The following is a 997,119-nucleotide window of genomic DNA, read 5'->3' on the forward strand; positions in this document are numbered from 1 at the left end:
ACAGTGTTGAATCTTTTGATCCATGAACATAGAATATCTCCCCATTTATTTATTTTATTCTTTATTTTCATTAAATTTATTTATTTATTTTGGCTGCGTTGGGTCTTCCTTGCTGCACACAGGCTTTCTCTAGTTGTGTCGAGTGGGGGTTACTCTTTGTTGTGGTGCACGGGCTTCTCACTGCGGTGGCTTCTCTTGTTGCAGAGCGTGGGCTCTAAGCCCGCAGGCTTCAGTAGTTGTGGCACGTCGGCTCAGTAGTTGTGGCTCACGGGCTCTAGAGCGCAAGCTCAGTAGTTGTGGCGTATGGGCTTAGTTGCTCCATGGCATGTGGGATCTTCCCAGACCAGGGCTCGAACCCATGTCCCCTGCATTGGCAGGCGGATTCTTAACCACTGCACCACCAGGGAAGTCCTCCCCATTTATTTAGTTTGATTTTATTCATCAAAGTTTTATGTCTTTCTTATATAGATTTTGTATATATCTTGTTAGATTTATACCTAAGTACTTCATTTGGGGGGGTGCTAATATAAATAGTATTATATTTTAAATTTCAAATTCCATTAGTTTATTGTTTGTATATAGGAACGCAATTGACTTTCTTATGTTAACCTTATGTCCTGAAACCTTGCTAGAATCACTTATTAGTTCCAGGATTTTTTTTTTTTTTTTTTGGTAGATTCTTTCGGATTTTGTACATAGATGATCATGTCATCTGCAAATGAAGACAGTTTTATGTCTTCCTTCCCTATCTGTATGTCTTCTCTTTCCTTTTCTTGACTCATTGCATTATCAAGGGCTTCCAATCAAATGTTGAAAAGGAGTGGTGAGAGGGGATCCTTGCTTTGTATCTGATCTTGGTGGGAAATCTTTGTCAACGAAAATTAAATTAACCATCAAGTTAAGAAGAAAAAAAGGGATTTTTTATTTGCGCCAAACTGAGGATTATAACCCGGGAAGCAGATTCTCAAAGCTCTGAGAACTGTTCTGCCTGTTAGAAGTCGAAGGCATTAGTCATGTACATTTTTAAGACAAAGGATCATACATCAAAATGACATACTGATAGTTTACCAAGGATACATAGTCCAGATAAGCACATACAAAGCAAGCAGCAAGTCACCATGACCTCTTACAGAGCTGGGAAAGAATACTATTCTTTTAAGAAGTTACTTAGCTACGGTAAGAAGAAAGAAAAGAAAAATTGATCTTTATGGTTGAGTGGTCCCTCTCAACTTTGAGGAGCTCTGGTTAATGTGTAATGCAGTTGCACACTGCACATTAGGGAGGGAAGAGGCTCAAACAAACACACAGAGAGAATTTTATGTTTAATTTTTTTCTTGTTCTGCCTTAAAATACAAATTTTATTTCATCAGCTTCACATTTCTCACCATTAAGTACAATGTTATCTTGAGATATTTTGTGGATAGTCTTTATCAAGTTGAGAAAGTTCACCTCTCTTCCTAGTTTACTGAGAGTTTTTATCATGAATGGGTATTGAATTTTGTCAAATACGTTTTCTGCATCTATTCATATGATCATGTGGTTTTTCTTTTTTAGTTTGTTGATGTAATGGATCACATTAATTGATTTTCAAATGTTGCACCAGTCTGGCATAGCTGGAACAAATACCACTTGGCTGTGGTATACAATTCTTTTTATACTTTCTTGGATGTGATTTGCTAACATTTTGTTGAGGGTTTTTGCATCTATTTCATGAGAGATATTGGCCTGACATTTTCTTTTCTTGTAATGTCTTTGTCTGGTTTTGGTATTAGGGTAATACTGGCCTCATAGAATGAGTTAGGAAGTATTCTCTCTGTTTGTATCCTCTGAAAGAGCTTGTAGAGAGTTGGAATAATTTTTTTCCTTAAATGTTTGGTAGAATTAACCAAGGAATCCATCTGGGCATGTTGCTTTCTATTTTGGAAGGTTATTTATTATTTATTCTGTTTCTTTAATAGATATAGGCCTGTTCATAGGTTATTTTTTCTAGTGTGAGTTTTGGCAGATTGAATCTTTCAAGGAATTTGTCCATACTGCTTTTTAGAGACATTATAAGTTAATGTATTAATGATTTACAATCTAATTTATTAATATTTCACCTTCTGTTCTCAGTGACAGACACACAGGCCTCAGAGAATTTATACCTTCTGTTCTCAATCACAGGTCAAAAGTCAATACAGAAACACAAAAACTCTCTGGTCATATCTCAAAGAGCTAGTCTCCTTCCCAGTGGGCACAAAATATTTTCTGAATTGACTTGTGCTCACGAATAGACAAATACAGAAACAAAAAATGACTAATAGACCATATTCTTTGTCTGTCATGTTTCACCCAATGGAAGATTGATCCTCATCATTCTCAGAGAGATCACCAAGGGGGCAGATGATGGAATCAGATCCTCAGTTATTGCAATCATTGCTGCCACCAATGAGGAGATTTCTACCATGTGCGTCACATGGAAGTGACGCCTGAAAGTCCATTACCCACGACTTCCTGCACCATACTGTAGAAAAAATGTGGTCCAACCACTATTTCCTAAGGACTCAGGAATATACAGGGTGCTCTCTCAATTATAAAACAAAGACCCGCCTAGTGGTCCAGGACCAGCTGTGTGTTGCGGCAGCTCCGCTGGCTCACAAGAGCCCTTCCTAGCTTTGCAGCCAGGGACTCCATACTGGTAGCTCGTCATTGGCTATATTGGAAGTATTTATACCACAGAAGTCAGTAGATGCTGAAAATCAGCCCCTGTGCCACTTCAAAGAACCAGTTGTTAAACATTTACCAGCATACCACTCTTTTTTATCCACTAGTTTCTGGACCTAGTAATGAAAAGACAAATGGCCCAAATCACAAGTTAAACAGAATGTGGACAGATTAATAGATTTGGCCAAGAAAAGAAATAAAAACAAATACACAGAATTAAAAGAAAAGGGAACTGAGGGAGAGAGTCAGCAGAGGGCAAATTCTATTGACCCGTGACTGGGCTTAAGCAGCCCATGAGGTGTACCTCTAAGGCAGGTTAATTGATCCTGGCAGATGAGTCCTCTTGGACATCTCAGTAAGACCTCCCAAACTTCCAAAGGATAAACTGCAAAAGCTAGTAACATGACTCTGTACAAATATAGAATGAACATGTGTCAAAAATTTATTTCATTCATTAATGAGGGAGTCAACATGAGAATAAAGCTGATTCCAGAAATTATAGGAGAGACAGAAGTATTTGTAGTCAGCGAAAGAGGGAATGCAGAAACAAGATAGCAAAGTGAGATACAGACTGCACTCCGGGAAAGGAAAGGATGAAAATATTCATTGTGACATAGACCAAAAAAGAAGAAAAAGAAAATGAAAATAGTTTAAACTAATGTTAATATTGATTGGAATGTAATGAACAAAGATCAAGTCATAGTTATTTTTCCTCATAGATTTATCTGGTCTCTGTTATTCGGGCCTCTCTTATTAACAGTGACCAGGGTTACAATAAAATACGGAATAGACTAGTGTTTATCAAACTTTGAACTCATAGAAAGAATGCATGAGCTTTAGGACAACTTTGTTAAACCTTAAAACATTGTCACCTCAGATGAATTCTTGACTAATGTGATTATAAATATATACTCAAATGTGGGCACTGAAACTTGTGATAGCTTCAGGTCACAGAAAATTTAGGGGTTAGTGAGAAATATATGCATATATATTTTTCTAACTGAAAGCTCAAAATTTTAAATTTTCTTCACAAAATTATGGCATCATTAGAAAATGCCCACGGACCCCATGAGGCTGTACCCTAGGCAGAAACAGAGGGACTAAACTAAACAACAGCTCTGTGAGGATGAAAACACACAAGCAATGGGTGCCCGCTTGGAAGCAAGTGAGGGTTTCTAAAGATGACAACGTGCTGGAATGGTTGAGATGAGAACCAGCTAAGCCTGCAGAAGGCCAGCCTGTGCCAGAACAGGGGCCCTCAAGACTTTTAATCCCAAAGTATCCTGTTTATTGCAAATATTTGACAAAGCTCCCTTTACTATCCTAAAATGAAATTCATAGATAAGATGACCTACCTACACATATAATTTAAACACATACACATTATAAAGGAAAGCCAAAGGGAAAGTAATTTAAAATAAAAGAATGTGTTTCAATATGTAAATGCACAGACATAACTCTTCAGAAAGGCACAGTGGAGGCTAACGCTTACACCCATATGTGGAATCAGTATGAACTGGACAGCTTCAAATGCAGACCGATCTTGCTGTGTGGACTGATCACCCAGAACTCCAAGTATGTTGCCTTTAACTGATGTGTTTTTCTGAAGAGTGAACACTGTTTCCAAATTCTGATGTTTGAAATTAAAGCAAAATTTGCCCTTTATTGACATGGCTTTTGCATTTCTGGAAAATTGTTTATTAAATTCTGCACAACGTATTTTGAGTTTAGGTATAAAATGGAATTGATTTTGGACTCAGATATTTTTAAACTTTTTCTACCTACATGACTTTCTGGGGGGACATTTGAACACCAGGGGGGATAGAGCTGCCTCTCCTGTGCAGGCATCTGGGGCACTGGGGTCCATACTAAAGGCCAATGGCATCCCTCTCGCATCCTTGTGACAACACAAGATGTCTGCACATACTTCCAAAACGCTTCCTGGGGTTGGGGGTATCACCTTGTTAAGAACCACTGTGCAAGAGGAAGGACTATTTATCAGGTACTTAAGAATCTAAGAATCTCGATAGCAGGACAAGCACACACTTTCTGAAGACACAGGTGGGCATGAGGGCTCCTTGTAATTAACTATCTTAGCCCTGACGACATAGAAGTGGTCTAGGGCTTTTGGCAAAGCCTAATGGCTGTAGAGGTGCGGTGGTGAGGGTGTTTTGGAGAAGGGGGTAGATGTTTCTATTTAACGAGACAATGATGGCCCAGGGGAAATTTTTTTTTAATTATTCACCTTTCATGTCCCGATGAGCCAATTCTTCAAGAAAGTCAATCCTGGTTCTATGTGAACAGTCAACATTCATTTATGGCAAATTTCACAATTGTAGTGTAAATAATCACTGTGTAATTGTTTTATTTAAAGCCTGTCCCCTCCACAAAACTGAAGGCAGCAGGAAGGAGAAGACTGTCCCATATTCCTTGTATTACTAGTAGCTAGTACAGTGCCTGGCACATAGATCTAACCAATACATTTTTTGTGGAATGAATGAATGAATATCAGAAGCATTATAAAACTAGAAAAAAAGTACATGAAAATAGCTATACAAATTGCAAAACCCTATATTTCTCTGTTTTGTGACAGCTTAAAATCTGCCGTTTTTAATTGAGAAAGAAAAAAAAAAGCAAAGGTAGACTATGAGTTCAATTTTGTAAAGAGACCTGCTGTTACCATGTCCAACTTATCGGTGCCTTTTATACACTCATGTCGTAATTAGACCAAATGGGCTGGGGAAATAACTCCCCCCAAAAGAAGACTCATGGCAGATTGAAGCTCCTGAAACTCTTTCAGGAAGATTCTTTTTCCACGATTTATGCCACCCAAGTATAATTATTTAAACTAAAGTTTAAATTGGCGTATTTCTCAAATAGAAAGACCATTTTGACTTGGGGCCTTTGAAGATCCTTGTTATTATTCAAGAAGGAGTGTGTTAGAGATTGTGTGACACTTGATTTAACAGCTAATGAATGTACTGCACTAGGACCACGAGGATGGAAGAGACTAATTGCCTTCCAAGAGTTTATCAGGTAGTGGAGAGAGGTACTGCAGAGACCTCTCTAATAGATGATAGATTTTATAACCTGCCTAATAAAGAAACAAAGTGTTCTGGAAGGTTAGAAAATAGAGCTAGTAGTTCTTTTAGTATAGGACAGTTCACAGTAGACAGACAATATTTTACTTGTTGAAAAAATATTTGAATAACTTAATTCTGGCTGACATTCACTGAGTATTGTCTCTGTGGCAGGTACCACTTTAAGCACTTTATATGTTTGAAGTTGTGGAATGTTTACAAAACCTCTTCATATTGGTAGTATTATTGCTGTCTTCCTGATGGTGCTGCTGAAGCACAGAGAGGTTAAGCAACTTGCCCAAGGTCACACAGCTAATAAGTAGCATAGCTGGGATTTGAAACCGGGCAATCTCCTCCAGTCAGGACTTTTAACCACCATGCTCTGCTGCCAAGGAAGGAAGGGAGTTACAGAAGGAAGTGGAATCAGGGAACTCTGCATGAAAAAGGTGGCCTTTAAACTAAGTCTTTCTGTAAGAACAAAATCCTGTGTAAGAGAGTAATATTTTTTTTCAAAAATGGCAGGAATATGTCTGCAACATCGAATGTCCCATATCATTAGTGTTTTTCACTAGTGTCACAACTCCCACTGAGAGGGTTTATGGGAAATTTGGAAAGTCAGTGAAGAGTGAAGAAACAGATTACAGCAATTCACCATCACAGGTCTAGATGGTAATCTCCTGAAAGGCAGTCCTAAGGTTCTGTTCATTTTTTTCTCTAATATCTTGATTTAACTTAGGTTCTATTCATTTTTGTACTCTCAGTTCCAGGAGATAAGAAAAAATTTTGTATTATGTACACATCTGTGTCACAAAATAAGTAACCAGAATTTTCTGATATCAGGCAACTTTTCTTTTCTTTCTTTTTTTTTTTTTGTCTAATTTTTTTTTTTATTGAAGTATAGTTGATTTACAATGTTGTGTTAGTTTCAGGTGTGCAGCAAAGTGATTCAGTTATATATATATATATATATATACATTTTTTCAGCTTCTTTTCCCTTAAAGGTTATTACAGAGTATTGAGTATAATTCCCTGTGCTATACAGTAGGTTCTTTTTGGTTATCTATTTTATATATAATAGTGTGAATATATTCATCCCAAACTCCTAATTTGTCCCTCCCCCCACTTCTCCTTTGGTAACCATAAATTTGTTTCTTATGTCTGTGGATCTATTTCTGTTTTGTGTATAAATTCATTTGTATCTTTTTTTTTTTAGATTCCACGTATAAGTGTTATCATATGATATTTGCCTTTCTCTATTTGGCTTACTTCACTTACTATGTTCATCTCTAGATCCATCCACAGTAACTTTTCAATAATCAAATGCAGCGCTGTCAGATGGAACTTACTGTGATGGCGAAAATGTTCTATATTCTGCTCTGTTCAATACAGTCTCCACCAGCCATGTGTGGCCATGGAGCACTTGAAATGTGGCTCATGTGACTGAGGAATGGAATTTTTAAAAGTCTTATTTTAATTAATTTAAATTTAAATAGCCACATATGGGCAGCATAGATAATCATAGGAGTTCAATTTTTTCCAAAACCTCCGGTGTGGTTCCAGGCAATGGGTGGAATGTAGATTGGTCAGTTGGTGTCCTAATATTCACAGCTTTGTGGACTAATGTATAACAGGCAGGATCTGCTTTCAAGCTGGAAGTGGCTTGCCATAGCACTTTCCTCAAGTTTAGGAAATATAAAGTTGGAATGATATACTTGTGGTCATATTTAATTAATTTTTACCACTTGGGAAAATATTCTTAAAAATAGACAGCGTTTCAGATATTATGGGTCCACAGGAGACTTAGAAATCACTCCCAAACCTGGAAGAGATATAGATTCTCAGGGATCTCAGTTGCACTGTGGATTTTTTTTTTTAATAAATAAATAAATTTATTTATTTATTTTTGGCTGCATTGGGTCTTCGTTGCTGTGCACGGGCTTTCTCTAGTTGCGGTGAGCGTGGGCTACTTTCCATTGCAGTGCACAGGCTTCTCATTGCAGTGGCTTCTCTTGTTGCGGAGCATGGGCTTGAGGCCCGTGGGCTTCAGTAGTTGTGGCACGCGGGCTCAGTAGTTGTGGCTCGCGGGCTCTAGAGCACAGGCTCAGTAGTTGTGGTGCACGGGCCTGGTTGATCCGCGGCATGTGGGATCTTCCCAGACCAGGGCTCGAACCCGTGTCCCCTGCATTGGCCGGTGGATTCTTAACCACTGTGCCACCAGGGAAGCCCAGCACTGTGGATTCTGAGAGAGATTAAACTGCTAGAGTGTCTGTTCTGGAACAGAACAGGCTGCATATAAAATGTTGTGAAGGAAGTTTCTAGGTTTGGATGTAATCGATTATTGAAGGATAGCTGAATTTCAATTTCTTAGTTTTCTATAATGGATTTCGACTGCCCATTGACATTGCAAGTCCAATATGGAAAAGCTCTATTTAAAACATGCATGTTTGTGTGTGTGTATGTGCGTGTGCACACACACATACACACACAAGCACATGGCTTTATTTTCGAAATATTGGAAGTTAAAGAAAAGTAAAATTTGACTACTCAGAACTTCCATTGTTAACAATTTGGGTTTACTTTTCAGGCTTTTTCCCTTTTCTCTTTATATATTTGAGATCATAGTATATATAATTTGCTTTTATTTGCTTTAAAAATTTAAACATTATTTTTGTACTGTTCTAGTTTTATCAGCTTTGGGTGTCCCCCTGCCTTTTTAGTTGTATTTGAGAGTTAACAGATCAACTCCTCAGAACTGTGTGCTGCAGAAATGCCACCACAGCTTTTTGAGCTGCCAAAGAGCTTTATTAAGTCAACAAAACACTTTCTCAGCTTTGAGCTGCTGTGCAGTGGGATTCAACACAGACATTCCACTAGTCTGGATTTTCCATTTTGAGACTCATGTACGTTAGAAAAATATGTAAGTTCTACCATTTTCTTGTTCTTATTTCCTTTATTTATGCTTTTATTGATAGCCATATTTTCTAAAATAGGAGGTATTCATAGACATAGGACTTTGCTTGGACATACAGAATATCTTCGAGGAAGGTGTTATAAAGTGTGTAATTTACTTTTAAAAACTTCAGTGTAGTTGGCATAATATTACGTATGTGCCAATTAGTTGAAGCTGCATTTCCAGGGGTGACCAGCTGCCCTGCTCTCCAGCATGTGTTCCAGGGTCGTTATCTAGCTCAGCACAGAAAAAGCCACCTCTCTGCTATCCGAGCTCCTCCATCAACCTTGCCAAATTAGTATATTGGATGTTAAATGTGGGTTTTTATTGCCAAAACTCATGTCTCTTTAGTAAGAGTGTAGATGTTAGAAGGTGGTTCTCACTGGGGAAAAGAATACTCTCTCTCGATCTATGTATAGGCAAAATAATTTAGCGACCCCCTCTAACTCAACTCACAATCAAAAGTACGATAGGCTCTCCCCAGTGAGCCCTGCCTTTGAATCTAAGCATCTTAGAATCCCTGAATCTAAGTGTGGGCTAGATTTACTGACTTGATTATAATGAATAGAATATGGCAGAAATGATGGGATATCACTTCCAAACTTAGGTTTAAAAAGACTTTGCTATTCTTGGTCTGTGTGTGTGTTTGTGTAAATTCTTCATTTTCTCTCCCACTTTCTCTTGGATTGCTCACCCTGGGGGAAGCCAACCGCCAAGTTGTGAGGCAGCCGTGCTGAGAGACCCATGTGGTGAGGGATGGAGGCCTGCCAATAATCACGGGAGTGATTCTGCAAGTAGAACCACCAAGCTACACAGTCCCAGATTCCTCACCCACAGAAACTGTGAGGTAATACATGTTTATTGATCTGGGCCTCTAGATCTCGGGGTGATTTGCTTCCCAGCAATACATAATTAATAAAGACAGATGGGTAAGACCTGGAGAAGCTGAAAGAAACTACTTGGGTGTCCGATGTATTTTTGGCAATTATGTAGCTAACACTCGGAGTGCCTGCATGGTGCTAGGCGGTGTGTTCTGTGTGCTTTACATATAGCAGTTCATTTAGTCCTCACTTTGATCCTGTTATTATCACCATTTTACAGACAAAAACACTGCCACAGAGAGGTTAAGTGCAAGAGGCAGAGTTTGGAGGAAACCTCGGCAGTCTAGATCTTGAGTCCATGCTTTAACTGCTCTGCTGTCCTGCTCCTCTTATGGTTAATTCTAGCGGGGAGAGTGAAGCAAGTTTGGTCAGAAGGCCATTATAGGCAGGGGCGGAGGGGGCATGAGCAGAAACAAGAAGTTGGAAAGGCTCACTAAAGGCTAACTTTGACTTTACTAAGCGTACTCTGCATGAATAAAGTCACCCCCCCCCTTTCTCCCACTAAGAGCAACTAGCAGACTAGGAGGAAATCTGCCTGTTTTGGGAGGAGGAGCATTTTTCAAGAGATGCAGAAAGCCTAAGTAGTAGATAAGATAGATATGGCCATCCGTGCCGTTTTGTGATAATATCTTTTTTTTTTTTTTTTTTGGCTGCGCCTCGCTGCTTGTGGGATTTTAGTTCCCTGACCAGGTATCGAACCAGGCCCCCGGCAGTAAAAGCGCCACGTCCTAACCACTGGACTGCCAGGGAATTCCCTGTGATAATGTCTGTTTGCTCAACTAAGTTAACGTTCCCATCCCAACTGACTCAGAAGAAATAAACTCATCAACAGATTGACCCATGCCGCCTTCCTCCAAGATAAAACAAAATATATTATTGCGATTTTTCACAAATAATGGAAGTCATAGGCTATTTTGCTTTCTTTCTCTTCCTTTTCACAGTGACCTCCGTGTAATCGTATCTGGCACTTAAAATAGCGTGAAGGGAGCAGGTACTCTGGGGTCTCAGCAGAGCCTCAGGTTCACTTCACGCCGGTCCTGTCCGTGCAGAGGACGCCAAGAAGTCCCCAGCATCTGTGCTATGAGCACCGTCACGTGATTGGTGAAAAGAATAAATCCCCAGCACACTTTAGCTGTTGTTGACAAAAATACTATATTGAGGGTCAGGAAATGAAGCCCAGTTGAGTTGTCCCAGCAAGATAATGGTACACAAAGCAAATTATTGGAAAGAATTTTAAAGAAGGTATAAGTATTGATGACTCCCTCTTATGACCTACACAGTGCTGTGACTTATATCACAGGAGTCAGGATCATTCTACCCTTGTCACAGTCTCACACCTGGCTGCTGATTTTCAGGATGAGAAGTTCTTGTCTGAGAAACTTCCTCTCTCCCATAACACAACAAAGCTGAATCTGTTGATTTGGGTATGTGGAGAACGCACAGGTTTTACAGAGAGTGATTTATTATTCAACTCTGTGTGCTAGTTACTTTGTGAGTAGTTTTATGGGGGAAAAGTCATGGTGAATAAGTGATTGCATTTTTGCATATCATAAAAAACAAGAAAGTGGGTGGAATATTTATGTAACACAATACTAACACTAATTCTTACCTGCCAGGCAGGAAAAATAAAAACATGTTTGTCTTGCAAACTAAACAGAGCTCTGGTTCAAGGATTTATGATTGCACATTTGGGAGGAATGAAATTCCTCTTCCATTTTAAAAATATGGGTATGGGGACTTCCCTGGTGGTCCAGTGGTTAAGACAATGCACTTCCAATGCAGGGGGTGCAGGTTCGATCCCTGCTCAGGGAACTAAGATCCCACATGCCACATGGTGTGGCAAAAAAAAAAAAAAAAAAATATGGGTACGTGTTCTATTTGGTGTTCTAGTATATAATATGGAAACATGAACCACTTGAGGGCTTGTTTTTGAAAGTATACCCCAGGCTGATATATAAAATATAAATGGCTCAGTCACTAGAGCCATACATAGCCTCTTCTTGGAGAAAGAACCTAAACTTTGGGTTTACATAGTTACTGGAACACCCTACCACTGCCACTCATTGCCACAGTCATACCCTTGACCTTGTTTTTAACAATAGCCAGAGCCCTGTCGAGTCCCAAATTCTGGATTCCACTCTGACTGCCATCTTCTACCCCATCTTCACCGCTGTTTCACTCCACCAGGATCTCCCCTCCAGTGATTCTGTCACTGTGGCACCGGCCTGTATCCCCACACTGACGTCCTGTGTTTCCTCTCTGCCCAGCCTACATCCCGTGTCCATCAGCAGAGTCACTGCTTTGCACGCACTCTCAGATCTACTGACTCCTCATGTCTCAACTCAAACTTGTTTGGATAAATCACAACCCTAGTTTACTCCAATTTTCCGTTGACTCTGTGCCTATACCCACGCAGCTAAAAAGCATGCAACTGTGCTGGCTGGTCTCACGTGAGATTTGGGACGATGAACCTTCATGCTGACTCTCATACTGTCCAGCAATACATACTGTGCTTTCCTAATCCAGTCTCTCTCATGCTTTCTCCTAGGTTCTGTTATACGTTTCCCTCTCTCCTCAAACGTCCAACACTATTTCCCTTTGCTGAGATAATCGAAGCAACCAGAAGAAAACATTCACCAGCCCTCTCCTGTACCCACCTACCTGCATCTGTGCCCAAACTCAGTACCTTCCCAGTCCTGGGGATAGGCTGTCTCCGTGGCTAGTCCTTACCAGCTACTAGGCCTCCTCGTCTGATACATGGTCACCCACAATTTCCACCATTCCCAGCTCTCTCTCCTGCAATCTCAATTTTTCCCTCTGCATCAGATTATTGCCATAAACATGCAAGCATACTCTTATCTCTTCCAACTAAAAGAAACCCAAAGCACTAAACTCCCTTGGCTCTATTTCCTTGTCTGCTATTGTCTATTTCTTTCCTTCCTTTCATAGCAAACTCTTTTTTTTTTTTTTTTAAACAGCTTCATTGAGGTAGAATTAACATACAAAACCCCAGCACATACTTAATGCATACAGTTTGATGAGTTTGGACATATGCAGACACCTGTGACACCATCACCATTATCAAGGCAATAATTATATCCATTACCTCCAAAAGTTTCCTTATGTCTCTTTGCTCTTTTTTTTTTAATTGTCAGAATACTTAACACAAGATCTACCTCTTAACAAACTTTTAAGTGCACAATATAATTTTGTTAACTATAAGCACAGTATTGTACAGAAATCACAGTGAACTCTTTTTCTTAAAAATTAATTAATTAATTAATTTATGGCTGCATTGGGTCTTTGTTGCTGCGTGCGGGCTTTCTTTAGTTGCAGTGAGCGGGGGCTACTCTCCATTGCGGTGCACCGACTTCTCATTGCGGTGGCTTCTCTTGTTGCGGAGCACGGACCCTAGGTGCTCAGGCTTCAGTAGTTGTGGCTCCCGTGCTCTAGAGTACAGGCTCAGTAGCTGTGGCACAGGGGGCTTAGTTGCTCCACAGCATGTGCGATCTTCCCGAGCCAGGGATCGAACCCATATCCCCTGCAGTGGCAGGGGGATTCTTAACCACTGCGCCACCAGGGAGGCCCCCAATCACAGTGAACTCTTAAGAAGCAGGATCCATACTCAGTCTCTAATTTCTCTCCTCCTGTTCACTTTTAAACGCATTATAATTGTCAACAGAAAAAAGAAAAAAGCACAACGTGAGAGCTGTTAAGTTTTATTTGGGGCTTACTGAGGACTATAGCCCGGGAGCCTCTCAGGTAGCTCTGAGGAGCTGCTCCAAAAGGGTGCGGGGGGAGGTCAGTATGTATGTGATTTTTATGAAGGGGTTACGAGCAACCAAGCACACATCTCGGTAGAAGGTTGGGGCTAGTCACGAGGAGCAGGTGTCTCTGTTAATGATTTTAGTGCTTTTCTAAGTATGAGAAGATGCAAGACATTGGGTTCATAAAATCTTCTCCTGCAAATAACTATCTGAAGGCCTGTTCTGCCAGCTTTTCCCAGAGCACAGAGTGCCTCATTCCTGATCTCTGCCCCGAGCTCCTTTCAGGGTGTGTTAAAGGTCAGTGACTGCAGTGGCTAGTGGCTTCATTCTTGTAGAACCAGATGGTGAGCAACATTCTTTTGTTTGCAAAACGAAATTGCTCTTTTCAAGATTACCACTTACCTGCTCCTTTATTGCTAATCCAAAATCATGTCCTGGTCCTCATTTTACTTGACTGATCAGCAGTTGATCCCTTTGTCTTCCTTGAAACCTTCCCCACCTGGCTTTGAGGACATCGCATTTACTGGATTTTCCTCCTTCTACCTTTTTTTTTTTTTTTAAATATTTGTTTATTTATTTATTTGGCTGCATCGGGTCTTAGTTGCAGCATGTGGGCTCCTCGCGGTGTGTGGGCCTCTCTCTAGTTGTGGTGCACAGGCTCTAGAGTGCGTGGGCTCAGTAGTTGTGGCGCACGGGCTCAGCTGCCCCACAGTATGTGGGATCTTAGTTCCCTGACCAGGGATTGAACCCGTGTCCCCTGCATTGGAAGGCGGATTCTTAACCACTGGACCACCAGGGAAGTCCCCCTTCTACCTTTCTGCTGCTCCTTTTCAGTCTCTTTTCCTGGTTCCTCCTCATCTCATTACCCATACTGATAAATGTTGACGTGTCATAGGTCTCAGGCCTTGGACTTCTCTTTCCCATCTGCCTTCACTTCCTGGGTGAGCTCAATAGGTCCAACAGACTTGTATGCCACCTTTATGCTGAGGACTCCCTGTTTTATACTATCTCCAACCCAAACCTCTCCCCTGAATCCAGACCATGTACTCAACTGCCTATTTGACAACCTCCACTTGAATATTTAATATTTAATAGGATCTTAGACTCAACTTTCTGAAACTGAGCTCCTGATACTCATTCCTCCCTCTAAGTCATCTCAATTAATCGCAGCTACATTCCTCCAGTTGCTCAGGTCAAAATCTTGAAGTCATTCTTAAGTCTTCTATTAGTCTCATGTCAGCATATCCTGTCTCATCTAACAGCATCTATCTACCTATCTACCTTTCTTTCCATCTATCTATCTATCTGTCTATCCATCTATCTATCTATCGTCATCATCTGTCCATCTCTCTATGACCTCTTGTCATTATTTCTCCTCCTGGATTCTTGTTATAAACATCTAACTAATCTCACTGTTTCTACCCTTGACTCCTTTCAGTTTATTCATTTATTCAGAGCACATATCTGCTCTCCTTAAAATCCTTCAATGGCTTCCTATCTTGCTTAGAGTAAAAGCCAATGTTCTTCTATAACCCAAAGATCTTACGTAATTAGTTTTCCCCATTAATGCTCTGACCTCATTTCCTATTACTCTCCTCTATCTTTTTCACTCCAGCCACACAAGCCTCCTTGCTGTTTCTCAAACATGCTGGGCAAACTTGCACCTCAGGACCTTTGCACTTGCTTTTCTGCCTGGATGCATTTTCTCAGGAAACTCCTGGCTAGCCTCTTCACTTCCTCCAGGTCTTTATTCAAATTCACCCCTAGGTAAGCCCTCCTTTGGCTACCCTATCTACAATTGCAGCCTTCCCTCCAAACTCATTCTTCACATTATCTTTATTCGTCTTTCTTCAGCATTTATCAGACTAGCATACTATGTATTTTTTGTCAGTTATGTTAATTTTGTCTCCTTTGGTAGGAAGCAAGCTCTATGAGAGCAGGAAGTTTGCCTATTCACAGTGTATTCCAGCATTAGCATGTGCCTGACACACACCAAGTACTTGATATCTGTAGAATGAATGAATTATAACAGTGATGAACATGATGAAAATATACAGCCTGACAAGACATACACAGTGTTGCTTACTTTTATGCGAATTGTTGATAACTATTGTTAAAAATAGTTATTTTATTCTCAATATTCCCACATCATCAAAGGCAGCGTTCTGTACTCAGACAACAGTTAAAACTCTAGAATTGTGAACTGCTACAAAAATGTGTGATTTTTTTTTTAACTTTAAGAAACTCCCACTGTGATTTTTTTAAATTATGATATAAAGTATTATCACTCATGATATACTGAGTACGTGATAATTATCACAAAATAAAGCATAAGATAGGTTTATTAATGATTTCTAGGCAATTGAATTTCAACTGATCACCAGCAGAGGGAACTGCTGAGCCACATTTTTTACACCTATGTATTAAAAAGTGCTAAACTAAGGGGCAGGTTTCAATGATGTAAATGACATTATCTTACAAATCTACATAACATGGTAATGAATCAGCCACCAAAATAGAATGACTTGAGTTTAAAAAATCTATTCTTTTTTCTCTTTTTTATTCATTTATTTAAACTGATGATCTTGTACATGAATACAGTACAAAAGATATAAAGAAATAATTAAATCTCTTCTCTACCTGTTTCTTAGTCCCCCAGTTTCCCTCCCCAGAGTTATCATTGTCTCTAGTTTTTTCTGTAACTATGTGTACCTATGTTTTGCTTTGGTTTGTACTGTATGTATATTTTAAAATCGGAAATTGTATAAACACTGTTCTTCACATTAGAGTTGATTTATAACTTGACCACATAATTTTGGGATTCCATATCAGTCCTTGGAGAACCTCTTTCTTTTAAACAGTTGTATTTTATTGTAAGGTGTGAATAAACTGTAATTTATATAACCAGTCCTTACTGAAGGATGCAAAGGTTGTTTTCAATATTTTGTCATTCCAAACAAAACTATAATAAATATATTTTAACATTTATCTTTGTAAATATGTGCAAGTATACCTCTAGGATAACTTCCTAGAAAAACCTGGTAGTCATCTGAAAAATAATGAAGGTGGAGTCCTATCTCCCTATACACCAAAATAAAGTCTAAATGTATTGACTCATGAAAGTACTAGTAAAGAACATGGGAGAATGATTTATGATTTTGGAGTCAGGAAGGACTTTCTAAGTCTAACAAAAACTCAGAAGCCACACAGAGAAGATTGAAATCTGAGTTTATTTTTTAAAAATATGTGTGGCAAAAATACCATAAAAGTAGAAATGACAAATTGTACAAATGCATTTCTAACACATAAAATACAAAGAACTAAATTTCTTCATACGTAAAGAGCTTTTGTAAATTGGTAAAATCAAGTCCCTATTGAAAAATGACCAAAGAATACAAACAAATAGAACCTAGAAATGGAAACACAAATAGCTTTAAACACATGAAACCATATTCATAAGGAGAGAAATGTGAATTGAAATGAGGAGATGCCATGTTTCACTTATCAGGTTGGCAAAGATCAGCACATTGTTTTGATGAGGGTGTGGGGAACCAAGCAGGCTCGCAGATTGTTGGTGAGATGATAAACTGATACAATCGCTATGGAAACCAGTGCAGCAACAGCTATCCAAATTTTTGAAAGAAAGTTTGTGGAGTGTTTTTTGTTTTTTTGTTTGTTTGTTTTGTTTTTTAAGTCAAATCTCTTTCTTTGAATTAGCTGCATGTACTTAACCAGAAGGAAAGGCTACCAGAGTTTAAAAATAAAAACGAAATATTTTAAGGGAGGTATTATGCCCTTTGTGTAATGTGGATGACAGCCATATGGGGCTATGGAAATTAACATGACAACAAAAAGAGTCTCTGAGTGTATATCAATCAGTCAGGGTCCCTTAGGAAACAGATGGCACAGTTTTTTAAAGGGGAGGCTGAAAAGAATTTTGATCACGATGGTGTGGGCAAGGTTAAGGGAAATAATAAGGAGTGGGGAGCCCCATGTGGTGCTGGGTGGTGGCTCTAGGGAGCCATCAGTATCCCAGCAAGGGCCAAGGGAGGGGAGATGTTCAGAACCAAGTGAGGGCTGTCACTTTAGGAGAGGGCTGCCTGACAGGAGCCATGGAAAAGCATGGACCACTGTCAGACAGACCTGGCAGGGTGGGATCCAGGAGAAAAATATCCCAGGCTTTTTCTGCTCATGCCCATCTATTTTCTGCTGGTGTCTTATACTGGCCAAGTTCAACGGGAAATCAGAGGGCAGGGGAGCCAAACTGATGCTGTCCATAGAGGCCCGTCTGCTGGGACACTGAACGAGGATGAGTAGGTCTTGCTTTACTTCAGGAGCGTAAATCTGGGAGGGCAACAGATGATTGCCATTCAGCTAATACACACCTTGTAATATCTTCAGGGCCTCACTTTATTTTAACCTCCCTCCAAAAGTATATTGCCGATTTTCTTCCGAAGTATTCTCTTCTGGGTTCCTCCTTTTCAGAATGGAACCCATAAATCCCTAAAATTCCCAGTCCCTTTCTTTCTGGGATAGTATTTTTATGAAGATTGGCTTCCTGAAGACACTGCCTTTGCTTATTAAGGTTTAATTAACAGAAAGCAATTTAAAGACAATGATACCTAGAATCTAAGGGCGCTACTATAAGAAATAGTCACTAAAAAAAAAAGGAAATAGTGCATTTTACATAGAGCAGGTTTTGAAAAATAAAATGTATGTTATGTTTGGCCATGCCTCTCATGAAGGAGGATTCCACTATTCGGTTTTCTTTCTTTCCTTCCTTCTCTTCTTCCAGTAGTACTCCTCTTCCCCTCCAATCCACTTTTGGTTAGATAAAATGAGTCCCTTAGATCAACCAGAGATTAATTCCAGAGATCCAGCTACCGACTAATGTCTAACAACATTAAAGATTGCATTAGAGGGACTTCCCTGGAGGTCCAGTGGTTAAGGCTCCATGCTTCCACTGCAGGGGGCATGGGCTTAATCCCTGGTCAGGGAACTAAGATCCCATATGCTGAGCAGCACGGCCAAAAAAAAGAAATTGTTAAAAAATTAAAAAAAAAAAACTACATTAGAGAGAAGGGGATATATGTTATTTAAATAGATTTTTTTTTAACCTATTTACACAACAAGATTTAATTTCCTTGAAATATAATTTTGAAGAGTTGGGGATGGCATTTCTTAGAGGTTCTCTAATTATAGCAAGACAGAGAGTTGATTTCAGGTCTGGCAATATCAGGGGCCCTGTCTGGTCAACCTACCTTAAAGGGAAATGACTTGGCAAGGAAACATGTTATCAATCCTACCTGCAGTATATCCAAAAGCCAAAGCCCCATCTTGGCTCTTTTGGGGTAAAGTCTGCATTTTATCCCTTTGTACTCCCTCCCCTGTTAACAAAGCATGTTTCCGGGGCTGGAGAAGCTGTTTGGTTACATGCAAATACTATGTCACTTTACATAAGGGACTTGACCATCCACAGATTTGGGTATCCAAGGGGGTCCTGGAACCAATCCCCCATGGATACCCAGAGGCGACTGTATTCTGTTAGAATCAGCCCAAGGCAAACAATAATAAGTGATGAAAGAAATGTGATAAATAATAAGTGATGAAATAACATGTTTATTCAATTCATTGCAGAGCCATTGGAATTTATTCAGATTATTCCTGAATAAATTCAGGTTCCACGTTTCACTGCTCTGAGAAACTTCAGGTATGAAACACTCATTTGGAGGAGGAAGAAAGAGTAGAGTTTGCCAGACAGGTGATACAGTCTAGTGGATTCAGAATTTGAATATTATTTCTGGCTCTGCCACTGGCTTCCTTTATGACTAGGAGGAAAATCTCTCTGGGTGTTGCTAGTTTCGGTATCTGTGGATTGATAAGAAGATCACAAGCATGGATGTTATAAGAGAGTTCATTTCATGGGAAATTAAACAGGGCAAGTCTGATGAGAGGAATGGGTTAATTAGTTATTTCTGGCACTATTTTGTGCTTTAAGAGGACATTTAATATCCGAATAAATACACTGAGTTTCAGAAAGTATATCATACATATGTTATCTCATTTAATCCTTGCAGTAAACTCAGGAGGTCATTCATAATATTGATGCAAATTTGCAGATGAAGAAACTGAGGCACAGAGAATTAAATATCAATACTTTGTCACAATGTATGGACATCAAGGGGGGAAAGTGGAGGGGGCGTGGTGGGATGAATTGGGAGATTGGGATTGACATATATACACTAATATGTATAAAACAGATAACTAATAAGAACCTGCTGTATAAAAAATAAATAAATAAAATAAAATTCAAAAATTCAGAAAAAAATATAGAATATTTTCTTTATAATGTACTATCAGAGACCACTTTGGGTATTAAATATTTTCCCTAGGAGAAAAAAAAAAATACTTTGTCACAAAACTAGTGGGCAGAGGGCTAGGATTTGGCTCAGGTTATTTTAATCCAGAGCCCCAGTTCTGAAGTACTACACTTCCTCTCCCTCTTGCCTGGTGACAGAAATGATGACGACCCACAGGCATAGGAACATATATAAAAATCTTGATATTCCAAAAATGGATTTTCAGAGCATCCTATGCAGAGTGGGGGAAGAGAGAAAAGAGGGGAGAAGTAGGAAATCACCGATGCTAAGGTCTGTGAAGCGTGTGATTAGGGACTGCAGAGGTCGGGCTGGAGAAGCACCACAGGTAGTAAGTAAACCTACCAGTCTGAGAACAAAATGTTCCAGTTATGATGCTTCGGGTTGTACATTTGGAACCCTGATTCTGGTTTGCTTTTCTGTTTCTTTGTTTTGTGGTGGGTTTGTTTTGTTCTGTTTTTAAGATGCTTGTCACAGCTGAATATCACTTCCTTGTATGGGAAATGGCGTTACGTGAGGTTTCATTTATTTCTGAATCTGCCTGTGTCCTCCCTACTTAAACTTACATTTTTTCCCCTCCCACCTATTTCACTGTTCCATCAGGCTGTTTACCCAGTGCTGCCAAAACGACAAGCTTAATCTCACCACTAGGCTTTACTCAGTCTCTCCCCACCTCACAGGTGTGTCCAAGCCCCTGTTATGCAAAATACTGTATTACTTAAAGCCCATCTTATGTCCTACCTACAATACTTTATAATGGCTTCTCAACCCACAATGAACTCACCCTATCCTGACGTCCCCTGGAGCTTAATGTACCACTCATCTACTTCTTTGCTCATTTACTGCACTTTGCATAATTTATATGCTGTGTCTCCCAAACCAGATAGGGTCCCATAAAAGACGCAATGATTAATAGCATTAATCTTTGAGAAACCATACGGCATTTGGCCCAATAGAAACATAGGCAATTTAACTTAAAAAGTGACATTTCACCCTGATTAGAGAGTATATTCTAGATGATCTTCATTTTGTGATAACGTTGTGATTACGGGGTGGTGAGCACACCAATATGGCCCCGATCCTCTGCAAGAGGTAGTCTCCATCCTCCCCGTGCCTTTCCTCACGCCCCTACTCCCGTGAGCCTCGCTGAACCCGAGAGACAGGTGTGGCTGGTGAGTGGCTTCCCTCTTCTCCAGGTTTTATGCCTCCCCTCGCTCCATACCACCCGGCAGACGTTAGCTCCACCCACATCATCTGATCCTGCAGGCCTCTCTCTCCATCCCCAGTTCTCAGAGGATGGTTCTTGGATGCTGGTGAAGTGAAGTGAAAATAAGGTGGTGAGTTTTCCCGGAGCAAATAATTAAACTTTGGCTGATGGTGGCTCTTAGTCATTGAAAGTCAAGAAAATCCTCCCCTAGACAGGGAAAAGCAACCCCATTGTAGCTGCTTTGTTGTCTCCAGTTCAATGTGTTTGTTGTGAATGAGACAAACCTCCAAAATTGATACACGGAGGTTCAACAGAGCTCACTGAAAATTTGAAACAACTGTAGGAGAAAAACCCAAAACACTGAAAACATTGGGAGAAAAAGTTGAGTAGCTGAAAGCGATAAAGCTAGTTTCCCCCAACACGTTTTTCTGGAAACAAATCCCAGAATTGTTTTCAGAGGGTAAAGCACTGAGTTGTTGTCTCCAGCCTTGGTCATTTGGAATATGTGTTAGTAGAAAGTGGTCATGCGGTTTTGTAGACTGTCAGAATGTGGGAGCACCCAAGTTTTTGGAGTTAGAGATATATCATAGGCTTTTTCCCTGGTCTCTGAGAAGAAAACCAGACTTCTTATAATAAGAACTGAAACAGAAGAACACAGTTTTCAGAAGCATAATCTGTGACTGTGCTATTTCAGGAATGTTTCCAATATGAGATGTTTATAAGCTTGGTATGACCCAGCCAAGGAGCTTAATATAACAAGGTTAAGTGAGTGGTGGGAAGAGATGGTTCCAGTCTCACCAGCTTGCGATTATTAGTAATGAAAAAGGTTTGCAGATGGCAGACTCACTGAGCATTTACTAAAGCTGGGACTTGTGGTTTGCAAATCATTTTGATTAACAGCTGCTACCATCTATCTAGAGAGGGCGGGAAAAAGTGTTATTATTTTATCACATTATATACTAGTCACAAAGAGACTAAAAACAGTGTGATTTGGCAAATATAAAGTTTACTGGTTAAGTAGAAATCCATGCTCTGCTCTCCCGCTGGGCTCGCTAAAGATGAGTTTCCTGGGAACATCTCAATGAACAGATGTTTCTTCTTATGTGTCAATAAAGAGTTTACCGGCATCTAACTATGGAGAACAGTATGGAGGTTCCTTAAAAAACTAAAAATAGAACTACCATATGACCCAGCAATCCCACTACTGGGCATATACCCTGATCAAAAAGAGTCATGTACCACAATATTCATTGTAGCTCTATTTACAATAGCCAGGACATGGAAGCAACCTAAATGTCCATTGACAGATGAATGGATAAAGAAGATGTGGCACATATATACAATGGAATATTACTCAGCCATAAAAAGAAACGAAATTGAGTTATGTGTAGTGAGGTGGATGGACCTAGAGACTGTCATACAGAGTGAAGTTAAGTCAGATAGAGAAAAACAAATACCATATGCTAACACATATATATGGAATCTAAAAAAAAAAAATGGTTATGAAGAACCTAGGGGCAGGACAGGAATAAAGACGCAGACATAGAGAATGGACTTGAGGACACGGGGAGGGAGAAGGGTAAGCTGGGATGAAGTGAGAGAGTGACATGGACATATACACACCACCAAATGTAAAATAGATAGCTAGTGGGAAGCAGCTGCATAGCACAGGGAGATCAGCTCAGTGCTTTGTGACCACCTAGAGGGGTGGGATAGGGAGGGCGGGAGGGAGACACAAGAGGGAGGAGATATGGGGATATGTGTATACATATAGCTGATTCACTTTGTTATACAGCAGAAACTAACACAACATTGTAAAGCAATTATACTCCAGTAAAGATGTTAAAAAAAAAAAAAAGTTTACCAGCATCTAATTGTTAGTGAAGGACTCTTGGCAAAAGGAACCCCTTGTTTATCTATCTACATATACATATGTATTTACATTTTTTTACATACATTAATTAAGGGCTTTGCCTTAATTAAACCACCAAGTGGAATTCACTTAGGTGAGTCATGAAAGATTTGCCTGGATTTCATAATTAATTAACAAATGATTGTTAAAATAAGCCTACTTGATCTTAAGTTTGGAAGTTCAGCATTCAAGCAATAACTATTAGTAAAGGGAGAAGAACTTTAAATGGTTGTTAAAGAAAAGATAATTACATGTCAACATAATCTTTTTTGAGTCAGAGTTTGATTCAGAAATCTTTCTAAAAATCTTCTTCAAGGATGTTATTTTTGTATCTCTGTATAAATCTTGTGTCTTTCTTTGCAAAGAAATCCAACTGTTTTCTTAGTGACTGAAGAACATAGATATTGAAAACACAAATTATGCTCTAATATTTTTCGTAAATTCCTAAGGCATATGAGATAGTGTCTATGTTATACATACATGGTGAATTTATTCTAATCTATTGAAGACTTCTTTAGGAACTCAGAACAAATGTAGAAAAATTTCTGTAAGTCTCAAAGAGTGGAAATGTCTTAGAGATTAATGTTGAACTCTGTAGTTACGTCACTGGTGAAAATAAACTTACTTCAGATAAGAAATAAATCACACCTGTTTTATAGATGTTGCCATGCATCAGAGGCTTTTAATTACTGCTTTATAGTTCTGGATCAGGGAGATGGTTGAAACGTGTTGATTCAAGAGCTTTTACTACATACAACAAGGCAATTCAGGCAATAATAATAACGGGACTCATTCTAGAAATGAGAACAATGGGATATAGGTAAAACAAGAGGAAAAATAAAGAAATAAAATTAGTGAAATAACTTGTTTGGATAATCTCTAATATTATTTTATATTACATTTATCTAATGTGAATCCAAATAGACATTCCTACAGCAGATTTATGATTCCACTTCTTAATTTTCTGTTTATAACCTTGGACTTAGCAAACAATCTGTATAACATTATGCACAGTGCATGACACATAATAGATGCCCCCAATTTTTCCCTGTCCTTACTCCCAAACTAGGATAACCCCTATTTTATGATCTCATAGCCCCTAGCACTTTTCTTTCCTAGTGTAATTATTTATTATCTCTAGGCTTTAGGGTTGCTAGATTTAGCTAGTTAGAAATGCAAGATGCCCAGAGAAATTTGAGTTGTAGATAAACAACAAACAATTTTTCAGTATAAATTTTTCCTGTGCAACTTTTTGATGCCTGCGACATACTTATACTAAAAAATTAGCCATTGTTTATCTGAAATTCAAACTTTATTCAGCATCCTGGATTTAATCTGGCAATTTTAGTATCTTACTTGTCTTTATCTGTATCTCTCACAGACCAAAAACTTTAGGAGAGCAGATATTCTGTTTTGCTTGTCATTGTGCCACCCATATCTGCACTGGGTTTAGCACATCGTAGGTACTTAATAGATACTGATTGAATGTCTAAAGGGATGAATGGTATGGAGTACAACTGAGGTTCAGAGAATTTAAAAACAAAAGAAGCCATTGGGATTTCTACAAGTGTACCATCTTTACATAGTAAATATTCAATCACCTCAAACAGATACATAAGGAGGAAATTCCTTGTAAAAGAGAGACTCCAAGCAACCGATTCTACTAGTACAATTAACCTTCAGTTTTTAATTTTCAGTTAGTACTCTTTCAATGACAGTTATTGCACAAAGCAAGTTAGGCTTGTATTTTTAAGTGTTTTGGCAGATTGCAGTAAATCTTTTCTACCAGGATCTAAAACTAAAAAAAAATGTTTGGATAGGATGGACAGGAGATGTTTCCAGGCCATATATGGAGAAGGTAGCACAAATTTTGAAATCTTTATCATCACATCTTACTTATTGAACTCCCACAAATGTTCTGCTCTATATTAGAAAAAGCAAAACAAGTTAATCTTGTGGAGCTTTGTTAGCTCATGAAGAGCCAGTGTCTTAAGTGTGCTGTTTGTAAGGTTTAGTTTATAAACCGTGGAGCAGGGCTCACTTAGGTGAGTCATGGACGTTTAGAAAACAGATGGTAGGAGGAGAAAAATGCCTCGGAAAAGCAGATTGAAATGTAGTGTCTTACATGCTCGGAACATTCATCTGGATCAGTCACAAATGCCCACAGAGCGAGGCTTTTCAATGGGGCTCAAATAGCATCCCACATGGAGGTTCACAGATGTTCTTAGGCAGACAGATCTAGGAGCCTGAGGTTCAAGTTCTAGGGCTTCTATTAGCCCCAAGCTCAACCTGTCCCTCAATTCACTGGCTCTAGAAGGGAAAAGCAGTCACATCACATTGAGAACACTGACAGATACTTACCCAGTCTTTAAGAGGGTCTTTACTTGACACAGGGAAGTCAGATGGCTCCTGCCGTGTCCCCACCCCAGCCAGCCGTAGATTTGGAATGCATTGTGTTCTCAGGCGAATTCTCTTCTGTCATTACCACTACTTCACTGCCAACCTCCCACCTGAGCAATGAGGAGCTCCCATTTGGATAGGGGAAAAGAAAGAGTAGTAGCTACAAGTCGTTGAGAGCCAACACTCACTGCAGCTGGGGGACAAGTCCACAAGCCTTGTAATTATTTGTATTATACACAACTGTGGATTATCAGTGATGCCAACAATAATGTATTGAGTATCTGAAAGAGAATCACATCATGGCTTTTGAATACAAGAAATTAAAAGTGTTTTTGAGGAGACAATGTACATACACATTTGAAACAGTCCAATAATAGAAGACAAAATCTGATTAAGTGACAGAATATACAGTACAGTTATACATCCTAGGAGAGAACAGAAAGCTTGAGTTCAGTGAGTATACACTGATTCCAGAATTTTAATAGGGCAATGTGTTTCAGGCTTGGCATTGAAAGATAAGCCTTGAATAGACAGAGAGGAGGGTATTGTCAAATGACAACATAAAGGTTCGAAGATGATCATTACCTTAAATAGCGAAGGATTCTGTTGATGGAAACTTCATTAGCTGTAGCTGGTGGCAACATCTTGAGGTAAAATGAGCCAGATTGAGAAGATTTTGAGTATCTTCTTCTTCCCAGTCTTTCTAAATGCCCCTTTGTTCATTTACTTTTAGGGGACTTTTTAAAAAGAGCCCTGAACAGAAATTTTTGTTAAGGTTCTAAAAAATCATAACTTTCAAACCCTTTGTAATTATTCAACTATTTGTTTATAACTATTCAAGTTATTGTAACTCTTTGCATAGATTAATTTAAATTTTACCAGTTAAGGCAAAATTTTGGATTTGTTTCCAAGTTCTTTAATTACTATCTTATAAGAAGTGAGATCATGCTTTTTTTTTTTTTAAAGGTCATATATGCTGCCATTAAATAAAACGATGCTGCAGTCAGACAATCTTTGGCACAAATCTTAGAGATGTGACCAATAGAAAATTACTTGACCTTTTTGAGACTCAGTTTTATTATCTGTGAAAAGGGGATATTTCTACATATCTGACAGGGTTTGTGTGAAGTTTAGACATAATATATGTAAAATGCTTAATAAAGGGGATATTTATTACGTTCTCAATAGATGAGAATAGGTACTCAAATGGGAGCTTTCATATCGTGACCATCATCATATTTGACATATACATGAAAAGCAATGTGGTTAGCAGTCCTCTGGAGCAGGACTGACTGGGTTCAAATCTGGACTCTGGCACTTATCTAAGGTGACTTTGGGTATGTCCCTATTCTCTCTGTGCCTGAAAATGAAGCTAATGTAATGCTTGCCTCATAGAGTTGCTCTGAGGATGAATGAGTTGATACATATAAAGAACTTAGTACCGCACCTGGCTCGTGGGAAATACTTTATATATGTTAGCTGTTATTATTTTCTAGAAATTTGAGGGCCAAAGTTAGACATGCGAAAATTTGTTTAATGCATTTGTTTAAACAACAAGGACTTACTGTATAGCACAGGGAACTATATTCAATACCTTGTAATAACCTATAATGGAAGAGAATCTGAGAAAGAATATATATGTATAACTGAATCACTTTGCTGTACACCTGAAACTAACACACCGTTGTAAATCAACTATACTTAAATATAAAAAAGCAATTGTTTAAAGATAGTTGTTTAAAGACATCTTGGTCCCTCCGAAGTTGGTTTGGGAATAAATATTTATTGTTACATTATTGTTAGGACAATGCTAACTTTGAAAAACATGTCTACTTTTGCCGGTACTTTAGCCACTTCCTCTGTCTCATTGGAGGAAAGTCAACAATGGCCTTTACCAAGAAAGCAACTGAGAAGCGGCATAACCCGGTGCAAAGCATCTGTAGAAAAATCCAAGCCATTCAAAAGAGAGAAGAGAGTACACATCCCATCCAACAGATTATCAAATACCAATCTAGCAGGTTTGACAGTCCACAGACTAACCCCAAGAAAGACTTTGAAGAGGTACTGAAGAAAATGACGACTGCTCCCATTCCTCTGCCTGACCCTCGCTCCTCAAGTCCTGAGAAAGTTGGTGCCTTTACTTCACGTCCTCAACGAGTGTCTCCAAGAACCCCACCCATCTCTCATCTCAGCTCTCCCAAGAATGCAACATACTCTCTTATCCTCGCAAGTTCGGAAAACATCTCCAGGCCTAGATCACAGAGCTCCCAGAATTACACATCTTTGATACCGCAGATCAGAAAAAGGGAACTCTTCTCTAACAAGGATTTGAAAGACTGTTGTAGTGAAAATGATTTTAGTGCCTTAACACTTGACTTTGATTCCACCTCTAATCAGAACTCTGAATTTTTTACTCGTCAGGATTCAGTGGTGAAAAAATTATCTCTGAATGAAGAGGGTAAATATTCATCTTTTAATATTTGTTCTTCTGATAAAGCCTTGAGCATATATCACTATGAGAATACCTGAACTAAAATGAAATACCAGTGTACATTATCGAAACTTGGAGGGAAGTATCCATCTTTCCCTTAAAATTGTTTTTTCCTCTCTTAAAAAACTCTTATATGTGAAATATAAGTATTTTCTATGCTTTCAATTATAAACCTGATAGAAATTCTAGATTGTATTTACAATCATAATCATTGGCATTTCTCTGCTGACCTGAAAACAAACTTTCTCCTGGGCAAATTAGAATGTTGTGATGGGAATACATAGATACAGGGGAGCTAAAATTCATATAGTTCCAACATGCCTTGCTGAAAACTACCATTTTAGCATTTTGTGTGTGTGTGAGAGTAAAACATGTAAGAAAATGTAGAGCCAATAAAGTAGACCAGGGGAGAATGTAAATTTTGGAGGCCAATTTCAATGAAATTTTGGAATTCTATTTAGGGGATTGCCTACAGAGTCCCATATATGATAGGCCCTGAAAAACAAAACAATGTAAAATGGCACATTTTCTGTAGAGCTAGTCTTTACGTTCCCTCTATTTTTCCTTAAAATATTTCTATTTGTGCTACACTATTTGCTTTTTCACAGAGTGCTTCTAACATTACAGGGCAGTAAAGCTCATTTCCCTCTTCTTCATCTCTCCTTTTATTCTACCTTTATAAAACTTATAAGGAAAGGAAAATGACTAATCAGAGACCCTTCAAGACCACTTTCTCTGCTTGATCTATTCAAGTTAAGTAACCAGTATTGTGGACTGCTCTTTATTTAAATATGTTTTCTTTGTTAAAATTAAAACAAAAAAAAATTAGCAATTAAGCATATTAGCACAGAAAAGCATCTGGATATGCAAACTTTTTCTTCTACTAGGGTGGAAACAAGGAACTGATGATGGCAAGGAAGATGTAACCTATAGCAATAACGGGACCTGTGAAGAGGAGTTGCTTACAAGTATTTTTAATGCATGTGACACCAAATGCAGAGGTCAGTCGAAAATTATTCTGCTCAGATGTTCGGTGGTACTCATCAAGTCATTGTACTTTCTATTGTGAGAGAAAGGGAAATGGTTTATGTGTGCTGCTCTGTGTATCTGTGTCTACACACGTGGTGGGTGCAACCTAATTTGGGAGGAAGGGTGGCTGTCTAGATGTTGGTTAATTTCTTTGTCCCTGTTTTGCATATTTTTACCAGTGTCTTGAATGATTTTATTGAGCTTATCAACTGATTTACCAGCTGCAATCATTGACTGGAACTACTTACCTCTCATAGTTGTTGCCTCACAAGAAGTATATACTTCATACGTATAAAACTGCTACACAAATTTAGCTCAAATTTTTGAGTTAATTTTAGATTTTCACTTCTGTTTTTCTTAGAGATGTGTTCTTTTTAAAATTTCCGCAAGTAATTTTTAGCATGGAAATGGCTCGTGACCAATGTAATAAAATTAATAATATATAGAAAAGAAGAGAAAAAAACTCATCAGTAATCCTGTTTCCCTGAGTAAGCATTGTTAATGATTTGTTATATGACCTTCCACAAATTCCTTGGTCAATATGACGTTGTTTTATTTGGATTGAAACTTTTTTATTATAGAACATTAATTACAAACGTATACAGGAGTAAAGAGGTATAACCCTTATATATGTGTCATAAATAATGATGTCTCATTGCTAGCCCCACCCACTTTCCTCTCCTCCACTCTGGATTAGTTTGAGACAAATCCAAGATATCATATTATTTCACCTGTAAATATTTCAGTACGTTCAAAAGATAAAGACTGATTTCAGACACAACTATGCAATGTCATTTTCATGACTAAAAAGGTGACATAATTTCTTAATATCAAATATCTTATCAGCATTTGTTTTCTCATTTGTGTGAGAAATTTATTTTTTCTTAAACAGTTTATTTGTTCAAATCAATATCCAAGAAAAGTTTGTTCATTGTTATTGGTCGTCTAGCTTATCTCTATGTTCCCTTCCTATTCTCTCTTTTTTGTATTTTAAGTTATTTGTTAATGAAACTGGTTCTTTTATCTCATAGTTTCCCCCAGTCTGAATTCTGGTGATTGTGTGGTCGTAGAAACACAACCTGTTTCTTTGTCCCCTACATTTAGAGGTTTGATCAGATAAAAGTTTTGTATCTTTTTTTGGCAAGATTCCACATAGATGGTGTATATGTTTTTATCAGAAGACAAAACTATTTGAGGATGAAGGCCTAGATTTATTCTTTCATTAGGTGTTGCTAAAGGTGATAGTCTATTATTCCTTCCTATTTTATCAGCTGGAATATCTATAAAAAGAAACTCTACCCTGCCTAGCAACTATTTGGCTCTGGCTGAGTCTTGTTTCCCAAAGGAAAGGCAGGATAAAAGCTTGATTGTGCTTCTGATTGAGAGTAAATTGCAGATATTGTGCCTTTTTACCCCTAAGTACATCAGTGTGTATTTCCTACAAAGAAGGACATTTGCATGAACACAGAATGATTGTCAAAATTAGGATATTTAACCTTGATACAATATTATTATCTAATTTAAAAGTCAATATTCAAATTTTGTCAATTTTCCCAATAATATTCTTTATAGATTTTTTGTTTCCATGTCTAGGATCGAATTCAGTTGTCACATCTCTTTAGTCCCCTTAAATCTGGAGGAGTTCCTCCATTCCTTGTCTTTTATGACCTTGAAATTTTTGAAGAGTATATGCCAGTTACTTTGTAGAACATCTGATATTTCCTCTTGATTATTCAGGTTATAGATTTTTGCAGGCACACTACGGAAGTGATGTTATGTTCTTCTCCGTACAATATATCAGGATTTTTAACTTTGATCACTTGATTAGTGTGGTGTCTGCCAAATATCCCTATTGTAAAGTTACTATTTTTCCTTTATAATGTCTATAAAAAATCAATCAGTCGATCTAAGAAAGAAATGGAAAATTTTATTCGAGGCAAATTGAGGATTATAACTCAGGAACAGCCTTTCAGAAAGCTCTGAGAACTGTTCTGTCTGTTAAAGGTCAAAGCATATTTTGAGACAGAGGGCTGTACATTAAACGACATATTATTGACAGTCTACACAATGCAGATCTAAGCATACAAAGCGGGTAGTGGCTCATGGGTCATCGTGGCTCCTTACAAGATTAGGAAGGAAGGTTATGTCCTGAGCATTTGTCTTGCTGATGCTAGGAGAATGTTGCTCTTTATGGTTGAGCAGGTATTTCTGCTGACGGGGATGTTTGGGATGCGTAATGTAGATACACAATGCACAGTAGAGGGGAGAGAGGGGGCCAAAGAGCAGAGAAACTATTTTATGGTTAAATTTTCCTTGACTTGCCTTAGAATATGAATTTTTATTTCATCAGTAATTAATAAATAATTTATGGGAAGATACTTTGAATCTATGTAAACATCCTGTTCCTCATCAAACTTTCACTCACTAGTTTTAGCATCTGTGATATTATGATTTATTATAAGTAGTATATATTTGGTCTTTGTCCCATTTTTGGCACAGAGCTCCTAAAACCATTAGAATTTCGTAAGTGATGAGAGCAATAAAGGTGCCTTTTTTACGTTAATGAAATGACTTTTGGACCCCACCTTAGGATGAGGGCTAGTTGCCAGTGGAGCCAATCATGTGATTAGGTGGTTGGAACTTTCAGTCCCACTCCCCAGACCTCCAGGGAGGGGAGAGGGGATAGAGATTGAGTTTCATCACCAATGGCCAATGATCTAATCAATCATGCCTATGTAACGAAGCCACCATAAAAACCCAAAAGGAGAGGTTTCGAAAGCTTCCACGTGGAGATTTGGAAAGTGTGGCATGCTGGGCAGAGCACAGAAGCTGCATGCCCTTTCCCCATACCTTGCCCTATACATCTCTTCCATCTGGCTGTTCCTGAGTTATATCCTTGTATAATAAACTGGTGATATAGTAAGTAAAAAATTTCTTTGAGTTCTGTGAGTTGCTCTAGCAAATTAATGGAACACAAAGAGGAGTCATGGGACCCTCCAATCTATAGTTGGTCCATCAGAAGCACAGGTGACAACCTAGCCTTGCATTGGTGTCTACAGGGGGTGGGGTCAGTTTTGTAAGACTGAGCCATTAACCTGTGGCTCTGACACTATCACCACATAGATAGTATCAGAATTGGGTTGAACTGTAGAACACCCAGTGTCTTGAGAATTGCTTGGATGTGTGTATGTTGTAGGGTGGGGTAGGGGGTAGGGGGAAGAACTCTACACATTGGAATTGGTGATCAGAAACATAGCATCTATTGATATTTCTTGCCTAAATCAATTCTTACCATGGTGGTTGCCAAATAGAAAATTTTCAGTTTCCAATATTGTTTCTATATTTTTTACTTGTCATTCTATCATCAGGGTTTTACCATTTCTCTAATTAAATGAATTAATATCACTATGAATTTCTGGACTCTTCTTAATTCAGTATATATAATCTGTTACTATCATTATTTATTTTGATGCTCTAAGTGTCCCAGAGTTGGCCAGCAAGATATTCTTTAAGCTGGCTCCTGTGTCTGTTTGCGTTGTCCCCATCTTTCTTTGAGCATCTCATTACTTCCTGGAGCAACCAGGTGTCCCAGGTACTAACACTTTTGAGACATCCCCATCCTTTTTAGTAGCTTCCTTGTTTTCCCTAGTATTATAAAAGTCTTTAGGCTTATCTCATACATTTCCTGCCCCAACCTTGGAATTAGTTATTTCTTCAAGGATCCATGGTTCCTTTTAATGGGAAATAATATATAGAGACCACAATCTGGGGACAGGGGATGGTGGTTGTTTCTAGGCATTTTCAGTGGGCAGACCTAAGAAGTACTTAAAAATTTTGAAGATAAATTGAATTATGAGTTCATAGTCTTCCTTCTAAAGCAAATTCAGGACTACAGGGTTTTTACTCATCTCATATTCTGTATGCCCTTTTTCAACCACAGAAAATCTTGGTTCTCAGTGACACCAGTATAAATGTTCCTTTGCTTTATTCTACAGTACATACACAATGGTTTCAGATGAGCAGTACCCAAACTACTTATGTTGTTTCCTGTTGCTGAATTACCACAAACTTGGTGGCTTGAAACAACACACATTTACTACCTCACGATTCCTGTGAATCGGGAATTCACACATGGTTTACATGGGTCCTCTGTTAAGGAACTCACTCACAAGGCTGCAGTCAAGATATTGGCCAGGGCAGCTGTCTCATCTGTGGCTCGACTGGGGAACGAGCTGCTTTAGGTGGCAGAATTTAGTTTCTTGCAGTTGTAGTACTGAGGGCTTCAGAGTCTTGCTGCTGTCAGCTGGACAGTTTCTTACTAGTTGGATCTCTAAACATAGGTAGTCCGTAATATGGCAGTTTGCCTCTTCAAAGCCAGCAAGGGAATGACTCCAGCAAGATAGGCACTGTGATCTTATGTAACTTAATCATGCAATTATATACAAGTAATCCTGTCTCCTTTGCCATATTCTACTGGTTAGAAGCAAGTCCCAGGTCAAGCCCACACTCAAGGGAGGAGACTACACAGGGGTGTAAACATTAGGAGGCAGGGATCATAAAGGGGCACCCTGGAGTCTGTCCACCTCACCACCACAATGGTTTAAGGCTTGTTTTTGGTCATTCTTTTCTCCTTAAGCTATATACAACAAGTTCCCTAAGTATGTATGGGAATGTTCCCAGACTCGCTTTATAATCTGCTTTTTCTCACTGAAAAATTTCAAGTACTTGTCTGGGTCAACAAATTTGCTTTATATACTGTACTTTTGGGGGATGTAACATAATATATTTAAACAATATGTCTCAATTGGATATTTTTTTTCTCTATTATAAACAGCACCATAATGATCCATAATGAACATTCTCATAGCAAAACATTTGCCTATACTCTTAATTATATTGGTAGGATGAATGGGACTTATTTATTCCCCCAAAGCCTCTCTGTTTGGACAGAAGTTAAGGAACTATTTCCCTGAAGAAAATAAGGAAGTTCCACTGAAGGGAGATGGGAGATGTATTAGAAACAGAACCAATGGGTGTGTGCGTGTGTGTGTGTGTGTGTGTGTGTGTGTGTGCATGTGTAATGTACATAAAGAGCTTTATTGTAAAGAATTGACTCACGTGATTATGGAAACAGACAAGTTCTAAGATCTGCAGGGTGAGTGAGCAAGCTGGAGACCTGGAGAGCTGATGATGGTTTAGTCCCAGTCAGCATCCAAAGACCTGAGAAGCAGGAGAGAACCTGTCCAGAGGTCGACAGGCTGAAAACTGAGAAGGAGCTGATGTTTTTGTTTGAGTCCAAAGTCAGGAAAAAAGACAAGTCCCGGTTCAAAGGCAGTCATGCAGGAAGAACTCTCTCTCACTTGGTGAAGGGTCTGCCTTTTTGTTCTATCCAGGCCCACACACATTAGGGAGGGCAGTCTGTGTTACTTAGTCTACCAGTTTAAATGTTGATTTCATTCAAAAACACCCTGACAGAAGCAACCGAATAATGTGACCGAATATCTGGGCACTCCATGGCCCCGTTAAGTTGACATATTACAAAACCATCACAGAAGACCTTTCGAGTTGAGGTATATGATACAGGTTCCAGAGTTTTAGTGGAGGAAAATGAGATATAGGTATTCTTTTTGACTCTCCAACTCTACGGCAAACAGGAATAAAAATCATCTCTCTAAATAATTATTAATAATTTTATTTCCATTTCTTCCTGTCACAGCTAAATGACCTTTTCCATTAAATTAATACTCTTTAAAGTTGTTCAGTCTCCTTTACAACTCTCCCCTCCTTCTAATTATGTACTGGACTTATTCTATATATATATCAGGGTCTCTGCTTACCTCCTGGGGGAAGAATCTTCATTTCTGCATCTACCCTATCAACCTTCTACTTCCTTTTCCTTCTCCCCTTCAAGCAGCTAGCCCAAGTCAGGACTTAGTTAAAAGACGTGTCTTATGCTTCAAGAAGATTGGTGTGTTAATAACTAACATAGTCTGTTTGACTTTAATTTCTGAATGTGATAGTAAGACTGTGTCTAAGAATGACTTTTCTACCCCTCCCCCCAAATAAAAGTCAGACCACTTACTGGAGGCTGAAATTTCATCTAGGGCAGAGGAAACCCTTCCTTCACTGAATGTTTTTTAAGAAAAGAATGGGAGACAAAAATAAAGTGGCATTTTGATCACTTCCCACAAGTGATTATTGAATGCATATGTCGTTCTTATTTAGATCTCACAACACCTCTGTGTAGTAGGCATCGTCTCACAGACAAGGACACTGAGGCTCAGAGAGGTTGAGTGATTTTCCCAGAGCCACCCAGCTGATACAGTCCAGAGCCAAGATTTGACCCTAGTCTGTTAGACTCCAACCCAAGGCCAGTGCTCTTTTTACTCTGTGATACCAACTCAGCAGTACTGCGAGGGTTATAAGGCACGTTTAGGTTCCCAAGGGACCTAAAAGAGTTAAGTGCCTCACTTTTAAAAAATAATCTTTCCTCACCTTTTAAAACTAACTTGGCTTTCTTCTTCCTAAGGCTCAGTCAGAGTTACCAAAGTAATAGATTACCTGAGACAAACAACTAGTCAAGGTTCTGAAGATGGTAGCCTTGAGGAGCTGTGGAACATGCTCGATCCTGAGAAGAGAGACATGCATGTGAATCTGGAAACCTTCCAGGCCATCATGAGAGAATGGATAGCTCACTGCAGAAACAAATGGTAATCATCGTCCCAGCAGGACGTGTTTTCACGTTCTGTTTTAACAATTGCTTACAATGAATGCTAATCACTGTTTTCTGCACTGATGGAAATACTGTAATCTGGTGCTTCTCACACTTGAGCATGCACTGGACTCACCTAAATGATATTATACCTGATTGTTGGGTATCTCCACCATGATTGAGTAGGTCTGGGGTTAAGCCTGATAGTCTGCATTTCTAGCATGTTTCCAGGTGACACTGATACTGATGGGGGGAGTTGGTTGGGGGGGTGATGGGCACACTTTGAGAACCTATTATGTTAATTATGATAACATTCATTTATTGTGATTAGGGGCAGCACATATTATTACATTCTTCTGGCACAGGAGTCAAGCAAATTATTGGTACTGACCACCAAGTCACCAAATGCATTTAAATTCAGCGTGAACTCCCTTTTAAGGTCAGTGGGGAGATGTAGTCAGTTAGTGTAATTTAGAAGCCTAGAATATAAGGAGGCTAAAAGGAAAAGGAAAGGATGGTGAAGCTGAAAAAAGGAGAAGGAGAATGGTACCCATGAAATCAGGTGCCCTGGGCGGATACTGGAGAAGCATCATCTTATTTCACAGGAAGCCTGATCCTTTGGCTTTTTTTTTTTTTTTTTTTTAAATGAAATGAGGTTAAGGATTTTTTTTTTTTTTAAGACAATCAGATGTTATTTATTTATTTATTTTTGGCTGTGTTGGGTCTTCGTCTCTGTGCGAGGGCTTTCTCTAGTTGTGGCAAGTGGGGGCCACTCTTCATGGCGGTGCGCGGGCCTCTCACTATCGCGGCCTCTCCGGCTGCGGAGCACAGGCTCCAGACGCGCAGGCTCAGTAGTTGTGGCTCACGGGCCCAGTTGCTCCGCGGCATGTGGGATCCTCCCAGACCAGGGCTCGAACCCGTGTCCCCTGCATTGGCAGGCGGATTCTCAACCACTGCGCCACGAGGAAAGCCCAATCCTTTGGCTTTTACTCAGCCACCAATCTCCAGCTACCAGCTGATATGTACTAGGAGTTTTCTTAAAGAATGCTTTAAGCCCAAACGGTGGCAAAACTTGCTAGATTTCATGCGGGGTTAGGATGTATATGTTTCAGGAAGGGGGACCCGTTCCGAGGCCTGAGAGTGGACTCTTGTGTAACACTCAGAAATGAATTGTCCAAGGAGACACATGTGCTGACAAAGCAAGAGACTTAATTGGGAAGTGGTGCCCAGGTGGAGAGCAGCAGGGTAAGGGAACCCAGGAGTACTGCTCTGCCACGTGGCTCGCAGTCTCGGGTTTTGTGGTAATGGGGTTAGTTTCCGGGTTGTCTCTGACCCATCATTCTGACTCAGGGTCCTCCCTGGTGGCGTGCGCATCCCTCTGCCAAGATGGATTCCAGCGTGCGGGTTTCTGGGAGGTTGGCAGGACATATAGTCTCTTCCTTCCTCTTTTTGGCTCCTCCCAAATTCTCCTGGTTAGTTTTCTGAGGTAGCACTGTGTTTGTTTGTTTTTTGGCTGTGTTGGGTTTTTCGTTGCTGCACACGGGCTTTCTCTAGTTGCGGCGAGCAGGGGCTACTCTTCGTTGCAGTGCGCGGGCTTCTCATTGTAGTGGCTTCTCTTGTTGCGGAGCACAGGCTCTAGGCGTGCAGGCTTCAGTAGTTGTGGCTCATGTGCTCTAGAGCGCAGGCTCAGTAATTGTAGCTCACGGGCCCAGCTGCTCCGCGGCATGTGGGATCTTCCCGGACCAGGGCTCGAACCCGTGTCCCCTGCATTGGCAGGGGGATTCTTAACCACTGCGCCACCAGGGAAGCCCAGTACTGTGTTCTTTATCGGGACCTCCTGTTGTGAGACAATTCATGCAAGTGGTTATCATCACGCCTGGCCAAGGCAGGCGGTTTTGGTCAATGGTTTCCTAATATATAATGACTTAAAAAATGTGACTGAGATGTTGTTTGCTATACATGAGTTAATTGTGAAGGCAAGATAAATATATATAAAAATATCTAATCTTACTAGTAATCAAAGAAATGCAAATAAAGAGAACATATCATTTTTGCCTATCGGGTTAACAAAGATTTAGAAGACTGACTCTATCCCATGTTATCAGGGCAGGTGGAGAAATAGGCCCTCTCATACTTTGTTGGTAATAGTGTAAGTTGGCACAGTTTTTCACGGGCAATTTAGGAATGTGTATCAAACCCTTAAAAATATGTAATGTGGTCAAATAATATAACTTCAGGAAAAATAACCAATCATATACTCTCTCTATATATGCAGAATGTTGTTTATGATAGTGATAAATAGAAGCAATGTAAATATTTAAAAGCAGATATTTGGACAAATGACTTACAATACTTCCATACCAATTAGAATCCTAATTAGTCACTCAGAATTATAATTAGATAAATATTTGACAAGAGAAATATTCATATGTATTTATTTCAAACAATCGGCCATAGATCTGTATATGTAGTATGATCCCTTATTTGTCAAGAAATAAAAATATGCGCAGAAAAGCTGGGAGGAATATACTCCGAAATGATTATCTCTGTATGATGATCTTAAGTTTGTGTCCTCTTTTCTTATGAATTTTCTATTCTTACTAAAATATTTAGGTTTGTGTAATAAAAATATCAATAATTCATTTATAAAGTGGAGTGAGGGCTAAAGAGAAAACTTATTTTTATAACAAATATAAAGGAAAAGAAAAAACATGGGAGATATAAATACGAAATATAAGAACAGGAACTCAGAAATGGTGATGGATGTAGATCTAGGAATAGTAAGAGTGATGTCTGAGTTATTCTGCTCAGTCATCTTCTGACAGACATCTCACATTGAAATGCAACGGGATGTAAGTACAAATTTAGTGGCTTTCGTAGCGGCTCCAGAGAGATAATCTAAGGGTTTGGCATTTAGAAAGATTAAGTGACAAAGCTAAAATCATAGTATAAAGACTCTTGGAAAAGAAATGGTTGAAATTTTAATATGTTTATTTTGGGGTTTAGAGCTAGCATTGGTGTCCTGGATAGAGGCCTGTGAAGAGGGTTCCCCAAATTTCAAGTGTGAAATGTTCCAAAGTACAGTTAGTCTAGGTTCAACTTGGTTTTTCATGAGAAAGAGAAAAGAACACCATCAGTGTATCCCAAAGTATTAGTTGTTCGTGTCTTTTCTTTCCCAATTCTTTAAGGCCCAAGGTCTTGCTACCTCTACAAGTGTCCACTTATCCCTTTAAACTACATCAACTTCCTGACGCACTGAGACTTCCCATCCCCTAAGCACAGCTGCTGTACATCGACACCTACCTATTTCTGTGCGCACATTTTCTTTTCATGTTATATTAAAAGTTTATGGAAGGTGGAGATACGCCTTATGTTTCTTTTCTATGACCGTATTTAAGCACAGTGTTGGGTTCCAAGTAGTTGCTGAATGAATAGATGGTTTTAAAATTCAGAAAGAAAGACCTGAATAAGAAAGTACAGAGCACATCTGAAAAATTAGCTAAGCTTTGGTTTGGCAAAGAATCCTAGCTCATTGGTTTTGTTTTTTGGTTACAGGGAAGGAGTGAATAATGGATCAAGCAACAGAATGGGTAATTCTGCTTTGGAACAGGACAGCATAAAATCAGGTGGAGCAAGTATGAATGTGTTTCTTTGGGATTGTTCTGCAACTTTCTTGTGGTTTGGAGAAAGGATTTTTCATAAACCTCTCTTACATGTGTTTCAGTTAAGATGACCACAGATATAACAGATTCTGTATCACGGAGCTTTGAGGCTTTGGGTGGAGACATGTTTAAAGGAGTCTTGTAAGCATTTTTACTTACAATGCTTTCTTAAGTGCCTCAAGTTTTCTTATTTATTTTCTTATTTATTTCATAGATTTATGTATTTTATTTACAATAAAGTCACTTAGCTCTTCTTGTGTGTGTGTGGTAGGGCTCACATAATTTATTTTTAACTTTTACCTATTCTATCCCAATTGCATTAGAAGTAGTTTCACTAGGAACACAAATTATGGAAGATTAGTATGACATAAATTAACATTTTCTCACTCATGAAACGCTTCTCCTTCTTTGACTTCATGTGTTTTCCATGGAAAACAAATTCCATTTGAAGTAGAATTATGACATTGACCTTAAGCTCTTCGGGGGATTACTTTTAAAGCACTTCTTTAATAGATACTTTTAGATATGAATGAGAAAAGCTGTTTTCTGCTAAATGTGAGTTTTAGATATTAAGGGGAGGTGACTCTGTCCTTCCTTATTATTATTATTATTATTTTTGCCCCACCACACGGCATGTGGCATGTGGGATCTTAGTTCCCAGACCAGGGATCGAACCCACGCCCTCTGCATTGGATGCACAGAGTCTTAACCACTGGACCTGTCCTTGCTTATTTTATCTTTGCCACTTCAGGTTCATCCGTGCAAAAATGGTGGAGTAGGACTCATGTAGCCAACCTGTGCTAAACTCTAAGAAAATATGGCAAAGAGGAAGAGAAGGCCTGGGACTCCATGAAACACACAGTCCTGACTCTCACAGCGTTTATGATCAAATGTCAGGGGCAAGAGTGACACCCACAAACATTAACAAGCTGTAGAAAATTATAGGAAAGATGAGTACTAAATTGTGAGCTTCAGGCTACAATTATAAGACTCTAGGAATTGTTTCCTAGTTAAAGGCCTATTCAAACCTGCCAAGATTCCTGACTGAAAGAGTACAGTGTCCGTTTATTTCAGGACTTTCCATAACCCAGGCAGAAATAGGAACTCTTCAGTGTAGACAGAGGCAGATGTTGGGAGCAAAGTGGAAAGGAAGAAATAAAAGCTGTAGAAGTCGACTTCACAAGTGGCAGATGCTAAATATCTGGGAATTTTGGAAAAATCTTTGATGCTATTGTAATAAGTACTTGAATAAATACTGTGTAAATAAACTACACTTATGAGGATGAATGAAGATAAAGTAGAAAATCTCACAGGAATATTTAAGCCTGTTTGGGCTTAACCATTCGCCTTACTTTGATAGGAAGGGATTAGAGATGTTGAAGATTATTCTCATTCATTCTTTCACCTGCAGAGAGGTGCCTGATTTGATTACCTGTGTAGCAGACCTGCATTTCAACAAGCAGAAATTGGAGGAGGAAAATAATAAGCTTAAATTGGCATTAGAAAGCTTGGAAGACGCAAACAGCCAGTTATCAGAGGACTGTACTGAATTGCGCCTTCAGATAAAAAGGTGAGCCGTGATGGGGTTACTGTGTGCTGGGAGCTTTCAGTTCTTTTTCCTTTTTTAAAAAAATAAATCTGTTTCTTATTGAGATATAATTCACATAGCAGAAAATTCACCCTTTTAAGATATACAATTAATTCAGTGGTTTTTAGTATATTCACAAGGTTGTACAGCCATCACCATGATTTAATCCCAGAATATTTTCATCACTCCAAAAAGAAATCCCATACTGATTAGCAGTCACTCTCCATTTCCCCCTCCTCTCAGCCTCTGGCAACCACTAATCTACTTTCTATCTCTCTGGATTTGCCTGTTCTGGGCATTTTCACATACATGGAATCATACAGTATGTGACCTTTGTGTCTCACTTCTTTCACTTAGCATCACATTTCCAAAGCTCATCCATGTTGTAGCATATATCACTGCTTCATTCCTTTTTTATGGCTGCATAATATTCCATTGTATGGATATACCTCAGTTAGGACACTTGGTTTATTTCCACTTTTTGACTCTTATGAAGAGTACTGCTATGAACATTTGTGTACAAGTTTTTATGTGGACATACGTTTTCAGTTCTCTTGGGTGTATACCTAGGAGTGGAATTGCTGGGTAGTAACCTATACTTAGCATTGTGAGGAACTGCCAAACTGTTTTCCAAAGCAGCTGCACTATTTTACTTTCCCACCAGTAAGGTTTGTTAGTTCTTTTCTAGCGATAATGTTCTCTATGTCATTCATCTCTGTGTAAGACCAGTATGCCTAAGGGTCAAGCGTGAATCCATCCCAACAGTCTGTGGTTCGGTAGAACTCTTACACTATGCAAAGTCCCATGCTAAGTATTATGAGAGATACATTGATGAGTCATGTTTAAAATGTACCCTCAGAGTACCTGTAGCCTAGAAGGATGATAAGAAATTTCATGACCTTAGCTTAAGATAGAAAGGGATAATGGACCTTGGAGACATACCAGATAAAGTGTCAGACACTGGTAAAATAGGTTGCTGGGAGATGCTTGAGCATCAGGAAACAAGCAACATGGCTCTCACAAAGTATGCGTGTACGGATGTTGTAGGTCTAAAATTCTGAACAGAGAAGTTCTAAGTTAACTTGAAAAGACAGTAAAGCATTCTGACCATGAACTCTTACCCTCATAATTTTTGACCAGCCTCCAAACCAATCTATAAAATTAAAAAATATATATGCTAACCTCAAGCTCTCTCCATTCCATAATTGGCTTATTTATTATTTATTTGAAATATAATAATTCAAAGTTTCTTTAAAAAAGCAAGCAAAGTATGCTTTGGGTGAATGTGCCAGACAGGGCTTTTGGTTGCAAGTACTAGAAGCTGACCCTGGTTACTAGAAGCTGACTCTGGTTAAGTTAAGCAGTGAAGACATGTCTTAGAAGGGAATTGGGTAACTTGCAGGATGGACAGAAAGGCTAGAGAGTCTGGGTGGACAGCAGGAATGCCAGTGTCTACAGAATTAAGCCTCCTCTTTTCTACCCCACCCACGATTCCCGCCCCCCCCAACAATCCTTCAGGATGAGCTTGTTTCCTGTCGGCACTCACAGCCTGTTTTTGATATTGTGCTGTTGTCCCATCATGGTATAATTTGCCTTCTGTGTTAATGTGTCCTCGTTAATGGGAGGAACCGTGTCTTATTTATCCTGGTTGCCCCAGCGCTTAGTAGAATGTCTGCTGTAGAAGAGCAATCCCTTCCTTCCAGTTGCCTGCAAACCAGAAATCTCTGTCTCCTTTTACTTCCTCAGACTTCACTTCTACATCAAAGAGCAAGTCCTGTTAATTTACCCACTTTATCTCTCGCAGATAGATTTACTTCTTTCCATTCCCATAGCTGCCGCTTAGTTCAAGTCAACATCTCCTTTCACGTGGGTCACTGCAGCAGCCTCCTGGTTCGGTTCCCTGCCTTTTCCAAAGCTTGTGCCACCCCAGCAGGCAGGTTCCTCCTAACTGCCAGTCTGATCGCATCATGCCCCTGCTTTAACCACTTCAATGCATTCCTTTCGCACTCAGGGTAAAATCCAAAGTCCTTCATCTGGTTTGCAAACCCCTTCATGACGGGGCCTCTGATGCCTTGTCTCTACCTCCCATTTTCCCCTCTGTGCTCCAGCAATATCGGACTGCTTGCAGCCCCTCAATGAGCTTCTGTTCTCTACCCCTCTGTCCCCCTCCCCTTCCTCCTTCTCATTATCTGAGCTATCTTCCTTTTATAGTGTCTATAGAACTTGGGATCACTCCAGCCTTGGTTCTTATTATACTGTGATAGCAATTATGATTGTCTGTTTACCTTACTAGACTATAAATTCCAGGAGAGCAGAGTTCTTATGATTGGGTTCATCTTTATCTTATTCAATGCCTATTAGAATGAACGGCATGGAGTCGGAGCTCAATAAATATTGGTTGAACGATCAATGTAATTTCTTAGTAAGGAAAAATTTATACCTTCTTCAAGACCCTGCTCAGAAAACAGTTTATAATCTTTTGGGAGTACAAATTGGTAATTCCATGATATAGATTACCATAATATATTTAATAGGTTTCCCTTTGTTGGACATTTAGTTTCTTTCCAATGCTTTGTTATTGTAAAAAAATGTTGCAGTAAACCTTTTAAATAAAATATATAGAGACTACCTGTAACTACTTGTTTGTTTAGTTGTCATCTCCTTCACTAGTATGTAACCTGTCTAAGGTTATACCATGTCTCTTTTGTCCAACATCATGGGTCCTCTTGCAAGGTACAGCACATGATCATGATATTGTTCAATAACTGTTTGTGGGATTGCATTAACTAATATTACATCTTATTAGTAGAAGGAAAGAACCGTGTGATTCAGCCAGTGATAGATTTCAAAGGGAGCCTCCAAATCTCTGTCTTCAGCAATATGTTTGTTTCCTTCTATCCTTTTTCCCCCACCATGCTCCACCCAAATCCCTTCCTTTTCCAAGGGAAAGAAGATCCCTTGGAAAGATCTTGATCTTGAGTATGTTTCTTTTTTTTTTTTTTACTGTTGTTGGCATCTGGTTTGAGTTTTCAGTGGTTTTCAACTTGGGTTTAAAAATAGTCTGTGGCTTTACTTAGTATCTTTGACAGTTATATTTGAGGTTTTGCTCATTGCCTTCTCTCCCCACCCCACAGTGCCCACCAGGCTATTATGAGAACAAATCTGTTAAAAGAAGAACTGGAGGAACTGAAAATTAGTATGAACACTTCAGAAGAGCAGAAGACCATGATTGTAGCCCAGAACAAACAATTAGTAAGTCACCCAAGTACTTTGAAATGGACCTATATTAATAGTTTATATAACTAAAATCCAAGAGGGTTTATTTGGAAACAAAAATCAGAAATCAGTAGACTGATGAATGAATTGGTAACACCTTAGAAAAGTAAAGGCAGGTGGGATAAAAAACTGTGTGTTCCTTTTCAACCAGGATTAAAATTCTTTACAAATTAGTCATATTTGCAACGATTTGTGAAGCTCTAGAATGCCTTTTGAAGTTAATAGGTGAATTCATAAATATTTGACACTAAAAGCCACTTACATTTTCCAAAAAAATTTTCTCTGTCAAACTTTCACCTTTTTCTCAGGTTTTTTTTTTTTTTTTTTAAAATCCATTTTCTCAGCACGTACAGATTATTAGTTAGTTCCATTAATCAGTCCTTATGCTAAAGAAGCACAGGCTTGTAATTTTTAGAGCAAAACATTATTTAGACTAAGCTTTAATTCAACTACCAGAGAAGTAATTATTTTTATTGGGAATGTTAAACTATTATCTAGAGCTTTAGTAATAATCTTCAAAATCCTTCCAGCAGTATTTGAGCATTGCTAACCATGGTGGGGGGGTCAGCTGAAAGTCATTCAGACTAATTTATTTTTAGGTCTAAGTCATCAGAAGACTTGGATTCCAGGCCTGTGCCTTTCACTTGTGACTTCCTACAACCAACACAACTTAGCTTAGCTTTTGCCTCAACAGTAAAATTTGGGGACTGGACTCATTGAGTGTCAGGTGACTGCAAGTCTCTGTGAACGCATTACAGCAAAGACTCATTCTGAGACCATTGAGGAGCTTCTATGTGGAAGCCGTGTAGCGCAATGATCAGGAGCCCACCCTTGCGTGTCAGACAATGGGCATCCAAGTCCCGACTCGGAGGGCTATCTAACTTTAGGCAAACCACGTAACGTCTTTAAGCCCCAGTGTCCCCCTGTGCAAAGTGGACATGGCAATACTACCTACTTTAAGTCTGGGAGGATTGAATGAGTTAATACATGTAAAGCAGTCAATGTCCTCTTTCCTCCTGCGGCTAGATGTTAGCTGCTACTAAAGTGCAGAGTCCTAGATATACAGTCCTAATCCTTTGCACTTTTACAATTCAATGTTTTACAAGTTCAAAAGAATTTTTAATGTTTCCTCTCATTGGTCCTCACAGAATCTCTGTAGAAACAGAAGTTGCTATTCTTCATTTTAAAAATTTAATAGAGTTATAGCTAAAGTTTAGAAATGTTTTGATTATTCAAAGTCCATTGTCTAATAAATGGTAGAGTGAGAACTGAACTCAGGTCTTCTGATTCCAACTATGTGGTGTGTATGTTCCTTCGTTCTTGTACCGGTGACATCCTAGCCTGAGATGGCCTCCCTTTTATTTTTATGTTATAAAGGTAGTACCTGTTCACTCTGTAAAAATAAGAAAATATATATTAACAAAGAAAAAATAAAATCCCACAAAATCTTTACCCTACCCTATCCACAAGATTTACTGTTAACATTTTGGTGTATATCCTGTCCTGGAATATGTTTTCTTCTGATGGTTCTGAATTTAGGGCTCCTAATTATAAAATGATTTTTGATGTTCCTATGTTCCGGTAATGTTGAATCTGAGAATATCCGCAGCTTCAAATAGAAAGCTAGTACTCTTTGATTTCAAGGTGCTGTTTAAATAGATGAGTTCACACTATCTGTCATAAGCAGATGGCAGTAAAGTAGCAGGGAAAAAACCACACTGTTTTCTTTTGTTTTTCGTCTTTCCTTTCCTGTCATAGTTAGACTGAGTCAGGAAGAGTGACTTCTCACTGATCCCAAGAAACTAAAGCCAAAGGCTTAACCCCGTATTGAGAATATTTTAGACTAGGATTATTTGTGATATGTCAATGCCATATTTAAGGTTGATAAAAAAGGTTGATAAGGTTGATAAAAAAAATGTTGATAGCCCTGGAAGTTAATATTTGGTATTTTCATAAACTTCTCAAATACTTTAAAATTATTTTTCTCTTAATAAATCAGGAGGCAGAAAACCGGGCTCTGATTCTTAAGATTCGGATTCTCCAAGAAGAGGTATGTTGAAATTGTTAAAAGGGCGCAGATAAGCATATGGAAATCATACAATCATGGGTCCTGACCCTGGGTTAAATATAAATCATGTGAATTTCAGACTCCTGTGGACCAAATACCAGGTTGCTTTGTCAAATGACAAGTGAGGAAGAGTAGACAGGGTTTTCCTGTCTGGACAGAAGTATGTTATACCTTTGTAATCATCCATGGAAGAAATGGGATTTAAGAAATTCAGACTTAAGATGAAATGAAATTAACCCATCTAAAAAAATATACAAATCAAGAGGGAAAGTATAGATATTATCTAATAATTATCTATTATTATTCCACGAAACTAGATGGAAAAGGTCTTTGAGTCTAAGACCCAGATCTTAAATTCACTGACAGTCTAACCTTGGAAAAGCCATTTATCTTTTGAGGGATTAGTAATACCCATTCCCTACAGTTATTTTAAAGATTAAGATAATGCATGTGAAACCATTTGGTTAACCATAATATACCTCATATATATTAGGAAATCCTAGTAAAATCACTAAAAAAAAAGAAAAAAGAAAAATTCTATGCAATATATATTTTTAAGCAACAGAATTAAAACATTGAAAGAACAGGTAGCAAAGCTACCAGAAAGTTACTATTTTGGAGGAAAATTCTCTATAGGTACCTTTTGAAAGTTAATCATTATGTACGGTTTTTTGTTTGGGTTTTATATAAGTTTATTAGATGTATTTATTAAGTTGTGGTGAACAGTCTGATGAGTTATCCAATTTTGGCCCAAGTGGACATTAAAAAAATTCATAGTAGATAGGAAAGGAACAACTAAAGATTGGAAAGAAACCCTGTGTTAGATTCAGACATGTTACAGCTACAAGGCCAGGTTTCCATGAAACTAATGCTTTACAGTTAAGCTCCCAATGTAAGAGATTATTGTCCTCATATTTAAGATGATTGACTAGCATCAAAGAATTGTACTATACCAATTTAGAATTGAAATAAAAGGAAGGAGACTTAGAACCCTTCATCATGAAATAGCATTACAATTTGATTTACTTTAGAAAAGGCTTACAGATGGCACTAAGATTCCTTTTGGAGGTAAAAATCTGATGCAATGTGAAGAGTAATGGCACAATGGTTCGGGTAATTATTCACTTACATTTATTCGTTTGTTTATTATACACACATTCATTGGGAGATAGACTCTATTCTAGGTGTTAAGGATACAGACTTAAACAAAATAGCCCATGTGAAACTAGCATGTTAGATGGTGATTAGTGCCACAGAGAAAAGAAGAGCAGAAAACAGAGTTGTGGGAAGTGCAATTTAAACTAGGGTGGTTAGGAAAAGTAGAACTGGGAAGTGAATCATTTGGTTAAAAACTAGAGGTTAAAAACTAGGAGGTTCATCTGGAAGTACGTTCCAGGCAGAGGAAACGGCACGTCCAAAGTCCTCAGGCTGTAGCCTGCCTGCTATTTTTGAGGGGCAGCAAGGTCAGCGTGGCTGGAGCAGAGGCAACAAGTACCATGAGGGGCTACAAAGAGCTGTAGGGACCCAGACGCCCAGGGTCTCATACAGGCATCGTCTGAACTCTGTTTACGCTCAGTGAGATGGGAGACGCTGGACAGTTTTGAGCAGAGGAGTAACATCATCTAATTTCCATTTTACCAAGATATCTCTGGCTGCTGAGTGTAGAATCAACGGTGGGGCAAGGGAAGAAGTGAGGAGACCAGTTAGGAGGCCCTTGTAATAATCCTGGCAAAAGCCGATGAAGGCTTAGACTGAAGCAGGGACAAAAGAAGTGGAGAAAGTGTTCAGGTCAGCAAATGCTTCATACTGTATCCAAAGGTATTTATTATATATCCAAGTAATATGGAAAATTCGCTTCTAATAGCAGAAACTCAGTGAAGTACAGAGCAAAGTCATCAGCGGAGAGTGAGGATGTCGGAGGAGGTGTTGGAAGTTCAAGGAGAGAGAAAGAATGAAATAGGCCAGGAGTTCGCAAACTTTCCATCAAGGACCTGATAGTAAATATTTTTAAGCTTGCCTGGCTAGGAGGCCTCTGTCACAACCACTCACTTCTGCCATTGTAGTGTGAAAGCAGCCATGGACAATGTGAAAACAGTGAACTCAACTGTGTGGTAGTAAAACTTTATTTACAAAACCAAGTGGTCAGCCAGAGTTGGCCTGTGGGGATGGAGTGGGGCAGTTCGTATAGTTTACAAATCCTTGCTTTAGGTAAATGGCCATGTGAATGGACTAGGATGATGTGATACGATCACCAGTAAACATTGAGGTTAAAGGTTATGATTTTAACGTGTGACCTGTTGGTTTATTTGTATTTTTCTTTAACAATGTTTATGTGAAAGGGAGCTGGCATGGAGTAGGAGGCAAGCTGAAGTTAAGAAAATACTAAGAAGTAGGGGGAAGCCAAGGGAATTGGAGGGATGTGGAAGAGAGAGATTGTAATGATTGACCATGGAAGAATTTAAGCTGAGTCAAGAGGGAACAGAGCTCATGGGAAGGTGGAAGGATAATGAGAACGTAGTAGGATCAATGGATTGTAGGCTCCAGTGGGGATTGAAGGTTTGTTGATGCACAAAGAAGTAACCTGGAAGGACAAGAAATGGTGGTTGAAGAGTGAGATGCTTGCAATTAAGATAATGGAGGGATCCCAGTTGCTGGTAATGACAAGTTTGAAGGTGTGACTAGGGAGTGAGTGCTCGAGGTGAACTGGAAAATAAGAAGGGATTGCTGGGATTATTCCTGGATGATCACGTTAAAAGGATTGTGTTATTTTTGGACAAAGTCTAAAGTTTTGTCCCTTAGTTTAAAATGGATTACAATGTCAATGATGAAAATACTACTTCCTAAAAAACATTTTGTGATTTCCTTCTATTTTTTTGGTCTGAATCTAAGAATACTATCTTATTTTACATTAGAATGCTAAGAACATTATGGATGTATATAAATTGGAGAAGAAGATTGAGGAATTGTGTAAAACTGAGAAACAGCATCAAGTAAGCACTTCTCAAATGCTGGTAAAATATTTTCTTACATCAAACTAATATTACTTTTTTTTTTTTTAATATTACTTTTTGAAGGTGTATGTGACTCATTGACACAATAACCTTTCATTATAAGTTTTGAAATTTGTACTGCTCTAGATGTCTGAGTTATATAAAAGGCAGTTTCTGTTTTTTCAATGTAGCAGCTTTACTGATATATAATACACATGCCATTAAATTCACCCACTTAAAGTATATGAGTCAGTGGTTTTTAGTATATTCAGAGTTATGCAACCATCACCAAAACCAATTTTAAAATACTTTTACCATCCAAAAAGAAATCCCTTTAGCAGTCACTCCCCATTCCTCCCCAACCCCAGACAACCACTAATCTGCTTTCTATCTCCATGGATTTACCGATTCTGGACATTTCATATAAATGGAGTTGTATACATTATATGGTCTTTTGTGATTGGCTTCTTTCATTGAACATAATGTTTTCAAAGTTCATTCATATAGGAGCATATATCATTACTTCATTTCCTTTTATGGCTGAATAATATTCCATTGTATGGATATAGCACATTTTGTTTATCCATTCATCAGTTGCTGGACATTTGGGCTGTTCCTACTTTTTTACTATTATGAGTAATGTTGCTATGAATATTTATGTACAAGTTTTTGTGTGGACATATATTTTAATTTCTCTTGAGTTTATACCTAGGAGTGGAATTACTGTATCATATGATAACTCTATGTTCAACGTTTTGAGGAACTGCCAGACTTTTCCCAAAATGACTGCGCCATTTTACATTTCCACCAGCTGTGTATGAGGGTTCAAATTTCTCCACATCCTTGCCACCCCTTGTTATTATTTATATTTTTTATTACAGTGACAATTTCTAATTTAACAGTATCTGATTTTGCAAATCCCTAAGTTAGGGAAGATTTCAGCTACTGTACCTTCTTAATGCAGAAAATGAGGAGAGATGGGGGAAAAAAATCTATCTTGATTTTTTAATTCAATTCTATTGCCTTAAGGAATGATATCTTACAAAAATGATTTTTATCTATATTACATCTAGAAAGTCTGTATTTTGTGTATTTTTGTTTTATCTGTAATACATTATTATCAGGAAACAGAAGACAACTGTTATTAAATTCAAGAATTTGTGTCATGCTTATTCTCATCTCTAATGGTTTATTTGAACAATATTTTTTGTTGTAGTATGTGTTTGAAATGATGATGTACTTAAATTTCATATCTATATGTGGAATTCTCAATTTTCTTAGCAGACACCCCAATTCCATGTGGGTATGTACATATACATATATTATAGCAGTTATAATTTAGACATTAAAATTGATTTTATTCTAGGAATGACTGTTTTGGAAAACACAACTGTCATAAACTAGTGGAAAGAACCAGAAGACACGGATTTAAATCCTGTCTTCTCGACTTAAAAGCTTTGTAACCACAAGCAAGTAGTTAACCTCTCTAAATCTCAATTTTCTCATCTATTAAATGGATACGATAGTTTCTACCTCATCCACAAGCTTGTTGGAAACTCAAATGAGATGATTATGTGAAGATACCTTTAGAACTATAAAGGGATATCAAATATATATGATTATGATGATGATGATTCTACTTCTGACTATGCTGATTACTTTTCCAGGTTTTCCATTCAATCAATATACATTTTTATCAATTATATCCTATTTAGAAGCCTACGCTAACAAGCTTGCTTTTGGTTTGAATAAACTGATATATCCTTAATATTCACTTTGCTAAAAGAAATCTTGAACATTTTTAAACTGTTTTTAAAAGAGGAAGAGCCTTCTATATGTCCATATGGAGTCTGTGTTCCTGTCCTATCTAGATTTTAAATTTCATCAAAAAATGCAGACTCTCTATGTCCTCTTATTCTATGAAGTGTGAAATAGTGGGAAGAGCCCTTGGCTGGAGTTGGTGACTCAGATTCTGGTCTCCATTCTGTCACTTACTGGGTGTGACTCTGGGCAAGTCTCTGGATAGTGCTGAGCTTCGATTTCCTTCCTGGTAGAGCAAGGGCAAAGACCTTGACCTCAAGGGTTGCTGTGAGGCTAATGTGAATGTTCTTTATAAAGTGAGAAACACATGCACATTAAAGGTGCCAAAGGAACATGTCTCCCTATTGGATGATTTTGTGGCACTGTCCTTTACCAAAGCAATGTCCCAATGGCCTTTCCTAAATGTGTTTCTTTTCAGATGCAGTTACACACATATGAGAACGCTTTGCTTAATAAAGATGCAAGTTTGCAGAAGGTTGGTCCTGTCTCTTCACATGAGGGCCCGTGGGATTCACTAGCTCTCTCCAAGTCATAAAGGAAGGAGATGGTCATTTGTGTAACTTCACCCCTGTTAAAATATCTGATTCTAATATTCTGTCACAAGACATTTCTTTATTTGTAAGAACAAAAATGTTCTTCTGAGTGAAGAATATTGACTTCTCCATCTGGGATGTTTTAACGTATCCTCTGTAAATTCTTTCATGTAAGTTCGTTCCTTTATTCAACAAATACTAGTGTGCCAATTTGCCAGTCACTGGCTAGATAGTGGTGATGCAATTTTAATTCATAACAACACAAATGAGTGTGCAGTCAGTCATTTTACGGAAAAAGAAGAATATATCCTCAGTTATTTTCTACCTAGTTTGACTGATTGATTTGATAGATAGATATTATTCTATTTATCTTTGTATCCTTTGATTATAGCCTATCTGGTAACAAAGTTTGCCGGCTACCAAGATGCTGGTTATGGTGGCTTTAAGAGACACAGGAAGGATACACACTAAGTTAATAGACTTCCACATTCCAAGACAGGAAAGTGAAGAAAGAGCAGTATTTCCCTTCTTTTCCTTTCTCTGCAATTTATGAGGTTTCAAAGGAGTCATTCACAGCTTGTGGGCATTGACCAGGATACTGAATATTGTACCAACTGTATCTCCTCATCGTGGGTGTTCTCGCTCCCCATGTAGTGCCATGGGGTAGTGGTGGTTGCTCACTTCCTCTGTAACTCTGGTCTTTCCACCATTTTGCACTCTTGCCCAGCACTCATAATGCACTTCTCATGCTCCAGGCACCATGCTAGTCATGGGGTAGAACTATAGGTCAGACACTGACTGTACCCTCTGGTCTTGCAGTACGAAACTATGGTTTTAACAGAGATATGCTTTGAACTGGATAAAATTGGATGCCTTAATAATTCGTTAGTCATTCTGCAGGTAAAAAACTGCTCTTTTTCTTAAATGTACCATAGTAATATAATTCTGACTTGGACTTAGGAATTACTTTGCAGGGTATGATTCCATTGGACCAGGCAAAGACAGAACATAATTAACACCAGTCAGATACAGCTGCCTTGCTGTCGCATTCTTTTCTGCTTAGTTTTAATCACAAACACAGACTAATTCAGTTTTCCAATAATGAGATTAGTAGACGGTCTCATCATCATTGGGCATTTACAGTTCTTCCGTGGCTCAGATTGATAGTCTAGTAAATACAATTTAGTGGACTCATACATTTGTTTGCTATTAATTCTCTCTCCTACTTTTCAGAAGGATTTGAGTATAGAAGAACTTAAGTCAACCATCATAGAATACGAAAGCATTATAGAGGTATACCATAATCTCACAGCTTGCAAGGTGGGGTTATTAAACGTAAATGTGAATGTCCCACTAGAGTAACACGCGCAGCCTAATGTTGTATGTGATTCCAGAACTTACGAGGGGAGAAAAACAAACTGGCTCATGAGTTACAGCACTTGCAACAGGAACTCATCGTGTAAGTACAGAGCAACCCTTCACCAGCCTTCTGTCATGTGCCCCCGCCCTACATTCTTCACCTACCGAGCTATGTGCAGTTCTTTGAATGTGCCACGTTCTTTTCTTCTGTACCTTGTGATATTTTCTCTGCTTTTCTCCTAAGAGGACGAATTCCTTCACAAGTTTTCCATCACCCTGCCTTACCCTTCCTTGCTTTTCTCATAGCTTGAGATTAAGTAATCCTTCTGGGTTCGTCCATGGCACGTTGTTCTTACCTCTTTCCTAACACCCACTACCTTATATTATAATCGTTTGTTTCTGATTATGTGTCACATGCTAGTCCAGGAGTCCATAGGTGACAAAAATGAGTACAGTCAGTGGGGTAAGTGCACATACTTACATTAGGGAAGTGACGATGAGGAAAGTGCATTATCCAGGTAAAGATGGGGGGTTACTCTGCTTAGCTCCAGATAATTGTTACATCAAGAATATATGGGGCTTCCCTGGTGGCGCAGTGGTTGAGAATCTGTCTGCCAATGCAGGGGACACGGGTTCGAGCCCTGGTCTGGGAAGATCCCACATGCCACGGAGCGACTAAGCCCGTGAGCCACAATTGCTGAGCCTGCGCGTCTGGAGCCTGTGCTCCGCAACGGGAGAGGCCACGATAGTGAGAGGCCCGCGCACTGCGATGAAGAGTGGCCCCCACTTGCCGCAACTAGAGAAAGCCCTCACACAGAAACGAAGACCCAACACAGCCATAAATAAATAAATAAATAAATAAAATTAATAAAAAAAAAATATGGACCCAGTGTGGCCACATGTTCCCATTTTTTAAAGAAAAGCCAGAACTCTAGATTTTTAGTGAAAACTTTAACAATTTTAACTATTGGCTCCAATTCTTAAAAAAAAGAAAATATAGCTTACCTGTTTGCAACCACCTGGAGTCACTAGTGTGTGCAGCTCCTGGAGGGCAGGGACTACCTATTTTTATTTATTTATTTATTTATTTATTTATTTATTTATTTACTTACTTACTTACTTACTTACTTACTTATGGCTGTGTTGGGTCTTCGTTGCTGCATGCAGGCTTTCTCTAGCTGCGGCGAGCGGGGGCTACTCTTTGTTGTGGTGCACGGGCTTTTCACTGCGGTGGCTTCTCTTGTTGCGGAGCACGGGCTCCAGGTGCGCAGGCTTCAGTAGTTGTGACACGTGGGCTCAGTAGTTGTGGCTTGCGGGCTCTAGAACACAGGCTCAGTAGTTGTGGCGCACGGACTTAGTTGCTCTGCGCATGTGAGATCTTCCCGGACCAGGGCTCAAACCCATGTCTCCTGCATTGGCAGGCAGATTCTTATCCACTGCACCACCAGGGAAGTCCCAGGGACTACCTCTTATTCCCCTCTGTATTCTTAGGTACCTTATACAATCCTTGGCACACAAGGGTGCTTACTGATTGTTTGGTGATAAATAAACCTTATTCTGGTGACTTAAAACATAATATTGGAGGCATACCTAACCAGACGACTCCTTTTTTTTTTTCCCCCCCCAAAGGAATGGAATCCAGTTGAATGTCAGTGGAGAGCATAAGAGTGTCAACTCTGAAGGAGAAAAATCTCTACATTGTGAACTCATTCTTGCTCAGTCTGCAGAGGTAGGTAATTATCATCAAGTGGAAGGCTTTAAAAAATAATCACCACATGGGATAGCTTGCTATTAAGTGAAGTTCTGTAGCTTGCTGAAAAGCACTCATGATATTTTGAGGGAATCTGTTGATAGTTTATAGAACCTAAGTCTAAAGTCTCTTAGCCTGGAAGGACAGATCTTTTTCAAGTTATGGCTGAAAACTATAGTGAGACTCCAGCATGGGGTTGTGGAAATGTGTGTTCAGTGAATCTGGACTTTAGAAATCTTTATATTCTTTATATTTTTCAGGACAAACTACCTGCAGTGATCCCCAGCCTGGGGTCTGAAAGATAGCGGTAGAGATCCATGAACTATTTTTAGTATTTCTCCAAACCCCCAAAGTAAATGTATCTACCAAAAATAAAGATGCTCAGAAACAAGATGAAATTTCTTTGCTTTAGGATGTAATTGTACCAACCCAAATTAATGACACTGATAATTATGTTCTGAACATAAATTAGCATTTTTATATGTTTTGGGTTAATTTTAAAATGGCAAAATGAATTATTGCTTTAAAATCTCCAGTTTGTTTGTAGACCCATTTCTTTACAATAGGGGAGGAAACAGTCGAAAGCTTTCTTGTGGATGAAATGTTGGGACCCACCTCCCTACTATATTTTTACTCCTTTGTACTTTCCAGTTTTGTGCTTGTTATGTTAGGAAATGTTTTATTAGCAAATTGCTTTTTTTCGCTACTTTGATGGTCTTTCCATGTTGGGTAGATGATGGATATGCCCAGAATGTCCTCCTGTTGACAGCTGTGATATGACCTTGAAAGGAGAGAATGTCCTTGGGGCAAATGCTGTTTGAATTTCTCCTGCCAAGGATGTAGGGCAGCATATGCTGCCTTCACCTAAGGCCGTCTCAGGCAGCCTTGAACATTCTGCTGAGGGCTGTGATTTCCTGACATTCTGTTTCAAATACTCGTCATTTTTACTGTGTTTTTGATACCAAGCCAAACTGCCAGGCTGAATGAAGTGGTGGCAAATCTGCCATGGCAATGTGTTTTTATCCCCAGTCCTCCGAGATAATAATGATGCCAAGATGCCAGCCTATAAAGCTTTATAGTTCTGAACAGGGGTTAAACAGCTGGCAATGTTTTGGCTCTGAAGTTTATCCCACTAATGGATTAGGAAGTCTTTGCCTTCTAACTGGAATCTGGAATAAGAGCCCTATGACCTTCTTCCAACAGATAGCAAGAAGAAAGTTAAATTTGTTGTCATATATCTAAAATATGACAGGTCATAGAGGCTTTGAGAGACATATAAGAAATTTGCTTTGTGAAATATCATCTGAGAGTATCTTCTATGAGTGGAGGACAGACAAAAGAAACCAGTCTGTTTTCAATGGGATTTATTGAATGCCCCCCAGCAGTTTTTTTTCTGTGAATTTCTTTCCCTTCCCCTCTTTTCATAAAATTAGAGCCATAAAATATCACCTACATGTAAATGTTATCTATTGGATACATGAATTTTCCTTAAGAATGAGTAAATGTTAAGTTAAAGCCATCTAAGAGAGAAAATGAAAACAATTTTGGGGGGATATTAGGAGGATTTCATAAGACTATTTTGAACTATTTGATGGGGATAATTACATTGGCCCATGGGCATCATTTTCATAAAATAAAAATATTGAATGTTCTTTATTAAGATGACAGAGTTGTGGACATTTTGGTAATTGTTTCAGAACAATGAAACCAAGTGGCTGTGCAATTTAATCAGCTTGTCATCTCTGGACACAATGATGGACCAAGAAATGCTGCTGTTACTGAGAGAACTTGAACAAAAGGGAGTGGAGTTCACAGCTATGCTTCAGAAGCTGGTATTGTATAACATCTGCATATCGTGCTGTTTCACTGGCCAGGAACGTCTGCAGATAATTGACCTACAGTCTGTTTGCTGAGCACAAGCATATCTGTGTGTTGGGACCCAAATTTATCCTACTACGAAATGAGAAGATTTTTCTCAAACCTTCCTGATGTGGATCTTCTAGTTCTGGGTCAATCAGGACTAACAAGTTGACCATTAGATATGGATTGCTTAAGCTTATTTTTCCTACAGGTTAATCTTTAGTATCAAAGGGCTGAAGACGCAGTATCTGTTGAACAGTTTCCTTCTAGCTAATGGCTAGTACCTCTTTCTCCATTCTGATTTTTGACTGGAAACTCTAGATGGTCAGAAAAAACAGAGAACAACATTTTCATGTTGGTATTTCCAGTCCCTTTCACAGTACCTAGCATATTGTAGGTAGTATTTAGTTTGATGAATGAAAAAAATCCATGAAAATGCTTGTTTCCTTCTATTTGAGAGGGGAATGAAAATGGGTAGGCTTTATTCTGGAAAACAGTTCTATCCGATATATTCAGCATGTATAGGGCACCTGACGAGAGTTAGTGTCTACACATGGCAACATCCTGGGATAAAGGAAAGTCACTGGGTGGCCTTAGATGACAAGAAACTCTCTCTGGTGGCTTCCTAAATTACCTGTATAAAACCTGGTCTAAATGACTTCGTCTTATATAATTGCATATGTCTTTCACTGAATTCCTTGTTGAAGATGTGGAACTCTTTTTCAGCATGAAGATGTTTCTGAAGTTGAAACACTCATTGATAGTTCTCTACAGTGGGTAACTAATCCAGAAATTACTGTGAAAGAAAAGTGGGAGAACAAGCTTACTGTAAGTGTTCTATATTTTGTGATTTTTCTGGTTTTTCTTCTACTTTCTTAACCCAGGTAATGCTTATTATACACAGTATCATTTCAAAGACTTTACTGTAGTGTTCTGCCATCTCATTCTGGCAATGTGTGTGGAGTGTGTGTCTGGGGATGTGCATGAGTGTGCATATATGGGTGAGAGTAAGAGTGTGATGGTTACGATAAGTGTGTGTGAGTGTGAGGGTGGCAAACGAAAGAGGGAGTGAGTGTGAGGATATGAGATATGCCTTGGAGAGACAAAGAGTAAATCAGATGATTTAATTAAAAGTGTATTTTATTTGAATCCTTGTGAGAACTGGCTGGTCTAAGCTTGAATTTTTCCTATCAAAATTCTCTAACTTTGATAGAATGATTATTGTGCAAAAGAATCTTATTCCTGAGACTCTGACAGTTTTATTATACCAGAAATTAGCAGAATATCAAAAATAGAAACTTCTTAGGTATCTAGTCCCAGTTTTGTTAGAGAGGAAGCATATAAAAAGAAATCTCTTTAATTTATCCATCACTTATTATCTCTGCTTCTTGACTGCCAGACGATTTCCTAACATCTCTCAGCCCCCTGAGTTAAGCTAAAGCATGAAGTAAACTCTGAAAACTCTGGAATATTAATTTCAGCCCTTGCCAAACTTACCTTTTTAAAAAGGTTTTTAATATGTGTTTGAATATGGTAATCAACAAATACTGATTTTATTGCATTTCCTAGTCCCGTTACATTCTAAAGCAATTGTGATTATTGATGAAATGGTCACGTATCTTAAGAAAAAGAAAGCAAAGCTCAATTTTAGGCACACTATGGGTACCTAATATGTACTTGTTAAATTGAGATAATCAACCCACAGGATAATCAATCTGTAGGCAACTGCGAATTGGTATCTGTTCAATTAGAATTTTAGAGTCCAGTAACAGTGAACGCTATTGAGGTGGGAATGGCCACAGCATGTTATATTGCCTGTTATTTCTTTATATTTAACATTGGAACAGTAGAGTTTGTTTTGTGACTCTTCTTACAGGAATTCAAATATATCAAGAAAGAGAAGCTAAATCTTTGTATATTAATGCTGAACAGCTTGAGAAACCACAAAGAATCCCTTGATAAAGAGTTTGCCAAATTGATAGAGGTTTTGAAGAGATTCAGGCTGGAATATTTTTATTTCAGAAAAGAATTTCTTCCCAGGTGATGATCCCTTATATATAAGAAACCCATGCTTTATATACATAACATGTTTGTAATTGTGCCATGGCATTCAGTTTACCTTTTTCAAGTTGTATACCTTGATTTCAGATGACACTTTTTCAGGGAAGACATTTTGTCTGACAATTTTGAATTGTGAAAGAGTATGAAATTGGCTTATATATTCAAAATAGCAAGTAGTAAACTTGAAATCTATGGAAATCCATATATTGAGTTATTTTTCCCTAGAGAAGGAGTTTGGAATCAGAATATAGAATTCTTTTAACCAGAAGGGGCCTTAGAGATTATTTAGTAAAACCTCATAATTTTATAGAGAACTGGAGCAAAAGGATGTAAAGTGAATTGATCAAGACCTGAGAGTTATTAATGGAAAATCTATGAGTAGCTCTGTTAATGGAAGGACTTGATGCTGGGACTGTTGACTCCTATCCCATTGGGCTTTATGTTCCATCTCAGGGTACAATGCATTACACTGGGCCCTAGTCAATTAAATTTCAAGTAAAAGAAGTCATAGGGAATAGAAGACTCTAAATGTAAAGTGACTTAAAATCTTATCCTTCCTCTCACCTTAATTCTTTTTTTTTTAAGTACCTGTGTTTTATGTATGTGTGTATGTGTGTATGTATGTATGTATGTATGTATTTATGGCTGCACTGCACGGCTTGTGGGATCTTAGTTCCCCGACCAGGGATTGAACCCTCGCCCTCAGTGAAAGCACAGAGTCCTAACCACTGGACTACCAGGGAATTCCCCTTAATTATTATGTTTTCTGGGGAAAACTCTTGAAATTTGTACACTATGTAAACCACATACTAAACAAGGACAGTGGTTAGATCTTTTGTTAACCACTATTTATATAGCTGCTAATGCCTTACTTAGCATTCCCTTAAGAAATGCTTTTTGACTGAATGAATGAATGAATATGGGTGTATTTTGAATTTGAATAAAGTAAAAGAAAAAAATGTACTTAGAGACCATGATTGCTGAAAGAAAATAGCAAGAAGAAACTATTTTATTCCCCCCAAATAAGGAAACTAGGTATCAGAGAGAGTTTAATACCAGAAGGAACTCTCAAGAAGATGATCTTCTGCTTTCCCTAAGAAACCAGGAGCTCAGACTTCCCCATAGTGGTAAAGGCGTGGGTTAAGTAGATATGCAGCTTCCTTACACAGATACCATCTCCACAAAAGGGAGCATTGAAATTCTTCTGTTTAGCAACAAAGAACTATTTGGAGAGAGGCCTGCACTAGTGTCATCTAGGAGTAAGTGAATCTTCTGTATTATCCTATTAGACACACGAACGGCCCAGTTAAATAATAGTAGGTACAATTTGTTGAGAGCTCATTGTGTTGCATGTAGTGCTAAGAATTTGACACACATTTATCTCCAGAGAGGTCACCCTGGTGGGGTTAAGTGACAGCTGGGATCAGGCCTAGATATGGTCTACTTCAAAACCTATATTCTTTCAACTCTTAATCCCTCCCTTCTACTTGTTAAAATCTAATGTAATATTTATAGGGCAAAATAATACTCATCAATGGAAGGATGGATTAGCCCCGGCCTTCTAAACATAATTTAAAAGACACAAAGCCATATAGAGGCTACACACAAAATGATTTGGCTATAGGTATTAACTATGAATAAGAACATGAGTGAAGTATTTTGTGGCGGTGAGAGGGAATTCTATATTTAGATGAAGTAGGAAATATTTATTAAAAGTAAACTTTCAGGAGTTAGCTGTTTGCTGAGGAGAAAGCTTCCATTTTGGTGCAAGAGAAACAGGCTCCAGTGCTGAGGAATGGAAAGAATTGAGTGAGGCAACGAGAGGCAGTGAAAGCAAAAAAAAAAAAAAAAGGCTTTTGGAGGGCTTGGTGAGAAAAACATGTCATCATTTGTACATGCTTTTGTACATCCAAGTGCCACCTCTTTGCCAGACAATTTTTCCCCCTAAATGCTAGGGAATTATAGAAAATAGGACAGAAATCTCTACCTTCACGAAACTAACATCTATTAAGGGACACAGATAATGAACGAACATATAATTATATAATATAATCCCAGGGAGTAGTAAGTGATATGAAGAAAATTAAAGCAGGATAAGAAGACCAAGAATGACCAGGACCCAATTTTAGAAAGAATGGTCAGGAAGGGCCTGTCCGAGGAATGATGAATTGACTAGATAAATGAAGTGAGAGAGTGAGCTATGCGATGATCTGGGGAGTGTTCTAGGCAGAGGAAATAGCTAGTGCACAGGCCCTGGGGTTGTAATGAGCTTGGTATGTTTGAGGAGCAGCGGGAGGCCGGCGTGACAGGGGTGGAATGAGTGCTGGGCAGTGGTAGGAGATGAGGTCAGAAGGATAGGCAGGGGTCAGGTCCACAGCCTTGAAGTTCATGTTTAGGAACTGGGGTTTTATTCTGAGTAGATGGGAAGCGATTGGAGGATTACAAGCAGGGAAGTAATATAACTTGTGTTTTGAAAAATCATTCTGGCTGCCATATAGAGAATTGTCTATCGAGGGCAAGAGTGAAAGCAGTGAGACCAGTGAGAAGAGGTTTTTTTCAATAACAGACCACCAATTAGAGATCCTGAAATCAATTTACTGGATGATGACCCACTTAAAAAAATAAATATAAAAATATCAGAATACATTGTATATCGTAAGAGTAAGTAATATATCATACAATTTTTGTTTCAGCTAGGTATGTGTGTGTGTGCTTAGTTAAAATATAAACTATTTACTGAGTCATGGTCAAGAAAGCCCCTGAGATAGGTGCTATTGTAATAGTCCAGGTGAGGAGTATAATGTGAGCCAGGGTGATAGTTATGAAGGTGATATGAAATGGTTGGATTCAAACTATATTTTGAGGATAGATCAGATCTGACTTACTAGTGAATTAGATGTGGGAATGAAAGAAAGAGAATCATCCTTGACTTAGGTGGTTTTGGTCTGAAAACTAGGTAAATGGGGTGCTAGATGGCAAAGTCCGGGGGAGACTCAGACTTGGCAGGAGTGAAAAAAATCAAGATTTAGCATTAGGACATGTTAGCAAGGAGAGTTGTTGAATTTAAACACACACGCACACCCAAAGCTAAAGTTACTATGCCTCTCAACGTGATAATGAAAATCTCTATAGAAGAAAAATCTTTGAAGTTTCAACATTTGTTGAATATCTTTAATAAATGGTACTATCTAATTTTTTCAAGCTTTTTCTAAGGCTGCTGTGCTTCATAAAGTAAATAAATGTTATTGTCTTATAGATACAAATACATATAAGTGATTAAAAGCTTTAGTATCATTAAATATGGGTTTCTGTTGGTCCTTACAGTCCTTCTGCTTTCCCTTGAAAGATAATGGACACTCCTGGTAGCTTAGACTATTCCGGGAAAAGATAAAAGTAGATAAAATTGATGTCTTAAAAAACAGAGGAGGTGATGTCGGCAAGAAGGTGGAATAGGAAGCACTGGACCCTCCTTCTCCCAATGGATACACTGACTCAACAGTAATACATGAGCAAATTCCTTTTGTGAGAAACCCAGAAACTAATACTTAAGAGGCTCCTTCACCTTGGGTAACCATAATGGGTAACCAGCCACATCAGTGATGGTAGGAAAATTCTAGATACCCTTGCACCATAATTCCTGCCCCTGGCACAGTGTTATATGATCAGAAGGAACCCCCCGGCTCCTAGCTTTTTCCTGAATAGGGAAAGAGTTGGACTATTGCGCCCAACATTCCAACTTTGCTGAGGACTGCCCAAAATACCAGCTTCTGTCTCACCTGTCTCAGAATGAAGACAGAACTGGGTGTACTGTAGACATCTGGGGGACACTGAGAACAAAGACAGTGGTTTGAATTAGCACACAAGCACTCATCATAGTCCCTCCCCCTAGCTCAGCACAGAGTAAGCAGATGAAAAATTCCAGATCACAGCTTCTCCCTAGGGAAGGAAAGAGTTGGATCACACATCCAACATTCCAGCTATTCTGGGGGGTTCCTAAGAGACTGGTTTCTGTCACACCCATCTTAGAGCGATGATGGGACCCTTATACCCTGGATGCCTAGGTTCCAGTAAGAACAAAAATGGTGGGTTGAACCAACATAAAGATTTGAGAGGCTCCTAGAATCTCTGCTCAAAGTGACTGGTAAGGAATTTTTCCTGTATAAGACCAGTCTGCTAATACTGGGAGAGGTGGATCTTTTTTCTGATGTGAAGATACCAATACAAAGAGTCAAGAAAAATGAAGACACAGGAAAATATGTCTCAAACAAAGGAACAAAATAAATCTCCAAAAACCGTACCTAATAAGACAGAGGTAAATGATTTATCCCACAGAGAATTCAAAATAGCTGTCATAAAGTTTTTCAATGAGATTTGGAGAACAATGCGTGAACAAAGTGAGACTGTCAACAAAGAGACAAAATGTACCAAACAGAAATCTTGGAGCAGAAGAATCCTGAAAATTTTACCGGAAGAGTTCAATAGCAGATGCAGAAGAAAAGGTCAGTGAACTTGCAGAGAGGTCATTGCAGAGAGGTCATTAAACATTATCCAGTCAGAGGAGTAAAAAAAAAAAAAAAAAAAAAAGAGAGAGAGAGAATGATAAAGAGTGAAGAAAACTTAAGGGACTTAAGGGATATTATCAAGTAGACCAATATATGTATTATGGGAGTCCTAGAAGGAGAAGAGAGAAAGAAAGGGGCAGAAAGGTTATTCAAAGAAATAATGGCTGAAAACTTCCAAAATCTGGGGAAGGACACCCAGGCCCAGGAGGCCTAACAGATCTCAAATAAGATGAACCCAAAGAAATCCACACTGAGACACATTATAATCAAATTGTCAAAAGTCAAAGAGAGAATTTTGAAAGCAGCAAGAGAAGAGTTTTGTCAGGTACAGGGGAGCTCTCATGACTATCAGTGGATTTCTCAGCAGAAACCTTGCAGGCCAGAAGGGAGTGGGATGATATATTTGAAGTACTGAAAGTAAAGAACTACCAACCAAGAGCACCATACCCAGCAAAACTGTTCCTCAAAAATGAAGGTGATATAAAGACTTTGCCATACAAACAAAAGCTGAGGGAGTTCGTTACCACTAGGCCTGCCTTACAAGAAATGCTAAAAGGAGTTCTTCAAGTTGAAACAAAAAGACCTTAAACAGCAATATGAGAGCATATTACAGTATAAAATTCACTGGTAAAGGTAGATATATAGGCAAACACAGTAAATCACTTTTAATTCTAGGATAAAAGTTTTAAAAAAGTATTATAAACAAAAGAATAAAAATTTGTTAATGGTATACTATATAAAAAGATATAAATTGTGACATCAAACAAAATGCGGGGGGCAGGGAGGTAAAAGTGTAGGTTTTTTGTATGTGATTGAAGTTAAGTTGTTATCAGCTTAAAATAGATTACTATAACTGTAAGATGTTTTATGTATGCCTCATGGTAACCATAAAGAAAATACCTATAAAAGATACACAAAAGAAAAAGAAAGGAATCAAAACATATCAATATTAAAAAAACAATGAAACACAAAGGAAGACAGGAAAAGAGGAACAAAGGAACTACAAGACAGAAAACAATTAACCAAATGGCAATGGTAAGTCCCTCCCTATCAATAATTACTTTAAATGTAGATAGATCAAACTCCCAAATCAAAAGACATAGAGTGGATTGAATGGATTAAAAAACAAGACCCAACTATATTCTGTCTGAGACTCATTTTTTGAAAAAAATTTTTATTTTATATTGGAGTATGGTTGATTTAAAATGTTGTGTTAGTTTCATGTGTATAGCAAAGTGATTCAGTTAAACATATACATATATCCATTCTTTTTCAGATTCTTTTCCCATTTAGGTTATTACAGAATATTGAGTAGAGTTCCCTGTGCTATACAGTAGGTCTTTGTTGATTATCTATTTTATATATAGTAGTGTATATATGTTAATTCCAAACTCCTAATTTATGCCTTCCCCCCACCTTTCCCCTTGGGTAACCATAAGTTTGTTTTCGAAGTCTGTGAGTCTGTTGCTGTTTTGTAAATAAGTTCGTTTGTGACTTTTTTTAGATTCCACATATAAGTGATATCATATGATATTTGTCTTTCTCTGTCTGACTTACTTCACTTAGTATGATAATCTCTAGGTCCATCCATGTTGCTGCAAATGGCATTATTTCATTCATTTCAATGGCTGAGTAATATTCCATTGTATATGTGTACCACATCTTCTTTATCCATTCATCCATTGATGGACATTTAGGTTGCTTCCATGTCTTGGCTATTGTAAATAGTGTTGCAATGAACATTGGGGGGCCTGTATCTTTTCGAATTATGGTTTTCTCCAGATATATGCCCAGGGGTGGGATTGTTGGATCAAATGGTAGCTCTATTTTAGTTTTTTAAGGCATCTCCCCACTGTTCTAAGAGACTCAGTTTAGATTTAAGAACACATATTGGCTGAAAGTGAAGGGGTGAGAAAAGGTATTATGTGCAAATGCTAATCAAAAGAGAACAGGGATGACTATACTTACATCCAAAAAAATAGACTGTAAGTCAAAATCTGTCACAAGAGACAAAGAATATTATAAAACAATGAGTCAATTCACCAGGAAGATACAATTATAAATATAATTGCACCCAATATCAGAGCACCTAAATATATAAAGCAAACATTGGCAGAATTAAAGGGAGAAATAGATAGCAATATAATGTCATTGTAGGAGACTTCAATACCCCACTTTCAATAAGGGAAAGAACATTGAGACAGAAGATCAATAAGGAAACAGCACACTTGAACAATACTGTAGATACAGTGGACCTAACAGACATATATAAAGCATTCCACCAAATAGCTACAGAATATATTGATACATTCTCAGGTGCACCTGGAACATTCTCCAGGATAGATCACATATTGGATCACAAAACAAGTCTTAACAAATTTAAGAAGACTAAAATCATACTCAGTATTTTTTTCCAACCACAATAGAATAGAACTAGAAATCAGTAGCAGAAGGAAAACTGGAAAATTCACAAATATATGTAGAAATTAAACAACATACTGCTGAACAACCACAAAAAAGAAATTAAAAGGGAGATTAGAGACTATCTTGAGACAAAAAATGGGGACAACATATCAAAACTTAAGGCTTGCAGCAAAAGCAGTACTAAGAGGGGTGTTAGTAGTGATAAATACCTACATTAAAAAAAGAAAGATCTTGGGAGTTCCCTGGTGACCTAGTGGTTAGGATTCTGGGCTTTCACTGCCATGGCCCAGGTTCAATCTCTGGTTGGGGAACTGAGGTCTTGCAAGCTGCACAGCACAGCCAAAAAAAAAAAAAAAAAAGAAGAAGAAGAAGAAAGATCTCAAAAAACCTAACTTTACACCTCAATGAACTATTAAAAAAAAGAAAAAACTAAGTCCAAAGTAAGCACAAGGAAGGAAGTAATAAAGATTAGAGCAGAAATAAACAGATAATATAAAAACATTTTTTAAAAAATCAATGAAACTTGATTTGTTTGTTTTTGAAAAGATAAACATAATTGAAAATCTTTTGCTAGGCTAAGGAAAAGAGAAAACTCAAATGAGAAATGAAAGAAGAGACGTTAAAATTGATGCCACCAGGGGGAAAATGAGACATAAGAGACTGCTGTGAACAATTATACAGCAATAAATTGGAAAACCTTGAAGAAATGGATAAATTCCTAGAAGCATACAACCTATCAAGACTGAACCAGGAAGAAACATAAAATGCGAACAGACTAGTAACTAGTAAAGAGATTGAAGCAGTATTCAAAAAACTCCCAACCAATAAAAAGCCAGGACCAGATGACTTTACTAGTGAATCACCAAACATTAAAAGAAAATTAATGTCAGTCCTTCTGAAACAGTTTCAAAAAATTGAAGATGAGGGATCACTTCCTGGTTCATTTTATGAGGGCAGCATTGTTCTGACACCAAAATCAAAGACATTACAAGAAAACTATTCATTCTTGATGAATATAGATACAAAATCCTCAACAAAATACTAGTAAACCATTTTAAACAGCCCATTAAAAAGTTGATACTCCATGACCAAGTGAGATTTATCCCTGGGATGCAAGATGGTTCAACATATGCAAATCAATTAATATGATACACCCCATTAACAAAATGATGGATGAATAGCACATTATCATCTAAATTGATGCAGAAAAGCTTTTGATAAGATTCAACACCTTTCATGATAAAAATATTCAAAAAACTAGAAATAGAAGGAAACTACCTCAACATAATAAAGGTCATATGTGAAAAGCCCACAGCTAACATCATACTCAATGGTGAAAGACTGAAAGCTTTTGCTCTAAGATCAGAAACAGCTCAAGCATGTTCGCTCTCACCACTTCTATGCAACATAGTACTGAAAGTACTAGACTGAGCAATTAGGCAAGAAAAAGAAATAAAAGCCATCCACATTGGAAAGGAAGTAGTAAAATCATCTCTGTTTGGAGATTACATGATCTGTATATAGAAAGATTCCACAAAAAGCAGTTAGAACTCATAAACAAATTCAGCGAAGTGGCAACATACAAAATCAACATACAAAAATCAGTTGCATTTCTATACACTAATAATAAACTCTCTGAAAAGGAAACTGAGAAAACAATCCTATTTAAAATAGTATCCAAAGAATAAAATAAGAATAAATTTTAAGGAGATAATGACTTGCATACTTAAAACTATAAAACAACACTGAAATAAATTAAAGAAGATGCAAATTAATGGAAAGACATCTTGTGTTTATGGGTTGGAAGACTTAATGTTGTTAAGATATCCGTACAACCCAAAATAATCTACAGATTCAATGCAATCTCTACCAAAATTCAAATGACATTTTTTTACAGTAATAGAAAAGAACAATCCTAATATTCATGTGGAACTACAAAGGACCAAAACAATCTTGAGAAAGAAGAACAAAGCTGGAGGTATCACACCTTTTGATTTCAAAATATATTACAAAGCTACAGACCAATGGAATAGAATAGAGTGTCCAGAAATAAACCCTCACATGTATGGTCAACTGATCTTCAAGTAGGGTGCCAAGAATACACAATGGGGAGTGGATAGTCTTTTCAACAAATGATACTGGGAAAACTGGATATCCACATGCAAAAGAATAAAGATGAACCCTATCATACACCATATACAAAAATCAACTCAAAATGGATTGAAGACTAAAACATAAGGCTTAAAACTGTAAAACTCCTAGAAGAAAACTTAGGGGAAAAGCTTCATGACATTGGTCTTGGCAATACTTTCTTGGATATGAAACCAAAGGCACAAGCAACAGAAGAAAAAGTATGCACGTAGGTCTACATCAGACTAAAAAGCATACAGCAAAAGATTTAACAGAGTGAAAAGGTAACCTATTGAATGGGGGAAAATATTTGCAAACCATATATCTGAAAAGAGGTTAATATTCAAAATATAGAAGGAGCTTCTACAACTCAATAAAAAATACCCAATTTACAAATGGGCAAAAGAATTGAATAGACATTTTTCCGAAGAAGATATAAAATTGGCCAACAAGTACATGAAAAGATGTTCCACATCACTAGTCGTCAGGGAAATGCAAATAAAACCCACAATGAGTCATTCACAATGATGAATGAATCACACCTGTTAGGAAGGCTATTATAAAAAAAAAAAAAACCCAAAAGATACCAAGTGTTGGCAAGGGTGTAGAGAAATTGAAACCCTGTTGGTAGGAATGTAAAATGGTGCAACTGCTGGTAGGAATGTAAAATGGTGCAACTGCTATGGAAAACAGTTTGGAGGTTCTCAAAAAATTAAAAATAGAACTACCATATGATCCAACAATCCCACTTCTGGGTATATATCCAAAAGAATTCAAAGTAAAATCTCGAAAAGATATTTGCACACTCATGTTCATTGCAGCATTAGTCATAATAGCCAAGATGTGGAAACAATCTAAATGTTCATTAAGGATGAATAAATAAAGAAAATATGGTATATACATACAATGAAATATTACTCAGCTTTTTTTTAATAAAAAGTTTTTGAAAGCTTTTCGAAAAAGAAGGAAATTTTGCCACATGTGACAACGTGGATGAATCTTGAGGATATTATGATAAGTGAAATAAATCAGTCAGAGAAGGACAAATACTGCATGATTCCGATTGCATGAGGTATTTAAAATAGTCAAACTTACAGAAGCAGGGAGTAGAATGGTGGTTTCCAGGGGCTTGGGAAGGGGAAATGGATGGTTGTAATTCAACAGATATAAAGTTTCAGTTACACAAGATGAATAAGTTCTAGAGATCTGCTGTACAACATTGTGCCTGTAGTTAACAGTACTGTATTGTGCACTTTAAAGTGTTAAGAGGGTAGATCTCATGTTAAATGTTCTTAACCACAATTTTAAAAAAAAAAGAAAAAACTGACTACATGCTGTTGAACAATGCTCAGTAGAACGTGTGTTTAGGTTGTTAGGTTGTTTTTATTTTTGGTTAGGGTTTTGTTTGTTGGCTTACCATAGTGGTAAAGCATTCTCTGAAACCATCCTTGTCTCTCATATGGTCCTTCTTGTAATCAGGGCTGGATTTATGTCAATGTACAATGGGATTCTGACTATGTATTAACATTTGAGAGGCATGCACAAGGCCTAAACCTGACAATGTCTTCCTCACTGCTTTGAAACTCCCAAAGGTTCTCATTCATTTGAGCTAAGGTCCTTATTCAGGTCAGGTTGTTTCCAGATAGTCATTGATATATTGATACATAGCATGGTTTAAATAATCTCATCAGCTAACAGATGCATTTTTATATATTTGGGGGACTAGGGTTGGATCCAAAAGAGAAGTAACATAACAACACTAAGAGATTTGGGGTGAGGAAGAAACAGAGGGGAAAGGCTTTAGAAAAGAGAGGACTGCAGTGGAAATACTAGCAGCTAACTTTTGTCTGTTCTTGGGGGCAGCCCTTCCTGTGCTCATGGCACATAGTTTTACCATGACTGACAATTCTTAAGGAGAAAGGCTAAGGTCATGAAACAGAGTGCTTATTTCTTTTTTTCTCTCTTTTTTCTTTTCCCTTCTTCGCTTTTCCTTTCCTTTCCTTTTTTTTTTTTTTTGAAAAAGCTAGTTGTGATATGTAAATATGGCACCTGTCACAGTGACCTTATTGTAGTGCCAATGTAGCTAAGTACTATGAATGTAGCTTGTGGGGAACTGAATATTCCAGTGTAGAATAGGAAACTAAATGTTCTTATCTGTAAAGTGAGGTTATCAGACTAAGTGATCAATACGATTGCTTTAATTAAAATTCTATATTTGTGAAGCATTTACCTATATGTAAATACTTTCACTTTTTCCTCTCATTTCTGAGGAAGTATATTAAGTTTGAATTTGTCATAAGTTCCCAGGGGTTGACTCTTAGTTGAAATGTCACTGACAGCTTGTGGTTTGGACTTTTTTTTAACTAGGCAGAAACAACTAGAAGCCATCACACAACTGCAAGAAGATGCTGTCAACCAGGAAGCCATCCTCAGGAAGAAGGTCCAAGAAGCCAGCCAATGGTTGGAGGGGGCAGAGGAGCAGGTAGAGTGGCCTTTGACTACACTATATGCACAGGAAGTCTCTCAGATGTCCTTAAAACCCTGAAGTAAAAATGGAGGAGGAACCAAAAAAACAAAGAGGAACTGCGAAGTTCAGTCCCTCTCGACTAGCAGTGAGCGGAGGAAGTAAAGGGGGAGTTGTAAGAGGCGGTGTCAACAGCCTGCTGATGAAAGAGGCAACTTTGCAGAAAGAGGCGACTTGACATACCAAGACTTTTGCCGCTGTAGAAATAGCTCAGGCATACGAAGCCCATGCAAACACAGAATTGCAGAAGTTCAGTGGAGGCTTATCACTTCCCTGAGAAGAAAAGCACATTTTCAGTTTCGTGTGCATAATAAGAGTGAGTGCTCAATTGCTTTCTTTCCCTGCCACTCTGCTAAAATCCAGCATTAACTGTCGGTATCCAGGTGGAGGATGGAGATCAAGCAGCCCACTCTGCCAGGGAAGAAGCTAAGCCTTTGCTGCGTAAATTAGAGGAAGCAATTTCGGATCAACGAAATCTCCAGACTATAAATACTGAGTTAGTGAACACTTGCCAGACACTTGAGCAGAAGACAAGAAAACTGAAAAGTGAGTAGCAAGTATTTGTTATGTCTGAATTCAGTCCACTCTGAGGTGGGGCAGGAGGACTACAGCCATTTTTCTAGATTCCAGCTGCTATCTTATTACTGAATTCATGGTGCTGAAATGGCTCCAGAAGCAGTGTTATGGGCTTCCAGAGAGATCTGCCTAGTGGCTAGGTGGATGGATTTAACCATTAACTTTCCCTTTTGGTTGTCTATTACAAGCTGGATTTTTCCATAACTGTTATTTCTTTAAAACTTAAACAAAACCTCTCAATATCTGTAAAAGTAAACATGGAAAAAAATCTTGTATGCATGAAAGAGTTGAACTTGCAAATTGTTTACATATTCTACTCTGACTTTATTAGCTGGTTTGTACCCATCATATGGTAGAAGAGGCCCTGCCTCTCTATTTTCTTTTAAGCAGTAATTTTAGAGTTGAGCAAAATACTTAGGAATTCAATGTGTATCAAAATATTATGTATGTGTGGAAATTCTTTTAAAATTTTGTGTTCTTTACATATATATTTTACTTTAAAAACTAGAACATTTGCCATTTTACCTAAAAGTAGATAAGCGTTTACTGAGGACTGAGGTGAGAAGACAATTGTCAAATTACAGATGTCAGATTATTTTTAAGCTTATTTTATTCTAGAAACATGGTTCAGTAAAAATAAAGCTTATGTATATGACCATTTATCAGACAACTGCTTTTGTTCAGCCAGCTTCTTGTTCCAGCAGCATAAAGGTTCTTTTTATAGAAAGTTATTGGTTTGGGTAATAACTAAATATAAGCTTAAGGTAAGCTAGTGATGGAAATTTTCAGACTTGTGTTTGTTTTGGATTTATTGTACCCTTTCTACTGTTATCTGAGAAAGCTGTTTAAGAGTTTAAACGAATTGGCTAGTTCTAAAATAGCAGTGGTTATTCAACACTTTATTATTATTATTATTATTTCTAAGCCTTGTAGAACTTGATCATATTCAATAAGAGTAAGTGTCATTTTACCCTGCTTCACTCTGTCAGACAATGTAAAGCATGCTTTAAATTACATAATCTTTATGATATTTTTTTGTATTGCTCAGAGGGCATTGGAGAAGGTCCCCTTGTGATTAGAGTTGTTAATTTTGAGCCAAGAACATGCCTTCGTTAAGGCATTCCAAATTTGGTTTATGGTGTGTTTGCTTTAGACACTGTGCTTAGAGGTCTAATCTTTTGATCCAGTTATTTTTATCCTTTGCTTAAATCAATATTATACCCCATAGTTTTATAAAACAAAGAATTTATCCCCTCCTCCAACCTACTATGGTTTGTAGTAACTTCTTGGAAAAGTCAGCTTTTGTAACTTATTCCAAAATATACATTCTCAATATTATGAACTTGCTATTGTCTTCCCAGTCTATCCTCAGGGGATAATTGGTCCAAATATCATTTAAAATAGAATGTGAAAGCTTCCCTAGGTTGAATGCACGTATTTTTTTCTGGCTGGATAAAGTAGGGTGGATGCTTCCTTTCTGTTCTGAATTGCACACAATCTGCCAGGCTTTATTAGCTCCTTTACTTGTGAGTACCTTTTGCTGCCCAAAGAAGACATACCTATCAAAATTTGGCTCTTAAGACCCTTTGCTTACAAAGATCTTTCTAATAATGCCCTTAAAAATCAACCTTTATGGGACTTCCCTGGTGGTCCAGTGGGTAAGACTCCGTGCTCCCGGTGCAGGGGGCCCGGGTTCGATCGCTGGTCCAGGGAACATGCCGCTGCAACTAAAAGATCCTGCAGGCTGTAACTAAGACCCAGCGCAGCCAAAATAAATAAATTAATTAAAAAAACAAAAAAAACACACAAAAAACCCCAACAATCTTTATAAGAAGAGGGAAATTTGGGTAGCACATATTTTCAAAAAGTCTATAGTGCAGATTTTCCAGCTAGACTGTGAACAAACGTCAACAAGGTAGGACAGTTATAACACAAACACATCCTCACACATTCCACCATGACCACTGCCATCACATACTGTTTGAATTCTGAGTCAGACATTTGAATTCTGAGTCAGACAACAAAACTATTTAAATCCATTTAGTTCTCGTGAAACTTTCCGGTTAGCTTCATAAATTCATTAAGTGTTATGGCAATTGCTTTCTGCTGCATCTAAGACAGGTTCATTAGCAAACTGTGTGAGGATGCAGTTGTTGTGTCCAAATGTTTAGGTCAATGACAATGTTCACAAACTGGAAGTAGGAAGTTGCTTATGACATTTGATGAGATACCTGAATTTAATGTTGAATAAATAATATTGTTCAAGTTTTCGACTGCCATCAGGACTGGACTGATTTATGAGGTAATTAGTGTGCATGCTTGCCCCCCTGAAATGCGCCATTAGAACTACTAAATTTCTTGAATGATAACATATATTTTCTTTCTTCTGCTTCTTCATGTGTATCTAAGTATCTTAACAAAGGCAATAGTGCATATGTAAATGAATGTTTGCTTTAAAAAGGAATAAAGCTTCTTAGATCTAGGGTATGCATGCAACATATTAGGGTGAATCCAATGTGCAGGAAACATAGACTAAATGATCTAATCCAAGCTATCACCCCTTTAGTATTCATCCTTTTTTGCCCTTATCTACATAAAATCTTCATTGACTTGCTCATTCAACAGACAATGAGTGAAACCGTAAGTATTTCCTTTAGAAACCATAAATATTTCTTTGGGGAGAGAGCCTGAGAAGCTCCTGTATATTATAATTCCTTATTTGAACATAGTATCTGATATGAACTTTATAGTTTAGAGAAGGCTTTCACCTAGATGAACTCACTGGAAACTCTCTTCTAGCTTGCTATTCTTAGCGTGGAGGGCATGATGTATGGGGCACATAACAGCCTACAGCTTTGAGGATGAATACAAGATGAGAGCCACATGTCCTGAGCAGTCAGTCCACAAGAGGGAAATGAGACAGGAAGGGGGGTTCAGCTGATGGAGACACTTAAACATAGGTGTTGGGGTGAGCACCAAGGAGAGAACCAAAGTCAAGTACAGCTTGCTGGACACCTCTGATGGGATGAGGGCCTACATTTTCCCAAATGAAAGATGCAGGTATGGATGAAATAATCTAGGAGAAAGTATTGCACAAAGATAAAGAGCACGGGATTTGAGGTTAAACAAACCTAGATTCTAAGTCTACAAAAGACTTTGATAAAGTTGGGCAAATCTCTTTCCCTCTCTGAGCCTCAGTATCTTCTTCCAGAAAACGCCAGAGTTGTTAATTTACAAATAACGTAACAAATGCAAACAGTACCTAATGCTTGGCCATACTAGGTACAGTCTGTTCTGCTAGAGTATGTTTCTATCACGTAAACTATCTCTTTCACGATTGCCAAATGGGTGAAGACGTGTAAGGATAATATGGGCATCTCATTCACAATTTTCCTGGGAATAGGACCTGGATTGGTAGGAATAGAAGTATAACCTTCCGCAGGAGAGGAGAAAGCCCTCAACTTGGCTGCTGATAGGCAGCAGGAAGCTTTCAGCTGTATTTTAAGAAAATTAAAAGCAAGGTCTGCACCTGGGCCTCCCTCCCAGTGACGTGCCATCCCAGCCCCGCAGAGCTCCGTTTTGCGGCAGGTTGTATTCCCGCCTGCGTTGCTGTAGCAGCCCCACTGCCTCAGAGTTCCGCTTCCCTCTGCATTTTCTCAGCACCCCACCAGCACTGTGCCATTTAAAGTGTCACCAGCATTTCCACTCCATTGTTTTTGTGCATTTCTAGGATCCTGGGAGTCAGCCTTTAGCCATTTTAAGTTGCATGTCTCAGTGATCCATGTTATCTTCCGAAGTACTACTAATAATTGTGCTTGTTAGTGCTCTGGTTACAATGTTGCATATACATTTTTAGTGGTCTCTTCCTAACCCTATTTATTTTATAAGCCCCATTATTTTCGTTCTTGTTGTAGTTTTTTAATTCTTCGTTATTGACGAGTAATTAACATATCATAAAACATTCAGATCTTAAGTGTACTGTCCAACCAGTTTGACAAATGCACATCGAAACACAGGACTTCTATAACCCCAGAAAGTTCCCTGGTGCTACATCCCAGTTACTCCCCACTTCTACCTTCACCACCACAAGGAGCAACCACTGATCTGATTTCTATCACTGGTGGGTTAGTTTAGGCTGTTCTAGAATTGAGTTATACAGTATATACTTTTGTGTATGTCTGTGTGTGTTTCCTTCAGCGTAGTATTTATCTATGTTGTGTTTATCAATGGGATGCCCTTTTCATGGCTGAGTCACATTTCTTTGTAAGAACATTCCACAATTTGATTATCTTTTCGCCTATTATTGGACATCTAAATTATTGGGTTGGCCAAGATAATTTTCCATAATCTTATGGAAAAACCCGAACGAACTTTTTTGGCCAACCTAATATTTACAGTTTTGGGTTTAGGGAGAAAGCTGCTATGAACATCTGTGTATAGGTCTGTGTGTGGACCTGTGTTTTTGTTTAACCTAGGATAAATATCTAGGAGCAGAGATATTAGATCATAGTAGAGCTGTAATTCTAACTTTTTAAGAAACTGCAAGCAGTTTTCCATAGAGTTTGTAGCATTTCACACTCCTAGCAGCAATGTGTGGTAGTTTCAGGTATCCACAACCCCAGCATTTGGTGATGTCAGTCTTTTTCATTTTCTCTACACGACTGAGTACTCACTGTGATTTTAATTTGTTGGGCTGATTGGTCATTGTATATCTTCTTTGTGAAGTATCTAAGTCTTTTGCCCTTTTTCAAATTAGGTCACTTGTCCTTTTGTTACTGAGTTGTAGGATTTCTTTTCTTTATATATTTTGGGTACAAGAACTTTGACAGATGTGTGCTGTGAATTATTTTCTTCTAGTCTATGGATTTCAATGAACTTTAATATTTGTAATGCACAATTCTATAGAACATTGAGCAACACATTATATTACAGTGTTATGAAGTCCATAATCCATAAACGTCAACCCTATTGATATCTAACATTATTACAGCTCAATATCATGGTTTTGATTTTCAGCAGCCAATTAATCGCAGGGCCTTTGCCTGAAAGCTTTAGTGCATAGTCATTTAGAAAGTTGTTTTATCTCAGCTTCCTTCAAAGAAAATGTATCCAAGACAACTGGTCTCATCCTACATCACAGATGGCAACAGCAGGGGAAACAGTGGCCATTGTTTTACTTGCTTCCATGTGAAACCTAAATGCCCTAGAGACATGGCAGGTCCAACTCCAAACACGTAAAGAAGAATGCAAAGGTGCATGCAAATTAATGTCATAAGCCAGCTTGTTTTGCCTTATGAAACATGAAAATAGTTGCTACCCATCGCACAAAACATCTGTTGAAATGAGGTTTACAACTTGGAACTTGTTTTGAGATGGACTATTTCTAAAAATCAAGATTGCCTGGTGGGAAAGCAGATGGGCAATTTAGACAGTCTTATACTAACTCATTATTTCTTCTGAACACGAGCTTAATTTGGAAATTCAAAGACAGTGTTTTGAGATACGCAACTTCAGAAGCATAATGTTGGCCACTTCTGAAAACTTTGATTGCTGTTGCTCAGATATAGGTCAGGAGGAGGACAGAGCCTTATTTCTTAATACAGTTAACACAGAGAATTTTAAAAAACTGAATCTTTACTAGAGTTCTATGTATTAAGAGTTTAATTTTTTTAAATTACTTAAATATGTTAGAAATAGTTTAAAAATACATTTTCCTCCCTGTGGGCCTCATAAACACTGTCAAGCTTTGTTGGGAAATGTTATTTTTACCAAAAAATATTCTTACTAAATAAATTTTACATGGGTAATTTTCCACATAATTGAAGCTTTTCAAGCTTTTTTCCCCTGAAGAATATTTATAATTAGATTCTGTAATTTCCACATGTATTAGCATTATTTTCATGGCTCAGAATTTCTTCAGGCTACTGAGATATAAAACTGTTGGTCTTTAAAATAAGAAGCACCAGATTTCTATGTGTTTTGGACACCAGAGTATCTGCTGTTGATTTTCCTGGCTGTTAGCGGTTTTTTTTTTAAGTGGCAGCTATTAATACACCTCCATCTAACAGAGCTTCGTACCCTCATTTAATTTTTGTTTTTAATCATCTGTGGGCTGAGAAAACAGTCAAGCTTGTGAGAATTCTGTATAAATTCAGAGCCCACTGTCTGAGTGAAGTGTGAGAATCTGCCACATGAATAAAGGGCATGGATATCAACATCTATTTTGGTTGTTCCAAAGATTTCGGCCTATTTTCTGGTTCTTGGCTATCTTTCAAAGGGTATAGATTGTCCAATAAGTAATATGTTGCTATTTAACTTAAGAAGTTAAATGGTATTTTTCTCACTTTCATTATTCCAGAGAGGACAATTTGGAAGTTACTGGGAAGCAGATTTCAGTTAAGTAGAGAGACAAATATTTTTAATTTCGCCAAAGAGTATAGTGAATGGTGCACTGTCCTGTGAGTCTGATCTCAGCTCCACGAATAACCATTTATCCACTTAAATCTCTCATGATCCCAGACCTCCTTGTAGGAATCTGGGATTCTATGGCTCCATTTCCAAGGCTTCCATTGCTTGTAGCTCAAGCAGAGGCTTATTGAAGAGACGATTTCCCCATGGGTAGGAGGTTGGCCCTAGTGACCTCTGAGTTGTATTCCTTTTTTAGCATGAATAATTCTGTGACTCACTTCTAGAAGATAATTCACTTGCATCTGTCAAGGTTAATTTTAAATACTCAAGGGCAATAGTGGTTTAGTTGCTCCTACCTGTTTTGTTTCTGCTTTCCCATTTTCACGAGTCATGAGTTGAGAACGTCATTCTCAGAAGCCGTTGTTTTCTCTTTCCTTTCCTCAGGCCTCAAATTGAAAGCTGTTAAAAGTTTATGAAATGGGACTTCCCTGGCGGTCCAGTGGTTAAGACTTCACCTTCCAATGCAGGGGGTTTGGGTTCGATCCCTGGTCCGGGAGCTAAGATCCTACATGCCTCGGGGCCAAAAAACCAAAACATAAAACAGAAGCATTATTGTAACAAATTCAATAAAGACTTTAAAAATGGTCGACATCAAAAAATCTTAAAAAAAAAAAGTTTACAAAATGAACTAAGGGAAAAGGGGGTTGCGAATTGTCATATTAAGCTGGTTATAAATTCTCTTTATAGCAACAATTAAGTCACTAAGAAAGAAGTTAATTAAAGGACAACTCCATGGCTTGCTGTTTCAGGTAAAAAGCAAACAAAAAGACCCAAACCTCTGTGATATGTGTTTACTGTGGGGAAGTTGTCCAGTTGGTGTAAGATTTTGAAGCTAAGTTATAATATATAATAATTTTAGTCATAAAATTAAATAATCAAGTTAGAAAAGATGCTCTGGTAGACTTTGTTTTCTTATGCACTGAAAGCATTTAGCAAAACAGGAGGGGAGAATGCACATGAGTGAGTGGCTCCTAATAACATCTTTCAGAGAGGAAGCATTTCAGAACTGTATCTATTAGCAAAGGGCCAGTTTGCTAGTCCTTTCTGAGACACTTGAGTGGGCTTTGATGGCTGCTGTCTCTTTTCTCTCTTATTTGAATTAAACTTTCAACTCCTTTCTGTCTGTATATCTCAAGATATCCATGGTACAGTTAAATGTATTTCTTTCCCTTATGACACTTGGTGAATTTCTCCTTTTTGTTCATAAATGAAGAACATAAGGAACAGCAAGGTTGGCACTGGAGGGAAGGGGCTGGAGGAGGAAAGAGAGAAGGGTGATATTTGCATGTATCTGTTTCTAGGGCATCATGCAGGCACATCTGTTTAAGCAGAAAAAAAAAAAATATTCATGTAGGAGATTAAGCTAGGCAGAGTGCCTAAAAAGCCCCTTACAATAAGTTGAACTGGAAAAAATCTCCATAATCATCTCAAGAACACCAATTTTCTATTATAATGTAACTGATAGACATGTATCTACCTCTTGGACAAAAGTCGCAATTTTATTGCTGTAAAATTTTCACAGACAGCATCTTCACTCTCTGAGTTATGTCTCCAACAATCTTTGGTCTCTGCTTGACGGTTTCAATGACAAAGCCATTCAGTTTCCTGTTCCTGATGTTTGGATTTCATTCCTAGAACAAGTAATGGGAAAAATGCAGTGAGAAGGTTTACCATTACAAATTGTTCCCTTAATGTAAAATACAAGATAAAGAACTAGTCAATTTTCTCCTTCTCAGGTAGCATCACATCTTAAATCCAATGTATTTTATATCTGTCACTCTGCCATCATTCTGTCTTTGAATGCACTCCACCATTTTTCTCATGACAGAGCTGTTTAGATGAGGAATCTCCTCACTACGATCCCTTGTCCTGCACAGATAGAATTCATCAACCTCTCCAGGAACAATTGGTGAGTTTAAGCTTTTTGAAACTATTTAAGTGCCAATTGTGAATCTACTACTATGCCAAAATAAAAAGTTAAGTTCAATATGTATTAGTAAGTTAGAATTCTAAGCTATACTGATTTTCTTGAGAGGGTATCAGACAAAGCGAGATACCTATTTTTTTTCTTTATCATGTGCACACACACAAGTTTGATAGGCCCTAGGAAATGGTACTATTTAAAACTTTTTGATTACGGTATCATGAAGAAGAATTATATAACTAAACTTGCCCCTCACTCATATTTCTTTCCTCAAAACCTTTGTTTATATGAAAGTGTTGATTATTGGGAATTGATGTTATCCTTCTGTTAAATTACTGAAGAGTGATTTTTAATAAGAATTATATTTTTACTTATAAGGTATGTACCTTTTGATCCAAAGCATGAAAACTTTGTTACTTGATGTCATTTATTTTCTTCTCAAACTCTCTTGCGGTAGAGTAGTGATTTTCTTTCTAATTTTGGAGATGAAGAGAGATTATGAAATATGTTACAGCCCTTTGGAAAGCTAATAGTACTTGATTTTCTGTTCAGAAGCAGTGTTGCCATAAACGATATAGTGGTCAAGAAGCAAGAATACATCAGCTACCCCTGACCTTCAAACATACATGCTGGTACACACCTCTGCTGGGTAAGCATGGATAGACCCTTTCCTATACCCTGTTAGACACAGCTGAGGGTGGGGTTCTTCTTGGGAGGGAAAATAATTAATCACAATTATATAGCAAATGTTGTTGAAAACTTAGATGTTTATCCCTGAATTCAGTCAGTCAACTTATATTTGACCACCTACTCTGTGCAAGGCACTATTTTATGTATACTAGAGAGTAAGTCCTAGAGAGTAAGTCCTAAAGCTCACAGATTATTAAGGAAGTAAGACCTGGGTTCAGAGAAGGCTCTGTAGAAGAAATGAGTGTTGAACCAGGCATGGAAAGATGGGCTGCATTTGGAAAAGCAAAAAGCATGGAAAAAGTATTCCAACTGGGGAGAATGACATGAGGGGGAAAAAAAATGCAAAAGTTTTAAGTGTTTGGAGAAGAGTCCATGCTGGATAAGTCACTGTGGATATAAGAGGGCTTGGGTCAGGATGGAGTAGAATTTAAGTTTGGAGCATGTTGTAGGTCACATCATGGACTATTACTTAATGCCAATCTAAGGAAAACGAACTTTATCTTAGGAAATGCTGAAAGTGGTGGCATCTCTCATCACAACCTGGATGTGCTTGAAAGCAAAAGTTAATGGTTGATTTTGAAATGACAAAAGAAATGGGATGATTATCAAAATAAATTTAAGAAGGAATAAAAAGCAAGTAGAATGATTTGTGGATCATTTCAACTAGAACAGAGAAAACTGCTACCGCTACTAACAAGTGGCCAGTTTGTGTCAGACAGTAGAGGAGTGCTTTATAGAGACGATTTTACCCACACTAACTCAGTGATAGTAACAATACTACGGCAGCACTGAAAGAGTGCCCGCTATGTGCCAGGCACAGTTCTCTGCTCTCAGAACTGTATGTTCACGTACCTGTTAATTCATTTAATCCTCACCATATCCCTGTGAGGTAGATGCTAATGTAATTCCCATTTTAAAGATAAGGAGACAGGAACACTGAGTAATTTGCCTAAGGTCATGTGGCACTTTAAAATTTATTTATTTATTTATTTATTTATTTTTGGCTGCATTGGGTCTTAGTTGTGGCATGCAGGATCTTTCGTTGCAGCGCGCGGGCACTTCATTTTGGCACGTGGGCTTCCCTTTAGTTATGGTGCGTGGGCTCAGTAGTTGCGGCATGCGGGCTTAGTTGCCCCAAGGCACATGGGATCTTAGTTCCCCAAGTAGGGATGGAACCCAAGTCCCCTGCCTTGGAAGGTGGATTCTTAACCACTGGACCACCAGGGAAGTCCCCATGTGGCACTTTATATGTAAGTAAACTGAAGCTCAGAGTTGGTTTAGTTATTTATCCGAGATCACACACCTGGTATGTGTCAGGGTCAGGATTTGAACTAAAAATTGTGATTAATTCCAAAGCCTATGTTTTTTCTATTAAATTCTGCTGCTTCCTATACTCAGAAAAACATAACAAGACAGTTTCCTCAAAAAAAAATTGTCACCCTATTTCCTGCACTCTTCAGTGGTTTACAATTACAATGTCGAACTGTTTTTCTCTTTAGGAGTTGGTAAACTGTTTCTGTAAAGGGCCGGATAGTAAATATTTGAGGTTTTGCAGGCTGTACGGTTTCTGCAGCAACTACTCAGCTTTGCTGTTTTAGCCACAAGCAACCTTGGATGATACTGAATGAATGGGTGTGTCTGTGTTCCAATAAAACTTCATTTACAAAAACAGGAGGCTGGCTGGATTTTGCCCCCTGGCAGCAGATTGTTGTTGACCCCTCTAGTTGCTTACTAGGCAAGGGTTTCTGTTTCCCCTCCTTCACCCCTACTCCCTTCTTAAAAAAAGAAATGACATTTCTACCCCTCATAACTAGGCATCAAAATTTAGGGGGTGGGGAGTTGTAATGTTAAAATGTTAATTGAATAGATAAAGAAGATGTGGTACATATATACAATGGAATATTACTCAGCCATAAAAAGGAACAAAATTGGGTCATTTGTAGAGACATGGATGGATCTAGAGACTGTCATACAGAGTGAAGTAAGTCAGAAAGAGAAAAACAAATATCGTATGTTAACGCATATATGTGGAACCTAGAAAAATGGTACAAATAAACTGGTTTGCAGGGCAGAAATTGAGACACAGATGTAGAGAACAAACGTATGGAACAGCAAGGGGGGAAAGTGGCGGGGGGTGGTGGTGGTGTGATGAATTGGGCGATTGTGATTGACATGTATACACTGATGTGTATAAAATGGATGACTAATAAGAACCTGTATAAAAAAATAAATTAAATAAAATTCAAAAAAAAATTTAAATTGAATTGAATTGAACTGACTTTTGTTTTTTCAGAAATGGTCTAATCTCCCAAGAGGAAAAGAAATAGTATATATATATAATTTGAACCATTAATTTCTATATTTATTCTTTTCTGTTCTACTGCAGATGCCTTGTATCTGGATAGTCTTACAGCAATTCCAAGACTAGAATTGACACCCTTCTCATGTGTAGCCAACCGAATCCATGCTTCATGTGAAAGGCCCACATATGGAGAAATAGAGGATAGTGCTTTGGATGTGACCGGAAGGCACAAGTAAGTTAAAAGGGCAAAATACACTTGGCCTACTTTTCGTGGGTGGCCTATTCCTATTGCCTAAACATTTAATCAGTAAAAGTTTCATATCTTGACATCATGACATCTTTATTGTGGAATTTTTATTGTGTAACTTCTCTAACTTTCTGAAAATCGACAATTTTAAAACAAAGATACCTTTATAGTTTTCTCTATAGCTCTTTTGAATTTCATGATATCCATTCTAAAGTGTAAAAGGCAAATTAGGCTACTTAACATGTTTCCCAGTTTTTAGGAATATACTATGTACTGCTAAGTTAACTCATTCAGCTAGGTTTTGATCATCTTTCTATTCCTTCACACTCCAGGTGAACAAGTCTTTGGGACTCTATCCCTGTGCTCGCACATACCCTTTCCCAAAGCTCATCTGAGCTCACTCAACTTGCTAAGTACACAGACATTTCTTCCTTAGGAAAAGTTCAGAAATGTCAGTAGAGTTTGTGAGCACTGTTCACCCCAGTGAAATTTCCTTTCTGTATCGAGGGTCAGGAAACAAGACTTTGAATTGCAAATAACTTCATTTTCATTTGGGACTAGATTCTCTATGGTTATAACCTCTCTCTCTGATGGAGCTTGGACCTCTCTTTCATCATGTCTCAGTTAAGACATGAACTTAATTAGAAATTCAGTAAAATTGGGGCAGGGAAGGGGAACTATGTGACAGGTTGGTATCTGCTGAAATTTGCAGTTTTTCCACCTGTATTAAGGAACTTTACTGTCTATTATTAGGTGTCCAGGCCCTACAGGTGGTCCCCACCCAGGAACAGATCTTTCAGGTTGCATCAGGATGAATAATGACCTAAGTATGGAAGTGAGTATTGGACTATATTTCAACTTCATTTTTAGCTCTACCATATCCTGAGCCTCTTCTATGGTGTTTTTATGTTTTGTTTTGGTTTGTTTTGAAGTATTATAGAGACTCTTATGGCAAGTACAAGTCTTATACCACAGAATTCAGATGCATGAGAAATGTCAACGTTTGATGGCATCTGGGGGGATTTCTACCCCTTCTATAGTATAAACTCAAGGATATATAACCAAACGGAGATTTTGATAAAGTGTTCTGAACTTTTTGTTTGAAAGACAGGCTGGTTTGGGACTTAAATTCACTATTGGCTATCAGGAGTCTCAGGTCTCATTGACTCTCTAAGAATTGAAGTCAAGGCTAGATAATCTTTGAGGTGCTGGTACTTTGCTGTACAAAGTAGGGCAATGCCCAAGGAGAACCCATTGCTGCAGTTAGATGCTAATAGTATTTCTCTACCCAAGAAGATAATACTATGTAGCTGAGGGCACTTAGGCAAACACCCCAGGTCGTGGAGATGTGCCTGGAGCACTTTCCTTGGTCAGCAGTCTGAGCCTGAGGGAATATGATCTTCTCAATCAAATGGAGCAGACCATTCTGTTCCAGAATCTGGAAATCCATCACACTTCCTTTTTTAAAAAAAGGTTTATTGTGATATAATTCTCCTACCAAACAATTCATCAGTTTAAATTGTTCAATTAAATATTTTAAAAAATATTCAGAGTTGTGCAGCCATCACCACAATCAACTTTAGGACATTTTGATCCCCTTAGAAAGAAACCTCATGCCTATTAGCAGTCTATCCCTATCCGCCACCCCACCCCACCCTAGGCAGCCACTAATCTGCTTTCTGCCTCTATAGACTGGCCTATTCTGGATGTCTCATATAAATGGAATAATACAATACGGACCTCTTGTGACTGGCTTCTTTTCTTAGTATAATGTTTTCAAGGTTCATCCGTGTTGTAGCATGTTATCAGTGCTTCATTCCTCTTTATGACTGGATAATATTCCAGTGTATGAATATACCACCTTTTGTTTATCCATTCACCACTGATAAGCGCTTGGGTTGTTTCTACTTTTTGGCTACCGTGAATAATGCCAGTAAGAACATTAGTGTAAAACATTTTGTGTAAACATATGTTTTCAGTTCTTGGGGTATATATTTAGGAGTAGAATTATTGCATCATATGGTCACTCTACGTTTAACACTTTGAGGAACAGCAAAACAGATTTTCAAAGCAGGTACACCATTTTACATTCCCACCAGTGATGTATGAGGATTTCATTTTCTCCACATCCTTGTCAACACTTGTCTATCTTTTTTTTTAATTAAATTAAATTTGATTTTTAAATTTCTATTTTATATTGGAGCATAGTTGATTAACAATGTTGTGTTAGTTTCAGGTGTACAGCAAAGTGATTCAGTTATATATATACATGTATCTTATTTTTTGTCTATCTTTTTGATTATAGGCATCTTAGTGGATGTAAAGTGGTATCTTGTTGTGGTTTTGATATGCATTTCCTTAATGACAAATGATGTTGAGCATTTTTCATGTACTCGTTGGCCATATGTATATCTTCTTTAGAGATATGTCTACCCAGATCTTTTGTCCATTTTTAAAAATGAGTTTAAAAAAAAAATTGATTTACATGAGTTGTTCTTATTCTTTTAAGTGTATGTATCTCACTTTTTCCATTCCTTAGTACCCCATCCTATTGAAGAGCTAAGAAAAGGAAAGAAAAAGGAAATGAATTCATTTTGCTATTCCTTAGCCGTTCTTGTAAAGTTTTAGTAAAGGAAGTTGAACTTGGAAGCTTACAGGATGTTTGGTTGTTAGTAATTTCCCTTTTATCTGGTACTGATTTCACCAAGAAAGGGGAAGGAACCAACATCAGTTGTGTACCAGGTACTTTGTAGGAAAACATTTCCACATGTCATGTTATTAATTGTCTCTACAACTTTGAATGGTAAGTATTCTCTGCTTCTACAGATGAGGCAAATGAAGTTCAGAGAGGTTAAGTAACTTAACCAGGATCACTCAACTAGTAAGTAGCAAACCTGGGATTCAAATTCAAGTTTCTATAGCTTCAAAGATTAATCCCTTCTTACGACTCCTCTGAGAACACTGAATTTAGATGTTTCAATCCTAATAACTACTCATAGTTACCTTGAAAGTAGTTTTTTGGCTAAGAAATAAATGTGCTTCCTTTTGTATCTAAAAGGACCTCCTAATCCACTCTCGTTAGGATGTGTGACCGAATTATTTTGTCTCGACACCCATGAAGAAATAGGAGCGAACAGAGATCACAAGACAAACTCCTGTTAGATGCTCCTGCGGAAATGTATAGATTCCCTGAAGGTTTTCCCGCTGCCTCCGTGCCATTTCTTCCGTAGGCCCCAGGAACTAATCTGTCAGCTGCACTCTATGGCTGTTCCCACCAATTTCCACCATTTCCCTTTTCCTTTGCTCCACTGCGGAATCCGGGCAGCCTGTTTACTCCCTCATGCCTGTCCCTTGAGTAAATCCCCACCTTCTACCCCTTCATGCCCCCCACCCATCTCTTAAACAAATAGAACTCTCTCCTTAGATGATGCTTATCTATGCATTCTCATTCATAACAATTAGGATGAAACATGAAATTAAAATGACAAAGCATATAATCCGTGTTTGTCCCAGCGACCCATAAATCGTTGTGTTTTCCCAACTCTTTGGCTTCAAACTCTTGGAATTTCATCACTCTTGAGGGCCTTCAAAACAAACAACTTGCCCTGGTATTCAAGGTCTTCTCTAATCTGGTTGCAACCTAATTTTCCAACCTTTCCCCATCCATGCCTTATAGTTGTCCCTAAATGTCAGCCAAACCAGGTGGTCTGTATTGTTGGAATATGTGACACAAAGCTGTTTATGCTGTTTTCTCTGCCCAGAACAATTCCACTTCTCCACTTGTCAAATTCTATTCGACTATCAAGGCCCATTCCAAAAACCATGTGTTCCATAAAACCTTTTGTGGTAGCGAGAAATGTTTACCGTCAAGCATCTCTAGTCCTTCTTGAGATGGAAATCATAATGGATTAGAAGTTGAGAGGTGAGGGTTTTCCCTGGTTCGACCTCTCTGCTACTATGGAAAAGTCTTGTCATTCAGGCCTCATTTTCCTCATTTCTCAACCGTAGCACTCAGGAAAAAATAAGTTCACTCTTTTCTTTTAGACCCCAGTAACTCTGTGCTCCTCTCGTCTATATTTTGGTTACATTGTAGTTCTTTGTTTTCTTAACATGTTCCTGTATCAGATTATAAACTTGGTGTAGAGTGCCTTTGGCCATTAACCAATGTGCATCTAGCATCCTGAATAGATTTGGTATACAGTAGCTGCTCTATTAATATTTGTTGAATGCCTATTTACTTATTTATTTTTGTACTCCCTACAGGGTCTATTTAAAACATTGAGAGTGAGTACCCAGTGCACTTGTTGAATTGACAGTCTTGCCCTATTGCTTTCTGACTGGTGTTCCTGAGAACCTGAGATTTATTTTTTTTATTCCTCTTCCGTATTCACAGAGGAAGCTATATTCTAGCATCTTTTTCAGAAAGCACAATAGGAGATAAGAGTGAACATCAGTATTCATAAGAGGGTCTTTGGGTGACCAGAGGACTCTAACAAGACTAATACCTCAAAAAAAACGTGTCTTAGTAAAATAATTTGGGGTCCAGTTTGGGACATTCCTGGGGAGAACAGAGCTATTTATTGACCCAGTGAAATCTATTTATTTGGGCTATTTTAGTGTAAAGAGGAAAAAAGGAAATAAATTATTTCCAGTCCTCGTCTTTTAGAGACTCAGACTAAAATATTTATGAAAGAAATGTCTGTGGTATCTGGGATATGCTTCAAAACAATGCTAAGGTAAGTTTAGTGGGTGATGGTATAGATGAAAGGAGATGGGCCATAGGTTGATAATTGTTGAATCTGCAGAATGGGTACGCAAAGGGTAATTATTCTATCCTGTCTACTTTTGTATTTATTTGAAATATTTCCCGGTAATGATCTAGAATTTTTAGCCACATAGCATAGGCTTTGGAATTAAGCAGTTGTGGGTTTAAGCTGGCTCTGTTACTTACTAGCTGTGTGAACTTGGACAAGTGGCCTAACCTCTTTCAGTTTGTGTGTGTTCCCTGGTGAAACAGAGATATTACTTTGCAGAGTTCTTTTCAGGATTCAAATACACACATACACATATACATATATTATGCATATATATATGCTCATATATATCTGCAACAGCTAAATTCTGGCCTAACCAGTCCATGGAAACAAACCAAGTAGGTCATATTTAGAAGAGAGACAAATCTCAGTGCTCTGTTTCCCCACTTGCTGATGAATAGGAAGGCCTTTTTCATTCATGGGGTCCCTTCTCAGCATTTCCAAGAATCTCTATACTGGTGCCTACCAGGATATCCCAATGTCCTTCTGATCTCACCAACTTGTGGGTCCCAGGGAAGGACACTTAACCTCCTGAGAGATTGTTGGAGAAGGTAGTTGGTTTCACCACTCACATCTCTGCAGTCCTTTCTGTTGTCCACACCGCCCACAGTCCCTGCCTGCTGCACGGTCGACCTCCTTGAAACGCTGTGTCTGGACCTTTGGTGATCTCCTCTTCTTGGTCGGTAGGGAGATGACTCTCACTTCTTGTTTCAGCACCTTCAGAGCTGGGTCCTACTGTGGTGTTGGGTGGACTCCTTGTGATGCAGTTAAGATTATCCTCTACTTTTCAAGGCAAATAGATAATCCAGAAGGGCTGGCTAGTAACACAGTCTCCCACTGAATCAGGGCTTGCTGCCCCCTTCAATAGCTAGACCCAGCTGTTCATTTGGCCCAACTTTCTCAGTTCTTCCTCACTCTTGGCAATTTCTTTCTGGGGCTCTCCTTATAATCTTTCTTTCCTTATTCACTGCTCCCACCATTGAGTCTGAAGAGCAACCAAAGGATTTCTGGGACTTTGCAAAACTGGACTTGTGATTAGGTACCTGTGTTTGTCCCCAAACACTCCAAGAATTAAGAAGCTTCATGGAAATTACATGACAATGAAACTGATTCTCCCCTCTACCTACTCCAAGCTCAGATTTGACCCCAACAAGACACTTCATAACATATATAAAGTACCTGGTTCATAGTAAACACTCAGAAAATAGCAACTGTAACTATCACCCAGAATCAGAATTATCAGCAGTGTGAAGCTCAGAGGATACAGGTCAGAGGATAGGAAGATGAATTTCTGTTTTCTCTTTGGCTGTTTAAAAAAATCACATACACTAAATATTAAGTGCTTTGCCATCACTTTGAGGTCTCCTTCATGTCATTACATGTTTTTGCCTAAGATATACTATCACTAGGAGAAGGTGATTTATGAGGCAAAGGACAGAATCAATTTTAAAGTATCTCAGATTTTCTGGCCATTGTCTGTCCTGTTCTCTCAAGCTGTGCGTGGGTGCAGCTTTAATAAACTTGGAGACTAAATAACATTGCCAGTTGCAAAACTGGGACATGTAGAAGTTGGCTGATAACTGTATTACAAATGAACCTCAAAGTGGTGGGTGTGTCCTGTAGATCTGAATGTGTGGTGTCCTTTTAGTCAGAAATTGCAAAAAAACCCAAAAAAACAAAAAAAACTTGTGAAGGAATTTCATTTTATTTAGGTTATAACTATATAACTACAACTATATAAAGATTAGTTGTAATCTTCTGATGTTTAATTTTACATTCTTTTTTTTTAAAATATTGAAACCAACTTCAAGTCAAGGGCATTTTTTTTTTTTTTTAAAGTTAGAATAAAATAAGTCTATATAGACTCCTTTTGTTCGGTTTTTCTTCTTTTCTCAGAAGATCATATTAGTTTATTTGAGTAACGTCAATTGTCTAAAATGGATCTAAAAGTAAAAATTACATCGGTAACATGAATATTTATTAGAGGAAGGGTTTCTGATCATAAAAATCTATGGATGAAATAGCACTTCATCTAGAAGAGTAACCCTGGGAGATTATCTAGGCCTGTTAACTGCCCTTACTAATATCTTAGAAGTTATTTCTTATTGTTCTTCATATTTTCTATCTAAATACTAAAATAATACTGCTCTGTGTGTGTGTGTGTGTGTGTGTGTGTGTGTGTGTGTGAGAGAGAGAGAGAATATGTGTGTGTGCGTCCTGCATTTGCTGATCTAGCCTGTGGGAGAATGTCTCGCTTTGTTCCATGAGTACCTTAGCTACCCCACCCTACATTAGACTTTTACTCTCAAAAGCAAATGGGCTGGACCACGGATTTTCATGTAAATGTTATGCAGGTTGATATTTGAATGGCTCGAACAGGAAGAACATGCTTCCTGCTCTATGCTGTCAGCATGTGTTAGACTCATTGACTTGAGCCAATCTTCTACATGTAGGTAAGTCTCTCTTCTGAACTTTCTTTTTCTTGCTTTTAGTCAGTTTCTTGATTTTCCTTGGTTTTAAAATATATCCAGTAAATTATCTTTTTTATCATCTGCCCAGATCCTACAGTTGTTGTGTGTGTTAGGTTCTCCTGTGAGTTTAAATAGGGGTGCCTTTTGAAACTGGAAGAAAAGAGCACAATTGTAGAAAGTTTTTGCTGAGTTATTTTTCACCCCCCCTTCACAGGTACAGACACCCTGAGGGGCTGTATCTCCAACTTTCATTAACTATAACCCTAAATTTGGAAGAAAAAAAATCTCCTTCTTTTGTCTGCTTCTTCTTGTAAGGAGGAAGAAAATGTTAGACCAAATGTATGAAAATCTAAGATTGAGATATGTTGTATATTATGTTGTTTTCTGATTAGTGAGATTTATAAAGATTAATGAATTGGGAATAATATCCAGTAATATCCAATATCCTTGCAACAGAACAATGTAGTAATGTACAGCTACTAAATATATGCCATTTCTCGAAAATCACAGAATTGTTACTTAGTTAATCAATAAATATTTTACGTTTACCAAAAGGTTTCACGTATAAAAAATAGGACAAAAGAAGGGCTTTACACAGACCATTATGGCAAATGAGACTCATTTCTAGTATAATGAAAACAAACTGTATTTTTGCTATATTTATTATTTTGACTTTAAATAATAAACTTTTTTTAAAAAACAAAGTTTACAGAAATAATGTGTTCCCTTTCCCCTAATGCTGGAAATCAGTTTAATTGAATAGAAAATAACTGCATTCTCTTTCATATCTCTTAAATTCAAATACAGGTATTCATGACTCTGGTATAAGAAGAAATATTTTTCTGACAAAATTAGCTTTTTAGTTAGTGCAATATAATTATTATATATAATATATGTTATTAATTATAGCACAGTAATAAGTGTTTTTTCAAGCCACACATAATAACAGATTTGTATGTTATGGTGGGTTAAATGGGCCTGATTTTTTTATTATTAAGGAATCAATCCTTGTTGACTTTTATGGAGGATACTTAATGAGACTGAAGAATGTTTAATTTTTTCCTATTTTTATAGCTTCATTTCTTACATATATATGGGCAGATAGTTAAATAAGCATATACTAATTACTAGTGCAATCTATTTAAATATCTTAAGGATAGAGCCAATATCATTTAACTACCTGTGAAGTATAAGGTATAATTTCTCTTCAAAATTTAATGCAAATATTACCCTACTCTGTTCTGTGCATGTTACTTTCCTCTGTGGAATGCTGCTTATAATTTATGAAGTATTTGTTTTGCATATTTGTCTTTCTGACTGGCCTATGAGCTCCTCTCGGACAAGGAATGTATTTTTGGTCTCTCCAACCTTTCTGTTTTGTGCCAGAAACAGCCTTTCACTGTGTCTGGCACAAACTGGGCCTTTGATGAAAGTTGTTGACTTAAATTAAACTGATGTCACGAGAGGCTTCAGTTACATATAGTCTGACACAAAGACATTTAAAGCAGGGACAAAAATGAAATAAAAGAGAAGATTGCCCAACATTTATATGTAGGAGGATTAGGTGTAAATTCTTGCTGTGCAAGTTTGTGGGGTTTTCTAAACATTTGAGGGGAACATTTCAAAAGTTTATATTCAAATCATCTACCAGTCTAAGACAATCATTGCGAAGTTTTTGCCTCTCCAATAGCCTTAGGGTATTTCAGAGACAGTTCTGTTTACAATGAAGAGGACACTGTATTTAGTCTGATTGTTTAGACTGTTTAGAGGCTGACACCACCATTCTGAATACTCCTGAGAAATTACTTTATTCATTGGTTTTACTTTCCTTACCTGAAATAAGTAAATCTTTTTTTTCTGTAAAACCCACCGCATAAGGTTGTTGGGAGAATTAAATGGGATGATACATAAAAGGGCTTTTGTAAATTTTAATGTGCTGAACAGATGTAAGCTATTGTTTTTTGTATTGGATAACTACACATTCAGCAAACTCTTGCTAAACCTTTATCTTTCTGGGACTATAGTCAGTATTATCTTGGAGAGATTCTAAATACGGTGTATGATATACGGCATCCCTCCATTGAAAACTGTTGTTGGTTGTGCCAGTTAACAAGAAGCTGTGTGTTTGATTATGGAGTATTTAAATGTCTTCAGTTTTGCATTGTCTGTGCATATTTTGGATATGTCCAAGTGATTTCAGTTTTAATTTATTAAATTTTGATTTCTTTTCCTAAATAAACTGAATGATAATGAAAATATACTTATTATTGAATAGAAAAACTTTTTATTAAAGAGGAACCTGTGTTCCCACTGTATTTTTTGAAAGAGAATAAGTGAACCTAATCTCCTGAAGTTCCCCCCAAATTAGGAACTCTTGATAAAGATTAAGAAGCTCAAATGAGACTTTCAAATGTTTGCCCTGGAAGGCTGGGACCACAGTTTTGCTAAGTTCTTTTTGAGCCCCAAGTAAGAGGTGCTGCCGTAGATGTAATCCATCAGATCTTTGAGAATTGGATGAACTTTAAAATGTATTATGTGTCTAGCTAGAAAATTGAGAACCATTTTTAAATCAACAGGCCAAAAGTTTTAAGTTGAGTAATATTTCCATAAATAGAAATGTTGTTTTATGTCCACCTAGAATGTTCTGTTTAAAGAAAACTTAAGTTCATGATATAAACTCTATCTGCCCTTTGAGTTTAGAATTTGTTTTGCCCAAGAATTTAAATTTTCTTTAAATATTGGACTTGTAAGTACACTTAAAATTGGATTTTTTTTTGGCAAGTACAGCTTTGAGGAAGTATGTATATCAGTCTGCCCTGTACCATCCCATTCCCATATCCTCTCCAAAAGAGCAAAGCAAATATGGGTTCATTTAAAACTGTATGAAAATGTTTGCTTAACACAACTTCTCTGGAATGGAAAATGTCAAATTGTGAAACTTGTTTCTCTCTCTTTTTTTTTTATCTTAAGGACAATGGTGTTGAACGCTTATATTCTGAGAGCCTGCCACAGTCCAGGTTTGCTTGTTTGTTTCTGTGTATGACTTGTGATGCATATTCAGTTAATTTCTAAGAGAATTCTTTGGACCAGACACTCTAAAATACTTCCACTTTTTTGACAGGGAATATTCCACCCTACCATCTCCTGGACACACTTCATCCACAGAGAGTACTGTAACTTCAAGTGGTGAGTAGATTAGAAAAGATATAAAAATAGATTGTTAGTATTATAACTATAAGCTTGGATGTTCTGTGACCTGCTAAGGTGTGTGCAAATGAAAAGGACATAAGCAAATAATCCTTTTGCATAGTATTCATGCTGTTAGTTTCTTCCTGTTGATAGATTCTGGATCAGAAATTTTGCATATGGCTTCTGGTGTCATTGATTGTAAACCACTCTGTGAGAAAGAGGAAGATAAAAGATCAGCTTCTGCTGTGAAGAAGATCAAAGGTAAGCTGTTGAAGGGTTCAAGAATAGTTTCCATTCTAAAACACTAAGCAAACTGGGAAGCTAGTGGAGTAACTATCCTCAGTGGCTCAGTAATACTATTTTATAAAAGAATTTTGAAGACAGTCTGCAGAAAAGAAGTCCAGAGGTGACCATGGCCTTCATATATGACAACGTTACCAACTTTTTTCCAATTCTGTATTTAAAATAAAAATTAAAGTATATTTTAATGGGATTTAAATATTTCCTTATGGCCAAAATCGATTGGACACACCTGAGTCTCAACTGTGACGCAGATGTGGAATCACCTACTTAGGAAATTCTCAGAATCCTAATTTGAATCTACTGGGTTAAAAGGATGGACCGATTAGTGATGGTTCACTCAGGAGGCAGAAATTAACTAGATAACATGTTAGATCCTTTTCTGCCATTTGAGTCTGAAAATAAAGTGCTTATTCTCAACCGTTCCCAGTGAGACATCACTACAGTTGACACTCATGGGAAACATAGGCTCCCATTCCAACCAAAAACACCGATCAAGGAAAATTCATCTAATGTTTAAATTGGACAATTAAATTTGAGATACAGGTGCTAAGTTAAAGGAGCTGTAAAATTGTAGAAATGGAATCCATTCCTTCAGTTGACTGAAGAATATCTTTATATTCTACCTCACACCAAATAAGAAAAATTTTAATTAAAACTGCTCTAGGATACTATTTTTTACCTGTCATGTAGACAAAGATAAAAAATTTGATTGCACACTGTTGGTAAGGTTGTTGGGGGAAAAAGAATTCTCATACACTGCTGCAGGGAATGTAAATTATTGTAATTAGTATGGAGAGGAATTTGACAATATCTACCCAAAATTTAAATGTACATATGCCATGATAAAACAATTTGGTTTCTGGGACTTTATCCTGTAGCTCTAAGTACATACATACTATATGACACATATGGAAGTTTATTTACTGCAGCATTGTTTGTAATAACAAAATATTGGAAACAAGTTAACTATCAGTAGAAGACTAATTAACGTATTTTGGCATATCCATGTAATGGAATACTAGTATACATCTGTAAAACATATATAAGGAAACTTTTTTCTTGAAAGGATATCAAAGAACTATTTGGGGGGGGGGGAAATGCCAAAGTACAAAACATTATGTATTGCATGTAAAAATTTGTGGAAAAAAAATAGAAAAAAGTTGTTGTGTATATATAAAATATCTCTGCAAGGCTAGACAAAAATTTGTAACATTGTCTATGAGGAGGTAAAGTAGGTTTCTGGCAGGCGTGATGGGAGGGAAAATTTTCACTGGAAAACAATTTTACACTTTTTCATTTATAGGCCATATGAATCTACTATCTGTTTTAATTTTTTTTTTAAAGAACTAAAATAAAAATTCCATAGGGAAAAAATTTTATATCCCTGAAGAAAGGGGTTACCATTTTGCTCTTATTTCCATGTAAATTAAAAAAACTAATACATCCTTTAACTATTCGGTTTCTGTTTTCTTAAAAAGAAAGAAACAAAATCTGACTATAGCCGCTGACCTTTGTGCCTGCACTGAACTAAAGTCAGGACAATGGATCATGTGAAGAGGAAAATCATCATCAAGTACATTACAATACAAATAAACAAAGGGAAATTACAAAAAGGAATGGCATAAATTAAAAGTGCATCTTTTCTTCTTAGTTTGATTACATTTTATTTAGAAAGATACTGTGTTTTGGAAGGATATACTTTGTTATCAGCCTTGCATATATAATTGTTAAAAACTTGTTTGTCAATCTACAAAAAAAAAGCTACTAAGTTACTAATTGTTCATCCTTCTTTCATTCAGTTTCTGTAATTATACTAGTAATGTGTTTGATTTAAAAAAGCAGCAGTAGCTGCTTTCTATTTTTAAAACCCTACTGTTTGAAGGCCATTTATACAGGTATTCATTTCTGTTAAGAAATCTTATATGGCTAGCTTCCTTGGGAACTTTAGCTGGCCTAGTCCTGATTCTGAATGAATGGACACATTTAAAGTTTTTTAGTACAAAATTTGTCTCACGTGTTAAGCACTTTGCCACTTACTACTCCGCCCGCATTTCCACCCTCACTATTCCTTCCTCTTTTACTCGTTACTACTCCCCCTCCCCACAACATTGTTGATGTGTTTCCTCCTTCTTATAGGTGGAAGTCCAGCTCCTGAAAATATTGCACTCCAAGGCTCTGTGAGTGAAGAAAAAATCATGTCAAATCAGGTAAGGAAATATATGCATGTTAACAGTAAAAGTAATGATATGTTGCAATGATATTTAGAACTGTCCCTTTAAGTTTGCAAAGTACTCTTAAAAGCACTATTGCATTTTATCCTTTCAAAATATTATGAGGTTAATAGCATTTAGTTATACTAATATTGTATAGATGAAGAAGTTGAGGCCAAACCATCCAGGGTCACTCAGTAGACTCAGGTAGGACCTCCTGACTCCACACTGATTTTTCTTTCATTCATTCATGCATTCATTCACTCATTTATTCATCAAAGGTCTGCTGGAAACAAGCTAAATATCTATCTGTAGAGTACTCTTAAATAAATGAAGGCATTAATAAATAAGGCTAAACAAAACAGTGATATCTATCTTAAAGATGTGTTGTAATTAATGGAAGAAACATACAATTACTCAGTAATTAGACTGGTCAGCAATATGAAAGAGAAATGGTTAGGGTGAGAGGACAGAAGAGGTGTCATGGAGGAGGTACCTAGTGAGTGGTATCGAATGTTAGACAGGCACATGGCAAACTGCTATAAAACATTATAAGGATGAATATTTAAATGTTTATAGAAAAATAATTAAATTCCTTTCCTTAAAGAGAAGGCATATCACCACTGGTATGAATTTATAATTATTTGAAGAGTAACTTACAGACTATAGGCAATTCTACGTTCCTTCAAGGGTCTTATTTATACATCAGTCCCTCTCTGTATTCTATGTGTGGAGGTGTGTGTATGTGTGTCTGTGTGTGTGTATTATTATTGTTTTCCCCTCAGTGTATAAACATTCTTTTAGTTAGGCCTATTTGATTACAAGAAACAGAGACTCATGCAACTAACTCAGGTTAAGAGAAGGTTGTGGCGTGTGTACATTGGAGGTAATAAGGTAGATAAAAATTTTATACTATTCTTGTCTGAAGGGAGTGGAGTAGTTGGATATGTGATTTGGGATAATTCTTTTAGTGTAAAGTATATATAAAGTGTAGTGTTGGCTAGCCCACATGCCGAAAGTGGTTGCCCCTTATAAAAAATGGACAGAGGAAAATTCAAGTCCTCTAGTCTTTCCTAGCTCATCTCAAAAAAAAATAAAAAATAAAAAATCTTTTAAAAATAATGGATTAGAAAAGTTAGTAATGGAGGTGGAAAATTGGTTAGAATGCTATAGTAATAATTCAGGCAAGAAATGAAGATAGTTTGAATTTAGTGATGATGGAAAAAATGAGACTAACTTGAGAGATACTTGAGGTATAGCATTCACAGTACATGATAACTGATAATCGGGGGTCTGGGAAAAGGTCGATACCCAGGTTTATGGCCTAACCTACAGAATGAATAGAATAACATGAGAGTAGGAGGGAGTAAGAAGAATTTGTGGGGTAAATTTAATTTAATTTAACTTGAGATAGGTCAAGTTTCAGGTTGATATGAGACATCATTAATACCGTGTAAGGAGATTTTATAGATAAATATATACCCATATTCATAAACTCACCCGTGGGACTTTCAGGAGCAGACACATATTTGTGAGTTATCAGCAAAGCACCAAGCAGGTGGATGAGATTCCCCAAGGAAGGAGGGCAGGCAGAGAGAGAGCACAGAGGATAATGGACTCTTGATGATTCCATTGCCTAATAAGAGAAGGCAATGGTGGAGGAGACCAAGAAGGAGCTTTGGAGTGATGGGGGGACATCAGGAGAGGGGAACCAAGGGATGAAAAAACTTCAAGAAGGAGGGGATTATAGATCGATTTGGATGCTACAGTGAGGTCACGTAAGATAAAGACTGAAAATTATCCATTGGATTTGGCAGTAGGGAGTTCACTGATAGCTGGGGAGAGCAGTTTCCTTGGAGCGTTGGGTGCAGGGACAGAGTAGTTCACTGATCACAAATGGGAGATGAGGAACTAGAAACAGCAACTGTGGACAACTCTTCCCAGAAGAAGTGTAGCCAGGAAGCGCAGGAGTGGAAGAAAATGCCATAGCCGGAAGATGTCACAGGGTTGAGGGGGGATTAAAAAAACTTCAGTATGTACATATTGATAAGGATGATCCAGTGTTTTACCTGTATTATTTCATTTGTTACATTTTATCAAAATCTTAGTTTTCAGTTGTCCAAAAATTACATGACATGGTATCAAGGGCCCTACCAAGGAAATTTGTCTTGGACTTATTTTTTATGGAAAATTTCTGAGAATGCTGAATAATAATTATCCTAAAATAATTGTATACCTATAGCTTCTCCTTTAGATTTCCCCAGGCAGTATAGTGCAACTCTCCTATTATGGTGATTCTTGTATAGATACATTTGTAGGACAGTTGGTCAATGACCTTAAAATATATTCAGATGGAGTAAAAGCCAAACATAGCACAAACTTAGCAGCTATTTTGCCATAATTTCCCCAACAATCCATCTGGAAAGCTGCGTGTGATCGTCCTAGATCACCGCCCCCTCTTCATCCATTCAGTCCTATCTCTCCCTCAAGCTCCAGCTTGTTCCTTGTCTGCAGAGACTTTCCATGCTTCTCAAGCCATGGTGTTGCTCTCTTTCTTTTGCAAAGCACATATTTATCTATCTCTCATTTACTTGGCAATTAATCCTAGTTTGCTTTGAAGTAACTTGTATCATGATTTCAGCTTTTCATGTACTTCTGTTCTTTATGCCTCAGCTAGGTTAGAAACCCCCTTGGAGTCAGTCCTCTTTTCTTCTGAATGCCTAGCACAGTTCTTTGCATACTATAGAGTGTTTTTTTGAACAGGGTAGGCAGGAGAGGACAGGAAGTCGAGAAATGATTGGTTATGAAGGATTTCCACTCTATGTTCAGCAATAAAATCTCTTTATGATTTTAGGAAGCCAAAGGGGAACCAGAAACAATAAATGAGCACAGAAAAGAATGTGTGGCAGGAGGTAAGGAATGTTCTCTTCCAACCCCCATGTGAACTTTTATTCCCTGCTGGTATGTTTTATGGATGAAATCTTTCTGAGTAAAGATATGGCATCTACAACGCTGCATCTCTAGATAAAATCAGCCAAATAGAACTGATTTTGATTCAATTTGTAGCGTTTTCAAAAGGCCATATTTATGCTGCATTGCCTGTTAAGCTCAGAGGTCTTGTAATAACTAGTGCCCTATTGTGAACTAAGAACCATGCCAATGTTGGTAGCAAATTCTAAGCTCTACTCTGAGATTTTTTTATTGTTCCGTCTAAAAGCAAATAAGCCAGTATTTGAAGAATGAGTGCTAATATGCTTCTCTCCCCATCTCCCTTCTGTTAGGATAGAATAGTGAATAGAGTTCTGGCTTTGGAGTCACTCACTGTATGCTTGGTCACTCTCTTACTTTGTGACTTTGGCAAGCTATTTAACCTTGAGTCTTAATTTCTTCATCTGAAAAGTGGAAATGATGAGTAAAAAAAAAAAAAAGTACCCTTTATGAAATATAGACTGTACTAAGTACTAGGCTAAATTCTCTATATGCATAGTTTTATTTAGTTCTCCCCAATACCTGTGTGAGCTAGGTAAGCTGCAATTCAGTTTCCTAGCCTATAAACTGTAGATAAGAACGGTACCCACTACAGAAGGTTGGCTGTGAGGATTGAAGAAATTATGTAAAAAGCATTTAGAAAAGAGCCTGATAAAAGTTCTCATAAAAGTTAGCTACTATAGAAAAATCATCCTTATTTTGTAGATGTTTTGATGAAGTTGTGACTTGTTCCAGGTCACTTAGTTTTAAGGATCAAAGTGTCGACTGAAAAAAAATTCACAACCTAAAAGTTGAGAATTATGTTTTATCCGCAGATTTACTGAGGACTTAAGCCTGGGTTGTAGCCTCTCAGATAGCTCTGAGGGACTGTTCCAAAGAGGTAAGGGAAGAGACAGGACATATAGGAGATTTTGCAAAACAAAACAAAACAAAAAACCACCAGGTAGTCCAACATCAAAAGATAACTGCTAATTATAAAAAAACCCAGACATCTCAAGTTAATGAATTTAGTCCTTTTCTATGTATGGGAAGATGCAAGAGTCTGGGCTTATTGAAATCATTCCTTTGATATATAGGGACAGTATCCTGCTTTTCTCCATCTTAAATCCCCTCAGGGTGCACCGCAGCTACAGTGGCTGATGGCTTGATGGCCACAACATCATTTGTTTACTGAATGGCAGGCCACATTCTTTGTCCACAAAAGCTAGGATTTAAACCAGATCTTTTCAACTCTATACTTAGTGCTCTTAATAACTATTATTGTCTTCTTTGTGGAGTAGTCATGAAGAGTATCATTAATATGTATAAAGAGCTTTGTTCTGGGACTGGCATATAGTAAACCTGTGGTAAATGATTGATATCATGTTTATTGTTGCTGTTATTATTAGCAGTATTATTATTATTATTATTATTATTATTATACTATTGTTACTACTCCTAGTACTACTACTACTACTACTACCCCAATACCTGTGTGAGCTAGGTAAGCTGCGATTCAGTTTCCTAGCCTATAAACTGTAGATAAGAACGGTACCCACCACAGAAGGCTGGCTGTGTAGATTGCAGAAGTTATGTAAAAAGCACTTAGAAAAGTGCCTGATAAAAGATCTCATAAAAGTTGCTGGTTTTAAATCCTTGGTCCGCAGGAAAACCAGGGTACCAGCTGAAGCTATGCATTTGACCATGGAATCAAATCAAATAAACATTCAAACGCAGAAAGAACAAATTGGGCTGTCCCTTGACTCTGAGACATCTTCAGGTTTTCAAAGACTATTCACGTGCTGAAGTGTGAGCCAATAATTTCAACATGATTGTGATCCCCAAAGCGTAGCATAACATTATCTTATATTTAAGCAAATGCATTATTAGCTGGTGATCTTCTCAGACATATTTCAATGAACGCCTTTGTTTAGTGGAGGGAGGCCATAAGCACATTGGATTGAATGTGCCTGTAGCTGTTAAGCCTGTTTAACCAAATACTATCTTATTGTCTTTTAATAGGCGCTGCTGTTTCCTCTCTTCCTGTGAAGTCAGTTAACTTTAGACAAAGTGACAAGTAAGCTCCTCCTCATACAGCATGCTCACATTTTTTGCTTTTCTGTTGAACTATGTTTGAATAAGTTCTTTCTCTTATCTTACAGCACTTCTGCTAATGAGAAGGAGGTGGAGGTAAGTTTCAAGCAGATGTTTTTTCCTTTAGTAAAAAAATACGTGTTTCAGATTCACTCGCCTGCAGTCCCTGCGAGCTTTTGCACGCGCTTATCGTACGTTTGGTGTCTGTCTGGCTTGGCCATGAAAGCGCAGGGAAAGCCTATGCGTGCCAGCATTATTTCACTGGGAGGAGAAAGAAATGCCTCAGTGTAATTTGGTATTAAACTGGAAATTTGACTACATCCAATGTTCTCTCCTCACCCTCACATTATTTTGACAACAGGCCGAATTTCTCAGGTTATCTTTGGGATTTAAATGCGACTGGTTCACCTTGGAGAAAAGAGTGAAGCTTGAAGAAAGATCCCGTGACTTGGCAGAAGAAAATTTGAAGAAAGAAATCACTAACTGTTTAAAACTGTTAGAGGTGAGACTCATAACATTTGGGGACTACACGTTCGGTTGTATTATTAACAAAGTTTTCAAAATTACGTTAGAGTTTACTTGTATGACTAAAACCAGCACTAGGTACCAAGCCCTGCCTGACTCAAATGTGAATAAATAGGAGGTAAGAATTCAGGATCAGGCTAAGATAAAAGGTTCACCAATAGAAGGGTATAAGCAATAAAACAAATAAATGTCGTTTAAAGTAGTTATGTGAATCTTCTGCCATCTCTCTGTATCTTCAAATAGATTTCAGGCAGAAGAGTAATTACGCAGAAAACTGAGCAATAGGAGATAATATCAATGTTAAGCTTCAAAGAAGAGAATCAAAAGACGATTTCCATTTAATTAACTGAAAAAAGAGAATGGTGACATTTCAGTCTTGTCAGATAATGGGCAAACCTTCTGTAAGGTACACAGAAGTGTAGCAACTACTATTATTCTTCTGCTTTGTGAAGTCACCATAAATATATGGATGGGTTGGAAAATTAAGGGGGTTCATTTTGGAAAAAGAAAATAAAAATATAGAAACCATATTCTGTTTTTTACTGTGGTTAAAAAAACACATAATGTAAAATTTACCATATTAACCATTTTAAGTGTACATCAGTAGTGTTGAGTATATTCACGTTGTTGTGAGATAGATCTTCAGAACTTTTTCATCTTGCTTACTGAAACTCTATAGCCATTAAACTATTCCCCTTTTGCCCTTCTCTCAGCCCCTGGTAATCACCATTCTACTTTCTGTTTCTATGAATTTGACTACTTTAGATAGCTCATGTAAGTGGAATCATATAGTATTTGTCTTTTTGTAACTGGCTTATTTCACTTAGCATAATGTCTTCAAATTCATCCATGTTGTAGCATGTGGCAGGCTTTCCTTCCTTTAAGGCTGAATGAAATATTCCATTGTATGTATATACCACATTTTGTTTATCCATTCATTTATTGATGGACATTTGAGTTACTTCCACCTCTTGGCTATTGTGAACATTGAACATTGTTGCTATGAACATGGGTGTGCAAATATCTCTTCAAGACCCTGCTTTCAATTCTTTTAGAAATATGCCCAGATGTTGGATTGCCGGATCATATGGAGTTCTATTTTAAGTTTCTGAGGAACCACCATACTGTTTTGCACAGTGGTGTTACCATTTTACAATCCTACTAACAGTGCACCAAGGTTCCAATTTCTCTACATCCTGGCCAACATGTTATTTTCTGTTTTCTTTTCTTTTTTTTTTTTAATTAATTAATTTATTTTTGGCTGCATTGGGTATTTGTTGCTGTGTGCAGGCTTTCTCTAGTTGCAGTGAGCGGGGCTACTCTTTGTTGTGGTGCACCGGCTTCTCATTGTGGTGGCTTTTCTTTGTTGTGGAGCATGGGCTCTAGGCGCACGGGCTTCAGTAGTTGCAGCACATGGGCTCAGTAGTTGTGGCTTGTGGGCTCTAGAGCACAGGCTCAGTCATTGTGGCGCACAGGCTTAGTTGCTCCGCGGCATGTGGGATCTTCCCGGACCAGAGCTCGAACCCGTGTCCCCTGCATTGGCAGGTGGATTCTTAACCACTGCACCACCAGGGAAGTCCCTATTTTCTGATAGTAGCCATTTAATAGGTGCAATGTGGTATCTCATTGTGGTTTTGATTTGCATTTCTCTGATGATTAGTATTGTTGAGCATCTTTTCATATGCTATTGGCCATTTGTATATCATCTTTGGAAAATGTCTAAGTCCTTTGCCAATTTTAAAATAGGATTTATGATTTGCAAATATTTTCTCCCATTACATAGGTTGCCTTTTCATTCTGTTTATTATGTCCTTTGATGCACAAAAGTCTGTCAGTTTGATGTAGTGCTATTTGTCTATTTTTGCTCTTGTAACCTATGCTTTTGGTGTCATATTCAAGAAATCATTGCCAAATACGGTGTCATGAAGATTTCCCCCTATGTTTCCTTCTAGAGTTATATAGTTTGGGGTCCTACATTTAGGTCTTTAATCCATTTTGAGTTGATTTTTGTATATGGTGTAAAATAAGAGCCCAACTTTACTCTTTTGCAGTTTTCCAACATCATTTGTTAAAGAGACTATCCTTTCCCCATTTTGTAGTCTTGGCACCCTTGTCAAAGATCATTTGACCATATATGTATAGGTTTATTTCTGGGCATGCTATTCTGTTCCACTGGTCTGTCTTTATGCCAGAACCATACTGTTTTGGTTACTGTATCTTTGTAATGTGTTTTGAAGCCAAGACATGGGATACCTTTATCTTTGTACTTCTTTTTCAAAGTTGTTTGGCTCTTCGGGGTCCTTTGAGATTCCATATGAATTTTTCAATTTCTGCAAAAAATGCCTTTGGGATTTTGATAGAGATTACATTGAATCTGTAGATTGATTTGAATAGTATGGAGATTTTAACAAAATTAAGTCTTCCAGTCCATGAACACAGGATGCCGTCCCCTTTGTGTCTTCTTTCATTTTTTCAGCAATGTTTTGTAGTTTTCAGTGTACAAGTCTTTCATCTCCTTGGTTAGGTTTATTCTCAACTGTTTTATTTTTTTGGATGCTATTGTAAGTGGAATTATTTTCTTAATTTCCTTCTTAGATGGTTCACTGGTAGTGCATAGAAATGCAATTGATTTTTGTCTGTTGATTTTGTATCCTACAACTTTGCTGAATTTTTTTATTAGTTCTAACAGTCTTTTTGTGGAATCTTTAGGGGTTTCTTTATGTAAGATCATGTTATCTGTGAACAAAGATCATTTTACTTCATTCTTTCCAATATGGATTTTTTGAATATACTTTTTTACTTGCCTAACTGCTCTGGATAGAACTTCCAGTACTAAGTTGCATAGAAGTGGTGAGAGTAGGCATCCTTGCCTTGTTTCTGATCTTAGAGGAAAAACTTTCAGTCTTTCACCATTGAGTATGATTTTAGCTGTGGGTGTTCATATATGGCCTTTATTATGTTGAGGTAGTTTCCTTGTATTTCTGTTTTTTTGAATATTTTTATCATGAAAGGTGTTGAATCTTGCCAAATGCTTTTCTTATCAATTTAGATGATCATGGGATATTTATCCTTCATTCTGTTAATGTGGTGTATTGCACTGATTGATTTTCATATGTTGAGCCATCCTTACATTCCAGGAATAAATCTCACTTGGTCATGGTGTATAATCCTTTTAATGTGCTATTGAATTCAATTTGCTAGTATTTTGTTGAGGATTTTTACATCACTATTCATAATGGATATTGGTCTGTAGTTTTCCTGTAATGTTGTTGTCTGGCTTTGGTATCAGGGTAATTCTGGCCTCAGAGAATGAACTTGGAAGTGTTCCCTCCTCTTCAATTTTTTGCAAGAGTTTCAGGAGGATTGGTATTAACTCTTCTTTAGCTGTTTGATAGAATTCTCCAGTGAAACCATCTGGAACTGGACTTTTCCTCTTTGGGAGATTTTTTTTTTTTTTATAACTGCTTAAATCTCCTTACTAATTATAGGTCTACTCAAAATTTCTATTTCTTCATGATTAAGTTTTGGTAAGCCATATTCTGTTTGACTAACAACTAATATATGCTCTTCTCTTTCTAACTAATGGTGGTTATTTAAACTGCAGTAAGAAACTGTATGTTTGACAATGGTCATTCCAGTTGTTAGCAACTTTCCAGTTGCAACTCATACATATCTGCCTGTTTCAGAAGTGGCTGCTATTCATTGAGCATCTACTGTGTGACAAGCAATTGGCATCTATTACCTCTCATGTCACAATATTCCTGGAAAGAAGATGTAGTTGTCTCCATCTGACAGATGAGGAAAAAGCAAATCAGAAAGCTTGATATTATAACATTTGTAGAATTAAGATGCAATTTATAGTCAATGATGCCTTATGGTTTTATTGGCAGCACTTTTCTTTTCTGACGCTATACAAAATTTATGGTATTTTAGACATGGGCAAGTATTAGAAATTTGCTTATGATCACACAACTAATGAGCAATGGCTTGTTGGCTTCCAAATATGCTGTTCTCTTAATTCTTTCTCCACTCCAGTGAAACAGATGGCCTTCCATCTGGAAAGCCGTCATCTTCGTTCAAGGGCACAGGTTTGAGATAAATATTCATAAGGCAATGAATGCGTACCGGCCTAACCAGCCCAATCTCACCTTGTCGTCAATGGAAGAGCAAATACAGTAATCAGAGTCATATCTAATTCGAGTATATTTTTACTACTTTTCTTAAAAGTTCAAACTATGATCTTCATATAGTGCATTCAGTTCATTTATAGGTATAATTTCTTTACCATTGCCAATTAATTACATCCCATCCTATTAATTGTAGAAGAAAGATATAAACACACATGAAGGAGTAGCAAATTTGGGAAGTAAAGAAGGAAGGGATCAAAAATAGTTTAAAAGGCTTTGTGAATACCTGCATAGGTCTACCTCATAACCAATGAAGGTATCAATATTTCAGTATCATTCATTATTGGTCTTTGCTGCTGCTTTTCACCTTCCACAATGATAATAGATTCATGTGCATTTACAATATAGTCAGTGTTAGAATCACTTGCTGAATACTTGGGTTGGATACTTTTTAATACTTTACTTTCTGTGCAGTCTTTAACACCTCTTTGTGAAGATGACAGCCAAGCCCAGGAAATCATTAAGAAGCTGGAGAAGAGTATAACGTTCCTCAGTCAGTGCACAGCACGAGTGGCCAGTAGGGCTGAGATGTTAGGAGCCATTAATCAGGTAATTTGTCTCCCTTTCTCCAGTTACAATGAAATTACTAAAAGTGGATTACATTTCTAGGAAAAAACTATATTTGATCATTTCAGAATGTTCTTGATATTTTCCTATTTTAAACAATGCTACAATAAATATCCTTGTTTATGCATCTTTGCACACTCATTCATAGAGAAGTAGATTTTCAAAATTTTCTTTGTGGGAAAATCTGGGGAGACTTTAAATTTTTGAATCTCTACCTAAACAAACTTGTTAAAATATATTTTCCTAAGAAGGAGACATTTCACTGTGATGATAGTTTTAGTCTGAACATTTGTTATACACTTCTAATGTTCTAGTTTCTTTTTAACCCCTCGCCAGGTAGTAATATTCTTTGTTTTATTTTTATTAAAGTTACGTATGTGCATAGCTTTTTTAAAAAAAGTCAAGTAGTTCTCAAAGCCTTCTTATCCCATTTCGCATGTTCCAGAGCAACAACTTTCAACTCTTTTGGTTTGTTTTTTATTAATATTCATATCTCCAAATAATATGCTTATACTGTCACTAAGTGATTTATTTTCAGTTTTAGATAGTTATTGGTTTCCTACTAAAAAGATGAATATTTATTTATCAATCGTTCCCCCTCACACCTTTTCACTGTCTTTCACCTTATTGTTGATCTCTCTTCTTTCCTAACCAAGCTTAAATTCCATGGTCAAACACAACATTTGCTCCCTTGCACGAACCCTCAACACTTTTCCTTCTCTTGTTTTCTTTTAATCATTAGGAAAATCTACAACCTTGTTTTAAGTCCACTTCTCCACCTGATTATACCTGCATAGCTGGAAAACCTCACACCTCTATGCTGACTGAGTTCCTTTGAAATTCATCGCAAACCTCAAGTGGTCCTTGGGGCTTCCCATCTTTCACACTTTCTCCTTTCTCCTCAAATCACCATCATGTCCTCCCCTCTCTCTCTGTCAAATAATGACTTTGCTTCTTAACTCAGTAAGAAAGTTGAGGCAGTCAGAAGGGACCTGCCAAAAGCTCTGAACCTACAAGCACCTAAACCCTTGACATTGCCTTCCTTCCTGGTACGAAAGATGAGTTGTCTCTCATCCTATCCATGGCTAACCGTCCCACCTGTATATAAGATCTCATCCCTTCTAAATTACTCAGAATCTTGGGCCCCAGTTCTCCCTGCACTCTTCCATCTCCAGTTTTTCCCCACGCTACTGAATCATTCCCATCAACACACAAATACGTTGTTTTTAAGACAGGAAAAATAACACAAAACAAACACAAACAAAAAACATCTTTCACTCTTTCTCCTTTGGCTACCACCCTGTTTCTCTGTTCGCATTTTTAGCAAATCTCCTCAACAGAATTGTGCTCACTGTTTCCAATTTCTCTCCTCCCAGTCTCTCTGAAACATATTCTAGTCAGCCTTAACCTCCTCATTTTCCTTAACCTGTCTGCTACATTCAACACGGCTGAGCTCTTCCTCCTCCTGGAAACACTCTCCTCACTTGGTTTCCAGGTACCACAGTCTCCTGGTCCTTCTCTCTACATCATGGGCCAATCCCTTCCAGACTCCTTTATGGGTCCCATCCTTTCTCCCAGCCCTCTTAATCTTGATGGGCCCCAGAGATTCACCTGTGCACGTCTGATTTCCATCGTCACTCAATTCCCATACTATCCCATGTAGTCAACTGATGACTCCCCAATTCACACACTTATCCCAAACCTCTGCCATGAGTTTCAGACTAGAATCTGCTACTGTTGATGTAGCTTGGAAGTTTGATAAACAACTTAAGCTTAACACATCCAAAAATAAACTGTTGACGGTCCCTCCAAAAACTGTTCCGCACATAGTCTCCTTACCTCAGTAAAGGGCAACTCTGTCCTTCCAGTTGCTGGGGCTGGAAAACCTTGGGGGTAATTCTCAACACGTTTCTCTCACACGCCACATCTAATCCTATGGACAATCCTATTCACTTTACCATCAGAACATGTCTGGAATTCAACCACTCATTTCCTTCTCCACAGCTACCACCTTAATCTACGCCACCATTCTATTTTTCCCCAGATTACTACAATATCTTCCTACATGGTCTTCTTGTCTCCATCTAAGTCCAATCCCCACACCACCCCCATAGTCGCTTCTCAATAAAACAGTCAGAATAATCCTTTTAAAACTTAAGCCAGATCATGCTACTTTTTTTTTTCATGTTACTTATTGGTTCAAAGCCCTCCAGTGGCTCCTCATTTTTTTCAGAATAAAACCCAAAGTCCTTATGATGGATTAGAAAGATCTACATGATTCCCCTGCCTTCTTACCCCTTGGACTTTATTTTCTGTGACTGTATTCCTGGGTTATTGCACGCCAGCCACATGGGACTCGTTTCTGTTCATCATGCTGCCAACTCAGGCCCCCAGTCCTAGCTGTTCCCTATGCCCAGAATATTTTTCCTCCAGGTGTCCACATGTCTTAGCCCTCACCTTCTCCAAGTCTTGTTCAAATGTCACCTTCATAGAATAACCCAGCTGACCACCTGAGCTCCCTTGTAAAATTTCAACCCCTTCCACCCCAGAGCTTCTCATCCGCCCTTTCCCTGTCTTTTTTCATAATGCTGATCACATTTTAGCATATTATTATGTTTTACTGATGTCTTATTTGTTGTCTATCTCCTCCCGCTAGAATATAAGCTCCATGAAGGCAGGAATATGTGTCAGTATGGCTCACTGCTTGTCTCCCCAATGCCTAAAATGTGCATAGCAAGTACTTAAAAAGTTTTTGTTAAATGAGGGAGTATATGACAACAAAAGCAAAAGCAATAGCAAAAGAATAGATAAATTGGACTTCCTCAAAATTAAAAACTTTTGTGTATCAAAGGACATTATCAAGAAAGTGAAAAGATAATCTACAGAATGGAAGAAAATATTTGAAGATCATGTATCTGATAACGGTCTAGTATTCAGAATATATAAAGAATGCTTGCAGCTTGACAGAAAGAGAAACAACTCAATTAAAAAATTCAAATAAGACTTGAATAGGCATTTCCCTAAAGAAGATATACAAATGGCCAATAAGCACATGAAAAGATGCTTAATTATTAGGGAAATGAAAATCAAAACCATAATGATATACCTCTTCACACCCACTAGGATAGCTATAATAATAGAAAAAGAAAGGAAGGAAGAAGGAAAATAACTAGTGTTGACAAGGATGTGGGGAAATTGCAATATTATTATCATATTATTAATATATTATTTAGCCATTAAAAGGAATGAAGTGTTGATACATGCTACAATGTAGATGAATCTGGAAAAATTTATGCAAACTATAGGTGCTAGACACAAAGGTCACATATTATATAATTCTATTTATATATACTATCTAGAATGGGTAAATCTTTAGAGAAAGGTAGAAGATTGGTGTTTGCTAGGTTTTGGTGGGGAGGGGTGAGTGGGGAGTAATTGCTTAGTGGGTATGGGGTTTTGCTTTGGGGTGATAAAAATGTTTTGGAACTAGATAGAAGTGGTGATTGCACAACACTGTGAATGTACTAAATGCCACTGAATTGTTCACTTTAAAATAGTAAATTTTATATTGTGAATTACACATCAATATACAAAGAAGAAAAAATAAAATGAATGTATTTTGTCAGGTTCAAATTCAAACAAAACTGTAAATAGATGTTTTTGAGACAATTGGGGAAATTTGAATATGGATTAGATGATACGATGTTTCTGTTAATGTTGTTAGAAGTGATCATGGCATTGTGGTTATTTAAGACAATACACTCCTATTTTGTTTTTTTTTTAGATACTTACTGAAATGTTTATGAGTAAAACAACATGATGTCCATCACCTGTACTTAAAAAGAAATAGCATTCAAAATTTGAGATGAAACTCATATAGCAAAATGTTGGTGGTTCTTGAAACTGGTTAATAGATATGTGTGGGCTTATTGTGTACATTTTGTGTCTGTTGAAATTATCATAATAAAAATTTTTTAATTAAAAAAAGTGGATGAATAATATTAGGTCTATATTATCTGTAAACATTATTACGCCCGTGTAAAGTCTATTCATAGCAGAGACAGTAGTCTGTTATGATGTCTTTTCCTTCTTTGCACAATGTTCATGTTCTTCGTGGAGTTAATCATTTTCCTTTGCCATGATTGTTATGCTTAGTCTTCTATTTACTTATCTCTAATTTATTCTCAGCCTCTCCCAGGGAGTCTAGATCTCACAATACATTCAAACTCATCAGGTATTCTGGCAATTTCTTCATTGAGATGTTGCTTCCAGAGATTTTTGACCTGTCAATCTCAACTGACTGTTCTTCAGGCTCACCACAGAAGTCTTAGGAATTCTTAAATGAAGATTTCTTTCACTTCTTTCTTGAGTTGAATCCCATTTCCTGAATCCCATATCTCCTTCTTTGCTGGTTTACTTTTTTATTTTGGTGGAACATCTCACGTGTTTTTCTGAGGGAAAGAATGCCTGGGAGGTAAACTTTTTAAAATGTTATATAACTGAAAATGGCTTTATCCTTTATGACTTTATGGTAGCTGGGTGAAGGATTCTAGGTTAGAAATCATTTCCCTCATAATTTTTCATCTTCTTCTTAGCTTCTGGAGTTGCTATCAAACTTTGATGCCATTCTGACTCTTGAACTTTTGTTTATAACCCCTTTTTACTTTCCAGAACCTTTTAGGATATCCTCTTACCCCTACTGTCCTTCCTTGGCATGGGTTTATTTTCAACCACTGTTTTAGGCCCTAAGCTGGAAAGTTATTTCTTGAGTTCAGACATTTTCTTGAACTGTTTCCTTTTCTACATTTGATGGAATTTTTCTACATTTTCTATACTTCTTGAATTCCTTTCTCCTGAACTGGTCCTTTCTTGTCTGTTTTCTACATTTTTGTCTTTTTGCTCTAGTTTCAGAGAAATTTCCTCAACCTTATCTTGAAACTCTTCTCTTAAGTTACATATTTTTTATCATATTTTTAATTTCCAGACTTTTAAAATTCTCAGAATGTTGCTTTTTAATATCTCGTTCTTATTTCATAGATGCAATACTTATTCTTACTTTTCTGAAGATATTGATAGTATTGAAATTTTAGTTTTTTTCTTTTTGTTTTGATTTTCTTTTCTCAGGCTAGAGGCTTTCCTCTGACTAGTGATGATCCAGTATACAGCTGACTGGGAGCTCTGTATATGTTGGGTGGGGAAGTTTCTTGTTGGCTCTGAACTTCACACAAGCTAGGTTGTGTCACTGGGATACTCTTAACGTTGGTAGTTTTAAGACTGTCATCTTGCAATGTTAGATTCCTCAGAGAAAAGTCTTCCAACTGCCAGCCTTGAGAGTATAAGCTTGGCTACAAGTGTTTGATAGTTGGAAGAATAAGGCTCCATATCTCTAGATTCAATATATATATAGACTTTTTTGCTTAAATCTATTCTTTTCTGTATGATCCACTCACCATCAACTATTTGTTACTGCTCAATCCACAGACACTCTGGTTAACTCTCTCTAGATAGCCAGCTTTTGTAGTCTTTCACCGAAGTGGTAGAGGGGCTCAGCTGACCTGAGTAAGGGAGGGGATCTGTGGATCTAATCACTTTTTACACAGATTTTCAACCATTTCTTCTGTTCTGTCTTCAAGCTTAATTCCAAAGGCACCACTAATTCCTGAGAATTTGCAGCTTTCTGTGGTATAACCCAGGTGGCTTCTAGGCTTTTCTTACTGCCTTTTTTAGGGTTCAGCTTTTCAGGTCTTAGTCATTTACCACCGGTCCTTCTACTTGGCAGGTGTTCAAAAATTTGTTATATCCTCTTCCGTTCTATTTACCCTTGTCTACTCATGCCTTAAAAAAAACCCTTGTCATTTTTGTAGCATTTAAGGATGGAGTGAGGATAAGTGCGTGTGTCTAATTCACTGTCTTTTAACTGGGTATCAAGAATAGTATTTTCAATGTAAATTTGTTCTTTTTTTTTTTTTCCTGCTAGGAAACCCGGGTTAGTAAAGCCGTCGAAGTGATGATTCAGCATGTAGAAAATCTGAAGAGAATGTATGCCAAAGAGCATGCTGAATTAGAAGAACTAAAACAGGTTCTTTTGCAAAATGAAAGGACTTTTAACCCTCTTGAAGATGAAGGTAATAAAAGTTTAAGATAATTGTATCAGTTATGTTTTTCTAACTTTCTTCTTTTTCATTCTCTCTTACTAATTCTTATTATATAATGTCTTTAGTATAAGACCCTTATGTTAAGATTATATTAGAAGGATATGATATATAGGAGAATATAAGAAATAACTCATTCCTGTTATTTATATAGCCCAGAGTAAGATGTCAGTTAGAAAACAAATTAGGAGACAAGATGGATTTTATGGTAGACACCAAGATTTCATTAAAATGATGACATGACAGAATATAATTAATCCAACTCATTGAGTTGACCCCAGTGTTGTCCTACTTAAGATATGTTAGAATTGGCTTTTTCTCCACACATAAAGCAAGGCACAATAGCATAAATGAACCACTCTTATCAACAGTGGTTTTGTATCCCTCGAACAAGGAAGGACCGTGACAGAGTAAGCTGATCAATGGATTGGAAAATAGGGAGACATCTGAGACCATGGAGAATATCTTAACAGAAGGCTTATATAAATCTTATAGTTTTATTTTAAATAGACAGTATGAATGTTTATAGGCAGAATTTTCATTTTAATGATCTGTTCCCTCTTCTTGAAAAGTAATAACATTTGATGATCTTCTGATCTGTAATTTTGGACTCATTGATTCAGCAGACATACATTTAGTGCCCTCTCTGTGCTAGGCAGGCATTGCAGACATTGGCAGTGACATAGAGGACTGTATTCCATTGGTTCAGATTACTAATGTTATGAATCACCAAATAAATGATAACCAGATATTTATATTGCTCAGTAGTCTCTAGGGTCTTAAATAAATATTTTCTAACCATTGCTTTTCTTTGTAAAGAATTAAGACCCTTGCGTTAAATTGCACATGTAATTCCAAAAATACACAAATGTGTTTTTCCCTTTCAGGTGACTGCCAAATTAAAAAACGTTCAGCTTCTCTAAACTCTAAGGTAACAAATGTCTATCAAATGTTATAGCTGAGATGGTTTTAAAATATTACTTGAAGCAACATGGCTTTAAATGTAAATCATAAAACAACAGTGATTTTAATTCATATATATGTGTTATGTATATATACATGTTTATGTTTATATATGTACACTTTTATACTTCTTGCAATATTTGTATATCAATTAAGTTTGCCTGGCAGCGAGAGGAAAGCCAGTGTAATGATAGTTTCTCTCTCATGTGAAACCAAAGTTGGGAATAAGCAGTCCAACAACGGCAGAGCAGCTTCACAAAATCCCAGTCCCCGTCTCTCCTGCCGAGTCATCAACCTCAGCGCTTTGCTTCCATCTCATAGTCTAAGATAGCTTTGTCATTTCTGGGTATCAAGTCCTGGTCATTATGTTGAGTCATGCTCCAAGAAAAAGGAAGAAGCAAGAACAGGTGTTCTCTCTACCTCTGAAGACACTTCCTAGAAGTCCCAGATAACATTTCCCTTTTCATTCTTTGTTGGAAATAAGATGAAAACAGCTTTTATTCTGGAGGCTGTATGCCTAACAAAAAATTAGTGGAGTTTGTTACTAAGTAGAAGGGGAAAATGGGATATTGAAAGTCAACCAGCAGTTTTTGTCAGTTTGAAAATCAAGATTTCACTGAATTTTTGAGCAAGGGACTTTAAAATCATTCCATCCAAATCTTTTTCACAGATGAGGAAGTTAACTTTCACAGAAGTTAAGTGATTAGTTATGATCCTGTAGTGATAGAATCATGATTAGAACCCAGGTTTTTGGACCACAATTTGATATTTTTGATGTTCAACTAACCTATAAAATTAAATTAGGAATGGTGGCTTAAGAAAAGAATTCACATAAAACTTCTTCAGTTTATTTCCTGAAGTTCTACTTATTTAAATGTGAAGAGCCACAAAATATAACATTCTCCTGTACAAATCTCAAGGCTGAGGTGTAAACACATCCATTCATTATAATGTCATACTCATCCTTAAATGTGTTAAATGGAAAAAATGAAACCATGAAAAAAAATCCCTAAAATAGGTGCATATTTATCTCCTCTTGAGTTGGAGAAAACCTTTCCAAGCATAAAAGAAATGGTAGCAAAAGAGGGGAGGAGATGAGGGACTTCCCTGGCGGTCCAGTATTTAAGATTCCACGCTTCCATTGCAGGCGGCACGGGTTCGATCCCTGGTCAGAGAACAAAGATCCTGCATGCCACACGATGTGGCCAAAAAAAAAAAAAAAACACAAAACAAAACCAAAGATAACAAAAAAAAAAAAAAAAAGAGAGAGAGGAAGAGATGAAAAGATTTGGCTACATTAACAATAAAAAAATTCTGCCAAGAAATATCATTAACAAAATTAATATAGGTAAAAATCATAAACAGGTGGTTCTCACAGCAGATACATACAGGGTTATTTGGCACAGAAAAAAAAACAGTGTTCAGTGTTACTGGAAACCTGAACAGAAAGCCTTATATTCCTTACTTGATTGACAAAAATTATCCATTGTTGGAGAAGGTAGAATATAAATTGGCAGAATATTTCTGGAAGGCAATTTGGCCATAACAAAATCCTTGAAAATAAGTCTCCTGTTTAACTCATCAGTGGTCAAGTACATGGATGTGTACATTCAAGAATACCCATCAGTGTTTCATACAAGGATAAAACATTGAGAATTTTCTAAGTGTACATTTTCCCCCTTTGGGTAGCCATCTTCTCTTCGAAGAGTGACCATTGCCTCTTTGCCCAGAAATATTGGAAATGCAGGAATGGTAAGCAAATCCCTAAGTGTTCTTAGTCAAAAGCAAATTTATTTTCATATGACAGAAATATAAATTTATTTCACTAAATTCATATTTTATTATTTCCTTAACATCTTCACTTTAAAGGTGGCTGGGATGGAAAATAATGACCGATTCAGTAGGAGGTCAAGCAGTTGGTAAGTGTAATTTTATGGTGGCTCTTTGGGAACCTTACTGTTTTATAACTGGGCTAAAGTAAATATTTGAAATAAGTGATATAGTAACGTTTGATTTGTATGGAGTATATGCAGAATAATTATAAAAATTGGCATATGTTCATGAAATTATTTCTTATGAAATAAGCATTACATGACTATGCCAAGGAAAAAATAAGAATGTATCATCTTTGTATTGATTTAGGTAGTGGGAAATAAATTGGTAATGGCTACAGAAGTATTTGATTTGACAAGTGGCTATAATCATCTTTATTTAGGCGTATTTTGGGGTCAAAGCAGAGCGAACACCGTCCCTCATTACATCGATTTATTAGCACCTATTCCTGGGCAGATGCTGAAGAAGAAAAATGTGAACTAAAGTAGGTGAAGCTTGATGTGTTTATTAACCTGATGTGCCGGGCATAAATAGTGGGGATCACTTTTATTCTGTGGAGATGAGGTCAATGCTGCATCATCAAAAAATCATTCATTGTTTAAGACTTTTGTGAACTATAAAGTACTATATAAATGTTACTTGTTAATACATTCACTCTCATAGCACTCAGTACTTCAAGGTTTGAAGTCTTAAGTTAGAAAAGAACCTGTAATTTGCCAGATATGTGAAGAGAATTTCTTTCCTGTATAGGTGTCTTGTCCTCAGGGGGAAAGGTCAATAAAGAGCCACAGAAATAAAATTTTCACCTACTTAGATGAATTATTTACAACATATAATGTCATATGTAATATATGCGCATTATATATACATGTCTTCCCTTTAAGTAAATGAAGACTAGGGGAAACATAAAACTCTACATTGCTATCTCTATATCTAGCAAGTTAAATAAAATATACTTCTATAATGAAAGGGAGAGGGCAAGAGGGAGGGACAAGAAGAAATGCTGCCTCTAAATCCTTGGGTGACATTGGACAAATTGCTTAACCTTATTTGGTCCCAGTTTCCTCGTCTGTAGAGATCTTAATGAAATGATTTTATGTGGATTTTATAACTCGTTCATTGCGTGCCTGTTATATGAGACACACTACGCTCAAGCTTAAGAGATATAAAGATGAAAAAGACATAGTTCCTACCCTCAAAGCCTTTATTTTTTCCTTAAATAATCCTGGGAGTCTAATTGCATGTATTGAACTCTTTTTAGATTTAGAGTTAACATAATGGATATTTTCTGATCTGGGTTAAAAGAAAAAAGCAAGAGTTTCCTTGAAAAGATTATAATCTACTTTTAAATTTTTGTCCGTATGGTATGATTTCTACTGAGAAGTTTTCGCAAACGAAAGACTGAAACCTTGAGAATCCTACAAGAATTCTGGCTTTTGGGCTTTGTGGCCTTTAAAAACCAAACTAAAATCTATCACATGCATTCCCTATAGGTGTTTGACTGAAAAACAAAAAACAAAAACTTTGAGACACAATTCCCTTTGGCAATTGTGAGGGGATTGTAAGTTTGGGATTTCAAAATTCAAATCCAACTAGGCACTCATCAGTGAACATGAAACATGGAACATGAACAATGAAACAAGTTTTGTTCAGGTAAAGGAACCCTCTTTAGATAATATGATTTTATTTAAATACAGTCAACCCATTTGCTACTTCCCAGCTCACTGACCGCTAATAGTTTATTTTAGGTAGTTTTATACCGAACATATCTTCATAAACATGTTAAAAGAATTAAGATTTTTTAGAGAAAGAAGAAATGACACTTTGATGTTATTCCACTTTAGCACTGCTCAAAAAACCTACAGAAAAAAGAGTAAAATCAATTGTTAATACAGAATATTAAAAAAAAAATGTGGTAAAAGAAAACTTAATGAGAACAATTTTATGATACGTTGAATGAAAAATACACAGAGGGAGAAATATAGCATCCACATTTGCTTTTTAAAGTGTAGTTACTAATACGCACACAGACACACACACGCACATGCAGAGAAGGAAAATCACAGTAACAACACTGGTTAATTATGAGTGGTGAGAATTAACTAACTTACACATGTTCTTTGTAAATCTCCCCTTTTTTATTTGTTCTTTGGCTAGCATCCCAACTTTCTACAACAAACATTTGCTATTTTTCTAAATACAGAAAGTTACTTTAAAGAATTAAATTCCTATAAATGGTTAAAAATATAAAGTTGGTGATTTGACTTTTAGAATTAGCTATTTATCAAATCTTTCTAAAGCAAAACGAATATCTGCGAGCCTCCTTAGTAATACAGGAAAATTTAGCAGTATCTTATAAATAATAATAGCACATTATCCATAGTTTAATATTTAAAAACAATATTTATTTACAGAACTAAAGATGACTCAGAACCACCTGAAGAAGAAACAGTAGAAAGGACAAGAAAGCCAAGTCTTTCTGAAAAGAAAAATAATCCATCAAAATGGGATGTCTTTTCAATGTAAGTTGTCTACTTGCTAAACGATACCATTTTGGTGGAATGGGGAAAGGTAAGGCAGGATTAGCAGTATTAATCAAATTACTTTACTAAAAGACCTTTCAAAATGTTAAATTTAAGATGAATAACAAACTCCATATGGTGTATAACAATTATCCCTGAACCTATGAACTACAAGAGGCAGGTGAGTTCACAGTGTTAAGAACTTGGCCTTGGAACCAGATGGCCCAGGCTTGAATTAGCTCTCTGACTAGCTGTGTGACCCGGGCAAGTTCATCCATTTTTGAGCACTGATTTCTTCATCTATAAAATAGAGATGATAATAGTACCTATGTCATTGATTTGCTGTCATGAGTAAATGAATTAGCACGTGTAAAACACATAGTTAACAATTTTCAAAGACTTATATGATGCTGTAATAAGCTTTTTTGGTGGGTGTTTCTAAAAGGAATTTTAGCATTTCAGTACAGCAAAAGTCCAGGGTATGGTGAGAAATAAGTGACATGTTTATAAGTACATATATCCTGCTCTACCCAATAAATAACATTATTTTTTCTACCCCAGGAATATAAATTGCCTTACCTGATTGAAAAAATGAACTTAATACTCAAATGTACTTGTTAGGAGTTAAATAATGCCTAAATCACATAATTTTCAGATTCTTACCTTAGCACATCATTTCTTTAATTCTAAAAATTATAAGGGGTTGGGGGAGCAGATTGTGGCCAAAGCCAAGAGGCTAGATCATACTTATGTAGCTTATTATGAGGAGGTGTTGGTGGAATTATGCAGGGCAGATGCATGACTTGATTATTGTTGACAAAAGGACTGTTTCTAATAACAGATTATTGTGATTACCACATGCTGATTTTGTGTTTTCCTTGTAGTTATAACACAATAGCTTCCTGGGCAACAAATCTCAAGACTTCCATCAGAGAGGCCAATAAGGCACTCTGGCTTTCTGTCGCATTCATTGTACTATTTGCGGCATTGATGAGCTTCTTCACAGGCCGATTTTTCCAGAAGTCTGTGGATGCTGCTCCCACACAGGATGGGGACTCCTGGACGTCTCTAGAACATATCTTGTGGCCATTTACCAGACTCCAACACAATGGGCCACCGCCAGTGTGACTGCAGCACATCCTAATGTGCTAATGCTAATCTTGATTTTTAAAGTTTCAGTATCTGAACTTTGTAAATTAGTAACTTTTAGCTGGGAAATTATAGCATGGAACCAGAGGTTCTCAGAATGACTGTAAGATATTTTATATTCCCTCTTTTTGTGATTACCTTCCTAACTAAACTACAATGGGGAGGAAGCCCGCCTATATGATTTTTTAATGAGCTTTTTGAGGAGGAGATATTATTGTTTGTTAAAATTTATTGAAATAAAGAACCATTCAAATTTTCATACAGTGAACGTTGGAAGTCTCAGTAGGTCACGTACGCATAAGGAAAAAAACCCTAATTCTTAGAAAATAAAATTTGAGTATAAAATGCTGATTAGATCACTTTAACAGCCTATTTGACATATATTCACTCATTACACTTTATTGTAGAAATACCGGATTTTTCTCCAAGTTGCTTCATTCTTCATACTGAATAAAATTTATCAGTGGGGATTAAGAATAGCTGAGTAATCTAGTTGAGAGTAGCATGTGGCATACAGAGTCAACAAACTGGCAGTTGGAACACCTAACTTTCTTCATTGCTTCTTTAGAAGCAAAATCCTTAACCATGTGATATAAAGTAGAATGAAACTCAGTTTCTTCTTTAAGGGCTTCAGAGAATGCATCACTGTATTCATTGATTTTGAGACTTTGTGCCCTATCACCACTAAACATTAAAAGGGTCCAATTAGGATTTTGAATGGGTTCTTCTTTAGGAAGGTGTTCCCTCACCTAAAGAAAAAGAAAGAAAAATATGTTAATAGTTCCTCTTTTATTGGGTATTTTGACAGTAGAGTATTTTATTTGAAGGGCTCAGTTGAGTTCCCTGTATTGCTAAGATAAAAAGAAACATTCTTAATGTCCCATTTTTTTTAAAGCATGAAACTGTTTATATCTTGGTGTTTATGGAACTTATCAAAATGTATTAATTCCTTAAAAAATATTTATTGAATGGCTTCAAGTGCCAGGTACTGTTCTAGGTGCTGGGGACATAACAACAACAAAGAAAAAATAACTAAACATACTAATAAGTAACTAACAACTGCAACAATAGAAACCTTGTCTTCAAGGAGCTTATATTGTAATAGGAGAAACACACAATAAACAAGATAAATAAACATGGTGGCTCATTTATGCTAAAATATTCATCAGTCATCTTGTAGAATTTGATAAGATACATTCTTTATCAGGCAGTAGGAAATGTGCCAGACGTTAAATTGGAGGCCTAACCCTCTCAGAGGAGAAAGTCTGTGAATCATAGATATATTCACGTGAAAGGCTGACATTTGTTCTTCAGTTGATGATGTAAAGAGAGAGAAGGTCTCTAAGCCTGAAATCAAGAGCATTTGATACCATAATGGACAATGAAAGTACAACCTTTACATGGTTTGGTTTTATATTTTTGACAAAATTAAAGAAAATGAAGTTGTAAAACTACATTTTGAATGTTAATCTTTTTCACCTTTTTAAAAGGAGAAACCATGGTCTACATTCATTTAGCTTTTGAGTATCTTCTTTTGGAGCACAAAATAGTTTAATGGGGTTTTTGCATACTATACCTGAAATACAACTTTTTTAGAATCACATACTGTATTCCACTTGCTCCAACCAAACGCAAAAGCAGAACTTAGCAGGGCCATTTGTCGATAAGCTTTCACTTCTACCAAAGGAAGCTGTCAATATACAAACAAATAGAGTTGATCGTAGAGCCTCTCTAGTTTCCCTTCCATCCTTGGCCTACTATAGTCTGGTCTGGTCTCAACACAGATCCATTTAAATGTAAGTCAGGTGAAGTTAATCAGACAGGGAAGACAAATATCATATGATATCACTTCTAAGTGGAATCTAAAAAATGGTACAAATGAACTTACTTACAAAACAGAAATAGAGTCACAGATGTAGAAAACAAAATTATTGTTAACAAGGGAGGAAAAGTGGGGGGGGGGATAAATTGGGAGATTGGGATTGACATATACATACTACTATATATAAAATAGATAACTAATAAGGACCTACTGTACAGCACAGGGAACTCTACTCAATACTCTGTAATGGCCTATATGGGAAAAGAATCTAAAAAAGAGTGACTATATGTATATATGTATAACTGACTCACTTTGCTGTAGAGCAGAAACTAACACAACATTGTAAATTGACTATAATCCAATAAAAATTTTAAAAAACTATTAAAAAATAAAATAAAATTCAAATATTAAAAAAATAAAATAAAATGTAAGATTACATGACTTCTTTCTCAAAACGGGGCAATGGCTTCCCTTTTCAGAGTAGAATCCAAAGTCCTAACAATGCTCCACAAGGGCCTCTGTGGTCTGACATCCCCCGTACACCCCATTATCTCTCTGACCTTATCCCCTGTTCTTCTCCCTTTGCTCTCTCGGCATCCCGGCCTCCTTGCTGTTCCTCCCATCCTCAAACACATCAGGCCACGCCCCCTGGGCTCTCTCCCCAGGTCTTCTCTCCACCTGGAAGCTGATATCCTTCCAGAGATATCAACTTGGCTAAATTCCCCACCTTGAAGTGTTGATCAGATCTTGTCTCCTTATTGAACCCCTCTCCCCCTACACCCTATTTGGTATTGTACCTTTCCTTTTTCCATACCACTTAGCACCTTTTGACATATAAGATAATTTTGTTTATTATGTTTGTTGTTTATTTTTGCCTCCCTCTACTAGAATGTAAGCTCCACAAGGGCAGGGACCTGTGTTTTATTCACTGTTTCCTAAGCATCTAAAACAATGTCTAGAATATAGGTGTTCAGAAAAAAAAAAAGTCTTGAGTATAATATTGTGAAAAGATGACTAGTATATGACATTCAGCATTTGTAGGGTAACTGGCAATTTCAGTTACTAAAACTAAGGTTGGTTTTTTTTTCCCTACGCATATATGTATACACTCTTATTGACAGGATTATTTTCAAATGTTGTAAGTGTCTACCTATATTGCCATTTTCTGGTATATTATAAACTTGTTCTTGAGTATAGAACTCTTCTGCCCAAAACACCTTTCATGATTAGAAGCCACTTTGTCTTCATTCATGCATCATAAATATTTGCTGAACATCTACTGTATTCTAGGAATAGGCTTGGTGCTAGAAGAATCAAAGTTGATTAAGAAACGGCCACCCCCCACCCCCCTCAAGGAGCTCACAGTTTAACATGGAAGGATCTCATTTAACTAAACTTATGAGTCATATGAAGCTGTACGCAGACAGGGAGGCTCTGTCGAGAAATAGAAGGAAGTGGGTTTGGTGGTCCTTGTATGTCTAATTTTGCCTGACTTATCATATTTGGGAAACTGCTGAGTCATTTACTCTTTTTAGAAATCTTACATGTATCAAGTCTGGAAGGAGAAAGAAAGCATACGAAATGGGAAGTTGCTCAGACTACCTTTGCACTAAACTGACCAGCTGTGGTATGCTCCATGTGTCATTATGAAGATCATACAACAGATTATTAAATTTGAGAGAACCCTGGATTTCTGGTCATGCTATTTATTCCTTCCTTTCTAACTATAATCTTATATAAGTGAATATAGAAAACCATTGGTGTACCTTAAGATTTATATAAAATTTAATACTTGCTGACATTCTAAATGTCCAGCACCTTAAATTTGGAAAGATTCATTCTTACCTTATAGTTTATGACAACATAAAAGTGAGAGTGTCCAGTAGGGAAGATATTCAGTCCAGCTTCTTTCAAAGCAATAATGAAAGAAACAGGAGTCATCCACTTTTCTTCCAAAATAGAGGAATGCTTTTTGTCATTTAGTTTGATTGACGCTAACATGCAGAGGTTTTCCTAGTTTCAAGAAGAAAAAAGAAGCATTTATACAAGTAAGTTAAAGAAACTATTATCTCATTATCATTCTAGGTCCAGCTGTTAGGTTCTTTATACTATTTTTTTAAAATCCTATATTAAAAAGAACGCAGGACTGATATGTTTTAGGCCTGATCCAAAAGCTCCACCACAAAGTCTCCACGTTACCTTAAGGAGTTTATCAACTCTTCTTGGGCTCATCTGAGCAATCCAGGGACTGAACTGCAGGATCTCTCAGGTCTCCTACTTTATAAATTATGATCTAAGAATACTGCATGTGTTCATATTGATATATAATAGCTATTTGACAGCAATCTTGTTGCAACGTTTAAGGATCATAATTTTTTTACACATATATAATAAAATTTTAACATAATAATGCAAAATTATTATCCAGTTTTAAAGTTTGCAAAGTGGCGGGACTTCCCTGGTGGTCCAGTGGTTACGACTTCATGCTCCCCATGCAGGGGTCCCGGGTTCAATCCCTGGTCAGGGAACTAAGATCCCACATGCCGCAACTACTGAGCCCTTAGGCTCTAGAGCCCACGTGCTGCAACTAGAGAGCCTGTGCGCCACAACTACTGAGACTGTGTGTCGCAATGAAGACCCAGCACAGCCACAGTAAATAAATAAATACATAAATAAATAAATTTATTTTAAAGAATTTTAAAAAAGTCTGCAAAGTGGCAATTTGAAGGTGTACAGAGTTCACATCTCTCATCTGACTTTAAAAGCCAAATTTGATGATGTTCTAGCCTTCCTGCCACAGTCATAAGGAATTTCAGGTTATCTCTTTTTTTTTTTTTCCTCTCTCTTTTTTTAAAACAACTTTCATGAGGTATATCTTACATATCATAAAATTCACCCAAGTGCACAGTCCAGTGATTTTTTTTGGTAACTTTACTGAGTGGTGCAACTATCACCATAAATGAGTTTTACAGCATTTTCATCCCTCCAGTAAAATCCCTTATGTCCATTTACAGTTAATCCTCATTCCCACCCTCAGCCTCAGGCAACCACTAAATCTACTTTTTGTGTCTCTAAATTTCAGACTGTGTAATTTCTGAGTGGTGAGCAATGGAGGCACTCAAATGGGATTTCAAATGGCTAGGTGATAAGATCAGGAAGCCTCTTTAGAGTGGATCAAAAACTCTGAAAGCCATACTGCAACCAGGCTTATAGCTTCACCAACTGTTCTAGTCCTAGTAACTTTAGGGTACAAATTTGTACTTTACTTATTACATGTTATTTCCTATCATCTATTCAATTTATATTTCATTTAGAAATTATAGTTCAAGGTATATTGTAAATAGACTTATAAAAGACATATTTCAATATGTAAATCAGCAGTGATTGATTGATTGCTTTGACACACAGTCATCAGAGAGATTTAGCTCTTTGACATGACTTGCTATAACAGCAGTTTACCTTAATTTGTATTTGAATCTCAGTAAATACTGTAGTCACAGTCAGAAGTACTTTATTCACATCAAGTGGTCTTAGCTCCCATGACTGGTATGGCATATTAACATGAGCATCTTGAATCAAGGTAACAGGGCCCAAAGTTTCCAGGCTGAATGTTATAAGTCTGTCTTCCGATTTGTAAGATACATTGCTGATGCCATCAGTTTTCCAGTGTTTACCTTTAGAATTAGGAAGAATGTGACATTAGTTCCATTTTTTTCCTCTGCAAAAATAAGAACGAAACCACTCCCATAACTGCAATATGTATAAATTGATTTTTCACATTTAGAATAGAATCTCCACAAAAAGCCAGCTTTGCTGGGAGTTTCTTCCTGTCTATACAGGATCAAGTCCAAACTCCTCAGCACAGTTGTGAGACCTTTAGAATGAAGCTCTGATTCTGATTTCCGGCTTCCTCCTTTGCCACTTCTCAGACCTCTTTCCAGCCACACTTCTTCTTCTTCTGCAACAACATCATATACCTCTGAGCCTCTGCACATGTCGTTCTTTCTTCCTAGAGGACTATTCCTTTATCTCTTAGAGAAACTCTCTTCATCTTTCTTTTTAAACAACTTTAAAATTCACCTGTCTTGAGTATGCAATTAGTTTTAGTAAATTTATCGAGCTGTGCGACCATCATCACCATCCAGTTTTATTCAGTTTTAGAACATTATTATCCTCCAAATAAGATCTCTTATGTCCGTTTATAGTTAATTCCCATTCCCATCACCAGCCCCAAGCAACTATTAATATACTTCCTGTCTCTAAAGATTTGCCTTTTCTGGACTTTTCATTAAATACAATCATATAATAGGTGGTATTTTGTGTCTCTTACAACTCAATAATAAAACACAACCCAACTTAAAAATGGGCAAAAGATTTGAATAAACATTTCATCAAAGAAGATACACAAAAGTATAGTAAATACATTAAAAAAGATGCTCAACATTACCAGTCATTAGGGAAATACAAATTAAAACCACAAACTACCATTTCACACCCACTAGAGTGGCTATAATCAAAAAAACAGATAATAACAAATGTTGGCAAGGATGTGGAGAAATGGGAAACCTCGTATCTTGCTGGTAAAGCTACTTTGAAAAACAATTTGGCAGTTTCTTAAATAGTTAAGCATCAACTTACCATTCAACCCAGCAATTCCATTCCTAGGAATATACCCAGGAGGAATAAAGACATATGTCCACACAAGACTTACATGTGAATGTTCTCTTAGTCTCTTAAGGACCTGTTCAATATTCCACCCTAGGAGAAGACTTCCGTAACTCTCCAGATGGGACCCAGCCACTGTTCTGCTCCGTAGCACTTTTGTCTATTACATAGCACCTTACTACATTGTATTATGATTTTTTTCCCTCTCTGCCTCTCCTGCAACTTTGAAAACTCCTGGAAGAAGGAACTATGTCTCATTTATCTCTATCTTTCTTATTGTTTAGCATATTTATGGAACAAATGAATGAATCATTATCTTTCTAGAATGCCCTCTTCATTCCCACTTGGCTTTCTCCTCTTCTCACATGGAGGGTTTCACTGACTATTTTTCAGTCTTAAATTCAATATAATAAATACAATTATATTGGAAAACTAAGTTCTTTATAATTCCTCTTTTTGTTTTTACATTAACAAAACTAATATGTAAACGTAAAAATTAAGTATTTCCTATAAATAAATTCTTCAACTTTCTAGTATTTCCTGGCAAAAAAGTTTCCCCATGGTTTAAAAATTACTGGAGTTGTAGATTACTGTCGTACAATTACTGTAGTTAGAGTCAATTTTTACATATTGTATTTCCCTGAGTCATGTGGGATAATTTACCTCGTCTAATACTAATTGAGTATGAATAAATTTTAATGTGATAAATATTTAGGAAGATTACCATTAAAGGAAAGGAAAAGTGAAACCTCTAAAAGCAACATGAAAGGAAAAAATTACCTAATGTTCATTTTGATATACTTTATGGTTTAATGTATTGATAAAAATATACTGTTTTTAATATATAAATTATTTCTAGAATAAATAATATCTTGTGGCTATGTCTATACAAGCAAAAATATGGAGTATTGTAGCAACCATGAAAAAGTTTAAAGTACAAAATATTCTCTAAATTCTCCGCCCCCATTAACTAAATAAAGTAATAGCTCTGTGCTTTAGTGATCTCATCTGTTATAAACTTATCATCTAGTATGTAAACCCTTTCACAAATAAATAGATGGATGTAGAATAATTCACCTACACTAAAAACAAAGCTATTCGGCTTTCATCTAAGAGCCCCAAAATGTGCATACATCAATTCACAAGACCGAGACCTTTCAAAGTTTAGCCAGCCAACCCCAAATAAGGTATCTGTTAATGACTGGTGAATTATTAGCTTGTATTTCTGTTAGTACTTCTGATTTTATTGATATTTATTTAACATTTTGAATAAGCAATAATTTCCCATGATTCAACAGTCAAAAGTTATAAGGAGGCATACAGTGGCTAGTTTTCCTCTTTCTCAGGTTTCCCATTTACCCACTCCACATCCTCAGTACCTGGCTGTAATAAGCTTTGCAACTTATAAATCATTAACATTAAAATAATCAAATTTTAATCACCCCAGTGTGAATTATTTGGCCATTTCAAGAGAGAATAGGCTTTTCATTTGTTTGTTTTTGATTTGCTATACTATCTTGATATTTTTGTTCATTTCCTTCTTTTTTAAAACGTAATTGTATAAACATAAAGAAATTTCTCAGAGAATATGGCAGATATAAACACTTCAGCAGCTAATAGTTATAAAAAACTCCAATCCTTATTCTTTTCCATTAAGAGCAAACAAAACAAAGACCCTAGAATTGGCAGAGAAATATGTAAGATTAGAAACTCACTTTACACGCTGCATTTCCTAATTTGATTTAAGAATTTATATTATTGTATCTCTCTTCATTACATAATTATCAAAGCTGGTTAAGGCATTGCCGTACCTTCAGCATCCCACCTTGCAACCACAGGATTCTCAAAAAAGATTACGTTCTCATGAACCTCAAGCATGACCTCTATGGGTGGGAAAGCGTTTTCTGTTTCAAAGTCTTCTGCAGTTTCTGGAGGATATGTATATTTCTGTAATCCTTCTTTGAGTATCTTTTAAAAATGACCAAAATAATACCAAGTTAGAAGCTGACTGGTAACAGTTAAAGATGTAAATATTGCTGAATAAGCTATACAGTTATTTTAAATAAGCAGTGCAGTTTGGTCACAGTTAACTATAGATTGACTAACAAAATGTCACAATAAAATTAAAGATAATGATTTGAGGGAAAAAAAATGACTACATTTGAATGTAATTCAGAACCCTCCTATGGGCCAGGTTCTATGCTGGCTGGGACTTAACTATTCATTTTATCCCTCCAAGTAACTCTACAAGGCATATATTTAACAGAGAAGATAACTGGGACTTACAGAAATCAATTAATGTGCCAAAGATTACAAAATGACTTCAAGAAGGTGCCAGAAGTCAAAAATAGATCTATAGGACTCCAAATCCCATGTTCCAATACCTTGGTTAGGGTGTGTGTGGGAAGACAGAAAGAAGTATAAGCAACCTTTTGAGAAGTGTAGAAACGAATGAATGAAATTAATTAAAAATCATCATATTGCATACCTTAAACCTACACAATGTTATATTTCAATTATTTCTCAAAAAAGCTCTGGGGGAAGAGTGGGGAGAAAGTAAATTAAGCCAAGGGCAGATGTCTGTGGGATAAAGGAGATTTGTCCATTATCAGAATTTAGCAGAGAAGGATCTAGGAAAGGGGGGGGGAGATTAAAAATGTTACAAAATAGAGGAAAAAATTGGATGGGGAAAATTTCTAGGGCACGTGTGAGATTATTAAAAAGGGACTTGGTAAAAAGGAGGAAGGCCTCTTTGTTGCAGGAGAGAAAAACAGGTGTGAAGGAGGATACTTTGGGCTCAGACTGGGAGCCTGGAGTGGTGGTATCAGGATATCCTGCCAAAATTCAAGAACAACAACTCTTTGGATGAATCCTTGAAATTCCCAGTTCAGGCTGGGACCTTCCTATGGATAAAGAGTTTTGAAGGCCTACCTCCACCAAAGGGTGTCTTTCTTGGACTCCTCCCTGTCCTTCAGTTATCCCTGAGGTAGGGAAGGTTGATTCAAGTAGATTCTTCAGAGTGGCTACAGACCAGATTATCTCCCCAGGTTCACCCTAATAACTGCATTCTCATTTGTGGGGAGAAGGGGAAAGGAACAGCAATATCATCCCTAAGAGGGTAAAAATTAGCTTAGGGGGATCATGAAACAATTGTACTCTTTTAGGTATAAAATACAGACATACATATAGCGCATAAGCAGATACACAGTATATCTGTGGTATTAATATTTTGGCGGGGGGGCAGTTAGGAAAAAAATGTCTACAAAGCACTCCTTAGAGGGGTGATAATGGGAAAAAAATAAAAATTGAGAAATACTGCTCTAATTCAAGAATGCATGAAGATCCTTAATGGATAGGATTGTGGGTGAGAAGTGTCTGACAATCTATGTACATGATGTGTTAGAGCAGAGAGATGGGGATGGGAGGGGTTTGGGAGGGAGGAGGGAGAAAGAAAAGAAGGGCAGGAGAGAAAGGAAGGAAGGAGGAAGGGGCCATGACAACATAACTGGGTGTATCTGGGACGTAGGCCACCAAAAGTTAAACCAAGCCAATGCTAGTGCAAGTGTTACTGCTTATTGAAACAGAAGTGAGAAACTCCTTGAAAAATGATGAACAACTGCTACCATCAGTATCCTTACTACTCATCGTGGGCTATCTGTACATCAGCAGCATTGGCATTGCCTGGATCAGTGCTTCTCAAACTTTAATGTGCGTATGAATCACCTTAGGGTCCTGTTAAAATGCAGATGAAGTAGATCTGAGGTGAAACCCCAAATTATGCATTTCTAACAAGTTCCCAGGTGACGCTAATGCTTCAGGTTCATAGACCACACTTTGTATATCAAAGATCCAGACCAGTGGCTCTCAAAGTTTGGAGTGTGTTTTGCTAAAACACAGACTGCTGAGTCTCACCTCCAGAGTTTTTGATTCAGTAGGACTGAGGTGGGGCCCATGAATTTGCATTTCTAGCAAATTCCCAGATGCTGCCAAATGATGCTGATGCTTCTGGTCAAGGGACCACATGCTGGGAACCACTGATTTAGACCAGAGTCCACCAACTATGGTCCACGAGAAATCCAGCCCCCCACCAGTTTTTGTAAATAAAGTTTAACTGGGACACAGTGATGCCCGTTCATTTACATATGACTGTTTTAATGTGACAGTGGCAGAGTTGAGGAGTTGCGACAGAGCTGGTATGGCCCACAAAGCTGAAAATATTTACCATCTGGTCCTTTACAGAAAAAGCTTGCCAGCCTCTGAAATAGACTGTCATTATTAAGGCCAAATTGGCACAATATAATCATAGTGCTATAGGTTTACAATTAAGTAAACATGTATGAATTCTAGTTTTAAAATCCATATTATTTCAGATTCCTTTCCTTTAGTATCTGATTCAAATTTATACATTCAAGACAGTTGAAAATTACATTGTTTCCTTTGTGCTTGCTTAATAGGGTTAAATTCACTAGATGTTTAGATCGTTTGAGATGAAGTAAAAGCATGAGAAATTATTTTATTCATAAATTTTGATTCAAGAATTAACCTACTTCCACAATCATCCAGCCCTTCCTTGGTTTACACTGTGGAGGAAGCTCCAAAATATCCAAGTGGTGCACTCCACCCAGAGCTGTGAATTGGCATAAATCAACCTCATTTTCTTCAGAGAAATATGGCTTTTCAGGGGCATTCTCTAACAGCAACAACTGCGCTGAAATTCATCAGATTAGTTGAGTTTCTAAATAGATCATAACATTTCTGTATTTTCTTAGTGGGAAAATGAAAATATTCTAATACTGGTAAATGAAGTTTTTATTTAGCTGCTAAACATTTTCAGAATGTGGTTAATTCAAAACTATTCACAAAGCTAAGCTTGAGAGTGGGAATAGGCATGCATAATGTTAGGGTGCAGGGGAGGGCCCCATTTATATTTTATATACTAACGTTTTAGGAATTTGTATACGATAAGGATGTGTTACTACTAACATAAAAACTTTAAAAATATGGTTTATTGTATGGGAGGAAAAATAATTTTCCCACTACCCTTCTGAGTTCTTAGCGGAGACTCCCGTAATAAAAGACAGATTAACAAGAGAAAAATGAACAGAAGTTTATTAACTTGTACACCTCATGTATACATGGGAGATACCCTGGGAAAAATTAGTAACTCAAAGAGGTGGTTTAGAACTCTGGCTTATATAGCATCTTCTACAAAGAATAATAAATTTGTGGAGAAATAACAGGACAAAGGAAAGCAGTTTTAGGCTTCCAAGGGCAGAGATAAAGCCTGTTATGTAAATTCCTCTGGCACCCTCTCCAGGCTGATAGGGTCTAAACTTGTCTCTGGGAATTAACCTTTGTCCCTCCTGGCAGAGAGGGGAGGAAAAACACTTTTGAAAGTTTATGCCCGGCTTTTAGGCAAATAGGAGGAGGGTAAGGACCTTTTCTTCAACTTTTTAATTGTTTTCAGCTCAAGATAATTCTTATGCCAAAGTGGCAGATTTTGGGGTGGCATATCCTGCGAACCCTTCATCATAAAAGATCAAAAGTGGTTTAACACAAAATTTAATAACTGACAAATTAATTTTTTAAATTGGACATTATGGAGCTAAAAATCTGAAAGAAGAAAGTAAAATGTTAAAAAAATAAATTTTGGCCCATATATGAAATGAAAGCTAATTTTTTTTTTTCCAACAAAAATAGGCCCAGCTTATAGAAAAACAGGGATGGAGGTTTGAAAGTGAAGAAACTGGACTGGATAATCTTTGTGTTCAGACATTTTATGGGGAAATTCTATGATCCCATAAATCTCAGTGCACAATCAGGGGATATCTGATGTCACATACCATCATTCCCACCTTTCACCAAAATTCTTTCAATAGAGTGTAATAGATAAGAAGAGGAAATCAGACCCTTACAGGTTCCACCCTTGACTAGCTGTGTGACCTTATACAAGATATGCTAATTAACATCTCTAGTCTCAGTTCCTTCCTCAACAAATGCATATAATAGTAGTAACTATCTTCTACAATTTGGGGGAGCTGTGATTTAATACAAGAAAGGAGTTTAGAACTGGTGCCAGACCCATAGTAAAAATTCAGGAACTGTTAGTCTTATTATTTATCATTACAATTTTCCTCTCCCATAAAAGGAAGCACACTGAGATGGCACTGAATTTAACCCACAGAGATTAGGCACTGAAAATAAGTGGAAATATCCAGAGAAAATTCCAGTTAAGCAATTGCCTCCTTTTCCTTGTATACATTCAATAAAATGTAGACCTTAAGTAATTTTCAAATGTATCTAATTAATAGTCCATTTACCTGAAAAGAAAGTCAGAAAGAATACTGTGTCCCAATTTAGACTATTTATGATATATATTATTTGGGGATCACCATGTAGAAACCTTGGTATTATTGACAGAGTTTCATGAATTGAATATATTATCATATTTCTAACACGAAAATTATCTCCTAAGGATTATAGAAAAATTATAAAGATATAAACCTAGTTGACTGCTGACACAAAAGTGTATTGGAAAAAGTGAAGTAGACAAGAAGGCTGTTATAAAAAAATATGCTAAGAAATATATAAAAAGTATATTCCTTAGAAGTTACTGGGAAAGAAGCATAATGCTAAAGTTAGTGGAAAACAAGTATATAACTCAAACTAAAAGATTTTCAAATTAGACATCACTATCATTTTGACATTTTAAAACTATATCCAGCTGCTATTTGCCAGGATAAGACTGAATACAGAAGTGTTGAAAAATTTCTGATCATGTACGTGTGCTTGAGAATGTTCAATGCAACACTGCTTGTAATAATAAAAAAAAAATTAGAAATAACCTTAATGTCTACTAATAAGGATTTAAATAATGTCCCATTATTGGATGACATTATACAGATACTTTAAAAAGTAAGGTTACCAATGTGCTCTGACTTAGAATCTTGTTGAATATTATTCATTTAAGCAGAATATATATTGTGTTCTATGTATGTATGTACAATGACAAATATTGTTAGGTGAAAAAAAGTAATTTTCAACAAAAACATCTGTATGATATGATCCCATGGTTTTATTTAAAACCAAAAGAGAGAGAAACAGAGACAGAGAGAGAGAAATTGCACAAATTTTAAAAAGTTGTTAACATTGGTTATATCAGAAGTGGGATGAGGAAGAATTTTCACTTTATACTTCTGCAACATCTGAGTTTTTGTTTTTTTTAACAATGTCCCTGCATTTCTTTTGTAAGCAGAAAAATCCCAATAAAATTAAATTCTAAAAATGTAATTTAGAGGAATACCTGCTGAAACTGTTTCACTTAATAATTTCATCTCCAGTTCATATTTTGTGGCTTCAGGTTCTTCCTGGACAGAACTCTACAGAGAACACAAGGACAGATGGGTGTGATGGTCAGTGTCTGCTGCAGCCCAGATTCACTCTCCTCCTGTTCCAGTTCCCACTAGATTTCTGCTACCTTAATTCCAGGGCCTCAGATGGACACTTGCTCTGGCCTAAAATTGGATTCAAAAACAATATTTACAAAATTAATTTAAATGAGAGCACATCTCCACATAACCTCACAAGGGCAGGAGCTAGCCTGCTCAGATTCTTTGCTGAAAACCCCTAAGTGTAAAATAGAGAGACTAGGAAGCAATGCAAGCTATAAAAATATTTGTATTTGCATTTTGGTTTTAGCCAAGTTTTAGATTTTGCTTGATTTTGGCAATAAACTCTCTGATAGACTAATTCCAAAGCCTGCTTTTGGGTAAGCTTCTGAGGGGAATTAAAGATGCTATGTACCAAGTAATGTAGAAGATATCATTACATCCTGGTGTAGTAAAAAGAATACTACAAAAAGAGGACATAGGAATTTATATTTAAATCTGCCACTAACTTACCTTTGTGACCTTGAGCAAGTCATTTAACCATTATGGGCCTCAAATGCCTGATCTAACAACCCATTTGGTATGTAACTGTATGCCAGACATATGATACCTCTTGTAAACAATCCTAAGAGATAGCTATTATTTTCATTTTACAAAAAAGGGAGCTGAAGCTTAGGGAGGTAACTGGTCTAAGGGTCAAATAAAATAATAAAAGTAAAGAATTTTGTACGCTGTAAAGTACTAGATACATGCAGTATTATGAAAATTTGGTATGTGTGTGCTAATATTTGCAAACTGGATCACATCCAGCAAACTTCATTTGATCTCAAATACCACCTGTACTTTTCTACAGCAATAAAAGAACCTTATACCACAATTTTAGTCAGAAGCTTAATGCCAGTTCATCCCACCATGCCTCTCACCCTCATCCACCGTACAAAGCCAAGTCCCCCTTAGTAAATTATCTTTTCCCTACTCTCATCACGATATTGCCCTGTATCTTCCTCTTGACCAGTTTTAACACTATGCGTTCTCTGCCAACTCTTTCCATCAGGCCTCTGACATTTCTCACTTATTAACTCATTCATTCAAAGAATTTTTATTGAGTGCCTAAATTGTACAGGCATCCCTAGATGCTAGAAGTAAAAGGAAAGAAAAGACAAGGTCCCTGACTTAAGGAGCTGCCAGTCTATTAGGGAAGCAGGTAAACAAATAGGCGTAATACCATTTGTGGGTGCTGTAGTGTAGTAAGGGGTCCACAATAGAATAGAGAGGAAGAACAGTTAATTCTGTGGGAAAAATAGTCTGTGGGTGGTGAAAATAGGAAATGCTACCCAAAGGTGGTAAAGTTTGAACTAAATCTTGAAAGATAATTAGGTCTTCCCCAAAATGGTGGGAGGGAATTTTAAGTATGAGTGAAGGCAGAAAAGTATGAAGCGAAACAGAGGGTTACAAGCACCCCTGAGTAGTCAGGCATGGTTGGAATGAGACAGGCTAGGAGGGTGTAAAGATTTGAAGCTGGAGAGAGGCAGGCCAGCCTGTGGAGAGCTTTGGATGCCACTCTAAAGACTAAAATTTCCTCTGTGGGTAAAAGCCCCAAAAAGATTTTTACTAGGAAAGTAACATGAAGAAATTTGCATTTGGAAAGAGTATTCTGGTGCCCAGCTGACGAATGTATTGCTTTGTAAAGAGTAAGAAGTCCAAGGTAAGAGGATCAGGGCCTAACTCAAGATAGAAGCAATCAGGACCATTAGAAGGAGCATATGTGAGAGATGATAAGGAAGTAAATCAACATAACTTGGATGGCAACTGGATATAGAAGTAAGGCAAGGGACAGGCAAAGACTGATTTACAGATGCTTGGCTTAGGTAATAAGATGGATGGTGGTAACAATTACCAAGAAAAGAAAAGGAAGAATAGGTTTGGGGGAAAAAAAGTAGTGAATTTAATTGTGGATATGTTGGATTTGAGGTGCCCATGGAACATCTAGGTAGCCTTTGATATTATCTACCATTAAAAAGCCAGTTGCATTTCTTTCTTACAGGAAGGATTTTCTCCAACAATAATATCAAAGATATCAAACCAACAAGTGAGTCAGCCTTTCCAATTCACATCTTCAAAAAGTTGAGAATTCTTCAGCATGTAGATCAAACTGGTTTTCTACCTTGCAGGGAGACCAAGAATTTAGACTTTCTCAACAGAATGTTCCCCTTAATAACCACAGTACTTCAGTATGCAACAACAGGAATTTATCAGTGTCCGTATTATCACATAAGAGAATAATCTTGTATTTAAGTCAACACATTGACTTTATATAATTCATAATTTTTATAATTCTATGTCACTCTTTAGTTCAATTGACTCTTTTTGAAGTTAGGCTTCTGGAGGAAGGAAGCAATGGGTCAATTTACAGTCTGGTGCAAGTTCCTTAATCTTAATAACTATCCTAGAATGTTTTCCTGTCATTGCATCTAGAACATACTCCTGCACAATAATTAAACTCCAAACCACATTTATTGATACTAGAAGCCTTCATAGTTTTATACATTCTAAAACTCCTTGTGTTTGTTGGCAATGAAACTGAAAAAAAATACTTCTTTCTTCATATTAATATCATGTTTATATCTGCTAATGAAAAGTCCTCTTTCATCATAATTGTTTTAGAAAATTTTCCATGTATTTTTTTTCTTCTAGCTAAACTTTAATAGTGTTTTGTCCAGTCTCAACAATTACCAACTGGAATTTTTATTTGAATTGCACTAAATTTATAGATTTATAATAAATCTATTTAAAAAATAACATTTCTTAAAACTGTTTGCCGGGAAATGTTGACAGAATATGAAGCAGAGAAGGTAGTTAAAGTATAACTTTTCAATGACACCTTGGTTCAACAGGTATAGGAATTGGCTTATAACAGGGAAGAACTTCACAGAACACAAGCAATTTTTCATTGTAACTTGATTAATGTGCAGTTATTGTAGTGTGGAAATTCTTTTAATATATATGTAATTTGAATTTGATATAAAAACATAACCTGGGTCATGAATAAGATCATGGAAACAGACTAGAAATTCCAGAAATAGATCTCAGGATCCACTTGGGAATTTAGCATATGGCATTTCAGATCAATAGAAAAAGGCTAGGTTTATACGGTAAGTGTTTTGAGACAGCTGGCTAAGATTTGAAATAAAATAAATTTAGATTCTCCCCATTTTACACTAAAATAAATTCCAGATGGATAAAAGATTTAAATGTGAAAACATAACTAAACCAATCAAAAGCCACAAAAATCATGAAAATATTAGAAGAGAACATGGGAGACTTGATATCAATAATTATCAATGAAATAGGTGATCTTGATACTGGACATCTGCAAAATGTCAGTACTGAATACTGTACACATTTGATAGAATGTCTTGAATTTTACTGTCCGTCAAGAGGATATCTATACAAAGGAAGTTCATTGATCTGAAATCCAATTTTTTCATCATCAAAAGATAATTTAACTACAGCTTCAGAATAAATTGTTGGAATTGGCTCTTGATAAGGAATTGAAGATGAATTTTGAAAATTCAGCATCACATGCTTCATTTTGTATAAAAGATAAGAATGATTACCCTGAGTGGGCCGAAGTCTCATTCATTCCCGAGTCTAATTCATTCCTCATTCATTCCTTTAACACCATCTATAGGCCAGTGGTTCCCAAATCCATGCTAATGATGCTCTTCAGGCCACATACACTGTGCTGCTTAGCCCTGGAAAGACACAGTCTACACGCACACGGTGGCTGGATCTGACTTTCCTCAGAACTCCAGGTTCACGTTTGCCTACTTGACACTTCCATTTGTGTGTTCCAAACTTACCATGTCCCCACCAAAATCCTCTGGTTTCTGTCACTCTCAACCAATTCAGCCCATACTTGTCCATCTCAGTAAACTGCGCTACCATCTTCTTAGTTCCCCAAATCAAAACTCAGCAGGATTTGTTTATTTTACCTCCCAAACATTTCCCAAACATATCCAGCTTTCCATGTCTCTTACTACCACCTTTGTCCAAGCCACCATGACTTCTCATGCCTTTCTAGTACTACTGAACTCAATACCATGCTTCTACTCTGGCCCCTCACAATTTTTTATCTACGTAATGGCCAGAATAACCTTTCAAGGTGATAAATCATGCCATTCTCATACTTAGAGCCCTCTAATGCCTTCCTACTGCATTTACAATAAAATCTTAACTTCTTCTTCTGGCCTACAAAGCCCTGCTTCACCTCGCTTTTGCTTTTCTCTCTGACATCATCACATGTCACTCTCCTCTTTGCCCACTGTACATCAGTCCACTGGCCTTCTTCCTGGTCTTCACTTCTGTCTTATGACCTTTGCAGTAATTTTACCCTCAGATCAGAATATTTTTACCCAATAATTACATAGCTGATTCCTTCTGGTCATTTGGGTTTCAGCTTAAATAATAACTCATCATACAAGCCCTCCCTAAACACCCAATCTAGTTACCACCCTGATTAATTCTGTGCATGGCATTTATTAGTATCTGTTATTTTCCAGTTTTTTCTTATTTATTGTTGGTTTCTCCTGACTTGCAAGTAAATCGCAAGAGGAGGAATCTCATTTGTCCTTTACCACTGCCCTCTGAGGGCCAGAATAGTGCCTGGCATATAGAGGTAGGCATTCAATAAATATTTGCTGAATGAGTAAAGAAATAAGAACAAGGTCCAGGGTATGACCGGGGAAACAGGCTGAAGTAAGTCTGTAGGAAGTTAAAGGTTGATGAATGCTAAAGCTAGGTTTTTCACGTGGGTTATCCTCATAGATTTTTAATTTATCCATGATGATGCCAAGAAGTCCCTGAATCTCTAAGGCCATTTATTTCATGCCTCCACACTCTTCCCTCTGAGCAGAACAATTTCCTTTCCTTCCCATCTAAACTCCTCCATGCCTATCAAAAGATTTAGCTCAAAGGTTACCTCATCAGAGAAGACTTCCGGTCTGTTCATTCTGGTTTTTTTTTTTTTTTAATTCATTTTGATCTCTTAACTCCCATGCCTAATATCTCTCATTGCACATATCAGAACGTACGGTAACTGTTACACTTATCCACAATCATGTCAAATTCCTTATAAAAGGCACTTAGTAAATTTTATATTTCATATATATGTTTTATATATTATATATACTCATATTTATATTAAATATATAATACATATATACTCGTTTTATGTTAAATCTGGTATCTGTTATTTATTTGTTTTTGGCTGCGTTGGGTCTTAGTTGCTGCACGCGGGCTTTCTCTAGTTGCCATGCGGGGCTTTCTCTAGTTGCAGCGAGTGGGGGCTACTTTCCTTGTGGTGCGCAGGCTCCTCGTTGCAGTGGCTTCTCTTGTTGCGGAGCACGGGCTCTAGGCACGCGGGCTCAGTAGTTGTGGCGCACGGGCTTAGTTACTCCGCAGCATGTAGGATCTTCCCGGACCAGGCCTTGAACCCATGTCCCCTGCATTGGCAGGCGGATTCTTAACCACTGCGCCACCAGGGAAGCCCGACAAAGACTATTTTTAACTTGAACTTTAAAAAGTTCAAAGGCCCATTATATCATGCATGCCCCTTAGATCACCAAAATATTTCTGAAGATAATTATTATTTTTAAAAAGCAACATTTCTCATATTTTGCTACACTTAAATTAGACTTTTCGAAAAATTTTCTAAGATATATCAATTGGAAAGACAGTATTAGCCAATACTGACATTATTGTAAATATTATTATTATTACACGTTTAAATGAACTAAAATATGGTATTAAGAGCCCTCTAGTGGCAAAATTCTTAATAGACCCATGAAAAAGGAAGACAATTTGGACCATCTTCTAAACCTAAGAGATTTAATTTTTAAACTAACAAACTACTAAATACTTGGTATTTGTAATCACATCACATATCAAGCATAATTAAAGTATTTTGGGCCATTATTATACTAATATTTGCCTTGCAATCAGCCTCCAAATTTATTAAAAAGATACAAGAAATGTAATATTATATTAAAATATGCCAACCTAAAATTATAAAAATAAGCAGCTTATCCTAAAGAAAAAGTTTTAAAAATAGAGAAATCTCTTCCTCTAAAGCCAAAACACAGTAAATTTACGTACTGATCCTACAGGTAGTTCCTAATTTACATACACTCACACAAACACATGTACACATACACATACAAGTTAAATTTCATGAATTTATATGCCAGTTTAAAAAATGTATAACATATTTTACCATACCAAGAAAACAGTGTTATGAGTGACATTTAGGGTTATGATAGTTTCTATATTGCCGTGATTATAAAGGAATACAAACCTCACCACCGCCCATAAATATTGCTTCACATTCTGAGTTCCAACTGGACTGCAAGAAGCACATTTCTCCTGAGGCCGCTGTGGGGTTGGAAGTGAAGCCTTCCTATCACCACCTGTACTACGCCAGATCACTCCAGGGGTCACAACTGCTGAGGAGAGGGTCCCAAGAATCCCTAGCGACAAGCTTGTAGATTCCACAAAGTGGCAGAAATGGTTCCCAGTGCACCCAACTGTAACTGAGAGTCTTAAGTGTCTCAAAAACACAGGATAATTTTAATGTGGGTACTGGTTGCATTCTTTGATACGAATGATTGTTCTTACACAGGTTGTTCACAACAAATCAGACTCAAGTTAGGGCCTACTTTTAATCACTTAACCGTCCATTCATTCGCTTATTCCTTCATTCATTCAATAAACATTTATCGAAACTCTATCGTGTACCAGGCCCTGTGCTTACTGTAAATATGAAATCTATCAGGATATCCTTGTCCTTGAGATCATAATTTAGTGTTTAAGTTAAGAATTTTAATAATTAAACAGAATGATAAGAGCATAGTAGAGATACATCTAATTTAGCCTGAAAATAAGGGGGGAACTTTGTGGAGGTAAAATTGAAAGTGATAAAATAAAATTTATATTTTAAAGCAGGACAAGAAAATTTAAGCATAACATATTCCCTGCCTGTATTGGGCCCTCCCTAATGTACAATGTGCATCTGCGTTATACATTAGCCAGACATCCTCAAAGGTGGGAATGCCTGCCACAAAGATCAATGTTTTTATCCTTTCTTCTGATGTCGGCAAAGTAACTTCTTAGAAGATTAGCATTCTTTCACAACTCTGTAAGGGGTCATGGTGACTTACTGCTCACTTTGTACACGCTTACGTGGATTATGTATGTATCTTTGGTGAACTTTATGTAAAATGTCAGTGTGTGATTTTGATGTACAATCCTTTGTCTCGAAAACGTATATGACTGTGCCTTCGACTTCTAACAAGTGGAACAGTTCTCAGACCTTCTGAGAGTCTGTCTCCCAGGTTATAATTCCCAGTTTGGCTCAAATAAAATTCTATTTTTTCTTCTTAACTTGATTGTTAACTGAGTTTTTGTCAACAAAGGTAAGTCTTAAAAGACAAGCAGATGTTAGGTAAAGTGGATGAGGATGACGGGAGGAAGGGAATCTCACAAGGACAGAATAGCAAGTGGAGTGTCATAGAGGCTTATCATGAACTGTCCCTTTTTAAAAAGAAAAAAATAAAAGGAAATATATTGTTTCATTTTCAATCAGGAAAGGAATGTGTGTTCAGTACTTATTTATTGAAAATTCAAACAATATAGAAGTGTAAAGAGAATAAAAATTCACTGATAGTATACCATCATCCCATCCTTCTCACACTCCCTCCCCCCGGCTCCAAGATAGCCACTGTTTGGATAAGCAGGCTGCCAGATTTTTTTCTACGATTTCACAAATAAGTATTTTTTTCCCTTACAAAAACAGAACCCTATTGCAAATATAGTTTTGTATCTTGAAAAAAATATCTTAACAATGCATCTTAGGTATTTTCCCATATAAAAGTATATACGTTCTAGTCCAAGATGGCGACGTAGGAGTATCCCGAAGCCACCTCCTCCCACAAACACACTAAATCTACAGCTGCATATGGAATAATTGTCTCTGAAAAAAACCCGAAAACTAGCTGAGCGACTCCTACACATCGGGTGAATGGGAAAAAGCCCATATTGAAGCAGGTAGGAGAGGCTGAGACACAATCTCGCCATAAACCCACCCCTGCACAGCAAATCACAATCAGGAGGGAACTTACAAACACAAGCTTCTCCCCAAGGAACAAAGAGTTTGAACTCCACATCAGGCCTCAACTTTTAAGACTTGCACCTGAGAAACTAGCCCCCAAAACATCTAGCTTTGAAAGTCAAGAGGGCTTGCTTCCACCAGACCCAGAAGGCTATGCAAACTGAGAAGCAGTTTTTAAATGGCCCCTGTGTGCAGACTCACCTGCCCCAGGGCCCAGGGCAGAGGTGGCCAACTGAAAACAACCTGACTTTCTGTGAAAGAGGCTTATTTGATTATCTTAAAGCGTAGGCCTGAGGGGCAGGCATCTACTATTTAACACACAGCTAGGGGGCCTACTGAATTACTCTCCAAAAACAAGAGGCCAGCAGGTACCATATCTTTGTGCTCTCCTTCTATTTTGGCCCAGATCACCAGGATCTCCCAAAAAGGAGCTTGTATCACCCAGCGGACACCTCTTGCTCACCTGTCTCTGGTGGCTGGTGGGGCTCACATTCACAGGTCCTAGGGACTGAAACAAATGAAGAAAGAGTTCTTAACTGGCTACCACCCCCAGGGCACAGCAGAGAGGCGACAGACCCAGGGGCTCAGTCTTTCTGTGAAAGAGGCCTATTAGTTTATCTTCATAGCTGTGGCTTGAGGGGTAGGCTTCTAACTGAACACACATCTAAGGGCCCACTGTAATCCTCCCTAGAGACCTCAGAAGGAAGGCACTATCTCTCTTGAGCACCAGTGTTTCCCAGGGGAAGCTTGTACATGTGTCTGGTGCCCTGGTTTTTACATTTGGTGCCCTGGTTTTTCTGGCTGCTGCCCAGGGCCTGGCCCTTGATTGCCTGGTTCTGGTGGCCAGGAGAGCTTGTATTCATGAGTTCAACAGGATGGTAGCAAAGAAAGAAACAGTTCTTAACTGGCTATCACCTCAAGGCTCAGCTCAGAGGGAGCAGAAAATCCCAGAAGACTATCTCCCAGTCCTCCCCTGAAAGATGCATACTTGTATACTTTAAAATTTGTTGCTTGAAGTTCTGGCTTCCAATCAGACTGGACCTAGGTGCTGACTGAGCTCCTTCCTTTTGGGACACTGACAGGTCTTGGCACACCCTCAACTACTGGGAACCACTAAAAATAAAGTAGGTGCTTGGACAATCACAAAGAATTGAGAGACAACCAAGGCAGTGTTGAAGGATATATTTCATCTCCTACACTAGACTACTCCTTCAATACTGGGAGAGGTGGCTGTTTTATCTAACCAATACAGAGAGTCAAGAAAAGTGAAGAAACAGACGAATATATTCCAAACAAAAGAACAAGATAAAACCTCAGAAAAAGACCTTAATGAAACAGATGAGTGATTTACCTGATAAAGATCTCAGAATAATGGTCGTAGAGATGCTAACTGAGCCTAGGAGAAGAATAAAGGAACATACTGAGAACTTCAACAAAGATAAAATATAAGAAAGTACCAAATAGAAGTCACAGAGCCAAAGAATACAATAACTGAACTGAAAAGTACAATAGAGGAATTCAATAGCAGATTAGATAAAGCTGGAAAAAAAGATCTGAGAACTCACAGACAAGGCAGTAGAACTCACCCAAGCAAAAAGAAAAATGAAAGATAGCTTAAGAGACTTATGGAACAACATCAAGCAGACCAACATTTGCATTATGGGGGTCCCAGAAGGAGAGGAGAGAGACAAGGGGGCAGAAAACTTATTTGAAGAAATAATGGATGAAAACTTCCCAACCTGGGGAAGGAAACAGACATTCAAGCCCAGAGAGTACCAAAAAAGATAAATTCAAAGAAGCCCACACCAAGACATTTTATAATTAAAGTGTCAAAATTTAAAGACAAGGAAGAATCTTAAAAACAGCAGGAGAAAAGCAACTTGTTACATACAAGGGAACCCCCATAAGATTACCAGTATATTTTTCAGCAGAAAATTTGCAGGCGAGAAGGGAGTGGCATAATGTATTCAATGAGCTAAAAGAAAAAAAAAAAAACACCAAAACCGAAGCAAGAATACTCTACCCGTCAGTGTTTTCACACAGAATTGAAGAACAGAAAAAGAGTTTTCCAGACAAGCAAAAGCTAAAGGAGTTCATCACCACTAGACCAGCCTTACAAGAAATGTTAAAGGGACTTCTTTAAACTGAAATGAAAGGGTGCTAATTAGTAACAGGAAAACATATGAGAGTATAAAGAAAAATATCTGTAAAATTCAGAATAATGTTGTAAAAATGGTGGGTTAATCACTTATAAAGCTAGTATGAATGTTAAAAGACAAAGTAGTAAAAATAAATATAACTACAATATTTTGTTGAGAATAACACAAGATAAAAATATGTAAATTATGACATCAAAAACATAAAACGTGGTGGGGGGTAAAAGTGTAGAGCTTTAGAATACATTCAAACTTAAATTGTTATCAATTTAAAATAGATTGTTATAAATATAAGTTGTTTTATGTAAGTCTTGTGGTAACCACAAAGCAAAAACCTATTGTAAATACACAAAAGACAAAGATAAAAGAATCTAAGCATACCAGTACAGAAAATCATAAAATCACAAAGAAAGAGAACAAGAAAAGAAGAAAGGAACAGAGGAATTACAAAACATCCAGAAAACAATTACCACAGTGGCAGTAAGTATATGCCTATCAATAAATACCTTAAATGTACATGGGGTAAATTCTCCAATCAAAAGACATAGACTGGCTGAATGGATAAAAACACAAGACCCAGCAATGTGCTGCCTGTAAGAGACTCACTTTAAATATAAAGACACACACAGACGGAAAGTGAAAGGATGAAAAGGGATATTCTATGCAAATAGAAACCAAAAGAAAGCTGGGGCAGCTATACTTTTATCAGCAAAAATAGACTTTAAGACAAAGAGTATAATAAAAGACAAAGAAGGTCATTACATAATGATAAAGGAGTTAATCTAATAAAAGAATATAACATTTGTAAATATTCACACACCCAACACAGGAGCACCTAACATATATAGCAAACAGACATAAAGGGAGAAACAGAAAGCAATACAATAGTAGTAGAAGACTTTAACACCCTACTTTCATCAATGGATAGATCATCCAGACAGAAACCAATAAGAAAACATTGGCCTTAAACAACACATTAGACAAGATAGACTTAACAGACATATACAGAATATTTCATCCAAAAGCAACAGAATACCCTTCCGTCTCAAGTGCACATGGAACATTCTCCAGGGTAGATCATATGTTAGGCCACAGAACAAATCTTAATAAATTTAAGAAAACTGGAATCATATCAAGCATCTTTTCGGACAACAATGGTATGAAACTAGAAATCAACTACAAGAAAAAAACTAGAAAATTCACAAATATGTGGGGCTTAAACAACATGCTACTGAACAACCAATAGGTCAAAGAAGAAATCAAAAAAATATCTCGAGACAAATGAAAATGGAAATAAAATATACCAAAACTTACGGGATAAGGCAAAATAGGTTGTAAGACAGAATTTCACAGCGATAAATGCCTACATCAAGAAACGAAAAAGAACTCAGATAAACTACCTAACTTTACACCTCAAGAAACTAGAAAAAGAACAAATGAAGCCCAAAATTAGTAGAAGGAAGGAAATAACAAAGATCAGAGCAGAAATAAATGAAATAGAGACTAAAAAGACAATAAAAAGATCAATAAAACTAAGAGCTCTTTTTTTGCAAAGATAAGCAAAATTGACAAAGCTTTAGGTAGATTTCCAAAGAAAAACCCTAACCCTAACTCCTAACCCGGGCCCTCCACCCAAACCCAAACCCCAAACCTAACCCCTGGCTCATACCTGTAACCTTGCCTGTACTATAAACCCTAACTTAACCTTAACCAAAAAGCCATAAAATCATATTATCAGATAACCATATAGCTATAGTCATAAACCATAACCATAAACCGTAAACCTAACCATAACCAGAAATTGAAACCAGACCATAATCCATAAATTATAACCAGCAACCGAAATCAGAACCACAAACCATAATTTATAACCAGAAACAATACACATAACCAGAAACCATATCCATAAGCCATCAACCATAACCATTAACTGTAACCATAACTAAAATATAAACCATAAATTATAAACCATATACTATAATCATAAACTCTAACCTTAACCCAGCCCCAGGTCAGCTCCCATACCAGGCCCAGCCCTAGCCTTAGTCCGCTAAACCAGCTGTCCCCAACCTTCCTGGCACCAGGGACCGGTTTCGTGGAAGACAATTTTTCCACGGACGGGAAGGGGGAGGGGGGCGGGGGGGATGGTTCAGGCGGTAATGCAAGCACTGGGGAGCAATGGCAAGAGGCAGATGAAGCCTGGCTTGCTTACCCGCCGCTCACCTCCTGCTGTGCAGCCGGTTCCTACAGGCAGCAGACCAGTAGCAGTCCGTGGCCCGCGGGTTGGGGACCCCTGCTCTAAACCACTAACACCAACCCCAATCTAATCAAATCATACAAAGACATTATAAAAAGAAAACTACAGATCAACGTTCCTTCTAAATATAGATGTAAGAATCCTTCACAAAATAATAGCAATATGAAACCAACAGCATATCGAAAAGATTATGCACCAAAAGCAAGTGTCTCTACACCAGAAATTCCAGGTTGTTAATATATTAAACCAAGCAATGTAATAGATTATTAAATTAAAACCATGTAATGTAATACATGACAATTATTGCGTGATCATGTAACTTGCAGAAAAAGCTTTAAACAAATGCCAGTGCAATTTCATCATATAAACACAGAAGTAGGAGGAAAGGGACATGCGTTTGATATGATACAAAGCATTAGACAAAACACACAGGAAGTATCATGCTCAATGTTGAGGACTGAAAGGTTTATCTCTGAATTCAGGAACAAGGCCACGGTGCTGGCTTTCACCATTGTTACAATATTGTACTGGAAATTCTACCCAGAGCAATGAGGAAAAACATAAAAGGCATCCACATATGAAAGGAGAAAGTAAAACCATGTCTGTTCACAGACACAGATGACAGCATCTTACATATATGTTTCCAAAGAATCAACAGAAAAATTATTTGAGCTAGTCAACTAATATCAGCAAAGTTAGAGGACAAAATATCAATACACAAAAATCTGTTTATTTGTAGGTACTAGCAATGAATATTCTCAAAAGGAATTTAAGAAGACAGTTACATTTTAAATAATGTCAACACCAATAAAATACTTAGGAATAGATTTAATCGAGGTGCAAGACTGTACACTGAAAATCATACAACATGGCTGAAAGAAATGAAAGAAAACCTAAATAATGTGAAGACATCCCATGGTGATGGAAAGACTTAATATTGTTAAGATGGCAATAGTACATAATGTGATCTACAGATTCAAAGTGATTCCTGTGAAAATTCCTGAAGGCCTTTGGGAAGAAATACACAAGCTTATCCTAACATTCATATGAAATTTCAAGGGACCCCAAAGATCCAAAACAATCTCAAAAATCAAAGTTGGAGGCTCACTCTTCCCAATTTCAGATCTTAGTACACAGCAACAGTAAAAACATTGTGATACTGGCATAGAGATATACATATAGATCAGTGGAATTGAATGGAAAACAGAAATAAACACATCCATCTATAGTCAACTGATTTTTGACAAGGGCGGAAAACATTAAATTGGGGAAAGAATGATCTTGTCAACAGATGGTGCTAGGCAACTGGCTATCTATGTACAGAGGGATGAAATGGGACTCTTACCTCATACCACATATAAAAATTAACTCAAAATAGACAAAAGGCTTAGTCAGCCCTCCATGTATGTGGGTTCTGCATCCACAAATTCAACCAATTGTGGATCAAAAATATTCCAAAAAATACTTCTAGAAGGTTACAAAATGAAAAACTTGAATTTGCCTTGCTGGTAACTATTTACATAGCATTTACATCGTATTTACAACTATTTATATAACATTTACATTGTATTAGATATTATAAGTAATCTTGAGATGATTTAAAGTATATGGGAATAGTGTGTAGGATATATGCAAATATTATGCTATTTTATATAGGGGACTTGACCATCTGCGAATTTTGGTATCCACAGGGCAGTCCTGGAACCATTCCTTCATGGATACTGAGGAATGACTGTATAAACTCTAGAAGAAAACATGGGGATAAATCTTCATGACCTTGGATTTAGCAATGGTTTCTTAGATCTGACACCAAGGCACAGGCAATGAAAGAAAAAAATAGATAAATTGGACTTCCTCAAAATTAAAAACTTTTGTGCATCAAAAGACACAATCCAGAAATTGGAAAGACAGCCCACAGAATGGAAGAAAATATTTGCACATTTTAATATGTCTGGTAAAATGTCTGTTATCCAGAATATATCAAGAACTTTTACAACTCATCAACAAAAAGACAAGCCAATTTTTTAAATGGACAAAGGACTTGAATAGACCCTTCTCCAGATGAGACATACACATGGTCCACAAGCACATGAAAAGATGTCAAATATCAAAATAGTAAAAATGGTGTGAGGCCATGGGCAATTATTAGGGTGGTAGCCTCTACAAAACTTGAAGGTGTTTGGATGAGGATAGCTGCAATGACAAGTGCCATGTGGTTAACGGAGGAGTATCTGATGAGTGATGTTAAGTCTGTTTGGTGCAAACAAATTAAGCTGGTTATAATTATTCCTCATAAGGATAATATAAGGGATGGATCCACTATGTAGTTTAAGGGGTTTAGGATTATTGTGATTTGTAGTATACCATAGCCACCAAGTTTGAGTAGTACAGCTGCAAGAACTACAGATCTGGCAGCGGGAATTCTACATGCCCCTTTTTCTGTCTGAGGTGTAATCTGTAGAGGGGCATTTTTTACTGTAAAAGCTATCATGCATGCTAATCAGGTGAAAATATTGAATCAAGAGTTAGATATTGTTTGGGCTCAGTACTGGATTATTAAAAAGTTTAGTGAACCTATAATATTTTGGATATATACTAGAGCAACTAGAAGTGGAAGAGATCATACTAGTGCATAAAATAAAAAGTAAATTCCTGCAGTGAGTAGTTCTGTTTGGTTTCCTCAGCGAGAGATAGTAATTAATGCTGGGACTAGTGTTTTTTCGAATAAGAATAGAATCAAATCAATCCTGTGGCAGTGAAAGTTATAATTAGGAATATCTGTAGCATAAATAATATAGTGATATATAGGGGCAGTTAATTTGAGCTAGTGATTCTTTAGATAGGAGGAATTGGCTGGCTATGAGTATTAGTGATGAGTCATGTCAAAGTAAAAGTGCTGATAGAGAATCAGAGAAGATTAATGAAAAGTTAAGGTTGTTGTCATTAAATTGGTCAAGAAGGAATAAGCTAATAAAACTAGTAAACTGAAAGTGGTGGTATTAATTCAAATTATATATTTTTAATAATCATGGTAGTGGTATTAATAGGTGGCATAATAATTTTTAAAATTGGAGAAGGCTGAGATCTTGTACATAATCAATATCATAGCTGTTTGATACTATTACTAGCAGGGATAATCTTAGTGCGGCTTTGCAGGCTGTGAAAACTGGTAAGATGATGGGTATTATGCTAGCTAGAGGGAAATGGATGTTTAGGATTATTAGGGTTGCCATAATGAATAATGATATTATTCCTTCCAGAAATAGTAGGGAGGATATTAAGTGGAATTGGTATATTAATACTCCCTAAGGGAAACTGTAAATGCTAGAATAATATGTACATAGACGAAAGGAACTTGATAATCATGAATTTAATGGGCCAAAATAATTTGCTTTAATTTAAACTAATTACCATATTTGGTCCACTCTAACCCCTTTTGAGTCCACTTGTAGGCTAAACTTATTGCTAGCAGTGAAATTAGGAGTAGTGCTATAATGAGTATTGTTATTAGATTGTTTGGGACGCTCAGGGTAGGGGCAGAAGGATCATTTCTAGGTCAAAGAGGAGAACCATAATGGACACTGTGAAAAGTTTTATGAAAAAGGGTAGGCATGCTGATCCTGTAGTGTCAAATCCACATTTGTAAGGACTTGATTTTTCTGTGTGTTTAGTTGGGGAAGTTAGAATGTGATAAATACAAGTAATGAAGCTTTTTTGGATGATGTCTTGTTATCATTGATACATTGTTAGGATGTTGGTTAATAAGCCCAAGGATAATAAAAATGTTGAGTTTAAATGGAATCATATGACTAGACCAGATGTTTTGTGAGGGGCTGAGAGGGCTCCTGTAAGAGGTCAGGGGCTGGGATTTACTATATGGAATGCATGGGTTTGGTGGGTCATTACGTGTCATTGTGTAAGTAGAGGCTTACTAGCAGGGTGTATACGTAAGCTTAAATAAGGGCTGCTGCAAATTCAAGGATCGTGAGTAGAATGAGAATAACAAATGTAATGAAGGCTGTGGTAGCGATAATGCTTATTAGGGCCAGGGTTGCCCCTTCAATTAAATAAATTAATAGATGGCCAGCTGTGATATTAGTCATTAGTCATACAGCTAGGGCCATTGGTTGGACAAATAAGCCAACAGTTTCAATAATTACTAGCACAGGGATAAGAGAAATTGGTGTTCCTTGTGGTAGAAAGTGGGCTAGAGATGCTTTTGTTTTATGGTGGAAGCATAATTACAGTTCCTGCTCATAAAGGGATTGCTATTCCCAAATCTATTGCAAGTTGTGTGGTGGGTGTAATGAATGTGGTTAAGAGAGCACTATTTATACTATAAACAAAAATTACCTCAAAATGGATTAAACATTTGAACATAGATCTGAAACCACAAAATTCCTAAAAGAAAACATAGGTGGGGTAAATTCCTTGACATCAGTCTTGGCAATGATTTTTTGGATTTGACACCAAAAGCAAGTATAACAAAAGCAAAAATAAACAAGTGGGACAACATCGAACAAGAAAGCTTCCGCACAGCAGAAGAAACAAGTGACAAAATGAAAAGGCAACCTACCAAATGTGAGAAAATATTTGCAAATCAAATATCTGATAAGAGGTTAATATTCAAAATGCATGAAGAACTCATACAACTCAATAGCAAAAATGGGGCTTCCCTGGTGGCGCAGTGGTTAAGAATCCGCCTGCCAATGCAGGGGACACGGGTTTGATTTCTGGTCCGGGAGGGTCCCACATGCCATGGAGCAAATAAGCCCGTGAGCCACAACTACTGAGCCTGTGCTCTGAAGCCTGCAAACCACAACTACTGAGCCCGCATGCCTGGAGCCTGTGCTCTGCAACAAGAGAAGCCACCAAACTGAGAATCCTGCGCACCGCAATGAGGAGTGGCCCATGCTCGCCGCAACTAGAGAAAGCCCGCGCACAGCAACGAAGACCCAACGCAGCCAAAAAAAAAAAGCAAAAACGCCCAACATTCCAAATAAAAAATGGGCAGAGGATATGAATAGACATTTTTCAAAAGAAGACATACAGATGGCCAAAAGGCACATGAAAAGGTGCTCAACATCACTAGTCATCAGGGAAATGCAAATCAAAACCACAATGAAATATCACCTGTTAGAATAGCTATTACCAAAAAGACAAGAAATAAGTGCTGGGGAGAATGTGGAGAAAAGGGAATTCTTGTGCACTGTTGGTGGGAACGTAAACTGGTGCAGCCACTATGGAAAACATTATGGAGTTTCCTCAAAAATTAAAAATAAAACTACCATATGATCCAGCAATCCCATTTTTGGGTATTTATCTGAAGGAAACAAAAATACTAACTCAAAAGGATGTATGCACCTCCATGTTCATTGCAGCACTATTCACAATAGCCAAGACATGGAAGCAATGTAAGAATTCATCAATGGATGAATGGATAAAGAAAACGTGATATATAGAGATAATGGAATAATATTCAGCTATAAAAAATAAGGAAATCTTGCCATTTGAGACCACATGGTGGACCCTGAGGGCATTATGCTATGTGAAATGTCAGACAGAGAAAGACAAATACCATATAATCTCATTTTTTTGTGGAATCTAAAAAAAAAAAAAGTGAACTCAGATACAGAGAACAGATTGGTGGTTGCCAGCCTCAGGGGTGCAGGTGGACAAAATGGGTGAAGGTGGCCAAAAGGCACAAACCTCCGGTTATAAATAAATAAATTCTTGGGTTGAAATGTACAACATGGTGACTATAGTCAATAATACTGTATTTTATATTTGAAAGTTGGTAAGAGAGATCTTAAAAGTTCTCATCACAAGAAAAGAATTGCAGCTATGTGTGATGACGAATGTTAACTCGGCTTATTATGGAGATTATTTCACAGTATATAGAAATATCAAATCATTGTGTTGTATACCTGAAACTAATATAATGCCGTATGTCAAGTATATCTCAATAAAAGTTTTTTTAATTAAAAAAAGGATATAAAATCTATATCATCATTTTGAAAGGCTACTACTTGACTGAATATTTTATAATCTGTGGACTATAGTTGCTAATATAAAAAAACTTCAACGAACATTGTAGCATTCATTTTAATTTACTTGTCCTATTATTTCATAATAATAAATCACTAAAATTAAAATCACTAATAGGTACATTTACATAGTGCCAAATTTCCCTTAAGATTGTACAATTTTTTTAACAACAGTATGTGAAAATGCCTGCAACCTCTCATGCTCAACCTGATAAGAAGTGATATAATGTCGGTTCTAATTTGATTATTTATTTGGTTATTTTTTCATATTTTTATTGACTAGTTGCATTTCTCTTCTCATCTGTCTACTCAAGTCCTTTGCTTAATTTTATATTAGGAAATTGTCTTACCAATTTGTATGAGTTCTTTTTTTTTTTTTAATACAGCAGGTTCTTATAAGTCACCAATTTTATACACATCAGTGTATACATGCCAATCCCAATCGCCCAATTCATCACACCACCACCACCGCACCCCACCCGCTTTCCCCCCTTGGTGGCCATACGTTTGTTCTCTACATCTGTGTCTCAATTTCTACCCTGCAAACCAGTTCATCTGTACCATTTTTCCAGGTTCCACATATATGTGTTAATATACAATATTTGTTTTTCTCTTTCTGACTTACTTCACTCTGTATGACAGTCTCTAGATCCATCCACATCTCAACAGATGACTCAATTTCATTCCTTTTTATGGCTGAGTAATATTCCATTGTATATATGTACCACATCTTCTTTATCCATTCGTCGGTCGATGGGCATTTAGGTTGCTTCCATGACCTGGCTATTGTAAATAGTGCTGCAATGAACATAGGGGTGCATGTGTCTTTTTGAATTATCGTTTCTTCTGGGTATATGCCCAGTAGTGGGATTGCTGGATGATATGGTAATTCTATTTTTAGTTTTTTAAGGAACCTCCATACTGTTCTCCATAGTGGCTGTATCAATTTACATTCCCACCAACAGTGCAAGAGGGTTTCCTTTTCTCCACAACCTCTCCAGCATTTGTTGTTTGTAGATTTTCTGATGATGCCCATTCTAATGGGTGTGAGGGGATACCTCATTGTAGTTTTGATTTGCATTTCTCTAATAATTAGTGACGCTGAGCAGCTTTTCATGTGCTTCTTGGCCATCAGTATGTCTTCTTTGGAGAAATGTCTATCTAGGTCTTCTGCCCGTTTTTGGATTGGGTTGTTTGTTTTTTTAATATTGAGCTGCATGAGTTGTTTATATATTTTGGAGATAAATCCTTTGTCTGTTGATTCGTTTGCAAATATTTTCTCCCATTCTGAGGGCTGTCTTTTTGTCTTGTTTATGGTTTCCTTTGCTGTACAAAAGCTCTGAAGTTTCATTAGGTCCCATTTGTTTATTTTTGTTTTTATTTCCATTACTCTAGGAGGTGGATCAAAAAAGATCTTGCTGTGATTTATGTCAAAGAGTGTTCTTCCTATGTTTTCCTCTAAGAGTTTTATACTGTCCGGTCTTACATTTAGGTCTCGAATCCATTTTGAGTTTATTTTTGTGTATGGTGTTAGGGAGTGTTCTAATTTTAGTCTTTTACATGTAGCTGTCCAGTTTCCCCAGCACCATTTATTGAAGAGACTGTCTTTTCTCCATTGTACACCCTTGCCTCCTTTGTCATAGATTAGTTGACCATAGGTGCGTGGGTTTATCTCTGGGCTTTCTATCTTGTTCCATTGATCCATGCTTCTGTTTTTGTGCCAGTACCATATTATCTTGATTACTGTAGCTTTGTAGTATAGTCTGAAGTCAGGGAGCCTGATTCTTCCAGCTCCGTTTTTTTCCCTCAATACTGCTTTGGCTATTTGGAGTCTTTTGTGTCTCCATACAAATTTTAAGATTTTTTGTTCTAGTTCCGTAAAAAATGCCATTGGTAATTTGATAGGGATTGTGTTGAATCTGTAGATTGCTTTGGGTAGTATAGTCATTTTCACAATATTGATTCTTCCAATCCAAGAACATGGTATATCTCTCCATCTGTTGGTATCATCTTTAATTTCTTTCATCAATGTCTTATAGTTTTCTGCATACAGGTCTTTTGTCTCCCTAGGTAGGTCGATTCCTAGGTATTTTATTGTTTTTGTTGCAATGGTAAATGGGAGTGTTTCCTTAATTTCTCTTTCAGATTTTTCATCATTAGTGTGTAGGAATGCAAGAGATTTCTGTGCATTAATTTTGTATCCTGCAACTTTACCAAATTCATTGATTAGCTCTAGTAGTTTCCTGGTGGCATCTTTAGGATTCTCTATGTATAGTATCATGTCATCTGCCGTGATGACATGTTTTATTTCTTCTTTTCCAATTTGTATTCCTTTTACTTCTTCTTTTCCAATTTGTATTCCTTTTCTTTCTTTTTCTTCTCTGGCTGCCATGGCTAAGACTTCCAAAACTATGTTGAATAATAGTGGTGAGAGTGGACATCCTTGTCTTGTTCCTGATCTTAGAGGAAATGCTTTCAGTTTTTCACCATTGAGAATGATGTTTGCTGTGGGTTTGTCGTATATGGCCTTTATTATGTTGAGGTAGGTTCCCTCTATGCGAACCTTCTGGAGAGTTTTTATCACAAATGGGTGTTGAATTTTGTCAAAAGCTTTTTCTGCATCTATTGAGATGATCATATGGTTTTTCTTCTTCAATTTGTTAATATGGTGTATCACATTGATTGATTTGCATATATTGAAGAATCCTTGCATCCCTGGGATAAATCCCACTTGATCATGGTGTATGATCCTTTAAATGTGTTGTTGGATTCTGTTTGCTAGTATTTTGTTGAGGATTTTTGCATCTATATTAATCAGTGATATTGGTCTGTAATTTTCTTTTTTTACAGTATCTTTGTCTGGTTTTGGTATCAGGGTGATGGTGACCTCATAGAATGAGTTTGGGAGTGTTCCTTCCTCTGCAATTTTTTGGAAGAGTTTGAGAAGGATAGGTGTTAGCTCTTCTCTAAATGTTTGATAGAATTCACCTGTGAAGCCATCTGGTCCTGGACTTTGGTTTGTTGGAAGATTTTTAATCACAGTTTCAATTTCATTACTTGTGATTGGTCTGTTCATATTTTCTATTTCTTCCTGGCTCAGTCTTGGAAGGTTATACCTTTCTAAGAATTTGTGCATTTCTTCCAGGTTGTCCATTTTATTGGCATAGAGTTGCTTGTAGTCATGTCTTAGGATGCTTTGTATTTCTGCGGTGTCTGTTGTAACTTCTCCTTTTTCATTTCTAATTTTATTGATTTGAGTCCTCTCCCTGTTTTTCTTGATGAGTCTGGCTAATGGTTTATCAATTTTGTTTATATTCTCAAAGAATCAGCTTTTAGTTTTATTGATTTTTGCTATTGTTTTCTTTGTTTCTATTTCATTTATTTCTGCTCTGATCTTTATGATTTCTTTCCTTCTGCTAACTTTGGGTTTTGTTTGTTTTTCTTCCTCTAGTTCCTTTAGGTGTAAGGTTAGATTGTTTATTTGAGATTTTTCTTGTTTCTTGAGGTAGGCTTGTATAGCTATAAACTTCCCTCTTAGAACTGCTTTTGCTGCATCCCATAGGTTTTGGATCATCGTGTTTTCATTGTCATTTATCTCTAGGTACTTTTTGATTTCCTCTTTGATTTCTTCAGTGATCTCTTAGTTATTTAGTAACGTATTGTTTAGCCTCCATGTGTTTGTATTTTTTACGTTTTTTCCCCTGTAATTCATTTCTAATCTCATAGCATTGTGGTCAGAAAATATGCTTGATATGATTTCAGTTTTCTTAAATTTACTGAGGCTTGATTTGTGACCCAAGATGTCATCTATCCTGGAGAACGTTCTGTGAGCACTTGAGAAGAAAGTGTAATCTGCTGTTTTTGGATGGAATGTCCTATAAATATCAATTAAATCTATCTGTTCTATTGTGCCATTTAAAGCCTCTGTTTCCTTATTTATTTTCATTTTGGATATCTGTCCATTGGTGTAAGTGAGGGGTTAAAGTCCCCCACTATTATTGTGTTACTGTTGATTTCCCCTTTTATAGCTGTTAGCAGTTGCCTTATGTATTGAGGTGCTCCTATGTTGGGTGCATATATATTTATAATTGTTATATCTTCTTCTTGGATTGATCCCTTGATCATTATGTAGTGTCCTTCCTTGTCTCTTGTAGCATTCTTTATTTTAAAGTCTATTTTATCTGATATGAGTATTGCTACTCCAGCTTTCTTTTGATTTCCATTTGCATGGAATATCTTTTTCCATCCCCTCACTTTCAGCCTGTATGTGTCCCTAGGTCTGAAGTGGGTCTCTTGTAGACAGCATATATATGGGTCTTGTTTTTGTATCCATTCAGCAACCCTGTGTCTTTTGGTTGGAGCATTTAATCCATTCACGTTTCAGGTAATTATCAATATGTATGTTCCTATGACCATTTTCTTAATTGTTTTGGGTTTGTTTTTGTAGGTCCTTTTCTTCTCTTGTGTTTTCCACTTACAGAAGTTCCTTTAGCATTTGTTGTAGAGCTGGTTTGGTGGTGCTGAATTCTCTTAGCTTTTGCTTGTCTGTAAAGCTTTTGATTTCTCCATTGAATCTGAATGAGATCCTTGCCGGGGAGAGTAATCTTGGTTGTAGGTTCTTCCCTTTCATCACTTTAAGTATATCATGCCACTCCCTTCTGGCTTGTAGAGTTTCTGCTGAGAAATCAGCTGTTAACCTTAAGGGGATCCCCTTGTGTGTTATTTCTTGTTTTGCCCTTGCTGCTTTTAATATTTGTTCTTTGTATTTAATTTTTGATAGTTTGATTAATATGTGTCTTGGCGTGTTTCTCCTTGGGTTTATCCTGTATGGGACTCTCTGCGCTTCCTGGACTTGGGTGGCTATTTCCTTTCCCGTGTTAGGGAAGTTTTAGACTATAATCTCTTCAAATACTTTCTTGGGTCCTTTCTCTCTCTCTTCTCCTTCTGGGACCCCTATAATGCGAATGTTGTCGTGTTTAATGTTGTCCCAGAGGTCCCTTAGGCAGTCTTCATTTCTTTTCATTCTCTTTTCTTTATTCTGTTCTGCAGCAGTGAATTCCACCATTCTGTCTTCCAGGTTACTTACCCGTTCTTCTGCCTCAGTTATTCTGCTATTGATTCCTTCTAGTGCAGTTTTCATTTCAGTTATTGTATTGTTCATCTCCGTTTGTTTCTTCTTTAATTCTTCTAGGTCTTTGTTAAACATTTCTTGCATCTTCTCGATCTTTGCCTCCATTCTTTTTCCGAGGTCCTGGATCATCTTCACTATCATTATTCTGAATTCTTTTTCTGGAAGGTTGCCTATCTCCACTTCATTTAGTTGTTTTTCTGGGGTTTTATCTTGTTCCTTCATCTGGTACATAGCCCTCTGCCTTTTCATCTTGTCTATCTTTCTGTGAATGTGGTTTTTGTTCCACAGGCTGCAGGGCTGTAGTTCTTATTGCTTCTCAAGGGCAACCTTTTTATAATAAAGGACAGGGACTTCCCTGCCAGTCCAGTGGTTGGGAATTCACGATTCCACTGCAGGGGGTGTGGGTTCAATCCCTGGTCAGGGAACTAGGGTCCCCCATGCTGTGTGGTGCGGCCTTTTACCTCAGCGGCATCACCTCCCAGCAGGTCCTGAGGAGACCAGGCTCCTGTCAGAGAGAAATGGACCCCACGATGTCCCAAAGCTGAAGCCCCAGCGGGTCCTGAGGAGACGGGGCTCCTGTCAGCTGCACCTGGAGCCAAGTCCGCAGCTATGAGTTTTTTATATTAGGATACTAACCATTTGTTTTATACGCTTAAATATTTTTCCCAGTCCATTGTCTTTCAAGTTTGTTTACAATGAGGTTTATTTGGCTATACAAATGTTTGAATTTGTAATCTCCTTTTCTTGTACGGTTTTGGTTTTGATGCACTAATAAGTAAGAAGGACCTTCTTAGTAAATATGATAAAATAACTTTCCTACATTGTCTTCAAATACTTTTATTATTTTATGAGTTTTTGATTAGTTTTTTTAATATTTAAAAAAATATAAAATCTGTTTTTGTTTTTAGTCTGTAGAGGGAAGTATGAATGGAAATTTATTTTATTTCATATCTTAGCTAGCGGTCCCAGTGCCAATCATTATATTAAACTCATCCTTTCCTTTGTGTTCTGGAACTTCTTTTACATAGATATTGGATCTCCTACTTCTTTCCACCATTTATTTTACTTTTTTTCCCCATAAGTTCCACCAAATTATCTTTATCCCCTTCTTTTGAGCTGCTGACTCTATAAATCCAACTTTTTTTTTTTTTTTTTTTTGCCACTCCGCTTGAGGGATCTTAGCTCCCCAACCAGGGATGGAACCCATGGCCCCTGCAATGGGAGCACAGAGTCCTAACCACTGGACCGCCAGGGAAGTCCCTCCACTGATTTTTGCTCCCTGAAGCCTACTCACATTTACAAAACGTGCTCTGTTCAAAATTAGTGACAAATGGAGGCCCAGCTGACAATTGTTTCCATCAGCTCTCTTTCCTTTCCTCCCCAGCTTAGCAGGGCAAGTGGTTCTGAGGTGGGGGATTGATTCTTCACTCTCTGCAGTTTACTGCCACTGCCTCCCCCCTGCCCCAACAATCCTTTCAGCACAGGAGATGGCTTTTCCCACCTGCCTCGGTACACTTAGGCAGTACTATGGGATTCTTCTGCTTCTATGGAAATCATCCCTACTTCAGCATTACTCACGTTAACTTTTCAGAATGCCGTGGGGGTTTTGGAAGGATGGGAGAGCACACATCCATAAGCATAAGCATCTACACACATGCCTGTTTGGTGTGATGAGAGGACTGGTTCCTGGAAATAGGGGGGTGCTAACTAAATTAAGTTTAGTCTCATCTGCTAGGCAATTTTCTCTTTTTCAATCCCCTGATAACAAAGTTCTGCCAGCCAGGTTCCTCCATATACCATTCACACAATTCTCAGCCAAGCTTCCCAGGCTGTGGTGAAGTTTCATAGGGTAAAACTATTTCTGCTATATTACTAATTGTCTGATCTTTACTCTGGGTTTCCTAGGCTACTTATTTGAGAAGAGCTTCAGTATTCCATAAAATATGCATTACCATTCAGTAGAATGCTTTTCCTTGACGTACTTTTGTGGCATTATCAACATTAGCATTGGTATACCTGTAGTCATCATTATAAATTGAAATGGTTCAATAAAACATTAAAGAATAATAGAAAAAAAAAACAGATATAGTCAAACACGTTGGAAAGGTCCATTTAACTGAGGAAAGCTTAGCTTGGTAACTTTGAGCTCACCAGCTGAGAGTAAAGGAAATGACTTCTTACTCTAATAGATGACGGACCTGGAGAAAAATATATAACTGCACTGTTTGATACGATAGTGATTTCATATGCTGATATATTTAATATAAAACTATTTTTTGGTAGTTTTATACACAGAACTATAATGAGTCATTACTGCATAAGGCTGCTTTAACTGAGACATACATGCATAAGGAAGAATTGCTTTAGCCATCTAAATTCAAGTAATATTTCAAATTATATGTTTTCTAATTACTGTTTCATAACTTTTAAATTAGTAATGGCAAATTCTTAGGTAAACTGTTGATGGGTTTTTCATAAAATATGATCAAGGAACTTGAGGAGCAGAAGTTATTCAATATTTTTATCAGATCAAGACCAAACATTTTTAGATACTCTTTTCATACAACAATTTTGATAGTTTTTAATTTGTTCTTTGTTTTCATGAATTTTCAGTCAAAAATCCTGCCAAATTTTATTGTAAGTTTATGGGTCTTCATTTTATTTTCTACTGCACGTTTAAATAATGTAACATCCAGCACCCATTTACTCATTCTTTATTTTCCCCCCCTTAGAAATCAGTGTGTCACTTCCACTCACATCTTACTAGCTAAAGCAAGTCACACGGTCACCCCTAATTTCAAGGGGGCGAGCAGTGTAATTCTTTCCTTCCTGTCCAGGAAAGGGAAGAAAACTGGAAATACTGTTGAACTCTAGTAATGCTACCATGCTACCTGAGAGGGAAAATGAATTTTTTCATTATAAAAGCTACCAGATTGCTCAAAAAACATTCCTTTAAAAGTGACAAATTTTTAAAGAAGAACCAATCACTTATTTCCCACTTCTGTGAAATATCAGCTATATACAGGTTTCTGGGCTCTCCTCCCCTTATGCCTTTTAAATTTTTTCATCATTGTAATCACACACTAAATACTGTTCTTTGTACTGACCATCATGTCTTATCCATTTTTTATATTGCTGCAGAATCATTATAATTTTTGATTCTGGTGGAATCAAATGGAATTTTTCAATTAAATATGTTCTTAGAATATCTAATAATCCTTATTCTGATTTCAAATTTGTATTCAATTTAATTCTTAACCCTCACCTGTGTTTAAAGAAAACAAACCAATAAACCAATACACTTCATATCTTAAGTACCTGTAGGAAAACCTGGTCCTTCCTAAAATGCAAATTGTCCATGGCCAAACAAAAAGCTGCTCAGTTCTGAGAAAGTATTAATAAATTCTAAAGAGACAATTTATTCTACCTTAATAAGTAAGTAGCTTGAAAATCCTGGAAATAGAAAGAAAAAAAGAACAGAAACCAACTAACAGAATATGATTATTAAATTGCTCAACTAACATATTATTATATCTAAAGATGTCAAATTTTAAGAGAGTACAACAGTTTAAAAAATATCAGTTTTTACTTCTATAATTCTTTCTTACAAAACCAAAAGCTGAGGAAGTAAGAGTAATGTAAGATAATCCTTCAGTTTGTGAAAGTATTTATCACAAGTTCCCTTAAGTGAGTTTGAAATATAATAAATATGCACAAATTAAATTGCTTCAAAGCTTTTTGGGAGTGAACCTAAAATAAAAATTAGCAATTCCTGTCCTCAACTTTAGGATATAGAAGCAACAGGCTCAACTATGAATAGTGACTATGAATAGAAGGCAAGAAAAAAACACAAACACACAAAACTTAGCCATTGGCAAGAAAGTAGCTTTCAGTTTCTAGTTGTTTAGGAAAAAATCTTGAGAATGCATCACGGGAATCTATAACACCTGTTGCATGAAGAAAAAATATACATTTAAAATGTCTCAGGGAATTCCCTGGCAGTCCAGTGGTTAGGACTCCACGCTTCCACTGCAGAGGGCACAGGTTTGATCTCTGGTTGGGGAACTAAGATCCCACATGCTGCACAGCACAGCCAAAAAAATTAAAATAAAAAAAAATGCAATTAAATTCTTATTTAAAAAAAATAAGTGTCTTACCGTTTGTCCTTCAATACCACCTTGTTCGTCAACTTTTGTTTCTTCCTCATGAACTGCGTTAGACTCATTTTCTTGTTCATTATACTCTTCTTGGAGATCTTTGCTGACTGCTGCTTCTACACTCTTAACTTCATCTTTGCCAAAGTAAGTTACCGTGGACGTGTGTTCTTGTGGTGCTGTTGGAACAGGGCCTAATGGCGTGACATGATCATAGTGAGTATGTAGGAGTCGTAGAGCAATGTCAGATGTTGCTAATATCCTTGGAATTTCAAATCCAATTTGTGTCTCAGAGAATCTGATACTTCTGTACCTGTTAATTAATTTAACAAAAAGGATGAGGCTCTAGAAAATTCTATGTCTGTTGTAAATTTATACCTAAGCAGTATTTCTCTCCACTTTAATTTCACCACAGTTTTGAGTCCTGACCCATACTTGCTTTCTTTGCAGCATTTGGATCCAGTTGCTGATGTTACCTTCTCAAAACTCTCTCTTGGGATCCATGACTCCATACTCTTCTCCTCCATCTCTGGCAGCTCCTTCTCTGTTTCCTTTGTATGGTCTCCTTCCTAAGCATCCCTTAAACGTTGATGTTACTTGACTCTCCATCCCGAGCCCTTCTTTCTTCTCCCTCTACATACTCTCTCTGGATATTATTATTTCTATGACTTCAATTATTATTTATATTATCAGGAGTGTTTAACATGAGTTCTATGTTTCCTAGGGGAAGAAGCATCCCTGAATGAACTTTAAAAGGTCCCAAAATGCCCTTACATATGTGTGAGCATATGTAATAAAGTTCATAAGAGTCTATGACTCCCTAAAAGTTAAGAACTATCAATCTGTATGACTCTGCAAAATATGTCTCCAACTCAGATTTCTCTCAATGCTTTCAGACAGTTGCACTTTGATGTGTCATAGGTACTTCAAACTCAACAAGTCTGACACTGAGCTCATCATACTGACCACCCCCTGCTCTCTCACCATCACCATCAAAGTAAAACAAAACTTGTTCTGCTTCCACTATTCCTTATCTTAGTAAAAGATACCATCTAATTCTCTTCTTAAGCCTGGGTAGTTAATACAGGGATATTCATTTTACTTTTCTTCTTTTAAAATTATAGATTAATTTCCTTCATCCTTCTGGATATAACACATTTTACAATGAAAAAGGTTATATTAATATATTGACTCTGATTTAAACCACAGAGTATTTTGTAGCAAATGTAACTTGGAAAATACTTTGTTCCTCACTTTTACTAAATACCAGAAATAAAGTCCAATACTTTCCACTGTCACAGGACTAGTCTTTTCAGAGTTGGGACCAGAACCTAGGCCTCCTAACTTTTATTCAGATCATTTTTTCCTAAAACTTGCTGTCATACTAACTCAATTATTTTGAAATGTTTGAGATAAAGCAGCAACCAAATGATTGTGAATTTATCATTATCTCTATCATTCCTCAGAATGATATTACTTTGTTGAAAATAATCGGGGAAACATCACTTAAATTATCTAAAAAATAATAAATATGAAAAGTATTCTTTTTTGAAAGTATTATTTTTAACAGTTCACAAAAGATAAATTTTTAAAAAGTTTCAGATTGCCATGTAGAAAGCACCTACCACTTCTACTTTTTGGTGGGGAGGGAGGTTAAGTGGGTGAAAAGAAGAGGAGGACCCTGATATTTAGTCAGTGTATATTTGTGCTAGACACCATGCTATGTATGACCTTTACATGTGTTAACATTTAATCCTCAGCCCAATCCTATTAAGTTAAGTGATATAATCATCATTTTACTGTTGATATACTGAGGCATAACAAGGCTAAGTAACTTGCCTAAGATAAATGGCAGGTCTCTGAGTCAAACCCCAGTTGGCTGACTTTCTAACATGGGTTTTTATAAGTATGCCATGCTGCAATGCAACAGGCATCTGCCTGGTCATGTGACTATAATGTCTTCAGACCTACAGTATCACCCATGGGAATACCTTGGATTTTTCTTGAGGTTTGCCCATACATATAGAGTAACATTTTCATCTCGAATGACTTTTTCCATGTTTCCACTGTCCAGATCTGCTAAAGTACTAGCTTGCTGTAAGAGAAAAAGAAAACATTATTAAGATTAGAGGTCTCATAAATTATGCAATTTAGATAAGTTATTTCATCACTTAGGTGTTGGATTCCCTTCAATATTAAAAGAGTTATTTGGGGACTTCCCTGGTGGTGCAGTGGTTAAGAATCCACCTGCCAATGCAGGGGACACGGGTTCGATCCCTGTTCTGGGAAGATTCCACATGTCTAGGAGCAACTAAGCCTGTGCGCCACAACTACTGAGCCTGCATTCTAGAGCTCGCGAGCCACAACTACTGAAGCCCATGCGCCTAGAGCCGGTGTTCCTCAACAAGAGAAGCCACCGCCATGAGAAGCCCGCACACCGCAACAAAGAGTAGCCCCCGCTCGCCGCAACTAGAGAAAGTCCACGCAGAGCAGCAAAGACCCAACGCAGCCAAAAAATAAATAATAATAAAAAAAGAAATCTTGAAAAAAAATAAAAATAAAAGAGTAATTTGGGTAAAAATAAGGTTCAATCAAAATAACAAAGAATTGTTTTAAAAAATTCTCTAAACGATAAAAACATATTTACTCAATTAAATATGCTCCCCATTTTCTACTCAGTTTCTCTTACGGTGTCTAAGGATTGAAGTTGCTCCTGTATTCCCAGGTAGCACTTGTGGATTACTCTTAGGTTACCCTTTTCAATTTTAACATTATTGTGACTTTTCATTTTAACTATATACATGCTTCTTTATCCTTACCTTATTAAAATGTAGATTATACTACTGCAAAAGGTAGCCTATTTCTGAACATGCCAAGTTTAGAAAACAAAATATCCAGATGAGTCATGTGTTTTACTAGTCCAATACTTGATAATCAACATTAAACACACAATTTAAGGATGTTCTTAAGAATTCTTTTATAAAGACTAACATAGCTTGATGCCTATTGCTTAAGATATTAGTTTTTCAAAGGGCTTAAATAAGTCAATATGTATTTGGTTCCTATAATGTAAAAATTTAAATGTACTGGGAGTTGAATTTATTGCTTTTTTTTTTTTTAAGTGATTGTTCTGGGAATTCCCTGGTGGTCCAGTGGTTAGGACTCTATACTTCCATTTCACGGGGCACAGGTTCGATCTCTGGTGGGGGAACTAAGATTCTGCAAGCTGTGCCAGTGTGGCCAAAGAAGAAAAAAAAGAAAAGAAAAAAAAAAGAAATAAAAGTGATTGTTCTCCCACACTTTTTTTTTCTGTGACATTAACTTTTTGAAGTGTCCAGGATAGTTGCCTTGTAGAACTGTTCCACATTGTGAATTTATCTAGCTGTTTCCTCATGGTTTAACTTGCTCCTCTGTTCCCTTTATTTTTTGTACACTGGAAGTTAGGTCTAGGTAGGTTTAATCAGATTAGATGAACAATTTTCGGCAAGAAGGCACAATAGGTAATGTTGTGTTCCTCACATTGCATCCTATCAGGAAGCATATGATGTCCTACTGTTAACAATGTGGACTTGATCACTTAGTTAACGTGGTGACTACCCCTATCTCCCCTTGCAAAGTACATTTATCCTAGTCAATAAGTAATCTGTGGTCTAATACTTTGGCACTATGAGAATAATGTGTTCCCAAACTTTTCGCCTACTTATTGAGGTAGCCATTGATGATCCTTATCAATTATTACATTGGGGATTGAAAAATGGTTATTATCTTACTGATCATTCCTTCCACATTCATCAGGTGGTATTCTTCTGTAAAGAACTGTTCTCTCTACCCGCCACTCCACTTTCTCCTTTCCATTTTGGAATGTCACTATAGACTCATGAATTTTTATTTTATTCAAGGTTCTATAATCCAGAGGTCCCCAACCTTGTTGGCACCAGGGACTGGTTTCGTGGAAGACAATTTCTCCACGTACTGAGGTGGTGGGGGGGAACGGTTCAGGCGGTAATGTGAGCGATGGGAAGCAATGGGGAGCGGCAGATGAAGCTTCCCTCGCTCACGCACCACTTACCTCCTGCTGTGCGGCCCCGTTCCTAACAGGCCATGGACCAGTACCGGTCCTCGGCCTGGGGGTTGGGGACGCCTGCTATAATCAATTATAGTCATTATTCTTTCTGATATTCAAATTATCCCCAACTTGACCAGTGGGAGCTTCTTTTAGTCCTCTCTCTTTGGCTATGACTCCATTAGTCTTTGAGTATTTACTTGTTTTCTAGCACAAGATAACTCAAACTCATCTTTCAATAACAATCTTATCTTTCACTTTCCCTGCCCCAAACTCGAATCAGCCATTTACCACAATTAGACCTGGTTCCTTTTTATGGAATAAAAAGAAATCTGGTTCATACTGATACTTCCATTACAAATTTAACATTACGGTGTTTTTTTCTAATCTTCTTTTCTTCTATATATCTTTTTTCTCTTAGAATAAAAATCTTGATTACTAATAATTATAATACATTTCCTTACTGGTTTTTTCTTACAATATAGATAAAATAGCTGCAAAATTATAATATGAATATTACTGCCAAGAATAAACTTAACAATAACAATAAGCCTTCTTTACAGTTTTTTTTTTTTTAATTTATTTATTTATTTTTGGCTGTGTTGGGTCTTCATTTCTGTGCAAGGGCCTTCTCTAGTTGTGGCAAGTGGGGGCCACTCTTCATCGCGGTGCGCGGGCCTCTCACTGTCGCGGCCTCTCTTGTTGCGGAGCTCAGGCTCCAGACACGCAGGCTCAGTAATTGTGGCTCATGGGCCTAGTTGCTCCGCGGCATGTGGGATCTTCCCAGACCGGGGCTTGAACCCATGTCCTCTGCATTAGCAGGCAGACTCTCAACCACTGCGCCACCAGGGAAGCCCTACAGTTCTTTTTATAATTAGAACATATTCTACCAAGCCTATAAAGGTGATTGTGTTCTAGACCAAAAGAAACTAAGAGAGAAAACAGCCAAAAGCAAGGTGTGACCTTACACTGTTTTCTGATTTAAAAAACAAAACAAAACAAAAACAGCTATAGAAGATATTCATGGAATATTAGGGAAAATTTAAATATGGACTGGATATTGGAATACATTATGGAATTATTAATTTTCTTAGGTATAACAATGGCTCTATAATTATTTGAATATTATCATTAGTACTAAGACATTTGGGAAAAATAGAGTGACTACCAGTAATTGTAATCTTGTGTCAACTGATTTATCTAGAGTGTATAGCTAACATACAAGGTTTTGTGAATTTATTTTCATAATGGTCCTGGTAAACTTTAGCAAGTATAAGAAAAAAAAATCTAGACTTTAGCTACACTGATAATGTTTCATTTCTTTAAAAATAAAATATTCACAGTTGTTAAATCTGGATAAATACATGTGCCTTAAGTTGTTCTACTGACTTTTCCATAACCTTTTAAATCTTCAAAAAAAATAAAGGACACTGAACTTTAAAAATTATATAATATAAAATCTTAACTCTTACAAAAGTCAATAATAACATATAAAGCAAAATATCACACTTACTCTGAGAAGTATTTCTGTGGCTATGTTAAACTTAAGATGAAGGAGCTCCTGCAGTTCTAGAATTGATCCTTGGTACTGTATGATATTTTTCTCTTGCAAATCATATGATGGAGTTTCCAATAAAATTAACTTCAATTTCTCAATTAACTATAAGTAAAAGTAAAAATATAAAGTAAAAATTTACGATTAAAGTAATCTGACACACAAAGAAAAAGTGAAATGGGGGACGTTTTATCACTTTTGAATTGAGGAACACATCACCAGTAAAACATATAAAAATACTTTTCTGTATTTATTCTATTATTTAAGATCCTGGAAAAATAAAATATTTCCTCCAAAAGCTCCACTATAAGAATTCTATACTATGTGTAACAGAGCTGTCATTAGCGAGCTGATAGAGGAGGCACAGCTTGTCACTACTTAAGACTGTGGAACAATAGAAACAATAACAAAATGATGAGGAGGAGGAGAGTGAGGAGAAAGAGGAAGAGGAGGAGGAGGAGAATTACTAACATTTACTGAATGCTTACTATTTGCCAGGAACTGTTCTAAATGCTTTATATGTTTTAATCCATTTCATCCCATCATAACTCTATAAGGTAGGTACTGTTGATTGTGCCTATATTATAGATGAGGAAACTGAGGCAACCTGGTTCCACCAGTAAGGAGCTTGGAAGACACCACTCAATCCTAACAAGTGAAAAGCTGAACAGACTGAATAACCAACCACTATTCTTTGTTCCATAAAAGAGGGGAGGACACAGAGCAAATCCCTGTCCCCAAGATTGGAGAGACCTACAGGTGAATACAGGGAGTCAGTTTATCAGAGCAGAATGTCAGGAGCAGAAACCACTGCAGGAACCAGTGCCAGGTCTGTAAACCTGAACTGTAAACAATGAATTGCTGGGAATTCAGGGTGGAAAACTCTGAGAGTTAAAAACTCCCAGAGGGGGGCTTCCCTGGTGGTGCAGTGGTTAAGAATCCGCCTGCCAATGCAAAGGACACGGGTTCGAGCCCTGGTCCGGGAAGATCCCACATGCCACAGAGCAACTAAGCCCATGCACCACAACTACTGAGCCCATGTGCCACAACTACTGAGACCGCATGCCACAACTGCTGAAGCCCATGTGCCTAGAGTCCATGCTCTGCAACAAGAGAAGCCACCGCAATGAGAAGCCTGCGCTCCACAACGAAGAGTAGCCCCTGCTCAGTGCAACTAGAGAAAGTCCGTGCGCAGCAACAAAGACCCAACGCAGCCAAAAATAAAAATAAATTAAAAAAAAAAAAACCTCCCGGAGGATGAAGTCTTGGGAGGATGAGAGCCCATAGTATTGTGAGACTTACCTGCAGGAGCTCAACCAGGTCCCCACGATAAATATGGGGGAAAGAAATTCCCTCGTGCTTCTGGCAGGAGGAGGGGGAAAGGAAGCATTTTGAAATACGCCTGAGCACTCTGTTCTTAACAAGGCTTGATCTCAGGGGAAATTAATTAACTGGAGCCTAACCTGCTGGAATTTTATCAGAGCCGAACTCACCTGGGGGAAAGGAAATACCCAACTCCAGCTGGCTCTAGCCATTCCCTCTCACCTAAGAGGGGATAAGAAAAAGTAAAAACGCTTGTGAAGTTCACCGTCCAGAGGCATAAGCTTACTTAAAGACTGAGACCTAATCACAAGACTATAGAAGTCTTCCCCTCCCCCAACCTACCTCACCACCACATTATTAAAGGCTTATTTACAGCAGTTCTTTTTACCCAGTACATCAAGTCTGGCTATCAAGAAAAAATTAAAAGGTATACCAAAAGGTAAAAACCACAATTTGAAGAGACAGAGCAAACATCAGAACCAGACATGGCAGGATATTATAATGATCAAACCAGGAATTTAAAACACCTGTTTTTAATATGCTAAGGGCTCTAATGGATAAAGTATTCAGCATGCAAGAATAGATGGGCGATGTAAAGCAGAGAGATGGAAATCCTAAGAAAGAACCAAAAAGAAATGCTAGAGATCGTAAACACTGCAACAGAAATGAAGAATGTCTTTGAAAGACTTACTCCTTAACTGGACACAGCTGAGGAAGGAATCTCTGAGCAAGAGGATTTATCAATAGAATCCTCAAAAGACCAAAAAGCAAAGAGAACAAGGACTTAAAAAAACAGAACAGAATATCCAAGGACCTTGGGACAACTACAAAAAAAAGGAAGCACACACATAATGGAAATACCAGAAGGAAAAGAAAGAGAAAGGAACAGAAGAAATATTTGAAATAATAATGACTGAGAATTTCCCCCAAACTAATGTCAGACACCAAACCACAGATCCAGGAAGCTCAGAGAACACCAAGCAAGATAAATGCCAAAAAAAAAACCCATTTTCAAAATACAGAAAATCAGAGACAAAGAAAAACTCCTGACAGCAGCCAAAGGGAAAAAAACACCTTACCTTTAGAGGAACAAAGTTAAGAATTATATCCAACTTCTCAGAAATCACACAAGCAGGAAGAAAGTGGAGAGATATTTAGAGTGTTGGGAGAAATTAAGGTACAGCATGATCAAGGAACAACTAATAAATAGCAAAGTTTAATTTTGAACACTGACATAGATAACATACAGAAAATTTCTAAATTAAGAGAGATAGCTGGGTAATATGGGCTCAAGCCAGAAAGCTGGGCTTCCAGCCTTGCCACCTCTTACCAGTGGTGTGATTTGGGGCAAGTTATTTAACATCTCTGTGCCTCGCCTTCTTTGTTTGTAAAATGGGGATAACGGTGCATACCTCACAGGGTTACTGGGGGAATTCAGCAACAACATGAATAAACTGAACCAGGCTGAGAAAGCCTGGCATAGTAAATATTATATAAGAGTTTGTCAAATAAATTAATTTGGAACTTGGTGTTTACCATGCGATCACTGCTATCCAATTCTTTCTGTTAGTCCTGTGGCTTCCTGCTTTAGTTTCCTATTATTATTGATTACTCTCCTCATCTAGCTCCTGTTTTGTTTCACTTATCCTTTTCTCATCTTCCCTACTATTCATTACTTCTGCTTCTGTATCCCACATTCATAACAGGAAGGTGTCACATCCAGCTCATCACTGGTGAACTTTAGTACTACTTCCTGCTGCCTTCCTGCTAATCAAAGAGCAGCAGATTCCTGGACCAGCATCACGCTATGGCAGCTTCCCTGGGAGAGAGAATATGCAATGGCAAGAATACTGTATGATGAATCCATTAGCATCCAAACACTTCATGGAAGGCTCTTTGGAGTCTTTGGAAAGTCAGAGTAATGCCCATCTAAGGTCTCATAGGGGACCGTAAGCAAGTCACAACCCGTTTCTTCATATGTAAAATGAATCTCATAAGCTTGTTTTCCAGATTAAATTAGGCGAGCATGTTATGACCGTAACAGTCTGGAGTTATTCCATTTTATAGCAACATGGAGAAGTAAACCACAGTGACAAGAAGCACAACATGGCAGAAATGGAAACAACAAGCATTAGAGGATAAAAGGACCAAGAGGAGTGAATTCCTTCTAGTTTCTAATATTATGTAGGTGTGTCTAAGTGTGGATTCCTTTCTTTGTATCCTAACTTGGGATTTGCTGGGTTTCTGAGGATTCTGGAAAATCGTCAGCCACTATCTCTTTGAATATTGTCTCCCTCATTCTTCTATGTCTCTCTGTCTCCTTCTGGTACTCCTTATCAATATACATTTAGTCCTTTTTGCTCCATCATACATGTCTGTTAACTACTCTTTGATATTTTTCATCTCTTTATCTCTCTGTGCTGTATTCTGATAAATTCTTCAGTCTAACTCCTGACTCACTCATTATTAAGAATTCTCAGTAGAGACATTTTTGTTTTCCCTTCATTAAGCTAAACGTTGAGCCAATCAAGCTCTTAACATCTCCCTTTGCAAAGTAGGTTTTCCCCTATTTATCCACATTACCATTTTGAGGTTCCCAGCCATAAAAGTGTCTCTGATCCAACTTGCTACCTTCCTTGTACCCTAGGCTTTGCCTCCTGATTGCCCTTTAAACCAGTGCTAAGCCACCAGGGGTTAACAAATAGACACTCTCTGGGAGGCCACTGACTTTGAGACTTGCCCACTTTTCTGAATTGTTTTATGGCCTCCAAGATTCTCCTTTGCCTTCTTTTGAGCTAGGCAATGGATTTAAATGTCGTTAAATTTTTTTTCCTAGCATTTTTAAGTGCATTGGTAATGTGGTAGCTCCTCAGGTTAGCCTATCCATCCTATTTGCAGAAACAGAAGGTAGGATATTCTTATTCATCTTTGTACTTCCAGTGCTTAAAAGAGGTGCCTGGCTCATAGTTAACATTAAAAAAAACGTGTAGTGAATCACTGAATGGTGCACAATTCTGGCTGAGGATAAAACCATACATTTTTGCACTCGAGCTATCTACATAAATGGATGCAACTTGATTTTTTCTTGAATTAGATATACATACAGTTACTGTTTCAAATTTATGTTAGGCTGATCTTACCTAAGGTGGCAAGAGGTTTTTAGGAGTGCCAAAAATAAAAAAGAAAACAAAAAGATGAGCAAATATGTTTCTCCACAGCCAAGGAAGTAGTAGTGTTATTAACTGAAAAATACTTTATTTAATTTATTTCTATTTTTAGAGTCAATATAGACAATTGTAATTTACATAATTTAAAATTACAGAATAATACTTAAATACTTACATTTAGCACTAGTTTACTCTTCGCAGTCACTGCCTCAAAAGTCTCATTGGTTTCCTCTTTCCACAAGCTAATAAAAGTATTAATTTCTTGGGATATTGAAGGATCAGGACTGCCATCACATTGAATGTAGTGTTTCCACTGCGGAATAAAAATGTTTGAAGGTTCACACTGATGAAAATTCAACCAAAGATTAAATTACTTCTTTTTTGAAGCTTATAACCTTGTTTTCCATATTAGGCAAAAAACATATTATGACTTTAGTTACTTGAGATATCTCTAAAATAACCAAATTCCTCTTCATCAAAATAATTTAAAAGCCTCAATATTTCAAATAAATAGAAGTTCTATTTACTGTCATACTTTTATTTTTAAAAAAGTATTTACGAGTTGGTTTTGTTTTGCTTTCCTCTCTAATCATATAGCTCCTGTATGTACAAAAGCCAACACTTGAGCTAATTTCTACTTCTCAAATGGCTACTAATTGTTAACTGCCACTGTCATTTTAGTATTAGTCCTTCCATTCATTTTGTAGTCTATGCAAATTCTACATTTGTAATCATATTGTACTTACAATTTTTTTGTTTTAAATTATACTATAATCTTTTGCCATATTATTACAGTTTTTCCTTTTTATCCTGATAATCATCTACATTGTTTCCAAAGTTACACTGTTTTCAGCAACACTAGATTGCCTTAGGCTCAAACTTTTTATATTTTAATTTAGGATAATTTCCTCAGTATAGATTGTCCCAAATTAAATCAGAGTAAAAGGATATAAAAATTTCAAGGATCTTATTACTGACAAATAGATTTCTACAGAGCTATATGAATTTACTTTGCTACAAGCAATGTGAGAGATATTTGTCAGATTAGAGATTTTTTTATAGACAAATTTAAAGTTTCTTGTTATTTAAACAGATATTGGATTATAACTCCCTCTTGTGGTACAAAAGTATTAGCTAAATAAATAAAATCAGTCTTACCTGAGAAAGCAATCTACTATCTCGTTTCAATTTCTCTGCTTCAGGAAAACATGCCTCTAATAAATAAAGTTCTTCAAGCTCTTCATTTCTTCTTTCTAGATCCTGTTTCATGGGGATAGATACATTGATCTCTTCTTTAATTTCAGCTTTGTGTTTCATAAGTAGCACCTAAAATTTACTTGACAAGTATTTAATTTCAAGATGAATACTACAATCAGTTTAAATGTAACTGATATTTCCAAAAGTTTTCATCTGAAACAGTGGTGTGCGAAGTGTGATCTGCAGAATCCTGGTGGGTCCCCCAAACTTTTTCAGGATCTGTGAGGTCAAATCTATTTTAATAATAATACTAAGACTTTATTCGCTTTTTTTGCAGTGTACACATTTGCAAGATGGTGTAAAACTGCTGGCGCCTTAGCGCAAATCAAGGCATAAGCTATACTAGTGGTCATATTCTTCAGGGGAGAGGGGTGATAGCAGTCAGTTTCACATAAGAATGACCTGATGAAGAAGTGAAATTTATTAATTTTATTAGATGTCAAACCTTAAGTATATGCCTTTTTAATATTCTGTGTGATAAAATGGGAAGTATGCATAGAGCACTTCTGCTACATAACAAAGGACAATGCTATCTTCAGAAATAAACATTTATGCAACTATTTGAGTATTCTGTCAGACATTCTGTCAAAAATGAATGAATTGAGCATGTCACTTTCAGGAAACAACTCAAAGTATTTGTTGCCAGTGATAAAATTCAAGCTTTCAAATAAAAACTTGAATTTTAGAAAACCTATATCCACCACCAGGGAGCCTGACAGTTTCCCAATCCTTAAAAACTTTTCTGATTTGACTGGAGATGATACTAATGCATATGATTTTTTTTTTTTTTTTGGATAATGAATGATAAAAATATGTCAACATTTGGAAGCAAATAATTCAGTGAACCAATTTTTTCCAAGCAATCAGTGCATTATGTTGCAAAATCATGCGTGGAAACAAGATCTACTCAAAGTGTAAGAAGAGATCAAGGTTTTAGTATAATAGAGTATGTAAAGTTCGTTGATTTGGTTTCAGATTCCACATTAAGGTGCTACCACGTATCTAGTTTCAGTATAGTATCAAAGAAGAATATCCACAATTATCTGAAAGGCTCTTACAACATTCCTCCTTTTTCCAACTACATATCTGTGTGATGCCAGATTTTCTTCACATACTTCAGTCAGAACAACATATTGTAACAGATGGAATGATGAAGTAGGTATGAGATCCAGTTGTCTTCTGTTAAGTCAGGGATTAAAGAGATTTTAAAAATATAGACAATGCCACTTATTTCCCTAATTAAAAATATATAGGGACTTCCCTGGCAGTCCAGTGGTTAAGACTTCGCCTTCCAATGCAGGGGGTGTGGGTTCGATCACTGGTCAGGGAGCTAAGATCCCACATACCTCTTGGCCAAAAAACCAAAACATAAAACAGAAGCAATATTGTAACAGATTCAATAAAGCCTTTAAAAATGGGCCACGTCAAAAAAAAAAAAATATATATATATATATATATATATGTGGTGATGGATGTTAACTAGACTTATTGTGGGATCATTTCACAATATATACAACTATCGAATCATTATTTTGTACACCTAAAACCAATATAATTTAAAATGTCAATTATACTTCAATAAATATATATATATACTGTAATTGTTTTTTAAATGTTAATGTATTTACTTTTTATTCATGTTTATGTTTAACAATGTTTAATCTCTATTAATATAATAGATGTTTTTAAGTTTTTGTTTTAATTTCTAATATAGTAAATATTGATAAACATAAACAAAAACTCCTTGGGGATCTTCACTTTTTAATAGTAATGAGGTTTTGTCCTGAGATTAAAATATCACAGAACTACTGATCCAATAATGAAAAATTCTGGTGAAAAAGAGAAGTGAAATTTTAAAAGGAGAGGTAGAATTTGAACATTTTTTGGTCCCTATTTAATTATCTATACGACAGATTGAGAATAATAACTTAATGGTTACAAGCATGGGCTCTGAAGCAAGACTACTTCTGTCTAAGTCCTGGCTCTGAAATTTATTAGCTGCTTAATCTCTCTATTCCCCAATTTCCTGATTTGTGAAATGTGGGTAATAATTTACCAACCATAACTTTATGGTAGGATCAAATGAATTAAACCAGTTCATATAGGCCTAAATATTACTGGTAGCTATGGGGGAGAATGACGTTAAATGGCCAAACAGATCTGATAGCCACATAGTTTGTCTTCAGTAATAATAGCATTAATGTTTATTTACTTTTGCTTCAAGTTTTCGCAATTTTTCTTTCTCAGTTCGTTGTATGTCAAGTCTTTCCATTTCTTCTTTTTCATATTTCACACGGGCTTCCTCTAAAGAACAACAACAAAAGAAATCTTTAGTCTGTTTTTAAGCCCTTAAAGTTATTTCAAATATTTAAGATGCAGTAATGGAATATTTGATAGAAGTCACAACCTTTATTGTGTGGTAGAAATAAAACTGCTAGATTTCTTTCAAAAATGTAACATGACTCTCGGACTTCCCTGGTGGCACAGTGGTTAAGAATCCGCCTGCCAATACAGGGGACACGGGTTCAAGCCCTGGTCCAGGAAGATTCCACATGCCCCGGAGCAACTAAGCCTGTGCGCCACAACTACTGAGCCTGCACTCTAGAGCCCGCAAGGCACAACTACTGAGCCCACGTGCCACAACTACTGAAGCCTGTGTGCCTAGAGCCTGTGCTCTGCAACAAGAGAAGCCACCTCAATGAAAAGCCTGTGCACTGCCACGAAGAGTAGCCCCCGCTCTCTGCAACTAGAGAAAGCCTGCGCACAGCAATGAAGACCTAACTCAGCCAAAAATAAATAAATAAAAATAAATTAAAAAAAAAAAAAGTAACATGACTCTCAAAATTTCTGGATCACAATGATATTTCTCTTCTCCAAAAAGTTTATAGCAATCCAATAATGATTTTAATCAATGAAAAATGACAAATCTATCATGGGTAATTAAGGAGAGGTAAAATCTTCAGAAGATTTCCATAACCTTGTGACATCTACATCATCAGAAGTAACTATCTTAATCTTCCCTTGCTTACACTATTAAAAAACAAAATATGAAATATATGTTGAAGAATATGAGTTTAACCCAATATAATAAAACATTCCCCAAGATGTAGATCCTGATACTGTATTATTATCATGAGTCACCTAAAAAAGATTTATATGATTATACATTAAAAAATCAACATGGAAACTAAGAACAGACATTTAAAACCTGAATCTGAATCAACAGATATTCTTCATGCTAAAAGCTACAACCATCTGAAATATTCAGATTGTTTTTTTAACATCTTTATTGGAGTATAATTGCTTTACAATGTTGTTAGTTTCTGCTGTATAACAAAGTGAATCAGCTATATGCATATGTATATCCCCATATCCCCTCCCTCTTGTGTCTCCCTCCCACCCTCCCTATCCCACCCCTCTAGGTCATCACAAAGCACTGAGCTGATCTCCCTGTGCTATGCAGCTGCTTCCCACTAGCTGTCTATTTTATATTTGGTAGTGTATATATGTCAATATTACTCTCTCACTTTGTCCCAGCTTACCCTTCCCCCTCCCCGTGTCCTCAAGTCCATTCTCTATGTCTGTGTCTTTATTCCTGTCCTGTCGCTTGGTTCATCAGAACCTTTTTTTTTTTTTTTTTAGATTCCATATACATGTGTTAGCATATGGTATTTGTTTTCTCTTTCTGACTTACTTCACTCTGTATGACAGACTCTAGGTCCATCCACCTCACTACAAATAGCTCAATTTCGTTTCTTTTTATGGCTGAGTAACATTCCATTGTATATATGTGCCACATCTTCTTTATCCATTCATCTGTCGATGAACACTTAGGTTGCTTCCATGTCTTGGCTACTGTAAATACTGCTGCAATGAAGATTGTGGTACATGACTCTTTTTGAATTATGGTTTTCTGGGCATATGGTATATGCCCAGTAGTGGGAATGCTGGGTCATATGGTAGTTCTATTTTTATAAACTATTCAGATTTTTAAAGTCACTTTTTATTATTTTAAATGACCAAATTTTCATTAATTTTTACTGGACATTCTTTAACAAATGAAAGTCCTCTTTAAACTTGACAAATAAATATTATTAAACTATAAGAACTTAGGCTGCTCTGTATATTTCTTGCTAGTGTATATTCCCCATATTTAATTTGAGTTTCAGAATTCTTACTGCACAATCAGTACCAATGCTCTTAATTTAATCAATAAGTATAAACGTCTTACACTTAATTTAATTAAGATAGGGTTGCCATATTTAGCAAATAAAAATATAGGATGCTCAGATGAATTTGAATTTCAGATAAACAATGGACTCTTTTTTTGGTTCAAGTATATCCTGAACATTGCATGAGGCAAATTATCCCAAATTATCCACTGTTTATCTGAAATTCAATTTAACTGGGCATCCTGTATTTTAACTGGCAACTCTCCTTCAAGATATACCTGAAAATGATTGGCGTGTACTAACAGAAATTTCTGGGTACCCTTTAAATAGTAAATAGCTATTATAAAACAGATTAAATTCAAAAAATTAAAAATTTTGAAAACTGTTTTTAAAAAGTATTGACTGGATGACAGAAATACAAACCTATTGTTAGTATTACCTGCATATGACAATAGTTATCACTGTGTGTTTTATACCTTCCTCCTTTTGTCGTTTCTCCTCCTCCTCTTGTAGCTGCTTCAACCGGTCAGCTTTGGTGATTCTCTTTTTCTTACTGCCAGACTTAATAAAGGCCACAATTTTTAAAAAGCTTATTCACATGTACTCAAATTACTTAAAAACACATATCCCTCAACTAGCAATTATGAAAAACACTTTTACTTTCATGAATCCAGTCTTCTACTCATTCAAATAAGACTGCCTATTAAGTGCAAAGCCTTGACTCAGTGCCTTGAGGACTACAAGTATGGAAACAAGTAGGAAAATTAACATATAAATTATTCAAAGGCAAGAGTGACAGTGACAAGTATATACAATTTAATTCTCTCATTCTCAGTTTTCACATCTTTAAAGTGGTGCTAAATAAAACCTCATTTCATTTTTGTAAGGATTAAAATAAAATATATGTAAAAACATCTTTAACACAGCTACATGTCTATAAAAATTAAAGATATTTTTATGACTAACAGATATAGAGTTATTTTGCAAGTGTGGAGTAAGGCCAAATTGTTTTCAACAGCTGGGATCAAGTAAAATTTTTATAGAGTATCTAATATTTAAGTTTGTGCCCAAAAGATTTTAACATTCAGATATGAGAGGAAGATACTCCAAGAAGAGGGAAAGGCAGGCATAAGATATGGAGTTGGGAGAGCACTGGATAGGCCCTAGGAAAACCCCAAGAAGAGGTAATGATGGACATAAGAATGGAAAAGAAGGTTGGAGCCTATGCTGTAGAGATTGGACATTATGCTAAAAGAATTGGAAACCCCCTAAAAGTTTTCCAGGTCTGTGGCTATTATCTGGAAAACAAACCTGGTGTTAGGGGAAAAAATGATTGTAAAGATGATACATTTTGGCTACTATTAACAATAATTAATAAAGTCATGACAATGGAAATGCTGATGGGGAATGGATCCAATAAATATTTTATAAGTTAACTTATTTGATAATGATTAAAACTGGAGTCATGGAGAGGAAGGAGTCAGAGAAGAATCAAAAAAGAAGAATAGTAGTCCCGAAGATGCAAACTTGAAAGAGAAACTGTTTAGAGAAATTTAATTAGTATGAAGTGCTGCTGGAGCATCCAGGCAATGCTTGCAGGCTTTGAAACTGAAGAACTGAGATGTAGCAAAGAGATCAGGGCTACAGAATACAGATTTGAGGACTATCTTGGTGATGACCGCCTCCCCTCCATTTTCCCTAGGGGAGAGTATGGAAAGAGAAGTGCACCACCTAAATTTAGGAATCAACTGAGTGGTTAATCCTAGGGATACACAGACTCTTGGATGACCACCTGCTTTTTGGCTTACCTACTGCAGGATGCTCCATTGGAGTCTCTAATCCATTAGCCCTATCACTTTTTCACCATTCATCAACCCCCGCATACTGTCACTTCTTCCTTACCCTGGTTAGATTTCACAGTTCATCACATAATCACTAACTTATATATCTCTGCCTTCCCTATTTTCCTCTCCCTCTGAGAAGCTCAGCCGGCAAATTCCTAGTTCTAGTTAAACCCAACTCTCCACTTATTCTGAGCTAGCAATAGGAGCAGCTGAACCTTGCCAGAGAGAAGTACATGAGCTCAAATTTGTGAGCACACATTTTAAACAGGCTCTAAGCACCATACAGTATTCTTATTGTTATTTCATTCTCTTCACTCTTCCAAAATCCTCTCCTCTTTCCTACTCTCAACTGTTGACTTTACCTCTTACATCACTAGAAACTTTTAAGAATAAGCTCCTTTACACACCAGATCTTTTAATCTACCTCTATCTTTGTCTTCCTTCCTTCCTGTTACACTGGATGAACTGGATGTACCTTCTGCTATTTAAGTCTGAATCCACCACTTGTACACTAGATCCTATCCCTTATTGCCTATATAAGACTTGGGTCCTGTAATTAACACCTCTAGTTATTCATAGATCTCTCCCTCCCTGGATTTCACATCCCTCTTCCTCTTTTGCTCCAATGCTGTTACCCTTTATATTAGACTGCCTAAAGGGAGTTGCCCACTGCTTTCACGTCCCCATTTTCTGCATGCCCCATTCTAATCAGGCTTTCATTTTTATTGTTCCATTGAAACCTCTCTTGTCATGGAACCTTAAGATGGCCATGTTTCCAATGACAATGGCCAATTTTCGGCCCTCATTTTACTCATCTGTTATCATTATTTGACGAAGTTTTCTTCTTCCATCTTGAAATATTTTCTTCATTAGGCCTTCAGGTTGGTACTATCTGAATTTGCTTCTTCCCTCCTTCTTAGACTTCTTCTCTGGTTTCTCCTCCTCAGATGTAGTTGATTAGTAACTTTAAAAATTATTTGTTCATATAGTCCCTAAAAGGATTTTGAAAAGCTATGTACCCCCTTCACACATTTTTAAGTTGACATTGAAAACTTTTTACCACAAGTTTAAATAACTTCAAATGTTGTACTTTCTAGTATATCATATATAAAAGAAAACTTTTACATCACTCCTTTAAATATATCCATCACTATTTAAAATATATCCAATGGATCTATCGATACATACTATAGTGATTTGACGGCCAATATCAAATAAAAAAATATGAACAAGCTTTTCTTTAATAAAAATTTTAATCCTTTTCTCTTTGAATTCATATTTCCATTCCACTTCCCCCACAGAATCTTATCCTAGTGTAATACACTTGAACAACTTTTGTTGATCTTCCTATCATATTTATGTTATAAAAATATGTATGAAAATTTTAATTTCCTTGACTCTAAGTTTCTAAGCAATACAAATTTTGCTCTGGATTGAGTTAATTTTATAATTATTTTTGGTACACAATTGAACAAAGCAACATTTTATATTACAAATTTTGATAGGTAAATATTAAAACATAAAAAGTAAAATTTTAGTAGATATGCGCCTTTTGATGAGATTGTCGGGTTTTTTCGTTTTCCTGGTTAGTTCATGATCCAAGGATAAATGTTAGCTATTGCTGAATGAAACAAGGATTCAGACAGATTCTATTTTAATTTTTATAGCTATAAGAAATGAGAAATTTGGTTTATATTAAAAAGCCGATGGGAATAGGTTTGTTACAGCTGTATCGTGCAGTTCTTTGAATTCTTTCCACAACATATGCCAAAAATTATATTGACTTACCAAAAAAATTACTCCTAGAGATAATCACTGATATTTGTAATGTTCTTCTTGTTTTGCTTTAAAGTTTTATTACATATGTATATATTCCTAAACAATAGTTTTCTTACCTTTGAATTTTTTCATAAATCCAATTATACTTTATGTATACAATTGTAATTTACTTATTTATTGTCATAAAATATACATAACATAAAATATACCATTTTAACCATTTTTTAGTGTGCAGGTCAGTGGCATTAAGTACATTTACATTGTTGTACAACCATAACCTCCACCCAACTCCAGAACTTTTTCATCATCCCAAACCAAAACTCTGTATCCATTACACATTAACTCCCCTTCTGCCCCCAACCCAGCCCCTATCAATCACCATCCTACTTTTTGTCTTTATGAGTTTGACTACTCTAGATATTTCCTATAAGTAGGATAATACAATATTTGTCCTTTTGTGTGATTCACTTCTTTAGATACAAATTATGGTTTGTAAGATTCACCCAAGGGGGGATATAGCAGTAGCTGTATATTTTCACTGCTGAATAGTAACTCATTAAGTTATTTATCCATTCTTCTACTGACTGACATTGGATGGTTTCTAGTTTACTATCATGAATAATGCTGCTATAAACCTTTGAGTGTATGTATCCTGGTGTCCATACAAGAATTTCTCTACAATGTATACCTAGAAGTAAAACTGGTGGGTATGTGCATTTTCAATGTTGTTGAAGTTGAGTTTTCTAAAGTAATTATTCCAATTTACACTCTCATAATCATTATCCTAGTCAATATTTGTTAATTTCAGTATTTTGCTTCTCTGGCAGTTTTTTGTTTATTTAAAATATAGATACTTCTATCAGGCTAAAGAGGTACCCTTTAAGCTATTAAATGGTAAGGCATAGTAATTGAATTTTTAACTCCATCTAATTGTATGCATTTAATTTCTTACATTAAACCAATTCTGCCTCTCTGGAATAAGCTGAATTGGGTCATGATTTATTATCATTCTTGCTAACATTTTGTTTAGACATTTTGTATTAATGTTCATGTATGGGCTTCAATTTTCCTTTCTCTTGCTATTCTCAGGCTACCCCGGTAACTCAAAATTAATTAGGAATGCTTCCTCTTTTTTCATGCTCCAGAAGGATTTGTATAAAAGTGAAATAATTTATCTTTGAATGAAGGACTAGCTAACAAAGACTTACAGACCTAGAATTTTCTTTCTGGGAAAAATTTTAACCACTGATATAATTTCTTAAATGATTATAGGACTATTCAGGTTTTCTACTTCTTCATGAAATAGTGTGAGAAGGTTTTTTTTTCTATTTGTCTAATTCATCTAAATTTTCTAATTTATTGGCATATAAAGCTGTTCAAATTATGTCATTTATTGTTAAAGTCATGTCTCTCTTTTCATTCCTAATACAGGCATACCTTGGAGATACTGCGGGTTTGATTCCAGACCACCACAGTAAAGTGGTGGAATATTGCAAGTCATAAATTTTTTGGTTTCCCAGCCCATATAGAAGTTATGTTTACACTATACTGTAGTCTATTAAGTGTGCGATAGCACTGTGTCTAAAAAAATATACACACCTTAATTTAAAAATACTTTATTGCTAAAAAATGCTAACTATCATTTGAGCCTTTAGCAAGTCATAGGATTTGAAATATTGCAAGTATTACCAAAATGTGACACAGAGACACGAAGTGAGCAAATGCTATTGGAAAAATGGCACAGATAGACTTGCTCAACACAAACCTTCAATTTGTAAAAAGTGCCATATCTGTGAAGTGCAATAAAGCAAAGCATGATAAAATAAGGAATGCCTGTATTAATTATTTATGCCATTTGTTCTTCTTGATAAAATTTACCAGAAAATTGTCAATTTTATCAGTATTTTCAGAGAAATAAATTGTGGCCTATTTATTCATTCAACTATTTTAAGAAATACTGAGAGTCTAATATGTGATAGGTATTTGAGATATATCAGTAAACAGAAATCCTTGTCTTAATGAACTTATATTCAAATGGGAAGAGAAAGACAAAAACTATAAACAAAATATTTAAAAATAATGTTTAAAATTGAGGACTAGTTGATTTACAGCATTAATATAAGTTTCAGGTATACAACATAGTGAGTCACAATTTTTAATGATTATACTCCATTTATAGCTATTATAAAATATTGGCTATATTCCCTGTGCTGTACAATGTATCTCTGTGGTACAATAAACAAAATTGTAAAATAATTTATAAAATATTTTAGAAGATGAAAAGTGCTATGGGAGAAATCAAGGGGACACCAGACTGCAGGGGTCATTGGGGAAGGGATGAATTACAATTTTAAATACAGTGTTTAGGGTGGGCCTCATGGAGAAGGTAACATTTGAGTGAAGACTTGAAAGATATGAGGTTATAAATCCTCTCTATTGTATGTTTTATATTTTATTAATTTTTATATTTGTCTTTATTATTTCCTTCCTCCTCCTTACTTCGAGTTTCTTTTTCTTATTTCTTGAAGATGGTTTCGTTTCATTAATTTTTCATCTTCTAAAGTAAGTATTTAGGGCTACATATTTCCCTCTAAGTACTTCTTTAGACACATTCACAAATTTTGAAGTTTTTTTCTTATTACTGAGTTAAAATTATCTTTTTACTTCCATTATATTACTTCTTGACCCACTTGAGAATTTTTTTTAAATTCCCAGCATATTGTAACTTCCTGTTTATAACTTATTTCTTTGATTTTTAATCTTAATTTCATTAGGTTATAATACATGCTCTGAATTGTTTCAATTCTTTGAACTTTGAGAATAGTTTTATGTCACAGTACATTGTCAGTTTTGGAAAAAAAAATATGTGTGCTTAAGATTCTCTAGTTGTTGAGTGCAATGTTCTAAATATGTCTAATTCTTATTCTAACAAAGCTAATGATTTGTTCATGTTGTTCCAATCTTCTACGTCCTTACTGTTTTATTTTTTTTAATGCTTGTTCTATCAGTTACTGAAAGAAATTGTCCACTATGATTGTGAACTTGTCTATTTCTCCTGACAGTTCTCTGAATCTGTGCAATGTATATTTCAAGGCATTATAATTAGGTATATACAAATTTAAAATTATATTTTCTTGGTTAATCAAAACTTCATCATTACAAAATGACCCTCTTTATTTCTATAAGTGCTTTTTGTCTTAAAGTCTACCATGTCTAATATTAATATAGTTATACCAACTTTCATCTTTCTATTATTTGCATAGCATGCCTTTTTCCATCATCTTACTTTAACTCTTCTGTATTTTTATTCTTTAGATGGTGTTTGTAAAAAGATTATTGTTGGATTTTATTTTTTATCCAATCTGACAATCTTTCTCTGTTGATTTTGGGTTTGTCTGGCCTTCTTTTCATATTTCTTGGTATCTTCAATTGATTATTTTTTTGTTAGTGCACTATTTTCCCTCTACTGGTTTGGAAGTTATATACTCTATTTATATCATTTGAGTGGCTATCCTAGAAAGTCAACCTATGTACCTAATATATAAATACATTTATCATACTACCAAACAGTACAGGGACTTTAGAACATCTTAACTCAATTAATCCTTGCCCTACCCAAATTATACATTATTGTTGTCATATATCTTTTTAAAACAGTTTTACTGAGATAAAACTTACATACCATATAGTTCACCCATTTACAGTGTAGAATTCAACGGCTTTTAGTGTATTCAGAGCTGTGCAACCACCACCATAATCAATTTCAGAACATTTCCATCACCCCTCAAAAGAAATCCCATACCCATTAGCAGCGCCCCCTTCCATTTCCTCACAACCCCCCAGCTCTGTGAAACCACTAATCTACTTTCTCTATAGATTTGCCTATTCTGGACATTTCATATAACTGGAATCATACAGTGTGTGATCTTTTGTGATTCGCTTTATTCATTCAGAACAATGTTTTCAAGGTTCTTCCATGCTATAGCATGTATCAATACTTTCATTTTAGGGCTGAAAAAATATTTCATTGTATGGATATACCACATCTTGTTTATCTACTTATCAACTGATGAATATTATGTGTTGTTGTCATGTATCTATTTTTTAAACCCACATGTTATTATTTGGATTACTGTTTTATACCTTATGCATATAGTCTGTTTTGCAGGTGAAAAACACAGTTTTTACCTGAGAAAACATTTTTCTTTCACCTTTATTTTTGAAAACTATTTGAGCTGATACAGAATTCTAAGTTGGCAGTTATTTACTCTCAGCACATTGAAGACCTCACTCCACTGTTTTTGGCTCCCATTGTTGCTGTTAAAACCACAAGTTCAAGTTTTGCCCTGTACTGCAAATGCCCTCATGAAAAAGAGTTTTAGTGCATCCATTACTTCTTTGGTTCCTTCCTTAATTTAGTTTTTCTCCTGATAATTTCTTATTATCTTATCAGCTCTTAAGTGCCTTTAAGATGGAAGTTTTGATCTATACATATATATTTTAGTCAGCATTATTTATTGTTTTCAGCAGAAAGTTTGACCCAAAAAATCTTAAGCCCAATATTACTGGAAATGGGAAAATCAAAATAATATTTTGAAAAAATTATTTTATTTTACCACTTGCTTTGATTTTAAATTGATCAAAACTTTAAAGCTACAGATTTTGCCCATTCGAAGTATTTAAAAAAAATCAATTTACCTAATTAGCAAAGCCCAGCCTTCAAAGTTAAACCAACTGGCCATATCATAATCACTTTCTATCACAGTTTGACTTCATGTTTCTCTACAAATAAATGTGTTAATATGCATCCTCATGATAAGCTATCTCTTTTTTTATTATAAGCCAGGTATAAGCTGATTCCATTTCCTCACACATTGTTTTAAAAGATGCAATTATTTAATGTCCTGAACTTAACACCATTTATATTTTAGGGTAAACATTGAATGTTCCATAGAAACCAGGACTCAAATTTTAGGCAACCAAAGCTTCTTTGTGAATATGGTGTTCCTAAATTAAAATAGGATATAAGTATAGAGATGAGCTATAGGGCCCCCTTTTTGCCCATTCTTTACAGTTCCATGCCTGGAGGTACTTGGGCACCAGTCTCAATCTATTCAAATAAAATCAATTCGAAGTATTCCAAGTTCATCTATGCATTAATCAGTCTGTAAGGCATTTTTCCCTACAATCTAATCAATGTCTTCTGCTATTTCATGCATTCTACGAAGTACAGTGGTTTCTGAAGAAAACATACTGATGTAAATGCAGCAATAGGTCTTTTAACAGGGTACCAGGTGTTACAACCTTTTCTATAGTTTTGTACAATTTCCTAGTTTTTGCAATGAATAATACTAATTTAAATTATATGAAGTTTCAAAGGCAACTTTAAGGTCTATGTAAAAATATTAAGCTCATTTACATTTTTACTGATACCCTTAATCTTTCTTCATTAAAAAAATTAATGTTATTATTTTTGGAGCCTGAATGTTTTATCAATAAATTACACTGTGAGAGCATTTTTTTGCATCATCATTTGACAATAATCTTACAAGCAATGTCACTAAATAAAGATTACCACCACTCCCACCACTCCACACTACAAAATATAGGACATTCAGAATATCTCAATATTTCAAATGCCACATTTCACCACTTACTTGTAAGACAGACAAAAACAAGAAGTCATTAGTGCCTTGATTAAAGAAAGCCTTGCCAACATGAGTGTTTTGAAATGTCCTTTAGTTTCATAGCCCAGGTTCTAGGGCAATGAAGTACAGTAAGATTTAGAATGGATGAGAGATAGACCTTTGTTTTGTAAAGCAGAAGCGTACTTGCAAAAGGGGAAGATGCAATAGCAAAAGTGCGGGGCTTCAAGACAGTAAATTTTTTCCAGGAAAAAGTATGTTTTACTTTTAGAAGTAGGTTCACCTTGGTGTAAAGACTTCTGACCTACACTGATGCAACAGTTTCCTAACTGGTCCTCCTACTTCTACTCTTGCTTCCCTACAGCGAATTCTCCACTGACCATTTAAAGATATAAATCAGATCATGTCACTCCTCTGCTTACAACTCTCCCACGCTCAGAATAAAACCCAGACGTTTCACCATGGCCTACTTGGCTAAGAATTGGTTCCTACTTATCTCCCCCAACCCTTCTGCCCACCCCTCAACCCTCACCATCCCTCCGCCTCACATTTTATCTTTCACTTCAACTTTGCTCACTCTATTCTAACCACCAAGGTCATTCCCAACTATGGGTCTTTGCAATAACTGTTTCTTCTGCCTAGAATGCTCATTTCATCCAGGTCTCTTCTCAAACTTTAGTTCTTTAATCACCATTATAACATTATACCCTATCCCACATTTCCCACTGACCCCTTTCTTGGTTTTCTGCACATTCAAAGCAATCTGAAATTATATTTTTTCTTCACCTCCCCTCCCCAGAAAGAATGTAAGCTTCATGAAATGAAATCACTCTCTTGAAGAGATATCTGCACCCTCATGTGCATTGCAACATTATTCACAATAGCCAAGACATGAAAACAACCTAAGTGGTGTCTATCCACAGATGAATGAATAAAGAATGAATAAAGAAAATGTGATATATATATATAATATATAATATTATTGGACAATTGGAATAATATATATTATTATATTATTATATATAATGTAATATATTATATATTGAATATATTACATATTAATATATTATATATTATATTATAAACATTATATTGTATATATTATATATACATATAATGGAATATTATTCAGTCACAAAAAAAGAAGAAGATCTTATTTGCAACAACACAGATGAACCTGGAGGGCATTATGCTAAGTTAAATAAGTCAGAGAAGGACAAATACTGCATGATCTCACTTATATGTGGAGTCTAAAAAAGCCAAACTCATAGAAACAGAGAGTAAATTGGTAATTGCCAGGGGCTGGGAATGGGGGAAATGGAGAGGTGTTGGTCAAAGGGTACAAACTTCCAGTTATTAAAATGAATAAGTTCTGAGGATCTAATGTACAGCATGGTGACTACAGTTAACAATACTGTATTGTATACTTGAAAGTGGCTAAGACAGTTGATCTTAAATGTTCTCAACACACACGGGTACACACACAAAATGGTAATTATGTGAGGTGATGGATGTATTAACCAACCTTATTTTGGTAATCATTTCATAAAACATACATATGTCAAATCATCACATTGTATACTTTGAAACTTATAATACAATGTTATACGTCAATTGTATCTTAATAAAGCTGGGAAAAAAAGAATGTAAGTTTCATGGAGACAGGGACTCTGTCTTGCTGCTGTACTCTTATTGCCTAGAATACTGCTAAATCAATGAAACAACTATTTTTCCATATGTTTGCAAGGCCTTATATACAAGGATCTTCATTTCTACCTTGCTTGTAGTAGTGAAAAATAGGTACAATATAAAAATCATAGATATACTTTCAATGGAATGTGATACAGCTGTGAAAAGAAGTGATATAATCTCAATGTGCTGAAATCAAAAAAAGGTCCCCAAGACATATTTACTCCATAGAATCTATGATGCCATCAGATGTAAGATGCACATTTAAATTATTGATATTATACCAAAAAAGGAAATGCCCAAGATGTGAATATAAAAGGAAACGCCTGTATATAGCTGAATATTAGGTAAACACAAATGAACCTACAGTACAGAAAGATTCAACAAGGAAACTTGCATAGCTCAATCCTGAAAAATGAATAGAACGAAGAAAAAAAAATCCCTGAAAATTTAAACCACAAGTCAGTTAATGTGGATTTGCAGTCTGACTCATACTATTAGTGTGGTCCAAAAACTCTCAGGAAGAGAATTTAAAGTAGTATTAGGTTGGTAGTAAGCCCAAGTGACTGACAGAAGCAAACATCTCTGGAGGAAATATATGTCAATTCAGGACTACAATGATTGTAAGTTATTATCAACCACAAAACATACCTCAATTTCAGTCATGTTAAAATGTGAAAAGGTGAGTATACTAGAATTAATAAAATGCAACATCGTCAAGTGAAAACCAGAAGGTGCAGAATGCTCCCATTATGTGGGGAGAAAACGGGTGTGTGTGTGTGTGTGTGTGTGTGTGTGTGTGTGTGTGTGTGTGTGTGTGTACTTTTTAATGATTAGAAAATGAATGAAAAGATTTGCAGTGGTTCTTTTAGTCTTGGCTAGGAGGAACTTTTACATTTTTATGCTACTTTAATTTTGTACCGTATGTGTTTACTATTTTTTTCCCTTAAAATAAAACTTTAAGAAATCAGAAATAAAATATATCTTTCCATGTTTTTTTAACCATACTGCAATTCCCTTTACAGGCTCACCTCATCCCCAAACCATAATCTTTAAGAATGGAAATAATTAAAAAGTGAGCGGGCTTCCCTGGTGGTGCAGTGGTTGAGACTCTGCCTGCCAATGCAGGGAACGCGGGTTCGAGCCCTGGTCTGGGAAGATCCCACATGCCGCGGAGTAACTCGGCCCGTGAGCCACAATTACTGAGCCTGCGCGTCCGGAGCCTGTGCTCCGCAACAAGAGAGGCCGCGATAGTGAGAGGCCCGCGCACCGCGATGAAGAGTGGCCCCCGCTTGCCACAACTAGAGAAAGCCCTCGCACAGAAACAAAAACCCAACACAGCCATACATACATACATACATAAAAAAAGAATGTAAGCAGACAGGAATAGCATTAAAAAAAAAAAAAAAGTGAGTAATTTTTTCCTTATGTTTGGTTTCAAATTTCACAGGATGAATCTCACCATTCTTTAAGGGAAAGAACAATATGACGAAAATAATCCAAATGTATTTATTTAGCACCCATACATCCATGGTTAAGTACCAAAATCATTAGAACAATGAGTTTTCAGATTTAAAACAATGCCTCTAAGATTTCACAATCTAAAGCTGAAAATGAATGCTCACACAAACTAATAAACTATTGTAGACAAACATATATATGATTATAGTCCTCCAGAATACTTCCTCCATAAGAAAGTGCCCAGAGCCTTCATAAATTTTGTTCAGTTATTTATATCCACAGTCCCTAAAACAGTATCAGGTTGGTAGTGGGTTGAAGTGACTGAGAAAAGCAAACAGAGATGGCACTCAATAGCATTTTTGAAGAAATGTTGAATTGTATAAATATTGAATGCACATTTATATAAGCATTTCTTCTTAAATAATCAAGGGCCCAAGTGTTTTAAAGTAGTGGTAGGGTAAATGGGGTTTCACATATTCATTCAACAAATATTGATTGAATTTCTACTACGTGCCAGACTAAATGCTATGGACACAAAAATTAATACGACATGCTCTTGACCTTGAACACCGCATAATGATAAATCATTACAATAAATGATAGGCATTATAATTGAGGTATGGACAAATTCATGTGCTATGAGAACACAGAGAGTATAATTGATTCCATAAGAGAGAATGGTGGGGAAATTAACAGAGTAGTGACTTTTCAGATATGCCTTAATGCTGGCATTCCAAACCGAAATCCCTATTGGGACCAGGTAGCTAAATAATGTAAGGGATTTGGTCATAGTCTGCACAACAGCAAACTGAATAATTTATGCATTTCCCAAAGGGGTAGCTGCTACTTAGTCTAGCCAACTGTTCCCTTATAGGACTGTAGGTCCAATGTTATCAGGTTTCCAATTTTTCAAGAATAGGTGGAAATCACATTTTTGCATGCAACTACTTTGGCAACTGATTAAAAAAAATTTTTTAGATCAAATGAACTATGTCTATGTTTGCCAGTCAAGAGATAATAATCTCTACTTTCAGGTATAAATCTACCAAGAAGAGAGAAAAAGTTATTTGAGACACCCCTTAATGAACTCGAATTTTTACAAAGCACAGAAAAATTCAGTATGTGTTACCATGAAACCCATTTAAAGACATATTATCTTAGGGTTCACTTTTAAGTCACAGAAGGTTTTAGAACTAAATTTTTATGTGTTTATCTGAAATGAAGAAAAGGGTTCCTAATCCAAAGTTTTCTAGTGCGCAAGTAATAAAAAAACCTCAAATCTAGACACAAGTAAAAATTAAAAGGTATTTTAAAAACTCTTTGTGAAATTAGAACTATCTTTTTATGTCAAATTTGAAATACGTCCTGTTATTGTAAGGGATTATTCCATGATTTAAATAGCATTAATGTCTAAAAACTAAGCTTAGTAAACTCTATAAACTATAATAAAACTACTGGAAAACGTTTAAAAATTGTTTGTACAATGTCAGTGCTTTAAAACGATTTTGAGAAATAATTTCCACCTACCTTTTTTGCTTTGGGACCCTAAAAGTTGGAAAAACAAAAGAATTGATAAATTTAAAAAATAATTCAGACATTTAAACAAAAGTATCCTGATTACCTAGCATATTAAAATTAGGAGAAGCTGGGTAAAGAGTATAAGGGAACTCTCTGTACCCTCTATGCAACTTTTCTGTAAATCTAAAATCATCTCAAAATAAAAAAGTTTTTTTAGAAAAGAATTCAGACAAAACTACAAGCAAGTCTAGGAAAGACTAAGATAGTTCACCCACTGAAGCATGTTTTGTAAGTAGATTTTATACTCTTTCTTACGCCGATCAATGATCCATGTTTAACGAAATGCCCGATCACGAAACAGAGCACCAGTCAAGAAGGCACTAGTTTAAAGGGTTCTAAAGAAGAAGAAATCACTGACATTAGTATTGGTACTAATGTCAAGCTTGAAAGTGTGGGAAAGATCTCATATTATAAAGAAACAATCTTTCTGTAAAGTTAGATTGCTGATTTTATAGAAAGAGAACCAGTAATTTAAAACAGGCAAAAGTATGACAAAATGATTCTATTCAGCAATGTGTCCTAAAGCAGATCTATGCTTTTTTTTGATTTTGGAAAGTACAGTATTTCAATCAATATTTACAAGTAGTTTTTAGTAACAGTACTTGTAATCTCCTGATTTGGCCCATGTGTTCATTAGATTTCTGGTAAGGAATTTGTAGGGGACCATGTGACTATAAGATCATACACTTTCCACATTTGATGACTTGTACAGGAGGAGTTAGTGGTTCAAGCCATAAGGTTATCACTGTATAAAATATACATGTTAAAACTGACACAAAGCAGTAGCTTATATCTTCTTGAAAAGTGCATATATTTCACTAATTTGTTCAGCAGGTATTTATTAATGATTTACAAACAAAGCACTCTGAGATGCTGGAGATGATATGAATAATAATGGAGACTTGGCTCTCATAACTTTTACAAATGCGTTTTATTTTTATCATATTTGCTATCAATTAATAGTTAACATGCTTCCATCTTGAAATAACTACTATACAGCAGAATAGGTAAACAGCATTGGCCCTGTTCCCACGTAGCCACATTTTAAAGGTGGGGGAATTGTCATCTCTCACCAGTGCTTTTAATGTGATGCAGGTTGAGTTTACGTACATATCCTCACCCATCCTGCAAATCGTAAGAGCATCATGTAGTAGAGAAGTTCTCAAAGTTACGAGGGCATAAGAATCACCTAGGATGCTTGTTAAAATGCATATTCCTGGGCTAAAAGTGTACACACTCACTTCTCTCTCCCCATTGTAATTCAGTTCATGTTATTGGTTGAATTGTGTCCCCTCAAAATTCATACATTAAAGTCCTATCTCCCAGTATCTCTGAATTTTACCTTATTTGGAGAGAGGGTCCTTGCTGATGTAGTAAAATTAAGATGAGGTCATACTGGAATAGGGTGGATCTCTGATCCAACATGACTGGCGTCCTTGTTAAAAAAGGGGAAATTTGGACACAGACACACACACAGGGAGAACGCCAGTGAAGAATGAGGTAATGCTGCCACAAGCCAAGAAGTACCAGAAGCTGGCACCTGCAGGGGGAGCATAACCCTGACAACACCTTGAACTTGGACTTCCAGCCTCTAGAACTGTGAAACCGTAAGTCTCTGTTGTTTAAGCCAGTTAGCTTGTGGTATGTTGTTACTTGGCAGCCTTAGGAAACTAATGTAGATCTGGAGTCCAGTCTGTTCCTGGAATTTGCATTTTAACTGGTATTCCAGGTTTATTAGAGGCAAATTTTCCAGAAACCACATTTTGAGAAAGATTCCTAGAGGGATCTAAGAACAAGAAACTTATGTACCGATTGGAAGATAATAAATAGGTGCTTATTGTTCCCTTAAGTTATCAGCGGTTTTCAGTCCACTTAAAATCCATTTACTGTCTATTCTCCCTGACATGAATGCTCTCCATGCTCTATTTCTTCTCATCACTTCTGATAAATTCATAATCATACTTTAAAACACAGCTTGAAAAGCACTGCTCTTCCCTTCCTGTTCCCGTCCCCTATCCTGCCCCAATTTCAACATTTCCAACTTTGCGTTACTCCATTGTAGTCACTTCAATTATTACAGTTATAAAACTGTATTGTAATTAATTTGCTAAGTCTGTCTTCCATACCAGGGAGAGATGGTAATTTTCACCTTTGTGTCCTTGGCTTCAGCCTAGTGCCAAGCACAAAGAACATGCTCCATATTTTCCCTTAATCAACGAATTAAATTAACTAATTACATTTTCCACTTCCTCTGGTTTTAATCATAGAAGAAGACGGAAATCACGTTTAAGAAAATGGGAAGTGAGAACATCTTATAGCTACATGTTGGCCTGTGTTCTTGGAGAAGACATGACAGCTGAGGAGTGCAGAAAAACAAAACAAGAAGCTTTATCATACTTAATAAACACAGGGCAGGTTGCATACCCTGAATTACGAAACAATTCAAATTTCCACAAAAGACCACATAAAATAACTTGTCAAAGCAGAGTAAATTGAAAAAGCTTTTAATTAATTGATGAGGAGGCAAAAAAACACATTTCCGCCAAGCTACAATAAAAAAGCAATTTCATGGGAATGTCTATCACTATTGGAAGTTACTAAATTGAGACCGATATTTAAATTTAGCAAAAGGTCGAGATTAAGACAGCATCTGACCGCACTGATCATTCCCCGTTTGCAGAAACTGGTTTTTACTCCCACCTGTCCGCCGGAGCCTGGACAGAAGGCCACAGATCTGGGGAAGGTCCATCCCCGCCCCCCACCACAAGGGTATGGGCTTTTTCCTAAACCGACTCGCTCCCCTCTGATAAAATATGACAGGCTCTTGTTACATCATTTAACACGGTGCAGGGGAATCAATGCTCGCCCCTTCACCCGGCTCCCCCACTTTCCCTGCTCACCATGCTGAGGCAGACACTACCTCCGTAGTCGGCCAAGTCGGAGCTCAGGGTTGTGAGGAGAAACGCTCCCGGGTTGTGAGGACAAACGCTCCCGGGTTGTGAGGACAAACGCTCCCGGGTTGTCGGGACGACAAGCCCCGCCCACTAGCGCCAAGGCGGGAGCGTAGAACCGCGCGTCTCGGTCCGCGCAGCCGCGCTGGTGTTCTTCCGGACGGCGCCCCGCCCCCTTCTCTGACAGGTTGCCCCACCCACTTCCACCGCCCCGCCTCGGTCGACTGCCGCAGGAGTCGGAGCGTGAGGAGGCTTTTACGGCAGCCGCGTGCCGGAAAGTGTGTGAGTGCCGGGCCGGAGCGTTTTATTCTGTTTTCCGGATCCTGAGGTCTGGAGGCGGTGAAGTATGCCCTGGGCGAGGACCAGCGGGTGTGGGAAAGGGTTTCTGCGTGTCTTCCGACGTTGACAGTCCCTCTCTCTATTTCCCTAGAGTAGCTGGGACGAATCTTTCTGTGCGGTTTCGAGAAGGAAGGGGGCCGCCGGCTACGCGACTGGGTCGAGTGACTGACACCGGCTCGGCTGCCTGGGCCGCCACCTCTTAGACCAGCGTGGGGCGGGGCTTGATTAGCAGTTTAGAAAAAGAGGTAAATAAATTGGCTCCCAGAGGGTTGTTTATTTCGAAATTAATAACCTTCGGATTCTTCTCCCTGTACCTGGTTCTGTTTACTTCCTGGGCACGCAAGGTATATGCCGTTTTTCCTTAGAGGCGCTCTAAACAAGAACTGGAAATGATTTGAAGCAGTTCCTGGGTAAAGTATTCCTTACAGGTGGCGGTCTCTGAGACCCAGCAAGACTCGCTAAATTATGTGCCCAGGGTCAAGGTCACAGATTAATTGTACCAACCGGTAGCACAGCCCTTCGAATGTCAGTCTCCCCGCATGAAACTCTGGCAGTTTAGACCAACAGGAAAACCAGAAGAAATTAAGAGATTGAGAAATTAAGGTCCTTCCAAAGCCTGTCTGAATTCTCTGTGATTTTACATCTAAACCCTGTTTTAGCCTGACAAGACATGAAATGCTTTCAAATTATTGCCACCATTTCTCATCTCTGAATTCTCATTTTATAATGCGCTGTCCCTTGCACTTTCATTGACTAAAGGTATTATTAGTAAATCAGTATTACTGACTGCTGAGCTGGTCTTTGTGGGTTAAAGTGTTATTCTCCCCACAGAAATCCAGACTGTGTCATAGCTATGACATCTTGCCTCCAGATCCCTGGTAGCAAGATTAAAACGTCTTAATGTCGACTTCATATAGAGTTCTGAAGCTGTGTGGTGTGGAACTAAGCTTTTGTTTTTAGTTTTTCAACGAAGCTAGTAATATTTATGATACAAAAGCTCAGTCAGCTCTGATGCGGGTAAGGAGGTGTGATGGTAATCACAAATAACTTTAAAATGGTGGGCTTCTAGAGGAGAGACTTGCTCAAGTTCTCATTCCACCAGCTTCCCTCCTAGGGAGAAGGATTTGCTATGGATGTGTTAAAACAGGCTGCACCGTGTTCTAGGGGGCCACTGTGCTATGAGATTATACCATTGAGCTTATTTAGGTCTTCTCTACTACTTCTCTTACAAGCTGCGTAAGAAGGCCCATTTCCTGTTCTCTTTTTTACCTTCAGACAGGTGTAGTACCTCCCCCGTATGAACATATATAACCATCTCCTTTCAACTCACTTTTATGATCTGGCTTCTAGGTAGGCCTAGACCAAGCAGTATACCAGCTTCTGGGGGCAAGCTCTCTTGCCACCTACCTCTTGGATTATGTATCCTTTGGTGCTGCAAGTGTATTGGGATAAATTTTTGTGTGAAGCTTTTTAGGCTTAACTACTTTGGGGAAATGTGCTTCATCTGTTTGAGTCAAGTCAGAACTTCATGGAGAACAGTGACTAATAACAGCTCTAGACACCATAACCCCTAGTTAAATGACAGTTCTCACTTAACCCAGAACCGGAGTTAGTTACGTCTTACCACCTTAGCCCACAAGTCATTGGGAAAGAGCTATCAGGGTGGATTGTATGCCAGTCCCCTTCCAGATTCTCAGGATGATGGGGGACTTCTCTCAGTCCCTAACTCGTTAGGCTCTCTACAAAGAACAGTAACCTCCATGACTTCATGCAGGGTTAAGGAGCAGCCCCAGGTCCCTGCTGCATTTAAATTGTTCACCAAAATAAATTAAAAAAAAAGAAAAAAAGAAATGTGCCAACAAAATACTGGCCATGCAGTCAATACAGTTAACCAAGGTCACTTAGCATAACTCTATATGCTTGGGGTGAATATAATGAATTTTGAAAGAGATGGTCTCTGGAATTAAACAACTAAAAGAGAAATACTTGTGTCATACAAGTATGTGTATATGTAAGCAGGGAATAAAGACCAAGAATCAAACTGGAAAAAAAACAAAACAAAACAAAATTCTTCACCAATTCTGAACCCAAGGAAACCTATTTCTCCCAAAGGCTAAAATAAACTGAAATGCCTGAAGGTCAGCATGCAATAATAAAAAACTTCCTTAACTCATAAAGTAACATATCAAAGAATGGGACCTTACCTTACCTTAGTCACAGCAGCTACTTTTTTGCCGGGCAGGTCCTTTATTATGTATAATTTGTAAAAAGGGCAACAGCTAAAGAGGATGATTTAAGCCACATTTCTAAAAAGTTTTATAAATTACAAATTGTGAATTAAATAGAGCTGTGCTCTTTGCCAGGAATTAAACAGCTTATAATTTGCAATTTTAAATTACATCTAATGTAGATTTAATTTACAATTATTTTAAAAGCGCAGGGTTCTTAAGAGTCATCATTCTTCAGTAAGATTAAAACACATGAAAAATGGCTCTCAGCAAAAAAAAAAAAAAAAAAAAAAAAGTTTTAAAAATGAAATTCGGTGTTGATGTACCCGGTTAAATATACTCATCTAATTTCACTCCCTTCCAAAACCACTAAATCTTCAGTAAACCAATTTAAAAATAAAAGAAAAATAGAAGAGGAGATGACAACAGTAAAACTTTAGAAGCTGCAAAACAGATGAATGTGACCTAGCACACTAGAAGAGCCCAATTTATACTGCATAATGCTCAAAAGGCACTGGAACAGGGCCACTGTAATTGGAAATGAAGAATGAAGTAAATCAGAGAGGATTAAGTGAAAGCTATTTGAAAACCACCCCTAAGTGTCTGCACTCCTCACTCCCACAGAAGACTGGAGTTTTATTTCTGGACAAAATAATACTAGTCTCTGGAATGGGGTGTCCTCAGGCATACTAATAAGTACACCAAAACCACACTGGAAGCAGATTAGGTGAGTTTGGGTATACATAATGCTGAATGCAAGGCCCTGGTTCCTCTTCTACTTCTTAATGTTAAATTAGCAAATAAGATTGGAAGACTTTTCTCTGGGGAATCTGACCAGCCGAGGAGAACCGCCTAAGATACTAACATCAGAGGTTCCCCGATAAAGGGCCCACTCAGATCACCCTAAGTAAAACCCAAAGTCCCTAAGCTGCAACCATGTATGCAGATCTTCTAAAAAGTTTTTTTTGTCCTTTCATTTGTAGGAGCAGATTGAAAAGGACTACCTTTTCTGGAGGAAAGCTCAGAAGTGATAACAGACAAAAGCAGAAAAATAGCAATTTGGAGGAAAACAAGAAAGCTAATATTAATGAACTCAGAAAAAAATTGCTCTGCTACATTGTATGCTTGTAATGTGAGCTAACTCATAAATTATTAGTAAACAGAAGTATACAAGTATTAACATGGAAATAATGTTGGCTCCTATGTGATTTTTTTTCTCTAAGAAAGAGGAGCCAGAGAAGCAGATTTATAAACTTCAGCAAGAAAAGGTCTTCACTTAGTTGCTGTACTGGCAGCAGGAGCCTTTCAAGTATGTTTGTAAAAAAATTTAAAAAGTGCTCACCCCCAGGGCTCCCTCCTCAGAGAGGTATACCCTGTTTTTTGCAACTGTTGACCTGGTTACAGTTGAATCACCTATCCTGACCACTGATTGGCAGCCTTGTGGTTTAGGTAACTCCTTCCACATGTACCTGAGTATCTCCCAGCCCTACTCTTAGCATTTTGCTAGCATATATATCTACACTATTTTTAAAACAGTTTTACTAAGGTATAATTGACATACACTAAGCTACAATTATTAAGCATAAATACAATTTGATAAATTTGACACATGCCTACAACTCACCCCAATCAGGATAAACATATCCATTATCCCCAAGGATTTCCTCCTGCCTCTTTTGATACCTTCCTGCTCTCCAGCCACCCACTCCCATTCACAGACTATTATTTTCGAGCATTTTAAACATCTCTGTGGTATCCTCCAGCTATGCTGAGAGCAATCTGTCCCAAATTAGCTCTCCAGGCACCAATTTCTGTTGTTTTATTGGTGCTCCATTTACAGTTGTATACGATTTGAGTGGTATGCCCCAAGCCTATCCCCTCCCAATAAAGTTATTTTTAATGTTTTTGTAAGAGGAAATGTTTTTCTGGACTACATATACTAATGTCTCAAAGTACCTCCCACAAATTACTAATTTCAAAGGGAAAAAAGTAACTGAGGAGAGTCCTGACAAACACCACCTTTATCAAGTGATCAAAATTAACATCAACCATAATGGAACAAATGGGAATTGTGTCCACCTAATAGGATGCAGTGAAATGAACAAAGCATCATGTCTAATATTTTTGCCCAAACTACATAAGCTGAATCTAGCCATGACTTAACATCAAGATGAGACACATTTCTACAAAATAAATGGCCTGTGTTCTTCACAAATGTCACGTTCATGACAAGCAAGGAAATTCAAAGGAATTTTTTCAGATTGAAGAAGGCTAGAGACATGAAAATTAAATGCAGTGTGTAATCATGGACTGGATACTTTTGCTATAAAGGGCATCTTTGGGACAACTGCCAAAACTTGGGGTTGTGGATTTGATGGTAGTAATGTAACTGTTTGTTAATTTCCTGATTCTGATGGTTGTATTGTGCTGCAGGAAAACATCCTTGTTCGTAGGAAATACATTCTAAAGCTGTGCTGTCCAGTATGGTAGCAACGAAGCCATTGGTACCTATAAGTGCTTCTGGCATGACACATTGAAATAATATTTTGGATATAAACAATATAAGAGTAATTTCACCTGCTTTATTTTTTAATATGGGCTACCAAAAACCATAAAATTACATGGGTGGGCTGCACTGTGTTTCTGTCGGATGGCACTGCAAAGCGTTCAGGCTGATTTGATACCGGGTTAGCGACTTATTCTCAAATAGTTCAGGAAAAAAAATGTTCTTAGTAGTACTAAGCTGCAACTTCTCAGATGGAACGAAATTATTTCAAAATAAAAATTACGTTAACGAGGGACATAAAAAGGTATGGAAGTCTTTTTAGGTCAATAGGAAAATGGGCATCACGGAACTTTAAAGGCGGCTTTAAATGACGTTAACGTTTACTTGGGGCCTATCAGGAGCTGAACGCTTATGACGTTAGGATTTTAAGAGTTATGGCCACCACAGCCATAACAAGTATTGGGAATTATATTCTGGTGAGGCTATCATGGTGCCTTTACGGAGCCGCCTCTCCCTAGCAGCACGAACCAAGTACTCAATAAAGAAGCTTATCTGTCCCACTGGATGTAGCCAGCTCCTCGTGTAGCCCCTTATGGGTTGTTCACTTGGCCTCTTCACCACCGATCTTACTGCCCATCTCCTGTTAGTTGTGAACCTGCTTGACCCTCACACCCAGTTTCGCCTACTCTTTAGCCTTTCTTAGGAGGGCACTCTTGATTTGATCAGGCCTCTTCCCAGTGTCCTGTTTTAGCCTTGCCTTGAAAGCAGGGTAAAGGCAATTCTCCTTCTGACAAGAAAACTGAGGCTCAGAAAGGTTAAGTAACCTGTACAACACTATGCAGCCAGGATTCAAATCTAGTTCTAATTCACTCCACTCTGGTATACAAGGAGGTACACCTACATATCCAGCTTTGACAATCCATTTTCTCTAGTTGTCCTGTTTCCTTCATAGAACTTATCACAATTCATGATATTGTTTGTAGTATACCCCTCTGGAGATGTTAGTTCTGTGAGAGCAGGTATCTTATCCGACGCATTCATAGCTACATCTCAGTGCCTGGAACATAAAAGTGCTTAATATTTATTGAATGAAAAAAAAGGGTACCATTTTACCAATGTGTAAAATCCTTTTTCTTTCTTTTTTAAGACTACAATGCAGTTATTTGTAAAAATTTTTCTTTTTCTTTAGGTACATTAAATATAAAAGTGAATACCTTCCATGATACGTGCAAATGGCCAGTTCTTTAAGAGGAGAAGTACTGAATCTTTATAAGAATGTAAGTAATTATGTTGCCAATTTTATAAATGTTATAAGACATAAGATTGTTTAGAAATATATCATCTTTCTTTTTTAAGCTGCTGTATCTTGGACGAGACTATCCAAAAGGAGCAGACTATTTTAAAAGGCGTCTGAAGAGTGTTTTCCTTAAAAACAAAGATGTGAAGGACCCAGAGAAGATCAAAGAACTTATTGAACAGGGCAAATTTGTAATGAAAGAACTAGAAGCATTATACTTCCTTAGGAAATATAGAGCTATGAAACAACGCTATTACTCAGATACCAACAAAACTAACTGATCACTATTACTATAATTTGAGAATCAGTGCCAGCTGTTTATGTATACCAGCTACTACAAAAATAATTCTAAAATGTCAAGATAATACATTTTGTTAAAAATACCTGAGCTGCCTTACTAAAATAGGTTTCGACTTCTGTTCAAACTGAGAGCTTTATCAGCAACCTTTATGCTCAATTTTTATACTAAAATAGCAATTTAACTATATGATGCTGCCAACTACCAATTAAAAATTGATGAGCACCCAATTTTGAATGAAAATATAATGTACTTAATTTTTAATGAATTTTTGCCAATTCTTAGCCCATCTCTGCATTTTACTGAAAAAAGAATGCCGTTTAATGCACATTTAAGTAAGCAAAATAATTTCTTGCAAGTTTATTCCCCTTAACTTTTGAAGGAGTTCCTTATTTTTGACCCCATTTGGTACATTAACAGCACAGAGTCAAGGTTCACTGCAAAAGAAAGAATGATTTAAGTGCAGTTAGTAGAAATAATAAGTATAGAGTAAGATTACTTCTGAACTCGAAACAGCCTGCCAGCAACTGGCATCACATATATATACTTATCTAATTATTTCCATTATTAATTTTTGCCACTGGCTGTCTTTGGGCCTTAAAACAAATCACCCGTTGTGTATCAATTACCTTCTTCAATAAAAAGTAATAAATAATGTTATTCTATTCTTTTCTGTCATAAAGGCAGATTTGTTTTGCATCCACTTCTAAACGAGTTCACATGGCACAGGACCTAAACCTAACACGGTTTCAAGCAAACACTTAAACCTTTACATAATGTTCACAGCACCTTTCATAAATAAAGAATATATCCAACTTACAAGCTGCAAAAAAAAGATTTACTAATATACTATAGCGTCTGTGGCTTATAAACTACCCCATATCAATTATGGGGCTAATGTTTCAAATTTCCATCAAGAAGTACACACTACTGGGAATTCCCTGGCGGTCCAGTGGTTAGGACTTGGCACTTTCACTGCTGTGGACCCAGGTTTGATCCCTGGTCAGGGAACTAAGATCCACAAGCTGTGCGGCGCAGCCAAAAAATAAATAAATAAATAAATAAATAATTTAAAAAACAGTACATACTATGATAGTCACCATAACTATTTTTATTACATTACAATAATTAGGAGCAGTACAGTTCATGACAAAAATATTACAAATTTCAGATCACTTCACAGCACATACTCCTATAAACATTTAAAAGTTAATTTTAATTAAAAGAGTGGTCATTTTTAAATTTAATGTTTGATATGACCAACATTCCTAGGTCAGCGCAACCAAACGATGGAAAACAACTGGATCACACTGCATATGTCCCACAAAAAAAAAAAGCACAATGTACAAAATGTGCATGTTTCAGTTTACACTATACAAAAATAGTTAAAATACATTCCAGGTAAACATGTTACATTAAGAAATAGTACTAGTAAGAAATTGGCACTCAAAGGAAAAATGCAAAAGTATTTTCAACATGAAAACACAAGACAGTGGAATTGGAAATTTTTGGATAAAACATTACATAACCCATTTAGCTCTATAGGGAAAGGGGACCTTCTGTAATTGACATTTCTGTAGGTAATAACTTTGTTTTTCCTAAATTCATCTAAAAATTGCCTATTATCATCCCAAACAGGCACTTAAAACTATTAAACTAAAACAAGTATTACTAGTTACAAATCTTTTTAAAGAACTGACGTGAATATATTTTTAGAAAGAAAGAAATTTCATTTTCTGAAGGAACTTATTACAGCTGTTCAATTTATGCTGTTCAATTTCTCAATGCAGATTTCATGCTACCCAATATCAACACCAAAGTTATTAAATATAAACTCAGCTTTAAAATAACTAATGGGTTGTTAAAAATCATTAATACATAATCATCAAGAAATTATTACTTTTTGACAAATGGAAATGGCAGATAGTTCTTACTGCCTACAAAAAAAACCTAAATGTGTATATATTGTTTAGAAAAAATGGATAGAAGAAAAAAAAAATCACTGGAATACAAATGAGATGAACTTGTGCAAACTGCAACTTAACATGCCTCACAAAGTTTCTACATATTTTAGGACAAAATTGTGCAATGGTGGCTAAGATTTTGATAACCTATAAAAGTTAGGTTCTAATTCCTATGCAGTGTGACTCAGTTAAAATAGAGCCTAGAATTCCTAATTGGAGATATTCACTCAAATTTTACTACATACTTCTGCTACATTCTTCCATAAACATGTTAATGTCTAAAACTATGTAATTTAGCAATTTTTTTCAACTTCAACAAGGGTTTTTATCTTTAAGGCTATAATAATTAGATAACATTTGTTATTTCTAGGATTATCTCTCCCCTTTTAAAATCTCTACAAAAACAAACATTTTATTAAACCATTCAAAATTCACATAATAAAGGATAATTACCACTGCCATAAAAAAATTGCCCAGCTACATCAAAAATTCAAGAGTCCTAAAAATCCCCTCAGTTATACAATGCAATTCCTGAAGTATGGCCATTTCTTTCTCTTGTGTGGAAACAAGAGGAGGTACTATATAAGTGTAAACACCCTACCTAGATAATGTTCCATAAACCTGTAGTTTAGTATAGCATCTCAGAAATCATATTGATTTTTACATAGAAGTTTCCTTTTCTGTGAATTAGGTCCAGCATCTGTTTATTTTTACCCAGATAAACACAACTATTTTAGAATTCAATGTTTAATTTTTAAAGTCTATTTTAATTACTTATACAAAGAGACCATACTACACACAAGGGAATTTTAACATTATCTGACATACAACTTAATTGGTACTATAATTGTCCCAATAGAATCACATAGTTATGCCAAATAAAAAACAATATTCAAATTTACTCCTTTAAAACAATGAAGTAAACCGATTTAATTTTAAAAAGTAGCTTGATTAAACAGTTACATTGGAATCAGAGCAAAACAATTATTTCAGAACTGGAAGAAACTAAGCTTAGAGACCAAATCACTTCTTTGCAGAACTACAATATGCATTATATCTGGGTCATGTGCCAGATGCCTCACTGAAATATAGACTGCTCTAGAATATAAGCACTACCTAAGGACAGGGATTATGCCCCTTGGTTGAGGATACTACAATATCCCCAGTGCCGTGTGTAGTGCCTGGCATCTAGAAGGCACTCAAATATTTGTTGAATAAATGAATTCTGCTAAAGAGTAAGATTTATGAATAAATTTTAAAGTATCTTTCATTGCAAAATTTTAGTTTTTAAAACAATGTAATGTATCATTAGCAGGGCTAGTCCTCGTTGTAGATTAGATAAGGAATTCTTTCAGCACTACCTTTGTTAAATTCTCATTCCACTGGATAGGGTTCTGACTCCTCATAGCAGGTGTGAAAATTCCTACTTTGTCCCTGATGGACCAGGCAGCAAAGAGATGATGTTCAAAGGATCGAGATTAAATCGCTACAGCCACCACCTGAAAATTAACTCTTAGGTCAGATCCCATTATAGTGTCTGTCGGATTATGTTGAGCCTGAGGAAGTAAGATGTAGGGCATTTTGATGTGACCTGATGGGAAGCCTTCATGGAGCTATCCAAAGCAGCAATAAATCTTGAGGTTAGGGGAATTAGAAGTATTGAACGAAAAAACATCAAGTCATGGGGCATGTAGAAGGATAGGCAGGCAAGATGACACTAATATGGGAGAAGTCCTGAAAGCGGAGAATGGATATTCAGAAATAAACTTCACCTCTTGCACAATTTTGCCTAAGACTGGCACTGAAGATGATAACACAGGTAAAAAGTTACAGATTGTGCTGAGACTGACAAATAGGTATATCCTTATGTAAACTGAATGTAAATCACATAGTTATAATGCTAGATACAGCCTTTGAGATGACTTCTTTTAACATGAAGAAATGGATAGTAAGTGATTTGCCTAAAACTGGAGTTATGAAAGACACATAACTAGAATCTAAGTCACCTTCCTCCTTGTCCAGTGATATTTTCACCTCAACACACCATCTCAGTTCAAATATTTTAAAATAAGTTAACATTTTAAATGCACTGAAAGAATCATTTTGTTAACATTAATTTATCTATTTTATAAGCATTAGATATTCTTAATTATGGACCAGACTTGTAAAGTGTTACTTTAGCCAGTGTTAAGAGAACTAGCCAATACTCAAGATTTTGAAACTTTCATTTCGTTGTTTAAAAAAAATTAAAATCTTGCCAGCCCACCCTAAAACCTCATTTAAAAATAATGTTTTTAAAGTTTCGTTTCGTTTTAACGAAAGTGACATTCCTGAGTAGGACTACCACATAGTGAGAATGTACCCTGCTGAGCTATCCAAACTCTCTCCTAGTCCCCATTTTTGACCAACCGAGGCATGACAACATTGGAAGACCATAGGGATGCAGTCCATACTGTGAAACTCCCAGTGAAGCTCAAAGCTCACACAAGGCCTGGCCTTGCCACGTTGGTCTCTGTAACACCTACTAAGCTAACTGGCCCAAATAATTTTTAACATCATTACCAGTAGAATTAAAACTACTTTTAAAGACTGAAGTTCAAGAAAAGATTTACGCTAAGAAAGAGCAATCTGACACAGGGAGACTATATTTAATTCCTATGAGAATTTTTGTATATTCAATACATGTTAAATTTTTTCAATTATTACAAAAATTTAGTAGTATGTAAATATAGCCCCAAAATGGTTGTTATAATCCTCATTACATACTGGGTTTGCCTTAACAGGAAAAGCTATTCAGAGTATTATAGGAATTTACCTAATGTGGAAAGTAAATGGCCTTTTAATATTTTCCATTGCCTTGTATTTTTTTCCATTTTTTCTCTTTTTATAGAAAAAATATAATATTTGGGGGAACGTGACCATTGACAAATAGCAGTGGAAAGAAGGAGAAAACCTTTGTGAACAGTGTAACTTTACATTCATTAAGGGTAACTGAAACTACAGGACATGAAACCTACAAGATGAATCTACAGGAAGCTCATAAATTTGTGTTCCCTCAATGCTTCAGTAAAACCAATCGTGAAATCTCAGCTGAAGTTATAATTAGTAATTAATCCATGTATGTGATTGATAAAACACAGAATAGGGATGATTTGAAAGGCTCATTAATTTGTTTCACACTAAAGTTCACAATTGGTAAGAAAAATAGGAAGTAATCAACTGCATGCACCAAAAACCCCAAGACACAAATCTCAGGTGTTCAGTTTCTTTTTCACAGGCATTGCTAGTTCAAAAACCAAAACTCAGGGAATACTGGCACTTAGAGGAAAAAAGTTTCCACTGTCATTTTAAAATAAGCATTCAAGATAAAAGCTAACAGTATGGATGGAGCAGAAAGACAATTAGGTAATGCTAAAACAAATGCTAATAATTTAGTGTAATGTACAAAAATTACCACTTTTACTTAAGTACGCCTTAAGAAAAAAGTACAAATTGTATTTACATAATTATACACTTTGTCTTTGACTTCTTTTTCTTCTTTTTACCATCTTTGCTCATCTTTTCTTTATGTTTTCGAATTTCTCGAACTAATGTATAGAAGGCATCGTCAACACCCTGAAACACATAAGTATTAAAATGTGAATATATATGATGGTTTGAGGTATACAGATAACAGAAAAGATATATTATTACTAATGGAAACATTAATATTGAGAAAGAATAAGGATACGTAACATTTCTCTTTAGACAACTGAATATATATCAGACTTTTAGGATTCTTAAATGTCTTCAAGGATATTTTGTTAACATTATGGGAACACTGATTTTCACAAAAGGCAATGAAAATCAATGGCACAGAATCTTACGTATGCTTAGTTAACACATGACTTTCCCCCAGAACTTAATTTGCTACTAATTTTTCCATATTGGCACACCTCAGTCACCAAAATCCAAATGTATTTGTGTATATGTGTGAATATGTATTTATACTTAATTATCCCTGAGTTTCTAGATATTTGATATAAGCCATGCAAGTATATACTAATTTCATAAATATTCACTGCATTTGAGCTCTGGTTCAATACTTACTTAAATCCATTAGATTTAAAGAACTACCATGAAGTATACAGTATTAGATTATACTTTCAGTTTTCTAAAGGCATTAGTTTCAGTTCATATACTTATGATATGAGAAGGAAATTTAAAGTGACCACAACAGGGGACTTCCCTGGCGGTCCAGCGGTTAAGACTGTGCTTCCATTGCAGGGGACGCGGGTTCAATCCCTGGTAGGGGAACTAAGATCCCACATGCCGCGCGGCGCGGCCAAAAAAAAAAAAATTTAAAAACAAGTAAAGAAAGTGACCACAACACAAGACACAATACTTCGAAAAATTTAATGCCTCTATTTGTGGAGAAATGAGCTAAATCATTTAAATGGTGGTAGAGCCTGCTGATTTGGAGATTTTTTAAAATTCATTATTTTTTTAAGTTTCTGTTTAGTATATTAAGTATTCAAAATACTTAATATAAAGTCATATATTAATATTTGACATATAAAGTCAAATGCTGTGTATCTTCAAAGAAATTTCCATTTGGTCATTTTGGCCTACATTCAGCTGTGATCAAAAGCAAGGTATCCAAATCAGTAATGGTTGAAAGTGATTTCAAGTCAGAATAATTTTCAACCTAATCATTCATACAGAACATGAAAAATGGCACTTTGAAACTGGTAGCAGGACAGTAGATTTTAACACTGCAATCCTGAATTATACAAGATCTATACATAAGTCAATTCTTGTCCTACCCCTATTAAAAAGCAAATTAAATATAAAAGCAAAATAAAGAATTAAAGAAAAAATATGATCCTCTATGTATTTTAATATCTGTTTAACTGATTAGTAACTGTCAACAAAAGCCTGTTAACCTAATGATGTTTTCAAACCTAGACACTAGAGGGAGTCTTAGGAACAAATACACAACAAATAAAGTATAAATCAAGCCACTTTAAGAACAATGAAAACTGGCTTTTTACTCATTTTAACCACCTCTGCTGAATATTAATATAAACACATTCATTAAGTTATATTATCTTGAAAATAACTGAAAATTTAACAGCAATATGATTTCTCCTTTATGCATTACTAAGATCTTCTACAATTACTATTTCAAAATAATAACTAAATTAATTCGGGCATTTTCATTCAAGTTACATTTAACTAATTTTCACAACAGATCTAAAGTTTAGAAAAGTATTACCAATATTTTTAAAGAATTAAACACAGAGTGGGAATGAGAGGCTTGCTCACATTTAAACAATAGTAGTGGGATAAAAACCAGCATTATTGATTTGAATACTAGTGAATAAAAGTCCCCAGTAAAGCCCCCGAACTGCACTCACTGATGTTCCCCACTTTCTGATATCATTACTGATGTAACATACACTTCTGTTTCACCCAAAGGAGAGAGATAAAGTGGTTAGACAGTTTATCAGCAATACAATCAAGGCTTAATGTATATAAACCTTCATGCTAACCTTCTGAACACATAAAGAGCAAAAAAATTCCAGTGATATAATAATTATTATTATAAATAATACCAACCTTGACTAATTTCTAACCATAACCTCTTAGAATGGGATGGAATCTTAAGAGAGGATCTACTCCAACTCCCCTACCCTTCACAAATTCCCTTTGATCACACATCCTTATGTAGTCTACTCCATTTCCACTGTTTTTATAATGAAGAAAAACGTCAATGATACAAAAATGCTGAAGCAGATAAAATGAAAAACCATGAGATGGATATAGAGAAGACACATCCTAAGGTGAAAACAATATATAAGTATTTAGGAGACAATGAAGGCAGAATTTGATAACACTACCTTCTTCTAAGATTCCGACACATACTTTTAGTTCATATTGCACTGAACTCTCCTTTCTATATAATCTTATTAATAATTTCAATGATTAGTAAAATGTTAAAATTGATCAAAACAGGGTAGTGAATACCCTTTTTACATTCTTACATACACATTTAAAAGACAAAATAGGGTACCAGTAATTATTTTGTTTAAACCCATCATTTTAGGACTAAGAAAAACTAATCTGCGTATATTTATCATTGTCAAATTAATTTTGTAAAAATATTTAAAATTTTGAATATTACCAAGTACACTTTTTTCTTATATAAATGCTATTCATGATCACTGAAAAAATAAGGATTTAATTCATCATGCCCAACAATTTGACATTCAGACTACACAGCCACTGAAATATAGTTTGCACAATATGAAATTTTAAAAAGTATATGCTTTCACCTTTGTTTTAAATAAAAATTAAAGCATAAAACTTATTTTATTCTAAATAGTTCTACTGTAAAAATCATCTAATAGTATAAGACAATGGGAGAAAAGAAAAGAAGACTATCACTTAACTCTGGTCATGGCTACTGTTATTTTAGAAGTTTTACTTTTCAAATTGCATTGCAATGTTAAGTTTTATCCCAACTTCTAAATTAAATACTGCTTTATACAATGGTACTCAAAAAATATTAAGAGTTTATAAATCTCAATAAAAATTAATGCCAATCATTAATTTTGCTTTGTTTCTTCTTCTGAGTTTAGTTCGTTAGTATACCACATAATATCTTTTGGAACTTAGTCTACTATTCAGAAGTATATTTTATATTTTGGGGAGATACATTATTTCATACCTTCAACTCATATAGTAAAGAATACCAACCCTTTAATCAGCACAATAAATGATATCCTACAATTTTATTTCATGTTCTCACAGAGCATTATATGTTACAAATAATATGCATCAAAATCTTAAGCTCTGGCATGAACTTTCTGGCACCTATTGAGTGAAATATTTTCTAAGCAAGACCAAATTTAATATTGGTTGGTTTAGAAAGGAAGTGGAGAAATTCCACTCAGTAAATCCAACTGGGCAGCTACTGTGTGCCAGGAACCTCGTTAGGCCATGGACATGCAAAGATTAAAAATATATGATTCTGGCTCTCTAAGATTCTTACCATACAGGACAAACACAGAAGCGGTTATTTCAATTTAACATGGTTAAGTGTGTTAACAGTTAAGAGCAGTAAACTGGGAATACACAAGAAGTGCATTATGCCCAGTCTAATGGTTTTCAAAGAAAGATTCTTAGAGAACAAGAGATGAGACAGTCATGAAAGTGTGTTAACTAGTAAGACTAGGGGATAAGAACACTGGCATTCCAAACAAGAGCAACAGCCAAGACGCAAGGGCAGGTAAGAAATAACATGGTGTTGATTTACATAAGGACAAAAAAATTTCAGACAAGGAGTTTTTAAGAGAGAAATCCAAAGGCTAGAGGGGAAGGAAAGTGTTAAGAGCCATATATATGCTACGAAACTTGAGATTTTATTCTGTAGGTAACAGGAAGTCAGTAACTAGATTTAAAGATAAGAAAATGACATTTCTTTTAAGTATCTCTCTCTTTGCACTGTGAATGAAGGCAGCAACAGGTAAACCAAGTAAGAGGTTATAATAGTCCCAGCAAGAAATGATAGGGGCCTGAACTAATGATGTGATAAAAGTTAGAATGTACCATAATAGGAATTTGTGGTTGCCTCCAAATGGGTGTGAAAAAGAGGGATTTAGGAATCATCCCATCACTCCAGGTTTCTCATCTGGGTAAAAAAGTGACGTTGATGCCACTAAGTTAAGAGAGCACAGACAGAACAAGTATTTGCTTGTGGAATGTCCAAAAGAAAACACACACTTGTAAGAGTGACCCTTTCCCACCTTCTGGGCCATTCGACTTACTCCTCCTTTGTATAGTTCCTCAGATTTTTTCTCTCTAGACTCTATGGCAAATGCAGAGTAGTCTATAGCCCTCAAAACCATCTCAATTATAATTAATACCCATTAGATTAAAAATAAGTGTAATTAAAAAAACAAAATGAGAAATACAAATAAATAAATGTATTAATTGTGGAAACAAACTACAAGTTTCTTATTTAATACTTCAAATTAGAATCCCACACCTAGGTAGTTCTAAAGCGGTTGCTACTTTGTTACCTGTGAAAGACATCTGCTTTCTGCCGAAATTAATATGCTGAACTTACCAGATTACATTACAATGCATTTTTTAATTTTCACACAGCCAGGAGTCTTTTCTTCTTTGCTGATTTTTTTCAATCTGTATTGTCGGATCTCTCTCACCAATGTATAAAAAGCATCCTCCACTCTCTGCATTGTAAAACACAACTTCTTTAAAGTCTGTTTCATTGGTAATAGTAATTTATTGGGACAGCCATGTGCAAGAAATTTGGAATTATGAGCTTTACTTGAGAATTTCTTTTTTTTTAAACAGACATCAGATTGTTTGAATAAAATGGGGGATTCAATTTTAAAATATGGGCTTAAATCCTGGTTTGTTCTTTGAAGCCAGTTTTGTTTTGTAACGGGATTAGAATTTTTAATTTAAATTAGGAGTTAGGAGAGATTATGAAAAACCTAAGTACATGTATTATTAGTACCTGTGTATTAATAATGCAGTCATTTTGGTTTGCTAGTCATGGAATTAATCAAAGCCTAAACTGAAGTTAGATTTAAATTATTTGACTTAGGGAAAACAAGTGATTTCTGTACCCCAGCTCTAAGTGGGGAGTGAGGAGAAAAATGGTACAAAAGGGACATTTAAACTTTGTTTAAACACACACACAAAACACTTCAAAATATAGTTGCATCAAGCGACTGGAATCTTGGGTTCTATCTTCAATTACAACTTGTCCAGTCAATTTCTAGGACCCAAACTGGAACTGAGACTGGGACGTCTGTGAATGGAGAACTATACTATTTAAATAAAAATGCTAAATGAGGGCTGTTTACCATAAAATGAAAATATTTTTAATTGTTTAAACACAAAATAGTAGCAATGCATTTTGTATCCTTATTACACGTCTTAAAAATAATTTTGAGAACAATATCCAACTATACTGGCTTCATATCTTCTACTCTAGTTTACATACTCTAAAGGGGCAAAGGGGGCTTCTCCTGCTTAAGGCTATGGTAAGAAAGCTGTGACAACAAACACAATCATATGGCCATATAGAGATCAATGAAGTTTTTAATGTCTTTTCCAGTCTAGGAAATTAGGCAGTAGCCAAGAGGACAAAATGTTTAGATAACTGTACTGTTAGTTTGTCCAGAAAAACATAACCATCAAAGTAGGAACTTAACATCTAAAAGAGAAATGCACATAAACATTAATCTGTATGTGATACAAATTAACTTAAAAGATATGGTATGTGTGTTCCATTCTTCTAAAAGGAAGATGTGTTTAAAAAATATGTTAGTAGTGTATTTTACCGCACCTTTAATTTTAAGCTTATTCTGTTCTTTCAGTCTTAAGAATGAATTAGTCACTATGGAAATTGGCATATTTTAACTCTCTGAGATTGTTAACATCAGTCTTTCTACGAACCAAATGTGACAAAATGGACTCAGTTCCTAAAAAGTTAATAGGTATCAAAAGTATGATATGTAGTTTTAAATTCAATCAGGCACAGAGAATCAGCCATTTAAGTATTAACTTAAGTAAACCAACAGCTAAGGCTTAATATTAGCATGTACACATCCATTGCTTATAATAGTTAAGAAAAAAAAAAGGGCACGTCAATTCTTGAGGGTATATTAATTTTTATAAATCTCAAGAATATGTTAAGAACTGCTTCAGTGGAACTCAGTAATTTACCTTTAAAGTAAAACTTTAATTTAAAATTCATAAAAAATTAAGTTTCAGTTAAGCAGTAGGGATTTAAATAATATGTTGATTATATATTAAAATGTACGTCTCAAGTTACGTATACCAACTTGTGATGTATTTCTACTCAACTAATACAAAAGTCATTATAGCCCAAGAAAATCTGAATATCTTATATTTTTAATGAAATCAATTTAATCGACTAGCTAGCTAAACCAACTACAAAATAAAAATTCCAACTATTTTTTAAAATCATTAAATATGTTGGTACTTTAAATGAGATAGCCACTTTGTACCCATATATAAAATTTGTAATATTTTATATTTATCAGTAATTCTTAAGAGGAGATGGTTTGTTTTTACTCATAAGTCCTTAAAACTTACATATTAGAAATTCTCATTATTAAATTAGATAAATAATTTAAGGCACTAAAATAACTCTAGTAAAGCATGTAAAATATAAAGCATGAGCTGGCATTTAAGATATTTTCACAAATGATTCTCTTTCAATTTGAAAATCAATGCAAGAAATTTAAAACATATGTATATAAATAAAACAAACCAGGTAAAGCTCATATTTTTTAAGAATAAAAACTTATATTCCTGTTTAAAAAAAAGTTATAAGGTCAATGCAGAAGTACTGAAATATACTATGATGGAGGAAAAAACAGGGTTTTGTCCTCTACTAATTTAGCAGAAGCAAATTTTGATTGTAACTTATTTCTAAAATTAGTTTGAACGTGTCTACTTTTTAAGTGTGCACATCCCCATCACCAATATCAGAATATATGATTTTTGTTTCCCGCAATGCAGAGAGAGAATTGGAAGCCAGTAATTAAAAAGAAGAGATTACTACCCACCACCAAGAATTCAGTATCAGGACCTCGGAGGCTAAGATAATTAACAACACTGAGAGACAGTTATTCCAGAGTGACTTTTTTCATTTCTCATTTTTACTAATAGAAAATTTAAATTAGATTTTAAAGAATCTGTTATTTACCATATTTTCTCAGACTTAATTACTTATTTCTTGATAATATGCTTTAAAGGCATGCGGACATGAAGAGAACATTATTGATCCTTGTATATACCTTAAACCACTGGCACAGAACACTGGTTTCATATTCCAAAATTTGTAAGTAATTTTAAAAGATTAAGTACAGCCGAAACAGATGTTTAATACCTACTGTTGGCTAGTTGCTAAGGTCTTAACTGGCACGCAATGATTTATTCTTGGGCATATAGCTTGTTGCCACATATACTCATTTTCAGATGTCACTTATTAAACTTTAAGAACAACTGAAACAAAAGTGCATGTAAGAACAACAGTGCATGTGTTTATATATGTAAATTTTAAAGTAAGTTGTTAAAGATACATTTGTAAATTTTTTTGAACCAGGAGCTCAGCCAGTATCTGAAAATGTACTGTGAGACTATGGAAATAGAGCACTTCAATACAGGAGAAAGAACTGTTAACAGCATCATTCTGTATCCCGGTACCTATAATGCTTTCACTAAGCGATTTAATTTTAAACAAGTACTTGTTCTAGTTGAATAGTTTATTATCTGCAAAAGCTCTTTCAAGGAAATAAATAACACCTCAAATACCCTAACTATAGACAGATGCAAGAATACTAGCCCTGCTTGGGGGAGAGGAGTGGGAGGAACAAGATGTATTCTAAAAATCAACTTTGCATCACTGAATTGGAAAGAAACCTTGCCAAACAACAGCCCACCTCAGGAACTACTGAAATGCAGCAATACTACTACTTGGGAGGCTATACTATGCATTGGTGCACAGCAGGTGCTCAGTACTTGTTTTGTCTAGTTTTAACTCATAAAAAGCAAAGTTCAAATTATTGATCTTATGTACAGAAACCAACTATTATTAAACAGAAATATGGCACATAAAGTTTTTTTGTTTGGTTTGCTTTGTTAAAACAATTTGATGATAAGCTTTCTTTAATGGAGGTATTCTAACAACTGAATTTAAGTATCTAGAAATTAACAAAACCCGGAAAATTAATCACTCAACATTTTTAAGTTCGTAAAACAAATTTTCACATTATGCTCAAATTGAGACCTCCAGAAAGCAAAAAAGCTGAATCAGGAGTAGCAGATACTCTGAGAATTCTGCTTTTGTCATCTGCTTTACTGAATGATCCCCACTTTTGATTTTAGCAGACTGGAAAACACACAGCTGATTACCACGGTGTCAATGTTTTGGTTTCAACAGCCTTTGCAAACACTGCCATACACTGCCCAAAGAGGCCAGAAAAATATGTCAATTACTAACTGCCCAGATAGATGTGACCTAGGTAGCAGCCTTTATACACTAGGAACACAGGGACCACATACAGCATACTTGCAGAAAATAAAAACTACTTTGGCCTTTCAGATGTGGACTAAAATGATAGTTAAAAATATAATTCACTGTATTCTAGCCATAAAATGGGCTTTTTAAAATAAGAAAGTAATTAAAAGTTGGTAAAATATATAGCCTACAACCCTTACCTTTAAAAAGACTAGAGTAAAACTCCTCTTTCTCTTTCACAGAATACATAAATTTTACTTTAAAATTCCTAATGTTAGCTTGTAAAATTTAAGTTGAAAGTCTGACCTAACTTCTTGTGTCTAGCCAAAGAATACAGTTCCCCAGAGAATCAACGGTCAGCACACTACAACTTGGTCAGCACACTACAACCCACAAATCCAATGCAGCCACAGCCTATATTTTTGTACTGCCCACAAGCTGAGTGATTTTTGCATTTTTAAAGGGTTGTAAGAAAAAAAAAATGCAACTGATAGCACCTGTGGCCCACAAAGCCTAAAATATTTATCATCTGGCCCTTTGCAGAAAAAGTTTGCCAGCCTCTGACTTATATCTATGAAAGTTCTAAATGAATGTCCTGTTCCTGCTAACTTGAATATAATTTTTGTTGTTTGTGTTTTAGGTTCGTGCTCAAGACCAAAACTTAGGGCATGAACCGAGTAGCTGCTGATAAAATACAACAAGGATATGCATATTCATTTTGTTCAAATAATAAATAAATAATAGCAGATGAGTAACAAAACACTCTGCAGAAAATAGGGCTTCAAATTTTCACAAAAACTGGAGATGTAAATTAAAATTTATGAAAATTTACATATTTCATTTTCTCAGTTACTTGGAATAATTAAAGTCTTCTAAAAGCATGCAAATATCAAAATAATTTCAAAAGAGAAAGATGAATAAACTTTTGAAAGGCAAATCAACAAGTCCATGTAATAAAGAGAAATCAAGTATCTAGGAAACTAAGTATCTAAGTTATAGTTTAGCAACATAAATTACATAACAATATCAATAAAACAGGACATAAATATAAGAAAAGCTGAGTGCTAGAAGGTTAAGAAATAAAGTACAAGTATTCCTTTGTATTATATCACTGTATATTTTTTCTGGATGATCCATAAAAATGCCTACAAAGCAAATTTAGGTTAATCCACTTGGTATCACACACACTACATCCCCTTCCCTACCCGACACCCCCCAACCGCCCCCCCCAAAACCAGTATAAAACCTAAAAATCTACTTTAAAAGGAAACTAGGTAGTTTTCTGATTGGTTATGAATGCTGTGGTATATTAAAGCATTAATGTCAAACACTTAAGAATCAACAGTACTTCTGAGATAGTAACCATACAACAAGGAAAGAAGACAGAGCTATTATTTTAGGCTCTTATCAAATGAGAGTGGAGGGCAACACTGCAGGAATAACAAGGCTTCCTCCTCTTACTGTCCTTTATTACCTTTCTACTCCAAATGTGGTCCATGTACCAAAGTCAGCATCACCCGAGAGCTTGCTAAAAATGCAGAATCACAGGTTCCAACCTAGACCCTAATTCTAATTGAGAATTAGAATCTGGATTTGAGTAAGAAGCCCAGTTGATTGTATGAGAAGCACTGCTTTATTTGCAACCCTTTACAACATCAGGCAAAGTCTTAGAGTTTTTCTTTTCTTTGTACAGTGTAAACTAATGTGTCCACTAGCCTAAAATGTATACTTTAAAAGTTACAACTAATGCAAGTTAGTAAACTGTTAATAGTGTAATCTAGGTAGTAGGTTTGCAAATGTTTTCAATAAAATTCCTTCAATTTTATATCTGAAAATGTTTCATACAAAAATGGGAAAAAAAATTATAGTATTATAATCACGTTTTCTGAGTACCTCCCAAGGGAAATGAAGGAGTACGGTCAGAGAAGACCAACACAAAGAAGACAAAAACCAAACCTCTTCCCAGTCTGTGGGACCTGGAAATGATATGAATGAAATCTTAATTCCTCCAAAGTAAAGTGAAGTAATGTATACACCAAGTATTTCTTTAACTTATAAATCAGGTTTTAGAATAAGATAATCTGTATTATGGTCAAAAACTATTCTAATTCAGCTTTTAATCCCAAAACGAAGACTTAAAATAGAATTCATTGTTTTTTTTCACTGTGTACCAAATTTGTACAACTAGAAAGTGGTATGTATGATCTTCCACTAGGGAAATAGACATATATACTAGCTGAATGATGGTTTACTTTTAAATTTTTACCCCTTCACAAAATTCAGTGAAAGGTCTAGAAGGTGTTTTTATAAGCTTAACCATGTAATAAGTTGTTCATCACTCTTCTTAACTTATAGCATTATAAAGTTAAATTCCATGAAATTGGTTTTCTGGGCTCATAGGTACAAATAACCAGACAAGGCCCCAAACAAATGTTCATCTTGTATGAAACATATTAATATTCCATCATAACCTTATATTTTCCTTTCTAGGAATTCATTTTTTCTATATGTTAAACTCTTATTTCATACAAATAGGCTAAATAATATCAATTATTTTATTTTACCTAGAGAAAAAGTTACTTTTAAAATAAAGATAGTTTCTGAAACAAAATTCAGGATCAATCTGGTGGTATTTTTTTCTCAGAACACAGTAAATGAATAACTGAGAATTTCTATTTACTTTCTAAATATTCTCTTGCTTTAATAAAAACTTTCCTGAAAAATATATCCTTCAAAAAAAAAATTCTACCTAAGTAAAATTCTTCAAATACAACAAAATTTAATCTAGAAACATATGACATAATACTCTTAAAAGCACTTCTAAAATAGGAAACTCAAAATTTGTTTCCCTGTTCTTTGACTTTATAAATAAAACAGTAAAAAAAAAATTCCCACGTTTCTCGAATCCTGACTATAACATGTGATGAACTGTTCAACGTAGAAAAAAGCCAAAGCCAAAGATAATACCATGGACACTGGAATAAGAAGTGCTGCCCTCTCATATCCTTAAGAGAACATTTACCAAGTAAATATTGTTATATTTCCTATTTTACTATAATGGAAGAAAATTGATAAATTACATCAACTGATATGAAAGTTATGCTATCAGGTATGTACATTTATTAATATTCATGCCTTCCTGCTCCCAAAATGACATTATTAGAATATATATTAGTAAATAGTGATTAATGATTTAAGTCACTTGATATAGTTTGAGAGAACAGATTTGTATTTATTACAATTTTACTTGCCTGTCTTGTCTTTGCAGATGTTTCAATAAAAGGAATTCCATAACTTCTTGCTAAGTCCTGAGCCTGTTTTGTGTCTACTGTTCTAGAAGGCAAATCACATTTATTTCCTACTAGAACCATAGGTACATCTTCAGAGTCTTTAACTCTTTTTATTTGTTCTCTGGGGAGGAAAAAAAAAAGTTACATCAGAGGAATTAGTAACAAAAATCTTTCAAAAACTATTCAAAACTTTGTCTCATAAAATATGGTTAAAAGACTTTTAATGTAATTCCTAGTTCCAATCACACCAAATTTTCCTTTCTCCTCCTCCTAGTTATTTTTCTCTATCCTAAACAGAGAACTTCTATGTCTCTTAAAAGATCAAATACCTAGAAATATAGTAAAACTACAATCTAGTAGGTTCATATGCAGGTAGGTCACAATAAAACAAATATTGAAAAATTCTAGTCCAAAAAAGTGCTATGCCTAATTTTTAAAATTATAATCTTAGAAACATATACTATATACGTTGTTAAATGTACACATATAGAATGTTTTTATAAAAATAGGAATTACAACATTAACATAATGCTTTACCTTCATTCTTAAAAAAGAGAGCACCAAGTGGAAAGATTTTGATTTCTATATGAACGTTTTAATAAAAGTAGTCGCTTCTATGCAAATTTGTTGAGATTCTTTAAAAACTGTATTGCTCTAATACTTCAATCTTATAACTTCAGAGTTGTGTTTTTTCCTTAATTATCTAAGGCCAACATTTATCTGATTCCAAGAAATTCTACACTATACAGATTTTTAAGGCTATTTGAGTGGCGCCATCTCAATTAACCTTTTCACATTTTTGTTCATGGTTTTCATTTTTATGATGGATCTAGCTTAAAGCCTTGTTTCTCAAACAGGCCTACCTTTCAATTCTAGCACTACTACTATGTGATCTGGAACAAGTTGCTCAACTGCTCTAATCCTTGAGAATTTCACTTGTAAATCAGGGATATTACCTAACAAAAATTATTTTAAAATTTAAATTAGATAATTTGTGCAAATTTGTGCATGGCAGTTAGCAAAGACTCAATAAATGGAAGATACAATTACTCCTCAATGTCAACTTATTTTATTCAACTTAAACCCACCTATAATGGTGAATATCTTCAAATGATTTAGTATTATTTATGGCAAATACACAAAGAAAGCCCTCCCCAGTCCTCATGTACTGGTCCCTCATTGCACTGTACTCCTCTTGACCTGCTGTGTCGAGAATATCCAAGAGACAGGTTTCTCCATCAATTACTACTTGTTTTCTGTAGGAATCCTGAGAAGGGAGAAACACAGTCTGGGTTATTATGGTGCACCTTTTACTTCTAAAAAGGTGTTAGACACAACTTAAGAACAAAAAAACAACCCAATTCAAAAGTGGGCAAAGTACGTGAATAGACAGGTCTCCAAAGAAAATACACAAATGGCCAATAAGCACATGAAAAGATGCTCAACATCATTCAGGAATTGCAAATCAAAACCACAATGAAGTACCACTTCACACCCATTAGGGTGACTATTTTTTTTAAAAAAGGAAAATAACAAGTGCCAGTGAGGGTGCAGAGGAAACTGGATCCAGCAATTCCATTCCGAGGTATATAAACAAAAGAACCGAAAGCAGAAACTCAGACACTTGTATGCCAGTGGTCGTAGACACATTATTTATAATAGCTAAAATGTAGAAGCAACCCAAGTGTTCATTAAACAGATGAATGGATAAACAAAATGGGGGGGGGGCATGCACACACGCAGTAGAATATTGTTCAGCCATAAAAAAGAATGAAATTATGATACAGTCCACAAGATGGATGAACCTTGAAAACATTACGCTAAGTGAAATAAGTCTGACACAGCAAGACAAACATTCTGTGATTCCACTTATACTGAGATACCTAGAATAGGTAAAGTCACTGAGACAAAAAATAAAATAGCGGTTACCTGGGGCTGAGGAGAGGGGAGTTGGAGAACTGTTGTTTAATGGACACAGAGTTTCAGTTTGGGATGATGAAAAAGTTTTGGAAACAGACAGAGCTAATGGTTGTCCAATATTGTGAATTTACTTAATGCCACTAAACTGTACACTTAAAAATGGCAATGGTAAATTTTATGTGTATCTTACCACAGTTTAAAAAAAGGTTTTTTTTTTTTAAAAAGGTGTTACACAGAGATTCAACAATGCAAGTGCACAGATTAATAACAAAAAGACCCAAATTCTCTGTAAAGGAAAATAATTTTTACAAAATGGGATAGCTCTACCAACTCTTACTATTCTGGATGATTTAGGTGGCAAGAAAAATCAAGCAACTTACAAATAACTGTCATGTATCTATTTTATTTATACTCAAAGGAATACATAAGAGAACGGTCAATTCTGAGAATTTTAATGCCCTTATTTAATCCATTTCTGCAGTCCTGGGAACAATATTTAACAGCCAGATAGATACTATGATAATGCTATCATTAAAAAAGTGGTCATTGAAAATCATGTTTTTGGTAAAGTGTTTGAAAAATGTTCACAGCATAAGGAGAATACAAAGATACACATGTAGCATGATCCCAATAAGATATCTCTACACATCTGTATAAATGTATCTGTACATATATTAAAAAACTCGTGGTATGTACATCAAAATGTTAACAAAGGGTATGTCTCTGATGGAGATAATTAATCTAAGAAATAATTGATCTCTTGCTTACCTTTTTTTGTGGTAATAGATATTATTTTAAATGTATTTCTTTCTTTGCCTTTTAATTTTAAAAAGTGTGAAAGATTACCATATTAGAATGATCTCGCACTTATCGTTTAAAGTAAACTGTATTTTCCAAATTTTCTATAATAAAAACCAATTATCTCAACAGTCAAAAAAAGGATGGATATTTAATTTTCTAAACAAGAAGCTCTTGACTAAAGATGTGAACATTTGGTTGACATTTTATTTTAGCCTATTCCTTTAATTAACTATTGATCCTTGAAAGAACTCCTGTATATTATAAATTGAAAACCATTGTTTTTGGAGTAGAATGAAAGAGCAGGAATTGAGAGCAAAGTACAGTTTCTTGGAGTCAATCCATTCATTACCCAGGTGTGGCTACGGCACATGTGAAACAGACCAAAGACTTTTCCTCACCTATTGAGCTGTCACCTCGCATTCTTCACTTACCAGTACTAGCTGAAGTTAACCTTATGGTTAATGGTTTCTTTAATCTTTAAAATTTTCTATCAACAATGAAATTAAAGACTATAGTTTCTGGAGCCACACAAATCTATACCCAAGGTGTGGCTGGAGGATTATGCACGTGCCCACAAGATATCGCCTCTAAGATGCATACCTCAGTGAACTCCCATTTACAAAATTTTCAAACAGTTTGTGTTTCAAAAGTATATAATGTGAAATATTAGTAGTTTCTGCATGCATTTCATAGCATGTTCCCATGATGAACACTCCATCAAAGGGACTGAGAAACTGGGAAAGCAGTCCCTATTCATTCCTATTATCTTTTCCCTTCTAAACCCCAAAGATACTGAAAGCAAAATTCTGAGTCACATTCTGTTATTGAAAAAAAGTAATCCACAACCTGCCTGTAAACAATGAGGAAGAATCTGCTGATTACAAATAACAGGTTTAGGTTAAAAATTCAGTATTTCCCAAGTTTATTTTATTTTATTTTATTATATTTATTTATTTGCATTTCTTTTTTTAAAAGAATAAATTTACTTATTTTATTTATTTATTTTTGGCTGTACTGGGTCTCCGTTGCTGCGCACGGGCTTTCTCTAGTTACAGCGAGCAGGGGCTGCTCTTCGTTGCGGTGCACACGCTTCTCATTGTGGTGGCTTCTCTTGTTGTGGAGCACGGGCTCCAGGCGCGTGGGCTTCAGTAGTTGTGGCTCGCGGGCTCTAGAGCGCAGGCTCAGTAGCTGTGGTGCACGGGCTTAGTTGCTCCACGGCATGTGGGATCTTCCCCGGAGCAGGGCTTGAACCCATGTCCCCTGCATTGGCAGGCGGATTCTTAACCATTGCGCCACCAGGGAAGCCACCAAGTTAATTTTAACTACAGTCATCCTTAGAAGCATAATTAGTCGCTGAGCTATATAAAAAGGCAGTGCAACTTGGTAAAAACTTAAGAACAAAAGTGTTAAATGGCGAGATCTGATCTGAAAAGAAATGACAGGTTTTAAGACAAAGCAGACAGCAAGCACAACAAAAATGATATGTAAATACTAAAGATTTTGTTTAGCCATAAGAAAAAAAGTATATGGAAGTAGAAAAAAATGTATGCATCAATGTAGAATCTTTCCCAACATGAGAGCCTAAATAAGGGTACAGCAAACTGTGGCCCACAGGCCAAATCCTGCCCACCTGTTTTTGTATGGTCTATGAGCCAAGAGCAGTTTTTAAATGGTTGTTTAAAAAACAAAAAACAACAACAAAGATTATGTGACAAAGACCCAATTGACCCTTTACATTTTGCCAACCCCTGCTCTAAGCTAATAAAATACCTTATCACAAATCTAAAGTACTCTCAACACATATAATTCCTTTTATATTTAAAAAAAAAAATCACCATTGAGAAAGTACAGGTTATCAAAGCCTAACCAGTTTAAAACCACATAAATTCCACAATGAAACCAGTTAAAGACAGAGCAAGAAAAGAATCAAGACTTTACATTTTTCATTAGTATTATTTCCAGCCTTTCAAACAGAATAAACTTTTAGATCAGATACAAAGGTTACTAACATCCTTTGGAAACTAGGATAAAAGAAAGCCACTTAAAAACTAACTCAACATAATAAAATATTAAATAAAGGAAAGTTATTCCATAGATTTCCCCTTACTCCCAACTAAAGTACTGTTTTTTTAATTTACTGAAGTAGTAGGAAAAAAAAAAAGAGAGAAAGAAAAAAAAAACTTTTCTAAGGGAAATACACTATGCTGGCAAAAGTTAAACATAGAAGTCAAGCATTTCTGGTGATACAGTAACAGGTACAATCCTTCTGGAAAGCAAGTACAGTACTTATCAAGAGCCATACCAATGTTCATAACCTTTGACACAGTAATGCCACTTCTGGTAAGAGATGCTAAGAAAATATGGTTTATTTTTTTAAAACGATAGCTAAAATGGAGATATACTTAATATGGCATCCTAAATCATCATACCATAAAAAAAAAATTACATAGGCGTTTAATACCCACAATCTTATGCCGTTTATCTATTTTCAAAATATACTCCAAATCCAAGCACTCACCACCCTCACCCTAGTCCAATGTGATTGTCTCATGCAATCTCCTACAACTGCTTCCTAGCAGTTGTTGTTACTCCTACAGTCTATTCTCCACATAGCAGCTGGTGATCCTATTATAATTTGTAACTATGTATTTATGTGTAATTGTTCAAGTCTATACCCCCCACTTGGCTTTAAACTCCATGATGGTAGGGCTCACATCTGTTTTGCTCACCACTATGCACCCTGTGTGTCAGTCTTAAACACAGCAGGTAATCAGTACTGTCTGTTGAAGAAATGAATAAACCCATTCAATGTAAATATATGCAGACACTGTAAAAATAAACACAAGTTTAAGATATCATAAATTATATTAAAACAATGAAGCTGTAAATTTTAAAATTATACATTAAGAGTATTTTAATAAATGTATTCAAGCAAGTTTTATATAATATTAAAATTTTTAATTACTATTAATGTCAAAATATAAACAAAATATATAGATTTTTAAACATTTTGGGGGAGGGAAGAGAATAAGATTACAGAGAACACGGAGGCCTTTAACTGTATTAAGTTTTATATCTTGAAAAAGAAAAAAGGAACTAAAGTAAATGTGGCACAATGTTAAGACAGGGAAAACCTGATTTGGGGCGCACATGACGCTCATGGTATTACTTTTCCATACGGCATTAAGGGTGTACCCATTCCATCACCACTCACTCAACAATAGGTTTCATATTTTTATTTTTGTCAGCTTGTTAGACCAAAAATCCTATTGTTTTAATATCTATTTCTTTGAGGACTAGTAATGTTACATAGTTTTTCTTTTTCATATTTATTCCCATTACCTGTTTGGAATTTTTGTCTTTTTTGTACTGGCTTAATTTTTTAAAAGTGTTTTCCAATTTATTAACATGCCTTCAAGTGTTGTTTTATGTACAGAAACTCATCTGCAGACCCAACAGAGGACTTTGCAAGTTAAGACTATATCTTTCAAGAATGAGATACACTCACTGACCAGGACATCATTTTGTCATTTTTCTATTATAATTCACAGTAACCAAGTTACTCAGTATGTTCATATATCAACATATTCAATTTAGTTTTCCAACTCAGGCAGTTAAAGTTAACCCTGTCATGGGAAGACATAGTATAGTAAAAAAAAAAAAAAACAAAAAAAAACTAAAGAAATTAGTAACTTTTACTAAAAGTAACCATATTACTATTAATAGTAATTATGACAGCCAACATTTACTGAGCCCTTATTTATATGTTGGATACTGTGATAAGCATATTACAAGCCTTATCCCATTTAATCTCCATCTTCATGCTGTTGATTCCATCAGATGCTCTTGTAAATACGAATAGGACTGCTGGAAATGTCAGCTGAAGTATTATTTGAGGATTTACTTTTGAAATGTTTGTAAGATTTTCTTAATGTGTTACTCTAAGTATTTTTCATGTACTGCTAAATAACACCTATAGGAAAAAACGAGAAACTCACTTTTACCCTCTTAATGCTCAAATATTTTGTTACTCTTCTAAAAGATTATTTGAATCTATCATAGAATGATGTGTTACACTATTGGTTATAACCCATCAAAAGTTGTTGTACACAGCTAGTTCTCAAAGACAGCTAAAAACATGCACAATAGCCTGGTATGTTAGAATTATAATAGGAAAGAAACAAGGAATTGGGGATATATAAGCACAGGCTTATTTGTTAGTTCATTCCCTCCTACCTACTCCATTCTCCCTTGCATCACAGGAACACTTAGTAAAAATCTTCTGAATGTCATATACTGTGCCAGGCATTATAGTTTCTAACCTCAAAGAGCTAGGTCTGGTGGAAGAGATATGAATGTAAACAAGTAATTTAAACACAATGAAATAAATGCAACACCTTATGGAGAACAAAGTACAATGGTGACAAACAGGAGAAGACATCAACTTTGCTTGTATGAATTAGGAAAGACAGGAGGGCCACTCCAGGCAGGAAGGAGCAAAGAGAATGCACAAAAACAGGAAACAGCATGTTGAATACATGGAACCAAGAAGTTCAACACAATTTTAGCTTAGAGGGATTATAGGTAAGTAGAAGTGAAACTGCACCATCAAGCAGAGGCCAGCTTATGGAGGGTCTAATATGCCATCTTAAGAAGTTCTGAACTATATCTTACACTAAATCACTAAAAGATTTTTAAGTAGGAGGGAGGATCAGATCAACAATGTCCACTGTTAGCATTATTATGACAAATGAGACCAGACTGGAGGCTGGGAGATGAGTTTAGGAAACTTTTACAAGAAATTACAGAACCTGGCCCTGGTGGCGCAGTGGTTAAGAACTCGCCTGCCAATGCAGGGGACATGGGTTCGATCCCTGGTCCGGGAAGATCCCACGTGCCTCGGAGCCACTAAGCCTGTGTGCCACAACTACTGAGCCTGCGCTCTAGAGCCCGCGAGCCACAACTACTGAGCCCATGTGCCACAACTACTGAAGCCCGCGCACCTAGAGCCCATGCTCCGCGACGAGAGGCCACCTCAATGAGAAGCCCACGCACTGCAATGAGGAGCAGCCCCCGCTCGCCACAACTAGAGAAAGCCCACACGCAGCAAGGAAGATCCCACGCAGCCAAAAATAAAATAATAAAAGAAATGACAGAACCTGAACTAAGGCAGCAAAAGCAGTAAGATGGAGAAGATTAAACAGTTTTGAGAAATACTTAATGGGTGAAATTGACAGAACAACCCTCATACATCACTTACAGCAATGTTCACAGCAGCATCATTCAAAATGGCCAAAAAGAGGAAACACTCCAAATGCTCACCAACTGATGAATACATAAACAAATATCCATACAAGAGAATATTATTCAGCCATAAAAAGGAATGAAGTATTGAAACATGTGACAACATAGATGAACCCTGAAAATATTATCCTACATGAAAGACGCCAGACACAAAAGGCCACATGTTGTATGATTTCAATTACGTGAAATATTCAGAACAGGCAAATCCACAGAGACAGAAAGTAGATTAATGGTTGCCAGGGGCTGGCAGGAGAAGGGATTGGGGAGTGACTGCTAATTGGTATGGGGTGATAAAAATGTGACAGAATTAGACGGGGTGATGGTTGTATAACTTTGTGAATATACTAAAAACCACCTAACTGTATACTTTAGAGGATGAATTTTATGTTATGTGAATTATATCTCGATTTTTTTTTAATGGCAGAGCTTATTGTTTAGAGATGAGAACATAATGGGAAGGGGAGAGGAAAAGATGAGTTCAATTTGGGGCATGTTGAATTCCGTATGTTCGTGGGTTGCTCTGGTGCTGTGACCTGTAGGCAGCTTTGATATACAGGGCTGATGCTCAGGGCCGAAGTCTAGGCTAAAGATACACTCCTGAATCTTCAATCTATGTCACCTGCAGAACTCCACTTACTTGCGGCGTGAGTATGGGCAAACTACTTAATCTCTACTCTAAGCTATTGTTTCTTTTGCTGTAAAAGTGGGTAAATAATAATGAAGAGGACTTTGTATACAGGTTAGGATTAAAGACCATGAAAAAGTGCTCTAAAAAGTTAACTGTATTATTTCATATTTTACATTGTACATGCTATTATAGGCCCAAAAGGTAGGGGGCAGGCCACTGGCTACTAGGAACTGTATAGCAACAGCAGTTACCTTGCCCTTATAAAAATCACTGGACATCTACATTTGGACTGCTTTTTCCAAAACCACTCACTGTATTTCAAAATAAATATAATGGAGCTGGACAAGCTCCAGGGAAAAAGAGCTAAAACTCTGAGGTTTATGAAGGATTTCTGTATTGATTAGGGAGCAAGGGTGTTAAAAGAGCTTAACACCTTCTGTCTCATGACAGAATTTTTGGTTAAGACATTCATTAGAAGTAAGGATAAAGAAAACAAAGACTTCTTTACTAAATAATGGACATTTGATATTATAAGAATGTTGAATCTTAGCTTAGGACTAGAGAGAATAAAATGTGTACTATGTCCAAGAGGTAAAATCTGAATAAACTCAAGGAAAATTTGCATAACAGATTTTGAAAATAAGGATATTATAAGCCTACATCTGTAACCTGTTGAAGTAATGTGGCATTCTCCCACAAATTATCACTTGATGCCAAGGTCAGAATGTGAGGCTGGATCAATCATGGATCCAATCTTAATAATTACAGATGCACAATATAATTTTCATATTTTGAATTATTATATCTCTCAGCTGTTCTTTAATTGGCCTAATACCAATTCCTTTAACTGTACCTCTTTATCTGTAATACATCTGTATTATCCAATTTGTTGAGGTTTTAAAAAGGGGGGAAGAAAGTAAATATGAAGTAATCTGATGGTCTAATACTCTAGTGACTTTTCTCCCTCAAAAATTAGGATTTATTTTTCCCTCTCAAACAGTATATGCTCATTTTTAAAAAAACAAAAACACTACAGAGTTTGGCATATGCCCTACCATATTTTAGTACATATTCACATTGTTTTTAAATAAATAGACTCATACTCTACACAAAGTGCTACAATACAGCTTGTCTTACATAATGGACAGTTTTTCAATGTCAGTACCTATAGATCTACCTAATCCTTTTTGACAACTGTATAATATAATTTGTACAAAGATACCATAACTTACCTCACCTCTTCCCTACTGGTAGAAGTGTAGATTATTTCCACTTTTAAAAATTATAAACAACACTGCAATAACACTCCTGGGTATACATCTTAAACACTTATCCAACTGAATCTTTCAGATAAATTTCTGTAAGTGGAATCAATTGGTCAAAGGACATGTAGTTTCCATTTTGATACATACTGCCAAACTGATGACCTCCAGAAAGTTTATAAGAAGGTATACTCTCACTACAGCATAAAGAGTACACATTTTCCATACCTTTCCAGGCCTGTTATCATTTTAATCTTGGCCAACATGAAAATAAAAGATGTTATTTATTGTTTGAACTTGCATTTCTACATTAATGAAGTATCTTTTAATATGTTTCGACAGCACTTTTTGGGTGAGTGTCGATAGGTTGGCTATTTATATGCCTTTTTCCCCCTGTTTGGATGTTTGCTTTTCTCTAATTCAAATACAGGAGAGCTTCCTGATTGATAGATGATGCAAGTAGTTTCCCCAGGTTTCCATCTGTCTTGGATTTTTGTTAAAGGTGTTTTCGTCTTTATGTAGCCAAATAGCTCAATCTTTTCCTAAATGGTTTAAGAATACTTTGAAAATGAAAAGGATCCCTACTTTTCTCAATGGAGAAAAATATTTAATCCCAATTCCACAAATAAAAAAGCTAACCTAATGTTAAATTATTCAATCTGTGTTGATTGACATTATCATTTTTAATTCAATAGCTGTCTAATGTTTAACATTAAAACTTATACAAGGTAGAACCAGTGTTCTCATCATGGGAGAAAGAAAACATGGAGGAAGAATGAACTCATGATTTTTAAATAAAATCTACTGCTTAGCTCTGTCTGTTGAAAAGGGTCTAGAAGCAGTGACAGTCCAGTAGCAACACCACCTAACATCCAGGACTTAATTTCTAAATATCATTCCCTAGTAAAAGGAATGAGGGCTCTCTGGACAAATGGCTGAATCCAGGGTAGGGACAGGGAAAGAACAAAGGGAACCTGGAATACACTGTGCCAGAAAGTAAGAAAGAGCTCAAAAACTGATGGGGATGTGTCAAAAAGATACAGAGGCCAGCTCGAAAGGGAGTCCACTGGCCAAATCAAATATATATTTGAGCACCAAAATCAATAATGACAAGAATAGACTTGAACACATCAAATGAAAAACGAATCTTTGAGTCTGTACGGATACAAATAAGACAAACCAAATAAATAAGGAGAGGGAAGAGAAAAGAGAGAAACCTTACTTATGATAGATGTCAAATAATAAATGTAGAAGTAATGACAGAGTTAGATTACCTACCACTTTGCAGTCACTATGGTCGTAGTTTGTTCTGGTTAGAATTATCAGTGGCTACTACATCCCACTGGGTGCAAATATGCTGGAGAACAGGATATTTATAGTCTCAAAGTATCTCCCCACAGAGTACATATTAATTATAAAAGAACTAAAGATACCTTTACAGAGAGAAAGCTGATAGATATGACCTTAACCAAATAACCAATGTTAACATAACATCATCAATAATGGGACAAGCCAGCATCTTGTGCCTCCTGATGTGATACACCAAGAAGGGCATAACATCACTTACACAGTATTTCTACCAAAAATGTTTAATCCAAATCTGACCAAGAGGAAACAATCAGACAAAACTAAATGAGAGGACATTCTACAAAACAACTGGCCTGAATTCTTCAAAAAGTGCCACTGTCTCGAATGACTAAGAAAAACTGAGAAACTGTTCTAGATTGTGAGACATGACACCTGATTTTTGATCCTGGGACCAGGAAAAAAAAAAAAAGAATTGCTGAAAGCACATTCTGGGAACTGATAAAATTTGAATATGGACTATATGTTAGATAAAACATTGTATCAATGTTGAATTTCCTAAATTTTGTCTCTGCGTTGTAGTTATACAATGAATTATTCTTGTTGTTAGAAGAGGGTCAGCAAACTTGTTCCGTAAAGGACCAGACAGTATTTGGTCTCTGTTGCAGCCACTCAGCTCTGCCACTGTAGTGCAAAAGCAGCCATAGACAACATGTCAACACTCAAGCACAGCTGTGCCCCAATAAAACTTTACAGAAACAGACACAGGCTGTATGTGGCCAGCAGGCAGGCCACAGTTCACAGACCCCTGTGTTTAGAGGTAAAGGGTCCTAACATACGCAACTTATTCTCAAAAAGTGCAGCAAAAATAAATAATATGTATTCAAGTATGTGTGTGTACATACACAGGCACACACACATAAAGTAACTATGCCTAGTTTAAAGGTTAAGAGGTATTCACTGTAGTATTTTTCACTACTTTTCCATTGGTTTGAAATTTTCAAAATAAAAAGTTCAAAAATTACCTAAGGTAAGCAATACAGCCCTACTTAATCCTCTCAAATATTTTGTTTTTACTACCCATTTCTAATTTTATTACATTAAGATCACAATAATATAACTGTTCCATAAACCTAGGCACTATGAGACAATATAATTAAGAGACATAAGAAATCTATCGCCCTCCTAAAGCATGAAGCCTCTAAATTAAGTTATATATAATTAGGATCACTGTCTAGAAACACTGCTCTTCCAAATACATCTAAGACTAATAACCTCCATGAAGGCAGTGATGTGGTTCCTTTTGCTCCTCAGTGTATCTCTAGACCGTAGGAAGGCTGCATGGTACAGAGTAGGCACTAACATTTATGGAATTAAGAAATTAGCTGCATTGTTTCAACCAGACTCTTAAGAGACGCCAAATGATAAAGGATAAAGTTTTCTTTTCCTTTCATTTATTTCCATTGCCAACTTTCATTTGCATGTTTTTAAAGCTTTGTATTTATAAAAATCCAAGTTAGAATAAAACGTGTCCAATAATTTTCAACATTCAGGGCTCAATAAATAGTTATTACTAAGTAAATACTTATTCTTAAATTGACCTAAACACAGTGCCTGAATTTTGTGTTAGTTTATTCTAAAAATCAGGCGTTCTCAACTATTCTACAGTCCTATAAAAATTTACAAAATGTGAACTTTCACAATTTGCCACTTTTGAATAGGCCCTTCCTAACACCCCATGTAACACATCCCTAAGCTCTGAACTCTCTAAGGTACCTCCTGTGTGCATGAAAAGAAATTCACAGAGCCACAGTGCCCCTTCTTATTCCCTCAGACAAAGTGACCTCAAGCAGTGCTAACAAGGGCACCACCCTATTTTCTCCTACATTGCCACATTTCCTTTCTTAGTCAAAAATATTCACCCACATATTTAATTAGTTAGGCCTAACTGGTCCACACGGTAATCTTAATAACATTAGCAAAGTAAAACTGACACTTTAGATTTCTTTTTTGACACTTTAGATTGTTAAAACATTAGTCATACAAAATAAGTCTTTTAAATAAAATTTATATAGTTATAAATTGATTATACCCACAGTTTAAATAGAAAAAATATCCAAACTTAGGATTTCATTTTTTATTATAAAAGTGAATAAGTTGACCAGTAGAGGGCACTCACTTGAAAGGGGGGGGAAGAGTAGCCACAGTCTTGAAGAGAAATGGATTTACAAAATTGCTGTGTTGTACCTTGTTTTAAAAACAGAATGTTTTAACAGAACGCTAGTGTAAGCTAATATAACATATTGTTAGTTTAGAAAATGTAAGGTTTAAATCTATATTATGTTAAAAAATCTAACATAAACCATATTCAGGGACTTGAGCCTCACAATTTACAGGACGTTTAAAGCTATATGTAATGCACAGTATCGGGGTCTCAACCTCAGCACCGCTGACATTCTGGACCACGTCACTGTTTGCTGGGGGGCCCTCCTGTGCACCGCAGGAGGAGTAACAGAACCCCGGCCTCTGCCCACTACAGAAGCCAGTAGCAGCCCCCTCCTCAAGCTGTGACAGCCAAAAACAGCTCCAGATTTAGCCAAATGTCCCGAGGGGCAAAGTCACCACCTATTCCTTGTTAATAACTACTGATACATATGTTAAAAAAACAAAACCAAAAAAACAGAAAAATAACAGCTTACAATATTAAACAGTGCTTTTCTTACACCACTCTTCAATACTGGTTTAGTATTACGGATTTTCTCTCTATAATTTAAATACCTTAGTCAGCAATTCCATAATTAACACAGAAAAATTTTTTAAAAGAGAAACTGATATATCTTGGTGAATAAACACTCAAGGGCTCAGAGCACTAAAGATGGAACAAATCAATCCAATTATGACTCCATTCTTTCTTACTGACTAGAAAACTGTTTCATCAAAGGAGGGCATAATACTTGGACTGAATTAGAAATGTCACATTAACAGAAGCATACAGATGTCAGTGAATTGGAGACTGGGAAAAAATACTTCTTTCTGTGTCTATTTTTATATTGTACCCAGTAGATACTTGTTATACATTTGTTAACTGACCAACTGACAGTTCTGATCTCTACTTCCATATTTTTCTGTTTCCACAAAATTCTACCTTAGAAAACACATTTCAGAGAACATGTTTTTATAATAACATGATCTCCAAACTATAAAAACATATATTATTTCTAGCCTGGTATTGTGTTTGGGGACTGAGTTTTTAACAATCCTGCACCACTAACAAGGTATTTCGTTATCTCTTTGAACTCTTCAGTGGGCTTCATAAAAGATAAAGGTAAAATCTTTTCAGAAGTAAAAGTGATCATCATGTGCAAATATAAACATGCTCCATCTATGTGTCATACCTAATTCTATATCATATCTCTGCTATTAAGATGCCATTAGATAGTATGCTAAGTTCAAATTTTGATATATTAATAATCTGAATCAGCCTCCAACACTAAATATTTTTAGCTTGAAGGCTAATTTTTCATTTTTAAAAAGCTATACAAGGGTGCATTGGAAATTCCATTTAACTTGGTCTCAGAAAACTTAAAATTCCACCACTTGCTAGCTTAAGTATCCTTATGCAAGTTACAACCTCTCAGAGACCATTTTTATCGATAAAATGAAAGAAACAATGACCACCTTCCTTACCTAGCTCATAGTTTTGGGTTGGCCAAAAAGTTCATTCGGGGTTTTCCATAACATCTTACGAAAAACTCGAACGAACTTTTTGGCCAACCCAATATAAATCTCTGAAAATTCTAAACCACTAGAAAATATGGTGTTAGTTAATTAAAATTTTTTCCTAAACTTCTCTCCATTTGTTTAATGCAGAAAAACTGATGAGAACTCCAAATGTGCAAAGTCTATGACCTCTCTTATTTTCTCTGGCCTACACTGTTCACCTACCAGAAACTTAACAGCAGTAGTGATACCCACTACCCTTCAACTTTTTACAGAAATGTCATGTCAGTATTTTTGTTTAACCACTTATGAAAATAAACTACTAAATTCTTTTGCTTTTCTTCTAGTTGAACTACACCAAGAATTCAATGTGTCAGTTCCCTCAGAGACTCACTGTAACTTGGGCGATAAGAGACAATCTCTGATAACCATTTCCCAGGTGGCTACACTAGTGACGGAATGTCAGTTTCAAAGTTCACAGGTAATCAATGCTTCCCTGGGTCAAGTCTTCTGGTTTGGCAGAAATCATAATCAGAGTTAATGGGTTTGAGTTGATAAACTTTTTTTACCTTCCCCCAAAATAAAGGATTGACTTTTAGCTTTATTTCTTTAAGATTTATATTGCACTTTAATAATTTTGACCAAAAGGTTTCCTAACCTTTCTTTTTTAAATCACATTCTTATACATCATTCTTGACCTCTGATAGGAAACAGAGTGTAATGGAATTCTTCAGATTTTCAGAAAAGATGGAGGGCACTTCTGCTAAAATCATATTCCAGAATCCCAGGAAAACTGCCATGCTTAACTTAAATTCTGTTAAAATGTCCTTTTACTTCCAATTTAAATGGTGGAGTACGACGAGTAACCTTGGCTTTAGAAATAGGTGAACTATTTAATCCTCCTCAAAGTAAAAAATAAACAAAACCATTAGCATTGAATTGACTTGCCAAGAGGAAATACAGAGAGACTATTACATAGGTGGTCCACTTCAGTTAGACTCTTCCCCTTTTACTAATGCAAATTATTAAACTTGGAAGCCAAATGAAAGCTGCTTCTATGTTTAAATCAGATCTTTGTAAATAAGGGTTATCTCTTCATTTTTTTCCCTCCAGTACCAGAAATAGTTGACATTTCCTTATCAATCCTCAAAGTTCTACACTGCATAAACATCTTCCCAAGGCCAACAATGCCCTCAAAACCTACCTAAGTGCAGTCAAGGTGTTTTTTTTAAGACATTACACAGCACCTTAACAGGGCATTTTTGACCGATTCTAGACCCTACAGCTTGGGACTCAGAGAAAGTTATGGGAAATTTTTCAGAGCTGATTAAATAAACTGGTATACCAGATCTAGAATAAAAGCTAAGGGATTAGGATTGCTTATCCTGGGGTAAAGAAGTCTAAGAAATAATCTAATAACATAAATCTATTCCAAAGATGAGCTGATATTATGTTAAACTTAACAGCAAGATTCAGATTATGCATGAAATAGCTAATAATTACATTCTGGAAATTAGTTAACAAGGACAGTTGTGTGCCATTCCCTCCTGCAGGTCTTTGGGATTAAATAAATCCTTATCTGCTTGAGATCATCTGAGTATAGCCCTGCCAGAAGGCAGTGGGAAACATACTACGTGACCTCTCAAGGTCTCTGCTAGGCCTTTATTCTATCATTTTGCTGTTGGCCATTCCTTTAGTACATTTTTATGAAACTGAAAAAGTCTGAAAATTATTCATTAATTAATTTGTAATAAAAAAACAATTCTAACATTGCCTTGAATAAATTGAAAAAGGGCTGTAAAGCAAAGGTAAGGATTGGTGATGGTATTCTTATATATCACCTGATATACATATAAACGTAAAGAATGAGCTTTCTAAAATGCATCAGGTAGTTGTAGGTTCTCCACTACTTCAATGTGAAGAGAAAATATGAAAATACTACTAATTCAGTGTTTTTAATTCAATCATCAAACGATTACACTTCACCAGTATAAATCAACTCTACATGTGACATCAAAATACCAAAAAAAATACCAAAACCCCATAAAAATAATAGCCACATTAAAAAAAAAAAAAAAAAAGACTGTTAGATATGTCTCATCTTACAGATGAGATGTAAATTCACATTTTCACCCTGTGAGAAAACTCTGAGATACACTTCCAATCAAAATGCACATACACTAACACAGAGTGAACATCACAGATAGTATTATTGTCCTGAGAGAAAACAGGCTGGTGTCTCATATCTATGGTTACTTATAATATCAGAGTAATGCCTTGAAATCCAAGTACATTTTAGATAACTTAATAAAAGTATTATCAGTATAACTACCTTGTAATGAGTAGTTACAGAAAATGATCAGAGAAACCTTTTTTTGTACCCAAAGGACGGGCCTGCACAAATCAATATGCATATGAAAACAAGATTTACCTCTATCGTAGGATCATATTCATCCACAAAGTGATTCTGAATTAGCTGTATCGTCAAGGCACTCTTGCCTACGCCACCAGCTCCAACTACCACAAGTTTATATTCAGTCATTTTCAGCAGGCCTTATGACAAAAATGGAAATGTGACTCAATTAGAACATGTGCCACACGTGAGGTTAATATAACCCAAACACTCTAGCAATACCTCTTAACACAAGTTCACCTTTATACGGAACATTATTTCAAAATACCTCACAAAATTCAATGACAAAAACTCCAGGTGACTACTGATGTGTATTGTAATGAATTGTACGGCGTTGACAAACTCCTCCATCAGCATTTGAGAAAAACTCATTCGGAGTACATAGTTCTTTTACCTTGGATTCAGGTCACTCTATCTCAAGAGCCCGTCTGCTCTTCGGCAGCAGGTAATGGCTCTCGAAGGAGCAGGCCACGACTTCACTCAGTACAAGTGTCAAGCACGCCGCTCTACACCCTGAGGACACACTCACGCAAAACGTGCTGACAGCTATCGCCACAGTATTCCTCATCGACTCGGGCCCCTAAGAGTTACAAGTGGACACGCTGAGTGCCTCTGTTGGGGCCAACAGCTACAGAAAACTTTTTAAAAGCGTCATCATAGGAGTTCTCCTGGACAGTTAGCAAGAATCAGATGGGGGTTGGGGGAGGACTGTCAAATAAAGCTGGACAGTACACTGGGAAAATAAAAACTGAGATGCCAAAGCAGACAAGGACGATACTTGGTGACATTTTAATCTGTACATTATCTGCTGGGGAAAAAAACGGTGTAAAAACTAAGAGAACTTCGAGAATTTTTAACTAACTATTCAGTACAGATGATCTGATCATCAATCACAATCTATAATGCTATATCAGTGCTGAAAAATAGCACTTTGCACAAGAAAAATATAATTATATAATATTTAAAGACAAGCACACTTTTAATGAGAGAATTTTTAAAAGATATGAGTATTTCTCAGTAATCCACATGACTTTTATTCTCTGTTTCTCATACATCATCTCCCAACAGTAGCAATAAATATCGACAACTTGTAAGGTTAACGGCGCCAAGCCAGAAAATATTTTTTTAGTCAGCTGTTTCAAACTTTTTGAAATGAAAATGAATTTATTTACTTTAATCTCCTTTCCCTCAATAACTACATGATATTACTACAAATAAGTACTGAACTGCAGAAAGAATGGCAGTCAATGAACAATAATTTATTACAGGGTAAGTAGCTCAAAATTAATGAATGTACAGATATTGTATATAAACACTATATACATGCAAGCATCCTATTTACCGAAGACCAAGAATTATCCCAATAGGCACCCCACCACCCTGCCCCCCAAAAAGTAATATGTTTTTCCAAGTGATAACGTACTAACTACCTCTTCACGCTATTCCTGAACCTACTCACAGAGCGCAGACAGGCCAGACAACTGTCGTCTCACAGCTTCTCCCTGGCCTGCTCTGTGCCACCTAGCCTTGTCTAAGGCCACCACAAACATGTATCACATCCTGTTTGCTTCCCCTTTTCATTCCTAATGTTGACCGCAGCAAATGGGATAGGTGAGGATAATCTCACCAAAATGTATCCTCTAGTTCCCTGCCCAGCCCACCCCTCCAATAAAATTTGGATAGCCTAGAACAGTAGTTCTCAAAATGTGTTCCAGGAACCCATTAGGGTTCCTAAGACTTTTGGAGAGGGCCTAAGAGGTCAAAAACTGGTTTCACGATAATGCTATGATGTGATTTACCCTTTCCACTCTTATTTGCTCACAAGTGTACAGTAGAATTTTCCAGATGTGTGATAATAGACTGAATACAGAAGCAGATGTGAGGATCCAGCCGTCTTTTACTAAACCATATAATTAGAGAAGTGCGAAACAATGCCACCCTTCTCACAATTTTTGTGTTTGTTTTGGAAAAGTTACTTTTCATTAAAAATTCTACTTCTGTTACCAAGTAATGGGCTTATTATTTCTTTTTTTAACGAATTAATATTTTTTTAATTCTCAATTTTAATTTCTATTGTGCTAAATATTGACACACTCCAAATTGGGATCTTCAATAATTTTTAAGAGTGTAAAGGGGTCCAGGTCCTTATGACCAATAAGTTTGCTAGCCTAAGAGAGACTGTGGACAAATACTGGATTAGAGCTTAGTTGTACATACATGTGTGAATTCTGAAAGACACACACCTTCTGGTCTACTTCTTTACGCAGCGGTTACTTCTGAAAAAAATCTTTGACTTAGATTTCAAAAATCAAGTAATATTTAAACCCACTAGAGAGAACTGGGTTCCCAGAGAAGATCATAGGCCAGAAGGAGCCCCCTCACCCAAAGCTACAAAAGCTAGCAAGCGGTGGAACTGGGAACAGAACTGAACAGTCTGTTCAGGAAAATAATTTTCACTTTGTCATAAAACAAAATGAATTATTATTTCGTCTACTATCTCTTAAAACCAAGAATGCCTGTGGATGGATACAGTCTAAAGTAAACAGTATTGTTATCAACCATATTTGTCATCTCTAGTCTACTACATGCCCGAGTCAGCATTTTGGACCTTAGTCACCTAAGAATGACATCACTCATAAGGTTGATTCTGAGATGATTATGAACAGACTTTTTTCCCTTTGTGATTTCTTTTTGAATGATTTTTTTCCATTACAAATGTAACATGTATATTGTGTAAAAAAATTAGAAAATACCTTTCTGTTCTTAACCCCTTATTTTGGTGGATATCAAGATTTAGGAAGGCTAGTTGAGGACTTCAACTACAGCATGCACATGCCTAAGAGTATTTCAGGCAGTCGGCTGGCAGATTGCTACAATTAACTCCTCTGGTAGGTCAGTTAAAAAAAAAAAAATTGTATGACAGCCGTTTAGGAGTACTGTAATAACTCCTGGGATGGGGGTCAAATTTGTACGCATGAGGGTAATACAGAAGAGATGGGGGAAAGGACAACAACAGGCAAATTAAACTTCAAATACAATTTTAGCTATTGCTGTCTACACTCAACTAGTAAGGAAAAAGCCCTGTTTCTGCTCTGCAGGTTTGCTGCGTGTGTTTTAGTTTGACAAAGCAAAACAGACCTTCTGGGATTAAGTTTTTCTTTTTCACTAAGTACAGGCTTTATGTTGTAGGGTGTTGGCCACCTGTTCTTCCACCACCATCTCTACCTCCACCTCCTCCTTTGTGGCCACAGCAATGTCACAGCCCATACATGGGGGAGGGGAGCAGTCAGGAACTCGGCTGCAGATGCATTTTTTTCCAAACACAATAACCTCAAACAGTGGTCTCTAAGCACTTTCCTCCGCGCTTCCAAAACGCGACCTCCCCTCTTACTCATATATCCCCCTACACACTGAAAAAAGGACCACAAGCCGTCCAGTCTGCGCTCGAGGGAGAAGTTTATACCCTCGTCCTAGAGATGCGAGATGCAGCAGAGAAGGCAGTAACCGAGGCAGCCAAGTGCTGGGAAGGGAGGAAGAGGTGCGGGAGCGAAGGGAGAGAGAGGGAGAGGGAAGGACGGCGAGGGGGAGGGGAGGCTGGAGCGCAGCGGGAGTAACCTCCACCGCACCCGACCGCCCCGAGGGGCGGCCCGCCCGGCCCGCGAGTTTCACCCCGGCCGCCTCCAGCCGCGGCTCTCGGGGAGGAGGAAGGAAAGGGTTCCCCGTCCAGGAAGCAGCACCAGCGGCGGCCGCCTCCAGCCTCACCCTCCTCAGCCCCGCACCGCCCATTCCTCATTCCCCGCGTCGCAGCGTCCCCGCGCCTCCCCCGGCAGACCCCCCCCCACCCCGTCCGCCCGCCCGGGCCCCGTGCCCGCGCCCCCTCCCCGCCCCTCCGGGGACCCCCAATTCATTCACTCGCCGCCGGCCCCGCCCGGCGCCGGAGAGGAGGGTCGGGACCCCGGTAGGAGCCAGGAGGGGTGGTCCGCTCCGTACCTCTCTCCCGCACCTGGGAGCCGCCGAGCCTCTGGCCCCCGCCGCCGCCTTCAGTGCCTGCGCCGCGATCTCTCCCCGTCCGAAATGGCGGGGGCCGGGAGTACTGGCCGAGCCGCCGCCGCCACCGCCGCCGCCGCCGCCGCCGCCACCGCCGCCGCTGTGCCTCCGCCGCCGCGGCCGCCGCCTAGGGAAATCGAGCTCTGAGAGCACCGATGAGTTCGGGGCCGGGCGGCCGCAGAGGGCAGAGCTATCGATGCGCTCGGCGCTCGATTCCTCTCCAGACGAGAGTGCGGGGAGGGAGCGGCTGAGGGCGGTGTGGGAAGAGGGAAGAGCGAGCCTGCGAGCGCTGCCGGGGCGAGGGAGGGGGCCGGGCCCGACCGTGGAGGGGGCGGGCCAGGCCGGCGGAGGAGGGGCGGGGGCCGGGCCGGCGGGGGAAGCGGGCGGGCGGCCGAGGCGGTGGAGGGCTGGGGGCGCGCGGCCGGCGAAGGCGGGGCGGTTCTGGGCGGTGCCTCGGCGCGCGCGGGTGGGCGGGAGGGGGCACCGGCGGACCCACGCGGGATCCGCCCCCAGGCTTCAGCTGCAGCGCCCAGCTCGCAGTCGCAGGCTCGGACCCGCGCCGGCGCGCGCTCCGCTCCGGGCACCCGGGAGACGCCACAGGCACCCTACCGCGCCCCTCTCGGGTCCACACGGTGGAGTTGCGAAGATCCCGCCACCCCTGGGGTCGGCCTACACTTGGGCACATTCATTTACTATCATTTGCTGCAAGTAAATAAACATGCAGTCACCCAAAGTGGGAGGCGACTTGGGTGACTTACGGAGAGACCTGGCCGCCAGTTCCCCGGCCCGGGGCTTTCTGAGCACGCCTTGGTGAATACCATTCTCCACACTCTGGGGCTGGGAACCTAGCCCCAGGCCCAGACAAACGCGACAAAGCCTTTCATCACTAATTAAGGGGGAGGGGTTCTGTTGTTTTTCGTTGTTGTCTTTATGGATATTTCGAAGGCATCAAGGGTCACTCAAAACGGCGACCTCAAATGTACCTATTGCCCCTGACGGCACAAGCAGGCAACAGACTATTTTTAAATAGAAGTGCCCTTAATAGTCTAGACCTGAGGAGAATCATTCAAACATTAATTAGAAGACAGATTAATCACTTAACGTTCAGGGAGTTAACACATTAAACAATGGAACCATTAAAACTGCTAGCATGCCCAGAGCCTGCGTTGATAAACTACCTAGAAAGGTTTGGGGGAGTTTTCTTTTAAGAATTGAGGCCTGGCAGACCAGCGCCTACACCTAATAGGACCACCCATCTGAGTCTCTACTTGCAGTTCTGGCCCTCTACTCTGCCTCATAGAACAGGAAGAATAACAGTTACGTTAAATTCCAACTAGTAAGTCTGTTAACCTAGGCCTGACACCAACTGCCCCCTTTTCTTCCTACCTCTTACGTGGGCTGTACTCTGCAAGGCTGGTTCCTGCCTCCCCCTCCTGGCCCTTGGTACCAGGTGGAAGAGGCAGAAGAGAGGAGGTGGAAAACAGGGAAGGGAAAAGAATATACCTGCTCTAGTTCAGGTAGATGCTAAACGTTTTGCACATACCATCTTATTTAATCATCACAACAACCTCATGAAGTCCGATGCTTTTCCCTAGTTTACACAGGAGGAAACAAATTTAGAGAGGTTAGAAATGGGGCCCAGGGCTTCCCTGGTGGCGCAGTGGTTGAGAATCTGCCTGCCAATGCAGGGCACACGGGTTCGAGCCCTAGTCTGGGAAGACCCCACATGCCGCGGAGCAACTGGGCCCGTGAGCCACAACTACTGAGCCCTGCGCGTCTGGAGCCTGTGCTCCGCAACAAGAGAGGCCGTGATAGTGAGAGGCCCGCGCACCGCGATGAAGAGTGGCCCCCGCTCGCCGCAACTAGAGAAAGCCCTCGCACAGAAACGAAGACCCAACACAGCCAAAAATAAATAAATAAATTAATTAATTAATTAAAAAAAAAAATGGGGCCCAAGTTCACACAGCTGAAAGGAAGTATCCTTCATGTCAGATCGCGTTCGCTCCTCTGCTCTCCACTCAGAGGGGCTCCCATCCTGCTGAATATAAAAGCATGCATCTTCTCCAGGTTCTCCATGGGCTTAAATTATTTGACACCCCTGCCTCCTTTCCTCTCTGAGCTCTTACCCAATAGTCCACCTTCCTCACTTCCAGACTTACATGCTGGTTCCTGGCTGTTCCTTGAAAATGCAGGCAGGCTTCTGCAGGGAATTTGCACGTGCTGCTTCTTTATCTGGAACACACTGTATATCCACAAAGCTTCCTTTGACACTTACTTATAAATCTTTGTTCAAATGTCTTCTAACGAGTTTCCCAAAAGATCATCTGATATTGCATTTCTCCCTCCTCCCAAATCCTCTCTCTCTTCCTGTTTTATTTTTCTCCAGAGCACTTATCACCTTCTAATATACCATATAACTTACTTATTTTGTTTTCTTGTCTCTCTCCCGTCAGAATATAAGCTCCATAAGGGCAGGGATTTTTGTCTGTTTTACTTACTGCTACAAACACAATAGGCACTCAGTAAATGTATGGAATGTCGAATGAGTGAAGTTATGTACCCTGCTTTGGAACTGTGTGAATCTAAATCCTTCCTTAGACACAATGCCTTAAAGTCTCTGTAATCTCTGTGTTCACCTTCTTACAAAATCTGCCTTTAAACTCACCCACATCACTTTCTGATAAACCACACCCTAGGGAGTCTAGAAAAGTCTGCACATAATGGACACAGTTTTTGTTAAGTGAATGAATTTGCACTTATTTGTACGTTGCTTTGTAGTCACTCTTCAATGTAAATCACAGATTTATGTTGTCCAACTTCAAGTACGTGATAAGCTCTTGTGTTCTCTGACAGCTACTAATACAATGTTCTCCCTGTAGTTGGTGCTCCATAAATCTTAAAAGGACTGTAATATAGAAGAGGGAAAAGCTTTCTATAGCACTTTTATGCTGAGTGTGAAAATTCTGGCATTAGCGGAAACCTAATCCATCCACGTGTCTCAGTTATCATCTGGGCTCAGGATTGCCAAAACAGACCTGTAACCCACTCTCTGTTCTGTGCACTCTACACCCCTGCCTCACCTCACACACTTTCTCTCTTCTTCCTTCTCTCACCTGTAGTAATGGATACACATGCATGACAAGCCTTTCCACCATTTGGTCCTGAGCGCTCTCTCGGAGCAAGCATCCTTCTCCCCAACACTCTTTCCTTGACCCAGGGCTTAGAGCAGTGGGTCTCAAGGGAAAGCACTTCATGAATCACCAGGCATACTTACAAAAATGCAAGTTCCTAGGCCCCTGATCCAGATATTCCATTCAGTTGGTCTAAGGTGAACCGGAAATCTTCATTTTTAACCAATCAGGTGATCCTAAACTGGTGGTTGGCAGTCTGGACATTGAGAAACTCTGATCTAGTTACTCAAATTCCTCTCTCCTTGGCAGCTGCACTTTCTGCTAGCTTTGGGGATTTCTATTCCTCAAGCCTGGTGGCTACATTGAATAGCCTCTCTGGCTCTCCCTTTCTTTGCCCTCCCCAAGGACAAGTGCACAGGCCCGCACGGTGATCACAATGGGAAAAGAGAGAGAGAATAACAAAAAATATAAACTTGGGGCTTCCAGACTTGCTCTAAGATGTAACTGAAGTTTCTACCCTCTACTGTTGTACTCTTCTGGGAAGGCAGCCACGTATACACATGCACACACACACATCCTTTTGATCTTGCTTAATGAAGATCATACTACCCTTTTCTTCACGGGATACCCTGTGATATAATCAAAGCCAAAACAACAGGAATACCCTTGTGTTAATTGGGCTCTTATGAGATATAAAATGCCAGGACATGTTCAGAACACTGCAAATGCCGAGGGTTTATTTAAAGGAAATTAGGAAACTTTAGAAAACCGTATCATATCATCAGCCAGAACTCCTGTCCATTCCAGGAATCAACTGCAGTTCCTGTGATCCAGCAACAGGCTCTGGTGCCTTGGTCAGGCCCTCATTAACAAGCATCCATTGCCCATACTCTAGTAATTTTGCCATTCTCCCGAATCAGCGCCCCCCTGCTTCTTTCTCGTACAGTCTCAGCTTCTATTACTGTCTCTGCTTCTAGTGACCGCTCCCTGTGAGCTGCGTTTCAAACATCCCAAGAGAGAGGATCTGAATGCATGTCATTCATTATTCAATAGGGAGGGCCTTTATGGGACACAATTTTCCTGATGGGGCCACCTGATTGGTGGCTGGCCTTCTTTATGTCTGCTTAGAGACTATTGCCTTTGTTTGGGTGCCAATCCTGGATCCAGACAATGGTGGCCAAGCAGCAGGACACAGAGCAGGGAAAGTTAAACAGGAGGAACCACCTATGGATGCTCTCATGGACACTCCATCAGTTTTCTCAGGTGGGAAATTTTTACCGCTGAATAGGTGCTATTGAATTCACTTACCCAGCACATAGTCTCCTCTGGACACTTATTTCATTAGACTTTTGTGTTCCTCTTTGGCATATCTGTTTTCTCCACTAGGTTGTTAATTTCTCAAAGTCCCTGCCCCATTTAACTCTATATCCTCTACCACATAGTAGGGCCTCTATTTCTTGTAGTGAATGAAATTATAACAAAACTTCAGCCCTGTCTCTACACAGTGACTTCATCTTCTCTAGCTAATTTCCCATATCATTTCTAAATGAATATCCAGTCATCATCTCAGATGCCTGTCCAAACCCAAATTCCCCATCTTATTCCCCAAATGAATTCCGTCTCCCAATTTTTTCCATCTCACTTGATCACTCTCATGATCCTTCAGAACATTTAGATTTGAAAACTTAATGTTTAACCCATTCTGCATGCAACTTCCTTGTAGTGATACTTCCTAGTGTTTTCTCATATCTGCCTCTTCTACATTCCTTCCTTCACACCTGTGTTTCTAGAACGGCTTCCTTAGGACTTCGCTACCTCCTGGCTTTCTTCTTTTCAGTTCAGGTGCTGTGCTGTTGCCGAGTGAATCTTCCTTACACGTGTCTTTCATCATCATCAAACATTTACCCTGCACCTACCGCATAGAGGCTGCACTCATACAGATGACATATTTTAGAAGTGCAAAGAGTGACAAGCTAAGTTCCTAACGAATACCTAAAGACTGATAATTACCTTAGAAAATTAGAGAGGGAAATGATCACTGGCCCCAGCTAAGCCTTCACTAAGACTGCATCTTGCTGATATATCTTTAATAACTGCATCAAGTCCAAATGTTTGGCTCCCAGCTTTATATAGCACACGTGGTCAAGCACCATCCTGTCTTGAGATTTCGTCCCCCACCTTTTCCCAAAGCAGATGCCTTCCACTCCTCAGGCAAATCTCCACTCTGTGCCACAAAGCTAGGCTATCGTGTCTTTGCTCCTTTTTTTCACCAGGTACCTTTTTGCCCTTCTCTTTGCTAAAATTCTCTCTCTTTCAAGATCTAGAACAAGTCCTTCCTCCTTTTTGAAAGCTTTCTTAATTATGCCATCTCTTTTCCATCTCTTTCTCTGTCTCTATTATTTCATATGGGTTAATCGTCTCCCCGAGTAAATTCTAAAATCCCAGAGGCTGGGGACATGTGTATGCATATGCATATGGCTGATTTGCTTTGGTGTACAACAGAAACTAACACAGTATTGTGAAGAAATTATACTCCAATAAAGATCTATTAAAAAAAATAAAATAAAAAAATAAAATAAAATCCCAGAGGCAAGAACCATAACTTAGGTGTGTGACCCCACCCACTCATACAAGCCTAGTTCACTGCAATTACTCAATAACTACGTGAATACATATAACGCTGTTGTCAGCAAGGTAAACATGATGAAAGCAATGTTTGAGGAAGATTACAATGGCAGCTAAAGACAGAAAAGATTAGAAGGAAAAAAGACCTCAGGTAAGGTGTTTTGTGGATGGTATAACAGTACCCAGTGAGAGTGGGAATGGTAAAATGGCTGAATTTACTAGTCCTGTGAACTAAAACAAATTGGTGAATCTCTTCAAGCTTTGTGTTTAAGAATGAGGCAGTGACGTAAGAGCTACCATTTGTTAAACTCCTCCTACAAGCCAGACAAGTTTTATATACTCTTTAAAACAAAGAGCACATCTGTCCCATATCTGTCCACTTCTCCTGTTCCTCACTGCGACCCCTGTAGTCTAAGTCCCCCATCCAGGGGGACAAGTCATCTGCTAACGGGTCTCCTGGCTGCTACTCTTTTTTTTTTTTTTAATTAATTTATTTATTTATTAGTTATATTTGGTTGCATTGGGTCTTTGTTGCTGCGCGTGGGCTTTCTCTAGTTGTGGTGAGCGGGGGCTACTCTTCGTTGCGGTGCGCAGGCTTCTCATTGCGGTGACTTCTCTCTTGTTGCGGAGCATGGGCCCTAGGGCGTGCGGGCTTCAGTAGTTGCGGCACGTGGGCTCAGTAGTTGTGGCTCGCAGGCTCTAGAGTGCAGGCTCAGTAGTTGTGGCACACGGGCTTAGTTGCTCCGTGGCATGTGGGATCTTCCCGGACCAGGGCTCGAACCCATGTCCCCTGCATTGGCAGACAGGTTCTTAACCACTGAGCCACCAGGGAAGCCCCCTGTCTGCTACTCTTGCTCCTCTGTAATCATGTCCCATAGTTGAGCAGCCAGACTGATTCTTTTCAAAATGCAAATTGAATCATGTGACCAGCTCAAGCTCTCCAACGATTTTTCATTGTACTCAGAATAATATTCAAAGTCCTTAAATGTTTCATGAGGTAGTTTCTACCTCTTTTGGGTCACACCACGCACGACCCTTCTCCTCACTACGCTCCAACTACACTAGCCATCTCTTTCTTTCCCATAGGTATCAAGCTCATTTCCTCCCCAGGGCCTGGTTCCTGCATTCTCCTGCCAGAGAGCCTCGGCCTGTCTTTCAGGTGTCAGCTTAACACCACCACTTCAGCGAGAGATTCTCCCACACCCGGTCCAAATCAGCACTCCCCACCCTGTTCCCTCACTTCTGCCCTCCAACTAATCCCTCTTTAGCACAGCGGCCTGTTTTATTCCTTTACTTGGCACTTACATCTGAAATTATCTTGGTCATTTGTTTGCTTGTCTGTTTCTCCCCTGAAATATAAATTTCATGAGCCAGAGACCACTGAATCCTCAACGCCCAGAGAGAGCTTAGCGCATAGTTGGCACTTAATAAAGATTTGCTGATAAGTTGCTCTAAAGAAAATATAAGAACTAATAATCCACTCTAAGTGAGGTCTTTGCAAGTTAAAGTCTCTTGCTTTTATTTCTATCTACCTAATGCAATAAGACTTTATTGAATGCTTGTTTTGTTTTTAAGAAAATTAGAAATCAGAGGTATATTTTAAGATTGCTTCCTTTTAATTCCCCAAGTAGGTGCTCATTGGATGACCTATTGATTATAAGCTTGATTTTCCTACTTCCTGTCTCTCCTCCTTAATCAGTTATTAGATATGTTGTAAGTTGCTTCTATTCCATTTGTGGTAATGTGCATTCAACAGAGCTTTACTTGTGCATATCAATTTAACATTCTGGAGTCTAGGGGTATTAACCCTTTGGGGCCAGGTGTTTAATTCAGTATCCATATGTCCTCAGATGAAAGAAGCAAGTCACTTTTTTCTTTTTTTGCTAAATTCTTCTAGTCTCCGTGGAAGATTATTTGCCTTGTCAAATATCCAGTGAAAATAACTATGTTTCTAAAAGTAGTGAGAAGAGTAGCATTGTTTTAATGTGTTTGCAAATCTCTTAAATGTCTGGCTTAACAGAAGAAACTAGATTCTCATATTGGCTCGTGCATTCTCTGTTTAGACATCACAGGTAGCATCTAGCAAACTCCACTATACACTCATAAGAGAAATGAAAGTGAGAAAAGAAAATAACATCTAGGTATTGTTACGAATATAGGTTTGACCTTGCAGAACACCTAAAAAGGTCTTGGAACCTCCAGGGGTACCTGGGCCACACTTTGAGAACTACTGTTCAAAAGAACTCTTTCTTAAATTTTTGCTGGTAAAACAGGGTCAAATTTAATAAAGACCAATGCAATGGTTAGCTTTTATAAAGTTATTGTTTTACGTCTCAGAACAGGCTCTCTAATACAGTCCATATGAGACGGCATCTACTGATAATGGTATGTGGGAGAAATTATCGCTAAGATAATATACAAAGGTAAAACAGAGGCATCAAATAATGTACTTCTTGCAATAATTGAAAACTTGTTTTTAGGTCAGTTTTGTGTTCTTCAGGATCTTGAAGCCCTTTACAGACGTTAATTAATTGAACTTCCCAGGTCACCAAGGAAATGTTCCCAAATATAATTTTTGCGCATTTTGCAGACAGTTTAACTGACAAACAGGGTAGCAGGGCTTGTCCTGGCTTGAAGGAAAGCTGTAAACAAAAACAAAGAATTTGTCATCTATTTATTGTGACTATAAATGCACTATATGTTCCCCAGGTTGTTTTAGTTTACCAGGTTTGTCAGGAGTATGGATAATGTCGTTATAATGAAAGTGTCTACTCTATGTCTCAACCATACTTGACGTTTTTTACTTCCTTCTTTCCTTCCTTTCTTATTTTTTGAAAAAATACCCAAACTATGAAACTCCTCAGACACTAAATCTTAGCCCAGCTCCATAAAGTACCTTGGCCTTCTAGAAGTCATCAATTAAGTGACTGCAGACTCTTACTGTATCCCATCCACTGATGTTTGTCAGTCACAACAAAATCTTGTCACTGCTCTGTTTAACACCTCCAATAGCTTACCGTCTCATTCAAAAGCAGAACCCTCGAAATGACCCATGAGAGACCCCCTTACCTTCCTAATGGTGTGTCCTCCTCTTTTGTCGCTACACTGACTTCCTCTTGTTCCCTGGGCAGATCAGCAGATGCTCACCTCAGAGCTTTTGCACTTGCTGTTCCTGCTAGCTGGGAGTCTCCTTCCCTCAGATCACCCCATGATTCACTCCCTCATTTCCTGCAGGTCTTTGCTGAAATACCACTTTCGCAGTGAGGTCCCTGACCACCCAATTTAAAAATGCAACTTCCACTTCAGAACTGTCTCTTTTCTTTATTTGCATTTCTTTTCTCCATAGAACTTACCACCATCTGTCATACAGTATGTTTCACTTACGTATTTGTTCATGGTCTGTCTTCCCCCAACTAGAAACTAAGCTATACATGAGCTAGGATTTGTGTCTGTTCTACTCACTGTTGAATTCCCACCACTAGAACACAGAGTAGACACTCAGAAAATATCTGTTGAGTAAAAAAACAAATGAACTTTGACATGTGTCAGAATGGTAAGAATGGGACCAACCACAAAAATACACTAAAATATAATAAATATGTATTTCCAGAAAACCATCCTGAAACAAGCTATTACATCAACAAACGAGGACTAATGGACACTCCACTCAATTGTTTCTCCTGGCTTCAGAATGTTGTACAGCTTGTATCATTTTTTAAAAGGTAATGGTAGGACTACCCAAATGAGTTCTTTAATAGATAAAATTGTAAGTGGCGTGCAAATTCTCCTCATGATTTTAGATGAGAGAAGGTACTCTACCTTTGAACATATGTTGAATATTTCTTGTTTTCTCTTTATGGTTTAGAATACTTATTAGCCTGAAATCAGTTTCATGAAAATAAATCAAAATGAACTAATAACCAATCGAATTTTCTAAGTGAAAATTCGTTGTGATTAAATATACTTATATATATCAAATAGCAAATTTGATATACTTATATATCAAATTATATAAGTATATCAAATTATATATATACTTATATATATCAAATATACTCAAAGAGCAAATTCCATACAAGCGTATGTAATTGTTGATAGAGTTTGAAAAAATTGAAGTTCAGAAAACAGTGGTAAAAATGAAAAAATATAAGAGTCTATGTCTAGTTAAGACTGAGAAGGTGCACACGTCCGGATGGTGTGGGAGTATGCTTTGTGTGTGCTTTAATCACACTGAGTAATGCTTACTGGTGAGGGCGTCATCAAGGCCTGCAGCTGTCAACTAAGCAAGGTGTTGAGACGATTTAGTTGTGAGAATATCACAAGTCATTTGTAACTAATATTAAGATATTTCATTCTTGAGTTGGCTTTAAAAAATTTAATTCATGTTCAGAGTTATCCCTAGCACATGCTTCTCAAGCTGACTTGAATTCTCATGTGCTTTCTTGAGTAGGAGTTGCAGCTAGTTCCCATGGGAGTATATGATGAATGTGATAATCTTCAATCGTTTCTATCTCAGAGAGAAAATATAGAGAATCAACGGTCTGGTTCTTTGTCTAAGGAAAAGCAGAAATCCTGCAAAATAAAGAAAAAGGAGAAAGAAAAGAAAAGCTTTGATTCCATTATCAATATACTGTTGGGCTGTCTTTTTCAAATATTTCTTGAGTAGAACACTTGAAAACCATTCATCATGAGCTTGCTTTCAGATGGTTAAAGGCAGGCTGCTGTGATTCATGTAAGTTCACAGGGTGAAATGTGAGTCTGTAAAATCCTAAACGGTGTAATGTTATGCACTGAGATATTAACATATGAAACTCAACATCCAAAGGTTTGAGATTGCTTTTGGTTTTCTTTCAAATCTAAGAATTCTCAGAGCATCTGAGAAAAAAGCATTACTTTGTAAAAGAATTTGGGACTGGTTAGGTTTCAGAAACATCTCTACCCGAAATAGTAAACAGTGTGTGGAGTGGTTTTTATTTTTCCTTATGTGCTGTTGAAGAAACAAGCTGTTATGGAATTTTGCATCTTGCATGCAATCTTATTTCTATAAATTAAAGAAAGATGTGTAGTATTGCTGTGGTACTGACTTACCATAAAGGGCTGTAATAAATAAATAATGAGGATGCCTATAAATGCAAGACACTTACACAAATAGTAAATAGTAACACTGGAAAGTACATAGTTTTACATTGATGATAATCCACATTACCTTTCACTAGGGCTTTTGCGCTGGGTTCTTAACTTGCCCCACCCCTGCCCCCCGTACACTATGATTTTTTTCCCTCTTTAAATCCACTTCCTATGCTATTTTCAGATTAATCCACTTGAAGCACGATGCTGACATCCCTCCCTCGTTTAGAAATCATAATTGCCTACAGCACAAATACCTACAGAATAAAGTTCAAATCTGAATCTACTTTTCCAACCTCATTTCCCACTAGTATCCTCCTTCAGGTGCTTTATTAGAAGCTAAACTTCCTTACTTCCCTACTTTTCCTGCCACTAAGAATTTGTCTGCTGACTGGAATTCTTATTTTCATGTCTGAATTCTCTCTAGTCCTCAAACATTAGCGAAAACCAGTTCTAATGGGGGAGGAGTAGAGACCCAGGTGTGAGAAATATTCCTTGCGTTTATGGGGCAGTGAATAAAGTAGGCCCTCCATATCCACGGGTTCTGCATCTGCAGATTCAACTAAGCTCGGATTGAAAATATTTGAAAAAAAAATTTTGGAAAGTTCTCAAAAGCAAAACTTGAATTTGCTGCATATACAGCAACTATTTGCACAGCGTTTACATTGTATTAGGTATTATAAGTAATCGAGGGGTGATTTAAGTATATGGGAGGATATGTGTAAGTTATATGCAAATCCTATGCCCTTTTACACAAGGGACTTGAGCATCCTCGCATTTTGGTATCTGCAGGGGTCCTGGAACCGATCCCCATAGATGCTGAGGGACCACTGTACCTTCAAACGGTACAACCCTTTAACTGCTATTTTCCTAATGTCCTCTCTAATGTATTTTCATCCTGCCCTTAAAAACTTTCATGACAACATAATAAGTTTAAAACCATTTAAAAGTCCCATTTTTAGAGAATATGTTTGGAGCAGCAGTCCCTCCCTCATTCCCAACGAGGCACCCTCTGACTTCAAAGCTCTGTTCAGATGACACTGTCTCCATAAAAACTTGTCTCTGATTCTCTCAGCAAGGAGTAATTTCCACTCTTCTCAACTCTCATTATACTGTATCCACTTCTTTTATTCGATATCTGTGGGGACTTCTAGGTGTCTGGTGCCCAAACTACAAGGTAAGAATGATCCTGCTGCTAAGTATTTCATTTAACCCTTTGACCCTCCCGTGTTTTTGTGGTGTTAGGAGGGTCTTTTCAGTGTGCGAGGAATAGCCACACCCAGGTTATCCCCTAATTGATAGAAATACATTGTGAGGGACTTCCCTGGTGGCGCAGTGGTTAAGAATCTGCCTGCCAATGCAGGGGACACGGGTTAGATCCCTGGTCGGGGAAGATCCCACATGCCACGGAGCAACTAAGCCCATGAGCCACAACTACTGAGGCTGCATTCTAGAGCTCGCGAGCCACAATTACTGAGCCCGTGCTCCGCAACAAGAGAAGCCACTGCAATGAGAAGCCTGCGCGCTGCAACGAAGAGTAGCCCCTGCTCGCCACAACTAGAGAAAGCCCGCGCACAGCAACGAAGACCCAAGGCAGCCAAAAATAAATAAAATTAATTTATTTAAAAAAAAGAATACATTGTAAAACTCTGTAGGGAAGTAAGAAAAAGAACCACAGTCTCTACACTCAAATCAATGGAGAGCCTGAACCCAGGGCATAGCAGTGCTCTGGACCCTCCAGGCTTAGAAGCAGCTCTAGCGATCAGCTCAGCTAGCTGTCCTCATTCTAACTCAAGTAGCACGTCATTGCTTGCTCCTTATTCTAGTTTTCTGCTGTCACAATGACAGTGACCGTTTATCTCTACTTCTTCAACTTCAGCCACATTAACTTCTGGAAGGTGAACTTAATCAAGCTGGCTGGTGAGGGACTCACCAATTTTGGACTCCTGTCTTGGGCAGAGCTTGTGCCCCAGACCGCTTCTGGATTTTGGTGTTGGTCTCAAATCCAATCTTCAAAGCATTGGGATGCATCATGTGTATCTAAAGTAACAAGTTTTAGCTGTTTTTCTTTGAAGTTGGCTATGAATATATCAGACAACAGAAGCTTCACACCAGACATACCTTTATTATAGCTGGTTGTAATGTTTCATATCTCCTAGTTGGATTGCAACCCTCTTGAAGACATAATTGTGTTCCATTCATTTTTGCATCCTCCATAGAGACTAGTTTCAGTACCTGGAACAGAGTAGACGTGCAATAAATATATGTTGCTATGTGCCAAGATTATACCCCGAATATAAATCCTACACCTCCCAACAAAATGCTGTAAAGTCCAATCTGGCGTTGGTTATTCTCTAAGGTAGTTGTGCATCACCCCTGTTCTCAGCAGCCGTCACACTAAAATAGAGTTTCACTGCTTTTATATATAGTTCTAGCCAGAAGGGTGCAAAGCCAAAGGTGGCGGGGGGGAGGCGCAGGTTGTTCGTCAGTTTGCTTTTTTCTCCACTGTGATATGCTATGAACAGTTTTATAAGATTTCACTAGAGCCTAGGGCCTCTACATACATACGAAATGCTGAACTAATTACCAGTTGATTATTTAAATGTAGTAGAAAAGAACTTCAGTGGTGGAGTAAGAATATGAAACAGAGTTTAGATCACATAACCACATTTCTAGTCCAGCTCTGGTTTGGCAGCCCTCAAGAGGGGCCACATTAAGATATGGGTGACATCCTGAAAACAGAGACTTACTAGTGCATTTTCTGTTATATATATTTTTCTCTCTGAGTAATTTGTTGTTTCCCCTTCTTCTTTATATCTTCTGGATTGTATTTCTAGGTAGTGGTCCAATGCTCACATAAAACAAAACATTTTTATTTTTTTGTCTTTAACACTACTCTCCTAGAAACTTTTATCACTAGGTTCTGTCTCACGTTCACTTTGCAAGATTTTTTTGTTTCTCTAACACAAATTATGTATAACTGTACTTTGTCATACATATTTCTGATAACTGCATATTTCTTTTAGTAATGATCTTTCCTAGAAAGAATACCAATAAAAATAAGTCCATAAAAAATGTAAGATGTTTATGTAAAATCTCATTTGACTTTCAAATCACTTATCAAATATGAATGCTTTCACCCCAAAAGAGAATGATTTATTTGCTCTTCCTGTGTGATTCACTTAGTTTGTGAAAAGAGAAACACAAAATCATTCTGTTAGACATTTAGTTGGAAATTTTTTCATTAGAAACATTGCTACTTGAACTGAAAGAATGAGAGGAATGAATGTTACATGCACAGTAAGAAAAATTTTATGAATTTATGAAACAGCACCACCCCTGTTTAGAGAATAATTCTAGTCTAAAGCATTAAGGAATTGAACAAATGAATGTTTCGCCTTTCCACTGGAAAAAAAGAACAGGATGAATTCTTTAGACAGTTCTATTTCAGTATATGATCCATCAGTTTTAACCTCTTGAGTTGCCTTGGGAAATTATATACGTAGTTTCCATATTAAATGTTTTGTTACCCAGGAAATGCAGGCTTTTGTGGCACAGCTCTTCAATATTATACATAATGTATGACCACCATCAGCCTCAATTTACATTCAGCAATTCTTTGTTGCAAAGCGTCCATACCATTAACAGAGATAAACATATTTACCCAAAACTTTACAAACCACTCTGCATTTGCCCTAATGAAAACTTTAATAGCCCAAATGGCATTCTATTCTATTATTTGCAAATTAAGCTATGTCACTCACGTACATAAACTGGTATCATCAACACACGGAGTGCCCTTCAAGAATCTCAATATAATACGCCATCTGTGCATTGCTCCTGCAGGAATCTGTGAGCGCTAACAATATGTTCAGAGTCAGAGGTACTCTCGTAGTTGAAAATTTCTGCTAGAGAATCCTTTCTGTGTTTACTTGGGAACAAGGAGCCGTAATGTAGTGCTCAACAGCATAATTTGTTTTCATTTAGGAGATAATTTCTTTTCCTAAAAGAATATATCTTTTTTCTTTTTTAGGCCTAAGCCAAGGGATTTTCAAGATAGAATACAAATTATTTTATAACAGAATAAAGTAGAAGCGCAGCTAGCAACTGGGCTTGAGCGTCAGCTTTCTCCCTCACTTATTTAGAGTAGAATGATGTGGTGAAAGGCTTTGACAGCTTTACTTTAAACTTCTAGTTTGTTCTCTGATGAGAAAAATTCTCTTTAAGTATTTAGAGCAGTTTTTAGAAATTAGGGCCCCCTAGTAACTCAGTAACCCACAGGACCCCCTGCCCCCATCTGGTTTCATTGTTCTAAGGGGCTATACTGCTATTTTTCCTCTTCTCCTTCTCTGCTTCACTTTAATACTTGATCAGAAACCACAATGCTTATAGCAGTGATAAAAAAAGGTTATATTAAAATTATTTACAGAAATTTATATTTGGACTCTAATGATAGACAATAAAATGGAAATAGGCATGTTCAAGGTATACCCAACCATGAAGAAAAACTAAAATTATAGCTACACCTAGTAGGAAACTGACTGAGAATAAAAACATTGCTTCAGTTCAACACATTTTGTCTCTTGAGCAGAACCATTTGGCTAGGAGATAGAAATATTTGTTTTCGCACCATCCCAGCCTTACTACAGCCTTTGGCAAACTGGGAAGACCAAATTCTTTAGTCCCCAGCCTTCTTAAACCACCTCCAGACTGGGTTTGGTACCTTTGCTCCCACTGTGTTCATCCCTATAGGAGCACTTCTTCTTGTATGGTCTTTGTTTCTTGTTCACTAGAATGTAAGCTTCTTGAGGTCAAGAGTCATGTCTTGTTCATTCATACATCCAACAAATATTCACCAAACGTCTACTATGTACCAGTCATTATTTCGGGCACCAGAGATACAGCAGTATAAAAACAAAACAAAGCAGAACAAAAAAACTCCCTGCCCTGGTGTAGCTTGGAGTCTTAAGAGGTTCAGTGGTGTGCTGTATTGCCTTCCTCAGACCTGCTTGCCTATGTGTTTTCCATGCTTTGATGTCTCTTATCCCCTCAATGTCTTCATTCAGTGCCCCTGTTCCAACTTAGTCTTGCTCAGTGTCTGGTATTCAATAAGTATGTGTTGAATTGAATAATTGTTTCTCTGTGTTCAATGGAGACATGGCCTGTGGCATTTCTAAAGTTAGAAAAAACATGAATACATTGCTGTGGGGCCCACCCAAAGGTAATGGGGGACCTGAAATAGAGAAAGATTTGTGGAGATGACTCAGGTTTGCGGAACAGAAGAAGTGGTCCAGGGTCACTGTGGCAGGGCCTGTGCCAGTCCAAGATCGGCTCAGGATCTTGGCTGAGCAGAGATGAAAGTGGCTAAAAACATAAAAAAGTAATTTGAGAGGTACCAGGAAACTCCCTTTCACCACCTAAGAGCGTAAGCCTTAAAGAGCTGGGCAGAAGCCAAAGAGCTGGTTGAAACAGGGAGGTCACCCTAAGAGATACAGCTTTTCTTCTTGAATCTTACCCTGCTAGGATTACATTTTCTGGCTGGGAATGGAGGTAAAGGGAGAATGGAGGTGAAGATGGACCATGGGTAATGAAGCTTTCCTAAAAAATAAGGGGCAGAGCCTACTCTAAAGATAAATCAAAAGATGGATGGGGATGAGGAAACTACAGTGGGGCAGCTGACTATGATTAAGGTTAAAGACGGCCTATAGGCCCTTGGGGGGCCCTGTGGACTCTGAGAGTTACCAACTCTACTATCCAGGTTTAGGCCTTCAGTATTTTTCTTTCCTGCTAACCTCAGCCTTCAGTAAAAACTTGTTCAATATTTGAAAAGAAATAAGATACGTATTTAGCATAGTTGTACTAGCAAAAAATGGACTAAGAGATTGTTAATATAGACTATAGTATAGTCACTTAAGAATGTCATATTGCCACTAAGAATGGTGATATAGAAGTACATTTATTTATTTATTTATTTATTTATTTTATTTTTGGCTGCATTGGGTCTTCGTTGCTGCGCACGGGCTTTCTCTAGTTGTGTCAAGTGGGGGCTACTCTTCGTTGTGGTGCGCGGGCTTCTCATTGCAGTGGCTTCTCTTTGTTGTGGAGCATGGGCTCTAGGCGTGCAGACTTCAGTAGTTGTGAAGCGTGGGCTCTGCAGTTGTGGCGCGTGGGTTCTAGGGCATGTGGGCTTCAGTAGTTGTGACACGTGGGCTCAGTAGTTGTGGCTCACGGGCTAGAGCGAAGGCTCAATAGTTGTGGCACATGGGCTTAGTTGCTCCACGGCATGTGGGATCTTCCCAGACCAGGGATTGAACCCATGTCCCCTGCATTCTCAGGCAGATTCTTAACCACTGTGCCACCAGGGAAGTCCCAGAAGTATATTTATTATAATTTATTCCCAATATATTGCTAAATGAAAATAATAGATTATAAAATTGTATGATCCTGTTTTTGTAATAAGAAATAAATATTTACATATGTGTTCAGAAGGCTACCCAGTAAATTATTCACGGTGAAAAATAGTGGGTGGTGAAATTTAAAGTTTTTAATTATTTAACAATTTTAGCAATAAGTTTGCTACTTGTAAAATAAAACAATACATAACTTTAAAAAATAGAAATAAAGAAGTAAAGGGAATCAAGAATAAGAATCACTCTTGTAAAAGCTGTACAATCATTACAGCTGCCAATTTGTATCCACAGGCACTGTGTCATTATTGCTCAGGGCACTCCAGTGAGCAGGTCAGACGTGACTCCCATTCTCTCAGAGTGGAGAACCTAAGAGCTGAGCCATGCTAACAGTCTGCCACTGTCCAATCACAATGGAGTAGAACGAGGCCTGGCTTTGCCGTCAGGCAGAAGTGGGTTCCGCCATTTTACCTGTGAAGTCCCTGAGTGAAGAACTCAGTTACTGTTGCCAGGTCTCAGGGCATCCACGGTACACAATCTTCACCTCACTGTCTAGAATCGTACTCCTTAGATTGCCTTGCCTGGACTCCAGCAGGCTCTTTTGAGCTGTCACATGCCCTTTAATAGAGTTCTTCTTCCCTTCCTAAGGCTGACTATGCAGTAAGACTTTCCCTTTATTACTTTCTTTAAATGAGCATTTATTCACTTAGGGAGCAATTTTTAAAAAATTTTATTTATTTATTTATTTATGGCTGTGTTGGGTCTTCGTTTTCTTGTGCGAGGCCTTTCTCCAGTTGCAGCAAGCGGGGGCCACTCTTCATCGCGGTGCGCGGGCCTCTCACTATCGCGGCCTCTCTTGTTGCGGAGCACAGGCTCCAGACGCGCAGGCTCAGTAATTGTGGCTCACGGGCCTAGTTGCTCCGCGGCATGTGGGACCTTCCCGGGCCAGGGCTCGAACCCGTGTCCCCTGCATTGGCAGGCAGCTTCTCAACCACCGCACCACCAGGGAAGCCACGGGAGCAATTTTTTAAGTGGTGCAAGTTAGACAGTATGACTAGTAAATGGAGAGAATGTTAAAGCGTGTGAGTGTGTGTGTGTAAGAGAGACTGGGGGTGCATCCTCAGAGCCCCTTAGAGTCTCTCCCATCCTAAGGGACTTAATAAAGCAGTAAGTGCCTGCACTGTTTGTTGGTTGAAGACCTTAATGAAAACAATGCCTGACAATAAGTTTGATAAATTAGTGGTATCTACTCATTGCATTTCTTACAGGCCACCAAGGAGAAGGGGACATGTATTCATTCAATACATATTTAATGTGTATTATTTTGAAAGGCAAAGATAGAACAGTGAATAAGACAGACAACACTCCTGTTCTCAAGAAGAATACAGGGACTTCCCTGGTGGCGCAGTGGTTGAGAATCTGCCTGCCATTGCAGGGGACACAGGTTCGAGCCCCGGTCTGGTAAGATCCCACATGCCGCGGAGCACCTAAGCCCATGCACCACAACTACTGAAGCCCGGGCACCTAGAGCCTGTGCTCTGCAATGAGAAGCCCCCGTGCCGCAATGAAGAGTCACCCCCGCTCGCCGCAACTAGAGAAAGCTCCCGTGCAGCAACGAAGACCCAACGCAGCCAAGAACAAATAAATAAATACATAAATAAATTTATTAAAAAAAAGAGTACAACCCAGCAGCAAAACAAAGACCCCACCCACATAATGGTTTCATCTTATTATAAATCCCATATGCAAGCACTAGGAAGGCAGCAAACCATATGCTCTTTGCACTGAAATCAAGACAGATCTCGGTTTATTCTCAGGTCTAGTGATTTTTTTTTTTCAGATTCTATGTTTTAGAAATTTATTTTTTTAATCAACTTTTTTTCTGAGGGTTTCCGTTTACAAAGGAAATGTTTTAATTTTATTTTAAAAATAAACTTTATATTTCAGAACAGTTTTAGATTTATATAAAAATTGCAAAGATGGCCTAGTACAGTGATTTTAAATCTATGAGCCTTTGAGCAAGTGACAGTCTATTTGAGTTTCGGTTTCCTTATCTGTAAAGTGGGAAATATAGGGTGGTTTTCATAGGGTTGTTGTAAAAATTAGAAATAATATTTATAAAATATCTCACAGTTAGTAGGTGTTCGATAAATTCTAGCTCTTATTATGGCCCTCCAGCCTTGTGACTGGGTTCAGTTAAAGGCTAATGTCATTCCTGGACTTACAGGCAAGTCATTTATGGCCTTTCAATTTCTGTGACGTTTGTCCAAGGGACACTTGGGCAGTGGCCACATCTCCAGGGTGACCTGAATACGTTCTGTTCAAGGTCAGAGTCGTGCCAGTGTTGGAAAAAGAAAAATCTTACTCTAGGAATTCTTGACTATGTAACCATTAAATCATGGCCACTCTTTTAGACAACTGACATAATTATTAGGCTGGAAGAATCTAGAGTTACAACCCTTCATACTTTTCGACATGCCTGCTCCACAGCCAACTGAATTCAGCCAGAAATGAGTAAGATAGAATGACTCAGTAATGGTGAGAATGGTCAACCAGCCAATTGGAAGGAAAAAAAGAGATTTACAAGAGAGCATCACCAGTGATGCTTCAGGCTGTGCTGATAAAATGTGCATGACTACATCACAATGTGTGTTTAAAAAAAAAAAAAATCTATCTTCATTTGGCCTTTGTAAAAACTGTCTTTTCTTTTTATTAAAGAAAAATGCTGAGATTCATTGCTATGGGGAAATACTAATGCTTACTTTTACAGAGAACATTTTTTTGAACACTACCAATATGCCAAGCACCTTGCTCAGGACTGTAGCTGTATTTTTTCATCTAATCCTCCCTACAACTCAGTGAGGCAGGCACCGTTGCTCTATCCACTCTGCAGAGGTGGAAAATTACACTAATTTGATTCCAGTGCTTTTAACCCCTAGACAGTACTGTGTTATAAGGTTTTATTCAACAAATAATTTGAACACCTACTCTGCTAGGTATTATGCTGGCTCTAGGGATAATGGAGAGCAAAGCAGACATGGACCCTCCCCTCACACAGTTCACAGTGCAGAGGAAATATGGTCCATTATGAAGGGATTTCAATAAAGTTTGATGATTATTATAATGGGAGCAAAATAGGGTATCAAGGGAGCAGAGTCAAAATATAATTTCACACTGGCTGAGCTCTCCAGTTCTGAGACTGCATGCATGCCACAGAGAAATTTGGATTGTTGATTACATGTCATTTAGTTCACAAACCTATAATCCTTTATCATCTCACTAGTTCTTTTTTCTTCTTTCTCTCTCTTTGTTCTTCTTCCCTTTTATCCTTTCTTTTCTTTCTTTTTTTTTTTTTAACACACAGATTAAGAATATATTTGGTTTCTTCCCTGTTGCCATTAATTTTGGGGAGTTCAAATTACTGTATTTTTGTTCATAACTGGAAGAAGGGAGATTTTTCAGAGATTGCTTTTTTCTATTATACAAAGGAAGGAAAAATATTTGGTAAGGTTTGAAGGCCAAGCTCTAAGACCCTTTTGAAAAAACATCTAATTCAACTCTTTTCTGAAAAGGCACTATCAACTGTCCAGAAACACCTCTTAGTTAGAAAACTCATTGAATTTTTAAACATCAATCAATTCCTATTAAACAATACTGAGTTATGTAAAATGAGTTAGAAATATGTACATTACATTTCCCTTGAGGACATTTGAATGCTAAAAAGAGAAATTCTTTTAAAGAATCATTTTGTTTTTGCCAAGCCAATAATATTTGAAAAATAATTTGAAATATTTTGTGAAACCTCATATCCCAAGAGTTTCATCCATCTCTCCCAAATTGTTAGAACATGTGTTTTATTTCCACACCTAAACTTATCCAATTTAGGCACTCTCCTCGAATTAAAAAAACCTTTAAAGGAGGAGGGGAAATAAAAGCTACCAAGCTACAAATCCAAACTAACTGTGACTCAGATTTGAGGATTAGTCTGCAGTTTTTGCTTTTGCTTGAAGAATCTCTTTGAAAATAATAATAGCCACGATACACGGAGCTCCCCTTATATTCCAGGCACTGTGCAAGCTTTCAGTATTGTGTTAATTAGATTCTTCTGGGGTGCAAAAACAGAGAAATGGTCACTTGGCTCAATTACTGTCAGTTTCTTTAAAAGGATACGATATGGGGAAGTAGAAGAGATAGATAAAAGTCTCATGGAAGCCTCGTGGAAAACTAGATTTTTGTTCTAGCCACTCAGCAACAACTGAGTAAAAGCTCTGGTCTAGTCGTATAAGCTACCCTCTGGTGACCTCACAGGAACTCTTGGCTTGTTGCCATGCACATGACTCAGCTCCTCTGTCTGTTTCCCTCTACCTGCTTATTTTTCCAACTATTGCTACTGACTCCACACCACTCACTTTCTCTCTACCTCATGGCTTTGCTTACTCATGGCTTCTGTTTCCTGCCATCCTTCTCCTCACTTCTGCATTTACCCAATGCTGACCCTCCCTGGATGTTTCATACTCAAACTCTGCAAGAGAGAAGAAAGGGCACGCCTCTCGTGCCAGGCTTCATCACAGGCCACCAGACTCCAGGCCTTGTCAATCCCTGTCGAATTGGCAGGGTTACATGGCAAAAACACAAGGTTAATATGCCTAGACGGAACCTCTCACAAAGAACTACTCTGACGCTTTTCAGGAGAGAAGAGTGAAACTGGCTGGGTGCCTGAAAAGGCCTGCACATGTGTTATTATTTCAATTTGAAACTAAACAAATGCCATTTATATAGAGAGTAAATTCTATCGTCATCATTATCATCATCATATCTACCTTGTATAATAATATCTAAAGCTTGACAAATATTACCTTGAATTAGTGTGTTGCTCTGGTTTGTCAAATACTCTTGTTAGTAGAAGACGGTTTGGTAGTCTAAATGAGGATTGTTGACTTTAGAAAAACTAGAGTAAGAAGGCATAATGGCATAACCCAGTAGTTTTCAAACTGGGGATGTTCCAGGGCAGTGGAGGGACAAGGCGGGAAGAGAAGTGAAGCAGCAAAACCAGCTGTTCAACCAAAGCATCCAGGAATTTACCCGTTTTCTATTTTTCACATGCACAGAAGCTTTTGCCTTAAGAAAAGATTCCATAGCTTAACACAAAGTTTGAAAGCTATCCTAAGAGATATATGTCAAATCCCAGTTCCTCCTCTTTTTTGTTATATCAAAGTGCATAAATTAATTACTTTCTTTTGCCTTTCTTTCTTCGTTTTGAAAACAGGGAGAATGGTACCTCTTTCATAGGTTTGATGTGTGGATCTAATAAGATACAGCATACAATGCACCAGGGTCATTGTAACTAAATGAATGTTCGCTCCTGTCCACATCAAATACTGAACAGTATAATTCTACTAGTCATGATAATCTTTCATTACTGGGTTAGAGAAGGATTTTTCAGGAGTGCCATAAATGAAATGCTGACTAACTGAGTTACCTTCAGTTTTGCTATAGAAACGTTTATATTGTATAATAGATATTGAACCATACAATTATTGTGAAAATTCAGCCTTCCAGAAACTTTTCATTGTATAATCAAGGAATTAGGAAGAACATAAGGAAGGGGCATTACCCCATTGGGTTATTCACACAGATTATTTAATATGCAATTCAATTGTCATTTAAATCATAATTTCTTGAAAATATTGTGTTTTTCAAATATAAGGTATTATCATTTTTATAATTATGACTCATTCCTGGCTTCTAGGTACTTTTTCTTAACAACATTTTAAAACATTCATTTTACCTTGTTGATAATGTTTCTTTTTCAAAAATCTTTCCAACAGTGAGATCGTTGGACAAAATGCAGTTCCAGGTATCAAGAACACGAGTGTGACTAAAATCTATTGCCTTATGCATAAAAATGATGATTTTTCTGAAGTGCCAGTTTACAATGTGGATAAATAAAGATTCAATATTCAGTGACTTTCCCAATTTTATAGAATTTTAGGATTTTACATGTTCAGGGCACTTATTTGATAAATGAGAGAAATAAGTACAGAGAAGGCATGTGAAATCACACCATGGTTAATGTTGGGACCACAAACAAACATGGGTCTTTTGGCTTTCAAGCCTCTGCTCATATCGAGATCAATGGAACAACCACCTACAGCCATTGGCTGAGTTATCATTTGAGGCTGAAGCTGAACTGTATTCCGTAAAAAAAAAACACATGTAATACTTATCAAAACTAGAAAACATGGAAAATAAAAGCAGGGGAAAAAAGAGTAAATATTTAATGTTATTTAACAAGCTTACAAACACCACATGAAAAAATAAAACTTTGAATTGTATTTGTGTATTATACTGTAATACATCAAGCTAAAAATCCAATATTCTAATAGAGAAGCCAATCAGAAAATCCAGTGACTAGAGTCCTCCTTAGATGATAATAAGAGAAGTCCTCAATTACTCATTTGTCTGACAGAAAGTCTTACCTTTATTATATTGACCAGTGGGAAAAATGTGTTTAAACGTCTGCAAGAAGTTAATATTTATTTTTCTATGAGCAACAGCAACTGAGATTTAATATGTTTGAGTCAATATAGAATCTTATTTAAACTAACAGATTATTCTTTGTCATGAAATGGAATTCAAATGAGTTGATTTGCTATTTTTCTTCTATATTGAGATAATAGCTTCTGTGAGGGTTGGTGCTAATGTGTATACCAAGTTAAGTGTGCAAAGCAGTTAGGATAGGAATACTGGGTATCAGCAGCTGCCAACTTAGTCTCTGACCATCTCTCTGGGAAAGAACTATATTATTGTAGTAAGCTTCTCACTTTTCTTTCCAATATTCCTTCAAAGCTGTATGAGTTATCTGTTGTGATATAGATAACACATTTGTTTGGGCTAACAAATTATCCCCAAACCAGTGACTTAAAATAACAATAAACATTCATTATCTCTTACAGTTTCTATGGGTTTAGGATTTGGGTGTGGCTTGGCAGGGGGTTTTAAATCAGGTGTCTCATGAAGTCGCAGTCATCAGAAGGCTCTTCTGGGGCTAGAGGATCTGCTTCCAAAGTGGCTCACTCACATGGTAACAAGTTGGTGTTGGCTGCTGGCAAGTGGCCTTACTTCTTCTCAATGTGGGTCTCTTCTTGAGACTAGTTGAGCATCCTTACAACATGGCAGCTGGCTCCCTTCTCTGCAATCAATGGGAGAGACCATGATAGAAGCCTTACTTTCTATGATCTAGCTACAGAGTCATGGACCATCACATCTATTATACTTTATAGATCACATTCCTATTCCATCTATGAGGATACTACACAAGGGCGTGACTACCAGAGTTGAGGATCTTTGGCAGCCATCTGTAGGCTGACTACAAAAAGGATAAGGTATTAGTCAGGACACTTTTTGTTCTCAAGTGACAGAAACACAACTCAAATTCACTTAGGCAAAGGGAAATTTATTGACTCACATAACTGAATTATCGTTACGTGTAAGCTGTATCTGTGCCTGAAACATTAATAAAACCCTAAGATACACAAACACCCTGAGAACTCTCTGTCTTTCCCACGAATCTGTTTCTCTTTGCATGTCAGTGATATGCTCTCAAACCTATCACGTGGTCAGGCACACCCCTGCTCCTTTGCTTTCTTTGGCGAAGAACAACTCTCTTTCCTAAATCCTGGGGAAAAACTCTCATTGGTCCAACTTGCATCATATCGTCATTTTTATGGCCATTGGTTTGGGTACTACTGTCGGCCATTACCACCAGAACCACCATGTTGGAGTTCAAGGCAGACAAACTTCCCAAAATAAGTGGTGCTGGTCCTAGAAGAAGAAAAGAACCAAATAATAGTGGTCTACAAAAATTAAATATCTTAAGTTACCCAAAAAACAGCCATGTTGGCAGTTTTTAAAAAAAAAAAATTAATCCACCTTGAGTAGGCAACAGCTGCCTCTCCTCACTGCCACCATTTCCTTTCACTCACCTTTCATCATTAATACACTTTAAAATTTTTTGCCATCAAGGGCAGTATTTGTTAAACAAGAAAGCCTTTTAAGTCCTTTATCAAAGGTTTATTTTGAAACCTATAGATGATGCATTATTTTACTTTGGTATAAATGCCATTTGCAAATAGTTCAAATGAACAATGCAGGTGCTGAATAATGTGAAGCTAATAAAAGATAATTACAATGGTAGAATGGACAAACAGAATATTTGAAATCTGGAATGAGACGAAATTTGATGAAAATGCTAAGGACATAAAAACTGATTCTCTATTTGTCTACCTACATGGATGTAATATTCAGAAAAAGAAGATATTATATTTATATACATATGTATATATTTACATAAATGCATGTACATATATATAAGCATATTCAGAATAGAAGAATAAGGAAGAGATATACTCACTGCTGACAATATATGATAAAATACTAATGGACCAAAAAATGCAGAATTCCTCAAATCCTCCTTCCTTCTTCTACGCAGAGAACACTGAACTTTCAACTGGAAAGTGTAGATCAATCACCACTAAAGGGCACCCGAAGCTAGAGATAGATAAGAGGATAACAAGAGAGCACCTAATTGCTTTAATGAATTTAATACTTCTGAGCCAGCCAAAGACTTATTAAGTTACTACACGACTTGTAAATGTGCTTGAGGACTCGATTTCAGTCATCTTCGAGAAATCATGAGGTTCTTCAAGTAGACTGTGCTGACCAGCTGTTATTACTGAATTGAACCCAGAAGTATTTCCCCTTGTGGATGTGAATAAACCAAATAGAGGTGCTTTCAAAAAGTAACCTCAACAGACACAGATGTAGAGAATGGACATATGGACACCAAGGGGGGAAAACTGCGGTGAGGTGGGGATGGTGGTGTGCTGAATTGGGCGATTGGGATTGACATGTATACACTGATGTGTATAAAATTGATGCCTAATAAGAACCTGCAGTAAAAAAAAAAAAAAAAAAAAAAAGTAACCTCAACAAATCACCTTATCTGTCTAGTAATAACAAGGGCCATATGCTGCAGAAGTGTCATTTGGAGAGGCTCAGTTCAATCCCAGTGTTAGAGTCAATCCACACAAGTTACCCGGAGATCAGCCAGTGTCATTGACCTTTCACAGAAGCTGAGCAAGAGATCCCAGAAAGAACCTGAGGTCATTTATTTGAGCCAGTTCGCCACATCCTTCCTTTTGGAACCCACAGAGATGACTTTCTCACGGATCCTATGAGCATTTTAAAAAACTGTTTCAATGATAGGACAGCTGTAGGACAAACTGAAATAGAAATATAACACATCAACAAATGTGAGTCCCGTATGTAATTTTAAATACAGTAGCTACATTAAAAAAGTAAAAAGAGACATGTGAAATTAATTTAACAATGTATTTTATTTAACCCAGTATATAAAAAATGTTATACTCTCAACATGTAATCAATATAAAAAATCACTGTGATGCATTTCAGTTTTTTGGTACTAAGTCTGAAATACAGTTCATCTCAATCTGAACTAGTCACCAAATGCTCAATAGCCACATATCCGTATCGCAGGTGGCTGCTGTATTATCTGACAGCGCAGGTCTAGTTCAGGATTATGGACAGTGGTCCTCAAAGTATTGTTCTTCCTTTCCAGGAGGACCTGAAGACTTACCAAGATTACTCTTTGCCAATGTAAAGGGAGCTTCAAAACCCATTTTACACTTCTTCAGCTTCTCGGCATCCCCTGTCGCATACGTGTTCCTTTTTTCGGTTAACTTGATAATGCTAAAAATGGGGCCAATTCAACATATTTCCTATACTTTTCTCCATGAACCAAGCTGTTTTAGAAAGACTATGAGGGCAAGACATATGTGAGTTCAAATCCCGTCTGTGCCGTTATGACTACCGTAGAGGCTTCTGGTTGTCCCTAATATCTGTCTTCCCTTCTGTAGATGCAGAAAACTTCGCTGGGTACAGAGACACTTAGAAAAGGAACAACTACATTTCCAGCATAATTTGAAGCAAGATATGGCTACCTGCCTAAGTTCTGACCAACAGGGTGTAAATGGAAGGGTCACGGGGAAGCTTCTGGGAATCTTCCTAAAAAGCAGCACGGGTGCCCTTTTTGACCTCTTCTTCCTTCCTCTTGCTTAGAATACATATGCAGCCATCTTGGACCATAAGGTCAAGGCCATGCATAGCTTGAAACATCATATCAGCTCACGGTCTTTTATACAAGAGAGAAATAAACTTCTATACCTGCCACTGCAGTTTTGGGTTTTCTGTCACTTGCAGCAGAACTCCTAATAATACAATAATACAAGGATCTCGGGTAAAGATTTAACCTCTAAAGTTATAAGAAAGGTGACGAACACGTCTGTTCTAATGCCTAGTACAAAGTAGTTACTTTACACTGTTAGATTTTTCTTAAGTATATTAAAATTACAAATCTGCTAAACTCTGTAGGTTTCTAAATAAACTCATTTGTTCCTCTTCCAGCTCAGTTTCCTGGCTTCTTTCTGAACTTGCAGATGATGCAAAGATCTTCATCGCATTTGCATTTCTCTCCAGAAAATTGCCTGACTGCCAGTTTACTCATGTTCATGAATGCCGGATGGCTCAGAAAAGCCTCTGCAAGAACCTCTCAAATAAATATTTAGAAAGGCATTATGAGAGCACTTAGCAGTGCTATTCTAGAATTTCTAAAGCAACAAGATACCAAGATCATGAGGCCCTTCCTTACTTTAAGTCACGTCTCTCAACCAAGCAGATCTATTTACTGTGCTATTATTTTTAATAGGAAAACGAAATCATTAAAGCATTCTTTTAACAGATTGCTCACTTTCCAGGAGAGTGAGAGCATAGGGAATACTCAATGTTCTATCAGTTGTTTTTCAAGTTCTTTTTTTGATAGTGGAACAACATGTGAAAAATTTCAAGGAACCCCACTTTTTTAAAACAAAACTTCAAACGAAAACAGTGATATCAAGAAGTATTTATTGAGAATGCCATAATGAAAGGTACCTGCCAACATAGATTAAGTTTCCAGAGGATGCCAATGTGTTTAAATTGTATATGACACACTTTTGTGTGCGTTGTCACTGATTATGCTTTCGAAGAATGGTTAAAAACCAAAAAGGGTGGGAGTATGTCAAAAAGACACAGGAGTTAACCCCAAAGAACTCCCAAGGACCAAAGCTGGAAAATTTGAGCAACAAAATAGAGTACTGGTTTATAATTCAAGAAATAAAATAAATATCCAGAAGTCCACACGGCTTTAAATAAATGATTGAATAAATAAAGAAATTGGGGATAAGGGACAAATCTTTCTTATAAGAAATTGCAAATAATATATTTAGACACTCCTGCTCCAGGAGGTGGAGCTTAATTCCCTGCCTCTTGGGTATGGGCTGGACATAGTGACTTGCTTTCAAAGTGTGGAAAGGAAAAAAGAAAACAAAACAGTAACTTTCCAGCAGAGAAACCTGGCACACCGTACCTTGACAACGAGATTAAGGTTAATATCCTCAGTGATAAGTCATGTGGGTGTCGTGATGCAAGGACAATGACAATTCACCTCTGTAGAATTCTTCCCCAAATCCATAGTCTAATCATGAAAAAAAAGTCAGACAAACCTACAAAATGCCCAACCAGAACTCTTCAAGATTTTCAAGATCATGAAAAATGAGGAAAGACCGGGGCCCTGTTGAGATAGGAGGAGACTAAGAAGACATGACACCTAAATGTCATGTGTGTCCTGGACTAGATCGTGGAATGGGGAAAGGACATTAGTGGGAAAAAACTGGCAAAGTCAGATAAAGTCTGTAGTTTAGTTAATAGTTTTGATGAATGTACCACAGTTACATAAGATGTTATCACTAGGAGAATGTTAAATGAGCATTTGTAGAAAGTCTATTGGGTGCCCAACACTACTAAATTATAAATATAAAATAATGGATATATTATATATAATATTCATATTATGCATAGTTCCCTCAAGAGTTATTAAATAAAAGAAATATGGTTGCCCTCAGGGAGTTAATACTCATTCTTGTTGAATGAGTGAGAGAATGAACGAATGAATGACTGAACCGATCACTGGTATTGTCAGCAGGACGTCCCGCCAAACAAACACACACATTCGTCCATAGTGCTGGAAACATTTGAGGGCTTGTCAATCCTCTTCCATTCCTAACATCCAATCAGTCCTCAAGTCTTAGGGAGTCTCTTACCACTTTTTCACTCCTTCATTTATTTTATTTTGTTTTTCCACCACCCAAACTACCATCCTACTTACACTAGTTCCCACATACTCTGCTCTCCTTCCTCTTATGATGGAATAAATATTTCTTCTCCTGTCCAAGGCCAAGTCCTCCTTTTGTGCTCTTGATTTCATTTCTTCATTTTAACGAGGTTTATTGTCTGTTTATATGTTCATAAATCAAGTAGCAAAGTCATTTTTTCATATTGGTCTATTAAATAAACAGTTTAAATAATAAAATAAAAGTGAGTTGTAATCAATTTTTTAGAACACTCTGACTCTCAGTTTTCCAGGGTCATGTATGAAGATGGACTTTCTCAATTAATACATTTCAGTGAATGCCAACATTTCATGGCATTTCAGTCATTGCCAACAGGGAAATACTGACAGAAAATGGAGATGGATGAGAGATTTACTAATTAGAGATTGTATATTTTAAAATGTCACTAATACTATGTTGATCTTTATAATTATGCTTCAGACTGAGGAGTTGGAAAATAACAGGAAAAATCAGCAAATTTTGTTTAGGGGATACTATTTGATGTGCTTCCTCCCTTCCTTTTTTTCCTTATGTAAATCAAGTATCTTTCAGTTTCTGCTTTGTTTTAATAAAACACTTTTTTTGAAAAAATAAGGAACAGTTATTAGATTTCGTAAATTTTTTCAGCTCTATTGAGGTGTAGTTGACAAATAAAATTGTAAGATATTTAAAGCATACATTGTAGTGATTTGATATATGTATATATTGCAAAAGGATTCCTGCCATCTAGTTAATTAACACATTCATCACCTCACGTATTTATCTTTTTTGGAAAATTTTGGTGAGAACTTAACAAGGATCTTGTTTCCCAAATTATCTTCTTTTTCTTTCACTTTCTCCCTCATGGCTGGGTTATTTCCATGCACAAGAAAACATGCCTTAATATCATCTATGTTAAAAAATAAATGATTAAAACGAATCCTTTGACTTCCTCTTCAGCTACTATAGATTTCTTTGATCACCTTCAGGACAGAATTTTGAAGTTGTCCATGTTACCTGTCTCCTTCTTTCTTCCCTTGAAATCACTCTTCAATCCACTATGATCAGGCCTGTGAATACCACTTGACTGACATGGATTTTACTAAGGTGGCCAAATAATTTCATTTTGCAAAGTTCTTACAGGCCAGTTTTCAACCCATCATTTGACTTAACCTCTTACTTATATCCATTGTTGGAACATTTACTTCTCTGGGCTTTGTTGACATCACAGGCTTCTGATTTTTATCCTATCACCGTAGTTCCTCATTCCCAATCTCCATTGTTCCTCAGTCCCCTTTTTTTTCTCTCTAGTGATCTCCAGGCACATGGCCTTGGATAGCTGCCATATGCTTATGTCTCCCAAGTACATCCAGTTCTGACCTTTCCTCTGAGTTCCAGACTCATACATCCAATCATTTACTCGACATCTCTTCCTGGATATCTAACGGGCATCTCAAACTTAACATTTCCACAATGGTACTCTTGATTCCTGGCCTCTCCCTCTTTCTACTCTCTCTGTTCAAATGCGCACCTTCTCCTCATCTCAGTAAGTGGCCCCATGACACACCCAGGCCAGAACAAGTGGCACCCATTCTCAATCCTGTCCTCCTCACGTCTCATAGTCAATCATAGATAAGAACTGTTTGTGACATCGCCAATATAACCCGAAGATGACCACTTTCCATTCATTCCACTGAGGAACTCCAGTACAAATCTCCCTTATCTCCCACCCAGTCCCTGCAACAGTCGCCTAGCTGTCTCAGGGCTTCACTCTTCCCATTACCCACACATGTCTATCTGCTACTTAGGACCCACAGTGGTCTTCATGAAGTGTATGCCCTATAGACCTCTGACCTTAATAACTTTCTTTGGCAAACAGAATAAAATCAAGTTCCTTCCTAAAGTCCACAGACCTGCATTGCTTGGCTTCTGCCAACCTCTATAACCTCATCTCCTACCACTCTCCCCTTTGACTATGTGTTCCTCCCTGCCTTATAGAGTTCCCTCTGCCTAGAATATTTTCCCTGTGACTTCTCTGACAGGGTAACACTTACTCATTTTCTCAAGCCTCAGCTCTGTGAAGCTTTCCCAGACACCCTTCTCTGCTAGACGCACTTAATTGCCCAATAATTGTCCCTTCCTTGGTCTAAGCTTGATTTCACCTCAGGACTTTTGCATTTCCTGTTCATTTTGCCTGAAAGGCTCTTCCCCCCGGAAGTCCTTATGGATGTTCCATTTTTATCAATTATTTCTCAGCTCAAATATCACTTCCTGGGAGTCCTTCTCTGACCACCTGATGAAAAGTGGTTGCATCGCATTCTCCAGTCCCTTCTATCCCTTCCCTTGGTTTTATTGTTTTTATATCATTTAGCATTATCTGTAATTATTTTATTCATTTATCTGTGGAGATGTTTCTTTTTTGCATTCCTCAGCCAAGATGTAGCCTCTGGTATATAGTTGACACACAATAAAGAGTTTAATGGATAAAAATTTAAGGATAGTTTACTATGTGCCAGTTAGTATATGAGGTGATGGGGAATAACACTGAATAAAATACTGGTCTCTGCTCATGACTTTTCTGGCTAGGAAAGAAAAATATGTAACCAAAAGCAATCCTAAGACTATATAATAAGTTATATTGAAGTATGCATAACTGGTTGCGGAGCACAAAAGAAGGAAAAAGCAATTGATTCTATCGCACAGAGGGCTGGCTGGGAAGATTTAACAGAAGTGCAGTTTGAACTGAGTCCTAAAAAATGAATAGGAGTTGCCTTTTATTGAAGACAGAAAAAGTATGTTTCAGGGAGGGGGACTAGCCTATAAAAAAGCATGGAGAAAAAGAAAATTTTTTAAAAGGACAAGACCTAAAATTGTCTGTAGCTCAATGCCATCCAAATTATAATCCCAGAAGGATATTTTGTAGAACTCAACAAGCTGATTCCAAAACTTATATGGAAACACAAAGGACCTGGAATGCAAGACAAACAACAACAAAAAAATTTGAAGCATTTATACTACATGATATCAAGACTTACTACAAAGTTACAATAATAAATAAATTATGGTAACTGGCGTAAGTATCAACAAAGATCAACAGAACAGAATTGAGAGCTCCCAAATAAATACATACTTACCTAACCATTTGATTTTTGACAAAATACCAAAGCAATCCTATGGGAAAAAGAAATTTTTTTTGACAAATGGTTCTTAAATAACTATATATCAATACGGAAAAAAAATGACTCTCAACCTTTACTTCACACTGTACAAAAAATCAATCAAGTTAGATTATGGATCTAAACATAAAAGCTAAAACCATAAAAGCTTTCAAGGGAAAAAAAACCCATAGGGAATAGGCAAATGTTTCTTAGACAAGATACAGAAAACAATAGCTATGGAAAAAATAGCCAAGGAAAAATTTGGTAAACTAGACTTCATGAAATTAAAACTTCTGATTATTAAAAGATACCATTAAGGAAATAAATAGGTAAGCCACAGACTAGAGAAACATTTAGAAAATTTACACCTGAGACTTCCCTGGTGGCACAGTGGTTAAGAACCTGCCTGCCAATGCAAGGGGACACGGGTTCGATCCCTGGTCCGGGAAGATCCCACATGCCACAGAGAAACTAAGCCTGTGCGCCACAACCACTGAAGTCCACGCCTAGAGCCCGTGCTCCCAACAAGAGAAGCCACCGCAATGAGAAGTCCGCGCACCACACGAAGAGCTCACCACAACTAGAGAAAGCCTGTGCTCAGTACCAAATGTTGATGGGTGTGTGTGTGGAACAGCCAGAACTCTCATACATTGGCAGAGAAATGTAACCTATTACAACTACTTTGGAAAGATATTTGACTATTACTTATAAAGTTAAATATATAACTACCCTATGACCCAGCAATTCCACTAATTTTTATCCAAGAGAAATGGAAACATATGTTCAAAGAAAGACTTGTACGAGAACGTTCATAGTAGCTTTATTAGTAATAGACAAAACCGGAAACAGCCCAATGTCTGTCAACAGGAGAATGGATAATCAAACTGTGATATACCCATACTAAGGAAAACTACTCAGCAATAAAAAAGGAATGAACTGCTGATATACTCAAAAACAGTATGCTGGGTGAGAGAAGGGTGTATACTGCATAATTCCATTTACATGAAATTCTCTGACAGGAAGAACTAATCTCATCTCTGGCGGAAAAAATTTGAGCAGTGGAAGCCTGGGTCTGGAATCAACTGGGAACTAGGGCATGAAGGACATTCCTGGAATGATTGTAAAGTGCTATATCTCAATAGGGATTCATATTACACAGCATTAGTCAAAATTCAGTGAATGGTACATTTAGATTTGCATATTTTACTACATGTAAATTTTACCTTAGCAGGAAAATAAAAGGCCATAAACAAGTATAATCTCTGGTTAATGAATATGCATGAAGTGTTTAGGGTGAAGGCTACAGATGACAACAATTTACTTTGATGGATCGAGGGATGGAGAGATGGGTAGATATATGATAAGTACAATAAAACATTAATAACAAAATCTAGGTAGTGAACATATGGGTGCTCACTGTAAAATTCTTTAAAACTTTAAGCTTGTAGATATTAAAAATGAAATGTTAGGGGAAAAGCAGGGAGATGTGAAGGGTGTGGGGAATCCTAGATAGTGTTCAATGGCTGGAACTTTGGGTAGTTTGGCAAAAGATGAAGCAGGAAAGGCAATCAGAAGCATGATTGTGATGCCCTTTCATGCCACGCTAAGGAGTTTGTATTTTATCCTGTGTAGCAATATTGCTCAATTGTCTTTGTATTCTAACTGTTAGTGTTTTTAGTTATGCCCTCATTAAGCTTCATCTAGGATTTTGCAGTGTATTTATTTAGTCGAATTGGATATAATTGAATTAGATATGAAGGATGTACTTATATTCCCTGTGAGTTTACATAACTTTTCCTGCTTTAATGTCAGTCAACTTGAGATTTTTGTGTATAAATAGACATTGCTGTTTGAATGCGTTGCCAGTTGCCAGTAGTTTCAAAACTGTGTTTGTGTTTCTAACCCTTAGCACTGTACTTTGAATTTTTCCCCAAATGAGCAAGTTTTACAAACGGACAATGAGAAACGAAATCTCTTTTTCTCAGTAGAAAATACTCAAGCAAATGTTGAATATAAAATATCATAGTAAACACTAGGGGGTTGCATAAATTATCTAATTATAAAAAATAGCCTCTGATAAAAAAACAAACAAAACAACTAATACTAAACTTTCATTGGGTTATTTGTATGGAAATATGTTAATATAAATGTTTCAGACATTACATGAAATTTCTAAAAATCTTATATTTGTATGTGTATGGAAATATGTATGGAAATATGTTAATATAAATGTTTCAGACATTACATGAAATTTCTAAAAATCTTCTATGTTCTGGTATAATGTTATATGTAATAATCCTAGTTATTACTTTAAAATGTATATATCAGAAATAACTAATTTTCTTGTCAACTGCATTATTATGAACTTTCATCAAATCTTTAACCGTGGTCATTTTTAAGTCTTTTGTCATTTACAGACAGTTCTGGGTGTACTCTGATGATTTTGCAAATATGTTCCTATAAAAGGGTTTCATCTTCAAGAAATTCATGGAAAAGACTCTGACAAGTACAGGTTTCTGGTAACTGACTGTACTGCTGAACTGAATGAATAAGCATTTTCAGAACTCTAATGAAAAACTGATGAACTCATAAAAGTGCTAACAAAAGATCAAGATGAAAAAAAAAATTAATTACATGGGACTGAGTGAACTGATGAGGATGAGTATAATTTTTGTGACTTTCTGTCTGAATTAAAGAAAAAAAATCCCACAAGGACTCAGAGGCAAAGAATATACAAATCAATTTTCACTGCAAAGTAAAGGAGCTGTTACAGTGGAGGATTACTGGACTGAATGTCAATATTATGACATAGTATGAGTGTGTTTCATGTTTGGTAATTGCAATCATTGTTGCTTTTGTTGTGGTCATCCATGTACAATGCTTGGTGTCAGTCTATTTATCTCTTGTAAAAATAAAATACAGTGTGTGTGTGTGTGTGTGTGTGTGAAAAAAAATAATAAATTACTTTAAAAAACCCGTGGGGGAAAAAAAAAAAAAAAGCCTCTGCCTCCAAGGTGTTGACGGTCAAAATTCCTACATTTTATGAAACACAAATATAATTCTTTAAAATGTATGCTTCGTTAGCCGGACAGGCATATATTTGTCAGATTCTGTGAGTCTTCCCCCCTTTCATTATTCTATTCACATTTGATAATGAGATAACTCTTTGCAAAGGTATAATGGTCGATGTTATCATCAGTTTGAACACATTAAGTGTTTACCATCTATGGAGATAAGGCAACAGGGACTGAGAGACTTATATTTCCCAATAGCTTCCTCCAAAATGCAAATTCACCTCCACAAGAAGCTTTTAAGAAAATAATACTTTCTTTTTTTTTTTTGGCTGTTCCTCGGAATCCTAACTCCCCAACCAGGGATTGAACCCAGGACCATGGCAGTGAAAGTGCCGAGTCCTAACAACTGGACTGCCAGGAAAGTCCCGAAAATAATTCTTAAAACACCATATTATTTACGTACCAGACCATTTCTCCCTTTGAATAAAATTCGGCTATTTAAAAATTTTTTTCTTTCTTTCTTACTTCTTGCAGTCTGTTTACATTTGGATGATTTTAAAAATATGGGTATCCCTCAAGAGATTAAATCTTCTAAACCTACATCCTCGTTGGTTATCCATTTTAAATATAGTAGTGTGTACAACAAGGACCTACTGTATAGCACAGGGAGCTCTGCTCAATATTATATAACAACATAAATGAGAAAAGAATTTGAAAAAGAATAGATACGTGTATATGTATAACTGAATCACTTTGCTGTACACTTGAAATTAACACAACATTGTTAATCAACTATACTCCAATATAAAATAAAAAGTTAAAAAAAACCCTTCTAAACCTACTATGTAAAACATCTATTTGTTCACAAGAATTCTTTCAGTTTTTGCCAAATTTTGTATTCTTAGAGTTTTGCTTAGTGCCGGGTATAAAATATATAGATAATAAATACTATTTGAATAAATAAATGAATGAATAAATAACAGCCATGATACCAGAATACTAGAAAACACAACTAATGACTATGCATCTAAATATTAAATTAAACAACATATAATCTCCTCAGCACTAAATCACAAAATATTAGGGATCCATGCATGTATCAAGTTACCTTTTCATTAAATTACAGGGCACATGTAGTATTTTGTCTGTGAAACCATTATCGCAAAAATTAGTTGTTTTATACTAGCTTCGGTTGGGAAAAGGAAGCATCATGTCCTAGTTAGTATATTCAATAATTCTATTAATAGACTGTTTCTATTAACAGGTACTTGGCAAATAGAAGATCTCTATTGACAAGTGTTTCTGTGACTGGTGTAAAATTATAATGGATATTAATTAAAAATAAATGTAAAACCAGAGTTGAACTCTAGGCAAAAGTTTGAAGCTAATGAATTTTGTATTTGGAGCCCTCCCCCTCTTGTGTCTTCCCCTCTCTTTCACTTTGTAGAATTGTGTATCCTTTACCAAGCAGACACTGGTTGCATAATCAATAACCAATTTCCTTGACTTTTCTGCCTAACAGACCCCCACTTTTTTAGGTATCCATCCTCCTCCATGGGGCTAGGTGCTTCAAGGGATATTGGCTCTACTTCCAGCTTCAGGGGCTAAATTCTGATTGATCTAAGGCATTCATGGCGTTCTCACTCCCCTGGCCAGAGATTGATTTTGGCACCCATTTGTGACATAATTCCAACCAAAACGGCATAATGGGGAAGTTTGGGGGCTTCGGGAGAAGGTTTGGCCCTCCTGCAGTGACACAGGAAGAGACCGTGCCATCTTCCTTTGGATATTGTTGTGTTGTATCTGGAATTGGCATCTGGAGTTGTTACAGCCTTCTTTACTAGGCTGCAGGTGAAGCCAACACGCAGAGAAAGACAAAGGCAAGAGATTACAGAGAAGTGGAGCTGAACTCTGTGTTTGTAGTCTACTGGAATTCAAAGCCAATTTTGCTGCTAAAAGTAGCCTTTCCTCTGAGTACTGGATATTCTCATATTTTCCTTTGGTATCACAAAGCCCTTCACTAGAAACGATCCAGTCTACCCTCTACAGTGTTCCTCCCTCTACTTCGCCACTACTTCTAGCTCATTATTCATTAAAACTTTCATTATCTGACTGCCTCTGTTTTCAACTGGATTCTAGGGGAAAATCCATCTGATGCTAATTTTCACTGGAATGTTTCCAGGAGACAACCAATCCGATACTGAATGGTACTAAGCGGAGAATGACTGGGCCCCTTGAAGTGTCCATGTTCTCAATGTAGAACTTGTTAATTGAAATAAAACTTGGATTTGTTCAAGTTTAGAAATGTGACAAAATGAAGAGAATTTCAGGCAATGTGGGGTGGTATCTAAAGTTAGCTATTAACTCATTCTTCCTGAGGCTAGGCTAAACTATATCAATGTATTTATAATGTTATATAGATTTTATCAACTCAATCTTGGAACGCTGACCATCTATGAACGACATACGTAGGAATATAATTAACCCGAATGTTTGCCTTTCATTCTCAACCTGGTCTGGAAGATGAGAATTTAATATGTGTGTGTTTAATAATTAACATAAAGACTTTCCTTAAAGTCTTTTTGTTAGGGCAAAAAAATATGTGAAATCGATTACATTAGAAGGGAAGAAAATTATTTTCTTAAACAAAAGGAATACCTTAGCATCGTGTCTTGAATAGCTCACCCTAAGAGCTGATTGCAAAGAGTAAAGCTTACTTGATGGTGTGTGATTTTTTACTTTCTAGATGGCCTGTAAATCTAAAGGATTTCATTCAAATGGGGCTAGATAGCCCCATGGTCACATGATGGACTCTCAAACATAATTGGCGCCACTTAATAGGATCGTGGTTAGTATTGCTGTCTGAGAAAGGAGAACATGTGACTGAGGATCAATTTCACATCATCACAACTGAAGATTCTTTTTTCAAATCAGATTCTTCTGGGGATACTTTGAAAACCTCAGGTCAAGTGACAGAGAAGCTGAGAAATGCTTGTATGAGCCTTTATGATGAAAGGAATTATTTTAAAGGCTAAGGTAGAGAAAGAAAAGCTGATCCTTTCTGCATAGGATATTCCAGGCATCTCCTATGAGTGAAGGCAAATAGGAAATATTTTTCTCAGACCCAATCATGGTAGGTCCATTATTCCACCAGGTGTAAAGAGCTATGAAAATGGGATTATGATTCGTTGTGTTCCAGCACCTGGCACAGAGGAAATGTCTAATTGTCATTTACTGAATGTCCATGGAGTTGAAAGTCTTAAATGAAAGGGTCAATTCTCTAGCAGTGGCCATTGCCAGGCCCCTCAAAGGAGTTTCCTTATTCATTTGCTACCATTGTTTTTATCGTTCATAAAAATTAGAAAAATAAGAAGAGTTACATTTTATTGGGCACTGATAAATAAATATATATAGTACTATTCAGGTACTAGGTATTATTCAGATACAAAGATCAATAAAATGGGGCTGCTATTCTTGAAGAAAGACTGCAGACTTACAAAACAATCATCAGGACGGGAACCAAGTCACTTTGGGAGCCCAAAGCAGAAAGCAATTAAATGCCTGGGGGAGCCAGAAGCCTCTCCATAAAGGTCTAACAGCCTTACAGCCAATGTGCACTTATTGAATGCCTACTGTGTGCCAGTGGAAAGAAATGGGAAGCTTACACAGGCACAGGAAGGCTGGGTTGGGACAATGCCCAAAGGTTCAGTGTAATTGTAGCATAAGTTATCTCTGGAGTCCAGGGGACGTGGGGGGAGGGATTGGTGGCAGGAGATAAAACTAGAAGCTGAAATGAGCCATCAGGATTTCAGGGAAAGGGACTGACACAATCAAACCTTGTTTTGGAAAGTGTTTCACATGAAGAATGAATTAGAGGAGAGAGAGATTAAAAGCAGAAGAGCCAGTTAGGATGTCTTTTTAATAACTCCTAGGAGGGAACGAAAATCATTGCCAGTGAGAAAGAAGAAAATACAGAATCCAGAGCTTTTAAATAAAGAGACAAAAGTAAAATCAGGAGGACCAGGTGACTGATTATATTATTTTTTTAAAATTAATTAATTTATTTTTGGCTGCGCTGGATCTTCGTTGCTGCGCGCAGGTTTTCTCTAGTTGTGGCGAGCAGCGGCTACTCTTCGTTGCAGCGCACGGGCTTCTCATTGCGGTGGCTTCTCTTGTTGCAGAGCACGGGCTCTAGGCGTGTGGGCTTCAGGAGTTGTGGCGCCGGGCTTAATTGCTCCACGGCATGTGGGATCTTCCAGGACCAGGGATCGAACCCGTGTCCCCTGCACTGGCAGGCGGATTCTTAACCACGCCAGCTGACTATTTGTGGAGTGAGAAAGGGGGAAGTTGAGGATTATTCCTAGGAGATACACAAAATCCCAAGGAGATATATAAATGATTTCTCCCATAAAAACTCCTGTCTTTATGGATGACACTAAATCACTGAAGAGAGAATAGTATAATGAAAGTAGTAATTTATTAATAATTTATTAATAATAATAGGTAACAGATTGCAGACATGGTAGGGTACTGATAATTGAAGAAAAGGTCCTCATTAAGTTCACAAAGAGAATGATATTAAATAAAACATCCCCTGAAATTCAGCACTATTTATTATTACTAATCTTATCATAGATGTTATCAATAGTAATAAATGGTAATTGTTTAAAATAAACCTCAACTATGCACAAGAAATTGGAAGAAACATAATTTAAATTATGCTTCTAGATCTTCAATTAGAATTTTTCTCCTTGATTTTCAAGTCTTACCTTGAGTTTTCTAACTTAATTTTCACATATTTAGCCCCAAAGTCATATCAATGAGCATTACTAGTCATATTTAAAAAGAAAAGGAAATAGCTAAGTCATCTGTTTTCAGTTTTGATGCTGAGTTGGTCTAGACAGGATGAATTTATTTTAACAGAGTTTTCAGCTGGTAGCCATTCTGCCCTTAGAAATGTGATTTTTCAATTGAGGATATGTTATTCTAGTATTGGCATTGTTAAGAATGGCTCTTTGGTTCTTTATAGGTATTTGCCTATTGTTATTGATAGAAACAACAATAGTATAAATATATGGTATATTATAGTTTTAAAATGCCTTTAATTTCGCATTTAACTTAGACATTTGATATAGATAGAGCTGATAGAATTAGGTCCTTTAAAATAAAATGTAACTCCTTTATTATGAAATATAACACACATACAATAAAGCATGCAAAACATGTAGCTCAAGGAATTAACATAATCACGTGTGTAACCATCTCCAGATCAAGAACCATTGTCAGATCCCCAAATCCCCTCATGCCTTCCTCAACTCTCACCCTAACCTCTACTGCCCAGCTGACCACTTTTATGGCCTGACTTTATGGCCATCATTTTCTTTCTTCTCTTTATAGTTTTACTACCCATCTATGCATCCCTAAATACTATGATTTTTGTTTGTTTGTTTAACTTGATTTATACAGAAAATAGAAATAACAGAGTAAAGAAAACTCTATTTTCCTTTGTGCATGGCTTCTTTCACTCAAGATGTTTTTGAGTTTTACCAATGTTGTTTCCAGCTGTAGCTCATTCATTTTCATTGCAATGAAGTATTTTCATTGAGTGAATACCCCACAACTTATTTATCCATTTACTGTTGATGGAAATTTGGATTGTTTTCAGGTTAGCTAATGCAAATAATGTTTTTATGAACTTTCTTATACATGTGTCCTGGAGTGCACATGTGCATAAGTTAGGGTAAATATACTTGGTACTGAAATTGTTTGGTCACAAAATATGTGCTTACTAGGTAATGCCAAATTGTTTTCATTTGGTTATACCAATTTATACCCTTGTCAACGGCATACAAATGTTCTTGTTTTTCTTGCTATTCACTATCATATTGCAATTGTTGGTCTTTAATTTTATCCTTTCTGGTGGGTGTGTAGGACTATCTCACTTTAATTTGAATTTTTTTGGTTACTAGCAATGGGATTGAGCACTTTTTCATGTGTTTATTGCTATTTGGATATCTTTTCTTGTGAAGTATCTGTTGAAATCCCTTGTCCATTTTTTTCTGTTGGATTATGTGTCTTTCTTATTGATTGGTAGGTGTTCTTCATGTATTTTGGATATGAGTTCTTTGTCATTTATTTATATTACAGCTTGTTTTATTCTGGTTTATGGCTTGCTTTTTCACTTCTTGATGTGTTCTGATAAAAAGTTCTTAATTTTAATGTAGTCCAATTTATCAGTCTTTCCCTTTATGGTTATTGATTTTGTTTGTTTTATTTGTTTATAAGAACTCTTTCCCTACCTCCAAAAACTTGAAGCTTTGTAGATTAAGAAATGGAGATGTATCAATAGAAATATGGGGTGTTTTGGCAAACTTGAATTCAGGTATTTTGATACCAAATTCTGCTTAATCTCCATTACAGCATACTAATATCAATTTTTAATGCAAAATTATTTGTATTTATTTTAGTCACAAATCTTTCCTCATTGCTTGAAGTAGTACAGAATTTTACAATTATGGAGGAGCAGGTGATGGTACTTTGGGATAAAAATCCATAAAGCTCCCACTTGTCCCTTTATGCCCTCAGCCAGGAGTGGAAGGATATTTTGCAAGTATTTCCAACTTTGATGCTTGTATAGAATTTCCTCAGCTGATTAATATTCCCATACCTCCTCTGGCCTCATTTCTGTTCTGCACACACAAGACCAGGCAAAATACAGTGCAATAGGGGATTTAAGTTTGTAGAGTATATATACTAAGCCAATAAATCACCTCAAAAATTTTTTGGAATGGCAAAGGATATGGAAAGTTATACAGAAGGATATGTAAATAAAGCAATAACCCAGCATGTTCCCTGTTGAACATGGGCCTCACTAAGTTTCCATAGGCATGTACAGCTACATATGATACCACCTGTGCTGAATAAAGATTCCACCAGATTTGAGAAGCATCCAGGGTTCCTTGTAAACACTCTGGCAACTTCTCCTAAACTTCTAAAAACTCTAGCTGCATTCTTGCTTGCTCACTAGGAGCAAATGACTGTTACAAATCAACTCCAGCACATCCCTAACATACAGCAGTGTTAATTATATTTGTCATGTTGTACATGTCAAGTACTTTTTATCTTAATTGGAAGTTTGTACCTTCTGATTGCCTTCATCTAATTCTGCCTTCCCTCACCCCCCACTTTTGGTAGCTACAAATTTGATCTCTTTTTCTGTGACTTTGTTTACTTGTTTGTTTTTGAAGTATAATTGACCTATAACACTGTTAGTTCCTGGTACACACACAGTGATTCAATATTTCTATACATTTCAAAATGATCACCATAAGTCTAATTGTCATCTGCTACCATACAAAGATATTACATAATTATTGACTATATTCCCACACTATAAATTTTATACCTGTGACCCATTTATTTTGTAACTGAAAGTTTGTACCTCTTAACTTCCCTCACCTATTTCTCTCCTCCCTTCACCATCTTCCTCTCTGGCAACAACCTATTTGTTCTCTGTATCTATGACTTTGTTTCTGTATAGTTATGTTTGTGCAATTGTTTTGTTTTTTAGATTTCACACATAAGTGAAATCATACAGTATTTATCTTTCTCTGTCTGACTTATTTCACTTAGCATAATACCCTCTAGGTCCATCTATATTGTCGAAAATGGCAAGATTTCATTCTTTTTTATGGCTGAGTAATATTTCATGATATATATATATATATATATATATATATATATATCATATCTTCATCATGCATTTATCTATTGATGGGTGCTTATGTTGCTTTCATATCTTGGCTCTTGTAAATAAATGCTGCAATGAACATAGGGGTGCATGTATCTTTTCGAATTAGTGTTTTTGTTTTCCACCCAGAAGTGGAATGGTTGGGTAGTTCCATCTTAATTTTTTTGAGGAATCTCCATACTCTTTTCCAAAGTGTTTGCACCAATTCACATGTCCACCAACAGTGCACAGGGTTCCCTTTTCTCCACATCCTCACCAACACTTGTTATTTTTTGTCTTTTCGATAATAGCCATTCTGACAGGCATGAGGTAATATCTCACTGTGATTTTGACATGAATTTCCCTGATAAGTAGTGATGTTGAGCATCTTTTCATGTACCTGTTGGCCATCTTTATGCCGTCTTTGGAAAACTGTCTATTCAGGTCCTCTGCCCATTTAAAAAATTTTTTTGATTAAGTTGTTTGAGTTCTTTATATATTTTGGATATCAACCCCTTGTTGCATATAGCATTTGCAGATATCTTCTCTTATTCGATAGGCAGCCTTTCCTTTTTGTTGATAGTTGTCCTCACTGTACAAAAGCTTTTTAGTTTCATCTAGTCCCATTTGTTCATTTTTGCTTTTGTTTCCCTTGCCTAACGAGACGTATTCAAAAAAATATTGTTAAGACTGCTGCCAAAGGACATACTACCTATGTTTTCTTCTAGAAGTTTTATGGTTTCAGGTCTTACATTTAAGTCTTAATCCATTTTGAATTTATTTTTGTATATTGTGTGAGAAAGCAGTCCAGTTTGATTCTTTTGCATGTAGTTGTCCAGTTTGCCCAATACCATCTCTTGAAGAGGCTGTCTTTTCTGCATTGTATACTTTTGTCTCTTTTGTTGTGGTTTAATTGCCCATATAAGTGTGGATTTATTTCTGGCCTCTCTATTCTGTTCCATTGATCTATGTGTCTGTTTGTGCCAGTACCATATTGTTTTGATTACTGTGGTTTTGTAACATAGTTTGAAATCAGAGAGCGTGATATCTCCTATTTTGTTCCTCTTTCTTAAGATTATTTTGGCTATTCAGGGTCTTTTGTGTTTCCATACAAATTTCAGAATTACTTGTTCTAGTTCTGTGAGTAATGCCATTGGTATTTTGATAGGGATTGCATTGAGTCTGTAGATTGCCTTGGGTAGTGTAGTTATTTTAACAGTATTAATTCCTCCAATCCATGATCACAGTATACCTGTTCATCTGTTTGTGTCATCTTCAGTTCCTTTCACCAGTGTCTTATCAGAGTATAGTTTTTACCTCTTAGTTAGATTTATTCCTGGGTATTTTTTTCTTTTTGATGCAATTGTAAATGGGATTGTTTTTCTTAATTTCTCTTTCTGATAGTTCATTCTTAGTGTAGAGAAACACAACTGATTTCTCTATATTAATTTTGTACCCTGAAACTTTACCTATGAGTAAATTCATTGATGAGTTCTAGAAGTTATTTGGTGGTGTCTTTAGATTTTTCTATGTAGGATTTTCTATTGTGTCATCTGCAAACAGCGACAATTTTACTTCTTCCTTTCCAATTTGATTTCCTTTTATTTCTTTTTCTCGTCTGATTGCTGTGGCCAGGGCTTCAAGTATTATGTTGAATTAATCATGAAAGTGGGCATCCTTGTCTTGTTCCTGATCTTAGAGGACATGCTCTCAGGTTTTCACCACTGAGTATGAGGTTAGCAGTGGGCTCATCATATGTAGCCTTTATTATGTTGAGGTATGTTCCCTCCATACCCAGTTTGTGGAGAGTGTTTATCATAAAAGGAAGTTGAATTTTCTCAAAACTTTTTCTGCATCTATTGAGATGATCATATGATTTTTATTTTTCAATTTATTAATGTGGTGTATCACATTTATTGATTTGTGGATATTGAATTATCCTTGCACCCATGGGATAAAGCCCACTTGATCATGGTGTATGATTCTTTTAATGTGTTGTCAAATTCAGTTTGCTAATATTTTGTTGAGGATTTTTGCATCTATGTTCATGAGTGATATTGGCCTGTAATTTTCTTTTTTTGTGATATCTTTGACCAGTTTTGATATGAGGGTGATTAGTGGCCTTGTAGAATGAGTTTGGAAGCATTCCTTCCTCTGCAATTTGTTGGAATAGTTTGAGAAGAATAGGTGTTAACTCTTCTCTAAATGTTTGGTAGAATTCACCTGTGAAGACTTCTAGTCCTGGACTTTTGTTGGTTGGGAGTTTTTTTAAATTACTGATTCAAATTCATTACTGTATTTGGGCTGTTCCTATTTTCTATTTCTTCCTGAATCAGTCTTGGGAGATTATACATTTCTACGAAATTTTCCATTTCTTCTCAGTTGTCCATTTTATTGGTATATAATTGTTCATAGTAATCTCTTCTGATTCTTGGTATTTCTGTGGTGTCGGTTGTAACTTCTCTTTTTTCATTCCAATTTTATTGATTTGGACCCTCTCTCTTTTTTTCTCGATGACTCTGGCTAAAGGTTTACAATTTTGTCTATTTTTTAAAGAACCTGCTCTTAATTTCATTGATCTTTTCTATTTTTTTTGTCTCTATTTCATTTATTTCTGCTCTGATCTTTATGATTTCTTTCCTTCTACTAACTTTGCATTTTGTTTTGTCTTCTTTCTTATAGTCCCTTTAGGTGTAAGGTTAGGTTGTTTACTTGAGACTTTACGTGTTTCCTGAGGTAGGCTTGTCTCACTATAAACTTCCCTCTTAGAACTGCTCTTGCTGCATCCCATAGATTTTTGGTCATTGCATTTTTGTTTTCAAAACAAAAAATACCTGTGTTTGTCTCCAGGTATTTTTTTTGTTTCTTCTTTGATTTCTTCAGTGACCCATTGGTTGTTTAGTAGAATATTGTTTAGCATCCATGTCTGTGTGTTTTTGCAGTTTTTTTTTTCTTGTATTTGATTTCTAGTCTCATAGCATTGTATTTGTAAAAGATGCTTGATATAATTTCAATCTTCTTAAATTTAATTTACTGAGACTTTTGTGTGTGTGTGTGTGGCCTAGCACGTGATCTATACTGGAGAATGCTCCATGTGCCCTTGAAAAGAATGTGCATTCTGCAGGTTTGTATGCAATATTCTGTATATATATATATTAAGTTCATTTGGTCTTATGTGTCATTTAAGGCCAGTGTTTCCCTATTGATTTTATGTCTGGATGATCTGTCCACTGATGTATGTGGAGTGTTAAAGTTCCCCACTATTATTGTGTAACTGTTAATTTCTCCCATTATGTCTCTTAATATTTGCTTTATGTATTTAGGTGCTCCTATGTTGCATGCATATATATTTACAATTGTTATATCTTCTTGGGTTGATCCCTTTATCATTATGTAATGTCCTTCTTTGTCTCTTGTTACAGTCCTTGTTTTAAAGTCCATTTTGTCTGATGTAAGTATTTCCTGGCTTTCTTTTCAGTTTTATTTGCATGGAATACCTTTTTCTATCCCCTCACTTTGTGTGTGTGTATGTCTTTAGATCTGAAAAGAACCTCCTGTAGGTAGCATATATATGGGTTCTGTTTTTGTATCCATTCACCCCTTTACATATTTCAATTGGAGAATTTAGTTCATTTACATTTAAAGTAATTATTGAGAGGTATGTACTTGTTTCTATTTTGTTAATTGTTTTGGGGTTGTTTTTGTGGTTCTTTTGCTCATTTCTTCTTTTACTCTCTTCTCTTGTGATTTGATGTCTATCTTTAGTGTTATGTTTGGATTTCTTTCTCTTTTTTGGGTGTGTCTATTATAAATTTTTGCTTTGTTGTTACCATGAGTTACATATATAATATATATTTTTAAATTTTCTAATCTCTTAAGTTCAAATGCATTTTTTTTTTAAACTTTGGGTTTATTTATTTATTTACTTATTTATTTATTGCTGTGTTGGGTCTTCGTCTCTGTGCGAGGGTTTTCTCTAGTTGTGGCAAGCGGGGGCCACTCTTCATTGCGGTGCACGGGCCTCTCATTATCGCGGCCTCTCTTGTTGCGGAGCACAGGCTCCAGATGCACAGGCTCAGTAATTGTGGCTCACGGGCCTAGCTGCTCCACGGCATGTGGGATCCTCCCAGACCAGGGCTTGAACCCGTGTTCCCTGCATTGGCAGGCAGACTCTCAACCACTGCGCCACCAGGGAAGCCCCTCAAATGCATTTTAACAACCCTGCATTTTCACTCCTCTCTCCACCTTTACTGTTTTTGACATTATATTTTACACCCTTTTGTTTTGTGTATCCCTTAACTATTTATTGTGGATATAGATGATTTTACTACTTTTATTTTTTAAATTTCCTACTTGACCATTACTGTATATTTGACTTTACCAATGAGCTTCTTCCTTTCATACTTCTAGTTGTGGCCTTTTCTTTTCTGTTTAGAGAAGTCCCTTTAATATTTCTTGTAGAGCTGGTTTGGTGGTGCTGAACTGTTTTAGCTTTTGCTTGTCTGTAAAATTTTGATCTCTCCATCATATCTGAATGATAGCCTTGCCAGGTAGAATATTATTGGTTTGAGGCTTTTCCCTTTTATTGCTTTAAATATATCATCCACTTCCATCTGGCCTGCAAAGTTTCTGCTGAAAAGTCCACTAACAGCCTTAAGAGAGTTCTTTTGTATGTAACTTTTTGTTTTTCCCTTGCTGCTTTTAATATTCTTTCTTTATCTTTAATTTTTGCCATTTAAATTACCATGTGTCCTGCTCTGGTCCTCTTTGAGTTGTTTCTTTTTGGGACTCTGTGCTTCCTAGACCTGGATGTTTGTTTCCTTTCCCAGGTTAGGGAAGTTTTCAGCTATTATGCCTTCAAATATGTCTTCTGCCCTTTTCTCTCTCTCTCTCTCTCTTCTCCCTCTGGGGCTCCTATAATATGAATGTTAGTAAATTTGATGTTGTCTCAGAGATCTCTCAAATTCTCCATTTTTTAAAATTCTTTTTTCTGTGAGCTTGAGTGATTTCAACCACTGTGTCTTCTAGTTTGCTGATATATTCTTCCATATTATCTAATCTACTGTTGGGCTATGTCATTTAAGGGTACCCTTCTGTGTGGGCTGACTACCGTGGGTGTGCTGGTAGCCGTGGCTGGCTCCCAGTCTAGTTGGTTTCCAGGCCCTGCTTTGTACATAGGCTGCCAGCTACTGGTGGCTGGGGTCAGATTCTGGCTCTGCTGGCTGCAGGAGTCCTGGTTTAGTTCTGGTTCACAGCTGGGCATGAGGTGACTGGCTACAGAGTCCCAGGAGGTTCCAGGGCTAGTGCTAGCCTAGTGGTAGCCAGAGTGAGATCCCACAGTAGCTGGCTATGGGACTAGGGGTCCTGGAGCTAGTGTCAGCCTGCTGATGTGCAGGTCCCTGGCCCGGGGAGACCATGGGGCTGGTGTTTGCCTGCTGGTTGGCAGGGTCAGTTCCTGACATGAATGGCTAGAGGGTCTGGGGTGACTTGGAGCTGGTGATTGCCCCTTGGTGGATAGAGCTGGATCCTGACAAGGCTGGCTGAGGTGCCCAAGGTGTCCTGGAGCTTGTGTAAGCCTGCCAGGGCACAGGGTGTCCCTGTGCTTGTGCCCACCCACTAGTGGGTGAGGCTAGACCCTGAAGCTAGTATTGGCCCACTGATGGGTAGATCCAGGTCCCAGTGTTTCTGATTGCAGGGCCCTAAGGGTTCAGGGGTTGGTGTTGGCCTGCAGGTGGGCAGGGTCAGGGCCCATGGGGTCCTGGAGCTTGTGTTGGCCTGCTGGTGAGTGTACCATGTCCAGACCCAGCTGGATGCGAGGCCTCAGTGGTCCCAAGGCTGGTGTCTGCTTGCTGGTGGGTGGAGTCATATCCTGGGGTCTTTGGCTGCAGGGCCTGTAGGTTCTGGAGCTGGTGTCATCATGTTAATGGGTGGGGCTAGGGCCCAGGGGATCCTGGGGCTGGTGCCCACCCCTGGTGGGTGGCACCAGGTCCCAGATTGGCTGGGGGACGAGGGGGTCCTAGAGCAGCCGGACTGCTGGTGGGTTGGGCTGTGTTCCAGCTAGCTGTCTGGCCTGGGACATCCCAGGACTGGTGCCGATGGGTTGTAGGCAAAGCCAGGTCCCGGGACTAATAACCTAGAGGGATGATTCCCAAATGGCATTGATGAGCACAAGTGTCCTTGTTGTGGGATGTACTCCCCAAAATGGCTGCTGCCAGCGTCTATGTCTCCAGGGTAAGTTTCAATTGCATTCTGGCTCTGCAGGAGGTTCTCCAAGACCAGCAAGTGTGTTTGACCCAGACTCCTTTCAAATTACTGCTTCTGCCCTGAGTTTTCAAGCATCTCTTTTGTGTGTGCCCTTTAAGAGTGGAATCTCTGTTTCCCACAGCCCTCTGGGTCTCCCAAAAGCAAGCTCTTTCGGCCTTCAGAGCCAAACATTCTTGGGGCTCGTCTTTTCGATGAGCAGTGCTCCCAGGCAGGGGAGCCCAATGAGGGTCTGCACCTCATGCTTCTTGGGGAGAACTTCTGTAATTGTAATTATCCTCCCATTTGTGGGTTGCATACCCAGAGGTAGGGGTCCTACATACACTGCATCTCCGCCCCTCTACCCATCTTGTTGTGGTTCCTTCTTACATTTTTAGCTGTAGAGGATCTTTTGTGCTAGTCTCCAGGTTGCTTTCATGGATAGTTACTCTGTAAATAGTCACAATTTTGGTGTGCCCGTGGGAGGAGGTGAGCTCAGGGTCTTCCTACTCTGCCATCTTGGCCCTGCGTCTAACATACATACTTTTAAGAAACAAAATTAGAATTATATTGCATGTACTGTTTGTAGACTACTTTTTATTTCCCTCTCAACACTGTGTAACTCCTATTGTTCTATAATATAATCAATGAATTACTTTGTCTATAGTCTAAGTAAATTATTGGCTAGCAAATGTGAAAAGTAGATGAGGAATCCTGTAACATGATGCTACTTTCCCTAATAATAAATCTAATTTTTTTTTTTTTTTTGGCTGCACTGTGTGGCTTGTGAGATCTTAATTCCCTGACCAAAGATTGAACCCAGGGCCCAGTAGTGAAAGTGCCAAGCCCCAACCTCTGGACCGCCAGGGAATTCCCAAGAGTAAATCTAGAATTTACATTTTGATGCTAGAAGGACACTTGTCACTAACTTTTTCTCATCATTTGCTTTTCCTCTTAGGATATCCTACAGATTATTATTTAGTGTCTCATTTCTCAATTTCTCTTATCTCCTGCTGGGATAACCTTTGGTTGGGGATGGCACTGGCAGAATAATTTGGTCTATAGTTCAATCTTCAACGACTTTTTCCCCTTGCCTCCAATGTACCTCTCACTGTTTATCACCATCCCCAAGAGAAAAGGGCTCAGAAAGATTCTGCTCTTCTGGGAAACTTTCCTAAACTAGTGTCTTTTATTGAGATCTCAGAGTCAGCCTTACTACCATGACCATCAGTACTATTTCCTGGGATCCACTGGACTTCTCAGGATGCAATCATTATCTACCCTACCCTCTATTTATCAGAGCATGCTACATGCTTCTGCTGGGGTAAATTTTGTCAGGCAATTTCTTCTACAGAGTATTCTATTTAGCTGGTTAGGTTTCCCAGAGCAAGACATGTAACCCAGTTGGCTGTTTGGTTTACCTCAGTCGCATGGAAATATGACATTTAGAAATTTTAGTTAATCAAGTAAGAGAATGACTTCTTAGTGTTAAGATTTTTAAAGTCCCCTTTCCCTGGGTCCCCATTTCCCTGCTTCCCTCTGACTTGAAGCTATTCGTGGACTTCTGTGCTCTTCTTTTCCCCAGAAAGCAAAAAGATTATTTGGAGAAGATCACCATTAATACCTAGCTCTCAGGCCCCCCTCCCCTATATGATCTCTGACTCTGCTTGTGAAAAACAAGTTGAGCCCCTTCTTGTCTTGAATGGTCATTTTCCTCTCCCTTTTGAAGAGGGAGATTTGTGAGAAGCAAGTTTCTCTATTAACCTATTACTCCTGCATGTTGGTAGGTAATTCCTTCCACTCTTTTTTTTTTTAATTTATTTATTTTATTTATTTATTTTTGGCTGTGTTGGGTCTTTGTTGCTGTGCGTGGGCTTTCTCTAGTTGTGGCGAGTGGGGGCTACTCTTCACTGAGGTGTGCAGGCTTCTCATTGCAGTAGCTTCTCTTGTTGTGGAGCACGGGCTCTAGGCTCACGCGGGCTTCAGTAATTGTGGCACACGGGCTCAGTAGTTGTGGCTCGCGGGCTCTAGAGCGCAGGTTCAGTAGCTGTGGCGCACAGGACTAGCTGCTCCGCGGCATGTGTGATCCTCCCAGACCAGGGCTCGAACCCGTGTCCCCTGCATTGGCAGGCGGACCCCCAACCACTGTACCACCAGGGAAGCCCCCCTTCCACTCTTGAATAGATTCCCAAAAGCTTCTCTCAGCTTGGACCCTGACTCCACTTGGTCCTCTCCAGTTGAGTTTCTATTATCCACACTAGGCATTTTCTTCCCTCCTTTGTTGGAAGATTCGATGAGGACAAGCTAATCCACCATCTTATCTCTCAACTAGGGTCCAACCAAAAGCCCCTGATATCAAAAGATGTGCTGAGAATGAGCTGGGATTTTGGTAAGATATAAGTCTCTCTCCTCTATTTAACATTCCTCTTAGATTTCTTAGAGCCATACCACTGTGCCTTCATAATCTATCACTGTGTAACAATTCATCCCTAAATCTAGCAGCTTAAAACAGCAAACAGCATTATCTCTGAGGGTCAGGAATCTGGATTGACTTAGTTGGGAGGTTCTGGCTCAAGGTTTTGTATGAGGTTGCAGTTAGATAACAGTAAGGGCTGCAGTCTCTGAAGTCTTGACTGGGGCTAAAGGATTTGCTTTCAAGCTCATCCATATGACTATTGGCAAGTAGGTTTAGTTCCTTACCACATTGTCCTTTCCATTGGGTTGCTTATGATATGACTTCTCCCAGAGAAAGTGATCCATGAATAAAGATAGACAGAAAGGTAGATATATGAATAGATAGAGAGATAATCTCCCAAGATGGAGGATGGAGCTGAAATCTTTTTTTTAAACAGGCTCTAATCACAGAGTCCCCCTTGCTGTGAAGAGTAATCCTCACAATGTAACATTCTTCTGCACAATACCTGTCATTCAAAGCACATATTTTAACTGTGTGAAAATTCTCTGTACCTGGGATGGTAAGACGATTTCCTATCAGGTGCCTAGAGAAATGATAAAGTTACATTCATGACGAGTAGCAAAGAGTCTATGACTGATCACAAATTTCTGCATTTGGGTATGAATGGTCTTATTGTAGCCCATCTGCCGTGAATAGGCTGTGCCCATCCTAAAAACTCTGTCTGTTTAGTGGTTCTGGGATCCCCGTAGGTTCTTTGACCATCGGCCCATTTGGACAAATGTGTAAGATGTCCAGTCCCAAGGATCTTTAGGAAAAATGTCTCCATGCATTCTCTCCCCCAGACCTTGGAAGGTGAACTCAAATAGTTCTTTTTGGTTGACAAGGTCAACCAAAAAGAACACGTAAAATAAAATTTCTCTTGTACACCCTTTTTTTTAAAAATTGCATTTTAAATGGAAAAGGTTTAAATCACATAGCTAAACTGAAGAATTTGAAAGAATTTATGAAGTTGCTACAAATATCCAATAACACACACTAGCATGAAGCAAATTGTATTTGAAAAGAAGCTCAAGAGGACAATAGTTTCTCTTAAAGCGAAGCGGGGAGAAACCTCCTGACACGATTTTATAAAACAAATATTTTAGGCATTCATGAGAACTAGTTCTGGAAGCTTGTGTAAAGAAAAGACATATTCTTTTCCAGCACCCACATAGCTGTGACTACCCTGTCAACAGTCTCCAGACTTCACATAATTGGCCCCAAGATTTTCAAATGCTTTAGCCAGATCCCTGGGGTGAAATATTTGCCATTTAAATGTCCTTTGTTTCTTTCAGTCATTTCTCTTTTTTAATATCTTACTTGCTTCTTTGTCTAATAATTAATCTTACGGATCTATGTAACCACGAATTTTTTTTTTTTTCTCTTTTAGAATGAACGTACAGTTTTAGGGCAAAGAAGAGTTTCTGTGATTTAGGATATGCTATATTACTCAACATTAAGTATCTTTATGATGGTATATGTAGGGGAGAGGAAGAAAAAACATTTTTCTATACACTTGAAGATGAGAAGGAGTTAAGGAGTTACTAGTAATTAATGGTTCATCAAATCTCCCTTTAGGTTACTAGCTATCATTTAAAGTAGTGTAAATAATTCAGTCAAGCAATTTTTGAACCCCATAAATATTTTCTAAATACTTACTCTGCACATTGTGTCGACAGTGGTGGCTATAAAGATTAATAAGGCAGAATCCTTGCCCTGAAAAACATACAATCTTATGAAGAAGGTAGGTACACAAGAATAATTTCCAATTTTTCTGTGATAATTGAGTAATATTGGATTATGGGTAAATGGACATGCTCCCATTCCAAAAGAAATATGGTTTTAGATCTTTTTTAAAAATAAGATAGGGCTTCCCTGGTGGCACAGTGGTTGAGAATCTGCCTGCCAATGCAGGGGACACGGGTTCGAGCCCTGGTCCGGGAAGATCCCACATGCTATGGGGCAACTAACCTGTGCGCCACAACTACTGAGCCTGCGCGCCTAGAGCCCGTGCTCTGCAACAGGAGAAGCCACCGCAGTGAGAAGCCCGTGCACCGCAATGAAGAGTAGCCCCAGCTCGCCGCCAACTAGAGAAACCCCGCGCATAGCAATGAAGACTCAACGCAGCCAAAAATAAAATAAATAAATAAAATAATTTTTAAAAAATAAAAATAAAATTAAGATAAAGAATAATCTCTTCTATAAAGCTAAAGTAGAAATGGAAAGGATTGGGGTGTTTATACTTGGGACACCAACAGTCATGTTTTACATAGTTCACAGTGTATGAAACATCACTCTGGTGGGATATAATGATCCCACATAAAGAAACTGAATCTCCTAAAGGTTATTATATTCCTTGAAAGCCACATAGCTAGTAAGAGTTAGAACCAGGACTCAACCTCAAATATTTGTACTCCAAGTTCAAATATGCAGTATATGCAAGTAATTTTTCTCTATATCTATGTAAGCATCTTTGATGTCCAGGACAGCCCCACATGCAGGAGTATACAATTCAGTAACTCATTTCCTAAATTTTTTCGTGTTTCTTCTTTTTTTGTTGTTTTTTTTGTTTTTTTTCTTTGACGTGTTTCTTCTTAAGAAAGAGAAATGACTCTAAAGTAATTACACAAACTTACCTAGTGGTTGTCAAGCTTCACTGAAGAGAGGAAGAGAAAGAAATGTCAGAGAGAAGATTAGATTAGCACCATGACTCCAGCTTTTAAACACTACAAGAGGTTACTGGTGGTAGTTGTATAATCTGCTCTAAAGGTATCTCAGAACAGGACCAATTCTCAGCTTCTCAGGGAGGTTTTTAAACATAGTTCTGCCTGAAGGTCAGAGAGTAGAGCCAGTAACTTCAAAATCCCTATAATTACATGATTTCGGGGAAAGGGCAATAAAAACTTCTTTTTTATCCCAAGTAGAAGCAAAACATTGAGTGTCTAGGTTGCTGGTCAATAATGAATAGAATGAACTTTACTTTGTGTAACCTTGTAAAACGGAGGCAATAATCTCAAACTTTTTTTCTGCCATTATTAAATTCTAGAGTTGGAGACTTGTGACAAATAACCCAGACTTTTCTACGTTGTAACAGCCAACTTTCCCCGAGGAAAACAAGTTTAAACTTCAAAGACAAAAAGAGAAAGTGTTCCAAACGTATGGACACAAGGGGGGGAAAGTGGCTGGGGGTGGTGGTGTGATGAATTGGGAGATCGGGATTGACAAGTATACACTAATATGAATAAAATGGGTAACTAATAAGAACCTGCTGTATAAAAAATTAAATAAAATTCAAAAATTAAAAAAAAAAAGAGAAAGTGTTCAGGTATGAAATTTTCACTTACATTTCTTATCAACTGGAATATATAGCAAACCTACTATATTTAGAATCTGTGCAAGACACCAGGGGGAATACAGAGAAGGATAAGGCACAACACTTGTAATTGAGCCAAGTGTAGCAATTTTATTGGGATCAGGTTTGATTCGCCAAATGGCAAGGAATCTGTGTGATGCGTTTGCACTTCTAATTAAAACTCCCCAGAGTCGTTTCTTTAAGTCTCAGCCCTAATTCATTTCCAGACAGCCTTGCAGTTTTGAGGCGATTTGTACAGCTTCTGCTAAGACTGTGGAGAAAGCTCGTAGCAATCAGATGTCTTGTACAATTTAGAGATTAAATTAGAGAAAAACACCAAAGCAGCTCCGAGGGAAGGAACCATGGAATGGTCCTAAACTCTACAGTGTTCATAACACATATAGGCACTTGATAAATATTTGTTGATTAAATAAATGTTCTATATCAGATACTATGGAGGCTACAAAGGTGAGGAACACATGATTCCTCCTCTCTGGAGACTCATCTCTCATGGGGGACAGGGACACATAAATGACTGTTAACAAGATAGACTTGCCTGTGTTGGATCCCTGAACCGATCTCCACTTGACCACAACAGAGGTCATGGCGGACACTGCATTAAAAGCAGTCACGAGCCCCTGAACTTTGCTCAACATCATCCCTGTCTGCTCATCTTGCAATTGTCAGCCTTGAACCTCTTCACACATCAATGCATCTCATTCCTGACCTGTCTGGCGTTCCATCGTGGTCCTGCATGTCGGTGTATAGCTTCACTTGGCCTGGAAAACTTAGCTGGAAGTGCTGACCTTGACACTGCCCCAGCAAACGTTTAGGAGAGACAGCATGGCGATTAGTTAAGAGCACAGATTCTTAACTATCTGGACCATCTGTATTGGAAGCTTGGCTCTGCTATTTATTAGTTCTTTACTATGACCTTGGGCACATGACATAACCTTTTTTTTTTTTTTTTTTGATGCCTTGGTTTCTTAATCTTTTGAATTAGGAGTATAATAGTACCTAACTCACATGGCCCTTATAAGAACAAAATGAGTTAATACTTCCAAAGCACTTAGAAATGTTCCTGGCACATAATATCTGTGTTAAATAAAGGTTACCTCCTTATGGTTTCCTCTCAGGACCGCTTCACTAAACTGCAGACAATAGGTCTCATGGCTCTATGGCTTAACTGGGTCCTAGGACACCCTAGCTGACAAAGAGCATTGAGTGAGCAAAGGTAAGGAGGTGGGAAAGTGAAGAATGTCTAATTAAGAGTCCAGTATGGCTAATTAAGAGTCCAGTATGGCTAAGAGTCCAGTATGGCTATGTCTAATTAAGAGTCCAGTATGGCTAAGGCAGTGGGCTCAGGGGGCTGTGCATGTAGTATTGATTTTAGAAGGTTGAAAAAGACCAGGTTTTGGAGTAACTTGAATACCAACATGGGGAGCTTGTAATCTATTCTGTAAGCCATGTGGCATCACAAGATTATGTCAGTGTTCTAGAAAGAACCCTAGTAGTAGTAAGGAGGATGGACAGGAGGCTGGGAGATTGTGCAGGCAAGAAAATATTTTTCAAAAAGTTGCAATGATCTAGGCAAGTGATAATGAGACACGGAACTAAGGTGATGACAATGTCAGTGACATTGAGAGAGAAAATGCTAAGACAGGAAAGGATATTTGGAAGCAAAACTAAAAAAGAAAAATGAAGAAAAATTATTTCTATATTTTTATAGGTCAGGCATGTACCATGCGGTTTGTAAAACATCTCATTTAACTGGTGCAACATGTAGGTTTGGTAAATATGGATGCTTGATTAATTCAGATGAAGAAACTCAGGGAGATTAAGCAATTAGTCTGAGGTCACAGTTCAAAGCAGCAGAAGACGGATTCAACCCAAGTCAATCTGGTTCCAAGGTCTGTTTTTTTTTCCACTGATTATGTTCATGGAGGAAACAAGAGAAAGGAAGGAGCTGAATGTGCTCCTAAATGCTCTTGGAGGCTAGAAATGCATTAATCCAGGTGAGCAAGTTTCAGAGATGGTATGACTCCTTTTGCTTTAATTTTAAATTTTAAATTGTTTTGGAGTGTGGAGGCGTGTGGTAGGCAATTGGAAGTTCAGGCGTTGAAAGAGGAGAGAAGTCAGGATTGGAAACATAACTTTAGAAATCATTTGCAAAAAGGCAAAAGAGTTAAAATAAGCTCTGCAAAAGAGAGAACAAAAACAGTAAGATAAAAGAGGGCCAAGAAAGGCCCTCAGTAGCACTTCATTTAATGGGTAGAAGAGAAAGAAAAGTTTGTGAAGCATAGCGAGGTCAAAGGTCAGAGAGGGGAGTCCAAGACTTCAAGGAAGAGAATTTCAGCAGGAAGAAGATGGTCAGATGCTGCTGAGATCAGAGAGGGTAAGAACACAGAAAAAGGCCAGTGGATTTGGAAGCCACTGGGACCTTTGGGAGAACCATTTTAGGAGAGTGGAAGGAGTAGACCTAGATTTGCAAGTGAAGGATTGGTAATGAAGAAAAGCAGATGGGACATTAGGACAGGGGTGGGGAAAATAGAACATGTTTATAGGTTGAGGAGAAGTTAAGTCAGCAAGGGTGATTGGAACTTCACCGATGGAGAACAAGGCTCTAGAGAAGAATGGAGAGGATGAGATCACGTGTAGATGGGGAGCCTTCCCTGGACAGGAAGTAAGCCCCTTTCTCTTCAGAGATCCAAAGAAATTCATGGTGAAGGGCAGCATGTGACAGAAGCCCGTGTTACCCGATCTCTGCTTCTTCAAAAAAGCAGATGCAAATAATGATCTGCTGAAGTTGAATGGCTTGAGGGGCACCTAAAGGGCATGAGAAGAGAGAGTAATCCAAGGCCTCCTCTTTCACCGTTTCCTGCCATAGTTTTGTTGAACGTCCCATCGTAGACGTTGTATTTCCCTTGTCTTCCCTTTATTGGCTTGTTAGTTGTTTTTGTTGGCATCATGCATGAACTACAGCAGGTTTCCAGCTCTTGAAAGTGTTGTCATTTTCTCCTGGAACTTATGAAATGTATTTAACATTCTATGAAAAAAGTGAAAATTCCAAAAGAGGATACAACTGTAGCAAAACAGTAAATAAATAAACAAAATAAGATATAATGGCAACTGTTGCTATAAAAATAGTGAAATAACCCCCAGTGAGATTTTTTGGTGAATTCCTAAAAGTGATAGGTAAACCACTTAACTAAACTTTGTCTTAGATGACCAGCTACATTTTCTAAAGCCTCATGCTAGAAAAATGAGAGGCATGTTTTTACTTTTAATGATTGTTCCTCACACTGCATTTGCCCTATTTCAAGACAAGAAGAAACATCTTTGCACAGTGTAAGTAACAACATGGCTGTTGATGATAACAATAATAGAAACATTTCCAGCTCTCCCAAACTGTAGGTCAGGCAACCTCCTGCAAAGTGTTCTAGCGATACGATTGGTGTAACAAGTGGTCTCAGGATTTTCCCGGTTGTAGAGAAAGAGTTCGTATGCGGCTGCTCTGGTTCAGTTCTCACAGCTCTCCGAGGAACACAGAAAAGAGCTGGATCCAGCAGCCGTCTCAGCCAAAAGCTCAGGAGAAAACGTGAGAGGGGGTGGTGAAATCAAAGCCTTCCTGTATGGTGCATTTGCAATGTGGTTGAAAGAACTGGTCAGAACATCACTTTTCTTTGTTACAACACTTTTCATTTAAGGAGCTCAGACATCTTTGGCCTCCAGAAATTCCCATTACGTGGATGGACACAGTAACAAGCACAAGGCAGAAAAATCACCCAGGTATTCATTTAGTTTGCTTAGTAAAGGCAGAGGTTGGATCACATCTTACGTTTGGTCTCTTCAAAATGTTTTCCCCTAATAAATTATTTCCCCATGCATTATGGACTGTATACTAAGTGATAGGCTCTGTGTTTTATATTTCCATAAGTTAACTTGTTTAATATTATCAACAACCCTGAAAGGTAGCTTTTATTGTCTCAGTTTTAAAAATGAAGACACCAACTGTCTGAAAATAAGTAACTCCCCCAAGATCATTCAGCTAGAAAAATGTGGAAGTGAATTTTGAATATAGACTGTATGGATGCAAAGCCCATGGCCTTTACACTATAGGAAGCTACTTATCCATGGACCCCCTAATCCCACCCACACATATACTATCACCTTCCCCCTCAGGCATAGTCTTATTCTTTGCCTTGGTTTTTAAAAATCTTGCTTTTCAGTAAATTTATGCTTAAGAACTGAAGGGGACTTCTCTGGTGGCTCAGTAATTAAGAATCCACCTGCCAATGCAGGGGACACGGGTTCGAGCCCTGGCCCAGGAAGATCCCACATGTCGTGGAGCAACTAAGCCTGTGCGCCATAACTACTGAGCCTGCACTCTAGAGCCCACGAGCCACAACTACTGAAGCCCGCCTGCCTAGAGCCTGTGCTCCGCAACAAGAGAAGCCACCGCAATGAGAAGCCCACGCACCGCAATGAAGAGTAGCCCCCGCTCGCCGCAACTAGAGAAAGCCCACGTGCATCAACGAAGACCCAACGCAGCCAAAAGTAAATAAATAAATTAATTAATTAAAAAAAGAAAAGTACTGAAGAAGAGAGGTCCATAATTTGATTTCTGAAAAGTAATCACCAGTGTTACAAATGCTCTGTGTTAAATTTTATGGGTCCAAACTACTTCAAGATATATATGTAATAATGTATTTTGAGAAAAATTAGAAAATACACAAACATTTATAATTTAGGATCCACTGAAGTCTGGTTTCAAACTCAGTGTTCAGCCAAAATTTACTGTGGCTTCACTTTCAGACTTAACTTTCGTTTCTGAAAGTCAGAATAGCTGATTCTATAACGTGGCATCAGTAACATAAACAAGGTATGTTATTCAGATTAATATTAGTATCTGAATATTCAGTTTCAAATATAAGTGATTATAATATTTATGCATTATATATCTATAATATAAGCAGTCTAGAAATAAAATACTATAATGAAATTTATAATATATGTATTTATAGAAATATTATAATGCTTTTAATATGAACATTCTAGAAAGTACTTAGAGTAAAAGTTCACTTGTGTGCCTTTTTCATATTTTGTCAGCTGAAGCATAAATGCATTCTGACTTCTGAGAATAAAACGCTGAAATAATAATGTTTGTAAGCTTATGAATTTTATGTACCAAAAATGTCCTTTAATTATTAAGAAACTTCAAATATTTAAAGATTGACAGTTATTATGAATATAGATCCATAAGTCCTTGTCCCAATTTTCTCATGGAATGCAGAAATATTCAGATTTTAGGAAAGTAATACTGTACGTTACATGTACTGTATCTATCAATTCTTCCAAAGGGTAAAAATGGGGGACTGGGAAACAAAATAATGAAACACATTACTGCCTAGTAAAATGTATGAATACTTCTACAAAGCTTCACATCAAATCAGACAAATTTTGCAGCCAAATGAGTTATGAAAATATTTTCATTTCTCAGAGCTTTTGGATATTTAAATTCCAGATAAAGGATTGTGGACTTTTTAAAAGGAGACATTAGCAAGATAGCTTTAGGAAAAATAACAAATGTTTTACAAACAAATGTTCAGACACATAAAAGTAGTAACTTAAGACAGAAAAAGAGATAGATATTGTTAACATCATACCATAATGCTAATCTAATAAAGTCGTTTTGTGAACAGGGATTCATAACATTAAACAAAAACCGTCTTCTAAAATAGTATTTAATTCTTTGTTAGTATTTAATTCCATTTTAGGCTATTTTTTTCAAAAAGAAGCCTCTATTTGGGATTTCTTTTTACCTTGTGAGGATAATTAAAATATTCAATGTTACCATATATAAATTCTGCAAGGATAAAAAGCTCTATAAGTATGTACAATAACATTCATGATGAAGATAGCATGCATGAAGGAAAGAAGATAATCTTAGAGAAAGATGAGATACTCAAAACATACCTTGTACTCACTACCCAAACTTCAAAACAATAGACTTTGTAAGAATGCTTTATAACAGTGGTCCCCAACCTTTTTGGCATCAGGGGCAGGTTTCGTGGAAGACAATTTTTCTACTGACTGGTGGCAGGCGGCGGGGGGAGAAGGTTTAGGCGGTAATGCGAGTGATGGGGAGCAGCTGTAAATACAGATGAAGCTTCTCTCACTTGCTGCTCACCTCCTGCTGTGTAGCCCGGTTCCTAACAGGCCGAGGACCAGTAGCGGTCCATGGCCCAGGGGTTGGGGACCCCTGCTTTATAAGATACTTTCTTATGGTTTTGAGTCCATGGACTCAAAAAATGTATGCAAAAGGCTAGCTAAAATGATTGGAATAAATTGCCAACTATGAAAAGATGAAGGATTTTTCAGACTTAACCACACCATGAATCCTAGGTACAAATTTTCTTCCAGAAAATGTTACTGAAAAACATTTTCTGCTTTGCACAAGAAAAGTGAGTGATGTTGCTTGAAAGGGGGCATCTCTCCAATAACACAAATGTAGGCTCTAGAACAATCTAACAGCTGACTGTGCTAAGAAATTATTGTTCCTGAACTGTAATATCAAACTTATAAAATTTGCCTAATTTTTAATAATAAAATTATAATCATAAAAAAGTTTTTAAAAATAACACTTCAGATTTATTTTTGTATCCCAGAAGTTGACTCTATAATGGTGATATTAAGCTTCAGCCCCACCAAAAATAGAGTTTAATACATGACCACTTATATATATTTGAAATATATATATACATATCACCAAATATTTGGTATATATATATAATTATTATTTTATAAACAGAATCATAATGTGCATTCTGATTAAATCATTCTTTTATTGTTGGATAGATTACCTTTGCTGCCCAATTGAAGTGTCAAATGTAATTTTCATATTTGGACTATAAACAACTGTATAGTGACAAATTTTGACAGATTGTTACTGATGAAAAATCAACTACTATTTATCAAAATCCTATTATGTGTCACATATTGAACTAGGTACCTTCAACCAATAACTCTGTGAGAGAGGTGGTTTTAGTATTATTCCAGTTTCACAGATGAGAAAATTGAGGCTCAGAGAGATTTAAATGTTGAGTTTGAACCCGATTCTTTTTTACTTCAACTTTATTGTTCTTTTCACCATATCACTGTTGTTTTTCAAAACTGAGTAAAGAGGGAGGAAGAATCTTGAAGACCCCAAGTGTTGACAAATTATCTTTATTATAATATGATTTAAATATATATATAAGACTAGGTAAAACTCCTAATTATTGTGGCTCTCATATGACAATAAACCAAACCAAATTTATAAGTCAAAGTCAAATAAAACCAACACAATATAAATCCACAACATTAACATAATGGTTGATGTCGTTTTGCTGAAACTAAATTGTCAATTTTGCATTAAATAGTGGAAAGGTGGATTTTGTGGGTTTTATTTTACTTATCTACATGATTTCTTTGCTTTCCCACATGATGAATCCTTTGATGCACTGCCATTAGCACTGCAGTTATTTTTTCTTTTTGATATTTGACTATCACTTATTATTTTGTTTTACTAGTAATTTTAATAATGTCTTGCAAAATACAATAATTAGAACAATTTTGTAAAGTTTTACAATTTTAAATATGTTAATGTTAATAAACTGTCATAAGTTGGAATGTACATACAGAGACACAATATATACACTAGAATCCTGCTCTAGGATAATAAGTTATCAACCAGAGCAGTTTCTCTTGAGTTCAACCAGTCTATACACCATGCTCAATGTAATGATTCAATTTTCCTACCACTTTCCTCTATTCAGACTACTGGGAAATCTTTACTTGTGCAACATATCATGATTTTACTTGGCTTGCTATTAACCCCATCATAAAACAGAAATGCAAATGAGAACACTGAAATCATATGACGCTACTGAGGTATAATGTAGTCATTCTGATTTTTCAAAAGATACTTGTTTCAATTGTTTTAGGTAACAAAAGAAGCACGAAATTAAAAAAAAATTCTCTTTGAACTTCCAGACTCCTGGGAAGACAAACATGGACATAAACATAAGTACCATTAGATGTTAGTAAGTGTGCTGTAAAACAAAACAAAACAAAACTTCTATCGTTGAATATGTTTGGGGAACTCATTACCATGTTAAAGGCTCTGAGAAATTCTCGTTAACTTTGTTTCACTCAGTTCAAACTGGAATGCATTTTGGCGAATGTCACTCTAAACAACAATATACAGGGTACTAGAATCAATACAGCTAGAGAGAATCTCATAATTTCAAGGACTCATCATCTTGAAATATTGACTGAAGAATTGTTTTTAACTCAGACTTAAAAAAAAATTTTTTTTCATGGCTCAGTCTTCAAAGGTTTATAGAAATCAGTTATCTGTTTATACCATATTAAGCACCTAGTAATAATATCTGGGTTTCACTCTTATTTTAGAGAGAAAAATTGTATCTTTCATTGTGAATATAGCCACAGTGCCTAGTACAGTGTCTCGCCTGTGGTAAACATGCACTAAATGTTTGATATTTGACTGTTGATGCAATTTCTCTATGCCCCAATTGTAATTCACAGGCGTGATTTTTTTGATAATAACCAAGACGATAGGGACTGAAGCACATGAGCATAAGTGACAAAGCCATGGTACTGGCAGGAACCTCTAGCCCTGTTCCTATTGAATAAATATGAATAAAATTTATGGTATATGCATGAATAAAATATACAGGACATTTTTATTTATGAGTACAATAAACAGGGTTGGAAAGAACACGGGATGTATTTTTAGCCTGTGTTTTCCCTTCTTATGAGACTGGATGGTTTGATGCTTCATGTTTTAAAAAGATGTTTTCATTTCCTTTGAGATTTGTATGAGTTCTTTTCATTTGGGAAAAACTGCTACCTCCTGTGGCACATAGGTCTGTAGAAGCTGCTGTGGATTTTGGCCCTGGGGATGTAGGTGTTATTGTGTATTTCTACGATAATTTTTCAGGGATATTAACTTGCCTATAAAAATATGCCTGTGGGCTGAATCTTGGCAGTTAGCATTTCAGTAAGAGAATATATTAGTAATATCAGAATGTCTAAACAAGTAACACATAGGTAAGTTATTTTAAAAAATTGGGTGACAAAAAAATTGGTTGCCATTGCTACCTTTTGAATGTGTTTGGCTATAACTAAATATCAACTTTAAATTTATTTTTTAAAAAACATTTGAGAGGCAAGGATTTGAGTTAGCCCTGCATTGGCTCACCTCATCATGAAAAACAAATAACTCAAGTCCTTCATTTGGAAAATTGGTGACACTGAGCTAGACTCTTAGTCAATATTCATACCTATTGACTTAGGTTCTCGGGTTCAAACTTTGAAGGATAGCAGTGATTTGGGGTTCTAATTATGACTTCCCTTTTTCTTCATTAATTTAGTTAGTTTAGTAAGTATGTATAGAGAGTATTTAACATCCCTAGCTTTGTCCTGAAAGTCTACAACGGCAGCACCTAAGAACTGGAGGGCATTAGCTTTGTTTAACAGGTGACTGTAACTTGAAGTGAAGATGAAACAAATACAAGTAAACCACATTGTAATGTAAGTCCATTGTTCAGAGGTATTGCCATTAATAGTTTATGGAAAGGGAGACAAATGAACTAATTAACCCACAAATTGAAAAAACCAAATGAATAAATAATAAGCATATTTGGAAGATAGGTTAGTGTGGTGAAAGCTTCATGCTTTGAATCCAGACTGTACCACTGCTACCTAATCTCTTTTAGCCTTAATGCCTTTTTTTGTAAAATTGGGATAATTATAGCTACTTTGCAGTGTTGTTGTAAGGATTAGACAAATACAAATGCTCAATAAATAGGGACAATATGATGAATATTATTTTCATGGCCAAGTCTCTGTTGGAGTCTCACGGCAAGTACTATGAGTAGTACTCAGTAAGGGAAGGTTTATGTAGTGCAGAGCAGCCAAGAAACGCCTTATCTTTGCAAAGGTAAGAGCTGCATGAGCAATAGACAGTAGAAAAGGCAAGGGAAGAAGCTTGGTTTTAGGAAGAAGTCTTTCTTTGATCTCAAGACCTACATACTAAAGTCACATGGTGTTACCGAACCAAACTTGGGTCCCCTTGCCTGCTGCACAGCAAAGCCAATCTTCTGACACTGGGTTGTGGTAAAGGAAAGTACAGCATTTATTTGCAGGGCACTAAGCAAGGAGAATGGGCAGCTTGTGCTCAAAAGACCTGAACTTCCCGATGACTTTCAAGGAAAGGTTTTTAAAGGCAACATTTGGGGTGAGGGCTGCAGCTCATGGACTTTCTTCTGATTGGTTGGTGGTGAGGTAACAGGGTGATGTTTCTGGAATCTTAATCATTAACCTTCTGGTTCCAACCAATCTGGGGTCTATGTGCTTGTAGTCAGCATGTAGTCACCATCCTCTACCTGGGTGAGAGTCTTAGTTTCTGCAGAACAACTCAAAGATATACATCAGATTGGTATGCATGTCCCTTGAGGAGGAAGTAGGACCCTGTTTTAATACTGAACTATTGTTCAAGCTATCTTGCTTGACTGCTTTTCCTTTGTTTTGGCATTCCCTCACTTCTCTAATTAGTAACTGCTTGAGTTTTCTCTTTGGGACTCAGGGAAGGCCTAGAAAATTAAAGCCTTTTTCTGCAAACAAGAAACAGGGACCCCAGAGGTGCTTTTGTACCCAGGAAGCCCCTATAGGGTCCTGCTTGGTTTCAATCCCCCCTTTTCTTTGATACTCCTCAATCTTGAGGGGAACTGGGGTATGACAAGAAAGGGAATAAGGTTTTGGATAGAGAGGTTAATCATAAACTTGGCAAGGGAACTCTATTTTAGGGGGACTTGGTTTCAACGGGAGGATTGTAAATCCAAAATCTCTGCATTTTCACAGTCAGTAGTATAGTACATTGTTTTTAACACCATGTTTCAGTTGGATGTGGTTATTAAGACTAAAATTTCTTTTGTCCAGAACTGAGAAAGAGCTGACAGGAGACCAGTTGCAAAACTAATGAAGGAAAATAATCAGACTATGGAAAAACTCATCTGTTATTGGCCATATTTTCATGTTTTGAAAAATATACTGGTTTATCATCCAATCACACATGAAGTTGAGCACTGGGCTTGGTGCTTTCGAAGACATGATCTCATTTCATCCTGACAACAGTGTTGGGAAGTGTGCATGATTATCCTCATTTTAACTGTGATAAAATAGGCTCAGAGAGACTAGCAGAGCCAGGATTAGAACATGGGTGTTTGCCTTTAACCACGATCTTGCACATCACATACATGTCCATATTCATATCACATATCACAATGAATTTATACTCCGTTCTTAAATATCCGATGGATAACTGGGGGAAGGGCACAGAGGGTGGGGGAGTCAAAGCATGGAGGGAGATCAGGAGCTATTGGGGTGGAGATGGGAGTAGAGCAGGTAAACAGTGGGACTGAAATGGGGATGGGTAGGGGGGAGACCATCAGACATATTCTAAGATCATTGTCCAAGGTGCTATTAATTCACCAATCCTGAGGTTCTCACTGAGACCCCAGAAACATATTTCCAATTTTCTCATTTACTACAACATCTTACAATTGGGGGGGCGCATAATTTGATATTGTGCTGATTTCTATGATAATCTTTGATACCTGTTTTTGAGATAAGCAGCTGCTGAAACTCCGTCTCCTCCAGCAAGCTTTCCAGGATGGCCGCCGAGGAGCAAGGGCTCCCAGCAACTCCATCCAGTGCAGACAGTGGTGAACCCCTTTGACTCCTTCACATTTGTCATTCTTCCTCTTCAGGCCAGCTGACCTTTCTGTGTATTCACAGTAAACCTTACCCCTTTATTCAACATTGACAATAACACCTCTTTTATCGTCCACATAGTGTTATCTGGTTATCTGTCTGCCTCATCTTGGAAAACAGAACTTCCTGTCTACTGGAAGACTTGGGAAAGACCTTGAATTTGCAAACCTGTGAGCGTTTCCATTTCAAGGATGGAGGCAGAGCTCCCAGGAGCCAAACTGGCCTGTCACTGAAGCTTTGGGATATTTTCTGGACTCCTTTCTCTCTCTGAGTTTCCAGGTTCACTCTTGTGTGATATAGGCGAAGTTTTCAATGATAATGAATTTCAGCCAAGCAGAGCCCCGGCCTCGAAAGCCTGTGGAGTGACACTGCAGTCGAGTGTCTAAACCCCTGCCACTGACAAACAAGAGCATCTAGACGACCAGTGAAAAAAGTTGAAAGCAGATTATAGAATTAAGCATAATTTTAAAGCCTATTTTACTTTATTACAAAAGGAACCCATGTTTATTGAACAAACTTTGGGAAATGGAAACATTTTGATATGATTAATTGATAACAAAGGCAGAGGCATCTCTTAGCTGGTTTGGGGACACTCTCTACTTTCTCTGCTCCCATTAAAGGACAGATGTGATAAGAGGAAGTTCTTTTTCCTCTTTCTTTTTTCAAAACCTCATCTTACAGAGGAGTGGCAGATCTAGAATTTTACATAGAGGGGCCTAAGGGCCATGTCCTATTATTATAAGGAGAGGATTAAAGCTGTGAGTTTGCATAGCACTTGACATGAGATGTAGAACACATATTATTCATTTTAAAGAATGGCTCACGGAGATGTTTTGGAATATAACGTCCTCCTAAGCCATACTCCTAGTGTCAAAATTGCTGCAGAGGAATATTCAAGAGAGTATTCAGTTATCTATTCAGTTAACAAGCATTTATTGAACACCTTCTATGTGCAATGCCATTAGGTATATTCTAAATGAAAAGGGAGACAAAAAAATGAACAAACTTTGGTCCCAGCCTTTATAGGATTTTTAAATAACAAAAAAGATTTGTTTGACATTTAGGTCATTTTCTACTAAAAATAATACTGTGATGAAATCCCTGTGGTTAAATTCTTTTGCACATATATAAATACTTCCTTGGAATACATTTTTAGAAAGGGATTTGTAAGGTGTCATTTTGATGATTTTAGAACTTATGATAAAACAACCAGACAAATCCATGAGACATAGATAGAATTTAATGGATTGTTATTTTAATACCTACAAGAGTTGGGTGGCTCCAAAACTTTAAAAATATATAAAAAGAATACAAGCGTTTGACTCAGAAGAACTCTACATATCTTGAAAGCCAAAGAAATACAAAATCAAATGAGGCAGTTTCAAGAGTGGGTGTCACAAACCTAATATGGCTTGAAAATTAGGGGATAAAATGATTCAAATCTAAGGTCCTCGGCTAAGTAACCACCTTTTGTTTTAAACGATGAACTCTCTGTTAGATGCTATAAATAGGGCTCAGTATGCCAGATGCCCCTCCAGTGTTACAAACAAGGATCCAATGTTGTCTCAGCCTGGACCATCTGGTCCTTATGAAGCTTTGGCAAGCTGAAAAGACAATGTAAAAATTTCATGAGGAGGTAACCATCCAAACTGTGAAGGATGACATAATTACTTCCTTGGTGGCTAAGCATCTTTCAATTCCAAGATTTAGAAAATTTAGAAAGTTTTTCATGGTATTAACATATTTTGTGTTAGGAAATCTGTGTATACTTAGTATTGTTGAGATGTTTGGAATTTGTTAACAGATCAGTTTTTTTAGTTACCACTTTCAAACCCCTTTCAAATCCGTTCAGACAATGGATTTAGACTTGTGATTTAAGTTGAAATCTTATCGAGGTGATATATAATACATATTAGAGTAGCTAAGAGATCTTAAAATTCATTGTACTTACAAGTTTATTTTATTTTATTTATGGTTTATTTGGTACCAGGAAGATTTTGTTTGTTAAATCAGAAAATTATAGTGTCAAAAAAAACTATATTTTAAATTTGTAAATAGAATTTAAGATGTTCAGAGGAATTCCTTTAACTGTAAATGAGATCAAACATTAAGTGATGGCCCTCAAATGTGACTGAAAATATTTACTGAACTTAGAATATTATTTGTAAACTGAATTTAACACCTTAATTTAAAAAACTACTGTTTAGAAATTTGTAACTTTAGTTTAGAAATTCTGAATAATTCTTTCTACCCAAAAAGCCTCCCTGTAAGACTTTTTTTTTAAATGTGACTTTTAACACAGGGTTAATACAAATGAACAAGTCTAGGCCTTTGATAACTACTGGGTTGTCTATGTATGAAGTTTCAAACTCTTTATTCCGGATTGAGTTATTCCTATGATACACTTATAAGCTGATTGGCATAATAGAGTTTTAAGTAAAGAAAATAAATTATTTAAAGATACATCATTTTCTTCAGTGAGGATATAAATACATGTTTTGAAAATAAACTGAAAATAAACTGAAAATTTTTCATGCTATTCGGCAGAAAAGAAAGAATTGAGATGACTTTATGAAAAAACTAATTAAAGAGTTGTGAAATAGGCCCCATAGGAAAAGGTTTAAAGGTCTGGAATATTTAAACTAGAGAAAACAAAGGTGAAGTATCTCAACAAAGTGGGTTGACTAAATTTGGCTTATAAATACTGGTTGAAGTACCTACAGCAAATTCCCCCCTCTCTCTGTTCCACATTAAAGCAAATAAAGCTAATTTTTTATTCTTCAGCTGGCCTATTAAGTACAAAATTTGAGGATCTCTGGATATAGGAAGAGATATTCTATGAATTATTTGTTAAACAGATATTTTCTTTCCATTAGAGAGAGTGCAAAGAAAGAATGAGCTTAAACTACAGCAAGAAGATTACAGGTGGACATTGAAAAAAGTTTCAGATCTCAGATGGCATACAAATAATGTATTATTTCTTTTTGCTGTGAAAAGGAACTAAAATACATAGAGATTATTCTTTCTTGGTTAGTAGAGACAACCATAAAAAGATGCTGAGAAAACTCACAGGGTAAAGGTGAAAGGGAAGGAAGGGAGGATTTGTAGCCCTTGGGCATAGTCAAGTCCTAGGCAAAATTTTAGAGGGCAAATTCGGCCATTTAGTCCTTCCTACTTCCCCACCTCCCGTTCAGGTCCCAGGAAACTAGCTCCTCAGGACCCTCACGTTCAGAGTCTCTGTTCTGAACCACATGGTCTTACTCTAACCAACTTGTCCTCATCCCTCAGGGCTTTGTTTTTGATTAGATAAAAACCTGCCCAGGACCTCCCTGGTGATCCAGTGGTTAAGACTCCACGCTCCCAATGCAGGGGGCTGGGGTTCGATCCCTGGTCAGAGAACTAGATCCCGCGTGCTGTAACTAAGAGCCCACATGCTGCAACTAAAAAAAAAAAAAAGATCTTGCATGCCGCAGTGAAGATCCCACATGCCACAACTAAGACCCAGCGCAGCCAAATAAATAAATGTTTAAAAAAACAAAAAAACAAAAACCCCAAACAAAACAAAAACCTGCTCATCTGACAAACAGTGCTTATTAAGGTGTTAATGGGTGCCCCTTGGCTAATGTTATCTTTGCTCAAATAGCACATTTACTTTATAATCAGATTCTTCTGAGTATTTATAACTTCACTCAAAGCAATGACTTTAATAGAATTCTCTGGAACTTTATTAGATCTGGGTGGGTAAAGCAGACTTGAGGAGATTAAATACTCCATGTATACAAATAGTTATTAAGCACTTCCTTTATTCTATATAGGTTAGATAGTGATAAGTGCAAAATAGACAAGTAAAGCAAGAAGGTGGGGTAGAAAGTGTTGGGGAGTCAGGTGGGGAAAAATTTCAATTTTAAATGGGAAGGTCTTATTAAGAGGACATTCACGTACAGACTTGAGGGTGGTAAGGGAGCAAAAGCCATGCAGATATCTAGGGGAAAAGTATCCCCAAAAGAGAACAGCAAGTACAAAGGTCTTGAGACAGGAGCTAGCCAGGTGGGCTTAAAGAACAGCAAGGAAGGACAGGTGACTGGAACAGAGTGAGCAAAGGTGAGAGCAGTAGGAGATGAGTTCAGAGACGTAACAGAGTGCCAGTTATGAATGACCTTATAAGCTGACTTGCCATTGATGGAGAAGGAGACTGTGGGAGGAGCTGATCTGAGGAGGAAATATCAAGAACCCAACATGTGACATGTTGTGAAAATGTCAAGGAATTATTTTACCTATGAGTCTAGAACTCAAGAGAGGTCCAAGTTGGGGCTATAATTTTGGGATATATACTTAGCTGAATTATTTATAAATTTGGGATTAATATCTATATATCTATATCTATCTATAGATATAAAGATATATCTATATCTGTAGACATAAAGAATTGTGAGGGGGCTTCCCTGGTGGCACGGTGGTTGAGAGTCTGCCTGCCAATGCAGGGGACACGGGTTCGGGCCCTGGTCTGGGAAGATCCCACATGCCGCGGAGCAACTGGGCCCATTAGCCACAATTACTGAGCCTGCGCGTCTGGAGCCTGTGCTCCTCAACGAGAGGCCGAGACAGTGAGAGGCCCATGCACCGCGATGAAGAGTGGCCCCTGCTTGCCGCAACTAGAGAAGACCCCCACCTGCCGCGAATAGAGAAAGCCCTCACACAGAAACGAAGACCCAACACAGCCATAGCTAAAAAATAAATAAATAAAGTAAAAAAACCCCCAAAAAACTATATGTGAATAAACAGGTTTTGATATGTTTAAAAAAAAAAAAAAAAAAGAATTGTGAGGATTGAGCCCTGGGGAATACACCAACATTTCTCTGTGACCCAAACAGGGCAGCTTGGCCTTATCTATTCTCCACTAGCAATCTCATCCACAAGACTTAAACTGTCCTAGTTCCATCTCAATTAATTTAAAAGACCCTGTGGGAATACACTCAACAACACTGTATGAGTTTATTCCAGTAGCTGCTGTGACATGTGGTTGTTCCTTGGGGAGCAGTGTTTCGATCCATTTCATTTGCTCCAGACACCTTCCAGAACTGATACATTTCAGGACTGAGCACAGTCACACTCTAGACATCTTCCAGTCCAGATATTTTCCATTCCTTGAAAGGTTACAAATAATGATATCAATTTCCTTCCCGTGAAATAAGAATTTAACAGCTACTTCACAAGATCATCTTGATAAAATAAAGAATGCATCTAGTACAGCATCTGAGGGCATAGTGTAAAATCCACAAATGTTTATTATTTCTTTTCCCAGATACAGTCTGGAAGACATTTTGGTTTTGTTTTTGGTTTTTTTGGTTTTTTAAAACTAAACTATAATTGATTTACAATATTGTGTTAGTTTCAGGTGTACAGCAAAGTGATTCTGTTAAACATATATATATATTCTTTTTCAGATTCTTTTCTACAATAGATTGTTTTAAGATATTGAATATAGTTCCCTATGCTATATGGCAAATCCTTGTTGTTTATCTATTTTATATATAGTGGTGTGTATCTGTTAATCTCATACTCCTAATTTATTCCCCTCCCCCTTTCCCCTGAAGACATTTTAAAAAAATCCATTGGACCAGAGTGTAAAGATATGTTTCAGAAAATCGCCTAATGGTACCTGCAATTATTTTAAAAAAAAAGAAGAAGAATGTGCAAGGAACTTTCAAGATTATCTTAGAATTGTACAAAAATATTAAATGCATAATCTTCTCTCCCTTTGTATTGTAATGCTTTAAAGCTTTGTATCACTGAAACAGTTCTTTATACTGCTCAAATTGTGTCAACAATCCTGTTAGCAATAATATTTGTGTTAATATTACAGACTGGTAATAAAAATCTAGGCTTTTAGAAGAAAGAGAACTTTCCTAACATGGTGCTCCATCATACTTGTAACATAGCACCGCTTACCTAGTGGTCATTAGATTATATATTAATGGATGTCCATGTGTTCCTTTAACAACTATTATTTGAAGGATTAACATGTACTGGGCAGTGTACTAGCCATTGGAAATTCGTTGGTGAATAAAACACCATCTATGCCCTGGAGAAGATTTTTTTTTATTGGAGTATTGTTGCTTTACAATGTTGTGTTGGTTTCTGCTGTACAGCAAAGTGAATCCTGAAAAAGATTAATGTATGGTGAGAGTGAAGAATAAAATAGAGTATGGCAAATTTTACAGTAGGAATAAGTTCAATGCACTATAGAGGACAAGAACACCATGATTTTCCCCCAAATCTGCCATAACTCATTGAAGATTTAATTTATTGGAGGTCTAGCTTCTGACGTCACAACTTTATGAGTAGCAGATAATTTCAAATATAGCTTTGAAATGGAATAGCTCATTAGTATCCTTAAAGCTTCCTTTTTCCTTTCTACAACCAGAAGTATGAATATGAATGCCTGATTCTAACCCAAGCTTGGCCAGCAACAAAAAGGATAGGTATTACAGTCATTTTGTAAGTCAAGCCTGAATCACTGTTTTAATGAGTAAATTAAAAATCACTGTTTTAATGAGTAAATCTTTCTGCAGATCTTTTTGTAAAGGTGCACGAGTATAAATGTCTTGGCTAAAGAATACCAGCCTTACTTTCCTCCAGGAAAATCAGATCTCTTGAAAGTATTTTGATTTTCTTCCTGGAGTATTTACATTCAGTGGTTCCTGGAAGCAAAATCTCTAACTGGACATAGTTCCTGTGTGTGATGAGCTCTTAAGCCATTTCACGGTTACTATTTTTCACCTGAATTTCAAGGTAAATTGCTAGCCTCTCTCAACACTTACTGAGCATTTACAGGTCTGGGTTCTCTGGGGTGAGGAACCTGATAATATTCACCTCATAGCCTCACACCTTTCTTTCTGGACTTTATGAATTCTCTTTGATCAATTTTCAACCATAGAGGTCTTTGTGATCTTTGTTCATGGAGGTTTACCATGTGACACTCACTAAGGCAAGAGAAAGGCAATAATTAAAATTCAACAATACTCTGAAGCACCTAGAAATGATCCATACTTAGTGGGGAGCAACCTTATTCAAAATTCCTTGCTTATTCACTGACAAGTGACTTCAGAAAACATCCCTGAAAAGGCTGACATTTCCTACTTTTGAAAACATTAAGTAATTCAATAAGGTGGAATTAGGGGCAAAATTCTGAGGAAAGTAGTCATCGTTTTAAATTATTTCCTGTTTTGTTTTTTTTTAATTTAGGAGTATACTTTCCATTTCAGTGGGAAAGAATTATTACAGTATTTGCCTAAAATAAAAAACGTCTCCTTTAAAGCTAGGCTTGGACTGTAATAATTTATCTTGCATATTTTCCAATGAAAAATACTACTCTAACATTCAAATTCCTATCCTTCTTGCCTCCTCCTAGACATCAGTGAGTGTATATACAGATTTGCATTTTGAAGTGGATTTGAGATTTTTAATCATGCTTATAATTTTGTTAATAAAGATAAAGCACATACTAATGAGGTCAATTAGTGAAGGCCTTAGAAACCTGGACTTAATAAATGAGCTATATTGTATGTGTTTATTTACATCTCTCTCTATTAGACTGTCAGTTACTAGAGATCAGGGACTGAAATCATTAAGTATGCACAGACCAGACACATAATGGAAGCTCAATAAATAATTCTTGAACTGGACTCTCAAACAGGCCCTAAAGCAATTAGACTATGGATAAGTAAGAATAGAAATGAAAATTAAAAATAAACTTATAACTCTGGTCATATATTTCTTTAAGATATTGATATGCCCCAGCACTATATATAGGATGACTAAGGTACTATAGGTAGGAGGTAATGCAGACCTCCAGGGCAGTAATACATTTTATGAGCAAACCAGTCTGAAAGTAGATTTTTGTTGTTGTTGTTGTTTTCTTGGTTGTTGTTATTTCTAGTATCTGCAATTAAATGAACCGAACTGCTGCATCCAACAATTTTCGGTGCTTATTGTCTATTTAAAACCATATATAGCAAGATTCCCAGAGCAGTGGAGCCTTATAATGGTTTCACTTCTTTCCTCTCTCAACAGCTGTGTGTGTGTGTGTGTCTGCTTTTTCACATCATTACTTATCTATTTAATGGGGAAAACGTCTGAGAAAAATCACTGTAAGACTGAATTTTGCCTGCTGTGACAAACTAAAAAATCTGAAAACAAAAATGAATCAGTTTCAGCAACTCATGTCTTGCTTCACTTTCCAACACTGGATCTATCTGCAAAATTTAAAAGTTTTAACTTAAAAGTTGTCTTTCCCTAAAAATATATATGAGAAGAAAGTATAATAAGGCCATACGATGAATGCAAAGGCTTTTGTTTGTACCAGGTTTCCAGGTTCCACATTAATGCATATGAGCTAACATCATTCAGAATGTCTCCCTCTAAAACGTTGGGCTCATTCTATCCTCTTTGTCCAGAGGACAATCCTGGGTGTGAGGAAGAGGTCTTTTTTAAAACAGCTCCTTTCCAGTTGTTTTCCTTTCATTAATTGATTAAGTCCATAACTATTTGTTGAGTGCTTACTAAGTATCCCCTCCACTACAAGGATACAAAGATGAAAAAAGCTAGGTCCTTCTCCTTAGAGCAATGGAAGAGTTACCCTGAGATGTATCCAGAGTGTCTTTTCAGCTGCATCTGGGAGATGGAAGTAGAGTTGGTGTGTGGGGAAAGCTGGGAAGAGGAGAGTAAATAGCACTTAAATTCCTTAAGAAGGAATGTGGGCTTGTTCTTTCAGATTTTAGATGGCTGCTTCTCAAACTGCTGTGTATGTACTCACCCAGGGGCATCTGAGGCTTTAGGATAAACATAGTGCAGCTCCCTAGAGTAGCAATTTACCATGAAGATTTGGGGAGAGAAAAACCACCATTTTTATATAAAAATAAATGTGTATATATTGTAAAGCAGAAAGCAAAATTTTCTGTTTGGCACGATTGCTTAGGACTTTGCCCTAGATTCTCAGATTTCCTCTCCCTCTATCTCTGCAGCCATTACGTGTCCTTTGTAATATCTGGGAAGTACTGGGCAGTCATTGATGGGCTGGCATACAGCCTGGCCCTGGGTATGCACCCAGTCCTCATCAAGAGGCTAGTAGTACCTTCAGACTGGCTGCCCTCCCCCTCCAAAAGAAAAACCACCTGTCAGTGCTAGGTCCATTTCATCTTCCTCCCTTCTCAGGTGTGTATTTGAGTAGGTGTTCAAAGTTTAAGTGAAAGGATAGTAATTATAGCACCACTTACCAAGACTACTGTGTGCCTTGCACTTTATATACACTATGACATTTAATCCTTACCCTCCTGCTAGGAATTGTGTTTGTTTTGCATATGAGAAAACTGAGACCTAAGGTCACATAATTTGGAATGGCAGGGTCAGAATTTGAGGTCAGGGCTGTCTGACCCTGCAGCCCATTTTCTAAGTCTTTCCCTTTATGCAACTTGGCTTGGAAAAAAAAAAAAATCAGACTTAGTCGACCATTTCTGTGGTCAATGAGTCCTGATGTTCAAAACATCATACTTGTACACGGTGTCCTAAACCCACAGAGACAAAGCCATGCCTACAGGTATAAGCCTGTCCACTGTGCACTCGTGGAATCTCCACCCTGGTTGCCACACCTTTTTCAAAGCCACAGGACTCAAAACAAACACTGGACAGGGGTGGTGAAATGTAGATGCCTTAAGCTGGGGTGGAGCCCGACTTGGGCCCAGCTTCCCCAAATAAGGAGTGCATTTTGTGTATTATTAGCCTTACACCTGGTATATGAGAATTAAAACCAGAATAAAAAAGCTAACACAAGCAACCTCAGTGAGTGCCCCTCTAGGCTTTTGAGACCACTGCCTCTCCATATAAGTGGTGGGTGGGATTTGTTTGCAAATGTATGTAAATTGGCACCTAATTTCCTAGTCGATCAATGTTTTTCTTACACCTTTATTGTAGAAAACCCTACTTTACCTGGCAAAGCATTAATTCACTAGAAACTTGTAAATTGTTTTACAGAAACTTGCAAATCATTTTACAAAAGACATTTTCAGAATCTTTACCTGCTTTTATATATTTGCATGAAAAAAAAATTAGCAGTTGAAGGGCAAGAAACATATTAAATATCTGGTAAGAGCCTAGTTATGGGACTTTAGTCTGCCTGAAGAGTCACATGTGAAGTTCATTAAATGTCACTTCTGATTTAATACTATTGGAAGGCCCATGAAGCGGCACCATTAACAAGCAAACAGGAGATTCTGAAGCAGATCACATTTTTGAGGAATATTGTTCTGGATTACTGTTCTGGAATGCTATAGACACAATCACTTTTCTTGCTTTCTAATTTTTCTAGTTTTGAGAATGTGTTATTTTGTAATCAGAACCAAACATCTAGTTTTAACAAAAAGAAAATTATTCCAGCTGCTGCCTTAGGCTACCATAAATACTTTCCAAAATTCCCAACATATCCTATGATTTCCTACTGAATTTTAGTCACTAAAAGATATGCAAGTGGTAGGTGCATCAGTACTGTGAACTAAGGATTGTGATGAAACTATTAGATTCTAATTTATTAGGATTTAAAAGGCACTGCTGTATGAATACTTTATCAAGAACTCGGAGCAGAGCTCCTGTGGAGCTGAACTAGAAAGGGCAAGAATGTCTGCTGTGTCAGCCCGTACAGCAATGTACCCATCAGGACGGGCAAAGCTCGCTCTTCATGGCTTTCCCTTCATGGAGACAGCTGGAGAAACCCCAGTTTTCTCCAGGCAGTCTTCAGGGTTCCTGGGCTTTAGGGTGTATGGTTCTCAGGATAAGAAAACCTGGGCTTCCCTGGTGGCGCAGTGGTTGAGAATCTGCCTGCCAATGCAGGGGACACGGGTTCGAGCCCTGGTCTGGGAAGATCCCACATGCAGCGGAGCAACTAGGCCCGTGAGCCACAACTACTGAGCCTGCGCGTCTGGAGCCTGTGCTCCACAACAAGAGAGGCCGCGATAGTGAGAGGCCCACGCACCGCGATGAAGAGTGGCCCCCGCTCGCCGCAACTAGAGAAAGCCCTCGCACAGAAACGAAGACCCAACACAGCCAAAAATAAATAAATAAATAAATAAATAAAGCTACTAACCTTCTTCATCTAATAATTTTAAAAAAAAAAAAAAAAGAAAGAAAGAAAACCTGGACTAGCCTGTTGAGGTAGTTTTGGAAAATACCTCATCATCCAGATATTTGCTGTCTTCCCAGGATAAGAAAGTCTATCCTGAAGGGAGTTGGACCAGTTTCAGGGACTCCTTGGAGAGAGACTCATTAGCTCTACACAGGTTCCCACAGGTATGAGCTGAGCAAGAGGACGTCGTATTTGACGAGTACCTTGAACTCCAGACAAGACAGTCTATCAGGCTTTCCCATATATAGTCCCGCTTAATTTCATCCAAGCCTTGCAATTACCGTACCTTGTAGATAAGGCTCAGAGAGGTTAAGCAATTCTCCCAAGTTCACTCAGCTGGTAAGTGGTAAATCCCAGGATCGAATGAAAGTCTGTCTGACTTTCAAGCCCAGAATACCTTACATCCAAGAGGGTCACAGGAGAAACCCTGAATAAGATCTCAAAAGGCACAAAAAATAATCTGGGGATGTTCTAATGCCTAAGGCCAGTGTAGCAGTGGAGGTGGCCAATGGGAGACTGCAGAAATTAAGGAATGATGATGTGTGCTATGAGGTCAGTTTCAGCTTTTGGTTTGCTTTTGGACACTATGAAGCATATTTTAAAGGAAGACTTGCATTCATAACAGCTAAGACAGAAAATAGCCCGAGGGAAGGAAGAGGTGTTTCTGCAACTAGTTTCTTTCTTCTTCTTCTTTTTTTTAATTAATAGTAATCTTTTATTTATTTATTTATTTTTATATTCATTTTTGGCTGTGTTGGGTCTTCGTTTCTGTGCGAGGGCTTTCTCTAGTTGCGGCAAGTGGGGGCCACTCTTCATCGCGGTGCGCGGGCCTCTCACTATCGTGGCCTCTCTTGTCGCGGAGCACAGGTTCCAGACGCGCAGGCTCAGTAGTTGTGGCTCACGGGCCTAGTTGCTCCGTGGCATGTGAGATCTTCCCAGACCAGGGCTCGAACCCGTGTCCCCTGCACTGGCAGGCAGATTCTCAACCACTGCACCACCAAGGAAGCCCCTGCAACTAGTTTCTAAATAGAACTATGTCATCAACAACATCAGCAGCTTAATTAAGAAGAGATGATGATATAGGGGCACGTTTTCAATTAAGAGCAGCACTATTGAATATCAATGCAACTGACACCTGGTCCCCAACACTGAAACACATTACATAGTCATGATACTGTCTTATTCATAGAGAGCTTAATGTACTAGGAAAGATTTGTTCGATCTTGTTTCAGTTCAAATCAAAAGTCTATAACATTTTTTGTCAGATAAGCAGTGAAGAGACATTCAATGTGGGTCATAAAAAGGCTTCCCCTGACCAAGTCGTCTATTATTGTCACCCCAGGTTTTCTCTATTGCATTGCCCTGTTTTGTTTTCTTCAGAGCGCTTTGAACTACCTGAAATTATCTTAATTTATACATTGCTGTGTTTTATCTATATTCTCTACTAGAATATAATCTCCACGGGAGATGTCTGGTTCATCACCCGGTGCCCACATCTGTGCCTGGCACCTTGTAGGAGCTTGTTGTAAATTTTATTCAAGAAATGAATAAATAAGAAAGTCAAAACACTTGCTTTAGAGGTTTAAAAATATATACACCTGGCTAAGTTTTGTCTTGGATCTGGTAGTGGAAGAATGATGGCTACATCTAAAAATGTTGCCTCATTATTTGGATTTTTAGTTACTATCTTGTATTTTTTAAAAGAATACCCTAAAATATGTATTATGGGTAAAATATAAATATATATTACATACAAAGGCCAATATTTATTGTGTGCTTACTATGTGCCAGGCATATATTATCAACTCAATTAATTCCACTACAACACCATGAAGTAGGGCAGTATTCTTACCTTCTAAATTTTATAGATGATAAAATTGAAGCACAGGTTGGTAAGATAACTTACCAAAGCTTTCTAGCAGAAAAGTGGTGGACTAGGGATTCAAACCCAAGCCATCCAAGTCCAGAGGCTATAGTCTCAGGACTATATTCTGTTTTCTACTGAATTTCTACTAGATATGAATGTTATATATGGATATGTTCTATTAGATATTCTGCTGGATTTCTATTAGGTATGAATGCTATATATGGATATGTTAACTTTGTTTACACAAACATAGCAGGAATCATTACATACTTAGAGAAAAGAAACTTTGACAATTCTATAATGGTCTTGACATATGGTGCAAACCCTGGTCTAAAAGATAGGTGTGACCCCATAGGTTGTGTACTAGTCACATGGGGGAAAACCAGTGACTACACAGGGAGAAATAAGACTACACCTTGACTAATTTACCAAAGTTAAATTGCCAGTGAAGAAAGATGGATATCACGTGTCCATCATGGATGGAATACCTTGAGAAGAACATAACATCTCTTATGTAAGGTTGCATAACCTGAATCTAATCATAAGGAAACATCAAACAAGCCCAAGTAGAGGAATATTCCATAAAACAAACATCTGTAAAGTAAAGATGTCAACATCATGAAAGACAAAAGAAAGCTGAGGAACTATTTCAGGTTAAAGGAGAACGAAGAGAAATAACAATCAAAGGCAATGCATGGCCCTACACTGAGTCCTGTATTGAAGAGAGAAGATGCTACACATTGACAGAGTTCCAACACCGACTATAGATTAAAGTATTCTAGCAATACTGAATTTCCTCCATTTGATAACTATACTGTGATTCTAAACACAAAGAATATCCTTGTTCTTAGGAAATACATACTGAAGTGTAAAGGGATAAAGGGGCATGATGTATGCCACCTACATTCAAATGGTCCAAAAAATAATAGAGTGATAAAATATGTAGCAAATTTAAAAAATTTGGTGAATCTGTATAAAGTGTATTTTAAAGTTCTCTGTATTATTCTTGAAACATTTTGGTAAATTTGAAATTATTTCAACTAAAAGTTTAAATTGAAAAAAATAAAAAAATGCTTCAAAGAGGCACTGAGTTTATTACTTGATATACTGTAACTGATTTACATAGACGGTATTTCAAGAAAGGGGATTTGTTCAATATCTTATGCAAACTAGGGCACAGATGTAGTTACTTTACAGGTTTGAGCTGTTGGATTGTCATCCTGATTCAATCACAGGAAACACAATGTTGTCATTAATTGTGATCACTGGTTATTAGCATTGTTTCTCATTTGTTATACAGTGAGGTGTTTGTACCTGTATACTTTAAAGATTCTCTGATACTAAAAGTGCTCAGAATCAGCTCAAACAACTGGGTATCCTGCTATGAAGTAGAGAGAGCTACTGAGTGATCTGGGGAAAAGACTAACAAACTACAGCGTGTTAGACCTAGGATGTTACTAGCTCTCGAATTTACAAATTAAGCTGTGGAGGAACGAATGTAATAATTAGCCAAAATTATGTATTAGTATGAAATAAAGAAAAAGTGGATTTGGGAGGTGGGCAAAAATAAACAAGAAGTAGTAGAACGCGTACTTTTTGCACTGTTATGTAATAATTGTTATGTCTAGACTTTGGCTAGCTCCTATATGGCACACATTGGTTCCCAACCTTTATCACAGTTTGTGGAAGCAAGAGTTTGCTCCGTTTTTACTTGTTACTCTAATGTTTAAAAATTCCCAGTTTTGATAGAGTTCTTTTTAAAAAATAGCTATTTCAATCATGGGGTAATTTAAACAGAGTACCCAGGAGCTTCCCTGGAATCCTCTTTATCCTGAGGTCACACAGACTCCTTATAGTTTGCGACAGCCACTTAATTTTGTGCGATGGGAATCATTAGGGATAATAGAATCTAAAAATTTTCCCCCATACACAGTAAGAAATGGGGAAAAAATCTAGTACCAAGTCATTAAGATACATTTTTAAAATTGTCTGCAAATCTGCTTATAACTGATTCTAGCCACCTAAATTCAGCTGTTGAATGGCGAATCTATCCAAATGCTGTGCAATTCAACTTGATTTCATCATATTACCCTTCAGAGAGGTGAGGCTATCTCAAGACAGAATAATATAAATACAGTCCAGCTAATATCTATTGAATGCCTACTACATTCCAGGCACCATAGTTCACATAATCGTCTCATGTAGCCCACACAAGTCTGCAAATTAGTTGTTGTTGCTATAAAATATGTGTATGTGTGTTTTATATATATCTAAATTCATTTTTATATACCTAAATATATATGTGTGCGTATATTTAAATTTAGATGTGGAAACTGAGGTCTATGAAGGTTAAGTCACATAGGTCAAAATTCACACTGCCAGTAGATAGACCAGGACTGAAATGTACATTTATTCATGTTTGTCCCCACTGTCCCATACTTGAAGTGCACGCTTGGCAAATCCCTAGCCAACTAGTGCCCACCTTACCTCGGACCCAGGCCATTTTCTACAAAGCTTGTCTTAGGTGTACAAAAGTCCCTCTGGAATTTCAGGGATGAAACAGCTTTTCTTACCTACCTATAGAGACTGACCGCTGTTGTTGTTACTATTCTCATTATTATTATTATTTTGCCTAAATACTCAAGTAGGACAAACATAATGTTGCAAAAAATGCTCTCTTTAATTTTCACTTTCATATTGATTTTTACTTTCTTAGTGCTTTGATACTTAATGTCATATTCTTCTCAACACTTACGACAGCTATAGTCGATCTGCATTCTTTCAAATGTTCACGATTGTGAATGCCACTTACACCTTTAAGATTTCAGTTTACTTCATGGGAAAGCACTTCACTGACAAAAGACAGTGTCCCTGAACAGCAAACAAAACTCCTGCTGAAGAATTGTGCAGGAGAATACAGACTACATTTTGTACCCTATAAGGGATCTGGAACAAGTTAGTGTTCAATAAATACTCAAGAATACACCAATTGAACTTAAATTAGCATTAAACATTTCAGGCTAATTTTATACCTTAATGGAATGATATCATTTTCATAACAGTAGAAAGAAATGATTAAAACCGCTCCTTGTATTTTGCGTTTATTTGATATTGGAGCCCTCGCTCCCCGCCCCGCACTGGTATATTAAACCTTTAATAGTATTGGTATTGTTATGCTCATTTTTGAATAAGAAAAGGAAATCAGATAAATTGTGATTTTCCCAAGGTAATACAAAGATTGCAGGTCAATTAATAGCTCCTGGTTTTGTCAACTTATGCTTTAGGTCTCATGTCCTAATTTTTTTGTTTCACAGAGAAATGTATTTTCACTCATTTTTCACATCATCACTGAAGATATGAAGATATTCAAGCCCCTGGTCCAGGACAACATAAGAAAGTATTTTGTATTAGTAGTAGTCAAACCAGATGATTTCTGAGGTTTCTTACAAATTTGATATTACTTCAGGAGAAAAGCATTTAATACTGAAACCAAACAAGCATATAATATAGATTAATGTCTTTTCAAAGTGTTACCTATCTGTTATAAAGTATATGAACAATATAGAGTTGTGGTTAACACAAAAATTTGGCATCTGTTGCCATACTTTTAATGATTTCCCCAGTGACTATGTCAGAGCCAGTTTTTCTCCTTATTTCTCTTTCTATTTAAAGGGCAATTCCTTCTCCCTCACCCTAGACATTGCTTCTAAACAGTAACTGCCAAGTTCTTGAGTGATCCCACAACCCTGGCCACAGGCTCAAGGAGAGGGCATGCAAACCAATTTGGGTAATAATAGTACCTACATTCTTGGCCACAGGAATGGTGCAGGAATGAGCATGTGACCCAAACCAGGCCAATCAGAATCCTTTCTTGAGATTTTTGCTGACCTAAGATGGGACAGGAAGAACTTTCTTCTCTGATACCGTGAACATGTGGGCCTAGAATCTGCCAGCAATGACCATGTTCCCACTGGGTGAAAAAAGCAAGCCCATAGTTAAGGAGGAATACAGCTGAGATCCAGAAAGAAAAATAGCAGAGAGTTTTGATGGCATTTAGATCCTTGATTCCAGATATTCCTCAGGCCTGCTTTACCCATGTCCTTGATACATTTGGAAACGTGATCCAGTAAACTCTCTCTTTGTTTATGCTAGCTCAAATAGGGTTTCTATCATTTGCAGCCAAAAAAATTCTGAGTCGTACAATTAATACATAAAACTGAAAATGGAATCCTCCTAAACCCCTTCTCAAGAGGTATTCGTCAAGGCTTATGGATATAAGTGACAGAAACCCAATCCGGTCCATCTTAAACAAACAGGGAGATTTATTTGCTCCTATAACCAAGCTTTCAGAGGGGCAAGTGTGTGAGCTGGCCTTGAGGACTCTGGAAGCCAGGACGCATGACTAGCTCTGCCCCATCTACACTTTTCTCTGCTTGTTAACTGCATTCTCTCAGACTGATTCTTTTCCACCAGGAATGAAGCTGGCTACTGGCAGCCCAAGAATCATTTTGGGACTGGGGAGAGAAGAGGTCTTTCTCCTCTTAAAAGAAGCCAGTTACAAAAACCCTCAGCAAGGACCCTGATTAGTTGGACTTGAGTCACAGTCTAAAATCTGAACTAATCATTGTGGCCAGGGGCCCTGGGGTAGTACAGTTGAGCAATTCCTGCAGCCAAAGAAATAGAATTGAGAGGAAAATGGCAGCTTCCATTTGGAACAATTGACAAGAGCAAGAAGAGGCGCGGTTTATCAGATAGAGTGGGTTGTTGTTTCTAGAAGAAAAGAAAGGTGGGAAGCAGATAAGCAGTTACTGTTCACATGCCCTCTGTTAGCAGTTTGATGCATACCTTCCTTTTCTCTTGTGAGCAAATGTAGAAACATAGGAAAATTCCAGTGTATCTACTCATGCTGGATGCATCCCGATATTCAAAACAAAGCGTGTCTAGAATCGACGTTTCTCTGTGAAAACGGGACATGTCATACTATATCTGGTGTTAATATGTAGGGACAAAATGTCCTCCTTTCTCATAGGTGGCATTCTGCCTTCTTTCAGGACCAGGAGAAAAACAGAATCTTCCCCAAAGAATTTGGAGCTACAGGCATAAACCTGAGGACTGGGGTTGAATTCCCTGTCTAACTTTTGGCAGAGGACAGCATTCTTAAAAGATGTTACAAAGATATCCTTCAGATAAAATTCTGAGATGACTCTGTCACTTCTGCCACATCCCTTAACATATGTTTCTAGCCTAGTTCTAGGCGAATAGCATATTTTCAATGAGTAGATGATAACTGCCTTGGAATCTAAAATAGGTATGTATTTTCACCAGGCCTTTGTTGTGCACTGGGGAGATCACATTATATATATATACAGAAAATATTACATATATATTTTACATATGTGTAATATAATACACATTATATTACACATATGTAAAATATATAATGACTACATATATTTAATATGTAATATATATAGTTAATGTATAATATAAATACATATTTTTTATATATGAAAAGAAAATAATGCCTTTGCATTGTGGTAACATTCAAAAATTATCTGCAAGGCTTTATGGTATAAGCTTTGTAGCCAGGCTCCAAGAGGGCCCCAGGGATTCTCACCTCCTTGGTGTTCACGCCCCTGTATAGCCTTTTCTGACAATGAACCAAGGCTGCTCTGTGTGATCAATAAAGTAAGACAGAGGTAATGGTTTCTGAGACTAGGAAACTCTGAAGCTGTGCCTTGTCCTCTTATTATTCACTCTGGGAGAAGTCAGATGCCACGTCATGGGTGCTCAATAGCTCTACGGAGAGCCCTACATGGGGGGAAAACTAAGGTCTCCTGCCAACAGCTGCCACCAACTTGACAACCACGGGAGTGGGTCACCATCAGCCCCAGTCAGGCCTTTACATGAGGTCAGCCTCACGGGACAGCTGAGAGAATCTCTTGAGAAGGCTGAGCCCGAACTGCCAGGGGAGGCCTTTCCCTAATTCCTGGTCTACGGATAGCTACTGTGAGAACAAATGCATGTTTATTGTTGTTTTAAGCCTCTAAATTTGGGGGGGGGGGGTTATTTGTTATACAACAATAATAACTAATATACAAACTAACCAAAATAAATTTAACAAATGTATCTCAGTTAAGTTTAATAGCAACCTTTTCTTCTGAAATCCACTTTTCCTCTGAAGTCCCCTTTAAGACGTCAAATTGGACCACGTTACCACAAAAGGAACATGTTTTCTGATTCCTTTCTCCTGCTAAGTCTACTATTCTGAGCAAGGCATATCCCTAAGGCACTCTATTTCTAATAATTAAGCATTTGTCTTCAGCCAATGAGATCTCTGTTACAGAGAGAACTACAAACACTGTTTTCTTTGCCAGTAGTAAAAATTCAGGCGCCAGCTGAGGTCACTAGTAAAAGAATACAAAGTAGCAGTTGGGCAACATCTCTCCACCCCACCCAACAGGTTTTCCTTTAAACACTAAACAGAAATAAACCTTTAAAAGCACATTTAACAAAAATGCTGTTCATATATTTTAAAATTTTTGTTGTTTACTTTCACTAAGTAACTTGTTGAGAAAATGTGTGTTACTGAAATATTTTTAGTTATGTAAACTTCTTGTTAATTGCTAAAGGAAGGGGTTTTGGGAAATATTCATGCTAATATTTGCTTTCCTGAGCACCAACCGTCCCTCAGCTACATGTTCAAAGGATTCAAAGAAAGAGCATTAAAAATTGCAAAGAAGGAAGAAAGGGAAAGATCTATTTTTTTTAAAAAAAGAACTAGTTTCAGAAAAATTCAAATTGATCTAGGCATTCTAACAAAGGTAACAACAAATTATGCCAAGTTAATATTTAAAATGACAGAATTTAACACGAGTAAATATTAAAATGTGGCCTCTTTTTAGCTACAGGGTTAAAAAAAAAAAAGTCTTACGTTAAAAATCATTGTTATTCAGAAAGTAGATTAGCCTAGGGCTGGGGGTGTGAGGACTGGGGAATGAATGCTAATGGGTTCAAGGTTTCTTTTTGGGGGTGATGAAAGTGTGCTAAAATTAGATTATGGTGATGGTTGCACAGCTACGTAAATATACTAAAAATCACTGAATTGCATACTAGAAATGGGTGAATTTTGTGAAATATAAACACATCTCAATGAAGCTGTTTTTAAAAACCGTCATGGATGACCCTGAAAACATTCAGTTAAAGGATTAGCAGCGTGCAAAAAGTCACCAAAAGAATGGTTCTAGTTCAAATGTTGTTTTCCTCCTGCTTCTTAGCAGTTGCATGTTCACAACCAAAGCTGAAATCAAATTTTGAGATGCCCCAGTGGTACATTTAAGAAATTCTCGAACAAGAAATACAACTAGGAAGCTCTTTTAAGCTGAAAGTTATGCTTCACCCTGTGCTCGGACAAGAAATCTGACAGACTTTGAACTTGCCCTCAAAACTGAAGAGAGAATAGCTACAGTTGTTTGCAGTTACTATCAAGACAAATCTACAGTGCAAAACTGAAACTCTTACAAGTGAAAAAGACATGCTTTTCGTAGACATTACTGTCACCGCAACAAAGTGTACCAGATATTTTACATTTCAATTCTTTCAAAGGATTATGAGGAAATTGTTTTTCTATAGGTTACCTTATATATGTAACAGTGGCTCCAAAATATGCAAAAGCCCAGTTTTTTGTTCAGTTCAGTTTTTTTTTTTTTTTTTTTTTTTCAGTTCAGTTTTTTACTTCTGGAACAGCAGCAACAAAAAAATCCTGTTAATTAGACTTTGTTGATTGCCTGTCATGTAAAAGTTTTTGAGGGTTAGTTCTTAAATAAAAGGCCAAAGCTAACTAAAGGCACCCTAACTATAACTCCATCTATACATTTACAAGTTAGTTAAAAGCATCTTAAATATCCAAGGCCCAACTGTATATTTCATTTAAAAATATAAAATTTATCATGAAAATATAATATTTAAAATAAAATATAATATGTATAATGAAAGAAGCCAGAGACAAAAGACTGCTACTGGTTGATTCCATTGATATCAGGTTCTGGAAAAGCAAAAGTAGAGGAACAGAAAATAGATCAGTGTTTCCCAGGAGCTGTGGGAGAATGGCACTGACTACAGAGACACATTAGGAACCTTCTGGGCTGAAGAAAATGTTCTGTATCTTTTTTTTTTTTTTTAATGTTCTGTATCTTGATTGTGGTTGTCATTCCTTGACTTTGTGCATTGTCAAAACTCACAAAGTGGAACTGTACATTAAAAGAGATGAATTTTAATGTAAGTAAATTATAGCTTGAACTCTAATATAAGTAAATATATTATAAATATTAAGCAATTTTGAACAAGGAGTATGCTGTTAGAGTTAACTGAGTGATGCTGAAAATACATTATGACATGAAAAAAAATTGAGTCTACAGGTATTGGGGGTTTTATGATGTTCAAAAACTTTTTATCTTCATTGTAGAAAACTTGATGAGAAAAAGTTTTTAAAAGCCAATCTGGATGGTTTAACTCTACAGGCTAAAATTAGCTCCTACAATGCAGATGACCAAATGTTTTACAGGGTACTTAACCTTCATCACTTACTTGATTATTTATCATTTACTGAATCCTCTTACTATTCCTCTTTGCTTTTATTATTACAACTACTTAATAGCTATAGTTTATTAAAGGCCTACTAAGCCATTCTCTCACTATTTTCCTTTTCATTCTCTCCCTCTCTCGCTCTATGTGCATATATATATATATATATATATATATATATATATATATGGCAATTTTTAACAAGAGTTCATTTGACTTAGTTCCCTTGATGTAAACACTTTCTTACTGTTTATTGGGGTAGTAGACTACGTACATTATAATTATTCTTGGTATGTGTATACATCTATGGCAATGTTACACATCTGTTAAGTAAAATAGGAGAGATTGAACCTAGATTTTTCAATTGCAAAAACCTATCTTTTCATGTTTATTTCTATTTCCCACTATAATGTGAGTTGTAGGAAGGGGCAATGTGGGTTTACTCATTTCCAATCTCTACTATACCTACCTCAGCGTAATGCAAAGAGCAGATGTGCATATACTGTTGCACAAGGACAGAACTGACCATTAACAGTCATCACAGAGAGCTGTAGGCTAATGTAATATTAATCTTATATCAAAATCTTTCTGGAGGTATATTTAAGAGTTACAAAGAAGGGCTTCTCCCATCATCCATAACAAAACTGATTTATAATTTATCCCTGAAAGTGACGGTCGTTTTATTTTTAAAAAAGTAGTTCCACTTATCATGCAAGGCTTGGAGGTATAACTTGTTTCCATTGCAATGAATTTAAGATGCCGTTTGATTGTGGTTGCAATGGCTTTTGTAGATTGGTGCTCAGCATCCTTGCCATCATCTTTCTAACGTGCCTGCCGATTCTACAGAGGCTGGAAAGTCTCCCAGATTCCTTGCAGTTGGGTCCTAGAATTTTAGGGTCAGCCAGAGAGGCTGCGTGGCACGCGGGATCTTAGTTCCCCAACCAGGGATCGAACCCTCGCCCCTTGCAGTGGAAGCGCAGAGTCTGGACCGCCAGGAAAGTCCCTCCCTGGTGTAGTTCTGTAAGAGCAAATCATCCTTCTCTTGCCTCTGCTTGCAAGTGCGGTTCTGGAGGTGCTGAGTTTTTCTGGGGCAGCATCAGTACAGCACCCCTGCTGTCCAGTCACTAGCTTCAAAGGCAGGGGCTGGAGCATCTATTTTACTGGTTTGGGCTGTAATGGGTATGAAGGGGTTCTGAAGCCAGCAGCTGTGGCAGTAGCTCCCTGATCTTGGCAGTGGTAGTGTAGCTGGTCCAGTGGAGTGGCTTTGCAAATTGTCCTTAAAGTGCAACCTTGAGTCTGTTTCTTCAGTCATTTCAATGATTCTTAAGCCATTTAATACCCCATAATAAATCCTTTCCTCCTTAAACTAGCTTGAGTAGATTTTATTCTCGGCTGATGAACCCTGACCAATAGAGAAATGAAATGGGTTATAGTCATCTGTAGACAAAAATTAAATGGATGATGGCACAATACTGTCAATCAATATAATGACCAAAATGACTCCTGAGCCTAGCTAAAAGGAATAGATTTACATTGTTTAGATGGATATTGTCTATTTGTAATCTAATGAACTCCAAAGAGAAGGCTAGATATTGCATGCAAACTGAACATTGCCTGAAATAAGAAAGCATGGATCAGGACCCTTAATGTACTCTATTTTCCTTTTGATAAGCACTATTTAAAAGTGATTTTAGGCATGATTGTTAGAAGTAGGAGGGAGGGGCTTCCCTGGTGGCGCAGTGGTTGAGAATCTGCCTGCCAATGCAGGGGACACGGGTTCGAGCCCTGGTCTGGGAAGATCCCACATGCCGCGGAGCAACTAGTCCCGTGAGCCACAACTACTGAGCCTGCGTGTCTGGAGCCTGTGCTCCACAACAAGAGAGGCCACGATAGTGAGAGGCCCGCGCACCGCGATGAAGAGTGGCCCCCGCTTGCCGCAACTAGAGAAAGCCCTCGCACAGAAACGAAGACCCAACACAGCCAAAATAAATAAATAAATTAAAAAAAAAAAAAAAGAACTTGCTTCCTTTAAAAAAAAAAAAAAGAAGAAGTAGGAGGGGACAATAAATGATTGAACCACGTGAAAAATATTTTTGAAGAGAAAATTTTCTGAGATATGCTAATTTTATGAAAGTCTACTGATTTTATTTAGTCATGAGAAGTCTTAAGCAAGGCCTGTGAGAAGTCAAAGCCCCCCAAAAAGGAGAACCCCTGAGAACTAATGGACAAAGTATTTGAGAGTACTAGAGGAAAAGGGGAGCCCTTCATGAAAAGTTTTGCTTGGGGGTCTAAAATCACCTACGGAATATAAGTGTAAAATTTTATTTTGAAACCATATAATTAATTGATGTTAGACAACTTATTGCAAAGGATTTTGAACTATTAGAAGTAAAAATAGCCTTACAATGTAGACTATGATGATGATGACCTATTCTGAAGCACATTTTTCTTGAAGGGTAGTTACAGCCGCCATAACAACTTTCATGATGCTTTAACTTAAAACAGTTAAAAGGAAGTCTTACAGTACCACCTAGGTGTGCAGGTTATGTCATGGTGAATGTGTCAGCAGTGTGGACCTGCTATTTAAAAAGAGTTGACAGGATCCTACTGTATACTAACCAAAATAGGACATGCAAAAACCATGCAGTAATTTTTCCCAATATATGTAGGGATGGTTAAACCCATATTAGAAATTCACATCCAGTCTGAGGCTTCATATTTTTAAAAGAATGTGGAGAAACCAGAAAGGGAACAGAGCATAGCACAAAGACTGATTAAAGAGCTAGAAAATAGGGCATAAAAATGGTAAGGAATGAGAACTGGTTTTATTTAGCCATAAGAAGGTTAAATGGTCTTAATATGTAACTTAGCTGGCTATAAAAATAAAATAGACAAATACATCTAGACATCCTAACCACCTAGACAGTAACAGCATAGAATTAAATAAATAGGAACATAAAATTTGCCACAAAAATCACTTAAGTGAGAACAGGTTCTACCTTTTGATTCCAAAATAGCTGGCCAGATCAGCTGAGAGAATCTCTACAATGCAAAAACACCAGGAAAGTGGAACTCTGGCTGAATGATGGAACTCCTGTGGTGTCCATGGATTGCTAGATAAATATTCAAATATTTCATTATAAGAAGAAATACTCCAACTATTATTTATTATGGGGAAAACCATGAATGGAGAGACTAGCATACTGTACCCGTTGTAGATATTTCCAGAAGTAGAATAGCTAATTCACATAGACATCTAGCTAGCTGTATTAGCAAGTTATAGCAAGTTTTGTGAATAATTGCGTAGGGCATACTTAACAGGTACTGACAGATTTGAACATCCAGTAGTAGCACTTAGGCTTTAAAGCTAGGCTCCATGCCAACAGGAGAAAAACAAATGATTGGCTCGTGGGTCCCTGTCTACTTTCTGTGAGGTATCTGCCTCGCCACAGTCTCAGCGTTTTAAAGAATAAACTTGGTCATTTTAGGCTGGTTTCTAAAATAAACGAGGCTAGGATTAAAGATGGCAAAACAGCACATGGCTGTATCAAATGTTACTTATTACTTCTTTTGAAATCTTCTGAAATATTTTGATAATAAAATGAGAGTCTTTAGTTGTTTCCTCCTGACCCCCCTCAAAAAAAGCAGGACTGATTGCCAGAACAATGTCTTAGACCCTAGACCACCCTAATGACCACACTTATCAAGAAACCCAGTGTTTCTATAGAATCACGATTTAGATTCCTCGAAGGAAGACGGGAGGGGAGTCTGGAGGGGACAGAGTGGGGAGTAGAAAAGTGGTGTTGCTAGAGAGGTTCTGGATGTCTTCTGGAGTTAGATATAACCCTGATGCTTTAACTCTGCCCTTACAGAACCTTACAATTCCAAGTAAAAGTGTTACTAAAATAAAGAAGTGTGAGGAAATGTCCTCTTAGTCCAAATGAAGGAAAAAATGCACAATTATCCAATGGTCTTGAAATAGTTCCAGGATTCTGTTTGGACAAGCAGGCAGAATGAGAGTTCCACAGGTTCCCTGTTGTGGAAATCTGTGACATTTTTTGTTGCCCTATAGGCCCTGCTCTGAGCAATTGCTTCTCTTCCCCACTCCATTGGCTTCTGATAGGACTGTCAATCAGAGAGCTCTGCCTGCCCCATCACAGGCCTGAGCATCAGAGGACTGCCTTCCCCAGATACAGTGGTTAGTCCAGGGTGGCTACAGGTTCAGGCTGGGCCTTGGAGATTAGCATGGTTTCGGGGGAATAGAGGTCATTTCTCCTTCTGGGACAACCAGCTAGCAAGGCTATGTACACCTGGGATGATGGAAGATGACCTTTCTTGCCACTGGGAAAGAGTCTGCAAGAGAATGAATCCAAGGAAGAGATGAAGCCAAGAGATGGAGAGTAAAAGAGAAGCCTGATAGCAATGTTTGAGGCTTGTATAGCCATGGCAGAGACAAACCAACCCTGGGAGTTTTTATTTCAAGTGAGCCAAATAAGCTTCTTTTTTTGTTTAATCTATGTGCACTTAGATTTCTGTCACTTGCCACCAAAAGTCCTGACTAATACACTTCCATTTTACAGACTGGGAAACAAAAGCACCATAACTGTTAAAATCTATCGTGAACAAGATGTGAGAAAACCCACTGAAATATTCACTAATCCGTAAGCAACTGGATGTGTGGACACAATTATATTATCACAGTTTTATTTATTTGGACTTAAACTCTTTTGGAGTTTGTGCGAGGTTTTGTAGTACACAAGTGAAGGGCATAGGCTTTGAGTCAGACAGCCCAAAAGTCCCAGTCCCAACTGACACTTATCGGCTGAGAGGCTTAGGTGGGAAGGGAAACCTCCCCAGACATCAGTTTTCTCAACTGTAAAAAAGGAAGAATAATCACCCCAACCTCATCAAATTATTGTAAGGCTTAAATGAGATAGTATATGTCATCTCTTGTTTGTAAACTCTCTGTAAACCATCCAGTGGATGGCACATGGTAAGGATTCAATAAATTCCTCCTATTTTTTTAAATAGATAGCAAACACTAACGTTACAAATGAGACCTAGGGGAAGGTTAAAGTACTGGGGAAAAAACTTTGTGCATTTCAAAGCACTGAGGACTTTCCCCCATCTTACTGTAAAAGACACTTGTTCTGAACACAAAGCTGTTCCGAACACTTATTAAAACTATTCTTTTAAAATAAATTCTACCTACGAATCCTGTGTATATATAGCAATACTACTGCGAAGGAGTGTTGAAAAGTCAGGTTATTTTTGTCCTTATCTGTCTCTCCTCCCTCACCCCTTCCATCCCCACCAGCTTTCTAATCTCAGGTTCCGACACTACCATCCAGCCTCAATCCAAGCAAGATGGCAGGAAGGAATTACTCTACTTCTCCTTTACCGTCGTGCCTTATTAATTCGACTGTTTATGCTTGGATCTATTTTTTCATCACCTTCTGCTTTGCTCTTCCTGCAAAAGACCAAACCCAGCAAGCCACGTTTCCCAGGCCCCCTTGCCAACTAGCTCCTAGCTAGGCTTGGACAACAGAGATAACAGGGCCAGGGGAGGGCATGTCTTCCCTCTCTTCGCTTCAGGTGACTGCATCTCTTTCATGGCCCAGCTTCCCCCCAGCAGCCACGGTTCCTGGACGCTGGTGACACCACCTTTCCCTTTGGTCCCTCTAGTCTTAGGGGTAGGATCCCTGCTCTTCCTAATCTTGGGGTTTCCAACTGTTTCCTATTTGCCCTTCCATTTTTCTAACACTCTTTACAATAATTCCCATGTTAAATTTCTTCTATGAAACTTTCTGGCCTGGGTTCTGCTTTCCTGATCAAGACACTGACTGACAGAATTTTCTCTATCCAACTAGTGACCATGCCTTGCCAATTTTTGACTCTCTTTTTCTTCATCCCTTTCTCACTGCCCTAATGCAGGCAACATCTCTCACCTGGACTGATCTAATATCTTCAGTCGAGCTCCCCTTAAAGACCTTTTCTACATTGCAGCCGGAGTGAGCTTTCTAAAACACGGTCATCTTATTGTGACCTTGTTACTAACCTTCTTAAACCCCCCTTCAGTGGCTCTTCCTCTCACACAAGAGCTAAGCTCCTTAGCGCGACAGACAAAGCTTTGCACCACCTGTCTCCTTACCCTTGCCAACTTGATCTCTAGCTTCTCAGGGTTCTGGTAACACCAACTTGCTTACAACATTGGGTCACACACCCACTCACACGAAATCATCCGGCTGTTCCACCTCTCTGGTCTTTGTTACAGTGTTCCTCTCCTACCTACCTACTTGGGGCTAACTCTCCTTCAAAACTCCGCTCAAAGATGTCTCCTCTGGAAAGCTTCTGTGAGGACCCAGGCCATGCTTCCTCTGCCTACATTTACCCTATTTTATGAACGTACCCTGTGATGAGTCTCTTTCATCTAGCTGGAGTGCCTCAAGAGCCCCAGCCATGTCTTCCTCATTCGTCTGGGTTTCTGTACTTCCTATCAGGAGATACTCGTTGAAGTGAACTGAGCTATACCCCCTTGCACCCTGGCAGGCCAAACTAGGAACCCACGAGTTATCCCAATTTCCTTCTCCTTTATCCCCACATCCAATTAGTTAACTAATCTTTATTTTACCTCAGAAATTGCTCTGGTACCTTGATCCTTCTTTCTCACCCCACAGCCGCTGCCCCAGTCTTCTAAGTCATTGTTTGTAAGCTTCTTTGACCATGACCCACGCTGATAAATACATTTTGCATCATGACACAGGACATGCATTCCGCAGTTCAAGTTTTTAATAAAGTCACGTCTAAGACACAGATAATTTGCAAAATGCAACCAAGAGAAAACTTACTCAAGACTGAAATCTAATAATTAATCACCCATTTTTTCTCATTTTTTTCCTTTATTTTCCGGGTAATAAACCCTACATTATACTCAATGGCTTCAACCCTGTCATGCTTTGTATCTAAAACAATGGTGTCTATGTTAAAACATAGAAACTTAAACATGTTAAATTTTAAATAAATCCACTTTGTTCATTTTGAAGATTTAAATCTATTGTAGAAGTGAATTTATTAAAAATTCAAATTGCCCAGAAAGTTTATGCATAACAAACGAATAAATCAAATAGAAGCTTTATGGAACACTGATCCTTATTTCATAAGAATCTTTAATATTTTCTTTTCCATTTAACCCTATTTTTTCTAAATGCAAGTGTGACCCATGAAAATTACTTTAAGATCCACTTATGGGTTGTGACCCACAATTTGAAAACCACTGTTCTAGGCTTTCGCGATAACGTGCTTGAATTACTGCAATTACTTCCCAACTTGCCTCCTTGTCTCCTGTCTGGTTTCTAGGCCACTACCTTTCTAAAAGAGACAAACCTATGTCACTTTCCTCCTAAAAAAAAAAAAAAAAAAAAATGTCCTGGGAGTCTGACACCACTACCTATAGAATAAAATCCTTATTTTTTGGCATGACATATAAAGAGGACCAGGATCGGTGCCAGTTCCACTTTTCACCCTTATCTCCACCCACTGCCATCACCCTCCACACTATACCCTGCAACTTTTACCTCTCCCCTCACTGACTGACACCTTCCTAGCTCCATCCTTTTATCACTGCAGTTTCCTCCACTTGACATGCCCTTCCCCTCCTTATGGGTCTGTTTATCCTACTTTATTCTTCAAGGCCCAAGTACCAATGTCGTTATTTCTTTTTGTCTCCCTCACCTTTCCCCCTCACCTCTGAGAGACTAGCAGATTAACAGCTCTATCATCTGTATTCCCATTTGACAATTTGACATTATCGTAGTTGCTTCATATGAATTTTTATATGTACCTGTGTCATCTTTCTGAATATGAGCCTCTTGAGGGCAGAATCTTGGTGCTGTTAGAAGAGATAATGACTATAAAACACTTGGAACAGAAGTTGGCAGGATCAATAAATATAAATTCTTTTTCTCTTTCACTCATATTTGTGCCCTATCACTTAACCACGTGATACACAATAAATGTGTATTAACTTCCAATCTATAACTTAATACCTTATATTTATAATTATTTAGTATATGAACAATACCCTGCATTTATATAGTACTTTACATTTACATCTTACACGGTATTTCTGCAAATATACCCCATTGGTCAACCAATGGGGTATACTGTAGGACAAATGGAATCCTACTTTATCAAGGAGGAAACCAAGGATGGACCCAGTGAAGCTGTACTATTATTGACCAAGGCCACATAGCCAAGCTCAACCGCAGACCTGACTCCAAAGCCAGCTGCATCTTGTTCTCTTTTGGGTAGAACTACCCCAGGCCATTAATTCCTCGCAGCCACCCATCTGCTGGCAGAGCCCCGCCCAGACTCAGGGAAGAGCCATGGCTCTCATCTGCCTCCAACTTACACCCTTCTATCTCCGGTCTTGACTCCCCCTACTTCTTCAAAGACAATCTGAACAAAGTTCCTTTTCTGAAGATGGCTCCCCCTCAAAAAAGGATTTGGGGAGACATATTTCTCCTTTAAAAAACAGCAAAACAAAACAGAAACAAACAAAAAAACCCCACAGCAACAGAGAAACAATAAATATGAGGCAGTTTGCTTACTAATAACAGGGTCAGTTAAAAATCAGGCCCAGGTTCCACAGGATGTTTTTTAGTTTGTTTTGTTTTTGCTTTTTGTTTGTTTGTTTGTTTTTTTGTTTTTTTTTTTTAAACATCTTTATTGAAGTATAATTGCCTTACAATGGTGTGTTAGCTTCTGCTTTATAACAAAGTTAATCAGTTATACATATACAATATGTTCCCATATCTCTTCCCTCTTGCATCTCCCTCCCTCCCACTGTTTGTTTGTTTTTAACAGCTGCAGTGAAGTGGCAGGGCTCTAGGAAGCTACTGTAAATATCTTTTACTTTCACTCACCAGGGGATAAAGGGTGACAAGGATGGCAGACATGAAGCATTAAATGATAACTCCTAAGCTCTATTTTAGCAAGTGGAGGGCAAGGCAATGCAGATTTACCCAATGCCTGTTATGTCCTGGGGACTCAATATACATATTTGATCTAATCCCCACATCCCCAATCAATCACACAAGTACTTCTTGAGTGTTTTCTACTCTGTGCCTCACACTGAACCAGGTACACGGGAAATAATGATCCTTTCCTTACGGAATTGCCAGTCTAGTGCAGCGGTTTTCAACCTTTCTTCCACCCTAATACACCTGAGGGATACAGAACATCATTAGTACCAAGGGCTCATCGTGTTCTGATTTTTAGGATACACTCATGGCAGACTGGGAGTGGTGAGGGGTGGATGGGGTTTTGTGGTGCAGGCTGATGAAGTACCCTGAATGATTCTGATGTAGTCCCCTTCTACACGAATGAGGACACAGATTCAGCTAAGTTAAGACACTCAGTCTACAGGGTAGCAGTGCTGTGATGGGAAAGCACAGTTCTTTGAACAAGCTGGAGGTGCACCCACAGTGGAGCTGGGTGGAGCTCAAAGAGCTTTCTGGAGGAAGTGACACAATGAGAACTGAAAGCATTAGTAGGAGCTTCTAGTCAGAAGAAGGGGCTTGTGGATGAGATGACATGGTACGGCAGGCAGCATTCTCAGAATAGCCTCTGCTAAAGCTCAGAGAAACAACAAAAGAATTTGGCGCCATTAGAAAAACTGCAAGGGACTTCCCTGGTGGCGCAGTGGTTAAGAATCCGCCTGCCAATGCAAGGGACACGGGTTCCATCCCTGATCCGGGAAGATCCCACATGCCACGGAGCAACTAAGCCCGTGCACCACAGCTACTGAGCCTGCGCTCTAGAGCCCGCGAGCCACAACTACGGAGCCCATGTGCCACAACTACTGAGCCTGCGCTCTGGAGCCTGCGAGCCACAACTACTGAAGCCCACGCGCCTAGAGCCTGTGCTCCACAACAAGAGAAGCCACCGCAATGAGAAGCCCGTGCACCGCAACGAAGAGTAGCCCCCGTTCGCCGCAACTAGAGAAAGCCTGCGTGCAGCAACAAAGACCCAACGCAGCCAAAAATAAATAAATTAAATAAATAAAAAAAAAAAAAGAGAGAAACTGCAAGAATTTAAGAATGGCTGAAGGGTGGAGTGTAAGCGAGGGAAGCAGCTAGAGACCTAGGTCTGGACCCACTCTTGAGTGGCTTTGTAAGCCGTGCCAGGCTTCATTCCAAGGGCAATGGGATCCACTGAAGGGGGTTGACGGAGGGGATATGGCTGCATGGTGGAGGAGGTTTTAGGGGTTGGTAGACAGAAGGCACTTAAGATCCTGACCCATGGTAGGAGTTGGCCATTAGTTGGATATATGGGTTAAGAGAAAGTGGAATTAGCCAGGCTTTGGCTTGAATAACTGAGTAGGGATGTGCAGAGATAGGGCTGACCTTTCATCCTAGGTGGCTGGGAGACGGATAACGAGCAGTTCAGTTTGGAACATTTAAGTTTGAAGTGTCCAAGTGTCCAAGTGGGGATGTCCTGCATATAGATCTGGAGCTCAGGAAAGAGACCAGGGCAAGACAGAAAGACTTCAAATGGTAACAGGGGACATGACCTGGGTAGAACCATCCAGGAGAGTGTGTTGAGTAGGAAGAGACTGAGCCTAGGAGGGAACTTTGAGAAACACGAGCATGCAGAAAACTAGAGGGGGAAGAAGAGGCAGCAGAGGAAAATGTCAGGAGCAAGGCTAGGAGTAGATGGGTAGCAGGTTACTTCCATTTTACAGATGGGGAAATTGGGTCTCACATTCCACAGATGGTCTACGGCTTTCCAGCTGGCATGAGGCAGAAACTGTCTTCAACCTCCATCAGGTTCCTGGCTTTCAAATCACTTGTTTCTAGTATACAAAATTGTAATTGTATAAACAGGTATAACTTTCTCCTCTTTAACTCTTCCTCCTTTGAATTTGCCTTCCCAGACACTAATCACAGACAATCTGCCAAAACCAGTTTCCCTTCCATGGCTCTCTCTCCTGCCTAGATGATAATGATGGGGGAATAATGCAACCAAAGGGAAAAGCAAAGAGAGGACTCACCCGACCTTGAATTAGGCCCCTCTCTTAATTTACATGGTAACTCACTCAGTTCTTTAGATCTGACATTATCCAATGGCCTGAGCTGGGAATGAAGTGCTATGTAAAGTTTAATCATTAAACGACTTTTATGAGACTGTTGCAAACATGGAGCAATGAGAAAATTGGCTTAAATAATTTGGGTGTCCAGGAGCAGTCTCTCTTACTTGAGGGGATTAAACATGCCACCTGACACCCACCATGTTTACCCAAGACTAGGTTTATTGTAGTTGACAGGTAGCAGGGATGAATGAAGGCTCTTGCCTTCTCGGTGTGATGTGAGGTGGGCCTGGAAGGTCCCCTGATCAAAGCCAGCCCCCGGCCCCCACAGACAGTGCAGGCTTTGGAGTCAGATTGCCTGGTTCCCATTCACGGTAGGGAACACACTGATTCTCAGAATGTTTCCTTATCTGCAAAATGGGGATAATAGCACTCACCTCATCCAGCTATTGTGAGAATTAAACGAGACAGTCTGCCAAAGCACTCAGCACACAGCACAGATAATCATGAGCTGCTGTCACCACCTTTTTTTGTGCTAAGCTTGCTCACCGGTGGAGTGGGCCTGGACCCTAGGAGAACTGGTAGTAACCCTACCAGGGTTACTAAGGGTAGTAACTACCCTTACCTTATAATGACCCTGAGCCAGGAATGAGGGAGCAGGTGAGGCTGCTCAACGTTTTCCAAGAGAATGTAGTAATTCACGATATTCTCCTGCTTTGTGTCTGTCCTCAAGAGATTTCTAAGAAGCGGTGGCAAGGCCTCAGGATCAGGGTCCCTGACAGAGAACAAGTTTCTTGTGACCATGTCCCTCAATACTGAGAAAAGATCCCTGATAAGGTGTGGAGAAGCCGTCCCGCTCTACACACGGCTGGGATTCCTCCCCCTTGGCCACCTGCTTTCCTAAGGGCAGCAGCTGACATTTGGTGCGCTTCGCCACCCCCCTCCCTCCTGGAATTTAGGACATCCAGCTAAGCGCGGGGCTAGCTTTAAAAGGAATTAGTCGTGGTTCCTAAAGAGCCCCCCGGGGACGGCATGTGGTGGTCCAGGGCTGGGGCTCCGGGCACCCGGGCCGGGGGTCCCCTGGGCGCCCCCAGCGCCCGCCCTACGCGTGAAAGCCTGCAGTGCCGCGCCGAGGCAGCACCGAGAGCCCGAGCCCGCGGAACCTCTCCAAGGAAAAAAGAAGAGCCAGCCCTGCAGATGCAACCGTTGCAATTTGGGTCTCTTTCTCTCCTCTGACGTAATGCCAGTTTCCTGCTTTCGCATTGCAGTGTGCAGCTCGCTGGCCTGGAAGTCTGAAGATCAATGGACTGAACGCCAAGATAATCACGGCCACTATCTTGCAGTTTATTTTCCACGAATACACCCCGCCCCCAAATTCCACGACTCTTGGCTTTTCAGGCGGTATTGTTCTCCCTTCCCCCCAGGAAGGCCGCCTCTACACATAGCCCAGCACCAGGAAACGGCGTCGGTTTGTGGCTCAAATGTGGGGCCGGGGCGGGGTCGTTCAAACCTGCTGTCTCCCTCCCCATCGCCACCCGCCCTACAGCTTTGAGATTCCATATCCCTGGCTTTGTTTTAAGCAAAATTATTGTCGGAGCTGCAGCATCGCCTCCCCATCTCCAGAAGCCGAGCTGGGAAGTGGGTAAAAACTACTGAGGAACGTGCTCGGACGCTCCTCCACGCCTAACACCCCCACAGGGAAGAGACCAGCAGCGACCGCCCCGCCACCGCACTCGCGCAGGGCCAACTGCAGCGCCGCAGCCGCAGCCGCAGCCGCAGCCGCCGCCGCCGCCCAGCTGAGCCTGGGGAGACTCCCAAGGGCTCTTTAAATACGATCTATAAATACTACGGGCTCTCGGCGCGCGCGTCACGGCAGAGCCGGCCTCCGATTGGCTGTCGTAACCCCGCTATTTGCATAGTCGGATTGCTCAACCGGGCGGCGACATCGGCCGAGCGCACCCCTCCCCCTCAGCGGGCGCGCGGGGCGCGCGGGCCGGCGGGCGGGGACAGCGGGGTGGCGGCTGCGCGGGCCGGGCGACGAGTGCGAAGCGGCGGCGGCGGCGGCGGCGGCGACGTCCAGAGTGGCTTGAACTCGGGAACCTTTCGAGCCTTGAGTCATGCAGCCGGTCTTCCGGGAGGCCGGCTGCCTCCCAGAGGATCAGTTTTGGCAAGCCGAGGGCCGGCGCTTTTTAGACTGGGTCTTTTTGCTTTCCACAGAAAGAAAAAGTTTGCAGGGTTTCAGCGGAGCAAACGCTCTGGGTGGCTCGCGGAGGCACCACGTGACACCTGGACACGCAGCTAGAGCCCTGTCCAATGACTTGCGACTTGGGGTGTTCAAAAAAGGCTTTTGCACGATCACTAGTAAGATCTCGTTAGCTTGAAAACGAAACAAGACGTGTTCGGAAAATGCAAAATGTTTAAAGCTAAGTTTTAAAAAAAAAGCACCAATTAGCCAATATGAAGCGGCGATGCGGAAAGTTTCCCCAGTGTGGTTCTATAGGGGAAGAGAATCTCTTGTAGCGACTGGAAATGTTCAGCAACTTGGCCCTGACCGGAGCTGGTTGGCTCTGGGAGGGCGGGTGGTGGCGGAGAGGGTCAGAGAGGGAGAAAAAGACCACGCTTTGAAATTCGGGAAGCAACCAGATGTTGCGGAGTATATTGGCACCCAGGATTCTGCCGGGAGGATGCCATTCATTGATAGCGGGTGATAAATGTGCAGATATTGTTTTATATTAGTATTCAGTTGTTACAAAATCATTTATCTCTACAGAAGGTAAACTGAGAATAGGAACTGTATCTGCCGTTTGTTGCAAACATTTTAGGTAAAATCTGTGACATAGTGAATTCCTTACTTTTGAATGCGAGAAATACGATGACTTCCAGTTTCTTCATTTTGTTTTAAAATGTCCTCCCCTTAAAGCGCACACAACACATGCTAAGGTTACAAGCCTTCCCGTAACAATATCCGGGGATGACGCTGAAAGTATATGTTGGTGTCTTACACCTAGTCGGTCCTCAGAAAATAGTGGCGTGAATCACACAAATACATCATTTAGAAGAGATTTTTTTTTTTTTTGCTAAAAAATCTAAGGTCCCATTCAGTTATGTTTCATAAATGTTCTACTTCGATGTCCTTCTCCCTTAAATAAAACTCAAAGCTCATACGGACTCGTTTTTTGACACTTTTAACTACTGTCATTTGGATACTAGCGAGTATGCGGCTCTAAAAGCTTTTAAAAAAGAACTTCGGATTTTGACAGAAGAGCGCCCTCTGCTGCCGAATAGTTTATGGGCAACGCTCCCGAAAAGTGAAACACTTGGGGGTATGCCCATCGCAAAGCTGGCAAGGTGAACTTTAAGATATTTTTCACTAATATCTTTTTTGTAAGTCACTTTGTAATTCTAGCCATTTTAATCATTACTGCCAAGCTAGCAGAATCATTCAGTTGTGAATACCACCTTAAATACCATTCTCATTTCCATAGTAATTCATACCAGTTTATGCTTTAAAAACAATACTAAAACAGAAGATAGACCTGTTTTACAGTCGTTATTCTCTGCGTTAACAGATACCAAAGTAAGAAAAAAACGCTTTAATCATCGAAATACTTTTTCCAATAATTTCAGCTCTGTGTCATATGAATCATTAAAATGGACTGATTTGAACACAGACTACTGGCGATCATCTTACATCAGCCTTATTTCCCTCTGTCTTAATTAGTGTTTCTGATGTCCCAGGCCAAGTATAAATGCACTTATAATCGCTGACTTTTTGGTTATCATCTCTTCACCATAAAGACTGTCATTTTATTATAGTATTAATTTATTATACTTCCACAGTATTTTCCTTTTTCCTTAAGTTTTTTTCTAATGTTACATTTCTTTTACTAATTCATTTCTTTGTTGTCTGTATTAATATGCTCAGATGAAAACAGATTTTAAAAAGTCCCAAGTAACTGTGTAAACTGAAAACTGCACATCTTGACTGCTACTTCCATTGGTTCTCTTTTAGAGCTGCTCATCTTGAGGAGGAAAGAGCTACACATTCAGAGGTTAGCTGCTGGTACAGCTTTGAGTCACTAGGAGGTAAGAGGATAACTGGTAAACCACAAATGAAGAGATAAGGGAGGTGTCTATCTCCTGCTGTGAATGCTAATATGGGCATTTCAGCTGCCGTTCCTCACAATCAGCATTTTACCACTCTTTATAGAAACATACAGATAATGATCATGAATCAGTCTGTGGTTCTCAATTCTCTCTCAGTAGCAGAGGCAGAAATGGAAATAGAGACCATTATGATGCTGAGAAATGTACTTAGAAAAAGTAGTCTCCAGGGCTAGAGAGCGACTGTGTCCTTGTGTAAGCCGGGGGTGAGCAGCACAGTACTGTCACAGGAGTCACGTGTTCCAAATGCTCTGTGAATTGGGCTCCCTTTTCCCAGTTAACGGTGCAGGGACTGCATCTGTTTCACATGGATGCTCATATGATCACCACATCTCAAGCCATTTCTAAAGGTGGAAAATAAACGTTGGAAGTTGCTGCCATGGGAATACGCCTGGCAATCGTGTGTCTATTTTCCCCCATTTATTTAGTGGTAATTACAAATTGTTCTATCCACATTCTACTGTGCACACATAGTTGATAAACATGTCAAGCTAGGAGGCAGACTGGATACATGACAAAAGGCTTATGAATTGGCCCAAATTCATTGCAGTTAGGTCAACACATCCCTGAGATCCTGGGGTGATTAATGAATTAATTAATTTGCAGTGGACTGCAGTGCTGGCTTCTCAGTCCATTGACCAAGGGGTAGTCTCTAAACCGTGTTACCAATGTCCTTGCTTGACAGGGAGATTATAGGACCCATAGCACGTGAATATGGGAGTCCGTATACTCACTATTGGCAAAAGTGGTTTTCTTTCTGTATTAAAATAGGACTCGAGTTTTGTATACACTGTCTATTGAGGAGCTCATAAATTCTGCTTGTAATCCAAAAATACTTCTGTTTTGGTAAAAATGAATTTATAACAAAAATCCAGTTGACTTTCATCTTTTTAAATTACTCCTTCACAGTTACACTTCCTCATTTAAATACACCCCCCCGTTATGTAATTTTGCCCTATACATCACATGGCCTGAAGAATATTATTAGTAGAATTACGATTTAATGAGAATTTAGTAAATATCAGGGACCAACCAAGGTCTCTTGTAACCCTTATTTTATAAGGGCAGTCCTATTGCTATTTGCATTTTACGAAGAAGGTAACTGACCCTTGGAGAGGGTACATAACTTGCTCAAAGTTAGTGTCAGAGCTGGGGTTCAAACCCAAGTCCATCTGACTCCAGGTCAAACCCTCAGAGAATATTGCAAACATATAAAATTGAAAATGAAAGCCATAGGCTTAATACTAATCACTTTCTATGGTATCCTAGAGCAATACTTCCCAAATTATATATCAGAAAATGTTAGTTCCACATGATCTGTGTGAATGGCATGAAGAAAAAGAAAAGTTCCATGATCAAATGTTTTGGAAATAATGGGTTAAACGAATATTTTTAAACTGTAGAACTGTGCAACGTTAGTGGGAGCCTTTCATGCTTGTAGTCATTGTGGATTTGTATAGTTATTACAGCATTTTTCCAGGCGATGGCAAAAACATGTCTTTCTGTTTTGCACAATGGTGCCATTTGAACTCTCATTGGCGCTACAGGTGGGAATAATATGAAACGCCTAACAACTGGGTACTGTTCCCTTTTGTGCATTGCTCACATCATCACTTTCTGGTGTTTTTTGAACTGACAGATTATTTGTATCAGATGGATTTAAAAGAACAGCTAATTATTTTTAGGGTTCTAAATGCCTTACACTATTACTTGTTACACCTAAAAGATATGTTTGGAAAGTTCAAAGATTTTCTTGCTAGTAAGAGACTTCCCAAATGTAGTATAAGGACATTGGAATAACGAAATGTCAAACTATTTTTATTATTTATTTATTTATTTTGGCAGCGCTGGGTCTTAGTTGCATCATGCGGACTCTCTTAGTTGTGGCATGCAGGCTTCTTAGTTGCAGCGTGCACGCGGGATCTAGTTCCCCGACCAGGGATCAAACCCAGGGCCCCTGCATTGGGAGCACGGAGTCTTACCCACTGGACCACCAGGGAAGTCCCTAAAATTATTTTTTAAGTAGGCTAAGAATAAGTAGTTGGTTCAGTAAAAATACTTGAAATATGTGTGCACGCACTAATACGTATGCATAATACACATTCGTTTAAACTTGTTGAGAGGAGAGGCAGTTTTTGTTTCTTTATCCTTGCCAAACACCTGGCCCACAGAAGGCATTTATGCATTTAGTTAGTGTTTATTGAGTGCTTTCTTTTACCCAGGCATGGTTCTGTTCCAGACGCTAGAGATAAGGGTGAAAAAGTCCTCATGGAGCTTACATTTTATTGGGGAGAAATAGACAATAAATGGAAAGAGGGATGTGAAGCCAAAAAAGTGCATAATGGATTGAAAAACTTGTAGGGTTAGTAGATCAGAATTCGCAGTGAGGCCAAAGCACTTTTGAAATGGGTACCAGAGGAAATGCACTGGGAGGAGAGGAAAGGTTTGAGATCACTTTTTAGGAGGTGATGTAATGATTGGTAATAATAAGGAGAAGTTATGACTTTAGGGTTGAGGGGATTAAATGGAAGAAAATAAAAGGATTATTGGAGAGAAAAAGATCAAGACGCTGAGGGGCCTGATGTTGAATGGGGCAGCGTGTGGGTGATGCAGTCATTGGAGATGGAGACAGAGACAGAGTGAAGAGGAAGACAGCGACCTCTGTGCTGCTCTTCATTGAAGCAACTGAAGAGATCATAGGTGACGGCATGAGGAGGGGCAAGTGCTGGTTAAGCTGGCTGGAATAACTTCATAGAGGATGGAGTTTCTGAGACAGAGGAGGAGAAATGGTTTGGAAATGGCAGTTTATATAAATATAAAAAAGTAAAAGGAGGTGAGAGGACCGTGGGGAGCTGTGTTCCCAGGAGCAGCCAGAGTTCAATTAAGCCAAGACTGTGATGGAAACATCATTTTGATGAATGAATAAATATTGAATTTTCTTTGTTTTAAATTTTTATTTATTTTATTTTTGGTTGCATTGGCTCTTCGTTGCTGCACGCGGGCTTTCTCTAGTTGCGGCGAGCAGGGGCTATTCTTTGTTGCTGTGAGCGGGCTTCTCATTGCAGTGGCTTCTCTTGTTGTGGAGCACGGGCTCTAGGTACGCGAGCTTCAGTAGTTGTGGCACGCAGGCTCAGTAGTTGTGGCACACGGGCTCTGGAGCACAGGCTCAGTAGTTGTGGCACACTGGCTTAGTTGCTCCACGGCATGTGGGATCTTCCCGGACCAGGGCTCGAACCCGTGTCCCTGCATTGGCAGGCAGATTCTTAACCACTGTGCCACCAGGGAAGTCCCTTGAATTTTCATATAGATAGAATTATTTTGAATAATTTTTAACTTAATCTTTTAATTTAATTTTAAAGTAATGCATTCCAATTCCCTTTGTTCATACTGTGATTTGTGTTTCAATACACTCATAAGGATCAAAGTTGGAAGTAGAAGAGAGACTTCTTAGTTTAAAAGTATGTGTTCAGAGGGCAACTATTTTTTACTGTATACGTGTCAGTATTTTTTAATTTATTACAAGTAAGTACTCCTTTTATAATAAAGGGGAAAACGAATTATTTTTCTTTACCAAAAATATCTGAAAATAAGGCCATCAAAAATTAAAATGGATATCCTGAACAATTTTCCTTTTATTCTGGAGTAGGAGAGTTTCAGAAAAGGAAAATAGTCAATACGTTTTTTAAGATTGTTCTGCCGTCTCCATCTCCCTACCCAAACATGAGTTGGGGTTGGATTTTCTCCAAATACTTGAGCAGCTGCCCCTATCTCTTTGCAGAACAAGATGCTCTAACAACTTCCCATATTATATCCAGGTTCTCTTTGATATTTACCCATATTAAGCAAGGGTATATAGGAGTTCTGAGGAGAAAAAAGACTTCCCTCTGTTTCCCACTTTCTAAGTAATTGACTCACTTGTGTATTGTGCTAGTGAGCTCTACCAAGTCTTTTTTGTTTGGTTTTGTTTTGTTTTTCCCAGCTTTACTGAGATACAGGTTTCCTCCACTATCCGAAAGTAGAGCTTTCCTATGAAACCTTCGTAAGCCAAAATGGTGTAAAGCGAGGAAGCAATTACCTTAGGACACATCTTGCTGATGGATGCACAAAATAAATTGGGGCAAAGCACAGATGCTCACAGACACAGTACAAAGCTATGGTGGCTTGGTGCTGAGACACTGAGTGTAGTTCCAGGGAAGGAGACTGGCAGGGCCCCTCTCACTGCCCTGGGTGCCCTGGGCCTCTATAATGGCTCACTGAAAAACACTGATCGCTGTTTTTGCTTTTCTCCTTTTTTCATAAAAGTGAAAATCCTCTTTGGATTTCTTTCAGTTGGCAAAAACAGGTACTAATGTAGGTCTTTTGTAAAAACTAAGTGGCTTAAAGCAAACTTTCAGAAAACAGGGATTCCTGCATAATTGACAAATAACGTTGTATAAGCTTAAGGTACACAATGTGATGATTTGATATATGTATACGTTGTGCAATTATTACATTAAGGTTAATTAACAGATCCATCTCCTTGCATAGTTATCATTGTGTGTGTGTGTGTGTGTTGAGAACATTTAAGGTCTATTTACTCTCATCAACTTAAAAAAAATATATTATTATTATTATTTTTAAAATATATTTTAAAATTAATTAATTTTATTTATTTATTTTTGGCTGCATTGGGTCTTCGTTGCTGCACATGGGCTTTCTCTAGTTGCAGCGAGAAGGGGCCACTCTTCATTGTGGCACATGGGCTTCTCATTGTGGTGGCTTCTCTTGTTGCACAGCATGGGCTCTAGGTGCGCGGGCTTCAGTAGTTGTAGCATGCGAGCTCAGTAGTTGTGGCTCATGGGCACTAGAGCTCAGGCTCAGTAGTTGTGGCTTGTGGGCTTACTTGCTCGGCGGCATGTGGGATCTTCCCAGACCAGGGCTTGAACCCACGTCCCCTGCATTGGCAGGCGGACTCCCAACCACTGTGCCACCAGGGAAGCCCTCTCTTATCAACTTTTAAGTATACAATGCAGTATTGTTAACTACAGTCACCAGGCTTTACATTAGATCCCCAGAAGTTACTCATCTTATAAATGAAAATCTGTACCCTTTGACCAACATCTCCCCATTCCTCCTGTAAAAATAGAGCTACCATATGATCCAGCAATCCCACTTCTGGCGGATGAAATGAAGTCACTATCTTGAAGAGTTATCTGCGTCCTCATGTTCATTGCAGCATTATTCACATTAGCCAAGACAAGGAAACACCCTAAGTGTCCAACAACAGATGAATGGATAAAGAAAATGTGGTATATATAAACTGGAATATTATCCAGCTGTAAAAAGAAGGAAATCCTGCCGTTTGTGACAACAGGGATGGACCTTGAAGGTTTTATGCTAAGAGAAATAAGTCAGACAGAGAAAGACAAATACTGCATGATCTACTAAATCTTTGAGTAAATAATTCAACAATCCTTTAGGCTGAATATTGCTTCCTCTTGGGTCATACTTTATCAACTATAGATAAAACAGGCCTATTTAATAAATAAAAAGGAAAATGAACACTTACTATGTGTAAGGCATTATGCTAAGAGCAAACCTTAGATTACCTCATTTAATCCTTGTAACATCTCTTTGAAGTAGGTTGTTGTCTAATTTACAGATGAAGAAACGGAGACACAGAGAGAATAAGTAGCCCTAGATCATGCAATTATTAATTCCTGGGACTAGGATAGGAGCCCAAGTCCACCACACCCCTGAACACACAACCCTCTGTTTAGGTAGATATTTTCATTTTTTTCAGTAGGTATTTTCATTTTTGCTGTGTTTTGGATCTGAGATTGTCACTAGAACTGGATATTTCTCCAGAGAGCTTTAGGGAAATGTCTTTAGGGTAGGAGAAACTTCAAATTTCCATAAAAGATTATCTCAAAATCACTATATAATGATAAGAATAAATGATGTTATCTATAGTGCAATGAGTGCTATTCATGATGTTGTTTTATGTGACTTGAACCAAAAGCGTTGAGTACTTGTGACTTTTTAGAAAAGAAAAAGAAAAGAAAGCCTATCGAAACCCTTCAATGATTTTAAGTGGCATATCTGTGTCAGAATCCTGACAGCATACTCAGCTGGGATTTTTTCCCCCCAGCTTTATTGAGGTATATAAATGACTAAAAAAATTTGGTATATATTGAAGGTGTGCAATCTGATGTTTTGATATACATATACATTGTGAAATGATTGCCACAATCAAGCCAATTAACATATCCATCTCCTCACATGGTCATGATTTTTTTGTGTGGTGAGACACTTAAGATCAATTCTCTTAGCAAATTTCAAGTATTTAATACAGTATTATTAAGTATTGTCGCCTTGCTGTGCATTAGATCTCCAGACTTATTCATCCTGCGTAACAGTGGAATTTTTTAAACAGGTGTGTTTATCAAAATAATTATTTACAGAGGTGTGGGTGGATTAAGGGACTAAGGGACCCAACAAGGGATGTTAAGATACCCAGGGTAACAGCAGGAAGCCATTACTTTCATAGATCTGGAGGGCAGGATAGGAAAGGTTGTTATCAGAGCGGGTGAGAGTGGTGATCTTGGAAGTGGCCTCCAACAAGAGTTATAGTTGTTGCCGGACCAGCCATGGCCAGAAGGGGGTGAGCAGACACATAAACAGGAGGAATCAACACTCCAACCAGAAGCCAGGGGGCAAGGGCCTGGGGTCGGGGTGAGGAGTTTCCTACCACAGAGGTCACCCTTCTAGGGCACAGAGCAGGATGGAGAATGGATTTGGGGACAAATTGAGAAAAACAGCCAGTTATCTATCAAGGACAGACCTAAGAGTGGTAATTTAGAGCCAAATAAGTCTCCATTATTTAGTAGGAACACAGCTATATTCAATAAAAGGCAATACTTTAGGAAATAGCTGAGATCTATAGAACATTATTTTAGATTTGAACTACAGTGAAAAGGCACTTTGGTATATATCACCACTTAGTAGCTTAATTGGTGTGTGAGTCAGCTCCAGCTGCCATAACAAAATACCATAGACTGGGTGGCTTAAACAACAGACATCTATTTTCTCACAGTTCTGGAGGCTAGAAGGCCACAGTCAGGGTGCCAGTAGGGTTGGGCTCTAGTGAGAGCTCTCTTCCTGACTTGTAGATGGCTGTCATCTTGCTGTGACCTCTTTTCTGCATGCTTAGGGGTGGGGGTGGTGGAGATTGGGAAGGGGGGTGAGGGGAGAGAGAGAGAGAGAGAGAGAAAGAGAGAGACACCTCTTTCTCTTCTTCTAAGGACACTAATCCTATCAGATTAGTGCCCCACCCTCATGACTTCATTTAATTGTAATTATCCTTCAAAGGCCTCATCTCCAGATACCATTACATTGAGGATTAAAGCTTCAGCATAGAAATTCTGGAAGAAAATTTAGTCCATAAAATTGAGATCTCGTTCCAAAAAAAAAGAAAAAATAGACAAAAAAAAGAATGTTAGGAATTTGTTCACTGATACTTCTTTTTAAACTTTTTATTTGGAAATAATTTTTTTCTTAAGTTGCAAATAGAAGATAGGGAGTTCCTGTATACCCTTCACCTGGCTTCCCCTAAGGTCAATACTTATAATTATGTAAGTATCAAAACTAGGAAACTACTATTGTTACAATACTATTAACTAAATTTATTCAAATTTCACAAGTCTTCCCCCTAAAGTCCTGTTTTTATTCCAGGATCCCACACTAAATTTAGTTGTCTCTAGTCTTCTCCAATCAGTGACGTTTTCTCATTCTGTCTTTTTCTTTAATGACTTCAACATTGCTGATGAGTACTGGCCAATTACTTTGGAGAATGCCTCTCATTTGGGTTTTTCTTAAGGTTAAATTGAGATTCTGCATTTTTGGCAAGAATACCCCAGAAATGATCCTATATCTTTCTCTGTTTATCATTTCAGGGGACACATAATGTTGATAATGTCATCTTACTGGGTTTTTCCAGTATAATATTACTATTTTTCCCTTCATAGATAAATAGCCTTAGGGAGATTGTTCTCTGCTTCGTGATTGTTTTGTGATACCTTAAAACAGAAGTGGGGAAGGGAAGGAAACTTCCTGCCCTTAATATTTTATGTACTATCATTCTGTGAGACACACAGAGTATGAGAGAGAGCAATGTGAGGTTATTATTCCTATTTTAAAGAAAAGGAAACTACATCGTTTTTAGATTAAGTGATTTGGCCAAGGTTACAGAGGGAAGCCTATTTTTAAAATTTTGAATAACTGTTGGATTTTCAGAAGAACTTACAAATATAATCACATTATGTGACAATAGACTCTAAAATTCAAATTGTTTGATACCAGAACATAAATTGATTTTTTCATTCATTTTCAGGTGCTGCAATGCGCTAGAATTTATACAGTCTTTAAAAGTAGATCACAGCTCAGACTGAAGCACTAGTTTAAAACCATGGCACATCTCCAAAACTCATTTAAGGAACCAGGTGGTTAGTTAAACTTTCAATCAGATTATTATTTAAGTGCTTCTTAATAATCATACTATGGTTTAGGCAAAAATGATAGAGGAACACTCTTTGAAAATGTTGTGTCATGATTTGGGGGCCAATACAAGGACCATTTACCACAGATAAATAATTATAAAATGATTAACTATAATGATGACAGCAATTTTTGAGCTATTTAGGATAAGAATTTGTCAAGTAAATTGTTGTGAATACCTTCTGAATAGATGTTAAATTTGAGTGAAGGTGGAAAATGGCACCTAAATTTAAATTGTATTTATATTGACGTAGATAATTGTGTAACATTGCCTAGAATATCTAAGGATCAGAAGGCTAAACGGATATAAGCACTAGATATGTGAGTATATAATAATTACTCCCACTGAAGAGATTTTAAAATAAGTTAACCCAATTCTCTGAATTGAGATTTCATATAATAAAAGCAAGAATTAAAACTTTAAAAAAGATTTAATAATGATATTCTTTTAAAAATGATTTTAATCTCTCACTCTCCCTACATCTGATTCCAGTTCCCCAGAGGCAAACATTTTCTTAGAGCTTCTAGTATTTACTTCTACAATTGGAATAACCTGCTTGTACTGTTATTTCTTGATTTTTAATAAATGTTTAATATTACCAATTGACTTCCTACCGTGGAAGGTAAGTATTTAGCTCACTTACAGCCAATACTTTACTCCCATTTCCCCTTTCTTATCATATTGATATAATTTTACCATAATTTTTGGTTAGATGATATTCAGTGTTGATAATATTAGGACTATGTAAAGATTACTTACAATTGAGCCATGTAGGGGATTATGATTCCATTTCCTTCTTTGAGCAACTTTTTGTTTCCATTGGCATTCATGATGGTCTTTTTTGTTGCTTGCTTAGTTTTCTTTTATTAATTAATCATAAAACTCTCAGCTATTAAGTATCACACATTATAATAAGGTGATACAATTGCTTCCTTCCCTTCCCTTCTTTTCCTTTCCTATTTTCTCCTCCCTCTCACTCTCTCCCCGATGATTCATAATGCTGAGCGCCTGTTCACAGACCTCTTGTCCATTTGTGTGACTTCTTTGAGAAATATCTATTCAAGTCATTTGCCCATTTTAAAATATGATTATTTGTTTTCTTGCTGTTGAGTTGAGTTCCGTCTGTATTTTGAGTATTAACCCCTTATCAGATATATGGTTTGCAAATATTTTTTCCCATTCCATAGGTTGTCTCTTCACTCTGTTGATTGTTTTCTCTGCTGTGCCGAACCCTTTTAGTTTGATGAAATCCTATTTGTCTATTTTTGCTTTTGTTGCCTGTGCTTATGAGTAATTATATTATTTTTGCTTCTTTTTTTATTGTGGTAAAAAACACATAACCTTAATTTTACCACTTTAACCTTTTTATTTATTTATTTTAAATTTATTTACTTTATTTATTTATTTTTGGCTGTGTTGGGTCTTCGTTGCTGCGTGCGGGCTGCCTCTAGCTGCAGCAAGCGGGGGCTACTCTATGTTGAGGTGCGCAGGCTTCTCATTGTGGTGGCTTCTCTTGTTGCAGAGCATGGGCTCTAGGCACGCGGGCTTCAGTAGTTGTGGTGCACAGGTTCAGTAGTTGTGGCTTGCAGGCTCTGGAGCACAGGCTCAGTAGCTGTGGCACATGGGCTTAGTTGCTCCGCGGCATGTGGGATCTTCCCAGACCGAACCCATGTCCCCTGCATTGGCAGGTGGATTCTTAACTACTGCGCCACCAGGGAAGTCCCACCTTAACCATTTTAAAGTGTGCAGTTCAAGAGAGGGACTTCCCTGGCAGTCCAGTGGTTAAGTTTCCATACTTCCACTGCAGGGAGAGCCAGTTCGATCCCTGGTTGGGGAACTAAGATCCTGTATGCCGCTTGGCCAAAAAAAAAAAAGATTTTAAAGTGTGCAGTTCAGTAGTGTTAAGTATATTCACATTGTTGTTTGACAGATCTCTAGAACTCTTTCATCTGTACCCATTAAACACGAATTCCCACTTCCTCTCCCTGCTAGCCCCTGGCACAATCATTCTACTTTCTGTTTCTATGAATTTGACTACTTTAGACACTTCACATGAATTGAATCATACCGATTTTGGCCTTTTGTGACTAGCTCACTTTGCTTTGCACAATGTCCTCCAGGTTCATCCATGTTGTAGAATGTGACAGAATTTCCTTCTTTTTAGAGGCTACATAATACCCGTGGTATGTATACACCACATTTTCTTTATCCATTCATCTGTTAATGGACATTCTTGGCTACTGTGATTAATACTGCAATGAACATTTTTATGCAAATATCTGTTCGACATTTTTCTTTGAATTCTTTTGGATATATACCCAGAAGTGCGATTGCTAGATCATATGGTAATTCTATTTTTAATTTTTTGATGAACATCCATACAGTTTTCCATAATGGCTGCAACGTTTTACATTCCCATCAGTACTGCACAAGGGTTCCAATTTTTCTGCATCCTTCCAATGAAAATGTTATTTTCTGTTCTTTGAATAGTGGACACCCTAATGAATGTGAGACGATATCTCACTGTGGTTGTAATTTGCATTTCTCTTAGGATTAGTAATGTTTTCATATGCTTGTTGGCCATTTGTATATCTTAATTGGAGAATTGTCTATTCAAGTCCTTTGTCCACTTTTTTTTTTTTTTATATTAGCTCTAAGAGGGATTTCTCTTACTTGCTTTTTTTTTAAATTAATTAATTAATTAATTAATTAATTAATTTTTTGGCTGTGTTGGGTCTTCGTTTCTGTGCAAGGGCTTTCTCCAGTTGTGGCAAGTGGGGGCCACTCTTCATCGCGGTGCGCGGGCCTCTCACTATCGTGGCCTCTCTTGTTGCGGAGCACAGGCTCCAGACGCGCAGGCTCAGCAGTTGTAGCTCACGGGCCGAGTCGCTCCGCGGCATGTGGGATCCTCCCAGACCAGGGCTCGAACCCGCATCCCCCGCACTAGCAGGCAGACTCTCAACCACTGCGCCACCAGGGAAGCCCCTTTGTCCACTTTTTAAATAGAGATATTTGTTGTTGTTAATTTGTAAAAGTTCCTTATATATTTTGGATATTAATCCTGCATCAGGTATATGATTTATAGATTTTTTTCCCATTCCATAGATTGCCTTTTCACTTTTCATATTTGTTGTTGTTAATTTGTAAAAGTTCCTTATATATTTTGGATATTAATCCTGCATCAGGTATATGATTTATAGATTTTTTTCCCATTCCATAGATTGCCTTTTCACTCTGCTGATTGGGTTTTTTTAATATGCAGAAGTTTAAGGTTTGCTATAGTCGCATTCGTCTATTTTTGCTTTTGTTGCCATGCTTTTGATGTTATATTCAAGAAATCATTGTCAAGTCCAAGGTGCTAAAGCTTTTTCCCATATTATCTTCTAAGAGTTGTATAATTTTAGATCTTACATTGAAGTCTCTAATCCATTTTGAGTTAATTTTTGTATATGGTATAAGGCAAGGGTCCAAGTTCATTGTTTTGCATGTGGATATCCATTTTTCACAGAACCACTTTTTGAAGAGACTGACCTTTCCTCATTGTGTAGTCTTGGCACCCTCATCAAAAATCATTTGGCCATATACAAAAAAATTATTATATAAAGTAAAAAAATGAAAATACAACATACATTTCTAGGAAGATGGTGTAGATGTACATTTCCCTATTCCTCCCACTACGTACAACTAAAACCCCTGGATATTATATGTAAAACAAACATAAGAATCTGAAAGGTAGAGATAAGAAGGCAGGCTTACTAGGGACCTTGGAACCCAAGGACCAGCATGGTGGTAAGTATTCTGAGTTTTCTCTTTGCTTCATATATCCTAGACTTGGAGCTGAAAAGCCGGCAACTCAGAAACACCAAAGAGCATTGATAAAAACCCCCAAAACAAAAATCCCAAATTGATGTACAGATTTAACATAATTCATATAACAATTCCTACAAGAATTCTTATAGATTTATATAAGATTTTTCTAAAATGTATATGGAAAGGTAAAGAAATAAGCATAGTTAAAACAATTTTGGAAAAGAAGAATAAAGGGGGGGGAATCCATCTACCTAATTTCAAGACTTATGATGTACCTGCAGTAATCAAGACTGTCTGGAGGGATAGACACATGGATCAGTGGGACATAATAGGGGACCTAGAAACTGCCTCAATCACACAAATATGCCCAATTGATTTTTGACAAAAGTGCAAAAGCAATTTGATTAAGGAAAAACAGCCTTCTCAACAAATGGTGGTAGGACAGTGGGACATACATAGGCAAAAAAAAAAAAAAAAAGCCTTGATCACACCTTATACAAAAATTAGCTCATAAAGGGCCACAAAATTAAATGCCAAATGTAAAACAGTAAATTTTTTAGAAAAAAATAAGACAAAATCTTTGGGAGCAAAGAGTTCTTAGCTCTTAACCGTTTGGTAGGCAAAGAGTTCTTAGACTTGAAATCATAAGTAAAATTCATAAAAGGAAAAAACTGATAAATTATACCTCACCAAAATTTAAAAATTTGCCCTGCAGAAGACCCTGTTAAGAGAATGAAAAGATAAGTTGTAAATATGAGAAATATTTGCAAAACACATATCCAAAAAAAGGACTAGTAACTAGAATATACAGAGAAACCTAAAAAGCCAACAGTAAAAAAACAAAACACTCCAAAAATATATGAAGAGACAGCTCACTGAATAGTATATACAGATAGTCAATAAGCTCATGAAGAAATGTTCAACATCATTTGCCATTATGGAAATGCAAATTTAAGCCACAATGGTATATTATTACACACCTATCTGAACGGCTAAAATAAAAACTAGAAAATGACAACTACTGGAGGAAATGCTGAGTAACTGAGTCCCTCATACATTGTTGGTTGAAATGTAAAGTGGTATAGTTACTCTGGAAAACAGTATGGCAGTTTCTTAAAAAATGAAACATGCAATAACTGGATGACCCAGACATTGTACTCTTGGGCATTTATCCCAGAGAAGTAAATACTTTTGTTCACACAAAAACCTGTAGAAAAATGTTTATAGTAGCTTTATTTGTAACAAAATCTGGAGATAATTTAGATGTCTTTCCACAAGTGAATAGTTAAATAAACTGTGGTACCATGGAATACTGCTCAGAAATAAAAAGGAATGAACTACTGATATATGCAACAACCTAGATGAATACCCAGAGAATTATGTGAGTGAAAAAAAGCTTAATCCCAAAAGGTTACTTACTGTGGGATTCTATTTATGTAACATTCTTGGAATGACAAAAGTATAGATATGGGGAAAAGATTAGTGGTTGCCAAAGGTTAAGGAGGATATAGGGGTGGGAGAAAAGTGGGTGTGGCTATAAAAGGGCAATTTGAGGGATGCTTATGGTGATGCAAATAATCTGTGTTTTGACTATATCAATATTAACATCCTGGTTGTGATATTGTACTATGTTTTTGTGAGACATTACCAGTGGGGAAACCTGGGTAAAGAGTAAATGTGATCTCTGTATTATTTATTGCAACTGCATGTGAATCTACAATTATCTTAAAAAGTATAATTGTAAAAAGTGTAAGTACTTCCCTTACTTTTCTTCAATTTAACTACCATTAAACATTTTGGTGCACTTTTTCCAAATGGTATGTCAAGACAAAGTCCAGATTTCAGATAAGGATTCCATGGTCTTTTAGACCATGTTATACATACTGGTCTGAAATGCTTACCTTTTCCATTTGATAATATATCTCAGACAGCTTTCCAGGTCAGTACATTTCTCCCTCTCTCTCTCTCTCTCTCCCTCCCCCCAACCCTCCTTAAAGACTGTAGGGTTATCCATGGTAGGGATGTAGACTTCCATTCCCCTGTTAATAGACATTTATGTTTGTTATGGATTGAATGGCACCATCCTTTCCCCTCTCTCCCCAAAAAGATATGTTGAAGTCCTAAAGCCCAGTACCTGAGAATGTGACCTTATTTCTAAACAGAGTCTTTACAGAGGTAATCAAATTAAAATGAGGTCATTAGGATGGGCCCTAATCCAATGTGACTGGTGTCCTTATAAAAAGAGGAAATTTGGACACAGAGACAGACATGTACAGAAGGAAGATGATATGAAGACATATATTCTCCATGTAAAAACAGAGGATGGGAGTGCTGCATCTACAAGCCAAGGAATGCCAGAGATTACTAGCAAATCACCAGAAGCTAGGAAGAGTCAAGGAAGGTTTCCCACAAATTTCAGGGGGAGCATGGTCCTGCTGACATCTTGATATCAGACTTCTAACTTCTAGAACTGTGAGATAACACATTTGTTCTTTTAAGCCATTCAGTTTGTGATACATTGTTACAGCAACCCTAGGAAACTAATACAATGCTGTTTCTTTATTTTGCTATTACAGATTGCTACAATGAACATTCTTATACACACAGCTTTATGCCTTCTTGTTATTTCTGTAGGGTGAATGCAATTATGAATCATTGTATATGTGTATGATGCATGTTAATATGTGTATGAGTCTTCGTGGGCTGACATAACAAAATACCATAGATTGGGAGGCTTAAACAACAGAAATGTAATTCTCACAGCTCTGGAGCCTAGAAAGTTAAAATCAAGGTGCCGGCCAATTCAATTCCTGATGAGAGCCTTCTTCCTTGCTTGCAGAGAGCTTCCTTCTTGCTGCATCCTCACATGGTGGAGAGGGAGGTAGCAAGCTCTGGTGTGTCTTCTTATAAGGACACTAGTCCTAGCAGATTTGGATCCCACCCTCATGACCTTATTTAACCCTAGGGTCCCAAAGGTCCCATCTTCAAATACCATCACACTTGGGGGTTAGGGCTTCAACATAGGAATTTTATAGGGACATAATTCAGTCCATAGCATTCTGCCTCTGGCCCTCCAAAATGCATGTCCTTATCGCATGCCGAATACATTCATATCATTCAAACAGGCGCAAAAGTTCTAACTCATCTAGCATCCACTCTAAAGTCTAAGTCTCGTTTAAATATCTAAATTGGTGAGATTTGAGATATAATTCATCCTGAGGCAAAAATCCCTCTCCAGCTATAAACCTGTGAAATCAGACCAGTTACGTGCTTCCAAAATAAAATGGTGGGATGGGCATAGGATAGACATTCCCATACCAAAATAGAGAAATAGAAAAGAAAGAAGGGATGATGCGTCCCAAGCAAGTCCAAAACCTAGAAGGACAAATTCCATTAAATCTTAAGGCTCCTCTTTGACTGAATGCCCTCCTTCCAGACCCACAGGGGCAGGGCCCTGCCTTCTGGACCCACTGGCATGGTGGTCCCACCCATCAGGCTCTCCTGGGCAAGGTGTGCTCCCAAGGCTCCAGGTACCCCTAATCCCATGGCTCTGCAGGGTGGCCCCACCTCTGAGGCTTCAGGCAGAGACCATCTGGCTGGTTGAAACCAAGGTGGTAGCCCCAGCCTTTGAAACTGAGGAGGCAACCCCGAAGAAGATCTGAATCACCTTTGGCATTATTTTTTCCTTTTCTTTAAGAATAGTATATATTCTCAGCCAAATAGCTCATGATCCGTTCCTGTAGGATCTAAGAAGTCCAATAGCCTTCCTTCATTCTGTCCCACGTTTTCCTGTTTCCTTTAGTCCCACCTGTTAGTAATCCCATCTCTATTCCTGGCTTCTGCTGAGATGGCTGATTAAATCCATGAGTCTCACCCCTGATCTTTTTATCTAATGGTTGTTCAGCCACACCCTTAGTGTTCCGTTCAGAACGAGCTTTCTCTTTTTTTTTTTTTTTGTGATATGAATAGACTGAGAATTTTCTAAATCTCTTAAGTTCCTTTTTGTTTAACAATTCCTTTTTCAAGTCATTGCCTTCCTTTTGCATTTTACTATGAACAGCCAGGGGGGAACCACGCTGCTCCTTCAACACTTTGCTTAGAAACCTCCTTGGCTAAATATCCAATTTCATTGCTTATAAATTCTTCCTGCCACAAAACATAAAACGCAATTCAGTCAAGTTCTTTGCCACATGAAAACAAGTGTCCCTTTTCCTCCAGTTTCCAATAACCTATTCCTCATTCCTTCTGAGACCTCACTAGAATGGCCTTTAATATCCATATTTCTACCAACATTTTGTTCATGATTATTTATGTATTCTCTAAGAAGATGGAAACTTTCTCTCCATCTCTCCTCTTTTCTATCTGAGCTCTCACTGGAATCATGTTTAACATCCATATTTCTAGCGTGCACCTCAAAACTCTTCCAGCCTCTACCCACTCTCCAGTTCCAGAGCTGCTTCTACATTTTTAGGTATTTGTTATAGCAGCATCCCACTTCTTGGTGCCAAAATTTGTATTTGTCAGCTTGGGCTGTCATAAAAAAATACCATAGACTTGGAGGCTTAAACCACAGAAATCTAATTCTCACAGTTCTGGAGGCTGGGAAATCCAAAGTCAAGATACCAGCCAATTCTGTTCGTGGTGAGGGCCCTTTTCTGGGCTTGCAGATGCCTACCTTCTTGCTGTGTCCACACATGGTGGAAAAAGAGGCAGCAAGCTCTCTGGTGTCACTTTCTTAAAGAACACTAATCCTATCAGATTAGGGCCCCGCCCCATGACCTCATCTAAATGCAGTTACCTGTCAAAGGTCCCATCACCAAATACCATCACATTGGTACTTTGGACTTCAACATATGAATTTTGGTGGTACATAATTTGGTCCATAGCAGTACGTATATGATACACGATTCACTTCCAAATTACCCTGGTTGGCATTATTTTAATGTGTGTAACCAGGAGAAATACTGTCTCTTTTGGGGATTGGCGCTGAGTTGCAAGATCCATAGTAACACACTTCCTTATATAGCGATTATTATACTGCCTAGGCATTTTAATCACAATTATGTGTAAATGTGTGTTATTGTTCATCTGTTGACATTGACATCTTAGAGAACAGCCACACCTTGCTGCTACAAATACCATGGATTCAATAGCAGAGACTAAAAACAGAGTTGGTCTTCTCTACTTCCAGCCTGGCCTTTCTATACCCTTTCTCTTGGCCCATCACAAGTCCCCCCTCATTCCTTTCTTCTCTCTCTTCACATACCTGTCAAAATTTCTTTTCTGAAAAAGACTGTAGTAACAATAATTCACACAATTTTAAGGATTTAACCAAATTACCTTTTCATTCACAAAATTTGCTTTTTAAGCCTGAAATTTTAGGCATTAATGAGCAGACAAAAGGAGGGTTTGGAAAAATGAAGGACCAGTCCAAGTGCACTTAAAAATCAGATACAGATGACCTCTAGTCCTGTATGGGCCTGGTTAGCATGGTATTTCCTACCTTCCTTCCATTTCTAAACCCTTAGGCTGTGCACATATATGATGTGCTGATGATGGTTGATCTTCAGGCACTTGTGACCTATTCCCCCTCTCTCTGTCCAAATTAAAAGCCAGGAAAGGGGAAGGAAGAAGACATTTCAACATGGAGGAGGGGAGAGGACAAGTGGCCGAGCACCTCACAAATTTCTAAGCTCAAGTTAAATCTTCATTCTCCTGTTGCCCTTTGGAAATACAGTAGGTAACACATGTGGCTTGTGTATGGAGAAAATTCTCGGAAGACAAGCTATGAAAAGATGTTGAAGTCCAAACCCAGCTTCAAAGTAGGGCTCACATCTTTTCTTTTTTTTCCTCCCAGCACCATCCCTCTCTTCTAAGGGTTTCTCATCTGCTTTTTTCTCCTGGTCGTGAGGTTTTTTCATTTGCTGCTGACAACATAAACTATGAATTTAGTAAGGGTTTGGTTTAACTTTGGAGTAAAGCTAAAGCACAGCTGTTTCCTTTCTCTTGTGCCTTTTCTTCCTCCCCATCATTTTTTCCTATAAGTTTGGACATTTACTATTTTAAAAATTTAGCCAAATATCTGTATTTTACAATCAAAACTGTTTTTTGAAAACATCAGTCTCATTTTTCTTTGTTAAAGAACTGACATGCCTGAAAGTTCCAGGACTCTAGCCACTCACTGCTACATATTATTAAGAAAAATGATTGTTGGACTGTTTTGAATGGGAGTGTAGCTGTGGAATTTTTTTTCTTTCCCCTGCACACACCTCAGGAAGGAAAATACAGAAACACCCTTTTGACTACTCTCTTGAGAAGTACTCCTTAAGCCCCAAACAAGTAAAACCTTTGTGTTTAGCATAGAGTGGATCTGGAGGAGAAGAGGGTGTTGAGAAAGACGCAGAACATTGGGCTCTTCTCACAAAGAAATTCTGTGCTTTTAGTCTCTGTGCTTTTAGTGTCTCTAAAAGCTGTTTACTGAGGGGAGGGGTGGTAGAAAATGTACCCGTTACAGGGGTTGTTTGAATCTCTAAATCTGACTTCAGTTTCTAAGGTGAATGACCTGTGTAAATAAAATTGAAGTTACCTCAGGTTTCTTTTTGCAATATTCTTCCCTCCTTTTTTTGCCCATGGTTGGCATTCCAGTTTGGGTTGTGCTTATAAGTAAAGCACCAGGTGTGTAGACAGTAAATAGTTCCGGAATGGACTGGGGCTTTTTATAATCTCAGATTCATCAACTCACACCACCTCAGTGGAAATCAATCTTCATTTGGGAAAACAAAATACATTTTTGATATTTTGATATTTGCTCTTTTTTTTTTTGAACAACATTAGTCCCATGGAACAATGGACTCTATTCACCATGGAATTCCCACATTTTCAACTATTACAAATTTTCTAACTTCTTGCCTTGTCGTTATTTCTGATTCAGTCTGCCTAAAAACGAATTTATCATCCCTCTCTGGTCCCTCACTGAATTTGTTGAAGAAAAAATTGGGTGTTTTCTTCTAGGCACTGGGCTAGGTGCTTGGACTACAGTGGTGAAGAGGCAGTAATTCTCAGCCCTTATGGAACTTCCATTTGAACAGGAGAGTTCAGATAGTTAACAATAATGATCTTAATGACTATAATTTCAACGGAGACAAATGCGATGAAGGAGATGCACAGGTGCTATGAGTGAGTTTAACTGGAGGAATCTGTCCTAATCTGGGGGATCAGGAAAAGTTCATTAAGGAAGAAGTGTCCAGGCTGAGCTCTAAAGATGCTTAGATATCCACTATGGGGTACTGTGTCTCCAGGGGAATCAATAGCTGTGGAAAGTGATTGTGAGGAAACATGTGTTAAAGAAATTGAGCAAAAGCTATGGTTTCTGGAATAGAGAATGAAGGGAGAGTGATGTAAAATTTAGTCTGGTGAGGTAGGCTTGGCGCATGAAGGCCTTTGAGCCACCTGGGAGATTTTGAATTTTGTTCTAAGAGTAGTAAAAAGCCATAGAAAGATTTGAACCAGGAGAATAACTTAAATAGAATAAAATAGAATAACTGACTGCTGTCAGGAGAATGGAAGCAAACTCTGGTAGTTAAGATTTTTGTTCATCTAGCTCACTTCTTGCCCTCCACTTCTGGTAACAGTACACCTCTCCTTGTTTTTGTTTTTTCTTTTTTTTGGCTGCATCGTGACTTGTGGGATTTTAGTTCCCCGACCAGAGATCGAACCCAGGTCCCCTGTAGTGGAAGAAAGGAGTCTTAACCACTGGACCACCAGGGAAGTCCCAGCACCCCTCTGTTGTGGAGAACCCCTTCCATGTGATTTGGGTAAGGTTTGACTCTCCCTCATCCCCCATCACAGGGATGGGCACATAATCCATCTAAATGTAACTAATCAGAGTTTCCTGTTCTCTTGGCCTCAGGGTTTGGTTCAGCAGTGGGCAATGACCCAAGTCAGACTAATCAACATCCTCTCCAGGACATCTGCTCAAATTCTCAGGAAGGAGATAAACCCTGTCTCTCTGGGATTGTCAGCTGTAAGGATCAGGTCAGATCAATAGGGAAAAGATCAGTAATCTTTTTTAAAAAATTTATTTATTTATTCATTTATTTAATTTTTTTGGCTGCATTGGGTCATCGCTGCTGCATGCAGGCTTTCTCTAGTTGCAGTGAGCAGGGGCTACTCTTTGTTGCAGGGCGCATGCTTCTCATTGTGGTGGCTTCTCTTTTTGCAGAGCACAGGCTCTAGGTGCGCGGGCTTCAGTAGTTGTGGCACATGGGCTCTAGAGCGCAGGCTCAGTAGTTGTGGCGCATGGGCTTAGTTGCTCCGCGGCATGTGGGATCTTCCTGGACCAGGACTCGAACCCGTGTCCCCTGCATTGGCAGGCGGATTCTTAACCACTGCGCCACCAAGGAAGCCCAATCAGTAATCTTTTCTATTATTTGGAGAGAGCCATCTGAGACTAAAACCAACCTAGAGGGAAGTATAACTAAGAGATGGAGAGAAAGATGGATTCCTGAATAAATTAGGCAAATCTATAGATCTAATCATAAATAGTTCATTCCCTCTTGGTTATGTGATGCAATGAATATACTTCCTTTTAAAAAAAGTAATCTAGTTTGAATAGAATGTCTGTCATTTGCAATCAGAGTCCAGACCAATACTGGAAGTAAGAGTAGATGCAGGGAGATGGATTCAGTAGGTAGTAGTGATATAGGTGAGAGATGATGATTGGACTAGTGTGGTCTTAATAGAGGTGGAGAGAAGCCAACACACTTGGAATCTGTTTAGGAGATACAATTGGAAGGATTGAACAATTGATTAGATAGGGGGGTGAAGGGAAAAGGGGAGTGTCAAAAATATTGGCTGGTTCTGTACCTTGCATATCTGAGGATGCCATTCACTAAGGCAGGAAACACCCAAGTAAGAATAGTTTTGGGCTAGTGGTGAAAGGAGGTTTTTAGTTCAATTTTGCTCATGTTGAGTTTAGTGTTCCTGAAAGACACGTGTCTGTTAATGGCACTATCATTTCCGCTAATAAGTGAGACTTAAAACTATTACCTTCTTTGGCTTACCTCTCACTATCATTTCTGAAAATCCAGGAAGACCTTAAGGTCTACATTTTAAAAAATCAATTTTTTTGAAGCATAGTTTACCAAAAAAATTGCATACATTATATATGTATAGTACAATGAGTTGTGATAAATGCTCATATCTATATAACCATCAACACAATCAAGATACATTTCCATCACCCAAAAATTTCCTTTGTGCTCCTTCCACATCTATCACCTGCTCCCCGCTGACCCTTGGTCCTGGGCAAACACCAGTCTTCTTTTTACCACTGTAGATTAAATTTGCCTTTCCTAAAATCTTTCATATAGATGGAACTGTGGAATATGTACTCTTTTATGTCTGGATCCTCTTACGTAGCATAATGTTTTTGAGATTCACCAATTTTATTGTTGAATTATTCCACTGTATGGATATACCATGATTTGTTAATTCACTCTCCTGTTAATGAATGAATATTTGAATTGTTTCTAGTTTTGGACTTTTAGAAATAAAGGTGCTATATACTTGCCATGCACAGGTCCTTGTGTGAACACAGTTTTTATTTTTCTTGAGTAATACCTAAGATTTGGATTGCTGGGTCATATGGTAAGAGTATGTTTGTCTAAGGTTATAAGAAATTGCCAGTGTTTTCCAAATGGCTACACCTCCGGCAATTTATGAGAGGCCCAGTTACTTCCACATTCTTGTCCATACTTGATATTGTTATTCTTTCTAATTTTAGCTATCTTAGTGCATGTGTAGTGGTATTTCATTGTGGTTTAATTTGCATTTTCCTGATGATTAATGATGAGCATTTTGCTATTTTCTTATTTGCCATTATTAAATGAGGCATTTATTTGCTATTTGTAGGTATACTTTGGAGAAGTGTCTATTCAAATTCTTTATTTTTAAAAAACACCTTTTTATTTTGAAATAATTTTAGGCTCATAGGAAGTTGCAAAAATAGTACAATGAGTCTGATGTACACTTCTCCCAGTTTTCCAATAGTGACATGGTATGTAGCTTGTAGTATAGTATCAACACCAGGAAATTTACATTGGTATTACTGTTAACAGACTTTATTCAGCTTTATCTTTAATAAACCTGCCTTTTTTTGGTATGTGGATGTGTATGCGTGTTCTATGCATTTTTATCCTACGCAAAGATTTGTGCAGTTACTACAACAATCAAGAGACAGAATTGTTCTATCACCACAAAATGACTCTCTCATGCATACCCCATCACACAATCCATCCCATCCTTTGTCCCTATCCTTTAGTACCAGTGTTTGTTTTCTATCGCTATGATTTTATCACTTTGAGAATAAATAGAATCATATAGTATGCCGCCTTTTGAGACTGGCTTTTTCACTCAGCATAATTCCCTTGAGATTTACTCACGTTGTTGTGTCTATCAGTAGTTTGTTCCTTTTTATTGCTGTGTAGTATTCCATCATATGATAGACGTATCAGAGTTTTAACATTTACTCATTGAAAGACATTTGAGTTGTTCTAATTTTCGGCTATTTATAAAGCTGCTGTGAACATTTATGTACAGATTTTTATGTAAACACAGGTTTTTATTTTTTTTGGATAAATGCTCAACAGTGCAATTTCTGGGTTTATGGTAAGTGCATGTTTAATTTCACAAAAAGATGCCAAACTATTTTCCAGAATGGCGGTACCATTTTGCATTCCTGCTAGCAAGGTGTAGGAAATCCAGTTTCTCTGCATTTTTGCCAGTATTTGGTATTGTCACTTTTCTTTCCTTCCTTCCTTCCTTCTTTCTTTTTTCTTTGTTTTAGCTGGTTTAATAGGTGTATAGTGATATTGCCCATGTTGTTAATTGGGTTGTCTTCTTATTATTGACTTAAAAGTATTCTTTATACATTCTGAATGTATGTCTTTTATGAAATATATGTTTTTCCAACACTTCTCCCAGTTTGTGGTTTGCCTATTTACTTTCTTAACATCTTTTAAAGAGCAAAGGTTTTTAATTTTGATAAAGTCCAATTAATCAATTTTAAAATTCTCTTTTTCATGATTTTTTCTGTCATATCTAAGAAATCTTTGCTTAACCCAGGGTCAAATAATATTCTCCTATTTTTTTCTTATACTCATATAGTCTTTGCTTTTATCCATAGGTTTGTGATCCATTTTGAGTTTATTTTGATACCTGCTATGAAGTAAGGGTTGAGGTTTGCTTTCTTTTCATGTGGATATCCAGTTGTTTCAATGCCATTTGTTAAAGAGCTTATCCTTTCCATACATAATTATTTTGGAAACTTTGTCAAAAATTGACCATATATGTATAGGTCAATTTCTGGACTTTCTATTCTGTTTCATTGATCTGTATGTTTATTCTTACGCCAATACCACACTGTCTTGATTACTCTAGCTTTAGAGTATGTCTTAAAATCATGTAGAAAAAGCAACTTTGTTGTTCTCTTCAAAATTGTCTTGGCCTATCTAGTTCCTTTGCATTTCTATATAAATCAGCTAGGATTTTGACTGAGACTGCATTAAATTTATTAATCAATTTGGGGAGGCTTGACACCAGCGATATTGTGTCTTCCAACCCATGAACATGATATGTCCCTCCATTTATTTAGGTCTTCTTTAATTTTTCTAAACAATATTATGTAGCACTCTTTCATAATCTTTTAAGTTGATTCCTAAGTAGTTTGTATTTCTTAATGCTGTTTTAAACATTATTTGAAAATATTAAGTTCCAAATCGTTCATTGCTAATATATAGCAGTTGATATTTTACATGTATTCTGTGACATTACTAAACTCCCTTATGAATTCTAGTAGTTTTTTTTTTTAGATTTCTTAAGATTTTCTACATAAGTAATCATATTGTCATAAAAACAGTTCTCTTTACCTTTTCCTATCTGTAGACTTTTTGTTTCTTTTGCTTTCCTGATTGTATGGGCTAGGACATTCATACAATATTAGATAGGAGTGGTGAGAGCAGATGTCATTGCCTTCTTCCAGATCTATTTGCTGAATTCGGATTGCTATTACTTTATTAAAGAATTTTGCGCTAATGTTCATATGGCGTATTAGTAATTTCTTTTAATACTTTTGGTTTTGGTTTCAGGGTAATGCTGACCTTATAAAATGAGTTGGGAAGTGCTCCCTCCTCCTCTGTTTTCTGAAAGACCTTAGGTAGGATTGATATTATTACTTCACCAGTAAAGCCATCTGGATCTGGCATTTTCTTTCCGGGAAGGCTTTCAATTATAAATTCAATTCCTATATTAGAGTTATACCTACTCAGATTTTCTGTTTCATTTTGAACCAGTTTTGGTAATATGAGTCTTTCAAGGAATTTGTCCATTTCTTATAAGTTGTTTATTGTCAAAAGTTTTGTGTAATTTTCCTATTACCTTTTTAATGTCTGTACGCTCTGTAGCAAGTCCCGTTTTGTTTCTGATACAGTTAATTTCTGTATTCTCTGTTACTTTCCTGATCAACTGAGCAAGAGGTTCATAAAATTTATTTTTCTTTTCAAATACCATATTTTCCCAATTTGTAGTCTCTATTTCATTGATGTTCCCTATTGTTTATTTTCTATTTTATTGATTTGATTTTTCCTCTTGTTCCCTTTTACTATGGTTTTAATTGATATTCTTTTTCTTGCTTCATAAGATTGGAGCTTACAACATTGTCTTGGACCTTTCTTCTGTTCTATAAATTTAAAGTTATGTATTTCCCTCCAAGCACTGCATTGTTGACATCACACGATTAAAAAAAATCAAAATATAATTCATGTACCCTAGAATTTACTCTTTTGAAGCATGTACAATAAATCGGTAGTTTTTAGTATATTTACAAGGTTGTACAACCCTCACCACAGTCTAACTCCAGAATATTTCGTCACTCCAAGAAGAATCCCTATACCAATTAGCAGTCACTTTCGATCCCACCTTTCCTCCAGCCACTGGCAACCATTAATCAGTTGGACAACATTTTGTTTACTGTTCACCAGTTGATGTACATTTTGATTGTATCCTCTTTTTGGCTTTTATGAATAATGCTTCTCTGAACATTCGTGTACAAGTTTTTGTTTAAACATATGTTTTCAATTCTCCTGGGTATATACCCAGGAGTGGAATTGCTGAGTCATATGATAACTCTATGTTTACCTTCTTGAGGAGCCACCAAACTGCTTTCCACAGTGCCTGCACCATTTTGCATTTCCACCAGCTTAATTTATCCACATTCTCTCTAAATTTGTTATTTACATTTTTTATTATAACCATCCTAGTGTGTATGAAGTGATATCATGTTGTGGTTGTTTGTTTGTTTTTGTTTTTGTTTTTCAGGTCATCTTTATTTTTACTGATTTTCTGTGTTCTTTCAATTGTGTGTTCACATTGTGGTTTTGATTTTCATTTCCCTAATGACTGATGTTGACTGTCTTCTCTCTTACTCAAGGGGTAGTCAGCCTTTTTGTTCAATTCAGGCCTTCAATTGATTGGGTGAGGCCCAACCACACTGGGGAGGACAGTTTGCTTTACTCAGTCTACTGATTTAAATGTTAATCTCATCAAAAACACCCTCATGCAAACACCCAGAGTAATATTTGGCCAAATATATGGGCACCCTGTGACTCAGTCAAGGTGACATTTAAAATTAGCCATCATGCCCACCTTCAAGATTGGGGGGGGGCGGTTAAGCTCCACCTCCTGGCTGGGAGAGTGTCTACAGATTTTTGAAATTCTTCTGTAAGGAAGATTTGTCACTTTTTCCCCATTGAGTAGGTCTTTGTTGCTCACAACCAACCAAATGTGCCCTAAAACAGAAGGCCTAAAAGCCATGAAGGAGATAAATGTTCCTTTGGTATGATGTTTTAGATTAAATAATAGAATATTATTTAAATCTAGAATATTTTAGATTTAAATAATAGAAATGTAAAAAAATCCAGATCCTTCCCTCATATCCTATAGAATTTAGTGTCTTTCTGGTGACATTTGGTGAACCAGACCTCCCACAATGGTATGGTTCCTCTCAGTTTATCAGATATTTACTGAGTAGCTATTATGTGCCAGGGATGATGCTTAGACTGAGGATATGATGACAAGAAGTCCTGTATTCAAAGAATTATAATCCAGTGAGTCAAGCACAGGTGTAGAGATAGAAGATTTGGGTTGAGTCCTGCTTTATCACTTACTCTGACCTTAGGCAGGTAGATTAAAAATTCTTTGAATGTCAGCTTCCTCATTTTTCAAAAGAACATAATGGTAGTGATGATAATGATAATAATAATAATAATAATACCTGGTTCACAGGGTTGTTGTAGTAACTAAATAAAACAGTATTTGTGAGGAAAAAGTTTTTAGATTGCTGCACAAATGCTATTGTTCTCAATAACAACAATAGACAAGATAGGCAAAATAGATGTCATTATCTCCAACTTTTGTAGCTTTGGCATAATGATTAAGTATCATGTGCGGAATCACACAGCCAGTTATGTGCTCTGCTCACTTCAGAACACAGGTCTTTGCATTCTGTTGTTTCCACCCCACTGCACTGCAAGAATCTGATGCATTCCTATTTATAAGGGCAGCCTGTCTATTTTTTAAATTATTCTGGAACACATTTAAAAAGCCATAATGTGAGATTAAAAAAAAAGAAAAAACTTCTGGTTTGCATTTGTCTTGGCAGGTTGGAGAAAACATATTTTTCTGGGCATGTTTGGAAATGGATGATCGTTTTTGATTCTTAGCCATATCCTCCAGGCTTTCCTTGGGACACTTTCAGAGATTATCTTTGGGATTCAGGAAAGCATAATGTCATTTTATTTTTCAAATCCTCAGGGTATTAGGAGTTTTACATCTTATTTTTCCAGACTGCCTTTTCATTGTAGCTATTATTTTTTAAATCTAATATTCATAATTCATTTTGTTGAAGAAGAGATTTCATTTTATGCCAATAAATATGTATGACTATTGGAAGAGGAAAAAAAAATGCCTGAGCTGTGAGTCCTGGCAAGAATTATAGGGCATGGCATAGTGAAATAGAATGTGGGGATTATGTCACTGTGCTCCTCTGTATAAACCACATGATTGAGAAGAGAATGGGAATCATCTTCTGCTGAAATTCCTCATGGAAATACCTTCAAAAGCATATTGGAAAAAGATAATTAAATTAAAAGGACACAGTTTATTTTATTTGTAAAATCATCATCCTTCATGGGAGATCTGGGTAAATAGACTTCAAAATTTTGGCTTTGTTCAAGATTCCTTGACACATTCGGTGGTTTGAAAAAATAATTTAAATTCACTAACTGAAAATTAGAACAATTGTAGTTCATAACACTGTACTTGGAACTTGGGAGTTAATTATATTAATGGCTGGTATTTAATATATGATTACTATGTGTCAGACCATATGCTAAGCATTTAACTAGCTATTAACTCATTTAATCCTCTCCACACTTTGGGAAGTAAGTATAATTATTGTTTCTATTTTATAGATAAGAAAACTGTAGTAGAAAATTTTCAGTGTATTATAATCATCTGTTTACATATTGGTCTGTTCCTCTGGACCTGAATTTGTGAGGGTAGGCATTGAACCCTCATACTATTCATCTTCCATGCTTAGCATACACTCTGGTTCATAGGCAGTCAATAAGTACGATCTAATCTATGCTTCAGGAAGCCACTGAATGTACGATGGATTGAAGTTCATTGTTTAGGCAAAATCCAATAAGAATTTATATTTGGATGAAGAAAGTAGAAAAAGAAATGTAGAGATGTGAAAAGGTAAATAGTAAGTGATACAAGATTTTAAGTAAAGGCAGCATTATAAGCTATCTCTAAAAGAGCTGTTTGGGACTATGTTAATGGGTTAAAGACCATGTACAGGCTTACCTTGTTTTATTGTGCTTCACCTTATTGTACTTTGCAGATATACATTTTTTCCAAATTGAAGGTTTGTGGCAACCCTGCATTGAGCAAGTTCATCAGTGCCATTTTTCCACCAGCATTTGCTCACTTCGTGTCTCTGTGACACGTTTTGGTAATTCTTGCAATATTTTAAGCTTTTTATTATTATTATATTTGTTATGGTGATCTGTGATCAGTGATCTTTGATGTTACTGTTGTAATCGTTTTTGGGAGCCTCAAGCGGTGCTGATATAAGATGGTGAACTTGAGAAATGTGTGTGTTCTGACTGCTCCATGGACAGGCCACTCCCCCATCTCTTTCCCTCTCCTTAGACCCCCCATTCCCAGAGATACATCAGTATCGAAATCAGGCCGATTAACAATCGTACAATGGCCTCTAAGTGTTCAAGTAAAAGGAAGAGTCACACATCTTTCACTTTCAATCAAAAGCTGGAAATGATTATGCTTAGTGAGGAAGGCTTGTTGAAAGCCGAGATAGGCTGAAAGCTAGGCCTCTTGTACTAAACAGTTAGCCAAATTGTGAATACAAAGGAAAAGTTCTTCAAGGAAATTAAAAGTGAACACACAGATGATAAGAAAGCAAAACAGCCTTATTGCTGATATGGAGCAAATTGCAGTGGTCTGGATAGAAGATCAAGCCAGCCACAAATTCCCTTAAGCCAAAGCCTGATCCAGAGCAAGGCCCTAACTCTCTTCAATTCTATGAAGGCTGAGAGAGGTGACGAAGCTGCAAAAGAAAAGTTTCAAGCTGCCAGAGTTTGGTTCATGAGGCTTAAGGAAAGAAACCATCTCCATAACGTACAAGTGTAAGGTGAAGCAGCAAGTATTGGCGTAGAAAGAGCAGCAGGTTATCCAGAAGATATGCCTAAGATAATTAATGAAGGTGGCTACACTAAACAATAGATTTTCAATGTAGATGAAATAGCCTTATATTGGAAGAAGATGCCGTCAAGGACTTTCGTAGCTAGAGAGGAGAAGTCAATGCCTGGCTTCAAAGCTTCAAAGGACAGGTTGACCCTCTTGTTAGGGGCTAAAGCAGCTGGTGACTTTAAGCTGAAGCCAGTGCTCATTTACCATTTTGAAAAGACCCTTCACAATTATGCTAAATCTTCTCTGCCTGTGCTCTATCAATGGAACAACAAAGCCTGGATGACAGCACATCTGTTGACAACATGGTTTACCGAATATTTTTAGCCCAGAAAAAAAAAGATTCCTTTCAATATATTACTACTCATTTACAAGCAACTGGTCATCCAAGAAGAGCTCTGTTGGAGATGTACAATGAAATTCATGTTTTCATGCCTGCTAACACAACCTTCATTTTAGGGCCTATGGAACAAGGATTAATTTTGCCTTTCAAGTCTTATGATTTAAGAAATACATTCTGTAAGGTTACTGTTGCCATAGATAGTGATTCCTTTGATGGATCTGGGCAAAGTAAATTGAAAACCATCTGGAAAGGATTCACCATTCCAAATGCCAGTAAGAACATTTGTGATTCATGGGAACAGGTCGAAATATCAACATTTATAGGAGTTTGGAAGAAGTTGATTCCAACCTTCATGGATGACCTTGAGAAGTTCAAGACTTCAGTGGAGGAAATAACTGCAGAGGTGATGGAAATAACAAGAGAACTAAAATTAGAAGTGGAGCCTGACTCTTAGCATTTGCCTTATGTATTGAGGTGCTCCTATGTTGGGTGCATAAATATTTACAATTGTTATATCTTCTTCTTGGATTGATCCCTTGATCATTATGTAGTGTCCTTCTTTGTCTCTTGTAATAGTCTTTATTTTAAAGTCTATTTTGGCTGATATGAGAATTGCTACTCCAGCTTTCTTTTGATTTCCATTTGCATGGAATATCTTTTTCCATCCCCTCACTTTCAGTCTGTATGTGTCCCTAGGTCTGAAGTGGGTCTCTTGTAGACAGCATATACATGAGTCTTGTTTTTATATCTATTCAGCCAGTCTACGTCTTTTGGTTGGAACATTTAATTCATTTACATTTAAGGTAATTATCGATCTGTATGTTCCTATTCCCATTTTCTTAATTGTTTTGGGTTTGTTATTGTAAGTCTTTTCCTTCTCTTGTGTTTCCTGCCTAGAGAAGTTCCTTTAGCATTTGTTGTAAAGCTGGTTTGTTGGTGGTGAATTTTTGTAGCTTTTGCTTGTCTGTAAAGGTTTCAATTTCTCTGTCAAATCTGAATGAGATCCCTGTTGGGTAGAGTAATCTTGGTTGTATGTTTTTCCCTTTCATCACTTTAAATATGTCCTGCCATTCCCTTCTGGCTTGCAGAGTTTCTGCTGAAAGATCAACTGTTAACCTTATGGGGATTCCCTTGTATGTTATTTGTTGCTTTTCCCTTGCTGCTTTTAATATTTTTTCTTTGTATTTAATTTTTGATAGTTTGATTAATATGTGTCTTGGCATGTTTCTCCTTGGATTTATCCTCTATGGGACTCTCTGCGCTTCCTGGACTTGATTGACTATTTCCTTTCCTATATTAGGGAAGTTTTCAACTATAATCTCTTCAAATATTTTCTCAGTCACTTTCTTTTTCCCTTCTTCTTCTGGGACCCCTATAATTTGAATGTTGGTGCATTAAATGTTCTCCCAGAGGTCTCTGAGACTGTCCTCAATTCTTTTCACTCTTTTTTCTTTATTCTGCTCTGTGGTAGTTATTTCCACTATTTTATCTTCCAGGTCACTTATCCGTTCTTCTGCCTCAGTTATTCTGCTATTGATTCCTTCTAGAGAATTTTTAATTTCATTTATTGTGTTGTTCATCATTGTTTGTTTGCTCTTTAGTTCTTCCAGGTCCTTGTTAAACATTTCTTGTATTTTCTCCATTCTATTTCCAAGATTTTGGATATCTTTACTGTTATTACTCTGAGTTCTTTTTCAGGTAGACTGCCTATTTCCTCTTCATTTGTTTGGTCTGGTGGGTTTTTTCTTTGCTCCTTCATCTGCTGCGTATTTTGCTGTCTTCTCATTTTGCTTAACTTACTGTGTTTGGGGTCTCCTTTTTGCAGGCTGCAGGTTCGTAGTTCCCATTGTTTTTGGTGTCTGTTCCCAGTGGGTAAGGTTGGTTCAGTGGGTTGTGTAGGCTTCCTGGTGGAGGGGACAGGTGCCTGTGTTCTGGTGGATGAGGCTGGATCTTGTCTTTCTGGTGGGCAGGACCACATCCGGTAGTGTGTTTTGGGGTGTCTGTGAACTTATTATGATTTTAGGCAGCCTCTCTGCTAATGGGTGGGGTTGTGTTCCTGTCTTGCTAGTTGTTTGGCATGGGGTGTCCAGCACTGGAGCTTGCTGGTTGTTGAGTGGAGCTGGGTCTTAGCATTGAGATGGAGATCTCTGGGAGAGCTCTCACCGATTGATATTACATGGGGCTGGGAGGTCTCTGGTGGTCCAATGTCCTGAACTCGGCTCTCTCACCTCAGAGGCTCAGGCCTGACACTTGGCTGGAGCACCAAGATCCTGTCAGCCACAGCTCAGAAGAGAAGGGAGAAAAAAAGGAAGAAAAAAATAAAATAAAGTTATTAAAATAAAAAATAAAAAAAAGAAGAGAACAACCAAATCAATAAAGAAATCCACCAATGATAACAAGCACTAAAAACTATACTAAGATAAACATAAAAATCAGTAACTAGTCAGTCATATACAGCAAACCCCAAGACTTCAGTTGTTCCCAAAGTCCACCGCCTCAATTTTGGGATGATTCATTGTCTATTCAGCTATTCCACAGATGCAGGTACATCAAGTTGTTTGTGGAGCTTTAATCCGCTGCTCCTGAGGCTGCTGGGAGAGATTTCCCTTTCTCTTCTTTGTTAGCACGGCTCCCGGGGTTCAGCTTTGGATTTGGCCCCGCCTCTGCATGTAGGTCGCCTGAGGGCGTCTGTTCTTAGCCCAGATAGGAGGGGTTAAAGGAGTGGCTGATTAAGTGACTCTGGCTCACTCAGGCCAGGGGGAGGGAGGGGTACGGAATGTGGGGCGAGCCTGCGGCGGCAGAGGCCAGCGTGACGTTGCAACAGCCTAAGGTGAGCGGTGTGTTCTCCCAGGGAAGCTGTCCTTGGATCACGGGACCCTGGCCGTGGTGGGCTGCACAGGCTCCTGGGAAGGGAGGTGTGGAGAGTGACCTGTGCTTACACACAGGCTTCTTGGTGGTTGCAGCAGCGGCCTTAGCATCTCATGCCCGTCTCTGGGGTCTGTGCTGATAGCCGCGGCTCACGCCCATCTCTGGAGCTCCTTTAGGCCGTGCTCTGAATCCCCTCTCCTTGCACACCAGGAAACAATGGTCTCTTGCCTCTTCGGCAGGTCCAGACTTTTTCCCAAACTCCCTCCCGGCTAGCTGTGGCGCACTAGCCCCCTTCAGGCTGTGTTCACACCGCCAACCCCAGTCCTCTCCCTGCGATCCGACCGAAGCCCGAGCCTCAGCTCCCAGCCCCCGCCTGCCCCGGCGGGTGAGCAGACAATCCTCTCGGGCTGGTGAGTGCTGGTCGCCTCCGATCCTCTGTGTGGGAATCTCTGTGTGGGAATCTCTCTGCTTTGCCCTCCGCACCCCTGTGGCTGCGCTCTCCTCCGTGGCTCCGAAGCTTCCCCCCTCCGCCACCCGCAGTCTTCGCCCACGAAGGGGCTTCCTAGTGTGTGGAAACCTTTCCTCCTTCACAGCTCCCTCCCACTGGTGCAGGTCCCAGCCCTATTCTTTTGTCTCTGTTGTTTCTTTTTTCTTTTGCCCTACCCAGGTACGTGGGGAGTTTCTTGCCTTTTGGGAGGTCTGAGGTCTTCTGCCAGCGTTCAGTGGGTGTTCTGTAGGAGCAGTTCCACGTGTAGATGTATTTCTGATGTATTTGTGGGGAGGAAGGTGATCTCCACATCTTACTCCTCCGCCATCTCGAAGGTCCTTCCTCTCATGGTTTTTAATGAGAAATATGAAGTGATTTGGATCATCATTCCCCTATATATCAGGTACCATTTTTCTCTGGCTGCTTTCAGGATATTTTATTTGTCTTTTGTTTTTAGCAGTTTGGCTATGGTATTATCTGGGTATTGTTTTTTTGTTTATTCTGTTTGAGGTTCACTGAGCTTCTTGAATCTGCAAGTTTATCTTTTGCCAAATTTGGGCATTTTAAAACCATTTATTTCTTTAAGTATTTTTCTACATGATTCCTTTTATTCTCCTTTGGAGACTCCAATGACACAAAGCTTAGACCTTTTGGTATTGTCCTATAGGTCCTTTAGGTTCTGCTTATACAAAAACTTTTAAAACCCCTATTGTTCAGATTGGATAATTTTTACTGATATCTTGAAGTTTGTTAGTGAGCCCATCCAGTAAGTTTTTTATTTCAGTCATTGTATTTTTCCAGTTCTAACCTTTTCTTTTGGCTCTATTTTTATACCTTCTATTTCTCTCCTGAGACTTTCTATTTTTTCATCTGTTTCAAGAGTTTTCGCATTTACTGATTAGAGAATGATTTTAATAACCATTTTAAAATCTTGGTCTAATTTCAACATTTTTGTTCTTGGATGTTGATTGTCTTTTCCCTTGAGAAATGTCAAGATTTTACTGATTCTTTATATGTTGAATAATTCTGGATTTGATCCTGGATATTTTGAATATTATGTTATGGGATTTTAGGTTTTGTTTAAATCTGTGTAGTAGGCAATTGAACAGTTTAGGTTTAGCTTGCAAGTTCTTAGCCTGCCTCCTTTTGGCTGTGACTCCAACATCAGTGCAGTTTTCAAAGCCTTTGCTGTGCTACTTGTGTCTGTCTCATGTGTGTAACAACCAGTGACCAGTCTGGGTCTTAGGCAGTGGTCCATCTTGTACATCAGTTCTTAATGCTGTTTATTTAGGGTCAGGTCCATATATGCAGAACTCAGAGATGAGCCCAAGAGTTCATACATAGTTTGAAGGCATTGCTTTCTGGAACTTCCTTCTCTCTATGATTTCTCCCAGGGAAATCTTTCCTGCTCTTAGGCATCCCCTTCCTGGTCTTCTAACTAGAAAGCCATGGCTCTCATTTCCCTGGTCTGTTATGCTCTTCCCACAACTGTGTCTGCTACTGGGACCAAGTAGTGAGAGATCAGAGAGAAAAGAACAACAGGGATTCCCCCTTACACTCTTGGATCAATGGTTCCTCTGGTCAGAGACAAGGGTTTCCTCTCTCTAAGTTTTAGGCATTTGTTCTGCTATTGTTGCCTCTGCGTCACTGTAGGATTACCCAGGGGCTGGGGCAAGAGAGGGAAAGAAAAACGCAGAGGATTTCCCTCGATCTTTCTGACCCATAAGAGGCCATTTTCCTGCTCCTTGGACAAGAAAGAGAGGACTGTTTTGGGAGCACTTTCCATCTGCTCTGGTACATAATTCTGGATTTTAGGTTGCCTTTGAGTCCAGGCTGGGAGAAACTAGATTTCAGGAAGACAGAAACTCACCCCCAGTTTAGTGGCTCTCAGATATCTGTTTGTCTTTCCCAATCTACCTGCTACCATTTCCTTTTCAAAGTCCTCCATACATCCTTTCCAAGGGGCTTAGTTGCTTTCAGTGGGAGAGAGAGGGTAGGGTATGCTATCTCCATTTCATTTGGAACTCAGAGAGTTCTTCTTTGCTCTGAAGTACTTCAACGTAATATGTCTTAAGATGAAGGACTTTCTCTTATGTGACTACCTTATAATAATCAAAATCAATAAACTTAACATGTCCATAATACTGCTATCTAACCAAAGTCCATATTCAAATTTTATCAGTTGCCCTAATAATTTCCTTTATAGTTATTCTTTTCCCTGGCTAAAGATCTATCCAAAGAGCATGCATTGTATTTAGTTGTCATGTCTCTTTATTTTCCTTTAATCTGGCTCAGTTCTTTAGTCTTTCTTTGTCTTTTATGGCCTTGATATTTTAAAGATACATACCAATTGTTTTATAGGATATCTTTAAGTTTGTGTTTGATGTTTCCTCATGATTAGACTCAGGTTATATATTGTTGGCAGAAGTACCACATGAGATGTTGTGTTCTTCTTAATGTGTATTACAGGGGGTACATGATGTCTATTTGGAACATTATTGGGTTGTTATCTTCGATCACTCAGGTAAGGAGTTGCTTAACAGTTTTCTCTACTGTAAAGTTCGTATTTTGTGAATATTTTTAAGGGTTGGAGTTTGAATATGATTACAAGGTTAGAAGGAAAACTCTAGACTATAGACTGTCCTATAGACTAGTGCTGTCCTATAGAACACTCTGTAATGATGGAATGTTCAATTCTGCACTGTCCAATAGGTAGCCATTTGAAATGTGGCTAGTGCAACTGAGAAAATTTAAGGGGTAACATTTGAAGTTGAAAGTTTCCAGAGAAACTACCAGTTCTTAAAGAGTTTTTTCATACCTTGGTTTCCTGAAATGCTCTGAGAAAAAAAGAGTTGCAAGGTCAAATAAATTAGGGATCATTCTCAAGAGCATATTTGGTGAAACACAGTACAATATGCTGCCATCTTGTAATGGCAGCATATAGTATTTTTTCATTTGTCCTAGTGCTAGGTGCAGGTGAAATTGTCAGCTAATTATCTTGTGAGTCCTCCCAAAAATTCTTAAGTGGTTTCTATACATTAATTACTGAAAAGTACAGCCAAGTCGATGGTAATGATGGGGTTTACACCTGGGCCAGTCATCTGACTCCAAAAGCTGAGGTATTTCTAGTACATCAGCAATGGTAACGGAGAAAATGTTATTGAAGTTCAAGTTGCCTCATGAGATTTTGTCTAAAGTCTCATAAAGGCAAGAGTTCTTCAAACACTTATTTCTAGTACTTGGATTCCATTTTATCAATGCAGACCCAGGAAATGTTTAGCATTCACGGAATGTGGTCATCTCAGTCTTTCTAAGGGAATTAATATTAATATTAATGGCCCTTATCAACGCACAGCATAGCTATCCGAGGATGTGTTTCTTTCTATTTAAGTAAATGAAATCTCAGAACAGATTGCCTTAGTGAAAGTCATTCAGAGCATCAGAGCAAATATTCTCATGCAAGTATATAGTTATCACAAAAGGGTCTAAGTGTCTCTCAAAATCACACACATAATTAGTTACTGAAGGGAGCATAGGATAGTTGGAAGGTGTGAGGAAAGGAGGCTTGGAGCGGAGAGAAAGGAGAACAATTTGCAGAGACAAAGAACTCTTGAGCCAGAGACTAGAGCCAGCAATTGGGTGGTTTGAATTAGGGGAGAGTAAACTATGTACAGTGTCTTCTTTCTCTTCCTTCAGCTGAAGTTCCTTTGGGAAGCTCTTTGCTGAGCCTGGGTTGGAGAAATTTCATTCCCATAACGGTAACTGTTGTTTTGACTGGCTCACCCCAGCAGTTGAGAGCTGTAGTTTGAAGAATTCTCAAGCAAAGGGATTTTGTCTAGTTGATGAGCTCAGAATTCAGATAAGATCTTGAAAGTGGTAACAAGAGTCATTTGTTGTCTGAAGCTATAATTCTTGAAGGTAATTGGGTTTAAAAGCAGAAGTATTTCAGAGATTGATTTCATCCTCAATAAAAGTAGATTTTACTTTCTTTTAAGGTACACATTGGAAGTTGTGACCCAGAAATGCCCCTCTAAGACATTACAGATGGCTATTTTCATGTGCTGTTTGGCATATGTTCAGGGAAACCACAGGGGAAAATTGGCTTTGAAATACTTGTGCTGTAAGGTATATGCTGTGATACTTTGTAAAGACTCATTTTCTTGCCAAATATAACATTCAGTTACCAACTGGAAGTGTAAAAGTTCATATTTTCATGAAAATCTTAGCAATGAGTTTGAACATAAACAAGTAAGCAATGCTTAGTTATGTTTCATTTTTTCCATTCTTCAGTGCCTACTTACTTTACCACTAGAGGGCATTGTTGGCAGGGATATCAAGAGAAAGTAAAACAAAGAATTTTGTCTTTTTTGTTTTGAGATTTTTTTCAGTTTTCATTTCAGCCAGTTAATAATAATGTACATTCAAAGCATACTTTATTTGCTATCTTTTTCTTCTGTTTTGTACCCCAAATACTTAACTTTTAGCCTTTTTTTGGTGCATTAATTTAATAAAAAACAAATTGTAAGATTTTTTTCAGGTTTCTAACAAATTCTGAATCTAGATCTGTTATTTTTTTCTCCTCAAATGTTATATATTCTTGCAGATCTTCTTTTGGTATATCATTGCACAGTTAGGGACTCATTCTTATTTTTTATTTGCTAAACAGTTGAAAGAATTCCATTTTCCGTATCATACTTTTCCTGATATTTGTCAGAGGGTCAGGGGCCTACTTATAACAGGCGAAGTCTATTTTACACACAGATGTTGAAATCTAAAAATGATAAGAGAAGTTCTTTCCATTTTGGGACAATTGTATAATTTATTGGAAGTTCTTCATGTGCAAAGTTTGCCTCTAGAATTCATTGTATTAGACACGATCCTTTAGTTGCAAGTAATAGAAGCCAAGTCAGGCATGTTTATGCAAAAAATAGGGGGTGATGGTAATTTATTGTCAGGAAACAGAGATGTCTTATGGACTGTGGCCAATACAAGAACTGGAAGCTAGACATCTATCAGGATACTCTCAGTGTCTTGTGTCTGCTGCTGTCTATGTCATTACTTCATTCTGTTCTCTCTGTATATCATTATTCTCTACGTCTTGCATCTCCATGGCAAAATATGTCAATAGAGTGAGTAAAAATGACAAAAGGTCTCTTGCTTCTCAAGAAGAGGTGGTTCTAGTATTCTGTGAAGCTGGCTCCCTCTGGATGGTGCAATACTGAAGTGATGAGTGGATTCCATGGTCATGGGCTCACTCCCACATCTTCTTCATGGTGAAGTAGGTCTCCTGGTTGGATGCCTCGTGTGGGTTTCCAGGCCTGTGGTTGAGATGCTCCATAGGCCCCTGAGTGTAGTACTGGCTGGGGCTCTGGAATGTGTGTGTGTATCCCTGTGAGGATGAATGGCTGGCCTTTCCAGGATGTAGGGGTTCCGTGTAGTCAACTTGCTACTAAGTGGCTGGTTGACTTCCTTGAGGAATAATGCCATATTGGGGGTTCACTAGTGGTCTCTGTTGCTGACAAGTTGGATATTCAAAGGCAGCAGTAGCTAGATTGGTCTCGGTAAGTGGGGTCCATGCTCTTGGGCTCACACATAACTTCTGTTTCTACCACCATGTTTGCTCTGTTTGTGTGTCTATCCTGCTTGCTCTGGGTGACCGATGACAAAGACTGGCTAATGTCAAGTCACTATTCATTTTGTCTCCTTGGTTGTTCAGGGCTTTTTCTGTGGTAGATGCTTTCTGGTCAGTATTCACATATAATGCATGAGTTTTCACACTTCATGCTGTCACCCATATGTCTATCCACAAGACTCCTTGTTTCTCATCTTCCAGTTCCCCAGCCAGACAGTCAGGCCATTGGATGCTGCCCAGGGATTTATATATATCCTCACCTTGGATCACTTCTCCTTTCACCCAAAGACAATGAGCAATTGCACTGTTCACAGGTCTACCATTGAGAAGAATTTCCTCTCTGTTGTCTTTCCAGGTCTAGCACAGAGGTACTGAAATTTTAGTTTGCATTAGAATTATCTGGACAGCTATTCAAAACATAGATTGCTGGGCTCAACCCCCAGAGTTTCTGATTAAGTAGGTCTGGAATAGGAACCAATACTTTGCACTTCTAACAAGTTTCTATGTGATGCTGATACTTCTGGTCTGGGGACTGTACTTTGAAAGCCACTGCTCTAGAGATTATAAAATGCATAATCTACACTTATTACAGTCTATAAGTAGCATTTTACCACTTCATAAGCAATATAAAAAGCTTTTATCTCTAAAACTGCCCTTATGACTACTCTTTTTGCTTTTATTGTCATGTATTTTACTTCAACCTATGTTATAAACTCTACCACATCTTATTTTTAAAATTATTTTTGTTGTTTTAAATAGTCACTAGTCTTCTAAAAAGTTTTAAATGAATTAGTCTTTTACATTTATCCGTATGTTTATCCTCTCTGGAGCTTTTCATTCTTTTTAAAAATTTCATGCTTCCATTTGTAATCATTTCCTTTCATTCTGAAGGACTCCTTTTAGAATGTTTTGTATTGCAGATCTGCTGGCAAAATGTTCCTCCGCTTTGCTTTGCTTGAAAATGTCTTTATTTAACCTTTACTTCTGAAAGATATTTTCACTGGGTAAAGAGCTCTAGGTTGGCAGTTTTCTTTCTTATTTTTTTCTAGCACTTTGAAGATGTCATTTAATTGTCTCTTGGCTTCCACCATTTGTATAATTGTTCCCTTGATGACATCTTTTTTTTTTCCTCTGGCTACTTTTAAAATTTCCTTTTATCTTCAGTCTTGAGCAGTTAATCATGATGTTTTTGGGAGTTTTTTCTTTGTATTTATCTTATTTGGGGTTCACTGAGCTTCTTGTATCTGTGGTGATGTCTTTCATCAGTTTTGGAAAATCCAGAGACATTATCTCTTTAAATATTCCTTCTCTCCATTCTTTTTTTCCTCTTCTAGAGCTCCAGAACGCAGGTTAGACCATTTAACACTGTTTTTTTCTTTTTGAAAATTATTTTTCTTATCTGTGCTTCAGTCTGAATAATTTATTTTGAGTTGTCTTTGAATTCACTGACTCATTCCATGAAATCCTAATTTTGTACACTGTATAGTCCTAGAAAGTTCATTTAGTTCTTTTTAGAGATTCCATTTCTCTGCTTAAATTCTTCATATTTTCAGCCACTTTGTCCATCTTTTCCTTTATTTAACATGTTTATAATAGTTTATTTTAGCTTGCTTCTTTTTTAAAATTAATTTTTTTATTGGCGTATAGTTGATTTACAATGTTGTGTTAGTTTCTGCTGTACAGCAAAGTGAATCAGCCATACATATACTTATATCTACTTTCAGTTCCAACATCTGGGTCATCTCTAGTTTTACTTCTATTATTTTCTTGATTACAAGTTACGTTTTCCTACTTCTTTGCATGTCCTTTTTTATTGTTAATTTTTAAAATTTTATTCTGGAAGTTGTATTAAAAACCTGTAGATATTGACATAACTATATTTCTTTTCAGGTGGGCACATTTTCCTTTACCAGGCAGCAAGTTTGAGGGACTAATCACTTCACATCCATCAGGAATTGAGTTGGGAGGGGAATGGATTACAGCTTTAGGTTGCTTTGGTTCCCATCTGGCTTCAAATGTGTTGAGAATGAGATCTGTCCTGTTTTTAGTACAGCTGCTCCCCCGATCTGACTTGGAGATTTAATCACTCACGCTATGGGGAGCTCTCTCCACCTTTCCAACCTAGTGCCTCAGCTGCCCAAGCTGGCCAGCATTCATCAAAAGTCTCATGGGCAAAGACTGACTGGTGGGGAGAGCTGCTTATTCTTTTGTGGATTCCTCTAGATTCAAATATATCACTCATGCTACTGTGGCTATTATAGACGCTGTTAGATTTTCCTTTCCCTTGGAAGAAGAATCCCTTTTCTCATGGCAAGCTCAATTATCTACTTATCCCAAGATTAGCAGATGCTACTAGGGAGGAAAAGGTTCTTCCCTGTCTGGAAGTTAATTCCTTTAGACTTTTTGGCATCCATTTTTTCTTCTTTTCAGTTTATCCATTTTCCCCCTACAGTGAGAGCTATAATTTTCTATAGACTTTTACATCATAACCTAAAATAGAACTCATCTAAATTGTTTGTAACCCCTATGAAAACCATGCAAATTAGATATTATCACCTTTATTTGAAGGTGAATATCATCTTAAAGATTAAGATGAAGCTTAGAATGGACCACTTACCTGACATTATCCTATTTGAAAGGACAGAGTCCGAATTCCACTGCAGGCTGAACTTGCCATGCCTCCAGAGCTAGTGCCACCTCCCTTCCCCACCCTGCACTTTACCCCTTTCACTATAAAGGCACTGCTATAAGGTGACTCAGGAAAAAGAAAAGTGTTCTGTGGTCAAATTAATCTAAGAAATGCTGCAGGCTATCTTCCCCTCTTTAAGATTCATGACATCCACCAGCATGTTAAAGTCCTGCAGTAAATAACTTGTTTAATACAATGTTTTCTAAACTTGTTTGACTTCAGGACTTTCCCCCACCTCAGCAAATAATAGAGAGTAACACTCCACAGACTAGAGTTGTGTGGAGTGCATTTTGCACAGAACAGCACTACATTATTCTGTCTCCTGATTCTGCTGGTTATGTCTTCCAAAAAGGTCATTTAGGCGTTATTTTATATTAATTCACCAAAGCATTTGACGAAGACTGCAGCGCTAAATTTTATTAATTTAATTATTTCCTATAGAAGAAATACACATTTAACTGAATGTTCAGAATAAATCTGTTTTAAGCCATGCCTTTACAAAAAAAAAAAAAAGGTAAATATGAGAGAACAGAGTTAGCATAATAAATTATATTGTTTTATTTAAAATATATTCTCTTACCTGAACCATGAAGCAAGTTGCTCTACCCTTATCAATAGTGAATCATTCTGCAACATATAGAAATGCTACTTTAGAAATATTTTATGTCAAAAGAGCAAGGAACTTCAACGACTGAGAAACTTACAGCTGTCCAGACAGAGGTCATAAAAACAGAAGAATTTTCTCCATTAGGTAGATTCACTGGATATCACTATCTTGCATTAATATTTTTACCTGGATTTCACTGTAAAGGTTAAAATAAAACTTATAAAATATGTATGTTGCAGGAAATATGTTAGAGTGTATTAATTTGATTAAGACTCATGATAGAAAATTTCTCATGAAATAAAAATCAAATTGATTTCCCCTGGATCTTCTGGAATTTCAACCAGATTCCAGGGTAAATGAATGTCCATGTTGTTCTTTGAGATAGGAGTCCTTTACATGGTTTAAAAGCATCATGGCCATGATCTGCTGGGTGAGAAAGCTCAGTGTATTAGACTCAGATGCACCAGGCAGTTACTATGTCCAGGACATGATGCTATATTCCCTTACCCTGAATACCAAATGTTTACTGAGAAACAGGTGGCTACCCTTGACCAAAAAATCCACACTTCATTCATCTTCCCACTGTTACATGAATAAATGCTGATCAGTGGTTCCTGTTACAGGGAATATAGAAACATGACTTTTACTTCAGAAAAATAGTGACCCCTGGCATACTCAATTTCAGCTAAATCAATTATAATCTCTTGGCTAATCTTGTTTTATGTATGCTTCCTCCCATTTTGCACTATCTCCAATCCCTCCACCACCAAGTGGATTATTTTAAGGCAAGTACTAGACATTGCACTTCAGAATGATTCTCTAGGACTTTTTGTTTCCTGTACATTACTTTTTTTAGAAAAATTAAACCTTTTATTTTGGAAGCGTTTTAGATTTATAGAGAATTTGCAAAGATAGTGCAGAGAGTTTCCATAGTACACAGAGTTTCTATATACCCTATGACAGTCTCCCCTATTATTATTTTACATTAGTATGGTACATTTGTCACAATTACTGAGTTAATACTGATGCATTTGTATTAACTAGTGTCCACAGTTTTTTCAGATTTCTTTAGTTTTTGTTTTTTGTTTTTTTTGGCTGCACCGCGCGGCATGTGGATCTTAGTTCCCCGACCATGGATTGAACCCACAGCCCTGCAGTGGAAGTATGGAGTCTTAACCACTGGATGGCCAGGGAAGCCCCAGATTTCTTTAGTTTTTACCTAATGTCCATTTTCTGTTCTAGGATCTTATCCAGGGCACTGCATTATGCTTAGTTATCATGTGTCCTTAGACTCCTCTTGACTGCAACAGTTTCTCAAATTTTCCCTGTTTTTTTTTTAATACTGGTCAAAGTATTTTTGCAGAATATTCCTTAATTGGGAATTGTCTGATGTTTTTCTCAGAAGTAGACTGGGACCATGGAATTTGGGGAAGAAAACTACAGAGGTGAAGCGCCCTTCTTATCACATCATATCACTGGTGTATACTTTTAAAACCATGTATCGCGATAGAGGTTAACCTTGGTCACCTGGCTGACATACTGCTGTCAATTTCCTTCACTGTAAAGCTACTCTTCCCCCGCGATTTCCCTACTGTACTCTTCGAAAGGACGACATTCTGTGCAGTCTACATAATGAGAGGGGAATTATGTTCCACCTTCTTGAAAGGAAATATCTACGTAGATTGTCTGGAATTTGGCTGGGAGGTTTGTCCATTCTCTCCTATTTACTTAGTTATTCAATCATTTATTTATAGCAGTATGTACTCATAGGTATTTGTCTTATATCTTGAGTTACAATCCCATACTAACTTATTTATTTGTTGCTCCAATTGTTCCAATTTTAGCCACTGGGAGCTCTTTCAGTAGGTTCCTGTGTCCCTTTGACATAGAGCCATCACTGTGGGGTTTTTTTATGTGATGACTGTTTTTTGAGCACTTCCTTACTATGCTTTAGGCCCATATTGTGTATTTCCAGCCCCAGTCCCAGAATCAGTCATTTCTCGTTCCTTTATTGGGGGACGGTACTAGAACTGGGTGCTAGATGTAATCATCACTACTGGGGTGTCACTGCTTCAAGGTTCTCTCAGCTGACAGAGCAAAGAAGTACACCTGTGTATACACATATCAATAAGTATTTCTATATGTAACCATCTGTATATAGATTAAGCTAAAAATGAATTCATAGTGATGTCTCCAACTCTAATTCAATACCACATAAACCCATTCAGGCTTTTTCCCCTTTGTAATCTCCCCTCCATCAGTGAGAAGCCTGGCTCTTGCCATCTGCCATCCATTTATATGGTAATTTAATTCCCGTATACATGTATAATGGTTTCCAAAATGTTAACCCAACCTCCATGGAAACAACGTTATCAACTAAAATATAGTTCTTATGTATAATTTCTTTCATCTTCAGTCTTACAGTCTTCACTCATTTCCAAAGTTATTTAGGTCAGCACCTTATTTCCCCACCCCTCTAAGGATTTATAAAATCCAAAATAGCACAAAACTCCAATAACAAAGTAAAAGCAACCCATAAGGCCATTTCACCCCCCTAAAATTAACAATAATTCCTTAATATTATCAAATACTTAGTCAATGTTCATTTCTTCTATTATCTCATAAATGTTTTATTTTACTATTGGCTTGTTTGAGTCCCAAATATAAACAAGTTTCACCCATTGAATCTGGCTGATATAACTATTAAGTTTCTCTTAATCTATAGTTTTCTGCTCTCATTTCTACCTTGCCATTTATTTTTTGAAGATATGCTTCATTTGCATTTCTTCCTACACAATTTTCTTCCTACAGAAATTGTCCTATAGAATTTTCCATTTGCTGGATTTTACTGATATTTAATATCTTACTTCTTTCTCTGTATTTCCTATAATCCAGTATTTCTGTAGTCTGTATTTCTTGTAATCTTGTATTTAGATCTAGAAGCCTAAGCAGATTTGATGGGAGGAGGAAGAGGACACTAATATTTCATAGGCAGAGTTGTGTACTTAGGACATTCCATCTAGAAACACATAGTGTCTACACATCTCTCTTTTTGTGATGTTAAGAATGATCAATGCATTAAGATATTGTTAACTTGATTATCTGTTATAAAGTTCACCATCAGCCTTTTACCCAATCATTTTAGCAACCACTGATGATGGTTACTTAGATCTAGTATTTCATCAGGGTTTAGAAGTCACATCTGATGTATTCAGTTTATAAGTGCCAAGAGGAACTAATATTTAACTACTCATTCTCTGCAAGAAAAATATGGTATTAGAGTCTGGATTAATTGTGATAAGGTGAGAATGATGGCATATAAGAGTGACATTTAGTTTTACTGCATTGCTATAACAGTATAACTTGAGAGCTGAGTTAGAGAGCTGGGAAACACTGAGTAATGATATACTTCATCTTTCTAGGAATACTAACTGATTTTCCCAATGTTTCTTAGCTAGTGAGTGGTAAGGCTGGAAACAGAATATAGGTCTCTGGACTATGGATTCAGTGTCCTTTCCACCAAACCCTGATGCCATCCTGCTTTTGTGTGCTCTTCAGCACTGGGTCAGCAGACACAATAACATCATTTATTTGGCAATATGGAAAGATATAGGATTTGCCTATTTTAAGACAGAGGAAAGCTTGCTTTATTAGTAATCAGTTTTGCTTCACAGAGAGAAGAGGTGGTCTATAACTCTTGGTAAGAAGAAAGACTCTGTTCTGGCTGGGGGCGGGGGTTGTCACTGGATGGCTCCTTGCTGATTTGATCACCCAGGATAAATGGTTAGTGAAGCACTTATTTATTTATTCTTAACCCCGGCTAAGAAAAAATGGTGACTGAAGTAAAGAACTGAATGTCTGAGCTTTTTACAAAATAAAGGCATTCCACATATTGTCTTGGCACTTTGCATTATTTCCATCCTTTTCTGTGCTAGCCCCTGTACCTCTGGAGCTGAGAAGACTGTGGTTTACATCTCCAGACTCCCTTTCCAGCAGAGGTTTGGATTCAATTTAAATAATGAAAACGAGATGCATTCATATGAGATTTAGAAGGTAAAGGAAATTTCCTCAGGCATCAGGGGCAGGTGTGTGAACTTCAGCAAATGTGGGTTTTTGCAGTTGCCTACTATAATTCCCTGCCAGCTACCCTCCCCAGGGCTGCAGGCAGCTGTGACTTTTAGCAGTGGTTTCCTGCAGTTTTTAGACCAATGGGCAGCAGCAGGAACCTGCTGATTCTCTGGACCAAAACTACACCTAAATACTGAAGGCTAATGATCCCCCAACCCCTGCAACTTTTACTCCCAGCTCCTCCAGTGGTTTTGAAAGCATCTACTTCAATGTACTAATTCTTTTCTGTTTGAAATGCACAGAGTAGTTTCTGTTTTTCTAATTGAACTCTGATATAAAAAGTTGTACTTAGTGTCCATGTCTGAAGTTCAAATGGTAGGATCGATTTATATCTCTGATAGTAAAGAAAATAGGAAGATGCAAAGTAAGCTGTAAAGCAGAAGAAAGAATCACATATTTTTAGTTAAAAGTGAAAAATTACAGGAAAGTCATAACGGTCAACATTTCACTGTCTTTTTTTAACCTTAAAGATAAAGCTAAGTTTACTTTAATCTTCATCATGCCCCCAACATCATTTTCCATTCCCTTCCTCATTTCCCAGAAAAACGACCCTATTGAGTTTGTTTATATACTTCCAACCCATATTTTACATATAAGTATGTAGTAACATTTTTTGTGTTTTAAAAACAGCATCATATGTACGTATTCTCCATCTTGCATGTTTGTCTTCAGCATCACATTTTTGAAGTTGATCCAGATTCAATTGCTTCAACTGCTTCGTAGTGTTTCCTGGTTGATTATTCCATTTTGTATTAATATGTTCCTCTACTGATGGGCATTTAGGTTGTTTCCAATTGTTCGGTATCATTACTTCTATGCTGTCAATACTATAATAAGCTCCTCTTGTTCTGAACGCTTTCTGAGTCTTGAATTTTAACGAAGCTAAGACAACATATATATTTTAAAAATATCTTTCACCTCTTTATATTTTCTTGTAAGACAGTTACTTAACAGTGATGTGGTCCACATACCCTAAAAACAGAAAAGTCTGATTCTAAATGATCAAAAAATCATACACTTTAGATGAACAGGCTTTTCTCAAATTCTTCATCCCTTCTGACTATATGAAGTCATGGAGACAGAAGGGAATCATCAACGTTAATAATTACTTGTGAGTCTTTGGCTTTTAAATTGTGCCATTGCAGTATTTGCTTCATAGTGCCTTGTGCCCACATCAAAAAGTAGCCAGATGAAACTCCTTGCCTCATTTGGAGACTGCTCATCTATACCTTTTGCTTAGGCTCAGTGTCAGTTTCTTGCTCCCTAACAAATCCCCTGGCAGTACAGAAATCAGCGTTGGAGCACAGACTCTAGCAAGTGTGACAGTTATGCTTAGTGACTCTCTGGTGTAGTCCTTAACAAGAGTATTTAGTCACTCACTTGGCATGTTTCATGTAGAGATATGCTTTGCAGAGCAACAATTCCAAGAGGGTTGAAATGAGTCATAGTAGTTGATTAGTCTATGGTGGTGGTGAGTCACTGGAACCAAAACATTTTGCAAAGTGCCTATTGACAGATGACCAAATGCTCTGGTTTGAGCTAGTGAGATGTGACATTTTGGAAAATAGGAAGAAAATTGTGATATCTTACTATCTCCCCATGGAACATGCTGTCAGCTGCCTAGAGGAATATTTTCATTTTTGTGTATACTGCTTCCTTGACTCAGAACACCCACTCCAATGCTACCACTCTGACTTGCAAATTCCTATTACTCATCTTTCAAGACCCATCTCAGGCCTGAAGTGTTTCTTGAGACACAGTTACTCACTCCCATCACGGAGCCTCACAGCTGTTGGTTTCTACTGTTATTAGGCCATCTATCGTGTGATACTGTGATTTACCTGCCTTTGTATTTATCTTCTTCATCATTCTTCAGGGGCAGAGACCTTGTGTTAGTTGTCCTTATATACTTAGAATGTGACATATAGTAGGGCTCGATTCACTTTTTAAAAATATTTATTTATTTATTTATTTTATTTTTGGCCGTGTCGGGTCTTAGTTGCGGCGCACGGGCTCTTTCATTGCAGTGTGTGGGCTCTTTGTTGCAGCACGTGGGCTTCTCTCTAGTTGTGGTGAACAGGCTCCAGAGCACGCAGACTCAGTAGTTGCAGCACCTGGGCTCTCTAGTTGTGGCGTGCAGGCTTAGTTGCCCCGTGGCATGTGGGATTTTAGTTCCTCGCCCAGGGATCGAACCCACATCCCCTGCTTGGAAGGCAGATTCTTAACCACTGGACCACCAGGGAAGTCCCTCAATTGACCTTTGTTTCTTTGTTAAATGGGTGTGTTTCTGTTTATGTAGGCACCATGAGATGCTAGTACTTATAACAGTAATAGTTAACATTTACCAAAAGCTTCTTATTCTAGGAGTTTCATGGTTCAGGTCTTACGTGCAGGTTTTCAATCCATTTTGAGTTAATTTTTTTGTATGGTGTAAGATAGTGGTCCAGTTTCATTTGTTTGCATGTGGCTGTCCAGTTTTCCCAACAGCATTCATTGAAGATACTGTCCTTTTCCCATTGTACATTCTTGGCTCCTTTGCTGTAAATGAATTGACCACATATGCATGGGTTTATTTCTGGGCTCTCTATTCTGTTCCATTGATCTATGTGCCTGTTTTTATGCCAATACTATACTATTTTGATTCCTACAGTTTTGTAATATAGTTTGAAATCAGGTAGCATGATGCTTCCAATTTTGTTCTTCCAAGTGCTTCTTATGTGCTAGGCACTGTCTTAAGTGCTTTAGTTGTATTAACTCATTTTATTCTCCAATACCATTCAGGAGGTAAGAACTGTAATCTCTTTTACAGATAAGGATGCTGAAGCACAGAGACATTAAGAAACGTATCCTGCCGTACAGCTTCTAAGTGGCGGAGTTAGGAATTACACTCAAGCATTCTATCATCAGAGGCTGCATGCTTAGACACTATGCTATATTGCCTCTATTTTATGTTAGGAAGATAATCTAGAGATAATTTTAATGAAACAGAATAAATAATTTTACATTGGAAAATAAAATTGCAGTCACTAAAAGAGAATGTTTCAGGATTAATTTGAAGACCGTACTCGAATGAGTTAGAGCTGTACGTGTTTGCCTAGAGGGAAATCTCTGATGTATAATTAAGTAAGAAAAACAAATTTTAGAGTAACTTGGTGTTATAATTTCTCGTGAATAAGAAGAAAATAATAGAAGGCTCATACAGGCTGGACCTCTTCCTTCCACATCTTTCTCTGTGCTGACAAAACATGTACATGAAGGCTGGGCTGTAAATATCGGTTATGACACAGAAGGGGACTAAGTAGGGGAGTGAGCTTATTAATTTTCCTTTTGCATTATTTCATGATTTCAGTGGCAACATGTCATTCTTTTAATATTTGAAGAAGAATTTACTGAGGAGAACATTATTGAAGGTGAATACAGTAAAATTCTACTGAGAAATTCCAGAGAAGGTGACTTGCCAAGTCACACCTGGTAGGTGAAGTTGACTTAGTTCAAAGCAGTTTCCATGAAACCCTCATTTTAGCAGTGGTTGTTTCATTCTTAAGGACTGTGGAAAATGAAGAAACTGTGGCCTGAGGCTGGTGGGCCAGGCCTAGTGGGGGCACCATATGCACTTATGCATCTCCCCGACTCACGTCGCCCCACTTGCCCCTCAGGCCTTTGCAACTTGCTCAGGGAGGAACCCTGGCCACTTGCTGTCCCCTGCTATCTCAGTCTGTTGTGGGTGAGGACTCCTCAGGCATCCTTGTCTGACTGAGTGTCTCACAAGGGCTCTGGCTCCTGCTGCCACTGCCGGGTTCCGAGGCAGTACTTGCTATGGGACAGGAGATCTGGCTTCCCCGGCAGCTGCCCCAGTGGGGTGGAAACACAACCCGGGAGTACAGGGGGAGGTGGTGCTCTGTGCAGCTCACTTGGACAGGAAACAGAAGAGGGCCAGAACACAAATCCTTCTCTCATCCTCCCCTTGATCAATTCTGAGGCTCAGTGGTTCCAATGGCCTTTTCAGAGAAGTCTGTGCAGCAAAGCAACGGACTAGGTCTTCTTGTGGGGCTGCGGCCATCTCTGTAATGTACCGCCTTGTGTTTGCTTTCTCTCCTTCACTGTCTCCCTTCCACCTTTGCCCTCAGGCTCTTGCCGTCCTGGGAATAGGAGTGGTAGCACATAAACTGTACATCAGGCTCTGTTTTCTAGGGGACCGGAGCCAAGAGGTGGTGGGATATAGCCTGGTTTAGAAGCATGGGTGTCTGATGTTATAAATAGTCCTTTGTGCCAAAAATTGGGAAGCACTATTTGAAGTCAGTGCTTGACTTGTGGGCTTTGGAAAGGATTTTTTAAAAAATTGGTTTTGGTCTGATACAAGGAAATGTAAGTTAGACACAATTATTTAGGAAAAATAACTTTTCTCTAAATTATATAGAAAGGAATTAACTTGGGATTTTTTGTGAAGCAAATTATGTGAATGAATTTGTTGAAATACCTTGATTCTTTTATTTTATTGATTTCTGCCTTTACTAATAGGATATGTCTTTTGAATTAACACCCTGTTGTGGCCAAGTAAAAAATGTCAGCTTTATCCGACAAATATTGGCATTTTGACCAAGGCTAAATATATAGTTAAAATAAAATAAATTTAAATAAGAGTAATACATACTTATCTGGAAACTTGATAAATACAATAATGTATAAAAACTAAGAATCAGCTATAATCCTACCATCCAAATACAGCCATGTTAACATTTTGGTATATGTCTACCCATGTTTCCTATGGATAGAATATGTATATATTTTACATATATATAGTTTTAGTTATATATATATTTTTTTTTTTTTAAATTATTTATTTATTTATTTATTTATGGCTGTGTTGGGTCTTCGTTTCTGTGCGAGGGCTTTCTCTAGTTGCGGCAAGCGGGGGCCACTCTTCATCGCGGTGCGCGGGCCTCTCACTGTCGCGGTCTCTCTTGTTGCGGAGCACAGGCTTCCGACGCGCAGGCTCAGTAATCGTGGCTCACGGGCCCAGTTGCTCCGCGGCATGTGGGATCTTCCCGGACCAGGGCTTGAACCCGTGTCCCCTGCATTGGCAGGCGGATTCTCAACCACTGCGCCACCAGGGAAGCCCAGTTATATATTTTATATTGGTATGTGTAATATGACAATATATACATCAAGTAAACATGTAGAATATTTTTCACATATTAATATCTGTATATATTTTATAAAACACAAACATATTTTATATATGATTTGCAGTATTATTGTTTAACTTAATATATTATGAGATATTTCCTAAGTTATCAAAGATTCTAAAACATGCATTTTAATGGAGACATTCAGTATTTCATTGTATGTACAGGTCAGAGCTTATATTTAACCAAATACTTCGTTGTTGGACATTTGAAACGTTTTAGATAAGGGGGCTTGTATAAGTTTCCTTTTTCTTTACAAAACTCTTATAGAATTTAGAGAGATAGAAAGGGCCTTAAGAGATGGTCTGGTCCACGCCTCTATGTACTACCCTTTAATCATCCCTATAAGCCGGACTGAGACAGTAAAATCGTAAAAAGGACTTATTCCACTCTATTTCCTTTTATCCCTCTTCTTGCTCAGTTGCCCAAAACCTTCAGCCCCTTCTCTCTCTGTTTATTGCCAAAACTAATTATCAAAACCTCATCTATCTGGTTTTAATAAAAACGACAACAGCAGCAACAGCTGAGGCATATAGTGTTTACTGGGTACCAGGTTCTAGTCTAAGCACTACATTTATTTGAACTCCTTTAACTCTCGCAAAACCTTCTGAAGTAGACACCCTTACTATCCCCAAGTTAGAGACAAAATGGAATCACAGAGGGGTTAAGTTAATTATTCAAATTCACTTAGAGTTTTAGCAAGTGGTGGGGCTAGCGTCTGAGCCCAGGCAGCCAAGGTTTAGAACCTGAACTGAAACCGTTATGCGATAACAGATGCCCCCGAGCATAAACCTGCCAAAGAAGCTTCATTCTGAGTTCTAATTCCCATCATTGGAAAGGGCTGCCTGGAACGATGCTTTGAGAAGAATTCTGGGGCTATATCTGGTTTTAGAGGGGAAAAGGGCCATGATATATGAACAATGTCTCCCTTCTGTGAAAGGAAAGAGTGATTGCATATTTGCCATCTTGGCCTTACGGTTTTAGTTATGCTAGAATTAGTTCATTTCAAAGGGATAAAACTCTAAAGATAAAAGAAAATTCTGTAGGTGGAATAGAGTTTACTTATACTATTGTTTTTGTTTTTGCAGGAGGCAGATGAGAGAGCAGAGGTTAGGGCGATTTCAGGCTTTTGAATTCACACTCTTGGTCTACCACCTTCCTATCAACTGACATGCTTCCTCTATCAGTTCAAATGACTCATTTGAAGACCTTTATCTTTATATTTGTTTTAAAAAATTGCCTCTTTCATTCTGTCTGTCCTTAGTTCGAATAAAAGCAGAGGACAATGGAAAGCACAAAGAATCTGGGGACAGAGTTATGGGTTTCTATTTTTTGCTCCATCAAATTAACTGTGTTTTCTTGTGTAATATTTACTAAACCTCCTTTTAGCCTCCATTTTCTCATCTGTAAAATAATTCTTACTTAAATTGTTGTGAAGAGTAAGTCAGATAATTGTATAGGAAGTGCCTTACTGACAGACGATGAATGTTCCCTCCATCCCTCTCTCATATTCACCAATACATTGTATCCTTTTATATTCTTTTTTTCTTTGATTATTTCTGACAGAGGCCATTTACTAAAATGTTTACTAAATTTTTTGCTGTTCTTGCTTTTTGGTTATATGGAGATATCCTTATCAAGCTTCAGTTATGGATGTTTCAGAAATTAACACTCAGTTGAAGACCTGGCTAGTGCTTGGTAACTACACAAAACTGTATTATGGGTTATCTTGGTGCTTGAATTATACTTTAAGAAGAATTATAGAAAGCCTGCTCTCTCTTATGTTGCTAGTGCCACCACTTTCTAGATTGCTCAAGGCGGAAATTTAGGGGTCATCATATTCATTTGCTTTCGTTTTGGATGACTTCTATTCCTCACTGATCTGATGTTAATCTCATCTGGGCAGGAAAGAGTTTGCACACCTTTTAGAAGGACTACTTGGGGGGCTGGCCCTTGGACGCTATCTTGGAACTTGGCTTTGGAATTGATACATTGATAAGGCAGTTTTGCCTACCTGGGCCCTGACCCTGCTCTACCAGCTTTCCTAGATTAATTGTACAGATGGTGCATTCATGGTGAACGCCTGCTTTCCTACTGGGAGTCTGGAATTTTGGTAGTTGTGGGTCGTCACACAGGCAGAGAGGGCCAACGTGACTGGCCTCCAATGAAAACCTTGCACTTTGAGTCTTAAACTGGTTTCCCTGGGAAGAAACACTGATCTTTGTTTAAGAAGGAGCATGTTCTGTGTGACTATCCTTCTGGCTCTCCCCATTCCAGCCCCAGAGGAGAACTTGGGAAGCCTGTGTCTGAATTCCTCCAGACTCCACCTTATGTGTCTTTTCCCCTTGCCGGGCCTGGTGTGTATTGTTGCGCTGTAATAAACCATAGCTGTGACTATACTGCCTCTGTGGTAATGAGCCTGTGAGCCCTTCTAGTGAGTCACCCAACATGTGGGTGGTCCTGGGACACCCGAAATACCATCCAGTTTATTTTTCGTGTCTTAAAGTTTAATTTGAGTCTTTTTTATATCATCCATGTCTCCTTTTAACAAGCTAAATCTTTCCTCTACTTTCTTGAACATATGGAATATATTTATTATAATTGTTTTAATGTTCAAGTCTGCTAATTCTATCATCTGTGTCATTTCTGGGACTCTTTCCCTTGAATGATTGTTTTTTTTTTCTCCTCATCAGGGGTTGTATTTTCCTGCCTTTTGGCATACTTAGTAAGTTTGGATTGGATGACAGTTATGCTGAATTTTACCTTTTGCTTATTGGATATTGCAATACTCCTTTAAATATTCTGGAGCCTTTTTTTCTGCAGTTAAGTTGTATGAAAATAGTTTGATCCTTTTGAGGCTTGCTTTTGAACCTTGTTAGGCGGGACCAGAGCAGCCTTTAGGCTCACTACCGAGGTGCTATTCTTCTGCTGTGTTCCCTGTCTGATGCCCTGCATATTAGGGCATTTTCCCACTCTGGCTGGTGGGAACACAAAGTACTCCTAGTCTTGCGTGAGTCCCAGGGATGTTCCTGCTGGTTTCTTGAGGTGGTCCTTTCATGGTCTTGGTAGCTTCTTCACGTGCATGCACTGATCAGTATTCAGCTTGAGACTCGAGGAGCCCTCAAGAGATCTCCAGAAATGTCTCTCTGTGCACCTTCCTCCTTTCCATTCAGCTAGTTCTTTCCTGTGACTTGTAGCTGCCTTGGTCTCCCCAAAGTCTCGACTCTGTCTTTGCAGCTCAGGGAGATTGTTCGGTGTTTGGGTTCCCTCTCCCAGTGCTGAGCCCTGGAAGCCAGGCTGTCGTAGGGCCCCCCTTGCTTGTTTCCCTTCTCTAAGGGATCCCTGCCCTCCACTGCCTGTTGTGCAGGGTCTAAAAACCACTGTTTTCTATATTTTGTTCATCACTTTTTAGTTTTTAAGGTGGGAGGGTAAATCCAGCCTGTTACTCTGTCATGGTCAAAAGTGGATGTTCAGACTTCCACACACTTCTTTGAATCAGGTAGCTGAGGGTCTTGACTTCTCATCTGAGATATTGCCTGGCATACAGCCGTTGTTCAAATATTATCTGTTGAAAGACAAAATGAATGAATACTATATAGTTAAAGATACAGTAGTATTTTTCATTTCCCCAGACTGGACACTTAATTGTAAAACTTCAAAAAATTATGTTTAGATGTCTGCAGGCTTGAGGTAAAATCCCTGCTCTCACTTAGTAACTGTCTGACCCTGTGGCCTTTTCCCTTCTGAGGACGACATGTACCTTGCAGGACAGGGGTGAGAATTAACTGAGAGGTGGTGTACAAGAGGCACACAGTAAGTTCGGAGTGAGACGGGAACACTTGCTATTGTTCTTGGCCTGCTCAAGTAGTAACCCTATATTGATATAAGGCTTTATAATTCATGTGCTTTCCATATCTGTGTCATATATAATCCTAACAATATATTTTCTCCCAAATAATTACCTAAGTTTAAAGTCCCAAGAATCTTCTGAAAGAAGAAAACAATAAGACAAGCATTTGAAGACTTGAGAGCAGAGCTTTGCTTTTGAACATCACACTCTGTTTCTGGCTTTGAAGAAGGACATCCAAGCTTGCAGGACAGACTTTGCCTCTCAAGTTTTTAACCTGCTCTTCACCTAGTTGTGTATGCCAAAGCTGTCTTCACAGACTCCCCTTTGCGCTCACCTTCTGCGATGTAAAGCCTATAATTAATATTATGTGTTACCCTGACGGCTGATAAATTTGGGAGGACCTTGAGTGGCCTAATGCATGTCCCCCTTCCCACTGTGATCTCACGGATAAGGCCCTCTAGCCAAACAACTGTCCTTATCAAGGGGACCAGGTGCAGTTTCAGCTTATCCTCAAGGGATGGGTTTTAATTTCCTGCCAGACGGTGGGATTATTCATTCTCCTGTGGGAACCAGGGGGCACCCCGACCTCTTGATACTACAAAGCCTGCCTCCCACCCCCCCTGGTTGTTCACTCGCCCCTGACTGCAGACTCCGTGTGGCCCTGTGTGGGTGCTGTGTCTTCTTCCCCTGAGCTGTGAGCTTATGTGACTAGGACTGTTCATCCCATCTGTCCAGGATTGGGTGTCATGTGTTTGGTCGTCCCCTCAGAACCCTGGGACAGGAACCTTTCCCTGGACAGTAGGGTGAATGGTGTGCTAATTTCTGCTATATAGCAAAGTAACTCAATTATACACATATATACATTCTTTTTTTAACACTCTTTTTCATTATGGTTTATCCCAAGAGATTGGATATACTTCCCTGTGCTATACAGTAGGACCTTGTTGTTTATCCATTCTAAATGTAATGGTGTGCATCTACTAACCCCCAACTCCCACTCCATCCCTCTCCCTCCCCCCTCCCCCTTGGCAACCACAAGTCTGTTCTCTATGTCTGTGAGTCTGTTTCTGGAAAACTCTAGGAGCTTAAAGACACAGGTTCCCAGAAGAGGTCAGGAGGGGGACTAAGGAGCCAACCCCGGCTTCTCCTTCTCTGGGTCTGAGTGCTGACCCTCCCACACACTGGGAGAAGGTAACACAGAGTGTGGCCAGACAGGGTGTTCTTTCTCTGTACTCTTCTTCCTTTCAGCCTCACCCCTGATGGGAAGGAGGCTTCTAATCTGATTACATATCCAAGTTATGCTGTGAGAGGTGGTCCATATTAGGAGGAGGAAGGTTTGCCTGCCTCTTTGGTCAACGATCCCACTGGAGAGGTTGGGAGCCAGTTATATCCCAGTTGGAACCAGGAGCAATAGTTGAGTTGGCTCTGGAGAGGTGGGAAGGATGGAGCCAGAGCCTTTGAGTGGGAAAAGGGATAGAAAAGGAAGAAGTACCAATAAAGTGTCTGTTCTGTTGGAACTCACATATTTCAGGATATAAAATATCCTGAATTTTTAAATAACAAGAATATAATTAAATGAAAAAAGAGAAATATATGATATGTGACTATACTTTATTCTCCCTGAAAATTCCTACTGTTAGATTTATTAAATTGAATAAGTTGGGGATCCAAAAGCTAATATGAGTTAAAAGGAGAATTTGTTGAATCAGGATATTCTTCATAGGCCGCTGATTTAAAAATCTTTCTGCTAGCTGGTGACTAGTGCGGTTGTTTTAGTTGGTAAAGATGTCTTTCCACATTGACTGAATCAGAATGGTCTCACCTAAGAGAGTGAGACAAAGAATCCTACTAATACTCATCAAACAGTTTGGGAACAACACAAATGATACACCAGGCTCTATTCTAAGCACTTGTTTACATGCATTATCTCCTTTAATCCCCAAAACAGCCCTACAAGGTAGGTGCTATCACTGGCTATGTGACTTCTGGCAAGTTACTTACCCTTTCTGAATCCCATCTGTAAAATGAGTGGAGCCACAGTACCTATTTCAGAGAGTTTTTGTGAAAATTAAGTGATAGGATCAATGTAAAGCACTCAGCCCAATTCCTAGAAGACATTAACCGTGAAGGGGAACAGAATATGCCACCCCAAAATATGCCTCTTTGACATAAGGATTATTTTGAAAAACTGCAGACACAGGAGAAACTCTGAAAACAGAGTAGAAGGGAAATTTACATTAGTAAGGGCGCCTGTACCAGGAAGAGAGCTACCAGCAGAGATAAGTTTTTTGCCTGTGCATAACAGGGAAGGCTTTGTTTACTTCTCTTTGAAGTCCCAGTTCCCCGATGCTTTTCCTAGCTCAGGATGGTATATAAGTAAGCCTCAATTTCTGGCCACTTTTGGTATCTCATATTTTTTGTGGGACTCCTGTATGTACATACTTAAAATTGTTTTTTTTTTTTTTTTTCCTGTTAACCTGTCTTTTATTATGGGGGGTCTCAACCAAAGAACGTAGGTGGGTAGAGGCAAAATTATGTTCCCTCCCCTATAACTGCTAAAAAGATTTGTTGTTTAAAAGCTATGCTATTTTTTTTCCCGACTGTCCAAGGGTAGAGTTTACAGACTATGGGTGTTAAACATATTTGAAATTTTCAAAGCACTCAGAACATTCAACATTCCATCAGTGGGCCATCATTTGAGTTCAAGCCCTGGCTAGTGCAGGAGGCAGGTGTGTTAAAGCTAGGCGGGCTCTCAGACCACCACGTGTATTTGCATCTTCTGGCCCAGATGCACACAGTAGGCAGTGCAGGGCGTGGAACAGTTCAGTGGCCAAGACGTGTGGCGCCAGATTGCCTGGATTTGAATCCCAGTCCTGGCATTTAGTAGCTGTGCAACCATGGGCATTTAGTTAACCTCCCTGCACCTCAGTTTGTCATCTGTAAAATGGGGAGAACAGCAGCACTGTCCTCAGAGGACTGTCATGAGGATTAAGGGAGACAGTGCAGGTGAAGCATGCCGGGCACATAGGGAGCACTAGTGAATGGAGTTATGACATGTTGGTGAACAGCATTCGCGTAGAGGACTGTAGGACGTAGATCCTAATACAAAATGCTAATAAGGTGTTAACCAGGAGTTCTCACCCCTGTCGTGTGGAGCACTTTCTGAAAGGAATGATTTTTGGATGCTTAAACAGCTAACGTGTTGAGTACAATTTGCAAGATGCCATGCTGAGCACTTCACCTGTTTTAACTTATTTCATCGCTAATAATGCCGTAAGATAGGCGCTGTCGTTCTTCCCATTTTACAGATGAGAAAACAGAGGCCCAGAGAAGTGAAATCCCGTTGCTCTGAGCAGTAGGCAGGACTGGTGTTGAAGGGCCGTATGGCTGTGGGCTGGGGTGCAGAGCTCCCTCGACCATCGCGTTCACGTGCTGAAGGCTCGACTGTGATTCAGGAGGCAGCTGCCTGGTCTGGGAGGGGCGGGATGCGCCCTAAGCCTCTGCAAATTCAGAGGTTCTCCCCATTTTACAGAGGTTTGCAGAGGTTTAGGGTGCATCCCGCCCCTGCCTGTTCGCAGAGCGCGGAAGGTGTGTGGTGGTGGAGAGGGAGCAGACACGTTCCTTACCCTTCCCTGGAAGCCACTGCCACAAGAGGCCACCTCGCTGCTGAGCCTGTTAGCGGAGGAGGTGGGTGCCTGGCGTTCCTGTGAACTGATTAAAAGCAAGAGAGAGGGATGGAGCCGGCTTCGTGGGGAGACAGGCCTCTTCGTTCAACAGTGAGGTGAGGTGGAGACGGCTCCTTTATGCCCAGAAATATCCATCCTACCACCTGTCTGAAAACGCCTCTGTTTCTAGAATTCCCTGTTTACAAAGGGAAGGGCACAGGGACCATGTTAACTGTCTTCAGGTAACACTAATCGGTTCATCCCTTGGAGTCCCTGCTTCACGTGTGTTTGTCAAAAAGATTGCATGTAATGTCCTCCAGCTGAGGGCAAAAAAGGGAAACAGAATAGGAAACTACATTGTGTGTGGTTGGGTGGGAGAAGGGATGCGGGTGGGAAGGAGAGGGGCTCTGAGGGGGAAATTGCTTGGGCACCAGAGCCGGTGCTGACTGCTTCCAATTTCTGTTACGCTGGCCTTAAATGTCATTCAGGAGGACTTCATGTGAGTCTTTGGCATGGATGTATCGCTCTGACCCTTGGGAGAGAGCAGACAGGAGTATTGTCTCTTTCATCTTTAAGAACACTTTCCTTTCTATTCAGCAACTGCCTTATTGCAGTTGAAGTTCCCATCAGTCAAGTAGACATTAAGTGACTTCTTATACAAATACTTACAGAGTCCTGACTTTGCAAGGGCCTCTGAAAAGCATTCTATTTCTTATAAATTCTTTGAAGTTTTATTTTGGCTCCAGCAAGTGTGTGCAGATATATCCAGAGATGGAAAGTGTTCCTGTGCAAATGAACTCCACAACCATGAAGTGATGGTTGGAAAAGACAATATGCTCACAATTGGAAAAGACAATATGCTCACAATTCCCTGTTGGAGCAGTCCCCAAAGGTCACCTCCAGGTAACGTGACAGGGAAGTTGCTTTTGCTGTTAATTATTGTCCACATTTAGACTAGAAACTTTGCGAGCTAAAAAAAATTTAAAGTGTTCATGATAGTCAATTTGAAGGATGTGGATAAATGAATTGAAGAAAATAAAAATCACTTGTAATTACAATACTGAGACACCTTCCATTAACGATCTTTGCTCAGAATATATCTGTATCTCTATCTTTGTCTCTACTGATCTACCAGTCTATCTATGGCCATAATAATGTTTTGAGATATTAACCAATTTTTATTGTGAATTTTATCAAAGTATAATATACAGACAGAAAAATGCACAGATCATAAGTGTACTTTTGCACAAATTGGTGTGTTTTTATAGCTGAACATACCTGGGTGCCTAACAGGTAACTGAAGAAATGGATGTTTCCATGAACTGGTGTGCATTCCCTCTGCGTTTACCTGTACCCTGAGGTCCTTTCTCTACGTCAAGTAGGTAGAGTTTTCCAACTTCATGTCTTGGGTAAAGGAGGCATCTGCAGATCACAGAGAAAAGGGACTTGACTTTTTGACAGAGATCCAAGAAGATGAGAGATTTAGAAGACCATGAATCAATTTGAGCCAATTTTTTTTAACCCTAAGCCTAGATAAAGGATTCTTGGATGGGGGAAGAGGAGAGAAGAAAGTAAGCAAATCGAGCAAAGACATCACTGGGTCTCCTAGAAGGGGCCTTGGCCCAACCCTAAGTTCACAGCCTCTATCAGAGAAACTGTGGACTGGAACTTGGATCCACATGTAAAGGTTTCCAGATCCAAGAGCATCCTGCTTTCAGTACAGCGAAGGCCTGAACCCTCATTCAATTCAACTGAAGTGGCCCCCATGCTCCATGTGTCAGCGTAGCCTCCCAAGTCCTAAAGTGCACATCTTAGACACGAGGGTGATTCTGGTGCAGATGGTCCTCGGTCCTCGCTTTCAGAAACATGGGTGTAGATTTTTGTCCAGGCCATGTCCATGCTTCCCAAGCTTGTCTGTGCATCAGAACTACCTAGGGACCTTGTTAAATACACAGATTTCCAGGACCCACTACTGAATTTGATCACATCTGGCAATCTGAATATTGACCAACTCTCCCAGGGATTATTATGCAATCAGTCAGGCATCCACTGGAGGATTAGATTTGACATTGGAGGATTAGAAGTGCTCTTCCAGTGGCCTGTGAAGTATATCACTTTATAAGATCAATGATTCAGTGCAGTGGTGTCCAAGTGACCCAGTGGAGCCCATTTAGAAGCTGTTGATGGAAGAGGAGCAGCTTAGGTGGTAAGGCACCTCTCCTGTCCTTCATTCAGGCAGACAGACCCCCTTCTACCTAAATGGACTTGCATAAAGTATTCCAAGGTCAAGAAAGTTTAGCAAACCACTCTCAATTCCATAGTATCAACCATTATCAACCACATCCTTTGCTCTGTCATTTATTTTATTTTATTTTATTTTTTAACATCTTTATTGGAGTATAATTGCTTTACAATGGTTGTCATTTATTTTATCCACAGAGGAATTTATGTGAGGATGAGGGTACCCCTGGCAAGAGCTTTGCAGGCCAAAGTCCTCTCTTCGTTCCCTGAAGAAGAGACGGTGCAGCTGTGACACTGTTGCTCTGTGCTTTCCAGCATCATGCCTGCATCCGCAGGCCTCCTGAGGCTCCCAAGAGATTCTGCCGTGGATTAGCTTATGCCCTTCTGACTAGAGGGTCCTCTGGGCCTGGCTTGGAGGCGTTTAGAGCTCTGTTCCCAATTATTAAAAGCATAGCAAGAGTGCAGAGAACATTTACAATAGTAATAATAATAAAAAAGAACTTTAAAAGCCAAGGCTATAACAGACAAATAGTCTATTAACCTCTTCAGATGAGCTAATTTAAAGTGAGTGTTCCAAGTGTAATACCTGCTAGGATAATGTATGAGCCATTGACTGGTCACATCTAGAATATGTACTGCTAAAGCCAGCACCAGTGACCAGGCAGATCTTTTCATTTAGGGCTGCCGCTTAGTGGGATGAAAGTACAGTTGAGGCTCCCTGTCTGCCAATGGGAGTAAATGGAAAAAAATGGAAAAAGAAGAACCAGGATGGAAAGAAAGCTAGAATTTGAGTGCCCCCAAAATAATCCTTTGAATGTGATACTGGAGGAGAAGTTAGACAAGATACAAAAGGAACTTGTAGGGACCAGATGATTTCTGTTCAAAAATAGAACTATCCAGGAAAACAAGGATGGAGAAGAGGTAATTACTGTGTCACTCAAAATCCTGGTGCTGGCTGCAGGGTAAGATGGTGAATGTTCTAACTTCTCAGCTAGATTCAGGAAGCAAGGATGGGAAAATCAAATCAGGTGGTGTTTGTTTATTTCAATTTGCTTTTATCAAAGTAAACTTCTTATTGATATATGTCTTACATACATAAAAGTACAAAATCATAAATTTATAGTTAGGTGAATTTTTACAAAGCAAACATAACCCTTATATAAAGTGAGGCAGGATGAAGAGGTAGAACATTAAGGGTTCCCTGGAAGCACCATCCTGCTTCCTCCTAATCACTGGCTCCCACGAAGGAAACCACTATCCTAACTACAAACATGGGGGATTTGCCTACTTTTGAACTTTACATAAATGGACTCATACAGTCTGTACTCTTTTGTATCTGCCTTCTTTTGTGCTGCACTGTGTTTGTGAGTTCACCTACTTGTGTGTGTGTGTGTGTGTGTGTGTAGCTGCTCATTTTTTTGACTGTATCATGTTTCATCCTATGGATGTACCACAGATTCTCTGTTCTGTTGTCAGGCCATTTAGGTTATCTTCAGCTCTTTGCTGTTACAAACACTGCTGCTATGAACTTGTTTGAGTTGATTATTTAAAAATAATCTTGCATGACGGAGTTCAAGATGGCGGAGTAGAAGAATGTATGCTCACTCCCTCTTGCGAGAGCACTGGAATCATAACTAACTGCTGAAGAATCATCGACAGGAAGACACTGGAAATCACCAAAAAAAGATACTTCACATCCAAAGACAAAGAAGAAGCCACAATGAGACAGTAGGAGGAGCGCAATCACAATAAAATCAAATCCCATAACTGCTGGGTGGATAGCTCACAAACTTGAGAACACTTACACCAAAGAAGTCCACCCACTGTAGTGAAGGTTCAGAGCCCCATGTCAGCCTTCCCAACCTGGGGGTCTGGCGATGGGAGGAGGAATTCCTAGAGAATCAGACTTTGAAGGTTAGTGGGATTTGATTGCAGGACTTCGACAGGACTGGGGGAAACAGAGACTCCACTCTTGGAGGGCACACACAAAGTAGTGTGCACATTGGAACCAAGGGGAAGGAGCAGTGACCCCATAGGAAACTGAACCAGACCTGCCTGCTAGTGTTGGAGGGTCGCCCGCAGAGGCAGGGAGTGGCTGTGGCTCACCATGGGGACAAGTACACTGGCAGCAGAAGTTCTGGGAAGTACTCCTTGGCGTGAGGCCTCCCAGAGTCCGCCATTAGCCCCACCAAAGAGCCTGGGTAGGCTCCAGTGCTGGGTCGCCTCAGGCCAAGCAACCAACAGGGAGGGAACCTGGCCCCACCCATCAGGAGACAAGCGGATTAAAGTTTTACTGAGCTATGCCCACCAGACCAACAGCCAGCTCTACCCACCACCAGTCCCTCTGATCAGGAAACTTGCACAAGTTTCTTAGACAGCCTCATCCACCAGAGGGCAGACAGCAGAAGCAAGAAGAATTACAATCCTGCAGCTTGTGGAACAAAAACTACATTCACAGAAAGATCGACAAGATGAAAAGGCAGAGGGCTATGTACCAGATGAAGGAACAAGAAAAAACCCAAGAAAAAAAACTAAATGAAGTGGAAGGCAACCTTCCAAAAAAGAATTCAGAATAATGAGAGTGAAGATGATCCAGGACCTCGGAAAAATAATGGAGGCAGAGATCGAAAAGATGCAAGAAATGGTTAACAAAGACCTAGAAGAGTTAAAGAACAAACACCTAGAAGAATTAAAGAACAAGCAAACAGAGATGAACAATACAATAACTGAAATGAAAAATACACTAGAAGGAATCTATAGCAGAATAACTGAGGCAGAAGAACGGATAAGTGTCCTGGAAGACAGAATGGTGGAATTCACTGCTGAGGAATAAAATAAAGAAAAAAGAATGAAAAGAAATGAAGACAGCCTAAGAGACCTCTGGGACAACATTAAACGCAACAACATTCGCATTATAGGGGTTGCAGGAAGAGCAGAGACAGAGAAAGGACAAGAGAAAATATTTGAAGAGATTATAGTCGAAAAATTCCCTAACATGGGAAAGGAAATAGCTACCCAAGTCCAGGAAGCACAGAGAGTCCCATACAGGATAAACCCAAGGAGAAACACGCTGAGACACATAGTAATCAAATTGGCAAAAATTAAAGACAAAGAAAAATTATTGAAAGCAGCAAGGGAAAAACGACAAATAACATACAAGGGAACTCCCATAAGGTTAACAGTTGATTTCTCAGCAGAAACTCTACAAGCCAGAAGGGAGTGGCAGGATATACTTAAAGTGATGAAAGGGAAGAACCTACAATCAAGATTACTCTACCCAGCAAGGATCTCATTTAGATTTGATGGAGAAATCAAAAGCTTTACAGACAAGCAAAAGCTAAGAGAATTCAGCACCACCAAACCGGCTCTACAACAAATGCTAAAGGAACTTCTCTAAGTGGGAAACACAAGAGAAGAAAAGGACCTACAAAAACAAACCCATAACAATTAAAAAATTGTAATAGGAACATACATATCTATAATTACCTTAAACGTGAATGGATTAAATGCTCCAACCAAAAGACACAGGCTCACTGAATGGATACCAAAACAGGACCCATATATATGCTGTCTACAAGACACCCACTTCAGACCTAGGGACACATACAGATGAAAGTGAGGGGATGGAAAAAGATACTCCATGCAAATAGAAATCAAAAGAAAGCTGGAGTAGCAATACTCATACCAAATAAAATAGACTTTAAAATAAAGAATGTTACAAGAGACAAGGAAGGACACTATGTAATGATCAAGGGATCAATCCAAGAAGAAGATATAAGAATTATAAATATATATGCACCCAACATAGGAGCACCTCAATACATAAGGCAACTGTTAACAGCTATAAAAGAGGAAATTGACAGTAACACAATCATAGTGGGGGGCTTTAACACCTCACTTACACCAATGGAAAGATCATCCAAACAGAAAATTAATAAGGAAACACAAGCTTTAAATGACACAATAGACCAGATAGATTTAATTGATATTTAAAGGGCATTCTATCCCAAAACAGCAGATTACACTTTCTTCTCAAGTGCACATGGAACATTCTCCAGGATAGATCATATCTTGGGTCACAAATCAAGCCTCAGTAAATTTAAGAAAATTGAAATCATATCAAGCATCTTTTCTGACCACAATGTTATGAGATTAGAAATCAATTACAGGGAAAAAAACGTTAAAAACACAAACACATGGAGGCTAAACAATACGTGACTAAATAACCAAGAGATCACTGAAGAAATCAAAGAGGAAATAAAAAAATACCCAGAGACAAATTACAATGAAAACACAACAATCCAAAACCTATGGGATACAGGAAAAGCAGTTCTAAGAGGGAAGTGTATAGCAATAAAAGCCTACCTCAAGAAACAAGAAAAATCTCAAACAATCTAACCCTACACCTAAAGGAACTAGCGAGAGAAGAACAAACAAAACCCAAAGTTAGCAGAAGGAAAGAAATCATAAAGATCAGAGCAGAAATAAATGAAATAGAAACAAAGAAAACAATAGCAAAGATCAATAAAACTAAAAGCTGGTTCTTGGAGAAGATAAACAAAATTGATAAACCATTAGCCAGACTCAACAAGGAAAAGAGGGAGAGGACTCAAATCAATAAAATTAGAAATGAAAAAGGAGAAGTTAAAACAGACACCGCAGAAATACAAAGCATCCTAAGACATGACTACAAGCAACTCTATGCCAATAAAATGGACAACCTGGAAGAAATGGACAAATTCTTAGAAAGGTATAACCTTCCAGGACTGAACCAGGAAGAAATAGAAAATATGAACAGACCAATCACAAGCAATGAAATTGAAACTGTGATTAAAAATCTTCCAACAAACAAAAGTCCAGGACCAGATGGCTTCACAGGTGAATTCTTTCAAACATTTAGAGAAGAGCTAACACCCATCCTTCTCAAACTCTTCCAAAAAATTGGAGGGGAAGGAACACTCCCAAACTCATTCTATGAGGCCACCATCACCCTGATACCAAAACCAGACAAAGATACTACAGAAAAAGAAAATTACAGACCAATATCACTGATAAATATAGATGCAAAAATCCTCAACAAAATACTAGCAAACAGAATCCAACAACAGATTAAAAGGATCATACACCATGATCAAGTGGGATTTATCCCAGGGTTGCAAGGATCCTTCAGTATACTCAAATCAATCAATGTGATACACCATATTAACAAACTGAAGAATAAAAACCATATGATCATCTCAATAGATGCAGAAAAAGCTTTTGACAAAATTCAACACACATTTATGATAAAAACTCTCCAGAAAGTGGGCATAGAGGGAACCTACCTCAACATAATAAAGGCCATATATGACAAACCCACAGCAAACATCATTCTCAATGGTGAAAAACTGAAAGCATTTTCTCTAAGATCAGGAAAAACACAAGGACATTCACTCTTGCCACTATTATTCAACATAGTTTTGGAAGTCCAAGCCACAGAAATCAGAGAGGAAAAGGAAATAAAAAGAACACAAACTGGAAAAGAAGAAGTAAAACTATCACTGTTTGCAGATGACATGATGCTATGTACAGAGAATCCTAAAGATGCCACCAGAAAACTACTAGAGCTAATCAATGAATTTGGTAAAGTTGCAGGATACAAAATTAATGCACAGAAAACTCTTGCTTTCCTGTATACTAATGATGAAAAATCTGAAAGAGAAATTAAGGAAACACTCCCATATACCACTGCAATGAAAAGAATAAAATACCTAGGAATAAACCTATCTAGGGAGACAAAAGGCCTGTATGCAGAAAACTATAAGACACTGGTGAAAGAAATTAAAGATGACAGAAACAGATGGAGAGATATACCATGTCCTTCGATTGGAAGAATCAATATTGTGAAAATGACTCTACTACCCAAAGCAATCTACAGATCCAATGCAATCCCTATCAAATTACCAATGGCATTTTTTACAGAACTGGTACAAAAAAATGTTAAAATTTGTATGGAGACACAAAAGACCCCGGACAGCCAAGCAGTCTTGAGGGAAAAAAACGGAGCTGGAGGAATCAGACTCCCTGACTTCAGACTATACTGCAAAGCTACAGTAATGAAGACAATATGGTACTGGCTCAAAAACAGAAATATAGATCAATGGAACAGGATAGAAAGCCCAGAGATAAACCCACGCACCTATGGTCAACTATTCTATGACAAAGGAGGCAAGGATACACAATGGAGAAAAGACAGTCTCTTCAATAAGTGGTGCTGGGAAAACTGGACAGCTATATGTAAAAGAATGAAATTAGAACACTCTCTAACACCATACACAAAAATAAACTCAAAATGGATTAGAGACCTAAATGTAAAACTGGACACTATAAAACTCTTAGAGGAAAACATAGGAAGAACACTCTTTGACATAAATCACAGCAAGATCTTTTTTGATCCACCTCCTAGAGTAATGGAAACAAAAACAAAAATAAACAAATGGGACCTAACGAAACTTAAAAGGTTTTGCAAAGCAAAGGAAACTACAAACAAGAGAAAAAGACAACCCTCAGAATGGGAGAAAATATTTGCAAAGAAATCAACGGACAAAGGATTAACCTCCAAAATATATAAACAGCACATGCAGCTCAATATTAGAAAAACAAAGAACCCAATCAAAAAATGGGCAGAAGACCTAAATAGACATTTCTCCAAAGAAGACATACAGATGGCCAAGAAGCACATGAAAAGCTGCTCAACATCACTAATTATTAGAGAAATGCAAATCAGAACTACAATGAGGTATCCCCTCACACCCGTTAGAACGGGCATCATCAGAAAATCTACAGACAACAAATGCTGGAGAGGGTGTGGAGAAAAGGGAACCCTCTTGCACTGTTGGTGGGAATGTCAATTGATACAACCACTATGGAGAACAGTATGGAGGTTCCTTAAAAAACTAAAAGTAGAATTACCATATGATCCAGCATTCCCACTACTGGGCATATACCCAGAGAAAACCGTAATTCAAAAAGACACATGCACCCCTATGTTCATTGCAGCACTATTTACAATAGCCAGGTCATGGAAGCAACCTAAATGCCCGTCGACAGACGAATGGAATATTAATCAGCCATAAAAAGGAACGAAATTGGGTCATTTGTAGAGACGTGGATGGATCTAGAGACTGTCATACAGAGTGAAGTAAGTCGGAAAGAGAAAAACAAATATCTTAACACATATATGTGGAACCTAGAAAAATGGTACAGATGAACCAGTTTGCAGGGCAGAAATAGAGACACAGATGTAGAGAACAAACGTATGGACACCAATGGGGGAAAGTGGCAGGGTGGTGGTGGTGGTGTAATGAATTGGGAGATGGGGATTGACATATATACACTAATATGTATAAAATGGATAACTAATAAGAACCTGCTGTTTAAAAAAATAAAATAAAATTCAAAAATTCAAAAAAAATCCTTATTTATTATTATCTTTATATTATTTCAAAAAAATCAACTATTTTTCTTTTAGAAGAACATATTGAATGCATGGCAAAATATTTTCTGGCCACTAAGTTACACTTCAGCACTACCATTTTCTTTTCATAGAACAGTAAAATATTAGTACGCATATTATCAATGGTACTCATCACAATCTTCTCCTTGACTTTTTGAAGAGTGGGAGAAAACTGTAAACACATGATTAGAGGATTGAGAAAGTATTAAGTATCAAGAAATTACGTTTATGGGCAAGGCTCCTTTGGTTGAGGAGAGAAATTTATTTAAAAAATTTTTATTGAAGTAGAGTTGATTTACAATGTTGTGTTAGTTTCAGGTGTACAGTAAAGTGATTCAGTTATATATGTATAATATATATATTCCCTTTTACATTCTCTTCCATTATAGGTTATTACAAGATATTGAGTATAGTTCCTTGTGCTGTATAATAGCTCCTTATTAGTTATCTATTTTATATATAGTAGTATGTATATTTTAATCTCAAACTCCTAATTTATCTCTCTCTCTACCTCCTCTTTGGTAACCATAAATTTGTTTTCTATGTCTATGAGTCTATTTCTGTTTTGTAAATAAGTTCATTTCTATCCTATTTTAGATTCCACATATAAGTGATATCATATGCTATTTGTCTTTCTCTGTCTGATTTACTTCACTTAGTATGATTATCTCTAGGTCCATCCCTGTTGCTGCAAATGGCATTATTTCATTCTTTTTTTATGGCTGATTGATAGTCCATTGTATATATGTACCACATCTTCTTTATCCATTCATCTGTCAATGGACACTTAGGTTGAGAAGAGAAATTTATAATGTAGTTTTCTGTATTTCATTATAGTCCATAATCTGGATGATCTTTTCATGATAGGAAATCCTTAAACCAATTCATGATATCTTATAACCCTCAATTAAAGTTTCATTTAAAAGTGTTGTTTCCCCATGAGTGTGTTCTAATGCTGGTGTTGTCCTGGCGAGGGCATGGTGGATGGGGTGCATGGCGCTATCTCACTGCTGTTCTCTCTGCATGTCCTGTAACGTCCATGCTGCCTCTACGTAGCTGTTAGAATCAGGTTTAGCTCCACATGACAAAACAACAATATGAAACAAGAGAAAATAACAGGGACTTAAACTTGATATGGTTTATTTCTCCCTTAAGCAGTCTGGGGATATAAAATGATATCTTTAAGATAGCATCAGTGACCCTAGCTTTTGTTTCCCTTGTCTGTCGTCCTAAGCACATGACTTCCATTCTTACGCTTACCCCATGGTTCACTATGGTTGCTAGTGACCCAGCTGATAGCATGTCTATGTTATGGGCTGGAAGCAAGAGAGAAGGAGGAGAAAAGGAGGTAGGGAGGGAGGAGGAGGAGACAGAGGGGGAGGGGGAGGGAGAAGGAGAAAAAAGGCATGACCTCTGTCTAGTAATAGTTCCTGAAAGTCACAAGCACTTCCATTACATTCTCAAAGCCAGAATGTCATTGGGAAATACGGTCCTTATCCAGTCATATTGCTGCTGCGTATAAATTGGGGCTTTGTTAAGGAAGAGGAGAAAAAATGGTGTTGGGTAGAGTAGGCATTTAAAGTGTGTGCGACACTTTCAAGATCTTAGGCAAATGCTGGGTTTGCTCAGAGGTGGTGCAGCAATGTGGTAGACAGCAGAGAAGGGCACGGAGGACCCTAAACAAAAAACTGTACCTGAGAAACGCCGGCATCAGACCTGCCTGACTTGACAAACTCCTTATTCTCTTGGGAGCACTTTATTTAGCAGTATGTTTTTGCAAAATGTAAAAGATAAAGATAGGAAAAATAAGTCCTTAACTTTCATTAAGAGTATGAAGAGACAGTGTGTTTGGTTTGTTGGCTGGTTTTGTTTTTGTTGGTGAGGCAAAGAAAGGAAGATGACAGAGCCTCCTCTGGTGATTTTCATGGATAAAGGAAAGAAAGTCTGGCCAAGTTTTTCTAAGTGTGGTCCTGCCTGAAAGTAAGAGGATGAACCAATTACATTTTAATAGATTTTTTAAATTACTAATGGAAAATAAACAATAGTTTAAATGGCTCTTATTGGATTTACTTTATATTTACCAAATGACTATTCTTTAAATATGACATAGTGAATAACTATAACTATTACAGCATATAGCATGCTCACATTTTTAAAACTTTAAAACATTCAAATTTTTTTGAAATACAGTTCTCACTGTTTCTTAGTCTTCTTTGAAAAGTGACTCGGATTCTGTACTACTCATTCTCTGAACCTGTCTGGTGTGTTTGTAATAATAATAATAACGATAACCGCAACAACAATAATAAATATGATAAAACCATGCGAGTTTAATATTATCATTTAAATAAAATGGGCATGTAGGCTAAGAATAATCTTGAAAATCAGGGAAGAGTATTACTCACTCAGCTTTGTGGTTAGGCAGGGATCCCATGGAGGAATCAAAGCCTCCACTGAATATTTAATGAAATGTGGCACAGTTATGAGGGAAGATACATACTTCAGTGTAAAATGGCTAAGCAATTGCACATGCTCTCCTTTTGTGAGGTTTGTACCCAAAATAACTTGACTAAAAAGAGAAATCTAGGGCAAATAATTTTATCCATTTAACAATGCTATAAGCTTGTTTTTCTCAGGAGTTTGGAAGGCAAATGTGGCAGAACTCTCCATTTCATCAAGTATCTATCATGCAGCAATTTTATACAGTACTACAAAGTTTTGGATCCCTCTTACATATAAACATGTGATATTTCTCCCTTCTCGTGGTACAGTGGGGAGGGTACTGGAATAGGCCTTGTGGACCTGAGTTTTCTTACTTTGCTAGTAATGGGCGGGGGTGGGCCAGATTAGTAAGAATCATACAAAAAGGAGAGGGACCTCTTACTGAGCTCCATGTGTCAGACGCTGAGCTAAATTCTTCACATTCCTTCTCAAGTAATTTAATGCATCAGCTCTACAGCTCTACGAGGTAGGTATGTTTACTCTCTCCATTTTACAGGTAAGAAAACCAAGGAATAAAGAGGTTAAAAACTGGTACAAGGTCACATGGATGCTGTGGGGTTGACCTGGTAGAACTAAGAGATCTAGACTAGATATTTCTAGGGTTTCTCCTTGTTCTGACCTCCTTGGACTCTATATTTCGTTTACATGGATGTTAAAACCACATTGGAAAGTCGTCTGTGAGCATGGTGGGCAGCATTCCTGACTGAAAACAGGAAACACACCCCTGGATGGCTGAGTAATGGAATATGGTCCTCAGTGTCATTTACTGGACTGATTCACATAAATGATATTTTGGGACTCTCTCAGGATTTCCAGTGCTAATCTAAAAAGTAGCTGAGGTGCAGCTACTACCGGTGGCCAAACTCATCCAGTGCCATCACCGCTGTACTAAGGTGAGTGACCTAAGTCAGCGCAACTTATATGCCCTCTGCCCCCATCTCCAGAACCCTGGAGTCCATGGAGGGGCTTCAGGGGATTCATTAACCTCCTGAAGTCAGGTGAAAATTTTGTATGTAGGTGATATGAACATTTTATTCTGAGGGGAAAATCCATAGCTTTCCTATGGGGAAACATTACCTTTGTTTTTTTCCAAGAAGTTTGGCATTAAAGAGAAAGTTAGATGGTAAAGATATCTTGAAGGGAGAGAGGAGGCATACGTCTATTTTAATATACGAAGGAGGCTGGCACGTCTTTCATCTCAATGGAAGAAGGCAACAGAGGGGGAAAGATTGAGGACACAGAGAAGAATGACCAGTAGAGCATTGTTCTAATGGGGATGGGTAGGGACAAAATCAAGATCTCAGATTGTGGAAGAAAGCAGCAGGGGCAACTTCTTCTCTGGTGAGGAGAGAGGCGGATGGGGAAGACAGGGAATAATGAGTTGGAAGGAAGAAAAGTTGAAAGATAAATTACCGGTTAAAAGTCAGAGGTCAGGGATAAGACTAGGGTCGGGAGAAAAGTACATGAGTTTGGAAAAGCTGCCTTGGGGGATGCAACCGGCACGGAGGCCCAGCTGGAATGGAAAAACATGGATTTGTTTTGGAACCAATGAACATAGTCATGAGATTTCCCCCAGTCATTCTGGGCAGCCCCAGATTAAAGTGCTGCTGCCCTGCCTTATTGACGACTCCTTCTACCTTCACAGCTGCCACAAGCGGGTGTACAGCTTGTGCACTGTGCAACTCGGGAGGATTTGCTCCCACTGTAGACGCAGGGCGTGTGTTTTATCCTGGCGTTCTGGCAGATGGCAGTAAAGCATCTTTTTCTCACAAAATCAGTATGCTACAACTTTCTAACCAATGGAAGCAAAGTGTCTTGAGGAGGGGGAGCCTTTCTCAAATTGGCAGAAAGGTGCCGTATGGTCTAGCAGCGGCTCTGAGTGTAGAGGGGTAAGAGAAATAATGTGGTGGGTGCTAAGATGCAAGTCAAAAAAACCAGACCTCTGCAGAACAGACCTGTGCTTTTCTGCCTCAGCTAATGCAGAATGGTCCGACTTCGTGCTGCTCTTTTGCAAATACCATGGATTGCTGAAAACCTAGCCCCATTCTCCCTTCCTCCTAAATCCTCTCCTGAGTTCAATACCTGATTTTCTTTTCTGCTGAAGTCTATTTGCCAGCACCTTGTCTGCTACTCACAAGGTACTATGTTTTATTACTATATATATATTTATTACTATATTATTAGATATATTTGTCTTCATAATCCTGAAATGATTTGAAATCTGTGAATAATGACAGAGTTACAGTGGAGCCACTAAGGTGCCATTGGTCCATGATGGTCAGTCATGGGCTAGAGAACCCCTTCCTCTTCAGGCAACCTGTCTCCCTTGTTGCCTGAAGATATGTGAGGCTTGTGACATTCTTTAAAATCAGGAATCTGGGAATTCCCTGACGGTCAGTGGTTAGGACTCCGTGCTTCCACTGTAGGGGGCCCGGGTTCGATCCCTGTTTGGGGAACTAAGATCCTGCAAGCGGTTTGGTGTGGAAAATAAAATAAAATAAAATATAAAATAAAATAAAATAAAATAAAATAAAAAAATAAAATAAAATAAAATAAAAAATAAAATAAAAAATAAAATAAAATAAAATAAATAAAATATAAAATAAAATAAATAAAAGAAAAGAAAATAAATAAAAGAAAAGAAAAGAAAAAATAAAATAAAAAAAATAAAATAACCAGGAATCTTTAGGCATCAAGGTACCTTATTCCATAAGGCTCTACAAGACCCACTCACCCCTTGCCTCTCTGATCTGACCTTCCTCTACTCTCCTCCATGCTCCCCAGTTCCAGTCATGCCTCCCTCCTGCTCCTCACACACACCAGGCACAGTCCCACACCAGAGTCCCTGTGCTTGCCATCCTTACTGCTGAAACCCCTCCATGTCTCCACTTGGCTTGTTCCCCCATCTTCACAGTATCAGCTGACATGTTACCTTCTTAGGGACACCTTCCCTGTCCAACCTATTTAAAATTGCAATAAACCCACTCCAGTCTTTCTTTATCACCCTTCCCTGTTTTGTTTTCCAGCCTAAAAGTACCTTCTAACTTGCTGCGTTGATGTACTTACATATTCTGTTCATTGTTAGTCTCCCACCACTAAAATATAAGCCCCGTGAAGGCAGAGATTTTGCCTGTTTCCTGCCCCCACTCCGGTCCAGGATACCCCACAGCATGGTGAACAGCCCATGAGAACAGAGCCGGCACTCAGTCATTCTATGTTGAATACATTGCTTGAAAATTGTTTCATATATTACTTTCCTAAATCATACGTACAATGACCAAAGTATTTTCTAAATCAAAACTTGGTCTGACATTTGTAAATCACAAATTGTAGAGTTTGGGCACAAATGCTGCATTTTTTTTTTTTTTTTTAGAGAAATGTTATGATTCAAAGACAATGGAATAGTGATTTGAAATCAGGATGGCCCTGTAAAATCTAGAACTTATCATGGCTAAACTGTGCCTGGATAGACAATAGCTAAATCCTAGTAGAAATCCTTTAAATCCTAAAAGGGTATCTGGTGTAACTGTTGTTGACAGTAGAGAGATTCTTCAGCAGCCAGATTTCCCAAGACTTCTTTCAATTCAAAACTTAAGTAACCACTCAGTTTACATAATAAGTTAGGTCAGTGGATATGTACTTAAGTCACCAACATATATTCATACATTATTTCTTCTTCTGATTATATACATTCTTTTATATATATATATATGTTCTGATATATGTGTTATATTGTATGTATATGATTGAAAATAAATTCCTCTGGGGTTCCATTTAAACGCCCCAAGTCAAGCAATACTTTTTTTTTGAAACCCAAATCTCTTCAGTGGTATTTTCCTTCGTGGTAATGGAAGATAGCTGATTGTAGATGATTAGATGAAAGTGAAGTAATTTGGAAAACAGTTCAGAATAAGTTTGAGAGTAAAATGGAGGCAAAAACAAACAACAACAATGAAGAATCCACATTCTCTAAACTTCAGGCTGTAAAATGGCTGTTATCAGCAGTACACATTTGAGTTATGAGGTAAAGTGATTAATTGGCTGAGTCTCAACAGGAGATAACGTTGGGACCCAATAACTTAACACTGCATATTGATCCCAGAACCACATTAGCCTCAATAAGTCTCCAGCATCCTTAACTGTACATTTCCCACTAATTATATTTTTTATGGTTGTCAGAGATCATTAATCTTGAAGTTCTAAGACAGTCTACATTCATGAGAAAAAAATAATTAAAGCCCAGGACTTAACACAAATCTAACTGCCATGATAAGGAATTATTAATACTTATCTGTTGACTCGTTATACTTTTTGAGAATGATCTGGGTTTATCTCTTTTCCTTATGGACAAAATCAGTTACATTTTGGATAGATCCTTTGCTAATGTTCCCAAGTGACAATCAGTATTGAAACTCAAGAGGCACAGGCAAATGGCTCCTCCTAAAATGAAGAGACAGGAAGTAAAGTGGAATCTATCTCATTTCCCTGTTTTTCAGAAGACGTACCTCTCATGTCTCCAGAGCAAGCTCAGCGTGTTCTCTGAAGTTCCATCCTCCCAGCGCCTGCCTGGTGACTGTGTTTATGTTTAGGCCCCTCACTTGAAAAGGCACCGGCTTAGGAAACAGCTGTTCACAATTAAATTAATTATCATTTGTCAACAGCATTCTGAGCTCCGAAATTCTGTGTTCACAGAAGAGAGCGCTGCCAGGCCACGGTGCTCTTCAGAATGTGCCTGCACTGACATCACCCATCTAGTTTGGGAAGGCAGCTTTAAGGTTTTCAAAGCAGTGACAGTATCTTTGTAAAACTATTGTCCCACACTCCACTAATCTTTTTCTCTTAACTTTAGAGCATTTGCTTATCATTTGTCTGATATTTTATTTCCATTGGATTTTGACATACCACTTCAAAATGGAAGACCGACAGCAGAGAATAAGGTGGGTATAAGAAATATCAGTGTGGTCCTCTAAGAATGAATAGTTAATGGATGAAGCTGAAGTTCCTTGGTAGTAACCCTGTGAAATTTATGAATCAGAATTCTAACCATTTAACTCTTGGTTAAAACTTTTCTTTGCTGACATAAGTAATCTGAAGAGCTAACTGAGACTTGGAGGACCCAGAGCTTTAACTGTACTGACTAACCCTAAAGACTGTGTATGTTCACGCAAAGCAAAGTTCAGTCAGGAAGGGAATTAACCTCAAACTCACCAGGTAATTGTTGAGAAAAAAGCAAGTGTGTTTAAGTTACCTGGGTAGTTACTTTTGAGTTTTTCTTCTGGATTTTTGTTTTTTTAATTTTTTAATTTGAAAATGGGGGAGTCATTTAGAAAGGGGGAGTCATTTCTAAAATATTTAGAAAATATTTTATCCAATTAGAGTTTTCAATTAAATTCTTCTCCCTATTTTAATTTAATTTATTTTATTTTAGCATTTTTGGACACCCCTCAAAAAAATCCAACATGTAGAAAAGCAACATGCATGAATATGTTTCTTGAAGCATTGTTTATAATAGGAAACATTTGGGAAATGATTTAAATGTCCTATAGGTGAATAGATAAAGAAATTATGAGATTCGACCCAATGGCCATTTTAGTTTATTATGAAGACTATGAAGCAACATGTACTATGCTTATGATAAAATTACATAAGAAAATCCAGTGATATTATTGAAAAACAAAAAGAAGGAAAAAATAGGATATAAAGATTTTTACGTACTGATTTCAAGTGTACCTGTTTCTATAGCTTTCAAATTCTTTATGATATGGCTATAAATTTATTATTTAATTCAAAGTAATATATTAGACTTATTTTTATACCAAAGAGGGTCTGTGAAAACCTCTCTGATAAAATCTAAAGGAAACCAGAAAGTTTGTTTTTGAAAAAACTATTTGAGTTTAAATTAAAAACCAGTTCAGCAAATCTCCTCTTGAACTTCCTGCTCCACCTACCCCCGACATTTGTTCAACATTTAAAGGTTTTGAATAAGCCTGTAATGTGTAATTTATTCTTCTGTAATGCTATCCCATATTTTTTCTAATCTCTCCTTTCTAAAAAGATAGCAAAATAAGCAAATAAACCCACAGTTAGCAAAGAAACACTGGATAATGATGGACATCTACAATGTTTTTTGTTAGCTGCAAAAGAACTAGCAAAAACTCCATTTGGCAATTTCAAAGAGCATTTACTTATGTTCATAAAGTGTTCCTAACATAAGTGAAGTTTAAACTGTAATACTTCCTCCAAGGACGTCATTTCTAAAACATGTGGCAATTTCAGATCTTAACGAGGTGTATATTCTTTAGTTGCCAACAAACAAAAGTAACAAATTTATTATCTAGAAGGAGAAGATAAATTCACAAAATTTAAAAATGAAGGATTTATAAAGGTATGGGAAAAAGGAAACCTTATTTTATGGGGCTATGGAAGGGAACTAGAAATACAGACATCACTTTTTTAAAGTTTTTGTGAATAGCTTCAGTTTAGAACTAAAGCCTTTTCTTTCTCTTTATTTTTGCACTATTAAACTATTTTGCTTTTTAGTGGTGGGGGGGGGCAGATATAGGGCCATCGACATCCTCTTAACGCTGAGCCAGCGGTCCTAGTTGAATACAGAACTTAATGAACAAGCATTTGTGAAGTTTCTGTGATCCTAGAAATATACTGAGTACTCTAATTAGTGCTTCTCTAACTTCAATGTGCATACGGACAACCTAGGGATAGAATTAAAATGTGGATTCTAATCCTGTGGGTCTAGGGTGGATTCGGAGGTGATGGATTTCTAATAAGCTCCCAGGTGACTCAATGCAACTGCTCTAGAGACTAACCTTTGAATAGCACTACAGAACACCAAAAGGCAAATTTGCATGCCTTTGAGAAAGTGAAATACAGTAGACAATTGGCAGAAGTAAACCCACGTGCACTTGGCCAGATGTAAGTAAAGCAGCTGCAACCAAATTCCAGCCGACTGCTGGTATTGGGGGCTGATATTGCCTGAGGATGAAATGAGAGCTTAAAGTATCTAGTTCAGTGGCTGGTGCCAGGTAGGTAACTGTGTTTTCCTCTTCTCTCTATAAAAATAATTACCAAATGAAACTGTTAGGGAACACAACCTAGTAACATTTCAGCATTTTATACTGATAAAATCAAATGCTGATTAGAGAATGGGTCAGTGGGTGTCGTGTAGTGTGCAGAAGACATTACTTGATATACTTGAAATCAGTGTTGCTTTTGGAAGATGACTGGCTTTATTTAACAAAAAAAGCTGGAAAGAGTGACTTTCCATAAGAGAAGTAAGAGGGAAGTCATCTGTGGACGTGGTGGGTGGGTGGAGAGTTAGAAATGGACTAGGAAGCTAAGGAAATGGGGCTAAGAAGGAAGGTTGATGGAGCAATGTGCCTTTATAGGTGGAATGTCCTTGAGAAGTTCCCGGAGATGGTGTGATATTGTGATTTACAATAAGAAATATAGATTTGGTCTTCCATTCCTGGCACAGAGTTCCCCAAACCCTTGGGATTTCCTGTGATGAGAGCAAAGGTGTCTTTTGTTATGTTAATAAGTGACTTTTGGAAACCGTCTGAGGATGGGGACTGGTTGCCAGGGGAACCAACCACGTGATTACAGGGTTGGACCTTTCAGTTCCACCCCCCTGACTTCCAAGGAGGGAAGACAGGCTGAATTAATCACCATCAGCCAATGACTTAATCAATCATGGCTCTGTAGTGAAGCCTCCATAAAACGCCAGAAGGATGGGGTTTGGAGAACTTCTGGTTGGTGAACGCATGGAGATTCGAGGAGAGTGGTGTGCTCTGGGGGAGGTCATGGAAGCTCCTAGCCCCTTTCCCATACCTTGCCCTATGTATCTCTTTCATCTGGCTGGTCCTGTGTTATATCCTTTTATAATAAACCAATAATCTAGTAAGTAAAATGTTTCTCTGAGTTCTGTGAGCCACTCTGGCAAATTAATCTACCCAAGGAGGGGGTCATTGGAAACTCTAATCTATAGCCGGTTCGTCAGGAGCACAGGCGACAACCTGGACTTGGGATGGGCGTCTGAAGTGGTGGTGAGAGAGGGCATCGTATAGGACCGAGCCCTTAACCTGTGGGATCTGATGATATCTCCAGGAAGATAGTGTCAGAATTGAGTTAAATTGTTGGACACGCAGTTGGTGTCTGAGAATTGCTTGGTGTGGGGAAAAAACCCACACTTTGCAATTGGGTGCAGAGTCTTATATGGGAATGCTCAAAAGACTTCAGAACAGAGATGTTAGACATTCAATTCTAAGTTACTTGCTATGCTGTAGGCTAAATGACACAAATCCTCTCTATTGCCCCGAAGCAATGTGTGCTGGACACATACAGCCTTGTGTAGGAAGCACTTTGGGGTGTGGAGGATTCTGGTCATGTCCAGCCTGACGGTTGTGTTCAGCCTGTGGGAAAAGACAGCAGAAGGCCAGACAAGAATAGCCCATGTTGAATTCAGCAGGAGGTCATTAGTGACTTAACTCCCTAAACAATCAACAATCCCCAGAGATATTGGAGAGATGGGGGGTTTCACATGTTGGAAGCAGGATAATGAGTCCTTGAGAACATTTAGGGAGTTGACAATTTAGATAAAAATAAGGTGTTAATTGAAGCAGTAATGTGCACAAAAATATAGAAGGGAGAGACATCATGTGACTAGAAATCAACTAGAAAACTTAACACACCTTAGATTTCACTTGAGATTTCAAACTATAGGGGAGTAAGAGCCATCGTGGGATCTTGGACTGTAATGTGTTTAATTTTCACTTCGTAGGTTTTCACTTTGGCAAAACTAATAGGACAGCTTTAGAAAAGCATATTGGTCAATCTTATTAGGACATTTTTCAACAGTCTTTAAAATTAGAATATCTCCCTATCCCCCATGAAGTTTTTACCTGAAAATTTTATAAAACATAGGTTTAGAATAGCTCAAGCCAATTATTCAATTTAGGTTCATACCTCCCATCCTTTCCCTTAATAGGATACCTTCCTCACTTCCTGAGACAGCTCATTGAACAATTTCCCAATAGCGTATTTTCATAATGAAGATTGACAATATGCCATTTATTAGCTAGGGAACATGAATTACATTGTACAGGTTGATATTGCCTTAACACTGAATTTTTGGGCAGGGTCGGGGGGAACTGTTACACAGACCATGGCTGCCTTCTCTGAGTATTTGTATGCTTTGTTCTAACAGTAGGTGATGAAGGTGAGAAGCATTTTAAGAGGCCCATGCTGACCACAGAGACAGACCTTTACTCAAGCCAAAGCTCAGTGTAATCAACCACCATATCTGCTTAATGATTTTTAGGTTTTATAATGTACATGTATAGGTAGAAATGCTCTACTCCATATTTGTTTTTTTCTCATTGAAAAGTTTTTTTTTTCTTTTAAAGCCAGTCTTATAAAAAGCAAATTTGGAAAAGTTGAGGTTTCTTAGAAAAATAACTGCCGTATTATAGTGGGATAAATTCTATCTCTATATGTCACCGTCCAACGTACTGCCAGATTCCAACGGAGAATCTGGAATTACTATTTCCCTTCTATAACATATGGGAGCAAGTTCAAACACTTGGCCCCAGAACACAAAGCTCATGATTTGGTTCACTCTACTTTTCTTGCCTCATTTCCTTGTTCCTTCTTTTATTCCATCTTTTAAATTCACACCAATATGAATGACCATTTTTCAGAGCCACCCAGAGGCTTCCATTTATTTTCTGTGTGTGATCAGCTTCCTTTTCTCCATTTGCTTGAACCAACTTCACTTGTTTCTTAAAATCAGCTCCATGGCACCTATCTGGTATTCTTCATTCTCCAAAGAACACACAAGATTTTATATTTAGCTTTATTGTAGTACTTCTTTGATTCTTTATTTTATTACAAGTATCTTTTCCCCTGGTCTGTGACTCCCATAAAAGCACAAATTATATTTTGAAAAATTCCAGTGCTTAGCGTATAATAGGCACTCAAAAAAATTAGTGATTAAGAATGCATGACAGGGAAAAATAAGCTTGCAAAATACAAACTCAACAGACAACTAGAAGCCCTTCAAGACATGTCTCCAGCTAATCCACATAGATTTTCGTGATTTAAGGAAGAGGGGAAAAGGTTAAGGCGTTCCTGAAAGGTGGTTCTAGAAATTAAGAGGAAATTTATAATCTCTAGAGCCAATTATTGCTTCAGGGCAATATTTCAGATTTCCCTTGTTTCAGGTAAGCTGAAAATATACCCCCAATAAAGGTAAGGTCACAGTTTCTTGCCTGTTTTGTTGGGATTCTTTGAAACATCAGGATTCACCAGCTGAATGATGGTGAATTGGGGATGTCTTAATTTTCCAAGATTGGGGCAGACATGCTCAGTTAAGATTAAAAGGGAAAGATCAAGTTAAAAAGAAGTATGTTTTTTTTCTTGGTGATTTATACATAGTGCTTTTTTTTTTTAACATCTTTATTGGAGTATAATTGCTTTACAATGGTGTGTTAGTTTCTGCTGTATAACAAAGTGAATCAGCTATATGTATACATACATTCCCATACCTCCTCCCTCTTGCGTCTCCCTCCCACCCTCCCTACCCCACCCTCCTAGGTGGTCACAAAGCACGGAGCTGATCTCCCTGTGTGTTGATTCTTCCAATCCAAGAACATGGTATATCTCTCCATCTGTTTGTATCATCTTTAATTTCTTTCATCAGTGTCTTATAGTTTTCTGCATACAGGCGTTGTGGTCGGAAAAGACACTTGATACGATTTCAATTTTCTTAAATTTAACAAAGCTTGATTTGAGACCCAAGATATGATCTATCCTGGAGAATGTTCATAGTGGTTGTTTTAAAATAAAGCCTCCTATAGAGAAGTGGTGTCTATGCCCCCTCCCCTTGAGTATGGGCTCTATAACTACTTGACTAACAGAACATGGCAGAAGGATGCTGTGTCATTTTCTGCGTCCAGATCTTGAGAAATTGGTAGCTTCCACTTCTTATTTCTTAGGACATTCACTCTTGGAACCTAAGTAACTTGTGTGAGGAAGCCCAAGCTGCCTTGCGGAGAGCAGTCAGCACCAAATTTCTTGCCATGTGAATGAACCATCTTGGGAATGGATGTCTTCCCCACCCCACCGCAGTCCCCGAGCCCCTTGTGGTTCCCCTGTTTTCAGCGGAGCAGGAAGTATGAGACACAAGCTTGGAAAGCAGTTCCTATGGTACTTCTGCTCATGGTTACAATGTTCCTCCTTCTAGACCTAAAATTATTATTGGTTGACTAATATAAATATAATGTGTAATTCAGGCAGAAGGTAGTATTATTAGTCACCTTGGCAATCTGTTGATATTAAGGCAAAATTTGGCTGCCTGGCAATCCTGTTGGCCTCTTACTTAGAGAACCTTTTCCCCTCTTTCTCAGGACCACAGTACAGACACAAACACAACCTATTTAGAACAGACAATACTGTTTTCAAACAATTCCAAAAGTTTTACATTTCTCATGCTGTGGTAAAATATAAGCAACAGGCTTATATGAAATTTCACGGTATTCAACATGCTGAAACTGTCTTTAGCCTAAGAAAAATAAAATATTAGGAAAAATAAAACTCCTCTAAAAATAAAATTTCTATTGCATCTGTTTTTGTCTTGTAATGTATTCCAAAGAATATGGCTACGTTATGGATATGTCTATATGGATATATTTCAAGTCAGTATTTTTGTAAACATAGATAATTGAGTGGTAAACATTTATATTATCTGAGCACAAAGTTGTATTGCTACCACGCATTTTAAAACTTACTCAGATGGCTAGATTCTAACGCCTCCTCTACTTGGACTTGGCATTAAGTGCCAAGGGTAGGAGTTTATCCCTGAAAAGAACTCTAGCCCTGATACTGATCTGAAAATTTGGATCCCTCTACAAAGCTCTTTGGCAATTAACCAAAAATACTTCATCATCTGAACAGTGTTTATCCTTTCACAATTTCTTTCACTATTTCATGCCAAAATAATAAAGTGTGTGTGTGTGTGTGTGTGTGTGTGTGTGTGTGTGTGAGAGAGAGAGAGAGAGAGAGAGGGAGAGAGAGAGAGAAGAAAAGTGCTGGGGTAGAGCTTAAAATGTTCACCTATTTTGGGGCGTATTCAGCGGTAGGTAAAATTTTGGGTTTATTTTCATTGTAATTCATGTAGTTCATCCATCTGTAGATGAATTTGTTTCCCTAAACAGTGAATATTATTATTATTATTTTTTTTAACATCTTTATTGGAGTACAACCGCCCCACAATGGTGTGTTAGTTTCTGCCCTACAACAAAGTGAATCAACTATACATACACATACATCCCCATATCTCCTCCCTCCCGCGTCTCCCTCCCACCCTCCCCGTTCCACCCCTCTAGGTGGTCACAAAGCACCGAGCTGATCTCCCTGTGCTATGTGGCCGCTTCCCACTAGCTATCTATTTTACATTTGGTAGTGTATATATGTCCATGCTGCCCTCTCACTTCATCCCAGCTTACCCTTCCCCCTCCCCATGTCCTCAAGTCCATTCTCTAGTAGGGCTGCGTCTTTATTGCTGTCCTGCCCCTAGGTTCTTCAGAACCAAGTGAATATTATTTAACAATGATCATTACTCGGATGTTTTATGAAATAACCCTCACTACTGCTGTAAGATGATTATAAGCAGAGTGCTGCCGCCAACTTGCAGAGGCAACAACGAAGTAGCAAATTTCTGGGACCATGAGATAAAGCTCACTGCTGTCTAAGGCTGCTGAAGCCTAAATGATCAATCTTATACCTTTCATTCAGAAACTTAGGAAAACAAAATGCTCCAAACCCACATTCTTTCTTTGTAATCCCTGAATAGTCTTGCCTGAGTATTACCACTTAGGTAGTTAATGATTTATACCAGCAGAGGTAGGTCATTCTTCCCCTTCCTATACTGTTCTAGAGAGACTGATAGCCCTTGAGCAGGAAGATAGTTGAGGCTTGTGCTAGAACACTCCATGGTGATGTCACTGACAAGAAATCTACCACACTGAGCATTTATTTCTCTTTTTCTTGCAAGAGCAAAAGGTTATACACTTTCTGAGAGTTCGCTTCACAAAAACAAGCAATACTTAAATGCACCATATTTTTGACCACCCAGAGAGGAAGCGTTCTTACAGAAGATCTCAGAGGGGATATTATTATTGATGAAGTGTCAATGAATCAGATATGTAGATGAAATTCTTCTGAAGCTACACAATCTTCAACTATAAGGAAGACTATTTGAGCTGAAATATGTTTTGGATTAGGAAACCTCTCCTCATTCGAGGGGAATAATTGGAAACACCTGAGGCTCACATGCCATTTCTTTTATGTGTTTCTATCACAAATCTTTGAGGGAAGGAGGTTGGGAGGGATGCCTGCACGGGTGAGCTCGCTTATTGGCTTTAGTTCCCAGAGCCCTTTGGGTTGTACATTTATACTCCCAACTTGAACATGATAATCACAGATGGAGGCAGCTGGAAGAAATTATGAACCATGAAATAAGTTAACTTTGATTGTACACTCTCGGATGCTCTTGTTGTCTCCTGAAATACCGTGACTACATAGTTTCTATGGTAACTATGAAAGAGAAGAGCCTACACAATTTAGCCAACGTGTGATTCAAAGATCATACATAATGGTTCAAAGTGACATAAGGTGTTATTGAGAGTTGTCTGAAAAGGTAGAAGTCTACTCCTATGTGTCCAAAGACTAAAGAAATAATGTGATCAGTGTGGCTTGGTGACTAGAAAATATTTGTGCTTCATCATTACGTATGAGTTAAATGTGAATCCTTTTTATCTCAAACCAAAAAGCATATGACAAATTATTTTGTCAAGAAATATAACTCTTCTCAGATGCTTTAGACTGGCATATGGCTTTCCTTCCATCTTGGAAATACCAATCTGATTTACTAGAGTTTTGTTTATTTACCATTTTAACTGTTTCTAAGTGCATTCACAATATTGTGCACTATTTCCAGAAATTTTTCATCATCCTGAACAGAGATTTTGTACCCCTTAAACAACAATTGCCCATTCTCCTCTTGCTGACCCCTGGTAAAAGCTATTGTAATTTCCACTTCTATGAATTTGCCTATTCTAAATACCTCGGAAAAATGGAATCAGGATATTTGTCCTTTTGTGTCTGGCTTATTTCACTTAGCATAATATTTTCAAGGTTTACCCATGATGTAGCATATATTAGCATTTTATTTTTTTAATGGATGAATAACATTCTGTTATGAGTATATATCATATTTTAAAAATCCATTCATCTGCTGATGGACACTTGGGTTGTTTTCACCTTTTGTCTCATGAATAATGCTGCTATTAATATTGGTATACGTATATGTTTGAGTTCCTTGGCACATGACTTTTTAAAAATAAAGTATTTTTAGCCCTTGATATTTGGATATAATAAAACAAAACTCAATGATCACCACTAATGATCATTTTTTGGGTTATTTTACGTTTATTTTTTTAAACAGAGTATATTGGGGGAAGGTCCTCACTTTTCTTGCTCCTTCTCACATTCCAAGACTGTATATGCCCCATCTTCCTGCATATGTTATATAAATAAACAGAAATTAAATTAAATTAACCTGGGCTACCAGGTATAGAGAGGATTTGTTCTCAGAAACTGAAGCAATCATACCTTCTGCCTATAAAGAGGGTGAACATTAAAAATGAGCAAGCTCATTAGTTTTTCAGCTTCTGTATCTTGATGGGTATAGAATAAGAACTCCAAAGACTAAGAAGTGAGAATTGTAAAAAAAAAAAAAAAAAAAAAAAGTAGCTCTATCAGATTATTTAATTAAAACACTCTTGGCATTTCCTATCTGTGGAATTTTGTACCTAATATCACGAGGTGGAAGAGATTATTTTGGCTGAATTTGAGTTGCATGTAGGCAGGTTTAAAAACTCCCAACTAGTTACTCCACAGAAACTTCATCTATTACTTCCAGCCATTAGGAAACCAGATTAACGCATGCTTCCGGGAGACAGATTCCAAGTGTAGAGAATCAGACCACAAGATTCAGAATTCCTGAAACATGTGCTTTTGGAAAATGCATCTGCAGAAATGGCAGAAGTTGTCGACCTAACAGCTGGGCAGGGTATAAAAGACTGAAATTAGTGACTGGGAAACTTCACGTGCATAAAATGAAAACAGTGATGGTTTTGCTTTTGACCAATGTTTTTCTTCATAACAGCCTAGAAAACAAATGTTTAACTTGTCCACAAACTCTCTCTCCTGCTTTAAGAAATGGTTACAGGAAAGTCCTGAGGAATTATCTTTTCTAAAAGAAACCACGTTCTCGCTTGCTGCTGGCTTCCTCTCCTGTGTGGAAGGCAGGCTGCGTCATGTCAGGCATCCTTGTGTTGTTCTCTAGACTTGGATATTATTGTCCTGAACAAAAGATAAAACAGCAATGCATGGTGAAATATAATACAAACTGTAAGTATGTTGAAATTGTCATAGCAATATAAAGTAGAGATGATTAATTCTCATTAATCTTAAATGAAGACCAGGAAATAGCAGATCTAGATCATACTCATGGATGGGGGACAATAATAGGAAGGAGGAAATTATTTGCTGATGCCTCACCTTTTGCCAGGGTGAAAGGATTATTCATTTTTCTCTCCTTCTAACTCAACTCTGTAACTTGTGTGCTTGTTCAGGTTATGGTTCTTATGCTGATTTGTGATGTGCAGGCTTCTTTGACTCCTAAGCAGCGTAGCTATTTCACTAACTCGTCATGGATACTATTTACTTCTGGTCTTAAATACGAAGATCAAAATGATTCTGAGACAACCAGCTTAATGACTTGTTTCTAAATGTTCACACCCTTCATTTCCTTCTTGGTGGTACTTAAGTAGTACCTAATTATCTTTGCCATTAAATATCTAAGATGAGCCCCAGATTTAAAATATACCAGGTAACATGCACACAAATGTAATAAAGAAGAGAAAGTTTTGTTTCTCTGTTTGCAATTGCTTGAGGCTTCTCTAGGAGACTTAGCAGGAGACTCCTCAGCCTGAGATGTTTATGTGCTACCCTCCTCTGTGGAAATGGAGCTGGAGACATCCACATGGGCATGTGGTTTCCTTTAAACTATGGAATACCTCTGACCCAGCATGGTGAAAAGTCTAGATTGCAGGTCTTTTTATTCCTCCCATACAGCCTAGCCATGGCACAGTAAGGTGAGGCTGGGAAGACAGAGAACAGGGTAGCTGACAGACTTTGAAGGAAAGAAGTTATAGGAAACAAATATTCATGGAATTTCAACTGACTGAAGAATTTTGGAAATAGACCACTTTGAGGGCAGAGAGGAGAAAGATATTAGTACATATATGGAAGGAATATATAACAAAATACAGATAGAAAATACTGACATCAGAAAATTTAATCTTTAGACTTTCAAAACTCCTTTAGCAAGGTTTCATATTAAAAAATATTAAGTATTAGTCCTCCTTTCTATGCTGTTAAATACTGACTCTTAAAACTCACTGTTTATGAGTTAAATACTCACTCATAAAAACTGTCCCCAGGAGGAGAAATTGTTATGGAATGTTCCTGTCAGGGTGCTAAGGAAGGTTCAGTGGAGGGCTAGAAGGACACCCCATGTTTGAGTTGTCCAATTTGGTCCATTCAGAACAATAAGTATTGTGTGAACACATATCAGTTCATGGAAGGACGCTATCACTGGTACTTTATTAGGAGTCCTAATACAATACACGAGAGTATCTCGTAAGTGTAAGAACTTTTGCCAATTGTGAACTCAATATCCCATGCTTGCAATTTTGGTGCTGTCTTCCCAGGTCCTAATCAACTGCACACTCTTGAGGACAGTGCTGGTGATACGTAACAAGTCCCACTCCTGCCCCTGATCCTTCTTCCCTCTTTATTCTCCATCCTAGATTGCTCATGTCTCCTAGCAATCTGAGAGTTCATGTGGCAGGTGGGACATGATGTGGCCTTGCTAGAGTTCTCTACTCTAACCTGTGGAAAGTTCTGTTTCTGCAGCATTCTGTGGCATTACCCATCTGCACTGCCCATTAGTCAGACAGCAGAACTCTCACACATTCCTTGCAAAAAACTAAGCAAAGAGAGCGTTTGAGAGCTGTGACTCCAAGTGCAATGGCATGGAGTCATTCAATTGTAGCATAGACATGTGATTAGCAGTTAAAGAATCTAGAGATTGAACTTTGATTTTCTGTGTTTGTACCAATAATTGACACTCTTAACTTAGAAGTTTTGGAAATAGGACTTGAATCTTTTTTGGTGTATGGAGAACTCTTAAGATTCTCATGGTAGCCAACTCCTTTTTTGTAGATCAAGACAATCTCTCTTTCTTTCTTTCTTTCTTCCTTTCTTTCTTTCTTTCTTTCTTTCTTTCTTTCTTTCTTTCTTTTTCTTTCTTTCTTTCTATCCTTTCTTTCTTTCTTTCTTTCTTTCTTTTCTTTCTTTCTTTCTTTCTTTCTTTCTTTCTTTCTTTCTTTCTTCTTTATTTTTGGTTGCATTGGGTCTTCATTGCTGCACGCGGGCTTTCTCCAGTTGCGGTGAGTGGGGGCTACTCTTCATTGTGCGAGCTTCTTATTGTGGTGGCTTGTCTTGTTGCGGAGCACGGGCTCTAGCCGCGTGGGCTTCAGTAGTTGTGGCACGTGGGCTCTAGAGTGCAGGCTCAGTAGTTGTGGTGCACGGGCTTAGTTGCTCTGCGGCATGTGACATCTTCCCGGACCAGGGCTCGAACCCATGCCCCCTGCATTGGCAGGTGGATTCTTAACCACTGCACCACCAGGGAAGTCCCAATCAAGACAATCTTAATGCTTGATTAGCAGAGTGATGTGGAAGAGTGTTGGCGTTAGGCTAAGATTCTAGTCTTCACTTTGCCAGTTACTATCTAAGTGACTTTAGGAAAGTCACTGAATCTCACTGAGCTGAAGTTTCTTCAGCCATAAAAGGGGGATAATATCAGCCCTACCTACCTCATAGGTTCAAAGAAGATAATGTGAAAACCGTGAAATCCTGTACAAATGTGTAACAATACAAATCACCAAGGAATGGTCCTGAATATCATTGAGAACTGAATGATGACTTTGTCTCTGAACAGTTTCCCATGAATAGATATACCAGAGTCAGGAGCTGACTGTAATACAGAAATTATTCACTGACAAATGAAGTAAAACTTTGCTCCTAGTAACGACCTCAGAAATATTTTGAGAGCACACTGATGGTCCATCCTAAAGATGTCACCAGATGGGGATGGAGGCTCTGAGAAGACAAAAGTAAGGCATCCAAGGAACCTAGAACTTTTCAAAACAGAGTGGGTAAAAAAAAAATCAGAAACACCAAAGAATCTCCCATAGAGAGGTTCAGTGAACAAATCTGTGACCATGGTAGTTAAGCAGAATAATGACTGAGGAAGACCAACAGAGGCTAAAGACTTTTGCCAAAATTATGTTATTCAATATCCCATGAGAGGATTCAGAACATTTTTTTCCAACCAAAACCAACAACAACAAAAAATCCTTGTTTTTGTATATAATAAAACTCAACTGCACATTCAGTATTCAGTATAATTCCCTTCTGGCTACAGAAGTGAAGGGTAATTGAATTGTAGAAGGGCTGGTTGCTAATGTCTATGGCAGATTTCAGATCCCATCCTTTGCATTTCAACGACATGCTGCTCAGGGCCATGCCAACTGGAAGAAATGGATCTTGGTATAGATAAAACTCTAAGACTTCTGAGAGCAGAGATTATATCAGTGGAGGCCAAGGCTGGATTCTTCAGCTTTTTGCAATTAAAAAATCTTTAGTTTAATTTTAGCCCTGTGGTTGATTACTAGGTGAATTTTGGTAACTTGTCTCTACAGACTTCTGTTTCTTTTGCTCTAAAATGAAGTGGCTGTAATAAACCCCTTTACAGTCCCAATGTTCTATGAGAAGTGTCTGAGAAGAAAGTTTCTCAGAAGAATAGGAAGAGGTAGCAATCACCTTTTTAAGAGTTTGGAAGCTCAAGGATAATGAGGCTATAGAAATGGAGAGAGAGGGCTTGTAAAAAAGTAGGTAACCTTCAGAAAAATAGATGTTGATTAGGAAAAACCTAGGAAGAGACAAGCTGAAAGAAGTTGAACAGCTGAGCAATCGGAGAAAACTGGAAAGGTTGGTACACAGACGTGGGTAGCTAGTGGGACCGTGCAAGGCCAGCAGGCTGTGTAGAGAAGTAAAGTCACTTCTGCCAGCAGAGTTTAGAATACTAACAAGTTGGGGATCGGGTGGCTGTAACTTTATTCTTAAATCAAGGAGTGAATCTAAAGCTTAGTCAGAAAAAAAAGAGCAAGAAGACATATAAGTAGATTAGTCATGGACTAGGGCAACAAAGGATGTCAGCTAGAGAAGAACACTGACCAAAAGGATTCCTTGACCAAAAATCACCTTGTCATCAGCACTTTGGGGAAGAGTTAAACACAACCACTTACAAAACAGAAAGCCATTGAAATCTTCCTCAATTACATAGATGTTGATATCAGCACGAAAAAGATGAGGCAATGTAAGAAGTGACTGATTAAATGATGCAAAGTCATTTATCAACTGAGTAGCAGAGGCCAGAGTTCTTAATCTTCCCTTTCATCACCATTTAAAAGACACACAACTAGAGAGCTTCTGCAGTCTCTTTAACCAGAATAACTTCTGTTATGCTATTAATAATCTGTTGCTCATAGGAATTAAAATGTACTGGTATAGTTGTAAAATTGATTTTTTAGTATTTGAAGTGAGTCTGGATTTCAGTCACTCTTACTTGTCCATCAACAAGGGTAGGATGAGGATATAGGGCAAAAAGTAAAGATGTGATATTTCTTTGTTTCCCATTCTTCAAAAGTTTATCATACAACAGAGACGACAAAAACTGATGACTCCAAAAGCAACATAAATATTTAACAGAAAATTAATCACTACAGGATATATGAGAACAATCCATGTTCTGATGGCTCTTAAAGATGTATCTACAAATTATTTTAGTCATTAGTTTTCTGCAAAGAAGGCAAATTTGCAATATCTTTATATACTTACCTTTAAAAGTTGAACTGACTGCCTATTGCTTTTGTAACTCAGACGTCCTGTTTTTCCTTGATCTCTGCAAACCCAAAAAGGAGGGTGGGGGGCGGTTAGGGGGATGGGCAGGATCCAGTCTTATATGCCAAGCATTGATTTTTCGCATTAAAACAAACCATGGAATAAACTAACAACAAAAGGATTATCTTTCATTTGAAGAAGAAATCTAAGGTTTAAGGACAGTATATAATGGTAACTTGAACTAAAGGGTTTAAATACCACTTGAAAAGTGTTATTTGATTATTAAGTCCAAGTTTTCAATGAGTCATTTTAAAAGGAAACATAAATTTCAAGATATAATTAAAACTTTGAGAGAAGAAATATCTGGAAGATATATTTTTTAAAACTGAAGTTGCAGAATAATTTTACCAGCCTGTAAAATTCCTCAAATGCTTTCTACAATTCCAGCAGCCGCAATGATGAAGTAGCTAGTGAAGGGAGGTACAGGAATAAGGCTTCATCAGGAGGGATATACAAGGAGATGTGTGGACAGAAGCAGACACCGCCTAGCCGGCCAATTTTGGCGGCTCTACTCTGGTGATGAATGAGGTGGCTGATTCATCACCAGGGTAGAGTGGTGGCCTCCCTCACTTTCATATATTTAGGCAGGGATTGAAAGTCACTTTGTTGAATATAATTCCAACATAAAAAAAAAAGTGTATCACGCTGAAATAGTGCTGGATGGATGACCCCAAGTACAAATTACTTCCAGCCCAGCAATGAGATGTTATTTTATTCTTGTAAAATATGAAAGGGAAGAAAAATAATACTCTAGGTACAGACAACAATGAGCTTCTCTGGAAAAAACCACTACAGGAAAGCTCTTCAGTTATACCCAACCCTTTCTTTTTCTCTGTGAGCTCAGAAGAAGAACTATCAAGTGAAATTTCTAGTATTTGATTACAAATAAACAATATCCAGAAGCTGGATGTGAAAATGTGATTGGCAGGGAAGAGTAACAGAAGTGCAGGGTGTTTCTATTTAACACAGTGTTTCCCTCAGCCACTAATAGGTTTCTAAATCCAATGAATCAGGGTGCTGTTTGACACATCACAGGGTAAACTTTCTGAATAGTGAGTTATGGACCTGGAATATAAACAATTAAACAAGTAAAAATTACTGAATAATCAAGGTGAGTTGCCATCACTATAGAAAGGTGCAACAAGAAAATTTGAAGTCAAATTTCTTTGGAAAACAAGTTGTTCAAAATAAGTAAAACAGTGAAGGCTATCATTAGTTGGTGAAAAACATGAATGTACTTCTTGGAAATCTCAAATCTAACTCATAAAGTACTAAATACGTGTGTCTATAAAATATATATATGTATATTAAATGTATATGTGTATATAAAACATTGCTGAAAGAGCTCTTTAAATATCAGACACAAGTCTCTTACTTTACAGATGAAGACACTCAGGCACAAAGATATAGGATACTTAATTTTATGCGATAGAATACATTCAGGAATTTACAGAATTTCCATCACTCCACTTCTAAAAGGTATTATTTTGGAGGGTGCTATTTCCCAACATGTGTTAGCATACTAACATGGTGGTTCTTATACTGTGTGTACAGAATCCTGTGATTCCAGAGAGATGTCTCAAAGGTCACAGGGAAGGAGGAAAGAAGAAGATGGGTGTAGTGGGTAGTGGGAATCACTCTTCATCTTGGACAGGTCTCCTTTTATCCATTTCATATACTGGGATTCTGCAAAGATTTCATTTAAAAAAGCATCCCTCTGCTAAGTATAAGTTTGCAAATCATTATAACCTCACCAGGATACAGCTGCTCCATGAAAGTCTTTCTCCACAGCTTAGAATCTGCACTGTGTCTAATCAGTTCTTAATCATTTGGCAGCATCTGGTGAACCTCATGGACTTTCTTGCGAGAAAACATCATATAGGCATACATCTTTTTCTCCAAGTTTAGCCAGATTCATGGACTTCCTGAAGTCCATTAACAGATCCTAGGCTAATAACACCAACTCTAAAAGCTTTATTTACAGGATTTAAATAAGAAATTTCTGGGTGAAAAAGAATAAGAATTTGGGAATAATATTAGAGTGTGTTTGGAAAAGATGGATATTTTTTAGCACAGCTTAACTTATCGGACCAATTTATCCTGCCTAATGAAAAACAAAATATACTTTTGACCAGACTTCAAGAAGCCTACGTACTCTTGCTGGCCATGCTGTTCTTTGGATTCGTTGATGCACTCAGATACTGTGCTAGAGCAAAATAAGTGAACAGCTCACGGTACTTGCTTTAGAGGCCATCTGTTCTTGAGGATATGAATACTTTGTAATACTTAGAGACTTTTACAACTTAACCACCTTTTCACCAGTTCTACACACACACACACACACACACACACACACACACTCACCACTTACTCTCCACTGGAACAAGTATCCCTTTGACTTACCTGGCTGGATCAGGCTTGGCTGACTGAGACCTGGGCTGTCTGTCTAAGCTGCGTTCAGTCATGTAGGTGTTGTGAGGATCAATCAGGGGACAGTAAGGGTGTGCAGAGACATTGGGACTGTGGCACCAAGGGCTGCGATTGGGGAAAAGGGTTGGTGGGATTTCTTTTTCTCTGTAAAAGAAAAATTAAGCCCAATTTGAACCCCAAAGGCACTTCATACAGTGGCATTAATAATGAAAGCTCAATTAGAGTGAATATTCCAAGACCAGAGAATATGGCTTTTCTAGACTTTGTGGGCAGCATCATTATCACATCAGAAGCATTTGCCTACAAATGAATAACATAAATTCTGTTCTTTCAGCCACAGCCAGCTCTTGATCCAAGATGAAAATTCTAGATGATGCAAATCTTCCTCCACCTAAGCACTGCTAAAGGTGTGGTGATAACTTCATCTCTGCACTACTTCACGGCCTTACCTCTAACAGCAGTGCTGTTATGGAATGAAATGACCAGAGGGGTCTTAATATCACCCAGTGGAAATTGCCAGCCTTTATCGTCCCAAGAGTACACCCTACTTGCTCTGTGTTTTTATGTTTTAAAACATAAAAGCTATTATGGTTTTTATGGTCTTATTCAAAATAGGAGTTTTTTGGTCTTTATTGATTTACCGATTCATCATATATCTACTTGTCAGCCAGTCACTCCCACCAGCTCAGCCCTTATTAATTGTGGGAAGGACTCAATTAAAAAAAAAAAGAAAACAAGCAACTTTTACCTTGTAAGAGAAGCTCGAACTCGTTCCACCTGATATTTTGAGATATCTTTCTTAGATTGATCTTGTTTTTCTTTAGTTGTAGTTGTAGCTGCTGGCCAATGAAACATGTGCCTTTGAGATGTTGGACTTACTACTGAGCATCTGTCACATTCAATGTCAGTCTCTAATTTCTCCCATGCTTGCTTCCAGTGAATAGGAGTGTACCAGGCAACAGCCTAACAAAAATGATTTATTAACATGAAATACTATTGGAGTTAGATAGGTTTTTTTTTTTAAATGACATAGGCTTGTTGCAATAAAATTTCAAAGTCAAACTGTAGTGTCATTTACGTACTGTGTAAGGATTAGTGAAACACATGATGAGGCTGTAGTAAGACATCCTGGCCTTAGTTTCCAGTTGTGAAAATTACAAGCTGCATAACCTCAGGCAGATTAGTCACCTACTGTCTTGGGCTGTGTCCTCATATGTAAAATGGGGAGGGTGGTGGTGAGGGTGTTATATGACGGTGTGGTGAGATTCAGTTAAGCTACTGAATTTTGTAACTATAAAGAACTATGCAAACAGTAGTTGTAATATTAATAAGTTAAATTTTTAATAGTTAAGAATCTATCATCTATCTATCTATCTATCTATCTATCTATCTATCTATCTAATCTTATTTGAGATGGGGAAATGGGCATTAGAACTAAAGATATGGAGAGGAAACCACATTCTCCAGGCTAGAATCCTAGGTGGGCAGGTTTTGTTTTTGTTTTTTTTTTGGTTTCCTGAATATGTGGCATATATGTGCACATACACGTGCAAAAATTATTCAGAAAAATCATGTGTAGGGACTAATAATTATGTTTTTGTTCAACATGAGAAAAGTTAGGCACTGAAGTGTGCCCTATCATTCTACTTGTTCTCGTGATCTGTTTTTAGTTTATAAAATTAGAGGTTTGGGTTGATGCTGTAACCATTGCAAAACCCTTTGTTTGCCAGCTAAATAGACATAAAAGCAACACAAAGCAAGTTCAGCTAGGCTAGGCCTACAGCAAAGAAAGAGAAAGATGAAATCTTTCTTAAAAGGTTTAATTTCATGGATCACAGCAGGAAAACCCCACTTTTGGTTCAGTTCATCAGTTAGGGATTCTCCTTTTTTGCAGCTCAAACATAGATATTTGCGTGGCAAATATGTTTATGATCTTTAGAGTGCCATTTCTCTCAATTAGATTGTAAGCCTTTCCTAGCCAAGGGCAATATTTTATTTCTTCCTGTATTATAGGGGGCTTAAAAACATCTGACGATAATAACAGTGATAATGTGATAAAATGATAAGTTTTAATTTCACCTCTGGAATGTTGACCATATGAACCTTGTAGGCTCTTTTGTCTGGTTTTATTTTACTTTTGCCATTTTGCCCATCATGTGACCTTGAGCAAGCCATTTAACTTTCCAAGCCCCATTTTCTTCCTTTGTAAAATGCTTAAATAATCTGAGAATCAAAGGAGATAATGTACATATAAATAGCCCTTCAATGAGTTCCTACTGCACAGGAATGGTCTGTTCCATATCTGAATCTCTAATAGAAAACAGTGTATTGGGAAAGTCCCAGGCATTGAACCATATAAGATGTCTATTAAATTTCTGACATATAATATAGAGGCTACAAATCATATAGGACAACAATGTGGTTGGTGAAAAATATCTAGCCCTGTTTAAAAATCAGTAGACTCAGGGCTGCCCTGGTGGTGCAGTGGTTAAGAATCCGCCTGCCAATGCAGGGGACATGGGTTCGAGCCCTGGTCCGGGAAGATCCCACATGCCGCGGAGCAACTGGGCCCGTGAGCCACAACTACTGAGCCTGCGCTCTAGAGCCCGCGAGCCACAACTACTGAGCCCGCTTGCCACAACGACTGAAGCCCGCACGCCTAGAGCCCGTGCTCTGCAACAAGAGAAGCCATCGCAACGAGAAGCCTGCACACCACGATGAAGAGTAGCCCCCGCTCGCCGCAACTAGAGAAAGCCCGCGTGCAGCAACGAAGACCTGACGCAGCCAAAAAAAAAAAGAACTGGACACTGACTTCACCATTAGGTTTGCACAGGATTGTTGTACAATTTGGGCTTGTCCTAAATCTGTTTTGTTCCTTCCAAAGAAAATCTGACGGTGGCTGGTGCTTTGCTTCAGATGCTGCTGCCCAGACCTGTGAGAAAATAGTTTGTTAATAACAATTGCCATTGGAGTTCAACATAGTTTTATAAATGTCAGAGGGTTATTGCAACACATCTTTCTAAACAGGTGAGGTTTTTAAAATATAATGACTGTATAATATGTAATGTCAAGCTGTATAACTGAACAGCTACTGTATGTGGTATAAAGAAAAGCCCAAGAAAAAGGGGGGAACTCTCCAGTGTCACCTAAGCAAACCCTCTCTTTGTTTTTTCTTTAAAGATTATGTTTGTTTAGTTTTAGGAACTTAGGTATTTTATTTTGATAGTTAAATCATAAAAGCACAAAGTACTGTATGCCAAATTGAAGAAAGCTATGGAAATTTAATTATGGGTATTAATTTATATCCAGAGATGGACAAAGTGGCACAATTAACCAACAACAACCAAAAAATCACATTTAACAGAGAGATCAAGGGATGAAGAAACCACTGGTGCTAAGCCATCGTCTGACTGGGTAAATGAGTTTTTCCTGAACAAATCTAGTTCATAGTATTTATATCTTATACTCACTGTTACCGTGGAATTGGCCTGCATTATGATATTGGGAAGGAACTGGTACAGAGAGACTGTTTGTCCATCCACATTTTGTTGGAGAATATGATTTCCAATTTCCAGTTCTTTGTCAAGGGAAGAGTTAATGAGCTTCACGCATAAACCTTTGACATTCACGTCAGCTATTTTAATGTCTCCAAGAGCACTAGAAAATAAAACCCAAAGATTATAAGGTGCCTTCAGAAGAGCGTGTCTTTAGCTCTGAAGGACTGTATAATAAATATGCTTTGGAAGTTGTTCCTAAGCTGTATATTCTGTTGGACAAATTCCATGTAGAAATAGTGTATTTTGCTCCTTAAGCAAATGGCTTGATTTCTTAGTTCTGTTTGTTTATCTGTGCAACAAAATGATCTTTCACATAAAATAAAGAGAACTGTAAAAATGCTTTAGGTGGGCTTCCCTGGTGGTGCAGTGGTTGAGAATCTGCCTGCCAATGCAGGGGACACGGGTTCGAGCCCTGGTCTGGGAGGATCCCACATGCCGCGGAGCAACTGGGCCCGTGAGCCGCAACTACTGAGCCTGCGAGTCTGGAGCCTGTGCTCCGCAACAAGAGAGGCCGCGATAGTGAGAGGCCTGCGCACCGCGATGAAGAGTGGCCCCTGCTCACCACAACTAGAGAAAGCCCTCGCACAGAAACGAAGACCCAATACAGCCAAAAATAAATAAATAAATAAATAAAATTTTTTTTTAAAAAAAAGGATTGCCCTTTGCGGGGGGGAAAAATGTTTTAGGTATCAAGGTAAAAATGCCATTGGGAGGTACTATTATTATTATTTAAATTTCCTACTGTTCTTCACAAGAAACACTGAGACATGAAACCCTCAAGTAGGTCAAGAGGAAAGTTAAACTATTTAGTTTATTTCTCATAAGGTTACTGTGAACATGAATTGCAACTATGTGCTTAAAAGAATTCTGCAAACTTAAAACGTACAAATATAAGATGGTATTTTTTCCTCTTCTAACGTGTCGAGAGCTTAGTATGTATCAAGGACCAGGTTAAACATTTATATATTAACATATTTCAGAGTGTGGGTCACAACCTATAAGTATTGGTTTGGCCAAAAAGTGCCTTCGGTTTTTAAGTAAAAATAAAAGACACATTTTTCATTTTCACCAAGAACTTTATTCAACAACGTATTCATCCTTTTGTTCCACTATCTTCTGCCATTTTTCAGGCAACTTCATAATTCCATCTTCCCAAAACTTTTTATCTTTTTGAGCAAAGAACTGGTCCAGGTGCCTTTTACAGTCTTCCAGGGAATTGAAAATTTTCAGTAAGAGAATTTTGTAAAGACCTAAATAAATGGAAATCCGAAGGTGCAATGTTTGGTGAATACGGCAGATGAATCAGAACTTCCCAGCCAAGCTGTAACAGTTTTTGCCTGGTCATCAAAGAAACATGTGGTCTTGCCTTATCCTGATGGAAGGTTATGTGTTTTCTGTTGACTAATTCTGGATGTTTTTCGTCGAGTGCTGCTTTCAGTTGGTCTAACTGGGAGCAGTACTTGTGGGAATTAATCACTTGGTTTTCTGGAAGGAGCTCATAATAAAGGACTCCCTTCCAATCTCACCATATACACAACATCACCTTCTTTGGACGAAGATCAGCCTTTGGTGTGATTGGTGGTGGTTCATTTCGCTTGCCCCACGATTTCTTCCATTCCACATTATTGTACAGTAACCACTTCTCATGGCCCATCACAATTTGTTTAAAAAGCGGAACGTTTTCATTACGTTTCAGTAGAGAATCGTATGTGGAAATACGGTCAAGAAGGTTTTTTTTGCTTAACTTATGTGGAACCCAAACATCAAAGTGATTGACATAACTAAGCTGGTGCAATGATTTTCAATGTTTGATTTAGATATTTTGAGTATGTCGGCTATCTCCCGCGTGGTATAACGTTGATTGCTCTCAGTTAATGTATCGATTTGATGACTATCAACTTCAACTGGTCTACCTGACCATGGAGCATTGTCCAGCAAGAAATCTCCACCACAAAGTTTCGCAAACCACTTTTGACACATTCGATCAGTCACAGCAACTTCTCCATACACTGCACAAATCTTTTTTTGCATCTGGGTTGCATTTTTACTTTTCTTGAAATAATAAAGCATAATATGCCAAAAATGTTGCTTTTTTCCTTCCATTTCAATATTAAAATGGCTACACAAAAATTCACCAATTTTGATGTCTTTTTTTAAATGCATGCTTATATGACAGCTGTCACATACAATCTAACAAAATTGTTTTGAATGAAGTTAAAGACAACTAAGTGCTACTAGAGTCATCTTAAGGGAAAAAAAACGAATGAAACTATTGGCCAACCCAATACGCCATGAAATCCCTTTGGTGGGTTAGGGCCATAATTTTAAAAATGAAATATACCCCTACCAATAATAGGAACCAATACTTATGGTGTGCCAGACACTTTTAAAATATTATCAATATATCTATGATTTCATATTTATAATTCCGAAATGCAAAAATATCTGAAAAACCAAAAGCTTTCTTTAAAAAACACGCTTGAAGCAAAATCTGACCTGAATTCCTTTGGTGGCAAAACCTGACCTGAAACTGAGGAGAGGCTAGTTACTGTCTTCGTTCATGACTTGTGTGACTATTCATAAATTTGGCTGTGGAAAGATTACTGTTTGATTTTGGATACTTCTCCAAGCCCTATTGGGGTGTTATGTAATATGTGTTCTAGTCACCATATTACTTTCTTTTTTTTTTTTTTTTTCATATTACTTTCTTAAAATCCTCCAAATTCTGAATTTGGAAACATGTAAATCACCAAATGTTTTGGTAAAGGCATTGTGGACTGGTAGTTACTCATTTAATTCTCACAAAAGGCTACATATTTCTTACTGAAGTTCACCATCAAAAATTTGAAAAAAACTGTATTATCTCATTTAATTCTCACAACAACCCAGTGAGACAGGTACTATTTTTAGTCCTACTTTATAGAAAAGGAAACTGAGGTTTAGAGAGATTAACTGCCATGTCCAAGTTCTCTCAATAAATGTTAGCTCTTGTTCTTCTTTTTCAACTAGTAAAGTCTCAAAGAAGTTTGATCCAACCATTCAAATTGTTTAAATTTTGTATACACCCTGGTGGTTGAGCACTGCTAGAAAATACACACACACACACACACACAGTATAGACTGCTGCCACCAAATGAATTAGTGGTCTCCAGCCACATGTGGGCCCTTAGTGATTGGCAGCAAACTGTGTTCTTCATAAGCTGAGCCAGCGCCTTCTGTCATTCCCTCAACAACATTCAAATCCCTGCCTCACATCTCCAGTTTTATTGTCAGAAAATGATCTCACTAAGAAAATAGAGCCATCAGAGAGAAGTGTGTTTTCCTGCTTTCCACTTAGAAGCAGGTTCACCCATGTCCACACTGACCTCTTCGTTCCAGCCACCTCGTTTCAGTGCAAGAGGAACTCTTCTTCCATCTAAAGTGAAACTCTGCTTACCACCTCCTGCTGCTGCTTTGGTGTTTCAGTCCCATTCATTTTTCTCCTTTCACACCAACCTCTCCCTCTAGACTGCCTCTTTCCCCCAAATATGTACATATCTTCCAACTGCTATAACCTTAAAAAAGAAAAACACAATCCTCCTCTGGCTTCCACTTCCTACTGCCACCACAACCGAGCTTTTGGAAAGACTACAGCATGAGTTCTTCATCTCTTATTCACTCCCTCAACCCACGACCGTATATTTCTGCCTTAGACCAAGATGAATAATGCCCTCTTAAATTGATCATCAATTAGTAAATTGAGTGGTAACTTTTCAGTCTTTGTCTTTTTTTTTAATAGAGGTATAATTGACATATAACATTATATTAGTTTTGGGTGTACAACATAATGATTCAGTATTTGTATATAAGGCAAAATGATCACCACAATAAGTCTAGTTAACATTGATCACCATATATAGTTACAATTATTTTTTCTTGTGGAAAACTGTTAAGATCTACTCTGTTAGCAACTTTCAATACAATACAGTATTGTTAACTGTGGTCTCCATTCTGTACATTACATCCCAATGACTTATTTATTTTATCTGTACATTACATCCCAATGACTTGTTTATTTTATAATTGGAAATCTGTACTTTTTGACCCCCTTCTGCCATTTTGCCCACCCCCCCCCCACCTCTTGCTTCTGGCAACCATTCTGTTCTCTGTATCGATGAGTTCTTTTTTTTTTTTTTTTAGATTTCATTGATAAATGAGATCATATGGTATTTGTGTTTCTCTGACTTATTTTACTTAGCACAATGCCTTCGAGGTCCATCCATGTTGTTGCAAATGGCAAGATGTAATTCTTTTTTTATGGCTGAATAATATTGCATTTTATATTTATACCACATTTTATTTACCAATCATTCATTGATGGATACTTAGGTCGTTTCCATATCTTGGCTATTGTAAATAATGCTGCAATGAACATGGCGGTGCATATATCTTTTTGAATTAGAGGTTTTGCTTTCTTCAGATAAATACACAAAAGTGGAATTGCTGGATTATATGATAGTTCTGTTTTTAATTTTTTGAGGGACTTCCATACTGTTTTCCACAGTGTTTCAATTTACATTCCCACCACTCAGTCTTAGTCTTAATGTCTCTGTGATATCTGCCTCTGCCAGATAGGTCCTTCTCTCCTTGTTTCCCCAAGTCCACTGTTTTTCTTCTAGCAGTCTGGTTGCTCCTTTATAGTCTCTTTTTCAGATTTCTCTTCCTTCAGCCATTTCTCAGATGTGAATCCCTGGGATTCTGCCCTTAACCCTCTTTTATTCCCATCACACTCTATATACTTGATATCACCCACAAACAGGGCTTTCAGTAACCATTAATACACTGATGACTGCTAATCCTTTTCCTGCTGAGCTTCAGACCCATAGAAACAACTGACCCCATAGAAAGAAAGACCCCAAAGATTCCTCTAAATCAACATGCCCCAAAATGAATTCATAATTTTAGGAAAGTAGAAAACCTATTCCAGGCAATTTCATCATCATCTATCCTGTTGGCCATGCCTGAAACTTCTATTACTTTCCTGCTCTCTTATCCTTCTTGCCTTATCTGTGATGATGTTCTATTAATATTACTCTTTAGTATCTTCTGTATATATTTCCTTCTCTCCATCCCTATTGCTGCTGTCTTCATTAGGCTCTCATCACCTCTGTGTCACAGTGTAACAGTGTCTTAACTGGTTTCTCCAGTCTTGCTCCCTCCTAACCATTCAACATTTTGCTTCCAGAGCAATCTTTGTACAAGGATAAATCCTTCAAAGTCTGACCATTTCTTTCTAGAGAAAACACCAATGTCACAGCATGGAAACAAGGCCCTAGGTAATCTATCAGCCTCTTTAATTTCTTTTTTTCCCTACTTCCTATCTTTGCTTAAATTGCAACCACAAGAATTTCTCACAAGACTTGTGATAATTCATGTCATTGCATGCTTCACCCATTGCCTATGCATGCGCTATTCCTTCTTCTTGTTCCACAACACTTGAAATTTTCAGACTTCTTAATACTTAATATCTTGGGTACAAAATATCTCATTGTTATTTTAATTTGATTTTCCCTGTTTATAGTTAGTTGAGTAAGTTACTTATTGGCTACTCAGTTTTCTTTTGAAAATTGTCTTTCATGTAATTTAGTCCATTTCTATAGGGTTGTTTTACATTTTTATGATGGATTTATAGTATAGTATGTAAATATATACAGAAATTTTTGAAAGAACTGTGTGGTAATAAGTGGGTATTATCCATGCTAAGTTGCTATGTTGGTAATAACTTGCTATGACAGCAACAGAAAACATACACTTCTTATGAATTGTAGAATCACGGTGCTAAAAATATTGCCTGAAGCTTTGGTCCCAATGCCCTCACCAGAGATTTATTCCAGAGTTTTCTGTTTTCTATTTTTCTGTTGATAAACCAGCTACCAATCTTTTTGTTGTTCCTTTGAAGGTAAGTGTCCTTTTTCTCTGGCTGACTAAGATTTTCCTTACTTCTCCTGTTTTAGAAGTTTTTCTACATCGTACCTAGGGTTCCCCCCCCCCAACCCGCATGTTTTCTCTTGCTGGGAGTTGGTAGTGTTGCTTGTACCTGTGGCTTGATGTCTTTCATTTTTGGGAAAATTCTCTGCCAGTATTTCCACCAATACTGTTCTACCTCAGTCCTTCTCTCCTCTCCTTAGTGACTTCAATTACAAGCATTTAGATTTTTAAAAATCTTGCCCTAATTTTTCCTTATGCTTGTTTTTTCTAATCTCTTTGCTCTCTATAATTCAGCCTGGATGTTTTCTTCTGAGAATGTTCCAGTTCAATAATTCTCTCTTCTGTTGCATCAAATATATTGTTAAACTCATCTACTTTTGAAATAGTAATTTCTGTTATTGGATTTTTTTTTTCTAGAATTTCCTATTGATTCTTTTGTTTTTAGTTTCCAGTTCTATGCTAAAAATTTTTATCTTGTCATTTAATTCCTTGACTATTTTAGTCAAGGTTATTTAAAAATCCCTGTCAGATAACCATAATATCTGGATCATCTAGGCCTGTTTTTATTGTCCATTTTTAATCTTACTATTGGGTCAACTTTTATTGTTTGTATGCCTTGTTATTTTTGACTTAGTGCCTAGTATGATAGATTAAACATTGCAGAGGTAATTTAAAGCTATGTATAATGTTTTCTTGATCCAGAGAGGATTTACTTTAACTTCTGGCAGCCATCTACGTTGGGGGGAAACAACTTTAACCCAATCAGGGTGTGAAATAATTTGACACTAGGCTTTGGCCCCAATTAGGCTGGTTTATTTTGAAGATAGCCTTAATACTGTGTGTACCTTTGAAGTTACAACTGAAAGCCTGGGGTGTTTATCAGTGACCATCCTTCTTGACAGGCCCTGAATCAAGCCAATTTTTATTCACCCAGTCCTGTGAGACTGCCAAAATCTCTGAATAATTTCTCAGCCTCTTAGTTGCTGCTTTCAAATTGACAACTGTTTTGAGAAGAAAAGTGGCTCCAAATGTCAGGCTGTCACTCTGAGTTTCCTCTCCTAGAAGAGGACTTGTGAGAATATAAGATGTAAAATCGGGCTTCCCTGGTGGCGCAGTGGTTGAGAATCTGACTGCCAATGCAGGGCACACGGGTTTGAGCCCTGGGCTGGGAAGATCCCACATGCCACGGAGCAACTAAGCCCGTGAGCCACAACTACTGAGCCTGTGCGTCTGGAGCCTGTGCTCCACAACAAGAGAGGCTGCAATAGTGAGAGGCCCACGCATCGCGATGAAGAGTGGCCCCCACTTGCCGCAACTAGAGAAAGCCCTCACACAGAAACGAAGACCCAACACAGCCATAAATAACTAACTAAATAAATAAAATTTAAAAAAAAAAGATCCTCTCAATCAATGAGTAAAAAAATGCTCTCTAGAGCTGGAACTGATAAATTAAAAAAAAAATGTAAAATCTATGAAATCTTTATGTATTTATTTATTTATTTGGTTGTGTCAGGTCTTAGTTGTGGCAAGCAGCCTCCTTAGTTGTGGTTCACAGGCTCCTTAGTTGCAGCTCACCGGCTCCTTAGTTGTGGCACATGGCTCCTTAGTTGTGGCATTAGAACTCTTAGTTGCAGCATGCATGTGGGATCTAGTTCCCTGGCCAGGGATTGAACTGGGGCCCCCTGCATTGGGAGTGTGGAGTCTTAACCACTGTGCCACCAGGTAAGTCCCAATCTGAAACCTTGATCTACACTACCAAACTGCCTTCAGTGGTCTCACTTTATACCCGTACTACATTGTATGAGGTTGCCTGTTTTGTAGAGAGGTTCACTTTTGAGCAATGTATATACCTGTTCCTTTCTTTTACATTACTGTTATGGTTCTTACTAAATTGTAGATATAACATTTTTACTCTTATTTGATAGCCCTAGAATTTCTCTATGTCATCCTCATTCTAGTGTTACTGAATTCTCTGTGGGATGTTTTTATTTTTTGACAGAATTCCTTTTTGTTTTTGAGACTGGCTTTTTCTGCCTGGGAAGATGAGCAGTAGTTTAGTTTTTCTTTTAACCAGATAAGACCCTAGAATAGCTCAGTTATCCCTTTGTTATCATATATGTAATTGGATATGTATAGTTGCTTTTCAAAAACATTTCATTATTCAAGTGAAACGTTTATTCATTGATGTTAAATTTTTATTTTATGCACATAAGTAGAATAAATTAGCTTGTCTGAAAGAAAAAAACACCATTGTTCATATCAGGGCTAGCCACTTCATTTGCCTTCCTTTTGATATAAGGCCAAAAGTTACAGGAAAATACTTCACATAATACATGGAAATTCACCGAGCCAGGGCTGTTAATCTGCTATCACACAGCCTTTTGTAGTTATCTTTTTTTCTTCCCTGTGAGCCTTCCCATTTTTGTTTAGTAGGAAAATGACTTGAAACCTCTAAGTTGTGACTGGCTGAGAGTGTAGAGTGATGTACCAATCATTCTGTCAGTAGCCTTTGCATGGTCTTGATTTATAGAGATTGAAAAGACAAATGGCTATATCACTTTTTTAAAAATGACAATTTTTCATTATTTAAGCTCTGATTTCTCTAGTTGTTGGAGTCTACTTGATAGCTCCATGCTACTTTACTTATCTGCCTTTAGATTTTTGCTACTCTAAAGTTAACTAAACTTATCTTTAGCATTTCAGTTCTTCCAATATGCATCTACCTAACATTATCTATGAAAATAGGCACCTGTGTTTATAGTTGCCATTAACACAAGACAAGACAAAGACCACATGATCACACTTTTTAATCAGATGCAGAAAAAGCTTTTGACAAAATTCAACATCTTTTCACTATAAAAACTCTCAAAAAATAGGTAAAGAAGGGACATACCTCAGCACAGTAAATGACATATATGAAAAGCCCACAGCTAACACAATCAGTGAGGAAAAACTTCCTCTAAGATCCACAACAAGGCAAGGATGCCCATTCTCACCACTGCTATTCATCTTAGTACTGGAAGTCCTACCCAGAGAAATCAGGAAAGAAAAAGAAAAAGAAATGCCAAATCAGAAGGGAAGAAGTGAATTATCTCTGTTTGCAGATGACATGATCATATAAGTAAAAAACCCTAAGAACACCACAAAACAAATTCAGTAAATTGTAGGATGCAAAAATCAACATACAAAAATCAGTGACATTTCTGTACACTAACAATGAACTAACCAAAAGGGAAATTAAGAAAACGATCCCATTTACGTTAACAACAAAAGAACAAAATACTTAGGCATTAACTTAACCAAAAAACCAGAAGATTTATACACTGAAAACTACAAAACACTGATGAAGGAAATTTAAAAAGACACAAATAAATGGAAAGACATTCCATGTTCATGGATTGGAAGAAGTATTGTCAAAATGTTCATACCGGTCAAAGTGATTTAGAGATTCAGTGCAATCCCTATCAAAATCCCAATGGCATTTTTAAACAGAAGCTGTAAACAAAAATCCTAAAATTTATGTGAAACTACAAAAGACCCCAAATAGCCAAACAATAGCTCTTGTTGAGCAAGAACAAAGCTGGAGGTATTACACTTCCTGGCTTCAAATTATATTATAAAGCTAAAGTAACTAAAACAGTGTGGTATCAGCATAAAAAAAGACATATAGACCAATGGAACAGACTAGAGAACCCAGAAACAAACCCACACATTTATGGTCAACTGCTCTTCAACAGGAGTGCCAAGAGCACACGATGGGGAAAGGATAGTCTCTTTAATAAATGCTGGAAAAGTGGATACCCACATGCAAGAAATGAAATTGGACCTCTTTCACAAACCATACACAAAAATCAACTCAAAATGGGTTAAAGACTTAAAGGTAAGACTAAAAACCATAAAACTCCTATAAGAAAATATAGGGGAAAACCTTCTTGACATTGGTCTTGACAATAATTTCTTAGCTAACACACCAAAAGCAAATATAGAAAAATGGAATTACCTCGATTTAAAAAGCTCCTGCACAGCAAAGGAAACAATCAACAAAATGAAAAGGCAACCTACAAAATGGGAAAAAAATATTTGCAAATCATACATTTGATAAGGGGTTAATATCTAAAATATATAAGGAACTCACACAACTCAATAGCAAAAAATAAAATAATCCAATTAAAAAATGGGAAAGGACCTGAATAGACATTTTTCCAAAGAAGATATGTGAATGGCCAACAGGTACATAAAAAGGGGCTTAACATCACTAATCACAGGGAAATGCAAATCAAAACCACAATGAGATATCACCTCACACCTGTAAGAATAGCTGTTATCAAAGAAACAACAATAAGTATTGGTGAAGATGTAGAGAAAAGGGAACCCTGTGCACTGTTGGTGGGAATGTAAATTGATGCAGTGCTATGGAAAACAGTGTGGCGGCTCTTCAAAAAATTAAAAATAGAACTACCGTATGATCCAGCAATCCCACTTCTAGGTATTTGAAGGAAATAAAATTACCATTTGTTGAGTTATCTGCACCACCATGTTCATTGCAGCATTATTCACAGTAGCCAAGATACAGAAACAAAGTGTCCATTGACAGATGAATGGATAAAGTGAATGTGGCATTTATTTTATAAATACAGTTGATTATTGAACAGTGCAGGGGTTAGGGGTGCTGACCCCCTACACAGTGGAAAATCAGCATATAACTTTATAGTCGGCCCTCCATATCCATGATTCCACATCCACAGATTCAGCCAAACACAGATCATGTAGTACTGGAGTATTAATTGAAAAAAATCCACCTATAAGTGAACCAATGCAGTTCAAACTTGTGTTGTTCAAGAGTCAACTGTATATATATATATGTATATATATATATATATATGCACACACACACACACACACACATATATATATGTATGTAATGGAGTATTATTCAGCCATGAAATGAAGGACGACCTGCCATTTGTGACAACATGGATGGATGTTGAGCACATTATGCTAAGTGAAATAAATCAGACAGAGAAAGACAAATACTGTATGGTCTCACTTATATGTGGAGTTTTCAAAAGCTGAATTCATAGAAACGAAATTAGAACAGTGTTTGCCAGGGGATAGAAGGTAGGGGAAATGGGGGAAATATTGGTCAAAGGATAAAAACTTCCAGTTATAAGATGAATAAGTTCTGGGAATCTTATGAACAGCATGGTGACTATAGTTAAAAATATGGTATTATATACTTGAAAATTGCTAAGACAGTAGACAGTGGATCTTAAATGTTCTCACCAGAAAAAAAAAAAAAAGGTAATTATGTGAAGGATGTGTTAACAATTTTATTATGGTAATCATTTCACAATACATATGAGTATCAAATCATTATTGTGTAAGTTTATACAATGTTATTTGTCAATTATACCTCAATAAAAAACCCCAAAAGGCAAAAAAATGAAGTTGTACATCTTAAATATCAATGAGATATCATTGAGATCTCAATGTATCTCAATAAAACTGTCTAAAAAAAGTGAAAGAAGAAATGGTTATAAGCAGATCCATACTACAAAAAACGTTAAAGGAAGTTCTTTTCAGGTACTAACATAATTATAATGGATGGAAATACAATTTATAGATCAAAAAAATAAAAAGAACTAAAAAGCAAAGAAAAGCAGTGAGAATACATAAGGGTAAATATATAATATTTTTCTTATCATTTAAATTTCTTTTAAAAATTGATTATTTAAACCAAAATAACTATGGAGTATGGGATTTACACCATATGTAGAAGTAAAATATGTGACAGCAGAAGCATAATGGCTGGCAGAAGACAAATGAAATTATAGTATTCTAAGGCTCTTATACTATTTGTGAAGTGGTAAAATATAACATGAGGGTAGTCTGTAATAGGCTCAAGATGTATCCTATAAACCTGGAAGGAACCTCTAAAATAAGAGTTATAGCTAATCAGCCAACAATGGAGATAAAATGGAATATAAATAATGATTAATTTCAAAGAAGACAGAAAAAGAAGAAAAAGAGAACAGAACAGTTGGGACAAATAGAAAACAAATAACAAGATAACAGAATTAATCAACCATATTAAAAATTACCTTAAGTCTAAATTGTTTGAATGCCCAAATTAAAAGACAGAGATTGTCAGAAGATGAAAGAGCAAGCCTACTGCATGCTACCTATTGATACAAAACATAATATTAAATATAAAGACACAAATAGGCTAAAAGTAAAAGGATAAAAAAAGATATACCATGCTAACACCAGTAAAAGAAAGCTGGAATGGCTATATTGATATTAGACATAGTAGGTTTCTGAGCAAAGAATAATGCCATGGATAAAGAAGTTTATTTCATAATGATATAGACATCAATTCTATATTGGAAGAAGATATAACAATCTTAAATGTTATACACCTAAAAACAGGGCTCCAAAATACATGAAACTAAAACTGATAGAACTGCGAGAAAAAATCAACCAATCCACAATTATAGTTGGAAATTTTAGCATCCCTTTTTCAATAATTGATGGACATAAAATCAACAAGAAAGACAATAGACTTAACACCATCAATCAATTTGACCTGATCAATATTTACAAAACACTCCACTCAACGATAAATATATTTACCAGAACATTTACCAGGATAGACAATATCTGCTATAAAGCAAGTCTCAATACATTTAAAAGGACTCAAGTCATTCAAATTGTGTTCTTTGACCACTATGAAACTGAATTAGAAATCAATAACAAAAGATATCCGGAAAATCATCAGAACTAGAAAAATCTGTAAAATATTTGGGAACTAAATAATAGACTTCTTACTACTCAAGGATCAAAGAAGAAATAAAAATGGAAACTAGAAAGTATTTTGATGCCACAGCTAAGTGCTGAATCTTGGGCAGACTGTCCCTGGGAGGGGACTCAATCTAGCTATGCAGAGATAGCAAGGAGAGCCTGGAGTGTGTTCTGTGTGGAGCGGCGGTGGCCACTGTCAGCACACTCAGGAGTACACAGCAGCTCTCCCAGTGAGAGTGCCCTGGGCTCTGCCCACTCCATACTGCAGCTTAGCACTAGATCTGGGTCCTGGAAGAAGACTGCCACAGAGGCAGCCCAGATCTCAGGCAGCAGCTGAACCACCTCAATTCCTGCAGCCACAATACCTCAACCCCCAGCCCCAGCCTACTTCACATCACAGCTTTGCACTAGATTTAGGACAAACACAACAAAGAAAGGTAAGTGACCTTGGTGCTGCTTCTGAGCAGAACCATGGACACCTACACAAGCGGTGCATAGGTCCTCCGTGACTGCACAGACCTCATTGCTTCAGCAATCACCTCCTTTGGGGCAGGGCATGCACTCAAGGGCAACAGAGTCTGACTGAACCTGATCCTCAGGGCTTCTGCTCCAACAACTGGGGAGTAGACCCTGCTCCTGACAGGGCAGCAACAGCCATGGAGCAGAGAGGAAGTCCGGCCTCACAACGTGCACAGGCTCTACACACTACAACACCAACCACACCCCTATCAAGGGGATAACGGCCAGCACACCTTTAGGAAAGACATGGCAGATGTCCATACCAAAAGCAGTCCTCACACCAAAAACCCTGGACACACAAAGTCTACACAGGGATGTTCCCACATAAAAACACCTCTTGAAGTGATGTTCAACACCGCAGCAATCAGACAAGAAAAATTGAAAGGGAAGAAGGTAAAACTGTCAGTATTGCAGATGACATGATACTCTATATGGAGTCTCCACACAAAAACTATTAGAACTAATAAATGAATTCAGCAAGGTAGCAGGATACAAGATTAATATATAGAAATTTCTTGCATTTTTAAACATTAATAATAAAGTAACAGAAAGAGAAATTTTAAAATCCTGTTTCAAATCTCATCAAAAAGAATAAAATACTTAGGAATAAACTTAACCAAGGAGGTAAAAGACCTATATGCTGAAAACTATAACACAGTGACAAAGGAAAGTGAAGATGATTCAAAGAAATGGAAAGATATCTCATGTTTTTGGATTGGAAGAATTAGTATTGTTAAAATGGCCATAGTACCCAAAGCAATTTACAGATTTAATGCAACCTCTATCAAAATACCATGACAGTTTTCTCAGAACCAGAACAAATATCCTAAAATTTATATGGAACCACAAAAAAACCAGAATTGCCAAAGCAATACTGAGGAAAAAGAACAAAGCTGGAAGTGTAACTCTTCCACACTTCGGACTGTACTACAAACCTGCAGTAATCAAAACTGTGGTATTGGCACAAAAACAGAGTTATGGATCAATGCAACAAGATAGAGAGCCCAGAAATAAACCCACACACCTATTATCAATTAATGTATGACAAAGGAAATAAGAATACACAATGGAGAAATGACCATCTCTTCAACAAGTGGTATTGGGAAAGCTGGACAGCTAAAGCTGGATGTAAATCAATGAAATTAGAACATTTCCTCACACCATATACAAAAGTAAAGTCAAAATTGTTTAAAGACCTAAATGTAAGACATGACACCATATAACTCCTAGAAGAGAACATAGGCAGAACATAATTTAACATAGGTTGTAGCAATATTTTCTTAGATCAGTCACCCGAGACAAAAGAAATAAAAGCAAAAGTAGACAAATGGGACATAACCAAACTTAAAAGCTTTTGCACAGCAAAGGAAACCATCAACAAAACGAAAAGACAACCTATGGAATGGGAGAAAACAATTGCAGATGATGCAACCAACAGGGGGTTAATATCCAAAATGTATAAGCAGCTCATACAACTCAATAGTGAAGAAACAAAAAACCACATCCAAAAATGGGCGAAGACCTAAACAGACATTTTTCCAAAGAAGACACATGAAAAGATGCTCAACATCGCTAATTATTAGAGAAATGCAAATCAAAACCACAATGGGGAATCACCTCACACCTGTTAGAATGGCTATCATTAAAAAGTCTACAAATAGGGCTTCCCTGGTGGCGCAGTGGTTGAGAATCTGCCTGCCAATGCAGGGGACGCGGGTTCGAGCCCTGGTCTGGGAAGATCCCACGTGCCGCGGAGCAACTCGGCCCGTGAGCCACAATTACTGAGCCTGCGCGTCTGGAGCCTGTGCTCGGCAACGAGAGGCCGCGATAGTGAGAGGCCCGCGCAACGCGATGAAGATTGGCCCCCGCACCGCGATGAAGAGTGGCCCCCGCTTGCCACAACTAGAGAAAGCCCTCGTACAGAAACGAAGACCCAACACAGCCATACATACATACATACATACATACATAAAAAGAATGTAAGCAGACAAGAATAGCATTAAAAAAAAAAGTCCACAAATAATAAATGATGGAGAGGGTGTGGAGAAAATAAAACCCTCCTACTGTTGGTGGGAATGTAAATTGGTGCAGTCACTATGGAAAACAGTACAGAGGTTCCTTCAAAACTAAAAATAGAGCTACCATATGATCCAGCAATCCCACTCCTGGGCATATATCTGGAAAATGTGGAAACTCAAATTTGAAAAGATACATGCACCCCAATGTTCATAGTAGTACTATTTACAATAGCCACGGGATGGAAACAACCCAAGTGCCCATCAACAGAGAGTGGATAATGAAGATGTGGTATATATATATATATATATATATATATATATATATATATATATACACAATGGAATATTACTCCGCCATAAAAATGAATGAAATATTGCCATTTGCAGCAACATGGATGGACCTAGAGAATATTATACTTAGTGAAGTAAGTCAGAGAAAGACAAATAATATATCACATGTGGGATCTAAAAAATAATACAAATGAATCTATATACAAAACAGAAAGAGACTCACAGATAAAGAAAACAAACTTATGGTTATCAAGGGGAGAGGAAGGGCAGGGGAGGGACAAATTAGGAGTATGGGATTAACAGATACAGACTACTACACCTAAAATAGATAAGCAACAAAAATTTACTGTATAGCACAAGGAATTCAATATCTTGTAATAATCTATAATGGAATATATTAAAAAATGAATCACTATGCTATACACTTGAAACTAACACAATATTGTAAATCAACTCTACTTAAATAAAAAAAAAGTATTTTGAAGTGAATGAAAATGAAAATAAAACACATCAAAATTTGTGGGATTCCACCAAAAGCTGTAGTTAGGGGAAATTTTACAGGGCTAAATGCTTGTATTAGAAGAGAAAATGTTTTCAAATCAATGATCTCAACTTCCACCTTGAGAAACTAGAAAAAAAAGCAAATGAAACCTGAAGTATGCAGAAGAAAGGGAATACAGATCAGAATGGAAATCTATGAATAGAAAACAAAGCAACAAAATTAGAGAAAATCAATTAAATGAAACACTGATTCTTTGAAGCTCAACAAAATTGATAACTCTTGGGCAAGATTTATCAGGAAAAAGAGAGAAGACACATATGGCCATTATCAGCAATAAGAAAGGTGACATCACTACAGATTCTATAGATACTAAAAGGGTAATAAGGGAATATTGTGTATAATTTTACAACAATAAATCTGACAACTTAAATGAAATGGAGAAATTCCTTGAAAGACACAAACTACTCAACTTCACTCAAGAAGAAATAGGTAACCGTACTATCCTGACATCTATTTTAAGGAAATAAAATCTGTAGGTAAAAACCTTCTCACAAAATAACTCCAGGCCCAGATGGCTTCAATGATGAATTCTATAAAATATTTAAGGAAAAAATAATATTACTTCTACACAAACTCTTCTAGAAAGTAAAAGAGGAGGGAATATATACCAACTCATTTAATGAGTTGAATATTACCCTGATACCAAAGCAGACAAAGACATTAACAGGTAAAGAAAACTACAGGCCAATATTCTTCACAAACATAGATGCAAAAATTTGAAACAAAATTTTAGCCAATTGAATTCAGCAATATATGAAAAAGATAAACATTCTGACCAAGGGAGGTTTATTCTAAGAGTGCGGGGTTGCTTTAACACTTAAGAAATAAAAAATCATATGATCATCTCAACAGAGGTATAAAAGGCATTTGACAAAATCCAGCATTCATTCATATATTCATTGCCACAGATCAAATATTCTGAATCAGAATCCTGTCACTCCTTTGTTTGAAACTTTCCCATTGCTTCCCATTGCCCATAGTGAAGTCTAAATAGTCTGGTATTCAACGCTCACTGTGATCTGTCTCCAACCCTGACGCCTACAACCCTGTTATACCTCTTCATGCACTGCTCAGTATAGCCATGCTTATACTCATATCTGATCTTAGCTTTTCTGCCTCCTTAATTTTGTTTATGCTGCTCCTTTGTTCAGCCCTGGCTGTGCATTAGAATTACCATGGCATTTAAAACAAAAACCAAAAAAACAAAATATGATGCCCAATTCCACTAGAAATTTTGATTCAAAGAGTCTGGTGTAAAGTCAGGACATTAAAAGCTCCCCAGGTGATTCAATTTTGTGGGTAGAGTTGAAAACCAATGGTCTAGAATATTCTCAGAGACTCCAAATTTGCATATCCAAAATGTACTTATCTTTCCAAGATGCTTTTCATGATAACTCCTTCACAAAATCTTCCCAGACAATCTCTGCTGGGAAGAAAGCTCTCCTCTGAATGCCTTGTTACCTTACTTGCCTCTCTCTTGATCCTTACCTGCAGGTCTTCATGATCTGTTTGAGTAAAATTTCTTAAAACCATATTCATAAGTTTTTTTTTTGAAGTTTTGCTGAAAATAAGTCATCATTTTTAACATGGTAAATACTGTATGAATAATTTGATGAAGTGTTTTTAGATGGTTGAGAGAACACTTGGGTATTCACTACAATTAAGTGGCAAAAGTGGTTGATTTTAAGAAATCTGACATAAGGGGGAAAAGTTTTCCTTTATGTTTGACCCTTAACTTTGGCTAACACTTCTTTTAGTCCTCAAACACCCTCTATCAACATGTGCTTATCACTAATGGGCAGAAGACGTAAATATACATTTCTCCAAAGAAGACATATAGATGCCAAAAGGCACATGAAAAGATGCTCATCATCGCTAATTATTAGAGAAATGCAAATCAAAACTGCAGTGAGGTACCACCTCACACCGGTCAGAATGGCCATAACTAAAAAGTCTACAAATAATAAATGTTGGAGAGGGTGTGAAGAAAAGGGAACCCTCACACACTGTTGGTGGGAATGTAAATTGGTGCAGCCATTATGGAAAACAGTACGGAGGTACCTCAAAAAACTAAAAATAGAGTTGCCATATGATCCAGCAATCCCGCTCCTGGGCATATATCCAGACAAAACTATAATTCAAAGAGAAACATGCACCCCAATGTTCATAGCAGCACTATTTACAATAGCCAAGACATGGAAACAACCTAAATGTCCATTGACAGATGAATGGATATAGAAGATGTGGGGTATCTATCTATCTATCTATCTATCTATACATCAGCCATAAAAAAAGAATGAAATAATGCCATATGCAGCAACATGGATGGATCGAGAGATTATCATACTAAGTGAAGTAAGTCAGAAAGAGAAAGACAAATACCATATGGTATCACTTATATGTGGAATCTAAAGTATGACACAAATGAACATATCTATGAAACAGAAACAAACTCACAGACATAGAGAACAGATTTTTGGTTGCCAAGGGGGAGGAGAGGTGGGGGAGGGAAGGATTGGGAATTTAGGATTAGCAGATGCAAACTAGTATACATAGGATGGATAAACAACAAGGTCATACTGTATAGCACAGGGAACTATATTCAGTATCCTGTGATAAATCATAATGGAAATAATATGAAAAAGAATGTATATATATGTATAACTGAGTCACTTTGCTGTATACCTGAAACTAACACGACATTGCAAATCAACTATACTTCAATAAAAATTTTTTTTAAATGTGTGTTTATTACTAAAAATTCACAATTTAATCTGTTGTTTGTGCAACAAGAAAAGCAGGGTTAAGTAAATGCATAGATGAGTCAGCTTTTATTTTAGTTCTAATATCAACTTTCTTCCTGATCAATTCTTTTTTTCTACAGATACTAATAACCATAAAAATGGATCAGTAAGTTATAAGTCCACTTTTTTCCTTCTGTCTTGAACTCAAGACAGATAAAAAAAGATTCTAAATCCATCTGAATGATCTGCCAATAATGAAAATTTTCTTGAACAATTGGGTTAACTTTATTGGTAAGCGTTATGTAGTGCTGTTTTCTCTGGCATCTTTGAAGAATTAACTTTCCTTGTTTGGTTCCCTAGAAAGTTATATTGATTCCTTTTAACTGCCTAGGATATGAAACAGTTATATTTTAATGGATTGCTTAGGGTCTTAGATGAGATCATGGATCTAACAACAGTTTAGAACTTTATTTCCTACGAACTTATTACTCCTACCCCAATAGAAGATATTAAATAATTCAAATAGAGTATTTACCTGGATCTAGATTGGCCCACTTCTTCAAGAATCATAGAAAAGTGCTTCCAAATTTTCTTGGTGTGGAATGAGTGCACAAGTTTCTTTGAATCACCAAACAAAGACAGGAAATAATCCTCCCCTTCCCCAATCACAGCTGGCTGAGAAGCAAGGACCGGCATAGTGTGTTTCTTTGGAATTTTGAAGTTGTTGAGTCCTTTCAAAGAAACCAAAGAAGGAAACAATAGAGAGAGAAGTAAATAAAATATTAAAAGAAACCAAAGCTACTATCTTTATTCTTTGCTTCTACAAAATGATATTCTTTATACATTTTACTGTCACAGTCAAACTAAGTGAGGATAGTTAGAAGCTTTAAACCAGTCTATAAAATAACGAGTAAGTGATTATTTTTAGTGACACTCAATTCCTAGAGATTATTGCAGTTATCTTAAACTATCAATTGTATCATCAGCATAATTACAATTTAACTGATTAAGTTGTACTAGAAGCATCATAAGTTTTTGAGTAGGTAAAACATTTGAGTCTCTCAAATTTGGTATGTTATATGTAAGTACAACTTTATTCTATTTTGTATTAGCTTTTCTCCCCAAATTGCTACTCATAAATTAAAGTCTCAAATGAGTCCTTTCCTACCAATGGTTTGTATTTTGCCAGGTAAAGACTTAAATTTCCTCTAATTAACTAAAATACTTTATTAAAAAGATAAAGTAATGCTTAAGCAGATTCTAGTGACCTCTTACTCTTTTAAAATTCTCAGTAGTAAGATTCAAATACAAAATAAGTTTCAAGATTTTGCATAGAAAGAATCATGCTGGATAAATCTAATTATGTATCTGCAAAGAGAGAGTAACACTACAGACAGGCATCATGATGAAATAGATAGAGCAATGTGTCTTGTATTTAGACACACCTGTACCTCAGCTCTGTCACTTACTAAGCCAAATGATTTAAACCTTCCAATTCTCAGTTTTCCTGAAAATAAAATAAGGATAATATTACTTTGTGTGAGGTGATGTGAGGATTGAAGATAGTATAGGTAAGTGTCTAGCACAGTATCTGGCATTTAGCAGGTACTCAATAAATGATAGCTGTTATTGTAGCACAGGGACTTTGGTCAATGTGACCCTGAATCCAAAATCATCAAAGGATTAAGACAATCTAGAGTGTGCTTTATCTTCTTGTGTCTTTAACAAAACCAAAGCAATGTGAAAGATGGAAAAAAATAAACACATAGTTCCTAAAGAGGATTCTTCAGAGTATTTTGTTTAGAAGAAATATTTGGAATTAAATTAGTTCATTCCCATTCAAGTGAGTATTTGCTTAATCTTTAAATTCCTTTGGGGAAAGAGAATATATAGCACCCTTAATAGCTCATCCTGAGGGATGAAAATTTTTGTATTCTAAAAGGAAAGAAGACATATTGATTTTAGTTCCAGTTATTATCTCATCTAGAAATGAAATGAACCAAATGCAACAAGTCTTGGTAGACTCAGCCATCTATCTACAGAGTCAGAACCTACAGTAACTGAAGAAGACTTCAACCCAGCACAACTCTCATCTTGCAAGGTGAAACCAGTATATTTGTTCCCCCACCACCACCCCCGCAATACTAGGAGCTTTCACAGTTCAACTCAAATATAGAACATATACCATAATGATACAGTGCCAAAGGATGAGAAATATTACCTCCTTAGATATAAAATGTGTATTTTCACATCTAAGCATATAGATTTTGGTCATTGCTAAAGGTCATTGTGAATTTAGGAAGCTTCTTCGAAAAATGTATCTTAGGCATACAAACAATGAAGCACAGAGAATATGACAATAATGGCAGTAGATCAAAATCCTGTATAACACTGTGTCAAAGGCTTAGGAAAATACCTGGAACAAAATGAAATGTAGATAGGAAGGAGCAAGGCTGTAAATGTCCACAGAATGGTAGAGGAAAATGAAGACATCAGGTAGTCATGGGTGTATTCGTGCTAATAGTTTTGAAACTTGTTAGTTGATTGGTAATACAGACCCCAAATCTAGCCTATTCTATGAGAAGGTACTTACAGATACATTCAGATTCACAACTAATTTTATTGAGCACACTTACTATGTGCTAGGTGATTTTCATAAAATCTCATTTAATTCTTAGGATAGCCCTGTGAAGTTGATATTTTAATCCCCATTTTGTAGGTGTGGAAAATGGGACTCAGAGATGCTAAATACCTTACTTAATGTCCCATGTTATTGGGACTAGAAAGGTGGTTTGAACCTAGGTCCTCTGTTTCCAAGGACAGTGGTCTTTTCAGTAAACCTTGATAACATACCCTCAGAGTTCCCTAAACATGGTGAGGAACATACACCTCATAGTGTGAGCACTGCTGAGTGCATTGGCAACTGTCAAAACTTTACTGCTGTTTTCATTTTCCTCTTCTCCAAATTCTTTATTGTTTTTCCCTTTTCTCTCCACCATTTTATTACCTACTTTATATTTCTTCTTTCTCTTATCTACCCGTCTTTCCTTACTTAAGCCATAGTCTCCTAAAGCATAACATACATAAAACGTTGTTAATCTTTCTGGTAGCATTCAGAGGAAGGGCAGTTAATGCTATACATTAGACTTTTTAATCATTTAGCAATTCTAGAGCATCTAAGTGGTCAACCCATGAATCATTATGATAACTCAAGATATTTTATTTATTTATTTATTTATTTTGACTGTGCTGGGTCTTAGTTGCGGCATGTGGACTTCTTAGTTGTGGCATGCATGTGGGATCTAGTTCCCTGACCAGGGAACGAACCTGGGACTGCTGCATTGGGAGCACAGAGTCTTGCCCACGGGACCACCAGGGAAGTCCTCAAGATATTTTAATCATAGAGATGATGTACTTGGCCACATATGTTTATGTGACTTGATTATGACTCCAGTGCTAGAATCAATGGTGAGCAGAGTCAAGTTATTCTGCATATGACATTAAAAATTAGTATTATTGGAGACAAATAATAAAACATCATTCTGGCTTCTAGGCACATAAAGACTCTATTGAACTATACGCTTTAAAAGTAGTCTAAAAAACTTGGTACATGTTTTGCTTACCCAAGCTGTCTTCTGATTGGGAATGGTTCACTAGAGCAGGTTTAAGAGGCTTTGGCCCAATTGTTGATAAAGTTACTCCACTATCCTGAGGGCTAGACAGATAGTAACTGAGAGGTGTTTCATTGGATAATGACTGTGAACATGGCAGTGTAGTGGTATCTGAATCCGTTGACGTTGGAAAAAAATGTACTAAAGATTGCTGTGTCTTTGGGAGTTCGTCACGTGTGTCTTCAAGTCTGTGTACAAAAATTAGTATAATAAACAAAGTGAGAAAGTCAAAATGATAGACTGTGAGTACAAGAAGCATTAATTATCATTATTACTCAGGGTTTTGCTTTTCAAAGATATTATGCATCTAACACAAGCACAAGAACATCTTATATTTCTAGTTTTAACAATCTAAATAAAACACTTTGGTGTCAAGTCATGCTTTTCTCTCTTCTATTTAAAAATCAATAAACTCCTACTTCAGATAGTTTTGCAAAAGTGTAAATGCTGAAAGAAGAAAAGAAAAATTACTATATTCCACCAAATAAAAATTTTACCATTTCCTGCCATGCTTTTTATTTTTTATTAAAAATTTTTTTATTGAAATATAGTTGATTTACAATATTATGTTAATTTCAGGTTTACAACATAGTGATTCAATATTTTTTCCTTCCACGCCTTTTAATGCATTTTTTTCACTCAAAATTGAGACTCTATAAACTGTTTATATCCCACTTTTATCACTTATTATATTTCCCCTTTCCATTAACATGAAAAACATGATTATCATTTTTGTTTAATATGTAATGGTTTACTATACTTTTTCCTTTAATTTCTCCTGCTGTTTATTTTTCCTGTATTTATAAAGATTCTAGAGTTAATGTGTGCTATCAAATGCACTTTACAAATTAATAACTATAAATACAGCTCACATGTGTATGTTTGTGTGTATCTGTGTATGTATATGTGTGAATGATGAAGGGACTAGCACAAAAGAGGGAGAAGAAAGACTTACTTTCCAGGTATTATTTTTGTAAGTAAATTCTACTATATGAATAAAGATTTTCCTTTCTTTCTTTTTTATAAATGTAAAAGTATAGTGTGCAAGCATTTGAACAAAATCCCTAAGGTACAGTGCACTTATTTTATAAGTAAAACAATATTCTCATGGAGTAGCTCATGAAAAGGCTTATGACAACTGCATTTTATGAGTCACATTGAGGCTCTTCTCTGTAACTTCAAAGCAATCCATGTGTGTGTGAATGTGTGTGTGTTTAATGCTTGAATTGTGAACAAAGTCCTGGGGTCCAACCCTTTGGCTCTCTGAAAAACCAGAAGACACTTGGCCAGCCCAAGCCCTCCCTTCCTGGGGGCCAAATGTCTATCCACTATAAGTCCGGAGCTAAGTGTTTTGCCTCCAAGCACTGTCTCTATTTTGATCTCTTTGTTTTCCAGAGTTCCTATAATGTTATTTTAGCCAGTCTTCTGTTCTTTGGTTTTGTTTTTCCAGATCTTTCCATAACGGAACAAGGGCCTGAAGCTTCCTAATCTGCCATCTTGCTGATGTTACTCTCAATCTCTTTGTTTACCAAGAGGTATTCACAATCGTTTTGTTCTATAATTTGTAAGTTCCTTCATCAGAAATATTATATCTGGAGAGCTCTGTATGCAAAATCAGAATTCTCTAAGTGTGCCTCTCACAAGGCACAGATATCTCAGGCAATTTTTAAAAATAATTAAATGGCATTGGCTTTGGAAACTGCATTATTATTAGCCCAGTACTTATCAAGCTTGAGCACGTGCCATTCTACCGACTCCCCAACCACTCATCTTTGTCAAAAACCTCTAACCCATGAAGATATGCTCTTGAGTATGATTGTGGTGGTAACGAAAAGGAGACTACAGAGGTCTATTGTCAAATGACAAATATTTCATCTCTGTCTAAACTGAGACAGATCATATGACATAATTTTTCCCTGACACTGTCTAGAATAAGCAGGAAAAGGACCTTTCTCTTTCAAAGTTCCTTACATCTGGGTTTCATTACAGACAACTGGCTACATCTTTTCAGCATGTTCATTTTATAAGCTCTGAATTTTTTTCTTCCACTGGTAAAACAATAGCATTTCCAAATAAATTTAATTCCACAAAAGATTCCCAATAAGCCTTTGCAAATGTTGTGATCAAAGAACTTCAGTTTAGGGCCACAGGGGATTCTTGTTTTTGTAGTTGAATAAGAAATTTCTAATGGCAGCACACACCGTTGGAAGAGCTGAAACATTTCAGGAAGAGATGAGCATGATGTAGCCCATTGTCTGAGCCCTGCACTCACCCACCTATTAGACTCCTTTTGGAAGATGAGAGATTTTCTTCCTAGTGCTTAGCTAGGTTTCCCTTTCCCATGTGGAATTTTACAAGCCCTTACTTGGTATTTTGCTCCCTCTGTAATTGATTAGCACTAAACCAGAGGCAGTTATAAAAGTTTAATTCCAGCATTTCAATGTTATTTCAATGCTGCATTGGTAATACTGACAACAGTTATTTCTCAGATGACCTCTAAGAACAAATATTTAAAAAATAGACTTGAGGGAGATTGGTTCAAGATGGCAGAGTAGAAGGACGTGAGTTCACTCCCTCTTGCAAGAGCAGTGGAATCATAACTAATTGCTGAAAAATCATCGACAGGAAGACACTGGAACTCAACAAAAAAGATACCCCACATCCAAAGACAAAGGAGAAGCCTCAATGAGACGGTAGGAGGGGTGCAATCACGATAAAATAAAAATCCATAACCACTGGGTGGGTGACTCACAAACTGCAGAACAATTACACCACAGGAGTCCATCCACTGGAGTGAAGGTTCTGAGCACCAAGTCAGGCTTCCCAACCTGAGGGTCTGGCAATGGGAGGAGGAATTCCCAGAGAATCAGACATTGAAGGCTAGTGGGATTTGATTGCAGGGCTTAGACAGGACTAGGTTAAACAGAGACTCCACTCTTGGAGGGCACACACAAAGTAGTGTGCACATCAGGACCCAGGGAGAAGGAGAAGTGACCCCAGGGGAGACTGAAGCAGACCAACCTGCCAGTGTTGGACGGTGTCCTGCAGAGGCAGGGGGTGGCTGTGCCTCACCACTGGGACAAGGACACTGGTAGCAGAAGTTCTGGGAAGTATTTCTTGGCATAAGCCCTCCCAGAGTCTGCCATTAGGCCCACCAAAGAGTCTGTAGCCTCCAGTGCTGGGTCAGCTCAGGCCAAACAAACAGCCAACAGGGAGGGAACCAACAGCCCCATCCATCAGCAGACAAGGGGATTAAAGTTTTACTGAGCTCTGCCCACCAGGGCAACAGTCAGCTACACCCACCACCAGTCCCTCCCATCAGGAAACTTGCACAAGCCTCTTAGATACCCTCATCCACCAGAGGGAAGACAGCAGAAGCTAGAAGAACTACAATTCTGCAGCCTGTAGAACAAAAACCACATTCACAGAAGTACAGACAAAATGAAAAGGTAGAGGGCTATGTACCAGGTGAAGGAACAAGATAAAACCCCAGAAAAACAACTAAATGAAGTGGAGATAGGCAACCTTCCAGAAAAACAATTCAGAATAATGATAGTGAAGAAGATCCAGGACCTCAGAAAAGAATGGAGGCAAAGATTGAGAAGATGCAAGAAATGTTTAACAAAGACCTAGAAGGATTAAAGAACAAACACCTAGAAGAATTAAAGAACAAACAAACAGAGATGAACAATACAATAACTGAAATGAAAAATATACTAGAAGGAATCAATAGCAGAATAACTGAGGCAGAAGAACGGATAAGTGACCTGGAAGACAGAATGGTGGAATTCACTGCCATGAACAGAATAAAGAAAAAAGAAAGAAAAGAAATGAAGACAGCCTAAGAGACCTCTGGGACAACATTAAATGCACCAGCATTCACATTATAGGGGTCCCAGAAAGAGGAGAGAGAGAGAAAGGAGCCGAGAAAATACTTGAAGAGATTATAGTCGAAAACTTCCCTAACATGGGAAAAGAAATAAGCACCCAAGTCCAGGAAGCGCAGAAAGTCCGAGGCAGGATAAAGCCAAGGAGAAACATGCTGAGACCCATAGTAATCAAATTGACAAAAATTAAAGACAAAGAACAATTATTAAAAGCAACAAGGGAAAAATGACAAATAACATACAAGGGAACTCCCATAAGGTTAACAGCTGATTTCTAAGCAAAAACTCTTCAAGCCAGAAGGGAGTGGCACAATATATTTAAAGTGATGGAAGGGAAGAACTTACAACCAAGATTACTGTACCCAGTGAGGATCTCAATTCAGACTCAATGGAGAAATGAAAAGCTTTACAGAGAAGCAAAAGCTAAGAGAATTCAGCACCACCAAACCAGCTCTACAACAAATGCTAAAGGAACTTCTCTCAGTGGGAAACACAAGAGAAGAAAAGGACCTACAAAAACAAAACCAAAACAATTAAGAAAATGGAATGGTAATAGGAACATACATATTGATAATTACCTTAAATATGAATGAATTAAATGTTCCAACCAAAAGACAAAGGCTTGCTGAATGGATACAAAACCAAGACCCATATATATGCTGTCTACAAGAGACCCACTTCAGACCTAGGGACACATACAGACTGAAAGTGAGGGGATGGAAAAAAATATTCCATGCAAATGGAAATCAAAAGAAAGCTGGAGTAGCTATACTCATATCAGATAAAATAGACTTTAAAATAAAGAATGTTACAAGAAACAAGGAAGGACACAACATAATGATCAAGGGATCAATACAAGAAGTAGATATAAAAATTATAAATATATATGCACCCAACATAGGAGCACCCTAATACATAAGGCAAACTCTAACAGCTATAAAAGAGGAAATCGACAGTAACACAGTAATAGTGGGGGACTTTAACACCTCACTTACACCAATGGACAGATCATCCAAAGAGAAAATTAATAAGGAAACACAAGCTGTAAATGACACAATAAACCAGATAGATTTAATTGATAATTATAGGACATTCCATCCAAAAACAGCAGATTACACTTTCTTCTCAAGTGCACATGGAACATTCTCCAGGATAAATCACATCTTGGGTCACAAATCAAGCCTTGGTAAATTTAAGAAAATTGAAATCATACCAAGCATCTTTTCCTACCACAATGCTATGAGATTAGAAATCAATTACAGGGAAAAAAACGCAAAAAACACAAACACATGGAGGCTAAACAATACGTTACTAAATAACCAAGAGATCACTGAAGAAATCGAAGAGGAAATCAAAAAATACCTAGAGACAAATGACAACGAAAACACGATGATCCAAAACCTATGGGATATAGCAAAAGCAGTTCTAAGAGGGAAGTTTATAGCAATACAATCCGACCTCAAGAAACAAGAAACATCTCAAATAAACAATCTAAACTTACACCTAAAGGAACTAGAGAAAGAAGAACAAACAAAATCGAAAGTTAGTAGAAGGAAAGAAATCATAAATATCAGAGCAGAAATAAGTGAAATAGAAACAAAGAAAACAATAGCAAAGATCAATAAAACTAAAAGCTGGTTCTCTGAGAAGATAAACAAAATTGATAAAACTTTAACCAGACTCATGAAGAAAAAGAGGGAGAGGACTCAAACCAATAAAATTAGAAATGAAAAAGGAGAAGTTACAACAGACACTGCAGAAATACAAAGCATCCTAAGAGACTATTACAAGCAACTCTATGCCAATAAAATGGACAACCTGGAAGAAATGGACAAATTCTTAGAAAGGTATACCTTTCAAGGTAACCTTCCAAGACTGAACCAGGAAGAAATAGAAAATATGAACAGACCAATCACAAGTAATGAAATTGAAACTGTGATTAAAAATCTTCCAACAAACTAAAGTCCAGGACCAGATGGCTTCACAGGTGAATTCTATCAAACATTTAGAGAAGAGCTAACACCAATGCTTCTGAAACTCTTCCAAAATTTGCAGAAGAAGGAACACTGCCAAACTCATTCTACAAGGCCACCATCACCCTGATACCCAAACCAGACAAAGATACTACAAAAAAACAAAATTACAGACCAATATCACTGATAAATATAGATGCAAAAATCCGCAGTAAAATAGTAGCAAACAGAGTGCAACAACACATTAACAGGATCATACACCATGATCAAGTGGGATTTATCCCAGGGATGCAAGGATCCTTCAATATACTCAAATCAATCAATGTGATACACTATATTAACAAATCGAAGAATAAAAACCATATGATCATCTCAATAGATGCAGAAAAAGCTTTTGACAAAATTCAACACCCATTTGTGATAAAAACTCTCCAGAAGGTTCGCATAGAGGGAACCTACCTCAACATAATAAAGGCCATATATGACAAACCCACAGCAAACATCATTCTCAATGGTGAAAAACTGAAAGCATTTTCTCTAAGATCAGGAACAACACAAGGACATCCACTCTTGCCACTATAATTCAACATAGTTTTGGAAGTCCAAGCCACAGAAATCAGAGAGGAAAAGGAAATAAAAAGAACACAAACTGGAAAAGAAGAAGTAAAACTGTCACTGTTCGCAGATGACATGATGCTATACACAGAGAATCCTAAAGATGCCATCAGAAAACTACTAGAGCTAATCAATGAATTTGGTACAGTTGCAGGATACAAAATTTATGCACAGAAATCTCTTGTATTCCTATACACTAACAAGGAAAGATCAGAAAGAGAAATTAAGGAAACAATCCCATTCACCATTGCTACAAAAAGAATAAAATACCTAGGAATAAACCTACCTAAGGCGGTAAAAGACCTGTACTCAGAGAATTATAAGACACTGATGAAAGAAATCAAAGATTACACAAACAGATGGAGATATACCATGTTCGTGGATTGGAAGAATCAATATTGTGAAAATGACTATACTACCCAAAGCAATCTACAGATTCAATGCAACCCCTATCAAATTACCACTGGCATTTTTTACAGAACTAGAACAAAACATCTTCTAGACACAAAAGACCCCGAATAGCTAAAGCAGTCTTGAGGAAAAAAAATGGAGCTGGAAGTATCAGTCTCCCTGACTTCAGACTATATTACAAAGCTACAGTAATCAAGACAATATGGTACTGGCAGAAAAACAGAAATACAGATCAATAGAACAGGATAGAAATCCCAGAGATAAACCCACACACCTATGGTCAACTAATCTATGACAAAGAGGCAAGGATATACAATGGAGAAAAGATGGTCTCTTCAATAAGTGGTGCTGGGAAAACTGGACAGCTACATGTAAAAGAATGAAGTTAGAACACTCCCTAACACCATACACAAAATAAACTCCAAATGGATTAAAGACCTAAATGTAAGATCAGACACTATAAAACTGTTAGAGGACAACATAGGAAGAACACTCTTTGACATAAATCACAGCAAGATCTTTTTTGACCCACCTCCTAGAGTAATGGAAATAAAAACAAAAATAAACACATGGGACCTAATGAAACTTAAAAGCTTTTGGACAGCAAAGGAAACTATAAACAAGACGAAAAGAGAACACTCAGAGTGGGAGAAAATATTTGCAAACGTATCAACAGACAGAGGATTAATCTCCAAAATATATAAACAGCTCATGGAGCCCAATATTAAAAAAAACAAACAACCCAATCAAAAAATGGACAGAAGACCTAAATAGACATTTCTCCAAAGAAGACATACAGATGACGAATAGGCACATGAAAAGCTGCTCAACATCACTAATTATTAGAGAAATGCAAATCAAAACTACAATGAGGTATCACCTCACACCGGTTAGAATGGGTATCATCAGAAAATTTACAAACCACAAATGCTGGAGAGGGTGTGGAGAAAAGGGAACCCTCTTGCACTGTTGGTGGGAATGTAAACTGATACAGCCACTATGGAGAACAGTATGGAGGTTCCTTAAAAAACTAAAAATACAATTACCATACGACCCAGCAATCCCACTACTGGGCATATACCCAGAGAAAACCATAATTCAAAAAGACACATGAACCCCAATGTTCAATGCACAACTATTTACAATAGTTAGGTCATGGAAGCAACCTAAATGCCCATCGACAGACGAATGGATAAAGAAGATGTGGTACATATATACAATAGAATATTACTCAGCCATAAAAAGGAATGAAATTCGGTCATTTGTAGAGATGTGGTTGGACCTAGAGACTGTCATATAGAGTGAAGTAAGTCAGAAAGAGAAAAACAAATATCGTATATTAACTCATATATGTGGAATCTAGAAAAATGGTACAGATGAACTGGTTTGCAAGGCAGAAATAGAAACACAGATGTAGAGAACAAACACATGGACACCCAGGGGGGAAAGCTGGGGGTGGGGGATTGTGGTGGTGGTGGGATGAATTGGGAGATTGGAATTGACATGTATACACTAATATGTGTAAAACAGATAACTAATAAAAAAAACAGACTTGAACTGATCAGTAAACACAGGGCATCTAGATCTAAAGTAGCATTAGCCTTAAACTGTGTATATTCAGTATTAGAGATCATTTTCTAGAAAACATTGGAAAACCAATGCTAATGCTTTATTTGATAGAATGATTTACATTAGTAGTAAAAAGAGAGTTGTCGCTTTTATTTAACATCCTCACAGACATTTCCCAAACCAAAATTCTCTAGCAGTTCTCTGTCCCCAGGTTAATAAAGCAGTTTTAAAGAAACTGCCTGCCAATTACCTTAAAGAAACAATTAACATGCTAGATATGAGCTTTGGAATCTCAACCAGGTCTGATATGATGGAGATCTGTCTAGCTGAATTTTTACATTACTCAAAGACTAAACCTTATAAAACAGTGGTTGGGGAAATTGTATGTTATCATTAATTAATTTTAGGAAATTTGTAGACTCGATTCTAGTTCTAACTTTTTATAAGCTGTTTTGAAACAAAGAGGTCAGATACTCCATCCTCAACTTCTAAAACTCATTTGTGCCTGTCTTACTGCGCTTGATTTTCCATTTTATCTTCCTGCTCATGGACTTCACTCTGCAGGACCGCTGAAATTTCCTGAGTGGCTTGTGTGTCTTTCATCTTGGCTGGAAGAGAAGTCTTTTTTCTTTTCTGGGAAAACAAATCATGACATTAGTCAGTGAATAGAGCTGAGCTTCAAGGCAGATTTTCTTTTTTGAGTGACCTCACTTGTTAATCTAACTACCTTAAAGCACCTGCCAGACTTCATGATTTCTTAACCAAGCTGGGGCCAGAACCAGGATTCTAATATGAATATGTAAGCACTGATATAGCCAATACTGATATTGGCTAAAAATATTAAACAAATCAAGATGAAGGTGTGTAGCACTCATTGGAAGCAACTCAAGAGGCAGCGCAGTAACCCAGCAAAGCTACCTTTATGATTACAACTTTCACATCTGGCCAACACTGCCTGTTAGAACACTGTGAAGTAATGTCTCCATAGTTACAAAGTTCCAGTCTCTGAATAATTACTATGTTAATGCTGCACCTGCTTTGCAGTTTGCAGACATCAAATAACAGTAACTTGCTTTTAAGAGAGCCGTTTATCCTACCAGACAAACTTTGCCATCAAAATGTTTGATATCCTATTTTGGATTTCTTAGGATTAAGGCTAGTATGCAAATATTGGGGGAGTTAATCACTGTTTTTTGTCTTTTTGTTTGTTTTGTTTTGACAAATGCTCTTTGAGCACATGGCAACAGCTAGGCAGCAGGAACAGTATACTTTTAAGGCGAAAAGAAACCTATTGGTAGAAACAGTGAAATCAAAGCCAGGAGTTCTAAATTCTTCTAGTTACACCAGCAATATGATTTAGAAGAAATCACTTAATTCAGGTTCTATCTTGAGTAAAAGATCCACACAATGTGTCATGATAATAATGGCATGGGAATAAAATTAACCCATATGAAAGTAAATGATCGTACACAGTAATAAGATATAGAATGATGATGATTACTGGATGAGTAAGTTCATTCAATAAATATTTAAATAAGCATCTGCTGTGTACCAGGAACCAGCAAGTTACTATGAACAAATAATTCCCACTTCAAGGAATAATGATAAAATATCTTCCAATTTAGATTAGAAAATGGCTTCCAAAAAACTAAAAATAGAACTACCATATGACACAGCAATCCCACTACTGGGCATATACCCTGAGAAAACCATACTTCAAAAAGAGTCATGTACCACAATGTTCATTGCAGTTCTATTTACAATAGCCAGGACATGGAAGCAACATAAGTGTCCATCGACAGATGAATGGATAAAGAAGATGTGGCACATATATACAATGGAATATTACTCAGCCATAAAAAGAAATGAAATTGAGTTATTTATAGTGAGGTGGATGGACCTAGAGTCTGTCATACAGAGTGAAGTAAGTCAGAAAGAGAAAAACAAATACTGTATGCTAACACATATATATGGAATCTAAAAAAAAAAAAAAAAAAAGGTTCTGAAGAACCTAGGGGCAGGAAAGGAACAAAGACACAGGTGTAGAGAATGGACTTGAGGACACGGGGAGGGGGAAGTGTAAGCTGGGACAAAGTGAGAGAGTGGCATGGACATATATACACTACCAAATGTAAAATTGATAGCTAGTGGGAAGCAGCCACATAGCACAGGGAGATCAACTCAGTGATTTGTGACCACCTAGAGGGGTGGGATAGGGAGGGTGGGAGGGAGACGCAAGAGGGAGGAGATATATGTATATGTATGGCTGATTCACTTCGTTATAAAGCAGAAACTAACACACCATTGTAAAGCAATTATACTCCAATAAAGATGTTAAAATAAAATATATAGATGTATATCTTAAAAAAAAAAAAGGAAAATGGCTTCCATCTTGGAATGATGAACAGTATTTAAATACAAAGGACAATGAAGAAAGTAACTCTTTTAATAAAAGAAAAAGGCAAGAAGTATATCACATAATGAGGCAAGTAAACGAGAGGAGAGTAAACATTTGACTGTATTTTCTTCATCTCAGAGATGAAGAGAAATTCCTTATCAGCATTATAGGCCAATTGCATAAATACAGCATAAAGAGATTTATAAATTTATACTTATGTTTAGAAAAGATTTAAAAATGGATTTATTATTTCGTGCCACTGTCCCAGTTTCCCTAAATCTACCTGTCTGGATGGTTTCCTAGCTGTAAAAATTTCTGTACTTGAACCACATATGTTAGCATGATGTCATTATGACCTCATTTGTTTTATCAGAGCGCCTATCCACATTTTCCAGCATAGTTTGGAGAAACAAAGTTCTGCCAACTGAGAACAACTTTGAAAAGCTTTGAAATTGTGAACGTTTCAATAGTTATTTCCCACACAGGATATTTTCCTTATTTCCCTTCCCCAAATTAGAGCATATATGCAATTAAAATCAATTTCCTCTTTTACTGCTTCTCAAACTAAGCCAGTGGTTTTCAAAAGGAGATGAAGTGAATCATAAGGGGAATTTTGTAAATATTAGGGGACATTAATACTAGTCATAAAGATTTGGTGGGGTGCTACTGGCATTTAGCGGACAGGATCCAGAAATGCTAGATTTTCTGAAATGTGGCAGATAATCCTACTTGGCAAAGAATTTTCCCATGTACCACATGACTTGCCAGACATTCATGTAGATGAAAAATAGTTTATAATTATTTGAGCCTAAAGCCTAGCTCCATATTACATATAAATACAAAATATTTTTGTACCCTTTTAATTATTTTGTACACAATTACTTACATTGAGGGAAGATTATAGATTGGTTTGTTCAGACCTTTTCCAAGAATTGTTCATCAGTTTGGAAAAATTACATCATCAATGGCAATACCACTTGGTGTATTCATGTGGCTGTTATAACTTATCTGATATAGGTAATAACCGTAGCAACAATAACAAAATCAACCTGAATCTGATGAATCCTCTAACTTACATAAAATACAGAGAACAGAAGAGCACGTTAGCTAATAGATCAAGAGATTTAAAAGACACCCTTTGTAATTTGTGGATATAATTTATAACCTAATTCAAGCAAACTGTAAAAAATGCATAAGACATTGGAAATTTAAGTACTCTGGATATTTAATGATACTAAGGAATAAATGTTAAATATTTAAGGTGTTTTACGGTATTATGATTGTATTTTTTTTAAACAAGATGCCTTGTTGTTTAGAATACATACTGAAACATTTAGAGATAAAATGATACGATGTCTAGATTTGCTTCAAAATAATACAGAGGGTAGGGAGTAGATGGAGTTGTGGATGAAAATGATGGGAAGTGACTTGTAATAGTTGAAGCTAGGTAATGGGTACTGGAGGTTTGTTATACATCATGTTTATTTTTTTCTATAAATGTTTGAAATTCTCTGTTGTGAAAAGGGAGGATCATTTGGGGATGTGTAGACTCCACACATTGATAGCATCATCTTCATGGCTGTCTCTAATTCAGGAAGGACAGAGTCAAGATAGAGCTGAGAGGGAAAAGCAGAAACACTTACTGTTTATGAGGTTCAGTAGCCTTCACACAGGTTCTTTCACCACAGCTCTGGAAGATGGGGGGAATGTAACCCCGCATCTCCCCATTTTCCCAAATGAGGAAGTGGGAGTTCAGAGAGATGAATACCTCTTCCAAGGTTATATGGTCAATAGATGGCAGAGCCAGGACTTGGTCTCACATCCATTTGTTACAAAATCCCCTTCACTATACTCCCTGTTTCTCCGCTGTAATTCCTGTCCAATGTCTTCCTAACTCCTTCCATGATAACTGCCTAACCACTTACCTACTCCCGAACCAGCTTTGTCCTGATCTTTCTCTTTGCACTGGTCTCAAATCACTCTCTCCCAACTTCCGGACTCTGTGTCATTTCTCTTTGGCCTTATCCTCTATTGGGAAAACACCAGAATTTTGCATGAGAAATTGAAGCCCCATAAGAGTAGATACAGGGCAAAATAAGATGATGAAAACTGAGTTTTATATTATGAGCTTTTACCTTGATTAAGAAAAAATTAAAAGTGGCAAAATACCACCATATTCAGTAATCAAAAAAAGACAAAATATTATATGTCCATAATTTTTTAAAAGTTGAAAAACACAAAGAACTGGCTTTATGCATCCTGGTCCTCTGTCTCCACATATGGAGAACATTTGCACAGTAGGGGATTTTTTTATTAAATCAGTAATATAAATAAAATGTCTTGTGTGAATGAAGGTTGTATATATAAAGAGAATTTTCTTCCTCTCTCAGGCCATGGGTGGAAATTTCCAAACTGAGTAATATGCAATTGAAGATTACAATTTAAAACATGACATGTTCCACTAAGATTCAAAGAGTTTGTATATATAGGAATACAGTTTCACATTTGCACCCATATTATAGTATAAATTCCTATTGTAAAGCATCTTACTAGTCTAAAAATATACTGTGTTTCTTCATTTCCTTCACACAGAACCACATGTAAATAACACAGCCTTGAACAGAGATGCTATTATTTCACCTTGACGTCAGGGTCATGTGAAGGTCCTACAGTAGGTGTTCACAGAGAGGATAAAGGACCATTTATTGGGAGGTTCGAGTTTCAGATAGCTTGCTCAAATACCTTCATGGCCCTTCCCAATCACAAAACTCTATTGCCAAACAGCACTAAGAATATCTGCATATGTGATACTAAACGTCAAACAGTGGTTTGAATCCTCAGACATTCGTACCAGTTTTAGCAATGGTTCATATATAACTGCACGGTTACTTCACACACAGGGTACACGTATTGAGGCTCAGCCTTTATCCACGAATCATTTCTACACATGTTCTTTAGAGGAATAAAATACTTATTCTAAGACAGGGCATCTCAGACTTTTTCAGAAAGGCAGAGATCCAGAACGTATGCTCTTATTTGCAGAACACCATTTTCTTGTAAAATATTTTTAAAAATACAAATCAATATATTTTTTTATTTCCTCTACACACCGTTTTTATATATTTTTACTAGGAACAAGAAATGCACTTCATATTATTTGGATACCATGTAAACTCATAACCACCGGCTCACACGTTTTAAAACACAATAAAACACCCAACAAATTGTTGAGCCAAGAATAAACGATTGGTTTTGAGTTTTCCTATTTGATATGAATTTGCAGTTTCATTTTCTTCTCTCATCGACTGGCAACCTTAAGCAGAAAAGTGGTGTCTGGAGCCAAAGACTTGTAAAAAAGGATTGGAGAACAATTTCAATTGAGAAAATGCGATCCATTAACTTTGTTCCTTTTGCACACAGGGTAAAGGCGATCATTATTCAATATTACAGTCGAACGCTCCCTCTCTACAGCTTATGGGACACTAGTGCCCCGTGGAACAAGTACGAGCAGCAGTGGCTTAAAGGAGTATGAAAGAGAGTTATTAGAAGCCTGAATATGAGCCCTACCCATGGCATCAGGCACAAATATAAGACTGAATGGAGCCTGGCCCAGCTCACTGTGGAAGCACACCCAGGCAAGGAGGGGCCTCAACCCTTCTTCCCTGGCTAGGGCACACGTAACAAATTTGATCAGTTGTAGCTACTGTCAGCATTATTCATGACTGATGATGGCAATAGGTGGCAAGGAGGGGTACAGTTCACTAAGGGTGGATTCGTTACTCTTGAGAACCCCCCTGATAGTTCTGTCTACATAAATGAAGCTGCTTTCATTATTCTCCCAACAATTCGAAGTACAAGCAAATTTAAACTGGTAAATTAAATTTAAGTTGGTTAGCAGCTCTTCTCTTCATGTGCAAATGAGAGAACAGAAGAAATTGAGAGGCTCCTAGGATATTAAGGACTCCGAGGTCCACGTTATGTCTTTTGCAAGAAAAGGACACCTCTAACCTTCACTAGGAACAGAAAATAAATTATCAGGGTGGATAATACTGTGTCTGAAATTATCCTGTGTCATTTGTTTGAGACCCTGCATGTTAGAAAGAGGTGAGAAACCAGACATCTGAGATGGAATGAGAAAATTCATGCAGTGTGAGGGAATGGAACTCTCTAACCTTTGGCCACATGTAGATTAGTCTGTAGTAGAAGAAAGACAAGCTGGACATTTTTATACACTGGAAATTTTCTTTGGCTGTTCTATTATCCTTAGTTTTGTTGTTATTGTTCTGTGTTCATGCTTGTTTCTCCCTTATTTTCTGAGTAAATGCTTTTACAATTCAGAGCCATAATCGATAGTGAATACTACTACTACTACTACTAGCTATCATTTAACATATATTTCCTATTTGTGTTAAGTACTCTATGTATATTATTTCATTTCATCCTTTTAAGGATGTGTAATTATCCGTCTTTCACAGATGATGAAACTGACACTTAGAGCAGTCAGATAATTGCCCAGAGTCACACAGCTATGAAGTGGCAGAACCAGGGCCAGCATTCAGGTCTGTCTGACTTTAGAGATTGTATTCTTCATCATTATACTCCATCATTCCCTGAAAAATACAGAGCACCACTGTTTAAAAGACTATTGGACAGATACTCTATAATGGTATAAATAGGTGACAGCCATGTTCCTTGCTCTTCTGGAATTTATTCTTTTGATGGGACAGTAGTATCTGTGAATATGAAAAAAATAATGCATGACAGAATGTGATAAAAATCAAAGGATAGTTCTGTTAAGAACTAGAAGAACTCAGGGAAGAATTAGTACTTTTGCTGTTGTGGTTAGAAAAGACTTCACAGAAGAGATGAGATATGTGTGGACCTTAAAGGATAGATAGGATTTGGAAAAGCAGAGAACAGGAAGGAAGGCATTTATTATCTTATATTTTCATGCATGTGTTCACTCAACAAATACATATTAATTGTCTGTTGTGACTAGACAGTGTTGAATGTACTTTTCTGGTGAGCATCAAAATCCAGGGGTAGACATGGGGTAGGCATATTAATGGCTGAGGCAGAGAGATGGGCTGGGTGTGCAGTCCTAGGTAGAGTCAGATAGATAGGGGAGACCAGATCAGGGAGGGCTGTGAACCAGGCCAAGGAGTAGAATACATTCTCAGTATGCATTATCTAGCCATTTACTTGTTCCTAATGGCTCAATAATTATATTAATTACTGGATATTTCAGGAGTTTCTTGCTTCTATTTGTATGTAAGAGTGTGTGTGTGTATGTTTTTCTTTTCTTTCTTTTTTTTTTGGATTTATAAGAGTTCTTTATTTATTCCAGATCAAAGTTCTTTGCTGGATTTATGTATTACAATTATATTCTCTCAGATTGTAATTTGTCTTTTTACTCTCTGAAAGGTGCATTTTATGAGTAGAGATTCTTGGTTTTAATGAAGTCCAATTTATCAATCTTTTTTCTTAATGACTTTGTGTCCTATTCAAGAAATATTTATTTAAATTGAGACCATGGAAATATTAGACTATTTTTTCTCCTGGAAGTTTTACTTTTGTACCTTTAATATTTATGAACCACCTTAAATTAATTATTGTGTATAATATGCAGAAGGATTCAAGGTTTAGTCCTTTTTTTCACAGAGTTATCCAGTAGACCCTGCACTCTTTACTGAGAAGACAGCATTCCTCCCAGAAGACAGCATTTCTCCCATTGAAAGACAATAGTACCTCAGTTGTAAATCATGTGGCCATATGTGTTTGGGTCTCTATTCTGTTCTATTAATTTATTTGTCTATCCTTGTGCCATTACTGCACTGTCTTAATTAGAGTAATTTTATAGTATAGTATATAGGTCTTTCAAAAAATTTGTTCAATACTATCATGACTATTCTAGGTTCTTTGATTTCCATGTGAATTTTTAGAATCATCTTGTCAATTAAAAAAAAAAATACCGGCTTAGATTTTTGGGATTGCACTGAATCTACAGATCAATTTGGAAAGAATGGATTATCTCTAATCTTGCTTTTTGGTGATATTCTTGTCAGGTTTTGGTATGAAGATTATGCTGGGCTCTGAAATAAAAGCAAAAATAAATAAATGGAACCTAATTAAACTTAAAAGCTTTTGCACAACAAAGGAAGCCATCAACAAAATGAAAATACAACCTACAGAATGGGAGAAAATATTCACAAATGACAACCAACAAGGTGTTAATATCCAAAATATATAACAGCTCATACAATTCAATATCAAAAAAACAAATAACACAATAAGGAAATGGGCAGAAGACCTGAATAGATATTTTCCCAAAGAACACATAGAGATGGCTAACAGTCCTGTGAAAAGATGTTCAACATTCCTAATTATTAGAGAAATGCAAGTCAAATCAACAATGAGCTATTGCCTCACACCTGTCAGAATGGCTATCATCAAAAAGTTTACAGATAAAAAATGTTGGGAAGGATGTGGAGAAAAGGGAACACTTGTACACTGTTGGTGGGAATGTAAATTGGTGCAGCCACTGTGGAAAACGTTATGGTCAAAAAACTAAAAATAGAACTACCATATGATCCAGCAATTCCGCTCCTGGGTATATACCTGGAAAAAATGAAAACACTGATTTGTAAGGATATATGCACCCCAATGTTCCTAGCAGCACTATTTACAATAGGCAAGATATGGAAGTAACTCAAGTGTCCAGGAACAGACGAATGGGTAAAGAAGATGTGGTATATATACACAATAGAATATTACTCAGCCATAAAAAAATGAAATTCTGTCATTTGCAGCAATATGGATGGATGTGGAGAATATTGTGCTTAGTGAAAAAAGACAGAGAAAGACAAATACTGCATGATATTACTTATATGTGGAATCTAAAAAATAATACAAATGAATGTATGTAGCAAAACAGAAAACAGACTCACAGATACAGGAAAAAAACTAGTGGTTACCAGTGGGGAGAGGGAAGAGGAAGGGGCAAGTTAGGGGGATGGGATATAGAGATAAAAACTGCTATGTATAAAATAGATAAGCAACAAAAATATATTGAATAGCACAGGGAATTGTAGCCATTACCTTGTAAAAAAATAAAATAAAAAGAACGAACGAAAGATCATGCTGGTTTCATAAAACAAGTTGGTAAGTGTTTTCTCTTTTTCCATTATCTGGAAGAAATTGTGCAAGATTGGCATTATTACTTCCTTATATCCTGGGCAGAATTTACTGGTGAAACATTCTGGTTCTGGACTTTATTTTCTGGGCAGTTTTAAAATTCAATTTCTTCAGTAGTTTTAGGACTGTTTATATTTTCTATTTCTTCTTTGTTGATTTCTGGTAGGCTGTGTTTTTACCAAAATTTTTTCAAAAGGAATCTGTGATGTTATCTCCCTTTTCATGACTGATATTGGTTATTTGCCTCTTCTATATATTTTCCCCTTTGTTAATTTAATCAGTCTTTTTAAAGAACCAAGCACTGGCTTTTGATCCTCTTTATTATACGTTCTAAAACTTTCTTTGGGTTCAGTTTGCTATTATTTTTGTGAATACTTGAGATGGCTATTTAGATAATTACTTTACAGCCTATTTTTATTTTCTGATATAGGCAGTTAAGGCCTAATGGCATTCCCCACTAAGCATGGCTTTAGCTTTATTCCATAAATTTTACTATGTAGTATTTTAATTATCATTTCTTTAAATATATTTTAAAAATTTACATAATTTTTAGATAGCTATTGCTTAATTTCCAAACATATGAAGATTTTCAAGTTATTTTTTTGTTAGTGATTTTTAACTAAATTCCTCTGTGGTCAGAGTACATACTCTGAATAATTTAAGCTCTTTGAAATTTTGTTGATTTTACCTCATGGTAAGCATATGGTCCATTTTTGTAAAAATTTTTCTGTATTTTTGAAAAGAGTGCATACTTTGAATTTGCTGAGTATAGTGTTTTATATGTCTCAATTAGACTAATTGCAATAATTGTGTTATTCAAATTATTTTTATCCTTACTGATTTTCCCTACTTATTATAAAAATTACAGAGAGAAGTATATGAAAATTCATCATTGTTTTGCAAATTTTGTCTGTATTTTACATTTCTACCAACAGTGCGCAAGGACTCCCTTTTCCTTACATCTTCACCAACACTTGTTATTGCTTGTCTTTTTGATGAAAGTCATCCTAGCAGGTGTGAGGTGACATCTCATTGTGATTTTGATTTGCCTTTGTCTGATAATTAGTGATGTTGAGCACCTCTTCATGTGCCTATTGGCCATCTGTATGCCTTCTTTGGGAAAATGTTTATTCAGGTCCTTTGCCCATTTTTTTTTTTACCAGATTATTTTATATATATATATATATTTTTGCTATTGAATAGTATAAGTTCCTTATATCTATTATTTCTGTCTGTGTTCAGGCACCTGTCTTGTTTCCTCATATTTTTGAGTATTCTTATTTTTTTAAATAAATTTATTAATTTTATTTATTTATTTTTGGCTGCATTGGGTCTTTGTTGCTGCACGCAGGTTTTCCTAGCTGTGGCAAGCGGGGGCTACTCTTCGTTGTGGTGCGTGGTCTTCTCATTGCAGTGGCTTCTCTTGTTGCAGAGCACGGGCTCTAGGCACGTGGGCTTCAGTAGTTGTGGCACACGGGCTCAGTAGTTGTGGCTTGTGGGCTCTAGAGCTCAGGCTCAGTAGTTGTGGCTTGCGGGCTTACTTGCTCCGTGGCATGTGGGATCTTCCCGGACTAGGGCTCGAACCTGTGTCCCCTGCATTGGCAGACGGATTCTTAACCACTGTGCCACCACGGAAGCCCTTGAGTATTCTTGATTGAGTAACAAACATAGTTTATGAAAAAATTATAGATGTAATTTAGGCCTAAATTGATACATTCCTTTAGAGAGTATCTATTAGGCAGCTAGGGACACTAGAAAGTCCATATTAACTAAATCAATTCAGTCAGGGGTTAAGACAATTTGAAGCTGGGTTTCAGTTTCTGTGAAGGCCAATCTATGTCTGGTTTTTTCTTACTCCTAGGGTTTGACTTTTAAGGTTCCAACGGTTTGACTTTCAAGGTTCCAACCAGAAGTCTGCAGGGGGGTGTTACCAGTGCTTCTACTCTTTGTTGGACCTTGAACTTCAACTTTTGTCCTCCATGTCCATAAATCTGTAAAATCTCTGTTCATTCTCTCAACCAATTCTTCCTAAATAACCTGACAAATTTAGGGCAAATATGGCTGTAAAGATGGGTTATCTTTCTGGGTCTTTTCATTCTTCTGGGTCTTGGAATCATGATGCTTGACTGACTTGATAGTTTTCTGGTGTCTTTAGTTCTGTTACATTTTCCCAGCTTTTCTATTTGTTTTCAGTAGGAGAATTAGTCCAAATTACCTGGGCAGCCCTTACTAAATCCTTATCCTCATATTGTTTAAATAAAATATTTCTATGCCTTTTAGTTCATCTATTTACTGTACTGGTGGCTTCAGTCAATAAAAGAAATATTCTCTTTAGTATTGTGCTTAGACAAAAGAGCTGGTCCTAGAGCCTGTATGTTCCATGACAAATTTAAGATGAGATTCAAATTTATTTTGTTACTTGGCAATTTTTATTTGGCCTCATTATCTAGCTTTTTTATGGCTACTTCACTCTTCTCCTCCTGCTTTCACAGTGTGTTATGCAAATTTAATAAGAAAATGCCTGTGAAAGGTCTTTGTAAATGTTTAAAGAACAATATACGTATAAGGTGGTATTATTATTCTAGATTCATCATTGTTTATCTTGTAAAAACCTTGTACACATATTTTAGCACCTCTGAGAAGGTTTTGGTGGGCCATTCTTGGCAGAAGTATTGTTCTGCACTGAATGATGACAACTGATTTATTCAGATCTTCTCCTGGGAAGAAGAATCACAAAGTAAACAAAGTGAAACGGTTCATCTGCACATGAAACATGTATGATTAAGTAACTTGTCAAAATCATACAGCTTGTGCTTAATGGAAAAGGTAAAGCTAATACATGGCAGCAGGGACTGAATCCAGGACCCTATGAATCTAATCCCATGGCATGAAATAGAAGCAGTAAGACAATGAAAATTCGAGAAAATTATTTTCAAAGACAAAATTTCAAAGATTTGAAAATCAAAAAGAAAAACTTCTCTCAACTCTGAGCTACTATGCTAGCATATTTCTCCTTCCCTCCCTCCCTCCCTCTTTCCTTCCACAGCCAAATATCTCTGGGGGGGAAAAGCTATACTGCTTTCATTTCCTTACTGCTTATTCACGTTAAATCCACTGTGATATGATTTGTTCCCTCATGGATAAATCATGCCTGCTCTTAGGGATCACAATGACCTCCTAGTAGACCCATCTAACGGCTTTAATCCTGCTCTGTTTCTATATGATGTCATTCTCTTCTCTCTTGGCCTCTTTTCCTCCAAATTCTTGTCCAACTCCCCTTCCTCCTCTTTTTCTCCAAGTTCAGAGGATCCCCTTGTGTTAGTCTTTGGCCCTCCCTCTCTTTGCTTTTTCCCTTTCCTATTTCCTTCAACAATTTCACCTTTTTTTTTTATATACCTGCAACCATTGTATCTTTATGACTCTAAAATCTCTAGTTTATGCTCTCCTCTTTAAACTAATCCAGCAATTTCAACTGCCTACTGCAAGTTTCAGATTTTTCCAACCCTACTCAGTTGCCCCTAATTGCTAAGGACCTCCCTGATGGAAATAGAGCTCAACCCAGTCCTAGAATTAATGAGAACTCAGGCTGGCAGGAGATACCAGCTACCTTCCCTGTGAACAAACAAGGTCTAGAAATAATGTAATTCTTGACTTCCTCGTGCCTGAGGTCAGGGTGCTTTGAAATTAACAGATCCCTAAATAGGAGGAGAGCATAACATTTCAGTCTTTCATTGAAAGACCACAAGCCCCAGCAGAAGCCTTTCTGGCTGGTCCTTCTGCTTAGGTCTCTGATGCCCAATTTTTATGCCAGTTTACCAGATGTTAGAATGCAGAGTATCCTTGTTAAAGGTCAACCTTGTACACTAGGAGATTGGTAACTAGAAGTGGGGCAAAAGTGGCTTTAATCAACCCTTTTAGCATAAATCAGTCCTTTTCCTTGTGGCTCAGTTTTGCTCTCAGCTTCTCTCATTGGACACTGAAAGTCTTCCCTGATGAGAGTCAGTCTTCCCCTACTTCATGAGTCACCAAGGTCCATGCTATGGGGATCACTTTTGGTACATCATGGTACCTCCCTGAACCGGATTTGAGTTTGAAGCACTCTGGTTAAGATTATCCTTCCATGGACTTTAGCCTTGATGTTCAGGACCTTATAAACCCTACCACCACTGATTACATCCCACACCTTGCTTGGCCTTTCCCCCCAAGCTCTTACTCTATTGGCACAGACAGTATTAGGACATTTATAATTGAGCTCATTAGGACAGGACCTTGATGTCCTGTATTCTCTTGTGCTCACTATTTCTTCTCCTAGTATTACTTTCACCCAGACACTCAATCTCCGAATCACTTCCTCATCTTTGACAAATATTCCTCCTTTGTTAGAATTCAATAAATCATCTATCAGTTTATTTTACTCTATCTCCATGACAACTCTCATCGATTCCTCCATTACCCAGCTAAAACAAAATACTGTTTTATCTCTCTTATCACTTGCCTTTACCTATCTGATGCTCCAATCAAACTGATCTATGTGGTATCTTTGTATGTGCCCCTGGCTTTCCCACATCCATGCCTTTGTTCTGACTTTTCCCACTGATAAGCATCACCCTTCCCAACACTGCTTCTGCCTCTAAAAATCTATTCAGTCTTCAAAACTAGTTTTCTCAGCAGTAAAATGGAATTAACATCTATTTCATAGAGGACTACATAAAATAATGTAAGTAAAGCATTTTAAATGGTAATCATTATTATTTTTATTCTTAATATTTATTACCCATATCTTCCATAAAGTATTTTTTGATTCTCCCAAACTAAAAATGATTTCTTTCTCTCCTGAATATCCATGGGATAGGTTTTCCATTTCTTTCCCATGGCATTATAACATTCTACATTACATTACATTACATACATTACATTACATTACAGTTGTTTAGCACATGCCTTATCCAATCATAATAGACTCTATGCTCCCCGAGGTCAGGGGCCATTTCTTGGTCATCTTTGCTCCTTCTCCAGTGAACAGAATAGATACCTTATAAGTATCTGCAAAAGCAATGAACAGATTCACCACAGTGGTAATTATAGCTTTATCACATTCTTTACTCACAAATTACATCTTGATGAAATTACAAATTAACAAATCCCATTATACCTACAAATTGCACAGGGAATCATTCATCTGGAGGGTGATTACCTGATTCTTTTTGAGAGGTGTTGGCAGGCTCTGAAAGACAAGTGAAGACCTGAAGAAGGCAGTGTTGCTGCTCAGAAGTCAGAAACTGGGAAGAATGTTTGTCCCTGGCGAACCTTTTCAATTCCAATATCAAATTTCTTCAGTTCTTTTGGCTATAAGATATACCATTATTTTATCTACCACCAAGAAAGCGAATCTAATAAAAGACCCCGGCATAAAGCCGGGATCCCCAAGGGACAACTTGAATTTTTCAACCTTAGCCTGGTAAGAGAGAAAAGAAAACTCTCCCCTGAGATTTTGAACCACAGCCATTACTCACATAGGTATGAGGTCTGCATTCACACCACCAATGTATTGTAAAAAAACTCAGAATGTAATTTAATGTAAAGTGGTCTCAGGTTGGTAGTGGTCCTAGGTAACTGTTGGAAGTAAATGTTTATATAAGAAATTCAATCCAGGCAACACCAATGTCACAGATTGCCATTGAGCATATGATGCATCTCAATTTCAGAGGTGTTAAATTGTGAAAAAATATCATCGTAGAATTGATGTAATACGTTGTTTCCATTAAGTATTGAGAAGGTCTGCAAATAACTCAGTGAAGGAGATAGAAAGTAAAACCAAACCTCTCTTTCTTTGACATTTTGACCGGGGCCAATTGCTTCTCTTCCAGAGACCCATTAGGAAGTACCCCTGCATTCAGAAAATAGATTCCGAGAGGGTAGGGCATTTCAGGGTCTGTGCTGGTCTCATTGTCCTGTCTTATAAAGCCCATGGTGGGAGACTATTTGGGGTTGGGGAGGGGATGGTGAGAACCCATTCTCTAGTCCCAATGGACTGACTCCTTCTACACACTAGGGCCTCAACTTCACTCCCCTGAGAGGCTTCTTGCTCTGTTCACCTGCCTGATTGTCCACCTGCTTAGTTGTCTTCCTTCCCCCATCTCACAGAGCACAACAGGAAGCAGGTCATTTATGCAACAGACATTTTACATCATGGGCCACACCTGTGTACATGTGTGCATGTACACACACACACACATACACACACACACACACACACACTGGGAAGATTAGCTGATCATTTTTATACTACTGTGAATAAACCTAAATCCCTAAAACATGATGTTTCCTTAAATGGGAGTTTAAATGACACCAGAGAGGATGAGGAAAGGTGGTCCAGGCACACGGAAAGGGCAGGTTTGAGTGAAATACTTTAGTGGTGCCTTTGGGCAAGCAGAGTAAGTTTGACGACTTAGGTGCCTAAAGGTTGAGAAAGCAGTGACACTGGTAGGTGAGAATGTGCCAAAAACAAACAACTCAACTCTGTAGTCTTTTTCCTTGGGGAGCCCCATGAGGACAGGTAACCAAATACAATAGAATATGCTTTCCGTATGACTAGAAATACTGATCACACAACATATTACATGTATATGTGAATTGGTTTAATGCCAAACCATGTAAAGGAGGAAGCTGTTTAATACTCCAATGAAGATTCACTACCATTGGAGTAGACTAGAGCCGATTCAGACCATGCATCAATATTGAGCAATTCCCGTGGTTGTCATTTGCTGAGTCAGTACTGGAGTTTTATGTGCCATCTGTTACTATACGACAACACGCAATCTTGAAATTCACTAGAGCAAAATAATAAAAAGACTTTTCAAAGGCTTGTCTCAGGAATATTTGCTAATCAAACTCACTTGTAAGGCAATCAAGATCTAACCTTGGACTTGTTAGCTCAATGAGATATCCAAATAAGCCAAACTTAGTTTTTGAATACTTTTGATATTTATAAATTATGATATGCGATTTATAAATGGACTCAAACGATAAAACTACATATCTTAGTTTTAAAGTATTTCCTCCTTAGGCTGTGAGTTGTCTATTAAGTTAAAAAATATGTATATGCATATATATAAGGATATATATGGATATCCATCCATATGGTATAGAACAGGTACTGTCCATCATCTGTATTTCCAATTGCCTATTTCATTTCACCATCTGGGTGTTCCGCATGACATGCTATGCACAGAACCAGGATAATTATCTTGCTCACTTTCCAAACATACTGGAGATATTATCTCCATCTGCCTGTAAAATCTCAAGTAAAATCAATAACGTTGCTCAAGCCAAGTGCTTTGGACTCCTTGATTATTTCTTCTCCACCTCAATATACCCAATCAGCCATTACAGATAGTCAAAAATGTCTCTTGCCTCCAGCCCCTTCTCTTTGCAACAATACCATTATAGACTCACATCCTATTTCTCCTAAACTATTGAAATAGCCCCTAAATGGTCTCCCTCTAGTATATTCTCTACAGTATCACCAAAACTGTCTGAAGCAGAGATGTAATTGTTTGAGTTCTCTGATGCCCAGGGAAGAAAGTAAAAAATCCTTAGCTTAGTTCATGATTTGGCCTAAATGACTCTCCACCATCATCTCTAGCCATTTCTCCCCACAAGCCCCATAATCTAACCACAGCAGGTTACTAGATATTTCTCAGTGCTGCCCATCCTTGGTTTGTTTGCTTGTTTATTTACTTATATTTAATTTTATTTTATTGTGATAACATTTAACATGAGATCTACCCTCTTAACAAATTAAGTGTACAATAGAGTCAACAATTGTTGACTATAGGTACAACGTTGTACAGCAGATCTTGAGAACACACCCATTTTGTTTAATTGAAACTTTATGCTTGTTGATTAGTAACTCCCCATCCCCCTCTCCCCAGCCCTGGCAACCACTATTCCACTCTGATTCTATAAATTTCACTGTTTTAGATACCTCATATGCAGCCTTTTTTTATTATAGTTGTTTTTTCTGCCTAAAATGTCCTGTCCTCTTTTGTCCAATGGAAACTCCCACTTATCCTTCAAGGTTCAGATCATTTGTAGTTGTACATGACCACCTTCATCCCTGTCCTCCATCCCTTTCCATCTATGTTCCACATTTCTCTATTTGAGTATCAATTACATTATTAAAGGCAAAGCTGATAGGCAATAAGTATGCACTTCAGCCATACTAGCTATAGATAGTCAGTGTCTATTCTGATTACTTGGTGCTTTTTCAGTATAGTTAGTAAACATCTTGAATGACACTCCTGATTATAGACATTATTTCAGATCTATCTCTATCATGACGCTGTGAGATAAAGGGTATGGGCTATCTTATTTATCCTCATATCTCCAGGGACTGGCATAATACCACAGATATGCCCTGTATGCTTGGTGAGGTTGATAATATGTAGACAATCAGTCTTTATAGTAATTCTTTGAAAAATAGATTACTTTTATCTAAAAAATTACTTTTACCTTAATAACTATGAAGTGTGCCTGATTTATACCCGAATGACCATCAACCTCTTTTATGATCGAAGCTACACTATGGATTTGATATGTTCGGGGGCCAGATATAACAAGTGGTTTGGGTACTCTCGGGACTTTTCCTTCTTGAAACTAGGTTGGAAAAGCCTGGCCTTTGGAATTAGACAAACCTCAAATTGAATTGAGAGTTGTCTCTCAAAAACTATGTGACTTTGGTTAGCTACTTAACCGAGATCTATCTCCTCTTCTTCAAAAACAGAAAATAGATACCTCCTTTACAAAGTTGTTACAAGAACTAAGTGAGATCATGTATTTAAGGACATGGGATATAATCCTGCATGAACAGTGAACTTTGGTCTCCTTGGAACTAATTTAAGTTAGTAGATAAATTTTCCATTTTGAATACCAACCTCTCCAACCAGAAAAAGAGCAAGAAAAGGCATATGAGATACAGTTTCACTGGTAGCATCCCAGAGAAGCTGTACATAAGCTATCACGATGGACAACATGCCTGTTACTGAGCCAGTTCTGATTATGCTGCTGAGAAATAATCATATGGCTGGTGTTATGTACTAGGGGTAAATTAAAGGCCAAAGACAGCTTTTTCTTTGTCAAAACAGGAACTACTATTTTCTTTATCCCTAAAGAATCTGGTTTTGAAACATCTGAATTCATTTCCAATGGAGGCATCTCTTTTGCTGACGAAATATGAGGAGCAACTAGGTAGTGCAGTTGGTAAGTCAACTGTCAAGGTTGGTAATGTAATCATAGTTATTTTATTTCTCTGACCTCTGAACCTATTAGAACTAGGAAGGGTGATCTGAGACAAAGAAATCTTGAATACCTCTAAGTCACAAAGTTTAGTAGAAAACAAAAATTGTTCCAAACTCTTTTGATTAAATTCTATTATCCTAGGCATCTACTTCTAACATGGAAAATTGACAGATAGGAATAATTGATATTAAAAAGGATTAAATCTAGGTTGGATAATGTGTTTACTTTTATTTCCCCCGATCTCTTTCGCTACCCTACTTTTATCCCTCCTTGTCCAGGTGAAGATATAAAAACCCTGGCATCATGGGCCCCGTAGCCAACAAATATCAAATGTTTCCTTACTGAGGAAAAGGAGATTATATGTTAGCTCCATGTTTTTCAAGACTTAACAAGGATGCTAGAGTGGCCAAAAAACCTGGTGGTTTCCTCCCTTCACCTTTAAGTACCATCTGCTTCACAATTTATTCAGATCTAAATAGCCCAGTCTATATATCTGTATCAACAGAAGATGGTCAAGTTGATGTGCAAAGTTTACTTTCAAACTTATCATTCTACAATTTAACAATTAACTTAAATCAGCTGTTATTTTCATACCTGTTCATCAGTAGATTGCATACAAAGACATAATTCACTTTAGGGAGGTCTGTCGCCAAATGACAATATTGCTCTGGAACCTATAAAAAATCACAACAGTCACTTACTTAAAAGATTCTATAATTAAGAATAATCTCATTGTCGGCTTCAGCAAGAAACAGGTATGAACTAAAGAAAAATCTGCATAATTCTGAAAAATTCCTTAGGATCCTTGCTCCTTCTCCCTGCCCCAACCTAGGTCCTATAATTGAGAAGTTTTGGCCAAAGTAGTGAATATTGTTGGCACAGAGGCCTCAGGTTACTTGCCCTCCTTATTCTTTGCACTAAGCTCCTTTGACTTTGTGGTTTACCTCTTGGGAATCTACAGATATACATAGACTTTGGAATTTCTCCAAATTCAGAGCTGAAAAAGACGCTGTATATAAATGTAGCATTATCTGAAGACTTAAAAGTAAATCTTAGTAACTATGGAAGGGTGCTGAATCAGGATTAAATTATAGAAGACCACTCCTTCAAGAGAGGGAAAGAGGTCAGGGGAAAATAAAAGTCAATACATTTTCTAACCTAGATTTAACGCCTTTTAATATCAATTATTCCTATCTGTCAAGTTTCCATGTTAGAAGTAGATGCCTAGAATAATAGAATTTAATCAAAAGAGTGATAAATTTGGGACAATTTTTGTTTTCTACTAAATTTTGTGACTTAGAGGTATTCAAATTTTCTTTGTCTCAGAATGATCCTTCCTAGTCCTAATAGGTTCAGAGGGCCAGAGAAATAAAATAACTATGATTACATTACCAATCTTGACAACTGACTAACTAACTGTACTGCCTAGTTGCTCCTCATATTTCGTCAGCAAAAGAGATGCCTCCATTGGAGATGAATTCAGATGTTTTAAAACCAGATGCTTTAGGGACAAAAAAAATAGTAGTTCCTGTTTTGACAAAGAGAAAGCTTTGGCCTTTAATTTACCTCTAGTGCATAACACCAGCCATATGGTCATTTCTCAGCAGTATAATCAGAACTGACTCCTAAAACCCTTGGAATTGCCTAAGTTATGATAGTGATCAATATGTCTTTTGTTATGTTAATGAGGTGGCTTTTGGACCCCACCTAAGGATGGGGGCTGGTTGCCAGGGGAGCCATCTGTGTGATTAGCAGGTTGGAACTTTCATTCCCACCCCTCAGACCTCTGGGTATGTGGCAGGGGCTGGAGATTGAGTTCAATCTCCAATGGCCAATGATTTAATCAATCACGCATATGTAATGAAACCTCCAAAAAAGCCCAAAAGGAGAGAGTTTGCAAATACTTGATTCTTATCTGTTTCCTCTATTAGACTATAAACTCCATAAGGGTAAGACTCTTTTTATATTTGTTTGTGTTTTTTGTTTTCAAGTCATACTTAATGGGGAAAACTGAAAGCTTTCCCCCTAAGGTCAGATCTCCATATAAGAAGGATGTCCACTCTTGCCTATTCAACATTGTACTAGAAGTACTGTCCAGGGCAATCAGACAAGCAAAAGAAATAAAAGGCATCCAAACTGTAAATGAAGAAGTAAAACTATCTCTATTAGCAAATGACATGATATTATATATGGAAAATCCTAAAGAATCTGCTAAAAAGCTATTAGAATAAAGAAGTTCAGCAAGGTTGCACAATACAAATCCATATGCAAAAGTCAATTTTATTTCTATGTACTTGTATGAGCAATTAAAAATAAAATTAAGAAAAATTCCATTTACAATAGCATTAAAGAGTAAAATACATAAGAATACATGTAACAAAAGAAGTGCAGAACATACACTGTGAAAACTATAAAAAATTGTTGAAAGAAATTAAATAAGATCTCAATAAATAGAAAGACATCTTATGTTTACAGATTGGAAGGCTTAACATTGTTAAGATGGTTATACACCCCTAAATGATCTACAAATTTAGCATAATCCCTATCAGAATCCTACCTAGCTTCTTTGTAGAAATTGACATGCCGACCTAAAATTCATGTGGAAACTCAAGGGGCCCAGAATAGCCAAAAAATCTTTTAAAAGAGGAACAAAGTTGAAGCACTCACACTTCCTGATTTTAAAACTGACTATAAAGCCACCGTAGTCAAGGCAGTATGGTACTGGCATAAGGATGGATATATAGATAGGTAGAATAGAATTGAGAATCCAGAAATACACTCTCACATCTATGGTCAATTGACTTTTTACAGGGTGCTAAAACTATTCAATGAGGGAAAGAATAATCTTTTCAACCAATGATGCTGGGACAACTGGACATTCACATGCAGTGGAATAAAGTTGGATTCCTACTTCAAACCATATACAAAAATTAGTTCAAATGATCAAAAATCTAAATGTAAGAGCTAAAACTATAAAACTCTTAGAAGAAAATACAGGAGTAAATCTCCATGACTTCAGATTTGGAAACAGATGATTAGATATGACACCAAAAGCATGAGCAACAAAAGAAAAAATAAATTGGAATTCATCAAAATTAAAAACTTTTGTGTAATAAAGGACATTACCAAGAAAATGAAAAAATCCATAGAATGGTAGGAAATATTTACAAATCATATATCTGATAAGGGACTATCTAGACTATATGGAAGAACACTTACAACTCAATAACAAGAAGATAAGTAACTCAATTTAAAAAACTGGCAAAGGATCTGAATAGGCATTTCCCCAAAGAATATATACAAGTGGCCAATAAGCACATGAAATGATGCTTGACATAGTCATGACGGAAATTCAGATCAATACCACTTCATACACATTATAGAATGACTATTATCAAAAAGACAGATAATAACAAGTGTTGGTGAGAATGTAGAGAAATCAGAATCCTCAAACATTGCTGGTAGGAATGTAAAATGGTGCAGCTACTTTGGAAAACAGTTTGGCAGTTGCTCTAAAAGTTAAACATAGAGTTGCAATTTGACCCAGCAATTGCACTCTATGTAAGAACCTAAGAGCATATGTCAACACAAAAACTTGTACGCAAATGTTTACCGCATATCCACAGAGACAGAAGCTAGATTAGTGTTTGCCTTGGGCTGGGGAGGTGAGGGGTTATAGCTAAAGGCTATGGAGATTCTTTTGAGAATGATCAAAATGTTCTAAAATTAATTGTTGGAATGGTTGCACAACTCTGAATATACTGAAAACCGTTAAATAGCACACTTTAAATGGGTGAATTGTATTATATATAAATGACCTCTGAATAAAGCTGCTATATAACAATAATAATAACAATAAATATAATAACAACTGTACACCCAGAGCTCTTAACAGTGCCTAGTGCCTAGCACAAAACATATGCCTGATACGTTAAGGGAATATTTTCTATATATTGACTTAGAATCCTCAATCAATGCTCATTAGGTGCTCATTTTCATACCAAATGTGGAATATACTTTCTTTGCAGTAATCTTCAAATTTTAACATATGTAAGTTAACTAGGGGAGCAAATTCCTGCTCCAGCATTAGAGATCCCTTTCAGAAGGTCTGGGATGAGGCTCAAGCATCTGCATTTTGAACAAGTGTTCCTCTAATGTGCTGTGCACATACTGCTTTAAAGAAACTGCAGCATGATCCAAAGGCAGAAGCCTTGCTCTCTGGATAGGCTATTAATAAGTTAGAACTATTTAAACTTTTTTTTTTCCTTGGCATTGGGTCATGGGACAGGCAGGGAGAGCCTTTCTTTATCTGATCCACGTAGGTTGAAATACAAGTTCCTTTTTTTAAAAAATACCAGTCTTACTTTATGCATACAAGAAATAATAGGTAGCTGAGTTGCCCCAAATCGGTGACCCATTTAAATTTTTTGGCTTGTGGATGAACTAGTGCATTCATTAAACACACATACAACACACACACACACACACACACACACACACAAACACACACATCCAAGAGAAAGGTGGAATGCTCAAAATGAGATCTCACTAGGCAAGAAAATTAAAAGTTCATTGGTTCTCAATAAATTATTTCTGGAAGTAGAAAAATACTTCTCATAAGACCACATAGCTGAAAAATTTTCTTCTTACATACAGTAACCTAAATCTGGTATTTAATTAAGACTGCATCAATATTCTATAAGCACAGTTATGTGGGAAAGCATATCTGTATTTGATTTACATAATTATATTTTAGTACTTGTTAATTATAGAATTTAGAGTTAGGAGATACTTTGAAAATGCTGACTTTGAAATGCATACTAATTCCATACCTGAAAAACTTTATGTTACATAATATATAATGTTATTTAATAATATAACAAAATATTTTTAAATATCTTTAGTTAATATAGGAACATAGATTTATTTTTACCCTTTTTAATCCCCTTGCTCCAATTTGTCACTGAGTTTTATAATATCTCACTCTTAAATGTGCTCTAGATTTACTGTACCTTTTTCATTCCCAATGATTCAATGCTAATATTTTGTCCTTATTAACTCAAACCTGGGTTAGTAAACCAGCCTCTGCTGGCAGAGGAAGCAACAATACAGAGATCTGAGGCAAGGGCTGTCTGGCAAGAGGCTGGTGAGGCTGGGGCAGAGGGACCAGAGGTGGGGGGAGGGGTTAGAGAGTGATGGGAGAGGAGTGAGACTGATGGAGAGTCCAGATCCTCAGGGTCTGATGGGTCATTGAGCCAAGGGCTGACAGGATCTTGTAATAAGGAAGAACATTTGTATTCTATTACAAGTTAATCACTAAAGGGATGTTGCCTATAGGCTTACATTATACATAATGGCCCATCTCTGGGAACCCTGCCTCCCAGGTAATGAGCATTAAGCTAAAATACCTTTGTTTAGCTCACAGGAAACATCTTCACCAGGCCCACCTGTGAATGACTGCAGGAAGGAAGAAATGAACACATCCTTCGGGAAGCAGATGGGAACCAGGAAGTGTCTGACTTTACCCCCTCCCCTTATAGCATAAAAGGAGCCTGAATTCTAACTCAGGCAAGACGGTTCTTTGGGGGCATGAGCCCGCCATCTTCTCAGCTTGCTGGCTTTCCAAATAAAGTCACTATTCCTTTTCCCAACAACTCATCTCTCGATTATTTGCCTGTCATGTGACAAGCAGTATAAGCTTAGACTCGGTAACAATCTGACTTCGGCTTTAAAAAGCCCACGTTGGCTTCTGTATTGAAAATAGCTTGAAGGAGCTAAAAGAAAGAAAAAAAAAGAATGCCACCATCGAAGGAGAGCTCGTGGTGCTGGGCTCAACAATGTGCAATGAAGGCGATGAGACAAGGTCAGATTCCAGGTACATTCGGAAGGAAATGCTGGCAGAATTCAGTGGTAGATTAGAAGTGAGCTGTGAGAGGTGAGGAGACAAGATGACTCCTGGGATTTAGGCTTCAGCAACTACAGGAATTAAGCTGCTAGTTTATTGATTGATAGATAGATGTTAGATAGATAGTTAGATAGATAGATGATAGATAGGTATAGATTGGATAGATAGACTATCTATCTAACATATGCAACATATTCATGATTTTTCTCACTTAAAGAACAATTGAAACAATCAGAAATTAATTGTGTGAGAGAGGCTAAGTGGTTTACCCAAGGTCACCTTGCTAGGAAGGGACAAGCTTGGCCTTGAGCAGCGGTCCCCAACTTTTTGGCACTAGGGACCAGTTTCGTGGAAGACAATTTTTCCACGGACCGGGGTGGGGGGATGGTTTCGGGATGATTCAACCGCATTACATTTATTGTGCACTTTATTTCTAGTCTTATTACATTGTAACATATAATGAAATAATTATACAACTCACCATCATGCCGAATCAGTGGGAGCCCTAGGCTTGTTTTCTTGCAACTAGATGGTCCCATCTGGGGGGAATGGGAGACAGTGACACCCAAGTGTGTTACTTATCTTCAGTCTACTCCATAATCTTGTTTTGGTTGCCGTCACTGCAGAAAACCCTGCTTCACAAAGATAGGATGTTGGAAACGGAAGCAGGCTTTTCAGTGCTTTTGTGGCAATCTCAGGATATTCCGCCTTGACTTCAATCCAGAACGTATGGAGATTTGAAGTTGTCTCACACATACTTCTAAGGCGATCTCAAGCAGTTGATCCTCTTCTAGCACGGACAAAGTCGATTATTCACAAATCGGTCGCGGATCCATTCCTTCCCACTTTGGGTGTCTTTTGTGGTTAAGAAGTAATGCTCAAACTCTTTTGAAAGCTGAGACAGGTGATCATGCCCCAGCTGGGAGAAAGAAGGCCCTGGCTCAGTCTCTTTCAAAATCTCTGCTAATGTTTGAAACATGTCAAAAATCCCAATGTTCACTCGTCGCCCCCATAATTCCAGTTTGGCTTTGAATGCAGCCACTTTATCTGCCGACTTGAATACAGCTGTCGTTCTCCCCTGAAGAGACATTGCGTTCGTTGATCAGGTTGAACATGTCACACAAGTAAGCAAGTTTTACGACCCATTCTGTGTCACTGAAATGTGCTTCCAGCGGTGACTGTTTTTCTAAAAGTAATCTCTGGAGCAGCTCTCATAACTCAAAAGCTGTGGCCAGTGATCTACCTTTAGAAAGCCATCTCACTTCTGTGTATCAGAGAAGACGTGTGTGCTCTGCGTCCATCTCCTCACAGAGCTGCACGAACAGATGTGAGTTAAGGGCATGTACTTTAATGTGGTTGATAATTTTAATCACATCCTGCAAAAGACTGTTAAGTTCAGGTGACATTTTTCAGCTAGCCAGCATTTCTCTATGGATGACACAGTGCATAGACTCACATTCAGAAGCGACCTCTTTGACCTGAGTAGTGAAACCAGAAAGCCGTTTAGTCATGGCAGCCGCTCTGTCCGTGCATATACTGACACAAAGTGACCAATTCAGTTTTCCTGTTATGTAATCATTCAGACTTGAATAGTTCTGCAGCTGTAGTGTTTGTTGGCAACAAAAGTGCACATAACATATCCTCACGCACGCCCTCCTGAAAAAGATACTGCACAAAACGAACATTGCTGCCTTGTTGTCAACATCGGTAGACTCATCAACCTGGATTGAGTACCTTGGTGACTCATTAATCCTCTCTAAAAATTGTGCCTCAGTATCCTCTGCTATTTCATCAATTTGTCTAGTTATGTTGCTAGCCGAGAGAGGAACACATGCCACCTTTTGAACTGCAGCCTCTCCTAAAAGTTCACGACAAATGTCCTTAGCAACAGGCAGGATCAACTCTTCACCAATACTAAGGGCTTCTCAGCTTTAGCAATGCGGTTAGCCACTAAGAATGATGCTCTCAGTGCAGACACATTTGATGGGGTGGTGGCCTTCAATAATTGCTTCTGTTCTTCATGTTCATGTTTTTTTTCTTTTGAAAAACTCCAAAGGCTTGTCTTTTAATGCAGGTGCTTGGTCTCCATGTGGCAAAGTAGTTTTGAATGTTTCATGGCTTCGTTGGATAGCGGGTCACCACATATTATACAAAGTGGGCTTGGAGAATGTGAATCACCTGTTGCAATGAACCCATAATTTAAGTAGGACTCTCGGTATTTTCTTTTAAATGCAGCTTTCTTTTTGTTGGCAGTCTTAGAGTCTTCTCCTGTCTCATCATTAGGTCTTTCCCCTTTTCAAAGAAGCTCTCCAGCAACATTTGTTTTTTACTCATTTTGGCTAGGGTTAGCTTGTGGGCTTACCAAAACTGTGACTGAGACAAGTGCGCAGTGTGGGAAAGAGGAGTGGATGGAAGAGGTAAATAAAATAATGGGTGGGCCAAGCATGGACTAAAATACGTGTCAGATTCTGACTTAAAGGCTGCCACAAGATGCAGCTGTACAATTGTAGTACTTGCCACTATAAAGCCTGCCACCAGATTCAGCTTAATTGTCACTTGCCACTCACTGATAGGGTTCTGATACGAGTCTGCAAGCAATTGATTTATTATGGTCTCTGTGCAGGCAAACCTCTCTGCTAATGATGATCTGTATCTGCAGCCGCTCCCCCCAGAGCTAGCATCACCGCCTCAGCTCCCCCTCAGATCATCAGGCGTTAGATTCTCATAAGGAGCGCGCAACCTAGATCCCTCACATGCACAGTTCACAGTAGGGTTTGAGCTCCTAAGAGAATCTAACGCAGCTGCTGATCTGACAGAAGGCCGAACTCAGGCGGTAATGCAAGGGATGGGGAGCGGCTGTAAATAGAGATGAAGCTTCGCTTGCTCGCCGCTCACCTCCTGCTGTGCGGCCCAGTTCCTAACAGGCCACTGTCAGTCCGTGGCCTGGGGGTTGGGAACCCCTGGCCTTGAGTGTTGCTCAGTGGTTACACGAGCCTGTTCTTTTTGCCAAATAGCACAGTGGCTCTTGCACACACCTCAAGTTTTTGGCTGGCAAAAAGTCCTACACAGTGTTTGGGATTTTGAGAATTCACAGATTTTACATAATTCAAGATATTTTATAAACCTAATCAGGTATGCAGTATTTCGGTGGTATCAGCTGTAACCCTGAACTCCAGGTCCCATATCCTGAAAATGGGCCTAAATGTAATGCTTTGATAAAGAGTAAAGACATTTGCATTTTAAGGTCTGTTTTTCAAGTGCAAAGAATAATTAATTAAAAAATACAGCTGACAGGGTTGAAGATTATTTGGGAACCAGAGGGATATAAAACTGTGGCTTCAAAGTTGATTATATCATCATAGTTTTATTAGCATTTGTTTTCTTTTGGCCACTTGGAAAATGTGTGTTTTCACTGTAGACTGAGATCTAATACTTATTCAGTAAAGAATATTTTTCTTTGGCTGAGAAATGTAAATTTGGTGCTAAGAGATGAGTTCAAAAATATTATATTTATATCAGATTTCCAAACTTTTTTGTATCAAAAGAAATAGTAGTTGAAACACTTTCCAAGTAAAATGGATTATACCTGCTGAAAACACTACTGGTTCTCATTTAAGTTGCTGATTTTTTAAAAAAGAGTCTGACCTTGAGGACAGCTGCCTGTAGGCACAGAACACAATGAAGATGAGAAGAGAGACACCGGCCAAAGCAAACATCTGAGTCTACTAGTTGTGTCCTGCAGACTCTTTCATATCTCCATAAGGCACTTGGGGTCTTGGGTTTGAACATTCCTTTCTAAAAGCTCATCCTTAGCAAACTCCCTGCTAGTCTAGATTCACTGGCATTTTACAAAGCCTGGTAGCATCCTTGGGTCCTGCTTGTTAAGACTTGCAAAGTACCGTAGACTCAGGCTGCAATCTTCAGCTGAATTTGGATATAGGAAATTAGCAATTACAAAGTGTTCTTTCTGCCAAAAATAACATGCTGTGGCCATTACTTTGCTCTGTGATGAAACAAGTCATTTTAATCCTTTGTAGTAGGTGGAACAATGTGTACTTGACCAACCAAAAGGGAAAATACTTCTTAACTCAAGGGAGATATTTTCGGCTACCACATGTAGACTTACGGACATAATAGGAAAAGTAATCGTTTTCCCCCAAGTAAAACCTTTTAAAGTGATCTTGAAATGAAATTTGCAAAACCACCTCCACCTTAATGAGAGATTTTGTAAATTTGCCAAAGTTTAATACCACCAGACTGCACTAAACCAGGTTTCCAACAGCCAGGTTGAAAAGAGATGTGAAACAACTACACAGGAAATTGTGTTTACTTGAACTTATATCGCCTCAATTACTTTTCTCCATTGGCAAGGAACGCGCATGGACTGGAGTGATGCCAGGTTGTGTACTTCATCCTGATGGTTAGCACAGGTGACTGGTCTGATTAGTGAATCAGTTTTACAGCTGATGAGAACTTAGACATTATCTAGTGAAACTTTTGTATTTTACAGATGAGAAAATTAAGGTCCAGAGGATGAACTCACTTGCCCTCAGTCCTTCTTCTAGTTGGTGTCAGTTAGGTCTGGAAGTTTTCCTATCCCACTGTCTTGAATGGAAGGAAATACCCAGCATCCTATGTTATTTGGATACTTGTATCTCCCCTTTTGCTTTTAAGTCAAATCCAAACTATTTTGCTTTTTGTTTCTCATTTTGTTTTTTTCCTTCTATCTGTTTTATGATGGTGAAAATTCTCCATGGTGATACTTCTAGCTACTCAATCACTCAAGCCAGAAACCAAGAGCCATCACCCCATTCACTAGATCACAAACTCTTAAACTACCTGCTTCCCAAACAGCTCTCAGATCTTGCCTTCACTCTTCATCTTCACAAACACATTATTTCTCACTGCAATACTGCAGTAGTCTCTTTATTGCCACCCCCCTTCCAGTGCTTCCAGTGTCTTATTTCTCAGTGGCAAAAACTACCAGTTGCCTGTGTTTTTGTTTTGTTCTGCCTCACTTCCCTGCTTACATTGCAGCTGGGTGTGACCATGTGACTAAGCTCTGGCCAATGGGAGGTAAGTAGAAGAGTCATGTGGCAGTTTCTGGGAATCTTCTTAAGAAGACAGTTGGTGGGCACAGTTTGTCCTCTTTTACTGTGTCCCTACTTAAGTTTGCTGCCTGTATTGTGGATACTGCCATCTTAGACATTAGATTGGGGCCACACATGAGAGCAACAATACAAAAAGAGGCTGAGTCTTTGACACCATGGGGACTTTGATGCCATATGGATCTCTGGACATAGTTTTTTAAAGTATTGTTATTTTGGGTTACTATCAATCAAGCCAACCCTAGTACCCACTATACAGCTAGCAACCTAAATTCCACAATAGCTTGAAGGTAATATTCCTGAAACATAGATTTGATCATGTCCCCATACTTAAAGGGCCTCCTACTGCTTGTAGAATAAAGTTCAAACTCCCTGATAAGCCATAGGGTACCCTTTGTGATCTGACCTTGGACTTTCTCTGGAGCCTCATCTCCCTTCATGCTTCCACTTTGTGCTTAAAGCTCCAGCAATAATGAATCACTGAACTCATTGTAACCTCCAGGCTTTTGCCCATCCTGTTTCCTCTGGTTGGAAATTTTCTACTCATCATTTAAAAACCAGTTTGGACACTTCCTTCTTCTGTGATACCTTCCCCTAAAACCCTGAATTCTGAGTTAATCACTTTCTCCTCTACGTGACTTTCACCTTGTTCCTGCTTCTATTATTGCCCTTAAACTATATGGTAATTATTTGTCTATATGTATGTATTATTGGCAATTTCTCCTTTTATGTCTGTTAATATTTAGGTGCTCCTATATTAGGTATATATATGTTAAGAATGTTATATTGTCGTCTTGTACTGATTCCTTTCTCATTATGTAATGCCCTTCTTTGTCTTTTGTGATAGACTTGGTTTTAAAGTCTACTTTGTCTGCTGTGAGTTTTGCTACCACAGCAAAACTTGTTGTATCTGTTTGCAGGAAATATCTTTTTCCATCCACTTTCAGTCTGGTGTGTATCTTAGCTCTGAAGTGAGTCTCTTGTAAGCAGCATACAGATGGGTCTTGTTTTTTCTTTAATCCAGTCAGCACCTTATGTCTCTTGGTTGGAGCATTTATTTCATTGACATTTAAAATGAATATTGATAGGTAAGTACTTGTTTCCATTTTACTACTTATTTTCTGTTGTTTTTGTAGTTTTTATTTGTTCTTCTTCTTTTAGTTTCTTCCCTTATGGCTTAATGGTTTTCATTTTTCTTTTTTTAACATCTTTATTGGAGTATAATTGCTTTACAATGTTGTGTTAGTTTGTGTTGTATAACAAAGTGAATCAGCTATATGTATACATATATCTCCATATCCCCTCCCTCTTGTGTCTCCCTCCCACCCTCCCTATCCCACCCCTCTAGGTGGTCACAAAGCATGGAGCTGATCTCCCTGTACTATGCAGCTGCTTCCCACTAGCTATCTATTTTACATTTGGTAGTGTATATATGTCAATGCTACTCTCTCACTTCGTCCCAGCTTACCCTTCCCCCTCCCCGTGTCCTCAAGTCCATTTTCTACATCTATGTCTTTATTCCTGTCCTGCCCCTAGGTTCATCAGAACCATTTTTGCTTTTTTTTTTAGATTCCATATATATGTGTTAGCATACGGTATTTGTTTTTCTCTTTCTGACTTACTTAACTCTGTATGACAGACTCTAGGTCCATCCACCTCACTACAAATAACTCAATTTCGTTTCTTTTTATGGCTGACTAATATTCCATTGTATATATGTGCCACATCTTTTTTATCCATTCATCTGTTGATGGACCCTTAGTTTGCTTCCATGTCCTGGCTATTGTACATAGTGCTGAAATGAACAATGTGGTACATGACTCTTTTTGAATTATGCTTTTCTCATGGTATATGCCCAGTAGTGGGATTGCTGGGTCATATGGTAGTTTTATTTTTGGTTTTTTAAGGAATCTCCATACTGTTCTCCATAGTGGCTATATCAATTTACATTCCCACCAACAGTGCAAGAGGGTTCCCTTTTCTCCATATCCTCTCCAGCATTTATTGTTTGTAGATTTTTTGATGATGGCCATTCTGACTGGTGTGAGGGGGTACCTCATTGTAGTTTTTATTTGCATTTCTCTAATGATTAGTGATATTGAGCATCCAGATCATCCAAAATGAAAATAAATAAGGAAACACAAGCTTTAAATGACACATTAAACAAGATGGAATTAATTGATATTTATAGGACATTCCATCCAAAAACAACAGAATACACTTTCTTCTCAAGTGCTCATGGAACATTTTCCAGGATAGATCATATCTTGGGTCATAAGCCAACAAACACATGAAATGATTTTCTTTAGTGGTATGCTTGTGTTCCTTTCTCTCTAGTTTTTGCATATCTATTGTTGGGTTTTGATACGTGGTTGCCATGGGGTTCATACATGTTGGCCTATAACTATATCTACTTGTTTTAAACTGATAGTCATTTAAGTTCAAACACATTCTGAAAGATCTACGTTTTTACTCCCCGCCCCAGCCATGTTTTGTGTTTTTGATGTCATATTTATCCCCTATCCCTTAACTATTTATTGTAGTTATAGGTGATTTTACAATTTTTGCCTTTTATAGTTGATTTTACAATTTTTGTCTTTTAATCTTCATACTAGCTTATTTAAGTTGTTGATCCACAACCCTTACTGTATATTTGCTTTGCTAGTGGGATTTTTCCTTTCCTATAAATTCTTACTTCTTATGGTAAGCTTTTCATTTTCACTTTACTTCTTGTAGGATGGTGTAGTTTTGTTGAATTCGTTTAGTTCTTGCTTGTCTGAGAAGTTTCTTATCTCTCCTTCAATTCTGAATGATAACCTTGCCGGCTAATGTATCCTAGGTTGTAGGTTTTCTCTTTCAGTACTTTAAATATATCACACTACTCCCTTCTGGCCTGCAGTGTTTCTGCAGAAAAATCAGCTGATAGCATTATGGTGGTTCCCTTGTATGTGACTCTTTGTTTTTATCTTGCTGCCTTTAGAATTATCTCTTTAACAGCTTTTGCTATTTTACTTATGATATGTTGGTGCAGGTCTTTTGGGGTTCATCTTGTTTGAGACTCTCTGTGCTTCCTGTACCTGGATATCTGTTTCCTTCTTCAGGTATGGGAAGTTTTCAGCCATAATTTCATCAAATACATTTTCCACTCTTTTCTCTCTCTCTTCTTCTGAGACCTCTATAATGTGAATGTTAGTACACTTGATATTGTCCCAGAGGTCCCTTAAACCGTCTTCATTTAAAAATTATTTTTTTCTTTTTGCTTTTCTGTTTCAGTGATTTCCACTAGTCTATCTTCCAGATCACTTATGCATTCTTTGTATCACTTAGTCTGCTGTTAATTCCTTCTTTTTCATTTCAGTTATTGTATTCTTCAGCTATGACTGGTTCTTTTTAATATTTTCTAGTTCCTTGTTAAAATTCTCACTGTATTTATCTATTCTTTTCCCAAGTTCAGTTAGCATTCTTATTACTAATGCTTTGAACTCTTTATCTGGTAAATTATTTATCTTTGTTTTCTTAGTTATTTTTTCAGGGGTTTTTCTTGTTCTTCCATTTGAAATGAATTCCTCCAACTTCTCATTTTGTTTAGCTTTCTTTGTCTCTATTAGGTTAAACAGTCATCTATCCAGGTCTTGAAGGGGTTTCTTTGTGTGGGAGCATCCCTATGCAGTCTGCATATCCCCAGTGGCTTTGGTGGAGAGCTGGATCTAAAGTGAGCATGGGTCACATCTTCCCCCAGGGTGTACTTGCAGCTCTCACCTTGGTGGGAGATGGGGCTGAAGATGGAGACGCTAGAGCTAGAGCCATGTGTGGTCTGGGGTTTCTCCTATCCTCAGTGGCTATCACCACCCTCTCTGGGCTGGGGTTGTGTTCCAAGGTGCTGGATCAGAAGCCCTGATGTTCTGGTCTGAGCTGGTTTTGTTCCAAGTGTGCACGCTCCTATCTCCTGGCAATGGCACCTTCACCCCAGAGAGGAACAGTGCTAAAGGAAGTGGGGCCAGAGTGGGCACCCAGTGTGGGCCAGGGTACATGCTGGTATGGTCCTGGAATGCCAGTCTGAGATCCAGACTGCTCCAGATCCACTTCCCCCGAGAACACCAGCAATGGCTGCCCTCACCCCGTTCAGATGCAGTACTGGGTCCGAGCTGTCTCTGTTCCCTCCACGTGTTCACTCTCCTTGGCATGGCAGACTTCACCCTAGTGAGGACATGCACTGAAGCTAGAGGGGCTGGGGCATGCACTGGGGATGGGGGCGGGTTGCTGGCCAGAGCCCTGGGCAGTTTCCATCTGCTTCTCCCACCTTGCTCCGGGAAATAAGCAAGTGTGTGACCACTCTTCACACATGGAGCCTTGGTTTCTTACGGCCCTCCTGTAAGTCCCACTGGTTTTTAAACCAGCAAAGGGGACTCATTTTCCTGGTGTTGGATCCCAGGGCTGGGGTGCCCAATATGTGTTTTGAATCCCTCAGTCCCCAGGGAGGACCTCTGATCTTGTGTAATTCCCCACCTCTTCTCTGTCTCCTCCTAGGGGTGCAGGCCCTGACCTGATTGCTTCTCCTCCCTTCTTACCCAACTCTGTGTGGATCTTTCTTTACAGCCTTGGCTGTAGAAGAGTCTTTCTGCCAGTCCCCAGTTTGTTTTCAGTGAGAATTGCTCCACACGTAGGTGTAAATTTGATGTGTGCATCGGGGGAGGTAAGCTCAGCATCCTCCTCATCCACCGTCTTGATCTCCTCCCTACATATACTGGAAATGTTTATTTCTTGACATAGGTTGGACTTACATGATTATTTCCTTGAAACTGTTTATTAAATTTTACATAGATGTTTTGTGTAGTTTTGTTTGTATACTACATTCCACAATTTAAAAGGAAGGTCTGCATGTCAATAAATAAAAATGAAACATTCCAATAGAAAAATGGGCAAAAAATCAGAACTGAGTGGTCATTAAACATTAAAAATACGCTCAACACCGTTAGTAATCAGGGAAATACAAATTAAAAATACGAGATACCACTTGAGACCCACCAAATGTGCTTAAAAAGTATGACAATATCAAGTCTTGGTGAGGCTATGGAAGAACAGAAACTCCTATAAGTTGCTGGAAACCAAATTAAAAAACAACTGGGGCATTATCTAGCAAAGCTAAGGCATGTATACCCTACAACCCGGCAATTACTGTCCAAGATATACATATGTAAGGCTGTAAATAGCAACATCATTTATAACAGCAAAATTTTAGAAATAATCCAAATGTTGATCAACAGGAGAAAGAAGAACATTTCTACTTATATAACTGTCAGAAATAGATTAACTGGAGCTATACACATCTACATGAATGAATCTCATAAACATGTTAAGGAAAACAAGTCACCAGGAAAAAAGTATGATTTCTTTTATATAAAATTAAAAATTCACAAAATTACACACACATTAGAGATATGTACACACATAAGTGGTAAAATTGCAAAGAAAAGCAAGGAACTGATAAACACAAAACTCAGGGTAATGGTTGATGGTGCCTACTGGGGGCTGGGATTGGGGATGGACACACAGGTGACTTCAAGACATTGTTAATGCTCTATTTGTTCTATTTCTTAAGCTGGGTGGTAGATATAAGTTCATTCATTTTACTTATTTTTTTATAATTAATTAATTAATTTTTGGCTGCGCTGGATCTTCGTTGCTGCGCGTGGGCTTTTCTCTAGTTGCGGTGAGTGGGGGCTACTCTTTGTTGTGGTGCGTGGGCTTCCCATTGCGGTGACTTCTCTTGTTGCGGAGCACGGGCTCTAGGCACACGGGCTTCAGTAGTTGTGGCTCGCGGGCTGTAGAGCACAGGCTCAGTAGTTGTGGCACACAGGCTTAGCTGCTCCGTGGCATGTGGGATCTTCCCAGACCAGGGCTCGAACCCATGTCCCCTGCATTGGCAGGCGTATTCTTAACCACTGCGCCACCAAGGAAGTCCCCATTTTACTTATTTTTAAATTACATATACTTTACATAAGCTTTTTTGATTATGCTTCATCTTTCATTTTATAAATTGTTTACTTTAAGAATAAAGAGTCTAGGGCTTCCCTGGTGGCGCAGTGGTTGAGAATCTGCCTGCCAATGCAGGGGACACGGGTTCGAGCCCTGGTCTGGGAAGATCCCACATGCCGCGGAGCAACTGGGCCCGTGAGCCACAACTACTGAGCCTGCGTGTCTGGAGCCTGTGCTCCACAACAAGAGAGGCCGCGATAGTGAGAGGCTCGCGCACCGCGATGAAGAGTGGTCCCCGCTCGCCGCAATTGGAGAAAGCCCTTGCACAGAAATGAAGACCCAACACAGCCAAAAATAAATAAATTAATTAATAAATTAAAAAAAAAAAAAAGAGTAAAGAGTCTAATTATTACTTTGATGTTCTAGACACCAGACAAGTTTCCAGGAAGGGATTACGAGGTTTAAAATCTTTATGGCAAGACTATTCCACATGGAATAATTATAAAAAATGCTTTCTGGTCTACCAATTAGACTTAAGAGAGTGTAGATTGCATACAGCAATTATTCAGTGTGCAGATACCCCACATCCACTTACTCTGTAAGTCTCTGCACTGGCAGAAGTGTTTTACACCAAGGCTGAGCCCAAAGCAGCCACCATTATCCTACCCACGTTACTACAGAGAAATCATACATGTGTGGGGATTAAAGCTCAAGAGAAGATTCAATTCTCCTGCAAAACAAAGCTAATGCTTTTGAAACACAAGATACAAGTTTATAAGAAAAGAAAATCAATACTTAATCATCAGTCCTCATGTTCTACTCTTGCTGAAAACCAAGTTAATTCTTTACTGAATGGTCTGTCAACACTTTAATGCCTATGCCATAATGTTAGAAAGCATGTTTTAGGTAATATCAGAAAGTTTGATTATTTTTAACCATGCTCCTTTTATATCTAGAAATTTATTTTAATTAATTAATAATACCAGAAAAAGCAGGAAGGGGGGCCATAAGAAATTTTAGTATATTTTAGCCTCTTCATCAATTCATCAGAAAAGTGTGAAATCAGACTTGTAATTGGGCAGCATGATTCTGGTTGCAACCTGTTAATCCTAAATTTTTCTTTCTTTAGAGCATGCATCATCGAGGTGAAAAGAAAAATACTCGCAACCTTCTTGCTGATTGTTTTTGGACCATATCATTATGACTTTCTCTTGTTTAGGCTGAGAGGGAGGGGAAGTCAGAGGATAGAGGGGCAAGCAGCAGAAAGCATAAGCCGTGCCTTGAGGAAAATCACTGAGTTTTGTTCATTCCTGAGGTGCCCACGTGGTTAGGGAGTTGCAGGACTTCCTCTTCTTTGTGGCATCACGTTTGCCTCAGACCCGCATGGAAGAGTTTTCTCTCAAACTTTTTCTAAGGGGCTTTTAATGACTAACAGTCAAAAGATTCCAAAGATTGTTTCCTAAGAAGGACCAAAAGTAAAAGACACTTCTGACCTGATCAAACCAACCCACTAGACTCCCATATACTTGGATTTTCCTGGAGGTGGAGGTCATGACTTTCAACAAATTTGGCTTTTAGCCCCACTAATCTGAGTCATGGAGAACCGAACACAGATGGGAAGAAGAAAGGGGGGAAATAGTTGAAACAAATAAAAAATTCAGGCTTAGTTTTCTAAGTTGCTCTGGGTTTTGTTTTGGTTTTTTCCTACTTTTATCTAACCTAGTCTTAGAGCCCTTCTTCTGAAATTCGGACAGCACAAGTTTCTATAAATGCACAGTGAGAAACATCTGGACTCTTGGCAGCAATTTGCCAAGCAGAAATCGGCAACAATGGAAATGACCTGTACTGCTACAAAGAGCAGGAAGAAATGGTAGAGAAAGATGAGTGATAAAAATTTCTGATATATCACAATAAGATGTTCCCTTTCTTAAGTCTTGCCAGAGTTCACTGTTTACCTTTTGGATGTTCTTAATTATACAACCTTTAACTTTGTGGAGCGCTGGTTTAGTGTCACTTAATTTCATAAAAATATAAACAGATGTGTAATTCTTTTAATGTTCAAAATTATATCAGGAACATATGTTGTATATTTCAATAGGAATGTTGCAAAAGTTCTTAAAAAATAAAGTCACCTACTTTTCAAAATCAGATTTTAAAAACTTTCTTACAACACCAGTGTGACATCAGCATATGTGACTCTTTGCACTCATAGTCAATATGGGCACAAGGAGGTCTTTGTACATTCATTATTAAATAAGTTCTAGAACCAGATTCATAGACTTTTTTTTTAGGTTAGAAGGCTCTTTAGAGATGCTTTAGTATAGTCTTTTAATTCTAAAGAAAAAGAAATGTATGATGAATGATTAAGAAAGGAATTTTATTATACCAGGTCCTATAGAGGACATAAAGGTAATTCCTGCCCCATGAAGTTGACATCCTATTAGGCAAAAGGAGAAATATACACCAATAACATGAGCAAGAATATTAAATGCCTCAAAATGGATACATGAAGCACTGAAGTTTTGGAGTGGAAGAACAACTCAAAAATTCATGGTGGGGTCTGAGAAGGGAGGAGAGAAATTTTCTTTAAAAAGGTAACATAAGATTTGGCCCTTGAGACCTAATCAAACTTACAAGCTTTCACACAGCAAAGGAAACCATAAAAAAAGTGAAAAGACAAACTACGGAATGGGAGAAAATATTTGCAAATGATGCGACAGACAAGGTCTTAATCTCCAAAATATACAAACAGCTCATACAACTCAACAACAAAAAAACAAACAATGCAATCGAAAAATGGGCAGAAGACTTTAATAGACATTTCTCCAAAAAAGACATATGGATGGCCAGTAGACACATGAAAAGATGCTCAGCATCACAAATTATTAGAGAAATGCAAATCAAAACTACAATGAGGTACCACCTCACACTGGTCAGAATGGCCATCATCAAAAAATCTACAAACAATAAATCCTGGAGAGGGTGTGGAGAAAAGGGAACGCTCCTACACTGTTGGTGGGAATGTAAGTTGGTGCAGCCACTATGGAAAACAGTGTGGAGCTTCCTCAGAAAAGTAAAAATAGAATTACCATATGATTGAGCAATCCTACTCTTGGGCATATACTTGGACAAAACTATAATTCAAAAAGACACATGAACCCCTATGTTCATAGCAGCACAATTCACAATAGCCAAAACATGGAAACAACCTAAATGTCCATCGATGAATGGAGAAAGAAGATGTGGTACATATAATATAGACAATGGAATACTACTCAGCCATAAAAAAGAACATAACAATGCCATTTGCAGCAACATGGATGCAGCTAGAGATTATTATACTAAGTGAAGTAAGTCAGAAAGAGAAAGACAAATACCATATATATCACTTATATGTGGAATCTAAAATATGACACAAATGAACTTATCTACAAAACAGAAACAGACTCACAGACATAGAGAACAGACCTGTGGTTGCCAAAGGGGAGGGGGGTTGGGGGGGAAGGACTGGGAGTGTGGGATTAGCAGATGTAAACTATTATATATAGGATGGATAAACAACAAGGTCCTACTGTATAGCACAGGAACTGTATTCAATATCCTGTGATAAACCATAGTAGAAAAGAATATAAAAAAGAATGTCTCTATGTGTAAAACTGAGTCACTTTGCTGTACAGCAGTAATTAACACAGCATAGTAAATCAACTAAACTTCAATTAAAAAAAAAAAAAAGATTTGGCCCTTGAAAAATGAGTAAAATTTTGATAGGAGAAACTGTAAGTCAAGGAAATTACAGCTAGGAAATAGCATAGATATGTGTGGAAATTGAGAGAGAAAGCTGGAAAAGTGGGCTGGTCTTGCCTGCTAGACTAAGAAAGAGCTATACAAACAAACAACTGCCTGACTGAAAAGAATTATATTCTTGAGTCAACTCTATAACATTCTCACACATGCATCTAGTTTAAATAACGACCTCTGATAACAGAATCTGCTACTTCTTGAGAGTTCCTGTTCCAACTTTGTTTGGTTCTATTTTCTCTTTATGGTAAGCCTAAATCATTTTTCTTATGGCTCCATCTTATTTGTTCAAGTTCTACCTCTTATGGCCACACAGAACAAAGTCCATTTCCAAAGTCATCTATCTTTTTTTTTTCCAGATGTGGTCCTTATGGCCAGAATATCTCCATTTTTGTAAACCACTTGTTATATGATATGGTCATTGGTCATTCCCCATCCTGATCACTGTATTCTGATTAAAGTTGGTGTCCCTTATATCCCCCTTTAGGTGAAACACTTCCATAGGACACAATTCCGATGACATTAATGTGCAGTGGAGCAGTCTACTAACCCCCTTTCTCTTTTCATAGACATCCTAATGTAACTGATGCAGACTAAGGCCCCCTTCATTTATATTTAGTTTAGTAGGCAATGCAAGGACACTGAAGGCTTCTGCGCACAGGCTTACAGCGGCCAGTGGCTACAGTTGCATTAAAAAAAGAGAGAATGGAGGCCGGGGTGGGGGGCAGATTATTAGGAAATTAAGATAATGGCCCAGGAAAAAGGCAATGAGAGGCTGAGTTAGAGTGGTGATAATGCAGACAGTGAGTGATGGGAGGGGTATAGGGAAGTAGACACCATGGCGCTTGACATCTCATTAGATGGGGGGAGGGAGAAGCCACAGAAGTCTTTTAATTTGGACTGGGAAAATAGTGGTCTCATTAATCAGATATGAGGAGAAAGTCTCAAGGCACAACTTCAGGGGAAAATGTTGGGCTTGGTTTTGGACATAAGAAGTTTGAGGTGGCAGCAGAGGCTAAGAATGAAGGAAAATTGGGGAGCCATCTTCCTTCAACAGTTGAACCCATGAGAGTGGGTAAGACCCTCAAAGCAAAGTCTTTAAAAAGAGAAGAAAACCTTGAGAAACACCTCCTTTTAGGGGTTTACAGGAGTCAGAAGAAGCAGAGAAGGAGAGTGAAGAGAACTACTATAATCCAGGGTAGGAGTGTTAAGCGAGGGATCAAGTTTTTGTTTGTTTTTAAATTTTTATTGGAGTATAGTTGATTTACAATGTTGTGTTAGTTTCAGGTGTACAGCAAAGTGAATCTGTTATACATATATCCAGTCTTTTTTATATTCTTTTCCCATATAGGCGATTACAGAGTATTGAGTAGAGTTCCCTGTGCTGTACAGTAAGTTCTTATTAGTCATCTATTTTATACATAGTAGTGGGTACATGTCAATCTCAGACTCCCAATTTATCCCTCCCCATAAGTTAGTTCTCTACATCTGTAACTGTCAAGTTTTTTTAATCATCAAATGCCAGGGAAGTCAAGGAGAATAAAAACTGAGGAGAAGCTATTGCATTTGGTGATTAAGAATACATATTATTAAAGGACAATTTTAGTGGGGTATCAGACAGAAATTATATAAGATGTTAGGATATGAGTAGGTCACAAGGAAGAGGAGACCACAAAGATAAATGAGTTAAAGAACACTGCTATTCAAGTGAAGGAGAAGATTAACAAGATTGAAGGAAGAGGTTTGTTAGTTTTGGTGAGGGTGTTGTTGGTTTTGTTTAGCATAGGGACACCTGAGCACAGGCAGTGAAAAGGAGTGAAGTGAAGAGGGAGGGAGTAAGAGCATGTACACTGTGGAATCCTTGACTATGAAAGTGAGTTGAGATAGTTAAGTATATCCTATCCATGGTTTGCTCAAACATAATGGTTTAGCGCTAGTATTCAAGTATTCCACCTGAGGACATTTACAGCATATTACCTTAAAGGACAAAAATTTAATGGAAAAACTCCCAAAATATGATTGAGAAATAGAGCACTGCCTTTCCTGCCTCTCTTTCTGTGTCTTCCTGCCATCTCGGTCTGTCTGTCTGTCTCTCACACACACAAAGAGCCATGAGCACTTCCAAAACATTTCTTTGACTCTATTTCCCAGGCAAGTGGTTTGATAAGCCAACTTAACTTCATATCGACCATGAAATTATTTCACATGGGCAGGTAAGTTAAGTAAAATGCAAACATTTTTGGTGCTGAATCCTAATCCTAGGTCCTGAGAGAACAAGAGCTTTGCATCAAATACGAGATTAGAATGAGACTCATTTTGTGCCAACCTGATTTCTTATTTAAATGGTTCTTTATAAATTTGTTTCCTTTCCTCACCATTTTGGCCACTTTCCCTTTATTGTATGTGGTAGATTAAAGAGTAAATGTTTATCAGTCAAAGATATTTTTCCTTGAAACAGCAAAACTTCAGTTCAGGAGTAGAGCATGCCTATTAAGCTTGCTTTACCATTTTAGCCTTTAACATAATTGGACCTATTCAAAGGTTTTTGTGTGTGTTCAATGAGGTAGAGCTTTTCTTTCCACTGCTAACTGCAGAAATAAGAAAAACGCCATGGCATTTGATAGAAACACAGCAAAATTAGCATTTTTAGGAGAAACTCAAATGTTTCTTGTTAAAATAAATGAATAAATTGCCTGAAAATCATGTCATTCCCTATAATTAATCATCTCTATCTGAAGTCGCTAACACGCACACATGCACACACAGACACACACACACACACACACGCTCATAATGTTAGGTAGTGATAAGTTCTGTGAAGAAGATAAATAAGGCAGGTTAAAAGAGAGTGACATGACTGATACTATTTTAGACAGTGTGGTTAGGGAAGGGCTCTCTAAGAAAGAAATATTTAAGGAAAGACTTGGATGAACAATAGCCGATATTTATTGAGCACTTACTATGTGCCAGACATTTGTGCTAAGCTCTGTATCATTGAATCTTTACAATGATTTGCTTCATAAAAGAGGAAACTGAGGATCATGGAAGTTAAATAACTTGCCCAGTAACTTACACATTCTGGTAAGACTCACAAGTTCTGGCTGAGACTTGCTTTTTCCCTTGCTGCTATTAATATTACTATTAACTTTAATATTAACATTAATGTTAATGGATGGATAATGACCCCAAATTAATATTAACATTATTGTTAATATTAAAGTTGAGGCCTTCTGGGTATAGGGTTTTCCTGTATTTTTAATGAGTAACACCTAGGTAAGAAGTGAATTCTATAGAACTCCAGTGTCCCTGTGCAATCTTGAGGACCATCTGCCTCTTAGAGTCACCATAAACACCAGACACTGCACTGATATTGGTCAAGCCTAGAAGGCAGGTATCTCAGTAGACACGAACGGATGAGACCTCATGGACCAGTGGCGGTGGTGGCCTTTACCTGGAGAGTGGGTCATGTATCCGTGGCAACAGAGGGAAGGTGGGTGTATTGGCATGGATGCAGGTGGTGGGTAGAGGTGGGGGTGGTAGCTTGCAGAACTCTTCTGGTGGCTTCTCCTTTCTCAGAGAGTTAAAATAGGAAAAGTGATTTAAAAAAACCAGTAAAATAAGGATTGATGTTTATTTCTTTAGTGATAAAGTAATCTGCCCTAGTGTGAAACACTTCCTCAGACTTAACAGAAAACTATCCTAAGAGGGAGATAGACAGGGAGAACATCAACCGCAATGCCAAGTGATAAATAGCTAAATAATATTATTCTCAGTGGAGAAAGTGTGAGGCCAGAGAAGCAAGTGATTTACGCTTTCTGAGTGACTCAAAGGAAGTTTTACAGAGTAGGTGAAATTTGAAGCAGCGCTGGAAGGATATAATGGTAATGGACAGACACTGTTCTAAATATTTCTATTCATAACGGTCCTATGAGAGGTAGGTATTATTCTTGCCCCCATTTCACAGGTCAAGGGATTGATGTACGCGCCCACACAGCTAATGTGTGCATCACTGACACACACTTGCCTAGTCTGACTCCAGAGCCTGCTCTCTCAATCACTTCCCCAATCTTAACATTTATAGATGAACACCATCACGATTTAAGAACTGCCTTTTCAATCTCCTGTTTGTCCCTCTGTGGTTGTTTATGCATTAGCTAACTGCAAGATTTTACTTGAGATGGACATTTTGATTGATTTCAACCACACCTGCCTATTAGGGTTACCAGGGGAGCTCTTCGAAAATTCCAAGTCCCAGGCTGTACCCTTGGGAATTGTGATTTAATTGGTCTTGATTGGGGCTCAGGCAACAGTGTTTTTTAGAATCATTCCCCAGGTCATTCTAATGTGCAGCTGGAGCTGAGAATCACTGACTTCAACGGAAAGAAAAGAGTTCTGAGGGGTAGATAAAAGAATTTGATACTTGCAATACTATTGCTTTGGGTTAAGAATTTTCTCTCTTAAAAAGGAAATGCTCTAAGAGTCTGGAGCAACACGTTTAGTCTCTAGAAAGATCCTAGTGGGAGTGATTTTATCAACTCTCCTTTCTCCTTGTGATGAGACCTTCAGGAAGGGCCAGCAGTAGAATCAGAGAAGCCAAGGTTGACTAGAAAGCCAAGGGTTTGCTCTGTTCTTAGTAAAATCACTTGACATTAACTTGAATATTTGTCAGTGTAATTTAATAATTGACCCCAAGACCAAACCAACTGCTAAAATGATCTAAAGATAACTCTAAATAAATTTTAGGATCATACTTTGGTGAGTAAAGTACGAGGATGGCCAGGCTATAAGCTTCGTGAAAGCAGATGTTCTGTCGCTGTATCCACAGCACCTAGCATAGTACTTAACACCTAGTAGCCATTCATCACACACCTGGTGAATGAGTGAAATTCATCATCCATCTTCATCCGTGTGAAATGATTTGCCCCAGAAGAGAAAACAAGTTTGGTGACTGATTCGCAGTCTTTGCCACACTATTGTGAGAACATTACGTAACTTGCTCCAATTTATTGATCCATTTCCCTATTTGGTGACATTTGGATTGTTCCCAACTTTCTGCTCTTAAAAACAATACAAAAAACACCTTTGTATATGTTTGCCTGTGCATTCACAGAGGAGTCTCTCCAGAATATATCCAAAGAAGTAGAATTGCTGGGTTGGTGGGATGTGCTCATCAACATTTTGTACATTGTGAACTAGTTTTCCAACTTTGTACTCCAAATAATACACAAAATGCAAAATATGAAGAAAAAGATTATCAACTTGATTTAAAGTATAAAAATTCTAAATGACAAAACATACAATAAACAAGCTAAAACATATTGTAGCTCTTTTCACTTCTTTCCAGTACAAGTAAACAATATAATAAACAAACTTAAAGTTCCACGTTCCCCTTTTGTAATCAGCTCATAAAATGGCTAAGAAAGACTAGCATCCCACCCCTCTTGTGTCTGTCTTTGCCCAAGAAGCTGTTTAGGAGAATGTTCACATCTCCAGATGGTTCTTCAGGGCAGTTTGGCTGAGGGTAGTGCAGCCGAGATCCAGGAAAGAATGATCTAAGACTGCAGGTGATCATTCTGCCGTTTTTCCAAAGCAAACTCCCGGCCCTTGGCGGGTGGGGCAGAACGCAGGGCCACCTGGAGCCCCTCCTTGGCATGCCTGCCTTTCCCTCCTGCTCACCCCTCAGGGACAGACTAGTTTTAGCAAACTGGACCGTCAAGCTTTCCTGGGCATAACTAATGCAAGAGAATTCTCACCAAGGCTGATCATAGACAGATTTGCTAATTCCCCCTTTTTTTTGAAGCACTCATTATAAGATTTTTGTCCGAATATGTAAATTCTCTCTGTAATCAAATAACTCAGAGTAGAAGTGTCTGACCCTTCTCAGGGAATCCTTTGAACTCTGTATCTCCAAAAGCTTTAGCTTTTAAATATTCGAGAGATGTGGAAGACATATATAGGTGACCATGTGTACTTTATGATGTAGACTCGACTTTAACTCTACTTGAAATTCGGGGGTACCATGCTGAGAAAAAGAAAAAAAAAGCTTAGCTATTGCCATAGTTTACTTCCAGTTATGGCAGAGCTGCCCTTCCAGAGGAAACCATGTGTTCCCGTGTACGATCGTATTTTAGATGGAATAGCAATACCTATGGCAATTTTCCATACAAGGATTTAAAAGGACATTTCAGAAAAACAAGAAAAAATACCCCAAACAGGCCTTTTTTAATGTTAACAGGAACTTCAGCACCCTCTCAGTCTAACTCCATTTAGTTCTACGTATTCAATTCTAATTGTCACCGTGAGCAAAATAAATTTAATGGATCTGTTTTGTTGTTGTTGTTTCTCTAAAGCATAAGAAAATGATAAAATGTACCTTTTCAATGTAAATATTTCTTTTTCTTCAACACGATAGGAGTAAAGCTACTAGCTTTTCCTACCACAGCAAAACAAAAGCTGCTGCTGCTGCTATGTGAGTGGTCCATCTGAATGGTCTCTAGGGACATGCTAGCTTTTTCACAGAGCAAGTCATTCAGTTTGACTTTTTTCTCTGTGCCTTTTCTCTGAACTGACTCCTCTTCTTGCGTTGAACACAAAAGTCTAAACTCAGCGCAGCAGTTTCAGGCACCAGGTCACCTTGGTCCTCTCACAAAACCTCGTGTGGGTTGTATTCATCTCTAAAGCCATTACTATTTGCTTCCATGTCTTCATTTGCTCTAATAATGGTCAAAATTTATTGAATCCTTGCCATGTGTCAAATGTTTTATGTGCACCTTGTCATGAAATTCTCCCCAAACTTATGCAACAGATATTTCACCCCAATTTGACAGATGGAGAGAAACTGAAGCATCAGAGGCTTAAGTAACTTGTTCAAGATAGGCAAGTGGCAGGGAGAAGCCTCAAAGCCAGGTGAGCTGCCGTCAGGGTCGGGCTCCTAACCACTGTCCTGGGCTGCCTCCTGTCTGTATCCTCCATCTCCATGCATTGCTATATCTGACCTCCACAAGATCGGGTCCCTCTGGTTTGTTCACTGAAGTACTCCAAGGGCCTAGAACAATGCCTACATGTAGTTAACACACAATAAATATTTCTTGAATGAATGCATCTCTTTGTTAATTTTTCCTTTCACTTATTCATTTGTTTAGTAAACAAATGTTGATTGAGCCCATAACACCAGGACTTATTCTACACACACGAGAGGCAATAATGAACAAAGTCCCTCCCCTCAAGAAGATTACTTTTTTTTTTTTTTTTTTTTGGCCAGGCCATGCAGCTTGTGGGATCTTAGTTCCCTGACCAGGGATTGAACCTGGGCCACAGCAATAAAAGTGTCTAATCCTAACCACTAGACCACTAGGGAGCGCCCAAGAAGATTACATTCTCGATGGAAAAGACAGACTAATAAATATTTAATAATTGGGTAATGAGTTGTTGTGAAGACAAAAAAGCAGGGTAAAGGGGCTAGAAAATGATGGGGGAGTGCTCTTTTAGCTAGGGTAGTTGTGGAAGGCTTGTCTAAAATGCAGACATTTGGACAGACACCTGAAGGAGGGAAGGAAATGAGTCATTTGGTTTTCCAGGGGGAGGGGGCCCAAAGAGGAGAAAAAGCAGGTGCCAAGGCCATAAGGTGGGAGCATGTTGGGCGCGTTCCAGGGAAAAGAGGGAGTCAGAGTGGATGCTTCAAGTGAAAAAGGAGGAGGGTAATAAGAGAGATGATCGGAGAAGTGGAGGAAAGGAAAGTGCTGGGCCTTATAGGCCATGGAGAGAACTTCAGCTTTTATACTGAGTGAGATGGGAAACTAATAGATGGTTTTGAACAGAGAACTTATGAGATTTACTTCCTTAATAAAGGGATCTCCCTGTGGGGAGAACTGTAAGAGGGCACACATGGAAGCAGATAGACCAGTCAGGGGATCTTACAATAGTCCTGGCTAGAGGCAATGGTAGGTTAGACCAAAGTCGTAGCAATAGGGTTGATGAGAAATACTTAAATTCTAAATATCTTTCAAGGGTGGTATCATTTGCTGGTGGAGTGAATGTGGGATATGAAAGAAAGAGAGGAACAGCCCTTAGATTTTAGACATTTGAAGCAGGGCATTTACTGAATTGGGAAGGCTCTGGGAAGAGTAGGCTTGGAACTGGAGGGAAATCAAGAGCTTGGGTTTTGAACATGTTTCTCACCATCTAGTACTGCTTCGTATGCTGAGCATATTCAATAATGATTATATAAGACAGCAACTCAGGGACCTGAAAATCTAAACACCCTTAGGGTATACCAAGCAGGTAACCCAACCATATGACATGGCCAAGTACAAAAACAGCAAAGCAGTGGTGAGATCTCTGAACTAGAGAATTCATGCATGATCCACCGGCACTGACATAAAACAAAAAGTTGCCCTGGCCCGTGTTGCCTTTGACCTTGAGTTTACGAGCCCTGCAAAATGATTTCAGACATCACTGGCTTTCATCCACATCATTCTTAGTTAATACTGATATGTACCTTCTGCTAAACTGGGCATGTAGCTGAATTTTGTAGGATAGAAACTGCACATCTTGCTTTCATTCATTGATGAATGTTGTTATTCTTACAACAAATATTTGTTAAACCCTCACTCCGCCACTCACAGTTCTAGAAAAGACATGACAGCAAATGGATAGTCCCAAATAACATTTCAGATTATGTTACTACCTCAGGTAGTCAGAGATAACCAACCACTGACAACCTCAATTATGAGAAAAACAAAACACTATACACCTGAAACTAACACAACATTGTAAATCAACTATACTCCAATAAAAAATTAAAAAACAAAACAAAACAAAAAAACCAGAACAAAATATAAAGCCTCTAAGAGGATTCTGAGTAGTTTAAATAGATGTTTGAAGTTGGGCATTCATGCATTAAAGTTTATATGCTTAATTCATATGACATTTTTTCAGGACCCCCTTCTTATTTCACACATAATTTTAACAAATCCAAACATCTGTTTTGTAGCCCAAAATAGATAAATCAGAAATAATTTGGCAGAAGAGGAGAAGGGAAGAAGAGTAGTAGAGATGGGCACACTGAGAAGGGTTAGCTGTAATAAGAAACACCACTGCACTGCTAGAGGGAAAAACATACAAAAATTAATAAATAAACACAATTTTTGAAAAAATGTGGAAGTCGGGGGAGACTTCATATTTTCTATATGGACAAGAAGTCTGTTAAAACTTAATAAACCTGAAGGCTTCACTACTTTAAAGCACAGTACAGTCAGCGATGGTCATCTAGTAAGGTTTACATTAAACTCATACGCTCTGCCTTAAAAAGTCAGGAAACATACAATCCATTTAAAAGATTTCTCTGGAAATGTTGAATGCACACATTTAGAAGGATTTGCTTCAGGTATTTGGAAAATCTGTCAAAGTGAAATACCTCATTTTCCAATAATGTTGGGTTTCTGCTCTGATCCAGGACTCTGGCTTGTGTGTCACATACATGCCCACATACATGGTGAACAGACACTAAAAACACACCCTCAGACATGCTTTCCTGTTTTCAGCAACTGCCCCAGACCCTCCCACATCACTTGCCCCCTCTCTCCCTCCTAATTCCATTCCAGCGTTCAGCCAGCCTCTGTTCCAAAGCTCTGGCCTGCCCTTTGCTGCCTGCACTCATAGTTGGACCTGATGACAGAATGTAGCTTCCCTGCATCTGACCTTTGGAGTTCCCTGGAATGTGCACATCAGGTACCCACCAGTTCTCACTGGGCTTTTGCACTGCAGAGCCCACCCCAGCTTTAGCCCAAACTTGACTTGTACTTGGATTGGACCCCCGGAGCTTGCCATGACTGTTCTTACATTCAACACGCACAGAAAACACCTTTCACATATGAAAAGGACATAACCAACACAACATCAGTGAGGATGCAATTTGAGTTGCTCCTGAGTTAGTGATCTTTCTTTTTAGAAGTGGTTAACTCATAGAATCATAAATCTTAGGCTTAAATTATCCTTAAAGTTTGCCATCAGTTTTAACGTGAATGCTGTCTGCAAAGTTACTAAACTCTTCCAGTTTTCATGGGTTTCCCTTGTTCTTCGGAAATATTCATTTACAAAACAGAAACCTAGGAAGAGGTACTCAGTCCATAGCTGTGACATAGACTATAGCTAAGGAGTTAATGTAAGGATTAAACCAGTGACCTTTGCTTGTTTAAAGTAGAAAAAAGAGCTAGCCAGCCACAGCTAGAGAGCCTGACTGTGGAGCTAAGTGAACAACCCAAACCAATCCACTAGATTTTACAAGTTTTTAATAATGTTAATTTTTGTCCAGGGTAAAGGAGGATTAAGTGACCATTGTTTGCATTATTCACGTGTGTGTTCTTTAGCTTAAAACTAATTACATTTAACCATGTGACCTGGATTTCAAAACATATACAGACCACAAACTCACTTTTATAAAAGAAGTTATCTATAACCTCTGTCTCAAGGCAAATAAAATGGCAAACATTCCAGTGTCCACACATTACCCCTGCAATTGAAACTTTCTTTCTACTATTTTTCAGTTGCTATGGAAAAACGTGAGTTCTGTAGACCAAAAGTAAATACGTAATAGCATTACAATAACCGCAATAGATCTGAGAGTGTTGGGCGCACATGTACACACACACACAAACACACACACATGACCCCACCAGGGCAGAGTGTTAATGGACATATCTCTGTAGCTAGGTCCTTTACATTTACATTACTCCTCATTTTTCCTAGCCAACTGAGCAAAATGAGCTCTGTTTGGATAATAACATATCTGATTTCACAGCAACCCTCAACCAACAGCTTTCAGAACTGCCTGGCTCTAATTTTCAACTTGTATTTTTCAGGGCCCTGAACCATCACATCTTTCCGACACAACTCAGGAATACAAAGTAGTAAAAGAATCTGACTTGAGTAATAATAAACAACAAAATTAACTCTGAACACTGGGAAACGGATGTTTTGGTCCAAGCTCCACAATTTATATCCCTACTACCGGGAACACCTCTCAGGCCTCTGTTTCTCTACTGATAATATTAGGGAAGTCACTGAACAATTTCTGTGAAATGGACCCCAGAGTCTGGTCTGCCGCCTCTGAGGGATTCTAGAGCTTTCTCTGCCTCTTCCAGCTCAGGTTTTTTCAGTTCCTGCTTATTCTCTTAAACCTGCTCTTTTCAGACCCCTCTGCTTACTCCTTACCTTCCTGTCATCATCTGAGCAGTGAACTTTCTTTGTCCAGAAAGACTTTCTCTGCCTGACGGTTGGCAGAGCCCTGCCTGGGCCTTGGCCTCACCACCAGCAGGACAGGCCCAGGTGATGGCCCCAGAGAAGCTTGAGCCTGGGTGGTGACTCTGCCGCCCTCTAGCTGTGGCCTCCAGCAGCCTGGGCTGTGCACAGAACTTGTTCCTTAAAGTTACAGTCTTCAAGAGTCTGAGTTTAAAACTAATAATTCAGTCCTCTTCACAAACTGGTTGTTCTGGGTTCTGGTTACATAGGTGTGTTAAATTTGCTAAAATTAATAGGCCTGAATACTCATGATATCTATATTTTTTTGTACATATGTTAGAGTTCAACAATTTAAAAAAAATTTTTTTGTACAATTTTGAAAGGTTACTTTCCATTTACAGTTATTACAAAGTATTGGTTCTATTCCCCGTGTTTTACAACACATCCTTGAGCCTATCTTACACCTAATAGTTTGTACCTCCCTCTCCCTGACCCCTATCTTGCCCTCTCCCCACTGGTAACCACTAGTTTGTTCTCTATATCTGTGAGTCTGCTTCTTTTTCTTATATTCACTAGTTTGTTGTATTTTTTAGATTCCACATATAAGTGATGTCATATAGTATTTGTCTTTCTCTGTCTGACTTAATTCACTTAGCATAATGCCCTCCAAGTCCATCCATGTTGCTGCAAATGGCAAAACTTCATTCTTTTTTATGGCTGAGTAATATTCCATTGTGTGTGTGTGTGTGTGTGTGTGTGTGTGTGTGTGTGTGTGTGTATTATATCTTCTTTATCCATTCATCTGTTAATGGACACTTAGGTTGCTTCCATATCTTGGCCATTGTATATAATGCTGCTATGAGCATTGGGGTGCATTCAACAAATATTTTTTAAGTTAAGTGAACAGACCATGATTTTTAAAATGCTTCCATATCAATGATATTTTTCCCTTATGTAAACAATAAGTAAAACTCCTTTTCCAGAGGAGTAGGAATTGTTAAAAAATTCATGTTTTGTGAACATGTATTAAGTACAATTTGATTAATATATCTAGTGATTCTCTGGGCTGAATTTCCTAACAGCACTTACTGGAACCCAAGAGGTTTGTCCTTTCCCACTAAAAAGGCAAGGCGCATATTACTTAAAGGGTAGAGTACAATAGAGATTGGAAACATTGTTCTATAATTTTTAAACAAATGTTGCACTGTGTCACTATTTCTCCATGATTATTTCCAGGCTGAGGAGTTCTATGCCTGATAGAACTTTCAACAGAATAATCATAAGAAATTGCTCCTACCCAACCTGAAACCTCAAAAACATTCTCAATGAGCTTGAACATCCCTTGAGAATACATCAAACAATGGCTTTTCTTGATTAAAGAGATTTGTTTTATGATTCTTTTAAAGGGAGCCTTTAAATTCAGTCATTTGAGAAAATTTTTGATGTATTTTTGCACTGCATTTATAGAATAGTAGTAAATCTGTAAGTCTAGTAAAGAATATGCTACAATAAAAGAAGGATCTATTTTACAGAACCCAAATTCTGTGCCCAGAAAACACTCCCATGCTACCTTTTTTCCTCTCTCTGAACTGATACTACAAAGGGAATTTTACATGCTAACGAGAAGGTCAGATCAAATCTCTTTGGCAGTGTAATCTATCCCTTTCAAGGGCCAGATTCTTTCTCTGTAACTACTGCTTATAACCGACAATAGCTTATTGTTCAACTTCTTGTTGAGTGATGATGATGTGCCTGAGAAAGGCATCTGTGGAGGGAGAGGGGGAGGGAGGGAGGGAAGGAGGTGTGTTCTTTTTTTTCTTTCTTTTTTTGTTTTTTTTTAAGTGAAATAGCTTTGAAAAACTCTAAGCGCAGACACTGTTGTTAAAGGAACATTTCCAGCTCTCACGATGACTTTTTCCCTCAAAGTACTATGTGCAATCATTAATCAGTTCTTTCTATGGGTCATTTTATGTCACAGAGAAATGTTAACATGCTCTGAACGTCCTTCAGGAGCTGGGGGAAAAAACAGCCCTAGAAAAAAAGCACTGGAGAGAATCACACTTTATAAATTTAAATTAGTGCAAATATTTTTTGGAAAGAGACCCTCTCACATCACACACAGTTCATTCAATTAAATTTTTCAGATTTCTTCTGAAATTGTGGATAATTTCTCTCATTTGGAATCACCAAAGGACACATTCTTCATAAATTATCTAAATGTGCATATGTTTATTCCACAGTGCATATGGTAATAACTGTGTTTTATTGCATATATTCATGAACATGAATTAAATTAACTTGGGGAAAACATCTTATTTTTTTTCCTTTTTCTTTTTGGCTGTGCCGTGCGGCCTGCTGGATCCTAGTTCCCCGGACCAGGGATCAAACCCATGCCCCCTGGATTGGGAGCATGGAGTTTTAACCACTGGACCGTCAGGGAAGCCCCTAATTTTCTAACTATTATTTTTTTTTGCCACACCCTGCAGCATGTGGGATGTTCCCTGACCAGGGACCGAACCCACGTCCCCTGATGTGGAAGCACAGAGTCTTCCAACTACCAGCGAAGTCCCGGGGAAAACATCTTGCTGGCAACCAACCCTTATCTTTAAAAGGCAAGGGATGTTATAAAAGGTAAAATTTGAATACAATGATTGAATCGAATATATTATTTTTAAGTTGTCTTTAGATAGCCAGTTTTGATAAAAACTAATTTTGTGTTTTCATAATTTGCCGATTTAAAATTTATATCTATGGCTTAGAATCCACAAATAATATTTTTATTTTTGTTTAGTCATTCAGACGTTATGTTCTAAAACAGGAGTCTGGGGATCTGGTTCTAGCTCTGTCACGCACTAGTTATAAGACCTTCACTATGATTGTAACAATCCAAGCTACAGTTTCTTCATCCACAAAGGGTGAAACTCCTTCCAAACACTAAAATTGTACAATTCTGAAAAATTGCACCTCTCCCCCTTGCTCACTGCCCCAAGATGTTTATGTACTAATCACCATAACCTGGGGAATGTTACTTTACATGTCAAGAGGAAAATTGCAGATGTGATCAAAAGTTAAAAATCTTGCAATAACATTATCCTAGATTATCCAGGTGGGCCTGATATAACCACAAAGGTCATTTTAAAAGGAGTACAGGAGGAGTCAGAGTCAGAGAGAAGGCTTTGTGACAATGAAAGCAAAGATCTGAGTTATGTGGTCCCAAGCTAAGGAATGCCAGCAACCTCTAGAAACTGGAAGAGGCAAGGAATGGATTTTCCCCTTGAGCCTTGAGAAGGAGCCAGCCCTGCCAACACCTTGGCTTTAGCCCAGTGAAACTGATTTCAGACATCTGGCCTCCAGAACTGTAGGAGAATACATTTGCATTGTTTTTAGCCACTAAGTTAGTGGTAATCTGTCACAGCAGCTGTAGGAAATTAATGCTCCATATTAGGGAGAAGCACTTCTCATTGGTGGTGTGAGGAGCTCTATGGACCCACTGCTCAGTGAAAAAAATCATCCCTAATGAAAATTATACAAACAACAACATTTTAAAGCATCTGGAAATTTTCCTAAAGATATACAGAAAATGGAGAAATAGTTATTTAAGAAAATCTACTAAATCTCATGAAGAACATCAAGCCTCTAGCATTTGAGCTATGACTTGCTCCCCACCCCCCAGTTCAATGAAATGGAAGCTCTAATCTGGGTGGGTGTGGCCAAGAAGGATGTCATCTTTCTTTCTTCAGCCCAGTCTAGTCAGGGAAAATTAGGCAACAGTATAAAATGAAAGGCATTCCGATTGGAAAGAAAGAAGTAAAACTACCCCTATTTGCAAATAGCATGAGTCTGTATATAGAAAATACTAAGGAATCCATTAAAAACCTATTAGAACTAATAGATGAGTTCAGCAAAGTGGCGGGGTACATGATCAATATATGTAAATCAATTGTATTTTTCTCCATTAGTAATTAACAATTGTAATTCTACCCATTGGTAATAAACAATCCAAAATCAAAATTAAGAAAACAATTCCATTTACAATGGTATCATAGAGAATAAAACACTTAGGAATAAATTTAGCAAAAGAAATGCAAAACTTGTACTCTGAAAACTAAAAAAACATTGTTGAAAGAAATCAAAGATCTAAATAAATGGAAGACATCCTATGTTCATGGATTGGAAGATTTAATATCGTTAAGATGACAGTACTCCCCAAATTGATCTACAGATTCAATGCAATCTTATGAAAATTCCATCCACCCTTCTTTTTTTTTTGCAGAAATTGGGAAGTTGATCTTAAAATTTATATGGAAATACAACCAGTATTCATACAAAGAATACATAAAGAACTTTTGCAACTCAACTATGAAAAGAAAAATAATCCAATTTTACAATGGGCAAAGGATGTGAACAGACATTTCTCCAAAGACAATATACAAATAGCCATCAAGCACATGAAAAGATGCTCAACATCATTAGTCATTAGAGAAATGAAAATTAAATCCACAACGAGATACCATTTCATACACTAGGATGGCTTTAATAAAGAGAGACAATAATAAGTTTTGGTTAGTATGTGGACAAATTGTAAGCCACGTACATTTCTTGTGGGAATGAAAAATGGTGCTGCTGCTTTGGGAAACAGGCAGTTTCTGAAAGTGTTAAACATAGAGTTACCTTATGACTCATCAATTCCACTCCTAGATATATACCCAAGAGATATAAAAACATATGTCCACATAAACACTTGTACATAAATATTTATAGCAGCATTGCTCATAATAACCAAAAAGTGGAAACAATCCAAATGTCCATCAACTGATGAATGGGTAAACAAAATGTAGTACATCCATACAATGGAAAATTATTGAGCAATACAAAGAAATAAAGGGCTAGTACATGCTACAATATGGATGAACCTTGAAAATATTATGCTAAGTGAAAGAAGTCAGCCACAAAGACCCCAAATTATAAGCTTCCTTTATATGAAATATCCAGCATACACCAATCGATAGGGACAGAAAATAGGTTAGTGGTTGATTCAAGCTAGGGGACAAAGGAGGGGAATGAGGAGTGACGGCTAATGGGTACAGGGTTTCTTTTGGGGGTGATTAAAATGTTCTAAAATGATATTGTGATGATTACACAACTCTGTGAATATACTAAGGATCATTGCTTATATCTCAATAAAATTGTTAAAAATTTTAGTAGTTATCCAAAACATCACAGTTGTAATAACATATCAGCCTACTGAAAGAAGATATCTTTAATTTTAGTTTTCTGTTCATACTCATACTGCAAACATTTATGGGACACCAGGAAGTGCTCAGTACTGGGAAGTTAAACAAAAAATAGTTTCTGCACCTACTACTAAGCCTGGCGTATACTATGTGCTCAACAAATAAGGTTTGAATGGATGGATACATGACCATAGAATGGGTCTGGAAAGTAAGAGTGTTCTGTTTGTATTTATTTTTATAAAACTATATTAAGGTATCAAAAATGTAATTTTACCAAGAATAGATAATGTTTATGTCCTAATTTCCTTTCCTTTACAAGTTAGGTGTTTTAAACTAGTAGCTTGGCTGCAAAAACAAACAGCAATTAACAAAATTATTAGCTGATATAGTAAGCTAGGTGCAATGAAAATGTTCTGGGGCTTATTGTCAGGAAGAAATGGTTTCAAATATTGTCTCTGGCACTTACTACCAATGTGACCTAAGATAAGTTATTTGAGTCTTGGTTACCTCATCAATTGGAGGGGAATAATAATAATATATTCCTTACTTGGTAAGATTGTTAATATAGGTATACCTCAGAGATATTTGGGTTTGGTTCCAGACCACTGCAATAAAGTGAATATTGCAATAGAGTCACAAATTCTTTTGGTTTCCCAGTGCATATAAAAGTTGTATTTACACTAAACTGTAGTCTAGTAAGTGTGCCATAAACTAGAAAAAAGTGTACACACCTTAATTTTAAAAATACTTTATTGCTAAAAACTGCTAACCATCATCTGAGCCTTCAGCGAGTTGTAATGTTTTTGCTGGTGGAGGCTCTTGCCAGGATGCTGATGGCTGCTGACTGATCAGGGCGGTGGTTGCCAAAGGCTGGGGTGGCCGCGGCCATTTCTTCAAGTAAGACAACAATGAAGTCTGCTGCATCGATTGACTCTTCCTTTTAAGAACCATTTCTCTGTAGCATGCAATGCTGTTTGATAGCATTTTACTCATAGAACTTCTTTCAAAATTGGAGTCAATCCTCTCAAACTCTTGTCACATCTTTAGCAACTAAGTTTACATAATATTCTAAATCCTTTGTTGTCATTTCAACAATCTTCACAGCATCTTCACCAGGAGTAGTTTCCATCTCAAGAAACCACTTTCTTTGCTCATCCATTAAGAAGCAACTCCTCGTCTATTCAAGTTTTATCATGCAGCAATTCAGTCACATCTTCAAGCTCCACTTCTAATTCTGGTTCTCTTGCTGCTTCCACCACGTGTGCAGTTACTTCCTCCACTGAAGGCTTGGAACTGTGGAAGTCATCCATGATGGTTGGAATCAACTTCTTCCAGACTCCTGATAGTGTTGATATTTTGACCTCTTCCTTTGAATCACAAATGTTCTTAATGGCATCTAGAATGGTGAATCCTTTCCAGAAGATTTTCAATTTACTTTGCCCAGATTTATCAGAGGAATCACTGTCTATGGTGGCTATAGCCTTAGGAAATGTATTTCTTAAATTGTAAGACTTGGAAAGCCAAAATTACTCCTTGATCCATGGGCTGCAGAATAGGTGTTGTGTTAGCAGGCAGGAAAATAACATGAATCTCATTGTTTGTCTGCATCAGAGCTCTTGGGTGACCAGGTGCACTGTCAATGAGCATTAACATTTTGAAAGTAATCTTTTTTTCCAGGCAGTAGGTCTCAACAGTGGGCTTAAAATATTCAGTAAACCATGTTGTCAACAGACATGCTGTCATCTAGGCTTTGTTGTTCCATTGATAGAGGACAGGCAGAGTGGAGGTAGCATAATTCTGAAGGACACTAGGATTTTCAGAATAGTAAGTGAACATTGGCTTAAAGTCACCAGCTGCGTTGGCCCCTACCAAGAGGGTCAGCCTGTCCTTTGAAGCTCTGAAGCCAAGGCATTGACTTCGCCTCTAGCTATGAAAGTCCTAGATGACATCTTCTTCCAATAGAAGGCTACTTCCTCTACCCTGAAAATTTGTTGTTTCCTGTAGCCACCTTCATGAATTAACTGAGCTAGATCTTCTGGATAACTTGCTGCAGCGTCTACATCAGCACTTGCTGCTTCTCCTTGCACTTTTGTGTTATAGAGCTGGCTTCTTTCCTTAAACTTCACGAACCAACTTCTGCTAGCTTCAAATTTTTCTTCTGCAGCTTCCTCACCTCTCTTAGCCTGCATAGAATTGAAGAAAGTTAATCCATTTGCTCTGGATTAGGCTTTGGTTTAAGGGAATGTTATGGCTGGCTTCATCTTCTATCCAGACCACTGCAACTTTCTCTGTATCAGCAATAAGGCTGTTTTGCTTTTTTATCATTTGTGTGTTCATTGAAGTAGCACTTTTAATTTCCTTCAAGAACTTTTCCTTTGCCTTCACAACTTGGCTAAGTGTTTGGTGCAAGAGGCCTAGCTTTCAGCCTATCACAGCTTTCAACAAGCCTTGCTCACTAAGCTTAATCATTTCTTTTGATTTAAAGTGAGAGACCCGCAACTCTTCCTTTCACTGGAACATTTAGAGGTCATGGTAGGGTTATTAATTGGACTACTTTAAATACTGTTGTGTGTCAGGGAATAAGGAAACCTGAGGAGGAGAGAGATGGGGGAACAGCCAGCCAGTGGGGCAGTCAGGACCTACACATTTGTCAAGTTCACCACCTTATATGGGTGCAATTTATGGAGCCCCCAAAACAATTACAATAGTAACATCAAAAATCACTGATCACAGATCACCATAAGAAATATAATCATAATGAAAAGTTTGAAATATTGTGAGAATTACCAATATGTGACACAGAGACACAAAGGGAGAAAATGCTGTTGGAAAAATGGCACCGATAGACTTACTCGAGGCAGGGGTGTCACAGCCTTCAATTTGTAAAAATTGCAATACCTGCAAAGCTCAATAAAGTGAAGAGCAATAATACGAGGTTTGTCTATACTGTATGTTTAGAAAGCAGCATAACGTTCAAAATATGGAAGTTATCTTCATTAAATTTAAATGAATTTGCCTTAATTCAGCAAGTAATATAATAACTGTTTGTATTATTACCTGTCCACAATGGTAAGCATTTAAAATGCATATTTGCTATGTCACGTGAAGCTTTGTGATAAACAATAAGAGAAACATTATGGGGCACAGAGGTTGAGAATCTGCCTGCCAATGCAGGGGACACGGGTTCGAGCCCTGGTCTGGGAAGATCCCACATGCCGCGGAGCAACTAGACCCGTGAGCCACAACTACTGAGCCTGCGCGTCTGGAGCCTGTGCTCCGCAACAAGAGAGGCCGCGATAGTGAGAGGCCCGCGCACCGCGATGAAGAGTGGCCCCCGCTCGCCGCAACTGGAGAAAGCCCTCGCACAGAAACGAAGACCCAACACAGCCAAAAATAAAAAATATATAAATAAATAAAAATTAAAAAAAAAAAAGAGAAACATCATGTAACTCTAGAATTCCACAGAAAATAATTTGAGATATACAATTTAGAAATTAAACAATTGCTGAAAACCTGGTCCATTGAGATTTCTCTGCTTTCCCATTTTAATCTTCTTTACTCTTGAGTAGTAAATATATCATTATTATTTGTACTGTTTCATATAATTATAATAGGACTTTCCATTTTTTTTAAGTAGCTTGGGATTATTTATATTTAAAAAATTGTGCACTTGCGATCAGAAACTCTAAAACTCAGTTTTGCTACCCAAGGGCTTTTGCTCACTGCACAATCTCCTCTTTAACCCAACTACCAAGTTTCTTCCAAAACTTTAAAAAATAAAATGATCACATTACTATGTTGTACACCTGGAACTAATCTAATATTGTAAGTCAACTATAATTTAAAAAAATTTCCCCAGTGTTAACCAAATCAATTTTATGACTTAGATACCATTTAGAAAATAACATATGTGAAAGAATCTAGGGTAATTTTTGTTTCTTTTGAATCTTGAGATAAGGAAGCTTGTTGTTCACAGTACCTCCATGCTATAAGCTGAATATTTGTGTCCTCCTCGAATTCTTACATTGAAGCCCTCATCCCCACCATGATGGTGTTTGGAGATGGGGCCTTTGGGAGGTAATTAGGGTTAGGTCAGGCCTGGAGCCCCCATGATGGAATTAGTGTCCTTGGAAGGGGATGAGGAGATCAGGGCTCTCTCACTCCACCATGTGAGGAAACAGGTAGAAGGCAGTTGTCCGTGAATCAGGAGTAGGGCCCAGGCAAGAACCCGATCATGCTGGCACTTCCCAGCCTTCAGAACTGTGAGAAATAAATGTTTGTTGTTTAGGCCACCCAAGCTGTGGCATTCTGTTATCACAGACTGAATAGACTAAGACACCCCATCTCTCTGGCTATGTCTGCTGACAGGTGCCAGAGAATAGCTGGCTTTTATGTTAGCTCTATCTTCCAAACATAACTTTTTCTTTCAAAAAATACATAAACAACAAACCTATCTTTTGATCTCCTTTCCCCTCCTCACTTCAGAAAAGAAAAGCATTGAGAAACTGTTTCTTAAGAATTTCTATTTTGAGACAGAGCTACCTGAGCTGATGTTTAGTGGATTAATTTCATTCTGGTGCCATATCTGGATTAATTTCAATCTGAGCTCAATTTCAGTCAACTGAAATAATATATATATACTGCCTGCAAATCAGACCTCTCAGGACTGTATTTTCAAGTGTACTATTTGGTCATGTCATGTCTATCACATATTTTCAGTATTAGAGGTCAAAAAACATTCAGTGATGCAGCAAATACAATATGCCAAGCACTGTTCTAGGGATTGGAAATAACACACAAGATAATAGCCTTGAAGAAAGATTAATATTCCCTCAAGAATATACTTCTCAAGGATCGTATATTCCAAGATAAGTGGATAAGATGGAAAATAAAGAATATAGACATATAAAAATAGCAATTTTAGATTGTGATAAGAGTTAAACAGTAAATGAGTCATAATGGAAGAAACAAGGGAAGCAGATGACATTTAAGTCATGCGTGACATGACGGAGCAAGACATACAAAGAACTGGAGGAACCAGACAGGGTGAAGACTCTGAAACTTTGGTGTACTGGAAAAACAGGAGCATGATGAATAAGCAAAGGAAAGAATGGCATGAAATGAAAAACGTAAGCAAGGGACTGATTGTAGAGGGCCTGTAGACACTAGGGCATGGGATAAACAGGGAAGAGATAGGATCTGATTTACATATTATTTTTTAATAGCAAGGAAAATTTCCCTGGAGGCTTGGCTGCAGACTTTCCTTTCAATTCATTGGCCAGAATTGTATCACATGCCCTTTTTTAAATTGAAGTATAGTTGATTTACAATACTGTGTTAGTTTCAGGTATACAGCAAATTGATTCAGTTATATATATAACTGAATATATATGTATGTATATTTCAGATTCTTTTCCATTATAGTTCACTACAAGATATTGAATATAGTTCCCTGTGCTATATAGTAAATCCTTGCTGCTTATCTATTTTATGTGTAGTGGTTTGTATCTGTTAATCCCATACTCCTATTTATCCACCTCCCTTTCCCCTTTGGTAACCGTAAGTTCGTTTTCTATGTCTTGTGAGTTTGTTTCTGTTTTGTAAATAAGTTCATTTGTATCATTTTTTAGATTCCACATATGAGTGATATGGTATGATGTCTTTCTCTGTTTGACTTACTTCAATTAGTATGATAACTTCTAGGTCCATCCATGTTGCTGAAAATGGCAATGTTTCATTTTCTATGGCTGAGTAATATTCCATTGCATATATATATATATATATATATATATATATATACACACACATACATACACACACCACATCTTTATCCATTCATCTGTTGATGGACACTTAGGTTGCTTCCATGCCTTGATTATTGTAAATAGTGCTGCTATGAACATAGGGCTGCATGTACCTTTTCTGAATTAGAGTTTTCTTTTTTCTGGATGTATGCCCAGGAGTGGGATTGCTGCATCATATGGCAGCTCTATTTTTAGTTTTTTAAGGAACCTCCATACTGTTTTCCATAGTGGCTGCACCAACTTACATTGCCACCAACAGTGCAGGAGGGTTCCCTTTTCTGCACACCCACTCCAGCATTTATTATTTGTAGACTTTTTGATGATGGCCATCCTGACCATCCTGATCACTGTAGTTTTGATTTGCATTTCTGTAATAATTAGTGATTATTACTGAGCTTCTTTTCATCTGCCGATTGGCCATTTATGTGTCTTCTTTGGAGAAATGTCTATTTAGATCTTCTGCCCATTTTTTTATTTTTTATTTTTGATATTGAGTTGTATGAGCTGTTTGTATATTTTGGAAATTAATCCCTTGTCGTCACATTGTTTGCAAATATTTTCTCCTATTCCATAGGCTGTCTTTTGTTTATGGTTTCCTTTGCTGTGCAAAAGCTCATAAGTTTGATTAGCTCCCATTTGTTTATTTTTGCTTTTATTTCTTTTGCCTTGGGAGAGTGATCTAAGAAAATATTGTTAAGATTTATGTCAGAGAATGTTTTGCTGATGTTCTCTTCTAGGAATTTTATGGTGTCATGTCTTATATTTAAGTCTTTAAGCCATTTTGAGTTTATTTTTGTGTATAGTGTGAGAGAGTATTCTAATTTCATTGATTTACATGAAGCTGTCCAGCTTTCCCAACACCATTTATGCAAGAGACTGTCTTTTCTCCATTGTATATTCCTCCTTCCTTTGTTGAAGATTAATTGACCATGGGTGTGTGGGTTTATTTCTGAGTTCTCTATTCTGTTCCATTGATCTATATGTCTGTTTTTGCACCAATACAATGCTGGGGGTTTTTGTTTTTGTTTTTTAACTTATTTTATTCATTTATTTATTTTTGGCTGTGTTGGGTCTTCGTTTCTGTGCGAGGGCTTTTCTCTAGTTGCGGCAAGTGGGGGGCCACTCTTCATCACGGTGTGCGGGCCTCTCACTATCGTGGCCTCTCTTGTTGTGGAGCACAGGCTCCAGACGCGCAGGCTCAGTAGTTGTGGCTCACGGGCCTAGTTGCTCCACGGCATGTGGGATCTTCCCAGACCAGGGCTCGAACCCGTGTCCCCTGCATTGGCAGGCAGATTCTCAACCACTGCGCCACCAGGGAAGCCCTACAAAGCTGTTTTGATTACTGTAGCTTTGTAGTATTGTCTGAAGTCTGGGAGGATTAGTATTTTCTTATTTTTAAACCAATAGCTGACAGTAGGAATGGAGCTACCTTGATTGCGCCATGACTAATCAAATTTCACCTGGATGTCTAATCACCCTGGGGTATGGTCTCCTGGTAACCACATAAAATTGAGGTTTCTGTTAGCAAGGAAGAATGGAGAAATCCCTGTTGGGTAGGCTTCCGATGGAAAAAGTACCACAGAAAACCTATGTTAGCCAAGTGAAGATGACAAGTAGTCAGTTAATTATACAAGTCTGGAATTCAGGGAAGGGTATCAGATGGTTGGCAGATGAGGTCTTCCACAAATGGCTGATATTTAAGGTTACAGATTGGATGAGATCACCTGGAAAGACTGTTTATATATTTAGAAGACAGCCCAGTATTATGCTCTGGTATATCCCAATGTTTAGAGATCAGGTAAAGGAGGAGAAACAAAGAAAGGACTGGCCAGACCTAGTTGCAGGAGAGTATTTGTCTTAAAAGTCAAAAGAGAAAAGTTTTCCAAAAAAGGATTGGGCAGTTGGGTCAGATGTTGCTGAGAGAAATGTATACACAGGCTCTAGCAATAATGAGATTGTCGGTGCCCCTGACAAGAGCTGGTTCAGTGAATGGTTAAGCAGAAAACTGACAGAGTATCCAAAGAATGAAAGAAAGCTGGGGAAATATTTTGAGATTTGCTGTGAAAAGTACAGAAAAATATAGTGGAGAGAATCATGACACGGGAAGGTTTTGGTTATTATAATTTGAGCGATTATAGAAATGTTTGTATGTTGCCTGGAATGATCCGGTGCAGAGAAAGACATTGATGGTGTTGAATAGAACAAAATATAAGAACAAAATCCTTGGAAAAGTGAGAGTGGTGGGATCTGAGTATGAGTGGAAGGATTGACCTCTGATACGAAAAGATATTTATTCCATTTCAAAAAGAGGGAATACAGAGAGAATATGGGCACAGAGACTGAGAGGTGTGTAGATTTAATAAGATGCAGTCATTCCTGTAACATGGCTTAGATTTTTTTCAATTAAGCATGAGTCTAAGTCATCGGCTAAGAATGAGGATGGAGAGAGTGTGGGAGGTTTGAGGCGAGAGGAAATATGAAACAGTTATTTCAAAGACTCCAAAGGGAACTTTATTAGGGAAAGATAGTAGGGCTCTTTGGCAGTAATGTGGGCATATTTGAGGCTTGGGATCACAAATTTAAAGTGCAACCAGCAGACAATTGTGATATAATCTCCAGTAGGTACAGGCATAGAGAAGATGGCTAGTAGATTCATGTAGTATTGGGGTCTAGCCAGGCAGGTATAGGAAGAGTGGGGCCTGTACTTGAACTGAGCGTGTTTTCAAGCAGATTATTTTAATAATGGGTCATGAATCGTAAGCTGGGTATAAAGAGAAGCCAAGAGAGTAGTGAAGATTATGAAAAAGTGGCTGCATCAATGGACCAGAGGCTTCAATAAAAGTAAGAAATAATTGCAGTGAAGGCTCTAGAGTAAGGGAGCTGAAAGACTAGGGGGTCGTGACCATCAGAACAAGTTCCCACTTTTAAGAGTTAAAGTGCTCATACATTATTACTTTGCATTTACTGCAGCCTTTTCAAAAAGATCAAAGTACCTGCTGTGCCCAGCTTGCTAGTAAAGGGTACAGTTACGTGTGACTAAGAAGCAGCCATGTGATTAGGGAGTTGGTAACGTGCTAATTCAGCAATGACATGGTCAAATGGACCACATAACATTAGCTCTGAACAATAGGGCCACATCACAGCATAAGGAAAAGAGCTTGGGTTTGAAGTCAGAGCAACCTGATTCAGACCCCAACTGTGACATGTAGAGGCTATACACCTTGGAGCATATTTCTTAACCCCTCCGAGCCCTGGATTATCCTTTTAAACTGGGGTATTGCTACCTCCCTCCAATGGGTTGTCATGCACATGAAGAAAGGTAATATATGTAAAGTGCCTGGAAGGAATAGGTCCTCAGTAAATATTAACTTCTGGAAAATAAGGCGCCATGTTCCTACTGTTGCATGGACGTTTGGGATCCATTTAGGAAGCTTGTGCTCTGAGTGTAGGTGGTAAAAGGATGTGTCAGCTAGAAGGGCAGGGAAAGGATTCTCCTTATAGCGTTATCATGAGTGAGGGTGAAACCTGGCTTGGTTATTGCATTATATATAATCGTTTTGATGATAGGGATGAAGGTCTAATTTTTGGCTAGTGATATTCAGAGATCAGAAATAAAATCACTGTACCTGGATTCATGTTTTTTAAATAAATGATGAACCCCAAGCTAGGAGACAAGGTGGTGGTCTAGATGGTGTGTGGTGGCAGACTTAACCCAGCCCAGCAAGAGCTGGTCAGTTATTCCCAAACAGTCCGTGGCAATTAGAGTTCAGTGTTTGTAAATGGGTTCAGAAACCATCCTAGCCTTTACCTCCCTCTCAGTTCCCTCTGATGGCTCACAGCCCTCTCCTGTTGCTCTGATTTCTTATTTGTCATTTGATAGTTCTACTTCCCCGATTCATCTTGGTTTATAGCATCTAATCTCCCTTTTAAATGGTCTTCTGCTTTCCTGTTGATGGACTGCCAGTGCCCAACTTGGCCCTGGGATCTCTTTTTCTTAACTTGTGATTTTCTCAAAGCTCCTTCGAGGGGCAGCTGGGTTGGGACTGATGGTGTCTGCTACCTATGTGTATTAACCCAAAGTCCTGGTTTTTCAGTACTCCCTGGCTTTGATTATTACAGGAGGAAAAAGTAGACTGAACATATGCAGCAAGGAAGCGTCAACCATATGTCAGGGAGAGATCACCACTAACTGAACAGGTAGCCAAAACAAAATTCCAATAGTAGCGAGTTGCAAAAACTTTCAAATATAATGTCCTGGTGGCCTTAGAAAATCCCTATAAAGTAGGTGGGATCTACTAGGGCTCAGAAAGTTTACGTGCAACCCAGCTTTTCTCTAGAGACTTTGCTTTCAGAGGAAGTATTTACATTTTGGTCTTTAAACTTTATATTTCATTAATATGAAAACTCCATGGCATGTATATATTACATATGAGAGATGGCTGATATACCTTGTCTAAAACCCATCAACTAAAAAAAAGCAGAAAAAAGGGGCATATTTTTTAAATGCCTTATCTAGTATTCTTGAATGAGAATAATTTGGATTTTCTTCCGGTACCTTCTCAAGTACGACAGTGTCATTTTTTAAGATGGTAGGGTTTTGATGCCTTTATATCTAATAGATTGTTTGGCCATTCCATGATGTTGTGTTCCAAAAAATAATATATATTTTTCTTACGGAATTTTTACAATCCAGCACAAACCATTTTTGGAAGTAGTTACAATATAAGTAAAAATATATACATACATATATGTGGTTAAATCTGTGATGGAGGGACTGTGTCCATCTTGGCCACTCTTTTATCCCTAGCAGGTTGCCTAGTTCCCAGCATTCATCAGTTAAATGGATGAATAAATAAATTAGTCTATGATCTACTGAGTTCCTAGTATTATATACCCAAAATGCATTATTATTATTTTAAAATGAATTTATTTCATTTAAAATCTTGAAACTGGGTCGACTGTCTCCAGTTGACCAAAATGGTTCCTCTTGACTGAGAGTTTAGTAAAAACATCCAATTTCATAGCAACTGTCAAATAATTTTGAAAATTAGTAAAAGTAGAAGTTTTAGGACAAATTAGAGGATGTTTCTACATTTTCTTTCTTTCTTTTTTTTTTTTTTTTGCCTGTTCTGTTACTATGTTACTATTATTATTACCAGAGGATTATTTAGTTATTCAAGATAGAGAATGTAGTTTTAAAAATATAGTGCTATTTTTATTATAAAAGTAATGTGTATATATTGGAGAAAACTTGGGGAACACTGATAAGCCAAAAGAAGAATCACCTAAAAGTCCACTTCTGTGAGATACCTCTGTTTATGCTTCCATACATCTTTCCTGTTTTTATTCTATAGCATATTTATTTCTACAATCCTGGGATCATACTATATATCTCTTAAACATTCTTTTTCACTTCACAATAGACTGTATTATGTTTTGCTCAGAAACAGCCTTTTAATTCAGGCCATTTTCATTATCTTAGAAATTTCATTAACACATTTATGAAGAAATATTGTTCTTTCATATCAGTGGTGATGACAAATATGACCATTTTCTGGTGTCAGGTGTTTATAGTGTAGCAAGGCAATGAGGTAAGCCAGTTAATTGTCTGATGGGAAAAATCCAGCATTCATTTCCCATTTAGTGTGATGGGTCTGGGCTCTGGAAATGCCAGAGCTGTCTGCTCTTGATGGCTGTTGAAAATAACTTCCCCTAGTTTTTCTCCTGTTTTACTCAGACCCGGAAATCTGGCACACAGAGTCCTAGTAACAATTCAGGCAGCCAGCTTTTCTTAGCTACACATCAGTGAAAAGACAGGATGGCTGTCCTGAAGTGCCTGCTTGGGGTGGTGACTTGGAGCACCCAGCATGAGGTGGGAAGTGCTCCTACCTCACCCAGAGGGACAGTCACCTTAAAAGGAAGTCAGCCCATGAGTTTACTGCTCTCATGCTCTGGCAAGGCTCTAACAAGTTTTATAGGTTTTATGAGATCTTATCTGCTTGATAACCCAGGTTAATCATACAGAAAATTTATTTTAAAATATTTTACCTTATACAAATTAGCCTGTAAACAAAGGACTTTTGACAATTATTTTCCTAAGTAAACTCTTTCCACATTACATATTAGGTTAATGAGTGCAGCGGTCATTGTAATGATATATGTGTGTGCCATGGTGGTTATTCTTTATCTTCCTATAATACATGCTACCAAAAGATTTTTAAACACACAAAATAGCATGTCTGGGATCCTGTATACTTCGGCTACAAATTTGGTTTTTAGCTTCCTAGCAGCCAGTGTAAATAAGGAAGTATGAACCCCAGTAGGATGATCTCCATTTTACATAAGGCCAAATGTAGGCTTAGGAAATTTTAAACCATTTGTCCAAGTTTTTCTAGCTAGTTAGTGGCAGACCAGTATGTGAATTCAGTTCTATCTAATCTCAAAGCTATTTCTTTTGAAATAAGGGTAGTTATAAAAAAAAAATCTAGTTTCTAAGTGGGGCTAATACTACTTACCACGTAAATTCTTATAAGGATTAAATTAGATGGTATGTTAGTTTCTGAGGGCTGCTGTCAAAAGGTACCACAAACTAGGTGGCTTCAAATAACTGTTCACAGTCTTACAGTCGGAGGCTAGATCAAAAATCAGGGTGTCAGCAGGGTTGGTTCCTTCTGAGGGTTCTGAGGGACAATCTGTTTCCTCCATGCCTCTCTTGGCTTCTGGTGACAGCCAGCAATCCTTGGTGTTTTTGGCTTATAGATGCATCCCTCTATAATCTCTGCCTGTGTCTTTACATTGGGATCTTCCTGTGTCTCTGCGTCTTTTCTCCTCTTCTTATACAAACACCAGTCATATTGGATTAATGTCCCACCCTACTCCAGTACCTAATGACATCTGCAACAACCCTATTTCCTAATATGGTCACATTCTGAGGTACTGGGATTAGGACTTCAGCAAACCTTTTCGGAGATCACAATTCAACCCATCACAGATGGTGTATGTATTGATAAAATCCTTCCACCACGGCTGGCGCATGGTAGGTTTTCAGTATATATGAGTTTCCTTTGCCCTCCACTGGATTGAACTACTGAAGAGCTATAACTTTGTCTTATTCCTCTTTGTGGTCTCAATACTTTGCACACGCATACACACAGTAGATGTTTATTAATGTTTTTGACACATGGTGAACCCAAAACTAGGAGACAAGGTAGTGGTCTAGATGGTGTGTGGTGGCAGACCTATCCCAGCTCAGCAAGAGCTGGTCAGTTATTCCCAGATAGTCTGTGGCAATTAGAGTTCAGTGTTTGTAAATGGGCTCAGAAACCATCCTAGCCTTTACCTGCCTCTCGTCTCCCTCTGATCTCTCACAGCCCTCTCCTGTTGCTCTGATCTCTCATTTGCCCCTAATTTGTCATTTGATCGTTCTATCTTCCCCAATTCATATTGGTTTATAGGATCTAATCTACTTTTAAATGGTCTTCTGCTTTCCTGTTGATGGATTGCCAGTACCCAACCTGGCCCCGGGATTTCTTTTTTTTTTTGGTAACTTGCGATTTTCTCAAAGCCCCTTAGAGAGGCGCCTGTGTTAAGACTGATGGTGTCAGCTACCCATGTGTGTTAACCCAAAGGCCTGGTTTTTCAATACTCCCTGGCTTTGATTATTATAGGAGGAAAAAGTAGACTAAAAATATGCAGCAAGAAAACACATTTCAGAGAAATATCACCATAAGCAAATCCTCTCAGTTGTTATACTATAAAACACTGTATGCTGTAATACAGACTGATGTGAGTGAAAAGGTAGAATTAAAATATAGTCTATATTCAACTCTACCACTTTCATTATTTTCAGTTATAAATAACCACCAAAGCTAGGTTAAAGTAGTAGATAATATCTTATAATGAATAGATAAATATTATCTGTAATTAGCAAAACTAACAGTCCACTGGCTCTATTTATATATAAATGGCGAATACTTGTAGGTGATTATAGTATGTAGGTAAACTTTCTCATTATAATTTTCATACACCAAACTTGCCTAAGACATTTTTTTTCTATCAGTGGATCTAATTAAATCCTTAGTCTGTGAGACTCCAGATGACAAGAATTATTGAATTACTCATTTTCACTTAAAAGAAATGTGACAATACAAAATTCAGTTGGAAAAGGATACTCTATATATACAAAAAAAACAACTAATTAGAATAATGGTTTTCCAACATAAGTCTGTTTACTTATGCATTATATTATCATGAGTTGGATAAAGTGATTTTTAAATTCTTTAAAAGTCCCTTCATAAGTATTTTCCGTGGAAACAAGTATCTCATAAACTAGGTTCTTATCCTAATTTGGTCACAAGTTTGCAGGGAGAAACAGACCTTGGCAAGTCACTTGGTCTCTCATGGGCCTCTCTTTGCATGCTTGTCTAATAAGGGCATTGGAATATATTATTTTTTTAGGTCTCTTCCAGCTCTACAATTCTCAAATTCTATGAATAGAGAAATAGTTTTGAACTATACTATTCATCTTTTTACAGACAGTTATTTTTAAACTATACGACGCTTACACATTTTTTATTGGCCAAGAAATCAAGTATTCATTCAAAAATAAAAGACAGTCCAAACCACAAATCGACCTCTACAAATAATAATTATAACAGAAAAGCACGCTGGGCATAGACCCATGATAAGGTTTCTACATGGTACCTGTATAAATCACACACTGATTTCTTAACTAAATGAGGTCCTTCAGGTTATGCTGTGATTTTCAGTGTTATGAGAGCAAAGGGCATGTTCAGTGAATTTCCATGGTTGATTCTGCGCAAGTAGTCATTTTGCATATACAGCAAGCTGAGTCTATTTAAAGATAAAAATCCGTTCACCAAAGTCACCTTCACAAATTTTAGCGAATGTGTTGTTTCAGCAATGCCTACAGTATACTAGATTGATTAAATTTTTTTAAAAAAAGACACTTTGAAATTGCATTTAATTTTGAACAAAATGCAAATTTTCTAGGCAGTGTATGAGACTGAGCACACCCTTTCTGTGCTGATTGCATCAGGTGTCTTAGACAAAGCAGCAAATGGGGTCATTAGCTCCTAAAGGAGCAATTAGGTAAAAGTGCTGTAATTTACCAAATGTATAATGTATGATGCTTCTGGAAGGGTTTCAGTCTATGCAAAACAGGTCAAAATAATAACAGATGTTTCTTAAAGGGACACTAACACAATTCACTTCCTTCCTTTCTTTTTTCCTTCTTTCTCTCTTTCTTTCCTTCTGTCTTTCTTGTTCATATGTATCTAAAGTTCATTTCCTATAGGATATTATATTGGCCAATTTAGAGATTATATCTTGCTTCAAAAATACAATTTTTTAGTGTTGATGAAAATATAAGATTACATAATTTTCATATTTTATGACCGGAATTCCTTGTATCTTCTTTTACTCTCCAAGGCAGCCTTTTCAATACAATACTTCTAATGTATTTAACGCTTTGTACATGCAGAAACACTCCTATCATCTGATGAGCATGGACGACACTTCAAAGTTACTTGTAATCCCACCAAGCCAGAAGGACAGCATTCCAGACTCTGGAAATTTCCTTCTAGAGGGACTTAAAAGTCTGTGCAAGCCATTAAGAATTAAGGAGATGACATGTAGTGAGAAAATCGGTGGTGAAAACACACCACTCATTTTAGTATATTGGTTTTGAAAAGACGAAAATCATCAGAAATTAAGAAAAAAATATAGGTAGAATTTATTTTCAAGAACCCATCAAAGGCAGAAAAGAAAGTGCCCGGGGAGAAGGAGATAACACGCTTTATAGCGGGGGATGGGGGCAGATGTGTGAGGGAGCCCACTGTGGGAGAGCTGGGGCAATAGGTCAGCACAAGAGGCTTGACAGCCTTGGACATGCTCTTCCCTTCCTTTGGGAGAAACTATGAAAAGGGAAGAAAGAAGGGATAAGAAACTGCTATGTGTTGAGGTGGACACCCTACAAGTTCTGTTACAGAAATTTCATCATTTGGTCATAAAAAGGTCCCAATGATACATGGTAGTCCTCATTTTACAGATGCCTTCAACAGATTATCTGTTTATTTTACGCCTAGATGAGTAATTTATCTAGTTATATGCCATTCTGCTAACAAGTAGCACATACAGACTTTTAGGTCCCAAACCCATATTCATCCCCCCATTTCACCACACTGCATCCCAGAGAAAAAGGCTGAGGAGTCAGTGTACAGACATTATAATACTGTATGATATCGCTTACATGTGGAATCTAAAAAATAATACAAATGAATGTATGTGAAAAACAGAAACAGTCTCAGAGATGTAGAAAGCAAACTAATGGTTACCAAACGGGAGAGGGAAGTGGGGAGGGGCAAATTAGGGGTAGGGGATTAAGAAACACAAACTATGATATATAAGATAGACAAGCAATGAGGATATAGCACAGGGAATTACAGCTGTTATCTTGTAACAACTTTTAATGGAGTATGAGCTGTAAAAATACTGAATCACTATGCTGTATATCTGAAACTAATATAATATTGTAAACAAACTATTCTTCTATTTTTAAAATTTTAATTAAAAAAAAAGAAATGGAGGATGAGATTGACAGTGGTTTACTTTTATTCCAGCATTAAGAGGACATGGAGTTGGAGGTTTAAGGAGAATATAGAAATTTTCATCTGTGATACACAAATTAGTCTCTAATGTAGCTTTCCTTTAATCTGCTCTTACTGACTAGCTGTGACTGAATAAAACTTCGGCAATCAAGTCCTATTGATTTAAATATACTTTGTCATTCTGTCTGCTTAACTGTCTATCAGTAATGTTCTTGACACTGTTTCTCTGTCTCTCTATCTCTGTCAGTAGTTAGGAATGCACCAGAAAACTATATAAAGGAACTCTCTGTTGATATTTTTCATAAACCCATTTTAAAGCCATTTACTATCACCCAATTTGTTTGCCTTAGCTCAGTTCATTTTCACTGAGTTTCTTAGAGAGAGCACAACTTACAAGGCACACCATAATTGGGCAAATCTTGGCAACAAACATTTACTGAGCACAGTAAATTGATGCAGCTTGGCCAGATTCACCTGGTCATGTGAAGATGATGGAATAAACCAGGATGCTGACTGGTAAAGTAAAAAAATCACTAAGAACAATAATGACTTGAAAGGACCTTCTGTCCCGCCAGGACATAACTAGTTACAGGAGAGGAGCTAGGATCGTCAGGACCACGGGGCCAGCCTGCTTGGAGAGGACTGGCGAGTACTACAGCCAGCTAGGGGCAGCATGAGGTCTGGACAGCGTGTCAGATAACAGCTCTAACAGGCAGAAAAGAAGGGCGTGTGCTCTTACCCTGCACACAGATGCATGAATGTATACTGGGACCTCGGTGGCAAATGCCAGTAGGCAAGAAGAGGAAACAAGAACTACAATCCTGAAAACTGACCCAGCTATGGCTCTGACCTCCCAGAAAATAGCCAATAGCCTGAATATGCAGTCAAAAGTGAGTGTGGCCGCATCAAGTTCTCGTCCAGTCTAGGTAGATACCCACAGGAGCACCAAAGCAACGAGAAGCAGGACTCGGGGAGTGGGACCCACGCATTCATAGTGGAGCCATGTGGTCAGTCTGTTGAAAGACTGGAGACAATGCAACAGGGCTGAGTAAAAGTGAGGCAGGGTGGCGGGTCCCAGCTAGCCAGCCGAGCTGAGGGTAAGGAGGGACGTCAGGACACTGACACGTTCAACAGAAGTCCAAGGCGTAAACGCAGACATACAGAAGGGCCTGGTATAGCACAGGTCACATAGTGATTACCCCCAGATTTCTGGATCTCTTGTCTACATCTGCAAGACTAACTCCAGACCTCATCTGCTGAGGTTGGGGTGGGAGGACTAGGAGAGGACAGAAACTTCCCAGCTTCTCTCTCTCCTGGTTTGATTGGCATTGGTACTTGGCCAGACTGCACCTTCAGGGGACATGCTTCCTGGGGTACAGGGGAGGCGGGCTGAGGGATGTGGTACAGTACAGAGGCAAATAGCTTCTGCCCGATTTCATGCTTCCTGTTAGGCGTGGGTCAGCAAGAACATGAGCCTGCAGGAAGATCCTAACCAGGACAGGGACACCCGCAGAGTTATTGGGATCCGAGAGTGCGAAAACTTCCTTAGCTCAGGGGCCTACACAGATGTGGGAGAGGTCATGCCAGGTCAGTGACCATGGTATCTGGGGCTGAGATCATCTCTCAAGGTGACCCTTCAAAGCCTGGGGTCATGAAACCAAATTAGGGCGGAACACTAGAGATGCCTGTTCACTGCCCAGGCAGTGGCCCCTGAAGAACGTGCTAAGCAGGATTTTCCTGTCTTCCTCATTCCATCCCTTTCTTGGGTCTTGCTGAGTGCTGGTTAGTCCACCTCTGCCTGACAGTTGCTTTACAGAGTTCTGGAAGTTACTTTAAAACATTTTAGCTTATATATATTTTTATCCCCACCAAAAGCTTTTTTGGTAAGCAATAAACATTAAATATTAAATATTTTTAAATTAAATGTTCTCTGAGTGCCCACTGTGTACAGATCATTCACCGTCAATGAAAAGAAAGAGCTTGACTTGCTCACTTCCATACATTTTCAATCAATCATATTTGAACGTCTATATCATCCCTCTCTGGCCCATTATTCCCCTCCTCCCCACATGATACAGGTTCCCGAGGAGATTTGAAAAATTAACCATTTCGAATAGCCTGAAATTTAAAATAAAATTTAAATTAAAAAAAAAAAAAAAAACCGGCCTGGACAGGTGTGGGGCATTACCAGAGAAAATTCCTACTTCCAGAAATCTCTCTGCTTTTTTTGCCAAGCAGCCCAAGACTGCCTAGATTTGGAGAGAAACCCGGGCTGCTCTGTAAGCAATTTCTGGCGAACCTCCCTATTTTCTGGGAAATCTCAACAGGAGATTGCCCAATTCGATTCCAGAGTCTTTCAGGAATGGAAGGGCAAGGGTGTTGAGGGTATATTTCAAATCCTTCCTTGGATTGGGAGAAGCTGCTGATACCACAGGCATAAGAATGTTTTCTCCCCAGCTTTTCTTCTTCACCCCATCATCCCACCACCAGCCTTCACACCACACACACACACACACACACACACACACACACACACACACACACACACACACACACACACAGCTTGAGAGAGAGCAGATTTTATTCAAATGTAAGGCCAAAGTGACTCTGCCACTTATATCTAATCAAATAGAATTACAGGCAGGGATGTAAGAAAACAACTTAAGAAATGATGCAGTATGTCATGATGACCTGACCAAAATAATATAAACTGGTAAAGTACTGAAGGCAGACAAGTATTTCAAAAGTCAAAGCAGAGCCTGGCTCTTCTGAGGACTAAATGGCAGCTAAAGGAAAGAGCTGAGCCTTGGTCTGGATTGTGGAAGTGAATAAATAAAAAAGAAAGGCAAAAGAGCCCATATCCAGGCATGGCTGGAAATTAAGGAAAACAAAGGAAACTGGAATGAGGCAGATCAATGCTGTAAACCTGAAGCAAGCACAGGGCAATGCTGAGATGGTGTAAATTACAGTTTACACAATCTCCACAGTCTGTACATTTCAAAATAAATTAATTAATGTAGAGGGAAAAGGAGAATGTGTTAATTCTACAATGTAATAAAATCAGTTTCCAAATCTGAAAAAAAATTATAGTCAGACTCATTAGCTTATTAACATTTTGACTTCAATGTTTCAGAATTTGGAATGTGAATAGAAATCATCTTTCAGAGGGAAAATGTCATAATATCCCCTGGGCACATGTGGGTTCTGCCACTAATTAACCCACTGGCAGGATCTTCCAAAGGACTGCCGCTGCCCGCCTCGGTACAGGCCGTACTGTCAGAAGAAATGGGCTGAAACACCGTGTTCTACCACCCAGAACTCGTGCTAATGGTGCTCCTACTGCAATATTCTCTGAATTGGAAAGGACCACAAATGCCTCTGTGTGAAGAGAATTAATGGGGGTACGTGGAGGATTGCGAGTGGAAAAGAGAGGTCTGGGCACAGGGCTCAGAGCCCGACAAGCTCCTAGGTGAATAGTTTTTTTCCTAAGGTTTCGTCAGAAATGCTGTAGGTCTCAACTCTGTCAACTGTTCAGCTTGATGAGGTTCTTTCTCAAAGGCACCTGACACAATACAGTCGTGTTCCAATCCGGGATAGCAAGATTAACTCGAGGACAATAGGACATGACCCTGATGGTCTGAAGATTAACAAGTACTTGAAACAAAACAAAACAAACAAACAAAAAACCCAAACTCACAAACAAAAAACTTTAGAGGAGGAACAGCTTGTAACCCTTAGAAATGTATCTGTGCAAGTTTCTAGAATCAGGATTTCCCAAGAGATCGGTGTGAACACCCTGTTTTGCTCAACCCTGGCTATTGTTGTAAAACAAACATTTCTATTTGGCTGCATACAGTATTCATAAAGCGCCTTAGAATTATTTGCAGAATATGATCCTCAATCCAGGTAAAGAAAGCAACAATTATAATCCATGCCCAACGTTGATCATGAAAAAAGCAGATAAGTGTGCTTACCGCAATCGCTGCAGTTGTTTTCTGGCCGCATAAAAATATAACGCCTACGTGTTGTCCAGCAAAGTTGCCAAGTCAGTGCAAGGTCCTTTATGAGACAATAAAGAATAAATACAGTCAGATAAGAACACAGGAACTGACACAGTGGGTGGTCCAGTGTTCCTGCAGCTCTGTCATCTATTGCCAGCACAACCTCAGCAGGGAAGGGAGGGCTTGGTTTTCCTTCCTAACTGTATGCCGTTCCCAATTCTCTTCATCCCACAGTGCAATCTCTGTTTTATAGGCTCCTTAGCAGAACGCACACTCCAAACCTTTCAGCTTTTCTTAGTTGCTAGGAATGGATCTGCCGTTCATAAAACTTTTCAAATTCTTTCAAAATTCACGTATATCTTCTTGCATTACTACCCCCCAAAGTCATGAGTTCCACAAAAGAACTTTCTATGTAAAATGGTAAGCTAGACAGTGAAAATTTGAACCTTCTTTTTTCTGTAAGAAACTACATGAAAATACCCCAAAGGCATTTTTTAGAGCAATAAAGCATACTTGGAAAACTTTAAGGAATTTACTCAAGAGACGGACAAAATATAGAGTCCTAAAAGAATTGGAGGTCTCAAATTTGGGGATTCCATTAGCAATATTAGGGCTTTGAATATTTTAAGCTCTAGATCTGCGTCCATGTCTCACTTTTCCCAACAATGATCCGAGTACCTGACACATAGAGGGTCCTATTCAATCTATATTCATTTAAAGAAAATGACTGATGTACTGGTATATGCATATGTAATCTACATCTATCAGGCCTAGTTATAGGTAAATTAAAATATTATGGTTTTCTTGAAGCTTGAAGCTTTTTCAGGATTTCCCTCTTCTTTCAAAAATCTTCCTAATACTTAATATGCTTTATATTTCTTCATAGCTGCTATTACTATCTGATATTATTTAATGGGTTTACCTGTTTGGTTTTGGCCTGTTTCTACCACAAGAATGTGAGTCCAGGTAGTAATTTTGTCCATTTATTCAAACACTGTGTCAGGTACTGAAATAGTACCGGTATGTAGTATGCACTCAATAAGTACTTGTTGATTGGTGAGGGAATGGATTTTCATCCACACGTTATTACTGACCAAGTATTTCCCACCAGAGAGAGGGCAACAAGGCCAAGTGAAGGGACTTAGAGTCCAGTCAAGACAACCAAGAGATCACTGCCCAGCCACCAGCAGGTCACAGATGGCATACTCTGTGCCTTGAGCCTAGCTCCCTTATTTAGTGCCCAAATTTGTTTTGCAGTGTGGTTCTTATTACTGTACCTGTATTCCAACCATTTGAGAGCATAAAGACATTGATTTTTTATTTTAAAATAAAAATAATACTAATAAAATGTTCTATTTCCTTCTGCTCAATAATCAGGCAGACCAGAGAAACTCTAGCCTTCAACTGACAACTTGTTGCCATAGTAACAATAACAAGCTTGATTTCTTAGGGAAGGTGAAAAACTATTTTCAGTTCTTCTGTTTAGGGAACAGTCTCTTGTTTTTTATGTTTCCGTTTATTTGGGTGCAGAGGGAAAAAAAGACTATCTTATCCTTTAAAAACTTAGTGGCCAATCATTATAATTGTTTTGATGTTTAATTTTCCCACAAAGACTTTTTTAGAGAAGGTAATTTTTCTCAGCAAGTGGAAGAGATAGCATCACCTTCATTCTATGTGATCAGCTTTATTTCCATTTTACAGATGAGTAAAGAGAAGTATCACATTATGGGTGATCTATCTCAGCTCAAAATGAAAATGACTGACTCAAATGATTAGAATTGTAATCAAAGTAGATCCAATTAGAATCCAAAGATGATTTTAAAGTTCTGCAGATGTGGTCCTTTTCTCCTTTTACATTTGGTTTGGTTTTCCATTGACTCTATAAGTAAGGAGATTCAACACAGACACCTATTAGTGAGATGAATGACAAATGGAGAGTTGTAAGTGATTGAAGATAGGCTGAGCATTCATCAATGTTTGGCGCAAATTGGGTTATTTTAGACTAAATGCTGCTTTGGGAAATTAGGTATAAAGCTTTTGCAAGGGGGCACTTTCTAGAACATATTTTGTACTCTAAAATGCAGGCAGATTCTAATAATCAGTGATTTTTTTTCAATATATGTATGATGTAGTACATAGCACAAAATAATACTAAGATTGCTTTTTTAATGAATGACCTTGAATAACATTGACTTTTATTATCACAATCTAATATTTATGATTTTCTTTTTTCAGGTTCAGTCTGCCTTTCCTGATATATTTTACACTTTTTGAGGGTATTGATCATGCCTTGTCCTTTATTTGTATGCAATAGTCAAATGCTTATTAATTTATCACTTTCTCTAATAGAGAAAATGAAAGTAATCAAAATGTTTCATTTTTCTTGAAGAAGAATGTTTATTGAAAGACTATTAGTTCTACTCTAAAAATGATGCACATTCATTTTAGAGAAATGGGAAATAATACAAAATAAAATTAAAATTTGCTATTTTCCAACCTGGAAATAACTTACACTAATAACATTTAGTAAATTTAATTTACTTAATTTTTCTTGGTGTATGTAAAAATATGCCCTTTAAAAGAAATCAGAACCACGATTGCCATCTTGCTTTGTATTCAGCTCCATTCATTTGACAAAAGTTAAACATTTTCCATTTAGGTACAATTAGCACAATATAAAAGCAAGGAATGAAAATAGAACACCTTCTATTTTAAATTAGCATGAATCACAAACAGGTGCAATGTTCCTTCTAAAATGTATTTTTAAAACCACTCAGCTATTATTAAATTCTAACGCAATAAACAGAATTGCCTGAAGCCCTGCTCTTAAGTGCAAAAAAAAAAAAAAAAAAGGATGATCTTCAGGTCTTGGTGTGCATTTCTAGGTTCTATCCCCCTATTCTTCCCGCTTCAATTGCAGCTTGTCCTCTGTCAAGAAGGCCCAAGAGCGAGGAAGTGGCATTGAGCAGCTCAACCCTTCCCATCATTTCCTTTCATCAATCCATATGTGCAGATACCTGCTGTATTCCCAAATACAACACTGCTTCTCAGCTTCTTTGAGCTCTTCTTTTCAACACGTCACAGGACAGATCCCCAGTCAGAATCACGGGCATCACCATCACTGCAATAGCTCTCGCCCATATCGCTATATCTTCTCTTTCAGTGTATTAGTTTTCAGGAGTCATAGCATTTTGTGTTTTGGGGTTGGTTTATTTATTTGTTCTATGTTTAAAGCAAAAGCTTTCATGTGCTTTAAAGTAATGAAATGACTGAATCACTCCTTATAAGCTATGAAAAAAAATCTTCAGTTTATAAAAGAAGGTAATATTTTATTGCATTATTTTATTTCTAAAAAAAAATCATTTAGCTTTCCAACAAATCTGTAATTTAAAAAATGGAATAGAAGTTAGTGACTTAAAAATAAAAGAGCTGTTTTTTGTTGTTCTTAGCACTTTTAAATTGCATATCAATTTAGCATATGAAACAGAAAGTGAAACATTTGTTCTTATTGTTGGCTGGCCAACCATCTATGTTTGCCTGGTACTACCCCAGGCTAGTGGTGGTTTCAGGGGCACTGAAAGTCACATGTCCTGGGGAAACTCCTCAGTCCCAGAAAAACCAGGATAGTTGGTCACCCTAAGTCTTGTTCCGTGAGATACATTATATTTATCAGACCACTGATGTTCATGATGCTGGCGGTATTTCCTAGGGAGTGAAAAATAGTTTAAACAAATCAAACTTTTACCCATTTTATGGTCTAATTTCTGTCAAGTCTAACAATAGGCTATTGTGGTCATTCTGGGGAGATGTTTTCAGACCTCTGCATTTCTTACAAGAATATATGATCTGAAAAACTGTTTGTTAATTGCCCAAAAGTCCATACGTTGATGCATGCATACAATAGCGATTGGATAAAACTGCAAGGACTCCATTTTCCATTGCCCTTTCGTTTCTGGCTACTTTTAATTCTGAACAGAACCAAAGCCCCGACAATTCCAAACTTTATGTCTTTCAGATGTGACTTTTTCCCCCCAAATCTCTAGCACCGGGGTCTCTACTAAAGCTAACATTTCCTGTAGTTCTCCAGAGCTTTCTCTGCACCAAAGCAAGGCATCCACTGAGAGGCCGGAGAGAGAGCGCTCTAACTGGTGGTACCACACTTGTGAACACCTGCCATCCTTCTGCCTATTGGTAGAAAATAATCTACCCCTGGAAGCCTTCCTCTCTCTCTCTCTCTCTCACTTTTTTGGCAGATTTTGCTAGCAATCTGTCCTCAAGCTGACCTTACTTCAGGGCTCTTTTGCTAACACAGTGCAATGTAGTGACTGCCTCTTCAATTCATCCTGGGGTTGAAGACTGTACGTCACATAATTGTCAACATCTTGATGCACGGTCATATTTTGTTAATATGAAAATTCATTACTGTTCCCACACTGGGCACAGAAACATTTCATAACATCTGGGAAAAAAAGGTTTTATGACAAGAAAAAAAATACTGACATTTCCTTTTCAGCTTGTACTAGTTTATAACTTGCACGCAGGAAACTCCAATGTTAATGTTCATTGCTTGAGCATCTGGAAAATGGAAGCTCATTGTTTTTGGTAAATTTTGCCCATATCCTATAATTTCATTTGTAAATTTGGGAGGCACTGTGACATTTTTTTATCCTGATAAAAATATCAAAGACCAATTTTTTTTTAACTCACTAGATACAGTTTTGAATTTAAATAGAGACCATGATTTGAATGGTGATTAACATAATTACTGTGGGACCATATTTTATTTTTAGAAAATATTTCAAGAGAAAACCTATATCACTCAAAGACATTTTGGAATTTGTTTTGTACCTAAGATTAAAGAGGCATAATTTTATTGCCCCAATATAATAGAAGATAAATGGAACGTTGTTTTGAAATATTATTTTTAAAAAGAACTCTCAGACATCCATTGTAAATAACTAGATCCTTAAAATATGTCAGTTTATAAATATTATGTGAGGATTATGTTGGCTCCATATACCGCTTTGAGGGTTTGAATTTCCTCTGGAATATTGGTTGTAGATGCATAAAGAAGGAATATATATCATATCAAGTTGTAACAAGAAAGGCAATGTGGCCTCATATTTCATCTTCTGGACTTTCTAATCAGTTAGATATAGGTATAAGTTTCAGCTCTGCCACTGACTAAGTGGGCCACTTTGGACAAGTTACCAAAACTCTTTAAGCCTTGGTTTTCTCATTTGTAAAATGGGGAGGCTTTTACGAAAATTAGATGAAATAAGGTACAAACAGCACTTAACACAACGTCTGGCATGTGTTAAGCACTCAGTAAACGATAGACACTATTACTAGTTTCATTAATTACCAGAGATACTGGGATGCACAATGAAAGCAACATTTTTGAAGCTGTCTTAGGCTTCTGTCTCTCCAAAGAAAGCCCTCCTCGACTTATGATGGTGGACAGCCCAACCAGAGTTCCAGGTACATACAAATGTCTTTTTATCCAAGAAACCCTCCCTGATTCCCTCAACTATATGTGAACATTTACTCTTTTACCTGCCCACAGTTCTTATCAGTTGCCTAAAGTCAAATCCCCAAATATACAGAGGCATTGGTATTTACAGTCCTTTGTGTTCTTACCACCCTGGGGGCAGGGGCTTTGTTTTCCTCATCTTTGTGTTCCCCATCCTCTAAGCTCCTAATGGCTAAGATAGATGAATGTAGGCAACTAGAAGTCCAAGCAGCATATGATAGGTGCAGAGAAAGTAGTGTAAACAAAGCTGTCAATGTTCAGAAGAGGGTGAGGTGGTACCTTGTGGTGGAGGTGATAAGAAAAGATCTGTCTGGAGGAAGTAGCTTTGAAGTGGGACAGAAAGGCTTAAGAGGATTTCAAAGGAGAAAAATAGAAAGAAGGCAACTTCATGAAGAAACAAATGAACCACAAAGAACAAGTCAGTTTGATCAGAGCAAGTTGAGTGTGTGATGGGGAGGAGATAATCCCCAAAGGGAAGTTACAGTATGATTGCAGAGAACCCTAAAGGACAGGCCAAGGAGGCTGGATTTTATTGGGGTCAGTGGGGAGTTGCCAAAGCTTTGAGAGCAGAAAGTGACGCAGAGAAGAGATGCCAGCTGCTCCCATCGCGACCTTCCAACTCTGTATTCATCCAAACTCATATAAACTTGCTAAATATTTCCAAATTATCTGTCCCATCTGTGTCTTCGAGACACAGTCATGCCACATACTAAGTCTTGAAAGTATGTAAAGCTAGCAGTCAACCACAGCTCTTGTTTCTGCAATAGAAAGTAAGTTTCTGTTCTAGGTAAGAGCAGGGGTTTGGGAGGTAAAAGGTCCTGGATTCAAATCTTAGCTCTGTCAGTTACTAAAGAGTGATCTCAACAAATGATTTAATCACTGTAAGGCATAGTTTCCTCACCTCTAGATTATGTAATTATATTAACTCATAGGGTTATTGTGAAGTTTAAATACCATGCATGTAAAGAACTTAGCAGAGACTATAGAAACTGCTCACATGACTCTACTACGATTCATCATTTCTCCATCTCATCTCTCTGGTTCTTTAAATCCCTGGTTTTCTTTGGCCTCCAGCTTTTTTTTTTTTCTTTTTTTTAACATCTTTATTGGAGTATAATTGCTTTACAATGGCGTGTTAGTTTCTGCTTTATAACAAAGTGAATCAGCTATACTATACATATATCCCCATATCTCCTCTCTCTTGCCTCTCCCTCCCACCCTCCCTATCCCACCCCTCTAGGTGATCACAAATCACTGAGCTGATCTCCCTGTGCTATGTGGCTGCTTCCCACTAGCTATCTGTTTTACACTTGGTAGTGTATATATGTCAATGCCACTCTTTCACTTCGTCCCAGCTTACCCTTCCCCCTCCCCGTGTCCTCAAGTCCATTCTCTAGGCCTGCGTCTTTATTCCTGTCCTGCCCTTGGGTTCATCAGAGCGATTTCTTTTTTTTTTCTTAGATTCCATATATATGTGTTAGTATACGGTATTTGTTTTTCTCCTTCTGACGTACTTCACTCTGTATGAGAGACTCTAGGTCCATCCACCTCACTACAAATAACTCAATTTCATTTCTTTTTATGGCTGAGTAATATTCCATTGTATATAGGTGCCACGTCTTCTTTATCCATTCATCTGATGATGGACACTTAGGTTGCTTCCATGTCCTGGCTATTGTAAATAGAGCTGCAATGAACATTGTGGTACATGACTCTTTTTGAATTATGGTTTTCTCAGGGTATATGCCCAGTAGTGGGATTGCTGGGTCATATGGTAGTTCTAGTTTTAGTTTTTTAAGGAACCTCCATACTGTTCTCCACAGTAGGCCTCCAGCTTTTGATACTGTTTCCAGTTCCCCATCATGTTTGACAATATGATTAGGCTCCCTCCTCTAGTATCAGGGGCATTGCAGGAAAGGCTGATCCACTTCAAATGGCTTAAGCCTGAAGACAGTATAATAAAGGGACTGTTTACAGAGATGGGGACTGGGTTAAGAAAACAAGGGATGGTGGAGCACCAATGAATGAGAAATCATGATCACCTTTAAGTTTAAAGTAGAAGAGGGACTAAAAAACTAAAAATAGAGCTACCATATGATCTAGCAATCCCACTCCTGGGCATATATCCGGAGAAAACCATAATTTGAAAAGATACATGCACCCCAATATTCATTGCAGCACTATTTACAATAGCCCAGACATGGAAGCAACCTAAATGTCCATCGACAGAGGAATGGATAAAGAAGATGTTGTATGTATATACAGTGGAATATTACTCAACCATTAAAAAGAATTAAATGATGTCATTTGCAGCAACGTGGGTGGACCTAGAGATTGTCATACTGAGTGAAGTAAGTCAGACAGAGAAAGACAAATATCATATGATATCACTTATATGTGGAATCTAAAAAAATGGTACAAATGAACTTATTTACAAAACAGAAATAGAGTCACAGATGTAGAAAACAATCTTATGGTTACTGGGGGGGAAAGAAGGGGGAGGGATAAATTGGGAGACTGGGATTGACATATACACACTACCATATAAAACAGATAACTAATAAGGACCTACTGTATAGCACAGGGAACTCTACCCAATACTCTGTAATGACCTGTATGGGAAAAGAATCTAAAAAAGAGTGGATATATGTATATGTATAACTGATTCACTTTGCTGTACAGCAGAAACTAACATTAACATCATAAATCAACTATACTCCAATAAAAATTAATTAAAAATAAAATAAAATACGTGGCACATCTTAAAAAAATTTTTTTTTAATTTTTTAAAAAAAGTAGAAGAGGGGCAAAGGTGTCTGGAGACAAGCGGTCGCTAGAGCTGTGGCCTGGGAGGAATGCAGCCACCCCTGAATAACAGTGAGGCAGGGAGGGAGCTGTGTGTGTGCAGGGGAATAATCCGACCTCTTTCCCTGCTTTCCCTCCAATGTCTCGCCAGTGCCTTCCATTGGCTGAACCCACTTCGAAGCAAATCAATAAGAGAACCAGGTGATGCAGTCTACAGAGGCCAGTTTTCTGGGGCACAAGCAAGGCAGAGAAGACCAGAGAACAGATGGTGCACTGGGGCTGGGGCAAAATGTGTTCTTGCTTTCCAAATAAGGGGTAGAAGTGTTAGAAGGAACCAAAACATTCTCAATGGAAGGTTACCACTGCCTCCATGACAGACGGAGGGAATGAAGCTCAGAGAGGTAGTGACTTGCCAATGTTATCACCTAGAAGAAGGAACCGATTCAGAGCCCTAAATGGTGCCTCAGGCCTACCCCATTCCCCACTACACTGCATAGCTCCACTCAGAGTGATGGCTGAAATGATCTTGGTCTCGCCCAAGCAGTTTCTGCCCTGAGATAAGCCAAGGGTATGAAATCATATCTTGTTTTTTACCCTTCCTTCAGTTCCCTACATTCTTGGTCTGAATCCATTCGTTGGGATTTTCCAAATAATCTTTCAGAGAGGGTTTCTTTTTTTTTTTTAATGCTTTTTTTTTTTTTTAATATTTATTTATTTATTTATGGCTGTGTTGGGTCTTCGTTTCTGTGCGAGGGCTTTCTCTAGTTGTGGCAAGTGGGGACCACTCTTCATCGCAGTGCGCGGGCCTCTCGCTATCGCGGCCTCTCTTGTTGCGGAGCACAGGCTCCAGATGCGCAGGCTCAGTAATTGTGGCTCACGGGCCCAGCTGCTCCGCGGCATGTGGGATCTTCCCAGACCAGGGCTCGAACCCGTGTCCCCTGCATTGGCAGGCAGATTCTCAACCACTGCGCCACCAGGGAAGCCCCAGAGAGGGTTTCTTAAACATTAACTTTGAAAGTTATTGACATTAGGAAATTGGGTTCCCTCCTTTTTAGGGAGAGGGAAGGTTAGATCTAAGATATAAAGGCATCCGAAAGAAAGAAAAAGAAAGGGAGAGAAAGAACGGCAAGAAAGAAAGAAAAAAGGAAGGAAGGAAGGGAGGAAGGAGGGGGGTGGGGAGAGGGACAGGGAGAGAGAGAAGCTCAGCAGAAACAGTTTGGGCAACATTATTTGTAATAGCTAAAAATTGGAGACTAACCAAATGCCTATCAACAACAGTAGAATGGGAAACTGTGGAATATCCACATAATGCAATATTATACAGGAAGGGAACTAAAACTGCATGCAAAAAAAGAAATGAAATTCATAGATACAGTATTAATAGAAGGAAGTCAGAACCCATTTGTAAGATTTCAGAAGCAGGCAAAAATAATCTATGGTGTTAGAAGATAGGATTGTGGCTATCTTAGGGGCTGGGAAATGGAAAGGAGTTTCTGTGTTGTTAATAATTTTCTGGGTTTTGTCTATTTGTTTGTTTTAGTTTATTTGTTTAATCTGGGTGGTGGTTGTACAGGTGTGTTCATTTTGTGAAAATTCATTGAGCTGTCCCTTATGAATTGTGCCCTTTTTTTTTAAATTTGTTTTTTTTAACATCTTTTTTTTTTATTAGTTATCCATTTTATACACATCAGTGTATACATGTCAATCCCAATCTCCCAGTTCATCCCACCACCACCCCCACCCGCAGCTGCTTTCCCCCCTTGGTGTCCATACGTGTGCCCTTTTCTATATGCGCAGACATACAATTTCAGGTAGCCAGCTGCATTAGTCAGTTTTGGCGCAGTAAAGAGTATTCTTCCAAAATCTCTGTGGCTTTCAACACAGTTTTCTCTTTGTGCTATGCAGAATTCTAAGAAGGCCCCCATGGTCTCCATCCCTTGGTGTTACTCCTGTGATTGTGTTACCTTACATGGAAAAGGGATTTTGCAGATTGTGCTGGGCTCCTTGCCCTCCAGGTCCAGCCCCTGCGTGTGCCTCTGTCCTGACGCTGGCCCTTCCCGCCCAGCTCCTTCCCACACCACCCGGGGTCCCCAGGAGCACCACACCAGACCCCCTTATGGAGCTGGCAGTTGCACCGGCTCTGGCCCTGCTGGCTTCCTTGGGACCTCCTCTTTATGCATCAGTTGACTTGAAGATAAGGAGATTATCTGGGTGGACCTAACCTAATTACATGAACCCTTTAAAAGCAGAGTGTCTTCTGGTCAGAGACTTGACAGGAGGGAGATTCAGAGTGCCACTACTGGCTTGAGGATGAAAGATGACACACTGAAAAGACCTGAGAACAGCCCCTAGGAACTGAGAGCAACCCCTGGCCCACAGCCAGCAAGAAAACAAGACCTCAGTCCTACAACCACAAGGAAATAAGTTCTGTCAATGACCAGTGAGCTCAGAAGAGAACTCCAAACCCCAGTGAGAACAGTTGCTGACACCCTGATCTCCGCCCAGTGAGAGGCTGAGCACGGTATCCGATAGCCCCATGCCCACACATCTGACCTACAGAAATTGTGAGATGATACAATGCGGTTTTAAGGTGCTAAGTTTGTGGTAATTTGTTTGCAACCATAGAAATCGAATGTACATTTTGTTCACATTTTGGCGGCTTTGTGTTGGCAGCTGCCGAGACCCTGCTCAGCTCTGCTCCATGAGTCTTCACATTCTGGGACCCATATTGAAGGAGCTTCCATATTTGAGACATTCATATGACAGAGGGAAAAGAGCAAGTGAGATCACAAAAGCCCATGATGCCTCTTAAAGTATGTAGTGTTCATCACATCTGCTCACACTCCAGTGGCTGAAGCAGGCCACACAACCAGGACCAAAGGTGATGGGGCAGGATGTATAATCTTATAGAAAAGGGGAGATTGAATAATATTAAAAAACAATACAATCTATCACCATGGACTGTTATAACTGTGGCCTAATTGGAAAGAGCAGAGTCTTTGGTGTCAGAAAGTCTTGAGTATGAATCTTGGGACCACCACCTTACTGGCTGTGTGACCACAGGGAAGTTAGGAAATTCCTCTGAGCCTTGGTCTCTTAAATGGTAAATACCTATCTTACAGGATTGGTGTGAATGTTAAATGTACCAATATGATGCCTGGTAGACACTCTAATATGTGTTGATAAATATTAGCCTCAGACTCTTACCTCAGGGATTAACCAGAATGTAATTCTTCCAAAGGGAGAAGTCAGGGAAAGGAAGCCACATCTAAACACACCTCCTTTCCCCCATTTTCCTAATAAAACTAATGCAGAGTCCAAAATATTTAATTCCTTTATACACTATATCTCTTTGAATGTTGTAGTAAAAAATGGCTTAGAGTAACGGGAATATAATATTACCCTTCTGAATGGAATTTTTGAACACAGTCAATATCAGAGGTGGAATTACTTTATAATTACCTTTCTAAACTGATGATTCACTTTAACAGCTATTTTTGGCTTATGAAAATATTGTCATAAAGCCACAGTTATTACAGTTGGAAAACTGACAAATCAAACAGTCAATAATACTTTGTCCTCAGACCATTTACACTTTCTTTTTAACTTGCCCAGGTAGTTTTAAACACTATTTCAGGTTTCTAGTTCACAATTATCTCTTTTAAAGTAACTATTGGTATTATTAGTTGTTATTTTTTAAGCCCCAATCCATTATTTGGGGTTTTAACTTTTTTTTTAATCACATAAAAAATAACCATCTCTCTCTTTCTCTCTTACACACACACACACACACACACAGTTAGTACACTTTCTTCAGCAGAAGAAAAAAGTCACGTCTCTCAAAAACTTATCAGATGAAGACAACTGCAGTCAACATTTTGGTGTGTCTTCCAATTTTTTTTCTTGAATAGATAAATAGACTGTATGACTGTATACATATACACATATATAGAATATGTTTGTATTTCTGTGTATTTACATATATTTCTTTCACAAAATGGGGTTATATATTATATTCCATTTTTAACCTGCTTTTCCATGTAGTTATATTCATATATACCATTGCTTTAATGATTTTGTTTAATGATTTTTTAAAATTTATATTTGGTTTTGTTGGGTCTTTGTTGCTGCGAGCGGGCTTTCTCTAGTTGCTGCGAGCAGGGGCTACTCTTCGTTGTGGTGTGTGGGCTTCTCATTGCAGTGGCTTCTCTTGTTGCGGAGCACGGGCTCTAGGCACGCGGGCTTCTGTAGTTGTAGCACACGGGCTCAGTAGTTGTGGCTCATGGGCTCTAGAGCGCAGGCTCAGTAGTTGTGTCACACGGGCTTAGTTGCTCCGCGGCATGTGGGATCTTCCCGGATCAGGGATCGAACCCATGTCCCCTGCATTGGCAGGCGGATTCTTAACCACTTCACCACCAGGCAAGTCCCAATGATTTTATATTTATTTTTCAACCAGTATCTTACTATTGAATATTTAGATTATTTGTTAATTTTCTATTACCTACTCTCTGAAACAGAGCTTCCACTAGCCCATATATATGAATTAGAGGAAGTCAGGGTGTAAAGCTTGCTGGCCAAAGAACCTGTCTGATTTCAGCCCTACTCACCCCTCTGATCAGATCCCATATATGGCAGCTCTGCTCTTAAATTTCTAAACGTATACTGGAAATGTTAGAGAACAATAAACATAGAATCTCCCTCAGAATGGATGAGCGTTTTCTTGAAATTTCCAGCCATTCTGTATTATCAAGAGTTGCCGTATGGTATGTAACAGTACCCACATCTTGGTTTATTACCTGCCCCTTCTGTGACTTGTCTTTATTGACCTGTTAATTTCTCTGTGAAAGGGCATCAAAAGTGATTAAAGTGCTAAGACTTTATAGGTCAGAGATGCATAGAACACCCCCCGCTTCCAGTGTCATCACAAAGGTGCTCATGATTAAAGCACTCAGGTGATGTCTCTTTTTATATTTCAAAAACAAAAATGGAAAAAGAGAGCCTTGTGTTCTGATTCTTCTTTTGCTTCAGACCAAGAAAATGATTGCTCATAAAGTTCCCAAAAGAACTGGCAATAATGACTCTCGGCAGCCCTGAATGAAGCCATTGTTATAGAAACATGACTGCCTTTATGGGTGAAACAATTACATTTTTTTATACCACATGGAATTAAATGGAAGTCTCCATCTGCCTCTGTTAAGAGCTCCCTTTGGAGAGACTGGGAGCCAGTTAGCCAGAAGCCAGTGGACACTGACCTCTAGCCCGGACCCCTGGTCCCAGCATTCCGTTGTCTCCTCCTGGGCTCCGACCACAGCTCTTCTCATGAAAGTGCTGTTGTGGGTCTCTTCAGAGAGGAGCCGTTAAAGGAAAGGGAAGATTATTTGCAAGTGGGTAGGAAAATGTTCCAACAAAAGAATGAAATGATTAGCTTCCTTTTACATATAAGCACCAGCCCTGTTGCCAAATCTTCAGGCTGTAGTGAGTGAGGAAAACAATGACATTCCTGATGCAAGGCAGAGTCACCTGCAGCCACTGACCAATCACAGGTAAGGCCACCCTCTTCTTTACGCTGGGAGAGGATGGGAGGTGGGGAGACTGCAAATTTATCCTAGGATATTTCTCATCTTATTAAAATCTTTTAAAATGGGAACCATTCTTTTTTACATGTATATTTTTATTGGAGTAGAGTTGATTTACAATGCTGTGTTAATTACTGCTGTACAGCAAAGTGACTCAGTTATACACATATAGACATTCTTTTTTTATATTCTTTTCCATTATGGTTTATCACAGGATATTGAATATAGTTCCCTGTGCTATACAGTAGGACTTTGTTGTTTATCCATTCTAAATGTAATAGTTTGCATCTACTAACCCCAAATTCCCAATCCATCCCTCTCCCTCCTGCCCACCACTTGCCCACAAGTCTGTTCTCTATGTCTATAAGTTTCTGTTTTGTAGATAGGTTCGTTCGTGCCATATTTTAGATTTAAAATGGGAACCATTCTTGAATGGAGGGACTATGTAAAATGACAAGCCCTAAGGGGACTAATTCTTTTTAGCATGATATGACCCTTTAAAAGTAGAAGGTTGAGAGATTCGTGGGGTTAGCTGATCATTAATTTTTCCTGTATGTGAGGTATAACTATGGCTCAAGAAAGTCTAGAAAGCTTACCACCATGCTATTGTGGCAAGCCTGAGGTCTGACAGGAATCTCAAGGCTCTGAGAGAAGGCTTCTTAACCTGATGTGTGCTGTATTATTTTGGAGAGGAGATCATGGGTTGCCCATTTCTTATAGACAATTTGACGTTGTAGACAATTAGGAAATATGATCAGACAAATGGACAATTGGAAAAACGTGTACAGCAGAAGGATAAAAAGAGAACATCTGGGCATGCCCTTCGTTAGCTATAAGTTAGCTGATAGCTTTGTCCAAGAGATGGATGACAGGGCTGCAATAAGGGATGAGGTTTCCTCCTTTTTGCCTTGAGGAGAGACTTGAAGAAAGGGAGCTGGTGGGTTTGCTGAAGAGCTGGGAATGTCTGTATGAAAAATGGATGCCACAAGTGAAGGAAAAAAAGTGTTTATTTAAAGAATGGAGGTAGTGGGATGTGGAGAGGGAGAAGAGTTAGAGGAGTGAGAAGGGAGAAGGAAAAGCAGAAGACATAAGAAAGATTTGCATTTTGAGGTCTTTCATAAACTCCCTGGCTTCTTATCTTTCTATGTTGTCTCAGGTCTAACAAACACTCTAAATAACACCGCCCTTAGGAAGCTTCCTGCTCCCAGACTGAGTGAGATGCCCTCATCGGGGCTCTTGGAGCTCCCGGTGTCCCCTCTTATTTCAAAGGACTGCAATGGCCTAAGTTGGCTTCTCTGAGTGTCCAGTGGACTCCTCTGAGCCTCATGAATTCAACGATGTGCCCGCGTTGCTCCTTGCTGTGGTCTAAGCATGGGGAACAATGCCTGGTGCATAGTTAGTGTTCAAAAAATATGTTGGAGGAATAAAGTGCAGGGGGGAGGTTGCAGAGATCATAAGCAGAGAGGAGAGCCTGATTAGAGATGAGCAGGTTGATGGGGATGGCCGGAGTCCACAGGTAGAGAATTGACACAGTCTGGGAACTTAGAGAAGCACCGCGGAAGGAATGAGTGGGTAGCAAAGGATGCATCTTCAGCGGTGAGCAGGCTTGATCACGAAAGGGCCCTTTAAACCATGTGAGAGAGATTAGAATTAATGCCGAAGGCAGTGTGGAGACACATGAACAGGAGAGTTGGGAAGTGACGTGATTAAATTTGTATGCTTAGAAAGAGGAATTCTGCTGCAGCCTGGAAAACAGATTGGAGAGGGGCCAGCATGGGGGCAGGGAACCCGTTTAGAGACTGCAGCAGAAATCGATGGGAGATATCATCGTGGGTTGAAACATAATAGTGCAGAAAGGTTGGAAAAAGTGGTGGAATTTAAGAAATATTTCAAAAGTAGAGTTGACAACCTTGATATTGATTAGGAAATAAAGAAGAAAGAGAAGTCAAGACTGGTATCTTTGTTTCAGGCTTGAGTAACTGGATGATCAGTGGTACCATTTGCCAAGAAAAAAAAAGAGAAAAAGGAGTACTTTTTGGATTTTTGTAAGTTCAGTCCCAGGCAGGTTGAAGTCGATGTGCATGTAGAATATTCAAGAGGCAGTTAGATAAGCGCATCTTGAGAGCTCAGGTGAAGAACGGGGCTGGAGAATCAGAGCTGGTGGTCGTGGACATAGAGGTGGTGAGGAAAGCCATGGAAATTGATGAGATTTCTTAGAGGAGGACATAGAGGGAGGAGACAAGGAGACTCAGGACTCTGAAGATCAGACACAGTTTTTAAAAGGCAGGAGAAAGGAGCCTAAAAAGAACAATATGATGAAGTAGCCTGTGAGATAAAGAAGGGTCACAGAAGCTGAGGGGAAGATTTATTTCAAGCAGAAGAAGTGGTCTAAATATCAAAGTCTACAAGGAATTAGGTTGACAGCTGAGACACATCTATCAAATGTAGCACCAGGGCAGTAATTGGCAACCTCGATGCAAACAGCTTCAGTAAAAGTTTGGGGGCAGAAGCCGTATTACACTGGGTTGAGACGTGAACAGGAAGTAACAACATGAATACAGTGAGTGTGAACAAATATTTCAAGAAGTTTGACTGTAAAGGGGCAAGTATGCTTACAGTTTTCAAAGCCCTTAATCATTCAACCTTTATAGGAAGAAATAATGGGCAACAGTGGCCTAAGGAAGAGCAAAGAGCAAAACAGATCCCCCAGAGCAAAAGAGATCACTCCAAAACCTTGAGGTGGTGGTCCCCCACAAAAAAGTGGAGGAAAGTGAGTTTGCTGGGAAAGTTCCATTTTATTTTATTTTTTTAAAGTTTATTTATTTTACTTATTTATCTTTGGCTGCATTGGGTCTTTGTTGCTGCGCACGGGCTTTCTCTAGTTGCGGCTAGCGGGGGCTACTCTTCCTTGCGGTGCACAGGCTTCTCATTGCGGTGGCTTCTCTTCTTGTGGAGCATGGGCTCTAGGCGCAGGGGCGTCAGTAGTTGTGGCACGAGGGCTCAGTAGTTGTGGTTCGTGGGCTCTAGAGCGCAGGCTCAGTAGTTGTGGCGCACGGGCTTAGTTGCTCCATGGCATGTGGGATCTTCCCAGACCAGGCCTGAAACCCGTGTCCCCTGCATTGGCAGGAGGATTCTTAACCACTGTGCCACCAGGGAAGTCCCGGGAAAGTTCCATTTTAAACTCTGGTGTGTTGGATGGTGTTTTGCCATGGAAAATACACAACGGCAATGGGAAAGAGAAGAGTGGAACTGACAGAGGTGCCCTAGCTGAGATGGACACTTAAAGAGTTCTCTGCAGTAGTGGCAGCCGAGACAGCCCACAGGAGTAAGACTCCCAGGGAAAGAATGTGAGTGAGAGGGACAAAAGACGGAGGACAGTAATGACAACCGTCCATTGATATTTGTCACCTAGGAACTAGATATTTTTCCTGACTGGACAACTGGATAAGGAAAGTCAAGTCATCATTTCTATGCAGACTTTTTAACCTTTACTAAATTTTCTTGAGTACAGGGAAATCTAAACTTCTGCTTATTTAAAGACAAGTTAACACTCCCCCACCTCCACCCCCAGACTATAATTGTGTGATACTCTTGACTTTACAACTTGAAGTGTATTCAGCAAAATTTATTCAGATGCTTTTAGCATTTTCTGTAATATGTAATTTCTATGAACAATATACTTCTCACCATTAACTACTATTTTCAATAATGAGTAAATTGATGAGAAATGCAAATATAAAGTTCATCCCAGCCTCTCTCAGGATGAATGCTGAAAGGTGTCATGTGTTTGGGCAAGAGCCAGGGTGTGAGTGATGAGGTTAAAGGACATGAAGTGCTGTGTTAAGAAGCCGAAGCTAAAAAGGGGGGTGGAAATCAGATCCCTGCAGGTCTTTAATATTCTGCTAAGTAATTTTAGCTTCATTATGTAGACAATGGAAAGGCATTGAGTTATTGCGAGTAGAGGAGTGAGAGGCTTAGATCTGAGTTTTAAGAAGGTAATGCTGGTAATTAGTAGGCTCCTAGAAATACTTGTTAACTGAATGGAGAAAATGATGACTGAAGACTAGGGGATCAGATGAAACGTGCTGTTACTATTTGGGAGTTAATGGGAGATACGGTGGAAGGTCTCCCATTCAATGAAATCAGGGACTGAATTTGATCAGTCATTTGCTTTAACAAGTAGGGAATTAAGAAAAGATGTATACACTTTCCTTAGAGATTACACTTTTAACCTAAGACATATATGAGTACACTCATCCAGCAATTGTATAATAGAGTGCCAAGGCCCTTCCTCTGAGTATAAGTTTGCTAATTGGAATTGTATCATTTTTCTTACCTGAGCCACACTCATGTTTCCATTTCTTTATATTGCAGCAAAGACCAGAGTGCAGAATCTTAAAGACATGTTTACAAACTTTTCCCAATTATGTTTGGTTCACCTTTCTCATGCTTATTTGAATTATAATATTTTCAGCCACTCACTCTCACCAAGTCTTCCCAAAGAATTACAACTTAGTTTTCATAGGAACAGCTCTCTTTCACACTCAGGTTTCATTGGTTTACATAATATTTAATTAAATGCTGTAACATATTGAAAAGTACAACTGCATTGACTGGCTTGTGAACAAAATACAACTGTTTCTTGGTAAACATACAACTAAATTGATGGGACCAGGAAAGTTTAGCGTAGCAGACAATCTCCTACTAGTCTCCAGTGATGAGTGTGAAAGAGGATGGGAAAGTGTTGTTAATGAGCTGATTTGGCTAATTGGGGATCTGCTAACAGAGCTTCCGCTGTGATGATGTGAGCTAGAGCAACGGCAGTGGAAAAAGGCAGGACAAGACAAATTGAAAAGACATCAAGACACCAGCTTTGGAGACAAACAGGCTTGAGTTCAAACTGTGACTTCATCACTTAGCTGTGAACCTCAAAGTTTCTTTTTTCTTACATATAAAACAAGAATAATGCAGTGCAGTGAAAGATTGATTGGGAAAATGCAGCTAATGTACTTAGCAATGGGCCTGACACAAGTAAGTAATCAGTATGATATTATCAGCAGAATTTTATGTTGAATTGAGGAAAGTGAAGCCTCAGAGATGATTCCCTATTGTCTACCTTGCCTGAATAAAAGATAATAAGATTAAAAAGGTAATACCACTAACTGAAATAGGAAAACCAAGAGAAGAAATAAGAGAAGAATTGAACATGTTTTCAGGCTGAGGGGAGGGAGCAGTAGCAAGAGAAATTTTTTTAAAAAATTAGAAATCAAGAGTGGTTTTCTCTGTTGTATGAGATCGTAGGTGGATTTTGCATTTATCTTTGTTCCTTTCTGTATCTTCCAAATTTTCTACATTGAGTGTATAAATACTGGACTCAGAGAAAAACACTATTTCCTTCAACATGAGATATGAGATTGGGGACAGTCTAAGAGACAATGTTCCAGAAAAAGTGGAATGGAGTGGTATGGGAACACAGGTGGAGAGAAAAGCTTAGGAAGGGGACAGGGACATTTCTCCCACGAGGAAAGAAAGAAAAGAGAACAAAATGAAGGTTTAGAGAAGTTTTAAAGTGGATGTAAGAAAATTTGAGGAAAATCACATCATTTGGCCTCTACATTTTTAAGTAAATTAAGAGGCAAGGTAGTTTGCTAAAACTGATGAGGAAGATAGAACTGGAAATATAGAAAGAGTAAAAATGTTTTTAAAACTTCATATGAGGAACAGAAAAAAGATCTAATTTGAAATTAATACAAATCTTTCCAAAGAGCCGGGAGGCCCAGCTGAGGGTGGATAATTTGCGTGAGTTGTGGAGCCAGAGGTCCAGTTATCTCCGTCGCCACAGTTGATTGTGTGGGAACGGCGGCGGCAGTTCGAACTGGCCAGGCAGGTGTGGGAGAGTCATGGGTGCGGAAATCTAGGGGAACCCTCACTCCACCAAGCCTGCTCTTCTTCCTCATCTCTCGCAGGCAGCTACCACCGTGCCCTCTGTCGCTCTTCGCAGAAACCTTGGAATCACGCTAGATTCCTCTCTCTCTTTTATGAACCCCCATCTAAACAATCCCCAAGTTCTGCCCACTTTTTCTCCTAACACTTCCCCACCTTCACTGTCACCACAGTTGCCACTGTCATCCTCTTGCCCTAACTATTGCCTTGGCCTCTAACTGCTCTCCCACATTTGCTCCTGCCTCACTCAGTTCCATTCTTTGCATTGTCTTTGTCTTTAAAAAAACACATCAGGTACATGACTCTTTTTGAATTATGGTTTTATCAGGGTATATGCCCAGTAGTGGGATTGCTGGGTCGTATGGTAGTTCTAATATATATGGAATCTAAGGGGAAAAAAAAAAAAAAGGTCATGAAGAACCTAGTGGCAAGACGGGAATAAAGACACAGACCTACTAGAGAATGGACTTGAGGATATGGGGAGGCGGAGGGGTAAGCTGTGACAAAGTGAGAGAGTGGCATGGACATATATACACTACCAAACGTAAAGTAGATAGCTAGTGGGAAGCAGCCGCATAGCACAGGGAGATCAGCTCAGTGCTCTGTGACCACCTAGAGGGGTGGGATAGGGAGGGTGGGAGAGAGGGAGATGCAAGAGGGAAGAGATATGGGAACATATGTATATGTATAACTGATTCACTTTGTTATAAAGCAGAAACTAACACACCATTGTAAAGCAATTATACTCCAATAAAGATGTTAAAAAAAAACCCAAAACACCAACACTTCAGGCATCATTTCACCCTTTTAAGACCCTTAAAAGGCTTCTGATTTCTCTTAGAATAAGGAACAAAGTTCTCAATTCAGCTCACCAGGTCATTATGATCCAGCCCCTGTGACATCCCAGACTCACCTGGCAGAGACCCTCCCCTAGCTCTCTATTCTCTAGGTGCATGGGACTTCTCTTTGCTCCTCAAAAACATGGAGACAATAAAGTGACCCACAGAGACAGAGATGGGGGCGGGCTCTTATATAATCAGATGCTATGGACTTCATAAGGAAGAGAAAAATAAAGAAAATTAAATTACATTTTAAGAAACAAAACAAAGACCGAGCACTGACCCAAAGGAGTTGAATAATTTAAACTAGTAAGAAAAATGGTGATGTTTACGTATTGATTGGCTTTCCCTTACACCCTCCACCCTGGCTACCCAGTGCTTAGGGACTTGTGGGGAAGTTCAGATCTGTTTTAGGGAGTAAAACCCAGATGCTTCACAGACACCAGACCCTCCAAGACAGTTGTCTCTGAGCACTTTCCTTGGATGTCCCAAAGGCATCTCAACGCCAGCAACTCCCTCCTCCCCATCTGCCCCCATCCATCTCCATAAGCCACACCTGTGCCAAGGAGAGCTGTCCTGGCTCCTCCCACACCTGAGCCTACTGACATGGCCCCCCAGTCCTCTCTCAGCCAGGCTCTCAGCTTGTCTGGATGTGGCATCTGCCCCCACCCTAATTCCCTGTTCCAGGCTCCCCTCCCATCCATCCTCCTCTCAGATACTGGGCTGGTCCTTCTAAAATATCAGCTTGCTCCCATCACTCTCAGGATGAAAAAGAAAAAAGAAGAGGAAGTAGTAGAATGTAAGAAAAAAAACGCTGACATTGCCCCCAAGGAGTAGGGAGGGAAAAAGGAATGACCTGTGTTTGAAAGTATTGTGATTCAAGTGGGCTTATCAGCAGAAAGCCAAATTTTAGTTGGTTGTACTCTTAGATTTTCATTCATTTAATCAGATAACATCGTAAGTTCAATATTTCTCTAGATATCTGTGAAATGTCTGAGGCATTGAAGACGATGCATACTAGTTAGTACAAAAGGGCAGACTCTGAAATGAGCCACAAATTTCTGCAAAGCTTAAGTTATCTTCCACACAAAAATGTCAGAAAAAATTCTCAGGCCTTTTGTTTCATGAGAGTAGTATAACACTTAGGATGGTCACTGAAGAAAAAAATCCCTTGAAAATTGGTTGAAACTCAGCAATGACTCCCAGTGAGATCACCAGACAATAGGTACAAGTGACGTTCTCACATCTCCCCACTCGGTGGGTGACTCAGCCCTTGTTCAGCAGGGCCACAGGGACCAGTTATTGCTGCCTCAAGACCACATTATACAAACTGGGTGATCAGCGTCCTCTTTTCTAGTGGGCAGAGGGCTTAAAAAACCATATCTCAAACAGCATGTTTGTTTAGCAAAGAGCCTTAGGTGCAGGGACCATGGGAAGGGAGCCTCTTTCTGACTTCTTTATGTAAACACCAAAACACTTTCCAAATGTTATGATCTTGAACTGCTGTTTTTTGACAAGTGAACAGTGGTTTTCAGGCAGCTCCTCAAATCTTAGTCCCAGACCTGGTAAATAAAGGCATTCAGGAGTTGTCTAGAATCTCAGGCTGCACATATCATTTGTCTAAGTAGATGATTGATATCCCAGCCTGAGCCTAAACTGGGTTTAGACATCCTGGATGTGTACAAAGGGGTATCCCAGAGCGTCTTTTGGAGAACTCAGAACTGTCTTTTTTTTCAAATAAAAAAATTTTAATTGAAGTATAGTTGACATACAACATTATATTAGTTTCAAGTGCACAACGGAGTGATGTGACATTTATGTACATTACAAATTGATCACAACAGTGTAAGTCCAGTAACTAACTTTCACCTTACAAAGTTATTACAATATTATTGACTATATTCCCTATGATTTACCTTATAACCCCATGACTTATTTATTTTTTGACTGGAAGTTTGTACCTCTTAATCCCCCTCACCTATTTTGCCCAACCCCCACTCCCCTCCCCTCTGGTGCTCACCAATTTGTTCTCTGTATCTATGAGTCTGTTTCTACTTTGTTTTGTTTGTTTGCTTTGTTTCTTAGATTCCACATATAAGTGAAATCGTATGGTACCTATCTTTCTCTGACTTATTTCACTTAGCATAATACCGTCTAGGTCCACTCATGGTATCATGTTATCCCAAACAGCAAGATTTCATTCTTTTTATGGCTGAGTACTATTGCATTATATATATATATATATTTTTTTTCTTTATCCATTCATCCATCGATGAATACTTAGGTTGCTTCCATACCTTGGCTATTGTAAATAATGCTGCAGTGGACATAGGGGTGCATATATCTTTTCGAATCAGTATTTTCATTTTCTTTGGATAAATATCCAGTAGTAGAATTGCTGGATCATATGGAAGTTCTATTTTTAATTTTTTGAGGATCCTCTATACTGTTTCCAGAAACACATCTGCAGTTAGAATATAGGAATGATTCTCAGTACAGTTTGGCAGCTGTCTTCTGCTCAGCGTCACGAATCATAACTGGATGAAAGAGGTGAAGGAGGGGGGTGGAGAGGGAGAGAGAGGAGTTGGAGGCTTGATTTGGCTTTTAAGACACCATGACCCAGAGGGTAGTGGGGACATCCCCTCTCACCTCACTCCAGACCTTCATGCAGCTTTAGCACCACAAGAGAACTTTAATGGCATCACCCAGTGTGAGATGGATGATCAGGAGCCATCAAGAGCCACACATGGCAAGAGGGGACTTGTCAGGAACTTCACAGTAGACTGTGAGCAATACTCGTTGTAGAGGGTCATTCTGCAGGGAGAGTAAAGTCTAAGATAATTCATAAATTTCTGGCTTGGGGAATTCCCTGGCAGTCCAGTGGGTAGGACTCCTCACTCTCACTGCCAAGGGCCTGGGTTCAATCCCTAGTCGGGGAACTAAGATCCCACAAGCCACACGGTGCAGCCAAAAAAAAAAAAAAAAAAGAGAGAGGCTTTAAACATAACTTTCTGGCCTGGCCAACTGATAAGTGTTGGGTGGTGGTGCCACTTCCTGAAATAGAGAATAAAAGAGAAGCAGATGATGGCCAGTTCAGTTTTGGAGATGTCAAGTTTGATATGACTGAAATCTCCCAGGGAAGGTGTCAATAAGGCAGTTAAGAGCTTTAGAGAAAGTCTTGGGTAGAGCTATAAATTTAGTGCCATTGGCTTAGAGATGTCATTTGAAGTAATGGCTGTTGAGGAGATGGTCCAGAGAAAGTACATGAGGAGAGCCAAAAAGACGGCAAAACCCTAACATTATCCATATTAAAAAGAGTAGCAAAAAGTGAGCTTAATAGAATAATAATTGAATAACAGGGTAAGCCCAGAGGTGTAGGAAGGAGATCTGGGAAAGTTGCTACCCAAAGAAATCCCACTTGTAACTTAATCTACAGAGTCGTTTTTGGAAAATTATACCACTTGTTTGTTTCTAGATCTTCCCTTTCAGAGAAACTGACCACAGAGTAGTAAATCTGAAATTGGACTTTCAAGTAAAAGAAATAATTGTTAGGACTTTGCTTTAAGGATATAAATCAGTGAGTAGTTAAGCCAGGAAATAATAAGCAGTCATTAGCTGAAGCATAGCAATGTAAGTCCTAGAAACTTTTATTTCTTTTTAAAAATTCATTGTCCAGTAAGACACCAATAGCATATAGAGCCACATTAATTGGTGCTTATAAAGTGATTAATCTCTTTATTTCCCCTCCAGTCATTTGAAGTGTTCTATAAGATGCCTTACTGAAAAAAAGTAGTATTTTAACAGGGACTTTACAAGGGCTTTCATTTTGCAAAGTTTTAGAGTGTGGTGGCACTCTTCTCAGCATCATAATTCAACACCAGCCTACTTCAAATCAGATGTTTTTATGTAGGTTCAGAAGATACGCAGGACCGTGGACTCCAAAACTGAAATTTCAGAAAGTAACTCTTTCATTTTTTAACTGGAAAATAAACAGACCACTACTTTCTTTGTAAAAGAGGTCCTACATGATAAATAATAAGGATGACAGCTTTGCCAAGTCCCCCTGCCTTTTTTTTTTACCAGCTTTTCTAGGGAGTTTGTAGGTGACCAGTTGCAATGTATTTTGTAGTGAGAAGTTGTATTATTTCAAATATCCTCTGTAATCCTTTACAATAATTAAATGCTTATTCCTGCTATAGGTAAATAAATCTATTCCACAGATTTCTGCCTGTAATCTAGAAGCTTGTGGTGAATGTCTTCTTTTGCTTCTGAAATTCTATACAGCTGACACATGTGCCATATTTAAATTCAGATTCTGCTGTCTCTTCTCCTACTCCTGGTGAAATCATTATGCCCTCAGTTGATATTTCTCATTTTCCCTTTAATAAAACCACAGTGACTCTTTTTGTATACCTCCTATGTAACAAAACCTTCAACAATCAAATAAGTTCAATTTTGTCATGATTTCAATATGGTGAGCTTCATTTACAGTTGTTCTGGACATAACACACCTGGCTGGAATATACTCAGCCTGGATTCTACATTCATTTTTAATTCAATTTTAAATTGACAGAGGAATGGATAAAGAAGATGTTGTAAATGTATACAATGGAGTATTACTCAGCCATTAAAAAGAGTGAAATAATGCCATTTGCAACAACATGGATAGTCCTGGAGATTACCATACTAAGTGAAGTAAGTCAGACAGAGAAATACAAATATCATATGATATCACCTATATGAGGAATCTTTAAAAAAAAATGATACAAATGAACTTATTTGCAAAACAGAAGAAACAGACTCACAGACTTAGAGAATGAACATTTCTTCTTTCTTTAAGAATAAAGCAACCACTTACATTTGCCCTGATGTGAGATGACTTGGAGCTGAATGCCCAAGTCCCACATTCTCCAAGCCTTTGTCTATGAGAAATCCTACCCACAGCAAGCATCTGTTCTCCAGAAGAGCTTAAAAGGGATGTTGAAGAGGGTAACGCATGCAAACACAGTATTAATGGGTGTTCCACATATATTTCTCACAAATTGAGTGGGTTGAAGACTACTGTGACTTCAAAGTTGGTTTCTCTGCTTAATTCACAGAACTTCCAAGTCATCCGTAATTGAATGAGCATCGCTGCACCTGACAATTAGTCGACCCTATTTCTTCTTTTCTTGTCTTCCCCTGGCTGGTTCTAATGATCTTCCCATCTATAGGTTCAGTCATGCCCTTCTCAGACAGGAAGGATTTAAAAAGCCTGGGGCCCTTGATCTCTTCACAGTCATGAGAAGTTTGATATTAAATGTCTTGAAGGGATATGTATAGTGGACTCACTTTGTTATAAAGCAGAAACTGGATTAGGAACCAAGATGGCGGAGTAAAAGGACGTGCTCTCACTCCCTCTTGCGAGAACACCAGAATCACAACTAGCTGCTGGACAATCATCGACAGGAAGACACTGGAACTCACCAGAAAAGATACCCCACATCCAAAGACAAAGGAGAAGCCACAATGATATGGTAGGAGGGGCGAAATCACAGTAAAATCAAATCCCATAACTGCTGGGTGGGTGACTCACAGACTGGAGAGCACTTATACCACAGAAGTCCACCCACTGGAGTGAAGGTTCTGAGACCCACGTCAGGCTTCCCAACCTGGGGGTCCGGCAACAGGAGGAGGAATTCCTAGAGAATCAGACTTCGAAGGTTACTGGGATTTGATTGCAGGACTTTGACAGAACTGGGGGGAAACAGAGACTCCACTCTTGGAGGGCACACACGAAGTGGTGAGCGCATCGGGACCCGGGGGAAGGAGCAGTGACCCCAGGGGAGACTGAACCAGACCTACCTGCTAGTGTTGGAGGCTCTCCTGCAGAGGCCGCGGGTGGCTGTGGCTCACTGTGGGGACAAGGACACTGGCAGCAGAAGTTCTGGGAAGTACTCCTTGGCGTGAGTCCTCCCAGAGTCCGCCATTGGCCCCATCAAAGAGCCCAGGTAGGCTCCAGTGTTGGGTTACCTCAGGCCAAACAACCAACAGGGAGGGAACCCAGCTCCACCCATCAACAGTCAAGTGGATTAAAGTTTTATTGAGCTCCGCTCACCAGAGCAACAGTCAGCTCTACCCACCACCAGTCCCTACCATCAGGAAACTTGCAGAAGCCTCTTAGATAGCCTCATCCACCAGAGGGCAGACGGCAGAAGCAAGAAGAATGACAATCCTGCAGCCTGTAGAACAAAAACCACATTCACAGAAAGATAGACAAGATGAAAAGGCAGAGGGCTATGTACCAGATGAAGGAACAAGATAAAACCCCAGAAAAACAACTAAATGAAGTGGAGATAGGCAGCCTTCCAGAAAAAGAATTCAGAATAATGACAGTGAAGATGATCCAGGACCTCGGAAAAAGAATGGAGGCAAAGATTGAGAAGATGCAAGAAATGTTTAACAAAGACCTAGAAGAATTAAAGAACAAACAAACAGAGATGAACAATACAATAACTGAAGTGAAAACTACACTAGAAGGAATCAATAGCAGAATAACTGAGGCAGAAGAATGGATAAGTGACCTGGAAGACAGAATGGTGGAATTCACTACTGCGGAACAGAATAAAGAAAAAAGAATGAAAAGAAATGAAGACAGCCTAAGAGACCTCTGGGACACATTAAACGCAGCAACATTCACATTATAGGGGTCCCAGAAGGAGAAGAGAGAGAGAAAGGACCAGAGAAAATATATGAAGAGATTATAGTCAAAAACTTCCCTAACATGGGAAAGGAAATAGCCACCCAAGTCCAGGAAGCACAGAGAGTCCCATACAGGACGAACCCAAGGAGAAACACGCCGAGACACATAGTAATCAAATTGGCAAAAATTAAAGAGAAAGATAAATTATTGAAAGCAGCAAGGGAAAAATGACAAATAACATACAAGGGAACTCCCATAAGGTTAACAGCTGATTTCCCAGCAGAAACTCTACAAGCCAGAAGGGAGTGGCATGATATACTTAAAGTGATGAAAGGGAAGAACCTACAACCAAGATTACTCTACCCGGCAAGAATCTCGTTCAGATTCGATGGAGAAATCAAAAGCTTTACAGACAAGCAAAAGCTAAGAGAATTCAGCACCACCAAACCAGCTCTACAATAAATGCTACAGGAACTTCTCTAAGTGGGAAACACAAGAGAAGAAAAGGACCTACAGAAACAAACCCCCCAAAATTGAGAAAATGGTAATAGGAACATACATATCAATAATTACCTTAAACATGAATGGATTAAATGTTCCAACCAAAAGACACAGGGTTGCTGAATGGATACAAAAACAAGACCCAGATATATGCTGTCTACAAGAGACCGACTTCATACCTAGGGACACATACAGACTGAAAGTGAGGGGATGGAAAAAGATATTCCATGCAAATAGAAATCAAAAGAAAGCTGGAATAGCAATACTCATATCAGATAAGATAAAATAGACTTTACAATAAAGAATGTTACAAGAGACAAGGAAGGACACTACAGAATGATCAAGGGATCAATCCAAGAAGAAGATATAACAATTATAAATATATATGCACCCAACATAGGAGCACCTCAATACATAAGGCAACTGCTAACAGCTATAAAAGAGGAAATCAACAGTAACGCAATAATAGTGGGGACTTTAACACCTCACTTACACCAATAGACAAATCATCCAAAATGAAAATAAATAAGGAAACAGAAGCTTTAAATGACACAATAGACCAGATAGATTTAACTGATATTTATAGGACATTCCATCCAAAAACAGCAGATTACACTTTCTTCTCAAGTGCTCATGGAACATTCTCCATCACAGATAGATCAATGGAACGAGATAGAAAGCCCAGAGATAAACCCATGCACCTATGGTTAACTAATCTATGACAAAGGAGGTAAGGATATACAATGGAGAAAAGACAGTCTCTTCAATAAGTGGTGCTGGGAAAACAGGACAGCTACATGTAAAAGAATGAAACTAGAACACTCCCTAACACCATACACAAAAATAAACTCAAAACAGATTCGAGACCTAAATGTAAGACCGGACACTATAAAACTCTTAGAGGAAAACATAGGAAGAACACTCTTTGACATAAATCACAGCAAAATCTTTTTTGATCCACCTCCTAGAGTAATGGAAATAAAAACAAAAATAAACAAATAGGACCTAATGAAACTTCAAAGCTTTTGCACAGCAAAGGAAACCATAAACAAGATGAAAATACAACCCTCAGAATGGGAGAAAATATTTGCAAATGAATCATAAGATAAAAGATTAATCTCCAAAATATATAAACAGCTCATGCAACTCAATATTAAAAAAACAAACAACCCAATCCAAAAATGGGCAGAAGACCTAAATAGACATTTCTCCAAAGAAGACATACTGATGGCCAAGAAGCACATGAAAAGCTGCTCAACATCACTAATTATTAGAGAAATGCAAATCAAAACTACAATGAGGTATCACCTCACACCCGTTAGAATGGGCATCATCAGAAAATCTACAAACAACAAATGCTGGAGAGGGTGTGGAGAAAAGGGAACTCTCTTGCACTGTTGGTGGGAATGTAAATTGATACAACCACTATGGAGAACAGTATGGAGGTTCCTTAAAAAACTAAAAATAGAATTACCATATGATCCAGCAATCCCACTACTGGGCATATACCCAGAGAAAACTATAATTCAAAAAGACACATGCAGCCCAATGTTCATTGCAGCACTATTTACAATAGCCAGTTCATGGAAGCAACCTAAATGCCCATCGACAGACGAATGGATATAGAAGATGTGGTACATATATACAATGGAATATTACTCAGCCATAAAAAGGAATGAAATTGGGTCATTTGTTGAGACGTGGATGGATCTAGAGACTGTCATACAGAGTGAAGTAAGTCAGAAAGAGAAAAACAAATATCGTATATTAACGCATATATGTGGAACCTAGACAGTGGTACAGATGAACCGGTTTGCAGGGCAGAAACTGAGACACAGATGTAGAGAACAAACGTATGGCCACCAAGGGGGGAAAGTGGTGTGGGGGTGGGGGTGGTGGTGTGATGAATTGGGTGATTGGGATTGACGTGTATACACTGATGTGTATAAAATAGATGACTAATAAGAACCTTGTGTATAAAAAAATAAATAAAATTAAATTTAAAAAAAATGTCTTGAAGGGAGTCCACTGGCTTGGATTAGGCTAGTAATCCAAGTAAAGACCTTGCAGGCTGCCCTACATCTGGGTGTGAGGCCCTCTGTGCAGGTCCACACATTGCCTCTCACTCCTCCTAGATGTTCCCATGGGCCTCCTGCACTTGCCTTGCCCTTGAGAACTGGTCCTCCTTTGCTCTTGGTAGTTCTCCTACCCAGAAGCTGAAGCTTTGCCTTGCATTCCAATTCAGGGCCCACATCCCTGCTACTCTTACATAGGCCAACTGGCTTCAGGCTGTCAGCCTCTATGAACTTGCGTCATGGACTTCTGGGGCTGAGCACTTGCTGGAGGCTGCAGCAACCTTGAAACTTGGTGTTTCCTGCCTCCCAGGTGGATCCTGTCAGCCCTGGAATTGGCACAGTTCTCCTTGGGCCAGGCCTACTTTACTAAGGGGGCCAATATCAGATTAATTACACTGCCCTCTGGTCTGACTTGCTAAGAATAAAAATTCGATGGGTCCCTGATAAATCCCAAACTATATGATTAGCATCTAATGTGCAAGAATGCTTTACTCTACATAAAAACTCTATCATCAATTATCCGTGTAATGAACTCCCTTGATGAAATTAACAAACTTTAAAAATGTGTTTAGGGGCTTCCCTGGCGGCGCAGTGGTTGAGAATCTGCCTGCCAATGCAGGGGACACGGGTTCGAGCCCTGGTCTGGGAAGATCCCACATGCCGCGGAGCGGCTGGGCCCGTGAGCCACAACTACTGAGCCTGCGCGTCTGGAGCCTGTGCTCCGCAACAAGAGAGGCCGCGACAGTGAAAGGCCCATGCACCGCGATGAAGAGTGGCCCCCACCTGCCGCAACTAGAGAAAGCCCTCGCACAGAAACGAAGACCCAACACAGCCATAAATAAATAAATAAATTTAAAAAAATTAAAAAAAAAAATGTGTTCAGATTACATGGATGTGGTACCTGAGGATTAGTAACAACCTTAGCAAATAATCATTTTTCAGTAAATGTAGGGTAACCAACAGTCCAGGTTTACCCAGGACTCTTCCAATTTTAGACTGAAAGTACTGCAAACTGAGATGGTTGGTCACCCTGGGAAAATGAATCGGCCTCTCTTGTTGGTATTGATATGAAAAATGAGAAAGGACCCAATTATAACTGTATATAAAATTACAACCTGATGATTCTATTTTTAATTACAGCCTCTTCCTGCTCACTTAGCATACTGTAGCTCTACTTCCAGCTAAATGGAATCCTTTCCACCTAGACCTCTCTCCCTTTTAAAGGACCTTTTCCATTCCCTACATGACACTTTCTGTTCCTAAGACCATAATTAACACTGCCTTCTAGATTTTAACAGATCATCCTGACCCAGACAGTGACCCTAGCTACACAGGGAGGTCTTTTATCTAAGCCTAGCAGTTGTCCTGGTTTTCTCATTGTTTTGACTGCTGCATTGCAGAGCCCCATTTCTTCATCCTACAGAGAGTGTTTTAAGTATTTAAACCAGGAAAGAAATAGAAACTCAAATTCTAGGTTAAGCTAAATAAATAGGGTTTTTTTTCTTCTATTTAGCAGTCCTTAATGTCTAAATTTGCTAAATATGCACTGTGAATCTCCAAATAAATTGACTGCATTCAGTGTTTCACAAGCATATTTGATCATGGATGTCATTTTAATAGCTTGTGGAATTCATGTCTGGCTGTATAAAGTTTGAGAAGTACTAGTATAAGTGGAAAAGCACAGACCTTGCTGCCAAAGAGCTCTAGGTTCAAATCTTAGCTCCAATGCTTTTTAGTTGGGTGACTTATTCACTTAACCTACCTGTAAATCCTTTCTTTAATTAAATTTCCACATTGTTATAAAAAAGGAGGCAGAGGAGGAAGGAGATTTAAAGGCAATTTCTGTTTCCATTTTTGTATACCAGGTACCTACTTGTTGGGGCTCTTGTAAGGATTTATAAGCTTGTGTATGAAACGCACCTGCCATACTACCTCAAAAGTTCATGGTGTGGATGTAACATGAATATATTATTCCAGTGACTATAGCTTCATGAGAGATTAATGGAACAAAAGCTAAAACAAAGAGCAGAAAGCCAATGTGTGCTATGATTTGAGAGGAGAGTGCATACTAAAATCATCAACACTCTTGCCTGTCACTTCAGAATTCCTTTCCTTTGAGACTTGACATTTTTATCATCTTAAACTGTTATCAACTCACCCCTTAGGAAACATTGCTTAAAAGATAAAGGGAGCAAGTACCATATTGTTTTGATTACTGTAGCTTTGTAGTATAGTCTAAAGTCAGGGAGCCTGATTTCTCCAGCTCTGTTTTTCCTTCTCAGGATTGCTTTGGCTATTCGGGGTCTTTTGTGTTTCCATACAAATTAAAAAAATTTTTGTTCTACTTCTGTGAAAAATGCCATTGGTGATTTGATAGGGATTACATTGAATCTGTAGATTGCCTTGGGTAGTATAGTCATTTTCACAATATTGATTCTTCCAATCAAAGAACATGGTATATCTTTCCATCTGTTTGTGTCATCTTTGATTTCTTTCATCGGCATCTTATTGTTTTCAGAGTACAGGTCTTCTGTCTCCTTAGGTAGGTTTATTCCTAGGTATTTTATTTTTTTGATCTGATGGTAAATGGGATTGTTTCCTTAATTTCTCTTTCCAATCTTTCGTTGTCAGTGTATAGAAATGTGAGAGATATCTGTGTATTAATTTTGTATCCTGCAACTTTACTGAATTCATTGATGAGCTCTGGTAGTTTTCTGGTAGCATCTTTAGGATTTTCTATGTATAGTATCATGTCATCTGCAAACAGTGACAGTTTTACTTCTTCTTTTCCAATTTGGATTCCTTTTATTTCTTTTTCTTCTCTCATTGCCAAGGCTAGGGCTTCCAAACCTATGTCAAATAAAAATGGTAAGCATGGACATCCTTGTCTTGTTCCTGATCTTAGAGGGAATGCTTTCCGCTTTTCACTGTTGAGAATGATGTTAGCTCTGGGTTTGTCATACATGGCCTTTACTATGTTGAGGTAAGTTCCCTCTATATCAATGACCAATGGAACAGGATAGAAAGCCCAGAAGTAAACACATGCACTTATGATAAAGGAGGCAAGAATATACAATGGTGAAAAGACAGTCTCTTCAATAAGTGGTGTTCAGAAAACTGGACAGCTACATGTAAAAGAATGAAATTAGAATATTCTCTAACACCATTCACAAGAATAAACTCAAAATGCATCAAAGACCTAAATGTAAGGCTGGACACTATAAAACTCTTAAAGGAAAACATAGGCAGAACACTCTCTGACATAAATTGCGGCAAGATCTTTTTTGATCCACCTTCAAGAGTAATGAAAATCAAAACAAAAATAAACAAATGGGACCTAATTAAACTTAAAAGCTTTTGCATAGCAAAGGAAACCATAAACAGAATGAAAAGACAACACACAGAATGGGAGAAAATATTTGCAAATGAAGTGACCGACAAGGGATTGATCTCCAAAATATACAAACAGTTCATGCAGCTCTATGTCAAAAAAACCAACAACCCAATCAAAAAATGGGCAGAAGATGTAAACAGATATTTCTTCAGTTGGCCAAAAAGCATATGAAAAGATGCTCAACATCACTACTTATCAGAGAAATGCAAATCAAAACTACAATGAGCTATCGCCTCACACCAGTCAGAATGGCAATCATCAAAAAGTCTACAAACAATAAATGCTGGAGAGGATGTGGAGAAAAGGAACCTTCCTACACTGTTGGTGGGAATGTAAAACAGTACAACCACTATGGAGAACAGTATGGAGTTTTCTTTAAAAACTAAAAATAGAACTACCGTATGATCCAGCTATACCACTCCTGGGCATATATAGAGGGAAAACCATAATTCGAAAAGATATTGGGCAATTGGGATTGACATGTATACACTGATGTGTATAAAATTGATGACTAATAAGAACCTGCTGTATAAAAAAATAAATAAAATAAAATTCAAAAATTAAAAAAAAAAAAAAAAGAAAGAAAAGATACATGTACGCCAATGTTCATTGTGACACTATTTACAATAACCAAGACAGGGAAGCAACCTAAATGTCCACTGACAGAGGAATGGATAAAGAAGATGTGGTACATATATACAATGGAATATTACTCAGCCATTAAAAAAAATAAAAACAAAGTAATGCCATTTGCAGCAACATGGATGGACCTAGAGATTATCATACTAAGTGAAGTAAGTCAGACAGAAAAAGACAAATATCATATGATATCACTTATATGTGGAATCTAATTTTAAAAAATGATATAAATGAAATTCTTTACAAAACAGAAACAGACTCACAGATTTCAAAAACAAACTTATGGTTACCAAAGGGGAAACGTGGGGTGGGGAGGGGCGGGATAAATTAGGAGCTTGGGATTAAAATACACACACTACTATATGTAAAATAGATAACTAACAAGAACCTACTGTATAGCACAGGGAACTATACTCAGTATTTTGTAGTAACCTATTTGGGAAAAAAATCTGAAAAAGAATGAATACATGTGTATGTATAACTGAATCACTTTGCTGTATGCCTAAAACTAACACAACATTGTAAATCAACTATATTCCAATAAAATGTTTTTAAAAAGATAATGGGAGAAAAAAATAAATGGATAGAAAGAGAAGAGAACCAACGTATGCTCTGTTCCCCCACTTGGAGATCCACAGGGCATATTAGCATAGTAAAGTCTCCTCTTGGGGGATAGGAGAGGCACAAAGGTCATCAAGAAGGTGGAAAGAAGAGGTCAGAAGGCATTAAAGATACAATTCACACCCTTCAGTCCACAAATAGTAAGAGGTAAGATGGTTGGAGACCTAATTGTTAAATTCCAGAGCCAAGTGTTCTATTTGGGAAAAAACTTCCAAATCTATACTCAGTCTCATTTCACAGACTAGATGTGTTCCAGAAAAACTGAGCTTCATACAAGTTTATTAAGCACATTTTCCCACAGCCTTCCATTATAAGAGCAGAGATATGTTTCCTGGGAGAAGGACTAGACCAACATACAGTATATCATTATGTTATGATGAAAAGAATCCCCAATTTTTTCTGCTGTGCTGTGCAAGGAATGACATTTCCCTTCATGAGGTTTCAGTTTTCTCTTGAAAACAAGGATAATAATAATATTACCCTTTCCCAGGGTGATTATGGGGGGTCAAATTAAACAAGTTATGTGAACAGCCCTGTAGACTGTTACCATCCTGAGGACAGGAACCATGTCTGCCTTGCTTGTCATGGTATTTCCAGCACGGTCTCAGGGTTTGGCAGGTACATGGCTGGCAACCAGTATATTGATGTTGAATGAGTAAGTTACTAGATTATAAACTCAAAAGCCCTGAGCAAATTCTCATTTGATGTTTGTTCATTTCTTTATATATCTTAGGAGTATTTCATTACAGTGTTCTAAGACTTTGATTTCACTGCATTTACTGTCAAGTCCATTTTATGCAAGAAACAGCATTTTCAGATCAAAATAGTAGGAATGATGTCATCTCTGAGTATAAGCAGTCCTTCCCAAGGAAGAGCCATTAGCATCTTTAACCTGTCCAAAAATAATAACATTATTAGCATTTATTGAGCACTTATTGTTCTATATGCTTGCATGTAATAACAACAGATCTTCATAAGTACCTTTGCTACAGCTAGTTTTATTACAGCCATTACACAGATGAGAAAACTGAGGTGCAGAAAGGATATGTAACATCCAGAAGATCATAGAGCCAGAATTCAAGCCAGGCTGACTGGCTCCACGGCCCTCACCCTTAACCATGGTGCCCTGTTGCCTCTCACAGTTCCTGACATTGTCTGTATTTTTCACTAGAGAAAAGTTCATCATGAACCAGCACTGGCCTGAAGCCTGGAGAGCTGATTTATTTTACTTGAGGGTTCTTTTTGCCATAACTATCCTTCCCTCTGAAGTCCCAGATCCCAGGAATTTCATCCACAACTTGGGATAAAAATGATGACTAGTTCTGATCAGAAGAAAATAATGTGGAAAAAGAAAAAATAAACACTGGGGGGCTTCTGTTTGTAAAAAGAGAAGGAAATCAGAAATACATACCAAATGGGAGTAAAATCTATTCTATTAAAGGGGGAAATGTATCAGGAGCAACTCCTGAAATTAAAGAGTTAAGTCAGTGGACTCAGGTACTGGTTACTGAGTTGTGGTGGACAACCCAGCAAATGTTACCTTTTTAAATCCACTAGAGAGAACTGAGCCAAGATCATGGGTGGAGCCGCACCAAATGGAGCCAAGGGTATAAATGAGACTGAACCCCGCATACATGGGGCCCTGCCTCCAAGTTCATGAACCAGTTAGGGCGGAGGAGGTAGCCAGTCAGTGCCCCCTCCTCAGAGGACTGCCTCTACTGGGCAGGGCCCCTCCTCCGAGCTTTTAAGTCCTGATAACTCCAACTCCCATCTTTGTTCCTACAGCTGCCGCCTGCAGTTACCTCTGGCTTCCTTCCCCTTCGCGTTTTCAGTCCTCCAATACCCATTTGGTCAATTTCTTCATGAAAATGCCTGGTGTGGTTTCTGATTTCCTGGCTGGACCTTGGTAGAACAGTATCCATGTCCATCTGTTTCTTTGATACGTACTCTTCTTACCCCTCACCTGTCACTTGGTATTCGCAGATTTGCATTACTGTTGAGGGCTTCTTTGTTTTTGTTTTTGTTAACGTATGTGTTATGACTTAGCACTTAGATAAAAAACTGCTGGAAGCACAGAAAGAACTTACAGAGTTTGGATTCAGAAAGACGTAGATTTAAGATCTGGTTTTTCCATTTCACAAAATAAGTGATGTTGAGCAAATTATTCCACAATTCTGTATGCCACTTTCTCATCTAAAAAATGGTAACAACAATGCCTGCCTCATATTGATGTTGAGAGGATATGAGTAATGTGTGTGTATATATATATATATACACACACACATATATATGGTGACTTAATAAAGGCACTCAGCAAAGGGCTTTTTATTTTTTGGGTGTCTGTGCATGATTACCTAGGACACTGGCTTGTACATGGTAGGCACTAGTATATACCTGGTGGTGATGATGATGATGTAAGGTTTGTGTGTGTGTGTGTCTGTAGCATGACATCTGACACTGCCTTGTACGCAGCAGCTCTCAATGAATATGTGTGTGTGATGACAAATGATGTAAGATTGGACTATTTGATTAGTAGCCCATTATATGTTACAATCTATTTGTTATGCGTTATTTGCTAAAAAAATAGACTGCTGCTCTGTCTGCAAAGAATTCCAGAGTGTGCTATTTGACCGAAGGTCTGTCTTACCCCTGTGGGTATATTATACATTGACCACGTATTAGTTCAGTGTGTTTGACACAAAAGGTCTGTTACCTGTTCAAGTGCTCCTTCTATTAGGAAAGAAATGAAACTCTTTCTGGATGATCTTCCTTGAGGCAAGAAAAAGTCTGTGACTTTCATTACGGACTCTTACTTTCAATGAAAATGGCAAATGGGCACCAACAACAGTTCACAGGAACCCAGAACAGCCCTGAGGACAGCGCACCACGTGATTTGCTATTAGCACAGCAGAATGCGAATTCCTGCAGCACCTCTGATTGCCCTTGAAGAGCCCCAAAACAGAGCTGCATGTTCAATCAATGGGGAAGGAATAATAGAGACCCGGGCGCCCGGGGAGGGAGCACCATGCAACTCTGGCAGGCTCTGCTGAACTCCGGGTAGTGTAAAAATGTCATATCGTCCCTGTAGCCCTCTTGCCTTAGATAAGGTCCATCACACATGAAAAATAAAAGCAGTTCGAATCCTTGGGGGCTTTGAGGCGAGCTTTCTTGCCTGTTTCAGTTAGTCTTTAGAATATATTTATATTGAACAACACCAAGAACAAGTATCCAACATATTTATTTGTATATATGTTTATTTATCCAACATTCATATTTATATACACTAAACTCATTAAGAGAGATTGGACAACCAGGGCCTTCTGGCTGTTACTGAAGGGAAGATATGCTGTCAAAATGGACTAGATCAGGCAAGCAACATTCATTTGTGATATCTGAAAATAAGTAATGACTCAGGAGGTTAACTCTGCTGGTGTCAAAATTCTGCCCTCCTGACTGGTCAGGTCAATCAGGGACATGTGCCTCGAGCACAGCGGTTCTTAAGCTTTAGTGCACATCAGAGTTATGTCGGGGGGGCTTGGCTAGACACAGGTTGCAGGGCCCCACTCTCAGGTAGAGCCAGTAAGACTGATTGGTTGATTGATTTAAAAGAATTTGTTCATGTGGTCATGGAGGCTGAGAAATCCCAAGATCTGCAGTAAGCAAGCTGGAAACCCAGGAGAGCAGATAATGTGAGTTCTAATCCAAAGGCTAGCATAATTCGAAAAGATACATGCACCCCAATGTTCACTGCAACACCATTTACAGTAACCAAGATATGCAAGCAACCTGAATGTCCATCGAGACAGGAATGGATAAAGAAGATGTGATACACACATATAATGGAATATTACTCAGCCATAAAAAAAGAATGAAATAATGCCATTGTAGCAACATGGATGGACCCAGAGATTTGAGTAAAGTAAGTCAGATAGAGAAGGACAAATATCATTTGATATTGCTTATATGTGGAATCTAAAAAAATGGTACAAATGAACTTAATTGCAAAACAGAAATAAGAGTCACAGATGTAGAAAACAATCTTATGGTTACCAGGGGAGAAAAGGGGAGAGGGATAAATTGGGAGATTGGGATTGACATATACATACAACTATATATAAAATAGATAACTAATAAGGACCTACTGTATAGCACAGGGAACTCTACTGAATACTCTGTAATGACCTATATGGGAAAAGAATCTAAAAAAGAGTGGATATATGTATATGTATAACTGACTCACTTTGTTGTACAGCAGAAACACAACATTGTAAATCAACCATGCTCCAATAAAAATTTGAAAATTTAAAAAATTAAAAGCCTAAAAAAACCACAAAGGCCAGCAGACTTGAGACCCAAGCAGAGCCAATTTTTAAGTTTAAGTCCAAATGCAGGAGAATACCGATACCCCAGCTCACGTACTCAGGTAGGAGGAGTCCCCTTTTACTCAGCCATTTTGTTCTAGCCAAGTCTTCAATTGATGGATTGAGGCCCACCCACATTGGGGAGGGCAATCTGCTTTACTCAGTCCACCAATTCAAATGTTAATCTCATCCAGAGACACCCTCACACACACATCCAGAATAACGTTTGGCCAAACATCTAGGTGTCCGATGGCCCAGTCAAGTTAACACATGAAATTAACCATCACAACAAGGAAACCTGCTGCTGGTCCAGGGTATACACTCTAAGAACCACTGCTATAGCATAAACTGAGTCAGGAGTTGAAACCCAGCTCTGGCTTTATCCTTATCACAGAGCCTGGAACATTTGCAGGTGCTTAATAAAAAGTATATTGAGTGAGTGAGGAGTGAGGAGTGAGTTTGTAATAGAAGGAAGGAAGGGATGGAGGGAGGGAGGGAGCAACGATCTCTCTGTATAAAGAAACTCCAGTGGACATTAAGTGATCAGGATTCTTGTCTGACTGGACCTCACTTCTCAACTCTAGGGTTTGGCTCAGATCCTCTCAGGTCTCTCAGGCTCCATATTTCTAGGTTCATTTCTAGTTCAAAGTGGAAGTAATGCTTAAGGATTGTTTAAAACAAATAATTCACTCAAACAACAGCAGTGAGCATTTATTGCAAGCTGGTTATGTGCCAGGTACTGTACTAAAAACCTTATAGCGTTATCTCATTGAATCCTCACAATAACTCCATTATTTCTATTTTGCAGATGAATAAACTGAAATCATGCATTGAGGAAGTGGCTGAGCTGGGATTCCAATCCCACTTCCTTTGGCTCCAAAACCTTACACTACACTGTACCACAAACATTTGTGACATCCAATATAGGCAAGTCACTATGGGGAAAACCTTAAGGCTAGTGAGAACTAGGATTTTATTTTAAAAAAAAAAAACCTAAAGAAATTTGGAAGAGAGGATTGGTCAAAATGTTACTACAGTAGAATGTAATATTAAAGACTAAGGCACTATGTAGAGAGGTTTTAAAAGAGTGTTGAATTTGGGATTAGACTATCTGGGCTTGAATCCCATTTTCATCACTTACAGGATGTATTAGGTTGGCCAAGTTATATAATCTTCATGGCTTATTTTCCCCATCCATAAATACTTACCTCATAAGGGTGTTTTACAACCTTACAGGATTAAATGAGTTAATATATGTAAAGCATTGACACAGTGCTATTCACAGGGCAGTTAGTATACGAGTGTTCGTTAGTATTATTATTATCACATCCCTGGCACCTAGTTCCATGTCTGACATGTGGAAGACTATATAAGTATAGAGTGAATTCAAAGAAGCCATGTTCTCTGGAGACTGTAGCAGTTATCCATATAGCAGTGATACTTCCCTATATAACTGACCTTCTGGAAACTCAGCCTTTAGACAGCTTCTTCCTTTCCTCAAGGCATTAATTTTCATAACAGTTATTACTACCTCTCAAAGTGCCTGCCTATTGCTGGCTCACTGATATTATATTAATATGGCTTTAATGTGCCGCATAAATACAGAGTAAGAAAATAGACAAAACCCTGAAATTCACCTTAAAATACCTGAAAATTTTCAGTTCTCACAGCTGACAATGATTGAGACTTTAAGAGATCTTTAAAAAAAATTTAACCAAGAAGAACTTTTGAATTTGCCTTTTAATTAATACCCTGTGTAAAAATCACAGGCGATGACCTCTTGTTTTGCTTATCAGACCAACTGAATAAAAATCTCTGAAAATTCAAAACTTGACCCATACTTTCTTTAAAAAATGGAATGTGGCCAAAGAATTCAGAGCAGAGCATAGGGAGAGCTGTGCTTTGTTCTCTGACATTTAAAAGTACACCTGAGCTCTTTAGCACAGGGATACTGAATATTCAACAACACTCTGAAATTTCCAGTGCTGCTGCCGGCTTCAGCACTTTAATTCCTAGGATATGCCAGGTTGCACATTAGCATTTAAATAGACAGCCCTGTCCTGCAGAAACCTAAGATTTATGTCACACTGTAACTGGCTTCAGCTCGTGCAGGGGCTGTGGAGTTTCTTTGCCTCCTCTGACGTTCCAACTTCTCTTTCAACTTGTGCCTTTGTGGATTCAGGATGATCAGTTATCTGCAAGATTTATAACCAACAGCTTTGATGTTGAACAGATGTATGGTGTCAACATTCTGCAATTCAAGAAAATACTCTTTCTTCTTTAGGATGTAATGTTGTGCTTTTCTCTCTGCTGAAGGCTCACTTTGATATAATGAAACAAACTTCAGTTCCCTGGGTTTTTCTTAGAGAGGAAAAATTTAAATCAGTCTTCATTCCAAGTTGGAACTTAATTTGGTATAATATCCCTAACTTCACTAAACCACCAGGCTAGGTAGGTCAAAAGGGCTCACTCTTCATACACCTAAAATCCACAACCACTTTTATGTCACAGCAGCAAATCCACAAAGTTCTAACTACCAGAGTGTTTTTATTTGGATGTGGTTACCCACCTACTGAAACTCAGACTTACTACACAACTTAAATCACATGTTTCTCTAAGGGCCATTCTATCCTTTGACCTCGAGTGTGATAAAGGTAGGTCTTATCAATATTCCCGGACAAACTTTTATACTGCCTTGTCAGTATAACAATGGATACAGGTCATAAAGCTGGGGGGTTGTGTCAGACACGTGTGCAATCGTACCATTTTGCACTAAACATCTCACTAATGAGAATTTTCATGGCAGCACCTAGGGCTGAGCTGTCCCATATAGTAGCCACTTGTCACATGTGGCTACTTATATTTAAGGGAATTAAATTAAAAATCCAGTTCCTCAATTGCACTGTCCACATGTCTGGTGCTCAATAGCCACATAAGCTATTGAAATGGATAGTGTAGCTATAGAATATTTCCGTCATTGGAGAAACTTCTGCTGGACAGCACTTGATCTAGAGTCTTAGGATTTAAAGAACCTCAGAAAGGGCAACCAACCATCTTGGTTTCCCCAGAATTTAGAGATTCCTGGGTTTGGGGACTTTCAGTGTTAACGTTGGGATAGTCCCTGGAAAACTGAGCTCATCACCCTAAGAAGTCATCTAGTCCAACCATATATCTAATGCACAGATTTCTTCTGCAGCATTCTTGACTTTGGACATTTCTCAGCCTGCCAGCTAAGTGATGTTAATAACTGATGTGGCTGAAGCAGGCAGTATTTGGAGAAGAGTAGATCAAGCTAAAATAAATGAGAACTCAGTTTCCGATTTTCTCCAAGAAGTAGGAAGTTCAGAGGAGCAAGGTAGATCATTTCAGTAACCACAACGAAATGGTCCCACCCACTGAAAAGAAGCCCATTTCATAAGTAGCCTATAAGATCAGCAAGAAGTCTAGCATCAAAGGCACTTGTCAGAAACGGCTGGGATATTTACTGGTAAACCAGAGTCCCATGTCATATTAACAGGCAGGATTCTGCTGAATTATTTTTTCCCCCAAACAAACAAACAAACAAAAATATATTTTGATGTCACTGAATTTAAGAACTGAACGAAGCCACAGAGATCTTCCAGTCCAACTTCAACTTTTCAGAAGAGAGACCTGATGCCCAAAGTGCCTAAATAGAGGAGAAAACCTCTACCGCTTTTCCAAAAAGCAAGAGCAAAAGCACAGACTAGTCTAAATTCCTGCAAAGGAAATTAACGGCGTTTTAACTGAGCATTACATTTTTACTACTTCTCTATGATTTTTTTTTGTTTAGTATTGTTAAAAACTGTTTACTTGATGTTATTTTATATTTGAAGTAGCTTCCTACTGAGAAAATTTTTAGCAAACACAGTCTTAGTAAATATTGTGTGACGAGCATTCAGAATTGACAGCATGTATGGATAGGAAATTGTTTAATGTCATCAGATGGCAGAAGGAATGTAGAACTATTCCAATCTTATTTTGCTTTGTCTTCTGCAGCCAGGATAGTGATCCAACATTGTAATGGGGAACTGAAGCCCAAGTGAGGCAAGGACATTGGAAGAAAAATTTAGGTCTCCTTAAACCCGGTAAAAATCCAGGCTCCAGACAGAGACAGACCTAGAGTTTCAAAGCTGATTCCGAAACTGTGTGATCTTGGCTAAGTATTTTACCTCTCCATCCCTCAGCAAGGTCATCTATAAAATGGGGATTATAACAAACACTATCCCATAGTTTAGATAATGTCCCATAGTTAGTAATATGTATAAAGTTCTTAGAACAATGCCTGACCTAATTATTATAATTATTATCACTAAATTACAAAAATGATTTCACGTCTCCAGATCCAGATGATTTATATACCAGGGTAGTGAACAACATGCAGAAATATTTGTTGAATGATGAATACACAAAATACACCAAAGCCTGGTATCTGTAGCTTATGACTATTGCCTTCATCAACAACATAAAATACCTGCACTCAGACACTTGCTAAAGCAATGTTTCACAAATGTCAGTCATTTGCTTGCCATCTGTATTAGTTTCCTATTTCTGCTGTCACAAACTATCATAGACTTAATGGCTAAAAACAAGAGGAATTTATTCTCTTACAGTTTGGGAGATCAGAAGTCTAAAGTGAGTCTTATGGGATTAAAATTAGGGTGTTGGCTGGAGTGGTTCCTCCTTGCAGTTTCAGGGGAGAATTCACTCGTTGTCTTTTTCAGTTTCTAGAGGCCACTTGTGTTCCTTGGCTAGTGGCCCTTTCCTCACATCACTCTAACCTCTTGCTTCCCTTATCACACTACTCCTTTGTCTTTGACCCTCCTGCCTCTCTTTTAGAAGAATCCTTGTGATTACAACAACGCGCCCACCCAGATAATCCAGGATAATCTCCCATCTCAAAATCCTTAACTTAATCATGTCTGCAAAATCCCTTTTACCATATATGGTAATATTCACAGATTCTGGGATTAGTACGTGGATATTTGGTGGGGGGTGAGGGTGGGGATTATCCAGCCTAAAACATCATCTTTACCATTTGATTTTGGCCATGTCTGCCAACATACTATTTTTTTAAAAATTTTACTTTATTTATTTTTTTATACAGTAGGTTCTTATTAGTCATCAATTTTATACACATCAGTGTATACATGTCAATCCCAAACGCCCAATTCATCACACCACCACCCCCACCACCCCCGCTGTTTTCCCCCTTTGAGGTCCATACGTTTGTTCTCTACATCTGTGTCTCAACTTCTGTCCTGCAAACCGGTTCTTCTGTACCATTTTTCTAGGTTCCACATATATGCATTAATATATGAAATTTGTTTTTCTCTTTCTGACTTACTTCACTCTGTATGACAGTCTCTAGATCCATCCACGTCTCAACAAATGACCCAATTTCGTTCCTTTTTATGGCTGAGTAATATTCCATTGTATATATGTAACACAACTTCTTCATCCATTCGTCTGTCAATGGGCATTTAGGTTGCTTCCATGTCCTGGCTACTGTAAATAGTGCTGCAATGAACATTGGGGTGCATGTGTCTTTTCGAATTATGGTTTTCTCTGGGAATATGCCCAGTAGTGGGATTGCTGGATCATATAGTAATTCTATTTTTAGTATCTTAAGGAACCTCCATACTGTTCTCCATAGTGGCTGTATCAATTTACATTCCCACCAACAGTGCAAGAGGGTTCCCTTTTCTCCACACCCTCTCCAGCATTTGTTGTTTGTAGATTTTCTGATGATGCCCATTCTAACGGGTGTGAGGTGATACCTCATTGTAGTTTTGATTTGCATTTCTTTAATAATTAGTGATGTTGAGCAGCTTTTCATGTGCTTCTTGGCCATCAGTATGTCTTCTTTGGAGAAATGTCTATTTAGGTCTTCTGCACATTTTTGGATTGGGTTGTTTCTTTATTTTATAATGAGCTGCATGAGCTGTTTATATGTTGTGAAGACTAATCCTTTGTCCGATGATTCGTTTGCAAATATTTTCTCCCATTCTGAGGGTTGTCTTTTCACCTTGTTTATGGTTTCCTTAGCTGTGCAAAAGCTTTGAAGTTTCATTAGGTCCCATTTGTTTATTTATTTATTTTATTTCCATTACTCTAGGAGAGGGATCAAAAAGTATCTTACTGTGATTTATGTCAAAGAGTGTTCTTCCTATGTTTTCCTCTAAGAGTTTTATAGCGCCCATTCTTACATTTAGGTCTCTAATCCATTTTGAGTTTATTTTTGTGTATGGTGTTAGGGAGTGTTCTCATTTCATTCTTTTACATGTAGCTGTCCAGTTTTCCCAGCACCACTTATTGAAGAGACTATCTTTTCTCCATTGTATATCCTTGCCTCCTTTGTCATAGATTAGTTGACCATAGGTGCGTGGGTTTATCTCTGGGTTTTCTATCTTGTTCCATTGATCTATGTTTCTGTTTTTGTGCCAGTGCCATATTGTCTTGATTACTGTAGCTTTGTAGTATAGTCTGAAGTCAGGGAGTCTGATTCATCCAGCTCCGTTTTTTTCCTCAAGACTGCTTTGGCTATTCGGGGACTTTTGTGTCTCCATACAAATTTTAAGATTTTTTGTTCTAGTTCTGTAAAAAATGCCATTGGTAATTTGAAAGGGATTGCATTGAATCTGCAGATTGCTTTGGGTAGTATAGTCATTTTCACAATATTGATTCTTCCAGTCCCACATTATGGTATATCACTCCATCTGCTGGTATCATCTTTAATTTCTTTCATCAGTGTCTTACAGTTTTCTGCATACAGGTCTTTTGTCTCCCTAGATAGGTTTATTCCTAGGTATTTTATTCTTTTTATTGCAGTGGTAAATGGGAGTGTTTCCTTAATTTCTCTTTCAGATTTTTCATCATTAGCTTATAGGAATGCAAGAGATTTCTGTGCATTAATTTTGTATCCTGCAACTTTACCAAATTTATTGATTAGCTCTAGTAGTTTTCTGGTGGCATCTTTAGGATTCTCTATGCATAGTATCATGTCATCTGCAAACAGGGACAGTTTTACTTCTTCCTTTCCAATTTGTATTCCTTTTATTTCTTTTTCTTCTCTGATTGCCATGGCTAGGACTCCCAAAACTATGCTGAATAACAGTGGCCAGAGTGGACAACCTTGTCTTGTTCCTGATCTTAGAGGAAATGCTTTCAATTTTTCACCATTGAGAATGATGTTTACTGTGGGTTTGTCATACATGGCCTTAACTATGTTGAGGTAGGTTCCCTCTATGCCCACCTTCTGGAGAGTTTTTTTCATAAATGGGTGTTGAATTTTGTCAAAAGCTTTTTCTACATCTATTGAGATGATCATATGGTTTTTATTCTTCAGTTTCTTAATATGGTGTATCACACTGATTGATTTGCGTATATTGAAGAATCCTTCCATCTCTTGATATTATCACATCAAGTGATAAATATCACTTGATCATGTTGTATGCTCCTTTTAATGTGTTCTTAGATTCTGTTTGCTAGGATTGTGTTGAGGATTTTTGCATCTATATTCATCAGTGATATTGGTCTGTAATTTTCTTTTTTTGTAGTATCTTTGTCTGGTTTTGGTATCAGGGTGACGGTGGCCTCGTAGAATGAGTTTGGGAGTGTTCCTCCCTCAGCAATTTTTTGGAAGGGTTTGAGAAGGATGGGTGTTAGTTAGCGCTTCTCTAAATGTTTGATAGAATTCACCTGTGAAGCCATCTGATCCTGGACTTTTGTTTGTTAGAAGATTTTTAGTCACAGTTTAAATTTCATTACTTGTGATTGGTCTGTTCATATTTTCTATTTCTTCCTGGTTCAGTCTTGGAAGGTCATACCTTTCTAAGAAAATGTCCATTTCTTCCAGGTTATCCATTTTATTGGCATAGAGTCACTTGTAGTAGTCTCTTAGGATGCTTTGTATTTCTGTGGTGTCTGTTGTAACGTCTCCTTTTTCATTTCTAATTTTATTGATTTGAGTCCTCTCCCTCTTTTTCTTGGTGAGTCTGGCTAATGGTTTATCAATTTTGTTTATCTTCTCCAAGAACCAGCTTTTAGTTTTATTGATCTTTGCTATTGTTTTCTTTGTTTCTATTTCATTTATTTCTGCTCTGATCTTTATGATTTCTTTCCTTCTGCTAACTTTGGGCTATGTTTGTTTTTCTTTCTCTAGTTCCTTTTGGTGTAAGGTTAGATTGTTTATTTGAGATGTTTCTTCTTTCTTGAGGTAGGCTTGTATAGCTATAAACTTCCCCCCTTAGAACTGCTTTTGCTGCATCCCATAGGTTTTGGATCCTCGTGTTTTCGTTGTCATTTGTCTCTAGGTATTTTTTGATTTCCTCTTTGAGATCTTCAGTGATCTCTTGGTTATTTAGTAACATATTGTTTAGCCTCCATGTGTTTGTGTTTTTTACGTTTTTTTTCCCTGTAATTGATTTCTAATCTCATAGCGTTGTGGTCAGAAAAGATGCTTGATATGATTTCAATTTTCTTAAATTTACTGAGGCTTGATTTGTGACCCAAGATGTGATCTATCCTGGAGAATGTTCCGTGCGCACTTGAGAAGAAAGTGTAATCTGCTGTTTTGGGATGGAATGTCCTATAAATATCAATTAAATCTATCTAGTCTATTGTGTCATTTAAAGCTTCTGTTTCCTTATTTATTTTCATTTTGGACGATCTGTCTATTGGTGTAAGTGAGGTGTTAATGTCCCCCACTATTATTGTGTTACTGTTACATTATTGTGTTTCCTCTTTTGCAGCTGTTAGCAGTTGCCTTATGTATTGAGGTGCTCCTGTGTTGGCTGCAGATATATTTATAATTGCTATATCTTCTTCTTGGAGTGATCCCTTGATCATTGTGTAGTGTCCTTCCTTGTCTCTTGTAACATTCTTTATTTTAAAGTCTATTTTATCTAATATGTGTATTGCTACTCCAGCTTTCTTTTGATTTCTATTTGCATGGAATATCTTTTTCCATCCCCTCACTTTCAGTCTGTAGGTGTCCCTAGGTCTGAAGTCGGTCTCTTGTAGACAGCATATATATGGGTCTTGTTCTTGTACCCATTAAACAACCCTGTGTCTTTTGGTTGGATCATTTAATCCATTCACATTTAAGGTAATTATCGATATGTATGTTCCTATTACCATTTTCTTAATTGTTTTGGGTTTGTTTTTATAGGTCCTTTTCTTCTCTTGTGTTTCCTAGTTAAAGAAGTTCCTGTAGCATTTGTTGCAGAGCTGGTTTGGTGGTGCTGAATTCTCTTAGCTTTTGCTTGTCTGTAAAGCTTTTGATTTCTCCACTGAATCTGAATGAGATCCTTGCCGGGTAGAGTAATCTTGGTTGTAAGTTCTTCCCTTTCATCACTTTAAGTATATCATGTCACTCCCTTCTGGCTTGTAGAGTTTCTGCTGGGAAATCAGCTGTTAACCTTATGGGAGTTCCCTTGTATGTTATTTGTCATTTTTCCCTTGCTGCTTTCAATAATTTATCTTTGTCTTTAATTTTTGCCAATTTGATTACCATGTGTCTCGGTGTGTTTCTCCTTGGGTTTATTCTGTATGGGACTCTCTGCGCTTCCTGGACTTGGGTGGCTATTTCCTTTCCCATGTTAGGGAAGTTTTCGACTCTAATCTCTTCAAATATTTTCTCAGGTCCTTTCTCTCTCTCTTCTCCTTCTGGGACCCCTATAATGCGAATGTTGTTGCATTTAATGTTGTCCCAGAGGTCTCCTAGGCTGTCTTCATTTCTTTTCATTCCTTTTTCTTTATTCTGTTCTGCATCAGTGAATTCCACCATTCTGTCTTTCAGGTCACTTATCCATTCTTCTGCCTCAGTTATTCTGCTATTGATTCCTTCTAGTGTAGTTTTCATTTCAGTTATTGTATTGTTCATCTCTGTTTGTTCTTTAATTCTTCTAGGTCTTTGTTAAACATTTCTTGCATCTTCTCGATCTTTGCCTCCATTCTTTTTCTGAGGTCCTGGATCATCTTCACTATCATTATTCTGAATTCTTTTTCTGGAAGGTTGCCTATCTCCATTTCATTTAGTTGTTTTTCTGGGGTTTTATCTTGTTCCTTCATCTGGTACATAGCCCCCTGCCTTTTCATCTTGTCTATCTTTCTGTGAATGTGGTTTTTGTTCCACATGCTGCAGGATTGTAATTCTTCTTGCTTCTGCTGTCTGCCCTCTGCTAGTGTTGGAGGGTCTCCTGCAGAGGCGGGGGGTGGCTGTGGCTCACCGTGGGGACAAGGACACTGACAGCAGAAGTTCTGGGAAGTACTCCTTGGCGTGAGCCCCCCCAGAGTCCGCCATTAGCCTCACCAAAGAGCTGGGTAGGCTCCAGTGCTGGGTCACCTCAGGCCAAACATCCCTGCCAACATACTAATATTTTTCTTAAATTTTTCTTTTTTTTACTTAACCTTATCTGTAAACTCAAGGTTTCAATGGATTAGTTACACTTTTTCTAAAACATATTAAGTATTAAAATGAAATTTATTTCTAATTTTCTCTTGGGCTATGAATGATATACATACTGCAATTTAGGAAACTCTGATTATAAATCCTGATACAAATTGACCTCTATTAAGGATTGGCCAACGATCTTCCCACTATATTAGGTAATTGGGAACATCTAGCTTAGTCTAATGAGCAGGCTTATTATCTTTTCTGAATTCTTTAAGTTCTGACCCAGTACTATTTTAGAAAATAGGAGTCATGCTATTAAAGCCAGACATAGAAATTCTTTGACCAAGCTACAGTTTAATATTAAGTCCTCTATGTGAGGGAAGGTCGATACAAGAACCATGTCCTTGTACTGCATTTCTGATCCTTTTGTAAACCCATAACTGGAGATATGACCCATTATGTTAGTGAGTGTTCTATGTACAGGGAAGGAAGTAACAAATTCCTGCTTGAGTTTCATTCCAGGAAAGATGGCCTCCAATGTTACATTTGTTGGCTTACTTTTGCCATAAGAAGAAAACAAGTGTAGCCTAACGTATTTCTGTTTTTGCCTAAGCCATACATAGTCAGATTTAAGGTGTAAATGAAATCAGTTCATCACTGGGACCTTGGCAGTAAGATTCCTTTGCTCTGGACTTATGAAGTCTGTTGTTCTGAGGAATAGTTGTTTTACTTCATATTGCATCCAGTAATAATATAAAAGTCCTCCTGTGATAGAAATTGTAATTAGGTGGATTTGGATAATTTATATGAAACTAATTCCTGAATCCTGGACTATATTTAAAATTTTAATATAATAATTGTAGTGGGCATGAGAAAGTACCTTGCCCACCTCTAACCATAGAGAACTTGATCAAGGGCCCCAGCTGCAATACTCTCAAATCCATCCCTGTGTTTGTACTGAGGCCAAGCTTCGCATGGGCTTCTTCCAGTAAGGATTGAGCACAGCAGGGATACAAAGACTGGCCATTCCTGGGAATTCAGGACTCCTCTGATGGCCAGTTTTGGCGTGAAGACTCCCTGAGGACCTTGCTTAACCTTAGGTCACATGGAAGTCTAAGATATTTCCATCCGACCCTCCTTCCCTCTTCGTGTTCACTATCCTTGCATTGTGATCAGAGGAATCTCAGCCTTCTCTGTCTCCCTTCACCTTTTCTCTCATAGGCATTTCCCTAATTATATTTTTGCGTTTAATCCCATCTTGGCATCTACATTTGGGAGGACCTGGATTAACAAATATTCCGTCACTTTCCGACACTTAAAATAATCAGAACTCTTTTTTTGGAAGGCAGACATGCATCAAATTTATAGAGTGGTTGTATCAAGTTGTTTGGCTGCATATTTAAAAGGAGAGGGCCTAATACACAGCTTTCAACTTGGGGTTGTATCTGTCTCCTGGAGTATTTTGTTGCAGGTTCCACAGTGGAATGAACAGTTAGGATCAATGTGGTTTAGTTAGACCCTAGGCCATCAAAAAGCTGCTGATAGAATGACAAATGATGAAAATAGACTTCAGTAGCTATCATGGGTTTTTGTGATGAGATGGAGTAGAAAGAAATAGAGTTATAACAGTGCCCAGTTGTGAAGTTATTGAGACTAGATCTTGCTGACAATTCATTTAAGATAGTACAAATGGAGGTATTTGTAATGAGGTGGATGGAGTTAGAGTCTGTCATACAGGGTGAAGTAAGTCAGAAAGAGAAAAACAAATACAGTATGCTAACACATATATACGGAATCTAAGGAAAAAAAAAAAAAAAGGCCATGAAGAACCTAGTGGCAAGACGGGAATAAAGACACAGACCTACTAGAGAATGGACTTGAGGATATGGGGAGGGGGAGGGGTGAGATGTGACAGGGTGAGAGAGTGTCATGGACATATATACACTACCAAATGTAAAATAGATAGCTAGTGGGAAGCAGCCGCATAGCACAGGGAGATCAGCTCAGTGCTTTGTGACCACCTAGAGGGGTGGGATGGGGAGGGTGGGAGGGAGGGAGATGCAAGAGGGAAGAGATATGGGAACATATTGTATATGTATAACTGATTAACTTTGTTATAAAGCAGAAGCTAACACACCATTGTAAGGCAATTATACTTCAATGAAGATGTTTAAAAAAAAAAAAAAAAAAAGATAGTACATGGGAAAATCAAACCACAACTGTATTGAAAGGAAAAAAACCTGGCAAAGAAATGGCATAATAGAATAGTTGGCCTGAAGTTTCCTTTTGAAAAGATGGGGTGTCTGTACATAATACTCACCTTGAAGAAGATACAGTACAAATAAGTTTTAGTCTTCCTCAATGCTTCAGACCTTTAAATAGGGATCACTTCCTTGTGTTATCCCATTCTGAGTGACAGAAATTTAATGTCTATGCCTTCAGCCCTGGTGGGGCTTTAGGTTTTGACAAAGGGGCACTCTCCCATGATATAAACCTTAACTCCACGCAGCTTTTTGAAATTCCAGGGTTATACTTCTAGTTGCAGTCCTGATTTTTAACAAATACATACACATAAGCAGACGGCAAAGTGTATGTTCATAAAACACAGTAAGTTTTAGAACTAACATATTCATCATACGTATGTGTTATAATATATCATGTTATCTTGGGTGCTTTTTCAGGCACCCAAGATGGTACCTTGTGTTACAGCATAATCTCTTTAAATTTGACTTTATGTAGTATAGACAATCATGGTTATTATAAGGCTTCTTTCACCAACTTCATCTTTTTGTCTAAAAAGAGCTGATAAGAGGTGAGTCACTGGTACTGAACAGGACTGGCTGTACACAGTGCTCAAGAGAGATTCTCATTTTCAATAAAACATATGCATCCAAAATTGTTGGTGAATATAAATTATGTTTGTAATTTTTATGTTAAAAGTAGCTGATCTTATAAAATATGACAATAGGTTAATACACAGTTTAATTTAAATTTTCTCCAAAGTCCCTCAATTGTCTGGGTAATTGAAAGAAATATATTGTAATAACCTATAATGAAGTATAACCTGCACAAATACTGAATCACTATGCTGTACACCTGAAACTAACACAACATTGTAAATCAACTGTACTTCAATAAAAGGAAGGAAAGAAGGAAGGGAGAAAGAAAGAAAGAAAGATCTTTTTGAAAAGAGTGGGGGGTTGAAAAATAGAAAAAGCCATGGAGGCGTGGAATTATTTTCCCATTAGTTGTAACTTTCTTTTTTAAAAAAATTGACACCATAATAATAACTACCTCTAAAACAGTGCATATTGGAAGGGAGAGGGCAGGAATTGGGGAAAGAATCATAAGGCCTACAAGAATATTTGTGATTATCTTAAACTAGTCCTATATTTTTAGAACTAGTTTATTATCTTAAACTAAACTATATTTTTAGTAATGGAAAACGTACACTACTACTCCTCTACTATTCACAACGCTTCACTTCTGACACAGATGTGTGGGTTTTCCACACCAAGCAATTCTCCAACTTTCTGGACTGGGTGTCCTCCAATTTAATTCAATTCTGACACTATCTGCCTGGAATTAGCATCAGATTCCACAGTTTAAGGGCTCAGTCCCACAAAACTACCTCCTGCCCCCCTACTTTAGCCACCAATTGTAAATCCAGGTTGTCACCAGTGTTAGATAAAAATAATAAGGAATCTAATACAGTTAGAGAGTGCTATGGACTGAACTGTGCCTCCCCCAAATTCATATGTTGAAGCCATAACCCCCAATGTGACGGTATTTGGAGCTGGGGCCTTTGGGAGATCATTATATTTAGATGAGGTCATGAGGGTGGGCCCTCATGGTAGGATTAGTGCCCTTATAAGAAGAGACACCAGAGAGCTTTCTGTGTCTCTCTCTTTGCCATGTGAGGGCACATCCCAGAAGGTGGCAGGCTGCAAGCCAGGAAGAGAGCCCTCACTAGAACCCAACCATGCTAGCACCCTGATCTCAGACTCCTAGCCTCCAGAATTCTGAGAAAATAAATTTCTGTTGTTTAAGCCACCCAGTCTGTGGTATTTTGTTATGGCAGCTCATGCCGACTAAGACAGGGTATCAAGTGGTGCTTCTCTCCTGTAGTAACATTTCAGCTGAGACCTAAAGGATGAGTAGGAACCAGACATGTGAAGAATGAGAAAAGCATTTCAGTTTGGAGAGAACATGTGAAAAGGAAGTGCTGTTAAGAGGAGAAGGATGCCTTTGAGGGACTGCAAGAAGGACGACATTACCAGCGGTGAGGAGCATGAGACAGGGCTGGAGAGGTGGGCAGGGGCCACATTAGACAGCTGGAAGCTGGAAGGCAACAGTGCACATTTTGGTTTTTATCTTATGGGCAAGGTTTAAATCAGGGTAATGATATAACCTAATTTTTGTTTTAAAAAGATCACTGACTATTGTCTAGAGCAGCCACATAGGAAATTTAAATGTTCTATTAGTCATATTTTTAAAGTAAAAAAATACATACTAAATTAATTTTACTGATATATTTTATTTAACCCAACATATCCAAAGTATCAGATCATTATCATAAGCAATGTAAAAAATTGTTGACATCCCACATTTTTTTTATACTAAGTCTTTGAAATTCAGTGTGTATTTTAAACTTACAGAACATCTCAATTCAAGTGAGGAGCATTTCCAGTGCTCTGTAGCCTCATGTGGCTGGTGGCTACCTTATGGACGGTGCAGCTCCGGAGAATGAATCAGAGGGACTGCAATGCAAGCAAAGAGCCCAGATTGGAGGCTACTGCAGAAGCTGAGATAAGCACTGCTTGGATTAGGATAGTAACAATAGAGATGGCAGAAAGTGAATGGATTTAAGACTAGTCTGGAAGGAGTTAAGAGAAATAGACATGAAGGAATGTGAGGTAAAGCATTAAAAGGTAAAATACAACCAGAAGTAAACCGTAGGATAATTCTAAGACTGTTCCTAATTAATGCTTTGATCTTGAATTTCCTCTTTGTAGAAGGGTTATATTTTTACTGTCACTTATGATTTAATTATTTTCCTTTTTGTATCTACTTTCATTTTTGACCAACTGCTTTTCTGCCTTGGTCTGCTTCAAAATTCCTGTTTCGTCCTCTTTTCATCTGTTTATTTAATTCAACTTGATTTAACAGACATTATTGAGCGACTGATTTGTGCTAGGCTTTGTGCTGAACACTGGGAAGACAAAATAAGGAAAGACACCCATATTAAGATGCTAAGTATAATATATGAGACCTAAAGCATTTACTCTTTTTCTCTCAATTGTCTTGGTTGTTTAACAATAAAGCATGTTCTAGTTTCATCCAGAACATTCTCAGAGGATTGTGTATACCCCTATTTTTGGCATAGTGTCTGATCATTCAATCAGGGTCAGTCAGAAAGACAAAAATCACTCTACAGATTTTGAATAAAACATGGTTTAACACTGGGAATTAAAGATTTACTACACCATTCCAAGGGCTAGGAGAACAAAGGTCAGGAAAGCCCCTGCAAGCTTTCAGGAAATCTAAAAGTACAAGATTATCAGAAAAGCTGCCTCCACGGACCTCAGCTGTTTCAACAGATAAAGTGGTCCTAGGAGAATGCTTGGAAGCCACTGGCAAAACCTCATGTGAACCATCCACCAATCCCCACCTGCCTGCTTATGGCTGCCACAGTAGAATAATGGATTTTCTTCTTTGGCTAGGGATTCTGGGAAATGTAGTTCCCAGGCTCCTCCCCTGTGAGGCAAGGAAAATATAGAAAGAGGGTGGGCATGAAGCTGAGATATACAACCAGGCATGTGTAGATTGGGCCTGTTGTTGGTTCTGGGATAAAATATTGTACGGCTGTAAGCCTCAAATACTCAGTTTCAATTTTGTGCTGTCAAATACATTTTCAATTAAATTTCTAACATATATATCTTGAATAATGTTTTTCTCCAGAATCAGAAAGTACCTTGAGGAGTTTGAAGGCAACTAAGCCCTAAAAAAGTATTGAGAGGTTGAATATACAAACAGGAAATGGCCAGACCATATATAAAAATAGAACTTTGATCTACAACCTGCCTAGGAAACCAAACCCTTTATGTATAATAAACAACTCAGGAAGCCAGCCAGCTATAAGTCTGGTTGAGGAAACCAGATTGCTATGTCTAGTGACAATACAGGAAACTAAACAATAACTTCCGTATCAGCCCCAGATGGCCAGGACTTGATTAATGACTGACAGCTTCCCTCATTTTTGTCCCCACTTCCAACTTAGTACCAACAAAGGAAAGTTAGGTATGCACCTCTCATCAATCACATAAGATGCCCCATTTCTAGCTAGCCTTGCCTACAGCTTCTCCATGCCAACAACACTCAATCATGGCACACCTGCAGCGTTTCCTTTTTCTCCACTATGAAGATTTCCCACTTTGCTTTTCTCATTGGTTGGTTTTCTTTTTTTCCACAGTATTAATCAAGGTAGGATGTGATCTAAGAAGAAACTGTACTTTGTAAGGTAAATACTACATCAATTTTCTCATAAGTAGCAGGCAGTAGGGCACAGTGTTCAAGTGCTTGAATTCTGGAATCAGAAAACCAGACTTTAAATCCCATCATTTTCACAGTCTAGCTGTGTTAAGGTTATTAATTGCTTAACCTTGATAGCCTGGGTTTTCTCATCGATAAAGTGGGTAAAATAATGATATCTATTCTTTGGGGTTGTTGGCAGGATTGACCCAGGTGATGGTTGTAAACTTCATTATTTAATTTAGTATTATCATTATCTTCTCTTTCCAAGCTCATGGCCTCCGTCTTGGTCTACACATAAATTACCTCTTAATTCATCATCCTTCCTCCATCTGATCCTTCCTTCAGCCCATTGAACAAGAAGCAACCAAGTAAATCTTCCTCAACGGTTATCATCTCATTGTCTTACTCAAAATTCCCCAGGGCCTTTAAAGAGAACCTACCTTTCCACAACTTCTCATACTCTCTCTTACAAGAATGACCTTATGCTGTAGCCAAATGTGTATATCCATTGGTCTAGAGGCATCCCCCAAAGTCCCATGCACAAGACCATTTTCCCTCCACTGTTCATATTTGGAATAAACCATATCTCCTTTCTCAAGATCTGAATCCTACATTTCATTTATGGTCCAACTCAAATCCTCTCCCCCCCATTAAACCTTATCACACCACTGCATTCCACAGCAATTTCTTTCTCTCTAGAGTCCTAAAGCTTTTACTAAGCTCACTGAATCATATCCTAATTTGCAATATATGTAACTTTCATGTGTGTATCAAAACCTCAGAGGATAATATTCCTGAAGGCAGGGACAATAGTTTATTCTTTTTTGTTTATTGCCGTATACCAAGCATAAAAACAATAGTTGTTATTCAGGACCAACAATGTTTCTGTTGCTTTGCCAAATACTTCATTTTATCTGATTTAATTCGCTCTAGAACTCTTGAGGGAGGGAGGGAGGGAGGGAGGGAGGGAGGGGCTATAATTAGCCATTCATCAGATGAGAAAATTCAAACACAGAGGAGTTGAATTATTTGCCCAAGGTCACAGAATTAGTAATGATGGATTTGAACCACCTAGGTATCTCTGACTCCACAGTTTATGCTATTAATTAACATTCTGTGGATCGATTAAACATACTGCTTTATGAGATCTTGCCAGACATGCATATAAATTTTCTCTCTTTATTGCCAGTGTCTCCTTGGGAAACCCAAATACGGGATTCATTTTAGAGATTGTGTCTTTCTACAATAGAATCAATTTCCAGAGACATTTCTTTTTAATTTGTGATAGAAATCTTGAAATAATCAGGAAAGTATCAGAGAGTACATCTCCTTAGCCATGTAGGTTGTTCAGAATTGAGACGCTGAAGAAGAAATCACGTCAGGCTTGTGATCTCTTCTTGTTTGCCATTCATTCCTATTTTGAGCAGAATTTAGTGCCACTATTCACTACTGGATTTTAGGATACATTTCTCAGGTTCCAGCTAAGAAGAGGAATCGTTTTTATTTATAGCATTTCAAAAATATATGAAGATCAAAACTATTGTAAACTTTTAAATATTGAATATACCATGACTTTAGGGTGAAAGAGGGTGTTTTGGCTTTTTGGTTTTTTTACTTGTCTCTCTCAATAATCTCTGCATTCATTTTCAAAATGGTGTGGGAAAATAGGAAGATGGTACACTTAGAAAAAAACCTTGTCCAAAGTATCTTACAGTATTAATTCTTTAATCGGAGAAGCACATGAACTCTCCTGAATCTTACTGAAATTTTAAAAATGCCACCTAAATTTTAAAACTTGACCATTCAAGGATGTTGAACTGACCTGGCTCTTTCTGCTATCCATCATGAGGTAAGTTGGGAAAATCCAATCCTGACAAAGAAATTCTAACCCAAAGGGGGTAATGTTAAGCAAAGATCCTTCTCAAAATATACTTAAAGAAGCCATGTCTTTATTTTATTCTTGTTTGTTCTATAAAAATACAAATGCATAGGAAGGAAATGATAATTTCAGTCAACATTCAGTGGTAATTAAAAGCAACTGTAGTCTTCAGGCTGCTTCTTTCCAATATGATCCAGTGATCAGAAGGAATTGGAAAGGATTACATTTTAACTGGAACACATTTCTGTCCAGAACTGAGCTTTGAAGCATGAAAAAGGCACAGTGGTGGCCCCTGTTTGTGTTTCCATCTGGGGCTCTAATTTGAACTTCAGTGATTATTCTGTCAGACTTCTGGCTGTGCAAAGATCCAGAAAGTCAAAGCCAGCTTATTCTTGTACTCTGTTTCATGCAAAAAAATAAAATTCCACCAATTACCATATTTGCATTTTGTGGAATAGCTCTATTTAAATCGATTATAGGTTAAACAAGAGCATTTGTAAAACTCACAGCTCAGAGTTAATCTGGCTATATCCCAGGGCACCCAGTCTGAAAAGTGATTGCAAGCACTCCTGGAAAAGAAGTTAACAATAGCCTATAATGGAAAACAGTCTGGAACAATTAAATTTAGCTTGGTTTTCAAATTAAGAAATTCATCCCATGGTTGGTTTTTCATTTGAAAGCCTTCTTCAAGTCCCATTAAAAATGCTCATCTTTTTCTGATACTCCGTTAGTGCTTCCAAAATGACATCATCATCAGTGATAAGGGTAAAAGCAGTGAAAGCTGTAGTGCCTCATGCCAGGAATTATTTGGTCATGGAAAGCACCTGGAGGCTCTTGTGGTTGCTCTGACTTCACAACTCCAGACTGGAAATTCTGTTTTCTGTGGCCAGGAGGGAACAGTGAAGTCATAGAAGTCCTGATGGGGAAAAAGAGGATGGCTTGTGGCCCCTAAAGAACTTGGTAACTTACTGCATTTGATGTGAAGTATACAGTCCTTTTCTTTTCTTAGTCTAAATGCACAAGAATCTTTTTGATTCGTGAATCTCTGCTCCTCATTCTTATAATGAGACTCTAATAGCTATTTAGAATATTTTATATAAAATTTTCAAAGGATGTGATGTCACTCTCGGAGCTTTTAAAATTTCTTTTCGATATATGAAAACTGAATGCCTATAAAAATAACAAGAATATGATCCTTCTACCTCTATCCATGATCATTCAGTGGCCTTTTATTACCAAAACATTTTCCTCAGGAAGACAGAGGGGAGAAATGCTCTAACGGGAAAAGCAGATTGTGATTCATACGAACAAGCTGATGCTCTCAGATGGCATATTCTTGTCATTCATTTCATTTCATTTCATTTCACAAATGCCTTTATAATGCTTCCTATGTTCCAGGTACTGTTCTCAGCACTTTACAAATATTAATTCATTTAATCCTCATGTCAACAGCATGAAGTAGGTACGATTATTAACCCCACTTTACAGACAATGAGACTGAGAGACAGAGAGGTTAAGTAACTTGCCTCCACAATCAGATAATTGTGGAGCCAAGATTCTGAAGCCCTGCAGTCTGTCTCATGTTTATTCTAAACCCTCATGGTGTGAACAAGCACACGGCCCACACTGACCATCAATAAAAGCTGTTCAGTGGTATGGTCTTTGAGATCAAACGGTAAAGTCATTAGTATTTGGTTATATAAATTTTACAGCTTAGAGGCAGTTTTTCATGTTTGTCATATTAAAAGGTAAAATTTTCTAATGCTGCCATAAAATCTCTAGCTGCATATGATAAGAAAAATGTACACATCAGATGTTCTGTCTGTATGGCTTTTCTTATTAACATGCAGTGGCTAGATCTTTAAAATATAATGTTAACATGAAAAATAGAAAGAAAATTACATACATATCACAATAAATCACATTTATGTAAATTAAACATATATGCAACATGAAACCATAATACATGTTTTACAAGTACACGTGCAAAAACAAAAAAGGATCTACAGGAAACACATTAGAAGAGTTTAAAGAAAACAGGACCAGAGCTTTACAGGGACCATTAATCATGAACTGAGGCTTGTGATTAACTCAACCCTCTGCTCTCAAGTCTGAAGCAGAGAGAAAGCATCTATCTAAATATTTATCCATGCATGTACAGAATCCTCTTATCTATGTATTCATTCACGCCAACTAGGGAAAGTGAGATGGTTTTCTGTGTTGTTGATTAGATTATTATATTATTTTATTATATAACAATTATATAATTAACAGTTATATGATTAAGTATCCTAAAGAGTTTATAGCCTAAGGAGATGTTTATATCAATTTGTGTCTATTGATATTTATCATATTAAAAGTTAATACTGAGGATATTTAAATATTTGTTAATTAATTAAAAGATAACAGTGACAAGCCCATTACATGTTAATATAAATAACCTATTTTTAATGAGAAATAACTATATTTTCCAAAACAAAAATTTTAGTAAGAAGGGAGTCGCTTTTTTACATTTTTGCAAATATCTTGATGTTTGGGTGAACTGAAGACAGTTGGATCCACATGCCTGCTTCTGCATTCTCTCTGTTGTCATGTGTTGCTTTGGTTGAAGTATATGAAGAAAAGCTGGCCTCACACAGATATGTAGTTGGAAAAGGAAGGCCATATTGTAATGGCCTTTCAAATAATTGTGGCTATTCTTCTTTGATACAATACCAAAACTTGACAAATGCTAGTTTATGAATGGTTATTACAATGTGGAATCTGAAACCATATCAATGAACTTTTCATACTGTTTTACATTAAAATTCACAGAAACTAACACAACATTGTAAAGCAACTATACTCCAATAAAAAATAAAATAAATAATAAAAAAATAAAAAATAAATATAATTCACTGGTCTATGTTATACTTTGAATGGGTCTTTTACCCATGCTTGCTTTTTTTTTTTTTTTTAAACTTTGGGTTTATTTATTTATTTATTTATTTATTTATTTTTGGCTGTGTTGGGTCTTCATTTCTGTGCGAGGGCTTTCTCTAGTTGCGGCAAGTGGGGGCCACTCTTCATCGCGGTGCGCGGGCCTCTCATTATCACGGCCTCTCTTGTTGCGGAGCAGAGGCTCCAGATGCACAGACTCAGTAATTGTGGCTCACTGGCCTAGTTGCTCTGCGGCATGTGGGATCTTCCCAGACCAGGGCTCGAACCTGTGTCCCCTGCATTGGCAGGCAGATTCTCAACCACTGCGCCACCAGGGAAGCCCCCCCATGCTTGCTTTTGTAACAACATGTGTGGATCATTTGAAAAATATTGGTTCCCTGAGTTATGCACATCTCCCAAATGTTGACATATTTCATTAAGGATTATCAAAATATCACATTTGTTAATATCTGCATAATAAACACAGATCTCATCCTAAAAATCCATTTTAAATTTTGGGAAGCTTCAAGATGCAAATTTTCCCAAAATATACATATTCATTTGAAAGCTTAAATTTTATCATTGGTACCAAATGTCAGTTATTTTCCTTGAAGTGACAGACCTACTTTATTCATTTTTGATACAATGATAGTTTGTAGTTATTCTTTTAGGTAAAAATGTTGTTCAACTTGCAACTCAAACCATGGTTTTTCCTATAGATAATCCATTTTTGGTATGCAAAAGTAGTGATTAATGTGTACAGACTATTTGAAAGATGTGTACTCAAGGGCTGAGATTTAATAAATTTTCACTGCTTCATCAAGGACATGGTAGAACTTGCATCTTTTTTAACTGTGAGTACATGGTAGTGAAGAACACGATATCTGGGGTTACCTCCTTGATTCCTGCAAAGACACCAGCAGGTTTCCCTACCATCGGTGCAGATGTTAACACAGTAAACAGAGAATGACATCTTAGCATCATTATCATCATCTTAACATCAAAATAGTTTCAATGTCACAGGGTCCCCAGGGGTCCACAGACCACACTATTCAAACTCAGCACCTAAAGAATTTACATGCTAAGCATTTCCTAAAATACCTAATGCAAAGTGAATCAGGCACTTCCTGAGCCTCGAATAAGAATGAATCTGGAGATTTCAGGGCCTTCTGTTCCTTAATTAATCTTATTTGCCTCAGTGATATTTGAAGTGTCAGTTTTTAAAAAATCAAACACTTAAGTGAATTTTCAAAGGTTCTTAACTTCCTATTCCAAAAGAATTTCACAGCTTCCCCAATGAGATTGCCAGTTAAATCAGTGACCAGTTCTTTTACTTTATGGCTTATTCAGAAGGTAGTTCTGAGGCTGTTTCAAACCTGAGCTGGGTCACTGATCAATACTTAATCAACCTACAGACTACAATTCACTATATCAGTTTTTTGGAGTCACCCATCCAATTCTGGTTCCCAGATCATCCCTACTACATTAAAATCTACAGAAACACTGCCAGAAGTATTCTAGTTCTTGCCCTAGAGGCAGACTCTCAGGCCCCTGAAATTGATACTCCGAGGATAGTTTCTGTGTTTCTGTACCCGCCTCCCCACCACACCCCCTTTTCTTTCGCTGGTTACGGAGCGTGCTCTTATATTATCAGGCAGGTAAGGGGATTACGAGTGCCTTATAGCACAAATAATGCATCAACAGCATGAGTAAATCCCACTTCATTTGGTCAGTGAACACTTCCTGATAGCCTCATAGAGGCACTGGACTGAGTGCAGGGCATTAGGAGCGAGAAGAATGGTAGAGACATTATAAAGAAGGTGAGGTTACAGTCTTAGCCTCTATAAACCGAAAACAGGTTTGAGAGGAACAGCTCTGAGCCATGTGAAAAGAACAATAATGAATTGAGGCGCTAGCCAATGAGAAGTCAAATGAGTGATACCAGGTCAGCACTGTTCCTACAACTCCACACACTCCTGGCTGCATGACCTTTACGCTCAGTGGTCCTTCAGCCTGGAAACATCTTCCCTCAGCTCTCCGAACTTTATGCATCTTTCTGCTCAAATGTTACCTTAGCAGAGAGACTTCACTCTATATAAAATAGCACTCCCCCACCCCAACTTTCTCTTTCTGTGTTTTCTTTTCATTCACAGGTGCTACCACCACATGGCATATTATATATTTGTGTGTTTGATACTATCTCCTTGCTCCATTTGAATATAAGTTCTCAAGAACAAGGACTTAATTATTCACTGCTGTATCTCAGAGCCTAGAAGTTCCTGGTACTTACTAGGACACATTAAATATTTGCCGATTGAATGAATGAATAGATGAATGCTACAGCAGCTCAGAGCGGGGAGAGGAGATCAGAGGCACTAACCAGATGGTGAAGAAGTATTTCATGGGCTGAGGTTTGAGCCACATCTTGAAGGGTGTTGCTCATAGGTTGGGCCAATGAACAGAGCAGCCTACTTGTCTTACAGGATGCAAGTGAGATGTCATCTTCTCAACAAGTCTTGTTGGGGCCTCCAGGACCGGGTGAGTTGCTACTGCTTTGGTGTCATATAATTCTCCATGCTCTCCACCATGGTAGAATTCCCTCCAGTGGACCTTGTCTCCTCTTTACTTGCCTGGCTGCTCCAGTAGAATATTTGCTCTGGGATGATTGATAAAGGCAGTATCTTATTCCTAGTTGCATATCCAGCCATAGCACAGATCCTGCTACCCCATAAATACTTGTTGACTGTATTATTTGATGAACTAGGCAGAAAGCTCACACAGAGGAGTGAAAAGCAGGTATGGACCAAATTAGGGAGATTTGTAGAGCTAAGAAATGGAGTTTGGGTGTTGATCAGGGAGATGCTGTAACAGTCTATTGTCTTAGCAAGGCCATAGGAACATGTGTGTATGGTGAAGCAAGTGAAAAAGTATCCAGTCAGAGAGACAAATTGTAACCATATTGCAATGTTCTAGGCACAAAATAATGAAGCCCTGGACCAGGTTGGTGGCAACGGGAATGGTCATGAAGGAACAGATGTAGCGAAAGTTCTTGGTGACTGATTTGATGTTAATAGCAGCCATAGATGATGGCGTATTTTAAGCTTGGGTGACTATGATAGGGTGATGCAGTCACTTTAGCCTATGTTTCAAATCTTAAGGCTCTTAAGAAAAGAATATTTGGCAAATTAATCACCGTAATGGCACAATTTCTTTATCTTAGTTGTACTTAATTCTAGAAGCTGCCAGAATTCATTTATATAGCCTACACCCTAATACTAAGCTTTTAGACAAACTTTAAAATTCTAAGATTAAATTTCTCTCCTAATTGTTACCAGTTATCTATGAAAAGAAATTAATGTCAGGAGATGAAGGTAAAGATAATGAAATGCTGAATTCCATCAAATTATTCTTTGGAAGTATCACATAATAGAGGGCTCTAAGAAACCTCAAGCAGATAAAGCAAACAGGATTTACCTCTCATGAAAATTGCTAAGGCAGAATATGGGCTGAGTGATTCACAGGCCAGGCCGAGGTGGGTGGGTAGAGGAGGCGGGAACACAAGTACCAGGTGTTTTCTCTTCCTGCCTTAGAGGTCAGCTCTAGTGCTTTCTATTTTAGAAACAAGAAAGTTGCAGTAAGGTGGAGAAGAATGATGAGCTACCTACAAATCAGTTGCATCCAAATTTCATGGACCTCAGTGAGGAAGAATAGTTTTCTTAGAGAAGAATCAGTGTACTACTAGCAAAACAGAGCACATAGATGTTGGGTACACTGAAATGGCAGCAGTCCACTGTACCAGCTCAACCTCATTCAAGTCAAAGTGGATTTTCTCGAAGGAAACATGCCAATTGAAATTGGGCCTGGAATGTTTTCAGGAAATGAGGCAGCTAGAAAGACTCTGCTCCACCTTTCTTCCTTCTTTGCCTCTCTCTGCATATGCTTTCTGGTTTTTTCTTACAGATTTCTTCAGCTTAAGCATAGATTTGCTTTCTCCGGACCTTAGCTTGTTATGGCCCTGACTCTACCTAATAGCATCTCTTACTGTTCTCCTTCTGTTTCTGCACTGTCTGCTAATTGCCTCATTCTTTCAGGTTCCTAGTTCCAAATTCCTAAGAAAGGAAACTGATTGCTAAGATCATTGTATGTCAAGGTACTCGTGTCAAAGGTGATACACTGCACACTAGACATTGCTATCTATGGATTTCCTACTAGTCCAGTGCTAATTATTATTCCCATCAGCCTAGTGAGGGTGGGAAAAAAATGTTCTTAACCCCCCTGGCCAGACCACAGGCAGCAAAATTTCCTTTAACAGAAGGTATTGGAAGAACAACTTTTGTTAAATAATCTCTCATAAGTGAAGTACCAAGCATGATATCAACTATATTCTCCTAGTAACTTTACTTTCCCACTCTCTGGATCAATTATTTCACCCATTCTAGTACCCTCTCACTACTCACTCTCACTGCATTCTTCCTTGGAAAACATATGAAATAAAAAGGGACTACTTTATTCCCTTTTCCCCAAATCCACCAACCCCTGGTCCTATCCAAGGCTGTACCCACCACTTGTGCTCTGAATCCCACCCTACTCCCCTTCCTGAGGATTTCCTTCCAGCCATTATCAGTTTTCTAAAATACATTACGTATTTCATTATGTGTCTATTATCTATGTTTTCCACTTATGTCTTCCCACTAGAAAATAAGCTCTTTGAGACAAGAATGCCACCTGTTTAAATTAACACTATTCCCAACACCTGAATTACTTAACCACAATTAATTTTTGTGGTCTGTTTGACTAATTTGAGTCTGGTAGCTGCTCAGTAATAGTACTACTCTTTCCTTTAACTTCATCCAGTGTTTATTTGGGAATAATTTCTATTTATAGAAACTTTCCCTAAACAAGATACACAGACAAATCTATTTGGTAGAAAAGAATCTTTATTTTGTTGGTCTTGAACATCGGTAACATGTTGATGCGCATATGTTTTCCAAAAAGATGAATGTGTTTTCCTGATGTATTTTTCAAGATCCATTTAGCTTAATCAATCAATACCTTCAAATTGATGAGCTTCGTGTTATGCACAAAGCAGAAATAAAATGCTTTACTCTCAGGGAGCTTATAACCTAGTAGGACAACCATAGTTTCATATGCAAGAATGCTTATCACACTTTGGTTTATAAAAAGGAAGGTTTGAAATAATCCAAATGTCCTTAACAAAATATTTGTCAAGCAAATTGTAATTGGTAAAGAAGGCTGTAACATTTCTGGAATAGTAAAATATCAGGAAGAACCCAAATGCCCATTTATTGTGTGCTACTTGAATAAACTTAGGTCACACTAACAAAATGACTACTATGCATCTGTGATCATAAAGATATATTGTTAAATGAGAAGAGCAATGTGTGTAGCGTGTGCATACTATGCCATCTTAGAGCTAAGAAAGAGAAGCAATACAAACACACACTTGTTTATTTTAGAAATGCTAAACCAAAAGCTAATAACAACGTTTACCTTTAGTGAGAATGGGAATTGGGTGAGGGAATAGGGACAGAAGTTCGATTTTCAAAATATTTTGTAGATTTTACTTTGGAAACATATAAAGGCTTTATATCATCCTAAAAAATCAAAACTTAAAAAATAAATCCCTAAAGTTAGAAAGCTAAAAGAAAATAGTAACTTATTTTTTGAGTTTTGTGACTTAACCACTCAGAGAGGGGTTATTTCAAGGTGACTTTAAAACAGTAATTTTGCTGTTTATCCCTGGTGGGATATATTCTAAGGACAAAAGGAATGCAAAAATAAAAAGTCTTTTCAATAATAAAAAGTCTTTTCAATAATCATAATGTTAGTACAAATATATTTTCCTTCTGAAATTTTATACGACAAAGCAAATAAATAATTATATTATTCTATTTAGGAATCAAGGTTTTCAGTGAAAGAGAAAAAAAAGATACGAATACAAACTAAGTAAAAATCCTGTAATCAAAATTTGAATCGAAGGAATCCCCTGGTGGTCCAGTGATTAGGACTTGGCACTTTCACTGCCATGGCCTGGGTTCAATCCCTGGTTGGGGAACTAAGATCACACAGCTGCACAGCGAAGCCAAAAAAAAAAAAAATTGAATCGAAAATATTAGTATGAACTTCTCAACTCTTTTCTTAGCTTTGACTACCGAAAAGGTCTGAAAACAAATGATGACCCAGCAACTTACCTGGAGATTCTAAATACCATTCTCCATGAAAAGGAACCTTGAAGTTGATTCAAGATCTAGGTCAAGAAATGTACAAGATGAACGTGAATCATCTGGTTGAACCAGAAAGTCCTGAAAAAAAACCTCAAGATCTAATTTGAAGATGCTCTCCCTGCCCAAAGACAGGACAATTTGAGCATAGAGAGGAATAACAACAACAGTAGACTGAAACATATTAAATGTGTTTTTAAACCATTTGTTTACAATAATACTTAAAAGTCCATTGGTGAACATTGCCAGATGTTATGGAATTAGCTTATTATTCTGAAAATTAATGAAGAAAAGAATCAAGCATTTATATGCCTTTCCTATACTTTAAGGTAACCACATAGTTGATGTAGGAAAACTATCCTTTACAGGAGAATTTCAGCTAATAAATGAAGAAGAAATTATAGAATGAGATTATCTCAATTTTGCAATCCCTAATGGAATAATTGATTTAGGTGGTCATCATAAATGGCTGTTAAAATTGCTGATGAAATGGAAAGTTTATATAATGAAAAGATTTGGCTGACATTACTTAACAAAAATCGATCAATTTTATCGTAAAATGAGAGACAACTAAGCACTATGTCCTCCTGATATGATGCAATAAGAAGTACACAACACCATCTATGAAGTATTCTTGCAAAAAAGAAAAAAAATCAAACCTGATTCTGATCAATTTACAGAAATACAAGGGACTGAGGAACATAATAAATGACACCACAGGAAAACAAATCAGCAAAATCCACAATGTGAGATACTTTATAATATTTTTTCAACTAATAAATTGCAAGAAAAATAAACAGAAGAAAAATGAACCTATATACTAAAAGAACACCAACTGCAATATGTGAACCTGCTGGGATTCTGATTAAAACATACCAACTGTTGAAAAGAGGAGAGAAAAAGAGAATAAACATATCATGTTCTCAATATCATTATTACTTTTTGCAGAAGGGATATTACGTTTGGGTATATGTTTTTAAAAAAACAAAGAATCCATATTTTGCATAGGTTCATAATGAAGTATTTAAAGATAAATGAGATGATGTTTGAGATTTACTGCAAAATAATCCAACATGTAGAAGGGAAGGAGTTGGGGGTAGAGGGGAAGTTGAAACAAATTGGCCATATGTTGATAGCTGTCGAAACTGGGGGATGGGTGCTTGGCAGTTCATAATAGTATTATGCCTATTTTTTATGAGTCTGACAATGTCTGTAATAAACATTTTTAAAAAGTTGTCTTGGTATCTTTATTTCATTTTCTTTCAGTTCTTTTTGGAAAACTATGACATGACTTATGGAAATAAAGAACTATGAAAATCCCTTTTAAGAACAGTCTGAAATAATAATGAATTCCCTAAGCATCAAATCTTCCCTACCCTTCATCAGTTATTGAAAAAGAGGGCTATTTCACGCATCAACTGACATGAAATATTTATAGAAAGGACCCTTGACTTAAAGGTTTTGATTTCATCTGAAGGAAATACAATAATTGAGTTAGAAAAAATACGAATTAAAAAAGATTGTTTTGAGATTAGTTTTCCCCTAAGGTAACATTCTATTAATTTGACATTCAGTAGGACTAAGGTATATTTTCCAATTTGCCAAACACCTGTCACTCTATAATGACTAAAATTTTGATTTTTTTTCCCATACAATCAAAACAATAGGACAGCTTTTTCTAAACTAAAATAAACACCCCCCCCAAACCTGTTAATCTTGTTTTCTACAATAAGCCTGTCATCAATCACGTACCTGAGTTGACAGTGCTTCACAACAATTTGGCCATTCCCCAACCAAACAGACTGACATCACCATCTTGAATCATGAATATATCTCAACTACAGCTATAAGAATAAAATGCTGCAAAAGAATGAATGCACTGAATCAACTGAGCTTAATTAAAACAAACTTTACATAGTTCCAAATTTCTAGGAAGCCGAAAAATAAAGACAACATTTAACAAATGAAAGATGAGGTAGGAGCAGGAAGTCATCACTAACAAATTACATGAGTTCAGAGGATCTCCTGAAAATTGCATATCATGTCCAAATGAAGGCACAGATATAGTTTTTTCAAATATGTGCACGTGTGTTGTCATAATGAAGGCAGCATCACAGAGTCCCTGAGAGTTCTGCCACGGATTGTACTGAAAAATTCCTAGAAAGTCAATGTTTCTATGTTACTTTACAGACAACACAGTGATACAGTTAATAGTACAGGTTCAGGGATCTGACTGCTTGGGTTCAACTACCAACTTTACCATGAACTGTGCGGTTCTCAGTCTTGGTACACCTTGAGACATAATAGCAGCACCTTCTTCCCAGGTTTTCAGGAAGAATTTTGGATGTAGCTCTTAATGAATAAACTATGCACAGTGTTTTGTTGCATAGTTACCACAGGGAAATGTCCACACCACGCTGACATTTAAAATCACTGTATCTGTATTGAACTTCTCTTGCCAACACAACATTTGGGCTCTGGGCTGAAGACTGCTCATTGTCCAGTTTGTCATTCATTGATTCCTTTCTCCATGATAGTGGGGCACACTGTCACCCGGAGTAAAAAACTACCAACCTCCTTTGCTGCTGGAAGCAGCCTTGTACCTATGTTCTAGTCAGTGAGAATCGACTAGAAGTGATGTGTGGAACTTCCAGGAAATTTTCTTGAAGGAGGTGAGTCAGCTCTCCCTTCTTTTCCTCCATCCTGCCTCCTGGAACGTGGATGCGATGGCTGACGCTACAACAACCCACATGGACCATGAGGCCATGCACTGAGGATGACAGGGTAGCTGAACAGAAGGAATCCAAAACTGTGTAACCCTGCAGCTGCCTCACCAGCCCTGGACTTCTCACTTCCAGACCTTTTCATGTGGGAGAAAAATTAAGTCCCAGCTGATTTTAACCACAAGGCTTTTGTTTTGATTTGTTTCACTATTATTGTTATTGTTCTGTTTTGTTTGTTACATGCAAACAGTCAAGCCTTTTAGATCTGGTCAGAGACAATAAACATTGGCTGAAAAATACATTCCATTTGTCAACATCTGTGCCAGTCCATGTGCAGGTGAGAGGAGAACTACAGACTTGCAGAAGATGCTTATCTGAGATTGTGGACAGGTTAAGAAAAAATAGAAACCTAGTAAAGGAACAAAGGCACACAATCATGTGATTAATATATGGATCATGTGAATCAGTGTATGGCTATGACTCATAATTAATATAATACAATATAAATAGTACACAGAAATTCTTAGGAGACTTGAGACAAAAGAATTAAATAAAATTAGAAGAAAAGACATCTAGAGATATTGTTGATGGCTCTGGAGCATGATGAGAGGGAAAATTTATGCAATTCTTGGGGCTTGAGAATGAGCCAAAGTATTTTGGCAGCCAAGCACTAAAGTCAGTAATCTATAGCAAGTGACAGCCTCTAGACCAAAATTGTTCCTAGAATGAATCCACTCTGAATTTAATAAGGAAAACATTCCTATCCATACTAAGAATTATTAATTTAACAGCAGCCTTTTTTATTTTGTTTGTTTCACTGGTTATGGGTCAACGCATGCACACTATTCTAAGACTTTGTTGGTTGCCCCTTTCGTAACAGCAAATGCAAATCCAACACAATCAACACTAAAAATCCCATCAGTCTGGCTGACCTGGATTGTCTGTTAGAAGCTGACTGATGGGTCTCATGTTGTGCTCTGTGTAACAGCCAGAGCGTGCTAAAACGCTCGCCTCTGCTTTGTGGCTGACCTACCTCTTCGATAGATAGATTTTTAATTGTGCAACATGTCTTATACATGCAGCCCCTTGGTATTTTCTAGTTATATTCCAAAGCTAGAAAGAACCTTCAGCATTTGTCTGGTGCAGCAACCTGGTTTAGGTAGATGCCAAATTGAAAATAGCTAGGTCTGGTGATTATCCACAAAGCTTTAAGACAAAACTCCCCATTACAGACCTCATAACTAACTCAGCAGTCCAGTCGACTATTTTATCACCAAGTTTGCAGTAAGTTCTTCCTTACACAAAATAAAAAACATGCAGTACACAGTTTTAATGTATTCCTTTCCCCTCGTTTGGTCCTCTGTGGACACAAGGAATAGCTGATCTGAATCTTTAAGAAAAGCTCTTCTTATTCTTGAAAACAAACCAAGTCATCCTTGACTTTCTTTAAGTTTCAAATCTCTCAATATTTTTCATATAATATTTGCATATTTATGATTCTTTTCTCTGAATCTGTTCCAGTTTCTCCACATTCTTTTAAAGGTCTGATGATCCAAGCTGGACGCTTTGATCTGATAACATCTAATATGAAGTATCGAGGAAAGATCAATTTCCATATATGACCCATAAACTTGTATATATCTTGATATCATTTTTCATCCCTAGCACACACATGTGGACACTCACACATACACAGTACACACACATGCACACAAACACACACACCATATGGTCAATGATGGAGTCAAATTCCTTTTCTACTATACCTCTATCTAGATGATGGTCCCTGACCCATATCTGTGTATCTTAGACCCCCATCAGGGATCTAAGAATACAACTAGACCTCATCCCCTTTAACCTCCATTCTGTTTTTATATATGACTATTTGGGTCTGTTGTAACAAGAAGGTTGTGAGCAGTAGCTATGGTTTAGAAGTATTCATACCCAGTGTGGAAATTATTTTCAGGGTAAGATAGGAAACACAATGCAAAACTGGCTCCAGTGAAAGTGTGATAAATTACAGTGGAGATCTACATGATGATTGCCAGTATACTTGTGCCAGGCACAGGGCTCACCTTGCAACAGGTGCATGAAGTATATATTTTACTCCATGTTACAGATGAGGAAAGTGAGTCACAAAAAAGTTAAATAACTTCCTTGAACTAACCAAGACTACAAAAGACAGGATTTTAACCCATGACTGCCTGACTCTTGGGCTTGTGCTCTTAACAATTTCATCAAAGTACCTACAAATATGGATGTGTCTAAAGAAAAGAGAATTTGGGTGAGATTTCTCATACTAAAGAAACTGAGAAAAGCTAGAAGATCCACCAGAACCAAGCAATGGTAATTGTTTAGTCAATACAAAGAGTTTCTGTAGAGTGCCTACCCTTAGCTTAAAATGGTTTTAGTATTAATTCCAGAAGGGTGATGTTCAGAGGCCACTTGATTATTATTTCATTGGTGATAGCAACTGTTTTCTTTTTTTCTGAATTTTATTTTATTTATTTTTTATACAGCATGTTCTTATTAGTCATCCATTTTATCCACATCAGTGTATATGTCAATCCCAATCACCCAATTCATCACACCCCCACCCCCACCCCCCGCCGCTTCCCCCCCTTGGGGTCCATATGTTTGTTCTCTACATCTGAGTCTCTATTTCTGCCCTGCAAACTGGTTCATCTGTACCATTTTTCTAGGTTCCACATATATGCATTAATATACAATATTTGTTTTTCTCTTTCTGACTTACTTCACTCTGTGTGACAGTCTCTAGATCCATCCACGTCTCAACAAATGACTCAATTTCATTCCTTTTTATGGCTGAGTAATATTCCATTGTATATATGTACCACATCTTCTTTATCCATTCGTCTGTCGATGGGCATTTAGGTTGCTTCCATGACCTGGCTATTGTAAATAGTGCTGCAGTGAACATTGGGGTGCATGTGTCTTTTTGAATTATGGTTTTCTCTGGGTATATGCCCAGTAGTGGGATTGCTGGATCATATGGTAATTCTATTTTTAGTTTTTTAAGGAACCTCCATACTGTTCTCCATAGTGGCTGTATCAATTGACATTCCCACCAACAGTGCAAGAGGGTTCCCTTTTCTCCACACCCTCTCCAGAATTTGTTGTTTGTAGATTTTCTGATGATGCCCATTCTAACTGGTGTGAGGTGATACCTCATTGTAGTTTTGATTTGTATTTCTCTAATAATTAGTAATGTTGAGCAGCTTTTCATGTGCTTCTTGGCCATCAGTATGTCTTCTTTGGAGAAATGTCTATTTAGGTCTTCTGCCCATTTTTGGATTGGGTTGTTTGTTTTTTTAATATTGAGCTGCATGAGCTGTTTATATATTTTGGAGATTAATCCTTTGTCTTATGATTCACTTGCAAATACTTCCTCCTATTCTGAGGGCTGTCTTTTCATCTTGTTTATGGTTTCCTTTGCCGTGCAAAAGCTTTTAAATTTCATTAGGTCCCATTTGTTTATTTTTGTTTTTATTTCCATTACTCTAGGAGGTGGATGAAAAAATATCTTGCTGTGATTTATGTCAAAGAGTGTTCTTCTTAATGTTTTCCTCTAAGAGTTTTATAGTGCCCGGTCTTACATTTAGGTCTCTAATCCATTTTGAGTTTATTTTTGTGTATGGTGTTAGGGAGTGTTCCAATTTCATTCTTTTACATGTAGCTGTCCAGTTTTCCCAGCACCACTTATTGAAGAGACTGTCTTTTCTCCATTGTATATCCTTGCCTCCTTTGTCATAGATTAGTTGACCATAGGTGTGTGGGTTTATCTCTGGGCTTTCTATCCTGTTCCATTGATCTATATTTCTGTTTTTGTGCCAGTACTATATTGTCTTGATTACTGTAGCTTTGTAGTATAGTCTGAAGTCAGGGAGTCTGATTCCTCCAGCTCCATTTTTTTCCCTCAAGATTGCTTTGGCTATTCGGGGTCTTTTTTGTCTCCATACAAATTTTAAGATTTTTGTTCTAGTTCTGTAAAAAATGCCACTGGTAACTTTATAGGGATTGCATTGACTCTGTAGATTGCTTTGGGTAGTAGAGTCATTTTCACAACATGATAGCAACTGGTTTTTTGACATGAGTGTTGAAGTGGTTTTGTAACTGCATATGGACGTGCACTTAGAACTAACCTGGAGTCTGGGCAAGAGTAGGGAATTAGCACTATATAATAACAAGTGGAAAGCGCAGTTGCAAGCACTAGTTTTTAAAAAAAAGCCAATGAAAATGAATTTTCTTTATATACGTATACAAGGCCTATTTGAGATTTTTTTTTAATGTTCCCCAGATGGTTTGGCAAAGGAGAAATGTATAAGAGAAAAGATGGGAACAAGTGAGGTTAGATGTTAACAGTAAGTTAGGGCTGTCAGATTTGCCAAAAAACACAAGATGCCTAGTTAAATTTGAATTTCAGAGAGACAACAAATAATTTTTTAGTATAAGTATGTCCCAAATACTGCATGCATACTCATACTTAAAAATTATTCATGATTCATCTGAAACTCAAGTTTAACTTGGAATCCTGCATTTTACCTGGCAACTCTACAGTGGATAAATTCAGATAGGGGTATATGAGTGTTCATTGTTCTTTATTCAACTTTTCCATGAGTTTGAAATTTAAAAAAAAATTAAGTGCTTTCTATATTTTTATTTATTTAATTATACTGTCAGTGGCCTTCATATTATTTTAAAACTTGTTGTTGTTTAGAAAGGGAGAATGATTTACATTGTATAACTGTATTTACTGCCTAAAGGCTTCAGAATAGGAGTAGGAGGAATGAAACTGGCAAAAGGCACTCAGCTATACAGCAAATGGTCTGAACTGGGAAGGCTCTTCGTCCCCAGGGGCTCAAGATTCTCCTTCCTTGTCCCAAAACACCAGGCAGCTTGGGGGCACCAATTGGGAAAATGCCACCATACCCCCCCCCAGACTAAGAGACACCCAAGTGGCCTGGCTTGGGGATACCGCATCATTCCTTCAGGCAGCACCTGATGTAATAACAGTAAATATAGTCAAAAAATGTGATATAGATAGCTTAATCAGGTACAATCAATGTCCAAAATGAAAGAAATGATGTTTGAAAAGGTCAAGAAAGGCATACAAGCTATCTGAGCTTGTTTGGAATTCCTATTCTCAGAGTACCAGTGTTAGAAACAGAGGAATAACTTCAAAGTTATACTAATCTAAGCAATTGGATTCCTACTTGCCTTAAGGCCATTGCCAAGAATTTAGCAGAAAGATCAAATGTCAGAAGTCTGTAACAAACAGAAGGAGCTGGGTTTTCCAACTATTGCTCTACAATGGGAATTGAAGCATTGCAGAGATGAGCAAATGGTTCCCCGAGCTATTTTGTGCAAGCTTATGCCTATTGGAAGTGAAGTGTTATAAAGGCAACATAGATGTAGTCTCTAGGTCCCCACCTGGTAAGAAGACACATGCTATGAATAGTTGAACCAAACTGCAATTAACCAACAGAAGCATTTGGTCATTACAGGTACGATTAAAACAGATAATTTCCACTTCGGAAGTTTTCCTAGCCCTACTAGGTATTACAATAGCAATAATTCTAGCACATGTTTATTGTGTACTTACAATGTACCAGACACTGTGATAAGCATTTTATTTGTGTTATCTCATTTAATGCATATAGCAACTCTCATGGTAAGTATTATTATCCCCATTTTATATATGAGGCCACACATCTTGCTTAAGAAAACTGCAACTCCTTGTTGAATCCAACTCCCTGCTTACTCTCTAACTGCATCCCTTCAGTTGAACATTATTCCATTTTAAATTCATGATAGTGAACCTTAAGGAATTTCTTGATGCTGCCAGCATTCATACTACACTTCCTTAGGTCACTAACTTTTACACTCGTAGGCAACCATTCACAACTTCGTCTCAAACTTCCTACCCCTCCCCACTGTGCTCACTCACAGCTGATTACTTCCTACTTTACTGAGAAAATACAATCAGAAGAGAAATTCTGAATCTGCACACTCTGCCTTCTCTCTTGTTACTATAGATGAACTATGTGCTCTGTGTTCCTGTCTCAGGGGACCCTTCTCCTTGTGTCTTAGACTCCCACCCTCTCCTATTCAGGGAAATCCTTCAGCAATTCTCCCATTTCTCGCCTACATTATTATTTTTCTCTTTTCTACTGAATCATACTTATTAGCATACAAACATGCTGTTATTCTCCCATCTTAATAAAACAAAATAAATGAACACAAAACAAAATTCCTCTTCCCTCTCTAGCCACTAACCATATACTGTTCTCTTTGTAGCAAAATTCATTTGTCTATACTTGCTTTCTCCAGTTCTTCTCTTTAAAACACACTCTAAACAGGTTTTGTTACCCTAACACCACTGAACATATTCTTGCCAAGGTCAGCAATGACCTCCACATTGCTAAATTCAATGGTCAATTCTTAGTACCGTTTGCACCTGGCTTTTCAGCAGCATTTGACACAGTGAATCACTCCTCTCCTTGATATACATTCCTCAGTTGGCTTCCCTTGGTTTTCCTCCTTCCTCCCTTGCTTCTCCTTCTCCTTTGCTGGTTCCCCATCATCTATCCAACCTCTTAACATTAAAGAGTCCAAAATTCAGGTCTCAGTCTTCTTCTTTTCTCTATCTTTTTCACTCCCTCAATGATCTCATCAAGTCCCCTGGTTCTAAATATCTTCTTTCTGCTAATGACTTCCAAATTCTTATCTCTAGGCTATGTCACTCTCCTGAAATCCAGACTCAAATAACCAATTGCCTACTCTCATCCCCCCTTTGATATCTCATTATGTCCAAAACCAAGTTTCTGATCTTCTTCCCATATCAGCCATAGTTTTGGCAAGAAACAGGTGGCACACTTAATTTAGGTAATTTGAGGACAGTTTAATAAAGGAGCTATTTACAGGGTGTAGGGAAACCACAAAAGATAGCACAACACTCCAGTGCTAACAAAGGCACTACTGTCCCATCGACCCTGAAGGGTAAAGGAGTAAAGGGAGGAAGCAGCTGTCACTGGGGTGCAGAGGGAGGGACAGAGAGACAGAAAGACGTAGAAGGTCAATTGACAGGAGCTGTGATCCTTGGTGGAGAAGTACAAGAAGTTTAAAGCAACTCCTCCTACCCTTGAATCTCTTAGTGTTCCCAATTAATTGAACATACCTGGAAAGCCAGAGAGCAGAGCTGAGGAGCTCTGTAGAGGTCAGCCTCGTGGAGCACAGAACAAAATGAAGAAAGGTAGACAGTGAATTTATAAGGAGCAAATAAAAGATATCCTTCCCACTCCCAAAACAACTGCACCTAGGGTCTCCCCCCTATCAGTTGATGGAAAAGCCCTCCTGCTTTTTGCTCCAGGAAAAAACAAGGAGTCATCTTTGATTCTCATGTTGAATCTATCAGGAGATCTCACTGGCCCTAGCATCCAAATGTATTCAGACTCTGATCACTTTTCACCACTTCCACTGCTACCACCCTTGTTGAGCCAGCATCATGTCTTGCCATTCACAACTAATAGCTCTCTCTACTTCCACCCTTACTCTACATGAAATTTTAAACACAGTAAACAGAGTAAGTTTTTACGTCCTTCTAGGAATTTATCTATGTCATCTAAATTGTCTAATTTCTTTAAGGTTGGTAGACATGTTCCCTGTTTTCATTTATGATTCTAGTAATTTCAGTCTTCTTTTTTTTTCTTGGTCAATCTAGCAAAAGGTCTGTTAAAATTATTAGTCTTTTCAAAGAATTAGCTTTCATTTTTATTGATTTTCTCTAGTGTTTTTCCATTATTTACTTCATTAATTTCCTTTCTCTATTATTTCCTTTCTTCTGCTTGCTTTAGGTTTAGTTTGATCTTTTTCCAGTGTGTTAGATGGAAATTCAGGTTACTGATTTGAAATTTCTTTTTTTTTAATATAGGCATTTACAGCTATAATCTCCATCTAAGCACTGTTTTAGCTGCATAAAGTTTTGACATGCTGTATCTTCCCTTTCATTCATCCAAAGTATTTCATAATTTCTTCTTGACTTCTTCTTCAAGGCATTAATTATTTGGGAATGTGTTGTTTAATTTCCACGTATTTGAGGATTTCCCAAATTTCTTTCTGTTGTTGATTTCTAATTTCATTCCACTGTGGTCAGAGAATATGTTTTGTGTTCTTTTGTTATTTTTATCCTCTAAAATCTATTGACGTTTGTTTTATGGCCTGGTATATGATATATCCTGGAGAATGTTCCATGTACACTTGAGAAAAATGCATATTCTGCTATTGTTGGGTGAAATGTTCTATTGATGTATGCCAGGTATACTTGGTTTATAATGTTGTTCAAGTCTTCTATTTCCTTGTTGATCTCTCTCCTAGTTGCTCTATCCATTATTGAAAGTGGACTATTGAAGTTTCCAACTATAACTGTTGAATTTCCTATTTCAGTTTTTGCCTCATGTATTTTAGTGCTCTGTTTTTAAGTGCATATATGTTTATAATTGTTGTATCTTCCTGATAGATTGACTTTTGTCATTACACAGTGTTCCTCTTTATCTCTAGTAACATTTTTTTTTGTTTTGAAGCATATTATGTCTGACACTCTAAATTTCTTGTGATTGATGTTTGAATGATTATGTTTTTTCAAACTTTTACCTTCAAGCTGTTGTATTTTTGAATCTAAAGTGTCTCCTATAGATAGAATACAGTTGGATCTAGTTTATTTTTTATCAAATCTGACAATCTCTGTTTTTTGATGGGACTTTTAAATCCATTCCCATTTAAGGTAATTATAAATATAGTCGGATTTACATCTGCCACTTAACTTTTTGTTTTCTATATGCATTATGCCTTTTTGTTGTTGTTGTTACTCTTTTCCTCCTTTACTGCTTTCTTTTGTCTTAAGTGAATATTTTCTAAAGTATCTTTTTAATTTCTTTAATGATTTTTCTCACCATATTTTTTGAGTTACTTCCTTAGTGGTTGCTCTGGGGCTTACCTTAATTTACTAGAAGTAGTTTCAGATTCATACTAATTTAATCCCAATGAACTATAGAAACATTACTCCTATATAGTTCTATTCCCTTTCTCCCCTTTTTGTGGTATTATTGTTATACTAATTGTATCTATCAATGTTACAAATCCAAAATTACATTGTTATAATTATTACTTTATGTAATTTTATGTCTTTTAAAGAAGCTGAGAGAGAAAAAGAATAGCAAGTGTATACTTTTAGCTTTTCTTATATTAATCTTCTTATTTCTTGTCATCAGCTCTCTTCATTTTTTCCTGTAAATTCGAGTTCACATATGGAGTCATTTCCTTAACCCAATACATCTTTGCTCCTACTCACATTCCATTTCTACATGTTATAGGGCCCCAAATACATTATATACATATCATTTTATACAGTTACTTTTAGAATCAGTTAAGAGAAGAAAGGAGAAAAATATGCATTATTACTGTTTTTTATAATTGTATAACTACCTTTGTCAGTGCTCTTTGTTTTTTTCATGTGGATTCTAATTAACATCTGGGGTCACTTGCTTTCAGCCTGAAGAAATTCCTTTAGTATCTCTTCTAAAGCAAATCTGCTAGCAGTAAATTCGCTCAGACTTTATCTGGAAATGTCTTTATGTCTTTATTTCACCTTCATTACAACAAAATAATTTTGCTGGATACAGGATTCTTGACTTTTTTTTTCCATTGAGCACTTCAAACATATTATCCCACTGCCTTCTAACCTCCATTTTTTCTAAGTCAGCTGTTAATCCCATTGCAATTCTCTGTAAGTGACAAGCCATTTTTCTCTTGCTGCTTTCAAGATTTTGTCCTTGTCTTTGGCTTTCAGACATGTGTTTACTTGTATATATATTTTTGTGTTTATCTTAACTTGGAAATCATTAAGCTTCCTGGATGTATTAATTAATGTTTTAAAATAAATTACATTAGTTTTCAGCCATTATTTCTTCAAACATTTTCCTTCTCCTTTCTCTATCTCCTCTCCTACTGGTATTCCCATTACAACTATGTTGGTGCACTTAAAGCTGTCCCACATTTCTTGAGGCCCACAGTTACTCTGGGATGACAGTGGTTTTGGCAGGGCTCTCTTTGACTGTCTCTTTCCTTGACCACACCGAATCTTCAAGTGCCACTAATTATAGACTGATTGCTTTCTTGTTTTCAACAGTGCATTGGTACATAAATTACTACACAGACTAATTCGATCCAAATTTGGTTCCTTTGAAAGGGATAGTTCCCAAAGTCAGCATGTGAGGTTTGTTCTGACCCCAGGAAAGCTCTTCGCAGCTGTCTCTTTTCCCATTTGTCTCTGGAAAGCTACCTGGCCTATGTAGCTTTTACTTTTTAGCTTTTACTTCCAAAGAATCTATCAATCTCCTCCCAATGAACTTTCACCAAAATTTCCACTGCTTTTGAGAGTGAACTTAGGCTTGAACTATTGCAAATGAGGTCTACACTGTCGCAAATGGAATCAGTCCACTGGGGAGGGATTTCAAGCTGTTTTATGGCCTGTTCCTCCTCTTAGGCAAAAATCTCTGAGTCATGTCATTGATGCTAGGGATGGGGACAATGGCACCCTTTTCTCTGAGTGACATTCCTCTTCAGAAGCTGCACATTCAGTGGTTGGAAAGTCAGCAACCCCAGGTCTCCTTGGCTTGCCTCTTTCAGCACAGAATTCCCACCCCACAAGCCAAGGAAAGAGCAATCAGGGCTCTAGTATTCTCAGTGGTGCTGTGGCCACAGTATGGCCTCCATCCCATCAATGATGGTGAGGCAGAAGGAGTCTCCATTTCTCAGCCACACTCACCTGGAACTTAGCTTCAGCAATAGGTAACTGAAGGCAAGATGAGCAGAGCTTATGTATTGCCTCTCCCCAAAAGATAGCCCTTCCAACTGGGGGCTTGGCAGGGGGAACCCTGTGTTCATGGCTGTACAATTTTGGAGCAGAGTTTTCATCTCACTGAGCTGGAAGGGAGCTCAGAGATCTTAGTTCAAATACCACAACTTCCTGTAGTTTTTACAGAGTTTTAGTAGATTTCTTGAATAAATGTTTCTTTATCTGCTGTATGCTCTCTGGACCATTTCCTGAGACCTTAAATGGTTGATTTAAAAAATAATTTTTACCAGTTTCCATGGGGAGGGGATCTGTGGAGCTTCTCACACTGTCACACCAGAAGTGGAACTCTCTTCCACAGTAAGCTTTTAAAACAGAGGTCAGATCGTGCTATTCCTCTGCTCAGAATCCTCCAAGGACTCCCATCCTCCCTTAGGAGAAAAGCCAAAGTCCCTACAATGGCCTGTAAGACCCTGTGACCTGCCTCCCTCTCCCAAACTCTCTGAACTCATTTTGTACTTCTCTCCCCGCTGCTCACATTCTTCTAGATACTCTGGCCTCCTTGCTGTCCTCAAACACATCAGCAAACTTCTGCTACCAGGCTCTGCACTTGCTTTTCCATCTTCCCAGAACACTTCCCTTAGATATCCACAAGGCTAACCCTCTCACCTCTTTCAAGAAATTACTCAAATATCACCTCCTCAATGAAAGCTACCGTGACCACACTATTTAATACTATAATCCACTCCCAGCCCTCCCAGAATCCCCACCCCCATTATATAAAAAATATGTACAATGTATCACCTTTTAATGTGTTAAACAATCTGTTAATAAATTAAGTTTATTCTATTGTTTTTATTGTCAGCCTCCTTCAGTAGTGTGTAAGCGTCAAGAAGGCAAGGATTTTTATCTCTTTCATTCACCAATATCTTCCAATCATCTAAAACATCTAGTGCCTATCACTAGCAAGTACTGAATAAATATTTGTTGAACAGGTATTGATTTTACGAAATAGTGGAATCAGGATTTGATCAGGAGATCATGCTTTTAATCATGACCCTATGCTGAGACAACTTTCAGTTATTAAGTCCTATTTAAATTAAAATCATGGGCTGAAACAATATTTTACAAATATTTATCAGCACAATGAATTCTTTAGTGTTCATTTTAAAGGTCCTTGGAGAGCTTCAGGTGACTGACATTATTGGCAGGCATCTTTGCAGAAATACAAACCATAATATTTAGGAAACAAAAAAGGAGAGAAGTTGAGGGCAAACTTTATATTCAACTAACAGAATGATAATCTAGATAACCATGGAAGATGAGACTTTATTTTGATTTTTAATTGGTATTTGAATTTGTTCCAAAATAATTTTTTAGTGATAAACTCAGATATCATATTGTTAACAAGGCTTCCAGTCGATAAGGATTCGTTTGGATAGATTTTGTGAATCATAGCCATTTGTTAGCTTAAAATTTCATGGCAGATTTCATTACCAGAAAGTGTCGACTGAGATCCAGTACTCTCTTTTGAAAGGTGAGACTCTGGATGTGGGAATGGAAAGGAAGGCTGGCATTTGCTCTATGAAGCTGTGACTTACTCTGAATGTCTACTAAAATAAAATTCATGGGCTGAAATAACATTTTACAAATATTTGTCAGCATAGTAAGTTCTTGCAGCAAAATGATGTATAATTTTCCAGGTCACTTTTTTAAAGATGAATATAAAATTTGCCCTCAGGGCATCACCTTTTTGTTTCTCAAATATTATGATTTGTTTTTCTGCAAAGATGACTGCCAGTGACTTCAGTCACCTGAAATCCTGTAAGCACTTTAAAAATGAATATGAAAGAACTCATTTTGCTGCAAATGCCAATCTGCTTTCTTCCTTCTTGGTTGCACAGCTTGGGTCTCTGTCTAAAGCTTCTCTGCCCAACTTTCTCTACTTGATTGTCCCTGAAGCCTAGACCTTTGTGAACCTCTGTGTCCTGGAGAATTCTACTTTCTTAGTCATCTGTGCAAATTCTGATAGCTGTTCTTCACATTGCCTAAAGACACCAGCAGGTATATTAACCTTTACTGTTTGTAGCCTTTTAGCCTAGATCTGTGTTCCTCAACCCTGGGTGCATGTTAGAATAACCTAGAGAAATTTTTTTTTAATGCTGATACCCAGATTCCACCCTTAGCTTCTGACTCAATTGATTGTAATGGGGATTGGTACTGTTATATTTTAAAAGCTTCCTGGCTGATTTTAAGTTCAGCCAGAAATGAAACCCATAAGTCTAAGAAATTTATCCTTGCTGGGTCCTGAGAGACTAAAATATTGGAAATTACTTTTATCTATCATATTTACACTTTATCTTAGTATAACTTGGTTTAATAATTTTCATTTTGAAGTCATTAATAGAATGCCTGCAGTCTGCCAGACACTGCATTTTGCTAGTGATATGGAGTTGAACATACCTCCCGCCCTCATGTAGCTTTGGGTATGATTATAACATAAAGGACAATATGGACACTGAACAAGAAATCACAAGTGCAAAGAGTGATCACAACACTCATTTACTCCTTAGGAAAGATGATTCCTCCTCACTCCATCCCTAGAACCTGGGTGTAATGAGAGATGTATTTGATAAGTGCATGTTGGGTATTTGAATGATGTTAAGACACAAAACTATTGAGTGTAACTGATTAAAAAATGTGTTTCAGTTAATAAATTCCCTCTTTCAATGAAAATACATTAGCAAAGATTCTTTCACACCTTAGTGTGAATTGCTTTAATGAGACCTTCAGTTCTTCTCATCAGTCATGTAGTTATATAAGCGTTGACTTGTATAAAAAGGATGGTAGGACATCTGACTTCCTCAGAGATATTTGCCTTTAAGAATCTTTGGATTATCATAGATCAATGGGTGTCTGGAAAGTAAACGAAAAGAAGTAGGAAGTGAGAGGAGAGTCTACTCCCGGCGTACGCCTCTATGTGGTCCTTGATCTTGCCAAGCTTAGGGTCTCTGCACTGTTACTTAGAATGCTCTCATCTCCATCCATGTGTGACTCGTCCTACTTGTCATTCAGATCTCAGCTTAAGTGTCACTGTTTTAATTAGGATTTGTTTTAATTAGGTATGGTAAGACATGCAGACATAGAAATGATTACTATGAGGAAAGAAGATTTTTATACTTATAGGTCCTAGAAATAGAAGGCATGGCACAAAGAGCCACATGGGGAAGCACCGAGGCTGGTCAGGAAACAGAAAAAGGGCGAGAGGAAAGCATGGTCCTGACCCTTTATTGTGGTTTTCATGGGGAGGAATGGGCAAGGCAGTGTAAGCAGATGAGTAAATTTAGGATTGGATAGTTTGAGTAACTTTGGCAGGCTTTGGGCTATAGGGGTGGCTCCTAGTTGTCTGGTACCCGGCCCTGGGGTAATTTGGGGAAGGGAATAATGTCCTGCACTGCAGAAGCCTGATAAAAGGAGGTGATGGAGGTATGGACTCAGGTTTGCATAGCGAAGGCATGCCCCTGGGGAGTCATCTGCTCTCTCCAGGAATTAGCTCAACCTGGGGGGCGGGGTGGGGGGCAGTCTCTCCAGGATTAGCAAGGCTCCAAGATGTCAACACATCATAAAACACAGAAAATGAGAAGCATGAATATCCCAACCACCTCCTTAGGGAGGCTTTCCCTGATCTCCCAAGCTGAAGTCATCAGCAGTCACGCTCTATCACATCACTCCACTTTAATCCCCCCCAGATACTTTACTGATATTTTTCTATTTCTATAATGGTCTGTTTACTTTCTTCTCCCATTATAAGAATAAAAACATTGTTCATCTTGTATACTTCTTTAACTTCAGTATTTAAAACCGGGATACATGTAAAATATTCAATAAATATTTGTTGAATTAAATGGATGCTTTCCTCTGTTTTTCCACTTCCTCTCATTATAGCTGTCATGAGAGTCAGCATGAAATTTAACCCCGTGACCATGAATTTTTCTCTCTGTCTAAAACCTTCAGAATATTGTTCCTAGAGAGCCACAAAGGTCAATGGCGTAAGGGCATGAGGAGAGGAAATGGGACAGAAATGTTCTCAGCTCACACAGACCAACGGGTCTGCTGATGGCAAAGGAAAAGAGGGATGGTAACAGGGGGAAGGTAGGCAGCCTGTGCAGTATCACTTGAAAATTTCTGAGTTTAATTTCATCCACTCATTTTTATGCAAAACTCCATGTTGCTTACCTTCCTTGTGCCAGGAAACAAAATATTCTCCAATTTCCCCAGAAAGGAATGTCATTAAGCCCTTGCTCTATACACTCTGTGCTGGGCCTGGAAGAATACTGTTTGGGTCTCACATTTGAAGAAAGAAATGGAGGACCTAAGGTAGTCCAAAGAGGCACAGAACGTGTTCAAAGACATTTAGACAATTGCACATGTCAAAAGGTGATCAGCAAATGGACTCAATATGAAAAAAGTGAGAGTTTTACTTCCTCCACATAGGATATTCAACATATATATTTAATATTTGTTGAATGAGTGAATTTGAGGGAAGAAGAAACAAAGATCTGACCAGCACAAAATATGTGTGGAGCTAAACGCCTTCTACTTAGTTAATGAATATTAGGATTAATGTTGTAAAAACACAGTGGTTCAGTTTCTCTTGTTTGTTTTCAGTGGTAAAGAAGCAAATGATTAAGAAAGCCTAGAACTTGTTTAAGGCTCCCAGCACATTCATAGTTAATTTTAGAATAATACAAATGATAGAATTCACAGTGTTTTTACATTCAGCAGCTATAGAAATAGGTCTGAATTCCCTGGGGACTGAGGGAAGTGTTGTGGTTGATATGTTTAACTCAGTTTAGATTTTTTTTTTTTTAATGATTGGCTGCATAACAGATGTCCACAAAAATGAGAACTGAACAAGGGTTGTACAAACATCAATAATACAAAGAAAGTAAAGGGAAGAAAAAAGAGAAGCCCCAGCTTATAACATGGCCAGCCCAGATGAATCGCCTCAAAGGGACTTGCTCTAGTCAAGATATACAGATCTGCTTCTAATAGGCCCCAGAGATGTAGGGGGCAGGCCTCTGATGTATGAGTTGGTGCATCTTTATCTGCATATTAAATACATAAATAACCAGCAGTGCAGGGAAGAGATAGGGGGACAAATAGGAACATGACATTGAAAGGGTGTATTCATCTAGTTAAAAACTAGTTGGACCACGACCAGATTCACAGCGCATACAGACAAAGACTCATCTTTTTGTAGCAGGGCCTGAATCCAAAACAAAAGCAATCCACAGTCCTCACCTGACTGTACAGCGCATGGAGCTGGAAAACAACTCGTAGATTATTTGTGTGACTCTCTCCTTCATTCTCAGAGAAGTGAACTAAGGCAGGTCAGGCTGACTCAGGTAACATTAGGAAGCATACGTTATTAACTATGTCGTGGTATGTAAAGGATGAACTAGACATGGTATTGTTAAAAGACTTTACCTTTTAGAGGGGATGGGAGACAGATGAATAGTGAAATTCTACATAATGTGATGAGTGAAGAGATCCAGGTTTTGTACAGAATGCTGGGAAGCCAAGGAGGTGTGCCAGAGAAGTAGAGAGAAGGTTCCCTTGGCTGCAAGTAGTAGAAATTCAATCCAAGACAGCTTAATTTTCTGTGCCCACCCTTGATGGTGGGGAAGGTGTGAGGGGATTTGTTAGTTCACTCTATGCTTTGCTTCTACGTCTGCATCTTGCTCCCTTTGGCATTAGTAACCTGGTGCCAGATTGCCTATTTTATGACTAACTCAGAAACCCCATGGAAAGCCACTCCTACAAATTTCTCAAAGCTCCATGCAGGATCTGCCATTGGGCTACGCAGCACTCTTCCCCCATCTGCATTTCAGGGGCATCCCTGGCTGGGTCCCTACCTCCAATTGCTCTTGAAACAAGATATTCGGCTCTGGCATTTCTATTAGATAGGCAAGTGAGAGGTTTCCTTCTCTGTTTATAAAAATCAAACAAGGTCAAGGTTTTATGACACCATTTATTCACTCAAAGTTCAACAAACATTAATTGAGCCAAGTCTTGTAGGAGCCAACGCTGGCATGGCGGGAGGCGGGGGTGGGAGTGGGAGTCGGGGAAGTTTCCCTACACTACACCAACAAGCAGCTCTCGGACATCAGCTGAGCGTCCTACAATTCAACTCAATTCTGACACTATCTTCCCGGAGGTAGTGTCAGATTCCACAGGTTAAGGGTTCAATCCTACAAAACTGCCGCTCCCCTGAAACAGCTATAGATCAGGGTCCCAATGACCCCTCTCCTCAAGTTCCATTAATTTGCTAGAGCAGATCACAGAACTCAGAGAAACATCTTACTCCCTAGATTACTGTTTTATTTTAAAAGGCTCTAACTCTGGAACAGCCCAGATGGAAGAGATGCATAGGATAAGGTATGTGGAAAGGGGTGCAGAGCTTCCATGCCCTTCCCCCAAATCTCCACATGTTCACCAACACAGGAACTCTCAGAACCCTCTCCTTTTGGGGTTCCATGGAGGCTTCATTCCATGGTCATGATTGATTAGGTCATTGGCCATTCGTGACTGAACTCAACCTCCAGCACTTCTTCTCTCCCTCAAGATCAGGGGGTGTGGGACTCAAAGTTCCAACCCTCTAATCACATGATTGGACTCTCTGACAACCAGCCCCCATCCTTAGGTGCTTTCCAGAAGTCACTCATTACTAACAAAAGACATTTTTTATTGTTCTCAACACTTAGGAAATTCCAATGGTTTTAGGAGCCCTGTGCCAGAACCCAGACAAAGACCAAATATATATCTCTTATTATAAATCACAATATCACAGAAGGTGATACAGTGGGACACAGGACATGGAAGTTCTGTCCTCTGGGGATGACTCTGATGGGAGGCAGCCTTGCCTGGTGGTTCAGATTAGACACGGGAACCAGACGGCCGAGGCTTGAATCCTGGCTCCCTTTCTGAAACATTAGGTAAGTTACTTTATTTCTTTTAATCTCAGTTTCTTTGTTAAAAATTAAAAATTAAAAAAATAATAAAATGGGAATGATATGGGACACTTCCCTGGTGGTCCAGTGGTTATGACTCTGTGCTCCCAATGAAGGGGGCCCAGGTTCGATCCCTGGTCAGGGAACTAGATACCACATGCCACCACTAAGATCCCGCTAAGACCTGGCAATGAAGATCCCACGTGCCACAACTAAGACCCAGTGCAGCCAAATAAATAAATAAATAAATAAATAAATAAAAATTGGGAATGATAATAGTGCCTATCTCATAGGATGACTATCAAGATTTTAAAAATTAGTCAATGTAGAGTACTTAGAAGAGGGTTAGGCTCATATTGTCATCAACAAAGCCCACTGGGGTCCCGGGGAGGGGGGAATAAGATGGAATCTAGGTGATAAGGTCTTACCTCTTCTTTTGTGCTTGCCTGTAGGGAGCAGAGTGCAGAGATCTTACACCTAATGTGTTGGATTAGAGTTTCCAGCACGGAATTGATGTTCCTGACACCCCAACTTGGAGACACATGGAGAAGCACTGCACACGACCCCTCCATTCAAGAAGGCGGCAGCAGTCCGTGTGCAGACATGCTGCGCCCAGCGCTTGGATCTGGGGCACCGTGAGCAACTCGCCCTCACGGGACCCTGGAGAATTCTGCCCCTCCCTCCTCAGACAAGAACCTTGTAAAGCAGCCCTGCTGATGGTCTTTGTGGGAGCGTGTTCTCTAGAGCCCGAGCCCACACCTCTCCATTCTTTGATCAAAGAATAAAGCTTTCCTTTGCTTCTCAACTGAACTCGGTCTGGTTCTACTGGCGCAAGTGACACCGGGCAGAAGGACCCTTACTGGGGACTGACTCCAGAGGGTTGGCAACAATAGCAAGTCTAGTAACTATTATTTATTATTATTATCAAGGAGTTTGAAAGAAAGTTAGCTATTAAATCAGCAAAATAATTTTAGATAGTGACAAGTATTGTGAAGGAAATAAAACAGGATTTTGACAGAGAAAGTGATTGTGAAAGTTATGTTAGATTTGATCATCAGAGAAGGCCTCTCAAAGAGGTGACGTTTAAGCTGATTCAAGCAGATCCGGGTAACAGCATTTCAGCCAGAAGGAACTGCATTCCAGCCAGAAGGAACTGCAAGAGCAAAAACCATATGGCAGGATCATGCTTGGCACAGTCTACAAAAAGAAGGCAGGCAGTGTGGCCAATCTAGAGAAAGAGTGAAAGGTGCTGAAGTCAAAGAGGTAGGCAGAGGCCAGATCATAAAAGTCTGTTAAAGACTAGAAGTAGTTTCTTGTTTCTCTCAGTGAACAGATCTTACACAGAACATGGCTCCACAAGGCGTGAGTAGGTGCAAACAAGTGAGGTTAGAGGCTCCCTTCTGTTTTCCCAAATCCCACGTGGAGAAGAAAAGAGATAATCCCCAGCCAAAAAGGGGAGTTGAAGGGTAAGTCTTCTCGCCGCTCCAGGTGGGGTACAAGCAGAGAGGGAGCGAAGGGAGGTTGGTATGGTAGCTGGAGACCGGATCTTTCCTTGTCTGTAGAGGCAGCGTTCACAGTCCACCAGGGGGTCTACATGTAACAGCAAAAGTGTGGCTTGGAGGTAGCCTGTTGACTCAGGCTGTGCTGAAGAGATGGCTGAGTCCCTCTACAAAGAAGGCAGGGCTTGGGGCAGAGCTGCCCACATACAAGCAACTCACGGATTCTTTTAAAATACAGCAAAAAGCTAATCAAACTAAATTCAAACTTCAGTATTATAATCAAATTTCTTCAAGCTTTGTGATTAAGGCTTATGGAGCTTAATTAATTTAGGGGGTGACCTCCTCCCCGAAAGATTTATTACCAAGTAGTATTTGGGTGAAGATGCTTCAGGTGCCATAAGTAGGGTAATCATATAATTTATCATCTAAGTCAGGACACTTCTGAGAGTGAAAGGAGGTGCTATTAACAATAATCCTAGAACAACAGTATAAGCTAAGATTGTCTTGAACAAACTAGGACCTACTAAGGAATTACATGCCCCTTTCTGAGACAGAGACCAAGGGAAAAACTTGACATTTATTTAAATGAGGTAGGAACAGCCAGCTGCTGGCAGAGCCAGCGTTGGATTTTTCAGATTTGGGAGCCCTGGTTCCAGACTCTGCCTCTTAACCCCATGTCTTTCTGCCTGTCTGCTTTACTCCATGATCCCTAATTTTAATCATTTGCCTCCTTAGTTGCATGCTGTTGGAACCACGGGTCTCAGGTGATAGAGTGAGTTGGCTCACCTTAAAATACTCACTGAGATTGGAACACACACCCCGCTTCCCCAAAGATGCTCAGGAAAAGAGCCACTGAAATCAGAGGGTCCTGCACTCATCCTAAATGGAACTGCAATTCCATGGAATAAAGGAATATTAATCCTGTGTCTGCTGCATTTTATCAACTAGGAGGAGGCATGTTATCTTCCTCAGCCTTGCTTTACTCATTTGAAGTAACGGGAAACACCATGTATTAATTATCTGGGAGGCAGCCCTGTAGTTTAAAAGGTTTAAAAGGCTGTTCTGGGGTCAGATTCCTGGGTTCAGATTCTTGCTTACCACGTGTTAGGTGACTTCGGTGTATTACTTAACCCCTTTATATTTCAGTTTACCCATCAGTAAGGCGGGGACAGTAACACTACGCCAGAGACTGGCCAGTTTTTCACCAAACCCAATTACCTTGCCTTCTGGTCACACACGTAGACTGTATTTCCCAGCCTCTCTTGCCAGTTGAGTGTGGCCAGATGTGCTGGCTGTTAGGATAAGAGCAGAAGTGATGGATGCCACCTTCGGGTCTGGCCAGTACAAACCTTCCAAGGGACACTCCACATTCTTTTTTTCTGGATCAAATCAGAGGATCTAACAGAGGACTCCAAGGCTGCAGGGGATGACAGAACCACAGACTGGAAGGTGTCTGAGTCTCTGAATGACCTTGTGGAAGACCTACTGCCAGGTAGGATCAACCACTTTGGACTCTGTGTAAAACAGAAATAAACCAGTGTTTGTTTTATTGTGTTAAACTAGTGAGAGTTGGGGCGGGGGGTGTTTATTAAAGCATCCTGAATTATCCCAACTAGTATAAACTCCTACCTCACAGGGTTACTTCAAGCACTAAAGTATCCATAAAGTATTGGTGTAAATGTGCTCTCAGAACATAGAAGGAAAAGTATCTCCATGAATCTCTTTTTCCAAATTCTTTGTTACAGCCAGAGGGTAATGTAGATCTCATGCGAAATCATTGTTCTCCATGTAAAGCATCTCATTGTGACTGACAACACAGCCTATCGGTACACAAAAATGGGTGAAAGCAGATTATATAAAATGAGGAGACCAGCAGGGAGGAAGGGCAAACGTGACCTGGGGTCAAAAGTCTGTGCTCCAAGGCTCCTCTCATCCTTCCCAGAGCCCCCAGGACCTCGTCTGCAGTCAGGGCTATAGGATCTCCCAATGTGACTGCACAGCCTTGCTGAAGATTTAAACCTTTGGGATTATTACAACCCATTGTCTTTCTTTGGGGTAGATTCAGGCTCGTTGGTGGTACCCTGTGACTCCTATAACAAGTGGGCTGAGAGAGGACTTTAAAAGTTAGAAAACTGATTATATTATATGGAATCAGAGATGTATGCTTAGAAATGGAAATTATTCTTGAGAGATGTTTAGATTTTTCCTTTGAAAATCTTTTATTAATGCTATAACGTCCAAGTCCCAGAAAAACTACAGAGATACAATTCAGCAAGTAATCAATTAGGATTCTACCCAATAGGAAGATTTTGAACAATAGAAAGACTAGCGACTTGATAGCTGACTTGTCTATTTAGTTGTTTCTACATACACTGCCAAGTTTTCTCTAGACTAATATTGGCAAATAAATCTCTTAAAACTTGATTTTATATTTTTCCAGTTCACCTTCAAGCTCTTGAGATGTTGTGCTCCAACATCATCACTCACCATCTTGTATCTCTAACGATATCACAAATCTTTTTTATGATATAGCATTGTCAGCAGATATACTGCTTGATGACACAGAGAATACTTCATAGCCTTGTAGATAAATAAGCCTATCGGTTCACAGATATTCATATACCCTCAGAAACCCCTCGTCATTGGAAATTTTCCAGTGTACCAAAATGTGTCTTAAGTAGGAAACGCCCAGAGAAAAAGCCCATTATAAAAGCTCATAACTATCCTACAGATATAATCCCAAGGAAGCCATGGTCACTTGGCTCAGTCCCAGAAGGCTGTTACATTCAAAAAATTATAATTCAGATAGGACGTCCGATGTTTATGTACACATTTCAACATCTTTAAAGAGGATACAAGTACATAAACAACAAAGCTCATTAAAATCCTCTCTTTCCCTATTTTATAATGCCTCAAGCCTCTGGAAGCCTTCCACTTTCCTTCCTCAGAAGAACTGATTATGTTTCTACATCATTCCTTCCAAAAGTTCATCATTTCTTCCCAGAGGCCCCTACCAAAGGATATATACATTGTCTACAGACCCCTGGACACGAGGGCTCTTCTATGCTTTTCTTTACTTTCAAAAACCCATCTGCTTTGCTTTTGGCCGATCTTATCTTCATTCCATCATAAAAGCCCAAAGAATTGCCTGGAATTTGTGGAGCCTTCCTTCATTTGCATGAAAGATAGGGAACTGAGCAGGCCAAGCCAGAACCTTCCTCATATGTTAATTACATTCGTCCCATCACACCTATTAAGTATAAGGCAGTCAAATGATGCCCTAAATGTGTACACGTTGCCTGTACAGGCTCATTTCCAAAGAGCATTCTAATCCAAAAGCAATGCTTTGTAGAAAATGGAGACAACAATTTGCCTCTGGTAAATGATTCAAGAAAATCCGACATGATAGCACCATCTCTCAAAAGGCTTCACCCAGCTGAGCTTTACATGGCATAAAAAGTCCCCGTCTGTCGCCTAGTAAAAGAAGAATAGCTTATTCTCCTACTGGGACTAAATTAAAAGATGCAGCCATTCCATCATATTTAGCAGCACTGCTATATAACACACAAAAGCTTCTGCGGCACTGATTGAAAGGAGAAAATATCATCTGGCTGGTAAAAAGGATCTGTAACTAAAACAAAAGTATTCTCACCCTTGACTAAACATTTACTGTCAACAATCTGTCTTCTGTATGTGCCCGGGAAAACAACACTCCCAAACACGCAAAAACATAGAACACAAATGTTCTATTCATAATAAATCTGCTTTAAGGAATGATTACCTAGGAATAATTTTTTTTTTTTTTACCTTTTAAGCTAAATTCTTTATAAATGAACATCGGGATAAATGTACCTCCCCCAGTAGAGGAGGTCCACAGGCCACTTATGCTGCTGATTTTCAAAGGAGAAAAAAAGAAAGGAAGAGGGATGATGTTCTTAGCCCTTATCATGCTCATTATGTTGTGCACTATTTCTACAAATAGGTTTCATTGATACAAAATTAACTGTCTAGGATTTTTACCCTAGGCTTCAACTAAACGAAGGGCATAGGCCTGATTTTCCTCGTGCATGTGTAAGAGCCTTGCTGTGGACAAGGAATCTCTTTGTACCTTGATTTTCAAAAACTGGACCAAGTTCATCCAACATAGCTGTTGTTTACAACAACACGGCTTCTCTTTGGATTTTAAGTCTTATTTATGTGAGATCCAAATGTTGGGTAACCTCGGATAAAAGACTTGTCTTACTTGTAACAATATAAAGAAAATGTTTCTTTGAACAATAGATAAACATTTTTTTGCTTTACTTCTTAAGCTGTTAGTACCTGCAAAGAGGAGAAATTCCGATCTAACATACGTTATTATTACTTACACAATGTTATATGTCAACTGTATCTCAACAAAGCTGGAAAAAAATGTTAATGTTTTTGCTATTTAGGAAATCGTGATTATAATTTATAATTATTTCAGTTAAAATGTTTCTTATACATTGTCGAAGTGTTTTCTTTGCGAAATAAATCAGGAAAGAAACAGAAAAAGCTGTGATAAACCAATTTCATGAATATTGCTCTAATTTTCTTATTTTCCAATAGCTTGAGACAGTATTCCAATCTTATTCATTTCCCTTAATGTTAACTATTTCTATATAAAATGGGGAAGTTGTTTGTTACAGGTAAAAGAGAAGAATCTAATTATATATTGTGCTTAATAACTTCTTAATTTTGAGGTTTGCTATTCTGTAACCCTCTTTTTCATGTACCATTTAAAACTCCTTAATATTTTTTGTGAGCCTTTTAAATCACATTATCTGATTTATTTTTGCTTCTTAGAAAGGAGGGCTTTTACCCATTTATTTTGTTACTTATTGCCCCAGCATGTCAAAATCACACCCATTGATACTTAATAAAATTATCTGAAGATAAATGACAAACCATATATGCTGCTCACATTGTAATGAGATGAACAGAGGAATAAACTTGGGTTATCCCTCCAAGTCCTATATTTGGATTGTGCAAGGCTTCCATTAGAATAGTGGATACAGTCTGGAGCCTCACATGCAAAGAAGAGAGAGGTTTGGAAGCAATCCTGAAGGAAAATGACAAACATGTTCAATTATTGGAAAATGGACCAGATGGGGAAAGCAACTGCTCTTGCTTACTGTAGAAAAGAGTTTGTTCACACATGGTTCCCAAGCACATGAAGGGTAGTTATCAAGAGGAAGATAGTTATTCATCCTCCTCTCCTCCCTCTCCTCTCTTTCTCGAAAAGACTCAAGAAAATATTTACTGAAAATAATTGTATATAAATTTTTTTAAAAAATGTTTTGACCAGAGGCTGAGTCAGGTCAAATTTACCACTGGCATTTTTTTAATAAATTAAAAAAAATTTTTTTCACTCTTTTCAAAAATTTTTTATTTTATATTGCAGTATAGTTGATTAACAATGTTGTGTTAAGTTTCAGGTGTACAGCAAAGGAGTTCAGTTATACATATACAACTATCTATTCTTTTTCAAATTATTTTCCCATTTAGGTTATTACAGAATATTGAGGACAGTTCCCTGTGCTATACAATAGGTCCTTGTGGGTTATCTATTTAAATATAGCAGTGTGTCAATCCCAAACTCCCAATCTATCCCTCCCTCCTCTTCCCCCGGGTAACCATAAATTCCTTCTCTAAGTCTCGGTTTCTGTTTTGTAAATAAATTCATTTGTATGATTTTTTTTTTTTAGATTCTGCATATGAGCAATATCATATGATATGTGTCTTTCTCTGACTTACTTCACTTATTATGATAATCTTCAGGTCCATCCATGTTGCAGCAAATGGCATTATTTCATTCTTTTAATGGCTTAAAATTCCATTGTGTACATGTACCACATCTTCTTTATCCATTCATCTGTTGATGGACATTTAGGTTGCTTCCATATCCTGGCTATTGTAAATAGAGCTGCAATGAACATTGGGGTGCATGTATCCTTTCGAACCATGGTTTTCTCTGGATAAATGCCCAGGAGTGGGGCTGCTGGATCATATGGTAGCTCTGTTTTTAGTTTTCTAAGGAACCTCCATACTGTTCTCCATAGTGGTTGTACCAATTTACCTTCCTACCAACAGTGCAAGAGGGTTCCCTTTTCTCCACACCCTCTCCAGCATTCGTTGTTTGTAGACTTTTTGATCATGGCCATTCTGACTAGTCTGAGGTGATGCCTCATTGTAGTTTTGATTTAGTTGCAGGATACAAAATTAATACACAGAAATCTGTTGCATTTTCTATACAGTAACAATAAAAGATCCGAAAGAGAAATTAAAGAAACAATCCCATTTACCATCACATAAAAAAGAATAAAATACCTAAGCATAAACTTACCTAAGGAGGCAAAAGACCTGTACACTGAAAACTATAAGATGCTGATGAAAGAAAGTGAAGATGACACAAACAGATGGAAAGATATACCATGTTCTTGGACTGGAAGAATCAATATGTCAAAATGACTGTACTATGCAAGGCAATTTAAGATTCAATGCAATCCCTGTCAAATTACCAATGGCATTTTTTACAGAACTAGAACAATAATATCTTAAAATTTGTATGGAGACACAAAAGACCCCAAATAGCCAAAGCAATCTTGAGAAAGAAAAAGGGAGCTGGAGCAATCAGGCTCCCTGACTTCAGGCTATACTACAAAACTACAGTCATCAAAACATTATGGTACTGGCATAAAAACAGAAATACTACCAAATGTAAAATAGATAGCTAGTGGGAAGCAGCCGCATAGCACGGAGATCAGCTCGGTGCTTTGTGACCACCTAGAGGGGTGGGATAGGGAGGGTGGGAGGGAGGGAGATGCAAGAGGGAAGAGATATGGGAACATATGTATATGTATAACTGATTCACTTTGTTATAAAGCAGAAACTAACACACCATTGTAAAGCAATTATACTTCAATAAAGATGTTAAAAAAAAAAAAAAGAAATATAGATCAATGGAACAAGATAGAAAGCCCAGAAATAAACCCACGCACTTATGATCAATTAATCTACGACAAAGGAGGCAAGACTATATAATGGAGAAAAGACAGCCTCTTCTATAAATGGTGCTGGGAAAACTGGACAGCTACATGTAAAAAAAATGAAATTAGAACATTCTTTAACGCCCTACACAAAAATAAACTAAAAATGGATTAAAGACCTAAATATAAGACTGGATACTATAAAACCCTTAGAAGAAAACCTAGGCAGAACACTCTTTGACATAAATCGCAGCAAAATCTTTTTCGATCCGTCTCCTAGAGTAATGGAAATAAAAACAAAAATAAACACATGGGACCTAATTTGTTTGCTTTTGCACAGCACAGGAAACCATAAACAAAACAAAAAGACAACCCACAGAATGGGAAAAAATATTTGTAAATGATGCAACCGACAAGGGATTAATCTCCAAAATATACAAAGAGCTCATGCAGCTCAATATCAAAAAAACAAAAAACACAGTCAAAAAAATGGGCAGAAGACCTAAATAGAAATTTCTCCAAAGAAGACATACAGATGGCCAAGAGGCACATGGAAAGATGCTCAACGTCACTAATTATTAGAGAAATGCATGTCATTGGCTTTTTATACTTCTTTACCAATTCAGCAACCTCAATCTTCTCATTCTGTAAGGCACCAAAGACTCTTGCTATTTTTTTTTTGCCTTCCCTATCAAATCTGTCTCAATAAAAGATCTGATAAAGTAATTCGTATTACGGTAAGTAACTCAGATTAGTAACACTTAAACATATTACTCTTCAAGGCAATGAATATTTTTAGAGCTCTCACTGAGAATCAGGCTTTTTTTGTACATACTATCCATCCAAAAGCTTCCAGAGCTTGTTTTTCTTTAGCCATTTTTAAAATTGAAAGATAGCTAATTTACAATGTTGTGTTAGTTTCAGGTATACAGCAAAGTGATTCATGTATCTTCTTTTTCATATTTTTTTCCATTATAGATTATTACAAGATATTGAATATAGTTCCCTGTGCTATACAGTAGGTCCTTGTTATTTACCTGTTTTATATATAGCAGTGTGTATAAGTTAAGTTCATATGTATATGAACTTCCTGTTGCCTGAGGAGCTCTGAGGCCAGGATGAAGCATCGTGAAGTTCTCTGTGGAGTTAGGAGGACCACTGCTTCTACTTGTTTCCTTGATTTGTATGTGTTCTGGGCAAGAGCCAGTGTTGGTGGAATGTAGCTGTTTTAATTTTGGGGCTATGGCTAAAAGAACACTATTTTATAAAGATGAATTGGTAGGTCCTGTGAATTATTTCTGGGAACTGGATGTCTGGCAATTGAAGTGCAACCAGATGAACTTGAATTTGATTATCCTGTCAATTTGGAATTGAAATACAGGTTTTCTATGATGGAGCTGTCATTCATTCCTGGCTTACCTATAAACCAAAGAATTTCTGCTGAACTCCACCTGGAGTGTACAGTTTCCAGCTCCTGTGTCGCATCTGATGGATCCTCTAATAACACTGAAAGGATTAATCAAATCCCCACCTGCTCAACACTGGTTCTTGATACAATACAGATACCGGGCTATGCCCACTTCAGAGAACTCTGGTCAATGTCTTTCTATGGACCACACAATTACTCCCTTCCAAGGAATTTGACTCTTCCTTTCCTCTATGAACTTTAGAAGCTTGTGCTCTTGGACATCCAGCAGCAACACAGAAGTAGCCCAATTTAATGATGTCATGTGGCATTTCATTTTTATATATTTACATATTTTTCATTCATATTGTAATCCCCTTAAGAAGAGGCCATTTGTGTTTTTAACTTTCAACATGGCCAAAAACCATTAAATAAAACTTGACATATTTTATTGTTTAAAAAAAATGAGCTTGGTTTTTAGAGGCAAACTTGCCTACATTTGAAAAGAGAGAGAAAGCCTTGAGTCAAAGGAGCATAACCTTTGTTGCTATTTAGCATATATAAAGTGGTCATGAAAATACTGAATGCTACACATGTTTCCCCATCTATAAAAGCAGTATTCTTAACCTCACAGATTAAATGGTTAAATGAAATGATGTATGTAAAATGTTGATTTTGCTGTTATTGTTTTTAATCTTTACACCACCTTCTAGGTTCAGAAACACTTAGAAGAATATATGTGACCTTTCTGTCCAAAAAGTCAACACGGGAAAAGGAAAAGAGAATGATGCAAGCATAGGTAAGTCTTCCTAACAGGCAAAGTAGGATTATAAAAGTACATATAACAGTGACATTAATAGTAAATACCATTTTAAGCACTTGTTAGGCGCCAAGCACTATGCTAATTGCTTAAGATTATTTTCTTGAATCCACACAAATCCTAGGAAATAAACATTATTCCCATTCCCTTTTTATAAATCAGAGTGACTGAGGCTCAGTCCCCAAGGTGACACAGCTAGTAACTGATGGGGCTGGGATTAAACTCAAACTGTCTGGCTGCTTTGTCTATACTTAAGTGTACAGTTTCCTTTCCCTGGATCTAATGCTCAGTAAACATATATCACCCTCTGTTACTACTCATCTCTGATGTGATTTAATTAATTGGATTAAGATATATGTATTTTCTGAGCACTGGACTTTGAATACTATGTACAAGTTTAATTAAAATAAGTTGTCTTGATTTTATTTATGTTGTCTCTTTGAGTGTATAGCTACATTATTATTTTTTAAACAAATTGAAACTTACAGAAAAATTTCAAAAACTGTATAAAAACTTTTATTTTCCTGAACTAATTTAACAGTTTGCTGCTGATATGATATGATGATCCCCAAATACTTTATTGGGAATTTCCTCAGGTAAGGTTATTCTCCCATACATAATCACAATAAACCAACAAACTAAGGAAATTACATTGATGCATTACAAAAAACAAATCTCCAGACCCCATTGGAGTTTTGCAAATTGTCCCAATAATTTCTTTTAAAGAAGAAGGATCCAGTCCAGAATCACATGCTGCATTTAGTTGCCATGTCATCTAGAGAGTTCCTCAGTCTTTCCTGGATTTTCATAATCTTGACACTTATGAAGATTCTAGGTGGTCCATTATTTTGTAGAATACTCCTCAGTTTGGGTTTGTCCAATGTTTCCTCCTGATTAGATTTAGATTCTTTGTCAGGAACATCACGGAAGTGATGCCGTGTTCTTCACATTGCATCCTATCCATGTCTACTTGTCCCGTCACTGGTGATGTGAAATCAGTGATTAAGGTGTCTGCCAGAATTCTCCTCTGTGAAGCTACTCTTTTTCCCTTTGAAATTAATAAGCATTTTGTGGAAAAGTACTTTGAAACTATATAAATATCACATTCTTTATCAAACTATCAACTTTTTCATTTATTTATATCAGTATGGACTTATGGATATAAATAACTAATGGATTCATTAGTTTTAATCCATTACTATAAATATTTATTCTGATGCTCAAATTGTCACAGGTTTGGCCTGGGAGCTCCTTCAATCTGGTCTATGTCCTTTTTTTACTTTTAAATACGACTTTTTTAAAGAGCATTTCAAGGTTCACAGAAAAATTGAGGAAAAAGTTCAGGGATTTCCCGCATACCCCCTGCCCCACACATGCACAGTGTCCCCTATTATCAACATCCCTCCCCCGCAGTACATGACTGTCTATGTCCTTTTGACATGTCTCCATTATTCTTTGAGCCCATCCTTGTTTCTGGTACATAAATGTGTGCCAGACTCATTTAATACTTTTCCAGCCCTGAATCTGGGATCAGGCATTTTTTCAAGATGCCCTGGTTCTTTTTAGTAGAGAATGGTACTTAGAAACAGAGATATTTGTGTTAGGCGTACTCCTTATGAATCCATACACATATATTTACTTCTTTATCTAGCTCCATACTTTGAAAAGCATGAGTTCAAACAGCTATTTCCAATTCCAATCCAATACCATACATTCCTTCTAGTTTTCTCTTTTCATCTTTGTACTCCCTCTTCATTGACGGTGTGGAACCTAGCTGCCATTATCTTTAATGTATTTCTTATTTGATCAATCCTTCATGTATAACCAATCTCTCATTATTACCACTGTCTGTCCCCTCTGCTGGCACAGATGTCCTCACCCCAAAACTCCAAACCAGGCTCCCCCCCATACACATTCCCCCCTCGCTCTGTTTGGACTGTGACACCATGCTCTAGACATTCTAGTACCACCTTCCCACCCCAATTCCCCTACTTTGCTCAACCCAATTTAATGAAATTTGGACAGAATTGTTTGGGAAGAGGAAAAGAGTGAATGCACAGTCCTTGAACATTTTCATCAAACCACGCAATTCTTTTTATTTGTGGGTTTACTGAAAAAGAATTAGTTCTAAGATAATTCATCCTAAACTACAATAATTTATGTTGGGCTCAGAGTAAGAGAAACAGATTTTATTCTCTCTTTTCTAACTGCAACAGGTAAACATTTCCAGTGGATCTCTTAACTTTTCCTATGAAAAGAACCCTTAAAACCACTCAGCAGGCATAACTCATTCACAGTGTCAGTGGTTCTTAAACTTTTTGGAATCATTGAACACACTGGGGATTCTGAAGAAAAATTTGAATCCTTTCATCACTTAAATGTTTACATCCAGGAACCTTAACTTTGCTTTACTTGTAATAGTTTATTACATACTTACTATATGCTATGGCTCCTCTGACTCTGCTAGATGCTGAGGATACAACAAATTGAAAATAATGCCAGAAGATTCACAGGCAACGTACTACAAACCTCTCTTCTTTATGAAAGGACTTTGGAATACTTCAAGATGACTCCATATTAAAAGGACTTCTACCAAATTCAGAGGGAATAACTGGCACATTGAGTCAGTCGTGCCATTTATGTATAGAAGCAAATCTTAACATATCAACTTCTAAATCATGGATGGGCATAAACATATGAAATATGCTCAACCTCATAAGTAATCAGGAAAATGCACCTTAAAATCACAAGATATGATTACTCATCTAACACATTAGCAAAAATTAAGCGTCTGACAACACCAATGTTGGCAAGATTGTGGATCAATGGAAACTTCTTACATACTGTTTGTGAGAGTCTAAATCGGTACAACCACTTTTGAAAACAATTTGACATTTTTAGTAAAGGTGAAGATATATAAACTATAAAACACCAATTCCACTCCTACTTGCATGTACACCCTAAAGAAAATCACAATATACAAGAATATGTGTAGCAGCATTGTTTGCACCACCAAAACAATGGAAACAAACCAAAAGTCTATCAGTGAAAGAATGAATGAATAAATGTGATGAAATAACATATAGTAGTGAAAATGACTGATCTGCAGCTAAACAACATGGATGAATCTTACAAACATGAGGCTGAGTAAAAAAAAAATCTGAGAAGTAGTCATGTGGTAAAAATCCATTAATATAAATTTTTAAAAAACTAATCTGTTTGATAATACTTGCTTATATAGTAAAAAGAAAAACCCAAATTCAAGATTGTTATTACCTTGGGGGGAAGAGGCTGAAATCAGATTGAGTAGAGGCCCACAAAAGACTTCAAAGATATTTGTAATGGAATTTGTATTTCTTACATTAAGGGCCAATATACAGATGTCAATTTTAATATTTTAAAATTCTTAATTTTTTATACACATGTAAAATATTCCTTTCTTGTTATTAAATATTTAATTTTTAAAAGTTAAAAACAAAGGAGCTGCCTTCTTGAGGTTCATTGCACCATTATAATTTCTACAGGTAATTGTTTTATTGCTTGGAGGAATGAATATTCTAAGACCAAATATATATGAATTTTTAGACATTCTTCTTAACCTATTTTTCAGGTAGATAGTTTAACCCCTTCTGCAGGTGAAGAAAAAGATTCACAATGTGCAAATTATGGCCACAGGGTCTCCTGGATGAGAGAGGTAAGGTGAGAATTTGAAACAAAGTCTTTCTAATTCTAGGGTCTGTGCTCTTTCTGCTCTACCAAACGCTACGAAAGGTTCCCACATAAATTATCTCATTTGATCCTCTCAATAGTTTTCCAGGTGAGGCACTGATATTCATATGTAAAATGAGTAAACTCAGAAGGATTAAATGGCTTTCCCATAGTCTTGGAATACAAGAATTTAAGCCCAAGTCTTTGACTCCTCAATTCAGTGATTTACTGACCAAGAAAACTGTCATCTTCCCAATGATAATTCTAGAATAATTGAGGGAGGGGGAGGATTTAAATGAATTTGTAATACAATAATCGAACCTCCAGAGTTATCTAATTAAAATCTTCTGCATCATTTTAGTTTTCTTCTCTCTAATATAAATAACCTCAGTAACATTTACCAAGAATTATTTTATATTCCAATAGCTTCATAAGTACTGACTAATTTTCTTAGTTCCCAGGTGCCTAGCTCGCATGTCCTGTTTTCTAGAATGGGAAGCCCAGTCAGATAGGTTAAATGATTTGCTCAAGATCATAGAGAGTTCTCAGCAATCATACCTTCTAACTGCCAGGTCATGCCCTCATAATTTAAATTGACTTTGCTTAGCAGTGAAAGAAAATTCCTACTTATTCCTTTATGTCCACCTCAACCTCTAGCTTATTTATTTCACCCCATGTGGCTTCCAGTACTTTGTTCTGTCAGCCTTAAGAAACTCTTAATCTCTGAGAACCAGACAGTCAAGAGTACAGAGGGCACATTCTACCTCAGAGTGCTATTTTGGTTCAACTTGAACAGTGAGATCTTGCAAAGGTTGTCATTGTTATGACTCTTACTTTTTGATAATTTACTTTTAATGCAAAATAATTCATGTAAAAAATAAATAAAACAAACCCCACCCTGGTATTGAGGTATAGCAATGGGAATTACATTTTCTTTTCTCTGAAACACTGGTCACTTAAAATCAGTAAATAATAAGAAAGTGACACTGGTCACGTCAAGTAATAAACTTTATAGGACATTTCAATTGGTGGTTCTCTTTTAATTTTACTTGATTTGTATAAATTTTATTAATTTGTATAAATGTAGAGGAATTAAATGTTGCCATAGCTCAAGGAAGCAAGTAGGGCATTTTGTGGGGTGCAAGGTGTGGAGATGTATGAGATGGGAGATGCAGAAAGCTGATGATAATTTTTTTTTACTTGATTGGGGGAATCAGGATATACACATCTGTTGGTTGATCAATCAATCAACTGCTCAGTTCATTGATGTACACGCTGATATACAAACGTGCAAATATTCACATACAAAGAGTAGCTACAGACATGTACTGACATACAACAGTTGGAAAATGCAAAACAAATCTCTCATTTTTAACACTGCAATTTAAATCTAAGTGAAGATGCTGTTTAAGTTGGTCTGGAATCTAGTATTTACATTATGCTTTACTCAAGTGTCTAATATTAAGAAGTCTGAGCTGTTATTCTAATGTTAATGACAGGAAAACTTCTGAGTGAGACTAGGTACCAAGTGCTAAGTGCATTTTACATATGTTCTCTTTTTTAATCCTCAAAACTTTCATAGGAGATAAGTACTGCTATTATCCTTGGCATTTATTCAGCAGAGGAAGCGTCAAGAGTTTAAATGCCCAAGGTCATAGAGCCAGCAAGTGTGGAACTTAGATTCAAATACATGTCCTCTGGTCTCTCAGTTGATTTATCTCTGCTGTACCATGCTGCCCCAGCAGCACCGACCTTCTTCTTTAACACAGAACACTCTGATTCTATTCTGGTCAGCCAAATGCTTTCCTGTTTCCTGTTTCTAACTTGTGTTCTGTATTTTCTAGAGAAGGAATGGTGATGTTGTGGAAAAGAGGGGACTCTGCCTTCTGAGAAACTGCTTAGAAATTTTCCAGACCATGTCATGGGAATAGCTTAACCCCAGACCCAAGACACTTAGGTGAGTCAGGATGGATGTTTTCGAAGAGGAAAGGGTCAGAGAAATATTTCATATGTCATTGTCCTTTACGGATCCTCTGGCCTCAGAGAGGGCAGAACAATAAGGTCAGCCAAACAGATATGAGGGCAAAGCTCACCGTGTGCTAGCTTTCTCCAGACACTAAAATGAACATCAAAGACAGCTTTGAAGTTCAAAAGAAGAAGTCATAAAGACAACCTGAGGGTCTGTGAACCTGTGAAGGGCGTTGTTTCCTTGGCAGTACTGCTAGGTTTTGAAAGGAGAGAATAAAGGGAGAGGTTATTGAGAAAACGGAGTACCTAGGCTTCACTTGATCATCCCATAAAATGGCAAATTTCATGAAGATACCCAGGATCTAGAACTTTTGGTTCTTTACTATCTGCCTAAAGCCTAGTTCAGAGCAGGTACTAAATAAATAATAAATCATCCATAAACTCAATTATATTTATTAATATTGATTCATTGAATGATTGATGGAGCACCTACTATGTGCTTCTATTCTAAGGGCTAGAGATATAGAAGTGAATGAACCAAAGACCCTGCTCTAATGAAATAAACAAATCAATATAAATATATGTTAAGTGGTATAAGTGCTAATAAGAAAAATAAAACAGAGTAAGGAGAAAGGGAATGAAGAATAACAGAGTAAGGTACTAGATACAGATAGAGTGTGATCAAGAAAGACCTCTCAGGGCTTCCCTTGGTGGCACAGTGGTTAAGACTCGCACTCCCAATGCAGGGGGCCTGGGTTCAATCCCTGGTCAGGGAACTAGATCCCACATGCATGCCGCAAGCAAGAGTTCACATGCCACAACTAAGGAGCCCGTGAGCCACAACTAAGGAGTCTGCCTGCTGCAACAAAGACCTGGTGCAATCAAATAAATAAATAAATATTAAAAAAAAAAAAAAAAGAAAAGAAAGACCTCTCTAACAGACTTGTGGTTGCCAAGGGGTAGGGGGGTGGGGGAGGGATGGATTGGGAGTTTGGGATTAGCAGATGCAAACCATTATATATAAGACGGATAAACAAAAAGGTCCTACTGTATAGCACAGGGAACTATGTTAAATATCCTGTAATAAGCCTTAACAGAAAAGAAAAAATAGTTTCCAATGAAAATTTAGTGTCCATATTGAGATATACTGTGTCAAATATACACTAGGTTTCAAAGCTTCAGTACAAAAGAGTAAAGTGTCTCATTACAATTTTTTATATTGATTACATGTTTAAATGATACTATTTTGGCTATATTGGGTTAATAAAATGTTATTAAAATTAAAAAAAAAAAGAAAGACCTCTCTACTTAGGGGCATTTAAACAGAGAGATTTCAAGGAATTGAAGGAGTCAAAGTACAGATATGGAATAACAATCTAACATAATCAATTAATAATTTTAATTTCCTAATCCCAGTGTCTCCAATTCCCATTTGCTTGAGTGCAGAAAGTGCAGTCTCCCTCCCAGGAATATCTAGGAATCACCAGGTGCATTGCCATGTGTTCTTGAATTAGACTTGGTAATTGGCTTAATAGCCTGCTACATACATATAACCACATTTTATCATTTTTGGTATCAACTAGTGAGTACATTTCCTTTTCTGCCTGTTGGTCATTTTCCTAAAAGGTAAATGGAAGAGACTATTTCCAGTTTCCTACATCGAAGGGAGCTTCTATACTATTACATATAATTGAAATGAAATTTGAAGTTTCTACTACAACTAGAACTGTTTCAAGCTGTCCTAATGAGGTATTGGAGAAGCTGTAAGTCACATATTTAATCATATGGATAATTCAAGTATGGACCACCATCACTGACTGCCACTGACCAGGCTAACTTACATGAGGATTTTGCCACAACTTCAGTCTAAGGGTCAGAAGTACAATGCCCAAGGGCATGAGAGTAATAGTTGTTCAGTGGGGCCACCATGGGAGTGGGTGACCTGGAGAATCAGTAGACAAGCAGTCAAGTTCTCCATAACTTTTTCAGTATTCATGGATATGATCAATCCTTATTTGATTCAAATCCAGCAAACATTTATTTAGCACTTTCTCTGTGCAAGACACCTATGCTAGGTGTATAAGGGGTTTGTAATTTTAAAGAATGAAACTTTTTATCTCATTGTACCTCTAGCTGCAGCTACTGTCCTTTCACAGAGCTTACTCGTGTCATGGATTTTACAGTACAAATGTAATGCACATGTGTTGTTTGAGTTATGTAAACAGTTGCGTTTATAAATGTGGAATGTTGTTGAGAGACAGTTGGCCCTTAACAGACTCACTCCCAATTCTCTTCTTTAATGTTCAACATTTCCACATTATACTTGATCTATATGACATTCTATGTTTAACAGCTTTTCCCCCAAGTGGCTTTCTTTTAAGCGCCAGATGTAGATGCATTCAGCTATAAGAGAATGTATAAAAGTCAGTGTAGAAACTGGCACCCAGATAGCTTTTTCGTTTATTTAAATGTTCAAGGAAGACTTCGTTCATCTAGGAAGAATTTACTAGAACTTATTTGATAGGCGCATATTATCAACAACTCATGTCAATGTTTCTCGTCTTCACATGATGAGCAGATGAGGAGAATGTCTAAATTGAAAAACTCTCTCATTCCAATAGTAAGAGGACCGGGTTCCCAGGCTCTGCCTCATTGTGGGAAGGTGTTTGGGAGGACAAAGGGGACATAGATAATATCTCACAGCATGATGGTAGAGAAGAACTGGTTTCTAGTGAGGAAAAATGCCACAAGGAAGGCTAAGGGGAAGCAGAGCCAACACTGATATTCTGTGGCTACTCAGTGGCTCAGCCTCACTCATGGGTCTTTCCAGGGGATCAAAACCCTGCATCTGCCCTGTGACAATACAGGGTTACTGTGATAAGAAAAACTCGTTTAAAAATTACCTTCTTAGGTGATCATAAATCCAGAACTATTGAATCCAGAAATTATTTTGCAATAGTCATAATTCTAATTGTAGCTAAAGCCTTTATCACGCCACTTTTTGAATTCTAACAAAAAATGTGCACATTGGCTATAGAGTAAAAATTCTCTAGCATACTAACGTGTGAGGGTCTCAGCTTCAAGCAGTACACAAAAATGATGCATCAAGCCTTTGAATATATAGATGATGTTAGTAAACCACCATCAGTGGGAAATAGGTTTTGACTTACTTTTACGTGGTCACATTGAGATGCATTATGGTATCTTGCTCATCCTTTCTGTGGGACCAACGTGACATACTGGGCTTAATTAGGAAAAGCATATATTATACATTCTTCTATGAGCCAAGCCTCAACACATAGGCTCCAATAGAACACTGTTTGTTGGTAGGTTGTTAAAATTCACTTTTAAGGAGGAAAATTTATTAGCAGAGGTCTATACGGAGTGTCGTATAAAAAGAAAACAAATTGGGCTTTCCCAAAAGATTGAGATTTAAACCTCAGCTCTGCTATTTACTAGCTATATGATTTTGTATGAACTATTCCAGGCTCTGTTTTACCTACAGTTTTAGTTCTTGGTATTTATCTCTCACTGTGGTTGAGATAATGTGAACTGAATATAGTACTCCAAACAGGAAGGCCTCAGTAAATGTTAGTTTCCTCTTCCAGTGAAGATCTAATTGTCATACTATTTCTAAAAATAGTTAACTCAGACTTCCATGTCCAGCCAAAATGGAGTAAAAGGACATAGATTTACCCTCTTACTTAAAACAACTTTGAAGATGGGCAAAATATATGAAACAACAGGACATCAGGCAACAAAAAACAATGACCTTATGAGAAAGGAAACAAGCAAAGTGAGGCAGTATAATTGCTGCACCCTACTGCGTGGAGAACATTTTCTGGCCACAGCACAGAGAAGGGGAACCCAGGCAAAGTCTGGCAGTCTCCCTGAGATAAGGAGACAGAGCCAGGAATCTGGGGAAGTCAAGGTGGCTACAGTCCTCAGGGCATAGTATAGAAGAGGAGAGAGCTGCATAAAGACATAACTCTAAAGAACTGTAGATGGTCCCTCTCAAGTATTCAGCTGAGTACTGATTAGGCATGTGTCTGAGAAAGGTATCCACACTGGGTATTTCTATTTCCAGTAGAAATTATTAGAAGAACAATATCTGAAGCTCACAAAGGGGCAGGAACAGGGTCTAATTTCAATAGCCAAAATGGAAAACTTCATAATTCATGGGGTTTAAATTAGAATATTAATAAGAGTTTTGCCTCAACAGTGGGGGAAAATAATTAACTCTAGATTAAACATTTTCTTAACAAAATTTAAAGGAATGGTCCAAAAGGATCAAACTGATCCTGAGTAACTCAACCATGTCCCAGATCAGAGCTCAATAATAATTATAGGAATACAAATACAGCACTCAACAAGGCAAATTACAAAATATTTACCATCCAATCAAAAATTACAAAGCATGCAGGGAAGAAAAATAAAATGTATAATGAGAAAAAAATCAAACAATCAAAACTGACCCAGAAATGACACAGGTGATAGGACTGGTAGACAAAGGCATTAAATCAATAATTACAGTTAGGGCTTCCCTGGTGGCGCAGTGGTTGAGAATCTGCCTGCCAATGCAGGGGACATGGGTTCGAGCCCTGGTCTGGGAAGATCCCACATGCCGCGGAGCAACTGGGCCCATGAGCCACAACTACTGAGCCTGCGCGTCTGGAGCCTGTGCTCCGCAACAAGAGAGGCCGCGATAGTGAGAGGCCCGCGTACCGCGATGAAGAGTGGCCCCCGCTTGCCACAACTAGAGAAAGCCCTAGCACAGAAACGAAGACCCAACACAGCCAAAAATAAATTAAAAAAAAAAAAAATTACAGTTATACCTCATATGTTCAAAAAGCTAGCAGAAAAACTGAACATATTAAATAAAGACATGGAAGATATAAAAATGACAAAAATTGAACTTTTAGAGATGAAACTTATAATGTTGAAATAAAAAAATACACTGGATGAGATTAAGAGCAGATTAGACTTTTCAGAAGAAAAGCTTAGTGACCTTGAAGCCCTAGCTATAAATACCACCCAAAATGAAACACAAATAGAAAAAGAAAACCATCAGTGAACTATGGGACTTTTTCAAGTAGCCAAATATATGTGTGATTAGAGTCCTCAAAGGAGTGGGGGGAAAATATTTGAAGAAATAATGGTCAAACTTTTTCCAAATTTGATAAAAATGATAAACATACAGATTTAAATGCTTCAAAAATCTCCTAGCATAATTAACAAGATTACCAAGGTACATCATAATAAAATTCCTTAAAGCCAAATTAAAGGGTAAATCTTAAAAGCCACAGGGGGGTGGGGTGGGGTGGGTGATATGTTACATACAGAGGAACAATGATAAAAAGGACAACAGATTTCTCATTGAAACAATACAAGCCAGAAGGTACAGAAGCAACACCTTTAAAGGACTAAAAAGAAAAAGTTGTCAATCTATAATTTTTCACCCAATGAAAATATCTTAACAAAGATGAAATGAACACTTTTTCATACAAATAAAAAGGAGAAAAAAATAACCAGACAACACAACTACAAAATATTTTAAAGGAAATCCTTCAAGCAGAATGAAATGATATCTGATAAAAACTTGGACCTGCAAAAAAGAATAAAGAACACCAGAACTGGTAAGTAACTACCTTGGTAAATATTTTTTTAAAAAATCTTATTATTTAAATCTCTGTAAAAGTTAATTAACAGATTGAATCAGAAATATTAATAATGCATTGTGGAGATTATAACAGATATAGAAGTAAAATGTATGACAACAACAGCACAAAGACTTGGAGGGGAGAAATGGAGGTATGTTTTGTAAGGATCTTATACTTGAAGTATACTAGTGCTTGAAGTTAAACTGTGATAAGTTAAAGATATATGCTATAAATCCTAGAGCAACAAGTAAAATAATGCAAAAAGTTAGCCATAGCTAATATACTAACAAAGGAGATGGTATGGAATCATAAAAAAAATACTCAATCCAAAACTATTGGGGAGAAAGAGAGAAAATGGAATCAAGAATATATGGGACATGGGGCTTCCCTGGTGGTGCAGTGGTTGAGAATCCACCTGCCAATACAGGGGACACGGGTTCGAGCCCTGGTCTGGGAAGATCCCACATGCCGCAGAGCAACTGGGCCCGTGTGCCACAACGACTGAGCCTGCGCGTCTGGAGCCTGTGCTCCGCAGCAAGAGAGGCCGCGATAGTGAGATGTCTGCGCACCGCGATGAAGAGTGGCCCCCGCTCGCCGCAACTAGAGAAAGCCCTGGCACAGAAACGAAGACCCAACACAGCCAAAAAAAAAAAAAAAAAAAAAAAAAAAAAAGAATATCTGGGACAAATAGAAAATAAATAGGAAGATGATAGATTAAAATAATCACATTGAATGTAAAGGATCTGAACACATTAATTAAAAGCAGAGCTTGTTATATTAGGTAAAATAGACCCAAGTATATTTCTGGTATGAAAGCTACGAATAAGTTAAATGTAAAGGATACAAAATGATGTAGCCTGCTAATGTGAATCAGAACCCTAGCATAGTTACCTTGATACCAGAGCAGACAAAGTTACCATGGATAAAGAGAAGCATTTCATAATGATAAAGGGGGTCAGTTCATCAAGAGGGCATAATAGTCCCAAACATTTAGACATCTAATAACAGACCTCCAAAATATGTGAAGCAAAATGGATAAAACTTCAAGGAGAAATGAACAAATCCACAATTACAGTCTGATATCATTTATTAGCTCTGATAGTTTTCTGTGCGTTACTTAGATGGGCAACTGATTTTTGAGAAATGTGTAAAGGCAATCCAGTGGAGAAAGGGGAGCATCTTCAATGAATTATGCTGGAATAATTGAACACCCACATGTGAAAAAAAACCCCAAACAAATACTCCCATCCATTCCTCACACAACATATACAAAGCTAGAGGCACAATCCATAAAAGAAAAAAAGTTGATAGATGAGACTTCATCAAAATTAAGAACTTTCACTCTTTGAAAGATGCTGTTAAGAGAGAATGAAAAGATAAGTCACAGACTGAGTGAAAATACCTTTACTTCATGTATTTGACAAAGAAATCATATCCCAAATATATAAGGAACTTTCTAATCTCTATAGCAAGAAAACCAACAACCCAATGTTTTTTAAAATGAGCAAAAGATTTCAACAGCCATTCATCAAAGAAGATCTACAAATGGCAAATAAGCACATGAAAAAATGTTCAGTGTCATTACCCATTAAGGAATGAAAATTAAAAAAACAACAAGATACTACTACACATCTATTAAAATGGCAAAAATTAACAAGCCATACAAAGTATTGACAAAGAACTTGTATACCTTGCTTATGGAACTGTAACATGGTTCAATGACTTTGAGAAACAGTTCAAGAGTTAAACATCCACCTACCATATAATTCAGCTTTTCCATTTCTACGTATTAAGGGAAAGGAAAGCATATGTCTGTACAAAGACTTGCACACAAACGTGCATAGCAGCTTTATTGTAATAGCCAAACACTAGAAATAATCCAAATGTTCATCAACCGGTTAATGGATAAAAAAAAAAAATAGTGGTATAGCCATAAAATAAAATACATTCAGTAATGAAAAAGAATGAACTATACGTGCAACAACATGGATGAATCTCAAAATATTTATGCTGGGTGAAAGAAGCCAGAAAAAAGAGAGTACATACTATGTGTTAGTCAGTTTGGGCGACATAACAAATTACCATAGACTGGGTAGCTTAAGCAGCAAACATTTCTTTTTTCCAGGCCTGGAGGCTGGGAAGTCCAATATCAAGTCACCAGGATGGTTGCATTCTGGTGAGGGCCCTCTTCTTTGTTCACAGATGATGCCTTCTCCCTTTGTCCTCACGTGGTAGAAGGGGTTAGGGATTTCCCTGGGGCCTCTTGTATAAGGCATTAATGTCATTCATGAGGGTTCCACCCTCATGTCTTAAGTACCTCCCAAAGATCCCATCTCCCAATGCCATCATCTTTGGGGGTTAGGATTTCAAGGTGTGAATTTGGCGTGGACGTGGGGTATATGAACATTCACACCATAATGTATATTTATTTTACTTCAGTACAGCTGTAAAAATTATTTAGGTCCAATTTATTTGAAATAAAGCATTTCAAAAGTGCATTATGCAGCACTTTTCTAAGTATGTTCCTCAGAACTAACATTCCATGGATTTTAATAGATTTTACTCAAAAACGGTATTCCGTGGTTTAATAATTGAAAAAGTCTGAACTAAATACAGTTAATTGATTTCTTTTGGGCAGGACTTCTGGGAGATTTTAATATGCAAATATGCATTGTGAATTTCCAGTAGAGGACTATTATTCAGTATTTCCCTAATTAGTTTGACCATAGAAACTTTCTTCCAAGACCATTTTGTAGGATTAACATTCTTTAGGCTTTTAATTTGGAAAATGCTGGCATAAAGACAGTGTGATGATTTAACAGTAAATACGACTGCTGTAGTAAGAACTTTGAACTCTCTTGTCATGAACTGTTACAATTTATAATTAGACAGTATGACCTTCATCTAAATTCAAACAATTGAGCAGATTTTAGAATGACCCTTAAAAACATGTTTGCCAAATGAATAGCTAATTGCCCCTAATGAATGCTAAACATGAGATCCTTTTATTTCTTTTTTAACGAATAGACTTCATTTTCTTAGCAGTTTAAGGTTTTTAGAAAATTTGGGTGCAAAGTACAGAAAGTTCCCATATCCCCCCACCCTTTTCCAGATTTCCCCTATTATTTACATCTTGCATTAAGTGTGTTACATTTGTTTTAATTTGTAAGCTAATATTAATACATTACTATTAACTGAAGTACATATATTACATTAGATTTCACTCTTTGTGTTGTACATTCCATGGGTTTGGACAAATGTATAATGACATGTATCACCATTTATAGTACCATACAGAAGAGCTTCACTGCCCTAAAAATTCCCTGCGCTCCATCTATCATCTCTCCCTTCCCCCACCCCTGCCAAGCATTAATTTTTTTCACAGTCTGTATAGTTTTGCCTTTTCCAGAATATCATATAGTTGGAATCACACGTTATGTAGGCTTTTTAGATTGACTTCTTTCACTTAGCAATGTGCATTTAAGTTCCCTCCATGTCTTTTTATGACTTAACAAATCCTTTCTTTTTATTGTTAATGATATTTCATTGTATGGATGTACCACAGTTTGTTTATCTGTCCATCTATTGAAAGATATCTTGGTAACTTCCAAGTTTTAGCAATTATGAATAAAACTGCTATAAAACTGCTAGGTTTTTGTGTGGACAGGTCTTCAATTCATCTGGGTAAATATCAAGCAGTGTGATTGCTACATCTTATGGTAAAAGTCCAGTTTTCTAAGAAACTGACATACTGTCTTCCAAAGTGTCTGTACCATTTTGTATTACCATCAGCAATGAATGAGAGTTCCTCTTGCTTCACATCCTCATCAGCATTTGGTATTGTCAGTGTTCTGGATTTTGGCCATTCTAATAGGTGCATAGTGGTATCTCATTGTTATTTCTTTTTTAAATATTTATTTATTTATTTGGCTGCATCATGTCTTTGTTGCTGCTCATGGAATATTCATTGCGGCATGTGGGATTTTTCACTGTGGCACTTGTTGCGGCATGTGGGCTTCTCTCTAATTGTGGAGTGAGGGTTTTCTCTTCTCTAGTTGTGGCATGGGCTCCAGAGTGCATAGGCTCTGTAGTTTGTGGCACATGGGCTCTCTAGTTGAGCTCAGTAGTTGTGGCGTGTGGGCTTTGTTGCCCCACGGCATGTGGGATCTTAGTTCCCTGACCAGGGATCAAACCTGCATCCCCTGAACTGGAAGGCAGATTCTTTACCACTGAACCACCAGGGAAGTCCCTCTCATTGTTATTTTAATTCGCATTTCCGTGATGACTTATGATGTGGAGCATCTTTTCATATTCTTTTTTGCCATCTGTATATTTTCTTTGGTGAGGTGTCTCTTCAGGTCTTTTGCCCATCTTTGAATCTGGTTGTTTTCTTATTTCTTATTATGAGTTTTAAGAGTTCTTTGTATATTTTGGATACCTGTCCTTTACTGGATATGTGGTTTGCAATTTATTTTTACCAGTCAAGGCTTCTCTTTTCATTCTTTTAACAGTGTCTTTCACAGAATGGAAGTTTTTAATTTTAATGAAGTCCAACTTGTCAATTTTTTCTTTCATGAATTGTGCTTTTTATGTTGCATCTAAAAAGCCATTGCCAAATCCAAAGTCATGTAGATTTTTTCCATGTTATCTTCAAGGAGTTTTATAGTTTTGTGTTTTACATTTAGGTCTATGATCCATTTTGAGTTAATTTTTGTGAAAGGTGTAAGGTCTGTGTTGAGATCTACTCTTTTGCACATAGATATTCAATTATTCCAGTACCATTTATTGAGAAAACTATCTTTGTTTTAATGTACTGCCTTTGCTCCTTTGTCAAAGATCAGCTGGCTATATTTTTGTGGGTCTCTTTATAGGCCCTCTATTCTGTTCCATTGCTCTATTTCTCTATGCTTTCACCAATACCACATCATCCTGATTACTATAACTTTATAATAAATCTTGAAGTCAGATAGCAGCAGTCCTCTGACTTTGTTCCTCTCCTTCAATATTCTGTTGGCTATTCTGGGTCTTTTGCCTTTCATATTAAATTTAGAATAAGTTTGTCAGTATTCACAAAGTAACCTTCCAGGATTTTGAGTGGGATTGAATTGAATTTATAGATCAAGTTGGGAAGCACTGATATCTTGACCATATTGAGTCTTTATCCATAGGATCCTTTAATACATTAATAAAACTAAGAGCCATAACTTCCTTCTTGTAGCTTTTATTATCTTAGGTTCTTTCTTTCTTTCTACTAAGAAATTTTTTTATGTCCTTTTTTCCCCTCATCTGCCTTTTTTGCACTATAAAACATGATTTCTGCCCAGAGGTTATAACCTAAACTAGAGAAATGAGAAACTCAGAAATAAGATGGAAAGGAATGTTGTCGAATGAAAAATATGCACTTCGTCACCTATACAAAGCCTTAGCACCTTGCAGAATGCCTTGCCATGGCACTTAATCAATATTAGTTAAATATGACTTGCAAATATGGAATCTTAGACATTTATAAGTAGTAAAATCCATTATAACATTAATAGAACTTCTTTGAATTAGCCTTGTCTCTAGGTGTGCTTAGATTTTTGACAATTCCTTATATTTCTGTAAGTACAAAGCATGCTATTATATGTTCCATTAAAAAATACAAATATTCTTCCTAGAATACATCTATCCCTAAACATAGCAATCAACACCAAAAATACATTCCACAAGGCACATTTCTCCATGTATTTCAATTCATGAAATTATCAGTTACAAAACGGATGATAGTTTGACAACACCATTACACTGTGTTATCTGTAGGTGGATGTATGACTCAGAGATTGGATTTCTTCTCACCCAAGGAGTTTTTGATGAGATCTCTTAAAGTGTGAAATAGAGAGGACAGACAGCAGAAGCAAGAAGAATTACAATCCTGCAGCCTGTGGAATAAAAACCACATTCACAGAAAGATAGACAAGATGAAATGGCAGGGGGCTATGTACCAGATGAAGGAACAAGATAAAACCCCAGAAAAACAACTAAATGAAATGGAGATAAGCCATCTTCCAGAAAAAGAATTCAGAATAATGATAGCGAAGATGATCCAGGACCTCGGAAAAAGAATGGAGGCAAAGATCGAGAAGATGCAAGAAATGTTTAACAAAGATCTAGAAGAATTAAAGAACATACAAACAGAGATGAACAATACAATAACTGAAATGAAAACTACACTAGAAGAAATCAATAGCAGAATAACCGAGGAAGAAGAACGGATAAGTGACCTGGAAGACAGAATGGTGGGATTCACTGCCACTGAACAGAATAAAGAAAAAAGAATGAAAAGAAATGAAGACAGCCTAAGAGACCTCTGGGACAACATTAAATGCAACAACCTTCACATTATACGGGTCCTAGAAGGAGAAGAGAAAGAGAAAGGAGGAGAGAAAATCTATGAAGAGATTATAGTCGAAAACTTCCCTAACATGGGAAAGGAAATAGCCACCCAAGTCCAGGAAGCACAGAGAGTCCCATACAGGATAAACCCAAGGAGAAACACACCGAGACACATAGTAATCAAATTGGCAAAAAATAAAGACAAAGATAAATTATTGGAAGCAGCAAGGGAAAAACGACAAATAACATACAAGGGAACTCCCATAAGGTTAACAGATGATTTCTCAGCAGAAACTCTGCAAGCCAGAAGGGAGTGGCATGATATACTTAAAGTGATGAAAGGGAAGAACTTACAACCAAGATTACTCTACCCAGCAAGGATCTCATTCAGATTCAATGGAGAAATCAAAAGCTTTACAGACAAGCAAAAGCTAAGAGAATTCAGCACCACCAAACCAGCTCTACAACAAATGCTAAAGGAACTTCTCTAAGTGGGAAACACAAGAGAAGAAAAGGACCTACAAAAACAAACCCCCCAAAACTGAGAAAATGGTAATAGGAACATACATATCAATAATTACCTTAAATGGGAATGGATTAAATGCTCCAACCAAAAGACACAGGGTTGCTGAATGCATACAAAAACAAGACCCAGATATATGCTGTCTACAAGAGACCGACTTCAGACCTAGGGACACATACAGACTGAAAGTGAGGGGATGGTAAAAGATATTCCATGCAAATGGAAATCAAAAGAAAGCTGGAGTAGCAATACTCATATCAGAAAAAATACACTTTAAAATAAAGAATGTTACAAGAGACAAGGAAGGACACTACATAATGATCAAGGGATCAATCCAAGAAGAAGATAAAACAATTATAAATATATATGCAGCCAACATAGGAGCACCTCAATACATAAGGCAACTGCTAACAGCTATAAAAGAGGAAATCGACAGTAACACAATAATAGTGGGGGAATTTAACACCCAACTTACACCAATGGACAGATCATCCAAACAGAAAATTAATAAGGAAACATAGGCTTTAAATGACACAATAGACCAGGTAGATTTAATTGATATTTACAGTACATTCCATTCAAAAACAGCAGATTACACTTTCTTCTCAAGTGCACACGAAGCATTCTCCAGGATAGATCACATCTTGGGTCACAAATCAAGCCTCAGTAAATTTAAGAAAATTGAAATCATATCAAGCATCTTTTCTGACCACAACGCTATGAGATTAGAAATCAATTACAGGGAAAAAACCATAAAAAACACAAACACATGGAGGCTAAACAATATGTTACTAAATAACCAAGAGATCACTGAAGATCTCAAAGAGGAAATCAAAAAATACCTAGAGACAAATGACAATGAAAACACAACGATCCAAAACCTATGGGATGCAGCAAAAGCAGTTCTAAGGGGGAAGTTTATAGCTATACAAGCCTACCTCAAGAAAGAAGAAACATCTCAAATAAACATTCTAACCTTACACCTAAAGGAACTAGAGAAAGAAGAACAAACAAAACCCAAAGTTAGCAGAAGGAAAGAAATCATAAAGATCAGAGCAGAAATAAATGAAATAGAAACAAAGAAAACAATAGCAAAGATCAATAAAACTAAAAGCTGGTTCATGGAGAACATAAACAAAATTGATAAAACACTAGCCAGAATCATCAAGAAAAAGAGGGAGAGGACTCAAATCAATAAAATTAGAAATAAAAAAGGAGACGTTACAACAGACACCGCAGAAATACAAAGCATCCTAAGACATGACTACAAGCAAGTCTATGCCAATAAAATGGACAACATGGAAGAAATGGACAAATTCTTAGAAAGGTATCACCTTCCAAGACTGAGCCAGGAAGAAATAGAAAATATGAACAGACCAATCACAAGCAATGAAATTGAAACTGTGATGAAAAATCTTCCAAGAAACAGAAGCCCAGGACCAGATGGCTTCACAGGTGAATTCTGTCAAATATTTAGAGAAGAGCTAACACCCATCCTTCTCAAACACTTCCAAAAAATTGCAGCAGAAGGAACACTCCCAAAGTCATTCTATGAGGCCACCATCACCCTGATACCAAAACCAGACAAAGATACTACAAAAAAAAAAAAAAATTACAGACCAATATCACTGATGAATATAGATGCAAAAATCCTCAACAAAATACTAGCAAACAGAATCCAACAACAAATTAAAAGGATCATACACCATGATCAAGTGGGATTTATCCCAGAGATGCAAGGATTCTTCAATATATGCAAATCAATCAATGTGATTCACCATATTAACAAACAGAAGAAGAAAAACCATATGATCATCTCAATAGATGCAGAAAAAGCTTTTGACAAAATTCAACACCCATTTATGATAAAAACTCTCCAGAAAGTGGGCATAGAGGGAACCCACTTCAACATAATAAAGGCCATATATGACAAACCCACAGCAAACATCATTCTCAATGGTGAAAAACTGAAAGCATTTCCTCTAAGATCAGGAACAAGACAAGGATGTCCACTCTCACCACTATTGTGCAACATAGTTTTGGAAGTCCTAGCCATAGTAATCAGAGAAGAAAAAGAAATAAAAGGAATGCAAATTGGAAAGGAAGAAGTAAAACTGTCCCTGTTTGCAGATGACATGATACTATACCTAGAGAATCCTGAAGATATCACCAGAAAATTACTAGAGCTAATCAATGAGTTTGGTAAAGTTGCAGGATGCAAAATTAATGCACAGAAATCTCTTGCATTCCTATACATTAATGATGAAAAATCTGAAAGAGAAATTAAGGAAACACTCCCATTTACCACTGCAACAAAAAGAATAAAATACTTAGGAATAAACCTACCTAGGGAGACAAAAGACCTGTATGCAGAAAACTATAAGACACTGATGAAAGAAATTAAAGATGATACCAACAGATGGAGAGTTATATCATGTCCTTGGATTGAAAGAATCAATATTGTGAAAATGACTATACTACCCAAAGCAATCTACAGATTCAATGCAATCCCTATCAAATTACCAATGGCATTTTTTACAGAACTAGAACAAAAAATCTTACAATTTGTATGGAGACACAAAAGACCCTGAATAGCCAAAGCAGTCTTGAGGGAAAATAACGGAGCTGGAGGAATCAGACTCCCTGACTTCAGACTATACTACAAAGCTACAGTAATCAAGACAATATGGTATGGCTCAAAAACAGAAATATAATTCATGGAAGAGGATAGAAAGCCCAGAGATAAACCCACACACCTATGGTCCACTAATCTATGACAAAGGAGGCAAGGATATACAATGGAGAAAAGACAGTCTCTTCAATAAGTGGTGCTGGGAAAACTGGACAGCTACATGTAAAAGAATGAAATGAGAACACTCCCTAACACCATACACAAAAATAAACTCAAAATGGATCAGACACCTAAATGTAAGACCAGACACTATAAAACTCTTAGAGGAAAGCATAAGAAGAACACTCTTTGACATAAATCACAGCAAGATCTTTTTTGATCCACCTCCTAGAGTAATGGAAATAAAAACAAAAATAAACAAATGGGACCTAATGAAACTTAAAAGCTTTTGCACAGGAAAGGAAACCATAACAAGACAAAAAGACAACCCTCAGAATGGGAGAAAATATTTGCAAATGAATCAACGGACAAAGGATTAATCTCCAAAATATATAAACAGCTCATGCAGCTCAATATTAAAAAAACAAACAACCCAATCCAAAAATGGGCAGAAGACCTAAATAGACATTTCTCCAAAGAAGACATACAGGTGGCCAAGAAGCACATGAAAAGCTGCTCAACATCACTAATTATTAGAGACAAGCAAATCAAAACTACAATGATGGGCTTTCCTGGTGGCGCAGTGGTTAAGATTCCACCAGCCAATGCAGGGTACACGGGTTCGAGCCCTGGTCCGGGAAGATCCCACATGCCGCGGAGCAACTAAGCCCGTGCACCACAACTACTGAGCCTCACTCTAGAGCCCATGCTCCACAACGAGAGGCCACCGCAATGAGAAGCCCACACACCGCAATGAAGAGTAGCCCCCACTCGCCGCAACTAGAGAAAGCCCACGTGCAGCAACAAAGACCCAACGCAGCCAAAAATAAATAAATAAATTTAAAAAAAGAAAAAAACTACAATGAGGTGTCACCTCACACCCGTTAGAATGGGCACTATCAGCAAATCTACAAACAACAAATGCTGGAGAGGGTGTGGAGAAAAGGGAACCCTCTTGCTCTGTTGGTGGGAATGTAAATTGATTCAGCCACTATGGAGAACAGTATGGAGGTTCCTTAAAGAACTAAAAATAGAATTAGCACATGACCCAGCAATCCCACTACTGGGCATATATCCAGAGAAAACCATAATTCAAAAAGACACATGCACCCCAATGTTCATTGCAGCACTATTTACAATAGCCAGGTCATGGAAGCAACCTAAATGCCCATTGACAGACGAATGGATAAAGAAGATGTGGTACATATATACAGGGGAATATTACTCAGCCATAAAAAGGAACGAAATTGGGTCATTTGTAGAGACGTGGATGCATCTAGAGAGTGTCATATAGAGTGAAGTAAGTCAGAAATAGCAAAACAAATATCATATATTAACGCATATATGTGGAACCTAGAAAATGGTACAGATGAACCAGTTTGCAGAGCAGAAATTGAGACACAGATGTAGAGAACAAACGTATGGACACCAAGCGGGGAAAGCGGCGGGGTGGTGGTGTGATGAACTGGGAGATTGGGATTGACATGTATACACTGATGTGTATAAAATGAGTGACTAATAAGAAAAAAAAAATACACATTAAAAAAAACTGTGAAATAATTTTCTCATTTTAACTAATTATTTTTCTCTGTAATGTACTAGGAATCCAAAGTTTTCTCCTACTGAGTATTTACGTTTGGCCAGCCAGGAAAACATTCTTGCAAAAAATGTTGAAGAAAATTTGGAAGTAGGGAGGAAGGTGCAAAATAAAAAGTACTTTCCAGCACTGTAAAATGATGCCAGGCTCTCAGCAGGTATATATAATGAGTTAATAACAATAATACCATCTTACAATTGTATATTTCACTTTCCAAAGCACTTTCACAGATGTAACATATCTTACCTAATTGTCACTTGAAATCTGTGAAGGAGAGACCAAGTGGCTTGCCAAAGATGAATGGCAGGATGCTACCTCAAAACCAGCTCTCATTGCTTTTTTACCATTTTTGAGCCTTCAAGTCATTTAGTCATCACAAAATTTTGCACTTAGTAGATATGAACTATATTTTAAGGGTGTAGATGAAAATCTTAATTTTAAACTTTTTCTCATATTATTTCATCTCCTCTGGCAAAAAGAAAAGTTATGCCTTCATTTTCTCAATTTGGTTAGCAAACAAACTTCTTACAACTTCAAAGTAGTAAAGTTTCATTGACCATTCTATGCAGTGAAATAGATGGGGACTTGCTTTTCCACTTTTGATAAAAATGAGACATATATATATATAAGAAATTTTATGATATTGGGAAGAAAACTTGTATTTTTCCTGTACTATCTGTCCTCCCGTGACCCTCAACTCTGCACCAATCTTCAATGCTAGAATGAATCGCAATTCAAAATTATGGGAGATCCCAACTACAAGGAATGAAATGAGCTACTTTTCAGCTAAAATATATATGTTTGTATGTGTGTGAGCGTATGACTGTGTAATCCTTAAATTCTAATACAGAGAAACGTATGCTTTAGTGCAGAACAGAAAAGCCTAGATAGTTGTATATCAACTCTTCAAAGTTAAGTAAAAGTGAAGTATAAAAATAAAAAGATTGAGTAATTGAAAAAAGTAAAGTCAGATGTAAGTTTTAAGGCTTTGAGATTGACTTGATTTATATATTTTAAGTTATGTAACTAAAAAAATTGCTCTCTTTGGACAAAGTAATAATGGCATACTAGTTTTTAGAGAATTTGGTGCTAGTCCTGGAGCCATTACTAGCAGTATTTTATGATTATTCCATATTTCTCGGTCTCGGCATCTTCATTTGCAAAATGGCGGGTTGAGACTAAGTATTTTTCACCTCTAATTTTCTATCATTCTAAATTCCTTTCCAAGGTCCTCCAGCCACTGATAGAAGCACGTCTGGTGCTCAAGAAACTTCTTCATTAGAGTGTGGTGCTCATTCTTTAATACCACACTGAAATTGTGAATTGCACATAAAATAACATCCTGTGAAACAGAGAATGCTTGATCTTCAATGGTGACATGTCAACAGTACAAAAAGTACGGAAAGGTAGGTGATTTTTCCTTACTGAGAACCTTCGTTTCCTTCTTTTTATGGTCACTTAAAATGTTGAAACACTTTCAATGCATGTATGTGAACGGGCAAACACCATCTAGAGATTTATCTTATAGTTGACACTTTCATTGAAAGGAGATTTCACTTCTGACTGCTTTTTTAATTGATTCCTTAATGTTGCATATTTTACTGAGAGATGTTTTGAAATAATAAAATGCAGCACATCAAACATCTGAATTGCACTAAGTTTACAAAGCAATTTTTACATACTTCATCTTGTTTAATCCAATTATAGCAAAACTGAGTTAGGAGTCATATATAGAGCATCATTGCTTTCTCCTACCTCTGCAAAGACTGTGGAAATGCTATTCATGGCCTCTGGGTATTTCTGGTAAACAGAAGTTATAAAATTAATTATCCTTTACCTTGGGGAGCTACATCTCAGACACATACAGAGAAGAGACTAATTCATGCATTGAAGGAAATAGGACATCAAAATGTCCAGGATGGTGCTCAGTGTAAAAGGGAAAGCTCATGAAACTTGAGTCATAAATGTGCTGAATCATTTAAGATTTTTCTGGAAAAAGTTATGACTAATTTTCATCTTAATTTATATAGCATTATTTGGATGCCATCAGTTCAATATCTTAACTTTGACACTAGAGCATTTAAATATACTTTTAAGGGAAGTATAACACATGTTCAGAGAAGTACACAAGGCACAAGTGCACAGCCTGATGAGTTTAAGAAACAGGGCACCTCCAGCACCCCAGAAGTGCCCTCCATGTCCTCTCGCAGTCACTAGCACCCCAAAGCAATCACTATCCTGGCTTCGTTTTTGAATTTTATATAAATGGAATCACACAGCAGGTACTTTTTTGCCCAAAATTATTTTTCTGCGTTTCATGCATATGGTTGTGTGTAGCAGTGGGTTGTGTAATCTCATTGCTATGGGGTATTCAATTACATAAGTATATTTCAATTTACTTGTCCATTCCAATGTTGGCAGGCATTTGGATAGTTACTAGTTTCTGGCTATTATGAATAGTGATGCTATGAACATTCTTATGCATGGTTTTTGATGAACATAGCTATACTTTTTTTTAACCCTTGCTGTGTCATTGGGTATGAATATATTCAGCTTTAGCAGATACTGAAAAATGGCTTTCTGAAGTGATTATACCAAATTACACTCCCATCAGCAGCGTATGAGAGTTCCCGTTATTTTTCACCCTGGCACCTGCTATTACTAAGTACTTAACGACACGTTTATTTTTCTTGTAAACCTGTAGTTAGAAAAGCAAGTGATTTTGAAACAGTGAGTCTTTATATATTAACAAAGAAAAAAATTAAATAATCTGGTTAATCTTTGCAGTAAAGTTAGATATGCTATGTCTGTCCTGAAAGTTTTGAGAAAACTTAGAAAGTTTTGAGAAAGACGCAAAACATATGGGCTCCCTTTATGTTGTTTGTATGAGAAAGCACTAAGTGACATAATTGCTTTAATCTGTGAGTCAGAGTCAATCTGGAATTTTTAGCTGAAGAGACCTGATCTAGTTTGGAAGATACTGAGTTCATTAACACGAGGAAAGTCTGGATGTTTTGGAGGGGGTAGGAAGTGATGTAACATCCTTGCCCTGGATGTATGAATCCCAGGAAGAATTCATTTTGAGATACTGCAAGTTAGGATTTCTATTCAGTTTACAATATGAAAATAAGTTGGGCAATATTAGCCTAAGGAACTCTCAAACGTTGATTGTTTGTAACCCCAGATGCCACAATTCTTTCCTACTTTCCTATCAGAGAGCCAAACGATGTAATTTACAAGGGAAATCAGCAAAACCAAAGGTACATTCATAATTCAAGTCATATTTTGGTTTAGAGAAAAAAACCAGAATAATTATGGATCATTCATCTTCATTTTTTAAATTTAGAAATGATGAAAAGATTTAGTTGACGTAAGAAATGTTTCTCCCTCAAATGAAGTGGAAAGCTCAGAGCTGTGAAAATCCAAAGCACTGTGTAGCAGCAATAGTGGTAGGAAAACTCATCCTTATAAATCCCTTCTAGCAAACTGGCATTGCCAGTTTCCCACTTTCCCTTACTGTCAGCTAATCTCTTATCACCTTTATTTGGATTGTTACGAACATCAACGTTTCCCTCTTTTAGCTATTGCTATTAAATTTCTCTTGCAATGACATACCCATATATTGTGCCATCTAAACATCACTGAACTTCATTTAGTCGTGATTCCCTTTATTCAAAAATATTTGTTGACCCCTGTATAGAAGAACTACCAGAAGCAGTCTGAGAATAATAATATTATGGAATCACTAATGTAATCTGATGAATACAATATTTTAAAGGCCTGGTATAAAATTTAAATGAAGTTTAAATTTGTAAAATAGCCCTTCCTAAGTATCTCCAATTTTAGGCTATATTTGTCTCTGATGGAAAAAGTTGTGCAATACATACTACTTCCGAATTTCTTAATTCAGTGAAGATTCAGTGAACCCATTAAGAAAACTTTTCTCCTCCCTGTGTTTAGATGAAATGACTCATGTCTACATTACATTTAGAGCAGACTGTAAACTCCTAGTGGGAATGAAGCTTTCTTTGTATTAATCATCTCACAATACCCAATAACATGACACATATAAAAAGTTATATAATGATAATCATCCGATTATTTGTTAAGAAATAAACTCTAAAAGATTATGATGATAGCTAACTTTGATTGAGCACTTCCTATGTGTCAAGCTCTACATACACATTTATTTTTAACAATGACCCCTAGAATCATTATCCCCTATTACAAATGGGAAATCTGAGGATCAGATAAGGCAGCTTGCCCCAGGGCACTTGAACCCGTGTCTGTCTGTGCCCTTAATCACCATGCGTTCCCCAAAGAAAGGGCTCTTGGCAAAAGAGAGAGAGAGAGAGAGAGAGAGAGAGAGAGAGAAGAATGCAGACACAAGAGCACTGAGTAGTCATCAACAAAAAATATATTTCAGTTTGCACCTCGAACATTGACCACAGAGTGGATACCCACTCTGAGCATTCTCCTGACCTCATTACAATAATAATGCATTTTTTCTTTTAAGTCTTTCATTTCAGGAAGAAGTCATGTTTTGCAAAGAAAAGCATTATTGAAACACTGTACAGCACTAGGCTTTCTCAACTAGAATTTTGCTCCTATAAGGACTAAAGCCAAAATAGAGATAATAGCCTAAGTTCTGAGGATGAACCTGGGGACCCAGATTATGGATTGGTTGGAAGGACCATCTTTGCATTCAGGACAACAAATATTTAAAATGCCAGATCCAGACAATAAATGTCATGCATGTAAGGGGAGGGGGCATAGGTACACAACCCCCCCCCCAATCCTAAGATGTTAGTCCCATAACTAGAGTTGAAACAAAATTTTGTGGAAGTTCAAAGAAGGGAAATACCATTTGAGTGGGTGTTCTTCTACCTTCAAGCACCCTGCTTAGGACTCCTTTGTAATACTGTGCCCCTGAGCTCTGGTCTGTCGAGGAGGAGTGTTTAAAGTAAAGCTCCTCCCTGAAACTAGGGGTTGGGGATCACACAGCTGAGGCCTTTTGTCCCATGGCCAAAGGCTGGGCCAGGAAACTGTTTCACCAAATCATGTAATCGGGGTTATCTTAATGATTAGTGACACTATTCCTATCTCTATCAAAGACAGACAAAAGGAAGTGGATTTTAAACTACAAGAGGAATGATTAGGTGCCCAAGTGAAAAAAAAAAGTCCTGATAACAGTAACTGGTAGAAGTAGTCATAAATTATAAATAAACTATTGAGCACTTGCTGTTGCCCAGGTACTGTTAGGCACTTTACAAGAATTATTTTATTACTCATTAGACCCTACATGGGAAAGCATTTCCTCCATTTTTCAGATGAAGGCATTGAAGCTCGCCATGGTAACAAGCTTTTTTAAGCTCAAGTAATTAATCCGTGGCTTAAGCAGATTTACCACCAAGTTGACATGACTCAAAAAGTCACATTCCTTTTCCCACAGGACATTTCTCAAGCCGTGGATTTTGGAACACTAGTTTTATGGACAATGAGAGTTATAATGTTTGAAATAAATATGTCTGGGAAATAGTGAGTTAAAGTTTAAACAAGTTTCTTTGCTACCAACTTTGTCAAATGCACTGGTAATACGCATTGTGAATCTCCAATGGAAGGGTCTAGTGTCTGGTATCCAGCATTTTCCAAACCTGTTTTGTCACAGAACTCTTATTTCTGGCATAACTGGAATCTCCAAGAACTCATATTGCATGGGACTGAATTTAGGAAAATCTGTACTACACTTATCTGTGTTAAAGTCTCCAGTAGAGACCTTTAGAAAGATGAGTTAAATCACAGAATCACAGAGACAGGACAGTTCAAATCCCCAGTGGCTACTTGATTTCCCTCATCTCCAACCTGTGGTAACATACTCCTGGTTTGTCTGTGCTGTGAACACCAGATGGGTAGCCAATACTACCTTCACACTATTCTTAATCAGCTGGAAATTCTCCACTTCCTAACGTATCTCCTTTCTCCTCCAAGTTACTCCATAAAGTCAATTCTTACCACCAAAGAGCGGTAAAACAAGACTTTCACTGCAACTGGGTGTGGTCACCATGTATTTCTCGTGTTTACTGTGTCGTTTGTAGCCAGCCTTCACTGTCTGAAGGTTATAGGCTGTAGCGATCCAATTTCTGATGCAGTTTGGCATGAAAAATATGGAAGCAGAGAAGTCCTAGATTAGGGATTCTTCATCCACACTTCATCCAAGGGTACAGCAAAGTGACTCCCATCCAGTGTTGCAGGACCCCAGACCCTCTGCCCTGTGGTATTTCTCACACCCTCAGTCTTTGTATAGATGGAAAGACAACTCATGTTGCAGTTGCTGCAGAGATAGATAGCCATGCTCCCTACTCCTACGCAAGGGTTCTCTTAAGCTGCTTTGTGATGCAAAACAGCAGCCTTCAAAGCAGTGCTGGCATGAATGTCAGGCACACCCAGATGCCTAAGGATTAGGGCAGGTTGTGTTTCAAAACGGACAAGGTTTGTGCACTGTATCAACCCCTGGCATCACCAGACAAAAGATGACTCCTCTCTGCACCACAAAAACTTTCTTTCTGGTGATAAAGCATTTCCCCCTATCAATATGGTCTTACAAAAATGGTATGTTTCTTCTCCCTTCTTTGATATAAGGTAAGTGGAACAAGAAAAAAAAGAAATATAATATGGAAATAACTGATACGTTCTATTAGTTCTTTGAATGTCTGAATCTTGTGAGTACATAAACATAATCCTATACTGAGGGCAGGAATTGTGTCTTATTTATTTCTCTAATCCCCACAATTCCTGGCAGTGATCTACACTTGGTAGGCACTCAGAAATAGCAAAATGAATTAATGAATTAGTTTCTTCTAATTACTTGATTAGAAGAAAAAGTAGAAAAATCATTGTTTAAGAAATAGACCCCCACCAATTTCAAATGAGACCTCTTCTTGGATAAAATTCAGGAATATTTTTATAAAATCCTGTAGGATCTTTAGTTGCTTGGAAATACAATATTCCACTTAGGATTTTAAGTAGGAATTTAGTAAAAGTGATTTGTCCCTTAAATACAGAACCTGCCCAAACTATCCTACAACCATATTCTCCTTTCTTAGAACTAAAAATGTAATGAAACTATCTTAAATTCATGATTACTTAGAAATAACTAGAGAAAAAAATCACTCGTGTGCACACACTGTATAATCCCAAATACACGTACATGAGAACGTGAAAGGTATTTCCAATTACTATTAAACAATATTTCTAACTTAGGCATTTATGCTAGTTCAAGTGCAATCTGAGACCATGGCATGTTAGGCTGGCAACTACCATGGAGATCTGCTAAAAAGCCTTTCCCTCCTCATCTAATAAACAAGGGAATTGAAACCCAGAGGGGTACAGTAACGTTGCGTAACTCGGCATGGCATGTTACTGGCAAATCCAGGACTAGAACCCAAGTGTCCCAGTTCCCAGCCCAATACTCCAGGTTGCTCCTCTCCAGAGTTGATCTCTCAGCTTTTCCAGACTAAATCAACTCCACCCCCGTGGACTAGGGAGCCTCTCCCGATGGGTCAGATAATCAGCCTCATTAGAAACAAGGTTGTTTGTTTCTTGAAAACACATTGTTTTGCACCATCTTTTCCTAGGGCTTTGGCTTTAAGAATTTTGTTCCTAATAGAGATCTTGTTTGTGTTGACAACATACTTCAAGAGCTAAGCAGTGATATGGTTGCACCTTGAGCAAGACATTGAAAGGAAGATTTGTCTGATAACCACACGTGGACAAGGAACAGAAGAGTAGATTTAATAGTGAATTAGTCCTTCAAGAATCTCACTTGAAGTTCATTAGCCTTTTCTTCTGTTATTTAGAGAACTTTCATGCAATTAACTAAAATCACTTAAAGGACATATCCCTTAATGTTTTAGCATCACAAAAAACAGGTAATCCTGGTGAAAGTACAATTTAATTCTATGGTTAACCAAATCAGATTTCTTGAAATACAGAAGAATGAAGTTATGGACAGAAGGAAAACAAAACAAAACAGGAAAACGAAACAAGTACTTGGTCCAGGATCTAGACCCCAGCTATAACTCTATCCTTAAAAACGGTTCACTTGGTGACAACTTTACTATTGCAATAACTTACAAAGAATGGTAAATTGGTGCATAATGGGAACATTGGGTGTAAAGTATCCTTTAGACAGGCTTTGCTTATTTTATGTAGCAAGTATTTTTTTACAAGTTTTGCCAGAATAAAGGGAGCCCTAAAACAATCTAAATAACATCTGCTCTTTAGGGAAGAAAAGACCATTTTTCTTAAATTATAGTGTCTCCTGGCAGGAAAGAGGTTAGGTCTATTTCTTCAGGGATAATTTCCAGTTCTACAGACTTAAAGGAATCAACAGACTGAGGGAAAAAAGAAGTGCATAGCAGAAATCCCTGTGTCACACTGGGTCTTCATTGACTGCCCTGGAGTCCCCTTCCATCTGGGAAAGGAAGAGGGTGAGGCTGGCTGATGCAGGAGGACAGGTCTGCTCTGTGTCTGGCCACTCAATGTCAGCTGGCAGGGGCAAGACTCCAGGAGTCAGCAGCTTATCAGCCCTGGGGCTCTCGGGAAAGCTCACCACTGAAAGATGGGCCCTGTGGGAGCAGAACTTCATCAGCTTGACCATCTGAGTTCTGCTTCCTATTACAACTCCATTTAGCAGGAGAAATGATTTCCTAGTAGTCGGGCATGTTCAGATTTATTGCTTTATTTGCTATCTATTGAATTAAGGAGAAAAATCCACCACAAGAATTCCTTAGCAATGCTGAAAGGTCATTTGTCTCACAAAATTCTATCCTTTCATTGCACTCTTTCTATCTAGAATCTCTCTAATGGTCCCGTAATAATCCTAGCATTTGGTTTCAGCAGGCTTCTCTGTATGAAACACCAGTTTTGGCCAAGTTCAAATAGCCTCTGTACTCACTAAAAGTGATCTGTTTGGGGGAGTGCATTTGTAATAATTCCGAAGTTTTTATTTCCATTGTCAGCATACCCACATTCAAGCTATTGTAAAACATGCACACACATTTTAAGTATCTAGAACCTCAAGGACCTTTCTGAAGAAATTCATCTGCAGATCGACATAACTGGCATTGAAGCAGAAGAATTCTTTTTCAATAATATAGGATGTGCATTATTGACATCATGCTTTTCCAAAGAATAATGTTTATTTTGATTACTATTCATGATAATGGATAGTATTATGATTACTATCCATATAAGGCTACGTTAATTAAAAAATCTGGTTCTAAGCAATAGTCAATGTTTTAGTTGCATAATAGATTATACGTATTCAGATAAATTTCTTAATGCCCAATTAATTTCTAGAAACTCCAGTAAGTATAAGATAGTCTTATTCTTCTTATTATTAATAATAGGTCCCGTTTGACTTTTTGTCTCTAAGCTACCTCTCATGATTTATGGCTATTCACACATTTTAACTCATTTTGAGATACTGTGGTCAGCTCTGTATTGTACAGAATGCAGGTCCCTTGAGGAGTCACCATGGCACAAAGTTAACAGATTGTTACTTGCAGCTGGACAAGTTGGATGGACTTTTAGGCAAGGGTCCTCCTCTGGCCCCTGCTCATGAGCTAGCACCCTGGGAGGGTCCTTGACCAGATGGTGCCAGCCCAATAAACTGCAGGTGCCAGTATGTGGCACAAGTACTTGGCAACATCTCAAATGAAAGGCAGCAAAGCACAGTGGAAGGTGGCTTTGGAGTCAGACAGATTGGGTTTAAATCCTGCTCTGACACTTAATCTGTGAAATAACCTTGGGCAGGTTATTTAACAATTCTTTGACTTCCAGAGAGAAAATTAATCATTAAGAGTTATAGCTGGGGAGATTGGTTCAAGATGGCAGAGTAGAAGGACAGGTGCTCACTCCCTCTTGCGAGAGCACCGGAATCACAACTAACTGATGAACAATCATCGATAGGAAGACACTGGAACCCACCAAAAAAGATACCCCACATCCAAAGACAAAGAAGCCACAATGAGATGGTAGGAGGGGCGTAATCACAATAAAATCAAATCTCATAACTGCTCGGTGGGTGACTCACAAACTGGAGAACACTTATACCACAGGATTCCACCCACTGGAGTGAAGGTTCTGAGCCCCACCTGAGGCTTCCCAACCTGGGGGTCTGGCAATGGGAGGAGGAATTCCTAGAGAATCAGAATTTGAAGGCAAGCAGGATTTGATCGCAGGACTTTGACAGGACTAGGGGAAACAGACTCCACTCTTGGAGGGCACACACAAAGTAGTGTGCGCATCGGGACCCAGGGGAAGGAGCAGTGACCCCATAGGAAACTGAACCAGACCTGCCTGTTAGTGTTGGAAGGTCTCCTGCAGAGGAGGGGGGTGGCTCTGTCTCACTGTGCGGACAAGGACACTGGCAGCAGAAGTTCTGGGAAGTACTCCTTGGTGTGAGCCCTCCCAGAGTCCGCCATTAGCCCGACCAAAGAGCCAGGTAGGCTTCTTCCCACTTCTCTAAGTGGGAAACACAAGACAAGAAAAGGACCTATGAAAACAAACCCATAACAGTTAAGAAAATGGTAATAGGAACATACATATCGATAATTAACTTAAATGTGAAGGGATTAAATGCTCCAACCAAAAGACACTGGCTAGCTGAATGCACACAAAAACAAGATCCATATATATGCTGTCTACAAGAGACCCACTTCAGACCTAGGGACACATAGAGACTGAAAGTGAGGGGATGGAAAAAGATATTCCATGCAAATAGAAATCAAAAGAAAGCTGGAGTGGCAATACTAATATCAGATAAAATAGACTTTAAAATAAAGAATGTTACAAGAGATAAGGCAGGACACTACATAATGATCAAGGGATCAATCCATGAAGAAGATATAACAATTATAAATATACATGCAGCCAACATAGGAGCATCTCAATACATAAGGCAACTGCTAACAGCTATAAAAGAGGAAATCGACAGTAACACAATAATAGTGGGGGAATTTAACACCCAACTTACACCAATGGACAGATCATCCAAACAGAAAATTAATAAGGAAACACAAGCTTTAAATGACACAACAGACCAGAAAGATTTAATTAATATTTATAGGACATTCCATCCAAAACCAGCAGATTACACTTTCTTCTCAAGTGCACACGGAACATTCTCCAGGATAGATCACATCTTGGGTCACAAATCAAGCCTCAGTAAATTTAAGAAAATTGAAATCATATCAAGCATCTTTTCTGACCACAACCTTATGTGATTAGAAATCAATTACAGGGAAAAAAATGTAAAAGCACAACTGGAGGCTAAGCAATACGTTACTAAATAACCAAGAGGTCACTGAAGAAATCAAAGAGGAAATCAAAAAATACCTAGAGACAAATGACAACGAAAACACAATGATCCAAAACCTATGGGATGCAGCAAAAGCAGTTTTAACAGGGAAGTTTATAGCAATTTAGAAGCCTACCTCAAGAAACAAGAAAAATCTCAAATAAACAATCTAATCTTACACCTAAAGGAACTAGAGAAAAAAGAACAAACCAAACCCAAAGTTAGTAGAAGGAGGGAAATCATAAAGATCAGAGCAGAAATAAATGAAATAGAAACAAAGAAAACAATAGCAAAGATCAATAAAACTAAAAGCTGGTTCTTTGAGAAGATAAACAAAATTGATAAAATTGATAAAATTGATAAACCAGACTCACCAAGAAAAAGAGGGAGAGGACTCAAATCAATAAAATTAGAAATGAAAAAGGAGAAGTTACAACAGACACCACAGAAATACAAAACATCCTAAGAGTCTAGTACAAGCAACTCTATGCCAATAAAATGGACAACCTGGAAGAAATGGACAAATTCTTACAAAGGTATAACCTTCCAAGACTGAACCAAGAAGAAATAGAAAACATGAACAGATCAATCACAAGCAATGAAATTGAACCTGTGATTAAAAATCTTCCAACAGGGGCTTCCCAGGTGGCGCAGTGGCTAAGAATCTGCCTGCCAATGCAGGGGACTCGGGTTTGAGCCCTGGTCTGGGAAGATCCCACGTGCCGTGGAGCAACTAGGCCCGTGAGCCACAACTACTGAGCCTGCGCGTGTAGAGCCTGTGCTCCACAACAAGAGAGGCCACGACAATGAGAAGCCTGCACACTGCGATGAAGAGTACCCACCGCTTGCCGCAACTAGAGAAAGCCTGCGCACAGAAATGAAGACCCAACACAGCCAAAAATAAATAAATTAATTAAAAAAAAAATCTTCCAACAAGCAGAAGTGCAGGACCAGGCGGCTTCACAGGTGAATTCTATCAAACATTTAGAGAAGTGCTAACACCCATCCTTCTCAAACTCTTCCAAAAAATTGCAGAGGAAGGAACACTCCCAAACTCATTCTATGAGGCCACCGTCACCCGGATACCAAAATCAGACAATGATACTACGAAAAAGAAAATTACAGACCAATATCACTGATGAATATAGATGCAAAAATCCTCAACAAAATACTAACAATCAGAATCCAACAACACATTAAAAGGTTCATACACCATGATCTAGTGGGATTTATCCCAGAGACGCAAGGATTCTTCAATATAAGCAAATCAATCAATGTGATACACCATATTAACAAACTGAAGAATAAAAACCATATGATCATCTCAATAGATGTAGAAAAAGCTTTTGACAAAATTCAACACCCATTTATGATAAAAGCTCTCCAGAAAGTGGGCACAGAGGGAACCTATTTCAACATAATAAAGGCCATATACAACAAACCCACAGCAAACATCATTCTCAATGGTGAAAAACTGAAAGCATTTCCTCTAAGATCAGGAACAAGACAAGGATGTCCACTCTCACCACTATTATTCAACATAGTTTTGGAAGTCCTAGCCACGGCAATCAGAGAAGCAAAAGAAATAAAAGGAATTCAAATTGGAAAAGAAGAAGTAAAATTGTCACTGTTTGCAGATGACATGATACTATACATAGAGAATCCTAAAGATGCCACCAGAAAACTACTAGAGCTCATCAATTAATTTCGTAAAGTTGCAGGATACAAAATTAATGCACAGAAATCTCTTGCATTCCTATACACTAACGATGAAAAATCTGAAGGAGAAATTAAGGAAACACTCCCATTTACCATTGCAACAAAAAGAATAAATTACCTAGGAATAAACCTACCTAGGGAGACAAAAGACCTGTATGCAGAAAACTATAAGACACTGATGAAAGAAATTAAAGATGAAACAAACAGATGGAGAGATATACCCTGTTCTTGGATTGGAAGAATCAATATTGTGAAAATGACTATACTACCCCAAGCAATCTATAGATTCAATGCAATCCCTATTAAATTACCAATGGCATTTTTTTACAGAACTAGAACAAAACATCTTAACATTTATATGGAGACACAAAGGACCCCAAATAGCCAAAGTAGTCTTGAGGGAAAAAAACGGAGCTGGAGGAATCAGACTCCCTGACTTCAGAGTATACCACAAAGCCAAAGTAATTAAGATGATATGGTACTGGCACAAAAAGAGACATATAGATCAATGGAAGAGGATAGAAAGCACAGAGATAAACCCACGCACCTATGCTCAACTAATCTATGACAAAGGAGGCAAGGATGTACAATGGAGAAAAGACAGCCTTTTCAGTAAGTGGTGCTTGGAAAACTGGACAGCTACATGTAAAAGAACGAAAGTAGAACACTCTCTAACACCATACACAAAAATAAACTCAAAATGGATTAGAGACCTAAATGTAAGACTGGACACTATAAGACTCTTAGAGGAAAACATAGGAAGAACACTCTTTGACATAAATCACAGCAAGATTTTTTTTGACCCACCTCCTAGAGTAATGGAAATAAAAACAAAAATAAACAAATGGGACCTAATGAAACTTAAAAGCTTTTGCACAGCAAAGGAAACCATAAACAAGACAAAAAGACAACCCTCAGACTGGAAGAAAATATTTGCAAATGAATCAACGGACAAAGGATTAATCTCCAAAATATATAAACTGCTCAGGCAGCTCAGTATTAAAAAAACAAAAAACCCAATTAAAAAATGGGCAGACGGGCTTCCCTGGTGGCGCAGTGGTTGAGAATCTGCCTGCCAATGCAGGGGACTCGGGTTCGAGCCCTGGTCTGGGAAGATCCCACATGCCGTGGAGCAACTAGGCCCGTGAGCCACAACTACTGAGCCTGCGCGTCTGGAGCCTGTGCTCCACAACAAGAGAGGCCGCGATAGTGAGAGGCCCGTGCACTGCGATGAAGAGTGGCCCCCACTTGCCGCAACTAGAGAAAGCCCTCGCACAGAAACTAAGACCCAACATATCCAAAAATAAATAAATAAATAAATAAAATTAAAAAAAAAAAAAGGGCAGAAGACCTTAATAGGCATTTCTCCAAAGAAGACATACAGATGGCCAAGAAGAACATAAAAAGCTGTTCAACATCACTAATTATTAGAGAAATGCAAATCAAAACTACAATGAGGTATCACTTCACACCCGTGAGAAAGGGCACCATCTGAAAATCTACAAACAACAAATGCTGGAGAGGGTGTAGAGAAAAGGGAACCCTCTTGCACTGTTGGTGGGAATGTAAATTGATACAGCCACTATGGAGAACAGTATGGAGGTTCCTTAAAAAACTAAAAATAGAATTATCATATGACCCAGCAATCCCACTACTGGGCATATTCCCAGAGAAAACTATAATTCAAAAAGACATATGCACCCCAATGTTCATTGCAGCACTAATTACAATAGCCAGGTCATGGAAGCAACCTAAATGCCCATCGACAGATGAATGGATAAAGAAGATGTGGTACATATATACAATGAAATATTACTCAGCCATGAAAAGGAACGAAATTGGGTCATTTGTAGAGACATGGATGGATCTAGAGACTGTCATACAGAGTGAAGTAAGTCAGAAAGAGAAAAACAAATGTCGTATATTAACGCATATATGTGGAACCTAGAAAAATGGTACAGACGAACCAGTTTGCAGGGCAGAAATTGAGACAGAGATGTAGAGAACAAACGTATGGACACCAAGGGGGGAAAGTGGCCACGGGGGGTGGTGGTGGGATGAACTGGGAGATTGGGATTGACATATATACACTAATATGTATAAAACGGATAACTAATAAGAACCTGCTGTATAAAAAAATAAATAAAATTAAATTTAAAAAAAAAAGAATTATACTTGGGTTTAATATGGTTGGCTGTCCATAACAGTGGTTAAAGGTATAGTTTTCTACGTTTCATCCTGCTCTGCCATTTTGTAGTTGCTCAACCTTGGGCAGGTTCACATAAATCATGCTATGTCTTTGTTCCTTCACCTGCAACATGGGGGCAATAATTGTAAATCTCTTAGGGCTTTGGAAGGATTAACTTTTTAAAATAAATGAAAACCATCTTTCACAATACTTGGCATGTAGTGAGCACTCAGTATTAGTTATTTATTTTTATGAAGTGGATCTCAAGTTGATAGCATTAGTGGGTATGCCATTCCCTAAGCCTAGAGTCTCTTTTAACCATGCTTCTGTCCATGGTTTCTGTTCTCTCTGTTCTAAGACTATGAGACCACAACTGTGAGAATGAGAGTAACTGCAGAGTTAGTGAAAGGAAATATACTCTATTGTTCAACTTTGTAAATCTTATTTTTAAGCTGTTAAAACAATTTCTATCTTTGAAATATCTAACCCTTAAGCCAGTTATGTGGAAGAAAAAGCATACATCACTTATCCTCTCCACTGAAATATCTATGCTTATTTTTTAGTGAAACAGTTGTAGCTGATGTAAATAAACACTTCCAATCAAGTTACTTTGGAAATGTTTTCCTATTTTCATTAAATATTGTTTATCCCAAAGAGAAATACTTTATGCCTTCAGCATTACTTTTAGAATGATACATATTTATGACATAATATGCCACTTTTGGAACTTTTTTGCATTTAAGTTTCTAAAAAAATGATATTTACATAAATTTTCTTCAAGCATTTGTGTAATTTTCTCAAGTACACTCTCTGATGATTTTACATATACATGCTCCTTTCATCTTCTAATCGCAGATTTGTTTATCTCCTCATTCAATCAGAATATTTTAGATGAATACTGAAATAATTATTGGCTTTAAAAAAATCATGTAATCATAGCTGGGTATGGATATAAATGATATACATATTTCATCAGTTTTAAAATATACTCATTCTTTATACCAAATTTCATACAGGTGGATTTTTAAATTACTTTTGATATATAGTTTATATTTATAAATAAAGGTGGCTTAACCCTGCTATCATCTAAAGAAAGTTTACTCTCAGTTTCTAAACATTGGAAATGTAAAGGACATTTCTATTTACTATTGGTGCATAATTTATGCATATATTATCTGTGTACATATATGCCAATATATTACATATATAGTATTACATATTAAATTAGCAGCAGTATATGTTACTAATGCAATCAAGGTACCACCTTGACATCCTCTAATCATTTTTTTGCATCCTGTCCCTTCTATTACCATCTCTACTGGTCATGATTATTGTACCATCCATACCCATTCAATAATTATGATGGAAGATGCCAAGGAATTCTGTGTTTCTGTGCTCTGCTTTCCTTCTCATGGTATCTCCATCCTCCCCTAGCCTCCATCCCTATCCCAACACACCCACATGGGCCATGCACCCCTATGTGCACGCACACACACACATACAATGATACTTCTTCAAGTCCATGCCTACAATGAAAGCTGCCTTAACCATGTTTAAAAACTTATGTTATTTTCTATTGTATTTGTACATAGGTAAATTATACATATATAATAAAAATATATATTAATTTATATACACATCTATATCTTTAGGTATAACATATAAAAGTATGTAATTATATATATGACCACAAAAAATTTTGTCTCCTTCTTTTTAGTCAAAGAGTGATTTTCCTTTCAGCTGTTAATATGGTGCACAGAGGAAGTTAAATACTCTTCTCCCAGTGACTCTACAACCTGGGAGCCAAATGATGCCTTTTACAGACATCCCCTTTCTGTATACAGTATTTCTAGGCTATACCTCAGAGCAGGTGAGAGTTGCAAATAGGGGAATGGCACACATTCTCTTGGGTATTTCTTTATATGTGCAGCTGCGGCCTCCATAGGTGTTAGGTTTGGATGTTTTTCTACACTGCATTTAGATTATGTCAAAAGGAGTCAGAGTTAATAAACACAGGCTGTGAGAAAGTTGGTCTTTTTTTAAAACATAAGTGTAAAGACCCTTTTATTCCAAGTTCCTGGCTCAGTACCTAGCACATAGTGGGCACTCAAAATATATACATTACATGGCTGACTGACTGAATCAGTGTAGTACTATCTTGGTTCAAGTAAAAATGAAAAGTGGGGAGGATGAAATGTCTCTTCATTTCCAGGGATGCATCACTATGTATTCTGAAGATAGAGACGAGAACCTGGTGGCCCAGAACGCATGTGCAGTTTCCCAATCATGCAGAAAGAAACTTGACAAGTTTTCCATTAGACAATCAGAGTCATGATCTGGTTACAGAACCCTAGACATGGGCCAAGATCAAACAAAAAAGTTGAAGAGAGGTCACTTAGTCTAAACATACTCATATTTCTTAATCAATAAACTTGTGAACCAACGAAAACCTTGTTCTCACCATGTGGCCTCAGTCAACCCATGAAGTAAGCTTCAGACTCAGCAGAAAATGTGTGAAAAACAGTCTCATAATGACACTCTGGTGTTACCCATGGTCTACTGATCATAGCACAGGTACCTTGTATTAATGATTGCTTAGGGTAAATGACATACTAAAGTCCAATAAAAAACATCTTCCATGTATAGAGACAACATTCCACACACTCCCTAAATTTAATCCTACTACTGAAAACAAACAGGAGACCTGGCCACCGCCACCTTTAAAGAAAGTGTCATCAGCAATCTAACCTTCTTCACAGTCTTTCTGGACATAGGTGGCCACTTTAGGAATAGCTCCACAAAGGCTGCTCAGTGTACAATTGACCAGGCTTTTCTTTGGAAAATAGAAACCCAGCTGACCTTCCTGATCTCCCCTGACTCAGCATTTGCTTAGACTGATGCATTTGCATACATTCCGTGCAGCCTAATTCTTTCTAATTTAGTAATAAAAACATGGCGAGATGAGATACACACCATGTTTCATGCATTTTAATGTCCTAATATTTGTGAACTTGGAATGAAATATAAAATATACCCAATTTGAGCAGCCTAGCAAGCTGCCTGCCTGGCCATCTGTTCATTTCTAGCTTTTCTACTCCTTAGTCATTTCATTTCTGCTTTTAATTGTAACTGCCACTTTTATGCTGATGGCACAAATCCTGAGGCCCTTTTTAATGCCACGCGCCGTCCTGCTCCTGACCCCTGCTCAACTAAAGTGATGGCTTAATCTCAATTGCTTTTACATTTATATTTATCCTCAAGAAGTGTTTTCTGGAATAATAGAGTTCCATTAAAAAAATCTTATTTCTTGTTTCATTTTTCACATTGGCTAACCAGGTCCAGAGTCTGGTCCCCAGGACTGTGTCATTTTTCTCTCTTGTCTTACTCTCTCTACATTCCATCACAGCTGAAGCTTTCAATCACATTATCCTGTTGCACATTATGATTTTGCTTTCACATTGCCACTTAACTCTGCTTAATTAAATAATTTGTTGACACACTCAGATTTCTGTTTACTCTAGCCCAGGCATTCCAGCCAAGATAATTATATCTAGGGTTTCAGGATATGCCTGTGGTAAAATGTTGAAGAAGGGAAAATTTGTCTTTGAACTTTCTCCCAGACAACTTATCAACTCTATTTCCTCTCTTTGTTCTTTCTTTTCCCTCCTCTCAATTTGTCCCCAACATGTGAAGTGATCATCCATTCTGGATATTCTCATCCATTCCTGATTTTAAATATTCTTCCCCATTGTCCTTAAACCTAATTATAAGTTCATTGTCTCTATCTGGTTAAAAATATATTGAAATTAGCAAAACTCCAATCCTACTATTCCCACTAAGATATTAATCAATAAGAAGGCTGCCAGTTTTTGAGCACTTAAGTTAGTTCAACAATGTTGAAAATAAAGTACTTATTGAGTGTCATGTGTGCTCAAGGCCCCATGGCAGGTGCCAGGGGTATGAAAAAGAATAAGACACTAGTCCTTGAATTCGCAAGGCATGGAGTCTAGTAAAGAAAACAGACATAGACATAGAAAATCATAATGTCTTATGATGAGTTCCACAATGATTTTGTATCATACGGACCTTGGGAACACAGGTAATGGGCAACTACTCTGAGCTCCCCACCCTTCATCTATACATTCTATGTTTTCTTTCTGAAATAGGTGTTGTTTTTTCTGGTTTTTGATAAATAGTAATTGCTAACAGTTACTGAGAAAATACAAGATGATAATTAGGGGTTGCTCTAAATATATTATATATATTAACTCATCTAATTCTCATAAATGCTCCCAAAAGTTGACACTTATATCCTCATTTTATAGATGATAAAACCAAGGCACAGAAAGCTTAAATTACCTGGGTAAAGTCACACAGACAATAAGTGTTAGACATCATTTAAATCCAGTCGGTTTGGCTCTAGAACAGCAAGGTCCAAAAGAAGTTTCTGTGATGATCAAAATGTTCTATAATCTGTGCTGTCCAATACAGCAGCCACTAGCCACATGTGGCTATTGAGCATTTGAAATGTGGCTGTTTGCCACTGAGAAAATGAATTTTTAATTTTACTTAATTTTAATAGGCACAGCTCCTGACCTGCTGGTCTGCTCCTGACCACCAGGCTCTACCCCTTTCCAGGGCAAGGTGATGGCGAGATGGAAAAGAGGGACCTGTCTGAACAGAGATATCTAGCGGGACCTTCCATCGGAGATGTTGACAGTTTAATAGGCTGCTCTAGAAAATACTTCAAGACTTGCAAAAATAAATGCTCTCAAGGTGGAATAATTAGTATGGAGTTGAAATTTAAAGGGTGGTGCCTCCTACCAGTAACGTCTCATCAAGGCACTTCCATCTACCAACAGAAGGTACCAGTTAACTTCAGCCTTGCTCCTTCCAACACTCAAGAGAAAGGATGATGGACCTTAAAAGACCTTAAGAGTGGAATTTAAGTGCTACGTTTTATTTTAAGCACTATGAGTTCCCAGACAACCAGAGACAAATCCAAAATATAAGTTTAAGGAAGAGAGAGAAGAAAGACTCCTGACATGGGTGTAATAATAATATTGACAACAATAATAATAGCATTTATTGAATATCTTCTGTAAGTCTAGCAGGCAACTTTGATGCATTTTATATCTGTTATCATTTTGTCCTTACAACATGGTAAGGTGGGAACAATTGACTTCATTTTGCAGATGGAAACATAAAGGTGCGGGGTGGTTATGAAGCTTGTCCAAGGTCATATGTCATATAAATTGTGGAATCATGATTTGAACTCCTACATTGTAAGTCTGGATCCAAAGCCTATGCTTTTTCCTCTGTATAAACTACCTTTCTGCTCAAAACCTCCCCACAAAGCATCTGATATCTGGGTGTCCAATTCTAGCCTCTAGTCTCAGCTTCAATATCTGTCCCCTGGATTACTTACCAAAAACAGTAGAAGAGACTGAAAAAAGTACCTGGGAGGTTCCCCATAATATTGGTTTCCTTGTATAGCTCATCTTATTCAGTACCAACAGATCAATCTTTCTGTTACCAAGTTTCATCCATGTTACTCAAAACTCCTAGAGTGCTTGTAGGATTAGACATAAATGCCACAATTTGTCACAGAAGTAGTCCGATTCCACTGATTAGTAGAGGTCTGTTTAGTAGCATGTGTCAATATAAAATCTCCATTGCTGTCCAGCTGCCTTCCTCACCACACACAGACATGGCCAAACCCTTCATTCATTCTCTTCTTCAGTCTGGAGTTCCCTCATTCCCTCCATCCGTCCAATGTCTAGGCATGTGACGATGTCTAAGCCAAATCCATTCCTCCATAAATCTCTCCTGACGAATCCAGCACCCCATCTCTCCAAGCTTGACCTGCCTCACCAGTTAGCGTCCCTGCCACACATTTTGACACTTAATTGTACAGCATGCTGTTATTGGGTTTCTCCGTGCATGTAAGTCTTGGTTCTCCAATGAGACGACAAGATGCTTAAGGTCAGGAATACACTATAGAGAGTATTTGGTATCCATTTGGTCATCGAAGGATATTATAAAGGAGTATGCAATGATCAGGAGGGTTAGACTCTCTATAGCTTCTAGTTCAGGTCTTACACCATTCAACTGTGATCTTTTCAGGGCAGAGTCTGCTCATTATTTATTTTTATACTTTCCTAAGCGTCCTCAGTGTCTCTTCTAGTATCTTCAAATAGTGAATTCTTTAGAAGTGTCTACTGAATAATATTTATAGCAAACTGTGTGCCAGCCACTGCATGAAATGCTGTTAATGGAGCTTCTTATGTAAGCCCCACAGAACCGCACGAGGCAGGTGGCGTGGGCGCACGGCATCCCGTTCTGATCTCCCCTGTAGAACTGATGCTCTCATTTCCCTGTGTCCCAGCAGTGCTGGGGGCTTGTGTCACTCTTCGGGAATTGCCCTCTGCTGAAGAGAGCCACATCACACATGGTCATGCTTCCTTCCCTGACTGACTGATGCTAGGTGGGTGACCCTGAAGGGCCATCTTAGCTCCTCGGCTCCTTGTGCCATCAGCTGAGGTGTTTGTTGTGACTGAGCTGTAGGTCAACACCGCCCTCTGTCCAGTCCTGTTTCCTTCACTCTCCCACAGATGTGGCTACCGGAGTGTCCACAGTAAACCCCCTGCCTGCAAACCCCCATCTCAGAGTCTATTTCCCCAGGAACGGACCTAAGACAGTAGGCATTACTATTATCATTATTTCCCCATGATTCATACTAGGAAAGAGAGGCTGAGAGAAGGGAAGTAATTTGATTAAACTTAAACAAGTAGTAGAGGAGGAATGCAGGCCAGGGTGGATGGTCCACCTTCTGTGCCCTTCCTGCCATGATGTGCTGCCTCAAGAAGAAATGCTGGCATCTTGATATATATCAAGATATATATATATCTTGGTATATATCTCCCCGTCAAGGTTACTGATGCCTTTGGGCCTTTCCACCAGGGCAGGGCAGCAGGAGTGGACCAAATCTGTGGTGTTTGCTCAGGAGAACCCAAGGGTCTGGGACCTCCAGATATGCTGGGATAATGCAGCACCGGGATCCTTGACCACCTTTTAACCCTCCTTTGGGATCACTGACATCACACAGGCCTTATCTTTGAACCACTTTTTAAAAATCCACAATTATTGAATGACAGAAAAGAAGATTGAGGTGAGACTAATTAGAGGGGAAAAAATAATTTTCTTTTCAGGATGGTGATCAGCTGTTTTCTGTTTAACATGACTAAACAGAGGCAATGATTGTAAAGGTACTCATGCAGTGTCTAGGGTAAACACGAGAAACACCTTTCTGGCAATGAAGAAAGGTTGTGAGTGATTTCTAAGCATGGTTGTCATTTTGGAATCTCTTCCTCTGAAAGAAAATCATACTAATCACAGAAATCAATAAAAAATTTGGGAGATAGTGTGAAATATTAAGAGGGTACACTCAGGTTCTAGAGACTTGGCATGTATAGAAACTTCCCTACCTCCCTTTAAGATGTAGAACAACTGTGTCTGGAGGACCTTGAAAAGTGTCTGGATTGATTTCTTGGGTGGTTTCAGAAGGTAAGGAATGGACCCATATCTTCTCAAGATAGTTGTGCCCTGAAGAGCTGACCCCTGTGATTAATTTGGATTGAAAAAAATTAAGGTGTGAAAACAGGCCTCTCTTTTCTATGTCTTTATTTTTCAATTTTTCCTGAGACTCTCTGTTAGTGTTTATGGGTAGGAGGGAAACATTTAATTTAACCAAAGCGCTATTTAAATCTTATAGTAATAGAGGAAAAAGACAAAAAAGGATGTGACCCTGAAAACTATGAATGATTAAATATAAATTTTGCAGGCTATTTTTCTGAGCTTGTGTGTGTGTGTGTGTGTGTGAGAGAGAGAGAGAGAGAGAGAGAGAGAAACCTTTTTCTTAAAAGTATTTATTCTAGCCTAATAGTTTGATTTGAGATACACTGCAGTACAATTCTGCAGTAGTTGGACAATACCTGACAGACACAGAAGATGGTAAAAGGCTCTCTTGGTTAAGTACCTGATAAGTGGAAAGATTTAGCTAACTCCAAAGTCCACACAGAATGAAATTTACACCCTCCAGTTTGTGTGCCCATTTTAAATTTATATAAATTTCTTTAATATCATGTCTTAATTCACCTTCTTTTTCTAAAAACATTTCAAAACATTAAGATAAATTTTTTTAGATTTCAGCCCACAAATTAATTCAAGTATTTGATATCTCCCACATGGCAAGCAATATACTAAAAGGTAAGGAAACCTTCACTCTAGTTATGGCCTAAAAATATTAGCCCTGGGGAAGCCATTTAACTTCTTTCCATCACTGTGTTCAGATCGCTAAAATAAGACTACCATTGTGGCTCTCAAATGCTTACAGGGCCAAGCAAATAGCATAAATGTACTTGAAGCTGAGATGCTTCATTTGCATATTAACCAAAAGGCACATTCTTCTCTTCCACAAAGACACTTGCTTTCTTCTTTCTTTTTAAACACAGTACCCCTTCAGATTATATTTTGTTTTCCCATTCCTGACAAAGACAGAAATATTTTCTTTCTTCTTAACTGTACTACAAGAAAATAATAACACAAACACAATGATTAACGTCAACAGACCCTTGACTCCAACACTGCCAGCCCATCAGGGAATGCCCCGATGGAGTCACACTGGAGACATCAGCCCCCATCTGCAGAAGCACCTGCTATCCACTGGGGCTGCTGGCTTCTATGCAGGAATGCAGGCCCAGTGCTGCCTAATATTCCAATTTTTCAAGAGAAGCCTAACATTTAGATTTTTATTTGAAATACACTTGCTTGAAAATTTTGGCAACCAATTCAAAAAATTATAAGAATTCAACTAGGGTCATCACTGTGATGAACAAACAACGAGGCCATCTGTGGCCTGGGGGCTGTCAGTTTGAGACTTTGGGACTAGTTGATTTCTAAGGTTTCCCCCTACTCAAACAGTTCTGTGATTTCCATTGGGAGATCCTGAAGTTTGGATCACAGTGGCATCAATCCAATTAAAATCACAGCTACAGCTGCCAGAAGGAGAGAGTCTCAGTGTACCTGCATCCTGAAAAAAGGAGCTGCCTAAGAGAAGCCATTCATTACATTTAATAAAGTAGCCAGTAACAAGAAGCTAGGAGGGAGTTCATTAAATTCTAAATTAGGAAATGTGTATGTTTAGGTGCTGTTTATAATTCTCTTGAGGCCTATGGAATAATAGGACTTTGATATTTGATGTAATTAATATTGATTACAAGCTGTATAAGTTTTCTGAAATGGAAATACCAGTTTGGTATACTGTTGATCAAATTTTTACATCTTCAGCAGCCACAAAACCCAATGTCAGGGAGAAAATGCAAATCAGGTCCTTGAACGCACTCCCTGGGCCATAATTGGGAACTCACTGAACCTGTTACTAGTCCCAGGGGCTCTGGAGACACATGGCTTCCATTGTGATATATGCTACTATTGTGTCAGCTTAAGGGATCTCAAAGTGATTAATGGTATCTAAAAATAGTTCCAGAGAGCATGAATTGACATCTTGGCATGCCACTTATTTGTTGTGTATCCTTGGCCAAGTTACTTAAACTCTCTGCACTCATTTTTTTCATTTGCAAAATAGGGATTATGTGAGGATTAATCAAAACATTATATAGGCTGACATAAGGTAGATATATAGACTCAGGAAATGTTTATTGAAGTGAAAGAATATGAGCAACCAACTGGTTTTGTTTAGCAGATCCCAGAATATCTAGGACAGGGTTTCTCATGAGAATATCCTAACACACTGGGGAGTTGCACCAGTGGTGAGAAAAGACAGGAGTTAGAGTGTGAGCGTAGGAAATTACACGTAGCCCAAAGCTTATCTTATCTCTATAGCAGCCGGACCGTCAAAATCTGAACTAACCCGGGGGGCGGGGGGTGCTTAGACATATGAACATATACTCTAATAATAAAAGACACTGAGAAAAGCCAAAGATGCTTTTCGCATTTTAAGAAACAAACTCCTTTATTACTTGAGCAGTTTGTTGTACTTCAGATCATTATTGAAGTTCGACTGAAAAATGGCCCACTTTATTTTATCACATTATCAGGGCAGAAATTAAAGCAGAATTGATATAGCTAAGGAGGAGCAGGGCTGGAAACTCATGCTATCTAAGTTCAGAGTGTGCCAAGAATTCAATTTAGTTTATGAAAATGTCAGAGACTGTCTCTGTCACAGCCGCCCTGACCTCATGAGACACCACTCTGCATCCACAAGGCCATGAAATTATCCCAGGTGGCCAGTTTCTAGGCCATCACAACCCTTTAAATCGTAGGGAAAACAAAACACAAGAGCATTTATCAAGAGTAGAATTGCAGGTTGGGAGAAAACTTTTGGCTGATGGATGCCTGTGACTTTTTTGGGGGGTAGTAATTTAAAACTTCTGATATTCCAAGTTAGTGCTAATATTTGGCACTTTGGGTAGGTGCCCTCCCAGTACTGATTTTTTATTCTTCTAAGACTTGCATCTAACCTTTGGCCCATTTTGTAATCTCTCCTACCTAAAAGATGGTGTACAGATTGCCTGAGATATAGACTAACAGCTGTGTTTTTTCTGGCAATTCAAACACTTTGAATATAGGTCTTAGTAGTTGAAGTGCTAGTCTGAAAACTCTGCACTGAAGTTCTTTGAGAATTTATCAATTTGTGTTTAGGGACTTTTCAAATGGAAAAATGAAGCTATTCGTGTTTTCACAGGCAGTTCCAAATTCCAAACTGTGTCAAGGGTAAAATGTTTCTGTGCTTGAAAGGTCAAGGCAGACTTACGTAACCCAGAAGAGGACAATGTAATGCTACCCCAGAAACAAATGATGGAGCTTTAAAAATGTGCTATTCTATAACTTGATGCAATAGGAAGTGGTTCTTTCTCACCCCATAGGGGAACTGAATTTGGTTTTCATAATAAACCTGTAAGGCCTAAAGAATTAGAAATTCAAATAGTTTTCATAAATAAAGAAGGTTTTGTTTTATATTTTCCATATTTGGGAAACCAACTCTCTGAGGAGTTTTGCCAGTGGCATGCTCTATGGGTTTTTCCATGTTGCCACTGGTAATTGTGATCTTTGTACTTTTTTCTTTTTTTTAAACAATTGGGACGTCAGAGTCTTTGTCTGAAAAGCCCGGCTACCACATAGGTTTGCAGAATTCCTTAGCTAGATATTTTTCCAGGCCAGGTTCTTCTTACTAGTCCATATTTCACTCATGTTTTAAGCTACGGAATGGGAGAACAGCTACCTAAGATTAAAGGAAAGTACAGAAAAGTGTAGGGTACATTGTAGTTGTTGAGAAATATGTGGAAGGTTTTCTATTTGCAGTAAGGGTTTACATACTTGAGTTTGTATAGAAGTAAGAGTTTCTACAAAGACAGTAAGCTGGCTAAACCAGCAGTAGCAAAGAAACCAAAACCAAGTCCTTGACTGGTTTGGAACTGAGGGACTCAAGAGGTAAATTTTAGATAAGGAACTGAGGAGAGATGAAAAGGGGGTGGTGTGCATCACACACCACTGGCCTAGTGGTTTTTAACTTCAAAGCCCATGGTTTTTCCACAATATTGTCTAGTTGCATTCTGTCTGCAACTATTTCCATTTGGGAACCCAGTAACTGATTTCCAACCATAGGTATATATAATGGAATATTTGCAAGCAATGAGCTTGGTGAGGACTGGTGGTGATTGAAAAAGCAGTATTCATCTTTAAAATAATTTGATAAGACAAATATTCTTGGAGATTGTTTGCCAAGATTTTTTTTTTGAAAGCTAATGTTTCTAACAGAAACTCTGATACACACTCTAAACCACCACAGAAAAACTACAGGATGCTGTAAGAAAAAATTTAAGAAGAAAATAATAAAGGACTGGCACTCAAAGTCTCCCAGAAGTTTCTTTCACCCATAGCAGGATAAAACCGTAAAAATTAGTAACCAAATACTTTGTTTTAAGGGTGGGACAAACTATTTTTTTAAAAAGCATATAAAAGCTAATCCAAACCTTTATTCAAGCTGATATTTGTTGTGATTTTCTTGCTTTGTGGTGAACAGAGGTAGACAAAATGTTCTCCACAGATCCTGAAAATGGAAGATCATGTGATCATTGCATTTCCCGTTAGAAGGGTGTAACACCGTTCTACTACTCCTTGCAAAAACCTAAAATTTGATAAAACAGATTAATAGGTATAAATCTTGGAAAGATAAATGTACTGAACAAACTGACGTTATTAACATAGCGACACCTAAAATGATCATCCCAACTCGCTTTCTTGTTTCTTTGCTAATACAACCACTGAAGCCATCTATGTTTCTTCCTTGCAGTGTTTTAATTACAGACCATATTTTTTTCATCTCACAGTTCTCCAAAGATCTTTCTCAATTTGGTTTTCTCAGCAAATGAGAAAAGCTAAGAAATCAGTAATGCATAGAATTTTATTACCTGCAAGGATTTAGTGATCTGGAGTGAATAAGTTTAATCAATTTCTATATTGGGAAGTTCAACATAGTTCATGTAAGCCTACAATATCTGAAAAGTTACAAATTTCAGAAGGCCTAGATTTTTTATTTTCATCCAATTTTTAATTTCACCATATATTTTTTATTTTCACCCAGATAAGAACTTATCAATCAATTCATACTAAGGAAGTAACATTCATTTATTTCACAGATATTTATTAGACACCTGACATATGCCAGGCAAAAGCTAGGCACTGGGATGAGATAGTAATATCTAAAAAGAATCTTTGCTCTTGCCAAATCTGTAATGATCCAGCATAGAAGATAGATAAGCAAGAAATAAAGGGTGCTAAATTATAACAATTTTAACATATGCTTATAGGGGAGCACATGTCAGAAACATATAAGTTAGTTTAGATGGAATAGGGAAAAGCTTATAAGAGGCAGGTCCCACAAATATCTCCCTGGTGAATATTTGTCAGTACTTAAAATCATTATTCATTTATTTGTTTCCAGGCTTATTGTCTGTGTGCTCCCAATAGTATGTAAGTTTCTACCATATTTCCAGAGCCTAAACAAGGTCTGGAACACAATAAATATCTCCTAACTAAATGACTAACTGGTAAGAAATGATGCTGAGGAGGTGGATAAGAGCCTTCTAGGTTATGCTGAGATGTTCAGACTTCATTTCCCAACCAGTGGAAAGCATGGAACGGTTTCCAGCAGGAGAATGGCATGATGTGATGTATAGTACCACTCCAGCTCCATAGAGAAAATGGATTGGGCAGAATAGGAAAAGCTAATGACCTTCAGTGAGGGATCTACACCCGAGTATGGGTCAAATTTGATGGTGACCTAAAGTTAATGATGGGGATGGGGATGGAGAGAAGTGGACAGATTCAGGAAATGTTTAAGAAGTAGAACCAACAGGTCTTGGTGATTGGATGGATATGGTGCAGGGAGGGAGGGGATTAATCAAGAGAGATTTCAGGTCTGAACCATTAGATGGTTGGATGATATTAATACTTATTAAGATAGGAAACACTGGAGCAAGAAGGGTTTTCTTGGGTAATGTCAAGAACTCAGTTTTGAGCGTAGGCACTTTGAGGTATCTGCATGATATCCAAGTAAAAATGTCCAATAGATAAATACATGGGGACAAAACTAAGAAGGGTGCCTGGACTGGAGATAGAAGTTGAACTTCTAGCTCGACAGAGAAATCAGTTGCATCCCAAACTTGTGAGGAAGTTATAATCAGAACAGAGCATTTTTTTTCTTTCCATTTTCATGACACTTGGCGTGCCACACTTGCTAAGCATTAGCTGATGATGACAATTTCCTGGTGTCAGACTAGTCTTCAAGTTGAAGTGCCGAACTGCACTGACAGAGCCTGGCCTCGTGTAATTTCCAAATTGCTTGGCAGCTGAACGAGGTGAAAAACTCATTACCAAGCCATCTGTCCTGAGATTCTGCCCTGATTTCTAGGCCAGGGAAATTTGAATAATTTCAAGAAAATTTAAATAGCACACATGGATCAGTAAATTCCTTCACTATCAGCTCTATATTCTAGTTTCTTGGGCATTAGCGAAAACCTCAGAAAGTTGAGCAAGGTGGCAGTATTAGCAAGTAGATACCCTAAATGTCGCCTTCATTTCAGTAGAAAACATAATTGAACAGAGAATCAGAGGTCTTTCCATTAAGTATACTACATTTTTGTTACCAATGCTGATTTTTCTCCCCCCTATTTCTATGATCTGTGTTTAGGCCTATATTAAGGTATTCCTGTACAATAAAATTAAAACACAGTAGGAGCAACGAAATTAATGGAATGGTCAATTTGACTCTCTTGCTTGTTGCAGAGAAACTTTCCTGAATTCAAATCTTTACTCCCTTACTTGCCTTCAGTCCTTTTCTCATCTTTTCTTTCCATTCTTCCTGATTTCTCTCCCTTCTTCCCTCTCTTCCTTTCTTTCCTTGTGTAATGAAAGAAGATGGGATTTTGAATCAGATAGAACTGGGTTTGGATCAGATTTCTACTTAATTTTTATTAAAGGCTCTGAACCTGTTCCCTAAGTTTTAAATTATAATAATGATGATGATTTAAAATATCACAAGGTGGGGGGACGTTCAAGATGGTGGAGGAGTAAGAGGTGGAGATCAACTTCCTCCCCACAAGTACATCAAAAATATATCTATATGTGGAACAACTCCTAGAGAACACCTATTGAACGCTGGCAGAAGACCTCAGACCTCCCAAAAGGCAAGAAAATCCCCACTTACCTGGGTAGGGCAAAAGAAAAAAGAAAAATCAGAGACAAAAGAATAGGGATGGGACCCGCACCAGTGGGAGGGAGCTGTGAAGGAGGAAAGGTTTCCACACACTAGGAAGCCCCTTCGCGGGCGGAGACTGCAGGTGGCGGAGGGGGGAAGCTTCGGAGCCATGGAGGAGAGTGCAGCCACAGGGGTGCGGAGGGCAAAGTGGAGAGATTCCCACACAGAGGATCAGCGCCGAGCAGCACTTACCAGCCCGAGAGGCTTGTCTGCTCACCCGCCGGGGCAGGCGGGGGCTGGGAGCTGAGGCTCGGGCTTCGGTCAGATCCCAGGGAGAGGACTGGGGTTGGCTGTGTGAACACAGCCTGAAGGGGGCTAGTGCACCACAGCTAGCTGGGAGGGAGTCTGGGAAAAAGTCTGGAACTGCCAAAGAGGCAAGAGACCATTGTTTCGGGGAGCACGAGGAGAGGGGATTCAGAGCACCGCCTAAACGAGCTCCAGAGACGGGCGTGAGCCGTGGCTATCAGCGTGGACACCAGAGGTGGGCATGAACAACGCAAACGCTGCTTCTGCTGCCACCAGGAATCCTGTGTGCAAGCACAGGTCACTACCCACACCCCCCCCCCAGGAGCGTGTGCAGCCTGCCACTGCCAGGGTCCCGAGATCCAGGGACAACCTCCCCAAGAGAACACTCAGGCTGCTGCAACATCACACCGGCCTCTGCCACTGCAGGCTCGCCCCGCATTCCAATTGTGACTACCGTATGCCTCCTTCCCCCCGGCCTGAGTGAGTCAAAGCACCCTAATTAGCCGCTGCTTTAACCCCATCCTGTCTGGGCAGGAAACAGATGCCTGAGGGTGACCTACACGCAGAGGTGGGGCCCAAATCAAAGCTGAACCCCGGGAGCTGTACGAACAAAGAAGAGAAAGGGAAATCTCTCCCAGCAGCCTCAGGAGCAGCAGATTAAATCTCCACAATCAAGTTGATGTACCCTGCATCTCTGCAGTACCTGAATAGACAACAAATAGTCCCAAAATTGAGGCGGTGGACTTTGGGAGCAACTGTAGACTTGGGGTTTGCTGTCTGCAACTGATTTGCTTCTGATTTTTATGATTATCTTAGTTTAGTTTTTTGTGCTTGTTATCATTGGTGGATTTGTTTATTTGTTTGCTTGCTCTCTTCTTTTTTTAATTACTTTTTTATTTAAATAATTTAAAAATTTTTTAAATTTTATTAAAAAATTTTTTTTCTTTCTTTTTTTCTCTCTTTTCTTCTGAGCTATGTGCTGACAGGGTCTTGGTGCTCTGGCCTGGTGTCAGGCCTGAGTCTCTAATGTGGGAGAGCCGAGTTCAGGACACTGGACCACCAGAGACCTCCTGGCCCCAGGTAATATCAATTGGCAAGAGCCCTCCCAGAGATCTCCGTCTCAATGCTAAGACCCAGCTCCACCCAATGGCCAGCAAGCTCCAGTGCTGTACGCCCCATGCCAAACAACTAGCAAGACAGGAACACAGCCCCACCCATTAGCAGAGAGGTTGCCTAAAATCATACTAAGTTCACAGACATGCCAAAACACACCACCGGACGTGGCCCTGCCCACCAGAAAGACAAGATCCAGCCCCACCCACCAAAACACAGGCACAAGTGCCCTCCACCAAGAAGCCTACCAAAGCCACTGAAACAACCTCACCCACTGGGGGCAGACAACAAAAACAACAGGAACTACAAACCTGCAGCCTGCGAAAAAGAGACCCCAAACACAGTAAGTTAAAAAAAATGAGAAGACAGAGAAATATGCAGCAGATGAAAGAGCAAAGTAAAAACCCACCAGACCAAACAAATGAAGAGGAAATAGGCAGTCTACCTGAAAAAGAATTCAGAGTAATGATAGTAAAGATTATCCAAAATCTTGGAAATAGAATGGAAAAAATACAAGAAACGTTTAACAAGGACCTAGAAGAATTAAATAGCAAACAAACAATGACGAACAACACAATAAATGAAATTAAAATTCTCTAGAAGGAATCAATAGCAGAATAACTGATAAGTGGCATGGAAGATAAAATAGTGGAAATAAATACTGCAGAGCAGAATAAAGAAAAATGAATGAAAAGAATTGAGGACAGTCTCAGAGACCTCTAGGACAACATTAAACACACCAACATTCAAATTATAGGGGTCCCAGAAGAAGAAGAGAAAAAGAAAGGGTCTGAGAAAAGATTTGAAGACATAGTTGAAAACTTCCCTAACATGGGAAAGGAAATAGTCAATCAAGTCCAGGAAGCACAGAGAGTCCCATACAGGATAAATCCAAGGAGAAACATGCCAAGACACATATTAATCAAACTATCAAAAATTAAATACAAAGAAAAAATACTGAAAGCAGCAAGGAAAAACAACAAATAACATAAAAGGGAATCCCCATAAGGTTAACAGCTGATCTTTCAGCAGAAACTCGGCAAGCCAGAAGGGAGTGGCAGGACATATTTAAAGTGATGAAAGGGAAAAACCTACAACTAAGATTTCTCTACCCAGCAAGGATCTCATTCAGATATGATAGGGAAATTAAAACCTTTACAGACAAGCAAAAGCTGAGAGAGTTCAGCACCACCAAACCAGCTTTACAACAAATGCTAAAGGAACTTCTCTAGGCAAGAAACACAAGAGAAGGAAAACACCTACAATAACAAACCCAAAACATTTAAGAAAATGGTAATAGGAACATACATATTGATAATTACCTTAAATGTAAATGGATTTAATGCTCCAACCAAAAGACACAGACTGGCTGAATGGATACAAAAACAAGACCTGTATATATGCTGTCTACAAGAGACCCACTTCAGACCTAGGAACACATAGAGACTGAAACTGAGGGGATGGAAAAAGATATGCCATGCAAATGGAAATCAAAAGAAAGCTGGAGTAGCAATTCTCAAATCAGACCAAATAGACTTTAAAATAAAGACTATTACAAGAGACAAAGAAGGACACTACATAATGATCAAGGGATCAATCCAAGAAGAAGATATAACAGTTGTAAATATTTATGCACCCAACATAGGAGCACCTCAATACATAAGGCAAATGCTAGCAGCCATAAAAGGGGAAATTGACAGTAAAACAGTCATAGCAGGGGAATTTAACACCCCACTTTCACCAATGGACAGATCATCTGAAATGAAAATAAATAAGGAAACACAAGCTTTAAATGACACATTAGACAAGATGGACTTAATTGATATTTATAGGACATTCCATCCAAAAACAACAGAATATGCTTTCTTCTCAAGTGCTCGTGGAACATTCTGCAGGATAGATCATATCTTGGGTCACAAATTAAGCCTTGGTAAATTTAAGAAAATTGAAATTGTATCAGGTATCTTTTCCGACCAAAACGCTATGAGACTAGATATCAATTACAGGAAAAAATCTGTAAAAAATACAAACACTTGGAGGCTAAACAATACGCTACTAAATAGCCAAGACATCACTGAAGAAATCAAAAAGGAAATCTAAAAATACCTAGAAACAAATGACAATAAAAACACGATGACCCAAAACCTGTGGGATGCAGCAAAAGCAGTTCTAAGAGGGAAGTTTACAGCAATACAATCTAACCTTAAGAAACAAGAAAAATCTCAAATAAACAACCTAACCTTACACCTAAAACAATTAGAGAAAGAGGAACAAAAAAACCCCAAAGTTAACAGAAGGAAAGAGATCATAAAGATCAGATCAGAAATAAATGAAAAAGAAATGAAGGAAACAATAGCAAAGATGAATAAAACTAAAACCTGGCTCTTGGAGAAGATATACAAAATTGATAAACCTTTAGCCAGACTCACCAAGAAAAAAAGGGAGAAGACTCAAATCAACAGAATTAGAAATGTAAAAAGGAGAAGTAACAACTGACACTGTAGAAATACAATGGCTCATGAGCGATTACTACAAGCAACTCTATGCCAATAAATTGGACAACCTGGAAGAAATGGACAAATTCTTAGAAAAGCACAACCTGCCGAGACTGAACCAGGAAGAAATAGAAAATATGAACAGACCAGTCACAAGCACTGAAATTGAAACTGTGATTAAAAATCTTCCAGCAAACCAAAGCCCAGGACCAGATGGCTTCACAGGCGAATTCTATCAGACATTTAGAGAAGAGCTGACACCTATCCTTCTCAAACTCTTCCAAAATATAGCAGAGGGAGGAACACTCCCAAATGCATTCTACAAATACACCATCACCCTGATACTAAAACCAGACAAAGATGTCACAAAGAAAGAAAACTACAGGCCAATATCACTGATGAATATAGATGCAAAAATCCTCAGCAAAATACTAGCAAACAGGATCCAAGAGCACATTAAAAGGATCATACACCATGATCAAGTGGGGTTTATTCCAGGAATGCAAGGATTCTTCAATATACGCAAATCAATCAATGTGATAAACCATATTAACAAACTGAAGGAGAAAAACCATATGGTCATCAGAATAGATGCAGAAAAAGCTTTTGACAAAATTCAACACTCATTTATGATAAAAACTCTCCAGAAAGTAGGTATAGAGGAACTACCTCAACATAATAAAGGTCATATATGACAAACCCACAGCCAACATCGTTCTCAGTGGTGAAAAACTGAAACCATTTCCTCTGAGATCAGGAACAAGACAAGGTTGTCCACTCTCACCACTGTTATTCAACAGAGTTTTGGAAGTTTTAGCCACAGCAATCACAGAAAAAAAAGAAATAAAAGGAATCCAAATTGGAAAAGAAGAAGTAAAGCTGTCACTGTTTGCAGATGACATGATACTATACATAGAGAATCCTAAAGATACTACCAGAAAACTACCAGAGCTAATCAATGAATTTGGTAAAGTAGCAGGATACAAAATTAATGCACAGAAATCTCTTGCATTCCTATATACTAATGATGAAAAATCTGAAAGAGAAATTAAGGAAACACTCCCATTTACCATTGCAACAATAAGAAGAAAATACCTAGGGATAAACCTACCTAAGGAGACCAAAGGCCTGTACGCAGAAAACTATAAGACACTGATGAAAGTAGTTAAGGACAATACGAACAGATGGAGAGATATACCATGTTCTTGGATTGGAAGAATCAACACTGTGAAAATGACTATACTACCCAAAGCAACCTACAGATTCAATGCAATCCCTATCAAACTACCAATGGCATTTTTCACAGAACTAGAACAAAAAATTTCACAATTTGTATGGAAACACAAAAGACCCCAAATCAGCAAAGAAATCTTGAGAAAGAAAAACGGAGCTGGAGGAATCAGGGTCCCTGACGTCAGACTATGGTTGAAAGCTACAGTAATCGAGGCAGTATGTTTCTGGCACAAAAACAGACATATAGATCAATAGAACAAGATAGAAAGCCCAGAGATAAACCCACATATATATGGTCACCTTATTTTTGATAAAGGAGGCAAGAATATACAATGGAGAAAAGACAGCCTCTTCAACAAGTGGTGCTGGGACAAATGGACAGCTACATGTAAAAGAATGAAATTAGAACACTTCCTAACACCATACACAAAAATAAACTCAAAATGGATTAAAGACCTAAATGTAAGACCAGACACTCTAAAACTCTTACAGGAAAACATAGGCAGAACCCTCTATGACATAAATCACAGCAAGATCCTTTTTGACCCACCTGCTAGAGAAATGGAAATAAAAACAAAAATAAACAAATGGGACCTAATGAAACTTCAAAGCTTTTGCACAGCAAAGGAAACCATAAACAAGACAAAAAGACAACCCTCAGAATGGGAGAAAATATTTGCAAACGAAGCAACAGACAAAGGATTAATCTCCAAAATATACAAGCAGCTCATGCAGCTCAATATCAAAAAAACAAACAACCCAATCCAAAAATGGGCAGAAGACCTAAATAGACATTTCTCCAAAGAATATATACAGATTGGCAACAAACACATGAAAGGATGCTCAACATCACTAATCATTAGAGAAATGCAAATCAAAACTACAATGAGGTATCACCTCACACCAGTCAGAATGGCCATCATCAAAAAATCTACAAACAATAAGTGCTGGAGAGGGTGTGGAGCAAAGGGAACCCTGTTGCACTACTGGTGGGAATGTAAACTGATACAGCCACTATGGAGAACAGTATGGAAGTTCCTTAAAAAATTAAAAATAGAACTACCATATGACCCAGCAATCCCACTACTGGGCATATACCCTGAGAAAACCATAATTCAAAAAGAGTCATGTACCAAAATGTTCATTGCAGCACTGTTTACAATAGCCAGGACATGGAAGCAACCTAAATGCCCATTGACAGACGAATGGATAAAGAAGATGTGGCACATATATACAATGGAATATCACTCAGCCATAAAAAGAAATGGAATTGAACTATTTGTAGTGAGGTGGATGGACCTAGAGTCTGTCATACAGAGTGAAGTAATTCGGAAAGAGAAAAACTAATACCGTATACTAACACATATATATGGAATCTAAAAACAAAACGAAATGGTTCTGATGAACCTAAGGGCAGGACAGGAATAAAGACGCAGACCTAGAGAATGGACTTGAGGACACAGGGAGGGGGAAGGGTAAGCTGGGATGAAGTGAGAGAGTAGCATTGACATATATACAGTACCAAATGTAAAATAGATAGCTAGTGGGAAGCAGTTGCATAGCACAGGGAGATTAGATCGGTGCTTAGTGACCACCTAGAGGGGTGGGATAGGGAGGGTGGGAGGGAGACACAAGAAGGAGGGGATATGGGGATATATGTATATATATAGCAGATTCACTTTGTTATACAGCAGAAACTAACACAACATTGTAAAGCAGTTATGCTCCAATAAAGATGTTAAAATAAATAAATAAATAAATAAATAAAATATCACAAGGTTACTATGAAGCTTAGATGAGAAAATATATATAAAATTCACTGCATAAAGATGGCTTACAGTAGATGTTCCATAAACATACTTTATATTCTGTTTCCGTTTCCATTTTCCTCCATAAGGAAGGCTATTGGACGTTACCATAATAAAACTTGTTAATCATGGTTACATTTGATTCAATGAGTGATGGAAGAGAAAACTGGAGGGTAACAGGTTCTGAAATGAATGAAAAATAATGATTTATAGACGGTAATTGATAAAGCTACTCTTTCAAGAAGAATGAGAGGGTAATGGGATGTAGAACAAAGGAACAATAGTATGAAGGAGAATCAGGGTCAAGGAAAAATGTTTGTGGGTGGTGGTGGTTGTTTTTTTAGGATGGAGGTTTGAGTGTGCCTATAACAAGGAAAGAAAGGAACTTACGAGGAGGAATATAAAAATGAGAAAGAGTAATAATATAGAAAATACCTTCAGGAAATAGAATATAAGAGCAGCATTGATCAAAGTTACAGTAGTTATAAAAACAAATTGCCAAATGAACACAAACCCCTTACGGGCAGTTCAAGCCGGGCCTTCGGAGACCTGGGCTCACTTGAATCTAGCATTTCAATAGAGTTACTCTTAGCCAGCGGTACCAAGGACTCCAGTGATCAGGGCTGAGGAGTATTGTAGGAGCCTCCTACCTGCAGCTGCCTCTCCCTAATGCCTGAAATGGTAATTACTCATTAATATGTCAAGTGATTAACAGCTATGTAGCCTATTAAGATCCTATCTGTGGGAAGTACAGACTTCAGTTTGAAAGCTCCATCATTTATTATGTGTATAAGCTTGGGAAAGTTTTTAGATTTCTCTGAGCCTTAGATTCTTTTTTTTTCTGGCCGTGCCACACGGCTTGTAGGATCTTAGCTCCCCGACCAGGGATTGATCCCTGGTGCTCAGCAGTGAAAGTGCGGAGTTCTAACAACTGGACTGCCAGGGAATTCCCGAGCCTCAGTTTCTCGCACTCTAAGAATAATGGTTCCTATGTAACAGAATTGAAGATAATGTACACTAAGTAATTAATAGTGATTAGCATACAGGAAATAATTTTCCTTGTGGGGTGTTAGAGTACTGTAATTTGCCTATTTGCTTACTTTTGAATAATTTTTTCTTTTCTTTTCATAAAACTTTGACCCCATCTAATATAACATGCTTACAGAGATTTGAGCTGAAATCACTATTACTGATGTTATCCTAGGGTGGTCAAATGAAGAGACTATCCCAGGATTCTGAATGTGGCTTGAGCCAATAGAACTGCGACATTCCCCCAAAGAAGCCTAGGCCTTTTGTGACACAGACATGTGTGACTCAAAAACTATCCATGGTATCCAGCTTCAAGAAGAGAAAAGAAGAAACATTTTCATTTAAATTTTCAAATGCTGAGGACATTATCTTCAGGAACCTTCCCTAAGACTTTGGCATCTATTTACCTATTTTCTTCAGGTTTAAATCAATATGATCCTTTGCCAATGTGATGGCAATTATGATACCAACAAAAGCACAAAATACAGAAATTCTGAGGTAAAAAGAATTCTCATTCTCCTATTTCATGTATGAATATTATTATTGTAATTATCATTATTTAAGAAGTATTGTATTTAGCCAGTAGTTTTGAGTAGACCAATCCATTAAGAATACATTTTTAATGTAACACTCTTAGAATGTCTAAGACTTAATTTATAAATGTCCCAGTTTTTGTATTGCCATTCTTTAATCCTGAGTTCATATTCTACCAGAAAAGGCAGAATCTAACATGTAATCCCTATCTGTAGGTAATTAAATTGAATAGTGAAGACTATTTGGAATGGCTTAAAGTAATAGGGCAAAGGGAGGGGTTAGCAAAGTCCAAATAGAATGAATCTTTGATTCAGTAGAGAAAGGCTTCTCAAACTTTCACGTGCCTATAAGTCAGCCGGAGATCTTTTTAAAATGCAGATTCTGATTCAGTAGACCTAAGGGTGGGGTCTGAGGTTTTGCATCTCAAACAAACTTCCAGGATCAAGGATGCTACTGACCCCCACCACACTCAAGTAGTGAGGAAGAATCTAGAGTTCGGAAATGAGTAGGGAGGGAGCCTGTCATGTGCCCTCTGACTCAGCATCACAGAAAACATCTGAAAACTCAACCACCAGCCACCTGCCGTTTGGAGTCCCTCATCTTCTAACACAACAGCTCTCTGACATTTTGATGCTAAAAACTGACTTATCCACAAGCAGAGGCATAAACTCTGGAAACATTTCTTTATCTAGAAACCTGATGGACATTGATCAAGTAACTAGAGAAGAACCATAACAAGGTGACATCATCTGTTGAGGTGAAAGAGCAAAAACAAGACCAGATACCTAACCAACTGCCTTTATCAGAACTACGCCATTCCATACACCTGAAAGCAATACAGTGTGATGTGTCATTTACATCTCAATAATAAACAATTGGGCCATTCCATCACATATGCCAATGGTGATTCCCAACATAGATCCTTTGGGAAAATGATAACAAATATTTCTATCGAAAGTTTTTTCTGATGGGCCAATCAGTGTGAAATAGTTCCTCTCCACTTTCTCTAGTATAAAACAAATTCAGATTCACATTTGATTTCAACAGATTTTAATTCAATAATAAGCAATTATTTTAGAAGGAAGCACATGAGAAAAATACTTGAATATATGAAAACCTTAAAGAGGTGGTATGCCCTAATTACTTGTAGAATTATTTGCTTTGCTGAACACAACACAAGAATTATAGTGGAAATCAATGCTCTGGTTTACCTCTTTTTAAGAGTGTCTATTTTTATTAGAATATTTCCTTTTCTAAAAGCAGTCACCGTCTTTAAGCAATGAAGACAGGCTAGCTGTACCCAAGCGCTTTCAATTGTGGTCAGAGGGAGCACACATCCTCTAATGACCTCAGGAAAGATTATCAAAGGTGTACTGTGAATGAAGATGTTTACTCAGCAGTGAGCTAGCACACATATTTAGGCGTTTTATTTTTAACAGCCAAAAAGAATGTCAGAAGCCTCATTTCCTGGTCAAATGATAAGCATCCTGCCCTAAGCATGGATGAGCACACAGCACATCATCTCAAATGTAGCATGAGTGACGGCTGTAAGTATGACAGCTGACACCTTCACTAAACCATTATTCTTGGAAACAAGGCAATCTATACACTCAGAGAGGAAGACTTTACTAGCTGGGTGTTTACATCTATATTTGCCACCTGGGGAGAATAATAGCCTTATTTCAGAACAAGTTGTATAAGTAGAGATACATCTTAAATTTTACAATGGAGTGGCCAATGCTTTTGTTTCTTTCAGTCATTTGTTTTCTGAGTATCTTAATGTAAAATGACTCTTGAAAGGCTTTTGCAAATTATCTTAAACTGTACCCATCCTCTGGGCTAAAGAGTTGTTGCAATTGCTTCAGAAATGGAAGTCTTGATTTATATTTCACAGGTGCTGTATTTTTGAAGGCGCTGCAGCACAGTGGGACCTATATCCACTTGTCTTCGTTCCCCTGATAAGTAGCAAAGCATCCTGGCGGAGAGGCAGGCTCAGGCTCTCACTGAGAAGCCAGAGTTCAGGTTCCTTGTGAGAGCCATTCACCCTGTCACCAACACGATGCCTTACTTAAACTTCCCAGACAAAAATAGATATTCACTTGAGCTGGAAAAGCAGGGCGATGGAGAAGTATAGAGCTACAAGTTTAAATATTTCAGCTCTGTCTGTGAAAATGACTCCCTGTCTGTAGGTAACCTTGGCCAGGTTAATTCACTTAAGCTGCAAAGAGTTGATCCACCTTTCCTGTCAATCAAATGAACAACTACTTTTTTAAATAATGATGAACACAAACACAATGCAGCAAATTAACTTGAAGCGGATATGACATCAAGTTGCACCACCACTGATGATATTCGGATAGGAAACAAATTACTGGATTAAAAGCACGTTTGCCTTTTTTAAAAACAAGTGGTAAATTTTGAAACATATAGCCAATTTTAATTAATAATGCTTTATTATATCAATTAGCTTTTTCTAGGATGTAGCTATTAAATTAAACCCCACAGTTGGACAATTACCTTTTCTTCATTACTCTCCAGTTGTTTCATAGGGATTGCTATCTTCCCTAGATTATAAAAACTCCTCAAGGGCAGCAATATGTCTTTTTTGTTCACGATTTAGGGTTAATCACAAGATCTCTGTGCTACCCATGAGCTCAACATGAATAGAGAGATGGGAAAGGATTCCACTCCACCCTCCAAGTGCAATAAGGGAATAAAATGTGCTCTTGTGCCACCATCTCCCTAATTACTCTATTACTTATTGTGGCACAGCTGGATTAAACTAGAAGTTTAATGGGGATTTGGGGACAATGGAGAAGGTGAGGACATTTTTTACCCTTGTCTCACCTTATGGGTGTCGGCCCTGGTGCTTCGGCATCAACTCATTTGTCCTACTGCTCCTAGCTCTGAGATCTGACTGCAGTAAGTTTTACCTTCCCTGGAGTTTAAATTTCTACTCCTTTGTTTGCATAAAATTGAAGTATCTCTGCACAGTGATTCTTGGTTCAGCCATCTATTCTGTAATTATAATACCACTAATAATTACTATTTACTGAGCATGTATTAAATAATTAGTTCTTTAAGCAGATTATCTAATTAAATCTACTCAAAAACTCTGTGTGGCAGCTATTATTAGTCCTAAGATAGAGATAAGGAAATCGAAGCCCAGAGATCTTATCTAACTTCATATATCTGCTAAGTGAAGGAGGAAGTATTTGAAACTGGGTCTGTCTGACTACAAAATAAGGCATCTCTATGTCTGTCAGATTGTATGGCTACTGAATAAACTCTGCACAGTGAGGTAGGGAAATCAATGGAGCAGTCATTTGTTCCAGGGACAGCTAAAATACCACTATAAAAAATTTTGCCCATATATACAAGGAGAAAAAAGGCTCATAGCAACACTCCATGTAATAACCAAAAAAAAAGAAAAGAAAAGAAAAAGAAAAAGGATAAAAGAGAAGCAACCCAAAGATCAACCATAAACATATAAGTAGATTATGGTATAGCCATGGGATAGAATATTATATAACAGTGAAAATAGTGAAATACAACTACATGTAACAATGTGAATGCATCTCAGGGATTAAAGATTAAACAAAAAAGCTATTGCAGAAAAATACATGGCATGAGATTCCACTTATAAAGCTCTTTGACATGCAAGACTAAACAATACAACAAGGGAATAGGAACACACAATTCAGGTCAGGACAGGGATGGGTTGTTAAGACAGAAGTGGAAAGATGAGATCTTAGAAGGACTCTCATAAGATAGCAAAGTTAAATAAAGTGTTCTTCTTAAACTTGGTAGTGGGGGTCCACGGAACACTGCATAGTTACACTATAAATTTTTTTGTTTTTTTTAAATTATAGCAAAATATATATAATACAAAATTGACTATTTTAACAATGTTTAAAATGTACAGTTCAGTGGCATTAAGCATATCCACATTGTTATGGAATCGTTATCACTAGATAACATGAATTATTCTTTTTGTCTAGTAACATTAGATTAAAAGAGTTTGTAGCAATAGCTGGTGATACTTATATAACCTTCATATCTTTGGTAAATTCTAAACAACTCATGATTATAAGAAAATGTCTCTCATTTTGTAGTGAGAAATCTGGCTTTTGTTGCTGAGAAAAGTACATTGAGTTAGTCTGGGGGTAATTAATATAATACGTGGAGAAAGGTTAAGATGTTTGATCTGAAATAAATAAAAAGCAGCAACGTATTTTCAATGGGATCTGAAGGTTCAAGGATACCTTGAGTTTAACGAGTTCTATCTACTACATGTTGGGTTGACTGTAAAGCAAATTTTAAGTCAGATAGTTGTTATTATTGCATTAATTAAATTCCATCTCTCTTTCTAATTATTATATAGGCCAGTAGTTTTAAAAAAAAGTATGACAGCTGCATCTGTACACTTTCCAAATACACAGCATAGTTAGAAATGGCAAGTAACTGTTTTATAATGTTTTCCATAATGCCAACTGTCCATGGGTTATGTGAAGAGCAAGCATAAATAGCAGGTAGGAAGCCCAATGGAGTTATATCCTATTTTCCATCAGCTCACACTTTTGAGCACTATTGATCTCAGGTTTTTCTCCAATGCTGGCATTTCAGACCCAAGTTTAGCAATTTCTTGCTGCAGTTGTTCATTTGTTCCCTGTGCTTGCTGCAGCATGACTTGATCATTGTTTAAATGCATTTGTAATTTCAGAAACTGAGGGAAGAAAAAAAAATGGGAGTGGGGCTGTTTTAGGCAATAATGCTCTGTTTTATAATAAAAGAAGCCATTGAAAGCTGATTATGTAACAAATCCATCAAGGCTGCAAAAGTACACCAGAGAATGAAGCATGATGGGAATTTTTAAGTCAGATATAATTTCTTTTCTGCCTGCAGGAGTTCTTTGTTAAAAAGCAATATATTAACTCATTAAAAAAATCTGGCAAGACTTCAGAAAAAGTAGCTTAATCTGCTATATTTTATGACATTTTATAGCCAATTCATGTTTTAACAAGTTCATTCACTTAATCATTACAATAGATTATCTGATACATTTCTCTTTTATAAACTAGATTTTTCCTCATGAAGTATAGCTTGTTTAGATTTTTTTAAAAGCTCAGTTTCTCTGTAGGATAATTCCATAAGTATTCACAATGTACAATTTTGTGTTACACATTTTTATAAAGGGTCTAGCCAACAATGCACCATGAATAATAATGATGATACACTTTGCTGGTTCTTCTTCTTTAGGATTTTAATTAAAAGTAAGCACATGGCACTTAGAAGGCAGCATACAGATGATTTGTAAGGAATGACATGGCAAAGTAAACTAAAATTGTAAGTAATTGTTTCATCGTCCAAATACCTGAGTTTCACTGAATTCTGAGAGGCAGCAGGGTCCAGGGGAACCCCTTGGATGATATAGCCAGATTTCTGTTTTCTCAGCTGTCAACTGTAAATGAATATATCATCAACTAATTTTATTGCAGAAAGAAATGAAACATCAGGTGGACAATCTAAACCTAATTATAATTTGTTGGGAGCATTCACTTAAGCACTTTCTAGAAATTCATATGTAGGGAATACACATAGACCCAATATGATAATGCTGAACACAGTGCTGATTCATTAAATTTCTATAAATCTCTGAAATAGTTTCTTTTAAAAAGTAACTTGTGTATATGGGTGCCTATGTAATACACACACATATATGCATTACAGTAAACTTTATGCATATATATGTCTCTCCTCCACCCCGCCCCACCCCACCCATGCTCTAGGTACCTTCTCGGTCAGTGAGATCTAGCCAACACACTGTACTGTACACATATTCCTGGCTAAAGAGCATTAGTCCACCATATTGCAAAGGTCCTCTGCCAAAGAGTACTCTACCTCATTTTCCTGAGTTGAGTGGGTTCTAAAACATGTATTGTTTACTACGCTATGGCTGTTCTTTCTACTATTTATTGTGTGTTATGGTGAACAGTTTTGACCCATAACATCTGACAGAAGTCAAAAAGTATGCAAGCAATACTTACACCTAAAAATGTGGTAAGGAGATAAGAAGACCACAATGCGTCTTCAAGAAAATAACTTAGGAATCAGAGAATAAATATCATGAGGCACTTACTTATATTTGAAAGTCCTTTGACCTTCATAAACATCACTGCAAGCTGGAGGACTAACCAGCAAAGAGAGACTGTCCGTGTTGACTGTCTGGAGACCATCTCCTTAAGGCTGTCCTCCAATGAACCTACATAGAAGTGATCCTACCATTTTTGGGAATACATCCTCTGAATTAAACCAGGTGTGCCATATCCAAAAGTTTCTGGAAACATGGTCTCTTCGGAAAGTAATTTAAAAGATACAGCTTTTTGATGGGACAAAGGGTGTTAAAGAAACTGGCTGAATCACATGAGATGCATCACCAAGTGAAGAGATGGACCACATCTGGTGAAAGTACAAGAGTAAAAAGGGTGAAAGTATGTCAAGAGAGAGAAAACAAATGATAAGCTGATATAAGTTTAAATCTCATGCCTAACCTGGCACACTTAAGGCAAAACAGAAGTCACTCTGGCAGAAGACAGTGGGTATCAGTGCATAAAGGTTAAGCTTGCTCAACCAACAGTGCCTGGCACATTTTTACATATATAGTAAGTGGTTAGTGAACGAATCCACAAAGAGCCTACATGACCCAAGTAAAATTAGCCTCTAACTAGAGAGGTCAATCTTGTTTTCCAGATAGTAGGCAAAATGTTACAAAAATTGCACCAGTAGGAAGAATCCACAGCAAGTAAACACTTTACCTCTTTTTGATATTAAAAAATAAAGATAACTCTAAACTATATATTTAATCACAAGACAAGGAGATTTCTTACAGCTACTTACTCAGGGTAAAACTTTATGAAAAACCATAAAGGGTCTCTTTTATGTCTTTCTTTCCAAATCCTTAAACCTCCCAATTCATCCCACCCCACCCCACCCCACCCCAGCTTTCCCCCCTTGGTGTCCATACGTTTGTTCTCTACATCTGTGTCTCTATTTCTGCCTTGCAAACCAGTTCATATGTACCATTTTTATAGATTCCACATATATGGGTTAATATACGATATCTGTTTTTCTCTTTCTGACTTACTTCACTCTGTATAACAGTATCTAGGTCCATCCACATCTCTACAAATGACCCAACTTTGTTCCTTTTTATGGCTGAGTAGTATTCCATTGTATATATGTACCACATCTTCTTTATGCATTCCTCTGTTGATGGGCATTTAGGTTGCTTCCATGCCATGGCTATTGTAAATAGTGCTGCAATGAACATTGGGGTGTAAGTGTCATTTTGAATTATGGTTTTCTCAGGGTATATTCCCAGTAGTGGGATTGCTGAGTCATATGGTAGTTCTATTTTTAGTTTTTTAAGGCACCTCCATACTGTTCTCCATAGTGGCATGGAGTATCATGTATCATAGTGTATCAATTTACATTCCCACCAACAGTGCAAGAGGGTTCCATTTTCTCCACACCTCTCCAGCATCTGATGTTTGTAGATTTTCTGATGATACCCACTCTAACCGGTGTGAGGTGATAGCTCATGGTAGTTTTGATTTGCATTTCTTTAATGATTAGTGATGTTGAGCATCTTTTCATGAGCCTCTTGGCCACCTGTATGTCTTCTTTGGAGAAATGTCTATTTAGGTCTTCTGCCCATTTTTGGATTGGGTTGTTTGTTTTTTTAATATTGAGCTGCATGAGCTGTTTATATATTTTGGAGATTAATCCTTTGTCCGTTGATTTGTTTGCAAATATTTTCTCCTACTCCAGCATTGTCTTTTCCTCTTGTTTATAGTTTCCTTTGCTGTGCAAAAGCTTTTAAGTTTCATTAGGTCCCATTTGTTTATTTTTGTTTTTATTTCCATTACTCTAGGAGGTGGGTCAAAAAAGATCTTGCTGTGATTTATGTCAAAGAGTGTTCTTCCTATGTTTTCCTCTAAGAGTTTTATAGTGTCTGATCTTACATCTAGGTCTTTAACCCATTTTGAGTTTATTTTTGTGTATGGTGTTAGGGAGTGTTCTAATTTCATTCTTTTACATGTAGCTGTCCAGTTTCCCCAGCACCACTTATTGAAGAGACTGTCTTTTCTCCATTGTATATCCTTGTCTCCTTTGTAATAGATAAGGAGACCATAGGTGCGTGGGTTTATCTCTGGGCTTTCTATCCTATTCCATTGATCTATATTTCTGATTTTGTGCCAGTACCATACTGTCTTGATTACTGTAGCTTTGTAGTAGAGTCTGAAGTCAGGGAGTCTGATTCTTCCAGCTCTGTTATTTTCCCTCAAGACTGCTTTGGCTGTTCAGGGCCTTTTGTGTCTCCATACAAATTTTAGGATTTTTTGTTCTAGTTCTGTAAAAAATGCCATTGGTAATTTGATAGGGATTGAACTGAATCTGTAGATTGCTTTGGGTAGTATAGTCATTTTCACAATATTGATTCTTCCAATCCAAGAACATGGTATATCTCACAATCTGTGTCATCTTTGATTTCTTTCATCAGTGCCTTATAGTTTTCTGGGTACATGTCTTTTACCTACTTAGGTAGGTTTATTCCTAGGTATTTTCTTCTTTTTGTTGCAATGGTGAATGGGATTGTTTCCTTAATTTCTCTTTCTGATATTTTGTTGTTCGCTCATAGGAATGCAAGAGATTTCTGGGCATTAATCTTGTAGCCTGCAACTTTACCAAATTCATTGATTAGCTCTAGTAGTTTTCTGCTGACATCTTTAGGATTCTCTATGCATAGTATCATGTCATCTGCAAACAGGGACAGTTTTACTTCTTCCTTTCCAACTTGTATTCCTTTTATTTCTTTTTCTTCTCTGATTGCCGTGGCTAGGACTTCCAAAACTATGTTGAATAATATTGGTGAGAGTGGACATCCTTGTCTTGTTCCTGATCTTAGAGGAAATGTTTTCAGTTTTTCACCATTGAGAATGATGTTTGCTGTGGGTTGGTCGAATATGGCCTTCATTATGTTGAGGTAGGTTCCCTCTGTGCCCACTCTCTGGAGAGGTTTTATCATAAATGGGTGTTGAATTTTGTCAAAAGCTTTTTCTGCATCTATTGAGATGATCATATGGTTTTTGTTCTTCCGTTTGTCAATACTGTGTATCACACTGATTGAATTGCATATATTGAAGAATCCTTGCATCCCTGGGATAAATCCCACTTGATCATGGTGTATGATCCTTTTACTGTGTTGTTGGATTCTGTTTGCATTTTGTTGAGGTTTTTGCATCTATATTCATCAGTGATATTGGTCTGTAATTTTCTTTTTTTTATAGTATTTTGTCTGGTTTTGGTATCAAGGTGATGTTGGCCTCGTAGAATGAGTTTGGGAGTGTTCCTACCTCTGCAAGTTTTTGGAAGAGTGTGATAAGAATGGGTGTTAGCTCTTCTCTAAATGTTTGATAGAATTCACCTGTGAAGTCATCTGGTCCTGGACTTTTCTTTGTTGGAAGATTTTTAATCACAGTTTCAATTCATTATGTGTGATTGGTCTGTTCATATTTTCTATTTCTTCCTGGTTCAGTCTTGGAAGCTTATACCTTTCTAAGAATTTGTCCATTTCTTCCAGGTTGTCCACTTTATTGGCTAGAGTTGCTTGTAGTAGTCTCTTAGGATGCTTTGTATTTCTGCAGTGTCTGTTGTAATGTCTCCTTTTTCATTTCTAATTATATTGATTTGAGTCCTCTCCCTCTTTTGCTTGATGAGTCTGGCTAAAGGTTTATGAATTTTGTTTATGTTCTCCAAGAACCAGCTTTTAGTTTTATTGATCTTTGTTATTGTTTTCTTTGTTTCTATTTCATTTATTTCTGCTCTGACCTTTATGATTTCTTTCCTTCTGCTAACTGTGGGTTTTGTTTGTTCTTCTTTCTCTAGTTCCTTTAGGTGTAAGGTTAGATTGTTTATTTGAGATTTTTCTTGTTTCTTGAGGTAGGCTTGTATTGCTATAAACTTCCCTCTTAGAACTGCTTTTGCTGCATCTCATAGGTTTTGGATCGTTGTGTTTTCACTGTCATTTGTCTCTAGGTATTTTTTGCTTTCCTCTTTGATTTCTTCAGTGATGTCTTGGTTATTTAGTAATGTATTGTTTAGTCTCCATGTGTTTGTGTTTTTTATGTTTTTTCCCTGTAATTGATTTCTAATCTCACAGCCTTGTGGTCAGAAAACATGCTTGATATGATTTCAATTTTCTTAAATTTACCGAGTCTTGATTTGTGACCTAAGATGTGATCTATCCTGGAGAATGTTCCGTGTGCACTTGAGAAGAAAGTGTAGTCTGCTGTTTTCAGATGGTATGTCCTATAAATGTCAATTAAATCTATCTGGTCTATTGTGTCAATTAAAGCTTGTGTTTCCTTATTAATTTTCTGTTTGGATGATCTGTCCATTGGTGTAAGTGAGGTGTTAAAGTCCCCCGCTATTACTGTGTTACTGTCAATTTCCTCTTTTACATCTGTTAGCATTTGCCTTATGTATCGAGGTGCTCCTATGTTGGGTGCATATATATTTATAATTGTTACATCTTCTTCTTGGATTAATCCCTTGATCATTATGAAGTGTCCTTCTTTGTCTCTTGTAACATTCTTTATTTTAAAGTATTTTATCTGATATGAGTATTGCTACTCCACCTTTCTTTTGATTTCCATTTGCATGGAATATCTTTTTCTACCCCTTCACTTTCAGTCTGTATGTGTCCCTAGGTCTTAAGTGGGTCTCTTGTAGGCAGCATATATATGGGTCTTGTTTTTGTATCCATTCAGCGAGCCTGTGTCTTTTGGTTGGAGCATTTAATCCATTCACGTTTAAGGTAATTATAGATATGTATGTTCCTATGACCATTTTCTTAATTGTTTTGGGTTTGTTTTTGTAGGTCCTTTTCTTCTCTTGTGTTTCCCACTTAGAGAAGTTCCTTTAGCATTTGTTGTAGAGCGGGTTTGGTGGTGCTGAATTCTCTTAGCTTTTGCTTGTCTGTAAAGCTTTTGATTTCCCTGTCGAATCTGAATGAGATCCTTGCCGGGTAGAGTCATCTTGGTTGCAGGTTCTTTCTTTCATCACTTTAAATATATCATGCCACTCCCTTCTGGCTTGTAGAGTTTCTGCTGAGAAATCAGCTGTTAACCTTAAGGGGATTCCCTTGTATATTGTTTTTTTTCCCTTGTTGCTTTTAATAATTTTTCTTTGTCTTTAATTTTTGTCAGTTGGATGACTATGTGTCTCGACGTGTTTCTCCTTGGGTTTATCCCGCCTGGGACTCTCTGTGCTTCCTGGACTTGGGAGGCTATTTCCTTTCCCATGTTAGGGAAGTATTCGACTGTAATCTCTTCAAATATTTTCTCGGGTCCTTTCTCTCTCTCTTCTCCTTCTGGGACCCCTATAATGCGAATGTTGTTGCATTTAATGTTGTCCCAGAGGTCTCCTGGGCTGTCTTCATTTCTTTTCATTCTTTTTTCTTTATTCTGTTCTGTGTCAGTGATTTCCACCATTCTGTCTTCCAGGTCACTTATCTATTCTTCTACCTCAGTTATTCTGCTATTGATTCCTTGTAGTGTATTTTTCATTTCAATTATTATATTGTTCATCTCTGCTTGTTTGTTCTTTAATTCTTCTAGGTGTTTGTTCTTTAATTCTTCTAGGTCTTTGTTAAACATTTCTTGCACCTTCTTGATCTTTGCCTCCATTCTTTTTCTGAGGTCCTGGATCTTCTTTACTATCATTATTCTGAATTCTTTTTCTTGAAGGTTGCCTATCTCCACTTCATGTAGTTGTTTTTCTGGGGTTTTATCTTGTTCCTTCATCTGATACATAGTCCTCTGCCTTTTCATTTTGTCTTTCTTTCTGTGAATGTGGTTTTCATTCCACAGGCTGCAGGATTGTAGTTCTTCTTGTTTCTGCTGTCTGCCCTCTGGTGGATAAGGCTATCTAAGAGGCTTGTGCAAGCTTCCTGATGGGAGGGACTGGTGGCGGGTAGAGCTGGGTGTTGCTCTGGTAAGCAGAGCTCAGTAAAACTTTAATCCCCTTGCCCGCTGATGGGTGGGGCTGAGTTCCCTCCCTGTTGGTTGTTTGGCCTGAGACAACCCAATACTGGAGCCTACAGGTTCTTTGGTGGGGCTAATGGCAGACTCTCAGAGGGTTTACACCAAGGAGTCCTTCCCAGAACTTCTGCTACCAGTGTCCTTGTCTCCGTGGTGAGCCACAACCTCCCGCCGCCTCTGCAGGAGACCATCCAACACTAGCAGGTAGGTCTGGTTCAGTCTCCTTTGGGGTCACTGCTCCTTCCCCTGGGTCCTGATGTGCACACTACTTTGTGTGTGCCCTCCAAGGGTGGAGTCTCCATTTCCCCCAGTCCTGTCGAAGTCCTGCAATCAAATCCTGCTTGCTTTCAAAGTCTGATTCTCTGGGAAATCTTCCTCCTGTTGCCAGCCCCCCAGGTTGGGAAGCCTGATGTGGGGCTCAGAATCCTCACTCCACTGGGTGGACTCCTGTGGTATAATTGTTCTCCAGTTTGTGAGTCACCCACCCACTGGTTATGGGATTTGATTTTACTGTGATTCTGCCCCTCCTACTGTCTCATTGCAGCTTCTCCTTTGTCTTTGGATGTGGGGTATCTTTTTTGGTGAGTTCCAGTGTCTTCCTGTCGATGACTGTTCAGCAGTTAGTTGTGATTCTGGTGCTCTCACAAGAGGGAGTGAGCGCACGTCCTTCTACTCCACCATCTTGAACCAATCTCCTTAATTTTCACACTTTCTACAAAAATTTTCCCCTTCTCATTTCTACATCTCCCAGGTTTGGGGGGAAAATATGTGAACTCTTTCACACTCCTCTTCCCTACCCTCATCTTTCCTACCCACACATATGTTTAGTGGGAACGAAAAGTTTTCAAAAATATATAAGAAAATCCTGGGAATTCCCTGGTGGTCCAGTGATTAGGATTCCACACTCTCACTGCCAAGGGCCTGGGTTCGATCTCTGGTCAGGGAACTAAGATCCTGCAAGCCTCATGGCACAACCAAAAAAAAAAAAAAAAGAAAAGAAAAAGAAAAGAAAAGAGAAAATTCTTTTGGTGGCAAATAAGACAGAGTGTTTAACCTCTATCAATCATTCTTCCTGCTCCTACTGAATCTTCAGAGGCATGAGGGCCGAGGTTGTGGAAGAAGAGGCAGAGGAAGTGGGAAGGACCCAGGAGAAGTGACACATTCATTCTTTAAGCAGTGACCAGGCTCACTGACCAAGCTGGAGTTACCACAGTCAGTAAGATGCAGCCCCACTGTGATGCAACTTTCATTCTAAAGGTAGAAAAGCCAACAAATAAACAAATAATAATAAAATAATTATAAAATTGGAAATGTTATGAAAGAAACAAGGGCTGAAAGATAATAATGGCTGTTGTGCATTGGGGGTGGACACCCACTTTAGGTAGAATACTCAAGGCTAAATGAGGAGTTGGTCACGTAGGAAGATGGGGAAGCACTTCCTTGGGAAAATAACCAGCACAATTGGTGCTGAGCTGGAAAGAGTGTGAGGGGCAGAAACCCCAGTGACTGGTTCTGCAAAGATCGCTCTGGTTGACTTACAGAGAACAGACTGCAGGAGGCCAAAAGCAAAAGCAGAGGGCCTGTTGCAGGAGCCTTGGTAAGAGAAGTGGGCTGCTGGACTAAGACGGGGCAGAGGAGATGGACAAAAGTGAAGAGATGAGGCTTGACAATGGAGTGGGTGTCGGGATGCAAGAAAAGGGGAGAATCAACAGTGACTCTTGGGTTCCAACCTTGAACATCTGGGTGGCCACTGGTGGCATGCATTGACATGGGTTAAAACCAGAAACTGGGAACACATTTGAGGGAAGGATAGAGTGACTGAAATCAAAAATTCCTTGTAATGCACTTTTTGTGGATTTACTCTGTCAGAATTGGCAATAAGCAGAAATCCACCTACAAATAACCTCATTGCTGATCCTGTTTGGGCTGTGAAATATCTGCTTTATAAAATGAAGGGATTACAAAACTAAATACTGTAATTATTCCTCTCAACCTGGTATAACAATAACCATGTGAGAACTGTAATGAGTCTCACTTAATGCACAGCACATTCTGAGCTTCTCAGAGGATAGTACTGAATATGTGTGGAAGGCTCATTAATTTAGTACCCAGGAATGTGTTGTTAGATGCAGTAGTGTTAAAAATAAGAGTAGAGGTCTAAACATAGTAGCATAGTTTCCTCTGCACAAAATACTATCTGTAACAGATTAACAAGTGACCTTGTTCCTGTTCATGGATCCTGGCCTAGTTTAAGAGTCTGTGAGCATGGAAGTAAGTAATTTCAGAAATCTCACAATCTGGAAAAGTATCATTGCCTTATTTGAAGTAAAGTCCATTGTATTTAGGGATGAGATTCTTCCCCTTTTCTTTGACTTCTGTGCTGTTAGAGTTGAGGAGACTCCCAGAGTTTACACATGGATTTACTTAGTTCAAGTTCTCGACTAGAGGACAAATGATTTATTGTACAAGATTATTCATAAAAGGCTAAACATGGTTCTTCCTGCCATATCAGTTGTTCCATTGCATTAATATTTCAATGTTTTACATGAATTCATGTATGGAGTAATAGTTATTGCCCAAATTTCATTGTCCCCTGATGCATCCATCAGCAAATCTTCAGAGGTCTGAAGTGATGCGATATATAGCCCATTCCTGAATGTCTCTAGAGAAAAGAGACTTCCCAGTTGGATCAATTCAAACACATTAAGAGTCTGTGTACCATGTACCAGAAACTGTGCTAGGGGCCAAGGATACAGAGTTTGTGTTGCATCATGTCTCTATAAACTGCCTCAAACTCCCACTTCTATTTTTTTATATCAGCTAATATTTATTGAGCGCTTAGTGTGTTCCAGTAAGTATTTTATGTAGTTTCAAGGAATAACTCAAAGACAGTTATTTTGCATACAAATGTTCTCACATAGGAATAAGATGACCAGCTTGTGCCAGTTTGTCTGGGACTGCCTCTTTTTTTTTTTAACTGAAATGAAATTCATATAACATAAAATTATAATCATTTAGAGTATACAATTCAGTGACACTTAATACATTCACAATGTTGTGCAATCACAATCCCTATCTAGTTTGAAAACATTTTCATCACCCCAAAAGAAACTCCCTCACCCATTAAGTGGTCGCTCTCTATTCTCACATCCCCCAGTCGCTGGCAACCACCAACCTGTCTTCTGTTTCTATGGATTTACCTACTCCTGACATTTCACATAAATGAAATCATGGCATAATGTTTTAGAGGTTCAATATTGTAGCAGGTATCCTTTCAATGGCCAAATAATACTGTGTTATGCGTATATCCTAAATTTGTTTGTTTGTTGTCAGTGGATGGACATTGAGTGGTTTCCACCTTTTAGCTACTGTAAATAGTGCTTCTATGGACATCGTGTACAAGTATTTGGGTACCTGTTTTCAGTTCTTTGGGATATATACCCAGGAGTTTAATTGCTAGATCACATGATAATTCTGCGTTTAACTTTTTGAAGAACCACCAAACTGTTTTCTACAGTGGGTGTACCCGTTTTACATTGCCACCAGCAATGTACAAGCGTTCCAATTCTCCACATCCTCGCCAAGATTTGTTATTCTCAGTTTTTATGGGTTTTAGGGGTTTTTGTCTGTTTGTTTTTTTTTAAATAGTAGTAATCCTACTGGGTGTAAAGTGGTATCTCTGTGGTTTTGAGTTTCATTTCCCTAATGCCTAATGATGTTAAGCACCTTTTCAGGTGCTTATTGGCCATTTGTCTCTCTTCTTTGGAGAAATGTCTATTCAAGTGCTTTGTACATGTTTTAATTGGGTAGTTTGTCTTCTTGTTATTAAGTTATAGGAATTGTTCCTATATTCTCAATACTACACCCTTATCAGATATATGATTTGCAAATAATTTCTCCCATTGTGTAGGATGTCTCATCACTTTCTTGATAACATCCTTTGATGATCAAAAGTTCTAAATACTGGTGAAGTACAATTTATCTATTTCTCCTTTTGCTGATTTTGGTATCATATCTAAGAATGCTTTTCAAATTCAAAGTCACAAAGATTTAGGCCTATGTTTTCTTCTAAGAGTTTTATAGTTCTAACTATATTAGGTTGTTGTTTCATTTTACATTAATTTTTGTATATGGTGTGAGGTAGTGGTACACTTTCATTCTTTTGCATGTGGATATCCAGTTATCCCAACCCCATTTGTTGAAGAGACTATTCTTTTCCCACTGGATTGTCTTGGCACCCTTGTCAAAAATCAGTTGACCATAGTGTGTGGGTTTATTACTAGACTCTCATTTCTATTCCATTGGTCTACATGTCTGTCCTATGCCAAGACTCAAAGTCTCACTTCTTGAAGTAGAGGTGGGTAAGGGCAGAGAAAAGTTCATACAAAAATACACATAGATTAAAAAACACAGTTACTACCATTGAGGAGCTCACAGTCTAAATCAGGGACACACAATCCCTTGAAATTATACAAAAAATTTTCATGAATGGACAGATCACATTTATCGATGGAGAAAGATCCATAGTTTTCCTGAGGTTCCCAAAAGTGTGTATAACATAAACAAAAAAATAGGAATTAATTAAGATAACAGCTGTTCTCAGTCCTAGGTATATATTAGAATCTCCCAGGAAGCTTTTAAAAACTAATGATTCTTGGGACTCATACCTAGAGATTCTGATTCAATTGGATGGGAGTTGGGCCCATGTTATTAACATTTTTTAAAAGCTCCTAAGTAATTAAAATTTGCTGGGAGTGTTGAGGACCCCTGGTCTAAAGGGAGAGTCATCATTATATATAACAATGTAGGTTATTACATATTATATAAATAATTGCAATATAGTATGATAAATGCTAAATATGGAAATTTACAATAACTATTCTCTTTTTCCCTAAGATCTCACAAATTATAATTGGGAAATTTCTGATATAATAGAAAGACTGAGAGAAAATTTAAGAGAACTTTTAACCCAAATCCCTGTATCCTTATTTTTCTCTGTTTCTGGAAGCTGCCACAAAATTTCTTGGTACTGAGTCAAGTTTGACTGCAACTATATGAGAAGGCCTGAGCCAGGTCCATCAGCTAAGCCCCTCCTGGGTTCCTGCACCTCAGAAACTGTGTAAGATTATAGATGTTTGTTGTTGCAAGTGACAAAGTTTTGGGATTGTTATGCAGCAACATACAACAGTACAGATGGTAAATAAATATTCAAACACATTATTAAAAATAAGCACCCCTTCCATAGGTGATCCCCTGGCCTTGGGGTCAGGAACCTGGGTTCTAGTTGAGCCCCATCACTTGTTCTGTGAAATGGGAATAATAATGTTTGTCTTCTTGGCCAGAACTGCATCACTTGTCCACAGCTAAAGCAACTATGACTCTTCCCTTTCAGCTCAGGTTGGGGCTGTTCATGAAGTGTGTGACTGAATAGAGGAAAGTTGAAACATACACTGCATCAAGGTCTACTTGGAGAAAGGTTAAATGTTTTTGGAGTAAGCGACAGAAACCATCTCCTGCCATCACATAGTAACACAATGACCTTGAACAAATAGCCTCTCCCAACTTCCCGGAACAGAAACAGCTGAAGACCTGAGTACTTACATTGGGATAAGTAAATAAAGGAAATGAATAAATATAAAAACTAAATTTAAAAAGTGTTATATGCCAAAGAAGATATGGAAATATAGTTTTGATGTAGCTTCCAAAAGTATTCTGTATCTGTCATATATAATTTAGACGAGAAGCTTTGGCCATCCCTTTTGTAATCATCTATGGCAACAGTAGGAATGAACTATGATATATATGTGATGGTAGGTACTATATATGAGATTGATAGTATCCAAACCATCTTCCAATCAGTAAAAATAAATATTTTTCAGAAGTTAAAAAGTTATAATTCAGAAGCTTAATTAGGATCCTTTTGATTCCTATTCAATGAATAATATGGCACCAATAGAGAATGATTTCCTTATGCCAAGAAATAGACACAAATGAAAATGAAAGGGTGATACAATCTTACGTTCTTCACAAACAGTGAAACAGCAGAGGAAAGTTTCCTACAGACAGGAAATTGAAACTGAAAGCACACTATAGGAGAGTTTTATCAAACACTTAAAATCTTCAGTTTCTATAGATTCCCAAGTTTGCTGCATAAGTTACTTATGGGACCCATATTTTTTTTAATAGCATTTTTTCTGTACTACAAACGATTTTCCATCAATCTTTTTTCCAAAGCTAGTGAAAAGTTACTAGATTTCACTGTCCCTTTGTATGACCTGCATTCTACAATATGGGCAAAGAAAACAGCAATAACAATTAACACTTTATGGGCTTTATATATAGTAGTGGAAAATAGATCATCAGGATAGTATTATTTTACAACTTCTCTTAGATATTTGATAGCTCCCCACAGGCAGCGTACAACGGAAGCAAGAGTTTGTTTTAACCTTTTATAGTAGCTTCTCGCCTGGATCCTAGTTTGGACATTCAAATTAGTGTTTCACGCCTGAAGTCATATAAAATGTTGGGTGAGAAGCTGTGGGGGAAGGAATACACATAAAGTAGGGGAGACGCTTGCAAGTATCAAAATATCACAGTACTAGTTTCTGGAGGTTTTAAATTCCAAGTTCTAAATATGTTTTCTTGCTAGGCAAAACTTGAATGATACACTTGGGTTAGTTTGAGGTATACTCTTCATTCAAGGACTACCAGGTTTCTATTATACAATATGTCCTGATTGTTTCTCTTTCTAAATATAAGTATAAACATAAAGATATTTTATTCTATTTTTAGTTGTAAGACTGCTTGAGTTAGAATCCTAGACTTACCACTCGTTACTTAACCATTTCATGCCTCATTGAAGTGGCATGCCTGTGCTTGCTTGTTTGACCTCTGTAAAATGGGGATAATAATAATATCTACCTTACATCTGAGGTTGCTGTGGGAATTAAATGAGTTCACACATGTGAAGCACCTAGAACAATGCCAGGCACAAATATTCTTCATATTTCTAAAAAAAAAAAAAAGTGAAAATGTACTCAGTATTTCCTCATCTCTCTTTTGTGCAAAAGCTGTTTTTTTACTGGATTGGCTGCTGTGGTTCCTAATCTTGGCATGAACAGTTTATTTACCCGAACATGTGAAATTCATGATTTATAGGGTTCTGATCCTTTCACACACAGGCCTCTGGTTTACACTCTAATTTATTACGACAATGACTCAGAATCACTGCCATCCAGCTCCCCTGGCTGCTTCTACGTAATCACTTAGTTTTCTGTGTTCCAGCTCATGAGGAACAGATGTTAAAGTGAAAAAATAACACCATAACAATTTCCCTTAATTAGCACCTTTGTGAGTAAACTGAAGAAGAGTGAACCATCCTAGAAACTAAATTACTCTCCCATCTTCAGGCGAACCTTCCAGCTCCGCGGGATGAGTCACTAGCCAGCGCAGATAACTCCTCCGCGTCTCCTCTGTGAATAAATGGGGCCGTTAGTCCTTCGGCTACAAATCTGGCCATTTTTAAGAGCACTTTAATCATTTTCCATTTTTTAAAAGCTGATGTTTTCATACAGTCTTTCTTCTTTCTTTTTCCTCTTCCTCTTCGTAAATACAAAGGGAGATGACTGTGCTTTTCACGCTGTCACTGACTCAGCAGTTCCTCTATTTTTTATGAGCTCCTATCAGGGGCAGCATAAAAATATTACCAAATTAAGAACTAACAAGGTAACCTTAACCTCTAGGGCAAAAAAGAAAGGGGGCTGAGGGGAGGGAGAAAACCTTGTTTTATCCCAAGAAGTTACCAGCCAGAATCAAAGATACAAAATGATGATTTTTGTTTTTCTAACATGAAATCAAATATTCCTTTGAGAACATTTTTTCCCGGCTTAACATTCAGCATCCCCTGATACGATTAATTTTAATATCATGAGAGCAAGTTCCACCATCTCAACTACTTCATTTGCATACTATGATTTCTATATGATTCAGATCCGTATCACTTTGAATCCCAGGAGCCCCAAATAAATGTAGCATTATCACTGAAATGCAGCACTTTTCTCTTTTTATAAAGATGAATTTATGCTTGAAATAAATTTATTCTAATCCAACTTGAAATATACAGGCACTATCACAGATTCTGAGGACTGAAGAAAACTCAAGGGGCTCTCCAGTCTAAGCCAGACCACTCTTAGGATCCATCAGGTAGAGGGGTTTTAAACCTAGTCTTATGATTCTCCAAGGAAAGAAACTTTGTAACACCTCCCAATAACTTCTGCAGCTTTGAGTATACAGGGTGTGACCCTACAGTAACGAAACAAAACATATTTCCATAAACCATTCTTGAAAATTTTTCATTTCTTAGTCGTATTCCACAAGGGGAATTTCTCAGGTCATCAGACCAACATTTTCCTTTTTGCATAATTTTATACAAGTTGTTAGGATGAAATTTTTAACGAGTTCGCCGTCTTTTTTTTAGCCTCTCTTATTTTCTCTTGCCTTTAGTGCCTTTCAACAAATGATGTAATCTTTACTAAAAATTCTTTGAATTAAGGGATTTATTGTCAAACTGCCTTTATAATGATCTTGATCACCATAGATCATATTGCTGTCTACGATGTCCTTTAAAAGGCCCATGTTCATTCTCTGACGTAACAACAACAAAAAAAGCACACACAGACACACATAGGTGATTGGTCCAAGGTCATGGATAGTTGGAATATTTTTGCTGCAGGAACACTAACCAAATCAATCCTTTTAGGAATTAACGACAAATGCAAGTTTATGAAAGTCTATCAGCTTTTATAGCTTATAAAATGAACATTCACTTTTCAAAAGGACTCATAAATGTTTTTGTTTCACAAAGAATGTTTATCTTCCTGACTTTCTTTCATATGCTCCTAAAGAGCAATGTGGTTTTGTTTAGTAGGTATTTATTGATACCCACTATTTACCAGACACTGTTCAAGGATGAGGATACAAAGATGAGAAAACAAGGTCCACGCCTGGTGGAGCCTGCAGTCTTGCAGGAACCACCATTACAAAACACATCATTTCCATACAAGTGGCAAGTGCCATGAGGAAAGCCTCTACTGGAGGATAGGAAGCCAGAGAGATGTGAAGTCAGGGAAGACTTCCTGGAAGAGTTGCTGTAACTAGCACGATTTCTAATTTAATTTTTAAGAAAACAGTCTGTATAAAAGAAATTTAAAAAATACGCCATGTTTATGGCAGAGAATCTAGGAAGACATATATTGGAGGATGGGAGTGAGGAGGAGGCAAAATATTATTAAACTGTGTCACCGACAAAGGGAGAAGAGTTCCTCTTTAAAATGCCTAAGCAGAGTTGGTGAACATCCACATGTCTGCTTTGGAGATTCTGACACCAATTCCAATGTGTGGGTTTTTTTCCCTCACACCAAGCAATTCTCGGACACAAGCTGGGTGTCCTACAATTCAACTCATTTCTAACACTATCTACCTGGAGGAAGCATCAGATTCCACAGGTTAAACCCACAAGACTGCCCCTCCCACCCCACCCCCCACACACACTTCAGATGCCAATCACAAGTCCAGGTCGTCGCCTGTGCTTCAACTGACCCGCTATATATAGATTATAGGTTTCCATCGCCCCCTCCATGGGTTTGATTAATTTGCTGAAGTCGTTCACACAACTCAGAAAAACATTTTCTTATGTTTATCAGTTTACTATAAAAGGATAAAACTCAGGAATAGCCACGTGGGAGAGATGCGTAGGGCACGGTATGTGGGAAGGGGCGCGGAGCTTCCATGCTCTCTGAGGTTGCCACACCTCCAGAGAAAGGACGTCTTGCAGGGCATCCCAGGACCCATAGAACCCCAAATGATTGTTTCATAATAGACTTTCCTCTTCCAGTATTTGGGAATCAGCTTCTAAACACTCTCAAATTTTGATGCATTAAAGAATAAGTAGGGTCGGGACTTCCCTGGAGGTCCAGTGGTTAAGACTCCACACTTCCAATGCAAGTTCGATCCCTGGTTGGGGAGCTAAGATCCCACCCACATGCCGCACGGCGCGGCCGAAAAAGAATAAGTGGGGTCTCTGGCTTTTGTGTTTGGTACTGTTTTCCTATGAGATTCTTATAGGAACATCCACCTAATGCAAGGAGCCCTGGTTAACAGATGTGATTGATTTGATTTTGGTCTCCTTAGGTGCCATGCACATGCTGTATAAGAAACTGGAGATTCTAGACAAAATGACAATACTAAAAAAGCACACCCATATTTGGTGAAAGTTTTTAAACACAGCAGCCGTTGTCTGTGCCCACCCTTACTCTTTGACCTTTCAGTGTGCTTGGGCCTTTTCCAACTGCCAATATTTGCATCTCTGGCCTGAGGACTGAGGGCCAACCTGCCCACATACCTAACAAAATGGAAGGACCAGGAATGAACAACCTCCGAAGCAGCCCTCAACCATGTCCCAGCTCCCTGCCTCTCAGGCAGGGTAATTCTGAAGCTTGTGTTTACACTGCTCACTAGAATTTACCCAGAGAAGCAAGCACTAGTCACTCACTTTAGTAGCTGCCTTAATAATGCACCTTTTATTGGCTGCCTTCCTTTCCCTGTATTATTTCCCTGCTCCCCTATTGGTGTTTCCTGTACTGCACAAGCTGCACTAAAATACTTATCTCAGGGTCTGCTTCCAAGGGACTAAATCAAGAGGACATGACTCATTAAGTATAATGGTATCTTCATGTTCAAATAGTATTTTACAAGTACACAAAATATATAACCCAAATTGCAAAGATAAAGAAACAAACAAAACAAGACATTTTAACAACAACTATGTTTTCTAAAACATATTAGAAAATAGACATATGTTCAATTGCCTAATTTTGGTCCCAGAAGCATAATGTGGTTTGCACACACTTGGAGGAAACCACAGTAAGGGCTGTCACCAAGGAAGGACAGGTTAGTCACCTTTCCAGGTACAAGGGCAGAGAATGGTACAGATGGAGAGGGAGGTGTCAAGTGGAAACCAGAAGAGAGGTGTTGCTTTTTTATAAGTATGTTAATGTAAGCATGCATACTGAAAAATACTGGGGGACCGCAAACCCACTGCCCCTCCAGCTGATTCTGATCAGAACAGCATAATTAATAAATCATGACATGTTGATGTGCTGGAGCTGGCTCGGACCAGCTCATGAGAGCCTGAGACCTGACTGCTAATTTCAGGAATTTTGCAAGCCAGATGACTTCATGGTGTAGCTTGAAATAGACCCATGATGGGAGTATTTGCACCACAGAAATGGGCAAATGCTATAAATCAGGCTTCCTTTTCCCCCAAGAGCCAGTTGTTAAACATTTACTAGCACACCATGGAATCTTGACATTGTCATATTCACATGTTTATTAATTAGTCAACCTCACTACAACAAGGAAACCAAGGACTAAGAGTAGATTGAGACTCACTTCCTTGGTGCCTTGTAAAACTGTAAGAGATTTGTAAGAGATCAAGGAAGATACTGCCTAGACAATTGGTCTTTACATTGGGCTTTGCAAATGCTCAGGGGTTTGTATACACAAATAATTTTAAGAGACTCAATTTCCAGATCTTCAACTTTCATATGTGCTCTTTCTAAAAACTTGTTTCCCTGAGAATGAGGGTACCTCTCCACAGTCTTTCTCCCGTTTTACAGAAGAAAGGCATACCTACACACACATACACACCAAATGTCACTACTGGGCATTTCCCTGGGGTGTAAAAGTCTCCAAGTCCCCAAACAAAGGCATACAGGGAAAGACTGGTTTGGGAGAAGACTCCTTCGTGATTAATTAAGGCATCTTAAACAGGGCCTCCTATCTTTCCCGGTTTTATATATTTATCCGTTAAGGTGAGGCTTGCATTAAAAGGAAGGTATATTAGCCCATTTTGTAATTTTTCTGAATTCAAAACAACTGAGGAAATATATCAGTGACATTGATTCTTTTAATTGTAGTTAGAGTGCTTTGCAGGACTACCAAAAAATTTAAGATACTTTGGAAAACCCCATGGCTATAAAATTTCACATGCCTTCTTTGCTGTACCGTGTGCTTTATTTCATAAGGTAATTAAAACGTATTTCATCAAATCATATCGTGAAATAGTTATCCAATTACAGCTCAATCTTCATGCCATTTTACAAGATGTTCAATACTTTCTATCTCCTAGTAACAAAAAAAAAAAGAATTTATTTAAATATAATTTTTAAAAATATAGATGTCGGTTTTAAAATGATCGAAAGGTGCATAGTTTTTTAAAAAAAAAATTCCTCTAGTCAGGAGCAAAGAAGTTTGGCGCTGTGGCCTGAGGTTACTCTCACAGCTAGCCTGGCGAATCCAGAGGTGGATTAGACAGGGGTAAACAAACCCTTCCAGAATACCCAAAAGTAGAGAGAAAAAAGAATCCCTTTGAAGAGTTTAGTAATTCACTGCAAATGTTTCATTATAGTTGTTATTTTTAGAAGTACCTTCATTGATGTGTGAGAAAAAAAAAAGTCTATGGAAAAGGAATCTAGAAAACAGTAGTTTTAAAACATGGTGAACTTCTTTGAAAATGATCATGTGTGTGTATATATATTCAAATATATAAATATATAAAAGTCAAAAAATGACGCGTCATTTCGTATAAGAAGATCTTGAGCAGAAAAAAGAAAAACCTTTGATATCTATGAATAGTCACTAATCCACAGCCAAGAGTGTATCTCATCACTTTGTTTTTTTCAAGTGTACCCAAAAGTCAGCTTTTCTTAGATCCTGTGATCTAAGTGCGCTTGATGTAAGCTCTCCTATGGAGTCATACCGGATAGTAAATGTCTGTATTATTAATAGCATCAAAGCAGGAAATGTGTTCCTAACATAGGTGAAACCTGGGTATTTATGAGGCACCTGCACAGCCTTTAAGGCTGCTGGCAGAGTATGTCGAATTGTTTCTTCTAAAAGCATCCACTAAAAATAACCTTTCTTTTTCTTCTTTATTAGGAATTCCAGAAGTTATGGTTGCCTATAAAATCAAAAGCATGTGGGAGTAAAATTTATATTCTTCCAGAAAGTTCCTCCGAGCATTCAAGGCGACATATTTGTGGCCCTTCATACTGTGATGGTGGTAGCCATCTATGTTGATTGTTCCAATAAAACTCTCAATTTAAAGTTAACTTATTTTGGCAACTTGATGATTACATTTAGTCAGGTTGGAAGTAGGAAGGCAGATAAAATTTCCTTGATCAAGAAAAAAGAAAATGTATTTTTTTAAATCAAAAAGCAGGCAATCTCAGTGGCAACACTTTATCCAAATAACTACAGACGTTGCCTTACTCTTTGGGCATTAAACAGTATAAAGAATGACAAGAAAGAAACTCTTTCTGTTCTAGTGGAAAGAATCTATTCCTATTCTGTTTTCTAGAAATGAGAGGAATCATCTATCCCGGCAGTTCATCTATTTGTGTGCCTAGGAAAACTTACTTAAAAATTCTTTCCTCTTGCAAATGGGTTCAGTGGTATTGATTTAGCCACTGCTTCTTACATCCAGGGCATGAAATCAACTGATAACTTATATGCTCCGCGGGGGTTGGAGAGAGCAGAAGAGTTCAGGAACCCCTTCCCCTCACTCCACTCTCCACCCTCACTCCACCCCACCCCGCAAACTGTCTTGGCAATTATCTTGGGATCTCCCTTCCTTGTCTTGGGAGGTGATAATGTATATATGCAGGAAGAATCACTTCTCTGCACAAGTACAGCACCTTTTTAAAGGCAGCGTTTTATCTCCCTCTCCCCCCATGTTAACTTGGGGGCTTTAGTTGGGAGGGAAAGCAGGGAAGGTGGTTGGTTACAGGGCCGGTTCTCGGCACTGGCACCTCCCACTACACCCTGGGGGTAGTAGCTGGCCTTCCTGCTGCTGTCGGTCTAAATGCAGAATGTGAGGTACGTGGTGCTTTTAATCCCCCAATGATGCAACAGGAAAACTCCCATTTCACATCCTGTTCCGTATGGGCTGATCTGGACAAGTCGCTGAGGCAGCCCCCTGCCCTTTGGTCCACTTGAGGAAGGGGTCCTGGACTCTTGCTCCTGCCGTTGGATGCTCAGTCCTCCTGACTGATATTTGGCAGTGGTCAGGCAACTCCCTGGTCCTCATCAGCTCCAGAATAAGACGTGGTACATAGTACATTTCTCCTTGCCATCACAAAGACCAAAACTCCTCATTAACTCAGATGCTCTGATAACATCAAAACATACCACAAACTGAGTGAGAGGGAGAGACCAAGGGGCAGAATGTGTGCTGACAGCTCAGCTCCTCCGTTCACTTTCCCAAGGATCCCCTGCACACATCCCAGCTCACCTCCCCCTGCAACAACCTCCTCTGGGTACCCATTTTACAGTGCAAACCAGAATACTCTGAAATCACCCCCCATCCTTCCCCAACCCCTAAGGAAAGAACATATTGGACTCCCCTGGTTTATGATTACTTTTCTACTTATCTAAAAGACCTATGCTTTTCCCCAGGTGATAGATTCCTTTTGATTTCACTAACTGTGTCAGATTATCTAAATCTCATCACCTCAAGGCAGAAGTCCACGGAAGTTTAGAGGTATTGTTCTAAATTGCACTAGAGTTAAATATGTAGAACTGTTGCTATCACAGGTATCAAAATGTATGTGTTAACGCAAGGCAACCTATGGCAAATTGCAAACAACTGCCCAAGGCCCTGTGCTTTGGGAATCACAGAAAACACTGATGCTTGGGTAGCAACTGAGAATATATCTATTGGAGGAAAAGCAACAGCTGGTTAGTTAGTGGGGTGCACAACACAAATATCTTGATTACATGACCAATCTGTAATTTCTAACAGTATCACCAAGGAAATGGGGTAAGGTTGCCCATTCTTCAAACACACTCTCCAGAGGGTCAGTCTATGACTTCTTCCTCTGCAATGTTTATGTAGTAACATTGCCCTTAGTGGTTTTACTACCGAGAGTCCGCCTGTTTCAAAATGTAGACAGAGCAAGGAAAACAGATGACGAGATAGATCTGTATGAAGTGACTTCACAATGCTGAAATTATGGATCTGTTATAAATGAGCTTCTAAGTGGCTACGACTCCAGAATTTTTTTCAGCTCTCTGAATTTACAGGCAAGAGGTTTACTTTTCCATAACCACAGATATACAATTAGAAGTGAAAGTAAATGACAAAATGTGTCTCTCTTTTCTCTAAAGTTTATGTTGTGAATGAGTAAAGGAAGAAATTGAACTGCCTAGGAAACCCATTGTGTGGCTCCACCATCTTTCTAAATATTGCAAATACAACATCACTCCAGTCTTCAACTATATTCTATGTACAGATACATTGAAGGTTTGTAACTTTGATTTCTTAATTTACCTGTCTTGATAACCAGTTGAGATTGTTATAAATCATTGTATTATATAGATATAATCTCTAATTTGGTTTTCTGGTGGCATAAAAGAATTAATCTGTCTTTCCCCAATTAAATGTATCAATAATTTCTTAGAAGTAAGTTGTCCTTCAGAAAGATATTTAGAGAGAAAAATTAGAATCTTATTCCCTAGGAATTTAATGAAGAACTTTGGGTGAGTCACTTTACCTTCCTGAATCTTAATGTCATTCATATAATGGAGATAATAATAATGATGATGATGCTTTATTATAACCTAAAAGGACTATTATAATAATTGCTATGGAACACTTTATAAACTATAAAATCTGATATAGACATTAGTTACCTTCAAAATCCTGCTATAAGGCTCTGTACTCTCCACATCGACCTATATTATAATTGAGAATGATTGTCAACTAGGTGTGTATTTCCAAAGATATAATCATGTACACAGAATGTCATATGTCTATCAGGATCGTTTCTAAACACAGCCCTTAAAGTAGTGCTGTATTTGAAAGTGCTTGGCACATTTTAACTAAGTTAATAACCCTCCAGCTTCAGAGGGTCCTGTAATTCTTGTGCTGCTTAGCTATTGCTCACTGGAAGCTAAAAGAATTAAGTCTTGAGCTGCAAGAGCCATATCAGGAATTAACCAGTGTGCTCCAGGCACACAACTCTGTGCCTTTTCCAGAGAAGCAGGAAGTACAAATAACAGCAAAAGCTGTTCCATGGAGCCCTTAAAACTGCCTGGCACAGTGCTAAAGGCTTTCCAAACACTTCCCGCTTAACACTCACGACAGCCCTAGGAGATAAGCATTGTCTTCCCTATTTTTGAGATGAGAAAATTCTAATTTTCTGATAAGAAAAGATCCGGGACTGGGACTCATGATTGCTACACCATGGTTCTACCCAGTAGATAGGGACTGTGTCCTTCTAAGCACATTTAAGGGTAACTTGACATTAGTTTATCAGGCCCAAAGATAGAGTTTTTGCTTGGACTTTTGCCTCTTTTCACACTTAGGACAAGGAGAGAAGGACGATAAAACAAAGCAGGTCATTTTTTCTGTTCACATTTTTAAACGGTTTCAAAGCCCCAGTTCTAAAGGGAAGGTGGGACAACCTTCCAGATTTAGTTGGCTTTGCCTCTCTTTCACACTGAGATGTACCCAATGACAGCTCCTTCATGAAAATGTAAGCAGCACAAACTCTCCAGAACATTTGTCCAAGTGCAATAGCAGCAAGTGCTGCATTCCCCAGTAACCTTTTGAAAATCTGCCTGATATTAAAGAGTTGTTTTTCCATCTGCAACACTCCAATCATAGCAGCCTGTGATGAATTTGCTTTTCGTTTTTGTTTTTTTACATTTTATCCCAGTAAATGAAAAGAATTTCAAGGAGTGAGAGACAGTTGAGGCTAATCTTTACCATCTGGGTGATTTCACTGCACAGGGCAGCAGGGGAACCTGACTTCAGCAGCTAAATCCTGCACCAGCTGATTCACAATTAAGTGCAGCCTCACTCATTCCAGGCTGTCAGAGAAGAGCACACCGAAGCCTCATCATACTCCTGTGTCCAACAAAGTAGAATGAATGCCAGTGAAGAAATGTCATAGGGCTACCCTGGTGGCGCAGTGGTTGAGAATCTGCCTGCCGATGCAGGGGACACGGGTTCGAGCCCTGGTCTGGGAGGATCCCACATGCCACGGAGCAACTGGGTCCGTGAGCCACAACTACTGAGCCTGCGCGTCTGGAGCCGTGCTTCGCTACGAGAGGCCGCGACAGAGAGAGGCCCGCGCACCGCGATGAAGAGTGGCCCCCGCTTGCAGCAACTAGAGAAAGCCCTTGCACAGAAACGAAGACCCAACACAGCCAAAAATAAATAAATAAATGTATATATTAAAAAAAAAAAAAAAGAAATGTCATAGAAGATGAAGCTACAGGATCATGGAAATTTAGAATGAATGCTTAGATGAGGTTTATTTATTCCATCACTCAGCCAGCCAGGAGTCCCATTGGTCTAGACATAACAGATAACACGTTTATCTACTGCTGGGTGACAAATTGCCACAAACTAGCAACTTAAAGCAACATTCATTTATTATCTTGCAGTTCTGTAAGTTGAGAGTCTCATGGTTTTGGCTGGGTTCTCTGCTTAGGGTTCCACAAGGCCAAAGTGCCACATAGGCTGAGCTCTTATCCGGATGCTCCGGAGAGGAATCTGCTCCCAGATGCATTCAAACAGTGGGCAGAAGACAGCTCCTTGTTACCTAGGGCGGAGGCCTCCATCTCCGTGTTGGCTTTTAGCCCAAGGCTGCTCTCAGTTTCTAGAGACCGCCTGCATTCCTTGTCACGTGACCCCCTCCATCGTGAAGCCAACAATAGTATATGAACTCCTGCTCCTGCCTTGCAACTCTCTTCCTCTTCTGCCATCAGCAAGAGAAAGCTCTCTGCTTCTAAGGGTTCCTGTAATTAGATTAGACTTACCTGGATAATCTCCCTTTCAAAAGGTTAACTCTGCTATATAATACACCACTTTCACAGGTTCCAGGGATTGGGGGCCATGGAATCTTGGGGGACCCTTTTTAGATTTCTGCCTACCACACTTAGCCAGTAGAATTAATAAAAATGTTGTTAGGCTTGTCATAGCCTCAAAAGATAAAGATATTGTAAGTACGGGAAGAAGCAGTTAGAAATAATATTGAGGGACTTCCCTGGTGACACAGTGGTTAAGAATCCACCTGCCAATGCAGGGGACATGGGTTCAATCCTTAGTCCGGGAATATCCCACATCCCGTGCCGTGGAGCAACTAAGCCCGTGCGCCACAACTACTGAAGCCCGCATGCCCTAGAGCCCGCAAGCCACAACTACTGAGCCCGCGTGCTGCAAATATGGAAGCCTGCGCGCCTAGAGCCCGTGCTCCGCAGCAAGAGAAGCCACCGCAATGAGAAGCCCGTGCACCCCAATGAAAAGTAGCCCCAGCTCGCTGCAACTAGAGAAAGCCCGTGCACGGCAACAAAGACCCAATGCAGCCAAAAATAAAATTAAATTTAAAAAAAAAGAAATAATATTGAGAATCATGTCTAAATTTCTGGACATGAAACTTGCAAAGTTTAAATGGCGTACTGTTTACACTCCAAAGAAGTATCTTAAAGAAACCAACCATGGTCCTTTGAAGAAAGTAGCAACAATTCTTCAGCAACCAATTCTCCTGAATACATGATTTTAGAAAACGTGCTAAAATATCCAACCTTGCTCTACAAAAAATAAGAGGCCACAGCTGTCCTGCTGACTCCATACTTTTAATTCGACAATACCTTTATATCCTCTCTTTCATTCATAGCTAATGTCTTGAAATCAGCCTGGACCCATCTTGCACTTCATCTCCTGACCTGTTCCCCAGGTCCTGAGCCCTTGACGCAGCTCTGTTTGCTGCCTTCTATCACCCATCAGGCTCCTCTGGGACTAATGTAGTAGCTTTTCCCTGACCAGGTCTGCACTGCTTTTGGCTACTCTGTAAGCAGAGTGTCAGGAACTCCCTCTCTGCTGAGATGGGGGACCCCTGTGATTGAGCTCTCTCAGCCTCACACCACCTGACAAGAAAACCTACTCTGTGCAAAGAATAATTGGTTCTTTCCTGGCTAACCTTATAAATCTTTTGAATTCCCTTTGTTTGCCATGCCACTTTTATGCACTTTGTTCTTCCACTTACATGTGATAAAAATATATCACATTATTTATTTTACTCAATTGCTTATTTAAAATGACTTGTCTCCTTTATCACAAGGGTCAATTTTATCTCTTGCAGGTGGACAACAAGGTACTAGCAAATGTTAAAATGCTTTGTGAATTATCTGCCGAGGGATGATGGCAATCATGGTATTGAGGTGTTCTAGGTAGATATCTTAAACCAATTTAATGCCTATATATTGCCCAAATGCCCAAACCTATGAGGTTATTAAGATGAGCCCAGGTTTATAAATGGTAAATTACCAGCCACGTTGCTGAAAGCTGAGAAGTTAATAGAAGTAAGAATTTTGAGGTGCTTTTTTCTGTATGGCTGGAACAAAAGTTGCTCCTAGCTAGTTTCCTGGTAAGTACATCTCCTGGTTCCTGTACACTCAAGCCCATCTCTGAGGCCAGTGTCAGGAAGTTTTGTTTTTTTTTTTTCCTAGTCATTAAACATGGATTTTGATTTTGATTTTGATTAATAATTGATGTATTCATGCAAGTATAATGAAGTTTTCTTCCTGCATTCAGTTTTTTTAAATGTGTTACCTATCTTGGCTTCCTAAGCTGAAATGCAAGCCTTGTTAAACTCCACACTTTTTTGTTTAATGGGGAATCTTTATCAAAGCAGAAAACTTCGCTTCAAAAATAACTTTTGGGAATCTAAACGTAAGCATAATTTTTTAATTTTTAAAAATAAAGAATATTCTAAGTATTCTTAGCCACAGACTGAAAATTGTCTTATCATCATTTAAAATATTTTTTAAGGAATTTTTTCTTTTTTTTTTTAAATTTAATTAACTTATTTATTTTTGGCTGTCTTGGGTCTTCGTTGCTGTGCGTGGTCTTTCTGTAGTTGCGGTGAGCGGGGGCTACTCTTCGTTGTTGTGTGCGGGCTTCTCATCATGGTGGCTTCTCTTGCTGCGGAGCACGGGCTCTGGGCACATGGGCTCAGTAGTTGTGGCTCACGGGCTCTAGAGGGTAGGCTCAGTATTTGTGGAGCACAGGCTTAGTTGCTCCCGGCATGTAGGATCTTCCCAGACCAGGGCTCGAACCCTTGCCCCCTGCATTGCCAAGTGGATTCTTAACCACTGCGCCACCAGGGAAGCCCCATCACTTAAAATATTTTGTTTCTTTTCCCTCTTCGTCATCAGGTAAATTCTCCTCCATTCCAGATAACAAAAGTGAAGCAGTATGACAGTAGACAGAATCATTTCCTGCTAATATTTCCAAGAGCATCAAAATAAACTTAAGGAGCAGGCAGGTGGAAGCCCTTCAGGGGTGGAAGCAAAGTCATTACCAGACCTTTGCCCTGGACTTCACCCTGCAGAATCCCTGTCAGATCTCCGCCCCGCCCCCCCCTCCCCGCCTACTGGATCCAAAATAAAACTTTGTAGCCAAAACATTCAGGGACAGATGGCTCATTTCATTGCTGTAATGTTACCCTTTGGGTCTCTGAGGGGATGATTCCAGGAATAGAAAGCAGGGCAAATACAGGAGTGGATGTATAACAGAATCTAACACAAGTTAAGGTTTCTCCAGTTGCTGATGGAATCAAGACCTTCCCTCCTAAATTCTGTACCTGGAACAACAGGGAGTGGTCCCTCCCTGTCTCCAAATTGTAACTAGTGCGTAGACTGAGGCACGGGTCCAATGCCCCCTGTGACCCTGACCAGCTTGGTGATTTTTAACCTGTTCCTCAATTTCCTCATAAATAAAATGGGCATAATAATAGTATTGATACTTACCTTTAGGACTTAACTAAGTGCCCAGCCTAAGTTAACTAAGCCTAAGTTAACTAAGTGCCCAGCCTAAGTTAACTAAGCCTAAGTCAGTTGAGCCTAAGCGCCTAAGCGCTCAAAAATGGTAACTGTTCATATTTTCTTCCCGCAATTTGATTAACTTGGTTTTGTAGAAAGGAACAACACATAATAGAACATAAAACAAGATGCACAACATAGGAAAACCTACCAATGGAAATGATCTTTTGTTAAAATTCCCAATTCAGATAGGACTTAAAATTAGAGGAAAGCCGGCATTTTATTATGTTATTATGGAATCAGGGGATTTTCCCACTGAAACAGGTCTTAAGAAGCAATTAGTTACTCTCTTCACAGTTGAGATCTCTAAAGCTAAAGGGAGATGGTGACTTACTCCTAGTCTCATCGAAAAAGCTCCCTTGATAAAATTTCTCACATTGTTCATCAGAATTGCTTCTAAATTTCATTTTTTGTTTGCTTCTCTTTTTGAGAAAACGTATGAATTTTTTCTATCACATGCATTGACAAAGTTATAATTCATGAGGGTCCTGCATTTTTTGTTTTTCTGATTTGGCATACCCTAATCTTTTCCCAGAGGCCTATATTTGTGCTGCTCTTTTCCAGTTTGTCTGGCATCACTGCTTCACCTTTTGGCACCTAATTCAACATAGTTTTATCACCATTATCTGAATAGTACCACCCCATCTGAATGTACTTCACAGCTGCCCTCTTCTGCTCCATGCCTGTGCCTGGGTCTGCTTTCCTGTTACGTTACCCGTCCATCTCTTCCTAAAAAACGCCATGAGGGAGTGATGGTGCTTCACATAGGTTTTGAAAATCTTGACCTTCATTAGGGGTTAGTCACCGCATATCACTGGATTTCTAACTTCCTTTCTTCGAAATTCTTTCCCAACCGAAAACCATACGAAATTAATCAGGTTCATGTTTTCTAAGATACGTTCACAAGATTTTGCTCTTATTATGATTTAGGCTGAATGCCCTTCAGAGTTAATCAGTGAGTGCCAGAATCTTTACATACATTACTTTTAATTTTATAATAACCCTATGCATTAATGAGTGTTATTATCCCCATTTTATAGATGTGGAAACCAAGAATCAGGGAATTTAAGTAACTTCCCCAAGAGCCTGTAGTACGGGAAATGGCTGCCTTTCCCACTAAGCCAGGACGCCCAAGAGGGTCCTTTGGAGGACACAGCAATTGTTCTCAAATATTAGCATGCATGAAAGTTATCTGACATGTTTATTAAAAGTGTATACCACAGAGTGCATCCCCCAAATTCCAGACTCCATCGTCCAGATTCTGATTCAGTGGGTGGACCCAGGCTCTGCCTTTCAACAAGCTCCCTGGGAGACGCTGATGCAGGCCATCTGCACAGCACACCCAGCTCAGGAGAGATGCAGCCTGGCTCTGCATTCCCAACTACGCACCAGCTCCAAACCAGGCACCACATTTCCTGCTTTTCTTCCCCTTAAAAGCTATACATTAAGTGCTGAGATTCACATTTATAACAAAACTTAAGCTGTGTGGGGTTTTCCAGAATTCAGGTTTAATTGGGAGGCAGAATTCTAGCCTGGGGATCAATAGGACTGTTTCCTCTGTCTCTTTCCTTTACTGACTTCTCCTACGTCATTTGATCAAATAACTTAACCTCATTGTGTCTCATTCTTCTCCTCTGTAAACGGAATGTGAAAATTGATGTCCGCTACACATCGTAGAAGACCTCTAAAGAGGAAAACTGTGACCATGGGAGAAGCGTGAAAAGCTCCAGGCAAAGAATGTGGTGTGAGTCCTCAAGATGAATTACCCTCTTATGAGAGGGGCATGTTGATTTTTATCATGGTTGCCATTTACTTTACAAAACAACCATTTGGCATTTGTGAGAGTGGAGGGCAGTAGCTTGCAATGCACAGGTTTTGTGTTCTTGGAAAAGTGATTTTAAGTCTATGCACCTCATTTTCTTCATGTGTGAAATGGGAGTAAAAGTATTATCAGCCTCGTGGAGTGTTAAGTTACTTCATGCTTCACATAAATAAGCTTTGACAAATTGCTCAGCCCAGATATTTTTATTCTCAAGTGCTTGGCTTCAAACTATTGATAATATCAGCATATTCATACTCAAGTCCCTGCTATATACTGTGAGATACTAGGTCCTACAGAAAACAAATATGATACTGTCCCTGCTCTTAGGAAAGTTACTCTCAAGCAGATGAGACGCTCTTACGTTATACCTAATGCAACTGACTTGGGGGGACTTTCACAATGTATTATTAAGGGGGAAAAGCCCCTTAGTACAAAAAGTATCTATAATATGACTAGTTTTTAAAAACAATTTTAAAACAATGACTGATTCCTCCATATTTTCATATCACACATTATAAACACACATATAAACATATATATATTTACAAAATACATACTTTACTAATTATATATATATATAATTAAGTTGCTTTGGAGAGAGAATAAAGAAATGAAAAAGAGAAGAAGGAACACACAGAAAAACCATAATAACAAGATAGTTTAAAAAAATATAGAGATGTCCATGATAAAAGAGTATATGCGATATGACTCTATTTAAATAAATTTGCATCTACATGTGTATATATGTGTGTGTAAGTGTGTGTGTATGAAATGCATGAAAACATAGTCAAAATACTATCAGTGGCTACTCAAGGTATTGAAATTTAAGTGATCTTAATTAGGTGATCTTCTTCTGTACTGCTAGGCTGTTTCTTATAATGGCAAAAGTTATTTTTAATAACTGAAAACCTGGGACTGTGTCAAGATATTTATTATCATACATGATGAACTGCTTTATTTTGCTTTTCTCAAATTGTCCCTAAAACGTATGAATTACTTTGAAATGAGAAACATTATATTCTTTAAAGTGGTATTCTTAGTAATGATAAAGCGCAGTGAAACAAAGATATTCTAGATAGAAGGCTAAAGCTGCTTCATTACCCAAATAAAGCTGACTACACAGTGAACTTGTTTTGCCAGAAGAAACTCAGTTACTGAACTCTCCTTTCTCTTTTTTCTTTTCCTTCTGTTTTCAATTACGTAAATCTTCGATTTGTCGAAAGAATCTAGCTTTTTAAAAACTTTGCTGTATGGTTTCACTTATATTTTCCCAACTTATTATAATTTTCTACAGCTTATAATGTCCAAAACTAAACTCATTATCTTCCTTCTGCCTCAACTGACTTCTCCTCTTATCTCTTTTTTCAGTAAGAATGTCACCACTATCCTCGAGTCACCCAAACTGGATATCTGGGGAAACCCTGGATCCTACTTTTAGTTCATAGTCACTTCTGTAGACACTACATCTTAATATCAGACCACTCTTATCACATCTCCTCCCCATAGCTACTGTCCTCATTGGTCCTGCCGAAACTGCACCTGTCATCTGTAAATCAGTCCCCCGTCTCCACTATGAAATTGTGATCAAGCAGGAGAACGTCTACACTTCTTTACATGCTACACGAATTGCCCGCCTATCTTCACTTCCTTGAGGAAACCATCTTCCCCAAACATGCTGCCTTGGGGACTTTTGGTCACAGTGCTCTCACTTCCCGTGATGCTACAAGCCAGGCAGTGAGAACTCCATCCCCCTAGACTCCATGCCTGGTTCAGAGAGAGGCATACGATAAGAGTAGGGTCAGGCATTCTGTCCCAGGACTTCTCTGCTAGAGTAAGAAGAAAAACTCTCTCTTGCTTTTAGTGGGTCACAGATTAATTTAGCAAATTCCTCTGGAAGACTTATTTTCTTGAAACTTTCTTGGAGGCCATATTCAAATAGTGTAGACACAAAAGAGCAAGTCATTTCTTTTGGTTGTCCTATAGATAGGCATATATTTTCTCTTTTTTAAACTATTTTTTTAATAAATTTATTTTATTTATTTATTTTTGGCTGTGTTGGGTCTTTGTTGCTGCGCACAGACTTTCTCTAGTTGCGGCAAGCGGGGGCTACTCTTCGCTGGGGTGCCGTGCGCGGGCTTCTCATTGTGGTGGTTTCTCCTGTTGTGAAGCGTGGGCTCTAGGTGCGTGGGCTTCAGTAGTTGTGGTACGGGGGCTCAGTAGCTGTGGCTCACGGGCTCTAGAGCGCAGGCTCAGTAGTCGTGGTGCACGGGCTTAGTTGCTCCACGGCATGTGGGATCTTCCCGGACCAGGGCTCGAACCCGTGTCCCCTGCATTGGCAGGCAGATTCTTTTTTTTTTCTTTTTTACAATGTGAAAATGTCATTTCTTTTTTTTAAACATCTTTATTGGAGTATAATTGCTTTACAGTGATGTGTTAGTTTCTGCTTTATAACAAAGTGAATCAGCTATACATATACATATATCCCCATATCTCCTCCCTCTTGCGTCTCCCTCCCACCTTCCCTATCCCACCCCTCTAGGTGGTCAAAAATCACCGAGCTGATCTCCCTGTGCTATGCGGCTGCTTCCCACTAGCTATCTATTTTACATTTGGTAGTATTTGTAAGTCCATGCCACTCTCTCACTTCGTCCCAGCTTACCCTTCCCCCTCCCTGTGTCCTCAAGTCCAGTCTCTACGTCTGCGTCTTTATTCCTGTCCTGCCCCTAGGTTCTTCAGAACCTTTTTTTTTTTTAGATTCCATATATATGTGTTAGCATACTGTATTTGTTTTTCTCTTTCTGACTTACTTCACTCTGTATGACAGTCTCTAGATCCATCCACCTCACTACAAATAACTCAATTTCGTTTCTTTTTATGGCTGAGTAATATTCCATTATATATATATATATATGTGCCACATCTTTATCCATTCATCTGTCGATGGACACTTAGGTTGCTTCCATGTCCTGGCTATTGTAAATAGAGCTGCAATGAACATTGTGGTACATGACTCCTTTTGAATTGTGGTTTTCTCGGGGTATATGCCCAGTAGTGGGATTGCTGGGTCATATGGTAGTTCTAGTTTTAGTTTTTTAAGGAACCTCCATACTGTTCTCCATAGTGGCTGTATCAATTCACATTCCCACCAATAGTGCAAGAGGGTTCCCTTTTCTCCACACCCTCTCCAGCATTTATTGTTTGTAGATTTTTTGATGATGGGCAGGTGGATTCTTAACCACTGCACCACCAGGGAAGCCCTAAATAGGCATATATTTTCATCCAGTTTGGGAACCAACTCCAATCTTCGAAAGGTAACCAGGTTCGTGGTGATTTATGATGATTTCTACTTTATTATCAGTGTGGTTGTTCCAAAAAAAGGGAAGCTATTAATTCTAATTTCTAATTTCAACTAGGCTATAAATGTCTTCATTTTTTCACACTCCACATTATAGGATTATCATAGAAATTGTTTATTTTTTGTTCTATCTTTTTATTGATAAATAAAATGCATTAAAAGTATACAAAGTGCATAGCTCAATAAATTTTCAAAACTGAAAACAACTTTTTTACTGTATATTTTTATGCACAAAAATAAAATTTAATGTGTCTAAGGTCAGGACCATGTTTTCATTTTTCTCAACCCCTAGCTTAATCCCACGCCCAACAGTAATGCCCAACGTTGATGTCACTGTCCTTTACCTACCAGACAAAGACATTTTATACCCAAAAGTCATCAGGTAGAGAGGTTACTCCAGCATATTAATTTAACAATAATTATTAATATAGAACAATTATCAAGCATTTATAGGTATTATTATTATCTCAGTTATATAGATCAGGAAACTGGTGGACAGAGATTTAGAAAGTGACTGAGATCAAATAGCTAGTAAATGGAAGAGAGCAAGACTGCAAGATAAAACTCAATTTCCCCAAAATAATTTATACCACCTAATTCCTCCACTAGGAAAACTACCATTTTCACTGAGACTGAGAAAAAACTCAACAATTTTTCTTAAGACCAAGAGATAGAATCCACTTTCCCTTAGTAAACGTTAGCCATGATTCAGCCTTGGATGAGGAGAGCAGTTGAGTGAACTCTAATAGTGTTTAAAATTCTCCAAAGAAGACAAGGAAGAGCACATGTTAGAGATTACAGACTTACTTTTTATTTGTGGGCATCTTCCTGCATTTCTTACTGCATCCAGATCACCTCTGCAGCGCCAGCTTCATTTCTATGTAGCTGCTTGTATGGAATCTTTGGGATCCTTAATTTGGGAGCTCTTCCTGAGGGGTGAGATGGTGCTTCTGAGAGGGCAGCCTGCCTCTCATCTCTCTAAAAGCCTGTCATTTAATTACAGAAGGATGGATGAGAAAGTCAGATCTTCCTTGAGGCTATTGAGAAAATCCCAACCAAAAACCCTACAAAATCCCATTTACTCAAATTGCTTAAGGTGAAGAAATTCTTCAGATTCCTTAAGATATGTAAAAAATAATACAAGACTAAATTTTAATGTGTAGTTTGAAAAGCTACCAATACTGCTAAGAGATTTCTGGGTGACACATTTATATTCTGATTCTGATTTTATTGTAAGAAGTTCTCTTAAAAATAAGAAGCAAACAGTAGGCATTAGGGATTTGGTACCTGCCCTTTTTTTGTTATGTTTTTATTTAATATAGCTAAGATGAAGAAAAAAATTTGGTGAGACTTTAAATATAGTTGAAGTGAAGAAAAAATATATACACTAATTTGATGTCTCTGCCATGGAATGTTCTAAAGAATACAGTGGAAGCAATATATCTTGAGTCTGAACTAGCAGAAACTACACATGAAGATTGAGTTGTTACATTATAGATCTGTAGACAAGGGAGATAAGATAGAATAAAAGAATGATTTTGAAGTTCCCTTTTAACTAAAGTTAATGCATCACTGGAACTTTAAAAGCAAAAATAAATCTAAGCAATTTATTGTCTTTTTAAAGTAAGATTTTCAGGGACTTCCCTGGTGGTCCAGTGGTTAAGAATATGCCTTCCAATGTAGGGGATGCAGATTCGATCCCTGGTTGGGGAACTAAGATCCCACACGCCACGGGGCAACTAAGCCCGCATACCTTAACTACTGAGTCCCTGCGCTCAGGAGTCCGCGCGCCACGACGAAGAGCCCGCCTGCTGCAACTGAGACCCAACGTGGCCAAATAAAGAAATAAATTTTAAAAATAAATAAAGTAAGATTTTCATTCTTTCACGAGTAAAAAAAATTGCAGTTGTAAAAGACTATGATGCACAATTTGTACTGGGGATAAAGAACCATGGTCCTAAACGTTAAGAAATTATCTCTTGCTCTTTCTTTGCCAAAGCAACTCTCTCAATAAATGTCTTTCAAATCAAGTGGTAGCAACCACAGAAGCTATGCCCGTCTGCATTTGCTTGTGAACTTGATGATCTGAAGAATGATGAAAGTATGATAACTCCATTAAGCTATCAGTCCAACCTGCTTTGCATGCAGCCCTGTGAATTATTCATTTCTTCACTGATCTCCTCTCATTTTCAAATATTGGTGGGATCTGGTTAGGTGAGAAGGGTCCCAGAGGCATCACCCCTGCCCCTGCCTGCCCTGCCTCTCTTCATCCTGTAGTCTCACGACTACATGACACTCCAAACCTCATCTTGCTGGAGTCACAAGGTCATACTGACTGGTTTCTATGCAGTTCCAAACAATAGGTGTCTTTTAAAATACAGTTTTTTCCAGATTTATAGTAATTTTAATATTATCACCCATATGCACTAACATTATTTATCTTTCTAAACTAAACTAGCACACCAGGTAAATACCCCATCATGCCCGGAATTAAGTTAACATTTGATTAGGCAGAACGAGCTTTCCCATCAGTACAATACTCAGTCATTAAGCAAAGCAACTGGTAGATAAAGACTGAGTTGATGGCTAAATGATGGTTCATATTAAAGAACCAATATCAGCTACTGAACATTCACTATGTTCCATTCACTATGCTTATTTCACATCTCACAACCTCCGAGTTAGGTGCAATTGTTTTCCAAATTTTACATATAAGGAAACAGAAGCTTACAGAACCAAAATGTACACTGCTAGAATCTGGATTTGAACTCATGCCCTCTTGTACTCAGAGTTAATTTTAGATTTCCTCACACAGGAAGCTATGCATGACAATGGTCCAAACACACTGAGAAGCCCAAGCTTCGCCCACCATGAAGCGATGACATAAAGAAGAAAGTATTGTTTTTTCCCAAAATTTGATGTGTCTAGGAGGGTATTACACAGGCAATTTTACCCAAATGCCATTATGAAACAAAAGAAAAACTAAAGAACATGGAAAGCTGGTACTCTTCAGGAATAATAATAACGAGGTAACACCCTTAAAGCCCCCAACTAAAGACCTTGCCTTTTTTTTCTTATTAGGTTCCCATCTATGTTCCTGCAGGCATGAAACTGGAAGAAGAGATATGCATTTGCAAATACCCTCACACCCAACAAACTCAAATTCCTTACCTGAATTCCCTAGAATGTCTCCTTTTTCAACCAACTTATTTTTATTTTGTTCTTTACTTGGTTCCATTGTATTCTGTAACAAAGCAATGTTTCCCAGCCTCCCTTGCAAGTCTCTAAATCTTGTTGCCTTTCAGTTTCTCTCACTGTATTGTACTGTTTTCATTGTTGTGGTCCATCTTACTCTTTCTAATTTCTTCTGTGGCTGTGAACATTATTAACACCCCTGCCCCAGCCCCGTGAATGTTATAAATCCTTCTGCCTACAGCATCTTTATTTTTCTGACTTTGTCTGGCATAGCTAAAGTAAACCCTATATTTACATAATAGATAACAGGTATATAATCTCTTGTGTGTATATTTGCCAAAGACATACAAAGACATATGATAATTCATGGATTTATTTCAGATTGAGATTGTAGTGTTTATCCAGAATGTGGATTAATTGTATAGATTCATAGACTTTTTTTTCTTCCATTTTTGTTGAGATGTAATTGACATACAGCACTGTATAAGTTTAAGGTGTAGGGCATAATGATTTGAATTACGTGGACCATGAAATTATTACCACAATATATTTAATGAACATCCATTATCTCATGTAGATAAAAAATTAAAGAAATAGGAAAAAAATTTTTCCTTGCCATGAGAACACTTGGGATTTACTCTCTTAACAACTTTCATGTATTAACACACAGAAGTGTTAATTATATTTATCATGTTGTACATTACATCCCTAGTGCTTACTTATCTTACAACTGGAAGTTTGTGCATTTTGACTGCCTTCATCCCAATCCACCCCCCAACCAACCCCCGCCTCTGGTAACCACAAATCTGATCTCTTTTTCTATGAGTTTGTTTATTTGTTTTTGAAGTATAACAATATTATGTTCCTGGTTCACAAAGCAGTGATTCAATATTTCTATACATTTCAAAATTATCATCACAATTAAGTCTAGTTACCTACCATTTGTCAACTTACCAAGATATTACATAATTATTGATATATTCCCTATACTATACATTTCATACCTGTGACTCATTTATTTTGTAACTGGAAGTTTGTACCTCTTAATTTCCCTCACCTATTTCTCTTCTACCCCACCTCTGGCAACCATCAGTTTGTTCTCTGTATATATGAATCTTTCTGTTTTGTTACATTTCTTCATTTGTTTTGTTTTTTTAGATTCCACGTGTAAGTGAAATTACACCATATTTGTCTTTCTCTGACTTATTTCACTTAGCATAATATCTTCTAGGGTCCATCCATGTTGTTGCAAATGGCAATATTTCATTCTCTTTCATGGCTGAGTAATATTCCATTTTATATAGATAACTTATTCTTTATCCATTCATCTACTACTGGAGCTTAGGTTGCTTCCATATCTTGACTATTATGAACATAGGGGAGCATATATCTTTACAAATTAATGTTTTCCTTTTCTTTGGATAAGTACGTAGGAGTGGAATTGTTGGGTCATAAGATAATTCTATTTTTAATTTTTTGAGGAACCTCACATTGTTTTCCATAGGGGCTGCACCAATTTACATTCCCACCAATAGTATTGGGTTGTCCAAAAAGTTAGTTTGGTTAGTGAATACGTTGTTCAATAAAGTTCTTTGTGAAAATGAAAAATGTGTCTTTTTGTTTTACTTAGAACCAAATGAACTTTTTGGCCAACTCAATACATAAGGGTTCCTTTTTCTCCATATCCTCATCGACACTTGTTATTTGTTGTCTTTTTGATAATATCTATTCTGATAGGTGTGAGGTCATATCTCATTGTGGTTTAGATTTGCATTTCCTTGATGATTAGTAATGTTGAGCATTTTTTTTTTCATGTGCCTGTTGGCCACCTGTATGTCTTCTTTTGAAAATGTTCATATACTCTGCCAATTTTTTAATTAGATTCTTTGGGGTTTTTTGATGTCAAGTTGTATGAGTTCTCTGTATAGTTGGGAGATTAACCCCATGTCAGATATATCATTTACAAATATCTTTGACCATTCAGTAGGTGGCCTTTTTGTTTTCTTGATAGTTTCCTTCATTGTGCAAAAGTTTTTTAGTTTGATGTAGTCTCATTTCCATTTGTTTAATTTTGCTTTTGTTTCTTGCCTGAAGAGACATATCCAAAAAAATATTGCTAACTCCAGTGTCAAAGAGATTATTGCCTATGTTTTCTTCTAGAAGTTTTATGGTTTCAGGTCTTATATTTAAGTCTTTCATCCATTTTGAATTTATTTATTTATTTTTTTTAATTTTTTTTTTAAATGATGGAGCTAGGTATTTTTTTAAATTAATTTATTTTATTTTATTTATTTTTGGCTGTGTTGGGTCTTCGTTTCTGTGCGAGGGCTTTCTCCAGTTGCAGCGAGCGGGGACCACTCTTCATCGCGGTGCACGGGCCTCTCACTATCACGGCCTCTCTAGTTGCGGAGCACAGGCTCCAGACGTGCAGGCTCAGTAATTGTGGCTCACGGGCCTTGTTGCTCCGCAGCATGTGGGATCTTCCCAGACCAGGGCTCGAACCCGTGTCCCCTGCATTGGCAGGCAGATTCTCAACCACTGCGCCACCAGGGAAGCCCTTGAATTTATTTTTATATGTAGTATAAGAAAGTAGTCCAGTTTGATTCTTTTCATGTAGTTGTCAAGTTTTCCCAGCACCATTTATTGAAGAGGCTGTCCTTCCCCACTGTATATTCTTGTCTCCTTTGTCATAGATTAATTAACCATATAAGAGTGGGTTCATTTATGGGCTCTCTATTTTGTTCCACTGATCTATGTGTCTGTTTTTGTGCCAGTACCATACTGTTTTGATGACTGTACCTCATTTGTATAGTTTGAAATCAGGGAGTGTGATATCTCCAGTTATGCTCTTTCTCAAGATTGAGAAAATTATGGCTAATTGGGGTCTTTTGTGTTTCCATACAAATTTTAGAATTATTTGTTCTAGTTCTGTGAAAAATGCCATTGGTATTTTGATAGGGATTGCACTGAATCTGTAAATTACCTTGGGTAGTGTGGTCATTTTAACAATATTAATTATTCCAATCCATGAACATGGTATATCTTTCCATCTGGTTGTGTTGTCTTTAATTTCTTTCATCAGTGCCTTACAGTTTTCCGAGTACAGGTCTTTTACTTCCTTAGTTAGATTTATTCCTAGGTACTGTATTCTTTTTGATGCATTTACAAATGGGATTATTTCTTTAATTTCTCTTTCTGATAGTTCATTGTTAGTGTATAGAAATGCAGCAGATTTCTGTACATTAATTTTGTATCCTGCGAATTGACCAAATTCACTGATGAGTTCTAGTAGATTTTTGGTGGTGTATTAAGAATTTTTTATGTATAGTATCATGTCATCTGCAAACAGTAACAGTTTTACTTCTTCCTTTCCAATTTGGATGCCTTTTGTTTCTTTTTCTTGTCTAATTGGTGTGGCTAGGGCTTCCTATACTATGTTGAATAAAAGTGGTGAGAATGGGCATTCTTGTCTTATTCCTGATCTCAGAGGAAATGCTTTCAGCTTTTCACCATTGAGTATGATGTTAGCTGTGGGCTTCTCGTATATGGCTTGTATTATGTTGAGGTGTGGTCCTTCTATACTCACTTTCTTGAGAGTTTTTTATCATAAATAGATGTTGAAGTTTTTGAAAAGCTTTTTCTGCATCTATTGAGATGATCATATAATTTTTTATTCTTCAATTTGTTAGTGTGGTGTGTCACACTGATTAATTTGTGGATATTGTACATCCTTACATCCCTAGGATAAATCCCACTTGATTATTCTGTATGATCCTTGTAATGTGCTGTTGAATTCACTTTGCTAGTATTTTGTTGAGGATTTTTGCATCTATATTCATCAGTGATATTGGCCTGTAATTTTCTTTTTTGTGTGTGATACCTTTGTCTGGTTTTGTTATCTGGGTGATGTTGGTCTTGAAGAATGAGTACGGAAGCATTCTTTCCCTTGCAATGTTTTAGAATAGTTTGAGAAGGATAGGTGTTAACTCTTCTTTATGTGTTTGGTAGAATTCACCTGTGATGCTGTCTGAGCCTGGACTTTGTTGGGAGATTTTAATTACCAATTCAATTTCTTTACTGGTAATTGGTCAGTTCATATTTTTTATTTCTTCCTGATTCAGTCTTGGGAGATTGTACAATGTGTACAATTGAAGAATGTGTCCATTTCTTCTAGGTTGTCCATTTTATTGTGTATAATTGTTCATAGTAATCTCTTATTATCCTTTGTATTTCTGTGGTGTTGATTGTAACTTCTCCTTTTTCATTTCTGATTTTATTGATTTGGGCCCTCTCTCTTTTTTTCTTGATGAGTCTGGCTAAAGGTTTGCCCATTTTTTAATTTTTTCAAAGAACCAGCTCTTAGTTTCATTGATCTTTTCTATTTTTTTAAGTCACTATTTCATTTTATTTCTGCTCTGATCTTTATGATTTCTTTCCTTATACTAACTTTGACTTCTGTTTGTTCTTTGGTTTTTTTTTAGAAATTTAGTTGTTAGGTTAGGTTGTTTATTTGAGATTTTTCTTGTTTCCTGACGTAGGCTTATACTGCTATATACATACCTCTTAGAGTTGCTTTTGCTGCATCCTATAGATTTTGAATCATTGTGTTTTTGTTTTCATTTGTCTCCAGGTGTTTCTCTTTTTTTAAATGTCTTCCTTGACTTCTTCAGCAACACATTGGTTCTTTAGTAGCATATTATTTAGCCTCCATATGTTTGTGTTTTTTGCAGTTTTCTTCCTTGCAGTTGATTTCTAGTCTCATAGTTCTGTGATTGGAAAAGATGTTAGATATGATTGCAATCTTCTTAAATTTACTGAGACTTGTTTTCTGGCCTAGGATGTGATTTATCCTGGAGAATGTTCCATGTATTGTACACTTGAAAAGAATGTGCATTCTGCTGCTTTTGGATGTAATGTTCTATATACATCTATTAAGCCCATCTGGTTTAATGTGTCACTTAAGACCAATGTTTCTCTATTGATTTTCTGTCTGGATGATCTGTCCATTGATATAAGTGTGGTGTTAAAGTCCCCTAATATTATCGTGTTACTGTAAATTTCTCCCTTTTTGTCTATTAATATTTGCTTTATGTGTTTAGGTGCTCCTATATGGGGTGCATGTATATTTACAATTGTTATATCTTCTTCTTGGATTGATCCCTTGATCATTATGTAATGTCCTTATCTCTTGTTACAGTCTTTGTTTCAAAATCTATTTTGGCTGATATAAGTATTACTGCCTCGGCTTTCTTCTCATTTTCATTTGCATGGAATAACTTTTACATCCTCTCACTTTCAGTCTGTGCATGTCTTTAGATCTGAAGTGAGTTTTTGTAGGCATCATATATATGGGTCTTGTTTTTGTATCCATTCAGCCACTCCATATCTTTTGATTGGAGCATTTAGTCCATTTACATTTAAAGTACTTATTGATAGGTATGCATGTATTGCCATTTTGTTAACTGTTTTCTGCTTGTTTTTATAGTTCGTTTTTGTTCTTTTCTTCTTCTTTTGCTCTTTTTCCTTGTGATTTGATGACTAGTGTTATTTTTGAATTCCTTTTTCTTTGATGTGTATGTATCTATTTTTGATTCTGGTTTGTGGTTACCATGAAGTTTATATATATATCATGAAGTTTATATATATATATAATTTATATGTGTTTATATATTTCAAGTTCCTGATCTCTTAAGTTTGAATGCATTTTAACAATCCTGCATTTGTATTCCCCCACCACCATGTTTACTGTTTTCGATGTCATATTTTACTTCTTTTTGTTTTGTGTATCCCTTAGCTAGTTATTGTGGATATAGCTGATTTTATTACCTTTGTCTTTTAACATTCCTACTCACTTTATATGTGGTTGATCTACTACCTTTACTGAATATTTGCCTTTACCAAAGAGATTTTTCCTTATATAATTTTCATATTTCTACTTATAGTCTTTTCCACTTAGAGAAGTCCCTTTAACATTTCTTGTGAAGCTGGTTTCATAATGATGAACTCTTTTGGCTCTTGTGTCTCTGTAACCTCTTGATCTCTCCTTCAAATATGAATGATAGCCTTGCTGGTAGAGTATTCTTGGTTGTAGGTTTTTCCCTTTCAACATTTTAAATATATTGTGCCACTCCCTTCTGGCCTGCAGGGTTTCTGCTACAAAGTCAGCTGATAGCCTTATGGGAGTCCACTGTACGTAACAAGTTGCTTTTCTCTTGCTGCTTTTAATATTTTCCCTTTATCTTAAATTTTTGCCATTTTAATTACAGTGTGTCTTGGTGTCATCCTCTTTGGGTTGATCTTGTTTGGGACTCCCTGTGCTTCCTGTGCTTGGATGTCTGTTTCTTTTCCCAGGTTAAGGAAGTTTTCAGCTGTTATATCTTCAAATATGTTCTCTGCCATCTTCTTTCTTCTCTTTCTGGGACCCCTAATGTTAGTGCTAATATTAGTACACTTGATGTTGTTCCAGAGGTCTCTTAAAGTGCCCTCATTGAAAAATTTTTTTCTTTTTTCTGTTCAGCTTGGGTGATTTCCACTACTCTGCCTTCCAGCTTGCTGATCTGTTCCTCTGTATTATTAATCTACTGTTGATTACTTCTAGTGTAATTTTTATTTCAGTTATTGTATTCTTCATCTCTGTTTGGTTCTTTTTCATATTTTCTAACTTGTTGTTAGAAACTTCTGACTTCTCATCTGTTCTTCTCCCAAATTCTTTGAGCATCTCTATGATCATTACCTTGAATTCTTTATCAGGCAGATTGCTTATCTCCACTTCACTTAATTCTTCTTCCATAGCTTTATCTTGTTCTTCTGTCACTTCATTTTGCTTAATTCTCCATTTTTATTTCTATGTATTTGGTAGTCTGGCTACCTGATCTTGGAGAAGTGGCCTTATATGGGAGATGTCCTATGGGGCTTAGCAGCACACTCCACTCTGGTCACCAGCATTATATGCTCTAGAGGCATCATCTATGTGGGCTGTGTGAGCCTTTTGTTGTGGTGGGCTGACTACTCTGGGCATGCTGGTAGGCATGACTGACCCTCAGTCCAGTTAGTCAGCAGGCCTTGCTGAGTACAGAGGCTGCTGGCCACTGGTAAGCAGGGCCAGTTCCTGCCACAAGTGGCTGTTCATGGCCTACAAAGTCCCAGTCCAGGCCCACTAGTGTGTGAGGTCAGGTCATGAGGCGGCTGGCTGCAGAGCCCTTGGGGGTGTCCCAGGGCACCCTAGTAAGTGAAGCCAGGTCCTGGGGTGGCTGGCTGCGGCCCAGGGGTGTGAAGCTGCTGTGGGCTTGCTGGTGGGCTGGTGCCCACAGGTCCTGGATCTGGTGTTGGCCCGGTGGTGGGTAGGGTCATGTCCTGGCAACTAATTGTGGGGCCCTGGGAGTCCAGGCTAGTGACTGCCCACTGGTGGGTGGAACCAGGTCCTGGGCCCTCTGGTGGATGGATCCAGGTCCCAGGGAGGCTGGGGGTTCAGGCGGTCCTAAAGCAACTGCCCTGTTGGTGGTTGGGGCTGTGTCCTTGTCTGGCTAGCTATTTGGCATGGGCTGTCCCAGGACTGGTGCCAACTGGCTGGTTGGTGGAACCGGGTCCCAGCACGAATAAGATAGTGGGAGGATTCCAAAATGTCATTTGCCAGTACTAGTGTCCTTGTGGTAGAATAAACTCCCAAAAATGGCTGCTGCCAGTGTTTATGTCCCCAGGGTAAGTCCTAGTTGCCTCCTGCCTCTGCAAGAAGCTCTCCAAGATCAGCAAGTGCATTTGACCCAAGCTCTTTTCAAGTGCTTGCTCCTGCCCTTGATCTCAGAGCATGTGAAATTTTGTGTGCACCATTTAAGAGTGGAGTTTCTGTTTCCTACAGTCCCCTGGCTCTCCCAAAAGTAAACCCTGCTGGTTGTCAAAGCCAAACACTCTGAGGGCTCATCTTCCCAGTGCAGGACCCCTCAAGTGGGGAGCCAAGTGTGGGGTTCAGACCCCTAGCTCCTTGGGGAGAACCTCTACAATTGTAATTATCCTCCCACTTGTGGGTTGCCTACCTGGTGGTATGGGTCTGACTAATACCACATTTCTGCCCCTCCTACCCATCTCATTGTGGTTCCTTCTTTATATCTATAGTTGTAGAAGATCTTTTCTGCTAGTCTTCAGGTCCTTCTCATCAATAGTTTCTCTGTAAATAGTTGTAATTTTGGTGTGCCTGTGGGAGGAGGTGAGCTCAGGGTCTCCCTACTCCACCATCTTGGCCACTCTTGATTCACTGACATTTAATTATACATCTAGCAATAATTTTTTTTAAAGAATCACTAGAAAAAGAATTATATTAAATGATAAATATACAAAATCTCACATAATGGTGATAATTATGATTATGATAATTTATAATATTATCATTATCATATTGAAATGATAATAAAGATGATGATGACAAATCTATGAACTAAATGTCACTATACTTATATACACACAAAAAAACCCTTATCTTCTTTAGGTGATGGTAAAAGAATAAGCCTATGATGATGGTTAGACTGGAGTCATCTTACTAATATTATCTTTTTCACAACTCATACTTAGTTAATTTGAATTCATTATACTTCCAATGGATACATAAAGAATAGGAAATAGGAAAAATACAACAAATGCCTTTAAAGATTATCAAGTATCAATATAATTCTCTATTGTCAACTTATACAAAGCTGAAAAGTAATTCCCATTGTGCCCTGCATCATAGATAATCTTGGTTTACATTTACTTATATAACTACTGCTGTCAGGAGGCTCTGTTATTTTAATTTATGGAGTGCCAACAGGATTTTAAGATATTGTCCACATATGCTGAGTCATGCACAGTAAAGATAGAACAAAAGAGATGAGACACAAAAACCCAGGAGTAGGTGGGAGTATTAAGTCCTTGTTCCCTTTTTTTGTTTGTCTATGCAACTTTTTCTTGGATGACAGAGGAAAAAAGCATGACTGTCCTTGATCAAAGAAGGAGGGGGAGAAAAAGGAAGAAATTGTGGAGAAGGGGCCTCTGAAGCTGAAAGGCATCGCAGAGCTCAGAGTGACTAAGCAGAAGAAGAAAAAGAAGGACAAAGACTAGGTGAAACTCCTGGATGCGATGGGAACAAGCAAAAAGAACGAGGAGGAGAAGCGGTGCAGCCTGCACAAGTAGGCACCGGCCCAGGCATCAAGAAGATGCAGGAGAAGCGGCAAATGGAAGATGCAGGAGAAGCGGCAAATCCTGAAGAAAGCATTTAATACTCACAAGCAGAGAGAAGAGGACTTCAACAGACACCTGGACACACTCACAGAGCACTATGACATTCCCAAAGTCAGCTGGACAAAGTAGCCTCCCCACCTGGGGTATGGAGTGGCATCAAGGAGAAGCAGAAGGCAAAGTTGGGGTTATATTTGGTGCCTTTGGTATTTTCTAGAAACATTCTTTTACACACATCCTTGCATCTTCTGCTGAGACAGTGCTTTTCTAAGCTGTATGTCCTCATTCTGGAACTTGATTAAAGTAAGACTGTCCTTTTACTCTAGTTTGATTTCTCAGTAGCACATAGAAGAGAAACCTTTTTAGTTTGGAAAGTGTATCCAGAGATTAAGTGCCATGGAAAACTGTTTTTACCCCCAAGTTGTATCTGACTCTTTGACAGCCAGTACACTTCTATGTAAGTGCCATGGAAAAGTGTTTTTACCCCCAAGTTGTATCTGACTCTTTGACAGCCAGCCAGCTGGCTTTGCCTGGATGAAACTGACTCCAGAGGACAAGGAGCTAATGCCAGCATGGCCTGCAGCATGTAGACCCCTGTAGGGCCCTGCACAGGCTGCCCTTCCAAGCTCCCTGTAGCTTGGGGCTCATGCTCTCCGATCCAGGGCCTGGGGAAGCCACTTGCAGCTTCATGGTCTTTAGACTGCCCCCTCAGCCTCCTGGCCAGTGAGACAACACAGCCTGGGAAACAGAACAACCACCTAAGGCAGGGATAGAACGTACACCTTGTCCCTTTCTAAACCTGTGGCCAGCATGTAGCCTCTTCTCCCAATATCCTCATTCCAGACATGTCTAGTTGGTGTTGCCATGGCAGACACTGCCAGTCAAGCACAGCATTCTTTGTAATGGAACCCAGACACAGCCTGCCACCTTACCCTCAACCCTGGGCTCCAAGCAGCCCCCTGTATTTATTCAGAGTTGGCATATAACGTGTTTGGTGCTCCTGGCCTAAGGACACCTCAAAGGTGATGGGACCAAGGCAGAGCCCCAAGCACAGACATACATGGGTGTAGTCGAAAGGAAGGACTCAGGTTCCCATGCTAGAGAGCCAGGATCTTTGAGGGCCTATGTGTACCCACCAGATGAGGATCAGATTGCATATGCTATTGGGAAAAAGTGTGCTGACATAGATGCTGACAGAATAAGAAAGGCAGAAAACAAAAACAAGTGTTGGGTTTGGGACTGTCATATGAGAAATGCAGAATAAAACAAACAAAAAAAGTTATTAAAAAAAAAAAAAGAAAGAAATTCTGGCCAAAGTAAGAACATGTTAAAGAAATGGGAAAAATTGCCTTAATTCATCTATTATAACTCCAACTTTAGGAAGAATAAGAAAAGGATATTATTCATGCGAGTCCCAGAAAAAAAAAAAAGTCTAAGAAATGAATTTGTGAATCAAACTCTTTAAGAAAATAAATTGAGTATGAAAAACTAAGATTTCCTTTGAAGCTTGATCGATTGAATTTTACTGGTGCTCTCTTTTTATAGCAAATTATGTAACTGACATTAAAATACTGAATTACTATCCACCAAAAAAAACTATTAGAACTAATAAATGAATTCAGTAAAGTTGCAGGATACAAAAATAATATACGGATGCAATTGTAAATGGGATTGTTTTCTTCATTTCTCTTTGTGATGGTTCATTATTAGTATATAGAAATGCAACAGTATTGCATTTGTAAGAAACAATATCGTTAAAGTGTCCATACTCCTCAGAGCAATCTACAGATTCAATGCAATCCCTATCAAAACACCAATGGCATTTTTCGCAGAACTAAAACAAATAACCCTAAAATTTGTATGGGTCCACAAAGGACCCCAAATAGCCAAAACAATCTTAAGAAAAAAGAATAAGTCTGGAGATACCACATTCCCTGATTTTGAACTATAATACAACGGTACAATAATCAAAACATTATGATACTGGCACAAAAACAGACACATGGATCAATGAAACAGAATAGAGAGCTCAGAAATGAATCCACACTTACATGGTCAATTAATTTATGACAATGGAGGTAAGAATATCCAATGGGAAAAAGACAGTCTCTTCAATAAGTGATGTGGGGAAAACTGGACAGCTACATTCAAAGAAATGAAACTGGACTTCTTTCTTACACCATATACAAAAATAAACTCAAAATGGATTAAAGACTGAAATGTTAGACCTGAAACCATAAAACTTCTAGAAGAAAATATAGGCAGTAATCTCTTTGACACTGGTCTTAGCAACATATTTTTGGATATGCCTCTTCAGGCAAGGGAAACAAAAGCAAAATTAAGCACATGGGACTACACCAAACTAAAAAGCTTTCACACAGGGAAGGAAACCAGCAACCAAAATGAAAGGCAATCTACTGAACCAGAGAATATCTGCAAATGATGTATCCAGTAAGGGGTTGATATCCAAAATATATAAAGGATTCATACAACTCAATATCAAAAAAAACCAAACAACCTGATTTTAAAATGGGCACAGGACCTGAATAGACATTTTTCCAAGGGAAATATATAGATGGCCAACAGACACATGAAAATGTGCTCAGTGTCACTAATCATCAGGGAAATGCAAATCAAAATCACAATGAGATACCACCTCACACCTATCAGGATGGCTATTATCAAAAAGACAAGAAACGACAAGTGTTAGTGAGGATGTGGAGAAAAGGGACGTCTCATGCACTGTTTGTAGGAATATAAATTGGTGCGGTCACTATGGAAAAGGGTATAAAGTTTCCTAAAAAAAAAATTAAAAATAGAACTACCATATGGTCCAGCAATTCCACTACTGGGTTTTCATCTGAAGAAATGAAAACACAATTTGAAAAGATATAGGTACCCCTATGTTCATTGCAAAACTATTTACAATAGCCAAGATATGGAAGCAACGTAAGTGTCCATTGATAGATGAATGGATAAAAATGTGGTATATATATATATATATACACAATGGACTATTACTCGGTCATTAAAATGATAAAATCTTGCCATTTGCAGCAATATGGATGGACCTAGAGAGTATTATGTGAAGTGAAATAAGTTAGACAGAGAAAGGCAAACACTGTATAATTTCACTTATACGTGGAATCTAAAAAGCAAAACAAATGAACAATCAAAACAAAACTGAAACAGACTCACATATATAGAGAACAAACAGTTGGTTACCAGAGGGGAGGGGGGTTCAGGGACAGATGAAATAGGTGAAGGAGATTAAGAGGTACAAACTTCCAGCTATAAAATAAATAAGTCACAGGGATGTGATGCATAGTATAGGGAATATAGTCAATAATATTGTAACAACTTTGGTGACAGGTGGGAACTAGATTTATTATTATCATTTCATAATATTTAAAAATATTGAATCACTATGTAATATACCTGAAACTAATGTAATATGTATATTAATTATAATTCAATTAAAAGTAATAAAATAATTCATATTCACTTGACATTAGTTCAGTCAAATAGCTCTGTTGGTAACTCTTATGATAAAGACAACTAATAATAAAATAATGATAGAATTGAGAAATACATACTGTGGTCCATGTATCATTTTTTCAATACTATAATAAGTGCTAGAGGTAGACTAAGATCCAGGATCCTGGAGCCAAACTGTATAGGTTCAAATACTGACTCTGTCACTTACTAGCTATGTGACCTTAGGCAATTTACCTAACCTCTCTGTGTCTCAATTTCCTCATTTTTAAATATGAATAATAATAGTATCTACCCCATAGGGTTTTTATAAAGATTACATTAGTTAATAAATGTAAAAACTTAGAACAATGCCTTCCACATATTTGGCATTATTTAAGTATTTGTTGTTGTTCTTTGAAATTTACATTAGAAAAGATATGTGATTGATCATGACATTCATTTCTGGTTTTAATAATACTTATAAAACTAGGAATAGAAAAAAAGTGTTCTTAACTTGAAGTACTGGTTAAGAATGCTCTGGTGGAAAGTAACAGAAAACTCTGTGAATGGTGGTTTAAGCTATAATAACGTTTTTGTATTTATTTTACAGGAATTTCAGAAGCAGACAGTCTCAGAACTGGGTCAGTGAGCTAAAAATATAACTCGGCACTCAGGTTCATTCCAGCCTTGTGTTTTGACCATGCTTAGCTGTCAGCTCTTCATTCTCATGCTGGTTGCTTATTATCAGGAGGGCTGCCACAGCTCTAGGCTTCAAGACTGGATGTAGGAAAAGGAGAACTGCCAACAAGCTCTGCACTCACACACGCACTGATGCCTAACCCTTAAGAGGATTCAAATGATCTCTCTCTTAAGATGCCAGCAGACTTCCCCTTAACAGAGGAAGTAAGTAACTGGCTCTCCAGCATCCATAGTTAGAGGTTACAGAATGGCTTCGAGGGTAGCCCACCAGCACTTTCTGTTACTTTGATGAAGACAACCTATCAGAAACCAACAACAAATGTCACACATAAGATGTGACTCTTGAAGAATTCTGATTAAAGCTCAGAACAAGAAAAGTCTGCTTATACACAGCTATTATTCAATGTTTTTATGGATGCCCTAGCCAGTGGTCATAAACCAAGAAAATCAAAGACAATCAATTGAAAATTTTATATTTAAAATGAAATAAAGGGACTTCCTTGGAAGTCCAGTGGTTAAGAATCCACCTTCCAATGCAGGGGACGCCGGTTCGCTCCCTGGTCAGGGAACTAAGATCCCACATGCCGTGGGACAACTAAGCCCACGCACCACAACTACTGAGCTGGCGTGCTCTAGAGCCCGCATGCCACAACTAGAGAGAAGCCTGCGTGCCACAATGAAGAGCCGGTGTGCTGCAACTAAGACCAGATGCAGCCAAATAAATAAAATAAATTAATTAAATAAATAAATACTTTAAAAAAATGAAATAAAATTAAAATTCAGTTCCTCAGTTTCACTAACAACATTTCAAGCGACCAATGGCCTCATGTCACTAGCGGCTACCATACTGGACAACACAGAGAACATTTCCATCATCTCCGAAAGTTTGATTTGACATTGCTGCAGTTTAGAGGGAAAGTTGTCAGTACCCACAAACCTTTAAAATGTGAACGTTAGTTGAATGCACAATTGCACTACTGACAATAATCTGTCCTGCCGAAATACACAATTGCACAAAACTGTGTGTATAAAATTGTAATATTATTAGCAGTACTCCCACACTGGAAGTGATATGTGTCCATCAGCAGAGGGGGGATTTAATAAATTATACTACATTCAGATTATAGCATATTATGCAGATATTTGAAAAAATGATACAGATCTATATATACTCACAAGGAAGGATGCTTGCCATATATTGCTGAGTGAATCAAGCAAGTTACACCCATACACTACGATCCCATTTTGATTTCAAATATATTGTACATAAATTTGTATAAAATTGTATACATATAATTGCACATGTTTCTGGACCAGGACTATGGGGAAGTGAGTGAGATGCCTAGGGCATAAAATTCTCAGTATCTCTGTAAATTTTAGACCCTAGATGCCTCACTCACCATAACCTAGTCCTGGCCCTGATATGTTTGCATGTATATAGAAAACTCTTGGAGAATAATCACACATGAATAAAGGAGTATTTTCATTTTAACAGTTTTCACTTCTATATTATTTGATTTTTTAAGGAAGGGTGTGACCTGAAGCAAGTTGTTTATTAAAGCCTATACCTAAGGGAACATTAGAGACCAAAACAGCAGTGAAAGACCTGCTCTAGTCCGGGGCCCGTTACAGACTAGCAACATGTTAATATTTGAGCTGGTTTTCATGTTGAGTTCCACATAATTTCTGAAGATTTTCATTTGACCCTTTGAACAGAGGAAATACTACCAGCATTTTTATTATATAAATAATCGTTTGCTTCTATTTGTATTTTTTCATGTTATATTCTCAATGCTTATTAGTAATAGCTCTTCCATACCACAGTTTCTGTATAATTACCATGTAATCAGCCAAGCAAAATTTTAATGACTTTTTAACAACACAGAATGTGGTCAATCATTTGCCGAATTATTACAGTAGCTCAAGTCGCTGGTCTATGTATCAATACCAAAAATGCTGCTAATCATGGAGTTTCCAACATGAATTGAGTGGCTTCAGTCTTTTTCATTCAATGTCTATTTATATTTTCTTCTGATCAATGTTCATGCCTTTGTTGTGTTTTTTCAATTTTTGAGCTTTCAATGATTATTTTAAATGAGACTTGATAACCTTATTTTTTCAGGTGAGCATACTTGCTGTAACCTGTTACCTTTCATAATTAAAGCTAACAATGGGCTTAGCTTTGTTTTAGTATGTATATTTTTCACAAAAGACAAAGAGTAGGAAGTGTGCCCTGTGTTTATACTGACAATGAATTGACACAATCCTCTCGATATTTATATATTATCTCCATATGGTGTGAAATATTTCCATTGTGTTTTGTTGTTTTTCAAAGATGGGATGAATGGTTCCTTTTCTGTTTTGAAACCTTTCAAATCTGCCCATAAAAAGTCCAACCCATAATTCCACAAGCATTCAGATTCACAATTATAAGTTAGTAAATGACTAAAATAAATAACAAAACATATTTCAAAGTACCAGTCACCTGGGTTTTATTTTTCCCCAAGTGTAATTTTAAAAGACAGATGCAGTGTCCTCAAAACCACTGCCGTGATGCCAGCATTTCACAACAGTCAATTTATGGAAGAGTTAAAGCTATCTATGTCAGCCAGCTGTTTGGGTTCCATGATGTCCATTTTTCCTAATGACTACATCAACTCTGTAATGGGAAAATACTGATAGTTACTTAGAAATTAAAGTTAATTTATAATTAACTATAATTTTAACCAAAGTTCCACTTCAACAGGGTTAGTGTTTATTATTTCTTTAAAGAGTAAACAAACTAATTAATATCTTAATATGATATAAACAGACTCATGTATTTGAATGCATATCTGTTTGTAAATTTTAGCTACATTTCCTAGTTGAAGGAAGAGCAAAGACACTTTTAAGGAAAAAGAATTAACTGTTTTTAAATTAGTAATCATGGGGCTTCCCTGGTGGCACAGTGGTTAAGAATCTGCCTGCCAATGCAGAGGACGTGGGTTCAATCCCTGGTCCAGGAAGATCCCACATGCCACGGAGCAACTAAGCCTGTGCACCACAACTACTGAGCTTGCTCTCTAGAGCCCACGAGCCACAACTACTGAGCGCACCTAGAGCCCGTGCTCCGCAACAAGAGAAGCCACCACAATGAAAAGCCCGTGCACAGCAACGAAGACCCAATGCAGCCAATAAATAAATAAATAAATAAATAAAAATTTAAAAAAAAATTAGTAATCACATTCTATTTCACTCCGGAAGTTCTTTTAGGCTAGATTAAACTGCATGAAAAATAGCATTGATTTGGTTCCTAATATTCACAGTTGCCCTTGAGAAATTGAAATCTTTTAAGATCCTTCAGCAGTCCAATATCCACTTCCATTTTTATAATCACATGGAAGCATTTGTCAATAACCTTTACCGAACATTTTAGATGTTTCCTTCTGGACCTCAGTTTACATACTTATAAATTTAAAATTAGAAAGTTGAAAGGAGTAATCTCTATAGTCCTAACATTCTATAATCCTATCTAAATTTTGAAATGGTCTAATAAAAATATATTCTTGCTTTGTGTGCTATTTGATGTGCATACACTTTTTTCTTTTAAAATTTCTGCCTAATTATCACATTTCTCTGCCACTTTTAAAATAGCTACTTATTGCTACCACTATCTGAATTACATGTATTAATAAGATAACTTATTTGTAAGGGACAGAACGTACTATCATGTTAGTTGAAGCAAAAGCAAAAATGATGACTCACATATCTGGGAGATTCAAGGGCTTTGGCTAGAACAGAATCCAAGTGTTCAAACATCCTCAGGTATTTGCCTCTCTCCATGTCTAAGTTCTTCTTCGTTTTTGGTTTATTTCCAGGCATATATTTTATGTGTAACATTAAAAATAATTACCATTAGCTTCATTCATCTTTACATCCCATGAATTCAGCAACCCCATTGTTGCAAAAGTGCATATCTTTCCTGGCAGCTCCAGAAGCCCTGAGATGGACTCTAATTGGCCTGACTTGGGTCAGGTAGCCAAATCTGAAGGAATCCCAGTGGTCAAGAGGATTTGTATTCTCATTGGCCAGGCCTGGAACATGTACCCCACCCCTGATGTCAAGTATATAGTCACCTGATTGGAACCATGTGGACTCAGAGTGCAGGGGTGATCCCCAAAAGGACAGACATGTTATATTTAAGAAGAAGGAACACTGAGCAAGCAAAACACCAGGTGTCCACTGTGCTAACTCCTGATAGCATTCCATCAACCTGAGTCCCTAAACAACACACTCTAGTATTCAATCTATTTGTGCAGCTGTTAATGCAGCTGAGTCCAGAATGTTTACTTTATGGCACTGACTTGATATTTTCCATAGTATGGTACATTACATGCAGTGATGAAACATTAAGAAAACAAGTATGGAATTTAATATGATAATAAATAGATCAGCAAACATTATTCTTTTGTTCACTTTCCAAGTTCTAAGATTTGAATCCCAGTAAATTTCCTACTCACTCTCAACTTGCTTTATTACTAAGCTTTTCAAAGGACAAACACTGTTTAGTATACTTGCTACCATATTCTCTTCAAGGATCTTCTTTATGGAATCTACGTATAGCATCTACTTACTTATAATAAAATCCTTATATTATTATCAACTAAAGAGCCTTGTATAAGGCCCAAGACTCAGCAGCTAGAGTCTAATGTGCTTAGCACTTCTTTAAAAATTGACTTGGGGCAACTGGACCTTCTGAGTAAGTTTCTTTTTAAAATATTTGAAATTGTCAGTAACAAAAACAAATTTAGCACCCTGATTCAAAGTCATACTTGTATTTTCCTAGGTATTTTAATTGTATATAATTGATCATCTTCATGATTTATCCAAAATATTTTTACTATAAGGTAATAAGTTCTTTCGAGAACTCTTCACCTAAGTGGGTCTCCTCAGACAAGATCTACTGCATTTGTGAACAGTATCATTTCAGATGCAAATGAGAATAGATTGGAGTCTAATGTGACTCACAGAGCCAGATATTCTGAGCCTCCAAATAATTTTATGTTGATTAAGCAACACTGGATACCTTTATGCCATTAGGGGACTAATTTACCATGCTTGTCAGCATAAACAACAATTAACATTTTTTTTCCCCTCTTTCTTTCTTTTTTTAAAGAGCATGACATTTATTTCTCCTGGCAGTTAACCAGGTTCTGAGTGGGTGAATTTTTGCTTCTTACAGTAAATTATGCAAAGGCATTCAATAAGTCAATGGTTCTAATTTGAAATATTTGTAGTGCTGGATAAAAGCCAGCCACCTCCTTTTTATGGAACTGTAATACTTTTAGGGAAGCAATGGTAACAGCCATCATTTGCTTTTAAATATATATCTTTTTAATATTTGGTTATAAAGATTGCAGGGAGACCTGATCTACTGATTATGGAGAAGGCTCTTGGGGCCTTCCAATGGGAGAAATCATAGCAGAAGTGTCTAGCTCCATTGCATGAGGGAAAATCTAATGGCAATAGCCAGAAAGCAACCATGATCCCTTCTCCGGGGGAATAAGAGGAAATTGTTGCTGAGAGAGACTAAAGTACCGATGCACTCACTCTTCAAGCAAAACTACAGGTCGTGGGCAGCGGGGCATGCTTTGATTTTCCAGGCTATCCCTAGTTTTTTCCTTTGGTGGGATCTTCCTAGATGCCACATATCCTGGGTGTGGTATCCACGGTCAGGGTGACTGATCCATGTAGTGGGAAGTAAGAAAGGGCAGAAATGTTCCATTTTGCAGACTGGCTAGACAGGATCTGATTCCAGTGGGCAGCAGCTCAGAGTGTGACCTGGGAATCCATCCACAGTGAAAGGATGAAAGAGCAAATATAATGCTTTTGAGATGGACTTCTGGGCCAGATGGACTTAAGCTCCAAGGTTGGCTTTACAACTCACCAACCTAGCTGAGTGACTAGGGAAGTTGTCTTGTGTTTCCACACCCCTCTTTCCTCATCTAGAAAGCGGAGATAATAATAGTATCATCTTGTAGCAGTATTGTATGTTCCTGGCATATAATTAAGTATTCAGTCTAGAGTAGGGATAGAACAGTAGCCCAGTGGACTGACAATGATGTTGGGAAAGCTGATTGACAGGGAAGGGGAGGAGTAGAAGAAGGAAATGGAGTGTCCCTTTATTGAAGTCAGCCACACTGTCACAGCAGTCAGGGAATGGGCATCTGTCCACACCCACACTGGGCAGCCTGTTAGCCATCTTCCTAAAAATGGAACGTGTGGTTGCAGTACCAGAACCACACGTACCACCGAACCAACTTCAAGAGTCCTACAGCAAAGTTTAATCATGGTTAAAATAAGTAAGCTTTCTTGTTTGAAAATAATTTCCTTAATCATCTGGTCTGTCTCCCTTTCACTAGGCAGAGTTCAATTTAAACATCCCAAAATATATAACATGACTTTAATTTCAAATATTTGTAGAGAAATAATTTTAATAAATTAAAATTAATAATTTTCTATTAATAAACTCCATTAATAAACTATTTCAGCAGCTCACAATCTTTATATCAAAAAGATGAAAAAATCTGATTGGCTATATAGTGACCATTTCCAGTGTGTGATGACTTTCTGTCTCTAATGATCAGTTCTTATTCATTCTGAAGGGTTTACTTCCAGATCAGTACATTGAATCCTTAATGGAAAAAAATATCTAATATTTTGAGAAGTTAAAGAGTTCCACATAAAATATCATATTTAGAGCATTCAGATTTGAAACTGTGGATGTGAATTTCAATTCCAACTTCCCACTACGGTTCAGATTTACTCTCATAAAAGACAGTCTCCAGTACTCCCCTCCTTCACATCTCTTGCTTTCATTGTCCTCAGCCCGGCTGCACATTAGACTCACCCAGAGAGCATGTTAAAAATTTCTGAGGCTGGGGCCCCACCCCCAGAAATTCTGGGCTGTGACTTGCCATCGGTTTGCTCCTTAAAATTCTCAGGTGATTCTAGCACCGCTGAGAGCCACTGCTCTCTGTGGAATTATATTTGCAAAGGCAGGAAGTACTCTTTTCTCTTTCTTTTGTCCTTAAGTTTCACAACTTAGTCATTTTTTTAAAAGATTATGATATGAACATTATCTCTTTAATTAAGAGTACTTAGATGATTGCATAATGAGTCCGTCTGTTCGTTTGAGTGATTTAGAGAGGAACGATAAAGTATCTCCTGCAGTTACTATGAAACAGTCTCATAAATTGTATTTTTAAATTATTGAAACTATGTTCACCAGCTAACGAACTTTTTTTTTTGCTATAAACTAAGCAGATAAGAATTTCTATAAAAGTAATTAATGAGCCTTTTCACCTTCCATAGAGATATGCCTTCTCTATTTCTAACAAGGTTACCACCAGTCTCCCAGGCATCTATGCCTTGAACCTTGCGTCTCTACTGCAGTGCCTTGTAGAGGGCAAAAAAGGAGCTCCATTTATTTTCAGTTTATAAATAAAATGTCCCATTTGGTGGTGGAGGTTTGGGTAATTGATGCCTCTTTCTGCTTCACAATGACCTTCACCTGTGATCCTATTTGTGCAACTCTGTCCCTGCCGTCTCTGGGGCTGTCCGGATTCCTGCCTCTCCATGTTGTTCCCTGGCCCTTCATTTAATAAATATTCCTGAGGCACTTAATATGTGCCAGGCACTATTTAAATCTGTGGGCCTGTGGCAGTGAGCAAGGCAGGCCAGAAGAGCCAGTTCTCTTGTGGAGATTACATTCCAGAAGAAGAACAAATAAATAAATAAGAAAATGTACTCTGTGCAGTACAGAGAATATTGCAATCTCATGTTCCATAGAACACACTTTGGGAAATTCTGGTCTATTATGTGCATCTAAGAAAAGTTTCCCCCTCCCTGGTTATCACAAACTCTAAAATGACTGAGTTATTTTCTCCCAAGAAAACTTTCATTTCCCCTTACCGACAAACTCCTATAGAATTAGGTCTAGCTTAACTGTTTCCAGAATTTCATCTGTTGAAAGCTCACTCTGAGTATTTCGTCTTGAAGGTCAGTAGAAGAATGTTGAGAAGCACATGGCCATAACACTTCAGATGAACTTACTCTTGCTTTGGAACTCCTAATATATTGATTTTTTTCCTCTTGTTTCTTTGTCCTTTTCTGTCGGCTTTGACTCTACATTTTCTTCATATTTTAGCTCTTACAGTGATCAAAGATGAGATTGTCCAGCTCCTTCCATCAACCTGGTTATTCTTTCTCTTAACTCAGCTCCTGAATTTAGTTTTCCTCTGGGGCTGTTTACTCTACTCTTCTCAAGTTTTGTTGACAGGCCTGGTGACTCCCCAGTATCAGGACTAAGCAAAAACATGTGCCACTCTCAACTCTGTTGGCACAGTAATTATTCAACAAACACTTATTGACCATCTACTGTGTTCTAAGATCCATATGATACACAAGGGTTACAAAGATGAACAAGATATGGCCCCTCTTCTAAAGTTAAGAGTCCTGTGGAAGAGTCAGGTACTTAAGCCAACACAGGATAAGGTCTGTGGTCAGTGAGCTAAACAGAAACTATTAAAGTGGAGAATCATAACACATAAAAAACTGAAGTGTATATTTTTAACTTAGACCTTTAAATATACATTCACTCATCCAACTTTAACACAGAGGGTCAAGTCCTTTTGTTCGATTGCTGATTGGAATTTTGCATTGTCTTTCTTGTGGAGCCATAACACATCATCTATCATTTCTATTTTCAGTTTATTTAAAATAGAGTAAAAATGTAACAACACTGTAGAAGTATTGGAGTCCTAAAACCATGTAGACTTTTGTGATTTTTTTCCCAGTCTTTTACAGTTGTCTTGCTCAAAATCTATTCTGACAGCACTTGTTTTAACATCTTATTTTCATAGTCTTTCCAAAGCATTCAAATAAGTTTACAAGAAATAATAACTCTTTCACTCCACACTTAAAATCTCATCAGTTTAGTATTTAATTAAATTACATGTTTTAAAATATCAAGTATAATGGACATAATCAGGTTTGAATACACACACAACTGAGTCTTGTTAAGCACACACCCCACTTGGAGAGAGGCAAAGGCATGAGTACAAGAAAGGGAGACCCCCAGCTGGGAGCATCCAGTGCGCCTTCAGTATCAAATAGTATATTTTCCAGACAGCAGGGAATTCTCTGGTTAATCTGGTAAATTGCTTAAGAGGTCTACTCATATTATATGACTGCAATACAATATAAATGGTTTAATAAAAGCTATGCAAAATGTTATGTTTTATCTTAAAAGGGTCCTTCCCTGTTACCCAGAATAAATGTTAATTTGGAACTTTTTCTTTTTAGGGGGTGTCTTTGATTATTTTAACTTATCTTTGGAATAAGCAATAGAATTGCACACTTCAAAATTTCTAAAGTAAAAAAAAAAAAATGTTAAAAGTATCTCTGCTATACCTGTTCCCCAGCCACCAGCCCTCTTTCCCAGAGGCAGCCAATGTTACCAGTTCCTCCTGTGTCCCTATAGAGGTTTTTAAAATAAGTATTAAAATGCATCCAACACATAATCATATACATTTTCTTTTCTTTTTATAAAAATACAAAATGCTAGCATACTGGCTCTGCCACTTCAAGGATGAGTTTTGACATTTTCCTTCACTCTCTGGGAGTCAGAATTTTCATCAAGCAAGTCAAGAACTTGTCAGATGCTCTGTATTTGGCTGACTAAGGCTTCCAGCAGATGGCCAGATTATATCCCCATTACTACTATATCTTGATTCTCTGCCAGTTTTGTAAAATATATCAAGAACACATCATCTGTTGCCTCTGTAAAGTCAGTTCAACATCATTTCTGCCTCTTTCATCCACTTGTAAGGTATATATTTTGTGGATATCCTTAAAGGTGTATTTTCTTGACATATCATACTATTATACACTCCCTCCTATCAGATTTTTAGTAATTATTTATTTGGTGCATGAGATAAACTGTTTCATAAAAGTATTTCCAACAAGTCTTAGTACTTCCCATATGTGTATACATTTTGCAACGTGCATTCGTTTTATTTACAATCCATGTGTTTTACATGTGTTTTGGCATTTGAATTTCTAAGTAATATTTTCAGTCTTTTTAAATTATTTTCTCATGTGAATCCCTGAGAAGCTCCCTCAGTCTTGTTTTTCTTTCCATATCCTATCTTTTCTCCTCCAAAGAAATCAGCATCATGGCTTTATCTGGGAATTTATTTTGCTTTCTCTACATTTTCAAAGTAGAACCTTCTTGAACAGGTCAGCTAACCTCTGGGAAAACATGTTTGTTCTTCCCCATTTTGCAATATGCATCTCACTCTAGCCAAGAGCCTATCTTTCCAGGATATTAAGTCATGGTCCAGGTATCTAAGCCCATTTCATGAATACTAACTACATTGCCAGTAGTTCCCTTCCCAGAGATTCCTTTATCTTTCACATGTCCTACTCCAATGAAAAAGAAACAATGGAAACATGACCTACACTTCACTAGTTTCCTGCCTAAAAATTCAGTCCCTAAAGATGTTTCCCTCTTCTTTTGCTAGTGTCTTTTTTCTGTTCAAGATTGAACAACTTGCCAACTTGCCAGATTTGTTAATTAATTCATTAATTTACCCAACAAATATTTGTTTAGTAGCCAGGGGCTGAGTTGTTAAAATTTAACTTATTAAAGTTTATAGTAATTTATTACTGTATGGCCATAGTATCTATAATTTTAATTGGTAAGTATTACATAAAGGTATGTTACAAAATATGTGGGAGTATACGGATGGCCCAACAGGCACATGAAAAGATGCTCAACATCACTAATTATGAGAAAAATGCAAATCAAAACTACAGCAAAATACCACTTCACACCGCTTCATGGCCATCATGAAAAAGTCTACAAACAATAAATGCTGGAGAGGGTGTGGAGAAAAGGGAACCCTCTTGCATTGTTGGTGGGAATGTAAATTGGTGCAGCCGCTATGGAGAACAGTATGGAGGCTCCTTAAAAAACTAAAAATAGAGTTACCATAAGATCTAGCAATCCCACTCCTGGGCTATATCTGGAGAAAACTATAATTTGAAAAGATACATGCACCCCAATGTTCATAGCAGCACTATTTACAATAGCCAAGACATGGAAGCAACCTAAATGCCCATCGACAGATGGATGGATAAAGAAGATGTGAGATATATATATATATATATATATATATATATATATACACATACATACACACACACACATACAATGGAATATTACTCAACCTTAAAAAAGAATGAAATAATGCCATTTGCAGCAACATGGATGGACCTAGAGATTATCATAGCAAATGAAGACAGAGAAAGACAAATACCATATATCACTTATATGTGGAATCTAAAAAATGATACAAATAAACTTATTTACAGAACAGAAATAGACTCACAGATATAGAAAACAAACTTATGGTTACCAAAGGGGAAGGGGGGAGGGATAATTGGGAATTTGGGATTAACATATACACATTGCTATATGTAAAATAGATAACCAACAAGGACTTACTGTATAGCACGGGGAACTATATTAAATACCTTGTAATAACCTATAATAGAAAAGAATCTGAAAAATAGTCATATATATGTATATGTGAACTGAATCACTTTGCTGTACACCTGAAACATTGTAAATCAACAATACTTCAAATTTAAAAAAAGATATGGGAGCAGCAAGGAAGAAGACACTAACTCCGGTGGGTAGCAGAGTAGTAGAAGCAAGTTAGAAGGCTTTACAGAAGAGGATATCTGGAACTTTAGAAATTAGCAGGAGTCTGCCAGGCAGGCAAGGGAGAAAAGTACATACAGCAGACAGAAGATTTTGTGCAAAAGCAAAGAGGTATGAATACACATGTGAAGCCTAAACTAAGGCAACATCAGTAGTAATGAAGAGGTGAATACAGGGTTGGGAGACAGTTTAGAGTTAAAATCTATAGGGTTCTCTGGCCATTAGGATATGGGAAATAAGAGAAGGGTAGTATTCAAGAATGACTCTCAGTTTGGTTATGGGTAGACTAATGGATGGTGAAGTCTGAGATTAGGAATTCAGGAGATGGGAACAGCTTTGGGGGTTGGATTGATAATAATGAATGCAATTTTGCACAGGTAGGTTTCGAGGTGGCTGTAGGCTATTCAAGCAGAGGTGCCGTATAAGCTATAAAAAGTGTTGGTCTGAGCCCAAGAGAGAAAACTGACTAAAACATAAATATGGGCAATTGTTAAGATCATGGGAGCAAATTTTGCTATGGATTGAGAAATCAATGAGACAAAAATAAGTGGGATGTCAAACACTTTCAAATAAGAGGTAAATTTGGGAACATTTTTTAAAAATCCATTGATCTGTCTTAACAGGCTAATAATGGGAATGTGTGTATATATATATATATATATACACACATATATATACACACACACATATACGGATATATATATATGGAGAGAGATATATTAGTAAATAGAAATAGGTAGTAATAATAACAGAAAAAATATTAGAGCAATAGAAAAAATATATTGTAATGCAATGAAAGTTGTCCTTCTGGCCAAGAACACCAGCTCCAGAACACTTTGCTATTTATGACCCTAGTTCTGAATCATTGTTTTCAACCTTTTTTTGGCAATATCCCCACCAGATTCTCCCTGGAAATTAAAGACTAAAATCAAATTCACTTCATATACCTCCAACTGAATTGACCAAATCTTTGTACCCATTCGCTAATATAACATATGGTCTGTAACTTCCAGTTACTGCTATGGTGATGACCTAGCAACTGCCTACTTTAGTTGGATTTGTACACTGAATATTTATGAATGCCAAAGGAATAATTGGGAAAATGTGACAAACAATTTCTATTACCATAACAGACTATTCATTTACCCTATAACTCAGTTGCAAAAGTTATAAGTTATTTAGCATTTTGAGTTCCACACTGAATTCAATATTAACTAAGGAAGTTTAATATGTCCTCAATATGTCACTCTACTAGCTGGAAGTATCACTCTCTTTGCAAATATTTTAACACAAATATAGAGTGGCCTAATTCATGAAGATGAAAAATTGTAAAACAAAAACAAAAAACCAAGAGTTTCTGGAAATTCCAACACGGACACCGAAAACCATATATGGGAGAAGGAATTTAGTCAAAGCAGAATTGCAAAATATTATGTTGAAAGTAAACATGTCTCTGCTTCATGAGAGAAGCACACCCACAGGGGAAACTGGTATGAATGAAGTTTCCTTTTGTTCAGTTCAGACTTTACAGAATTGCCAGGGGTATGACAGAAAGCTAAGCTTTTAGATTCCTTCCACTTCTCCATTTTCAAGGGCAAACCAGACCTGTTGAATGTTTTGGTCTCACACAATTTCTACCCCCATACTCATTTACAGAATGGAAATGAGAAAAGACATTCTGATACAAGTTACATGACGGTAGCATTGTTTTTAGTTTAAAATTGTATCTCCAGTACGTAGGTCAGCACCTGGCCCATTGCAGCTGGTCAAATATTTGTTAAATTAAATAAATGCATTCTGTTATCTATACCCAACTCCATTTAAATGTCACAGACTTCGACTATCACAAGAAGAAGTACTTTCCCATATCTCCTTTGCAAATCTACTGAAAGATCTTCAATCAATGTAGCAACAGCTATTAGAGGAGCAGTTCTTCCTCTAGTCTAACCTATCAAGAGGCCACTGTGATGCCTTCATATTCTTCAGAATTTTAAGGAAAAAAATTACATTAAAATGTAGATCTAACAGATACATGTATGAATTGTAAAAATCTTCATTTGAAACACTAATGACAATAATAGTAAAGGCAGCTATAACTTGCAAATTCTGCTTCAATATTCTGATTTATTTTAAGTAGCTAATGAACTCTGGGGACGGAACAGTGCTGACTCAGTTTCTTTTGCCTCATATAACTTCAGTCAATTGTTGGCATCTCTACTGCATTTCTCTTTATAATCCAGGACAGAGGTCATGTTTAAATTACATACCAATCTTCCCTCTTTACTTTCTTCATGGTACTTTATCTCCTTCAGAGATCATTTATTTATCATCTGCTACATGTTAGGTCTTGGAAATACAAAAGCAAATAATACTTAGACTCTCCCCTCAAATAGTATATAAACGAATGGAGTAAATCAACAGTTATAATATTTACAAAATGTACTGTGGTTGCCTATAGGAAAGGCAGGTAACCCTGACTTCCCAAAAAGAGGCAGCACATGGCCTGAGTCTTGAATGACAAGTAGAAGTGACCCAAGGAAGTAGCATGTGAAAAGGCATGGAATCAAGGTAAACCATAGCACATTCAGGAAGCTTTAAGTAGTTCTTTAAAGATAACATTGATAGTGTGAGACTACACATTAAGCCTCTCTGCCATCCTAAGGAGTTCAGCTTTAACCTGAACCCTCTATATAACCATTGAAAAATTTTAGTTGAGAATAACATTTCCATAATAGAAAAAGTTCTGTGATGACACAATTGAAAGTACTGAAGGCAGAGCAAGAATGCAGGCAGTAAAACAGGTTAGGAAAAGCCATTATAGTACATTAGAAAAGAAATGATATCGGAACTATGGTATCGACAGAAGGGAAGTTTAGTTTAAAGTACCCTAACCAGTTAGGAAGAGATTACCACAATCCTCCAGGGAAGAAATGCTGTTGTCCTGAAACAAGGCTGAGGCAATAGAGATGAAAAAATAAATAAACAAATAAAGATGGATTTAAGAGATTTGATGTCTCAATTTCTATACAACATGCCTATTGTTTTTAATTTCTCCTTAGAATCTAAGTATATGTAAGTAAAACCTTTTCACTTTCTTGTTCTGTGCACTGGATAAAATCGTCTAATGTTATTTTCATTTGTGGTTATTTGACATTAAGAACTAAATATAAGTATATCTTTAAACATACCTTTTATCTACTCTTCCCTGGAAGTACATGCTGTAAAAGAATTTAATAACCAATCAGAACCCTAGTGAGTTGGCTTCTTAAATGGATGAAAGCAGTTGATAGAAGAAAGAGCTTGAAGAGTGATCCTGTTAAAATGTAAGTTAAATCATCTCACTCTCACTTAAGATCTTTTAGTGTCTTTCTACCTTGCTCTGTTAAAAGTCAGTCTTTATTATGACCCACAAGGCCCTACAAGAGCAGGCTCTCACCTCTCTGATCTCAGTTCTTCAAGTCCTTTCCCTGCCCTCATTTTTTTTCTTTTTTAATTTATTTTTGGCTATGTTGCTGTGGGCGGGCTTTCTCTAGTTGCAGCGAGCGGGGGCTGCTCTTCCAAGTGGTGCGCAGGCTTCTCATTGCGGTGGCTTCTCTTGTTGCGGATCATGGGCTCTAGACACATGGGCTTCAGTAGTTGTGGTGCGCAGGCTCAGTAGTTGTGGCTTGCGGGCTTAGTTGCTCCGTGGCATGTGGGATCGTCCTGGACCAGGGCTTGAACCCGTGTCCCCTGCATTGGCAGGTGGATTCTTAACAACTGAGCCACCAGGGAAGCCCTCCCCACCCCCATTTTGGGGCAGACGTGCTGGCCTTCTCGCTGTTCCTAGGTCTCCAGGTACGCTTGCACATTGAGCACTTGCTCCTCTTGCTTCCCGGTTATCCTCCTGGCTTGTTCCCTCACCTCCTTCAGATATTTTCCTTTCCTTATCATTTTATTTAAAAATAAAATATCCCTCCCACTCAGCACTCTCTGTTCGATCTACATTTCCCATGGCACTCACCACAATCTAATAGACTTTTATTTCACTTATTGTTCAGTATCTGTCTCCCACTTTCCCACAGCTAGAAAATAAGTTCCTCGTGGGCAGGGATTTTTTAATGTTTTTCTGAACCTCCAGTGCCTAAAACAGTACCAGGCACATGGTAAAAGACTGAATGGGGCTTCCCTGGTGGCACAGTGGTTGAGAATCTGCCTGCTAATGCAGGGGACACGGGTTCGAGCCCTGGTCTGGGAGGATCCCACATGCCGCGGAGCAACTAGGCCCGTGAGCCACAACTACTGAGCCTGCTCATCTGGAGCCTGTGCTCCGCAACAAGAGAGGCCGCGATAATGAGAGGCCCGCGCACCACGATGAAGAGTGGCCCCCGCTCGCCGCAAGAAGAGAAAGCCCTCGCACAGAAACGAAGACCCAACACAGCCAAAAATAAATAAATAAATTTAAAACAAAAAACAAAAAAACTCTGGCAATAAGATATTTTAAAAAATAAAAAAAAAAGACTGAATGAATAAACTTCTAGTCTAACATAACTGTCAATCGTGGTGTTCCAAAGACCTAACGGATTGACCAGCAAAATCATTACTATGGAAAGAACCCTGCAGTTAGTTACTGTTTTTTCCATCAGGAAGTCACTAGCAAAGTCAGATATGTCTGAACTGTTTCCATCAACACAGAAGTTCATATAAGGCACTATAATTAGAACTTGGATCATAAGAATAATTAAGTTATAAACAGTTTTCACCTGGCATTTAATGACTATAAAACTGTGTTAAATTCTTTAACATAATATAAAATTTGTGCTTATTCATAATTGTACCTTTCTATTCTATCTGAGAGCAACAAAACACTCACTGTTCACTACTATTGAGGAAGGTTTTTGTTGAAAGTGATTCCATTGCCTTCAGCTTTGTACTTAGACATTGTAGGATCTTCACTTGGAGGTGACCATATCAGCCAAAGCAATCCTCATAATTAACAAAACTAAATTACTGGGTGATGCATACAAAACTGGGTTGTTGTTGTTTTTTTTTAATTCATTGTTTGTCTGTGTTGGGTCTTTGTTGCTGAGCGCAGGCTTTCTCTAGTTGCGGCGAGTGGGGGCTCCTCTTTGCTGCGGTGCGCGGGCTTCTCATTGCGGTGGCTTCCCGTGTAGCGGAGCACAGGATCCAGGCGTGTGGGCTCAGTAGTTGTGCCTCGTGGGCTCTAGAGCGCAGGCTCAGTAGTTGTGGCGCACGGGCCTAGTTGCTCCGCGGCATGTGGGATCTCCCCGGACCAGGGCTCAAACCCGTGTCCCCTGCACTGGCAGGCGGATTCTTATCCACTGCGCCACCAGGGAAGCCTGGGTTTTTTTTTTAATAGTTAATTTTTGGAAGGTTTTTATTGCTATTTCATTTTATAATTATAAATGATTGCTCACTGTAAAAAAAAAAAATACACATGTAGATAGAGTTTAAAATAAGTTCACCTTCACTCTTCTTAATTCCATGGTCCTCCCCAGAAGTTAACAAATATTAGCAGTTTAGTGTGTATTTTTCCATGCTTCTTTCTATGCATTTATACAAATATGCACATCCAGAGTTTTAGTTTTGGAAGATTCAAATATATATTCCTTCCTCCCTCCCTCCCTCCATCCTTCCTTCCTTCCTTTCTTTCTCTCTTTCTCTCTCTCTCTCTCTTTCTTTCTTTCTTTCTGTTTTCCTTACCTAACACTGTGTTTTGGACATTTGTCTGGGTTTATCCTATTCTCCTGGATTAACAGTGCCCTTTTTCACTATCAAAAGTAGCCTAGTTTGGACAATAAGTTGTATGGTCCTAATGTAAAGTTGTCTGATTAATGAATTCATAGCAGTCTATAAAACCATAATTTTTGTCATCATTACCCTATAAATGAACATTTAGTTATCACCCCTTTTGGTATTATGAACAAGGTTGCAATGAAACTCATACACATATAACTTACTGCATGTATATGAATACTTCTATAGGATAACTTCTTTATGTCCAGTTGTGAGATTAGAGGGTATATACATTTACATGGTTTATATACTGTCAAATTGTTTTCTAAAAAGCTATACTATTCTATACTTCTATCAATAGCAGCCATGTCCCTACACTGTCACCAACCAGCTCTGGATATTAGACATTTTGGGGGCTAGTTCAATGGGCAATATATCATATCTCATTCATTACAGTTGATTACAGTTGAGGTTCAATTTTTTTCAGATTACCTCATATATTTTGCCCATTTTTCAATGGGATTATTTTTCCTTGTATTAATTTGTAGGTATTCTTCTATATTAAGTATGACATAATATATAAGTTGTAAATATATTCTCCCAGTAGTTCACTTATTTTCCCAATAGCATGGAAATAAATTTTTTTTCTACAGCTCTACTCACCAATATTTTGATTCTCCAAAAATGGTTAAAATACATATAACAAAACATAGTGTCAAATTTTCTCATCTTCCAAAGTTAAAAGTATGTGTGTATATCCACACATTTTTATACATATATATATCCCAACGGTACACAAGTATTGTGAACTACGGACAGGTATGCTCTGCCACTGAATATGTTGTGAGTCATTGTATTTGTATATATTATTTCTCCAAATTTTACATTCTTTATTTTTCCAAAAATAAATACTTTATTTACAATTTTGAGTGCAACAAACACATACGTATTGAATGTAAATCACTTTAGCTCCTACACATAAAATCTCATCTCATTAGAGGAAGCAAAACTTAATCAGAATCTTTGCATTTTTCATGCTTTGACTATATTTCCTAACTTTATTTTCAACAAATTTCATCAGGGTTGAATTAACCTTCAGTTCAAGGTCACAACGAATTGCATTGTATGTCATCCTAGCATAGAGATGACAACTGAAGTGTTACTCATATCATTTTTCTCAATAATTCATGAAGAATTGGAGATAACAGGCTTCCTCACCTAGAGAAAATGTTTAATGGTTTCCAGAGTAACAGAGAACAAGCAATATAAATAAATGAATAAACAAACAAACAAATAAACATATATATACATATATTTATATTTTTATATATAATATATGCATAAAAAAACACTCTTTCAATACTTTGTGGGCACAAGATTCCCCCAAACACTTTCTCAGATGCATACATGCTGTTTGCGTGTTGATTGTCAAATAATCCTTCCTTTGTGTTTGTATGAAAAAGCTATTTAATAAGATATTGTCTTTTCTCTAAATAAACACACTGTTCATTAATTAACAAAAATTCAATATAAAAATAGAAATTAGCAGCAGGAATTCTGATTAACATAATATTCAAACTTTAGATATAATAGGCTTTGTGTTTTATCAAAATCCCATTGCAAGTAACAACAGGCATTAAAGTTGGATTCCAGTATTTTTATTATAATCTGATTTATGTCTAACAAGGCCTTATCGTTTCCACATACCACCCCTTTCAACAAGTGACATAAAGGCAAAATCTGGGCTGTTCAAATGATACCACCGAACAGCAACTGGAAATAATTGATCTCTCCCTATTTAGGGTCAACTTAATCAGCTGTGGTAAATTAGCTGAACTGGAATTTTCAGGCCTAATTTATCTTTGTGTACAGACATATTCTCAAGCAAGACTTCCAAATTATTAGATAAAAATTCTTTTTACAGTAATTGTGCACCTCTGTCCACTTTGCATAAGATCACCTGCAGTAATTTATGACATTCTTCGAACTCTCAAGACTGTCCACAGGGTTTCACTAATGACAGTCTAAATGTGAGGAATAAAACTCGGTTTTCCTGCCATTTGACCCTGTGCAATTGTTATAATCCCCTTGGCTCTGATTCAAGTTGTAATCATTATATTAGATGCGATTGGAAAGGCAGTATCTTGCTGGCTCATTCTGCTGAGTATTTCAAAGCATTGTCATCAGAGTAGAGCTTTAATGGTAATCAAAGTCTATCTTAAAGGGTTTGAGTAAAAATTTTTAAAAAGCAAAAGAACTTTTTTTTATCCCTTAGAATACTGAAGCATTAGTCACATCCAACCCCACCTAAACCCCAATTTGACAGAACTCAGCTTGTTTTCTGCCAGATCTGATCACTTTTTACAGAATGCAGTTCTCACAAAAGAAATCATTCACATGTTTTACAACTAGATATTGATTTGAAGGTTTTTAATAGCCTGCAATTAAGGTGAAGATTTGGCATACTTGATTGATCCTCTCCATCACCACTTATTAATAGTTGTATATTGAAATTGGAATCAGTAGATTGAATGGTTTTTCCTTTATGCCATCTGCTGATACTGAACGAGGAAATGTTCTAATGCTGCCCTTCATTTCTGACAATGAATGAGCCTGTGAATCATTTAAGCAAATCAGCACACTATTGCTGCCCACAGTGAATCCTTGCAAGGGATTTGGAGCTGGAGAACAATGGTTTACATTTCAATTCTACCACTTATTAATTATGTGACCTAGGCAAATTACCTCCACTCTCCAAGTCTCATAAAAATGAAGATCATAATACCTACCTCATTAAGTTGTTATGAGAATAAAATGTTAAAGGTTCAGCAGCATGCCTGGCACTTTTTAAGCATTCAAAAAAGTGACATTATTGTTATACCTTTTCTTTGGTGGATTATTTTATAATAAATCATGCTAATCCTTCATATCTTTCAAAACCATGGTAGAAATTTAACTCTCATATCAATTTGCACCTTTAAAATTAGGAAAATTTTAAAGTTGGCTAGGGTATCTTTTGAAATGAGTACTTTTACACATTGCTAGTAAAAGTACATGTGGGTATGTTCCTTCTGGAAAACAATTTGGCAAATATATCAAAAATTTTAAATATGTTCACATACTTCAGGTCAGTATTTCCTTTCCTAATAATCTATCCTAAGGTTTTAGACATAAAGATGTTCACTGAAGAATCATTTATAACACAAAAAGTCAGAACCAATTTATATATTCAATAGTTATGAATTATGGCTCAAAGATAGGCACAAAAGGAGTTCAACTAAAACTCTAGTCATTATATATAAAGTAAACATAAGAAGACTTTGAAAGGTAGAGGGCAGGCAGACCAGCTCAGGACCTGGGGAAAGACACTGAAGTGAGTTCCCTGGGTTTTCTTTTTGCTAGAGAAGCAGTCACCTGTAAGTGCCAACGGGCACCCACAAGGAGGAGGAAAAAAAGCCCCAAGAAGAGACAATTCTCTCTAACCAAAGGACTAGGAAAGGAGTAGCCAAGCAAGATAGAAAACATTTAGACTATAATTGCCACTACCCCAGCCACCTTGGCCTGAGGGAGAGAGGCGCCTCATTACTGCTCCCCACATGGTCTCTACCATCAGTGCTATGGGGGAGAGGTGCCTTGCTACCACAAAGTGGAGGTGGCAGTCCAAATGGCCTCTGCTGACACCACGCCAGTGGTGACAGAAAAACGTGCAGCCCCACTCCCAACACTGTCAGCAAAGGCTGAGAGGGGATTATAGATTTGCTGGGCACACCTTCTCCCTTAGTGGAGTCAAGAATCTCATCCCAGCCTGACCATAACAATGCCCCTCCCTCACAATGTCAGTAGAGATCACAGGTGGAGCCTGAATCCTCTGCCCACCTATCAGTTATAGGACTACCCCTGCCCACTCTGTCCCCTGGGTGTCAATAGAGACCAAGTTGGTAATCTAGGCATCTACCACCACTTGGCAGTGAGGAGGCAGCTTCCCACCCACTTCCCCTCTGGAACAGTGTCAGATAAAGTCTCCTAAACCAGAAGATTTCAGTAAGATCCAGAGTTTCATAACATAATATTGTAAATGTCTAGGATACAATTGAATGTCACTTGTCATACAAGAAGCAGCAAAATCTAAACTTGAAGGAGAAAAAAACAATAAACAGATGCCAACACTGAGATAACACAGATGTTGGAATTATCTGACAAAGACTTTATAGCAGCCATATAGCTTCAACAATTATGAACATGCTTGAAAAAAATGAAAACAATAGAAACTTGCAGTTTTTATAATGATGATATAAATTAGAAACAAATGGAAATTTTAGAATTGAAAAATGCAATAAACAAAAAAAGAAAAGAAAAACTCAATGGATAAGCCCAACAGGAGAATGGAGAGGACGAAGAAAAAAATCAGTAAACTTGAAGATAGAACAATAGAAATAACCCAATCTGAACAACAGAGAGAAAATGGACTAGAAAAAAAAAAACAAAAAATAAGGACAGAGACTGGGGGACTACAACAAAAGAGCTAACATTTGTGTCATTGGAGTTCCAGAAGGACAGGAGAAAAAAGCAGGGCTGAAAAAGCATTTTTAGATAATGGCTGAAAATTACCCAAATTTGGCACAATGCATACATATTCAAGACACTGAGCAAACTCCAAAGAGAAACTCAAAGAATTCTGCAATAACACATATCATAGTCAAACTTTTGAAAACCAAAGGCAAAGAAAAAAATCTTAAGAGCAGCAATAGACAAATGATGCCTTACCTACAGGGGAAAAACAATTCAAATGACAGAATTTCTCACCAGAAGCCATGAGGGCTTGTAGGAAGTGGCACAACATTTTTCACGTGCTGAAAGTAAACACCCATCAACCTAGAATTCTACATCCAACAAAAGTATCCTTCAGTAATGAAGAGGAAATCAAGACATTATAAGAGGAAGTAAAACAAAGAGAATTTGTCTACCAATAGACTTACTCTAAAAGAATGACTAAAGGAAGTTCCTGAAACAGAAAGTAAACAATAAAAGAAGGACTCTTGGAACATCACTGTACATTTTTGTGTTGTCTCCATTTTCCATGAGTATGGATAATTTAACCAAAATTTCTTTTAATGTTAATAATAATAACAACAACAGCACTTATTTTCCTTTTACTATTTCAGTTAATAGCAAATTATTTCATCTATTAAAATATTCATTTGCACTTTTTCTTCTATTTTCCTGTGTATTTATCTTCTATCTCTTTAACTTGTCAATAGGAGCCCCATGACTAATATTCAATTTTTCATTTCTTTCTCATCTCTCACACAGCATCTGCTAAAGTCATTTGTACCTAGTAAATAAGAAAAAATATTGCTAAATTATTAGACAGCTGACTCTAGTATATTGAGATTTCAGAGATAGGAATCAATACATTCATTTAAGAATAGCATTTCTATTTCCATGACATGGAGTCTGGAAATAGTCAGATCCAACAGTAGACCACTTAGAAAATATACTTTGTTCTATTGTATTGAATTTTAAGTGTTTTCATTTGTACAATTTCCACCAAATGTTAGATTAGAAGAAAAAAATTATTTGGGAGTATACATGATCTTTTAACCAACTTCTCTCTTTATAATAAAGACATTTGAAGCAATTTGATATTAATCTGAGAGAAGGAAAACTTAGATTGAAAATAATCATAATGGTAACAATAGCTAATATTTATTGAGCATTTACTCTATGTCAGGCATAGTTCCAAGCACTTTATGTTCATTAGTTCATTAAATTATCCCCCAAATCCTAAGAGATAAGTACTATTGTTGGCCTCCTTTTATAGATTATTAAACAGAGGCTTACAGAGTTTAAGCAACTTCCCCCAATTCATAAAGTTAATAAGTATCAGACAAAGATTCAAACCCAGGTTTGTTTGATTCCAGATACTGAAATTTAAACCATAAAGCTATATATCTTCAATTTGCCAAGAATATACTGTCTTTGAAAATCATACAGTTCAATCAATTCCCTCTTTCCTGGAATAAAGCTGATTAAAGATTTAGAGCAGTTGATGAGTTATAAAACAAGGAATATTTTCTCCCCCTTTTTTGCAGATGAAAAACGATATATTTTGGAGAGGTGCTTTTCCTAAGCTTCATTACTTCAGTGACTTTGGACCAGGAAAGACAATTCCACTCCATTCCAACCCTTTAGGTAAATTTAGCCACCTCACTGAGTCACACTGGTCTCTCCTAAAGAATGACTCCAATATTGGCATTACTCTTCTGGAACTTCTCAGACCAGCATCCACTATATTTAGAGCTCCACTCCCCTGATGCCACCTTGCCCCCCTTATTTTGGGTTCTTATCAAACTCTTTCTCTTAATGGAGCCTTTTACTTGGTTACTCAATTTAGACTAGGACACACAAGAGTGTGTTCAGTCCTCTGGCCCTATATGCTAATACTTCTGATAAATGACACCTCACCTGCCTCCCATCTCTGGGCCCAGGGACCCTACCTTCACCAAAGTATCTCCCGTCCTCACAAACACACACACATACAGAGGAGGGAAGGAAGGTGTGGCAAGAGAAGCAGGTTATGCTGATGGAAGCAAGCAACATGTACTTCCCTCCATTTACAGAGATTTAGGCATTATTTAATAGGCATAAATCTTAGATAAAAGAGCCTGAAAGAATTTCCTGACCTCTGCCAAGGGAGTTCAGGGAAATCACGGAACAAAAAGGAGTCTTTAAAAATCCAGTAAAATTCCGCATATTTATCTGAGAAAAAAATCTCCAGGGAAGAAGTTCTTCAACTTCTCTGTGTCACTCATTTAAGGTCTGATAATGTATTTTGCAGAAAGAATAGGCCAAAGGTAGGCAGTTTCCAGTCAACAAAATCATAATGAGACACCAGGAGGCATGGAAATGTGAAGTGGATGAAACCAGAGGAAATAAAATGTAGGATTTGTTGGCAGTGTTTGTTGAAGAAGGAAGAGGAGAAGGAGGAGAGACAAGGAAGGAAGGGAGGGAGGAAAAAAAGACCTATTCAGCCTGGTGAGGAAGAAATGAATTTTTTGACAAAAATATTTTCATTGCTGAAATTCCATTAATTCTATTAATGTCTCTAGCACACTAGAATATTCTCCCTTTCTCTTTTTGCTCAAATATTTTCTTTCTACTCTGTGAATCTCACCTCTTCCTTCAGACTTCAATGATCAGGGCTTTCCTTCACCGTGATATTTATACTCTATATTTATAGCCTTTGACTCTTCCTGCCTAAACTTCAGCAGTTGCCCACTGCCTGGTTCATCACCCCAACCCCACGGCCCGTCCACCTCCCGAGCTTGGCTGCCTCTGGCACAGCTCCTGTGGCTCCACCCACCCTGCTCACAAAACATCATCAAGTCCAAATCTGCCTGGCAGATAAGGCCTTCCACTATTGGGCTTCAGCCCATAAGGTTCCAACCAACCTTATTTTTCAGTTCTTTGCTTCTTATTAATAAAGTTTTGAGGGCAAACAGGTGGTAATATCCACTGAGTCCCAACTGCAAACATGTATCTTGCTATCAGGAAAGTTGTAAAGGAAATAGCAGAGGTAGCCCCTCCCCAGAGAAACTCAAAGCCAAATGAAGACAAAATTAACTTCAGCAATGAACTTTAGAGTTATATTTAAGATGCACTTGCACTTATCAGACACTTGCTAAGGAGGATCTGAAGAAGGGAAGGAGCCAAAACACATAAAGCATTTATGAGGTGACATTAGAAGCATATATATGTGAGGGCTGAGTATAGGTAATACTGTTCATTAAGCTTTGTTACAAAATTAATGGGGGAAATAAGATCTTTCAAATATATCTTTATTCATTTACAATCTTCTTTAATTCTGATCAACTCAGGGCTGGAGGAATGTGCCCTCTTCTTTAAGGGGCAGATTTGGGTAGACAAGAAATACGAGATTCTGATCATGCTGAATCACGTTATTTGCTGTTATAGAGTTAGACTGCAATTTCCAAATAGGCTTTCAAAATAATGAGGGGGGAGGGGCCCATCAAACCAACATTTGCATGAGCCTTGAGGGAACTCAGTTACCAGAGGCCCTGTCAGATCTGTTATTGAACTAGTCAGTCAAAGAAATTTACTCTGATGAACAAAAATAGGCATTTTGCACAATCACCATTACTTAAAGATGCAAATGCTGTGTGAAAAATAGTACCTAAACTCAGCTGTGATTTAACATTACCTACTCCCATAATGAGTGTTCAAAAGGATGACTCAATAGATCCTCCAGGAGAACATGTAATTGCTTTTAATAATCTAGGGGATTCTTTAATTATGTGAATTAAAATCAAAATTGAGAAGTAAAAATTATAGCTTCTTTCGCTGGAGGGCTAACTGTATACCACCAAAGAATGTACTCACAGCAAACAAATTTTCATTGGTTTGCATAAACCAGACATTATATCTGAATCAAAAATGAATAATTCAAGAAAGGAAATACGGACTTGTTTCACATTCAAATGTTGATATACGCTTGTGACATTAAGAAACTGACTATTTATTGGTTTGGCTTATTTTGTATTCATAATAAAATTTTAAAATCCTGTGACAATATAATTTACCCTCTCCCATAAACATTAGATTTTTCAATTTTGGAGCTAAAGCAAGAAAGAATCTCTGCTTTTCATTTGTTTGCTTGCTTTTTACATAACTCTAAAGCAGTTCATAAAATTTTTTTAATTTTAAAAATATTTTTAAAGATATAAAATTATCTGTTGTCATTTAGATTAAAAAAACATTGTTTGAAGTAAAGTCAAACTCATTTGTGTATATATCATTATCTTCATGTGATCTTATATTTCTTTTTTAAAAGCGGGCATTTTCTACTCTTGTAACATGAGTATATTCAACAAGCTACCAAAGAGAGTTGTTTTTATAACTCAGATGGCAATAGCATTGACTGAATTTCATCCCTCCTACCCTAAATCCTTCTGACAGATCATGTGGTTTAATTTAAATCATCTGACAGATCATGTGGTTTCCTCTATCTGTACCCATAGATCACTATGACATAAAAGAATGGAGTCATGGTTTTCTGGGGGTTTTTTTGGAAGTTTCTAAGCATAATTACAGAGTAGCAAAGAAAACACACCAAGAGCATCACTGCAGATTTAGTGACCATCTCTTGAGACATTGATCATATTCTGCCTGGTGTTGCCATTATTTTGTTTAAACAAGGGGCCCCCAACTTCTGGCCCAAAGGCGGTAGAGAGTGGAACTTGGGCTCAGTCTATGTGCCTCCAATGCTCATAGTGGTTTAGACATCACAACGTCCCTGTGAGCTGCTTATCTATTGGATATCTCACCAAGAAATGCCTCAAGGGATGAGTGGAGAGGAGACACCTGGTGCTGCCAATTCCTGAGCCTTTTTGTGGTCATGCAATGTAATTTGATTTGATTCTTGACTTTCTCCACTACCAGCTTAGGATTCAAACTTCTCACGTTTTCCAAATCCTCCGAATTTCTATGTAAGTTTCAAAATCAGATTGGGATTTTGATTCGGATAGCACCAAACCTATATAAGAACCTCAGGAGAATGGACATCCTAACCATATTGAATCTTCTGACCCCTGAACAAGCCATGTGGTTGCCAGGGTCTTGGTGCTCCAGCCTGGTGTCAGGCCTGAGCCTCTGAGGTGGGAGAGCTGAGTTCAGGACATTGGACCACAAGAGACCTCCCGGCCCAACGTAATATCCATCAGCAAGAGCTCTCCCAAAGATCTCCGTTTCAATGCTAAGACCCAGCTCTACCCAATGGTCAGCAAACTCCAGTGCTGGACACCCCATGCCAAACAACTAGCAAGACAGGAACACCCATTAGCAGACAGACTGCCTAAAATCATACTAAGTTCACAGACAGCCAAAATCATACCACCGGACGTGATCCTGCCCACCAGAAAGACAAGATCCAGACTCATCCACCAGAACACAGGCACCAGTCCCGCCCACCAGGAAGCTGACACAAGCCACTGAACCAACTTCACCCACTGGGGGCAGACACCAAAAACAACGGGAACTATGAACCTGCAGCCCGCGAAAAGGAGACCCCAAACACAGTAAGTTAAACAAAATAAGAAGACAGAGAAATATGCAGCAGATGAAGGAGCAAGGTAAAAACCCACGAGACACAACAAATGAAGAGGAAATAGGCAGTCTACCTGGAAAAGAATTCAGAGTAACGTTAGCAAAGATGATCCAAAATCTTGGAAATAGAATGGAGAATATACAAGAAACGTTTAACAAGGACTTAGAAGAACTAAAGAGCAAACAATGATGAACAACACAATAAATGAAATTTAAAATACTCTAGAAAGAATCAGTAGCAGAATAACTGAGGCAGAAGAACGGATAAGTGACCTGGAAGATAAAATAGTGGAAATAACTACCACAGAGCAGAATAAAGAAAAAAGAATGAAAATACTTGAGGACAGTCTCAGAGACGTCTAGGACAACATTAAACGCACCAACATTCGACTTATAGGGGTGCCAGAAGAAGAAGAGAAAAAGAAAGGGTCTGAGAAAATATTTGAAGAGATTAGAGTTGAAAACTTCCCTAACATGGGAAAGGAAATAGCCGATCAAGTCCAGGAGGCGCAGAGAGTCCCATACAGGATAAATGCAAGGAGAAACGTGCCAAGACATATATTAATGAAACTATCAAAATTTAAATACAAAGAAAAAATATTAAACACAGCAAGGGAAAAGCGACAAATAACATACAAGGGAATCCCCATAAGTTTAACAGCTGATCTTTCAGCAGAAACTCGGCAAGCCAGAAGGGAGTGGCAGGACATATTTAAAATGATGAAAGGGAAAAACCTAAAACCAAGATTACTCTATCCAGCAAAGATCTCATTCGATTCAATGGGGAAATTAAAACCTTTATGGACAAGCAAAAGTTAAGAGAATACAGCACCACCAAACCAGCTTTACAACACATGCTAAAGGAACTTCTCTAGGCAGGAAACACATGAGAAGAAGAAGACCTACAAAAACAAACCCAAAACAATTAAGAAAATGGTAATAGGAACATACATATCAATAATTGCCTTAAATGTACATGGATTGAATGCTCCAACCAAAAGACACAGACTGGCTGAATGGATACAAAAACAAGACCCATATATATGCTGTCTACAAGAGACCCACTTCAGACCTAGGGACACATACAGACTGAAAGTGAGGGGATGGAAAAAGATATTCCAAGCAAATGGAAATCAAAAGAAAGCTGGAGTAGCAATTCTCATATCAGACAAAATAGACTTTAAAATAAAAACTATTACAAGAGACAAAGAAGAACACTACATAATGATCAAGGGATCAATCCAAGAAGGAGATATAACAATTGTAAATATTTATGCACCCCACATAGGAGCACCTCAATACATAAGGCAAATGCTAACAGCCATAAAAGGGGAAATTGACAGTAACACAGTAATAGTAGGGGACTTAAACACCCCACTTTTAGCAAAGGACAGATCATCCAAAATGACAAAAAATAAGGAAACACAAGCTTTAAATGACACATTAGACAAGATGGACTTAATTGATATTTATAGGACATTCCATCCAAAAACAACAGAATACACTTTCTTCTCAAGTGCTCATGGAACATTCTCCAGGATAGACCATAACTTGGGTCGTAAATCAAGCCTTGGTAAATTTAAGGAAATTGAAATCGAATCAAGTATCTTTTCCGAACAAAACGCTATGAGACTAGATATCAATTACAGGAAAAAATCTGTAAAAAATACAAACACATGGAGGCTAAACAATACGCTACTAAATAATCAAGAGATCACTGAAGAAATCAAAGAGGAAATCAAAAAATACCTAGAAACAAATGACAATGAAAACACCATGACCCAAAACCTATGGGATGTAGCAAAAGCAGTTCTAAGGGGGAAGATTATAGCAATACAATCCTACCTCAAGAAACAAAAATATCTCAAATAAAAAACCTAAACTTACACCTAAAGCAATTAGAGAAAAAAAAAAAAAAAAACACCCCGAAGTCAGCAGAAGGAAAGAAATCATAAAGATCAGGTCAGAAATAAATGAAAAAGAAATAAAGGAAATGAGAGCAAAGATCAATAAAACTAAAAGCTGGCTCTTTGAGAAGATGAACAAAATTGATAAACCATTAGCTAGACTCATCAAGAAAAAAAGGGAAAAGACTCAAATCAAGAGAATTAGAAACGAAAAAGCAGTAACAACTGACACTGCAGAAATACAAAGGATCATGAGAGATTACTACAAGCAACTCTATGCCAATAAAATGGACAACCTGGAAGAAAGGGACAAATGCTTAGAAAAAAAAGCACAACCTTCCAAGACTGAACCAGGAAGAAACAGAAAATATAAACAGACCTATCACAAGCACTGAAATTGAAACTGTGATTAAAAATCTTCCAACAAACAAAAGCCCCAGACCAGATGGCTTCACAGGCGAATTCTATCAAACATTTAGAGAAGAGCTAAGACCTATCCTTCTTAAACTCTTCCAAAATATAGCAGAGGGAGGAACACTCCCAAACTCATTCTAGAAGGCCACCATTACCCTGATACCAAAACCAGACAAATATGTCACAAATGAAGAACACTACAGGCCAATATCACTGATGAACATAGATGCAAAAATCCTCAACAAAATACTAGCAAACAGAATCCAACAGCACATTAAAAGGATCATACACTGTGATCAAGTGGGGTTTATCCCAGGAATGCAAGGATTCTTCAATATACTCAAATCAATCAATGTGATACACCATATTAACAAATTGAAGGAGAAAAACCATATGATCATCTCAATAGATGCAGAAAAAGCTTTTGACAAAATTCAACACTCATTTATGATAAAAACTCTCCAGAAAGTAGGCATAGAGGGAACCCTACCTCAACATAATAAAGGCCATATATGACAAAACCACAGCCAACATCATTTTCAATGGTGAAAAACTGAAACCATTTCCTCTAAGATCAGGAAGAAGACAAGGTTGCCCACTCTCACCACTATTATTCAACATAGTTTTGGAAGTTTTAGCCACAGCAATCAGAGAAGAAATAAAAGGAATCCAAATCGGAAAAGAAGAAGTAAAATTGTCACTGTTTGCAGATGACATGATACTATACATAGAGAATCCTAAAGATGCTACCAGAAAACTACTAGAGCTAATCAATGAATTTGGTAGAGTAACAGGATACAAAATTAATGCACAGAAATCTCTTGCATTCCTATACACTAATGATGAAAATTCTGAAAGAGAAATTAGGGAAACACTCCCATCTACCACTGCAACAAAAATAATAGAATACTTAGGAATAAACCTACCTAAGGAGACAAAAGACCTTATGCAGAAAACTAAAAGACACTGATGAAAGTAGTTAAGGACAATACAAACAGATAGAGAGATATACCATGTTCTTGGATTGGAAGAATCAACACTGTGAAAATGACTATACTACCCAAAGCAACCTACAGATTCAATGCAATCCCTATCAAACTACCAATGGCATTTTTCACAGAACTAGAACAAAAAATTGCACAATTTGTATGAAAACACAAAAGATTCCGAATAGCCAAAGCACTCTTGAGAAAGAAAAATGGAACTGGAGGATTCAGGCTCCCAGACTTCAGGTTATACTACAAAGCTACAGTAATCAAGACAGTATGGTACTGGCACAAAACCAGAAATATAGATCAATGGAACAGGATAGAAAGCCCAGAGATAAATCCACACACATATGGTCACTTTATCTTTGATAAAGGAGGAAAGAGTATACAATGGAGAAAAGACAGCCTCTTCAACAACTGGTGCTGGGAAAAGTGGACAGCTACATGTAAAAGAATGAAATTGGAAAACTTCCTAATGCCATACACAAAAATAAACTCAAAATGGATTAAAGACCTAAATGTAATTAAGGCCAGACACTATAAAACTCTTAGAGGAAAACATAGGCAGAACACTCTATGATATAAATCACAGCAAGATCCTTTTTGACCCAGCTCCTAGAGAAATGGAAATAAAAACAAAAATAAACAAATGGGACCTAATGAAACTTAAAAGTTTTGCACCGCAAAGGAAACCATAAACAAGACGAAAAGACAACCCTCAGAATGGGAGAAAATATTTGCAAATGAATCAATGGACAAAGGATTAACCTCCAAAATATATAAACAGCTCATGCAGCTCAATATTAAAAAAACAAACAACCCAATCAAAAAATGGGTAGGAGACCTAAATAGACATTTCTCCAAAGAAGATATACAGATTGCCAACAAACACATGAAAGGATGCTCAACATCATTAATCACTAGAGAAATGCAAATCAAAACTACAATGAGGTCTCACCTGACACCGGTCAGAATGGCCATCCTCAAAAATCTACAAACAATAAATGCTAGAGAGTGTGTGGAAAAAAGGGAACCCTCTTGCACTGCTGGTGGGAATGTAAATTGATACATCCACTATGGAGAACAGTATGGAGGTTCCTTAAAAAACTAAAAATAGAACTACTGTATGACCCAGCAATCCTACTACTGCATATACCCTGAGAAAACCATAATTCAAAAAGAGTCATGTACCACAATGTTCATTGCAGCACTATTTACAATAGCCGAGACATGGAAGCAACCTAGGTGTCCACTGACACATGAATGGATAAAGAAGATGTGGCACATATATACAATGGACTATTACTCAGCCATAAAAAGAAACGAAATTGAGTTATTTGTAGTGAGGTGGATGGACCTAGAGTCTGTCATACAGAGTGAAGTAAGTCAGAAAGAGAAAAACAAATACCGTATGCTAACACATATATATGGAATCTAAAAAAAAAAAAAAAAAGTTCTGATGAACCTATGGCCAGGACAGGAATAAAGTTGCAGACGTAGAGAATGGACTTGAGGACAAGGGGAGGGGTAAGGGTAAGCTGGGACAAAGTGAGAGAGTAGCACTGATATATTTACACTACCAAATGTAAAATAGATAGCTAGTAGAAAGCAGCTGCATAGCACAGGGAGATCAGCTCTGTGCTCTGTGACTATCTAGAGGGGTGGGATAGGGAGGGTGGGAGGGAGATGCAAGAAGGAGGGGATATGGGGATATATGTATACATATAGCTGATCCACTTTGTTATACAGCAGAAACTAACACAACATTGTAAAGCAATTATACTCCAATAAAGATGTTAAAAAAAACGAAACAAAAACAAGGTGTCCCCAACCCCCAGGCCACACAGCAGGAGGCGAGGTGAGCAGCGGGTGAGCGAAGCTTCATCTGTATTTACAGCCGCTCCCCATCACTCGCATTACCGCGAGGTCCGCCTCCTGTCAGATCAGCGGCGGAATTAGATTCTCTTAGGAGTGCGATCCCTGCTGTGAACCGTGCATGCAAGGGATCTAGGTTGTGCGCTCCTTATGAGAATCTAAAGCCTGATGATCTGAGGTGGAGCTGAGGCGGTGATGCTAGCGCTGGGGAGCAGCTGCAAATACAGATCGTCATTAGCAGAGAGGTTTGACTGCACAGAGACCATAATAAATCAATTGCTTGCAGACTCATATCAAAGCACTATCAGTGAGTGGTAAGTGAAAACAAGCTCAGGGCTATCACTGATTCTGCATTATGGTGAGTTGTATAATCATTTCATTATATATTACAATGTAATAATAATAGAAATAAAGTGCACAATAAATGTAATGCACTTGAATTATCCCGAAAACATCCCCCTCACCTGGTCTGTGGAAAAATTGTCTTCCACGAAACCAGTCCCTGGTGCCAAAAAGGTTGGGGACCGCTGGTTTAAACACGGGCAAGTTGTGTCTTATTCATCTTTCTATCCTCCACAGTGCCCAGCTATGCACACTGTAGGATCTCACTAAATATTTGTCAAATTTCTGACCAAATAAATGAATAACTAATGACTGCCGCCTTATTTCTATTCAGAAAAGAGTGAAACAAACCCACCTGTATGCCTTTCCCAGATGAAATGAAGAACTAGATTCTAATGGAAGTAGTTTGGGTCTCAGTATGGCTAACCAAGGTCCTTCTTAATTAACTTTATGCTCAAAATCACACATTGAAAAGAGAAAAAAATATGAGTGTGCCTCTTAAATTTCATAGAAGCCTTCTATTATCCTGATGAAGAATGAATGACAAAATTTGGAGGATTTTCAGAGTTGAGGGTCTTGGGAAGAGTTGTTTTGTTTTAGCATTAAAGTGCATTCTCTAATCCCTTCTTTACACACACACACATACATACACACGTGCAAAGAAGATGTCACATCTGAAGAAGTTTGGGTACCTCCTAATTACAGCCTAACCCTTAAATGTTAACGCTTCCTAGAGTTCCGTCGTTGGTTCAACTCTCTTTCTACTCTTCATGCTCTCATTAAAGCCCTTAGTGACCCGAGTGGACCTGTCCCTCTAGCCCCATCCTCTACTATTCTCCTCCTCCTAATATTTACTCATGGTTCATAGATATTCATAGCTCTCCAATTAGCACATCTCATTCTGTGTCTTTCCGCCTTTGCTCATGTTATTCCTTCTGCCTGACTTGCCTTCTAAACTCCCCAACCTCACTTCTTTTCCCCTTCCCCACCCCAGTCTCCCTTAGCCTGCAACCTCCTTTTCACACTATAAACACAGTTTAGGCATTATCATCATCCAACAGCATCCATCCACCCATCCATCACTGGGCTAAATGCAGTGCCCTTCGTCTAGATTCCTAGAGCATCCTGAGAACAACTCCATCATAGCCTTTGCCATATTTTTCAAAGTGTCCATTTTATGTTCCTGTCTCCCCCATCAGACCTTGATTTACTTGAACGAAGAGACTGTTTCTTCTTCATCTTGGTATCTCCAGCACCTCATTTGATGCCAGCACCTGTGGATGTTCAGTAATGATGTGCTGAGCTGATCTGAACTGAAATAAACTAAACTGAGGTTTAGTTTAAACCCTAATGCCCTTAATTTTCATTTTGGAGAAAAAAAATAATCCTCTACCTTTGTATTCTTAAACTGGGAAAATTGGTTTTCTCCTTCCTTTTTAAACACTATTTTCCCTTTTAGAATATGATTCTTCAAGACTTAAGACTTTCCAGAGGAGGTAAGAATTTAGTAAAATGTTCTATAGAGGTTTGATATTTCTCTAAATCTGTTTTATTCTCCAAGCCATTTCGGACTAGAAAATGATTCCTGGTATCAGTAACTGAAAAAAAAGAGCAGTCCAAGTCTTTAACACCAAGCACTTGAGGAGTGTAGTGAAAAACACCAGAGACTATGGGCCGTGTGGGTGGACTCAGCATGGCCTGAGTGCTCTGACTCCTGGAGAAGCCCCCTTTAGGGCACTGTTCCACCAGCTCTAGACGAGATAGTTTTGAGCCTTTAGTTAACTGAGTGGAAAAAGACGTCACATTTTTGCGGGGAATGGGGAGAATGCCACCATCAGATTTTTCAGGACCATCTTAGGTAAAGTGTGTGGTGAGAATTCATCTTTGGAAAGCACACAGAGGGTTCTGCCATCAGGCTTTTTAGAACACCCCCAAATCCACTGTAGGTAGCACTTAGGAAATTAGGAAGCGGTGGAGACTGTCTATCATTCCCTTGATTGCTCCAGGGAAGATTTATGCTTTTTTAAAAAAATGAAGAAAAGAAAAGAAAAAGAAGGGTGGGGAGGAGAAGAGACCATTGTTGGCATCCCAGGTTTTTTTTAAAGCTGTATATGGTCTCACTGAGCAAATAAAATAGTTCCAGGCAATGTAGTCTTTTATGTAGAGGCCAGCAAACTCAAATGAACCCACGCACAAGGTAGCAGGTAGACTGAGCACTGCACCATGCATTCCAAGCAAGGAATGTAATGTTCAATGAAACTTGGCTCAAATATCCCTACATTAAATATTTTATTCGGTAGAGTATTTATACACACTCTGGTGAAAAATCTTGTCTTACAGCTTTCCATTGACCTTTTCAGATAATATAATCTCTGGTTCCTCTGAGCCTGGATTAAGAATTTTAATTTGACAATTCAACCAATCTTAGAATTGCTGTCAACAAAGATACTAAATTTTTTTAATATGGTGGTAGAAAAGAGACATGTTCTGCTTTCACTCCAAGCTACATTACAGAACCAAAAATACACCTTCTCCCTAGTTCAAAGAAAGAGCCCTAGACTAAGTACAAACCCATAACGTGTCCTTGGCTTAGTACCAGTGGAAAGTGTAACACACTAAGCTACATAAATATACTCCACCAATGTGTTAATAAATTAATGACTTGAGAAATACATATTTAGACTTCATATGACTAGGAGTGATTCCAGAGTTTGAAATATCTTATTGAAACATTTGGCTATAAAAAAATAACAGAAAATATTTACTATGAGAACATATTTCTCATCATCTTGTGGATACTTTGGTATTAGATAGAAAGTCTAAAAATTCCTAATCTCTTTTGCTTTCTTATAAAAACCTTATGGTTAGCACATCATTTTAAGATAGCAGAAAAAGACTTACAATATGCTTATGGCAAAACTAAAACAGCTTATTATCTATTTCAAAAGATACTAGTATAATAACATACACATACATATAAAACTTCTTTGTCTATTTCCTAAAATCAAAATATTATGAAAGAAAGAGTTCAGGATCTTGAAAATTAGTCAAGGCACTCAACATCAAAATTCTAAGTGTACAAATGTTCAGCAGGGAAATATGTTCAAAATAGATAAAAAGTAGTTTTCCAGTAATGTTGACAATGCAAGATTATTGTGATATTTGCAAAAGAGAATTTCAACAAAAGAAGACTTGCATATTTAATTCACTAGCTTTAATTTCTCCCTGAATATAATGGAGATTAAATTCATTTGCATCAGATTTTGGTGTTAATGCTGAAGAATTTATTAGCCCCTTTTCCAGCACTGTGTTAGAAGTACTTACTTTCTTTCCTCTAGATGTTCTAAGATTTTAACCTCATGGGAGTCAGGAAGTTTCAACAGAATATCAGTGTAAAATCGCCAATCTCAGGCTTGGATTCCTGGGGCAGCTGCAGCCAGATTTGTTGTGTGTTGTCCTAGGCACCGGCTGTGCTGATAGTTGCAGGGGGAATGTCCTCTATTTATCTAGGCATGGTGAACTGCATTAGGTATGAGTAAATAACAGCCAAGGTCTAATAGCCACTGCATTCAAAACATTTACTGTATGAAAGTTTGTGCTTGACTGGCTCACGTGTGCTTATTATAATAGACTAAGAAAAAAAATGCAGATGGTATATGGTTACAAAAACATGGTGGCAATTGAAAAATCTGTAGCCTTTCTTTATTCTGAAGATCACTACCCACCTCCCTGACTACCATTGTCTTTGTTCTAAGAAGGATGACCATGTTAAGATCAAAGTTCTGGGCCTGTAAGATGCATCATGTAAAAGGCAGTCTTCTTGGTTGTCTATAAAATGACAAAGAAAACACGAATATAAATTAGTCCTTTGTTTCTTATAAGAAAAACAGTAGCTGTCTATAATTAAGGACCATATGTTTTCATTTAAACTTGAAAAATCTAAATTTATAACTTCTTAATAAAAAAATTCCAGCTTTGGCTAACACCCCCTTTTTAAAAAAATTTCATCACATAACTGGCACAATTTTAGATTGGCTAGTTTCTGCCCAGTTTTCTGCAAATATTCAAAAGCAGCAGTAACATTTCCTTTCTTAACGCAAAGGACTCGGTCAAGGTATTTCATCAAATCATTGAATCTATTTATCCAAATGTATCTGTCCAGATTCTGGTCTCTTAACACATTTGAATCTAAGCCACTCAGAGATCTGACATGTTTTATGTTTGCATATCAGATTATTCTGCTGTGCTGTTGAAAGTACATCTTCAGTGAAATGAAATTGGATGATTTCTAGTCTTTTATGTTCAAACTTTTTATGTTTTAGAATTCTCCAAGGAAACTGGTATCATTTTCAATGGTAGTGCATTTCATGGCTTATAGGCCTCAAAATCTGGAGTTCTTTCTTAATGATTTCTGCAGTAATGACTGAGGCCTTTTACTGTCATGTACACAGGAAACGCAGTTGGTTTGGGGATGGGAGAGAGAACAAGTCATGACAGGTAAAAACAAATTGGAAGAGAAATACTAGCAATGTTGTTAGAAGCAGAAACTTTCTAATTTTCTGTTGTTATTGAGCCGAAAGTGATATGACCTAATGAAAGCAACAAATCTCGGTGCGGCATAAACATGGGGACTAAAAACATAAAAGGGGGAAAATAAGAAGTCCTTCTAATGAGGTTGCAATATGATGAGATATCATCATTTTCAAAAGAAGCTGAACTTCCGAAGAAACACACAGCAGTCCCACCACTGGTGTTCCCATGGGAAGTTGTTTTGGGAAAGAAGGAAAAGGAAAACTGGCAATATTCTAGCAATGTGAGGCTCCTGTGTTATGTACTCAGGAGATTTAACTGAACAGAAGGATGACAGAGTAGAGGCTTTCATATCTACCTTTATTAGCTTAAGAAATTTAACATTTAGATTCACTATCCATGTTTATGTGTTATTTTCACCATGTTATTATAAATATAAATATATGAGAGATACATTCTCCGAGATGTACACCAAACTCTTAATGGTGACTATTTCTGAAGAGTGACGTCGTGGGGAATGGGATGGGGGAGGACTTCCACTTTTCAATTTGTATGATTCTGCAGTTTAATTTTTTACGTGTGTGTATTTTACACAATAAAATGTATAGCTGTTTCCTTTGTAATTCATAAGCAGAAACTATGATATCCCCTATGTTTTAAAAAAACCCAACCTGTCCTGGCCATCCATGCTAAGAATTAATTTATGCTGAGCTAGACCCTTGTGGTAAGTTTAATAACTAAAACCTCTTAGCTTTAGTTATGTAGTGAGTTTTTCTCTATCACAAATACTTTTAAAGTGAAATTCTAAAGTAATATGAACAGGTAATACTGTTTCTAATGCTACTGCCTTTTTTTTAGGAATAAAAATGCAGCACACCACTTGACTCAATCACTGCCTGCCAGGGGATACATGATCACAACTCACGGTTTACCAGTTTCCGCAGGAGCATGCCATGAGCAGGGAAACTTGGGGACTTCTTTTGCTTTCCACGTTTGCACTTCCCAGTGGACACAAGTGATGGAAAATACATGTAAGCGGGCATAGAGCCTAAAGGACTCACAACTGACACTACTCAAGGTACAGCATGAGCCAGGGGTTAGAGTTGCCATGACCAGCCACTTCTATCTTGGCACCCCCATCTAAATCCTATCACCCCTCAAAAAATCATCATCAACATATCTTCCATTTTGGTGCCAGCCATACTGGTAGTCATTTCATATGCATGTCATATACACTGTGTCTAAAAATAGGACTTCCCTGGCGGTCCAGTGGTTAGGACACTGCTTTCACTGTGGAGGGCCCGGGTTCAATCCTTGGTCTGGGAACTAAGATTCCCACAAGCTGTGGGGCGGGGCCAAAAAAAAAAAAAAGTAATTCACCAAACTCTCATCCTTCACAAAATGTTGCAGATTAGATTCTCCAGGAAACAGACCCTAAAACAGAAAGCTGTGCACTGGATGTTACAAGGTGTGTTCTTGGGGTCAATATTTGTACAGATGTTAAGGAATTAGGTAGGATCGGGCAGAGGGAGAAATTGGGCTGCAATGAAGTCCCAACAGAGCCTCACCCAGTCCTACGGGGGAGCTCTGCAGCTGGGATGGCCCTGCCAAGCTGTCCGGAGTTGAAGCAAGGTCCCCCTTGGAAACCAGTGTTTAGATGCAGGCAGGGGCAGCACCTTGGGTAAAGTGGCTCTTTTCAGCCCAGTGCAGTGGCCAGAGAGGGACGTTCACTCAGCTGCGAGAAGTCAGCATCATACTGCCAGCAGCAGGAGGCGCGAGCGCTTCCATCCTGAAGGGTGGAAGGGAGCAGTGCTCACAGCCACCAGCGAACTAAATACGTCAGCCTCTTTCTACAACAGAATGTTGGAACATATCTGTAAGACTAAGAAGTTGGCACTTATTAACTGAGATTTATTCTGTCTGGCTCATTTGTACACTCTTAATGGGCCACCATGCATAAATATTCTCTAGTTCATTCATTAATTCATTTAATTTCATTCAATTAAAAAACTGTAGGTTGAGTACCTACAGTATGCAAAGCACTGCTTAGCTCTGGTGATAGAAGAATGAACAAGGCAAAGTGCAGAAGAATGATGATCACGCTATAAAGTATTTATTGAGTTTTTACCTTGAGGCAGGCTCTGTGCATCTCATTTAATTTTCTAACAACTTTGTAAAATTAAATTCTATTTTCATCTCCATTTTGCTAGTTGGGGAGACTCAAAATTGGAGGGGTTTAGTAACTTTCCCAAGGTCACTCAGCTAATAAGGTGTGGAACAGGGTTTGAGCCCAAAGACAGTAATTCCAGAACTGGAGCCCCTAGCCTTTCCATGAGGGAAAAGTAACATAGAAAGACTATGTCAGTATAAAGTGATAAGCGCTGAATGGTAACAGAGGAAGACAATCCCGGTATAAAGTGGTAAGAGCTGAGGAAGAGTGTTAAGCAAGAATGTGCAGGAAAGAGCAGTCCAGCCTGGGGACGTGGGGTGATGATTAGGATCATCAGAGCAAATAAGGGTTAAAGAGCTTTCCAGGCAGATGGACCACCACAAACAAGACAAGGACTTAAGGTAGAATTACAAGTAGTTCAAGGTTACTAGAGCATAAAAATGCAAAGCGGGGAGCGGCAGCCGGTGAAATGGAGATGGAAATGGGGCCAGGTCAAGGTGAGTCAGCTGTGCCCTGCTCAAGAATGTCTGCGTAGGGACTTCCATGGTGGTCCGGTGGTTAAGACTCCACGCTTCCACTGCAAGGGGCACCAATGTGGGAACGAAGATCCCGCATGCCCACGCGCGGCCAAAAAACAAAACAAAACAAACAAAAGAATGTCTGCTTAATCCTAGAGGACAGAAAGCTATTCAAAGGTTTAAAATAAGGAAGAACAAGGTGGGATTTGTGTTTCAAAAGATCTCTCTACTTAGTGGAGGACGTAGGGTGTGGTGCCATACTGAAGATGGTGAATTAGCTGTGGGGGGGAGGGAGGAGAGAGAGAGCACTGATGGCTGGAAGCTGACCGGGTCCTTGGTGGTGTTGTTGACTCACACAAGGAATCAGAAGGAGCCTTCGGTGGGGAGAGGGAGGGTTGCACTGCGATGAGGAAAGGCTAGAGGGCAGATGTTTAATTCAGGTTAGCACTGTGTTTAAGGAGGTTACGGAACATACAAATATATATGTCCAGTGGGCAGCTGGATATTCAAATTGGAAGTGCAGATGAGAGATGGGGGCCGGATGTAGTTGAGAGACTTATTAGAGTGTAAGTGGTAGTTAAAACTGCAGAGCTAAAATGACACTGTGGAAGTTTTCTACACTGAGAGCAGAAGATAAGGACAGTGGTACACTGAGGACCAAACCTTCGAGAAGGGCAAGAGGAGGAGAGTTTACAAAGGAGGAGAAAGGGTTTGAGAGGGCAGAGGACTGCCCAGTGTCAGAAAGAAAGAGAGAGAGAGCACTTTCCAACAAAGAGAGTAGTTCCAGTGTCAAAGGCATGTGATAAATCAGTTACGTCAAGTACTGGAAAGTGTTTATGGGGCTTGGCAATATGCCAGCATTGCTGACTTTTCCAAGAGCACTTCTTGGAAGTGGAGACGGTAGGAATCGAGTACCCTGAGGTGGAAAGGTGAACAGGAAGTAAAAGGGGAGAGCTACATGGCATTGACAATTCGTTCAAGAAGGTTGAGGGAAATGAGTGCAAGATGGGAGCTACAGGGAACCCAGTGTAAGAGGGTTCTTGCTTTTCTGTTTTGTTTTGGTTTTTTTTTTTTTTTTTAACATTTCCTAGCTATCTAATATATGTCAGACACTAGGAAGATAATTTTATCTTGAGATCTGGTCCCTGCCTTCAAGTTACTCATAATCTAGTGCAGGAGACAGAAACATGAATAGCCACAGAAAAATGTGATGAGAGTGGTGATAGCAGTGTGATGGAAGAACTAGGGGAAGAGGAGGGAGAAAGCCCCTGTCTCTGCTTAGAGGTCAGGAAGCAGGTGAATCAGCAGAAGAGCAGCAGATCATCAGCAGAAAATGGAACAGCTGTGGGACAGCACGGCTCAGTGTAAAAGATGGGGACGTTTGCTGAAATGAATGTTCCGTGTGACTGAGTGCAGGAGAACGGTAGAGGCAAGAGATGACACTAGGAAGGTAAGACTGAGTTCCACTTACCGAGGGTTTTGTTTGCCGCATTAAAGAATTTAACCCTTTTCTGAGTAATGGGGGAGCTGACTGAAGGGCTTTAAGCAGACCAAGTACTATGAACACTAGTGTTTTACAAGACCCTGAGAGAAAAGAGGGTGGCTTGGAGGAAGCAACTCTGGAGTTAGGAAGACAAGTTATGAGACCACTGCCGTTTATGCTGGGGGAGTGACTAATGTAGCCAGCAAGGAAGTGAAGAGGAGGGACAGATTTGAAGTAAAATAAGAGATAGAATGCACAAAATATGATTATACTTATGTGGGGTGTCAGAAAAGGAACAGTAAACGATCCTTCCAGATTTCTGAATTGGTGGCTGGATAGATGTAGAACCTATAACGAGAAAGTTTTAACGTTTATAAAATATAATGAGTTTGATCCTGAGATGCCCGTGTGATAGCCAAGAGCACAAATATCCAAGTACCCACATTATAATGTTGAATTAAAATAAAAGGATAGGCAATTATCTGTAAGCTATGGTTGCAACCACATACACCATGTGGAACTGAGACATGAGTTGTGCAGATGGTGGAAACGTGAGGATTCTCCCCCTCTATTTTCTAAAATGTAATTATATTATTTTTACAGCAAAAAGAAAGTCCATCTGTGCTTGGCACAGCTAAGAAATATATAAAGCACATTCAATAGATATGATTCTATTCCACGGGAGCCTATAAATCTTTTCTACTCTAATGACCTTCACCTCAGTGTACTTTGGAAACCAGGCCCTGAAGCTTTTCCCTCACTCACTGGAACAGCTAAGCCTCTGGAATCTTAAATCCTGTGTTCCACCCTCAGACCACAGCTGCCTATCTTTCTAGCTCCTTCATGCCTATCATTCCCATGATACTTGCTTTTCAACTTCATCAAAAGCTCCAGTTCCTTACAACCTCAACTTGACATCTCCAAATCTTTGACTCCTCTTTTCCAACTAGGATGACTGATATAACTCCTTTTTATATTTCCTTGTCTAAATTCCAAAGCCTTGCTCATTCTCCCCCACCCCCAGATGCATTATATTGGGAGGACATCTAATCTTATAGACATACTAAGATATTAAACCCCAATCAGGAGGCAACTTTGACCACTACTTACGGCAGAGATTGGTAATTGCCTATCCCATATCCTTCTTCCTTCCTAATAGAATCCAATTTTCTTCAGCATGACAATGTGCACAGCCAAAGATTACACTTCTCAGATTCCCTTACAAATAGAGGTAACCAATGAGATATATGCAGTAGTCATCTGGGTAGGGGTCCCAGAAAGATCTTTAAAGGGAGCTGACTCATCTGGGAGGTCTGCTTCCTTTTGTCCTTTCCCCTTTCTTCCCTCTTCATTACTGAGATATAATGGCTGGAACTTCAGCAGCAATTTTACAACCATGAGGAAACCTTTAAAAAGTCTCTGCATGCTAAAGATAGTGGGACAGAAACATAGAAGGAGCCTGAGGGCATTGACAATATTGGATAGTTACTATATAGCCCTGGACTTCCTGCTTGCAGACTTTTGTTTGTTTGTTTTATGTCAAAGAAAATAAACACCTATCTTTTAAAGGTCACTATTATCAAGTAATTGTTACTAATGATTCGACAATTCCTAATAGACACACTACTTCATTCATTCATTCATTCATTCATTGACTACCATGCATTTGCTGACTGCCTGTTCTGACTTCAGCATTATTTGAGAAGTTTGGGTAAAAACAGAAAAAAGTATAAGAATAGTCTTAGAGTATAAGTAAATCCCTATTTTTTCTGTTTAAGGGAAGACAGACATATCTTAAAAATCAAGATGAACTTCATGGCAATCTAGATTTTTCAAACACACTAAAAACAATAAGCACTGTGCATTATCAAAGATGGCAGAAGGGAGAAGTGGGACATAGTGATTGAGAAAGAAGGTGATGAGGCTTGCACTGAACCTGAAAGAAAGGAGAAGGAGGGGGTGGTGGGGTAAGGTCAAACCATTCCTTCTCAGGCTGGAAGGAAAATCATGAGCAATGGATCAGGAAGGAAAACATAAAGCATAATTTCAGGAGGTACTAAGAACTACAGTCTGGCTGGACTCATTCCGCTGTGAGCCCTCAGGTAAAACGGCCATCCTCTCTGTTCTGGAGCTTTCCCCCTTGCAAAACCACATGTTTATAACATGCTTAGAGGTTGTTGGGTGAACTTGGTACAACACTGTCTGTGGCACAGGGTTTTTATTACTGTACAGCACTTACCTTTCTTCATAAGTTTGCTATAAGATTAACAACTTTACACGGGATTAACATTTCACAGACCTTCATGTCTTCATGTCCTAAGTTGTCTGCTAATGCCTATGGGGTTTCTGCTAAACGAAATCGCTCTTCAAGGTGTACTTTGTGGGGTCCTCCCTGGTATGGCCTCCTTTGCTCAGTGCGTGTGCCTTACTATGTTTCTGTCCTGTTGCGCTGTATTGGCTAATGTATCATGTTGTCACTAAAGGTTTTGTTGTAATCTTTTACCAAACAATGTCATAAGCAGAATACACTCATCTTTCTATGGTCACAGTTCAGAAAGCTACACTGCTATTTAGTCACTTAAGTGACCTGTAGGCAATGTTTAACCATCTGTGTACCACTGATATAAGACAGTACAAAAACTGACTACAGTAAAAACGAATACATTTCTATTTCCTCCTTTTCTCTCCAGTACGGATCCTAACTTGTCTCTAAGTCTTTCGTTAACTGACCCTGCTCCTCAATTCTTTCTTTTCTCGTGACTCAGTTCTTCTCTCTTCAAGTCTTTAATAATATTAAATGGCATTTTTCAGATTTCTTCTACAGCCATTTAGTATTTCAGCATAAGGCTAATCTTTCAGTAACTCAATGCCTTGAGTAAAGGCCTTAACCTGCACAAACACTTAACCTGCTTCAAATTGACAATCTGACTTCATTTTCTAAAACCTGGTACTGTTTAAGACAAAAGTGTCACGGGCTGTGTGCTGGGCATGCCAGAGACCAAACTTACTTAACCTGTGGAAGAAACATCTTTGGGGAGGCTCTTGGGAGATGGGAGAACACAGATCTTCATCCATCCTGGCTCCAAGATAAGGACCGATGTGCCCTCACACTGACCTTTTTTTTTTTTTTTTTTTGCTCCTGACCTGGGAGCAAGTGGCAAAGATTAGGGTCCTCCTCTCTAACTGGAAGGCACTAAAGCCGATCTTATTCACCTTGAGGAGCAATCATTTAGGTAATGGCATTCTTTTCAGATGTCCCCCATGAAAAACCAGCATGAAGGGTCTTAAGTTCTTGGATAAGTTTACCAGCTTCAATGTTAGATATGATGGAAAAATCCTGTAGACAACATTTAAAGGCAAACTCTTTTGAGTTTGGATTACAACATTATTCAATTGTATTCTGCATATTCCTATCCAAGTTCCTGCTACAGATGAAAAGTTAACTGTTCTATTGTAATGGAAGCCCATACCATCTGTGAGAGGAAAATTCAACACCTTCTACCAGGAAGATTAGAGGCTGTTTCTAGCAAGGCAAAAACCAGTTATTAAAGTTTTCTGGTTAAAGACTGTGTGTGTTACTGGGGATGTGTAAGCCATTAGCTCCTTCCATCACACACAGGATACATAAAGTGCACTGTAGAAGGTGGGCAGGAGCCTAAGTACAGCCCTATTTCTCCACCCATAAATTCATCTTCTTGCCTTTCGTCTTGCTAACATCTACCCCAAGACACCCCAAATGAGGCACAAGGAACTTCAAACCCCTTTTCACAGAGAGGCAATGTGAATTCAGGATCTGCCCAAAGTGCTTCTATCACCTACTCGCTGTGGATCACGAGCAAGTCACATAAACTCTTTGAGCAGCAATTTCTCATTCTACAAAACAGTGTGATTAATACCTACTGTGCAGGTTATTGGGATATTCAGCAATAATATACATAAAGTATCTGGCACATAGGCAGCTTTCAATACATGATAAACATTGCTGTAAATATATAACAAATCTCCATGTTTTCCCCAAAATACACACACACACACACACACACACACACACACACACACAAACACACACACAACAAGGGTGGGGAGAGAAGAGAAGGGGAGAGAAGAGGGCAATAATTCTACGCTGTTGAGAAAGGAGAAGCCTATAGAAACATATTTTTGTTATTTTATCATTTCAACATTTCAGGTTTAGTATAGAATTTACCTGAGCTATGGATTTTACACTGAGTCGGCTTCCATCCGGAGGGATATATTACTTTAATTTCCCAGAGAGTAGGCGAGAAATTTTCTTCCAGGGAGAGGGAGTGGGAGAGATTGCCCATCCGTCATAACCTCCCAGAGACTGACAAGTCTGAGTCCACCCGACCTCGTTTTGCAAGAGCTTTGGTAATCCACCCACAGAATGGAAAGAAGTGGGAGGGGGAGATAACATTCTCTCCCTCGTTCCTCGTTCCTGCTTACCACCCCCCCGACCATATATACACATCGTTCTCCATAACACTATCTGCCTTTCCAAGGCAGATGAACACTGCAGGGAAACAGCAGGGAACTCCTTTCTCAAAGTACTACGGCCAACACCTGCCATTTCGCCATGACGCTGAGGGTCTATAGTGGATGCAGATCCCCCTGCAGGCTGGGCCTCTCATTCCCTCCGCTGCTGGGACAGTTGCCTGCTGGCTGCTTCACACTCCACTCCCTCCCCAGGAACGGCTCTCAACCAAAAGGAGCTGCCTTGCTCTCCTCGGGCAGCCTGCACCCCGTGACCACTTGAGGTCGGGATACTAAGGCCCTGCACTGTTGCCTCAATCCAGGAAGGGGATCTCAGCTCTAGAACTTCACACGGGGTCTGCTGGGGCCTCTGCTGCAACTGCATCACCGTCCAAGTCTGCCCCCTCCGAGTGGATGCTGACTCTTCCCTGTTTCCTCACTCCCTGATAGGTGTTCCTAGGAGCTCTCGCCAATTAACTCCCTGCACGCATACCTCCATCTCGGAGCCTATGTGAGAAAATCAAGCTACAATGATTTTGTAGACTGTCCATGTCCTTTGACGATGAAGGACAGAATCTGGTAGGACCATCCCGCCGGTGAGGCTCCTGACAATCCACTAAGCACGTGCACAGCTGCTCAGCGAGAACCCAGAGGGCGCAGGGGGGTGCGTGCTCAGAGTACCTGCCCACCAAAGGCTGACTGGAAACCTGCGTTTACCACAGACGCAGCCTGGGTGGGGGAAGATAAGCACCTGGTTCTAGAGCCAACTGCCTGGGTAGAATCCCACCTCTTTGCCACTTGCTTGGGCATATGACCTTGAGCAAATTCCTTAATCTCTGTGAAATTTGAATATATAATAGTACCTAGAAGTTGAATATATAATAGTATCTACCTCATACAAATATATTTAATATTTATATTATATCATATATATATATATATATATATATATATATATATATATATGAATCAAACAGCACCTACCTTATAAGGCTGTTTAGGAGGATTAACTGAGCCAACATATGTAAAGAGCTTAAATTAGTCCCGGCACACGGTATATATTCAGTAAATGCTAGCTGTCATAAAACATTTGGATAGCCCATGTGTGTATCTTTATTTAGGAACACCTAGGTTACCAGAGCACTTGCACATTTTTATCTCCATCCTTCAAGACAGTAAATTTCTTGAGAGCCAAGATAATGTATTTAATGATTAAATAAATACTTATCCACACATTCATACATTTATACACATCTATGTATATGTAAATGCACATGTTTATATGTAGAGTACGTGTATGTGTCAAGCTACCTAAAACTCTATTTGTTTTATGTTTATAAGAATCTGAGATTGTAATGACCTTGGGCAGAGTAGCTAGAAAGGACAAAAGTACAGCTCCATTGAGCTCTCCAGGGGTCCACACTCTCCCCTGGGGCTCTGATCCCTCACTTTGAGAAGGCTTCTCTCTAGCAAATAAAGGAATACATTAGAAGACAGGACCCTAGATCTTGGCCTGAACTGCTCACGCCCATATCTAAAGATGTGCCATGGAGATAAAGGGTTATTCTGCTTATTTGGTGCCTGGAATTGTGATGGTTAATAACCATTTTGATTTGTAGGGTAGTAACTCTGACAGGTTATACTCATGAAAAGCTTGAAACAGAGATGATAATACCTGTGGGTGTCAAAATTTAATCTTTCTTAATATTAAGTTCACTTAAAGCACCCCGAGGTCAACAAGTTGGTGGGTGACACTGAGTTAACAGAAAGTTCTTTAGCCAAATAGTTTCTAAAAACATCAATCCATTCTAAAAATAGGGAATCCCTATTACACATAGCATGCCTATTTGGTGCTATTTTTTAACCATTTAGGGAGACATTACAGTAACATCACAAAAATTCTAAGTTGGAGAAGACGCAGAAGATATGTAGTTTAACCTCCTTCAGAAGTGAAAAAAAACAAGACTTGGAAAGATTACATGACTTGTCTAAGGTCACAGGAATTTTTTTTAATGTTTTATGAATTCTGAATATCAAGCAAAAACCAGATAATTAAATACTTAACCACTTGTGTGTATTTTTTTTTAATCAATTTTATTTATTTATTTATTTTTTATTGCATTGGGTTTTTGTTGCTGCGTGCCGGCTTCCTCTAGTTGCGGAGAGCGGGGGCTACTCTTCATTGTGGTGCACCACTCTTCGTTGTGGTGCGGTGGCTTCTCTTGTTGCTTCTCTTGTTGCAGAGCACAGGCTCTAGGCATGTGGGATTCAGTAGCTGCAGCACGCGGGCTCGGTAGTTGTGGCTCGCGGGCTCTAGAGCGCAGGCTCAGTAGTTGTGGCGCACAGACTTAGTTGCTCTGCGGCATGTGGGATCGCCCCAGACCAGGGCTCGAACCTGTGTCCCCTGCAATGGCAGGCAGATTCTTAACCACTGCACCACCAGGGAAGTCCCCACTTGTGTGTATCTTAAGTGATGCAACTGAAGGCAGGGCTATAAAGAGTCCAAGGGGAATCTGAGCTTACATTAGTGCTGTAGGATGCAAAAGAGGAGCCCACTCTGGCTCTTGAGACAATGATTGGACACCTGCCAAGGGTTCTACACTGTGTGCTTCTGGACCACATGTGCATAGAAAGCAGAGGGCAATGATCAATTGCCATTCATTGTCCAAACAATTCAGAATCCATCCAGAGGCTAGCTGAAAACTGGCTTAAGAAATAACAATGCCATGAGCATTGTTATCAAATACAAGAAACAATAACAATAATGAACATTAGTAGGGTGTTTTGCAGATTACAAAGTATTTTCAAACACAACCCTTTCCAACTTCATAATGGAAAACCACCAGACGAGTAGCCTTGCTGTTGTTATTATTACTACTACCTCCAAACCAGGAGACTCAGGTTGGTGGAGAGAACTTCTCCTGTCACTCATCTGAGCCAGAACTCACGTGCAGTTTTCACTCCAAGCCCTGGGCACACTCCCCGAGTCAAAGATGCTGATACTCAACAGTTTGATGCTCTCTGCTGAGCTCTTGCATCACACACAGTTGAGCATGTTAGGTAAAAAGTGGACTCAGAGATATGAGCCACTTACTCCATACAGAAGATTACCTCTCTGCCCAGAACAAGGACACTCACTCAGTATCAAAAGTGTGTGTGAAGGACCAAATCTCTGATTCTTTAGAGACTACCTGATTTAAGCTGTTGAACTGGAATGCATTCAGTGTGTACCTACGGAACTTTTGTACTCTTATACTTAGTAAGTTCAGCCTTTGTTTCCTATGAGACCAAAACCACTCAGACTCTTTCCTCAAGAACTTTTCTGAACTAAGTATCACACAGACTTCTTCAGTATGTGAAGATGAAGGGATTCGGAGTAACGGGTAGGGCAACTGAATAATGATCCTCTTAGAATTGTGAGCAGGAAAATGGAAGAATTTTATCACCTGTAATTGCTTTCATGATTGAATCTCCTTGTGCCCTACCTTAACCCACGAACATTCACTATTTTTACTGCCTGATCTAAGCACAGATGTATCTGAGAAAGCAGCCATGACCGTGATTTTCAAGTATGTTTTTAAAAAAACCTCACAAATGTGCAGGCTGCTGAAAAAAGAGCTGAAAGGAAAATTGTTATGTTCACCTAAATGTTGCACTGAGGTGTATGAGGACTAAACCAAAGAAAAATGATGGCTATCATATTCCACAAGGGAAATGTGGGTTAAATATTCTTTGTTTAATATTCTACTTAAGTTTTCTTGAACAGGTAAAGCCTTTTTCACTTCTAAAACTGCATTACTAGAGCCTACAGGGAGGCTCAAACCTAAATTTGTTAATAGAATATACTCAGAGCTTAAATGGGTGTATATGATTTGGGGAAGCATGTATTTGGTTACTGCTAGATGGATCTCACGTTTGCTCCAATTTGATTTGCGAGAGGCTATTCTTAAATTGTTCTACTTATTAGTTATTCTGATCTCTAGGGTGCCCATTTATGGAATGCTGGAGGGGAGCATAACATTAGGAGCAGATTTTTCTTAAAGCAAAGTGGGAAATCTGCATGAACTTTTTAAACATAACTTTGAATGCACTCCAATCTGGAACACATAATTATTTCACGCTGACTGAAATCAAGAAGTAAATATGTGACTATACTCACAGATGTAATTACAATTTACAACCTGTGCCTCATCTTTGCCATCTACTCAAAGATACTCTGCTGGATTTCTTAAAACGATGACTCCTTTTCTCTGTAATTTAATGGAATTTTGAGTATAATGTAACACTCTGCCATTTCTAGGCAATTTATGATGCCTGGCGACATTGGTTAGAAGTTGAGGAACATTTCTAATGACACAAAAGTATTTTCACAAGCACACACAAACATTTTTTTCTCTCCTATTTATTTAATTGTCCTTTTAAAACCAGGAGAACAGGAATAGTCTACAGTAACTCCTGGATTCCTTTTCAGAAGTGTGACTAAATACTGAAACTCATCATTTGATAAATACAGTTTGAATTATTTTTCCATAAATGCATGATAACCTATGTTTGTCAGAAAGAAACCCATTTGCCACTTTCCTGTCCATTAACTCAGCCTCTGAGATATTGCTTCAGATTTTCCCTTTGTAGCTGGCATCTTTCCACCTAGAAAAATATCATATCATTTGTGAATTTGAAGTTTTCACTCATTTATAAAAATTTTAAATAAAGCCAATTCTAGTCCTGATCCCAGGTAATCCTACTAATTGTAATTCTATTTATTTAGAAAATACTTATTTATGCTTTTGTTTTAGGTCTCCAAACTAGTCATTTATCCATGACAGAATTTGTTCTTCAATCCTTTGATAACTTTTAAAAAGAAAAGTCTTCCTCAAAAACTTTGCCCTGACCAAATGCTTGCTTGTCTCCTTAGAGGAAAATAAACCTTTCCCCCAATAAATTATGTTTCCTGTCATTTAATGAATCTCTACTTAATCTTGGCTTCCAACTGCATTCCAGGTATAGAAATAAAGCATTCTAGGCTGTAGTTTCTATTTCAGTAACCCTTCCAATGAATGGAGGCCATTCTGGAAATCCATCAAGAATGTCCTAGCATCGCACTACAACTGGGAAACCTTTTCTTACCTTTTCTCCATGTACACTAATCCTTACATTTTAACACCCAAATTAACTTTTGTCTCCTCTGTGAAGTTTTCTGTGATTCATTCTATTCCTATTTGAGAAGTAACTCATCCTGCTTGCATGAGCAAAACCAAGTATATTTGAGAATCAGTGACTAGAAACACTTTATCCTCAGAGTCCCGAGGGATAGAAAACTGGTTGGATGGGCTCATAGAGACATTTTAAGGTGAGTAAGCGGAATAGTAGGAGAGTTTTTGTTGAACAGCTTTGACCACTTCATTGCACAGTGGCTTTGGAGTCAAACAAATCTAGGATGGACGCAGCTAAATGAATACAAATTTATTACTTCTATCGATATAAGGCTATTCATGTACTCTATTTCTTCTTGAGTGAGGTTTGCTGGTTTGCACCTCTTCAGGAATTTGTCAATTTTATGTGTTGTTTATAATATACCCTCATCATCCTTTAAATGTTGGGGCTGATAAAAAACAAAATTAAGGATAGACTCATTGAATGTGTAAGAAATAAAATTTAATTTGTTGGATTTGTAGTGAGGTTCCCTTTTTCATTTGTAATATTGCTCTTAGTGTTTTCTCTCTCTCTTTTTTTTTCCTATTCTGTCTGGATAAAGTTTTGTCAAGTTTATTAATCTTTTCAAATAACCAGTTTTTAATTTAACTGATTTCTTCCTATTGTTTTTCGGTTTACTCTTTCATTGATTTCTGCTCTGATCTTCATTATTACCTTCCTTCTGCTTATTTTGAGTTAAATTTGCTTCTCTTTTCCTAGTTTTATTGAGATCCTTGTTTTGAGACCTTTCTTCTTATCTAATATAAGCATTTAATGTTATAAATTTGTTTCTAAAACTGCTTTGACTTCATCCCACAAGTTTTTATATATACATTGTATTTTCATTTTCATTCTGTTCAAAACAGTTTCTAAATTTTCTTGTGATTTCTTCTTTTACCCATAGATTTAGAATGTGTCATTTGGGGATATTTGGGGATTTTCCAGATAACTTTGTAATTGATGTGTTGTTTAATTCCTGCTCTCCATCTGGTCCTGAGTTTGAAGTTGTGACTTTATCTCCTCTCTAGGCTATGATGATGAGTCCCTAGTACTATTTGACCCCTGAAATGTGTCCTCCAGCTTTATGCCCCACCCTTTTGCCCTTCAGTAGTCCCCGTGGGGCTCATCTGGATGTGTCTGACTCCTCATCTTCTACATGATGTGATAGAGGAATCACAAGCAATGATAAATTTCATAGGAAGTCAAATGTGGATCAATTAAAAGACTACCAAAGTGCGTTAAGGGTTTGGAAAAGATTAGACAAATAATATACAGAGTGAATTTCTCAAGAAATACTCATTAACTGAGGAATAGGGCACTGAAAATGTATAATGGGGTTTTACTCAAACTTGAGAATTAACAGAGTTGATAAGATCAAGGTACAAAGGGCTTTCAATCGTTAGTAAGACCCTTCTTTGACATAACTCCACAATTCTTTCAAAATCATCTTCCCATTTTTTCCATTTGCTTCTTAGTACAGATAACAAATGATTGGTGTGAATTAGATACTCTATTTGATACCAGAGTCACAACAGAGAATATTATCAGGTTCAGGAAAGGTGTAATCCTCATTTTTCATCAATGATTATAATCACAGCTGACATTGGCAATTCCTCTAACATTCAGATAATATCAACTTATTATTTACAATTATAGCTATACAATACAACCTAACCTATTTCCCAACTTTTCAAAACTTAAATTCATGTTACTAATGTTTCAGGTGTGAGAATTATAACAAGGAGAAGGGTTTTTTTTTAATTACAAAGAGTTCTTATTTTTTAGAGATACATACTGAAATATCTGCCCATAAAATATTTTTATAAAAATATAAATTTGGAACTACCCTGGTGGCACAGTGGTTAAGAATCCACCTGCCAATGCAGGAGAGACAGGTTCGATCCCTTGTCCAGGAAGATCCCACATGCCGTGGAGCAACTAAGCCTGTGCGCCACCACTACTGAGCCTGCGCTCTAGGGCCCGTGAGCCACAATTACTGAGCCCGTGTGCCACAACTACTGAAGCCCACATGCCTAGAGCCCGTGCTCCACAACAAGGGAAGCCACCGCAATGAGAAGCCCACGCACCTCAACGAAGAGTAGCCCCCGCCCACCGCAACTAGAGAAACCCCGCGTGCAGCAACAAAGACCCAACGCAGCCAAAAATAAGTAAATAAAAATAAATAAATCTATAAATATATATATATATATAAATTTAACTACTTCTTTATTGAAAGAGAATATACCTGAAAATTTTTTCAATTACTCTCAAATGAAGAGTACGTGATAGAATTTTAATATATCAGTACATGTGGAAAAACAGCTCAAACATACAGGATCTCATGTCTATATCCTGTCCATATAAAGTCTTCAGACAGACATCTCAGACAATGATGTACAAACAAACCAATTCATAAAACCAACTCCTCATAATTTGAGGAAAGTCATAATTGATCTCCATGGAAGCCAGGCCCTTTAAAGTATACTCTTTTTATGGCATCTGGAGCAAATCACCAACAAGCAAGGGATATGTTTAAACAGGCAATTTTAAAAACTTGAGGATGTCACTTAATTTGATTACAGACAAAGCTGGGGCCTACCTTAGGTTGGCCCCCCTCAGTGTTTCCTAACTCATGATTCCCCTTTTAAGACGGCCTGAAAAAAGGAAAAATCGACCAGACCTGATTAATAAGTTGTGTCTACATGCACAAATGAAAAGGGTAACTTCTGAGCTGAATTTTGTCTCTCTCTACTCAAAAAGCACAGGGTCCTTACTCATTTGTAAAAGTAATATTTATTTCTATTACTGTGTATTTATTAATATAAATACATCACCAACTGTATTTATAGAGTTTAAACCAGCATAGTTCAAACACTACGAAGGTGCCAGGCATTTCCATCAATACTTTTGTGGTCATTGATTTTTTTAAATCAGCAAATTAGTTTCTGATGCTGCTGAAGGTGACCAATATAATTTGCTTTTTTGGATTAATGCTACAACACTATCTGGTATCACTAACTGAAAGAGGATTGATTACACTATGTTAAACGTTTTTGGATGTAAGTTTTTTTTAATGTTTTATAATCACAAAATATGTCCTAGAGATAAAAAATCAGATTCCATTTTATAATCAACATGCCTTGGGACACTTGGCTGAACCAGAAAAAGGATAAGGCAAAGCAGAAGGAAAAAAGAAAACAAATGGAAGGCTAACATTGAAGTTTTATCTCTCAGGAAGGACAAAAACCAGTCCTATAATCAAAACTTGTGGTTATTTATTATCAACATGGCAGAGAGACTGAATTTAAAAAAATCTTTCCATCTGTCCACACTCTGTGTGCTGCTGCTCTGAGGAAAAATAAATATATCCTGGGTTGACACCAAGAATACTGGGTTTACTATTAGTAATGTTCTCACTAAGGTGCCTCAATCAACCCTTCTGCAGTCTAAAAAATGTAAATAAATGTTGGATGACGGATTGTGAATTGATCAGGAGCTTTGATGTCATGTTTAGCATTTGGGTTTTTGTTTTGTTTTGTTTTGTTTTGTTTGTTTGTTTGGTCCTGTTCTGCAACTCTTAACGGCTAGAATTCCATTTCAATCACAACAGGAACTAAAGATTTCTGAACACTATACAGTCCCAGTTTTTAAAATGAAGCCTGAAATATCACTTAGAACAATGGCTGGGGAAGAAAACAACCATAAAGTTTGTTTTGTTTGACAGTGACTGACAATGATATTATTGTCCACACATGTATGTCTGTAAATACTGTTGTGCATCATGCAGCTCTTTCCCCTGGAGTATAATCCAGCCCTGGAAATAGTAGATCAACCCGTCACCATGGATACTGAAAAATCTGGCCAAGTGACCTAAAATGTAGACTGTGAGTAAAATTGTGTTGGTATCTGTTGCTGCAACTGATGTCAGTGCTCTTTCTCATTAGGAAGAGTAGCCCTGAAAAGGGGCCCAGTGTTTCCGGAGATCCCCATCCCCATGGGTCCTGCTCTCATCCTTTACCTGCCTTGGCTCCACAGGTTCTGCTGTTCACCCACACACGAATCCAATGGTACCACTGCTAGTGCCAACTATTTGTCTCTGAGATACTCACATCTGGCCTCTAAAGATTTATTAGTTTCTTTATCTCAACCAAGTGTGAACAATCTCTTTTACATTTGTTTTGGCTGAAACAAAATGCATGATCCAGAAAACTAAGAGGAAAACAATGAATTTAAAAACAAACTTCAATTCGAGTTCTTGTTCTACCTCTAACTCACTACAGACTTTAAGTAGTTACCTGACTCTTCATTATTCATTCAACCAACATTTGCTGAGGGCTTACTGTGCCAGATATGCTTAGGCAACAGGTATGCAAAGAAAAATGGGAAACAATTCTTGTTGTCAAGGAGCTCGCAATGAAAAAGAGAAGACTGACACACACGCCAATGTTCACAATGCTGGGTGAGACAGATCATGATAGGAGGAAACAGAGGAGAAAGAGGGTCATCTCACCAGACTGGGAAGGTCACGATGGGCTTCCAAGAGGAGTAGAGTCTGAAGAGAGGCCTGAAGGATGAGCGAGAGAAGTCCAGTCCACGGGAGAAGGAGAGGAGAGGAGGGTGCAGAAGGAGGAAAGGGTGAAATGATAATGGACTTGGAAAGGAGAAAATGTTATCCTGGCACACTACTTGACCCAGCATGAAAAAGTGTCATAATAATATAAATGCCTTTAGTTAGCTTTTAAAGCCAAACTGTAGATAAAAGTATTGTCAATGGTTTCAAAAACAGTTAATAACATTTCAGTGTTAACACTATTTAACCATATAAAAGAAAATTATTACATTTACCTTATGACCTAGTTATTCCACTGCTGGGTACTTACCGGAGAGGACTGAAAATGTATGTCCTCACAGAGACTAAGATAAAGATGTTCTTAGCAGCTTTATTCATATTAGCCCAAACTGGAAACAACTCAAATGTCTATTAACAGTGCAATGAATAAACAAAGTGTGTATATTTATACAATGCAATACTTTTCAGCAGTTAAAAAAAATGCAGCAACATGGATGAATCTCACAGACATTATACTAAGAGGAAAGAAGCCAGACACACACACACACAAAATCCACTGTGATTTTATTTATGTAATTTCTAGAAGAGGAAAATCTATTCCATAATGGAAAAGGTCAGATAAACTGTTGCCTCTGGAAGGGGCAGAGGACTGACTAGGAAGGAGCGCAGGGGTCATTTCTCAGGTGATGAAAATGCTAGAGATGTGGGTTACACAGGTGTAGGCACTGATTAAAACTCATTGAATTGCACAGGTAAGACTTATGGCTTTCACTGTATGTTTTTGATATAAAAAATGAGAACAAACACTAATTAGTAATTTTGCTTTTTTTCAGCGGTATAAATTAGCCATTCTGAGGCTACCTCCTGTATATTCCAGGCTTGAGCAAAATTCTGGGCTTCTGAAAATAATGGGAGCCAGATTTTTCATTGTTGAGGAATGGGATAACCAACACAGAAAGTAAGAAGACTCTGCTGTGCAATACAGCAGCTATTAGCCACATATGGCTCCTGAACCCTTGAAATGTGGCTAGACCAAGTCGAAGATGTGCTGTAAGCATCAAATATACACTAGCTTAGGAAGAACTTACTACAAGGGGGAAAAAAGTACAATATCTCACTAATAACGTCTTATTTGATTATATGTTGAAATGGTAAAAATTAGGATACACTGTGTTAAACAAATACATTATTAAAATAGATTTAAATTGTTTCTTTACTTTTTTAAACATGGCAACTAGAAAGTTTATAATTACATATGTGGCTCACATTTGTACCCATTGCACAGTACTAAACTATAATGTAGCTTGTGGTGTTGGACTGGAATTGCAGCTATCCTATTCCAATATGTGAACTCATAGTTTGATCAATCTATCTATCTATCTATCTATCTATCTACCTATCTTTTTTCCTCTGAAAGGGCCTGGAAATAATGCCATACGAGTAGAAATGAGCACACTTAGCACTCAGGTCTTGGTATCATTCTCTATCAAAATGAAATATAGCTGCTTGGAGAAATGGCTGATTTCAGGGCTGGGGCAGAGAAAGTACAAGATGAGCTTGGAATATCATACTTCACAAAAAAGTAAAGGATTTTTCAAAAAATAATGGGGTATGTAAAAATGACACAGAAGGACTACTGGGGCTTCCCCTAGCCAAATCTAGGATAATTTGAGCATCAAAATAAATGATGATAGTAATGGATCATAACCTATTTAATAAAATAAGAATCTGTGAGTCCCTATCCAAATAAATAAATAAATAAGAAGGGACAGTGCTCCCTTATAGTAGAATATCAACTAATAAAGAAAAACAATCATGGAGACAGAAGATCAACAATGGATACTAAAACTAGTTGGGTAAAAGTTTTATGAGAAATAACATTATTTACCTATTTTCAAAGTGTCTCCCCATATATTAATTTCAAAGAAAAAAATATACATTTAGTTTAGAAGAATAATTTTTCAAAAAGACTCATGCACCCCAATGTTCACTGCAGCACTATTTACAATAGCCAGGATGTGGAAGGAACCTAAATGCCCATCGACAGACGAATGGATAAAGAAGATGTGGTACATATATACAAAGGAGTATTAGCCATAAAAAGGAACAAAATTGGGTCATTTGTAGAGACACGGATGTCATACAGAGTGAAGTTAAGTCAGAAAGAGAAAAAAAATCATATATTAACGCATATATGTGGAATCTAGAAAAATGGTACAGCTGAACCGCTTTGCAAGGCAGAAATAGAGACACAGATGTAGGGAACAAACGTATGGACACCAAGGGGGGGAATGTGGAGGGGGCGTGGTGGGATGAATTGGGAGATTGGGATTGACATATATACACTAATATGTATAAAATAGATAACTAATAAGAACCTGCTGTATAAAAAATAAATAAATAAAATTCAAAAAAAAGAATAATTTTTGAACTTTACAGTTGAAAAAATTATCAAGATAAACCCAGAATTAATTATACAATCTTGCTGCCTTTGAGTTTTTAAATATCACTGAGAGATTAAAACTATCCCCCCACCCCAAATCTGATGAAGGAAAATTAACCTTATCTAAGTGTGGTTTATGAATCACCCTTAGAGTCATCTGAATTCTTTTTACAAAATCTTTATAAGATATAAGAGGCAGAAAGCCTTCAAGCCTTCACATCCCAAGGAACATGGCAGCAGTGGGTGCAATTAAAAATAATATTTACAGAACTAATTAGCAAATTTAATCAGGAAACAAGTGAGAATAAGAATACATAAAATTACAATGTAATTTTTCATAGATATACTTCTTATTGTCATTTTTTAAAATGATATAATTTTAAGTAGTGCCAGAAATCTTTTGTAAACCTTGCACTGACACTTCTAAAAAATACTTCATGTAATTTTGAAAACAATAATGTTTATAAAGTTAAAAAAATTTTATAGTGACAGGTCAAAAAATAGGAAATTACCTATAAAATTAGATATTCTATTTTTTTTTTTTTTTTTTTGGTCACACAGCATGGCTTGTGGGATCTTAGTTCCCCGACCAGGGATTGAACCTGAACCTGGGCCCCAGGTTTTGCCACAAAGGCATGAAACTAGAAATCAACTACAAGAAAAAAACTACAAAAAAACACCAACATATGGAGTCTAAACAATATACTACTAAACAACCAATGGGTCACTGACAAAATCAAGAGGAAACAAAAAATCCTGGAGGAAAATGAAAATGGAAACACAATGATCCAAAATCTACAGGGTGCAGCAAAAGCAGTTTTAAGAGGGAAGTTTGCAGCAATACAAGCATACTTCAGGACATAAGAAAAATAGCAAATAAACAATCTAAACTTAAACCTAAAGGAATTAGAAAAAGGAGAACAAACAAAACCCAAAGTTAGAAGAAGGAAAGAAATCATAAAGAGCAGAAACAAGTGAAATAGAGACTAAGATAGGGCCCAAATAGATAAAATCAGAAATGAAAGAGAAGTTACAACTGACACCAGAGAGATACATAGGCTCATAAAAGATTATTATGAACAATTATATGGTAATAAAATGGACAACCTAGAAGAAATGGATTAATTCCTGGAAACATACAATCTCACAAGACTGACTTAGGAAAAAATAGAAAATATGAACAGCATCATAAGAGATTACTATGAACAATTATATGCCAATAAAACAGACAACCTAAAAGAAATGGAGAAATTCCTTGTAGCATACAATATCCCAAGACTGACTTAAGAAAAAATGGAAAATATGAGTAGACCAATTACCAGTAATGAAACTGAATCAGTGATTAAAAAAACAAAAACAAAAAATCTCCCAACAAAAATGTTCAGGTCCAGATGGCCTTGCAGGTGAATTTACCAAGCATTTAAAGATGAGTTCATACCTATCCTTCTCAAACTACTTCAAAAAAAAAAAAAAAAATTGAAGAGGAAGGACTGTTTCCAAACTCATTCTATGAGGCCAGCATCACCCTGATACCAAAACAAATACACCACACAAAAAAAGAAAGAAAATTACAAGCCAATAGCACTGATGAATACAGAAGCAAAAATCCTCAACAAAATACTAGGAAAGTGAATTCAGCAGTACATTAAAATGATCATACACCATGATCAAGTGGGATTTATCCACAAATCAATATCCACAAATCAATCTATGTGACACACCACATTAACAAATTGAAGAATAAAAATCATATGATTATCTCAATAGATGAAGAAAAAGCTTTGGACAAAATTCAACATCAATTTTATGATAAAAACTCTCAACAATGTAGGCATACAAGGAACATACCTCAACATAACAAAGGTCATATATGACAAACCCACTGCCAACATCATACTCAATGACGAAAAGCTGAAATAATTTCCTCTAAGATCAGGAATAAGACAAGGATGCCCACTCTCACCACTTTTACTCAACATAGTATTGGAAGTCCTAGCCACAGCAATCAGACAAGAAAAAGCAATAAAAAGAATCCAAATTGGAAAGGAGGAAGTAAAACTGTCACTGTTTACAGATGACATGATACTATATATAGAAAATTCTAAAGATGGCACCCCAAAAAACTAGTAGAACTCATCAATAAATTCAGTAAAGTTGCAGGATACAAAATTAATATACAGAAATCTGTGGCATTTCTATACACTAATAATGAACTATTGGAAAGAGAAATTAAGAAAACAATCTCATTTACAATTGCATCAAAAAGAATAAAATTCCTAGGAGTAAATCTAACCACTGAGGTAAAAGACTTGTACTCTGAAAACTATCAGACATTGATGAAAGAAACTGAAGAGGATACAAACAAATGGAAAGATACACTGTGCTCATGGATTGGAAGAATTAATATAGTTAAAGTGACTATACTACCCTATGTTATCTACAGACTCAACGCAATCCCAATGGCATTTTTCACAGAACTAGAACAAACAATTCTAAAATTTGTGTGGAAACACAAAAGACCTCTAATAGCCAAAGCAACCTTGAGAAAGAACAATGCTGGAGGTATCACAATCCCTGGTTTCAAACTACACTACAAAGTTACAATAATCAAAACAGTATGGTACTGGCAGAAAAACAGACACATAGATCAATGGAAGAGAAGAGAGACCCCAGAAATAAACTGAAGTTCATATGGTCAATTAACCTACAACAAAGGAGGCAAAAATATACAACTGGGAAACGACAGACTCTTAAATAAATGTTGTTGGGAAAACTGGACAGCTACATGCAAAAGCATCAAACTGGGCTACTTTTTCACACCATATACAAAAATAAACTCAAGATGGATTAAAGACTTAAATGTAAGACCTGAAACCATAAAAGTCCTTTTAAAAAAAACCCATAGTCAGTAATTTCTTTGACATTGGATTTAGCAATATATTTTTTTTATCTGTCTCCTCAGGCAAGCAAAACAAAAGCAAAAATAAACAAATGGGACAATATCAAACTAAAAGTTTTCACTTTGTGAAAGTAATCGCCAATAAAATGAAAAGGCAGCCTACTGAGTGTAAGATATTTGCAACTGATATATGTGATAATGGGTAATACTTGAAATACACAAAGAACCCATACAACTCAACATCAAACAAACCAGCAACCTGATTCAAAAATGGGCAGAGGACCTGACTAGACATTTTTCCAAAGGAGATATGCAAATGGCCAACAGACATATGAAAAGATGCTCAACGTCTCAAATCATCAGGGAAATGCAAGTCAAAACCACAATGAGATACCATCTCACACCTGTCAGAATGGCTATCATCCAAAAAAGACAACAAATAACAAGTGTTGGCGAAGATATGGTGGAAAAGGAATCCTGTGCACTGTAAATTGATGCAGCCACTATGGAAAACAGTATGCAGTTTCCTCAACAAATTAAAAATAAAACTACCATATGATCCAGAAATTTCACTTCTGGGTATCTTCCCAAAGAAAACAAAAACAGTAATTCCAAAAGATATATGCACCCCAATGTTCATTGCAGCATCATTTAAAATAGCCAAGATATGGAAGCAACCTAAGTGTCCATGGATGGATGAATGGATAAAGAAGATGTGATACACACACACACACACACACACACACACACACACACACACACACACAAAATGGAATATTACTCAGCCATTAAAAATGAAATCTTGCCATTTGTGACAACATGGATGACTCTAGAGGGCATTTTGCTAGTGAAATAAATCAGACAGGAAAAGAAAAATACTGTCTGATCTCACTTATATGTGGACGCTAAAAAACAAAACAAACAAACAAAGCAAAATGAAAACAGACTCATAGATACAGAGAACAGATGGATGGTTGCTAGAGCAGAGGCAGGTGGAGGGTTGGGTGAAACAGGTGAAGGGAATTAACAGTATAAATCTCTAGTTATAAAATGAATAACCCACAGGGATATAATATACAGCATAAGGAATATGATCAATAATATTGTAGTAACTTTGAATGGGGACAGATGGTACTTGACTTACCGTGGTGTTCATTTTGTAATGTATATGCAAATGTCAAATTACAATGTAGTATACCTGAAACTAACACAATATTTTACATCAACTATATTTAAATTTTTAAAAAGATAACTTCTTTTCAAAAAATTTTAGTTGCTTACAACAGAGGGCCTACAGAATCTGTATCAAAATGAAATACAAAAACTTACCATGTTAGACCTGTGGCAGGTTCGGACATGAAGAGGAAGCTGCTTGCTTTCCAGAGTTCTCTGAAAAAGCAAAAGAATGTCCATGATATCTAGTAGTTGACTCCAAGGGAACTTAAAAAGACAAAAGGAAGCTTCTTTATGAAAGGGTTAAGTGCTATCATGAGGAATGCGGGTAGGAGTACAGGAATAAAATTTGAATAAATAAATAAATGGCAAGAAAAACTGGCAGAGACTATGCATCTTTGAACTTCAAATTAACATTTGTCATAAGCTTCAAAAGAGTCCTAAATTCTTCACTGTCCAAAACCTCTTGGCCATCACTAAAACACTTCATGAGGACGGTGAAGTAATATATTTCACAGGTTCTGTAACCCTTAGAAGACCAAGAAAGAACAAACCATCCTGATCTTTAGGTAAATATGGCATCATCTGCAAGGAGAACATAATCAGATTTATTTGATTGTCAAACCCTTCAGAGCTGCAAATAATTTACTGTGTTTTATTAAATTTATTTTCTGCATATTTTGAAAAGAAGAAAATAGTACACTGGCGTGTGTGTGTGTTTGTGCTTCTGTGTCTATGTGGAAAATAGCAAGGTTGGCTAAAGAAAGAAGAGCATAAAAGACTTTTTTTGCAAAATCAACTGAAGGTATCTACAGTGACTACTTTAAAAGTATGACCATCTTTAAAAAAATTTTTTTAACAGTTTAAAACATTATGAAAGAGAAAGAAAATTCAGACCAAGGGAAAAAGAGATAATGTAAGCATGCCAACTCTGAGAATTGTCAGAGTTGCCATGGTTATTTCAAATCTGCTTTGAGCTTCCTAGCAGCCAGGACAATGGGTTCACTAAATTACAAAGCTTTGTTACTGGAATAAGGAAATATTCTAGTTCCTCAGAAAAAGAAAGGCTTTCCTTGATTTTAAATCCCAAAGGTATTTCTCATGTGAAGAAAAAGAATACGGTATAATATAGTATATACTAACTTCAATTGGATTTATATTGCTAACATCAAATGATTGTTTAAAGCACTGCTGCTTAGTGAAGGCATTTCTGGGAGGGCTAAGGAATCCCCACTAAGCATACATCCCTCCCATGCTCTAGAAATACCACTGTTCTCTGGAGAACACATTAGGATCTTCATGGTACACCTAAGTGAATATATTTTTCCACTTGATTGTATCCTGTCATATAAACATTATCAATAGAATCAACTGCCACAAAATTCATTGATTAGTTTTTTAGATGAACACAGGAACTAAGGCTCTGAAAGTTGGAAAGGATTTTAGAGAGCTCTTGGTCCAATAATAAATTATAGCAGCTAATGTCACAAAAGGCATCTCTGACAATCAGTATAGGAACTTGGCATGCACGCTGTCATGGACAGTTGGATCACGCTCTCACAAGACCATCTACTCCACTGCTGTAGACAGTTGTTTTATTATGTTATGCTGAAAACTACTGGGCTGTAATTTCCACCCACTTTTAAAGTCTGTCCTCCAGATCAACTGAGCAGCTCTCAAGTATCAGAAGACACTTTTGCTTTACCACTTCCGTCTTACCTTCCCTAAGCTAAACATCTTCAGTTTATGCTATTCGTCCATTTTAAATGATGCTGATTACTTTAAAAGTCATATAACACTTTAAATTTTTTTCAGTGCTTTGTATACATGACCTCATTTTTACCCTTATGAGATATCTCTGAACGCTCTACAACAGGTATTTTAATCATGAGAACACTAACTGGCCCCTAGATCATACCACTGGTTTATGGCAGAATGTAGACTAGAAGCTTGGTCTCTTCATTTTCTTCCTATCTCTGTGTTTAAACGATCGTTTATAAACTACACTGAACACTCATTAACTGCAGTGAATATTCAAGAGAAGAAAGTTCTGAAGACATTTTACTCATGATAAGAAAATAATCAGGAAGACTCATTTATGGTAACTAATACTTGTAAATTTACAATTTTTCCAAGTGTTAAGAATTTTATATAGGTGTTTGGAACTTCTGAAAGAGATATTTTTAAAGTTTTTCTCTCGTTTTTAGCTAAAATTTTGACGAAACTATAGGTCTGAGTTCAGGTTCAGGTTTAGGTTTGAGTTCAGGTTTAAGTGTGCTGATCATCCCAACCATAAGATAATAAAACTAATATAAACCCTCTGGTTTGCCAAATAAAAATAGAATTCTTTGAGTAATAAAAATGTGTGAAGGTTCTAGGACTTTATGTACTTCAGTCAGTTCAGATACCATTTTCCTGCTGTTTTTTTTTCCTATATTCATCTTCATCCACTCAATTATTGAGTTCCTGGGCATCTTCTGCTTCCTCTTTTGTGTTCCTAGCAAGAATTATCGGAATTCAAACATTTTCGCTTAAACAGCAACAACAAAAATCCACTGAACACATAAAACTTCACCTGTTGGGGTAAAACCCTCAAGGGCCCTAGAACTATATATATGGTACTCAATTAAAGACACAGACGCAGCAGTAGTTAATGGTCTGTAATTAAAATCTCCGCTTTAAAATGTGCCTCCAGGGGCATTTCAACAAAGTCCAACTTAAAAAACTTTCACTGTGCCAAGGAGGTGCTCTACTAAGCACGAGCACATTGGAAAGTCACGTGGTGAGAGCCCTCCATGAGGGACAGCCCACCCTCATCCACTGTAGGAGGCCGTGTGCACCGCTGCGGGAACTCCCGGAGCGCAAGCTGACACCGCAGCAACAGGGCGGAAGGAGAACTGAAGAGGCTCTGCACGTCTACGGACACGGAGCACAAACCTCTGATGATGTGATGACTTGGGACTCATAGCAGGTTGAACTACTGGAAATATTAGTCTGATTGCACACTGTTTAAGTAGAATGAGGCTGCTCTTTAGTGCTTTTTTTCCTTTCCAAATGTGTCCAAATGTCAATTTGAGCCATTTTCCTCAGGAACAAACTAAATGGCCAGCAGAATATAGAAAACGAAAACTAGTCAAAATGGCCACAGACAGAAGCAGACTCGGAAGCCACGTGTGAAATTTAGATCAACCAGCCTCTCCTCGGGATACTGACCCGGCCACCAGCCAGGCCCACTTCCAGTGTTTAGTCTTGCAGGCAATCCCCTGTTGCTGGGCACCAGTAATTCAAGTTACCATGCTACCAAAATACGGTATTGGTTCCTTCATCTTGCATCTTCCTGGGATTCTTTACTACTCCCCAATCTTTGTCATGCTTTCTTTCTAGAAGCAACAAAATCATATATATATATTTGGCCGTGCAGTGTGGCACGCGGGATCTTAGTTCCCTAACCAGGGATCAAACCCATGCCCTCTGCAGTGGAAGCGCCAGAGTCTTAACCACCAGACTGCCAGGGAAGTACCAACAGAATCGTTGAAACGGAGCAGGCTTTAGAGGGAAAGAGTCTGCATTTATGCTAGGTTCACCTACCTATAGGGAAAGGATATTTATTCCAGGCTCCTGATGTTTTTCCTTGCATCTAGAGAGACCTCAGTTCATGTAACATTCCCAACCTCTTTACTCTTTCACCACTCTGCCTCAGAGAATGAAAAGCAAATTATTTGAATGGTAAATTTGAAAAGAGTACATAGGGCTTGCAAAGCTCAGCCCCTGCCATGCTCTCCTTCCTTGAGGAATGGCTACCATAATTCCCATACTCATGTCTTATCTTCCATGTTGGAAATTTTCCAAGGGGAGGGCCCCACGGGAGGAAACATGTCCACCTGGCCTGGTCCAATAGACCGGTCTGTTTCTGAGCAGCAGCATTGGGAACCCCACCGTTGTTGCACTCCTAAGCCACATCATCCCTCCCAGCCTTAATCAGAAATAAGTATGGTATTCTGATCTCCATCTTTCTCCTTGTCTATCTCTTAAGTGGCTTAGAACTCAGGACCGTTTTTTAACTGTGTTGACCTTGCAAAGCTATTTTACTATAGTCATCATTATCCACTCACATTTGTCAAGTTTTTGAACACCTTGTTCCTCTTCTGGATGTTATTTTACCTACCTGGCAGGAATGTGAATGTAAAGTGCCTAGCACAGGGCTTGGCATTCAATTAAAGTTTACCTTCCTTTGCTTTTCTTAATTTTAATTTAGTCATCACCTGTTGTCTTAATTCCTTCTTCCCTTTAATTTCCTCCAATAAGTTGGCTTCTTCTATCTCTCATCATTGTCTTCCACACTTTCGTATTTCTTCTTTCTGTCTTTAGACACTGCCCTAAATCAACCTAAATTTAGTTCTTAAAGTGTGGTCCCAGAACCAGCAGCATCAGCATCTTTCGGGAATTTGGTGGAAAGGAAACTCTCAGGCCCTATCCCAGATCTACTGAATCAGAAACTGTTGGTGGGGGCTAGCAATTTGTATTTTTATAAGCCCTCCAGGTAATTCTGATGCATGGTCAAGGTTCAGAAGCAGAGGCCAACATTATTCAGTTTCTGCTCAGTTCCATGATTTGTCTCTGCCCAGATACTTTTCTTTTTGTGCCTTACTCTCTTTGTGATTACCAACCATTTTGTTTGGTATCATTATCAATTGTTTCATACCTGAAAGCCCTGATACCCTCCATCTCCATCCAGAAAGGGGGGGGGAAAGGGTGACCATTTGGCCCTCAAATGATTTAAAATTAAGATCTATGGGTCTCTTTTATACAGATTTTTTTTGTCCACCCCAAATTATTATACCTAACTTATTGAAAATTCGGGCAACTCAGTTTGTTTTAATTTAGTTTACCAAGTTTTCATTTTCAAAGCCACTGTATAACATAAACCCACTCACAAATCTGCAAGCCTTTGCTCTGTGTTTTGTTTTTAACGGGTAAATAGAAAATCTCCTAGCACAGGAAACTACAGGTAGCACTGAAAAAAACTGGTTTTCACAGCACTGGTTTCCGAACAACTTGAAAAGCATCAAGCAATTCAATTATCCTAAAATTGTCATCCAATTTGCTTCTCTGTGGGAAAGCTAGTATTCTTATGTCATGAAGACCAAGAAATTATTTGCTTTCTGGAATATGTGAATATTTTCCTTCCTACCACTGCCAAATCTTTGAAAGAATATCTAGGGGCAGCAAGGATGGGATGGGGATTGGGACCAGGGGCAAGGGGAGAAGAGGTAAAATGGGAGCTGAGAAAACAAAAGATGTTTTTCATTTCAAATGACCCCCAAATGTCACAATTCAATTTGATAAATAAGTTTTTAAATTATCCTTTAGTAAATTTTAGCTAAGTCTAGGTACTTCAAATAATTGAATGGTTCAGGTACTTATTAACTTCCCTCCTACCATTCCTCAAATGTTGATGCAAATTAATTTTCAATCAACAAAATTTATAGACATTCATGAGTCTATAATAAATTAGTGTTAATGTGCAACATTTTGGGGAAATGTCATTCTTTCTCATGCCATTCATTATGACGCATTTTGAGGGGAAGCAAGTCATTCACTTAAATTGTAATGAAAAGCATTTAGTATTTATTAGTGTGTAGGAGTCTTGTTCTCAAAGGGGCATTTCACAGCTATTATTCATTCAATCTCAGTTTCCCTGGGAGGGAGGGAAAGGGTGCCCAGTGAGCCAAAGTCAATGAGTTGAGTCATTGTTCAGCTCCATTCCAAAGGGCTACTCAGTTTCAACTAAACCCCTTAGGTTCAAGTTAAGATTCTCTGGCTAAGACTTTTCTCTGTGATCTACTCCCACTGGAAACAGCTCAGACATCACTTATCTGGTCTCTGATCACCTTCCACCTACATGACCCTGGGACGCATACATGGACAAGAAACCTTGATGAGCAAGAGCCTTCCAGGATAAAGCAGCTGCATCTTCAGATTTCTTCTGAGATTCCCATAGTCCCCATGACAGCCAGATCTTACACCTTATTTTCAATATTCCAAGATCTTTCATTTGGTGATAGTGATGATAGAAGTCCTCCTTTCTGATTTTATCTTCATTGATCTCTATCTTTTGTACTTCCTTCACCTTACAGAAATGACACTTCGGTCTCATTTCTTTCTTAAGTCTTCTTTCTAATCCTAGCTGGTCAAGTTCCCTCTGGCTTCCCTTGCTCTACCAACCAGTCTGGACTCCAGGACAAGTTGTTTCAACACTGTCTTCTTGAACAGTCATTCTACGTGTTACCTTTTCTGGAGTCTTTCATGTTAATCTTAGCCTCTTTCAACTTCCTTTCCATCTCCACACCTAAGCTACCAAACTTTTGGGAAAGACTCCAAAACCATATCAAATACTTTTCCTCAGCAGTCCTTTCAGACACTCCAGTAGACTTTGTACAGCTTCATGCATGATGGTTACTGGTTTACCCTCCTGAAATGCCCTGTTGTTATTCCAGCTTCCTTATTCTATGTAGTTAACCTTGCCACTTAATGTTATCACGCCCTTTTTGGCCTCCCCCTTCAAATTTTCTTTGTGTGTCCACTCTTTTCTTCCTCATTGTTTCAGAGGGAGCTGTGCCCCTTCTATATTCAACTTAGGCATCCCTTCAACCTTTTCTCCATTCCTTTCCTCAGCTCTCTGTCTCCTCTCTTCATCTCCATCTCTTGAATGCTTCTGTTAGGCCTACAAACACTCTCAGTATTCTATGAAAAACAACAAGCAAGCAAGCAGACAAATGTTGGCCTCCTTTCCAGGGCAAATCTGTTTGCTCCTGGACCTCTTGAAAACTGGCAAATGCCACATTGTTTCCTAGAAATCGCTTTCTCGGGGGCCACCAATGACCTCTAGTCACCAAATCCAGTGAACTGTTTTATCTTCAGTTTACCTGATCTCTCTGACATGTCTGCTGTCACCAACTCACTCTTTGCTTGGCTTTTGGGACACCCACCGTGTTCTACCTGTGCCTTCTTTCCTCCCTTCAGGGATTCCTTCCTCTCCCAACTTATCAAAGTCATCTTCCACAGGTGCTTTCTCCAGACCTCTTTTCTCGAATCTCTTCTTGACTTCCTCAACTCCCACATTTTAAACTACTGCTTCTTGTGGATCATTCCAAAAATCTAAATTCCAACTGCCATTGGACATTTCTACCTTGAACATTCTAGAGGAAGGTTTGCAAAACTAATTCTATAAAGGACAGCTAGTAAATGTGTTAGGCTTTGCAGGCTGTACGGTCTCTGTCATGACTGCTGAACTCTCGCTGTTGTGGTGTGAAAGCAGCCACAACACTTAAATGGAAGGGCATGTCTGTGTTTCAATAAAACTTTATTTATAGACACTAATATTTGAATTTCATAAAATTTTCATGTATTACGAAATACTCTTCTTCTTCAGAATTTAAAAAAATCATTTAAAAATGGAGAAGTCTTTCTTAGCTCTTAACAAAGCAGGCAGCAGGCTGGATTTGGCCCTCTGACCGGCTGACCCATCCCAGAGGCACTGCCACGGTCACATGCCCCTCAGCCATTTACTCCTCCTTCCCCATCGTGATACTGTTTCCTCTTTAAGGCTGTCTTTATTTTTGCTTTAAGTGAAGAGTTGTGTGCCGTGTAATTTCCTGCAGGTACAGACTTCTCCTAGAGTGGGCTTGGGAGAAACAAATATTAATAAAGTATTCCCATGTCCAGATAAGGAAGTGGAGGCCCAGCTTGGATCTGTCATTGAGTTGAGTAGCACTAAAGCCAGCATTAGAAGACTCTTTGGACCAAGACTCTAGATGAATTGTCACACAGCGGTCAGTTACTATAATGTGGGTTTATATATATATATATATATATATATATTTTTTTTTTAAAGCAACTTCAATTTTATTTATTTACTTATTTAATTTTATTTATTTTTTGGCTGTGTTGGGTCTTCGTTGCTGTGTGCGGGCTTTTCCTAGTTGTGGCGAGCGGGGGCTACTCTTCATTGTGGTGCGTGGGCTTCTCATTGCAGTGGCTTCTCTTGTTGCAGAGCACAGGCTCTAGGTGCGCAGGCTTCAGTAGTTGTGGTGCGTGGGCTCAGTAGTTGTGGCTTGTGGGCTCTACAGCGCAGGCTCAGTAGCTGTGACGCACGGGCTTAGTTGCTCCGCGGCATGTTCTTCCCGGGCCAGGGATCTTCCCGGGCCAGGGATCGAACCCGTGTCCCCTGCATTGGCAGGCAGATTCTTAACCACTGCACCACCAGGGAAGTCCCTGTGGGTTTATATTTTTAAACACAAAAACCGAGAAGTAGAAAACCTAAGAACCTTGATTCTTTTCAGACCATATCGCATTCTATCCCACACTGCATTCTATCCATATTGCATTCTATCCCCCTTACAGAATGCTATAAGCACGTTCTCTCGTCTGACGGCTGGTTATGTCAGGCAGCCAGGAACTGTTTACTAGAGCAAAGTTCCACAGATGTCAGTTTAAGGTTGAAGTAGACATCATCGTATGCATAAAGAAGATCTAGATTACAATTATCGTAATCTTGATACTGGCAGACAGAGTTAAAGTCCAGTATTGCATTTAAAGAAAAAAAAAGTGGGACTTCCCTGGCGATCCAGTGGTTAAGACTCCCCGCTTCGACTGCAGGGGGCGCGGGTTTGATCCCTGGTCCAGGAACTAAGATCTTGCAAACTGTGCAGCGTGGCCAAACAAAACAAAAGAAAATTTTTAAAAAATACAGTGAGATGAATTTGCTACTAGTTAAAAATATGTACAGAGAGAATGGATTATTTTCCTGTAGCTAATGCCTATTTTATCCTCTTAAATGTTTTGTCTCAGAATTCACCCAGAGTTCTGAGTTCTACGAAGAATACTGTAATATTCATTTAGTTTTTTTAATGTTATTAAGGTCGTAGATTCTTTCGTAACCCCTTTTCCTACCTCTCCCGTTTTAGGATTTTGAGGAATAAATTCATCCCTACTTCGTTCAGGGCTTAGATGTTTGTTTTTTTAGCCATGGGCCAATTTGGCACTATTTATTTTAACTTTCATATTTTAGATTATCTTAATATATATTCTAATGGAAGAACTTTATGAAAAACCTAAATTACAAATGTTACTTTACTTTGTGAGAAAAACGAAGCCACCAACAAATACACAAAAATATTCAGCAAAGAAGTACCATTAGATACACCAATTGTGGTATAAAAAATAAACCATGAATATGTGTGTGATTCTACCCTCATTCCAATTTATAATTTTTTTTTGAAATTCAATGATGTTAACCTTGCTTTATTCTTCTTTCACTATTGTATTATAACGTGACCCTGGAAGAATTTTGTTTCTTGAGACTGCATTTGATCATAAGCAGAATTTGGCCCTAATTAAAATGGGATTATTATGGGATACTATATCAAACAAATGTGCTTCTGAGGTGGGTATTCTTTTACTTGTTTTCCTTTAATAGATATAATGCAAGCCAGAACATATTACCCCTTTCAAATAACAACTCTTTGGAAAACATGTCTGGCTTTGGTAAACAGACTTTTATGTTTGAATCGAGGATTAAATTAGCCTTATCCATTTCTTAATATATAGAGAAATACACTAGCAGAATCAAAAAAAAATGTCTAGAGTTTTGTTTTTGGAAGAAAATTACTTTTTGCTTATGTAGTTTTTGATTATTCAGTATATTATGGTAAAATACTTTACAATAGGACATCTTGTAAAATAATTTTTGTAGTAGTTTTATAGAGTAGGCTAAACTGCTGTAATAAAAAGAGCCCCAAAATGCAGTGGCTCAAAGAACAATGAAGTTCATTTGTCTCCCAGGTAACAGTGCAAGACAAGTGTCCCAGCTTGGTGGGCAGCTCTGCTCCAGCCAGTCACTGGAGACCCAGGCTGGCAATAACTCTGCCATCCACAGTTGGCTGGCAGGGTTGCTCTGGTCCAGGTGGCTACGTGGGGGAAAGAGAGGGAGTCTCAGGCCAGGGAGATCCTCTTAAGCAGATAAGGCAGAAGTTCCTCGAATCACTTGTACTCGTATTCCATTGGCAAGTACCCACTCCCATGGCCACACCTAGCTACAAGGCAGACTGGAAAATACAGTCTCTCCACGTGCCCAGGAAGAGGGGAAAAACAGAAACGGTGTACAACTGCAGTCTCCGCGTATCTCTGGTTATGAAAAATTATGAATTACCAACAATATGCATCTCAAGGTCTCTAGAACGTTATACAAAACACAATAAAATGTAAGAAATAAACAGGTTAATTTTCTTCTATTATGAAAATATTCAACAAGGTAAAAACCAAGTCAGCTCTCTTTGACTTTATGTCACCACGTCAAAAAGATTTTTTTTGTACCAAACACAGAGAGGAAATACCCAACTTAAAATAAATCATGTTCTAAAAGCTGGGAATTCATTTTCTCATAGAAACAATGTTCTAAAAATGGCCAGGTTCCAAAATTACTTCAAAAGGGCTCATTTACCTCCTGTGGTACATCTGCATTGAAAAGGCAGTGGAACGCAACACGGTAGTGTAGCACTCAAAACGTGAGCTAGAAATAATTTTTTTTAATATTTTTAACATGGAAATTAAGTTTAATTAGAGAAGGATGAGGTGAGGGCCGTGGGGAGCGGGAAATGAATACTTTAATGCAAAGTCAAAGTGAACTTTCAGACGTATTCTGGCAGTGGTTCTTTAGTTTGAAAACACACCAAAATGTGTTTTCCTCCTTCGAGGTTAATCATAAGCAAAATGAATATGCTTATCAGCCATGCATTACAGGTAGATTTTTGGAACAAAATGGGAGGGAGAATATAATGAACAGAGGTGTAGGAGGAGAGAAGTCTATAAGGTAACCAAGAAAGAGAAGGGAAGGGAGGAAGAATCTCATATGCTCATGTCTCTAGTCTACAAGGTATAAAGAAAGAGCTAAACAGAGGGAAAGACAAAGATGAGGGTGGAGAAAAGGAACCAAGACTGACATAGGCATGATCTCTCAGGGGGGAAGGATGGGGACAACTTGGGATTGAGTTTTCCCTGACCCCATCTCCAGGAATTTGATTACTGCCTGCAGTGAGGGTCTCAGATTAGAAGAGGCAGCATGCAAGCAACCACGGCTAGAGAAAGAATGTTCGCCATCTAAGAGGAATTTAGGGAGTGACTGACTTCTATTTCACTTTTTGTTAATTGGCACAAGGAGAATTCGTGGTTTAAAATTAAGAAAAGGAAAACATATCAAAATGAAAATTAGAAGAATCTTCATGGCAGAAAAGATACATCTGAACAGGGCCCTGATGAAGACACTCCTTTGCATCTTTGAAGTACACATTTGTTTTCTTCTTTGTAGCTGTTCTATTTCATTACAACTTAATAGTTCCCCTACTGCGTGCAGCATGACTTCTGAAATGCTTGATCTTGAGTAAAAAGGCAATTTTGAGCAGCTTGATCTGGGGGTAAGTCCTGTGTCTTAAGTACAGTGGAAGGCTGTTCCCGGTGAGCCTGACTGACTGCTCACAGCCCATTGATTGCGGAGCTCACCAAGGGATGTGGTTTCTCTCGCTTGACAACCACACGTACTATAATCAGAGAGACATGACACGGGGCTCCTCTGAAATTGCCTCGAATTGCCTTCCAAGCAGTACTTGGTCTAACAGTGGCTCTGGCAATAAGGAACCATCGCCATGGGTATCGAAAGCCCACCCAGCCTTTTTGAAGCCCGAATACGAAAAAATGATTTAACTTCTGAAAATGAAAACACCATTTGAAAATAAATACAAATTCTCAAATTGGCTGCAAACTAATCAAATGCCTTTTGTGGTTTCAGAGAATATGAAGACAACCCCAAACATGTTAGCACAATTTCACAAATTTCTCTTATCCCAGCTTATTGTTGTCTTAAGTATTTTGCAGAGAGATACAAGTTTATGAGACAAGGAATCGACATGAAGTTTAATAAATATAAGTGTTTGTTTGTATTCCATCTTGAGTCTTAACTCTGAGCCTAATTAGCTGCGTTATCTTGAGCAGGTCCTCAGACATCTCTGGATTTGATTCCTCAACCGGAAATCGAAGGGATTGGATGAGATGAGCTCTAAGACCCCTTCCAGCTCGGCAGGCAGTAATTCAAGTTTTTTCAGCTTCAGTTGTGCCGTGACAGGGGACTTTACTGGGTTTTGGGAAGATGGAGCTACTGCTTCACGCCTATGCAATACTGCCCTGAACAGACATGTCACAGCTGCTCTGGTTCCTTCTGACAGAGGCTGCTTGGATGGGCATGAAGCCAGTGAAATTCCAGCAATAAAGACTTTTGGAAAAGCTGCCATGTGACTCTTAAGGTTTTCCACTATAACCTGAAGACCCTCAGCCAACTTTACAAAGTGATGAACAGGCATTCCCAGTCAACACAAAGAAACCCTTCAACCACGGCTCAGCCCCTCCCTGCCACTGGAGCTCTCACTCAGAACGCTAATGCCAAAATACTGGTTTACCAGTATTTTTCATTTGCAGTAATAACCTCTGAGTGAGGAGGTTTATCAGCAGAATGGACCCAAAACAAAAACAAATAAGCGCATGAAGAAACTTTTCTGTCTCATGTTGGCCTGCCTGGCACCGGTGCTCATTTCTGAATCATCACCAGGGCATCAGTGCCCTCCCTCCCGCTCCTGAGAAGCTGGGTTTCTGGTCTCACACTTGACTCCCTGTCCCACCATGAGACAGATTCGGGAAAGCATCTCACTAAAAGATCAGGCCTCTGACATGAAACTTCTGATTTCAATAGTAAGAGTAAGGATAAAGGCTACCTTGAACTGGGGCCTACTCTAAGTCAGATCACTCTATTTGGTAAACATTCTTTTTTTTTTTGAATTTTATTTATTTTTTTATACAGCAGGTTCTTATTAGTTGCCTATTTTATACGTATTAGTGTATGTAGGTCAATCCCAATCTCCCAGTTCATCCCACCACCACCACCGTCACCACCACAGGCAGAAACTGAGGCCCAGACAGATAAAATAAATTGCCCAAAGTCAGCCCCACCGGCCCCACCCTAGATGCTAATCCACTCACTTCACAGTTTACCTGGAGCCATCTACAGGGCTCTGTCCTCTGGGGTGGGTGAGAGTAGCCAGGAGGATGAAGAAGGACTGACAACCAGCATCAGAAGACTTCAATATATTTCATTCTCAAAGAGTCTATCCTTTTGATAATTGTCCTCATTCAGGCTCCGGTCTCTGAAGGGAGCTCTGAAAAGTGCATTAATTTGCTTTTCATTTATCTAACAAAGACTCACTCAAGCACCTCTTACATGCACGGCAACTACTGAACTGGCTGCTGGAGAGAAGGTCTGAAAGGAGAAGAGGGCGCGCCAAGATGCTGTGCTCGCCCTAGGAGGATCAGAGTCCTGTACGCAGCCTGTCAGCCCTCCTTTAAAGCCATGTAACCTCCCAACGCATCTTCTCTTCTGCCTGTGTTACCTTCTGCCAACATTAAGAAATTAGAATTATTAAATAATTCTAATTAATAAATAATTAAGAATTATTTTCTCTCAATTTTAGAAATTTGAATTTTAATCTTTCATGTGAATTTTTCACTATCTCTAAAATATACCCTAAGGATGTCCTTGAGTGCTCACAGTAAACTATTTGTTATGTGCAAAGTAGTTCTTCCCCCAAATCACCACTTCTTCCCTTTTCCAACTCCAGCCTATTAGAAAAACAGAAATTAAAATCACCTGCCTTGACTGACACTGCCATGGGGTCTCCAACGTTTTCCTTTTTCTGCATAACATCCAGGCCTGGGGGTTGATTGCCAAGGACTGGAATTTTAGCTCCCATATTTCATTTTGTCTTGCTTGTTTTGCTTTTGTTTTTAATAACTCTTTTTTATCCCCTTATTTGCTTCTACATGAAATGGCCAGACAGAACTAGACTCCTTACCTACATGGACCCCCAGAGTACAATCACAATTATTCTTTTATTACAGGAGTAGGGAAACTGACATGCTACTCATCTTTGATTAAGTTCTGACACTTGGTTCTAATAAACAGTGGTTTTTGTTTTAACCAACACTTCGCTAGGGAACAGCAGATGCTAAAATTAAAACACAGAACCAGAAAAACATCTCTGCCCTGAGGAGAATAAAAAGATTTCCTTCTTTTGACTTACTCTCTGAAGCTACCCGGGGCTGAATTGATTATCTACTTCTGTCTAAAATCACTGAAGTATTATGCAGTTTTTTCTGCAGTTTGACATGCTGTCGTGACCCCTATTAGTATGTGGACATCCCAGTTTTGAGGGCAACAAGTAACACGAGGCTATTTCTTCAAAGGGCATCCACCCTTCGTCCGTTTATTTGTTATAAAGCTCTAGTGGCCCATACTGCTCACAGGATAATGACTTTTTTGGAAACCAATGCTTAGAAATCAATATATAAATTGAATGCTACGAGTGAAGTCACAGAATAAGGTAAAAAATAAATAACAGAATCATATTCACTGAATATTATGTTCGTGGTACAAATTAAGCCTAACTCAATTTTTTTATTCCTGGATTTTTTGGTTGGATTTTTTTTTTTTTTTTTTTAATTTACTTTTTGGCTGTGTTGGGTCTTCGTTTCTGTGCGAGGGCTTTCTCTAGTTGCGGCAAGTGGGGGCCACTCTTCCTCGCGGTGCGCGGGCCTCTCACTATCGTGGCCTCTCGTTGCGGAACACAGGCTCCAGACGTGCAGGCTCAGTAATTGTGGCTCACGGGCCTAGTTGCTCCGCGGCATGTGGGATCTTCCCGAACCAGGGCTCGAACCCGTGTCCCCTGCATTGGCAGGCAGACTCTCAACCACTGCGCCACCAGAGAAGCCCTTTAGTTGGATTTTTGAACTGCTGTTTGGGTCATTATTAGAAGCTGGAACAAGCCTATTCTGCCACGTCCCGTCTCTTTCAGTGACACCAATTATTTCAATTTATGATGCATACATTCAAAATATTAGAGCTAGATGTGACATATAAGGTAATTCTAGAAGCCCCTGCTGTAAGAACAATGCAGCCCCACCTGGATGTCCGGCCCTCTTGGAATAAACACACGGAGGGTACACAGGGAACAGTGGAAGAGGAAAGACCTCTGTCAGACCATGCTTCCACCTTAGAAAGGCCCAGGAAGGCAAAGGGACTCACCCAGGGTGAAAAAGCTTATTAAGCAGAAGAACTAGCACTCACTGGGCTATTTCCTAGGATGGTCCCTTACCTGGTAAAAGACACGTAAGACCAGGAATGTCCTTGAGAATGCACACTGTTGTCTTAGCCGTAGTTCACCTGTGGGTTATGTGCCCAATTTGCTTGTAAACTGACTTGGAAACATCAGTCATTCTCAAATAGTAGGTTAACTTATTTTGCTGGGTGAGCAGTCCCTGACGAGGAAGCTGTGACGCTGCTGGAGCTGCCTGATCTTCACTCCCCAGCCCTCACCCTCAGCACGCTCTGGGCACCAGGTGGAAGGAACCCGCCTAACCCAGACCTCAATTTGCAATTCCATTCTAATCTTTGCACCTGAACCTTTGCCAGTTCTACGCTTCATTCTCTCAGCCCTTTTCAAGTCTTGCCTCACTCTAATTACAGTGGTAAAGAGTACAGATTTTGAAGTCAGACTTCCTGGGTTTGAATCCCAGCTCTGCCGCTGTCTAATGATGGACTCTTAAGTAAATTACTTAATCTCTCTCTGTTTTGGCTTCCTAATCTATAAAATGGGTATAATAGTATACTGTTATACCCGATAGGGTTGTTGTATTTAAAAAGTTATTATATGAGAGGTATTTAGAACAATGTTTGGCACAGAGTATACTGAATCGGAATATTATAATTACTGGCTTTGTTTAAAGTATATTCTCACCTACAAGCCTGTAGATGATGATGATAATAATAGTAATAATAATGGCAACAACAACACTTATGTACCAGGCACTGTGCTGAACGCTTTACACACATTATTCCAGTTAATCACAGTAAGTCTTTACATGCTACTAATATTATCCTCTTCTCTTCTACCCCTTATATTTTGCAGATAAGGAAACTAAGGTCTCAAGTAGTAAGAAGCAGAGTCAGGACTTGAACCAAAATCTGTCTTGGTATCTTCCCAATCTTTCTGAGAAAAGAGCCTTAGAGTTCTTTTAAAGTTCTTTGACTTAAATGGGTTGCCTTACCTCCCATACAGGTCAGGAAGACTGGAATCCCTACAGAGGCTGAAGGGCAGCAGCAGGAAGGGAAGGGTCTCTCCTGGAAGATGTCAGGCATAAGACGATGACACCATTAATGTCTTAACCAGCCCACCCTGCCTTCCACCGTGTCACAGGGCACCCACGTGGGCTGTACTGCTGAGGCCACCCGGACCCCTTACTTATATGAGTACAGTATTAGAAAATGTTCTGATTCCAGCCAAAGTGGTACTATTTGTAATCTCAATGTCAGTAGTTCTTGGGAGTCATTTATTTCTACCTCAGCCTTAGGGTAAAGGGAACATCTCTTCCTTTCCCAGATTAGAAAAAAAAAAAAATTATGATTTTCCTCCCTTCCTTCAGAGCCTGTAATAGCCAGTATTTTGCACTCTTGCCTCACACTCACCTATTCTCAGTTGTCAGTGTATCTTCCGTTAGTCTAAACTGGTGTCTTCAGCGGAAGGTCTGGGGCTGAAGGACCAGGGGAGAGAGAGAAGGAAAGTGCCCAAGTTTGCTAGAGGAACACCATGCACAGCCTTGTCCCTGCTCCTGTACCACCTGCCCACACGTGTACCTCCTCTGGGGCTCTCTGCCCCCTTCACTCCCACACTGTACCCCAGAGCCTTCACCCAGCACCTCCCAGGACAGCCTTTGGGTGCTCCCCTGAAATGCAGGTGAATCAACAGCATGGCCTCTGTATTTCCCAAAGACCCACCCATGGCACCCACGCTACACCTGGCTCATGGGGCTACATTTAGGAAGGGGAATAGCATGGGAAGGATTTTTACTCTATTCCCTTTCCCCACACCCACCATCATACTTAGCCGTCAAACTATTAGAAGGTGTTGCAAAGCTGAAGTTGAATGTTTGTTATATTAAGAGTGGTGGAAAAAAGAATCTGAGAAAGAAAAAAAAAATATATATATATATATAAAAAACTGAATCACTTTGCTGTACACCTGAAACTAACACAAAATTGTAAATCAACTATAATTTAAAAAAAAAAAAAAGAGTGGCGGAAAAGCTGTTTGAAGACAGACAAACACAGCTCCAGCGGCCAGGGGAAATAGAAACCCTAGTGAGCAGCTGAGAGACTGACAGAGGAAAGATAAGCAAGCAAGTACATTTCTAGGGCCAGTGGAAGAGGACAAAGGGGGAGGTTAGCAAGTGGCCTCAGACATAAGCATTAACCCAATGGTCCCCTTGTCCCATCCCAGCCTGTCTGGATCTATCTCAAATTTTCCTAACATCCTTAGTTCCTTCCTTACTGGGCACTTTGCCTCAGTCCCTGAAGCCACCACCAGTTGCCACTGCTTGGCACGAAATGTAGGGGAGGAGAGAGGGAGTTCCCAAGCCTGTGCTGGAAGAAGAGATGGGCTCCTCACATCCCTAGTTGTGTTCTGAGCATACTTTCCTTTAGAGACAAGGCCACACGTGGTGCTTGGTCTCCGCAGTACTTTTAGTAGTATGCTTCGGTTGTTACAGGATCCTTAAGGGTTGGGTGTGGAGCTCTAACCTATCCATATATGATGTGTCATGGGTACTGTCGGTACCCTCCTCAGATCCCTTCCTTGGGCCAGTGTGTGCATCTCTAGCTGCTGTGAGTGTTGGCTGCTAAATGCAGCTGCCTCTCTCTCAGAGAACCGCCTTTGCCCTTGGGGGGAACGGGAGGTGCCTTGCCTTAGGGGTTACCAGCAACCTTCAGTCAATGAGTGACTGATAATAGGAGTGCAAAAGGCCAGTCTCTTTGCCCCAAGGGACCAACTCTGTGGTCCAATTCCTGCTCTAGAGTTCCCCACAGGATCATGCTAAAGCTGGTCTCCAGCTGAGGCCTTGTCTTGTCTTTGCTTTTATCCCCCTTACCCTATGCTACCTCCCTCCTGCCCCTTCTCCTGAGGCACACCCTCAATAAGTCACTTGCACAAGAATCCCTGTCTCAGGCTCTGCTTCCAGAGAACCGGATCTAAGATACATGCTCATTTCATGTTTATTAGAGGTCCTTTACTGTCACCAGAGCAATACATCTCTGAGGAAACCAAGGGTGAGAAGAGGAGCAGCTTGACAGGACCCTAAGGCAAATTTGGACGTACAACGCAACTCAATTTATAATATTCCTGGGCCTACGCCTAAATGAAGATTTACTTATTCATACTCTAATTTTTCTCTTTCTACAGAATATGAGTTATTATACTTATTAAAAGAATTAGATGTGTAGCATTTATTATTAATACATTTGTTATAATTCTTTCAAATGTGGCTGGATGATTCTAAATTATTTTATAATAATTATTCTTACTATGATCATATAAATCTCACATTTTAAATCAGTTGTTGGGTTGTTTTCCCTTCAAGAACTATAAACTCTGTTACCGTGAACGATTGGGTCCCTGATAACGAGGCTCTGGTTAATCCAGCAGTGTTATAAACAGATCAGATTTCCAGTTTGCAATTAATAAAAATATAATTAAACACATAAAGGCAAAGCAGAAGATAATTTAATCTTTCTGCTATGATTCAGGAGTCATATTGGGGACATCATTATAAACCTCAATTATAGCATTGGAGAAGTGTAGGGAGATTGGTGAGTGGCATTCAGGTGGAAAGAATGCGAGACAGTCCAGATTTTACTGCACGTATTTACAAAGATGCAACTTCTTAACATCAGGCACCACATTCACTGTTTTTCCCCAGTATTCGGATCCTAGTATAGGCTCTTGTGGAGTCCCCCATAGTTAATCTCAGCTGACTAAATCCATTCTTCTAGCCTACAATTAAAAAACCAAGACTTTCATTTTCATAGGATTATCCTCTCAAAATACGTCTGCCTAAATAAGAAGTCAATCATATTTTAAATCCTATTTCTGAATATATTTGTATTTATTCCTTTTGGTATAACCTGTTATAGTTTCCATTTATAGCTTATGCTTTATTTTCTTTCTATACTGTACTTCGCTATTTAACAAAATAAAATTTTCATCACCCTCCTGCTCCATCAAATTACTGGAGGGTCCTTTAAGGAGTTATTTATGACTTGGTCTCTAAACATTTTATTATTTTTTTTAACAAGAAACTATCATTAAATTAAAAATTCCTACAGATCTGAGAACTGTTGGTTGTTTCTAAAAAGGCCCTTTATGTGGGTCAAATAAATCACAATATTTATAGATCCTTGCAGTGTTTCAGTATGTGTACAAGATTTTCACTAGGAATGGTGAAGAAAACCACATTTAATTGCTTTCTACACACGTATACTGAAGAGAAGAGGAGAGATGATTTTTTTTTTCCTTCCAAACTTGTCAGTAACAGTGACTAAATGCAGGCTTGGTAAGATGGGCTGAATAACTTTAAATGATCCCATTTGTACAAATTTTAGTACATGACTTCAGGCTTCAAGGTAGCCTTGATATCACAAGCTTGTTGCTGTAACTCCAGCTATTACATCTGTGTTTCAGGCAAAAATAGTGCTTGAGTCAGCCCTGCTCATAAATGAGGACACACAAATGAGTTTTCCTGAAAGGCCCATATCCACATGGTCAATACTTAGTAATCCCTATCTGCAAGGAAGGTTGTGAAAGAAAACTTCTCACTGGGCACAAAATCAGGTTTCCATTACTAAGAAAGGAGTGGAGAAAGGGAATGGGATAGGTAACTAGCATTATCTACCTAATTTTCTCTTTTAGCATCTCTTTCCTCAGATGGCCTGTGAGGTCATATTAATATTAATTTTGTCATATTAATTCTTGTAAGCCCAGAACTAGCACAATACCATATTTATTATGTTTATAAATTAATGACGAAAATGGAACTCTCAGCTCGTTATAGGTTAGAAGGAAGAAGATCCAAGGCAAGTATAACAGATGAGTAGGTGACGTGAGTTTACTGCATTTATACTATCATTCATTCATTTAATTGTTATTTCAACTAATATTAATTGAGTTCCCAGTCTGAGCCAGGCCCTGTGTCAGGCATGGGGGATATAGCAATAAATACAACAGAGCCCCTGGCTTTAAGAAGGGGGTGGGGGTGGGGGTGGGGCGAAGCTGGAGGAGGATAGCCAGGGCTCCACTGGTAAACAAGCAATTTCAGGGTCACATGGTAAGAGAACTGAGGAGTGATCCTGAACCACCGTTTGAGGTTAGTAAGCTGTAAGTAGTCTGGGTGAAACACAGAGTGGGGACAGAAGCAGCAAAAGAGAAGGGAAGATAGGTGGGACTAGCCAATAAAGAAATGTGTAAGTTATACTCAGAAGTCCATAATTTACTCCTTCCAGCACACATACCTACTTGTTTCTGACAAAATTTGTTTCTCCCTTGGACTTCCTCATGAACAGATTTCCCGACACGTGGCCCTTAACGGATCTGACCCACTAACAAGCTTCTTCTGGCCTAAACTGTAGTCACAACTGTGTTCCATGGGCCTTATCCGAGCATGGTACAACTGTTCTTCCCAGCATCCCATCTTACAAGGTGGTGTTCCCTGGTGGACCTGTTTGGGAAGTGCTGGTCCAGATACATATTTCTCAAGCTTAGCAATATGATTCCACTGACACAAAAAAGAAAAAGTTGCCAGGGATTACCAGAGAAAGGAATTTATCCCCAGGAAGAGCAGATGGGAACTTGGTTTCTTAGTGTGTTAACACGTTGGGTTTCAGTTACATGGGTCACCAGAGGGTTATAGGGTTAGTTGAACTAATGAGTCACCACTTCAGCAATGACACAGTCAAAAAAGTTATCCAAATGACAATTTCACTAGTAATGAAGACAACATCTTTTCTTCCTGCAACTAATTCAATTCAGTTCATAACATATATGGCTAGAGATGTATCTACATCAATTCCTATTTTCTTTGCCTAGCTTAGAGAAAGAGACATCCTCCTAACAATGAAGCAGAAGTCACAAAGAGAGCGAGAGATTTAAAGATACTATGCTGTGGCCTTGAAGATGGAAGAAGAGGTCACAAGCCAAGGGATGCAGAAGCTGGAAAAGGCAAGGAAATGGATTCTCCCCTAGAGCCTCCAGAAGGAAAACAGCCCCCACCTTGATTTTAGGATTTCTGATCTCTAAAACTGTTAGATAACACATTCTTATGGTTATTAGCCACTAAGTTTGTGGTAACTTGCTTATAGTTAGCAGTAGGAAACCGATAATACATTCAATATGTCTCTAGGTGCTGACCCCGCTTGTTCATTCTCTTTGCTCTCCATGTATGTCTCTCTCCCTCCGGATTCTCCTCTTTTCTGAATCCATCCTCTCAGATTCTTTTCTTGAAAATCAAATCTGATTACGTTATAGGGCTTGAAGTGCATGAATACTCACTCATCTAGCTAGGTTACTTTCAGGGAATATAATTAGAAAGCAGAAGTAAGGGTCGTTTACAAATCCTGCCAAGGACATTTGGTGTGATCTCAGGAAGGCTTAACAGGGATGTGATTATGGCTAAGAAAGCTCAAAACAAATTATACTATATGCTGAAGAAAGACTGCATTAACCACATGGGGCTGAGGTAGGGAAGAGATTTTTCTGGGTTTATCCGGGCTGGACAGAGGTAACTTCACTGACTTCTGCAGCCACCAGTAAGGCACACTCTGATTTGGAGGTGGGGATACCTCACCAGGTACCTGGATCCTAGTAAGTGCTTCCCCTAAATAGTGGACACAGATATTTAATCATAGCAAATTTCATCTTGATTTAAATGCTGGTGACATGAAAGGTAGCTGTCATGAGTCAGTCAACTTGTTCACCTCCGGATGCATGATAAAATCGAGGTCAAGACCCTCCTGGTGACCAACAGAAACTAGATTAAGGTTCTTCTACTTGGTAAGATCCTGAGTCCTGGTTTAACAATAGCCACACTCCTTCCTGTTATCACTCATCCCTGTTTCAAGACCTCTATAAAAGAAGGATGACTATGGCTGATTCATTTTGTTGTGCAGTGGAGGCTAACACAACATTGTAAAGCAACCATACTCCAATAAAAATTAATAATAATAAAAAAAAAAAGAAGGATGACTATCACAGCAAAAAAAGGGAGGACGGTCCTAAAAAAGACGGAGGGGGTCAACATTGGCAAATGCCACAAGGGGCACCAGAAGATGGGTACTGAATTTTTCCATTAGATTTGGTAATTAGGCAGTGACTGACGTTACTCAGTGGAGTTAAAGGTTGACAAGGGAATGAGAGCTTAGGAAATGTTAACATTAAGGCTGGAAAACTCCTCAGGGAAGAGGATCCATGCCCTACAGAGTCCCTTAAAAAGTTCCCTCGGGCTTTACACTTGAATCATAGAGAACTTTTCTTGTCCCCAAATCCTCCAAATGTTGATTAGCCTAAGTTGAGTCTTACCATCCCTCTCCTCAGTTCACCTCTGAGGTAGAGGAACTAATGAGCTGTGCAATAACTAAAGGGCAAAATAAAAAGAGGAAGAAACAAAAAGCCTACAAACCCAAACTCCAAACAAAACAAATCAAGCCCTGAGTAAGACGAGCGGTAACAAGTTGTGCTTCAAATGTAATATTTCCGTCTCAATGATTAAAAAAGCAAAAAAGCAAAAAAAAAAAAAAAAAAACAAACCCCAAAAAACCGAGTGTCTGGAGAATCAAAACGGACATTTTATAATTGGAATGCTTCCTTGCACCTCATCCATTATTCATCCTCATCCCATTTCCCTACAAACTGATAGCTGTTCCTGAGTTGTGGGCTTGTGTGAGCACAAGTCTGGCCCAAAAACTGGATTCTGTCTGGTGGCTAGAGTAATTTTGCATGCCGTAAAAAAGAGGTGGAATGGTGAAAACAACACACACATCTGCGTTTCCACATAAAAGCACTGCTTTCCTTCATTGACAATTTGCTATATTTAAAGGTAGATGCGTGTGCATATGCGTGTGCGTGCGTGTGTGTGCGTGTTGTGTATGTGGTGGAGTGGGGAGCGGTTTTCTGAATCCGAGCCCAGCTCGTTCTAAACTTGGTTACTCACGTCTGATTCATTCGCTGTGTTTTTCGTCTCCTGTCTCTGTCACTGCCTGCTGCTGAGAAGGGGGTCGCTGAATCATTGCCACTCCAGATGAAAAGCAATTCAAACCCAGTCCTGAGGGGATGGAAGGGCCTTTTTTTTTTTTTTTTTTTTTTTTTTTTTTAAAGCGTCCGCAGAAAAAGCCTCCTACTTTCCGGGGTGACGGTGGAGGGCAGTTTTGCAAGTCTCATCCCCGGGCTATGGAAGATTTTGCTCTGTGAGAGTCAGCGAGGCACCGGTCATCTCACCATTTCTGGCTTTCGGGTCCACGGGCCTCGGCTGGCTGAGGGTGTGCGACCGGCCGGGCGGCGTGGGGGCAGTGCCAGGGGGTATGGGGCGGGGAACCGAGAGCCTGAGCGGCCGCGCCGCGCTCCCCGCCGCTTTAAAAGCTCCCACAATGCAGCGCTGGCGTCCCAGTTCCGTTACACTGTCTCCCGGCGCGGGCGAACCGGCGAGGCGCGGGCGGGGGAGCAGGGGAGCGGCGGCTGTAACCCGAGCGCCCGGCCGAGGGGGGCGCCCCCGCGCCGCCGCTCTCGCGCGCTCAGCCGGCGGCCCGGCGAAGGGGCGGAGCCGCCAGCCGCCCGGCCCGGCCCCCAGCCCGGCCCCCCGCCCAGAGGCACCGGCCGCGGGAGCGAGCCGGGCACGGACTCCGCCGCCTACGCTCGCCCGGCGTCCCGCACCGCGGCCGGCGCCCCGCTCCTTGCCCAGCCTCGCCTGCCCGCCGGCCCGCGGCATCGGTGCAGCGCTGGGAGCGGCTCCCGCCGGCGGTGCCGCAGCTGCCCGCGCGCTCGCACACCCAAGGCACCCCCGCCCGGGGCGTCCGCGCTCACCTAGCGCCGGCCAGGAGGTGCGCGGAGAGGGCGCGCCGGGGAGCTGGGGCCTCCCGCCGGTGCGGGGCGCGCGGCCGGAGGAGCGCCGGGGAGCGAGGCGCGCCGGGCTGCGTGGCCGGGGACCGGCGCTGGGCGGCCGCCGGGCGCCGCCGCGTCCCCAGCGCCCCGGCCGGCCCCGCGGGGCGGCCTGCGGGGGCGGCGCAGTTGCGAAACTGAGTAAGTATTAACTTTACTAGGCGGCCGAGATCTCTGGGCAGCGTCCGGGAGCCCTCCCTCCTCCTCCTGGAGCCTCCGGGCTCCCCCTTCCCCGCCCCTCTCTCTGCACCTCGGATTTCTTCGTCCGATCTGCCCCCGCCCCGCCGCCGCCGCCGCCGCCGCCGCGGGCTCCAGCTTCCTCCAGTTCACCTTTTCCCCGCTGTCTCCCCTTTGCGCGTTCTCCTCGCCGCACACACACGCTTTGACCGAGAGTACGAGCTTGTTTCCAGCCTCTGTTTCCTCCTAGTGTCCTTGGCCGGGGAGTTTAGAGGCCACTTTTGTTGGAAAGGGAAATGTATGTCTGGCTTCTTTAATATTTTCCGCTCCAAATGGAAATCGGATGCTCGCTTGCCGAGTGACTGCTTGGTGAACGCTTATTTTTTTCCTCTGAAAAGATGATTGGTTTACAGGTTTTTAAATGTTGTTTGAACGATTAGCCATCCTCCGTGCCTATTTCCCCTTGCCGCCAACCCGTCTGGGGAGGGGAGTCCAGAAGAGGGGACTTTCAAAGTAATTCCGTTTAGCAAACTAGAAACTTTGAGAGGGTACGTCGCGGAAAGCTTAGTAAGATTGAAGCCGAAGGGACGTGAGCCTTGAATGTGGGGTCCTCGTGTAGCAGAGGATCTTTCACGCCGAGTACCTGGGCTCGTAATCGAGCGTTACGTTGTTATTTCAGCATCCTAGAGCCGCCTGGTTGCTGAACCACTACTTTCTCAGCATCAAACGGCATCTTGAGCAGTGCAAGCGCTGGATATAATTGCGGGTCAGTATTGCCCCTGATCTTTAGGCATTTAGACGGGAAATAGATGCAGGGCACGTTTCATAGCAGACTTAAACCCGTCAGGTTAACCCTGTCAATACATCAAAGCATTGCGTTAAAAAAATTCCTCCAGCCTGGTGACACAGAGGGACGAACATTTATGGATTTTCCAGTGTAATGTGTCTCAGCAATTCTTCGTTAGATCTCTTTTGTCTGCAGGAAGCACCTTTAAATATGGATAGATTTCCGATTTTCTGTCGGTGGGATTAACCACCCATTCTGGTAGGAGGCCCCAGGTAATCTTTTATTTTTATTTATTTATTTATTTTTAGATTTATTTGTTTTATTTATTTATTTTTGGCTGCGTTGGGTCTTCGTTGCTGCCTGCGGGCTTTCTCTAGTTGTGGTGAGTGGGGGGCTACTCTTCGTTGCTGTGCGGGCGCTTCTCATTGCAGCGGCTCCTCTTGTTGAGCTCTGGGCGCACAGGCTTCAGTAGTTGTGGCACGTGGGCTCAGTAGTTGTGGCTCGCGGGCTCTAGAGCGTAGGCTCAGTAGTTGTGGCTCAGGGGCTGAGTTGCTCTGAGGCATGTGGGATCTTACCCAACCAAGGCTCGAACCTGAGTCCCCTGCATTGGCAGGCAGATTCTTAACCACTGTGCCACCAGGGAAGTCCCAGTCTTTTATTTTTTTAATTTTCATTTTTCTTAAGTCTTTCATCTCTGGGTTGCCAGGAGTTGGCAGTCATGTTGTGAAGGAACAGAAAAATGGGAAGCTTTCTTAGTGGATTTTCAACATCCCGTCCTTTGCCTGGGTGAGGCAGTAGTGAATGCCAGCTAGCCCTCTGCAGGGAGAGGTACTGCATGCACACAGGAGTCAGGAGGCAGGACAGAGCAGTATTGTTTTGGAGGATGGTTTGTGTGAGATTTTATCTTTTAGCTGGCGTATCAATTGTACTTTTAATTCTATTTATCCCCATGGGGAACTATCCCAAACTATAAATATTATATGTGACCATACCCCACTTAAAGAAGACTGAACATAATTTGATGATTGGACTTTTGAAGGATCAGACCCAACAAAAATATAATTTGTACTGTAGATGGTAAAACCTTTCAAAAATCCTCCCCTTCCTCATTTTCTCTCCTTTTAAGAGTCTTAAGACGGTACTCTCGATACACAGTTGGCAGTAATGCATTGAATTCTTTCTAGGTTCATTGATAAGACCTAATTTGGGGGCTTCAGTAGCTGAGGGGGACATCAGAGAGCTCAGAGAGGGAGGAAATCATGGGAGTGTGCAGAGAGGAAAGGCATTTCAGTTTGCTGAAGTGTCAGCATGCTGCAGGGAAAAGCAGTTAAAAAGAAGTGAGAATATGTAGATTGTTTTTAGTGTGCATGTTTCCTGAATTTGGCATTCGGTTGAGATATTTAGGAATTGCAGATTTTAAATTCTGTGAGGTTGTGGTATCATTTCTTTTTGCCTAGTATTTTATTTTTATTAAGGTTTCAATTTTTTAATGTGAATCTCAATGCTTGGCTTTTGTAGCCTCTGTACTGGGTGGCTTGCATTAATTTTTGACTTGAATGTGTTGGTCATTTTGAGAAACGATGAGTGTTTCAGAGTTTCTTACTCATTAATTGGTCTGTCTTATGTTGATGTAGGTAATGAGAGTAAAACTGTTGTTCAGTGTTGAATATTGTTGCTCTTTCCATTATGGTTGATTCCTGGCATAATGGCTTTGCTCATTTATTGTAAACCATTAAGGTCCTAGATATCTTGCTGGTGTTCAAAACATAGCAAAACTCTTTGCGGGTAGCAGTGGAGTGGAGATGGGAGTGGGATAGGAAAACATTGTGCATCATAACTCTGAGGATTGGATTTTAAAAATAATGTATCACCTGTTTTCTCTCCTGCTAGCTTGCTCCAACCCTAAAGAGATTTCAAACTTCAAAGCTTTCTGCAAAATGGGGATATTATTACTAAGAGCGATGCTGTGACAAGTAGAACACCTAACATGGTGCCTGGCCCATCTTAGCCAGTAAATGGCAGCATCTGTGACTTCTTGAAAAATGAGCTCATGATTACTCAACCTTTCAGACTGTTCCTCCTCAGTTTTTCATCTCATCCATCTAATGAGTGGCTCAGGCCAGAAGGCTGGAGTTATCTTCCATTCCGTGTTCTGTTCTGTCATCCCCCACCCAACCAGTTTGTCACAAAGTCCTGTCTACTTTTCAGGCATAATCTCTTTCAAACCTGATTTTCAGTCTCCACGATGCTTGCATCCTAGTTCAAGCCACCATCCTCTTTCCCACTGCAGAGGCGTCCAGCTCACACCCTGCCCCCCCTTCCAGTCCCTCTTCCACCAGCAGCCAGAAGGAGAAAAAAGAAGTCACTTGCTGTTTGAAGTCTTCAGAGTTCTTATTCTTGGGATAAAATACAAAATCTTCAACATTCCCACAAGGTCCTGTGTCATTTGGTCCCGTCCCCCATTTTCATCTCTGGCCAGCCACGTGATCCAGCTCTCTAGCAGACTCACCTCAGGGCTCCTGCTGGTGGTCTATTTCAGGACCACCTCCTTGAGTAATTTCTCATCCTTGGGTGCTGGTTCAGGTATCCTCTATAAAAGTCTTCCCTGAGAAGGCCACCCGTATCGTCATGCCACTTAGAACCCCTTGATTGTCTCCCTCATAGCAGTTATCTTTTCCTTTTAAATATTTACCACAGTTTATAATTATGTATTATTTGTTTAATGTTTCTCTCTTGCCCCTGAGGGCAGAAATAATGCCTGGTTTATTCACCAGTCTATACCCAGTGCCTGGTGTGTATATAGTAAATGCTCAATAAATAGTTATTGTTGTAATGAATAAGATAGTAATACGACTTGTGATTTCTATATTGATTGCCTTCTTTATCACTGTTAAATCTGCTTCTCCTAACACAAAAGCCAGACTGGCTGTCTCCTACACTCTTTCTTTGATGGTTTTATGTATAACATGAAATATCCTTTGCAGATACCAGGTAAAATGTGAACACATTGGAGCTCTGTGGAAAATTCATAAATAAATTGAGACACCTTTTAATTGGTGTTACCCTTGTGATTTTCTGTTGTAGATAATCCTTTTTCTAAGTACATCATTAAAGGAATTATGGTTTTTTCATCAGCACAGGATTACTGAAAGAAAAAAAAAACTTACCATGTCACATTATTTTGCACATGTCATATGATAACATGTTAGTCAGCAGCTGTGGATTGCACCAGTGCTCAAATTCAAAGGAAGAAAGGGCAAACTGGAGTAGAAAAAGGAGAGTTTTAGTTCTAAGGATGTTTAGTACTGTCCAGCTATTGCCGTGACTTGCATAAATAACTAGTGTCGCTTGGCCATTTAGTTAAGGTAGAGAGGTAGTTGCTTAAAAATGGGAGCCACCTAGAGGTCTGGAAGTTCTTTTTCCCTCTCACTAAAGCATTCCTTGCTTTAGCCAAAAAAGTCTCATGACTTTCCAAGGCCAAGGAAGGCTTAAAGCTTTGAGTGTTTTTGTCATGTGGTTGCTCTTTACAAAATACTAGCTTGATGTACTATAACTGTTAAGTACTTGTGTCTTTATTAATGTTTCTGGCCTCTACTTCTTACATAATCACCCACATTTTCTTTTGACTTTAGTTCTTTAGGGCTTTAGTTTCCTCTTAGAACTTTCCCTCAAACCCTAGAATGAAGTAATTCCAATTCTTTTCTAGTTTGGTATCTGGTGGGTCACCAAGTGTACAGGGAACTTGGGAGTTGATTGTAGGATTTATTTCTTTGCACTCAACCTCTAGGTTTCCCCAAAATGTTACACGTCTTTGTGGTTTGGACCCTGAGTTTTTGCCAGCCAGAAGCTGGATGCCCTTGGGTTGGGAGAGCAGAGCAGGGAGGATTAAAACATTTTTAACCCCCTATTATGTGCCAGGTTCTGGGCTAGGTGCTCTCACAAAAGAGGAGTAGTTCACCTGGTCAACATCATGAAGAGGACTCTTAAGCTTTTCATACATTTGCTTCACTCAAGGAAGTTGTCCCTGTTGTTTCCTCATTTCCCCACCTTTTATTTTCTAGTCGGGGAGGCATGACAAGTAGAGATGTCCTCTCTAGCCAGACCCTTTACCTCACCTTGGTACTTATTTAGACCTGATTTTCCTTGTATAAAAATACTGGGAGTGGGGCTGGAGAGGGGCACATCATGTGATTTGCCTTTGTGGGAGGTCTTTGCGCCCCCAGGACATTTGCATCAGGACTAGCCACCATATGCCCGAGAAGAAAGTTCTGGTTGGGAGCCCTTGTTATTCTTTCCCTCATGTATACATGCTTACTGGCTACTTTGGGTGACCTTGAACAAGTTTCCTGGAGCTTTTCAGCACCAGTCATATTTATTGCCTATTTATTTCACAGCCTTGCTATAGGATTTAGAAGACTTATTTTGGGCAATTTTTTTTTGTCACATTCAGATATATCACAAATCTCATTACAGTTAACTCCAGTGCTGTCCAAGTTTTATGCATTGAGAAAGATATTTTCTTATTCAGCAGTATATGTTTTATTCTTTGTTTTGATAAGAAATCAGATATAAATACAGGTTGTAACAAGAGGAGAATTGTGATAATTTTCTACCAGGTTTTATTCATGTGGGTGATATATTTTGTCACTCTTGTTAACTGTCATAGACTTCTGAGTGCTAAGTCATGTTTATCTTTAATTATAGTAGTTTTATTATTGGAAAATCACTTTAAGTTATTCTTCCAGATATAAGTATATACACTGAAAAAATTAGGGTTCTCCTAATGGGTAGATACTGGACAGAAAAGTAAGTTCTTACTTTTTTTTTTTGATTCAAATATTTACTGAGCAGCTAAGGAGATACAAAGGTGATTAAAACATGGTCAAATGGACTTCCCTGGTGGTCCACTGGTTAAGACTCCGCACTTCCAATGCAGGGGGCGCGGGTTGATCCCTTATCGGAGAAGTAAGATCCCGCATGACCCGCAGCACGGCCAAAAAAAAAATGGTCAAAGGGGTGAGGCAAATGCACAAGTAATAGAAAGCAAGTATAAGGCTCACAGAATCAAAGTGGGAGTTTAGTTCCCCAACCAGGGATTGAACCCAGGCAGGCCCTCAGCAGTGAGAGCGGAAGTCCTAACTACTGGACCGCCAGGGAATTCCCCAGTAAGCTCTTACTTTTATTTTTGCTTAAAATATTTGAATAGATCTATAATCTCTGAACCTAGCTCGTGCCCTCCATTGTAATTTGTCTAGTCTTGATTACCTGTCTCTTCTCCTGTTATATTCTACTGAGTACGGACATACAGTGCATATTTGAAAGAGTGCACTTCAGTTAAAAGCCTGGCTAGACCTGGGTAGCCTTAGGGAAGTTATGATACCAGCCCAGCCTCATGTTTCCTGATCTTTAAATGGGGCTACTAATTTGTCACTCAGGGCTAGTTTGGAATAAAAGAGGTGTCTTTGTGTGTCTCTGTATGGAAATGAATGTATATGAAGTGTCTCAGCGAGGAGTTAGCACCTTTCCCTCACCCAGCTCCAGTGAGCTCTGTCTGAACTGGGAGTCTGAACAGGCCTCAGGGCTCTTTGTGTGTCCACACCGATGGGCTGGGAGCACCTGAGTTAGAGAAAGCACTGTCAGTGTAGATCATCCAAGGGTGGGAGTAGAACGCTTGCTGGTTGACATGGAGGACCCTCCCCACTCACCACAGTCTGGAGGTGTCTATCTCCAAGGCCTTTCTCCATTGGTAATGCTTCCTCTCATTGAATTTCAATCTCACCTTCCCTTGGCTCCTGACCCTCAGCGTGGAAAGAACACGCTGAGGTCTCTCTTGACATTGCTGCTCCTTCTAGCTGTCTCCTCTCTCAGCCAACTTCTTACAGGAGCCATCTATGCTTAATACTTCTGCCACATCACCTGCCAACTCGCTGTCCAAAGGTACCATTTCTTAGAAACATGTCTTGCCACAGGTACCAATATCTTAATTGCCAGAATCAATGGAAGCTTCTCACCCCAATATGACCAAAGCTTTTTTAGCACGTTCATGCTGTTGAGCAATCTCCCTCTGTCTTTTGTTTTTTTTCGTTTTTTTTTGGCTGCGTAGGGTCTTTGTTGCTGAGCGCGGGCTTTCTCTAGTTGCAGGAAGCAGGGGCTACTCTTCGTTGCGGTGCATGGGCTTCTCATTGCAGTGGCTTCTCTTGTTGCAGAGCACAGACTCTAGGCGCACAGGCTTCAGTAGTTGCAGCACGCGGACTCAGTAGTTGTAGCACGCGGGCCCTAGAGCCCGCAGGCTTCAGTAGTTGCAGCATGAGGGCTCAGTAGTTGCAGCGTGCAGGCTCTAGGGCGTGCGGGCTTCAGTAGTTGTGGCTCGCAGGCTGTAGGACTCAAGCTCAGTAGTTGTGGTGCACGGGCTTAGTTGCTCTGCAGCATGCGGGATCTTTCCGGCAGGGATCGAACCCATGTCTCCTGCATTGGCAGGCAGATTCTTAACCTTGCACCACCAGGGAAGTGCCTCCCTCTGTCTTGAAATTTCTCCTTGGCTTCCTTGTCACCACTCTTTCTTTGTTCATTCATTCATTCATTCAAAATGAACTGCATGCCCTTCCATGCATGGGGCTGTAACAGCACAAAACACATAGAACTCCTGTTCTCATGGAAAGCATACTCTATTTTGGGGAGTTAGATAATAAATGAATGAGTAATTTTACATTCTTTATCTAATGATAAATGTTTTGGAGGAAAAATATATAGCAAGGTGGAGGAATTGAGAATGCTGGGGGTGGGAGTGGAGGTGTGATTTGGTATTGGATGGGCAGGAAGTCCTCACTGAGGAGAGCACATTTGAGTAGAGATGGTAACGAAGCAAAGGAGCCAACTCTGTAGCTGTCTGGAGGAAGACACTCGAGGTCGAGGGGTCAGTGAGTGCAGAGGCCCTGGAGCAGGCGCATACGGGTGTGTGCGCGTCAGAGCAGCCAGACCAGTTGCAGGAGATGAAGTAAAAGAGGTAATGGGGACCCCTCCACTAGGGCCTTATTGGCTGTGACAAGGATCTTGGTTTTTACTCTTGAGTGAGAAGGCTGTTAAGGGTCTTGAACAGAGGAATAAATGAATTGGAGAATAACGTGGAGTAGTCGGCAAGAGTATGACTTCTGGAGCTGGCTGTCTGGGTTAAGATCTCAGCTCTACACTTACTGGCTCTGTGACCCTGCAGTAGTCCAGTAACTTCTCTGGGCCTCATCGGTAAAATGGGAGTAGGAATGATACCTATCTCCCAGTGTTGTGAGGTTTCAATGAGTTAATATTTGTAAGGAACAGAGCATGGCAGATCGTAAGTATTATAAAAGTGCTTATTAAATAAAATTAGTAAAATTGAAAAGGTTCACATTGCTGTCATGTGGAAAGGGCTTGTCAAGGGAAATTAAGAATAGAAGTAGGAAGCCAAAACATGGAAACAGCCTAAGTGCTCATCAGTGGATGAATGGATAAAGGAAATGTAGTATATATACACAGTGGAATATTATTATGCCAGGAAAAAGAAGGAATCCCATCATTTGCCACAAACATGGATGGACCTTGAGGACATTATGCTAAGTAAAATAAGTTAGAGTAAGACAAATACTGTATGATCTCACTTATATATGCAGTCTTTAAAAATTGCACAAATGAGGCATGGGGATGGAGAGGTGGGGGAGTAAAATGGGAGAAGGGGGTCATAAGGTACAAACTTACATTATAAGTCCTGGGGATGTCATGTACGGTATGGTGACTTAATAAAAAGGGAAGAAAAAAAAAAAGAATTGAAGCAGGAAGACCAGTTAGGATATGATTGCAATAATTCAGGCAAGGGATGGAGTAGATAAAGTGCTAGTGGTGGAGGTGGGAGAATCGTCACATAGTGGTGTGTTTGGAAATGGGGATGACCTGTTGGCTGGAGGGTGAGATCTGCTTTTCCTTCCCTCTCTGCTCTTTCAGACTAAGCCTTCTTTGCTGCCTCCTCTCCCTTTTGACTAGAGGCTCTCGAACACAGGTACCATTTGGAAATAGATTGGTTGTCATAGAGTCTAGGTTGTGGGTATTTCTGGTGGTCAGTGGGCGAGGGCTGAGCCAGGGGTCCTCGGCATCCTTCGTGGTGAAGACTTGTCCCTTGTACTTGGCCAGTAGCATGCTAGTTGAGAAGTGCTGCTTGAGACCTTCCCTCCCTGCCCCCCAGGTCCAGGATTTCTTAACCCATTGTTCTATGTGGGCAGCAGAGGGCCTATAAGCTGCCTGGAATATTTTCCAAAATGTTTTTTGTTTATATGCCCTGTACTCTGACTTCCAGACCCCTCTCCACTGAACCGTACAGCAATCCCTTTGGATCAGCGTGCCTCCTGGCTTCTTCCTTGATTTCCTACCTGGGTTTTTGGCATCATCATCCACTTTATTCCTAATCTTGACTTTCCTGTGCCACCTCACCTTGACTAATTCATCTGGTTGTGATTGTACCTTCTGGATAGCTCAGGAAATCTTTTCCATTTCTCCATCATTCACTACCCTAACTTAGCATCTCTCATTTAGACTGTTGCCGCTTCACTGGTCTCCCCACCTGAGACCCATCTTCTACATGTGGCCAGATGAGCTTCCGGATACACAAATCTCACTGACTTGCTAAAAACTCAACTCCATCACTGCCTACAAGGTTGAGTTCTGACTCTGTTGCAGCCCACAGGAAATTTGGCTCTGCTCCCCTGCCCTGTGGCTGCCCTCCCTCCCTGCTTGGCTGCCCTCCAGCTCTCCCTCCCTCCCCATCCTCATGTGCCAGGCTCTAGCAGAACTAAATTAATACATTGATGCTGAAACATCTAAACATGCTATTTGATCACACGAAAAAAATGGTTCAACCTCTCCCTTACGTACCAAAATACCCTATAGATCTAAAACCCAGCCTGGCTAACCTCTGTTCCTGAATGAGGTGCTCACTCCCGTAGGAGTCCATCTTGCTTTCCTTCTCCACCATGTGCATGTATTATTTCTCTTCCTTTGCATTGTAATTTCAGATGCTCTCTACTTCAAACAGCTGAGCTTCCGAGAGGCTCTTCTTAAGCTCATTTGTTCACAGGTTCAAAGTGACTAAGAAGACTCTAAGCTTGCAGTTCCCTGATCCAGTTCAAGGAGTCTAAGTTTGTTCTTTGAAGCTTTGCAACCAGTCATGCCTTTGCTACTGGATGTTTTGTGTGGCATCTCTTTCTAAAGTGGAGCAGCTTTGTCTACATTAAAAATCTCTTGAGACAGGTAGCTCCTTCATGGTCTCTTTGGAACCCTGGGGACCTCTTTAGTAGCCCTTGGTGTCCAAGGTCACTTGTCACCTCTTGATTTGTAGGAGCCTTCAGTGGGCTCAGTCCTGGCTGTGCTCAGCCTTTCTGTTCTAGAACAGTTTCCTGGCCTCCTGAACTAACTTTGGACCAAGTTTCCACCTTTGGTTCTGATCATCCTGTTGTATTCAGGATGGAAAAACTTCGGAAGATCTCTCTTCTGTTTGGCTAATTGTTATTGCTAGCTTATCATAGGTATAGGTTAGCTTTTCTCACCCTCGCCTCATTCATCCTTTGCTCTCCAGGCTTCTCCCCAGTCTTCATTCCATATGCAAAAGGAAAAAAGAAAAATATTTTTTACCATTCTCAACTATTTTTATTAGCTCTCCTTTTGTGTCTGTCATAATTGTATCTCTTTTTTTATTAGCACTTTAAACATGTACTGTACTTTTGCATTATCAGATATGATGGGGTTAATAATGTTTGTAAAATTATTTAAAACATGTTTTAAGTACAGCAAACACCTTCATTCATAGACTAACGAACATGAAGACACCCACCCAGGCCAAGTTTTCAGAGTTTGGCTCTGGGGCCGGTATTTGTTCCCATCTGTATACTTGTGATTTGAAAGCTTAGGAGTGGAGGAGTTGAGATTTGTTTCACGTCACCTTTCCTGCTAGACCGTGGGTCTCCTGAAAGCAAGATCCGTATTCAATGATCCACCAACTGTAAGCTCTTTAATGAGAGGAACTTGTCTGATTCTCATTAGATCCTTGGGACTTGGCACTGTTAGTGGTTGGATGAATTCAATACAGTGGCTAGTATTTATACCCTCAAGGGGAACCGTGCTAAACTGCCTCTAAGCATTTAGCTGTGCAGACTAAATAAAGAGTTGGAATATAGCTGACTGAAACATTCATTTTACATGGGTGATTGAGGTGGTACTGAAATCTAGGTTGGTAAGAATGAAGGTTTTCCTTGGCTTTTGAAAACACTTCAACAAATAGTAAGTACCTACTGTGTTCAGAAGTAAGGATCTGTAGAGGGTACAAGGAAGGGTGATGTGGGTCTGTGGTTTGGGGAATCTTATTATGAACAATGAGGATATGATAAGTACGTAAGTGATTACATATGGCGGCGTATGTTGTGAGATAAATATTATCAATATATAAAGCAGAGTCGGAGGAGAGCGTGGCTAAATGACTTAAAGGGTAAAGGTATTCACTACCGCAGTATTTGTAATAATAAACATTGGAAACATCTAAATGGTTGATAGCAGGGCACTGATACAGGTGCCAGGTAGACTGTTATACAGCCATTAAAAGTATTTATGAAGCATTTATAGTAATTCGGGTAAATGCATATGCTTTTTGTTAGGTGAAATGACGGAATATAAACTTATATATACGGTGTGATCATAATTTAAAAAATAATTTTTAAACAAGAATACCAAAAGGAAAAAAAAGCACCAGGAAGAAAACACGCCAAAATATAAACATTTCATCTGACTTCAAGTATATTATATGTGTGTGTGTGTATACGTGTACAGTTGCGTGTACATATATACACATTTACACATCATAAATTATATTTCATTGAATTTTCATACACTGAGCATACCCATGCAACAAGTGCCCAGATTGGGAAATGGGATATTATCCTCATTTCCACAAGCCCCCTCATGCTCCTGACTTCTAAGGGCATTCCACAGTTCTGGCTGCTTTTTGTTCCTTATATAAATGGAATCGTACAACGTGTACTCTTTAGTGTTTGATTTTTCATGCTCAGTATTGTGTGATTCATCCATATTGTGTATAGTTGCAGATTGTTCATTCATATTATTTATTATGGATGACTTTTAATCTTACTCTTTCATCTTTTTATGTTTTCCAGAATTTCCTATAATGAGTATGTATTTTATAATCAGAAAAAGATAGTACTTGTTTTTTTAAAGAGGCAAAGGCAAGTTTACTTATAAAGCGCTTGGGTAGATTAGGTTAGACCATGGGACGTGTGGAGGAGAGTTGAGAACTTGAGGACGTCGGTTGAGGTTGTCCTGAAACAGATGTGGTGCAGTGCAATGTGAAGTGAGCGTCCAGAGGCCCAGATTCTATCTGTTTTGTCATTTAGTGGTCATGGGACTGTGGACACATCCTTTAATCCCTTTAACCCTCAGTTTGCTCATCCATCAGTCAGCTGGGTGTGATGGTATCTCCCTTACTGGTCATGAGGATTAACTGGAGATCATATGATGAGTCTCTGAGGTGGTCTGCCGGATGGCGAAGTCCTTCATTTAAAATTTGGAGTTAGAGAGAATGGATGCCCAGGGAGGGAACTCCCGTCCAGTTGCCATTAATTTTCTCTAGGAAGTGAGGGGTGAGGATTATTTGCAAATGAAAGTACGTAGCTTTGAGGTGGGTGTTTGAGCGTAGCAGAGAAGCTTTGGGGCAGGTAGCCCCTGAGTCCTCGGTGAGCTGGCGATTCCAGGGAAAACGGAGGGCGAGCTCAGCAGTGTTGAGGGCCCAGCCACGGTGGGAGCATAAACGTGCATGTAGTGTGTGAGTTTTTCCTCCAGAAGATGTGTTTATCATGTTTTATCTGGGCTAATAGTAAACTGATTCTTCCTGATCATACAAGTAGAGGAGGTAGAAAAGAGAAGGAGGAAAGCCCACCTCACACATAAGAAATGCCATGACTGACCCACAGAGAGAGCGCCGTAGAGTCCACGGTGATTTAGGACTTAGGAGATCTTTCTCCAAGGGTATTTACACTAAAAGGGAGGGCTGAGATTTTAGTCTAGCCCGCAGAACAGGCAGGGAACTTTTATTAATACAGGTGTACCGCAGAAATATTGCAGGTTCGGTTCCAGACCACTGCAGTAAAGCAAGTCATACCAGTTTTTTGGTTTCCCAGTGCATTTCAAGTTATGTTTACACTATACTGTAGTCTATTAAGTGTGCAATAGCATATGTCTAAAATGACAGTGTACATACCTTAATTAAAAAATACTTTATTGCTAAAAAAATGCTAACCATCATACGAGCCTTCAGCAAGTCGTAATCTTTTTGCTGATAGAGGGTCTTGCCTCCATGTTGACGGCTGCTGACTGATCAGGGTGGTGATTGCAAAGGCTGGGGTGGCCGTGGCAGTTCTTAAAATAAGACAACAATGAAGTGTGCTTCATTGATTGACTCTTTTTTTCACAAATGGTTTCTCTGTAACGTGCAATGCTGTGTGTTAGCATTTTCCCCACTGTAGAACTTCTTTCAGAATTGGAGTCAATCCTCTCACCTTGCTTCTGCTTTATCAACTAAGTTGATATACAATTCTAAATCCTGTGTTGTCATTTCAGCAATCTCCACAGCATATTCACCAGGAGTAGGTTTCATTTCAAGAAACCACTTTCTTTGCTTGCCCTCAAGAAGCAGCTCCCTACCCATTCAAGTTTGGTCATGAGATTGCAGCAATTCAGTTACATCTTCAGGCTCCACTTCTAATTTTAGTTCTCTTGCTGTTTCCCCCACATCTGCAGTTATTTCCTTCACTGAAGTTTCGAATCCCTCAAAGTCATTTATGAGGCTTGGAATCAACTTCTTTCAGACTCCTGTGAATGGATATTTTGACCTCTTCCCATGAATCATGAATGTTCTTAGTGGCATCCAGAATGGTAATTCCTTTCCAGAAAGTTTTCAATTTATTTTTCCTAGATTCATCAGAGGAATCACTATCTATGCGAGCTGTAGCCATATGAAATGTATTTCTTAAATCATAAAACTTAAAAACCAAAGTTACTCCACGATCCATGGGCTGCAGAACGGACGTTGTGTTAGCAGGCGTGAAAACAACATTAATCTCATTGTCTATCTCCGCCAGAGCTCTCAGATGACCAGGTGCACTGTCAATGAACAGTCATATTTTTAAAGTAATCTTTTTTTTTTCTCTGAGCAGTAGGTCTCAAGAGTAGGCTGAAAATACTCAGTAAACCGTGTTGTAAACTGGTTGTGCTGTCATCCAGGCTTTGTTGTTCCCTTTATAGAGCACAGGTAGAGTGGATTTAGTATAATTCCGAAGGGTCCTAGGATTTTCAGAATAGTTAAGGAGCATTGGCTTCAACTTAAAGTCACCAGCTGCATTAGTCCCTAACAAGAGAGTCACCCTGTCCTTTGAACCTCTGAAGCCAGGCACTGACTTCTCCTCCTTAGCTATGTGGAAGTCCTCGATGGCATCTTTTTCTAACAGAAGGCTGTTTCATCCACATTGAAAATCTGTTGTTTAGTGAAGCTACTTTCATGAATTATCTGAGCTAGATCTTCTGGATAACTTGCTGCAGCTTCTACATCAGCACTTGCTGCTTCACCTTGCCTTTTTATGTTATGAGGTTCTTTCCTTCAACCTCATGAACCAACCTCTCAGAGCTTCCAACTTTTCTTCTGCAGCTTCCTCACCTCTCTCAGCCTTCATTGAATTGAAGAGAGTTAGGGCCTTGCTCTGGATCAGGCTTTGGCTTGATGGAATGTTGTGGCTGGTTTGATCTTCTAACCAGATCACTACAACTTTCTCCATATCAGCAATAAGACTGTTTCACTTTCTTATCATTTCTCTGTTCACTGGAGTAGCACTTTTAATTTCCTTCAAGAACTTTTCCTTTGCATTCACAACTTGGCTGTTTGGCCTAAGAGGCTTAATTTTTGCCCTATCTCTGCTTTCAACATGCCTTCCTCACTGAGCTTAATCATTTCTAGCTTTGGATTTAAAGTGAGAGACATGCGATTCTTCCTTTCACATGAACACTTAGAGGCTATTGTATCGTTATCGACTGGCTTAATTTTTTTTTAACATCTTTATTGGAGTATAATTGCTTTACAGTGGTGTGTTAGTTTCTGTTTTATAACAAAGTGGATCAGCTATACATATATCCCCATATCCCCTCCCTCTTGCACCTCCCTCCCACCCTCCCTATTCCACCTCTCTAGGTGGTCACAAAGCACCGAGCTGATCTCCCTGTGCTATGCAGCTGCTTCCCGCTAGCTAGCTATTTTACATTTGGTAGTGTATATATGTCAGTGTCACGGTCTCACTCCGTCCCAGCTTACCCTTCCCCCTCCCTGTGTCCTCAAGTCTATTCTCTACATCTGTGTCGTCTTTATTCCTGTCCTGCCCCTAGGTTCTTCAGAACCTTTTTTTTTTTTTAGATTCCATATATATGTCTTAGCATACGGTATTTGTTTTTCTCTTTCTGACTTACTTCACCCTGTATGACAGACTCTAGGTCCATCCACCTCACTACAAATAACTCAATTTTGTTTCTCTTTATGGCTGAGTAATATTCCATTGTATATATGTGCTACATTTTTTTTTAACATCTTTATTGGAGTATAATTGCTTTACAATGGTGTGTTAGTTTCTGCTTTATAACAGAGTGAGTCAGTTATAGATATATATGTATCCCCATATCTCTTCCCTCTTGCATCTCCCTCCCTCCCACCCTCCCTATCCCACCCCTCTAGGTGGTCACAAAGCACCGAGCTGATCTCCCTGTGCTATGCGGCTGCTTCCCACTAGCTATCTATTTTGCATTTGGTAGTGTATATATGTCCATGCCACTCTCTCACTTTGTCCCAGCTTACCCTTCCCCCTCCCTGTGTCCTCAAGTCCATTCTCTAGTAGGTCTGTGTCTTTATTCCTGTCTTGCCCCTAGGTTCTTCATGACCTTTCTTTTTAGATTCCATATATATGTGTTAGCATACGGTGTTTGTTTTTCTCTTTCTGACTTACTTCACTTGTATGACAGACTCTAGTTCCATCCACCTCACTACAAATAACTCAACTTCGTTTCTTTTTATGGCTGAGTAATATTCCATTGTATATATGTGCCACATCTTCTTTATCCATTCATCTGTCGATGGACACTTAGGTTGCTTCCATGTCCTGGCTATTGTAAATAGAGCTGCAATGAACATTGTGGTACATGACTCTTTTTGAATTATGGTTTTCTCAGGGTATATGCCCAGTAGTGGGATTGCTGGGTCGTATGGTAGTTCTATTTTTAGTTTTCTAAGGAATCTCCATACTGTTCTCCATAGTGGCTGTATCAATTTACATTCCCACCAACAGTGCAAGAGGGTTCCCTTTCCTCCACACGCTCTCCAGCATTTATTGTTTGTAGATTTTTTGATGATGGCCATTCTGACTGGTGTGAGGTGATAGCTTATTGTAGTTTTGATTTGCATTTCTCTAATGATTAGTGATGTTGAGCATCCTGTCATGTGTTTGTTGGCAATCTGTATATCTTCTTTGGAGAAATGTCTGTTTAGGTCTTCTGCCCATTTTTGGATTGGGTTGTTTGGTTTTTTGATATTGAGCTGCATGAGCTGCTTGTAAATTTTGGAAATTAATCTTTTGTCAGTTGCTTCGTTTGCAAATATTTTCTCCCATTCTGACGGTTGTCTTTTCATCTTGTTTATGGTTTCCTTTGCTGTGCAAAAGCTTTTAAGTTTCATTAGGTCCCATTTGTTTATTTTTATTTCCATTTCTCTAAGAGGTGGGTCAAAAAGGATCTTGCTGTGATTTATGTTATAGAGTGTTCTGCTTATGTTTTCCTCTAAGAGTTTTATAGTGTCTGGTCTTACATTTAAGTCTTTAATCTATTTTGAGTTTATTTTTGTGTATGGTGTTAGGGAGTGTTCTAATTTCATTCTTTTACATGTAGCTGTCCAGTTTTCCCAGCACCACTTATTGAAGAGGCTGTCTTTTCTCCATTGTATATTCTTTCCTCCTTTATCAAAGATAAGGTGACCATATGTGCATGGGTTTACCTCTGGGCTTTCTATCCTGTTCTGTTGATCTATATTTCTGTTTTTGTGCCAGTACCATACTGTCTTGATTACTGTAGCTTTGTAGTATAGTCTGAAGTCAGGGAGCCTGATTCCCCCAGCTCCGTTTTTCTTTCTCAAGATTGCTTTGGCTATTCGGGGTGTTTTGTGTTTCCATATAGATTGTGAAATTTTTTGTTGTAGTTCTGCGAAAAATGAACTGGCTTAATTTTAATATTGTTGTGGCTCAGGAAATAGGGAGACCCAAGGAGAGAGAGAGAAACAAGGGAAAGGCCAGTGGGTGGAGCAGTCAGAACACACACATTTATCTATTAAGTTCTCTATCTTTTATTAGCGGGGTTCATTGTGCCCCAAAACAATTATAATAGTAACATCAGAGATAGCTAATCAGAGATCACTGTGACAAATATGATAATAGTGAAAAAGTTTGAAATATTGTGAAAATTATGTAAAAGCAACACAGACACATGAAGCAAGTGCTGTTGGAAAAATGACACCCATAAGCTTGTTCAACACAAGATTGCCACGTGCCTTCAATTTGTAAAAAATGCATTATCTGTGTAGCTCAATCAAGTGAAGGGCAGTAAGATGAAGTGTGCCTGTATTATGTTTTCCGGCTGTGAGAGTCCTAAAATCACTAGCAATTTTAGCTATTTTAGATCCCTTCAAGTAGAATGGGGCTTGAAGGGCTAGCCTGGAGCCCTATTCATGGGTGGTATTGTTTCTATGGGAGTGGTACTCAGGTCCGGTGAAAACTTCTGGAGATGCACTCCAGCTTGTCGGCCTCTTCCAAGGAAAGCAGTGGGTGAGCAACTCATCCTGAACCCATTGTAGAAGGTTAGCTATTTGTAGATAAATGAGGTTGGTAGCTTGTGAGACACCTTTACTCATTGTTGATCCCTTCAGATAGTATCTTTTGAATGCCTTCGGGCTGGCTATGCAAAAGTAAAAAAGAACCAGTCTTATCTTTTAGATTCTTTTTATCTGGGCTGGGCATTTAAAGAAGTAATTTTTGGAATGTGATAATGGATGAAATGGAGATGTAGGTTCCTGGGGTGGTGTTGGAAGTGAGTGCCACTGGAAAGGTGTTCCAAAGTCTGCCTTGAGGAAATTGGGGGAGGTTTAAGAGGAAAATTCACTCTTGAGCTAAGACTTGAGGATGAAAAGGCGTTTTCTCCCCTGTATACTCCATACAGATAGAATAGTTGGTATGAAGGCACAGTGTGGGACGGAGAACATGGTCTGTTGGAGAACTGCAAATAGTCTTGGTGTCACTAAAGTTAGATGTGCAGTATTGGGTGGGGAATGGCAGGAGCTGAGCATAAGAGTAATTTATTCCCCTGGGGAAAGGATATCACGTTGCCCTAAAGTCTGTTTAGCTTTTTGTTGATGCCAACATTGGTTATGAGAAACACAGTTTTTCCATCTCTGTCCTGAATTAAGAGTTCTACCTCTTCAGATTTTTACATTGGGAAATGTTGAGAGTGCTTCATAATTAGCAGGGGCTCAGTGCCTTCCAATTCAGTGTAGAGATCACCTTACTTATATTCAGTCCACAAACATTCATGAAGCACATGTTAAGTCAAAGGAATTCTCCTTGCTGTGGTTGGTAATACAGAGACAGGAAATGGCCTCTGCCTTTCAAGAAACTTATAGTCGAGTTAGCAAAGCAAAACTTGAACTTTCAAAAGCCCTCTTATGATAACAAAGATAATAGCAAAAGGAAAGAGGAAGGGCTGGTTCCTTACAACAGTGGGAAGCAGAGAAATCTATTTAGAAGACAGTGCACTCTGATCAAGGACTGAAGGACCAAAAGAAAGGTGATGGGTCGACAGTGGTGTGAAGGGGGGCCCAGGTGATCGGGGACTGGAAAGAGGCCCCCCCAGCTAGAGGAGCTCAGTGGAGACCAGCCCAGGAGCGCGGGTGTTCGGAGTGCCCTTGGGAGGTAGCGTGCTGTCTGGAGTCACTCAGTGTGGGTGTGTGGCTGGGAGTGAAGAGAAGCAGGGCTGGAAATGTGGCCGGGCGCCAGCAGTGGGGGTCTTACCTAATGCACTGAGGGATCTGGACTTCATGCCAAGCTTTTATGAACAAGTCTTCTATGGGTGTTCCCTCCGTCCCAGACCATCACTGTCTCTAGTCTCCTTCCACCTGCTGTGTTCAAAACAAGACACCTTGGGACTTCCGTGGCGGTCCAGTGGTTAAGGCTCCATGCGCTCCCGTGGCAGGGGGCACGGGTTCAGTCCCTGGTTGGGGGCACGGGTTCGGTCCCTGGTTGGGGAGCTAAGATCCCGCACGCCACAGGGCGTGGCCAAAAAAACCCAATACACCTAATCCTGACACCACGTGACAGGGACTCACCTGGTTTTGCACAGATTACCAGGAAAGTTGTGATTTTGGTTTGGAATCTTAGGATGTTTCCGTGGTCGAAAGCTTAATCCCTCAGTGTTGGTTCTCCTCACCTTAGATTTTTGAAGCCCACAGTTCAGTTTTTCAACCACTTTTGTGTCCATTATATAATTTGTTAACAGTTATAGGAAATAGTCAGATCAGACCATTTATAGTTAGGGAAGTCTGTTCAGAAAGCCTAAATGAGTAGGCCAAGATGATTCAGCAATGAAAGTTCGAGGAGCGATTAGAAACAGCGAGTTCACGGCCCTGTTTGGTCCAGGGTTCCTTCCATTAAGTCATTATGCCATGGCCTTCCACTCCACGATTCTGACTGCTGATGAATACATGCCTGCCGTGTTGTTATGGCATCGCCGAGATGTTTGCATGGATTCATCCCGTTGGGTGTGAGTTAAGTATTTCGAAATTGGCTGAGATAATGGGTTACATCCATAATCATTACACAGACAGAAATCAACTGGCTTATATGGGAGTTTGCCCATAACCTTCTTATTATTTATTTTTTCTCTATTTAAGGAGCAGCCTAACTTCTTAGTAAGCCTCTATCGTTCAACTGATAATTTTGATTTTTTTTTTCTGGAAATAATCCACCCAAATCATCGGAGTTTTTATTCTTAATCTCATATATTTAGCAGGAAAATTGTTTTCCCGTCTTTCAGATATTTAGCAAGCTAACAGAGTTAAGTGTGTACTACTTTTGTGAATCATTTTTAAGCAATAGGACTTGCCAAGTTAAGTACACAACTTAAAATATTTGTAAGACAAAAAAAAATGGAGAATCTTGCTTTATAAATACACTCTGATTTTTGTCAAGAGCAACAGGGTTGGCCTCTTAAAAGTCACGATTGAGAACAAATAGGTTGTGAGGCAGCTATGGTATGGGCAAAGATACTAGTTTTTATAATGAAGGACCACTGACATCGAATACTAAATCTGTAGACTTCCTATAGAGATGTGGTGATGTTGACCCTGGGAGAGACTTGGGAGGTCATTGTACCATATTCTCTTTCAGAAGAGCAGCCCCCAAAGAAGAGGCGTGAAAGGTCACGTAGTTTGTGGTAGATGCGGGACTAGGATTTGCCACACTTACCTGTTCAGATCCTCAGTGCTCCCCGTTACCAGGAGGACCAGGCCTAAACTCCCCCGCCTGGCCCTTCTGCCTCTGAAGGGATTGTGGGAGGTGAAGGCATTTCCTCAAGTCTGATAACAAAGGCACAGAAGAGAGAATAGATAAAAGTTAAGTACATGTTGATCAGCACTGAGTGAACGCAATTAGATGGCATTATATTAATGACAATAAATTTTCAGGCCTGTCTCGGAAATGAAGATGGAAATCTTCTGACATACTATTAAAATAAAATAAAATAGACTCTAGTTGAGTATGCAGAGGCTTCTGAGCTTCCAATAGAGAGAGCTGATCTGGAACACTTGGTTCGATTCTAAGGTCAAATCAAGTTATTTTTAAGCTCCTAAATGGGATGAGGCCTAAATATAATACCCATATATGTCTGGCAGCCAGACTGGCCAACCTCTCCTGTCTAGTAAGAGCCCCTGCAGTGGTGGTCGCAAAACCTCCAGGCTCCCTCATTCCTATCTTTATGAATTCTTATTTAATATTAGATTAATTATATATGTACTATGTATAATTTTGCTAATAATGATATTAATTGTGTTAATAGACAATAAATATTGCTTATTTCATTTGCAGTCCAGAATGTTTTAGATTTTAGACAGAAACCTGTGTGCCTGCATGTATTTGGTGGGGAGGGGGTTCAAAAGCAACGGGATGAGGGCCTTAAAAAGGCAGGCACGTGGATAAAATCAACATCCAGGAAAGAGGCAGGGCAACGACTAGGCCAGCATCCTTCAGTTTCAAAGTATAATCAATAAGGTTGGAATAATATTGCACACGATTATGGGGCCTTATGGTTTTCAGGTTATTTTCACATCTTTTAAATTATTTGATTGTCACAGCAAACCTGTGAGAATGGTAGGCTAAAACATTGTTCACATTCTCCATGTCAAGTCAGGTCATAGAAAGACTGTGGATTGTCTAATATAACAGCTATCCAAAACATTCTTCCTCAGTCAGTTTGGTCTTGCCCAACTCCGAGGTGTCTTTTTTGAGGGAATAGGTAGGTGATGGTATCTACCAAAGAAGCTTGAAGCAGTGGGAGTTCCCTGTTCTCTTACAACCTCACTATCAGGTAAAAGCAAGTTTTGACTAAGCTACTACACGTGCAGATGATTTTTAGGTAAACGTTTGCTGGCAAGTGGCTCAAAACAGTTGATACAGCCTGGCTTATAAGCTCCGAGCTTTGTGTTTTTAGGTGTTCTTGTACAGCTTTCGAGGAATGCTTACTCAAAGCAGACAACACAGCATGGCAGAGGAGATTCTTGGTCTTTCAGTTACCATCAGAGGCTTAGGCTTTATCAGATTATTATAGCCTGTTCATTCAAGGGTGGAGTGTCTCTAAAACATTTGAGCAAGCTCACTTACTTGAATCCTTTAATTACACCAATGTGATCCTCTTTCTAACACTCATCATGCTAATTAGCAAGCTGCTGATTCCACCAAAGAAAATCCATCCAGTAGGTAATGAGCAAAGTGTCCCCAAAGCATTTGTCTGTTGTAACCACCTCTCAAGTATGGGCTTCCTGGTTGGAGCCCACCAGACCTGCCCTGGACAGTGCACTCCTACTCCCATCAAGATTAGTGCCTCGCCTAAACACTGTCACAGACGATCACAGGCTGTTCGCTGAAATGGTTCCAAAAGTGTATTATAGATGTTCAGACACATCTAGGCTGTTGAGGTATCTTGGAAGGTTACATTACTATTTGTGTACTGTTTTCAATAAAATAGAGAAATGTGCTTGTTAGCAGGGACATTAATTTGATTAGAGAATAGTCTTGACAAAATGTGGAAAGTGGGTTTTGCCCAAATTAATGCAGCATGCGTAGGACATGTGTGTATTATATCTGCTTAGTGCTTGTTTGCGTTATATCAACTTCATACAGCCTAAAGACAGTGAATCTCAGGTGTAATTTTCTAAGAAAAAATGAGGGCTAAAGATTTAAACATTTCTATTACTACTGAGGTAAAGCTAAGGTTTTCACACCCACCCAAACACTTTAAACAAGGTACAGCCTGGTGAATGCTCTGTGTAAATATTTACACATTCAAGTACGTGGTAGATGCAGTTTGGTAGTTAAACTTGATATAGATGATTTGGGGGGATAGGTTGGATACATTACCTGTGGAATAGATGTGAGACAATGGCATGCATGTATTTTTTTTTCTAAATTTTCATTCAAATTTAGCCTATATGTAGCTCTAATCTATAGCTATCCCCCAAACTAAAAGTATATTGAATTTTCCACTCTGCTTACCAACATATGGTGGTAGTTAACACATGTGGTAGTAGTTGAAGAACAATTAATAGATAAGCTTGTCCTGGAAGCAGGTAAAGAAGAGAGTCAGGTGGCGGGGAGCTCTAGCAGCTGGCCCAGGCAGGATGATAAGTCAGAGAGAAAGAATGAGAGCCCTGCCCTCCCAAAAGCGAAGGAGAAAGCCTCAAGAACAAAGAGCTGGCCCGCAGTATTGAAGCTGAAGATGGAAGCCAAGTAGGATAAGGGCTTGACTTTTCGCAATGAGGAGATCCTTTGTGATCTTCCCACAGAAGAGTGAGGTAGCATTGAGCTGAGGAGTCTGAGGAAATGTAGGCTGATTTTTAAATAATAATGGTCATTTTATTTATAATGTATCTGATGTGCCTGGTCCTAAGCACTTTGTATGCATTAATTCATTTAAATCTCACAACCACCTTACAGAATCTATACTTTTCTCCTCCCATTTTAGTCTATGCAAAACTTGAGGCACAGAATAATTTGCCCAAACTCATATGGGTGGGAAGAGTGGGGCAGAGCTAGGATTTTAACCCAAGCGTGGCTCCACCACTGTAGATCTTAACTGCCGTTCCCTGCTGAAGCTTCGCTGCAGAGGAGAGAGGTCTGTACTTGTGTGTTCTTTGTCCCGTGTTGGGTGGTGGTGACACAGAGACAGTCCCTCGCGTGCGGAAATCTTACAAGGCTTGTTGGGAGGATGGGTCAACAACACGTGTAGCTTCCATTGCTGTGGTGGAGTCAGGACACAGGAAGGCAGGGGCCAGTTTTCGTTGTTGGAGGTGGGAGAGGAGAATGAGGAAAGGCCTCTTGGAGAAGATGACCCTTAAACTGAGGTTCACACTGGCACACTTCAGAGTGGTGGTTTAAAAAAAACAGGTATGAGAAGCTGGATTTCATTCTTAGGTCTACTTCTTTCTGTCTTTATCAGATTTTCTAAGTACCCTTCCCCCATGGTTGAAAACCGATTTAAGCAAACATGCCATGTCTTTAAGTCTCCAGTGAGTTTGTCATAACAAGGTATTCAACCCACAAATGTGAACGTTTTGTTGTTGTTATTTGTTTTGGCTAGGTGGGTCAGTATGCTCTATTACTCATAATTATATGCAGCATTCTCTTTAGAGAAAGAAAAACCAAAGACTTCCCTCGCGTATTCTATTTTAGGAAAAAAGCAAACATATACACAGTAACATGGTCAGTATTTTTGGTTAAAAAATGCAGCAACCGTTATGCTTTCTGTAACGGGTGGGAAAGACTCTTCTTCCATACTCATTTCTATGCTTTTATTAAAAGCACCTTATGAGAAATGAAATTGTTGCCTAAATGAGGAGAATGGGGAAATCAGCAAAACAATAGTTCTGGAAATCTTGCCGGCCCTTCTGAGTGACTTTCCTTCTGTGCCACAGGTGCCCTCTCTCCATTATGTGGTTATGTGATATAACTGAGTTTATTCTTTCTCATTTATATAGTTTTGTTATCTATTCTTTAAAAGCAAGCAAATTATAACTTTTTTAAACTCAATAAATTCCATAAAACAAAGTTGGGTTTTTTTTTTAATTTTTTTTTACTGAAGTATGGTTGATTTACGAAAGTTGTTTTACTACGATGGCTCACTATTGTTTTTACTTTAGGGTTTATTGACCTAAATAATAGTAAGAACCATGAACTAAATGGTTATCATATGTGCAGGGTCCTTTACCCACATACTCGTTAATCTTCACAATTCTGCAAGGTAAATTTACTCATTTAACAAATGAGAAAATAGCTTTGGAGAGATTTCTTAAACTACGGAAAGTTAACTAAACGCCCCGTGGGGGAAGCTGGTCTGAGAGAACGAGGCCAACACATGGAGAAGCAGCAGAGGTGAGGGAGAGCCTGCGGTGAGCGAAGGATGAGAGCTCTGATGGACCGCCTGGCAGCCTGGGTGGCTGGCGCCGGGGGCTCTGGGTGCCCGGTGCCCCGGCCTTGCGTAAGTTAGCCTTCTCTGTCTGTGTGGGTGCGTGTTTATTTGCAGACACTTTATGGCAGGGATTTGTACTCATTACAGCAGTCAGGCAGGTGACATTAAGGGAAAGAGCGGGTTTGGTGTCAAGATGAGTGGTTAGGACCGTGGCAAATTAGAGAGCACTCGACTTACCTGAGGGGGGCGGTTACCGCCCCCCCCCCCCCCCAGCTCCAGCTGGTTACGCCCTTAGGACGTGTGGCGGAACCAGTGTTAGACAGATCTTCAGGTTTTTTCAGAGAAGCCATATGTGTGGAATTTTGGGGTGATTTCCATCCTTAAAAAAAGAAAACCACTACTTTGCGCCGCCCCCCCAAAAAAACCCCACGAACTAGAAGGTGGCTTTGTGCTTTGCAGGTTTGATCACTGGCCTCCCGTTAGCTGGTGGGAGTGGGGCGGAGGCAGCGCTGAGCTCCTAGGCTTGTGAGAGAGGGCTCCTTGGCTACCTGAGGAGCCTTTGCAGCCGCTGCCCGGGCTGAGCCAGGGCAAGGGCGGTACTTATAAATGTCCTCATTTAATTTTTGCACCACAGGGGATGTAAATGTTGGACTGTCAGGATTATCTCGTTGCAAGAACAATTTAAATTCAAGCTAATTTTTAAAAAAAGATTCATGGAATGAGATATTTCAATTCAGTGAATTTTTTAGATGACGTAAATTCCTTTAAAACTCATTTTAAGAACGAAGGATATCAAACTGCCTACTTTAACAAACAGTATATTAAACATAATATTTGGGAGGGGGTGTTGAAGGACATTATTAGCATATTATCCTATAAATTTAGATTTTGTCCAGTAGAAGATAAGCAGTGGATGAGCACTTTTTAATGTCTCTACGGGCAGTATAAGGAAATACTGAGGCAGTTGCTTTATTAAAAGACCAAAGATGTATATTGTTAGGGTGAATTCTGTCCTGGATCAGTCCTGCTTCACTCTTGTTTTGGCATAATAATAGGACCTTTTGTCCTGGATGATAAATTATTTGGTCACCCTATATGACATTAATGTGTTTTTTAGTTGCTGGTCCCTTTCTCATAACGGTGGAATGAGGCAAGTGTGCTGGATGGCTTTGCTGCTTCTTGTAAAATTAATCATTGAAGCAAAGGCGTCTTCACCTCAGAGTGACTCTGTCAGCCTTCCCTGAAGGATCTTTGCTGTTGCTGTCAGGGTTTTACTTGTCAACACCATTTAAAGCATGATTGATTATTTCTACATGATAGCTTTCAAAGGCATCCTCCTTGTTAACTTTAACCTACTCTCACATCTGTATCACATTTAATTTGTGGTATGTGATGGCCGCATAGTCAAGGATCTATACTAAAAATTCTTCATAATCATCCTTAAAGGACACTTAGCAAAAGATAATAAAACATTGATTTTAGAAAAGCACATTTCTGGGCAAACATCTTTTATTGTATAAAATTGGAGATACTGGGTGCTGCTTTCTGGACGTAACACTTTTTTTCAGAAATCATTTTTATAGTGAATCACATGCTGAATGATATGATATCCCACATCTCTTTCAACTTGGAATAAATATATAGTAAGTATGTTAAGTCTGTGAATGAAAAAGTTTGAAGATGTAGATAAAATCTGAAAATGACAGATTGAGAATTCAGAAAGATTTTAATGGCTTAAAATAAGGGCTGAAACATTTAAAGACTAAATTTAATGGGTCAGAATATGAATTTCTGCATTTAGATTCAAAATAATAGCAGTTATGCAAGTACAGGAATGAGGAAACTTATCGCAGCACAGCTCATATGCAGAAGACCTAATGGTTTTTTTTTGAACATGGGCTCAGTATAAGCTAATAGGAAGTATTGACTGTTTAAAAGTTAGCACACTCAGCCATAAAAAGAAACGAAAGTGAGTTATTTGTAGTGAGGTGGATGGAGTTAGAGTCTGTCATACAGAGTGAAGTAAGTCAGAAAGAGAAAAACAAATACAGTATGCTAACACATATATATGGAATCTAAGGAAAAGAAAAAAAAAAGGTCATGAAGAACCTAGTGGCAAGATGGGAATAAAGACACAGACCTACTAGAGAATGGACTTGAGGATATGGGGAGGGGAAAGGGTAAGCTGTGACAAAGTGAGAGAGTGGCATGGACATATATACACTACCAAACGTAAAATAGATAGCTAGTGGGAAGCAACCGCATAGCACAGGGAGATCAGCTCTGTGCTTTGTGACCACCTAGAGGGGTGGGATAGGGAGGGTGGGAGGGAGGGAGATGCAAGAGGGAAGAGATTGGGAACATATGTATATGTATAACTGATTAACTTTTTTATAAAGCAGAAACTAACACACCATTGTAAAGCAATTATACTCCAATAAAAGATGTTAAAAAAATAAAAAATAAAATAAATAAATAAATAAAAAATAAATAAAAAAAATAAAAGTTAGCACAAACTTTCATTTCTGGTGGTTTGTGAGACTAGATACTCTAAACTACTCTTCCACCACAAACTAAAAATAAAAATGTTAGGTAAATTGTATAAAATATGGCTTTAAATGGCAAGAAAGAAACATTGGCCTGAAAGTGAAAGTGAGAACTCAGAGAGGTAAGCAAAACATCCAATATGAGAACACTTGCTGAATTCAGCAAATGTGTGCTTTGATTTCCTTGGTCTCCTATTGCTTTGGAGACAGGAGACAAAGCCCAGAGTCCGTGCTAGGGAAAAAAGTTTAATAGAAGATGTCTCCACATAAATGTGGGACCACCTAAAGGCTACTTCCATAGTGTAGTGTTAAAACTAGAAATACTACTTTTCCCCTGACGTCCTCCCAGCCCCCAGCAACTCTAAGGAAAACTGCCTATCTGATATTTCATAACCAATAACCAACATTCATGCACATTTACAGTCCTAATTCAGACCTACCTGGGTAGGCCAAAAAAGGGGCAAATACATATAGTTGTAAAGTGGCTCCAGCATAGTACCTCAAGGCAGAAGCAGGTGCAGATCCTTTCCGGAGGAATCTTGCTTTAACCCAGGCCTCAAAGAGTTCAAAATATATCACTACAAGAAAATTTAACTCAGAGTCAAAATTATAAAACAGACAAGTAAAGCAAAGTATCATGAATAGAACGAGCCAAAATAGTAGGAACAGAATTAGACACGTAGTGATCTCAGATATAGTTGTCAGACAGAGAATGTAAAATAACTTTGTTTTAAAGAAATGAGAAGGTTAAAAATGTGAGTAAATAGCAAGTGAATATAAAAACGACAAAGGAGGTCTGAAAAAACTAAATAGAGCTTTGAAAAATTAAATATATAATTGGAATTTAAAAATCAACAAACAAGCTTAATGGTAAATTTGACATAGGCAAAGAGAGAATTAGTCAACTGTAAGACAGTGCTGAGCTTTTCGACTGTGACCTATAGTAAGGAATTCATTTACTGACGTGTATACATATGACACGTGTGTGTAATTTAAGCCAAAGTTTTGAGAAACCGATCATATCCTCCTAAGCGTAGTGTTCTGTGCTATTTTTTTCTTTCTAATTTACTCTTTTTCATTAAAAAAAAAAAAAAGTTGGATTTAATCTAGGAAATTTTATGAACCACAATGGTCATGACCAAAGTTTTGAAGATAACTGATTTTAATAAAGTTGAAAATATGGATACTCTACGACCTAGCATATGGCCACCACTGTTCATAGCACTTCATGTGGCCCACCACAAAACAATCTGGAAGAAAACAAAACATCGATTGTATAAAACATCACTATGGTGTGGTGTTTTTTTTTTTTTTTTTTTTTGACCTCGTTGCGCGGCTTGTGGGGATCTTAGTTTCCCAACCAGGGACTGAACCCAGGTCCTCAGCAGTGAAAGTGCGGAGTCCTAACCACTGGACCACCAGGGAATTCCCTACGGTGTGGTTTATACAGTGGAGTACTGTAGGACTGGGGTGATACTGAAAAGGATGAACAACCAGTACAGCATGGGCTCCACCCCGTCAGAGTGGATACTGCCGGGAAACAGCCAGCCTCAGCCCACGCCTGTGCCTGTCGGCCCTTTTCCCAGCTTTGAAAAATGAATGGATCACTGATTCAGACATCAACATAATGTTGAGTGGAAAAAGCAGGTTGCAAAAAAAGATCATATATAGTCTGATTCCATTTATATGAGGTTCAGAGATTTGAGCAAACTAAATAGTATATTGTTCAGGGATACAAACGTGTGATTAGACTGTTTTTTAAAAGGCAAGTGTACACACAGAATTTAGGAGAGTTATTACCTGTTAGTGGAGGATGAAGGAGGGGATAAGGAAGAGTCAAAAGGAGCTTCAGAGGTGTTAGTAATTTAGTTTTTCTTTGTAAAATTGGTTGTGGATACACGAGTGTTCCTTTGTAATTCTTTATATTTTGTACCTGTTTAACATTCAGTGAAAATAATTTAATTTTAAAAAAAGCCAAGGAGGGATCAGCACAGGTAATAAATCTTTTGTGCTGATCAGGCCATTTTGGGAACGGCATCTTTCGTTTTGGGAGCCAAATTTTATGAACATTAACAAACTGGAATATGTCCAGAGGAAAACATCCAGGGTAGTGATATAAACCTGGTCTTGAGCCTTTCATTTTTCAGATGCAGATCACGTGGGTTCTGAGTGTGAGGAGTTTTGATTTCCCCCAGTCTGTTGGCTGGTAGAAGTGGGACGTGAACTCTGGTCTGTAAACTCTCAGGGTAATGTGCTTTTGCTGCACTGTGCAGAAAGGCGTTCCAAAAAAAAAAGTCCCACAGTTGTTCTGTAGTTTGCTAAAGGTTTTGTGTTTTTCTGTCAAATGCTGTAACTGTAGACCCTGTGGCATGTTGTAATATACCAAATAACAGCTCAGAAACGGGATCTTTCGTTGCTGGGTCAGGCAAGCCCTCTGCTGTCCATAGCTCCTGAGGGCAGCTCTAGACTCAGGTTGTGTCCATCGCAGGGACACACACGAGGGTAATTTAGTTTGGTGCCTTTTGAGGGAGAGGCAGGCTCAATCCAGGGGTTGCTCTTTGGCTGTGCAGGGAATCAGTTTGACCAGGGCCTTAGCTAGATTAAAAACATGGAGGGCTGGGCAGATTGTGGCCTTTGTCTAGGTAATGATTACTTGAAGTAAAGGAGTAAATTAGCAATTACTGAGTGTCTGCAATGTGCCAGCTGTTGTTGGGCATTTAAGACAATTTTTATAGAGCAGTTTTAGGTTTGCAGTAAAACTAAGGGGGAGTTAAGATTTCCCATTTACCCGCTGCCCCCCTCACACGCATAGCCTCCCCATTATCAACATTCCTCACTGGAGTGGTACATTTGTTACAACTGATTAACGTACAATAACACATCTTTATCACCCAAAGCCCATAGTTTACATTACAGTTCACTTTTGGTATTGTACATTCTGTCTGTTTGGACAGATGTATCCAAATGACATACAAATAATGATATGTATCCACCGTTATAGCCTCATACAAAGTATTTTCACTGCCCTAAAAATCCTCCGTGCTCTGCCTGTTCATCCCTCCCTCTCTCCTAACCCCTGGCAACCCCTAATCTTTTTACTGTCTCCATAGTTTTGCCTTTTCTTCAATGTCATATACTTGGAATTATACAGTGTATAGCCTTTTCAGATTGGCTCTTTCACTTAGTAATAGGCATTTATGTTTCTTCTGTGTCTTTTCATGGCTCATTAGCTCATTTCTTTTTAGTGCTGAATAATATTCCATTGTCTGGATGTCGTTTATTTATCCATTCATCTATTGGAGGACGTCGTGGTTGCTTTCAAGTTTTGGCAGTTATGAATAAAGCTGCTGCAAATATCCATGTGCAGGTTTTGTGTGGACATAAGTTTTTAACTCCTTTGGGTAAATACCAAGGAGAGCAGTTGCTGGACTGTATGGTAAGAGTATGTCTAGTTTTGTAAGAAACCACCAAAGTGGCTTGCAGAGTGACTGTGTCACCTTGCATTCCGCCAACAATGAATGAGTTCCTGCTGCTCCACAGTCTTACCATCATCTGGTGTTGTCAGTGTTCCGGATTTGGGCCATTCTAATAGGTGTGTAGTGGATCCCGTTGTATTAATTTGCCTTTCCCTGATGACATATGCTGTCGAGCATCTTTTCATACGTTTGTTAGTCATTTTCACATAAAAGTATTCTGTTCCATTGGGAAGAAAGTGGCCTTACCCCATCTTACTGATGTGGAACTTAGGGAAGGATGGCTGAAATCGGTATTTGGGGGAGAGAAGGCCTTCCTGTCAGGAAAGCCAGCTGCCGAGTCCTGTCTAGAGACAGTGTTTGGGGGAGGTTAGGAGCACAGACTGCAGTAGCAGGGCTGGGCACATGTACAGACACTCTGCTGTTTGCTGGCCGGGGGACCTGGGTCATAAGTTATCTAACTACCTCAAGTCTCTTGCCTCATCAGAAAACGAGGGATTATTACGAGAAGTAAATAAATTAATATGCATAAAGTACTTAGAACAGTGGCCTGGCACATAGAAAAGGCTATAAACTGAAGTGTTTGGAGAAATGTTTTCCTAACTCTGGCTTATGGCAAGCAGTTCTCCTGGTCTCTGCGGCCCTGTAGCAGAGCCTGCCCTCAGTCTGAAAGGGGTGAGGTAGCTACTTCCAGTCTGGTTTCCCCAGCATCCCAAGTTGGGTTCTCCCCGCACCGAGAAGGTAGGAGTGGCCTTGATGATTTACATACGTCAGGTCATCCTCCTCCAGGATCCTGCGTCTTCCAGGGCCGTTGAGATGTTGCCAATTAAAAGACAACACAGCTGCACTTAGTCCTAAGAGCTTGCCCTGCAGATGAGAAACCGAGGCTCAAGGAGGTTATGACTGCTCCAAAGTCGCTTCAGCAGAGCTGGGATTAGGACGTGGTCTGTGCTACCTCCAGAACGTGTAGAGGACAAGGCCAGTTTTCTCTGTGGAGCCGTGATCCACAGTGTGGATGACCTCATGTTTCTTGGGTCAGCTGGACCATTGAGACTCCTGGGTTCCACACGCCCTTTGGGGCCTACGAGGTGCAGGCTGTGCCGGCTTCCGAGTCACGCCAGGGCAACTCGCCTCTTCTGCGAGTACCTCTGCTGCCCGCTCCTCTTAACCCAGCTTCTTTCTAAATTGTGCGGAGATTAGACATCCATTGGCTTCTTCCGTGAGTTTCCCTCGTGCCTGACCTATCGTATCCTGTGGTCATTGGCTTCTCACAATCCTGATGAAGTTCTTTGTTACTTGCTGCCACTTCTCTTGGCTTTAATAATTTTCCCTTCTTTATTGCCTTTTCCCCCCTTGTGACCCTTGTGTGTTTCTGCCATTTTTCCTGTACCTGGGGGTCCATCACTAGGCAGTGAGCTGGTACGAAGTGGAACATGGTATGAACCGAATCAACGATGTGTCATGTGATCTGTGCAGTCTTGCCTCTCAGCTTTCTTTTGATGAGCCTGGAGCCAAAGAGGACATTATTAACACAGCATTACAGTCAATACCATATGCTTTCAGCAAGGGGAGAGAGTACACCAGAAATGGACCAAAAACTGTGGGAGACTGTAATTCCAGAAATGATCTAAGGGCATCCCTTCCTTAAAACACTAAGGCAGGAAATGATAAGGTTTCAGAAATAGGTAAAGTGTGATATGCACAAGTGCCTGGCATAAGTAATGTTTAAACCTAAAGATACTCTTTTCTTCAGCTTAACGTAGCTTTGTTGCTTATGCTTTTCTTTTCACTGAAATGAAGACATTTATTCAAGATTAACATAATCATGAAATAGTGCAATTTAGGAAATTAGATAATTGTTTAAAGCATGCTTGAACATGCCAACATACTATAGTAATTTTCAATTTTAATAGTAGAATATTCCTTGCTCTCTATTTTTTGCCTTTTAAAGATATGCTAAAAATTTTCTACCAACTCTCGTTTTAAATGGAGAATGAAAATCATTGTCACTTGAAATTAATTCGTGTTATTTAAAAAAGAAATCCCTTATATTTGAACTCACTCTTCTTTATGGCAGGGTCTCTTTAAAATTAGTTCTTTTGAGACCATTAGGGGAAAAAAGGGAGAAAGTTTAAAACGTCCATGCCGAGAACCTTATAGTCAGAACTGTCAGGTCTTTAAAAGCAGTCTTGGGACTTTTCTTGTTGTTTGGTAACAGTATTGAATAGATGGTTAATTGATAGCAATAAAGCTGGATAATCAAATCTGATAAGCTAAGATGAGGTTAACTAGAGCAATCTGTAGTATTTAGAAAAATTTCCAGGGTGATTGGGGAGTGGTGGCTGAAATCAACATTTGAGATTTCATTTGTGTTAATACAAAAATAAAAAGCCACAAGTTTGTTTGCTAATAATTGTTTTCTTTCATTTAAAAAATAACCCCCCTCCCGCCTACCCCCCACCCTGATCCAGTCCTTCCTTGTAGGGAGAAAAGGAAGAGAGAAATTTGTCAGCCAGCTGCCTGCATTGCCACCTCAGGAAATAGCATGTCAAATTCCTGCTTTCTCTAGACCCTCCTCCTGGCCTTCCCTTCATCCTCGTTTATTGAGTGTGCCAGATTTGGTGCTAGGTGCTGGGACTATAAAGAAGAAATGAGACATAATTCCATGGTGCAGTAGGGGAGTGGGTCTAACAAGTAACACAGAACAGCGTGGAAACCTCAGAAGAATCCTTTCAGTACCTTTAGAGAAATTCTATCTGCTGAAGGGCTGTTCGCAACCTTATCGGGGTTTTGTTTTGTTTTTTAACCTTTGTAGTTTACTTCATTTAAATTAAAAGCCAGTTAACTTCTTTGAGTTTTTCCCAATCTCAGAAGGCAGCTCTTTCAGAGGGGTATAGCGATTCCACCTAAATTCTTCTACAAACTCACTGTGCCTTTGCAGAGCCTTGTACTTTCTGAGCAGCAGTAAAGACAGCTTTATGATGTCTCCTTTGCAGAAGGAGCCTGCGTCTGCTTCCTTTTCTATTCTTCAGGTCTTTTCCCTTCCTAACATTTCTATCAGTTTGATGTTTTCTCTTAAAACTTTGGCCCAGCCATGTGTTCTGTCCCAATCACTGGACCACACCAAGGATCATACTGTTCCTTTCTTTAATATGTCGCAGTATCACATTTGTCTGATAAGTGTTCTATAGGGAAACACAGCTTCTCTTGGTGTGGTTATGTTTGTCATTTAATCTATATGCATTTAACAGTGTTTTGGGGTTTTGGCCAACTCCAATTGGAGTAAAAGATCTTCAGTAAAGACACCTAGATAATTTGGTGAATACTTTATCCAAACTCTGTAGTTCATCTTCTGAAAACAACTCTCTGGTGTGTGGGATATGAACGTGTTATCCAGGGGAAAGTAATCATTGGATAGCTTGTCTGGTAAAGTTTATAAAATGCATTTCGCAAATTGACCTAAAGAAAAATGATTGCTCGTCTATTTAAAAAATAATTGATCATGTCCTTTGCTTGTCGTATCCTCCTCCTTTGTTATTCTTCTGAGTTCCTGTATGGCATTTAATAACAAATCAGAAGACTAAAATAACAAGGATGCATTTGAATTTCTGTGGTTTATGTATCAGTTTATTAGGCCAGAAAGGGAAGGGGCAATAGAGTGTGAACACTTATTGGGACCTGCTTGGGTTATGTGAACTAACCTGGGATGGGAGTCTGGTAGGGAAAAGCAGGATCTTTGAAATCAAGTGCACCTGAGTTCAAATCAGGGCTCCACCATTTACTAGCTGTGTGAACCTGGAAAGGTACCAAATCTTTCTGAAATCTTAGTTTCCTCATCTGCCAAACGGGGACTGTAGGATTTACCCTCACAGAGTTGTGAATAGTGGCTGGATTGTACAGTGTGTGGCCAGGCACTTATTTACTGTGTGCCTACTATTACTTCTAAAAAGGCAGGGACTGTGTTCGAATCAAGTCATCTAATCTTTCTGAATCTCAGCTTTGTCATCTGGGGACTTCTAACATATTAATATGAAAAAGCTCAGAAAATTTACAGCATAATACAAGTATAATGACTTATTTCATAAAGGCTCCCTGAATACCCACCAGGATATGAACTCTACTATAGGTTTTCTTTTTCAAGTCTCTTTGGTGCTTCCAAAACATTTATTTGGTATTATTATCACTAGATATTAGTTACATCTCACAAATATTGCACAGTTGATAGAAAGGAATACATATCTTATTTACCTTTATAATTTCTCCTGTGTTTTAAATATAGTAAGGGCTTAGTAAATGTTTATTAAAAGTGAATTTTTTTTTGTTATTACCATTGCCCTCTGCTTTACAAACTAATGTAGCTGATAGCATCATAATGGATTCGTTTCCACAGAAAATCTACCTCATTGTCTCTGTAGTCATTTTATGGTTTTAACATTACATATGGAATATGTAAAACCCAAGATACTTTTCTTATTACCATCATATGTTGCTCTTAGCAGAGCTGAATTATATTCAGAGATGTACGATATCTGTGAGTTTTGGTATCGAAGAAGAAAAAAAAACTTTGTTCCTACCCTTCTTTCCAATTTTTGTATTTGTGGTTTTAATTTTTGTGAATACTTATGAAAATGTGCTATCGCATTTTATTTACAGTTGGATATTTAGAGTTGAATATTTAGATGGTTTTCTCTTCTCAATAAGAAAGAAATGTGCTTTTTGAACTTTTCTGGCATCTTGGAGAGTAGAGAGTAGCTTCCTCCAAACCTTTAGGCTTTTTCTTATATCACCTGTGAGACTTGAACAGCCAGAGCAATAAGCTCTTTTCTGGTTTCTACAGTAATAAAAATGACCCTATTGTCCATTGATTATCCATCCTGGTGGGCCTAGTTTGGAGGAAGAGAATATATCCAACAATTAATCAGCAGTCATTAAGAGACATCTACAAGCAAATGAAGGGCCTGCATTCTTTACTGATGAAAAAAAAAAAGAAAAAAGGGCAACATCTCTTGAAACTGGAATTTACTTTGCTCTTGAGTTGTTCTTAATCATTCTGTTTTTCTTGTGCTCAGTGTATAGGAGTTGCAATAACCTGATATTGTGTTCATTTACGTCACCAGCTTCTGTTTGCATTCTTATAAACTAATTTAAATAAAGGCTGTGTGGGTGACAGTAGAAATATTAATTATCTATAGCTGCAAACAAGTTGCCCTGAACTTAGGGACTTAAAACAATAAACATTTTTAATCTCACCTAGGTTCTCTGGATTAGAAATCCAGGAATGTCCTAGGTGGGCAGCTCTGGCTCAGGATCTTTCATAAGGTTGCAGCCCAGATTTCCTCCCGTGTTGTAAGTAGTCCACAGGAAGTCTTGACTGGCGCTAGAAGATCCACTCCCAAGGTGGTTTGCTCACAAGCCTGGCAAATTTGAACTGGTTATTGGCAGGAGGCCTCTCTGTTCCTTACCACGTGGATTTCTCCATAGGGCTGCTTGAATGTCTGTATAACATGAATAAGTGATCAAAGAGAGCAACATGGAAGCTGCATTGTCTTTTATGACCTAGTCTGGAAGTCACACATCATTTCCACAATATCCTACTGGCTCTACAAGTTAACTCCGCTCATGTGGGAGGAGAATACACAAGGATATGAAGACCAGGAGGCAGGGATATTTGGGGGTTATCTTGGAGGCTGGCTACCAAAGTAGGAGAATGTCTGATCCTTACACATATTTAGAAGTGTCCAGTGGATGTTTAAATAACCTTAATCTTAACTTTAACAAAAATAATATAATTATTGGAATGTAGAGGTTTCCAATTTTTATCCTTTTTTTCCCAAATTGCGCATGTTGGTATAAGTTGATTATTGGTCCATTTCAATTGCTTATATAATAAATACCTATTTTTCAGAGTTGTAGTCATAGAATTATATCTAGGTAAAAGAAATCGTTTAGCTAGGCAGGGCTTTCACTGTTGATAAGCTCAGCACCTCTCAACAACCCGTTACCATTCTGTAAAACCCTCTGCATTCATCAAGCCCTCAGTTGACATTTACTGAGCACCTCTGATGTGCTAGGCAGTATCAGTGCAAAAGGTCTCTGCCCTCAAGCAGAGCCAACAGTTTGTTATAATCTGTGCTAAATATTACAGTAGGGATACATAGTGGAGATGGTGAGGTCGGTTGTTGAAGGTCATGGGCTCGGAAGTCGGTTTGCCTGAGTTCAGCTCCTGGCTCCCCTACTTATTAGCTGTATGACCTTGGACCAGTTATTGAACCCTTCTGTCGAGTTTTCTCTCCTGGTCTTCCCTTCTTACAGCCTGCCCGCCTCATCAGGCTGTGAGGATTTAGGAAGCAGTGCCAGTGAGTAGTGTTAGCCAGCCACTTGGGAGTACCTGGAATGATCAGTTTGGATGGGGGAAGGTTCCAGGCGCTGGGAGACTTTTGGGTAGTCTCTTGGAGGGTGAGTTGGTGGGGCCTTGGCACGGGACACCAGCATGAAGGAGGGCTAGAGGCCGAGAGGCTGAGCCCTGGGTGAGGCTGGTCATGTCATGTGGTGGCTTCGGGAGGGTGTCTGGAAATGAGCTAGCGGCATCCTCTGCGAGGACGCAGAGAGGCTCGTGTAGAGCACCGGGACGTGGTCCACTCTCTGAGAGCACCCCAGTTTAAATCTCAGCTTTCTTACCGCCTCTGTGAGTACTCTCACAGTTGCCAGATCTTATGTCTGTATCTGCAGTGAGGAAAATATTGTCACTACAGTTACGGGCCAAACAAAAGAAGTTTGAACTTCTTTGGTGGAGGCTTTTAAAAACAGTAGAATGATAGGATTCACTCTTTTCTTGTTTGCTTTTTTAAAGTGGTCTGGCTGAAGGGTGGACGATGGGTTGAATAGTTAGGATGGTTGTAGTAATTGGTGGGGAGACGACTGAGACCTCACTGGGGACCAGAGAGGTGAGGAGCAGTCTATCAGAGCTGAGTCCTGAGGACTGAGGCCTTCCTGTCCGGTTTGGCATTTCCCACCTTCCCAGGCCACTGGCAGGACTGGGACACATGCCATCCTATCGTAAAGAGCCTCGACTCATCCAGAATTTTACAGTTATAAAGATCTGAAAAGGAGAGATTTTAATGTCAGCATATATGTAAGTTAGTGTCATTTTGAACTATATATGAGGGAATAAGCACCGTAATCATCTTGGCCTTTAAATGCCTGGCTCTAGTAGTGATAACGTTATTTTATGAACAAAAGAAGATAACGATTATGTCAATTCCAGAAACTACTTTTCAGGTGCCCACTTCCCATTTCCAAAAAACTTTCTTGAAAACAAAATTAAAAAGAGTGGTGAGGCTTTAAAGAAGAAAAGATGGGTAGGAAAAGAAATTTTGAATTCGATAAATAAGAATCCCTTTGCCAACCAAACTGGATTCCAGATAGCTTCTAGGCCCGAGGTGGGAATCAGCGTGGTTGGTCTATTTCGCCTCTTCTCACATGGTTCTGAATTCGTCACCCAGTCCTCTCTCCCAACAGAGTTGACCCTTCCTCACGTTTTGGATGATATAATGGTCCGTGGACAGGCTCTTTTACCAAAGGTGCATCAGCTTCAAATGTGTGTCTGTCTTCTAGCTTCTTTAGGAGGTAGGTCTAGTTGAAGCCAGATGGCTCTAACCCATCTGATAGAAGAGGATGAAACAGGAATTCTATGGTATCTAGTTGGCTTAAAGCCTATTCATTTTCATTAGAAAAATATTTTAATGTGACTGCTCCTCGCTCTCTTTTAAAACTTGGAAGCACGCACTAATGCACTTTTGCACTTGCAGCTATAACACCATGGAAAAAGTAATCTGGAAATGAATGGCATTTTTATAACAACTATTAAATTATATGAAGTACTTGTCTAGTAACCAGATTTGGAAACAGTGTCTCCATCCAGGGCTGTAGAAGCTGAGCAGGGAGAACCCGGCTCTGGAAGGGAAAACTTTGGACTGACTTCCCGCTTCCTCAGTTGTGTTTGAAATGTATATATGTATATATTTTTCTTTCTTTTTTTTTTTCCGAAACAGCACATCAAAAATTTTTGTTACAGTTCAACATGCTGTTCTAACAGTGCTGTGGCCAAGTCACCCAACGTTTTCTTCACTTTCGTTCCACACAAGTTAATTTGTTTCACAAAGTGTAACTAAAGTATATTCAAGTCATTCAATTGCAAGCTACATAGATTCCTTATAAGTTACTGTATTAAGGTAGAAAAGAGATGCAAGAAAAAAAGACATCACAGAATTTATAGGTTATCAAAATATTGGTGCACAGTCTTTCCCAAGCTGCTTCATAATGATCCTAAAATTACCAGCAAGAAAAAATAGTACAAGAATAACGTTTATGGCTCCTTCAACTCTGTGTCTGTCATAATAATTACTGTAATACTTATTGTTGTAATAATTCTCATAATTATCCTCAGAGGGCTTCCCTGGTGGCACAGTGGTTGAGAATCTGCCTGCCAATGCAGGGGACACGGGTTTGAGCCCTGGTCCGGGAAGATCCCACATGCCACGGAGCAGCTAAGCCCATGCATCACAACTGCTGAGCTTGCGCTCTAGAGCCCACAAGCCACAACTACTGAGCCCGCGTGCCACAACTACTGAAGCCCACGTGCCTAGAGCCCGTGCTCCGCAACAAGAGAAACCACTGCAATGAGAAGCCCGCACACCGCAAGGAAGAGTAGCCCCCGCTTGCTGCAACTAGAGCAAGCCCGCTCACATCAACAAAGACCCAATGCAACCAAAAATAATTAATTAATTAATTAATTAATTTAAAAAAAAATTATCCTCAGAGGGATCTCTACGAAACCGGCAAAAACGACAGCTACATCTAAATCTTTGCTCTCTTGATCGAGTCTCAGTGTCATTCTGCTGTGGTTCTCTTTGAGAGTCAGACCAAGGAACTCCTTTGCCTTAGCGTTTTTTAATAGATTGGATCAGCCCCTCCATCTTATCTCTCCGATCAGTTAACACGGTCCTCACCGCTCTCCTATAGGGTATGTTTTCACCAAGTAACCACCCAGTTGGTTGAGGTAGACATTCTGGTAGAATGAATGACAATTTGGTACTAGGGTTGAGCGTCAAGTTACAGAGGTTCTTTATTAACACTTCAGACATAGGTTGAGAGGCAACTGGAATTGCCTGGGAATTTTCATCAATGGACATTTGAGGAGACTCCAGGGTCCAGGTTGGGTTAACCTCAGATGAATCCATTGGGAGTCTTGTCACAGCTTGAAGCTCCTCCTAGACCTTTGGGTTCCAGTGGAAGGTGATGCTTTAGACTCAAATTGCTACAAAGTAGCCTGGAAGAGCTATAGAGTTAAGAAAGAGGGAGAAAAATCCAAGCTGACACACCATGGTGAGAGAAGAATCCAACCAATGTATATATTTTCTGATAGCTTGCATCAGATTTGGGGTCCACCAGTTCTTTCTCCTTACACTATTTTTTTTTAAATATTTATTTATTTGATTGTGCCGGGTCTTAGTTGTGGCTTGCAGGCTCCTTAGTTGTGGCATGTGGACTCTTAGTTGTGGCATGCATGTGGGATCTAGTTCCCTGACCGGGGATCGAACCCAGGCCCCCTGCATTGGGAGCGCGGAGTCTTAACCACTGCGCCACCAGGGAAATCCCTTTACACTATTTCTAATTTGATATTTCATATTATTTCATAGCTAAGAACTTAAGGATTGTTAACTTTTGGGGGTGGTATTTCCTATTCATAATAAAAGTAGTTCAGTGTCTTGGTATATTAAAAATATATGGTTAATGGAAGATGGTCTTGTTACTGAAGTAAACCTTTCTATAAATAAATGCAGAAACATCTGCATTAAGGGCATAGTCTGAATGTGGCAGACATAAGAATTGCGTCAATTCCTGTCTTGTGGCCAAGATTTCTTTCTTCGGCTTTCTTTATAACTAATGTCATGGCAGAGTTTCACATTCTCACAGTATCACGCAATAGAATGGTCAAAAGAACTGGTGCCAAGTTACCCTCTTTCTTAGGTTAGCCAATGGTTGTCAGTTGTACTCACCAAAGAAGAATGAGGCTTGTTTTTGTTTTTGTTTTTGTTTTTGTTTTTTAAGACTGAAAACCTGAGTTCTCTTCAACTTCAACTTCATTTTTAGGCCCTGGCTTTAGGCAATTTTCCAAATGTCTAACTGCTAAACTGCTTTCAAGAAATTATTGTGGTATTGCAGGGAACTTTGGTCAGGAGAAAAAGAAGGCACAAAGTCTTTCCTAGAACACCATGGGCCCATCAAATGACCTTTTAAAGAAACAACTGAAATTCCTTTTCCAAAGGCACAAAAATACTAATTCAAACCAAACCAAACAAATCTACCCCACAAGGACTGCAATTCAAATGACTAGCGGAGAGGGCCCAAGAGGGGAGGAAAAATTCCGTTTGGAAAAACCATTTGAAGCTAAAAGTTTGTGTATTTTGCTCTTTGATTAGAAGTTAAAATGGGGTGATTTAGCATTTCTAAGATAAAAATTAGCCAGGATGTAAGGACACTGTGTACCTTTTCAGATGCCTGTGTAGCTCCTCCTAGAATACCTGTCTGGTGCTCTACCCTTCCTCAAGACTACCTCACACTGCTCCCACCTGGGCACTCCAGCACGGCAAGGTGAGTCTGAAAATTTGTACTCTTCCATACATCCTAGAAGAGTATCACTTACAGTGACTTTTTTAAGAAAACTTTTCAAAGTCTTGGGAGACTTTCAGAGATTGTGTTCACTGTTGAATCATCATTTGTAAACCCTTTATTTAAATAAGTACAAAGTGTAGTTAGCAATAGTTGCCACTATGTTACAAATTCGAGATTCAAATTTGGGGTCTGAGGCAAAATTTTGCAAACTGGTTTTATCACCAGTCTTGGGCTTCCTGAGCACTGTTCTACTAATGCTTTAAATCGGCAACCTCTTTTAAAACAGTGGAGTATTTCTAACAGTGAAAGGTTAGAAGGTCTTGGTAAGTCTGAAATATATCCTGTAGTTTGGGCTTCCATCTCTGTAACAGTGTCAATAATTGGCTTCATTAAATAAAGGGGGCACAAAATCCCTTGAGGTAGGAATATACAACTAAATTATTCTCCACTTGCTTTTTGTATGCTTGATGTGTATAGTCTCTTGTCTCTTGAACATTAAAGTGACTTACTGGTCTCAGGAGGGGAAATAATTTGACCTTGTTTGCAGTAAGTGAATGACTTATGAATAAACTGTTCACATTTTACAGGTGAATAAACTCTTTAAGGGCACCAACCACTGTGCTGTCACATAAATTCCTTAGTCCCTCACTTGCCAAAGTTATGTGCTTGCATTTTTGCCCAGATGATGAATTTTGAAGGTCTCACATAAATTAATTTCCCCTTAGAGCCTTCTAGTAATTGCTAGACTCTGTGGAAGGAGCGGATTCCTAAAAACACAAGTTCATATCCTCACTGGTTCAGTTCTCCTGTGGACTCTGCTACATTGCTCAGGCATTAGGGAAAACCATGACTAAAAGTCTCCAAGTGTTGAGAATAAAAGATAGCCTGATTCTAATAAGGTGATTTCATTACGTCCATGTGAGAGCTGAAAACTCCTCGTTGAGCCCTGCTATTTGTAGTGCCCTGCTATTTGTAATACAGTTGAAAGAAGAAAAGCATAAGGAAAAAATGTATTATGTAGCTCCATTGACCAAAGTTCTCTCCATGATTGGATAGTCACTTAAATTTTAGTTTTAGCTTCCATTATTGATGAAGCTGTTCTGCAGATCTTTATTTTACACATTAATTATTTTCTGTATAGGAGGCATTATATGTAAGTTACACCAAGAAGGAACTGTTTCAGCTTTAAGTGTAGGGATTGTGTACATTTAGATTTGAACACTTCAGTTATTTTGTTTCTCTTGGAACACTAGTACTTATTTACTAATACAGGTAGGAGAGAGAGAGATGAGTTGCTTGGAGTTTACTGCTGAGGAGTTTTCATTTTTTGCTGTTCTCAAATGCTCAGTAACAGTCTGATTCTTGACTTCAAGAGCAAAGAGACTCCTTTAGCATTTAGCATACTGCTCTCTTTTTCTTTTTTAAATAAAGCTTTGTTTGAACTTACAGAACTTTTTTGCCTATGCTGGATACTGAGCCAGTTTACTCATACCAACAGGGAATATGAGTTCCCTAAGCCTTTCCAAAGGAAGCATGTAATTTTTAGTTATGTTAACTTTGGTGAGCAGCAAAACCAGCTTTGAAATTCTTAGTATTGCTACATTGTAAAACTACCTTTTTTTTTTTTTTTTTTAAGGAGCTACTTTAAATTTTTACTGTCTTAAAATCAGAATATCTGTACTGAATCACATTTCTCCATAGTGATGCAATTATTCCCAAGCCATTATTCTCTTAGAGAATGAGGATAGAGAATAATTCGCACTGTTATTTATCACAAGGCATTTTTGTTAGGTTTATAAAATTGAAGCTGTGTGAGAGTATAAAATTGAAGCTGTGTGAGAGCAAACCATAAAGCCCATGTTTTGTGTAAAAGACAGATTAGGTAAAACAAGTTTAAATTTTACAGATTGCTTATTTGTTTCTCTTTCTCTCATAAATAGGACTGCAATATTCTCCCACCCTCCTTTTCTGGTACTTTCCTGTAAAAAGCATTAGTGAGGGGAAAATAATGGTAAACAAGGCTTAGTTCTATAATCTTCTTTGAAAACTGCCTTGCAAGTGATTTCCCATAGTTTCTGTAATGAAGCATATGGTGGTAATACACCCTGTGCCTCTGGTAATGGGGAGTAGTTTCAGAGTACTCTCAACATTTTATATTTTAAGCTTTGTATGTGTATTTTCAGGTTAGGTTTTCTGTCCCATGTAGATTTAATGGAATTTATTTTTATATGCTTGTTCTTGGTTTTAAGGGTTTAGATGGGGGCATTTCTGAATAAAACTTGTGAAGAGATGTTTATTGTTGTTATAAGTAATCCATGCATACAGATTTTAGGAGGCTTGAAATGGCCTTGTGGAGAAAACAACTTGATAGAAGGGGGGATATTTTCTGTAATTTAAGTTGTCATAGTAACCTGCATCAAGACATGTACTTGGAATCCAGGCCTGAAGAATTTCAGTGACAATAAACATTCCAGTTGCATTCATCATCATCTTTTTTTTTTTTCTCTCTAAGAAAGAAGCCATCTATTGTGACCTAATTATTTCATTTCTGTTTTTAGAAAATGGGTAGCAGTTTGCATTTTTTAGCACTTTGAAACTTCCCTGGTAGAGTAAAAATGAAAAATTTAGCTGATTATATTGGAAGTTGATATATTTTTCTGATAATGTATCTCAAACTATTTCAGATGGTAAGACAGATTCAGTATAATGGTTACTTAATGAAATATGAAAGAAACAGGATTTGATGAGGACTTGAAGAGATTGCCACAAACATTTATTAACATGCAAGTCTTAATATTAACAGTATTAGAATCTGGTTTTCATGGAGCTCTGATCTGGGAATGTTATGAATTTCCTAATACCAAATTGTTAATATTTTATTTTATGGCATCTTGTACTGTAGTCTTAATAAGCATGAATGTATTTTTTTTTAAGCATGAATGTATTTTAATAAAAAGGATGAAGTATCATTTTTATTAGCAGAATAAGTTTACTTTGAGAAATTTGTATCCAGATATTATCTTTAGATCTGCTGTCTTTTACAAGGAACAGTACAATGTTATTTCTAAAGAGAAAACTTTTTAGGGTTTGCTTCTCTCTTGCCTTCTGCACGATACTGATTGCTAACCAAGATTATTTGGAGTTAAAAATGTTCTCCTGAAGCAAGGAACATTAAGAGAAATAGTGAGTTAAGGATGTGTGCATCCACTCATTTTAGGAAACTTGGAAAATAAATTGGAAGTGTTTGTGGCTAGTCTAATTTTACAAATATATACAAAATTAGCAGTTATGGGATATAACTATAGTTATCTGTAAATGAAAAGTAATAATACTTTTGTAGATCTTTTCCACATATGTTTGAGAAACTTAATCAAATGGATGATTTTTTTAAAAACATAAATCAATAAAATTTGAATTCTAAAATATAGAAAGGTAGATTTAGAAATCCTAGATAATTACTGTGAAAATGTGAAGGAAAATAAAATCACCCATTATCTCACAGTTTAGAGATATTTACTCTTTCTATTTTATGGGAAGTATCTATAATTTTATAAACAAAATCGGGATCCAGCTATTAATAGCCAAAATACTAATAATGGTGAAACACAAAAATTTTATCTCCTGTTAGAATTAGCAACATACCAGCTGTCGTCACTACTATCTAAAATAGCTTTGAAATGTCTAGTTAGTGTATTAAGAAAAGAAAAAGGAGTAAGAGAAAGAACTGTTGGAAAGGAGGATAAAATTATTTGTAGATAATGAAAAAAAATCACAAAGACGGTCAACTAAAAATAATAGAATGTAGTAAAGTTCCATTGTAAATAATGGAAATATCATGATCTATATAGTAATAATAACTAGTTCCAAAATGTGAGAAAAAAGGAGCCCATTCATAGTAGCAACAAAAAGTATGCTGAGGATTAAACTTTGTGAGAAATGCGAATGGTATTTAGGAAGGAAACCATTAAACTTTTCTCTCAGGGTGCAGAGACTCAGTATGGAAGACAATTCATTAATTATTTTCGATCTCTTTATATTGACTTGTAAGTTTAATATAATTAAAATCTCAGCAGGAAATTTTCACAGGTCAGTGATTCTGAATTTCGTATTTATGAAATAAGAGCCAAAAAATATTTATATAAAGATAGTAATTAAAATGGGAGATTGGGATGGACATATATACACTAATGTATAAAATGGATAACTAATAAGAACCTGCTGTATAAAAAAATAAATAAAATTCAAAAATTCAAAAAAAAAAAAGGATCCCAAATAAAATAATCCCAGAGAAATCCACAGAAAGATGCATTACAGTCAAGTTATCAGAAGTCAAAGACAGAATTTTTTTATTGAAGTATAGTTGATTTAGAATATTATGTTAGTTTCAGATGTACAATATAGTGATTCAATTTTTTTATAGATTATACTCCATTTAAAGCTATTATAAAATATTGGCTGTATTCTCCATCTGTAAAAAATAATAATAATAATAAAAATAATATGATGTTGATAAAGTAGACAAATACTTGAAACAGAATAGAAAGCCCAGAAGAATGTTTTATTGATTAAAAATTATATTATAAATATAAAAATGTAGTAATAAATATACTAGAAGAGAATGTTCATAAATATCTGATTTTGGGTTTAGGGAAAGATAAACTAAAATACAGATGCAAAGATTTAAAAAGGAATGATTCATATATGTAATTACATTAAAAATAAAATAATTAAAATTTGCATATGTCAAATCACAAAAAGTATTCTATATATATGTATATATATATTATCATATATATAACTAGAGTTAATACCCATATGTAAAGAACTACTTCAGATCAGTAAGAAAATAATCAACACCTAATTTAAAAAATTAGTTTGTAGCTCTGTTTTTAGTTTTTTAAGGAACCTCCATACTGTTCTCCATAGTGGCTGTACAAATTTACATTCCCACCGACAGTGTAGGAGGGTTCCCTTTTCTCCACACCCTCTCCAGCATTTACTGTTTGTAGACTTTTTGATGATGGCCATTCTGACTCGTGTGAAGTGATCTCTCACTGTAGTTTTGATTTGCATTTCCCTAATAATTAGCGATGTTGAGCATCTTTTCTTGTGCCTCGTGGCCATCTGTATGTCTTCTTTGGAGTCTGGGATTGACATGTATACACTGCTATATTTAAAATAGGTAACCAACAAGGACCTGCTGTATAGTACAGGGAACTCTGCTCAGTATTCTGTAATAACCTAAATGGGAAAAGAATTTGAAAAAGAACAGATATATGTATATGTATAACTGAATCATTTTGCTGTACACCTGCTACTAACACAATATTGCTAATCAACTATACTCCAGTATACAAGAAAAAGAAAAAGAAAAATTAGTTAGTAGTTCCTAGTAGTTTAAAAAAGAATACAAACAGATGTAGATCTAAAGATTTGTTTAATTTTAATATCATATTTAGTATATCACATTATTAAAGATTAAAAAAACATGTACGTGACATATATATGAGTGACCTGTACATAAAATGTAACATAAGCAGACATATGTAATTCATAACGTTGGCAGTGGGAGAAGTAAGAAAGATCAAAATGCTCATATAATGCACCTAGAAGGTAGACTAGTACTCTGTAGCCAATAATGGAATCTATCTGTCTGTCTGTCTACCTACTTCTTTATCTGTAGATAGTTTTTTTTTTTTACTATTTAATGAATGGGAAAATGATAGTAATCTAAAAAGTGACAGCATAAGGATGTAATATAAATTATAATCTTGTATTTTTTAACTATTTATGCAGAAAATAAACAAGGAGGCAATATACAAAAGTGTTGATGATTATCTCCAAGTGGGTAGAATTATAGGAAAATAATAATTATTATTAATATTACATTATTATTACAGATTCTCTAAAACAAATGTATTTGTATTCAGAAATTTGAAAGTAGATTTTTTTTAAAAGAATCTAAGATTGACCAAATGTCTAAGATTTCCTCATATGCCTTATTGAAAAAAAATTACCATAAAGATATATTTTTGTGACTTTCTGTCTGAATTTAAAAAAAAAAAAAAAAAAATCCCACAAGGACTCAGAGGCAAAGAATATACAAATCAATTTTCACTGCAAAGTAAAGGAGCTGTTACAGTGGAGGATTACTGGACTGAATGTCAATATTATGACATAGTATGAGTGTGTTTCATGTTTCGTAATTGCAATCATTGTTGCTTTTGTTGTGGTCATCCATGTACAATGCTTGGTGTCAGTCGATTTATCTCTCGTAAAAATAAAATACAGTGTGTGTGTGTGAAAAAAAAAATGAAAATAAAAAAATAAAGATATATTTATTGAGATGGACTATACACAGAATCAAGTAATGAATCAAGATCATCAGCCTCTGTGCAGCGTTGAACAGACTGCATTCCCAGGCTGCCATTCATATGAGACTGTGGTATATACCTGTGTATCGGGATCGTGTTCCCTGGAAGGGTGGGGTCCAGCATCCCTGGGAATGATAAAGAGCAGTGTGTCCCTAGGTTTAAATCTTAGCCCTTTCCCTGTGCCTGTTACATCAAGTGTCACAGCAGCTTAAATGTTCAAATATTGATTGCCAATGACATTGAATCAAAGTTAAAGTCATTATAGATTAAATGAGAGAATTAGGACATTTATTTTAATTCCATAGATATTTTGATTTATTATTTATCTCTGCTCCACTTCCCCATTGACTCCACTGTTTTGTTTACAATGATTATATCTGGGCAGGAAATTTAAGGAATTTTTAGGAAATAACCAGTCTCCCTTCTATCCCGTCTCCGCTTTCAGAGATACTGTGCCTCTCAAGTCTTAAGTATTATTTTGTTTAATTTACTTGTGCTGTTTTTCCTGAATATGGCTCTTAATGGTGACCTTGTTTTTTTCAGTAATGCTAATGGATTTGTGGGCACCACAGCCCCTTTGTGACTAAGGATTAACGTCTGTATTTAAAACGATTACTAAAAGTAATCCAGTAAGTTTAAAATGTACAGAAAGGTATAAAATGCAAAATAAGGTTACCTCCTTTCATTTTTCAGCCTTCAATCAAAGGTTACCATTGTTAACAGTTTCTTGGGTATCTTCATGTACAAAGAACATGTATTTATGTTTTTTTAAATTTATAGCTGTGTGTGTGTGTGTGTGTGTGTGTTACACAGGATTCTTTGCAGGTTGACTCCTTGAATTGCCAGAATAATCTTTTTTTTTTTTTTTTTTTTAAACCACTTTTCTTTTTTATAGCTACTTTATTTATTTATTTATTTATTTTATTTTTGGCTGTGTTGGGTCTTCGGTTCATGCGAGGGCTTTCTCCAGTTGAGGCAAGTGGAGGCCACTCTTCATCGCGGTGCGGGGACCGCTCTTCATCGCGGTGCGCGGGCCTCTCACTATCGCGGCCCCTCCCGTCGCGGGGCACAGGCTCCAGACGCGCAGGCTCAGCAGTTGTGGCTCACGGGCCCAGCCGCTCCGCGGCATGTGGGATCCTCCCAGACCAGGGCTCGAACCCGTGTCCCCTGCACTAGCAGGCAGATTCTCAACCACTGCGCCACCAGGGAAGCCCCAGCCAGAATAATCTTAAAGGCAGATATGATTATCAGATTACACGTTGAATTGGTCAGAGTTCAGTGAATATTTATTGCTGGTTTGCATTCTTCCATGTGTCTGAGTTTGTAAAAATGAGGTTAGTATGTAATTACGTGAGACTGTGATCGCATCTCCTCCTGATTGCACCGGTGACTATCATTTTAGTAGAGTCATTCTCTATGACCTGGTTTCTATCCCAGTAAATTGAGACAGTGCCTACATCTATCTACCTGAATGCAATAGGGAGAATATACAAAATCATTTTTTGTTTTCAAGATCTACTAAGGTAGTAATAATGTTATAACCCTCTTTCTAATTTTGCAAAGGCAGTTTCTTTTATCTAAAGTGGATTTCGTGAAAGTTATAGAAGAGGATGGAGTTCATGGTTTCTTGCTTTTAAGGAACATGTAGTCTCATCAAGTAAAAAAGGTTCACATCAGATGGGAAAAACAAAGTTTTTACTGCCAAGTAATACCATGTTATATCAACAGCTGAACTTATACACTCCGTCTCTTTCACTCCTCCTCTCTTTCACATTTCAGCTGGAGTGTACTTGCTTCTTAGAAATTTAGGGAAACTTATCCTGAACCTCCAGTTTCAAAACTTATGAAAATCTCCCCGTGATCTTGCTCGGTCTAGAGTCCTGTGTCAAGTGAGTATCCCTTCATCTGTCTGACTTGCCTCTGTGTGTGGTCTTCACTTCTGCCCAGTGTTAAACCTGCTTCTTTTAAAAGTGGTTTCTATTTCAAACACACACACACAACCCCACTTAGTGGTTCCACTAAAGACCAAGGAGTTAGAGGAAAGAGACTCACTTTGCAAGAAAGGCACCCTTGGTAGTCTTCCTGGCCGCTCACTTCATCCTTATCCCTTCCTTCCAGGATATCCCAAAGAGCTGTGTCTGTAGTTTCAGAAATTGCCACATATCGTCAGGATTCATCAGTCTGGGTACCAATCAGCTTAACCCATTGTTAACTGTGTGACCTTGAATTCTCTAAACTGCAGTTTTCTCACTTGAATGTTGGGTAAGAGTAAATTATGTATGTAAAGGACTTTGTATGTAAAAAATTCAATGAATGATAGCTGTCATCATTTTTATTAAAATAGTGCCATTTTTCCCAAATGCTTCAGTCTTGTTTCAGACACAGGCTAGATATATTTTTATGTAAGTAGACTTTCACTCTTTTATACTTAAGGAGACTATATAGTTGTTCAGACCAGACACTTTGGAGAGTGAAACATGGTACTGTTGGTAATTATGCTGTGATAACAATGTAAGCCATTGCTGTTCCAGGCAAACCCGGATGAGTGGTCACCCTGGGTATACCTATATCCCTAGTGCCTGATTTGTGGTGCAGGCTCAGAGGACTCGAGCCATTGTCCATTGAGTGAGAGGGGGGACATGGGACAAGTAAGGTCACATTTATCTTTCTGAGCTTATCAGAAATCATTAAATCATTAAATTGAGGTTAACAATAACTATCTCACAGGGTGGCTGTAAAGATGAAATGAAATTGTGATCTCATAAAGCATGGAGTATACACCTGGAAATTGGATACCTGTTAAATCCCCTCGCCATCTGTGCAAATTACCTTAGTGGCACTGATGGATAAGTTTTGTGTATAGATGTTTCTGCTGCGTTATGCACTTACCTCTCATACTTCCTTTCTGTTTCTTTTGACCGGACATTGTAGGTGGCAATCATAACTAACTGCACACATGGTTCCACAGTTTACAGTGGAGGTTTAGTCTATATTGTTTCAATTAAGCACTTTTTGACATTGAAAGGCATGAATTGTGGTGTTCAGTAACCACACCTAACTTTCTCTGTGGTATGCTTTTTTTTCTTTTGTGCTTCCTATTTTTTGGATGAATCATAATCTAAATAGGGGAATTTTTTTTTGGTAAATATCTGTTAAGCATGAATGTTTATATGCATTTAATAGACGTTGTTTGAATCAAAAGCACTTGTTTTGGACATCAAATGTAGAGATGTATTTCTTCTTTTGGGAAAAAATCTGTTAGCTCAACCTTGAAAATTGATAGAATATACATAATATACGTACCAAATTTGATTTTCTTATACTAATTTATAAATAACAGAAATCTGGGGACTTTCCTGGTGGTCAGTGGTTAAGAATCCGCCTTCCAATGCAGGGGACGAGGGTTCGATCCCTGGCTGGGGAGCTAAGATCCCACATGCCGCGGGGCAACTAAGCCCGCATGCCGCAACTACTGAGCCGGAGCGCACTGGAGCCCGCCCACCACAACTAGAGAGAAGCCCAGGAGCTTCAGCGAAAGATCCCATGTGCCACAACTAAGACCGACGCAGCCAAATAAATAAATAATCAATATGCAATAAAAATAAAAATAACACAAATCTGGAGGAAGTCGTAGACCTTAAGGTTTGGATCTTTTGCAGAAGGATAAGAGCCTTTCACCATAATTTTCCATAGCTGTTCATTTCATTAGCAATTCTTTTCGACATGGTACTGCCCAGTCTTTTGGCTTACAGAGTCTACTGGGGGATAGACAGGTGGTGAATGGTTATGGTCATGTTATAAATTACACAACAGTGGAATGAAGGAGGTGCTATGGGAGCACATGGGGAAGTACTGTAACTGCAGAGGTTAAGGAGAGATGCTTGTGGAGATCATTTGAGCTGAGTACTTAAAAGTGAGTAGGTCTTTAGGGAGGCAGCAGAAGGCCTTCTAAAATAGCCTGGGAAATAGCATATGCAAAATCTAGAAAGGCACATAAGGAGCATGATGTGTTTGGGGATAAACAAGTACATCTTGGTGTGAATATGAATATGGATGGGAAGGAGATGGCTGATTTTAAAAAATAGATTCATATTCTAGTTTGATAGAAACAAGCTTTTCTTTTAGGGGCTCTGGGCTTTATGGTAGTTTAAAGGATAAAAATTATAAGTAAACAAAGTTCTAGTTGGAGGGTAAGTAGAAATATTGATGGTTTGGAGTAACCTAAACTTCAGATATCTCTGTAAGGAGAAAATTTATTCACACTTTTTATTCTTGATAATTTCTTTATAGTCTCAAGAAATTAAATATTTAAATATCTTTATTCTTCAAAAGGATATTACTACTTTAAAATATTCTCACTTTAAAAAATAAGTATAAATAGATAACATTCAAAGCTATACTGTTTCCAGGCCATTGATTTAATGTTCCTTTCACTTTAACATTTTCTCCTGTTAGCTGCCCCAGCCACTGGACAATTTTACTGTGCAGATTCTTTGCAAATTTTGCCTTGTCAGAATGGGAATTGTGTGACGGATGAAATGATTAAAGATTGTACTTTTTTGATACAACAAATAATAATGCTTTCAGAAAAACAGGCTGGTATTAACTGCCATTTCTATTCCATTTTGCTTTCAAGGATCATTTGAATGTATACTCTCTATCTTTTCATTATATCAAAAAGCAGAAATATAAATAGTGATTTTTACTATTAACCAAGTAGTAATTTCTTATAGTAGTGTTATATTTATATCCTCATGTGAAAAGCAAAATTATGTCATATGGGTGACTTTACCTTCGTTCTGGCATCATCTTGCCGGCGTCATTTTGTATTTTCCCTGTGAAGCCCCATGGCATCTTGCAAGCATATACATAAAATCTTAATGTTATTTTTTACTTGGAAGGTACTTTGAAGATTCAGATTTGAGGTTGAAGAGAGGAAGGCGCATTTGGGGACTGATCTGCTGCCTCTAGACTTCTTCTCTAGGGTAAAAATTCACTGTTCTTCTCTGTGGTCTCAGTGCTGCCTAGCCGGTAGATAAAGATCGGTCAAATAGGTAAATACATCTCTTTGTTTGCAGAGCCTGAATTACAACCCAGATCATTTGATTCCCAATCAGTCCAGTGTTCTTCCCTGCACACTGGTACTTCCCCATACTGCAAAATGGATTTACATAGTAGCAAATTTCCAAGGTTTCAAGTTATGTGTCATGTGTAGTTGCCAGCTATTATAATCCCACCGCCATCTCACAAGAAAGCCAAGCTCACCAACATGTTAGGACAAGGGGACCATCTGGGCTAAGAACCGATGGATATACTAGGATATTCTTGAATAAATTTTACTCCCTTGCTCAAGATGGATGGCACTTTGTGCTTTTCAGCATGTTGCTCACACTTCTTTTGATCAAACTATGAATCAGCAGATGCTATAGGATTGTAGGCTTTATTTCTAGAGTAGTGTGTCTAAGCAGGAGAGGTTCCTCTACCAAGAGTGTTTGGGACATTTGCGATGCCATTTGTGAGGACATTCAATCACTGGTTGCTACAGTGATGGAAGAGGTACTACCAGCAGTTAGTGAATGGGTGACAGAGAGGCCAGCCATCCTATCATGCACAGGTCAGTCCCACACAAAAACTTAAAAATGGCCCACTGTGCTTTACCCGTGAAAATCCACAGCTGGACATAACCTTTTACACACATACACAAAGCACTTTTGCATTGTCTTAAAATACAATTAGTTTTCCAGGAATGAAACTATTATGTAAATTAAGGGAAAACGTACTTAATGCAGAACTTGAAAAAGAGTTGTCCCCTGACTTAAAAAACTGTGTCCTAGACAGCAGTGCCCCTTGTAGTACTCGAGTTTCCTATCACTGTACCTGTTAGCGGCCTGCACTTACAACTGTTGCAGTCACGATATAGGTGTGAGTATCATCCCTCAGTACTGGTGGGGGGTTGGTTCTAGGACACACCTCATATACCAAAATTTGAGGATGTTGAAGTCCCATAGTTGGCCCTCTGTATCCGTAGTTCTGCATCCACAGATTCAACCAGCCGTGGATCGTGTAGTACTGTAGTATTTATTGAAAAAAAATCTGCATATCAGTGGACCCACACAGTCAAACTCATGCTGTTCAAGGGTCAACTGTACTTCATTATGTCTTGTCATTTACGTATTTAAGTTCATGTCTCTGTTTGTTTTCTTTTATTTCTCTTCTTTCTGGCTTCTGTGTTGGGAATGGGAGATTTGGAGGTGGAGGAAGTGCGGGTGGAAGCGGTGAGACTCGTCAGGAGGCCAGTGGAGTAACTCAGGGGAGAGTATGGTAGGGTGGGTAGAGGTGGAGCCAGCAGGATTTCCTGACAGATTGGATGATGGGTAGTGAGAGAGAGGAGTCAAGATTAACTGTAGGCCTTTTGGCCTAAGCACCTAAAAGGGTGCATCCTGGGTGGTTTGAACTGAGATGAAAGAGTGTGGGTGCAACAGATTAGGGAGGTAAGATCAAGAGTTCCTTTTGAGGCATGTTGAGTCCAAGTTGCCTACGGGACGTCCAAGTGCCAATGTTGTGTTGGCATCTGAATGTGAGGCTGAGGTGAGCTAAAAATGTAAATGTGGGAATTGTCAAGTATATGGCATTTCAAGTTGTGGTAAGTTGAATGAGATCGCCCAGGGTGTGAATATGGATAGAAAGAGTAGAGGACCAAGGACAGATCTGGGACACTCAGACAGTAGGAAAGCGTAGAGAAGAGGAGGTTGAGAAGGGACACCAGTGAAGACAGAGGAAAACCAGGAGAGCACAGTGTCCTAGCAGCCAAAAGCATAAAGTGTATTGGGAGGAGGGGGCGTAAACTGACTCTAGATTTAGCGCCATGAAGGTGATCGGTGACCTTGATGAAGGGGTTTGGTGGAGTATGGGGGTAAGAGCCTGACAGTAATGAGCTCAGTAGAGTGGGAGGTAGGAAAATGAAAAGGGACAAGAAATGAAGGATAGGTAGTGGGGAAAGTGGGATCAGAAGAAAGCTGTTTTTGTTTTTTGTTGTTGCTGTTTTTAAGATGGTAAGGTAGCTACTGGTTTATTCTCTGATCCAGTATAAAAATCAATGGACAGAGTGGTGATGTTGGAGCAGAGATGGGCGGGCCGGCACCCTGGTCCCCCACGGGGCTCTTGTGGCTGTAGCGCTCGTTTTCTAGGCAGCTGATTGCCGCAACCCTGGAAGAGCTAACTGATACCTAACAGATTTTGAGGCCCAGGGGCCAGAGGCTTTCTCACTCACTAGTGTTTCTTTTTTGTTTAGGAAAGTTGGTCAGCCACCAAACAAGAGCTTAGATTTTCGCCAGAAACTAAATTAGAAATTAGTGGAAAATTAGAAGGGAAGGTAGAACCAGTCGCTTCTCCTTAGGCAGCGACCAGAGAGCAGCTAAAGTTTTTCCTTCCGGTCCACTGGGACCATCTTAACCGTTTAGACTTGCAGGCAGAATGGTGCAAGGTCTTTACAATAAGTAAAGTGAGGCACCTAGGAGGGCACAGAATGTAAGGAGGCACTCACTCTCAGCGTCGTGCAGGTAGTATTGGCACTTGACAATGATGCCTCCTTACGTTTTGTGCCTTGCTTGCCACCCCTGAATTCCCCCAGCCCTGAGAATGGGCACTGTGATTTGTTTAAGGGACAGTAGGAAAGCTCTTTGCCCTAATTATCTCTTCTCATACTACCAATTGGAGATGAAGTTAATGTGCTTTAGTTAGTCAGATATTCCTCTTCCCCCTTAATGTCTAGTCGACTTCAACCACTGGAACCAACATAAAGAGAACTTGATGAAGAAGAAAAGTGTTTCTGGGCTGCAAAATTCTATTGTTGGTGATGGCAGAACAGGAGATAGTTGATTGGAGCCTTTGGATAGACAAGGGGCAACATAAGGGACTGTTGGGTCCCTACGAGGCCAGGGTACAGGGACTGGGAATACAAGGGAGACTGGTTAGAATCAATCCTGTTTATGAAGACTGGAATAGATTAGTCAGATATTTCCCAGATGAGCAATATTATTTTTGATACTGGTAGTTACTCTCCTAGGCCCTTGCTTCCTCTTTACGTCCAATCCCACAAGCATCTGAGTCAAATATATGTGATGACATGATTAATTAACTAATAAATGGAGATGACCCATGAACTTCTGTTTAAATCTAGTGTCTTTAAAGGTTTTGTTGTCATACGTGTAGCAATAGTAGGCCTTTAGGTGATGCTTTTTGAAACAAGTATAGAGTCTGCTTAATTGTTTATTTTATTAGATGGTAGAGTATATATTAATTCAGGGTTGCAGACTGCCTAGATTCAGGTCTTGGCTTTTCCCCTAATGAGGTGTGTGATCTTGGGCAAGTTTTACAACTTCCCTGTGGCATGGTTTCCTCTTCTAAAAAGTAGGGACAATAATAGTACCAGTCTCTTAAGATTATTATGAGAATTAAATAAATTGATACATTCAAAGCACTTAGCACTTGTTAATACTTTAACAAAAGCTGTCAGGCATTTAATATTTTAAAAGTGAGGAAACTCAATCTCCGCTTCTTCCCCAAATAGCATTATAACCGGCAATGAATGCTTGAGTGTTGGCTCTGTGAACTGTAGTTATTTAGCCTTTTTTCAATGGCTGTAAACAGCTTCTTGTATTTCTGAAGATGGAGGAATAGAAGACATCTTCCCATTTGGCCTCATGTCTATATATCACCCTTGACACCTAAACATAACTGGGCTCATATATTATTTTGTTATTTATTTATATCTTTACTAATCACATGAGTGAGTTGGATTTTTAAAAATTGGTGGGGACTATGTTTAGTATCCAGATTTGTTTCTTCTTGGGCGTTCTTTATCCGTGATACTGCATTTCATGTGAGTTTGTCCATCTTCATGCTCTGTCCCTCCACCCAAATTTATAGAATCAAATTAAAGGAAACTATCTCCAGAATTTAAAAAAAGGTGAGATTTCCGTGCAGTCAGTAGCGTGTTATCCTCAGGGCCTGTGTTGGCATGGGCTCGCCCTCAGGGAGCTTGGCAGTTGTGCCCAGTAATGAGAGCAGACTTATTCTTGTGTGGTGTGCCCACGGCACTGCCCTCCCAGCTTCTCTCCTGTTCCCAGTAATCCAAGTCTGTTTCATAAACCCATGGTAAGATGTGGCTTCTCTAGCAGTAGTCACCTGGTGGGGCAGCATTTTAGTGTTCGTATAACACTTTGAAGTAGAAGAGTCTAGTTTGATGCTCACAGCAAACTAAAGAGGGAAATAGTCTTATCAGTATTCTGCATGTGGAGAAATGAGCATCCATGAGGTTAAGGAAGTTCAGGGTTAAAAGGTTAAAATAAGCAGTGAACCCAGGTCTGCTGACACTTTAAATCCTATGTCCTTCCATTTTCATTGCTTTCCAATCAGATTCACTCAGGCTCAGTAAAATCATATACTGTAATAAGACCTGGAGTAGTAGCCAACCCTATTAATTAGAAATCATCATCATGGAGTCAGAATTTCAAGCAATATTGTCATATTTGACACTGTTTTTAGCTGTTGAAAACTACTTTTTATAATAAAAGGATCTAGTTTCCTTTTAGTGATATTGTTCATTCTCCTGGTTATATATCATAAGCATTTTCTATCTAGCTTTAAATTTTTAAAGGTCTTTTTTTCATTTTATATATATATATATATATATATATATATATATACTTTGTCGTTAAAGTAGATTTCATGTTGATTGAAGTCTGTTTTCTTTCACTGCCGCTGGTGTTGAGTAGGCCTAGATTAAGACTCTGAAATTCTTGGAAGAGTGTGATTACCAGTTCCTATCCCATACTTGGTAGGTAGGTGAGTGGTCCCAGGAAGAGTAAAAAGGTTCTAATTTTGTAACCACTATTTTCCTAAACCTCATTCTGAGTAAATGGCACATTTCTATATTGCGTGGACAGACCTCAGACCTGTAGCGTTGGTCTGGGGAGTATGAGAGGGTGGCCCTGGCCCTTCGTTGCTTCGTGGAGTTGTGTCCGTGTGCCCTGCGTGAGCTGCCGGTGCCTCTGCTCAGCAGATGCAGCCACAGCTGGCTGGAGCCGTAAATCCAGTGACTTGCTGACTGAGAGCTCACTCACCACAGCAGCGGATTTGGGCAGGGACCTGCCTTTCAAGATCACATTCAGTGATCAGTCACTAATGAGCCCTGAAAGACTCAAACTCCTGTAATATTACACATAGTAGCTATTTTAAAGTAATGACTGCATGCCAGGTTGTATTTAAGTCTTCATGTTCATTGTAACTTAGCTCTGACAAATTTAAGGATTATTATTCCCATGTTAGAGCCAAGGAAGCTAGTAATCTGTCTAAGGTCATACACCTAATATGTGGAGAGGTCAGGATTTGAACCCAGGGCTGTCTGACCACTAAAATGTGTTCTTAACCAACAGCTTCCATAGGAGGGATGGTGAAATATGTCATGTGTGTATGCTGCCTGTGTTCACAGCAGACATAATTAATTGATTGTGGTATGTGTTTGTGCTGAGCCTGATAATCCTTTTCAGCATTGCATCCTTGGTATCTGTAGTCCAACAGCCTTCGAAGGCAAGGTAAAACACATGTGCTCTCCTTAACTGCAAATGTGCCTGTATTAACTTTCTCCTAAATTCCAGTGGTGTGTTGAAATTGGGCTGATTTTGCTTTTGGGAAATAATAAATAAGGTAGATAATTGCTGTATTTTATAGGAAGAGCAAACATGCAGTATTTTTCTATAGAAGTCTTGATTGAAGTGGAAAATTGAATTTAATACAGGTTAAATTCCATTTTAAATAACATAAAATCATCTCCATGTCAAAAAAAATGTAAGACAAGTTGATTACTGATTTATGCTTATTTATTTGAAATTTTTCTCAAATGGATATTTGAAATAAAAGAGCAAATTTTGACAGTGTTCATGGAGTTTGTTATCATGAAATTAGATTTTTTTTTTTTTTTTTTACAATCAGCAAAAACTGGCTGTGGAGTCTTCATTAAATTTTAATCATCGATCAAAGTACTAATCCTTTAAGAATTGAATTTAATACTCTGTGTTTCAGTTAAAATTGTGGAAATTATTAGGATTGCAGCTTTAGTTAGTTAGTCCTTTTTCCTTTCGACCTTACTACTACTTCAGCTGAAGATAGTGTTTTCTTTTTTAAATTCCACATATGGTCAGATAGACATTCCAATGTCTCTTCCGACCCCTTGATATAAAGGGGCTCCACGCACTGCGGGATTATTGAAGAGCATCTTTTTTTTTTTTTAATAAATTTATTTTATTTATTTATTTTTGGCTGCGTTGGGTCTTTGTTGCTGTGCGTGGGCTTTCTCTGGTTGCGGCGAGCGGGGGCTACTCTTCTTTGTGGTGCACAGGCTTCTCATTGCGGTGGCTTCTCTTGTGGCGGAGCACGGGCTCTAGGCGTGCGGGCTTCAGTAGTTGTGGCATGAGGGCTCAGTAGTTGTGGCTCACGGGCTCTAGAGCGCATGCTCAGTAGTTGTGGCTCATGGGCTTAGTTGCCCCATGGCATGTGAGATCTTCCCGGAGCAGGGCTCAAACCCGTGTCCCCTGCATTGGCAGGCGGTTTCTTAACCACTGCGCTACCAGGGAAACCCCTGAAGAGCATCTTGTCACAGGATTTTCAGGGTCGGAGTTTTTGAGCCAAAGACCAGTAATACCTACAATATTAAATTGTCATTCCTGTCTGCTGCTTGGTGTTCACATTTCTAGAAAATGCACTCTTCATTTTTCTCCTCTGAAATCTGAGACACAAATCTGAGAAATAGAAAATAATTTGTCAAAATATGTATTCATAGATAGGCCATTCTACCAGCAAAGAGATTATGGTGAAATTTTATCCAAATTCATGTGTAAGGTCATGGAAAATTGCTTATCTTTTGTGTGTATCTTTAAAGTTAAGTAACATTATACTTTGTTACCGATCTCAGTTTGCAGAGAAATGAAAATTTTCCGTATTTATTTTCATAGTGATGTTGTTAGGAGAAGAGAATATATAATACCTAAAGTTAGATGATCCATTATTGTGTTAATACGAAATGCTGATTTGAATGTGCTTTTTGGAAAAATGAATGAGATTAAGAGAAATAACTCATTAGTTGTGTTTCTTTAGTCACTCTGCTTGTTCTCAGTAATACCATTTCTGTTTTTTTTTTCTTTTTTTTAAATTTTATTTATTTTTTTGGCTGTGTTGGGTCTTCGTTGCTGTGCGCGGGCTTTCTCTAGTTGCAGTGAGCGGGGGCTACTCTCTGTTGTGGTGTGCGGGCTTCTCATTGCGGTGGCTTCTCTTGTTGCGGAGCACGGGCTCTAGGCGTGTGGGCTTCAGTAGTTGCGGCATGCGGGCTCAGTGGTTGTGGCACACGGACTTCAGAGTGCAGGCTCAGTAGTTGTGGCGCACGGTCTTAGTTGCTCCGTGGCATGTGGGATCTTCCCGGACCAGGGATCGAGCCCGTGTCCCCTGCGTTGGCAGGCAGATTCTTATCCACTGTGCCACCAGGGAAGTCCCTACCGTTTCTGTTTTTTCTTTATTGATAAGGTTCTAGCTCTTCATACTTTAAAAACAGAAGATAGTACTTCTCTGTAACACTGTGACCACAGACCCCACTAACTCTAACTAATGGTTACTTTGAAGTGCTGGTGGCCACTTGGAGTTTATAATTTGTTACCAAATTACTATTATCTTTATTTTCATCCTGTATTTTGCCTGTCAGGCAGTCATACTTTCCAAAATTGTAGAGTCAGAACCTTCAACTGAAGAGTTTGTTTAACTAGAGACTGGAGGAGCCTATTTATCCTTGAAACACATGAGAAATTCATTCATTTTCTTTTGTTTTAAACTTTTAAAAGCCTGGAAGTTATTAAGGGCTGTTTTGGGGTTTGTTTGTTTGATTGATTGGTATTTTTGTTTTGTTTCATTTTGGGATTTTATGACACTCCCTGGTTCTAATGTCTAACCAGTGCTTTTTCTTTGCTTCATGTATAGTGTTCCTTTAGATAAAGAACTAGTTTCTTGCTAATTTTAACATATCTCAATAATCTTGGACCATGGCTTGCATGTCCAGGAGTTTTCATGCAGTGTTACCTTAATTAATCTGCATATTCTTGCTGTCTGTTCCAGAGGGTTGCAGTTTGGGATTTGAGGGGTGGCACAGGGTGGGTGGTTAGAAACGAAGGTGGGCTTTTTTAATGTGTTAATATTTTATTGAGGTATAAGTGACACATAACATTATGTTAGCTTTGGGTGTACAACATAATGATTTGATATTTGTATGTACTGTGAAATAGTCACTACGGTAAGTTAACACCACCTCCTTAACAAAATTTTTTTTTTCTTGAAATGAGGACTTTTTTTTTTTTTGAGATGAGGACTTTCAAGGTCTCTCTTAGCAACTTTCAAATATGCCGTACGCTATTATTAACTATAGTCACCATACCATACATTATATCCCCATGCTTATTTATTTCATAGCTGGAAGTTTGTGCCTTTTGACCCCCTTCACCCATTTTGCCCACCCCTCCACCTCCTGCCTCTGGCAACCACCAATCTGTTCTCTGTATCTATAAACTTGGAGTTTTGTTGTTATTCCACATAAAAGTGAGATCATATGATATGTCTTTTTCTCACTTATTTCACTTAGCAGAATGCCATCAGGGTGCCTCCATGTTGTTGCAAATGGCAAGATTTCCTTCCTTTTTATGGCTGAATAATATTCGTGTGTGTATATGGTGTGTGTACATACCACATTTTCTTTACCTATTCATCCATCGGAGGACCTTTAGGTTGTTTCCATTTCTTGGCTATCATAAGTACTGCTACAATGAACATAAAGGTGCGTATATCTTTTTGAGTTAGTGTTTTTTCTTCTTCGGATGAATACCCAGAAGTGGAACTGCTGGATTGTATGTACTTCTATTTTTAATTTTTTAAGGAACCTGTTTTCCACCAAATTTACATTTTCACCTACAGTGCACCAGGGTTCCTTTTTTTCCATATCCTCACCAACACTTGTTATTTGTTGTCGTTTTATAATAACCATTCTGACAAGTGTGAGGTGATATTGTGATTTCCATTTGTATTTCCCTGATGATTAGTGCTGTTGAACATCTTTTCATGTGCCTATTGGCAGTCTCTATATTTCTTTGGAAAAGTGCCTACTCGTGTCCACTGCACAGTTTTTAATTGGGTTGCTTGGTTTTTTGTTTCCGAATTTTGGTTTTGGTTTTTGGGGGGGGCGTTTTTTGTTTGTTTTTTGGATATTGAGTTGTATGAGTTCTTTATATATTTTGGATATTAGCCCCTTATCAGAGGCATATCATTTGCAAATATTTTCTCACATTCAGTAGGTTGCCTTTTAATTTTGTTGAGTTTCCTTTGCTGTGCAGAAGCTTTTTAGTTTGATGTAGCCTTACTTGTTTATTTTTTGCTCTTGTTTCCTTTGCTTTTGGAGTCAGATTCAAAACAATTATCATCAAAACCAATGTCAAGGAGCTTACTGCCTATGTTTTCTTCTAGGAATTTTATCGTTTTAGGTCTTTCATTCAAGTCTTTAATCCACTTTTAGTTAATTTTTGTGTATGGTGTAAAATAGTAGTCTGGTTTCATTCTTTTGCATGTGGCTGTCCAGTTTTCCCAAAACCATTTTTTGGACAAACTGTCCTACTTCCATCATATATTCTTGGCTCCTTCATTGTAAATAAATTGACCAATTATGCAAAGGTTTATTTCTGGGCTCTCCCTTCTGCTTCATTGACCTATGTATCTGTTTTTAGTTCAGTACCATACTGTTTCGATTACTATAGCTTTATAGTATAGTTTGAAATCAGGGAGTGTGATGTCGCCAGCTTTGTTCTTCTTTCTCAAGAATGCTTTGACTATGTGGGGTCTTTTGTGGTTCCATACAAATTTTAGGATTGTTTACTTCTATTTCTATGAAAAATACCATTGGGATTTTGATAAGGATTGCATTTACAGGAATCACTAGTAGTATGGAAATTTTAACAATCTTTATCCTTCCAATCCAGGAGCACAGAATATCTTTTCATTTATTGTGTCTTCTTCAATTTTTCATCAGTGTCATATAGTTTTCAATGTACAGTCTTTCACCTACTTGGTTAAATTTATTCCTTTTCTTTTTGATGTAGTTGTAAATGGGATTATTTTCTTAACTTCTCTTTCTGATAGTTCGTTAGGAGAGATCTTTTTTGTTAATATTATTATTATCTACATGTAAGAGTCTTTGAGAAAGACATTTATTAATTTGCTAAGTTCTGTGCATGTTTTATATTGAATGAGAAGATTGTTTTTAGATAATTAAAGTATAAAAATGAGCAAACTTTTTCATAATTTGTTTCTGATAAAGTTATTTGCTAGCAGTTGTTCATGTCAGCCCACTTAATAAGGTGTGAAAATATTTTCTTTTTCCCTTTTTTCTTGCTCTATGCTGTTTGATTTGAATCTGCCCTATTATATAAATGTTTATTTATATTTTTTACTCATATGAACAAGACTGAATAAGTAATGAAAATATTATCTGAAGGTCATTCATTAGATGAGGCCATTTCTTTTTTTATTCCATTTCTAGTGGTTTGTAAAATTGACTTGATTCTTTTATTTCTCTGCTATACACAAACTAGGCAAGTATTTTCTTCATGAAAGTTCTGGCTTCATGTTTTTCATATTTTTTACTGGATTTTTTTTCCTATAGATGAATAATATTAAATGAGAAAACATCCTTACTTGTTTTTCTTTGGTTTTTCATGTGGTACTGAAAGCTATATAGGATTACATAAATAAAATATATCTTTTTTAAAACAACTTTTTCTGATTTTTAAAAAAATTACATCAGTGTAGCTAATTGTTAGTAGGGATATTTATCCTAAGATACACAAAGAATTGGAAAACAATGCTTTCTATTGCTGGATAAGCCTGGGTCCGGTCAGGAGAGAGGCACCACATGGTCATTTGAACAGGGGAAGTTTAAAAGAAAAGACTGTAAATATAACAGGGGCTTGGAACTGAGAGATTGATGAGGTAAAGAGAACTCTGTAGAATACAGAATAGCAGATAAAATATGATCTTAATAACCACTAGCCCGAAGGCTGAGTTGGAATACCCAGAGGCCCTTGGGACTGAGGTTCAGACTTTGTTGCAGAGAACCTGGCTGTGGTTCACTGCGTGGCAGAAAAGTCACTGTGGTGCCTCGTTGATGGAAGTAAACAGAAATCCTCCCCCGGAACTTGCTGAGGAGGTGTCTTAACAGAGGCGCTCCGCATAAAACCAGCCAACACTGATGCTGGGGAAGCTGCTGCTTCTACTGGCCTCTCTGCCTGCAAGATCTGGGCACTGGGGAGACTGCATTTGCTGCAGGACTGTACACTGAGGCAGCCACCTGTGCCCCATGCCCTGCCAGAGGAACTGCAGCTGAGCCGGTAGGAAGCAAGGAAAGACTTCTAGAACCTTTGGAGGGAGCATGGCTCAGCTGATATGTTGATTTTGGTGCAAAATCAAAACTGATTTTGGACTTCTGACCCCCAGAACTGTAAGAGAAAATTCTTTGTTGTTCACTTAGTGCATGGACTGAGTGTTTGTTTCCCCCTAAAATTGATGTGTTGAGATCTCACCCCAATGTAATGGTATTTGGAGGTGAGACTTTGGGGAGTTAATTAGGTTTAGATGAGGTCATGAGGGTAGAGCTTTTATGATAGATTAGTGGTTGTATAAGAAGAGACCAGAGAGCTAGTTATCTTTCTCTCGGTCATGTGAGGATACAACAAGAACGTGACCATCTACAAACCAGGAAGTGGGCCCTCATTAGACAACACATCTGCTGGCATCTTGATCTTGGACCTCCCAGCCTCCAGAACTGTGAGAAATAAATGTTTATTGTTTAAGTCATCCAGTCTATGGTATTTTCTTACAGCAGCCTGAACTAAAATACTAAGTAATGAAACAAATGTAAAAATAAAATGTAGATATAAGATAAATCAACCATAAGAGAAAATATTTTACAAAGAGAATGACAATTATATTTTAAAAGACAGTATTGTATTTAGTGATAGGAGATAATGAGACAAGCATTTTCCTACACTGCAAGATGGAACAAGATTATGGAGCTAAATATTAGAAACTATTTTCAAAGAATGTTTAAGGTAAAAAATATGACTACCACATAATCCTAAGTAAAAACAGGATTGATGTTTTTTTTAACATTATGAACCAAATTTGAAGTATCTAGTTATCTATTCATAGAAAAAGAAATGTGAAATAAAAAGCAGCCTGTGGAGCAAATTTGCCTTTGTTTAATCCTTGCTTTTCCACTTCTTAGCTATGCAACCTTGGGCAAATCAGTGAAACTTCCTGGGCCTCTGTTTCCATCTATAAAATGAGCATGATAAAGCAACCTATACAACTTATAGAGGACTAAATGTGCTAATATTTTCTGAGTGCTCAAAACAATGACTAGCATATTCTAAGTGTGCAGTATATATTACTTAGGTTTTTGTTTGTGTATAATATATAATGGAATACAAATTTTTTAATCTAGGAGAGTTCTTCACCTGATTACTTCAAAAGCCATTTCCTTCTTCCTGCACTTGAAATATATATACTGAAGAAAGGCTCCACTTCCAGAATGGCAGACCTGCCCCACAGCAAAACAAGCATAACTGGTAGAAACTATTAAAAAATAAAAATTACACATCATCCAAAATGAAAATAAATAAACACAAGCTTTAAATGATACATTAAACAAGATGGACTTAGTTGATATTTATAGGATAGTCCATCCAAAAACAACAGAATACACTTTCTTCTCAAGTGCTCAAGGAACATACTCCAGGATAGATCATATCTTAGGTCACAAATCAAGCCTTGGTAAATTTAAAACACTTGAAATTGTATCAAGTATCTTTTCCCACCACAATGCTATGAGACTAGATAATAATTACAGGGAAAAAATCTGTAAAAAATACAAACACATGGAGACTAAACAATACACTACTAAATAACCAATTGATCACTGAAGAAATCAAAGAGGAAATCAAAAAATACCTAGAAACATAATGACAATGAAAACACAACGACCCAAAGCCTATGGGATGCAGCAAAAACAGTTCTAAGAGAGAAGTTTATAGCAATACAGTCCTACCTCAAAAAATAAAAAACATCTCAAATAAACAACCTAACCTTACACCTAAAGCAATTAAAGAAAGAAGAACAAAAAAACCCCAGAGTTAGCAGAAGGAAAGAAATCATAAAGATCAGATCAGAAATAAATGAAAAAGAAGTGAAGGAAATGATACCAAAGATCAATAAAACTAAAAGCTGGTTCTTTGAGAAGATAAACAAAATTGATAAACCATTAGCCAGACTCATCAAGAAAAAAAGGGAGAAGAATCAAATCAATAGATTTAGAAATGAAAAAGGAGAGAACAAGTGACACTGCAGAAATACAAAGGATCATGAGAGATTACTACAAGCAACTGTATGCCAATAAAATGGACAACCTGGAAGAAATGGACAAATTCTTAGAAAAGCACAACCCTCTGAGACTGAACCAGGAAGAAATGGAAAATATGAACAGACCCATCACAAGCCCTGAAATTGAGACAGTGATAAAAAAATCTTCCAACAAACAAAAGCCCAGGACCAGATGGCTTCACAGGTGAATTCTATCAAACATTTAGAGAAGAGCTAAGACCTAACATTCTCAAACTCTTCCAAAATACAGCAGAGGGAGGAACACTCCCAAACTCATTCTACAAGGCCACCATCACCCTGATACCAAAACCAGACAAAGATGTCACAAAGAAAGACAACTACAGGCCAATATCACTGATGAGCATAGATGCAAAAATCCTCAACAAAATACTAGCAAACAGAATCCAACAGCACATTAAAAGGATCATACACCATGATCAAGTGGGGTTTATCCCAGGAATGCAAGGATTCTTCAGTATATGCAAATCAATCAATGTGATACACCATATTAACAAATTGAAGGAGAAAAACCGTATGATCATCTCAATAGATGAAGAAAAAGCTTTTGACAAAATTCAACACCCATTTTATGGTAAAAACCCTCCAGAAAGTAGGCATAGAGGGAACTTACCTCAACATAATAAAGGCCATATATGACAGACCCACAGCCAACATTGTTCTCAATGGTGAAAAACTGAAACCACTTCCTCTAAGATCAGGAACAAGACAAGGTTGTCCACTCTCACCACTATTATTCAACATAGTTTTGGAAGTTTTAGCCACAGCAGTCAGAGAAGAAAAAGAAATAAAAGGGATCCAAATCAGAAAAGAAGAAGTAAAGCTGTCACTGTTTGCAGATGACATGATACTATACATAGAGAATCCTAAAGATGCTACCAGAAAACTACTAGAGCTAATCAATGAATTTGGTAAAGTAGCAGGATACAAAATTAATGAACAGAAATCCCTTGTATTCCTATACACTAATGATGAAAAATCTGAAAGAGCAATTAAGGAAACACTCCCATTTACTATTGCAACAAAAAGAATAAAATACCTAGGAATAAACCTACCTAAGGAGACAAAAGACCTATATGCAGAAAACTATAAGACACTGATGAAATAAATTAAAGATGATACAAACAGATGGAGAGATATACCATGTTCTTGGATTGGAAGAATCAACGTTGTGAAAATGACTATAGTACCCAAAGCAATCTACAGATTCAGTGCAATCCCTATCATACTACCAATGGCATTTTTCACATAACTGGAACAAAAAATTTCACAATTTGTATGGAAACACAAAAGACCCCAAATAGCCAAAGCAATCTTGAGAAAGAAAAATGGAACTGGAGGAATCAGGCTCCCAGACTTCAGACTATACTACAAAGCTACAGTAATCAAGACAGTATGGTACTGGCACAAAAACAAAAATATATATCAGTGGAACAGGATAGAAAGCCCAGAGATAAACCCACGCACCTATGGTCACCTTATTTTTGATAAAGGAGGCAAGAATATACAATGGAGAAAAGACAGCCTCTTCAATAAGTGGTCCTGGAAAAACTGGACAGCTACATGTAAAAGAATGAAATTAAAACATTCCCTAACACCATACACCAAAATAATCTCAAAATGGATTAAAGACCTAAGTGTAAGGCCAGACACTATAAAACTCTTAGAGGAAAACATACAAAGAACACTCTGTGACATAAATCACAGCAAGATCCTTTTTGACCCACCTCCTAGAGAAGTGGAAATAAAAACAAAAGTAAACAAATGGGACCTAATGAAACTTAAAAGCTTTTGCACAGCAAAGGAAACCATAAGCAAGACGAAAAGACAACCTTCAGAATGGTAGACAGTATTTGCAAATGAAGCAACTGACAAAGGATTAATCTCCAAAATTTACAAGCAGCTCATGCAGCTCAATATCAAAAAAACAAACAACCCAGTCCAAAAATGGGCAGAAAACCTAAATAGACATTTCTCCAAAGAAGATATACAGATTGCCAACAAACACATGAAAGGATGCTCAACATCACTAATCATTAGAGAAATGCAAATCAAAACTACAAAGAGGTATCACCTCACACCAGTCAGAATGGCCATCATCAAAAAATCTACAAACAATAAATGCTGGAGAGGGTGTGGAGAAAAGGGAACCCTCTTGCACTGTTGGTGGGAATGTAAATTAATACAGCCACTATGGAGAACATTATGGAGGTTCCTTAAAAAACTAAAACTAGAACTAGAACCAGCAATCCCATTACTGGGCATATACCCTGAGAAAACCATAATTCAAAGAGAGTCATGTTCCACAACGTTCATTGCAGCTCTATTTACAATAGCCAGGACATGGAAGCAACCTACGTGTCCATCAACAGATGAATGGATAAAGAAGATGTGGCACATATATACAATGGAATATTACTTAGCCATAAAAAGAAACGAAATTGAGTTATTTGTAGTGAGGTGGATGGACCTAGGCTCTGTCATACTGAGTGAAGTAAATCAGAAAGAGAAAAACAAATACCGTATGCTAACACATATGAAATCTAAAAAAAAAAAAAAAAAAAAAAAACGGTTCTGAAGAACCTAGGGGCAGGACAGGAATAAAGATGCAGACGTAGAGAATGGACTTGAGGACACGGGGAGGGGGAAGGGTAAGCTGGGACGAAGTGAGAGAGTTGCACTGACATATATACACTACTAAATGTAAAATAGATAGCCAGTGTCAAGCAGCCACATAGCACAAGGAGATCAACTTGGTGCTTTGTGGCCACCTAGAGGGGTGGGATAGGGAGGGTGGGAGAGAGATGCAAGAGGGAGGGGATATGGGGATATATGTACATGTATAAGTGATTCACTTTGTTATACAGCAGAAACTAGCACACCATTGTAAAGCAATTATACTCCAGTAAAGATGTTAAAAAAATAAAGAACTGCCAAATCTCTCCAAAAATAAATAAATAAATAAAATAAAAATTAAAGTCACTGGGTATTGCCCCACAGATATATACCAAATGAAGAAACATTTATCCAAGAAACTCTGCTAACATTTGGTAAGAACACCAGTATGTCAGCAAAGCCATGACCTGCTCCTACCTTCCACCACTGCCACCAGCTCAGCATTAAAATAGCTCTACTTTTAATAGGTGTGGCTACGAAAATGGGCTCCCTCTCCTTTCATCTCCCAATGAAAGGATACCATGTCTTACCAGGAAGGTAGGCTGCCAGCACCTCTCTTCCCCTCCCACATCGAGTTACAGAGGCTAGATTCCTGGTGAGTGCAGCCAAGAGGTCAGGAGCTCCATCACCCTGCCCCTACTGATAGAATGGAGATTCCATTGCAGATATGGTGAGCCTAGAATACTGGGGCTCCAGTTGCTCTCACTCTGTCTTGCTTCAAGGGCAGAAGTTCCCCACTGGGAGAGGCAAGCCAAGGAGACCAGAGACTACTGCTTCCACTCAGCCCCTGAAGCAGTGTCTCAGAGATTTTGCCTAGGGGAAGGGGCAGCTATAACAACAGAGAGCTTCAAAGCTCTCCCCAAAGGAACTGATTTGAAACAGCGTGTGGGGAAGTTTAAGTTTCAGGACGCTGTCAAAAACAATGGAAATCTCTGGAGTAAGCAAAAAAAAAGGAGCCTGGTAGACCCTCTTAGTAAAAGCAGAACGCTAAACCATAGGCCAGCTACTTCACAAAAGAGAACCAGGGAAAGAGCTAAGAAAAGCCTTCCTGAAGTCAGAAAAAACCTCAAAGACTGACCAAAAAAACTGCTACTGCCCACACTTAATTGCATCAGACTGTGAAACAACCTATGCCCCAGAACATTGTTTACAACAGTAGAGCAATCAGCCAGCAATTCCTTAAGCCAGAGAACTAAGTAGATACCTTAATAGAGATAAGGGAAAGAGATGGGCAAAGAGAGCCCTGCTAACATGACACTGTTATTCCCTGGTGACTGTGTGTGTGCCCAAGACTGTACCTCTGAGGAGCAGCAGCGGAGGCTTCACACTGCAGGGGAAATGGACTTTCTGAAACAATTTAGCCAAGTCACTAAACAAACAGCAAACAACAAGAAAAAAAGAAGTCCCAGAGAGAAGGGGACAGAAACCAGAGTTCATACAATATATTATGTCCAGTTTTCAGCAAAAAACTATGAGACATGAAAAGAAATAAGAACTTGTGGTTCATACAGTTGGGGGGGGTGGTGGGAAGCAGGTAACAGAAACTGCCTGTGTGAGGACTCAGATGTTGAATTTAACAGGAAAAGACCTCAAAGCAGCTATTGTAAAGTTATTCAAATCACTAAAGGAAACTATGCTTAAAGAAGTAAAGGAAGCTATGATGACACTGTCTCATTAAATTGAGAGAATGAAGAAATTATCAATATAGAAATTATAAAAGAGAGCCAAATGGAAATTCTAAAGTACGATAAAAAGTACAGTAACCAAAATGAAAAATTCACTAGAGGGGCTTAACAGTTAGTTTGAACTGGCTGAAGCAACTAATGAACTTGAAGATGGATTGACAGAAGATCATGCAATCAAAAAAAAAAAAATAGAATAAAGAATGAAGAAAAATGAACAGAGTCTCAGAGAATGGCACTATTGGGGCACCAACATAGATGTAATGGGAGTACTAGAAGGACAGAGGAAAGACAGAAGAGCAGAAAAAAAAAAAATGGAATTAAATAATAGCTGAAAATATCCCAAGTTTGATGAAGAACATTAACCTATACATCCAAAAACCTTGATGAACAAAAAGAGATCCACACTCAGACACATCATTATAAAATGCAGAAAGACAAAGAGAAAATCTAAAAGCAGTGAAAAGAAAAACAACCCCTCACTTAGAATGGAATCTCATTAAGATTAATAGCTTACTTCTCATCAGAAACAATGGGGGTCAGAAGGATGATAAAGAAAAAATTGTCAATCAAGAATCTTATGTCCTGTAGAACTGTCTTTCAAAAATAAAGTTGAAATTGACATTTTCAGATTAACAAAATTCAAGAGAATTTTTGCTTACAGATTCGCCTTGCAAGTAATCCTTGCAAGAATTAAAAAAGGAAGTTCTTATTTTTAAAAAAATTAGTAATAACATGAGATTTACACTCAACAAACTTCCAAGTGTACATTACAATATTGTTAACTATAAGTACAATGTTATACAGTAGATCGCTAGAACTTTTTCATCTTGCATGACTGAAATTTTATACCTGTTGAACAGCAATTCCACGTTGCCCCCCACCTCATCCCCTGGCAACCACCATTCTCTGCTTCTATTTGACTACTTTAATTCCTCATATAAGTAGAATCCTGCAGAATTTGTCCTTCTGTGACTGCCTCATTTCACTTAATAATGTCCTCCAGGTTCATCTGTGTTGTAACATGACAGGATTTCTTTCTTTTTTTATGGTAGAATAATATTTGGTTGCATGTATATACTACATTTTCTTTATGCATTCATTCATTCATGGACATTTAGATTATTCCAGCTCTTTGCTATTGTGAATAGTGTTGCAGTGGACATAGGAGTACCAATAATCTCTTTGGGATCCTGACTTCAGTTATTTTGGATGAATACCCAGAAGTGGGATTGCTGGATCATATGGTAGTTCCATTTTTAATTTTTGGAGGAACCTCCATACTGTTTTTCATAGAGCCTGCACCACTTCACGGCAGTGCACCCGCCAACAGTGTACAACAGTTGCAGTTTCTCCATGTCCTCACCAACACTTCCTGTTTTTGTTTTGTTTCAATAATTGCCATCCTAAGAGTTGTGAGGTGATGTCTCATTGTGTGAGAGGAAATGTCTCATTTCCATGATTAGTGATGAGCATTTTTTCATGTATCTGTTGGCCATATGTATGTCCTCTTTGGAAAAATATCTATTCAAATTTTTTGCACAGTTTTAAATTAGGTTATTGCATTGTTTTTGTTTTTCATTTTTATTTGTTTTTGGTGAGTTGTAAGAGTTCCTTATAAATTATAGACATTAAAATCTTATCACATATATGGTTTACAAATATTTTTTCCCATTCTGTAGGTTGCCCTTTCACTCTGTTGACTTTTTCCTTTATTGTACAGAGCTTTTTAGTTTTATGTACTCCCACTTATCTGTTTTTGCTTTTGTTGCCTGTGATTTTGGTGCCATATCTAAATTATTGCCAAGCCTAATGTCATGAAACTTCCATCATGTTACCTTCTAAGAATTTTACAGTTTCAGGTCTTACATTTACATCTTTAATTCATTTTGAGTTGATTTTTGTGTATGTTGTAAATTGGGGGTCCAATTTCATTTCTTTACTTATGGATATATTATAATATGTTTTTAAAATCACAAAGTGTGATGCCTCCATCTTTGTTCTTCTTTCTCAAGATTTTTTTTTTTTTTTTTTTTTTGGCTATTTGTGGTTATTTGTAGTTCCATATGAATTTTAGGATTTTTTTCTCTATTTCTGTAAAAAAATGTCATTGAGATTTTGATAGGGATTGCATTGAATGTATAGATCACTTTTGATAGTTTGGACATTTTAAGAATACTAAGTCTACCAGTACATGAGCATGGGATGTCTTCCCATTTGTGTATTCTTTAATTTCTTTCATCAGTGTTTTGTCATTTTCAGTATGCAAGTCTTTCACCTCCTTGGTTAAGTTAATTCCTAAATATTTTATTCTTTAATGCTATTGTAAATGGGATTGTTTTCTTTTTTTAAAATATTTTATTTATTATTTATTTATTATTTTTATTCTTGGCTGTGTTCGGTCCTCGCTTCTGTGCGAGGGCTCTCTCTAGTTGCGGCAAATGGGGGCCACTCTTCATCGCAGTGCGCGGGCCTCTCACCATCGCGGCCTCTCTTGTTGCGGAGCAGAGGCTCCAGACGCGCAGGCTCAGCAGTTGTGGCTCACGGGCCCAGCTGCTCCACGGCATGTGGGATCCTCCCAGACCAGGGCTCGAACCCGTGTCCCCCACATTGGCAGGCAGACTCTCAACCACTGCGCCACCAGGGAAGCCCCTGGATTGTTTTCTTAATTTCTTTTTATGGATAGTTTATTGTTAGTGTATAGAAAACTGATTTTTGCGTGTTGGTTTTGTATCCTGAAACTTTACTGAATTTATCTGTTAGTTGTTACAGATTTTTTGTATGTGTGGATTATTTAGGGTTTTCTACATATAAGATAATAACATCCGCAAACACATAATTTTACTTCTTCCTTCCTGATTTGGATACCTTTTATTTCTTTTTCTTGCCTAATTGCTCTAGCTAGGAATTCCAGTACTATGTTGAATAGAAGGGGCAAGAGTGAGAGTCTTTGCCTTATTCTCAATCTTAGAGCAAAAGCTTTCAGCTTTTCACTTTTGAGGATGATGATAGATAGGCTTTTCATATATGGCCTTTATAAATTGAGGTAATGTTCTTTACTCCTAGTTTGTTGAGTGTGTTTATTATGAAAGGGTGTTGAATTTTGTCACATGCTTTTTTACATTTACATGGATTGAGATGATCATGTGATGATGTGGTACATATATACAATGGAATATTACTCAGCCATAAAAAGGAACGAAATTGGGTCATTTGTAGAAATGTGGATGGATCTAGAGACTGTCATACAGAGTGAAGTAAGTCAGAAAGAGAGAAACAAATATCGTATATTAATGCATATATGTGGAACCTAGAAAAATGGTACAGATGAACCGATTTGCAGGGCAGAAATTGAGACACACGTGTAGAGGATAAACGTATGGACACCAAGGGGGGAAAGTAGTGGGGGGAGTGATGGTGTGATGAATTGGGAGATTGGGATTGACATATATACACTAATATGTATAAAATGGATAACTAATAAGAACCTGCTGTATAAAAAAATAAATAAAATTCAAAAAAAATAAAATAAAAAAATAAATATATTTTACTTATTTTTTTATTTTTGTCTGCTTTGGGTCTTCATTGCTGCACACAGGCTTTCTCTAGTTGCGGCGAGCAGGGGCTACTCTTCATTGCAGTGCGCAGGCTTCTCACTGTGGTGGTTTCTCTTATTGCGGAGCACAGGCTCTAGGCATGCGGGCTTCAGTAGTTGTGGCTCACAGGCTCTAGAGCGCAGGCTCAGTAGTTGTGGCGCATGGGCTTAGTTGCTCCGCAGCATGTGGGATCTTCCCAGACCAGGGTTCAAATGCGTGTCCCCTGCATTGGCAGGTGGACTCTCAACCACTGCACCACCAGGGAAGTCCCGATCATGTGATTTTTGTCTTTCACTCTGATAATGTGGGATGTCATATTAATTGGTTTTTGTATTCTGAATCATCCTTGTATTCCAAGGATAAATCGCACTTGGTCATAGTGTATGATCCTTTTAATGTGCTTCTGAATTTGGATTGCTTGTATATTATTGAGGATTTTTGCATCTACATTCATCAGGGATATTGGTGTATAATTTTCTTTTCTTATACTATCTTTGTCTGGGTTTGGTATCGGGTAATTCTGGCCTGAAAATAAGTTTGGATGTGTTCCCTCCTCTTCAATTTTTTTGCAAGAGTTTGAGAGGGATTTGCATTAATTCTGCTTTAAATGTTTGGTAGAATTCATCAGTGTAACCATACTCTGCATGGTTTTTTTTCTTGGGAGATTTTTGATTACTGATTCATCTTCTTATTAATTATTCATCTGCTTGGATTTCCTCTCTTCATGATTCAGTCTTGGTAGGTTGTAAATTTCTAGGAATTTATCCATCTCTTCTAGGTTGTCCAGTTTGTTGGCATATAATTTTTTGTAATAATCTTTTATCCCTTGCATTTCTTTGGTATCAGTTGTGATTTCTTCCCATAATTTCTAATTTTATTTATTTGAGTCTTCTCTCTTTGCTTAGTCTAGCTAAAGTTTTATTTATTTTGTTAATCTTTAAAAAACCTTTTTATTGATTTTTTTTCTGTTGCTTTTCTGTTCTCTATTTTTTTATTTCTGCTCTAATGTTTATTAATTCCCTCCTTCTGCTAAATTTGCACCTAGTTTATTCTTCTTTTTCTGGTTCCTTGAGATATAAAGTTAGGTTGTTTATTTGAGATTTTTTTTTAATATAGGTATTTACTGCTGTAAACAATCCCCTTAGTACTGAGTTTACTGATCCATAAATTTTGCTATATTGTGGTTTTTATTTGTCTCAAGATGTTTTCTAATTTCTCTTTTGCTTTTTGACCCACTGGTTAAACGTCCACATATTTCTGGAGTTTCCAGTTTTCCTTCTGCTGTTGATCTCTAATTTCATTACATTGTGGTTAGAAGAGATACTTGTTATGACTTCAGTCTTAAATTTGATAAGATTTTTTGTTGTTGTTACATAATATTTTATCTATCCTGGAGAATGTTTTATGTGCACTTGAGAAGAATATATATTCTACTGTTGTGGGGTGGAATGTTCTGTATGTCTTTAGGTCCATTTGCTCTGTGGTGTTGTTCAAGTTCTCTGTTTCCTAATTGATCTACTCTGAATGATCTACCCATTGTTGAAAGTGGGGTATTGCCGTCCCCTATTATTATTATTGTATTGCTGTCTGTTTTTCCCTTCAGTTCTGTCAGTGTTTTCTTCATATATTTAGATGTTGTGGTTTTGAGTTCATGTATGTTTATAATTGTTTTGTCTTCCTGGTGGATTTGACCCATTATCATTATATAATGACCTTGACTCTAAAAATATTGGCAGATGATTGTACATGTATTTGATTAATGTCAAATATGTAAAATGTTTGTCATGTTTTATGGTTCACTGCCTAACCCACTTTTACAATTAACCAGCCAATTACCATTCTCAAGTGTAGTAGGTAGGAGGCTTCTGCTGTGGGGTTCTGCCTTGAAGCTAAGAACTTCCTGGAGATTGGGTTTGAAAGTCATTAAATCATTAATAAAATTAAACATTTATTAAGCATCTGTTGTATGTTAGGCCTATCAACATGTAGCTCGTAGCTGATTCCGTGCCAATGACTTTGGTCACTCAGGGAGAGGGTATAAATGAGTGGCATAGAGGACAGAGCCGGAAGTTCGGTAGTTAACATTAACCTGAAAAAGAGCAGCCCACGATGATGACTAATGGAGAATGACCAAATGGATGGGAGAATCTGTGGAAAGTAGGGTGTAAGAAATCAGGACAAGAGAGTGTTTGCAAAAGAATGGTCAACAGTACTAATGCTGTAGACATGTCAAAGAAGGTACAAGGAAAGAGTAAACTGAGTATGAAAATATGGCCCACAAAGCATGAGATTCTTGGGAAACTTATTGGGAATATTTCATTGGTAAACAGAGGACAGGTTATAGTGGATTTTGTAAGCTGAATGGAAATGAATTATAATTATAAAAACTTGAACCATGTATAAATTTAATATTTTGCATATTTGAAAATGTTTCATTCAGAACTTTGTTCCCTTTCCTCATATTCTATGGGATTATAGGTGATTTTATTTTCTTGGAGCCTTTCTTCATTTTTTGAATATTCTGTAATGAACATATTTTGCCTTTGTAGTTGGGAAAGAAAGTTGTTATGTATCCAAAAGATAAAATGATGTGCAATAGCCTTATTTGCCAATATGTTGGAATATGAAAGAATGTTTTCTAAACAAGTATTTCACAAACTGCTAAGGACTTCTGGGCTACTAAAGACCCTTTTCTTTGTAATTTCCTTTAGTGCTACATGGAATAAGAAAAATTGTGTTTTGGAAAGTTCTAAACCCTTGGGTAATCATAAGGGTCTATGCTGAATTGCCTCTTGGCTGCTGTAATCCACATACATGAAATTATAGAAAACCTATTCTATCCCTTGAATTTTATTTCTACCTGTAGCTATAGTAGAGTGGCAGCAAATGGAGAGAACGGGGGCCCTTACCTAATGGGATTGAAACAAAAGAGGTTGAAACTTTCGGTTGTCAGCTCTTCCTTGTATTACATGTGAGATGGGGTGAGTGGGGAAGAGTGTTTACTGACCACATATTTTGTGCAAGACACTATGACGAAGCCAGGGTCTTTTTCTCTCCAGTTTGATTGTAAATATATGTTTGTTGAACCCTGAAAGAGCCCTGGCTAATTTGCTTTTTCCTGAAAGCCAGATTTAGTAGATAAAATTTAAGTTTGACATACGAAACTAGATTTAAAAAGCAACATAAATCTTTACTGCAGCCTTTAGCTGAAAATGTCCAGGAATGGTTATAATACACAGTAAAAATTCTTGAAATCTCTTTCATCCAGTTCTCTGCATTTTCTCTCACTAGCATGGTAGCCTTCCACAAATCTTACTTCTCCCAGGAACTGCATCCCCTCCACCCATCCCTCATTGCTTGACTCAACTCTGTTATGTAGATCATGTTAGCCTCTCAGGCTATTTTCACTTCTGTTCTCCAGTACCAGTATGTCTGCATTAAGGGGCAAGGTCGGGGGGTGGTTCCATCCTCATATATGGTTCGGGTGGGGAGAGAAGAATGTTGCAAACGTGTATTTTTTTTTTTTAATTATATCCTTATAACAAATACACAACAAGTGGCAAGTGCTTCACAAACCCTGCTTTTCATCTCTCTGGGGAAGGGTGACCTCTGCTGGCTAAAACAATAAGCCCCAAATTCAAGAGCTAAAGCTTGAGATATCTCATTTCTGCTCAAATTGTGTGCATATGTTCATGTTTTGTCATTTTTTGTAATGTCCCATGTACTCATTCCAAGTAAATCAATGTCTCTGCCACCATTTTTAAATGCTGTATCTTTTGTTACTTATCACCTGTGTTCTGTATTCATGCTTGGCCTTAATTAAAGATCCAAAATATTTCCTTAACAGAATATTTCTTAACAAGACTATCTCCTTGGTACTCTTTTATATAATTAAAACTTAAAACTTTTCTATTAGTTTTAAGTTCTTATTGTTAGTGATGATTCTAATTAGAAAAACAATTTTACCTAATGGTTAAAGAAACTATCAATCTGAAATTATGCTGTCTGATTTATACTCCTGGCTTCTGTTTATCTTTGAATCAACACTTTAACCAATATTTAATTGAGTTGCTTCCTCAGAGATACTTATCCTTAACTTGTTTAGTCCATCAGTAAATGGCAACCAAATTGTCAATTTTGTTTTCAGGTCAGTCTTCATTGGTTTGGTTATTTTACCTCACTTTGTTTAAAAAAAAAAAAAAAAAAAAAAGGATTTAGGGTAACAAAGGCCTATTATTAAAAAAGGTAAAAATTATTTTAAAAGAAAAATGAGGCAAAAGAAAAATGAGGCAAAAGAGATAAAAGTATCTTTCTCTTGGGGTACAGATTGTACTATTGTATGTCTAAATTTTCTCAAAGTTAATTTTAATTCATTTGTTTTTTAATAGGTAATTGATAAATGTTATAGTGATTAATATAGTTACAATTAATGATAAAATAATTCTTGGTAGTTTTTCCCCACGATCAAAAGAATGCTTTATTCGGGAGAAAAGAAAAAGCTGTCTTGTTCAGGAGCCATGATTTTCAGAATTTTTGTGTGACAGTTTAGACCTGCATTGTTTCTCATGCCTTATAACCCTGAGTAATGGGGCTGTAAGAAGCAGAAGTGAATCCATTCCACATAATTTTACTTGTTTTCAAAAAACTTTCTAGGAGGCTCTGTAGGACGACTTTTTAAAACCGCTTGTCTAGATAGGATGGATTCTATTCTTTTGTAATCCATTATTGAGCTTTTGTCTATCATACACAGAATTATCAGCCTGTGATCCTCTGCAGAACGGTTACTCACTCCATAGGCATTTTTGCTCAGGTGTTTGGTGTGAAACAAAAAATTCCCATGTTACTCTAAATGTAGTAGAAAAGTGTATTCTAATGGACAATATTTAACCTCTTTTGTAAATTAAATAGCTATCTTTGAATTTCTCTTTTTTCCTAGAATTAGATTTTAATAGATAAGCAACTTCAGATTAACATCTAGAACAAAGTTAGGACTCAAAAAGCATCTTTTTACACATACTGTACTGGCAAGTGGTTAGTTTTCAAGGTCAATTGTGTATCACAAAATATCAAAACTATGGCACAAAGAAAGCAATTAAGTCAAAAGCCAGACTGTGCTTAATTACTACATTTCTTGGACCATTAACCACTACTCTGTTGATAATCTAAGACATCTTAATTTCACAGATACAAATGATGCACTATTTTAATATACTATTTCCTATAGAAACATAGTATTTCAATGTCCTATAGTAACAAAACAATACAGATACTGTGTAGTTGGTTACAGAAAGAATGTACTAATTACCCAGTATTTGCAAATATGTTTTACAGAGTATCAGTACCATGGAGATGATCTATAAAGTACAAATATACTATAGCATATGTAGAAAGCATACATCCAAGTACTGTGTTTACAGAATTTTAAAATAAACATAATTGTATTTTAATCAGTATTGTTTCCTATCTTTATCAAAAATATTCACTGTTGAAACATACGGTTAGAAAATCCTCAGTGCTCCTTAATGTAAAGAAGAAAAAACTAGCTTATTTGCTACCATACCTCTTATGGCTGCACTTCATATCATCAAGGTTATCTTACATTTCATCATCTAGTCAGGGGTCTACAAACTGTTTTTGTAGAGGGCCGGGCAGTAAATATCTTAGGCTTTGCTGGCCATGTGGTAAAACTACTCAACTCCCACACGGTAGCACATCGAAGCCATAGACAGCAGGTAAATGAATGAGCATGACCCTGTTTCAGTAAAACTTTACTTACAAAAACAAGCAGCAGGCTATACATAGCTTGCCGACCCCTGCAACATGATCATAGAGATAGCAAGTTGAAGCAGTATAAATATCTGATTTATAACCTGCTTGACTGCTGCTGCTTCCACTATAAATAAAGATTCTTTACAGTGATATAATGCCTGACAAAACAATGCAGTAAACTTTCTTTCATAACCAGTATCTTGACTTGCAAACTTTTTTCTTCTATTTTTTGAGGTATTTGGGAGTTTATGATATTCTGCCACTCCATTAATGAAGCATTTTACAATGCCAGGGTCTCTTTCATATTATTTTTATCTTGCCAGTGTTACAATCTCCATACCTCAGGTGTAGATTTGGGGAGTTGCATTGTGCTAGATTTCTGGGTTACTTTGATTTTGCCAACTGCCAAACCTTTAAAATGTCAGCACTCCAAGGTACTGAAATTTGGTTAGGTTTTTTCCTTTTCCTTTTCCTTTTCAACTGTATCACTTACTTGGGTTCTCAGAGTATATTTTGGCTCTGTGTTACACTTGGGACCCATCCTTACTCATCAAGATGTTGTGAAGTCAATATAGATTTCTTGAGCTGGATTACCCACCTTTTCTTATACCTCTGTCGTGGTGCTTAATAGAGGTACAAACCAGATTTGAGCCAGGCTTAGGGAACGGTAGGATTTGATGGCAGTGGGCCAGGTGCACTGGCATGGCAAACAATTGATTGAGAAACTTTAAAGTAACAGACTGGAAAACAAGTGTCTGCTTCTAAAGGTGCTTGTTAAGTCTGAGCAATCAGTTGGGGTAGGAGAACTTGAGAGAAGAGGGTTTACTAGAGATTTCAGTATCAGCTATACATGTAAAATTACAGCTATTCCCATCATTATTGAAAATATTTCTTATTCAACAAAATTCACAAAATATGAAAAAATGCTTTAATGGTTTGATCTGACCTATGTTTTACTTATAAATATGTTCCAGATAAATTTACCAAAATATCTTGTTTCTCATCATCATATGCTATTTTAATGAAATGTATGTGTGTGTGTGTGTTTAGCTTAAATTTATGTGCATGATACAGCAACCTACAGCACATGAAGGAAACTTCCCATATCCCAGGAGAGCAAGTGACTAAAATATGGTCTTGGGAAACTTGGAAATTTTATATCTGGAAAACTCTGGATTAGGAATTTTTCCATTGAGTTGCTTCACTGAAAAGATCCTTCCTCTAAGATAGTCTGTAGCACTTTTTTTAGCTCACTTCATCCATTTTTTTCGTGATGATTTACTCATTTATTTTCACATATAAAACTTCTAAATGTCTTTTGGAAAATTTGTGGAAATACTATGTTTGTTGTTGCTTCATTTTTCCTAAAAGGAAGTGGGAGAAATTTGAGTCATTAATATAAAACAATTCTACTGTGTCTGTATGCTTTTAGATTCACAGCAGGTTGTTCAGAATCATCTAGGTAAAGAACTTTGGAATGTTTATTCAAAACAAACTTCTCGCACTGTTTGTATAGAGAAGTATATCCCAAAGTCAAGTTCGAGGACTCATGGGAAACTTTCAGGGCTTAGTCAAAGGTTCCCTTGGGATAGATGAATTTTTAGAAAGAAGAACAATAACAAAAAAGAACTTGGAAATTGCTACACTGGTGTGAAGCAAAGATTTTGAAGAAAATATTTTCTGGCAGTTTTTATATTATATTTACCTGTGTTTATAGCCTAAGAGAATTTTTCATCCATAAAACCTCCAAATCTATTAAAAGTAAAAGGGGCTAGATAGGTTTCATTAGTATGTGCAATGCCAATTTCTTTACTCCTCTATGATTATTTAAAACATGATTAGTAATGGGAATATCAGCTGAGAAATTCTGATAATGTTTGAAATGCCTGGGGTGCCAACATAATTAAACAGCATAGGTACATACTTTGGCCCTGTTCCAAAACCAGGGATGACGTGTCTAACATTAATCCTGTGTGTCTACAAAAGCTGCTAGAGTAAACATCTGGAATCTTTTACTACCAAAACTAAAATATTACCTAATCAGTTAAAAGAGCTTCTTACCCACAGATGTCCTACAGAGAGCAATTGTTGTGTGTGATCTTATATTAAAACAGACATGTTAAGAACTAAATATATCAGATACTTTAGCCATCCTTGAGATGTGACTTTTCCTCTAAGGTAAAAATAAGGGCAGGTTAAATGTTGCTAAAGAGTTCAGTTCAACCCCCAAATACTCCATAATAAGACAGAACAGGATAAGTTGGAAATCAAATTCTTACCAAAACTGTGTGGCTCAGCTCCCAGGCGGCTACAGAATCTGTTGGAGCTCCTTTGATCGAAAGCGTTTGGTATCTGTTCACATAAATACTGAAGCTCTAAGTAAAACTTGTGATCTTTCAGGTTGCAACAGAAGAACCACAAATTGTAGCATTTTTTGGTTTTACAACATAAAACAACAAGAATAGTGAGCTTTTCCATATCCTTTTATATTTTTTTCCACTATATTCCTTCTTAAACTAAGGAATGCTTTTAGTAAGTTATTGTCACACTCTTTCATCCTAAAGCACATTAAAATTTTCCAGAATACAAATGGTTTCTCTAGAAAAATCACATTAATTATCCAGATTCTTATTTTAGAGGGAAAATGGTTAACAGAAGGAAGGGCTGTTGGTTTTCTTATGGTAGATATAATATGAAAGTGAATATTACCCACCCTCATAGAAATAAACTTAAAGGGTCATTAGGTTTTGTTTTGTTTCGTTTAAGCATATTTCTTTGTGGAGGTGAAAGCTGTTTCTTTGCCTTTAATATGCAAACCTGCCTGATCCCTGTGGGTTTTGCCACCCTCCAGGTAAAGATTAACAGCAAGGACTGGAGTCAGACTCAGTTTAAATCCCAGCTCCATCTTGTACTAACTGTACTGTATTAATTAATTAACCTTTCAAAGCCCCTACATCCCCGCTTGTAAAATGGACATGATGATAACACTTCCTCGGTGTTCTGAGTTTACATATGTCCTGGCCTAGAGGAAGCGCTCAGCATCTGCTGGTGCTTCTTTGCTACTACCACCTCATCAAGCGGGGACCAGAGGGTTCCTGGCGCTCACCTGGTGAGGTGGGCAGGAAGGAGGAAGATGTGCTAAGCAGAGAAAACTGTACCTGGTGGGGCAGGGAGATACGGCTGCCTCACAAAGGGGAAGTGTAGTTAAGGAAGGGGCTGCAGTGACGTTGGCAATGGTAGGAACATGGACTTTATCCTAAAGTCAGTGAGAAACATTCATGGATTTGAGCAAGAGAGGCCCAGGTATATATTCAGAGTGAAGGAAGGAAGGAATCAATGAGGAAATGAACCAGGTTGCTTTTGGATGCATTTTGCCTGAAAAAAAGCTAAAATGAAGAGGTTGTCGTGATAGCTGGTGGTTTTTTTTGTTTTTTGTTTTTTGGCTGTGCCACACAGCATGTGGGATCCTAGTTCCCCAACCAGGGATCGAACCCCTCGCCCCCTGCAGAGGAAGCACAGAGTCTTAACCACTGGCCCTCCAGGGAAGTCTGATATCTGCTATTTAGACTGAGATTGAGCCCTTACCATTAGTGGAATGAGGAATGGATGGCTTTATATTTTCATGCTTTCAGTATTTTCTGCTTTTTTCCCCCCTCCCATGACCTTTTTTTTTTTTTTTTTTTTTTTAAAGAAATGTTAAGTATATGAAAAAGCTCTTTTTCAACCCAGGTGATTTATTCTTAAGCAACTGTGAAGATAGGGATGGACTATCATTAAACTGTACAACTTAACTAAGCAAGAGTAAAACTGGCAGTCATGCCCACACAAGAGGGGTCAGTGCCTTGGTACAGCCTAGAAAAGAAGTTCATTAACCTTACCTCTAGAAGTTAATAATTTTTATTAATGGTATTGGACAATGGGGAAAATGCCCATTAAAGTTTATAGGGAAACAGTGGAGTTATCTCATAAATCTCAAAAAATAGGATAAAGTTCATAACGACTAATGCACATAGAAATTAAAACCAAACTGTTTCAATAAACAAAAAGTACCTGGAAAGGTAAAAGCAGTCTACAACAAACCAATTAGAACAATTGTATAGCTTGTTGGTGAATCTGCTATATGGTATTTTTAGTTAGATGGACTTTAAAGCAATTCTTAATCCAATATCACAAATTTTAATGGGTACATTATGTAGAAAAGACATAATAAATAATTTACTGTATTTGGACCTTATCCCACCCTTGTTTGATTTCCCCTCCCTTTCCCCTCTGCATTTTAATAAGGAAGCGGGAAGTTTTGCAGAGTTCCCTGATTTTGGAATACGGACAGTAAATGCTGGAGACAAGGAGTTACTTAGCCTGTCAGAAAAAAATAATGAATAATCTTTTAATAAGAAGATTATTTGTTTGATCATTTCCACTCAAAAGTTTTAGGTTTTTTTTTTTTTTTTTTTTTTTGGAGGGAGGAGGAGTGCTTATAGTACAGTGATTAGGATTCAGTCTTTTTTTTTTTTTTAATTATTAGCACCTTTAATTATTATTTATTTATTTATCCATTTTTTTGGCTGTGTTGGGTCCTCGTCTCTGTGCGAGGGCTTCCTCCCGTTGCGGCAAGTGGGGGCCACTCCTCATCGCGGTGCGCGGGCCCCTCACCATCGCGGCCTCTCCCGTTGCGGAGCACAGGCTCCGGACGCGCAGGCTCAGTAGTTGTGGCTCACGGGCCTAGTTGCTCCGCGGCATGTGGGATCTTCCCAGACCAGGGCTCGAACCCACGTCCCCTGCATTAGCAGGCAGATTCTCAACCACTGCGCCACCAGGGAAGCCCAGTTTTAGTTTTTGAAGTAGTAAGAGTGATAAAAATCCTAGGTAGGGCATGGGGCTATTTCCTCCTGCCCCTGTGGACACATCTCCTCCATCCCCCGCCCCAGCCCTTGGCCACTGTGTGTCCTGGCCCTGTGGTGTAGGGGCTGGAAAACAGACAGAGAAACCCTGACCCAGATGATCTCTAGGTCATTTCAAGTGCTAGCAGTCTGCATCCTTTCAAATGCATGTAATTGCTACTAAAGAACTACTGTGGGGGAGACTATCCTAAAACAAAAAGGGGAGAAGCACTTGAGCCTGGTGATGTAGCATGTATGTTTCAGTGAGTTCTGAATATCTCTCTGAAGTGGAGCATGTTAAAGCAGACTAGTTAGGAGATAGGGAATTCGGTGTCGTCTAGCACTGTTTTCCTCAGAGTTTGTTAAATTACCGTCTTTTAATAGGCAGCAAGGAGAAATAGGAAGGAAACAAGGCGAAAAACCATTTCAGCCTTCAAATTAATTTAATATGGAAAAGAGCAGAACGTGCTGATTTGTATACCTACATTTAACTTGGGTAACATCAGATATCTTCATTAAAAGGTTTCTGTGGTCTCCATGGTGTTTCTTTCTTCTTGCTTCTGTACCCACATTTTGACAAGAGTTAGAAACAACTGGCGTAATGAATTTTTAAATCAGTGGTGATAGAAACCGTCTGAATATTTGTAAATCATACCTCTATGATTGCAGCGCGTGTCAGAGGGAAATCTATGACTCAGTGTATAGATTCATCTCAAACCTTTTGACAAGGACTTCTCTTTTCTGAAGTGGAAAATTGTAACTGAGGAATAAATAGAAAATTATTTAGCAAAAATTTAAGTTCAGCTGTTATTGGAAACTTGATACTGTCAAGATTTATTATTTTTTAGAAACTTCATATATTTGCTACTTAGAACAACTTTTCTTTTTTTAGTGTAGGAATTCTTAGTTTTATCTTTATTTTAAAAGAGCTAACATGGCTGTGAAACTAGTCTTTAACATAGCCCAGAAGGTTGGTAATTGGAATTTTTAAAACGTGTGTGTATGTGTGTGATCGGGTAGTATCTAATTGATCAGAAGTTGATTTTTCCCCCCTGTATATCTTGGAGTTTATCTAATTTTTCTATCAGCATCATCTATTACTTGTCTAATGATTTTTTTAAATCCCTTTTTAATAAAAATTGTTTGAGAAAGTTTGCCCAGTGACATTACGACTTTATAAACTGAATTTGGACTCTAATTGTTGTGCACCAAGGGCAGGACAGTAGAAGAGGTTGCCATGGTGCAGGCAGTAGTGCCGTTGTCTAGAGAATTTAGAAACAAACAATAATGAAACTAAGATTCCTAAAAGCCATTCTTCCTTTTATTGTCACCATGTTGCAGAGATTCTAAACAATATCAGTGGTGAAATACTCTCCCTCACCTCGGTGAATCACTGCTTCCACCAACCCCACTCCTTACCCTCTTTGGTATGCTCTTAAAAATGTGAACTCTTTAAAAGCACATTTAAAATTTCATGTAAGTTACTTTGTATAGTTTTTGTATGTTGTATACTTTGGGGGGGTATTTTTAGAAGTAGGGTAGAGTTTATCATTTTTTACTACCAAGATCCTATTTTATTTTCTCTTTTGTCAAAGTCTTCATCCCACTTTTAAACATTACCAAATTGTATTTGATTAGTAAATGTCTTGTTTTTTTTTAATTAGACTTATAACCAGCAGTCAGGTTAGCACTGAAATGACAAGTTTAGCACAATAAATTTAGGTAATTGTTTTCAAAAGCAAATCTGTTTCATAGCATGGACAGCGTTTGTATGGCTGGTGGACCTCCATGACTGCTTCAGTGGGCGTCTCTACAGCTTGTGCGTGTGTTGGGGGAGTGAGGATGTGTGTGCGTGCACACGTTCATGAACACACATTAAGAGAGAAGGAAACGGGATGCAGGGGAAAGAGCTTCAGAGGAGTGGCTGTGTCCTGAAATCAAGAGCTGCCTCTAAAGGTCACCACTTTCCCAGGAGTCAGAGACTAAAGGAAAGTAATGGCCCAGCCAACCTCAGTGTGAAACAATTTAGTTTTTAAAAGAGAGAGAGAAGCAGGTATGTATTAAACCAAGCCCAGCTCAGTTCTTGACCTGAACTTGAGTGCCTGTGATGTGTGTACACTTACAGTCTCACTTCCTCTTCGGGATATTGTCGTTCCACCCTACATGTCTCCACTGTCAGTTAACATACTGAGTTGTGATTGTCTGTAAACAGGCTTTATGTAGTATATGCGCTTGGGATGAACTAATTCCACTGTAATAAAATAGTTTGCTCTCTGAATAATGTCTTCCCTACTGTTATACTTTTATTCTTAGAAGTGAAGTTTTGTTTCAGGATCAGAGTCTCAAAGGAGAACATCCTAAGCCCTTTTGCAAATAGAACTGACTAGAAGTAAAAAAAAAAAAAAAAAAAAATGCAATGAAGACCACAAAGATAAATAAGCTAAAATACATGGTTTTGAGAGTTTCCTGAAAGTATTTAACATTCTCAATTGATTATGAGCACCGCAGATCCTGCATAATTACTTACGTATTTTTATACTTTGTGTTTAGAACCCCAGCTTCTGAGGCATGTTGTTGGAAAGCCCAAAACTATAGAACTGTATATTTGGCTTTTAAATACACCTTCAGTGTACACTTTCATCATTGTTACCCAGGGCATGTCAGAAAAAAAATTACTAGTATAACCTACTCTTTAATTCCCAAGGTTAATTTGGGAAAATACTTCAAAATGCTTTGTTCTTTAAAAGATTTTTTAAAAAACAAACAAAAAAAACCCACCATTTAAAAGGGAACACATTTAATTTGCTTCATTTCCAACCAGATATAATTAGTGCTCAGTGAAGCCTCAGCTCCCAGCACACAAAACTGGGACATTGCTTTGTCTCTTGTTAGTTTTATTTAATTTGACTTTCGTGTCTTCACAATGAACTTATTGGCCTGATAAATTACTCCTTTGTTTCCAAAGACAAATCCTTCCCATCACTCAGGTCTCTGTCAGTCTTTCCTACTTAGAGATTTGTGGAACAGTCACAGATGTTTATTCTTCCTACATAATTGTAGGACTTTTTTCTCCCCCCCCCCCCCCCCGAGAAAATGTTTACATTCTTCAAGTTTGTTTTTGAGTTGTCTTTTCTTTTAAAAACGACTTTAATGGCACTCACAGCGTGAGGCGTTAGAATCACAGGACTGAAAGGGGCATCATGGGTGTTCCTCGTGACTGAGCTGGAAACAGGATCCAAGGCTGGGGGCTCCTGTGAGGCTCCTCCTCTCGTGAAACTGAGCGTCCTGCTCAGGATCAGGCTCCAAAGGGTCAAGAAGGGGACCTGCACCACATTTCTGGAAGAATTAGTTTTGCTAAGTGGATAGGTCAGTCTCCAAAGGGTCAAGAAGGGGACCTGCACCGCGTTTCTGGAAGAATTAGTTTTGCTAAGTGGATAGGTCAGGCTCCAAAGGGTCAAGAAGGGGACCTGCACCGCGTTTCTGGAAGAATTAGTTTTGCTAAGTGGATAGGTCAGGCTCCATTCCTTGGGTTTTCTTAGGCAGGTGTAAAGTGGCCTCTTTGTTCATCTGCTGCTTATACTTCCCCTGTGATGAATCTCGGGAGACGATAGGGGTCTGAGTGGATAGCGTTTTATGGTAGATTCCTATTGGGGCTGGAGGTAGAGGACTGAAGATGGGAGACCTGAGTTCTTCACTTATTTAACTTAACTCTTGAGCAGATCAGTTAGCCAGCTGTTTTGTTGTTTTGTTTTGTCTTTGGTGGTAGGAGGGGGTGTAACAAAATGACAGTGATCACTGCCTTGCCTAATTTTATAAATTATCTAACACTTATCAACACTGTTTGAATTTTTCAGGGTAAAAAACAGAAGGTGTTATCTCGGGGTTGTAATGATTCTCACACTGTGGTCAACTGTGGAAAACTTCATGGTCTGTAAGCAGCGCTAGTAATTGATGATTTCCATGTCATCTTCCCCTGGTTTTTGTAATACTGGGATTTTCACGTTAGTGCTCTTAGCCTTCAAAGGAATCTGCCTGTGACCTGGGAGTTGACGGGGTGACTTTTTCTTTTACTTGTTATTTAGTTCTTGAGTGGGTTTATTTAAATAAAAGATGATAACTACTGACTTAATTTAGAGAAAACACCTGATTTGCCTAGATTTAAGGAGTAACTATAAAAAGAAAAAGAGTATTTGTTGTCTGTGTTTTTTCTATATAATCGCGTGTTACTGAATGTCTGACCCTGGTGGTATCAGGATTAACAAAGAGCATGAGAATCGCATCGTGTGTTTAAAATTAAATCATTATTTTGTTTCCTTGACTTTGATCATTCTCTCCACAAATTTGAGTATTGGATTCATTTAAACAGTGGCCTTTTTGTTTTGATTTTGTTAAGAGTCTCATTGTTTTTGCTTTTTTAGTTATTGTTGAATAATAACTTTAAACATATTGGTATTCTTGATTTTAAAAGAAAAGAAATTGACATTGTTTCTCTCCATAATGTAAGATTTTTTCGTTCAGTAGCTAAGCACAAATGATTGTTTCCTTGGATTTGAATCAAAATTAGCAACTTCGTCGTCATTTTGCCACTACTAGGTAAAGCTTGAGCAGTGGGAAAACTTTCAAAAGGAGTCCAAGTTTATGCTTCTACTAGCGCCTCAGTTGACTGGCTATAGATGCCTCTTGACGGTGAAAACATCTATCCTGTGTTACAATGTGGAAACCTCCTTAATGCCCTCCCCCCCACCTCTTCATCAGTAAATTCGTTAGGCCTTGAATCCTTGATTCCCATTTTATTAATGAGGTAACTGCTGACTCTTTATTGGACTTTGACTTTTATTGTTTCCTGAGCACTGAATATATAGAACTAACATGTATATTTTATTTCATCTTTTAGACCGTGATTTACATAGTTTTATTCTGTGTGATTTTTTTCATAGTCTAAAATTTTGTAATTTACTTAATCTGTCTTCTCTCCTGAATATATTGTTATCCATCACATTGAACACAAACCATGAGTTTTCTTGCATTAGTTTTCATACATATGGCTTTCAGAGTATTTCATTGTTTAGTTTGTTCCTTAGAGGTCTGTACTATTTTGCTTCTTTGGGAACTCAGTTAGATTAATATTATTATAGATTTGTGGACATTTAGGCAATCAGAAATGCATAAATCTCCTGGCTTTGACATTGGATGATTGTATAATTTGAACAGTTATCTACTGGGTAATTCATTAATTAATGAGCCTGCAGTATGTTCACAAAATTAATAGTTAGAAAGAAGGGGGAACCCTCATTTCTAGGTTAAACTATAGTTAAGGAGAGAGAGAGTGTGTATGTGTGTATGTGGGTGCTTGTGTGTAGGTATATACATATACATAATATAGATACACATACATATACATAAATATATATGCATGCATATGTGTATACACAGATACATATATTAAAATACTAAATTGCAAGTCTAGATCAGTCTTAAAATGGAAGCATAAGACAACCTGATATAAATCTGTACAATAATGCTAAAGAGATACTATTTAAGGGCATAATTAGAGTATATATGAGTGAGTTTTACAGCTTTATGTCACCTCTCTGATACTTTGATGTGTTAGATCTGTCTTCTCAGCTTTAGATGCAAATTTCTAATTTTGCTGGATGCTCTACAGAAATATTTATTGCTCTTACAAATTCAAAATATCCAAAACTTAATTAATAACTTTTCATTTATGGCAGAATCATACTAGGAAAATGAACAGTGAATGTTTTGGAACTTTTAGAGTCTAGTGTTAAAAATGAGATGAGGTGTATGTTTATTTAATTCTATCATGAAATAATATAATTATAAGTCAAAAAAAGTTTATCTTTTCCCCACCTAAAGAAGCTAAACATAGCAATTTAAGAACTCGTTGACTGAGAAAACAAATAACATATTTGAAGGAAGAATTGGGTAAAGAGCATATGTTGTGTTCACTCTGTATATTCCCAGGCTATGAAGCAGGAGAGGATATTAATACAGTCTACCTATGGGTTTATTTATCTTCATAATCTTAGACAAGTTATTCAGATAGGTAATTTATAAACCAGAATCTGAAAATGGCTTGAGAAGTCTGTGCTCTTTACTTTTATCAATTCCTTTGTTTTGATTTCATTAGATTCCTTACATTCTTTTTATTAAAAACCCTCTTAGTTTGTAGGGTGGTGCTTGTGTTTCTTCTTGACTGGTGACATTTGGCCTCTTTTGATTAATTTGTTTTTACAGAGGGAAAAGCTTTGCTTAAGTGATAAGGTGTTGAGAAAGAGCTGTGTCAGGAGAGTTTTATACTACACTGATTTTTTTTCCCATTTCTGAACATTAGACATTATTTTTTGCAATCATTTTTCTATCTACTCTTTCATAAGTATGATTTACTTGCCTATTTCCTTTCACTGAGTATTTAAAAATTAATATCCCTAAAATTATTTAAATTAAATGTTTCATTTGAGAAGTCACAAATTATAGATTAAAACAATAGTATTCCTTCTCTAGGTATTGCCTTGGGATATATTAAAGAATTTTACAATGTGGTTTAATATTCACAGTAGCGTCATTAATGGTAAGGTTTAACCGTTATTCCAGAGTTTAAATCAATAGGGCTTTACTTGGCTTAAAATACTTGAATGCCAATTTTATCACCTCTCAGTTCACACTTATACTTTCTCACTAGAACTGTGCTTTTTCTCCCCAATAAAATGTAAACTGTAGTCTCTGTGCTGTGCAGTTAGCACCTGTGTTATACAACAAACACATATGTTGCATCCACTGTGTGTCAGTGACTGTGCTGAAGTGTTCAAGGGGGTAGAAGGAGAATCAGAGGAGTTAGGCAGATAAGCACTTTGAGAGTTGCCATGGTAAAACCAAAACAGTGATTTGGAAGCACGGGGAAGAGTGGACACCTCCAGATCAGAACAGGGGCCGAAAGACTGGGGAAAGATGCCTGGAAGGAGATTAAAATGAGCTTCAAGGATATGCAGGAATCAGAAGCATTTTCCAAGGAAGGAGAGCAGCATATGCAGGGCAAAGATACTTGAGAGAATGATGTCTCCAAAGAACTGAAATGTCTTGGCACAAGGGCGAAGGGGAGCTGGGAGAGTTGCGACATGACCGAGAGGCGGTACCCTGAGGGCAGTGGCGAGCCATTAGAGGGCTCTAAGCACGAGTATGGAATCAAATTTGTGTTTAAGAAAGAACTTCTGGGGTTTTTTTGTTTTGTTTTGTTTTGTTTTTTATTTCTGAGGTATACATTTTAAAGTAATAACTAGAATTATGACTTATAACATTATACCAGAGCATATAAGATTTTTAGAAATTTCATGTAATGTCTGAAACATTTATATTAACATATTTCCATACAAATAACCCAAAGAAAGTTTAGTATTAGTTGTTTTCTTGTTTGTTTGTTTGTTTGTACTGCAGGTTCTTATCAAAAAGAAAAAAGAAAAAAGTAAAAGAATGAAAGAAGATATACCATATAAACTGTAACAAAAAGAAATTCAATATAGCTATAATAATATCAGGCATAGAAGACTTTACTGCAAGAATTATTGAAAAATATGAAAAAAATATTTCATAATGAAAAAGGATCAATTAAACAGGAAGCCAAAACAATCCTAAACATGTATGCCCTTAATGATACAACTTCAAAATGTATAAAAATTGACATAATTAATTATGATTGTGGATTTGTCTATTTTTCATTTTAATCCTGTCAATTATATTCTAGATCTTGATCTGGGTAGTAATTGCATTTAACATTTGTGTACTGTATATATGTTATATGTCAATAAAAAAGTTTATTAAAAAAAAAAAGATCTTCTGTAGCAATAATGTATAAAGTGGATGTGCAAGGGGAGAGACAGGAGGAAGGCAGAGGGACCATTTGGCAGGCAGTTGCAGACTGGAGCAGCTCCACTCCAAGCTACGCAGCATTGTTTGTAATAGCCCCAAACTGGAAACAACCATCTGTCCACCGACAGAAGACAGATGAATAAATTGTGGTATATTTGTACAACGGGGAATCCCTACTGCAGTGAGAAAGAATGAAGTACATGCTATGAACAGCAATGTGGATGAAGATCAGCAAGCACACCGTCACCAAAGAAACCAGCCACCACTTCATACGATGGAGTCCATTTACACAAAATCCCAAACAAGGCAAAACCAGTCTGTGACGATAGAGGCCCTTTCAGGGAGGGGTCAGGACTAGGAGAGGGCTTCTTCTTGATCTTGGAAGTGATTAGACAGGTGTGTTTGCCTTGTGAAAATTCATCACACTTAAAACTGCTGAATTTTTCTGTAGTATGTTCTACTTTAATTAAACTGCTTCTTCAAAAATCCACTTTTCTCAACTGCAGTACCGTTCCCAGCTCCCTTCTAAGTAGTGACTTATTACCTTGCTGCTACTTCCCTCCCACTTTGCATCTCACTGAGGCAGGGGGTGGGTTCTAGTGACTGCTGGAGTAGTCCTTGGCCACATTTTCTTGACCCATTTTGTTCCATGGGGTGATACTTCTGCAAGTGACCTTCACCAGGATAACTGCTGGATTAGCAGTGCTTGAGCTTTGCTCTCTACTCTGAACATGTAGGGCTTGATGAAATACGAACACATTGTGGAAATCAGATATACTAATGAACTGCAAATAAATGTATTTGAACATAAAACACGAGGGGCCTTTTCCCCCTTAAACAAGCAGTTTAACTTGGAAAGTGTACTAGGATTTTAAACAGTTCATTGCTTTAGTTGCTGCACCCTACAGTTGAGCCATTTATATTTATTCATGTGCTCAAGGTTAAACGTATAGCTTTCCTCATTGCATCTGACTGCTGATTGACCAGTCACAGCCATCTTCACCCTGACACTGTAGTTGCAGTAAAGGGCAGGGACTAGGCCTAAGCCCAGTTCTCCAAATAGAATATCGTCAAGTAGAGGACCAGCATCACTAATGATGTTTACAATAAATATCATGTCTTTTGCCCTGAAATTTCACAGTGCACGTCTCAAAATTAGCATCTGTCTTTTCGAATAATATTGAATGCTCATATAGCAACACAACACTTCCTGGATTATTTGAAGCCCAAAACTTCCCCAGCTTAAATGCAGAGCAGCACAGAGTATCTCTTTAAAGAGAGTGGCAACTAAAGACAGTGTGAAGAATAAAGTATGGAACATTATGGAATAGCATTATTTGTTTCATTACACGGAATAATTAAACTCTCAATTAGAATTTCGCTACATGGAAAATACCTATTACAGACATACCTCTTTTATTGCCCTTCCTAGATATTGTGTTTTTTTTACAAATTGAAGTTTTGTGGCAACCCCGCGTCAAGCAAGTCTATTGCCACCATTTTTCCAACAGCATCTGCTCACTTCGTGTCTCTATGTCACATTTTGGTAATTCTCACAATATTTCAAACTTTTACATTATTATTATATTTGCTATGGTGGTCGGTGATCTTTGATCTTGCTATTACAAAAAGATTAGACTCACCGAAGGCTCAGATGGTGGTTAGCATTTTTTAGCAATAAAGTATTTTTTAAGTAAGGTATGTACATTGTTTTTTTGGAGATAATGCTATTACACACTTAATGGACTACAATATAATAAAACTTTTATATGCACTGGGAAACCAAAAAAATTGGCGAGACTCACTTTATTGAGATATTTACTTTATTGCAGTGGTCTGGAACCAAACCCACAATATCTGTGAGGTATACCTGTACTTTAAAATATCACCAAAAGATGCAGCAATTTTTGCATATCATCTAGGGATTTCATTATTTAACTGACTTACATTTTCTTCAGGAAATACGTAGAAAGCAGAATTATTTTTGGCTCTTAAAGATTAAGGGAAAACTACCTTTTCAAATTGTTTGAATGGATACATTTGAAATTTTCTGTGAGTTGAAGTAGTTCTAGTTTAACAAAGATTCTTAGGGATCATGCATGTTTAATTTTGCCAAATATAATTTCTGCCTTCCATACTCTTAAGGCATTTAGTACTTTAATCAGCTGGTCACAGGAGAAGAAGGTACAGAAAAGCCAGGGAGCCATGGGTGGTGTGAGACAGTGGACACTTGGTTGGTACGAAGGGGTGTCATAAAAGTGATGGAAACAAACTAAGACCGACACACAGAAGTGAACAGTTCAGTCTAGTCAAGGCCTCCAGCAGCCCCTACAGTCCCTCACTGTCAGCCAGGTCCCGATGGCAGTGAGTGGAGAGCCATTGAAGCGTTCTGAGCAGGAGTGTGGAATCCAATTTGTATTTAAGAAAGACCAACTGTTACCCTTTCTATACTGTGTTAATTAACTCTTAAAACTGAAGTTAGTAGAAAGGTTTATAGTCAAGCAGCCACTTTGACAGTCAGTCAAAGAAAGTTGGGTGCTCACTTTTCCATAATTTTATATGTTTATTTTATTACTATTTCCTCCCCAAAGTATTTTATTTTGGCTTTGAAATGTTTACATACTAATTTAGCTTAGAAATATATACCTGAAAAGGAACATGTTTGATATATAAAGTTTGCCTATTTAAAGTCACCCTCGTAGTCATTAGTCAAGACAATGTTTTGTTGAAAAGCTTGTGAGCTTTAGTTCATCATAACTGTAAAAATGGGCTTGTCAGAATTAATGGGCTTGATATTTATGATATTATGAGTGAGAAGTCTGTAGATGAAAAATACATTTATTTTTATCTTCTGTTAAGTAAAACAGTGGATTTCATTGTAGAATGTCATAAATACTAAATTAAGGAAATAGATTCCTTATACCTGAATGGAGGCTATAAAGTTTTGAACATAATTTTTTTTTTTTAATTTATTTATGGCTGTGTTGGGTCTTCGTTTCTGTGCGAGGGCTTTCTCTAGTTGCTGCAAGTGGGGGCCACTCTTCATCGCGGTGCACGGGCCTCTCATTATCGCGGCCTCTCTTGTTGCGGAGCACAGGCTCCAGACGCGCAGGCTCAGTAATTGTGGCTCACGGGCCTAGTTGCTCCGCGGCATGTGGGATCTTCCCAGACCAGGGCTCGAACCCGTGTCCCCTGCACTGGCAGGCAGATTCTCAACCACTGCGCCACCAGGGAAGCCCTTGAACATAATTTAATATCACTTGCTGGCTGAGTGACTCTGGCCGAGTTACTGATTCCTCTATACCCCAGTTTCCTCACTTGTTTCATGATAATTCATGTCACACAGAGCTATAGATGAGTATCAGAAGGATTAAATAAAATTTTATACATACACGTATATTATAATATATAAAATACATATAAATATATATATATACACAGTTAACTTTGCATCTGTCACATAGTAGAATTCAGTACGTGTTAGCTGTTTATTATTGTTGTTGCTAGATTAAGTAACAAAAACATGTTTTCATTTGAAGGGTTTGGTTTACAATCAAGGTACCAAAGTGTATCTGCTCTCAGAGCAATAACACAAATCTATTTGTACTTACATCTATCTTTTAAACTGTCACCAAGTTTTCAGTAATTTTTTTTAGTAGAAATACATTATAACATTATTGCTCACTGGCAGTTTTCCAATGAACTTATTATGAAAGAGAGCCATGAAATAGCATACATAGTAAAAAGCACGATTTAATTGATGCCAGAATTCAGGGTTTTTCACATGAAGACTTGAAGAGTGTGATATCTTTCCCAGTCCTGGGAGCTCAACAGGAGTTAAACCATCACAGAACTTGGCACTACACACATGCCTCCAGCTTTCTCTAAAGGGCCATAAGGTAGACTGGGACACCAACAGAAGATGTAATTGCAAAACAGATGGCTTTTTATGTTCCTTTTTTAAAATAATACTGCCGCAAGAAATGGAACCCAATGGTATATTATTTTTGTATTTTTTACTTAGATTTTGTACCAGTAAAATCAAGTTGTAAGGTCCACCTTCCATGAACATTTAAGAGAATTATCAAGAACAAGCAACACATAGTTTTTTCATGCCAATGTTCCTATGCCAGTGGCAACCCCCATTTTATGGTCCGTTTTCATTAGAGTTCTTTACAAGAGCAGCTCCCTCAACATCTTCTGTACTGGGCACTTAATTAAGTTTAATCATTTAATTTCAGTTTTCAGAATAATCTAAATTAGTATTATTCCAAAGATTGGCTAACATCCATCCATGTGACCTGGATCGAATGATGAAATTTGGCTAGACCTCAGCCTTCTGTGTTCAGTGAAATGATTATACTAGTTGTTGGCCAGCAGGTTGCTAGCTCCGAAAGGAAAGATATCTTATCCATTTGGTGTCAGTGAACTCTATGAAATGAGTGACCTTTATCTGTCTGGAGAAAGTACCATCATGTGCCCATCCCTCCTTGACATCTCTAGGTGTAAGGAATCCACAGCTTCCTTTGAACTTTCACCACATAGAGCCAAATTATTTTTGAGTGATTTTGGTAGGCTTGTGACTGGGAAAGAAGAATACAGCAGGGCTGGAATAGCAGGAAAAAAGAAGAAAGATGCACGTGTTATGGTTAGTAGCATTCGTGTGGAGTGGTGGCATTCCAGAGAGCTGACTCAGGGTTACTACCACTAGAGAGATTTTGACCATCATGAATTGGCTTACAATGAGGGCTGTAGGGGCTTTTGGAGGCCCTGACCTGGACTGAATTGTTCATTTTTATGTGTTGGTCTTGGTTCATTTCCATCACTTTTATGACATCCCTTCAGACCCACCAAGTGGCCATTGTCTCATGCCACCCTCCCCGGCCTCTCCATGCCTTGTTCTCCTGTGACCCTTTTCAAGGTATGAATTTCCAGGTTAAATTCCCAAGCAAAACACTTCCTTTATCAGTGTTCTGTCAGCCAGAACTCAAAGAAGAATTCAATCTAATAAACATGTCCTTGTATTTCCTTGGGGTATCAGAATGATTTTACAAATGGTAACCATTTTGAGGGGACTAGGGAATAAATGACTTTTTGGTGGTGTCAGTATTAGATTAGTAAAAAGAATTATTTCGAATAAGAACTTGCTTTTGAGATTAGCTTTGGTTACTGGAAATATATCTCTCTATTCTCTAAAATGGGTAACTGTAAAGATTTTGCTTTTTCTTGTTATAATTATTACATAGAAATCCTGTATTTCTGCTCAGAGCTTTAATTGACAGGTCAAAATTTACTCAGATTGTTAGTTCAGAAATAAGTACTGTCCTGACGAAGTACTGTACTCCCAAAAGATTTTTTTTTTTTTTTTTTTTCCAAAAGATTTTTGATACTGCTCTGTGACCTGTTGGTTTACACCTCTGGGTATGGAAGAAGTCTCCATTTCAAAATCATAGATATAGGTTTAACATTATATGTGATTTAGAAAAATATAATTGTCCATAAGCTATCTGGAGATGAGCTTTGAATAAGAAACTCAACTGAAAATAATGGCTCTTCTAACACTAAATTTGATGCTAAATAAAAAAACTAAAGTTACCAGTTATATTTATTTTAAAAGTTTATTTTTTTTAAAAAGATGGTTCTTAGTAGAAGGATCAATATTTTCATATCAATAACCTTAACTTGATTTGTATCGTGTTTATACCAGATGCAATTGAAATTTTTTAATATGGGTGCTAATCCCAATTATCATTTCTAATCTCCATTTAAAAACTTTGAGAGTGTTGGCTGCTCTTAGGTACACGGTGTCATAATCTAAAATGTCTTTATTTTCAGGTGCTCTTATTAAAATAAAAATAATGTTTTCAAAGTGTTGCTTTTCTATTGATTTTTTTCCTTCAGGAAAAGAAGTTTCTAATTTTTGAGTTATAATTTTTACTTCCATACACAGAGCAAACTTTTATTGAATTTACGCTTTGAGCCAAGCCCCTGCACTATGTACATTTTTTTAAAAGGCATTCTGTTTCTCACACGTGCCACTTGAAAACTTATGCATCTTAAGTAATAGACTCAGGATTTGAACCTTGGTAAATGCTATGTCCACTAAATCAATGGTCCCTTGGAAAAAATGGCTTATTCCAGGAAGTAGTTTTTAATGGTGTGAACTTAAAGAAAATGCCGGAAATCTCTAAGAAGCTTTGCTTAATATTAAAGGCAAGAGTTTAAAATTAACACAAATATGCAAACATATTTTATTTAGGCCTCTGTAAAATAAATATGGGCATAATTTTCCAAAACTGGAGGAATAATTTGTTGGCACTGAAAAATGAATCTGACTATGAGACACTCATTTTGCTGGCATGAGCATTTATTTATCATAGGTTCTGTGAATTTAAACTGTAGTTTCTTAGCACGATTCAGTTGGTTTACCTCTTCTCTTTCTCCTGGAATGGCAAGTTTATACCTACTGTCTGATTGTTGTTTATTAATAGAAATAAATTTCCAGGAGGTGATAGATGAGTTTTCTTAGTATAATTTAGGACATTTTAAGAACACTTATTTAGGTACAGTGAATTCTTTTGGAGAAGCCTGCCTTACTCATTCCTTAGTTTCTTTATTCACCCCAGTTTTGAATATATGCCCCCAAATTACAAGGTTCGTGACCTTGGGAGAGTTAGTTATTTAAGCTCTCTGAGACTCACTTTTCTCACCTTTAAAATGAGGCCAGTGATACCTAACTCACTGAATTGTGCTGTGAGGAATAAACGAGACACGATACACTGTGCTTGGCAGATGGTCGGTGTTCGTGCCATTCCTCGCCATGGTTGCGGAGTGGTCATGTGCACATGTAATACTTGGGAAATGTTAGATCGTTGCATGTGTTTGAATGCTGTGGTCTGAGGATGATGAGTAATAGAGGAAAGAGCATGGGTTTATTGGATTTAATAGTTAGTATGCACATACTGCTTAGCTTTGAGAACTTCTAAAAACATACTATTAAAGAAAAATCCTATGATTTAGACAGGTCCCTGAAAAGAAAAATATAAAACCCATTTTTAGAAGAGATGGCTTTATCGTGACAATGAAGACTTTTTGTATAAGCAAAAGAGAAAGCTAGGGTTCTATTAAATATTCTCATTTGTTCTATATTGTTCCTGCAAGTAAAACTTCAAACAGTGTATCCATCACCCCTTCTGAGTGCCTCAAAATACATTAAAGGGCTGGTAGAAATCTTATTTTTACATATAGGCAAATTTTCTAAAAGTTAGAAGTTTGCATCCTATAGTATAAAATATATTTTATAGGCATTGTGCCCCCTTCCACTCCCCCCCCCCCGCCATGCTAAATCACTGAGTAAGTTTAACAGAGTTTGACCAGTTTCTCTACCCTGGGGTATCAGAACCTTTATCTTGCTGCGCATTGTCTCCCAGGGATGACATGTTATGAAATGTTTCTCAAAATTGTTGGACTGGGGAACCTTATTTCCCCATGGTGCATCTCTCAGGACTGCTGTTCTCAAGAATTCATTTTGGGAGGTTCTTATTTTTATTACTAAGGTCATCCTCCTTAGCACCGCTTTTGACATTGTGTACCTTTTTGCAACAACCCATTTCTGTGACACCATTTGCAGAACTGCGTTATAGCAAAATAATGGTCTTGATAAAAGCAACTTAACGTTTAACTGAGTTTCCAAAATACAGAACAAGAGTGTCAAACATGCATAACCTGAACATTGCAGTTCAGGGGCAGGTAACCTATGACTGGCATCTGAGGCAGTTTTCCAAAAACCGTTACCTGTATCTGCCAAATTCTGGTTTCTCATCGCCTCTTTTTTTCCTAATGTGTTTTCACTCTCCCTCTTCTCCTCCCACGTTGTGCTTCATCCTGTCATGCTCTCCAGGTTGTTTTTCATCTTCAGTTCCTTTCCCATTTCTACAGGCAGGCAGCAGGTACCCATAGACTTTTTTTCCTTACATCAGTAATATTTAAACATTAAAAAGTTAATACTTTTTTAGTTGGTAGCAGTTATTCTACATAACTTCATTTAATTCCCATATCAAATTAGTTTTAGAATGAGATAATGTAAACTCCCTTTAGTAGTTGTTGTTTTTTTTTACCAGTTTTCTACACAAAGGATAATTTTAGTATCTGATTATTGGTAGTTCTAATAAGTACTATTCAGAATGTATCGTGTTCATTGTGTGAATCTCTTTCTCTGTGATGCAGAAAGAACTGGGGCTAGCATTAATATTTGACTTAATTAAAGTAACTAGCTTGATTGTGAAGATTTTATTATAACCCAGTTTATCTGTATACTGTTTTTACAAAGGATTCTTTGATATGCAATAACATCAGAGCTTGAGCGAAACTAACAATGAAGGAAATGTTAAAATTGGCAATAAGCCACCTGTATGCTTGTGTGTAGCGTCCAGGGAATGATGGGATTTGCTCAGGAGCTTGATGATTGCCATCATAAGGAAGTTATACCATTTAGAGGTACACAGTCAATTCTCGTCATTTGCAAGAGCCTTTGGTCACAACAGTTTCATCAACTGATCAATATATCACTTTGTCTTATGTGTTTTTCCATTTAAAGACACTTCATTTAGTATACGTTGTTGATTCACTAACATTGAATTCACAGCCAGCAGCGCTATAACACATGCCTGAACAAAGCTTATTTTTCTCCAAGTCACATCACAGCCTTCTTGCCCTTAGGAACCCTAGACAGCACTTCAGCACAGTACTTGGGAACTGGTTTTAACAGTGAAGTCACCAACAAAAACTACAAAAATGCAAAGCATGGCACTAAATAGACTGAGGAAAGACACTTGTTGACAGCATGGAAGCTGAAGCAAGACAGAGCACTGATTTTGTCCAACCTCAGCTGGGAATGTATAGGTCAGGCAACTCCAATTTTTCATGTCTGTGAATGGCCATGAAAGTGCCACAAGTATTGATTTGGGGGTTACAAATAAATTTCAGTGAGTGGGTGAATTCACAAATAAGGAATCCACAAATAATGAGGATTGAATAAATTACTTTACTAAAGCACTGGTCTTGGGGGAACATGTCTCCACAAATTCAGGTGCTTAATTCCAATAGACGTTTTTTTAAATTGAAGTATAGTTGATTTACAATATTGTGTTAGTTTAAGGTGTACAGCAAAGTGATTCAGTTATTTTTTTTCAGATTATATTCCGTTATAGGTTATTATAAGATACTGAATATAATTCCTTGCTCTCTACAGTAAATCCTTGTTGCTTATCTATTTTATGTATAGTAGTTTGTATCTTTTTTTTTTTTTTTTTTTTTGTGGCCGCACCACGCTGCATGAGGCATCTTAGTTCCCCGACCAGGGATTGAACCCATGCCCCCTGCAGTGGAAGCATGGAGTCCTAACCACTGGACCGCCAGGGAATTCCCAGTAGTTTGTATCTGTTAATCCCATACTCCTAATTTGTCCCTCCCTCCCTTCCTCTCCCCTTTGGTAACCATAAATTTGGTTTCTGTGTCTGTGAGTCTGTTTCTATTTTGTATGTAGACTCATTTGTATTATTTTTTAGATTCCACATATAAATGATATCATATAGTATTTGTCTTTCTCTGTCTGACTTCCTTCACTAAGTATAATATTCTCTAGGTCCATCCATGTTGCTGCAAATGGCAATTTCAGTCTTTTTTATGGCTGAGTAATATTCCATTGTATATATGTATACCATATCTTCTTAAGCCAGTCATCTGTTGATGGGCATTTGGGTAGTTTCTATGTCTTGGTTATTGTAAATAGTGCTGCAGTGAACATGGGGATGCATGTATCTTTTCGAATTAGCGTTTTCATTTTTTCCAGATATATACCCAGAAGTGGGATTGCTGAATCTTATGGTAACTCTATTTTGTTTTTTAAGGAACCTTCGTACTCTTTTCCATAGTGGCTGTACCAATTTACATTCCCACCGACAGTGTATGAGGGTTCCCTTTTTTCCACACCCTCTCCAGCATTTATTATTTATAGACCTTTTGATGATAGCTATCCTGACTGGTGTGAGGCGATACCCTGTTGTGGTTTTGGCTTGCATTTCTCAAATAATTAGCTGTGTTGAACATCTCTTCCTGTGCCTGTGGTCCACCTGTATGCTTTCTTTGGAGAAATAGCTATTTAGGTCTTCTGCCCATTTTTTGATTGTGTTGTTTGTTTTTTTCATATTGAGTTGTACAAGCTGTTTGTACATTTTGGAAATTAACCCCTTGTCGGTTGCATCATTTTCAGATATTTTCTCCCAGTCTGTAGGTTGTCTTTTTATTTTGTTCATGGTTTCCTTTGCTGTGCAAAAGCTTTTAAGTTTGATTAGGTTCTATTTGTTTATTTTTGCTTTTATTTCTTTTGCCTTGGGAGACTGATCTAAGAAAATACTGCTACAGTTTGTTGCCGAGAATATTTTGCTTATGTTCTCTTCTAGGAGTTTTATGATATCTTATCTTATATTTAGGTGTTTAAACCATTTTGAGTTTAGTTTTGTATATGGTGTGAGCGAATGTTCTAATTTCATTGATTTACGTGTAGCTGTCTGGCTTTCCCAGCACCACTTGTTGAAGAGACTGTCTTTTCTCCATTGTATATTCTTGCCTCCTTTGTCATAGATTAATTGACTGTAAGTGCATGGGTCCAATAGACTTTTAAGATAAGAAATGATTCTTGGCTAAAAGAACCCTTGTTCCCCAGTAGCATGTTACTGTATAAACCTAGTTCTTCATTATAAAAATTATTAAAATAATAGTGGTTTGAATATAGAAACCTCACAATGACAATAACTGAACTCTGTTAATACCCTTGCAGTAGAACCTTACTTCTACCTACAAAATAGGTAGGTTTCCATGGAAAAATGTATTCCAAATTCCAACCGAGATGCCAAAGCCCTTCTGCTTCCTGAGTCCTTAGTTCCAATGATGACCAATCCACCACACGCACCTACAGTGTAGGCCTTGCATTTTCCCCTCTAGTCTAGTTCTGAGGCTGGGAGCAGAGCTTCGGAGTCAGACTCGGAGGGTATAAAGGAAAGAACAGGGTCACAGCTTCTAAAAGAGAGCACTAGGGGCTTCTGCTGGGAAGACACATTCTTCAAATGACTTTCATGAATAACCCTGATCATAAGGGAAGGGAGGGATGATTGTCAGTGCAGCCCCAAACTTGACAGAAGCCATATTCTAAAAAAAGTGGCCCTCCTGTAATAAAATTTTGGACCATGTGGTTCATTGATCTGATCCATTAAGGCATTTCTTACCCTCCTTAAGGATTCAACTTTGAAAGATATTGTTAGTGGTGTTTAAAACGCAGATGCTGATCTTCTCTGTGATGAGCCGTGGTAAGAAGTCTCTGATCAAGAGGATAAATACCCTGCAAGTTTATATTAACTAAGCAGTATTATTCTCAGTGTTTTCCCACAGCATTACTATACTCTGTAATATTTAACAGATGTATATGTGTTTTATGTTCATTTGTATTCACTTAATGATTAAAAGTTCAAGGTGAAATGGTGATAATGCAGATAGGAAAATATGTGATGGTATACTAAAACCTTAATGGAACTTAATAATGAGCCTCATAAGTTTCTTTGAAATAATAGGTTTCTTGGGGGGTGGGGAGAACTTTTAATGAGATCTGCTGTCTTTTAATAATCTGCTGTGTTAGGTTTCCCAAGTTTAATATCTTTTTTAAAATAATGGTGTTTACTTTTTTATTTTAATTTTTTAAATTTTTGTACAATTTTAAAGGTTACTTTCCATCCACAGTTATTACAAAATGTTGGCTCTATTCCCCGTGTTGTACAACACATCCTTGAGCCTTTCTTACACTCCGTAGTTCGTACTGACCACTCCCCCATTCCTATATTGCCCCCCACCAACTGGTAACCACTAGTTTGTTCTCTGTATCTGTGAGTCTCCTTCTTTTTTGTTATATTCACTAGTTTGTTGTATTTTTTAGATTCCACATATAAGTGATATCATATAGTATTTGTCTTTCTCTGACTTATTTCACTTAGCATAATACCCTCCAAGTCCATCCATGTTGCTGCAAATGCCAGAAGTTCGTTATTTTTAAAATCTCAGTAGTAGTCCACTGGATATGTATACCACATCTTCTTTATCCATTTATCTGTTGATAGACACTTAGGTTGCTTCCATATCTTGGCTATTGTAAATAATGCTGCTATGAATATTGGGGTGCATGTATCTTTTCGAATTAGTGTTTTTGGTTTTTTTGGATGTATACCCAGAAGTGGAATTGCTGAGTCATATGGTAGTTCTATTTTTAGTTTTTTTGAAAAACCTCCATACTGTTTTCCACAGTGGCTGCACCAGTTTACTTTCCTACCGACAGTGTAGGAGGGTTCCCTTTTCTCCACATTCTCGCCAACAATTTGTTACTTGTGTTCTTTTTGATGATAGACATTCTGACAGGTGTGAGGTGATATCTCATTGTGGTTTTGATTTGCATATCCCTGATGATTAGTGATGTTGAGCATCTTTTCATGGGCCTGTTGGCCATCTGCATTTCCTCTTTGGAAGAATGTCTATTCAGTTCTTCTGCCCATTTTTTAATTGGGTGGTTTGTTGTTTTGATGTTGAGTTGTATGAGCTATTTATATATGTTGGATATTAATCCTTTAGGTCATATCATTTGCAAATATTTTCTCCCATTCAGTAAGTTGTCTTTTTGTTTTGTCAGTGGTTTCCTTTGCTGTGTGAAAGCTTTTAAGTTGAAAGGTCCAAGTTTAATCTTTTAATGAAACATAAGGGACTATGTATTAAATAAATTTTAATTCAGCTTTAAAAATTCAGCTGTATTTCTTTTTAATAAAACAATTTAATTTTAATATATTAATTTAACACAATATGTTAACGTTTGACCATTTTTTCATCCTAACTTATTCCAAGGAAGAATAATACATATTCTATTTTTAGTAAATAGAGTGCCTAGCAGAGAAGGAAACAAATCTTATTTTAAGTCAGAACCCTTATGTTTCCTTTCCTGAAATGTTCTCTAAATGGATTAGGGACAGTAGCATATAAACCTCTTATTTGACACTTGGAGTGTACACCAGTCTATACAATGCTCAAAGAAGTCTAGAAGCAAGGGAACTTTTTGAACTTTGTTTACTGGATTTCTTACATTTCCTCGGCCTTGGAGCCCTTTTTCCCCAGAAATTTAACATCTTACAGTATTTCCTAACTGAGGAACACAGTTTGGGAATCAGCTTGCTGGGGGCAGATGGTCCTTCCTCTGGGCATAAAGGAGGTTAGTGAAGCCGCCTTGGCGCTGCAGTGGAAGCAGAGAGAGCTGAAGCGGCACTCTGGGAAATTACAGCGTGACAAAAAGGTTTCTTTTAAGACTTATTTATTATTTATTTGTTTGTTTTATTTATTTTTGGCTGCATCAGGTCTTAGTTGCGGCATGTGGGATCTTTCGTTGTGGCGTGAGAGCTTCTCTCTAGTTGTGACGCGTGGGTTCCAGGGCACGTGGGCTCTGTAGTTTGCAGCACGCAGGCTCTCTAGTTGAGGTGTGCAGGCTCAGAAGTTGTGGCACGTGGGCTTAGTTGCTCCGCAGCATGCGGGATCTTAGTTCCCCGACCAGGGAATGAACCCGCATCCCCTGCATTGCAAGGTAGATTCTTTACCACTGCGCCATCAGGGAAGTCCCAACAAAAAGTATTTTTGTACCTTCCCTAGAAAAAGTAATTAGGTTTATTCTCGTTCATCTCACATGTGTTCTGACGCATGTACCCAGGTGACCAGGTACCCTAGAACTGTCTTAGGTCCTTTAACACAATGTAAAAGGACTAAGTTACTATTTGTAGTAAATACTATTTTATAGGAAAAGTTTGTGTTGTTTTTTAAATAAGTTTTTAAATAATTAATCCTGAAATGCCAGTGCCATTGTAAACCGTTAAACAAATTTAAATGTTTTCTTTAATTAAATCAATGTTTATTACATCTCATAAACTTTAACATTCTTTTTTAAAAACAGCAAAGAAATAGGAAGATCACAGGACAATGGACAAACAAATCATAGATTGATTAAAGATTTATTAACACAGGAAGTGTTGAGATTTTAAAAACCCACAGAAAAAAGAATTGTGTGTAATTGATTTTTAGTAGGCTAATAATAACATTCTAATCAATAGAAAAATATCAAGGCATATTGTTTGACCATATGAGAATGCAGAATTTTCTGCTTCACCTATAATACAGCTAAACAAAATATCAAACACTGGGGAAACACAGCAAGTTTAAAAAAAAGTTTATATTTTTAGAGTAACTCTTAAATTTAAGACAGTTAGAAAATGAATGAGTATTTGCAGTGCTGGACACCCTATGCCAAACAACAAGCAAGACAGGAACACAACCCCATCCATTAGCAGGGAGGCTGCCTAAAATCATAATAAGGCCACAGACACCCAAAAACACACCACCAGACGTGGACCTGCCCACCAGAAAGACAAGATCCAGCCTCATCCACCAGAACACAGGCACCAGTCCCCTCCACCAGGAAGCCTACACAACCCACTGAACCAACCTTAGCCACTGGGGACAGACACCAAAAACAACGGGAACTATGAACCTGCAGGCTGCAAAAAGGAGACCCCAAACACCGTAAAGTAAGATGAATGAGAAGACAGAGAAACACAGCAGATGAAGGAGCAAGGCAAAAACCCACCAGACCGGGCTTCCCTGGTGGCGCAGTGGTTGAGAACCTGCCTGCCAATGCAGGGGACACGGGTTCGAGCCCTGGTCTGGGAAGATCCCACATGCCACGGAGCAACTGGGCCCGTGAGCCACAATTACTGAGCCTGCACGTCAGGAGCCTGTGCTCCGCAACAAGAGAGGCCGCGATGGTGAGAGGCCCGCGCACCGCGATGAAGAGTGGTCCCCACTTGCCGCAACTAGAGAAAGCCCTCACACAGAAACGAAGACTCAACACAGTCATAAATAAATAAATAAAAGAACGTGAATTTCTAAAAAAAAAAAACAAAAACAAAAAACAAACAAACAAACAAAAAAACCCACCAGACCTAACAAATGAAGAGGAAATAGGCAGTCTACCTGAAAAAGAATTCAGAATAATGATAGTAAAGATGATCCAAAATCTTGGAAACAGAATGGAGAAACTACAAGAAACGTTTAACAAGAACCTAGAAAAACTAAAGAGCAAACAAACAGTGATGAGCAACACAATAAATGAAATTAAAAATTCTCTAGAAGGGATCAATAGCAGAATAACTGAGGCAGAAGAACGGATACGTGACCTGGAAGATAAAATAGTGGAAATAACTACTGCAGAGCAGAATAAAGAAAAAAGAATTGAGGACAGTCTCAGAGACCTCTGGGACAACATTAAACGCACCAACATTCGAATTATAGGGGTCCCAGAAGAAGAAGAGAAAAAGAAAGGGACTGAGAAAATATTTGAAGAGATTATAGTTGAAAACTTCCCTAATATGGGAAAGGAAATAGTTAATCCAGTCCAGGAAGCACAGAGAGTCCCATACAGGATAAATCCAAGGAGAAACACTCCAAGACACATATTAATCAAACTATCAAAAATTAAATACAAAGAAAAAAAAAGTAGCAAGGGAGAAATAACACACAAGGGAATCCCCATAAGGTTAATGGCTGATCTTTCAGAAGAAACTCTGGAAGCCAGAAGGGAGTGGCAGGACATATTTAAAGTGATGAAAGGGAAAAACCTACAACCAAGATTACTCTACCCAGCAAGGATCTCATTCAGATTTAACAGAGAAATTAAAATCTTTACAGACAAGCAAAAGCTAAGAGAATTCAGCACCACCAAACCAGCTTTACAACAAATGCTAAAGGAACTTCTCTAGGCAGGAAACACAAGAGAAGGAAAAGACCTACAATAACAAACCCAAAACAATTAAGAAGATGGTAATAGGAGCATACATGTCGATAATTACCTTAAATGTAAATGGATTAAATGCTCCAACCAAAAGACATAGACTGGCTGAATAGATACAAAAACAAGACCCGTATATATGCTGTCTACAAGAGACCCACCTCAGACCTAGGGACACATACAGACTGAAAGTGAGGGGATGGAAAAAGATATTCCATGCAAATGGAAATCAAAAAAAAGCTGGAGTAGCAATTCTCATATTAGAGAAAATAGACTTTAAAACAAAGACTATTACAAGAGACAAAGAAGGACACTACATAATGATCAAGGGATCAATCCAAGAAGAAGATATAACAATTGTAAATATTTATGCACCCACCATAGGAGCACCTCAATACAAAAGGCAAATACTAACAGCCATAAAAGGGGAAATCAACAGTAACACAATCATAGTAGGGGACTTTAACACCCCACTTTCACCAATGGGCAGATCATCCAAAATGAAAATAAATAACAAAACACAAGCTTTAAATGATACATTAAACAGGATGGACTTAATTGATATTTGTAGGACATTCCATCCAAAAACAACAGAATACACATTCTTGTCAAGTGCTCATGGAACATTCTCCAGGATAGATCATATCTTGGGTCACAAATCAAGCCTTGGTAAATTTAAGAAAATTGAAATTGTATCAAGTATCTTTTCCGACCACAATGCTGTGAGACTAGATATCAATTACAGGAAAAAATCTGTAAAAAATACAAACACATGGAGGCTAAACAATACACTATTTAATAACCAAGAGGTCACTGAAGAAATCAAAGAGGAAATCAAAAAATACCTAGAAACAAATGACAATGAAAACACGACAACTCAAAACCTATGGGATGCAGCAAACGCAGTTCTAAGAGGGAAGTTTATAGCATACAATGCTACGTTAAGAAACAAGAAACATCTCAAATAAACAACCTAACCTTACACCTAAAGCAATTAGAGAAAGAATAACAAAAAAACCCCAAAGTTAGCAGAAGGAAAGAAATCATAAAGATCAGATCAAAAATAAATGAAAAAGAAATGAAGGAAACAGTAGCAAAGATCAATAAAACTAAAAGCTGGTTCTTGGAGAAGATAAACAAAATTGATAAACCATTAGTCAGACTCATCAAGAAAAAAAGGGAGAAGACTCAAATCAATAGAATTAGAAATGAAAAAGGAGAAGTAACAACTGACACTGCAGAAATACAAAGGATCATGAGAGATTACTACAAGCAACTCTATGCCAATAAAATGGACAACCTGGAAGAAATGGACAAATTCTTAGAAATGCACAAACTTCCGAGACTGAACCAGGAAGAAATAGAAAGAAAACATGACCAGACCAATCACAAGCACTGAAATTGAAACTGTGATTAAAAATCTTCCAACAAACAAAAGCCCAGGACCAGATGGCTTCACAGGCGAATTATATCACACATTTAGAGAAGAGCTAACACCTGTCCTTCTCAAACTCTTCCAAAATATAGCAGAGGGAGGAACGCTCCCAAACTCATTCTATGAGGCCACCATCACCCTGATACCAAAACCAGAGAAAGATGTCAAAAAGAAAGAAAACTAAGGGCCAATATCACTGAGGAACATAGACGCAAAAATCCTCAACAAAATACTAGCAAACAGGATCCAAGAGCACATTAAAAGGATCATACACCATGATCAAGTGGGGTTTATCCCAGGAATGCAAGGATTCTTCAATATACGCCAATCAATCAATGTGATGCACCATATTAACAAACTGAAGGAGAAAAACCATATGATCATCTCAATAGATGCAGAGAAAGCTTTTGACAAAATTCAACACCCATTTATGATAAAAGCCCTGCAGAAAGTAGGCATAGAGGGAACTTTCCTCAACGTAATAAAGGCCATATATGACAAACCCACAGCCAACATTGTTCTCAGTGGTGAAAAACTGAAACCATTTCCACTAAGATCAGGAAGAAGACAAGGTTGCCCACTCTTACCACTATTATTCAACCTAGTTTTGGAAGTTTTAGCCACAGCAATCAGAGCAGAAAAAGAAATAAAAGGAATCCAAATCGGAAAAGAAGAAGTAAAGCTATCACTGTTTGCAGATGACATGATACTATACATAGAGAATCCTAAAGATGCTACCAGAAAACTACTAGAGCTAATCAATGAATTTGGTAAAGTAGCAGGATACAGAATTAATACATAGAAATCTCTTGCATTCCTATACACTAATGATGAAGATCTGGAACTGAAATTAAGAAAACACTCCCGTTTACCATTGCAACAAAAATAATAAAATATCTAGGAATAAACCTACCTAAGGAGACAAAAGACCTGTATGCAGAAATTTATAAGATACTAATGAAAGAAATTAAAGATGATACAAACAGATGGAGAGATATACCATGTTCTTCGATTGGAAGAATCAACACTGTGAAAATGACTGTACTACCCAAAGCAATCTACAGATTCAATGCAATCCCTATCAAACTACCACTGGCAATTTTCACAGAACTAGAACAAAAAATTTCACAATTTGTATGGAAACACAAAAGACCCCAAATAGCCAAAGCAATCTTGAGAAAGAAAAATGGAGCTGGAGGAATCAGGCTCCCTGACTTCAGACTGTACTACGACTTCAGACTATACTACTACAGACTAAAGCTACAGTAATCAAGACAGTATGGTACTGGCACAAAAACAGAAATATAGATCAATGGAACAGGATAGAAAGCCCAGAGATAAACCCACGCACCTATGGTCACCTTATTTTTGATAAAGGAGGCAAGAATATACAATGGAGAAAAGACAGCCACTTCAGTAAATGGTGCTGGGAAAACTGGACAGCTACATGTAAAAGAATGAAATTAGAACACTCCCTAACACCATACACCAAAATAAACTCAAAATGGATTAAAGACCTAAATGTAAGGCCAGACACTATCAAACTTTTAGAGGAAAACATAGGCAGAACACTCTATGACATAAATCACAGCAAGATCCTTTTTGACCCACCTCCTAGAGAAATGGAAATAAAAACAAAAATAAACAAATGGAACTTAATGAAACTTAAAAGCTTTTGCACAGCAAAGGAAACCATAAACAAGATGAAAAGACAACCCTCAGAATGGGAGAAAATATTTGCAAATGAAGCAACTGACAAAGGATTAATCTCCAAAATTTACAAGCAGCTCATGCAGCTCAATATCAAAAGAACAAACAACCCAATCCAAAAATGGGCAGAAGACCTAAATAGACATTTCTCCAAAGAAGATATACAGATGGCCAACAGACACATGAAAGAATGCTCAACATCATTAATCATTAGAGGAATGCAAATCAAAACTACAATGAGATATCATCTCACACCAGTCAGAATGGCCATCATCAAAAAATCTACAAACAATAAATGCTGGAGAGGGTGTGGAGAAAAGGGAACCCTCTTGCACTGTTGGTGGGAATGTAAATTGATACAGCCACTATGGAGCACATTATGGAGGTTCCTTAAAAAACTAAAAATAGAACTACCATATGACCCAGCAATCCCACTACTGGGCATATACCCTGGGAAAACCGTAATTAAAAAAGAGTCATGTACCAAAATGTTCATTGCAGCACTATTTACAATAGCCAGGACATGGAAGCAACCTAAGTGTCCATCAACAGATGACTGGATAAAGGAGTTGTGGCACATATATACAATGGAATATTACTCAGCCATAAAAAGAAACGAAATTGAGTTATTTGTAGTGAGATGGATGGACCTAGAGTCTGTCATACAGAGTGAAGTAAGTCAGAAAGAGAAAAACAAATACCGTATGCTAACACATATATATGGAATCTAAAAAAAAAAAAAAAAAAATGGTCATGAAGAACCTAGTGGCAAGATGGGAATAAAGACACAGACCTACTAGAGAATGGACTTGAGGATACGGGGAGAGGGAAGGGTAAGCTGGGACAAAGTGAGAGAGTGGCATGGACATATATACACTACCAAATGTAAAATAGATAGCTAATGGGAAGCAGCCGCAAAGCACGGGGAGATCATCTCGGTGCTTTGTGACCACCTAGAGGGGTGAGATAGGGAGGGTGGGAGGGAGGGAGACGCAAGAGGGAAGAGATATGGGGACATATGCATATGTATAACTGATTCACTTTGTTATAAAGCAGAAACTAACACACCATTGTAAAGCAGTTATACTCCAATAAAGGTGTTTAAAAAAAAAAAAGTTTAAGACAGTTATCAAACTCCAGTTAAATAAATGGGTAGAGGACAAGCAGTTCATAAATGGGGAAGTTGTCAGCCAACGAAAGAATTAATTTCCTTCAGCTAATATTTTCTGCATACCTGTGCCTTATGCTGAATTTAGTGTTGGAGTTTCAGTGGTGTAGACAACACTCTCGGTACCTTGACCAAGAGAGCGAGGCAAGAGACACGGAACAAACAGATGCTGGCAAGGCTGCGGAAACTGGTTCAATTATTTGTGATTCCTAAAATGACCAAAAAACTTTTTTTTTCTTTTTTTAAACCTCAGAAATTATCCTAATGAAGTAATTTTTGTAAAAAAATAGTTTGTATGTTGAGCAATAGGGCTTGGTCAAGTAAATAAGATTTCTTTGGTCAATGGAGAGTGACTTTATGATTAATATTCTAATTGTGGAAATAGCAGTACCATGCAGTGTCATGAGAGGTGGCCATGGTTGTATTCACACTGCTAAATTCAGTTCTGTGAATAAGTAAGCCCATGGTCATTAATGGTAGTAGGACTATGATATACTAAAATTTGTTTTGGTAACATTTACTTACTAGAAGAAATGGTAAGATTTGTTTTATTAAAAATGTTTTTTCCTCTTTTTAGCTGACTACACAGACTCTGCCTTTTCCGTGTTTTTGTGGCCAGAGACATGACCTGACGCCTGATGACCAGTCTCAGGGCCCTTGGGTGACTGGCTGGGGCACCATGGAACTTAAAGTATGGGTGGACGGAGTTCAGAGGATTGTTTGTGGGGTCACCGAAGTCACAACTTGCCAGGAAGTTGTCATAGCCTTAGCTCAAGCGATAGGTAAGTGAACTCTCGGGGTGTCTGAGATAAAGTGGTTTATGCTTATGCTTCCTGTTGTTTTTGTTTGTTTTAAATATAGATGTCCTGTGGTTTTTGTTCATTTGGTTCCATAATACATCTCTCAGGCACACTTTTACTTATTACTGTCCCCTGCCTCCAGCTTAGGTCAGTCTGTGAAGATACTTGTTCTCTGCCTCACCGAGATTTTACTGATCTTGAGTCTAGAGTCTGCACTGTCTTCTCCTCACCTGTTGTTTATCCTAAACAATGATTTATGGAACTAAAAATGTTTTCTTGAGCCAAAACATAGATTTCAAGTTCCCAGACTCTTCATTAGGCAAAATCCGATTTTTTATTCTGAATACTTTCAGAAAAGAAATTTGCAACAAATTAAATGACATGGTTCTTCATTAGAAAGATAATGTGTACATTTTAAATCTTACACAGTGAAGATGAAGTAGTCAAATCCATGCTTACTGACTCCATCTTATTCACTTATCCCGTTGCAACTTTTCTTATTTACTCTCACTTTATCTTTATGATATTTTACGCATGTTTTTTAGTTGCCATAATTCCGTTTGGAACATGATGAGGGCATGAACACCTACATCAGTAAAGCCAGTAATTTGGGCTAAAGTTTGTATTTGCATCTTAAATCCATCACTTAGCAAACACGTGGAGTTGACCCTTGAACAACACAAGTTTTAACTGCGAGGGTCCACTTATATGGGGCTTTTTTCCCAATAGTAAATCCTACAGTACTGCACGATTCAAGGTTAGTTGAATCCACGAGGAACTGCAGATAGAGAGGGCCGGCTGACTATAAGTTATATGCAGATTTTCAACTGTGTGGAGAGTTGGCGCCCCTAACGCCTGCGTTGTTCAAGGGTCAGCTGTATTGAGGAGGAAACTGTGTGTTCACCATGCTAGGTGCTCAGTGCCTCTTTGTCTTTGAGCTCCTTATCAAAAGTTTGTTTTTATATAGTGCTAGTTTATATTGGAAGCCTGTCAGGTTAGCTCAGGATGGAGACAAGTCACTGTCACGATGGCACCTTAGCATTTTGTAGAGGTGCTTGTGCCCCTGCATTGTGGCAAGTGCACTGTTTGAAGTTGGCAATAGCCCTATACAAAGACAGAGGCTTTCTTTTAATACTAACATCTTTTGATTTTTCCTGAAATACTATATAGCACACTCATATATTAAAACAATGCTGAGAATCCTAGGCTTTCACATCCCATGAAATTTTCTTGCATTTGGCACTAGTATTATATTTGTGGACTTAAGTTTAATTATTAAAGAGGAAGAAATTAAGGCATTTAATTTTATTTCATATTCGTTGCAACCAACTTATTTAGTCATTGCCCCTTTTGAAAGCCTCACATAATTTATTTGAATTAAAATATTAAGCATTGTTGGGTTTTTTCTGCTTAGTGAAAACTAAAATTAGCAAGTGTCAAATCTAAGATTCTTTGTTATATTTGAGAATCAAGCCATGGACAGTGGTTAAAAAAACGAGTAGTTTTTAGAAAAGTCAAGGTAGTTGAAGAGTGCAGTAAGCTGCATCTGTCCATATGGTAACCATGTTCTCTACACAGAATTTCAAGGAGAAACTGTCCAGATGTACCAGGTGTGTGTTTATCCGTTTGGACTAAAGAGTGTACTTCTTTGTGGCCAAGCTATTGATAAAAAGAAGCTTTAACTGAACCTGCCCCCCCCCCCCGTATTTGCTTTCTCAATAACTCAGTCCAGAACTGCTTTGAAAAGTTGACAACTTGAGTACAGATGCTTTACGATATTTCTCCAAACCTGGCTAAACAACTCTCTTGCTGAATCATAAATACTTCATTGAATTCAGAATTCACCTGAGAGATGATTCAACTGGCAACCAGCGAGCACTGTTGATCCTTGCTTCTGTTGTGCCATAAAATTTTCTCAGCCTCAGATTCAGTATGCTTCTAATAGACACTTAAATATTTATCTCCATTGTCACGGAAGTTATTGGTATTCCAAGTCTAAACACTAAATGAAAATGTTCTAGTATTTTGACCTTATTTATACTGTAAGAATGATAGAGGGTTTATTAATTAGGGAAAATTGCTGCTGTAACAAACACCTGCAGAATCTCTGTGGCTTCACACAGTAAAACGTTTAGTTACACTAATAGCAGCATATGGACTGACTGAGCGAAACTGCAGATGTTTCTAAAAAATTTAGAGTGACGCAACATATAGAATAGCTTCTTAAGTTAAAGTCCACATATTTGCCCATGGGGGAGGCACTATATATATGATTAGGGATTATTGAGTTTTTCTGGGTAGCTAAAATTGCTTTCAGGAAACCATCATGATATAAATACATGTATACATATTGGCAGTCTGCAAATATATATGACAGCTAACATTTTCTGACTCAATGCTACTAATCACTCAAATCAAGTTAGAAAAGAGCTAAAGACAGAACATAATTTGATAAAAGATTTTGAATGTTAGCTACTAGTATAGAAGGAAATCCTTTCTCCTCTGATCTTTGACTACCTTGACAGGTTATATTTAGGTGGTAGAAATAGAACATATTCCCAAATTATAAGAAACAGTAACTAAAAGTGAAACGATGATTGACACTCAGTTGGCATGAAGTGGTTAAACTGCCCAGCAGGAACACACTGGTTGGATACTGTACACCCTGGGCTTTCTGAAACATTCCCAATTTTAAATATTCAACCTTGTTTTTCCCATAAACTATCCCAGAAATGCCATTATTTCAAAATAGAGTTCAAACTACTTCTCAAATCTGCATGTGAAACAGAAAGCCTTAAACAATTCATCTGTCTCAAGTTAAGTTGAGAAAATGCATTTGCTTTTACAAAATCACAAACGAAAAATATGAAAAGAATGTACTTCTGCCCTCAAGTAGCTTAGAACTTAAAGTACAGCTAACAAAAGATTAGAGAGGAAAAAAAGAGGAGGAAGAAATCAAGGAGACTGAGGGAAAGGTTTTCTGATTCACACTGCTTTGTTGCCTGGTGCCATTTAAAGTACTGAAGATTCAGAATTTTTCTCTGTTCCCACTTCTGATGATCTTGTCCCATATCTTTTTCAACCGGGACCAGAGCTAGCATTTAATACAAACAAATTGAGTGGGGCTGGGGCCCAAGATGGCATGGATTGTTCTAAAAAGCCATGTTTCATAGAGTTTGCCCCAACACAATCAGTTTTCAAACAAACACATTTTATGCTGATCTCTGGTTTTATTATTTGTTAATATTTCTTTCTCTTCTCTGGAAGTCTCTTCAAAGTAGGGGTCCTGCTTATTTATCTTTCTTATTCCATTGCTTTGCCTAAAGTAGTAGGTACTCTACAAAACATAGTTTCTAGAACAGTGCTTCCCCATAGAACTTTCTGCAAGGACGGTAATGTTCTGTATCTGTGCCGTCCAGTACAGTAGCCACTAGCCACACGTAGCTATTACCTACTTGAAGTGTGGCTAGTGTAACTGAGGAAATGAATTTTTAATTAAAGTTTAAATGTGGCTCGTGGCTAATAGCTATTGTAGTGAACAGCGCAGTTCTAGAAGATGACTAACTGGTATCTCAGACTTAAAACGTCCAAACCCAAGCTTCGTGTCCCAGCTGTTGCCCATCCTCAGATTTCCTCCCCCTCATCTCAACAAATGGGAACTATTGCTTTTAATTGATTAGATCTAAAACTTTTGTGTGATCTTTGGTCCTTTTCTTGCTCTAATACCTTACAACTAATCCATCAGTAAATCCTCCCTGTGCTGTCTTCAGTATATATCCAGAATCTTGTTGCTGCTCTCCACAGCCTCTGTTACGACCTTGATGTAAGCCACCATCGTTTCTCACTTAGATTTTCGCAGTGGCCTTCCAACTCCTTTCCCTGTATCATCCTGATCTCCTGCAGCCTAGTCTCGACAGATGTATGTTGAAGTAATACTTTGAAACTGGGCATCGTCATCACTCTTGTGCTCAAAACCCCTTAGTGGTTTCCGGACTCACTCAGAAAATGTTAAAGTCCATGCGATGGTCTTCAGGCCCCTTAAATGAATCCCTGCTTTACCTCCAACCTCATCTCCTCCCACTCACTTTTGATTGCTTCCTCTTAAACGTGTCGGAGACAGTTCCGCCTTAGTCTTTGCACCTGTTCTTCTGTCTGCTGAGAATACTGTGCGCCCAGCGCTCTTCCAGATTCACTCCCTTGGCTCACTGCTCCCTGACCGCCTGCACATGCACACACGCACACATACTCCCCACCTGCCATACTCTGTTTTTCTCTATCGTGCTCGCCCCGGCCCCTGCGACATATTACATATAGGCCACAATCCATTATCCACATTTTTGAAACCTAAAAAATTTTGAAAGCTTAAAGTTTATCATACTTAATTTGTTAGCCATACCTGGCATGGCTTGAACTCATTTGGTAGTAAAAAACTGATCTGATTTGTTGTGAGGCTGAGGCTGCTTTTAATCTATATTTATTCCATTTGGTATGAAATTGATATATTTTACTTTAGAATTTTCAATGTGTTTGACTACAGACCTGCAGGATAGCACTATGCTACCTTCCTATAATCCAAAAAATTCTGAATGTTTAGCATATCTGACCTTAAAGCTGTTGGTTAATGGACGGTAGACATACATTCTTTCCTTAGTGTGTTGTGTATTGCCTGCCACTCTTTTGTTATTGCTTATTCTCATAGCTTAAAACCATGTCTAGCATGTAGTAGATACTCAATACCTACTTGTGAATAAATGAATGAATTTTTTTAAGTTCCTGTGAATTACAGGCTGAACTTGGTGATGTCCCATTCGTCTCTAAGATTATATGATCCTTTAGAAGATAAAGAAAATAATATATTTTATATTGTCACATTTAACTCTTAATTTCATATATAAATTATCAATTTTAGAATTTTATAAATTGGTTAATTTTGTATCTGTTTACAAGTAGTACTATCCATTGTAGACTATTTTGAAATTTAGCAAAACACAAAGAAGGTAAAAGAATCACTCATGACCTTGCTTCCTAGAAGTAAACACTATAAGCAATGCTTTTTATGTATCTACAGATGAGTTTTAAAAAAAAAAGATTCCAGTCTAATGCTTCATAGTTTTAAAGTCCCCCTTTTCATTACTGAATTGGGAATTAAATTTTCCACATCATTTAACAGTCTCACAGCAGTCTTATGAGGAAGGCCCTGTTATGATCCCTATTTCAGAGATGATGGAACAGAGGCACAGAGATGTTAAATGACATGCCCAAGCACCCGTAGCTGGTAAGGAGGGTCCTGGGATTCAAACCAGTAGTCTGATTCAAGAACCCTGTTCTTAACTACTAATACTATGTTATTTATATCCCCTATAATCTCAATGGACAACTGTTAGAAAATATAGTTACCGACTGAATTACATTGAAACAAAAACTAAAAATCCTTAGTACTAAAGTATATTGCTGTTTTATAGCCAAGGTCATCTTTTACAATTTTCTCCTCCCTCTTGCATCTCCCTCCCACCCTCCCTATCCCACCCCTTTAGGTGGTCACAAAGCACCGAGCTGATCTCCCTGTGCTATGTGGCTGCTTCCCATTAGCTATCTATTGTACATTTATATCAGTCGTCCAGTGAGATTCCACTGATGCACTAAAATCTCTTTGTGATTTTCCTCATTATATGAAGTTAATGATTCTTGGGATTACACTCAATTGCTTCAGCTCTTCAGAAGTATAGTCAATATTTTATTTATCATTACAAATTGTGGCATACAGGCCTCGGTAGCCAAAACAGTTTAAACTACAAATGCCATAGATAGATAGATGGATGTTCCTTTTTATTAGTCTTAGGGCTACATCAAGATAGTATGCAAGGTAGAACTAAATGTATCCACTTAATAAACTGCAATAAAAGAAGTTTTGCAGGAGGAATTGGAATCTGTCTAAATGAAGTATTCAGGTTCTGTAGGGCCTTGCCAAGTATAGGCATTCAAATTCCAATGATTGTGGAATTTAACTCTTACATATGCTATCTAAAACCCAATTTCTGTAATAAAATCAAAGTATTAATTCATTTACTTTTTAAAAAAGCTTTTTTATATTGCTGGATTCTTTTTTTTTTTTTTTTTTTTTTTGCCTAATTGCACTAAATATGCATTATTTAACAAAAAGGAAACGCTAGCAGTAAAAGCAATCCTAAATAATCTACCAAGACATTCTCATAGAGTAGCAGTACCATTAAGCATTGGAAAAATCAGCTTTATATTTAATTATGACTAAATTAGGGTCCTTAAAATTTTTAATTTCACTCATATAATGTAATGATTCAGTTTTCTTTTTAAAGATGCTTCATGGCCTGGTAGGATTAGAGAGGGCTCTACTGGTCTAGTCCAACCCTTCATATTTACTGATGAGGACACAGGGTCCAGGTAGCAGGAGTGAGATCCTAAAAGTAGTTGATAGACAGCAGAGCCAGGAACACAAAGTGCTGTGATCTTTGAAGCAGTGTGTACATCTGGAACGAGTTTAACCTTGAAGATTTGTTGGGTGGTTTTTCTTGGTATAATTACAGTAATTTTTAACTTGAAAATCTTAAGAAACATTTTTTTATTCCAAGAAGCCAAATCCAGTGTGCTTAATAAGGCTTTGCATTCCCCTTGTTTGCCCAGGTATTTTGTTAATAGCAACAACTAATACTTGTATAGCACTTTTCAATATTATAAAACATTTTTAAATTTTATATCTCACGTAACTCTTACAACATTGTCAGGTAAGAAAATACAAGTCTCACTCTATAGATGAAGAAATCAGAGCTGAAGGAAATTTAATAATTTGTGCAAATCACGTAAATATATGGCAGAGCCAGATCTGAGAACAGGCCTTCTGACTCCAGAGAGCCCTTATTCTTTCTTTCCACTCTGTCCAGCTTTACGTAGCTGGGAGTTGCTGCAAGTTGATTAAGGATTCCTTTAGTCAGATTGTTGTCGCGTCATGTCACTATTTAAAGCAGGTCTCTGGTCAGCCCTTTTGTCATGTGAATAACAGTGTTTTCAATTAATGATGGCTGCCATGTATTGAAAACCTGCTACGGGCCAGGCAGTATGGCAGGTGCTTATGAGCCCTGATTCTGACTCTCAGAACCTATGAGGTACTGCCACTCTCCCCACTTTAGAAGTGAAGTTAGGCTACTTATCCAGCAAGTAATTTACCCAAACTTAAAACTCTAGTCTGTTTGCTTTCAAAACTTCAACTTTTCAGCTGCACCCAAGATTCAGGTTTCCTTAAAGACAAACATAACACATATGCTTAGAGCAGTATCACTCTTCATCTGCTACTTTTGAATAGCGCAAGTGGGTGTTCATAGTACATATCCAGATTTCCATTTATTGGCCCAGCAATTGAGGAGATACTACTATTGGTTCAGAAGCTCATGAAATTAAAAAAGAAGACAGGGAAGACAAATCAGTAGCTGTATATGCCAATATGATAATTGCTAGATGGCAAGGTGAGTTTTTTTCTTTGTAATAATATTAACTACTAATGGACACTTTTTTAAAATTGAGATGTAATTGACATATAACCTTACATTAGTTTCAGATGTCTAGTGGACACTCTTAACAAAATTAATATTTTCCATCTGACCCACACACCTTAAATGGAAATATTTAGGAAGTGTATTCAAGCTAATGACATTATATTATCTTCTGAATCTTTATCTTCCATAATTACTGTTAGATTCAGGATATTTTTAACATAAATGTAATTTTACTCTACTTTTGTTTTTTAATAATATCATTTTTGCCTTTTTAATGTTTTTTAAAAGACTCTTTGAAGCTATTACTTATCAAAACTGAACAAGACTTCTCTTCAGGCCCCACTCTTTATATGAGACTATTTTGAGGGTTGTTTTCACTGAGGTGATTTTTTATTTGCCACAGGTATGCCGGAAGGTATGGGCAAGGAAAGGCCTACCCAGCACCTGTAGCTGAGTAGCAGGTCCTCCACTGTCTCCGTGTCTCCTTTCAGGAGGAGAGACGGGGGCTCCAACCTTCCCAAGTCCTGATGTGCAGAGAAATCAGAGGGATTCCTCAAGTGGAAGTCTGCTCAAGTTCTGAGGTCCTGCCTGGTTCCTGGGACCAGGCCCTCCTGGCTTCCAGCAGGACACTCTGTGCCCTCCTGAGTCTCAGCTGGAGGTCTTGCCACAAGCAAGGTCTAGGCAGTCAGGCATTTGACAAGAGGGTAGATTAAGATTCCCACTGAGGTTTAAGGTGTAAAGATGAGTTGCTAAGCGAGTCTGAAGAGTGTATGCAGTTCACATCCCATAGTTTTATGTGTTACGTATCTTTATTTTTTTTTTAATTAATTAATTAATTAATTTATGTCTGTGTTGGGTCTTCGTTTCTGTGCGAGGGCTTTCTCTAGTTGCGGCAAGCGGGGGCCACTCTTCATCGCGGTGCGCGGGCCTCTCACCATCGCGGCCTCTCTTGTTGCGGACCACAGGCTCCAGACGCGCAGGCTCAGTAATTGTGGCTCACGGGCCCAGCTGCTCCGCGGCATGTGAGATCCTCCCGGACCAGGGCTCGAACTCGTGTCCCCTGCATTGGCAGATTCTCAACCACTGCGCCACCAGGGAAGCCCCTGTGTTACGTATCTTAAGGAGTTCAGTATCCTCAAGTGAAAGTTTTAAAAACATCATGGGCTGGACTTTGATGCTAATTAAGAAGACACAGTTATCAAATAGTGTCCTATGTCTGGAGGCATTATTTTAGCTGTTGCGTATCCCTTTTTGACAATTTATTCTTATCTTTTTTTATCTAGGTCGAACTGGAAGGTACACGCTTATAGAAAAATGGAGAGATACTGAAAGACACTTAGCACCTCATGAAAATCCTATCATATCCTTAAACAAATGGGGGCAGTACGCTAGTGACGTACAGCTGATTTTACGTCGAACGGGGCCCTCTCTCAGTGAGCGGCCCACGTCGGATGGTGTGGCTCGAGTTCCTGAAAGAACTTTATGCAGGCAGAGTTTGCCCCCCTTAGCTAAACTGAGGCCTCAGATTGACAAAGCAATCAAAAGGAGAGAGCCTAAAAGGAAATCGTTAACATTTACAGGAGGTGCCAAAGGGTTAATGGACATTTTTGGAAAAGGTAAAGAAACTGAATTTAAGCAAAAGGTGCTGAATAACTGCAAAACAACAGCAGATGAGTTAAAGAAGCTGATCCGTTTGCAGACAGAGAAGCTCCAATCCATTGAGAAAGAGCTAGAATCAAATGAAATAGAAATACGATTTTGGGAGCAAAAATATAATTCTAGCCTTGAAGAGGAAATTGTCCGCCTGGAGCAAAAGATCAAAAGAAACGATGTAGAAATTGAAGAGGAAGAATTTTGGGAAAATGAATTACAGATTGAACAGGAAAATGAAAAACAGCTGAAAGATCAACTTCAAGAAATAAGACAGAAAATAACAGAATGTGAGAGCAAATTAAAGGACTATTTGGGTCAAATCCAGACTATGGAAAGTGGTCTTGAAGCAGAAAAATTGCAACGGGAAGTTCAAGAGGCACAGGTCAATGAAGAAGAGGTTAAAGGAAAGATCGGTAAGGTCAGAGGGGAAATTGACATTCAAGGCCAGCAGAGTCTGAGGCTGGAAAATGGTATTAAAGCTGTGGAAAGATCTCTTGGACAAGCCACCAAACGATTACAGGTAAGAACACTTTTATTAGAATGTTTCATCTATTTAAAAGAATTAAATATTTGGAATCTAAAAAACTGAACTCCTCTTTTTCTTTCCTCATGGAAGCTTCTTAAACTCTGTATTTCTCCAAATCACTGTAGGTTTGCTCTTGATTTTCCAAAATGATAATGCCTTTTATTTTCATCACTGGTCATGGAAAAGAATCTGAAAATAGAAAATGTTCAATAAAACACAGAAAGCTGACTGGAAATATATATATTAAAAAAAGAATTAAATATATTTTGGTATCTTCTTTACTGATTGTTCATTTTCTCTTACATTTAAAGTTAGAAACTTACTTTGGTTTATCATTTTCTTAGCATTTCTGTGACTTATGACAAAGCTAAGATATGAGACCAAAACAAAGATGAGAGCTGAAGCCACACGGCTCCTTTTCCACGGAAGAAGCTTTCTTACTGTGGCAGTGATAGCATTAGGTCATCGGATACAGGAGATGAGAATCTCAGAGCTGGAATGGACACTAATGATGAGATAGTGAATCTGACCTTCTCCTTTTAGCGATAGGGAAACCAAAGCTGAAAGAGATTACCAAGGACTGGTTCACCAAGGATTGTGCGGCTAGCTGGCTGCTTATCTATCACGTCTCCTTTGTTGCTAACCCCACCTCCTTCCCTCTCCCGTAACTGTCCTTTGCTTCCCTGAGGAGAGGGGCAGGTTCTTCTCTGATTTTTCCCCATCTCTAGTGGGTACGAGAACATTTCTATTTCACACTTACTCCATGATCACTCAGCTTATATTTCTTGGATACCCATTCTTGAAAAGACAGTGTGGTAATGTTAATGGGAGTTGCAAAGAGCTATCAGTTTCTAACAGCTGAAATGAGAAAGAGACACAATTGATTATAATACGGCTACTTATATTTAAATAAAGTTAAATAATATTCAGTAAAGCTGTTTAAAAATATTAAATAAATTTAAATTTCTGTTTTAGTCACATGTGGCCACATTTCATGTGCTCAGTAGCACACATGTGCAGTGGCTGCTGAATTGGACAGTGCTGGTTTAGAAGCTGTGTGATCGTGGATCAAAGAGTGAACCGTGAGGCTTACTGGTTAGAAATTCAGAGTGTACGTAGTAACAGCATCTCCAAATAGTGCCCGTGCGCACTGGAGTTTGAGAAGAGCTGCTGTAGAGTAGGAACAGTTCCACAAGCAGAGAAAGCTGACGTTTCAGGAAGAACTGATGTGATTTCCTTTCTCTGCCACTAACTATAGTGAGAGGTAGAACTACCACCAGAATTTGCAAAGTCAGGAATTTCTCATATAATAGAAGGTTGTTAACGTGTGATCTGTCAACATTTTACTATTTGGATTCATTTCAACACAAAACGAGTGCAGTTGGAAATTGTATTGCCTTGATATTACAGGAGACACTGATTTGTGACAGTTGTTACTAATAAACCCCACTACCTGTGAAAAGTATCTAATAGTCAAACTACTAACATATCTCCAAGTACCCCCTACACTCAAGGTGGCGGAAAACCCCTCCTTTCTATTTTCTCTTCCCTACCCTTACCACATCCTCTGACACAACCAGCTTGGATGAGGCCTTGCCACTTTTTCTTACAGTGCCCTAAAGGTGAGAAAGAGAAGAAAGTCCATTTGATAATAGAATGCCTCTCCTTGCTTTTGGAGCTTTCTGGCCATCCAAACTTGGTCTCCTTACTTTAGCGCTCCTCAGTTCTCAGATCTGCTCATCAAGGATTAAAAAACCCCATAGTGGGAATCTTGCTCTCCTTGCTTTCCTTGCTATAATATAAATCTCAATAATGGATCCCATGAAAACTTAAACAGTTTAAAAAAGACAAGAACCCTGAATCTCATGGACCAAGTGACTATTAATTTTGCAGTCAGTTATGAAGTAGATAATAAGGAAGTTTAATTGTGAACAGCTTAGCAAGCTTGCTGTAAATACCAGGATGGATGGAATCCAGTCTTTTATTCATTAAAGTTCATAGACATATACTTATTTCATCAGGTGCATAGTATATACTCCTAACGGAGGAAAGCGTGACATTTAAGAGGACAGACTGAAGAAGTTCTTGTCCTTTATTTGCTTAACTTTTGGCCCATGCCACAGAGTGAAAGTGACCTCCTTAGCCCATTACGTCGATATGAACCAGGTTTGTTAAATGCGTTCTTGTGAAAGGTGTCCCACATTCAACCCTTGTAGCAGGTGGGCTGTCACCAGGATGTCTGTAGCTGGCCAATAGTGAATCCTCAAATTTTAGAAAGCATTTTACTCCCATCTAGGACAAAGAACAAGAATTGGAGCAGCTGACCAAGGAGCTGCGGCAAGTCAACCTCCAGCAGTTTATCCAGCAGACAGGGACGAAAGTCACCGTTTTGCCAGCGGAGCCCATCGAAGTGGAGGCCTCGCATGCAGACCTAGAAAGGGGTAAGATTTGAGAAATCGCTTTTTAAAAAACTTTACTCTGTTAACTTGGAATAAACTGCTTACATTCGGTTAAAATGTTCTCCTACCATTCAAAGCTAATTCTTGGGCCGCTTAAAAAAATTTTTGATGTACTTACTGTTTCTGGGGAAAATCAATAATATTTAGGTTATTTATTTACTTAGATGACCAGATATCCTATCATTAGTTTTAAACTGCTTCCTTACAAACTTTTCCTGAAATGTGTGAGTCGTAGTCTATTAATTGAGTTTTAGCTTCTCTCTGTTCCTAATACCCCTTCTTCCTCTCCTAAAGGTCTTTATTAATTTGTGTTGATATTAAAAGACACTTCTAAATCTGTATATGCATATAATCTGAACAACCCAGAAAGAGAAGCTAAATGTTCACCTTTTAAGAAAAGATCATGAACTGTTCAAATCACTGAAAACTATTTTATCAACTGAGAGGGTCAAGCAGACGTAACCTCTCCTCTCACCCAGGACCCACAGGGGGTTGCAATCGTTACTGTATATTATTTGGTTCTTGAGAGCAGGAAAAGTTCTAATTTTTCATATTGCTAAGTACTCCAGGTTACTGCGAACATCAAATGACTTTCTCTGTTTCCTGTTTAGAGGCACCATTCCAGTCGGGGTCTCTGAAGCGACCTGGGTCCTCTCGGCAGCTCCCCAGTAATCTTCGTATTCTACAGAATCCTATCTCGTCTGGTTTTAATCCTGAAGGCATATATGTATAACATTATCTGTCTTCAGGGGAGAGACCCAGTAAAGGTACCAAGGACAGTGAAAATTCCTTCTTTGATTTTGTGCCAATGATGAACAGAGGATATATTTCACAAGCCACCGTATCTTTTTTCTGTCCTAAATTGCATACCACTTGGAGCCATACCCTGTGCACTGATGCTAAAGAACAAAGAAACTGTGTTTTCACACATCCACAGTGTTGATGTTTTTGTCCAGCAGCTGTAATGCAAAGCCTTCATTTTTATTTGTAGCATTTTGAGAGCATTAGGAAAGTATTATACTGTGTGTATACATAAATAAAACCATGACTTCAGAATGAAGAGAAATATGTGACTGGCTTAGTTTATTTATTCCATGTAATCAATTAAGGAGTGAATGTTGATGTTTTAATATTTTTTATTAATACTTATCCTGTGACTGAGTTACATTGCATATTGTGTGATGATGACTTTGTGTGCATGTTGCCAGACTCCATGCGTTGCTGAATTACAGCTACACAAGTGTCATAGGGGCCTCCGCCATGGAAACTGACTCCAGAAGAACTGACTTGCATTTACCTTGTGAACCCATCCTAGCCACTGCTTAATTAGGTGAGATAATTCAGGTTTTCTTTTTAATCTGGTGTTTAATCTTTCCTTTACAGTATTTCTAGCATATGAATGAACCACATACAAGAACAGAAATATTTTCATGAAGTAAATTACATGTTTAAAAGGTTCGCAGTGCTTCAGACACTGTTGAACAAAAATGTAATTGTTGAATATCTATCCAAACAGGCATGGGGTTTCCTGATACATTACGTGTTTTGTTTCTGCCCTGCCTCATTATTTTAGTCTCACGGAGCCTCAGAGTCGCCATCATACATAAATTAGAGATGTCTTTAAAAAAAAAAAAAAAAGAGATGTCCAAGGATATCTTCAGGAAGGTTGCTTTAAGTGATATTTTTTTTATTTTAAAATAACCCACTTTATATGTATGATCTATTGGTGTAAGCACCCATGGATAAGTTATTGCTTGCACATAATTTACTGTGTACATTATGAACTATTGCAATTTTTCCAGTCACTTAAATAGAAAGTAGATTGGAGTTAGTTACTTTTTACCGAGGAAATAAAGTTAAATTCAGTGTTCGTTTTTATTAATTTTCAGCTTGACTTTTGCAGGACATTAATCTCCATTTGTACATATATTTTCTTGTTTATAAAACCAAAAATGAGTCAACACCCCTCCCATGAGTACTGACTTAACTAAGATGCACAAGAGTATCTAGATGGATGTGGTCAGATACTTCTTAGCCATTTTTACATTCCCTGTGATCAGAATTTGGTACAATATAATTAGGACTTTAATCTAAAATTTAAAGTAGTTTTTTATTCTGAGGAAAACATATTGTCTGTATTATTTACATGCAACAAAATAAAAGTGGATTAGTATATTAATGCCATGGTAACAATAAAAAGGTGTAAGTTATATCCTATGCATGAGGGCAACTTTTGATGTTTTAAATGCATTTGACTTATTCTTGGTTTAATGAATGCTGAGAATGCTGCTATATTTAGGTTTCCAATGAAAATTTTTAAGAATGGCTATGACAATATATAGAAGCTTCTAGAGGACTGAAAGTAATAATGCATAGTTGCCTTTTCTAGTCTAGCTAAATGGCAGACCTCAACTAAAAATATATTCTTTGGGTTCTTGGAGTTATCGAGTTGACCTTGCCATTATATTGTTTTGCAAAAAAAAAACTTGAGAAATAAATGATTCTTATCTAATAACCACAATCTATACACATTTGCTCTCAGTTTATAATAGTTATTTCATATCCATATATATTTAAAAATTAGAATTAAAAAATCAAAATAATTTGTAGATTTTGTGACAATAATGGTTTATGTATGCCTGATATATGCCTTATTTTTAAAGGGTTCCATTCTATACTGGGTCATTTTGTTACTGTTGTTCAGAGAAATTGAGATCTTATTCACAAAGAAAAACATTTTTATAAGTTGATCACATTCTATTTAAATCAAAATGTTAAACCTAGATATATTAGACTTCGCAATTTTTAATTGCAATGATGCCTGGGCATGCCGTGAAAAACACAAAGTATCCAACTTAATTGTTGTAAATTATTATCAGCATTAACCTAATAACTTTAAAGAAAGACTGGTAGTAGGGTTCTGACAACTTCATCTGAATTTTCAAGCTGCCAAATAATCTTCACAGACCTAACTACAGATAGAAATACTGTTTCCTAGATGAGAAGAGTATATAAATGTGAATTTGATTAATACAATGAGCAGCTGTACTTTTTAATCAGTTATATTATCAACACTTCTGGAAGCACATCTCTAAGAAATATTTTCTAAGTATTTTTTTAAAATAGAGGAAAGAAAACTCATTTCCCTAAACATCTTAAAAATATCTTAGTCTATTTCTGATTATTTTTATCTATTGTGAATACAAATGAGTTAGATTAAGTGCCACATCTTTGGATACATTTCAGAGGGGAAGTGGGCGATGGTACGCAAAAATACCAAATAGAAAATTTTGCATCTGGGAGAATATTCAGGTTCTGAATACTAAATTAGATTGTAAGTTTTTAAAATTATTATTACACTGAAAGTTGTTTTATTGTGATTTTCTACAAGTATTAAATACATTAGAAGATTTTTTTTTTTCTTACCAAGGAATAATTTGAAATAGTATTGGTATATTTGACCCTTTTGAGTGTTTGTCATCCTCAGCGGATGATCTGTAGTGGTGGCTTGCCTCAATCCTTTTGTTGTTCTTATGAGATATTTTGGTTTGTTAGCTTTTTTTTTTTTTTTTTTTCCTGATGCACAGGGTATTTATATGTGAGACTTCGATTGGTGTTAATAGGAGTTACCCATTTAAATCCCTCAGCCATCGCTGAGCTAGTCATCAGTTTCTGTAGTTCAAATTAATCAAACTAGAGCTAAAACAAGACTAATACAGTAAAAATGTAAAAGTTACGGTGTGAAATGTGAATTTTAACAATGTTTAAGAAGAACAATTAAGCACTTGCCTCCAGAACATAAATACATTTTGCACCTGCGTTAAAAGAAAATTTTCTTTGTGAATAAGAGCAAAGTGGCCTTTAGAGAAAAGAAACTTCATTTAAAACCATTTCTGTGAACATCTTTCCAAGTTACAACTATAATAATGGATTGAGGAGACAATATGGAAAAAGCAGAAACTCTTGATTTCAGGTGCGCAAAGGGCATGGGCAGATGGACGGTTCCTTGTGTGCATTGCCTTTGAAAAATTGGGCCTTAACTTATATGTAAATAACGATGCTGTGTTCACATCCCTCTTCTACCTAAAGTTGTCTTTATTAGTCCATATTGTATTAAATTTAGCTCATAAGTATTACTTTTATATTATGTCAGTTTTTTTAAGTTGCATGTTTATACTGTTTGCTACAGTATTTTTCAGTTTTGGTTGAAGGCCGTCAGCTGCACGGAGAAGACAGAACAATCACTATTTATTCAGTATTGCTGCTTTACATTTCCAGAGTAAGCTTTTGATGCCAGGGCAGTGACTGCTTGAAAGCTGCAGGAGCTCTATTCCAATGCATTTTATATATTTTTAGAAACCAAATAAATGCAGATAACTATTTAGTATACTAATTATATTAAACCAGCAGAAATATAAAGGCAATAAAGTATATACATATATATATGGGGGGAGGGAAAAGATTAAAAATAGGTTTACAGCCAGACATGGTGATAGCCCTAAATGTATTTCTCAATCTGTCTTTCTTTATTGCCCCGAAGAGGATTTGAGTTGCTGCAGCTTTAAACAGAAAAATGCCATGTTCACTAACTGTGGACACATAAATATGCTTTTAGTACTGCTTTGCTTATGTACAAGTAAAATATCTGTAATCTGTATTATATGTAAGTGTTCTTTTCTTTTCACTTTCATTTCAAAATGTATATTTTCTGATTATTATCATGAGCTGTAAAACAAAGGATCAATATCTGATATTCTCCCAAATAATAAATTTTCAGGATTCACTGGGGCATTACAATTGCTGGTTTGTTTCTTACGTATGTAATATTTTAAAATGTAATTTTATTTCCGTTAAAAGATGCCCAAGAGAAAAGGTCTGCATATCAGTGACACAGAATTACATTTTTCTAAAAGTAATGTTAATTATAAGTAAAGAATTATCTTTTGCTGCCAAGGCAGCTGCTTCATCTGAGTGACACTGAATTAAGAAACTAATATGCCTCCCTTTTATTTCAAAAGTAAAAGAAAAAATTATTTAGTATTGAAGCTCTGTATTCCCAGATCTCTTTAAACCCACAAGCGAGAGGAAGAGCAGGAACAATTCAGCCCTTCCCACCTGCCGGGCACAATAGGAGGTGCATTCTTCCATCCAGGAACTTCTCCCAACTCACGTAACTGATAAGTAGCTCTTAGGGTCCTTGAATTTAGTCCTTTCGGATACCAAGGTACTGTCCTGTATTCCACAATAAAGCTGAGTAATAAGCTTTACAATGCCCAGCTTCTACATCTTAACCACTTTTCAATGTGGAAGTATATAAATTATCTTTGTATTTTTTACCAGTAGAAGTTCGATCTTGTTCATGAAATTATACATATGAATAATAGAATGTTATAAAAGTGAAGAGAAAATGAGAAACATTAATTCAAAATGTAAATTATTCTATGTTCTAGTTTGGACTTTTAGAATTTTAATTTCCATCCTGTCTTCCTCACCTGCTGCCCATTCCATGTGTTAGTGCTTGCCTCCCTGAAGAAGGACCAGCGGCGTTCTATAAAATGGGCATAAAACATGCTGGGCACATTCATGCTTTCTGCAGACATTCAGAGAGCCTCTCTTGTTGGCCAGACACTGGACTGAAGTTAATATGATTTGTTTTGCACCTCAGGGAGGTTTACAGTCTAGCGACCACCATTAAAGGAGGGCTTCACCCCAGCCCAGGGTGTTGGCAAGCCCTGGAGAAGGGGATATAAACTGGAGAGGGCTGCCGGCACAGACAAGAAGATAGAAAGATGAAGAGGCTGGGAGGGCTAAAAGAGAAGGTAACCATCGATCATGAAGGGCCTTGGTTGCCATGTAAGAGTCTAGACTTTATCCTTAGAGCCACAGAGGAGTTTTAAGCATGGAAATGAAACGATCAGATTAGCATATTAGGAAGATCCTTCTGACTGGCGTCATGAAGAACCACCTGAAGAAGGGTCAAGACTAGAGGCACGAAGGACAGCATACGAGGTCTGCGGGAGTCTGGGCCAGAGGTGGTGGTAACCTGAACTAAGTAGGCTGTTGGTGTTTATTCAGTAACAAGTTCTTATTGAGCACCTACAGTGCGCCCGGAGAAGAGGAGAGCCAAAGAGATCATAGACATCTGAAGCAGACAGTAGCAAAAGGATACGATGTTTAAATGGTGGAGGAGGAAAAAAAGAATCCAAGAAACCTCAGATGTTTGACAGCTCTCCGCAGCCTTAAATTAAATGGTGGAAATGGTGCCGTGGGTCTCAATGAGTAGTCACAGATACTCTGTTCTGTGTGCTGGGTGGCAAAAGATTGGGACAGGAGGAAGGGAAGGGAGAGGATGAAGACACAGAAAATATGTATTTGAGAGGGGGGCCTTCAAACGAGTCTCCCCCTTGTAGACAGCCCCTGCAGGCTTTCCTGCAAGAAAACTGTGGTTTGGGGGAAAAGCTCTTTGCAGCACCAAATTTAAACACCCCAGTCTCTTAATCTGGTGTGTTGGAATCCTGTTTTCCCAGCATTATACTTAACTTTGTGTTCTATTGATATATCTGCCACTTTCCTTCATCTGCCATGAGTGTGTGTCCACGATGACAGAAAGGTCTGACTGTGGTCCAGAATGAAAGGAAGCGAAGGGAGAACGGACCATACAGACCCACCTTCGTTTATGCCAAGCCAATATTTACAAGTTTCCTGCAACTGCCCAAAGCGTGAAAATCAAATAAGTGAATTGGAATACTTGGTATCATGCTGTTTTTAAAGAACAACGCAAATCACAGACACTTCAAGCAAAGAACACAATGAGCTAACATGCCGTGCGGCCACAAGCAGCAAGCAGGAGGCTGGGGAGAGCAGGGCGCGTGCAGGATACACCAGGAGCCGCCCTCTCAGCCCAGAGGGCCGCAGCGTGGCAGTCACAGCACCGCCTGACGGCTTCCACACCATCCCCACCAAACCCCAAGGACTGGACCCACACGGGCCACCTCGGGCTAAAAAGGTCTCCCTTTGATTGAGCCAAAATAGATTTCCTTATAATTTCCAACTTTCCTTAAGATCTCACAGAAGAAACAATTTTTCACCAATATGACAGCACTGCAGAAATTTGAAGGCATCTCTTATGCCATCTAGTGTTCTCTTTCCCGGGCTAAATATTCCCAGTTCTTTCAAATAAGTATAATTTCCAGTCTCCACACTTGAGAATGTGTCAGCTAGGACTGATCACGAAACTCCATCTGTGATTTGACCAGGTCAACGTGCAGGAACTTGATTCACTGTTATGAAGCCTAAAACTAAACTGGGTGGGTGGGAGTGTGGGCGGTTGGTTAGTTTTTTGTGGACTGCATCCCTTTATTGAGTCATTGAGCGGATAGTTCGCTGAAATCCTGTCTTTTTCACATTTTCTGCTGTTAGTGAAATCGTTCCTAATTTGTATGTGTGGAATTGAGTTTTGGGATGCAGGTGCAGCATCCTAATTGATCAAAATACTTATCATCTCTAAACACTCTGAAAGTAATAAATCCCAGAAGGAAGAAGTGAGCTTTAACGTCAGATCAATCATGAGGTTACTTTTGTGGAGGGCAGAGTGCTGCCGGAGCACATTGGACGTGAGCAGGAAAATCAGGACAGGCTCCATGGAGGAAGTAGATTAGGCTCTGGGAGAGTCAGCAGGCTTTCAATCAGCTGTGTTTATTGAGTTTCTACTATGTGGTGGTCACTGGAGATACAGCAGTGAACAAAAAAGACCAAAATCCCTCCTCACGTGGAACTTGTATTCTAGAGGAAAAGGCAGAGAAACAAAGAAGTAAAATATTTAGTATTTTTGATTGTGATAAGATCAAAGGAGGGGGGAAAAAAAGCAGCAGAGAGCGATGGGAAGTGCCAAAGGTTGAGAAAAGACTGCAAGTTTATGTAGGTGGCCTCAGAAATCCTCTCTTAAAAGGTGAGATTGGGCTTCCCTGGTGGCGCATTGGTTGAGAGTCCGCCTGCCAATGCAGGGGACACGGGTTCGAGCCCTGGTCTGGGAAGATCCCACATGCCGCGGAGCAACTGGGCCCGTGAGCCACAACTACTGAGCCTGCGCGCCTGGAGCCTGTGCTCTGCAACAAGAGAGGCCGCGACAGTGAGAGGCCCGCGCACCGCGATGAAGAGCGGCCCCCGCTTGCCGCAACTAGAGAAAGCCCTCGCGCAGAAACGAAGACCCAACACAGCCATAAATAAATAAATAAATAAATAAATAAATTTATTTTAAAAAAGTGACATGCCTGCAGACATGAAAAGGAGGTACCTGGGCCACGCAGCCCACGTTCGGCTCCTGTAAGCGGAGTCCCAGGTGCCCGAAGAGCCTGCGGAGTCCAGCTTTCTGTTTCCAAGCAACTGACTCGGAATATACAGTCCTTTTCTGGCCGTGAGCTGACAACCCCTTCTCCCAATCATTCATTCGGTCGATCCTCTCAAATCTAATAAAGTGAAGGGAGAAGATATTTTTAAATGTTTAAAATTCAAATTGAGCTAATCTTAATCCTTCCCAAATTAAAATTAAATTCATAGACTTCTATGAATAGATTCAAACCCGACCTACTCTTTTTTCCAAATAGTGGCTAAAGGAATACCTTTGATCTAAAGAAGCTTTGTTTTGTTAGACATCCTCTCCAAATTTCATGCAGCTTTATAACCTAAAGATATGTGTTTTTCAATGCAAGGTCTTACACAAAAACAACCCATTGTCAGGTACCCTACCACATATTGATCAGTCTATGTTTATGGACGGCATCTGTAACTTGAGTCCACGGACTCATAGGAAAGGTTTCAGAGGTTCCTTGTACAGAGACTCCTAATATGGACATTTGGGAGGTCGTGGAAAAGTAGAGAGTACGCTGAGTTGGGGTAAGATGAGGAGGGAGTGATAGGAGATGGGGCCATATTGTGAAGGACATTGAGTCTCATCAGGTAGGCAACGGAGAGCCAAACAGGGTCAAAGGAGCCTTAAGATTAGTTTGCTTTTTAGAGAGCTTACTCTGGCAATCTTGGAGTGATCGGGCTGCAGTGGGAAGAGATTGGTCTTAGAGGAACCCCGTGGAAGGCAGTTGTAATAGACCTGCTTAAATATCTTCTGTGAAAACTGTCCTGAATATCCACCCCTCCAAGCTCTAATAAATAGCATTGACAGTTCTTCACCTTGTGTCACCATTTTGCCCTGAACATACGTCTAATACAGCCCATGAAAAAATCCCAGGTAGACATAAATGGAAAATCCCTAGACTCTGCAGTGCAAGGACAGATATGGAGAAATTGCTCAAATGATGGCACAGCAAAAATTTCAAGGCCTGGCATCTGGCTCAAGACCCAGTCAAGTTGACCCATAAAATTAACCATCAGAGTGTGTGTGTGTGTGTGTGTGTGTGTGTGTGTGTGTGTGTGTATTTAGATTATAATACATACAATAGCAGCCAAATAAAAACCTTTCTTCTTACTGAATACCACTGTGTACAAACTCTCCAGTATGTCTCAAGTAAACCACTGGAATCGCTATTGCTATTTGACCATATCTCTCTTGCCAAGAGCTCTGACACCAAATAAATGTATAAGATTTAAAGAAAACAGTGTCTCAATCCTTTACATAGTCCTCCCTAAGCAAACACTCTTGGCGAGCTCCCCTCTGCAATGTGGTAAATGGAACTTCAAGTGAAGCTACCAAATAGAACTTTAAGCAAATTCTTGAAATCCTGTTTGCTAGGAACCAGTTCTATCTAACCATAAATCTCTTGTTGCCTTGACTGTTTCTTCTTTTATGACACAAGCAAATAAAGATAGAATGCTTCCAAACCAGATTTTCACTTCTTTTCATTTGCTCTTGCCTCAAAATTATATCCTTGATTCTTACAAATCAGCAAACAGTGGCATGTTTTTCAGGTCCGTTTAGGGCACTGGGGAGCTGGTAGACATCGTTCTGGAATTCCACTACTTTGTGATATCTTTCACGGGGGTGGGATCCATGGGAAAGGAGCTATTGAGAGGGTGGTGACTCAAGTTTTGTACTTGTCCTGTTGAGATGCTGGTAGAATCCACATTGATGTTTCCAGACAGCATTTGAATATGCAGGTGTGAAGCTTGAGCAGGAAACAAAGCTGAAGATGGACATACAGAAACTATCTGCACTGAGGCAACAGTTGAAAATGCAAGAGACCACCCCCCTCCCCCGAAAAAAAAACATACAAATATATTTTTAAAGGAAGAAGTAAGTTTCTCAAGGAGAAGTGTATATTATTGCTATGCAGTATGGTCAGAGGACCAGCAGCCTCGGTGTCGCCTAGGAACTGTTTAGAAATGCAGTCTCCAGCCACACTCCAGACTCCGTGAGTTAGAATTTGTATGTTAGTGAGATCCCCACGTTATTCACATGCACATCTGCATTGGAGGAGTCCTGGAGTGCACCCAGGAGAGGGCCAAAGGCAGGAGCTGGAGGAACAGCTGCATTTATGAGGCTGACAGACAGAAGGGACTTGAAAGCAAGACCAGGAGAATCAGAAGCTGAAAACATCGAGAGAAAGGTCTAAGAGCAGATGATAGAACACCAGTCTAGACGAATTATACTTGGGTAAGAGGGCGATATGAGGACAAAGTTAAGCAATGCCTTTTAGTTTTTAGTTTCTTTCGTTTTTGTCTTCAGCAACTCCAGATTTTCTAGAGAATATTAACAGCATCACCTTTCTCTGCTCTTCTGGCCTCCATGCCCAGAAAGGATGAAAAGATCACCAAGTATCCAAATATCTGGGCTCTTCTTACCTCTTAGGGTGGCAAATTGCTTTTTGTATGTGGGTGATTTAGGGTAAGTGCAGAGAATTTTGAGATGGGAGTAGACGGCCCTGCAAACAGTATGATTTAAAGGTAACAGGCCAACAAAACAAATAGACTGGCTTGGGCCTGAGGAGCGAGGGTTGAATAGGGAGGAAAAACCAACACCTGGAGATGGGATCAACCAAGACGGAGAGGCCGTGAGGTTTGCGGGCCGCAGGGCCATCTGCAGGGCTTCTGAGGCTTCAGGGCAGCTGGGACGCGCCCGCGTGGAGGTGGGGAGGGCAGAGCTGCTAGCACAGGCTCCCGCTTTCCAGCGCTTCTCCCGCAATGGGGACTGAGGACTAAGCCCCTCACCTCTTCCCCTGAATTTTGTGGTCCAGGGCTTCTTGTGCTATCCAGAGGGGTGGAAAAAAGGAGGGTAGGGAAAATGCCAAAAATTGACTGATATAGTATGTAATTAAGAAAAAGAACAAATGTGCTATTTATTTAACTTTTACTGTTTTGGAGAAATTTATGCCTGTTTCATTTAGTTTACCCTCTATTGCCACCAGAGTTGCTTTTTTTCTGATAGACTTTATTGGAAGTGGTTTCTCACAGATTAACAGTCAATAACTCCTAAAACATAAGATGAGGATCCAGTCTCCCTACTCCGTGTGACTGGACGGAACCTCTCTGGCTAAAACTTAACCCCCTCCCACACCCTCACTGCAGGGTGTCCTTAGACATCAGGCTGCCCACTGTGCTTAAAGACTGACCCTGCATGAAGACCCCTCTGTCTCCAATCGTCACACCTGCCCTACTGGCTTTAGCTAAAAAACTTGACCTAACATACTCCCTTTCTTGTCCCCCCCATCAATTAGGTTCACCTATTATATGCTAATAGCATCCTTTACTTCCTATCACAGAAGTTATCATAATTAGATAGTGATTTGTCTGATTATTTAATATCTATCTCCTATAGATCATTTAATGTCTATCTTACTATCCTGTCAGCACCACAAGGGCAGGGACCGTGTCTCTTTTGTTACCCCTCTATTTCCAGTACCTATCACAGGCCCTGGCACATGAGATGCAGTCAATAAATATTAATGGAATGAAAAGATGAATGAATTTCATCTTGCCTATGAGAAGATGAAGACTCATTAGCCAAGTCAAATCACTAGCAAGTGAAATACAGAAGCATGGATCTGTTCCCACTGGTCCCACCACCTACCCGTCCTCCACACCAGAAGGCACCTCATCTCCCTCTAGATTTCAGTCTCCTGGCAGTAGCACTGGTGCTGGACGAGGTGGTGAGGGGGAAGCAGGCACAGAGGTAGCTCTGGACTGGTCCCTTCTCACTTGCCCTTTCTCTGTTTGTTCACCAATTTCAGTATATACTCTATGAATATTAACTCGGCACCTACCGAAAATAGTCTGCCTGTTTGCAGAAGGTCTTAGCATCTGTGGCCCAATGACCTTAACCCTCATGTGGAAGGTCATATTGAAATATCCAAAACCATGACCTCTCACTTCTCCTCCACCTTCATCTATATCATGGTCTTGTTGACTGGGGAAAAAAAAAAAAAAAAAAAAACCTAAAATTTGTGAATTATGTTTTATTCGGTGAACTTTCTGAGGACTAAAGCCCGAGAGGCAGCCTCTCAGATAGCGCTGAGGGACGGCTCCCAAGAGGTCAGGGAGGAGCCAGGGTGTATAGTTTTTGCAACAAAAACCCAGGTAGTTGGAACATCAAAAGATTACTGTTAAGAAAACCAGACACCTCAAGTTAATGAAGTTAGTACTTTTCTGTGTATGGGAAGGTGCAAGAGTTTGGGCTCATTGAAATCATTCCTTTGATATGCACCTGAACTATCTATCTAGAGAGTATCCTGCTTTGTTCCATCCTGAATCCCCTCAGGGTGCACAGTCGTGGGCGGCTGCAGTGGCTGAAGGCTTGATGGCTGCAACATCGTTCGTTTACTGATACGGCAGGAGACATTCTTCATCCACGGACTCTGGTACACGAACACTCAAGTAAATATATTGTACTCGTACAGTATTTCTCCAATGGACAGGATCACCTCTCATTCCTAATGCAGCAATTCCGTCTCTGTCCCAGATACCTGGGTTATATAACCTGAGGCTGGTCCTTGATCCACCAAGCAAGCTCAAGGTCCATTTCCAAAGCCCAGGTGTCCTTTGCCTCAAATTCCTCTCTCTTGCCCAGAGCTACATTCCTCAACATGTCTACTCCGTCTGCTATATCTGCTTACCTCCCCCTCTCTCTCCCATGCCCATGGTTCCCTCTTATTAAAATATTTCATGGGAGTTTGGGATTAGCAGAAGCAAACTATTATATATAGAATAGAAGAACAACAAGGTCCTACTGTATATCACAGGGAACTATATTCAATATCCTATGATAAACCATAGTGGAAAAGAATATAAAAAAGAATGCATATATCTGTATAACTGAACCACTTTGCTGTACAGCAGAAATTAACATAACATTGTAAATCAACTATATTTCAATGAAATAAAATAAAATATTTGTTCAAAACTCCATTAGGCTTAATATCTCTAAGATAAAGAGAATAAACACATTCTTGCCTAAATGGAAATTAGTTTAACTACATTTCTTCACCTTATAATGTCATTGAAGCAAATTCGCAACGTTTGAATGGCTCGAAGTGCTTTTTAATGATTCTTTTACTTGGTTGTTCTATTTATCACAACTCAGAGAAAATGCATTTTCCATACATTTTCCTTCACCTCTGTTGACCGTTCATTGGGTTAAGAAAAAGCCTAACTTTCTCCAAACCAGCCTGCAGCACCAAGAACACGTGTAGAAAGAGTGGGGAATTTTGCCTGCGGGGAGCACGTAGTTAAAGCCTGACACTACGTCTTTCCTGTTCCAGTTGCTCCTGGAGTGTGATGATGGATCAGAGCCTGATTTAAGAGGGGCTCCCACCTTCCAGGGGGACGCAGTGCGCCAGAGCCGTGCTCTCCCTGCCTGTTCACCGGTGCCCCCTGCAGGAGGACTCCGTTTTGGCTTTACTGTATCCGAATCTCCCTCAAGTTACGCTCCTGCAGTCTTCACACAACTGGAAGCTTGATCTCGTGACATTGTGAATATTAGCTGTATTTGCCCCACAAATTCCCGTCTGTTTAAGGTTGGGGATTTGTTTTCATGCTGCAAAATTTCACTTAAAAAATTCTACCTACACAGAAACTCTGGTGCTTGGCAGGTTTTCAAATTGGGGGGAAGTCCTGACATGGATATTCATGTTCAGATTTTAATTTATTTTTAAAATCCCTTGGCATATAAAAATAATTAGCTTCTTGTTTTCCCTTTGTTCTAGATCTTTACCCCAAGTCTCTATTTTTATTTGGCCTTCCATACTGAAGAGGAAATACTTGGAGCAGGCTGAGCTGAAGAGTAGAAAGGGTTGTAGTGAGAGAGAAATTAGGCTCTAGGCCTCATTTTCTGCAATTGACTGTGATGCCTTGAAAAGCCATCTCACTCCTCTGGACTTTGGCATTATCTTCTGTAAAATTAAAGGACTGACCAGAATGATTCCCATGATTTCTTCCAGCTCTGAAAATTAGTCACCTTATGCTTACTCCTGGATTATGCTTCTCTGTCAATATTCATCACTTTTTTAAAAAGTCATATAATTACTTTTATCTCCTACCTTTTAATGGTCATGTTTATGGCTCTGTTGCATTTGCTGTATTCTCTTAAACAGAGATCAATGATTTTACGTAAAGATCTTTCAAGAAAAACAATGACACAGTCATTGTGGTCATCTTTTTAAATTAAAAAAAAAAAGTTTTTTTTCACCATCCCCTTTCCAAATTACGTATTACTTAGCTGTTTCTTTACTCAGTAGATTCTTTAGTATCCAGCATTAGTCTCTGAACCAGGGATAATTGTTAATGATCTTTTATCATCCAACAATAAAAACACTTATTGAGCACCTAATATGAGTCAGACACTCTGCCAGATGCTATGAATACAAAGACAGACTAACCCTGGACCCTGTAAATTAAAGGCTAAGAGGAAATGACCCTGTACGTTTAGAGGTTAATGTGCTGCTACCTACTCTTCATCATTCCTGCTCTATCCCAAAACTCACTTCAAAGATATAACACTGGAACTACACTCCCTGATGTGGACAGATAATCTAAGGCAGAGAAACATGATCTTCATACATAAAATATGGCTTCTGTCATATCCATGTGGCAAATGAAAATTCTTACGTGATTGCCACAGCTTCTTTATCTCTAAAATACGAAAGTTTTTTGTGTGGACTTAGGGCAGGGATTGGACTCCATGATTCTAAGATTCATTCTAATTCTTATGGGCCTGTGGTTTGGACTTATAGCTTAATTATACAGTGCTTTCAATAATTGATAAGAGGCAAGACTTTACTTCTTCATAAAGTCTAGCAGAAATGAAGCCAAATCCATGGACTCTTCCACTGTAGGAAAACCAAATACATATCTACAGTGGTGGACCAATTGGTCCAGGTCACAAGATCAGTGGAATAAAAACTTACTCCATTAAAACAGGAGCACATGCATTCAAAAACAAATCTCACATCTGGCTGGTTGTGAAGATCATTATCATCTTTCAAAAAAAAAAAAAGGTGAAATAAACAAAGTTGAAGGGATCCATGGCCAAAATACCTGCACTACAAGAAATGTTAAAGGAAGTCCTTTGGGCAGAAAGAAAATGATACCAGTTGGAAATATGGATCTACACAAAGGAATAAAGAGCTCTACTTGGATACAAATTTCATTAGCTGGTATTCAGCCTCTACCATATGAGAGGCAACAAATGAAGAAATGGTAGAAACACATAGAAGGTCTGGTAGAATCATATGCTGATCATTCAGAGAAGGAAGAGCTGATAACTCTACACCCAGGGAAGAAAACAGGAGAAAGAAATTTCTTGGAGGAGGAGAAGAAATAATTTAAAAATTCTAACGGGCTAATGCCAGTGAGTGTTGGACATCAAGGAAAAAATTCAAACCACATTCAAGATACCCTTGGAGAGGGTAGGGAACCAAGCTATGTCTTTAAGAGATTTTTGTCTAAATTGAGTAAGATAAAATTTCATTACTGGACTAGAAAAAGATTTAAAACTGGCCATTCTACTGTTTCTTCATAATTTCGTGGCTATTGTTCTGATTTCCAAACCAGATGGGTCTTGGAAGGCAGGAACTTTGCCTTCAACCTCTGGACTCCCTCACCCTCAGCACGGGCTCTAAGCCTGGTACTCACAGAACAAGTGCATTTTGAGTGAATCCTTGATTTCATAAATTTTCAACTAAAATTTGGCCCTGCTACCAGGCATATTTAGTCATATTTTGAAAGGTTACGCTGAAAAAACACTATTACTAGTCTATTCCTTAATATTATGAAGTTTAAAAAATTAACTTGGGTTTCCCTGGTGGCGCAGTGGTTGAGAATCTGCCTGCCAATGCAGGGGACACGGGTTCGAGCCCTGGTCTGGGAAGATCCCACATGCCGCGGAGCAACTGGGCCCGTGAGCCACAACTACTGAGCCTGCGCGTCTGGAGCCTGTGCTCCGCAACAAGAGAGGCCGCGACAGTGAGAGGCCCGCGCACCGCGATGAAGAGTGGCCCCCGCTCGCCACAACTAGAGAAAGCCCTCGCACAGAAACGAAGACCCAACACAGCCAAAAATAAATAAATAAAAAATAAAGGAATTCCTTTAAAAAAAAAAATTAAGTTTGCCTCTTGTCACAATTATTTCTTTACAGCAAATACCCTTCTAGTCTTTTAGAGCATGCCCCATTCGATGTAGTAAACCTTCTCTCACAATCCCTACAATAATCATCTTTATCCCCACCTCAGAATGATGGCTCTGAATGAAACCATGGCACCACACCCCGCTCCCCCATCCCACCTTCCCCCCATCCCCCCGGGCCAGGGCCCAAGCACGAGGCTCCAGCCACAGAATCCCACTTCAGCTGTTCCTGCCTGCAAGTAACTGTTGACTGGTGATTGTACACTCAGGAAAGTCCCTCCACATTCTCCCAAAGACCCTGAATTACACATTCCCATTTGGAAATAATGGAAGTCCAAACAAGCAAAACAGATTTTGGGTGTACATTTGTGGAACTGATTCAAGTTACAAGAGGCCAGATTCATGGGCCTGCAACCTGTACAAGGTCCTGAACTCAGAGGGGCCCTCCCTGTGCTTGGTTTAATGCTCTGCTGTCACTGTCATGAAATTCTTGATAATTTGATTTTTGACCTTGTGAATTGTAAGTGAAGTTAGGTGCGACAGTGGAGCGAGCACAGGAGCAGAGGAGATAAAACATGCGTGTCCATCATTCCTTAGCTCCCCATCTGCAGACAGCATTCTCCACATCCCATGAACACAGAATTCCAGTGGGCCCACAACACCAGGAAGTTCAGGGACATTCAAAGCTAGTAAAGGATAAGTGTGCTACATCTTTTTTTTTTTTTTTTAAGTCTTTATTAAATTTGTTACAATATTGCTTCCGTTTTATGTTTCGGTTTTTTGGCCACAAGGCATGTGGGATCCTAGCTCCCCTCCCAGGGATTGAACTCGCATCCCCTGCATTGGAAGGTGAAGTCTTAACCACTGGACCTCCAGGGAAGTCCCCAAGTGTTCTACATCTATGATTGAGTAAATGCGGGCACTGAGAGCCCCGAGAGGCCATTCTTTCCTTTGGAACCATAACTTGCTCCTAATGCAAATAGAAGGCAAAAGTGTTGTAAGAAACAGAAATGACCAAGAAACCCTATCATATTCTTTCCTCCTCCTGTTACCTAGCCAAGCACTTATGCTGCATATTTTGACATAGAAGAAAAGGGAAAGATCGGGCAACCCATAGTCCCTTTTCCATTCAGTCCTTACTTACTCATCAGTAAGCCAAAGGTAGAGAATGTTGGTTGAATGTGCATGAATCAGGAAGTGAAATAAAAACATTTGAAGTACTTTTGTTTACCATTTCCATTGGTCTTGGAAGAACACAATACATAAGTGTGTATGCGCTACAAAATATGAATTGTATAGTTTCAGTAATTTCACAGTGTGAGTTAATTTGCACTTAATACAATTATATTTGTTCTTATATTTGCACTTAAAATTTGCATTGCGCAATATAAAAATGAATGATAAAATTCATTCAACTAATTAAAAATTTCAAAAAAATTTACATTATTTACATTAAATAGCAAATAAAAACCACCATAACAAGTCGAGGGAGAGGTTGAAAAAGAAAGGAAAAAGTATTTTGGTACATATTTTAGTACTTCTAATGGCTCTCGTCTCCTGTTTTTTAAACAAAGGATCCCACATTTTCATTTATCAGTGGGCGCTGCAAATTATGTAGCCAGCCCTGAAGTGGGAAGAGCAGAAAATGATGATGAGAACGTCAAACTCTTAAGCAATGACAGGAAAACATTTAAACGACTTTTTCTTCAAACAGTTACAAAAAAGTGTTATAACTACTCGTTCTAATAGAATGATATACTTTTAAAAGTTCTCAATTATCTGCATCATTTAAACACAGCACCTTTGTTTATTTCCTATGCATTTGGCAGCGGGCTTCTGGTTATTCCAACCCAGTGTGTGTAGTAACAAGGAGTCCTACACTAGGGGGCAGCAGCTACCGTCCATCAACCTTCTGGGGCTCCAACGCCGCAGGATTAGGGTAATTCCTTACTTGAAGAGACCCGGAGAAAATGAAGATACTCACTACCAAAGAAGCTGGTTGTTTATCTTTATATTAATTTGCCTTGCTGCATTGGATTTGAAAGCGTATGGGCCTCTTACTCCAAGGACTTAAAGTGTTTCTTTGCCAAAAAAAGAAATAATAGTAAACGTATTTTATTTGCTGACACTCCCTGACTCATTTCTAATGTAACAAAGTAACAGTAGTTTGAAAGTTTTAAACTTAGTTTCTCTGTAAAGCCTAACAGCCATTAGTCATTTTTATCCACTATGGATTTGATCAAAAGGAACAACTCATTTCACTGAGGCCACTTAGCAGCTGTCAAGTGATAATTTTGTAACTCATGAAGGGTGTGCAGATTTCAGAGGGAAACTGACAAGACAAGGGATTAGTAAACCCTTACAAAGTCCACACTCACTCAACTTGCCTTGAATCATTGCAGAATTAGAATGTCCTAAATAGAAACAAGAATCTAAAGTCCATATTTTTGAAGGAAATAATTTGCAAAGATGACTATATTTGCCCGGATATGGAAAGTTATTCAGTTAGCCTGAAGTGAGAGTGGCATTGCCCTACAGATGAGTTGGCTCAAACATATATATTGTATTCAATTGCTCCAACAAGATTTCCCAAATAAAAATTTTATAAAAAGTGGATTGAAAGTTCAATGAAGCAATATACTAGGAAACAACTGTTGGGTATTCCAGACTCTTTGGCAAGACTTAGTAAAAAAAAAAAAAGGATCCCAGCTTATTACAAACCTCCAGGGAGGTGCTTCTCAAGGAAGGCGGTTCTACCCACAAGGGGCATTTGGAAATTTGCAGGGGTGTTTCTAGTGGTCCCAGTGATCAGAGGCACCATGTAATACAGGGAAGAGCCTGGGTGGTAAACCTTCCACACGTACAGAGCAGCTGCAAACAATGAAAAAGTATCATCACATGTGTCTCACAGCTTTTAACACCCTGCCTTAAATTTACTGGTGAAAAAGTTGTGTATAATTTTATGAGCCTAGAAACTAAGTCTCTGAAGATCATGTCACCAGCAGCATCTCGGCTTGTGGAACTGAGTCCTCAATAAAGTGCACTGGCAACAGTTTGTGGCAGTAACTCTTGATTCATGTTGATTCTATGTGTACATTTAAATATACCTTTTCAGTCTTCATTCATAATGTCAAATATAAGAAGAATCAACTTGCAGACTTTCCTACATCTCTTAAATTCCAACATTTTATCAGTGTAAGTATCTGACTACTTCATTATGTTTTATAGTAGAGCTATATTTATGTATTTTCATATATATATTTCTTTCCTTTTATTTCTCCTTTATATTACAGTGAAGGTATTATATATATTTTTAATTATGTGTATTATAGACTATATTTTCTATGGATTTTGTTTCAGGGTAGTAAAGGAGGATAACAAAATATTTGTTATAAAAAAGAGGCTTTGAGTCTCATAGGTTTGAGATCCAAGGCTCTAAGGGTTCCCCTTCCATGTGTAGCTACCTCACCATCCCTCACTCCCTCCCCACCCTACCCTTGATGTTTTCACAGAAGGGAGTAGTCAGTAACAAGAAATGGTTAGTAGCTAGCCCATGAACAGATTTTTTTCTGATTAATAATTTTTTAAACCAACAGTTGTAAATTAAGCATTCTCATATGATATGATATAAATATAGTATTGTGAAAAGTACATATTAATTAATTAATTTTGTTCATTAAGTATTACTAAGTACCTACCAGGTGTTAAGGCATTTTGCTGTTAAACAGATAGTGTCTAAGTAGCAACAAAATCATTGCTACCCTAAAGAAAAGCTCTTTCTGGAAAAACAAAACAAAACAAAAAAAATGGATTTAAAAGGATATTACTATAGGTGACAAAACAATTGACTGGGTGAAATTTTCCTCTGGATGTTTTGGAAGCATTTAATTTGTATCCTATGCGTATTAGGCAGGTTAGGTCTCAATAAGCCAAAATCAGAATAGACATGCAAGAAAAAAATAAGGATAAAACTTTAATAAGATTTCACATTAGGGGGATAAAGCAATTTTTAAGGGAAAAAACTCATTAATAAAATGAGGATACATTATTTTTGACACAAATATACATTTTTTAGAGTCAGAATTACATGACTGTAAAATTAGTCCAGTTTTTAAAGTTCTTTTATATGACTGTTTGGAATCAAATTCTTTATGGTAAATTTAGTGATAGAAAGAAGTAGTCTTCAGCAATTATTAGAGACAAATTAAATGTTACTACGGGGATTTTTTTTTTTTTTTGGTCCCTCTGACTTGTTGCTAAAATCAGGTATGGACTAGCAAAGGGCAAAACAAGCCTAGGGAAGGGTGGCTGTGTGGCTAGGAGCAGGTTGCTTAACCTCTGGGTCTCCTTATATGGTAGCACCTACCTCATAAATTTAATAAATTAGTACATGTTACGTGCTTAGCAGAGTGCCCAGCATATATAGCAAGAGACACATAGGAAATAGCCACTGTCATATCTCTTGTCCACACCAGAAACATGAAGACTGTTCGTGGGAACAATTGCCTAACTCAGGAAGAGTCATCATGACGTGACTAGACTCAGGTGACTTGCCTAGCAGTTTAGGGCTCCAGGTATGAGATGCCAATCAGTCTGAATGTAATTAAGGGTGTTTGACAGCCTGGGACTCCTAGGATGTTCCTGACTAAGCGATATTCAACTGTGCTAGTTAGAAAAACGGAAGGTCTGTGTGGATTTTAGATATTGGAGTTTGTTACCCAGCAACAGACTGAAGTTCCAAAGAAATTCTGAATTATCTCGTTAGTGAGGCAACTTCCTGTTAGGTGGCTATTGACTCTGACCGCAGTGAACCCAAGAACTCATGATCCTCTGACCCAGAAAGACACTCACGTGAGAACTGATGAGATGGCAAGACACCAAGAAAACTAGTTTTACAACCTATCCAGTGGCTGCCGGTTGTTCACATTGTCTGGGGAGCAGGAAGAACAGGGCCACTGCACCTCACAGGGCATAGAGTTCACGTGTGGGAATGGGCTGCAGAGCCCTGTGCAGCGCTGTGGCCCCACAAAGGGCCCAGCACAGCTGGGCTATGCCGGCCCATCATCCCCAGTGGAGGCCACATCTGTCTTCCGTCCTTCCGGGCTTCCCACAGCAGTTCATGGCCACAGAACTCACCCAGAAAGAAATGCAAATACAGGAGGTTTTAGATTATGTCATTTAATCCTTATAGCTATTCTAGCTCATTAAAATCATCCTTTTTACAGGCAAGGAGACACAGGATTAGAGAAGTAACACCTAAGGTCATGATGCTGATCAGTGAGACTCAAACCAGACTGCTTCACTTCAGGGTCCATGCTCTTGACCTCTGTGCTAGACTGCCTCCTAAGAACCAACTACAACTAATGTTTGTTTAGCATTTGAACGTTCACGGAGCTCCAAACACTCGTGGAGCTTACACCATCACCATTTCTTTACACAGATAAGGAAACAGACAGAAAGACGTGTGAGCGATTTTCCCAAGTTTATGCAGTTAGGTAGTGGAGCCAGGATTTGCGCCCCAGGCTTCTTGAATCTCAGCAGAATTTACAATTCAAATGCTCAAATGGAAAGGGGTGAGCTATGCCGAGCACCCAGCTTAAGGGGAAAGAGTTCTGAGGCCAAGACCTTAGCCTATTTTTGCCTTTGCTTTGCCTGTCCAGACAACACGTTTACATGGATAGAATTACCTGATGATAATCTGTATCCTGATTACTGCATTTGTACATTCTAGAAACATTACTTTTCTCTAGATGATATGTAGGATTTGTATAATCTGGAAATGTCTTGTCTATTGAAGATGGGTATTGGAGAGAGCACTTTTAGATTTAAGCAATATCCTTAAAGTAACATGTCGGGAATACTCCGCTCCACATGGAAATCCTTCCAGGGTGAGTGAGCAAGTACTATCGGTCCAAGATGCCAAGACTCAGAAGAAGGTCACAAGATGAGACTCTTCCACCGCACCCCCAGGACAAAAATCTCTGAATTGGGGGGGTGGGGGGTGGAAGTGCCATTTTCAGACTCATTCCACTACTGCGATCTAATAACCTACTGCTTACTATGGATTTCAGAAGGTCTGGTGAGGGGAGAGTTGCTGAATCCATAGGGGATTGTCCAGCATGAGAAAGGAAATAACCAGTAGCAGTCTCTGTTAAAGTTGACTCCCCTGAGCTGGCCTTGAGCCTCTGTGGTGCCTGGTCTCATAACACTGGCAGGCACCACAAGGAACCTTGTGAGCTTCATGAGGTCTGCAATCATACGGACCTTAGTGTCTAAAGGAAAAAGAGAGTTATGAGTATCAGTTACCTCATTCCCATTTCACTACATTTTTCTCCCTACAGGGTACTGAATATATTCATCTGGAAAACTATTTTTTTCAGCTATAAAACATGATACAGGGCTTCCCTGGTGGCGCAGTGGTTGAGAATCCGCCTGCCAATGCAGGGGACACGGGTTCAAGCCCTGGTCTGGGAAGATCCCACATGCCGCAGAGCAGCTGGACCCGTGAGCCACAACTACTGAGCCTGCGCGTCTGGAGCCTGTGCTCTGCAACGGGAGAGGCCGCGACAGTGAGAGGCCCGCGCACCGCGATGAAGAGTGGCCCCCACTCGCTGCAACTGGAGAAAGCCCTCACACAGAAACGAAGACCCAACACAGCCAAAAATA

The 997,119-nt window shown here is 38.1% G+C and overlaps 7 protein-coding genes, 2 long non-coding RNA genes and 1 pseudogene across 42 annotated transcripts; 5 read left to right on the top strand and 5 right to left on the bottom strand.

Annotated features, from left to right (window-relative positions):
- The first annotated feature begins 14,542 nt into the window (after positions 1 to 14,542).
- LOC309609980 (uncharacterized protein) lies at positions 14,543 to 28,775 on the top strand. Its single transcript, XM_082352294.1, has one exon. It carries the CDS (start codon positions 27,162 to 27,164, stop codon positions 27,804 to 27,806), a length of 645 nt encoding a protein of 214 aa, XP_082208420.1. The 5' UTR covers positions 14,543 to 27,161; the 3' UTR covers positions 27,807 to 28,775.
- Positions 28,776 to 70,481: 41,706 nt separating this feature from the next.
- On the top strand, positions 70,482 to 118,525 carry LOC309609958 (inositol 1,4,5-triphosphate receptor associated 2-like). 2 transcript variants are annotated; one of them, XM_082352234.1, is made up of 19 exons: positions 70,482 to 70,663; positions 82,162 to 82,309; positions 83,078 to 83,159; positions 92,580 to 92,626; positions 92,731 to 92,795; positions 92,952 to 93,059; positions 95,238 to 95,308; positions 98,166 to 98,223; positions 100,301 to 100,355; positions 100,441 to 100,468; positions 100,734 to 100,874; positions 105,499 to 105,633; positions 111,629 to 111,776; positions 112,691 to 112,734; positions 114,456 to 114,518; positions 114,636 to 114,685; positions 114,982 to 115,083; positions 117,014 to 117,121; positions 118,006 to 118,525. In XM_082352234.1, the coding sequence occupies exons 3-19, from the start codon at positions 83,136 to 83,138 to the stop codon at positions 118,247 to 118,249; spliced, it is 1,491 nt and encodes a 496-aa protein (XP_082208360.1). In that variant the 5' UTR covers positions 70,482 to 70,663; positions 82,162 to 82,309; positions 83,078 to 83,135; the 3' UTR covers positions 118,250 to 118,525. The 2 variants fall into 2 exon arrangements, with proteins under 2 accessions (XP_082208360.1, XP_082208359.1); XM_082352233.1 differs by lacking the exons at positions 70,482 to 70,663; positions 82,162 to 82,309; positions 83,078 to 83,159 and having other exon boundaries at positions 92,045 to 92,626.
- Positions 118,272 to 192,617, bottom strand: DNAI7 (dynein axonemal intermediate chain 7). 5 transcript variants are annotated; one of them, XM_082352159.1, is made up of 17 exons: positions 192,491 to 192,617; positions 189,540 to 189,557; positions 176,071 to 176,155; positions 173,635 to 173,726; positions 171,324 to 171,425; positions 170,341 to 170,478; positions 165,634 to 165,780; positions 162,049 to 162,152; positions 160,061 to 160,370; positions 140,776 to 140,820; positions 132,061 to 132,136; positions 129,305 to 129,465; positions 126,569 to 126,725; positions 123,552 to 123,766; positions 121,938 to 122,105; positions 119,847 to 119,960; positions 118,272 to 119,019 (listed from the first exon to the last, which is right to left on the bottom strand). In XM_082352159.1, the coding sequence occupies exons 1-17, from the start codon at positions 192,491 to 192,493 to the stop codon at positions 118,741 to 118,743; spliced, it is 2,214 nt and encodes a 737-aa protein (XP_082208285.1). In that variant the 5' UTR covers positions 192,494 to 192,617; the 3' UTR covers positions 118,272 to 118,740. The 5 variants fall into 5 exon arrangements, with proteins under 5 accessions (XP_082208285.1, XP_082208286.1, XP_082208287.1 ...); XM_082352160.1 differs by lacking the exon at positions 189,540 to 189,557 and having other exon boundaries at positions 192,491 to 192,616; XM_082352161.1 differs by lacking the exon at positions 140,776 to 140,820 and having other exon boundaries at positions 192,491 to 192,616.
- Positions 192,618 to 192,748: 131 nt separating this feature from the next.
- On the top strand, positions 192,749 to 199,874 carry ETFRF1 (electron transfer flavoprotein regulatory factor 1). 11 transcript variants are annotated; one of them, XM_082352311.1, is made up of 6 exons: positions 192,761 to 192,885; positions 192,972 to 193,125; positions 196,092 to 196,240; positions 196,332 to 196,417; positions 198,804 to 198,891; positions 198,971 to 199,874. In XM_082352311.1, exons 5-6 carry the CDS (start codon positions 198,847 to 198,849, stop codon positions 199,190 to 199,192), a joined length of 267 nt encoding a protein of 88 aa, XP_082208437.1. In that variant the 5' UTR covers positions 192,761 to 192,885; positions 192,972 to 193,125; positions 196,092 to 196,240; positions 196,332 to 196,417; positions 198,804 to 198,846; the 3' UTR covers positions 199,193 to 199,874. The 11 variants fall into 11 exon arrangements, with proteins under 11 accessions (XP_082208443.1, XP_082208435.1, XP_082208439.1 ...); XM_082352312.1 differs by lacking the exon at positions 196,332 to 196,417 and having other exon boundaries at positions 192,760 to 192,885; XM_082352317.1 differs by lacking the exons at positions 196,092 to 196,240; positions 196,332 to 196,417 and having other exon boundaries at positions 192,749 to 192,821; positions 192,977 to 193,125.
- Positions 199,875 to 200,299: 425 nt separating this feature from the next.
- On the bottom strand, positions 200,300 to 238,186 carry KRAS (KRAS proto-oncogene, GTPase). 5 transcript variants are annotated; one of them, XM_082352300.1, is made up of 6 exons: positions 237,887 to 238,170; positions 233,902 to 234,023; positions 217,619 to 217,797; positions 216,492 to 216,651; positions 209,287 to 209,410; positions 200,300 to 204,788 (listed from the first exon to the last, which is right to left on the bottom strand). In XM_082352300.1, the coding sequence occupies exons 2-5, from the start codon at positions 234,010 to 234,012 to the stop codon at positions 209,291 to 209,293; spliced, it is 570 nt and encodes a 189-aa protein (XP_082208426.1). In that variant the 5' UTR covers positions 234,013 to 234,023; positions 237,887 to 238,170; the 3' UTR covers positions 200,300 to 204,788; positions 209,287 to 209,290. The 5 variants fall into 5 exon arrangements, with proteins under 5 accessions (XP_082208426.1, XP_082208425.1, XP_082208428.1 ...); XM_082352299.1 differs by having other exon boundaries at positions 237,874 to 238,166; XM_082352302.1 differs by lacking the exon at positions 233,902 to 234,023 and having other exon boundaries at positions 237,874 to 238,179.
- Positions 238,187 to 255,937: 17,751 nt separating this feature from the next.
- On the bottom strand, positions 255,938 to 289,530 carry LOC309610000. The gene is made up of 3 exons (XR_014233689.1): positions 273,646 to 289,530; positions 264,207 to 272,715; positions 255,938 to 264,026 (listed from the first exon to the last, which is right to left on the bottom strand). It is a non-coding gene; the product is annotated as an uncharacterized lncRNA (long non-coding RNA).
- Positions 289,531 to 427,495: 137,965 nt separating this feature from the next.
- LMNTD1 (lamin tail domain containing 1) lies at positions 427,496 to 847,010 on the bottom strand. Of its 9 annotated transcripts, XM_082352223.1 has the most exons (16): positions 846,873 to 847,008; positions 823,842 to 823,901; positions 817,111 to 817,164; positions 615,492 to 615,599; positions 613,710 to 613,765; positions 546,753 to 546,837; positions 489,682 to 489,761; positions 470,710 to 470,828; positions 461,693 to 461,928; positions 458,605 to 458,800; positions 439,081 to 439,267; positions 438,423 to 438,542; positions 436,359 to 436,573; positions 435,584 to 435,754; positions 433,118 to 433,181; positions 427,496 to 428,452 (listed from the first exon to the last, which is right to left on the bottom strand). In XM_082352223.1, the coding sequence occupies exons 7-16, from the start codon at positions 489,700 to 489,702 to the stop codon at positions 428,432 to 428,434; spliced, it is 1,350 nt and encodes a 449-aa protein (XP_082208349.1). In that variant the 5' UTR covers positions 489,703 to 489,761; positions 546,753 to 546,837; positions 613,710 to 613,765; positions 615,492 to 615,599; positions 817,111 to 817,164; positions 823,842 to 823,901; positions 846,873 to 847,008; the 3' UTR covers positions 427,496 to 428,431. The 9 variants fall into 9 exon arrangements, with proteins under 9 accessions (XP_082208349.1, XP_082208353.1, XP_082208351.1 ...); XM_082352227.1 differs by lacking the exons at positions 615,492 to 615,599; positions 817,111 to 817,164 and adding an exon at positions 839,889 to 839,961 and having other exon boundaries at positions 846,873 to 847,010; XM_082352225.1 differs by lacking the exon at positions 817,111 to 817,164.
- Positions 755,355 to 759,889, top strand: LOC309609633 (protein FAM32A pseudogene; annotated as a pseudogene). Its single transcript has 2 exons — positions 755,355 to 755,384; positions 756,663 to 759,889. The product of its transcript is annotated as a protein FAM32A pseudogene (transcript).
- A 791-nt stretch (positions 847,011 to 847,801) lies between the features above and the next one.
- On the top strand, positions 847,802 to 974,956 carry RASSF8 (Ras association domain family member 8). 6 transcript variants are annotated; one of them, XM_082352241.1, is made up of 8 exons: positions 847,818 to 847,954; positions 889,185 to 889,281; positions 897,456 to 897,565; positions 900,578 to 900,661; positions 961,507 to 961,711; positions 970,536 to 971,425; positions 973,728 to 973,872; positions 974,502 to 974,956. In XM_082352241.1, exons 5-8 carry the CDS (start codon positions 961,609 to 961,611, stop codon positions 974,621 to 974,623), a joined length of 1,260 nt encoding a protein of 419 aa, XP_082208367.1. In that variant the 5' UTR covers positions 847,818 to 847,954; positions 889,185 to 889,281; positions 897,456 to 897,565; positions 900,578 to 900,661; positions 961,507 to 961,608; the 3' UTR covers positions 974,624 to 974,956. The 6 variants fall into 6 exon arrangements, with proteins under 6 accessions (XP_082208368.1, XP_082208367.1, XP_082208371.1 ...); XM_082352245.1 differs by lacking the exon at positions 897,456 to 897,565; XM_082352246.1 differs by lacking the exons at positions 897,456 to 897,565; positions 900,578 to 900,661.
- LOC309610012 lies at positions 873,879 to 887,275 on the bottom strand. The gene is made up of 2 exons (XR_014233700.1): positions 876,418 to 887,275; positions 873,879 to 876,379 (listed from the first exon to the last, which is right to left on the bottom strand). It is a non-coding gene; the product is annotated as an uncharacterized lncRNA (long non-coding RNA).
- Positions 974,957 to 997,119: the final 22,163 nt, after the last annotated feature.

Source organism: Balaenoptera borealis (genome assembly GCF_965194805.1).
Source record: "Balaenoptera borealis genome assembly, chromosome: 13".
NCBI lineage: Eukaryota > Metazoa > Chordata > Mammalia > Artiodactyla > Balaenopteridae > Balaenoptera > Balaenoptera borealis.

What these genes read in the sequence shown, in the direction of transcription:
- LOC309609980 (XM_082352294.1), top strand. Translation starts at nt 27,162, where the DNA reads ATGGCCTTTACCAAGAAAGCAACTGAGAAGCGGCATAACCCGGTGCAA.
- LOC309609958 (XM_082352233.1), top strand. Translation starts at nt 92,532, where the DNA reads ATGTCAAATTGTGAAACTTGTTTCTCTCTCTTTTTTTTTTATCTTAAG. An exon ending in GAGTACTGTAACTTCAAGTG is followed by an intron (nt 92,796 to 92,951) that starts GTGAGTAGATTA and finishes TCCTGTTGATAG; the next exon opens with ATTCTGGATCAGAAATTTTG. An exon ending in CTAATGAGAAGGAGGTGGAG is followed by an intron (nt 100,469 to 100,733) that starts GTAAGTTTCAAG and finishes TTTTGACAACAG; the next exon opens with GCCGAATTTCTCAGGTTATC.
- DNAI7 (XM_082352159.1), bottom strand. An exon ending in ATAGTAGATTGCTTTCTCAG is followed by an intron (nt 170,479 to 171,323) that starts GTAAGACTGATT and finishes TTTATTCCGCAG; the next exon opens with TGGAAACACTACATTCAATG. An exon ending in CCACCAGCCACCAGAGACAG is followed by an intron (nt 132,137 to 140,775) that starts GTGAGCAAGAGG and finishes TGTTCTCTGTAG; the next exon opens with AGTTCTGTCCAGGAAGAACC.
- ETFRF1 (XM_082352317.1), top strand. Translation starts at nt 198,847, where the DNA reads ATGGCCAGTTCTTTAAGAGGAGAAGTACTGAATCTTTATAAGAAT. An exon ending in TACTGAATCTTTATAAGAAT is followed by an intron (nt 198,892 to 198,970) that starts GTAAGTAATTAT and finishes TTCTTTTTTAAG; the next exon opens with CTGCTGTATCTTGGACGAGA.
- KRAS (XM_082352300.1), bottom strand. Translation starts at nt 234,012, where the DNA reads ATGACTGAATATAAACTTGTGGTAGTTGGAGCTGGTGGCGTAGGCAAG. An exon ending in AATATGATCCTACGATAGAG is followed by an intron (nt 217,798 to 233,901) that starts GTAAATCTTGTT and finishes CTCCCTTCTCAG; the next exon opens with GATTCCTACAGAAAACAAGT. An exon ending in CATCTGCAAAGACAAGACAG is followed by an intron (nt 209,411 to 216,491) that starts GCAAGTAAAATT and finishes TTTACAATGCAG; the next exon opens with AGAGTGGAGGATGCTTTTTA.
- LMNTD1 (XM_082352221.1), bottom strand. An exon ending in ACCAGGGGTCCGGGCTAGAG is followed by an intron (nt 489,762 to 560,369) that starts GTCAGTGTCCAC and finishes GATTTTTTATAG; the next exon opens with GTTCCAGAGCAATATTGTCA. An exon ending in GCCAAGCCTGATCCAGCCAG is followed by an intron (nt 433,182 to 435,583) that starts GTAAGTCAAAGG and finishes TTGGGTTTGCAG; the next exon opens with AGATCAAGGAAAAACAGGAC.
- RASSF8 (XM_082352242.1), top strand. Translation starts at nt 961,609, where the DNA reads ATGGAACTTAAAGTATGGGTGGACGGAGTTCAGAGGATTGTTTGTGGG. An exon ending in AGCCTTAGCTCAAGCGATAG is followed by an intron (nt 961,712 to 970,535) that starts GTAAGTGAACTC and finishes TTTTTTATCTAG; the next exon opens with GTCGAACTGGAAGGTACACG. An exon ending in GCATGCAGACCTAGAAAGGG is followed by an intron (nt 973,873 to 974,501) that starts GTAAGATTTGAG and finishes TTTCCTGTTTAG; the next exon opens with AGGCACCATTCCAGTCGGGG.